At 34.4% G+C, this 1,153,433-nt stretch overlaps 1 protein-coding gene across 1 annotated transcript; it reads left to right on the forward strand.

Moving 5' to 3' along the window:
- The first annotated feature begins 423,562 nt into the window (after positions 1-423,562).
- Positions 423,563-916,602, forward strand: CNTN6 (contactin 6). The gene is made up of 23 exons (XM_007500105.2): positions 423,563-424,005; positions 532,377-532,502; positions 638,999-639,125; positions 646,614-646,789; positions 727,211-727,306; positions 746,536-746,739; positions 748,142-748,244; positions 768,061-768,245; positions 784,263-784,399; positions 785,806-785,935; positions 799,779-799,929; positions 849,011-849,138; positions 866,653-866,828; positions 867,175-867,292; positions 868,812-868,970; positions 869,063-869,212; positions 874,956-875,026; positions 891,665-891,899; positions 891,995-892,110; positions 893,720-893,906; positions 907,167-907,279; positions 910,236-910,404; positions 916,035-916,602. Exons 2-23 carry the CDS (start codon positions 532,448-532,450, stop codon positions 916,133-916,135), a joined length of 3,087 nt encoding a protein of 1,028 aa, XP_007500167.2. The 5' UTR covers positions 423,563-424,005; positions 532,377-532,447; the 3' UTR covers positions 916,136-916,602.
- The last annotated feature ends 236,831 nt before the right edge of the window (positions 916,603-1,153,433 follow it).

Genomic DNA, 1,153,433 nt, shown 5'->3' on the forward strand with positions numbered 1-1,153,433 from the left:
TACATTCTAGAATTCTACCATTAACTGAGGCCAGGTTCATTAGCCAAGAGGCAATGGGTATCATCTAAATGTTTTGAGTGGAAGAATTGCATTGTGATTGAAGGACTATTACTCAGATATTGCTATGAAGGATGGAGAGAAGTGATAGTTTAAAAACTGAAAGATTGTCCAGGAGGCTCTTAAAGTATTCTGGACAAGAATAAGATAGGCAATATTTACATGGAGTTGGCAAGCAAGTAGAAACACTAAAGAGTAGATTGCTTCTTACTGTGATTGGCACTTTGGGATGAAGAGTAAATGGTACAATCTTTTATCTTTTGAAGCTAATGATCTATTGATATATTTCTTTTTCTGAGATCCAGCAAGTAAACTGTACTCAATACAGAATGTATTCATTTTTCAAAAAAACATTCATTACAATTATACAAACTTCCATGATGCTTTATTAGAATCAGAAATAGGTAGACTGAAATTGAAAGGAAAGTGAGCTCAAACTTAGCACATGGGGCAAAGGATCCTCCCCAATTTGTGGATTTTTTCAAAGAAAGGTTTTTCCTTTTGCTGGAGAAAAACAATATTTCAGGGAAAGGTCATTAAAAAAGTCCCTGTTCTCAATAATTTAAGACTGTGTTATTGAGGGTTCAATGAATAAACAAATCAATGTACAATAAAAGTAATGGAAGTCAGAGAATATGAACCAATGGAGGAGGCATCAAGAAATAAGGTAAGTGGTATAAGATAGATACAAAGTAAATATTCATCCATTTTAAGTTGTAGAGTGAACTAGCAATTAATTAGAGGAATAAGGAAAGTCCTGACATACTCATAAGCCACACTTGAGTAAACTTTTCTAATTGTGTTTTTCTGTTTGTGCCTTTAGGTACTGATTTCAATAGCATGTAATTTTAAGAAATACATCCTCCCATAACCCAGATGGAATTGTTTGTCAGCTCCAGGAGTGGGGAGAGAAGAAGGGAAGGAGATAATATGGATCATATAATTTCAGAAGACTTATGTGGAAATGTATTAAACTAAAAAAAATCTAAATTAAAAAAGAACCACATACTTCTTAATAATAATAACTTTGAGAAATATCACTTGAGGTATGCCTGGAATGGCATTAGAAATTCTATGAGGCAGAGGTTGATGAGAGAATATATACAAGGAAATGCAGAGTCTTTACAAAGGCATGGTGATGGGAAATGACATGTTCATGAGAAACATTGAATATGTGAAAGGGGAAAATGTGCAATAATCCTGAAAGGGTAACTATCAGGTCTTTTAAGCATAAAGTATCATGTGAATTTTGAGTACCATCTGCCCCTTTCCGCATAAAGCTGACATCAATGAAACTCCTTCTTTCAAATGGTATCGTCAATAAACTTAGGTGGTCCTATACAGACAGACAGCCAGGTGGAGATTTATAGTATTTTTAAAAACTCTTTTCCAAAGCATCACAGAGAAGAAATAAACTCCCCAAGCTGACTACTGCAAATATTGTCTTTTAACTGCAGTCTTGCTTGAGAGGTTTTTGTTTTCTCCACAATCACTTGTACACTGCAAAACCAACTGGGCCCCAAAGCAGCTTTTTAAATCGCTCCAGGAATGGAATGATCCCAGTTTTAAACATGAGTCACAAATCTAATTTGGGGATTCCTTGCTCAGTGGCTGGGTTTTTTGGACTCAGGTTTTTCCCATTACTGGATTCAAAGAGCTGCAATATAGAGTCCCTATGATGGCCTCATTCCCATCAAAGAGTGTGCTTTTCTCTGGGATTAGAACATAATTGCACAGTTAAATGAAACACGGTTTTGTGGAGTGAAGTGCTTCTAGACTGACCTTGAGGCCTCCGCTAGCTCTATTTTCTCTCTTCCAGACACTTAATCAGAATCTTCTTCATTTGAAATTCTCTTTGGAAAATGTTAAATAAACCCCACTTCTAAAGTTCTTTAGTGAGAGGCTGAATAATTTCTTTAACAAAGAAGAGATGGACAGAGGCCTAAGAAACTACTGATAGACAATCACAAATATGTTTTTGTCCAAAGCAAATCCCACTTGGCTACTAAAAGAAAGCCATATGGGGGAAGCATATCAACGCTACCTGAAAGAACCTAGTTCAGTCTTTAGGTAGCTCAGTGAATCTTTAGGGGACAGGAAAGGCATTGGGGACACAGCTGCTGTGAATCTAATTTCCCAAAGTGGAAACTTGCTTTCTTTCAGCTTAGAAGTGAAAAATGTTTATTCACTAAGGTCAGATCCTAGAAATTAGTTGAGAGTGTAAAATACCAGCTACATAGAATTGTTTTCCATTCAAATCTATGGGTGGATATTTGTCTGGTAACCCTAAGGATCTTTTTTTTTTATTTTTTATTTTAAGATCTTAGAATCACTGAATTGCCTGATGATACTTGCTCATTCAAAATTCATGAGAGAAGGAAAAAAATGATGAACTCTGACAAAAAAACCAAACCCCGGCCCTCTTATAAAAGATTGCTGCAAAAACGCAAGTTCATTGGCACAGGGGTAGTAAGCTATTCAAAAGAATGTTTTCACCGAGATGCCAGAATCTTGGGAACTATAAACAATTGTGATTGTCACCTAAAGGTTTAGCTTCCCTACTCTTACTATCAGCTCTGCAAGTTACACTAGTGTACTCTGGGATCCTGGGAAGGGAGAAACTTTTTGTCCTTGTACAAGAAACTATGGATAAGATTAGAGAATGCTCCTTCCTTCCTTCCTTCCTTCCTTCCTTCCTTCCTTCCTTCCTTCCTTCCTTCCTTCCTTCCTTCCTTCCTTCCTTCCTTCCTTCCTTCCTTCCTTCCTTCTTTTCTATTTTCTTTCTTTTTATTCAACAAATGTATACTATGTTTGGAATACAGATGATGCAGCACAGTAGAAACATTGGCCTTGAATTCCAGTCTCAAACCTTGTAATTATTACCTGTATAAGCTTGGACAAATCATTTGACCCCCTCTGAATTCTGTGTTATTATTCATCTGTAAAATATTGCATTTGTACTACATTCTATCATTAGAAGCAATATCCTCTAATCTCCTATTGGGATGCTGGGCAGAGGGGCAGGTGAAGTGAGGAATATCCTTAGTGAATCTAGAGAGAGGGAGGGGAGTGGCCTGAGCTATCCAATCCCCTCCAGCTCTACCACCTATGAGCTGCCCACCTTAACCACTGGGCTCTTCCATTGGGCTGTTGGACAGAGGGGCAGGGGATGTGAAAAAGCAGTGCAGAGGGGGAGGGAGCAGCTCTGCCCAAGTCAATATGCCTTTCTAGACTAGGGGAAAGGGTGGCTATGTGCCCACAGAGAGGGCTCTTCATGCCATCTCCAACACTTGTGCAATAGGTTTGCCATCACTGCCCTAAAACAAGATGAGTTTAAAATGAATATATGATTTAGATATGAAGAGTGATACTATAAATAAATTAGGGGAACAGAAAATAATTTACCTGGTAGATCTTTGGAGAAGGGAAGAATTCATGACAATAGAGTCATGACAATAGAGACAATAGAGATAGAGAGTATTATAAGATGTAAAATGAATAATTGTGATTCTATTAAATTGAAAACCTTTTGTACAAATGAAACTAATGTAACCAAGATTAGAAGGGAACCCACAGAGAAAACACCTTTTTACAACAAATATATCTAATAAAGGTCTAATTTTTCAAATTTATAGGGAAATAAGTGAAATTTATAAGAATACAACCATTCTCAGATTGACAAATAGTCAATGGATAAGATCAAGCAATTTTCAGATGAAGAAATCAAAGTCATTAATAATCATATAAAATGCTCTAGAGAAATGCAAATTAAGACAATATTGAGGTATCCCTCACACCAATTGGATTGGCCAAAATGGCAGTAAAGTGGTAAATATTGGAGAGGATGTGGCAAAATTGATACAGTAATACTTTTTTGTTGAGTTATGAACTGATTCTAATCATTCTAGAGGGTAATCTGGACCAAAGTACAAAAGGCTATATAAAACTATGCATACCCTTTGATCTAGTAATAGTAATGCTGGGGCTGTGTCCCAATGACATATTCCAAAAGGGAAAAGGATGTACTAGTACAAAAATATTTATAGCAGCTTTATTGTAGTGAAAAAATGGAGATTGAGGGGATATCTATCATGTGGGGAATGGTTGAACAATTTGAGGTATATGTTTTTATGGAATACTATTGTGCTATAATAAATAATAAACAAGTTGATTTCAGAAAAAGAGCTGGAAAAATCTGCAGGAACTGATACAGAGCAAAATAAGAACTGGGAGAACTTTTTGCACAATAACAGCAATATTGGATAATGATTATCTGTGGAAACTTGACTACTATCAGCAATGAGATGATCTGGAACAATCCTGAAAGATCTACGAGGGGGAATGCTGCCTGCCTCCAGAGAAAGAACCATTGGAGTTGTCTTTCATATCAGTGTATTTATGGTATTATTTTGGGGTTTGGGTTTTTGATGAATTTGTTCTTACAACAATGATCAATATAGAATGGTGTTTTTCAAGATAATAAAATATTTTTAAAAATATAATATATATTTTTAAAAAGCAGTCTAAAATCTCATTCCCTGCTTGCCTAAGAAATATTTTTTTTGTTTTTCTTCTTTCTTCTATTTGATTTCTATCATGCATACATTGTTAGTGCAACACCTTTAGTAACATTAATAGTGTTCTGAAGAACTTTATAAAGGTATATTCTTTGTGGGTTTTTCAGTTTATCTGGGGTAATACAATCTTTGGGTCTAGTTATGGGAGAAATAATCTAAAGTAAATAATCTAATGGCGTGCAGAAATCCTTAAAAATTATTACTAGGCACTTCTAAGTGATGCTGAGAAAAGGAAGAAGAAAGAATAGTCATGTAGACTAATGGATAAAGAGGTGGCCTTCTAGCTCAAAGAGCTGAATTCAGTCAATCAACAAATATTTAATAAACTCTTTTTATGTGTTAGCATTCTGCTACATTTTGGGGCTATGTATAAAAGCAATAAATACAGGCCCTGCCCTCTGAGAGCTCACATTCTAATTTAGGAGGCAAGAGGTAAAAATAATGTACCTATTAGATATTAGAACAGGCATGCCTATTACCTCAGAAGGAAAACATTAAGAGTTGAAAGGAGTAGGCCAGGGAGTCCTGGAGAAGGTGCCTTTAAGAAAGACAGAATAAAGCCTGGCAACTAATACATACTAGCTGTGTGACTTTGGATTCATCACTGAACACCCCAGTGCTCCACATAGCCCTCTAAGAATATAAATTATAGACCTACTGATCTCCTTGGATACAGGGAAGGACTTCCTATAAAAGGGACTCTTCATGCTGATGAAATCACAGTTCTGAATGAACAATATCAGAGGAAATGTGTTGATCTATTGAGGTTGTCGTAAACACTAGAGAAGGATGCTCTAATTGCTATTGCAGAATTGGTCTAGAAAATCCATTTTTTTTAAAGCTAATGAGGCTCTAGTTGATTCTGTGACCAAGCCGTGACATGTTCGGATGCTCCCCATTTTCTAAATCCTTTCCTGCTATAGAAGCTAGTAAGGTGCTGTGAGATACTTGCTCAAATTCTCAGGGCACTGAGGTGCACTTAATGCCCTGCAACCATAAAGTACTGGCAGCAGAAATGAAGCTAATGGTGCCAGAGAGAGAATGCCAGGCTGAGGGCCGCCAGCCTCATCTCCATACTCACTGTAGGGGAGGTGATTAAAGTATATACATTTTCCTTTAGGGGAACAAAAAAATGAAAGGAAAACAAACATGATTTTTCCTTCCTTACAGAAGCTGCTTCACCCTTGTCACTCTTATTGGCAGCTTAACACAATGTAAAGCTACAAATCTTATACCACAGCACAAGAGATGGCAGTGCAACCTTGTGCGGGAGCCATAAATCTTCTGGCTTAGACTGCTGGTGCCAAGTTCTCCGGAGACACTGAAAGGATTAATAGCTCACTGGCTATGTCGGCCAAGGAAACTGAGCACCTCAGGAGGCCTATTGGGTGCTCCTTGGTTCTAACCATAATGCTATATGGAGAGTGAGAGCTGCCCCTTTTGTGTTTGTTAAAATAACAATCTGCTTAGAGTGTGCCTATCCCTAGAAATCATGAAATCTCAGAGTTGGAAGGGATTTCAGAGCCTATATAGGTTGAACCATGTCTATGATAAAATCTTTTTTAACAAACCAGACTGGTGGTCATCCAATATTTCTTTGAAGTCCTTGGAAATAGAGTTAGCCCAATAATACTTCCAGAGGCAGCCCCTTTGACTTTAGAGGCAGCTCTATCTCTTAGGATGTTTTCTTATATCAAGCTTCCATTTGCCTTTTCAATTCCACTCTTCTCTTCTTCTTTTGACTTCCTGGACCAAGTAGAAAAAGTCTAATCACAATTTGAGGTCAAATTTCCCTAGCAGTACTTTGAGGGCTACTATGTGGAGTTGTTTCATCTATCTCATTTGAGGAAAAATGCTTTAATTGGAGTGCAAACCATCCTGTTTGCATGTAATTATGATTTTGAAGTCATAACCAGCAAATGCCATGTTAAAGACATCTGGAAAATGACCCAGGTTTGGGGATATCACACAGTATACACATCTACATTACCTACTACTCCATTTAACAATGTAGCCCAAAGAGATGGTAACTCTTTATCTCAAGATTATCTTTGCTTTTCCTCCAGCATCTATGACAGTGAGAATGCTCAAGACAAGTGAATTGGGTGCCTCCTTTTAAAAAGTGATATTGATACAGAATCTAAATTATTGACAAGAACAGAAATTTCAGTTGCAAAGAAGATTCATTGCAAAAGGACAAAAAAAAAAAACCCGATATGATTTTCCTCTTATAGGTAAACAATACCATGGACAGTCATCTCAGCATGTGGTCGCAAGAAGTAACATTCAGATATCAGACTATTGGTCAGCAAAGGCTTCTTTCAAAAGGACCCAGAATTCCACAGCATCTGGAAGAGTGTGTTGGTCAGTGTACATCAAGCTGCAAGTAAAACAGCTGCTCAAATGGCATCTTTTACAAGAGCTTCCAATTGTTAACAATCTTTCCCAAACTACTTATATTAACTATTCTGGTTTATCTCTCTTCAGTTTCTTTATTCTCTTTATCTTTACAGAACTTTTTATTTTCCTATCACAATATACACAAACAAATACAAATTCTCTACTTTCCATTACTAGCTTTATTTTGTTAGGTTCTACAGAACATAAAGTAACTCCCAGAATGAGTTGATCACCTACAATATGCCAATTGATTAAATTTTTGATACTAAATACCTTCTCAATTCCTTTTGATTAGATGGCTGGAAGGTGCACCAAGAACTAAAGCTTTCCTAAACCTTGATCTAAACTTTTCAGATAAGAATTCTGCTTTGTTTCAACTCCCAGACTATCATTTCACTCATCCCTCCTTTCCCCATTACCATTTTTGACTTCCTTTTCTGTGTTGTCTTCCCAAATTTGATAGTAAGCTCCTTGAGGACAAGGATTATCTTTTTTTTCTTATTTGGATCTCCCTATGCTTAGTACACTGTAAGCACTTTAAAATAGTTATTGAGGTGAATTTAATGAAATTAGTATATATCTGTACATAGATAAAATCACATGTGCATATATATTCCTGTTTGAGAAAAATTTATATATGCACATACATATTATATAAACATATATTTGTGATATAGTGATAGAAGTACATACATGCATAGAAGAGAGAGAGAGACAGAGAGAGAAAGAGAGAGAGAGAAAAAGAGAGAGAGAGGGAGAGACAAAGATAGAGACAGACAGTCAGACAGAAACAGAGAGAGAATATTGAAATTTTATAAATATCCCTTCCACACTGTGACTTTTCTCCTAATAGTTTCAATATATCATGGATTGGCATGAAAAAATAATTGGGAATTTGGGGGGAGTTTTATAGAAGCAGCAGTGAGATTTGGAAACTACTGACAATGTGCAAAGGCCAAGAGATGACAGAAAAAGTTTAGAAACTCGGAAATGCACAAACTATACATATAGTAATATATGAAATGTATTTTATTTTTTATAAATATACACAATTTCTTTTTAAAAGTTAAATTAAATAGAGTTAAATTTTGTTAAAAGAACTCTAAAGGCAGGAGATGACACCCAAAAGCTAGAAATATTAATATTGATTATATATAACCTAAGACCAAACACAACCCAAATTTTCAAATAAGGTACTATAAACACCATGTTTAAAAAATAACCAAAAAATTCAGACTTCTCAGGTAAGAAGGGAAAAAGGAAGGACCACAACAATTTAAAGAGATTTTCTATATTGTGGGGCACTGCCCCCCTAACCTCCATGATGCAGAAGGGATGGTTTAGGCACCTGTTTTCTCCCACATTAAGTTGTAATCTCATTTCAAGTATGGATTGTTTCATTCTTTGAACATACCTCAACATCTAGCCCAGTGTATGGCATGTAATAAACTTATTGATTGAACAATTGCTCAAAGTATAGTTGGGGCAGGAACCCTCTTGAGTCTACTATTTTCTAACTAACCAAATTGCACATGATGCTCGAACATTAAAAAAAAATCCTATTGAAGTCAAATATGTTCATTTTTACCAAGAGAAATGTGGCTTTCCAGAACATGATTTTTACATTCATCATTCAAAGCATTCAATGCAAAAGAAGCCTCCTTATAATGAGAATACATTCACACACAAGGGAAACACTGTTACAAATAGCTCTTTAATAAGTAGGTCCACTGTTTGAGGAAATTGAAATAATATAACTGGTGGCTAGTCAGATCTTTGCCTACCAACATATTGTATAGTTAGTAAATGTTTATTGATAGACCCTTTGCCTAACAACTAAAAGCTTAGAAAATGTGTTGATGATTTCAGTAAAAAGGCTAGATTTTATGTTGTTCAATTATTTCCAATTTTGTGACCCTGTTTGTGGTTTTCTTGGCAAAGATACCAGAGAATTTTGCCTCTTCCATCCCCAACTCCTTTTATAAATGAAAGAAACTAAGGCAAACAGGGTTTGGTAACTTGCCCAGGGGTTACACCACCAGTACATATCAAAGATCAAATTTGAACTCAGGCAGAGGAGTTTTCTTAGATTCAGACTTAGTAGTCTGTCCACTGTAAACCTTAAAATTTCTTAGTCTTATAAATTTTGGAAATTTCACCATTGGGAAATTTCATACTTGAAAAACTTCCTACTGATAGTCTATTGGAATGTGAACCCCCCTTTGGCATGGGAGGGTCCTTCTCCTCCCTAACTAAGATTACTTTAGGACAGAAACCTTTTGCTAAACAATGGAAAGGGCTTTGACCTATACTTAAGCATAGAACAGGAAGTTCTTTGAGTCATGATTGATTTTAGAATTGATACAATAGAGATACTTGGAATGATAGAACCAGGTCTTGGAACTTATAATCTCAACCCTACTCAGTCCTAACAGGATTTAGGAAGGGCTGCAGCATAGATCAAAATTTAATTATTTGAGAATATGACCTTCAACAGACATGTGCAAAGGGGCAGACATCTGGGTGATCCTGGGTTAAGCTAGAGCCACAATTGGCACAGGGAAGACATGGACAGTGATTGGTAGTTGTGAGAACTGAGGGGAGGGAACTGAGATGGTGTCCTTAAAGATAGCAGGGGTCTGAGGACTGAGGGGTGGTTGGAGAGGTTTTGCTCTGAGAGGTTGTGCTCTGAGAAGCTGGCTCTGAAGGTGGCTGGAGGTGGAGGCCCCTGAGACTGTTTCTCCATTTTGGTCACGTGAGTGATAGGGACTGATCTCTTTTCTATGCCTCAGCTATCTAAGGGCTTGGGCCTTTTGGCCCAGCCTAAACAGAGTGGGTATTTAAGCTCTATTCCCTTCTCTCCCCTTTCTCTCTCTCTCTTTCTCTCTCTCATACTTTTCTTCCTCCTGTTTGTAATTAAAAACTCCATAAAAGGTTGACTGCTGACTTGAGTTTTCATTTAGGAATTACATAGCTGAATTCCTTGGAAACCTTAAATTAATATATATCAGTCTTTTAAAGTGCGTTCTTTGTCACATTGTGGCTGACCACACGGGAGTCTAAAGAATTCTCTCAATAAACTTCTGAAATTCCTTGCCTTTTTACTCTACCTTCTCACCACTTAGTCCCTTTTAACAGCAAACTTGGCTTAAAGACACAGCTGCTAGAACATTTCAGTATAAAAAACTTTTTCTCTCCTCTCTTTTCTCCTTAAGTTAAATTGGAATCAGCAGTTTTTCTTTTTCTTCCCTTTAATCTTAAGGGACAGCTGGGTAGCTCAGTGGATTGAGAGCCAGGCCTAGAGACAGAAGGTCCTGGGTTCAAATCGGACCTCGGATACTTCCCAGCTGTGTGACTCTGATAGTTAGATAGAAAACAGCTGTTTTAAATCTCAGCAACAGGACCCTAAAGTCCTGGCTGGAAGAGCTGTTTCTAAATATCCTTTCCCTTAAGGAACAACTTCCTAGATTAGGAAAAAAACCCTGTGGAAAGTGTGTTGCTTTGCCCTGCTCACCACGTGTATTGTGAAGACTGTTAGAGAAATAATTACAATATATATATATATATATATATATATATATATATATATATATATATATATATATATATATATATATAAATGAGTACTACATTCTTTGACATTTATATGGCAGCTGAAGAATTAGGGGCATTGAGGTATGCAGGATACCTCCAAATATTTATATTAATAGGTACTGTTATTTTTGTACTCCTCAATACTATATTTAGAGATGCTAAAATAAAAAATATTGAGGATAAAATAGAAAAAATTGAGGAAAAAATGAAAGCCCAATTAGAAGATCTAAAATGTTTCTTACAGGATCAATGGGCAAACACCCACTCTACCAGAAACAGACCTGTTTCTGAACCTTTGAATGAGGAAATTTCCTTCCCTGAAATAGAGATGGAAAACACCTTCCCTATAGCCCAGTTAACAGACTGCTTCTCTCATGCAGTGCAAATCTTGACTGAATTTAATCCCCAAAACCCTTCCCCTGCAATCCCAGTTTCTCATGTTCCCTCTCCTACAGAAAACCAATTTCCAATGCAAAGGAGATCTTGTCCTCCTAGAGAAACCTGTCCTTGTCAAACTGACCTACAGGTACAAAATTCAACTAGAGGCCTGTTTCCACTAAGAGAAGTACCTGAAATAGGATGGAATGGGGATGTGGTGACTTTAAGACATAGGATACCGTTTACTCCCCAAGAAATAAATGAATTTACATGAAATATCCCCACATATGAACAAGATCCTTTTCTAGTAACAAAAAAGATGGGAGACATATTTTTTCAGTATAATCCATCTTACAAGGACATTGAGAACTTACTATAGGCTTTTTTAACTGAAAGTGAAAAAAATAAAATAATTGCTCATGTCAACAAAACCCGGGGGCCTAATGCAGCACATTGGCCATCTCAGGATCCCGAATGGGACTATAACAATTCTGAGGATTATCTACAACTATACCGTTGTAGAGAGGCCATCCTCACAGCAATGAAGGAATGTGCAGACAGTACAGATAAGTGGATGGAACTTGAAAAAATTAAGCAAAAGGAAGAAGAAACACCCTCCCGATTTATGGATAGAATAATCGAGTTTGGGGACAGATACTTAGATTGGGACCTAACTAAAGAGAGTAGCTTAAGACAAGTTAGAAGGATCTTTGTAAATAACTCTTGCAAAGCAATTAAGAATTATTTTACAACACAATGCCCAAGATGGTCAGATATGGACCTTGAAGAATTGCGAAAAACAGCTATATATGTTTTAAAGGGAAACAAAGAAAAGGAGGAAGAAAATAATGATGACATGGAGGAAATGAAGAAAAAATGAGATATTTAATAGATAGGATAACTAAATTAGAAAGTGGGCAGGATAATGAACCAACGACAATTGCCCCTCTCCAGAAATCCAATTATCAATCCATTACTTGCCACTTCTGTGAGAAGAAGGGCCACAAAATGATGGAATGTAGAACTTTTCTTAAGATGATTGGAAGGAATACACAGTTTAATAATAGCTTTAGAAATAATAACTATAGAAATGATGATAATGGTTATAGAAACCAGAATTCTAGAAATTATAATAATGATTATGGAAATAACTATAATGAATATAGAAATAAGAACTTTAGAAACCAGAATTATAGAAATAGGAATTGGGAAAATAATGACAATGTTCCAAATGAAGAAAATTATAATGATAATTAACAACAACAATATATGAGAAATGGCGCTCTTCCAAAAAATACTAGAGGTACTAATGACCCTCAGAGATGTGCCCTTCATGGGGGTGCCCAAGGAATATCCCAAATACAATGATGGTGTCCGGGGGGGGGGGGGCTGGGGCACAGGAATCAGAGGATACAACCTTTGATTTCCTGGACCCTGATGTCCTACTCCCTGTAGTCCCTATCCACTGCCCTCCCCATACTAATGAACCCCATGTTACCTTAAAGGTGGGTAACACCTATTATGATTGTCTATTAGACACCACAGCTTCGTGGTCTGTATTAAAGAGAACACTTGATTTACAATGTTATTCTGTTGGCTCAGAGAATGTAATGGGAGTATCAGGAATAACCCAAAGAGTTAAAAGACTTCCTCCTAGAATGGTGTCTGTAGGACCCCTAGAGTTACAACACTCCTTCCTTTTGATGCCTGACTCCCCTTTAAATTTGCTGGGGAGGGACCTTCTATGCAAACTCAGAGCCACAGTAACCTGCTCCCCAGATGGTTCATTATCATTAGAAGTACCAGAGGAATCTTTAAATTTACTCCCTGTAATTCTCTCAGAGAGTCAGGAGAAAAAATAGCATCCCGTCTTTGTAATACCTAAAGATATACTGGAGTCTCTTTGAGCCACATCTTCTTCCGATGTACGTTTACTTAAGTAGGCTGTTCCTGTACAGATAAAAACTAAATCTAGCCCACCTCCTTCTATCCCTCAGTATCCCCTCTCAAAGGAGGCAATTGAGGGTATTACACCAGTTATTAACTCATTAATAGAACAGGGAATAATAATCCCTTGCAAATCTGAATACAACACACCCATCCTGCCAATTAAAAAACCAAAAAGAGGGCCCGATGGCAAGCACCTCTATAGATTCGTACAGGATCTAAGGGCAGTGAATAATCACGTTATAAAGAGACACTCCGTAGTTTCTAACATACATACTATTATTTCATCTATTCCTAGCACAGCTACATACTTTATAGTAGTAGACTTGTGTTCAGCTTTCTTTTCCATACCTATACATGAGAACTCCAGACATATTTTTGCTTTCACCTGGAAGGGCTCACAATATACCTGGTGTCGGCTGCCACAGGGTTATGTCGAAAGTCCGACCTTATTTGAGCAAATTTTGAGCCAAGACACAGACAATATAACATTTAAAAACAGCAAAGTAATCAAGTACATAGATGACCTACTCTTGGCCTCAACCGATGCAGAAACATGTCAGGAAGATAGCAAGCACCTTCTTTTGGAATTGCACAAAAGAGGTCATAAGATCTCGAAGGATAAGGTTCAGTGGTGTCTCCAAAAAGTAGAATATTTGGGATTCATCTTGACTGCGGGTGCTCATTATATTTCTCCAAAACGAATTGAGACTATTCAAAAATTGAGTGCTCCTATCACTAAGAAACAGCTGAGAGCAATTTTAGGAGCAACAGGGTTTTGCAGACAATGGATTCCTTGCTATGGGGAAATTACTAAACCCCTTATAGCATTAACAAAGGATTCGGTTCCTGAACCCCTCAAATTAGAGCCTGAACACTTGTCAGCTCTATCAGATCTAAAAAAGTCTATCATGTCTGCCCCTGCTCTAGGCATTCCAGATTACAGACTGATACACTGTGGTATAATCGAAAGTAATGGATTTCTCCATTAGTGTCAATGCAATGTCCCTGAACCATCTGCAGGGATCTAAAAAATACTATCCACAAGCAGAGGATAAACTGTGGGAGTAAAAACAACGAGGAAAAGCAACTGCCTGACTACAGGGTTGGAGGTGATAGGACTGAGGAGAGACTCTAAATGAACACTCTAATGCAAATACAAATAACATGGAAATGGGTTAGAAACAGGAACACATGTGATAACCAGTGGAATCATGTGTCGGCTATGGGAGAGGGAAAGGTGGTTGGAGGGGGGGGGGGGCAAGAAAAGAAAATGATCTTTGTTTCCAGTGAATAAAGTTTGGAAATGACCAAATAAAATAATGTAAAAAAAAAAAAGAAGAGATAGAGAAGCAGTCCAAAAAGGAGTGTGATCCAGGAGAAGTCCAGGAAAGGAGAGGCTGAGTACTTCATGTGGCTTATAATACACTTAGAGAACTTGTTGACTTGGGAATAAGCACTTGGATACTCAGGGTGAGAACGGGTTTTTGCCCTGCTCACCATACCTGCTAAAATCCAGGTTGTTTCAGCTTCACAGACAGTGGGTCCTCCAGGATCACCCTGGCAGGAAGTGTCATTTCAAAGACCTTTAGCACAAACCAAAGATCCCACGATGAAATGGATATATTGAGAAGAAGGAGCAGTAATATGGTAAAATCGATTACACTTCTTGTGGTTAATGATGAAGACCTTCATCTTTTGGAGCTTTGAGGATAATGGCTGACCTTTGTGACTTTCTCTCATTTCACTCTATCTGGTCATCCAGCACTGGGTCCCAGGCTTCAGATCAAACTGAGGAGAGGGCATACAGATGGACTGGATATGCTTGGTGAGAAGTGGAGAAGAGCGATATCACCAATGATTAAGGTCCGACTCCTGTACTTGGAATGCAGGAGGATGTCCATGACAGGAATCCCTTTGGAGGTGCTGGAGTTGATAGGGTAGAGATTTTGTGTCTCCCATCATCACTGAGTAATCATAATTGATGTTAATGCAGTGGGCAGCTGTCAGCACCCATTCTGGGGCCAAGAGGGCTCCTCCACACACATGGTGTTCATTCTGTCGAAGACTCACTTGCTATGGCCATTTCTACTCCATAGAATCTTGTATATTTTCAGTCCTTCGCTGATCAGGATGGCCACATTCTTCTTGTTCGTCATCAAAGGAACTCCGAGCAGGCAACAGCAGCAGGAGAGGGAGGAGGAGGTTAGGAAATATATTGATCCACTAGTCATCAGTAGGGATCAGTAGGCAAAACCCAGAGCATTCCTCTTTAGCAGCATTCCCCTGTACCAGCAGTGTCTCTCTCTCTCTTTCTGTAGTACTTCTACCTCCATTGTAACTAGGTAGCATCAGGTGTGTCCCCATGCCAGCAGCAGTTCTCTAGTCATAAGCCAGAGTACATTCCAGTCATTGCAAACTGAAATAGTGTCACATATATTAACTTTTATTAACATTAACATTCTCTTGGTCAGTCAAATCTCAGAGAGAGAAGAGGTTTCCCCTTGATCAGAAAGCCCAAAGCCAAGCTAGTCCTAAAGGATCCTTTACCCATGGACAGACACTAACAGAGATCAGTTCTCAGCTTCTTCCCCTTCAGTCAGGCTCAATTGCCAACTCTTCAGAACATTCCATTTGGAACCTTCTTCTTGACTGACAGGCAGGTCAGGTCCCCAGCTTGGTTCTTGCATCTTGGCTTGTCCTGAAAAACTTCTCTCTCTTCAAGTCTCTACCACAGTGACAGGAAATGAAGTTGAAAAACTACTTTAAAAAGGCCACCTGGAGGACTGATTAACATTCTCCACACAGGTGAGTCAGACTGGAGGAGGAAACTCTTTTCTTGTATCCTGCATCTGCTTGTGGTGGTGAGTGGAGTGATTCCTTCCTTGGTTCTTCAGTGAGGAGACCCTCCGCACTTATTGGTGCTTTGCTGGGACACTCCCTTCAGCATGAGTTCTGGTGAGATTCTTGGTGGTCTTGCCTCGTGTTCACTGAAGGTTCTCAGTAGATTCTTCAGAAACTCCCGGATCTTCAGATTTCTACTTCCTAAGAAGCACTTTAGATTATGGTGAGATTCTCTTTCAGATTTGCATTTGTGGTCTAGAGACATTAGGATTAAATTTAGGGTATTTGTATTTCTGTCTCTTAGTATACATTTTTCCTCATTCACTCTTTCCATTCTTTGTAAACAAAGGTGCTAAAAGTCATTTTGACTTAAGTTGTAATATTTTTATATAGGAGACCATTATATTACTTTAGAACTTTCATATTATCATAAAAATCTAAATTTAAATTCTTACAATACTTACTTTCCCCTTTTTCTGGAATTTACCCCTTTCATCTCTTCACTTTGAAGGAACTGTACTTAATTTCAAGACTTAGATGATACAGCTTCTCATAGTAACCTTTCCTGATTCCCTTAAGTTTTTAGACTATCTCTTATGAGTCACCTTGATTCTATTTAGCATTTGACTATATAAACACATTCCTTTTAGACTAGAATGTAAATTCCTTACAAATTACTGTCAATACTGTCAAAGATTGTTTCACTTTTGTCTCTCTTTCATACACATAAAAAAGACATATAAAATATATTTTATTAGAATTTAATAATCGATTCATTTGTGGAATATTGTTTTTATTTTGAAGTAGTCTATAAGCTTCTTGTGGGTATGACCTTTTATTTTTAACCTAGTATTCTTAACACTAAGCATAGTTATTAAAGATGAGTGGTGTTTATTTTACTTGCTGAATTGAATTGGATAGAATATAATGATTGTAGAATTTTTTCTCAGTGTTATAAAATAGTTTATAGCCATTGGTAAAAAAACAATTTGTGAAATGAAATATGTGTATAATCTCAAATAACTGGGGCAGCCACCTAATTAACATAACTCTCTTGCAAAAAGCATGAGCAAAATGATTAAGAGGACTCAAGTGTCTAGCATAGGAAGAGGTTATATAAACCATGAAACCATTTGACAAAGTATTCTGCGCTTGGTTGCCATTTGTTCTTGTTCCTTCCACCCTTAATATAGAAGTTCCTTTTGAAATTTTCATTTCTATGCACAATGGAATATAATAAAAATACTCAATATTTAGATAAGTTTTTTTCACATAACTACTCTGTCAGATATTTAGGGGAAGGCTTATTACAACCATTTTTAAGGAAGATATATGAAAATGAAAGATAAATAACTTACTCAAGGAAATATACCCAGTAATTGTAGGATGAAGAGGAAAATCTGGGTTTCATGACTCAGAATCAAAACCAATAAGAAGAAGTTTAGGAGGGAGTGGTGAGTTTGGTGGACAATAAAAGGACATGGAGAATGAAAAATTTATTTTCTGGAGGCAGCTAGCTGACTTAGTGGAAAGAACATTGGGTTTGGAATTAGGAATATAGGAGTAAAAATATAGCCTCAGATATTTATTGACTCAGTTATTTTAACTAGTAAAATATAGATAATAATAGCATATATTTTCCAGTTTTATTTTGATGATAAAAAAGTTACATGTATATATAAAGATATAAATGCAAGATATTAATATATTTAATAAAGCTGGAATGAATAGTTTGGAATCAAGTTGTACATAGCTATAAAGACTAGATAAAGTTTATATTTCTAACCTACATTTAATAAGAAGTTTTCAGAATTGATTTAGTAGGGGAGTCATAAGGTTTGTTGAGCAAAATTATATGAAAAGTTGTACAGAAAGCAATAGAGTGGGCAGAACCTGGCAGAAGCAAGATCAGGAGACTTTTCCAATAACCGAGGTAAGAAGTAATGAGGCCTAAATTAAGGTAATAGTTAAGTGAATGGAGAATAGCTGTCATATTTGAGAGATATGGGTAAAGGGAAATTTGGAAACATACATATATGTCTGAATATGTATATAGATATAGGTATGGCTATACCTATATCTATCTCTCTAGATCTATATTTCTATAGATATTTATAGATAGCAAACCTATAGACATGTATGCCTGCACAGAGAGTTCAAGGAATTTATTATATATTGTATTATTATATTATACATACATACACACACACACACACCCAAGGTGAGGAAGAGTCAAGAATAACACAGTTATGAAACTGGAAGATGGGAAGGAATGTGGTACCTTTAATGAAAATAAGAAAGTCAGATAATGAGGAGGATTTAAGGAGGGATGTGATGAGCTTAATTATAGATACATTGAGCTTAAAATGTTTTGGAGACATTCAGTTTGAAATACCCAATTAGAAGTTGGTGATTCTCAGAGTGAGAGAGACTATATGTATATAAACAGACATAAATCTATAGACAAAACATAAAGATATCGATTAGTTAGACAAAGATATCAATATTGACATAAAGATATGCAGATATTTACAAGGAAATATAGACTGCATAAATTTAATTATATATATATATATATATATGGAGAGAGACATTGATTTATTTATAAACTATCTACATAGATATAATAGCCAAATCCAGAATCTATAGATGATATAGAAGTAGAAAAGAGAAGGTTCCAGGATGAGAAGTTTGGAAACATCCACAGTTAGGGTTCATGATTTGGATGTCAGGAGAAGAAATGAAAGGCTCTACAGGAACAAGTAAGAAAGAAAGTATATGAATCATGGGTCAATCGTGTCATAAATACAAAGAGTATCCAAGAGGAAAGAATTATCCACAGTGTGAAATAGAGCATATAGTTTAAAAAAATACAAAGACTGAAAATGGTCATTAAATTACACAATTAAAGATTATCAGTAACTTTGGAGAGAATAATTTCATTTGCATTTAATCAGAAAAAATACTGAAAAGAATAGAGGAATTAATGAAAGGAAAGAAGTGGTGATATAGGGTAGAGAGAATTTTATCAAGGAGTTTTTATCATATATCAAGGAGAAATTCTTCACTTCTAATTCCAAATAGCTGCTTACACAAAGAGTTCCACAATACCTTATTATAGTTTAGATGTGATTTTGGTTCTTGAAGATTATATCAAATAAATGCAAGCTTTGATAGCCCCAGAAACATTTGGGTTTCTTTTTTTATTTTTTTGTTTTGGTCTAGCTCACTATAACCAATCTTATTAATGATGAATTCTTTGGACCTAGTAAGTCTGAAACTAAGAAAAATGCAAAATGGCTGGTTTTCATAGGCTATCTCTTTATATTTCTACAGAATGATGGCTAAAGGGGCAAAGGATGCCCAAGAATAAAAAAAATAATCAATGTTCATGTGAGACAGTTGTCCAGTATTCAATCAATAGATATCATGCTGCAGAAATGGAATCACATATTCAGGAGTCCTAAACATGGAAAGAAGCTAAATGAACTCACCTTTCCTTTGGAAAGTAAGTAAATAAGTTGGTAGGGTTATGTTTATATTTATCATATATACAGAAATATTATTTTTAAAAGCCCTTTGAGGTTGGTAAGCCCCATTTGTTTAGAAAGTAAATGAGGGATCTAGAATATAAAACTACTTATCAGGGTCACATATGTAGTGTCAGTGGTGAGATTTGAACCCTTGTCTCCCTAACTTTGAATCCAGAACTTTCAGAGATACCACATTTCACTTGGTAGGATGGAAAATAGGGTTTACATTAACAGAAAGATGCCAAATCTCAAAGACTACATAGAAAACTCATTTTCATATATCATTATAATAATAACTGATAAATGATTTAAGGAATTTTTCATATAACACATATGCAGGCATTACATGTAAACAAACAATATAAGAAAAATGAAATTTTTGTTTGTCATACATGAAATGACAAATGATTAATGACAGTGAGGAAAAAAATTCCTGATTAAGCTTTGTGTTCAGTCTGAAAGAATATACAGTACAAAATAGAAGAGAAGAATTAGTATGACAATATTTTGTTTGTAATGAAAAAAATCCCAACCTAATCTATTAAACCTGGATAACGGAAATGAACAGTGAAACATTACAATTGTTCCCTCTATGGATACAGAAGCATCTCTCTCTATGCGTTTCTCTGTGTCATTGAGTTCTCTTTCTCCAGTTATGTAGCATAATTTTTTAATTAATTGTATATGGTGCTTAACATGTGTATCTGTTAGCAGTTCCATTTTTAAGATATCAAGTGTCATTTAACTCTAGTTTGTCCAAAAATGTTCCCCCACCAGTGGGTAATATTCTCTTCTGTTTATCCTTCCATTAGATTTTGAAAAAAAATGAGACACACCAAAATTTGTTGCTATTATTCTATTATTGTCTTATTTTAATTTATTAATTTTTTTATTCATGAAATTAGATTCTTAGACTTTTGAGCACATACATTTAATATTGATATTGGTTTAACATCTATGGTTGCCTTTTGCCTTTAGAATATTTTAATTTATTTATATATATATTTTATATTTTGAATGCCTCTTTTGAATTATCTAACATCATGATTGAAACTCATACTTTTTTGGATTTAGCTGATACACAGTACATTTTGATCCAGTCTATCATTTTCATTTTACATGTATCTGATTTATAGTTATGCTTCTTATGTGAAAACAACTTTAGAATTTTGATTTCTTACCCATTATATCATTCTTTTAAAATATATTGAATTGCTGAACATACTCTCATGTAAAATTAATAGGGTAAGATTAATAGTAACTTTTTTTGTTTTACAGGAGAAACTAGCCCTTGCAGGTTCAGGGATCCTTGGTGGTATGATGGTGTAGGCAAATGAAGAAGATGGGAGACAGTTAAAGTTTTCACCTGCAGCTAGGCATCACAGAAAATTGCTCCACCCAGGCTCAGGCTGATTTTTTTTTATTTATACACTCAAATGATTACACATCTACTTGGCACACAGCCTCATTTTCAAAACCATGCTTCCTTACAGGTAATGGAATAAGTCATGCATTAACTTTTAAGAAATCATTTGATCGACATTCTATAATTATCCTGCATACTTTGATTCCTTGGATTCTAATAACCAATAAAAAGCTTTATAGAAGATATATGTTTTCTCATCAGGGGTGTAGGTAAACTAGAGGTCAATTTCTCACTAACCCATGAGGTACCACATTTGCAGTTAAGCTAAGAATAATTATTCATTACACTAATAATTATTCATTACACTAATCAACTACATAATCAATCAGACTTCAATAGATACAATTAACACATTGTTTCCCAGTCTTCAGGGTCAAAGGGTACAATCAATATAACCCAATTTGAATGTTATTCCAGTAATAATTTTTCATTCTCCAAGACATATTATCTTGCCTACAGAGTTAACAAAACAATCCAGTGAGGTGGGGTGGAATGTACCAGCCTTTCCATTAAAAGGCAATTAATATACAGTACAGTTTTGTTGGGGGTTTATTCCTAAAGGGGGTCCCATCTATAATCCCTTATCTAAATGGGTACATAGGAGTCCTTAGGTCTGATTTTGTAAGTAGAATCTCTTGACAGTATTCTGAGGGGAATTTCTGTATCATGACATATAAGGATGGAGTTTTCCTGGAGCTGAGTGAGAATAGTATTTGTAACAATTCCAATAATAGGGGGTATTAGTGAGAGAGAAATCACATAGCAGGGTCTGAGGAGATGTTTCCATCCTTTCTGGGGGCTGCTTTGCAATCCCCTGGATCACACCTGCAACCATGTCAGACAGCATGAATTTGATGGCTCTCAGCATTTCTAGTATTATTTTTCTCCAAATTTGGATTGATTGTTCCCTTTCTGCCACAGAGACAATAATGTCTTTTCCAGTTATTTTTACTAAAGCAAATCAATTTTCATAGAACCAAAACTTCTATTTAATTTGTCACAACTTCTCTAGCTTTTATAGATTTGCTTAACTTACCTTCTGCTTTCCTTTTCTCCTTTACAATTTTCTCTCTTAATTAAAATATTGGAATAAAATCTTCATACCCTTCAACGTTTTTGAATGTTTTAGTTTATTTAAATCTTCTATGTATAAATTTTCACATTGTTCTATTCATTATCTTTCATTTATTTCTATTCTAAACTATTTGATTAATTGCACTCATACTAATTTATGTTTCTTTAATCTCTCTATTCCTCAGATAATTAAAGCTTCCATCAAACCTTTCCTTCTAAACGGTTTTTATGCTCTTCCTTTATAGATTTTGCTTATTTTTCCTCTTTTCTCTACTTCCTCACATTTTGTTGTATTATTTCCTCCAGTAAGGAGTACAGACAGTTAGTCCCATGGTGCAAATTTTCTAGTGTCCCTGAGTTTGAACTATTCTTAAGCCCTCCACATGATTTTTGTGTTCCATTTACCATTAAATCATTTCCCCCTGCATCTTTGCCCTCCTACCTTTCTGTATGTCAGTTACCCCACTTTGTTCTGATTATTATCTTTATGAGTCCAGATGCTGCCCATAAGGATATAGTTCTTTCAGAGATAGTTTTCTTATGTACTCAAACTCTAAAAATTATATCTATTTAAGGTACACATCTGTATTGGCTGTCTGTTTTTGTGTATTCAGAATTCTCAATGATTTTCTTAATTCTTTCTTGCATTATGCTACTAAATTTTTGACTTGTTATATGCTTCTAAGAAAAGTATTATCCTTAATAATACCTCTTAATATTACCTAAGTAACTAATAACAATATAATAACTAAATAATAGTACTCAATAATACCCAAATAACACTTCATATCCTGGATTTGAGATGAATATTCTGTTTGACATGTGTTCTTTAATATATATATATATATAAATAATATATATATATATTTTAGTTTCTGCTTCCATGTTGTCCTTCATATCATGTGTTTCTGTTCCCACATAATTACTCTCCATTTCTTTTCTTTTGAAAAACTTGCCACCATGGATTTTTATTTTAACTAATTTCCCAACTATTTTTTTCTATACATACCATATCTTTTGCTTTTATGATTATATGTTCTCTTTTGAACCATCTGTAAACAAATGATATGGTTATATGCTTTCTTGTGAACCCACAGGATCTTTAGTTTCATCAAGTGTTAATTCCTTTTCCTTTATCTTATAATATTTATTCAGAGCTCTCACTTAGATGTCCTGGGAGCTATCTTACTTTCTGTTATTAACATATCTAATTGTTCTTCGGCAGGGTTTTCAATTGAGTATTCTTCCTCGTGATATTTTTGATATTATAAGCCCTTACATTTTACTTTCATGCACTGCTCATATTTTGACTCCTTCCTCTTTGGTACTGTATTTTTCAGTATTTGAATCTTAAGGCTACCTTAGGCTCCTCTTGTGAAATCATTTTTATTGGTCTAAATCAATTGGTCTAAATGAAATAAATTGGTCTAATTTGTTTTTAAATAAACAAGTTGCTATTTTATTGCATTAGTGGCATTGTAGCCTGTGGGAAGAGATGATAATTCTTTGTCTCTTCTTTATAATTCTTATTTTGGATAATTTTTAGAGATAGTGAGGGTTAGGAAGAAAGTTTAGTCCCAAATCTCAATGGCCTTACAATGCAGAGGTCTTCCACATTTCTTTTTAAGATCTTTAAAATTATCCATGAAACAAAAAATACATATTTGAATATAAATGGTATTATTAACTGGTAAAAGGAACTGTTTAGGTAGAGTTACAGAGAAAGGAAAGCAATTGATAATATTATGAAAACTCAGAAAGGAGAGAGTACCTAAGATAGAAAGTGTCATCAAGAGTATGAAAAACACTGGCCAAGAAGGATGAACCCTGAATCAGGTTGTCTCTGGAGGTAATAATTTCATTGAAAATGGTTTGGAAACCTGATTACAAAAGACAGTGAGATAGAGGAGACAAAATGGAGGGAAGATACTAAAACATAGTTTGAGAGGATGGCAGTTTCTAGTTAGTTATTTGAATTGAAGTTAAGGTTAAAATCTATAAACTTTTTTCAAATGATGATTCCATAAAACACTATCTCAACTTTTGCTTCATCACTAGTTATAATATTTATGCATAATATTTCAAACACCAAAGTTCAAATTATAAAAATTGCCTCAGCTATATTAGAACTATGGCACATTAATGGCAGATTAACAATCAGTTTGGAGTTGTATAATAAAAGTTTTCTAACTAAATTCTAACACTATTTTGTGGAATATTGGACAAGTAATTTAATTCTCCAAACTTGAATATCTGTGTTTATAAAAGAAATATAATCTCATCTGCATGAGATTCCTCCTCTATGAAGTGAAATATATGTAAGCTCTAAACCAATGATAGTGAACCTTTGGTTTGGGTGTCAAAGGGGGCATGCAGACTCTCTGTGGGCACATGGCTACCCTTCCCCCACACCCCACTATGACAATTACTAGAAAGGCAGAGGGACTTGGGCAGAGTTGCTCCCCTCTCCCCCTACAGTGCCTGATGAAATTTTTCAGATCATCCACCCCTCTGCCCAACAGCCCAATTGGAGTGCACAGGGTGTAGGGTGGGTGGCTCATAGGCAACAGACCTGGAGGGGAGGGGAGAGCTTGAGTCACACCCCTCCATTTATCGACTTGCTGAGAACTTTCTTCACCCATTCCTCTGCCCTAAAGCCCAATGGGAGTACCTCTTCCCTCCCTATTTGGGGTAAGGGGGAACAAGGGGACACCCAGCAATCAGTGGGGGAGAAGGGGCATGGCATGTGGTCTCTGGGGGAGACTGGCATAGCACTTGTTCTGGTGGTGGGGTGGGGCTGTGTCCCAGCACTCCATCTCTAAAAGGTTTGCCATCAGTGCTCCAATATATATATATGATGAAAATATTCATGAATAAAATGAATATTTTCATCATCATCATTACCATCACCATTACAAAACACAGTGAAAGTAGATACATGTCTTTGATAATGATAGTTCAAAAAGTGGAATTTTGAAAGTTAATAGGAATTAAGTCATGATGGTGGAATAATATATATATATATATATATATATATATACTAATTCCTATTATCCATGTGATTTAAAGAAAATAAAAGAGTTTAATCTCCAGAAGTAGGGAACAAAGGGAAAGAAGTTTCATCACAAAAGAAAAATAGAATTTATGGTTCATTTAGAGCAAGGAAGTGAAAAAAGAATTTTAAAAATGGTTTTAGTTGTTTCATTTGCTTTTGATGAATTTATTCTTGACTCAGATGACAAGCAATGGCACACAAACAAAATACAAATAAGTATATTATCTGAAAACTACTAAACAAAACAACACAAATAACTTTATAACTGACAACTCATGAAATTGTTCACTTTTGTAATTTACCTTTTGTTAACAGAAAGAAAGGCTGTAGATTTCAACTTTAACAAGGTAATTCCAGTATCATTCATTGCATTTGACATGAAATTTGCTTCCTCTTATTATTGGTTTTGTGTATGAACATGAATGCAGTTTATCTGATTTTATTTTACTCTGCTCTCTTTACTGCATATTACAAATATATTCATAATTCTTTTAATTCTTTATATTTGCCAATCATTCATAAAAATATCAGTTCCTTAATTGACTTTGATTCCATTCAAAAAGCATCTGTTAATCATCTACAATGTGTGCAAGATATTGTGCTAGATTTATTCAACCATTTCCTACTCAGAATGCATATAATTTATTTCAACTTTTTTTTGGCTGTAAAAACTTGTAGTCTAGATAGTTTTGCTCACATAGGTCTTTTTGCCTCTTCACTAAAAATTCCTTATAGAGTATACATAATAGTTGATCTGAGTGAATGAAAGGTTATGGATACATTTAAAATTTATACTATTTCTCGTTGCTTTTTAATAGATTCCATATTAAAAAATAATATAGGTAATCTACCCAGATTAATTAGAAGAGAAAAAAGTAAAAATAAATAGAAAGAATCAATTGGTTACTTCCTAAAAGCAATGCCAAAAAACAAGTTGCAGGAATTTAAGAGAAAAGATTCAAAGTTCTCCAGTGAATAAAAATACTGTAATCATTCAAAAGAAGCTGTTCAAGTATCAGAATCTCCAGAATCATAGAATATCTAACTTTGTTTAAAAATAAGCAGAAATGTTGGATTAAAATATTACTATATACAAAAGACAAACATTAAAAACCAAGAATAAGAATTTACAGTGTGGTCTGATTCTAAATTAGGAAGGGGAGTGCCTTTAATGTAATAGTATTTTTTTTACCACTTTACAGAATTTTTTCTGAAAAGGTAAGAACTGAGAATATAGACACTTTGAAAGGAAAACATGAGATTCAAGAACAATTAATAAGTACTTATTTGGGCTTTTGGAAAGAATATATGTTGTTGTATTGGTAATATTATAACAAGGAAATATAGACATATCCTTTCTGAATAACTTAAGTATGTAAGAAATTACAAAGATGCTTTAGCTGACTACCTTGGTCTTCATTTCAGTATGGATATTCACATGTCAAAAATTAGCAAATGCTATGTATCAGAATTGATTTGTTTTGTGAATTGTCTCTAGTATTATTGATTGAATGTAAAAGGTGTTCATATATCTGTGATATGTGTTAACATATACGTATATGTTAATGAATGTTTATATGTATATATGTTCATATACATATACCTATGATTATATATAAACATATACTTTTATGATTGATGCATATATATGTCAATTTTCAAAGTTATCATGTTTAACTATTCTGACTTCAAGTAATTTCACATAACACATTCAAGGAGAATGACAATGGAGGAGACAAAAAGAAAAAAAAATGATGCTTAGTGCCTAAATTCATATCAGAAAAAAAGAGGAAACTATTTATAAGAGGTGTTTGTAAATCCACTCCAAAAAGTATTTAAAAAATTTCACAAGAGAAGGATGAGAGAATTTTAAAAATGGCATAGTAATTAAACTTGAGGGCAAATAAGAGGTAGTCTCCCCTACCTTCTCCTTGGTACTTGTACCATTAAAGAATGTTCCATTTACCAGGCTACTGTCAGTTGTACTGAGCAGCAAGACTTGACCCTGACAAGTTGCCAACTCATTTTTAGGCATGTGCTTTACATCTGGGAATGTTCCACTCAAGGAGCCAAAAGAGAGATTCTAAATAGCAGGTGTTACCCCTTTCCCTTTCCTATCTAAATGGCCTTCTGACTTCCCTATCCTTGCCCTTCCTAGTCTCAGTATGGCATTTTCTTTCCTCTCCTCTGAATTTTGAGTTATTTCTTGGTTACAGCTGTTAAGAGTTTTATTTATTTATTTCTCGTTTTTTAAGAGGAAAGGGAGAAATAATATTTTTCAGTAAGAAACCCCTGCTATGCCACTCGGCAGTTGGTGATCCCCTGCTGTGTAGGTTAGCAGTTGGTGATAGAAGGATATGACTGAATGTGATTTTGTAAGTTGCAGAACCTTGGAAAGGACTTTTGTCTCTGGGTCTCCTGGGGAGATGAGTGTGTATGACTTGCTCTCTTTGGGTGTGTTGGAAACAGAGAACTAATTTAAATCCTTAATGGCTTTTTAAATTATCAATTAATTTAGTTAGACAAGGTAGACAGTGTTTATATTATCACATAGAGTAGTGAGCATAGCAAGGACTTTGGCCTGGCAGAAGAGACTGTCCTCTGAGGCAGATAGGTGTAGGGTTTTCTAGAAAAAATTAGTTATGATTGGGATCTTGGGTATAGTAATAATCTATTATAAGATTACTTTCACTTTCTTCCTTACCATTTCCTATCTGTATTTCCTAATAATAAATTGTTTTCATTCATAAACTGCACACTGGCTTTTTATAAAACTCTTGTACTCTCACACTGTATTATAAAAACTGTATGTTATCTGAATTAATATTTTGTTAAAATAATTATTTGAAGAAAGGTATATTTTTATCAATCTCTAGTGGAAAATAGTTTTTAGGTGCTGGAAATAATCTTATGTTATTTCAATGTATTAACATTATCATTTTGTCCATCATGATTTCTAGGAACTTTACCAAACTTTCACACATTAAAAAATGTGAAAAAAAAGAATGCATTTGTATTTTCCATATTTTGATGTGATACTTGATATGTATATCATATTCTATTTGTATGTGTTTAGATATACATACATATATTAGTGTATTCAGGGATTCCAAATGAAGAATTATGTTCTATGTAAGGAAGCTGAGTATGAAAAAAAAAGGATACTATGGCATCTTAGTATTAATTCTATTGTAACAGTGCTACACATGGAGTCAGGAATATGTGAATTCAAATCTGCCTTTAGATACTTGGAAGCTGTGTGATCATGGGTAAGTCAATACTCTAAGCTTTAGTTTCTTTATTTGTATGAAGAAGGTACTCTACTGAGTTGTGAGATCAAAAGAGATAATAATTGTAATGCAGTATGAAAAACTCAAATCATAATATAAATTGAGAGGGAAAAAAGAGACATGGGGAGAAAGAGTTGATTTTTATTGTTATCAATGCTGTATATTTCATAGGAAATATTAGATACATATGAAAAGTAAATATGTATATACTGTGAGGGGTGAAAGGGGTTATTTTTTAAAGGGTTGGGCTTGATTATTTAAGAGTGTAGCCACCAGGAATTTAATTAATTCCAAAGAGATTTTATTTACAATTTATTTATAAAATGTAGAAAGAGTGAAGTAAGAAATCAGAGAGAGAAAAAGGTAACATATCTAGCCTTAACACTAAGTAATTCACTCCTGGCACTGGGAAAGTTAGTTCTTAACCAGAGGGGCATCAGAACTTGTAGCTGAGGACCTGGGGATGCAGGGTATCTCTCTAAAGAGAATAGGTCTCTTCTGAGCTTAGTCTCTTATTAATATCCAGCAATTAAGAGTCATATTTTCACTCACCATATGTCAGTCTATAGGAACAAGGTCTCAGGTCCAGTCAGCAGATCCTTCTGCCCCTCTTCACCAGCCTTAACTTGAAAGCATGAAGAATTGAATACCTTTAGGGAACTTTTCACTCTCTTTTAAAGATATTTCTCTTGAGTCACTTCCTGTGCCTTCCCCTAATTCTACGTCTACCAATCACAGTTGATACTCTGCTCTAGAACTGACCAGAAGGCAGTCAGTTGGTTTTGATTTGTCACCCACTATCACACATGTGGGTCACAGACCTCCCACTCAATGATTAAGTGGGATGTCTATACTCTTGGTAATTATATCTAAAAATGGGCAGATCTTCCTACTCAAATTTTAAATAGGGTGTTTACATTTTTGGTGACTAAGTCTAAAAATAGATATGGGTTACAATTTTAATCTTCACAATTAGGGGAGAATTAATTTTAATCTCATTTTAACAATCAGGGGAGAGTTAAATTTAATATTCACAAAACACATATATAACCTTCATTATAACAAATATTTATAAAATATTTTCAGGTTTTCAAAGTTCTTCAAAGATATATTAGTTGAGAACCCTGTGTGGTATGTGCTATTATTATTATATGTAATATATTTATTATGTAATATATCATATGTGACATTTTAAGTATATAAAATAGATACTATAACACAAACATATCTAGTCAAACAAATATTAGTGATAAAAATGAATTCAATTTACAATTAAATTGAAGACATGACTTCTTAATTGCTTTGGGAAAACAGGAAATTTCTCTTAATGCCTAAATTTTTCTTTGTTTCTCCCAAATTATCTCTGCAATAATGACCTTGACTTTTATATATGATTACATATAGAATTGTGTATTTGTTTGAATAGTTACACTATGTATTTACAAATAATAGAATGCCACTATATCTATAGACATAATATAGTGGGTCTACTAAAAAGCAATGGAAAAGTGAATTTTGCATTGAAATAAGCCTGAGAGACTTATTAGCTGTGTGACTCTATAGACAGTTCACTTAACCTCTATTTTCATTAATTCTCTGCAGAAGTAAATGTCAAATTATATCAGTATCTTTTCCAGGAAAACCCACACATGTTTGAATGACTAAATGATAATAGGACACAGTGGGAATGATTTTATACTTGTATTAAAATAGAATTTCAAGAGTTCCTGTGACAACTGTCAGCTAAGCAACCTTGATAAGTCATATGATCCCTTTAAGACTCATCTGTAAGTCTTGTATACTTATATCTGTTTAATACACCTTTAAATATTCATATGAGATTCAAATTAGACAATGTAAGTAAAGCAATTAGCAGATTTTCAAACCTAAATATCAACTTTTATGTCTCATCATCATTTTTCCTCTACACCTCTATCTCCTTCCTCTTCTTGTTTTTCTTCCTCTTCTTTTTCATCATTTCTCTTCCTCTATTTCATTTATATTTCCTTTGGAATGGGGTAGAGGAGTAATAATTTGTTGACTTTAATTTTTTTTTCATGTTCTATTCTGTATTCTTTCACTCATTTTATAGCCCAGTTTAGGTGTATAAATATGCATCCAGAGCCAACTGTGGCTATTCTTTTTAGTAAACTCTAATATTGTTTTCATGATTCAGTCTTTAACCAAGAATGTTGTTTTTCAGACTTTATTGAGGTGAGAGTACCTTTCGATTATATTTATTTTATTAATTGTAATGTTCTGTTTATTGTTTTTAAAACATGATGTATAAGATTTATGTTTATTTTCTATTTATTTACTAATTATTTCAGCCTATATTATGATATTTTTAGTAAATATATTGCATGTACTTAGAAAGTAGATATATTCAAATAATATCATCTACTGATTTATATAGAAAAGACAAAATTGGCCTATAGCAGTGATGGTAACCTTTTAGAGATTGAGTGCCAGGCCCCACCCACCAGAGACTAAGTGACATACCCTGCCTCCCCCACCCCAGACAAGGGAGGGAAGAAGGAAACCCTGTTCTGTTCTCAGATCCAGCCAAGCTCATGGCTCCAGGGAGTCTTCAGCAGGTGGAGTGGCTAGGTATAGTGGCTAGGTGGAATGGCTAGGCAGAAATAGATGACAGAAGATAGCTGTGTGGGTGTTTCTGCCTGGGGCAAGGCTCTGCATAGAACAGCTACTTCACCATGCCCAGGGTTAGCCTTTATTTTTATACCCATTTTCTTGGCACACAGTTACATTATTCAACATACTTGTTCGAGTAAAGGTAATTGGATAAGAGCTACATTCACTTTTAACAAATTATTTGATTAATATTCTGAGATCATTCTATACACTTATAATATGACTATTGATTCTGACAGGATACACAAAAGTTTAACACAAGATAAATAATTTCATCACAGGTCACTTAATTTTCTCATTAAACTATGAGGAGCTTTAGGCTTATCGACAATCAAGTAAAATCACTTATTACCTTTAATAAAAATAGATAATCAATCAGAAATCCTAAAGACAATTAACAATCATTGGAGACAGGTTGAGAGATCATAAGGGTACTCAGAACACAATTCAGATTGTGTTCATTGCTGATCATATTTCAGGGTTTTTTAGGGAGTTTTTCAAGGAGGGTTTTAGTTACTAAAATCAAATCACTGAGGCATGATGAAGCATGGTGTACCAAAGTATTTTGTACAAGCCTCTCCTTATGAATGATTTATGGACTACCAGGTAAGCATGGTGGAAGACTAGACATGGCTCGCTTCCCCTCCTCAGACCCAATGATACAGATGACCCTAAAAGACCCAAAAAAAACCCCATTCTCATAAGAATGGAGGGACTCTACAGTAGGGCGCAGCACTGAAGGTATGTGGGATTTGGGCATTTCCACACTATGAGGAAAAGTAAAAGCTCCCACCCCAACTTGAGCTGACATACCCTCCCCCACCACATTTACAGAGGCAGAGTTAAAGTCAGCACATTCCAGGACCAACGAGTGAGGGAGGGGCACACCAGGAGTGAGCAAAGGGCAGCCCTAGGTCTTGGGAGCTGACTAAGACCACCAAGGACTTACCCCTGGGAGCAGTAACACCCAAAACCATGGCAGGTGGGCAAGGGGAGCTCAGAACTTGGGCACTCAGAACCAGCATGCCATAATCAATGAGTGTGCGAAGGGCACCCCTGAAGTGAGCAAGGGGCACCTATAGGTCTTGGGAGTTGACTAAGACCACCAAGGACTTACCCCGGAGGGCAGTAACACCCAAAACACCAGCAGCCATGGGAGAGTAGACCTCAGGCTCCCCCAGGAAGATAGCCCAGCTGCAGAGAATTGAGAGCTTGCCCGAGTCAAAAAGCCTTGATCATTAGAACCATACACAGAGAGCCAGCCCTCTTCACTCAGATTTCTGACTGGAAAGGGAAGGACAAACCATAGGGATGGCAAACAGTACCCAGGAACAACTTCCCAACACCAAGAAAAGCAAAAAGAAGGGGTTAACTTTAGATAGTTTTTATGGAGGAAAAACACAGACTACAGAAGAAATAGCAGAAGAGGAAACCCAAATAAATGTTCCAAAACCATCCAAAAGGAATGGAAATTCTCCACAAGCTCTTGAAGAATTTAAATTGGAGGTTATCAAAAAGATGGAGGCCTTCTGGCAGGAAAAATGGGAAATAATGCAAAGAGAATACAACAATCTGAGGGACAAGAACTCCCAATTGGAGAAACAGCTGGAAGCCTCAAAAAGCAGGATAGAACAAACTGAAAAAGAAAACCAGTCTTTAAAGACCAAAATTAGGCAACTGGAAGACAATGATCTTGCAAAACAGCAAGAATTCATAAAGCAAAGTTAAAAGACTAAGAAATTAGAATAAAACATAAACTATCACACTAACAAGATGACAGCTCATGAAAACAGAGGAAGGAGAGACTATCCGAGAATCATTGGTCTACCTGAAAAGCCAGAGATAAACAGGAATCTTGACATCATAATACAAGATATCATCTAAGAAAACTGCCCTGAGGTTCTAGAACAAGGGGGGGTAATAGAAATTGAAAGGGTTCATGGAACACTCTCTATACTAAATCCCCAAAAGACAACTCCCAGGAATGTAATTGTCAAATTCAAGAGTTTCCAAGCTAAGGAGAAAATTCTACAAAATTGGAAAACACTATGGGAGAGATTAGGTTTAGATCAACTTCTCACACCCTATGCCAAGATAAACTCAAAATGGGTGAATGACATGAACATAAAGAAGGAAACTATAAGTAAATTTAGGTAAACACAGAATAGTATACATGTCAGACCTTTGGGAAGGGAAAGACTTTAAAACCAAGCAAGACTTAGAAAGAGTTACAAAATGTAAAATCAATAATTTTGGTTACATTAAATTAAAAACGTTTTGTACAAACAAAACCAATGTAACTAAAATCAGAAGGGAAGCAACACACTGGGAAACAATCTTTATTACAAAAACCTCTGACAAAGGTTTAATTACTCAAATTTATAAAGAGCTAAATCAACTGTACAAAAAATCAATCCATTCTCCAATTGATAAATGGACTAGTGACATGAATAGGCAGTTTTCAGATAAATGAATCAAAACTATTAATAAGCACATTAAAAAGTGTTCTAAATCCCTTATGATCAGAGAATTGCAAATTAAAACAACTCTGAGGCATCACCTCACACCCAGCAGACTAGCTAACATGACAGCAAACGAAAGTAATGAATGCTGGAGGGGATGTGGCAAAGTCAGGACATTAATTCATTGCTGGTGGAGTTGTGAATTGATCCAACCATTCTGGAGGGCAATTTAAAACTATGCCCAAAGGGCGATAAAAGTCTGTCTGCCCTTTGGTCCAGCCATTGCATTGCTGGGTTTATACCCCAAAGAGATAATGGACAAAAAGACTTGTACAAAAATCTTCATAGCTGCGCTCTTTGTGGTGGTAAAAGATTGGAAAACGAGGGGATGCCCATCAATTGGGGAATGGCTGAACAAATTGTGGTATATGTTGGTGATTGAATACTATTGTGCTCAAAGGAATAATAAAGTGGAGGAATTCCATGGGGACTGGAACAACCTCCAGGAAGTGATGCAGATTGAGATGAGCAGAACCAGGAAAATATTGTACACAGAGACTGATACACTGTGGTACAATTGTTTATAATAGACTTCTCCATTAATGTCAATGAAGTGTCCCTGAACAATCTGCAGGGATCTAGGAGAAAAAACATTATCCACAAACAGAGGACACAAACACTATCCACAAACTGTGGGAGTAAAAACACTGAGGAAATGCAATTGCTTGGCTACAGGGTTTGAAGGGATGTGATTGTGGAGAGATTCTAAATAAACACCCTAATGCAAATACCAACAACATGGAAATGGGTTCGGATCAAGGAGACATGTGATACCCTGGGGAATCACACAGCGGCTATGGGAGGGGTGCTGGGGTTGGGGGAGGAAAAGAAAATTATCCTTTTTTCCAATGAATAATATTTGACAATAACCAAATAAAATAATGTTTAAAAGGAAAAAAATAAAAACAAAATGGGGACCACCATTAAAAAATGAATAATTTATATACTGGCTTTGGAGAATAAGTTTTGGAGCATGGGAGTAAGGAATATATTGACACACCTTCTGGGTACAGCTTTTTCTGGGAATTATGTACCTAAGCAAAAGTTAACCCATGATAGTCTTTTGGGTTTGGTTTTGTGAGTCTGGTCTTTTGGTGGTATTTGGGGAAATAGTGTGCAAGTATTTTTCTCTTAAATTACTCCTTCTGAGACTAGGAAGAGGTCAATAATCATGTCAATTAAATTAGTAAGGGATGTTGATGAGAGAAGTCATACAGAGGGGGCTTTGTGGGCAAGTCTATCCTTCTAAGGAGTCACTTTGTGACCTCCTAGCTTCCACAAGTGATTGTGTCAAGACATCATGGCCTGACAGCTCTCAGCAGAAACACTCCCCTTGAACTGCTGGATAGAGAGGCAGGTGATGAGAGGTACGAGTGAGGAGGAAGAGGAGAGTGACCCAACCACTCTGCTCCCCTCCAGCTATATGCCATGATGTGATTTATGCATCCCTCAAACCTAGCTCCTCTCTAACCATAAGACAGGAATCAACTTTGCCACAGACTCAAACAGTGTGCCATCTGTGACACACCCTCACAACACCTTTCCTCAGACAGGGGAGGGAGGTCCCCTCCAACACCTTTCCTCAGACAGGAGAGGGAGGAAGCACTGGGCACAGAGGTAGGTGAAGTAAGGATTGTCCACAGGCACATGAATAGGGGAAGGAAAACATCATCATGAGTCCCTCTGCCTTTCTAGTAAAAAACTCAAGGGTGATGGCAAGCATGCCCACAGAGTTCTCTGCATGCCCCTTTTGGCATGTGTGACATAGTTTGTCATCAAGACTTTTCCAGAAGTATGCTTAGAGTTGCCTTTCCTGAATCTAATTAGTGAATAAATGCAAGATTTGGGGCCTGCTTGTTTTCACAGGGTTTGGTATGATGCTGGGAAAGAAAAGAGTTTCCAAATCAACTTCTCTTACATTTCTTCTCCAATGGGCATATTCTAATTTGAGATTTAGAGTGAGGAGTAGGAAAGGGTTGACGTTATTAGCATTATGGCAAATATTCACATTTAATGGCTGGTAGGATGATGCTAGACTTCTCAAACTGGAAATCCAGCCTTCATTTTCTTTATTTCTTTTTTCTCCCATTTTTATTTATAATATTTTCCATGGTTACATGTTTTTTTTTGTTTTTTTCTCACCCTTCTTCCCTTATCCCTCTTGGAACTGGCAAGCAATTCCACTGGGTTATACATGTATCATTGCTCAAAACCTATTTCCATGTTATTCATATTTGCAGTAGAGTGATCATTTAACATTAAAAGCCTAATCATATACATATCAAACCATGTGATCAGTCACATGTTTTTCTTCTGTGTTTGTGCTCCCACAGTTCTTTCTCTAGATGTGGAAAACAATTCTTTCTCCTAGTTCCTTGGGATTGTCCTGGATCATTGCATTGCTACTAATAGAAACATCCATTATATTCATTGTGCCACAATGCATCAGTCTCTGTTTACAATGTTCTCCTGGTTCTGCTCCTTCCACTCTGCATCAATTCCTGGAAATCTTTCCAGTTCACATGGAAATCCTCCAGTTCATTATTCCTTTCAGTACAATAGTATTCTATCACCATCTGATAACACAATTTGTTTAGCCATTTCCCAATCAATGGACAATCCTTTGTTTTCAAATTATTTTCCATCACAAAGAGCCTGGCTATAAGTATTTTTGTCCAAGTGTTTTTCCTTACTATCTTTTGGGGGTACAAACATGGGTCAAAGGATAGACTTCTTTTAAAGCTCTTTGTGCATAGTTCCAAATTGCTCTCCAGAATGGTTGGATCAATTCACAACTCTGCTTTCAGTGTATTAGTGTCCCAATTTTGCCAGATCCCCTCCAACATTTATTACTTTCCTTTGTTGTCATATTGCCCAGTGTTCTAGGTATAAGGTTGTACCGCAGGTTTGTTTTAATTTGCATTTATTTGCATTTCTCTAATCAGGAGGGATTTAGAACACTTTTTCATGGGCTTATTGACAGTTTTGAATTCATCATTTAAAACTGCAGTCTTCATTTTCTATGTTTTTGGGTTTCTTTTTTTGGGGGGGAGGGTTATTTTATTTTCCTTTCATTTTCCAGAATTGTAAAGTGAATAAATTTCCCAGATGGATTCTTCTTGAGTTGGAGGGCACTTCTGGGCTAGTTTGAGAGCCCCAATGTCCAGGGATCCCATTTGGTCAAGTCTGAATGTTGACATAAAATGATGTTGCTGCTAATACAGATAGTTATATAGTTGATGCTATGTGCCATTCATTGTGCTAAGTAGTTTTCAATTATTTTCTCATTTGACTCTCACAATAACCCAGGGAGATAGATGCTATTATTATCTTTATTTTACAGATGAATAAATTGAGGCAAACAGAAATTAAGTGATTTCACGAAGTTGAGAAAAGAATTAATTGTGTGAAATCAGCTTTTAACTTAGACTTCCTGACTCCAGGCCTGACATTCACTATAGTATTCTGTCTAGCTGCCTCAGTGGTCCTTTAACAATTATTCTAGAGCCCTTAAGATTATCACAAAGTTGGATGTATAACCAGCAATCATATTGATAGTTAGACAGTGCTGAGGCAAGATTAAAAATAATATTCTTACAATTAGCATCCTGTAATCTGCTTTATCTCTTAACAAGATTGAAACCTCACTTACCCCATGTTAAGAGCAGTTGTAATTTTAATGGTTGAATTTTGTTTTTAATTTTTCTGTTAATGTACCCAGAGTTATATGTGCCTACCTAGCATATACTTTTCTGTATAGGGATATATTATCTGCCGTATACCTAATTTATTTTGTAAAGTGAGGGCTTTTTAAATCTTTCCTTCAGTGGAAACTCTAGATATGAGACAAAATTTAAACTAGTAAAATGATTCTCCTTGGATTTTTACAATGAGGGTGTTTGTATGATTTATGATTAAGATTTTAAAAAATATAACAATATTTGTATTAAATCAAAGCTGACTTATTCTTGAGAAATTGGATTATATATATGCATTTCTTTACAATAATAATTCTAAGTGCTATAATTTGCTAGCAATAATGCTTGAGCTTTAACAACTAATCACTTTTACCAAATTTACTTGCATATTATCCCTTGGTAAAGAGTTTCTATAATAAAAGGGGAAATTTTTCATGATTGAACATATGGATATATTTTGTTTGAAGGTCTGTTTTGCCTTAAATAATGCATTGATATACTTGTTTTTACTATTCACAGAATGCACTTCTATTTCAAATTGTGGCTTATTAGCAATAATATGAATGTGTTTTGATATTTCGGTGTGAAAATCTCAAGTATGATTTAAGTGTGATGTATTGTATCCTGCAATTTCTGAAATTCCCAGAAGTGGTAGGTGAAAATCATATTGGTTGATTTTGCTATTTTCTTGGGAATATTTAACATCAGGTAGCTGGGGTGGGGCAGGTAGCCATATGTGTGCATGCATATTTTCAGAAACAAATATGGAATAAGTTCTGCCCAAGAGTTATTTTTAGCTATTTCTCAATTTTATTTTATGTTCTTAAAGAACTTATCATTGTCCTCACAAGTGAACAACTGTCAGGACCGAAATAAATGTAATAAAAATAAAAGTAAACATGCAAAAATGCAAGCTTTAATAGTAAAACCACTGTCTATAGCCGTCTTTTCCAAGTATTTACTATGCTAGTAACTAGGAAGTGTTCTTATTGTCTATGCAATATTATAACAGGACAACCGAGTTGAGGTTATTTAAACACTAATAACTGAGATACCTATATACCCAAAACACATATACAACTTGGAGAAGTGGTCACCTCTACAAAGATTATAATTATTTAATAAGACCAAATATATTTTGTTCATAATACAGAAAAGAACTGAAATTAGAGGTGTGTCCCAAGTATGCTGTTGATAAACTAAAACCCAATTTCTTAGCCTGGCATGTCAGTCCAATCATATTCTTGCTCCTATTTACCATTCTGACCTTATATCAGGGCAGAGACTCTTTCATTATCATCTTTCCCTCCCTGGTATTTAACACAGCATATGACACATAATGGGAAATTAGTCCATATTTGTTGAATCAAAATGAATGGATCCTCTTATGTATACCATTGAAAAATAAGATTTATTCTCTTCCAATATCTTATCCTCTCATTGTTTGTTGTTCTCACTAGTTCTTATTCCCCAAATGCTTTTCTCTCCTCTATTCCACTCTCCATCTGTTGACATTATACCAATCATTCAATGTCTGGCTCAAGTGTCATCTACCCTACGAAGAGGCAGCTGGTAGCCTTGCCCAGTTGTGAGGATCAAATGAGATATTTATAGAAGTGTTTAACATAATAACTCGTGCAGAGTAAGCACTATATAAATCCCAAGGTTTTTTTCCTCTTAAAGCTTATAAATACTTTATTACCCATGGCCAGAAATATATATATATATATGTATATATATATATATTGTATCTAATTACAAAACTATTTCTAGATTATATGTTGATATAATTTTAGGATCATTTTTCAAAATTTTCAATCTATTTTTGCTCCTTCTTTGTCATATCTTGCACCTTCCTAAAAAGGCAGGTAATATGATATAGATTGTATATATGTTTTCATACAATATGTATCCTCTTGTTAGTTGTATTTGTGTAAGAAGAGACATGTTGATTACATTAAAGAAAAATTCATGGAGTAAATGAAGGGAAGAAAATTATTCATTTATCTGCATCCAGTCTTCATCAGTTCTTTCTATGATAGTAAATACCATTCTCATCATGTATCTTTTGGCCTGGACCTTTATATTGTCCATAATAGCTAAGTCATTCACAATTCCTTATCATTGTTTATTGTTATTGCTGTTTACAATATTTTGCTGCTTATGCTCACTTCACTTTCTAACACTTCATGCAAGTTTTCCCAGGTTTTCCTGTGATCATTCTGTTCATTATTTCTTATGGCACAATACTATTCTTATTTAATCTTATAGCATGCCATAGTTGCTCCTAAAGAGCCATCCTTCTTTTAAATCTATGGTACTTACAAATATGAAAATTGCATTCATTTTAATAATCAATAAAAATACAGCTATTATTTATTTACAATGTGCTAGCCACCATCCTAAGTGTTAAATGCATAAAGAATGAATTAAAAAACCTCAAGAAATATTTAAAGGGTTCATTGCTATTATGAGCTAAGTGCTATAGAAGATGTAAAACAAAGATAAAATATGGGCTCTGTTAGACACAGGAGAAATGACACTCACACAAATGATAAAAATTAATAGAAATACAGAACTACATAAGATGTGACATTTGTTTCACTAATTTTTCCAACCCAAATTACAGGGAATGTTATTGTTTTTTAAGTGCAAAATTCAGTGTTGTGGAAATGGGAATTTTAACCAAGAGATTTGAGAGACTTTTAGTATAGCTTAAGGGAAGTAAAAATGTTGTTTCCCCTATTTGGGTAGAGAGAAATTGAAAAAGTAAGAGCAAAAGAAAATTGGAGTCTTTTTTTATGAAAAATCTTTATTTGGTGTCTGGGAGCAGGGGAAGGGAGGACTGAAATTTATGAATAGAATGATTTTACAAATGAATTTAATGATGGGCTGCATTGCCAGAAGTAAAATAAGATCATTTTCACATGCAGTGATGATTAGAAGTAGATCTAATTACCTCTTCTCGGGGTGGAGTCAAGATGGTGGAATAAGCCAGAGTAGCAATTAGAGAAGAAAAAGAAATGAAGGGATTAAAGTAAGCAATGAGGAAACTAAACTATCACCCTTTGCAAATGATATGATGGTACACTTAAAGAATCCTAGAAAATCAACTAAAGGATTAGTAATAGAAATAATGAACATCTTTAGCAAAGTTGCAGGGTATAATATAAACCCATGTAAATCATTAGCATTTCGATATATTTCCAACAAAATTAAGCAGCAGGAGTTAGAAAGAAAATTTCCATTTAAAATCACTCTAGACAATATAAAATATTTAGGAATTTATCTACCAAGACAAACATAGGAATTAAATGAACATAACTACAAAACACTTTTCACACAATTAAAACTAGATCTAAAGAACTGGAAAAACATTAATTGTTCATGGGTATAGTGAGCTAACATAAAAATGACAATCTTGCTCAAATTAAACTACTTATTCAGTGCCATATCTATCAAACCACAAATTTTTTAAAAATACAATTAGAAAAAAATGTAACAAGTTCATCTGGAAGAACAAGAGATCAAGAATATCAAGGGAAATAATGGAAAAAAAAGGAAGTATGGGGCCTAGCAGTACATCATCTTACACAGTATTATAAAGCAGTGGTCATCAAAACAATATGATACTGACTAAGAGAGAGAAGGGTAGATCAATAAAATAGACTGGGGTTAAATGACCTCAGCAAGCTAGTGTTTGATAAAACCAAAGATCCCAGCTTTTGGGACAAGAATTCACTGTTTGAAAAAAAAATGCTGGGAAAATCAGAAAACTGCATGGGAAAAAATTAGGTTTAGACCAACATCTTACAATCTATGCCAAAATAAATTCAAAATGGCTAAATTTATTAAATATAAAGAATGAAACCATGAATAAATTAAATGAACATAAAAAAAAGAAACAGCAATATTCCTGTCAGATCTGTGAGAAAGGAAGGAATTTAAGACCAAGCAAGAAATAGAGAACATTTCAAAATGTAAAAGGAATGACTTTGATTATATCAAATTAAAAAGGTTTTGTGCAAACAAAACCAATGCAACCAAAATTAGAAGGAAAGCAACAAATTATGAAAACATTTTATACCAAAACTTTCTGACGAAGATTTAATTTCCCAAATATATAAGTAACTAAGTCAAATATACAAAAAATGAAGCCATTCCCCAGTTGATAAATGGGAAAGAGACATGAATAGTCAGTTTTCAGATAAAGAACTCAAAACTATCAATAAGCATGTGAAAAAAAGGTTCTAAATCTCTCATAATTAGAGAGATGCAAATCAAAACAACTCTGAGGTACTACCTCACACTGAGCAGATTGCCCAATATAATTGTAAGGGAAAATAATAAATGTTGGTGGGGATATAGCAAAATTGAGACACTAACATACTTCTGGTGGAGTTGTGAATTGGTCTGACCATTCTGAGAGGCAATTTAGAATGTTGTGCAAAGGGCTTTAAAAGACTGCCTGTCTTTTGATCCAGCCATACAACTGCTGGGTTTGTACCCCCCAAAATAATAAGAAAAATACTTGTACAAAAATATTTTATAGCTGAGATCTTTGTGATGGCAAAAAAAAAACTGGAAAATGAGGGGGCGCTTATTAATTGAGGAGTGGCTGAAAAAATTGTGGTATCTGATGGCAATGGAATACTATTGTGCTGAAAGGAATGATGAAATGGAGAAATTTCATGTGAACTGGAAAAACCTCCAGGAATTGATACAGAGTGAAAAGAGCAGAACCAGGAGAACATTGTACACAGAGATTGATACATTATGGCACAATCAAATGTAATAGACTTTTCTACTAGCAGCAATGCAATGATCCAGGAAAATCCAGAGAAATTTATGAGAAAGAATGCTATGCACATCCAGAGAAAGAACTGTGGGAATAGAAACCCAGAAGAAAAACTTGGGATAGATCATATAGTTTGATAGGGATTTTGATGTTAAAAGATACTCTATTGAAATATAAATAATATGTAAATAGGTTTTGAACAATGATACATGTCTAACCCAGTGGAATTGCTTGTCAGCTCTGGGATGACAGAGTTAAGGGGAGGGGGTGAATCATCAATCATGTAACCACAGTAAGAATCTCCTAAAGAAAATAAAGAAAAAAATGAAAGGAAATATACAGGATTCAAAAAGAAGAGAGGTCATTGATGGCTTCCAATCTGACCACTGGTCAAGTATTTCATATCAGTGAAATCATAGATAAATGAATAAATTGATGGAAATGTGTTTATTAAGAGCTTACTGTGTACCAAATAGTGTTCTAAATACTAGGGATTTATCACTTCATCATTTCAGTTGTGCCCAACTCTTCATCATTCCATTTGGAGTTTTCTTGGCAAAGATAGTACAATAGTTTGGCATTTTATTTTCCAGTTCATTTTACAGATGAGGAACTGAGGCAGAGTTGAGTGGCTTGCCTAAGGTCTCATAGCTAAAATCTGAGGCAAGATTTGAATTCATGATTGATCTTCCTTATTCCAAGCCCAGTGCTTTGTCTACTATGCTACCACATACTTGGGATGCAAACTGAAAAAGCACAACAGTACAGTGTTACAAAAGGGGAAATCTATGACCATTTTTCTACTTCCATTGTTAACTCTTTAAAACTAACTGCATGAATTATAGCTGTAAAAGAAAGACGGGCATGAGTTCCATTCTAATGGAAGACACAAAGAAGTCTCAAGTTTTAGCATCAAATCTAATGGGAAAATCTAATAATCCTCAGAAAAAGGCAAAACTCATGTTCATACATCTTTAAATATCAAGTAAGTGAAAAGTTGGGTATATGGCTCAGGAGCAAAGAAAATATATATTATACTTATGTGTATATGAAACTTTTCTTTCCCTATAACATTGTAAATAATAATCATTCACATTTCTACTATGCTTTAATATTTAGAAGCATTTATTTTTATAGTCAAAATATATAATATGATGAAGACTTAAGAACCAGAAAATTAAATATTGACACAAACTATATAGCTCTTTTTACAATGTTATAGGGAAGGAAAAGTGTGACATGAATAATATAAAATATACATCTGCAGGCATATGTATATTTTATATTATTCATCCCAGTACTTAATTTTCCAGTTCACTTCTAAAACTTCTTTCACTAATGCAAAAAAAAGTCACGTTGTTGTAGTTGTTTCTGGATAAGTAATATGAAGAAATCAAGTCTTAGTTTTTTTCCTCTTAAAATTTAAAAATTATATGTGATTTTCTTAAAAAAAGATATGGATACTATCTTGGGCTTCCTTAGGGGATCACATTATATGGGATTATTGAAATAATCATTCTAATTTACTTTGACTCCATTTAGGCTTTTGAGTACACTTTTAGAAAGACTTAAAAAACTGTAGGGATTCTAAGGAAAGTGAAGGTTCTTGATATCATGTTACATACAGATAAATTGAAAGAATTGCAAATGTTTAGTGTGAATTTTACAAAGTAAATTATCACTGGGATGACAGAGCAATATTCAAAGATTTTGAAGGATAACATAAGAAACTTGTATAAGATCTAGGATTCATACATGAAAAGCATGAAGAGATGGATTTATACTTGATGTTCAGACTAGCTTCTGAGTATTTAGAATTATATCAATGAAAATGGACTGCCTTGGTGATTGCTGGTTTCTCCCTCATTGGAGGTCTTTAACCATAGGCTGGATAGCCACTTGTTAGTGATATAAAAGAAATAATACTCTTTCAGACACAGATTGTATTATATGTAAGCCAAAGTCTTTTCCATTGGAGATGACTTCACTATTATCAACAAGGCAAGTATCCAGGTCAACTCCAAGGGACTTATGGTAAAAAAGGATCTTCACCACCGGAGAAGGAATGGACAAAGTCCAAATGCAGACTAAAACACAGCATTCTTTTTTTGCTCCATGATTTTTTCTCTAGAGTAAGAAATATATGTCTTATTTCACAACATGATGAACATAGAAAAATGTATTATGTGACAACATATGTATGACCTTTTTCTTTTTATCTGACATCTTGAGAATGTGGTAGGGAGAGAACATGGATTGCAAAATGTCAGAAAATGAATATTAAAAAGTAAAATGTAATTAATTGACATGTAATCTGAAAAAATATTTTAAGGTAATGAGGAAAAAATTTTAAAAATTATATTAAGATAGAAGCCAAAAGGAAGGAAGGAAGGAAGGAAGGAAGGAAAAAAGAAAGAAAGAAAGAAAGAAAGAAAGAAAGAAAGAAAGAAAGAAAGAAAGAAAGAAAGAAAGAAAGAAAGAAAGAAAGAAAGAAAGAAAGAAAGAAAGAAAGAAAGAAAGAAAGAAAGAAAGAAAGAAAGAAAGAAAGAAAGAAAGAAAGAAGAAGAAAGAAAGAAAGGAAGGAAGGAAGGAAGGAAGGAAGGGAGGAAGGAAGGAAGGAAGGAAGAAAGGAAGAAAGAAAGAGAAAGAAAGAAAAAAAGAAAGAAAGAAAGAAAGAAAGAAGAAATTAAGGAAGCAAGGAAGGAAGAAATTGTGAGGGGGATCAAGGGAGGGAAGTAGGAAAGAAGCAAGAAAGGAAGGCAGGAAGAAAGGAAAGAATAACCTCAGAATGAGAGAACAAAGTATTTTCTAACAGGTCTTTTCTCTACTTAAAAATAGAAGTTACAAGACAAATGCTAAAAAGCACTCAGTCCAATTGTGTTAATACAGAGAGATTTTTTAATAGCCTTGATGTCCCCAGCATCCTAAGAATGTAAAATCTGAAGCAAGATTAAAGCTTATTGAATTCAAAGTTCTTATTTTATACAGATGGGAATATAATCAAAGAGTGCAAAGATGCTATTTTCCAAGTGTGGAAACAGATCAGAAGGGTTAACTGAGTCGTTTAAGACTACTCAAGTAGAAAACAAGTACTCTTCCAACTCTAATTCCAGTATTCTTTTAAAAAATATTGTCTGGAAAGCTTATTGCATGAACTCTTATGTATTTATTTATTTTTAACCAAAGTAAACCGCAATTCATCTATGAGGTCAGTAATAAATCTATAGAAAGTAGTTAGGGATGAAGTAACATGATCTACTAAGGAAGGTTCACATGTGGAATTTGAGCAACAAGCTTTCTCACACTAGCCTGGGAATTCATGCTAAAACTATCATTTGAAAGAAATTTTCATGATTTAGCTTATTAAAATATGCTTTTTCTCAAGGAAGCCAAAAATCCAGAACTATTTTTCTATTATGGCATGAAAAATATAGTTTCCCTAGTATATCAATTCCCCTGAAAATCTTTCCTCTCAGCGTTGTTTGCAATTTTTGGAAATATCTCAGGCAAATATGGACATCTGGCTATCCTAAATTTGGCTAGCTGTATTGATCCAATTAGCCAGCTAATTACCAAATTTACAAATCACTTTATCCATATAGTTTGTATTTTAATTAAGTAATTAACCCACATACTTGAGATTTTTAAAAAGTTTTTATTTTTCCAGTTGGCATATTCTCAGGTTACTGAAAGTACCCAATTGTCCAAATGACCTCACATAGCTTGGCCAGATTCAACAGAAACTTTCTTTTCATTTTAATCTGTTCATTCTATGTAGAGACATTTTATTTATATTGATATGTCAGAACTCTTATTGGAATGGAAGATTTTTTAAATACTATCATAAATACAAAGCTGGACAGAATCTAAAAGGCCATCTGTTGCAATGCTTTCACTTTACATTTGAGGAAACTGAGGCTAAGGGCTGTTAAATGATCTGTCCAAATTATGTGGTTGTTAGAATTAGATCCTGGATTTGAGCAGAAAACTTCAGAATCAAAGGCCAGTGTTCTTTCCACTGTAATTCTTTGTCTCTCTTGTTGCGAACTTTTTATAATCTAATGCCTGAGGAATAATAGGCTAGGGATCAGACTCTTTGGCTGTTACTTCTAGAAGAACAGGGCAAACAAATCCTCCATATGTTGTGTACCTCTGTTTCTTCACCACCTGCTTCCCTTTCTGCCCCCAAATCAATCCTATAGTTTGATTCTCTCTTGTTCCCATTCTTGGAACTTTGCTCAAATAAAAAGTCAAATTTAAGAACTTTTCTCATACAAGATGTACTTTTTCATGTCCAAAGTACAGCACAGAGAATTAAGTTTACAAAAAAACAAGTGATAAAAGAGAAAAAGAAAGATTAAAGAACTAGAAAGTGCCTTAAAGATAGTCTGAATAAAAAAGTATAAGGAGTCCATTCATTTTTTAACTTTTTCCCCAATTCTTTGTGTAGTTCCATCATCCCTCCCCCTTTCTTACAGAAGACATTAAGCTTGAAAAGTTTATTCCATTTTTTATCTGGCCTGCATTAAGGTATGGATTTACATTTTAAACAACCATTCCGGCAAAACACAATCCCTGCTTTATTCTTTGCTACAAAATAAAGATAAAAATTCCTTCCAAAGATATTATTCTCCCACTACTCTGGGTATGGAATCCTCTCAGTTGAGCAGAAAAGAGAAAGGAAAAATAAAAATGGTTAGTTATGAGACTTGAGAGGGAAGTATAGACAAAAATGACAATGAATAAAACATCTTTCTTTGCTACAGAGGAAACTGATAATGGTGAATAGAAATATTAAGAACCAAGAATTCCCACAGTATTCACAAATAGTATTGAATTGGCAAATTTCTCCTTATTTCTACTAACCTTTGTCTGAAGACAAGGAATATAAAATGAAAGAATCTCAAAATAAATCAAGTTTATTAGAACCACTTAAACTATAACTTTATCTTTCAGATCCTGTTCATTCTAAATGATGCAAAGGCTACAGAATTGGAGTGAGAATGACCCAAGTTCAAAGCTTGTCTCATATGATTTCTGTGTGTTTCCTACCAAGTTACTTAATCTTTACCAGCTTAAGTATTGTCATCTATAAAATAGTGTAGTAAAAAAAAAAACACTTAATTCAAAGAAATGTCATAGAGATGAAATGGGAAAATGTGAAAAGTGCTTTTTCAAACCTTAAAACACATTAAAAAACATAATTACAATAGTCATCATTATCATTATAATTAGTTGTAGTAATAGTCAACTAACAGTGGATTAGAGCACTGGCCTTGGAATCAGGAAGACTCATCTTCATGAGTTCAAATATGACCTCAGACATTTAATAGCTATATGACCTTGGGCAAGGCATTTTACTCTGCTTAAGCTCCTCATTTATAAAATAATCTAGAGAAAGAAATGGCAAATCACTCCATTATCTTTGCCAAGCAAACCCCAAAATGAGGTAATGATGAGTAAGAAAAAATTGAAGAAAAGTTGTAGTATTAATAGTGGTAGTAGTAGTAGTAGTAGTAGTAGTAGTAGTGGTGATGGTAATAGTAGTAGTAGTAGTAGTAGTAGTAGTAGTACACAGTAATAGAGGTTGTGGTGATAAACAACATGACTATTTTCAATATATACAGTAGCTTATATTTTATGGGAATTTTATTAGAATTCAAAGATCTAAGGCAGGATTGTCCTCTCCCACATTTCTTTATTAAAAACACTGTTTTCATTTTCATTATATCACCAGGTCGTACTCTAGGTTTTCATTATGGCTTGCAGAAGGTCGTGAGTTATCAAAGGATAACAAAGTGTGTAGATGTAGATTAGAATATTCCAGTCAGTACACCAAGTGAATGAACATCTAATTTTCCCTGTAAAAAAGGAGAAAAAAGGCATCTCTCTTTTGCCATATTCTTGTGCCATTTCTACCCCTCCTTCAGATGTTCAATGTTGTCTTCATTTTTTCCACCAACAGCAAAAATATTATGAAAATGTTCTAAGCTAGAATTTGTAAATATTAAAATTAATATCCAATACTCCAAGTATTACATTTAATAATACCTATTAAATATTTACCTTGAAATATGAGGAAGTAAGGCTAGCAAAAACCAAGAGTCTCTTCTCCCTCTTCCACATGGATCCAGTCAGAGAGAGCCAGAACATGGACAAAACCAAAACTCAAACTTCAATCAACATAATGACACACATACATGAAATGGAAAAGGGGATTGTGGGAAATATAGTCTCTAGGGTTCAAGATTCTAATGAATACAAATTTCTAGTTGTGTGAAGTTCAAAATCAGTAAGATGATTACTTAAACCAAACAAACTACAAAATGTCCCTTAGTACAATGTATCTTCTTTACTTTTCTTCAGCAACATTAATGAACTACTTGACAAACTGACAACTTGCTAAGAAGCACAGATTTTGGTATTGAAAGTAGACAGCTTAGCCAATGGTATTTTAGTTTTACACTAGAGAAACTCAATTTTATTAATCAACATTTTTGTTATAAATAAAATTATGAATGAAAGGCTGATTCATAGGTTCTCCATGAAGAGGCAAATGAAGTAGTTTTCTGAAGTGACTTGAATGCATCCAAAAGTAATCATACATATCATTTTGTGGGATATTTGACATTTAGTAATTTCATGTTGCAATGTTCATGATAAATTTGTTAAAAAAACAAAATGGAATTGTAAAAACTACTAAAAGATTTGTAATTTAGATAATAACATTTGTTCCAGAGGATGAAGAGTCAAAATGGTCCTCAAATTAAATCATCATATTCTTAAACCATCCATAATATTAATGCAAAGATGGAAAATATCTCAGGATCACAAAATAATATGTGGGAAAATAGGTTATCAGAATAAGAAATAGGAAAGGTCATAATTTAAAAATGACACAAAAAATTATACATACCTTGAATACTTTCCTGAAAAATAGAACTTGAAAATTATAGATATGTGGGCATAGATTTTGTTTTCTTATTGTATCTTCAAGGTTGAAATGTGTCTATCATTTTATTTATATAAGGACCTCTGACTGAGGAAATTTCCTCCATCAAGGAAGATTGACACATATTCTGCAACTTACAGTTTTAGAGTCACACTGAAAGATTGACTGCCTTTGCCAGTCACAAATATGTGAAGAAAATATATTCAAAAACTGAATCAACTTGAACCCATTCAAAGCAGTTATTTTTAGTTTGAAAACTAGAAAAGGCATTATCATAAATATAATTTCATACAGGTTTTACCAATGTCATTTATTTACGTTAATAAGATTGAAAGGGCCTAAATTCTTACTAATTCGGAAGACATTTGATTTATTTGCCAATTAGGGAGATGAAAGTCAGTAACAACTCTGTCTTAAAATAATATTTTTGTAAATTATTTGTAAAAATAGAAAGTTGACAATGATACACAAAACACAAAACAGGGACATAGTAGAGAGAAAAAATAATTTAAAACACTTGCAAGAGATACACATAGACATAGCAATCCTGAGTTCATTTAACTGTGAAACTGGGAGAAAGAAAATAGAGAAACAAAAAAATGAAAACATTTCCAAGGAAGAGAGAGAGAGATGACATTATATATATATATATATATATATATATATATATATATATATACCTTCCACATCTATAATCTTACATCAGCATGCCTAAATGTGTTTATAGGGAATATAGAAAGACATTTTTAAAAATTGAAAATGGTAAAACTACCTGCACTAGACCATATGTATACAGAGCAGGTCCTTTCAAGATGACATTAAATTTCAATAGTTGGTAAAGAAAGATTAAATATTTATATTTATATATATATATATATATATTTCTACAATTAAAAATATTTTTATCCAAATAATCCATATGAACATTGAGAGCATCCTTAATGAGGCTATCGGAAGGTAACAGATGATTATTTTGTAATAGGGAAATTAGAGAGAGGAACATAATATGGACAGTTGACCCATGCCAAAGAATTTTAGAGAATATGTTCTAGAAGCCAGGGGGAAAGGAAGAAGGGTTAAATGATAAACAACTGTCACTTGGTCCTGGATCTTGGACTTGGGCTGGCACAGAGATTGTGGTCCTACCCAGGCAGAGGAAGGATGAGCTGCTTCTAGGAGCTGTTCCTATCTCAACTCTTTGGAAGAACAAAGGACAACCCTTCAATCCTTCCTTATGATTCCTGATGATCTGAAGTGCAGTTTGAGCAGATCTAATTATCCCTGCTGTCTGTGAGTGTGTGCCAACGTGTCTGGGCTTTATTATCAGTTGGGTTGGGCTTTGGGACCCAACCCAGTGGCAAACACTGCAGAGTGAGCTCTGTTATTTTTAGACACTGTTAACAAACCCTTGAAACCAGCTTTTCGGAGTTAAAGGAGGCTTTTAGCTAGGGAAGATCTTAGATTTTGGGGGAGTGATTTAGCTAGATCAGGGAGGTCTGGCAGCTACCTTCAAGAAAATGAAGAGTTTGTCTAGTGATGAAACATACCCAAGGTGGGAAGAGAGGAGAAATTTAGAAGTAGGGACCCCTCTATTCCTAATCCTCACCTCCTAATTTATTTGTAATTAATGAGCTATTTTTTATATATTTAAATATCTTATTGGTTTCAGGGCCTTGAGCAGTGAGAGAAAGTGGGCATCTGATTCACTTTCACTAGTAATAGCCAAGATATCCATAATTCATAACTGGGTATCTAGACAGTTCCCTAGGCTAAATTAACACTTTGGTCCCCTTTAAACTTTTTTTTTTTAATTTGTAAACCATATTACACAAAAGACCTCTTATAAGGTATTATTAAACTTATAGAAAGGCTGTCAGCAAATTTTCACATATATATGAAAATATGAATGATTCCATGAAATTTTTCATAGTAATCTTGATAGATAATCTTTTAATCACATGACATGAGTCATAAAATCAAGAAGGGATGAATGAATGAAGGAAATACATTAATTAAGCACTTAAACATTTACAGACCCTATACTAAGCCCTGGGGAAACAAATATAATACAAAAGCAGAGCAGACCTTCCTCAAGTATCTGTTTCTGGTTCTTTTATAAATATTTTCCCCAATTACATAGATGAACAATTTTAACATTTTTTTAAATTGAGTCCCAAATTCTCTTCCTCCCTCCTTCCTTTCTCCTAACCTCCACAGCCCTTACTGAGATGATAAGCAACTTTGTATTGATTTTACATGTGCAATTGGCTAAAATATTTTGCAATTTTATCCTTTTGTGGAAGGAAACTCAAACCAAAAACTTAAAAAGAAAGTTTAAAAAGTTTGTTTTGCTCCAGATTTCAGACTCTCTCAGCTCCTTTTTCTGGAAACAGAAGACATTTTAAATATATAGTGTATCAATTTTCCTATATCCCCTCCAAGTTTTGTTATTTTCCTTTACTGTCTTGTTAGTCAATCTGATAGGTATGGAATTGTCTGCAAGTTGCTTTAATTTGTATTTCGCTAATTAATTGTGCTTTAGAATATTTTATATGAATATTTATAATTTTAATTATTTTATCTAAGAACTTCCTGTTCATATGGTACTATATATATTTAGTTTTATATATCTATATCTTTAAATCTTTATATATTTCTATATCTATCTGAATCAATATCTATATCTATATCTATATTTAACTATCTGATCATCTAGCATTGACTGATGATACAGAACACCAAGAGGATGATTATATTAGGAATTGAGAGCATTTAGGCAGATGATTTAAGTCCACTCAATTCAAGATATCAAGTGATTCATATATCACCACCATATGTGACTATATGGAGATCATCGAATGTAGATACAGACTACCAAAACCCGATAGTACCCAGATGACATGATTATGTGGCTGAAATGAGGACATTCAAACAATCAATAGCACTTACTAAGTTTTTTATCTATGCCAGGCACTATACTAAGAGCTGGAAGAGAAAGGAAAAAAAATAAACATTTTGATCCTCAGTAAGGTTACATTCTAATACTAGAGACAAGATGCATAAATTGGTACATATAAGATACATGAAATATGTAGTGGCCTTAAAGGACATGGCAGCAGAAGATAGGGGAATAAAAAAAGCCTCTTGGAAGAAATAGTGCTGAGTATTATAGGAAGCCAAGGATAATGAGAGTGGGAGGGTTGGAGAGAAAGAATGCTCTGGATTGGGAACAGCCCATTTAACCAAACTATTCTAACAATTATTAAAAGCCTAAAATATTTATTCATCTTAACTCAGAGTTCCTAAATAACTCCTTAGCTGGATTCCTTATAGAAAGTTAAATGACAGAAAAGAACTTGAGTTCATTCAGACCAAGCAAATCATTCACACCCAAACTGGATTATTCCTTCCCTCTTTCCTTACAGCTTGACTTTTTATACAGCTCTAATAATTGGCTAGATTACAGCCAGGTTACTATTTAAATTTTTCTGTTCAGCTCAGAGTGAATGTATGAGCTGTAAACTCAAGGGGAGCAAACAACACGCTACTTCATAATATCAAGCTGAGACTTCACAGGTAATGGAGTGATAGAAATCTCAGCAAATAAGCTGGAATAAGGAATTCTGGGCTTGGAGTCCAAGATGTCTGAAAAAATGATGGCCACCTGACCTGTCAATACAAGCCAGTGTTGGATGGTTATTTTAAGTCTATTTTAAAGTCTGTTGGTAGCTTTAAATGTTCAGTTCCACGACCCTTGCAAAGAGCAGAATAGGATTGGTAAGCAATTATATTACCACCCCCAAGCAATCCAAGTCTTCCATTAGGCTGTAACAATCATCTAGCTCAGCATTTCTTGTCAAGTTGAAACTGCACAATTCAACTGTGCCCCACTCTCAATGACAAAAGACTTGTTAAACTCAGTTAATTCTAGGGATCAATATTGAGGTTTGCATTCCTTCAGTGATTAATACACTGTTGTTCAAAAAGCACCAACACTACAGATTGCTGATAAACAAATCATATGGCCAATTACTCTATTATCAAGATTGCAATAGGGAAGAAAAAAAGAACGGTCTCTCTGCCAGGACTTTCAAACAAACTAGCCAACTCAACCATATGAAACACTTTATTGTGATTTTATATGGGATGCTATCATTTTGTGTGCTTATGAATTATATGCATTTTCTTTCGTTTTGATTCACTATATATAATAAATCATCCTTTAAACCAGGGCTTAAAGCCTATCTAGTATGAGTTTATCCATTTTTCTCTAATTGCCTTTCCTACTCCCATTCATTCCACTGTGGAATCTATTATGCATATGGCCTCCAACATAGCATTCCGAAGCACACTTCTCACCATATTATTTCCCTCTTCAGGAATATCCAGTGGCTCCCACAAGCCATAATAAAATAACAATAACATCATTAATATTAATAACTAACATTTATATAAAATTTTAAGCTTTGAAAAGTGATTTACAAATATTATCTCATTTTATCTTCAAAACATCCTTAGAAAATAGGTATTCTTTGTTTTACAGATAAGAAGAACTAAAGGAGGTTAAATGTTTTGCTCAAGATTACAGTGCTGAGTTTTTGCGACTGGAGCCTCTTATTCTAAGTCCATTGCTTTGTCCAATACAGTATGTAGCTAGAGTCTGCAGATTCTTCATTTTGGAATTCAAAGTTCCTCCATGTTGGGATTCCTAGGAACCTTTCCTGACCTCATTCATATTAGTACACATCAGGCTATGTTCTGTTCAAACTTTACTTACTCTGGAAATCAGCTTTCCATTTTTCATCTCTATGGCTTTTCCAAGGCTAAACTCTATGCCTAGAATGCATTCACCCCCTTACTTTGAACTTTACAAAACCTTAATTTTCTTCTGCTTTCATCTCAGAGGCCAGCCTTTGCAGAAAGACTCTCTTGATCCTCCTAGTAGGTATTGTTTTCTCCTTGAGGACATTGTACATTGCAGACCCATAATAAATATTTGTCTTTTTTGTGATTGTTTTATGGCAGAGTGGATAGTGATGGGCATGGAATAAGGAAGATCTTAGTTCAAATACAGGCTCAGATACTTACTAGCTATGAACAACTGTTTTAAACATAACTTTGCTCAGTTTCTGCAATTTTAAATGAAAATAATAATAGGACCTAGATTCAAGAGTTCTGTGTTTCAAATGAAATAATATTTGTAAAGCAATTATTGTAGTGCTTTAGCAAATAAATATTATATATGATTATAATTATATTAATACAAGTATTAATTATTTTCATCCATAGTACTATTAAAGTCTTTGTGTATGTGTGTGTGTGTGTGTGTGTGTGTGTGTGTATAAAATACATATGGAAGTTTATGAGAGGAGATAAGAGAAACAGAGAAAAGATATACATATTTTTTGAATTGGACGGTATTACATGAAGATAAATTGTTAACATGTTAACTAAAGGATGAGGATAAATGTCTTTTTAAGATTCTTCAAAAGCTCATTAACAAAATTAAATTTAATAGGAACATGGAAGAGGCAAGGGGGATAGAGTGATTCAAGATTGAATTAAGAACATATAAGGAAATAATCATAAATAAAACAAAGATGTCAGAGAGGTAAAAGAAGATTTTTAAAGGAAATTAAAAAGAAAGAAACAAAAAGCAAAAATTGTGGGATTATGATCAGGCTGAGGAGGGCAACAGAGTAGGCAGGGGTCACCAAACTTTTTACACAGGGAGCCAGTTGATTGTCCCTCAGACCATTGGAGGGCAGACTATTTAAAAAAAAAAACTATGAAAAAATCTGTATACCACTGTCTGGGATAGAGGAGGCTGCAGTGCTGCCTGTGTTGGGCCTGTCACACCTTGCACAGACCCAGCAACACCACTATAACAGGCAGCCCTATACACAGTGCGGAATCCCCTCCCCCAGATCGCTGCTCACCATGCTGACATCTTCCATTGTGCAGCCACATAATCCTTTGAATGGCACCTCTTTCTCATTCAGTTACTCTCAGAACAAGGTGCCACACAAAGGATTATGTTACCAGAAGAAGTACTGTATGTGAGTGACACCATGCTTTGCGGTGTCCTCACTTACAGTGTTCTTCTCACTGACCACCAATGAAAGAAGTGCCCCTTCTGGAAGTGTGATGGGGGTCAGATAAATGGTCTCAGGGGGCTGCATGTGGCCTGCAGGCTGTAGTTTGGGGACTTCTGCAGTAGAAACTGGCTAATTTGTTGGTTAGATCAAGACATTTGAGACAAACAATCTTTTACTGTGTCCTCTCTTTTTTTAGGGAGAAGTGTGAGAAAATTATGAAAAAATTACAAGAGGAAATGATTGAGGGAGATATCCCTTTATAGTCATATCCACAAATGTGAATGGAATAAACCCATTCCTAAAATGGAGGAATATGGCATGAGTAATTAACTAATATATGCTTTTTAAAGAAACATATTTGGAACATTACAAGGAAATAAAATGAGTGACTAGGAAAAACATGTATATGTTTCACCTAAACTACAAATATCAAGAAGTAGAAATCATGAATTCAAATAAGCCAAGAGTAAACAGAGCAACAGACCAACATCTCACACCACATACAAAGATAATGTCAAAATGGATACATGATTTAGGAAGAAAGGATGATGCCATAAAATATTATGGGATCCCAAAATAGTGTATCTGTCTTATCTACAGATAAGAGAAGAATTTGTGATCAAATCTGACATAGAGAACATTAAAGATATAAAATACATAACTGACTACATTTAAGTTTTAAAAATTACACAAACAAAACCAATACAACTAATATTATGAGGAAATTAAAAAAAACTGGCAAGATTTTATGAAATGTCTCTGACAGATATCAATTTCTCAAACATATAGAAAACAAGAATACCTCACCAGCTGATAAATGGTCATAATGGTATAAACATAAATGGTATAAACAGGTAATTCTCAGATGAAGAAATTAAAGCTATATTCATATGAAAAAAATTCTCCAGATAACTATTCATTAAAGAAATATAAATTAGAACACTCCTGTGGTACCACCTCCCACATATCAGACTGGCTACAATTACAAAAAATGGGAATGATAAATTTTGGAGGGTATGTAGGAAATTTGTAGACCTATAGGCTGTAGATGGAACCATGAACTGCTACAACCATTTTGAAGAGCAATTTAAAATCATACTCAAAATCCATGTGCATACCCTTTGACCTAGCAATATCACTCTTAGGTCTATAATCTCAAAGAATTCAAATATATAGGGAAAGTGTCTACTTATAAAACAATAGTTATCACAGCTCTCTTTGTGGTGGCAAAGGATGAAAAACAGAAGGAACATCTACCAGTTGAAGAATAACTGAAAAAAACACAGTAGATGATTGTAACAGAATTCTATTGTGCCAAAAGTAATGATGAACAGGATAGTCATTAAAAAAATGAAAAGACTTATCTAAAGTGATGCAAATTGAAGTGAATAGAACACAGAGCATATTATAACAGCAATAAAGCATAATGATCAACTGTGAATAACATAATTATTATCAGCAATACAAGATTCTAAGATAACTCTAAGATGAAAAAAGCTATCTACCACCACAGATGGAACTGATAGTGTCTGAATGAAGATTGAAATATACCCTTTTAAATTCTATACCCTTTTTCAGTTTTTCTTGTATAAGTGATATATGTCTTCTTCCATAACTTGATGAACACATGTATAACTTATGTTAACTGCCACCTCATAAGTAAGGGTACATGGATTAAAAATGTCAGAAAATGATTTTTAAAGATTGTATCGACATATTTAAAAAACAGTAAATTGAGCTAAGACAAAAAGAGATAAGAAATAACATTTAGTGTGAAACTTCCATATGAAATTTATCTACTTATCTTTCTATCCATTTACCTATCCAGCTGTCTACCTATATACATCCATCCATCCACCCATCCATTCATCTCTGACTGACTGTCTGTCTATCTGATTTCTCTCTCTCTCTCTCTCTGTATATGTATATATGTATATACATATATATGTATAATGTTATCTATGAATATATACTTACATGTGAGATTTCAGAATACTCCCCCCCATATACAAACAGCATCCCCCCATCAAATATTCTAGCATTAGCACACTTTAAGAATGCTTATGAAATTTTAGGTAAAATATATAAAAATAAAATATTAAGAGTCTCTCTACCCTTTTAAGAACTTAGGAAATCTAACCAAAATATAAAACATTAAGAACTTAAGGATCTAAATGGAAATTTGGAAAAATAAGAAACTATAGACTTCTGGTGAACACCAAAAGGAGATAGAAAAGAATTTATGTGATCCTCAGATATTTGTGGCATTTTCATTAAAAATGACCATATACAAAGGAATAAATACCTAACCAAATTTTCAGAGAATATTGTATACATCTTAAAATGATCACAATGTAATTATGTTAAATAAAGAGCTTTGGATGAAAGAATTTGAAATCAATTGATATGAATCAAAAAGCAAATTATAGAAACAAAAAATTCATCAATGAAAATTAATATAATGAAACAAAATTAAAAGCAATCTAATAGAAAGGAACAAAATAGTCATTAAATAAAAATTCTCTCCCTAAGCACTTTCTTCCATAAAAGAGAAATGAGAGGAAAAATCAGTACTTTTGGTCTTCAACTAAAGGAGTTAGGACAATAACAACAACAAATAAACCTCCACAAAATAACACAGTGGAAATCTTGAAAATTAAGTAGATTAACAAACGTAAATGGAAAAAATGAAAAAAAACATAGAAATAAAAAACACAAATGTAACAACAATTAGCCAGTCTTTTTTTCTATATACTAGAACATTAAATTGTTCAAGTTGGGAAATGGAAAATATGTGACAATTGACAATAAAATAAGGAAACCATCAGAAAATTAGGTGTCCAGTAACATGATTACAAAACTTATGACTTAGAATTAATTGGTAAATACTGACAAAAATATAAAATACTCAGAATTAGAAAATAAAATATAATATTTTAATAAGTCAATATCATTAAAAATTGAATGGTCATAAATATATTCCATAAATGGGGAAAATACCTCCAGTAACAAATTTATTAATGAGTAATTTTATCAAACATATATGAAAGATCAGTGAAGTTCAATATTTCTTATACCATTTGTAATAATAGAAAAAAATCCTAAAATTGTCCAAAGGTATACCTAAATTGAAAACATAAATCTGGAATAGAAAAATAAAGAAAAAGAAAAACAACCTAAATGCTACTGTCCTTAATGTACAAAAATACATTTACATACTATCATGCAAAAAATAAAATAACCTTCACAAGTGTAGAAATAATAAAAATGAATATAATGCAAATATTTTCTAACAACATATTAAATATAGTATATAACATGAGATTGTTCAATTTATGCTATGAATACAATGTTTGCTTAATATCTAATTTTTTTAGTTAAAACAACAAAGAAATAGAAAGCACAAGATAAATTGACATTTACAAAAATATTTGAAACTAAAAACAAAGGTAATTTTAAATATATTAGAAAAAAGTAAGAGACCATTTTTATAAAAACAGGAATATAGAAGGTAAAGCAATCATCCCCACTTTTTAAAATATTCCCAGCAATGCTCTTGATACCAATAATAAAAGGAACCAAAACCAATGCCAAGATGGCAGAGTAAGAAGGGAACTTGCCAAATCTCTCCCAAATTCTCAAGTAAACCACTTTAAAACAAAGTCACTTACTGAATTTTGGATAAGTGAAGCAGTTTTTCTCCCCAGCAGAGTTCAAAGAATCAGCATGAGGATTATCTCCCTGAGGTGGGAGAAAGAGCTCAGTGTTCAGCAGGTAGCCTGAGCCAGGGCAGGTAGTACCCAAAATGGGTGAAGGTTGAAGCCCCTTCCCCACAGAATAGAAACCTCAATATAAAGCAAGCCAGTAGCAGGCTGGTGATAGTAGAGGTTAGCATGGAATCCTAATCTGGTCATTGGCCTGGAGCAGGGCCCCACTTCTAGTGCAAGACACCAGCAAGGTCCCCCACAGTACATTCTGGCAGCAAGACCCTACCATAACAATAAGAATGTCTGAAACCTGCAAGATCTATCAATGAGGGCACCCTCTCCTTGGAAGTTCAGTAGTGAGGCACCACCCCCAGTACACATCAGCAACAAGGATCCATCCCCAGGGAAAACCAGCAGCAAGACTCTCCCTCCAGGGAAAGCAAGCAACAAGTGTAAAATGGAGATTTGAACCCTAGACTTCTGGGGTTTGTACGTATACTTATGTGCCAAAGGGGACTGCCCCCTAACTGGCTTTTTGCCAATGCATCTAGCAATTATTGGTTTCGTTCTCTTTTCCTCTTATCCTCAAATAATTATAATTTCAAATTTGGTATGTTTACAAGGCCCAGCAGAGAGACTACTCTTCCTCTGGCCTCGGGGGGGGGGGGGGGGGGGGGGGGGGGAAGAATGTAAAATGGAAATTTGAACCCTAGACTTCAATTCACAGAAGTCCTTGGTATTTCCCAGAATTCCCTATAATCTCACCTGAGTCTCCACCTGGGCAAAATCACAAGGAGCATTTAACTGGCTACAACACCTACTTTGCCCTATTCAATTTGCAAGGATGTAGTGGGGAAGCTAAGCATGGGGGTTTTGAATGGGCTAATCAGCCCTAGGTTTTGTTTGTATTTTCTTTATTCCTTGATTTCTAATAATCCTTTATAAACCTCATGAAATATAATATTTCTATTACTAGAGACTAATCTAATTTTTACACAAGTACCCTGACCTATGCAATGATCAACCTTTCTATTCCTTAGGCAGTACTAGATTCTTTTGATGATTATTCCTTTAAAGTACAGTTTAAGATCTGGTACTGTTAGGCTACCATCCTTCAAATTCGTTTTTCTGAGACTTCCTTTGATATTCTTGACCTTTTGTTCTTCCAGATGAATTTTGTTATTAATTTTTTCTGGTTCTTTAAAATAGTTTTTTTTTTGGTAGTTCAGTAGGCATGGTACTGAATTAATAAATTAATTTAGGAAGGATTGTCACTTTTATTACATTACTTCATCCTGGTGAGCAATTAATGTTTCTCCAATTGTTTAAAACTGATTCTATTTGTGTTAAAAAACTATTTTGTAATTGTGTTTGTATAATTACTGCTTTTGTTTCTGCAAATATATTGCTAAATATTTTACATTGTCTCAAGTGATTTAGTTGATTTTTTCTAACTCTTGCTGCTTCATTTTAATGAAAAAATATAGAAATGCTGCTAATTCATATGGGATTATTTTGTTTCCTGTAACTTGCTAAAATTATTAATTATTTTGACTAGTTCTTTAATTGATTTTTTAGAATTCTCCAATTATATTACTGTAACATCCAGAGTAATAGTTTATTTTTCTTATTGCCTACTTTAATTCCTTAAATTTCCTTTTCTAATTACTAAAACTAGCATTTCTCATACAATATTATATGAGAAATGCTACTTGTAGAATTAGAAAAAAAGGAATCATGATAAGTAATGAAGAAACACAATTTTCTTCTTCACAGATAAATGATGATATACTTGGAGAATCTGAAATAATAATCTGAAAAATCTGAAATAATCAAAAGCATTAGCAGAGTTGTACAAAATAAAGCCAAATAAGTGTATATTTCTTTGGCTGACAACAAAGCCCAGCAGCACAAGAAAGAAAAAGAAATTCCATTTAAATTAACAGTTGATAATATAAAATACTTGGGACTCTGTCTTTCAAAACAAACCCAGGTACTATATAAAGTAAATTACAAAAAAAATATTCACACAAATTAAATCAGATCTAAATAACTGGAAAATATTATTTTTTTGCTCATGGGTAGACCAAGCAAATATACTAAAAATGACATTTTTTTCTAAACTGATATGCTTATTCATTTCCATGCCAATCAAACTGCCCCAAAATTATCAGAGGGAAAAAATAATGAAATTAATCTGAAAGAACAAACTGTGAAGAATATCAAAGTAATCAATAAAAATAATGTGAAAGAAGGTAGTCTAGGAGTACCAGATTTCAAACTGTATTGCAAAGCAGTCATAATGAAAACAATGAAGTATTGGCTAAGAAATGGAGTGATGGATCAGTAGAATAGATTGGGTACCCAGAACCTTGTAATATATAACCATCATAATTTAGTGTTTTATAAATCAAAAGATCCAACATTTTGGAACAAAATTTAATTGTTTGGCAAAAACTATGGGGGAAATTCAAAGATGGTATGGTAGAGATTAGAAATAAGTCAACTTCTCACCCTGTATAGGAAGATATAGTCAACATAGGTGCATGATCTAAACACTAAGAAGTATACCTTAAACAAATTAAAGATGGAGAGAATAATCTACCTATAATATCTGTGGATAAGAAAAGAACTTTGGAACAAACAAGAGATAGAGAATATTATAAAATGAAAATAGATGATTTTGGTTATATATAATTTTTACAAACAAAATATATGCAATCAAAATTAGAAGGAAGATAGAAATCTAGGGGCAGGGTAATAAAGCAAATGTTTCTGACAAAGAATTAATTTCTTAAAGAGATAGATAATTAAAGACAGACAGACAGACAGACAGACAGACAAAGGGAGAACTATAGAATGCAGCATACAGAATCAAATAAACAGCATGATGCTTGACAAAAAAAATTTGAAAACTGGAAAGATGTCTGCTAGAAATTCTATACCATATGTTAAAATAAGCTCAAAAATCAACACACTTTTTATATAAATTATTACATCATATGCAAATTGAAAGTGCAAGAAGGATATAAGCTCTATAGATAGCAACAGAATTCTGACTGTGAAATGGCTAAGAAAAGTTTATATGGATATTGTGGAATTAAAGTGCCTTTAAGAAATGTTGAAAGGTAAAAATTCAGAAAAGCTTGAGGAGAGTTATATAGATCTGTGTGGAATGCAGTAAGTAAAACCAGGAGAAAAATATGCACAATGTTTATACCAGGCATAAAGGTGAAGGACAGAATTAAATGCTGTTATGAAGACCAAGGTTCCCCCCCCCAAAAGAGACAAGCACCTCCCTTCATTCTTTATAATGGTGGGGGCTATGATTTTGAATTATTAATTAATATTGTGTTAGACTTAATTCATGTGATAATTAGGGACATTTCTGAATGGGGTCCTAATTTATCATGGAATAAATGATTTACCTTAAAGAATTAGTCATAAAAAATAAAATTCTACCAATGTTGGGTTGTGTTATATTTCCTCAGTTATAACTTTTGGTCTTAATTATGATGTTGCATGTAGTCAAATAAGTGTTTTTGTACTTATATTTAAAGATAGTTTATTAATTTATTTGGAAGGATGCATCATATTTTTATGCATTGTTACTGGTGTAAGAGTAAAATTGGTTTTGCTCAAATTAAGAGAGTTATAAAAAGTTGTTGTAGTCACTATTTATAAAAATTGACTCAAGTCATGAGGCTGTTAGTAGCTTTAGTAGCTTTATTATAGAAAAGAAGCGATAGTAAAGAGAGGGAAATGTAGGAAGGAGGTAGAAAATATTGTCTAACTAAATATCCTATAATTGCCAATATGGGGAATCCAGATTAATTCTGATGAAGGCTTCCTCAGGTGCTGATCTTGAACCAGGAGTTGCAGTAGTCTATTCAGCAAGAGCCACTAATGCAAAATCCAAATGCAGAATCAAATGTCCACTGGAATCCAAAGTCTGAATCAGGAAGATGAAATCAGAAGCCAAATCCAAAATGAGATTCAAAATAAGTCTGAAATGGCAATCCAAAATGGGAATCCCTGACTTCCTATTGGGTCTCACCTTATACTTTTCTCCACCCACCAAACAGTTCTCCCATGTCACATCTCTGAAACAAATTATATTTCCTTAATTTGTCTAGCACTGCCCAGGGAGTGAGGAGGCAGTGTTTGTGGGGTCCACTTCTGGTCATGGAGGGTATAAACTTCCTTTTCCAGTAAAAAGGTTCTTTAAGTGCCTAACTAAGTGTGAAAGGAGGGGCACTCCAAGTTCTTGATTGATTAAGTTAAAATAAACAAAGGAGGATAATTCCATTTATACAATTGCCACTGTGATTCTATTGGGTGACCAGCATGTTAAAATCTCCCAGATTTACATGCCTAGTCTCCCCAATGAATCATTTTACATAACCAGCTTATACCTAAAAAGATCTTCTGGCTAGAGGTGCATACAATATTATACTTTCTGAGGGGAAATTACAATTTGTGTATGAGAGGGAAATAAAAGAGAAAGAAAAGAAAAACAATGATTGATAGGCACATCAACAAAAAGCCAATTGGGGGCATTCCCCTTTTACATAAGTGTTTACATTCAGAGTAAATGATATGTTCAACCCCCTTCAGTTCAGTTCATTATATCCCAAAGTTCATTCTGGATCTTTTGCTGCAGTGTGTGGTTTCCTCAGGCTTCCTTATGGTTTTTTCTTCAAAAAGATCTGCTTTCTTGATTTGAGGTGTTGGTGAGTTTCATTTCTGGAAATTTCTCCAAAAGATTTCAAACCTTGCATTTGAGGATAATTATACAATCCTTGTTGAGTAAGATGTTGACCATCACCAGGATCAGCCCAGGATACATGGCTGAGTTATGGGGTATATGAACCAATTGTCAAAAGAAAACTGAAAATACAAAAAAACCAAATAGAAGAAAAAAAACAATTTTTTTGGGGAAATACATATATAAATCTTATGTATATAAAATTATGAATAAAAAAGAATAAACCAGTAATAGGTCCTTGAATCAACAGTAAGGTTCAATTAAAGTGATTTATTTCCTATAAGCCAGGAGGACAATTGCAGCAATATTTAACTTACCCATTGGCAACCAGGACTACAGAAAATTGCTATACTATAAGAGAGAAAAGGGACTAGATTTTGAGTAAAAAGGGAAATATGTGATTGCCTGGTCTAACTTTATCTTCAGTCTGAGGGATAGGTGAGACAAAAAGGCAGCCAAACTAAGGTACTTGTTGGAATGTGGAATAGGGGAATCCAGTATCTGACATTGTCAAAGAGCCACTTCCTTGAACCTCAAACAAGTCCTCTGTCTTGGCACAGATTCTTATTAATCCCACCAGGATTAGTTGGTTTCCTTTACTTTGTGTTTCTTGGCATTGTACAGTGGCTCTTTTGTGATTCCTTTTTCTGAAATCAGACATGATAATTAGTAAATGTCTCATAATACTTAACAATCAATGGCAGGTTTTCATAGTCTAAACCTTTTCGGTATGCATTGACATTAGGGCTAATAGGTAGTGTATACTTATCCTTCAAAATAAAATATACAAATAGCAAAAGAAACATTTAATCCTCAAAAACGTCTATGGCAGTAAAGAACAAAGCACAGGATCAGTAGGGGATGGTGAGAGCCAAGCAACCACATATAAAACTTAAATAAAGGAAAGGAAATGGTTAAAGCTTAGGAAAAGCTTAAAAAGGAAGTTAAAAATAAAATAAGACAAGTCAAAGAAACATGAGAAAAAGAAATGAAAGTAATACAAAAAGAAAATAATAGCTTAAAAAGCCAAAACTATCAACAGGAAAAAAAGTACAAAAATCCAATGAAGAAAAGATGTTTTTAAAAGAGAGAATGTATCAGCTGGAAAAGGAGGATCAAAAGGGCATTAAATAAATTAGATTTTAAAAATTAGAACTGTGCAAATGGAAGCTAATGACCTCAAGAAATGAAGAAATAAAATTGAAAGAAGAAAAAAGAAAAAAAATGTGAAATATCTTATTAAAAAATAACTTAGATAGAAAATTGGTCCAGGAGAGAAAATTTAAGAATTATTGGACTACCTGAAAGACATGACCAAAGAACAGCAATAACAACAACAAAAAAATCTAGATTTTATAATATAAGAAATTATCCAATAGAACTCACCTGATATTATTAAAGTGGGTAAAGCAGACATTGAAGAAATTCACAAATCTCCTCATGTAATAAATCCCAAATGACAACTCCAAGGAATGTTACAGACAATTTCAAGAGTTCCCAGGTGAAAGAGATAATCCTGAGAGAAACAGAAAAAAACAATTCAAATATAATGTAACCTCTCTCAGGATTACAAAGGATCCTGCAGCTTCCACATTAAAGGACCCAAAGGCTTGGAATATGATATTCTGGAAGGCAAGGGAACTGGGTTTACAATCAAGAATCACCTATACATCAAAACCATATTCTCTCAGGGGAGTATGGTCATTTAATGAAAGAGAAGATTTCAAAGCATTCCTGAAAAAAAGACCAGACTTAAACAGAAAAGCCAATATCCAAATATAAAATAAAAATGAAGCATAAAAAGGTAAATAAGAAAAAGAAAAAAAAAACTTAAAGTCATCAGTAAGGTCAGATTGTTTATGGTCCTATAAGGAAAAGTGATAACTTAAAAATTGTTATCATTATTATAGTAGTTAGGAGAACTACACATATACAGAGAATGTGGGAGTAAGTTGTATAGTATGATATGTTTAAAATAAACTAGGGCTGAAAAAAAAGGATTGAACTAAGAGAGATGGGAAAAGAGAAGTAAAATGTGGTAAATTATATCACATAAAGAGGAATGGGGTAGGGGAACTATTAGAACTGAGGAGAGGATAAGGGTGGTGGTGAATAATATTTAAACCTTCCTCCTATTGGAATTAGCTCAGAGAGGGAAGAACAGCCAGATTCCTTGGGGTATGGAATACTATCTTACCCTTTAGAGAAGTAGAAAGGAAATAAGAAAGAGGGTGGTAGAGCATGGAGCAATAAAAGGGAGGGAAAATTTGGGAGGGTGATTAAAAGAATCTATAGAGAAGAAGGAGGGAAATAAAAAGAGTGGTATTGCTAAGGGAAGTACTATAAGGGTAGGGGGATGGGAGAGTGACTAAAAGCAAAACACTGATGTGAAGGGAAAGAACGAAAGGAGAAAGGGCAGGATTAAAAGAGGAAATCAAGATGGTAATCATAAATGTGAGAGTAAACGGTATGAACTTACAAAATGGAAGTGGAAAACTAAATGTATTAAAAAACAGAATCCTACCATATGCTATTTACAAATAACACATTTGAGACAGATAGACACGCGGAGTAGAGATAAGCTTATATTGAGCTTCGATTGAGGCAAAAACAGTGGGACTAGGAATCAGGATCTCAGATAAAACTAAAGCAAAAATAGATGTGATTAAAAGAGATAATGAAGGTAATTACATCCTAATAAAAGGCAGTATAGATAGTGAAGAAATATCAGTACTTAACATATATGCATGAAATGGTATTGCATCTAGATTTTTAAAGGAAAAATTAAAGGAGTTTAAGGAGAAAAATTGGTAATAAAACTATACTAGTTGGGGACCACAACCTTCCTCTATCAAAACTAGATAATCCCAAATAAAAAATAAATAGGAAAGAAGTAAGGGAAGTAAATGAAATTTTAGAAAAGTATGATTTTGTATATATCTAGAAAAAATTGAATAGGGATAAAAAGGAATATACTGTCTTTTCAGCAGCACATGGTATATATAAAAATGTTGACCATGTACTAGGGCATAAAACTTTCACAACAAAATGCAGAAAAGCAAAAATAATAAATGAAACTCATTCAGATCATAAGCAACACACTTATAATCAATAAGGGTTCATGGAGAGGCAAATTTAAAATTAATTAGAAATAAATAATCTAATTTGTAATAATTTTAGGTAAAAGAAGAAATCTCTTATTTCACTGAAGAGAATGACAACAATGAGGAGGACAACATAAAAACATTCATGGGGTACAGCCAAAGCACAACTCAGGAAAATTTATATCACTGAGCTCTTATATCAATAAAATAGAGAAAGAACAGATCAATGAATTGGGGATGGAAATTAAAAATGGAAAAATAAAAAAGAACAAAGTAAAAAAAACCCTACTTAAAGAATTAATTGGAAATTCTAAAAATTAAAGAGAAATTAATAAAATTGAAAGTAAAAGAACTCTTTAACTAATAAATAAGTCTGCATTCTCGTTCTATAAACAAACAAATAAAATAGAGTATTGATTAATTTGATTTTAAAAAAGAAAGAAGAGAATCAAATTACTAGATCTAAAATGAAAAGGATAATTTTACCTCTAATGAAGAGGTAATTAAGGTAATTTATTAGGAGCTATTTCATCAAATTATATGACAATAAATCTGATAATTTAGGTGAAAAGGATGAATATTTACAAAAATATGAATTTCCTAAATCAGCAAAAGAGGAAATGGAATACTTAAATATATCCCTCTCAGAAAAATGAACAATCCCTTACTGAACTCCCCAAGAAAAAATAAGCCCAGGACCAGATGGATTCACAAGTGAATTATATCAAATTCTTAAAGAAAAATTAATCTTGATATTATAAGACCTATTTGGCAAAATAATAAAAGGAGTCTTACCAAATTATTTTTATGACACAAATATGGTACTGTTATCTGAGCAAGGAAGAATAAAAACAGGGAAAGAAAATTACTAACAAATCTCCTTAATGAACATAGATGCAAAAATCTTAAATAAATTATTAGCAAAGAGACTACAAAAATATACCCCAGTATTTTTCCATGACCAGGTGGGATTTATACCAGGAATGGAAGACTGATTTAATGTTAGAAATACCATTAGAATAATTGACCATATCAATAATAAAAATAATAGAAACCACACAACTATCTTAATTGAGGCAGAAAAAGCCTTTGACAAAATATAACATGCGTTCCTATTGAAAACATTAGAAGGCGCAAGAATAAAAGGCCTTTTCCTTAAATTAATCAGTAGAATTTATTTAAAACCATCAGCAAATATCATCTGGAATGGAAATAACAGATAATGAAGGGGACAGGTGGGTGGCTCAGTAGATTGAGAGTCAGACCCAGAGACAGGAGATCCTAGGTTCAAATCTGACTTCAGACACTTCCTAGCTGTGTGACCCTGGGCAAGTCACTTAACCTCCATTACTAGCCCTTACCCCTCTTCTGCCTTAGAACCAATACCCAGTATTGATTCTAAGATGGAAGGTAAAGGTTTAAAAAAAAAAGAGGTAATAAAGTTTTAAACTTCCTCAACATGGTGATTTGGAACAGATTCAATATTACCAAGATTTGAGTGGCTGAATGGAAATTGGTTGGAGAGGAACAGACTGAGGGAAAAATGAAGGTTTTATAATTATTTCAACATTATGGACCAGAAAGTATACTGATACTCTTTTTAAGAACTAGGGTCATTCTGATGATAGGAAACTAGATTTCAGATAGTAGTACACTTTGCACAAGTAGCTAGGTTGACTAGTGGGTAGAGGGCTGGTTGTAGAGTCAGAAAGTCCCAAGTCCAGATCTAGCCCCAGATACCTATTACCTATGTAATCCATAACATGTCACTTAAACTCCTGTCTGCCTCAGTTTCTCCATCTCTAAAATAATAATAGCATCTACATAGTTTTAGAAAGAAATGAAATTATATTTAAAAAGTTATAAGCATATTGCTGGGCATACTGTAGTCTTTTATTTAATTTTAATAATTCTTTTTCTTTTTTTCTTTCTTATTTGTGACTAACCAGTAGTTTCTGGATCATCTATAAAGAAACAAAAATAATGAAACTTTGACAATAAGTAGAGGATTTTTCTCCATTGTTCTTAGTCCCTGATTTGAATACTTCTTCATTAGGAAAGTTCTAATTATCAGTGAAGAGAACTCTATTATATTATCTGTGAAGACAATTGTATTTACCACTCATATCCCCTTGCTGAAAACTTCAGTAGTCTCAACAACCTATTGCCCTAGTTTTGAGAACCTTAATTGAATTCCTTGGAACAAGTGAATATGATTTAGAAGATAACTTAGCTCTTTGGGTCTACACAGATGTCACTAAAAATCATCTCTGAAGGATGATTTCAGAAACAATGAAGGCAACATTAACGGGTACAATTTGGAGAGACGCAAGTCATAGGCACTGTTATTTTGACAGTAACAGAGTTAAATAGAGGTTACAAGGCAAGCTTGCACATTACTGCTGCTTTGATCAGCATACACAATGAGGCTTTCCTAGAGAAATGGACTATTTTCCCCGGCTTTGTTGAAATGATGAGCATGCATACATTGTCTGATTCAATGAGCAAATTGCTACAGAGTTGAAGTGTATGGATTACAAGGACTGGATGAATAACAAATCATTTATATGATTGAGCTTTTATCAACAAGGAAATAGAGGCCAGCCAGTTGTGGCTCAGTTATGGTTTTATGTTGTTAGAGTAGAGACAATGGCTTTGATGAATAGATTCTTAAAAGCATGGAAGATATTCTCTGGCTGGTGAAAGTTTTCCTACATGCATATACACATATTCCAACACACTTATGCATACACACATTCCTATTATATAGCACAATTTGATCCCATTCAAATGAGCAAGAATCATACAGAAAAAGCATCTAGAAAAAGAATTTCTTTAGAGACGCTAAGAATTTCATTTCATAATTTAGAGGCCATTGGCACTGACTGTAGTGAAAATTTTGTTGCCATAGGAATGCATACTTAGATCAGAATAGTTTTTAAAAATTCTTTCTGGTCTTTTAATGGCAACTTACTCTTTGTAATGAATGTCAATTAATTAGAAAGAATTCAATAGAAGAGGGTAAGGTATACCAGAGTAATGGGGAAATATTTCCACTTCGGAACTGTCTTTTAATGGAGATATATCTCTTACATCTGCAAAAGGAATTTATATTTTTTCCGTTAATCAAAATGTTTATGATAGTTAAAAATGTAATAAATTAGGACATGAGCAAGATGGTAAGATAAGTAGACTTAAAATCAATAGCATAACAAGAGGAATCAATTAAAATTCTGAATGTAGTTTATTACCCCCCCAAGTCTTCTTGATACAACTTCAAAATTATTTTCTATCTAAATTGATGGTTTTTTATTAAAGTTAACCAGATACATTTTAAAACAAATCGTATACTTACGTAGGGATAAAGAACATGAAAAGCTAGAACATATTTCTTATAACTAGAAGTAGAAATATAGGCAAAATTTTATTACAGAAAAAACGATCAACTTCACTTTAGCATCCTCTTCAACCATCAAAAGAAAAATCAAATATAATAATTAGTAGTAGTAGTAGTAGTCTCTCAGTAACCGAGGATGATGATTGTCTTTGTGTGTTTTTGTGCACAAAGACACCTGTGCATGAAGATTTAAGTGGAAAAGTCGATGCACAGAGACAGTTCCACTCTCTCAGCGTTGGAAGCCTGGGTCCATTGGCATGAAAAGTCGTTACACCTGGAGACCTCCTCAGCTGCATTGGATGGCAGTGCTGTCTTTTGTGCTCCAACATGCCCTAAGCACTCCACAGTGCCTTGCTGTATCGCCATCTCAGCCATTGGACCTTCTTGTTGGTTTCTTCTGCCTGTTCCACCAAAACAGTCTTCACATGCTGGGTGAGCAAAGCCTTAGTTCACCAGGGGTCTATGACCCGATGGCTGCCCTCACAATGTTTAGTCGGCCTGTCGAAGCCGTATATCACATAATGAGTAAATCACTGATCAAAATGCATCTCCAGGATTCAGTGGTGCTCTTCACTTTTGTAACAAAAATCAACCTTTGATAATTGGCAGAAAAAATCCTTCTCCAAAACAACTTCTACTTGGGAACTGTTAGAGTAAAAATGAATTAATATTCTAAGTATTTAAATTTATAGGATTTAATAATTTCAAAGTGAGGAAGAGATTAATTCAGCTGAGTGAGAATAGCACAAAGACAAAAGACCTCACCTGCAGTGAGGGTTTCAGCAAAATTTGTATTCTAAACATCAGAAAACATTCTAACTTAAAAGGATGTTGGGTAAATGTAGTTCAGGTGTATCAAATCTTCTATTTGCACAGAACTTGTTTTGTTTTAATTATATCTATATGTATAAATGTATATAAATATATAATTGCATAAAACTTATTTTGTTCTAATTACATACTATTTAAACATTAAGTATACTTGAAAATATCACATAATGATGATGATGGTAAAGTACAAAAGAATGTACATGGTAGTAAAAATATACTTTAACTTTAAGTATTGTGAAAACATGATTGTGGCATGATTCTAAGAAAAAAAACTCTCCAACTCTTTGGGTTATTATACAAATCAACAACTACAATCAAGTGTCTATGTGCCTAGGTCTGTGCTTGTACCTGTGTTCACAAAGACAAAACAAACAAATAAACTTAACATTTAGTGCACTTAAAAAACCCTAAAATATGATAGAGGTAAAGTGCAACTGAATAGCAAATATTCAAAATTTCAAATATTTTAAATCTGAACATTTATTGGCATAGGAAATTCATATCCATACAAATTATGTATCATATGTATATAAAAAAAGAAATGTTAGAAAGATAATATTCATGAGTTGAGGGGGTGATTAATTTACTTGTGAGGCATCCTGGGCTTATTCCTTCTTGAAATGAAGATTGGATTTCAAAGTAATGGGATGGAGTATTAAAGATACAAGTTCAGTTTATGTCAAGGTATAGACATGAGAGATGAAATGTTTTTTATAGCAAATATTAAGTAACTTATATAAGTTGAAATTTAAACTCATGCATGTTGGGTGGTAATATAAAATCAGCATATAAAGATTACCCAAAGCAACAGCTTAAAGAAATTTGAATGGCAAACAGATATGCTGAGATGCATGAACAACAGGTGGTAAATTATTTACTTTCTGAAAACATCTTCAGTCTCTCAGCCACTCTCTATCAGAAGGAGGAACACGAAAAACTAGGAGAAAGTTTGCCTCATTGGAAGAGTTTTTAAAGCTCTACCAAATGAAGACAGAATTGTAAGGTTAAAATTCCTCACTCAATACTAAAGAAGACTAACCCTTGCATTATCCTATACCAAAGAATCCACTTGTGACTAGCAGAAAGTACATACTAACTCTCTGTCATCTGTTCGTGGCATATTGTAGAATCACCTTCTACTATAATATCTTTGTCTGGATATTCTCCCCCAAATACTCCTCTTGGCAAGAAGTAGAAAATTCTGACTCTTCCAATGTTGGTGAACAAAAGGGGACTAGAGGGGAAAATCTGGAAGAGTGTCCTTACTCTATTAAGGAAAGAGGATAGAAATACTGTTTTTAATAGTCCTATCTCTCCATAAGTTATTCCAAGAAAAGGCTCAAGCTTACAGAGCCTTTATCTCCTAAATTGAAGAGACTTAGGAAGCCTTATACTAGCAAAGAGAGAAGGATGGCAAATTGACTAATGAGGGGCAGCTAGGTAGCTCAGTGGATAGAAAGCCAGGCCTGGAGACAGGAGATTCTTGGTTAAAATGTATCCTCAGACATTTCCTAGGTGTGTAACCCTAGGCAAGTCACTTCACTCTACATGCCTAGCCCTTACTGACCCTCTTCCTTGGGACTAATGCTCTATATTAATTCTAAGACAGAAGGTAAGTCTTTTAATAAGGTGAGTTATGGGAGATAGAAGAAAATGAAGAACTGATAAAATTGTCAAAAGAAACAACTTCAAAAAAGGATAATAGATATAATGTTTAAGTGAGTAAAATCTTAAAAAGAGAACAGAACTATCTCAACCTACATTTATAAAATGTTGAGTTCAGTGTCTGATTACTATACATTAAAATATAAGTTCCTCGGCGCCAGTGACTATTTATATGTTTTGTTTTCATCCTTAGAGCCTAATATAGTACATGATATATAGTAGGAGATTAGCAAATATGTTTTGTTTCATTAATTACAGACATACCTATATCTTTGGTAGAAAGCACAGAAAAATAATAAGAAAATGAAAATGAAATAAAAATAATTAAATTAAAAAATGAAAGAATAGAAATAAATAATAAAATAGTTTCCAAGTTAGAATTTTAGAATTATTAGCATAATTATAATTTCCAAGTCATGAAAATGAAGAAAATTGATGAAAACTTTAATGATGATAAAAATTCTATTATATATATATATATATATATATATATATATATGTAGAGAGAGAGAGAAAGAGAGAGAGAGAGAGAGAGAATTTACAAAGGGAGAGAAAAATTCAGATCCAGCAATGCAAAGGAACAGCCAAAGTGGGAGAAAGGCAAGGAAGACTCAAGATTCCAGAAAGGAATAGAGGAGCAGAGAGAATTCAAAACTGCCAGCTTACTTCTGGTCAGTTCTCTCCTGGAATGGATGGTCTGAGAGGAGGATCTCTGATACAGAGTATCCCTCTAGATACTGAATACTTTCCAATGAGCCTCTAAATCTCTCTGGTTCCAGATGAAGATAAAAGTAGACTGGGACTTTATATGAAGCTTTCTACTGAAAAGATCTCTCTTTCTGCAAATTGTCCTGAACTTCAACTCATAGCCAGATTATCTGAGAAGGAAGGACAAATCTAACAACCAAAAGGAGGGTCAGGCAGACAGCCTGAACCCCTCAGGCTGTTTTTTCTTTTTGATGGGGAAGTCAGTTACTAATCTGAAGGGATGCCTATTGCCCATTTTCCTCACTGAACACCCTCACCTTCCCTGCCCTGTGTGTTCTCAAGAATAAAGTGTTACCATTTAGATCAGGTAGGCCTAATTTCTAATATCAAAGGAGACTGAAGATTTGGGGATAATCAAATCATTTCCCAAAAGAGAGAACTAGTTCAAGACCAGGGCTGAGGAGTAAACTAAGTCACAAAGGGAAAGGTGGTATTTGGATATTGGGAGGAGCCAGAAGAAGGAAATTTACCTGCTTCTCAGCAACAGCTAACATCAAGAAGGGAGGCAGTGGATCATTTCTCTAAGACTTTCTCCTCCAGTTCTTTACTTCTGTCTCCCAAACCCAATCTCTGAGGAGAAATATTCTGTCCCTCTGGAAGACAAATTATGCTATCTTCCCCAAGGGGAAGAGAGGGGAGGATCAATCTCTTTCTTCTCTCCATTTCTTCAGTTTTCTCACCCTCTCTCTTCAGTTTTCTCACCCTCTCTCTTCAGTTCCCCAGTGTGTGTGTGTGTGTGTGTGTGTGTGTGTGTGTGTGTGTGTGTGTGTGTGACCTCCTTCTGGTCATATATTACAATATATATTTCATCATGTCAAAATGTTAAGGATTGAAGTTATGAAGAGCAAAGAGGACTTGAGGGTCATAGGTTTTCTAGAAAAATATGACAAACCAAAAGAAGTAGATATTGTCATGAAGTGTGTAAGATTGTAGACATGTAAGGGGTTTTATAAAAAGTTGGACTGGATTATTTAAGAATAGGGTCACCAGGAATTTAATTAATTCCAAAGAGACTGATTTTAACAATTTTTTTATAAAATATAGAAAGGGTAAAAGTAAGAAAAATCAAAGAGAGGATAGGGTAAGATATCTAGCCTAAGTATTTTGCTCCAGTCATGACTCAACCCAGACAGGGCTAGTCAGTCCTTAGCTGGAGACACTTCAGCTTTTAACTGAGTACCTGGGGATACAGGTAGCCTCTCTCAAGAGAGTAGGTCTATCCTGAGGTTAGTCCCTTCAGAAAATCCAGGAGAGCAGTCAGCTTTTTCACTCACCATGTGTCAGTCCAAAGGGAAAGATTTAAGAACAGTATCACCAAGCCCAAGGTTTCAGGTCCAGTAATCAGATTCTTCATCAGCTTCCAATTTGAACTCCAAACTCTAAAGAAGAAGCCCTCCACAGTAAGTTGTAACTGCTTTTTAAGGGCACTTCTTTTGAGTCACTTCCTATGCCTTCCTCCAATTTTATGCCTACCAGTTACAGCTAAAGCTTTGTGAAGGACTGCCCAAGTGGCAGTCAGTAGATTCTGATTCATCACCCACTATTGCACACATGGGTCACAGGCTTCCCCACTCAAGTGCAAATGGGGCATTTACACTTCTGGTGATTAAATCTAAAAATGGGTAGGGGAGAGTTAATTAAATCTTCACAGTCAGGGGAGAGTTAATTTTATTTTTACAATCAGGGGAGAGTGAATTTAATCTTCACAAATGGAAAGGAAGGAAGGAAGGAAGGAAGGAAGGAAGGAAGGAAGGAAGGAAGGAAGGAAGGAAGGAAGGAAGGAAGGGAGAGAGGGAGGGAGGGAGGAGAAGGGGAAGTGGAATGGGGAAGAAAAGGGAAAGGAAAGGGAAGGGAAGAAGGTGCCCTCCACAAATTGTCAGGAGGAAACAGGAGGAAAAAGGAAGTGATAACTCTTTCCAATGTGATGTCCTTTAGGGAATAGACTTCAGTGTTCCTAAAATAAAACACGGTATAGTTTGAATGTACGGAAGTTCTATGATAATACTGAAGCAAAATCAGGACTGAAGTTCAGAATGTCTTGAAGAGGACTGGGAGTGGGAAAATAGAAGAACTTGCATTTCATGTTAGAAGCAGTGGGGAATCATTGAAGGGTGATAGAGTAATTCAGTGGGAGGAATATTGATCTTGGAGTCACATGTGCCGTTTTCTACAATCACTTATAACCTGTGAAACCTTGGGCAAATAATTAAAATGCTATGAGCCCCATTTTCATCATCTATAAAATTGGGGATTTGAGTGAGATGACTTTTAATATTTCTTCTAGACATAATCTTATATTCCTATGATTTAAACTTAAGGGACTAATATTAAAATTTGGCAGCTTTGTGAAGGATTGTTTGGAGAGTGGAGAGACTAGGGGAAAGTAAGTCAATTAAAAGGTTATTATAATAATCTGATAAAGAGGTGAGATTGATTTAATTATTGTACTAATCATGGAAATGAGAAAAGGAGAGAGAAGCAAGTGATGTTGAAGAGTTAAATTGTCAAGACTGTTCAATTGTTTAAATAGGAGTAGGAGTGACATGGGAGAGAAAAACAGTTTACGATGACTCTGAGCAAACAACCCAGGAACTTTGAGGTTTGGAACCTAGAAGAATACTAGTATTCTGGACAGAAATGGAGAAATTAACAGTACTTGTGTGTGTGTGTGTGTGTGTGTGTGTATGTGTGTTAAGATAATTAGATCCACCTTACACATGTTGAACTTGATATGATTAATCACACTGCTTTGAGGCAATACTAGCACTAAAATGCTAAAAGTTTTCCAAAGGATGCTAAACATTTGATAGAATATTAAAAGAAAAATGCTGAAGTAAATTTGAACCACCTTCTAGGAGCTGAACAAACTAAAAAAGATGCCACTTAGACATTTCTCCACAAAGTAAACAGCCTGAAACTTACTGTAGGGAAAAGAATAGATGGACCTTCAACATTCCAACAATTATATGACCTCAACAAAATCCAAAAATGTTTTAATTTATCTACATATTTTGAAATGCAATCATTGATAACATCAACTAAGACAAAGAATTCAAATGCCTTATGAATTTTTTTAAAATTATATATACACTTATATACTATTTTCCTGAACTCTATTTCAAAGAAAAAAAATATTGCAAGTAGCCAAAGGAAACAATTCAGCTATCATGGAGCCATAGTCAATATAACACAAGTATAACATCTTCTACATTAAAGGATATTGGGGCCTAGAATAGGAGTTCTGGAGGCCAAAAGAGCTAAATATCAACCAAGAATCACCTAACCAAAAAAAAACCAAACATAATCATTTAGGTGAAAAATGAGTATTCAATTAAAAATAATACTTTAAAACATTCCTGATGAAACAACAAGAGGAAAATAGAAAATATGACTATTGAATAAAAGATTCAAGAGATATATATAAAAGGTAAACAGGAAATATAAACCATAAGTGATACAATAAGAATAAACTATTTACATGCATACATGGGAAAATCAACCTTATAATTCCAAGTTTTGTAAGAATTAAATTAATATTTCTACCCAGATATATATTTTATAATGTTTATTAGAAAGGGTAGACAATCATAGTTTTATATCTCATCATTCCTCTAAGTTACCTGACCATAAGTTGGCTAGCCTGCCAGTTCCTTCCTCTTTCTCTCTTACCTGCCTACTGTATTCCCACATTTGTTCAAAAGTCCAAAAAATCCACAAAAGGACCTGCCCCCTCACTTTTATTGATGTACAACATGTTCATGGACTCAAAACCTGGTGTAACTGTGTTATGTGAGGAATGTTGACTGATGACAAGTCAGGCTACTCAGGAGGCGGAGGGAATGAATTTCCTAGACACAGATCTTTATCATCATTAGGCAGTTAGAAACAATATAAAGGACAAAGGTGTGAGTTCAATATGATATCTAAAAAAAAACCAACAAATTAACAGGTGTGAGAGGAGAATGCATTGGATGAATGGAGAAGGGAGAAATATAATGGGAAATATTATTTCCCATAAAAGAGTCATAAAATAGTTTTTACAATAGAGGGGAAAATGGAGGAGGTAAGGAGGGAGCCATTGACCCTTACTCTCATTAGAATTGATCCAAAGAGGGAAAACACACACACACAATCAGTTGGGTATAAAAATCATTCTTATCCTACAGAAAAGTAGGAGAGAAAGCAGTTAAGAAAAGGAAATGGGACTGATAGAAAAGAGGGCAAATTGGGGAATGTGGAAGTCAGAAGAGAGACAATTTTATGAATGAACATAATGGAGAGAGAAAAGAATAAATGAGTCAACAAAAAACGGAGAGTAAGGAGAGTAATACACAGTAATCATAAAAGTGTAAAGAAATACAAATCTCTCCAACAAAGGCCTCAGTTCTCAAACACATTGAGAAATGAGTCAAATATATTAGAATACAAGTCATTTCCCAATAAATGGTCAGAGGATATGAAAAATCACTTCTCAAAATAATTAAAGATATCTATAGTCATATGAAAAAAATGTTCCAAATGACTGTGAATTAGAGAAATGAAATTGAAGCAACCTTGAGCTATCAACTCACACATATCTGATTGACTATTATAACAGAAAAAGGAAATAATAAAGGTTTCAGGATATTGTGGGGGGAATGAGACACCAATTCACTGTTGAGGAAATTGTGAAATGATTTGAACATTCTGCAGATCAATTTGGACCTTTGCCTAAAGGGCTCTAAAACAGTACAAATGCTTTGACCTAACACTGCTATTACTATATTTATGTTCCAAAGAGATTAAAAAACAAAAAGGAAAACAACCTATATATCCAGAAGTATTTAAAGCATCTCTTTTTTTGGTGGCAAAGAAGTAAGTCAGAATATACCCATCAGTTGCAGAATGACTGAATCGGTTATAGTATATGATTGCAATGGAATAATATTGTGTTATAAGAATGAAGAGCAAGAGAAACAGAAAAACCTGGAAAGCCTTATATGAACTGATGAAGAATAAAGTATACAGAAACAAGGGAACATTGTATGTAGTGACAACAATGTCATATACTGGACAACTTTTAAAAAATTATCTATTTTCAGCAATACAGTGATCCAAAACAAACCCAAAGGACTTGTGGTAAAAATGCCAAATGCTTGTAGAGAAAGAATTAACGGTGTCTGAATCTGGATCAAAGCAAACTTTTAAAACTTTCTTGTTTTTTTTTTTTGTTCATTTCTTTTCACAGAGTCACAAATATGTAAAAATATTTTACATGACTGCACATGTGAAATCTACATCAAACTGCTTACCATCTTGGGATTGGGAAGGGCAGAGTAATTTGAGACTCATTTTTTGTAAAAAATGTTAAGTATTAGTTGTACATATAATTGAGGAGAAAAATAAAATATCAAAAAAAAGAAAAAAAATGGAAAAACACAGATGGGCCTATAAGATCTAACAATCTTCTTCAGATTGTCCTCTACCAATATATAGTATTTGTAGAATTTTCTTTTCTACTTCTGGTACCCCTGAAGTTTTGTCTCCATTGGGGAAATTATGAGATTTAATAAATACACTAATATTTAAAAAAAACATATTTTTTCCACAGTTACAGAAATTCCCAAAGGGAGAATAATTATTTCATGATATCTTTGCATCATGATATACATTATGTAAAGTTTATAAATGTGTCAAATACATAAAGATAAGGTTATTTCAGTGGCTTTGAAACTTCACTGATTTATTTACCATTGAAAATTAATGTCTATAAAAAAAGCTTTACTTGGAAAAAGGCAAAATTTATAAAATATACACTTAATAACTGATGGGATAAAAGCATAATTATATTATTAAAAGTAATAAAACATATGACACATTTTTAACTTATGGTCAAATTATGTAAAAGTAACCATGTAGCAAAACCAAAATATATTAAAACTATTTTTAAAACATAAAAAAGAGTTCAGCAGAGTATAAACATAAAAAATTAATAATTAACCATATTCAATGCTTACATTCTAATTTTCTAACTACATGTGAATTACAGAACAGAGCCCTCAACTTGATAATTTTTACCAAGAGACATATTTTTAGCTCTAATGAGAATCTTTTTTTTTTTTCATTTAGTATGAATGGAAGGTTTCAGCAAGTATAGAAGCAGTCAGAAAGTTGAGATTCCATAAGCTGAGCTGTCATATGAACATTCTGGAGAGAACAACCTTGATGGGCATTTTCCTATCTCTTTTAGTCTTCTGTTTTTACCTCCATAGGTTCATATTTCACAAACAACTCTAAATATGGTATTTATTGTTGCCCTTAAGCCAGAGATATGAGAAAGGTGAGCCAAAGAAATATGAGATGTCTAGTCTTAGCACACTGCATATCATTGTTCATTGCTCATTGGGAAGAATCCCAATTCTACACAAAAGAAAAATAAGGAGAGGAAAGTGTAACTACAAGCAAGTACCATCCTTCTATCAATTATTAATCTCTGGAAAATATATTCCTAGGAATAGCATGTCCCTTTCGGAGAAATGGTATATCCCAATTTCATAAACCCTCACTAATTATTTAGAGCTTTGTTCTAGAAAGTAGTGGTGAATGAAAAGTTCCTTATTATTTTCAATAGTATCTTAATCTCATCCCATTTGGTAAAGCACTGGTAATCTGAAAAAAAATATATTAGAAACAATGCTGTTTCTTTATTTTAAAGATTATTATTATTATAACATTTAAGTCAATCTTTCCAATAAACATGGCTAACTAGCATTTCTGTTACTCAAACTTGTGATTTCATTGGTATAGGAAAATAACAACAACAATAATAATAGCCATCATCATTTAAATAGAACAAATTTTACAAAGCACTTTAGTCACTTTAACTCAAAAAATCCTCACAACATTCAGTGAATTAAGTACTTTTATTAACCCCATCTTTCCAAGAAAAAGAAACAGAATAAGTTATTTGAAGAGTTATACAACTATTTAAGTGTCTGGGACAGATCTTCTTGGATTCAATTCCTGAAGTAGATATACTGTCTTGGGGAGGAAATTCCCTTTCCTCAAAAAAGAGTCCAGAATCTATCTATCTATCTATCTATCTATCTATCTATCTATCTATCTATCTATCTATCTATCTATCTATCTATCTATCTATCTATCTATCTATCTATCTATCTATCTATCTATCTATCTATCTGTCTGTCTGTCTGTCTGTCTGTCTGTCTCAGAGAGTTGCCTGGAGATCTGACAGGTTAAATTAATTAAAGTAATTTAATGAATGATTACCTAGGGAGCTGTGATGAAGGAGGCTAGACTTGAACCAAAGTATTTTAGAACTTTATTGCTTTTATCAATTAACAAGTAATTATTAATTACTTATAACATGTCAGTCACTATGCTAGGCTTTGGTGATATAAAGATAATCTGAATCAGTCTTGATCTTCAAGAAGCTTATATTGTACTGGGGAGTGTTATAAAGAAAAGAGGATTAGAGCAATTTTGCAGAAGCATGAGACTAATAGGGAGAGAATTCTAGAATAGGAAAGTATGGGAGAGACAGTTAACTGAGGTTTAGGGGTCTTTCTCTGGTTTTGACCTAGAGAGAAGGGCTGCTTTTCCTTAGTGGCTGATACTACCCTATATTACCCTGAATTCCCTATCCTGCTTTGCTCTCTGACTGCCCTAACTGCTCTGCTACTCTGCTGCCCTGTCTGCTTTGCTGATTGGGTTGTTATCTACAGCAGTTCTTGGTGATCCTGAACCATCTGGCATCTGATTGTGAGACCAGGTGTGGGTCCTTTTGAATCTAGTTGAGTTTAATTTAGCCAAGATCAGGGACTGGGATTTAGGCAGTTAGGGAGGATTAGTGTAGGGAAAATCACTCTGAAGAAATCTCTGTGAAGAGATATTAGACGCTGGGTTATTAGTTAGACAAATTAGCTATAAGTTATCCCATACCTTTTTCCCTTATTCATTTATTATACCTCCTTCCTATTTTATTTGAGTCGTCTGTGTGTGACATCTTAGAGTCAGGCTCTGCTTCACTGGGTTTGTTGGTCTTCCCAAACTGGTTAATCTTCTGATACTGGCCCAAACCTATCTATCTGGTCCCATCCCTAAATCACCCTCCTAATAGGAGAAACTTTCTCTTTGATATATTGGAATTCCAGTGAGTAACTCACCAATTAAAATCATTATTATGATGCCAAATCTTTTCCTTCATGCTTCATATACCTCCCAGGTTTGATGTTAAGGTCAAATGAGATGATATTTGTAAAACCAATTTAGCATGGTGTCTAGCACATACTATTAAGACTATTCCCTCTACTTATTCCTAATAATGACAAAATATTATATTAGGTATAAATTATGAATGAATTAATGGAATAAAGCTTTATGTGGTAACTATGTGTCAAGTAGTATGTTAAGAATTGGGGATACACAATGCAAATTAGCAATTTTCCTTGGCCACAAAGAGCTTGCATTTTAACTGAGGGAACCAATAAATATTCAGAGTGTAATTTGCTCAAGTCTTCATTCCTTTCCTTTGTGGAGACAGAGAATGGAGAGCTGTAACTAAGATATATCACTTAAGTATCAGTTACAACTTCTTAGAAGAAAAATGGTAACACCTTCTGATTGAAGGGATATAATTTTGCCTCTAATATAATCCTAAACGGGGTAAGAAAAGCTAGCTAAATACACTTCTGAATTGAGGCAGCCAGGTGACGCAGTGGATAGAGCTCTAGGACTGAAGTTGGTAAGACTGGTCCACATATATCCTAGCTATATGACCTAGAGAAAGGCAATTCATCTTGACTGCCCTTGTCACTCTTCTATATTAGAATTGATACTAAGACAAGAAGGTGAGGGTTAAAAACAATACACCTCTCAGGAACCAATAGTATCAAAGGATGCTTTATAAAAGGCAATGGTAGGACTCTTCAGCTAATATGGAGATAGAGGTCTCCAGTTGTCAGTACATTTATACCTCATACTGAAGTGAAATAGTGAAGATCTCTCTAGGATAGTTGTGACTATATTTTTCTTATTAATGAAATTGTTATAAAAATAGCAATACCATGAGACAATTATGTTTTTCAAAAGCATGTGCTCACACAAATATTCCTTAATTACTTTTGAATATTCATATTCCATTTACATATGCATTTAAATACCTAGAGGCATATATGTCTGTGTATATATTGTTATGTTAATAACAGTGGAGGGGGGAAGAGAAGGGAAAAAAGGGATGCTGAGAGAGCTAGAGAGACTATGTGTATGTAGTAGAGATTATCACTAAGGAACTCAAGTCTTTGTAAGTCTCCTCTGCCTCACCAAAGGATTCAAGATGGGTAGCCCCATGATGATGTTTAAGCAGGAATGGACAGAGACTGCTGCTTAGATAAGAGGCTTCTGTGGGTGGAAGAAGAAAAGTTTTCCCAGTGATATGTAAAACATGGAAGTCAAGAAAACCTCCTTTGAACACAGTCCTGTTGGGAAGGCTGAATGGCTGTCAGCCCTGGATTTTGCTTTGACCAAAGCTTGGTAGACAGTCTTTCCCCATTCCCTCATTCTATTCTTTGATCATTCTTTCTTTTATCATTATTTATTTATTTATATTTATCATTATTTATCATTAGTATTCATATCTTTCTTTTCCTCTAAATCTGACTGTAATTTACTGACTAATGATCTGACTATAATTTACTCAGAAAGGGATGGTTTATTAGTCAAGGAAACAAGGGAGGGTTAGGAAGAAGTGATTAGGAAACCCTGAGAGACACCCAAGTAGTTTGTGTCTCCTCAGATCAGCCAAACCAAATGGCTATGGATTCTGTGTTTCTTTCTCCTTTTTCTCTAAACTATTTACTAGACTACACTAAGGCAGGTCACTAGTGTCCTTATAGGGACAGATCTTCATGGTGACCCCCTCCAGGTTTCAGTGTTGAACACCCCTCAGTAGTTGATGATGGTATCTCTGCTCCTTTGGTAGGTGCTCTAGTGATTTCAGGAATATTTCTGTTTCTTCCAGTGAAAGGGGAATTTGAAGCAAATCTTGGGTATCTTAGTTTTGGTTCCCGAGCTCAGGTCTTCCACTCCCATCTCCCTCAGAGTCCAGAGAGCAAAAGACTCCCTCCTTTGTTCTATTTCCCACAAGCATCTTCACTCCTTCCAACTGTCACTTCTGTCTCTGCTTCCAGCATTCCAAATGGTCTCCCTCTTTGCCAAACTCATTCCTACTATATGTACACACATGTGTGTATACATGTATACATATCTAAGAAATTACTGACTGAGGAAAATCTATACAAAAATACATTTGCAAAATATATTTCTACAAAGCAATTTTTTTTGTGGTAGCTACAAAATGGGAACAAATTAAAGACTTGATAATTAATGAATCCCTGAAGAAAGTGTAGTCTATAAACATAATTATAATGCTAGAAGAAATGACACTATGGAGAATTTGGAGATGTTTGGGAAGATTCTCCTAAACAGATTCAAAATAAGCATAAGCGTAATAGCAAAGAGCCCTAGCTTGCACATAATAGGAGCTGGTCTCACATCACATCTCTTATGTTTCCCACTTATATGATTTTGGGCAAGTCTATTAATTCTCCTGTATCTCAGTTTCTTCATTTGTAAAATGAAGGTATTGGACTACATGGACACTGACTTTCCTCCCTTCTTTAAATCTATCATCTGGAGGTTCTAAAGTAAGAAAAACTTGCAATAATCCAGGACAATCCAGAGGGATTTATGAAAGAACACTGTCCACATCCAGAGAAAGAACTGTGGGACTAGAAACACAGAAGAAAAAAACATGTGATCGATCACATGGTTTGATGAGTATATGATTGAAGATTTTTACTCTAAATGATCACTGTATTGCAAATACGAATAATATGGAAAATGGGTTTTGAACAATGATACATGTATAACCAGTGGAATTGCTTGTCAGCTCCAAGAAGGGAATGGGAGAAGGGGAGGGAAAGACCATGAATCATATAACCATGGAAAAATATTCTAAATTAATTAATTAAGCAATAATTAAGTAAAGCTACTGGAACCACTTAAAAAGAACAGAATTATATAAATAAAATCTCAACTGAAATAGAGTAGAACTTATCAATATTTAAAGCAGTTATTACTTCACAGGCTTACTATTAAGGCATGCCCCCTCCTTATTGTGGAAGAGAGATAGTAAATTTTAGGTGCTCAGCAAAGCATACATTGACATCCAGTAGTAATGACTTGTCATCTTGGTTACTCTATATGCCATTGATATAAGGGATAGTTATAATACATATAGAGGAGGGAGTCATTGGGTAGTAAAAAAAAATCTGATGAGGAATTCCTATTAGAAATATTCAAATAAACATTTGGCTTGGTATGAAACAGATTTGTGTTTTAATATTTTCATCCTTTGAAATATATGGAATATTTTATTAAAATTCATTGCTACATTAAATTTTTTCTTGTATTAGTAACAACTCTAAGACAGAAGAGTAAGGACTATGCAAGTGGGGCTATGTGACTTTACTAGGTCACAGAACTAGAAAGTATCTGACACTGTACCATCTAGTTAGCCCTATTGATTCTTTTTACTTTATCACTATATACACTTCTCATCAAGTCCTCCAAAACTATTATAAACATATCTTAAAAAAACAAGTTTCCATAATTCTACAGAAATGAGGAAAGTGATCTTTCTTTTTCACAACTTATCTATTATTATTTATTATTGTACTTGAATAGCGTATTGTTTATCTGTTATTACTTCATTTACATTATTGCAATCTATATTTATATCATTTTCCCATGTAGCATCCATTGGTTCATATGAATCTTCCTATGTTTATCAGAGTTCTTCATGATTCACTAGCCATTTTCACAAAAAAAAAAGGTGTTATGAACTTTTTTTGGTTTACATGTATTTTTTTTTTGGTTATACTTAGTAACTTCCTTTAATGTAATGTCCATTGTGGAATTTCTGAATCAAATTATGTATAAAATTGTATCAATGTGCATTTATGTGTACTTCCATATTGTATCAGAGTAATTTAATAAATGTATAGTTCTATGGAGAGTAAAACTATATGTCTGTCTTCCAACAGCCCTTCCCACAAAGTTTGCCTATATTTTCCCTAAAGTTTTCCCCTTCCCAAAATTTTAATAACTTTAATAATTTTATAAGTTCATGTGTTTTTCCAGGGGGACTAGAACATCTGGTATGATGGCTTGCCTATTCCTTCTCAGGGCTTTTCAACAACCTTTGGTTTCCACCTTTCACCCAAATCTCACCTGTGCTTCCAAGAAGTTGTAGCATGTGCAGGAGCCACATCCTAATGAAACTGACTTTGGGTTAAACCTTGATGAGAGTAACTGACAGACTTCGAATCTATCAGAGTTAGTGGGAAGTCTGCACCCAAGCATGCAAAGACTCCCCTTAGTGTAATGGACTGGTGAAAATGATTCATTCCAATAGGTCATGAAGACAATTGAAGCAGACACTGTGGAGTATGCAGAACTTAGTCAGAAAAAGGAGACACCAATGTCATCCACTGTATGAAAGACCATAGCCAAGTATCCTGACTTTTACTGAGGAAGAGAGAGCCAGGCTGATGTCTTTGGGCAAGTCCGACTTACTTATTCACTACCCAAGTTAAGATATCCCATCTTGATGTCTTTGGTCTTCTACAAAAATGTAGGATGAACAATAATTTTATAGATATGAAGACAAACAATAGGGTTGTTTTTATTTTTCAGCACATTTCATAATTTTGAATAGTTTCAGCTGTCCATTAATAGTTTTATTTTTCCTTTGAAACTTTTTTTTGTTAAACTTAATAATGCCTTTGGAAAGTTAGAAGAGAGGAAATAAGCAATGATAATAAAATTCTTAATTCTGTGCCTCATCTTTGTTGTGGTTGAAAGGAATGATATTCAATCAATTCTTACTTGTTGGTATGAAAAGAATATTGATCATAAAGTAAATTTTTGTCTTGACATTCATATCCCACATCTTTTTTAAAGTACCAATTCCTAATTGATTCTCAAACTTTTCTCCCATTGGAATAGATAAAACAGTGTTTTTCCTACATACAAATGCAAATGCAAGAAATTAATTATTTGAATTGATGAGTGCTTTGGGAATAAATGCCACTGGCATTGAACTTTAAATATTGCATTGTTTTAAGAAATACTTTGGGCTGGCAAAATACAAAAACTTCCTGCCCCTCACCATGACAAGCTGTTTCTTTGTTCTCAGAAGACAAGCTAATGGTGTATGGAAAAGCTTTGTATCTTTTACTCAAGCCAGCTGTGTTAAGATAAAAAGAACAGACCCTCTTAGAAACATGTTGTATATTAAATCACAGGTCTGAAACAAATATGCCTTTTAAATCCATTCTCAACAGAAAAGGATTTTTTACATTGTTATTTGGTATGTCTTTGGCAATGGAGAAGCTGAAGAATTGCAATTAAAAATAAAAATAAAAAAGTTTCTACAATTAAAATAAAATAAACATGAATAAAGTGTTCTAAAAATTTATTAATTTGAAAACCAAAGTGCTAAGTTGGCTACCTGAAATATAATCAGTTATTTAGAAATAAAACACCTTCAACTTCTAAGTTAAATTAGATAATCCTTTCCTCCAATCCAATGATTCATTCTAATCCAACAATTAGAGTTGGGCACATTGAGGGAGAGGGTTTGTTGTTGTCCCATAGTGCCAGAAAGATCAGAGGTAGGAAGGATCTGGGGATTGAATTGGGCAGGGTGGGAAGGAGGGGCAAAGAAAGAAGTGTAAAAGGATACAGAGATGTTAGGGTTGGAGGAATGAGTAGGGTGTGAGGCATTAGGATGGTCATTATGGGTGGGGTGAGAACTTAGAATGGAGGATGTGGGATTGGAAGCATGGGCAGGGGGAGGAGTGTGTTGGTTAGAAGTAGGGTTTTCTGAGGCCAATGGGACAGGGGGACGCAGATGGGTTGGTTAAGAGCAGAGGGTTCTAAGGCGGAGTTGTCAGGGGGAGTAGTGGGTTGGCTAGGAGGGTAAGTGTCCACAGCAGGGTGGGACAGAAATTCTGATAATGTTATTAACTCTCTTTTAATGCTTTTCATAAAAGTTACGATCTCCCCATGATGTCCCTCTATAAGCTCTTCTATAAGCTCCTGCCGAGTATTTAGTTCTACAATGTGTTGAATATTAGTGGGAGCAATTGGTTGTTTTGACTGAGAAATCAGTTCTTTAAGGAGATCCAATATTACAGCTACAACAATCAAAAACTCAAGGGAAAGTAGTATGCTGATTAGATTTTGCCATAAATTCCATGGGATGAGCCCTTTCAGAGAAACAAGGAATTCTGTATTTACAAGTTTGGTCATGCAGCTGATGAGCCAGCTGTTAAGTAAGTTGCATACCAATGCTTGTACTAAAAAAAGAACAAAGTATTTACTGAAAAGCCAGTGGTTAACTAAGTTCTGAACTGACTGTAATTCCATATTTCTAAAGTAAACACGTGGGGAGCAGGACAAGGCCAAAACTTTTCCCAGGTTTCCCTTAATCCTAATTTAGGCAGTTGTTCCCTAAAGGAATCGATATTTAGAAACAGCTCGCCTAGCCAGGACCTTAGGGCCCTGTTGCTAAGATTTAAAACAGCTGTGTTCTATTTCATTTAAGGAGAAATAAAAAAAAAATTACCCATGCACTCTTGCAGTTGTGTTTTGAAGCTGAGTTAGCATGTTTAAAAAGACTGACTAACAGAGCAAGTAATAAAGAGAGAAAGGTAAGATTTCACAGAAATTTTTGAGGGTTTTTTTTTGTCACAACCTACATGGTCTGCCATAAACTGTTACAGTTAAAAGAATGGTTGCCATAAACTGTGACTGCGAAAATATGGTTTCAAAACTGAATTGCCAACACTGTAAAGATAATTTTTAGTGTCTTGATTTTATATTAAAAATAAAGTGGTTGCCATAGGAAAAATTCCCAAATATGAAATACCCAAGTCAGCTGGGTTTTATGGAGATTTTAATTAGTACAAATTAAGGAATTATAAAAAAGGAGAGAGTATAAGAGAAATATAGTATGAAGGGCCTAGGCCAACATGGCCTAGGCCTGAGCCTTAAGAGAGAGACTAAGTCAGTCTTTAATCACTCACCACAAGATTTTTCCCAGCAAAACTCTAGTATTCAGAGATCCAGCTACTCCAACTAGTCTGAGCACCAACTCAGCTACCAAAGCTGCACTACTTTTCAGAGGCCTAAACCCCTTCCTTTTGAAGAAAATTTTCTCCTATGTCACCTCCCCTAAATTTCTACATCTACCAATCACAGTAGACATTTTACAAAGGATTGACCATTCTTAATTCACACCCAAGTATATTAAAACTTTTGAGTAATTCACACCTGAGTAGACTAATCTTGTCCTTTGCAAGTTGCCTGATTAATTTGATCTTCATAGGTACTCAGTACCCCTTTGTATTATATCTAAAAATAGACCTAGCTTAAGGGTTCTTGCTTCACTTTAAGTATGGGTTGGGGACTTTTCATTGTTTAATCAGGAGTTTAAAACTTTATCTTCCCTTAAATTATGCCTAAGTATGGGTGGAGTAATGTTAGAGTTCCCACCTACATTCCTGACCAAAGTCCCTTCATTGTTTTAAAATGGGGAATGGTCTTAACTGAATGTTCTAAGGTAGAGTCTGAGAATATTTAAGATTCACAAGTCTAAGAAATCTTAAGATTCACAATCCCCCCTGATGATCATTGGGAGACTAGTCCCCATTGATCATTTAACATAATCATCTTGTAGTCCTAAACACACTTCTAAATATAGATATGTACAATATTCAATTTTCTAAGAGGAAATTAGAGTAGTGAGGGAGGAATAGAAAAGAAAGAAAGCAAAACCAATGTTTTGCTAGGTGCATTGACAGAAAGCCAAATTAGAGGCAGTCCCTTTTGGCATAAATGTGTATATTTACAATAAATGTTCAATCAAACTGCAGTTCAATCAACCATATCCAAAATTCATTCTTGATGTTTTTAAAGTAATATAGGTTTTCTGGCTTCTTTCTGCAACAGTTCATTCTCTGGATTTATGAGTTAGAAAGCTTCTTCCTTGAAGATTTTTTCTCTAACAAAATCAAAATTCTTGGATTTTTATATAAATATAATCTCAAACAAAAAACCAAAAATCTTGGATTTTTAATTAAAATACACAAAACATTAGACTAGGGGGATAAAATTTAAAAAAAAATTAAAAAGATGAAATTAAAAACTGTCATTGGAACTTATATTTTACTTCAGCATACAATTCTTCTCTGTCACCTAGTAAAGTAGGTTTAGAGTTGTTGGAAATAGAAAAACAGGGAGAGAAATAGAGGGAAAGAGGCAAGAGACTGAGACAGAAACAGAGTGTAACAAGGGAATCACTTTAAAAGACTGATATATATTAATTTAAATGTCGCCAAGGAATCAGCTATGTAATTCCTAAATGAAAAACTCAAGTCAGCCGTCAGCCCTTTTTGGAGTTTAATTACAATAGGAGTAAGAAAGGAATTAGAGATAGAGAGAGAGAAAAAAGGAGAGAAGGGAATAGGGCTTAAATACCCCTTCTGTTTAGGCTGGGCCAAAAGGCCCAAGCCCTTAGATAGCTGGGGCAAAGAAAAGAGATCAGTCCCTATTACTCACGTGTCCAAAATGGAGAAACAGTCTCAGAGGCCCCCACCTTCAGCTTCCTTCAGAGCAAACCTTCTCAGAGCCCATAGGAACCACACCGACCCAACTCTCCTCCTCCCCTGGAGTCTTCAGACCCCCTATCTTTAAGGAAACCCTCCAAGTTGCCTCCCCTCAGTCCTCACATCTACCAATCACTGTTCATCAATTTCCCTGTCAATGGAGGCTCTAGCTTAACCCAGGACTGCCCAGAGGTTTCTGGCTTTTGCACATGTCTGTTGAAGGTCATATTTTCAAATGATTAAATCTTTACTCCTTTGCTACAGCCCTTTCTAAATCCTGTTAACTTGAGTAGGGTAGAGATTGGAATAATTAAATTTTGATCTAGGCTGCAGCCCTTACTCAATCCTATTAGGACTGAATAGGGTGGAGATTTATTCCAAGTATCTCCATTGTATCAATTCTAAAATCAATCAAGACTCAAAGAAATTCCTGTTCTATGCTTAAGCATAGGTCAAAGTCCTTTCCATTGTTCAGCAAAGGGTTTCTGTCCTAAAGTAATCTTAAGAAGGGAAGAGAAGGAACCTCCCATGCCAATGGGGTTCCCATTCCAATAGACTATCAGTAAGAAATTTTCCAAGTATGAAATATCCCAATGGTGAAATTTCCAACATTTATAAGTCTAAGGAATTTTGAGGTTTACAAGAGGGAGGCAGATTAATTGAATTATAGATCTCTAAGGATATATCTATGAATATCTCTTTATTCTATAAGCATATAAATATATATGCATGCAAAGATATAAATATATCCATAGGTATAAAGTTAAACTGGGAAAAGATTCATTAATTTCACCAGATTTCCTAAGGAAATTACATAGAACAGGTTAACAAGTATTCTACAAACTTATAATAGACACACTGAAAAACATGGTTTACCCAAGACAAGGGTGATTCTAAAGCCTGACAGTGTCACTTAAAGATATTTTGTGAAAATCTTAACAAACATCTTTTTCTTCAAGCTTATGCTTTAGTCACATTTCATAAAATCTTGTATTTTTTTGTTGTTCATAATACAGGGCTGTCGATTTATATATGCATTTCCTAAAAATATTGGACTTTTAAATTTAATTTCTGTACCATGTCTTGCAGAAATAATTTCCCTACATTCTTCCTATGAGACAAAAATATTTTTATTTGTCCCAAACTTTTCTCATCCAATATTCCCTGGGTATACCTTTGTCCTAACAATTGGTATCTGGTCACCAAATCATCACTTCCATGTTTCTTAAACCTTTCACTGAAGGTCTTATGCCAAAAAAGTTGACCTGCCACCAAAGAAGGAAGTGATTAGAGTCTGAATGCATACCATTATTTACTTTATTTCTTCAATGTATTTTTTTCCTCTGGTATAAGCAATATATGTCTTCTTTCACAATATGATTAACATGTAAATAGACTTTATATTTATATATATATATATATATATGATGAACATGTAAATAGACTATGATAACTTGTCATCTTTTAGAGTGGGGAGGCAGAAGAGAACATAGACTACAAAATATCATATAATAATTATTACAAATTGCATTGATATATTTAATATTGAAAAAAATTAAAAATGCTTTCTCTGGCACATACTGTAAAAATTAAATTTGGTCTCTAGTAATAAAAGCATTATATTTTATGAGGTTTCTTAATGATTATTAGAAATCAAGGATACAAAATAATAAGCCACATGTCTAGGGCACGATTAGTCCATTCACAGCCTACTTACAACCTGTTGCAATCTCTGAGTAAAAGAAGAGAGCTCTTGAGAGGCAGAGAGCCCTCTAAATAATAAATTATGATCTTGTCCAGGTAGAGACTCAGGTGAGATTATAGGGAATTCTGGGAAGTACCAAGGACTTCTGGGGATTGATGTCTGGGGTTTAAATCTCCATTTTTACATTTCACCCTTTGATCGTTATTGGGAATCCAGTTTCCCCAAAAGGATCATGAAAACATAATCAACTTAAAGATTACAATAATTTGAGGACAAGAGGAAAAAAGAACAAAACCAATAATTGCTAGACACATTGACCAAAAAAAAATTAGAGGGCAGTCCCCTTTTATCATGAAAGTATACATACAAATAAATGTTCAATCAACCACACCCAAAGTTCATTCTTGATCTTCTCATGCAGCTTGTGGTCTGGAGGCATCTTCATGGTGTCTTCTCCAAACAGTTCAGTTTCTGGATTCAGAGAGGTATCATGTTTCTTAACCTAAAATTCTTCTCAAAAGTAATTTAAACTTTGCAAATTAAAATAATATTTTTACATTCCCTGCCCCCTTGAGTAGGGTGATTGAAAAACACAGGGATCATTTAGGGATGCATGAATGAGTTATGAAGTATATGAATCAATTGGCAAGAGAAACTAAAAAGACATCAGAAAAATCCAAATAAAAAAAGATACTTTCTGCATGAAAATATAGACTATCAAAGTCTTATGTGTAAAAATTCTAAGTAAAGGAAAAATAAATCTATAACAGATACTTGAATCAGGGCCCAATTAAAATGATATAACCAAGTAAGCATTTACCCAGTCAGTAGCCAGAACTACAGAAAGTTGCCACATTATGAAAGACAGAAAGGGACTAGATTATAGGAGCCAAATTAGTGACATTTTTCTATAAGTATTTTCACAGAGTGTGGATACAAGGAAGGCCTACGTCTTAACATATGTCAAGCATCACAACCTCAAGTCTTCACACTAGTTTCAAGTCCTTTGTATTGGCTTAGAATTTTCATCAATCTTTCCTGAATTGGTTTCTTCTTCTTCTTCTTCTTCTTCTTCTTCTTCTTCTTCTTCTTCTTCTTCTTCTTCTTCTTCTTCTTCTTCTTCTTCTTCTTCTTCTTCTTCTTCTTCTTCTTCTTCTTCTTCTTCTTCTTCTTCTTCTTCTTCTTCTTCTTCTTCTTCTTCTTCTTCTTCTTGTTCTTGTTCTTGTTCTTGTTCTTGTTCTTGTTCTTGTTCTTGTTCTTGTTCTTGTTCTTGTTCTTGTTCTTGTTCTTGTTCTTGTTCTTGTTCTTGTTCTTGTTCTTGTTCTTCTTCTTCTTCTTTTTCTTCTTCTTCTTCTTCTTCTTCTTGTTGTTGTTGTTCTTCTTCTTCTTCTTCTTGTTCTTGTTCTTGTTCTTGTTCTTGTTCTTGTTCTTGTTCTTGTTCTTGTTCTTCTTCTTCTTCTTCTTCTTGTTCTTCTTCTTGTTCTTCTTCTTGTTCTTCTTCTTGTTCTTGTTCTTGTTCTTGTTCTTCTTCTTCTTCTTCTTCTTCTTCTTCTTCTTCTTCTTCTTCTTCTTCTTCTTCTTCTTCTTCTTCTTCTTCTTCTTCTTCTTCTTCTTCTTCTTCTTCTTCTTCTTCTTCTTCTTCTTCTTCTTCTTTTTGACCTGTGTGCTCTCTTGGCACAATTCAGGTTTAGCTTTGTGCTTCTTTGGCCCTGTGCAATGGCTCTTTTGTATATCTTGTCCTGGAACCAGACAGAATCATTAAGCAAAGTCCCATAATTTTTTTAAACAATTAGTGGCATCATTTTTATTGTCTCATGCTTTGGGGGCATGCATTGACATTATAGCAAATGTATTTTAAACTTATATTACTGCAAAATCAAAAAAAAAGTTAAAGAAAATCTTAATACTGATGACATGTGCTTCAAATATAAAAAGAAGAGAAAAAGATAAAAAACTGAAATAGTATATTGCACTTTCAAGAAAAAATATAATAATAAGTGTTTAAAAAGTCAAAAATGTAGCTTACGATCATTGACACACTGTGTCAGCTAAGAAAATGTAGAATACAAGGCTTTCTCATCAAAAGTGAGATCCATTTCCTCTTCATACCTGGCTATGATCCACTGTGAGTACAAGCAAATGAATTTCAAAAGGAAACAGTTTTGTTTTTTTGTTTTGTTTGGTTTTTTATAAAGGACAGTAGTACAAATATGTAGGTATCAACATCCCCAAAATTCTCAATAACCCAATTAATTACAATAGCAAACAAACCCACTATCATTTTTTACATTAGTCTTCTGTATGACATTTAAAGAAATGGATACTTGTCACAAGTTTTTCAGGTGTAGCAATGTTTTGTTAAAAATTTTACTCCACATTGAGGAATCCTCCAATTCCATACTTGAAATACTTCCCTACCAGATAGTGAGAACTCTACTTTAATGTGAAAACTCCTTGCTATAGGAGTATCCCTATTCCACCCCTACTTAAGACTGCTTTAGGGAAAAAACTCCTTGCTATGGGAGGACCTCAATTCCACCCATACTTAAGACTGCTTTAGGGCAGAAAACTCCTTGCAAGACAATGAAAGTACTTGAAAAACCATACTTATAAAGGAAAGGAGTTCTTTGAGCCATGCCTGTTTTGGAATTGATACAATGGGATGCTAGGTGCCTATAAAGGTGGGGCAACTTGTAAACTACTTAGACCTAAAAGGTGAAAACTTACTCAGAGGTTTTCTCTTAATGAAATTAGTTGACACAGCAGCATTTTTTTCTGACTTACTAAAGAGATTAATCTACTCTGCTGTGAATTCAAAATGGGCTGTCTTTTGGAAAACATCTACAGTGATTGGTAGATGGAAGAACTTAGGGGAGGTGACATAGGATATTTTTGCCCTTAAAAATGAGAGCTCAGAGAAGAGTGAGAGGTCATTCTGAAACATTCAGATTGAGGAGGTCATTCTGAAACATTCAGATTGAGGAGGACTCATTCTGAAACATTCAGATGGAAGAGGGAGCTGGTGAAAGCAGCTGAGATGATGCTGGCCTGGTGTCACTAGAATCCTTGCTTAGACAGACCTTGTGGTGAGTGTTAAAAGACTAACTGACTGATTTCTCTCTCTTAAGACTCGGGTCTAGGCCATGTTGGCTTAAGGCCCTTCATACTTATTTCCTTTTTCTCTCTTTCTCTCTTTTCTTTAATTCCACATTTGTATTAATTAAAATCTCTATAAAACCCAGTTGACTTGAGTATTTGAATAATTGGGAATATTTCCCTGGTGACCACCTTATATTTGATTTAAAAACCAAGACACTGTAGTGAACATATTTTCTGTGGTCAAATTTACTCACCCTCTCTTATATCTATCACAATTTATATCTTCCACTATTTTAATCACTACAGTTTAAGACCTCAGCCATTTTAAATCTAACAGTTTCAACCTTGGCACATATATTTTTGAACAAAGTAAAACTTATTTTGGGTTTAGAACATCATCACGAAATCTTGATATCATTACAAAGATGTGGCAGAGGAGTTTAGGAAAAAAAACAAACTCTGTACTGTTGATGTTGGGAAAAGTGAGCTGAAGAGTTATAAATGAGAGATGCTCCTCTTTTGGGAGTGCTCCAGGGGTACTATATGCCCTGGGATTAACTTCACAGCTCCTTGATATGAGACTGTGATGTCCCTTCTGTTCATATTTTTATAAGTGTGGGAGGTGGGGATTAAATTGTATTTCATGTCAGCTACTAAAATGGGCCTTACCTCCTGTTTCAGCCAGGCAAAATGACCAGAAATTGTTAAAAAATTTCTAAAAGTCATGTCTAAAAACACCTTAAAATCAATTTGAGATATTTAGCTCATTAAATTTTCCAAAGGTTGTTATACAATTGTAACCAGGTCTGATGAAGTCCATCTATCCTCTATGTAACAATTTACAAAGTCAAGACAGAAAAAGGCTGTTTTTATATATGGACTTATTCAATAATATTTGTTCAGTATAGTTATAGGGGAAAAGCAACAGAATATACCAGTAGTTATAACCCCGTACATTAAAATGATTCAGTGTAACAGAATAATATTGAATACATTGATATATGAACTTAAATCCAACAAAATTAAATCTTAAACAAAACAATCAGTAAAATGCAATAAAATACAGAATTTTTTTATAAAACATTGGACTCTTAAATGCCTTAAAAATATAACCTCCAGGCCCTTTAAAGTTTATTTTTTTTTATCAATTTGGATGCCTGTTGTCAGAAGTCAGAAGATTGGTAAGGGATAGGCAAAGCAGCTCAAGTGACTTGCCCAGGGTCACACAGCCAGGAAGTGTCTGAGGCCAGATTAGAACCCAGGACCTCCTCTCTGTAGGCCTGGCTCTCAATCAACTAAGCCCCTGAGCTGCCTTCTCATAGTGAGAGTGGGTTTTAGGAATCTCAAATTGTTCCAAATAAGGAGATGAATTTCTCCCCTGAATCTCAGGTTAAATAAATAAAAGGATCAATGCACTCAAAAGATACCCTTTTAAATAAGCAATGCTTCCTTTTTGGAAAAGTCTCTTCCTTCTCCTCTTTCTTCCCCACTGTGGTCCCTTGTCACATGGAGGCTAATTGTAGCCTAAAGAAAGAACACCCCTTTTTTATCAGCTGGTTTTTGATCCTGAAGAAATTGGGTCTGCTATCAGCAGCCTGGGGCAATCTTCAATCTGGCTCGGAGGCCAGAGTTGCTGGGGTCGGGGATCAGCTCGGCCAGGTGAGCAAGAGAGAGGCCAGGAGCAGGAGCTGGGTCGGCAGGGCCAAGCTAGGAAGGGACTATGTGAGTGATTTGGTTCAAAAAGGTGTAGATTGCAGGAGCGCAGAAGCAGGCAAGCAGGCTCAAGCTGATCAAGAGGCTTTTCTGAAAAAACTTGGAGAAAGGTGGCTTAAAAATATAGGCAGTAGCTATTAAAAACTGAATTTAGTCACAGTAGATAAAAGATTTAGGAAAGTTAAGAAGATTGAGGGTATTTATTTCATCACAACTGATGTGGTCAGCCAAACTGTAAGATTAACTTAGTTTCTCTACTAAATTATTATATTTTTATGAGGTTTATTAATGATTATTAGTAATCAATGATTCAAAATAATAAACCATATGCCTAGGGCACAATTAGTACATTCATAGCCTACTTACAACCTGTTGCAATCTCTGAGTAGAGGAAGAGAGCTCTTGAGAGGCAGAGAGCCCTCTAAATAATAAATTGTGATCTTGTCCAGGTGGAAACTCAGGTGAGATTATAGGGAATTCTGGGAAGTACCGAGGACTTCTGGAGATTGAAGTCTGGGGTTGAAATCTCCATTTTTATAATACTCAGTATTTCCAGCTTATCAAAACATAAACCAGAATCTTTTTTTACCTCTATTCTCTATTGACACTTAATTATTTTATTTGAAGTGTTTCTTGAAAATAAAAATAAAAAAGGCCATGTAACTTGCTATATGGTTACCCTTGAAATAAGGAGTCAAACTCAAAAGAGATATGAAGTGAAGAAAAAGGAAAAGGTAAAAAAATGTTCAAATATTTTTAAAGATCCTGGCAAGGACAATTATTAGAGGAAGAGAAGAAAAGAAGGCACTCTGCTTTCCTAATTATAGACTAGTGGTGATTGCCACAGATCCTTGAGAATTTCTGAAAACTGGTTTGAACATTGCCTTCTATTCTCTCATTCATTTCTTCCTTTTAATTCACACACACACACACACACACACACACACACACACACACACACACACACTTTGGCTTTAAAAAATCAATACACAAATACTTATTTAATTCTGTGTCCATGTCTTGGAAGGCAGCTACATGGTACAGTGGATCTAGTGTTGGACCTGGAGTCAGGAAGATGAGTCTTCCTGAGTTTAAATATAGTTTCAGGCAATTATTAGCTGAGTGAACCTAAAGAAGTCATTTAGCACTATTTGCCCCAATTATCTCATCTAGAAAATGAGCTAGAAAAGGAAAATTGCCAAAACAATCTAGTGTCTTTGCTAAGAAAACTCCAAATCAAATCACAAAGTGGTCATCATGGCTGAAATGAATGACTGAAAAAAAAACAAAATAAGTGTCTTGGGAGGTGCTAAGTACTTTTGAACTCAACAAGTATTTATTAATCAATTATTACCTCTAAACCGCTGCTAAGTACACTGGGTAAAACAATAAAATCAGAATATTCCTGGCTTTTAAAGAATTGAGTTCAAAATAGTAAAGTAAATAAACATGTGCAAAATAATTTAAGAAAGGAGATACTAATAACTGGAGGGAGTTAGGATCAGGAAAGATTTCCTGAAGGATGCAATTCATGAGTCCAACCTGGAAGGATACAAAAGATTATAGAAAGAGAAATAATGAAGTACACTGAAGTTAGTTTTAGTTTGAATGCATGGATGGATGGATGGATGAATTAAGCAAAGCCCTCAGAATAGAGAAAAGTAAAGTAGTACCTACTTTAAAGGAGCTTACATCTTCTAATTGGGGAAACAACACATCTGAAAGGTTTCTGTTAGAAAATTTTTAATTTTATTTTTTTACTACCCCTTGCGATTGAAGTATTTCTTAAATATCCATTATTTGATAGGCTTTATAGAGCCACCTCTATGTGTATTCTTTGTAGGATCATACAATTATCAGGGAGCAGCAATACAGATATCAATGCCTCTCTTTAATACCATTTCCAAAAGTGTAATTATTTCATTGTCTGCTGTTAATCTAGTCTAGTGTCCATAATTGATTATATTCATCTCTTGGACCTTCAGGAGTGATACTAATAGTAATCTGCATTTGTGTTGTTCTCTTAGGTTTGCAAAGTCCTTTTATAAGATGAGCTTATTTGATCCTAACATAACAATTCTATAACACACACACACACACACACACACACACACACACACACACACACATATATATAAGGAAACTATTAATATGCTCATTGAAGAGATGAAGAAATGGTTCAGAAATGGAGGTGGGATGGCAACGTCAAGAGTATTATAAAGAAGATTCTATATCAATAATGGGTTAGACAAGATAATTGAATGGGTCCCTTGAAATAATAAGGTATTGTAATTTTGTTAACTCATAAGTAGTAGTTAGTATTCTCATTAAGAAAAAGAACCATTATGAAGTGGAATCTGCCCCAATGAAAGTTACTAGGAATGTAAGTTTCAGTTTTGAAACAAAATGGGGTAGGGGAAGAGTGATTCTATGAATGACTAGCTTCACATAAGATCTAGATATGAATCCTGAATGCTTAATATTATAATTACCTCCTATCCCCAGAGCCAAGCCTGAATAAAGAGGTGGCTTTTCCTCAGACTAAATAAAGTCCAAGGCATTCCTAGATTTTCTTTCCCTACAATTGCTGTAAAAATTTAAAGTTAAACAATAAAAACTAAAAATGGATGAGGCCTCAGTGGCCATCCAGTTCAATGCCAGCATTTTAAAGATGAAGAAACTGAAGCACACACATCTTAAGTATTTGCCCAAAGTCACAGGAAGGAAGTACATGTCTGATCTTGGATTCAAAATAATTTCAATAATTTTATGTTATCTTATTTTTCCTGTGTATTCTGCCACACATTGTACTCAGCAATCCCCACCCACATGGAACTTCTGGAATAGTAGAAAGAAGGGTATTTTCCCCTCAAAAATATCAAATGAAAATATATTTCAAAAGAAATAACTTTTTAAAGAAAATTGGTCATGCTTCAATATTTTTTTAATTGGGAAATGTACCTGGGGAAATATTTTAAATAAAACTTTAAAAATTATTTTTGTAAGTAGCAACTAGCTTTGGGTCAGCACAAATTTGTGCAGCTCATTTAAATTAATACTGTGTGCCTATTTTTCTGCGGATAGCATCATTCCTTGAGTAATGGATCTCCAGAGAACTCCTCCTCCTCTCTCTTTCTGGGTTATGATCTATTGCATGTCAGTGCATCATCAAAGCAAATTGCCTCTTCAATGATGTGTAAGTATAATGCATCATCAAAATGAGACATGCTTATAATGTATCACCTAGAAAAAAATGACTATCATCCTTGACAGACAAGGTCAAGGAGCAAATTCACTTAGCTACAGAATAGTTCATCAGCTACTTCCTATGCCAGGATGGGATTTGGCTTTGAATGACCAGGAGAAATACAGACATAGCTAAAAATCACAATCTGTATGTTAAACTATGGAATACACTGCATTGGAGAGATGATTAAACATCTGTTGCCAGATGTGGAGAAGAAAATTTCAAGACACGAAATTCCAGGTATGAGAAATCAAAGTATTGATTAGGCGAGCAATAATTAATAAATTAATAATCAGTGGTCTCTCTCAGTAACCAAAGTCATTGATGGGGCCATCTTAAAAAGTGCTTCTACAGCCTTCCTGATAGTCATAATTGGTTTCTTGCCTAGAGAGAAAAAAAAGTTCTAATTGATGGACACTTAATGAGAAGATGGGCTAAAAGCTCTTAGCACTTCCAGATTTCCAACTTTTTTGAGGGAGAAAGGTCAGTCGAGAAAGGGGCTCATTCATAAGAGTTCAGCAACACTCAGATCTGGTCAACAAAAGCCACTTCACTCTGATTAGATATCACCTTAATGAGCCATGTCAATACAAATATCAATAAGGAAGGGGGACCAGGGGTAGAAATTTATGGCCTTTGGGGAGAATCTGACTTAAACTATGTCTTATTTATACAGTGAAGGACACTTGGATTCCCATTTGGTTGGACCCCAGTGCTATCTGGTTAAGAGCAAATGCCTTCAAGCTGGGATGTAATGACATTTCTAGGACTGTCAGAGAAAATGAATCTTCATTTTTCTTTTAATTTCAGTGTAAGAGACGACCTTTGACAGAGAAGGGAATATTTCCAATTAATGTTAATGATCAAATGGCACAATAATAAATTTAATTTTCTCCATGAAGTTGAGACTACAGAGTACATATAGCCTAATATTTGTCTAAATAAAGATCCCCTTGATATTAAAATGATATGTGTGACTGGGATTTGTATGTGTATTTGAATATGTGCATATGCATACATATACATATGAAATATAATTATCTGTGTACATAATCAATATACAAATATTTGTTTATTAGATAATCTAATAAAAGGAGACAAATTGAACTTCCTAGGCATAAATGATGGATGACTTGATGTGTTTCTATGTATATATATATGGTTTTGTTTGTACATGTGTGCATATATGTCCGCATATATGCAGTTATATTATATATCATGTATGTATAAATTACATAATGGAAAATATGGTTTTGGAGAGAATTCATTAGGAGTTGGGTGATCATGAAAACATTTGTGAACTACCTTCTACTCCTAGATATTCATTCATGGCTGGGCTTTGTGACATTGCTTTCTCTCATTTCTCCTTCTATTTGGCAACATTTCTGTCTCAGTTGCTGAATCTTCATCTCTGCTACCTCTCCTATCAGTTTGTATTCTTCAAGACTTTTCATGTGTCTTTTTCCTTTTCTCTTTGTTCTCTTACATAAAAGTTTTCAGTCTTATGGTTTTAATTTTCATCTCTAGGTAGAAGACCCATAGATACTCGTAGTTAATATTATTTTTTCTTCTGTATCTAGTCTTAATTTGTAAATTTCTTGTTAGAAATCTTGACTAGAAATTACTAGAAATATGTCTCATATACATATCAAACTCAAACTGTCCAAAGCAATGCACTATCTTTCCTCTTCCAAACTTCCCTATACCTATTAAGGGAATCATCATTCTTCCAGTTACCCAGTTTTACAAATCAATATCATTCTTGCCTTTTCTTTCAGACTTATTTTACTAAACCTAATCATTATCAAATCTTATTTTATTTTCTCTCTTCACATTATCTCTTGCATCTCTCTTTACTCCTCACTAAGTCACCACCACAGAACAGGTCTTTGTCACCTCTTACTAGAGATGTTATAATGGCCTCCTACTTGGTCTCTCCTATCAAAGTTCTCTCCAAAATGTTCAAAGGAATTTCCCCTAATGCTTATGTCACTCCTCTTCTTAATGAACTCCAATAATTACATGCAATATTTAAAACAATTTATAAATTCTCATTTTGCTTTAAAAGGTTTTTTTTTACATATTTGTCTCATCCCTGCTCTTTAGTTGTACTAGAACTTCCTCCTCCCCACACATCCTATGATAGTCATAATGTTCTTGATCTTCCTTACACCTTACTCTACCTTATGATTTTGCTGTTTTGGGCTATTTTTGGCTATTTTCTATGGCTGTTTTTTACTTCTTCCTCAAGTAAGATTTTTGCAATATTTCATCTCTTCATGATTCAGCTCAAGTGGAATCTGAATTATGAAATCTTGCTTGATTCTCAAAGTTTACTTCATGTTCAGTTTGTATGTATTTGGAATATATGTTTGATGTAATATGTTCATATGTTTGATGTATTATGTCTGAGGATCTTTGTATGTATTTGGAGTATATCTATTGATATACATTACTGTCTCCTCCTTTAGAGTGTAATCGTCTTGAAGGATGACTGATTAGATTTTGCATTTGTATTCCTCAAACCTAGTGGATGCTCTAGCGAATAATAAATAATTTATGATTGATTAGTTGATTCAGTTGTTCTAGTCATTCATCATTTCATTGATCATTGGTCAAATATTTCAAATTTCAAGTATTAATGGTACAATTAATATTTGTGAATCATTTAACCATTCTGGAGAGCAATTTGGAACTATACCACAAGGGCTATTAAACTGTGCATTTAAATTGGTGATACCACTACTGGGCCTGTATCCCAAGGAGATTTTTTTTAAAGGAGAAAGAACCTATGTGTATGAAAATATTTATAGCAGCTCTTTTTGTAGTGGCAAAAAACTGGAAATTTAGGGATTGTTCATCAATTGGGCAATGGCTAAACAAATTGTGATACATTTTGGTGATGATATACTACTATTTTATAAGAAATTATAAGCAAGATGATTTCAGAAAAATCTGGAAAGATTTGCAAGAACTCATGGAGAACAAATAAAAAGAACTAGGAGAATATTGTACACAATAATACCAATATTGTATCATGATCAAGTGTGAAAACTTGTTTACTCTCATGAAGGTGATGATCTGGGACAATTCTGAAAAACTTTTGAATGGGAATGCTATCCACCTCTATAGAAAGAACTGCTGGAGACATTAATTTAAGGTTTTATTTTACAATTTTGGTTGGGTATCACTTTGCTCTTTCAACAATGATCCATATGGAAATGTGTGTTGAATTACAAGAAGAAAAAAAAAAGAAATATTTTAAAGCAGTAGCCCTTAGAAAGATCTCTTTATCTCCCATATTATCACTCTCATTGCAGAAAAGGAAGAATACAAATGAAGAGTCATTTTATGAATACTGTTTCATGGGTGGACCTGGCCAAAGAACCTATAACCAATTGTCCAATGAATTAATGATAAGCCTCTTTCCATGTAACTAGCAGTTATAATCAGTTGCCAAGTGACAAACCTTAAAAAGCTAATAAGAATTGGTCAAAGTTGTATTATTCTGTTTTCATATACATGAAATCAAGTTCATCCAAAAAAAACCCAACAACAATATGAGGCAATAAGGCAGGACTTTTGAACTTTTAATTAAGACATATTTACATATTTATGTTAAGACATATGTTTGTATTACATTAAAGAATGGATGGGGTGTATGGGGTGTACAGGGAGGGGTAGTATCTCTGGTATGGAGGGCTTGTCGTGCCCTCCTAGGGCAGCTCTCCAGCCTCTGACCCCCACCTGACACCCAGCTCTCACTTGTGGCTCCCAGTAGCTGCTAGCATGCGGCAGCGGCCACAACCTGGGCAACAGCTTTGACAGGCTGGCTAAACCTTGTGAGGATAGCCATCAGGTCGTCACCGACCCCTGGTGAACCAGGGCTTTGCTCACCCAGCATGTGAAGACTGCTTTGGCGGAACAGACGGAAGAAACCAATAAGAAGGTTCAACGGCTGAGCAGCAAAGCACTGTGGACTGCTTAGGGCATGTTGGAGCACAAAGGACAACACAGCCATCCAATGCAGCTGAGGAAGTCTCCATGTGTAATGATTTTTTGTGCCGATGGACCCAGGCTTCCAACGCCGAGAGAGTGGGACTGTCTCTGTGCATCGACTTTTCCACTTAAATCTCCTTCACGCACAAGTGTTTTTGTGCACACTCATCTACATCACAGATAAAAACGCACAAAGACAATCGTCATCCTCGGTTACCGAGAGACTACTACTACTACTACATTAAAGAAGAATAGATGCCAAATAAAAGTATAACAGAAGGATAGTTTGCACTATAAAATGATTATCTGTCATTTTGATGAAAAACGAACAACTATTTATAGATAATAATGTTTGTATATTTCAGTAACATAGGACTATATAAGATATTATACAGAATCCTATTATTTGGTTCCTGGAGAAAATGAAAAGTCATTATATAAAATCAATTTGTTTCATTAATATATTAGTATCTTCTCATAACTTGCTCTTTGCCTCTTGACTTTCTGCCTTCCCCATATCCAATTCATATTCCTGCTGTTGCCAAATTTATATTCATAAAATGACGATAAGGCTATCATTCCACAACAAAAAACATACATGAATGCATTTGAATGTGCATGTTCAAACACAAACACACTCAAAATTTCTTATATAGAACCCTATTTCTTCTAAATTAAATTTCTAGCCTTCACTTTTTCCATATATTTGGCATTCCAGTTCTATATTATTTCCTTTGTTATAGGGAAGGAAGGGCACACATATTTATAAAATGCTTATTATTTGCCAGAAAATGTGCTAATAGATAGATGCTAACTCATTTTATCATCTCAGAATCCTGTGAATTCAGTGCTTTTATTATTCCTATTTTGCAAATAAGGAAACTGAGGCAGATAGTAGTTAAATGACTTACTCATGATCATAGTTAAAAACTCTGCCATACAAGATTTGAAATTCAGTTCTTCCTGACTCCAGGAAAAGGACTCTATGTACTGCCTATCTAACTACATACTATTTCCACATAATCACATCCTGAAATATCTACCTTCCTTCAAGATGGCAACATCTTTCTCATTTTTAAATTTTTAAAAATTTTATCCCTAGATTACATGCTTATACAATTTTTAAAATTCATTTTCTGACATTTTTCCATCCATGATTTCTCCCTATTTCTTCTCCCTCTTCAGGAAAACAGATAATATGATATAAGATGTGCATAAGTTCTTACACAGTATATAGTTCCATATTCATCTTATTGTGAAAGAATATATACATTGCTTACACTGGAGAAAAATTCATGAAAGGAATAAAAATATGTGTCAATCTGCATTAAGATGTCTTTTCTCTTTTGAAATTAATTTCATTTATTGTGTCTACTGTGCACTTTCCTTTTACTTCTCTGTATAAATATGATCTTGTCCCCTTTCCCAACCCACAAAGAATTTAATCTCTTTCAGGAGAAGGATTGCTTAGTTGTGTCGTTTTATTCTCAATGCCAAAATCACCAAATATTGAGGCATTTAATTTTTTGGAGGGGGGATGAATTGAATGAACAAATGTAAAGTTTTTATTAGTAAATTAAAATTTGAATTTTATTGCATTTATTATCTTAGAAGAGTAAAATAAGAATATGCATAAGTCTGGTGCCATTCTCATAGAATTATAGCCAATAAGGTTGCAAATTAAACATTTAATCCAACCCCTCATTTAATAATAATAATTATATATATTATGTTCTAGTGAATAGGGCTCTGTAATTTAAGTCAGGAAGACCTGATTTTTTTTTTTGCTGTGTTGTCCTATATTAGCTATTTATCTGCTCTGTGCCTCAGCTTTTAATTCAGAAGATGTATGTATGGGAAGGAGTAGATTTGAATCTGCTGGCCTTTAAAGTCATTTCCAACTCTAAATCTATGACACTAAGGTAGTGAGAAGCACCAATGGTTATGTAAGAGGTGGCTTAAAGCTGATGTCTTCTGATTTTTCCATACTGTGGCATTTACTCTAGTCTATTTTCCTGAAAATTGCTTCATGAATGAGACTTTAGCCAAAGGTTAATATGAAATATATATTTGAAACCTTGAAACCTTTGTTAGAGCAGAATGGATGACAGTGTTTGAATTTCAAAGGCTTTTCCTACAAAATTTGGGAATATTGTAGAGTTTTTCCAGAACCTTTGCAAAATCCATAGTCAATTCCAACTCTTAAGATGCTTTGAAAGGAGGAAAATAAGCGATGATACCTGAGAAGGTTCTAGTTATCTATAGCAAATGCCAGGCTATCAGAAGTAATAAATGACATGATTTCAAACTAAAGATTTCAGCACACTTTGTATGCAATTATTTCCCAATTGAATATCACTAATAATTCAGTGACGTAGTTACTGAAGGTATTAGTTTCTCCATTGTACTGGAGAGGAAAGTAAAGTTGAATAGACTGCTTATAGTCATATGATTTGTAAGTACTGGATGTGACATTTGAATCTAATCCCCCATGACTCTTAGTCCAGTATATATTCTAGTAAATCCTGATACTTCTCGTTAAGTAAATAGTTATCTAAAATTACTATCTAATTTAGAGCTACTCATATGGAGATAGGGAATATTCTTGAATGAATAAATTTCCTCGAACTCAAAGCTCTAGTTTTTGATAATTTAGGATTTGATATAGATAAATTACACTGATATCAATAAACTCACTCATACAGATAATTATTGAGTTGAAAAAATTAGTCTAAATGAGTTAGATACATATTTCTAGTGAAGTAAGTATCTATTTTGGGATGAATTATTTGTACACATATATCTAATTCAAAGAATAATTGTTCTATGCCCTATAGGGGCATGAAGTCAGGGTTCTAGTGGGTCTAGGCTGAAGTAAACAAGGTTAAGTGACTAGCCCAGGGTCACACAGATAGTAAATGTCTGAAGACAAATTTGAATTCAGGAGGATGGGCCTTCCTGATTTTAGACCCAATGCTCTATTAAAATAGTCAAGTTCTATTATCTCAAATGATAAGAAACTTTTTTCTGTGCATTTGAGAAAATAATATTATACATGTAGAAAACGTGAATTTTTATTTGAATCATGTTATTCTAGTAATAGCATCAGTTCATTTGCATTCACCTAGTGAATGCTATTTTAGAAATAGGCAGTGTTGCAAAAGAACATTGTCAGTCAAATATATATTTATTAACTACCTCTCATGTACCAGAAACTGTGCTAAGTGCTGAGGATACAAATTTGAAAGAGAAAGTCCAAATCATTGCCCAAAATATCTGCATTTTTCACTGCCAGTCAAAGTAATCCTTCATTCTGTGGCTGTCAGACTTTGACCTCTTTTAAGACTGACACTTTAATTTTGGGGGGGAGAAAAGGGTGAGAAATCAGCATTTATATAGAAACAGCTATGTTCCAACCTCTGTGGTAACCATTTTATAAATAGTATTTCATTTGATCCTCAAAACAACTCTGGGAAGTAGGTACTCTTATTATCACTATTTTATAGATAGAGAAACTGAGGCAAACAGAAGTTACAAAACTTGCCCAGGGTTACACAGCTGGTAAGAATCTGAGTATGGATTTGAAGAGTTTTTTTTTTTTTTTTAGGATTTCTGGACCAATGCTCTATTTTCTTTTTTGCAACAACTAATGCCAAGCTTTTAAAAGAATTTTCAGCATGGAAATGTTCCTATTTCAATCAATAAATATTGGGATATTTTAAGTTGTAGGAAATTAGTTCTCTATGAATAAATAGAGATAAAATCAGCTAAAGAATAACTATGATGTAAGGAATTAAAATTAAGGGTTTGACTAAAATATATGAAATGAATAAATAATATTGTGGTTGCCAATTTAAAATATTGTAACTCAAGTCAAAATAACTTTCAATAGTGTTTATTTACAAAATAGGTGATGAGAGTGAAAGTTGAGAAATACAAAAAAAAAAGGGTACAGAAGATATTTCACCTATCACACTAAATATTGCTCCAATGCTGGACCCAGCTTGGCACAACTTGTTAACCCTTGATCAGAATTAATCTTTCTCCAGAAGTCAAGAAAGGAAAGCTAGTTATTCACTCACCCAAATTCCCTCCAAGAGGCAGTTCAAGCTGAAGACAATGACCTCTTGAGGACAACTCCTGAAGCCAACCTCTAGCCCCATAAATTCAGGGCTTTTATAATGACTTCTTGTCTTTTATAATTGGCCCCCTCTTCACAGGGCCCCATCACAGCTTTCAAATTGTTTAGCATTGCCCAGTGTAAACATGAGGGTAACAATGATGTATTTGGAAATAAATAATAAATTAGTTATGTATGGTGAGTGTGGGTAGTATATGTGAGGAGCTAACAGTTACAACAAGATTATTAGCCTTGACAAATGGAAAGATGCTATGTCTTCAAGAGTAACCGGAAAGTTGGGAAGATGGCACTCAATCTGAGCAGGGAGTCTAAAGTTAGCTATATAGATCTGGGATTTTCATGTATAACAGAACACAGGTATTCCCACAAAAAGTATAGAAATTTAATGAAAAAATAAACAATTATTTTCACCACTATTGGACATTCTTGACACGAGGTCAGAAGCAACTTAGCTTCAAAAATGAGATTCAAAAAAGATAAGACTGGGTAGGAAGTGAGGAACTGTGTCTTGGTGTTCCTCCACTCATCAGAAAAGAAATAGATGTCTTTACTACATGCTTTCTATATATCTGACCTAATTAGGTCAGGTAGCATGTCTTTATCTCTCTCTGTGAGACACTGCTCCATAATGTTTCCAAAATGAAAAGTTGGAGCGAAACTAAATTAATAATCTAATTTATTATATATATGATGGTCATTTTTGAGGTGATGTCTCTCTTTTAATGTCACCTTATGCATGTCAAACATAATCAAAAACAGAAAGATAGAATGCCCCTCATATGGCTTACTTTTGCTTTCTTTCTGAGTTTGGAGGTATGCATGTAGAAAAAGGCTTTGTTGTATCCATATTTCAATTATAGTGTCTTAAAATGAATGGGGCAATTTAAAGCTATTTTAACTTTAACTTAAACTTGAATACTTTAAAACTGCCATACATCTTTTGGTACATCCTGTGTTTTAGAAATTATTTAGATATCAATAAATAATTATGAGTTACTCAAAGCCCCTTACAATTCTCATTCATGTGTGAGTTATTTTTCCTCTACTTATGTGTGGGTCTTTTGCATTACCTCCTTTTCCAACTACTATACAATGTGGAATAGAGAGAGTAATCTGTATGTTACTCAACCTTCTTAGTCCCAAGGATTTTGTATTGTATGTAACAGGTGCTATAAAATGCTTAGGACAGTGCTTGGCATTGAATAGATGTTATATTGCATAATTACAATAATGATTATATTGATGATGATGATTATGGTGATGGACCTGGTGGTGGTAAATAGGTATAAACACTCTCCAGCTAGTTGAATAAAATGGACTTTCTAGAAATATTTTGGACCATTCAATTTGAAATAGACATGAATTGATTATTCCAAGAAATATCTGGCCATTTTTTAGTGGGGCTATTGGTTTAGACAAAGTCTTTCCTTTATGTGCTTAGGTAATGGAAAGTGAGTGTCCTTAGTTTCAAATGCTGCACCACATGACTTCAGATCATCCTACCCACCTTGGGGCTAGAATTTAAGAGTTTCTACATTTTTCAATTCAGAAAACAAAAGAAGACTTCATCAAATGATATTTGACCCTACTAGAGTTCTTTCTACCTTAGATGGGCACTAACCTACTTACCAGTTTGAGCACCTGGATAACTTTTTGCTAAAAGTTATATGTTATTTTTAAAAAATAGTCCCAGTGGGCAAGAAAATATCCTTTGTTTAAAAAACTGACTAGGGTATAGTAGATTTTGTTTAGGGAGAAAATAAAGTTGTTTCCTGTAGCAAAATGCCCTGTGCATATCAAACAGGAATTAGAAAATTCCATAAATTTTTTTCATTCATAATCTTTGATCATTCAGTTCATTTTTCTGAAAGCGACAAATAAAACAAACAAGAGAGATGCCACTGGCCAATCTCTTTTATTATTCATAAGTGAGAGATATTACTAAAGCTAACATCACATGCTATGAATGACTTCTCATTCAATCCTCATAGTTACTTTGTGAGGAATATTAAACAGTTGTCTGGCACAGGGAACGCATATTCTGATAACATTTCAAATAAACTATTCAAAACATCACAAAAATGTCAACTGCACATTTGAATTTACCCAGCAGAAACTCATATCCAAAAGCTGGAGAGAGTGGCATTATTACTCAGATATCTAGTTTGATGGTGACCAAGTGGACACAGCTCATTTCTATCTACAAATCTACCTGTCCATACATTTTAATCACTCTATTGGAAATAATAAAAATATTGAAATAGATTCTAAACAATGATACATGTAAAACCCAGTGGAATTGCTTGTTGGCTATGGGTGGGGGAAAAGAGAAAGGGAGGGAAAGAACGTGAATCATGTAACCATGGAAAAATATTCTAAATTAATTAATTAAATAAAAACATATATCCATCAGTCAGATCACAAAAGAAAATACAAATACAATAAAATAATATGAATAAAAATATAAAAAGGTATGCTTCAATATGCATCCAGAGTTCACTGGTATGTTCTATAAGTGTTTCCTTTAGAATTGTCTTGTTTCATTGCCTCAATAAGAATAGCTAAGTTTTTACAGTTAATCATTGTTATAATATTGTTTGTTACTGTGTGCTGTGTTCTGATCCTGCTTACTTTATTTTGCATTAGTTTGTATAAGTCTTCACAGGTTTTTCTGAAATCATTTTGCCCACCATTTCTTCTAGCAAAATACTATTCTATCACAATCATGTGCTGTGACTTGTTCAGTCATTCCCCAAGTGATGGGCATGAATGTCCAATTCTTTGTCACAGCAAAATTGAGGTGCAATAAATATCTTTGTACAAATTAAAAAAAAATTCTGTACTGAATTCCTTTCGAAATAAATAGAATATCGGAATGCTTGTTAGTATTATATGAAGCTTTCCTTCCTTCTTCCCTCCCTCCCTCCTCTCTCCCTTCTTCCATTCATTCTTGCCTTTCTACCTTTCCTGCCCTCCTTCTTTTCTTTCCTTTCTTTTTTCTTACCTTTCTTTGATTTTTCTTTCTTTCTTCCCCCCCCTCCCTTCCTTCCTTCCTTCCTTCCTTCCTTCCTTCCTTCCTTCCTTCCTTCCTTCCTTCCTTCCTTCCTTCCTTCCTTCCTTCCTTCCTTCCTTCCTTCCTTCCTTCCTTCCTCCCTTCCTTCCTTCCTTTTTTCCTTCTGCCTTAATATCAGTTCTTTTAAATCACATATCTTCACTGTTTGACTAATGAGAATATCTCACTGCCTTTTTTTGTCATGTAGCTGAGCTGGCATGCTAATTCATCTCTGTAGTCCCTAGATCACAAGTGGGCCATTTATTTCTCATATTCCTATTTTATCTCTCTTTTCAGAAGGACCTCAAATGACTAGAAGACCATGACATTGAAATGATATTGGCTACAAAATGCATAAATAAGTGTTGCTTCCATTTATGATTTCCCTGATCTACTTGGCCAATCTAGGATTCAGGCAGATGAGGAATAAAATAATAACCAACTCTTCCCACTAGCAAAGGCAAGAACTGAAAATAGAGGGTTGTGGCATGGAAATGCTCAAGTTTGACTTCACAGGGAGGCTCAGCTTAGTGGCAACATCTAAGAACACCTTTCTAAGTCTTTTCCGGCTCCCAGCCATGGCTTCCAGTGAAGTATACATCAAGAGGCATCAATTGAACTCTCACCTCCATCTTCCCTCTTTTGTTGTTAATCTCACTCAAAACAGGACAGTCATGTAAAACCTGTACTTGTCACCAATCCTTTCAGGTAGAAAGAAGAATGTTTAATTGGGTAGGCCTAATCTTTGAAAACAAACAAAAATAAAACCCAGTTTGGAAAATGATGAGGTTGTCAAGGGATTTGGCCTTGGGTGAAAATGGCTTGCTGCTTGGATGACTAGAAGGGAAAAAGATTTGGGTTTCTGCTTTGTAAACAAATCTTTAAAGTGGATTTCAGATTTCCATGGGCATTCTCTACTGGATTTGGCAGTTAACAAGGGCAGAAAAATGTATTTTCCTGTTTGAGAAGAGAACAAATACTGAAGTACCTGTCTTTTCTACATCCTATTCTCAATATCTTCTCCCAAAGGCAATTCTTAACATATTCTCAACTAAAAGAAAGCCACATGGCAGTAAGAGGCAAACATAAAGGTGGGCCAATTGGAACTAGTAAAGAAAGAATTCTCCCTAAGACTTCTAAGACATCATTGCTACAGAAAAAAAAATATAGCCCTGGTTTGAGAGACTAAAGAAATGGATTCGACGACTGACTCTTCTGCTTATTACTTGAATGGGCTTGGAAGAATTCTTTCCCTCTTAGTGTCTCAGTTTCCACATCTGTAAAATAAGGTGATGGAATAAGTAATTGTGAAGATCCTTCTAACTTCTTAATGCTACTATATTGCTATACTGTCTTCATAGTGAATAGATACGAGAATGATGCTGACTTATGCTATGAGCATTATTTAATTTCTTTAATTGCATTTTAAGAGGGAGTAAATGGTCCAAGCAAAACAAGCTCATATTCAAGAATTACAGATGATATTTTTGATTTTTTAATCATTAACTTGAAGTGATATTTCTTGGTCCCAAATTCCTGATGGGAAGCAGTAAATAAAAGTTACAAAATAGTTGATTGGTAATTGTGAAGCCTTTTAAATTCCCCAGAGTCAAACTGGGAAGGCAGATTACTACTCTGTGTGTCATGGGCTATAATTTGGGTGTACTTTGAGTCCATGGGAAATTATTTCCCTGAGAAGGGGGTCTGTGGCTTCATACTATCTATAAACTCTTTGGTGTAATTCAGAGAGGCAGAGTTATATGGTACAGAGAGAGCAGAGTGCAGAGTCTAGAAGACCTGATTTCATTTCTCTCTGACACACATTGGTTCTGTGACCCTGGAAAATTCACTTAACCTCTCGGTACCTCTGGCCAGTTGGGAGATTCCTCACTGGAAGTTCCCATTAGCAACTAAATCACAAGTCTGCTTCAAAAACAACAACATATGTTTTTATCTGTGGTGGGTGCCGAGGATGCAAAGAGAACAATAAAATAGCCACTACTCTCATGGAGCTGACATCTTACTGGTGGGTGGAATTGTGGATAGGGAACACTCGAGTAGATATGAAAGTATAAAATTATTTTTAAAAAGTAATTCCAAAGGAAGCACTGACACTAAGGGAATAAGGAAAGAATGTATATGTAAATCAGAGAATAGAGAAAGGGTAAACATTTTGAAAGTTTATAATATTTCTTGAAAAAAGAGAAGGAATGTAAAGGTCATGCTTACCCAGGATTATCAATATAGTCACTAAGATAAATAAACTGCTTTTTTCAGAACAGAATATCAGAACTGCACCAGTATATGAAGTACCTGAGCTAGGGTCCTATTTTAATTTAGAAATAAATAATCTTTGACAGTAAGTGGTAAGCCATGTTCCTATGGTCAATTCTGACATATGAGTTCATCACTATTTATTAAAAAGAAAATTAATCATTGGGCTGGTCATTGAAACTCAGTGCCTGCAAAATTTGACTTTAAATTAGTCAATAGATGCAGGTCAGCTAGCATAGTGTTTAACGTACTTAAAAGCTATTTACTAAAGGGACAAATGTGGTGGTCTATGAATGAAATGTAAAGATTTTAGTGCATTTCTGTTTACTTCCATGTTCATTGTCTTTTAGTGCATAGAGGTATGGGAGAAATTGGCATGAATATGTTTTTGTTTACTCAATATTCCATATAGTCTACTTGTATTTCTTACAGTTTTATGTGTTGAGCTCCATTGCCTAGAAGAAAGGGGTCCTGTTATAAATGTCTTTGAAACCACACAATGTCCTATAGTAAGTAGGCACTTAAATACACAATGAGAATTCATTGCACTTACTGTGCCAAGTAGAATGTAATCTACTTTAAGGTTGGATTTTTTTCATTTTCTTTTTTGTATATACTGTATGTAGCATAATAGACACTTAACAAGTGCTTATTGGATTGAATTTAATTGAATGACAAGAATTCAAATTCTAAGTGAAAATGGAATCTCTTCCAGCTTTAAGCCTATGATTCTTTGATCCATTCTTAAATATCTCTATTGTCTCTTAGATAACATTAATTCCTCAGAGATTAGGGCATTCCATGTTTTGCAAAACAAATAATGTCATCCAGAGAAAATATTTACATATTTTCCTGCCTGTCAATTCTGCAGTCTGGATTATTTTAAATATATTCACTGATATATTAATTTAGTCAACTGTTTGCTGACTATATGTCAAGGCTTGTCAAATGTTCTAGGGTGTCCTGATAGACTTAAATATTCTAATAGACTTAATAAGTATATCTTTTATCCTCTATAAAAAATGAGTTAATAGAAAATGGGCACTGAACCATATTTCTCCTTTTATCTCCAGCCCTTAGCAGGTCTAGAAAATGATTGTTGAATAATGAAGCAATTATTGATTAGTTTCTTATCAATGACATAATTCACAAAAGGAAAAGTTCATTCATTGGAGGAGGGAGAGAGTAGCAAATGGGATGCAAAATTGAGCATTAGATCTGAGTTCTCCAGAGACCTGTTTCATGTTTCATGAATGAACATTCAAGCAAAGCTACTAACTGTCTCATGAACACAAGTTTCACAAGACATTGGTCTTACTCAATTAAATTAGATTAAAAAAAAAAAGAAGTAGCATGATATGGTTAAGAGAAAGTCTATGGTTTCCCCATAAAAGGCTAAAGGGATAGATTACAATTGCTTAAATAAGGCTTGTTTACAGAAAAAAAAAAAAAGCCGAGTTATCACAATAGAATGAGGGCCTTAGATATGAAATCTAAGTATTCACAGGTCACTTCCTTTAATGAACTCCTTATCTTATGAAATATCTGTTACTGCAAAGTTGTTTGTGAATTAAACTGATTTGGATAGTATTTTGAATAAACAGGAAAGTTTGTTTTCAAAGGAGTGCTATTCAGAGTTAGGGAGGTAAGTGGAAGAACATTAGATTTGGATTCAAATCTCTTTCTCTTAGTATTATTTACTATTAACTCTTTGACCTTCATTGCCTTACTTTACCTGGACCTCAGATCCTTCATCTAGTTTTCAATGATCTGCAAAGTGCCTTTTAATTCTAAATCTCTTGATTCCATCAAAACAGAAACAACAAAGAATCATTTAAATACACCCTCTTCAAAGTCTATAATCTACATTTTCATAAACGGAATTCATTTAAAGCAGGGTTATTTATATATACAAATCAGTAGGATAAGCTTTCTAAAATTACTATTTATGTAAAGATTATGATTTTTTTGTAAACACTGAGATAAAATCTAAAGAAAAAAAGGGGATCTCTTCCAAATGAAAATGGCTCAGACATGTGGGAGACTTTGTTGATCTATATAACAGTTTCTACTTTACTTTGAGATGGTGTTGTTTTAAGAACTATATTTGCAGGGGAAAAAACCAATAATAAAATATATCCCAGTTGAAACAACACAGAGCTTGGCTCCTTGTTGGAATAAATATAGTTTTAAAAATTGTCCAATCTGTTGCCTTTGATTATACTTGCATGTTTTGATAATTACTTGATCTTATGGATGTGAGTTCTCTGCAATTTAGGGAAACTCAGTTTAGTCAGGGTAATCCACTATGCTATTACCTTTTACCTTCTATTGATATATTGTTTGAACACCAGGATTTCATTTGGGTTGCCTCTCATTTATCCCATGTTCTCCACACAAGACCAATCCATGTCAATTTTCTAGGTATATGTAATAATGATGGAATCCTATGAGATGCTTTTCTTGATTTTGTTTGATTTAGAAATTGAAGGCAATACACAGTTACATTTCAGATAGTATATGGTTTATTCAAATTCTGCAAATTATACAGAGTAAGACTATATCAATTTTATGAAAAAAAATTAAATGATTTATGCTTTGCTATCAAAAAGGTACAAAGGGAAATGTTTGAATTATTATTTTTTCTCCATTCTCTTGCCAACCTACCTTATCCTTTTTATGCTGGGATATTCATTGCTCTTTGCTTTTCTTCATCATTAGAAATAAAATAATAATATAAAATTTAACTATTTTTCTGAGACCATTGAGACCACTTAATGCCTCTGACTATTTTATTCAATATTCAATTTTTATCTGCATGTAGAATAAAGAAAATGTTTATTTTTTCAGTTTTGTTTTTTTTTCCATTCTTAAACAAAGGGTGATAATCAGTTTAAAATTGCCTTTGATAGGAGTTGTATTTATAAAACATCTAACAACAGCTAATATTGATATGACACTTACTATATGCTAGGCATTGTGCTAATCACTTTTTAATTGTTGTCTCATTCGATCCTCAAAACAATCCTTAGATTTAAGTGATATTCTCATTTTATATATGAAAAATCTGAGGCAAACATAATTTAAATGCCTTGCCCATCAGAAAACAAGTGTCAGAGACCAAATTTGAACTCAGTTCTTCTTGACTTTACGCCGTTCCAAGATACACACACATATTCATGTGTGTATAAACTATCTATCTATTTATTTATCATAAGGACGTCAGGAAGTCCTAGAGACTGGAGAATCTTAGTTCAAATCTGCATTCAATCATTTATATATCTATCTATCTCTATCTCTATCTCTATCTCTATCTCTATCTCTATCTCTATCTCTATCTCTATCTCTATCTCTATCTCTACCTCTCTATCTCTATCTCTATCTCTATCTCTATCTCTATCTCTATCTCTATCTCTATCTCTATCTCTCTATCTCTATCTCTATCTCTATCTCTCTATCTCTATCTCTATATCTATATATGAGTAAACCAATGTAAGAAAGCAAGGAAAGTTAAGCATCGTAAAGAATGATAATATAATTTGTTAATTTCAGATCTCCCTTAAACCCACAAATGACCATATATATCATACAATTATTGAAATAGAAGTTGTATTAGGAGCTAACTAGTCTCCATTACATGATATAGTAGAAAGAACATTGGATATGAAGTCAATGGCCACAGTTTTAAATTCTAGCTTTAGCCCTAATTGACTGGATATTGGATAACTAAATATCTTTCTCTCTTTTTCACTTTCCTCATTCTTCTAATGATAGTGTTGGGGAGCCAGTAATTCTATATATTACAAATAACTTTTCTAGTGTGCTTTAGTTAGATGGTACCAAAGTCATAACTTGTGAATTCAAATTAAAACCTGGAGCTTTTTCAACTCCATGAGATCTTAGATTACCTTGAAGTGAAAAGGTATCTAAAGATCCAAAGTGACAAGGCAGACATCTTTATGTATTTATATGATTTCTTTCTTTATCTAATATGCTCCTTTTGAATCCATAATGACAAATTTACTTTAAAAATTAAGTGGATATATATTATATATATTTACCTCCTATAGCTAAAAATGGATATTGGTAAGCTGGAGGGCATTTAGAAAATAGCAGCTAGGATAGTGAAGTACTCTAGTCTTCATCTTCTGAGTTTCCCATGAAAGAATTGCAATGTTAAGCCTGGAGAAGACTTAGAGAGAATGTGATAAACAAAAGGACTATCAATAAAAGAGGATTTGGATTTGTTCCATTTTGTCCCACAAAGCAGAAAGAGAAACAATTGATGAAAACTTTAAAGATGCAAATTTTGCTTTGATGTCAGGGAAAACTGCCTGAACAATTAGAGCTTTTTTGTGGTGGCAAAGAAATTGAAAAATGAAGAGGATGATCAACAGATGAGGAATGAATAAATGAGTTATGGAATATGATTTTGGTGGAATAGCATCTTGTTACAAGAAATAATGAACAAGGCCATTTCAGAAAAATCTTGGAAAGGAACTTATTCAAGGTGAAGTGATCAGAATCAGGAGTAAATTGTATTCAATAACAGTAAAATTGTAAGGATGATCCACTGTGTAAGACTTAGCTACTGTGATCAAAACAATATTCCAGATTAATTTCAAAAGATCCATGATAAAAAAATGTGATCCACTTTCAGAGAGTAAACTTATATGCAGATCAGAACATACTTTTTTAAAACTTTATTTTTCTTGCAGATGTACATGTGTTTTATTTTGCAAAAATGGCTAATATGGAAATGGTTTGCATGTCTTCACAATTATAATTGACATATGGATTCCCTTTAGAATAACTAGAGGAAGAGCAGGAAAGAGGGAAGAATTTAGACCTTCCAAAATTTTTTAAATGTTAAATTTTGTATGTAATTAGGAAATTAATAAATAGGAAATAAATAAAATATACATTTAAATTGACTAAAATTTGAGTTGAGCTGACATTAGAGATAGGGTTTTTATTCCCCACTAGTTGGAAGGTGGAATGGTGTAGGGAAATGATGTGATTGTGTCAGTCTTTATGTAGATATTGCATGTACTTTGTCTTTTATGATAGAATGAGGGATAACTCTTTGTATGCTGAGGTTCTTGCAACTCTAAAATTATGATAGTCTATAGAATTTTTTATTTCAAGATTGTCTTTCAATGTGCTGGGGCATGTTACCACCATATAGGATTGCTATAAGGAAATAGTTTTATATGTAACCATAAATTTTAAAAAGTGGGGCAAGGACACTAAAGTTAGGAATTCTGTCATCCCATTGCACATCCCTTATTATATTTCTGGTCAATGCTATCTATTTCGCTGTTTGTCTATCTATCTAATTATCTGACATCATAGATATAATTATCTGGGTTGCTAAGTTGTTTTTCTGAGTAACCATGCAAAATACTGAACTTCGTAAATAAATGTCAGAAGACTAAAAGCCTTCTGGTATTTCTATGTCCAGAGAAACTTATCAATAATACTCCAAGGGCCAATAGAAATGACTAATGAAACCAAATTAAAATGAGCTCATATCATTGTCCACCTAACCAGAAAATAAGATTGTCATTTGTAATACTGACATTAAGATTTAAAAATGTTTTCAGTCTCTTATAATTCCTACTCCATTGACAAGGTAAACAGATATCTGTGGAAGATATCTAGGAGTTGCTCCTTTTTTTCCTGACCTTTTGCATCTCTTAATTCTCCCACTTTTCTATTCCTATATTGATTTACTGTAAGTCACCTCCCTCTCTCTTTCTCTCTCTCTCTGTCTCTTTGTGTCTCTCTCTCTTCTTCTTCTTTTCTCTCTTCATATGTATGTTTAAATTCAATGTATAATTTGAATAATATCTTCAACAAATATAATTTCAAATAATTAGCTTAGGCAATTACCCTCTTGGGTTTTATTGATTCAAATAATGTCATTTTGGGCTTATTTTCTTTTGTGTTGCAGTGTAGACATAACCAGAGATAATCTTTACAGCCTAGTCTTTTCTTTAAGTATCAACACCAGAGGAGGAAAAATCTTGTCTGCCTACAGTGCCCAATTTTGCATATAGGAGTCATTCCCACCAAAAATTCAGGTTGGCTTCATATAATTCCAATTGATCTCTGATCTTTCAGTATTTATTTCCCATGAAAATAAATTTCAGCTTCAGTCTTCTGAAGTGTGATGTTTGAGAACGCAGCTTTATTTAGCTCCTCGTATGTCACCATTTCACCCATTTGACCTGCCAAATGGATTTTCTTAGCAGATGAGCCTGGCATGTGAACAACTGTTTGCTCTTCCCCCTCAACCCTTAGTGTAGAATCAAGGACTACATGGCCTGGATCAGATGGCAGACTTCTTTGGTGCCTTATGTCTCTGGTGCTGGCCAAGAACAGAAACATCTGAATATTTACATGTTTATGCATGTGGAATATTAAGAACTTTAAGTGGGTGGAAGCAAAGTTTTTTTTTCTTATTTTTCTTTTAGAAATATTGGGACACGACAAATGTGAACACTCATCACTTATCGTAAGAGAGCATCAAAGATACTAGCAAGTAGCTTTTTGTGGATGCATAAAAATGTGTACACATAGATTATATAAAGATGCTACAAGGTCTGTTGAAAATAACAATTCTGGAAAGAACTTTTTGAAGAAATATTCAAATATTCTAATTAGGAAAAAAATTGGCATCCTTTATATAAGTTGCATTTATGTATTCTAGGGCCAAGTGTGTAAGAAGGCAGGAATGGGTGATTTATCTACACTAGGCCTGACACAAAAAATGCTACAGTTATCCCTTCCACATTGTGGGGCTGAGGGATATGGGGCCCTGGAGATCTAGAAAATTTACGTAAAATTTTTGTCCTTTCCTTTATATCAAAGAAGTTAATTTAAAAAAAAATTCCTTTATGGGGTGTTTATAGTAACTTCTTTTAAATTTTGAATTAAATATGCATTTCTGAGTTTCTAAACTTTCTGTGTCATCTGCTGACCTTTGCATTGTTGTCTGCAGCTTTTTCAGCACTCTTCCAAAATTTTATCCTTTAATTTCTTTTGCCAACCTACGATGTATCGAAAACATGATGTGGAAACAATAGCGACATATAATTTCAAAGACAAATATATAACCTCCATGTTCCCTGTTCAACCTATAAGCTCAGCTTCACTACAATAATAAGTCTCATTTGGGGGTAATTAAAGTGTAACTTTTAAGAGTTTAAAAGTGATGGGTATAAGATTGGATTTTATTGGTCATGGATAATCCCAGGTGATGGAGCTACCTCTATCAATAGCAGTAAATATTTTCTCTGCAATTTATTGTCTTTGACAGTTTTATTGATTTTCCTAAGATCACACAACCAGCAGTGAATATGAATTTACACTTCCTGGCTTATTCTTTAGCCACTATACAATATCTCTTTCTTTTTTTTTTTTTTGAGAATTTGCTCCTGAAAATTTAATTAGCATTAAAGAATACATAGTGATAGAAAATTTTATAGGAATAATTGATGGGTAATGACAGAAATATTCCAACTAGCCCTCTCCCTGAGATACATAGTCTTGAGTTTCAGAAGACTACAATTATGTGTTGAATGATAGACCACTGATCTCAGAAGAAGCAAGAACCTCATGGTTCTAGTTTAATTTCTAATCCTTGGTCAGGTCACTTAACCTCTCCATAGTTCCCTCTTTTATAAAATACATGGATTATACAAGATAATAATTCAAGATATCTACTGTATTTGTAAATTTTATTATTGCTATACACGTTATACTTATTGAACATTGGAAAGTTTCAGATGCTTCACTGTGTTCCTTTACTTTAAATAATTTTCTTGAATAATAGACTTATACGTCTAGAGCTATAAGGGACCTTACAGGTCATTGAATACAATCACTTCTTTTAATGAATGAGAGTAGGTGATTTTAGTAAGGTCATAAAGTTGAAGGCAGAATTCCTGACTCCAAGTAAATCTTATATTTAGAGCAGAATGCTGACTTTATAGGCTACCTTTATTTTCAAAGCCCAAAATATTTAAGAGAGAAAATGTTTCTTATCATAAATGTGTTCAATTTATAACCTTCACAGAAGTTTTATAATTCAATTTAGTTCAATTCAAGAAATATGTATCTGTTAGCTCATCAGAGTGTGTAGATAATGCTGTGTTCTCAAAGAACATTCCAGAGAAAAACATGTTCTAATAGGTTCTACATTTACAGAAAGACTGAGACTGATCCCATTGAGAGATTAAGTGTATTTCCTAAAGAAAAAAGGATATAGAAATTTTAGAGCTTAACTATTATTTTTTTATTTTCTAAAAACCTTACCATTTGTATTAGAATTGATAATAGAATTAGAATTGGTCCCAGGGCAGAAGAATGGTAAGGGTTAGGCAATTGGAGTTAACTGTTTTGCCTAGTGTCACAATGCTAGGAAATGTGAGAGGCCAGCTTTGAATTTATAACCTGTCATCTCGAGGTTGGGCTTTCTATCCATTGAGCCACCTCATGCTCCATGATATCTATTAATTAGAGAATTCTTTGGCCATGGCAATCCATGAAACAAAACAAAACAAAATATTCCTCTCTCCTCTGAGACCACTTTGTGCCATGAAGACAGTGGTAACTTATGTAAAAAAAGTTACAGAGTTCAGAGGCAGAGAAAATTGTTTGAAGGATTTAAAAAGATTATCTAAACAATACCTAGCTCAGATACTTTGATACTAAGTTCCTGCTATTTAGAAGTGGAGATGGTGGTGTATAAGAAAAACAGATATTGGGATTTTAAAATGACAGATAAAGGTATATGGACCAATCAGAAATGAAATATTTATTCCATTAGGAATTAGAAGGGATAAGGTGGAGATAGCTAAAACTTCCATTGTTCTACCTTGGAATCTATCTTGTATTTAATTCCTTTTTTAAAATTTATTTTCCTTATAGTTATATTTATTCATTTTATATTTATGTTAAGTCTCTTCATATAAGAAATCATTTCTCCTCTATCAATTGTCATGATGAAAATTCTCTGGTGACTGTATCTTAATTTATAATTATTTATTAAATAGTAAAAAGTGGGCCAGAGAAAGAAATAACATCAGCCATTTGTGGCCAGACACCTTTCCTTCCAAGAACCAGGATCAACAGCACACGCTTATTCACTCTAGATTCCCAGGAGAAAAATGTCCCTACTTCCTCCTTTTACTGCAATTTATGCTTTTTGGGATGTCCCTTTCCCAACCTCACTCTGGACAGGAGCTCACTCTTCTGGATGTCAGGAGTCACACAGGGAAAAGAAAGGGGCCTTTGGGAAACCAGAATTCACAAGACCTTTAGAATAGCTGTATAGTGCCATGTCCACTTTTCTCTACCCTACTATTTTAAGAGCCTTGTTTACAGAGATTTTGTCTCCAAACTTATTCAACAATTCAGCATCCAATTTTCAGGTAAACTTTTTTTTTTTCATTTAAAATCTAAAGGTTATCTCAAGGTGCCAAAAAAGGAATCCAAGCTAGTGTTAAATTCCCACAGAAATGGAAACTCACTTTAAGTTTTCATTCTCTTTCCTTGTATTCCTCATACCTAGCACAGGCCCTGTCACATATTAGGTAAATAAATGCTTGTCAATCAAATGGAGTTAGAAACTGTCTTACTTTTCTATATGTATTGCTAGCATGTCGTATAGTTCTTTGTATATAGTAGGTAATAAATACCTTTTCATTCAATGGTAATAATAATTGTCAATTATATAATACTCTAAGATTAGTTAAACAATTTAAGGACATTAACTTCTTTCCTTCACACTCACAAAATGAAGTTGTGATGTTTTCTGCATTTAGAAGTTAAGTTGAGAAGGTTTATGCAATAAGATCCTTTGTCATAAGGCGAATAACTTCTGAAGTTCAGATTCAATTCATTTCATGACACAGTGACATGGACACGTTGCACTTACGAAATGGAATAAGTAAAATCTCAAACTGAGATGGCATATGTGCTAGAAGCAAGGCAATAAGGAATCATTAAAGCATAGGTTTCCTTAAAAATTTTTTTTGGAAAATAAATTTACTGAAAAACTGGAAGAATGACTGGTATGTTTCTGTGATTCCCACTTTCTCCAAAAGACAATAAATAGGATGTCAATAAACACCAACTCATATGCTGACTTTCTTGTTTCCATGAGATACTGAAACTGATCTACATACACACTGAATATATCCTTGGTGAATATAGTAGAAAAGTTTTTCCTAATTTATTTTTAATTGCAGGGAACATCTTCACCATCACAGAATTGACAGAAAGGCATAGAGAATAAAACCTTGTTGTACTTAATGTTTATAGATTTAAAAAAATACTTTGGTAAATAAAATATAGCCTTAAAAGTTTTTCTCCAATAAGTAATAACTCATTGTCTTTTAAGAACATGCAAGACTTCTCATAGGTACAACCATAAGTTTAAATTTATTGAATGATTCTTGGATTGCCAATATCAAGAAAAGTGTAAAACAGAGACATATCACAAGGCTGTCTGCTCCTGTTATTGAAGCTATCTTGTTCAGATTTAAAATTGAAAAAAAAAAACTACCTTTAGATAGTGGAATCTTCCAATTGTTCTCATTTGCTAGTGACATTAGTCAAGCCATGTAATGATTCAGGTCCTTACCACTTAATTAGATTGGCTTAACAATCTAAATTGGGGGAAACAGGTGAATAATAAAAGATGACATTCATATTATACTTTAAGACTTGTAAAGAATTGTATATACATTATCTAATTGTAAAGGTTGTCATAAGAGTAAAGAAGTAAATTATATCTGCAAGGAATTGTATGAATAAACAATAATAATGGTAATAATAATAATAATAATAATAAAACACTTGATCACATTTTGATGCACATTTCATTGATAAAGACTACCATCCATTCAAGCTTTCTCATTTTCTTAGAGGAGTCTCTATGGTTTTTAAAAATCCATAAAGATGTCTTTTTCTTGGATAAAGTCTTCTTTTAGATCTTTATAACATTCCATGTGTATAAGTGCAGTTCTCAGCCTGTATATCCATTTTCCATCTCATCATGATATTGATTAGTCATCTTCATTTTTCTTCATGTCTTTCAGGATGAGGGTCAGTTAGGTGGCATAATATATTTTAATTTGTATATATTCACATTCAAATTTGCACATCAAAATCTATCTTTGTGTTTCCTATTCAAAGAGAAGTTAGAAAAGTTCTTAGGATCACATATAGCAGATTGTCAATCAAAAGGAGCATTTGGAGGGTAACAAATCAATTTCTCTCATTTGTATATGAGAAATCTTAAGTACTGAGAGGAAACTCTTATACCATAGAAGAATCACTCCATGTGCTAGAGGCTTTATGTGATGACATCATGGGAATAGCATCATCGCATTGTCCTATTAACAGCACTTTTGCTTGCCAGATGACCACTCCATCTTCTCTTCCTTCACCCTTATCTTTTAATATTCATGGTTTGTGGTATATATTCATCATGTCACCTGTTTTAACCAGCTATATGCTTTTCCACTGTCTTATGAGTGATACTCATCTTTTGTTCTTCAGAATCAACATTTTGTCACATTTTCTTGCCAAATGGAAACATCAGTAAAATGTCAGTATTGGAAAAAGTTGACCTTTGTCTTTAAGGAAAGCTTGGGAACAGGGGTAAATACTAGATATTTGCAATTTCCCTAAAAATATACAGACTGTTTTCTTTTACTAGTTCAACTCTGGGCTCAGTTAATCCTCCGTCTCTAGTGTCACAGATAGAGGGATAGATAAATAGATAGAATGAAAGATAGACAGAATGATAGCTAGACAGACAGACAGATACTCTTTGACAAAATCCAAGAGATCTAAAGGCATGTTAAATGATAAATATATTAATTATTAAAATTGAATTTTCATCAAAAGTAGGAAAATACATTTAAGCACCCTGTTTTCTTATTCCTGACTTGGACTAACTTCTCAGTATCAGCCTTTCTTACTTCATTGAATGATTAAGAGGATTAGGAAAGATGAGGGATGCTATGCCAGTAAGGAAGATCTGATTTCAAATTAAACCTCTTGCACACTAGCTTTGTGACCACTGGACTCAATTGTACCATTTTTGATTGGAATTTTATATGTCTTTCATTCTTCTCATGGTTCCCTTTGAAAAAACATAGGTGTGATTACCACTTCCTATAGTATTTAATTATATAACAATAAGTAAACCAATTAGTACCTGTCAACCTCAGTTTCCTCACCTGTAAAATGGAAATAAATGGTACACATTTTGCCTTGCTCACAGGGGAATATTGAAAGAAATATTTTGAAAGCATCAAAGTGCTATAAATCACTTTTTCTGCTGTTATGTATGATTTTTTAACTATAAAATATTATGGATAGAATGTACAAGTTCTTATTAAGCAAAAAACCCACATAATTTGAGTTTTCACTGGATATGTTTTTACACTAAAAAAATTCAAAGGCATTAAAGGAGACTAAAAGTAAAATAATTGATAATCATAGTAAAAAAACAACAATAAGAATAATTGTAATAATTTGTTTTGAAATTATTTTTCTAGCTTCAATCATTATTTTCACAGTACATTCTCCTGGCCATTAAATGATCACCCCATAATTTCCCTTACAATTTACATATCCAGAGTTTGTGTATAGCCACGAATTGCATTAGAGTTTGAACTATAGAGAAAATGAAGAAACAGCTCAAAAATTCTTCTTTTGGGGCTGTGGCAGCAGCAGTGGCAGCCTTGGTGGCTGCAGGCACCGATCCGGTCAAGATGGTAAAGTAAGAAAAACTCAAAACCCACCAAAGCTTTCCAAACAACCAGAGAAGAACAAAAATTCCTCAAAATAAATACTGAAGTAGCAGAAGTAGCCAAATAAGGGGTAAAGCAATACTCTGGCCCAGAACAGCATTGAGATAGCACAAGAAGGATTCATTTCATTGCAGGACAAAGAGAGAGCTCTGACAGAACCTCACTGCCACCATGACTTAATATAACAGGAGCTGCAGCATAAAGAGAACAGCATGCTCTGTTCAGCTTCTGCAGGGTAAGAGTGGAAACCAAGCCAATATAGAAAAAGCAGCAGAGGGAGGAATACAGCCATGTATAATGCGGCCAGAATAGAGGCCTGGGGCATGACCCAGCATAGGCAGCAAAGGGAGGAACTCAGCCTAACAAGGTTCTTATGACTGAGCAGAACCCAACTCCACACAGCTGAACTGAACAGCTGTGAGCCTACACATAGCAGACCAATCAGGCTGCCTCTACAGGGTATTCTTCCTGAGATAGAGATAGCTAAGCCTATCTTATGCATAGTACCAGTGCAGGACAATACTCCCTCCATCCCATACATGGAACTAAGTTTCAGCATATAGAAAAATTCAAGAGAAAAAGTACACACAAAATGAGCACAAGACAGAGAAAAATCCTAACGCTAGAAAAATATCTCAACAAGAGAGATGACCAAAATACAAGCTCAGAAGAAGACAGAAATACAAAAAATGAAAACATTCCTCACAGGGAAATGGGAAAAGGATGTCAAGGTCAATATGAACCCCTGAAAGAGGTCCAAAAAAGTATAGAAAAATGAACAATAAACTTAGAAGAAAAACTAAAAATAAAATGATAGAAAAAAGAGCAACTTAAAACAAAATATCACTGAAGAAGCAGTTCCCTAATAAAGTAAATACATTATCTCAAACAGTAAAATAATTCATAAGAAAGGAAGTACCAAGCCTCAGAGGAAGTGACTCCCTAAAAATAAGAATTGGACGATGAAACATGACTTCATGAGACAGCAGATAACAATGAAATAAATTCAAAAGAATGAAAAAATAGAAGAAAATTTGAAATCTCTCTCTCTCTGGAAAAGTTACTGACCTGGAGAATGAATCCAGGAGAGATGATTTAAGAATCACTGGATTGCCTGAAAGCCAAGACTTAAAAAATAACTGGACAAAATATTTAAAGAAATTATTGGAGAAAATTGCTCCAATGTTCTTAAACAAGAAGAAAGGAAATTGAAAGAATCCACTAAATCTTCTCCCCAAAGAAATCTCCAATTAAAAAATTCTCAGGACTATTATAGTCAAATTCCAGAACTCCCAAGTAAAGGACAAAATATGATAAGTAGTGAGAAAACCTAACCAAAAGAATTCAAAGAATGTGGAACTGTAATCAGAATTACACTGACCATAGAAGCTTCTATATTAAAGAACTGGAAACCATGGAAAGTCATATTTTACAAGGCAAAGGATCTAGGTCTACAACAGAAATTATCTAGCTAGCAAAACTGAACATAATACTCCAAGAAAAAAAGTATATTTAATGAAACAGAAGAATTCCAGGCATTCTTAACAAAATGGCAAGAGATAAAAAGAAATTCCAATGATAAGTTCAACACCACAAAGTGGCATTAAAAGATGAGCAGGGGAAAAAAAAAACTCTAAGGGAATTAATGGGGTAAAATTAATCACATCTCTGCATACATGGGGAAATGAGAACTAGAATACTTTTCTGTAGTACATGAGATATCAACAGTAATAAAAACGATTTAAAGTAATCAAGGAAAATAATAAAGTTAACCTGATCATATGCCTTGCATAGGAAAGTTATAACTAGAAAATTTTAAATACCTAAGGTATGAGGAATATTTAAGATATTTTTAGGTAATAAAAGTAATTTTTGGGTTAAATTTGGGTTAAACTGATTATATTACTAGTAAGAAGGTGGTAACTAAAATGCTTAAGATATCTATGAGAATTGAAATACTTAAGATACCTAAAGTACATGAGATGTTGAAGGCAATAAAATTACTTAAGAACTTCATAGCTATGGGAGCATATATAGGCATAGAGTAGGGGGTAATTTGAAAATGTTGGAATATTATTTTCAAAATTCAAGGAATAAGAAATTGTACTACATTGTGAGAAGGAAAGAAAATTGGGGTAAATTATCTTACATGAGAAAGCATGAAAGAATCAATATAGTGGAGAAGATGAGGAAGTGACAGGCAATGCTTGAACCTTACTTTCATTGAAATTGACACAAAATAGGAATAACATTAATATTCAGGTATATAAATCCATCATTCACAAAAAAAGAAATCTATCTTATACAATAAGGAAGTAAAAAAGGAAGGGGGATGAAAAAGGAGGGGGAAACAAGTTGAAGGGAGAATTAAAGGATGTGGGCAAACAGAAACAAAAAATATTCATGAACAGGGAAAGGCTGAAAGGAAAAAAAAAGAGAGGGATAAGCAGGAAAAAAATAAGATGTAGTAATCAGAGATAGCAGAAAAAGAACTGACTAGAAAAAATATTTTTAGTAGCTATTCTTTTAGAGGCAAAGAACTGGAAACTGGGAGTGTCCATCAGTTGGGGAATGAATGAACAAGCTGTGGTATATGGTTGTACTGGAAAATTATTGTACATGAGAAACGATAAACAGGACGAGTTCAGAGAAAACCTGGAAAGTTTTATATGAACTGATGCAAATTGAGATGAGCAAAACTAGGAAAACAATTTATATAGTAAAAATATTGTAAGATGATCAACTGTGAAGGAATAAACCATTATAAGCAAAACAGTTTTCCAAGATAATCCCAAGAAATTCATGTCAATACATAAATAACAAAGTAAATAAAAAACAACTAACCAATATCTATAGCCAAAGAAGGAACTGTGAATCTGATTGCGTATTAAATCACACTGGTGTTCAGTTTATGTCCTTCATGAGTATTTTATTATAGATGTGATATATATCCAGTCGCAATATGGAGAATACAGAAATATGTACTAAATGAAAGCATGGATAGAAAGGGTAAGAAGAGAATCTGTAATAAAAAATGTCAGAAAACAGTTGTCAAGAATTATTTCTATATGAAATTTAAAAATAAAATAAAATAAAAACTGTAAAAATAAAATTTGCTCTACCATTAAAAAAATAACTACTCATAGAAAATAATGTCACTTGGTTGATACTTGTTATGGGAAATCTTGTACATTGTGCATAGTATTTTGATTCAGGAAGCTGCTATTCTAAATAATGTTGAGGGATATTGAAAAACAACCAAATTCTCCTCTTACTTCCTGGTCCTGTTACCTTTAAATTCCTCTGAATCATCCTCATTAATGCTCCTTCAGTTCAGAAGTGCTCTCTCTCTCTCTCTCTCTCTCTCTCTCTCTCTCTCTCTCTCTCTCTCTCTCTCTCTCTCTCTCCCTCTGTGTGTGTGTGTGTGTGTGTGTTTCTTTGTAACTAATGCTTGGCATAATGTCTGGTGCATACTAAATGATTAATAAACATTTATTGATGAAAATAATAACAATGAAAAAAGCTAAAAAGGAATTTCATTATACTGTTTCAGAAGTAGCATATAGTTGTTGTTGTTGTTTTTTTAAGTGTTATTCTATAAGAGAAGAATGAGGAAAATTCAGGACTTTTCTCACTGCAACCTATCCATATTCCAGGAAACACTGACAGGTATCTATGAATTCTGCCACTCTTATTATACCTGCTTTGGACACATGATGGAAGGTTGTACACTTAAATGGTATGCTCTCACATGTTTTCTTGTCCACATATTTTTGGATACCTAAGATATTTAACTAGAGAGTGGGATGAAGAGAGGAGGGGAGAATATGCATCTTGGAAAAAAATAGATGCCATCTGTTTTACTCTGGCATAAATACAATTTGGGAAATATGAAGACTATAAATTTTATTTCACTAGTGCATACATTCAGGAAATTGAAAGAAAATTAAATAGGGTCTTGCCTTTTTTTTGATACTAACTAATTATTCACCCCTATTCCCCTCAAAAAGATCAGTATTCATTTTATCTACCAGGAGAGAGATCACATTATATAGTTAGTTGAGGGCTAGTTTTGGAATCACATAAAGCTAGTGTCAAGTATGCCTCTGATATGCAAAAGCTATGTAGTCAATGAGAAGTCATAGTTTCTTTATGTTCCAGATACCTCTAAAAGACTGTTAATTTCAAAACAATTTCCACTCGAGGAGAAGGAGTTTTTAAACCCAGCATATCTTACACCAAGGAATTCACAGCATCATTAACCAAGTCCACTCTCCTATCCAATTACACCCCTTCTCTAAAACTGACACAATATTTCTCTTAATATACTTATTTTAAAATTAATCTTATTTTACTTTATGAACAATTATTTTATCCACCGTAAATATTCTGTGACTCTTGTGCGTGTGATAGAGAATGGAACAAATCTCCATTGTCCAGCCAAACAAATTCTACCTGTGTTCATGTCCAAATATGTACATCATACTTCATCTTGCATCTAGCATGTCCCTGTAAAGATAAGGGTAGTATTCTTCATAACTGTTTCTCTGGAATCATGGTTAAACACTGAATGGATTTATGTAAGCCTTCTGAGCTCCTCATCTTTACCCAGTTGTTTTCATTATCATCTTGCTTCTGCTCACTTAACTCTGCATTATTAGTTCACTCACATTTTCCCAGATTTTTCTTTAAAACTGTCCCCTTCATCATTTCTTATGACACAATAGTTGTTTGAAAATACCACTAGTTCTCCTTAAATTGGTTGGTTTTGTACCTTCTTTAACAATCTAATAGCATACAAGTGTAGGCAGAGACCAAATATTAAGCAAATGTTGGGTAACTACTTGCCAGGCATATTGTACATACTTTTATTTTTACTATGGGTTGAACTACAGAGAAATAGTGGTCCCTTTCAAGATTGAAATGTTCTAATCTCTATTCTGCAAACTCTTTGTTTCTTTGTGAACTGAAAATCTTATGATTATAAGGATTGTTTTTTTAATCAAAAGTTTCAAAATATAGATTCTCCTACTTTTGAGGGAAATTAAATGGTAAAACAAATAGGTTAACCCAGTTCAAGGTCTATGATTGGCTTTTTTAAAGTATATCAGTGACTGCCTCTGGCTACGATATGATTACTTCTCAGAAGACATCAAATAAATGATCCCTGTTAAGTATTTAGAGATAATTCACTTGCTGCTTCCTCATGTTTGACTTTTCAATTAAAAATACTGAAATTATGAAATTGTTTCATTATCATTATTACAAATTTAAGTTATATTGCTCAAAGAATATTATCCAATATGAAGAAGGTGCTAGTTTGGCTTGTTCTCTACTGTCGGATGTCATCTAACATATTATCCTCAATTTCAATTGTCACATTAACCAGGACATCAAGGAAGCAGAAAGAAGTAAGGAGCGCCTGACTAATATTTTTGGGAAAAGCACAATCATAGCATAGAAAATTTGGGAACTACCAATATTTAATTTGAGGAACAAAAGCTTTAGTATTGGAAAGGGGATATGATAGGATTTGGTGGTTATAATTCATATTGTTATTGCTGTTTCTAGCTTGCATTTTTAATTAGTATTTGAAAACATTTTCATACATTTTGATGCAACTTATCTCAATTTACTTTGAAAGGCAATTAAGACAAGGAAGAGGAAATTACAGAGGGGTAGCTGAGTGGTGCAGTGGACAGAGTGTAAGGTATGGAGACAGGAAAACTTGGGTTCAGAGCTACCTCAGACACTCATGAGTTGTGTAATACTGGAAAAGTCACTTAAGCTCTGTTTATATAAGCCTCTGTAATGGTAAAATTTGGATAATGATAGCATGTACTTCACAGGATTATTGTTAGGTTCAAATGAGAATAATTGTAAAATACTTTGACAAGTGGCTGGGGAAAAAGTGACATATATATATATATACATGTATATATATATCATCAGGGGAAGATTTCTGCTTAATGTAAGAACAACTTTCATAACAATGAAGACTGCAGAGAATTGGAATGGATCTACTGGAGGAGAAACTGAGTTGCCACTCAAGTTAAGGATAAAGAAATACTCATCTGGGATGTGGTAAAATAAATCATTATTGAGAAAATAGTTTATTAAATAGCCTATGAAACATTCATATAACAATTTAAATTTACAAAGTACCTTAAATTAAACTGTAAATTTTATTGAGCATTGAGAATATGAAAATAAAATGGAAATAATCAGGGCAACTGGGTAGCTCAATGGATAGAAAGTCAGACTTAGAGATGGGACATCATGAGTTCAAATATGGATTCACATACTTTCTAGCTGTGTGACCCTGAGCAACCCACTTAACCCCAGTTGCCTAGCCTGTACCCCTCCTCTGCCCTGGAACCAATACTTCATGTTATAGCATGGAGGGTAAAGGTTTTTAATAATGATAATAATAATACTTTATTTTCCCTTAATTATACAAAGAACAATTTTAGCCTTCATTTTTAATGTTTAACCAAATTCTTATCCTTCCTCTGTCCCTGAGACAGCAAGCAATTAGATACATATTTTCCTTATGCAATAGTGTAAAGTATATTTTTATATTTGTCTCTTTGTGGAAGATAATTTGAACAGATAAAAGAAAAGTGTAGGAAGATACTGATTCAGTCTGCATTCAGACTCCATCAATTCCTTCTTTGAAAGTAGTTTTTATTTTCCATCATTAATCCTTAAGGATTTTTATAAATCAGTGTATTGCTAGTAATAGGTAAGCACTCAACATATAATACTGTGTACATGGTGTCTCTGTGGTTCTACTCACTTCACTTTGTATAAGTTCATGTAGGGCTTTGAAGAATTTTCTAAAATCATTCTGCTCCTCATTCATGTCTTATATCACAGTAGTATTCCAATAAAATCATATATCACAGATTATTCAGCCATTTCCCAATTGATGGACATTGTCTTGGTTTCTAATTTTTTGCCACCACAAAAATAAATATGATAAATATTTGTATAAACAGATCCCTTCCGCTTTTTAAAAAATCAATTATTTTTTGGCATTAAAATTCCTAATTGCCTGATCGTTTTCCAACATTTCCAGGATATTTACATCTTCCATTGAATCATGTACTCTCCGATGCACTGACACCAACTTTGAGCTACCTGGCACAAAACATTCTAAGTCCCAACTCCAGGAATTTTCATTGCATGTACCTCATTCTCTTCTTCCTCATTATAACCTTTTGACTTCCCTGGTCTTCCTCAAGTCCCATCTAAAATTCCTTCTTTCCAAAAAAACAAACAAACCTTAGAGTTTAGAGTTCCTGGCACATAGTAGGAACCTAAATTCTTAATTAATGAATGATTACAAGAAGATTTTCCTCATCTTCCATTTTGTAGTGTTGATTTTCTCCAATATGCTATCTAGAGTAAATACATGTATATATACATAAACAAATCTACACATACATTTGTCATATACATGTGAGCATATACATATATGACTAATTGAAGCTAGTTCATAAATATATGTAAATGTATACATTTTATTGATATATATGTATATTTATATAATATATTTGCATATTGTCTCTCCCTTGGATTAATTATACTGTGAAGTTTTAGAGAACAGGGATTATCTTTTCCTTTTGTTTATGTCTCTGTACTCAGTAAAGTATACACCACATAATAAGTGCTTAATGAATACTTGGTATTGACTGACTAGCCCCATGTAAGACTACAAGGTTTAATAGGTTAGGGATCAAATCTTTAAAACCTTGGTACCACTTTTTCCAATGACCAAAAAAAAAAAATCCTGACCATAGTAGGTGCTTAAATGTTGTGTAAGTTATGGAATCAGCTATTCAGAAGCAAGTAAAAGAGATGGCTAATTTTAGAAGTTCCATAAATGTCATTAATCGGACTCATTTTGAAAATGAAGAAGCCATAGTGTCAGAAGCACTACCTACTTTTGACAGTTAGTCTAATTCCCTCAAATTACCATATTGCCCTCTAGCTCTAGCTTTCAAGAGGAGGTGGCATGTCATGCCTATCCATTCTGAAATCCTGGATTTCATTCAGTCCCAACCCAAGTCAAGTCAAAAGTGCTGTCAGATATCAGTTGGGAAGGGAATCAGAGCAGAATGATTGCAGAGCCATTTCTGGCGCTAGGGTCTGCATTATTAAAATCAAAATGGCTTTCCTGCCTTCTGGATTGGAGATCGCCCTGTCATGTCTGTATTGGCAAAGTCTTGGGGCTGGGGAAGAAGCAGATCTTTCTATTCTTCTCATCCCCATTACAATTGACAGACTGTATTAGCTGTGAACTATGACATGAGAAGGTATAGTGGAACTAGGGATATCTCCTAATAATATACACAGTCTTATATTCTTTATTTCTTTAAACCACTACCTTCTATCTAAGAGTTGATACTAAATATCATTTCCAAGGCAGAAGAGCAGTAAATCAATTGGGGTTAAATGACTTATCCATGGTAACTCAGCTAGAAAGTGATTAAGGCTAGATTTGAATCCAGAATTCTCTGTTTCTAGGCCTAATCAGGCTTAGATTCAAAAGAGAAATGTGTTTTACTTTCAGTGCCAACCCTCAGTAGTTGGATGACCATGAAAAACCCACCTAATATTTCCGAGCCTTGGTTTGCTCACTTATAAAGGAGAGAGCAATAATGCTAACATACTTAGTTCCCAGGATTCTAGTGAGGAATAAATTACCTAATTCAACAACAAACAGTAAGGGTCCAATATATATGAGATTTTGAGATTTCACTTGTCTTTGTAAAGCATTTAATAAAAAAAATATTAACACAGTTCCAAAATAGACCTGAAATGTCATCTCATTTAATGGGCTCATCTTATGAATGAGGAAACAGGGGCCTGATGAGTTAATATTACCATTGGTTGGTCAGACAGTTATTCAATATCAGAATCAGAATTTGAACCTATGTAGTATAACTTTAGAGCCGTGTTTTATTTTTAATTTTCTTGCATTTTGCAATAAATTATGGAAATATATCTATCTCATTACATCTATTTTAATTTATTATATTTTTATTATTATTATTAACATTATTAATTTATTATATTTATTTTAATAAGTTCAATGTCTAACTGACAATCTGACTAATTAAACCTTTAAGTTAGTGTAATCCTTGCAACAGAAAAGTATGTATTACAAAAGAGTTGGCCCAATTCAGCACAGAGTTAGAAAAGGGTGTTAGATGATGATACTTGTTAAGTCCTCTGACATTTTTAGCAGCTTCTCTTTTGTAAAGGCATTACCAGATGGAGAAATAGTACCAGTAAAAATGGCTGTTCCAAGTTTGCTAGAAGATCAAGGAGAAGTATAAAAAGCAATCTCTTCCCAGAATTTATTTCTAGTTCTGACACAAGTGAGGTGCAAATAAATTAGAAAGTGGTTGCCTCCTGTAGTGTTATTAAATCCCATATAGGTTTCAAGTGCTGTTCACTTACAGTCTGTAGGTTTCAGTTTCATTCAAATGGAAGAAAGACATAAGTGTATATCATTTCACTTTCACAGCTGAGACTTGAGACAAGTAGCCTACATTACAGTTAATGCACTTGGCTTGTGAAATCAATTGAATATATATTGCTTACTTCTTTACCTTTTCAGTTTGAAATATATATGTATTGACACAAAAGAAGCCTGGCTTTCTTTCTTTTTTTTTTCTTTCTTTCTTTCTTTCTTTCTTTCTTTCTTTCTTTCTTTCTTTCTTTCTTTCTTTCTTTCTTTCTTTCTTTCTTTCTTTCTTTCTTTCTTTCTTTCTTTCTTTCTTTCTTTCTTTCTTTCTTTCTTTCTTTCTTTCTTTCTTTCTTTCTTCCTTCCTTCCTTCCTTCCTTCCTTCCTTCCTTCCTTCCTTCCTTCCTTTCTTTCTTTCTTTCTTTCTTTCTTTCTTTCTTTCTTTCTTTCTTTCTTTCTTTCTTTCTTTCTTTCTTTCTTTCTTTCTTTCTTTCTTTCTTTCTTTCTTTCTTTCTTTCTTTCTTTCTTTCTTTCTTTCTTTCTTTCTTTCTTTCTTCTTTCCCTCTCTCTTTTCTTTCCTATCTTCTTTCCTTTCTCTCTTCCTCCCTTCCATGAAAATGCATTTTTCAGGTACAAAAACATTCTGAAACCTGTATATAAGGCCTAGAAGTAGCTGAATTTTGAGAAAAAATGGTTCCATGTCCATATCAGAGACACTTAACTGCATTTAATTTTCTGACTGGCTAGTTTTTTGTCTGACTATGTAAAAATGGTATATGGATAAATGTATCTATGTGTATATGTATGTATAGTTAGGTGTATATATGGGTATGTTTAATTGGGTATGTATATGTGTGTGTACATATGTTTCAGTGGTTTGATGCAATGCAACATAACACTATCCTCTAGTTTTTATGGTATGGCTATTGTCTCTATGAAAACCACTATGTGTTTTTCTGAAACAAAATTGCAAGTTCTGATGATAGAATATATAAAAATGTTTTGTAAAACATATGGTGCTCAATGAATATCAACTATTGTGATAGTCTATCTATAGTGTATTGTAATAATTAAAATGGTTGGAGACCTTAAACTGTGGCATTTAAAAGAGTGAATGCCATAAATTGCTGTAGATAAAATGAGTTGGGGTCATAAACTGTAAGAGTTAAAATAGTTGAAGATATAAATTGTAGTAGATATAAGAGTGGGTGAGTAAATTGTGACCGCAGGAAATATGTTTTCACTACAGTGTTTTGTTTAAAATCAAATATAAGGTGGTCGCCAGGGAAATATTCCCAATTATGAATATACCCAAGTCAACTGGGTTTTATAGAGACTTTAATCAATAATACAATGAGGAATTAAAGAAAGAGAGAAAGAGTAAGAAAGGAATAAGTATGAAGGGCTTTAAGCCAACATGGCCTAGACCTGAGTCTTAAGAGAGAGAGAGATGAGTCAGTCAGTCTTTTATCACTCACCACAAGGTCTGTCTAAGCAAGGATTCTAGTGACACCAGGCCAGCTCGATCTCAGCTGACTTCACCAGAGAGAGTTCCAGCCAGAGACTGTTCCAAAGGGCCTCTCTTCAGAGCCTCCAGAGGGACAGAGTCCCTTCAGAGGAGCTCCAGCGAGACCTCCTTAGAGATTGTCCTCCAAGAGCTTCCCTTCTCCAGAGCCTCTCTCAAGAGATTCTTCCCAAGCGAGCCTCATAAGAGATTTCTCCAAAAGGATTGTCTCAAGAGATTCTGTTTTTTCTTATTAAGGGGGTTTTCTCCTATGTCACCTCCCCTAAGTCCTTACACTACCAATCACTGTGGATGTTTTCTAAAGGACTGCCCATTCTAAAAACACTGCTGGGTCGACTAATCCCTTTAGGAGAAAACCTCTGAGTAAGTCTGAACCAGAGAAAACACAGCTGAGTAGACTTAATCCCCTCAAGAGAAAAACCTCTGAGTAAGTTTTCACCTCTTTGTTCCTGGCAAGTTTACAAGTTGCAGGACCATTATAGGTACCTAGCATCCCATTGTTTGTATCAATTCTAAAAACAGGCATGGCTCAAAGAACTCCTTGCCTCATTATAAGTACAGGTCTAAGTACTTTCATTGTTTAGCAAGGAATTTTCTCCCCTAAAGCAGTCTTAAGTACGGGTGGAGTAGAGGTCCTCCCATTTCTGATCCTGGTGAGTTCTCACAGCCAAAATGGGGAATGTTTCTCAGTAGGGAATTTGTTCCAATTGAGAATTCTCCAATGGGGAAATTTTTAACATTCACAAGTCTGAGAAATTTCAAGATTCACAGTATATACTATATGAATATGTATAATGCTATATAAATATGAGCTATATGATGTTGTGTCTTTACATATGTGCTTTATAAGACACCTATATATCAATGTATGTGTATATATGCAGAGATATAAGAATACATATAAGTAATGGTGTGTGTATGCCTTTATGTATGTTTGTATACATATACACAAAGTTTCTATGATTAAATGGCAGGTTAACAATTTCGTTGTTAAAGATGTTTTCCATACCAATGAATGTGTGTGTGTTCTTTGTGTGTGTAATTGAGAAATGAAGTACCCTGATTTCACTAGCAATAATGCTGTCATGAGTACCAGAATCATAAAATACAAAAGAAGATGAAACTGCTTTTCTTCCAGGGATGGAAAATCTTTCTGTCTCTATCTATATTGATAATTTAGATCTAAATATCTATTTGGATCATCTACATTTACACCTACTTACCTATTTCTATCACTATATCTCTGCCTCCATGTAAAGTTCTCTAATATCAATTAGATGAAAAGGAAAGGGGAAAAGCATTTATATAGGCCCTACTCTGTTCCAGGCACTGAACTAAGAAGTGTTTACAAATATTATTTATTTTGATCCTCACAACAGTGCTCTTATTATTAACTCCATCTTATAGTTTAGGAAACTGAGGTAAATCAACACTAAATGACTTATCCAGGGTTATGCAACTAGTGTCAGAAGAAAGATTTGAAATCAGGTCTTCCTGACTCTAGGTTCAGTGTTATCTGACTCTCTCTCTGTCTCTCTCTGTCTCTCTGTCTCTCTGTCTCTCTCTCTCTCTCCCTCTGGTTGCGTCTCTCTCTCTCCCTCTCTCCCTCTGTATGTCTTTCTCTCCCTCTCTTTCCCTCTGTCTCTTTCTCTTTCATCTTTCACTCTCATCTAATATATAAAATCATATCTATATCCATATTCTTACGGTTTCTTTTTATTATTTTCATATATCCATATACATGCATATAATGATGAAAGATATATAAGTATTTGACTCTTTAAAACCTAGAGTAATCTTATAGGAAATATTTCATTCCTTTTCACTTCCTATGATAGAATTTTTAGAGTCCTGGACCCCTAGGCCTCTACATGTTTGGAAGATAGTGGGGTTTGCTTTATTCTCTACCACACATATGCTAAGGGCACATTTCCAAAAACATCTTCAATGTCTTATGAGGTTTAGTACTCTTTTCTGTACTATTTCTGAATATGGAACTTCCATTTCTCTGTGTTTCTATTAAAAAAGACAGGGGCAGATTCTTCAAAGCCACATGGCAAACTGGGGACAAATTATTTTCTCCTTGAATTTCATGACTGATCAATCTATGTCCCATGTTTTTTATTCAGTAGAGTGACCTCCCTTTCCTGGAGAATACTCAGTTAGCAAAGATTTATTTTTTCTTCCTTTTTTTAATATTATAAGTATTTATTACATGCTATATTAGCAACTAAGTGGGACAGCAGGTATAATGTTGGGTGCAGAGTCAAGAAGATCTGAGTTCAAATCTAGCATCAGATGCTTACTAACTGTGTGACCTGGGCAAATGACTTACCCTCTGCCTGTCGCCATCTCATCAACTATAAAATGGTGATAACAGCATCTAACTCCAAAAGGTTGTGAGGATCAAATGAGATATTATTTTTAAAGTACTTACCAGAGCACCTAGTACATAGTAGGCACTACAAAAATGTTTATTCCTTTCTCTCCTCCACACCCAACTAGCTTTATGGAATGAGGAAGCCACTTCTGTCCCTCAGTTTTCACAACTGAAAAAAAATTTAAACTTTATTAATTGATCCTTAAGTCTTGGATGAAGTCAGGTGCTAGAATAGAAAAGCCTACCTATATCAATGTATGGAGTTACCAGTGTAGAAACTCACTATAGAATGTGGGAACTTAGTTCTTGCTGTATAACTTACTTTATTAAGGTTTGCCTGGAAGGTAAGTGATTTTGCCAAGGTCACACATGTATCAGAGGGAAAAAATTTGAACTTAAGTTGCTCTGATTTGACTCAGCTTTTCATCAATTACGACATATTATTTAGTAAGAAATGATGATGTTACATTTTAATATCTCATTCTCTTTTTTATTATCTATTGGGGACATTTGAGATGATTTTTTTTCCTGCTGAGTAGGTAATAATGTAAAATCAGTGAATAAAATATATCCACTGTGTCAAGAGGGGAATACTGTGAAATAACAGAGGAGTGATTCGTTGTTGGCAACATAATTGAAATTAGAGGAATAACTTAATTTATGATGTTAAAAGATTTATTTCTGAGCTCTCATTTTATGTTCTTTACACACAGCTCCAGCAAGAATGACACCTCCTCCTACCATTTCTGAAAGCGTGGGCTCTTTGAGCAGGCTGTGGTTTATGTCTCTGGTTCTTAAGGCCAAAAGAAGAAAAATAAGCTAATTTATGTTGACGATGACATGTGGCTGAAAAAATCGACTTCACTTTCATTTCTGAATGGCAGTTTGTCTCATTAAATCAATTCTAAATATCTCTCCAGACAATGCTGAGCTTTTTAAATTGTGGATAGCATCAATGCTAGAGGAAATGAAACTTCATTTCAGTAGAGTCTCTTTCAAACATTTTGTTTGATAAAAAAATATTCTGAAGTGTTTACTTTTTCTTTATGAATTTAGCAATTGTAAGCAAACACAAATGTGTCAATTTACAAAGAAAAAGAACATGCCTTTCGACTTAGCAATGTCATCTCAGGCATATACCTCAAGGAAGTCAAAGACAGAGGGAAAGTTCAAAAATATGCGGCTTAGTTTCATACTCAGAAAACTTATATACAAAAGGTAATACATATTTTAGGTGCTATTGGGAACATGATAATGTAGAAAAAGGTGTTTGGGACCTCAAGGAGTTTACATTCAATTTTGGGGAATATAACATACAAAAGTACAAGAAGGGTAGGATGTGGGGGAAGGCAGAGGACCAATACTATGTGTTCTTAGAACAATTTTTAGACATTTTACTATCTCTGTTGCTATCATTTATAAGACAGAAGAGAGGCAAAGACTAGACCACTGGAGTTTAGTGACTTATCACAGGGCACGGAGCTATATTTGTACCTAGATCCTCTCAGCTCCAGGCCTGGCATTCTATCTATTCTAGCCATAGAAAAGAAAAAAAATGGGAGACATCAGGGAAACCTTCATGGATTAAGTGGCAGATTAGGGAAGTTTCTGGAGAAGGGAAAGACCCTGACTTAGAGACATGAAAAGGGAGTAGGTACAAGGCATTAAGACATTGAGGGTGAAACTTTTAGAGATGGAGTGCTGGACCCTGCCTCTACCCTAACCCCTGCCCCAGACTGAGTGCTGTATGCCATGCCCCTCTCCCACACTGAGTGCCTGGCATGCCCTACCCCTCCCCTAACTCACACAGGGAACAGCCATTGAGCTGCTGGGCAGAAGGGCAGGTGATATGAAAAAAAAAATGTCATTAGGTATGGTGAAGAGGGGGAAGGGAGCAGCTCCACCTGAGTTCCTCTGCCTTTTTTAATAACAAACTCTGTGGGGTAAGAGGGTGCCTGAGTGCCTGCAGAAAGCACTCTGCATGCTGTCTTTGGCATCTGTGCCATAGGTCCACCATCACTGTATTAGGGGATGACCTGTGCAAAAGGTGAATTACAGAGAATAGGATATAGTAAGCAGTTTATTTTCTACTAAATTTTTGAGTATTTGGAAGGAGTGGTATAAAATAAGTCTAGGAAGTAGGATGGAGCTAAAATGTGAAAGACCATAAAAAATAGGAAAATGAATTTGTCATTTACTCTAGAGTTAATAGGAAGCTACTAAATATATAGACCCTCATATACTTGCTGAAATAGAAATAGGTAAAGCATTTTTTCCCCCATGCCCATGCAATGACTCTTGGCACATCTCTAATGTACTTCTTGACTCAGAAAGATTGGGAAAAGAGAAGGAAGGACACACATCTTTTCTCAAGAATAAAGTATAAGGTCTGGATGCTTATGTGTACATGTGTGTATGGGTAGAGAGGATGATGAGAGCCTGGTCAGATTCACTCAGTTTGATCTCTTAGAGGTAAACAGGTTTGGAACAAAAGCTGATGTAGGTTTTCCTTGCCAAGTGTCTGCAATATCCCTTCTTCCTGCTGTATTGCTAATCTATCATCTCAGCTTGACTTTCCAAAAAGAAGCACAAATTTATAGTCATATGCCTTTTTATTTTTAATACTGAACTCATGTCTACCAGCATGACAAAAAACAAAATGCACTGCCTCTGGAGTCAAGGAATCTTAATTAAAATCCTTTCTCTGGTACTTGTGTCCATGGTCCCTTTCAGCAATCTAGGGAACCTTATGAACCCCTTATCAGATGGATGTTCATTGCCTATATTTATGAGTAAAGGAAATATTAAATTGCATTTAGAGATCAGTGAAAACAAAGATGCATTTCCTCCCCTCAACCAACTGCACAGACCAATGGAAATTTATCTATAATCTGAGTTGAGATTTATTGATGTAGTGTGAGACATTTTTAATATTTGTTCCCTTCATACCTCAGAACGTAGCACAGTGTCTGATACCTAAAAAAGCACTTTGTAAATGCTTGTTGACTAATTCATTCATTCTATAAAGAGCATTGAATTTAGATTCAGGAAGACCTGGGTTCAAATTTCATTCAGATATTAGCTATGCGAAGGTGTCCAAAATCCTAACTTTGACACTATCTATCTTTGGGATCTCTTAAACACACACACACACACACACACACACACACACACTCACATGTTATACAGCACTTTAGTTTTTGCAAAGTGCTTTATAAATCTTCACAATAACCAGAGGTAAAGTAAGTAGTATCATTAGACTGATAAAAAATTAACTGAAGACATGCTGCTAGTAAGTGTCTAAAGCAAGATTTGAATTCAAACCTTCTTCACTCCAATTCCATCAAGCTATTATATCACTACTTTAGTCAATTAACTCTGCCTCAGTTTCCTCATCTTTAAAAAGAGGTGATTGAAGTAGAATATCCCTATGAACCTTTGATGTTCTAAATCTATAAATTTATGATAATCTCAACTCTTTGAGTGCTAGTTTACTTATATGTTTAAAAAGGCTAATAATAACATTTATTTCACAAGGTTATGCTGGGATTTAAATTCAGAACATGAACCTAAAAGCACTGCAAGGATTAAAAGCTCTAAGTATGAGAATTAGTTATATATTTCTAAAAAATCATCACATTGGTTAATTTAGTGAAAAGAGAAATTAGGGAAATGGAGCTAAAAGATGAATCATGTTTGATATATATTTCCTCTCTTCCTCTCAGAAATACTACATTCTCCACAACTGAATGGACAATGGGGCCTCATTTGGATGTGGCCTTAATATGTCTACTGTACCTACTCCCCCCCACCTTATGCATTAATTACCTTTATACTCTCTAATGTAGATCATTTTCACAGGTAGAAAATTTTGTAGGTGTTACTTTATGTGTTTAATTGAACCAATTAATTATTTGCATGATTTAACATCCCCATAGGCTAGTGGCACACTGATCACCCTGAAAGGTGAAGCACTAAACATTTCAGAGGAAAAACTTGAAAAATTAAAAAGAGTCAACTGGAAAAGATTGATAAAACAATGCTGAGAAAAGTGTGCTACAACATTTCCAGCAGCTTTGCAGAAGGCCAAAGGGAAACATGTAGAAAAAAAGGGAAGCTATTAAACATAAGGATATGTATCTATAGTAAAACATCACTAGGATACAATCACTTTACTTTAAATGCTGTGGCTTTTTTATGAGGCTGAACTGAATTTAGGGATGGATCCTCTATTCTCTGGAATATGCACGTCCTGCACATTTCTCTTGGTTATTAATCACTGTCCGATAATCCAGACCCTTAAGTTAAAGATGTAACTCACTAAGCCTCTTAAGGGGCCACCTGCACAAATTAAGCTGCTGATCCATTTGGGCTCCTGTTTTCCTTTCAACATTGAATGTTTACATTCTGAAAGAATCCCTCATCAATATGTCTTATTGACTTGTTTTTCTCCTTTCTCAGCAATTTTCTAGAGAGTTTGCTCTCTTAGTGTTTGCCAACAGGTTTACTATTTTGTTTTTTTCTTCCTTTTAATTTTTGTTTTGTCTTATTTCCACTAACAGATTGAATTCTCATCAGGGATGAGGGCATCATGCCAAGAAGAAAGAGATTTTTTTCCCCTTAGACCCACATTATACCTTGATTGACTAGGGATCTTTGGTTCTTACAGTCCTAGATTGCAAAAGTCATTATAAGGATTCTCTCTGTCATTGTCTCTCCATTTGGGTAAATGTCAGAAGACAAAAAACAGATTCAGTTACCCAGGAAGTAGAAAATATGCAGAATTCTTCATTGATACCTTTAATATGTTATAGTCTGTGAAAGGCTCCAAATTTATATTTCTTTGAATCTAGATAATTGTGTTCAAGTTTATGTCTTCAAGCTATTTGATTATTCAGAGACATTTTCTCATGGTTGAGATGCCTTCTTAGACAAATTTTCCCCTCAAAATGAACATTACCACTCCACATGAAGACACATATAGAGATTCCTTTAACATTGATGCTCCCTAATTATTTTAGGCCAGCATCATTCCCTCCTTTCCCTTCTGTCAGCTATAGCTCCCCATGCTTTTTCTAGATATTCTGATTATCTTACAATAATTAACCATTACAAATACTTGTCAGTGAAGACAGACAAGGTCCCACTTGGATTCTTGATAGCTGAAAGATAAAGTGTTTCTCTGTTCTCTAGGGAGAAAAGAACTCTTTGTATTTAGCCTTGGGAAACCCCAACTCCCTGAACCAATTCCTTCTAAACTCATAGGAATTATAAACATTCTTACTTAGTTTGATTTGCTATATTATTCAATTTTAATTATTTTCTGTTGTATAATGAAGTAGAAATCTATTTCAATATATATAGAATATTAACAACTAATATTTATTGGGAAAGGAAATGGGGAATTGGAAAGCAGGGGAATAATAGGGAGGTTTGTATTGGGTATGGGGGAGTTGAGGGGAGAAAGGGAATATTGCTCAGTGAAGCAAAGGAGAGAGATGACCCCTGCTGAGAGGAAGCAGTAGGGGTCCAATAAGGACTCTTTGTCCTGGAATGACTAAACTGAAGTTCAGCTCCCTCTATGACCAGAAAAGATAGTCCACTTATCTGACTGTGAATTCAAATAATATAAAATTTAATAACCAGTTGGGATTGGAGTTTTTCCCTAAGCTTCAGAGTTGAGACCAGCCCCAGAGGCTGGAAGAGGGTTTCTCTCACTCACATCTACTCTATATCAGTCCTTGCTTTGTCTAATTCAGAATCTTAGAAGTAGACAGAAAGCAAAAAGAACAGGTCTGACCTTCAGAAGTGATTGGGCCTGAATCATCAGGCTGAACCAAGAAGAGCCACACCACACCAAACTGGGCTGAATAATCTCCTCCCTCCTCTAACACCAGGAAGCAAGTCCAAACCCCAGCAGGAAGGAAGTGCTAGTCCCAAGACCCAACTGACACTCCCAGCAGGAAGGAAATGCTTATCACAAGACCCAACTGCCACTCCCAGTTGGCCCCTTCCCCCACAAACTGTCAGTCTTGTTTCCTTTCCACACAATAAAGACTATATCAGAATGGTATAGGAGAAAAGAGAAATGGGTTTGGAGTCATGGAAACTGTGTTTGAATCTTGGCTCTGCTACCATTACCCATGGGCAAATTATCACATCTCCTTCATCTATAAAAGAAGGACTTTGAATTAGATGAAATCAGAATTCCTTCTAGCCTTAAATTCATAAGATTATCAGATGTTCCTTTGCTGACCTTAAGTATTTCCTTACCATAATCTATTCTCCACTCAACTGGAAAGTATTTTTCATAAAATACAGGTTTATCAAAGTCATCAGGCACTACTCAATAAGCTCCAGTAGCTCTTTACTGACTCCAGTATTAAATATGAAACCCTCTGTTTTATGCTTAAAGTTATTTATAACTTATCCTCCACTCTCCCGCCTTTCCAGTGACATTTGTCTTCTTTCTGTTCTTTTTTCCCCCATTTTTTTGCTTGTTATATTAACACTCCCATTATATTGTGAGTTCTTTCTGGGAAAGGACTAAATTTTGCTTCTTTTTCTGAATCTGCAGTTCTTAGCATTGTTCCAGGAATATAGAGAATGTAGGAAATATTTATATTCTTAATTTAGAGTTATAAGCATTTGCCTTTCAGCCAAGAGAAAACTATTCTGAACTTTAAAGGGAAAGTTGAGTCATGATCCCCCATCTCCCAATCCCAGAATTTTTAAGGACATTCAGAGTCTTCTTGAGGAAGAAAGGGATTCCCAAGAGCTGAACTCAAAGGATAAACACACAGAGACAATAGATAAAGGATAAAGAAAACAAAGGGCTAAATTGCATGAAGAAGGGAAGATTCTTTATTTTATTTTTTTAAACCCTTACCTTTCATCTTGGAGTCAATACTGTGTATTGGTTCCAAGGCAGAAGAGAGGTAAGGGCTAGGCAATAAGGGTCAAGTGACTTGCCCAGAGTCACACAGCTGGGAAGTGTCTGAGGTCAGATTTGAACCTAGGACCTCCCATCTCTAGACCTAGCCTTCAATCTCCTGAGTTACCCTGCTGCCCCCTAAGGGAAGATTATTTATAAGGCAGTTAGTTCTTTAAATGCTACATCTGATGGATTAAATCTTAATAAATTTGTATCAAATAATTATATTTTCCAAAAACATGTTGATATAATTTTAATAATCTTTTTTCTGACATTTTTAATTCATGTTCTTTTCCTCTTTCCCTCTCCTCAAGATGACCAGTAATATGATATAGATTATAGTAGTTTGTTCATATAATACATTTTTCCATGTTGTCATATTGTGCTGTGAAAGAAGACACATCATTTATACAATTAAAAAAAAACTCATGAAGGAAATGAAGTGAAAAATGGTATGCTTCAATCTGTATTAAGACTTTATCAGTTCTTTTTATGGTGGTAGATAGCATTTTTGTCATTAGTCCTTGAATCTAATTTTTCATAAGCCACTCTGGTAGATCCTTTTTGTCCTTTTGTAAAGTACCATGAGAGTACAGTGTATCTGTGTGTACCAAAGAGAAGAGAATGACTTTCCTACATGTGAACTGAGATCCCAACCATCCAGCCCACAGTTAGGGGAATATTGCTCTTTAATTGTGGCCATCATCACATGCCATTCATTTGTTCATACTTCCAAGTACAGAACTACTATGACTGTGATGCCTTCCAAATGTGCTTCATTGAACACAGGCCTAATATGTTGACCAATTAATTATATAATTTTATTTACAGAGTAAAAGGAAGATCAAAGAAGGAACCATGTCACAGCTTGGAGTGAACATGTTAATTAATGATAAAGGAAAAAAAGACACCTATTCTAGTATTGACTTGGGAAATTTCTATATAAGAATAGATAATAAAACCATAGTAGTAAAGTGCCAATCAATTGAAAATAAGAAATATTGAGTACTTCCTTTGTGCCATTGATTGTGACAAGGAAAGCAAATTAAAACACATGAAATGAAAAAGTTATCCTCAAGGAGTTTATTTCTTAAGAAAGGAATATGCACTCACTCAATATATAATACAATAATGAAAATTAATGGAATATTATTCATTAAGTGCATAGCATATGCAAAAACTCTGACATATATTGAGAAAATAATTTTTAAAAAGTCAGACATCCCCCGCTCTCATGGACCTCACATTCTAATGGGGGATGTATTCTTTATAGGATGTTTCAATTGCTGCAAGTTAGATGAAAAGGCCTCTTGGTCCTTAGTTTGGGTTCAGTATCCAAACAGATGGTAGTGTGGAGGGAAGGAATGCATTAAAAGCTTAGAGGCAATACAAAAGGTCTCCTGAAGAACAGAGTTTCAGCTGAATCTTGAATAAAATCTATGAGTCCAAAAGTGGAAGTGAGGTGAGAATGTATTTTCAGCATGGGGAACAACTCATTAAAGACATAGATATGGGATATCTTCCAGTGTCCGAGATAACAAGTCTACCCGATTGGATTGAGATAATATTTGGAAAACATTCCAAAAACTTAAGTGCTTTATAAGTGCAAATTATTAATAGTAGTATTAGCATTTTGAATGGAACAGTGAGGAAAAGTGAGATAATCAAGATACAAAAATCAAGAATGTATTGAATGGACTCTTGAGGATCACCCAATTGAAGGAGGAGATGTCCCAGTAAAATAGACAGGAAATGAATAGACATATTAAAGGAAAACCATTGGATTGTGTGGAGTCTCTTAATGGTAAAGAGGCTTTCCAGTAGGAAAACATTGCCAAAAAGTATAAAGAAATTAAGGAGAATTAGACTGGGAAAGAGAACTAGAAAATCATTGGTGATCATGCAAAGAAGGGTTTTAATAAAGTTGTAGGAAAAGAAGTTCAATTGCAAGTTGGTGAAGATGAAGTGTGAATATAGAGGAATCTTTTGTACTTGGTTTTTTCAAGACGTTTAAGATTGAAAAGACAGAGATAGATGGGCTGTCATCTACATAGAGTATAAGAGTCATGGGAAGATCTTTGTTTTAGTACTGGTGAAATTCAAACTTATTTCAAGCAGATAAAGAATCTGAGGGAAAGAAGGAAAGAATAAGGATAAAGGACAGAGGGAGAGGATGACTGTTGGTGTAGGGTATGGAGGTGCTGGTAGGGGAAAAATTAAGATTATGAGTAGAATATTTGTCCTTAGGAGTGTTTTTTTTTTTTTCCCTCTGCTGTTTTGAGGGAGAGGATCTAGAAAAGAAAGTCATTACATTGAACAATGTTGAAGAGTCAGTGGGGAGAGTTTAGGAGTTCATATCAGATGGTTTCAATTTTCTAAATTATACTTTCATTCAGGCTGGAAACTGTCATCTGCTTCAAGTACTGAAGAATAGGGGAGGAGAGAGTAAAGATGGGGGAAGGGGGAAAAAGTAAAAGATTTGGAACATTTGTCTTGGGAATTGTGAAGGGGAATTCATTTAGCTATGACTACTCAAAAATGGGGAAAGGAAATTCCCTTTACCAAAGCCCTTGGCATTTTCAAATGATTCAACATTGGAAGCTGGTGTGGTTTTATTAAAGGAAATTACATTAATGAAGATGCATTACCTTGTACTTTGCACTGTTAAGGCCATGGGACCTTTTGATTTGACTGGCAGCTGAAACCTATACATCATGTGTTCCCCTATTAAAATTGGAGCCCCTTAAGAGCAGGGACTTTCTTAATTTTGCATTTTATCTCCGACACTTATAGCAGAGCTTCATTCGTAGCTGACATTTAATAAACATTACTTCATTCATTCATTTACTCACTGGAATGATAAACAGTGAAGGAATAGCTGACTTCAAGAATCATGAATTGGTACTGGGCAAAATCAACTTAATTATGAAATGTCCATTGATGACAAGAAATGAGAGCAACTATAGAAATATTTGAGGGTGGTGTTTTTCTGGGATTAGGATTCAGAGGTAGGGAAGAAATTGATGGTGATATAAAGATTGCTACTAATGAAAATAAAATATCTATAATAATAGTGATCTTTATGTTTTAAGTTTTTCAAAGTGCCATATGTTGAATATATTATTTTATTACTCTGACAATCCATTACAAACATTTACAGTAGGAAAGGTTATAGATTCAGTACTGTAAGAGATCTAAAGGTCATTGACTCCAACCCCTCATTTTGCATTGAAGAACCTAGGACTGAAAGAGATTAAGTGAATTGCCCAGGGTCACCCAGCTGGAGATATTAATAGTTAACATCTATGAATTACTTTACAGGTATTATTTCATTTGATCTTCCCAGTACCCCTGGGAGGTAGGAATTATAGTTATTCTCAATTGACTGAAGTGGAAACTGAAGCTGCCAAAGGTTGAATGAATTGCCCACAATTTCATATCTGTTAAGGGTCAAGGTTTGAACTCAGAATTTCCTGATTCCAATATCAGTGTTTTATACATGCTAACTAGATATCTCTCAGGAAACAATTCAGGTAACAGTAAGACATTAAATTGGCATCTTGCTTTCCTCTTTCCAGCTTTTTTTTTAACCTTACCAATAGAGGTTTAGGGCAGGCTATCCACATGCCTGTATTGATTTCAATTTATCCCAGTTTGGTAGTGGTGGTAGTTGTCTCTCGGTAACCGAAGATGACAATTGTCTTTGTGGGGTTTCATCTATGGTGTATACATGAGTGCACAAAGACACTTGTGGGTGAAGGAGATTTAAGTGGAAAAGTCATTGCACAGAGACAGTCGCCCTCTCTCGGCATTGGAAGCCTGGGTCCAATGGCATGAAAAATCGTTAAACCTTGAGACTTCCTCAGCTGCATTGGATGGCCGTGTTGTCCTTTGTACTCCAACACGCCCTAAGCACTCCACAGTGCTTTGCTGTATCGCCATCTCAGCTGTTGAACCTTCTTGCTGGTTTCTTCTGCCTGTTCGACCGAAGCAGTCTTCACATGCTGGGTGAGCAAAACCCTGGTTCACCAGGGGTCTACTACCCAATGGCTATCCTCACAAGGTTTTGCCAGCCTGTCTAAGCCGTTGCCCGGGGTGTGGCCACTGCCGCATGCTAGCAGCTACTGGGAGCCACAAGTGAGAGCTGGGTGTCAGGTGAGGGTCAGAGGTTGGAGAGCTGCCCTAGGAGGGCACAACAAGCCATCCATACCAGAGACACTACCCCTCCCTGAGCACCCCATACACCCCAGTTTGGTAGTAAGAAACATTTCCTTTCCTTTCTTTTTTCTTTTCTTTCTTTCTTTCTTTTTTTTTTAGTTTGGTAGTAAGAAAGGTTAATTTTCCTTCTAGTATCCTCTATTCTAGAATTCTTTATCTTTGGGAGTTTTAAGTCATAATTATACTCTCAATCCATACCATCAAAAAATAGAAACAAAATATTATAGATTTAGATGTTTGTATTAAGATAGAAATTTCCCCAGCATTCAGTGTGTTTATTACACCTAAGTAAATATAACCTAGTCAATCATTAGGAAAAAAAATATTTTATAGACTTTCAGCCCACGACAGTAGTTTGTTAGCCATATGCTCAAGATACCTGGAGATGCTATTTTAAAAGAAAAATCCTGAATATTGTTTATACCTTGTAGTACAAGATGTTTTCATTTTTCTTCTAACTGGTCCAGGGTCATGTCTTTTCCTTTGAAGAAACAGGAATACTGAGCTTGTATGGGGGATCTGAATGTCTCTAGGGAGACCCTCACCATTAGAACCACGCTAATTCTTTTCCATGTATACTAATTCTTGTAAGCCTACCCAACTCATTTTCCACTTTACAATCAGTTTAACTTCATAGTTTATAATATGTACAACACGTAACATATATGCATATATATAATATGTAATATATAACACATACCATACATTAATATAATAAATTACTAATATATATTATTTATCTATGGAAAGAAGGTTGAATGATTCTATAATATCTCTAGTGTAAAAAATATATACCATACATATATATATATATATATATATATATATATATATATTCCTGTTTGAAATTTAAAGTCTTAAATCTTTTTTTTGAAGCCTGATCTCACATTCTTCTTCTTCCTCTTATACTTTATGCTCTGGTCAAATTGATCTACTTCCAACTCTTCATGTCCACATATAGGTTTTCTTGAAAAGATACAGGAATAATTTGCCATTGTTTTCTTCCTTTCATTTGACAGATAAGAAAACTAAAGCAAACAGGGTATGTGGTGTGTCCAGTGTCTGAGGCCAGATTTGAACTCACAAAAATGAGTATTCCTGATTTCAGGTCAGGAACTCTGTCTACTATACCATGTAGAAAGCCATAAATCCAATCACAGCCCTTCTCAAGCACCACCTCCTACACATTGACATATTTTCTTACATCTGACAAAAGTTATCCTAAATACTTTGGATTTACCTTGAAATTAATTTGTATTTATTCATCTGTCTGTTTGTCTGTCTGTATATATATATATATATATATATATATATATAGTTTTCTTCTTGAACTGTGGACCTATTTTTTTTCATTTTTGTCTTTGCTTCTAAAGGACCAAAAATAGTCCATTACACATAATAATTGCTTAATAAATACTTATTGACTAAACTGACTGAAAGATGTTGATGATGACAATGCTGATGATTTTAATAATTCATGTAGCTTATAACACTTTGTTTTATACGAAAGAACGCTCCCAATAAACACCATATTCTTCAGGTGCACTGTATACTTTGACAAAATTATCATTGCATATCACTATTTCTAAATTGCCTTTATTGAAGGGTGATGTGTTTGATTCAATACATTACATGAAATGCAAGGGTTTTCTCAATCTAGAAAATAATTTTAATTGTCTACCACCAACCAAGAAACATCCAGCAAATCCTGCCTTCCTTATGACCCCAAGATAAGCATGTATATCCTCAAGGGAAGAGTTCAATCTGATAATGACAAGTATTTGGAATTCTCAGCACAAGTGGTAAGGAGAGAGCAAAGCCTACCCTTTCTATTTTTGGTTCTCCCAGCAGCCGATCATAAGAGAGTGCCACACCACCCATATGTGCATCTCCAGATGGCCAGCATGCGTCTTTCAGCTCCCCCACCTGCTTAGGCCAAAAGCATGCTGTGCTCTGAGGCCCGTAAATAACATGGAAAATGTTCATGCCTGCTGCCACCCCTACACAGATCTACAGGGCTCAACTGGCGGACAATTTGAAGAAAGGAATCATCATCCAAGGTACTCCCATGGGGATTTTAGTAGTGTTCACAACAAGATAATGATGTTTCCCAAGGAGCAAGTCAAAAAGTAGAGAATCTTGAATCTAAATCTAAAGAGAAAGGGCAGAGTACACTTTGGAGAAGCAAACAAGTTTTATCTAAATTTTGCAAATGAACTCAAACCCTTTTTACTTCCTGTCTTTCTTCTTGTTTTCTTTTATACGTTCTTTCTTCTTTCTCATTCTTGCTTTTATTTCTCCTTTTTTCTTCTTCGCTTTCCTCCTTCCATCATTCCTCTCTTTCCTCTTTTCCCCCTTTCTTCCTTCCCTCCCTCCCTTCTTTCCTCCTTTCTTTTTTATTCCTTCTTTCCTTTCCATTGCTATTATGAAGAGTGAATCAAACTCTGTCTATCAATCAGGGACTTTTAAATTAATCAAAAACTTAAGCACCCCTACTTAGTACCTCACCAGTCACTAAGTATGAGAGTTTACATATTACTTGCTAGAGTGGGTGACAACTCCAAAGGCCATGCCCCCTTTCCTCCATCCCCCTGTAATGCTAGGTAAAATGAAAGGCTTCTATTGGTTCCCATAAAATGGGGAAGAGACAGAAAGTAATGTGGGGAAAAAAGGACTATAAAAAGTCCTGTATTCCTGTTCAAGGGACTTCTCCTAGAGGCTTCTCCTTTGGAGCTCTTCTTTGGAGTCTCCGCTCCTTGCTCTTTTCCTTTGGACTTCTTTGGAGAACAGCTCTTGGGGTTTTTGGATTTCAACTTTGACTTGGAGCTTTGGCCTTTCACCTGGAGGCTTTCACTTCAGGACTTCAACTTTCCAGCTTTAGAACTTCTCAGAGTCAGGGACTTTCTTGTTAGGACTTGCTTCCTCAGTGGGTTCAGCTCAAAAAAGTTTTTTGGTACATTGGGACCTTGCCTGGATCATACTTGGCTTACAGGTGAGTGACTAGGATTCCCACGTGGAGATTGCAAGTCTGTCTGGGAGCAACTTCATTTCATTGAATCAGCTTTTAGAGTAGGCTAGGCAGTCTCCTTACGTCTTTCCCTCACACATTTCCCTCTTTTTAGTAATAGTAGTAGTCTCTTGGTAACTGAGAATGATGATTGTCTTTGTGCGTTTTCATCTATGATAGATGAGTGTGCACAAAGACACTTGTGGGTGAAGGAGATTTAAGTGGAAGAGTTGATGCACAGAGACAGTCTCACTCTCTCGGGATTGGAAGCCTGGGTCCAGTGGCACAAAAAATTGTTACACCTGGAGACTTCCTCAGCTACATTGGATGGCCGGGTTGTCTTTTGTGCTCCAACACGCCCTGAGCACTCCACAGTGCTTTGCTGCGTCGCCATCTCAGCCGTTGAACCTTCTTGTTGGTTTCTTCATCTGTTCGGCCAAAGCAGCCTTCACATGCTGGGTGAGCAAAGCCCTGGTTCACCAGGGGTCAATGACCCAATGGCTACACTCACAAGGTTTAGCCGGCCTGTCGAAACCATTGCCCGGGGTGTGGCTGCTGCCGCATGCTAGCAGCTACTGGGAGCCACAAGTGAGAGCTGGGTGTCGGTTGAGGGTCAGAGGCTGTAGAGCTGCCCTAGGAGGACACGACAAGCCCTCCCTCTTTTTACTAATATGCCAATTAAACAAAATTGTTAAAAGCTACTAATAGTTTTTCTGATTTAAGGGATAATAAATCAGGGACCACTTTTTTATAACTCTCTTATTTAGTCAAAATTCCAATTTAACCATTATACTATTAAGCCTGAAGCTATAGGCTGTTTGGTCATAAGCTGACAGCAAAGAATTAAACAATAAGGCATTTATCCGTCCCCATACACACACCATTGGGGGGGGGGGGGTTTAGGTGACCACAAGATTAGATTGTATGGGTTTTGAGCTACCTTCTTGGTTCTAAAGGAGAGAATTAGGAGCAAAGGGTACAAGCTGTAAATTATTAATGAAGGCTTAAATTTTTCTAAATAGTGGTCCACAGAAGAGAAATGGGCTATTTCTGATTGCAGTAGGTTGCCCCTCCCAGGAAGACATCAAGCTCCATGATCTCTCCTGAAATATATTGTAGTGCATATTCTTCTTCAGATAATATTTTTAACAGGTTGCTAAGTCACACAAAAGACTTATCTATATTCCAAAAGATGAGTATAAATTCTATTTAATTTCCACTCAGTTTGTGACACTTGAGATTTCTAAGCGATAGTTTTCTCATCTTTAAAATAAAGATAGTAATAGTGTCTATCTAACACAGTTGTTTTGAAGATTGTGCTTTGGGAGAATCATGCCCAAATGTGTAGCAGGGTCTCACCCCAATAATATGAGAATCAAACTCTGTTCAATCTAGAAATATGAAAAGACTTTTATTTGAAGAAGAGGATTATGATGATATAATAGCTTAATGGCTAGTGGAATAGTCTGGGGGCTAGGAGGGTAGTCTCTCTGGAGTTGATGGTTTCATAACTCTCCAGGTGGGAGATCCAAGTGTGGAATTGCAGTTCCTGGGCTCATTGAGTAGCAGCCCTGGAGCTGATAGATTTAACAGCTCTCAGGGTGATGGAATAGCCCAATAGATGATGGAGTAGCAGCTCTAGCTGTAGTGCCAGCTTTATGTGTGGAATATCAGCCCCAGAAGTAGAGTAGCAGCTTCTACTGTAGAGTAATAGCTCCCTCACCTCTGTGGATTATGGTTGGTATATTTATTAGGGTCTGGGGTCTACTCATCTCCAATTCCAGAGAAATCTTCACCTCTCTTGAGAGTCCTGGAGAATGGGCATGACTAAATTCAGGTAGATGTGTGTTTGGACTTTGGCATGTATATCATGATGAATAAAGAGCATGTACAAGTTTGGGGGATTCTTATGGAATGCCAGAGTTCCCAGTGCATAGCCCTTGTTCTCCATTGTTCACCTTGTCATCATTTGTCAATATAGGAGAGGTCTCCTTGCTCTTTTGGAATGAGAATATGGGGTGGGGGAGAATGTAGCACATTGGAGGACCACTAGAGGTAATTAATTATATCTTACAGTTCTGAACTAGAGCAAATAAAGAAAAAATATGAGTAATCAATAACATAGATTAGGCACAAAGCTGATGCCCAGCATAGAACATTATAGATCCAGTACAGAATAGGTAAATCATCAGTCTACAGTTCTTGCTTGATTCATGCTGAAACTACAGGTTTTGCCATTGATATTTAACCAGTGCTAACTGGTGAAAAATGCAATACTTCAAATTATAAAGGTCCCATTTCTATTACTACCCCCTCACTGCCCACTGTCCCCATCAATAGAATGAGATAATAAGTCAAGTCTTTTGAAAACCTAAAGAGAGTCATAAAAATAAGCTATGAAAACATGGATTAAACTGCATATTCTCTGCATTTTCTCCCTCCACAGGCACATACCTTTATTTACATCTCCTGCCTTGTTTCCTTGTATTCTAGTTGCCCTCATTGCTTCTATGACTATTCTTATATTTAAGATCTGTATACATAAAAAAAAAAATTCCTTGATCTCAATCTAAAAAGGCACTCGATTGTGTCTAATATGTCAAAATAAATAATACCATGTAGCTCCCAGTACTGACTGAAAATTTCTACTAGTTGTCCATAGGCAAATCACCTCAACTTCCTTTATCCATAGGAACATTTAGTAGTAAGACTCTCATCTACTACCATAGTAAAACATCCTTTTTTCTTTCCTTTTCCATCTTTCACCTCTTCTTCTCTCCCCATTCTTTGTAGTTTCCTTTCTTTCTGAGAAAACAGAAGTAATTTTCTTTTCATTGGTGGCTCTTCATTCTATACCAGGGCATCAGTCACTCCTCTATCTCCCTTTGCTTCCTTCCTCCATTTTCAAGTACTCTCCCACATTGTAATTCAGTTCCACAAAAGAACATTCAATTATAAGCAGTATCACTCCATTCTGTCCATAATGCCTGTCTGCCCCTTCACTGTTGCCTCTATCACATCTCAGCATTCACCATTGACTCCTTATGTACATTTAGAAAGAAGTATCTTGCTAGTCTTTTTGTTGTTTCTCTGTTCCATTTGCTACCTGCATTTATTCATTCCCCTGCCTTTCCTTTCTTTGAAGTATTCCAGAAGAAAATAATCTCTTCAAGGTTTGATATGGGAGATGTAAATAAAAATGCCAAGCTCTTCTTTATCATTGAATATCCACCTTTCATCCTGATATGATGCTCATATTTTCAAGATGTCATGGAGGGCTGCATCCTGAGCACTGATGCTCTTTGAAACACATTTAATTCCTGCGTTTTTGTCTCTTGGGTATGGAGTATCCTTGCATTATTTGAATATCCTTTTCTCTGTATTTTGGAGTCTTTCTCCTCATGGCCTGTTGAACTTGTTTCTGAATTGAATTTTTAATCTAATCACTTCTTGTCTTGCAATTTATAGTATCAGTGTGTGTGTGTGTGTGTGTGTTTTGGAGGTGAGCTGTGAATTCTTTCAAATTGGAATTTAATTTTCCATGATCAGAACTTCTAGGCAATTCTTATCTTTTGTTCCCTTCCTTATGGATTTAAGATTTTGTCCAGTTCTTTTATCCTAAGTGAACTATGATCCTTGGATTCACTATGTGTATCCTGTCTTTAAGATTAATAAATTTTGCTTTCATAATATAAGCTTTGTTAATGTTCTTTGTTTCCTTTTCTTCTCTTCTGTTGTGCTCCACTTCTGTATATTTTCCTCCTCAATCTATTCACTATCATTCTTGTTTCTTTGATTAAACTTTCCATTACAGCTTCAGGTTGTACTCTGCTCTTTTGTGAATGTGGTGTGTGTGTGGGGGGGGAGGGGGGACAGAAATTCTGATCTGTTAATTCTCATTCCTTTTTAAAATCACTTAGGCATGAGTCTTGGTTCCATGTTCTCAAATTCCACAATTCCTCTGTCTTATCAAATGTTGGATCATTTCCATCTGCTTTATGAATTAGTTTATAAGACCTTTGATTATTTATTACACTTAGATACCATATTTCTTTTTGTTGTTATTGTTTCTCCTGTTGGTTTATGTTTATACTCATCTTTTTTTATAAATTTTATCTTATTGTCATGCAAAACACACTTCCATATTGGTCATTGCATACTCATCCATAACCAAAACCCCCAAATAAAAACATAAATACACTTGATGTGAAAAATGACTCAAGCTATTCTTTCTCTGGAGGTGGATAGCATTTATTGTCTTAAGTCCTTCAGGATTGTCCCAGATCAACATATTACTTAGAGTGAACCAAATTCTAACAGATGATCATAGTACAATATTGTTATTACTGTGTACAATGTTCTCCTAGTTCTATTTATTTTACTTTACAACATTTCTAGCAGATCTTTCCAGCCTTTCCTGAAATCATTTTGTTTATCATTTCTAATAAAACAATAGTATTTTATTTCCAGAATGTACCACGATTTCTTTAGCAATTCCCCAATTTATGTGTATTCCCTCATTTTCCAATCATTTACCACTACATAAAGAAATAAGATTTGAGGTGTTTGGTGATTTACATTGTCTATGTGTATTTCTCCCTTATATGTTGCACAAGTCATTCTTGAGTTTGCCTTTACTCAACTCAAACCTTGTTATTGCCACAACAAACATTGCCTCCCCAATTCCACTCACTCTCATTTGAAGATTGATATATATGCTACCTTTATACCAATGTTGTAGATTGCTTTTTTGGTTTGGCTGGTTTTTTTTGTTTGTTTGTTTGTGTTTTTTTTTTTTTGTTTTCTTGAAGGGCAAGGAGCATCATAGAGCTCAGACAGTTTTAAGGACAGCTACAAAGTGGTGTTGGAATCCAAGTTGTGTGAAGAAAAAAAAATGGATTGTACCTTGAACTGTCAAAGGGAGAGAAGAGAAATAAATTATCTTTTTTATAAGTAGGTCCTTTCCCCTTGATTAAGATCCAGTTGTTGTATTAGCAGATCAAAGAATATGTACAGTTCTAAAGGCTACTGGACATAGTTACAAATTTCCCTCTTAGAATGGCTGGATCAGTTTACAACTCTACCAACAACGCATTAGTGTCCCAATTTTGCCATATTACTTCCAATATTTGCCACTTTCCTTTACTGCCATATTAGTCAAATTGATACATGTGAGGTGGTAACTAAGAATTGTTTTACTTTGCATTTCTCTAAACAAGAGAGATTTAGGAGATTATTTGATTCGATTATTGATGGCTTTGGTTTCTTCATCTCAAAATTGCTTGTTCATATCCTTTGATTATTTGTCAATTGTGGAATGGATTATAAATTTGTCTTAGTTCTCTCTACATTTGAGAAATTAGACCTTTATCAGAGAAATTTGTTATGGAAATTATTTTTCAACTTTGTTGTTTCACTTTGAGTCAGTGTTACATTAGTTTAGCTTGTCCACATTTTTTTAAATTTAATATAATCAAATTTATTCATTTTTATCTTATAATACTCTTCCTTTCTTGTCTGATCATAAATTATACCCTTCTCCAAAGATCTGCCGGGTAAACTATTCTCTGTTCCACTAATTTAGTTATAGTAGTAATCTTTATATGTAAACCATGTATCCATTTTGACTTTATCTTGGGGTAGGGTGTGAGATATCATCCAAAACCTCTCTTCTACCCTACTGTTTTCCTATTTCCCCAGAAGATTTTATTAAATACTGGGTTCTTATTCAAAAATCTTGGGTCTTTGGGTTCATGAAACACTAGGTTGCTAAAATCATTTACCTCTGTATATTGTGTATCTAATCTGCTCCTCTGATCTACTATTCTGTTTGTTAGTACCAAACAGTTTTTCTGATTGCTGCTGTATTTTTGTAGTTTGAGATCTGGTACTGATAGACTACCTTACTTCACATTTTTTTTCAATAGTGCCTTTGATATTTTTTCCCTTCAAAATATTTTCAATGATTACATGATTCATGATCCCCCTCTTTGCCTCCCCCAATCCAGAGCTAAAAAGCAATCCAACTGGGTTACAAATGTATCATTGTTCAAAACTTATTTCCATGTTATTCATATTTGCGATAGAATGATCTTTTAATATCAAAACCCTAATCATAATCCATCGAATCATGTGATCAAGCAGTTGTTTTTCTTCTGTGTTTCTGCTCCCACAGTTCTTTCTCTGGAGGTGGATAGCGTTCTTTCACATAAATTCCCCTGGCTCATTGCATTGCTGCTAGTACAAAAGTCCACTACATTGATTGTGTCACTATGTATCAGTCTTGTGTACAACGTTCTCCTGGTTTTGTTCCTTTCGCTCTGCATCAATTTTTTGAGTTTTTTTCAGTTCACATGGAAATCTTCCAGTTCATCATTCCTTTCAGAATAATAGTATCCCATTACCATCAGATACCACAATTTGTTCAGCTATTCCCCAATCAATGGACAGTGCCTCATTTTCCAAATTTTTGCTACCACAAAGAGTATGGCTATAAATATTTTTGTACAAGTCTTTTTCCTTATTATCTTTGGAGTACAAACCTAGCAGTGGTATGACTAGATCAAAGGGCAAGCATTCTTTTAAAGACCTTTGTGCAAAATTCTAAATAGCCCTCTAGAATGGTTGAACTAATTCACAACTCCACCAACAATATATTAGTGTCCCAATTTTGCCAGATCCTCTCCAACACTTATTACTTTCATTTACTACCATATTGGCCTGTCAACTAGGTATAAGGTGGTACCTCACGGTTGTTTTTATTTGCATTTCTTTAATCAGGAAGGATTTAGAACACTTTTTCATGTCCTTATTGGTAGTTTGATTCCTGACTATTTATATCCCTTGACCATTTGTCAATTGGGAAATGCCTTGATTTTCTTGTAAATTTGACTTAGTTCCTTATATATTTGGGAAATTAAACCTTTGTCAGAGAGTTTTGTTATAAAAATGTTTTCCTAGTTTGTTTCTTTCCTTCTAATTTTGATTGCATTTGGTTTTATTTGTACAAAGACTTTTTTAATTTGATATAATCAAAGTCATTCATTTTACATTTTATAATATTCTCTATTTCATGTTTGTTCTTAAATTCCTTCCTTTACCAGAGATCTGACAGGTATACTAATGTATGTTTACCTAAGTTATTTATGATTTAATTCTTTATATTTAATATATTTACTCATTTTGAATTAATCATGATATAGAGCATGAGATATTGATCTAGACCTGAATATTCCCATACAGTTTTCCAATTTTCCCAGTTATAGTGTCAAATAGTGATTTCTTGTCCCAAAATCTGGGATCTTTTGGTTTATGAAACACTAGCTTGCTGAGGTCATTTACCCCCAGTCTATTCTGTTGATCCACCCTTTTGTCTCTTAGCCAGTATCTTGTTGTTTTGATGACTACTGCTTTATAGTACAGTTTAAGATCTGGCACTGCTAGGCCCCCATCCTTAACATTTTTTTCATTATTTCTCTTGATATTCTTGACCTTTTGTTCTTCCACTTCCCTTGATATTTTTGACCTTTTATTCTTACAGATAAATTTTGTCATTATTTTTTCTTGTTATATAAGCTAATGATTTGGTAGTTTGATTGATATGGCACTGAATACGTGAATTAACTTGGTTAGAAATTTTTTTATTATATTAGCTACCTATGAGCAAGTAATATTTTTCTAGTTGTTTAGATCTGACTTTATTTATTTGAAAAATACCTTATAATTGTGTTCATATGATTTCTGTTCTTGCCTTTCCAAGTAGAACCCCAAGCATTTTATACTACTTAGAGTGATTTTAAATGGAATTTCTCTTATTAACTCTTCCTGCTAGCCTTTGAAATATATAGAATGCTAATGATTTTTGTGGATTTATTTTGTGTCCTACAACTTTACTAAAGTTATTAATTATTTCAACTAGTGTTTTAGTTGATTCATAGGACTCTCTTAGAATCATATGATCTTAAAAATGTGATAGTCTAGTTTCCTCACTGCCTATTTTAATTCTTCCAAATTCTTTCCCTTTTCTTATTGCTAGGGCTAACATTTATAATACAATATCAAATAAAAGTGGTAATAATGGACATCCTTGTTTCACTCCTGATCTTATTGGGAAGGCTTCTAATGTATCCCCATTGCAGATGATACTTGCTCATGGTTTTAGGTAGATCCTGCTTACCCTTTTAAGGAATGACCCTTTTATTCCTATGTTTTCTAGTGTTTTCAATATGAATGAGTGCTATATTTTGTCAAAGACTTTTTCTGCATCTCTTCAGATAATCATGTGATTTCCCTTAGTTTGGTTATTGATATGATCAATAATGCTGATAATTTTCATATTAAACCAGTCCTTCATTCCAAGTGTAAAAATGATGGTTCCTTAAGTAAAAATAAAGGTTCTTTCCACTGATTGTGATGGTGTATCAGTGGAGTTTAGAGCAGGATCAGTAAATGAGAGAAAGAGCCAAAGCTGGACTGCGTCTAGCTTCTGTCTTCCTCTATCCTCCCTGAGGGAGGCAGTTGTCAGCTGCAGCACTGAGTTCCCTGTGAAAATGACTGATGGGGAATTGAAGAGAGGTAACCCCTACCAACTAAATCTAAGGTCCTCAGTTCTTCTCTCACAGGGAGGATCAAGAGGCAAAACCCAGCAGAGGCTTTGCCTCACAGTGGGTTGGCTCAGATGACTCTCTATTATTCTTGAATCATATACTCTTTCAAAACTATATCAACAGGCTTAGCAAATCTGACTGCTTTAGTAAGGTTTCAATGAAGGATCTTTAGGTAAACTGAGTGATGGAAAGTGGGGATTGGTTACCCTAATATTTCCTATTCAGTCCTTGGCCTGATCAGGGTGATATCACAAACTCAGGTTTCTCTGCCGGGTATCCCCAACTAAATAATCCCACTATTTATTTATGTATCTGTCTAGCTTAAAGAAACTACAAGAAGACAGGCGCTAGGAGATTGGAAGGGCAAGGGAGCTGGGCTCTCTCCCCCAAGAGTCCACAGGCCCCTTTTGGGGTTTGAGATATCTTCTTCTCAGTTAAGAGGTGGTTGGAGAAATCAGATTGAAGACCGATCTCTAGGAAGCTTGTCTGTAGGAACAGGATACTCTCAGGTGGATTTCAATGAAATCCTCAGCCTCTGAACAGGTCTTGCCAGGACAAGGTCTCCTGTCATAAGCCCCTGAATTCCGTCCAGATCTTCCTCAGTTCACTTTCCTTCCCAGAATCCTTTGATCTCCAATTGATGCTTTCTCTCCCTCTGCCCTCATGTCAGGATTCCAAAAATCCTCCCAAGCACCCATCCTTACACAAGTATAAAACCCACTTGGTCATAGTGAACAATCCTTTTGATACATTGCTGTAGTCCCTTGTTTATATTTTATTTAAAATTTTTTTCATGTATTTTCATTCATGAAATTGACCTATAATTTTCTTCCTCTGTTTTTACTCTTCTTGGCTTAGGTAATATTATCATATTTATGTCATAAAAATAATTTGGTAGGATTCCTTCTCAGCCCATTTCCTCAAATAGCTCATGTAGTATTTGAATTTATTGTTCTTTAAAATTTTGATAGAATTCACTTGTGAATGCATCTGGCTGGCCCTGGGGATTTTTTTCTTAGGAAGTTCATTGATGACTTGTTCAACTCTTTTTTCTGATATGGGGTTACTTAAATATTCTATTTCCTCTTTTGTTAATCTCAGCAATTTGTATTTTTGTAAATATTTATCCATTTTACTTAGATTGCCAGATTTATTGGCATATAATTGGAAAAAAAAAATAGTTCCTAATGACTGCTTTAATTTCCTCTTCTTTTGTAGGGAGTTCACTCTCTTCATTTTTGATAGTGATTATTTGATTTTCTACTTTTCCTTTTAGTAATGGAATTAACATATGTTGTCTATTAGTTTTTTCTCCATAAAACCAATTCCTAAGATTATTTTGTATTTCAATGTTTCTCTTACTTTCAATTTTATAAATTTCTTAATTTTTAGGATATCCAATTTAGTCTTTAATATGGGGCTTTTTATTTGTTCTTTCTCTAGTATTTTTAGTTACATTCCAAATTCATTGATCTGTATTTTCTCTATTTTGTTGATTTAAAGCATTTAGAGATATAAATTGTCTCCTAATTACTGCTTTGACTGTATTCCAAAAATTTTGATATTTCCTTCTTATTTTCATTCTCATTAATAAAACTATCATTTATATCATTTGTTCTTTAACCCACCCCACTTGTAGGATTAGATTATTTTATTTCCAATTAAGTTTTATTTTTCTTTCCATGGAGCTTTATTGATTATAGTTTTTATTTTATTGTGATCTGAAAAGCATGAGGATATATTGATTATTTCTGCTTTTCTGCATTTTGTTGGGAACTTCCTAAACCCTAATACATGGTCAATTTTTGTGTAGGAGTCATGTACTGTTGAAAAGAAGATATATCCCTTTCTATTCCCATTCAATTTTCTCAAAAGATCTGTAAGTGCTAATTTATCTAAAATTTCAGACTTAAGTAGGGCTTTGGTCTTACTCTGGGCTTGATCAGGTCAGTCACACTGTGGACTGCCTTGCCCTGGGTTAATGTCTTGAGCCTTGATAAGGGCTAGTTAGGTCTGGGTTTCCACAGGCCGCTCCCTCAAGAATCTTTTCACTGGGTATCTGGGGCCTAGTTCTGGGTTTACACCAACCTGGAGTGCCAAGCAGACTGCCTTCCTCTGGGATTCTGGACCTTTCTGTCAGGTTGCTTGGAAATTTACAAGGTGTGTGTTGGGTTGAACTGCTGTTGGCTTTGCTGGGTCTCAAGGTCTGGATGCTGGCTTGAGCCAAGGTTCTGCATATGAAACACTCGATGTAGCATGGCAGGGCTTACTGTTGGCTTGAACCTTATGCCTTGTTGTAGCCTCCTGCTGGCTCCACTCCCCTCTTACCCCTGTGAACCAGAACCTCTTTCAAATTGTTCTCTCATGGAAGTTGCTTCACTCTGTCTTCTTGTTGGTTCTTTTATTCCAGTATTCGTTATTATGATTGGTTGGAGAGTATTCTAATGGTGGTTTGAGCTCTCCCTGGTTCTACTTTGACATATTGACTGCCTCCTTTGTTCATCTTTGACATCTCTTCTTCTTGAATCTCTTCTGGTATTTTCAGTCCCCTTCCTTCTTATTTTTCTTCTTGCTCAATTCTGACTTGATTTCCTCTGATTGTGATTTCTTTGACATCTAGATTTCAAAGGTTCTCACCTTCCTTCTTTACTGGGAAATCCATAGTTTATCAGCCTAGGTAGATCTCTGCTCCATCTGTCTTCAATTGTCAGATCTGATATTAATTGGAAACTGTATTCTTTAAAGCTTGTTGGAATGCTGTACAACTCCATACCCAGAGGACAGTGCCCTGTCCAAGTGACTAATTTCTCTTCCTTTATTCTTTTGTTCCCTAGCTTGGCAACACTGTTTAGTGGCTACTTTTTATGGCTCCTGCAATTTGGAGCATTTTAGCCTTGGTAATTTATGTTTGGAGCTCCTGACAAGCTGAAGGGCTATGACTATGGCCAAGCTGGTGGGTTATGACCAAGCTGACTGTCAAGGTAGAAGGAAATTTCATGAATTAAACTTAAAGTACTAATATCACTGGAAAGATGGCTAAGGAACTGTGGTACAGAAATGTGATTTAATCTAAACCTGTTCATAGGAAGTTCTCAGAGGACAAAATTAAAACTATGTATAATAATCTATAAAATGCATTTGCAGATATGAATAGCATGGAAATAGGTTTTGAACAATGATACATGTATAATCCAGTGGAATTGCTTGTCAACTCCAGGAGGACAGAGGGAAGAGGGATGCAAAAATTCCCACATCATGTAACTATGAGAAAAGAAATAAACTTAAAAAAAGAATTAGGCATATTCTATCAAGTTACTGTGTACTTAATAAAAATCTGATACTAACATAGCCATAATTACCCATTGTTAGTTTGAGATATGAATGGGTATCTATCTGGTTAAATATATACCTGCAACTTGTGGATGAAATTATACAGACTCTGATTCCTTTTTATGAAGGGAGGGGGGAAGCAGATCATGCCTCCATATCCAGTGGCCTAGATTGGAAGAAGTGAAGACAGGTTCCAGGAATTATACCAGATGATCTTTCTTATTCCCTCTCCAGCTAGGTTTATATATTTCCAATATTCTTCTAAGATCCATAGACTTATTTAATCCTAAGGACTTTAGCATAGCAACCACATTTCTAATTGCTCTTAAGGGAAAGCATAGCCTTCAGCTTTCACTCATTACTTTAGCCTCTTTCCAGTAAACACTAGTTATATAGATTCATCACAAAGCAATAGAAAATCTCTTCTGATCAGTTTTCTCATATTGTTCCCTGTTCTATAGCATTTATGTTTCTGATGTGTAATGTTCTTTTGGGAGACCAATGAGTCTTCAATTGCCTCTATATGTTGTCTTCTACATCTTTATATTTTACTTGTATGGAGATTATCTGTTCTTTAAAGTTACTGCTTTTTATATCTCTTCATCTAGATTGTCCTTATGTCTGTATTTCTGTATTTATTCCCAATTAGTTGTTCTTTCTTTGTTTCTTTGGAATGATTTGACACCATGGTTTATGGGTTTTATTTCATTTTATTTTTATTCAGCCAATTATTTTTACTCTGCAGGATATACATTTTGCTTGTATTTTTCTTTTTATTTTGAATGATTCAGGAACAATTTGCTGTCTTTGGAGTCCATAGGGTCCTCTACCTTATCAGATGTTGCTTAAATTTCCTTTATCTTGCAATATTTTTCGAAGATCCTTGAACACATACGTATACTGCATTGATTATTTTACTTTTTATTTTGATACCATCATCATTATCTCTCTATTGATTTATCTGCTTAGGTCCAAGATTTTTAACCAGATATTCTTCCAGTTGACATATTTGGTATTCTCACTGTTTTGCCATCATATTCTCCTATTTCTCACTTGTTTAACTTCTTCCCCTTTTATGATAGATCCCTTTTGGTTTGAGATTAATGTTCTCTAAGACTCTAAGTATCCTACCTCACTAGGAAATTATTTTTTCACCAGCATCAATTCCTGGTACAAGTGACTTCTTAGGGAACAGAAGAGACCTACATTTCATTTCTTCAAATTTATAAGAATTTCCTCTACTCCATAGACACACACACAGATACACAGAGAGACAGACAGACAGACACACACACACACACACATAAACTTGTTCTAGTTTCTGTGTTTCTGTTCTTTACTTCTCAGCCTGAGATGTTTATTTTGGCAAAGACTAAAGCTGAAGCATCAAGAAAATTGCTGAGTGAATACCACAGCACAAATTCTTGGGTCTTTTTCTACTGGCCTGTCATAATGAGGTAGTAGTTGAGGGAGCATGAGAATGTACTGAGTGAGATAGTAGGGATTAGAGTTTGAACTTCTGTGGTAATAATTAATTATCTTGTTTTCATTTTGGGATTTCTGTTTTCACAGAAACAACTAAAATAATTCCAAACCACCTGCATAAATCTTGTTGTTTAAAAGTTTGAGAGTGTGAAGTAAGAAAAAAAGTGTAGGCCACTATCTTTTCAGTCATGTGACTTAGAACTCTGATAGTAAACCTCTTTATACAGAAAAGCTGAAAGGGAAATCAAAGCATTTACACACAAAACTGAATTTGCCAAAAATATAGAACAGAAATTTAATACTTTAGCTGGCAATGAAAAACATTCTCAGTTCATATCAGGAGAAAAATATCTCACCAAGGATGAGTCTACTGTCATTAGTCTTTAGAGCTACAGGTATTAGAGAGTAATTGTTATGATTGTATCTATCTTCCCTTTCACATTTTCAGTTCTGGGTCTCCAGTCTGCTACTCAAAATTCCATACTTCAACTTAATTCTTTCAAGATCTGTCTTTCTTGAGATCTTCTCTCAATAGTCACATTCACAAAAATGAATTCTTTATTTCACTCACTAATATCACGGCCCAGCATTCTTTCAGCCAGGGGGGAATCATGTCCCTACACATTCACAGCACATTTGATAGGTATATTATTTAGGAAAAATGATGAAACTTGACTAGATTGTGCAATTATCAAAATTAGAAACAAATGGAGAATTTCTAGAAATCATTAAATGGCAATTGATATATCATTTTTCAGATGTTCAACTCTGTGATCTCATTTGGAGTTTTCTTAGCAAAAGCTACTGGAGAGGTTAACCATTTGTTCTTCAGCTCATTTTTTACAGGTGTGGAAACTGAGGATTAAGTGACTTGCCCAGAGTCACAGAGCTAATAAGCATCTGAGACTTGATTTGGGCTCAAGAATAGGATCTTTCATAACTTCAGGCTCAGCACTCTCTCCACTTTGCTATCTAGATGCCCTCGATGCTTTAATTCTGCAAATATTTCAGGTCTGAAGTGTGTGTGTGTGTGTATGTGCATGTGTGTGTGTTTGTGTGTGTATGTGTGTGTACTGTTTGTTTTGAGGGAAGAGGTCCATTTGCTATTTTGTTTTCCTATTTCAGTTTGATATAATGAATAATCTTACTACCACCCCAATCATTATTGTCAATTAAATTTTTTGTCATTCTTATTATCATAAAAAAGCCTGGAAAATTATCCATTTCTAATGACCTTTATGATAATATCCCGAAATATAATTTCATCTCATGATTGGTTTAAGTATGGAAAATTCAATGACATTTGATAGTTGCTTAGTCGTATTGGCTTCAAATAAGGGAATTATTGCTTCCATTTGACTTCAGAAGAAGGGAATAATCACCATTTTCTAGCAGTCATATTAAAAACAAAGTGTGTTTATTTACTCATATCATAAAAATACATACTGCTTTTTTTACATCCACAGATTACCTTTCAAACTATATTCCTCAGGAATCCACTCTTCCTACTTTTTTTGCTATAGTAGGCTAGTCAAGGCAGCTCTACAAGCTTACTACTCAGTTGCAAAGCTCTACTTATTCTGGAATGATTCATGTCTGTTAGATATAATATGACCACTTGGTCTTTAAATGAAAAAGACATTTGAACTAGAAGGCCAATAGGGAGTCTACTTCTCTTTGAGAATTTATAAGGAATTTGTATTTTCTAGAATATTAAAGTGGATGAGACAGCTTGTTTGAATTGTTTCCTCCACATCATGGGCCAATCAATATCTGCCCCTACCCAGGATTCTACCTGAAGTAGTTGGTAAGGTTAGAATATGCATACATATAAATGTATATGCACACACAAATAGTTTTGGGACACTGAAGAGTAAATGTCCAAAGGTGATTATACTTAATCCCACTGAGTCCTTGGATTTTTATTTACTGATTTCATCCTGACAATTTGAATAGTTGTATATACAGTTATCCCTTTCATGTTGTGGGAGTTTGGGGTGCAACAACCTAGCAATCTGGAAAATCTGTGTCAATTATTGACCCACCCTTTGTTACCAGAAAAGGAATTTGATTTTTTGTTGTCTTTAATGGGGTATTTATAATTCCTTATTCTAAAATTTTGGATAAGTATTCATTTTTTTAATTTCTAAACTTTTTCTATGTTTTATCTGTGGCTTTGGCAAAATTCTCCAAATTTCTCATTTACTTTTTTTTATGCTGACAGACAATATATGGGAACTGTAAAGGGTAAAGTTGTGACATGGAAGAGATAACTGTATAAGAAATGCATTATAATTTAGCATTCACTCTGTCGCCTTCCACTTCATGTCAGAGAGAACCAAGAGTCCAGTGGTGTATGGCTTTTTTCCTTAGGCCACTAATAACAAACCTCAACTACAAAGTAGATCTTTCTGCTATACTTACATGTTCTGTAGATTTGATTTATACATCACTACTGTAGACTCAAAACAGATGATAGAGGCCAGGTAATCCAGCCTACAGATTTTAAAAATGAATATACCAAACTCTAGAGAAGTGATTGGCCCATGATTATTCTAGTTAAAAGTAATAAGAGTCAGTATTTTCACTAAGATTGTCTGACTATAAATACGTTGTTTATTTGACTGCAGCATGTTCATATTATAACCAATAATTCAAACAATAGAAAACCATTAATTGATGATTTTGTTTTAGAGACTACTATTAGAAAAATTAAATCTAAGCAGTCTCTGTCACCAAAGAACTTGTATTTTACCATGGGGTTTAACATAATAAAACAAGGCTCCTTAAACTTGTGTGTGTGTGCATGTGCATGTGATGGGATTGGCCTCTTTGACACATTGGTGAACCCTATGAACTCCATTTCAGATGTATATACATAAACCTGCAAATGAAATGAGTGAAAATCAAGATGGGAGGTGGAGTCAAGATGGCCACATAGAAGGAGCAGAAGTTCAGACATCTGAAAACTCTTCCTTACCGATCACAAACTGAATGCCCCTAGGGGACTAAAAATCAAACCCAACAACAAGACAGAGTCAAGGATCCCTCTTTCTGGACTCAATTCAAAAGGTATACCCCCAAAAAACTGGAGTCCAAGAACACTCAGGTTTTAGGGGAAGTCAGAAGGAAGGTACCAGGACCCATAATTCCCCCCTCACCTAGAGTACTGGGCCTCCAGCATCAGCAGGAACCTCTGGGTGGGCAACAGTGCTGGTCTGGAGGATGTATCTTGCAGGCAGGGCAGTGTCAAGCTCGAACATTGAGCACAGATGGTGGGTAAGGAGTTGGAGAGGGAGCTGGCAGCCTGGTCAGAGCCTTGGAGATCTTCCATACTGATCCAGCATTCCAGGAGGTTTTTGGTCTCAGAGTAGACCTCACCCAACCCAGCTGAACTTAATCCCATCAAAAGTCTTCAGAACTCAATGAAGCCTAGGCTGCAACACTGACTGCTGGACTTTAATCCAATCAAAAGCTTTCAGAGGACAAGGAAGGGCAAACTCCAACACTCCAACACTCCTCCCTGAGAGAATGCATTGAGAGATCTGGCAAAGTTCCAAGAGGGCAGACTGACAGAAAGTCCCAAAACCAAAAAAAAAAATGAGAGGAGCAAGAGCACAGACAAATACAGGGAGCAAAAAAGGGGAAAATATGAGCAAACAACAGAAAAAGAAGAAAAATTACAATTGACAGCTTCTGCACAGGCAACTAACTAAGAACAAACAATACACAGGAGGATGCAAGTAATAAAACAGAAATCCCCAAAGGAAATCTTAGAAAAATTAGAGTTAGTAGACATGTGGAGAAAAATAAATAGGGACAAAAAGGAATATAAATTCACAAAAATTAACCATGTATTGGGGCAAAAAACATTGCAAACAAGTGGAAAATAGCAGAAATAATAAATGCAACCTTCTCAGATGACAATGCAATGAAAATAATAATTAGTGAGGGTACATGGAGAGGTTAATCAAAAATTAATTGGAAATTAAACTATACGATTCTCCAAAACTGGTTAGTTAAAGAAAAAATCATAGAAACAATTAATAACTTCATTGAAGAAAATGACAATGATGAGACATCCTTTCAAAACCTATGGGATGAAGCCAAAGCAGTACTCAGGGGAAAATTTATATCCTTGAGTTCATATATTAACAAATTAAGAAGGGCAGAGATCAATGAATTGGGCATGCAAATTAAAAAAAATAGAAAGTGAACAAATTACAAATCCTCAGATGAAGACTAAGTTAGAGATCCTAAAAAATTAAAGGAGAAATTAATAAAATTGAAAGTCAAAGAACAATTGATTTACTAAATAAGACTAGAAGCTGGTACTTTGAAAAAAAACAAATAAAATAGACAAACTACTGGTCAGTCTAATTAAAGAAAAGGAAAGAAGAAAATCAAATTAACAGTATCCAAGATGAAAGGGAGACCTCACCTCTAATGAAGAGGAAATTAAGGCAAGTATTAAAAACTATTATGCTTAATTATGTGGCAACAAATATAAAAATCTAACTGATATGGATGAATACTTAAAAAATATAAACTGCCTAGAATAACAGAGAAAGAAAGAAATTACCTAAACAACCCCATATCAGAAAAAGAAATTGAACAAGCCATCAAAGAACTCCCTAAGAAAAATCCCCAGGTAGAGATGGATTCACAAATGAATTCTCTCAAACATTCAAAGAACAACTAATTCCACTATTATATAAACTATTCAACAGAATAAGTAAAGAAGGAGTTCTACCAAATACATTTTATGACACAAACATGGTACTGAACTCAAAATCAGGCAGGTCAAAAACAGAGAAAGAAAACTATAGACCAATATCCCTAATGAATATAGATGCAAAAAATTTAAATAGCATAGTAGAAAAAGACTCCAGCAAGTAATCGCAAGGGTTATTCACTATGACCAGGTTGGATTCATACCAGGAATGCAAGGATTGTTCAATATTAGGAAAACCATCTGCATAATTGATCATATTAATAAGCAAGATGACAAAAATCACATGATTATCTCAATAGATGTAGAAAAAGCCTTTGATAAAACACAACATGCATTACTAATGAAAACACTAAAAGTATAGGAATATAAGGGCCTTTCCTAAAAATAATAAACAGTATATATCTAAAACCATCAGCAAACATCATCTGCAATGGGAATAAACCAGAAGCCTTCCCAATAAAATCAGGAGTGAAACAAGGATGCCTATTATCCCCTCTATTATTTAACATTGTACTAGAAACACTAGCAGTAGCAATTAGAGTAGAAAAAGAAATTGAAGGCATTAAAATTGGAAATGAGGAAACTAAGCTCTCTCTCTTTGTGGATGATATGATGGTTTACTTAATGAATCCCAGAGAATCAAACAAAAAGTTAGTTGAAACAATCAACAATTTTAGCAAAGTTGCAGGATACAAAATAAACCTACATAAGTCATCAGCATTTTTATATATCTCCAACCCATTTCAGCAGCAAGAATTAGAAAGAGAAATTCCATTTAAAATCACCCTAGACAATATAAACTACTTAGGAATCTTTCTGCCGAGACAAACACAGGAACTATATGAACACAACTACAAAACACTCTCCACACAATTAAAACTAGATGTAAACATTTGGAAAAACATTGATTGCTCATGGGTGGGATAAGCTAACATAATAAAAATGACAATCCTACCCAAATTAATTTACTTATTTAGTGCCATACCCATTAAATTACCAAAAAACGTCTTTACTGAATTAGAAAAAAAAATAACAAAGTTCATTTGGAAGACCAAAAGATCAAGGATATCCAGGGAAATCATGAAAAAAAAAAAAGATACAAAGGAAGGGGGACTTTCAGTCCCAGATCTCAAACTATACTATGAAGCAGTGGTCATCAAAACAATTTGGTACTGGCTAAGAGAAAGAAAGGAGGATCAGTGGAATAGACTTGGGGTAAATGACCTCAGCAAGACAGTCTATGATAAGCCCAATGTTCCCAGTTTTTGGGACCAAAACAAACTATTTGATAAAAACTGCTGGGAAAATTGGAAGACAATTTCCGGTCAAGATGGCAGCTTAGAGAAAGCTAAAGTTCAGAGCTCCAGAAACCCTTCCTTACAGATCTCAAACTGAATGCTCCTAGGGCACCAAAATTCAAAACAAAGAACAGAATAGACCCAAGGAACACTCCTCCTGGACCTGGATCAAAAGGTATGGCCCCCCAAAAGTCAGAACGCAAAATCACTCGGATCTAAGGGGTAGGCAAAAGGAAGGTCCCAGGACCCAACCCCCCCCCCCAAACCAGAGTGCTGAATCCGAGGCAGCAGCAGGAAACTCAGGGCAGGCAAAAGGGCCTTGGGAGCCGGCTATTCTGAAGGCCTCACCCTGAAAACAACCTGACCCAGTTGCGGGGGCACCCAGACAGAAGGGAAACAGAGAGTGACATGGGGAACCTGTATCCCGGTGACCAGATCCTTCCATTTGAGTCTCACCTAAGGTCCCTGCCTCAGGGCATACTCAGTCTGAGGTTAATCCTCTCACAAGCCCTCAGAGCTCCTGGAAGCCAAGGGCACTCCCCCACAGAGTGCAGGGTCATCTGAAACAACAGTAACCCTCAGGGCTGGCAAAAGGGCCTCGGAGCTGAAGTCTGAATCCTGAAAACAACCTGACTCAGTTGAGGGGGCACCCAGACAGAAGGGAAACAGAGAAAGATGGGGGAGCCTGTAGCCCCCTGACCAGATCCTTCCATCTTAGTCTCACCTAAGGTCCCTGCCTCAGGGCATACTCAGTCTGAGGTTAATCCTATCTCTAGCCCTTGGAGCTCCAGGAAGCCACAGCCCCTCCCCCTCAGAGTGCGGGCTCCTCTGGCCAGCAAAGGCATTGAAATACAACTGAGAGTGTCAAGCCAGGCTCAGAGCATAGAAGTAAGGCAACAGAGAAGCATCAGGAGGGAACTGAGGACGGTAGTAACACTGAAAAACCGAAACACCAGCAATTCCGGGCTTCCTGGGGAAGACAGACAATTTGCCTGGGGCTAAAGCCACTGAACACCAGACAGATAACAGAGGAGCCAGCCCCCCTCACTCAGATAGAGATGGCAAACAGCACAGAAGCAAAAAAGCCTCAACACAACAGGAAAAACAAGAAGGTGCAACTTTGGACACATTTTATGGAGCAAAAATACAAAATACAGAGGAGATAGAAGAGGAAACACAAGAAAATGCACCGAAACCTTCTAAAGGAAATGGAAACTCTCCACAAACTTTGAAGAATTTGAATTGAAAATGATCAAAGAGATGGAACTCTTCTGGCAGGAAAAGTGGGAATTAATGCAAAAGAATTTCATGCAACTACAAAACCAGTTTGACCAAACTGAAAAGGAAAACCAGTCTTTAAAGGTCAGAATTAGGCAACTGGAAGACAATGAGCAGGTAAAAGAGCAAGAATCAATAAAGCAAAGCCAAAAGATCAAGAAATTAGAAGAGAACATAAAATATCTCACTGACAAGATGACAGACTTGGAAAATACAGGAAGATGAGATAATTTAAGAATAATTGGACTACCAGAAAAGCCAGAAATAAACCACAAACTCGACATCCTAATACAAGGTATAATCAAAGAAAATTGCCAAAGATTCTAGAACAAGGGGGTAATACAGCCACTGAAAGAGCTCACAGAACATCCTCTACACTAAATCCTCAAAAGACAACTCCCAGTAATGTAATTGCCAAATTGCAAAGCTTTTAAGCAAAAGAAAAAATCCTACAAGAAGCCAGAAAAAGACAATTTAGATATAAAGGAATGTCAATCAGGGTCACACAAGACCTTGCAAGTTCCACTCTGAATGATCGTAAGGCATGGAACATGATTTTCAGAAAGGCAAGAGAGCTGGGTATTCAACCAAGAATCAGCTATCCAGCAAAACTGACTATACACTTCCAAGGGAAAGTATGGGCATTGAAAAAAATAGATTTCCAACTTTTTGCAAAGAAAAGACCAGAGCTCTGTGGAAAGTTCGATATCGAAAAATAAAGAGCATGGAATACCTGAAAAGGTAAATATGATGGAAAGGGAAAAGGAGAAAACTGTTATCTTTTCATTTATTAATACTCTCTTCTATAAGGACTACATTTATATCAATCTATATACATTAATATATGGAAAATGTAATGTGTAAATAGGGGGAAATGAAAAATCAAATAGAATAATCTTTCTCATACAAAGACTCACAAGGGAAGGGGAAGGGAAGTAAACTCCTATAAGAAGGAGAGGAAGAGAGTTTTTACTTAAACCTTACTCTCAGGGAAATCAACTCTGAGAGGAAAAAACATCCAGATCCATTGGGATCTTGAATTCTATCTTACCCAACAAGGGTAGGGAAAAAGGAAAACCAAGGTGGGAGGGGGGAGGGAAAACAAAAGGTAGGGACTAGAAAGGGTAACATATCAAGGGAGGGGACAACGGGGAATGATTTAAAGTAAATCAATGGATTAAAAGGTTAGAGCTAAAGAAGAAAGGTTAAAATAAGCGGAGGATATCAAAATGCCTGAGAATTCACAAGTCACAATCATAACTTTGAATGTGAATGGGATGAACTCACCCATAGAACGTAGATGAATCAAAGAATGGGTTAGAATCCAAAACCCTACCATATGTTGTCTTCAAGAAACACACATGAGGCAGGTAGACACCAACAAGGTCAGAATTAGAGGATGGAGTAAGACCTTCTGGGCCTCAACTGATAGAAAGAAGGTAGGAGTTGCAATCATGATATCTGATAAAGCCAAAGCAAAAATAGACCGGATCAAAAGGGATAGGGAAGGTAATTATATTTTGTTAAAAGGGACTTTAGATAATGAGGAAATATCACTAATCAACATGTATGCACCAAATAATATAGCACCCAAATTTCTAATAGAGAAACTAGGAGAATTGAAGGAAGAAATAGATAGTAAAACAATATTGGTGGGACATTTGAACCAACCATTATCAAATTTAGATAAATCAAATCAAAAAATAAATAAGAGGTAAAGGAAGTGAATGAAATCTTAGAAAAAGTAGAGTTAATAGACATATGGAGAAAAATAAATAGGAACAAAAAGGAATACACCTTCTTCTCAGTACCACATGGCACATTCACAAAGATTGACCGTACACTAGGTCACAGAAACATGGCATACAAATGCAGAAAAGCAGAAACAATAAATGCAGCCTTTTCTGATGACAAGGCAATAAAAATAATAATCATTAACAGTATGTGGAAAACCAAATCAAAAATTAATTGGAAATTAAACAATATGATGCTCCAAAATCATTTAGTTAGAGAAGAAATCTCAGAAACAATTAATAATTTCATCAAGGAAAATGACAACAGCGAGACATCGTTTCAAACTTTTTGGGATTCAGCCAAAGCAGTAAGCTGAGGTAAATTCATATCCCTGAGTGCATATATTAACAAACAAGGGAGAGCAGAAATCAATCAACTGTAAATGAAAAAAAAACTCAAAAGAGATCAAATTAAAAACCCTCAGCAGAAAACCAAACTAGAAATCCTAAAAATTAAGGGAGAAATTAATAAAATCGAAAGTGATAGAACTATTGATTTAATAAATAAGACTAGAAGCTGATACTTTGAAAAAACAAACAAAATAGACAAAGTACTGGTCAATCTAATTTTAAAAAGGAAAGAAGGAAAGCAAATTAACAGCATCAAAGATGAAAAGGGAGACATCACTTGCAATGAAGAGGAAATCAAGGCAATCATTAAAAATCACTTTGCCCAATTATATGGGAATAAATACAGCAATCTAGGCGATATGGATGAATATAAACAAAAATACAAACTGCCTAGACTAACAGAAAAAGAAATAGAATTCTTAAATAATCCCATATCAGAAAATGAAATCCAACAGGCCATCAAAGACCTCCCTAAGAAAAAATCCCCAGGGCCTGTTGGATTCACAAGTGAATTCTATCAAACATTCAGAGAAAAGTTAATACCAATACTGTACAAACTATTTGACATAATAAGCAAAGAGGGAATTCTACCAAACTCCTTTTATGACACAAACATGGTACTGATTCCAAAACCAGGCAGATCCAAAACAGAGAAAGAAAATTATAGACCAATCTCCCTAATGAATATAGATGCATAAATCTTAAATAGGATACTAGCAAAAAGACTCCAGCAAGTGATCAGAAGGGTCATCCACCATGATCAAGTAGGATTTATACCAGGGATGCAGGGCTGGTTCAATATTAAGAAAACCATCCACACAATCGACCATATCAACAAGGAAACCAACAAAAAAATCACATGATTATTTCAATAGACGCAGAAAAAGCCTTTGATAAAATACAACACCCATTCCTATTGAAAACACTAGAAAGCATAGGAATAGAAGGGTCATTCCTAAAAATAATAAACAGTACATATCTGAAACCATCAGCCAATATAATCTGCAATAGGGATAAACTAAATGCATTCCCAATAAGATCAGGAGTGAAACAAGGATGCCCATTATCACCTCTACTATTTGACATTGTATTAGAAACACTAGCAGTAGCAATTAGAGAAGAAAAAGAAATTGAAGGCATCAAAATAGGCAAGGAGGAGACCAAGTTTTTGCTCTTTGCAGATGACATGATGTTCTACTTAAAGAATCCTAGAGATTCAACCAAAAAGCTAATTGAAATAATCAACAACTTTAGCAAAGTTGCAGGATACAAAATAAACTCGCATAAGTCATCAGCATTTCTATACCTCTCCAACATAGCTCAGCAGCAAGAACTAGAAAGAGAAATCCCATTCAAAATCACCTTAGACAAAATAAAATACATAGGAATCTATCTCTCGAGACAAAAACAGGAACTATATGAACACAACTACAAAACACTCTCCACACAACTAAAACTAGACTTGAGCAATTGGAAAAACATTAACTGCTCATGGGTAGGAGGAGCCAATATAGTAAAAATGACCATCCTACCAAAACTTATCTATCTATTTAGTGACATCTATGTAGAACTTCCAAAAAATTTCTTTACTGATTGACAAAAAAAACCATAACAAAGTTCATTTGGAAGAACAAAGGATCAAGGATATCCAGGGAAATAATGAAAAAAAAAACAAAGGAAGGGGGCCTTGCAGTCCCAGATAACAAACTACATTAGAAAGCATCATCATCAAAACAATTTGGTACTGGCTAAGAGACAGAAAGGAGGATCAGTGGAATAAACTTGGGGCAAGTTACCTCAGCAAGACAATATATGATAAACCCAAAGATCCCAGCTTTTGGGTCAAAAATCCACTATTCGATAAAAACTTAGGGGAAAACTGGAAGACAGTGTGGGAGAGACTAGTCTTAGATCAAAATCTCACACCCTACACCAAGATAAATTTAAAATGGTTGATTGACATGAACATAAAGAAGGAAACTATAAGTAAATTATGTAAACACAGAATACTATACATGACAGACCTTTGGGAAGGGAAAGTGTTTAAAACCAAGCAAGACATAGAAAGAGTCACAAAATGTAAAATAAATAATTTCGGCTACATCAAATTAAAAAGTTTTTGTACAAACAAAACTAATATAACTAAAATCAGAAGAAAAGCAACAAATTGGGAAGAAATCTTTATAAAAACCTCTGATAAAGGTTTAATTACTCAAATTTACAAAGAGCTAAATCAATTGTACAAAAAATCAAGCCATTCTCCAATTGATAAATGGGCAAGGGACATGAACAGGCAGTTCTCAGCCAAAGAAATCAAAACTATTAATAAGCACATGAAAAAGTGTTCTAAATCTCTTATAATCAGAGAGATGCAAATTAAAACAATTCTGAGGTATCACCTCACACCTAGCAGATTGGCTAACATGACAGCAAAGGAAAGTAATGAATGCTGGAGGGGATGTGGCAAAGTAGGGACATTAATTCATTGCTGGTGGAGTTGTGAACTGATTCAACCATTCTGGAGGGCAATTTGGAACTATGCCCAAAGGGTGATAAAAGACTGTCTGCCCTTTGATCCAGCCATAGCACTGCTGGGTTTGTACCCCAAAGAGATAATAAGGAAAAAGACTTGTACAAATATATTCATAGCTCCGCTCTTTGTGGTGGCAAAAATTTGGAAAATGAAGGGATGCTCTTCAATTAGGGAATGGCTGAACAAATTGTGGTATATGTTGGTGATGGAATACTATTGTGTTCAAAGGAATAATAAAGTGGTGGAATTCCATGGGGACTGGAACAACCTCCAGGAATTGATGCAAAGTGAGAGGAGCAGAACCAGGAAAACACTGTTCAAAGAGACTGATAAACTGTGGTACAATCGAATGTAATGGGCTTCTCTATTAGTGACAATGCAGTGACCCTGAACAACCTGGAGGAATCTATGAGAAAAACCACTATCTACATCCAGAATAAACACTTTGGGAGTAAAACACCAAAGAAAAACAACTGCTTGAATACATGGGTCAAGGGATGTGGTTGAGGATGTAGACTCTAAATGAACATCCTAGTGCAAACAACAACATTAAAATAGGTTCTGATGAAGGACACAAGTAATACCCAATGAAATTGCGCATTGGCTGTGGGAAGGGTGGGTAAAGGAAAGGGAGGGAAACAATGTGATTATTGTAACCAAGGAATAATGTTCTAAATTGACTAAATAAACTAATTCAAATAGAAAAAAAAAGAAATTCAATATATAATCATATTGACTTTTAGAAATTGATTATCTTTGGACTGATCTATGAATCTCAACTTATAAACCATGGACATATCATAGTCATGACTACTCATTTAAGTCAATGGTTTTGCTAATATATATAGCTGTTCTTTGTTTTAAAAATATGTTTTACCATCCATGTCTTAATCCCTAGTATATTCAAATGAACTTGAGTACTATCATGTTACAACAACATAAATAAATTTTAACACATCACCAAAATTATAAAATCTATATATTTCATTACCTGATCCCTTTAAAACATTCAAATTTGAATTAATAAAAATCATGTTAATATCCATAACAATATTTAAAGTTTGGTAAACTGTCTTCTCTACTGGGGTAAATATTGTGAAAACAGTATGATGGATAATAGTCTTCCAGGTACTATTCCTTCAAAAACAAATTGAGATTTGTATTTTGTCACTCTACTAGCTCCCAAAGAAAATCTAAATTGACATCAATTCAATTATATAAATGGTAAAAATAGTGAGCATTTTATTACCAGATAAATTAAATATTACTTTATTCTCCCTCAGTTGAAGCATAATAGATTTTTCATTTTAAAATTCTTGTTTTGACATACTATCACAAGACAAATCTATTAGCTGTTTTTCAAATGAGATTAAGATTAAATGTGTACCAATCTCCATAGCAAATAAGTTTTATATCCATTCATATTTTTAAATATGAGGACATCAAATAAAATAATACTTATTTCTATAGACTGATTTGTTGAATAAGGAGTAAGTAGTCACCTTCTTTGTTACATAGCAGGTAGTTTTTAATTTTCATTATTCAAAACATTTTTCTTCAATACAACAATACTCCATCAAAACAAAACAAATTTTTCTCATTATATAAGAGCATGGATTTGAGGACTTCATATTTATTAATTCTGAATTTACTTACTCTTACAAATATATTGACCATATAATGGAAGTTGCAGGAGAATATTTCAGTTAAAAATAAATTTGTTTCATGTTTATTATTTTCACCAACCAAATAGGAAATTTCTTCTTTCAGTTCAAACATCCCTCAAAGTACTTTGACATGATATAGTCAATATGTTTTTGAATAATATAGAAGTGCCTTATGTTCCATTCCTTCAGTCATAACACTGCAGAGATTTCATTCTAATGAACTTAAAAAACAAATTAAAGTTGAATTACTCTTGTGTCAACTAGGGAAACATATTCCTCATTCATATTTCTCAATGCAAGTTTTTATGAATCATGCAATGTGTCTGACTACTATTTAGGATAACTTTTAAGGAAGGTCTTATATTTTGAGGGAGTTTTTTGTTCTGATATAAACTGAATTCCATCATTACACGACACAATATAATTCTCCCAAATTATTTCATTATCATTTTTATAAAACTGTCAATTGTACTGAAAATTACTCTTGTAATGAAATTGCCATCAAAAAGTTTTTAAAGTAACAAATAATCCCTTTAATCAGTTTTGAGAACATATCTTGAATATGTGATCAAATGATCATCTGTAATTACATGTGTTGTTCTTTCTCCTTGTAATGCAAAGGAGAAATATTTTAATTTATCAATTGGTTAATTATGAAGATCTTCAGGAATATGCACAATTCTTTTCATCTCAATATTATCCTGAAATGGAATCATTCAAATCTGGTTTTCAATCAATTTGTCGAGGACTATTTTAATCATAGTCATAGATTCAGGTTTTTATTTTTCCTGATGAAAGAATGCTTTTAGGTCTGTGAGAAATCTAATAGAGTTTAAGAAATCAATTTAACATCTTAGTTGTAAAAATGTTTAAATGTCTTTACTAATTAAAAGTTTCTTTACAGAAGAAAACATGTTTTAAGAATGCATTCTCCATACATACCTACATATATGCAAACATGTATGTATCTGTGTGTATATGTATGTATAGTATACATATCTATCTATGTATATACAAAAAGATGTGCATTATACATAGGAATATACACATATATGTATAATACCCATGTTTTTATTAATGATAATTAAACTCTCTCCTTCCTTTGATGATATTAGTTCCAGAGGTAAACAATATTTAATTTTCAAGCTGTTTATACATTTATTCTTTAGAAAGGTATATTATTTAACTCAGAAGAGACAAAATTAATTAAAATGTACTAAACTATGTAATAGCAAATAAATACATTACAATTCTTCTAATATTTTAAATGTGTGACTTTTATTTTTAAATAATAAAATTTTATTGCATTTACCAAAATGATATTGACAAATAATATATATATATATATATATATTATATATATATATATATATATAATATATATATATATATTGGGGTGATTTCAGTGTTCACACAAAGGTTGTTTTCCTTTGAGTTTACATATATTACATTCAAATGTACCAAGAGAATACATTTGATCTGTGTAATAAGGTTTTACTAATTGATAATGACAATTGGGAATCATGACCACAATGAAATTCTACTGTAACTGATTTCTATTTCTCTTATTGGATAATTCTGTATTAAATAGTCACTGGGCTATGTCCATTGTGAATTAATCAGGTTTCCTGTGTTAATTTCATTTTTGTTGACTTTCATTAAGGATTTCTTTTAATTTTTAAAAAATGTGTTTGTGCGTAACTTGTGCCAAGATTATCTAAAGATTTTATCCATGCCTTCACTCCTGCTTATATGGTCTTACTTTGTCTTTAGTGCCTTGTGCCCTATAATTTGGAAAACTTTATGTAATTTCCCTTCACAATGGGGCATAACTACTTGCAAATTTGTCTATAAATTATTATCGTAATTTTCCTAAAAAATTCTCTTGTGTAATGAGTCTTAGCCCTATATACTCTCACACACAAACACACACACATACACACATTTTTGTATGTATATATGTATTATAGCATGGTCTCCACAAAATTATATTTTAAAAAGGAATTTTTCCATAAATATCTTGGCAAAAGTCCAGTTCAAATTTAGAAAGGTCAGCAAGCGAAAGGAGATTTGTCATCATGACTTCATCAATCACAGAATATGAATGGCTAGGCAAGAAAAAATGACAATAATCACTAGAGGTTCATTTCATAAAATCTTAACAACTAATTTTTTGTGTCTTTCTATCTTTCAGCCCAATCCATGGTGATCATGGGATTAATTATGTATGAGGCTGTTTTTTTTCTCCAAGAGAACAGGAGCCTATAAATGTCAATCCAAAACCCAATGCAAGTTAGTAAATTATTAATCCAGTAGTAGGAATAGACTTTGGAAATGTGTTGGTAGAGAAGCAGTCAGAGATCCTATATAGGGTAAATGACAATTCACAGATTGGAATTTTTAAAAGACATTTACATTTTGACTTTTATATAAGAGTTTACTATTGGGGGTATAGAATGTAGTGTTGATGAGATGAGTATTGAATGAAATTAGGCATTTTAAGAGGCAGAGGAAGTATATGTTGAATGTGTGGGCAGCCTATGCAAATGATCCCATGTGCAGTTTATGTTCTTCACCAGAACATTAATTCCCAGATTGTTGCTCTTTATGGCATCCCAGGATCCCCACATACTCAGAAGTATAGGATTTTAAAAAAATAAAGTTCACCCCCTATACACATAAAACCATTCAGTATTGACTGCTCCCTTAAAACTTGGACATTGGGGTACTCCTAAAATTTAAAAATTCCTTTCTGTAGTCACAGCTTGTAAAGTGACATGGGTCATTCTTCCAACATTTAGCCATTAAAAAGGACAGGACCTTCCCAAGCTGATTTATTTCTCATCTACGAGGTTGAGTTAAAACCCCTAACAGTGTGAGTCTCTTCTGGCTTCCCAATAGACAAACCACAGCATCTTGAAGCACTTACATCTCAAGGGAAAAGGTTGGCTTTAAACTAAATGAAATGCAAATGCTGTGTAAGGTGATAATCGGAATGCCTGAAAATATCCTAAGCATCACACAATAAATAATGTGCTATTCATCGAGGTCTCTTATCCATGTAAGTAAGTGGAAATATATAGTATTTGCTTATTATCTCCAACCTAAGTTGTAAATTGTGGGTGAAATGGTGTAAACTGAAGTGGATATAAATTTGAGTTTCGCTGCATTGAAAAGTGTGGGGCTTGGTGTATATTTCAACCAGCCTTTGGAGGCTACCTATCATCATGATATGTAGCCTACAGCTGAGGCTAAAATATAAAGGGTTATTTTTACTTGAGAACTTAAGCAAAGCCCTCCTGAATTCATTGTTTAATTGAAATACCCATTTAAGTCACTTAGCTATTAAAATTGTGATGTTTTATTGCTTAAATACCAAAAGTTTTAGCCTGCATTTCATTTTGATATTTTGCTCTTTATTAATTATATAAGGTCATAGGCAAAGACATGGACAATTGAAATGCTTCAATAGCATGCAAAAAATCATAGAGAGAGACTTTAAGCATCTGCCAAAAGAAATGAATAAAGATCTTTCAGGATGAACAACCATGAAAGAGGTATAATCTGTGGTGAAGGTGAAAATACATTCCTGGATATATTCTTCCCTCTTATTGGAGAGTGGACCACTAAATTATCTTAAAATCTATCTTTAGAGACGGTGAAGATCCCAACTTTTCATTTTCATTGTTCATAACCTTTGACCTATCAGTACAGCAATTTGGTCTAAATCCCCTCATACTGATAAAATAAAGACGAAAACGTTGTGTGTGTGTATATATATATATACATATATACATATATACATATATATGTATATATGTATATATTTCCATACTTTTTCTATGTTGTCAGTGATTGAAATATGAAAAAAATATCCTTCAATTGAGGAATTAATGAGGAAATAATGATGTATAAATATGATAAAATACTATTTTACTATAAGAAATGGAACAAGGGATTTTTAGAGACAAAACCTTTAAAGACTATTAATGATAATCATCATTTTTAACATTTAAATAGCACTTATGTGATAAGTCACTTAACATTATATTCCCAATCTGATTTTCATGATAATGCTGGGAAGTAGGTATTAATATTATCACAATTTTAAAGATTCCTATCATAGCACATATACTAAGTATCTGAGTCTGTTTTAAACTGAAATTTTCCTGAATCCATGACCAACAGTCTATTCACTGTGCTGCTTGACCTACATGAATTGATATAAAGTGAAATGAACAAGACCAGGAGAACATATTTTTTTTCAGTTATCAGTATTATAAAAATAATCAGGATGGGAGGTCCTATGTTCAAATCTGGCCTCAGACAATTCTCAGCTGTGTGACCCTGGGCAAATCACTTGAACCTTGGAGCCAATACACAATATTGACTCCAAGATGGAAGGTAAGGGTTTAAAAAAATAATACAATTAAAAATAAAAATAATCAAGTTTGAGACTTTATGATTTTAATTAACATTATGACCTACCAAAATTGTAAAGGATTCATGATGAAATATGCTGCCCACCTCAAGATAGAAAATTAATATGTTCAGAAAATAGATTGAAGTATATCTTTTCTCTTTTTATTTTCTCACATTTTAAAAGTACAGTTACTCTGGAATTTTATTTTTACTACTAAAGATATTTGTAATGGGAAGGGGAGGTGGCCAGAGAGGGAATTTGGAACAAAAAAAAAAGAATAAAATGTCTCCATGCTTGGAAAAAATTGAATCCAATTAGGTATATAATATTAACTATTAATGAGAAGTTTATCTAGTTATAACTATTCATAGGTTATATAAGCTTTACTTTGTCCAACCAAAGAATATGATACATGATATTTAATGTGACCCCTGGACACTTGAAAGGTATATTTTTAGTTAAAACATCTAGTATTTATATAGAATACTATCATTTTCAAGGTATCTTATAAATAATACTTTATCCTTAAAATTATGGAAGGAGGGTATAATTTTTGTCCCCATTTTATAGATAAGGAAATCAAATCACACTGAAATTATAATTTGAAGTTGGAAAGATGGTCCATTCTAATTAATCTGTAAGTATATGCTATTTTATAGATGCTATATAAAAGGATAATAAGCAATTCATTGAGTTGAGTAAGGAGGTAGAAGCAAATACAAATTTATTGTGTCTCTATATGCAAGGTACTTTGTAAATATTATCTCATTTGGTCTTCATAACAATCCAAAGAGGTAGGAGTTGTTGTTACAATCATTCTAGAATTGAGAGAAGATGAATGAAATATAATTGATCAGCAAGTTGAGGAGATGAAAAGTCTGGAAACAACCTCAGTCAACAATGATTTGATTCTCTTGCTAGTGCAAAGGTATTCTAGTGAAGAGAGGGAAAAAAGTAAACTGGTTTAAAATATAAACTCCTCTGTAAAACTTTATGAGTGAAAGTTGGAAAATAATATGCAATTCCACATCACAAGACAGCAAGAAGCACAAGAACAGAAAATGGATAGGCAGCTAGTTTTGGCATTGCTTTTCTCTCATTCAGACTTCAATACATAATTATTTGGGAGTGCCATGAAATGCAAAGAGATTATGTAGTTTGTGCAAAATCTGATAGTAAGTAGTAAAGGCAAAACTTCACCCTATTCTTCCTGTCTGCAAACCTACCCATCTCCTCACTGTATCACACAGCCTCTTAGTTCAGTGAATGAATCAATAAGCATTTACTAAACACTGAGCACTGTGCTATGTTCAAAGACAAACAAAACAAAAAACAACTTCTAATCTAAAGGAGTTTCCAATTTTCCACTTGTAGTTCCTGAACTGTTTAGAATTGTGTTTATATACTTATGAACAAAATAACTAATATTTTTCTACATATATTGTTGTTAACTGTAGTTAACTTAAGTTTATGTTCTTTTGTTTTCATTTTTATTTTTATTCTTATGAAAAACTCACTTCCATATTGATCAATGTCATAAGAACATACTCATATATAATCAAACCCCCAAATAAAACCAAAGATACACTGATATGAAAGATGACGTCAACAGTTTTTTCTTTGAAATGGATAGCATTCCCTCTCTTAAGTCTTTCAGGATTGTCCCATCATTGCATTGCTCAGAGTAGCCAAGTTTTCACAGATAATCATCATCCAATATTGCTGTTATTGTGTACAATATTCTCCCAATTCTGCTTATTTTGCTCTGCATCAGTTCCCAAAGATATTTCCAGCTTTTTTTTTCTGAAATCATCTTATTTATCACTTCTTATAGCATAATAGTATCCCATTACCAAAATGTACCAAAATTTGTTCAGTCATTTCCCTATTGATGGTCATCCAATCTATTTTCAATTCTTTCCCACCACAAAAAGAGCAGCTATGAATATTTTTGTACTTACAAAGTAAGTCCTTTGGCCTTTTGTATTATATCTTTTGGATACAGATTCAGAAGTGCCATTACCAGGTCAAAAGGTATAGACAGTTTTAAAACCCTCTGAGTATGGTACCAAATTGCCCTCCAGAATGGTTAAATCAGTTCACAACTCCACCAGCAATGCATAAGTATCCCGATTTGCCCACATCCTCTACAACATTTACTATATTCCTTTAATACTATATTGGCCAATCTAATAGATGTGGGGTGGTATCTTAGAGTTGTTTTATTGCATTTCTCTAATCAAGAGGGGTTTAGAACAGTTTTTTTAATATGATTATTGAGGGCTCTGATTTCTTCATCTGAAAATTGTTCATATCCTTTGACCATTTGTCAATTTGGGAATGGTTAAGTTCATGTTCTTAACACTCCCCAAAATGACATATCAAATCATCAGATATTCCTAGATATGCACTCAAGAAAATAATTTACAACTTTTAATTCAATACTAATGGTAAAACATAAGCACACATCATCAGTATTATTACTGTTAGTTTCATAAAACCTAAATAAACTAGATGAATCATTCAATCTGTGTAAATATCAGTGCAAATGTAACATTTGTAGAAAATAACAAAACATTTGTGATAGCTGCTGAAATTGTATTTCTAATGAATTCAAACCTACTTCCAAAGTAATTCAAAAGCTTTTCATATCTACTTTGAAGAAGCATTGTTATTTGATTCCACACAATTCAAAAATTGTTTCAATTATACTGTCTTGCCTAGAATAGTGAGAAAGAAATCTAAGAGTCTAATATATCTGAGACACTAGTCTCCAATGTTCCTAAGACATAGTGTCTAAGTATCAGTATTTATTGGTTTTGAGTGTCAAAACAAATTTGAATTCTCTTAAACTTAAATAAATGTTAAAATGAACTTGTAAATCTGATCAATCTATTTACCTTTTTGAACTTACATCTACCCTTACCATAACCACTCTCATCACATATGAATATCCATACCATGAGAGACAGCCTGGCATAAGGAGAGGAGTGTTGGAGTTGTAGACAGAAAAGAACTCCAGACAATTGTACCTATGACCATGATTGTGAACCAATGGCACATGTGCCATAGATGGCATGCAAAGACCTCCCTGTGGGCATACATATGTCCTCATCAGAGTTAGTTACTAGAAAGACAGAGGGACTTCTGTGAAGCTATTCTCTTCCTCTTCTCCACCACTCCTTCACTGAGCAGACTACTAAGGAAATTCTTTTCCCTGTCTTCTTCCCCATCTACAATTAGAGCCTGTAAGGTAGTAGAGAGGGTGGGTCTTCTTTCCTACCACCTGGGCTGGCCCCATCCCCTAAAGGATCTCTATTTTAATTCCTTCCTTCCACACCAGCCACCAATACGGAGGGTGACTCCAATTTCAAAGACTAACTGTGTTCCATCTGCCTTCTACTCAAACCCCCAAGTGGTTCACAGCCCAATAGGCAGCCACACTCCAAGAATCGGGGTCCCATGAGGGGTATACCATTGTTATGAAAACATAAGTAGCCCCAAATGTTCTGAGGTTGCATTTAAGAGCCCAGCAAATGTCCTGTGGGGCTGTATGAATCAGAAATGAAAAGAACATGCCCCCACATTTTAAAAAGATATTGCCTTCCCCTCAGACTTCCCCCATATTCCTGACCTTTCTAGTCTTCTGTGGCTGAGAAAAGCCTATCAGCAGCCCTCTTGCTTGCTCTGGTGTGATTGGATGTAGTGGTGGGTCTCCATGGTGCCAGGAGGTGGCTTTCTCCCAGGACTGGAGTGGGCTGGGAGCCAAGCCCCTGCTCCTCAATATTGAGTGATGTGGGGAGGGGAAGGGCAATCAGTCTCTGGTTGGATGAGTAATACACACATTGTGCGTAGGAAAAGCATGGCATGTGTTCTCTAAAAGGTTCACATTCACTGACCATTGATATGTCTTAGTGAGGATGGACATATCACTTAATTTCCTCAGGTTTCAGTCTCTTCACTTATACATTAAAGGGGGTTGAAGCTGAGAGCCTTTCAGGACATTTCCATATCTAGATTCATAATATTTTCATGAAATTCATAAAATTTCAATTTAGATAAGTAAAATGAGTGAATATTTACAAAAATGAATTGCCTACATTAACAAAAGAGTAAATATAATACTTAATTCTATCACATAAAAATAAATTGAACAAGCCATCAAGGAATTTCCCAAGACAAAATCCCCAGGGCCAGATGGATTAACAATAAATTATATCAAATATTTAAAGAACAACCAATCCCAATACTATCCAAATTATTTGACAAAATAAGCAAAGAAGGAATTTTACCAAATTGCTTTTATGGCACAAATATGGTACCAATTCCAAAGCCAGGCAGACCAAAAACTGAGAAATAAAACTATAGACCAATCTCCTTAATGAATATAAATGCAAAAATCTTAAATAGAATACCAGCAAAAAGATTCCAGCAAGTTATCATGAGGGTTATTCATTTTGATCAGATGGGATTTATAACAGGAATGCAAGGATGGTTTAATATTAGGAAAACCATCCACATAGTTGACCATATCAACAACCAAACCAACTGTGAATTTTATATTTACTTTACCCTGCTTAGTCTTCAGAAATTTTAGCAACCAGGAATGTAAACCCCTACTTAAGGATTACGTGTTGAGGAGGATGGCCTATGATCAACATGTGCTAACAACTGACAAATAAAAAAACAACTGATAGGCCCCCTGGGTTTTCCTAAATCAAGCTTAAGTTACCATTGGTACATGTGAGATGCAGGAAGTGATATAAAGAATGGTTTATATATTTTACATTCCTTTCTCTCTCTCTCACTTGGAAACAATGGCCTTGATAATGACGTTGGGCTCTGTCAGCTGTGTGGGGAGTGCTGGGTGGCATTTTGGCATGATTGCAGCTCTTGTTGTGTTTTGGCATTTGTGGCTTGCCAATGAGGTGACTGGAATAAGCTCTGTAGCATGGGTTACATGAGGCGTCTTCCCTGAGTGACCATGGTGAAATGACTGATTCCTCCTTTCTTCTTTTCCTTGACCTCCAACTCCTATCTGGCTTGCCAGAGCAGTCCAATTCCCTTTTCTCTCTCTCTTCTTAATGTCTTTCCTCTATTGTAATTCAACCACCATAAAAATCCAAAACTGACTTGAACATTTCTTTGGGATTGAATTTTAATCCCTGTCGACCACTAGAAAAATATATTCAGTCAACAACCCTAATTTTTACCTTAACACAACAGAAATCACATGATTATCTCAATAGATGCAGAAAAAGTCTTTGACAAAATATAACACCCATTCATATTGAAAACACTAGAACGTATAGGAATAGAAGGGTCATTCCTCAAAATAATAAGCAGTATATATTTAAAAACCATCAGAAAGTATCATCTGCAATGGGGAAAAGTTAGAAGCCTTTCAATAAGATCAGGAGCAAAGCAAAGATGCTAGTTATCACCTCTATTATTTAATATTGTACTAGTTATACAAGCAGTAGCAATAAAAGAAGAAAGAGAAAGGAATTAAAGTAGGCAATGAGGAAATTAAACTATCATCCTTCACAGATGATATGATGGTATATTTAAAGAATCCTAGAAAATCAACTAAAAGGTTAATGGAAATAATTAAGAACTTTAGCAAAATTGCAGGGTACAAAGTAAACCCACATAAATCCTCAGCATTTCTATATATTTCCAAAAAATAATCAATAGCAGGAGTCAGATAAGCTAAATTTACAAAATTTACAAAAAATCAAGCCATTTTCCAATCGCCAGATGGCCAAGGGATATGTATAGGCAATTTTAACATGATGAAATCAAACTTCCAATAAGCACCTGAAAAAGTGTTCTAAAAACCTACTGATTAGAGAAATGCAAATAAAAACAACTCTGAGGTACCACCTTATACCTAGCAGAATGGCAAAGGAAAGTTATAAATATTATAGTTGATGTGGCAAAATTGGGACACTAATATACTGCTGGTGGAGTTGTGAACTTGTCCAACCATTCTGCAGGACAATTTGGAATTTTGCACAAAGGGCTTTAAATAATGCTTACCCTTTGACCCAGCCATACCTCTGTTGGATTTCTACCCCAAAGAGATGACAAGGGAAAATATTTATACACAAATATTAATAGTTGCACTCTGTGGTGGCAAAAAATTTGAAAATGAGGGAGTGTCCATTGATTGTGGAATGACTGAATAATCTGTGATTCTGATGGTGATTAAATGCATTATCATGCTGAAAGGAATAAAGAACTGGAGGAATTCCATGTGAACTAGAAAGACCTCTAGGAATTGATGAACAGTGAAAGAAGAACCAGGAGAACATTGTGCACAGAAACTGATACACTCTGGCACAATCAAATGTAACAGACATTTTTACTAGTAGCAATGCAATAATCCAGGACAACACTAAGGAACTTATGATAAAGAATGCTCTCCACATTCAGAGAAAGAATTGTGGGAATAGAAATGCAGAAAAAAAAGATATGATTGATCACATGGTTCAATGGGCATATGATTGGGGTTTTGGTGTTAAAAGGTCATTCTTCTGCAAATATGAATAATATGGAAATAGGTTTTGAGCAATGATACATGTATAAGGGGAATTGTGGAATTACTTGTCATTTGTGGGAGAGGGGAGGGAAGAGGAGTGAGAAAATTCATGAATAGTATAACCATGGAAAAATATTCTAAATAAACAAATAAAATTTTAAAAAAGAAAGAAGTAATTGTGTGCAGTATCTCTATTCTTTTTTTTCTTAATATTCTTACTTTCCATTTTAGAATCAATACTATGTATTGTTTCCAAGGCAGAAGAGAGATAAGGGCTAGGCAATGAGGGTTAAGTGATTTGCACAGGGTCATACAGTAGGAAGGGCCTAAGGATAGATTTGAATTTGGAACTCAGATCTCTAGGCCTGAATCTCAGTCCCCTGCGCTACTCTGCTATTATTTTTTCTTAACATGTAAAGTTGCTAAAATGAGAGTAAGGGGGCAGCTAGGTAACTCAGTGGATAGAGAGCCAGGGCTAGAAACAGTAGGTCCTAAATTCAAATCAGACACTTCCTGGTTCTGTGACCCTGGGCAAGTCACTGAACCCCCATTTCCTAGCCCTTACCTCTCTTCTGCCTTAGAACCAATACACATTATTGAATCTAAGATGAGACATGCTTTTTGCTCTCTATCTAATCACAATGAAAAAAATGAGAACTAAGTGGCTAAACTGAAGGCCCAGCAAAATAGGAGGCAGAGTCAACATTGAAAGCCTAAGAAAATATTTCATGAAATTATTCACATAAGCACCAGGAATTATACCTGTAGTATGTTACCTCCTCATTTTCCCTTAAAATGTACTAATAGTAGTAATAGCTAGTTTTTATAGTGCTCCATTGTATTTTAAGTATTTTTATAGATATTATTTCATTTTAACCTCAATGTAATATGTAGATTAAAAAATTGATAATAGAATTGCTAGGTTAAAAGCATGGTTTAATAATTTTTCAAACACAGTTCCAAATGCTGTTCAGCATGTCAGATGCAGTTCAAAGCACCTATTTTCCCACAGCCTCTCCACAATTTGTCATTTTCATTTTTTATTCCATTTTTGTCATTCTAAGGAAAGGGGATATAACATAACCTCAGAGATGCTTTTTAAAATGTTAGAGAATAGCTGCTATTATTAGTACCACTAGGTTTGGTACTATTTTTATCCTCATATTATAGATTTAAAAATGGAGCAGGAGCAAAAGAACATGTGGCTGGATCTTACCTTACATTTTCCCGAATCTGCAGCTATCTTTGTTATTTCAACACTGCATCCATTTTGAGGCTGGGTACAATTTCTGTAGTTTTAAATAAATGTAAATTTTCACTAACTTTAGGGTCTTGGACTTTCCACTCTTCTATTTTTAATAACATCTTGATTCCCTCTCTCAATTCTTATAATCTAGGCTTTGGAATAAGGTTGTTATTACAGTTGTTGAGAAGGATGGTGTTATGATTTTACTACACTTGTTAAGCAATACACCATTTTGCGTGACTTGACCCTGAATTTACTTCCAAAAGAAGGCATTTAAAAGTTGTCTTCTATTACACACACACACACACACATATTTCTAATTTTATGATATTAACAATGATAAATAATAAAATTATGCTTAGAAACACTTTGTAAATTTCATCATTTATCCTCAAGAATCATGGTAGGTCATTTCATTGTTCTTAAGTTTTTGAAAATTAATTATATTGAAAATGTTATCATATAAATTGTTCTCAGGGTTCTGCTTACCTTATTCTTTATTATTTCATAGGGATCTTCTGAGGTTTTTCTTAAACTCTTTTTATTTCCTTTTTCCATTACATTTTACTTTTTTTAATCAATGAGAACTTTTCCTCTTGCCTTTGTTCATCCAATAAGAAGGCAAGAAAACCAGATTCCTATTAAAAATACATAGTCGAGCAAATCAAATTCCTGAAATCACTTTATGCAAAAATATGTCTCAGTCTACACTTAGATTTCATTATCTCATTTTAAGTAGACAGGGACCATTTTAAATATTTTCCCCTTTGGAATTGTAGATTGTCATCATATAGACCAGAGTTCCTAAGTCTTCGAACAGTTTGTGTTTATTCTACTATTGACATTACATAAATTGTTCTTTCTAATCACTTCCATTTGCAACAGTTTATATAACAATTTCCAGGTTTGCCAACAATCTGCTCCTTCTCTATTTCATAAAACATGAAAAAATCATAATCATATGCTATAACTTGATAAAAAACATTCTACAATTGATAGGCAATTCCCTATTTCCAATTTTTGCCATCACAAAAGTAACTGATAAAATATTTGTTTTTACAAATGGGTCATTTTCCTTTTGCTTGGTCAGATGCAAGGTTTGAAAACCTTGGGATATAGTTCCAAATTATTTTTCAAGATGCCTGAGCCAATTCACAGCTCTACCAATAAAATATTAATTCACATGTTTTCCCAAAGCCCTTCAATGATTTGTCATTGTCTTTTTTGTCAACCATTTTAATCTGAGGGTTGGGAAGTCAAAAGTAAAAATTATCTTGATTTTAATTTCTCTAATCATTAGTGATTTATAGCATTTTTATTGCTATTGATAACTTGAAATTCTGGTTAATCTTCTTTATTTTCCATGGATTTCTCTATCCATATCCTTATACTGTGCTATGCTGGAAAATAACATATTGTGTGTTGGATTTCCCAGTGATCAACCTAAATGTTGTAAAGAAGTTTTGATGTTGATGTTTGTATGTGTATCTATTTAAAAGGAGAATTCACTGTTCTTTAGGCTACTCTGTCATGTTCACATCTCCAAATCCAATTAGTGTGATTGCAAAGGCCCAACTTTCAGCATTTTAGATGCCCTTTGCAGCTACCATAGTTGACTTGAGGTACCAGGAAATTCTCATTGTTGATTACTTTTTTTTTTTAAACCCTTACCTTCCGTCTTGGAGTCAATACTGTGTATTGGCTCCAAGGCAGAAGAGTGGTAAGGGCTAGGCAATGGGGGTCAAGTGACTTGCCCAGGGTCACACAGCTAGGAAGTGGCTGAGGCTAGATTTGAACCTAGGACCTCCCATCTCTAGGCCTGGTTCTCAATCAACTGAGCTACCCAGCTGCCCTCTTTGTTGATTACTTTTATTGAAATAGCCTCATCTTGTATTTGTTCCCAATCTTAATATAAATAATGGATGACACTTTGACTGTTGAAAGGATTCTTATAACCAGGAAGGCAAATTTAGAGCTGGTGGTTGCTGTTGTCCAGACCTATATTTTCTTACAGACTTCATGCTTTTTGTAGTACCTCTCTGTCTAGTGCCAGATCAGATAAATAAGTAGCTTAAACTCTTATAATGTATTCAGGGAAACTGAGGAGGTAATTACTTTGGGAATGGTCAGAATATGACCTGGGACTTTAGTTTTCCTGACTCTAAGGCCAGCCTTCACTCTCCATTACATTTCTCTACCCCCTTTCAATATTAATATTTTATATTTCCACAGTAGGGATAGATGTGAGCAAAACACTAAACTCACCCATCATTTGAAGTGTAATCCTTTGCTTGATTTTGGGTCTATTTACTGCCCTTCCTATATATGGAAAAATGGTGATGGCTTAGGGCTGTAAAGAAGGTTGTGTTCCTTACACTGTCCCCAGGCTCTGAGTATTTTGTACTAGAGGGACTAATGCTGAATGTGAATTGCCTCTTTCCCTGATGTTTTTGCTTCTTTTTTTTCTTCACTATTTTCTTCCTTTAAGACCCAGGTTTTGGTATATGTTTTCAGTCAGAGTTCTTTCTCCAGAGACACTGGTGTGAACACATGTTTACAGATTGTGCTCATTCCCCTAAGAGCTCTTGGCCTCATCTCAGATGCTCTGGGCATAATCTTTAAATCATATCTTTCTCCTTTTCCAGACTGGCAAGAAATGTAAAAAAAATTCAGGGCTAACATTGAACCTCCATTTTTTTCTGTGTTCATTTGTTTGTTATAATTTATTTTTAGCAGCATCTTATAAGTGAGAATTGGATAATTTGCAGGAAGAAAAAAAGAAGATAATGGTGGGGACAGGAATATACCAAGATTATACAATCAAAGAAAGTGTTGCCATTGACACACAAACATCCATGAGTTTATGAGAATGAGCTTTCTCCTGTCTTCAATGATTGCTATCTTTAAAGACCTTTATTCTTAATTACAGTAGATAAGAGGAAATTTAGGAGGAAAACCATCTAGAAATCAGCCTTTCTTGATGGATTGGGGATGGAAGAGGGGTATGGTGTAGGGGTAGTAGAGAAAATTAATAAAGATAGAGGTAATTTCCCCACCAGACTGAAAAAATCTATTCATGAATGAAAGAATCCTGCTTTGGCACAATTGCAAAAAGACTAGGTACAGCACTTAAAAAATATTTTAGGCAATTGTGGCATTTATTTCTTATTTAAAAAAAGCTTCCTTTACCAAGTGGAGAAAAGAAAAATCCAATTTATACAACTCCTTTATTGTAAACTTTCTTTTATTTATCCCATAAAGGAACTGATCAGACAACAAAGATCAATGGTTTTTTATTGTAGAATAACATCTAATTCTTCATTATCAGAATTTTATTCTAGGTGACAATTCCCTTTTTTTCATATAATATCAATTTTACCTACAGTTGAGGATTGTTCCATGGAATACACATTGTAAAGCTATTTGTAAAGTTCTGTGTAAATGTGATCTATTTTCAATTATAGTAATTGTGGTGGTAATGTTGGGCAGCTTGTTGGAACAGTGTTAGAAAGTCAGTTTTTGAGTAAGGAAAACTCATCATCTTAAGTTCAAATCTGATCTCAGATCAGCAGCTGTAGGGCCCTGGGTAATTCATTTGAACTTGTTTACCACAGTTTACTCATCTGTAAAATAACCTAGTGAAAGAAATGGCAAACCAATCCAGTATCTTTGCCAAGAAAATCCAAATGGGGTCCCAAAATGTTAGATATGACTGAAAATTAACTGAACAATGATAGTAGTGGTAGTTTTAAAAGATTGTATTGTCTTCTTTCCTTCCCATGATGAAGTATTTATGATTTTTAGATTCTTACCAATTCTTACCAATAATTCTAAATGGTTTGTGTATGTATTTTTATATATGAATACCTATATCTGTCCTAAGGCACCCATGTATATAAATACACACATATACATAGTATGTCTTTCTCCATATACACATATCATATGAGTTGGTATCTCAAAGTTGTATTAGTTTACATTTTTCTGATCAATAGAGATTTAGAATTGTTTTTTCTATAACTACAGATAACATTGGATTCTTCATTTGAAAATTGTATGTTTGTATAGTTTGAAAATTTGTCATTTGATAAATGACTTCTAGTCTAAATTTAACTCAATTCATTCTATATTTGAGAAATGAGGCATCTATCAGAGAAAATTGCCACAATTTTTTCCAGTTTATTGTTTCCCTTCTAATCTTGAATTAATTGGTTTGGTTTACACAAAAATTTTTTTAATTTACATTAATCAGAATTCTCAATTTTACACATGATAATGTTTTCAATCACTTATTTTGTTGTATATTCTTCACTTATCCATAGATCTGACAAACAAACTAATCTACACCCTCTGAATTTGCTTATGGTATCACCCTTTATGTCTGAATCATATACACATTTTGACCTTATTTTGGTATGTAGTGAGATACTGGTCAATACCTAGTTACTAGCCTGCCATTTTGCAGTTTCCCAGTTGTTTTTTTCTTCAAATAGTGATTATTTCCCCCCAAACTGGGATCTTTTGGTTAATCAAACACTATTCTGTTATTGTCTTTTACAACTATATATTGTGTGCCTAATATGCTTCATTGACAAACCATTACTTTTCTTAGCCAATACTATATTCTTCAATGATTATTGCTTTAAATTGTAATTAGAGATCTTGTGCTAGGCCACCTTCCTTCATATTTTTTTTATTAATTCCCTTGATATTTTTGACCTTTTGTTCGTCCAGATGAATTTTGTTATTATCATTTCTATCTCCATAAAAATAAGTGTTGGTAATTGGATTACCAAGATATTGAATAAGTAAATAAATTTAGGTAGAATTGTGTAAAAATATCATTACTTTAAATTGCAAAGTTTAAATTACTTTTAAGAAGAATTTTAGGTAAAGAAAGATGATACCTGTCCAAATCCAGAAACTGAACTGCTTGGAGAAGTCACCACAAAGATGCCTCCAGACCATAAGCTGCACAAGAAGATCAAGAATGAACCTTGGGTGTGGTTGATTGAACATTTATTTGTATCTATACTTTCATGCCAAAAGGGACTGCCCCCTAACTGGCCTATTGTCAATGCATCCAGCCATTATTGGTTTTTTTTTCCCCTCTTATCCTCAAATTATTGTAATCTTTAGGTTTATTATGTTTTCATGACCCTTTGGGAAAAGCCTTTTTTTCCAGAAGATCATATGGAGAAATGTAAGAATGGAGATTTGAACCCCGGACTTCAATCCCAAGAAGTCCTTGGTCATCTTCCAGAATGCTTTGTAATCTCACTCTGATCCTCACCTGGCCAAGATCAAAATTTCTATTTAACGAGCTGTAAAAGCCTACTGAGCTCTCTTCCTACTTCTGCTTCCAAGCAGACACATCTCTCATGATGTAAATGAAAATGAATGAGCCTTTTGGCCCTCCTAGGCACGTGCTTTCTTAGAGTATTTTCTTTAAATTTAATCTTAATAAACCTCATAAAAATATAATACTTCTAGCAGAAAAACTGAATTTTAACTGCCACAATTGTAATTTTATTTTATTAATTTGTGAAATTATTTTTTCATGTGCCTAGATCAGAATTTATTTATGTCTAAAGTATTTTGTAATTTTTTTTCATTTAATTTTTGATTGTCTTGGCAAGTAGACTCTCTATTTTATATTGTCTAAAGGTATTTTTAATGGAATTTCTCTTTCTGTCTCTTGCTGCTAAACTTTGTTGGTAATATATAGAAATGTTGAATTATATGTATTTATTTTGTGTTCTGAAACTCTGCTAATATTATTTCAAATTGTTCTAGGGGAATCTCTAGGATTCTCTAAGTATAACATCATATCATGTGGAAAACATAATAGCTTAGTTTCTTCATTGCCTATCTGAATTCCTTCCATTTATCTTTCTTTTTATTTCTATAGCTAGCATTTGTAGTACAGTATTGAATAATACGAATAACAATGGATATCTTTGCTTTAATCCATGATCTTTTCTTTTCTTTTTTATTTCCATATTATTCATTTTAAGTGAGTAATCTTGTAAAACCAAAGCCCTGAAACATATACCAAAATTAACAAACAAAAAATCCTGTTTGTATATGCATTTTTACTTCAATAGTTCTTTCTCAAGAGGTGGATAGCATCCTCTTTCATAAGTTCATGATATTGTCCTGGGTCATTATATTGCTGTTTGTAGCAAAGTCTAACACTTTTGATTCTTCCACAATGTTGTAATTACTATGCATAATGTTCTCCTGGTTTCGTTTATTTAACTCTGCATGAGTTCACATAGGTCTTTACAGATCTTCCTGAAATCATCCTGCTCATCATTCTGTATAGCACAGTAGTATTCCAATACTATCATATACTATTCCCCAGTTAAGGAACATCCCTTCAGCTTCCAGTTCTTTGCCACCACAAAAAGAGCAGCTATAAATATTTTTGTACAAACAGGTCATTTTCCATTTTTTAAAAATCTCTTTGGGATACAGAGCCAATAGTGGTATTACTGAATCAAATGGAGTGCATTCTTTTTTTAATCCTTTCAGCATAATTGCAAGGTGCCCTCCAAAATGGTTGAATGAGTTCACAACTCTATCAGCAATACATTAGTGCCTCATTTTAGCCACATTCCTTTCACTACTTTTCCCCCTTACTTTCATAATGGCTAATCTTATAGGTGTGATGTAGTACATTAGAGTTCTTTTATTTTTTATTTCTCTAATCAAGAAGAATTTAGAGTATTTTTTCCATATGATTATTGATAGCTTTGATTTTTTCATCTGAAATTTCATCCCTCATCTTATTGAGAAGACTTCTAGTTTTTCCTAAATAGAGACAATACATTTTGGTATTTTTAGTTAGATACTATCAAAAAACTCCATTTATTCCTATACTCATTAATGATTTTAATTTAAATGGCGGTTGTATTTTCTCATAATTTTTTTACCCATCTACTGAGAAAACCATATTTTCTGATGGGTTTGTTGTGTCCAATACAATTAAAAAGTACTGAAAATCAAAAAAGAGAAAGACTGAAAAGATGACATTGATGAGATGCTATTAGAGACCTCTGCAGTAGATAGATCCATAATTGGGATTTGGAGGATTTGAATAAAGAGTGGCAAGAAGGGAAGTAGAGGTAATAAATGTATATGATACTTTTAGGAGTTTAGTGGTTAAAGATAAAATGTTACTATAATGAGTCTGAACATTCAAAGTAAGCCAAGAATAAGAACATGTTTCTGAGGCAAAGAAAATCACTTTGAATGCTGACATATAATATATATTCTGGGAACAGGAGTGGGAGAGCTCCAAAGCTGATAAAATAAAACAACAACAACAATAACAAGCAAACAAAAATCAAAAATGGTCATTTTCATGGTGAACAAATAGTCATAAGACAATTGGAAGTGGCAGCGATTATGAAGGTACTTAGAGATTTCCCTATCTTGGACTGCATAGAAACAAGGGAAAACATTTCTTGATTCAGTACTTTGATCCCGTACTGCATGGTGATTGATCATAGCAATTTCATTCTAATAAACAAGAGTCTTTCAATAAATTCATTTCAGATACTCTGAGTTATGAATGTAGTACAGACCTCAAACCGATATTTTGCTTGCAGTGTTCAAACTCAGTGCCAAAGGGATCTGAGGGGCTTGTATAGTAAAAATCAAAACTGGCTTAAGTGTTATGATTTACTCAGTTTCAGAGTAAAGGGCACTGTTGAAGCATGCTTCTCTTATACTATGAAATTTGTCTTTTCATTAACTTTACTCCTTTACACGTACGGAGAATGCTTAATCATTAAATTGACTATTGCCAACTAGGACACATCTTTTTTTATGTTATGAAATGGATTATTGTGCCAACAGGCAAGAGAAGTTCAGGTTTATATTCCATAGACGTCTGATCATTTATTCCTACTGATGGTGGTCATTTCTGCCACTGGAAGAGCTAGAACTGTAATTTGAGAGGTGTCACTTTCAGTGGATACATACTTTCTGTCATGCTCCCATTCAAATGACATGCTCCTTCAGGCAGATGATTTCAAGGCCTATGCATCATCACTTATCTATTTTTTTAAGAGCCTGGGAAAGGAATAAGAGCTGAGTGATGATCAACAGCATAATTTCATTGTGCTTAGTTGTTCAAATTATTTTAATTAATTTTAGTTATTAATCATGTTTTAATGTACTGCCAGTGTGGAAGGTGATTATGATTCTGACCAAAATAAATGATCATTTAACATGGAAAAAGATAATTTAAACAAGATGAATTATTGAAAGTTATAGGTTTGTATTTTGTCCCTCCTCAAATTTCTGAACTAAGGTGGTATTCAAATATTTTTCTGTGATTTATAATTGAATTTTATTCATTCAGATGGATTCATAATCTGAAACCATAGAAATGCAGATGTGTGGAATTATATATACAGCTTTTAATAGTATTTATTAAAGGTTTAATTCTTCCTATTTTTCTTCAGTCATACAGGACTCTTCATGAACCTATTTGGATTTCCTTGGCAAAGAAACTGGAGTGATTTGCCATTTCCTTCTCCAGCTCCATTTTTTTCAGATGAGGAACTGAAGCTAACAGGGTAAAGAGACTTGCCTAGTTGACATAGCTAGTAAGTTTCTGAGGATGGATTTAAATTCAGTTCCTTCTGGTTCCAGGGCTCATACTCTATCCCTTGTACCAACTATCTGTCCCATTCTTCCTATAAAGAAATTATCTATAACTAAAAGAGAATGGCATCTATTCCTCAATGGAAAAATCACACTAAATATTGGTACAAGTCTTCAAATTGAAAGTATGACTTACCTCTAAACTTGTTACAGTTCTGTGTAAATTTCCCCCCAAACCTTCAAATTTCAGAATAATGCAATGAAAATTGTAATATTCCTAATATGTTCAGGAAGCACATTAAAACATAATTAATAACTAAAATTAGTTTTTCCCTTAAGTCCTTGGGATACAAAACAAAAAATGAAACTTGCTCCTATGGAACTAACATTCTACTGAACTGGAGGTAAAATATATACAAAAAAGTCATATAGTAATTTCAAGATGAATGGCAGTAAATACTGAGAGGTAATATAATTCAGGAAAAGCCTCATGTAGGAGGTGACAGTTGTCAGATAATTTTAAGGTTGTGACTTTCAATCTAGATTTAAATGGTCACCAAATAAAATTCCCAAATCAGTCTGGAAATTTATGGTAATTTAATTAATATAAAGAGAAGGAATTTAAGGAGGAAAGAGGATATAGGATTTCTCCTACCTGGCCTATGCCAGGGGAAAGTTTTAAACTCCCCCCCTCTAGGTTTTTGAAGAAGATTAGAAGTTTCTGAGAGAAAAATGTTGGAAAATAAAGAAGGAAAATTCAGCCAGAAAATCACTACTGAACCAGACAATAGCTTGTAGCCACACTAAGATGCCAAAAGACTCAGCATGCAGCTCTCAGCTAACTTTTCACCATCAATCAGGAGAAAGAGAGAGAGTGCCCTTGAGGAAAAAAAAATCTCAAATATTTAGACCTTTCATCCTTGTGTCTCCTCCTCTAAATGTTCACATCTACCAATCACATTAAAGGCTTTTTCTCCAGGACTGCCCATACTTTTAGTTCTCACCTTCTTTGATTTGATTATATCTTTAGAGTTACTTAACACTTCTTTGTTAAGTTCACCTTTTGTGAGTTACTCGACCTTTTTGTGATTAATTTAACCTTCATAGTTACTTAACACCTTTTGGTATTAGATCTAAAAATAGACTTAGCTTAAAATTCCAGCTTCACTATAAGGTGAGAACTAAGTACCTGCATTGTTCAATCAGAAGATTACAACTTTATTTTCCCCTGAAGTATGGCTTAAGTAGGGTGGGGTAGTTTTTAAAGTTTACACAGTAGAGCTGTGCTTTGTAGGAATAACAAGAAATTCAACAAGACATTTATTAGGAAATGATACATCTATACATAAATAGGAAGGAGGGCATGTGAACATAAAAAGGAAGGAAAGATGAAACATGGCTCATGGGAAGGAGTAAGTAATCTTCATTTTAAATAACATTTCCTTAAAGGAAATCCTAACCTTCACTCACATATCACCAGTTTAGCCTTGGTAATATACATTTGAACATTTCAATGGGTATAACATGAAATCATCTTAAACTCAATGTTTGCCAAACTGCAGTCTGTCTTTCCTCAAAACTCTTCCCTCTTCTAAATTTCCTTTGACCATCAAGATACCTTTTAAGGCATAATTCATGTCTTCCAAGTTTATGAGCTTATCATCATCTTCCACTTCTCATTCTTTCCTCTCAATATATCTAATCATATTTCAAATTGTGCCATTTCTAACATTGTAGTATCTCTCTTAATCTGACTCCTTCTACCTATTAACATGGCTACTGACCTACTTTAGGATTCATCACCTCCCATGAAGATTTTCCAAAATTTTAATTGAAACTTTATGATTTTAAAATATTTGTTTCTTTTAAAAACTCAAAAGAAAAAATATAAATTAGGCACTATGTTGTAAATATTCTATAAAATTTTGAACTTAAAACATATTTAATTTCCTCCAATTATATGTAAAAAAGTTAGCATTAATTACTTAGATGAGTTAAAGTGAGTTAAGTGTAAAGGAAGAAGAAAGATGAAGGAGAAGAAAAGAAGAAGAAAGATGAAGAAAAAAGACAAAAGAGAAGAAAGAAGAAAAATGAAGAAAGAAGAAAAATGAAGAAGAAAGATGATGAAGAAGAAAGAAGCACAAGAAGAAAAGATGAAGAAGAAAGAAAGAAAGAAAGAAAGAAAGAAAGAAAGAAAGAAAGAAAGAAAGAAAGAAAGAAAGAAAGAAAGAAAGAAAGAAAGAAAGAAAGAAAGAAAGAAAGAAAGAAAGAAAGAAAGAAAGAAAGAAAGAAAGAAAGAAAGAAAGAAAGAAAGAAAGAAAAAAGAAAGAAAAGAAAGAAAGAAAGAAAGAAAGAAAGAAAGAAAGAAAGAAAGAAAGAAAGAAAGAAAGAAAGAAAGAAAGAAAGAAGAAGGAAAGGAAGGAAGGAAGGAAGGAAGGAAGGAAGGAAGGAAGGAAGGAAGGAAGGAAGGAAGGAAGGAAGGAAGGAAGGAAGGAAGGAAGGAAGGAAGAAAGAAAGAAAGGAAGGAAGGAAGGAAGGAAGGAAGGAAGGAAGGAAGGAAGGAAGGAAAGAAGGAAGGAAGGAAGGAAGGAAGGAAGGAAGGAAGGAAGGAAGGAAGGAAGGAAGGAAGGAAGGAAGGAAGGAAGGAAGGAAGGAAGGAAGGAAGGAAGGAAGGAAGGAAGGGAAGGACTATGTTTTAATCTGTATTCAGTTATTTCTCTAAAGGCAAATGTATTTTTCATCACTTATCTCTGAGATTACCTTGGATTATTATATTGTTGAGCATAACTAGAGTATTTATAGACACTTTAAAAACAAGTTGTCACTATTTACAATGTTCTTCTGAGTTTGCTAACTTCACTTTTCATCATTTCATGCAAGTATTTCCAGGTTTTATTTTTCCCTTGAAATCATCATACTCATTATTTATTATAGTATAATAGTATTCCATTGCACCCCAATACCACAACTTGTTCAGGCATTCCTCAGTTGATGGACAGCTCTTCATTTCCTGATTCTTTCCTACCACAAAAGAAGTTGCAACAAATATTTGTTTACAAATGGTTCATCTTCCTTATATATCTTTTTGGGATATAGATCTAGTAGTAGTATTGATGGATCAACGGTTATGCCCAATTTTACAGCCCTTTGGCTGTTCATATTTGCTTTCCAAAATGGTTGAATCAGTTCACAGTGCAACAGCATCAGTTCACAGCTCTGCCATCAATATATTAGTGTCCCAATTTAACTCCATCCTCTCCAAAATTTATTAATTTCATTTTTTGTCAGGTTAACCATGCTGATGAATGTGAGGTGGTACCTTATAGTTGATTTAATTTACATTTCTCTAAACATGATTTTCCCCCAAATAAATAGAGTTTTAATTTCTTTATCTAAGAACTCCCTGTTCATTTTCTTTTACAATTTGACATCTAGGGAATGCTTTGTAGTCCTATAAATCTGACTCTATTATCTATATATATTTAAGAAAGATGACCTTTGTCAAGGGACACTTGCACTAATTTCCCCCACTTTGTCATTTCCCTTTGCATTTGTTTTATTTGTACAATTTTTTTAATTAAAGTAAGCAAAATTATCTCTTTTAAATCTTGTAACATTCTCCATGTCTTTAATTCTTCTCTTATCCATAGATCTGACAACTAGTCCATGGTCCTTTAATTTATTTATTGCATCATCTTTTATTTTAAATCATGCATAGATTTTGAATTTACTTTGCTAAAAATGTGTGGTATTTGTCTGTGCCTACTTTCTGCTGAACTGTTTTCTATTTTCCTCAGTAGTTTTTTTGTCAGATACTGAGTTCTGCTTCCAAAAGTTTGGATCTTTGGGTTTGCAAAGCACTATGTTACTATGGTCGGTCATTTACTGATGTATAATGAATGGCTAATCAAATCCATCAATCTACTATACTTTTAGACAGTACAAGATTGTTTTGAAGTTTGCCATTTTATAATACAGTTTGAGTTCTGGTACAGCTTCTATATAATTATGTTTTCATTAGTGATATAAATAGAAATATCTCATTTAGTATCTACTACCTATTCCTCTCCCTAATTATTAAAGTCAGAAACAAAATATTTGGACATGACCAGATACACACTGAAGGAAATAGTTCAAGAAGAAATAGAATTTACTGATATTAATAACATCTCACAAAGGGGTATACATGTTTAATTACTATAGAAGATTACAGAAATATTCATATTTCCATGGTGATTGAAAAGTCACCACCACTTAAATAACTCATGAACCTATTTCCTTATCAGTATTAAAGCATCAATAGTCACATCTCTGGATTAAATTTCAGTAAAATGGATTTGTACCTATACATATGATTATAGAATCATTGATTTCAGGCTGAAAGTGATCTTATAAGACATAAAATTCAACTCCCTCATCTTATAGAAGAAGAAAATGGGGTAGGAAAGGAGCTATCCAGTACTTAAACTCATAATCTCTGACTTAAAAAAAGATACTCTTTCCACTGTATCTCCCATATTAATGTAATTTAATTTAAATTTAATTTTTAATTTATTATTAATCATATATTGTTATATAGAATTATTATATAGTATAATATGTTTATAGTATATATTGATATATCATTATATAATAAATTTAAATTAAATTTAAATTTCTCCAATAGAATGTCATGTGATATGTCAATGTTGATAATCTACACAGACCACCACAACTAAGGGCTATAGATTCCTTTTATGGCTGTGTTTTTGTTTTGTTTTGGTGCCAATTTTTTTTTTGTTTCTGTCAAGGAAGCTGATCTTTCAGAGAAAATAATGTAATAACAGCATGCACTGGTGGTTTTTTTTTTAATGTTTTATTGGAATCCAGAGTTTGGAGAGACCCAGCTGGCTGTTAAGCAATCTCATCCCTCTTTGATTATATACTTTCTTGCTATACCAACAAACATACTCTTATCTTCTTTCAAATGAGATAACGCATATGAGAGTGTTCTGAACACTATAAAACCTTATCCAAATGCAAAGCGTTATCATAATCACCATCATTTTGCCTTAAACCTTATCCTTCCCTCTCTTTTTTGAGTGCTTTATGTCTTTTTCCCCATCTTTATTTTCTAATTTCTTTCCTACATACCTCTTGTGAACTCTCAGTTAGCAATTCTAGTTTATCTCACCGTATGCAAACTTACTAACTCAATTGTGTCAAAAGAATCACTCTTCTGATTTAGTCCAACAGTAGCTACCTCTTCAGGGGTATGCTATGAGAAGCTAGAAGACACTTTAATTTTCATTTAGTGCCAAAAGAGTGTTTTATAAATGAAGAAAAATATTTCCTCTGTGGTCAAGAGGGCTTGTGATAATTCCAATGTAAAACAGTCTTAAACTCAGATTCCTAGTTAAGTTCTTTAACTCCCCAACCAATGGTATTTATATGAGATAAGAATTGCGTGACTAAAATCTAGGGGGCATTTCATTGATGTTTTTGTTAATACAAATTGTTTACTAAAGAACACACTACCACATTACGCACAAAAACTATTGCTAGGACAAAGATTCTGTGTTTTTATTTATTTTTTAAAACATCTCACACTGTATAACAAGATAGATTTGGAATGGGGAAATAACTTAAATATAAAGAGGAAAATCATAAATAAATTAGGTGAACTTAGAATAGTATACTTGTCATATCTATGGGAAAGGAAAGATTTTAAGACTGAGCAAGACAGAGATCTTTAGGAAATGTAAAATAAATAATTTTGATTGCATTAAATTAAAAAGAGTTTGTCCAAACAAAACCAATGCAATCAAAATTAGAAGGGAAGCAACACATAAAGGAAAAATTTTTATAACATAAAATTCTGACAAAGATCTAATTTCTCAAATTTATAAGGAGATATATCAGTTTTATAAAAAAAATCAACCCATTCCCCAATTAACAAATGGCTCAGGGATATGAATAGGCAGATTTCAGATAAATAAATCAAAACTATCAATAAATATATGAAAAAGTGCTCTACATCTCTCATAATTAGAGAAATGCACATGAAAACAATGCTGAGGTACCACCTCACGCATAGAAGATTGGCCAATATTACAGTAAAAGAAAATAATAAATATTGGAGGCTTTGTGGAAAAAGTAGGACACTGATTCATTGTTGTTGGTGTTGTAAATTGATTCAAGCATTCTGGAAGACAATTTGAAGCTATGTCCAAAGGACTTTAAAAGAATACATAGCGTTTGATCCAGCAACACCACTACTAGGTTTGTACCCCAAAGAGATAATGAGAAAAATGTTTGTACAAAAGTATTCATAGACAAACTCTTTATGGTGGCAAAAAAATTGGAAAATGAGGGGATGCCCTTTGATTGGAGAATGGTTGAACAAATTGAAGTATCTGATGGTGATGAAATACTACTGTGCTGTAAGGAATGATGAACTGGAGGATTTCTATATGAATTAGAAGAACCTCCAGGAACTGATGCAGAGTGAAATGAGCAGGACCAAAAGAGCACTGTATACAGAAAGTGAAATATTGTGGAACAATACAATGTAATGTACTTTGCTAATACAAGACAATCTCAAGTGATTTATCAGAAAGAATATTATGCACATTGAGAGAAAACACTGTGGAAATAGAAACACAGAAGAAAAACAAATGACTTTTGTTTATATGGATGTATGATTTGGGGTTTTGGTTTTAAAAGATTGCTCTATTGAAAAAATGAATAATATGGAAATAGATATGTGATAACATTTGTATAACCCAGTGGAAATCCTTATTGGATCTGGGAGGGGGATAGGAGGGGAAGAAAATAAAATAGAAACATTTAAAAAATTTAAGAAATTAATTTGTATTTAAGTTTGTATTCATATTCTAACATACATGACATTGATATTTCCATATCTTTATTTTTATTTGGTAATATGTAATTGTAAAAATATAAAAAAGTTAATAAAACATGCTTACTTTTATACACTGATGGATATTTTAATTCATATATATATTGGCATTCTCTGCAGTAATGAATATTGAATCTTGTCCTCCAGATGTACGAAAGTATTCTCCATAAATGCTCTACAGGAAATCTACTAATTTGCAAGTATGATGGGGGTGGGGCTTATTCTAGTTCTCTTGAAATTTCATGGTGACCAAAGGTACAATTGCTCTTCACTGGTTAACTATAGTTCTTAATATGTGGATCATTAATTCATAAAGTATACTTCTGTGATACTAATTCTTATTCTATTTCCCTACATAATTCTACTTTTGCAATGTATTGTAGCATAGTCATCCCTGACATTCATGTCTCCCTATGGATAAATCTATGTTGTCATTAGATTGTGAACTTCTCAAGGGGAAGGATTTTTTTATATGTGTGTGTGTTTACATATATATGTATACATATTTGTATGTATGTATATTTCCTCTCTGAATTTTAAATCTTAAGAAACATTAATTCTTAATCAGAAAGAAGATAATGTAAGGGCCAGAATGTAAGGGGATAATATAAAACTTTGGACTGGATTATTTAAGAGTAGGGTTGCCAGAAATTTTAATCAATTCCAAAATGATATTTTTAACAATTTATTTATAAAATATCAAAAGAGTGAAAGTAAAAAAAAATAAGAGAAAGGATAGGGTAAGATATCTAACCTACACACTAAGTATTTTGTTCCCAACCCCTAACTCAACTCAGGCAGGGCTAATTAGTTCTTAGCTGGAGAGGCCTCAGTCTTGAGCCAAGAACCTGGGGATGCAGGAAGCCTCTCTCAAGAGGGTAGGCCTCTCCTGAGGCTAGTCCCTTCAGAAGATCCAGGAAAAGAGTCAGTCTTTTTCATTCACCCCATGTGGTAGTTCTAAGGAAAATAGAAGTCCAAGTTCCTCAGAAAGAGCTTCTCTAAGGTCAATATGAAGGAGAAAGACCTCTTTATAGGAAGTTCTTGGAATTTTTAAAGACAATTTCTTTTCATCACTTCCTGTGACTTCCTTCCATTTTAAATGTACCAATTACAGCTAAAGCTTTGCTTAGGACTGCCCAGGGGACAGTCAGTGGATTCTGCTTCATCACCCACTATTCCACATGTGAGTCACAGACCACCACTACTCAAGTGTAAGTGGGTATATATGCGTCAGGTGATTAAATCTAAAATTGGGCAGGGGAGAGTTAATCTCATCTTCACATTAACAAGGAAAGTATGACATAACAACTCTAAAAATAAAATGGAAGGGGTCAACAGCATATGTTGCAACAGGAAACAATAGTCTGCATAGATGGCCTTCCTCAAAACCCAGATCTTTCCAACATAAGTCACTCAATTAATTGTTCATCAGAAGTAGCCTTTTATTTTATTGTACCCATATTTAGTGCTGAAAATTTTGAAATGTTCATGAACTGTTGGGAGAAAAAAATATATCAGTAATGCTATTTTGGTCTCCCACTTCAGCAATATAGGTCTAACAACTAATTCCAATGGATTGCAAGGGAACTCATAAAAGATTTCTAAAAGCTACAGAAGTGAAAAGATCATAAAACCTAACTTGGACCTGAAATCCGGCTTTGCCTTAGATTGATTTCTGTATCCTATATTTAATATACCCAGTGAGTAGTGAAAATACTTACTTTAACTATCTCAGGTAATTAAAGTGCTATTTCGTCACTCAGGTAACAATTTATTAAATGATGTCCAAGCAAAGAAACTAGTTCCCATTTTGACATATTTGTTCCACGAACCACAATGAATGTGGTAAAAGAAGGATATGTTTTTTCATAAAATATAAAATTCCAAAGCTATAATGCAATCTAACAGCATGTAGCTAGTTATTCTTGATAATCAGATGTTTCCAAAAGAAAGAAACTATTTTTGTGGGCTTTTAAGGCCATTTTCATAGATTTCTTTGAATATAGTAAAATCATTTGTTATTTCTCACCTTATGATCCTGATAATTAATAATGTTCACACTTCTTTAGAAAGTTTTAATAGAAAATTATATTCTGAGGTATCACATTGCTATTTCTTCTTAAATTGTCTTTACTAGTAAATCAGAAGGATCATGAGTAATTACAAGTAATCACTGCCTTAAACAAATCTAAAAATAGCCTGTTGCAGCAATAATTTTCTCATTGAATTTTGGTTATCACTTTTTTTTAATTTTTAAAATTGTAAGGAGGAAAAAAGTTGTTTAGAGCACATGAAAACTAATGGCAGGTTTAGAAGCTGTGGTCTTTGAAAGAAAAGTTAATGAACTGTAGTTAGAAAAATATTTAGTCAATGTATGTCTTTAAGTAGAGAAAAGACTGATAGAAAGCAAATTTCAAACTTCTTTTTAAAGAATTTAACTCCAATAAAAAATGCTGTTCCTTATTCTAGGTATTATCGATTTAAAGAACTAAGTGGGTCACATGCCCTAAAAATAGAAATGTCAATTTTTAAGAATTCATATCTTAGGGCAATACTAAAGACATCAGATTTTAGGGCATAAAGTAAATTAATTGACTGTTAAAAAAAGAACTCTACATAAGACATATGAGTGTGGTTTAACATATTGCACAATATTAGTAAAAAAATGACAAGATGCTATTCATTTGAGTCCTTAGTATTTATTCATGTGTATATCAAAATTATTTTTTAAATTCAGCACCTATCATGAGTGAATTATAATCAATAATAAAAGAAAATATAATCATTTTTTAAATGCATATTAGAAAGAAAAGATAAGCAGGAGGAGAAATTGAAGCCTAAGTAGTGGTTCAATAAAGCAACTTCTGACATGGGTCCTACAAGCAATATTGAATCAACAAAACATGTTAGTTATTAAAACATACGGCCCTCCCAGAGTCCTAGATATGGAACACAGATAAAATTATGATTGTGAAGTAATATAGTATTTGCCATTTTAAAAAATACATGTCAATACAGTTTTTAAAATTATTTTCTGATGTTTTGCATGAACATATTCTTCCCTTCCCTCCTTCCCCTCCCTTTTTGAAATGGTAGGTAATATGACATAGGCTTTACATGTCCTATCACACAATATACATTTCCATACTTGTCATGTTGTGAAAGAAGACATATATTGCTTATACAAGAAAAAAAATCTCACAAAATAGAAAAAAATGAAAATGGCGTGCTATAATCTGCATTCTTATTCCATCCGTTCCATATAGTGACAGATTTATTTGTCATACATGTCTAGGATTAGTCTTGGATCCTTTCATTGTATAGAAGAGTATTTGAACAAAATGTTTTTGGAATAATTTTTAGGGGGAAGGTAAGAGACCTATGATATCCTTGGATTAGGGATAGTCCTGAAACCAATTCAGATTGTCAATTCTTCTGCAACTTCTAGCATGAGAGGTGTCTGGGGCACTGAGAAGTTAAATGACTTGTCCAAGAAAATACAGACAGAATTTATCAAAGGTAGACTTAAATTCTAGTCTTGCTGCCTCTGAAGCTAGCTCTTTACCCCGCAGGTAATATTGTCCTTTAGGAAGAACAGACAAGAAATTATTTTCAGTCATTGTTTATTACCAATTTAATGCTTCTAAGTCTGATTTGTAAATTTGTGGGCATGGGTTGTTGCTCCATCAATGCAAGACTCTGCCTTAGATATTTTTGGATTATTATTATTATGAAGCAAGGTATCACTCTGTTACCAACTTGATTATAACTCCAACTTTTTCTAGGTTATTTCAGTTTGATTTTGGGTTCAAACATTAAACAAGTATAAGGCATGTCAGCATTTTCCATATATTTGCATAACTATGTATTATGATGAGTCAGTGGATGAAGAGGTCATTATAAAGAAACCTGGCATCTATGTGATAAACTCCTGTTTGCAAATTTCTCCAAATACAAATCTATCAGACTGGCTAACGTGATTAAAAAAAAGGAAAATGATAACTTTGGGAGGATGTGGGGAAAAATGGTACATTAAAGCACTGTTGGTGTAGTTGTGAATTGATATAACCTTTCTAGAGAGCCATCTAGAAACAGACCCAAATAGCCATCAAACTGCACACCCTTTGATCCAACATACCACTACTAAGTCTAAGTCTAAGTACTAATTAAACAAAGGAGAAATAGGACCTACTTGTGTAAAAATATTTGTAGCAGCTCTTTTGTGTTTGCAAAGAATTGGAAACTGAAAAAGAGCATCATTTGGGGAGTAGATGAACAAGTTGTGGTATCTGATTATATTGAATACTGTTGGGCCATAAGACATACAAGATGATCACACAAACACACACACACACACACAAACATTAAAACTTATAAAAACTTATCTGAAGTGATTAAAATCAAGTAAGCAGAATAAGGAGAATGTTCTACATAGTAACAACAATAATATATGATGATTAAATGTGAATGAATTAAGTATTATCAGTAGAACAAGAATCTAGGACAACTCCAAGCAACTCAATGAAAAAGGATATTCATAACCATAAAAGGAACAGAGTACAAATCGTGATCAAAGCATACCATTATTTATTTGCTACATCAATTATTCTCTAGTGCAAGCAATATGTGTCTTATTTCACAAATAATGAATATGGAAATATATGTTGTATGATAATATATATATATATATATATATACATATATATATATATATATAAAACCTATATCATAGTAATTGCCTTATTGGAGAAGAGGAAGAGGGAAAACATGGATTTCAAAATTTCAGAAAACAAGTATTAAAAGTTGCATCTGTTAAGGTACAGTTCGTCACCCACCACCATGGAAGACCCACAGACAATGCAATCAAGCAGGAGGGTCCTTTATTCTGGTATACACCAGGGGAAGCTCAGCACAAGAGTTCCACCTGCAGTTGTGAGTGCAGAGTCTTTTATACCCAATGCCTGACAGCATATCACTAGCCACCATACGTGGCCCACAAGTTTCTCCTGGAATCTATGTTTTGGGCGTCAGTACAAGTTTCTCCTGGACTCTACGTTTTGGGTGTCGGCACATTTAGGTTCCCTGACAGGGGTCTGTTGGTCAGATGTTCTATAGTGATATGTGCTGTACTGACCAAGCAGCTTCCTGCTTGGGGCTCCTTCACATCAACATGTAATCTAGAAAAATAAAATAATATATTTTTAAAAAAGCTCCTCCAAATAGAACTAGAGTGTGCAGCAGGCAAAAACATGTTGGGGACATCCAAAATCTTAGTGAATTAATGCTTCAGCTGGCTATTGCTTTAAGAGAAATAAATTAAATATAAGCTGAATTTTCAATGTAGAGGAAGATATTAAAACTTGGTTGGATGGGCAAAGGCCTCCTGGAGGAGATGAGATTTGAACTAAAACTTTAAGTAAGCCAGAAATTCTAAGAAGCAGAGATGAAAGAGAACATTCAAAGAATAGGGAACAAACAACAGAAAGGTACAGAAAAAGAATATGAAACATTTGAAACCTTGGAAATATCACTTTACCTTTCTGGGCTTTAGTTTCTTCATCAGTAAAATGGTGGGATTGGGCTAGATGATTTTTAAGTTCTCTTTTGATTCTGAATTTCTCTGGATCCATGTTCTATAAGTTTATAGAAAAATTGAGTTCCATAGAGAGAAAATTTGCTTACCCTAAGAAATGAGTCTTGAAAGTGACATACTCAGTCTTCTGAGATATTTATCACATATTGTCTTCAGAGGAATGCTTTCCATTTATCATCTCCTAATTACCACCACCCCCTTCCCTACTACCTAGCAGAATTCTAAATCTGTTTGTCGTCAAAGACCTGAAAACACATAAAAAGTAAAAGCTGTTCATTTCATGACCTGCTTTAGTTTCTGACCTGTGTTATTTGTCTCTGTTTCTTCTCTTTTGGGAAGGAAAATGAAAGACCAAATAACACTTTGACTAGGGGAGGGATGCTGAAGTCTACTGGAGGTAGAACTTGTATTTTGTGGAAGGCTTCTGCTGACTTTCAAGCAGAGGTGGGAGCGGCATTTGATTCACATATTACTGGACCCTCTGAGGATACTAATATATTTTTATTATAATTTGTAGAATTACTAGCATGAGAAGATACTGTTCCCCTATGGAACATTACACGACTCTACTGAAAATGCCAATTTGTTAGAATTTTAACACCGCACACATGGGATTTCTTCAGGGAATGACTCCAAATCTCCAATGGTTTAGAGTAGTACAGCATGCAATAGGACTTATGGCCATCATGCTGCTTTTCACTAACGAAGTTAAAGATGTTTTTCATCTTAAAATTAAATTATTCATTGCCAACAATCATTTTGACTCATCATTTGCTAAAAAATAACCCTCTGCTTTATTTTATGTAGAAATTATGGATTTTGTCTCATATCTTTTTAAGATTTGTCCATGGAAAATCTGTGATTTCTTTAGTGTGCAGGGACTCACTGTGGATGGAAATAATAACATTATTGGGCTTGGGTAAGTTAAGTTGAAGGGGGCTACCTGAATCACTTACAGACTCAGTACATTGACCATCTTCCCACACAGTTACCAAGTGCCAGGGTGAGAGCTTCAATGTCTCTAATTTCTAATCTAGTATTCTACCTATTAGACAATACAATCATGTATTTAACCAAATGTGTCCTAAGTAATGTTTATAAGTTAACACTGGCTACTTACCTTTTGTCTCTAGGTAAGAATCACAAAATTATCCAGAAAAATTTTGGAGGACTAAAATCACCTACCTATTAAACTATCCAGGGAATTGAAAAAAAAAAGGTTTGGGAGCTGTAAATAATTGACCTAATTTTCCTTACTTCATTAAATGTCTCATCTGCTGATATATCCAATGTACAAGGTTTAAGAAGAGAGTTATTAGAAATGGAATTTTATTTCCAAAAGAATTTTGTAACATTATTCTTGCTTTGATTAAAAAAAAAACCTTTATTAAATCTAGCAAAAATCTTTTATTTTGCTGTTACATGAAGTACACTAATCAATTTAGAAAGATTTTATCTGAACAGTTTTCTATTCACTTCAAGATGGGATTGTTCCTTTATCAATATTCTTGGAATCAGATTGTTAAAGCTGAAAGGGATCACAGTGATCTATTAAGTCCTCCATTACTATTGAAAGTCCTCTTGCCAAAGTTACAAATAATTGCCAAACCTGATGGACTTTCCTTAGTCTTCCTTTTTCTTGACCTTTCAACAGCATTAATTACTATCAACCTCTTCCCACCTTCTGATTGATATTTTTCCAAAGTTGTTCTGTTTCATTTTACTTCATATTGTTCATTTAACTGTAATGGCAGCACTCTTCTAGTTCAAAATATTGTCTTTTCCCTTTAACACTTCACTTTTCATATCTTTTCTATTTCTCGACAAGTCGCCATCATTCTTTTAGTCAAGCAGTTACTGGATGTGTGACCTTAGGCCAGTAACTTCATTTCTCTGGCTCTCAGCTTGCTGATTTCTACAAGTTGAAATGTCATCTCTAAGTTCCCTCTCAAGTCAAGCATTCCATGACCCTAAAGCTTAAGAGAGAAAATTCTATGTCCAAGTAATTCTGATTCCAAACTTGTTTAAGAGGCACAAAGAGGACTAGGCCAAGTGAGAACCCATTAAAAATAGCCATAAATAGAGTAGCGATGAGTGATTGACACTGATAGATTCACATGTCCTCTGCCTGCCCCAGTGACCATTTATACACATTTACAAAATAGATAAGCAGAGGTTTGGGCTCCAGTCAGTGCCAATCAGGCTGAACAAACCTAACAGGCCCTTGCAGGTGCTGAACTCTTGACATAGACTTCATTAGCACCATGACCTAACCAACTGATGTAATCATTAGTCATCATGACAGGTGCACTATCCATGTATTCTGAGGCCATTTACAATCCTCTCTGTTCACGGAGATAAGGAGGCTAATAAGTTTGAACAGAGCCCAGTGCTCTGCTAATTTTCTTCAGCGCCTCACTTTATCTAATGTATTATCTGCCAAGAAAGTCTGATTAACAACATCCATACATAATCATTTTCCAACACATATAACTGTTGCCTGTAGAGATTAATTGAAGTCTTCATTTTCAAATAATCGGATAGTATTTAATTTCAAAGATTTTTTAACTCTTTTTATGTGAATTATTTTCTTTTGATTGCATCCCTCAGAGTTATCATTTGGATAGAAACTTCTAAAAATTGGGACCTGTGTAAAGGGGATATCTTTCTATGCCAATTAATTTTACTTGTGTGAGAGCCACTACAAGCATCTTGGCATAGCAAGATAGATTGTTGGCTCTAGACCTAAGTTCGAATTCCATTTCTGACACAGTGGATGAATGGTCCTGAGATAATCACTTAACATGTCCATTGCCCAAGAAATATTCAGATTACAGGTTACAGAATAGTTATTGCTATTCATTTGCATTTTCTATGCATTTCCATATTAATTTTCCTATTTTTCCTTCAAAATCATTGGACTATGACATTCCTTCAACCCCATAAAATGTGAAAGTTTCTCATTTTTTAAAACGAGGGATGCCAATGTAAAAAAAATACTATATTTTCCCTCTAGAAAATTAGGAACTATATGAATAAGTCTCCTTCTGGTTAATTTATTTTCTTTGCTTGGGTAGTAACACCCTTACAATCTGTTTGTTTATGCATCATTGAATTAATTCTGTTTGAACCCAAGGCTGTTTAACTCTCAGACAAATCACAATAGTGAGAGGCCTTAAACAATGGCTTGTATCCTTAAGGAAAAACATATTTTTGGAACACAGCTTGGGAGGAAAAGGGCAAATTATAACCCATATTCTAAGTGCAGACAGTCTGAACTGAATAGCTATTTAGATGCTAACATTTCCAATTTGACCCCAAAGCACTAGAGTAAGCTAGATCATCTCAACAGGATTTTACAGCTCTGTGGTGGCTGTTGGAGGTGAATGTTTGAGAAGATTGTTATTTATCTAGCAGAGAAGGGAGGAAGAGTGAGTAGGCAGTATATTTGCACTGCAAGATATCTTTAGTGGAATCTCTTTTCTATTGCTAAGCTAAAGATATTATCCTGATTTCTCAGTGGCAGGATCATCCCAGTCCCACAGCATGCTATGCCCACAACCCACATCTAGTGGATACAAGAGACAGAATGATAGAGGTCAGCTGTGCTGAAAATTCCATTTAAGAGGCAGTTAGAAAAATCCACTTCTTAATAAAGCGTGCTGTGTAATCTGTTCTTTTTTTCCCTTTTTCCTACTTGCCCTTTCTCTGAATGAAGTCTAAACAATAAAGAGATCAAACCTTGTTAATGGCTTTGTCTTTAGAGGAATAAAACATAAAGTTAGCAAGGGGTGAAAAAATGCCTCCTGACAAGTTTACTTTCATTTACAAGGACTTCAAGTTAAGTAATTTCTGTTTCTGTTATGTTTTTAAAATATTTACTTAAGAAGTTGTCAAGACAGTATGGCATGGTACTTGTTACAGGTAAATAGGTTCTATCTACAGTGCCACAAGCAATCAACTTCCCGAGCGGCTAAGGGACTGATTTCCCAAGGTCTGCCTCTTTCCCTGCTGGATTTATCTGTTTATCTCGTACTTTTAGACAGACAATGTAATAAATCTGTTTATCATCGCTTCCAATGTATCCATCTAAAAGTATATCTAAAGGCATATGTTCTCACAGTTGGAAGAGAGAAACATTAGTTTAGCTTGATCCAATAGTCAAAGGCCTTATCTTGCATCTGACATCAAAATGACAGGATCTGATTACTGTCTGGTAGAACCCAGGGTCATTATGCTTTGCATAGAGCATGCCTGACAACTCAGTTGTAGAAAAAGGCATGCCCATCAGACAGAATCCTGGATGAGTGGCATACTTTTAGGTTCCAAATAGTAAATAATTATTTTCACAACTGGGAGAAGCATCACAAACCATGTATGAGGCAAGTTTTCAAGTCATTCAGAAGCCATTAAAGAGTGTGAGTGGCGAAGCAGGGATTCAGTCTAGGAAGAACCACATTTAAAAACCAATGGCCAGAGTGAGAGAGAAGCTCAACATCTTGAAGCTTCACTTTTCAGGAAAAAAAAAAGTTGCTAATGAAAAGTTCTATTGTTTCTGTGCTGCTCAAGAAGTGCTGGTAATATACACAACTATAAAATTGGTCACATTAAACAGTTCACTTTGGGTATGTCTTTGATTATCAGTTTATGACATGTTAAAAAAGAAAAGGCAATAGTTCTAGAGAAAAAAACCAAAACACCTTTGTTCAAATAAAGGTTGGATGCTTACTATACGAACTTGGGTAAGCAAATCACTCAGTCTCTAAGATCTTCAGATGCTTCATCTGTATATAAAAAGAATACATTGCTCTATAGGAAAGCCCCTTCTAGACTGAGATATATTAGTAACTCTATGTCATTTCTTACCCTATCTCCATGTCCTTCAATATGGAAATGAAAAAAGAATATTCTTACTTAAATGATAACAATTTACATATTTGTTTTTGTGCTTCAAGGTTCATAAAACACCTCCGGCATTTTGATTTGATTTCCATGACAACCCAGTATGTTAAGGATTTAATATTTAATCCCCATTTTACAAATGAAGAAATAGATTCAGATAGATTAAATTTCTTTTCCATACAAGTCAATATAGGTAATTCACACAACTAGTAAGTGGCAGTGGCTAGTTTCAAACAAATTTCCTCCCAGACTTCATTTCCAAATTTGGCTTAGTTACCAGACTACGAGAGTTTATTAGTCATAAGCAAGAGGGAACACATTTTAAAACACAGTCTATATCTGTATATGTTCTACATTCTGCACTGCCAAGTGCAATGTATGCATTTTCTGAAACAGCCTTGCTCTCCAACTCTCCAAAATTTGTGGCAGCAAAATCTCAAGTTAGAGCTAGAAGAACATTATTAGAAACTAAATGAAAAGAAATGACAAAATGAGTCAAGAAACACCCCATCAGTCTTGAAAGCTCTCTGATGCATCCTCAATGGCTCTTAAGAATGATAAACAGCTCTTGAAAAAGAATCCAATCAAAAGATAGTTTGCAGTTTTCACTTCCACCATCAGATGACACTGGTGATTTCTGTTTCTATTACAATATTTCTGTAATGGTTATAATCTTTGTGACTAGAGTTTAGTACAAATTGCCCATGCAAAATGACCTATAATAACTTGAAATGTTGAGAGTATTCATTTTTAACTTCCCAACAACATAAAGAGAGGAAATTTGTGGTGGCATCACTAAAATGACATTCATACATCTGTACATTTGACAGAAGAGACTAGTCCTTTATGCTAGAACACACTTGCTACATAAAATATGAGGCCACATGAATAACTTTTGTGCAATATGAAAAAGATATATAGTTGATGATAAAGTGAGAATATTTACATTTTATAAAGAGAGAAACAGTTACAAATATGAAAAGGGAACCTAAATGTCTTTATCAATTTTCTGACTGCAAGATGTATTTGTTGATTTTTATTTATTATTTAGCATAGTTTTAAAGGCCCAAGGTTATTGCTAACTGCTTAAAATAAATATATTTTCCTAATTTTATTTTGCTAAGCATTGTTGGAAAACACTGAATATAAAATATTGTTTACAAAACCCAGAAATTTATAATACAGCTAAAGAGACAAAAAGGAACAATATAAGTACCAAATAAGAGGTACAGAAAATAAGTTTTACAGGGACTGAGAGAAAGTAGAAATTTTTTTTTTTCATATTGGTCAACAATTTCTCAGATAAAGTAGAACTTAAAATGTGTTTCAAACATTTGATAGGATCCCCAATTGTAAAAAGGAATTGGGGGAGAAATTTAGTCATTTTCAGTCATGTTTGACTGTTTAAGACCCCATTTGAGTTTTTCTTGACAAAGGTCCTCTAGTGGCTTGCCATTTCCTTCTCCAATTCATTTTGCAGAGGAATAAACTGAGGCAACCATAGTTAAATTATTTGTCCAATATTAAAAAGAATACAAAAAAGGTGATTGGGAAAGAGTATATATATGCATGTATGACTATACTGAACTTAAAGAAAAGCAAACTGAAAAGATGTTAGAGTTAAAAACATTCTAAGGTTGCCAAAACCCACCTTCAAAGAACCATACACAATAATGCTTCCAGACAAATTTTGGAATAACAGAACCAACACAAGACAGATTGAAGCAGGATTTTAGCCAAAGAACACTAGGGAGAAAGTGGGAAGGACCTGTATCCTTTTGATAACAGGTGATGACAGCAGAATCTGTAATGATATGAAACAACCTGGTGTAAGTACTGGGATAAAAAATGAGAAGAGTGGAATCATCAACATGAGTAGCAGATTGGTCCAAGCCCATGCTGGGGAGCTTGAGGATCATAGTAGTGAAAGCAATCAGGGGACCCCTCAATGTAATGAACAAACCTGTACCAGTAGCACCAGGGGAAGCTGGCAGTTAATAGGTGAAATCCAGATAAATCCAGTATACATAGCACCAGGGACAACACAAAATCAGTACTTGATTCATCCTAGAAGTGGAGATGATCAGTTATACATAGGGAAGATCATGAAAAAGTTCCCTAAAATGAGAAAAAGACAAAGAAAAGGCCTGACCCTGGAAAGATATGTCAGTAAAAGGAAGACCAAAATGCTAATTCAGAAGAGAACATTGATGCCAAAACTGAATTTTTTAAATCTAAAGGTAAATGTGAAAAGATGTCAAGACCAAAATGAACTTGTGAAAGAGATCTAAAAGAGAATCTTAATAAAACAGAGCCTTTCATTAAAAAAATAAATAGGAAAAAGTCAACAGCTATGGGCAAAAACTCACTGAAGAAAACAAATCCCTAACCAAGGAAGAATAAAACTTCAAAAATAAAAATAACTCCCTAAAAAGGAAATATATAATTTCAAAGAAGAAAATGTTTCCTTAAAAATTATAATTGGACAAATGGAATCTAATGATTACATAAGAAAGAGGGAAAAAATTAAAAATCAAAAGAAGAAAAAATAGAACATCTGAATGTTTCCCTAGAAAAACAAATAATTTAGAAAATAGATTCGGGAGAAATAACCTAAGAATCTTGGATTGACTGGAAGCCAGGTTCATAAGAAAAGCCTGAACATTATATTGCCAGAAATTATCAGGAAGAACTATCTTGATATTCTTTAATAATAGTGGAAAAGAGAAATAGAAAGAATCTACAAATTATCCCTGAAAGACATTCCAAATATAACCATCTTATCATCATTATTGCTAAATTCCACATCTCCCAGGCCAAAGTGAAAATATTGCAAGTATCCAGAAACCAAAATATTGTGGAGCCAAAATCAGGATTATACAGGATGGAACAGCTTCTATTTTCATTTTAAGTTATGGAATATGAGATTCTGCAAGGTAAGGAATCTAGGACTACAATAGAGAATCACAAAACTTATATTCCAGGAGAAAAAAAAATGGACATTGAATAAAATAGATTATTTTGAAAGCAGTTCTGAAGAAAGGACCAGAGATAAAAAGAAAATTTGATAAAATATTTTGACACACATGAGAATCATAAGAAAAATAAAAAAAAAATAGAAGAAAAAACTCAAGGGACTTGGGAGTTAAACTGATCACATTCCTTCCTGGGAAAATGTTAATTGGGATACTTAAGATATGTATAATGCAAAATTTATATAAGATTCTTAAGATAATCAAAGTCAACAGTGTGGTTAAACTTATTGCTTTATTTAAAAAGTGGTAACTAAGATACTTGAGATATCTATGATACAAGATATATTTTGAGTATTTAAAATAGTTAATGAAAAGAGGCAATGGGGCAAAAATGATTGAATTACTACATATGGTTATAACTGGAATACTTGGAATGTCTATGGTATTTGTTGCTTCTCGAGGTACCTATATTTCTTAATATACATATGATAAACAAGATGTTTTGAAACATATTGTGACAGTAAATGGGAGCATATGTAGAGAGAGAACAGAGTAGGTTAAGTATGAAAGGATAATATCCAAAAAAAAAGCAAAACAAAATCAAGAGGTAAGAAAGAGAAATACATTGGGAAAATAGAAAAAGAAAGAGAACTACAGGTGAATTGTCTCACATGTAGAGGCACGTAGGAGTCAGTGTCATGGAGGGGGAGTTGGATGGATGATAGATAGTATTTGAACCTTGCACTCATTCGATTTGGCACAAGGTAGGAGTGATATCTGCATTAGGTTTAGAGACCCATCTTCCTCTATAAGGTGGTGAGAAGATGAAAGGAAATGAGAAACAGGAGAGATAGATAGAAAGGGTGGGTGAATTTGAAGATGCAGTGGTCAGAGACAAAAAAAAAAGTTGTGAGTGGAGAAGGACTGAGTGGAGGGGAAGCAGATACAAGAAAGAAAGATGGGATAGAGGAAAACAGTTAGTGATTATGATTGTGGATATAAATGGAGTGAAGTCACTCATAAAGAAGAAGATAACAAAAAATGTTGAAAGCCAGAATCCCACAACATGTTGTATACAAGAAACATATTTAAAGCAGAGAAATACCCACAAGTAAAGGTAAAGGGATGGAACAGAATCTATTAGGTTTCAGTTAAAGTTTAAAAAAGCTGGGGTAAGCAAATATGATCTCAGAATGAAATGGAATACTATTGTACCATAAAAAATGACCAATAAGATGATCACACTCTCACACATGTGCATGCACACACACACACATACACACACACACACACACACACACAAGCAACCAAACAACAAACATAGACAGACAAATATAAAGTGATGCAAAGTGAAATGAGCAAAACCAGGAGAATGGTGTACATAGTAATAGCAAAAAAAAAGTACTATGATCAACTGTGAATTATTTAATTATTACCAGTAATAAAATGCTCTAAGACAACTCTAAGGGAGTTATACTAGGAACTGATTAAGGCTGAATATAGATTGAAGAATGCCATTCTTCACTTTATTTCCTACATGAATTTTTCTGTCATATAAGTAGTCTTTTTTCAAAATGTAATGAACATTGAAATATGTATTGAATACTACATTTATAATCTCTATCATGTTTCCTTCTTGGGAACAGGTAAAATACAGAAGGGAGGGAGAAAATATGGATCAAAAATATCAAAATCCAATCATTGAAAACTGTACTGATGTCATTTGGGTGTGATTTTTCATAATTTCTAAAAGATTGAAGCACACGTTGGCATCCAATTAGAGACTGTTACCCTAGAAATCTCTTAGGACAACTACTCATGACCATAAATGGTGAATTTCCTAATGTAGAAGGAAACAATAGATAGCTTTAAGTTCCAACCTCTAAAATACTCATGAATAAAAGAGAGTTAAAAATTGCTAAACAGTTTAATACAAAGAAGGTAAGAATCTAAAACCAACAAAATGTCAAAAAGAAAAAAAAATATTCTAAAAATTAGAAAAAAAGCTCACTTAGGTAAATCACTGTAGAAGACATTAAAACAGACGTGGAAATGTCTACCAGCATTTCTTTTTAAAATTCAGATATCTCTATATAATTATTGACAGAAGAAATTGAACCTTTGACTTGTAACTGCCATCTTTGTCACCTGCTTTCTCCACCTTTCATATACCATGACCCACTTCCCACTGGAATTGGTAAGCATCCTAGAAAAAGCTGTCAACTTGACCTATTTTGCACCAGGATTCTGAATACAAAGTTAACTGCAATAACCACAATATTCAGGGTTCAATGAACAAATTAGTATGAAATAAAATCTACTCCAGAATTGTAAAGGAAGGCAACCAAAATCCAAAACAATAACATTTTACCATCCCCGAATGGTTTGACACTTCCCAAATGCTAGAGAAAGACTCACTGGCAAAATTTATGAACTTTGTTTGGGATTGCAAATTTATGGTTCAGTTACTTGGATATTTCCATCACTTCATACCTGATGAACACAGAAAATTGTATTGATAAGAGGGCACAGAAATGAAACTGGACATATCTGAATGGTTGCCAAGAATGATTAGGATCATAAAGAAGTTGTATTTTTTTAATCACAAAATATAAGACCTGAACAGCAAATGGAATTAACAAAATAAGACAAAAAATGAATATTTAGTTGGAAGTCTTAAAAGAAACTACAGAAAATATCAATTGGTTAGAATTGTAAATATGCTGGCAAAAAATGGAGAAACTTAAAAAAAAACAATAAGATGCAAAGGAAATATGAATTTAAATAATAGCAAAATACATTGATATCAAAGGAGAATGGTTACAAAGAGCTTGAGGAATATAGATATCCAGAAAAAAATAACATGAGGAAAAAAACAAAACAAAATCTTAATATCATTATGCTAAAAATATTGCAAGACAATTTTCCAGAACTTCTGAAAACAAAAAACAAAACAAAAGAAAACATAGATAGCCTTGTCAGGGAAAGGAGAAGGACAGATAATGGTTCAGTCTTACAATTCCAGTGACAAGCAAAAATAACTCAAGTGATCAGGCAAAAGACTTTCAAATATAATGAAAGTAAATCTTTTTGGCAACCTCCAGAAACAGAAAAAAGGAAAAAAAACCCAATATATTCTGAAAAGGAGAGTGGCTTCAGATGAAACCCTATTGATATATCCTAGAAATATGAACCAAATAATCCAAACAAAATAGTATTTAACTAATGAAATGGGTGGAAGCATATTTGCAAAAAAATAAAATAAATGAAAGTAGATTATTTGATTCACAGACAACTGATACAAATGAAACACAAGAAAGTCATATAAATACAACTAATGAGGTAAGTATACAAAACAAAATAAATTATCCTCTCTAAAGACTTAAAAGAAAGTTATATAAAACTTTGGGATTAAAAGAATAGAAATAATAACACAGGGATCTTAATTTTTTTTTTCTAAACTTTTACAAATGGATAATGATGAGATGTTTCTGCTATTAGTGGTAGTCTCTCAGTGACCAAGAATGTTTATTGTCTTTGTGCAGTTTCATCTATGGTGTACCCTCATGTGGCTTTGGAATCCAAATACTGAGGCGCAAAGTTTGTGGCACATGGGGCATGGGATGCCAGTTGTTACAGGGGGTGAGGTTGTGGCCTGGTGTTGGCGTTCACATGCAGTGGCGAGATGTCGAAGTTGTTCATCTTCAAAGGTGGTGGCGGTATGGTTAATGTGGGTTCGCCAGATGCTTCTGTCAGAGGCAGTAAGTTCTAGTTGCTTTGGTGTAATGCCAGCCCACTTCAAGTTTGACTTTAGCTGATCCTTGAATCATTTCTTTGGTCAGCCTTGTTTCCTGAGGCCAGCTGACAGTTCACCATAGAATACCTGTCTTGGTGTTCGCTGTGAGTCCATGCGGATGATGTGTCCAGACCATCGTAGCTGGGCTTTGAGGACCATGACTTCGATGCTGATGGAGTTGGCTCTGTCGAGGACTTCTTGATTGGTGATTTGGTCCTGCCATCGGATCCTCATGATTGACCGGAGGGAGCTTTGGTGGAATTGCTCTAGCTGTTTCATATGCTTCTGGTACAGTGTTCATGTCTCGCAACCGTACAGGAGCGAGCTGAGGACCACTGCGTTGTACACTTTGAGCTTCGTCGCAGTGCTTACACCGCTGTGTTGGAGGACTTTGCAGCACAGCCAACCGAGTGCCTGGCTGGCCTTTTGGATCCTGGCATTAATCTCGTGGTCTAGGGACCCGTTGGCGACAGTGCTGCCCAGGTACTTGAAAGTGTTGATGTTAGAAAGCTACATGACATCGATTGTAATGCACAGCTGGTTAGTTGGCCTCCCTGGTGCAGGTTGGAACAGCACCTCTGTTTTGCTGAGGCTAATTGCGATGGAAAACCTGTCCAGAAATGGTTTGGAGATGATTTTCTTGGCGGGCCATGAGAGCACAGTCATCTGCAAAGAGAGCTTCCAGGATTAGTCTCTCTGTTGTCTTTGTTTTTGCAGTCAGGCAGCGAAGGTCGAATAGTGAGCCATCCAATAGGTATTTGATGTAGACGCCCAGGTCTAGATCCATCACAGCATGTCCTAATACTTGGGTGAAAAATAGGTTGAATAGTACCGGAGCGAGGACACGGCCTTGTTTCACGCCATTGGAGATGTTGAAGCAATCGGAAGTCTCTCCACCAGATAGGACTTCCCCTGTCATGTCGACATGAAAGAGCTGGATCAGTTTGATGAATTTTGCTGGGCAACCGATCTTGTTGAGGATCACCCACAACGCATCCCTGTTTACTGTGTCAAACGCCTTTGTTAGGTCTATGAAGACAATGTAGAGACTTAGGTTCTGCTCAAGGCATTTTTCCTACATTTGCCTCACCGTGAAGACCATGTCGATGGTGCTGCAATCTGGTCAGAAGCCACATTGTGATTCAGGCAGGTTCTGCTCTGAAACAGATGACAGGAGTCTGTTGTGTATAACACGGGTGAGGATCTTTCCAGCAGTTTTCTGATATTATTAAAAGCAAAAACAGAAGAGTGGAGGAACCATCCTATTTCATAGACTAAGTCTCATAAGTTTCCCTGAATGCCATAAGTGAATTATACTTGCGCTACTAAATTGAGAAATGTATTAGGATACAAATAAGGAAAGGAGAGGCAAGTGATGAAGAAAATAGGAGATGTATCATAGTCAGGTTAATGATAAAATGTGAGCAGAAGAGAATTGGTGCATTCTCTCAGTAAGGAAAGGATTTAGAGTAGAAAGAGTAAGGTGGCCAAAGGAAAGACAAAAAAGAGGGGAAATAATGGGAAAATTTATATTGATTGATAGAACCTCAACCCACCTCTATGGACATTTTCATAAGAGGAGAGATACATTTTGAAATGGTAGGTTGAAATGTTACAAGTAATGTCCAAAGAGATTTGATACCCTGAGTTCAACTTCTCTGTGAGTATATTGTATTTCAAAAAACAAATCATGCTTCAGAAGAAGGAAAACTAGAGTTATTGGGGTCAAGAAGTACTCCAAAGTGAAGGAGGGCATTGACTCATACTGGACATAGAATATTAGAAATATGATGTTGATGATCATAGAGCCAAAAAAATAGAAGAAATAAAAATATTGAAATATCAGGGACACAAAAAAAAACTATACAAAGAAGCAGTACTTATATTCTACTCACTTTTTTATGAAATCTTTACTTTAAGTCTTAGAATCAGTTCCAAGGCAGAAGAGAGGGAAAGGCAATGTAATTGGGGTTAACTGACTTCTCCATGGTCACCCATCTAGAAAGTAGCTAAGGCTACATTTGAATGCATGACCTCCTGTTGCTGGGCTCCACTTTCTATATACTGAGTCACCAAGATTCCCTTTTCCTATTCACTTGAAATATTTGAGACCTCTAAGAGTAAGACCCAGGAGAGGGGGAGATAAAGAAAGGGAGAGACAGACAGTCATAGCAAGTCAACCAAAGATAGAAACAAAGAGATAGCAAAAGAGACGTAAATAGTGACAGAGAGACTAAGAGACTGAAACATAGAAATAGAAAGATCTTCAAGGCATTCATATCATAATTTCCTAGAAGATGAAACAAAATTGATGCTTTTGAAGTCTAAAGACCATGAGGAACCCAAAGAGACTATAGAAAAAAGTTATAAGTAAAGTGCCATGAATCAAAGAATGAGTTCTTAGAATACATAAAAAGGAAAGAGAATTAATTGATAGAACATCATAAAATATTTTAACAAAAAATGAAATGAGAAATAACTCGTAACAAAGGAGAAAGTACTCATAACCATTGAAATGGATTATCACAACAAGACTGTCAGATATATACAATTATTACCCTCATTTTATAATTGAGGAAATTGAGGCAACCATAGCTCAAATGACTTTCATAGTATCAAAAAGCTGGGAAGAACCTAAAGTCAAATTAGAACTCAGATGCGTGTGTGTGTGTGTGTGTGTGTGTATATATATATATATATATATATATATATATATATATATATATATATATATATATATATATATATATAAATCAGAACTGTCATCATAATAAAGAAATAAAAAACAAACAGGGACAATATAGAGTTAAATAAATGATGGAAAAATTAAATTTAAAATTTCAGAGGCACCAAGTGGTAGAGCACTAGGCCTGGTGTCAGGAGAACCTGATTAAAAGTCTTCATCAGTCAATTAATCTTTAAGTATAAACATTTATTAAGACTGGTTTTTAGGAACAATGCTAAAGGCTGAGGATGCCAAAGGAGGCAAAATACATTCCCTATCCTCAAAGAGAGTCAATCTATTGGTTGAAATAACATTTAAACAAATATATATGTTTGCACATATATGCATATGCATAATAAGTGTTAAATAGTTGACAGAGGGAAGGAATACAAATTATGAGAGATTTGGAAAGGTTTCATGTAAAAGGTAAGATCTTATTAGGGACTTAAAGAAACCCAGAGAGGTCATTAGTCAAAATCAAAGAAATACAACATTATAGTCCTGAGAGATAGCCAGAGAGAATGCCTTGAGTTGAGAAATTGAGTCTTGAGTGTGGAACAGTCAGGAACTGAGCATCATTGGATTAAAGAATACATGTTGCAGAGCATGGTATAAGAAGACTATAAAGGAGGGGGCTTGGTTAAAAAGGACTTTTAAAGTCAAACAGAGCATTTTGTTTTTGTATCCAAGAATCAATAGGAAGTCCTGAGTTTATTGAGAAAGAGAAGTGGCATGATCCAACTTACATTTCAGGAAATTTACTTTTGTGGCTGAATAGAAGATGAAGTGGAGTAGGAGAGACTTGAGAGAGGCAGAACTCTCAGCAGCCTATTAAATCAGTCCATGTGTGACTTGAGTTGGCACTAGAGCGGTGGTGACATTAGAAGAGAAAAGGGGCCCTATTCAAGAAATGACATAAATTAAAATTAAAAAGTCATGACAATAACTTGGATATAGAGATTGAGACAATGAGATGACTCCTAGGTTGCCAGTCTAAGGTAATGGAAGGACAGTTATACCTTTTGCATTAATAGATGGCCTCAGATGGATGACTCAGGGCATGTAATCCCTATCTGACTCAGTCTTTCCTCCTGTAAAATGGGTTAATAATAGCACCTACTTCCTAGAATTCTTGGGAAAATAAAATTATATATTTTAAAGTAGGTTGCAAGCATTAAGGAATCATTGAAATTATATTTATTAGTACTAAAAGACAAGGTAAATTTTAAAAGTAACCAGTAAAGAATGGACACATTTCCCTGCATTAAAAAGGACTTTTATAGAAAATGTGACCTCAGGCAGGTCATATAATTTCTCTGAGACTATTTCTTCATTTTTTAAATGACCTCCAGGGCCCTTTTTGATCCTAAAATTGTGATCTTATATTATTTTCTTTATGCATCAAGGAAAGTTCCTATATATATATATTATAATTTTTCATAACTGTACTATAGACAAGTAAGTTGTCATTGACATTCATAATTAACAAATATCCCTTTTCAAAAGACATATCTGGAAATGATACTTTTATTCAATATACCATTATTCTCTTTTGTGCTATTTCAGATGTAGACAATTAGGTGTATTCTCCTCTCCACTATTTTGAGTCATCTATAAAACATCCTGAATTTTCTTATTGTGTGACATGGCACATGATTAAGTGTGAAACATAAATTACTTCAATTATTCATCATTTTTGAGTAACAGTAAAAGATTCTAATAATGTTTGCTATACTGTTCATTAATTTAAGGCTGATTTGAAATGAATTAGCTGTTGAGAAATCTTCTCACTTGCCAAAAATATATAGCATGAGATTTTTATTGGGTACATTTTTATACTATAATAATTTCAGCAGCTTATCATCAAAAAGTGATAGTGTTTTTTTATTTAATTTTGAGAGATTTCTTGAAATTTTTTTCAGTTTTTAATTTTTCCCAGGTTAGATGTTGATACAATTTTCAAAAACCACTTATTAACATTTTCAATTCATATTCCCTACTGCCATTCCACATTTCCCCTTTCCCCAGCACATCAGATATTATGTTACAGGTGGTACCTATATTTTTATACAATTCATATTTCCTTATTCATCACAGTACAAAATTTGACTAGAAAAATAATTATGGATGAAATTAAGTGTAGAATGGTATGCTTCAATCTGCATTCAGAGTCTTTTAGTTCTTTTAGTTAGTTTTTTTAGTTAGTTGGTAATGGATATTTTTTTATTCATAAGTGTGTGAATGTAATATAAATTGTACTCTCTTATTCTGTTTGAAAAGCAGATTCTTGCTATCAGGTCTGCCTTTGAATGGCTATGCACATGGATCAACTTGGTGTTCTGTTGGGGGTGGGGAGGCAGGCTGGTAAAAGTTGAGAGAGAAGTGTCCAGAAGTTAGGAGGCCATTAAGTCAATGTGACTGAATTGCAGCATGGCAGTCTGAGATCCTGACTCTTGGAAGTCTCCAAGGGTGCTGTGTCTAGAATTTGAGACTGGGGACTTGGACTGCAGTTAAATATATCCAAACAGAGCCCCAGTAGGAATGGGAAAAATGTTTTATGTAAGTGGATGAAGAGGAAGCCATTGGGCTATTTTTGGTGCAGCTCTGTCTCTTACTACTCTGGAGCTATTAGCATTTGTCCTTGTCTGAATGGATAGAATAGCTTGTAGACTTTTAGTTAGGGTGGGCAGGTAATATTTCCCTTTGGCTCTCCAACTCTTAATAATAAATAATGATAAATTAATATGGTCTTCAGAGATTTTTGATCATAACCTTAATCTTAGCAAGTTACCTCTCATCCTTACATTGTTGATAACAATGAAGTCATCCACAATTAATCATCATACACTATTGTTGTTACAATGTTCAACATTCTCTTGGTTCTGCTCATTTCACTTTGAATCACTTCATACAAGGCTAGGATTTTTTATTATTTTCTTATTATTCTTTCTGGTGGCACAATAATACACCATTACAATCATATACCACAATTTGTTGATCCAAGAGTCTTTTTAAATCTAAAAATGATTTACTCAAACCAAGAAATGAACTTTTAAGCTTAGTATTCAACTAAAATAAAATTATAGTATTCAACTATATTCAGTAAAGAAATTAGAATGATTGACTAAGTTCATATAGTTCAGCAACAGTTAAATTCATCACCATTTATTGTTTACTATACACACAGCATGAGAATAAATATTGCATTGGGAAGAGTCCTAGGTTTGGGGACAGATCTAACTTTACATTCATTCTATGTAATGATAGGCAAAAATGTAATGAATGTATTCTCACAAAACTTCCTAGATCTTATACAAATTGATAAATAGGTTGCAATCAATATTGATAAAGTTGTCAAAATAGGATTTCTTTGGCGAATATTGCAGACCTTTATGTGTTCATATTTGACCATTGAAAGACCTTATTCTTTAGTCTTAGAACTATAAAGCATATTTAGGCTTTCTCCCTACTCTTCAGTTTATGTCACAATAAAGGGAATGAGAGATACATGTATACAAATAAGTAGGTAAAAATTTAAAATGTGATATGTGCAAAGAGTTACTGAGGAGATACCGTTTATATTTTTATTTTTTCCCAAGTACATAACTACACAATTTAAATAATCACTTTCGGGCATTGTTGGACCCATGTTTCCTCCCTCCTTCCCTCTTATATTTCCCCCTTTCTGAAGATGGAAGCTAGTATAGTATAGGTTGTACATTTGTTATTATAACACTTATATTTAATGTTTATCATATACTGAAAGAAGACGCATATAATGGACACTATAAAAATATCATGGAGGAAATAAAGTTAACAATGGTACGCTTCAATCTGCATTTAGATTTTGTCAACTTCTTCTTTGGCATTGCATAGCATTTTTCATCAGGAGTCTCTTGGAATTCTCCTGGATGTTTGCCTTGCTAATAAGTTAAATCATTTATAGTTGATTGTCATGCATTTTGCTATTTCTGTGTACAACATTTTCCTGGTTCTTCTCACTTCATTTTGCATCACTTCATAGGCCTATCCAGTTTTTTTTTTCATTATCATTCCATTCATCATTTCTTAAGGCACAATAGTATCCCATTACAATCACATACTATGAATTGTTTAGCCATTCTTCACTTAATGGACATTCCCTTCATTTTCCAATTATTTGCCACCAAAACACATTTAATTTTGAATAAGAGCTCAGAGACATTTCAAGAGGATTTAAAGGTCATAAATGAATTTAATCTCATAAAAAAAAACAAGAAAGGATTATTTTTATTCTTGGAATTTTGGACTGAATATTGAAAGACAAAGAAGAGAGAGAAAGCACATTCCAGTTTTGAGTAAATGAAAGGATTATCATAAATCTTGAGTCAGGCTGTAGAAAGTTTTGAATGTCAAGATAAAAAGATTTTTCAGTGTATGTTAGTGATATGAACTATGGTCCTCAAAGACTAGAGGAAGCCAGGCATGTTGGCACATGCTTGCTATGCTTTCTTTCTTTTAGTTGAGGTTGACATTGTAGGACTAATTGATTGAGTAAAAAAATTATATTAAGTTAAAAAAATTTACTAAACATTATTGGAATCAATCTATGAGTAGTTGCTTTGCACATTACCTCCAGAGAGAGGGAGATCCAATCTCAAAAAATAAACAAATATGATAATAAAATAGAATAACAAAGATCAACTACAAGGATTTGACAATATTTTAAGCAGCTAAATGGCACTGTGAATAAAATATTGGATTTGGAATCAGAAAGACCTCAATTTGAATACTGTATACCATGGGCAATAATTAAGTTTCTACTTCAGTCTTTGTAAAATGGGAATAATAATAGCAGCTACATTATAGGATTATTCTGGGAATCAATTTGATAGACACAGGGTAGAAGAAAGAGCCAAGGTGATGGATTAGAGGCATTTCAAACAACGTTAAAGTAATGATTCAAACAAAATTTTGAAGACATAGAGAAAAAAGAAAGTAAGGGTATGATTTTTTTTCTGCCTTAAGCAAACTTAAGAAGTTAATAGGAAAAGTTTGCAACACTAAGATGGAAGCCTATAAAGAGCCTATGTACAGGGGAGCAGCAACAATGGTCAAAGCAGAGTAAAAGCAACTTCAAGAGTTCAACCCAGAGTTACTAAGGGGGTCAGACAACTTGTCAGATTGAAGGACATACTTTTTTGAAACTGGGGATAGTTTTTAATGATTGGCAACTAAATTACCTATACACAGTTTTGGGTTATAGTACTAGAACAGAGAGTAGTCACATGGGAACAAGTACAATGGTCAAAATTCTAAGACAAATTGGCACTCTAACACTTGTGATTGCACAGGCCTAGGGGCCCTTCTGGAGTAAAGAACAGAGTTCAGAAGAACAAAGTAGCTGCCACACCTCTCAACCACATCATACCACCTTGTAAATACTCAAAAATTATAGATTTCCAGAACTAGTTCTGAAAACAACACAAAAAAGCCTGAAACTTGGTACAGTGGCTCTCTACCTCCAAGACATCAGAGAACAATTATAACATGAAGTTTAAAGTTAAAAATACAGTATAAAAAAGTGAACCAAAAAGAAAAAAAATGAATTTGATCATAGAAAATCAATACAGTGACTGAGATAACCAATAAAACAATTGATGAGAGAGCAATGTGTAAACAACTACAAGTGAAACCTCCAGGAAAAATATTAATTAGATACAGGTCGAAAAAGAATTGCTAGACATATTAAAAGAAGATATATACTGAGAAAACAAACATGAGAGGTATATGAAAATTATGGAAAGAGATCTAACAGCTTCATAAAAAGGCATAAAAATATACTGAAAAAATAATTCATTTAAAAAATAATTAGCCTAATTGAAAAAAATAAACAAAAAGCTGTGGATAACCACTCTTTGAAGAAAATGGAATTCCTTTAAAATTAAAATTGGGCAAGTGAAAGATAATGATTCCATGAGACATCATGAAATCATTAAAGAAATTAGATGAATGAAATATATAGATGAAAATGTTTAATAGGTCACTGGAAAACAAAAACAATTCTCCTAAAATAGAAATAGAGGAGAGAGAATTTGTGAACATTTGAGCTACCTGAATGTCAAGGAAAAAAAAAAGTTTTGACATCATTTGTCAAGAAATCAAGGAAAACTATCTGAAATCTTAGTTCCAGGGGTTATAATAGAAATATAATAGAAAACAGAAGAATTTACCAATAACCTCCTTAAAGAGATCAAAAAGTAGCATCTCCCAGGAATACTTCAGTCAAACTCCAGAGCTCCCAGGTCAAAGAAAATATACTTAAAGGATTCAAAATGAAACAATTTAAATATTGTGAATCCATGGTCAGTATATCACAAGATTTTGTGGTTTTCATAGTAAAGAAGTGGAGGAACTGAAATATGATATTCTGTATGACAAAGGAGCTAAGATTATAATCAAGAATCACCAACCCTACAAGCATCTTTCTCTATATATATCTATATGTGTGTATTCAATTGTACATAATTTTTAAAATGTAAATTACCCACAAAGGAAATAGGAAAGGAAGGAGATAAAAATAGCAGGAGGGAGTGATAAAAGGAAGGATAGATTAAAGTAGGCAGAGGTTAGAAGCAAATTTTCAGGAGGAAAAGGAAGAAGAAAACAGTATAGATGGAACTATATTGTTACTAATAATAACTGTGAATATGAGTGGAATGAGCTACCCCCCAAAATGGAAACAAAGAGCAGAATGGTTTAGAAAACCTTATCTAAGTACACCTTGTTTATTTGAAATAGAAAGACACCAATTTAAATTAAAGAGATGTAACAGAAGATAATTTGCTTCAACTGAACTTAAAAAAAAGGCAGAAGTAGTAATCATGAACTCCAAAAGCAAAAATAGATCCAATTAAAAAGGATAATTAGGGAAACTATACTGAGTTAAAAGGTATAGACCAGAAAGTAATCTCAAATTTTTATATCAAATTTCTCTGACAAAGATTTCATTTCTTAAATATATACTGAATATTGTGACAAGGAAATCACTTTTAAAAGACTGATATATATTAATTTAAGGTCGCCAAGGAATTCAGCTATGTAATTCCTTAATGAAAACTCAAGTCAGCCGTCAACCTTTTATGGAGTTTTAATTACAAACAGGAGGAAGAAAGGAATTAGAGATAGAGAGATAGAGGGAGAGAGAAAGGGGAGAGAAGGGAATAGGGCTTAAATACCCGTTCTGTTTAGGCTGGGCCAAAAGGCCCAAGCCCTTAGATAGCTGGGGCAATGAAAGGAGATCAGTCCCTATTACTCACGTGACCAAAAATGGAGAAACAGTCTCAGGGGCCCCCACCTTCAGCTTCCTTCAGAGCAAGCTTCTCAGAGCACACCGCAACCACTCCAACAAACTCCTCAACCACCTCCAGTCTTTAGACCCCCCTATCCTTAAGGAAACCATCCAAGTTCCCTCCCCTCAGTCCTCACATCTACCAATCACCTGTCCATCAATTTCCCTGTGCCAATGGTGGCTCTAGTTTAACCCAGGACCGCCCAGAGGTCTCTGGCTTTGCACATGTCTGTTGAAGGTCATATTTTCAAATAATTAAATCTTTGATCCTTTGCTACAGCCCTTTCTAAATCCTGTTAACCTGAGTAGGGTAGAGATTGGAATAATTAAATTTTGATCTAGGCTGCAGCCCTTACTCAATCCTGTTAGGACTGAATAGGGTGGAGATTGATTCCAAGTATCTCCATTGTATCAATTCTAAAATCAATCATGACTCAAAGAAATTCCTGTTCTATGCTTAAGCATAGGTCAAAGTCCTTTCCATTGTTCAGCAAAAGGTTTCTGTCCTAAAGTAATCTTAAGAAGGGAGGAGAAGGAACCTCCCATGCCAATGGGGTTCATATTCCAATAGTCAAGACCCACTATCAATAGGAAATTTTTCAAGTATGAAATTTCCCAATGGTGAAATTTCCAACATTTATAAGTCTAAGAAATTTTGAGGTTTACAATATAAAACTGAATAAAAATTATAAAAATAAGGTCCCTTTCCCAGTTGAAAAAATGATCAAAGGACATGAACCTTCAGTTTTTAGAAGAAGAAATCAAAGCTATCTAGTCACATAAAAAACCTGTTCTAAATCAATATTAGTGAATAGTATATTAAAACAACTTTGAGATGCTACTTCACATCTATTAGAAATGATCACTTCTAGAGGGGTTGAGAAAAAAAAAATTGGATACTAAAAAATCATTGGTGGAGTAATGAATTGGTCCAACCATTCTGGAGACAAATTTTGAAACTAGATTCAAAAATCCATGAAAATGTGCACATCCTTTGACTCAGTAATAACACTACTAGGTCTGTATCTGAGATTTTTTAAAAAGGAAAAGGACTTACATATACCAAATCTCAATAATAGTTCTTTTTGTGGCAAAGAATTAGAAATTATGGGGATTTTCAGCAATTGGGGAATTGATGAAAAAGTTGTGACATTATTTTGAGGAAGATCTGTTGTGCTGTAGGACATAATAGGATGGATTGTCTCAGAAAAAATAGATTTCCAAATTCATGTACAGTGAAGTAAGATGGGGTAGATAATTGTTCTCAAAATCAGCAATATTGTCAGGATAATACAGTGATCTGAGATCATTTCTAAGAACACATGATTAAAAAAACCTGCCATTCACCTCCAGGACAAGAACTGATAAACTCTGAGTGCAAAAAGAATAATTTTCTCATTTTCTTTAAATATTTTGTTTTGAAAAAATGCTAATTCCTAATGGCTCTGCTTTTAACATGGGGTATATAAAACAACAATAACAACAAAAACAAAATTAAAGCAAACCAACCAAACCAAACTAAACAACAAAAAAAAATTGTTTCTACATGAAGGGGCTTGTATTCCACCAAAAAGAGGGAGAAAGTATGTACTGATTAGAATGAAATAATTTGTGGCACTAAGAACTATATCAGTGTTGATTTAGCAATTATTAGTCCATCATTTTCATCCAAAAGTAGTTTTTTAATTAAAAAAATAATCCTTAATTTTTAAGACATTTAAATATCATTGACTTTCATGACATAGTTTGATAAAAACACATCTGAAAATAAATCTGAGAAGTTAATTGTCTGATATCAGCAAGTCCTCAAACAAAATTTTTCTTTTTTATTTTAATTTATTTTATTTTTATTGATTAATTAAGAAAATTATTCTATGGTTATATGATTCATATTCTTTCTCTCCCCTCTTCTTCCAATTCACAATTTCACCATTGCCACCCCATTGCCAATTCACAATTTCACCAGGTTTTACATGTGTTGTTGATCAAGACCTATTTCCATTTATTGATATTTACACTCGGGTGATCATTTAGAGTCTACATCCCCAGTAATATCCCCATCAACGCATGTGATCAAGCGGTTGTTTTTCTTCTTTGTTTCTGCTCCCCCAATTCTTTCTCTAGATATGGATAGCATTCTTTCTAATAAGTGACTCAGAAATGTTTTGGGTCATTGCATTGCTGCTAGTAGACAAGTTTATTACATTTGATTGTACCACAGTGTATCCATTTCTGGGTATGAGGTTCTCCTGGTTCTGCTCCTTTCATTCTGCATCAATTCCTGGAGGTTGTTCGAGATAACATGGAATGCCTCCAATTCATTATTCCTTTGAACACAATAATATTACATCACCAATGATATCACAACCTGTTCAGTCATTCCCCAATTGAAGGACATCCCCTCAATTTCAATTTTTTTTTTTTTTTGCCACCACAAGGAGTGCATCTATAAATATTTTTGTACAAGTTTTTTCTTTGTTTTTTTTTTTTTACTCATTATCTCTTTAGGGTATAAACCCATCAGTGGTATGGCTAGATGAAAGGGCAGGCAGTCTTTTATAGCCCTCTAGGCATAGTTCCAAATTGCCATCCAGAATGGTTAAAACAATTCACAACTCTACCAGGAGGGCATTAATGTCCCTATTTTGCCACATCCCTTCCAACATTTATTACTTTCCTTTGCTGTCATGTTAGCCAATATGCTAGTTGTAAGGTGGTATCTCAGAGTGTTTTGATTTGCATTTCTCTAATTATAAGATATTTAGAACACTTTTCCTTGTGCTTATTGACAATTTTGGTTTCTTTATCTGAAAATTGCCTATTCATGTCCCTTGCTCTTTTATTAATTGGAGAATGGCTTGATTTTTAAGTACAATTGGTTTAGCTCCTTATATATTTGAGTAATTAGACCTTTGTCACAGGTTTTTGTTATGAAGATTTTGTCCCCAATTTGTTGCTTCCCTTCTAATTTTGGTTGCATTGGTTTTGTTTGTACAAAACCTTTTTAATTTAATGTAATAAAAATTATTCATTTTACATCTTGTATTGTTCTCTATCTCTTGCTTGATCTTAAAATCTTTCCTTTCCCAAAGATCTGTTAGGTATACTATCTTGTTCACCTAATTTACTTATAGTTTCTTTCTTTATATTCAAGTTGTTCAACCATTTTAAATTTATTTTGGTGTAGGGTTTAAGATGTTGATCTGAACTTAATCTCTCCTATACCATTTTTTAATTTTCCCAGAAGTTTTTGTCAAATAGTGGATTTTTGTCCCCAGAGCTGGACTCTTTGGGTTTATAATAAACTGTCTTGCTGAGGTCATTTACCCCAAGTTTATTCCACTGATCCTCCCTTCTGTTTCTTAATCAGTACCATATTATTTTGATGACCACTGCTTTGTAGTACATTTTATGATCTGGTACTGCTAGGCCCCTCTTCTTCAATTTTTTTTCATTATTTTCCTTGATATTCTTCATCTCCTGTTCTTCCAAATAAACTTTGTTATTATTTTTTTTTCTAATTCAGTAAAAAAAAAAAGCTTCTTGGTAGGTTGATAGGTTTGGTATTGAATAAATAAATTAATCTGGGTAGAATTGTCATTTTTATTATGTTCATTCATCCTGCCCATGAGCAATTAATGTTTGTTTACCAATTGCTTAGATCTAGTTTTAATTGTATGGAAAGTATTTCCAAAAAGTTATTTCTGATGTATGTATGCAATAAATTTCAAAGATTTCAAATTCATTTTAGCACATATTTCAATTATTTCTCCATATATAGTCAATGGGGGAAAATTAAGTTATTCTTCCCTTCAAGAATTTTACTTGTTGGGGTTTATAAAATACAATTTGTGTACAAATTTACAGATCTTTGTAATTTTGGGACAATGCAGGAATTCGTGATTTTAGTGTAGAGACCAAAAGTACTAAAATAATGTGGTTCCAGAGTCTAGCTTCAAAGGAAAAGAGGATTCCTAGAAATCAGAAGCAACAAAGAAATGTTTTAACAGACATAGGGGAGAATATATGCAAATATAGGGAGAAAGGAGATGGTATTTCATGTCTCAGAACTTGAGGTTCCTATTATATAGTTTGGCAAGATTGCAACATGTTTGAAAGGCATTAATGGGCTATAAAACTGGAAAAGATTGGAATAAGGGAGCTTTCTGAAAGGATTTACATCCCAGGATTTGATAAAAATGACTTTTTTTTTCCTTCTTAATGACATTTGCTTTAGTGACTTGTATAAATTTTTTTGTTGTTTTTCATTATTTGACAGAGGTTTTGTTTTTTAACTACATCTTTCTTTCTGATTTTTGTAAGCATATATCTCTAAGATCAGAAATAAGAATAGAAAGATTTCTTCTGCTGAAATGACAATCTAGATTCTTTTCTAGCACTTCAAGTTATCCAATTCCCCTAATATTCAGGATTATTCTAGAATTTTCTGTGAGGTTTCCTTATTAATTAATAATAATTTTTACTGTTACATGATTTTTGTTCCATATGCCTACTTTCTGAGTTGTTTCACAGAGTGTGAATTGTAAGGATGAGAAAAGAATCATAATAAAATATCTGATGCTAATGAATAAATTAGGAAGATTAACAGTATTTTACTTCAAATGAACAGGAAAAATAATCCTCCCCTCTAAGTGTTTTGATAAAGGAATGTTCCTCCCAACTCCTCCCATCCTTTTGAATAAAAAGTCTTAATGAGCATTTCAATTCATTTTAAATGATACTCAAAGTTCATAATTAAATAATATTACCTTCATTTTGAAAAAGCAGCATTTATTTTTAGATCATAGTCAATAATATGTATAATTTTTATATGCAAAATAGGGCTGGATTGAAAAACAGGGGATACGGAAGGTTTTGAAGCAGGGAAAGGAGGAGTTGAAGGGAGAGAGGGAATAAGACTGCCGGTGAGGTTAAAAGAGAGAGTTGCCCCCTGTTGAGAGGCTATATTTTGAAAAATGTGGTTCCTGAGAAATGGGCCACTTATAATAGCTTGAGGGGATGTCTTCTCTATAGAATGAAGTTGCAGAGACCCCAGAGCAGGTAAGCACAGACTTTCCTGAGGGACAAGCCTCCCCCCAGACCATGCTCACCTAGCAGGCATCCAATAAGGACCATTTATACTTGAATGCCTCTCCTAATATTCAGATCCCTCTATGTCCCCTGAAATGTTAGTCCTCTTATTTGACTGTGATATTCAAATAAAGATAAAATTTAATAACAATTTTGGATTGGAGAGGTATCAGGGAAGAGGCAATAGAGATTTCCCTGGATTGGGTTTTTGAGTCTCTCTCAGTTTTTGAGCTGAGGCCAGGCCTCACAGGTTGGTGGAGGATTTCTCTTATTCCTATCTATGCTATATCTGTGCTAGCTTTCATAATTTCAAAAGGCATAGCAGTAGACAGTGAGAGGAAAAAAAGTTCTGACTTTCAGAGCTGGTTGGGTCTGTCTCTTCAGGCTGATGCCCCTAAAGACGAGCTTTACAGTTCAAACTGCTTCCCTTAAGTCCTTTTGTCAATTGTAAAGTGAAGATTTGAACTTCAATCCCCAGAAGTCCTTGGTATTTCCCAGAATTCCCTATAATCTCACCTGAGTCTCCACCTGGGTGAGATCACAAGGAGTATTTAAATGGCAGCAATGCCTACTTCCCCCTCTTCCATTTGCAAGGATGTAGTGAGTAAGCTAAGCACAGAGGTATTGAATGGGCTAATCAGCCCTAGGCAACGTGGTTTTCTTGTTTGTATTTTCTTTATTCCTTGATTTCTAATGATCCTTAATAAACCTCATAAAATATAATATTTCAATTACTAGAGAATAAATATAATTTTTATACAATGACATGATCACAGGAATCCAGGCAGAACACACAATTGGGAAAATCAGGAAAATGGAGGCACTTCTATCCAGAGATCAGGAGAGAAACTTCCCCCTGTTCCAGGGCCAGGAAGCAAGTGCTAATCACAAGATAAACTGCCCCTCCCAGTTCCCCTTTATCCCACCTACTGTCCATCTTGTTAATATCTTCTCTCTAACATTCCAACTGCTGTTGGTTCCAACTCAGTGACAGAAAGTCCAGAACTTATTTTAGTTTTCCTTTCCACATATGTGACCTTAGATAACATCTTGTCCAAGAGTTCTTAACTAGAGGATCAGCAACCTCTAAATTTTCAAAGGAGCAATGAACATGGAGAGATTTTTTTAAAGACATATTTATTTTTACTAAAATTTAACTAAAATTTATCATTTTCTTCAATTATGAATGTAGACATTTTATTCTGAGAAGGGGCTCATAGATTTCAAGACACAATCAAAACAAATAGGTGAGCAATAAGAAGGTAGAAATAAGAATACAGGGAGCACCCAATATGTGCCAGTCTCTGCACTAAACTTTTCTTCAAAAAAAATTATTATATAGATATAGGACACTGCAAGATGCAACTATTATTATCCAATTTTATAATTGAAGAAACTTAGAAACACATGGGTTAAGTCATTTATCAAGTCAAAAAGATAATAAGTGTCCAAATGTGGATTTGAAATTGGGTATTCCTGAGTCCATGAACGGAATTCTATTCGCTGCCACACCTAGATGTTTTTGATAAAGACAATAATCTCTGATTTAATAGTGTTCTAGTCCAGCCCTTTCAAACTTACGAAGTATGTAAGATTGCTCAGAGTGACTTACCTGAGATTACTTTGATTATTTTATAACAAGATATTGTACCCAGCCTAAAGACTCTCAACCTATTATATTGTCTCACTTAACCCCCTGAGGTTTCCATAAATGTGTTAGGGAATAGAAAATATTTTCATTTCACATATATCATAATAGAGATTTTTTGGCTTGTTTATGTTTTGTTTTCTTTTAAGAAAAAATGAACTCAAAGTCTGAGAGCATTCCAGTAGCAATGCACAGCTATCTCAGATTTGACCATTTCATTGCTTTATTCAATAACCTCCAGGACTCCCTATTCCTCCCCAGGATAAAATATCAACTACTATTTGTCATTAAAAGTTCTTCAAAACTTTGTCCAGGTTAACTGATCCCATTTTATAATACATCACTCTTCTTTTTATGCTCCAAAGTCTGAAGCAAGTCTCCTTCTCCCTAAGCATTGTCTTCTACTTCTAGACTATTGTATTCACAGCACCAATTCTTGGAATGCATTTCTCCTTCATTCTTCCTCTAATTTCCTTTAATATTCATCTCAAGGTACACACAGAGATATAGATAGATAAATTAGATATGTAGATACACTCAGAAAAACACATTCCAAATGAGGCACTCCCTGATCTACCCAACTGCTAGTGCTAGTGTCCACCCTCCCCAATGATCTTGTGTTTGTTGCATTTACTCATGCATATAAATTAGAAAATATTAATATATTGAATATATACCTCTATACACACATGTATTTTAATATATGTACACACATCTATTTATGTGTGTATGAATAAGCCTGAGTTTATTTGACTATCTCTATACATGTATGAAGATTAATTCAAATCCACATAGTATGCATATAATAAATACAAGACATTTGATGAGGTAGGAAACTCTATATGAATATTCATACATGTCTATCTATCTATTTATATATCTATCCATTCATCCATCTATCTATTCCTCTGTTCATCATCTATCTATCTATTCATCTATCTTTTCATGTATCTATCTATTCATCTATCTATATCTAACTATGTGTTTGTATGTATTTATGTACATATGTATGTATGTATGTATGTATCTATTCAACCATTTATCTATCCCTCTATTCATCCTTATATCTATCTATTCATCTATCTGTCTATCTATCTATCTATCTACCTATCTATCTATCTATCTATCTCTATCTAGCTGTGTGTTTGTATGTATGTATGTATCTATCTATCTACTTGTCTGTCTGTCTATCTTTCTATTTATACACCCATCTATTCAGCATCATATTATCTATTCAGTTATATGCCATCTTCCTGGATAGAATGTAGATTCTATGAGCACTTAGGTTTTTCCACTATTGCTTTCAATCCTTGGTGTCTGATATATTTTGTACCTAACAAATGCTTATTAGCTGATTAATAATGAACCTCTGGTCTGGGCTAGACAAGATCTTTGAGGGAGGAAGAACATTTTAGGGCAAGTTTGTCAAGACACTGTCAAAAAGATATGATCTTGAATGAAAAAATGAATTTGTTATAGAAAAAATAATAAATCTGGGTATAATTTTTAATCTAAAAGTTCATTAATATGTATGTTATAGCATCACATGAAGATGAAGTTCAAGTGAAGTCTTTACTTTCCACTGTTAAAGGGAAAATTATTTATCTTTTAAAAATAAAATGGCACAAAAGGCCCACAAAACACTATTTCTAATAGGCATTAATTTCTTAAGGGAATTATTCATTGTCAAGGTTTTTTGGGGGGCGAGGAGGGTGTAAGAAAGGGCTAATGATTCCCTTGTATTTTAGTGTCTCTAACTTTTACATGAGAAACATATCGGAGTAAAAAAATTCTGATCTCTTTCCCTTATCAAATATCTGGTGAATCTTTTCCTGATTTTTTTCGTCATTTTTGACAAGCTCACTGACAAACTTTTAATGATAATCTTTGTAAAGGAAGAATTTAAAAGTACATAAAATAAGGAACTATATTCTCCTTCTTCTGAGTAGTAAGTGCACTTAACATAAAACTTTTGTCACTTAAGAAATAATAAGAAGGCTTTTAAGATTAAGCAGAAATTTGAAGTGATATTGGAAAATATTCACAGTATGCTAGTTTAATGAGATTCCATGATAAATACTTTAAAAGGAAACTCATGTATATCACCATTTTAATGTTGCATATTCATATATTTCATAGATCAGTGAGTATGCCCTAAAAGTAGCTGAATATCACCAAATATTGAGGCTTTACAACTGTAATTCTTGGCAATTATTAAATGTTTCTTCAGACTTCATGAATTTTGAGCAAAACTAGAAACAACCCACCACTAAAAATTTTATAAAATTAACTATGTGACAGTGTTCCATAATAATTTGGCTAGTTATTTTACTTTCTTTTCTCCATTTGGACCAGTCATTGATTTTTATTTTTTTATTAAGTGAAGGAAAACTTTGTAAAGGGGAATTTTTTATTGCCAATAAATAAAGTATTTTGGTAACTTTTATCATAAAATAATGAATAGCCAAATTGATAACTGAAAAAGCATGACCATTTAAATGTGACTCATGAAAGACACCCGAAGAAAGATGTTTAACTGAAATATAGACCTAGTTGAGAAATTAAAGAGATAAAACCTTTTTGGTGGACTCATATGATCATAAAAATACTTTAATCTTCCATATAAGAGACTGAAATTGAAATAATTGGGGGAAATGGTAGTTTTAATTTTTAAAATATTTCTTAAAATTCAAAAAATCATACTACTATATTCAGGAAATTATCTGCAAGAAAGGGTTTATAATTATTAAGTAATAAAAAGTCTCCCTTATTGCTAAACAGAATTTAAGATACTCTGTAGGCATTATCTCTTTCAGATGGTTTTCAGATAAAGAATCTTGGCTCTTCATTTAATATAGAAAAAAAAAAAAAGATTCATGAGTTATCAGTCGAAGAATGCAATGTAACTTTTATCTCTATTTAAGTAAACTATTGATAGTTGTACATTCAGGAAATGACTTGCATAGTATACTCAAAAGGGCAGATTGAAATTTTAATTTTAGACAAATCAATCAATGGATGTTTATTAACCTCTTATTGTGTGCTAGGCAGTCATTGTACAAGGAACCAAGGAGACATACACAAAGATATAACACCTGTCTTCAATCATCATATTTTCTACAGGTCCAGATTGCAATTTTAGTATGTTTTCAAGTTAGTCAAAATTTAATGTGCTATTTTTTCATACTTGTATATCTACTTCCAACAAACAACCAAAGTGCCAAAAGTACTTATGATAAAGTTTTCCTCAGAAAAGTTTAATGAATTGGCAGATATTTGTACCCAAATAATTTTATATGTTTTAGAATTTTAATGCTATATATTACATCGTTCATTTGTTGAATTTGGAGTCCACCAAACACTGCCCTAGTCTTATATTTTTTACGTGAACTATTTCCAATTTATTTTATATTTTTCTTATAAAATATAATTTTTAATCCAAGTACACATTCATCCCCAATAAATCTCTTCCAGGATAGACTTGTATCCTTCTGTCATACAATTCATGAACTAGACACATTCTATCTTTGTAGCATCTATAAATTTTCTAGGCATGATATTTCACTCATGTCATTGATTAAAATACTAAAGAGTAATGGCTGAAAGAAAGAATTAAAGAATACATAATTAGAGATTCTTTTCCCAGTAGACTCAATTTGTTAATCAAAAAGTTGGGACTCTGATCAATTTTCTGGTAGCATTTTGGCTGGTTATTGCCTTGTGATTCTCCTTAGAAAATGAAGCATCATTGATGCATGAACTTGTGCTCATAGACCTTGTAAATGAAAAGATCACTATTAGGAAATGGAACTCTGAATTACTGGTAAAAAAAGAAGTTCAGGTAATCAAACATTCTTTTCCTCTCACAGCCAATAGTCAGGAGACTACAAAAATAGACTATTAAATACATTGTGAAATGCAGTCAATTTATTATTGTTTGGAAATGAGGATTAAAAAAATTCAATGAGTGAAGTTGACAAGGGAAAATATATTAATATAATACATTTAATTTTTTAAAAATTTTGTGGAAAAATTAAGAGATGAATCAAAGTATTTTTGTAGAATCAGATGCATTTAATGTCTGATTTAGAATTAGATCAGTAAAGTCATTCCTATTTTGGGAGGTGCATATATTAAGGAGAACAAATGAATACAATGTGAACATAATTCTCATTTTAATAGATGATAGCTTTGCACTGCTTCTTTTCCCCCCTCTCTCACACACAACAATAACAAAAAAAGTTCTCTTCAAATCTGGCCTCAGACACTTCCCAGCTGTGAGACCCTGGGCAAGTCACTTAACCCCCATCACCTAGCCTTTACCACTCTTCTGCCTTGGAACCAATATATAGTATTGATTTCAAGACAGAAGGTATGGGTTTTAAAAATAATAATAATAATTCTCAGAATATTTACTAATTAATGCCACGCACTAATAAGAAGTCAGGTACCCTACGGTAACACATTATCCACATGAGAATAACATTTATTTTTTACCATGTTGCAGGTACTGGGCAAACTGTTAGAATACAAATACAAACTAAAGAAACAACAATCCCACTTTTAAGGGGCTTACATTCTAAAAGGGGAAGACAGGGAGAGGGTTTTCTTTCTTTGAAGTAACCAAAGTAATTGAAAATACATCATAATTCCACTAATTTTAAGACTCTAGTCAATATAGGTCTCCCATCAAAATAACTTTCATCTTTGTCAAAGTCTAAAACACCATGGAATTCATGTCCAAGATGAACTGATCATATCACAAAACATGAATTCACAACATATGGTCCAGAAATCCAGCAACATAGAACCTGAGCTATTTAGATGTAAATGTAAAACTTCACCATTAAGATGAAAGAGAGAATTATTTTGGTAAAATTTCTGTTGAATCTTGTCAGTAGTCATTTATTGTTCTATATATAAGCACACAAAAAAAAATCACTTTTCTATCACAGATAAACTAACACTAAAGACCTTTGCAAGTGTAGCTTTTGCTGAATATTAACAAATCACAATCCTGGAAGAAATATTAGAGACAATAGTGTTCTTGGACCTTTGTTGATCATACTAGAAACTAATTGACTAGGATATTCTTCATTGAGCCCCATTTGAATTCAAAAGTTATGAATTGGGCACTGATTCTTGTACTTAATGGCACAACAATTACTTATCACCTAAAAATCTATTTCAAAATCATCTTACATTAAATATTGGAAAATGATCAAAAGAAAAAATTTCATATCTACAGATTTTGAAATTATTTCCTTGTAGGCAAGACAAACATTCAACAAGTTTCAAATCTTCCTAAGTATATAATTTTCCAGTCCACATCTCACCTTGGTCTTTCTATTTATAGTGAGGACATTCTGCCTCATGGTTGGTTCATTTTTAAAATACTGATAATACATAGTTTTATCAATAATTCTATGCTTTTATTTTGCTCACCCATTCCTATATAGTAGATGTCAACTTTTTTTTATTGGTATAATTTAAGAAATTTGATGGTACAAAGGATAGAGTGTAGGACCTAGGTCAATGTAGATTTCAGTTTAATGTTAACCCATACATGACCTGTGTCACTGTAGTCAAGTCATTTGTCATTTAGCATTTATGCTTCAGTTTCTGAATTTATAAAGTAATATTACCTGTCTCACAGGTTGGTTGTATATAAAAATAAGTGGATATATAAAGTACTTTGTAAAACTTAATATAATATAATAAGAATAAGAATCATATTTTATATTATATATTTTAAAAATCCAACATATATAATTAATATAACTAGATAACACTTATTTAGTGCTTTAATATTTGTAAAATAATTTATGAAAAGTATCTTATTTTATTATTACAAAAACTCTGGGTGATTGTTAGTATTATAATTATCATTTTGGAAAGAGTCATAAAACTGTGCATAACCTTTGAATTAGCAATTTTACTACTAGGTCTGTTTCTCAAAGAGAACAAAGACAAGGGGACAGGACATCTTTGTACAAAAATATTTATAGCAGCTGTTTTTGTGGTAGCAAAGAACTGAAAATTGAAGGGATGCCTATCAATTGGGGAATGGAAGAACAAGTTGCAACTTATCAATGAGCAATGAAATATTATTTTTCCATATGACAAATATAGCCAAACAAAAAGAAAGTGAAAGGACTTATATAAAATGATGCAAAGTGAAGTGAGCAGAACCAGAAGAATGTTATATGCAGTAACAACAATAATGCATGGTGCTTAACTATGAATGACAACTTTTATCAGCAATTTAGGACAAATCCAATAGACTCATAATGGAAAAAAACAAACAAACAAACTATCCATGACTATAGAAGCAACTGATGTATACTGTAAATCTTGAAATTTCTCAGACTTCTGAATGTTAAAAATTTTCACATTGGGGAATTCTCAATTGGAACAATTCCCTACTGGGAACATTCCCCATTTTGACTGTGAGAACTCTACTTGGATCAGAAATGGGAGGACCTCTGCTCCACCAGTACTTGGGACTGCTTTGGGGGAGAGAACTCCTTGCTAAACAATGAAAGTACTTTAACCCATACTTATAATGAGGCAAAAAGTTCTTTAAGCCATGCCTATTTTTAGAATTAATACAATGGGGTGCTAAGAACCTATTAAAGGTCAGGCAACTTGTAAACTTGCCAGGAGCAAAGAGGTGAAAACTTATTCAGAAATTTTTCTGGTTCAAACATACTAAAGGGATTAGTCGACCCAGAAGTAATGGGCTGTCCTTTAGAAAACGTCTACTGTGATTGGTAGATGGAAGAACTTAGGGGAGGTGACATAGGAGAAAACCTCCTATATAAGAAAAAGCAGAATCTCTTATGAGATTCCTTTTGGACGAATCTTTTTGGAGAATCCTTTTGGAGGATCACTTGAGGAGAGGCTCTGGAGAAGGGAAGCTCTTGGAGGACAATCTCTAAGGAGGTCTTGCTGGAACTCCTCTGAGGGGACTCTGTCTCTCTGGAGGCTCTGGAGAGAGGCCCTTTGAAACAGTCTCTGGCTGGAAGGCTCTTTGAGGAGGACTCTGGCTGGAACTCTCTCTGAAGTGACTCTGTCACTAGAATCCTTGCTTAGACAGACCTTATGGTGAGTGATAAAAGACTGACTGATCTCTCTCTCTCTTAAGACTCAGGTCTAGGCCATGTTGGCTTAAGGCCTTTCATAAGTATTCCTTTCTTACTCTTTCTCTCTTTCTTTAATTCCTCATTGTATTATTAATTAAATTCTCTATAAAACCCAGTTGACTTGGGTATATTCATAATTGGGAATATTTCCCTGGCGACCACCACATATTTGATTTAAAACAAGACACTGTAGTGAAAACATATTTTCTGCTGTCACAATTTACTCACCCACTCTTATATCTATCACAATTTATATCTTCAACTATTTTAAATGTGACAATAGTCTGAATGTAAATTGATACATACTGTTCTTTATTTTCTCCATTAATTTTTCTCTAGGATAAGCTATGTGTGTCTTCTTTCACAATAAGACGAACATGGAAATGTGTATTGTGTGATAAGATAATACATGTACAACCTAGTTTTTATTATCTTGGGGAGGGGGATGGATGAATGGAAAGGAGAGAAGATGGATTGCAAAATGCCATAACATAATTATTAAAACTTATATCTATACATAATCTGGAAATCTTTAATTAAAATAAATAATAAAAAAGGAAATTTAAAAATCTCATTCTCATTTTGGTGATGAGGAAACTGAAGCAGACAGAAATTACATAGTGATTTGAATTAAAACTCTCCTGACTTCAAGTCTTGTACTTTGTCTAATTCATCAACTAGCTGCCTCTTACATTGCATATAAGAATATCTGTCAAATACATTATTTTATTTTAGGGTTTAAGATTAGATGGAATTTTGAGAATAATGTTTTCCTTTATTAGGGCACTTTGACAGCTCAGAGTGTGTCATATATCTCATATAATTCCATACTCATAGAAACTCTGTAAGGTAAGTACACACACACACACACACACACACACACACACACACACACACACACACACACACAAACTATCTCCTTTTTAAAGATGGGAAAATTGAGATTCAGTAAACTGGAGACCTTCCAAAGATCACAAAGCTAGTTAAGGGATGGAGTCTTAGCTAGTTCCAAATTTAAACAAATTGTTGTGGGGTATATGGGTGTACCCCTGGGGTTCAGAAAGGATACCATCTGCAAGATTTTAAGACACCAAAACTTAGATTAAAAGTAAAGAGAGATTTATTAGTAATGTTGAATTTTTGGCCATCAAGACAGTATGAGTGGAGCAACCTGGGAGGTTGCTCCCAGAATGCCTCCATTCTGGGGTTTTTGTATTCTTCTACAGCAGTGGGGATGTAACTATGGAGCAAGGGGGGGGTTAGCCCAAGGGCGTGGGGGTGGTTCTCCTGCTTTGGAATAGGAATTCTGTAGGGGTACAATACCCAGGCTAAAATGATCCTTAGACAAAGCATCTTGCTAGCTATTACTACTATTGAAAAGTACCAACTGTGGCTCAATAGTTAAAAAGCACTGGGCCTGGAGGTAGATAGACCTGGGTTCAAATCCATTCTCAGATACTTCCTAGCTGTATGACCCTGGACAAGTCACTAAAAATTGGATTACCTAAAGAAATCATCCACTAAAAAAGAAATCCTAAATCACTCAAGTCTCCTTGACAAAAAAAAAATGCATGGATAGTGTCAAATTGGAATATAGAAGCCCCCAAAACTGTAACCTAGAAAGATTTCATGACCCTCAGTTTACTTAGCTTAAAGGTGAAAGTCCCAGGTTTGACCTAAAATTCCAACTTCACCAATCTCAGACTGATAACAGATCTTAAAATAATTCAAGTGGGGATGACTAATTCCATCAGGTGTTGAGTATCTCTTTTTTTCCCAATGGTTTCTTCCCTTAGGCCAAAGTCCTTTACCAAGGTGGTCCAGCCTTTTGCTGGGTCTTTCCCTTTTGTGTCCATTGTAAAGTATAAGGCCCTCACTGTTATTCACATCTGGGACTCCTCATTTTCCTTTCTGAGCATTGTAAAGTCAATCAACTATCCCTCTCATCTTCAGTCCCTATGTTCCCCCCAAAAAAGTATTTAAGCTTCCCAACTTTAATGGCTCCTTGGAATTCTCCAATCTCACTCACTTGGTATTCCTAGGGGTCAGTGACCAGAGCAACCAGAGTTCAATCCTTGGATGCTGCACAGATGTGTGGCTGTAATTCTGCATAGAGGCCTAATTCAGCACTCTAACCTTTTCCTTAAAGAGTTGTTTTTCTGATTATTTAATAGTTCTATGTCTTTTTCTCAATTAACAATAGCTATGGTCAAAAAGATCATGAACCATCTGATATGGCTAAACATTTGAATAACAACAACAATGTTATTATTACTGTGGTGAGTCAAAGATCTTATGGATCTTATTTATGAAGCATCCACTTAAATTGTATGGCTTCCATTAAGAATATCAGATCCAGGATCCAGAAAATCATATCTTTGGGCTGGAAGAAGTCCCAGAGGCACAGAGGCTGGGTAAGCTGACTTACCCAGGGTCACAGATGTAAATCCCAAGTTTTCCTGATTCTATGCACATTACTCAATCCACTATTCTGTCCTGCTTCGCTCCTATGCTGGTCATTTAAAATTTAGGTTTAAGCTTTTGTACAAATGACATAGAAGATATCCCCCACTGGCAAAAGAGACTTCTGTAATTTATTCTCATGGAACTGCATTAATATCATGTTGAGATTGACGAGGCCTTCTTCCCAAAGGTTCTACTCCAGAGAGCTGCTAAGCATTGAATTGAAAACCCAAAGATCAAGGCTTACCTTTCCTTTGATCTGCTCAGGATGTCTGGATGAGTTTTCATTCCCTTGAAAAATTGTATGAGATGGGACCTCAATTTGAAAGAACAGTTAAACAGGCTACTGCCTCAGGAGAACATGCAAGGTTTAATGGTATGTACAAAATCTATGCAGATGGCATGGCCACACATAAAGTACCTATTCATTTAGTTCAGGAATAAATTGTGCACGCTTCTGCTTTGTTGCCTCAAAGAATCCTGTAAGTCTAGAGGTGGAACTGAACTTATAGTGTTCCCTCGGACCCCCTTGCTCTTGCTTTACACATGATGAAACAAATTTAAATACTGCTATTGTGGGGAAGCAAGGATTAGAAAGCAAGACTTATCCAACACCTGGCATTGGTTTCATCCTGCATCACTTGTTTGTTGGCATTTCCAAGTGGTTATCCTCAAAATGGCTAAAGTGTTCTGTCTGTTGAACAGTTTTTACTTTTAACACATTCCCTTCTGGCTTAAAGGACAGTTAAGTACCAACTCCCCAGACTAGATTGAAATGCAAATCAGGAATACTTCCAAAGCCTTCTTCATTTCTCATTCATTCATTCTTTCTTCCAATAAATGCCTATTAAGTGCCCATCCTGTAAAATGCACTTTGTAAGTCCCTGGGGAAATAAAATTTAAAAAAATAAGCTCTCCTCTCAAGAATATTATTTTTATTAGGGTAAAAAATACAATGCAATACCCAATAAACATTAAGTGCCTACTATGTACCAGGCAGTGTTCTAGGGGTACAATTAAAAAGGAGAGGCAATACCTGTCCTAAACAACACCTACAGTCTAATGGGAAGTCAACAATAAATAAAATGATCTAGGAAAGGGAGGGAGGGAACAGGGCTGACTGGCATAAAGGTACCTTTTTTCATGGGGTTGAAACTAATGCAAGAAACAGATCAAGAGTGGAGTGAGCTAAAAAATCTAGTTTCAGTTCTCTATAAAGAAAGGCAATGGTATGAGTTTGGTACTCTGCCTTCTAGCCCTCCAATCAGAGTGCAGAGGGGGCTGAGGGAGGTGGCATCATTCAAGGCTTGAGTTAGCATCCTGGTGATGATATTATATTAGAGGTGAAGAATATTACATGGGGAAGGTATCTTGTTCCATGAAGTTGGATCCAGAGAGTACAGCAGATGCAGAGGAAAGAACAAAGTTTTTAATAATTAATTAATTAAAAAAAGATAAGGATAGGTATTAGACCTGTGATTTCTTTGATATAGTGAACTCGCAACTGAAAAAAATTTCCCTCTTTCAATGAAAGACAGAATCCTCTCTAAAACTTAGTGATAGAGAAATACCTAGGGAACTGTAACTAAATAAATTGCAGAGTCAGATAGCCTGCATGTCAGGAGTAGTACTTTAACCCAGGTTTATCTGACTTTAATACCAGTCTAACCACTTTCATCACTTTCACTTAAATACAAAATAAATAAATTAAAGGCAATGCCCATATAATCTGAGGTCTAGTTAATTTAGTTAATGAGATATTCTATGCCCAAATACCTTCATGAAGCTAATGATCATTTTGAGAGTTACAGAATTAAACAAAGTATCAACTAAGTGCAAATAAATCCTGAACGAATATAGAAGAGAAATATTTCTGATGTATTAGAAGAAATTGTTTTAAAGTAAGAAAGATGTTTTTATTAATTGATGACTTAGACATATATCTGGGCCCATGCATAAAGTGTCTACTTCTTATATTTTAAATTCCAGAAGGATTTAAGTCAAATTTGGGTATTTTTTTTTGAGAACCTGGATTCTTAACCTAAAAAGAAAGGAAAGGAATGGATAATTTACTCCCAGAAATGCTAGGATCCTGGACAACTCTAAGGTACTCATGATAAAATAGGGTATGCCTCACTATAGAAGGAGCTCACAGAGACTGGATACAGAACATCACATCTCAAGTAATTAAATAAAGATTTCTCAAAGGGAGAAAAGGATTTCCATTATAAACAATCATGAATTGTCCTTTGATCGTATGTCTTTATAAACCTTGAGCCCATTTTCTACAAATACAATATACTCATGTAATTTTATATCCCAATCTTTTTGGAGGAACATTTTGTAACAATTATTCTAATTTTACTCCCTAAGTAAATATCAATTTGTAAAAGCCATTCATTCTGACTCACTATTTAATTATCAACAGGAAACACACTCGATGGGGGCTCAGGAGTTACAGTGATATTAATATCTACCCTTTAGAAATATAGTCTGCTAAGCTAATGGAACTAGTAGAAATAGGTCCAAAGGATGATATTCTCCATACAAATTTAATGCAAGTTATTTTGATGGAGGAAGAGAGGGCACCATCAATAGAAAGCATCAAGATGGGTATAATGAAGGACATAAGACTTAAGTAATGATTTGAAAGAAACTAGACATTCTAAGACACTGAGCAGTAACAGAGAAGGCTTCAGGTATGAGGCACAGCCTAAGAAAAGGAAACCAGACAGAACTGGAATGTCACATCTAGAGAAGACCAATTAGGCTAGTTTGGCTAGAATGTAAATGACAAAGTAGAATACATAAGGTATAGAATACATAAGGTGAAATAATCCTGCATAGGTAGGCTAGGGCCAGAATATAGGAAGTTTTAAATGCCAAGGAGAGGTTTGTCTTTTATCCTACCACTGGATCTTTTTCTCTCTACCTTCATATTGTTCCTAGAAAGAATAATCTTAAAATATATTAAATCATTGTCATTTAAAGATAAGACCATTTTCTACTTTGTGAAAATCCATTAAGCAAAATTCAGTCTTTGGAAGGAAGTCACATTTCTAGAGCCTTTTGTTTATTTTTCTCAAGATTTAAAAAATATTTTACTTAAAACAACTGTATGTTAATAATAGTTAAGTGTAATTATCTTTTTTGGATTCACATAAGATGGAGAAATTATTAATATCTAACAATTATGTAGTTTTTTAAGCTGTCCAAAGTAATACACACATATATTCCAATAAATACAGACATATGTGCATGACAATAAATTTCATGAAATCAGTTTGTATTTTTAGTTTCATAGAAACATAGTACTGAATCTAAATTGCAAGCCCCTTGAAGTCAGAGACTGTTACTTCCTTTTTAAACCTCACCTCAGCATTTAACACAATGCCTTCTATAGAGTAGATAATAAATATTCATCAAAAGAATGAATGAATGAATAAATGATGACTTTCAGGACACACTTTCACCTTCATTAGTGACCAAAGCAGCTGAATTATCATATTTCTCTCTGTCTCATTCTCTGCTGCTATAAATGTGTGCATATGTATGTATGTAAATATGTATGTATGTATGTATATGTGTGTATGCATATATATGTGTATATATAAATATATATACATATATATATATATTCTCTCCATTGAATATGCCTTTCTCAAAACACACCTAAGACTACAGGGGAAAAAAACAAGAACAACATATCTTTCATTTAGAAACAATTTTTGAAGCATTTTTAATGAATTTAAACAGGGAATCCAGATAGAAATGGCTTATAAGTAGCCATATTGATCTCTTTTTCATATCAATGTCCTGCTCTTCTATTTGGGGAATTGAAAGATTAGAGGAAGACATATTTTTGATCATGCTATTTCAACATCCAAAATTGCTTCTACATGTAGCCTCTAAAAGAAGTTGACATTGCATTTATGCATCTTGATAATAATATAAATTATGGGAAAGTTAAAATCATCTCTGACACATAAGGATTAGACTTGTAGCTAAATATAATTAAAGTGACTAATGGCTTGTATTCTCCTTCTTTAGTAAGATAGAAAAGCACATCCACCAATGTACTCTTCTTAAAAATGTAAGGGTACTGACCACATAGGACTTGGTGGCAATATTTTTCTCATATTCTGTTTTAGGTGAACAAGAAGATAAATAATACTTCAAAGAACTTCCTAGGGCCTCAAATGCCTGTAAGTTAAATTTTTATATGCCAAGACAGCAAAGGAAATTACAATATTCCAGGAATCAAGAGTATTCTTAGGGAAGTATGGCTCAAGGCAAATAACATCATCACTCTTCATCTCCAATATGATTTAATATTTTAATGCAGAACAGCAAGTCCATCTACTTTGTTAAGTGAAAGTTCAAAACAAAGATGAATTTGAATCACATTCATAGTTTTGTAACATAATAAAGTATTGGAATACCCAATGTAAGTTAAACTTCTTAAGAAGTAGAATTATTATCATTGTTATTGATGTTCATTTTCTTTGTTTTCCTGGACTGCCACAATAATTGGCATATGCTACTCAGTAAATTGTTGTTGTTTTTTTATCATCACAACTGTCATGTGAATTAAGAATTACTTAGCAAGTGGATAAACTGAGGTTCAGTGACATCTTAATTTGACATTTCTGCAACACATTTTTTGCAAAGAACTGTATTTACACTACTTATCATTTCAGTAGACTTCTCTGTCCTTTGCAAAACTCCATATGGCTTTACTCTTCTCCTTCATGTTTCTTCCTGCATACCTCCAAACCCCAGGTCAACCAGCTTTCAATGCTTGGAGCTTCAGTAGCTAAAGGGTTACCATGCAGAGGACTCCTGACTTCCAGCTACATCTGCTCTGAGCCCTTGCCTGGATCTGCCTCTTTCAGTGGGTCAAATTTGTATACTATGAATCTGTAAAACATAGACATTATATGACAACAACACTATAATGTCAGTATTCTTGATGTTTTATATCCACTTTTTTAGATGTGGTTATAAAGGATGAGCCAAATTGTGCCCATGGTCAATAGCTAAAAAAATAGTAAAGACTGGATTTAAATAAAATGTAGCTAACTCCTAGGGACAGCTACGTGGGACGGTGAATAATGTACCCTGCCTGGATTCAGGAAGATTTGATATCAAAGACTGCCTCAGATATTGCTAGCTGTGGGACTCTAGGCAAGTTACTTAGGCCCTTAGCTCCTCATCTAATCATGAGGAAACACTGAAGAAGGCAATGTTAAACTCACTAGCATCTTTGCCAAGAAAACCCCATGGTATCACGTAGAGTTGGACACGACTGAACAACAACATTGTAGCTGCCTCCAACACTGTCTACTGGGCCATCTGGTAAGCATCCATGGCTAAATTGTTTTCTGGGAATAGAAACTAAGTTTCCTGCATCTTTTAATATTAATCATTGTATTTTATAAAACTGTCTATAATGTCTTTATTGCTTCTTATTCTTTCCGTTAGACCTCCTTACAAAGAACCATGAAGTGAAATTGGCTTCCTTTTTCACTACTTCTCCAAAGTCTGGATCAAACAACTTCACTTCATCTTTATTCCTTTGAAATTCATGAAATTTGTTTATATTTTCAACTGATTAAATATAAAATATGGACTCCTGACTTTTGCCTCTTTTTGTATCATAAGCACTGAGAACAGTGCCAGGCATCTTATAGGCAATTCATGAATATTAATTATGTGAATTAATTAATAATTTTAGGATACACTTTCATCCTCACCAGTGATTGGGGCATCTGAATTACTATTTTTCCCTCTCTCCCAATCCTTGCTATACACCTCTAGGATTTCAATATTTATATGTATGGCTTTTGTAATAACATAGGTTTATATTTTCAATAGGACAACTAGGTAGCACAGTGAATAGAATGTGAGGTCTAAAATCAAGAAGACTCTTCTTTTTGAGTTCAAATTTGTTTTCAAATAATTAAAAACTGTGTGACCTGAGGCAACTTACTTAAACCTGTTTGCCTTAGTTTCCTCATCTATAAAATAAGCTGAAGAAGGAAATGACAAACCACTTCAGTATCTTTGGCAAGAAAGCCTCGAAGGAATAAATTATTAAAAAAATAAAAGAAAGCCTCAAATGAACAAATTATTAAAAAAAAATAAAAGAAAGCCTCAAATGGAATCATGAAGAATAGGACATGACTAAAAACTAATGAGCAACAGCAATTTTTTTCACCTCCTTAAATCCTATATTCAAACTCCTTTAGCCATTCATCCATATATTTCATACCTTAGATATTAATTTCTCTGCAAACTTATCCACTTTGAAGAATTGGAATATGGAAATAGATTTTGGGTCAAAAACATTTCTCTTAAGGCTTCTTCTTTGTTTTCATTACTCCATTCATATTTTCTCTTTATTAAACATTGTCATTATTTATGATTTTTTACTATTCTGTGAATCTATCACCTTTAATCAGGTCTCTCCCAGAAACTTTTCCATTTTTGTACCATCTATTCCCTAACATCTTAGATTAGAAAAAAAAAGTTTTAAAAATCATCTATGAAAATGTATCCTTTGCTTAGAATCTCAATTAGTTCCCAAGAGCAAGTGTTCATGTTCTCTTGTCCATTCCTCTAAATACATCAGCAAAACCTCTCTAAATAGAATGATATGTGTCCAAATGTGAGATGGAGAATATAACAAGACATAGCATAGATAACCATGTTTTCAAATTTTAAGAGTTTTTGCACAAAAAAATGAAACCAAGAATACCAGACGAAAAACAACAAAACAACAAATTGGGGGGGGGGAAGGGTTATAGCAAATGTCTCTGATAAAGGCCTCATTTCTTAAATATGTAGAGCACTGAGCAAAATAGGTAAAAATACAAACCGTTCATTAATTGACAAATGTTCAAAGAGTATGAATAGGTAGTTCTTAGAGGAAGAAATTTAAAACTATCATTTGTCATATAACAACATGCTCCAAATGACTATTAATTAGATATATACAAATTAAAACAACTCTGAGGTACTATTCCATATGTATTTAAATGGCTAATAATAAAAAAGAAATAAAATTTAATATAGAGGTGATATGGAAACATTGAGACACTAATGGATTTTTAGAGGAGCTGTGAACTAATGCGACCATTCTGGAGAGCAATTTGAAACTACTCCCAAAAGATAATCAAGCGGTGCATATTCTTTGACCCAGTAATGCTGCAACTTAGTCTATATATCAAAGAGATCAAAGATAGGAAGAAAAGACCTATTGTACAAAAATATGGACCACAGCTTTTGTGTGTGTGTGGTGGCAAAGAAGTGCAACCTGAAGTGATGTTCATCAGTTGGGAAACAGCTGAATAAGTTGTGGTATATGCTCCTAACAAAATATTGTTGTCCCAGAAAAAATGATGAATACGATGATAACAAAAAAATCTGGGAATGCTTATATGAAGAGATACAAAGTGAAGTGAGCGGAATCAGGAAAATGTTATACTTGGTAACAGTTATCCTGAATGATGATAAACTGTAAAAGACTACACTATTAAGAGCAATGAAAGGACACAGGACACTTCCAAGAGACTCATGACTAAATAGGCTATCTACTGCTTTAGAAGAAACTGATAGATTCAGAAAGCAGACTGAAGAATGCCATCTTTCACTTTATTCCCTTTTTGACATTTTATCTAGTATAAGTGAAAATATATCTTCTTTCACAATGTGATGAACATGAAAATATGTACTATATAATAACATGCATATAACTTATATCCCATTCTCTGCCATCTTGGGTAGGGAGAGGAAAGATAGGAGGCAGGGAAAGAACATGGATCGCAAATTGTCAGAAAGTAGTCATTGAAAAATTTGTCACTCTATAATCTTGAAAAAATTTTAAATAAATTAGATATTTGCAAATATATATATATATATATATATAGAGAGAGAGAGAGAGAGAGAGAGAGGAGAGAGAGAGAGAGAGAGAGAGAGAGGGAGGGAAAGAGGGAGAGAGAGAAATGATGGTTGGTAGATATTGTCATCATACATTAAAAGATGAAATAAAAATGCATAATATTTTTACATTTCAGTAACATTTATTGAAAGATATAAATTATAGCCTTATAGATAAATAGCAAGTTTAGGGAGTATAAATGAAAACTTGAAAGTTGCCAAGTCCTGCTCAGCTGCTTCCAGATAAGAGAAAATTTGGGGATATTCTGGAGCCAGTTAAAGAATCAAAACCAATTGTTAAATTTTCAGTTTTTGCACTTTAAAAATTATCAAACACAATCAATCAGGAATTTATTGTTTGTTGATTGACTAATCTCAGAAAATGGTACATAGGTAGGTGTCAGAGTAGACATAACAGGGGGCCTAGAGTTAGGAAGAATTGAATTCAAAAACAGCCTTATCAACTTTGATACTAGATAAATCACTTAATCCAAGTTGGTGTAGTTTCTCAACTATAAAATGGGGATAAGAATATATTACCTGTCTTCCAGGGTTGTTATGAAGATCAATTGATATATGTGCAAAGCTTTTAACACTTTAACTCTTAACACGTGGTAGTGATATATAGTATAAATGTTAGTTACTAAAAGGAAATATCTATTAGTAATATAAAATTTAAAATTAAATCTCAAATAATAACATTATTATATTTTAGGAGGTTTATTAAATGATGGTTAGAAATCAAGGAATTAAGAGGATACAAAATAAGAATCATGTGCCCATGTCTGGTTAGCCATATTAAAAATCTCCACCTTACCACCATCACCACTGATTGCTTCATTATACCAAAGAGGAAGAGCAGGACTTCCCCCTGGATATTTATTCCCTGTCTATAGGAAGTACATAATGATAGGAAATCAGTGGGCTCTCTGGAAAATGTGGATAACATTTTCAATGTTATCCTTTAGGATAATAGATTTTCAATTACATATTCCCCTGAGGCCCACTAAAGACCCACTCCATTGTGTCATGTAAACATACCAACTTTGAAATTATAATAATTTGAGGATAAGAAAAAAAGAGAACAAAACCGGTGACTGCTAGATGCATTGACAAAAGCTAGTTGCGAGCAGTCCCCTTTGGCATAAGTTTATACATACAGAATAAATGCATACAACCCCACACAGTTCAAATCACCACATCTCAAAGTTCACTCTGGATCTTCTGGTGAAGCATGTGGTCTGTGGAGGCATTTTCATTGTGCCTTCTCCAAACAGTTCACTTTCTGGCTTCAAAGAAGTAGCTTGTTTCTTATTCTAAAATTACTCTCAAAAAGAATTTAGACTTTGCAATTTAGAATAATTACACATTCCTTCCTGAAGAGGGTGTTGAAAAACATGAGGATCACTTAGGAATACATGGCTGAGTTATGAGGTATATGAATCAATTGGCAAGAGAAATCAAAAACATCAAAAAAATCCATTTAAAAGAGAAAATAATTTGTGGATGAAATATAGACTATCAAAGTTTTGTGTGTAAAAAATTTAAGTAAAGGAAAAATAAATCTATAACACATACTTGAATCAGGGCCCAATTAAAGTGATTTCTAACAGGTCCTTATATTAGGGTCCAATTTAATTTTTATCCCACACGTCTGTAGGACAAAATAGAGTAATATTTCACTTACCCATTTAAAGCCAAGATAACAGGAGGTTGCCAACTATGAAAGACAGAATAGGGATTAGATTATAGAAGCCAGGTAGGAGCCAAATTTGAGATACTTGGTAGAATGTGGGGCAAAGAAGTCCTGCCTTTGACATATGTCAAAACAGCCAAAACCTCAAACCCCAAACAAGTTCAAGTGCTCTCATCTTGGCTCAAAATTTCATCAATCCCATTGGGATTGGTTGGTCTCTTTGACCTTGTGCTTGACTGGTACTATGCCGATAGCTTTGTGCTTATTTGACAATGTATAGGGACTCTTTTGTATTTCCTTCTCATGGAATCATACAGAATCATTAAACAAAGTCCAACATTTTTTTAAAACAATCAATGGCATCATTTTTATAGTCTAAAGATATTTGGGTATGTTTTGACATTAGGGAAAATGTATCTTAAATTTATATTACTGTAAAATAAAAAAAAAAACTTAAAGGAAATCTCAATACTGGTGACATGCTTAAAATACAAAAAGGAGAGAAAAAATAAATAAATGAAATAGTAAATTGCACATGCAAGCAAAAACAATAATAAAAGTGTTTTAAAAATTAAAAATATATAGCTTATAATGATTAACATACTCTGTCAACTAAAGAAAGGAAGAATATAAAGGTTTCTCACCAGAAATGAGATCCATTTCCTCTTCAAACTTGGCCATGATCCACTGTGAGAGCAAGCAAATATTTTTCACAAAGTATCAATTTTTATGAAAAACAATAATACAGCATGTAATGCACATTCAAAAAGTATCAAAATCCCCATAGTTATAATAGCCCATTTAATGACAATAGCAAACAACCCCACTATCATATTTTACATTAATTTGATGTATGACATTTAAAGAAAAAAACTTAGATGCTAATGAATACTTGTCACAAGTTTTTCAGGTGTAGCAATGTTTCAAGCTTGACTGAGATTTTAAAAAATAATCTATTACTGCCATCATTACAAAAATGTGGCAGACAGTCTAGAAAAGATCAAATCTCTGTACTGCTGCTGTTGAGTCTAAAAATGTCACCAAGAATCTAAAGATCATTCTGGTGAAAGGGTAAAGGGAGCTGAGGAGTTACAAATGAGAGATTACCCTCTTTTGGGAGCCATTCAGGAGTACCATACCCTGGGATCAACTTATAAAACAATACAAAACAAATGCATTCAACCCCACACAGTTCAAATCACCACATCCCAAAGATTATTCTGGATCTTCTGGTGCAGCATGTGGTCTGTGGAGGCATTTTCATGATGCCTTCTCCAAAAAGTTTACTTTCTGGCTTCAGAGAGGTATCATGTTTCTTAACCTAAAATTACTCTCAAAAAAATTTAGACTTTGCAATTTAGAATAATTATACATTCCCTCCTGAAGAGGGTATTGAAAAACACAAGGATCAGTTAGGAACGCATGGCTGAGTTATGTATGAATCAATTGGCAAGTGATATCAAAAACATAAACAAAAAATCCAAATAAAAGAGAAAATAATTTGTGGATGAAATATAGACTATCAAGGTCTTATGTGTGAAAATTCTATGTAAAGGAAAAATAAATCTATAACACGTACTTGAATCAGGGCCCAATTAAAATAATTTCTATCCCATAAGTCTATAGGACAGAATAGAGTAATATTTTACTAACGCATTTGCAGGAAGACTACAACAAGTTGCCATACTCTAAGAGGGAAAAAAGGATTGATAGGGAAGTGTCATTCCCTGGTTTGTTTTGACCTTCAGTTTCAGGGATATGGGAGCCAGAACAGCCAATTTTTATGTACTTTCATACTTTTTACAAGGGGTGTATTTCAAGGAGTCCTATGTCTTAACATAGGTAAAGTGCTGCAACCTCCAGTTTCACACTAGGTTCAAGTCCTTGTGATCTTTGGACAAAATGTTATCAATCCACTTAGGATTGGTTTAGTCTCTTTGATCTTGTGCTCTTTGTCACTATGCAAGTAGCCTTGTATTTTTTTGGCACTGTTTGATGGCTCTATTTGTATTCCCTTTGCCTGGAATCATACAGAATCATTAAGCAAAGTCCCATAACATTTATCAATAAATGACAGGTTTCCATATTCTAAAGTTTTTCAGTCTGCATTAATATTATAGCAAATATATTTTAAACTTATATTACTGCAAATTAAAAAAATTAAAGAAAATCTTCTCAATACTGGTGACATGTGCTTCAAATACAAAAAGGAGAGAAAAAATAAATAACTGAAATATTATATCCACATGCAAGCAAAAACAATAGTAAAAGAGTTTTAAAAATTAATAATATAGCTTTTTATCATTGACACGCTTTGTCAGCTAAGGAAAGTTAGAATACAAAGGTTTCTCACCAAAAATGAGATCCATTTCCTCTTCAAACCTGGGCCATGATCCACTGTGAGTGCAAAGCAAATGACTTTCAGAAAGTAAGAGGGTTTTTTTTCTTATAAAGAATAATAGTACAACATGTAATGTACATTCAAAAAGTACCAAAATCCTCAAAGTTATAATAGCCCATTTAATGACAATAGCAAACAAACCCACTATCATATTTTACATGAGTCATCTATATGACATGTAAAGAAAAAAACTTTAGAAGCTAATGGATACTTGTCACAAGGTTTTTAGGTGTAGGAATGTTTCAAACTTGGCTAAGATATTTTAAAAAATGTATTACTGCCATCATTACAAAAGTGTGGCAGAGGGTCTAGAAACAAACAAACAAACAAGCAAACAAACAAACAAAAAACCTCTGTACTACTGATTTTGGGTCTAAAATAATGCCATCAAGAATCTAGAGATCATTCTGGTGAAAGGGTAAAATGAGCTGAGGAGTTACAAATGAGAGATATCCCTCTTTTGGGAGCCATGTAGGGCTACCATACCCTGGGATCAACTTCCCAGCTCCTTTGGTATGGGATTGTAATATCCTATCAGAAATTGGGGATTAAAATTGTACTTTATTTCAGCTACTAAAATGGACCTTACCTCCTATTAGAGGCAGGAAAAATGATCAGAGCTGTTGAAACAAATCTAAAAATCATGTCTAAACCCCTTAAAAATCAATTTGAGATATTTAGCTCATTAAATTTTCCAAAGGTTGTTATACAATTGTAACCAGTTTTTGATGAAGTCCATCCATCCTCTATGTGACCATTTACAAAGTGTGAATTTCAAAAGTACTCCACCCTATTCAGACCATTCTTTAGAAGATGGGATTTAGCTATTTCCTGATCAATAACAATAGAGATACTTGGAATAACAGAATCAGATCTTGGAAACTACAAATGTATCATTTATTTAATAAAGGATTCTCCAAAAATGGGGAAAGCACTTATTTTATATGCCATAAGTAATGCCAAAGACCCAATTTTCAAAATAAATACTGTTATGATTTATAGAGTCCTTTAATATTTCAAATGTGCTTTCCTTGCAAATCTACAATGTTGATGCTTTTGATATATCTATTTTATATAAAATAAACTGAATCTGTGTGAGGTTCAATGACTTTCCCAATGTCATAGAGCTATTTTGAGTAGAATTCAGACTCAAGTCCTTCTTACTCCAAGTCCAGCACTCCATCTGCCAAGTCACAAATTGATTTGACTAATCACTTAACCTCATTTCTTACATGTATAATTTCACATGTAAGTAGAAAAATATGAGGTTTGTCACAACAGTCAAAATAAGACATCAGATAATGAAAAAAGAAGTTTATCTGGAACTTACTCTCCTTCATCACACACATAAAATTGGTTGGGAAGTGCTGTCATTTCTATTTCCAGGATATCTTTGCTGCCCAGCTGCTCCTTTTTATTGCCTCTGGCTACTACTTTACTTTAAGCTTTCATTAACTCTTTGTTGAACCATTGAATGTTGTTCTCACTTTTCTGTGCCAACCTTCTCTCTTCTAGCCAATTAATTTTTTCATACAGTTGACAGAGTAATCTTCATCACATGGAGACTCAGGGTGTCCTAAACTCAAAACCCTCTATACTCTCTTAATTGATTTTTGAATAGAATATAGTTACCTTGTTATCACAGTTGAAGGTCTCCCCTTACTTGTTCTGGCTGTTCTTAGCTCATTTCATAGACAATCCCTTCAAATATCTGCTTTCTAATTCAATGAGCCTTTCCCTCATATCCTGGCAGTACCTTGACTTTTTTTTTTTACTTCCATGAATTTGTTCATGCTGTTAGTCATTTATACAACAATTTCTCCTACATCTCTGTTGAAATCTATTCTTTGAAATCTAGTGCCATAGCAAACTTTTCCCAGTAGCATTCATAATTCCTTCTCTACTTCAATCTCTAAAAGATTAATCCCTTTCAGAGCTTTCCAATTATTCTACTTGGACTCCCCTTCATTTCTTCATTCCTTTATAGTCATTTGCATGTGAAAATTAGTCATGAAACAAGATTGCAATCTATGGCTGGTGTCAGGAATTGCTTTTGTTTCATATTTCTGGTTTAAGCATGAAGTACAGTTTATATCAAATGATCTGTCCTCTTACTACCTAGGAGACCTTTGAAGGAGTCTTCAGTTCTCATAGTCTCATTTTCTTCATCTTTATAATTAAGATAAAAATAATTCTAAACATCTTACTGTGTTGCTTTATCAAATGAGGTATTGTATGTAAAATGCATTAAACATTAGAGGATAATATGAATTATGATGTTGTTATATCATTACTATTTAAATATCAATTGTATTAAATAGAACTGAGAATGTTAATACAAGAGAAAATATAACAAATAATTGGCTGAAATACAGTTCTCTGATTTTGAATGGGCTAATTCAGAAGTTAATAGCATTTAGTTTACAAATACATATAACTGAACTTTCAGGGTAAAGAAGGTTCTAGTTTGAATTATTTGTTGAATAGTTATAGGAAAATCTGATTGTATGGAATAACACATTTCATTTGTATTTGATGAATCCATATATTTTTTTTCTTTTTATTTAATTTAATTTTTTTTCTAAATCATTACCTTGCACCTTGGAACCAATATGTAGTATTGGTTCCAAGGTGAAGGTGGAAGAGTATTTAGGGCTAGGCAATGGGGGTTAAGTGACTTGCCCACGGTCACACAGCTAGGAAGTGTTTTGATACCATATTTGATCCCAGGACCTTCCATCTCTTGGCCTGGCTCTCAATCCACTGAACCACTCAGATGCTGCCATATATTTCTTTTGGTCAATTTAGTCATTTACATACTTATTATACTGCAGACACTGTGCTACTTTGCTAAGTGTTAAGAATAATAAGGCAGGAATTCCCATACTCAAGATGCTAAAATTTGAAGCACAGAGACAATATAAAAATAATTAGGTACATACCTAGGTTTTTTTGATTTGCTCTCTCTCTCTCTCTCTCTCTCTCTCTCTCTCTCTCTCTCTCTCTCTCTCTCTCTCTCTCTCTCTCTCTCAGAAAATGGAGGAAAGAAAATGAGAAAATGGAAGGGGTAGTTTGAAGATATATGAGGTTGGAAGACAATGACAATGGAAGGGTGGGAGGAGAAAGAAAAGATACAACAGAAGGTAGGATTTGAGCCAGGGAAATCAAGAGGAAAATTAAGTTTCAGAGTATAAAAGGTATGGAGTAATTCTAATGAAAAGGAAGAGAGATGATAAATAGATTGTGGTACTCAAAGAATGCTAAGTGTATTCTTATAGCTAAAACATGGAGTTTGTGAAGGGACACAGTAAAATATAAAAAGTACTGGAAAGGTGGGAGAGAGATAATATTTCACCTACCATATAAATCTTGACTTTATCTAGGTCAAGAAAGCAAAACTTACTTCAATTGAATTTTGAGACTGTTTTTTTGTTGTTGTTGTTGTTTTATCATGCTAACAGAAAATAATGAATATCAGAATTATTTGCTGTAGGCATTAATTCACAATAGAACCATTTTGTTCTATGCTTACTGGAAACAAACTCCAACAAAACATGACTGGGAACTAGGCCAACTCAAAGTTACCATTACATCAGCTTTGGTGGTTCATGTAAATGCCCAGTACTTTTCTGATAAGTGAGGGATTTTAGTGACCCACAAAATTATTTCTTAAAGCAAACATAACATTGCTTAATACTAGAGGGAACACATTCCAGTTTTTATAACTCAACAAGATAAATTGCTTAAATTTTTCAAGTGCTTTAAATTAAGTTCCTTAGGTACTATGTATGTCCATTAATTGAGGCATGACTAAACAAGTTGTGGTATATGATTGTGATTGAATAATAATGTACCATAATAAATGATAAAAAGATTATTTTTAAATTCTTACAGTTTAAATAACCTATAATTACCAATTATCTCTTTAAAACACATATACACTTTATCTTATGTCTTAGAATCAATAGTAAGGGTTAGTCAATGGGTGGTTAAGTGACTTGCCACACAGCTAGAAAATGTCTGATGTAAGATTTGAACCCAGAATATTCCTCTTCAAACTTGGCTCTCTATCCACTGAGCCACATACCTTCACTCAGCTCCCTGAATCATATCTCTTAATTGCCAAATCCTGTATCATTTTCTTTGTCATTCATTTTTGTTTTTCTCTCTGAAGTTGATACCTTTGATTTATCATTTCCCCATACTTTCTCCTGTCTTGAATTCTCCTGACTGTCTCATTGTACCTTTTCCAACCATTTAGAGACCTACATTACAATCTGCCCAAAGACCTCTCTCTCTCTCTCTCTCTCTCTCTCTCTCTCTCTCTCTCTCTCTCTCTCTCTCTCTCTGTCTCTCTCTGTCTCTCTCTCCCAAATCTATTCTTCAAACACAACTGCCTACCAGTCATTTAAATTGGATTCCCATCATCATATCAGTCTCAACCTGCCCAAATAATTATGTATTATATTTTCCCCAAAATAATTAATCTCACTAACTTTTCTATTTCTCTTGAGGATACTGTGATTCTTCCAGTCACACACAAAATATAAACAGCAAACTCACCTGCCACTCCTCTCACTGTATCTACCCTTCATGTAGCCAATAAATTTATGAAGATCTATTGATTCTTACTCCACCACATCTACACTCCCATAGGCAGCACCCTAATAAAAAATCCTCTCTAATTTCTTAGCTGGTTTATGACAATAGTTTTCAATATCTATTTCCTGATTAATTCTCCATAGATTTGTCAAATTGATAATTCTAATAGCAACTTCTGTCCATATCTATCCCTTTCCCAAGAAGCTTCAATAGATTCTCTATTGTCCTGTAGTATTAAAATAAACTTCCCTGTTTGGCTTTTAAAGTCCCTTACTACTTGATACTGAACTTTCATTTTAACCTTGTATATTATTTCCCTACTTTAAATCTATACTCCAGTCACATTGTCCTTCTTTTTTCTCTTATATATCACATTTTATTAAAGAAGTTGTCTCCCCTTCCTAGAGTCTACTACCTTAGGTCCTAGTATCCATTTGATCCATCAAAACTCAACATAAAAATTATCTTCTATATGTTGACTTTACTCTTTTCCCTAATCTACTAGGGCAGTGTTGGTGAAACTTTTAGAGACCAAATGTCCAAACTGGGGCCTAACTGGACTGGGGCAACATGTTAGCCCCCTGCCTTACCCCACACAGGGGAGGGAGGAAGCTCTCCCATTGGGCTGTTGCACAGAGGGGCAGGTGATATGAGAAATGTCCTCAGGTCCTTGTAGAGAGGGGAAAAATCAGCCACCTCCAGCACAATTGTCATAGGTTCACCAACATGGTACTAGGGTTTCCCTTGCTACACAAAAATGCATTGCATTTATTATGTATATAATCTGTATCTAGCAAAAGATATATTTTTTTTTCTCTGATATAATATAGGCTACCTGAGGGCAGGCATTGATGCATTTTTGTCTTTATATCCCCAGTTTCTGGCAGGGACTTGTACAATGTAGGTGCTTTCTAAATATTTGTTGATTGACTGAAAAGATGATTTTCTAAAAAAAAAATGAATTCACCTAAAGATATAGAGAGTAAATACAATGCCATTTGAAGAATTGTTAGCTTCCACTACCTCAAAATTCTTTAACAGCAAAGTGCTTTACTTTGTGCCACAAATCTCCCCATATTGATGAAAGGATTTAGCCTTAGTCTTAAAATTCCTCTTTGTGAATAGTCAATCACTTTCCTTTCACGCTCAAGCACCCTGTTAATGCTTAGTCAATATTTCCATAAGCCAAAATATTTAAATTAAAGCTGTATTTCTTTAAAAAAATAATTAGTTATTTCTAGATTCAGCATTAATAAACAATTTCACTTCTTTGCTATGTTGGTTACTATATTTCTTTTAGTAACCTAGAAATGGAAATCAATCATTAAATATTGACAATTACCCAGAATTGCCCACAGTCTTTACTTAAACATAGTGGCACAATTTACTATACCATCGACCTCATAATAAATTACAAATCCATCAAAATAATATGTGAAGAATGAATAAAAATAGCATGGTGACAAGTAATTTAATATGTTTATGATGGAAGACATTATTTTACATTTTAAAGAGTTTTTGATAATATAGTTTGAGATCTGTTATAGCTAAATCTCCTACCTTCAGATTTTTCACTAATTCCCTTTAAGTCTTAGTCTTTCAAATGAATTTTGCTTTTGCTATTTTTCTTGCTCCATGAAATAAAGTTACATTGATATGGAATTGAATAAGTAAAATAATTTAGGAACAAATTTCATTTTAATTATATTTGCTAAGTCTCACCATGAAAAATTAATGTATTTTCCATTTGCCTACGTCTGAACTCTAAAAAGGGTTTATGGTTGTGATCATATATTTCATGGGTCTGTCTTCACAGGTAACCTCCTAGTTATTTTATGTTTATCTTTACCTTAAATGGGACTTCTCTTTCTATATCTTGCAGTTCAGTTTCATTGATAGTATAGTAAAATGCTGTTAATTTTGAATATTTTGTATTCTCATAAATTTGACTTAGTTCTCTATGTATTTGAGAAATGAGGTCATTGTCTGAGACACTTGCTATATTTTTGCCCAGTTCATTATTTCACTTTTAATCTTGGTTGCATTGGTTGTGTTTGTGCAAACAATTTATAATTTCATGCAACATTATCTATTACATAAATTAAATTGTTATCTATATCTTGTTTAGATATAAATTCTTCTCTAAGCACAGATCTTAAAGATTATTTATTCCATTCTCCTCTAATTTGTTTAGTATTTCATCATTTTAAAAATTTTGTCATAAGACATGAGGTATTTTTTCTTTAATAGAACAACATGCTCAATCCTTTCAATTTACAAATGAGAGAAGTGAGGTCCTAAAAGGTTGCTTCCAACTCAGTAGTGATGATTTTCATTACAAAGAAAGATGTACATAGAAATCTGTCCTAAAAAGGAGGAAATTCTGGGTTAAAATAGTGCCTCTAACTTACTAGCTGGTGAGAGAATATTGAATGTTTGTGTCAGAAGTTCCAAGTTCGCATGTTACCATTGATGCATGCTAATTATGTTAATATGAGCAAATCATTTTAGCTCTCTAAGCTTCAATATCCTTATTCATAAAATAAAGGCAATATCTGTAATAATAACCCCTATTTTTTATATACATTTAAATCTGCCCTATTATGTACCACCGGCTCCTCTTTAAATGTCTTAGCATTGCTACATAAGAAATCAGTATGTATGTTGAACTTGTTCTAAGATACCTTTGATTAGCATAATTATTGGTAGGGATGGATGGTCTTCTTTGCTAATGATGTCTCTAAGGATTAATCTTGGATTAATTCAATGGACATCCAGCATGGAGTAGTCATGGTTTCATTATTTCTAGTAGTTGTTAATTTAGATGTTAATTACTTTTGTAAAAAAATGTTAATTATTTTTTTTCCTTAAAAGAGACTAATTGAAACATTACTAGATTGTCTCTATTTAGAAATAGGACAATTAAGACTCATTGAAGAAAGTGATAAGATATACTTGAATCAACCAAAGAATATACTCTATTATGGTTTAATGTCAGATATTAGTCAAATCTACATTGCTACACAAATAGAAGTTATATCAACAAAAGCTACAGCTACCCATAAATCAGCAGTGTGATATATTCAGTACATAGTATCAGAATCAGGAAATTAGGTTGGTTCAAGAACCAAAAACAATATTTATTATCCAACAAATGTTGGCCAAGTTCCTCAAATTCCCTTAGACTATCGATCCATTCATAAAACAGGTATAATAAAGCAACAGAAAATGTTTTTGATGGAAGGAAATTATTTCCATTCAATTATCATTGTCAATGTAGATGATAATAATGGATTAGTAACAACTAGTTACATGACAATCATCAAGTTATTTGAAATTTTATCTCCTGAATTTATTTCAACTACCTAAATTTGAACTGAATCAAATATCGTATAGATTTGCAATACAAAATCCACCAGTAGGCATTGTTCTCTCCTATACTTCTGTTTCCCTCCATAACCAAGGGTCATTTAAGGAACACTAAAAAAGATGGACTCCCTGATCAGAGAGAGAATAATAGCAGACTTTTTGTTCAGGGGAGGCATATTATGTAATCCCACAGAAAAGCCAATGTTCATGGGATACTTTTCATAAAATGGACCCTTCTACATATATAAACCACACCTTTAAACTCATTTGCAGCAGATTGGCCTTATTGGTGGAGATTGATTTCACAGAGAGGTGAAACTTATCAAAGCTTGGGAAAAGAGGGATTCTAGTCTCTATGCTTATAATTTAGGCAGGAAAGAGAAGAAGAAACGTGGTTCTTAGAATTTTTTAAGTTCATCATACTGAGAAATACTCTGAGTAGAAGTCAATAATATTAAGGTCCTGTTTCCCATATATGTCATATTCTTTCAAGAGTTAGTTACTCCTTTCATGGACTTGAACAAGAATCTGGTAACATGTTTTCTTTCTCAGAAGTGGAAACCAGAAGATCATGATCTCCCTTTCTTAAACTCTTGCCAACTCTGCTCCTACCATAGAACTAAAATCCAAGCATATCAAGCTCCACCAATAAGAAGAGCTTCATATAAATAAATGAATAAAAGAAGATATTTTCTGGGAAAAAATACACACACATATCCAATGAAAAATACCTATCACTAATAAGTCAATCTTCAAAAATCTCAGATTGATGGCACCATAAATTTGTTAGAAAGGACCACAGAGAAATAGTCATGTTAGTTATCCAATACTATAAAAGCATTCAATAAAATGGAATATTCTGTCAAAAATATTCTTGGAGTTCATATATCACAAATTATTAACAATATTATGTATTTTATATTTTTAATATTTTCAAAAATCATCATAGTGCTTTGTAAGCATTATCTCAATTACTCCCTACAAGTTTCTATGAGGGATATCTTAATTGTATTATTATTTTCATTTTATAGATGAAGAAAACACAAAGCAATTACACATTTTGTACATGTTCAACCATATAAAGGTGGCAGAACTGAGAATTGAACTTGGGTTTCCCTTGACTTTAATTCCAACACTCTATGCCACCTTTAATGAAAACTCCTAAGTCAGTCACTGATTCTTCTAATTTTTTACAGCTATATACATTATAGAGCATTATGGATGAATTTTTGAGGGATGTGGTCAGATTGCCAGGGAGTATGATTATTTTTCTAATTCAAAATTTACTAAAATGAATCTTCCCACTACCTGTAGGTAGAATAATAGCATTCATTAATTAAAAAAAACTGTTTTTGGTGTGGAAGGCCAATTTCTTGGAAAGAAAATATTTTAATCTTCAAATTATTTCAGTGAACTGTTGGAAAGTAGCAAGCATCACATATGGCAAAATTTGGTCTACAGGATTTCCACAGGGTACATGAAACTGATATTCAAAGAATTGTGGCTTGATTCACTTGTATCACCACAATTTATCAGTCAGCAAACATTTATTAGTCCTATTGTATATTGAATATTGTTCTGGGGTTTAGTACAGTGGGAACAATCTTCTAATCTTTTATCTTCAAGACAAGTTAGGTTTATTATTCCTTAAAAGGAATTGAAACCATCTTTCTCAGAGAAATAATATAAAGGAACTAAAGGATCATTTATGTAACTTCTTGATTGAGTTAATACAAATAAATCTGAAGAGCTCCACTTATCTTCAGTTCTTGGATTGCTGAACTTAATAAGCAGTTCAGAGAGAGAAAAGATTTATTCACTTGAATTAAGCCACAGTGGCCCCGATTTGATATATTTATTTCATATTCTTAATTTGTTATGGCTAACTAAATCATTTGTTAACTGTTGAAGGACATAATTTTGTTTCATTTTATTTCAATATCAGATAAATTACCAGTGATCTGAACTAAATAAGCAGAGTTCAGAATACTGGGGTTATAAAAACAAAAATAAAAAATTACCTGTTTCTACATATTGTGTTGACTTTCTATGGCCAACATAGAGCACATTAAAAAAATCAGACAAGATGTCATTCAATAATGTCCAAAAGATATGATGGAAAGCTATACTGTGCAGGAGATAGAATGCAGTCTAGAGTCCAATTTCAAATTTAAATTCAGATGCTATCCTTATGATCCTGGTCAAGTGACTTAACATTTATTGCCTCAAATTCCTCATCAGTATCAATAAGCTGGAGAAGTCAATAGTAATCCATTCAAGTATCTTTGGGAAGAAAATACCAAATGGGGATTTGAAGAGTTAGATGTGATGGGAAAATGACTGAACAACAACCAGAAAAAGTCTTATCTGCCAATTATCAAAGGAAGAAAGCCAGGCCATTTAAAGCCTTTTATTTAATTTTTAAATACTCTGAAACACTAATATTTAGAGAAACACATGTTAAAACAAATTTGCTCATTATACTTACATCAATGAGGAAATAGGAAATGAAAAATTTTGGAAGGACTGTGGGCAAATAGTCACATCAGTGTGAGCCATTGTCAGAGCCATGGATTGGTTCAGACATTTTGGAAATTTGAACCTTTTCCCCCCCTTTGTTATCTTACTCAGTCTATAACTATTTTTGTTTGACTGGATTTATAAGCCTTTTTAAATAAAGGAATTGAGAATTAGGTTTATGTTTGCCTTCAATGGACTCAAGCTTATTTCATATTATTTTTAGAAGACAATATTTTGTCTCTTCACTTATTTTTGCTTACTCTATATCAAAAAAATGCTATTACAACACTCTACTTCTAGCTCTCAAATTTTCTCATTTCCTTTTTTTTTAGTTTATTTCTTGAAATGAAATATAGTAGAATCCATATCTAAAAGACAATTATACATATATGGTCTAGAAAAGCAAAGTAAAACATGAGACTTTGGAAGTTTTAATTCCAAGAGGACCCTTCCCTTCTTATGACAATTTCACCACCATTTGCATTAAATCTCTTTAAATGCATGCCTTCCCATCCTCCAAGATGTCTGTTGTGCCCAGGAACTCTGTTGCTTTTGCTTGGGGTGTCTTCAAAGAACTAAGCTATTCTTTTTCTGTGAGAATTTTTCAAATTTTATTTTGTCTTGGTTGCACATTTGTTTTCATTGATAATTAAGATCAAGTTTCCAAGTTATGTTACATTGAGCTTCATTTTGAACTCATTTGCTTTCTGGAAAATGTATTTCCTTTTCCTTCTGTAGTTTCTGGTTGATAGGTGAATGTCATTAAAATTTCCTAATTTATATATCTGAAGTTCTTTCTCCTGGTTTATTGAAAAAATGTTCCCCCCCCTAATATAATTGTTAGATTTAACTACTTAGAATTTTTCAGAATATGTGTATACTTGTTTGTAAGTTTAAATATGTTTATATGTGTTCATTTTTTTCTAGAAACAATATAGGGATTTCCTTTTTAACCCTTATTTTCTATCTCAGTAGTATATATATATATATATATATATATATATATATATAAGACATAAGGACAAGGTTTAGGCAAATGGGGTTAAGTGACATGCTCAGAATCCCACAGTGAGGAATTATCTGAGGCAAGACTTTAACTCAGGTCCTCCCAAATCCAGGTTTGGAAGATTTTCCTCAATGATATATAGGTTCTTTCAAATGACACTTTGCTCTCTATGTTCAGGCATGCTGGCCAGATCTCTTTATTATTTCTCTCATTAAAATGTTTATTTTATTTCTGAGAGCCCTATATTATTTGTTATATCTACATCCTTTATTTGAAATCCACATGCTATGCTTCTATAGAGATATGTACTTTTTGAAAATCATTGTCTTTTGGTTCTCTTCTTACTAATTTTTCTTCATTTCTATTATTTATATTCTTATTCAGTTATACTTTTCTGTTCATAGACAATTTTATCATCTTGGATTAAAGTTTTTCTATTTTTTCCAATTATTTCTGCTATATAGAGTATAAATTTTGCTTTTATAATTCTTAATTCTCTGTTATTTTATTTAGAAATATCCTATAGTGCTTCCTTATTTATTTATTTTTTGGAAATCAGTGTCTCTGCTTTATTGTATGTTGGTTTATTTTCTTTTGTCTTGAAATATATATATATATATATAGATATAGATATAGATAGATAGATAGATAGATAGATAGATAGATAGATAGATAGATAGATAGATAGATATTTGACTTTTCTGATGTCCCAGAGAAGGTCATCTCCCTTATGTTTTAATATATTTCCTAATGATTTATCTGTCCAGATATATTTTTAATGAGTGTTCTTCCATTTGTAACCTTGCTTTATTTCAGTTTTTTTCCCCCTTTTTATAATCCCTGTTACTCAACCTTTGATTCCTTTCTCTATGATGGCATATTTCTTAGGGCTAGATATCAAAACTACCTCATTTTCTTCCAAGTTGGAGGAATTCACTTTTCACTGACTGGTTTGGAGTTATAAGATAAAATAAAATATTCTCATATTCTTTTTCTACTAGTTTCTAAAAAGGGTAAACATAAAGAAGTCATGTCACTTTCAAGTGTCTTTGATTTCTTCAACTATAAAATAGATAATACAGAAACTCTTTTAGGTTCTATTTTGACAGGGTTGACAAGGAGAAAGATCTTTGTAAAACATAAAACTCTAGAAAGTGAATAATTCAGAGAGTCTATAGAAATGGTGGTAAAAATCTTGATTGACTTTTTATTTTTCTTAAAACTCTGAATATCTTTTATTTCTATTTAGGGAATGTCATTTGAAAACTAAGTAGTTGATTTTCCACATGCAAAGCTAATTATGCAGGAATTCCTTAATAAAGGCTTCTCTAACCTATTGATTTTTTCCTATGACAACTACATTCAATAGTCAGTCCATCCCCCATCTATTTCATTCCCTGAACCAAAGCAAAGGATGCATCTTTTCCCTTTGGATGGTTTTTGAGGTCATCTGTTATCTCTACAGGGAAACTAAATTGAACTTGAATAGGAACTTTGATTTCTATTTTATCATTTCCCAGACTTTTATGAATCAAAACTTTACTTCTTTTAGTATTACCACAAATTAGGTTTATGAGATTCCTCTAGCCCCTTTATTATTCCTAAATAAATGCAATGAATATTATCTTTCTGTAGCCAGAACCTGATAGAATGCAATGTTTGCACAGGCATAATAATTTAAATAAGAAAAAATGATTTAAAGGTATCTAGAGTTCTTAGTATATATTTTGCCTGTATTTTAGTAGTCATTCTAAAGAAAAAATAGAAGAAATATAGCTCTGCTAGATCCTACAGCATACAAAATTATCATGCTTATGTAATATAGCCAAAGAATCCTGGCCAAATCAGGCTAATTACACTGGAATCAAATCAGCTGTTATGTTTCAAAAGCAAAGATTTCATAATTAAAATGGTCAAAACTTTTTTTATGTACTCGTGTGATATTAGAGAGTGAAATTTTCTCCTTTGTTAAAAAATTCAAAATACACTGCAATCTATTACATTTTGATTTAATACATAATTGTCTAAGTGTGTACTTGTGCAGGGAAATGTATCTATATATTTATAAATGTATACATAGGCAATATATATTGCACACATAGTCAATGTCTTTGTATGTTTATACATGTATTTCTCTCATATCATATTACATTATAATATTTATATATAATTTCATATAGGTTCATGTTCAAGAAAACATTGTTTTCACTAAGAATTATACACTTAGGATCTAATATTACCAATAAAAAAATTTTTAAGTTAACATTTCAACTATCTCCAAAATAAAATGGCATTTTCTTAAAAAAAAAAAAAAAGAAAAACAACTGAATATCTTACTTGTTAAACAGAAACCAAATACTTTCCTTCGCTATTAGACCCTTTATCCATATTCATATGAATATGTCAAGTGTTAAGGATTCTTAAATATATTAATTTACTATAAATTTAATCTCAGTTTAAAGCTTGAAGGAAGAGAGATGGGTGAAACACTGATTCTTTAAAATCATGCACTTTTCTAAGTAAATATTATAAGATCTAATTAAAGGTGCTATTTTTATGATATTTGCAACTAACAACATAGCATGTTTCCTGAAATATCCTTACATACTCTGGAAGGAAAGAAATCAAACCATTTTTTAAAAATATTGAACAGAGCTACAATACTAGTAGAAGCCGAGAATGTTAGAAAGAAAGATTTTTCGGGATGTTACTATAATACTAAGTGCTACAGCCAGGCAAAGAGAATTTAAAGTAACTATAGTGTGAAACAAAATTGCATGTTATCTGACTTCTCTAGCTAAGTATGAGGGAAGTGATCCATCTCACTTTGCTCTCAGCTTTATTTCTCATTCTTGGGTCTTTTCTACTTCCTTGCTTGCATCACTTTCACCCTGGAGATGGTTCTTCCCTGAAGCTCTCTCTTCTGATTCGTGACTTCCTGGCCCACATTGTCATTTCACGAGTTACTAAAATTATGATGCCTTTAATCCTGGCTAAAACCATCAATCTACACTTATACATGCACATATATATATATATATATATATATATATGCATAATCTTCTGCCATTAGAATTAAAGTTTCTAGGTTCTGTGTATACATAATACACAGTCATATGTATTCATGCATATATGTACATGTATGCGCATATATGCACACATGTATGGTTTGGTATTTTGTTCCTATATACATATGTGTGTATAATTATATATGTATGTCTAGGACATGGCATAGTATAGGCCAAATAGGTCTTAATAATGAATTAATAAATTTATTCTCTCTTCTCCTCCCTGTTCTCTTCTCTCCTCTCCTTTCCTCCCTTTTCTCCTTTCCTTCTCTCCCTTCTCCTCCCCTCACTATTTACTTAGGGATATGACATGATTATGAAATCATTAGAAAAGAGACAATAGATATCAAAATATTTACTGTGCTCCATGGACAATGACTGATTGTACATAAATAAAGTAAAAGTTAAAAAAAAGTGTCCTGCAGTTATCAAAGAATTCCTATAGTGGCCATGGGGCTTGTATTTTCTCTTAAATGAGGGTTTTCATGAATGTAGTAGGCATTCAATATATATGTTAATAAAATAATTAAATTGTATGATTAGAAAAGCATTTCATTGCATCAGGAGGTAAAAAAGGATCATGAGCAAAAGCATGAAAATGGGAATCAGGATATATGAAGAAAGTAGACATTAAAGAGACAGACCCAAAAAAGAAGATTCTTTGAAAGAGAGGAGGGGAAAATGGGAGTATGTGAATTTAATATTAAATTGAGATATTTTCTGTGAAAATTTTCTGTGATTTTCACTTCCCCGCTGGAAAAATGATTCTTAACTAGAGGTCAGCCAAACAGTTCCTCCCCTAGATTATCAGGATGGATTTGGCCCTCCTTTCTTTTGTTGAAATCATCATTAAAGGTTATGGGTTTAACAGTGAACTGAGTAGCCACTTAATTCTCCTGAGAGATAAAGTAGTAAAATCCAGGTCAAGATCCAAGTGGGGAACCTTGACATTCTGAAGACACACCTCTTGTCCTCCTTGCAGTCTCAGTCCTTAAATCAGAGAGGCCTTGGAAAGGGACATCACAAAGAACATAAAATGATGGAGGCAATGGGGAGTCTGGGCTTTTTCTGGGAACTTTGGATTTGGGACATCATGAGGTTTGCGTTTGCTCAATTGCTCCCAGGGCAGATGGGTAGAAGTGATGCCGATCTGTTGGCCTAAGTTTCTAGCTATCTCAGCTAGCTAACCAAGGGTTCTGTCCTTCTCTCACTTATACCCTTTCTTTCTCTTTGTCTCTGCCTCTCTGTTTCTCTCTCCTCCTTTTTACTATTTCATAAATAATAATTATAAAATTAAGATACAGTCTCTAGAAAATTTTATTTTTTACAGGAGTAGGAAATAGGTGGGATATCAATTTGTTTTGCATTCTTTTCATCCAATATTTATTCTTATATAATAATGGATTATGTGACTCTATATGGAATGCTAGAAAGCATCCTTCCAATGAATCCCACAGAAATGAATTTACATGCCTAGTCAGAAATGTGCAGTACACAAAGTTGAGTGCTAGAATAGATTTAAGGAAAATTAGTACATTGGTCAAACTGTGTATTTACTTTGTGTCTTTGAGAGAATTCCTCAACTTCTCTGGGATGCAACTCTCTCCTCTGAAAATAAAAGGAGTTTTAGTAGCTGGTCTCAAAGTCATCTTCTAGTTTCAAAATCAGATTTCATAAATATGCTTTCCCTCCTAGAGTGTATTTTATTTTTATTTTAAACATTATTTTTATTTGGTCAATTTAAAACATTATTCATTGAATATAAAAATAATTTTCTTTTACTCCCTCCCCTCTCACCACCCTTCCCATAGCTGATGCGCAATTCCACTGGGTATCAGATGTGTCCTTGATCCGAACCCATTTCCATGTTGTTAGTATTTGCACTAGGATGTTCATTTAGAGTCTACATAGCCAATCATATCCACTCGGCCCCTGTAGTCAAGCAGTTACATTTCTTCGGTGTTTTTGTTCCCATCCTTTGTCCTCTGCTTGTGGATAGTGTTTTTTCTCATAGATCCCTGCAGGTTGTTCAGGGACATTGCAATGAAACTAATGACAAACATTACGTTTGATTGTACCACAGTGTATCAGTCTCTGTGTACAATGTTTTCCTGGTTCTGCTCCTTTTGCTCTCCATCAATTCCTGGAGGTTGTTGCAGTCCCCATGGAAGTCCTCCACTTTATTATTCCTTTGAGCACAAGAGTATTCCATCACCAACATGTACCACAATTGGTTCAGCCATTCCCCAATTGAAGGGCATAATGTCATTTTCCAGTTTTTTGTCACTACAAAGAGCACAGCTATGAATATTCTTGTACAAGATTTTTTCCTTATTATCTTTGTGGGGTACAAACCCAGCAGTGGTATAGCTGGATCTAAGGGCAGACAGTCTTTTATCGCCCTTTGGCCATAGTTCCAAATTGCCCTCCAGAATGGTTGGATCAATTCACAGCTCCACCAGCAATGAATTAATGTTCCGACTTTGCCACATCCCCTGCAACTAACATTCATTACTTTCCTTCCCTGTCATGTTAGCCAATTTGCTAGGTGTGAGGTGGTACCTCAGAGTTGTTGATTTGAATCTCTCTGATTATAAGAGATTTAGAACACTTTTTCATGTGCTTATTAATAGTTTTGATTTCTTTAACTGAAAACTGCCTGTTCATGTCCCTTGCCCATTTATCAATTGGAGAATGGCTTGATTTTTTGTACAATTGATTTAGCTCATTGTAAATTTGGGTAATTAATCCTTTGTCAGAGGTTTTTGTTATGCAGATTGTTTCCCAATTTGTTGCTTCCCTTCTGATTTTGCTTACATTGGTTTTGTTTGTACAAAAACTTTTTAATTTAATGTAGTCAAAATTATTTATTTCACATTTTGTGGCTCTTTCTAATTCATGCTTGGTTTTAAAATCTTTCCCTTCCCAAAGGTCTGACAAGTATACTATTGCATTTTCACATAATGTACTTATTGTTTCCTTCTTTACATTCAAGTCATTCACCCATTCTGAATTTTTCTTGGTGTAGGGTGTGAGGTGTTGATCCAAACCTAATCTCTCTCACACTGTCTTCCAATTTTCCCAGCAGTTTTTTATAAAATAGTGGGGTTTTGTCCCAGAAGCTGGGGTCTTTGGGTTTGTCATAGACTGTCTTGCTGAGGTCACTTGTCCCTAGTCTATTCCACTGATCCTCCTTTCTATCTCTTAGCCAGTACCAAATTGTTTTGATAACCACTGCTTTATAGTATAGTTTGAGATCTGGGACGGCAAGGCCACCTTCCTTTGCATTTTTTTCCATTATTTCCCTGGATATCCTTGATCTTTTGTTCTTCCAAATGAATATTGTTATGGGGTTTTTATCTAGTTCAGTAAAAATGTTTTTTGGAATATAATGTGATATATATATATACATATATATGTATATATATATATATATATATATATATATATATATATAATAAAAATGACCATCCTACCCAAACTTATCTATCTATTTTGTGCCATACCCATTGAACCTCCTAGAGTTTATAATCAAGAATATTCAAAATCTTTGGGCTTCAACCTCCTCCTCTATAAAATGCCATTTCGAAAGATGATCTCAGGCTTCTAGAACTAGAGATCATATATCACAAATATTCCTGCTTACAACCTAAAAGAGGAAAACAACATATTTATACAGATCAATATGATGTAATTTATGTTTTAAAAGTTTTAGAAGCTAAACTTATGACATGAATTTAAAGTGCTGTGAGATATGATGAGGGATAAAGAAATTCGTGACCATAAATTAGTTAATCAGTCTACAACATGTGAGCCCATGGCTTAAAGTAAATCACAGCTTAAAATGCAAATATGTGTTCTTACAGAAATAGGGAATAATGAAAGAGGATCTTTGCCCTCCTCAAAACTAACAACATATTTTGAGTTGATTGTCATTTGTATAACAAATAGGTTCTCATAGATATGACAAAGAACAGGTAACCTTTCTACATATACCCTGTCTACATCATTTCCTAAGATTTGTGTGCCCAGATATATTCCAAGTCTTTAAATAAAGCCTCCCCAATATTAGAGAAAGAATGCATTGGTTCCTTTCTGTGTGTTCTTTTCATAATTTTTATTACCAGTTTTAGTTGAGTAGCTACAAGATTATATTAATTTGAAAAGGTAGCACTCAAAGAATCTAATCGATGTGACAGGGTTCACTGTTAAAAAAGGAAGTGAAAAAGAATTATATGATGTGCTTTTATGAAATTTGGTGATTGGATCCAAATTGTAGTTCTAATATACCCTTCTTTCATGTGCTAATTGTAATATTTTCAATAATTAGTTACAATTGAGCCTGAAGGACTCAAATTTGAATTAAACCAGAAAGCTTTTACAAGCACCAGACATAAACAATTATAAATGTCACCAGGATGTATAATCATTCAACAGTTTATTACATTTTTAAAAGGAATAATCTTAATTAGTGTTGCAATTACTACTAAAGTATATTCTTCCCCAGAAAAAATTTCCTAGAAATAACTCCAACATAATTATGTTCATGTACATAATATAACTCTAGTGAATGATTTTCCTCATAAGAAAATAAAAATAAATGATCACAAACTTGGGCTCAGAATCTTCCACTAACTTTATTAAAATATAGAGATCTTTGTGCTACATGGAAAGAAAACAATAGTAATTCTGCTATATCTGGCTGTCCCCAAATACAGATTTCACTTTTCTCATCATTATCATCAGTTTATATATTTCATAAATCTAATTTTATATTTCAGAGAAAGAAGTAAATATTTAAAATTATATAAAAATATTTCTTGGAAATCAAATGCTTTCTTCTTCACTGAATGGTAGCTCTCTCTTCCACTAAAAGAAGCCCAATCATTTTTTTGAGTTCTCATAAAGTATACAAGTGCCTTTGTTTTCTCAATTGGAAAATAAGGTGATCACATTGCTTGATATTTTGAGGTCACTTCTTAACACTTAAATTTAAGAATATATGAACAGTTAGAATTGATACAGCCTTCATTTAATGGTCTTATTTATATCTTTTGATAATCCATTTCATACTGGGAAGTCTATTCTTATACATTCATACTTTAATAGACATGATATTTTATTTGAGGAATTAGTCGTTGAATTAATGTAAATAATAACTATTTTTGCCTTTTGTTTTTTCCTATTGTTATTTCAGTCAATATACTTTAAAAAGTACAGAATATTCTTCCAATTTGCTAGAGTACTTCTGATTCTTTATTTTAATATTTTGGAGAACTAATTGGGGCCAGTGGCAATGTTCCATCAGTTATATTTAATTTTCCTCATGTGATTTGTTATCTGTTCAAAGTTGGCCAAAATAATACCTTCTAATATTTTACTTGCAAATTATCACTGGTAGTAGGCCTTAGCCGACATGCACATACTAAAGTTCTTTCCATTGCTCTTGGAAAAAGTTGCATTTTCTAAAATCTTTTGGGAATGTGAGGTTACATGATTGTTGGCACAAGGAATTATAGTCAAGAAAAATAAATTGGCATTTTAACAGCACAGACTGTTATGAGTCATTTGTTTAAGATGTGTTTAAAGACTGTCAAATTTTTTAAGCAAACTAACCAAATTTACATTCTTTCTTGACTTTAGTTATTTTTTTCTTGTTGTCTTTTTGCATTATTTGTAAAAAAAATAATTAACAACTTATCCAGATGTCTGTCTTAGGTAGCTGAATATGTGATTTTCTGGCCCTGACACTAGTATAAAAACTTAAAATAATCCTTTTCTCATCTTTATAAATGCTTCTTAGGAAGGTTGTTAATAGTCAGAAAGAATTAAGTGCATTGGAAAGAATATTGTATATGAATTATAGAAGGAAACAACTTCCATGTCATAAGCATCAATTTGAATCACATCAGGTTAATCATTGATGCCTAGAAATGAATGCTAATTTTGGAATATATTTTGTGTAAGCATCTACTAAATGATCTTATAGCCCAAAAGCAGCCTATAATAATAATCTGAAATATTTTTATAATAAATAATGTAACATCAGTAGGAACATACATTTTAAAGCAATCTTCCTAAATAAATATAGAGGTAAACATACCTTTCAGCTCATAAATTCAATAAAGAAAGAGAAAGATAAAATTAAATATCTTAATTTAACATGAATTAGGTAAATGATAAATTTGCTATATGCAGAAGATCATACTATTGTGTCTCTTGAAGAACAAAGTCATTTTAGGATTATTGAGAGTACCAGGACAAGGATATAATTAAACTGAAGAAGTTTAGAAATAATGAAAGGTAACAAAAGGAGTAAGTGAATTAGTATTACTTTAAATGAATTACTATTTCTATGGATGAAGAATGGACTCAAGGAGGGGACTCTCAACTAATTTTATATAATGCAGCCTCATCTCAAAAAAGGGAGGATAATTGTTTTGTGTGTGTGTTTTGGAGTGAGAATAGAGACTGAAATAAGATTATAGGCAAAATTAATTATATTATGTCCCAGTGTGATTTTGTTTTAAAAGAAGATATAAAAAGCTAAGTGAATAAATATAATCTTGGATATCAATGGGTCTAATGGAATTGTAAAATTAAATAGAATTATAAAAAATGGAGTAAAATACCCATTATTATAGTGAATTCAGAATATGAAACAGAGAGAATATAGTGAATTAAAACAAAGGACTGGAATGAGATTTATTATTCTTCAGTTAATAATTTCTAGTATCTGAAAAGTAGTAGCAATCATGATTCAGAAAATGCAAAAATAGAAATATAACCTATCACATGATATAATCAAGTTAATTCATAAAAATTCATAAAAATTCATTAAATAAATAAATAAATAAAATAATTCATTAAAAGTAAGACAAATAATAAAAACAGAACAATCAAATTCTATAAAGCACAAAATGGGAGGTGAAAGAGTATAAATAAAATATCTTACTAAAATAAACCACCTCCCAGAATATATAAAAATCAATTTTTTTTATTAAAACTTATGGAATCCATTCTCTCTTGTGATCATTAAAAAGGGAAATAATTGTTTGGTATATTTTAAATGAGTTTGTGTTTGTCTTCAAACACTTCCAAGGATATGCCTTGGAAATTTTGACTTTTTGTAGGTCTCCACCCAAGTTTTAAGATTTACATACTCAAATATTTTCTCTACAAATCCTGGAGCTGATGTCCTCCTAAAGGAATAAATATCTCAGTATACAACCAGCTCAATAGTCCCATTACAGAAAAGTATTGGTATATCAAGCTTAGAATCAAAGTATGAGAGGAGGACTAAGCCCTAGACACATATAAGAACTTCACCTGGAAAACAATACAACAATTCTACAAGCAATTCAAATTCTTAAAGTAAAATATTTGAGGTAAAGAAATATAACTTAATGAAATGTTTGTATAATACATACACACATCACATGTATGCATATTGTGCCACATATGTATATACACATTATGTATAATGCATATTTCTTAAAGTAGTAATTAAGATTTCATCAGATTTTTAAAATATTGGATAATGTATTTATACCTAGAAGAAAATGTGAGCTCATCAACAAAGATAGAACAACAACAACAACAAAAAGACCAAGTTTCAAATATATAAGGGCTTATTACCAAATTCATACAACATTACTCTCATCCGTGTACTCTAAGATTAGTAAATTACCTTTCCTACTTACACAATAAATGTAATTTCCTTTCTCCATGCCTTTGGATAGTCTTTCTCCCATGCCTGGGATGCAGTCCCTTTTTACCCCAACTTCTTAGAATACCTAGGGTTATTTTTTTTAACCTTTACATATGCTCTTTTCTGTAATTAAGCCTGAACCACTCCATTTAAAGCTTACATTTTATTTAATTTATTAACAATTTTGCACATCTTTATATATACATGCTATGTTCCTAGCTAATTATAAACTGTCTAAAGGCTATGCACATATCTGTAGGTACATATATATGTGTGTTTATATATATGTATATCTATATGCAAGTATAAATTCATTTTTTTATTCTCAGCCCATAAATCAGTGCTTGGTAGGTGTAGGTGCTTAATAAAGTCTTCTCAATTATTGATTGCAAATTGATCAGTAAATTTATAATTAATGTCACTATAAATGTGGTTCTGTTCCTTTATTAGTATTTTGACTGTTTGGACAATGAACAAAGAATGCATGTTGAAGAGAACAATCATTTAAATTAATATTTTTACATTCTTCTAATGTGTGTATGTATCTTTGCATTCTCTGCTCCTCTGGAATGACTCTGCCATTCTTACTAAAGAAGAAGAAGAGCATCACATAAAAGTTAATATTTTTTTCATTTTATCAAATTATTCAAGAGGCAAGTAGGCAGCAGAGTAGATGAGGGCTATATTTGAAGTTAGTTCAAATCATATCTCAGATATTTAACTAGCCATGTGACTTTAGGTAAGTCATTTAATTACCCCATCTCTTCTTTCTCATCTACAAAATGAGGTCCCTTCAGATCCTAATCTATAATCTTATCAACTAAACATATAAAGTCTCTGTCAGTTTAGGATCATACTTCCTTTCTCCTCAGTTTATCTTTTATCCTAAGAAATTACTAGATAATTAGAACTTTGTCATTCATATATCCTATATATATATATATATTTTTATTATTATTATCACTGTTGGAAAGGGGTATACTCAAGTCTAAAAGCTCCCAGAAGCAGAAGAATATGTCAGATCCCACTTGGTCCCAATATGCACTCTAGCCACATTCCTGGCCCACAAGACCAACTCAATACTTCAATGTTCCCAAGTCAAATAAATTACTCTTGAAATTAATTAAAAATCTTTCTACATGTTCAGAATACAATCTAAACATCCCTTTCCCCTCATCACAGATTCACATTGTGATAATTTACTTTTTCCTTTAATATCTTGCTCTTTTTCTCAACTGGCACTGAATAATTGTATATATATATATATATATATATATATATATATATGGTGACAAAAGGTCCAGAACCCAGATCTTATATTTTTATGACTAACTACAAGTCTTGACTATCTTTAGAAAAAAAAATATTCTTATTCTTTGGAATTGTTACTGATTATTGTGAGCTAACATCATATTTCATGCAAAGCCATCTGAATTCCATGTCAAATAATAAAGCAATCAAGTGTTTACTAATTCTTCACTATTTTTCAGGTATACCAGGCAGTTGATGTAGTGGGTAGAATGCTGGACCTGGAATCAGGATCACTTATCTTCCTGATGTTAACTCTGGCCTCAGGCACTTACTAGTTGTGTGACCCTGGTCAAGTCAGTTAACCATATTTTCTTCAGTTGCCTTATTTATAAAATGAGCTAGAGAGAGAAATGGCAAACCACTTAAGTAACCTTGCTAAGAAAACCCCATATGGGGAGTCAAGATGGCTGCATAGAGGCAGCAAAAGTTCAGACCTCTGAAAACACTTCCTTACCAATAACAAACTAAATGCTGCTAGGAGACTGAAAATCAAAACTAACAACAAGACAGAGCCAGGGAACCCTCCTGCTCGACTCAATTCAAAAGGAAACACCCCCTTCCCAAAAGTCAGAATTTGAGAACACTCGGGTTTAAGGGGAAGGCAGAAGAAAGGTCAGAGGACCCCCACCTAGAGTGATAAGCCTCCAGTGGCAGTGGGAAATTCTGGGTGAGCAAAGGCACTGGTCTTGAGGGAATACCTTAAGAGCAGGGCTGTTCCAGGCTCAGAGCATAAAACACAGGTGATGGGGAAGGAGCTGGAGAGGGACCCCAGAGCAGGCTGCCTGGTCACAGCAATAGAGACCCTCCACATTGCTCCAACCTTTCAGGAGGTTTTGGCCTCAGGGCACTTCCAGCCCAACCCAGCTGGAATCCCATCAAAAGTCTTCAGAAGTCAGGGAAGCTCAAGTTCCAATACCCCTCCCCCACAGACTGCTGGACTTTAATTGAATCAAAGCCTCCAGAGGACAGGGAATCTCAAGCTCCAAAATTCCTCCTCCACAGACTTCACTGAGAGATATGCTGACAAAGTTCCAAGAGGGGAGACTGACAGAAAACCCCAAAATAAAAAAAATGAGAGGAACAAGAGTACAGACAACTTCAGGGAGCAAAGAAGGGGTAAATATGAGGAAACAATAGAAGAAGAAAAAAGAAAAAAGAAATTACAATTGACAGCTTCTATACAAGCAATGAACAAAGAGCAAATGGAACAAAGAAGGAGAAGGGAACATCAAGCAATAAAACAGAAATCCCAGGCAATTGGATGAAGGCTTTGGAAGAACTCAAAATGCAATTCAAAACACAATTAAGAGTGGCTGAAGACAATTGGGAAAAGAACATAAAAACTAAGATGTGTCATCTGGAAACAGAAATTAGTGTCTTAAAAGCCAATATCAATTAGCTTGAAAATGAGACGAAGGAGATGAAAGATAAGGCAAAGAAGATGAAACATGAGGCAAAGGAGATGAAATATGGGGTAAAGAGGATGAAAGATGAGCCAAAGGAGATGAAAGATGAGGTTAAGAGAATGAAAGATGACCCCCAAAGACAATCAGACCAGAAGAAGAAGGATGACCAAAAAGTCAGGGATGAAACCCAGTCTTTAAGAACCAGAATACAACAACTAGACTTAAGTAACCATACAAGGCAGCAAGCCACTATAAAACAAAACCAAAAGAATGAAAAAATTGAGGAATATATGAAGTATCTCATTCATAAAACAGAAGATTTAGAAAATCATTCGAGGAGAGACAATTTAAGAATCGTTGCTCTACCAGAAAATCATTACAAAAGAAAAATTCTGGATGTCATAATACAGGAAATTATCCAAGAAAACTGCCCCGATATACTAGAACAAGAGGGAAAAGTAGAGATTGAAGGAATTCACAGATCACCTCCTGTACTTAATCCCCACATGACAACACCCAGGAATGTTATAGCCAAATTCAAGAACTATCAAACCAAGGAAAAAATATTACAAGCTGCCAAGAAGAAGTCATTCAGATACCATGGAACCATGGTAGGATAACACAGGATCTAGCTGCATCTACACTGAAGGACCAAAAGGCATGGAATATGATATTCCAGAAAGTAAGGGAACTAGGTCTACAACCAAGAATCAACTACCCAGCAAAACTGACTATATTCTTACAAGGGAAAGAATGGTCATTCAACATAATAGGAGAATTCTAAGCATTTGTAAAGAAAAGAACAGACCTGAACATAAAATTTGATACCCAAGCACAGAACTCAAGAGAATCATCAAAAAGTAATTAAAAAGAGGGGAAAAAGAAAAACAAAACAAAACAAACAAAAAAAATTTTTTAAGAGACCCAATAAGTTAAAATGATATGTATCCCTATAAGAAAAGAGGTCATTGGCAACTCTAAAAAATTATAATTATCACTTGGTCAGCTAGAAGAATTACACTTAGAGGGAACAGTGATAAACTCTATAGGATGAAATTAAAAGATATAAATATGTATATAGATATATGCATGCATAAATACATATATATGTATATATATTTATATATACACATACAACTAGAGCTAAAAAAGAGGTTAATACTAAAAGAAATGGGAAAAGAAACAAAAGGGGGTAAATTTATATGTCACAAAGAAGCTCATGGCGGGAAGACAGGAAATACTCAACTCTTATGTGCATTGAAATTGACCCAAAGAGGGGAGAACAAATGAATTCTTGGGGCAGAGAATAGATTCACAGCCTATAGGGGAGTAGAAGGGAAACAAACTGATTGGTGGGGAGGGAAGCAGTACAAGGGAAGGAGAGGGTAGAAGTAGTTTTAGAAAGATTGCAAAGAAAATAAGGGGGTGAATAAGAAGCAAAGGGGTAGAAAGAGAAATGAAACAAAGGTGGGAACTAGGGGGACTGATTAAAAACAAACATTGTTGTAGAAGGAAACAGTAAAAGAAGAAAAGGCAGGACTAGGAGTAGAAATCAAAATGCTGGGAAATACACAGCTTGTAATCATAATTCTGAATGTGAATGGAATGAATTGAACTAACCCATAAAACTCAAGTGAATAGCAGAGTGAATTAGAATCCAAAACCCTACCATATGCTGTCTACAAGAAACACACATGAGGAAGGTAGATATGTATAGGGTGAAAGTAAGAGGATGGAGCCAAATGTATTGGGCATCGACTAATAAAAAGAAGGCAGAAGTCACAATAATGATATCTGACAAAGCCAAAGTAAAAATAAATCTAGTTAAAAGAGAAAAGGAAGGTAATTACATCCTGCTAAAAGGCAGTATAGACAATGAGGAAATATCAGTACTCAAAGTGTATGCACCAAATGGCATAGCACCCAGATTTCTAAAGGAGAAACTAGTGGAGCTCAATTATGAAATAGATAGAAAAACTATACTAGTGGGAGAATTGAACCTTCCTCTATCTGAACAAGGTGAATCAAAACAAAAAATAAATAAGAAAAATGTAAGAGAAGTGAATGAAATCTTAGAAAAATTAGAGTTAGTAGATATGACGAGAAAAATAAATAGGGAAAAAGGAATACCCCTTGTTTTCAGCAGCACATGGTACATTCACAAAAATTGACCATATATTAGAGCATAAAAACATTGCAAAAGAGTGCAAAAGAGCAGAAATAATAATGCAACCTTCTCAGATCACAATGCAATGAAAATAAATTAGTAATGGCATGTAGAGAGGTACATTAAAAATTAATTGGAAATTAAACAATACAATTCTCCAGAACTGGTTATTTACAGAACAAATCATAGAAATATCTAATAACGTCAGTGAGGAAAATGACAATGATGAGACATTCTTTCAAAACCTATGGGATGCAGCCAAAGCAGTACTCAGGGGGAAATTTATATCCTTGAGTTCATATATTAACAAATTTGGGAGGGCAGAGGTCAATGAATTGGGCATGCAAATTAAAAAAAAAAACAACTAGAAAATGAACAAATTAAAAATCCTCAGATGAAGACTAAATTAGAGATCTTAAAAATTGAACGATAAATCAATAAAATTGAAAGTCAAAGAACTATCGATTTAATAAATAAGACTAGAAGGTATTACTTTGAAAAAACAAATAAAATAGACAAAGTACTGGTCAATCTTATTTAAAAAAGAAAAGAAGAAAACCAAATTGACAGTATCCAAGATGAAAAGGGAGACCTCACCTATAATGAAGAGGAAATTAAGGCAATTCTTAAAAATTATTATGCCCAACTATCTGGCAACAAATATGGCTATCTTGGTGATATGGATGATTATTTGCAAAAATACAAATTGTACAAATTGCCTAAACTAACAGAGGAAGATATAGATTACCTAAACAACCCAATATCAGCAAAAGAAATTGAACAAATCCATCAAAGAATTTCCTAAGAAAAAATCCCCAGGTCCAGATGGATTCACAAATGGATTCTAATTCAAAGAACAACTAATCCCAATATTATGCAAAGTACTTGACAGGATAAGCAAAGAAAGTGTTCTAACAAATTAATTTTATGACACGAAAATGATACTGATTCCAAATCCAGGAAGGTCAAAAATAGAGAAAGAAAACTACAGACCAATCTCCTTAATGAATGTAGATGCAAAAATCATAAATAGGATACTAGCAAAAAGACTCCAGCAAGTCATCACAAGGGTCATTCACCATGACCAGGGAGGATTCTATACCAGGAATTCAAGGATGGTTCAATATTAGGAAAACCATGCACCTAATTGAACATATTAACAAGCAAACAGAAAAAAAAAATTCGCATTATTATGTCAATGGATGCAGAAAACTCCTTTGACAAAATAAAACAACCATTCCTATTGAAAACACTAGAAAGTATAGGAATAGAAGGGCCTTTCCTAAAAATAATAAACAGTATATATCTAAAACTATCAGCAAATATCATCTGCAATGGGGATAAACTAGAAAGCTTCCCAATAAGATCTGGAGTGAAACAAGGATGCCCATTACAGCCTCTATTATTTAACATTGTACTAGAAATACTAGCTGTAGAAATTATATAAGAAAATGAAATTGAAGGTTTTAAAATAGGCAATGAGGAGATCAAGCTACCACTCTTTGCAGATGATATGATGGTCTACTTAAAGAGTCCTAGAGAATCAACAAAAAAGCTAGTGAAAATAATCAACAACTTTAATAAAGTTGCAGGATTCAAAATAAACCCACATAAGTCATCACCATTTTTATATATTTCCAACACATTTCAGCAACAAGAACCAGAAAGAGAAATTCCATTTAAAATCACCCTAGACAATATAAAATACTTAGGTATCTATCTGCCGAGACAAACACGGTAACTCTATGAACACAACTATAAACCAATCTCCACACAATTAAAACTAGATCTAAACAATTGGAAAAACATTTATTGCACATGGGTAGAACAAGCTAACATAATAAAAATGACAATCCTACACAAATTAATTTACTTATTTAATGCCATTCTCATTGAACTACCAAAATTTTTTTTACTAAATTAGAAAAAAACATAACAAAGTTTATTTGTGTAAAAATAGACTCGAATTCTGGACTTCAATCCCCAGAAGCCCTTGCTTCACTTCCCCAGAATGCTTTGAATTCTCACATGGGCCGAGATCAAGAAGGTATTTAACCTAATTGCAAAGGCTTTTGTCTTTATTGGACTTCTGTTTTGGAGCAGACATGTCTCTTTCATGATGTGAGGTTACAGTTTTGGCTTACCACTTTGGGAAAATGAAATACTCTCAATCATCTTATTCTTTTCTGATCTTAAGTTCAGCTTTTAATAGCTAGTACCTAGAAAATTTTTTTGATCCACTTTTCTCTGGCTGAGGTTTTTTACCCTCACAAAGCTGCTGCTCATTCCAGCTATTATCTCCTGGCCCTGCCTGCCTGCTTGCTGTTTGCCTCTCACCTGGTTCCCAGCTGATTTGTTCTGCCTGCCTGTTTTTTCCTGCTACTGTTACTGACCTCTCTGTCCTCACCTGGTCCTGGCCCTGCCCACCATGGTGGCCCACTCTAGCTCTGGCTCCTGCTCCTGGCCTCTGACCTGGTGCCTGCTCTCCTGGCCCTGCCTGCCAGTGTTCTTGCCTGCATCCATCCGCTGACACCACTGTCTGCCTGTTTCTGCACCCCAGACCCACGCACAGGACTCCAGCCGGCTCATCACCCAGGCTGCTGGTAGCAGACCCAGTTTCTTCAGGATCAAAAACCGGCTGGTAACAAAGGGGGTAATTTTCCCTTAGGCTAAGATTAGCCAGCTGGACTGGGGCAGGAGGAAGTATCAGAGGAGGGGAGAGAGAATAAAAAAAGGGAGAGGAGAAGACTTTTCCAAGTAGGAACTTAAAAACATGGCTATTTTACAAGGATATCTTTTAATTGTATTGATCCTTTTATTGACTTCACCTGCATTCCATTTAGCTAACTTTGGGGAAAAAAACACTGCTTCTCAGCAAACTGAGAGCCAGGCCTAAAGACATGTGGTCCTGGGTTAAAATCTGGCCTCAGATACTTCCCAGCTGTGGGGCCCTAGATAGGTCCCTTAATCCTCATTGCTTAGCCCTTACCACTCTGCCTTTGGACAATAGAAATTTAAATGGATAAGAACCCAAGGAACTTTGAAGAGACTAAAGGCTATATTCTAAGACATTTCAGACTCATTTTAGACTCATTTCTGTGAAAAAAATTCACAGAAAAACTGCCCAGATAACACAGACCCCAGACCAAAAAGGAAAGGGGAATAAAACCACCAAAGGGATGGCTCACATGGCCCAAAATCAAGCCACCAGGAAGAAAGGGGAAAAAGTGACTATTGAAAACTTTTATGGTGGAATTACCCAAGGAAAAAAGGAGAATGAGGAGGAAATCCAAAAAAAATCAGAACATGCCTCCCAAAATGGAAACTATCAACAAGCTCTGGAAGATCTCAAACTGGAACTTATCCAAAAGATGGAAACCTGGAAAGAAAAATGGGAGAAAGAGATCAGCAGTCTAACAGATAAGACTGCTCAATTGGAAAAAGAACTCGAAGCATCCAATAGAAGGGCAGACAAAGCTGAAAAGCAAAACCAGTCCCTAACGACCAGAAGTAAGCAACTCGAAGAAAACAAGATGATAAAACAGAAAGAATCAACAAAGCAAACCCAAAAAAATAATGAATTAGAAGAAAACATAAAATATCTCACTAAGAAGGTCACCGATCTCGAAAACGGAGGAAGAAGAGACAACCTCCGAATTATCGGTCTCCCAGAAAAACCAGAGATAAACAATAACCTCGATTTTATTCTACAGGAGATTATAGAAGAAAATTGCCCACCTGTTCTGGAGCAAGGGGGAAAAATAGAAATAGAAAGAGTTCATAGAACACCCTCTATACTAAATCCCCAAAAGACAACACAAAGGAATGTAATTGCCTGATTCAAGAGCTTCCAAGAAAAGGAGAAAATGCTGCAAGAAGCCAAGAAGAGTAGCTTCAGATATAGGGGGGCTCCCATAAGGATCACACATGACTTAGCGGCTAACACAATAAGAGACCACAAAGCATGGAACACGATATTTAGAATGGCAAGAGAGCGGCTCTCCAACCAAGAGACAACTACCCAGCAAAACTGAATATATACTTCCAGGGGAAACTATGGGCATTCAACAAAATCGAAGATTTCCAAGCATTTGCTAAGAAAAGACCAGAACATAGTGGAAAATTTGATATCCAAACACAGAAAGCAAGAGAAACATGAAAAGGTAAATATGAATGAAAGGGAAAAGGAGATAAATTTCACCTTTTTCTTTAAGTCAAACGCTCTTCTATAAGGACTACATTTACATCAAATTATATATATTAATATGTGGGGAAAATGTTTTGTGTAACTCTCAAAAATTGTACGCACCATAAGAGTAGTTAGAAGAAACATGCATAGGGAAAGATTGGGGCATTAAAAAGATTTGGGGAATGTGGGGGAAAAGAAAGGAAAAGGGAGGGGGGAACCATCGGTAATACTAAGATTTACTTCAAGAAATAGGGGGGACTTAATAAAATAATCTTTCCCATATAAAGATACACATGGGAAGGGGTGGGGAAGAACTTGCACATGAGAAGGAGAGGAAGAGAGAGTGAAGTGGAATTACTTAAACCTTACTCTCAGTGAAATCAAATCTGAGAGGGAAGAACTTTTGGATCCAGTGGGATCCTGAATTCTATCTTATCCAATAGGGCAAGAAAGAAAGGAAAATTAATGAGGGGGAGGGGGAAGGGAATATAAAAATCGAGGGAAGGAAGAGGGGGGAGGGGAAGGGAGCATAAAAATGGAGGGGCTAGAAAGAGAAGCATCTCAAGGGAGGGGACTAGGAGGACTGACCTAAAGTAAATCACTGGTTCAAAAGGATATAGCTAAAGAAGAAAGGTCAGAACTAGGGGAAGATATCAAAATGCCAGCAAATCTACAAATGACAATCATAACTTTGAACATGAATGGGATGAACTCACCCATAAAATGTAGACAAATAGCACTTTGGATTAGAATCCAAAACCCTACCATTTGTTGTCTTCAAGAAACCCATATAAGGTGGGTTGATGCTCACAAGGTTAGAATTAGAGGTTGGAGTAAGACCTTTTGGGCCTCAACTGATAGAAAGAAGGCAGGAGTTGAAATCATGATATCTGACAAAGCCAAAGCAAAATTAGACCTGATCAAAAGGGATAGGGAGGGTAAATATATTCTGTTAAAAAGGAGTATAGACAATGAGGATATATCACTAATCAACATGTATGCACCAAATGATATAGCATCCAAATTTTAATAGAGAAACTAGGAGAATTGAAGGAGGAAATAGGCAGTAAAACCATATTAGTGGGAGACTTGAACAAAGCACTATCAAATTGAGATAAATCAAACCAAAAAAATAAACAATAAAGAGATAAAAGAGGTGAATGAAATCTTAGAAAAATTAGAGTTAATAGACATATGTAGAAAAATAAATAGGGACAAAAAGGAATACACCTTTTCAGCACCACATGGCACATTCACAAAAATAGATCATACACTAGGTCACAGAAACATGGCATTCAAATGTAGAAAAGCAGAAATAATAAATGCAGACTTTTCAGATCACAAGGCAATAAAAATATTGATCAGTACAGGTACAAGGAGAGCCAATCAAAAATTAATAGGAAATTAAATAATAGGATACTCCAAAATCAGTTAGTTAGAGAAGAAATCATAGAAACAATTAATAATTTCATTGAGGAAAATGACAATGGCGAGACATCTTTTCACACCTTATGGGATACAGCCAAGGAAGTACTTAGAGGAAAATTCATATCCCTGAGTGCATATATTAACAAATTAGGGAGGACAGAGATTAAGGAATTGGAAATGCAAACCAAAAAACTTGAGAACAAAAAAATCAAAACCCCCCAGAAGAAAACCAAACTATAGATCCTAAAAATTAAGGGAGAAATTAATAAAATTGATAGTGATAGAACTATTGAGCTAATAAACAAGACTAGAAGCTGGTACTTTGAAAAAACAGACAAAATAGACACAGTACTGGTCAATCTAATTAAAAAAAGGAAAGAAGAAAGGCAAATTAACAGCATCAAGGATGAAAAGGGGGACATCACCTCCTATGAAGAGTAAATTAAGGCAATCATTAAAAACTACTTTGCCCAACTATATGGCAATAAATATACCAACCTAGGTGATATGGATGAATATTTACAAAAATATAAATTGCCTAGACTAACAGAAGAAGAAATAGATTTCTTAAATAATCCCATATCAGAAAAAGAAATCCAACAGGCCATCAAAGGACTTCCTAAGAAAAAATTCCCAGGGCCTGATGGATTCACCAGTGAATTCTATCAAACATTCAAAGAACAGCTAACTCCAATACTATACAAACTATTTGACATAATAAGCAAAGAGGGAGTTCTACCAAACTCCTTTTATGAAACAAACATGGTACTAATTCCAAAGTCTGTCAGGCCAAAAACAGAGAAAGAAAATTATAGATCAATCTCCCTAATGAATATAGATGCAAAAATCTTAAATAGGAAACTAGCAAAAATACTCCAGCAAGTGATCAGAAGAGTCATTCACCATGATCAAGTAGGATTTATACTAGGGATGCAGGGCTGGTTCAATATTAGGAAAACCATCCACATAATTGACCACATCAACAAGCAAACCAACAAGAACCACATGATTATCTCAATAGATGCAGAAAAAGCCTTTGATAAAATACAACACCCATTCCTACTAAAAACACTAGAAAGCATAGGAATAGAAGGGTCATTCCTAAAAATAATAAACAGTATATATCTAATACCATCAACTAATATCATCTGCAATGGGGATAAACTAAATCCATTCCCATTAAGATCAGGAGTGAAACAAGGATTCCCATAATCACCTCTATTATTTGACATTGTATTAGAAACACTAGCAGTACCAATTAGAGAAGAAAAAGAAATTGAAGGCATTAAAATGCAAGAAGGAGACCAAATTATCATTCTTTTCAGATGATATGATGGTCTACTTAAAGAATCCTAGAGATTCAAACAAAAAGCTAATCGAAATAATCAACAACTTTAGCAAAGTTGCAGGATACAAAATAAACCCACATAAGACATCAGCATTTCTATATAATTCCAACACAGCTCAGCAGCAAGAACTAGAAAGAGAAATCCCATTCAAAATTACCTTAGACAAAATAAAATACCGAGACAAACACAGGATCTATATAAACACAACTACAAAACACTTTCCACACAACTAAAACTAGACTTGAACAATTGGAAGATCATTAACTGCTCATGGGTAGGACGAGCCAATATAATAAAAATGACCATCCTACCCAAACTCATCTATGTATTTAGTGCCATACCCATTGAACTTCCAAAATTTTTTTTACTAAATTAGAAAACAACATAACAAAGTTCATTTGGAAGAACAAAAGATCAAGGATATCCAGGGAAATAATGAAAAAAAAAAGGAAGGAAGCCTTGCAATCCCAGATCTCAGACTATAATATAAAGCAGCGGTCATCAAAACAATCTGGTACTGGCAAAGAGACAGAAAGGAGGATCAGTGGAATAGACGGGGTTAAGAGACCTCAGCAAGACAATATATGACAAACATAAATATCCCAGCTTTTGGGACAAAAATCCACTATTCAATAAAAACTGCTGGGAAAATTGGAGGACAGTGTGGGAAAGATTAGGTTTAGATCAACACCTCACGCCCTACACCAAGATAAATTCAAAATGGGTGAATGACTTGAACATAAAGAAGGAAACTATAAGAAAATTAGGCGAACACAGAATAGCATACATGTCAGACCTTTGGGAAGGGAAAGACTTCAAAACCAAGCAAGTCTTAGAAAGATTTGCAAAATGCAAAATAAATAATCTGGAATATATCAAATTAAAAATGATTTGTACAAACAAAACCAATGTAACTAAAATCATAAGGGAAGCAACAAATTGGGAAACAATCTTCATAAAAACCTATGACAAAGGTTTAATTACTCAAATTTACAAAGAGCTAAATCAATTGTACAAAAAATCAAGCCATTCTCCAATTGATAAATGGGCAAGGGACATGAACAGGCAGTTCTCAGCCAAAGAAATCAAAACTATTAATAAGCACATGAAGAAGTGCTCTACATCCCTTATAATCAGAGAGATGCAAATCAAAACAACTCTGAGGTATCATCTCACACCTACTAGATTGGCTAACCTGACAGCTATGGAAAGTAATGAATGCTGGAGGGGATGTGGCAAAGTGGGGACACTAATTCATTGCTGGTGGAGTTGTGAATTGATCCAACCATTCTGGAGGGCAATTTGGAACTATGCCCAAAGGGTGATAAAAGACTGTCTGCCCTTTGATCCAGCTATAGCACTGCTGTGTTTTTACCCCAAAGAGATAATAAGGAAAATGACTTGTACAAGAATATTCTTAGCTGCACTCTTTGTGGTGGCCAAAAATTGGAAAATGAGGGGATGCCCATCAATTGGGGAATGGCTGAACAAATTGTGGTATATGTTGGTGATGGAATACTATTGTGCTAAAAGGAATAATAAAGTATAGGAATTCCATGGAGACTGGAACAACCTCCAGGAAGTGATGCAGAGCGAAAGGAGCAGAACCAGGAAATCATTATACACAGAGACTGATACACTGTGGTACAATCGAAGGTAATGGACTTCTCCATCAGTTTCAATGCAATGTCCCTGAACAATCTGTAGGGATCTAAAAAATACTATCCACAAGCAGAGGATAAACTGTGGGAGTAAAAACACTGATGAAAAGCAACTGTTTGACTACAGGGTTGGAGGGGATATGACTGAGGATAGACTCTAAATGAACACTCTAATGCAAATACCAACAACAGGGAAATGGGTTCGAGTCAAGAATACATGTGATAACCAGTGGAATCGTGCATCGGCTATGGGAGAGAGAAAGTTGGTGGGAGGGGATTTGGGGAGGAAAAGAAAATGATTTTTGTTTCCAGGGAATAATGTTTGGTAATGACCAAATAAAATAATGTTTAAAATTTTAAAAAAAAGAAAAAAATATCCATATCTGCACTCTTTGTGGTGGCAAAAAATTTGGAAAATGAGGGGATGCCCTTCAATTCGGGAATTGCCGAACTAATTGTGGTATATGTTGGTGATGGATTACTATTGTGCTCAAAGGAATATTAAAGTGAAGAAATTCCATGTGGACTGGAACAACCTCTAGGAAATGATGCAGAGTGAGATGAGTAGAACCAGGATAATATTATGCACAGAGATTGATACACTGTGGTACAATAGAATATAATGGACTTCTCCATTAGTGGCAATGCAGTGATCCTGAATAAAGAGGAGGAATCTACAAGTAAAACCACTATCCACATTCAGAGGAAACACTATGGTAATAAAAACACTAAAGAAAAACAACTGCTTGAATACATGGATCAAAGGGATATGGTTGGGGATGTAGACTCTAAATGAATATACTAGTGTAAACAACAATGTGGAAATGGGTTCTGATCAAGAACACAAGTAATACCCAATTAAATTGCATGTTAGCTGCAGGAAGGGTGGATGCAGGGGAAGGAGGGAAATAATGTGATCGTTATAACCAAGGAATAATATTCTAAATTGACAAAATAAACTAATTCAAATGGAACAAAAATGATGCTTACAGAGACAACATGTTGTATTAGAAGGTCTAGAGTGAACTTTGAGATATGGCGAATTTGAACTTCAGGGGTCTGAATGCTTTTGTTTTTGAATGTACAGTATTATGCCAAAGGGGACTTCCCCCATTTGGCTTTTTGTCAATGCACCTATTATTGTTTTTTTTTACCTTTTCTCTTTTATTTTCCTCTTATCCCCAAATTATTGTAATTTCCCTTTAAAAACTGTAAATTTTGTATTTATCTCTAGTTAAAGTTATGTTAGTTATGTTTTCATGGTCCATTAGGGAGACTGGTATACCAAAAGATCACAGGGAGAATATGTTGATTTAGAATTTTGAACCCTAGAGACTACATTTCCCGTAATCACCTTGTCATTTTTCCTGTTTGTGCATCTCCCTGTGTGGAGGGAATATTCAGTTTCTGTTTTCTGCCCATATGCTCTCTGGTTCCATGGCAGGAGAGGGAAGAGCGGCTTTTTAGTTTTTGTTGCTTTACTTCCTTATACTTCAAGATAAATATTTAATAAATGTTATTAAATATAATACTTGGTGTACTGGATATTAATTTTAATCTTTATGCCCCAATCCTACTTCCTCTCATTTTGCCTCTTGATATTGTAATTAATCAACATATTCAAATTCAGCATATCATTTATAATATCATATGTAATTTTGGGGGGACAGATACTCCTTAGATGGAGAAATGAGGGTTGAAAGCAGAGAGAAAAGGGTTGAGTAAAATGGCTTCCCTCACTACTCCCTCCTGGAGTCCCTGAATTACTTGAGGGAGACAAAATGGAGATCTCCCCTCAGTGAAGACTTTCCCCTTGGTGGCTGGGCTGGCCTTCAAGGGTGGTGGGGAAGTCTTCTCTACAAGGAGAGGTATGTGGGACCTCAATTCAGATATGAGCTGCTTTGGGGAAATCACAAGCCTCCCCCTCCTGACTTCTTGAAAACTAATAGCAAGATGTAGTCTGCCAATAGGCTTACTCTCTAGCTATAAATAAATGAGATTGAATTTGCTTTCTGATTGTTTGTTAGATTTAATTGTTGATTGGGGCAAAGGGTTCAAGGTTAGAAGGGCTCAGGTTGCTTTAAATCACTTTTCTAAATAAACCTAATTACTAAAATACAAGGTTTGCTTGTCCCCAGGGGAGAGGTAGAATAGGGGAAAGAATACTGCTCATCAAGTTGAATCTAGTAAGCATATCAATAGTTCATGGAAATGAAAGTCTTTGAAGAAATTAGGTTTCTTGACAGGAACCAGTGATGCTAAAATAGGAATATTAGGATTTTTGTCAGTGACAGAAATCTCTACAGGTGTGTTGAATAGCCCCTAGAAACAGCTCCTCCTTCCACTGCCTTCTGTATCTCAACCCTCAAGACCCTGCTCCTCAGGAGAATTACCCAGAATTCCATGTTCCTTTCCCAGCTGTCTTTCTTTCCTCATGCAACTATTGATCCTCAACATTCCATTCACCCCCAATGGTTCTCTTTCCTACTCTCCATCATTAGACATAGAACATTTGAGTAAGCAGTTATTCAATGAATGCATACTATATTCAAACACTATGATGGGGATGAAAAGCATAAAGGGAAAAAAAATGAAAATTACCTGAAGAAGCTCGCCAGAAGAATCAGATTTAGGGGCAGGAATTATGGTAGAGGCCATCTAGTAAGAGCCCATTTTATTTTTATTTTTGGTAAATGAGGGAATCTGAGTTTCAGAGAGATTAACTGATTTGTTCATCGCTGCACAGCAATTGTTTAAGGTGGGATAAATACAACATTCCCTCTTTCCAACAAACAAGATCCAGAGGCTCGATTTGTTTTTGAACCTAGTTCAAACTTCCTCAAATTTCAGGACTCTGTACAATAGGTCTTTTTGCCTGATAACTCAGTTTTGACTGGGAACATTTCCAAAAGATTGAAAAAGGCATTGACACTTAGTCTTGCTTGGTGTAGCATTTCTCCCAAATCCTGCCCTCACTTTTTCTACATAAAAATTGGGAAGAAGTGACTCACATCAGCTTAGACTACCTCAAATTATTTATGTTTAACCATGCTGCACACAATCAAAAATGTTATAACCTTCCTTAAACTAACATTCACATGTTTTGTTTATCAGAGCAGAAATGAAAATACTGGCCACAAATTGAATTCTGAAGGTAAAAGGATTTGTCATCCCAGGCACAGCTGCATACCTGGAGGAATACTGCAATCAGTCACTCTGTTTGCTACCCTATATTAGAAAGCTGGCAGTGAAAGTTCAAGTCATAAAGTGAACTTGTAGAATCAGAAGAGACCTGTACAGATCCCAGGTCCCATTTACCTTATAAAGGAAGCTGAATCTAAATCCAGAGAGATTAAACTCTTTGCCCACAATTGCATGGCAGGTTAGGGAGCTTAGAAATGAGAATTCAGGGTTTCTTATCCCTAGTCCACTGCTTTTTCACTAAACTAAACTGCTTCCCATTCATCACCTCCATTTGCTGCCTTCCATGGCTTGCCTTTCCTCCCAAATAAAATCCCAGATTCTACTGGAAGACTTTCCCACACCATCTTAATTCTAGTGTCATCTTCCTCTTAATCATTTCTATTTTTTCCTTGAAAATAGCTCTTTTTTTTACATATTTATTTGCCTCTTTTCTCCCCTATTAGACCGTAATCCCTTTTAGGGCAAGGACTTTTAGTCTTTTTTAAAAATATAAATATTTGCTAATATATATATATATATATATATATATATATATATATATATATATATATATAAGAAATAAATACTCAGAATTTGGCATATTTTAGTCATCTTATTAGGGAAGTCCTCTATCTTATATTGGCCAAATAGAAAAAAAGAAGATTAATAAAGTTCTTCAGTAATTGGAATGGAAAGATTGAGAGTGCACAATTATCACAGTTTAAAATTAATGACAAAAAAATGAGAGATTCCTATAAGTTTTAGTGTCACAAAGTTACTGTCTCAAGAGAAATTTAAAGGAAGGGGAGGAGAATCCTGAGAAATAATAGCCCTAAATTGGCAAAGAAGGACCCTTTTTTATGAAAAATGCCTTTAGGGCAAAAATAATTGGAAGCAAAAGATTCCTTTGCACTGACAGATGCCCCTTTTGTTTCAGCAGAAGTGGACTTCCTAAAAGACCCTGAAAATTCTAATAAAAAATCAATTAAGGATAATCTCGATATTTTCTCTGAACAATCAGAAGGAAAAGCTTGAAAAGAGCAGCATTAATTGAAAGGACATTCAAGTCAAGTTTACAATAGAGATTTAAAGCAATTACTGATATAATCCAGGCCAACAAGCTTTGGTCTGAAATATCCAAGGATTTTTTCCCCCCTTGAATGATCTGGATAATTGTCTCAATTCTTCCCTTCATTTTGAAAATAAAGAGCTGTCTTTAGCCTAAAACTAAGAGAAAGAATTACTTCTCCTAGGTGCTAGGGCTAACAATTTTTTTTCTTCTAGGAAACTCATTTACTTCTTTGGGATGATTCCAGACTAATGAGAAGATGTCACTGAAGAAGGAAGTATCCTTTCAATTGACAGCCTTTTCAATACCAATGGCAGTATAGTTACAGAGGAAAAACACAAAAATTCTATTTGCCATCAAATTTCGAGAAGACATAATAATTTTCTTTACCTAAAATATCAGTGCATATTTACAGATATAATATAGGTTCAAATAATAATTTATGATGTCATATATACATATACATACATACATACATACATACATACATATAGATATATAGATATATAGATATATAGATATAAATGTTCTATAGAGTTCCTGGTTCATCGCTTATTGTCCAGTTATCTTTTACTTTTGTCTGATTCTTCATGGCCCCATTTGGACTTTTCATGGAGAAGATATGAATTCCTTAAAAAAATACAAAACTTATTTTACATTGAAAGAAGTTGAGGCCAACAAGGTCAAGTGAGTTTTGCTCAGGGTAAGACAGCTACTAAATGTTTGAGGTCAGATTTGAAGTGAAGAATCTGAGTGATCCAAACTTCAGTTTGGCACTCTATCCCCTGTGTCATTTAGTTTCTAGTGGAAGTTTAATAAATACTTAATGACTGATTGCTCTTACTCCTCTTCATTCAAGAAATAATAATAATGATAATAAATATTCTCTAAATTTCTAATGTTACCTTAAATTCATTTTTTCTGCTTTCTATTTGTTATTTAACTAATGACATAAACTTTTTATTATAAAGAATCTATAAGTAATTAAATATTTACCTTTTTGAGATCTTGATCAGATTTCCATTTAGAAGAAAATGATTTCAAAGAAATGTTTATTTGAGTATTATTCTTTGGTTTTCTGGGTTCACTCTTGTGAGTGGAAGCCAAATTCAGAAAGATTTTTGAATGTTAAAACAATAACCTGATTGAGACTGAGATTGGGGGATATACAACTTAATTCTGAAAAGTTTTTCAGCTTTACAATTCTATCTAACCAATCAGCATGGCTTTTCCTTAAGACAACAGAGTCAAACTGCCTAAAATTTCTCTGCCTTTACAAATTTCCATTAAGAAAGGTCATATTGGATTACCTTACCAAATCAGCATGGTTCTGAAATTGACATGTTTCTAGAATTGCTCCATTATTATAAGAAATGGCACAAAAATTGAAAGGGCAATTTTACTCTAAACCAGTGGCAGAGAGACACTTACTTGAAATGATCAAGTCATGCCTGACTTGCTGTGTAATAACTGTGTTTTTTCTATGCAATTGATTAAAAATATTCTAATTTTATACAAAAAAACCTCTTTAACGAAACAAATATTTTGCCCTCTACAAGCAACATAAATAACTCCAGTGTGATTATATCCTCATAAATAAATAGAAAAAAGATAGTATATTAATAATATTATGCATGTTTACATTTTTACTATTAACATTTTAAAGAACTAAATATATAAGCAGATCTTTATAAGGACCTAAATAGAACAACTGATGCTAACTAACATAATGTAAAGAAAATCAAACAGATTAACCCTTTAGTTCATTTGTATGCTCAAAAATACATTTAACATGATCGGCACTATTAGCAGTAGAGGAAACTTATTAAAACAGAATCTCTAGAATTTTGCCATGAGATTAATTGATTTTACATTAGAATAAAATAAATTTATCACTATTTTCAATAGGATTTCTATACTCCCTTCTCTTCTTTATTTCCATTCTCTCTCTCTTTTCAAAAAGCCCTTACCTTTTGTTTTAAAATCAATACTGTGCATTGGTTCTAAGGCAGAACAGTGGTAAGGGCTAGGCAATGGGGGTCAAGTGATTTGCCCAATGTCACTCAGCTAGGAAGGGTCTGAGGCCATATTTGAACCCAGGACATCCTATCTCTGGGCCTGGCTCTCAATCCATTCAGCCATCCAGCTGCCCCCATCCATTCCTTCTTGCCCACAAATAAAAACATTTTTTCAAAGAATATTTGTTGCTGTTGTTCAGTCATTTCAGTTGTAACCAATTCATTTTGACCCTGATAAGGGTCTTCTTGGCAAAAATATTGGTGTGGCCTACCATTTCCTTCTCAAGCTCATTTTACAGATAATAAACTGAGAAAAATAGGGATAAGTGACTCATCCATGGTCACACAGCTAGGAAGAATCTGAGTGAAAACTTAAAACTTAGAAAGCTTAGTCTTCCTGATTTTAGGCCAGTCCTGGCACTCTATCTACTGTACTGCCTGAAGTCTCTAAATATAACATTTTCAAAGACCATTCCTTTTTTGTTACTACCTGTGACTTCCTTCCATTTTTCATATGCCATTTACAGCTAAAGCTTTGCTTAGGACTACCAAGGAGACAGTCAGTGGATTGTGATTCATCACCCACTATTGCACATGTATGTCACAGACCTCGTCCACTCAAGTATAAGTGGGGTTTATAGACTTCTGGTGATTAAATCTAAAAATGGACAGGGGAGAGTTAATCTCATCTTCAAATACTAAAATCTTAGGCTTATTGAAAATGACTCAGAGAAGGAAGAGCAATCAGATACACTGAGGAAGAGAATTGTAACATGACCTATAGAGAAGTAGAAGGGTAATAAATATGCTAATGGGGAGGGGAGCAATTCAAGGGAGGGAGAGATTGGGGGTTAATATAAGAGGGACTATAGAATAAATAAGAGGGAAAGGTTGGGAAGGGGAGTAACATTAGAGAGGGGAAAGCGGGAAACTGACTAAAAGCAAAATTTTAGAGGGGAGGGTAATACAGATGAGAGAAAAGGCAGAATCAAAGGAGGAAATCAAAATGGAGGGGAATACACTGGCAGTAATCATAACTATGAATGTGAACGGGATGAACTCACTAATAAAAAGGAAGCAGATAGGATGGATTAAAAACTAGAATCCTAACATATATTGGCTATGAGAAACACACTTGGGTAAAGAAACACACAAGGTAAAGGTAAGAGGGTGGAGCAGAATTTATTGGGCTACAGCTGAGACAAAGAGGGCAGGAGTAGCAATTATGATCTCAGATAAAACAAAAGCAAAAATAGATCTCATTAAAAGAGATAAGGAAGGTAATTACATCTTGATGAAAGGAAATATAAATAATGCAGAAATATCAATACTCCACATATATGCACCAAATGGTATAGCATTCAGATATCTAAAGGAAAAACTAAAGGTGATTAAGAAGGAAATAGATAGTAAAACCATATTAGTCAGGGACCTTAACTTTCCTCTATCAGAACTAGATAAATCAAACCAAAAATTAACAAGAAAGAAGCAATGGAAATAAATGAAATATTAGAAAAATTAGAGCTAATAAATATCTGGAGAAAAATAAATAGGGCTTAAAGGGAATATACCTTCTTTTCAGTAGCACATGGCACATATACAATGATTGACCATGTATGAGGATATTAAAACATTGCAAACAAATTTAGGAAAGCAGAAATAATAAAGGCAATTTTTCAGATCATAATAAAATAAAAATCATAATCAACAAGGGCTTGTGGAAAGACAGATTTAAAATTAATTGGAAATTAGATAATATAATTTTCAAAAATGGTGGATCAAAGAACAAGTCAAAAAACAATTACTTATTTCATTGAAGAGAATCACAATGAGGAAACAACTTATCAAAATCTGTGGGATGCAGTCAAAGTAGTAGTTAGAGGAAAATTTTTATCCCTGAGTGCATATATCAAAAAATTAGAGAGAGAGAAGAGGTCAATGAATTGGGCATGCAACTTAAAATACTAGAAAGAGAACAAATTAAAAATCCCCAGATAAAATCTCAATTGGAAATCATAAAAATCAAAGGAGGAATTAATGAAATTGAAAATAAAAGAACTATTGAGCTAATAAATAAGACTAGAAACTGGTACTTTGAAAAAACCAATAAAATAGATAAAATACTGGTTAATCTGATAAATCTGATCTCAGAAAACTTCTAGCTGTGAGTAAGATACTTAACCCTGTTTGCCTCACTTTCTCATCTGTAAAATGAGCTGGAGAATGAACCAACTAATCATGCCTATAACTTAGCCAAGAAAATCCCAAATTAGGTAACAGTCTTGGACATGACTGAAATGACGGAAAAAGAGCATCAATGACTAATTATTAAGTGAACATTAGGCAATACTCACCCTAATAAAGGCAGACAAATAATTGCAGCAAGATTTATCCATTATTTATGAAAGATTCAATCTTAGAGATGAAATTGGACTGATCCAACTAAAATGTTTCCTTCTTTTCTAATTTATCCCTTTTTGGTTATTCACAAGGCACACTTACCTCATGCTTGATTGCAAAGTGTTTATACTATGTGCCTTGTAATTTCTGTAGAAGTTATCCAAATTGGCCAACTGTTATGACCCAATGCTCTTGATCTTTAAGAAGAACCCTTTTTTCACTTCCAACTCCTTCTCCCTACCTATAACACACTATGAAATTTGGGGAATTGGCATGGTTGAGTGATTCCAACATCTCCCCCAACTGGAAAGTGGTGAATGGGGAATTGAGAATCCTTGGATTGTAAAGGAAATAAAAAGTACCATTCCCAGTAAAGTAAGATTTAGCCACTGGACCCATATTGCCATCTGACTAATTTAATAACTAACCTATCAACAAATAATAGGTCAGGAACCTTTTCTCTTAACAAATTCAATAATAATTGTAAGAGCAGGATGCAAAGGAAAAGATGGAATATTGGAAGAAGAGATGATGGATGGGTAATTACCATTGGTAGCAGAGGATCGTGGGAGAGAAAAAAAAAACCTAGAAGAGCTCCAAAAGGAATTCTGGGCTTTTGATTTGGGACCTCAAGGTGGCAGGAAGCACTTTTCCCTGCTGGAGATCTTGTCAAGAGCCAAATGAAGGATCTCCAAGTGACAAGCCCTGGGACCTCTCCTGAAGAATGATTTTACATAGTAATATCTCTTACAACATCTAGAAGGAGATTTTTGCTTTCATTCGACCTTTGGGGATCCTTGGACTCATGGCCCAAGTGTGGGTCCACCTATCAGCCTTATTGCATCTCCTCCACTTATTCCTTGACCCTTCTAGTATTTTAATTTAGTGTGAGAAATAGAAGGAAATGGAGGTGAAATTCTGGTCTTGCATTGCAGCGATCAGAACCAAAGACTTCATTAGATTTAGGAAAATAGGGACCCCCTCTACCTTTGATCCAAATCCCTTATCCTAATATCCAATATCCATAAAACTATTCAAACACTGTCAGATAGTGTGGAGAAATTATTCCAAGGAGTTTGGAGAAAGAAACTCACTGAGGCCACAGATCAGCCATAGCTGAGTGCTGATCTAGACCCCTCCCATGCTGGGTCAGTGGACTCGGGGGAGGCTTATCTTATTGGCTAGTGCCTGCACTGGAATTTGGGGGTACCCTTTCCATCATCTGTTAGGGGAGACTTCCCTTCATCTCCCCATCACCTACTGTAAAGATTAAAATTTAGGGGAGACTGAGGAAGGTAGAAATTAGTTTCTCTCTGCAAGGAGTATTATATTTTTAGAGGTTTATTAAGGATTAAAGAAAATGCAGGATAAGGAAAACGTGCCTAGGCCAGAGGCCTAGACAAGACCTCACCTACATTATGGAAAGAGCTACATCTGCTCCAAAACGAAGTCCAAAAAGAGAGAGGCTCAAAAGCCTTTGCAATCAGCTTAAGTACCTTCTCGATCTCACCCACCTCAGAATTCTGTGAGATTACAAAGCATTTTGGGGAAGTGGAGCAAGGACTTGTGGAGATTGAAGTCCAGAGTTCAAATCTCAATTTTAAACTACTTACCACAGGGGAACCACATATTCCCCAGTTACACCCCTTGTATCACAGCCCAGGAAGAGTGAGTGAGAGAGCACAGTAGGAGTCACTCCACCTAGACTTCTACCTTTCATCACCTCACCTGTTCTCCAATAGTAGCCTCCTGTAGAACTATAAATACCATCCCAAAAAATAATCCTTACATAATTTAGCTGCCTGCTGTTGGTATTGCCTAATTAAGCATGACACTTAAGAAAATACAGTACAAAAGCTCTTAACCTGGGGTATATGGAAACCCCAAAGTACTGTTTAAAGATTTCTAGAGGGAGAGATTAAGTCAAGAAATTGTATGGGAAAATAAAAACTACATCTATTTTTTATTGACCTCTAATTAAAATTTAGTGTTTCCTTAGATCCTGAATTAAAAACAAAACAAAAACAAAACATTTTACTGAAAAGTTTATCTGCTATACCACACTGGCAAAGTGGCCCAAGATATATAGAAAGGTTAACAGCTCTTGATATCTTTTCATCAATGTTGTTCACAAACTTGCCTATATAGCTTAAAGTGCACATAGTCAAAACAAAATACATGAAGAAGGAATAAAATTTAAAACCCCAATAGAAAATTGTAACTTTAGGAATCTTTCTATTCCTTAATCACTGTGGCTTTGGCTATGGGTAAAAAAGTTAAAATGAACAAATTTTTCTAATCCTACCTCTGGTGCTCCATCCCTCATGTCACTGCTTAGCTTCCATGCTGAATGACAATAAATCTTCTCCATCACACCACCCCCACACAAAAATCCCTAACACCAGAAAACAGTAGTCCTCTGCTCCACATATTTCTCTTGTTCTTTAAGTCCAGATCAGAAATTTTAAGAGTTTTATGTTGATGTGTTAGCAGTACCTCAAACTCTTCATACTAAAAAAATATAACACCCATGAAAGGACATTTCCTTGTCTTAATTCAATCAAGTACTTAGAGAAGTCCATCCTTTTAACTCAATCAGTCAGAATCTTGTGAATCCTTTGATGTAGGAGTTTACACCCTCAGAGGACAAAAGGTGGATCACACAGACACTGGCCCCTAGGTGGTTCTAGGCAATTTGGAAACTGTGATTGGTTCCTGTGAAGTGGAAGAGAGACAGGAAGTAATGTGGAACAAGGATTATAAAAGATCATGTCTTCCTGGATTTGGGTCTCTTCTGGCTTGGAGAAATTCCTGCCCTGGTTTTTGGAGGGACTCTTTCTTGGAGATTTCCTTCTTCATCTTGTGGAGAGAGCTTTTCCTTGGATTCTGCATTGGCTTGTGGGAGACTACCAGAATTTAACATGGAGATTGGGACTTGAGGAAACCCTTGTGGGGGGGCTGAGCTGGACTTCACCAGAGAAGTGCTTAGAGCTGGTAGAATTGTTAAATCTGTCTCTTTTCTACATTTCTTGGTTTCACTTTTCCTACCTTATAAATCAAAGCTGCTAACAGTCATTTTGACTTAGTGGCTAATGTTTTATAAATGGCAACCACTTCTATAACTCTCATATTGAGTCAAAAGCTAAATTTAAATCTTACATAACTATCACATTTCCTACCAAACCCTACTTTAATAGTCATCCAACTTGTCAATAGGGTTCCCCTAGCCTGGTTATGTTTATATGTTGCCCTTCATTCACTCAGAACCTGGATCTGAACACAATGTCCAAGGTTAACTGTAATTACTGAGGGGAAGGTTTTTACACTATAAAATATACTAGCTCTGAATTCTGAAAAAATGGGTTCAATAAAGACTTTAATACTTAATACCTTTCTAGTCTTAAGTAAGTCACAGGGTCTCATTTTCCTTTTCTGTAGAAAGAATGATTGAATTTGATAATCTCTGAGGTCCCTTTAGGCTCTACTTAACTATATGTGTCTATAAGTATTTGAGTAGTAGGCATTTATGTATTAATTCGGTGAGTTCTTTAATTTTACAATTGACTACATGTTAATTATGTTCTATAAGATCTTTTTAGAGGCAGCCATGTGGCTCAATGGATACAATGCCAGTCAGGGAGTTAGAAAAATTCCCTTTTGTGGGTTTAAATCTGGCATCAGACACTTAATAGTTGTCATATTCTGGGGAAGTCACGTAACCCTGTTTGACTCAGTTTCCTTATTTGTAAAATGTACTGGAGAAGGAAATGGCAAAACACATTAGTATCTTTGCCAAGAAAACACCAAATGCCTTCAGGAAGAGTCAGCAAAGTCTAAAAAACAACTTAACAACACATATGATATTTTTACTCTAAATGGAAGGAAAGTAGTTTTCCTGGGTCATTGCCAACAGTTTTCTATTTGCCAACTTTAGTAATATAATGAAGCATAGTCTAGCATGTTTAGAACCTAATGATCCCTTTGTGCTTCCAGGGAATCTGTTTTTCAAGATGTGCAGGGAAATTTTTTTTTATGAATTCCGTATATATAGTCCAATTTATTCTCCTACTCTTCTCACAAATCTACTTTAAAATAGTTGATAACATAATTGTTTATTTGGGTATATGTTTTGTGGTTTGGGATTTATAAGAGCATTCACTTACAAAAGTTTGTAATATGGAAATATGTTTTGCATGTTAATACATGTATAACCCAAATTGAAGTGCCTGTCAACTCTGGGAGCAGGCAGGGAAGAAGGGAGGGAGAGTATTTGGATCAAAATTTTGGAAAATTTATGGGGAAATTTATTATTTCAATTTAAAAAATGAAATATCTGATAAAATGCCTTCATATTATCTTCAGATACTCTCTGTGTAACTACTTTTGATCTTGAAATCTTTAAACTCATTATCTCAGGCATGATTTCCTGCCCCCATCTCTAGTGGAAGTTATGATGTAAAAAATGGAGCATGTGAGGCAGAGAGCCCATTAAATACTAATTGTGATCTTGCCCAGGTGGAGACTCAGGTGAGATTATATGGAATTCTGGGAAATCCCAAAGACTTCTGGGGATTGAAGTCTAGGGTTCAAATCTCCATTTTACATCACCCCCTGAGTCCCAAAGAAGACTAATCTCTCCTCTGGGTCTTATAAACATACCAACTTTGAAATTACAATAATTTGAGGATAAGAGTAAAAGAGAACAAAACCAATAATTGCTAGGTGCATTGACAAAAAGCCAGTTAGGGGGCAGTCCCCTTTGGCATGAAATATACATACAAATGAATGTTCAATCAACCACACCCAAAGTTCATCCTTGATCTTCTCTTGAAGCTTGTGGTCTGTGGAGGCATCTTCATGGTGTCTTCTCCAAAAAGTTCAGTTTTTTAACTTAAAATTACTCTAAAAAGGAATTTAAAATTTGTAATATAAAATAATAATGATCTTATAATGGCTAGATGATTCTGATACATGGATGTCTTGAAATATGATTGTGCCATAAGATAATGACTTGAAGAATATAGAGAAGTATGAGTAGGCTTAAATGGTATGACAGACTGAAGTAAGCTCAACTAGAAAAAATAATATAATCATTACAACAGTAAAAATAGGAGCAACTTTCTTCTTTCCATGAAAAAGGAAACAATATTGTATAGGTTAAACAGTGAATAATTTGCTAGAACTAAAGGCAGTATGACTGATGTGGGCTGCCATACAGACAGGTAGATGTATGAATGTTGACAGGATATTTTAATGATGGAGGCAGACGTTTTGCAGCTAGCCAATCAGCATGGAAATAGCAAACTAGTTATTTTCCCTCCTCTGGAGTCTGAGCAGAAACAGGTATAAATAATCTGAAGTTATGTCAGGTGCTTAGCATATCATTAGCATCCAATTTGTGTTTTCACCCCCCCCAATAGAGAAACAAGATCAACCATGGGTAAAGTGACATCAGTTCCTTGAGTACAGCAGGACAACCACCCAAACAAATCAACCCTTCCTTAGTAACTAATCAAGATAAAAAACATTCCTGAGAAATAATCTGGGTATATTCATCACGATACCATTCCATAACCATGTCTTTCCACTGCCAAGCCAGTCCATCACTAGGAATATTCTACTTTCTTCCTTCCTTCCTCCCTTCCTCCCTCCCTCCCTTCTTTCCTTCCTTCCTTCCTCCCTCCCTTCCTCCTTCAGTAAACCTTGTTCCTTCATTATTGAGATTGCCTGAGCTGTCTGTTCTTTGGGGCAAGACCCTAATTCTTCTCTCCATATCAGCATGAGTTCAAATCTTGTCTCAGAGATGTGTTAGCTGTGTAACCCTGAGCAAAAGACAAGTCGTTTGGCCTTAATAAGTTTTCACATTTGTAAAATAGGGTAATAACACTACCTACATACCAGGGCTGTTGTGAGGGTATTTTTCAAACTTTAAAGCACTATATAAATGATTGCTTTGGTTTTAGCTGTTCATCAATTAATTGATAAGAAGAACTGAAAGGAATGCATCCTTTTTCTTTAAAGACTGGGGATTATGAGTACTTGTAATAGCATAAAAGTGCAATAAGAATTTTTGGTATACCTGATTTACTATTAAGAAATGACATTCTTTTATTTTAAACTTCTTTTGTCATCAAATTCTGTTTACTCTTCTCTAGCACTCATTTTTACCCTGAGGAGAAATATTAAAGTTCAGTCTGGGGCTTGCTATCTTCTGCTGCCTGGTGGCTCATTACTTCTGCCTGCTGTAGGAGCTCCAACTGCTTTTAGGCTTTGGAGACTCAAAATTTGGCATGAAATCTCATCACTTTAGGCATCAAAAATCCTTTAATTGCACAAAACTAACATTAATTACTTGAACTTATCTACTTCTGTGTCCCATGCTGATCCTATTTCTATGAAGCATGTTTTCCATTTACGCTTAAATATTTAAAGCCTCTCCATATTTTCTCCTCTCATAGCTAATCAGAATACAACAAAAATTATGCTTCTAAACCTTTGATTTCTATCTTGGGTACTTAAGGCTTCTTTGAAAGTACCTTTGTATGAATAAAAAAGTTGCTCATAAAATTTACATGAACCTTCAGTCCTTGTTATCATCATCAACATAGCTATCAGCATGTTCTCTAAGTCTTTTGAAGTGACTATAAAAATTCTCCTAAATATTTAAAATGTAACTTGAACAATGAAATATAATAAAATAATCATTATACAATTATTTGAATTATCTCTGTTCCCTATATGCATTTGGATAGATGTTACATAGATTTAAACCTTTAATAAATGCCATTGATAGATTCTATAAATAGATAATAATCTAGACCCACACTTCCATAAAGGAAAGAAAATGGATTGCACATTTGCAATTGAAATTTTGTGCAGTGTTTTTATGGATTCCATCCAAAATTTCTCCATTAAATAAAATGAATATATTTTAACATCACTTTTCCCCAACAATGCTACATGGCTAAACATGAGGTAATTTGTAATCTCTTGAGTTAATATTGCCAGTAATCCAAAGATCAATACAGAGCAGAATCGGCTATAATATCTACATCATGTAATTTATATCACCAGACATATAAAAGTGGAAAAGGGAATGGACCGGTTATGTAGGAGGGGAAAGATAGATAGGACACACTGATTTCATTGCTCTTATGGAAGATTTCTTGTCATCTTAGTGGGTTCCCTCTCTATCTTTCCCTTTCCCATGAAGAGTTAATAAAAGGAAATAGGTAAGAGCCAAATAAACTAAAACAGTATAGTCTAATAATCTGTTTCTTTCTAGGGAGGACTTCTATCAATGTTGTTAAAGATCTATGGAAGCATATGTGCAGCATATCATAGTTTCCTTAAAGTGATGAATTATTGTTATTCAGAAACTACAAGTTGGTGAAAAAGTGACATATATGGAAAAAAAAAAGTATGAGAATAGCATTCGTGGATGGCCATAAAATCCAGTCATATTTATACATGAATGACACTAGTCTTAATAATTAAATGATTAATAATGTTAGTTTCATGGTTTTCATTCTCTCTTTACCTGACTAGTTACTCCTCAGGTTTTTTGGGGTTTTTTGGTTGTTGTTGGATCTTCATCTATTGACCATGAGTGTCTCACAAGGCTCTGTTGTGTGTTTTTCAAACAGTGAGGCAGAATAAGTACTCGAATTTAGAATTTACTGTGACCTATTTTGGAAATAGAAAGCCTTGCAACCAGTTTAAGTCAGTGCTAATAAGAAAGTGAGCTAACTTCACAAAGGAAGAAAAGGTAATGTAGATCCTGTGTGAAGTCATTAGTTCCAGTTTCATGGTTTAACCGGTCAATTTAGTGAATCCTCAAACTCTCAACCAATCATTTTAATGACAATGATCAAACCACAAGCTACAAAAGTTAGAACTATAAAATATGTGGTTAATATCCAACTACCCTGCAATAGTAGGCCATCACTTATTGCCCTAAAGAAAGAAACATAGTGCAGTATTCTCAGAGTTTTGTATATAGATACAGAGCTAATGGCTGTGAGAATTGCCAGTCATGTTATGCCTCACTTAAAACAATGTTTCTTACAATACAAGAAGATTAAGAGGCAGATTCTAAATTCAGATGTCATGCATTGCTGACATTCTAGGCAATCCTGTCACTAAAATTGTACATATGTGTTTAATAACAGATTGGAATTGATGTGGGAAAATAAGAAGAAATGGCTACAACAAAAACACTTATTGACCTTTTGATAAAAATCTACTGTTATTCTTTTTATTCAGGATTGAAGTCTGAAACTTGTGTGACAAAGAAAATTTAAGTAGGCTTAGAAGACTCAGTTATAATGGTAGCTTTGATTAACAATACATGAAGTTCATCAAGAAAAACTAAAGTGAGGGGGAAACTGGGTAGCTCAGTGGATTGAGATCCAGGCCTAGAGATGGGAGGTCCTGGGTTCAAATCTGCCCCCTGACACTTCCCAGATGTGTGACCCTGGGCAAGTCACTTGACTCTCATTGCTTAGCCCTTACCACTCTTCTGCCTTGGAACCAATATGTGGTATTGGTTCTAAGACAGAAGGTAAGGATTTATAGAAAAAAAAAGAAAATTAAAACTAAAGTGAAATTAATTGAATTCTTTCAAGGAAAGTGGGATTTAAATACTCAGAAATGAATGTAAATTTCAATCAATGAGCATCTAATAATGATAATGATGGTAGTGATAACAATGCTGCTGCTCATGGTGATGATAGTACTTATATTGAGCTAAAAGTTTTCCAAAGTTCTTTAAATAGATTATATCTTTTGAACCTTGCAATAAATTTATAAGGATGAAAATTTCATGGCATTTTAAAGAAAAAAAAAACTATAGTGAGCAAAGTTAAGTGACTTGCCCAGTTACATAGTTATTAATAACGGAGGCAGGATTTGAGCTCAAGTCTTCTTAACTCAAAGCTTATCACCATCCACAGATATATTTCTAAAATAGAAATCATAATGTCATAGACTGATAACTGGAAGATACATGTAAGGTCCTGTATTCTAAAATACTCATTTTGCCCATAAAGAAAGGTTCAGAGAGGTTTTTCATACGAAGAAGAATTAATATGTCAGGAGTTGGTATATAGGATTTTCAAATCCAGGCCCACTTATAACCAGTTGAATATTCTTTGCACATCATAAAATCTCCTTATATTTGGCAATGATGAAACAAGAATTTATTAAGTCTCGGCTATTTGCAAGACTTTGGGCTGAGTACATTACAAATAAATGATGATGATGTAGAAGTATCAGACATGATTCTTGCTCTCAAGAAGTTTCAAGTAGCTTGGCTGACAGGAGATACACAAATGAAATAAAAGAAAATCATCGAAGACATTATGTTATCTAGGCTTAAGTGTTGAATCCAATCCATATATGTATTTATGTAGAAATAGCTTGGCAAGGTGGATATTGCACTAGACTTTGAGTCAGGAAGAGTTAGGTTTAAATCTCTCTCCTCAAATGCTTAGTGATGCCAAGATGATCGTTTAACCTCTATTTGCTTTAGTAATCTCTTTAGGATTTAATTAAGCCATATGTGTAATGGGATCTAGCTTGGAAGAAGAGGATATCAATGCTGACTAAAACTGAGTTTCCCCATTAGCATTTTTTGTGAATTATCTATGCACATTTTGCCCTCCTCTTCCATGGAAAGAGTAGTTTTTGGCTAGGCTACATAAATACTTGAGTATGGGGTCACTCTATATGGAACAGAACTTTGGTCTTCTGTCATGTAATGATTAAAATTCTCTAGGGGAAATATTTTGATTTAATAATGATTATTTATTAAATAGGAGAGAGAGAGAGAGGGAGAAAAAGGGAGAAAAGGTACTTTTTTTAGGAATTTGCTACTTTTCTGAGCTGTGAATGCCAAGTCAGATCATATGTATTTCTGAGACCCAGATACCAGGGTGGATAAAAAGTCAACTTTCTGTATCTTCCATCAATTTATGCTCTTCATGTCATCCTTTCCAGATCCTCTCTAATTGAAGAACTCAGACTACAGTCTAGATAAGAGAAAGGTATTATGCTTGTCAGGGACAACTAAGTAAAGCAACAGCCCCTGTGTTGCTCTTCTGCACAGGGATGGAACTAGTTAATTTAGTTACTCCACCATCCTTGATAAAACAAAGAACTGGTCTCTACCCTGCCTACCCTTAAGAAAAAGAAAAAAAGATGAAGACAAAAGAAGAAATGACTCCACCCTTGGCCTCAGGGAGGAACAACCAGAGCTTCAGTTCCCCAATTCAAATTGTTTGAGCTTGAAAACCAAAACGATGTTTGGGGGGCCACAAAGGGGTACAAATTTATATTAACTTTTCACACTAAGAAGATCTGAACTTTTGTGTTCAGGATGGGGTAGCACCCTTGGTATGGAAGACTTGTCATGCCCTCCTAGGGCAGCTCTCCAGCCTCTGATCCCCACCTGACACCCAGCTCTCACTTGTGGCTCCCAGTAGCTGCTAGCATGCCGCAGAGGCCACACCCCGGGCAACAGCTTAGACAGGCCGGCTTGTGAGGGTAGCCATCAGGTCGAAGACCCCTAGTGAACTAGGGCTTTGCTGACCCAGTATGTGAAGACTGCTTTGGGGGAACCGGCAGAAGAAACCAATAAGAAGTTTCAACGGCTGAGATGGCGATGCAGCAAAGCACTGTGGAGTGCTTAGGGCGTGTTAGAGCACAAAGGACAACAGGGCCATCCAATGCAGTGGAGGAACTCTCCAGGGGTAACGATGTCTACATCAAATACAGACTGGAAGGCTCTCTATTTGACCTTTGCCGCCTGACTGCAAAAACAAAGACAACAGAAAGACTCATCCTGGAAGTTCTCATCGCAGATGACTGCTCTCTTGGCCCACCAACAAAATCATCTTCAAACCATTGTGGACAGGTTCTCTACCCCAACAAAACTGTTTGGCCTGACTATCAGCCTCAGCAAAACAGAGATGCTGTTTCAACCTGCACCAGGGAGGCCAACTAACCAGCCGTGCATTACAATAACATTGCAATTGATGGCACGCAGCTTTCCAGCGTCAACACTTTCAAGTACCTGTGCAGCACCATTGCCAATGACAGGTCCCTGGACCATGAGATCAATGCCAGGATCCAAAAGGGTAGCCAGGCACTCGGGCGGCTGCGCTCCAATGGCCTCTAACACAGAGGTGTAAGCACTGCAACGAAGCTGAAAGTGTACAATGCAGTGGTCCTCAGCTCGCTCCTGTATGGTTGGGAAACATAGACACTGTACTGCAAGCACATGAAACAGCTGGAGCAATTCCACCAACGCTCCCTCCGGTCAATCATGAGGATCTGATGGCAGGACCGAATCACCAACCAGGAAGTCCTCGACAGAGCCAACTCCACCAGCATCGAAGTCATGGTCCTCAAAACCCAGCTACGATGGTCTGGACACGTCATCCGCATGGACCCAAAGCGAATACTAAGACAGGTATTCTATGGTGAACTGTCAGCTGGACTCAGGAAACAAGGCCGACCAAAGAGAAGATTCAAGGATCAGCTAAAGTCAAACTTGAAGTGGGCTGGCATGACACCAAAGCAACTAGAACATGTTGCCTCTGACAGAAGCAGCTGGTGAACCCACATTCACCATGCTGCCACCACCTTTGAAGATGAGCAACGTCGACGTCTTGCCTCTGCGCGTGAACGCCGACACCAGGCCACAACCGCACCTCCGGTAACAACTGGCGTCCCAGGCCCCGTGTGCCACACACTCTGCGCCTCAGCCTTTGGACTTCAAAGCCACATGAGGATGTATCAATAGATGATAATGCACAAAGACAATAGTCATACTCAGCTTTCGAGTGACTACTACTAGTAGACATGAGACTTTATCTCTTAAAGACAATAACAGAGCAGGACAAAAATCATTGAAAGGAAATTTGAGTTGTCATGAAAGATTAACTTCATCTGTCCTAAATCATTTCTAGATCTCGTCTTTTGGCTGGCTAGCAGATAAGGTAGGAAGATAACCTGCAAATATATTTTAAAGTAAAACAAGCTTCTATGGCCAATTTTCAAATATTACACACAATCTAATTCCTCTTTAAGTCCTTTCTCTTCCCTGGCATTGCAATCCAACCCCATCACTAGAAAGAGTCAACAGCCTTGGGTCACTTTCATAGTGAATAAGGCTTTCCATGGTCTACTAGAACAATTGAATTGAATTGATTGACTTTTATAATCAAAGCTTTTAATTGTCACTGAACTGGCCATATTCTATGCATTAGCTTTTTTAAAAGGATGTCTTACCTGCTTGAAACACACTTCTTTCTCCTGTCCCTACTTTATAAAGGGCAACTTACTTCAAAGCTCAGCTCAATGCCAGCTTCTTGTTTCCCCAGGTTTTACTGTTTTCTCTACCCTCTGAAACCTGGCAGTCAAATATTTACTTACTGATATACATAGTGTTTCCTCAGGTAGACTATAAGTCCCTCCATGGGCTGTGAGAGGGTAGTACAATGCTTTGCCCATAATAGTCTAATAACAAATGCTTATTGTCTTTCAGTGAATTTAATCAATTATATTAGAGAATTGAATTTAAGGCTTTATTAGAAAATAAACAAAACTAAATATTTAACTTAAGCAGTAGGAAGAGATTTGATTTTGAGTAAAAAGACTTCAGTTTGAATCCTAGCCCTCTACTTAAAACTCATTTAACCCTGAATTAGTTCCTTCCCATCAGTGTCCTCATTTCTAAAATGAGACAATTGATCTAAGAGGAATTCTGAGGTTTTACTACCACTAGATCTATCAGCCTATGGACAAGAGCTTTGCAAACCTCAAGTCATGGGAACCAGATCTGTAATTTCACTGGTACAGGTAACTCCCAGATGAAGAAAGTGACAGCACCAATGCAGGTCATCAATTTTTCTGTAACTTATATTTTCAGAGAATTGCATAGGACCACGTGAGATTAAACAACTTGTCAAGGATGATTTAAACAGGATGTATCTTGTATGGAATGTGAAGACAGGTCTTCTTGGCTCGCAGTTCAACTTTCTATCCAATGCACTGTACAATTAATATTCTGCCAAACCTTCCTTTGATTGGCAATAGAGTAGAGAGACTTAAAATATACTAAGATGGCAACCAATCAACACCCAGATCTAAACAATACTAAAGTAATCAGAGACATATAGTATAAACCACTTCAGACAGAGAATTAATCAGTTCCTTAAAAAGCCTTATGAAACTTGGGCCTATAATTTCATAGGGAGTTCGCTGCAAACAGCCAAAATACTGCCATAAAACTGTTTAATATTCAAATTAAACTTGAAGTATTCTTTGGCAGACTGAAACAATTGTAATTAAAAAAAGGTGTGTTTTTTTTTGGAAATTGTACTAATAAGATTCAAATGCTGATTTATGTTCTACTAAATAACTCCAAAATGTCCAGGTATTAATTTAGGCTACAAAGAAAATTACACACTTGCACATTGTTCCCAAGAGTCCATCAAGTGAAATGCTACTTGTTGTTATTTTTAATGTACTTTGTGCAGATGTGGTGGTTTGGAATTATGTTTAAAGTTTTATTTAGTAGAATAACTTAACTTGGACCAGCAATGCTGCTTGAAATATCATGGAAATTAGAAAGGATTGTTTATTGATTGTGATAATTTATAAGTCAATTGTATGAATAATCCAGCAGAAATTAATACTAATACAGCTCTGGCTAGAAAAAAAGAATTCTCAGAAAACACTAAAACTTTCTAATTCATTGGCAAGCCAGATTCCCATGTACAATTTGGAGATAGCATGATGCATTCATTTTGGTTGTATTGGCATGGGACCCCTTGTTCCCTCTGGACACCCTAAACTCCAGAAGTGTTCCAGTTCAAAAGGAAAGCAAGAAAATTCATTTCCTTCCTTGCATTCTTCTTGTGCTGAGTAAAAGGTGACCCTGAGCATCAGAGACCCACAATAAGGAAAGACCACTGAGAGAAATATTCCCCATGGATTCTCCCTTCGGTTTTGAGAAGGGCACAGATATACATCTCCTAGTTATGCTCTGAAAGCATTGGACTATATCTAGGACATCTACTCAGCCTCTAAACTATTCCAGGTCACCTTTTTGTGTCTTTGGGGCATAACATCTTCATCCTTGATCACATAGCCCCTGTTGTCTAAAAGGTCTAAGAAGCCCAGGATCCATCTTCTTTAGGGAGCAGTGTCCACTTTCGCACCTGTTTCCTGACTTTTCAACATGACTTCCAAATTAATAAATTTCTCTTTTTATTTTCAAGCTAGTTATTGGAGTCTGTCATTCTTGACAATGGCAACTATCCAGATCCAGGATTTTATTTTAAAGCTTTCCCAGAACAGCATGAATGGATGATACAGGAATGTGGGTTTTCTATTGAGAACAATGATTTGAACTTTGGAAAACAGTCAGTAATTATTAAATATTGAAATTTGGGTAGAAGGAAAAAGTGACATAAAAGGTCACACAGGCATGAGATCTTTCTTAGAAATTCAAAAGTGTTGATCAAATCTTTAGTAACTAAGTAACTGTTAATCATTCCAACAGTTTGTGTATTCTTGATTCCTTAAAATTAAATTACACTGTCAAGTATTGACTTACTGGTATGCATGGTGTTTCCCTAGGTAAAATATGAGCCCCTCCAAGACACTGACTATCAGTATATAGCACGATATCTTTTCCCTAATAAACCAGTAATAAAAGTTTATTAAATTTCAATTAATTGAATTGACCTTTCACCTTCATTATATTAAATTGATCCATAGACTTTATTTATATTAAAATTTCCAAAAAGCAGAATAATACAATGAACCAAAGGTCATATTCAGATTAAGAAGATTCTATTTTTATGTGATTAGAAATTGCCTAACCCAAGACTTACAGAAGGCATCAGACTATCTTCAGAGATACTTCATTGAAACTGAATACATGGTTAGATATCATCCATTGGTTTTGGAACATCCATCCAAAGCTTAAGTATTAGGTTTCCTGAATTATATTTAATGCATATACTTACCTAATCTATATCTCAAGCAAGCATAACTAGAAATTGCCCTTTTCTAGGAATTGTTCAAGTGCTGTTTGTGTGCTAATTTTGTTGTCTGAACTTTCTATAATGTAAACCTAGCAGATACTTGAAGAAGGAACTATACGTTTATCCCTCTTTATATCTAGAAGAAATATGAAAATAAACCCTTTTAATGAATATGCATAGTCAAACAAAACAAATTCCCACATTGGTCATGTCCAAAAAGCATGTTTTATTCTCCATATTTCATTCTTGTCATATCTCCAAAATTTCTCTTTCAAGAGGTAGATTGAATGCTTCATCTACAGTCCTCTAGAATCATGGTTTGTCACTTCATTGATCAAAATCATAAATATATCCAAAATATTTGTCTTTACATGTTATTATATAAATTGTTCTTCTGATTCTATTCATTTGACAGTATTAGCTCATATGTGTCTCCCTGTATTTCTCTGACATTATTCTTTTTTCCCATTTCTTATAAATCATTAGTATTATATTATATTCCAAAACCATGATGATTATACAATTTACTAGATACTGCTATATTTTCTAGTTCTTCAATATCACAAAAATATCTGCTAGAAAACATTCTATATATATGCCACTGCCCACAGTTTTTAAATAAAGAAGACAGACAGAGGGTGGTAATATGGCTAGTCCAAGGTCAAAAAGGCTGTAAATAATAAGAAAACAGATTTGAACCCAGATCATCTGATGTCAAAGTCAGTATTCTTCACACTCTACCATAAACTTTAGGAAGTGGCTACTCAAAAAGGAAATGAACTAGTCATTTATCAAGACCAAGGATAACCATAGATTAAACTGGGGAATGCACAGTACAGTTCTATTCTGCAAGCATCGCTAAAGGCCTGAATATCTCTAAATTATTGGGTAAATTCTATATGGAGATTGGCGAAGAACTTCACCTAAAAACACATAGGGTGAGAAAGCAGTTATGGGTTACCAAATACATAATTAGAGGAAGTTACAACCACGAATAAGGCTAAAAATTCATTGAAAGATTGGATTTTTAAACTGAGGATTCTTTCCCAATTATAATATATGCCAAATGAAAAATATTCTAACATTAAAAAATTGTGATTTTATAGTTAGGTCTGGCAATATTTTCAGGTATAATTTTAAGATGATGTAAAAATGATACAAAAAAAGAAGTTTCCCATAACATAGTTCTGGGGTCAAAAAATAATCTCCAGTTTAAAATGGGGAAAAAACACATTTTCAATGTAAACCCTTAGTTTTAATGAGCATTTCCCTTTACTCTATACTATTGGTCATAGTCTTTCATAATTGGTCATTGTTTAACAGATTGGCATCACTGACAGATTTTCAAAGTTTTTAAAATAAGTTGATAACACTTATCTTGCTAATACAGAGTTTTAGTAAAATTAACTCATTTAAAGATGAACTATATTTCTGTTTCATTTTTTTTCTCATCCTATAAAGGGAGAGGGATTTTAGGGAAGTTCATTCTTTAAAATGAGGTTCATTTTGTTTGGTTTTATTTTGGTTTTTAGTCCCAACTGATCCAATACTTTTCATTTCTTTAGAGTGGTGCCAGATAGCTGGCTAGTTGAGTCCCTCAAGTGATTGAAAGGCAGAAAAGAACAGTGTATGAATGGCAATGGAAATATTGGCAGTAAAGCCACTTCCAAACTTGAGAACTCAATTTCCTCACTCTTTTCAATTAAACAATATTTTGTTAAACTCTCCCCAGTCTGTTAGGTACACTGTAAAGTGTCTAGGATACAATAAAAAAAAATTAATAGTTCAGATTCTGAGAGAGCTTACATTTTTGAGTAATTAATATTATATAATTTAATTATTATATATTGCAGAATAATAATATTATTGTATAATAATTGACATTATTATTATAGTTATACAGTCTTAAATTACTAAGTAAAAGTCAGTATTCTTTTTTTTTCCATTGGTAAAGTGATACATTAACTTTTTTTTAACATTATTTTATTTCTTCATTTCCAAACATTATTCACTGGAAACAAAGATCATTTTCTTTTCCTCCCCTCCCCCCCACAACCCTTCCTTCTCACATAGCCAACACATGATTCCACTGGTTATCACATGTGTTCCTGTTTCTAACTCATTTCCATGTTGTTGGTATTTGCATTAGAGTGTTCATTTAGAATCTCTCCTCAGTCTTATCACCCCCACCCCTGTAGTCAGGCAGTTGCTTTTCTTCGGTGATTTTACTCCCACAGTTTATCTTCTGCTTGTGGATAGTGTTTCTTAGATCCCTGCAGATTGTTCAGGGTCACTGCATTGACACCAATGGAGAAGTCCACTACCTTCGATTGTACCACAGTGTATCAGTCTCTGTGTATAATGATTTCCTGGTTCTACTCCTTTCGCTCTGCAAACACTTCCTGGAGGTTGTTCCACTCTCCATGGAATTCCTATACTTTATTATTCCTTTGAACACAATAGTACTCCATCACCAAAATATACCATAATTTGTTTAGCCATTCCCCAGTTGATGGGCATCCCCTTGTTTTCCAATTTGTGGCCACCACAAAGAGCACAGCTATGAATATTCTTGTACAAGTCTTTTTGTCCATTATCTCTTTGGGGTACAAGCCCAGCAGTGCTATAGCTGGATCAAAGGGCAGACAGTCTTTTATCATCCTTTGGGCATAGTTCCAAATTGCCCTCCAAAATGGCTGGATCAATTCACAACTCCACCAGCAATGAATTAGTGTCCCTACTTTGCCACATCCCCTCCAGCATTTATTACTTTCCATAGCTGTCATGTTAGCCAATCTGCTAGGTGTGATGTGATGCCTCAGAGTTGTTTTGATTTGCATCTCTCTGTTTATAAGAGATGTAGACCACTTTTTCATGTGCTTATTAATAGTTTTGATTTCTTTGGCTGAGAACTGCCTGTTCATGTCCCTTGCCCATTTTTCAATTGGAGAATGTCTGGATTTTTTTGTAAAATTGATTTAGTTCTTTGTATATTTGAGTAATTAAAACTTTGTCAGAGGTTTTTATGAAAATTGTTTCCCAATTTGTTGCTTCCCTTCTGATTTTAGTTACATTGGTTTTCTTTGTACAAAAACTTTTTAATTTGATGTATTCCAGATTATTTATTTTGCATTTTGTATCTCTTTCTAAGTCTTGCTTGGTTTTGAAGTCTTTCCCTTCCCAAAGGTCTGACATGTGTATTATTCTGTGTTCACCTAGTTTACTTATAGTATCCTTCTTTATGTTCAAGTCATTCACCCATTTTGAATTTATCTTGGTGTAGGGTGTGAGGTGTTGCTCTAAACCTAATCTTTCCCACACTGTCCTCCAATTTTCCGAGCAGTTTTTTATGAAAGAGTGGATTTTTGTCCCAAAACCTGGGATCTTTGGGTTTGCCATATACTGTCTTGCTGAGGTCACTTACCCCGAGTCTATTCCATTGATCCTCCCTTCTGTCTCTTAGCTAGTACCAGATTGTTTTGGTGACTGCTACTTTATATTATAGTCTGAGATCTGGGACTGCAAGGCCCCCTTCCTTTGTTTTTTTTTCCATTATTTCCCTGGATATCCTTGATCTTTTGTTCTTCCAAATGAACTTTGTTATGGCTTTTCCTAAATCAGTAAAATAATTTTTTGGAAGTTCCATGGGTATGGCACTAAATAGATAGGTGAGTTTTGGTAGGATGGTCATTTTTATTATATTGGCTCATCCTACCCATGGGCAGTTAATAATGTTTTTCCAATTGTTCAAGTCTAGTTTTAGTTGTGTGGAGAGTGTTTTGTAGTTGTGTTCATATAGTTCCTGTGTTTGTCTCGGAAGATAGATTCCTAAGTATTTTATTTTGTCTAAGGTAATTTTGAATGGGATTTCTCTTTCTAGTTCTTGCTGCTGAGCTGTGTTGGAATTATATAGAAATGCTGATGACTTATATGGGTTTGTTTTGTATCCTGCAACTTTGCTAAAGTTGTTGATTATTTCAATTAGCTTTTTGGTTGAATCTCTAGGATTCTTTAAGTAGACCATCATGTCATCTGAAAAGAATGATAATTTGGTCTCCTCCTTGCCTATTTTAATGCTTTCAATTACTTTTTCTTCTCTAATTGCTACTGCTAGTGTTTCTAATACAATGTCAAATAATAAAGGTGATAATGGGCATCCTTGTTTCACTCCTGATCTTAATGGGAATGGATTTAGTTTATGCCCATTGCAGATGATATTAGTTGATGGTTTTAGACATATACTGTTTATAATTTTTAGGAACGGCCCTTCTATTCCTATGCTTTCCAGTGTTTTTAATAGGAATGGGTGTTGCATTTTATCAAAGGCTTTTTCTGCATCTATTAAAATAATCATGTGATTCTTGTTGGTTTGCTTGTTGATGTGGTCAATTATGTGGATGGTTTTCCTAATACTGAATCAGCCCTGCATCCCTGGTATGAATCCTACTTGATCATGGTAAATGATACTTCTGATCACTTGCTGGAGTCTTTTTGCTAGTTTCCTATTTAAGATTTTTGCATCTATATTCATTAGGGAGATTGGTCTATAATTATCTTTCTCTGTTTTTGGCCTGCCTGGCTTGGAATTAGTACCATGTTTGTGTCATGAAAGTAAATTGGTAGAACTCCCTCTTTGCTTATTATGTCAAATTGTTTGTATAGTATTGGAGTTAGCTGTTCTTTGAATGTTTGATAGAATTCACTGGTGAATCCATCAGGCCCTGAGGATTTTTTCTTAGGAAGTTCTTTGATGGTCTGTTGGATTTCTTTTTCTGATATGGGATCATTTAAGAAATCTATCTCTTCTTCTGTTAGTCTAGGCAATTTATATTTTTGTAAATATTCATCCATATCATCTAGGTTGGTATATTTATTTACATATAGTTGGGCAAAGTAGTTTTTAATGATTGCCTTAATTTCCTCTTCATTGGAGGTAAGACCCCCTTTTCATCCTTGATGCTGTTAATTTGCCTTTCTTCTTTCCTTTTTTTAATTAGATTGACCAGTACTGTGTCTATTTTGTCTGTTTTTTCAAAGTACCAGCTTCTAGTCTTTTTTATTAACTCAATAGTTTTACCACTTTCGATTTTATTAATTTCTCCCTTAATTTTTAGGATCTCTAGTTTGGTTTTCTTCTGGGAGGTTTTAATTTGTTTGTTCTCAAGTTTTTTGATTTGCATTTCTAAATCCTTGATCTCTGTCCTCCCTAATTTGTTAATATATGCACTCAGGGATATGAATTTTCCTCTTAAGTACTGCCTTGGCTGCATCCAATAAGGTTTGAAAGGAAGTCTCGCCGTTGTCATTTTCCTCAATGAAATTATTAATTGTTTCTATGATTTCTTCTCTAACTAACTGATTTTGGAGTATCCTATTATTTAATTTCTAATTAATTTTTGATTTGGCTCTCCATGTACCCTTACCAATCAATATTTTTATTGCCTTGTGACCTGAAAAGGCTGCATTTATTATTTCTGCTTTTCTGCAATTAAGTGCTATGTTTCTGTGACCTAGTGTATGATCTATTTTTGTGAATTTGCCATGTAGTGCTGAAAAGAAGGTGTATTCCTTTTTGTCCCTATTTATTTTTCTCCATATGTCTATTAACTCTAATTTTTCTAAGATTTTATTCACCTCTTTTACCTCTTTCTTGTTTATTTTTTGGGTTAATTTATCTAAATTTGATAGTGGTTGGTTCATGTCTCCCACTAATATGGTTTTACTGTCTATTTCCTCCTACAATTCTCCTAGTTTCTCCATTAAAAATTTGGATGCTATACCATTTGGTGCATACATGTTGATTAGTGATATTTCCTCATTGTCTTTACTCCCTTTTAAGAGAATATATTTACCTTCCCTATCCCTTTTGATCAGGTCTAATTTTGCTTTGGCTTTGTCAGATATCATGATTTCAACTCCTGCCTTCTTTCTATCAGTTGAGGCCCAAAAGGTCTTACTCCAACCTTTAATTCTAAACTTGTGAGTATCGACCCGCCTCATATGTGTTTCTTGAAGACAACAGATGGTAGGATTTGGGGTTCTAATCCAATTTGCTATTTGTCTATGTTTTATGGGTGAGTTCATCCCATTCATGTTCAAGGTTACGATTGTTATTTGTGGATTCGCTGGCATTTTGATATCTTCCCCTAGTTCTGACCTTTCTTCTTTAGCTTTCTCCTTTTGAACCAGTGGTTTACTTTAGGTCAGTCCCCCTAGTCCCCTCCCTTGAGATGCTTCCCTTTCTAGCCCCTCCCTTTTTATGCTCCCTTCCCCTCCCCCCTCTCCTTCCCTCCCTTTTTGTACTCCCTCCCCCCTCCCCCTCCTTAATTTTCCTTTCTTTCTTGCCCTAATGGGTAAGATAGAATTCAGGATCCCATTGGATCTAGATGTTCTTCCCTCTCAGATTTGATTTCACTGAGAGTAAGGTTTAAGTAATTCCACTTCATGCTCTCTTCCTCTCCTTCTCATGTGCAAGTTCTTCCCCACCCCTTCCCATGTGTATCTTTATATGGGAAAGATTATTTTATTAAGTCCCCCCTATTTCTTGAAGTAAATCTTAGTATTACCAATGGTTCCCCCCTCCCTTTTTTTTCTTTGCCCCCACTTTCACCAAATCTTCTTAATGCCCGAATCTTTCCCTATGCATGTTTCTTCTAACTACTCTTATAATGCATACAATTTTTGAGAGTTACACAAAACATTTTCCCCACATATTAATATGTATAATTTGATGTAAATGTAGTCCTTATAGAAGAGAGTTTGACTTAAAAAAAAAGATAAGATTTATCTCCTTTTCCCTTTCTTTCATATTTACCTTTTCATGTTTCTCTTGCTTTCTGTGCTTGGATATCAAATTTTCCACTAAGTTCTGGTGTTTTCTTAGCAAAAGCTTGGAAATCTTCTATTTTGTTGAATGCCCATACTTTCCCCTGGAAGTATATAGTCAGTTATGCTGGGTAGTTGATTCTTGGTTGGAGACCCAGCTCTCTTGCCTTTCTAAATATCGTGTTCCATGCTTTGCGGTCTCTTAGTGTGTTAGCCGCTAAGTCATGTGTGATCCTTATAGGAGCCCCCATATATCTGAAGCTCCTCTTCTTGGCTTCTTGTAGGATTTTCTCCTTTTCTTGGAAGCTCTTGAATTTGGCAATTACATTCCTGGGGGTTGTCTTTTGGGGATTTAGTATAGAGGGTGTTCTATGAACCCTTTCTATTTCTATTTTGCCCCCTTGCTCCAGAACGTGAGGGCAATTTTCTTCAATAATCTCATGTAGAATAACATTGAGGTTACTTTTTATCTCTGTTTTTTTTCTGGGAGACCAATAATTTGGAGGTTGTCTCTTCTTCCTCTGTTTTCCAAGTCTGTGACCTTTTTAGTAAGATATTTTATGTTTTCTTCTAGTTCATTAATTTTTGCCTTTGCTTTATTGATTCTTGCTGATTTTTTATATCACTTTCTTCGACTTGTTTTATTCTGGTCATTAGGGACTGGTTTTGCTTTTCAGCTTTGTCTGCCCTTGTATTGGATGCTTCCCGCCCTTTCTCCAATTGTGCAGTCTTATCTATCAGACTGCTGATCTCTTTCTCCCATTTTTTCTTTCCAGAAGGTTTCCATCTTTTGGGTAAGCTCCAGTTTGAGATCTTCCAGAGCTTGTTGATAGTTTCCATTTTGGGAGGCATGCTTTGATTTTTTTTTTATTTCATCCTCATTCTCTTCTTTTTCTTTGGTACTTCCACCATAAAATTTTTCAATAGTCACCTTTTCCCCTTCCTTCCTGGAGGCTTGATTTTGGGCCATGTGAGCCATCCCTTTGGTGGTTTTATTCCCCTTTCCTTTTTGGTCTGGGGTCTGGGTGATATGGGCAGGTTTTCTGTGAATTTAGGTTGCTTCAGAGTAGTTCTTCCCAGCCTCCAAGGTTTCTTAGAGTGCTGGGTCCCTGATCACAGCCCAACTGCCCAGGTGTTCAGCTCCGCCCAGATAATCAGCAAGTGGTCCACCCCTGGTGTTTAGCTCCGCCAAGATACTCAGTGCAACCACCCAGAGTACAGCTCTGTGGCCCCAGTGCTCAGCTCAGCCTTGTCCTGTGAAACCGCCCTGAGATGTGGTTACCTGGCAGCCCCCAGACCCCAAGGACCCTGGGTGTGCCCCCCCAGACAGAGACGTTCCCCACTCACTCGCTGTCCCAGTGAGCGCTGTAAACCTCAAATTTCCTTAGACTTATAATTGTTGAAAATTTCACCATTGGGATATTTCATACTTGGAAAATTTCTTACTGATAGTCTATTGGAATGGGAACTCCATTGGCATGGGAGGTTCCTTCTCTTCCCTTCTTAAGATTACTTTAGGACAGAAACCCTTTGCTGAACAATGGAAAGGACTTTGACCTATGCTTGAGCATAGAACAGGAATTTCTTTGAGTCTTGATTGATTTTAGAATTGATACAATGGAGATACTCCACCCTATTCAGTCCTAATAAGATTGAGTAAGAGCTGCAGCCTAGATCAAAATTTAATTATTCCAATCTCTACCATACTCAAGTTAACAGGATTTAGAAAGGGCTGGAACAAAGGAGTAAAGATTTAATCATTTGAAAAATATGACCTTCAACAGACATGTGCAAAAGCCAGAAACCTCTGGGCGGTCCTGGGTTAAGCGAGAGCCTCCATTGACAGGGAAATTGATGAAGAGTGATTGGTAGATGTGAGGACTGAGGGGAAGCAACTTGGATGGTGTCCTTAAAGATAGGAGGGTCTGGAGACTCGAGGAGGAGGATTGAGTTTGGTCGGTGTGGTTCCTGGGCTCTGAGGAAGCTGCTCTGAAGGAAGCTGAAGGTGGGGGCCTCTGAGACTGTTTCTCCATTTTGGACACGTGAGTGAAAGGGACTGATCTCTTTTCTTTGCCCCAGCTATCTAAGGGCTTGGGCCTTTTGGCCCAGCCTAAACAGAAGGGGTATTTAAGCCCTATTCCCTTCTCTCCCCTTTCTCTCTCTATATATATCTCTAATTCCTTTCTTGCTCCTATTGTAATTAAACTCCAAAAAAAGGCTGACGGCTGACTTGAGTTTTTCATTTAGGAATTACTTAGCTGATTCCTTGGCGACCTTAAATTAATATATATCAGTCTTTTAAAGTGATTCCCTTGTAACATTGTGGCTGACCACACGGGAGTCTAAAGAATCCTCTCAATAAAACTTTTTCCTTGCCTTTTTACTATACTGTTTCACCACTTAGTCCTTTTTTTTAAAAAAAAAAAAAAACTTGGCTTAAAGACACAGCTGCTAGAACACGTGAGTATAAAAAACTTTTTCTCTTTTCTCCTTAAGTTAAATTGGAATCAGCAGTTTTTTCTTTTTCTTCCCTTTAATCTTAAGGGACAGCTGGGTAGCTCAGCGGATTGAGAGCCAGCCCTAGAGGCAGAAGGTCCTGGGTTCAAATCGGACCTCAGATACTTCCCAGCTGTGTGACTCTGATAGACAGAAAACAGCTGTTTTTAAATCTCAGCAACAGGACTCTAAAGTCCTGGCTGGAAGAACTGTTTCTAAATATCCTTTCCCTTAAGGAACAACTTCCTGGTTAAAAAAAAAAAAACCCTGTGGAAAGTTTGGTGCTTTGCCCTGCTCCCCACGTGTTTTGTGAAATTACAAAATATACATATAAAAATGAGTACTACATTCTTTGACAATTATATGGCAGCTGAAGAAGTAGGGGCATTGAGGAATGAAGGATACCTCCAAATTTTTATATTAATAGGTACTGTCATTTTTGTACTCCTCAATACTATATTTAGAGATGAAAAAATAAAAAATATTGAGGATAAAATAAAACAAAATGAGGATAAAATAAAACAAAATGAGGATAAAATAAAACAAAATGAGAATAAAATAGAAAATATTGAGGATAAAATAGAAAATGTTGAGGATAAAATAGAAAAAAATGAGGATAAAATAGAAAATATTGAGGATAAAATAGAAAATATTGAGGATAAAATAGAAAAAATTGAAGATACAATAGAAAAAATTGAGGATACAATAGAAAAAATTGAGGATAAAATAGGAAATATTGAGAATAAAATAGAAAAACTTGAGGATAAAATAGGAAATATTGAGAATAAAATAGGAAATATTGAGGATAAAATGGGAGATATGGAAGATAAAATAGGAAAAATTGAGGAAAAAATGCAAGCCCAATTAGAAGATCTAAAATGTTTCTTACAGGATCAATGGGCAAACACCCACTCTACCAGAAACAGACCTGTTTCTGAACCTTTGAATGAGGAAATTTCCTTCCCTGAAATAGAGATGGAAAACACCTTCCCTATAGCCCAGTTAACAGACTGCTTCTCTCGTGCAGTGCAAATCTTGTCTGAATTTAATCCCCAAAACCCTTCCCCTGCAATCCCAGCTTCTCATGTTCCTTCTCCTACAGAAAACCAAATTCCAATGCAAGGGAGATCTTGTCCTCCTAGAGAAACCTGTCCTTGTCAAACTGACCCACAGGTGCAAAATTCAACTAGAGGCCTGTTTCCTCTAAGAGAAGTACCTGAAATAGGACGAAATGGGGATGTGGTGACTTTAAGACATAGGATACCGTTTACTCCCCAAGAAATAAATGAATTTACACGAAATATCCCCACATATGAACAAGATCCTTTTCTAGTAACAAAAAAGATGGGAGACATATTTTTTCAATATAATCCGTCTTACAAGGACGTTGAGAGCTTACTACAGGCTTTTTTAAGTGAACGTGAAAAAAATAAAATAATTGCTCATGTCAACAAAACCCGGGGGCGTAATGCAGCACATTGGCCATCTCAGGATCCCGAATGGGACTATAATAATCCTGAGGACTATCTACAACTATACCGTTGTAGAGAGGCCATCCTCACGGCCATGAAGGAATGTGCGGACAGTACAGATAAGTGGATGGAACTGGAAAAAATTAAGCAAAAGGAAAACGAAACACCCTCCAGATTTATGGACAGAATTATCGAGTTTGGGGACAGATACTTAGATTGGGACTTAAATAAAGAGAATAGTTTAAGACAAGTTAGAAGAATATTTGTAAATAATTCTTGCAAAGTAATTAAAAATTATTTTAAAACACAATGCCCAAGATGGTCAGATATGGACCTTGAAGAATTGCGAAAAACAGCTATATATGTTTTTAAGGGAAACGAAGAAAAGGAGAAAGAGAATAATGATGACATGGAGGAAATGAAGAAAAAAATGAGATGTGTAATAGATAGGATAACTAAATTAGAAAGTGGGCATGATAATGAACCAACGACAATTGCCCCTCTCCAGAAATCCAATTATCAATCCATTACTTGCCACTTCTGTGAGAAGAAGGGCCACAAAATGATGGAATGTAGAACCTTTCTTAAGATGTTTGGAAGGAATACACAGTTTAATAATGGTTTTAGAAATAATAACTATAGAAATTATGATAATGGTTATAGAAACCAGAATTCTAGAAATTATAATAATGACTATGGAAATAACTATAATGAATATAGAAATAAGAACTTTAGAAACCAGAATTATAGAAATAGGAATTGGGAATTTAATGACAATGCTCAAATTGAAGAAAATTTTAATGATAATACTCAACAATATATGAGAAATGGCGCTCGTCCAAAAATTACTCGAGGTACTAATGACCCTCAGAGAGGTGCCCTTCAGGGGGGTGCCCAAGGAATATCCCAAACACAATGATGGTGCCCGGGGGGGGCTGGGGCACAGGAATCAGAGGATACAACCTTTGATTTCCCAGACCCTGATGTCCTACTACCCGTTGTCCCTATCCACTGCCCTCCCCATACTAATGAACCCCATGTTACCTTAAAAGTGGGTAACACCTATTATGATTGTCTATTAGACACCGGAGCTTCCTGGTCTGTATTAAAGAGAACACCTGATTTACAATGTTATTCTATTGGCTCAGAGAATGTAATGGGAGTATCAGGAATAACCCAAAGAGTTAAAAGACTTCCTCCTAGAATGGTGTCTGTAGGACCCCTAGAGGTACAACACTCCTTCCTTTTGATGCCTGACTCCCCTTTAAATTTGCTGGGGAGGGACCTTCTATGCAAACTCAGAGCCACAATAACCTGCTCCCCAGATGGCTCATTATCATTAGAAGTACCAGAGGAATCTTTAAATTTACTCCCTGTACTTCTCTCTGAAAACCAGGAGGCAAAAGAACCTTCCATTTTTGAAATACCTAAAGATATACCGGAGTCTCTTTGGGCCACATCTTCTTCTGATGTAGGCTTACTTAAATCTGCTGTTCCTGTGCAGATAAAAACTAAATCTAGCCCACCTCCTTCTATCCCTCAGTATCCCCTCTCAAAGGAGGCAATTGAGGGTATTACACCAGTTATTAACTCATTAATAGAACAGGGAATAATAATCCCTTGCAAATCTGAATACAACACGCCCATCCTGCCAATTAAAAAACCAAAAAAAGGACCCGATGGCAAGCACATCTATAGATTCGTACAGGATCTAAGGGCAGTGAATAATCATGTTATAAAGAGACACTCCGTAGTTTCTAACATACATACTATTATTTCATCTATTCCTAGCACAGCTACATACTTTACAGTAGTAGACTTGTGTTCAGCTTTCTTTTCCATACCAATACATGAAAACTCCAGGCATATTTTTGCTTTCACCTGGAAGGGCTCACAATATACCTGGTGTCGGCTGCCACAGGGTTATGTCGAAAGTCCGAGCTTATTTGAGCAAATTTTGAGCCAAGACACAGACAATATAACATTTAAAAATAGCAAATTAATCAAATATGTAGATGATCTACTCTTGGCTTCAACAGATGCAGAAACATGTCAAGAAGATAGCAAACACCTTCTTTTGGAATTGCACAAAAGAGGACATAAAATCTCTAAGGATAAAGTTCAATGGTGTCTCCAAAAAGTAGAATATTTGGGATTCATCTTGACTGCGGGTGCTCGTTATATTTCTCCAAAACGAATTGAGAACATTCAAAAATTGAGTGCTCCTACCACTAAGAAACAGCTGAGAGCAATTTTAGGAGCAACAGGGTTTTGTAGACAATGGATTCCTTGCTATGGGGAAATCACTAAACCCCTTATAGCATTAACAAAGGATTCAGTTCCTGAACCCCTCAAATTAGAGCCTGAACACTTGTCAGCTCTAACAGATCTGAAAAAGGCTATCATGTCTGCCCCTGCTCTAGGCATCCCAGATTACAACAAGCCATTTACTTTATATGTGCATGAGCGAAGAGGAGTAGCCTCTGGTGTGTTAACTCAGACTTTGGGACCTTCTCAGCGCCCAATTGCTTATTATTCTGCCCAACTAGACCCAGTAGCAGCAGGAGCACCACCATGCCTTAGAGGAGTAGCTGCTACAGCCTTACTAGTAACAAAAACCGTTGATTTAGTATTGGGATGTCCATTAACAATAATGTGCCCACATGAGATTGAAGCATTATTGGTAAAACATAGAACACAGGCATTCTCGGATCAGAGAATTACAAGGTATGAAATAACCTTATTAAATAGTGAAAATATTACCTTGAAACGCTGTTCAACTCTTAACCCTGCCACCTTGCTTCCAGATTTACCTACTTCAGGAGAACCACTACATAACTGTGAAACATTAGTGTCCATGGCAGAAAAGCCTCGAGATAATCTCTTGGACACTCCCTTAGACAATGCAGATCTGATTTTATTTACCGATGGTTCCTCTTTTATGAGGGATGGCATACGTTACACTGGAGCTGCCGTAGTCTCAGAATTTGCCACTGAATGGTCAGCTTCACTACCTTCTAACATTAGCGCTCAAGGAGCAGAACTCATAGCTCTAAAACAAGCTTGTATAATTGCCAAGGATAAAAAGGCAACAATTTATACAGATTCTAGATATGCTTTCGGCATTTGTCACTCAGTCGGGATGCTATGGCTCCAAAGAGGATTTTTAACCTCAGCTGGAAAATCCATAGCTAATGCAGAAATTATTAATGAAGTTCTTTCTGCTCTCAAACTGCCTAAAGCCCTAGCTGTAGTTCATTGCTCTGCCCATACAGGTGGCTCTGACCCTGTCTCTAGAGGAAATGACCAAGCAGATGCCGCTGCAAAACTAGCAGCCATAGAAGGACCTGGATTAATTTTAACATTAACAACCACTGATAATTTAAATTTATCACTCTCCTATAATGAAAAGGAAGTGGAAAAATGGAAACAAAAATTTAAAGCAAAACAAATTAATGGAGTATGGGTGTCACCTGAAGGAAAACCTCTGCTCCCTAGAAGTTTCTATAACCAAATTTGCCAATCTATTCATAAAAATGGTCATTTTGGCACCCAGGGCATCGTGGACTCTGTCAAGAGAGTATGGATAGCCCCTGGTATAACTACTGTAGCCTCTAAAGTATGTTCAGCCTGCCCTATTTGCCAGGCATATAACCAACATGCATATCGTGGAAAAGCCTTTGGGGGACGTCCTCTGGCTTACACACCTTTTGAACACCTACAGATAGATTTCATAACAATGCCAAAGGCTGGACGTTATAAATTTTGTCTAGTAATTGTAGATCAACTAACCAGATGGCCGGAAGCATTTCCTACGACCCGAGCCACAGCAGATTTTGTTGCAAAGATACTTTTAAAAGAAATTATTCCTCGTTTTGGCCTACCAGCACGTATTGACTCCGATAGAGGGAGTCATTTTACCGATTCTGTCTTAAATCAAATATATTCTTGCTTGGGGATAACTCCAAAATTCCATGTTCCATATCACCCCCAGAGCTCAGGCCAAGTGGAGAGGATGAATAAAGAACTTAAGACTATGATTGGCAAATTATGCACTGAGACCCATTTAAAATGGCCTGAAATTCTCCCTCTGGCCCTATTTTATCTTAGAAGCAGGCCTAGAGGAGACTTACATATTTCACCATTTGAGATGCTTTTTGGACATCCGCCTATACAGGCTAAGCCTTTCTCCCCGGCTTATACATCGCTATTAGGGGGAGATATTACTATTGCTTCCTATATACAGGAGTTACAGCACAAACTACGTGAACTTCATGAATCCGGAGCTGCAGTACAAGCTGGACCATTAGACTTTTCTCTGCATGACCTGAACCCAGGAGATAAAGTTTATATCAAGAATTTCAAGCGAACTGGAGCAACTGAACCTTCCTGGGAAGGACCATTCCAAATATTATTAACTACTCCAACATCTATAAAGATTGGAGAAAGAGACTCTTGGATTCACTGCTCACATGTGAAGAAAGCATCTTCTGCTGAGACTGATTAACTCTATCTTATCATATGAATTGTGACTCTATCTTATCATAAGAATTGGAGATAATAATCCATAGACAAATGGATGCTGGTTTTTTTTCTTTCAAGAATATATTGAATTACTGATTTTTTTTCTTATTTTTTTCTTATTTCTTTTCTTTTATTTTTTATCAGAATATTTGATTTTTTTTCTCATTTTTTGTACTGAAGGTACACATAATTAATATTAATATTTTTTCCCTGCAGTAATACAAGTTAATATATATACTCTTGCTATAATATCAATATATGCCTAAAAGCTTTAAACTATGGGAACCTGCCATTTATTGATAAAATATTATAGGACTGTGATTAATGTTTGTGTCTGATTCCAGGAAAAGGGATAAAAACAAGGAGCACAGACTAAACCTGAATAGTGCCAATAGAGCACACATGAAATATTAAAGTGAGACTCAAGGTTGCGACGCTTAACTTATGTTTAAGTCGTAGGACTTCCTTGTATCTACACTCCTTTCGAAGTACTCAAACAAGTACAAAGCTTGACTATCATGCTGGCTCCCTATATCTCTGAAGGAAAAAAAAATCAGACAAGGGAATGACATTTCCCCATCAAAATAGAATTCTAATTCTTTTCTTCTTATATTATGGCAATTTCCTGTAGTCTTGGCTACAAATGGCTAAGTGAAATATTACTGCATTCTGTCCTACATACTTGTGGGATAGAAATTACTTTAAACTGGACCTATACAAGGTCTATTTTGAAATTTTCTTATGTTTTTGATTATTTTTCTATTTTTTTTTGATAATTGACACATACAACCCCATACCTGAACATTGCATTCTGAGCTTAACTTGATTTTTTTTTTAATACTTACTTCAGGGGGGATTGTATTTTAATTTAAAATCTAAGAATTTTTGAATTTTTTTTGTTTGAGATTTTATTTTTATAAAAATCCAAGACTTTTGTTTAAGATTTTACTTTTATAAAAAATTCAAAGATTTTGATTTTGTTCAAGAAAAGATCTTCAAGAAAGAAGCTTGAAACTTTTATATCCAGAGAATGAACTGTTGCAGAAAGATGCCAAAAACCTACACTTCATCAAGAAGATCAAGAATGAACTTTGGATGTGATTGATTGGACTGAACTTTTGATTGAACATTTATTGTAACATTTATGCCAAAAGGGACTGCCCCTAATTTGGCTTTCTGTCAATGCGCCTAACAAACATTGGTTTTGCTTTCTTTTCTTTTCTATTTCCTCTCTCACTATTCTAATTTCTCTTAGAAATTGAATATTGTGTATATCTTTAGTTAGAAGTGAATTTAGAACTACAAAATGATTATGTTAAATGATCAATGGGGAGACTAGTCTCCCAATGATCATCAGGGGGGATTGTAAACCTCAAATTTCCTTAGACTTATAATTGTTGAAAATTTCACCATTGGGATATTTCATACTTGGAAAATTTCTTACTGATAGTCTATTGGAATGGGAACTCCATTGGCATGGGAGGTTCCTTCTCTTCCCTTCTTAAGATTACTTTAGGACAGAAACCCTTTGCTGAACAATGGAAAGGACTTTGACCTATGCTTGAGCATAGAACAGGAATTTCTTTGAGTCTTGATTGATTTTAGAATTGATACAATGGAGATACTCCACCCTATTCAGTCCTAATAAGATTGAGTAAGAGCTGCAGCCTAGATCAAAATTTAATTATTCCAATCTCTACCATACTCAAGTTAACAGGATTTAGAAAGGGCTGGAACAAAGGAGTAAAGATTTAATCATTTGAAAAATATGACCTTCAACAGACATGTGCAAAAGCCAGAAACCTCTGGGCGGTCCTGGGTTAAGCGAGAGCCTCCATTGACAGGGAAATTGATGAAGAGTGATTGGTAGATGTGAGGACTGAGGGGAAGCAACTTGGATGGTGTCCTTAAAGATAGGAGGGTCTGGAGACTCGAGGAGGAGGATTGAGTTTGGTCGGTGTGGTTCCTGGGCTCTGAGGAAGCTGCTCTGAAGGAAGCTGAAGGTGGGGGCCTCTGAGACTGTTTCTCCATTTTGGACACGTGAGTGAAAGGGACTGATCTCTTTTCTTTGCCCCAGCTATCTAAGGGCTTGGGCCTTTTGGCCCAGCCTAAACAGAAGGGGTATTTAAGCCCTATTCCCTTCTCTCCCCTTTCTCTCTCTATATATATCTCTAATTCCTTTCTTGCTCCTATTGTAATTAAACTCCAAAAAAAGGCTGACGGCTGACTTGAGTTTTTCATTTAGGAATTACTTAGCTGATTCCTTGGCGACCTTAAATTAATATATATCAGTCTTTTAAAGTGATTCCCTTGTAACAGCGCTCAGGTAGCTCACTCTGGTTTGGTGGGGGATGTCTGTGGGGGGGGAAGGGCGGCTCAGTTCACGTTTCTGTGCAAGCATTTCCTCCTTCTTATTATAGTGTGGAAATGTTCAAACCCCACGTACCTTTGCCTCTTTGGGGTACTGGGGAGTACTGGGGAGTCCTTCTGTTCCTCCAAAGGTGATTTTTATGCTCCTTTGATGTAGTCTATTTTGTTCAGTGCCTGGGAGAGGAAGCGTGTGGCATCTAGATTGCAGCCATGTTTACCCTCAAGTCTTCGAGCGCTTACATTTTAATGTAGGGAAGATGGTGCAGAAGAGGGAGAAGTATAAAAGATATGTAGATTCATAAAAATATAAAGTCAAAATTAATACAGTACAAATTGAAGACAATGGGACTGAAGAAATATATGATTCAGAAGGTGGTAGCTCATGATGAAGAGTGAAGACTAATTTCATCTCTTCCAGTATCTTTAAGCATAAAGATGATTTATCAATGCAACAATATTTACCAAGACCTACATAGTTATATCTGTTCTAGTGTGTTTTTGACCACCAAGAAGGTGCATATTTTCCAAAAAGTCACTATAAATTCAGTAACTTTTAAATGAATGTGTATTGTATTAATTACAAATGCACTGTATGCACTGTAAAAGCAGCAGTACATACATGTAAGAGGCATTATCTATCCTCTACATTACAAGTATATTGATTTATTTATTCTACTGACTCATTTAATAGATATATTTAATAGATAATAGATATAGACTAATACAATATTGCCATGGTTCAACAGATTCCCAGAGGTAGGAAAATAATATACTTTCCTACTTTAAAACTGTATGGCTTGGGCAAAGGCAGATGGCTTAATGGATAGAGAGTCAGCCCTGTAGACAATAGGTCCTGAGTTCAAATCTCAACTCAGAAAATTTCTAGATATCTGATCCTGGGAAAATCACTTAATCCTAGTTTCCTAACCCTTTTGACTTGTTCTCTTGTAACCAATATTTACTATTGATTCTAAGAGAGAAGGTAAGGCCTAATTTTTTTTGACTTGACTGTCTTAGAGAATCCTAAAACTCTCATAAGGTAATAATTAATAACAATAAAATATGATAATCACAACAAATATCAACATTATTTTAACATTCATCTATTTTACTAATAAGTATTTCAGTCCAAAGAAGCAAAGTTCAAAATTCATACCTCCTCTATTTGGAGTGCAAGGATTATGAGCATGCTATTTTATATATTTTGCCAGATGTGACTGATCTATTGATTTGCTATGTTTCCTGCTACTTTTTCCCCCCAAATGGCCATAATGTCTGGCCAGAGGATATCTATGAGAAAATAACTGTTGAAAAAAAAAAAACAAAAAGACCCAAAAGTTTTTTTTCAAAGCATTTCAGGATTTCAATTAAAATGAAGACATTAATTACATTATATTATTAGAACTGAAAGGAATCTTAAAGTTCATCTAGTCTAATTTTCATATTTTAAATATCAAAAAATACTCAATTTACTTATAATTATTTATTACTTATGATCACCAGGATAATAAAAATTGCAGCTAGAAATTGAACACTGACCTTGTGAAAACAAATCCATTATTTTTATATCATACTATGGTATTTTTTTTCAAAGGCAAAACATAAAAATAATGGGAAACAAATAGATTTTCATTGATTGTGAGAATAATGAAGCAAATTGTGGAATATGAATATGATATGCTATAAGGAAAAGAAAAAAATATGTATACAAAAAATCAGAGATTCCTGGGAAAAATACTAACTTGGGAAGAGAAGTAAGTGAAACACACATCGACAGCAACAATATAAATGCAAGGAATTGCAATAGAAACAAAAGTTAAACACTTTAGAAAAACTCATTAAGAAAATGTCCCCTTCTTAGCTACTCCATGCAATTAAAGGGTCCAGAACAATTCTGAAGAACTTATAACAATGAATGATTTCCATATCCAGAGATCAAATACTATTTTTCACTTCAGTTTATTTTGTTTTTATTTTGGGATTTTGGTTTTATATGGATATTATCTTATAACAATGAACAACATGGAAATAAAACTTGCATGATAATACATGTATAAAACCAGATCAAATTGTTTACCATGTCTGGAAGGGGGGAAATAAGGGATGAAGGGAGACAATTTAGATCTCATAATTTCAGAAAAGTATGATGAAAATTGTTATTGCTTGTAACTGGGAAAATAAAATAACAAACAAACAAAAAAGTAAATATGTTTCCTTTCCTTTGTTTTGGAAGTCTGAGAATATGGTCAAAAAATCCACATATCTTGATTTTTGTTTTTTTTTTTTTTGAAAGAAAATATTTTCTAAATATAATGGATTAAGAATTTTATTCAAAACTGAGGGAGATATAAAATCAAAGGTTATAACTATAAATATTTTTAACATATAGCATTAATAGTGATAATCAGTGATGGAGATGTTGAAGATGCTCTAATGTATTGTTGGTAGATAAATGGGGAGGGGAAATGCTGGAAATCAAGTTGAAATTATTAAAAAAAAGAGATGAATGTTCATGTCATTTGCTCCAGAGATTCTTTTGTGTCTGAAGGAGGTTATAGGAAATAGACTCTCTATATATGAAAATATTTATAGAAGCATTTCTTTGGTAGCAAAGAACTAGAAACCAAAAAAGTCCACAGACTGAGTAATTTATGAATTGTAGTACATGATAATAACACAACATTGTTATTCTCTAAGAAATTATGAGTATAATGAATGAAGAGAAATTTGCAAAGACAAACAGACTGAGACAATACAAAGAGGTCATAGAAAAACTGTATCTAGTGATCACTCACCTATCATGGGAGTTAGTTCCAGAGATCCCAGGGGTAGGTGAAAATTCACAAAGTAGCAGAACTATATTTATTTTATTTTTATGTATATTTTGAGCCTTTATAAAATCTTCTCACTCTCCTAAAAACCTTTTCCATACTTTTATGAACCTACAAGCACTGAGTCAATTAGGGCCCAGAATGCAGAATGCAGCACTCTTGTTGGTTGCCTTTCATTCCATCAGCCAATAGTGTGCTGCAATAAATGTAACTGTGATACAGAATCAGTTATATATATTTTTAAAAACCTGAGATACACTGAAGCCATGGTAAGTGAACCACAATATAGTGAGGGGTGACTGTATATATGCACCTATATATGATAACTTTAACAATATAAATAGAATAAAAACCTCAAAATAATCAAAATTGAATATTGTGAAATTACAAAAAAATTGACCTTAAGAACATGCATTTATGTATATATGTATATGTGTATGTATGTATATATAAACATATATATATATATTTTTTTGATATATTTGTAGAGGTGAAGAACTGGAAACTTAAGGGTTGTTTATCAATTGGAGTGTGGCTGAAGAAGTTATAGTATATGATTCTATCAGAATACTATTGTGTGATAAGAAATGATGAATGAGATATTTACAGAAAAACCTGCATTGACATGTATGAAATGCTGCAAAGTGAAATGAGCAGAACCAGGAGAACATTGGACACAGTAAAATCATTAATACATAATGGTCAATTGTGAATGAATTCAATTATCAGTAATACAAGGATTGAAGACAACTGCAAGATACTCATGATGAAAAGGTTATCTGTCTACTGCAATAGAAATAACTGGTAGATTCTGAATGCAGTTTAAACTGTACCATTCTTCACTTTATTTCCTGCATAAAATTTTATTCTAATGTAATCTATATATCTTTTTCCACAACATGATGAATATGGAAATATATATTTCATGATAATACATGTATAATCTATATAATATTATCTATTGCTTTTGAAAGGGGAGAGATGTAAGAGGGAAGGACAGAATATAGATTCAAAATGTCAGAAAGAAATATTGTATTATATAATTATATAAGTAAAAAAATTTAAAAGAAAAAATATACTGCCCCATCTTTTTTTTTTTAAACCCTTATCTTCTGTCTTAGAATCAATACTGTGGCAGAAGAGTGGTAAGGGCTAGGCAATGGGGGTCAAGTGACTTGCCCAGGGGCACACATCTAGGAAATGTCTGAAGTAAGATTTGAACCCAGGACCTCCCTTCTCTAGGCCTGGCTCTCAATACACTGAACCACCCAGCTGTCCCCCCTTGCCCCATCTTTTCAAAGAGTTTGGGGTCTATTGCTATGGATCATTCTCTATGTCTGCATATGTGTGTGTTATATATAAATTATATGTATATATATATAAATACATACATATATGCTTTATATAAATATGCTATAATATCAGGTATTTTTCAAAATGCATCAGTCATACTATTTAAATTATCTTTTATTTCTTTTAAATACTAGAACTAATAATTCATAAGTAGAGCTACAGAGAGAAATCAGGCACATGTGAAATATAGAATATATAAAAATAAAATGTATCAATAAATCTACTTTTAAATAAGAAAGGGATGTAGCATTGTTGAGTGCTAAGGTGTCTTCCAAATTTAAAACACAATGATTCTATAAATCCATGGGCAGACTTTAAGAAGCAAGAGCTAGAGGATAGGAACTTAGTTAATAATTTTCCTAAGTGATTAATTTTTTAATCTATGTACATTCCCCTCCCCTTTATTTGAGACCATTTTCATAAGGCTCAGAGAAGGACAGTACTGGCTCATTTTTATTCATTTCTTTTACTAGGTATTAAATTGTAGACATATTACTTAACATTTTTTTAACCTTACATTCTACTCAGGTCCTCCCAACTCTAGATATGGTGTTGAATAGCCCATGTGGCCCTATGCATAACATTTCTGAGCCTTGATATTTTTCGTTGCACAAGTTGGGTAGAGGAATGATAGTATCCAATATCTTGCTCTATCCATTTCACTGCATCTTTCCATTAGCCTTCTTGACTTTTTGCTGAAGTCTCATCAGAACATTCACATTTACTTCTATAAAATAGGAATGGTATTTTGTATTATCTCCCTCATGATACTTCTATGAGGCTCAATTGAAAAATTCTGCATAAAACAGTATGTACTGATTAGGCTGAATATAAATGAAAAGTTATTTTTTAAGGTGTCCTAATTATTCTTTAATTTTTTCCCTAAATAACCCATTGATATAATTTTAATAATATTTTTCTAACATTCTGCAATATATCCTCTCTCCCTCCCTCCTACTCCCACCTCTCATAAAGATGGCAGGTAATATGATATGGGTTGGACTTACGTTATCAAACAAAACATATTTCCATGTTTGTCTTGTGGAAGAAGATATTTATTGCTTACAATGGAGAAAAATTCATGGAGGAAATAATGAGCAGAATGAAATACTTTAGTTTGAATTCAGATTCTGTCAGGTATTTCTATGATATGAACAGACATTTTCATCAAGAGTTCCTGGGAGTTGTCTTAATCCTATCATTGCCTAATTACTCTTCTCACAGAAAACAAAACAAATAAGAATTTCTCGAAAATATGCTACTTTTGGCTCGTGAGTTCTTTGGGATTCTAGGGAAAGCTGATTGTTACATTGTCTGTTTGACTTTTTTCTTGCTTAAGCACCCATCAATAACCTTAAGCACTGACTTCATACAGTCATCAATTTTCTTTACTTAAAGTTTCCCTGTAGGATTCCTTGTATCTGTCAATAAGTTCAAGCCACTCCAGGCAATGTTTAGTAAGCATGGGGAGGGGAAGATGAGAACAATTGGCTGTGTATTAAAGGGGACAATAATCTAGAGACTGAAGTGATCATAAAATCAGCAACTTTGCAATATTTTTACTTTCATTGATGAATGATGAAATGAAATGAAATGAAATGAAAAATGAAAATTTATCAAATATCTAACACATTCAGTTGACTCCATAGGGCCCAAAAAGAAATGAACAAACACATAAGTCTTATAAAAGCTCAGCAAACTCTCAGAGTCTAGAATTTTCATGTAGTTTTGATAACATCAATTAGTCTATAGTATTTTGATTATTTATTGCCATCTGTGTTTGTCAAAAAGATAATATAGAGTAACTGATAGAGCTACTAGGTAATTCAGTAGATAGAGCATTGTAAAGATTAAAATTTAGGGGGAGACTGAGGCAGGTAGAAATTAGTTTCTCTTTGCAAGGAGTATTATTTTTATGATGTTTATTAAAGGTCAAGGGTTAAAGAAAATACAAGCAAGAAAACCACGTGCTAGGTGGGCCATGAGGCCCATCCAAATTTCACTCACATCATGAGATGCATCTGTTTGCCAGTGGAGCCAGGAAGAAAAGAGAGACCCTGCTGTGGGCGGAGACAATTTAAATAATGATTTTTTGCTCTCGGCCCAGGTGAGAATTCAATGAGATTACAAAGTATTCTGGGGAAGTGGAGCAAGGACTTCTGGGGACTGAAGTCCTGGATTCAAGTCTATTTGTATAGCATTTCATTTAGAGTTAGGAGGACCTGAGTTCAAATATATCCTTATGTATTTCTACCCCAGTTTCCCCATCCATAAAATGGAGATAATAATAGGACCTACCTCCCAGGGTTGTTGTGAGGATCAAATAAGAAAATAATTTCAAAGCTCTTAGAACAGGGACTGAAATTTAGTAAACTTTATATAAATTCAACCTATTAATACTTATTAGAGTTCTGAACTTAGTCTCAAGAAGATCAGGGTACAAATTCCACTTTTCATCTTACTAGTTGTGTGTTCCTTGGCAATTAATAAAATTTATATGTCTGAATTTCCTCACCTATGAAATTTTACTCTACTCCAATACATCCTGTATACTGCTATCAAATTAGTCTTCTAAAAGGAAAGGTCTTACCATATGATTTCCCCTACTGAAAAAAACTCCAGTGGATCACTATCACCTCTAAGATCAAATATAAAATCCTCTCTCTGGTCCTCAAAACCATTCAGAAACTTTTCCCATCATCCCTTTATAAGATGCTTTATACCTCCACCATGTACTCAGTCATTCAGTATCTCTGATTTCCCTGCTGCTCCTCAAAAAGGACAATTACCTCCAGACTTTAGGAATTTTCAGTGACTATTCTCCATTTCTGGAATACTTTACCTACTCATCTATTCTTTATTTTCCTTCAAGTTTCTTCAAGTATCACTCAAAATCATATCTTCTACCAGAAGCCTTTCCTGTTGAACTTCAATATTAAAACTTTCCTCTATTGATTCTATTCTTATCTTGTGTACGACTAGTCTGTACATAGTTTATGAGGTCTTCTAGGGCAGAAACTGTATTTTGCTTGTCTTTGCATTCATCCATTGTGTTTAGTTCTTGCTCTTTTGGATTTGATCATTTTCTTCAGAGACTCACTTTTTTCTCTGATCTAGTTATCTTTGAAATTCACAAATTTTCAAATTTCTTTGCCTCTGGAGCTCCTTCATCCCTCAGATTGAAGTGGATGGAAAGAGGTTTTGGATGGCTTTTCCTTCTATGTGACTTGATTTTCTTCACCTGTGCTGGGTACTCTCCCTCTAATACCTTTCCTCCCCATCCCCTAAATTTTTTATTTGTATTTAATATTCCCCTATTATATTATGAACTCCTTGAACTCATGAATTGTCTTCTACCTTTTTTTGTATCTCCAGGGCTTAACAGAGAATCTGGAAACTAGAAGGTTATTTAATACATTGACTATCATGCAATTATAAATCAATGAGTTTCTTTCTGGATAGGTGACAGTTATCTTTCTACTTCTTCTATATGAGTATCAGAAATATCATCTCTCTTCTTACCCACTTCCTTTTTTTTAAACTTTTATTGAATTTCAGTGGGTTGGATCTATTTTATCATGAGTAAAATAAGAATTTATTTTAAATTACTAAAAGTTTTTAAGTTCTAAAAAAGTTATAAAAACTTTATAAAAGTTTATAGTTTAAAAAAGTCATAATGGGAAAAGTTGGCCATTGAAGGAATCACTCATTCATGTAATCAGAGAAAGGAATGCATGAACAGAAAATTGTGAATATGTTTAGGTCTAGTCTAAGGGGAAAGCTTTTATGTTGTTTTAATTTTTCCTAAATTTGGCTTAATGTTTATTCAAAAGTCATCTCATATCAAATTCCCATTAACATTCCCCTTGGATGCTCCATGCTTTTCTTCTTGATCTGGAGTTTGCTTTTTCTAGTTAAAGGAGCTCCATGCTTGGAAGGAGAACTCTGTGATGTGAAAAGGAAGGCCAGAGAAGATCCCAAGAGGGGACAATGGTGCCTGAAGAGAGGTTCAGCAACCAACAGATGAATTATCTGTTATGACCATATTTTTCTACAAAACATTAAAAGAAGAGGGAAAGGGTTGAAAGTTAATGGTTCTTGTATAGAGATGCCTTGCCCTTGTCATTTTGAATAATGTCTCCTTATGGGATTGCCATGCTTTGAAAGCTGAGAGCGATGTAGGAGAGTCAGCAGAGGAAATTTGTTACTGAGTTTTATTTTGTAATTGCTAATTATTCAAGGAAGCAAAAGAAAGGAAGATTTTTTAATTTTTATTTCACTTGGAGGTTGCAGGTTTCCTGAAATATAGCACCAATACTTCCAGAGAAGGCAAGGATCATTTTGTTCTGTTAACCCACCCAAAATAGAATGTTATTTCCTAGATCATAGAAGAAAGCTCATGGGGTGGAGAAATATTAGGTATTTAGCATATTGCGAGTTTCCTTAGAGTACTATTTATTGCCTAAGAGGCACTTAAGAAAATTAGACATAATATAAAACTAAGTCTTATGTTCAATCAATCTATTCAATAATTCTCCCAGATTTTGACAAGGCCAGATACAAATTCAGTGATTCAAAGTTTCAGACAGCTGGATAAGCCTATCTAGGGTGCTGGAAGGATGCTGGTGGGCATTTCTTCAATATTTTGACCTTGAAAAATTCCTTTCAGCAATCATGTCAGTGGTCTGAATAGGCATAAATCTCTCCCATCTGACAACTCTTAAAAAAGCTTATTTTCTTGTTGTCTTCAGAATTTTTAGAGACAGTAAAACTCAGAAAGCATAGTCGGCAGTGAGGCCACAGTTCATATTAAAAATGGAAGGTTGGCTTACTTCTTCTGTTTTAGATAATTTAGGAGAATGATCCTTGTATTAATTTTCAATAGCATGTTTGATCATCTGAATATAAAACAGTATCTCCTTTTCAGTGAGGTATTATTATTACCATTATTAATCAGCATTTCTGTCATTAGTGATATTAATGTTTTTATTTGTTTCCAAAAAGTGAGCAATCATGTTCCCCCATACTTTTTTCCCAAAGGAGACACAGTAATAACCATTTTTAATGATGTTGTTCTATATGTCACTTTGTTTTTTGGAGTGGGCGGTTCATAGAACTGATTCTATCCATAAACTGTATTCTAAAATAGCTGGGATAGGAAAGTGAAATTCTATAAGGGTTCTGTGGATGTCCTGATCTGATCACAAAGTTAATCACTGACTGCTGAATGTAAAAGCTTTATATCTTGGAGGCAGCAAGAGGCAGCAAACTGAATTTCATGAACACAAAATGACCATGATAGGACCCATGTCTTCTGGAAAGCAAATAAATGCTGGAGGAAGAAATAAACTGGTAAATAAGGTCACACAAAGGACCTGCTTTGCCAGAAACAAGATTTCCCCTAAGAACTGTTTCATTAAACTTTTTCTTCTCTGCTATGTTGTAGAGAGATTTCCATCCCAAAGCATTTTTCTACCTCATAAAAAACCCAACAGAATGATGTGTTGCCTTTTAATTCTCTGGTATAAAGTGACTTCAGTCTCACTATCTGGAAAGCAGATTGTACATAGGAAGAACTATCAGTTAGCTATCTTGTAGTAGGTCATTGATGACCTCTAGATTTCCACTGCTTCAGCTCTTATAGGACTGTGGATCTAGAGCTTTAGAAAGAGCCATAAACACCACTGAGTGTAACCCTATCATATTAGAAATAAAGAAACTGAGCAGAGTAGTTAATGTTTGACACATAGTGAGTGACATAAATGACATTTAAATACAGATTTTTTAACTCTATGTCCAGGGCCTAAACTGCTACTCAACATTGGCTCTCACATCGATCAAAACTCCAGGGAAATTGGAAAATTCTATAAATTCCATTTGGTGCATCTCACAGATCTTCTTCCATCAGGCATAAAATGATTAATTAAGCACTTATTGGATGTAAAGCTTTGACTAGACTAAGATACAGACAAAAATCAAACAATTGCTGCCTCCAAGGAGTTTACATTCTGTTGAACTGAAAAGGAAAAAATATGGAAGCAGAGTAATGCTTCTCTGATTGGATAATTAGGGTAAAGAGAAGTAGGCGAATAATACACATGTTGATAACTGAGTGCCATCCCTTTGTATACGTGGAAAACATTCCTAATTGGTGTGTTCGAGTATTTTCTAGTCATTAGGAATACTGAAAACCATTATTGACACTTAATAAGTTTTTCATCATAAACTAAAGCTTTAGAAGAGATTATGGGATCCTGGATCTAATGCTGAATTGAGCCATAGTGGTCATCTAAGGATTCTTCCTAATTGTTGAATGAAGAGATAAAATGCAGAGTCCCAGAATCACAGTAATAAATAAATAACAAATAATAAAGTGGCTATCTAGCCCAAAGGGGGAAAATACCCCAGTGTTAAACAGTGAATGAAGGGTTATCCAATCTCTATCTACAGATGTCCATTCATGAGGGAAAGAAAAGGGGAAAAGGAATCAGCATTTACATAATGTATACTAATACACCAGACACTATGCTAAGTACTTTTACCTGCTGAATATTGAGGCATCCTAACTTACTTTGAGACAGCTACAAATTATAGAAGACCTTCCCTGACCTGGAAAGTAAATTTGACTTTTCTTCCTTTGTTTCTAGTTCTGCCTTCTGAAGCCAATTTTGTTGCTGTTCAGATGTGTCTTATTCTTTATGACCCCATTGGGGGGTTTTCTTGGCAAAGATAATGAAGTGGTTTGATATATAGGCTTCCAGGTCATTTTACAGCTAAGGAAACTGAGGAAAGCAGGGTTAAGTGGTATTCCAGGGTCACACAGCCAGTTTATATCTGAGGCTGGCTTTTAAATCATGAAAATACTTCTTTCTGATTCTAAACTCAGTGCTCTTTCCACTTCATTACCTACCTGTCCTTGAGGCCAATTAGAACAAATCTAATTACTCTTCCATGTAACAGGATTTCATATAATTGAAAACAACTATCATACACTCCTTGAGTTTTTTTTTATTCTCTTCACTAAATATCCCCAGTTTCTTCAACCTTTATTTAGGAACATGGTCTAAGGTTTCGTTACCATTTTCCTGGTTAAACGACTTACCCAAAGTCACACAGATTAAAAGTGGGAGAGTCGGGATTTCATGTCATGCCCTCTATTTCTAATTTCAGCACCTGTTTCATTGGTACCATACTACCTTCAAATGGAGGTGGTATAATGAAGTGTTACAGGGAGACACTGTGCCTGTGATGAAGGGAGCACTGTTCAAACTTTGGCTTCTTTGTGCAGCTGCCTTCAGAGTTAGTTCTGGGCCTCTTTAAGTTTTCAGTTCTTCTAAGATGGTATCATCTAGGGAGCAATGTATGCAGTACTCGCCTGGCCTATGCTCTGATTTATAAGCCACTAAAACCACAATCATTCTTTTCTCCCTTGAAATTGTGACCATGGTATTTTGCTCCTCTAAAATCACAAATACTTGTATGTACTAGTACTCCTTCTAGACCTGAAACTGAGGCCCAAGAAAGTGAACTGGATCTGCATATGGGCAAAGAGTCTTGTCTTGCACCCAGATCCTGCAAAGGAACCCTGTAGTCTTCTATTTGGTTTTCTGATCCTCCTCTTCCCTTACAATCGGTGGCTAAGAGTTTTGGAAGCCTTTGTTGCTGATTCAGCTACCAATAAGACTTGTAGCCATGGTGGGTCCTGTCTTGACTTGCTGCTTTGTGTTTTCCTTTGCAACAAATCTTTTGTGGGGGCCTTCGTAGTTGTTTTGAGCAGAAAAATTAATTAATCCTAGATTTTTATGACATATGCTGCTTCAGAATTTGTTTTGAAATATTATATCATAGTTGTTTGGAGACTTAATTTGGTAGAGATCATGTGGATCTTATACATTCTCCTCCATTTTGGCTCCATTCTTCTTTCATTTTATAATTTAAAAAAATAGAGGTCCATAGTAGGTAAGGAGTACACTCAAAGCCACATCCATATTAACTAGCAGTGGGCAATGATTTGAATTCAGTTCCTTTGATTTTGATTCCAGAATCAATCCCACTACTTCACAGATAATATTTTCATGATTTTACAGCTGAGGAGAATTTGAAATTATGTGATTTTTCCATGGTCCTATTGATGGTGTAAGTCAGATGTGGGATTTGGACCATCTCCAATATTCTGTCCATTACGTACTACCATGTATTTAAAACTCAAGAGATTTTAGTTAGCTGCTTCTAAAATTTAAACTCCATTGAACATTTTCCCTAGAGTTCAATTCTGTCAGTTACATGTGATTTAATGTCAGGTCTTAATATTCTCAATAATCTGGCCTCTTTTACCTATTTCTAATACCTTTCAATCTCTATTACTATCACCCTTGGGCAATTACTAATAAATAAATTATTAGAAGAACACAAATTGCCTCAAGGATTATACTTTACTAGCTTTTGCCAGCAACATGCGTGGAATAGATATGTTGGTTCTCTACTGATATACCAATTAACTCAAATTAAATGATCAGTGTTCAAAGAACACATAACAAAGTTGACATAAATAAGTTATTAATTCATTTAGGACCCATATTTTGCCTCTATAAATCATATTCATGAAAATAGAATGGAATAGGGGAAAACTTGACCTTATTAAGCTCAATAAATTGTTTTAAAATACTAAGAACAATTGCTTTATCATGTGTTTTAATTTGGAAAAGGCCTTCAGAGCAGCTTCCTCTTATTACCTTTATCTTTGGCATTTGATTCTCAAGGGCTCATAATTTAAATTAATAGATCTACTTCTTATTTTTGGACCATTTACAATTTCCTTGCTGATTAAAACTACAAGGTGTATTTGATTTACATTATTCAGGCTAAAGTATTTTTTAAAACTCAAGGAGTACTCAATAGAGCACACATACTAACATACACACACAGTGAAAAAAGCAAAATTACACCTATTGTGACACTGTAATGTCCTTGAAATATCCAAATTCTTAAGGGAAAGAAATAATATCTCCCTTACTAATTGTCTCTATTATATTCTTCATTTTCAAATTATTAGATGCCATTTTAATATTTCAAATTAGAAATTTTCAAATTAGAAACGTTCATGAAATACTTTGGAGAAGAGGTTTGTTTTCTTCTGTACAGCTTTAATAAAAAATGCAAGATTATGAAAATAAGGGTTCTAATCTTGACTCTAATAACTTGGGTCATTAGAGGGATGTGTGTGTGTGTTACAAAGATACAAACAAAATAGTCCTTGAACCTCAATGAGGTTAAATTCAAATGAAGGGAACAATTTGTTTATGAAAAGTATATTAAAAGAGACTAAATCAATTTATCAATCAACTTGCACTTTTAAAGAACCCAGACACAGTGACAGAGAATGCAAATGCCAGAAATGGGTCCTACTTAGAAGATTAAATGGAGATATGTTGAGGGATATACAGCTAGCACAAATACTACAAAGTATTAAAATATGAGGTTAAAATAAAAATAAAATAAAATATGTAATGTAAAAACAGTTCAATACTAAGGAAGACAAAACTGGAGAAATCAGGTCTGGCCTCAAATAGTAGGCAATCTGAAGTAGAATTTCACCTAAACTGGGTAGGTCATGTAAACTCCCTCAACCAACTAAAAAACCTTTATCTCACCTATAATATAAGGAGATCAGATGAAAGAACAGACACCTTCTATTTCTTGATTATAGGAATCTGTTTGGCTTTCAGCATATTCAATGACAATTTGTTTGTGAGATACTGATCACTCTGTTAACTAAATAGTCAAGGGAACACTGAAAGCTAAAAAGAAATGAATGGGAATGAAATTGTTTACAACTAAGATCTTACATTTATATATTGTATTATTAGTTTGATGCATATACTTATATCTTTTGTAATTATATTACCTTAGTAAAATAATTGAAATTTTTAATCAACATATATTCAACAATAAAATAGTTCAAATCATATACATTAAAAGAATAGTGACCAAGCAAAGAAAGTCAGCATAAATGATGGACCTTGAACACTTCCTCATTTTTATTTTATCAGTTGTTCCAGATGTAAATCTAAAGAAATACAATGGCTTTTTCTTGGGCTTATAGTTTCAAAACTTTATATAGAAACATAATTTTGATTCTTAATAATTTTAATTGCCTTTTCACTTCCAGTTTTCTAAATATAGTTGTTGATAATAGTAATTTAGGCCATATCAGGAAAATCTCTTTAAACCAGTTATTTAATTATTTATTGCAAAGGGATGTTACAAGGAAATCACTTTAAAAGTTTTTTCTTTAAATCAGAGACCATAAACAATCTAAAATAATTGCATTTAATTTAATTGTTGAAAATTTGAAATAATTATAACCTTTTGATAGTTATTTTTATTGTACTTTACAAAAGAAATTACATTGAAAAAGGAAACAGATTGTATATTACTTTATAACACCCACACAGAAATGGTTTAGTTTCATATTTATATATTTCATTTTGTAAAGATTAAAATTTAGGGGAGACTGAGGCAGGTAAAAATTAGTTTCTCTCTGCAAGGAGTATTATATTTTTAGAGGTTTATTAAGGATTAAAGAAAATACAGGATAAGGAAAACGTGCCTAGGCCAGAGGCCTAGACAAGACCTCACCTACATTATGGAAAGAGCCATGTCTGCTCCAAAACAGAAGTCCAAAAAGAGGGAAAAGAGACCCAAAAACCTTTACTACCAGCTTAAATCATTTCTAGATCTCGGCCCACCTCAGAATGCCTGTGAGATTACAAAGCATTTTGGGGAAGTGGAGCAAGGGCTTGAGGGGATTGAAGTCCAGAGTTATAATCTCAATTTTACAATTTTCAAATGCAGATACTAGCACAATGACACAAATAATCTGTATTATAAGCATATGTTGGAGGACATGGTGACATATCATTTCAGTATTGAGATCTACCATGTGATGACATTAATGAATTTGAGCATTCATTATTAAATAATCTCTGCATTGCATGCAACACTGGTTAGACAGAATATACCAGGTTAGTATCATTATATTGCCTTTGTTTGGAACTTTATTTCATTTAACATTAATTTAACATTTAATGTTCATTTAACAATGTGGGTATTTTCTCATTCTGATTGTCCCTTGGCTACTGGTTCTTTATCCCCCACCTCACCCAAAAAAGCTAAAAGAACATGGATCCTAAACTGGTATTCTAATTCATAGATTACTGATAGTGTTTGACCAAGTTTCTTTAATCAACTTTGTTGATGAATTAATTTGACTAAGAATAGGATCCTTTAAAAGAGAAGTAACCATAAGAGTAGATCCAATAACTATAGTTAGAAGATAAGAAGCCAAATTGAAAGCAAAGCAATGTATTAACATCCTAATGTTGCTGACAGCAGCTTCATTTTCTTTGATACTCACTGAGATTTTATAAATTTCAAGCTTGATTAGAATAGATAGTCCATTAACAGCATTCTGAAGTACCTTAAGATAGATAAGTAAACTACTTCACAGGAAGAAATAGTGTGTAGACAAAGAGAAGAATCAGTCAAGGGAAAAAGTGAAGGATTTAGAATGTCATTGGTAAGAATTATAATAAGAAAATAACACCTGCTCAAGAGTATAATTTAAGAGGAAATGATCAAATACTTTTATAACTCCTAAAGGAGTCCATTTAAAAGTTGAGGCAACTATTTAGATAGGATTTCAGGTATCTTTCCTCCAAAGTGAATGTCAACATCTGCTTTATGGTATCCTTGCGTAATTTAAATGCTATGTTTTATAATAAAGTAGATTTTAAAAAATCAGAGTATAATATGTTCCAAAAATAATTATAATATCCTTAATATTATATTAAACTGAAGAGGAAAAAGAGAAAGAATATTTTAATGTTGTATTCAAATATATTTTATATTCATGTAATTCCTACATAAAAGCCTTCTTTAAGCTTGATTCTGAATTTAAAATTTTTTTAATATAGTCAAATACTTGTGTGGACAGAATATACAAAAGCAGAGAGCAGATATACTAGTTCCTGAGCCTTCCATCTCTCACTCAGCTCACTCAGCACAGAATGTTCTGTGAGAAAAAATAGTTTAGAATCAGACTGGTAATTTTCAATCTCAAAATAGTCAATTCAATCTGTCCCATCAGGAGGTACCTTCTAGATTATGCTATTAGCCTAGTTTTCTAATTGAGATGTGGAGAATCTCCAGTACAAAGATAAGCAACCCTTCTTGACTTTGGGTTTCCCATTTCCAATTGAAATTGTCCTTTGAGGTCATAGAAATGGCATCCTCCAGTAATGAAGGTTCACACACCTGGTTAAACCCTTCATGTTCCAGTGTCTCTGCACTCCTGGAAACCATCATCCCAAACCCACTCTAAAATCCTAATTCCTAAATCCTCATGCTTATTCCCTTCAACTCCTCTATTTCAAAGATTCACCTAATGTTACTAAGCCATTCCACTGTGCCCTCTGAAATGTCTGTTCCATAGACAATAGACCTCCCTTCATCTTAATTCTATTCCTCTCCAATTCTTTCAGTCTAATAGCTCTTACTGAAATCTGGATCTCTCCTGATCACACAACCTCCATGCATTATGCTTTTCATAACTGACTATACCTTGCTCATTTTCATCATCTGACTATTCAAGTTGGGGGAGTTAGAATGTTCTTTGGTCTTCATCATGACTTCTAGATTTTCCTCCTTCTTCCATCAGTTTCTTCCTTTGAGGCTCTTGCTATTTTTTTAAATTTACCAACCAATCAAAATCCTGATAATTATGAATTATAGATGCCCAAGTCTTCTTTCCTCAGAAATAAGTTTGATGACTGGCTTAGAATTTTTCTTTCTTCCCCAAATTCTGACCTCATACTAGAAGATTTCAATATGCACATTGATTCTCCCTCAAATAACTTAACCATTATTTTTCTCAACCTAGTCACCTCCAACAAGCTACCCCTTTACCCTACTTCAGTTATACATAAAGAGAGTTATACCCTTGATCTTTCTGTCTCTCACAAATGTATAATCTCCATTTTCAAGAATCATTTTATCCAATCAATCAAGTCACTGGTTTTTACCTCTCCCTTTGACTTCTCATATAATGTTTCTCTTCTTCCTTACAAAGATCTCTAATCCCCTGATTCTTTAAGCCTATCCAATGCTCTCCCTGATACAGTAGTCACTCTCTCTTCTTTATTCCATCTAAATTCATTGGTTAAACTCCACACTTTTCTCTTGAATACCATTCCCTCCCTCCCCATCAATCATATATTGATTATTGCCAAGCATCAGCCTCAGTTCACTCTGACTATTCATTTCCTTTGTGCCTATGCATATGTTGTTAAATGAAGTTGAAGAAAGTAAAATAATCACATAACCTTTCCCACTGGGTCCATTCCAAATTTATGGGTCCTCAGTGGTGCTAGGAAATCCTACTATACCGGCACAGTTTTCCACTTTCCACAATGGTTCTTCCAAAACATTTTACCATTAAACCTCTTATAGTTCCCCTACACCATACACTCTCAGCTAGCTTTGATTCCTATTTTGCATGAAAGGACTTCTGCTTCCAACAGCCCAGATAGTATAGTAAAAATAAATATTCTGAGCTTGCTCAAACCTACCTCTAAACAAACAAAATAAACCAACAAAAATTCCTCAAAACAAATCTCAGAGCAGTTGAAAAAAAAGAGATAAAAGGAGAGTGGTACCTCCTTCTGAGAGGCTGTTTTTGAAAAATTCCCAAGAAATGGGCCAACTATGAGAGCTTGAGGGGATGTCTTCTCTACTGATTGATGTTGAAGATACCCCAGGGCAGGTAAGCACAGACTCTTCTAAGGGATAATCCTCTCACCCCCCCCCCAAGGTCACCTGGCAGGGGTCCAATAAGGAGTATTTATGGTTGAATGGCTCTCCTTAGATTCTGCTCCCTCTTTGTCCCCCTGGAATTTTTGTTCTCCTCTTATCTTACTGTGGGTTATTTAAATAAAGATGGATTTAATAACAAGTTTGGATCAAGAAGATATCAGGGTAGAAGGAAGAGGGGTTCCCTATACTTTTTCTCAAATTGGGTTTGAGTATCTCTCAGCTTTTAAGCTGAGGCCAGGCTTTGCAGGGTTGTGAGGGATTTCTTTTATTCCTGTCTATGCTAATCTATGCTATCTTTCTTAAGTTCAAAATCTTAGCAGTAGACAGCAAGAGGAAGAACAGGTTCTGACCTTCAGAACTGGTTGGGCCTATCTTTTCAGGCTAACACCCTAAAGACCAACTGTATAGTTCAAACTGCTCCCCTTAAATCATTTTGTCAATGACATGATCACAGGAATCCATGTAGAGCACACAGTTGGGAAATATCCAGAAATAGAAGTACTTCTATCCAGAGACAGGGAGAGAGAGCTCCTTCCAGTCTGAGGGCCAGGAAAAGAGACCTAGAGAGCAATTGTCACACTCTCAGGCACCCCCCCCCCAACTTTCATCATTGTCAGTATTTTCACTCCAACATTCCAACTGCTGTTGGTTCCACCTCTGTGGCAGAAAGGCCAAAAGCTTGATTCAGTTTTCCTTTCCACAGTAGACACACAAATAGTAATAAACTATTATGCTTCAGCTAAAGTTTAAAAAGTAAGGGTAGAATTATGGTCTCAGACCAAGCAAAAGTGAAAAATAATCAAATTAAAAGATAAAAGGAAGAAAAAATGCATCATCATAAAAGATACCATAGACAATGAAGTTGTAAAGATTGAATTCTCAAGAGGTAATTTTTCTTAATGTTTAAGTTAGCTGATTTATTGGCCACTTGAGAAAATCTAAACTAAGAAGTAGACTCCCATCATAATCCAACAAATGCCAAGGAGCATCAGCAGTGCAAAAGTCTCTTCGTGGCCAGCAGCGCATTGGACCAAATGAGGTCAGCTATATAAGAAAGCTGGGCCAAGTCCTGCATTACTAGAAAAGAGAGTCAAAAGAGACAGAAAACTTCTGGTGTATGTCATATATGTCCCTTGTGACCTCATCATATCCAAACTCTCTCCTGTAGATCTCAACACATTTCTGATTGTAACAGTCACTAAGGATTTGGACTCAGAGACCTCAGCTCCTACTTATTACTTCATCAAAGGAAGAGATGGGTGTTAAGGACAAAAGCAAGCCCTTTTCCTCCCTGCCAAATGGATGAGTCAAAATAATTATTTAGTACATGGTAGCTAAAGGTCTTCATTTAATCTTTCAAGTGGAACAAAAGGTTCCTTGGCCCCATCCTAAATTCTCGACTACTGAGCAAAGATCTCAACAAAAGGCAATATTCAACCCAGTTTGATAACCTAGGGAAAAGATTGTTTCAGTTTTAAAATAAAACTGTTCTTGAGGGACTAAATGGGAAATTGTTTTATAAAAATATTCAAATCCAATATTAATTTTAAACAAAGTAATATCACTATTATACATATATTCACTATATGGCTAGTATCCAAATTCCTGAAGGAGAAGTTACATGAGTAACAAGAGGAAATAGAAAATAAAACTTTATTATTAGTAGGGGACATTAACCTTCCCCTCTTAAAAACAGATAATTCAAACCAAGAAAATAAAAAAAAAGAAATTAAGGAAGTAATGGGATTCTTTAAAAAAGTTGTATTTGATAAAATTCTTGAAAAAAACTAAATGTGAACAAAAATAATTTGTATTTTTTTCTCAATAGTGTTGCCTTCATAAAAAACTAACCATATAATAGTACAAAAGGCCTCACAAACAAATAACAGCAGAAATATTAAAAGCATTCTTTTCAAGCCATAATGCCATAAAACTACCATGAGTGAAAGGCTACAGAAGTTAGGTAGCTCAGTCAATAAAGAGCCAGGCCTGGTGATGGGAATTCCTAGCATCAAATATGAACTTGAATACTTCCTAGCTGTGGTACCCTGACCAAACCAGTTAACATCAGTTGCTTATTCCTTACCACACTTCTGCTTTAGAACCATGAGTGGTTTACAGAACAAATCATAGAAATGATCAACAATTTTATTAAAAAGAATGACAAGAGGGAACCAACATATTTTAAATAAAAAATTAAGGTTATTCACTAAGAAATCCCTCCTGTGCTGTCTTTATTTAAGATGACTCACTTGTCTTCTGCCACTTCTTTACTGTTGTCTCACACGATGAAGTTATCTTACTCCTTACCAAGGCCAACCCTTTGCCTTGTTCAAGTGATCTCACTCTATCTTATCTCCTCTGGCTTTTTTTTTTCCTCCTCTGCCATCACTACTCTTTAATTTTTTTTTCATTTTCTTCCTTCCTCTTGGTTCATCTCCTACTGTCTACAACTATGCTTATATGTCTCCTATACTGAAAATATTCTCACTTGACTCATCCATTCTTGCTGGTAACTTCCCTTTGTAGTAAAATGCATTGAAAAGACCAGCTATAATAGATATTTCCAATTATTCTCATTTCACCTTTAGCCTTTTAAATCTAACTTCTTAATTTATTATTCCACCGAAACTGCTCTCTCCAAAATCACTGTTTTCTTAGTTTCCAAACCAATGGCTTTTTCTCAGTCTTCATTCTTCTTGATCTTACTTCATCCTCTGACACTGTTGACCTCTTGTCTTTGATATTCATTTCTCTATAGGGTTAGAGGACACTTTTCTCTCCTGGGCATTCTCCTATTTTTTTCTTCCTATTTATCTGACCATCCCTGTCTACTTTTTTTGTTCTTCTTTCAGATTATGCCTTCAAATTGTAAGTGTTTCTCAGCATTTGGTACCAGGCTTTCTCCTTTTCTCTTTCTATATTACTTCATATGAATATTTCATCAACTCTTATGGATTTAATTATCATTACCATGCTGAGCATTTTCAAATATGTTTCTTGACCCAGTCTCTCTGCTGACCACTTATCTTGCCTCTCCAACTGCTTTTTAGAAATTTCAAACTGGCTATCCAAAAAGCACCTCAAACTCAATATGGCCATAAGAGAGTTCATTATCTTCCTCCCTGAGTCTTTCCTGCCTTTTACCTTCTCTATTACTATGTTTGATGATACCATTCTCATAGTTACTCAGTCTCAAAACTAGAAAGTAATTCTGGATTCCTTAATATCTCTGGTTCTGATATTCAAACAGTTGCAAAGGCTTGTTGACTTCATCTTTGCAGCATCTCTCAAATATATGATACACTTTTTTCTAACATTGCCACCACTTAGACCTTCCTTACCTCTTACCTTTATCACTTCAATTACCTATTACTAGGTCTGTCACCATGAAGTCTCTCACTCTTCCAATCTATCCTCCATTTAGCCATTATGGTGATTTTCCTAAAACATGGATCAGATCAGATCACCCCACTTCTTAGTAAACTTTAGTAACCTCTTATTATCTCCAGGAACAGATAGAATATGCTCTCTTTGCTTTCAGTGTCATTGATAACTTAGCCTCTTCTTAATTTCCCATAAAAATTGTGTAATAAACACACATGTAGCAAAATAAGAATGAAAACCATTCATTCAATTCAATAGCAAAACAGAAATGAAAAAGATTACATATAGGAGAATATATACTTGATAGTGTAGAATAAAGGAACACTCTCCTTTGAAGTCACATTACTCAGTTCATCAGAAAGACAGAACCCCAGATCTCACCCCAAATTAATTTCCCTTAAGTCTTTAGTGTATCAAACTAGGGATGTATTCCTGCTGGAGACTTCCATCTGTTTTCCAGTTGGCTTCTTCACAGGATCTTCTTCCTTCAGCAGATTTAAGTAGGGTCAGTATTGTTCATGAAAAGGCACAAAGACAATTGTCATTCTCGGGAACCAAGAGACTACTACTACTACTACAAGTATTGTTTATCCTCTTTCTCAAAGAAGGATGCCAGAAGTGCCCAAGCAGTTGCAGAACCTGAAGAGACTGAAAACCAAATATAATCTGAAGAAAGTGGAGTTCACCTGCTTTCACGAGCTCTGTCCCTCCCCTCACATAGGATCCAACCATTAGTCTCAATCAATGCAGAGAAATTCTCATATCAATGAAAATTAGAAATTATTTTTCAGTATAATAACATTAATCATTATAATTATAGCTAACATTCATAGAGGGTGCAATGGAATGGACTAAGTATTTTTCAACTGTTGTCTCATTTGATCCTCACAACAGTCCTGCAAAATATTATTATCCTCATTTTTATGTGAAGCAACTGAGGCAAACATAAGTGATTTGACTGGGGACATACAACTAATAATCTCTGAGGTCAAATTTGAAGACAAATACACAGGTTTGACTCCAGACCTAGTGTTCTATATACTGTGTAGCCTACCTGCAAAAATGCAAATATAGAAACTTATGAATCTGAGATTTTAAATGCTTCCACAATCTGGCTCCAACCTCCCTTTTTAGGTTTATTTCACACTAGTATTCTTTACTTATTTTCTATTTCACCCTAAAAATCAAACCAAATGTAATTAAAATTTGGCATTCAGATCTCTTGCCTCTTTGCCTTGGTACCATCCATGCATGCATGGAAATTATTTCTCCTATTTTCCTCTTTCTCTTCAAGTAACTTTTTATTTATTTTGCTAAGTGGTTCAGTGGATAGTCTGCTGGTCCTGGAGTCAGGAAGACAATCTTGAATTCAAATGTTATCTGATATACTTAATAGCTGTGTCACCCTGGATAAGTCACCTAACTGTATTTGCCTAAGTTTCCTCATCTGTAAAATGAGTTGGAGAAAGAAATAGAAAACCACTCCAGTATTTTAGCCAACATAACCCCAAAATGGGGTCATGAAGAATTGGACAGGACTTAAAAACAAAACAATAAACTACAATTATTTGGGGGGCAACTGGGTGGTACAGTAGCTAGAACACCAGAGCTATAGTCAGGAAGACTTGAGTTTAAATTTGGTCCCAGACACTAAACTAGCTGTGAAGATAGGATGAACTCTCCCCTTGCATATATTTAAATTAATAAACAAAAATTGAAAACACCCTTACTTACCACTAAATAGGGGAGGTTATAAGTCACTTGCTAAAAGTTGGTATCAACTCTAGAGGCAACTGACCACCTCCTGGGCAGTGCTAAGCAAATTTAAAGACTGCAATTGGCTCTTGTAAAGTGGAGGAAGGGACAGGAAATGACAAGGGAAAAGGACTACAAAAGTTCTGAATTTCCTATCCAAGGGGGTCTTTGGCCTGAATTTTCAGCTTGGAGGATCTTGGACTAGGGCTGTGACTTGAAACTACAATTTGGGACTTTGACCTACTACTCTACCTAGTACTCTGGCTCTTGGACTACTTCTGGTAAGACTGCTCCTGGATCTTCATTGGAGCTTTGAATTGGGTGACTTAGAAGCTGACTCTCCTTTCCTGGCTTCTTGAGGGATTAGTTCTGGAGAGGCCTCCCTTTCTTGGAGGAGGCAGCTTCAGTTGAATCCTTGCTTAATTCACCACCTCAGGATGAGGGGTTAATGAGCCCTGTGTGGGTTGAACTGGAACCCCAGAAACAATTAGGGTAATTGGCTAGACTTCTTACTCTGCCCTCTTTTACAATTCTCTACTTTAACTCTTTCCACCTCTTTGTAATTAAAGATACTGAAAGTCAATTTGACTTGAACTGTAATATTTTTAAATCAGGGACCATGGTACAATCTTAGAATTCTTGTATATTTAGTCAAACCCTTAATTTTAATTCCTCACAATGATTCTGGGCAAGTTATTTAACCTTGTTTGCTTTAGTTTTTTCATCTGATACATCTGTAAAAGTAGAATGTAAGCACCTAGAGAACAGTCACTATTTATTTTGGGGATGGCTAGATCCCAGTAATATCTAGTCCATTTCCTGGCACAAAGTAAATTTAAAAAAAATATTTTTAAATTTTTTTGTTTGTCTATAACTTTTCTATGATAATACTTTTCCAGTTCCCTCTCAGGAAACACAACTTTTATTATGAAGACTAAAATAGGGATGGAAATGTTGTGGAAAAGTCAACCAAGAAATAAAAAAAAATGTTAATATTATAAGAAGTGTGCCACATACAATAGCCCTTCACCACAGCAAAAAAGTGTGTGTTTGTGTTTGTGTGTTTGTTTAGGGAAATGATAGCTTCTCATATTTCCTTTTGGGGATAAGCTTGAACATCACAGTTATTTAACATTTAGTTTTAATTGCTTTGTTGGTTTTTTCTCAGTCTATAATGTTTTAGTCACGTTTTTTTTTTCTGATTTTGTTTACTTTGTTTTATTCATCACTTCATATCCATTTTCCATGATTCTCTTTTTACCTGATTCATTGTTTCCTGAAACATAATAATATCATGTTATATGTATATGCCAAAAAGTCATTGATGACATTAGTCATTGCCAATTGAGGGACAAAGATTATTTTTTTGTATTTAAAAAAAATCAATAAAGCAATCATCAAGCATCTATTAAATACCCATTATATACATATAATATATTTTTGAATATATATTGTATATATGATAAATATATGGTAAGATTGAGCAAAAGGTCACTTTCACTATTGTGAATATCAAGTTCAATGACATGTACATAATATATCCTTCTGAACAATAATTAAATTGGGAGAAATCAATTTAATTATTGTTCAGAAGGATATATTATGTACATGTCATTGAACTTGATATTCACAATAGTGAATATGAAGCACATAATATAAGCATTATTCTTTCCATTTCACCAAAGAGAAACTAATATTCAGAAAGGGAAAAATCACATTCTAGTTTCATAAGAGATCAAGATGGACGAGACTACTTTAACCCAATCATCTGATTCAACATAGTATAAATCATCTTTGTCCTTCTCCATGCTTTTTTCTTTGGTGCATTTTCACCATATATGAAAAGGAGGATGCTCTCTTTAGAGGTGGATTGTGAAAAGGTCTATGGATTTTTCTTTTTTCCCTCCAAAATCATCAGTGGTTTTATTTTAAATGCATCTATATATAGGCATTCAAAAATTTGGAACCCTACTTTAAGGTCTAAGAACATGATTCTTTTCCCTAATCAATATAAAAATGTACCCCTGGATTTGAGATGGCCCAAGAGAGATTTACTTTCCTGGATTTACAAGCTACTAGAAACTATGAGTTTAACATTGGAAGCAGGAGAGAGCCTTAATTACATACTGTCTTTCTGGCCACTGCAGCAATAACAGGAGTTCTCTGCTTAAAGAAAAAGACAGTGATATAATGTCAAAGCTAACCTGTACAGCTTCATCACTGCTCTCTTACATGATCATGTCCTTTAAGTTAGCTGAGTCTGTAATTAGACCCTATGTTTGAAAGCCGGAAAAAGGTTCAAATGGAAAGTGTTTTATCATACTCCAGCTTTGCTTCTACAACTCTCGAAAAATTCAATTATTTCTATCCGGCACTGCCAAAGAAACATTTGGCAACTGATTAAAACAATTCTTAAAGCAAATTATAGCACTGTCAGAAAACAGGAAATCAGTGTCAAAACACAGGGACATTTCTATGCAAAGTGTCTTGCAAGAACCTTAACATAGAAGATTTCTGTCTGCCTATTATATTAGTTTCATTAATTTGGTCCACATCAAGGGAAGAAAAAAAAAGTACATTTTGATGCATTTGCCACTTGAAATAAAACATTCCCCAATGAATAATGTCCCAAAGATAACCAAAGAAACATAGAGAAATTTTATGTTTTAATTTTATCCCAGCTTACTCAGCACTGTAAAAATCTATGTACAGGTTTATAGCTGCAGAGATCCCCAAATAACTACATTTTCTGCAGTAAAGCTAGTTCTATAAAAATGCAGTCACTACTCACATGTATATGCCATTAATACACCTATTTTTATATACTGCCTCCTGGGTCGAGCCAAACATAATAACAATATGTAATAGATTCTTGGAACATTAAAAGAAAAAAAATTGACCCATCAGAGACACCGTCCTGTGTTGTGTTTCATGGAATTTGCTCTGATTTCAGTTCCCACTCAGCTGTTACTTGTAGTTTAAACAAATCATGTAGCAGATTTCCCTTCTTCCATGTTCAGTAATATAATATTCACAGTAATAATACATATGTATAATATATTCACAGAATATAATAGAAATGAACTACACCTGCTAACCATTCAGATAATATTTTCTCCAAGTACAAGTCCAACTTGTTAATGTATTTCCTATCACTTGTCAAAATCCAAACATTGGATTGGCTCTTCAAAATCTTTAACCAAATAAATAACAGTTAACTTGGTATGCATTAATATATTTTAACTGAGGATACATGAAATCAAGGCCCCAAAAGGCATCTTTATTGATCACAGTTTATGCTTGGCATCACTGTGGATATTTGCAAGTGCAGATGACAATTTCTTTTGCTTTTTAAACATATAATTCCATCTCCTAACCACTGAGTGTTCCTCCTCCTCAAATATACCTTGCAAAAAACCCTTCTTTTCTTCAAAAGACAATTAAAGGGGCAGCTTGGTGGCACAGTAGATAAAAAGCTAGGCCTACAGATAGGAGGTCCTGCGTTCCAATTTGCTTTCTTAGTTGTGTACTTAATACTGATTATGAGACAAAAAGCAATTTTTAAAAGAGAATTCAAGTGCTACCTGAAATGGGTGGTTTGCAAAGTGGAATAATACAAGGCCATTGGAATATGAAATATGGAATATGAGAATACATATACTAAGTGATGCACAATGAAGTGAGTAGAACCAGATGTTAGAACAAAAAAAGAAAACTCTGGGCCAAATTCTGAGCTGAAGATCCAAACTTTTAACTGTTGTAAATTAAAGCTAGAATTCTCATCATGCCCAGCCTGTAGAAAATACCCTCTTTAGTTCAACAGTGTGTTTTAAAGATGATTTAACAGCTAATTATCATAAGTCGTTAACAAGGCAGAAGATACAGAGAATGTTAAGAAACATACTATAGAGTTGGGTGACGAGGGTTTGCAACATTTGATATGAAGTCACAAGTTTAGTGCAAGATTAAGGTAAGAAAATTAATTAATGCTCCAAAACTCATCATACTACTTAGGCCAAAGTTACCTTTTTTGGCCATAATACTTCTGGAAGCCTATAGTTGTCATAAATTTTCAAAGGATCAAACAACACCTAGACATGCCAAGATTATTTTCATATGCTCTCATCAGGCCGTCTGTACACTCACAATCCCCAAAGAACACAGCTCCTTCTGAGTTTCAGCTTTCCTACACAGCTATCCAGACCTAACTTATTCCTCTAACAGAAGTCTTCAGTATCATTAATTGCTATCACTTTCTAATACACAAAACGACATCCTTTCTAATACTACGGCCTATATTCTACTATTATAATTGGTATCCAATATGCAATTTAGTTTAACAACTTATTAATAAATAATCAGTTAGTAATAACTAACTCTAAAAATAATAATTACTTACTAATCTAAATGATTACAGGTGATCACTTGGTTCATAATCACTAATATAAAGGAAATAAAACTATATTTCTTTCACAAGAGACATTGTACACAGTAACAGCAATAACATAATGATCATTTGTGAAAGAATTAACTCTGATCAGCAAGGCAAGGAGTCAGATCAACTACAAGGGTCTCATGATGAAAAATAACTGACAGAATCTGAATACAGATTGAAGGAAACAATTCTTTTTATTTTCTTTATATTTTTTCCCCTCTGGTGTAAACAATATATCTCTTTTTTCCTTTTAAAAATATTTTTTATTGTTTTGCAAGATACTTCCATATTGGTCATCATTGTAAGAGCAAATTCATACTAACTAAAACCACAAAATAAAACCATAAATACACTGATGTGAAAGATAACTCCAGCAGTTCTTTCTTTGTAGGTAGATAGTATTCCCCATCATAAATCTTTCAGGATAGTCCCAGATCATTATATTGTTGAGAGTAGCCAAGTTTTCACAGATAATCAACATCCCATATTACTGTTACTGAGTTCAATGTTCTCCCAGTTCTGCTTATTTTGCTCTGCATCAGTTCCTGCACATCTTTCTAGTCTTTTCTGAAATCATCTTGCTTATTATTTCTTATACCAAAATAGTATTCCATCACCAATCTGTATCACAATTTTTCAGCCATTCCCTAATTGATGGACATAGCCTCAATTTCCAATTTCTAATCATTACTAAAAGAGCTGCTATAAATTACTTTTCTACAAGTAGGTCCCTTTGCCTTTTTATTATCTATTTGAGATATAGGACCAGTAGTGGTATTACTTGAACAAAGAGTATACACAGTTCTATAGACCTTTGGATATAGTTCCAAATGACCCTCCAGAATGGCTGGATCAATTCACAACTCCATCAACAATGCATTAGTGTCCCAATTATACCACATCCCCTCCAAAATGTATAACTTTCCTTTACTGCCATATTGGCCAATCTGATAGGTGTGAGGTGATATTGCAGAATTTTAATGTGCATTTATCAAATCAAGACATATTTAGAATATTCTTTCATATTAATTATTGATGTCTATGATTTCTTTATCTGAAAATTTCTTGTCCAAGTTCTTTGATCATTTCTCAAATGAGAAATGGTTTCTTGATTTAGTTCTCCATAATTTTGAGAAATTAGACCTTTATAAGAGATATTTGTTATAAAATTTTCCCAGATTGTTGTTTCCCTTCTAATATTTTTATAATACTGTTTCATTAGTCTTGTTTGTACAAAAGCTTTTTTAATTTAATATAATCAAAATTATTCATTTTACATCTTATAATACTCTATTTTTTTTGGTCATAAATTCTTCCCTTCTTCAAAGATCTGGCAGGTAAACTATTCTGTTTTCTTCTAAATTAGTTATGCTCTCAATCTTCATATGTAAATCATATATCCATTTTGACCTATAGAAACTGGTATATACCTAGCTTCTGCCATACTGCTTTCCAATTTTTCCAACAGTTTTTGTTAAATACTAAATTCTTATTCCAAAATCTGGGATTTAGGGGTTTAGAAACATTAAGTTGCTAAGGTCATTTACTTCTGTATATTTTGTAACTAACTTATTCAATTGATCTGCCATTCTATTTCTTAGTCAGTACCAGATTGTTTTGAAGATTGCTGCTTTATAGCATAGTTTGAGATCTAGTACTTCTAGGCCACCTCCCTTCACATTTTTTCCTTGATTTTTTTGACATTTGTTCTTCCAGATTAGATTTGTTATTATTTTTTCTTGTTCTATAAAATTTATTTGGTTGTTTCATTGATATGACACTGATAAATAGTTTCAGATATCATTTTATATATAGAATTGACCAATTAATATTTTTCCAATTGTTTAGATCTAACTTTGTGTATGTTCATATAATTCTTAGATTTGCCTTGGCAAGTGCATGCCTAGGTGATTTTAATTGGAATTTCTCTTTTTAACTCTTACTGATAGACTTGGTTGGTTACATATATAGATCTATCAATCTATCTATCTATCTATCTATCTATCTATCTAGATAGATAGATATGCTGATGATTTATGTGGATTCATTTGTATGCTGTAACTTTACCAAAGTTATTAAATATTTCAACTAGTTTTTTAGTTGATTTGCCAGGATTTTCCAAGTATACCATCTTATTATTTTTGAAGAGTGATGACTTAGTTTCCTCATTGTCTTCTTTAATTCCTTCATTTTTCCTATAATTCTAAAGCTAGCATTTATGATATAATATTAGATAATAGTGATGATAATGGGCATCCTTGCTTTATTACTGATTTTATTGAGAAGAATGATTGCAGAAGATACTTTCTGAATATTATAGGTAGATAATAATTATAATTTTAAGGAATGGCCCATTTATATTTATGCTTTCTAGTTTTTGTTTTGTTTTTAGGAATGAATATTGTATATTGTTGGATGCTTTTTCTACGTCTATTGTGATAATCTATGATTTCTGTTAGTTTGGTTATTGATATAGTTGATTATGTTGATAGTTTTCCTAATATGAAATGAGCCTTGTCTTTGTGGTGTAAGTCTCATCTTGTCATAGTGAATAATCCTTGTGAAATATTATTGTAGTGTCCCTGATATTTTCTCATTTAAAATGTGTGCATACATTTTCATTAATGAAATTAGTTTATAATTTTCTTTCTCTGTTTTTGCCCTTTCTTGCTTAGGTAACAGCATAGTATTTGTTACATAAAAAGAAATTAATTGGATTCCTTCTCTGCCTATTTTCCCAAATAATTTATATAGTATTAGTATTAATTCTTCTTCAAAAGTTTAAGAGAATTCACTTGTGAATCAGTCTGGCCTTGAGGAGTATTTCTTAGGGAGTTTGGTGATGACTTGTTCAACTTCTTTTTCTGAGATCAGATTATTTAAGGATACTATTTCCTCTTTTATTAATCTGGGCAATTTTTATTTTTGTAAACTTTCATCCATTTCACTTAGATTATTAACTTTATTGGCATATATTTGGGTAAAATAACTCCTAATTATTTCCTCTCCATTGGTGGTAAGCTCACTTTTTAAGTTTTGGATTCTGATTATTTGATTTTCTTTTTCCTTTTTAAAATCAAAATAACCAATGCCCTCAATGGTTCTCTTACTTTCAATTTTATTAAATTGTCTTTTAATTTTTAGTATTTCCAATTTAGCTTAGAAATGAGGATATTTTTTTTCTAGGTCTTTTAGTTGCATGCTCAATTTGTTGATCTTCATTTTCTCTATTTTATTGATACAAATATTTGAGATATACATTTTCCCCCAAGTACCACTTTGGATGTATCCTATAAATATTGATATGTTGCATCCTCACTGTCATTTTTATTAATAACATTTCTAATTGTTTCTATAATTTATTCTTTAACCTATAATTTTTACAATTAAATTATTTGGTTTCCAATTAATTTTTGACTCATCTTTCCATGGAGATTTGCTGATTATTTTTATTGTGTTATGATCTGAAAGTGATGCATTTATTATTTATGGGTTTTTTACATTTGGATGTGAAGATTTGCTCAAATACAAGGTTAATTTTTGTTGGAGTAACAGAAGGTATATTCCTTTCTACTGTTTTTCAATTTCTTCAGAAATTTATTATTTCTATCTTTTCTAAGATTCTATTCACTTCCTTTACTTCTCTTTTGTTTATTTTTTTGGTTTGATTTATCTAGATCTGAAAGGAGGAAGTTGAGGTTTTCTGCTAGTATAGTTTGATTGTCTATTTACTCCTGAAGTTCATTTAATGAACTTCATTTAAAAATTTAAAGACTATACTATTTGGTATATTTAAAGGCTATACCATATACCATATACCATATATGTTTCATATTGATATTACTCCAGTGCTTATAGTAGATTTTAACAAGATATAATTTCCTTCCTAATCTCTTTTAATCAGATATCTCTATCTTTTTTCTTTTTAGAATACCATAGCTATATTCTTTTATAATTTCTGGTATTCTGATGTCTAGGCTTTTTTTTTTATTAATAATGGCTTTCAGATAGTCCAATAATTCTTATGTTGTCTCTACTAGACGAATTTTCCAGTTTAATTCCCTTTTCAATTAGATATTTCACATATTCTTCTTTTTTTTCCATTCTTTTGATTTTGATTTATTATTTTTTGATATCTCATGAAATATTAACTTCTAGTTGACCAATTCTAATTTTTAAGAAATGATTTTCTTCTATGAGTTTTGGAGACTTCTTTTTCTTTTGGTCCATTTCTTTTTTCATTACTTTCATTTCTCTCCCTCATTTTTCTGCTGCCTCTCTTAATTGTTTTTTGAAATCCTATGTGAGCTCTTGCAAAATTTGAGTCCAAGTCATATTTTTCTTTGAAGATTTGCATATGATTGCTTTGCTTTCACTGTCCCCCTCTGTGTCTGTGCCTTGGTCTTTGTCTGCATAAATTTTTTCTATGATTAGGTACTTTTTATTGTTCACTTTCTCAGCCTTTTTTTTTTTACACATTTACTTTTATTTTAATGGTAGGATTTGTCCTAAGGGAGGATAGGGAACTCCCTTGAAATTCAATTCTTCCTCGATGCTACTCTTTGACTTATTTCTGGGTATCTGTAAGTTTCAATTCTTCCTAGGTGGTATGATGGCTTGCTGGATGGGAACTCTGAGAACCACCTCCCTCTACTGATTCAATCACTTTCTATACTGCTAATGGCTCAAATTCTCATCTCAGGTTTGGACTGGGGCTTTTGTTTTCACCCTGGTCAGGCATAGTCCAGACTGCCCTGCCCTAGGACTCTGCCTTGAGCTTTGGCAATGACCAGCCAGGCATAGGCTCCCTTAAGCTAGTACGCTGGAGACTGTCCTCCTGGAGATCTGGGTACCCTGCTCTGGGTCTAATTGATGAGAAGTGCTGCACAGATTACCCCCAAATGAGATTCATGTCTTTATCACAAGCTTGAGCTAGGCCTCCTGGCCTTTCTCTGCGGTCACATAGATCAGGCTTGCAGGGGACTTCCCTGGACTGGAATTCCTGAGGTTTGCTTGTAACTTTATGGGGTTTAAGTTGCGTTGCAGTGCTGTTGGCTTAGGCAGGATCTTAGTGTATGTATGATGGTTTGGTCCCAGGCTCAGGTCCTGGAACAGTAGATGTGTATGTATATTGGGGGTGGTTGATGTTGACTTGCTCCTTTCTCCATATTACAGCTGCTTGATGGTTGTGCTTCTTTCTCACCCCATTGAACTAGATGCTCTCTGCCTAACTTTCAGGTTCTCTGCTTGAAAGTTGCTTACCTCAGTATCCTTGTTGGTTCTTTTACTCCTGTATTCATGTTGTGGAATTTAAGATTATTGGAGAGGATTCTCAGGAGGTTTTGAGCTTCCTTGATTCTACTCTGTCATCTTGGCTCTACCTCCTACTCTCAATATGTCTTTTCTTTCCCAACATGATGAACATAGAAATATGTATTGTATTTGTACATATATATGTATATATTGAATTATCATAAAATAATTCAAATATAATCTATTTCATATTACTTGAAGTCTTGGGGATGTGGGAAAGGGAAGGGAGGCAGAAAGAGAATATGGATCATACAATGGCAGAAAATTATTATTAAAATTATATCTATATGAAATTGCAACAGGCAAGGTCCAGCCTCACTTGTGACTCCAGGTGTTCCTAACAAGTGGCAAACAATCAGTCAAAAAAATAACAAATGGAAGAGAGCTATATCTTTACAGCCATGGGAATGCTTTGCATCTGATAGCTGCTCCACCATCCCCAGGCTTGGTGTTTATTTTTATACTCATTTTCTTGGCACACAGATACATTACCTAATACATATGTCTAAATGGAGATCATTGGGAAACTGATACATTAACTTTTTAAAAACGACTTGATTAACCTTCTATATTCTTGTGATTACAGATTCTTGACAGAATAAAGTTTTCACAAAAGATAAATGATTTTGTCACAGGTGACTTAATTTTCTTACTACCCTGTGAGGAGTTTTGAGCTTTCAAATAATCAAGAAAATTTACTTATTAGAAGTAATCAGTCAGAAGTTCTTAAAGACAATTCAACAATCATATTATTGAGGTTGAGAGGTACTGGGAAAACAATTCAGATTTAATATTAGACTGGTTATTTTTCAGGGTTTACTAGGGAATTTCTGAGTTACTGGTTTGTGAAATCGAGTCACTGAGGCATATTGAAGCTTAGTGTACCTGTATATCTTGTATGGGCCTTTATGATTGATTTGTGTGCTGGCTTCATGAGAATAAGTTTTTATAAGTGGAAAAGTTCTGGGCTTGGCTTGTAGCTACAGCACCTGAGTAAAAGTCAACCCATGATAGTCTTTTGGAGTTGGAATTGAGGGTCTCATCTTTTGATGATGTTTTAGAGAGTTAGAATACAGTTATTTTGCTCTTGTATTATTCCTTCTGAGACTAGGAGGAATAATAATCATGTCAAATCCATAGGTAAGGGGCATTGATGAGAGAGGGGGACTCTCTCATCATGCAAGGGGGACTGAGTGTGCAATCACATCTTGCCAAGGGCCACTCTGTGGCCTCCTTGGCTATCATGCATGACTCTGTCAAGGCCTCGTGGCCTGATGGCTCCCAGAATGAAATTATATAATATAAAATTAATAATATAACTAGGCTTTGGGTAGAGTTGCACCTTTGTGGAAAACTCCTGGTATGGAAATTGACCCCATTCTATAATTATATAATCTCATGTTGATACAATTTTTAATAGCCATTCCTTGACATGGTATGATCTTTTACATGTATATATATATATATATATATATATATATATGTATGTATGTGTGTGAGACCAATCTATCTACCTATCTAAATGTATCTATCTATATCTATATCTATTTTTGTATTCCAGGATCTTTAATCAGCAAGAAAAACTTAACATCTGACCTCAGATATTTGCTAGCTCTGTGAACCTAGGTTTAACTTCCATTTACCTCTATTTCCTCATATGTAAAATGGAAATAATGTATCTTCTTCTGAGGTCATTGTAAGGATCAAGTGATATAATAATTATAAAGTGTTAAACACAGTGCCAGCACTTAATCAGTGTTATATAAATGTTAATTATTAATATTATTACTACTTCCTATATGATACTTTTCTATATTGCTCCCAAATGTTTTATCCCTTCTGGAATTCTTTTTGAGAAATTTAGCTATTACTTTATCTATCTATCTATCTATCTATCTATCTATCTATCTATCTATCTATCCATCCATACATTCATCTATCTCTTTTATCTCTATATCTATCAATCTTTATTTATTTTTATCTTCTTTCTCATCTATTTGTTTATTTTACATCCTCCCCACATCCCAATAGAATCAATTTCTTTAGGGCAAGTACTTATTTTGTTTTAACTTTGCATTCTAAGAGCCAGGCATATTCATTTTCAAAGAGTAGCTAGTTTATGGATTAAACTGGTTTCTGAAATACATGCACAGGCATTTGGGGAGGATTTTAATTTCATTTAATATACTTGCATGAGATAATATGAATTGTCTACAGTGAAAAGTGTGTTTGAAAGCAAAGTTACAACTAACATAGGGAGAGTACAGCTTTGTCTGTGTCAGAGATTCTAGAAAGTATTGTTAGAACTAAATTCCAAGAGAAATTCCCTTCAATCTACTCTAAAACTTATTCTGAAATCCCAGAGCAAAGTCATGGAGCTTCTCCTGGTATTGTCTTTCTGAAGTCTCTCATCTTCTTAACACTAGTCCTTAAACTGTATAGAAATAGTGCCTGTTGTGTATTTCTTCCTTCTGGAATGAAATAAATTAGTCTTATCAAACCATCACCTTTATTGTGGCCTCGGTGGAAAATGCTACTTCTGAAAAATATTTCTTTTATCTTTATACTTAGCTGAGATACATCATGGTGCTCTACATTTAAAACACTGGAGTCAGGAAGATCTGCATTCAAATCTTATTTAAAACACATATTAACTGTGATGCCCTGAATGAATCAAAAGTCTTTCTATATCAATTTCCTCATCTATTACACCAGGGAATTGAACCTCTTAAATTCTTGTTAGCTCTAAATTTAATCCAAGGATCTATAACCCAAATATGTCATCTAAGTGATCATTTTAGAAAGTTAACATACTTTTAAACCACAAATGATTATTATAAAGAATTTTTTTTCTATTTGATATCTAAGCATGGTTCCAAATGATCAGAGGGAAATAGCGGCCTTCTTACATGTGAAAAATCACATTTGACCCCTGAAAAAATTGTCTTAATAGGAAAGGAACTCTGACTTGTATTAATAGATATGCTGATCATCCTTTAAAATCTTATGTTTTTTAATGTTCTAAAATATCTACTGGGAGAGGCAGCATGTTGTTGCAGTTAAAGAACTGGTCTTGGAGTTAGGAACACTGGGAATAAAATCTACTGTTGTCACTTATTGATAGATTGATCATGGGGAACATTACCTAACTACTGAAGAGCCCCAAGCAATTCTTTAAATATTTAGGTTATATGTCTTTAACGAATAATGCTTGGAAATGATCAAATAAAATATATTTAAAAAAAAATATTTAGGTTAATTTTCTGCATCAGAGTAGGATGTGGGAAGTTTTTACACCAGGAGTTGTCCACAGAGGTACAGATTTACTAGAACTTTAAATATAATAAATAAATAAATAAACATACAAGTAAACAAACAATAACCTGCTGTATGTTTCTCACAACATATTTCCTAAGGTCCCTAGAATAATTCTTTGGATCATCTAATCTAGGTACAAAGAACTTAAAAAAAAATCTTTCTTTACTGATAAATAAAGGAGTCAGTGTTGAACTTTAGGGATTTCTGGAGTATGATAGGTAATAAACTGTTTTTTTTTTCTTCCTCCATTGGGAGGAACTAGAGCTACTTTGAAACTGGGGGTGTAACTCCATGGAGCAAGGGAGGAATAATGGGGCAATAGCAGGGGCTGTTGGTGTTTGTTCTGGACACTAAAATGATGACAGTAATCGTTTAGTCATTCAAATAACATTTAAGAACCCAATGCATTCCAGGTATTATGTCACTCTCCATTAATTATAAAAATAAAAACAGCTAAAGACATATAGTGTTTATAATTTGCTAGGCACCAGAGATAGAAACTGGAAAAAAGTCAATTTTTCAAGGACTTCACAAAAAATACAATAATATGGGTTTTAAGCAAGCAAATGGATGAAATAGCAATAGGAACAGTAGACTAGATATAGGAAATCCCACTGTTGAGGAGCCTTGGTCTGTATAATACTCTATTTTCACTGACTGAATTTCAGATAAACTCAGCTAGAATCTCATGCATTAAGTTTATTATTTTTTCTAATTAAAATATTTTTCACATTACATGTCAATACAGATTTTAATAATCACTTTCAGACATTTTGCAAAGCATGTTTTCTCTCTTCCTTCTACCCTTTCCTTCTCCCCAAGACAGAGGGTAATATGATATAGGATGTACATATATTGTCCTACAATATATATTTCCTTGTTAATTCTATTATGGAAAAAGACACATATGACTTACACTAGAGACAAATTCAAGGAGGAAATAAAATGAAGAATGGTTTGTTTCAATCTGTTTACAGATTTTGTCAGTTTTTACTATGGCAGTGGATAGAGTCCCTTGGAGATGTCTTTGGTCCTTGAATCACTAATAATATTTAATTCCTTCACAGCTGATCATTGAGCATTTTTCTTTTACTTTGTACCATTATCTCCTAGTCTTGCTCACTTCACTTTGTAGCACTTCATAGAAATCTTTCTCATTTTTAAAAAATATCTTGTTTATCATTTCTAATGGCATTATCGTATTCCATTACAATCATATACCACAACTTGTTTAGGCATTTCCCAATTGATAGAAAATCTATGCTAACACAAAGAGATATTATCTATCTATCTATCTATCTAACTATCTATCTATCTATCTATCTATTAGGTTATATATGTATTCGTTTTATTAACTTCTTTTTAAAAATTTTTATTTTTTAAAATCCTTAACTAAACCTTTATTACCTCTTTAAAAAAAATCCCTTACTTTCCATCTTAGGATAAATACTGGGTATTGGTTCTAAGGCAGAAGAGTGGTAAAGGCTAGGTAATGGAGGTTAAGTGATTTGCCCAGGGTCACACAGCTAGGAAGTGTCTGAGGCCAGATTTTAATCTAAGACTTCCCATCTCTTGGCCTGGCTCTCAATCCACTGAGATACCCAGCTGCCCACCTGTTTTATTAACTTCTTAGAAGACTTGACCCAGGGTTTCCATTTGTATCTGGGGGTTGGTGGGGTGGGACATGGAGGAATCAAAGTTTAATTTTACTGTAAGAAATAAAGACTTTGAAATCAAATAACTTTATTATTTTGTTGTTCCCCTGCCATTGAGTATGGGGAGAAAGCTTTCTCCCAAGGTGCCATGTAGTGTGAAAACTAGAAAGTAAGAAATGGCTTGTGGGAAGCAAAGAGAATAGGAGCCCCTACCCAACAAACCATAATTTGAGGTTAGAGGAAAGAATGAATACAATACTTTTTTCATCTTTTAATCTCACCTCATACTTAGATGTGGCAATTTGTAATAAAGAAAACTAACCAAGATTAGAAGATTGAAATCCAAAGTCACTGCATAGCCCTAGTGGGTGTGGGTGGGGATAGGTGAGGTAAAGAGTATAAATACATTTCAACAGGTAGGGAATCTTAGGAAAGGTACAGCTTTGGGAATCTATTACACAAGTTGTTTTGCATAATCTCCAAAACTCCATCTCTCTCTCTCTCTCTCTCTCTCTCTCTCTCTCTCTCTCTCTCTCTCTCTCTCTCTCTCTCTCTCTCTCTCTCTCTCTCTCTCTCGTCCTCCTCATCCTCCTCCTCCACCTCCTCTCTCCCCTCTCTCCCTCTATGTCTTTGTCTCTGTCTTTTTCTTCTTCACTCTGTCTCTCTGTGTCTCTGTCTCTGTTACTGTCTCCCTCTGTCTCTCCTTCTGTATTTGTCTACCTGCCTGTCTGTCTGATCACATACACAATCAAAATTTTCTTTTAGTTAATAGGACCATAGAATTGACATTTCCTGAGTTCATTTAATAATGTTCTTAAACAGTTGTCCTAGATGTTTTAATTTTGTTTTGTTTTTTTAATAGAGACATGAATAAAAACATTTAAATGGAATTAGATTCCTTTGAAATTTTTTATATTTTATGTATTTAAAACATTAACCATAGCTTAATGGTGTCCATAGGCTTCACTAGATTAACCAAAGGATCTATGACCAATAAATAAATAAAAACTGATTTAAAATTTCATTTTTCAAAAATCTTTACTCCATTATTATGTGATTAAAGGAATAAAGACAGTTTTAAAAGAAATATAGAATCATTGTTTTGGTGACCTTAGAGAGCCATCTCCTTTTATGATAATATAATTGGATAGTATCAAGCTATATTGAGTGAGAGAAAGGAGAATTCCTCCAACTTGTCCAGTTCAACAAGCTAGGTATGAAAATGTACAAGCCCTTATAGGAATTTCAACAATAGTGATTTAAGAGCTTTAGCAAACATTAGTGGGAAGCCATTTCTTTTCTTCAAAGGGCTGAGTAAAGAGTCATAAAAGAATTGTCAAGAAAATACATTATACGCATCAGTGCCAAAAACAATTAAGCCAATTAAAAATAAGAAAGAATTTTATTATTGGGGAAAATCATACAATCTTCCTTTGGAAAGCTTTAATGTTAATCTAGTAGAACTAATGACCTGAAGTAGAAATCTCTACAACATCTCTAAAAAGTGTTAATTCAGAGTACATTGGAATAATTCCAATGATAGGATGCTTATTCCCCTAAAAGTTTTCATGAATACTTATCAAATATACTATAAGTTTAACTAACAATCAAAGTAACTAAATAAATGGGCATTAAGTATAGCAAAGTTGCAGGATATAAAATAACTATAGATAAATTATTTAAATATCAATAGATTTATAAGTACAGAAAAAAGAGATGGATAAATTCTATTTAAAATAATTAAAGAATGTATAAAATACTTGTCTACCTATGCATACATGTATATGACAACTCTATAATTAAATTAATAAAATAACACCTATGGTAATAACAACAAATAAAAATTTTAAATATATACTTGTTCTTAAATAAATCATTTGAATATAAGAAAAACGACAATACCATATAATTTTTACATTCAAGGTCATTCAGCTCTCAAAGGCTTTGCTAAAATAACTAGAAAAAAAATAATAATGAAATTCATGTGAAGGATAAAAAATTAAAAATGTCAAGAAAAAATAAAAAGGTAGAGAAAGAAGAAAGGGAATATTGTAGTAATGGATCTTGAAAAAGGGAATTTCTTTATCTTAACTTAATTAAGTACTTTGGAGTGCCCTACTCTTTTAACTGAATCAGACAGGAGCTTGTGAATCCTTTTGATAAGAGTTCATATCCTCAGAGGATGGGAGGTAGATCCCACAGAAACTGCCCCCAGGGTTCTGCTAGGCAAATTGGGAAGCTGAGATTGGTTCCCATGAAGTGGGGGAGTAACTGGAAGTGACATGGTAAAAGGACTTGAAAGATGAGATCCAGGAGAAGAGTCATTCCTTTATTCCTTGGCTCTTTAAAGGGGAGACTCTCCTGGGTAAGGAGGATTCTGTATTATTCTGTGCTGGATGCTTTCTGGGTGGATGACTGGAATTGAACTAAGAGGCTTACACTGGTGAAACCCATATTGAAGAGTTTATCAGACTTCCATGTGGAGAATGGGACTTGAAGGAGCTTTTGTTGGAGTTGAGCTGAATTTCTTCAGATTAGCAATTATTGGGTATTTAACAAGAATATTTAGCTAAGAAATATTTTCTCCTTTCCTCTTACATTTCTTTCTTTTGCTATATTTATATTATGTTAAATTATTAAGAGCTACTAACATTTTTTGACTTAAGAAATTAATTATTTTTATAAACGGTGACCACAACAATCTCACATTTATAACTCTCATAATGAGTCAAAACCTAATTTAATTTTTACAGATCTCAAACATTATAAGATTGTTTTTCCAGGAATTTCAATCATGTCTGTCTCTTCAAGACCCCTTTGAGAATATCTTAGCAAAGATCCTGGAGTGGTTTGTTATTTCCTTTTCCAACTGATTTGACAAATGAAGAACTGAGGCAAACAGTGTTAAGTGACTTGTGTAGGGTTACATAGTTAGTGTCTGGGGCCAGATTTGAACTCAGAAAGATTATAAATCTTTCTTAGGTGGTGAATAAGTATTACTGGGAGAGCTGATAGCTTTAGCAGCAACAGAAGTAGTAGTGGAAGAAAGAGCAGCCAAGCAAACTTATTATTAATCCTGGAGGCCAGACCTACAGCAAAGATGGTGATTACAACACTAGTACCTCAGTCTCCCTATGGAAGTGCCATGAGCATTCTCAAATTTTTCCTTTCTTCTTCCACTAGTCTCCAACATGGTGGCTGAGCAGTTTATTATAGGACAGATCTCTGAATTCAAGAAAGCATTTGTGCTATTTAAAAAAGATGGCAATGGTACTATCATGACAAAAAAATGTGACTATCATAGCATCATTATGTCAAAATTCACAGAATTACAAGGCACAATAAATGAGCTTGATAAATGAGGCATTTTTGACCAGGCTGGTTAGAAAAAAGACAGATATGGACAATTAAAGAAGAAATCTATGAGTCATTCAATGTTTTTGACAATGAGTGCTCATATTAAAGGAGGAGAAATACTCAAGTTAAAGATAAACAGTAGAAAAATCAACAGTTGAACAAGATGAAATAATCAGGAAAGCAGATGTTAATAAGACAGGCCAAATATGAAGAATTCATATAGATAATTACTGGAAATTAGAGATTTCTTTTACATCTTTCTTTTCTCTCAATGAATCTAAATGAATCTTTTACTCACGTCTTCTAAAACTTAATGTTAAAAGTACCTTCTATAGTTTGTACATTATTTTTGTACTACAAAAACACATGAAGCCATACACACAAAAATCTCCAGAAATTAGTTGCTGATCTTGTCATATATATATATATATGTATATATATACTCATATGTATATATATATAGATATGTACACATACATATGTGTATGTATATGTATATTAGGGTATATGTATATATTTACATATACTTCTTGAATGAATTGTAAGTTGGGAGTAGAGAAACTAGGATAAAATTTAAATTCTGTCATCTATGACTGTGGAGACAGTTAGAGAAACTCTATGGGATTTAGTATCCTCATCAGTAAAATGATGGCATTTCTAAATGTCTTCTAGGATCACTTCCAGCATTTAATTTATGATCTTATGAAAATTTTCTTTTCATTTAACTAAAATGCTTCTCTGTGATTTCTATTCATTGGAATTTTGCAAACAAATGACAACATTTCTAATATTTGAAGGCAGCCTTCATGTCAAATTATGCATTCTGCATAATAAAGCCATAGAATTTTTGATAATAATTAGTTATGTCAAAATAGGAATACACATTCTTTGCTGACTAAGTATGAATGTATATAAAATCCATTTAATGTAAGAACTAGATAATTATAAGCCTAGATTGATTAGATTAATTTTACCTACAAAATGAGAATAGAGGAATGCTTTTTAAACCACTCACTCCATATAGAAGACATTTAAAAACATATAAACATAATAATCTAAATGAGGAAACTAAATAAGATCTATTATATCCTAGATGATACTAAAAGGGGGGGGGCAGTTGTAATCATGCTTTTGGATGAATCAACAAAAATGTAAGACATATTAATAAAATAGAAAGTTATGACCAATTGAAAAAGTCATTTAAAAGATTGAAAGATAAGAAAATGAATAACCCTAAAATCAGTACTGTGTAAAAGCAAAGGAGCCCAAGGCATGAAAACATCCCCAGATAATTAGTTCTGTTTTTGTTTCAGCCCTTACAGTCATTTTCCTATGGAGAAGGGATCAATCAGCTCCACTAACAGGAGAGGCAAGCTATCTAGGTGAAGCAGCAGGTGTCTTGAGAGGGAAAGAGGCATCAGCATGCACTTAGCTAGATGATCTACAATCTTAGCCAGATATCTTCTCCACCCCAATGGAGAAATCCTAGGACTCATGTGTCTGCTCCAATGCCCTGGGTCATCATCCTGAGTAGTAATCTATGTGCAGATTAAGTCTGGTAATTGCTCATTTAGGTGCCATGATCACAGATATTAAAGTCCAATGGGGAACGTTCTTATTATCCTGGTGGTACCAAATGATTCAATATAACTTTAGCACTGTTATTGTTGAGTTGGTTCAGTCATGTCCAACTATTGTAGACCCCATTTTGAGTTTTTCATGGCAAAGATACTAGAGTTAGTGGCTAGTTATTTCCTTCTCCAGCTCATTTGATAGATGAGGAACTAAAGCAAGCATGGTTAAGTAACTTGCCCAGGGTCACACAGCTAGGAAGTTTCTGGGGTTTTGAAATCATGAAGATGAGTCTTCCTGATTCTAAACAGTGTTCTATTCACTGTGCCACCTAGCTATCTTATCAGTAGAGATGACATTTTAAAAAGGCCTTACCATGTACTTGATTGTTGTATCTAAAGTACCATGGGATCTTTACATCTGACTTGCAGTCAAAACCTTCTGTATGTGCTTTGTCCCTCATTAAAATCTGAGCTGCTTGAGGTCAAGATCTGTTTGATATTTTTTTTTTATTTGTATCTCCATGACTTGCCACCATGCCTTTCACATAGTAAATACTTAATAAATATTCTATTCTTTTCTTCATTATTGTTTTATTTTTATTTATTAAATTCTATTTTTTATTGAATAAAATTGTTTTGATTAATCATGTGGTTAACTTGAAAAAAGAAATCAAAATTCAGCTGTGACAAGACAGGTACAATAATGTGTCACTGGTATATATGACAATTATTCCAAGGACTTAGAAAGGCAATTAAGGTGACTGTTAAGAAAGTGGCTAGAATATTCATGCCACTAGACCAACAAATCACATTGGTTGGCATATAACACCAATATAATCAGTGAGAGAAAGTAAGTCCTAATATATACCAAATAGATGAATAGAAATATATAGGTAGATAGACAGAGAGACAGACTGACAGAGAGATGAGAGAGATAGAGAGAAAGATATATGAGAGGCATTGAAAAATACATAGATAGATAAGATAGATTAGATAGATATAGGTAGATAGATTCATGACAGAAAATTAGTAATTTTTCTCATGATATGAAATGACAATATAGTGATAACCACTCACTTGGAATGACCAAAACGTCATTCCTCAATGTGATGGAATGTTACTCTTTTATCTGAATGATGAATAATTCTGAAATATGAACACTAAAGAGGCAGGAACAGAGCTGTAAATGAAGTAAATAGAACCAAGAAAGCAATAAAAAACAAATGTATTAGCTCTTAAAATATAATTGGGAAGAACAAGAACACATTCAGGTTAAAAACAGTACAGTTGTAAGGACCAAGTTCATGAAGCCAAGTTGAAAAGTATGAAAATGATCTTCTTTCTCTTTTTCTTTTTCTTTGGTTTTGAATTTTTCTGTTAAATTATTTTCATGTCAAAACAATGTTTAATAATCATTTTCTGATATTTTGTGATTTGTTTTCTCTCTCTTCCATTCCTCTCCCCCAAGATGGCAGGTATTATGATATATATTATATGTAAATTATTACACAATATATATTTACATGTTCATGTTATGAAAGAAAGTATATCACTTTCAGTAGAGAAAAATCCATTGAGGTAACAAAGGGAAGAAACATATGTTTCAAATTACATCGAGGCTCTGTTAGATCTTTCTGTGATGGTAAAGAACCTTTTCTATCTTTTCAATAGTGAGGCCAGGAAAGGTGAAAAAATTCATGCCAAGTTGGATTTGATAGAAATGTTCATTAGTTTTGTCAAATCTCTTTTTTTCTCATTTTTTCTTTATGATACTTATGTGATGGTTTTCTGATAGTAAAAGAAGGAAAGAGCAGATTGCAAAATATTTTGTGTTATAAAACAAATTCATCAATATTTTAAAGACAATATTTTTAAACATGGGCAGCTTCATTTTGTTCTACTGGGAATCAGTTGCATCCTCTTAACAAAAAGTTCTGTCAGATATATTGTCTTAATTATTGTAGATTTTTAATCCTTTTTTTGTTTAATTGAATTACTTAGCTATTTTTCATTTATTTATATATTTTATAATTATATTATTCTGAATTTAATTAATGGATTAGTAATTTTTCATTATGTGAGTATGGAGGAATTAGTGATGATCAAATTGTTCCTGTTGAAATTTTAATATTGTTATTTGTGGTAATGACGTTGTTAATGATGGTGTACTTTTTTATGTTAGAGAAGGTGTGGAACTGTGAAACTTTGGCTGGTGAACTTTTCCTGAGGTCTAGGAGACTTCAGGTTCATGTACTCCTTCTGACTAGTTGACTATTTATGTGACAATTGTCTTAAAGGAGTTGCTGGACTATAGCAGAAAATACAGATTTTCCCTACTTCCCTCTCCCTCATTTCTTTCTCCCTCCTTCCCTCCACCCCCACCCCAAGACAGTTAACAAAAAGGGTGATAGACTTGAAATATGACAGGTTTTTTTCATTTTTTCTTGAATATATTCATCATTTTTACAGTTTAACATCCACACTGCAAGTTACCTCGTATTTTGATTTACAGTGTTGCTTGGTATAACCAAATAGGTAGAGGAGATCTCTCAGAGAATACATAAAAAACAACAAAACCAACTAGCTTCCCATATACACTTATGCTACATATGTGTATCTTTGTATATGCCTTCTGTAGCTCTGGGGTGATGTATTAGGTAGAATGGGAGAGAGTCTTTGGAGGTCACAGAGAGACATGCCTATGGCAAGCTGGGGACCACATCCATAGCTAAGACTAAGAAGTCAACTCTGAATAGTAGCTGCCAGAATCTGAGCCTGCTTAGCCTAACAAAACATAGAGCCACATCTGAATCTGTCTAAAGTACAATGGAGCTGATTAGCTCTCAGGATTAAATTAGGGATGAGGGAGTTGTTGGGTTATTTTTAGGGAATAATAAATAACTCAGGAAGGCTGAGTGGAAAAGCAGATAGATCAAGAGGCTTGGAGTCAGGAGGACTTGAGTTCATATTTGTCTCCTCATACCAACTAGCTATGTTGCCCTGGGCAAGCCACTTAAATCTGTTTGCCTCAGTCCCTCATCTGTAAAATGATCTGGAGAAGGAAATGGCAAACCATTCCAGTATCTCCATTAATAAAACCCCATGAACTTCTGGGTAAACATGGCTGCAATCTAGACATGACTTGCTTCTCCTCCCCGGCACCTAACGAAATAGACTACCTCAAAGGAGCATAAAAATCACCTTTGGAAGAATGGAGGGACTCCCCAGTAACCCACAGAAACAAAGATACATGGGGTTTGAACATTTCCACACAATAATAAGGAGGAAAAGCTCGCACAAAAACTTGAACTGAGCCACCCCTCCCCCCCCCAACCAGAGTAAGCTATCAGAGCTCTCACTGGGACAGCCAGTGAGTGAGGAGCATCTCTGTCTGGGGGGGCACACCAGGGTCCTTGGGATCTAAAGACTGCAAGGAAACGACCTCTCATGGTGGTTTCACGGGAAAATCCTGCACTGAGCAAAGAGGCAGCTGCACTGAGAGACTGCACTGAGCAAAGGGGCACTGAGAGGCTGAGCTGAGCAAAGGGGTGACTGCGCTGAGAGGCTGCGCTGAGCAAAGGGGCTCTGAGAGGCTGCACTGAGCAAAGGGGCGACCACGCTGAGAGGCTGCTCTGAGCAAAGGGGCTGCTGCGCTGAGAGGCTGTGCTGAGCAATGGGGCACTGAGAGGCTGCGCTGAGCAAAGGGGTGACCATGCTGAGAGGCTGCACTGAGCAAAGGGGTGATCATGCTGAGAGGCTGCTCTGAGCTAAGGGGCTGCTGAGCTGAGCACAGGGACCGACCTGAGATCTAAGAAACTTTGGAGGCTGGGAAGAACTAGTCTGAGGCAACCTAAATTCACAGAAAACCTGCCCAAATCTCCCAGACCCTAGACCAAAAACAGAAAGTGGAATAAAACCACCAAAGGGATGGCTCACATGGCCCAAAATCAAGCCTCCAAGAAGAAAGGGGAGGGGGGGAGTGACAATTGAAAACTTTTATGAAGGGAGTACCCAAGGAAAAGAAAAGAATGAGGATGAAATCCAAACAAAATCAGAACATGCTTCCAAAAATGGAAACTATCCACAAACTCTGGAAGATCTCAAACTGGAGCTTACCCAAAAGATGGAAACCTTTTGCAAAGAAAAATGGGAGAAAGAGATCAGCAGTCTGATAGACAAGACTTCACAATTGGAGAAAGAGCTGGAAGCATCTAATAGAAGGGCAGACAAAGCTGAAAAGCAAAACCAATCCCTAACAACCAGAATTAAGCAAATGGAAGATAGAAAGATTACAAAACAGCAAGAATCAATAAAGCAAAGGCAAAAAATTAATGAATTAGAAGAAAACATGAAATATCTCACTGAAAAGGTCACAGACTTGGAAAACAGAGGAAGAAGAGACAACCACCGAATTATTGGTCTCCCCAAAAAAACAGAGATAAACAAAAACCTCGATGATATTCTATAGGAGATTATAGAAGAAAATTGCCCACATGTTCTGGAGCAAGGGGGCAAAATAGAAATAGAAAGGGTTCATAGAACACACTCTATACTAAATCCCCAAAAGAAAACCCCCAGGAATGTAATCGCCAAATTCAAGAGCTTCCAAGAAAAGGAGAAAATCCTACAGGAAGCCAAGAAGAGTAGCTTCAGATATAGGGGGGCTCCCATAAGGATCACAGAGCACTTAGCGGCTAACACACTAAGAGACTGCAAAGCATGGAACACAATATTTAGAAAGGTAAGAGAGCTGGGTCTCCAACCAAGAATCAACTACCCAGCAAAACTGACTATACACTTCCAGGGGAAAGTATGGGCAATCAACAAAATAGAAGATTTTCAGATCATAAAGCAATAAAAATATTGATCGGTAAGGGTACATGGAGAGCCAAATCAAAAATTAATTGGAAATTAAATAATATCATATTCCAAAATCGGTTAGTTAGAGAAGAAATCATAGAAACAATGAATAATTTCATTGAGGAAAATGACAATGGTGAGACATCCTTTCAAACCTTACGGGATGCAGCCAAAGCAGTACTTAGAGGAAAATTCATATCCCTGAGTGGATATATTAACAAATTAGGGAGGACAGAGAACAATGAATTGGAAATGCAATTCAAAAAACTTGAGAATGAATAAATTAAAAACCCCCAGAAAAAAACCAAACTATAGATCCTAAAAATTAAGGGAGAAATTAATAAAATCGAAAGTGATAGAACTATTGAGCTGATAAACAAGACTTGAAGCTGGTACTTTGAGAAAACAGACAAAATAGACAAAGTACTGGTCAATCTAATTAAAAAAAAAGGAAAGAAGAAAGGCAAATTAACATCATCAAGGATGAAAAGGGGGACATCACCTCCAACGAAGAGGAAATTAAGGGAATCATTAAAAACTACTTTGCCCAACTATATGACAACAAATATAACAACCTAGGTGATATGGATGGATATCTACAAAAATATAAATTGCCTAGACTAACAGAAGAAGAAATAGATTTCTTAAATAATCCCATATCAGAAACAGACATACAACAGGCATCAAAGAACTTCCTAAGAAAAAATCCCCAGGGCCTGACAGATTCACCAGTGAATTCTATCAAACATTCAAAAAACAGCTAAGTCCAATACTATGCAAACTATTTGACATAATAAGCAAAGAGGGAGTTCTACCAAACTCCTTTTACGACACAAACATGGTACTAATTCCAAAACCAGGCAGGCCAAAAACAGAGAAAGAAAATTATAGACCAATCTCCCTAATGATTATAGATACCAAAATCTTAAATAGGATACTAGCAAAAAGACTCCAGCAAGTTATCAGAAGAGTCATTCACCATGATCAAGTAGGATTCATACCAGGGATGCAGGGCTTGTTCAATATTAGGAAAACCATTCACCTAGACAAACACAGGAACTTTATGAACACAACTTCAAAACACTCTCCACACAACTAAAACTAGACTTGAACAACTGGAAAAACATTAACTGCTCATGGGTAGGACGACCCAATATAATAAAAATGACCATCCTACCCAAACTCATCTATATATTTAGTGCCAAACCCATGGAACTTCCAAATTTTTTTTTTTACTTATCTAAAAAAAAAATAACAAAGTTCATTTGGAATAACAAAAGATCAAGGATATCCAGGGAAATAATGAAAAAAAAATACAAAGGAAGAGGGTCTTGCAGTCCCAGATTATATTATAAAGCAGCGGTCATCAAAACAATTTGGTACTGGCTAAGAGACAGAAAGGAGGATCAGTGGAATAGACTCGGGGTAAGTGACCTCAGCAAGACAGTATATGACAAACCCAAAGTTCCCAGTTTTGGGGACAAAAATCCACTATTTCATAAAATCTGCTGGGAAAATTGGAGGACAGTGTGGGAAAGATTAGGTTTAGATCAACACCTCACACCCTACTCCAAGATAAATTCAAAATGGGTGAATGACTTCAACATAAAGAAGGAAACTATAAGAAAATTAGGTGAACACAGAATAGCATACATGTCAGACCTTTGGGAAGGGAGAGGCTTTAAAACCAAGCATAACTTAGAAAGAGTTACAAAATGCGAAATAAATAATCTGGAATTCATTAAATTAAAAAAGTTTTTGTACAAACAAAACCGATGTAACTAAAATCAGAAGGGAAGCAACAAATTGGGAAATAATCTTCATAAAAAACTCTGACAAAGGCTTAATTACTCAAATTTACAAAGAGCTACATAAATTGTACAAAAAATCAAGCCATTCTCCAATTGATAAATGGGCAAGGGACATGAACAGGCAGTTGTCAGCCAAAGAATTCAAAACTATTAATAAGCCCATGAAAAAGTGTTCTATATTTCTTATAATCAGAGAGATGCAAATCAAAACAACCCTGAGGTATCACCTCACACCTAGCAGATTGGCTAACATGACAGCTATGGAAAGTAATGAATGCTGGACAGGATGTGGCTAAGTAAGGACATTAATTCTTTGCTGGTGGAGTTGTGAATTGATCCATCCATTCTGGAGAGCAATTTGGAACTATGCCCAAAGAGTGATAAAAGACTGTCTGCCCTTTGATCCAGCCATAGCACTGCTGGGTTTGTACCCCAAAGAGACAATACATAAAAAGACTTGTTCAAGAATATTCATAGCTGCACTCTTTGTGGTGGCCAAAAATTTGGAAAATGAGGGGATGCCCTTCAATTGGGGAATGGCTGAACAAATTGTGGTATATGTTGGTGATGGAATACTATTGTGCTCAAAGGAATAATAAAGTGGAGGAATACCTTGGAGACTGGAATGACCTCCAAGAAGTGATGCAGAGCGAAAGAGCAGAACCAGGAATGCATTATACACAGAGACTGATATACTGTGGTACAATCAAAGGTAATGGACTTCTCCATTAGTGTCAATGCAATGTCCCTGAATGATCTGCAGGGATCTAAAAAACATTATCCACGAGCAGAGGACAAACTGTGGGAGTAAAAACACCAAGGAAAAGCAACTGCTTGACTATAGGGGGGAAGGGGATATGACTGAGGAGAGACTCTAAATGAACACTCTAATGCAAATACCAACAACATGGAAATGGGTTCCAACCAAGAACACATGTGATACCCAGTGGAATCATGTGTCGGCTATGGGATGTGGTAAGGGGGTGGGTGTGAGGAAAAGAAAATGATCTTTGTTTCCAATGAATAATGTTTGGAAATGACCAAATAAAATAATGTTTAAAGTGGAAAAAAAATAAAAATAAAACCCCATATGGAGTTATGGGGACTTGGACAAGACTGAAACAACTGAATAACTAAGAGAATAACTGTTTAGTTTCCTTAATTAGAACATTCATGGTTAGTTATGTTACAAGGGAATCACTTTAAAAGACTGATATATATTAATTTAAGGTCGCCAAGGAATCAGCTATGTAATTCCTAAATGAAAAACTCAAGTCAGCCGTCAGCCTTTTTTGGAGTTTAATTACAATAGGAGCAAGAAAGGAATTAGAGATATATATATAGAGAGAGAGAAAGGGGAGAGAAGGGAATAGGGCTTAAATACCCCTTCTGTTTAGGCTGGGCCAAAAGGCCCAAGCCCTTAGATAGCTGGGGCAAAGAAAAGAGATCAGTCCCTATTACTCACGTGTCCAAAATGGAGAAACAGTCTCAGAGGCCCCCACCTTCAGCTTCCTTCAGAGCAAGCTTCCTCAGAGCCCAGGAACCACACCGACCAAAAACTCCAACCCCCTCCTCGAGTCTCCAGACCCTCCTATCTTTAAGGAAACCATCCAATTTGCCTCCCCTCAGTCCTCACATCTACCAATCACTCTTCATCAATGTCCCTGTCAATGGAGGCTCTTGCTTAACCCAGGACCGCCCAGAGGTTTCTGGCTTTTGCACATGTCTGTTGAAGGTCATATTTTTCAAATGATTAAATCTTTACTCCTTTGTTACAGCCCTTTCTAAATCCTGTTAACTTGAGTATGGTAGAGATTGGAATAATTAAATTTTGATCTAGGCTGCAGCCCTTACTCAATCCTATTAGGACTGAATAGGGTGGAGATTTATTCCAAGTATCTCCATTGTATCAATTCTAAAATCAATCAAGACTCAAAGAAATTCCTGTTCTATGCTTAAGCATAGGTCAAAGTCCTTTCCATTGTTCAGCAAAGGGTTTCTGTCCTAAAGTAATCTTAAGAAGGGAAGAGAAGGAACCTCCCATGCCAATGGGGTTCCCATTCCAATAGACTATCAGTAAGAAATTTTCCAAGTATGAAATATCCCAATGGTGAAATTTCCAACATTTATAAGTCTAAGCAATTTTGAGGTTTACAGTTATGAATAACAATTCAATTTCACAATTTACACCCCCCCCTTTTTTGTGTTCTTTTTACCATCTCATATGTCTTGCAGTGATTAATCCTGAAGCTCTACCCTCAAAAATATGAAAAAAAAATCTTACTTGAGACATAAGATGATCTTTGCATTGAAAGGGCTTCTACTAATCACATCTTTTGATGCGAAATTCAATATCAGCAAGTTTATACTTGGCAGTCCAAGAATGGATTTTAAAGTTTCAATTATACCAGACTAAATGAAATGTAACAAATAAACATTTTTAGGCTATATCCAGTTTTTTTTTTTTTATCATTAAATCTTTCAACCAATCTTCAATAGCAGTTTTGTGTACCATGGCCTCTATAACATACTAGAGAAAAATATGATAATAGTTCCTGGGTTCAAAGATTTTATATTCTATGGGGGGGCTGAAAAATGTATATCCATTACTATAATTAAGATATTTACACATATAGATAGATAGATGAATAGGATAGATAAATAGATGAATAAAAGTATCAGATAGATAGATAATTTGGAGTAAACCTCAATAGCTAAAGGTAAATGGAGATGTGAGTATCAGAAAATATATTACAGCATGCTTTAAGTTAAAGGATCTTTTATTTAACAATCTAGCAGTTACTAGGTACAGAGTACTGTGTATAAATAAATAAAATAAAATTCTGTTGCTGATAAAATATATCAAGGATTTCTATTTGTAGTGATGAAGGGTTTCTGCCAGTATTACATTTTAGAACCCTTCCAAGATAGCGGAGATGATTTACCAAATTTCCTATGGAAATCATTCTGGTAATGAATCTCTGACTGAATTTAGGAAGATTGGTTCGAATACAATAAAATAATTTATCACCAAGCTCATCATGGCAGATTTATTTGCTACCTAATCCTTTATTATGATGACATAGTCTTTATGTACCTCTACCATCTTTTCTACTAAAACTGTGATGGCAAGTCTATGACATGCATTTTAGCACTGACCTGCGTGGTCATTTTTTATGACATAGGGCCACTTGCGGGCTCAGTGAGCCTTGGGGTCTGGGAGCCACTTTGGGAGTCACATGCCCACAGCAATGGTCATGACCATGCCCTGGTCCACAAGGCAGGGGCTGGGGGAGAGGAGTGAGCAGTGGGCAGCATGCACCAGATAGCTGGAGCACATGGGGCTCCCACAGGGGTGGGGTAAGAGCACATGGAAGAAGCATGCACAGGTTGGCAGGTTGGTGGGAAGCAGCTTCTGTTCTTGCAGTGCACCTGGGCCAGCTGGCTGGGGAGGGGCAGGATGGGACAGGGCTGGGCTGGCTGAAGACTGGACCAGTTTCTGGTCTATGTGAAACAGAGGAGTGCCTAGACCCGATTACCAGACACTTTTAGCACCCTGAAAAATATAGCAATGACTTTACTCACAATTTTTCATTCTATGTACTTTTGTGAGACCTTATTCTAAGTGTTAAATAATATCAAAACCAACAAAAGAAACAAATTGACAGATAAAGTTAGTAGTGCTTGCTTGGGCTTGAAGTGTACAAAATACCAACCTTCAATTGAAGATTTAGCAAATGAAATTCAGCAACAAAAATGTCACTGATTGGCACGTTAGTTAAAGAATTCCACCTCCCCCTCACTTATCTTAGTTCACAGCACCCCACACAAGTTAAATAATATCAAGACCAACAAAAGGAACCAGCTGATAGATAAACAAAGAAGTCACTAAGCAGGGAAGTTAAATCATTACTTTTTGGTTTATTAAATACAGATATATATTACAATCATACATTTTTGTTATTTAAAACTATAAATATCACAAAATGTGTTTTTTTTTCTTGAAGTGACACACCACTTGAGTTATGCTCAGTTTTTTGGCAAATTTTGACACACCAAGCTCAAAGGGTTGCCCATCACTGTACTAAGATAAGTCTTTGGAGGATAAATCTTAACAGGAGGTCTATGGAAATAAATATACTCATTATTTCCCATGGTGTATATTGCATCTCATAAATCAATGACTAAGTATTTATCAAGTGCCTACCATGTGTCATATAGACTGTATTATGAGCTGGGGAGTACAAATACAAAGAATATAACAATCCCTGTTTGAGAGGGGCTTCCTTCTTCATATTTTTTTAATTTGTAAAATACAGGGTTTAGACTAGATATTCTGTAAGGTTTTTTCCAAATCGAAATCTCTCTCTATGATATTTCAAAAAAGAGCTTGTGTTGGGCTAGTATAATATTTATAAACTTTCTTCATTGAAAAAAATTACTAACTCCAAGAACTTTTCAGTTTTCCTACTCATCAATACATGAATTAAAAGGTTGCAGGCATCAATATAGGAGCATAAAACATATATATAACATTCAGCTTATTGCTTCAACCACTAGTCTTCCAATAGATTTGAACTGACAATAAATTATTTCAATACCAATATGAATAAATGATTTTTTGTGTATGTGAATACTTTTCTACTAATTGCAGTTTTTTGTTTTTTAAAACAAAGCAACTCTCCAGAAAAAGCAGGAAACAGATCCATGTCTCCTAATTCAAGTCTGCTAGAAGAGTGGTGAGGGTCTTCAACAGCTTATTGAGTGGTGTCTTGACTTGGCAGCTGTCATTGGTCAAAGTTATTCTTACTTGCTGTCAATCACAATCAGCTCTGCCTTTTAGCTGTCAAATAATTCTCTGCCTCTACAGTTCTCACTCTGCTGATGGTTACCTTTCTAATATAACCATAACTGTCCCTGTAGCCAAAGCCATTGTTAATAACAGTGCTGGTCCCATCAGGCTTTTCTATGTGTAAAACAGTGCTATACTTTTCCCTTATATTTTGTTTCAGGTACATTCTTAGATTCAGTTTTCCCAGGTCCTATAATGGGGACTAGTCATCTTATATTTTATTTGATCTGCCTCATAACTATTCTAGACAGGAGCCAGAAGCACCCCTTAGGGTAGCTTCTCTGAGATACTTGATTGTCTTTTTTCAGAAAGTATTTCCATCCTGGAACCTTCTCTGTTTTTAGGACAATGGACTTTCATTTTATCCTCTTATTTGCCAAGAGGCCAGGAGTAAATATTCCCAAATCCCAACATGCATTGTTCTGAGGTTGTGCATAAACACACCTACTCCTCTTTGTTGTCAAATCACCTGAGATCTTGACTTAAAAATGTTCTTAAATCCTTGATAAGTCATAAAGAGGCATCAAACCATTGTTGATCCCAGCCAATGAGACCTGTGCTGACATCCTTCTATTACATGTATAAGTCATAAATTTGAAGGTATGTTTTTTTTTTCCCCAGAAAGATATTATTTCTCCCCTAGGAGGAAAAAAGAGTGAGGTATAAGGTCCTCTTTTTTGTTGAGCCTTCAGAGAGAAAAGAAGGTGTATTGTAGCATGCCCACTGCTGGAGGAAACAATGATTTGTAATGGATGTTAGGAAACAAGCAAAAAAAAGACAATAAATCTAATTCTTCCTGAGCATCCTGAATATTTATTGCATTTCATAAGAAATGAATTTGGGTCAGCTTAAGGGAAATCAGTGTGGTTCATTCTGCTTTGGGGGGAAATCTTGCATTTGGTTTCATTTTTAATTTTCTGACCCAGGTTTTTCTAATCAACCCAACTTTTATTCTTTGCACTTGGGCTCCAGATGGAAAGAAATACAAACAGCTGTCCAAGTAGTGATAGATCCTTTTCTTCAGCTTCCTTGCATGTCATTACAGATGATATTTACTTTTTCAGCAAATCCAAAACAGTAAAGCTTAGTAATCAAAACTTTTTTTTCTTCACCCTATCTCTTTGTAGCTCTCCTATAATCAATTGCTGACTTTGGGTAATAGTTCTGTAATGATGTGAATTCCTGGCCATTTGCATACTCACTTTCATCTATATTATCTGGCAGTCTGTGATTTATAATCACTAGGTGTTAGACTCATTCCTGTAAACACATCAGCATCATGGTCAGGAGGGGAAAGAGCTACTAGCACTTTCACAATAAGAGTCTAATGGAGCCAGAACAGACAAACACAGCTATGCCTGGCTCATTTAGAGACAGGGCTGGGGCTAATGACAGGAAATCATTCATTCCATTCTTACTCGTGATTCCAATATACCTATGAGGATAAGAATTGCAGGTAAACTGAAAATTTTCCAACAGCAAAATCAGAGGAAAGGTCTTTCCTGATTAGGACTCTTAGAATGTAGATGCTTCAAATTTGGAAAACAAGAGGCAAAGACAAAATGATGGGAGGGTTATGCCTTTTAAAGAAGCAATATACAAATAAGTACATGATAACAGATTGCTTCATGTTTGTAGGAGAAAATATTTTTGTGCCTTTTTGTAAATGTGTGTGCAGAACCCTGGAATGTAGAACTAGAAGGTTTTGTATCTGCATGAATTTTGGTTGATTTTTAGCTTTATGCTTCCAAATAATTTATTCCTTTTTACTATATTTCAGGCTCCTCCAAAATGAGATTAGTTTTGTTTGTTTGTAATTATATCTATAATACTGACCAATTAGGATTTGGCCCAGTAAACCAGAATAAGACTTTTGACTTGAAGATAATGTGTTAAAAAATAATACTTTTTTTCTACACTGTAGAGGGTGCTCTAACTCTTTCTTAGTGAAGGAAGTAATGGAGTAGGGAGCCTTCTTGCAAGATGGCTGAACAATATGGGAATGAAAAGTCTTCATCACCTCAAAAGATTAATTAAAATGACTCTAAAATAGAGAAAAGGAAGACATTCTCTAGAGTAACAAACATATATATATGAATAAATATGTTTCTGTGTACACACACACACACACACACACATATATATATATATATATCTTTCCCCATCACAGTTTTAATATATCATGGATTGTAATAAAAAATTAAATTCAAATTCTTTGGGAATTTTGTGGAAACTGCAGAGGACACATGAAGACCAATAGATGAAAAAAATTAGAAACCAAAAAATGCATAAAATATGTTTTTACAAATACATGCATGTATGTATGTGCATATATAGTTTATTTAGTGTTAAATATAATCTACGTAGCATATACATATATATATATATATATATATATATGAAATCATGTGGCAAAGAACCCAAAAAAAGGGATCTCTCTCTTGAATCTTTCTGAGGTTGTATTGTATAGAGATCATTCAGGGATATAAGAACTTATGAACTAAATCATAATTATGAGTCCGAATGAAATGGATTAGTCTACAAAATGGAGGATGCAGAATGAATTAGCAAATAAAATTCTAAAATGTACAATATTTTAAAATATAGATAGATTTCACATCAAATATAGCTAATGAATTATTTTATAGTCTAGTATTCTTCAGCAGAATCCATAAAAAGCAAAAATATAAAATATAATAAAATATGACAAGCCTTAAATAATAAAGATATGATCAGTGAGGTAAAAAGGAATACTACTTTGTTTAATGGCCCCATAAAGATGAGATAATAAAAGTAAGGATTACATATGTATTAAGTTAAATAGCTTCTAAGTACCTAAAAGAAAATCTAAAAGTATTTAAAAAGTTTAATCAATAAATAGAAACTATAACATTAATCTTTCATAATTAGACTTTTCAAATAGAAAACCAAATAAAAGAGAAACAAAGGATATTAAACCATTTTTAAAGTAGATATTCCAATAATGTAACAATTATCAAAGATAAACCTAGAACCATGGACCTGTGATTGTAAATGACTTGCCTAAATTACATAGATATTAAGAGGTGGAGACAGGATATAAACTCAAGTCCAGAGATGCCAATTTCAGTACTTCTAATTCAAAACTCTTTCCAGTGCCTAAGAGGCCTAGAAAGTTCATTTGAGAAGGAATTCACTTAATTGATAATCATTTAAGATAAGTTTATCATTGGACAACAACCTCTTAGTCCAGATACATATTCAGTTCTGTAAAAGTTTATTTATGAGTAAAATAATTTTGTAAGCTGTGTAGTTTGGGATAAAGAAAGAACATGAGGGTAAGAGATAGGTGAAATGATTCAAGTTGGCCTGAAACTGCCAGAGATGATAAATAGCACATTCATGATTATTACTGGAAAAAATCAAATGTTATACAAGGTACTGGAACCAACTCAAACAGGGAAGGGGAAGTGACCTTTGGGCCAGGGAGTAATGTGGAGAAATAGGCTTACAAGTTGGTCCCCTCCCTACTTTAAAAAAAAAAAAAAGAACTTCCTTCTCCAATTATCTCTAATCAGGTTGACAGTGGGTTGTACTATTAAAGACTTAGCAATTCTATTATAGATAAGCTCAGAGTATTGATTGCAACCTTTTTCTTTCACATGGGCTGAGATATCATGGGAGGCATGAACTAGTTTTCTAATCTGAAGCTCTGTAGCAGGAGGAGAATGTCTGCAGAAGTATGTGGCTCAAGGTGAGGAAGAGAGAAGAGGGGCTGTCCAGAGAGAAACTGGGAGATGATCTCAAATTAAAAAGGCTCAAAAAAAAAAACCTTTTACTTTGGAAAGGAAGATGGCTACTGCCTAAATATGCTTTAATATTACTCTTTTTGGAAATGGCTCAAAGAGGAAGCAATATATACATTTACTTGGGCATAGAAATTATCTTATTCTACATGGAAATATAAGGGGAAGGAGATAAGAGAAAGGGAGTGAGGCTAATTTAAGGGAAGGCAGGGGAAGCTGCTGTCAAGGGCAAAATAGGAAAGACAGAGAGTGACAGACAGACAGACAGAAACAGACAGAGTCAGAGAGACAGAGACAGAGAAGAGAGAATTAGTGAATTAGTAGAGGGAATAGAATGGATAGGGGAGAAATACACAGTTAAATAATGATAACTCTGAATGCGGTAAATGGAATGAACTAACCCATAAAATAGAAGCAGACAGATCAATGGGTTAAAAACCAGAATCCAACAAGTTGTTATTTGTAAGAAACAAATATGAAAAGGAGAGATACACCTGGAGTAAAAATAAGGGGCAGGAGTATAATGCATAATGCTTCAGGTGAAGTTTTTTAAAAAGCAGGAGTAATAATCATCATCTCAGACAAAGAAAATTCAAAGACCAAACTAAGAGATAAGCAGGGTAACAAAATCTTGCTAAACAGTACAATAGAAAATGAAGTACTCTCAATACTAAACATATATACACCAAATGGCATGTCATCCAAATTCATAAAGAAAAGATAAATGAGTTATGGGATGAAATAGAGAGTAATACTATACTCGTGGAGGACTTAAACTTTCCACTCTGAGACCTCCACAAATCTGTCTATGAAGTGAAAAAGAAAGAAATCAAGGTGAACAGAATTTTACAAAATTTAGATATGATAGACTTCTGGAGCATATTGACCAGAAATAGAAAAGAGTGTGCATATCTTTTTTTTCCTCAGTTGTACGTGGTACCCTCCCAAAAATTGACTATCAGGGTATAAAAGAATACCATCCAAATTCATTTTTTAAGATATAATGCAATAAAAATTAATGCATTAATGGACTATGGAAACAGAATAAAATTGTGAAATAGTCTAATCCCCAAAATGAGTGGGTCAAACAACAAATCATAGAAACAATATTTTCATTAAATTAAATGACAACAATTTATGAAATACATCAAAAATAGTATTTAGGGGGAAATTTTACCTCCAAATATTTATATCAAAAAAAAAATTTTTTTAGAAAGGGCAGAGCAATGAATTGGTCATGCAACTAAAAAACCTTAAAAAGAAAAAAAATTAAAATGATCAATTAAACTCTAAATTTTTAATCCTAAAAATCAAAGGAAAGATTAATAATATTAAAAGCAATAAAATCATTGAACTACTAAATAAAACTAAGTGCTAGTTTTATATTTGCAAAGCAACAAATTAGATAAATAATTATGTTTTTTTAAGAGAAACAATTCTCTTTTAAAAGAAATAAAGAAAATAAAACAATTCTTATGATGTATTTTGTCTAATTATTTGTCAGTAGTTCTGAAAATATAAATGAAATAGATGGATATTTTCAGAAAAAAAATTACTGAGATTAACAAAAGAAGAAATAGCACACCTAAGTAACTTTATCTTTAAAAAAAATGAACAATGAGTCAGTGAGCTCCCTAAGAAAAAATCCCCAAGGTCAGAGGGATTCACAGATGAATTCTCCTAAACATTTAAAGAACAATTATTTCCAATACTACATAAACAAATTAGAAAATAATAAAGGAGTACTAGCAAATTTATTTTGTAACAAAAATATGGTACTGGTATCTATACCAGGAAGAACAAAAACAGAAAGAAAATTATATACTTAAGGGTCATACCCTATCATCAGATGGGATTTATATCAGGAATGCAGGATTAGTTCAATATTAGGAAAAATCAGCATAATTGGTATCAATAATAAAAACATCAGAAATCATAATATCTCAATAAATGGAGAAAAAAATTTGAGGAAAATACATTTTTCCTATTAAACTCTACGTTAAAACACAGGAATAAGTGGAACTTTCCTAAAAATATGTAGCATCTACTTATCAGCAAGTGTTATCTGTAAAGATAATTAGCCAGAAATCTTTCTAACAAGATCAAAGAGGAAACAAGGGTGTCTATTATATTTGTTTAGTATTGTCTTAGAAGTGCTAAATTATGCCAATAAGAGAAGAGAAGGAAGTTGAAAGATTTAGAACATGAGATGAGAAAACAAAAATTATTATTTTTTGATGTTATACTAATAGAATTCCAGAGAATCATCCAAACAAGTACAGACAAGATATAGATAAGATAAATGAGAAATGGTAGAGGAAAGGGCCTAGAATTGGAGTAACTCTTAGAAGACCAGATTTTAGATAGGAATTGATAAAGTCAGAAAACCTCGGAGTTGGAAGATGTTGAGAGAAGGCATTATAAGTATCAAAAGATATGTCTTTTTCAAGACATAGCAAGAAGTCCAGAATCACCAAGTTTCAGAATATGATGGAAAGAAGATGAAATGTCAGATATAAGAATATTTAAAAGGCCTGTAGGTAGAATGAGGTTATGAAGAAGAATATAATATGCATTTAAAATGCATTATGCTAACTGGTTTATAAATATTTTTGATCCTCATAACAACCCTGTGAGGTAGGTAATATTATTATATTCATTTAACAGTTAGGGAAACCAAGGCAGTCTAAGGGTAAGTGACTTGCCCACTGTCATGCAGCTAGTAAATATATGAGGATGGATTTGAATTGTAGTCATTCTGATTCTGGGCCCAGTATTGTACCACCTAGATGTCTTGCAGTATTTGGAGTAATATGACTAGCAACAGAAGATTTTACTTTTCATCCTTGAAGTGATAAGAAAAACCTGAACTTTATTGAATTGAAGAATGACAGGTTAAACCTGACTTTGGAAAAATCATTTTGTCAGTTGAGAAAAGAATAGACTGGATTTGGAAGAGCTTCAAAACATGAAGAATAATCAGCAGACTGTTGCAATAAGACAGGTATGAAATGATATGAACCTCTACATCCCTGTCAAGGAGAAGGGGGACCTATACAATTCATGCAATGGAGATAAAACCAAAAAGCACTGACAAATGTATCTTTATTGTAAATATTTATTTTGGGGATACTTTTTAAAATTTAGGTTTTAAAATATTTTAGCCTTTATAAAACTTAAATTTAATTGTGTCCTAAGCAATTGTCATTTTTCCTGTATAAAATATGGAATGACAGTTTGTTAACCCTAGTCACATAATGTTTAGTGGTATTTCTGACAATCAGGATATTATAATGAAGGAATGTATTAAAAATGTTTCCTGTAGCTTTTCAAAGATGTTTTATGTATGTATTTTTTTAAACCCTCACCTTCCATCTTGGAGTCAATACTGTGTATTGGCTCCAAGGCAGAAGAGTGATAAGGGCTAGGCAATGGGGGTCAAGTGACTTGCCCAGGGTCACACAGCTGGGAAGTGTCTGAGGCCAGATTTGAACCTAGGACCTCCTGTCTCTAGGCCTGGCTCTTATTACACTGAGCTACCCAGCTGCCCCTTATGTATTTATTTATTAACAGGATGTGTTTTTTTTTTCTCCTTTTTTCCTCCTGCTAGACTTTCTCACTAACACTACTACCACCACTACCACCACCATCATCACCACAACCACCACCACTACCCCAAGGGGCCATCTTCATAACCCCCATGAATTCACCAGCATCAATGACCAGGGGATTGAATGCCTACCAGGTTCTTATCTTAAACATGTGTCATAAAAGTTTCATTTTATTATTCATTATTTCAGGTTAAATAAGCTACCTTAGATTCAATTATGGGTATGGATAGAGTGCTAACATTTTTGCCAGCACAAGTTGACCATTATCTATGTGTACTTATCAATTAGCATAGTAAGTATGGCACTCAGAAAACCACCTGTGAAATCAAGAATGAATTAATGAATCCCCAAATGAATGGGCTTTCCCAGTCTTCATCTGAGCCAGTTTCCATGCTGTTAACTGATAAATGTCTCTGAAGAAAGTAGAAAAACAATTTCTTGAAGAATCAAGTTTAGAAGGAAGATCTCTTCCATCATCTAACACTGTAAATGTAGAATTATTCAGACCTTCTGCCCATATGTTAACGTCTAATTCCTTAGTTGTCAGGGATCTATTCTTCACTAATGTTAAAGTTTCACATATATTCCTAATGGGGGAGGAAAGAGGGTATTTTAACATATGTCATCCTCTGCAACAAATAGCTTTGTATTATTTCCCTTACCTTAGACAAACCTTGTTACATAATAGATAGAATGGTGAAAATTGGAGTAAAAAAGAATACCAACTTTGCTATGGAATTATTTGACATTGGAGAAGTCACTCAACCTTACTGAGATCAGTAATAAATGAGGAAAATAATGCCTGTAGTATGGACCTTATAAGGTTGTATTTACTATCAATGGAAAAAAATAGGGCAGTTGGCCCATGAATTAATTAATATAGAGGACTTCCAATAGAGGAAACTCATTCTACCACTATAGATGGGCAATTTGTAATCATAGAGACTTAGCCAGAACAATGGAAAGATGAGTGCTTTGCTCTGGGTAATATAGCCAGTATATGTCAGAAGTAAAACTTGAACGTACATCTTATTGGCTTTGAGGCTATCTCTTTTGTTAACTTTGCCAGCATTGCATATACATTACAATATTATATAAATTTCATTTGCCATTTAGGATTCTTCAATGAACTGATTTTGAAATGAGATTGTTGATTTTTATAAAAGTAACATTATGCCAGGATATCAGTTGGTTCTATGGGAGATTCCAAATTTATTTAAATATACTGTTTCTGTGCTGTGATCTTGCTGACATTTATTCTTCCTACATTAGCCTAGGTCACAACCCATCTATATTCTCCCTAACTCCATCAATTAATATTTCAATGACAAGCACAATTTGAGAGTTTCCTTTCAATTTTTTAAAATATTGCATTGTCACAAGTCTAGCACTTAGGCTATTAATTTATAATACTTCTCTTTTCCTACATAGCCAGTACCAATCTACTTTTACTTTTCCTATCATGTTTCTCTGAAAATATAATTTAAGCCATGCCCCATATACAGTTCATTGCAATAATTCTGAAAATGAAATTGTAATCAAATATGCAAATATTACATTTTTGGAACAATATTGGGTTCCTAATATTTGGCACATCTCAATTATAATAACTCAAAACCAGAGGTATAACTATGATGGGGCCACTGGAGCTTTTATTGAAATTCAGAGGGAACCATTGCTACTTTGTCTCCTACAGCTTAGAAACAGTTTAACTAGCATTTACTTACCAAGAATAATTTAAGAAATTACTTTCTCTAACTAATATATATTTGTTCTACCATTGCCTCATTCCATATCGGCTCCCTGAAAACCCATCAAATCCCACTTCTTTAAAAAACTACCTCACAATATCTTCTTAAGAAAAGTCTGCCAGTATCCTGGAGTCTTAAACTCCTTGTGCTTCCATTAGTGAATTCCTGGGTTCTCTCTACCTTTCTCTCCACTTCACTGACTGTGATGCCAAACGTCCTAGTTATTTTTATGCTCATAAGTATATGCTTGTGTTCATTCCAACCCCCTACAGTTTAGAGTGAAGATAAGGCAGTGGTTTCAATAACTAACGCTTCTTGATAAATACCCAGGATTTTGAATTTATGTTCTTTTGACCTCCAGATTTTGTCTAGAAAACATCACAGAAATCATCGTCATTATGCATGGCATTTTCGTCCAGCTACAGGGTTGAAAAGATTAGAGTGGAGGAACCACAATCTGTGAACACATTCATTTTCACTGTTGTTCAAGCAATTATCATGTGATTTTTGAGAAATCGCTATGGGCCTTGGAGTAAATAAAGCTCTGAAAATAAGACTTGAGAGTCTTGCACTGCAATTGGACACAGTTAAAATGTAGTGTCAAAAGTAATAGGTGTAGTGCCATGAAATACTGAGACTAAGTCACTCATTGGGCTATGGGGAAAATGTAAAAATTGTTGCACTTTATCCAAGTGACCAGCTTTAAATCAATTAATTCATTTATGCAGTATCTCTTCCATTTTCATTATTTCCTTTTTTCATATTAGAAGCAAGAAGGATCAAAATGGAGGAATAGTAGGAAGAAATATAGCTCAGCTCCCCCAACATAACTTCTCAACAAAGGTCTAGAAAATGAACTCAGCCAAATCCTGATGAGAAATGTGAGAAAAACTTAACAGCCATTTTCTCAGATGAAGGCACCTGAGTTCTGGTTAGGAGAATGGTGCTTGCAAAGTATCATGAGGAAAGATCAAGGCCTTAAAATGAGCTAATAACTAGGCACAAGGGCAGGAAGCAACAGGAACAAAATCCCTGGTCTAATATAAGTTAATAGGATGGGTACCATCTGGTAGGCCTATCACCCACTACCCAGTTCTGGGATAGAATGAGGAGGTGAGTGTTCTGCAAATAGTAGTGATGTAGAGGATGGATCACTAACATCTCCTAACATTGTTCTGCAATATTAAAAAGTTTGAAAGTAAGCACTAGTTGTGCAGCTCCAATCTTGTGAGCAGAGCATGACTGTCCTCCAGCCCAAGACAGAAGTCTATAGTCAGAGAATTAGGATAAAATTCCTATACAAAAAGGGAGTCTGTAGTTGAGGAGTTGTGAATTCTCAAAGCCTTGAGAACATACTAATAGGGCCAAATCCAGCAGCAATCTACTGAAATATCCAACCAGGGACAAACTGACAATTGTAATTCTGGGTCAGAAATTTACAGCTTAGATCATGACATCAGTAAATAGATTTTAGGCCAGATCACATCACTTTGAGAATAGCCCTTGAATATTAGAATTGACAGAATAATTAATAAGGCTATTAATAAATATTAAAACAATCAAGATAACGAAACATAAAATGTAATAAAAACATAGAATACATGACAAACTACTAAAACAAAGTAAAAAAAATGGAACGCCAAGTTTTTCTTGTTTCATAAGAAAAACAACTAATCTGGAAAAAAATCAATGACATTTTAAGAATTGAGTTAATTTGTTTCTGTCGAGTCATTTTTCTATTGTATATTATTTTCTGTGTCACCATTTGTTTTTTTGTTTTTTTGGTACAGATAATAAATTGGTTTGCAATTTCCTTCTCCAATGCACTTTGTAAATAAGGAAATTGAAGCAAACATGGTTAAATGACTTGCCCAGGGTCACACAGATAGGAAATGTCTGAGATCAGATTTGAATTCAGAAAAGTGAATTTTTCATGCCAGTCTGTGTCTCCTGCACCACTCAGCTATAATAATCATGGCAATAGTTGACTAAAAATAGAAATGATAAAAAAAGAACATAAACATCCTATTTCAATAAATCATAAAAGAACACTGACCAGACCTCTAGCCACTAGAGGTCAAAATAGAAACTGAGAGAATGCACTAACAACCTTCTGAAGGAGGCCTTAAAACAAAAACTCTCAGGACTCATAATCAAAAACCAGAAGTCTTAAATCAAAGAAAAATAATACAGGCAGGAAAAAAGAAGAAATTGAGTGCCAAGGAGCCAGAGTCCAGGTCCCACAGCTTTGTTATAAACTACCACTCTCCAGCAGTAGAGAGTTTGGAATATGATAATGCTGAATAAAAAAAAAAACTAAGGTAAGAAGCAAGAATAATTTCCCCAGATAAAACAGGTTTTATTTTATCAGATGAAAGATAATTATAAATGAAATAAATGATATCTAAAATTCCTGATGTTCTGAGCTAAAAAAACTAGACATGTAAACATGAAAGTCAGGAGAAACATCAAGAGGTAAATATTAGTGATAAATCATGTGACAGTTATTTATTTTCTTATATGAGGATATAATACATGTTTCCACTCAGAATTCTATCATACTCAAGGGTTGTAAATGGATTCTAATAAGTCAAAGGGACTGGGAATATTTCAGTTATATTTTGATGAACTTAAAAACAGAATGAAAAAGATGAAGGGAGGAAGAAGTGGGAAAAAAGGGGAAAATGATCTCTCATTAAAGTGGTCAAGAAAAAGTTTTTTAAATCAGGGAGAAAGGAGTGGAGTAGGGTGAGCAACACTGGAACCAAATTTCATCTGACCTGGTAACAGGAGGGAAGAACACACAAATAATTACAGAAATACAAGTTATACAAAAAGTAAAGAGGAGTTAAAGGATTTGATAGAAAGGAATTGGAGGTGAAAAAATAGAGGAAAGTTTAAAGGAAAAATTATTCAGAGGCAATGAAACTTAAAGATTATGTTAGAAAAAGGAAGTAATAAAATAGGGTGGATGAAATACAGTTAGCAAATAATTACTATGAATGTAAAAAGAATGAATACTCTCATAAAACCAAAAAGATTAAAGGAATGGATTAGAAACCAGAATCCAGTAATATATTTATTTTTAGGAAACATATTTGGAACAAAAACATAAGCACAGGGTTAAAATAAGGGCCTGGTCATAAAATATTATGTTTCTACTCAAAGGAGAAAAGGGAATTGTAGGTATCATGATCTCATGCAAACTAATATCAAAAACACAGCTATTTAAAAGAGATAAATAGGAAAATTTCATTTTGCTAAAGTAACCATAGAAGATATATTAACATGGTATTAAACATATGTGTCAAATAAAATAGCATGCAAATTTTAAAGTAAAAGTTAAATAAATAGTAATTATGAATTATATAATTATAATAGTGAAGGATTTCAATTAACCCTGTGCTTAGACTAATATGATTTTATGTCTAAATTGCCTAAAATTCTCTCATTTTATTTTATTTTATTTTTCACAATAGATATGCTAGCTGTCTAGAGCATATTATTGCATATAACTATGTCTAGCACCTTCAGAAAAATTTACTAAGTATTAGGGCATAAAAATTTCACAGTCAAATGTGGAAATTTGCATAAATATATTTAAATCTTACATTTTTCCTTTATCTACCATAATGTAATAAAATTACATTCAATAAAATATGATTAAAGATAAGATTAAATTATTTTAAAATTAAATTTTTTTGTTTTAATTATTGTTAATTATTTTGAATTTAAACTTATTTATCAGGAATTTATCATTCAAACAATGGATTTTTTAAGAGTCAGTCAAAATAGCACTTAGAGGAAAAATTATATTTATAAAATTTTCATGAATAAAAGAAAGAAATAACAGATAATGGATTTGGGAATTTAACTAAAAAGAAACAAAAAAAGAAACTAGAAAGCCAACAAAATAAGACCCTTGTTCAACAAAGTTGCAATCTTCAAAATCAAATGAGATATTACCAAAATTGAAGACTAACAAACTCATACCAAGTTAAAGTTTGGAGTTGTTTTTCTTGAGGATAAACATAAATAAAAGAGATAGCCAAAAGTTAAATTGATTAGATTTAAAAAGAAGAGAAAACAGAATTACCAGTACCAAAAATGAAAAAAAAAATGAAAAAAGTATTTACAACTAGTGAAGAAGGAATAAGATAAAATATCAGAAACTCTTTTACTCAATGTAAGTCAATAAAAATGACAATCTAAAGGAAATGAATCAACATTAACAAAAATATAAAGTGTATAGAAAAGTAGAATGAGAAATAGGGTACTTAAACTTATTTTACAAATATAAATTGCACAAGCCCTAAATTCTAGCTATGTTGATGATGATAGTAATGATGCTTTCATAGGAAAGCAACTCAAAATGAACACTGTATCAGATGTATTTATGAGAAAATTCTACCTAAAATGAAAGAAGAACCAATTCTAAGACTGCATAATCTATTAAAAATAAGGGATAAAGGATCCTACAAAATTCTTATTATAATACAAGCATGATTTTGATACTGAAACCAAGGTGAGACAAAATAGAGAAAGACCACTACTACAGTTCAATATCCATAAAACATATTGATGCAAAATGTGAAATGATTTATTAGCAAGACAATATATAAAATTATGCATTATGATCAGTCTGGTTTAACTGTATGGATACTAGACCTAGATCAGTATTAGTAAAACTACACATATAATTGCTTGTCTTAATTAATTAATAAAACATAATAAAAATTTATCATCAATATATGAAGAAACAAAGTTTTTATCAAGACACAATGCCCATTCTTCTTTAAAAAAGTATTATAAACCATTGGAATGACTGAAAATGTCCCTAAATTATAAGATTTTCTATTCAAAAACAAGAACCAACATTACTTGTGATTATTCCATCAGAAGTAGAGGAAGAATGTACATTTTCATCACTTCTATTCAAAATAGTGCCATGAGTTTTAGTTATTGAAATAAAAAAGAAAAATAAATGAAAAAATAAATGAAAACAAATAAGAAGAAAATACAGTTTTGTAGGTAATATAATCATTAAACTACAGAACTTTAGAAAATCATCTTTAAAAAACAATTAATTTTTGCATTTTCAGGATATAGTATGAACTCACACAAATCATTCTAATTTTCAAATATCCTCCAAAATATTCAGCAGGAAATTACATATAAATTCTAAAAATACAGACTATACAAAATCTGAGTTTTCCTGACAAGATACCAAGTAGAATTATTTCAACACCATTACAATACATTCTTTAACAGATAGATCAAGCTAATTGGAGAAATGTTAATTCTTCATGGTTAGGTTAAGCCAGCATAATAAAATAATAAAAAAAAAGACTTCTTATATTCTTGTTTTCATTCAGTGCTATATTTATCTACCAAATTACTATTTCAGAGAATTAGAAAAAAAAATAACAAAATTATATTGAGGAATTAATGGCCAAGAATTTAAAGGAAAAAAGGGAAAATAATTAATTAGAAAATGAGAAGGAAAGGGACTTAGCAATACTAGATCTAGAAATATATTACAAGGCTAAAATCAGTTGGTATTTGGTAAAAAAAATAAACACTAGTAATGGGCGATTGATCAATAGAAAAAATAGTACATGGTATGCAAAAACAAATGAATATAGAAGCCTAGTATTTGAAAAACCCAGAAATATAAGTTTTGGGGGCAATGACTTGTTTCTTGACAAAATCTGTTGAGAAAACTAAAATAGAGCTTAACAGAAACTAGACTAGATATAAACCTGACATCAAGTATAAAAACATGTTTTAAATATATACATGACTTAAACAAAGAGTATGCCCCCAAATGATAGCTCATTTCATGGCATACCCATCAATTAGAGAATGACTGAACACATTTTGATCTATGAATATGATGGAATTCTTTTGTGCTATAAGAAACAATAAAAGTTATGGTTTTAGGGAAAACTGGTAAGATTTTTATGAGTTGAGAAAACTGAAATAATAAGTGGAAATATGAAAAATACAGTAATAATATCATAAAGACAAACCAGGTTTAAAATCTCAGGAACTCTGTTCAATACCATGATCTATAACACTTCTGAAAACCCCCATGATTGGACATACTTTTCTAGTAAAGGCCATCTAAGTGGCTCATTGGAGAGGGAATCAGACCTGAATTCAGTAAAACTTAAATTCAAGTATAGCCTCAGATACTTAGTAGCTATATGACTTTCAGCAAGTCACTTAACACCTATCAGTCTTACATCCTTCATTGATAAGATTAAGATAGCAATAGCTTCTACCTCCCAGGGTTCTTATCAGTGTCAAATGAAATAATAACTTTAAAGTGCCTAGAATACAACATTCACTGTATTGATGTTTATCATTATGTTTTTGTTGTTATTACTTCTAGATAAAGAGTTGATGGTTTTATTACAGACACACATTATATATGTAAGACAAACAGAAAGAGAGGGTGGTGAAAGTGCGAATTTATTTTCCTCAACTCTGCATATTCTTAATATCCACTGATTTCTAATATTTTTATGAATGAGAAGAGAAAGAGATAAATGTCAGAAATGAAATAAATTTTTATCCTTATAATATTGTAATTATTTTATTCCTAAATATACATATACATGTATATATGCATACATATACATATATATATACATAAGCATACATATACATGTCCCAAAAGCCTTATATAATTTTAAGCTTTAATAGTGAAATATTTATTGTTTAAACCATACTGAATTTTTTTTGACATACTATATATATTAATGTATTTTGCTTACATTTCCCATCATTTTTTATTTTACTACTGTGTTGGTCAAAAGTTACAATCTCTGAAATTGTTTTACTTGCATTTTTCTTATCTATTTGAAGCAATATTTAATAAAGTTAATAGAAATTTTGACATTATTGGTATCTATAAAGACATCACTATCTATAAAACACAAGTGAATATATATACATATGCATATGTAAATGTGTATATATATATATAAGTATTTTTTCTGTTGGCCATCTAGAAGATGATAATAAAAATGAGAGAATAGAATATGTAGAAGAAATCAATTTCATACCCTTGTGATTGTCTCAAATACAAAGTTATAATTTTGATGTAATTTTTAAAGTAAATAAATAATTTGTTTTATATAAAAATCATGTACTCTATATAGATATATACTCTATATACATATTGTAAAGAGTGAATCAGACTTTCTTTGTCTATCAATCAACTTTTAAATTAATCAATCAAAAACTTATGCATTCCAAATTAACACTAAGTAAGAAAGTTTGCATGTCACTTGCTAAAGTGAGTGACACCTCCAGAAATCATTGCCCTGCTCCTGGGCAGTGCTAGGCAAACTGAAAGACTGAAATTGGTTCCCATAAAGTGGAGGAAGGGACAGGAAATGAAATGGAAAATGAACTAAAAAGGTCCTGAACTTCCTGTCCAAAGACCTGCTTTCTTGGAGGAGGCTTCATTGGTGAAACCCTTGCTCAAGACACTACTGGGTCCTCTGGCTGAAGATTACTAAGCCTTGCAAGGACTGAGGTGGACACCAGAGCAACATTTAGGGTGATAAGCTAGACATTTTCTCTACCCTCTTCTTATATTTTTCTATTTTCTCTCTTTCCACCTCTGTAAATAAAGCTACAAACAGTCATTTTGACTTAAGGAATAATATTTTTAAATCTGTGGCCACAATATTACTTTAGAACTTTCATATTAGCATAAAAACCTATATTCTTACATAATATATACGTTGGTAAAATGTATACATTAATATAGATATACAAGTGCATACTAATTTTTGTATAAGCATAATATTTGTGCTATATGTATATTTTTTCTGGATTAAGTAAAATTGAAATTGAAATTGCTTTTGGATTTTCATGTGTAATGCACCACAAATTTTCTCTAAAAAAATCAAGAGAATAAATGACTTAGTCAGTTTAATTCTCTATGAAAAAACTGTCAAAATTTTAGATCAAATTCTGAAAAGCACATCTATAAATATTTGTTTATTGTAAAATTTTGGTATTTATCTTAAATTATCCAAGTAATTAATGTTAAAGAATAAAAATGTTTGCTATAGTTTTTGTTATGTTTTGAAACCTCCTTTTAATAGTTTATCTTTCCATTTTGCTTAGGATAGTGATGCAGTGTATAGTTTGGAAAACACCTTCCTGAGCTCAAATCTGTCCTCAGCCATTTACTAACTCTGTGATACTAAGCAAATCACAACCATGTTTGTCTTGGTTCCCTTATCTGTACCATGAGCTGGATGAGGAAATGGTGAACCATTCCAGTATCTTTGGCAGCAAGATCCTAAGTGGAATCATGAAGAATTGAATATAATTAAAAATAACTAAGGAACAGTAGAAGAGATAGAACCTTAGGAAATTCATGAACCCTGGGAAAAAGGGGACTGGTTGAATGGAGGTCACATGACTCAAAGATGCTTCAATTACTGAAATATTTGTTCTAAACCAACCCGAATTATGATTAATGAGTCTTTCCTGTTTTTCCTTAGAAGCAATAAGGTGAATGAAGTAGAGATTTAAAGTGATTATTGGGATGATTTATATTGGTGATCCTTTGGGGAGAGCAATATTTTTCAGGTTTGTTTGTTTTTCTCTTTGCAGTTATCCCATCCAACTCTCTGTTGATCACATCATTTTATTGGTGTATTTCTGTAATTTTTTTTGTCTTGGTTTTCAAATGATGTGTCAAAAACAAACAAAGCAAATAAAACTTTGACCCAATATGATATTCCCTTAAATTATAGATATTTCAATAGAATCTTTCCACATAATGAGAAAAAATATTAAAAATGATCAATACATGTTTTCTGAAGCAGACAATAGGTATATTTTTTTCCAGTTGCAATTCTTTGAAATTATCTTAAACTTTGGCAAACGAGTTCTTTTTCAGCTGTTTATTCTTTCCTCAAGGTTTTCTTTATTGTATTCTCATGAATTCCTTAAAACTTTTAATTAATGAAATCATTTTGCCTTCATTTCAGTATTCTCCATCTATTTTTTTATTTATAGAAATTGAATTTTTATTGCTTGGTGAGTTACGATCATGTGACTTGCTCACACATTCATTCATTCATTATTTATATTCATTAATATATTTCTTTAGTTATATGTAGATAAAATGTTTTCATGCATATTCTCAGGTAAACATATTAATCCCCTATACCCTTACATGATTCCCATTCTCTGACTTGCCTTTCCCTGATAGAAGAAATTAAAGAGGATATGTGAGAAAAGAAAATTAGTCCCAGTGACCTAAAGTTCTTCAATTGAAGATTCCTAGCACCTTTGGCCTTTCTTTTCCTTGTCTTTGCTTGGACGAGATGCTTGAATAAGGTATATAGGATATGTTTTTTAAATGGTTTTATGATGAATTTTTGAGCCATCTGCTAGATTCATGAATATATATTATGTATTCATCCAAGTCATTGACTGAAGAGGTAAGAGCTGAAGATATGGCTTTGTGTCACACCATCAATGAAAACAATGAAAACAGATTGTCAACACATTGAATAAAATTAACTTATTTGGTCTGTCCAGGAAACTTCCAGCTAAGATACTATGGTATAAAATTAGTCCAACTATTGACAAATCTGTTCAATTTTATTATCCCACCATCTTAATTTTTTGGGTTATTCTGAGAATATTGGGAAATATTTTAACAAATGCATTATTGAAATTAGGATTCAGAGCTTTGATGTAATTTAGCTTAGTTAATATTAATATTTTGTTTGGAAGTACTGAGTAAAGTGTTCTTAGTGAACCCATGCTAACATGTAGTGAGTTACCATTCTATTTTTTAATGTGGTATAATAATCATTTGTAGTTAGCACCATTTTCATATAAATGAGGTACTGTTACAGAGAAAAGAGTGGTTTCCTTAAACTGTGACTGCGAAAATATGGTTTCAAGACAGTGTCTTGAGTTAAATAAAAAATAAAGTGGTCGCCATGGGAAAATTCCCAAATTTTAAATATACCCAAGTCAGCTGGGTTTTATGGAGATTTTAATTAATACAAATGAAGGAATTAACAAAAAGGAGAGGGAATACCTGAGCCTTAAGAGAGAGACTAGTCAGTCTTTAATAACTCACAACAAGATTTTGTTCCAAGCAAGCTCTAGTGTTCAGAGAGACCCTCCAGATTAGCTCAGGAAGCTAAAATAAGTTCAGCCACCTAGAGAGAGACCAGCCTCCAATTCAGTTCCAAAGCTGAATTAACCTCAGAGGCCTTTCTGACCTCCTTTTAAAGAGAATTTTCTCCTATGTCACCTCCCCTAAATTTTCACATATACCAATAACAGTAGACTTTTTCCAAAGTAATGACCATTCTTAATTCACATCTTGTTATCACCTTCTCTGGGTAGAATAAAACCTCACAACTCTTGCTAAGCTTGCTTGACCTTTTAGTGATTAATTTGACCTTCATAGATACTTAGCACCTTTTTGTATTAGATCTAAAAGTAGACCTAGCTTAAGGGTTCTTGCTTCACTTTAAGTATGGGTTGAGTACTTTTCATTGTTCAGTAAGGAGTTTACAACTTTATCTTCCCCTAAAGTATGCATAAGTATGGGTGGAGTAATGTTAGAGTTTCCACCTTCCACCTTCATTGTTTTAAAATGGGGAATGGTCCTAACCAAATGTTCTAAGGTAGAGTCTGAGAATTTTTAAGATTCATAAGTCTGAGAAATTTCAAGATTCACAGTACTTAAGTCCTTTAGAATACATTATTTCTTCATGAAATAACTATCCTCTTCAACAATCTTGTTAGTATTAATAGTTTGGTTAATGAGCTTTCCTGCACTTAGGTAAACTGTCCCAAATAAGGCCAAAAAAATCTAAATGAATAGAATTCAAAATTTAAAATAATATTCTTTTTAGTTTGGCAAAAAATTTTAGCCAAATGAAAGAGATATGTCAACTCTCAATTTATAATAAATCAAATTAACATTCTATCCATAAAGTACTTTCACAATGAGCATAACTTTCATTTTCAGAAGAGTTTCTGACCTTCAGTAGAAGAGACAATTTCCCAATTTGGCAATTCTCTATACTAGGAAAGTTATAGGTCCAGGTTTTAGTAATATTAACTTTTTTAAAAAGTACAATCTGCATATATATGTAAGACCACAAAATAAGGTACAGTTCCTTGAGAGAGCCAGAATATTTAAAGCTCATTGGTCAGTAATTCCTCCATTGAGCTACTGAAAGAAAAAAAAAACTATCTAAGCCATTATAAAAGTCCATAAAGAGGAATTAGTTAATAAAAATTATAGGAAATTTATCATAGATAACTTGAAGAGAGAGGTAGAAGCAGAGGGGAGGGAGGCGTGAAGGGAAAGAGAATGAAAGAGAGTCAGATAGTTAAAGACAGAGACAGAGAGAAAAATATATAAATATATAATATTATATATAGATATCTATATATATGTATATATATAGATATCTATATATATCTATCTATATATATATATATAGACAGAGAGAGAGAGAGAGAGAGAGAGAGAGGGAGAGACTAGAGATTTCCTACAAATATTGTAAGCAAACTTTGAATCCAGGGAGGTAAAAAGATGCATTGGGGAAGATGGAGCATTGCAGACATAGAACACATAATTGAGAGCTGAAGTATATTGTGGGAGGGACAGAAATATAGCTAAGATATATAAACTATAGCATGTTCAGGGGAAAGCAAAATGTGTAAAACTTCAAGGAGAAGAGAGGAACTGGTTTTTAAGGGTTTTAACTGCCAAAAGAGAGGTCTATACCTTTAATTATAGAAATAATAGTGACACATGTATTTTCTGAAAGATGGAATGGACTAATTTGATTGTACTTAGGCTTTAAGAAACTCACTGTCAGAGAAGTAGTGTCGACTACAGTGCAGAAAGACGGACACTAATTAGAAGCTAATTGCAATAATTCTGGAAAGAGAAGATGGAAAACTGAATGAAGGGTATCACTGGATGATTGGAGAGAAGGGAACTTAAATGAAAGATATTGTGATGACTGGAATGATGTGATTTGTCAAAGGATTTGAAATTGTTGTATAAGTGAGAGTGAGGAGTCAAGGATCATTTTGAGATAGTGAGATTCTCACTGCTGGAATCACAGCTGTGGTACTCTCAACTCTCTTAGGGGAAGTTAAAAAAAAAAGAAAAAATCTGGGGAAAAACATAATGAGCTCTTTTCCAGATGTTTAGTTTGATGAGGTTATGGCACACCTGAGATTTAAAAAGTATAATTGGTGATGCAACACTGGAGTTCAAAAGAGAGATAGGAAAGTATCTATCAATCTATCTATATCTATCTATCTATCTATTTATCTATTTATCTATCTATCTATTTATATATATATATATATATATATATATGGATATATATGTCCATGTATATGTGCGTGTATTTGTGCATATGCAAATTATGTAGAGATAATAATTGAAGCTGATGGAAGCTGATGAGATCAACAAGTAAAATAATATAGAGCTGTTTTGGCAAATCTATGGCACACATGCTAGAGCATGCCAAAAGGGGTTGTTAGCTTTTCCTTCTCCACAAACCTGAGGACATTTCTCACATTGCATACCCCTCTACCCAGTAGCCCAATGGAAGTCCTTCCTCTCTACCCTGTCTAGGGTAAGGTGGGGAGCTCACATGTGGCATGAGGATTGCAGTTTGGGCACTCAGTCTTGTTTGTTTTTTTTTAATAAAAAGTTAAGGACCTTCTGTCTTAGAATTCATACTATGTATTGGTTCCAAGGCAGAAGAGTGGTAAGGGCCAGGCAATGGTGGCTAAGTGACCAGTGTCTGAGACCAGATTTGAAACCAGAACCTCCCATCTCTAGACCTGGCTCTCAGTCTACTGAGCCACCCAGCCACCCCCAGGCACTCAGTCTTTTAAAGTATTGTCATTACTAATACAGTAGAAGAAGAGACAAGGATCTAGGATGGAACATTGAACATGAAATATTGTCAACTCATTTTGTAGAATCTCCACGAAAATGTAAATAAGGTTCATTTAAAAATATATATCTTCTGCAGGACTGTGATTATATAACAATTCATTTTTGGCTTTGCTTTTCATTTATTCTTCTAATAATTTTATATGTATTCTATTTTAATTGAATTATTTTCATGGAAATTTTCATTGAGTAACAATATGACATGTTCATTCTCTCAATGACATAATTATCTAATAACTATTCAGTTGGATAATTACCTGCTAAATACCTACTAAATATAAAGTATATAATACTAGTCACTATTGAAGAAGGAAAAAATAGTACAACAAGGCTCCTACTCCCACTAGAATTCATAGTCTCTTTTGGGAATAAGATACATAAGCATTTGTGAGCTCATGTTAGACAATTAGATAAACAATGAATTTTTTTGTGAATTCCTAGTCACTCAAAAATAAGATATTTCCTGGTATACTGAAATAATAAGTAATAATAATAATAATAATAAAAGATTAGAGTGCCTCGTAGGTGAAAATTATTATCCTTGCACCTGGGGTTAAACATGTGAAAAGAACTAGTGAAAAATCTGTTACTTCATGAAGTTCAAAAGGAACTCGGATGGGGGAATGAGATGCCTGCCACATATTCAATTTTCTGTAACAAAATAGAGTATAATGAAAGCAAGGGATGGATCTAGACTAAGGGATATAGGAAGAATTAATGCAAGAGTGAGGATTTTCAGCTTGGATGCATCAAGGAAGTCTTCTTGGATGATATGGCACCTGAGCAGAGCAAACAATGATGAGAAAGAATCTAAAGGGCCAAGAGCTAGAGAGGGTTTATTTTAGTCATCAGGCTCAGCCTGCCCAAATTCGTGATGGCAGGGGAGGCCAGAAAGAAATTGTGGAAAAGTTATTTATTCAATTTAAATTTTAAAATAGTATGTGTGCATGATTGCATCAGAAAATATTGGAAATCTATGTCAGTAAGCATCTATGAATAGTTACATAATAATGAATTTTTATTTATTGACCTACTCACTACTATGTGCAAGGTACTAGGGATACAAAGAGGATAAAAATCTTGTTTATACTTTATTATGCATCTAAAACAATATTTTTGTGGAAAGCTTGTTTGGAGCCAAATTGTACTTTGTTCTCTAAACAATAGGGAGCAAACAATGTTTTTGAGTAAGAGCTTGACATACTCAGAGATGCCCATTAAGAGGATTATTTTGTCAGCTGTGTGAAGGATATCCCAGAGAAGGGGGAGAAAAAAGCAGTGAGACACATTTTTAGGCTATTACCGAAGTTCAGATCAGATAACATCACAGCGTGAACTAATGTGTTGACAACATAAGTGGAACTGAAGGTACAGATATCAGAGATAATTGTGAAAGCTCAATGGACAAGACGATGACAAATGATTGGATATGGGGAGGGGTGAGGGAGAGAGAAGAGTCAAAGATGACTTCAAGGTTGGCATTCGATGTGACTTTGAGAGTGATAGTCTTATCAGCAGCAATGGGGATATTGGGATTAGGTGTAATTTTGAGGAGGGCATGAGAAAAGGTTATGTTTTCAACATATATTTGAAGATTGGGCAGAGAATTCAAGTGGAGATATCAGCAAGGAGTTGAAAATATTAGTCTGTAGCTTGTCAGGGACAGATGGAGGATTAAAATTTCTACTGGGGAATTCTTTATGCAAATGTGATAATTGAATTAGTGGTATTGGAAGATATCAGCAAAGGGGAAAAGTGAGGAGAGAAGAGTGGAGGAAAGATAAAGGAGAGAGAAGTGGAGAGAACAAAGGAGATAGAAGGGAAAGGAAAGGAGTAGAAAAAGGAAGACAATGGGAAGTCAAAGATGACTTCCAGGTTGGCATTCTATGTGGTCATGAGAGCGATAGTCTTAACAGCAATAGGAATTCTTAGGAAGAGGTGCAATTTTGAGGAGTAGGTGAGATACCTCAGCTTTTCCTTCTCCTTCCCACACCATAGAGAGCAACATGCAGCAAACACTCACACATACACAGAGTTTTCTGCTTTTCTATTTTTAAGTCAATTTTCTGGAGGTGAATATTTACATGTTATTCTTCAAATATTAAAGTTGTGTATAAGGTTCTCTGGGTTCTGTTCATTTCTCTCGTTAGTTATTTCCAAGATTTTTAATAATATGCTAATTTCTTATAGTGTACTAGTATTCTGTCAGATGTCAAACACATTTTGTTTAGTCATTATTCAATTAAATGACATTCCCTCAATTTCCACTTTTGAAACCACAAAGGGAGCAGCTATAAATATTTAGTATAAATGGTATTGCTGAGTCTACAGATATGTAGAGTTTTATAGTTTTCTGTAAATAATTTCAAGTTACTCTCTAAAATGGTTGGATCAGTTCACATATCCTCCAGTAGTATATTGGTGTTCCTACTTATCCACATACACTTCAACATTGATTGTTTTGCCTTTATGTCATTTTAGCCCACTTGTATTTAACATGATACCTCAGAATTGTGCTGGTTTGCTTTTCCCTCATCAGTAATAATTTAAGATGTTTTTAATATCCTGTTTCCTGATTTATTTATACATAAACTGTCTGTGGATATCCTTTGCCCTTTTGTCATTTGGAGGATGGCTGTTATTCTGATAAATTTGACAAAATTCTCTTTATATTTTAAATATGAGAACTTATCAAAGAGATAGTTGATATAAATGCCCCCCCCCCCGCAATGTTCTGCTTTCCTTCTAATCTTGGCAACATTTATTTTATTTGTACAAAACTTTTAATTTCATATCCTCAAAATTGTACATTTTACATCTCACATTGCTTTCTTATCCATAAATCTAATAGGTAGCACATTCCCTGCTCTTCTAATATACTTATGATATGTCCTTTTATGTCTATATCATGTATCTATTTTAATCTTATCTTAGTGAATGGTATAAAATATTAGTCTATACCTACTTTCTGTCAAACTACTTTCCATATATCTGAACGTTTTTTATCAGAGTGATTTCTTATCCCAATAGCTTGGATCCATAGTTTTATCAAATACAATTTTACTATAATCTTTTAGTACTGTGTGTGGCAGATCTGTTCTGTTCTACTGATGTACCTTTCTATTTCTTAGCCAGAACCAGATAGTTTTGATAATTATTGATTTATAATACAATTTACAAACTGATATAAGACCTTCTTCCTTTATATATGTTTTCATTAATTCTTTTGATACTCTTGATCTTTTGTTCTTCCAAAGGAATTCTGTTATTATTTTCCTGGTTTAAATAATTGTTTCAACAGACTACCCTTCCAATCATCTGTGAAAATTGGGGCCATTTTTTTCTTCCCTGCCTTTTAGACCTAAGTATGCACAGTGGTATAACAATCACACAATATTAGGGATTTCACTGAGGAACCTTTATAATATTTTGAGGCTTAATAAATTTAATAAAATTTCCTCTATCCATAGGAGATTTTGGAGAATGCAATGATCAAAAGAGAATCATCCTTTTGTATCATTCTTAAATAAAATATTTTCCATTGTAGAGAAATACTCCAGGCAATATAGCTGTAGTACCTATCACATAAATTTGTAATGATGTGAAATGAAATATTATAAGTAAAATTATATACCTGGCACATACACATACATTTCATATAGATATTTGTGCATACATATAGCACAGTAAAATATTAATAAGTGCATGTGTATGTTGTATGTTCACATATATGTTGTATCTGTATATTTATATCCATTATTATTAACAATATTATTATTACAATTTGCAAGATAATAGCACTAAAGAAGATAAGAATAAATGCTGATATGAAGCTTAGAGACTAACAGAGTGGTCAGTGAGTGTTAAGACATAAATTTAAGGGATAGCTACTACATAATAGGGAATCAGATGTGAAATAATAATGGAAGGTTCAAAGAAAGTGTCATGGTAGTTCATTACTAGAATGTCTTAAATATTTGTCACAGTTGGCCAAGCTGTGGCTGAGATTTCAAGAAGGAGAGCATAGAGGGCTATATTAGGGTAAATAATGGAACTCTTTCATCACTGGAACCAAGCAAGGAATTGATTTTCCTTCTTTGAAGCTTTGGGTGATGTTATCCCTGTAGCTACAGAAGGCCTGCAGCATATTGAATTGAGAAGAAAACTTCATTTAGACTTTGAAGTTTTGAATTTGAATTATGATTCTTCTGTTTACTATCTCTGGGACTTTTATCAGATATGACTGCTTTATGCCTCTGTTTTCTTATCATTATGGAGACAGATCCATAGCATTCTACTTTTGTTAAATCAAATTTGGGGTACTAGGCTCAATAATGCCACCAGGATTTAGAAATGATATTGATAAGCTGGAGGGTATTCAGAGGAAAGTAAACAGAACAATGAAGAACCTTAAGGCTAGGTATTTGGAGGAATGATTGAGGGCATGCAAATTATAGTTTGGAGAAGAGAAGACTGAAGGAATATATAATAACCATCTTCAAATATCTGAAGTGCTGTCATGTTTATAATGGATTAGAATTGCTGTACTTGTTCCCATAGAACAAGACTATCAGCAATGAATAAAGATTACTGAGAGAATTTTAGTGTTCATGTAAGAAAAAACAAGTTCCTAAAAATTACTAAAACTATCCAAAAGTAGAATGAGCTGCCTTGGGTTGCTGTAGGTTTCTTCTCATTTGAGTTTTTCAAGCAAAAATGGATGACTACTTTTGGGATTGTTATAGACAAGATATTTTTTTCCACTACAGGTTAGACGAGTAACTGCTGAGGTCTTTGTAGCTTTGAAATCCTGTGATTTTCTCTGATCTGGTGCTAATAAGAACAATGATTCATTACTATCTATCCAATGGAGTTTTGGTCAGAGTAAAAAAAAAAAGACAAAGCCATAAATTATGCATCATTGATAGAATATGACTAGGAGAAATGAACTAACATTAGATTGTAGGATGTTATACAAGTGTCTTCTTTTTTCTAGTTTTTGGCATGAAATTTGAGATAATTTAAACATGTCAGAAAATGATTTCTCACTTTTGCCTTTAATGATAAATGAGTGTTTTTTCCTACCTCCTTTTTTCTCTGTTTCCTATTATCCCAGTGGTTAATCCCTTTAAAAGCAATGGCTAAGAAAGAGGCACAAACAAGCAAGATACCTTTGAAAGCTAAAGATTAAACTTATTATAAATTTAAACAATAAAAAATATTCGTGATGGAGCTCAACAGTTACACTACAATATTTTTTCTGGTCTAATATTTATGAATAACCTTTGTATTTTGGTATTGTTAAGTTCAAAATAAGAACAAACAAATAAAATTATGACAATGGTTAGATCTAATATAGTCACTCAACTCCATGTCTTTGGATGTTGGATACTAGAGGAATTATTTTACACACATCTAAAACTCTTCTCTGTAGTCTCCTGTGTACCCAAATTTACCTTCCAGAGCAGGTGAAGTCCCTTAGCTGGGTGTGCTGCTTTGAGCTCCTTTTCCTCAGTCACACATACTATGAAAGTAATAAAGACATGCTATGAGCACAATTAAAAGAGGATTTAGGAACAGGGCATAAAGGCCTTTGTATTTTTTTTTCTATTCTCTTCAGAGGAGTTCAGATTCAGAATACTTCCTGGAAGGTATCAATAAGAACCTAAATTAGAAAAAAAAAATTCTAAACCTTTTCTGGCTTAATCTCTTTCGTGAATGGTATTATAGGGACACCAAAGGTTAAAAAATAAAACTGATCCCCATTTCCTATTTGAAACCTGATAACTAGTTAGCAAGCCCCCCTCCCTTCTTTTTAAGAGCTTTTCTGATGACCCAAACCAGAGTGCCTACCTCTAGGAAAAGAATGAAGAGGAAAAAAAGCATTTTAATCGGCCATGCCACTGGCATGGAAGCAATTCTGCCGCTCTTTCAGCCTGCATGAAGGTTGATGGAGATGGAGCTAATTTCTAAATGGGAAGGAGAATTTCAGGTCCGATTATTTCTGACCGGAGCATGCCTGGATGCTCCCCGCACTAATTATCTGGGTCCCGTCAGGAATGCAGCAGGCTGGCAGCGCGTTTCCCTAGTTAAGACCAGGGAAGGACTCCGCGATGCTCAGTGGATAAAAGGCTTGTAATCCCAGCTGGGGAAAGAGTTCCATTATCTCCCAGCTGCATAGACATTCCAGACGGCTTGGTTCTGCCTGGATGAACAGCAAGGCTTGCTGAGAGCTGGGAACAGAGTTCTGCAGAGAATTGTAAAGATCCTGAGACATTTCCCCTGTTCAGATCTGTAAGTACAAAATTGTGCTGTCTGCTGCAATGTGAATAATGCTGGCCAAGCTTTCTTTGCTTTACCTTTCAGTGCTGTAATATTAGCATATCAGGTAGAGGAGGAAAAAAATGAGATACTGCTTTATTTATGCTATGTTTCTAGGAATTCCTGACTTAAAATGCATTTATTCCTTGACAGGAATATATATATATATATATATATATATATATATATATATATATATATATATATATATATATATATATATATATATATGTAATTGAATCTGTATTCAGGGAATATGAGGATAAAACCAGGAAAGAGGCACTTCAGTTATTTATCATTTTTTTCAAATATATTTCCAGCTCTTGGCTGCAGTAAAACTAATGGTTAAGAAAAGGGCTGGCAGTGCTAATTCTGGAATTTTTCTATAGCTTAATACCCTGTTTCTAATGGGAGAGGAAGGGGTGGACTGAGACATGAACTTCTTTTCTAAGAGCTCATGGATGGTGAATGGATGATTTTGAGTGAGTGTGTGGTGGGAGGGGGCTGAGGGCCTAGGTAGAGAGAGAGAGAGAGAGAGAGAGAGAGAGAGAGAGAGAGAGAGAGAGAGAGAGAGAGAAAACTCTGAAGGAGAAAAAAATGGCTTCATTCCCTGAATATCTTACTTAGCAATGGTTCTTTACATCTGGAAGCACCATGGCTATTTATTGCTTTTAAGCACATCAGCATTTAGGAATCAGTAATACTTTATGAAAAGTTTCTGAAGTTTATAGCACGAGACATAAACTTTTTAGAACTTTCTGCTAAACCATGTATGGTCCATTACATTAATGGCACTCGCTGTCATCATTGTACATTTTTGGAACATCATGTTACATATATTTTGCATCTCTAAATTGAAACTGCTGATGTTTCATTTATCAGCATTCAGAATCTGTCCTCTCAGAAACAGCCATGGAATAAGCAAATAGATGAGAGAGAGAGAGAGAAAGTCAAATTACATAGAAAGAATTTGGCAAATGGAGTACTCATCATGTTATCTTTGGTATTAGTTTTCTCAGTGATATTTGTACAAAGGGAGAACCATATGTTGAATATAGAATTGCTATTTCTGAGCAACTTCTACTTATCTAATGGCTTTGTTTATCATCTTTTGTCTTCAAAAGATTTCACAAAGTTTGCCTGCTCTGCATGTTTTATGGAGAATGATAAGCATTGCATCCCCTCCCACCCATAAACCCACTCACACACTACACACCCATGCATATACATTCACACATAAATACTAATTCTGAATACCCAGCCACAAGATTAGTTAGTATACTGTATCATCATCCATTCAAAGTCACTTTGCCTTTGATATTTCAAAGACTTGTTAGCAATGCTTCATGGCAACTTGTTCTAGGGATTTTCAATGGCTAAGCTTCCAAACTTTATATAAGGTTATATAAATGCATAACATATCAAATCCTAACAGAACAGCCCATCATTTATGGACTACTATAAGACATTACTATCTCTTTTCATTTCTAGTGAAGTATGACAGGGTATTTATTTACAGCTTCCATTATGAATTTTTATAATGAAAAGTAGCTCATGACATCCTTTTGTCAATGTACTTAAACTTAACTCTAATTTTAGACTTAGCCTAGAGTCTTAAGAGAAAGATGAAATTGCATTATAAAAAGAACCATAGTTATTAACTACATTTGAAGATTGGTAGTAATTTATGTGCTTATTTAGTAATACTGGCCAGAGGTGGGGAGGGATGGTTATAGGATCATATCTTTCTAGCTAGAAATGACCTTAATGTATATCTTGTTTGTGGCTGCCTGAAGCCACAAATTAATATATACATGGGTGGACAAGATAAGGGAAGTTAGAAACTGAGGGAAGATGTGTGAAGAGTATAGAGACAGGGAACACAATAAAGGAAGAAAGGCTCAGAGACGAAGAGTTCAACAACATTGGCTCCAGTGTGCATGCTCCTTTGATGGTGGAAAAGAAAGAAAGCTACATGTTTCCACAATATTTTATGAGAGAATCAAGGAATGGAGAATGGGAGGTAGCTAATGAACATGTGACATGGCATATGATTTGTCATTTGTTTAATCAACAACTACAAGATCAAAGAGGAGGAGCTTAATCGAAGATGTGACCTGATAGGGAATCTGGTCTGTCAAAGTAGAAGCAAGGACCCTATGGCAGCTAATGTCCTGCCCAGGAATTCTTTTGACCTTTGGAATGTAGGTTTGGAGAGTGGTCAGAATTAATAGAGTACCAACTAAATACAATGATCAAGAAATAATAGGACCATGAGTCTGGTACATGAGCACATAGGCTACAATATTAATACATTAATAATACTTTCAAAATTAGAATATACCAGGGATGCCACATTGTTCAATTCCTTCACATTAGAGATAAAGATATTGTTAAATTTATTTGTGGTTGGACTCTGAATATATAATAGGTGATCATCAGGGATTTAAATGTCTAAATCCCAAATAAATTACTAAAGTAAAATGAATTTATGGTAGTTTATTTACAATAGAGGGAAGATATTAAGGAATGAGAGAGAGAGAGAGAGAAAAAAAAAAACTCTGGCTTCCTCTGAGCCAGTTAGAAATTTCTAAGGCCCAGCCAGGGGAAAAGAGTCTCAAGATAATTGGCCTCCAGAAAGGCATGGTCACTAAGTCAGCCTTTCACTCACCATTGATGATCATTTAAATGCAAAGAAGTCTGGGTGTCTATCTTCTGGTTGTTCCTCAAGTGTCTGTCTCCAGTCTCTCCTCCGAATCCAACTCTGAGTCAGAAATCCTTCATCCAACCTGAAACTTGAAGTCCATTCTGTTTTCATTTTTTGAAGTTATTTTCTTCAATTTTGTGCATCTTTTACAAAACATTCCTTTTTCTTAAATTTCTTGTATTACTCCCACTTCTTTACCTAATTTTCTTCTACCATCAATATCTCTTTATTTAACTCTCCCAGGAATTATTATTATTGTACTTTTGTCCAGTTAACATTTTTCTTTGAGGATTTTCTGGTGTTTGATTGGTCTATCTATCTATCTATCTATCTATCTATCTATCTATCTATCTATCTTTCTATCTCCTCTTCTGAATCTATGTCTTGTCCATTGCTGCCACCATGATAGCATTTTATTTTTAGCAGGTTTTTTTTATTGTTGTTAGTTACTGGTAGGTTACTTGTTTTTCCAGCATTTTTTTTTTAATCTGTGTTGAAATTGGGCTTTTTGCATCTGAGTCTTGGGGAGGCACTAACTCAAGCTTCGGGGTTTTTTTTATGCTACTGTTTTCAGAACTGGGGCTCTGCAAGTCTTCAATACTTCTAAAGTGATGTAATATAGGGAGAGGTTTAGTCATGTCTTTTCTGGTCTGAATCCAGTATTTACTCAGAAAAGCCTTTTGTTTCCCTGCAGCTGCAAGCACTACTTTTCTCTCCACTTTGGAAATACAACATAGTGCCCCTATTACCTCATGACTGGCCACAAGAGCTTCTCTCTTTCCTGACATTATAACTCAGAACACTGTAAGAAAAATATAGTTGCCAAAAAGTATCACACACCCTTGTTCTTGATGGCAATGAAGAGTCCTCTGTATACTCTCTCTCTGTCTCTCTGTCTGTCTGTCTGTCTGTCTCTCTGTCTCTGTCTGTCTGTCTGTCTCTCTCTCTCTCTGTCTCTCTCTCTCTCTCTCTCTGTCTCTCTCTCTCTCTCTCTCTCTCTCTCTCTCTCTCTCTCTCTCTCTCTCTCTCTCTCTCTCTCTCTCTCTCCCCCCTTACCTTCCTCCTTAGAATCAATACTATGTGTTGGTTTGAAGGAAGAAGAGTGATAAGGGCTAGGGAATGGGGGTTAAGTGACTTGTCCAGGTTCATACAGGAAGTGTTTGAGGCCAGATATTAAACTAGGACTTGACATATAATCTCTTTTTAACCAGTTGTCTGACTCCCTTATTGTCTCTTGGCTTAGAGCTCCCAAAGATAATACTACAGCTATTGCAACCACTTTCAAGGCCCATGATTGTGTACTTTGGACTGGCCTCTCATTGTGTTGTCACTAACATGTCTTCAAGACCTCCTTATTTGTCTTGGACTACAAAAAGAATTATGATCTTTCATTAGTTCTGCCATCCAGAATTTCATTTCAGGCATTATTTTAAAGTTTTTTGGAAGGGAATATTGTGAGATTTCTGCTGGCTTGTTTCCTCTACTCTGCCATCTAAGTTTATAAATTTATAATGGGAGAGTTTATGCCTTTAAAAACAATAATTGCTCTAAATAAATATTTGGATTACTGTATTTTTATTATATAATCTTATAGTAATTAAAATATTAATAATATATATTTACAAGTGTATCATGAATATACTTTTTTTTTCTTTTTCAAAAAACCAATATTAACATTAACATGACATCCCTGAAACTATGTTGGGAAGAGTTATCTTTAATACATCCATGGTTCAACTTATACTAAGAGGATCCTGGAATCTAAACCTGTTCCTCTAATATAAATCTAATAAACTTTCTTCTACCCATGCTTATTTGCTGTTTTATTGGTTTTTCCTACAATCCCTACTTCACCTACTTTCAACATGCTTACTCAAACTGTTGAGATCAATGAACTTCATTGACTCATACAATTGGTGTTCTCTTTTGCCATTCCTTTGAAAACTGCATTGTTTTCTTGTTAGTGATAATTGACAAAAGCAGATAGGAATGGCCCTAAATAATACAATTGTGTCCTAAAAACATTGTCATTTCTTAAAATATCTTTTCCCAAAAGAAACTTATATTCTTGAAGAATCTGTCTTGTTTCAGCACTTGGAATAGGCTAGTATAGTTGCTCTTAAGAATAAAAAGAAATAAAAGAGGTAGCAAGTTGTTTTTTTGAAATTCATTGCAAATAAGTTAGAAACGTTAGAAAACAATGGAATTCTTAATACAAACAATACAAATTATTATACATCATATGTTGCATTTACATATAAATATAAAGATGAGCATTGCTTTAAAAATCATGGTAATGATTATAAAATATGTGTATGGAATAATTTTCCAAATTTGTTATAATTTCTTCCTTTTCAGTCATTAGTTAGACTAAACAGGAGAATAGTAGATGACCTTAAAAAATGGCTCCCTCTGAGGTGAAGATGGACAAATGGTGATGATTAAAATTCTCTAGTGACTGTATCTTAATTTTATAACTATTCTTTTTCTTTAAAATTATTTTATTTGGTCATTTCCAAACATTATTCACTGGAAACAAAGATCATTTTCTTTTCCTCCCCCCCTCCCACCACCCTTCCTCTCCCATAGCTGATGCACATTCCACTGGTTATCACATGTGTTCCTGTTTCTAACCTATTTCCATGTTGTTGGTATTTGCATTAGAGTGTTCATTTAGAGTCTCTCCTCAGTCCTATCCCCATTCACCCTTTAGTCAAGCTGTTGCTTTTCCTCGTTGTTTTTACTCCCACAGTTTATCCTCTGCTTGTGGATAGTATTTTTTAGATCCATGCACATTGTTCAGGGACATTGCATTGACACCATTGGAGAAGTCCACTACCTTCGATTGTATCACAGTGTATCAGCCTCTATATACAATGTTTTCCTGGTTCTGCTCCTTTCACTCTGCATCACTTCCTGGAGGTCATTCCAGTCTCCATGGAATTCCTCTACATTATTATTTCTTTTAGCACAATAGTATTCCATCACCAACATACACCACAATTTCTTCAGCCATTCCCCAATTGAAGGGCATCCTCTCATTTTCCAATTTTTTTGCCACCACAAAGAGTGCAGCTATGAATATTCCTGAACAAGTCTTTTTATGTATTGTCTCTTTGAGGTACAAACCCAGCAGTGCGATAGCTGGATCAAAGGGCAGACAGTCTTTTATCACCCTTTGGGCATAGTTCCAAATTGCCCTCCAGAATGGTTGGATCAATTCACAACTCCACCAACAATGAATTAGTGTCCCTACTTTGCCACATCCTGTCCAGCATTCATTACTTTCCATAGCTGTCATGGTAGCCAATCTGCTAGGTGTGAGGTGATACCTCAGAGTTGTTTTGATTTGCATCTCTCTGATTATGAGACGTAGAACACTTTTTCATATGCTTATTAATAGTTTTGATTTCTTTGGCTGAGAACTGCCTGTTCATGTCCCTTGCCCATTTTTCAATTGGAGAATGGCTTGATTTTTTGTACAATTGATTTAGTTCTTTGTATATTTGAGTAATTAAACCTTTGTCAGAGGTTTTTATGAAGATTGTTTCCCAATTTGTTGCTTCCCTTCTGATTTTAGTTACATTGGTTTTGTTTATACAAAACCTTTTTAATGTGATGGATTCCAGATTATTTATTTTGCCTTTTGTAACTCTTTCTAATTCTTGCTTGGTTTTGAAGTCTTTCCCTTCCCAAAGGTCTGAAATGTGTACTATTCTGTGTTCACCTAATTTTCTTATAGTTTCCTTCTTTATGTTCAAGTCATTCACCCATTTTGAATTTATCTTGGTGTAGGGTGTGAGGTTTTGATCTAAACCTAATCTTTCCCACATTGTCCTCCAATTTTCCCAGCAGTTTTATGAAATAGTGGATTTTTGTCCCAAAAGCTGGGATCTTTGGGTTTGTCATATACTGTCTTGCTGAGGTCACTTACCCCGAGTCTATTCCACTGATCCTCCTTTCTGTCTCTTAGCCAGTACCAAATTGTTTTGGTAACTGTTGCTTTATAATATAGTCTGAGATCTGGGACTGAAAGGCCCCCTTTCTTTGTATTTTTTTTCATTATTTCCCTGGATATCCTTGATCTTTTGTTCTTCCAAATGAACTTTGTTATGGTTTTTTCTAAATCAGTAAGAAAAAAATTTTGGAAGTTCCATGGGTATGGCACTAAATAGATAGATGAGTTTAATAGGATGGTCATTTTTATTATATTGGCTTGTCCTACCCATGAGCAGTTCATGTTTTTCCAATTGTTCAAGTCTAGTTTTAGTTGTGTGGAGAGTGTTTTGTAGTTGTGTTCATATAGTTCCTGTGTTTGTCTCAGGAGATAGATTCATAAGTATTTTATTTTGTCAAAAGTAATTTTGAATGGGATTTCTCTTTCTAGTTCTTGCTGCTGAGCTGTGTTGTAAATATATAGAAATGCTGATGACTTATGTGGGTTTATTTTGTATCCTGCAACTTTGCTAAAGTCGTTGATTATTTTGATTAGCTTTTTGGTTGAATCTCTAGGATTCTTTAAGTAGACCATCATGTCATCTGCAAAGAGTGATAATTTGGTATCCTCCTTCCTATTTTAATGCCTTCAAATTCTTTTTCTTCTCTAATTGCTACTGCTAGTGTTTCTAGTACAATGTCAAATAATAAAGGTGATAATGGGCATCCTTGTTTCATTCCTGATCTTAAGAAGAATGGATTTAGTTTTCCCCATTGCAGATGACATTAGTTGAGGGTTTTAGATATATACTGTTTATTATTTTTAGGAATGGCCCTTCTATTCCTATCCTTCCCAGTGTTTTTAATAGAAATGGGTGTTGTATTTTATCAAAGGCTTTTTCTGCATCTATTGAAATAATCATGTGATTTTTGTTGGTTTGCTTGTTGATGTGGCCAATTATGTGGATGGTTTTCCTAAGATTGAACCAGCCCTGCATCACTGGTATGAATCCTACTTGATCATATTGAATGATTCTTCTGATCACTTGCTGGAGTCTTTTTGCTAGTATCCTATTTAAGATTTTGGCATCTGTATTCATTAGGTAGATTGGTCTATAATTTTCTTTCTCTGTTTTTGGCCTGCCTGGCTTTGGAATTAGTACAATGTTTGTGTCATAAAAGGAATTTGGTAGAACTCCCTCTTTGCTTATTATGCCAAATAGTTTGTATAGTATTGGAGTTAGCTGTTCTTTGAATGTTTGATAGAATTCACTGGGGAATCCATAAGGCCCTGGGGATTTTTTCTTAGGAAGTTCTTTGATGGACTGTTGGCTTTCTTTTTCTGATATGGGATCATTTAAGATATCTATTTCTTCTTCTGTTAGTTTAGGCAATTTATATTTTTGTAAATATTCATCCATATCATCTAGGTTGGTATATTTATTGCCATATAGTTGGGCAAAGTAGTTTTTAATGATTGCCTTAATTTCCTCTTCATTGGAGGTGAGATCCCCCTTTTCATCTTTGATGTTGTTAATTTGCCTTTCTTCTTTCCTTTTTTTGATTAGATTGACCAGTACTTTGTCTATTTTGTCTGTTTTTTCAAAGTACCAGCTTCTAGTCTTGTTTATTAGCTCAATAGTTCTGTCACTCTCAATTTTATTAATTTCTCCCTTAATTTTTAGGATCTCTAGTTTGGTTTTCTTCTGGGGGGTTTTAATGTGTTTGTTCCCAAGATTTTTGATTTGCATTACCAATTCTTTGACCTCTGTCCTCCATAATTTGTTAATATATGCACTCAGGGATATGAATTTTCCTCTAAGTACTGCCTTGGCTGTATCCCATAAGGTTTGAAAGGATGTCTAGCCATTGTCATTTTCCTCAACGAAATTATTAATTGTTTCTATGATTTCTTCTCTAACCGATTTTGGAGTATCCTATTTTTTAATTTCCAATTAATTTTTTATTTGGCTCTCCATGTACCCTTACCGATCAATATTTTTATTGCTTTGTGATCTGAAAAGGCTGCATTTATTATTTCTGCTTTTCTACATTTGAGTGCCATGTTTCTGTGACCTAGTGTATGATCTATTTTTGTGAATGTGCCATGTGGTGCTGAAAAGATGGTATATTCCTTTTTGTCCCTATTTATTTTTCTCCATATGTCTATTAACTCTAATTTTTCTAAGATTTCATTCATCTCTTTTACCTCTTTCTTATTTATTTTTTGGTTTGATTTATCTATATTTGATAGTGGTTGGTTCAAGTCTCCCACTAATATGGCTTTACTGTTTATTTTCTCCTTCAATTCTCGTAGTTTCTCCATTAAAAATTTGGATGCTATACCATTTGGTGCAAACATGTTGATTAGTGATAATTCCTCATTGTCTATACTCCCTTATAACAGAATATATTTACCTTCCCTATCCCTTTTGATCAGGTCTATTTTTGCTTTGGCTTTGTCAGATATCATGATTGCAAGTCCTGCCTTCTTTCTATAAGTTGAGGCCCAAAAGGTTTTACTCCAACCTTTAATTCTAACCTTGTGAGTATCGACCCACCTCATATGTGTTTCTTGAAGACAACAAATGGTAGGGTTTTGGGTTCTAATCCAATCTGCTATTTGTCTATGTTTTATGGGTGTGTTCATCCCATTCACATTCAAAGTTATGATTGTCACTTGTGGATTTGCTGGCATTTTGATATCTTCCCCTATTTCTGACCTTTCTTCTTTAGCTATATGCTTTTGAAGCAGTGATTTACTTTGGGTCAGTACCCCTAGCCCCCTCCCTTGAACTGTTTCCCTTTCCAGCCCATCCCTTTTTATGCTCCCTTCCCCTCCTCCCTCCCCCTCCTTAATTTCCCTTTCTTTCTCACCCTCTTGGATAAGATAGAATTCAGGATCACACTGGATCTAGATGTTCTTCCCTTTCAGAGTTGATTTCACTGAGAGTAAGGTTTAAGTAATTCCACTTCACGCTCTCTTCCTCTCCTTCTCATATGAGAATTCTTCCCCTCCCCTTCCCATGTGTATCTTTATATGGGAAAGATTATTCTATTAAGTCCCCCGCTATTTCTTGAATTAAATCTTAGTATTATCAATGGTTCACCCCCTCCCTTTTCCTTTCTTTGCCCCCACTTTCACCAAATCTTCTTAATGCCCCAATCTTTCCCTCTGCATGTTTCTTCTAACTACTCATGATGCATACAATTTTTGAGAGTTACACAAACATTTTCCCCACATATTAATATATATAATTTGATGTAAATGTAGTCCTTATAGAAGAGAGTTTGACTTAAAGAAAAAGATAAGATTCATCTCCTTTTCCCTTTCTTTCATATTTAACTTTTCATGTTTCTCTTGCTTTCTGTGCTTGGATATCAAATTTTCCACTAAGTTCTGGTCTTTTCTTAGCAAATGCTTGGAAATCTATTTTGTTGAATGCCCATACTTTTCCCTGGAAGTATATCGTCAGTTTTGCTGGGTAGTTGATTCTTGGTTGGAGAGCCAACTCTCTTGCCATTCTAAATATCATGTTCCATGCTTTGAGGTCTCTTAGTGTGTTAGCCGCTAAGTGCTCTGTGATCCTTATAGGAGCCCCCATATATCTGAAGCTCCTCCTCTTGGCTTCTTGTAGGATTTTCTCCTTTTCTTGGAAGCTCTTGAATTTGGCAATTACATTCCTGGGGGTTATCTTTTGGGGATTAATATAGAGGGTGTTCTATGAACCCTTTCTATTTCTATTTTGCCCCCTTGCTCCAGAACCTGTGGGCAATTTTCTTCAATAATCTCCTGTAGAATAACATCGAGGTTATTGTTTATCTCTGGTTTTTCTGGGAGACCGATAAATTAAAGGTTGTCTCTTCTTCCTCTGTTTTCCAAGTCTGTGACCTTTTCAGTGAGATATTTTATGTTTTCTTCTAATTCATTAATTTTTTCACTTTGCTTTATTGATTCTTGCTGTTTTATGATCTCACTTTCTTCGAGTTGCTTAATTCTGGTCATTTGGGACTGGTTTTGCTTTTCAGCTTTGTCTGCCCTTCTATTGGATGATTCCCACTCTTTCTCTGATTGTGCAGTCTTATCTATCAGACTACTAATCTCTTTCTCCCATTTTTCTTTCCAGAAGGTTTCCATATTTTGGGTAAGCTCCAGTTTGAGATCTTCCAGAGCTTGTTGATAGTTTCCATTTTGGGGAGCATGTTCTGATTTTGTTTGGATTTCATCCTCATTCTCTTCTTTTCCTTGGGTACTCCCACCATAAAAGTTTTCAATAGTCACCTTTTTCCCTTTCTTCCTGGAGGCTTGATTTTGGGCCATGTAAGCCATCCCTTTGGTGTTTTTATTCCACTTTCTTTTTTGGTCTGGGGTCTGGGTGATATGGGAAGATTTTCTGTGAATTTAGGTGGCCTCAGACTAGTTCTTCCCAGCCTCCGAGGTTTCTTAGAGAGCTGGGCTCCTGATCACAGCCAAACTGCCCAGGTGTTCAGCTCAGCCCAGATATTCAGCACATGGTCTGCCCCTGGTGTTTAGCTCCGCCCAGATACTCAGTACAAATGCCCGGAGTTCAGCTTCTTGGGCCCCCTGTGCTCTGTGCAGGATTCTCCCGTGAAAGCACCCTGGGACATTGTTTCCTGGCAGTCCCCATATCCCAAGGACCCTGGAGTGCCCCCCCCCAGACAGAGACGTTTCCCACTCTCTTGCTATTCCAGTGAGAGCTCAGGTAGCTCACTCTGGTTTGGTGGGGGAGGTGGGGGGGAAGGGAGGCTCAGTTCATGTTTCTGTGCAAGCATTTCCTCCTTCTTATTATAGTGTGGAAATGTTCAAACCCCACATCCCTTCGCCTCTGTGGGGTACTGGGGAGTTCTTCAGTTCCTCCAAAGGTGATTTTTATGCTCCTTTGATGTAGTCTATTTCGTTCAGTGCCTGGGAGAGGAAGTGTGTGGCATCTAGATTGCAGCCATGTTTACCCAGAAGGATAATTATTCTTTACTAAATACTAAAAAGCAGGAGAGAGACAGAGAGAGAGAGAGAGAGAGAGAGAGAGAGAGAGAGAGAGAGAGAGAGAGAGAGAGAGAGAGAGAGAGAGAGAGAGAGAGAGAGAATAAATAGCTGCTTGAATGCCTAGCTGGAAGAGATAGAGCCTCAGCTAGCCCAATCGGCTAGTGATTTGCTCCCTGCTCTGTGAGAAGCAGACTCTTGAGTCCTCCATTTTTGGGAATAGCACCAACTGCCTGCCTTCCCTATCAATTTATACTATTCATGATGTTCCATTCAAGGTTCATTCTGTTTGGAGGACTCAGACCTCAATTAGAACAGGAGGCAGGTCTTCCAGAAGCCAAGAATTCTCCTGAAAATCCAGAGTCACTACACAGGGCATGGGCACTCTTTGTCACATGATGTATACCTAGTTAATTAATTACACTCACCATTGAAGAGAGTTCTCATATATAGACAAGACAAAGACCCGGTCTCCACTCTGTTAGCTGCTACATCTAGTAAAGGAAATGAGTACCAAGCATAACTTCAAAGAGAGACAGCTTGAATTTCAGTCTAAAATCAAAATATTTGACCTTAAAAAATCAAAAAGCCTTCTGAAGGGCCAAACATCTACATAATAATATTAATTTTCCACAAAATTACATACACGGTATATATGTACAGACACACACATGCATACATACATATAAAAAATAAATCAAGTTAATTATGGTATTTCTGCCATAAAAACTCTCCACTAATTTTTAATTCTTATGTATGAATAATCTGTGCATTCCAAAATCTATGCCAGTGAAGCACAATCTCACATATTTCCCATTAGATTTGAAAGGTTGTGTCCAGACTTCCTGATGAGCTATGAACCATTCATTTGAATAATGAGTCTGATAATCAATTACTCAATCAACAAACATTTCTGAAGTGTCTATTATTTCCTAGGTATTGACTGGGAATTTTAAAGAAGAAAGGAGAGTAGAGAAAAGGAAAGAACAACTTATTCCCTGAAGTTTATGTTCTCAGTTGTGAAGAGGGGACCAACTTATGTGCAATTAAATACATATTTAAAAGAGAAAAAATATCCACCCAAAAACATAACTTCTGGATGATGAAAGAAACATTAGTGTCAGGGAATATTAAAAACTGAGTTTTGAATTTGATATAGGGCATCAGATATTTGTTACCAAAGAGTGGGACTATGCATATATACACTGTACACATATGGATTTTTGTAAATATGTACACATGTGCACATGCATATATAAGCATACATGTATATAAACAACTATATGTCCACATTAAACAATCAACAATGATCAAGTGTCTTATAAGTGCAAGGCACTGTGTTAGTCCCTGGGAATACAAAAAAATCAAAGAGAACCTTAAGGAGCTTATAATCTAATGTATGGTAGTAGTAGTAATGGTAGTCTCTCAGTAACCAAGGATGAAGATTGTCTTTGTGCTCTTTCATCTGTGATGTAGATGAGTGTGCACAAAGACACTTGTGCGTGAAGGAGATTTAAGTGGAAAAGTCGGTGCACAGAGACAGTCCCACTCTCTCGGCATTGGAAGCCTAGGTCCAGTGGCATGAAAAGTCATTACATCTGGAGACTTCCTCAGCTGCATTGGATGGCTGTGTTGTATTTTGTGCTCCAACGCATCCTAAGCACTCCACAGTGCCTTGCTGCATTGCCATCTCAGCCGTTGAACCTTCTTGTTGGTTTCTTTCCCCTGGTCCGCCGAAACAGTCTTCACATGCTGGGTGAGCAAAGCCCTGGTTCACCAGGGGTCGATGACCCAATGGCTACCCTCACAAGGTTTAGCCGGCCTGTCGAAGCCATTGCCTGGGGTATGGCCGCTGCCACATGCTAGCAGATACTAGGAGCCACAAGTGAGGGCTGGGTATCAGGTGGGGGTCAGAGGCTGGAGAGCTGCCCTAGGAGGGCACGACAAGCCCTCCATACCAGATATATATATATATATATATATATATATAGTTATATAGTTATATATATATATATATAGTTATAGTTATAGTTATAAGCAAGAGAACATTAGGGCAAGTTGCAGAGTCATGAGACAAATAGGGAGAGAATTCTAAAATTGGAAAGTAAGGGAGAGACAGTTAACTGAGGTTTAGGGATCTTTCTCTGATTTTGACCTAGAGAGACGGGCTGCTTTTCCTTAGGGGCTGATACTACCCTATATTACCCTGAATTCCCTATCCTGCTTTGCTCTCTGACTGCCCTACTGCTCTGCTACTCTGCTGCCCTGTCTGCTTTGCTGATTGGGTTGTTAGCTACAGCAATTCTTGGTGATCCTGAACCATCTGACATCTGATTGTGAGACCAGGCCTGCGTCCTTTCAGATCTAGGAGCTTCCCTGGGCCGTACCATGCTTACATGGACCCTTTCCTTAAAACCAGCCAAGGCAGGATTTAGTTTTAGTTTAGCCAAGATCAGGGTCTTGGGATTTAGGCAGTTAGGGAGGATTAGAGGATTAGAGCAGGGAAAAATAACTCTGAAAAAATCTCTGTGAAGAGACATTAGATGCTGGGTTATTAGTTAGACAAATTAGCTATAAGTTATCCCATACCTTTTTACCTTACTTGTTTATTAAACCTCCTTCCCATTTTATTTGAGTCATCTGTGTGTGACATCTTAGAGTCAGACTCTGCTTCACTGGGTTTGTTGGCCTTCCCAAAATCCTGTTAATCTTTTGATACTGGCCCAAACTTATCCATCTATTGCCATCCCCAAACCATCCTCTATTATAGTATACAAAGACATTGATATACATACATACATACATATGTTCATGGGTGTACATATATCACATGTAAACTCTATGTATGGCTACATAGTGTGCATGTATACCACACATGGATATATGGGGGGAAATGAGAAGCTTCAGACCTGTCAGTAAGTTAGTGGGGATATCTATGGCAAACATGTGAAGACTCCTTCCAAAACAATGAGTGACTGAAGCAAACACTATGGAGTGTTTAGAGCTTAGACAGGGTCACACCATGAAGATGTCAAGGTAATTTACTGCATTATAGTTCATCATCTGTTGACCTAATTTTTGTATTGATATTTCCCGTTAATGACTCTGGAAGACAAACTGAAGCTGATGGATGCCAACTCAACCCCAAGTCAAGGTGTCACCTTATGATGTCATTGGCCCTCTTTGATAATGAAGGATGATCAACATGAAAATACATGCATATTTATACTCACATATAAATACATACATACACACTTTATACAGATAAACTGCTAGGCCTGGAGAGTCAAGAGGAAGACCTGAGTTCAAATCTCTTTCTTTGTCTCTGTCTCTCTCTCATACATACAGATACACACATGCCCACACACATACATATACATGTATTTATAGATACTCATAGTCTGGTAGTACAGTTTCTCAAGTGCTTAGCCCAGTATTTCCAGATGGTTGCTGTTTAATCAATGTTTGTTTATTAGATTTGAACTGAAAAGGAATCCCAGCCCCATGAAGGATAGTCACTTGGATCCATAGAAGCATCTTTTCCTTCAAAATCAGAAGCCAATCAACTTCCCTAGGGCACAGTTAATGTATCTTTAAGATGATCAGATTGATTCATGTAATGATGTGTATAAAGCCCTTATCTTGTTTTTAAAATTAATTTAATTAATATAGAATATTTTCCCATAGTTACATGATTCATATTCCTTCCCCTCCCTACTTCCCTTACCTCAAAGCCAATGAACAATTCAACTGGGTTTCACATGCATCATAGATCAAGACCTATTTTAATATTATTAATATTTGCAGTGGAGTGATCATTTAGAGTCTACATCCCCAAGAATATCCCATTGAACCATGTGACTAAGGAAATGTTATTTTTGTGTGTGTGTGTGTTTCTAACTCCCACAGTTCTTTCTCTAGATGTGCATAGCGTTCTTTCTCATAAGTCCCTCAGAATTGTCTGGATCATTGCAGTGCTGCTAGTAAAGAAGTCTATTACATTTGATTGTGCCACAGTGTATCAGTCTCTGTGTACAATGTTCTCCTGCTTCTGCTCCTTTGGCTCTTCATTAATTCCTAGAGGTCTTTCTAGTTCACATGGAATTCCTCCATTTCTTTATTCCATTTAGCACAATAATATTCCATCACCAACGGATACTACAATTTGTTCAGCCATTCCTCAATCAATTGAAACCTCATCTTTTTCCAGTTTTTGCTACCACAAAGAGTATGGCTATAAATATTTTTGTACAAGATTTTTTCCCCTTATTATCACTTTGGCATACAAACCCAGCAGTGTTATAAAGTCCTGATCTTAAATCCAGGAAGACCTGAGTTTGAATATTGACTCAAGTACTTCCTGGATGTGTCCTTCTAGGCAGGTAACAACCTCTTTTAGCCTTGATTTTCTGAGCTATAAATTGGGGGAAATAATAATACTACCTCTAAAGGGTTAAGATAATTATTCATATAAAGTGTTTTGCAAACTATAAAATACTATCATTGTTGTTAAGTGGTCTCTAAGGTCCCTCCAGTGTTAGATCTATTATAATATGTGAGATAGCAAATAAGCAACCTTGATGATATTCAAGAACTGTGTATGTACAAGTTCTCTTTCAGTAAGTCTTTTTACTTATTTAATTAAAAAAATCTTTTTGAGCTGACTTCCTCAATGACTCTCACTTCAATAACCATGAATTGTCAAAGTGCAGAGATGCAGAAGGTAGTTTTCTGTGGTTATTTTATCAAAGGACATGCATTTATCTCTCTTGTTGTGAATAGTGTTTTTAGCAAGAAAAGATAATTTCCCTCATTTATCTTGACTCTCTACCTCCAATCTGCAAGTCAAGCAAGAGATGAGGCGATTAGAAACCAAATTCACTCTCCTAATTTTCTGAACAGTGTCTTCTGTAGTCTTTTGGGATTAAGAAATAACTAAAGGAAAGAAAAACTCATAGAGCTCCACTGTATAGAATAGGTCACGATGAATTTGGTGTGAATAGTTTATTCAAAAAGATAATCTATAATAGAAGGAAGCCTTATGGAGAACTGTGTCTAATTTTTCTAATAAGCAGACATTATTTGATTCATTGGGCATGTAGGTGGTGCAGTTGATAAGACTCTGCCAGAGTCAAGACTATTCAAATTCAAATCCAGCCCCAGACACATATTAGTTATATGATACTATTTGTCTTTGTTTGGCTCAGTTTCTTGATCTGTAAAATGATTTGAAGGAGGAAATAACAAATCACTCCAGTAACTTTGCCAAGAAATTCCTAAATGTGGTTACAAAGGACTGGATATGATTAAAACAACAAATAGTAATAATCCAGATAAACAAAACAAACTGAAGATCAGCTCTAAATCAAACATATTTATAGGTCTGAGAATCATGGCTTTTCTTGGCCATTTCTATGCTAAACATCCTTATCAAGTTTTATGTGGATTTAAAACAACCCCCTTGGAATGACAAGAATGGATATAAAAATTGTCCAGTTGTCAAAATTATCTATATTTTTAAGTTGATCAGACTGTGTCTGCTGAAGCTAGGGACAGAAGAATGATTCCCATATCTTTCTTCCTGTCAAGGTACTGAAAACTTTTAAAAATAAAAGCTTACTCTGTTTGTGCTTTCATTCTTGTTCTATTTTCTATCAAGTAAATATTCAGAGGTGATTATGCGATGAAACACATTCCTGTCCTAGGGAAATCTGTACAAGACTGCTAGATCCAAATGAAAGGTTCCCATTTATTATATGTATAGCTCAGCATGGGAAGCTAAATGGTACATTTCATACACACTCCCACCACCATGAAAATATTTATCTCACTGATGGGAACTTATGTGACTGGAGTTGACAAGAATCATTCTTCACAAAGGGACATTTAATGAAGGGAAAACATTTCATTCCAGTGAATGTATAAGACTCATTAAAAACATAGGATACATTGGAGAGAACATTTATCATTTAGAAATTGTATTTGCATCAAATTTTCATTTATCTAGAATACTTGAATGAGGAGAAATTCAAATTAATTTGATAGACAAAATTTAGAACTATCCATTCATTTGGGAGAACCCCAGAAACCCAAATGGTATCCTTTCCATCTGCAGTGTCTTAAGTCCCAAGACAATGTTTGAATCTCAGAGAGGTCAGGTAATTTATCCAGGATTACACAGCTAACAAGTGTAGAAGATAGGATTAGAAAACAGGTCTTCCTAAGTACAAACCTAATTCTCTTTACATTTGGCCATGTTGCCTTTATCAATTTAATTTAAAATAAATATTCTGATCTAGAACTTTTCTATATAAAAGTATAGCTTCCCAATTTTCCTGGAAACAATCTGAGTACCAAAAATTATACTAACACTGAAATTACACTAAACAAGTTAATTCTGTGAATCAGAAGACAATAGAACCTGATACCTTAAGGAACACCTGGACTAACAGAAAATCTTCAAGTTTTCTATGAATGTATATTAAAAATATCACAAGCTGAAACAAGTATGGTTTGACTTTTTTTCCTTTTGTCCAGGGTGAATGGGTCTTCATTGTTAACGATTATCTATTATCACAATTGAGTCTTAAAAAGGAATTCCTTATATCCCCATTAACTTCTCTCTGTGCTTATGTTATGCTTTGGTGATATCATGATTCTCTATATGATTCAATCAACAGATACTTACTAAGTGATTGCTAGGCAACACTGTCACAACATTTGAGTATCTAGGACTGGATAAACTTAGTCCCTTAACTGAAGGATCAGAAATGGAAGCATGTGGATTCTTACACTGAAATAATTCTTGTCACAAGAATCTTCTTTAGTTGTAAATACTGATGAATATACTTATTAAGATAAATAATGCAATTAATAATTTTAATGAGTTTCATTTTTATACCTTCTAGACATTTTTGATCAGTTTGGAATTCCAAAGAAGACAGTTTTGTAGAAACTTCAGTGATTCCCACTGCTTCCAGATCACAGATTCCTTATCTTTTGGAGATCAGGGATCATTTTGGAAAACTGGTGAAATGCATGTACCCCTTCACGGAATAAGATTTTAACTTATCAAACAAAATAAAGAAACTATTTCAAAGGAAATAAATTACATGAAATTTATGCATACTTATGTTTGTATATTTGTATGCATAAATATGAATTCATTTTATTTATAAAAATTATATATAGTATTTATAAACCATATGATATAATATATTAATGTTATGTATTATATAAATTAAAATTAAAATATAATGAATAAAATTATTTATTTTAGGTATTAATAATATATTATATTATATGTATAATATATATATACATACAAATATATATGTAGAGAGAGAGAGGCATCTAGTTGGCTTGATAGAGCCCTGGGCCTGGAATCAAGAAGATCTGAGTTCATATCTGGCCTCAGACTAGCTATGTACTCTGGGCAAGTCAATTAACCTTTTTTTTGTTTTAACCCAATAGATAAAGAAAAGGCAAACCATTCCAATCTCTGCCCAGAAAACTTCATGTATAATATTGGCATGTTATCAGCCCAAGGATCACTAAGAGTTTTTCCAACACCCCCAAATAACTATAATATATTTATAATGCTAGTCAAATTCCTAGGTTTTCTGACAATTTAGTTTATCATTACTTATGGTGCCATAGTATTTCATTATAATCAGTTTGAGGTCATAATTGCCAACCCTGCAATTTTTAACTTTGGCTAAAGCATAGTAGATTCTGTTCCAGCCACTTACCCTTGTTCTTTATGGATCTGCCTCTTTAAATATGTTTCTTCCGAGAGAAGAACCCTCAGGGCCTTCTACAGTCCCGGTGAAAGTTACTGCCTGGGGCTTCCGCTGCAGAGAGCTGGTCGAAACAACAGCAACCCTCAGGGCGGGCAAGACAGCCTCATGGGCTGGATCCTGCTATCCAAGTCTCAGTGAAAGTCCTTGCCCTCAGAGCTTGGGCTAGCTGCAGCCCATCCCCCCGCAGGCTGATGAAACAGCCTCATGGCCAGCGATTCTGAAGGCAACATCCGGAAAGCGAGCCGGGGGGAGAGTGTGGCCTCGTGGTCCGACCCTTCCATTCCAGTTCCAGTGAGGCATATTCAGTTTAACCCAGGGAAAGCTCATAGAACCATCTGCCCAGGACTGCCTCTGAACACCAGACAGAGGCAAGAAAAACTAATCCTCCACATTCAGAAATGGCAAACTCCACAGAACCACAGAAGCCCCAAAATACCAAGAAAAATAAGAAGAAAGGGGGCGACTTTGGACACATTCTATGGAGCCAAAATACAAAATACAGAGCAGACAGAAGATAATATAAAAGAAAATGCTCCAAAACCTTCCAAAGGAAATGGAAACTCTCCACAAACCTATGAAGAATTTGAATCAGAAATGAACAAAAAGATGGAAGCCTTCTGGGAGGAAAAGTTGGAAATAATGCAAAAGAAATTCACGCATCTACAAAACCAGTTTGACCAAACTGTAAAAGAAAACCAGGCTTTAAAGGCCAGAATCAGGCAGCTGGAAGACAACGATCGTGTAAAAGAGCAAGAATCAATAAAGCAAAGCCAAAATACCAAGAAATTAGAAGAGAACATAAAATATCTCACCGACAAGGTGATAGATCTGGAAAATAGGGGGAGAAGGGATAATTTAAGAATAATTGGACTCCCAGAAAAGCCAGAAATAAACACCAAACTGGACATGGTGATACAAGATATAATCAAAGAAAATTACCCAGAGATTCTAGAACAAGGGGGCAATACAGCCACTGACAGAGCTCACAGAACACCTTCTACACTAAACCCCCAAAAGACAACTCCCAGGAATGTAATTGCCAAATTCCAAAGCTATCAAACAAAAGAAAAAATCCTACAGGAAGCCAGAAAAGACAATTTAGATATAAAGGAATGCCAATCAGGGTCACACAAGACCTTGCAAGTTCTACTCTGAATGATCGTAAGGCATGGAACATGATCTTCAGAAAGGCAAGAGAGCTGGGTCTCAAACCAAGAATCAGCTACCCAGCAAAACTGACTATATACTTCCAAGGGAAAGTATGGGCATTCAACAAAATAGAAGACTTCCAACTTTTTGCAAAGAAAAGACCAGAGCTCTGTGGAAAGTTTGATACCGAAAATCAAAGAGCAAGGAATACCTGAAAAGGTAAATATTAAGGAAAGGGGAAAATGTTATCTTCTTCTTTAACTCAAACTCTCTTCTATAAGGACTACATTTATATCAACCTATGTATACTAACATGTGGGGAAAATGTAATGTATAAATAGGGGGTAAAGAAAGACCAAATAGAATAATCATTCTCACACAAAGATTCACATGGGAAGGGGAGGGGAAGAAAACTCCTATAAGAAGGAGAGGAAGAGGGGGGGGGGATTACTTAAACCTCAATCTCAGGAAAATCAGCTCTGAGAGGGAAAAACATCCAGATCCATTGGGATCTTGAATTCTATCTTACCCAACAAGGGTAAGGAGAAGGGGAAACCAAGGGGGGGAGGGGGAGAGGGAGAACAAAAAGGGAGGGAAAGAGAGGGGGGAGGGGGAGGGAACAAAAAGGGAGGGACTAAAAAGGGAAACATCAAGGGAGGGGACAAGGGGGACTGTTTCAAAGTAAATTACTGGACTAAAAGGTAGAGCCGAAGAAGAAAAGGTTAGAATTAGGGAAGGCAATCAAAATGCCAGGGAGTCCACAAATGACAATCATAACTTTGAACGTGAATGGGATGAACTCACCCATAAAACGCAGACGAATAGCAGAATGGATTAGAATCCAAAACCCTACCATATGTTGTCTTCAAGAAACACACATGAGGCGGGTTGACACCCACAAGGTCAGAATTAAAGGATGGAGTAAGACCTTCTGGGCTTCAACTGATAGAAAGAAGGCAGGAGTGGTAATCATGATATCTGATAAAGCCAATGCAAAAATAGACCTGATCAAAAGGGATAGGGAAGGTAATTATATTTTGTTAAAAGGGACTATAGACAATGAGGAAATATCATTAATCAATATGTATGCACCAAATAATATAGCACCCAAATTTCTAATGGAGAAACTAGGAGAATTGAAGGAAGAAATAGACAATAAAACCATACTAGTGGGAGACTTAAACCAACCATTATCAAATTTAGATAAATCAAATCAAAAAATAAATAAGAAAGAGGTAAAAGAAGTGAATGAAATCTTAGAAAAATTAGAATTAATAGACATATGGAGAAAAATAAATAGGGATAAAAAGGAATACACCTTCTTCTCAGCACCACATGGCACATTCACAAAAATTGACCATACATTAGGTCACAGAAACATAGCACACAAATGCAGAAAAGCAGAAATAATGAATGCAGCCTTCTCAGATCACAAGGCAATAAAAATAATGATTAGTAATGGTACATGGAAAACCAAATCTAAAACCAATTGGAAATTAAACAATATGATACTCCAAAACCGTTTAGTTAAAGAAGAAATCATAGAAACAATTAATAATTTCATCGAGGAAAATGACAATGGCGAAACATCCTTTCAAACCTTTTGGGATGCAGCCAAAGCGGTAATCAGAGGTAAATTCATATCCCTGAATGCTGATATTAACAAACAAGGGAGAGCAGAGATCAATCAATTGGAAATGCAAATGAAAAAACTGGAAAGCGATCAAATTAAAAACCCCCAGCAGAAAACCAAATTAGAAATCCTAAAAATTAAGGGAGAAATTAATAAAATCGAAAGTGATAGAACTATTGATTTAATAAATGAGACAAGAAGCTGGTACTTTGAAAAAACAAACAAAATAGACAAGGTACTGGTCAATCTAGTTAAAAAAAGGAAGGAAGAAAAGCAAATTCACAGCATTAAAGATGAAAAGGGGGACAGCACCTCCAATGAGGAGGAAATTAAGGCAATCATTAGAAATTACTTTGCCCAATTATATGGCAATAAATACACCAATTTAGGAGAAATGGATGAATATATACAAAAATACAAACTGCCTAGACTAACAGAAGAGGAAATAGAATTCCTAAATAATCCCATATCAGAAATTGAAATCCAACAAGCCATCAAAGAACTTCCTAAGAAAAAGTCCCCAGGGCCTGATGGATTCACCTGTGAATTCTATCAAACATTCAGAGAACAGTTAATCCCAATACTATACAAACTATTTGACATAATAAGCAAAGAGGGAGTTCTACCAAACTCCTTTTACGACACAAACATGGTACTGATTCCAAAACCAGGCAGGTCAAAAACAGAGAAAGAAAACTATAGGCCAATCTCCCTAATGAATATAGATGCAAAAATCTTAAATAGGATACTAGCAAAAAGACTCCAGCAAGTGATCAGAAGGATCATTCACCATGATCAAGTAGGATTCATACCAGGGATGCAGGGCTGGTTCAACATTAGGAAAACCATCCACATAATTGACCACATCAACAAGCAAACTAGCAAGAATCACATGATTATTTCAATAGATGCAGAAAAAGCCTTTGATAAAATACAACACCCATTCCTATTAAAAACACTAGAAAGCATAGGAATAGAAGGGTCATTCCTAAAAATAATAAACAGTATATATCTAAAACCAACAGCTAATATCATCTGCAATGGGGATAAACTAGATGCATTCCCAATAAGATCAGGAGTGAAACAAGGATGCCCATTATCACCTCTACTATTTGACATTGTACTAGAAACACTAGCAGTAGCAATTAGAGAAGATAAAGGAATTGAAGGCATCAAAATAGGCAAGGAGGAGACCAAGTTATCACTCTTTGCGGATGACATGATGGTCTACTTAAAGAATCCTAGAGATTCAACCAAAAAGCTAATTGAAATAATCAACAACTTTAGCAAAGTTGCAGGATACAAAATAAACCCACATAAATCATCAGCTTTTCTATATATCTCCAACACAGCTCAGCAGCAAGAACTAGAAAGAGAAATCCCATTCAAAATCACCTTAGACAAAATAAAATACCTAGGAATCTACCTCCCAAGACAAACACAGGAACTATATGAACACAACTACAAAACACTCGCCACACAACTAAAACTAGACTTGAACAAATGGAAAAACATTAACTGCTCATGGATAGGACGAGCCAATATAATAAAAATGACCATCCTACCCAAACTTATTTATCTATTTAGTGCCATACCCATTGAACTACCAAAATACTTCTTCACTGATTTAGAAAAAACCATAACAAAGTTCATTTGGAAGAACAAAAGATCAAGGATATCCAGGGAAATAATGAAAAAAAAACACATATGATGGGGGCCTTGCAGTCCCTGACCTAAAACTATATTACAAAGCAGCAGTCATCAAAACAATTTGGTACTGGCTAAGAAACAGAAAGGAAGATCAGTGGAATAGACTGGGGGAAAGCGACCTCAGCAAGACAGTATACGATAAACCCAAAGATCCCAGCTTTTGGGACAAAAATCCACTATTCGATAAAAACTGCTGGGAAAATTGGAAGACAGTGTGGGAGAGACTAGGAATAGATCAACACCTCACACCCTACACCAAGATAAATTCAAAATGGGTGAGTGACTTAAACATAAAGAAGGAAACCATAAGTAAATTGGGTAAACACAGAATAGTATACATATCAGACCTTTGGGAGGGGAAAGGCTTTAAAACCAAGCAAGATATAGAAAGAATCAAAAAATGTAAAATAAATAATTTTGACTACATCAAACTAAAAAGCTTTTGTACAAACAAAACCAATATAACTAAAATCAGAAGGGAAACAACAAATTGGGAAAAAATCTTCATAGAAACCTCTGACAAAGGTTTAATTACTCATATTTATAAAGAGCTAAATCAATTGTACACAAAATCAAGCCATTCTCCAATTGATAAATGGGCAAGGGAAATGGATAGGCAGTTCTCAGATAAAGAAATCAAAACTATTAACAAGCACATGAAGAAGTGTTCTACATCTCTTATAATCAGAGAGATGCAAATCAAAACAACTCTGAGGTATCACCTCACACCTAGCAGATTGGCTAACATAACAGCAAAGGAAAGTAATGAATGCTGGAGGGGATGTGGCAAAGTAGGGACATTAATTCATTGCTGGTGGAGCTGTGAACTGATCCAACCATTCTGGAGGGCAATTTGGAACTATGCCCAAAGGGCGACAAAAGAATATCTACCCTTTGACCCAGCCATAGCACTGCTGGGTCTGTACCCCAAATAGATAATGGACACAAAGACTTGTACAAAAATATTCATAGCTGCGCTCTTTGTGGTGGCCCAAAACTGGAAAATGAGGGGATGCCCATCAATTGGGGAATGGCTGAACAAATTGTGGTATATGTTGGTGATGGAGTACTATTGTGCTAAAAGGAATAATAAAGTGGAGAAGTTCCATGGAGACTGGAACAACCTCCAGGAAGTGATGCAGAGCGAGAAGAGCAGAACCAGGAGAACATTGTACACAGAGACAAACACACTGTGGTATCATCGAACGTAATGGACTTCTCCATTGGTGGTGGTGTAATGTCCCTGAACAACTTGCAGGGACCCAGGAGAAAAAAACACCATTCATAAGCAAAGGATAAACTATGGGAGTGGAAACACTGAGAAAAAGCAACTGCCTGAATACAGAGGTTGAGGGGACATGACAGAGGATAGACTCTAAATGAACACTCTAATGCAAATACTATCAACAAAGCAATGGGTTCAAATCAAGAAAACATCTAATGCCCAGTGGACTTACGCGTCGGCTATGGGGGGTGGGGGGGGGAGGAAAAGAAAATGATCTATGTCTTTAACGAATAATGCTTGGAAATGATCAAATAAAATATATTATAAAAAAAAATAAATATGTTTCTTCCATACAGCATATTGTGAGATTCTGGCTTTTTTCTGTTCTGCTACCTTATTTTATATTATAGGTATGTTTATCCTATTCATATTCATAGTTACGATTATTGTTTGTTTCCCACCATCTTATTTTTCTCCACTTCATCCTTATCTTCCTCTCTTTTCAGTATTGCCATGTGGCAAATATTTTTGTTTCTGACTACTGCCTCCCTTGGTGAGCCTTCCCTTTTGTCTGGGCCCAAACCCTTATCTTCTGTGTTACAATATTGATTTTAAGACAGAATAGTGTTAAGCACTAGGCAATTGGGGTTAAGTGACTTGTCCAGGGTCACACAGCTGGGAAATGTCTGAGCCCAGATTTCAACCCAAACCTCCCATCTTTAATCCTAGCTCACTATCTACAAATCCACCTAGTTGACTTCCCCTTTCTTTCACTTTTTTTTTTTTTTTTTTGTAAACTCTTACCTGCTGTCTTCAAATTGAGACCATGGCAGAAGAGTAATTTCATTTTCTTCAAAACTAATTGCTTGTCTAATATGAGGCTCCTTGTCATTCCATTTCTCTAGATTGCCGAAATTACCCCCTTTGGCTCTAGCTGTGCATATTAATTTTTCCATCTTCATATTTGCTCCTGGAAGGTAATAGTATCAGTGGAAGGATCAGAGCAAAGTATTATCCATGCTATCCTTTGGACCATGATTAACATAAGACTTAAAAGAGGGCTTTGCTTCCTTTATATTGGTCATGGAATCACCTCTTCTGTAAAACATTTAGATATTGTATAAAACTGAAGTAATTTCCTAAAATAGATGTTGATATTCTGACTATGTGTAAATAAAATCAATCATCTTGGTAGCAAATGGGGGGAAAAGCAACGAGTTTAATGGAGAGGATTTTGAATATAAAATTAGAAGAAAAAACTGGTTTTGCATTTCAATTTAGAAACTTCTATGTACTCTAACCACAGGCTAATTATTTAAGGAGAGAATAATAATACCCTCACTACACAGAGATTTTCTGAGGCTGAAAAGAGATAATGGATTGTATGTAAAGTCTTTTGCACAAATTACAGTGTTATGCCAATACTATCATTTGTATGTTCTTAAAGGATCATATCAACTTTGATATTCTAAAAATCTAAAGATATAAGGCATATCTCTAGGTGTCCAAATTTTTGCCATCAGAAAGGGTTCTAGAATCATCACCAACAAGCCATGAATCTTTGTTCATCATTTAATGATGATACAATTGTCTCTACTGAACAAGCAGGGTTTTGGAGTTGGTGGAGGCCAGCTCATTAATAATCCTATAATCTAGGGGAAATTGATAAAGTGAAATGTTTGACTTAAACAAAACTGGTATTTTAAGTGATTAATTTATTACCATCTAAACAGATTAGAATCATAAAGTGTTCAAGCTGTGGAAGGGTCTTATGTTGAGTTACGGCAAACAAAGGGTTTAGGGAAAAATCAGGTGGATAATAGTCAGGCCTAGATATGGGCTATTCTGGGTTCGAAACACTTTCTAGCTCCATGTCCTTGGGCAAATCACGTAACTTCCATTGCTGAGCCCTCACCACTTTTTGGCCTTAGAACACATACACAGTATTGATCCTAATATGGAAGGTAAGTTTTTTTTTTTAAAGAAAAGAAAGCAAAGAATTTGGTAAGGGATTAGAAAGATTTTCTCTTAAAAAACAAAGTGTCATGACACAGAGCTCTTCAAAGTCCTTATTTTCATGAATAGCCCAACTTGCATACCTTTGATATTTTCCTGGCTTTGCTTTTCATTTTATGTTTCTAAACACACTTGTCTTCCTTTCCCTACTCAAAAAAATCATTCTGAATGTTGTTCTCCAGTCTTCTTTTGTTTCCTATGTTTTTCTACAATGGAGGCAATCTATTGTTTTATGAATCATAGACTTTTTCTTTTGAAAAATAGATCTGAGTGAGCAAATTTTCATAGTCCTTGTTCTTTATCCTTTATCTTGAGATTTCTTTTTACTTTTAAAAATTGAATCTGAAAGAGAGAATAAACACACAAGAAGGCCAGCATATAGAATAGTAATTATAGAATTGGTGGACATGACTGTAGACAGGCTCTTCACTACTATGGGATGTTGATTATAATTAATTTTAATTAGTTAATTAGTCTCATTAGAAGCAGAGATGAGGTCAGAAGTAAAGGTTTGTGAATTTTTACTCTATCTCTTTTAAGTGGAATAGAAAGAGACATTGGCTATGGGCCTTTTTAGTGAAGAGAATAAATTCCCAGTAAGGGAGAATTCTGTGTCCCATTTTCTCTGGACTGAGGAAACAGGGGTAACTGGATTTAGCTCCCTGACAGTTGGTAAGAAAGAAGAGACTTAAAGTTAAAAAGCAAAGACTTAATACTACTTGTTAAGAGTGTTATTCACTGAAGTTTTCCTAGTCTGATTTATAGAGGGCTTTTCCCCTCTCTGCCACAGGGGGAGCTGAAGAGCAATCAAGCTGTCTCTATGAAAATTGTCACAGGCAAGGGAGTCTTTGGAGTGAGAAAGGAGACAGAAATGTTACATTCAATTGTGAAGATATATATATATATATATATATATGTAATATGTATGCATATATATATATATATATTTTTTTTTAAACCCTTACTTTCCATCTTGGAGTCAATATTATGTATTGGTTCCAAGGCAGAAGAGTGGTAAGGGCTAGGCAATTGGGGGTCAAGTGACTTGCCCAGGGTCACACAGCTGGGAAGTGTCTGAGTCCAGATTTGAACCTAGGACCTCCCATCTCTAGAACCGGCTCTCAATTCAGTGAACCACCCAGATGCCCCCCCCCCATATAAATATTAATAAATATTAAGAAGACTTATGAATTAGAATAAGTTAGTAAGTTAGATTATCATCTTTAGACAGGTGAGTGTAGTTTAAGCCAGGCCTGTTTATAGGCAAGAAGATGCTTCATGAGAAGCAGTTGGTAGATTTTGGTTTTATGTAGAAATCTTAGTGTTAAGATTAAGAGATTCATATCCTATTTCTAAATCCTGTCTCTTGTCCCTGCTTCTCCTCATAGAGATGAATAAATTAGTTGTATTAGACTGCCTCAGGCCCTCAATCTGCCATCTGCAATGTTAACCCTTGACAGTTATAGTGGTTATTACAGTTGGCTTCCTGCCTTCCATCAAATAGCTAACCCTGATAGTGTTAGTTTATCAATATAGCTGGGCAATCAAAGCTATCAATACTCAATACCAACGCAGTCAGATCAATTATCATTTTAACATTTAATATGCAAGATTAAATTTACTTATAATAGTTGCCTCTAGCCCTTTATCAACCAGTCAATAGCTTAATAACTAACAGATTATCCATAGTTTAGCTGTATCAATATAAGGCATTATTAGAATATTATAGGGAGATAGAAAAGTTGTCAAGTTTTCCTTAATGGCTCACCATAAAACAATACTCCCTTACTCTGTATTTCCTCAATATTGATTGAGTACGTATGTATCAGGATACTTGGATTTACTGATACATTGATATTAGCATAATTCCCTATAGCTTGATGAATCCTGCAATTCAATTACCCGTTGTTTTTCTCGTTCTATTTTCCCAACATTCCTATGTCAGTAAATTTCTCACTTCCCAATTTGGCAGATGAAAATTTGAAGGAGAATTAAACAACCTATCTTACCTAATGGAGAGAGTTCTTGATAGAACCAAAACTGGAATTCAGTTCATTTGGAATGTAGCTTGTTGTTCTTTACCTTATCTCTCATTATCTTAGTTCATTTCTCATTGTAATCTTTGACATTTTTGCATATTTTATTTCTTTGTTATTGTATTCCACATCTATTTTGTCAGCCTCCTTGAAGTTTTCAAGCTGTAGATGAATGACCATTTATCAGGTATATTATAGTGGATGTTATCCTTTTTTGCTTGTAATTATAAATATATTATCATATAATACACATTTCAATCTCTGTCATGCTGTGAAACAGCAAATATTATTTAACATAGAGAAAAAATTATGGAGGAAATAATGGAAGAGTAGTATGTTTCAATCTGTATTCAGAGTTTTATTTCTTCTATGGTCATGGATATACTTGTAAATATTTAAGTCATTCATAGTTGATCATCATACATTATTGTTGTTACTACATATAATGTTCCTTTGGTTCTACTCAAATTACTTTTCTTCACTTCATATAATTTTTCTACATTTTTGGTGATCATCTTATTTGCCATTTCATTTGGCATAATAGTATTCTATTGCAATCATATACCAGAACTTATTCAGCCATTCCCCAATTTATGGACATCTCTTCAATTTCTAGTTTTTTGTAAGCTCAAAAAGAGCTGCTATAAATATTTTTGTAGTTAGGTTCTTTTCTCCTATCTTTAATCTCCTGGAATATAGACCTAGTAGAGGTGTTGCTGGATCAAAGAATATGCACAGGTTCATGGCCCTCTGGGCATGGTTCCAGAGTACATTCCAGAATAGTCATGTTTTCTCACAGAACATTACTCTATTTGACTAAGTCGATTTCAAGATCTCTTCAATATCTCAAATTCTGTGATTCCATTACCTTATCCAAATTAGATAAAAATATACTTAATTTTTCTTCTATTTTTTCCACTAAGCATAAACTCTCACTGTTAGTAATTTATAATATTCAGAGAATCAGATTGAGAATTGAAATTAATTTTGATGGTCGTACTGTTTTCTTATTTTATGATATAAAAATTTAAAGAGAGTTTAAATGACTAATGTAAAGTTGCATAACTAGCAAGTGTTTGACGTAAGATTCAAATCCAGATCTCCCTGACTCCAAGTCTAACTCTCTGTCCACTAAGTCAGACTGCCTTCTACCTTTTCCATTCACCTTCTAAAATCATAGATTTAGAGATGGAAGGTTACATGGAGGTCATCTAGTATGACCCTGTGATTTCACAATTGTGAAAACCATAACTTAGAACTGAGAGAAAAAGCAGTCAAGTTACCTTCTCAAGGAATTTGTAGCAGATCTGGGATTTGATTCTAATTTCTTTGAATCTAAGTGTAGTTTTGGCTTTTGTTGTTGTTTATGCTATGATAAACACTGTCTAATATATAGGAAACACTCAAAAACATTTTACCTAAATTAAATGACCACAATGAGCCTGAAAACAAATTAGAAGGTGTTAGTGATAGAAAATATAAATAAAAAAATTAAAATTGATCTAGGAAAAATAGGCAAGGGGCTGTGAGATAAAGGAATGTAGGTAGATATATTGTTAACAAGAGTGAGGTTATTTTTCTATTAATTTTTTATTTTTATTTTTTCCACGATTCTGTGATTCATGTTTTCTCCCTTCCCTCATCTCTCCCTGCTCCCAGAGCTGACAAACAATTCCACTGAATTATACTTACATATATACATAATCATTCAAATCCATTTCCATATTATTCATTTTTGTAAATAAATAATCCTTTAAAACCAAAACCCCAAATCACATACCATATATTTTCTTCTGAATTCTACTCTCACAGTTCTTTCTTTAGACATGGATACTATTATTTTTCTTAAGTCCCATGGAATTATTCTGGATCATTGCATTGCTACTAATAGCAAAGTCAACAACCTTTGATCATCCCACAATTTTACAGTTTCTGTGTATAATGTTCTCCTGGTTCTGCTTATTTCACACCTCAATGGATCATGTAGGTCTTTTCAGTTCTTATAGAAAACCATCAATTCCTTCTTCTAGCATAGTGGAATTCTATCACCATCATATCCCACAATTTGTTCAGCAATTCCCCAACTGAGGGAAATTCCCTCTTTTCTCATTTATTTTTTGCTACCACAAAAAGTTCAGCTATAAATTTTTGCACAAAAAGATTCTTTATCAATTTTTTTTCCTCTTCTGGACATAAACCCAGTAGTGAGATTTCTGTAAGAAAAGGCATGCATTCTTTTAAGGGTCTTTGGGCATGATTACAAATTGGCCTCCAAAATGGTCAGATCAATACACAGCTCCACCAGCAATGCATTAGTGTCCCAACTTTGCCACATCCCCTCCAACATTTATTATTTTCCTTTACTGTTATATTGGCCACTCTGCTAGGTATAAGGTGTACCTCAAGGTTGTTTTAATCTGCATTTCTCTTATCAGGAGGAATTTGGAACATTTTTCCTGTGCTTATTGATAGTTTTGATTTCTTCATCTGAAAACTGCCTTCTCATGTCCCTTGACCATTTATCAGTAGGGGAATGATTCTATTTCTTATAAATTTTACCTCGTTCATTGTATATTTGAAAAATTAGACCATTGTCAGAGAAATTTGTTATATTTTTTTACCCAGTTTCTTTCTTTCCTTTTAATTTTGGTTGCATTGGTTTTGTTTGTACAATAACTCTTTAATTTAATTGAATCAAATTTATTCATTTCATACCTTGCAATGTTCTCTATCTATTGCTTGATCTTAAATTATTCACTTCTTCACAGATCTGACAGATAGACTATCCCATGTTCCCCTAATTTACTCATAATGTCACTCTTTAAGTCATATACTTATTTTAAACTTATTATGGTATAGGGTGTGAGATATTGAATGAAACCTAATTTTGCCATATTATTTTCCAATATTCCTAGCAGTTTTTGTAAAATAGTGAGTTGTTATCTCTTATTGCTTATCTATCTTATCTGTTTTGATGATCACTGCTTTATAGTACAGTTTTAAGATCTGACAATGCTAGGCCACTATCCTTCACACATTGTTTCATTAGATCCCTTGAAATTCTTGATGTTTTGTTCTTTCAGATGAATTTTATTATTTTTCTAATTCTAATTAAACATTTTTGGGAGTAGTTTGTTAAATATGACACTAAATAAGTAAATTAATTTAGGTAGGATTGTCATATTTATTATATTAGCTCATCCTACCAATGAGCAATTAATATTTTTTTCAATTTTTTTAGAACTAGTTTTTGTTGTGTGAAAAGTGTTTGTAGGTTGTGTTCGTATAATTCCTGTGCTTGTCTTGGTGGATAGATTCCCAAATATTTTATTTTTTCTAGAGTGATTTTAAATGAAGTTTCTCTTTCTAACTCTTGTTTCTGGTTTTTGTTGGAAATGTGTAGAAATGCTGGTGATTTATATGGGTTTATTTTGTGTACTGCAATTTTGCTAAAGTTATTATTTCAACTAAGTTTTTGGATGATTTTCTAAGATTCTCTAAATATACTATCATATCATCTGCAAAAAAGTGATAGTTTAGTCCTTTCATTTCCTGCTTTAATTCCTTCAATTACTTTTTCTTCTCTAATTGCTACAGGTAGCATTTGTAGAACAATTTTAAAACATACTGGTGATAATGAGCATCCTCAATTCACTTGTTATCTTATTGGGAAGGCATCTAACTTATTGCCATTGTATATGTTGCTGGTTTTTAATAAAAGCTATTCATTATTTTCAGGAAAGGTCCTTTTATTCCTATGCCTTCAAGTATTTTTAATAAGAATGGTTGTATTTTGTCAAATGTTTTTTTTTCTGCATCTATTGAGATAAAAGTGATTTCTGTTAGACTGATTATTGATATGGTCAATTATGCTGATGGTTTTCTTAATATTCAACCATCCTTGCATCCCTGGTGTTAATCCCACCTGGTCGTGGTGAATAACCATTGTGATATATTGTTGTAATCTCTTTACTAAGATTTTATTTGAGATTGTTGCAACTATGTTCATTAAAGAAATTGGTCTATAAGTTTTTTTTCTCTCTTTTGGTCTTCCTGGCTTATATAATTAATACCATATTTGTTTCATAAAAATAATTTTTAAGACTCATTATTTGCTTATTTTGTCAGATAGTTTGGGTAGGACTGAGATTAGTTGTTCTTTAAAAGTTTGATAGAAAAAAAAAGTTTGATAGAATTCACTTGGGAATACTTCTTGCCCTGGGGCTTTTATATGTGGGAGTTCATTGATGGCTTGTTCAAATTCTTTTTCTGAGATGGAGTTATTTAAGTGATCTATCTCATTTTTTTGTTAATCTAGACAATTTGTATTTTTGTAAATATTCATCCATTTCACTTAGATTGTCAGATATGTTATATAATTGGGCAAAATAACTCCAGATGATTTATTTTAGTTTATTCTTCATTAGAGGTGGATATATCATCCTTTTCATTTTTGATACTGGTGATTTGATCCTCATATTTCTTTTTTTAAATAAATTAAATAATACATTACCTATTTTATTTGTTTTTGTCAAAGAACCAAATTCTAGACTTATTTGTTAGTTCAATAGTTCTTTTACTTTCAATTTTATTAATCTCTTCTTTGATTTTTGTTATTTCCAATTTAGTCTTTACATGAGGATTTTTAATTTGTTCTTTTTCTTGTTTTTTGTTTTTGTTTTGTTTTGTTTTCGTCACAAAGACAATTCACTCATCTCCTATTTCTCTGTTTTGTTGCTATAAGCACTCAGAGATATAAATCTTTCCCTGAGTACTTCTTTGGGACTAAACCATAAATTTTGATATGATGTCTCCTTATTATTTTCTTCATTGAAATCAATGATTATTTCTATTATTTATTTCTTAATCCACAATTTTTGAAGAATAAGATTCTTTAGTTTCCAATTGATTTTTAGTTTGCCTCTCCATTAATCCATCTTAACTGTAATTTTTATTGCATTATTATCTGAAAAATTTACATTTATTATTTCTGCTTTTCTGCATTTGTTTGTGATATTCTTTGTTTTCTTTGACTTAGTACATGGTAAGTCTTATTTATGCACTATTTCCTGCTTGAAAAAAAGTATATTTCCTTTTATCCCTATTCAATTTTCTCCAGATATATATTAACTCTACTTTTTCTAACATTTCTTCCATTTCCCTTACCTCTTTCTTCTTTATTTTTTGGTTTAATTTATATAGTTCTGACAGGGAAAGATTGAGGTTCCCCCTCCCAATAGTATAGTTTTACTATCTATATCCTACTTAAACTCCTTTAGTTTCTACTTTAAAAATGTGGATGCTATACCATTTGGTGCATATATTTTGAGTACTAATATGTCTTCATTGTCTATACTGCCTTTTATCAAGATGCCATTACCTTCCTTACCTCTTTTAATCAAATCTAGTTTTGCTTTAGGTATGTCTGAGATCATTATTGCTACTCCTGCCTTTTTTTCTCAGTTGAAGGCCAATAGATTCTTAGAACAGAGATTCTTAATTTTTGTTTATGTCATGTAGATATTTGGCAATGTATGAATTCTATGGTCTCTTCTATTTTTTCTTAAAGTAAAGAATAAAATTTATAGGACCAAAAAAGAAAGATTACATTAAAATAGGTATCTATAGTTCAAAGACTATAGAAGAACTTTATGCCTATAGGAATGGACCTGCCAAGTCATTTTATGCTACTATTTTGAAGATTAAATGAAATAATACACAAATATTAATGAGTGTCTCATTTCATGAGCAGGCTCAATAAAATTTGTGAGACTTATTCTTTCTCTTGTTTTTCCCATTCAGATGATCTTAGAATATTATTTTCTAGGGAAAATCCTGGTTAAAATTATACTTCTTAATAAAATTCAAAATGAAAGCAATCCAGTGTTCAAATTAAGGGAAACAGATGGAGTGTTTTGTAATGTATATGACCTGGAGGTGACTTCAGGTTTGAAATACCATTTAAATATATCACTTAAATGAACATGAGCATTTCACTTAACCTGTTAGAGATCCACATGTTGCTCTAGAACTGTGAATAGTTAGAAGAACTGCTTCAAATTGGTTAAAACTGTTCCTTAACAGATGATTTTCTATAACAATAAAATCATAGGTCTTGTCCATTAAGGAAAAGAGGAAAGAGATAATACATGTGATAGAGGTCATATAAAACTATGTTGGTTTTATTATAATGTATGTCCATGATTTTTCCCTATAGTTGGAGTAATATATTGTATAACTACTCTAAAAGTTCCTCTCTGAATATAGGAATTGGAAGTTGGTACACAGCTGCCATCTCATCTGTTAACTGTCTGGGAAATTTTATGGGGTTATTTTGACTGTATAAAACTACTTTTAGAAATATTTCTAAGAAGGACAGAAAATTTGTGGCATACACCTCTTTGAATCATCTATGCTACTGGGAAGAGAAAAGTTCTATTCTTCCCACCAAATGTATTTATGTGCATATCTATGCATACTTTATGAATGACAGCTATAAAGGGAGATGCATAAGTGCTAAAATATTGCTAGAGTCTTTGTAACAACTGGAACTAATTTTAAATCTTTCTTGAAAAGAAATTAAAATACTATAGAATACAAGATCCTTGCATGGGATATTACCAAGTCCATAATCCTTTTATCACTGTGAAAAATGAACAGAAATTTAAATGCCATGGATTTGTTATTGGAGTGTTTTTAAAGCATTTTTAATTTTAAACACATTAAAAGTGGGGGGATTAAAAAGAAACATACATTTAATAAAAAAATATAGAAAAATACATAGGAAAGCCCTGAAAAGATGATTCATATAAATTATGAATAGTGTATTTCATGTTCTGAAAGTAGGAAAATTAAGCCTTGGTTAGATGTAAGATTCCCACAGTGCTTTTTGGAACTGAGAGGAAAGGGGAAATGAAAGATTGTGTATATTTAGAGATAACCATGTACTTAGTGATAGCAAAAAGGGAAGCCCTTCTCATAATCTAGACAAATTTCAGAATTTTAAACATATTTTAGAGTAATATTAAGCACAAAATTTAAGTATCATTTTTTTCTTTAGGTCAAAAATATTATTGAAATTGACATCTAGACTTTTTTATATTTCTGGGAATTCTTGGTAAGCCAGAAAACCTCAAAATTTCAAATAGGACCAGGAATGATTAGATAAGGAGGAGGAGGAAGAGGAGGAAAAAGAGGAAGAGGAAGTTGATAAAAATGGTGATGATAACTAACTTTTGTTTCAGAATACAAATATCTCATAGAGTTATGGTTCATAGCTTGGTTTCTTTATTTTACTAGCATAAATGCTTATTAATTATCCATAATCATTCAGGTCATGAATAAATATCTATTGTCTGCTAAGGAAATGAAGAAATTACTAAGGGCTCTAGTTGGTATGAATAAATAGATTAAAAGATTAGATTGATATAGATAGATAGATAGATAGATAGATAGATAGATAGATAGATAGATGGATAGAGTCATAATTTTATCTTTCCTTACAAAAACCTTGGCAGGGAATATGGATGTCTCTTCTTTTTATTTATTTATTTGTTTTATTAAAATTGTCAGGTGTCTCTCTCACTCCTTTTGATTCCCACACTTAGACAAAACATCATTTGACAAAAACATATGTGGATATATAAAACTAGGTGTTGCTTGTTTCTATTAATCAGTTCTTTCTCTGGAGGTAGGCATACAGGAATTATTCTTCAAATAATATTTCTGTTACCCATTTCTCCTGTTTAGTGAATATTTACAAAGGAAAGCTAGGTGTTCAGTACATTGAAAGGCTGACTCAGAGTCAGGAGCAACTGGGTTCTAATCTGACCCCGGATACTTCCTACCTATGATCCTGGGCAAGTCACTTAACCTCTATTATGTAGCCCTTATAATTCTTCTGCCTTGGAACCAATGCACAATATTGATTCTAAGATGGATGGTAGATGTTTAAAAAATGATGATGTATTTGAAGCTCGTATTGGTTACATAATTGTAAGATAAACTGGGAGGGCAGCATCTGAGCAAGAAATTACCCAAGCCAAAAGAAAACAATTCAAGACCAGAATCTTTCCACTATATCACATTACCCCTCATATTCATTCAGCAACAACCCCGCCCCCAATTACTTAATGTCAGCTTCAAGTTTGACATTTTAATCACTTTTGGCTACTTATAAACAGCTAATGAGATGTTGCAGATTCATCTCTCTAGCTATCAAGCAGGCATTTATTGTTTTAAACATATCACCAATGTTAAAAGTTCTTTGGGTTTTTAAAGCTTGATTGGACTCATTCTGATCAGGGCAAATTAAATAACCTTTACTACTCCAAATTAAATTCCTTTTGAAGTAAGTCATTAATCATTGTTTCAGAATCCAAATATCAAATGCAAGTGACACAAGATTTCAACTCCAAATCCTTTTTTTTTCAGGAAAGGAACAGCTACACACATTAGTTTTAAGTAGTCATGCTTGACCCTGAACCAGGGCTTTCAGGAGAAAAAATGGGGTTGATGTTTTCAGGGTCTGACTGACAATTCTGCTTGGTCCAAATTTGCTTTGACACCTAAACCTACAAGCCCTCCACATTCTAAGCAGTCACTCATCACATTTAGCTGTCTTTGATGAAAAAGATTAATTAAAGAGAATTGAATGAAGTCTGTAATAGGAAGGAGTGCCATTGTCACTTATTTCATGGATATTTTCATCAACTTGGTACTTTTAAAATATGAAGTGTAAATTTTGTGGCTTAGTGGACAAAGTCCTAAAATGAAAGTCAGACAGGCTGGAGTATAAATCATGACTTAAACATTAATAGCTATGTGGCCCTAGCAAGTCATTGTCTTCTTTTAACCTCATTTTCCTCATCTATGTAATGGGGATATTTATAGCACCTCTTTCAAAGGCCTGATGTGAGAATCAAGGGAGAAATTTATGTAAAGTGCCTTTTATACTCAAAATTACTCTATAGAAGCTAATTGTTATTATAATATTGACTTTCTCTACTTCAATAAATTCTATTGAATTTGTGGGCTTACTTCTTCCTGTGAAGAATATAACAATACTCCTGTTATCAACTGCCATTCATAAGGATAAGCTTAACAGACCAAAATATTCACTAAATAAAACAACGGGGGAAAAAACAACAAGGATTTTTTTAAAAGTTGGATCTGTATGCGTCATACTTTTTCAATTTTCTAGAAAAATTATAAATTTTTTTTGCCTGCAGATTTTTATTTTATTTTTTGACATTGCGTCTTATACAGTTTGTCACTGTTCCCTCTAAATATAATTCTTCTAACTACCCAGGTGATATTAACAATTTTTAAGTTACCAATATCCTTTTATCTTGTAGGGATACCAATCATTTGAACTTATAGGGTCCCTTAAAAAAGCTATTTTTCCCCTTATTTACTTTTTGGTGATTCTCTTTAGTTCTGTGTTTGGACATCAAATTTTCTGTTTAAATGCGGTATTTTCTTTATGAATATTTGAAAGTCTTCTATTCTATTAAATGACCATATTTTCCTCTGCAAGAATATAGTCGATTTTTCTGGGTAGTTGGTTCTTGGTTGCATACCCAATTCCCTTGCTTTTTACAATATCATATTCCATGCCATCTAGTCCTTCAGTGTGGATGCAGTCAGGTCCTGTGTTATCCTCACTGTGGCTCTCTGATATCAGAACTTTTTTAGTGGCAGTTTGTAGTATCTTTTCCTTGGTCTGGTAGTCTTTTGAACTTGACTATAACATTCCTGGGCATTGTCAATTGGGGATTAATTGTAGGAAGTGTTTCTTTGGATTCTTTCAATCTCCACTTTAGGATAATACTAAGAGAAATGGGAAAAGAGATATGGAATAAATTTATATTTTATAAAGAAATGCATGGGGGAAGGAGGGGAGAAGACCAATACAATGGAATGTTTGGAGACAGGTAATACTTAAATCTTATGCACATTGAAATTGACTCAGAAAGGGAAGAATAATCAGATCTATTGGAGCAGAGAATTGTATCAAGCCCTGTGGAAAAGTAGAAGGGTAATAAATGAGCTGGTGGAGAGGAAAGTAATACAAGGGAAGGAGAGGTTTTTTTTGGGGGGGTCATTTAATAGAAATGTTAAAACCAATCAGACTTTGTCCATATCAATGGTTTCATCAATATTGGGAATTCTTAGCAACAATCTTAGTAAGGGGAGTTTTCAGGATTCTGGAAAGATTTTCAGGGTTAACCAGACTGTGTGAGTTTCAAAAGCAGGATAAAAACAGAAATCTTCTTGACTTTTAGAACCACTCTCTCCAAACTATGCCTCTTTTTCTCTCATGAGCAACTTAATTTTAGTCAACTCTGTCTTAGACAGTTTGATATGGCAGATAGAATTCTAGGCCTGGACACAGGAAGACTTAGTTTTAGATCTTACCTTTGACATTCTCTAGTGTGGTGAACATGTTTAAGTAATTTAACCTCTCCATAACTTTTGTTCTTCCTTGGGATTAATCTATTTAGTAATAAACAAAGCTATTCTGTCTGTGAGAGATTTTACCACTAAAGAAATACCAGAAACTGATTCAATCATACAACAAATATTTATGAATAGACTTCTCTGGAAGGTTCTAAAGGTGATATAGATAATATAAACAAGGAACATCCTGATCACAAGAAAATTAAGGGGATCAGGTGAAGATGTACATGCAAAACAGTAGTATACATTAGTGTTAAGAGACATGAAAGAAAGGTACAAGGAATCAACCATTCCAAGGAATTTTAAAAAGAGTTCATGAATATTTAATTTAAGAATTTTATAATATTATATTACTTTTGTATAAATCATATATGCAGCTCTACTCTAAAGGACTAAATGGCATGGCAGAAAGGGAATGAGAGGATGAAAAAATGCTTTAAGTGAATTTGATTGACCACTGAATCTAAATTATCTTCATATACATATATGTCTGATGACTCAGTCACATTCTTTTATGGTTTGAGGCTATCCTAATCCCTTACAAGAAATCATTTACTATCTTTAGACCACAGCTGGCCTTAGTTTCTTTATAAATACAGCAAAAAAGTTAGACTAGTTTACCTCTGAAATTCTTCAGTTCTACATCTATGATTCAAAGATAATGTAATCTTAGGGTTTTGATGTTAAAGAATTGTTCTACTGTAAATATGAATAACATGGAAGTTGGGCTTAAACAATGGCACATGTATCACTTAGTACTATTTATCACTCCAAAGTGTGAATTAAGTCCATATCTGAAGCCTCGACTAGAATTCCCTAGGCTGGGGCTCCAGACTTCTCCACAGGTTTGAAATTTCAAGGGGCAAGGGTTGGCTTGTACCACTATTTGCCCAGAAAAAATCTCAGAATATGGATATTGCCTTGGGCATAGGTTCCCAGTTACCAGATGTGTGGTGCAGGGTTGTGACTTGCTTTTCTCTCCTTGATACAGATTCTTGTTGGCTCTGCTCTCCTTTCACCCCCATTTTCCTGATCTTCCTTGCCTACCTTTTGTGTTTTTCTTTTCTTGACAGTTGTTTCACTGTCTTCTTGTGGGTTCTTTCATTCTTAGTTTCATTTTGTGCAGATATTTTAATCTTGGTCTGAGAGGATTATCATGGTGGTATGGAGCTACTCTGGATTATTTCCCCATCTTAGCTTCACCCCCAGAAGCATTGAAATGAATATCAAAGGAAACAATGTTTGTAATGTATAGGTAACAATTTTAAATTGTGGGGGACAAAGCTCAAAAGCTCCTATGATTTAGAAATTTCATATAAAAAATTTTGACTCACTTCATATTAGAAAAATAAAAATTCATCATTTTCTCTTATGTGGTATTTATAATAAAATAATTTTTGTATTAATGGTATTAAAGATAAAACATGCAGATATTATAAAATACCATATGAGTATTCTGAGTTTCTAAAATTTTCCTGTTGTCTGCTAATCTTCACATGTCATCTGTGACTTCCACAAAATTATCCCAAAATACCCATTTAATTTCTTGTGCTGACACCTGATATATCTAAAATGTGATAGGAAAAGTGATAATGAATATGGAAAGAATATCTGCATTTAACTAATCTTAAAGAGGCAAGACCATACAGCTATTATCAACATCATTGTTATTATATTTCATTCATTGCTAGGATACTTCTGATAATCAGCCTCAGCAAATATAACAATGTTGGGCCTCAGAGGAAAGACACATAGCCTTGCAGTAAGATACCCAGTCTTCCAGTTTATTTCTTTCATGGACTCAGGGTCTAGCCTCTGTCCTCTAAGAATTTCAGGTCATTTCTGTAAGGAATCAGAGATGCTCTTAAGTGGAAAGAGGTCCTCAAATGCCTGGTGTTTATTTATTCACTATCCCTCTGCCTCCATTATATTCCCTCTTCTTTGAATATATAAGATAGGATTATTCAAAGTCAGGAAATGTGTTTTATGTTCTATATCTCTGATATTTACATTGGAATTACCAGAGAAACAACAGACCTGACCATATAAAGAGAGACGGATGAATCACATCTTTTCATAATAATGACAGAAGAACAAAATTGCTTTTTGATTTAGGATATGTAAATATTCCCTCTTATTAAAAGATTGACTTTAAAACATAGCCAACTCTGCTAAACAACTCTAGGACCTTTTTGTTAAATTGAAGACACAGTTTAAAGCAGGTGTGCTATCATGGGGAAAGTAGGTACTTCCTATATCATTGTCAAAAGACCAAAATTGCTTCTTGATTTGTGGGACTATAAAGCAGTGCAGAGCTGTGAATGGCTTGAAGAAATCAATGAAGCTGTTGTTCCATAGATGGTGAGTTAGACACATATTCTGCCATCTGCCTGAGTGGTGTGCAACTGTGTTCTGCTAGAAGCTGGGGCTTTCTGAAAAAACCTTTCTTGCTGTGACTGAATCCTGAGGTAAGGTGATAGATTTTACTCTCAGTTGTGATTTACTCTCAGTCTTGACAGCCTTAAGTAATCATCCTAGGAGTTATGAAGTTGGGAAAGTGATGAGTCAACACTGCACTGTGCCCAGGTGCATAGATATAGAGCTGGACAGTCTAACTCAGTCACTTGATTGCTCTCCAAATTACATTCACTTCTGACTCCCCCATATGTTTCTTTTTTTTTTGTGTCCTTCCTTTTTTTTTTTTTAATATATTTTATTTGGTCATTTCCAAGCATTATTCGTTAAAGACATAGATCATTTTCTTTTCCTCCCCCCCCCACCCCCCATAGCCGACGCGTAAGTCCACTGGGCATTAGATGTTTTCTTGATTTGAACCCATTGCTTTGTTGATAGTATTTGCATTAGAGTGTTCATTTAGAGTCTATCCTCTGTCATGTCCCCTCAACCTCTGTATTCAGGCAGTTGCTTTTTCTCAGTGTTTCCACTCCCATAGTTTATCCTTTGCTTATGAATGGTGTTTTTTTCTCCTGGGTCCCTGCAAGTTGTTCAGGGACATTACACCACCACCAATGGAGAAGTCCATTACGTTCGATGATACCACAGTGTGTTTGTCTCTGTGTACAATGTTCTCCTGGTTCTGCTCTTCTCGCTCTGCATCACTTCCTGGAGGTTGTTCCAGTCTCCATGGAACTTCTCCACTTTATTATTCCTTTTAGCACAATAGTACTCCATCACCAACATATACCACAATTTGTTCAGCCATTCCCCAATTGATGGGCATCCCCTCATTTTCCAGTTTTGGGCCACCACAAAGAGCGCAGCTATGAATATTTTTGTACAAGTCTTTGTGTCCATTATCTATTTGGGGTACAGACCCAGCAGTGCTATGGCTGGGTCAAAGGGTAGATATTCTTTTGTCGCCCTTTGGGCATAGTTCCAAATTGCCCTCCAGAATGGTTGGATCAGTTCACAGCTCCACCAGCAATGAATTAATGTCCCTACTTTGCCACATCCCCTCCAGCATTCATTACTTTCCTTTGCTGTTATGTTAGCCAATCTGCTAGGTGTGAGGTGATACCTCAGAGTTGTTTTGATTTGCATCTCTCTGATTATAAGAGATGTAGAACACTTCTTCATGTGCTTGTTAATAGTTTTGATTTCTTTATCTGAGAACTGCCTATCCATTTCCCTTGCCCATTTATCAATTGGAGAATGGCTTGATTTTGTGTACAATTGATTTAGCTCTTTATAAATATGAGTAATTAAACCTTTGTCAGAGGTTTCTATGAAGATTTTTTCCCAATTTGTTGTTTCCCTTCTGATTTTAGTTATATTGGTTTTGTTTGTACAAAAGCTTTTTAGTTTGATGTAGTCAAAATTATTTATTTTACATTTTTTGATTCTTTCTATATCTTGCTTGGTTTTAAAGCCTTTCCCCTCCCAAAGGTCTGATATGTATACTATTCTGTGTTTACCCAATTTACTTATGGTTTCCTTCTTTATGTTTAAGTCACTCACCCATTTTGAATTTATCTTGGTGTAGGGTGTGAGGTGTTGATCTATTCCTAGTCTCTCCCACACTGTCTTCCAATTTTCCCAGCAGTTTTTATCGAATAGTGGATTTTTGTCCCAAAAGCTGGGATCTTTGGGTTTATCGTATACTGTCTTGCTGAGGTCGCTTTCCCCCAGTCTATTCCACTGATCTTCCTTTCTGTTTCTTAGCCAGTACCAAATTGTTTTGATGACTGCTGCTTTGTAATATAGTTTTAGGTCAGGGACTGCAAGGCCCCCATCATATGTGTTTTTTTTTCATTATTTCCCTGGATATCCTTGATCTTTTGTTCTTCCAAATGAACTTTGTTATGGTTTTTTCTAAATCAGTGAAGAAGTATTTTGGTAGTTCAATGGGTATGGCACTAAATAGATAAATAAGTTTGGGTAGGATGGTCATTTTTATTATATTGGCTCGTCCTATCCATGAGCAGTTAATGTTTTTCCATTTGTTCAAGTCTAGTTTTAGTTGTGTGGCGAGTGTTTTGTAGTTGTGTTCATATAGTTCCTGTGTTTGTCTTGGGAGGTAGATTCCTAGGTATTTTATTTTGTCTAAGGTGATTTTGAATGGGATTTCTCTTTCTAGTTCTTGCTGCTGAGCTGTGTTGGAGATATATAGAAAAGCTGATGATTTATGTGGGTTTATTTTGTATCCTGCAACTTTGCTAAAGTTGTTGATTATTTCAATTAGCTTTTTGGTTGAATCTCTAGGATTCTTTAAGTAGACCATCATGTCATCCGCAAAGAGTGATAACTTGGTCTCCTCCTTGCCTATTTTGATGCCTTCAATTCCTTTATCTTCTCTAATTGCTACTGCTAGTGTTTCTAGTACAATGTCAAATAGTAGAGGTGATAATGGGCATCCTTGTTTCACTCCTGATCTTATTGGGAATGCATCTAGTTTATCCCCATTGCAGATGATATTAGCTGTTGGTTTTAGATATATACTGTTTATTATTTTTAGGAATGACCCTTCTATTCCTATGCTTTCTAGTGTTTTTAATAGGAATGGGTGTTGTATTTTATCAAAGGCTTTTTCTGCATCTATTGAAATAATCATGTGATTCTTGCTAGTTTGCTTGTTGATGTGGTCAATTATGTGGATGGTTTTCCTAATGTTGAACCAGCCCTGCATCCCTGGTATGAATCCTACTTGATCATGGTGAATGATCCTTCTGATCACTTGCTGGAGTCTTTTTGCTAGTATCCTATTTAAGATTTTTGCATCTATATTCATTAGGGAGATTGGCCTATAGTTTTCTTTCTCTGTTTTTGACCTGCCTGGTTTTGGAATCAGTACCATGTTTGTGTCGTAAAAGGAGTTTGGTAGAACTCCCTCTTTGCTTATTATGTCAAATAGTTTGTATAGTATTGGGATTAACTGTTCTCTGAATGTTTGATAGAATTCACAGGTGAATCCATCAGGCCCTGGGGACTTTTTCTTAGGAAGTTCTTTGATGGCTTGTTGGATTTCAATTTCTGATATGGGATTATTTAGGAATTCTATTTCCTCTTCTGTTAGTCTAGGCAGTTTGTATTTTTGTATATATTCATCCATTTCTCCTAAATTGGTGTATTTATTGCCATATAATTGGGCAAAGTAATTTCTAATGATTGCCTTAATTTCCTCCTCATTGGAGGTGCTGTCCCCCTTTTCATCTTTAATGCTGTGAATTTGCTTTTCTTCCTTCCTTTTTTTAACTAGATTGACCAGTACCTTGTCTATTTTGTTTGTTTTTTCAACGTACCAGCTTCTTGTCTCATTTATTAAATCAATAGTTCTATCACTTTCGATTTTATTAATTTCTCCCTTAATTTTTAGGATTTCTAATTTGGTTTTCTGCTGGGGGTTTTTAATTTGATCGCTTTCCAGTTTTTTCATTTGCATTTCCAATTGATTGATCTCTGCTCTCCCTTGTTTGTTAATATCAGCATTCAGGGATATGAATTTACCTCTGATTACCGCTTTGGCTGCATCCCAAAAGGTTTGGAAGGATGTTTCGCCATTGTCATTTTCCTCGATGAAATTATTAATTGTTTCTATGATTTCTTCTTTAACTAAACGGTTTTGGAGTATCATATTGTTTAATTTCCAATTGGTTTTAGATTTGGTTTTCCATGTACCATTACTAATCATTATTTTTATTGCCTTGTGATCTGAGAAGGCTGCATTCATTATTTCTGCTTTTCTGCATTTGTGTGCTATGTTTCTGTGACCTAATGTATGGTCAATTTTTGTGAATGTGCCATGTGGTGCTGAGAAGAAGGTGTATTCCTTTTTATCCCTATTTATTTTTCTCCATATGTCTATTAATTCTAATTTTTCTAAGATTTCATTCACTTCTTTTACCTCTTTCTTATTTATTTTTTGATTTGATTTATCTAAATTTGATAATGGTTGGTTTAAGTCTCCCACTAGTATGGTTTTATTGTCTATTTCTTCCTTCAATTCTCCTAGTTTCTCCATTAGAAATTTGGGTGCTATATTATTTGGTGCATACATATTGATTAATGATATTTCCTCATTGTCTATAGTCCCTTTTAACAAAATATAATTACCTTCCCTATCCCTTTTGATCAGGTCTATTTCTGCATTGGCTTTATCAGATATCATGATTACCACTCCTGCCTTCTTTCTATCAGTTGAAGCCCAGAAGGTCTTACTCCATCCTTTAATTCTGACCTTGTGGGTGTCAACCCGCCTCATGTGTGTTTCTTGAAGACAACATATGGTAGGGTTTTGGATTCTAATCCATTCTGCTATTCGTCTACGTTTTATGGGTGAGTTCATCCCATTCACGTTCAAAGTTATGATTGTCATTTGTGGACTCCCTGGCATTTTGATTGCCTTCCCTAATTCTAACCTTTTCTTTTTCGGCTCTACCTTTTAGTCCAGTGATTTACTTTGAAACAGTCCCCCTTGTCCCCTCCCTTGATGTTTCCCTTTTTAGTCCCTCCCTTTTTGTTCCCTCCCCCTCCCCCCTCTCTTTCCCTCCCTTTTTGTTCTCCCTCTCCCCCTCCCCCCCTTGGTTTTCCCTTCTCCTTACCCTTGTTGGGTAAGATAGAATTCAAGATCCCAATGGATCTGGAGGTTTTTCCCTCTCAGAGCTGATTTCCCTGAGATTGAGGTTTAAGTAACCCCCCCCCTCTCTTCCTCTCCTTCTTATAGGAGTTTTCTTCCCCTCCCCTTCCCATGTGAATCTTTGTGTGAGAATGATTATTCTATTTGGTCTTTCTTTACCCCCTATTTATACATTACATTTTCCCCACATGTTAGTATACATAGGTTGATATAAATGTAGTCCTTATAGAAGAGAGTTTGAGTAAAAGAAGAAGATAACATTTTCCCCTTTCCTTAATATTTACCTTTTCAGGTATTCCTTGCTCTTTGATTTTCGGTATCAAACTTTCCACAGAGCTCTGGTCTTTTCTTTGCAAAAAGTTGGAAGTCTTCTATTTTGTTGAATGCCCATACTTTCCCTTGGAAGTATATAGTCAGTTTTGCTGGGTAGCTGATTCTTGGTTGGAGACCCAGCTCTCTTGCCTTTCTGAAGATCATGTTCCATGCCTTACGATCATTCAGAGTAGAACTTGCAAGGTCTTGGGTGACCCTGATTGGCATTCCTTTATATCTAAATTGTCTTTTTCTGGCTTCCTGTAGGATTTTTTCTTTTGTTTGATAGCTTTGGAATTTGGCAATTACATTCCTGGGAGTTGTCTTTTGGGGGTTTAGTGTAGAAGGTGTTCTGTGAGCTCTGTCAGTGGCTGTATTGCCCCCTTGTTCTAGAATCTCTGGGCAATTTTCTTTGATTATATCTTGTATCACCATGTCCAGTTTGGTGTTTATTTCTGGCTTATCTGGGAGTCCAATTATTCTTAAATTATCCCTTCTCCCCCTATTTTCCAGATCTATCACCTTGTCGGTGAGATATTTTATGTTCTCTTCTAATTTCTTGGTATTTTGGCTTTGCTTTATTGATTCTTGCTCTTTTACACGATCGTTGTCTTCCAGCTGCCTGATTCTGGCCTTTAAAGCCTGGTTTTCTTTTACAGTTTGGTCAAACTGGTTTTGTAGATGCGTGAATTTCTTTTGCATTATTTCCAACTTTTCCTCCCAGAAGGCTTCCATCTTTTTGGTCATTTCTGATTCAAATTCTTCATAGGTTTGTGGAGAGTTTCCATTTCCTTTGGAAGGTTTTGGAGCATTTTCTTTTATATTATCTTCTGTCTGCTCTGTATTTTGTATTTTGGCTCCATAGAATGTGTCCAAAGTCGCCCCTTTCTTCTTATTTTTCTTGGTATTTTGGGGCTTCTGTGGTTCTGTGGAGTTTGCCATTTCTGAATGTGGAGGATTAGTTTTTCTTGTCTCTTTCTGGTGTTCAGGGGCTTTAGTCCTGGGCAGATAGTTCTATGAGCTTTCCCTGGGTTAAACTGAATATGCCTCACTGGAACTGGAATGGAAGGGTCGGACCACGAGGCCACACTCTCCCCCGGCTCGCTTTCCGGAAGTTGCCTTCAGAATCGCTGGCCGTGAGGCTGTTTCGTTGGCCTGCGGGGGGATGGGCTGCCGCTTCCCCAAGCTCCGAGAGCACAGACTTTCACTGAGACTTGGATAGCAGGATCCAGCCCGTGAGGCTGTCTTGCCCGCCCTGAGGGTTGCTGTTGTTTCGACCAGCTCTCTGCAGCGGAAGCCCCAGGCAGTAACTTTCACCGGGACTGTAGAAGGCCCTGAGGGTTCTGCTCTCTGAGCCCGGCGGGGCTGCGGCTTCCGGGAGCCTTGGACTCTGTGCTCCTACCCCTGAGGTCCGAGTGATCTCGGGTTCTGGCTTTTAAGGGGAGCCGTACCTTTTGAACCGGGTCCAGGTCCAGGAGGAGGGTTCCCAGGGTCTGTGCTGTTGATCGTTTTGAATTTCGGCGCCTTAGGAGCTTATCCTTTGAGATCGGTCGGGAAGGGTTTTCAGGAGATCTGAGCTTTAGCTTTCTCTAAGCCGCCATCTTAACCGGAAGTCTCCCCCATATGTTTCTTACAATACCTCAGAAACCTCTTCACCTTGGAGGCTTTCTCCATCCCTAAACTTCAATATTAGAAGTAGCTTCCTTGTCTGTGACTTCTCCTTCTGTTTGCCTCATTCCTTGAAAAGCCCCGATTGTAAAGAAAATAGCCAGTCTAGTCATATCTTCATTTCCCATCAGTCTAGACTCTTTATTCTCTCAGACTTTCTATACAATGGCCATGTCTGCTTCAGTCTTCCCAACCTCTTCAGATTCTTTTTTCTTTTTCTTTTTTAATTTTTGTCTACCTTTGTAAAAATGTAAGCACTTCAAGAGAAAGGATCATCTTTCTTTCAGCTGGAATTGGAATTCCTGAGATTTAACATAGTGCCTAGCACAGAGAAAATGCCTAATAAATGCTAGTCAACTTCACTTCACTGGACAAATATGGTCACTGCCTAAGATAATAGAAGTGATTAATATAAAATTAGAGTTCTTAACCTAAGTTCTCTGATTCCAAACCTAATATATTTATTATTATATCATACTTTCTGAGTACATAAAATTAAATAAAAGTCAAACTATGAACGAATAGAATCAAAGATACTTGAGAATACAATTTTTCTATTTGTCTTCATATCCACTACTCAGCAAAGTACCTGGAAAATAAGAAGTTTTTGATAAATTTCAATTGAATTTAATGAAATTATATATAATAATTTATGATATATAAATTATATAAAATCATACTTATATATAATAAATTATCATAACATCATATATATCATAACTTATGGTATATAATTTCATTCAATTATATTCAATATTCATGTTTATAATTCAAATCCTGCAGAGTCCAAGATTCCAGTCAAGGTAAACATCTGACTTTCTGCAATGTTTCTGCTAAATGTAGGGTTCTTAGAATCAAGAAATGACACTGAAATTAAGGTAGGTATTGAAATTCAGTTTGATGTGATGGCCATAGCACTGATTCTAGTCCTGAGTCTTATCTTAACTTGCTAGATGATCTTAGCCAACCTGCAACTTAAAAATCTCTCTAACCCTTGATTTTCAGTTCTATCAACTGAATTGATTGAAGTAGATAGACATCAAGAGCCAGTGTAGTATGCCTGATAAAGGGCCACAATTAAAGACCATAAGATCTCATTTGAGGAATGTAAGCATTATTGTATCTAGAAGCCTGTTTTGGCCCAAAGAATTGATAGATTTTGTAAGTCTATAATGTATTCCAACAAAGTCATGCATATATAGAGATACCCATCTATAACTTGCATTAAAATGTTAAATTCATCTTTTGGATTTGCTCACTGAAATACTCAGGAATAATGGCAAAAGATGACAGAGAGCAAATTAAAACTAATCACCCTAGAACATGAAAGTAAAATTAATAGACTGCCTTAGAGATAGCAGTTATAATCTTTTTTGATAGTTTTAATTTTTAAAATGATTTCCATAGTTGCATGATTTTTGTTATCTCCCTCTCCTCTTCACTCCCTCCTTCCAGAGATAACAAGCACTTTCACTGGGTTTCTTATAACATATATATATATATATATATATATATATATATGTGTGTGTGTGTGTGTGTGTGTGTGTGTATGTGTATGTGTACATATATATACATATATATATATATATATATATATATATATATATATATATATATATATATATCTGTGTACAGATGGCCTAAAATTAAGGTGTCACATTTCAGTTTATTTATTCTTCATGGGGTGTTTAGAACCCATATAATAGAATTGGCTTCTATCTAAAATAATATACTTATTCAATGTTATATCATTTAATTAAAAAACCCCAACTATTATATTGAAATGTAAAAAAAAAATTAAAAAATAATTTGGAACAACGAAAGATCAGGAATATCAAAGGAATTAATGAAAACAATGTAAAGGAAGAAAGTTTAGCAATACTAGAATTTGTATTATAAAGTAGTAATGATAACAACAATCTGGTACTGGCTAAATAGAAGAGTAATGAATGCAAACACACAGTTGTAAAAGTTTATATCAAGCTTGTGTTAGACAAAAGTAAGTTCCAAGTTTTTGAATAAAAATTCATTACTTGGTAAAAATTGTTGGGAAAACTGAAAAGCAGCCTGGCAGAAACTAGATATAGACCAATATCATACAGAATTTACTAAGATAAGATCAAAAGGAATTTATGACATGCATATTAAGGGAGATATCATAAGTAAATTAAAAGAATAATGAACATTATATCATATCAGATTCATAGACAAGTTTTTATGAATAAAGAAGAGATTGTGAGATTTGAAATGGATAATTTGAATGAATTATATTGAAAAGTTTTTTATAAATAATACTAATGTAGCAAATATTATAAGGAAAATGGTAAGAAGAGAATATTTATAGAGTTTCTTAGAGAGAAGCTTCATATATAAAATATATAGAAAAATATTTTCAAATACATAAGAATGTGTGACATTCCCCAATTGATAAGTAGTCAAAGAAGATATGACTAAGTGATTTTGAATGAAGAAATCAATGTTATATATAACTATATAAAATGCTATGAATAATTATTGATTAGAGAAATGCATATCAAACTAAGTATGAAATATGATCTCATACCTTTCAATCTGGCAAAAATTTATAAAAGGACAAAATGACAAATGTTGGAGGAGATATGGAAAGTGGGAGCACTAATGAATGCACTGTTGATGGAACTGTGAACTAAATCAAATATTTTGGAATCTGGAATATGCTTAAAGAGGTAAAACTGTGTATACCTTTTGACCCAGCAATATTACTCTTATTTTTTATTTCCTAAGGTGATCAGGAAAATGAAAAAAAAAATCTACATTTTCTTTTTTTTAATTTTCTTTAATTTTTCGTGGTTACAATACTCACTTTATTTCCCTCCCTCCCCTCCAACAATGCTTCCTGCAGCTGACAGCAATTTCATTGGGTATTACTTGTGTCCTTGATCAGAACCTATTTCCATGTTTTTGTTTGCACTAGGATGTTCATTTAGAGTCTACATACCCAACCATATCCCTTTTACCCATGTATTTAAGCAGTTGATTTTCTTTGGTGTTTTTACTCCCACAGTGTTTCCTCTGAATATGGATAGTGGTTTTTCTTGTAGATTTCTCCAAGTTGTTCAGGATCACTGCATTGCCACTAATGGAGAAGTCCATTACATTCGATTGTACCACAGTGATTCAGTCTCTTTGCACAATGTTTTCCTGGTTCTGCTCCTCTCACTCTGCATCAATTCCTGGAGGTTGTTCCAGTCCCCATGGAATTCCTCCACTTTATTTTTCCTTTAATCACAATAGTATTCCATCACCAACATATACCACAATTTGTTCAGCCATTCCCCATTGAGGGGCATCCCCTCATTTTCCAATTTTTGGCCACTACAAAGAGTGCAGCTATGAATATTCTTGTACAAGTCTTTTTATTTGTTATATCTTTGGGGTATAAACCCAGCAGTGCTATGGGTGGATCAAAAGGTAGCCATTCTTTTATCGCCCTTTGGGCATAGTTCCAAATTGCCCTCCAGAATGGTTGGATTAATTCACAAGTCCACCAGCAATGCATTAATGTCCCAAGTTAGCCACACCCCTTCCAACATTCATTACTTTCCTTTGGTGTCATGTTATCCAATCTGCAAGGTGTGAGGTGATACCTCAGAGTTGTTTTGATTTGCATTCCTCTGATTGTTAGAGATTTGGAGCACTTTTTCATGTGCTTATTAATAGTTGTGATTTCTTTAACTGAAAATTGCCTATTCATGTCCCTTGACCATTTATCAATTGGAGAATGGCTTGATTTTTTTGTACAATTGGTTTAGTTCTTTATAAATTTGCCAGAGGTTTTTGTAATGAAGATTGTTTCCCAATTTGTTGCTTCCCTTCTAATTTTGAATGCATTAGTTTTGTTTGTACAAAACCTTTCTAATTTGATGTAGAATATTCATAGCTGATCTTTTTGTAATGGCAAAGACCTAAAAATTTAAGGTATGTCCATCAACTGGAGAATGACTAAATAAGTTGTGACATATAATAGTGATGGAATACTATTGCACAGTAAGAAATGATGAGCAGAGTCAGTGTGGAAAAACTTGGAAAGATATATGAAATTACAAAGAGTGAAACAAGTGGAAGTAAGAGAACATGATATATAGCTACAGAAATACTGTATGAAGAATGACTTGTGTGTGTCTCCAGAGACAAAACTGATAAATAGAAATAAATGAGACATTTTTTTTTATATACACATAACTTCATGGCAAATGATGCCTTCTCTAATGGGGAGAGAGGAAGGGAGTTATCTGCGTATTTAAATGCAACAAACAAATGAAATAACAAATTAAAAAAATAAAATTTATAATACGTTTAATAGGATATGATTGATACATATTGTGATGTTTTCAAAGAAAACAATGAAAAAATGAGGTCTACCAAATTGATATCAATATTCCTAACTGAATATTTTAAAATTAAAAGACTTATGACAGTCACCTTATGACATTTACTTACCATTTTGCAGTAATAAACAGGCATATATTAAATAAATTCATGATGCAAACATGACATTTTGGAGCATGGGTTCTTAGTAAAGTTATGTAATGTTTTGATAATTATTTCAATATAATAGGCTTCCTTTGTTCTACACATTTTATTTCATGCATTTGAAAGAGTTGTGTTTTTATTAAGAAGGGATTTAAAAGGGGCATATCACACATACATATGTAGGTAGACACACACATACACCCATATGCACACACACCCACAGTAAAAATAAAAATCTATGAGGAAGAAAATATAAATCTATGTGTAGGAGGATAGATTAGCATCATGAAGAAGTAGGACCAAGTATTTTGTCTAAGCCATGAGAACTATGTATCCTTGGGCAAGTAATTTAATATCTTAATTCCCTAAACTTGTTAGAACTATGTTACAAAGGAGCTGCTTATCTATTTAGTAGGAAGGAGTTTTCTCATTAATTATTTGCCTAAATAGATGAAATCACAAGCTTTGATAATAGCTACCTCGCTTGCTAGCTAGCTAGCTGGATGGATAGATAGATAGATAGATAGATAGATAGATAGATAGATAGATAGATAGATAGATAGATAGATAGATAGATAGATGGATAGATGGGCAAACAGATGAGTAAATTGATGGGTAAATAAGTAAATAAATGAATAGATTCACGAGTCAATTAATAAATGGAATGAATGGAGTAATAAATAGATAAATGGGTAAATGTGAAGTAAATAATCAAATGATCAAATGCATGAATGTTCACATAAATGATAGATAAAGATAAAGAAACTCCAAAGCTATAGACTTGTTTTGTTCTTCATGAATCTTCACCAGTTGTTATGAAGCCATGAGATTAGGGATTGGGATGAAATGAAGAAAGAAGTCAACATCAATGTTCTCCCTTCTGTTTTTTTTCTGGAAAGCATTAATGAATTATCTTTGTTAATACTGTCTCTTTTGTCCTTAGATACTTGCAACTCTTCTGAAAGAGAAATGGCAGTAATAATTACTGTTCCTGTGTTATCATAGAAATTCCAAACCAGTTGAACCAGTTAATACATCATGGTTTGGAGATTCAGGGTTCTAGAAAGATAAGTGAAAAGTTAAGAAAGTGAAATGTAAATTATTTTGGCCACTTTGGTAGACAATGGATAAACTTATACCCAAGGCAAGGGAGGAAGTAGGGATGGACCGGGGAGGATTTCAGAGTCAAAATTTAGAGGATGCTAAGCTAATGGATTTAGGGAAACTGGTGGACAGAAGCAATAATCTCTGTCTCTGACTCTCTTTTTGTGTGTGTGTACTAGATGAATAAAATCTTGGTGATCGACATATATCTATATTACAGTTAGAAATTAATTAAATTGTAAAGCTTATTTAATACTTAAAAAACCCGTTGAATTTGGAATCCTATTCTATGTCGCACAGTATATCATAATTCCCATCTTATTCATAAGCATATTGAGGTCAGAAGATGTAATTAAATGGGCACGGCAGGACTCAAACTCATTTCTCTAGCCTCCAAGTTCAGGACCCCACATTGCATCTCACAGCATATTTTCTCTCTAAAATATTCACTTCCCTTTGGACACAAACATGTCACAAAGTAATCCTAATAACAATCAAAGGAAATAAAACAGAGCATAGGATGGAAAAATAAAGCAAGTTAATAGTTAAGTTTACACATTACAAACTTTTTATGAACTATTCTTTGCCCTTTATACCAACTATAAAGAGGAAGGCTGCTTTTTTTTGGCTTCCTTTTTTCTGTGAGATGACTTTGTCAGGTCTTATGCTTAATGTTAGCTCAGTTCTAGGTTTCATGTTGGAATTTACAATTGTTATATTTGGTTGGTGACTTAGATTCCAGAATCTGCCTTGGTCACCTTTAAATTCATATATAATATCTTTAGGCCAGCGATAACATCCTCCCTTCTTAACCTGATCCACTTCTATTTTTATTACAATATTAAATAATTCACTAATTAATTGTCTTTATATCAGAGAATACACTGGGTGATAGGTTAAAGTTCAAGAGCAAAAATTAATCTGTCTTCTCAATGATGTTACACTCTCATGCCTTTTATTCAAGGCTCAGTGGTGATGGATCTGGGAATGTCTCTTTCTTGTCTTTCTGTACCCTTTATATCAATTCTGGTTGAATCATCCCTTTCTAACTTCCTTAGTTCTCATTCTCTCTATCTATTTCACTCTCTGTATCTCTCTCCCCATCTCTCTCTCTCTCTGTCCCTGTCTCTCTGTCTCTTTTCCTCTGTCTCTCATCCCTGTTCTTGTTCTCCTTGTACTAGCAACCTCAATGTTTTGTTATCATTAAGTTTACTTCTCTCACTTTTAACCCATTTTTAAGTTTATTCTTAATTTGTCAGCCTTGAAAATTAAATTTAGCTAGTTTTTTAGGTAAAAATTCCACTTTCCTTCCATAACCACCGATGTTTTTAGTTTGTATGTCTTGTGATATAACAAAAAAAAAAAGGAAAGGAAGGGAAATGGAGAATAGAATAAAGGATTAAGTATTTATGAATTTTCTTTCAGTCTAGTGACCTTAAGGTATTCCATAGTAATATAAGTAATCTTTCCACAGCAATAATTTACTAAATTTACTAAATTATTAAAAAAAATTTACTAAATAATCTTAATGGTCTGCCTCTAACTTGCTACTAATTAGCTAAGCTTAGCTGACTGATAATACTCAATATCAACTTTCTGGTAATAAGATTCTTCAAATTTAGCTAGATTCATGATTAGATATATATTTATGAATCTATATATATATATGTATATATATAATGTTAGAAGGGAAGTAAAGGAGGTATTAATCCAAATATTTTGAATATAAATCTAGTTTACTTTTCAGTCCTATAAAATTCAAGACTACCTTATCCTTTCCTAACTAACTTAGTCTAGCCCACTAGTCTAGTCTATCTTAACCTATACGGACCTCACCTAACCTAATCTATCCTTTTCTATCCTAGACATTCTAATACAATCCAATTTATTAGGTACCCACCTTGCTCAATGTGCTATTCCTACTGATAGAGATCCAAAGACCAGAAAAAAAAACAATGTTCAAACTTTTGTGACATACAATTTATTATCCAATACACCAAAAATAAAATAAAGTCTCCAAGCCAAAAAGAAATGATATGGCCAGTCTCACAATAAAGCCGAACTCTGATTAACAGCCAAAGACTACTAGCCTTGTGAGTAGCCCCCTTATAGAGCACTGTTTTACAGAGGTGATGTCAGTAGTATAGTATCATCTGACTCAGGTAAATTGACCAGTGTGTCCTGGTCCTGTATCTTGGTCTCTACAATGGACAGTCATGCCATTGATGTAACCACCACTTTTAGCATGAATGTACTTCATTCTGTGCTCATTCAGCTGAGGTCAGCATAAAGATAGGCTGTTCTGAACAGTTTCAAGGCAGAAACCTGTGGATTAAGTCTAAGTTTTGTCCCACTGCCACACCAGAGCAATGTACAGCTTAGCTAGCTAGCATGGGTTGGGGTTAATATTTAGTACATAATAGCTATTGAGTATTACAGAATTATAGAAAATATAAAATACAATATCATAATCATAAGGGGTATGGGATTTCACACTTTCTACTTCCATATGATACATATATACTTGAACACATATGATATTCCATATGATATACACACATGTATAAATGGACAGAAATACAGATTCACCCTAAACAGAAATGCTTCATATGTATGTATGTGTTCATGTAATGTTTATATACACACATATAAAGATATAGAAAACATGTTTATTTAGGGAGATAAAAAGATAAGTTGTTCCTGTGTTCTTAGATAGATACACACATACACTCACAAATATCTGCATACACATATACAAACTTGTATGTTTGAATATGTGCCTATATGTATATCAGGATAGAAATATGTGTGTATATGTATGTATATATATGAATATATATTTAATTCTCCTTATCCAGATCAGGTAAAGATTATTACTTTTTATAACCTAGGAATGCTACAAATATTTTCTCTATATAAATTATGACTATTTTCTTCATCTTAAAATAATTTTTAATTTGGTATTCTCTTTGACAACTGAAGTTAGGCTAGTAGGAAGTTAATATGAAAGCAACAATTTCCACAAATGCTTTCATTCTCACAACATTGATGCCTATTTCTTTCCTCCCCCCAGGTCTGAATCCTTTGACCTAGATTCTAATTACATTATTCAAATATGATAAAATTCTGTAGTATTTGGTTTTGTACCATTGTCTAACCTGTTTTTACACTGAAGGCATCAATCAAGACTCAATGTGAATGAGGATTATAAACCCCTAAAAATGGCAATATGTGTGTGATCACACACTAAGGGGAGGTAAATAGAATTTTCCATATAGACATTTTTTTCTATAAACATACTTAGAGAGGTAAAACATTTCTAGCATAATCATCCTAAGTAGCAATCTCCTCAGTATAAGTAGTAATTGTAGATATTCACAAATACCAATGATTATTCAAGCTAATAACCTATGATTGGTAAAAATATTTTAAATCCACATATTTTCCAGTGAATAAATGAAACATACATATGCATTTCCCTCTCAAAATCATGACTTATTATAGACTGATTATTTGTTAGAGGATCATCAAATAACAAATTACTTTTCATATGAAGATTGTGAGTCTCAGAGTAGTTGATGATGTAAAATGAATTGTTCTATATTTAAGAGCTCCTTTGTAAAGCCTAAAAAATTAACTTGGTTTCTAAATAAAACCAAACACTATAAAAACTCTTAGGGACTGAATTATTAGACATGTTTATTGCATCATGGGACATTTTATTCAATATTCAATGACAGAAAATTGTAATCAACTGTGGAAAGGAAACAAGACTGACAGTTTGTGGGGGAAGAGGCCAACTGGGAGTGGCAGTTGGGTCTTGTGACTAGCACTTCCTTCCTGCCAGGTGTGGGGCATCATCTTTCTCAATATGAAATTGTGTTACTAAGCAATGAAAACATCTCTTTAAAATGTTGCCAACTATTGAATCCGGCATCCTTGATTCCAGATCTGCCTTTGGAAGGGGAACCCATACATAATTGCCAAGAAACAATATCAGTAGTAGAAAAACCAAGAAATGATTTAAAAGACACTCCCCTGGAACAACCCAACATTGAAATGTATACCGATGGTTCGAGCATGATAATTAATATTGAAAGGTATATGGGAGCAGCAGTAGTAACAGAGACATTATGGTATGTGTCCTTACCAAAGCACGTGAGCGCTCAAGGGGCAGAGCTAGTTGCTTTATTAAATGCTTTGCAAATCGGTAAAGATAAATGGGCCAATATTTACACAGATTCCCAGTATGCATTTTCAGTAATTCATGCCATTGCAGAAATTTGGAAGCATAGAGGATTTTTGAGAAGTTCAGGTAAAGAGATCCCATATGCCAAAGTAATAATGCAACTTCTTGAGGCTGTACAAGTTCCCAAGGAAGTGGCAATAATCCACTGTAGATCACACACAGGGGCTAATGATCATGTGTCTTTAGGAAACCATAGAGCTGACATTACAGCAAAATTTGGAGCAAGAGAAGGACCTTTTCATGTATTGAATTTCTCAATAGTTGAACAGGATAATCTAACTGATGCTTATAATGAGCAGGAAATTCAATCATGGATAAAGAACTTAGGAGCAAAACAAATAAGAGGAATATGGTTTTCACAACTAGGCAAGCCCATCATGCCTAAAAATTTATTTTATCACGTGTGCAATGCAATACATGCACAAGGACACTGTGGAACCCAAGCTGTGATCAATTCAGTGAGATGATTTTGGACTGCACCACGAATATCCTCATATGACATAAGAGTTTGTCAAAAATGTAAAATTTGTATGCAGTTCAATCAGGGAGTTTATAAGACCAAAGGGTTAGGAGGTCATCCCTTAGCATATACTCTATTTGAATGCATACACATAGATTTTATCAATATGCCAAAAGACAAAGGGTTTAAGTATTGCCTTGTCATCATAGACAGACTGACTAGATGGCCAGAAGTTTTTCCTGTCAAGAAGAACAATGCAGCATTTGTGGTCAAAATCCTATTAAAAGAAATCATACCTATATTTGGGATTCCCTCAAAATTGGACTCAGACCATAGAAGTCACTTTACTCAGTCAATATTAAATGGAATTTATAAAAATCTAGGAATACAAGCAACATACCACACACCATATCACCCCAAAAGTTCAGGGCAAGTAGAAAGATTAAATAAAGACTTTAAAACATTGATAGGAAAATTTTGTGCAGAAACACACCCAAAATGGACAAACATTCTGCCATTAGTTCTGTTCCATCTTAGAACACGACCCAGTGGAGATTTGCACATCTCTCCATTTGAGATGCTATATGGACATGCAATTTGTCAAGGAAGGACTCGTAAACCAGCTTACATTGCCATGATAAGTGGAGACTGTCAATTAACAAAATATGTACAAGCTTTACAGACAAGAATAGCGGAATTGCATGAAATGGGCTTGATACAACAAACAGTAGCCCTGGATTACAATTTGCACAACATCAAACCAGGAGACATAGTTTACTTAAAAAATTTCAATAGAAAATTGGCTACAGACATAAAATGGACTGGACCACATTAAGTAATGCTTACTACCCCAACAGCTATAAAAGTTGCAGGGAAAGACTCATGGTTTCACTGTTCCCACTTGAAACCAGAAAAAGTTCCACATCACTGTAATGGACATAGAAGATAATTAGACAACAGCTAGGGCTGAGAAATGAAAACAAAAACTGATTAACATAAAAAGTACAATACAAAGAAATAATAGTGACACATGATGTTGGAGACAACTTTTCAGCCCAGAGGAAAATCAACCCAGAGGGAAAGCAACCCAAAAAAAAAGCATCCCATAGGAAAAGATTTTAAACCAGCCCAGAGGAAAAGCTTCCCAGAGGAAAAGCATCAAGAAAAGATGCTAGACATAAGAAACAAAGGAAAAGCTGAAATGGACAGCTAAGACTTTGAATTTTGTAAATGGTGTTATATAAGAAGAGGACAGAACAAAAATGAGACTTATATGTAAGACTTAGTGTGTTGAAATAATAAAACAAAAGTAATTTCAGATATTAGGGAAATAGCATGCATCACTACATAACATGGAAGAAAGAAGAGATCCATCAGTCAACATGAGAAGTGGAAATCTGAAGAAACTTGATAAGTATTAATTCAACACAACACTATTAGACACAAAACACAAAATCACAAACTGACATATTGAGAGACCTTGTTTATATAAACAAATGTCTGAAATTGTATTTATGCAAAATGTAAATATGTATGTAGTTAGTTCTAAAGGTCTTAGGCAAATAGAAAGATCAATAGATATTTCTAGTTGACTGACATTATGATGTTCAACAATGTATATTGTTGTATTATATGTAAATAATTTCTGTAAATAATGTATTAGTTTTAGTTAACATAGAGTAAGTAGTATTAGCACTAAGATTCAAATTTTTGTAATAGTTTTGTTCAACATTTATTGTACTGAATTTATTGTAAAACCCCAAAATTACTCTTGTCCAAACTTTCCTGCTAATATTTCCTTAGAGTAGATTTAGTAAATTGGTAACTATAATATAAATAAGTGGCCTTGGGAAGGTCAAGCCAACAAAAAAAATGGGATGATTGTGGAAAGGAAAGAAGACTGACAGTTTGTGGGGGAAGGAGCCAACTGGGAGTGGCAGTTGGGTCTTGGGACTAGCACTTCCTGCCTGCCAGGTTGGGACTTACTTCCTGGTGTTGGAGGAGAGAGAAGCTTGTTCAGCCCAGTCTGGTGTGGTGTGCTGCCTCTTTTTGATTCAGCCCTAAGATTCAGGCCCAATTCACTTCTGAAGGTTAGACATGTTCTTGTTTGCTTTCTGTCTACTGCTAAGATTCTGAATTATGCAAAACTGGTCTGATATAGGGTAGACGGGAGTGGGAGAACCCTCTGCCAGCCTCTGAGGCGTGGCCTCAGGTCTGAAGCTGAGAAAAAACTCCAATCCCAACTGGTTATTAAACTGTATATTATTTGAATCTGCAGTCAGATAAGTGGATTATCTTTTCTGGTCATAGAGGGAGCTGAACTTCAGTTCAGTCATTCAAAGACAAACAGACCTCATTGGATCCCTGCTGCTTCCTTTCAGTGGGGGTGAGGGGCATTTTCCTCCCTTGCTTCATCAAACCATGTTCCCTCTCTCCCCTTAACTCCTCCTTACCCCTATACAAACCTTCCATTATCCCCATTTTTCCAATCCCATTTCCTTTCCCAATAAATATTACACAACTGAATTGCTCATTCTTTATGTCCCTTTTCCATCAGAAATAACACAGAGCATGGGTCTTGTAATCAATATCTCTAATCATGCTACCTTCAATCATATGAAGATACCAATTGTAAGACAATGAGCTTCTTTTTCATATAGGTATCTTTTTATTAGGACTTAGGAAAGAAAAAAAACAGGTGAATATGTTAAAATAATCAGTCTATAAAATTTAAAAGGTATTAGGTACATATTATGGGAGGAGAATGAGGAAGAAAAGGAGAAGAAGGTGAAGAAGAAGAAGAAGAAGGAGAAGAAGGTGAAGAAGAAGAAAATAACAATGAAAATAGACTGACATGTCACAGAGGAATAGTAGGGACATAAAACATGACCATGTCAAATACTCATTAATTAATAAAAAAAAAGAATTATGAAAAAAACTAAGATTTCACAATAGTACCAAAAAACTCTGTATCAGAGCATATGACCATAATATACCATATGAATTCAAACAAGATTCTGTCGACAAATGTAATTTTAAAAATAGCTCATTCCAGAAGATTCATTTAAAGAAATTTGGGAGCTCATATAAATTAACAGAATTAAATCATTCTTACCAAAAACTAAAGATAGTTCATTCTGAATGAGCTCCAATGTATAGACCAATGGAAATTTTCCAGAGAAATGGTATCAACTGCACAATGCATTACTTTATTTTTAAAAAATGAGCACTTAATACCTAGGAATAATCATCAGATTATCATGATTAAATATGAAAAGCTTGCTATTCTTCTAGCCTTCCTTTTGTGATTATCTCCAATTTATCCTGAATATCTTTTTTTCATAAACAGTCATTTACATGTTGTTTCTCTCATTAAAGTATTGATACCTAAGTATCCAGATTGTTTTTTTAAATCTTTCTCCACTTCTTAGTATCTGATAAATAATTTAAATAGATACTTATTGACATCTCTCTAAAAATAATAAACAACAAATTTATCTATGACAAACAGAAACCTAAAAATATCTTAAAGAATTCAGTGATCAGATTATGCTGAATTAGAAGCATCATTTGAATTTATTCTATCTCCTACAATACTGTAGATTTAGGGATCAGGTTTCAGATAGATAGATGCTTCCAGTCCCTAAAAGTATAAATAACATACCTTATGGAACTTAAAACTTTCAAAATAGAGAGAACTATTAGGAGAAATAAAAACTATGGGGAAACAGGACAAAGTTTATATCACTCCTTTTGGACTAGTTCAAGTGGAGTTATCCTAACACATTGTATTTCACAGAAAGTATATTATTTACCTCTAATTAAAAATACTTCCTTGCTTTATAGGTACAATATTGTTAGATAGGTGGTTACAATCCTTTAAATCATCACATTAAACGTATATTGATCATATATTGGACACAGAGAAGAACAAAAGGGCTGTGTGTCCATCAGGACTGATAAAATAGAAAGTATATTGTTGTTAAGCTATTTTTTTTCTTTTTAGTCCCCATATCTATATGCCTAATCCACCTATTCTAAAGACAAATATTGCACAATGTTCAACTTTTGGCCAGAGAAAATCATGAAAATTTCAAATGTACTAGAAAAATGTACATGTGAGGAGCAAGTATTTTCAGCAATGAAATTACAGATAATTGAACTATTTTCACTTGTTTGGTTATTTTTTGACTATGTAGAAATCAATTACTTGCCTAAACTTCAGTTTCTCCAGCAGTACAATGGGAAAATATCTTTTGCATTGACTATTTTATGGTGTTGCTGTAGGAATAAAATGTGATTTTCCTGTGTAAAATACTTTAAAATCTCTATTTGGCAATAAAAAAGTGAGATGTTAAGTGTAGACTGACCAGAAAATTATATGAAGAAAGTAAAAATATTGGATGGTAAATATGTTAGATATTTTTCCTTTTGGGATCAAAATTTACTCCTTTATTTTTTTAAACACCCCCAAAGCTGATAGTTTTATATATTTTCTACTTTGTGACCTGTTTCAGGAAGTGAATGGTGTTGAGTGTGGGCAAAGATATGAATGTTTCAGTTCATTTTGATTTAATACAATTCAAATCAATTCAATAAACAACTTCCTGGCTTGGTGCTCATTAGATTCTGGTGTTACAGAGGCAAAAATGAAATAACACCACTCTCCAAAGAAATTTTATAATACTAAAGTTACCAAAAGGAAGCTCGAAAAGACTGTGGAAAGAGGATTGCTAGTGTAAGCAAGTCACAAATTGTTTATTTTCCAAATCATGTTAGCTGAAAGCAATTTTCAGGTGTAGTTCAAAGAGCACTAGATTTTCATCAGAAGGTCTGGATGCAGGTATAAGACCTGACACTAGTTTGTCAATCTTCATCAAGATATATTGCCTTTTTAGGTCTTAGATTATTTTACTGAAAATGAGTTTGTTGGACTAATGTCCATTGTGATTCTAAAGTATGATGTTTTTCTTCCTATTCTTTTTTAAACTTGGTTATATCTATGTGGAGACTAAGTAGAACAAAATATAGGACTTTATCCTATTAAACTGATTTGAAAATGGTTAGATATGGGAATATGATAAAAAAAAATCTAATCTCTCTCTCCCTGAAAAAAAGCAATCTCACTTCCTGTCACTGGTTATTGTAGTAGTGTGGTAGTCAACTGCCTTTTCTGGTTATTACTGGGTCCATAATTGAACAGTCCTCTGAATTTACATTCTGTACCTCATCCCCAGAATTTCAAACCTTCAACCCATCAAAGAAATGTTAAGTAAACAAGATTTTTATAAATATTGGGAGCTCATTAGAGTTGAAGCTATGAGTATGAAGACAAAAATAAAGCAATCTTTTCCCTCAAGTATATCCCATTATATCAAAATATAAATCAGTGAGTAAAACAATATTAACATGAAAATTTTGATGATAGAAGACAGAAGCAGGATAAGTAAAGAGCTTCAACTCATAGTTTTGAAACAGGGGATCCTAAAATGTGGAGGTAAAGCAGGACTTAGCTCTAGGCATGGGAGAGAGCCTATCCAGTAACTCAGAAATGACTTGGGTTAGTTTGCATATGTTGATCAGCCTATTGTAACAGATTTGGTTGAAGTGCATGACTGTATTCAGAGATGAGTAAAAATGCATACTAAAGTTAGGAAGGCAGGATAGAACCAAGTTATGTAAAACACTAGAAACCGAAATGAGAAGCCTAATTTTGGTCTTGAGTCAAAAATGAACCACTGGAACTTATTGAGAAAGAGAATGATGGAATAATGCCTGCACTTTATAAAAATCACTTGCATAATTGTGGATTGGATGGGGTGGGTGGAAATTTAAATTAATTTGCTTGCTTTTAATTTTTTTTTGCCAGATTGAAGATCTTGTTATTGATAAAAATAGTTGTGTTCTTGTATCTTCACATCCAGTGTGTAAAAAGGAAATTTTTTATTCCTTTTTTAATTTAACGGGGGACCTGGAGGTGCTTTTGCCATAGAGATGTGTAGGGACTAACCAGCCCACAGTGACAGGAAGTAGGGACCATATAGATAGGAAGTGAGATATAAAGAGGGGATAAAAGGCTGTCAGTATCAGTGGTCCCATCAGTGGCTGACATTTAGGTCTGGCAGTTGTGGGGAAGTTGGCTTCTGTGAGTGAATTGGTCATTGGGGGTTGGTTGCTGGTGGTATGGGCTGGTGATTAGTTGGTGGTTGACATTTAGTTGCTGTAATGTAAGGCCTAAGCTTAATCAAAGGACTTTTTGGCTTTAGGCTTCAGAAGACTTTTTGTCTTTTGGATTTGGAGATTTTGGTTTGGGCTGTTAGGTTTTTTTTTTCCCTTTCCTTGAATTTTTTGGAAAGTGGTTGCTCTTCATTGACAGACCTAATTGGAGTTGGATTAAACATTGATCGGGTTGATTTTGATTGGGCTGGATTGGGTTTTAATACAGGTAGTTATAGGCAGTTTTAGATACTAGTTATAGACAGTTATAGGCAGTTACAGGGTAACTAGTATAGCCATTAGGAAAATTTCTTTCTCTACCTCTTTCCTTTATTATATCCATTTTACTATATTCTTTTACTATCCCTATTTTAATTAAACAACTAAATTGTTAAATGCTAAAAGCTGCTAGAAATTTTCTTTTATCTGGCTTAAAGGGATAATATTAATTTATAACTCTATCATATTCTTATTCAAATTTAAGTTATTAAAAGCTACTCTCTTATTTTGTCAAAACCCCTATTTTAACCCTTAAAAGTGTTATAACCCTTTCTTTTGTCATATTTCTCTTTACAATCCACAGTGCATATATATACAGATAAATATACTAAGTAGAAAGCTGTTACAGACAAAAGAGTGGCTGCCATAAACTGTGACCACAAAAATATGGGTTTAAGATTTTGAATTGCCAAAACTGCAAAGATAAATTTTTAGTGTCTTGATTTTATATTAAGAATAAAGTGGTCGCCATGGGAAAAAAATCCCAAATATGAAATACCCAAGTCATCTGGGTTTTATGGAGATTTTAATTAACACAAATTAAGGAATTAGAGAGGGGGGGGGGATAGGGCCTAGGCCAATGGCCTAAGCCTTTCTCCTTAAGAGAGAAAATGAAGTCAGTCTTTAATCACTCACCACAAGATCCTTCCAAGCAAAACTCTAGTGTTTAGAGAGACCCTCCAGTTCAGCTCCTCAGCTCAACTAACTTTAGCCACCTAGCGACCTCACTGAGAGAGCCCAGCTCTCAGGTCCTGATCTCCTTTTAAAGAGAATTTTCTCCTATGTCACCTCCCCTAAATTTTCACATCTACCAATCAACAGTAGATGTTTTCACAGGACTGACCATTCTTAATTCACATCTTCTTTAGTTCTCAACTTCTCTGGGTAGACTAAAACTTCACACCACTTTTGTTAAGCTTGCCCTTTGCTAAGTTGCCTGACCTTTTAGTGATTAATTTGACCTTCATAGCTACTTAGCACCATTTTGTATTAGATCTAAAAATAGACCTAGCTTAAGGGCTTTTGCCTTACTATAAGTATGGGTTAAGTACTTTTCATTGTTCAGTAAGAAGTTTTACAACTTTATCTTCCCCTAAGGTATGCCTAAGTATGGGTGGAGTAATTTTAAAGTTCCCAATACATTTCTGATCAAGTACCTTCATTGCTTAAATGGGGAATAACCTTAAGATAATGTTCCAAGGTAGAGTCTGAGAAATTTTAAGATTCACAAAGCTTCTTGTAGAAGTTCTATAAGGATCTAGTAGAAAGGGCTGATAAAAGGCTGAGTTCATTCACCTTTTAGAATCATAGTCTCACCTCATTTAGAAAGGAAGTTTTAAAAGGTTTTGCATCCCTTAAGTGACAGAACCAAAGTCTTCAGTCTGTTTGAAAATATGGGAGATATACTTTAGATGGAAAATCATGATATTTGGAGGATTTATTATTATTATGAGAGGAGAGATCAAAAGGGTCATTCTCATCAGGGTAACAGCAGAGAGAATAGCAGTAGCAATGTACAAATTATTCATTTGGCATTTCAAGCATTTCATGAATTGCTGCTGATTTAACCTTGTTCAGTTTTATTTTATATTACTTCCCTGCCTAAACTATGATCTGATCATAATGAGTTTCTTGGTGTTAAACAAAGCATTCTCATTTCTATGTCTTTGCATTGCCTATTCCACATGACTGAAATGAACCCCATCCTTAACTCTGTCCCTTTAATTTCTTTGTTTTTAGCTCCAATGCTACCTTTACACAAACAATTTCTTTTCTGAGTCTATCCACATATCACTAATGTCCCCATTATCTTGTCTTTACTTTGTACATATTTCACATATAAGGAAAAGCTATGTATATATGCATGTATAGAAATCAGTTCAATTTTTCCTTTATTCTTTTACCTAGTTCAAAGCCTAGCCCAAAGTATGTTTCAAATTAATGCTTGATGATATATTGCATGGTTGAAAAATGGATTAACCAGATTCAGTTGTCCCATCTGAACTCTTAGGGCAGGGACAGAACCTTGGGGTATACTCAGAGTTGATATCCTCTAACCTATGCCTTTCCTATTGTGAATGGAAAAAATTAAATGAATTACATAATACCTAAATTTTCCAGTTCAGTTGACTGTGTACCAGTGATGGCTGCAATAACTAGCCAAGTGAATTTTTCTACGAAATTATAAACACTTGCACAGAATATCGTGAAGAACATGTTTTCTTTTTCAAAGATAAAATGTCCCTACATGTAAGAGATAGAGTAAAAGACTGAATTACTGTTATTGAAGAAATATGCCTTCTTTGTTGTTTTTTGTTTTATTGATACCTTTTATTTTTCATCAAACTTTTCTGAATATCTCCCCTTTTTATCAAACTGTGAGCTTTGCTTTTAAGTGAAACCAACAACATATACAACACTCCATAACTGAAGGTACCATCTAGGGATGAATTTGATTAATAATTAAAAATACTCTAATTAAATTATGGTAAATTTGGCTTTTTCAATATGAACTTTATGTAGCAAAGTGAATAACAAGTAACTAGCTCTGTGACAGAGTGCTTCTGAGTATTAGAAATATAAAAAAAATTATATCATTTTTATAAAACAAAGGAATGATCAAAAATCTTATTCTGAGTCTTTATATTATTATGTGGGAGTCAAAACAAAAAAAAGGATAATTTATATATATACTTTCACTGTAAAGAAAATAAATTATCATTTATATAATACCTCTTATCTGTACTGGGCACTGAGCTAGAAAATTTACAAATTTTATATTACTTTATCTTCACAAAAACTCTAGGAGGAATGGGCTATAATTATTCTCTTTTTATAGTTGAGGAAATTTAGAAAGAGAGAATTTATGTGACATGTCAAAGGTTACTTTGTAAATAAGAGTCTGGGACTAGATTTGAATACAGGTACCCCTAGGGTCAATGTTTTATCTAATTTATAAGAAAGGGATTCTATAAGGAGGAGAGATTTGATTGTAGTAATTTTTTTTTCTCAGACATGAGATTTGTTTAAATAAATACTACTTAGTATTAAGAGAAAAAAGATATTAGTCATTAGTTACAGGACCTTATAATGAGGACACAAGTAGATTAGAGAACATGCAACTGAGTATTCCTCTAGGTTGGAATTGCAACAGACAGGTCACTAGGATAAGTTAGCATGATCAGCAGAGAAAGTCTCATAATAATCTGGGCCAGGGGGGCAGCTGGGTAGCTCAGTGGATTGAGAACCAGGCCTAGAGACGGGAGGTCTTAGGTTCAAATCTGGCCTCAGCCACTTCCCAGCTGTGTGACCCTGGGCAAGTCACTTGACCCCCATTGCCTAGCCCTTACCACTCTTCTGCCCTATTGACTCCAAGACGGAAGGTAAGGGTTTAAAAAAAATAATAATAATCTGGGCCAAATAGTATTCATAAAAATATTTACATAAAGAAATGAAGATTTCATATTCTCTAACCATTATTCAAAAACACATTTTTAAAGTACTTACTATGTGCCAAGTATGGTGATAGGTTTTGTGGAGACAAGGGAGACTATAAACCACTGTCCATGCCCTAAAAATATCATTTTGACAGATGTGTGGAAGATGCGTTGATGTGGGCTTACTGTAGAGGCAAAAATGTTGGTTAGGAAACTAACTATACTAGTGTTATGGTCTAATTGAAAGGTATTAAGTTCTTGAAGTAGAATTATAGTTGTATGAGTAGAGAAAATAGGAGATATATGAAAGATGTTTAAAGTTAAAGACAACCAGTTTTAGTAATTGTTTGGATATGTGGACATGAAAATTTGGAAGTGATGATGGCACCAAAATTGTGTTCATGGATAATGGACACCATGGTAGCCTTGAATCTAATTGGGAATTTTGGAAGCCAGATGTATTTAGAGATGAAGACAAGCTCTCTTTTGGTCAGAGTGAGTTTGAGATGCCTAGGGGGAATACAATTTGAGATGTCCAGGAGATAATTGAACATTTGCTACTATAGCTCAGCAGAATCTGCGAATGAATATATAAATCTAGGATTCAACCATATAGAAATAGTAATTTAAGCCATGGGAATTAATGTGATCAACAATAAAATATAAAGTTATAGGGCCAGGACAGAGCCTTGAGGTACATGCATAGTTGGTATTTTATAACATTGCCCATTTTACACAGAGAAAATTAAATTAAATTAATCATTTATCTAAAGATTTCAGCATGATTTTCTATAGTAGTTGGAAAAAACAGTATTCTTAGTGACCTCAGATATTTCTATCATTATATATTGTACATTACACTTTTGTGTATTCTCTTCATTTAGTATGTATATACATAGGACATGATTGTCTGGTAGAATCATTGGCTCAGAAAATGGTCAATCTGATTATTTCAGACATTTTAATGGCCTCTTAGAATCACCACTCAATCATATTGATTAGTTTGAAACTGGCTGTTAATCTCACTAGGAACAAATATAAACACACACACACACACACACACACACACACGCATGCACGCACACACACAAACTCATTTTAAAAGGTTGCTTTAGTGACCAAGAAGTGATTTGGATCTCTCATCAAATTCCTGCCTTACTCAATTTCAGAGCCTGAATCTCAAATAAATAATGAAACAAACTCCTAGGGCTTTGGGCTATGACTTCTAGCCAACAGAAAGGTCCTGCTCAAGCTTTTAAGTCAATGAATTCAGAGTAGAGTTTCCTAGGGAGTATTACTTGCGTTTAGACATTGTCCAATTTCTGTAGAAAGAAAATGTAGTCTGGGCATGGCCAAGTGCCAGAGGCAATATGAATATTGTGCAGGTTCAGAGAAGGGCAGAATAAAACTGATGGCTAACAAGGAATTCAACTTGTAAAATGATGGAAAATCTAACTCTTGTGGATTGCCCTTTAAATAATACCACATAATAAGTCATATTATCAACAGCATAAAGCACCAGGTCCCAGTTCATGCATGCTGAAATTCTTGAAATGCATGTGTTCCAAATGATGAGTGGTTATAAAATGAATTTTTGTAAATCTTCAGATCATTTTCCTGTTGACATACTCTGTGCCATTGGCAATAGAGTCTCATAATGAATAGTTAAAGAAGATGAATTGAAATATTAACTGGAGAAAAGAGTTAGAATGACTCCTAACCCCAGAACACTGTGGCTAAGAGAGGCCTATTTTTGGACTCTTGGCTTTTAAGTAGAAATTTGCTTCTTTTGTAGCACTTCTAAAATTCTGATTTTATTATACTATGATCATGCCTCAGAATATGAAAGATATAATCAATTCCCTAGGATTGAGAAACTCCCAATCTACTATAAAAACTCCAATAATTTTTGCAATGATTCGAGGTCAAGAAACTGGTATTTAAATGCTATTTCCTATGGGTCTTACATGTACCTTAGAAAAGGCAATTAAACTTTCGGTGACCCAAATTTCCTCACCTATAAATGAAGTCAATAACCGATTTGTTCGTGAAAAAAAAATTGTATAGAAATCAAATATGTTACTTATGATGAGAATTCTTCTTGTTATTCTTATTGTTATTCAAGGTCTTCCCGAAACTCCTCCTCCTATACTCTTTCTATTCTTCTTGCTTCATCCACCTCATCTCTACCTATCTCCATATTCTTTGATTCATTTTTGATGTCTTACTTGTGATTCCACAAATGAAGTTTATTATCACCAGCATTTATCATGGTTCCTGAAATATAGTAGGTAAGTAATAAGTATTTATTGGCTGATTTTTATAGTAACTGAAAAAATCTAGAAAGAGAAAGAGAATGTAGGAGTTCTGAAAAAAACATTCTAACTTCTTTGAAGATTAAGTAATTTGTATGAACTCAATATTCACTTAGGGGAAAAGATTTGAAGATGGATATTCTGCCTTCCCCTACTCCTTTGCAGAGGTTGGAATCTACAAATATGGAACCACTGTATTAGCAGTTTTTCAATGTGTTGATTAGTTTTACTGTAGCTTATTTTGCATATATGTGTGTATGTAAATATATATGTTTATATTATAAATTATGGTTTTCTAGGAGAGAGAGATAAAATATAGATATAAAGATGAAAGCTACTAAAATGATTTTTCTGTAGAATAGAAAAAAAAATAAGTTAAATCTTCTGATTCAATGTCTTTAAATTGTACTCTGAAAATAAATATGATATGACAGATGACATATTGTACTTAGTGTCAAGAGGTTGTGAGTTCAAATTTCTTGAATATGATGACAAATAATTTGCTTAAGCTCTTTGGTATTATTTCTTCTCTAAAAGGTATAATATAATAGTATATAATAACATTATATACTATTATATACATACTATACTATATATATATAAATATTATATACTATTATATTATACTATTATACTATAATAGTACCTATCTCTCAGGCTGAATTTTAGAACTGAACAAAAAGTGCTTGTAAATCATTGAGTTGATAGTATCATGCTTTATTAGTTTATCCTACCTTTTCAAATATAGCAAATTCTATTACAAATGATTCTTAAATTAAAATGTAAGATAACTTATGTGCAGCTTATTCACTCAAATATTAAATATAAATATATAATATATGTTTATAATACATACAGACATGTATATATTATATTAAGTGAATAAATGTTTTATGTACTTCCACATATTGCAAACTCAAATATATATATATGCATACTAATAAATGTACTCAACTTATATATACACTTATAATATACACTTATACATACATACAACATATAATATATACTTATACATACAGAGAAGAGATCAAGAAAGGGGTATTCATGAATATAAATTGTTTGTAATACATACGAATAAATAAACCATTTATTTACATAATTTTCTTTCTCTGAGGTCAATGAATATGTCTCTATAATGCACAACTAGTAAATGGTTTATTAATCTCAAAAAATAAAATTTAATGAGTGTGTTGGTATAAAAAGAACAGCTGTCTGTCCACATCCTTTGTTCTGGTGCAATGTTCTGGTACTGACCCTTATTATTTCATGCCAAGAGCTTATAGTAAATTCCTTGAGCGCAGGAGATGTTTTTACTTTTTGTTGTTGTTGATTTAACCCAATGTCTAGCTACAGTACTTGCCACAAAGTCATTGCTTAAAAAATATCTCTTCAATAAGCTTGTGTTATCCCTCCAGATTTGTGATTGATGTAAAATATAGAGAACTCCTAAAAAGATGCCACCAATTCAGGCTAGTACTTCCTCTATAGATGGCTATGTTGGAGAGTTTCCAGAATAAGAGATTTAGCTACTGGCCTATAGTCTCAAAGTTATCGTTATACCTAAATCTAAAAAAAATGACAATAAGTAAAATAAGCTCTTGAAATGTAAATATCATAATTTATAATAAAACTTAGTGAGCCATTGGGCATATATTACCAAATGATATCACAGTCACTTATGAGGTAAAAGAAAATACTTGGTAGGTCTTAGATAGATAAAATCTATAGATATCTGATGCACTTTTTAATTGGCTTATTGTCCTCAAATAGCCATGGAATTAAAGTTCTATACTACGTCTTCTGTTAAAGATTTCTTTCAATATTTCTTGGCAAGAAGATGAATCCATGTGAACTTTTTTCTTCAATAACTAAAAGAATCTTGTGCAAGTAAAATGGTCCTTAATGATCTAAATTCTAGTCTTTATTCCTTCCTATGGGGTAATGAAATGTTCTATTTTCACTGAATTGTAGGATAGGGCATTAGTCTGTTTTTCTTTCTGAATTTCCTACTCTCTACTAAGTTGGATCTATTCCCAGTTATTTAAAATACTCATGTAAATAACCACAAGTGAATAGAGGATAAAATAAATCCCAGGAACAGACTGTTCACTTAATTAATTCCATGATCTCAGCAGCACATAGAGAAAAGGTGGGCTGATAAAGATGCAATTAATAGATCAAGGTTATTTCTACATAATAATAATAATGGCTTACAGGTTTGTAAAGAATTTTGCATTCATATTTTTGATCCTCCCAAATATAAGAAATAGGGGCTTTTATTATATTCCTATTTTATAGTTAAGGAAATTCAGAATGAAATATGTTAAGATATATACCATGCCCAGGTTAATACAGCCATGCTGTATCTAATATGGGAAATCAACCATGAGTCTTTTTGTCTGCAGTTTAAGTGTTCTGTCTCTTGGTTTTACAGATGAGGAAACTTAGGCTGAAAGACTGGAGTGACATAACAAAGGTCATATGATTAGTTGATAGTGGAATCACAACTAGTACAACATTCAGATTTATAACATCTTAAGACCCTCAATATAGACTTTGAAGGTACCTTAGAAGTCTAATAGTCTAAACTCATCTTTTTGCAGAAAAATAAAGGAAGACCCACATAGATTAAAAAACTCCTCTAAAGTCAAACAACCATCAAACTCTGAAATTCTTTTGAGATTTAAACTGAGGACCTCTAAATCCATCCAAAATAGTTTCCTTCCTGTTCTTCATTGTCAAGATTTTAAATCTCCTTATACATTTAAAATACATAGACAGACACACATACATGTTTCTTCTATGTTCTATCCATTTCCTATTACCCCCATAGCACAGATATTCATAGTTTGAACCTGTGACATTAGCTTCCTTGTACTGGGATAAGGCACTTATCTCCTGGCTCTGATCATTTTCACCAGGTATTCCACATGCCTTAAATGCACTCCCCTCTAATTCCTTCCCTCTACTATTCATTGGCTTCCTTCAAGCCTCAATTAACATCCCACCTTTTAGAAGAAAAAATAAAAGATTATATTCTTTATCCCTCTTAATTATAGTAACTTCCATCTGTTGATCATTCCCAATTTTTTCTGTCTATATCTTTTTGTACATAGTTTGTATGTTATCTCCCCCTTTAGCCCGAGAGATTTTGAGAGCAGGGATTGTCTTTCATCTTTTTTTTATATCTTCAGTACTTAGCAGGCTGCCTGCATATAATGACTGACTGGCTATGATTTACCTTTTTGTTACCCATTTTATGCTACTTCAACTTTGTTCTCCAAAAAATTTGTATGTGAAAATAAAGAAATGGATCATGAATAATTACATTACCACAGTAATGGTAGTCTCTTTTTAAAAATGATAATGAGTCATTGAAGTTCTGTCATTAGAAAGCCTTAACTATATAACTGCTTACTGTACCTCTAAAAGTATTTAACAAAAGAAAAATATGCAAATAGACTTTCATCTCTATTTTTGTTTACATACTAATTAATCTTACTGTCCTCCTAAGTTGAAAAGCAGCAGCTGTTACCAATGGCACTGAGACAGGAAGGTGGGGGGAGGGTTATCCATTCATAATTGAGATGGAAAATATTATTTTACTTCATCCCTGGAGGTCTTTAGAATTCCAGCAATAAAGCACAAATTGTATTGTGTGTGTAAATACAGATAGTGCCAATTTTCAGGACTTTGGGAGGGAATTGAGTCTAACTTGCTGGCATGATAGGTTTTGGGGAGGCTGGTATGATTTGGGGCAAGGAATCCTTCTAACTCTGACCACAATGAGAGTAAACTTCTGCCATTTAGGATAGGGTTGAGTCCATGACATTCCCCTTGGAAGTCATGGATCTTCAGGAAACGGAGAGGGTGAAGGGAATCTCTGCCTCCATTATACATTCTGCCTATGCAGGATCAAGCCCTTCAGAAGTCAACCATGTATTAAATATCCCCCACTGCTCCTATAAAGCTAACAGGCTGATGGTCCTGTTTGGTACCAAATTCTGTCATGGGATATAGGCTACACATCAGGGAGGCCATCAATGCCAAAGGGAGCCATGCAAAAGCCTCCAAAGGAGCAATTTGGCCTTCAGTGCCTAATTCAAAGGCTACTAAAGGGCCTGTTCTCCTTGAACTAATGGACATTCAAATGTACATTGAAAGAAGATGAGCCCCCAAAGACAGGGAGGCAGATTAAGGCTTTATTTTACATTTGAATTGGGTTGAGGATAATGTGTTCAACCTTCACACTTCTTATATTCTTGGGGCAGCTAGGCCAGAAGAGGGAAAAATAGTTCCCAGTTTTAGCCTTTTTCAAACAAAAGCATCCCCAAGGGTCATTGTCCCCTGCGAACCTCAGGGGACCTTCTAAGACTCACATGAACATTACCCCTCTTGAATGACAGAGTCATTTGGGAAATCAGCCACGAATGACACATAGATGTAGTTAAAGTTTCTCAGAACCAATAAAAATGCCCTTTGCTTCTTCTGCTTTCAGTTACAAGCTATTGCTATTCATCTCGTTAAGGATATCTCGGAAGTAGTCACACAGCATAGAGAGTGCCTAGGGGATAAAAAATTTGAAAGAAAAATGTAGCTGTATATCATTGACATTCATGAGAAAATTCATATTAGAAGCCTGCAAATCAGGTCCCCAGGTGGCAATAGAGAGATCAGGAGCAATATGATGCCAAAAATATAACCTGAACTGGGACCTAGCATGGCATATGTCAGAGCAGCTGAGTAAAAGTGATTTGGAAAGAAAGGAAGAAAGAAAAAGAGATTATTTTTTGTAGACATTCACTCTATTTTTATGTGCCCATCCCTGTTGAAACACAAGCCATTGTCATGCTCTTTACTCATTGTTTGCAAAAAGTGAAGCAGAGTAAATAAGTTATGCCCAAGCATCACTTTTCATTCAGGAGCCCACACATATGAGAAAACCAGATAGTTCCAAAGAAGTTAGATATTTTGAGAGTTGTTCTTCTATGTGGTTAAAAGGTCGACCATTCTGATTGACTTCATTTACCCATAGCAGCTGCAAATAAATCTGAAGGAGAATAAAATAGAATTGGTAAACAATCTTTTTTTCTGACTTTGAAGAGGAGAGAATACAAGCTCAGAATTTGTAGGCAAAAATAAAATGACTTTTGTTTATTTTCTCCATCACACTTTTTGTATAATAGTGAACTGAAAGCAAAATGTTTCTGATAGATTTGTTTGTTCCCTCTATATTTTGAGACCCCTTAGCCTCCTAGGCTATATTGCAAAGTCACATCTATCCAGAAACATTTCATTTCTCTCATATCCCATTTACCCAAAATCATTATTTATTTTGAATATATTCTTGAATTTATTGATCTCCTTAATTATACTCCCTTAGTTAAAAGAAAAGGTTTTTGAGGGTTGGGTCTTTAGCGTTTGTCTTTCATAGTTCTGGAATTGGAGGTAATTCTAGAAATTAACATTACCTATTCAATTTTATAGAGAAGGAAACTGATTTTCAAGGAGGTTCTATGACTTTCCAGTAGTCACACAGAATTAGAGTTAGGCTTTGAATCTAGACCCACTAGCTCCAGAAAGATGATATTTTCTTTGTATCAGCTGCCATAACTTAAGAGGATGGAAATACATCTCACTGGCAATATGACTCCCATATTATTAAAAACTCAGAAATAGACTATGACACTCAAGTCATCAGTTCATGAACTGATTGATCATCCTCACAGACTGACAGTGTCTTACCCTCCAATTCCTTGCCAAAAACAAGCCTATAGAAGCAACAGAGTTGCTTCTAAGAAGCAGACATGAGGAGCAAATCAGGTTGAAATCACATAGAGGCAGAAACAAAGTTTGGTAATACACTCAAAAACTCGTCTTCCCTCTGATTCATACAATCATTATTCCATCTAGTTCTACCTCATACTAACTCTCTGTACTCAATTTAACATCTCCTAATACCTTCTTAAAACCTGAACTTCTCAACTGGTGTTAGTACCACTTTCCCCTGCAAAGTACTTTTTATTGAGTCATCTGTATACATTGTATAGTCTCTAAATGGAATATATGTTTCTTGAAAGGAACATTTTTTCTTTTTTTTCCAAAATTTGACCTAGATTACCAGTAACCAATTACCCAAATTCTGTTATATCCTTTATTTTCCTAAATTCTGAATGAGGAATGGGAAAATAGTCCATAGAACTTATCTTTCTTAACCCACCAAGTCTGTTATTAGTTTTTAAAATTGGACATTAGCTAATTATTTCCCAGGCCTATATCATTCCCCTTGGTTTTAGAGACAATTTTATCCCATTGGCTACCTGAACTCTAGCTTTGGGGGATTTAAGGGAAGGGGTTCTACAAATTTCGTTCCTACTAACTCTTATAGACATTTTTAGGTAGATAGTAAATTTCCAACATTCAGTACTCTAAACCAAGATTCTGGTTTTGGTAATAGATAGCTTTTCATATCTTCCCCTTCTTCTACTAACATGCCTGGAGATAGAAGAGCAGATTTAATCATATTAGAAATTTTTCAAAAACTAATTCAACCCTCCCCTCCTCCAATACAGATATGAAGATATTTCCAAAGTAGTTTTGATTTTCTATATAATTATGTGATTTCTCAAAGCTGCTGAATATTGATTTTTCTTTTTCTTTCCCCCCTATAGACTGATACTGAAAATCCCACTCTAATGGAAACAGTCAAAATAATTCAGAACAGATAAGAGGGGAAAGTAACTTTTATATTTATAGAAATGCTGAGCCAATAATAGTGACACTTAGGACAGTCAGATAGTTATCAGGAGCATTTACTAAAAATCATTTATGAAAAGCACTCTACTAGGTACAAGACCTACAAAAATCTAAAGGATATTGAGCTTGTCCTCAAGTAGTTTTTATTTTAGCATTGAAAGCAAGAATAATAAGCCAAACATATTTTGGTTAATGATAATAGTATTTTTTTTAAAAACCTAGGATAAAAACATGTGTATAAATAATTTTGAGACAAGATGAAAGTAATAATTCCAAAGCTGACATCTATACAATTTTATTGAGAAATTTGATAACAGAACAATTACCTTGATAAAGGAACAATAACCAACTAGGGCGTGGGAGAGTAAGTAATAAGGTAAAATGGAGTGAGCTTTGAATAAAGAGATTTCAACATAATGAATATGTATTTTGGGGAGGAGCATACATGGACTACATTCTGGATAATGATAGAAGAGTGGGATTAGGAAAATGAACCCATCTTCAAATTTTATTATGAAATACATTGGGGAAAGGAAATGGCTATAAAATCTGACTAGGTTCATGAAGCCCTGTGAAGGTTAGAGAAAAAATTTCATATCTTATTTAGCAAGATTAATGAAGTTTAGACTTCATTAGGAAAACATAAAGGTAAAGTCATGGAAACTCTTGTCCCATAAATGCTGTCAACTACAAACTGAGGGATTATAACAAATGATCTCTTAGGTTCCCTCCAATTCTGGATATGGGAAGTATTCAATTTTCCTGAGGATCCTATTGAATCAAAAAAAGAGAAACATCACGACACTGAAAAGACCAGAGAAATGTTTCTTTTGTGAAGTGGCATTTAAGTGGTACCTTAAAGATTGGGTAAAATATTATATTTTTTAATAATAGTTTTAAATTATTTTACCTCAGGTATGAAATTTTTATAAGAAAACTTTTAAGGATAAGAACTTAAAGACTACATAACAATTTTTAAAAAATAATTCTTTATTTTATTCCAGTAACGAATTTACACAGAAGTTTTCCAAAGTTATATGACTGATGTTGTCTCCCTATCTTCTTTCCTTCCCACTCCCAGAGTTAACAAGCAATTACACTGGTTTATAAATTTATTATCACTCAAAATATATTTTGATGTTATTCATTTTTGTAAGAGCATAACTTTATAAAAGCAAAGCCCAAATCATATACCAAATAAACAAGTGATAAATCAAATGTTTTCTTCTGCATTTCTACTCCAACTACTCCAACAATTCTTTTTCTAGTTGTGAATAGCATTCTTTTTCATGAGTCTCTCAGAATTTTCCAGGATCATTGTATTGCTGTTATAGCAAAGTTTATTACATTTGATCTTCTCACAATGTTTCAGTTTCAGTTACTGTGCATAATATTCTAGTGTTTCTGCTTTTTTCACTACACAACAGTTCTTGTATGTTTTCCCACTTCTTAAAAACAATCTTCTAGTTCATCATTCCTAATAGCACAATAGTATTCCATCACTATACCAAAATTTGTCCAGTCGTTACTCAATTAAGGGACATCCCATTAGTTTCCAATTCTTTGCCACCACAAAAAGTATAGCAATAAATATTTTTGTTTAAACAGGTGCATTTCATTTTTTTTATCTTTGGGATACAGACCTAGAGGTGGTATGTTGAGATCAGAAGGCATTGATTCTCTTAAAGTCCTTTGGGCAGAATTCCAAATTGTCTATCAAAGTTTGGATCAATTCTTAACTCTACCAGCATTTCATTAGTGTCCAATTATTGCACATTCCTTCCAACATTTATTATTTTCCTTAATATGGTCTTATATTGGTCATATTGGACAATCTACTGTTTATAAGGTGATAAGTCAGAGTTGTTTTCCTTTGCATTTCTCTAATCAAGAGGTATTTAGAGAGAGGTGGAGTCAAGATGGTAGCTAAGAGGCAGCAAAATTTCATACCTCTGAAAACCCTTCCTTACTGATTAAAAACCAAATGATCCTAGGGGACTGAAAACCAATCCTAACAATAGTATAGAGCTAAGGAACCCTCTTGCTGAACTCAACTTTAAAGGTAAGTCCCCCAAAAGCCTGAATTTGAGAACACTGGGGTTTAAGGGGAAAGAAGAAGGAAGGTCCTGGGACCCATCCCCCACCTACATTACTGAGCATCCAGCAGTGGCTGGAATCTCTGGGCAGGCAAGGATGCGAGTTCGGAGGGAGTACTTTGTGAGCAAAGCTGTGACAGGCTCAGGGATTTGAACACAGGTGCTGGGGAAGAAGTTGGAGAAGAAGCACAGAACAAGCAGCCTAGTCACAATAGAGACACTCCATATTGCCTCCACTCCCCACCCTTCCTGAGGATTTGGGTCAGGGTACATCCAAGTCTTCAAGTTCAACTCTGCTAGTCTTAATGTCATAAAGCTTTCAGAGGGCAGGAAAGCTCAAGCTCCTACACTCATCCCACACAGACTGCACTGAGTGCCTTGCTAAGCTCCAAGGGTGAAGGTTGACAGAAAAGATCAAACCCATAGATCCAACACACAATGAGGGGAGCAAGAGTGCAGGCAACTACAGGGGGAAAATATGGGCAAATATGAGCAAACACAGAAAAAGAATAAAGAGAAATGACAATTGACAGCTTCTATTGAGGCAATGAACAAAGAGCAAATATAACAGAGGAGGAACAAGGAAAACCAATCAAAAACACAGCAACTCTAGCGACTAGACACAGGCTTTGGAAGAACTCAAAATATACTTCAAAATACAATTAAGAGAAGCTGAAGACACCCGAGAAAAGAACTTAAAAAACATGAAAAGTCATCTGGAAACAGAAAATAGTATCTTGAAAGCCAAAATTCATCAGCTTGAAAATGAGGCAAAGGAGATGAAAGATAAGGCAAAGAATAGGAAAGATGAACTCCAAAGAAAATCAGAACAGAAGGAGAAGGATGACCAAAAAGCCAGGGATGAAATTCAGGCTTTAAAACCAGAATACAAAAATTAGATGCAAGTGACTTCACAAGGCAACAGGAAACTATAAAACAAAATCAAACAATTAAAAAAATTGAAGAAAATATGAAACACCTCATTCTCAAAGAAGAAGATTTAGAAAATCATTCTAGGAGAGACAACTTAAGAATCATTGGGTTACTGGAAGACCATTAAAAAGAAAAAGCCTGGACATCATCCTACAGAAAATTATTGAAGAAAACTGCCCCAACATTCTAGAACAAGAGGGAAAAGTGGAGATTGAAAGAATCCACATATCACCTCCTGTACTTAATCCTCAACTGACAACACCCAGGAATGTTAGAGCCAAATTCAAGAACTATATCAGTCCAAGGAAAAAATATTATAAGGTGCTAAGAAGAAGTCATTCAGATATCATGAAACTATAGAGAGGATAACACATGATCTGGCTGCATCTACACTGAAGGACTGAAATACATGGAAGATGATACTCCAGAAAGCAAGGAAACTAGGTCTACAACCAAGAATCAACTACCCAGCAAAACTGAATATATTCTTACAGGGGGAAGTATAGTCATTTAATAAAATTGAAGAATTCCAAGCATTTGTAAAGAAAAGACCAGAACTGAACAGAAAATATAATGCCTAAACACAGAATCCAAGAGGATCTTCAAAAGGTAATTAAGAAAGATGGAAAAAAGAAAAACAAGAGAAAACAAAAAAAAACTTTTTTAAGGGACCCAATAAGTTAAAATGATATATATCACTATAAGAAAGAAGGATATTGTTAACTCTTAAAATTATTATCACCTGGGTAGCTAGAAGAATTATACTTAGAGGAAACAGTGACAAACTGTATAGGATGAAATGCCAAGACATAAATATGTATATAGATATATGTATGCATGAATATATATGTACATATACATACAACTGAATTTTAAAAAAAGGTTAATACTAAGAGAAATGGGAAAAGAAATGAAATGGGGTAAATTTATATGTCACAAAGAAGCTCATAGCAGGAGGGGGGAGAATATCAATACACTGGAGGGGTAAAGAGGTTGGAGATAGGGAATACTCAATTCGTAAGTGCATTGAAATTGACTCAAAGAGGGAAGAACAATCAAATACATTGGGGCAGAGAATTGATTTGCGTCCTATAGGGAAGTAGAAGGGTAACAAACAGACTGGTGGGGAGGGAAGCAATAGAAGGGAGGGTGAAGGTGGCAGTTAGTTGAAAAAGACTTTAAAGAAAATAAGAGGGGAAGAAGAAGGGAGGGGATAGAAAGGGAACCAAAATAAGTGTGGAAATTAGGTGGACTGATTAAAAATAAAACACTGGTGTAGAAGGAAATAGTGAAAGAAGAAAGGGAAAACCTAGGAGTGGAAATCAAAATGATAGGAAATGCACAGCTGGTAATCATGACTGAATTTCAATGGAATGAAATCACCCATAAAACACAAGCAAATATCAGAGTGAATTAGAAAGCAAAACCTTACCATATGCTGTCTACAAGATACACATGTGAGGGAGTTAGACAACCATATGGTAAAATTAAGAGGATGGAGTCAAAGTTCTTGGGGATCAACTGATAAAAAGAAGGCAGAAATCACAATCATAATATCTGACAAAGCCAAAGTAAAAATAGATCTGATTAGAGAGAAAGGGAAGGTAATTATATTCTGATAAAAGGCAATATAGACAATGAGGAAATATCAGAACTCAACATGTATGCACCAAATGGCAGAGTATCCACATTTCTAAAGGAGAAACTAGTGGAACTCAAGGATGAAATAGTTAGAAAAACTATACTAGTGAGAGACCTGACCTTCCTCTATCAGAACTAGATAAATCAAGACAAAAAAATAAATCAGAAAGAGGTATGAAAAGTGAATGAAATCTTAGAAAAATTAGTTAGTAGATATGTGGAGAAAAATAAATAGGGACAAAAAGGTATACATCTTCTTTTCAGTAGCACATGGTACATTCATATAGATTCACCATGTACTAGGGCATAAAAACATGGCAAACAAATTCAAAAGAGCAGAAATAATAAATGCAACCTTCTCAGACCACAATGCAATAAAAATAATAATTAGTAAGGGTACATTGAGAGGCAAATAAAAAGTTAATTAGAAATTAAACAATACAATTCTCCAAAACCGGTTAGTTAAAGAACAAATCATAGAAACAATTAATAATCTCATTGAAGAAAATGACAATGATAAGACATCCATTCAAAATCTATGGGATGAAGTCAAAGCAGTACTCAGGGGGAAATTTATATCCTTGAGTTCATATATTAATAAACTAGGGATGGCAGAGGTCAATGAATTGGGCATGCAAATTAAAAAACTAGAAAGTGAACAAATTAAAAATCCTCAGATGAAGACTAAATTTGAGATCCTAAAGATCAAAGGAGAAATTAATACAATTGAAAGTCAAAGGACAATTGATTTAATAAATAAGACTAGAAGCTGCTACTTAGAAAAAAATAGAACAGACAAAGTAATGGTCAATATAGTTTTAAAAAGGAAATAATAAAACAAAATTGACAGTATCCAAGATGAAAAGAGAGACCTCACCTATAATGAAGAAGAAATTAAGGCAATCATTAAAATTATTATGCCCAATTATATGACAATAAATATGAAAATCTAGGTGATAAGGATGAATATATACAAAAATATAAATTGCCTAGACTAACAGAGGAAGAAATAGAATACCTAAACAACCCCATATCAGAAAAAGAAATTGAACAAGTCATCAAAGAACTCCCTAAGAAAAAATACACAGGACCAAATGGATTCACAAATGAATTCTAACAAACATTCAAAGAACAACTAATCCCAATATTAAACAAACTGTTTGAAAGAATGAGCAAAGAAGGAGTACTACCAAATTCCTTTTACTAAACAAATATGGTACTAATTCCAAAGCCAGACAGGTCAAAAATAGAGAAAGAAACCTACAGACCAATCTCCTTAGTGAACAAAGATGCAAAACTCTTAAATAGGATATTAGCAAAAAGGCTCCAGCAAGTCATCACCAGGGTTATTCACTATGACCAGATAGGATTCATACCAGGAATGCAAGGATGGTTCAATATTAGGAAAACCATCCACATAATTGACCACATTAATAAGCAAACTGACAAAAATCACATGATTATCTCAATAGATGCAGAAAAAGCCTTTGACAAAATACAACACTCATTCATATTGAAAACACTAGAAAGCATAAGAATAGAAGGGCCTTTCCTAAAAATGATAAACTGCATATATCTATAAGCATCAGCAAATATAATCTGCAATGGGGATAAACTAGAAGCCTTGCCAATAAGATCAGGGGTGAAACAAGGATGCCCATTATCACCTCTATTGTTTAACATTGTACTAGAAACACTAGCAGTAGCAATTAGAGAAGAAAAATAAATTGAAGGCATTAAAACAAGCAAGAAGGAGACCAAGTTATCACTCTTTGCAGATGATATGACAGTCTACTTAAAGAATTCTAGAGAATCAACTAAAAAGTTAGTGGAAATAATCAACAACTTTAGGAAAATTGAAGGATACAAAATAAATGCACATAGTGATAGTCTCTTGGTGACCAAGAATGACAATTGTCTTTGTGCATTATCATCATAATCATCTATTGATGTACCCTCATATGGCTTTGAAGTCCAAAGACTGAGGCACAAAGTTTGTGGCACATGGGGCATGTGATGCCAGTTGTTATGGGAGGTGCGGTTGTGGCCTGGTGTCAGCTTTCATGCGCAGTGGCAAGATGTCCACGTCGTTCATCTTCAAAGGTGGTGGTGGCATGGTTAATGAGGGTTCGCCAGCTGCTTCTGTCAGAGGCAGCATGTTCTAGTTGCTTTGGTGTAATGCCAACCCACTTCAAGTTTGACTTTAGCTGATCCTTGAATCTTTTCTTTGGTCAGCCTTGTTTCCTGAGTCCAGCTGACAGTTCACCATAGAATACCTGTCTTGGTATTCACTGTGGGTCCATGCAGATGACGTGTCCAGACCAGCATAGCTGGGTTTTGATGACCATTACTTCGATGTTGGTGGAGTTGGCTCTGTCGAGGACTTCCTGGTTGGTGATTCGGTCCTGCCATCAGATCCTCATGATTGACCAGAGAGAGCATTGGTAGAATTGCTCCAGCTGTTTCATGTGCTTCCAGTACAGTGTCCATGTCTCACAACCATACAGGAGCAAGCTGAGGACCACTGCGTTATACACTTTGAGCTTCGTTGCAGTGCTTACACCTCTGTGTTGGAGGACTTTGGAGCTCAGCCACCCGAGTGCCTGGCTGGCCTTTTGGATCCTGGCATTAATCTCGTGGTCTAGGGACCCATCATTGGCGATGATGCTGCTCAGGTACTTGAAAGTGTTGACATTAGAAAGCTGTGTGCCATCGATTGTAATGCACGGCTGGTTAGTTGGCCTCCCTGGTGCAGGTTGGAACAGCACCTCTGTTTTGCTGAGGCTAATAGTCAGGCCAAACAGTTTTGTTGCTGTAGAGAGCCTGTCCACAATGATTTCGAGATGATTTTCTTGGTGGGCCATGAGAGCACAATCATCTGTGAAGAGAGCTTCCAGGATGAGTCTCTCTGTTTTCTTTGTTTTTGTGGTCAGGCGGCAAAGGTCGAATAGTGAGCCATCCAGTTGGTATTTGATATAGATGCCCAGGTCTAGATCCATCACAACATGCCGTAATACTTGGGTGAAAAATGGGTTGAATAGTACCAGAGTGAGGACACAACCTTGTTTCAAGCCATTGGAGATGTTGAAGCAGTCGGAAGTCTCTCCACCAGATAGGACTTCCCCTATCATGTCGACATGAAAAAGCTGGATCAGTTTGACAAATTTTTTCTGGGCAACCAAGCTTGCTAAGGATCACCCACAATACATCCCTGTTTACTGTGTCAAACACTTTCGTCAGGTCTATGAAGACAATGCAGAGACTCAGGCTTTGCTCAAGGCATTTTTCCTGCATTTGCCTCACCATGAAGACCATATCGATGGTGCTGCAATCTGGTCAGAAACCACATTGTGATTCAGGCAGGTTCTGCTCTGAAACAGATGACAGGAGTGTGTTGAGTATAACACAGGCAAGGATCTTTCCAGCAATGGAGAGTAGTGAGATGCCTCTGTAGTTGTCACAGGCTGCTCCTGCACCTTTGTTCTTGTATAGGGCTATGATGGAGGCATCTCTCAGTTCTGGGGGCATGTCTTCCTCTTCCCATATGCTGGTCAGCACTATGTGAAATGCCTGGAGCGCCTTTCCATTTAAAGCCTTGTACACCTCGGTTGGGATCCCATCTTTACCAGGTGCCTTGCCTGCACTCATTTGTTTAATGGCTTTTTGGACTTCCTCTATTGAAGGAGGGTCATCAAGTTGTTCAATGGTATGGTTTTGGGGGATCTGGTCAAGGGAGCTTTGGTCGATTGAAGAGGGTCGGTTGAGAAGCTGACTGAAGTGTTCTTTCCACCTGTTGCTGATGCCTTTTTTATCTTTTATGAGAGTGTCAACGTCAGAGGATAGCAAGGGAGTGGTGGTGGGTTTTAATGGCCCATAAACCCACATAAGTCAATAGAAATTCTTTATATTTCCATCACATCTCAGTACCAACAATTGGAAAGAGAAATTCCATTTAAAATCACCATAGACAATACAAAATACTTAGGAATCCATCTGCCAAGACCAACAGAGGAACTTTATGAACACAACTACAAAACACTCTTCACACAATTAAAACTAGATCTAAACAGTTGGAAAAAATCGATTGCTCATGGGTAGGATGAGCTAACATAATAAAAATGACAATCCTGCCCAAATTAATTTACTTATTTAGTGCAATACCCATTGAACTACCAAAAAAAAATTTTTTACTGAATTAGAAAAAAAATATCACAACAAAATTCATTTGTAAGTACTAAAGATCAAGGATATCCAGGGAATTAATGAAAAAAAAATGTGAAGGAAGGGGGCTTTGCAGTACCAGATCTCAAACTATTCTATATAGCAGTGGTTATCAAAACAATATGGTACTGGCTATCAGACAAAAAGGATGTCCAATGGAAAAGACTTGGGGTAAGTGACCTCAGCAAGACAGTTTGTGATAAACCCAAAGTTCCCAGCTTTTAGGACCAAAGTTCACTATTTGATAAAAACTGCTGGGATAATTGCAAGACAGTATGGGAGAGATTAGATTTGGGTCAACATTTCACACCCTATACCAAGATAAACTCAGAATCTGTGAATGTTTTGAATATAAAGAAGGAAACTATAGGTAAATTAGGTGAATACAGAATAGTATACATGTCAGATCTTTGGGAATGGAAAGATTTTTAAAACAAGCAAGAGTTAGAAAAAGTCACAAAATGTAAAATAAATAATTTTGATTACATCAAATTAAAAAATTTTTGTACAAAGAAAACCAATGCAACCAAAATAAAAAGGGAAGCAACAAATTGGGGAAACATCTTCATAACAAAAAGCACTAACAATTGTCTAGTTGCTCAAATTTATAGAGCTAAATCAATTGTACAAAAAATCAAGCCATTCTGCAATTGATAAATAAGCAAGGGTCATGAATAGGCAATTTTCAGATAAAGAAATCAAAACTTAATGAGCACATGAAAAAAGTGATCTAAATCTCTTATATTCAGAGAGTTGCAGATCAAAATAACTCTGAGGTATAACCTCACACCTAGCATATTGGTTAACCTGACAGTCATGGAAAAGAATGAATGCTGGAAGGGATGTGGCAAAGTTAGGACATAAATGCATTGCTGGTAGAGCTGTGACTTGATCCAACCATTCTGAAGGGCAATTTGGAAATTTGCCCAAAGGGCACCAAAAGACTTTCTGCCCTTTGATCCAGCCATAGCACTGCTGGGTTTGTACCCCAAAGAAATAATAAGGAAAAAGATATGTACAAGAATATTCATAGTTGTGTTCTTTATTGTGGCAAAAAAATTGGAAAATGAGAGGATGCCTTTCAATTGTGGAATGGCTGAATGAATTGTGGTATGTTTGTGATGGAATACTATTGTGCTCAAAGTAATGATAAAGTGGAGGAATTCTATGGGAACTGGAATGATCTCCAGGAATTGATGCAGAGGTAAAGGAGCAGAAACAGGAGAACATTGTACCAAGAGACTGATACACTGTGGTACAATTGAATGTAATGGACTTCTACATTAGTGGCAATGCAATGGTCCTGAACAACCCAAAGGGATCTTGGAAAAGACCACTATCTAGCTCCAGAGGAAAAACTGTGGGAGTAGAAACACAATAGAAAAACAACTGGTTGATTATATGGGTCGAGGGGGATATGTTTGGGGATATAGACTCTAAATGAACATCCTAGTGCAAACATCAACAACATGGAAATAGGTTCTGATCAAGGACATATGTAATACACAGTGGAACTACACATACACTACGGGAAGGGTGGTGGGAGGGGATGGAGTGTAAGAATATGATTCTTAAACCAAGGAATAATGTTCTATATTGACTAAATAAAATTTAAAAAAAGAAAAAAATTAAAAAGAGGTTTTTAGAGCATTTTTATGATTATTGATAATTTTGATTTCTTTATCTGAAAACCACATATTCATATACCTTGACCATTTGTCAATTGGGGAATGACTAAGTTTGTTATAAATTTATCTTAGTTCTTAATATATTTGAAAAATTAGACATTTATCAGAGAAATTTGTTATAATTCCCCACAACAGTTTCTTGATTACCTTCTAATTTTCATTGCATTTGTTTTGTTTGTACAAAATCTTTAATTTAATAAAATAAAATTTATTCATTTTACATATTATAATTTTATCTGTCTCTTATTTAGTCTTAAATTCTTCCATTTTCCATAGACTGAGAAGAAGACTATTCTAGGTTAACCTAATTTCTTTATATCACTCTTTATGTTTGTCAGATATACATTTTGAACTTAGCTTGATATAGAGGGTGAGATATAGATCTAAACCTAAATTTTCCCATACTGTTTTCCAGTTTACCTGCATTTTTTGTGAAATACTGAGTTCTTATCCCCAAAATTGGGAACTTTGGGTTTATTCAACACTTGATTGCTGAGATCATATACTCTAGTCTATTCCATTGATCCTCTTTCTATCTCTTAACCAGAACCAGATTTGATAATCATTGCTTTATAGTACAGTTTAAGATCTGGTACTGCTAAGTTGCCATCATTCACCCTTTGTTTGATTAGTTCCCTTGATATTTTTTATCTTTTGTTCTAACAGATGAATTTTATTTTTTTTTCTAATTCCAATAAAATGGTATTTTAGTAGTTTGATAGGAATTCCACTAAATAAGTAAATTAGTTTAGATATGATTATAATTTTTATCATATTAGCTCAGCCTACCCATGAACAATTAATGTTTTTTCCCCAATTGTTTAAATCTAGTTTTATTTGTGTGAAAAATGTTTTGTAGTTTTGTCTGTATAATTCCTGTGTTTCTCTTGGTAGATAGATTCCCAAATATTATATTTTGTCTACAGTGATTTTAAATGGAGTTTCTTGCCTCCTATTCTTGCTGCTGATTTTTATTAGAAATAAATACAGGCTGATGTTTTGTGTGGATTTATTTTGTATCCTGCAATATTGCTAAAGTAATTAATTATTTCAACTAGATAGGATGATTTTCTAGGATTCTCTAAGTATGCTATCATATCATCTGCAAAGAGTGATAATTTAGTCTCCTCATCTACTTTAATTCCTTCAATTTTTTTCTTCTGTAATTGTGACTACTAGCATTTCTAGTACGATGTCAAATTATAATGGTGACAATGGGCATCCTTGCTTCACTCCTGATGTTTTTGGGAAAACTTCTAACTTATTCCCATTGCAGATGATACTTGCTGCTGGTTTTAAATAAATACTACTTATTATTTTGAGGAAAGCTCCTTCTATTTTTATACTTTCTCTTATTTTTAAAAGGAATGGGTTTTGTATTTTGTGGAAGGCTCTTTCTGCATCTTTTGAGATAATCATATGATTTCTGGTAATTTGACTAATGGAATGGTCAAATATATTGATGGTTTTTCTAATATTGAACCATCCCTGAATTCCTGGTATAAATCTCAATTGTCATGGTGAAAAATCCTTGTAGTCCTTTTGCTAGTTTAGTTTAATTTAAGATTTTTGTATGTATGTTCATTAAGGAAATTGGTCTATAATTTTCTTCCTCTCTTTTTTATCTCCTTGGCTAAGTTATCAGTACCATATTTTATTCATAAAAATAATATGATGAGACTCCTTTGGTTATTTTGTCAAATAGTTTGTGGTTTAATTGTTTCTTAAAAGTTCAACAGAGTTCATTTAAGAATCCATCTGACCCTCGGGATTTTTACTTGGAGACTTCATTGAAGGATTGTTCAATTTCTTTTTCTAAGATGGGATAATTTAAGTATTCTATTTCCTCTTTTGTTAATCTAGGCAATTCATATATCTGTTCATATTTATCCACTTCACCTAGATTGTCAGATTTGTTGCTATATAATTAAGCAAAATAGTTCCTAATAATAACTTTAATTTCCTCTTCAAGAGATGAAATCACCCTTTTCATTTTTGATTATTGTAATTTTAATATCTTTTTTTTGTTTTTAATCAAATTAACCAATACTTCATCTATTTATTTTTTTTTACAAAACCAGCACCTAATCTTATTTGTTAGTTCAATAGTTATTTTACTTTCAATTTTATAAATTTCTCCTGTGATTTTTAGGATATCCCATTTAGTATTTAACTGGGGATTATTTTATATAGAAATGTCTGGAAGAAGTATAAGAAATTATTGTTAAAGTGATTTTTGTGACTTTCAAAAAATTGTGAATGTGAAAAATTCTCAAAAAATTGAGAGGTTCTATAGGATTGAAGATGGATAGTGTGATATGGAAATCACTTTAAAGGACTGATATATTAATTTAAGGTCGCCAAGGAATTCAGCTATGTAATTCCTAAATGAAAACTCAAGTCAGCAGTCAACCTTTTATGGAGTTTTTAATTACGAACAGGAGGAAGAAAGATATTAGAGAGAGAGAGAGAGAGAGAGAGAGAGAGAGAGAGAGAGAGAGAGAGAGAGAGAGAGAGAGAGAGAGAAAGGGGAGAGAAGGGAATAGGACTTAAATACCCCCTCTCCTTAGGCTGGGCCAAAGGCCCAAGCCCTTATATAGCTGAGGCAAAGAAAAGAGATCAGTCCCTATCACTCACATGACCAAAATGGAGAAACAGTCTCAGGGGCCTCCACCTCCAGACTCCTTCAGAGCAAAACCTCTCAGAGCAAAACCTCCTCAGAGCCAAACCTCCTCAGAGCAAAACCTCCCAGAACAAAAAACTCCTCTCAGAGCAAAAAAACCTCTCAGAGCAAAACCTCTCAGAGCAAAACCTCTCAGAGCAAAACCTCCTCCCAGCCTCCTCAGACCCTTCTATCTTTAAGGAAACCATCTAAATCCCCTCCCCTCAGTTCTCACATCTACCAATCACTGTAGATGTCTCCCCTGTGCCAATGGTGGCTCTAGCTTAACCCAGGACCTCCCAGAGGTCTATGGCCTTTGCACATGTCTGTTGAAGGTCATATTCTCAAATAATTAAATCTTGATCTTTGCTGCAGTCCTTCCTAAATCCTGTTAGACTGAGTAGGGTGGAGATTATAAGTTCCAAGACCTGGTTCTGTCATTCCAAGTATCTCTATTGTATCAATTCTAAAATCAATCATGACTCAAAGAACTTCCTGTTCTATGCTTAAGCATAGGTCAAAACCCTTTCCATTGTTTAGCAAAAGGTTTCTGTCCTAAAGTATTCCAATAGAGTTCTTACTGTCAGTAGGAAGTTTTTTCCAGTATGAAATTTCCCAATGGGGAAATTTCCAACATTCATAAGTCTAAGAAATTTTAAGGTTTACAATAGCTATGAATTCCCTACTGTAATTTTAAAGAAAAATTTATTATGTTACTAAAACAATAATTTAATTGCCATAAAGACATTCATTATAAACCAAATTTAATTTAAGTAATGCTTATTAATTTAAACAAATCATAAAATCATATCTCTATAGTTTTCTGATATATTTTTCTCTGTTTTGTTTCTGCTTTTGTTTTATCATCATTGCCATCATCTGTATAAATAGTATATATATATATATATATGTACATATATATATATTGTACTTTACTTTATTTTTTATATTATTTTTCCTAAAATTTCTTCACAAACTTCAAGTTTCTTATTTCTTATGTTTTTGGGGGGGGGAGGGGCTATGGTGACAGAGGATTCCAAAACTGTGTTTTAATCTGTGTGGAACACTCCTATATTACATGTGGACATAATGCTGATTTACAATTCATCTCCTACTTCTGTTTCTAAATTTGTCTGAAAAACTTTCAGATCAAGTGACTTGCAAGTTATTACATAAAAGTATGTCAGAGGCAAGACCCAAAACCACATATCCCTGCTAACTCTTGTCCAGTTTTACCAGGTCTTACTATATGACCTATATTTACAACATTTGAGACGTTAGACATTGATATCTGACCTATGCTTTTAACCTAAAGTCTCCTGGATCATATCATCTACTTTAATGCAGAGCCTTAAAGACTATTCTGCTTTTCCATCTTCATTATAGCTTAAACTCTCTATCTGAATTTTCCCCACTAATAAGAATATAAAATATTATAGATTATGGGCTGTCATACTTTTTCTTTGTTTCTTCAGTGCACAATGTACAAAAGTGGGCACTTAGGTGGTACTTTTTCATTTATTTGGTAATCTGTGAGGCTGATCTTTTGTGGCATGCTCCCTCTCGTTATAGTGTTTTAGCACCCTGCTACACACACTTTCACAAATATAGTAAAGGCAAAGACCTAATGGGAGAGGAAAGAAGGAAAAGGTAATAAGAATTTCCATAGCATCTACTATATTCTAGCCACTATATGGAGTGCTTTATAAATTATATCTCATTTTATCCTCTCAAAAACCCTGCAGCTTAGGCACCCATTTTATATTTGAATAACTGAAGAAAACAGGGCAAATGAACTGCTTAGAGACATACATCCATTAAGTATTTGAAGATGTAAGTGTGAAAAGGGGTTTATTTTTAAAGGGTTGGATTTGATTATTTAAGAGTTTGGTCACAAATAATTTAATTAATTCCAAAGAGATTTTATTTACAGTTTATTTACAAAATGTAGAAAGAGTGAAGCAAGAAATCATAGAGAGGATAAGGTAAGATATCTAGCCTGAGCACTAAGTAATTTACTACTGGCCCCTCCAGGCAGGGAGAATTAGTTTCAGCTGACCTTGGCAAAGCTGAGGAACTGGGCAGTTTCTCAAGAGGATAGGTCTTTCCTGTGGCTGGTCTTTTCAGGGAAAAACCAGCAGTTATGTGTCAGCTTTTTCACTCACCACATGTCAGTCCATTCAGCATATCCTTCTTCCCCTTTTCACCAGCCTCAACTCAAAAGGAAGAAGAATTGAATTCTGGCAGAAGTGGAAGTCCAAGTTGAATTCTGCGCCAAGAATCCCCAACTCTGTGTAGCACTCTCTCTTTTAAAGGCATTTTCTCTTATGTCACTTCCCCTAATATCATGTCTACCAATCACAGCTGAGGCTTTGCTCTAGGCCAGCCCTGAAGGCAGTTAGTTGATTCTGATTCATTACCAACAATCGCACAAGTGGATCACAGACCTCCTACTTCATGATTAAGTGGAATATTTGCACTTTTGGTGATTAGATCTAAAAGGGCAGATCTTCATACTTAACTTTTAAATAACATGTTTTCCCTTTTTGTGATTGAATCTAAAAATAGGCAGGTCTCCATACTTAACTTTTGGTGTTTACACTTATGGGAATTAAAATCTAAAAATAGACATTAGTTACAATTTAAATCTTCACAATCAGGAAAGAGCTAAGTACCTTCATTGTTACAATCAGGGGAGAGCCAAATCCAATCTTCACGTAGCAATATGTGATTTCAGATCTTCCTGACTCTAGACCCAGCACTCTATCCATTGCACTCCCAGTGGCTTGGCTTCTGGGTGTCATGTTCATAACTCATTTGACGTTACTAATGTAATATTCCAAGTCACTTTCAGGTTCTTAAAGTTAATTGGTCTCATCCTTTATTCTAGATCACTACTCATGAAACCACATATTCCTCTGAAAATCCTAACCAGAAAGAATTAATCAAATAAAATCATGAGAAATTAAAAAAATATTTTAAAACAATGAAAGGTAAACAGCCAAAGTAGGCATGGAATACTTAATCAAACAGAAATAATGAATCAAGCAGAAAGTTCTCAAGTTCTTAACCTTAAATATTTATTTTCATCTCTCCTTCCAACTTTTCTTTCATGTTTTCCTTCTTTCCCCCCTATATATTGTCAGCTCTGCAATGTGACTTTTCATATTTCAAAATGTAGATATTTCTAAGTCTACAAAAAATATTCTGATAAAAACAGCTCAGAGACTTATCAGTCATGAGCTTCAGATACTTACTTCAGCATTGTAGGAAGCTCTGTATACCCAAATGATATTGTTAACCTTAAGGTCCTGTTCATGGTCCCCTTGTATTATTATTGATTACCTACTTAAATTCCATTGTAACAATGTTGATCAGTGTAATACTGTGTATGTTTCTCCATAAAACCATCAAAATTGAATGTATTGGTTTTTAACCATAAGTTTAATAGTTGTGCATTTTAAATCCAATTATTTAAATATGCATTTATGAAATAATTATAGAATTTGAACCAGTTTTCAAGATATCATGGGTAATATTTTTCTTTCAAAAATATGCATCCCATGTTCTTGGAATATGATATTCATAAAAAGAAATTAAAATGGTTTATGTCCCAAAATAGCATCTCTAGAAAAGTTTAGCTTCATCAGAAATGATCAAATATCTCTTAACTTTTAGATATGATCTATTCTCAGTCTCCATCATTTAAAAAAAAACTTGTTAACTACATTTCACATGATATCTATTGGATTCTCTCAATCCCCTTGTTTGTTATTTTAGCACTTCTCTCTTACTTTTCCCTCTATCTTCTTTCCCTATCCCCATTGCTGACCCATCATTCCTTTAGCCAACAAGCATTATTAAATATGTATGAGCACCAAATAGTATTCTAATCAATGAGGATTAAAAGAAAAGGGAAAAATGCTTTGTTTCATATTGCCCATATTCAGTTAAGGGAGAAAATACATGAATGGCAAATATTTAAAAAGATATATAGCGAGAACCTAGGAGGTAATCTGAAGGCTAAGTTAATAACACCTTGGGTAAAGGAGAGTGAAAAAGTGTCCCAAAAGAGGTAGGTTTTGAGTTTATTGAAAGGAAGCCCAAAACTCCAAAAACATTGAGCTGAGCAGAGAAAACAATTGAGGAATACAAGCAGTATAAAAGGTTCTGAGACAGAAAGTGGAGTTCTATGTTCAAAGACCTTAAAATAGGAGAATTTAAAATGAGAAATCTTACATATATATATATACATATATATGTATATATATATATTTGTAAATCTTAAAGAACTATACTTAGTACTATTATGATTAGTGATTCTATCATCATCAGTTACTATCATTAGTAGTAGTTGTGGCAATCATTGAAAAAAGATAGTAGGATTATAGAGTGCATGGAGAGGAATGAAGGCAGGCAGGCATAATTTGACATTGGATTCAGGTGAGTTAAAAAAAAAGAGTTAAGGATGTATCTGAGGTTGAGAATCTGAATGAGTTGGAGAATGGTAGTGCCTTCAACAGTAAAGTGGAAATTTGGAAGAAAGAGGATACTTTTTGGAGAGTTGAATGTTGAATAATGAGTTATCTTTTTGTCATGTTAACCTTGAGAAGCTCAGATGACGTTCACTTCAAGATATCCAATAGCAGTTCAATGATAATATCTCAGCAGAACTATTAGGGCTCCACATATAAATCTGGTAATTATCTGCAGAGGAATGCAAAATGAACTAAGTGTAGCTGGTGAGATCATCATAAAAAGAAAAGAGTATCTAGGACAAGTCTTGATACAAACCCATATTTAACTTGTTTGGTATGCACAAAGAACCAGCAAATAAGACTGAGATGGAGCTGTGAAATAGATAAAGAGAAACATGAGAGACTAGTGTGATAACAAAAAGAAGGGAGACTATCAAGTAGAAGTTACTCAACAAGGCTAAGTGCCAGAGAGCTTAAGCATGTTCATGATTGACAAAAAAAGTCAAAGATGTGTCAAATACAAGATCATTGGGAACTATGGAGAGAACATTTCAAATTAATAATAAGATAAGAATATGAAGTGAAAAATATTTGCAGATTGAAAAGAATGAATTAGAAATTTGAAGACACAAAAAGTAAATTGATTTTCCAAGGAATTTAGCTACAAAAAGGAAACAGATATCAAGTTAAATGTTGGGGAGCTAATGTGAATGCTAACATTAATAAGGATGACTTCTTTTCCAAATAAGGATTACATGGCACATTTATAGGTAGTAAGGAAAGCACAATCAAATAAAGTGGGACTGAAAATGAGAAAGAGTAGTGAAATGAGCTATGGAGCAGTGGTAATCTTGTGGAAAAGTTGAGAGGGAATCAAGGAAGATGGAAAGAGTTAAATTTTTATGTGAAAATGGAATGGAGGAATCCATAGTGGTTAAAGATGTCTGAAGATTGTGAGATAAGAAGAAGGATGAAAAGGCATTTCTGATAAATGATCTCAACTTTGTGGTTAAGTGTTGTTTAAGTATGATATGAAGTACTTAAGTGAGATGATGGGTTATATTGGGATGGTTGAAGAGAGATGAGATTTTGGAATAGTCTCTTTGATGATTAGGATGGAAAATCAATTAAGAAATCATACATGATATGCCTTACTCCATTGAGGACTTGCTTGACATTGAATAACATAAATTTGTAGCAGGATTGATGACTGACTCCAACTCAACTCAGCATCCCATGATACATTAACAAAAATTTTTTGATTATGTGCTAAAGCATAGAAATCATAAAAAGGAAAATGGAAATATTAAATGGATACCTCATATATTATAACCAAAAATTAGGGATCAATATTTTTAATGTGAATACAAAATAAAGACTTTAATGGAAAATAAGTAGTAATATAAATAATAAAGTAGGTCAACAAACAATACAAGAAGTAGGTGTTTGAAATACTGTGACAATAATCAGATTGAAATACTGCAGCAAAGTAAATTCAAATAGAAAAATTCATATCTCTAAAAACTAATGTGAACTCTAAGATTTCTGAATTGACATGTTTCTTTAGAGTTATGTTTATTTGAGAGATAAAATCCCTATGTCAGCAAGTTTCCATGGTAGCATGTCCTATGCATACTCAGACTTTTATGCATAGATTAGTAGGGATACTTCTAGTTTTGTGGAATGGCCTTTAGTCACTTATTTGTGGAATGGCCTTTAGTCACTTATTATGAAGTACTTCTATAACAAATTTAAAATTAGGAAATAAAGGCTGGGTATAATAGTTTTTTAAATTATATATATATATATATATATTTAATATATATATATTTAATATAAATCCATGTGAATTTTATGCAGTAAGGAGCCCTCTTGAATCACAGCCATAGGTTCTTTCTCCAAGACTCCAATGCCCCAAATTAAATGTCACAGAAACAGGAGTTTGCTAATATTTTAGTAGAGCTCTGCAGTTTTTCATTCTGATGAAAAACTGTAAGAGTCATGCTATTTCAAAAACAAACATATTAGCATGTATTTCATGGTGTTACAAAAATATATAACCATAACATCTCAGAAAAAGATTATGTTTTTTCTTATAATATTATTAAATATATTATGGTAGAACTATCTAATTTTCTCTCATCCATGATTGTTGATTATGAAAACTGGTGTGACAATACTCAATGAATAGTATTATCCCCAATTCAGGAATCAAATCCTCTGCCTTATTTAGCAGCAGTTGGAGATTTCTTAGTTAAACCATGTTTCCTCAGCAAATAAAGACTTTACTTTTTAAATGTGTCCTTTATTTAATTTTCTAGTACATATTCCCATGGAAGGTACTTTTAGGAAGTTATTAAAAAGGTAAAGTATCCTCCTTTTAGGCTATCAGTCTTTTCAACATATAAATAACAGTATAGGGCTAAAGAAAATGAATATTTTACCTACACTTTTTTAAAAAATCTAATGAACTGGACAAAATAACCAAGGAAAATTTAAGAAGAACTTTTGTTTAAGAGTCTGTCATGACATTTGGAGAAATATTTTGCACCTTCACTTCTAAAAGTTCTATATAACTTATTGTAAAAATTAAGACATTTTTATAAGCAGAGTAAAGTTCATTAGAACTAATTTAGCAGGAATGATAGTTTCTTGTAATGCAAACTTACCACCGAATTGAAGTAAGACTAATCCTAATAAAGGAAGAAATATAATATTTAAAATATATATATGTATAGTTGCTGGATATTCCTTTTTATTTTGTGTACATATACATGTGCACATAATATTTTTATTTTTATATTTTATATTATATAATTATTCTGTATTTTATTTCTATGTTATTATTAATTCATTATATGGAATCTAAATGTATTACTTATATATTCCTATTTTAGAGTTAACTAAAACTTGTTGAGAAATAGAAACCCATATATTCCATATAAACAATTTAGATAAATAAAGTAAAAGAATTGAATTTCTCCAAGTCAAGGTAGAAAGTTAGATTTTTATTGGAAGAGGGCCCAAGTCCTTCAATAAAAGCATTCCCTTGCATGTATTACATTTTCAGACCCCGGCAAGAGACAATGCCCAGAGGCTGAGACCTGGTTTATATAATAAACTGAATATTTCTATACAAGGTTGATGACATATCACAAGACATAACATCATATAGACCTTATTTATAAGCAGTTATCCAATTACAAAGCTGATTGGTTAGTTCATTTCAGAAAGCACATATTAGTCTAAAGGTCAAGTCTAATGACCATTACCCCTCTCTCATCTGATTTTCAAATATGGAAGGGTACATGATGTTTTTGCCATATTGGGACATGAGATTCAGATAGTCAGCATCTTATTATAAAGGGAAGTACAGACTTACTGAGGGGTTAGAAATCCCTTTAGAAGCAGTTTTTATGCTTTAGTTTTAAATCCTTTAAAAATCGTGAATTCTCCTGATTGTATTAAAATTATAATGGGATTTATAGTTTAGAATCACAATACTGATTGTCTTAAACCTTTCACTATCACTAAAATCCAAACAAGTATAAGGGGGTGTTGGTCCATTTTCCAGACAAACTATTTAGTGAGACTAGATTGTTGTGTTTATTTCTACTCACAATTTGAAAAGGAATCTATAGATGACCTCATACATGTCTACAAACAAATGGGGTCGAGTGTAAAATAACTGCCATAGTGATAATTTTGATCTAGATTTCTCCAGATAGTATAAACAATATATTCTCTGTGTGCATATAGATATAGATATAAATGTACATACATACATACTAAGTTAAGTTTCTGGTTCATGTGTAGTGGCATGTTCAACTATGTCCTGTTTTATTATGGCAAGGATTGTATTGGGTATGCAAGCAAGTAGACATGTTCTGGGAGATTATGTTATATTGAAAAGACCTCAGTTATAATCCTAGTAGCAGATTTTATCTGCATTCTCAAAACCAATATAACTAAGTAGAGAGAATTGCCATCAAATGTAAGCTATCCACTTGGTGATGAAATATTTGATGATAGCAAAAATCAAGAAAAAGTACAAAATGACTCTCCATTCCATATGCCACTCCTTCACTTTTAGCTAGCTTATGTCTATGTGTTTATGGTAAAGTGGTAGAAAAAGGGACAGAGAGTACTAAGAATCACATATTTTTAAATCAGCTATTAACGCTGACATCTTTTGGAAATTTAAATGTGAGATATTTGTCTATTGCTCAATAAGTAACTTACTAATTAAAGAAGTGAGTTGTTTCTATCTTGGCAACCTGATGAATCTATGAATGAAAAAATAGAATAATAAGATGAAAAAAATAAACTTATTTTTACATATTTTTCATTAAAATATAACTCATAATTCCATTTGATGCACCATATTTTAATTCTAAAAATAAACTTTCTGATGTCCTCAGGAAATTATGCTTCTTTTTGTAGGATTTTGTAGGATTCTTTTTTGTAGTTCTGATTTTGTCCCCTTTTGCCCATTGAGTAAACTTTCTTTCAGAAAATATAATTTAAATTTAATTGTCTGTAGATAAATCTAACCCCCCAAAAAGCAGATGGCGGATTGTGAACAGCCTGATGAGAACCTGCCCCATTATACATTCACCTTGACAAATCGACATTATTTTGTCTATCTACATCAAAAATTCCATTGCTTCAAGAGTTTCAATTTTTTGTGTTTATACATTTTATACTTTCACAAAATCAGTTTATATGATACCAGAATTGACACCAGAAAAATATTTCCTTTTTTCATTTTAATAATAGTTAACTAATAGCAACCAAATGGATTATAAAAGAGATATTTTTGGAGTAATTCAATAGATTGTTAAGCATTGAGTCAATGAACTTAATATTTATTGAGAACCTATCAACACTATATTGGAGACTATAAAACATTTTTAAGGACTATACTGGGTTGTCAGTTAGGATATATTTAATGTTGATAGTATTTATTTATGGTGGTTTTAAGGACAACACAATTTCCTTACTTGTCTCTCTTAACCTTTTACATTGTTGTTGTTGGTTTTTATGAGTTCAAGATTACTACTTTAGGGTTATTTAACAACTGACATACAGTAGATTTTACCATAACCCTCATTTTAATATCCTTTCAATATTTACATTTAAGAGTATTTCTTATATACAATAAATTTTGGTGTCTATTTCAAATCCATCTTGCTCTCCTTGTCCATTTTTAAGGATAAGCTGATTCCTTTCAGACTTCTCAGTTATCCTTACTACTTTTGTATTCTCCAACAGATCAATTTGTCATATTTTACTCATGAATCTGCAATCAATTTCTAAAATATAAAAAAGAAAATTGATGCAACATTAGCTACTTATATTTTATGTTCCTTTGGACATTGTTACCCTACTAATTTTCACAATCTACATTTCCCAACCCAACCCTTTATTTATATATAATCTCATTTTTTCTCTTTTTAAAAATCTGCCCTCTTCATTTCTAAATTCCTCCACCTTCTCAAAAACATTATTTGTCCTCCTGTTTGTGAACATGAATTTATTTACTAAGAATATAATGTTTTATTGTATTTATTATTACAATTAAACTTTTTCATTTAGTCTTGAATGAAGACATGATTCATAAACTCTGCATATCACTTTTTATCCTTAAATATGAATTTTCTTCCTCTATAAAGTTATAATCTTAGGAAATACCAGTTTCCTTTCTTTCCTTTCCATTAAACAGAAAATAATAGTTCATTCTCTGTTTTAATGAGTAGTTCAATCTGTTTATTCTTCTAAATTTCTCTTTTGTCTTGTTAGAATGTTCAAAGGGTTTCCCCCACATTCTTCTTATACAAGATATGGTTGGAAGTCATTGTTTATAACACAAACTTCCTTTTTGTTCTGAATTTTGAGCTTTTTAGAATTACTTCAAAAATTGCGTAGGATCTGTGTCATTGTTCAAATGTAGAGACTTAAAGTTCTCAGGTGATTATTTAGACAACTATCAATTCTCTCCTTTGGCTTGTTCACTTTAACACACCTTCATAATGGCCATGCCTTACATTACCAACAAAGGGACTACAACATTGTAGTTTAACCCAAAAGTCCTCATTGTCCAAAGGATAATCTTGTTGTTAGAAAAATACACTTTCATTACCAGCATTTTAGTTCTTCAAGCCCTAACAATGCATTTCCATTTGCAGAAAATCACAGTGCTTAGGCTTTTAAATATTAAGAATAATAACTTAGCAACTATAAAAGAAAAAATAAATATCAACACAGATATTCATATAGTAAAAGGAAGTACAAAGATAATAAACCTAGATAACCTGATCCCATCAATCAACTTAGCTGTTGTGGGGAAAACCTATGTTTTGAGGGTAAATCACAATTCTGGACTACAAATTTTGATGGAATTGATTCATTTAAGAACTTCTTTACCAACCAAAGCCATTTCTCTATGAGATTAAAGTATGTGTTCCTTCAATTTACAAACAACCTGAAATAAGCATTAAATGGTACTTTTTAATTTGGAGAGAATTATCTTTAGAAACTCATCCAAAAAGCTATTTCCTTTTTTTTCTTTTTTTAAAAACTCTTGCCTTCTGTCTTAGAACCAATATTGGCTCTTTGTATTGGTTCTAAGGCTGAAGAGTGGTAAGGGATAGGCAATGGAGGTTAAGTGACTTCCCCAGGACTCACAGGAAGTGTCTGATGTCAGATTTGAACCTAGGACCTCCCGTCTCTAGCACTGGCTCTCAATCTACTCAGTCACCCACCTGCCCTCCCCAAATAGCAATTCGTATACCATATAGAGCAGCTCTAAAAGTTCTTCTTTCACAAGACTGATATGTAATTATAAATCCACCAAAAGAATTCAGAAAGATGGATTAAGTTGTCTCTTTGTGTATGCCACACCAGCCTAGTAACTTTTTAACTGAATAGAATCTATATCATCAATATTGAACCTTTTAGAGACTGAGTGCTCAAACTGCAACCCTCAGGCTGCATGTGAGTGCCCTCTTTCCCCCACACCTTACCCTCAGACAAGGGAAGTAAGAACTGCTCCCACTGAGTTTCTAGGAAGATGAGGGAGAAATGTTTTCAGTTGCATGTGGAAGGGGGGAAGAGAAAGGCCGCCTCTGGTACATTCTGTAAATCTTGAAATTTCTCAGACTTATGAATGTTAAAAATTTCCACATTGAGGAATCCTCCATTGGAACAAATTCCCTACTGGAAACATTCCCCATTTTGATGTGAGAACTCGCCAGGATCAGAAATGGGAGGACCTCTACTCCACCCGTACTTAAGACTGCTTTAGGGGAGAAAACTCCTTGCTAAACAATGAAAGTACTTGGATCCATGCTTATGATGAGGCAGGGAGTTCTTTGAGCCATGCCTGTTTTTTAGAATTGATACAATGGGATGCTAGGTGCCTATAAAGGTCAGGCAAGTTTTCTCTTAATGAGATTAGTCGACTCAGCTGTGTTTTCTCTGGTTCAGATTTACTGAGGGGATTTGTTGACTTAGCAGAAATTCAGATGGGCTGTCTTTTAGAAAACATCTATGGTGATTGGTAGATGGAAGAACATAGGGGAGGTGACAGAGGAAAACCCCCCCTATATAAGAAAAGGATCCTTGGAGGCTTGGAGATAGGATCCTTGGGTCCTTGGAGATAGATCCTTTTGGAGGAGGCCCTTCGAAGATCTCTTAAGAAGAAGTCCCTTGGGAGGCTGACTCTGGCTGGAACTCCCTCTGGGGAGACTGTTCCCCAGACATCCTTGCTTAAGACAAATCTTGTGGTGAATGATAACTGACTGGTTTCTCTCTTAAGGCTTAGGCCTCGGTTGGCCAGGCCTGCGCTGGGCCAACCTATTCTTTTCTCATTAATACCTTTTCTCTCTCCTTCTCCTTTTCTTTAATTCTTCATTGTATTATTAATTAAATTCTCTATAAAAACCCAGTTGACTTGGGCATATTCATAATTTGGGAAGATATTCCCTGGAGACCACCTTATATTTGATTTAAAAACCAAGACACTGTAGTGAAACATATTTTCTGTGGTCAAATTTACTCACCCTCTCTTATATCTATCACAATTTATATCTTCCACCATTTTAAATCACTCCAGTTTGTCTCTAACTATTTTAAATATAACAGTTTATGACATCAACTATTTTAAATGTTACAGTTTCATCACACAAGCCAACATAGATCTATAACATTTAATCAGATCTCAGCATCCCTTCCTATATCAGAAAACAGATCCACATTTCAGATTACCCCCCCATTCTATTCTTTTTGATACTAGAAGAAGTCAGAAAAGGGAAGCAGTTAATTCTGAGAATATATTTCTCTTAAATTTGAGAGGATGACAACAGACAACTTCAATGCTAGTTTTATCAAGGCAATCAGAACTAGCAGCTCAAATCTTATTAGTTCCTGGCTCCTCCTGCTTACTTTTTACTCCTTTCCTCACTTTGAAAAGCTCTAATAAAGCTGTTTATTAACTCTCTAATACTTCTTCCTACAACAGTTTATTTTTGTAATTTTTTCACACACAAAAAAAATGAGCAGAAGTCTCAGTGTCTCCAACTTCTTATATTCTTGTTTACTTTAATCATTGTCTCTGGAAATTCAGTGACTCACCTTTCACTTATATGGAAACAATTTTTTAAAATATTTTATGAAATTGCAACATTCTAATCAATTCTATAGCCTCCAAATAATTATTTTATATTCCAATAAAAATGTTTTATGTCTTAAGCATTAAAACAGGAGTGAAAATTAGTTGAGAGCAAATAATTATCTTAAGTTGTCTGATCTCCAAAGAGGCTTCCATCCCAGTTTAAGTATTTGCATATTTTCATATTGTCAGTTATTAATAATTAAAAGCTTGTCCTTTACATCTTTTAAGCCATCCAATTATTTAGATTAAAGTGAGACTCACTCCAAATATTTTACAAAATGATTCAAGATTTTACATTGAAACTGTAGGTCATCTGCCATAAATTGCTAAAATTTGAAATTTTGATTTACAAAAGCACAAAATTTTACAACCTTTGCCTTCTCACCTAGAATCAATGTTGGGTATTGGTTCCAATGCAGAAGAGGGTTATGTGGAAGGAAATAAGAATTAAGTGACTTGCCAATTACTAAGTAAGTGTCTGATGTCATATTTGAACTCAGTATCTCCCATCTCAAAGCCTGGCTTTCAATTCACTAAGCAATCTAGCTGCCCTCACCCCCAACACACACTTTAAAAAATAATGTATTATGCTTATTATTCAAGTTATATTGACATTTTGCAAATGTTTATGTAACTTTGTTACTTCTTTCAGTCACAAAATTCTTCATCAATGAAAAGACCATCCTTTAGATCTTTCAACAACTGATATATATATATATATATATATATATATATATATATATATATATATTTCTTCATGCCACAGTACTTTTCTGTCCTGTATCTTTCACTATTAAACTGTTCTAAATAGTATTTTAAAGGGACAATATTTTTATTATACTCAGATGTAAGGGATTTTTTGCTTTCATTAAATCATATTCTAAAATTTTCATTTTCTTTGTATTTAGCTGTTGCATAATTTCTTACTAAATTCTTTAGCATACGATTAGATTTTTCTGATAGCTTATTTTAATATTACATATACATTATATGTGTGTGTACTTACCAATAAGAAAGCTCATGAGAATAGATACTGTGACAAAGGATAACTGAGCTAGTAAATGACAGAAGACAGATTTAACCTCAAGCCTTTCTGATTGCCTATCTAATATTTTATCCATTGTACCACCTAGCTGACCCAGGAAATGACTGAATTGAATATTTAAGGAAAACAAATTTTAAAGAGAGAAGTGAGGAGTAAGTCAAAAGAGGGAAAAGGTACTGGGAGTATCCAATTAGGGGAAAATCTCTTAGAGTTTTTCTAGAATATGAAGAATATTAAAAGGATTAAAATGTAAAAGTTATAACTTTTGCTGAAACAGAAGGAGATATTTAAGTTATGGAATGAGATCTGCAATTGTTCATGTGTTGAGAAGTTTAAACTTGGTGGTGGCCATTTCATGTAGTGGTGTTAGATAGAAGATGAGGAATGAAAGGTACATATTTTGGATATGGTCATTGGGAGAATTTGTTTTGCTTACCCATTCAAATTTTTTATGTAGATTTTTAGTTCTATTTGCTTTTCTTTCTCCAAATGGAATAGGGAAATGGGAGCAAGAGAAAATATATCTGTATAATTAAAAATCACATTCAATTAAAGAATTATTTGGTAGTAGAGTCGATATCAATGGGGAAAGGGGGCAAATGCAAAAAAAGTTTAAAAAGGAGTAAAGTTGTTGGTCCACAAATTGCTATTATCATAGTTGTTGTTGAGAGCTAGTATTTATATGGGAACTTTGATTTGTGAAGCACTTGATGCATACAACATTTTATTCTCACAGCAATCCAGCAAGGTAGATGCTATTATTAACATCCTCATTTTAAAGTTGAGGAACCTGTGTAGATAGAAAGTTAAGTGACTTGCAGAGTCTCACATAGGTTAAAAGTGTCTAAGGATGACTGGACTTAGATCTTCTTGACTCTAGGACCATGATTTTATGCATTGAACCATATAGATCACTAGAGAAAAAGGAAATATAAATAGATATATGAATTGATAGATTACATATTGAATCATGATATAGACATTATTCACATATACCAACATATATGTGAATATCTATACACATTTGCATACATTATGTTGTATATATATATATATATATATATATATATATATATACATAACAGTTGAATATATATACACATACACAGATACACTACATCCTATTAGGAAAAGTAAGTGGATAGAATGGTGAGTTGTGAAGAAGGTACATTAAGATACAAGAAGAGAAATTTCAGTTGCTCCTGACTCCTCTCCAACTTGGAGAAAAGGATTGGAATTTCAGAGGGATTATCCAAAGTAAAATGTTTCCATGTGATGTGTAAAATTCCAAGGCTCAAACAAATATAATATTAACTTGTATTAAAAAAAGGCAATTAGTCTGCTATCTGTCAGTATTTTCTCCCTCAGTTAAAACTTTTCAACATAATCCTATCATTTGATACATCCATTTTATCAAATGAAACACCCTGTGAACTTATTCTGTATTTTGATGAGCTTCTAAGTTATTTTATGAACTTATTATTAGTTTTCCTTTTAGAAATAAAGGCCAAACTGGCACTTGTTTCTGGATTTCATTCATCAGACGATAGCTGAAATGTCAAAGAAAATTAGAGAAAATTGTTATGCAATCCCTTGGGAAAGCATGTTTGATAGCTGAAGGATAAGACTACTAAAATGGATTTTGCAACAATTTTGTAATGGCATATCATTAATTTTAGTTCTAGTTCGATTAAAAGGATAATATTTCCAAATTAGTATATTTTCAATAATATTGATTTAAAATACTTGAAAATTCCATGAAATGTTTAAATGCATTTGTATTAGCATAGCTATAAAAGGATCAACTAAAGTGACTGAAAATGAGATATGAAAACCAATAATAGAATGGTTGGGAGTTGATTCAGGGCATTATTATTCCTTCTTCAGATTCTAGAGTGAAATAACAAACTCTAAACAAACACTGAGTGCATTAACCTGATAAGACATATCCCTTTTGAATAATTATTATGAATGATCAATATGAGTTAATTTTATAATAATTGACTGTGGTCTTTATGTATATGAACAATATTATAATAATAAACAAGCTGAAATTTACATGAATTCAAATTAAATTATTTCAACTTTTGAAATAAGCATTTGAAATTTTTTCTAACTCTTTGATAACTTCAATTCACTTGACATCAAAGTGATGAGGAATATATCTGAACTTAACTAAGCTTATCTTCAGATAACCCATATACAGTATGATAACCATCCCAACACAAAGATTAATTTATTTTTTATTTATTAGAAACCCCAGGTCTTCTTTTTCATTGATATAACCTTTAACTAGCTATGTTTTGATGAAATATTGGAAGATATTTGTATTTAAGAGAAAAAAAATAGATGTATATATATTTAAAAGATATTCTGATATAGATAGAAAACTAGAATTGGAATCAGAAATCCCTCACTTCATTTCCCAAATCTGACACTAATTTTTTTTACCCTAAATAAGTAACTTAATATCTATGTCTAAATTGGTGAACTAACAATTAGGGCATTCCTAGGAGTTTTCCAGAAAGTCATAATCATAGATATAAGAGATTCCTATAATAGGAGAGTCCCACACTGGAAAAAAATCACATAAATTCCATTTATTTTCATATATGACCAATATTCCATTTAGCAGGCATTTATAAATTATCTGCAATTTTGAATATATTGTGCTAAGCACTGGAAGTGAAACAGAAATTAAGACAAGGCACTTTCTCTCATCTATTGAGTATATTTTAATTTAAATCAATATGTTATTAAGTGGAATGCTTATACATATTCAAATAATTAATGTTTATACTTTTTTGTATTTCTTCTGGTTTCAGGGAAGAAATTTGAAGTCATATATTATCATTGCTGATTTGATGGGAGAAATATTTGACTTTGAAAAGTGGAGATGAGGTTGCTAAGGAAACTGATAATTCTGCTGCCACTCATAAGTTGTTATGCAGGTAAAGTGTTCCATTATTACAGAGTTTGATTGATAAATATATCTGCATCATACTTCTTTTGAGAGATGAAGCAATTGCCAGAATGAATGATACTTAGAGCTTCTGAATGGCTAAGCGTCAAAGGCCTTTTTTGAAGGTAACCCCTATTATTAATTAATGCATGTTGCTTTTTATTCCACCAATGTACCAGCGGCTACAGAAAAGCATGTAATGCATACACATTAAATCATCAGGTTTCATATGGAGGATTCTTTTGCTGAAAGAAAGTATGGTCAAATTATTGTAATAATTAATAGAAAATGAAAACTAGTTTTATCCTTGGTTCTCCTTTCATAATGGAATTCTGGAAAGGTTGGAAAAGAAGTAATAGTGAGTACCTCTGGGAGATAGTTCGAACATTTTAGGAGTTATATCAATATTTTGAAAGACTTTTACCTTAAAATTTTACACAAGGAAAAGAAACTTAGAAACATCATTTAGTCCAACCCTGTCTCTTTACAGATAAAGAATCTGAAGCATTATACCATTGTGTCTAACTTAAATTTATGTTATTGCTATGATTAGAGATTCTCATACTATTATGGTTCAAATACTGAAATTGGAGTTAGGAAGACTTGGTTTAAATCTTATTGCAGATACTGAGTGACATAAGCAAATCAATTATCCTCTCTGGGCCTGAGTATTTTGATCTATTAAATGAGAATGAGGATAACAGCAATTACCATACAGTATTGTTAAATAGTCCTTTGTATACACTAAACCTCTATTTAAGCATTACATATTGAGAAGGAGGAAGACAACAACAATAATAATGACAATGATGGTGATGATGATCATGATGATGATGAAACTTATTCAACTGATCTACAGAGAATAAATACAACTCAGACTTATAACATGAAAGGCTTTTTTAATTAACCATAAAAAAGACAGAATCACGCAGTGACTGAATGAGTTCTAAAGACATTTCTTCAATTTTTAAGTCATTATGGATGCATTAAATAAAATCATATAAAGTTTCATTAACAAATTTTAGTGGCCAGAAAAAAAGAATCCTGTAGTAAAATCCAATTCACACTAATTATTCCAAGAGAAGAATATAAGTAGATGCATTTCCTGTGACCACATAATTTCTTATTTGAAGGTGGGTGAATTTGATATTGAAAAGGCTTTCTGAATGCTAGAACTGCAAATGACTTATGCTGGATTTTAACACTATATTTCAAATGCTGGTTTTTTCCCCTCAATGGAGTGACAAGACAAACATCATTAGAAAGGAAACCACAATAAATGGAAATATTTCCTAGGTCCATTTTTTTTATAAAGGAAACTATGTATCACATAGCTAATCCATGAATATTGACAGATATAATAAAACTACTTTGCTCAAGGATCCCAGAAGCATGTAATTGATACTCCTTGAGGTCAGAGTGTGATGGATATTGCATATATCACAATCTACCCTCTGCCTATAGACTGTTGCAGATTTATGGTTAACATAATAGTGCCTTTAGGAATGGAACACCAGGCAATATTTTTAGGCCAAGTGACATTTCAGGAATTTCTAATAGGTATAAACCAATTGAGAAATGCTGAAAATGTCATTTTTATTTGACTTCAATTAGTAAAGTTAGCAATATTATTATCATACCCTTCTGAAAAGCAATTGGTTCTTAAAGTCTTGATGAAATTCTCAGGAATAATATAAAAATAAAGTCCTTTTTTATCCATTTTGCCAGCCTCAGGGGAAAATGATTAATTTTTGAATGGCTAAGCTTTAGGATCCTTATACTCTGAGAAAAGAGTGAGTAATGAGAATCAGTATCTTCAATTATGAGCCTTTAGTGACCAATATATAACTACAGAGTTTGAAATTATCTAGTCCAATCAATGCATGAATCATGACTACCCATTGCAATTTTTCTATCATTGAGGCAATCAGTTTCATTGGGTGAAGATCTTACAAATTTAAAGAAATCTTTATATTAAAAAAAAATTAAGTCATCACTGTTAAGAAGGTTTTTTTTTTCCTTATTGGGTTTAAATTTATCTAACAATTATTTCCGCAAATTGATCCTTTAATAGAGAGAGAACTTTCTATTTTTTTTCAAATTTTGAGTTCCAAATTTTTCACTTCCCTTTCACCTTTCCCTCACCCACTAAGAGGGCCAAAAGATATCAATTATACATGTGCTACTATCCAAAATTTATTTCCATATTTTCCAAATCTCAAAAATTAAAAAAAAAAAGTGAATAAAGTGAGAAAACCATGTATCATGTTGCACTCCAATTTCATTAATTCTTTTGTTGGTGGTAGATAACATTTTTTCATCTTGAATCCTTTGGAATTCTTTGGTATTGATCAAATTATCCAAAATTTTCACAGTACAATATTGCTATTACTGAGAACAATGATCTCCCATATTCTAATTACTTATTTGCATAATTTCCAAGATTTTTCTGAAATTACTCCACTTGTCAAACTTTGCCACCAAAAAAAAAAGAGCTGCTTTAAATATTTTTGGACACATAGGTCCTTTTCCTTTTTCTTTGATATATTTGATGGACAGACCTTATAGTGTCAGTTCTGTATCAAACAATACGTACAGTTTTGTAGCCCTTTTGGCATAGTTCTAGATTCTTCTCTTGAATGAATTCATCACTTCATCAACAATTTATTGATACACCTGTTTTCCCTCAGCTCCTCTACCATTGACATTCTGGAAAGACAATATTTCTTATACAAGTAACTTATTGACTGGTCAATGCATTCTGACAATGTCAGTTGACACTTTCCACAATGTGACAGGTCTAAAACAAAGGGCAAAAAAAGATGTAGTTTCTCTTGAACAGGTACATAAATACCCCTTGTAAGCTCACCACTCAGTCCTTCCTTTCTAAATCTCTAGCTATTTCTGATTGGTAAATAGTTACTGATGAGGTGGACTAAGAGAATTCATTCCCCCACCCCCTCCCCAACACCATGCATTACTTCATTACAGGAAGATGCAGATCTTTGTTCAGACAAGGATGATGCCAACACATCCAGCCATTTGAAATCCAACATGAATAGAAATTGCTGACTTCCCTTTATCTTTCAAGCAAGTCAGGAGGTTCACCATGGCTGGCCAGCTCTACCCTTAATGTTTTTATGCTTAATAAAGATAGAAGATCCCAATACATTTTCAAAGTCTGGGGGGAGAAACAACTAGGTGTAGCCTCATCTTAGAATCAAACTGTTTCATCCTGAACCAGAGGAAGGGGACATTATTTCACAATATTAATGTCCTACAGTACCTTTTAGCAAAATGTAGTTTCCTTGTTTATCATTTTTATTTAGTTCTAATATTGCTTTTGCTTTGCTATCTCTTCATTTTCCACTTTAATTGAAGCATAAAAGATTCTGCTCTAGTCTTTTATCTTAACTCTGTTATTCAGTTGCAATTGTGTCTCTGGTATGCAATATAGGGTTGCATTCTGTTTTTTAATCCTGTTATCCACATCCATTTTATGGGTTATTTCATTCAAATTAACATTCATAGTTATGATTATTTACTCTTTAATCTTCCTTTTTTCTCTCTTTTTATTCTGCCTATTTTTATTCTGACCATGATCTCTCAGCATGTTTTCCCATTCAACAGCTTCCCCTACCCCAATATCTTACTGTTTTTCCCTCTTATTTTCTTATAATCAACAATGTCCTCTCTGTGTGTATGTATTTTTCCTTCTTTGAAACAATTCTGATGAGAGTGAGGTTCAAGTATTGCCTGTCACCACAACTTCCATTTACCACTTTACCAAAAAACCTTTTGTTGTTTTTTAAATGTCTCTTTTGTGTAAGAAAAAAAATCCCATTATCCTCCCTTTCCCCTTTTCCCAGTGCATTACTCTATCACCCTTATGTTTTTGGAGTTCATCTCAACATAATCAACTCATACCCATGCCTTCCTTCTATGTAGATTTATTCTAACTACCTTAATAATATTAAAGTTCTTAGGAGTTACAAACATCATCTTCCCGTACAAGATCATAGAAAATTTAACTTTGTAGAGTCCTTTATGATTAATTTTTCATGTTTGCTATATTGTTTTTCTCTTAACTCTTGCATTTTAAAGGTAAATTTTCAATTGAGCTCTTTTTAATTATTATTGATATTAATAAGGAATACTCTGATTAATGAAAGAGACATCTCTTTAATTAAATATTTACTTTTCCTCTTAAATAATTATATTAAGTTTTGCTTGGATAAGATTTGTGGTTATAAAACTAGCTCCTTTGTCTTCAAGAACATCATACTCCAACCTTCAACTCTTTTTATGTGAAAACTGCTAAATCTTGTGTGATCCTGATTATGGCTCAAAGATGTGTGAACTTTTTTTTCTGTCTGTTTATAATTTATAGTTGGCTTCAGAGTTTTAGATGTTGGCAATAATATTTCTGACAGTTTTATATTATGATTTTTTCAGGTGGTGATAAGTGGATTCTATCCATTTTTATTTTCCACTCTGAATTTAAAATAACAGGGAAGTTTTCTTTGAGAAGTTTTTTAATATGTGATGTATACATTTTTTTCATCATGGTTTTCACATAGTGCAATAGTACTTAAATAATCTCTGATATATATTTCAAGTCATTTTATATTCCATTGATATATTTCACATATTTTCTTTTTTATTATTCATCTCTTTCATTTTTTCTTGAACTCTCAATGTATCATTAGCTTACATGTGTTCAATTCTAATTTTTAAGAAATTATTTTCTCTTAGTAAGCTTTTGTAGTCTTTTACATTCATCCAATTCTATTTTTATTTTATTTTTAATATAACTTTTTCCAAAATTATACAATCTTAACAACCATTTTTTGTCATTTTTCAATCTAAATGGTTGACAATTCTCTTTTTTAAAAGAGTTATTTTCTTCAATGATTTTTGTTTCTTTTATTCAGATGTGGCATATTGTGCTTTGAAAGTACTATTTTTTCTTTTTACATAATTACCATTATATCAAATCAATATTTAAAGTATTTTTTTCTTATTTTGTGCTGTTTTTATCAATCTTGAGGTTTATTTTCAGTTTTGCTGGGCAGTTATATAATTTTTGGTTGTATTCCTAAATCTATTGCCTTTCAGAATATCCTATTCCATGCTTTATTGTTATTTAATGTAGAAGCAGCTAGGTCCAAGTAATTCTGGCTGTCGATCTATAATATTTTAATTATTTACTTCTAGCTGCTTATATTACTTTTTCCTTGGCTAAAGAGTTCTGGAATTTGATGATAATAGCCCTGGGATATTTTAATTTTGGATCAACTTGAGTAAGTAAACTGCAATTCTATCAATTTCTTTTTTCTTTCTTTTTCAAAGGATATTAAGGCAATTTCCCCTAATTATTTCTTGTAATATGTTATTTAGGTTCCTTTTTATGATCATGGCTTTCAATTATTCCAATGACTCTTAGCTGATATCTCCTGGATTTATTTTCCTGTGCAGTTTTTGTTTATTCATTTATTGTTCAGGGAGGTATTTTAGATATTCTTTTTTAATGTCATCTTATTGTTTCCTGAAGTTTATGTATTTCTTAGCTTCTATTTGTCCAATTGCAATTTTTTAGAGAATTATTTCTTCTTTGAGTTTTTTTTTTTATTTCCTTCTACATTTGGTCAATACTAAACTTTAAAGAGTTGTTTTTCTTCAGTGTTTTTTTTTTAACCTTCATTTCCATTTGGTCCAATTTATTCCTTAGGAAGTTGTTTTCTTCAGTGTATTTTTCTTTCTGACATTCTACTTTTTAGAAAGTTATTTTTTCCCAAACTTTTGAATTTTTCTGTCTTTTCTCTTATTATTTGATTTTCTAACTCCTTTTAAGTTACTTCATTGCTGCTTTTGGGGCCTAACATGGATTTATAACTTCCTTTAAGTTTTGTATGTTTCCTTTTTGCCATTGTTGCCCTCTCATATTTTGGTCTTCCTTGCCACTAACATAACTTTTGAAAGTAAAGTTGTTTCTGTCTTTTGTTTATTTTTCTAGTTTTTTGTTTTGTTTTGTTTTCCACTTATTTTATCTAGCTGTTAGGTTCTTTTCTGTTCCTGGGGTAGAGGGAACACTGCTCCAAACTGGGAGAGTATTCTTTTTTGGTACTTTGGGTAGAATTGCTACCTTTTTTTTCTAAGATGTATCTATCAAGAGGGTGGACCTATTTGCTTGCTCTGGAGAAATTTGAAGCTATTTTGCTCAGCTAGATTCCACATCCAATGTTAACAGTAACCCAATTGTTTTGTGGGATAGGCTAATCCCTGTTCTGTTATTTCTCTGATCCTTCCAAGTAGCTTTGGCTGTGCAGGCCCCTTTTTCAAGGTTTTGCTGCTTTACTCACTCTGTTATTTCACTCCCTTTGGAGCTTTGCTGCCATGTTAGAGTGAGTGGTTCATGTCATCTCTGCCTTTTTTACCTGTGCAGAGTATTAGCCTTGGCTGGTTCCCCACTAGGCTGCTTTGCTACCTCAAATGCTCTGTTGCCACGTGGGAGCAAGTAGGTTTCTTTTTATCTCTGCCTTTGTTATCCTTGTGGAGTGACAGGCTGAACCAGTCCCTTACTCTGCAGTTTTATTGCTTCAATCAATCTGCTGCCACATGAGAATGTATAAGTTTACTTCTCTTTCTGACTTTGTTTCCTATGCCTAGCGGTTTAGGCTAGCCTGGTCTCCCACCTTGCCCTCTTTGCCATCTATACCTGTGTTGAGTGACTCAGAGAAGGCTCATTTCCATTTTACTTTTTCATTGCTTCTTGCTTCAGAGCAGCCTGTTTGGTTGTTCTGAGTTCAACTAATTCTCATATATGTTGAGCTGCCTGGACTACTTTCTCTTCTTATCCCATTGAGAACTGTCTAATCTGCTTCCCTTTGATTTAATGTGATTTTTTAATGTATTTTAGAAGAGACTAGAGTAGCAGAGTATCCTTTTTTCTGCCATCTTATCTCCTTGAGAAGGGAAATGAAATAACTTGGTACAATCGTATACATATTTGTTCAGTGTATCCAAAGAAATTATGTTTTATTTTTTCTTTAGTGGTATATCCATGTGAAAGTTTGAATAATAATTATTTCCATATATTAATTGTATATATATATATATATATATATAATACCTATATGCTATAATAAGTTTAATAGATTCTGATGAAGAGATTATGATTGAACTTTTCCAGTGGTAAATACTCATTCTGCTACATTTACCAAAGGATAGTAAAGATTCTCTGATGATGATGGCAAAAAGTGTATTGCTAAAGATTGCCCTCTGCAATCCTCAATTATGAGAGTTTTTAGTAGAAGACAATGATTCATACACTACAAAGTCATTCATTGTGTAAGTTCTCTTTATCCTATTTTAATGAAATTAATTAATAACTGTTAAATGTGAAAAAAATCACTACCAGTGTTGGAATTCATTACTCTATTGTTTATTTTTGCAAGGTTTGTAATATCATGGCATAGCATTTTTTTCCTACTAATTGACATTAATTTAATTTATTGCCTTAACAATTAAATGATATTTCTTGAGACATAGCTGATTAGGGAATGACTCCCATAGTGGGAATAGTTTTTAATAGGCTTAATAAAATTATATTCTTTTAAAAATATATTTGATTTACCCTATGTGAAATGTCTTTTTCTTCTTTTTTTTCTGTAAAAGTCTTCCTGATACAAATGTGCAAGGCTTTTGTACAGTGTAAAAATCATTGGCTTGCCATGTTTCTTACTCTAAAAAGAAATCATTCAGCATTTTTCAATCTTTCCCCATATCTTGCATTTTTGTCATTAAGTGTTAAAGTATATGTTGATGAAATCTAGAGAGTCCCTGAGTAGTTACAGAATTCTTTCAAAACATTAAAATATAACATTAGCTTTTCACTCTCAAAGCCGGCTTAAAGATTATCATTCCAAGATAAAGTTATATTAGCCCCTTTCTGTTAGCTTTCTGAACCAATATTCATTAAATCACTCATGTAATGAATGTCCCTGTTCTTAGCATGTCTCAGATTTTATTGAGCATGAAAAATATCATTCTTGCACTTGTGAAATTTGTCATTCAAAAGGTAAAATAAAAATGACAAAAAACATTTAGCATTTTTACATTTAAATTCACATGGAAATAAACACCTGCCTTCTACACAGAACCATATGCCTTTATGGAACTCATTTACTTGTAATGCCATTGATGGCATATTTAGACCTGTCTCAGTGAAAGGCTAGAAGGCTTTATGAAGTAGAATTAATGTGTGTATTTTGAAGCCCCAGTCACCACAAAACAATATTTAATGGGAACAATAAAGAATGATAAAGTACATACTATATTTATACATAAAAGTTAAAATGAATTATTAGTGACTAATCCAATCAGTTCTTTAGATCAACTTTGTGAATGATCAATAATGTCCAGTTTTTTTTTTTTAGTAAGGAGAGTTAGGTAATGAGACTTAATGTGGTAAAATGAACAAAAATTTGAGATGTTTATATTAACATTGCATATAAGAATATCAGGTATATTTTTCATATGTTTACCATTTCATCATTATTGTATGGAAGTTAATCTAATGGAGCAAACCAAATAAGTATTAATATTGTTATATAGTAGAAAACAGATAGATTTAGTATTACTGGGCCTGGGTTTGAATCATAGCTATATAGTTTCATGTGTGTTACTTATTAATTGCCATACCAATTAAACCACCAAAAATTATCTCATAGAGCTAGAAAAATAACAACAAATTTCACCCAGAAGAACAAAAGGCCTAGGATATCAAGGTAATTAATGGAAAAATAAATTAAGTTTGCTTAGCTGTACCAAATCTCCAACTATATTATAAAACTGCAATCATCAAAATGATGTGGTACTGGCTAAGAACAGAGTGGAAGACCAAAGGAATAGATGAGGCAACCAACAGACAATGCTAAATGACCATAGTAATCAACAAACCCACAGATGACAGATTCTGAAGAATTCACTATTAAACAAAAACTCCTGGGAAAATTGGAAAATATTATGGCAGAAATTAGGCAGAGTATAGTACCTTATGCAATATATCAAGCTAAAGTCAAAATGAATACAGTATTTAGAAATGAAGGGTGATTAAATAAATGAATCAGGATAGCACAAAATAATTTGCCAGTCAGACTTTTGGGTAAGGGAAGAATTTAGTTCAAAACAAAACAGAGAATATTTGTTAATGTAAAATAGATAACTTTACATTAAATTAAACCTTTCTGAACAAACAAAATCAATGCAACAAAGATTAAAAGGCATACAAAAAACTGGGAAAATCTTTATAGCAAGTCTCTCTGACAATGGATCTATTTCAAAGAGATTAAAGATAGGAAAAATAACCTATATATACAAAAATATTTACAATAGCTCTTTTTGTGATGACAAAAAACTGGAGATGCAAGTGATGTCCATCAACTGGGGAATGGCTGAACAAGTTATGGTATATGTTTGTAATGCAATTATATTTTGCCATAAGAAATGACAGGATTATCACAAAAAACCTAGAAATATTTATATGAAGTAATGCAGAGTGAAGTGAGCAGAACCAGAGGAACATTATACACAATAATAACAATAATGTATAATTATCAACAGTGAATGACTTAATTATAATACTATTATCAAGAAGACAATATTTCAGGAGAGCTCCAAGAGACTCATGATGAAATAAAAAGATATCCATGGTCATAGAAGGAACAATTAAAGTCCAATGTAAGTTGAAAAAGCATTGTTTGCTTTGTTTCCTCAGGGAATTTTTTCCTAGTAAAAACAACATGCATCTTGTCTCATAAAATAATGAACATGGAAATATGCATTATATGATATTATATGCACAACCTATATCAGTGATGGTGAACCTTTTAAAGACTGAGTACCATGCCTCATCCCACGCCCTGAGACCAAGTAGTGTGCCCCACTTTTTACCTCAGACAAGGGATGGAGGAAGCACTCCCATTGGGCTATGAGGTAGAGGGATATGTGATGAGAGGCTCTCATGGAGAGGTAGAGGGGAGCCAAGCACACTACCCCACTCCAGCTCTAATCCCCTCCAGTGATGTTTCATCCTGTGAGCTATGATTCCTTCAAACCTAGCTCCTCTCCAGCCCCACCACAGTAATCACCACAGGCTCAACAGATTGCCAACCTCACTGCACTCACATGTGAGCCACCCATCTTACCACAGACAATAAAGAGAGGAAGTGCTCCTATTGGGCTCCTGGGAAGAGGCATGGGTAATAAGAAAAAATGTCCTCAGGCATGTGGAGAGGGTAAGGGGAGCAACTCAGCCCTGAGTCCCTCTGGCTTTCTAGTAATGAACTCTGTTGGGCAACAGTGCATGTGCCAACAGAGAGAGTGCTATAAGTTCATCACATATGGACCTATATCATATTGCCTGCCTTCCTGGGGAGGGTTTAGGAGTAGAAGAAAGAGAGAAGATATAATGCAAAATATGAGAAATGAATATTAAGAAATTATATTGACATGTAATAATGAAAAAAATAAAATTAAAAATAAAAACAAAAAATAGTATTATAACTTATTTTAGGTAATCAAGCTATTAGCAATATGAACTTAAGAAAATATAGGATAGTCAAACAATGGACAATAAATATTTTTGGCTGATGACCAAATTAATACTATTCTAGGAAATTTAGGGGAAAAGAAAAAGAAATATATTAGGCAAATGAAAATACAATGGTAATAGCACATGAAAGTATGTGTGGAGAATTCTATGTGACAGATTATCAGAGAAGAGATAGCTAAGTGTACTTTATATCAAGGAGGCATGGAATAAGAACTGGCCTATGAGAGATGACGATGCAGAATTGGGCTTAGGATAGATAAAGGGAAATGTTCCAATGATAGAGATTAGTGATAAGAATGGCTAATTCAAGGGGTGAAAGAAGTCGAACGAGTATGATATATAGAACAGTGCTAACTAGGTAGAGCAGAAAGTATGCTTTTGACTTCTATAAAAGATGGAAACCATGTACATAGAAGCACAATATTAAAATAGAATACTAAACTTTGAATCATGAAAACGTGGGTAAGTATTATGTATTGGGGTTGTGCAAATTACAGTAAAAATTATATAGGTCCTTAAGAATTTAGAAATTTTAAATAATGATTTAATTTTAATATTAATTTTAAATAATTGAGTACCAAATTCATTCTATCATTCTAGTACCTCTCTAATTCATAGAGAAAGCAAGAAGTATAATACTCATTATACATATATATGCATATATATAGTCAAGTTAAAATATTGCAATATTAGCCATTTTATAAAACACAAACAGGACAAATGAAGGGAAAAATGTCATTCAATCTGCATTCAGAGTTCATAAGTCCTCTCTCTGTAGGCAGATAAAAAAAAAAATTCTTCCTGAATCCTTTGGACTTGTCTTAAATCATTGTATTCTTCAGAATAGCTAAATCTTTCACTGTCTATCATTATTACAATATTGCTACTGCATCAAAAATTCTAGTTTGGCTCATTTCACTTTGTTTCAATTTTTATGTCTTCTCAAGTTCTTTTTTTTTAAACAAAGCATTCCATTTGTCATTCTTTATTTCTTGTTCGGTACTTTTTAGACTTTATAACCCCATTTAGCTTTTTTCTTGGCAAACATACTGAAATATTTTGCCATTTCCTTCTCTACATCATTATACCTATGAAGAACTGAGGTAAAAGGGGTAAATGACTTGGCCAGAGTCACACAGTCAATGTCTGCAGCAATATTTAGACTCAAAAGAATGAGTCTTCCTGTGTCCAGATCTGGTGGACTCTATCCACTGCCCCACTTAGCTACTCCTACAATCTCTGTAAAGTTGACTAAATTACTAATTTTTGAGATACATTTTTTCAGCTTAAAAATTATTGGATATTGGCCTACTTTTCCAAAGATCTGTTCTTTGTCTAAATGTTGACTCATACGATCCTAAAGCTATTAAGGTTCAGAGGCTAGAATTATATCCTTTCCAGGTTTTCTAGACTCCAATGGGTGTTTAATATCCTATATGTCACACTTCCTCTTGATATGTTGGACACAGAGGCTAATAGAAGAAAGGTATACAAAATAACTTCATGAAATTGAACTATCAACAGAAATGAAACAATTAGGAAAATGAGATTTTAGTGCAAAAAATTGATGAATTTGGATCTGGGCAAGTTGAGTTTTTGATGAAATAGGAAAAGTAATCTTGTACAGAGAGACACATACCACAGCAAGGAGATGAGATCAATATCTATGATTCAATAGAAATTTATTGTCTACTATGTACAAAACCTTGTGGGAAATACTAGAATTTTTTAAGGAAATGATCTGAATCAGATAATAAAACCAGCAAATGGCTTCTAAATTGAATTTACTTTTGTTGTGTTCTTTTAATTCTATTTGTATTGTTTAGTTTGCTTGATTTTTTTTGAACCATGATGTTTCATTCAGAGAAAAGCAGATATTTCCCAAGTTATATTCTTTATTTCTTAGTCTAGAAAATAACGTGAAAAATTTATTCCTTTGTCCTTTATAGTTTAAAAAGAAATGAGAGCAAAATTCCTCTTGAAGCCAACAGGTGTTGGTTGCTCATTTTGTCATTAATTCACAAAAAAAATTGAGAAGTATAACACAAACATACATAAATAACTCACAGTTACACATAGGTGCACATACACAAACACACAAATATTCAAGTTAGGGAAGGCACAGGGATTCCTTGAATCCTCATTGGCTCTGTAGCTAATCAATTATAAACCTAGTATCTAAGGATGATATTTTCATCGGAAAAATGAAAAATAAAGCAGAAATCATTATTGTTCTTTTGTATACATTATATCACAGAAACTGCAGGAAACAAATACAATATTTAAACCCTTACCTTCCATCTTAGAATTAATACTGTGAATTAGTTCTAAGGCAAAAGAGCGGTAGGGGCTAGTCAATGGGGGTTAAGTGACTTGCTCAGGATCACACAGCTAGGAACTGTTTGAGGTCAAATTTGAACCCAGCACCTCCCATCTCTGGGCATGGATCTCAATCCACTGAGCCACCCACATGTCCCCAAAAAACACTAATCAAATGAAGATAATAGTGACATCTCTGAATAGAGGTTTCCACAGGATTATTTTTTTTTCCTATTTGACATAGTCTATGTTTTTCACATTTCCAGGTAATACCTATTTGACTTCATAGAAGGCAACTTCCTTGAGGGCAGGGGATATCTATCTAGCTAGTTAGCTAATATCTCTATTTTCTATCTATAAACATATGAATGCTCTACCCTTCTGCCTTTATCACTCCTAGCACAATATAGTGCACAAAAACACAATATGGATTTGATTTCATCAGTAGTGTTGTCATTGTCATAAAAGAACTTCCATTGAGATTCAAAGGAAAAGAGTCATTCTGAACAGATCAGGGACCATTAGAGATAATCCTTAGACATGTTGTGAATGCTTACATAGATTTCAAAGGACCTGTGAATTTGGATGTGAAAATAAAACTTATTTTTCACTATCTTTTTACAGAAGTCTAACATTTACTTTAATTTCAAAATAGGTTACAAACCAATGGTTTGAAGAGACGCCCATAGTCTTCTCCAGTCTGTCAAATTAGTCCATTAAAAAGAGTTAAGAAATCCAGCTACTGGGGGCAGCTGGGTAGCTCAGTGGATTGAGAACCAGCCCTAGAGACGGGACGTCCTAGGTTCAAATCGGGCCTTAGCCACTTCCCAGCTGTGTGACCCTGGGCAAGTCACTTGACCCCGATTGCCTAGCCCTTACCATTCTTCCTGCCAATACATAGTATTGACTTCAAGACAGAAGGTAAGGGTTTAAAAAAAAAGAAAGAAAGAAATCCAGCTACAAATGGTAGGATTATATGAATGCCTCCATTTGGAAATGACATTTTGTTGATTGCAACAAAGCCTGAAACAATGTCTTTTAAATGAAATCATTCAAAATAATTTGACCCAACTATTCACCTATGGGTTGGAAAAGCAAATTACGAGTTCCTCTTATCCAAATTATAATATATAGTTGGATCAATAACACATAGAGCACATCACCCATAGGGAAATTAAATAATAATAATTTAAATAGATAATGAAGACAGGTATTGAGAAGAACTAAAAGAAAAAAAGCAGGTTTGGATTGCTTCTCATAAATGACTAATATTTGTTGATTCCAAACTTCTTGTTGAAACTTATGACAGTCTTTTCAAACAAAAACATAATCCTATCAATGTGGTGTATATGTCACAAAACACATATTTCTCAAGAAGCTAAAGCCAAAATTCTATTAAAAAATAATAGAGAGGTGCTTGGTAGATATGCGAACATGTAGCTCATCACAAATAAGTAATTAGGATGAAAAACCACATAAAGAATTACACTTGAGGTGTATCATTAAAAAAAGCTCAGCATAGCTACGTGGCAAGAACAAGTATAATAAAACATTTACATGACCCATTTATATTCCAAGGCTATCAGGAACACTGTGGTTAGAATAGGATGCACTAGGTCTATTCCATTTGGTAAGCATATAGGAAGACACAAGAGGAAGGAAAACATAATGGGAAGAAATAAGCAGTCAGAAACTGAAATTAGCAAGCGAAATCTGACATCAGTGAATTAAAAGATAATTTAAATGATTTAGTAATAAAATAGGCCTAGCATCCTAAGACTGAAGTCTAGGTCATGTGTATAATCTAACAATTTTATTCTCTTCAGATTATTTGGCACCTCTTATGTAAAATAAAAAGTTGAATATTTGTCAAATGGTCTCTGAATGCCAGCATTTGCTGGGATAGTATCATATTATTTATAAGAAAAAAATATCTGGAGTCCAAAGATATGATTAATTAAAAACTGCATATTCGTTCAAAGAGCCAATACTTTTCCTGACTTTTTCCCATTTCTGGATTATTTTAATCCTTTGCTTCTCCTCCCTCTTGACTGCCATCAGCCATTAAATGATTCATTAACACTTCAACCAAGAAGGTGAGAATGGGAAAATAAGGCCAGTGAAACTTATCAGTCAACTTTGCTCTTTCTCAGCAGCTGTAGTAAAAGATGATGTGAGGGGAACTCTCATTCTGTTGGTTAAGAGGCACTTAGGGAATCATCTGTGGATGTTATTTATCCATCTTATTCTGTCCCCACGGGCAATTACAAGTCAATTGCTCTATGCTGTTCTCTTCAACTGTTTTCAAATTGCTATTTGCAAATTATCATCATGAAAATCACTGCCAGGGAGTTTAGGCACAATTGGATAATTCTCATTAAACAGTACTGCCATATTATAATATCGCAGCTCTATTGCAGTGGATATCTATAAACTCAACTGCTCTAGTCCTTCAACTAACATGACTTAGTTCAACTGAACCATTGAGTCAATGAAAAGTGGAAAGGAAGGGGAAAAGTTCAAAGCAAGCATGGAGAGAAAAACCCTCAAGTATTCATTTATTAAATTATTTTGATTTTGGTAAAATAAACACAAAAGTAAATCTATTAAAATTTACTGATTCTTGAATTATGACAATTTTAATTCTAATGCAAAAAAATTAACAGGATGCTGATTGAAGAAATTGAACATTACAAAGGTTCTCCCTTTAGAGAAATGTAATCAAAGACAAAGGGATCATGAGGCATATTTTCAAGTCAATTGTGGATTATAGTTCCCTTGAAATCCCTATAGTTTAGAATTCATATCATAGTTAGCATGAATAAAAATTATTTCTGCTTCCCTCCCTAACCCCAATATTTGCAAACATGTCTCTTTTTTCTTCTTGAATCTTTTTATATATTTAATTTATATTTTTACAGATTACAATTCAATATAATTTTAATATTAATTTTCTGACATTTTGCAATATGTGTTTTCTTCCTTCCTCACAGGCCTCCTACATCCACAAAAAGCAGAAAATATGATATAGGTTGTATGTATACATATTTACATGTTTGTCATATTGTGAAACAAAACACGTATTGCTTACAATAGAAAGAAAAATTCAAGGAGTAAATGAAATGAAGAATGGTATGTTTCAATCCTCATTCAGATGTTGTCTGTTCCTTCTATAGCGGTGCATATACTTTTTCATCAATGCCCCTTGGAGTTGTCTTGGATCTTTGCTTTATTGATAATAGTTGTCATTCTCATTTTAGAATCATATATTACTGTTGTTAATGTGTACAACATCTCCTGGTTCTGCTCATTTCATTTTGAATCACTTCATATAAGTCTTTCAATGTTTTTTTTTTGTGATCATCTTGATTGTCATTTCTTATGGCCTAATAATATTCTATTACAATTATATATCACAGCTTGTCCAGCTATTCCCTGATTGATGGCTATTCCTCTCATTTCCAGTTCTTTGCCACCCAAAAGAACTACTACAAAGATTTTTGTTTGGTAATTTTTTTTCTCTTTTTTGAAATCATTTTGAGACATAGACCTAGTAGTGTTATTGCTGGGTGAACATGTATGTAGAGTTTTATGGTCCTTTGGGCTATTTGGGTTCCAGATTGCTCTACAGAATATTAGTATCAGATCACAGCTTCACCAAAGAATATTAAGGCACCAGTTTTTCCACATCCCCACAAAGATTTATAATTTTTGTCATATTAGCCAGTCTAAAGGGATTGAGGTTATACCTCAGAGTTGTTTAAATTTTACGAGTAAATATGGTTTCAATTTCTCTATCTGAGATTTCTCTGTTCATATCCTTTGAACATTTGTCATTTTGGAAATGTTTTGTATTTTTATACATTTGACTCAGTTCTCTGTACATTTGAGAAATTCAGTCAATATCAGAGATACCAGTTATAAAAATTTTTATCATTTTGTGGTTTGCCTTTCATTCTTAGTAGTGTAAATGGGAACCCTTTGTTCTCTCTGAGTTTACACTTGTGAAAGGGAATCCTATATTCTCTTTGTCTATTTTGAATTAACACTCCCCACTTAGTACCTCAATAGATTGTGAAGACAGGATTAACTCTCATTTCTCTACTTTTGAATAAAATCAACAAAAGTTTGAGTACTCTACTTAGCACTAGGTAAAGGAGATCTCCACCCTTTCAATTTAATCATCCATGAAATGAGAGTTCACACCTCATTCAGTCAGGAACCTGTGAACTCTTTTGATGAGTATTCATCTCTCCAGAATGTAAGAAGTGGGTTCCCACAAACACTGCCCCCTGGGCAGTGCTGAGCAAATTGGAAGCTGTGATTGGCCCTTGTGAAAAGGGGAGGGGATTAGAAGCCACCATAAAAGGCCCTGAATTTCTGGGGCTAAAAAAGTTGACTTCAATAAGTATGTCAGCTTCAAGAAGAAGGTCTACTCAAGGAAGAAAGTTGGCCTGAGGAATCACCTTCTGCTAGAGTCATCATCTTGACCTGCCTCTTGTAAGGTACTTGGGTGAGTGGATATCTGTCTTTCCCTTTCTGTCTTCTGGAGAGAGTTTAATTCTGGTTGAAGGTCAACAAGTCCTGGCTGAATTGAGCACCTGAACATTGTAGCATTATTTAGTTAGGTAGGTTAATGTTTTTTTTTTCTATGCTTTTGTATTTCTCTGCTTTTAACCTTTCTACATCTTTTGTAAATAAAAGCTATTCAAGTCATTTCAACTTTGAGCAATATTACTTTGAATCATCAACCATCATTATTTATAATCTTCATATATTTTAGTCAAACCATTAAAATTTAATTCTTACAGTACCATTGATTTTGTTTGTGCAAAAACTTATAAATATGTCTAAGATTTTTACAAAATAACTTCATTAAATACATTCACACAGTTAAGTGGAATTATGGCACACTTAGACTGAAAGAGAATGAGGAGCAGTATCTGCCTTCTCTTTCATTATGATGAACAAGGAAATGTGTGTTTTTTGATAACGCATGTACCACCCATATCATTACCTGCCATCCTGAGGATGTGAGTAAAGGGGAGGAAGGGAGAGCACATGGGTTATAAAATGTCAGAAAATAATTGTTGAATGTTATATCAATATATAATTGGTATATAAATTAAAATAGAGAATAAGAAAAATAAATATGATCACTTGATCCTCTAATAAACAGAGGAATTATTGATGTGAGTAGGAAGTAAAACATGTAAGTATTTGGGGATAATGGGTAGCAGATTCTGTTGATATAATTAGTTACATATGATTATAAGATACAGCTTACTAAAATAAAAGTTGACAAAAAGGACTGCTACAAATATGAAAGAACATATGTACATTAGGCTATAGGAATTATATGAAAAAATTAAAATAGTGACATTTTGGATTCTGTCAAAAGCTGGATGAGATATAGGAGATCTGAATAAAAATCATAATTGTTTCCTTAAACATGTAAAAGTAATTATTTGAAACTATGAACCTAAATGCTTATAAAAGAATTCATAATCAATTCTTGTAGTAAAATTACCAGATCTTCTAAGATGGGGAAGAATAAAAATAGATGAGTCAGTCAGTTATTATGTCCTCGATATTTTGCCTTGATTCTATTTATCAGCAGGTACTTCTGAGACGAAAGAAATAATGAAGTTCTTAGGTCATTGTGGACACACTTGTGAAGATCACATGAAAAAAATAACATTCCTATTCAATCCCATTTCATTTTTATTATATAACAGTTTGCTAGTCATTACCATTCTGTTGCATTAGGGTACCTCACTATAGCTTGTTCTTACTCTTACATTTCCTTTAACATTTTAGTCACATAATTTAAGTTTTGGAGGGTACTTTAATGTCAATTTATTCCAAAATTTAATTAGAAAAGAATTCCATTTACTATACACCCATCAAATAGTCCTCTCCCCTTTGCTAGAAGCCTTCCATTGTAATGGATCCCATTTGTCACAAGGCAGCCAATTTTCCTTTAGAACAACTCTAAATATTTGAAAGATTTTATTACTTTAAGGCTAGCCCCTTTACCACTTTTATCCATTGTTCTTGCTCTGCATTCTGCAGCAGAATGTAAAAGTATGAAAGTTCTTCATGAAAATAGACTTACAAGTCATCATATAAAACTGTGATATTATATCCATGTCTTTCTAGGTCAAAAATCCACAGTTAAGGAAACATGTAGATAGATGATTCATTAAGACCTTTCCTTATTCCACATGCTGTATTAACCCCTAGGGATGTAAAAACAAGGAAAAATGTCTCCTCATACTCTTCATGAGCTTACATTCCAATGGGAGAATATGTGAATCTGAAAAAAAGTTGCATACCATAAAGGGACAAGAATTCACTGATAAATGACACAGTACAGAGAGGAAAGTGAGTGATACGGCTTTAGATTTTGTTGATATAGCTATGTCAAGCAAGGAGTAATAAATCATCTAGTTGGCTCCAGTGTAGTCAGTGTTAAGGAGACAAGATAATTGGCATGTTGGTCCATGGTCCAGAAAATGATCCAGAAGTATTTAAGTGGTGTGCTCAGACTTTTCATAATATGGCCATTTCTTTATTTCAAACTTTCCTCATAATACAAAAATTGAGGCCCTTTAGTAAAGTAATTCCCCTCCTCTGAATAGTCTTTGATTTATCAGTGCCCTTCTTAAAAATATGGTACCCCTGAGTGGAATAGAACTCTGTCCCACTAATATCAATTCAACTGAAAAGGTGCAAGGGATTTTTGGGTGCTGTGTAAAGCACTTAAAAGGAGTAATGAAGCAATTAAAATATTTTTATGGCAATTCAAAACAATGCCAGTAATAAAATGTTCCTACCCCTACAGAATCCTTTGTTGTTCTGTGTGCTGTATAATTCCTGTGAAACCTCAATTGTTCAAGAGTTCTTAGCCGCAACATTTCCTTTTGACAGTTAAGATCCTAATGGTGCTCTTTTATTTGAACTTCCTCTTGGCATAGCTATTATCAGTAACCCACATGGTACTATATATTACTGCATTTAAATACTAGATTCAGCATAAACAATGATATTAGCATGATGTTAAAGAAATAAAACATGTGTATTACTTCAATTGTATCATTCTATGTGACAAATATAATTTGTTTTAAATCATGTGAATTTTTGTTTGAATAAGGTGAATTATGAGGTATGATTTTTTGTTTGTTAAATGCAAATTTTAGTTCCTATATGAAACTATAAACTTAAATTTGACTCTTCAAAATAGAAATGTATTCTTCTTTTGAGATTATTATTGGTTTCAAAACTAAAGAATCAATTAAGAAAATTAAATGTTTCATCAGTGGTATAACTTAATAGTTGCTTAAATTGTATATTTTGGAGATGCTTTCATTTTATTAAAATCCATTTATGAAATGGGATTGATATGAATTGTGTCCAAATTTATATTTATGGTTAATATCTTTCTCAGTTTTTGGTAAATTTGAGCTTCATATAAAAGAAACTATTTGAAATGAAAATGAATAACAAGTATTTTCCAATTGATTGTGAGTAAAGAGAGATGGAAAATCTATCTAGATTGCCTATCAAATTTTAATTTATGATAAAGGTCAGTTTTAACAAAGCCATTATCACACTTGTAGAAAATATAATAGCTCAAAACCAGGAACTGAAATGCTGTGGTTTATTATTGGAAAATACATCCATTTTATACTTGCAGTATAATTTTTCCTTCTTTTTTCAAAAAATGCAATAATAAAATTTGAGAAGTATTATTCTTGTTGCTTCTCACTTTTTAGTCTTGTATTTTTAAAAATGCTGACATTTCATATATGTGTGTATATAATTCAATGAAATCCCATTTTATATGTCAATATTTCTTCTGTGTCCATTATTATTATTAATATTACCAAAATAATACTTTCCTATACATTAAATGATGTAGAAATTATTCATCAAGGTGTTAAGTATGAAAAGTACACTTTGGGAATAAGTCATTCCAGATATGATCTGATCAGAACATGTTACAGTGAGACTATCAACATTTCCTTCCTAGAATCTATATATCAATTATTTAATGCTAATGTCACACTAGCTTACTTGTTTTCTATATAGCATAGCTTACTCACTGAGCTAGTCCACTAAAATCTATAGCTTTTTATATTTAAAAAATACCTTCTGATTAGGTCTCCCCTATCTAGGTCTCCCCAAACTTGTGAATTTCATTATTTGAAACCAGGTACAAGATTTAAATTCATTCATATTGAACATCTTTTTGATAAAATTGAATGTAATTATTTAGTTAGGCCCATTGTTCAAGTGTGTCAAGATCTTTTGGAATCCTGACTTACAATGAGTGTGGCAGTCATACTTCCTACATTTGTACCATCTGGCCATTTGATGAACAGGGCATCCATTTCCTGTTTCAAGTCAAAATTGTTAAAAAATATCACAGAACTAAGCATGAGTATATCATTAGAAATGCCCTTAAAGGATATATGGAATGACTTCAAAGAACATGAGGTAACTGAGTCATTTATCAGTTCAAATTCAATCTAACCATAATATTGACTAATTCACATCTATCTTTTAAGCAAGAAAAACATGAGCATATGACAGCCTTTGATAAAAATCTATTTGAATTAAAAATTTCAATTTAGTAGTGGAAAATGTGAAATGAAGTCATTGGTGATTTTTCGGGTAGAGTAAGAGAAAATATCTGATGTAATAAGAAAAGGCAAGACTATAAACTCACACCCAAAAACATACACACACAAAGCCTTCTAGATAATTTCTCTACAGCATTCACCTGATGAACCATGTTAGTAAACCTATCTAAGAGGAAAACATTTTGCATGGAATAAATAGTACTTGATGAATCCATGGTAAATAATGTTTCTTTTTCTAAATGTTCACTACAAATAGCTTTAACAAAGCATTTTATGATATGGCAAAGATTCAAAGTCACACATATTGTCCATTACTTTTCAGATTTTATTCTTTTCCCTTTTTTAAAAATAAGGTCATTTACCCTTCACTGCTACAACTTTATTTATCCTACTCTTCCCCAATCATTCCAATAGCCTTGTTAATGGCTCACATATTGTATCTGAAAATTATTTTGGTTCCTGAAAATGTAGTTCATCTGAGCTAACTGAGTTGAGCTTCTCACCTGACTTGAACTATCACTTTACTCGCTTTGGTATCAACAGCATGTAAACCATTTTTGTTTGATCTGAAGTATAGGAAACAAAAATAGCTTAAGAATTGAAACTACCTACCATCTCTCTATTATTTATTCTTTCCTACCTTATATCAAAAAGTCTTCTTATCTTTTCTTTTATTCTTTGTTCCTCCTCCCTCTACAGTATTCAAAATAACTATTTTTTGGTCTATAACTTTACTACTGAGTTATAATTCATTCCACTATTGAGTATGCCTAGAATCATCCTTACATATTGCATTGATTTTTATACATATATCCTCTGATAACTGTCTTTACTACTCTTTGCTATAAATATATATTTTTAATTTAAGTGTATTGGTGAATTCCCTTACATCTGTATCATTCTGTTAGAAAAAATATTTTTTACTTCCCATCAGAAATGTTTACCATTGTACCCTACAAATTTTTTTAAGATTTATCACTTATTTATTTTTGTATATGTTTGGGGATTTTGGTTTTATAAGATTATTCACTTACAAAAATGAACAACATGGAAATGTTAAAATTTTATTCTTAAGAGCTTCCTATCCCTCTTAGACTAAGTTATCTTGCAGAATTTTAGTCCATGCAATTCTAGTTATCCAAGTTATAAATTGTATTAAATCTATTTTCACAAAATCTGGGACAGATTTCAAATTTGACTTGTTTTTTTTTTTCCTTTTCTGTCATAAATTCAAAAAAGCCATATTAGTTTAGTTTAAATGTTTTCATAATTTCAACAACAATGAATTCGTCTTCATTTTATAATCTCATTGAGATTATAATTTCATTTCACTGGTCATTTACTGGTCCATGGTTTCTAATGAATCTAGGAATGTTATCGTTGATTGGGAAAAAATAAAAGGAAAGAGCATCAAGGGAAAGGAAAGATGACTTTATTTCAGAAGGAATGCAGAAGGAAGGAAACAAATCAGGAGGAATAACTGTAGACTAGATCAGAGTCTTGAGGTCTATTGCTCTGAAGAGCCAAGTAAAGTGTAGTGTTAGCAACTATCCTGATTATCAAATTTTTGAGGGTATTTTTGCCACAACGATTCATTTGGTTGTCTCCATGTAGCTTGGAAAGAACACTGGGCTGAGAATTGAGAGGTCTGGATTCTAACTTTAGTTCTGTTACTAATTCATCTTTTGACTGTGGGCAAGAAACTTCCTTTCTTCCATTTGGAACTTAATGCTCCCATCTGTAAAAGGAATAGGTAAAATTAATTGATTAGAGTAGGATCTATTAGATATACCATTCTGGCCTCTCCTCCCCACTTCTCCCTTTCTTTCCCCTCCCTTCCTCTCCACTTCCCAAATACCAATAAAAGAAATTATTTTTAAGACAAGTTAAGAAATTTTCAGTGACTGCCTTAACACTCAAGAAAATATATAAATAATTGAAGGCTCCCGTCATTACTGTATGATTCCTCTCTGCCAGGCTTCTGTGTTTCCTCACTTATCTTTTTCATTTTCTTTTCAAATCCAGATAACAATAACATTTATGTCTGTGCCTCTATTAATCTTTACCCAAATGTTCCCCTGCCTTGTTCCTTAATTTCTACATTAGAATATATATTCAAAGATTATATAGAGAGAAATAGATATAGATATCTCCTCAATATAAAATGGTATTTAAATTAGCCATATTTAATTCTTTCTTTCAAATAAAATAATTTTCTTCAATGCTATAATCTAGCTATCAAATGTGACCTTCCCAAGTTTGAATGATATCTGTGTGGTCAATTTTGCCTCCTTTCTAAACATTGAAAATAGATTCCTTGGAGGCATTTTAATTCTTAGCTCTTTGGCCCCTAATTTCTTAGCTGTCCTCTGTCATAGATAATAGGATTGATTCACTCTAAAGTATCCACTGAAATCAAAAGTTTATCAACTATATCTAGATGATCACATAATATATTTGCATGAAAACAGAAGACTACAATGTCTTTAATCATATTTAAATTGACTCATTTCAGCCTATGACAGCATTTGCGGCAGTTCTTTAGAAATTATAAGATGATCTGGGATTACAAGTAGAAACCTTTGTGTAATCGATCTAATTGGCATTTGTTCAATCACAGAGCAATCCTATTCAGGCAACAGAGAGAATATTCCACTATGTTGCCTTTACTATTTCCAAGGGCCAATATATGTGAAGTGAATATCCTTTGGAAGTAATTAATCTTTGAGAGGATTTGTGATTGATGTCCAAATTAGCTACATATATGCTTCATCAGAAAATTCTACTTTTGAAAACTATTCCATGAAAATTGATTTACTTTCCCTATTTCCCACCAAAATAAAGGCATTTGAGGCTTTCTCATTTGATAGCTCTAGACAAATTCTTAGGAAGAAAAATAGTATAGAGCATGTGACTGATAAAATTTGGAGAAGAAAAGAAGCTTAATATTGGATTTATATTATAACATACATTGTGGAATTGAGGTAAACAGTTATTTAAAAAATACCAACTAATGTGTTTGTTCAGGGTTTTTTTTTTGGCCCCTCCAAATAATTTCTCTTAATGCAATTTTTTATAATTGAAAATAACCAAATCTTATGCAGCTTTAATTTTTCCCCTGAGGCACTGTGTTTCAGAAGCAATAAAATTTTTTGTTTTACCATTAATTAAAATCAATTTTTCTCAATGATAAAATTCAGGTATAGAACTGATGTTTAGCCATGTTTCCACAGAAGACATGTAAGATAATTAAGGCAAACATATGAATAATTCAGTGAAATGAAGATACGCATCCCCCTTTCATCATCTCAAGAATCCAAATCTTTGATTTTGAACATGTCTCAAGTACTTCCTATCATGAAATATAATTTGTTAGCATGCATGTGCTTTTATAATTTATGTACACAATTAATTTCATTTATACAATACTTCTTACTCAAAAGGTAGCAAGTCAACATGAGTATAATGAATACCTCAAGTCAAGAAGGCAAATTTGAATCTATTAATTAGTTATGTGACCAATGACAGTCACTAAGCTTCTTTGAGGCTCAGTTCCATTTATATTTGGTGACTCAGGAAAATTGCTGTCTAGTGAATTGAAATTATTCATTAAAAAAAAAAAAAAACAAGGCCAAGCATTGAAATCATGTGATCTTCCCTAGATATTTTGTATTCTATACAACAAAAAGTTCTTTCTGACTCTTAGAAAACTGATCATTTTCTTCAACTCTATCCACTTCAAGGGTTTATTTATGTTATTAACTCTTGTATCTTCAGCCCCCTGCCAGGGAATCTTTATGTTTTCTCCATCCTTTCTCCCTTCAAAGAAGTTTCCCACAAAAAAGAATGACTTAATTAAATGCAATTTTTGTTGTTCTGGGGAACAAACTAGAAAAGCATGTAGAATACTTTGGATAAATTCAAAGTGCTGCATGAAATATAATCGTGTTATTATTAATCATTTTATTTATTGATGTTACTCTTTAAATTGAGCTTGTTTATGCCCAGATGATGCAACCTTGGTAATGGAAATCTAATGACCATGTTTCTGTCTTTGTCTTTCTGTCTGTCTGCCTCTCTCCCTTACCTTTTTCTTCTCCCTCCAGTTTCTCCTTTACCACCCCTTTTATTCTCCCAAAAATTCACATGATTGGACCATATATCACATCACTGCTACCACAATGTCCCAATTCCACTCTCTCATCTCTTCTTTCTTTGGATATTTTCATTATTGCCTGAGCTAAGAAGTTTTGGTTGCCAGGCCTACATGAAACATGAAGATAATACAACTTTCTAGGGCTGTTGATGAAAGGCACTAGTGCAATAGCATATATAAAAGACTTTGTAAGCTTTAAAGTGTTACATAAATATCAGTTAGTATCCCACTTCTCAAAATACTTTCACTCAATAGTAATTACATCATAAAATTATGCTTGGCATTTATATAGTGCTCTACAGTTGCAAATTGCTTTTTTTGTGCATCAGCTCATTTGATCCTCAAAACAACCATATGAAGTAGGGAGGCCAAGCGATTCCCTTAGTTTACAGATGAAGAGATTTGGATTTATGATAACTAGGTGAATTTGCATTGCTATTCAGAAAAAGAACAGGAATCAGAAACTAGGATCTTGAAAATCTTTCTTATAATGATATTTTTTTCTTGGAGAGGAACTCAAGATCTCTGCAGCCTTTAAATACTTCGGAAGATTGAAGAAAAGGCTTCAGCAGTGATACGACTTGATCGTATAAAATTTTAAAACTTTCACTTTTGAAACCCTCCTTTATATTTCTTCATTTTTATTGCATTTTCTGTGCAATTTTCATGGCCTGTGGAATGTAGGACCAATTCCCTTTCATATTATTGATAGTATTGAATCTTAGAAGCAAAGTTCTGTATGCCAGGAACTCTAAGTTTTTCCCTGATGCATTTCAACTATATGTATGAATTCAACTCATGCTTTTCCTTATGGTGGACAGTGAAATATTGATACTTCTGAGGATCAGGATATGATACATTATTGGAGAAAGTAGGGTTTTTCATTCTTTTAAAACTGGTATTTGTCCCCCCACAAAAGCAATTTTTCCCCTTCTCTCAGTAGCCTTGTGGAGATACAAATAGATGAGGATACACACACAGCAGCATATCTGTCATTTCTCATTTTATTTTAACAGAGATAATATATTTCAAATGTTTGTAACTTTACAGTGTTTTATAAAATCTATCACCTTCAATATGATTTTCTATCCTTAGTACTTTTGATTAAATAAGCATGTGCTATTAAAAAGAAAATGTACTGAAAGGTGTTCAGTTTGTAAAAGAAAATCATGGCGGCCAAATCTGATTTTCCAGAAACAGCAACTCAATTTTGTTGAATTCAAGAAGCTTTAATTAAACACCCACTATGTGCCAGGAACTAGATTCAAAGACAAAAGTGTAACAGTCTCTTCCCTAAAGAAGCTGACATTTAACTAGGGTGGCACATTGTATAGGATAATGTATAAAGAATAAATGATTTTTAAAAACAAGTCCATAAAAAGTCAGTTGTCCCCAAGAGCCATCTGTTAGGAAGATCACGTAAAGGAAAAATGTAATATTTTTGTATTTTTCTCATTCAGCTTTTGCTGACAGTCTGGGTAATTATGGAAAATAGTGGATGGGGGCATTCCTAGTGAGAGAAAAACATAAATAAAGATATGAACATAAAAACATGTATGATATGATCATAGAAAATTAACTAGATAACTCAATTCACCAGAAGAAGCCTTTAAGTATCATCTTCAGGTGAAGCATTGCTACTAGACTGGGAATAGAAAGACCAAAAGGAAAAACAGTTGTGATGCCCAAGGAGCATACATTCTACTGTAAGAAAAATATCTAAGTAAATAAATTAAAAAGAACATGATTTCAAAAGAGAGGAATTACTTGATTAGACCACAGATTATAGGCAATGATTTTTATAAATAAAAGTTAATCTGAAAAAAATAAACACATGTTCTCTTTTTTAAACAGGGGTTTGTATAAATGTAAATATGATCAGAGATACCTGACTGAGAAATTTGTACTTGAAGTGATAAACTATAGGGAATCCTGGAGAACTATGGAGCAGGTCAGTGAAATGATGATCAGATTTTCCTAAAATGATTTTTAGAAATGCCTCATAGTAAAAAATGTAATAGGAGAAGTGTGTGTTCACACCCCCAAATAAATACACTTTGTAAACATAGACACACATACATCAGTGCCTGCAAGGATTCTCTGGTACCATGAAGGGAGATAAAAAGTGTCCAGACTTTATTTTTTAAACCTTTACCTTCATCTTAAATTCAATACTATACAATGGTTCTGAAGTAGAAAATTTGTAAGGGCTAGGCAACTGAAGGTAAGTGACTTCCCCAGATTTGCATAGCTAGGAAGTGTCTGAGAATAGATTTGCATTCAAGACCTCCCATCTCTAGGCTTGGCTTTCAATCTACTCAAAACTACCCATCTATGTTCTTTAAATATCATATATCATTTTTCTTCTGAGCACCTGAAATTCTGCTTTGCTCTTAGAACACCCCTTTAATATGGATGAGCCATTCTGCATCTTCCTGTGCCAATATCCCCCATGTTTCACAATCTACAGCAAAGCTCTTCAGAGAGACCTTTAAATGTCCTTATATTGCTTCTTCTGACCCCTGTGTGAACACTTGCCTTGTGTAAATTCTATGTAAAATTAACTTTTAGGCAAATATCCACTTGGATTTTGAATATCGTGGCAAGCACATTGGAATTGTGCTCTCTGAAGCATTTAGAATGCTCAGTAGTTCAGCTTTAGAAATGACCTCTGTGTCTGGTAACTTATTCTGCCCGGGGTCAGAATCTTCCTAAAATGATTCAAATAGAAGTGATTCCATTTCTTGGCATGGCCCTGGTATACTATCGAGGTCAACAGGCATACAAAAAATTAGTTCAGTACCTCACCCATGAAGACCATCAGTTTATTAGGCAATCTTATGCCTCTTCTGTCCCACTTTCCTTTGGAATCTCCCAAACATTGAGCTAGATCTGACAACTGCATCAATCTCATCATCTATATAAATGTCTCTGGAAATTGTACTACAAAGGTATGTTCCTTATCTAGAGCATTCAAAAGTTCTTAATTTGTCATAACTAATGTTTCCATGTAAGAATAAGACAGTGCTGTCTGGAAGAGAACTTCTATTTTCAGAGTGTTTCTGTCCAAAATTAGCACAAATGTTAGATATTGGTCCATACTTTCATTTGTGTAGGCTGTATTGAGTACACAATCATCTACAAACAGAAAATCACACACTCACTCTTCCTTCATTTGAATCTTGGCACAAGAGTACCATTTTTATCTAGAACCCATTTCAGCACTTATCATATAATGGCATGCAATATTGATGAACTTCCTGAATAACCAAATTTTGCTATGATCTTTCTGATAATCATTACAATATTGATTTAACTGTGAACAATATTCCCCTGGTTTTGCTTATTTTAGTTTTCATAAATTCATAATAAAATATTCCAGGTATTAGTGAAATTTTTCATTTTTGTCTTTTCTTTAAAAATAATAGTATTTCTTTTTTTTTAAGCCTTACCTTCTGTCTTAGATCTGAAGACAAAAGAGTGGTACGGCCTAGCCACTGGGGGATAAGTGAATTGCCCAGAATTACACAGCTAGGAAGAGTCTGAGGCCAGATTTGAACTATGGACATCCTATCTCTAGGCCTCGTTCTCAATCCCCTGAGCCATCAAGCTGCCCTCAACAATAGTGTTTCATCACAATCATATACCACAATTTATTGAGCCATTCTCCAATTCAGGAGCATCCTTTCAATTTCTAACAGCGCTATGACAAAAAGAGCTGCTGTAAATATTTCTTTTGTATCTTAATTCATTTCCTTTTTCCTTTATCTCTTTGTGTATCTCTATACACATAGGTGTATTTCTGAGTCAAAGATTATAACCAATTTACTAGCCCTTTGGATGCAGTTGCAATTTTTTCTTCAAAATGATTTTAACATTTGACAACTACCAGCAGGGTATTAGTGTATCTGTTTTTCCACATCTCCTCCAGCATTTGTCATTTTCCTTTTCTGTCATGGTAGTCAATCTGATGGATGTGAGGTGATATTTCAAAGTTATTTTATTTTTATTTATTTTCATTATTTATTTTTCCCAAATACATATAATAACAAGTTTCCACACAAGTTTTCTTAAGTAATATGATTAAAGTAATCTCCCTCTCTTCTCTAAATATAAATGATTTAGAGCAGCTAGGTGGCACTTTGGATAAAGTGCCAGGTCTAAAGTCAGGAAGACTACTTCCTGAGAACAATTCTTACCTCAGATATTTACTAGCTATGTGATCCTGGGTAAGTCATTTAACCCAGTTGGACTCAATCTGTAAAATATTCTGAAGAAAGAAAAGACAAATTATTTCCATATCTCTGCCAAGAAAACACTGAATGGATTCACAGACTCAGAAAGGACTACAAATGACTAAACAACTGAAAATTATCAGTGATTTAGAGCATTTTTTCTTATAACTACAAATAGCTTTCATTTCTTGTTTGGAAAAATCATGTTGGTAATCTGACAATTTTGTTAACTGGAAAATGGCTCATTTTAAAGAATTTAGACCAGTGCTCTATGTATTTGAAAAATGCGTATTAGGGATATACTGAAAATGTAATCAATTATTCTTAAACCAAGTTTATTCTTTTAATAGGTTATCATCCATTGTTTCAAAATTTTATTGACCCATCATAACCTTAAGTAAGACTTCTTGGTTTCTAGGAGCTTGTAATTGATTGAAGGTGAAAGTCTTTCTTTCTACTCCTATGTTCTTGTAACCCTTTCACAGTTAGGTGTGAAATTAAATATGTATCACTAATTCTGTAATCAGACAATCTTAAAAAATAATATCTAAGTAAGTTTGTCAGGCATTTTCTTGTGTTGCTCATCTTATTGTGGTCTTTAGACTCATCAAAAAAGACTGGCCACTCCTATGCATTACCAATATTTCCAAGTCCACCTTTTGGAACAGGTATAGGTTTCCCTGGTTTTGTATAAGTGCAATCACGGTCTCTCATTATACAATAAAAATGGTTCTCCTCTATTTTTTATTCAATTGAAAAAGATTCAAGCCATTTCCTGGTAAAACCTGTGAATTCTCTTTTTGCAGTTGTTACTATTCTGACTCCTTTCATGACATTTCTTTAGGTAAAACTTCCAGAAATGACGTTTTATGTGGTAGCAATATTTTTTTTTCCATTTCTGGAAGAGATGAATGACCTTACCTTTTGAAGTTACTTAATTTATCTTTTTTCTTCTTTATGTTTGGAATTAAAAGTCAGTTCCACTGTTTTCTTGATTCCTTTTAGCTTTTTGAAGTTTTATTTACATCCCTGTTGGGAGACATTATAATATGTTAACATACATTAGATATATTTGTATATATCTTACTAGCTATATGACCCTGAATAAACCATTTCAACACTATCTATTGAACTTAAAATAAAAATAAATGAAATTGGACACAAAATAAAAATAAAATAAAAATAAGAACAGTTATAACTTGAAGTTCATATCTCAGAGGGCTAATATGAGATGTAAATGTAAATTGAGTCTCTGAAATTCATAGTGTAGCAATCCTTGGAAGCGATCATTTTCAATTATGACATTATCATCTACTACTCCTTGTATAACCAGAAATATAGATCTATCATGGAAATCCTCCATTAAGGTAATTGTGGTGTTACAGCAGAAGAGTCCTGGATATTCAATTGACAGGACTAAGTTAATAGTCTAGCAATGCCACTTGCTATTTGTGTAACGTGGACAAGCTGTTTATGACATGGACAAATCTTTTCTTCTTCCATTTTCCTCATCCATGAGAATGATGAGGTGGGACTAGATAATTTATAAGGCTAACTCTAAATTTATGTTTCTCTGATTTTGTGATCTCCAAGTGTTGGAACAATTATTGTGCTACAAAGAACATATAAATTATACTTGATTAACTCTAGTTAATAGCAAACACTGAGTTCACTTTCACTTCTCTGTGTGTTCATTCAAATATCTCCACAGCCCTTCTCCCCAGAGACTCCAAGCACTTATTTAATTGAATATAAACCCTTATAAAATGGAGCTTCTCTCCAAAACTCAGCTTGAGGCCTCTTTCTTATGCTTGCATGATGCATTCCCCTGTACAACAGCTTCATTTCCCCACTAAGAATTCCCTCTTCATTTAGCTAAAGCCAATAGTAAAACTAACAATTGTATTATTTCTTAAAATGTATCCAGTTTATTAAACATCTTTTAATTGGCCCATGAGTCTAAGAAATTAATGGCCTGTATTGGGCAATTATAGAGATGCCTTTAATGAAAGTCTAAAAAGAAAATATTTATTTGGGGGCCACAATACCACAGAAGCATTTTCTGCTATTTAAAAAAAAATTACTCTTGAAAACCTCCATATGTTAGGTGTGTGGATTCAGTACTATTTCTTCAACATTGTAAACTGATCAACAAAAACCTGAAATTGTTGGATTTTACATTGACAAAATCATAGATTTAGAAATAGAAAGGACTTTGGTAGACATCTATTAAAACACCATCTTTTTACAGAGGAGCAAATTGAAACCTATAGATTTTAGTGGACATACTTGAGGTTACAAACATAACCATAAATATGCCATGTTTTCAAATGCATCACTCCACCTTTCTTGGGTGATTCTACAATATGTTAATACACTCAGTGATTATTAGCTATACTTATTGATTTTTCCAATTTTTCTTTAATTAGTGCTCCTATTTTTTTCAAATGTATGTTACTTGAATTTCTTCTGCACTTAATATTCAAATTACTTTTGCATAATGCAATATATTTTTCTTTAGGCAAACTACAGATTCTTATACTACAATAATCTTGTGGTATTCAATAAGGTAATTCTTGGCTTAAATAATATTCAGGTTTTTTGAAGGCAAAGGGCAATTCTCCATTACTTCCTAGTTTTCCAAATGGATTCAACAAACATTTTGCCATCCCCTCTCCTCCTTTTCTCCTCTTCTTTCTTTTTATTTTATTTCCCCTAAATTTAGAGTCTACCATTCAGTTGGATATTCAAAAGCCCCATCATCATCATCATAGCATTATGATGCTCTAGAAGTTTGCAATTTAATAACTTATTCTTATTGACATAGAACTTTAGCCCCTAAGTGTATGTCCTAATAATCTCTACATAAGACCTATGGCAATGAAAATATAGATATAGTGGAGCATTATTGAAAAAAAGCAAGTTGACTTACATTCTGGAAGACCATGTGAATGGTACATCAACATGGAATTAATGATAATGTTTTAGTCAATGCAAGATGAATTGACTCACTATATCTAATACAAAGGAAGTGAACATAGAAGTTCTTTGAGTGACCTTAATCCAAACATTTTGTCTTTATGGAACTCAATTTCCTCAGATGTAAAATGAGTGAAGCTGAACAACACAATCTTGAATGTTCTGATCAGTATTAATTTTCAATGATTCTCTTGTTTTTGTTTTCAGATCCTGAAATTTTATTTCACTCTGCCCAATCCAAATATATTAATATAAATCTGCTGCAGGCTTTCTATTCTGCCCTTCATTGGGATTCCTAAAACCTTGCCATGTCATAGTTATTTATAGCATATTGTTACTTAGTTTCATGAAGATAAGAAAAAGCATAAACCTCTGAAGCATCAACAGTCCCACCCTCACTTTGAACTTGACATCTGCAAGTATTTTATAACTTATGACTCTATCTTAATATCTCTGTAAAGCCACTCTATTTTTTGCTTGATGAGTTCATTGGAGGTGACCTTATCCAAAATAATCTAATAAATCAAAAGCAAAAGTAAAGTAAGTAGAAAAACATTTAGAACTCTTGGCTACTTTTCTTTTCAGCAATGAATATCATCAATAGGACTTCTATTTTTATTTTATTTCAAGGCAAAGAATGTTTCTTTGGTGACAATTTAATAAATATCTGCCATATGCCCAGAATTATTCTAGGTCCTTGAAATTAAAAACAAACTGAAAATAGTCCCTTCCCTCCAGAAAATTATAAATAATTTATATAAGTACATTCTTGTATAGGTAGATGGTTCAATTGAACTTTATTTCTACTTTGATACTTTGAAAGAATTTGATTTCATTAATGTGAAAATCTTCAATGAATCCAATCACAACTTACCCATGTCTTTTTATCTTGTGTAATTCTTGTCAATGCCTTTCCACAAATCCATCACATACTGTAATGATTTTGATGTTCTTAATTCCTTGATTTTGATGACATCATTAAACATTAAATGATTTCAATAAAATTTGTTTGCCCATCATCCCTCTAGCATCTGGCAAGCTCAATTTATTTTTGGTGCATTTGCATATATGTTTTTATTCATCTTTTTCTTTGATGAAGTCCTTTGTTCTATTCCTCTGGCAAAATACTTTGCTTTACTGTGCTTAACATGTATATGTCTATTGTCTTTTCTGTGATTCTCAATTTCATTTCATGGTACCAATGATTTCAGCTATGGAAACAAGTAAACAAGTCCCACTTACTAGTTTTGCAAATAACTTTTTCATTACTTCCTTTGATATTCTTGATCTTTTTTTCTTCCAGGTGAAATTTTTTACTATTTTTCTAATTCTAATAAAAAGTTTTTTGGGTAGTTGGATAGGTATTGCCCTGAAAAGTAAATTAATTTAGGTAGGAATGTCATTTTTATTATATTAACTCAGGCTACCCATTAGCAATTAATGTTTTTCCAATTCTTTAGATCTAGTTTTATTTGTGTGGAAAGTGTTCTGTAGTTGTGTTCATATAATTCCTGTGTTTGTCTGGGCAGATGGATTCTGAAATGTTTTATATTGTTGAGTGATTTTTTTAATTAAAAGTTTTCACTTAGAATATTTTTCCAGGGTTACAAGATTCATGTTCTTTCTCTCCCTTCTTCCTTCCCCAATCACTGAGCTGACAAACAATTCCACTGGGTTATACAAAGTTCATTGTTCAAAATATATTTCTATATTATTTATAATAGTGTTCTTATAAAGCCAAAATCTTAGTCATATATTCATCAAACCATGTAATAAGTCATATCTTTTTTATTTTGTGTTTCTACTCCCACAGTTCTTTATCTGGATGTGAATGACATTCTTTCTCATAAGTCCCTGAGGATTATGCTGGGACTTTGCATTGCTACTAGTAAAGAAGCCCATTACATTTGATTGTGCCACAATGTTTCAGTTTCTGTGTACAATATTCTCTTGGTTCTGCTCATTTCACTCTGCATCAATTCCTGGAGGTCTTTCCAGTTCACATAGAAATACTCCAGTTCATCTTTCCTTATAGCAAAACAATATTCCATAACCATAAGATACCAAAACTTGTCCATCCATTCCCCAAACAAGGGGCACTCCACCATTTTCCAACTTTTTGCCACTACAAAAAGCATGGCTATGAATATTTTTATACAAGTATTTTTCCCTTATTATCTCTTTGGAGTACAAAACAACAATAGCACTACTAGATCAAAGAGAATACATTCTTTTAAGGTACTTTGGGCATAATTCCAAATTGCCCTCCAGAATGATTGGATCAATTCACAACTCCACCAGCAGGGCCAATTTTGCCACATCCCCACCAAAATTTATTATTTTCCTTTACTGTCATATTGGCAGGTATTCCTAGGTATGAAGTGGTACCTCAGAGTTGTTCTGATTTACATTTCTCTAATCAGGAGGGATTTAGAACACTTTGCTTGTTCTTAAATTCTTTCCTTTCTGACAGGTATACTATTCTATGTTCACCTAATTTATTTATTATTTTATTCTTTATATTTAAGTCATTTACCCAATTTGAATTTATCTTGGTATAGGCTGTGAGATGTTGATCTAAACCTATTTTTTCCCAATTTTCCTAGCAGTTTTTTTTTTTTTCAAATTGTGAGTTCCTGTCCTGAAGCTTGGATCTCTGTGTTTATTGAACACCAGCTTACTGAGGTCATTTACTTCTGGTATTATACATTGACCTACTTTCTGTCGCTTAACCAGTACAATATTGTTTTGATGACCCAGATCTGGTACTGTGAGGCCAACATCCATCATTTTTTTTCATTATTTCCCTTAATATTCTTGAACTTTTGTTCTTCCAGATGAACTGTTACACTTTTTTTTCTAATTCTATAAAAATGTTTCTTGGGAATTTGAAAGGTATGGAACTGAATACATAAATAAATTTTTCTAGGATAGTTATTTTTATTATATTAGCTCATCTTACCCATGAACAATTAATGTTTTTCCAATTATTTAGATCTAGTTTTAATTGTGTGAAAAGTATTTTGTAGTTGTGTTCATATAATTCCTGTGTTTGTCTTGGCAAAGAGATTCCCAAATATTTTATACTGTATAGAATTATTTTTTTAATTTTAAATTTTTAAATATTTTGCCATGTTAACATGATTTATTTTTTTCCACCCTTTTGATCCCCCTCTGAGAGCCAACAAAAAGTCCCACAGGTTTATACAAATGTTATCATTTGATACTGTGACAGCAAAAATTTGTAAATGGCCAAACTGTAAGGTTTTGGCCACACTGCTAAAGATCATTTTTAGTGTCTTTAGTTAAATCAAAAATAAGTGGTTGCCATGGGAAAAATTCCCAAATATGCAATACCCAAGTCAGCTGGGTTTTATGGAGATATAATTAATAAAAATGAAGGAATTAAGGAAAGGGAAAGAGACAGAGTAAGAGGAAATAGTAGGAAAAGGCTAGGGCTTAGGCCTAGGGCTTTCTCTTTAAGAGAGAAACTAAGTCAGTCTTTAATCACTCACCACAAGATCTTTCCAAGCAAAACTCTAGTGTTCAGAGACCCAGAAGCCTCCTCTGACTCCTGACCTCCAATTCAGCTACCAAAGCTGAACTAAATCGAACTCCCTTGAATTGGTTCAGACAGCTCTTTTTAAAGAGAAAGTTCTCTTTTGTCGCCTCCCCTAAATTTTCACGTCCACCAATCACAGTAGACGCTTTTCCTAGGACTGCCCATTTTTAGTTCACATCTGAGTAGACTAAAACTTCACACCTCTTTGCTAAGTTTGCCCTTTGTAAGTTGCTTGACCTTTTAGTGATTAATTTGACCTTCATAGGTACTTAGCACCCTTTTGTATTAGTTCTAAAAATAGACCTAGCTTAATGGCTTGTGCCTCACTATAAGTATGAGTTAAGTACTTTTTCATTGTTCAGTAAGGAGTTTTATAGCTTTATCTTCCCCTAAAGTATGCCCAAGTATGGGTGGAGTAATGTAAAGTTCTCACATACATTCCTGACTAAGTACCTCCATTGTTTAAAATGGGGAATAGCCTCAACCAAATTTTCTAAGGTAGAGTCTGAGAAATATTAAGATTCACAATACCTATTTCCACATTAGTTAGTTTTGCTATCAAGCCATCTTTTAAAGGCTAAAACCCAAATCATTTACCCATATACACATGTATTAAGTTATGTCATATATTTTTTTCTATTCCATATCTACTCCCATATTCCTTTCTCTCAATGTGGTTAGCATTCTTTCTCATAAGTTCTCCAGGAGTGTCCTGTCCTGTTGCATTGCTACTGTTAGCAAAGTCCATTACACTGGACTGTTCCACAATGTTTTACATTCTGTGTGCAATGCTATCCTAGTTCTGCTCATTTTACTCTACATCTGTTCATTGAGGTTCTCCTAGTTCATGTAGAAATCCTCCAGATCATCATTCCTTATAGCACAATAATATCCCATGACCATTATATACCACAATTTATTTATACATTAGGACAACCCTTCATTTTCCAATGTTTTTACCACCACAAAGATTGTAACTATGACTATTTTTGTACAACTATTTTTCCGTATTATCTCTTTGTGGTAAGAACCTCAGAGTGGCATTGCTGGATCAAAGGGCATGCATTCTTTTTAAGAACCCTTTACACATAATTCCAAATTGCCTTGCAGAATGGCTGGATTAATTCACAATTCCATCAGAAGTAAACTAGTATCCAGATTTTGCCACAATCCCTCCAACATTTATTATTTTCTTTTACTGTCATATTTGCCAGTTTGCTAGGTGGTACCTCAACATTATTCTCACTTGTATTTCTCTAATTATAAGAGATTTAGAACACTTTTTTTCTTGATTGATACTTTCTTGATTATTGATATTTTGATTTCTTTATCTGAAAGCTGCCTATTCATGTCCCTTGAACATTTCTCAATTGGATAATGGCTCATTTTTTTGTACAATTGATTTAACTCCTTATAAATTTGCAAAATTAGACCTTTGTCAGAGGTCTTTGTTATATTTCTCCCCCTTTTTTACTTCCTTTTTTCTTGCTTTTGTTTTGTTGCTTTTCAATTTATTTCTTCCCTTCTAATTTTGGTTGCATTGGTTTTGTTTGTACAGAAACTTTAATTTTGATGTAATCAAAATTATTTCTTTTATATTTTGTAGTGTTCTCCATCTCCTGTGTGGTCATAAATTCCTTCTTTCTCATACGTCTGATATTTAAAATTATTTCAAATGAGGTTTCTTTTCTGACTCCTGCTGCTGATTTTTGTTGAAAATATATAGAAATGCTGATGGTTTATGTGGGTTTATTTTATATCCTACAACTTATCTAAAGTTATTGATTATTTCCACTACCTTTTTAGTTGATTTTCTAGGATGATCTAGATATACCATTTTTATCATCTGCAAAGAATGATAGTTTAATTTCCTCATTGCCTACTTTAATTCCTTCAATTTTTCATCTCCAATTGTGACTGCTAGCATTTCTAGAACCATTTTAAATAACAGTAGTGATAATGGGCATCCTTGCTTCACTCCTGATTCTAAAAAATTGGTAAGACTTTCATCTTCCTCCATTGTAAATTATATTTGAAAATAGTTTGAAATGAATACTAATTATTTCAAAAATAGGCCATTTTATTCCTATAATTTCTGGTGTTTTCAGTAGGAATGGGCCTTGTATTTTGTCAAAGGCTATTTCTGAATCTATTGAGAAAATCATGTGATTTCTGTTAGCTTAATGATTGATATGGTCAATTATGTGGATGGTTTTCCTAATATTAAACAAGCTTTGCATTTCTGTTATAAATCCTGATTGATCATAGAGAATACTCTTTGCAATAGTCTCTTTGCTAGTATTTTATTTAATATTTTTGTACCTATGTTCTTTAAGAAGCTTGTTCTATAATTTTCTTTCCCTCTTTTTGGTCTCCCTGGCTTAGGTATCAGTACCATATTTGTGTCATGAAAAGAATTTCCTAAGACTTCTTTCCTTATTTAAAAAAAATAGTTTCAATAGTATTAGAATTCAGTTTATTTTTTTTTAATTTTTGATAGAATTCACTTGGGAGGTGGCTCTCAGAGTTCTCAACTCTCAGGCCATCATACCATCTTGAAATAATTTAGACTAGCAGAATCCCTGAAATAAAGCTAATGGTAGCATCAAGGAAGGACTTAACTTTAAGAGGCTAACTTAACCTCCCAGAAAATAGAGCCTACTTACAAAAAGGTAAGAAAAATGAGCAGTCAGAAAAAAAGCACAAACTATAGAAAATTTTTATGAAAACAAACACACAGGAGGGGACAGTGAAAGCAAAGGAAACATATGCAATGTCCTTAGAAAAATATAAATTGAACACAGATACTAGAAGATCTCAAAAAGGATTTCATAAACTAATTAAGAGTTGCTTCACTCTGCCTTATTAGTTGGTTCTTTCACTCTTTTATTTTGTGAGATTACTTTAAGATTGTTTGAAGAGGATTCTCATGGTGGTTTTGAGCTACCTTGCTTCTATTCTTCCATCTTAGGTCTGGATCCAGAAGTCCTGGCCCATAAAATATTTGAAGAAAGCATCTATTATGTGTCCAGTAAGGTGTTTTCTTTTCCAGATCAACTACTCCAATTCCCAATACATTCATAATGCCAAAGTTTATTTTGTGCTTCCATGTCTTCTTGAATGATCAGGCTTACAATTAGATGACAGGATCTTCATTTTTGCTTCTGTGCAAGATTCCCCATTACTTTTTATGAAGAGCCTCTAAAAACATCATATTTAATCTGATATATTTTAAACATATAGGATGTCAGCAAAGTGAGTCTTAGTGGTACAAATGTTTTTCGCCATCAAGTTCCTTTTATGTATGTCCTACTAACAATAATCTAACTCAGTGCAGTAGGCACATGAGAACATTTGCAGCCAAATACTTATTGAAAGCACTTTTTAAATTAAAATTCTGGGCATCACTGGAATCTCATGTTTAAATAAAAGCAGGGACAAGAGCTCTATACATTCTAGTTCATTTTTCTTGTATTATTCTTTCTATTTTTTTGGGTGGTGAGTGGTAGTCCACAAATATTTATACCATAGATTGCACACACAGCATGTGTAAAAAAGAAAATTGATGAAAGTTTACTGAATGCTTGTGGTGTGAAATGATATTTCAGTGCTAGCTATAAAAATGTAAACCAATTTAAATGTTTATCATGCATCTCTGAATATTTTCTTCTATGCATAATAGTAGTGCATGAACAATTTAATTTCTATTGTTTTCCCCCTGCTTGGAGAGATTCATTCTATATCTTCTCAAAAGATCCTACCATGGACATAATTTTAAAAGTTCAGAAACAAATGTCATGGCATCATTGTCTCAGAAAGCAACTAAATCAAATATTAATCTCAATGCTGAATTCCAGTACAAGTGCATTCATTTATATCTCATATTGAATGATAATGGAATGAAAGTATAGTTGTCTAAGTCATGCCCTCTTCTACAATTGGGGATGATCTTGAATAGCAATTTTCAAAGAGAGCAAAATTTCAGTATTGATGAATGACAATTGTAATTGACCTTGTCATCATCAAACCTAGTATGTTCTTTTTACAGATGATGATACAGATCCAGAGAATTAAAAAGATATGTCCATATTCAAATATAGAGAAAGTGGAAGAGATGGGATACAAATATCCTTTAACTCTTACACAAGGGCACTTGTCTTGAGGCCAAAATTAGAATTATAATAATAAATACATGAAAGTGCTGAAAATAATATATTAGGGATTTATAAGAGATAAATTCAATGAAAAAATGATCCAAATTCTTCCTTACAACTGATCATGGTTTTGAAAGAGAAAACACTTTCTTTGCAAGGTAAAATCTGGCTCAGTAAAGAGGGAGAAGGGAAATCCATGAAAAATTCCAAGTTAAAACAAAAATAACATGACTAGTCAACTCCACAATTTAACAAACTATGTAATGTCAAAGAAACCTATAAAGAAAACTGAAACAATAATTCTAAGGAGTAAATCTGATTTTCATGTATTTATAAGTATCATTTGAAAACCATTTGATGAGGTTTTTTGAATGGCCATTCCAAATTTCACATGGGCGTGCATCAATTTATTAATAAAATCCCATAATTGAATGAATAAACTATTTTGGTAGAATTATCATTTTTATTATATTGGCTTAGTCTATCCATGAGCAATTAATATTCATTCAATTGTTTTAATCTGACTATTTGTATGAAAACAATTTGTAATTATGTTCATGTAGTTCTTGGGTTTTGTGGCAGGTAAATTCCCAAATATTTCATAGTCTATAAATTAATTTTAATAATATTGTCATTTGATAACTTAATTATCATGATTTGAGCCTATTTAAGGATTTTTGATGAAAGATTTTAGTTTCAGAGACAGATTGGCACACTAGATAGAGTAATGGATTTGGTGTAAAGTTATATCAGATTCAAATCCTGAATCTGGTACTGATTGTCTCTATGATGAAGAATCAGTAGAACATCTACTCTTTCACTTTGTTGTTGTTGTTGTTGTTGTTGTTTTTGATCTGTAAAAAAAAGAAATTAATTCTAATAAGATTTAACTTATAAATCAATAGCTAGGATTCAAATGAGATAATGTATATAAGATGTTTGGAGAGCTATATATATGTGACTCACTCATTTATGAATTTGTATTGCAATGGTAATATAATGGAAGAAATACTTGATTTGTTATTAGAAGAATGTTGTTTGAATCTTAACTCTACCTATCTATCTGATGTTGGGCAATTTACTCCAATTCTATCTTTGGATTCAGTTTCTTCATCTGTAAAATTTGATATTTGTACTAAATAGTTTCAGAGGTCTCATAACTCTAAATCAGTGATCCCAAGATGTCATTTCACATAAACACAATTGGATAATTTAATTCTTTTTTGCTCTTTGCTTAATTTTCCTATCTAATTATCAATATACTATGTTTTCTGGGAATTTGGGGTATCCTCTTAAACTTCAGTCCTTGCTTGATGTTATTCTCAGCTTAATTTCTGAGTCTGAGGGCTAGGAGCTCTGGGAGTCCCCTCCCTCTAATGATTCAATTGAACCTTGAGATGCTGATGAATTAAGGACTTCCCTCAGGTGTGGGCATAAACTTTTTGATCTCACTCTGACCTTGATCAGATCAGAGGCTCAAGTTTTTGGTTTTTTTATGTATTTGATACAATCAGGCACATCCTTGCTGTCCTTGTCTTGGAACTCTGCCCTGAGCTTTAGTCAGAAAGATCAGTACTTATTACTTAGTTCTATCAGCCACCCAAACTCTGTACTATGTCCATATCCCAGATATGAAATCCTGACTTTGCTCTGGATTCACACAGATCACACCACTTCAACCCAGACTTCCCTGGGAAGGGACTACAGACTTCTCCACAGGTTTGTAATTTCAAGGGGTGTGGGTTGGCTTGAACACCTCTTTGCTCAGGCAAGATCTCAGGATCTGAATGTTGATTTGCACTTAGGTTCTGAACCTGGATCAGCAGATGTGGGGTCAGGGGAGTATGGCTTGCTCTTGGCTTGCTCTTGCCTCCTTGCTATAGACTTTTTCTTGCTTTGCTTTCCTCTCACCAAGGTTTCTAAGATAATCTCTGCCTACATTTTGTGTTTTTCTTTTCTTGAAAGTTGTTTCACTCTGACTCCTTGTTGGTTCTTTCACTCCTGTATTTGTTTTCTGGTGATATTTTAATCTTGGTCAAAGAGGATTATCATGGTGACATAGAGCTGGTGAAGTTTACTCCTCCATCTTGGCTCCAAACCCAGAAGTCCATAATTTACTTCTAAAATATAGGGAGCTAACATTCCTGAAATTTCAGTTATTTTAAAATTTTTGATTTGGATATGTTAATTAATTAATTCCTAAAGAGAGAAAATGAAGACATAATTAAAATATACACAGAATTACACTTCATCATTGCTCTTGACTGTATTAAGCACAATTATAGAATAGATGGAAGAAGTTTTTTTTCTCTTTTCCTGTACTGTAAATTATTGAATTAAATCCTTAGTCAGTTTGGCAAAAGCACCATATGAATATTGCAAGAGTATAATACAGTAAACAGTATCTGTCAATGCATCTAGGTCTTACTTAGACCTGAAATTACACTGAAAAAATGCCTGTGCAGTAGATTGGTAAAAAAAAAAAAGTTTCATTATTATTTATTCTCCTTGCCTGGTAACATAAAGCCTAATGAAATTTCATTGAGAAAAACGAGTGTCAAGATTACTATATATCATAAAGACATATCCCTGTAACTTTATTGTGGATATTTGTCTATGTAATTAGATGTCTATTTTTGCCATAATGCTGAATTTGAAGGACACAAGGAAGTTCACATTCAGAAATGAAGTACCTTCTGAAATAAAATAGACTTATTTGTCTCTTTAAAATGTTACACCATGAGATCAAAGCTTTGGATTCTAGCTGAGCTGAGCCTTAGTTCAAGGCTGTGTAACTATTGATTGGAGTGGAAAGTAATAATGAATCTACCTCTGAAATTTCCTTTATAGCTAGTCGTGATCTAAGTGTGTCAGGGAAATAATCAGCTTACAATGATAAAAACAGAAAACATTAAGCTTAAGGCATAAGAATATTTTTGATCAGCTAAATGTTATGATGAAATGGATTATGAATGAGAACATTTCAGTCTCATTAATTTCTATTAGAAGTCCAAGTTATAAAGTTGTAGGAGGATTTTTAATCAATGTAAATATGCAATTGTCTCCCTGCTTATGTTAATTATCACACTAAGACCAAATTGAGCCTGCGTTGGTGATTTGCATGCATCTATTTCAAAGGCAGTAATAGAATTAACTGCTAAAAGCAATTAGTTCCAAAGTACTATGACAAGAAATTATTAAACACCTACTATATTTGATTTGTTGAAATATGAATATGAAAGGAAAAAAAATACCTCATTCTCCATGAAGTACCATTCCATTTGAGAGTTTGTAATATGAACAGTAGATTGCATTAAAATTTCAAATTGCCATGAGAAAGAATACTATCTACAGTCAGAGGAAGAACTGTGGGAATACAAACACAGAAGAAAAACAAAAGCTTGATCACAAGGGTCAATGGGGATATGGTTGGGGATATAGACTCTAAATGATAACAATAGTGTAAATATTAATGGTATAGAAATGGGTCTTTATCAATGGCACTTGTAAAACCCAAATGAATTATGCGTCAGCTATGGGAGGGAGTTTGGGGGAGGACAGGGAAAGAACATGAATCTTGTAACCATGGGAAAATATTCTAAATTAATTAAATAAAAATTTTAAAATATTAAAAAATTAAAAATTAAACAAGCTTCAAATTGCCAGAGAAGACATGCCTTAGAAATTAAACCTTAGTATGAGCCTTGATGAAAGCCAAATATTTTAAGGGCAACAGTGAGGAAGACATGAATTTCAGGTTTTTGAGCAGCTTAATTGAAGGAACAAAAGTGGAAAAGGGAATTTCAGGTCTGGGGGAAAGGAAGTAGGCTGATTTCACTTAAACATATTATAGTTCAAAGCAGTGGGGTATACATGAAATAGTACTGCACCAACTTTCTGAAAACAAAACAAAATGAAACCAAAAACCTGGGATCAAATTCCATGTTACCCACTTTCTTTGTTATTTCAGACAAATCAATCAATAACTCTAGATAACACTCCCCCTACTAAAATTTTAGGAATTCATCCTTTTCATGATCCCATGTAGGTTGAACTTTATTACATAATCCTAATAATCAGGTGTGAATATAAATTAGGTCACATTTCTGTTTCCAATCTAATCTGCCATTGTAGAAATATATTTATTACATATAGAAAAAAATCTTCAAAGAAATTCTTCCATGAAATCCAAAGGAGAGGAAAAATTTCTTCTTTTGCCTTCTTCTATGACAATATTTCCATAAATGTCTTAATATATAATGAGAAGTCATACAAATTTTCTTTAGAATTTTGGGTAAAACATTTCAAGTACCACATTTATTGGCAGACATCATGTTTTGATGTTTTTTCTTTAAAATATATATGTCATCCTCATTTAAATTTTCATTATCCTTTCTAGTAATATTAACAGATGATTAAAACCCTTTCATTTAATCTTTTACCTAGTAGAAAGAAAAAATTGGATACAAGTCTTGATTTCTTCCAGTAGTTATAACTTTCATTCTTCAGATCTGTTTTTTTTTTCCCTTCTAGGTTTTAGCAAAACACTTATCACTCTTCCTTCTGATAAGTATAAAATAATTTGACAGTTATTTATTAAATATTATGATAAATACTTAGGATTAATAATTGAAAGATGGCAAGTAAATAGCCCCTGCTCTCAAGGATCTTATATTTCCTGGAAAATAGCTATCATATGATAATTATAGTCATCATGTGATGAGATAGAGAAGTTATTGTCTCCCCTGGTAAAAGGGATTTTCTGACTGAATTCCCAACTGACTTGTATGAAGTCACAGATCTAAATAAAATCCAAATAAACCTCAAATTTACCTTTTTCAGTAGAGAAGAAAGGTTGAAAAACAGTTTTATGATGTGTGGTCTACTATGTGAGTATTGAGAAAACCCTTCAAAATATGGAATTCCCTTTTTGCTATTGTGATTGCTAATAATGTTCCAGGATATTTCTGAAGTAATTTGATTCAATTCAAGGCTGAACTTGATTAAAAAAAGGTAAAATGTTGCGTGTTAATTTGATTCTATAAAAATGCTTTCCTGAAATGATAGCAATGTAAAGGTAACTGAGCTGTCATTAATGGGCAGATTCATGTTGTCAAAGGGAACTGAATCCATGAGGGGAAAATCCACTAAGGGAAAATGGATTGGGAAAATGAGGGTCTTCATATTTCCCTAATCATTAACATCTGTGATATGTCTTCATTAAAAGCATGAGTAATCCTATGAGGGGAGGCATGGGTCTTACCTATACTTTTTGTCTACATAGAGGCTACTTTGAGAATATTTTGCATAACTCCCATGATCTACAAACTGCTAAATTTGAACATTTTTACCCTCCCTGAAGCAAAGAAATTCAATTAATGTTGATCAAAATAAACACAATTGCCAGGTGTGGTATGGGCTCTAAGAATCATAGAGTTTCCTTTAGGAAGTAACTCAGTTTCTACTTAGATCAACACACTGATGGAAAATAAATCCCTCTGCAAACTGCTCACCAATTTTCAACTTAGTTTTTCCTGAAGGCTTCCAAGGAATTGTGGGGAGGATGTGTGTGCTACCATTTCCTAATGTAGGTTATTCCATTTCTTTATAATTATAATTATTTGGAATTTATTTCTTTTTTAAAATTAAATTTTATTTTATTGTCATGCAAAACATACTTTTATATTGATCACTATTGTAAGACAAAACTCATACATAATCAAAATTCCAAAATAAAAACATAAATTCACTGATGTGAAATATGATTCCAAAAGGTCATTTCTCAGGAGGTGTATAGCATTCCTTGTCATAAGTCTTTCAGGATTGTCCCAGATCATAGTACTACTGAGAGTAGTCAAGTTTTTGCAGAAAATCATCATACACAATTGCTATTGTGTGCAATGTTCTCTCAATTCTGTTTGTGTCACTACATTGATTTCTGAAGATCTTTCCAGCTTTTTCTGAAATCATCTTGCTTATCATTTCTTATAGTACAATAGCGTTCCATCACCAACCTATATCACAATTTGTTCAGCCATTTCCCAATCGATGGACATTTCCTGGTTTCCAATTCTTTGCTACTGCAAAAGGAGCTGCTATACATATTTCTGTACAAGTAGTTCCTTTCCCCTTTTTTAATCTCTCTTTGGGATTGTGACAAGGGAATCACTTTAAAAGACTGATATATATTAATTCAAGGTCGCCAAGGAATTCAGCTATGTAATTCCTAAATGAAAAACTCAAGTCAGCCGTCAGCCTTTTTTGGAGTTTAATTACAATAGGAGCAAGAAAGGAATTAGAGATAGAGAGAGAGAAAAAGGGAGAGAAGGGAATAGGGCTTAAATACCCCTTCTGTTTAGGCTGGGCCAAAAGGCCCAAGCCCTTAGATAGCTGGGGCAAAGAAAAGAGATCAGTCCCTATCACTCACATGACCAAAATGGAGAAACAGTCTCAGAGGCCCCCACCTTCAGCTTCCTTCAGCGCAAGCTTCTCCGAGTCCACCGCAATCACCCCGACCAAACTCCTCCACCACCCTCCAGTCTCCAGACCCTCCTATCTTTAAGGAAACCATCCAAGTTCCTCCTCTCAGTTCTCCCATCTACCAATCACTGTTCATCAATTTCCCTGTGCCAATGGAGGCTCTAGCTTAACCCAGGACCGCCCAGAGGTTTCTGGCTTTTGCACATGTCTGTTTAAGGTCATATTTTCAAATGATTAAATCTTTTATCTAGGCTGCAGCCCTTACTCAATCCTGTTAGGACTGAATAGGGTGGAGATTTATTCCAAGTATCTCCATTGTATCAATTCTAAAATCAATCATGATTCAAAGAAATTCCTGTTCTATGCTTAAGCATAGGTCAAAGTCCTTTCCATTGTTCAGCAAAAGGTTTCTGTCCTAAAGTAATCTGAAGAAGGGAAGAGAAGGAACCTCCCATGCCAATGGGGTTCCCATTCCAATAGACTATCAGTAAGAAATTTTCCAAGTATGAAATATCCCAATGGTGAAATTTCCAACATTTATAAGTCTAAGGAATTTTGAGGTTTACAGGATACAGACTCAGTAAATGTATTAATAGATAAAAGGGTATGCATGGTTTTATAGCCCTTTGAGTGCAACTCAAAATTGCCCTAAAGAATGTTTGGATCAGTTCACAACTTCACCAACAATGCATTACTGTCCCAGTTTTGCCACATCTCCACAATTTAGCATTCTCCTTTACTTCCATATTGACCAACCTGATAGAAATCAGATGGTACCTGACTGTTGTTTTAATTTGTATTTTTATAATTGAGAGTGGTTTAGAACATTTTTCATATGTATTATTGATGGTTTTGATTTCTCCACCTGAAAATTGCTTGTTTGTATCTTTTGCTGATTTGACCATAGGAGAAGGACTTGTATTCTTATAAATTTGACTTAGTTTTCTATACATCTGAGAAATTAGACCTTTATCATGGAAACTTGTTATAAATTTCTTCCAGTTCGTTGTTTTCTTTCTAATCTCATTTATATTAGTTTTGTTTGTACAAAAGTTTTTTTTTAATTTAATATAATAAAAATATTCATTTTATATGTCACAATTCTCTCTATCCCTCATTTGGTCATAAATTCTTCCCTTGGAATTCTTTCTTTATATCAACATTTATTTGGTATCTTACCCACAGTCATTGACTACACCTCTTTCTATACTCATGGGCCATGTAATAGAAGACTCTTCCCCATTTCTCATTATATTACTTTAGCAGATCATTAAACATCAATTAAGAATGAAATTAGGTATTGGATATTGAAAGTTCAAAACAAAATATTCCTTGGAAAATTTTACATTCTATTAGAAGATAACTATAATATTATTTCTTATCCTTATCTCTCATGCTTTCTCCCTTTAACAGTTCCCAAGTCTTCTTTTCACTTAATCCTAATAAGGCAGTAACTTGTGATCTTTCATCAATCTGGAAGCAGTGAACTAATACTTTTATTATTTTTCCTATTGGAATTATTCTAGGATAACCTGGAAAGATATGTGGAGATATTAAGGGGATATGATAAGGGGAATGGGGCTGATAGAAATGAGCACAAACTGGAGACCATGGTGGTCAGAAATACAATGAAATATTTTGAAAGCAATTCTCTACTAATAAAAACCTCTCTTTAGTTATAGTTGATGCTCTGTCATTTACTTTGGATCTATCTCTAACATGGGGAGATGATGTTTCAAATAGTGTTACTTATTTGCAATGTCTAATTTTCCAATGAAACAGGAAAAGTTTCCAGTCCATTAGTGATGACAGAAAAAAATACATTAGGTCTATTGCTTCATCAGAGACCTGAATATCAGGAAATTATTTTTTTTTATCCATTGAAATTTATGATGGTAACTGTACTATCTATCATCATATATCTCTTTTGCCTCCTCATGGCTAAATTCATTAAGAAAATGTTCTATAATAGGCCCCTCCAATTTTTCTACTACTACTCTTCTTAATTCACTGGGATCCAACTGCACACTAAGTCTGGATAGGATGGGGCCTGTTTTGGTATGCTGCTTTGTACTCCACTTTCAACCCACTGTAAAAGATCTTTCATACTGGCCTTCTAAGTTGTTTTGGGTTGAAAAACTCTGCTGCTCCAGAATTTGTTTTGAGGCATGTCATCATTTTTGGAAGGTGATTTGTTAGAGATAGACAGAGGGAAAGGACATGAGTTGATTCTGATGAGATGATGTAAAATAGAACTGATGTATGAGAATGAAAAATGAATTGGAAAGAGGAGGAAAGGAAATAAATAAAATGGGATAAATTATTGGACATAAAAGAGGCATTAAAGAGCTTTTAGAGTGAAGGGGAAGATAGAGGACATGGGGAGGAAACATATGATCCTTACTCTCATCAGAATTGTCTCAATGAAAGAAGATGATGCATAATTAGGTAAAAAAAGTTATCAACAGGAAAGTAGAAGCGGAAGGGGATAAGAGAAGAAGAATTGAGGGAAAATTGGAGGAGATGATGGTCAGAAATATGCAATAATCATAATGATGCATTTTTATAAATCTCTCTAATAAAAAGCTAATTTCTTGGAGAAATGAGTTGAATATATAAGAATTAAAGTCATTCCCTGATTGATAAATGATATATGAACAGGCAGTTCTCAAAGTAATTAAAGCTCTGTATAGTCATGCAAAAATGTTCGAAATAATAACAATACTAATTAGAAAAACTCAAAATAAAATCTGAAGTACCACCCTACATCTTTCTGATTCCTAATTGTGACAGAAAAGGAAAATGACAAAAATGATAGAGGATGTGGGAAAATTGAGGAACTAATGCACTGTGGGGGGAATTGTGAAATGATTCAAGAGTTCTGTAGAGCAGTTTGAACCTTTGCTCAAAGAACTAAAAAAAAGTGCATATCCTTTGCCCCAGAATTAATATCATTATCTTCCAAAGAGATTTAAAAACAAAATGGCAAAGACCCTGCATGTACAAAATATTTAAAGCAGTTCTTTTTGTGAGGTCAAAGAATTAAAAAGTGAGGAGATATCCCTTAATTGGGGAATGGCTGAGTAAGTTATAGTATATGATTATAATTGAATACTCATAAGAGTTCTCATAAGTATAACCTTAAAATTTCTTAGACTTATGAATGTAGGAAATTTCCCCAGTGGAAAATTTCACACTTGAAAAAATTTCCTACTGATAGTAAGAACTCTATTGGAATATGAAACTCCTTGGCATGGGAGGATCCTTCTCCTCCCTACTTAAGACTACTTTAGGACAGAAAAATTTTGCAAAACAATGGAAAGGGCTTTGACCTATGCTTAAGCATAGAACAGGAAGTTCTTTGAGTCATGATTGATTTTAGAATTGATACAATAGAGATACTTGGAATGACAGAACCAGGCCTTGGAAACTACAATCTCCACCCTACTCAGAGTAACAGGATTTAGGAAGGGCTGCAGCAAAGATCAAGATTTAATTATTTGAGAATATGACCTTCAACAGACATGTGCAAAGGGGACAGACCTCTGCACAGTCCTGGGTTAAGCTAGAGCAGCCATTGGCACAGGGGAGACATTGACAGTGATTGGTAGATGTGAGAACTGAGGGGAGGGAACTTAGTTTGTTTGCTTAAAGATAGCAGCGTCTGAGGACTGAAGGATGTTCATGCTCTGAAGGAGGTCTGAGAGGAGAGAGGTCCTGGAGGGAGAGCTCCTGGAGAGATCTTGAAGGAGGCTGTGGAAGGAGAACTCAGGAGGAGTCAGGAGGAGAATTCTCTGGAAACATTTCTTGAAAGGAGGCTCTCTTGAAGGTGGAGCCTGAGGTTAGCATGAGAAGCCTTACCTAGAGAGATCTTGGGTGAGTGATAAAACCAACTGACTGATTTATCTCTTAGGACTGAGGTCTAGGCCTTATTGGCTTGAGGCCCTTCATTCTTATTCCTTTCTTACTTTCTCTCTTTTTCTATTGATTAATCAGTGTATTATAAATTAAATTTCTCTATAAAACCCAGTTGGCTTGGGCATATTCATAAATTGGGAATGTATTCCCTGGCGACCATCTTGTATTCCCTGGCGACCATCTTATATTTATATAAAACCAAGACACAATAGAAAACATATTTCAGCGGTCATAATTGTTATATATTTCCCTTGCTCACAAACATTTTAATTATCACATTTTATGGCTCCCACTCTCTTATCTACAACTGTTTAACTCTCAAAACTATTTTAAATCTAACATAAGAGAGGACAAGCAGAAGTGACTCAGAAAATCCTAGAAAGACATACATGAACTGAAACAGAGTGAAGTGAGCAGAATCAGTGGAATGCTGTATACAGTGACAGCAATACTGGAATAACTGTGAATAAGCTATTTTCAACAAAACAATGTTCCAAAACAATCTCAGTGGTATTATATTAAAAAAAATGCTACCTGCTTCCAGAGAAAGATCTTAAAGAATCTCAGTCGAGACAAAAGCAAACTTTTTTATGTTTTTTTGGTCATTTCCTTTTACAAAAGGATTACTATTAAAATGTTTTACATAATTGCATGTGTAAAATCTATATGAGACTGATTACCATTTAAGAGAGCAGAGAAAGGTAGGGGGAGAATTCAAGATTCAAAATTCTTTCTTTGAATGTTAGAAACTGTTTATATATAGTTGGAGGAAATAAAATAAAATTTTAAAAATCTGAACTGTTATCACTTACTGCCTTTGGATACATTAACAATTCAGTTTTCTTCAATGGTCTTCTATCCTTTCTGCTATCATCTCTAAAATGTTCTGCCTTGAGTCGATGCGTAAAGTTCCTTCAAAATTATTATTCTATAGAAGACAGATACATAGGTAGATATATAGATAGATTTTTCACTTATTCAGTCATTTCCAAATCTTTGTGACCCCATGTGTCATAGCTGTCATGGATGGGGTGGGGGGAAGGAGGTTAACAAGGTTATTGGAGTGATTCAACATTTCTTTATCCAGTGGATTCTTCTGTCATGCAAGGAGAGTTTGAATGAGTTGTACAAAGTCACACATCTAGGAAGTATCTGAGGCTAGATTTAAACTCAGTTCTGTCAAATGTCAGCCTAGTGCTCTTAATTGCAGACTCATGGACAGAAATATAAATAGTAAATAAAAATGGGGGAGATGGTGATGGTAACAAACTTTCATATAGTGCTTACAATGTCAGACATTGTGCTAAGTATTTTATAAATATCTCCTTAATAGATACTAGATAACTATGGTCTTATAAATAAAATAAAATAAAATATAAATCCTTTTGAATTCTATAACATGCTGCATACATAACAGCTATAATACAGAACATACATTATTTTAAAATACTTATATGCCAATTATTTCTGTGAATATTTTTGCTGGTATTTTCATTGTTTTTCACTGACAAAAATACTATTTGAAAGACCTGCATTAAAAAGTTTTAACAAACTTCCTTCTTATATGAGATGAAAAAGTAATAACCATTCTTTTCCTCAATTCCCAGAACCCTTATGGAGGCATTTTTTTCCTTCTGCTTATGTTCTCTAAATTTGTAACCTTGCCAACTTCAATGGATTTAATTACTACTTTTGTAAAGATGACTCTCAAATTTATATATTCAGCTCTGTATCTTTCCTGATCTCTGTCACTACTCAACAGTTAAGCATTTTTAACTGGATATCCCATGTACATCTGAAATTCTACATATCGGTCCTAGTTCCTCACCTTATTAATAATAGTTGTCTTTCATAAAGGATCATCGTATACTGTTGTTGTTAATTTGTACAATATTTCCCTGGCTCTATTCACTTCTTTTATTGTCATTTCATACAAATCTTTCCAGTTTTTTTAATCATATTGTTTGTCATTTCTTAAGGCACAATAGCATTTCACTTCAACCAAATACCTCAGTTTTTTTAGTCATTCCTCAATTGATTTGTAGCCTCTTCAGTTTCTACTCTATGCCACCACAAAAAAAAAAAGCTATTAAAATATTTTTTTTCCTACAAGAAAGTCATTTTATGCTATCTTTAATTTCCTTGGGAAACAGATCCAGTAGTGGTATTGCTGACTCAAAGGTTATGTACAGTTTGATAGACCTTTGGATATGGTACCCAACTGCTCTCCAGAATGGTTGCATCAGTTCATAGATCTACCAACTGTATGTTAATGTCTTAATTTTTCCACATACTGACCAACTTTTGTCATTTTATTTTTTATGATGTTAGCCAGATTGGTGATTGTGAGTTAGGACCTCAGAGGTTTTTGGTTTTTTTAATTTCTCTCATTAATAGTTATTTGGACCATTTTTTAATATGACTAAAGTTTTATTTTTTATATAAGAAATGTTGGTTCATATCCTTTGATGATTTTAAAATCGGGGAATGCTATGTATTTTTATAAATTTCAATTTTCTCTATATTTGAGAAGTAAAGCCTTTATCAGAGAGACTTGATATAAAGAGTTTTCCCAGTTTTTTGTTTGCCATGTAATCTTGATTGTATTGATTTTGTTTGTGTATAAACTTTTTAATTTAATGTCATCAAATTTATCTATCTATATATGTATCTATATATCTACAAATATTTGAGAAATCTGTATCTCAAAATATTTTCTGTCTTCTTTTGAACTAAACTATTGTTTTCATTTAATTTGTATATATTATTATCTTTAATTTCTAAATCATGCTTCCATTTTGACTTTACCATTTTATATGGCATAAGGTTATGATCTATGCCAATTATTTTGGTAAAATTTGGTCATAAATTTGGTCAAATGGGGAGTTTTCTTCCAAAAGTTTGGCTCTTTGGATTAGTCAAACATTTGGTTACTGTGGTATTTTACTACTACATGTTGGGTGCCTAATCTGTTCCTTAGCCAATGCAAGGTTGGTTTTGTGGTTGCCACTTTTTAACTACAGAAGGAGATCTAGTGCCATTAAAAAAAACTTTCCTTCATATTTTTGTTCAGTAATTTCTCTGATATTTTAGGTCTTTTGTTCTTTCAGATGAATTTTTTTTACTACCTCTCTGAAATAATTTTTCAGTAGTTTTCTTAGTAGAGCACTGAATAAGAAAAATCAATTAGAAGAATTGTCATTTTTATTGTATTGGCTCAGCCTACCCATGAGCAATTAAAGCTTATCCAATTATTTAGATTGATTTTACACATGGGAAAAGTGTTTTATAGCTATGACATATGGTTTCTGGGTTTCTCTTGTCAAAGACTTTTTAAAAATATATTGTCTATAATTATTTGAAATAGAAAATCTTTTTCTTTCTCTTGCTTTTGAGCTTTATTAGCAGTATATGGAAACATTGATAATTTAAGTAAGATTATTTTATTTCCAACAAATTTCTAAAATTTAATTGAATTTATTAGCTTTTAGTCAATTCTCTGGAGTTCTTTATATATAGAATCATATCATCTTTTCTATAGTGTCTTTAATAGGCATGAGTGTTGCATATTTGTCAAAAAACTTTCTGAATCTATTGAAATGATTATATGCTTTCTGCTGATTTTGTTAAAAATATGGATGATTATGATGATAATATTCCTAAACTGAACCATCCCTGTATTCTTGTATAAAGCTCCTTGTCATAGTGTATAATACTTGTGATATAATGCTGTAATCTTCTAATAAGTATTTTGTTTAAGTTTTTTTCATCAATATTCATTAGGTATATTGGTCTATAGTTTTCTTCTTTTTTGTTCTTCCTTGTGTAGGTATCAAAACCATATTGGTGTCATAAAAGGAACTGATAGTTTCTTTGTCAACCCATTTCCCAAATACATTTTGTTTGGTGTAATTTACATACAAATTTATCTGGCCATGGGGCTTTTTTGGAGGGTGGGGTTAGGGAGGAGTCCATTGATGGTTTATTCAATTTCTTTTTCTTATATGGGATTAAGTATTCAAACTCTTCTTCTACTAGTTTGAACAATTTACATTTCTTTAAATACTCACATATGTAATGTACATTATCAGATTTATTGCCATATAATTGGGACAAATAACCCTTAACAATTTATTTAATTCTCTCCTCTTTGTAATCTCAACTTTTTCTTTTTTAATATTTGGAACTTTATTTTCTTTATTTTTTAAACAAATTAATCAATGATTAATTATTTTTCTCACAAAAATTCCTTTTCTAATGTATTATTTTATCAGTTTTGTTACTACCAATTTTATTTTATCCTTTGATTTCTATGATTTCCATTTTGGCATTTAATTGGGAGGTCTTGATCAGTTATCTTTTATATATTTTTTCAAATGCATGCCTAATCCATTAATCTTCTTCTTTTCTGCTTTATTAGAGATGTTTCTCTTCATTTAGCAATATAAACTTGCCCCTAACTACTATTTTAGCAGTATCCCTCATTTTTTTTGTTTTCCCCTTGTCCTTCTCTTTAATGAAATTATTGATGATTTTTAGGATTTGTTATTGAAATACTTTCTTTAAAATTGAAGTTATTTATTCCAATTAATTTTTAGTCATTTATATCCAGTCTTTTGTTCAATATAGTTCTTACAGAATTATGGTCTGAAGTGCATGCATTTAATATTTGCATTTGGTTATGAGTTTTTATATCCTATTATATGATCAATTTTTTTAATTGCCTGGTACTGCTGAGAAAAAAAATGTATATTGCCTTGTATTCTCCCTCAGTTTTCTCCAGAGATGTGTAAGGGGTGGGAGGAAAGGGGCTATTTTTATTAAAGTGTTAGACTAGATTATTTTAGAATAGAGTTACCAGGAATTTAGTTTATTCCAAAGAAATTTATTTACAAAATATAGAAAGAGTGAAGTAAGAAAATCAGGGAAAGGATAGGGTAAGATATCTAGCCTGATCACTAAGGAATTTGCTCCTAGCCCCTGGTTCATCTTGAGCAGAGAGAGTTAGTCCTTAACTGGAGAGGCCTCAGCAAAGCTGGGGACCTGGTGATGTCTCTCTCAAGAGGTACATCTCTCCTAAGGTTAGTCTCTTCAGAGAAACCAGGAAAGGAGTCAGCTTTTTCACTCACCATGTGTCAGTCCAAAGGGAGAGATTCCAGGACAATCTTACGAGGAACATGGTCTCAGGTCCAGTCACCAAATTCTTCACCAGCCTCCAACTCAAACTCCAAAAGAAGCCGAAGTCACTCAGTAAGTTGTAACACCCTTTTAAAGACACTTTCCTTTTTATCACTTCCTGTGCCTTCCCCTAATTTTACATCTACCAATCCCAGTTGAAGCTTTGCTTAGGACAGCCAATGGGGCAGTCAGTTGGATTCATTATTCACCATTGCACACATGGGTCACAGAGTTACCCACTTAATGATTAAGTTGTATGTTTATACTTTTTGGTGATTAGATCTAAAAATGGGCATATATTCCCACTCAACTTTAAGTAGGGCATTTGCACTTTTGGTGATTAAATCTAAAAGAGGACAGGAGAGGTAATTTAATTTTCACAATCGGGGGAGACTTAAATTTAATCTTCACAGGTGTATCAAGTCTAACTTTTCTAAAATTCTATTCACCTTAATTTATTTCTCATTTTATTTTTGGTTTAATATGTCTAATTTTAAGAGGGGAAGGCTAATATCTCCTACTAATAAAATGCTATTGTCTATTTCATCTTGTAACTCAAGTAGTTCTCCTTTAGGAATTTGGATGCTTTACCATTTGGTGAATATATGCTTAATATTGATGTAACTTTATGGTCCAATCTTTATTTTATCAATATGTAATCTCCTTCCTTATCTCTATTAATTAGGACAATTTTCACCTTTGCTTATTTTCCTTTCTTATTCAAGAACATCAAAGTATGTTTCCCTGATATTTTCTTGCCATATGACATTCAGGTTCTTTTATTCATTATGGCTTTCAGAATATTAGATTATCTCTTTTATATATATTTTCCAAGTCAATAGTTTTTCCAGTGAAGAGTTTCAAAGTTTCTTCTATTTTTTAATTCTTTGTTGTTTTTTATTGTTTACTATAGTCTCATGAAGTCAATATCTTCCATTTGTCCAACTATTATTATTATTATTTTTAAAACCCTTACCTTCTGTCTTCGAGTCAATACTGTGTATTGGCTCCAAAGCAGAAGAGTGGTAAGGGCTAGGCAATGGGGGTCAAGTGATTTGACCAGGGTCACACAGCTGGGAAGTGTCTGAGGCCAGATTTGAACCTAAGACCTCAAGTCTCTAAGCCTGGCTCTCTATCCACTGAGCCACTCAGCTGCCCCCCCCCAACTATTATTTTTAAAGAGTCATTTTCTTATTTGAAGCTTTGTACTTCATATCTTTCAAAACTGTTTTCCTGTTTGAGCTTCCATATTTCCTTTTTTTTGGGAAATGGTTTTCTTCAATATAGTTTTCTTCTAATCCTTTTATATTTTTCTTCCATATTTTATTATTTGTTTTCTATCCATTTTGAAGCTTTTCAAGGAGTTCATTTTTAACTGCATACCTTTCACATTTACCTTTGAGGATTCACAGGTTTTTCTTTTCATTTTCCTTTTGTTTTGAAGGTCTTCTTCAATAGTATTTTGGCCATTTTGTTGAAATATTTTCATAGCATCCAGTTTTTTCTCTGTTTTTTGCTCATTTTGAGGTTCACCCCCTTAATTTTTTCTTCATGCTGAAGTTTAGATGAAGTGTTCCTTGGTTGGAGGGAATACCATCCCACACTTGGAATGTGCCTGAGTATGACTCAGCTGTCTAGGTCTCAAATCAACCTCTCTAAAGGAGTAACCCATTTGGCCTGCTGTTTGGGGTTTGCAATTGTTCAGTTCAGATTGTCTAAGTTCAGTTATGTCTAGTTCCATGGGGGATGGGCTTTGTTAGCTTGAAGCCTTCTCACTCCTGCCAGTGCTGGGTCAAGTCAGGGCTCTGATCTGGCTGGAATAGGAAGTATTATTTTTCTCTCACTGCTGCCTGTTCTATAACACATTGGTTTCTCCTCTTCCTTTGCTGAAGCTGGACCAATCCAAATGTTTTGTTGCTCCCCCACCCCATGCTCATGCTATATAACATCTAAATTCTGCTGAGACTTTTTCAGTGATATCTTCTAATATCCCAATGAGATGAATTATCCTTGCTTCCTCTCCCTGTTCTGGGACAGAGAATTATTTCTCTCTTTCTTCTATTATTTCTGCTACTCCACTCTTTGTTTTGAGGGGTTTTGTTCTTCTGTGGCCATTTGAAGGATGGTTGGTGTTTCATTCTTTCATACTCTGACATCTTCACAACTGTAAGAGGAAAATTATGAGACTGGTCATAAATTAATAATTTTATTAATCAAAAAATAGTAGGGGGAAAAGATGTAAAAATAGAAGAGAGATATATAGTTTACTTTCCTGTCTGCTCCATTTAGATTGCTATTATGTGGCTGCCATTAGGACCCTCAACCCACAGGGAAGACTAGCTAGCAACAAACAAAGAAAAGAAGAGAGCAAAACTTGTTCTTGCCTCAGTTTATCAAACTTTTTCTTTGCCCACTAACTTTCACACATCATGTCTCAGGAACCAACTGTGGCTTTCTATTTTACCTGGACCCTCCAAAGGGTAGTCCAGGGGGCAGTTCAGGGGACATCCACCCTGCCCTCTGTCTTGTGATCTCATGACTATACTGCTCCCCTTTTCCGGCTGCCATTCCAAACTCATGACCCAATTCACTCAATGATTTGCTTCAAACAATCCTCTCTTCAGGGTCAAGTTTAGGATCAAGCCCAGTAATTAACAAGACATGATGTCACCTGCTCAATACCAGAAAGATGAGAATGGTAAATCTCCATTAGACATAATCCAATTAATTGTTCTTTCTTTGTTGATATGTGCTTTTCAATCTCTTATGTTAAGTGTGAATTTGGTAAAGAGTAAACAAATAACATCCTTAGGTTTTATTAATATTGTACATTGAGTGTCTTTCTAGTCTTCCTGTCTGAGCAGACATTTGACATAAGCAAAAGCCAAGTTTTAAGTGTTTTTTTTTGTGTGTGTGTAAAGATTGAGAGGGATGAAGAAAAATCATTTGGCTTCTTTTTCTATGGGCATGGATGCCCCACAATTGAATCTACTTACAAAAGCAAAAGTACTAAGTTTAGACCCTTATAGCTCCGAACTCAGATGGGAGGTAAGACAGATAGACAGATAGAGATAGAAAAAAAGAATGAGAGAGAGACATAGTAACAAAGAGACTAAGAAATAAAAAGAGGCAGTAGGAGACAGAGAAACAGAAAGTGATAGAAAAAAGACTAGGGAGAGAGCCAGTGAAAGAATTTGGTTAAATTGGGGTTTGCCTTAAGTTCAATGAATCATCAGTTTTATTGGGTCATTTCTGTCCTGAAAGTGTCCATGGAAAAGATTCAGCACTCCCACAGTACTCATATCACTGCTTGTACTTTGTGTTCAAGTACAAAAACGTGAGACATTAGCAAAATTGTATCCCTCATTTCTCACAATGATCCTTATTTCCCTGTATACAAGAGCATTTTTCTTTCTTCAGAATATTACCAGATATTATTAGACAGATAAGCAATAAAAAATTAGTTTATTTTGAAGGATCAGAGTGGAGAGGGTATAAGCAGTTAAACAGCATCTATTTTGTTCTGGACACTACTAAGGCCATTTTACAAAATTTATCTCCTTTGATACTCATAACAACCCTGTGAAAGAGGTGATGCTATTAACCCCATTTTACAGTTGAAGAAATTGAGTTAAAAAGAGGTTAAGTGACTTGACTAGAATCATATATTAAGTGTCTGAGGCCATATGTAAACTCAATTCTCTCCAGATTTAATGTCAAATTTTCTATCCTCTATGTGACTTGCTACCAGTAATGAGTGGCAAATATGGGTTTGGAAACCTTCATATAAAGGACTTTTTTTCAATTATGTTAGTTTTTAACTGCTAAATTAATTTTCCTCTTTTTAAAATCTTTGATATAAGGGATGGATCTCTGGAAAGAGAAAAATAAAGGGGAATATTGGCAAATGTTAACATAAAGAAAAATGATACCAATGAAACACATATTAAAATGCTATTTTTTTACAAACTAAATTTGTATGAAATTTTAAATGATCTGATTTTCACTAATGCATTCCAAGGACAGCAATAAATGCTTAATATGGGTTTAACTTATGTGCATAAACCCATTTGTTTATATTCACTTATTCAAGCATCTCAACTTGGACATGATACAACTCAATATGCATACTTGATATAGTGTTTTTCTAGTGTCTTGGTTGAATAGCCTTCCAGTTGTCATATTACTGAAGTAAACTTTTCCTTTTCAAGTTAACATTTCTCATCTACCCTTCTCAGTTCAATTTGCAAACATCTGGTTCACCATTATCTTTTTAGGGATCATCTTTTGCATGAAACATAATTTCATTCTAATTAGTTCTATCTTTTATTAGGATAAGAGGATTTAGAGATGGAAGGACTCTAGAGATCATCCAGTCCAATCCCCTTATTTTAAAGATGAGGAAATTGGGACCTAAAAAGAAAGAAGTTACCTAAGGTTGTAAGGGTAGTAAATAGCAAATCTAGCATTCAAACCCAGGTCTTCTTACTTCAGATCCCCTGTACACCTTCCACTATATCAAAGTCCTATACACCTGTAACCCAACTTGTTTATGTACAAGTAGGCCACCTTTTTCAACCAAGATCAGTCCATTTATATGACTCCCTCAGGAATCTCTGTTTTCCTCATTTCCAATATGTACTGAATTGGAATAATTATGAGAATAAAATTTGCTCATATTTTCTCAATATTCAGTCTGAGATGAGGAATAAATAAGATGAAGGAAAGGTGTTTTGTGAATAAATTTTATCATTTTAATAACTTTTATCCAGGGAAGATGGAGGAAGAAAAATGACAGATTTGAAATTTTTATGATGGTAGGAAATTTATGTTGTAAAAAAACCTTTCCACTGATGAAGTAGAGTAACTAATTTTTTTTTCACTAATAGTCCTATGGTGTTCCCTGAGGTGTTAAGAAGTTAAGTGCTTTTTTCAGTGTCAACTAGCCTTTCTGTCATAGAGTTTAAACCAAGGTTGTTGAGACCTCAAGAATATCCCTTTATCTATTATGTAGCAATATCAATGATTGATTTAATTGCTATCAAAAATGAGGGTCAATAAGCTTTATTATTTTATGATATATGATTTGGGGGTTGGTTACATATAGACTGAGAGATAGCTATTTAGTTTGATAGATAGATAGATAGATAGATAGACAGATAGACAGACAGATAGATAGACAGACAGACAGACAGACAGACAGACAGACAGAGACAGAGAGGTAGAGAGATTTTTAATTCTCTTCAAATAAGGAAATTAAATTTCAAGAATTACATTTTTGGAAGGAAATTGAACAGATGGAAAGCATCTAGTAGAGGGTGGTCAGTATAGAGAAGGGACTCAAGGAAATCATATATTATTATATTTTGAAAGACTTTGTGGAGAGAGGAATTTTCTCCCAAGATAACTTGGGAGACTTGTTAGAATTCTCAAAGTGTTTGAACTTATATGGCATAGATAATAAATTAATTTACTTTATTCCAGATACAAGCACTGTTAGCAACTGGTGTAAGGTATGCATGAGATATCAGGAGTATTTAATAAATTCTTGCTGATTGACCAAAGAAGAAAATCCAATTTTATACACTGAATTTTCTTAAAGATTAAAAACTATAAAACATGGAATATATAATACTAGGAGGGAGTAAATTCCCCCTGACTCCCTCAGGAATCTCTGTTTTCCTCATTTCCAATATATTTTAGTAATATTTAAAATATTTTAGTAATGGGCTGGAATTTGTCAGGAATATCATAGATTCTCTCTCAGGTATAAGTTATACTAGACAGAATATGAAGTTCTTTCCAACTCTGAGGTTCTATTATTCTCTGAAGAACAAGAATTCTTCCCCACATGTTACACTTATATTAGAGAATATATCAAGTAGTCTTTTTCAGTTACTGACTTCAAAATTGCCTATTAGTCATCTCAATGCCATTGCTCATTGACATAACATCTCAATATCATCCTTCAGCCACCTAAGACAAAAGGTTCAGTGTCTGATTAATCTTTAGCTGACTGTTGAGTATATTAAAGCAGTTACTGGTTAATTAGGTCATCATGTTTCTAACCTTCATCTATTTTTCTGCCAAACGTGGTGATATAGGTACAAGATATTCTGCACACAGTCTTCAGACTTCAATAATAAGCTTTTACCATTTGTTCTGAGACCATTGCTTGAATTTTCAAGAATAAATTGAAGAGATTATAAGTGAGTGAGTATGTCACCCCCAAGTCAATAACTCAAATTTCAATGATATGTAAGGACATCACAAAGTTTTCAGAATATTAAAAATCTATGCTTTAGTGAATCAGAAAGTTTAGGCTTTTAAGTAGTTTAAAAGGTGAACTGAAGAACTTTGAAACTCATCTGTATAATTAAAGGAAATATCATTATTTCTGGAGAAATTCCCATGAGAAAATGTTAAAGGACTAAATTCTGTGGATAGTCACCAATATGCAAATCACACAGAAATATTAGTTAGGGTGATAGCCGAAGCAACTGAGAGCTTGGAGAGTTCTAAGGCATTATTTTGAACAAGCTCCTCCTTTCATTGAGGAATGATAATAATAGAAATATCAATTGCCTTCTCCAAGCCCAAGTCATAACCTATGTGGGGGTGTGGGAAGAGAGCAAAGTAGCAAAACAGCCAGCATGATATACAGCATGGGAATTGCTGTGCCCTGGGACTGTCATAGAATCTGTGAAGGCCTGACTTGGAAGAACTCCGCAGTTAATCCCTATGCAATTGTTTATGAAAGATAGAAAAGGACAGGAATACATACAGCTGCAGATTGGTCCTACTTATAATAGTAATTTCTTTCTGCTAGTAAGGTTTTATACCTCTTTTACCATTTGGCCTACTCTAATTTTTAAGGAATCACTTCCTTTAGCATTTGTATGCCCCTCTTAATGAGCTATTAATTTGATTTTTTTAATTGATCTCATTTCTTTGGCATTTTTCCTTTTATTTTTCAAATCATTTTTTGGTTTTGCTTTGTATATTTTTCTTTAACTTTTATGAAAATTACTCTTGAGCTTATGTAGAATTTGGATTTTTGTGATTTTGAATGTAGTTTTTTTTTAAGTCATTTCCTTCTTCTGAGTTGGTGTTTTGATCTTCCGTGTCACCACTACAGATTTTTATGGTCAGTTTTTTTCTTGTTGTTTGTTCATTTTTCTTACCTATTTCTTGACTGATGACTTCATATTAGTGTTGAACTCTTCTCAACAATGGGAGTGAAGTGGTAATGTATGTTCTTTATTTTCTCTGCTTCCACATTTAGGTTTGGGGATCTTTAAATTTTCGGTCCTTCTAAGACGACGTTATTAATGAAGAGGTCTGAATGCTATACTCCTTATCTTTGTTCTCCTCTGTATACAGACCATCATGAGTCCAATTTATCCTCTGTTATGGAATAGCAATGATATTTGAGTAAAGAAACTGCCAATTGTCCTCAGGCTTTTGCCTAGTGTTAATAAAGGACTGTAATATTTATTGAGAAAATGTGGTGGGATTGATAAACAGGGGATACTAAAGGTTTTATAACAGGGAATGGAGGAGTTGAAGGGAGAGAGGGAATATGGTTTCTGGTGAGGTAAAAGGAGAGAGATGTCCCCTCCAAGAGGCTATTTTTGAAAAATGGGGTTCCTGAGAAATGGGCCACTTATAGCCTGAGGGGATGTCTTTTATATAGATTGATGTTGCAGATACCCCAGAGCAGGTAAGCATGGACCTTCCTGAGGGACAAGCCTCCCCCAGACCAAGGTCACCAAGCAGGGTTCCAAAAAGGACCATTTATAGTTGATTGGCTGTCCTGAGGTTCAGTTCCCTCTATGTCCCCTGAAATGTTAGTCCTCTTACCTGACTGCGATACTCAAATAAAGATGCATTTTAATAACAAGTTTGGATTGGGAAGGTATTAGGGAAGAAGGAAAAGGGATGTCCCTAGATGAGGTTTGAATCTCTCTCAGCTTTTCAGCTGAGGCCAGACCTCACAGGCTGGTGGAGGGTTTCTTTATCCCTGTCCATGCTAATCTGTTCTTAAGTTCAAAGTTCTTAGCAGTAGACAGCAAGATGGAGAAAAGTTCTGACTTTCATAGCTGGTTGGGGCTTTCTCTTCAGGCTGATGCCCCTAAAGACCAGTCTTATAGTTCAGACTTCTTCCCTTAAATCCTTTTGTCGATGACATAATCACAGGAATCCAGGGAGAGCACACAGTTTGTAAATTCAGGAAAAGAGCCACTTCTATCCAAAGCACCCTACCAGTTCCAGGGCTAGGAATTAAGTGCTCGAATCATCTGTATACATTTCAATGTCGGGTTGTTCCAGGGGAGTGTATTTTAAATCATTCCTTGTTTTTTCTACTAATGATATTATTTCCTGGCAATTATGTATGGGTTCCACTTCAAACGGCAGATCTGGAATCAAGGATGCCAGATTCAATGGTTGGCAATGTTTTAAAGTAATGTTTTCATTGCTTAGTAACACAATTTCGTATTGAGAAAGTCTTTGCTGTGTGCAAGCTTGTAAATGACATTTCTTTAATATGGATTCTAGTTGGTGTGAAGAGTAGACATTAAGTATTTTTTTAACATTATTTTTTTTATTTGGTCAATTTCAAATATTCCTTGGTTACAAAAATCATTTTCTGTTCCTCCCTCCCCTCTTCCTTCCCCTCCCATAGCTGATGCACAATTCCACTGGGTATTACATGTGTCCTTGATCAGAACCCATTTCCATGCTGTTGGTGTTTGCACTAGGATATTCATTTAGGCATTAAATTTTGATACTAATACCAAACCAGATGAGTATTGAATCATGGCTACTGTGGCTGTGATTACTTTTAAACAGGGAATCAATTTTATCAATGAATTGTTGTTTTTCCCTCTTCGAAAATAATTCTGAGAGAAGAATTTCACCTTGGAATCTCTTTCTGACCAGGTGTTTAATCCCCTTAACGTCACTCTGCTATGTACTCCAAATGTTGTATAAACCTTATTATGTACTATCATCCAGCTATCACACAGTTGTGTAAAAAAAATTAAAAACTATTTAATATGTTGACCTAAGAAATGCCCACAATCTCCCACTACATGTCAAAAAATAAACAAACAAAAACTCCTTCAACATGTTGATACTCAGCTGAGGGATTCAAATACAGATGAGCATGAATGTGGGATTTCTTATCCCTGTCACTCTAGTTTTGGAGCTGTCTTAAAGTAGATTTCAGTGAGAAGATAGAAGATGAACTCACATCATCATGATTATGCTGATTCTCCAGAGAGGTCATTTTAGCCACTTGTGCCATGATCTTAAGAATAAGAAATTTAAAATAACAATTACAAGTCAGTGACTTGCCTCAGGATCATTCCTCTAAGAACCCCATTGAAATAATTGAGAAGAATGGCAGGAATAATGATTTTAAAATAATTGTTCATATTGATATAGTGCTTTAAGTTTTGAAAAAGTATTTTAAGTGAATTTTCTTATTAAATTGTCACATTACATGTGCACTAGGTGACATTTTAATCTTCATTTTTTTTGTTAGATGAGAAAAGTAAGCATGAATGATTTGGTGAGTTGCACTGGGCCATGCAATTTATAAGCATCTGAGACAGGATCCAAATTTACAACTTCCAGATTCTCATTCCAGCCATCTAATCCATAAGGTCACACTGCACAGAGAAATTTGTTTGATTTTTCCAGTATCATAAGGCCAGCTTATATCAGATATGATACCAAAACTCAATCATTCTAATTACAATTAATTTAAGTTCTAATTTAAGAAATAAAGTCACAGTCATATTTAATTTAAAGAAAAAAAAATATATATATATATATATATATTTAAAATAATATACCAACAAGGTATATGACATATCTCTACAAGATGAGTACCAGAAATGCATATTCTTTCCCCTTTAGTTATCCTTTGGCTATTGCTTGGTCTAAAACTAAGGAAGAGAAAGCAATGTCTACTTATTTGAAGAGCAGACAACTAGATCAGTTTGTAGATGAGTTCTAGATATTCTACAGATGTAAAGACTTGTGGAGTTCATAGGAAACACACACACACACACACATCAGTTTTAGAGCTACAAAGGACATTAGAGATCATTGAGTCCAACTTCCTCATTTTCCAGATAAGGAAAGAGAAATTTCACTTAGCCAGAGTTATACAGCTAGTAAGTGCCTGTGGCAATAACAATTGTCCTTTCTGACTCAAAATACAATACTCAATCCACTGTGACATTTAGCAATTTAAAAGTTAGAAGGAGCTGGATGAGGGGAAAGAGTAGTCATGATTTAGAAATTGGAAGGGTCTTTAGAGGCCATGTTGATCTTTCATTTTTCAGATAATGAAACTAATATTCAGGAAAAAATACTGAATGGTTTTACCAATACCACCTAGGTTTAAATACTAGTCAGTGTTTGAACCCAGGTTGTCTCACTCCATTAATTCCTTTTCTCACTATATTTTGGAATTGTGACTTAATTCATAAATTTTTAAGTTGAAATAGACAAAAAGGTTTTATACTCAAGATAAGGTGAGGAAATCTGTCTCCTTTGATTTCTTTCATGTGTAAGTCAGGTAAGGATAAATTGAGTGTTTTCTAATTGCCAGAACTCTTTGGGAAATAGGGATTACACTGTTGATTGCTCATAATTTATATCAACTGTCTTTGGGGGCATGTGCCCCTTCTTATTTGAATGAAATTAATACACTAACACTTTTTGTCAAGAAATATTCTTTGTATTATATGAGATCACAACTCTAGAAGTACTTTTTGGTTAGTTCTTCTCATAAGTAAAAGAGGAATTGAAGAGCCAGAGAAAGGAGTTTGCCTAGGCCATACTAATTTGAGCCTGAGCACTTATGAACTTTTCATCAAAGAGATCTAGTTGGCATTTGGTGTTGGATTTTTGGTAATGGCTGTGGTGGTGGTGATGATAGTGGTGTGTGTGTGAGTAGCAGGACAATGGGTGGATGAGGAGTAGTACCAGATGTTGTAGGACACTGTTATATGGTATGTGATGAGGTTATTTTCTTGGGAAGACCTGTCAAGAATTAAAGATAATCTGACACATTGAGAGTTTATTATTCTTGCTACAGTTGAGACCCTTTTTATCCTTTCTCTTTCCTAACATTTCTACATGAATGGATAGGCAGAGGTTTCCAGACAGAAATAATATTTTTTTGTGGAAGGATAGGAAGCTAGCTATCTTTCCCACTCTTACAAAAAAACAAAACCTTGCATCTATGGTGAATGGACACCCAGCTATTCTGTACTAAGCTTGGCACTCTTTGCTTAGGGCATTATTAAGGGTTACTAGATTGAAAATATGTTCTGTGGGAGATTGAATGCCAAAGAACACAGTTTTTATTGAATATTGTATCCAATATAAAAATGAAAACAAACCTTTGTTAAATAAAGTCAGTCATTCAGCAAATAAACTGAGTTAAACTGTAAGAATGGAGGGATGAAGGACAGGCACAGACAGCTGTAGTTTCCTGCAGCAGCAAAATCAGTTATGAGTAAAGCAGGATGTATGATAACTGGAAGCAGGGCTGATGCTAGAAGGACAAGGGCAAAACAGGAGGTAATTAAAGACAGTCTGGGATGACAGAATATACTCTCAAAATCCTAAAAAGTGACTTGTAAATAAAGAGGATATTTTACAAACAAGAATACTTTATGAAGAGACAGAAGACCTAGTTTGAATCATTGATAGTTTTGTTTCTTGTATGGTGAATTTGAATAAGGCATTCACTTTCTGTGAATCTTGAAATTTCTCAGACTTCTGAATGTTAAAAAAATTCTCCATTTTGTTAAATGTTAAATGTTAAAAATCTGAATGTTAAAAAACTCCCCATTGGAACAATTCCCTACTGGGAACATTCCCCATTTAAAATGTGAGAACTCTACTTGGATCAGAAATGGGAGGACCTCTACTCCACCTGTACTTAAGACTGCTTTAGGGGAGAAAACTCCTTGCTGAACAATGGAAAGTACTTAAACCCATTCTTAAGCCATGCCTATTTTTAGAAAGGGGTGCTAAGTACCTATAAAGGTCAGGCAACTTGTGAACTTACAAGGAGCAAAGAGGTGAAAACTTACTCAGAGCTTTCCTGATGTGAATTACTCATAAGTTTTAGTCTACCCAGAAAAGGTGAGAGCAAGATGTGAATTAAGAAGGTGATAACAAAATGTGAATTAAGAATGGCCAGTCCTTTGGAAAATGTCTACTGTGATTGGTAGATGTAAGAATTTAGGGGAGGTGACAAAGGAAAAAAATTCCCTATATAAGGAAAAGAAAAAGTCTCTTGAAGAGAGTCAGCTGGGAAAGGCTGCCTTGAAGGGTCTCTCTCAAGACTCTCTCGGGGACTGATTCTGAAACATTCAGATGGAGGATTGAGCTGGTGAAAACAACTGAAATGATGCTGGCCTGGTGTCACTAAAATCCTTGCTTCACAGATCTTGTGGTGAGTGATAAAAGACTGACCAATCTCTCTCTCTTAAGACTCAGGTCTAGGCCATGTTGGCTTAAGGCCCTTCAACTTTATTTCTTTCTTACTCTTTCTCTCTCTCTTTAATTCCTCATTGTATTATTAATTAAAGTCTCTATAAAACCCAGTTGACTTGGGTATATTCATAATTGGGAATATTTCCCTGGTGACCACCTTATATTTGATTTAAAACAAGACACTGTAGTGAAAACATATTTTCTGAGGTCACAATTTACTCACCCACTCTTATATTTACTACAATTTATATCTTCAACCATTTTAACTCACTACAGTTTATAACCTTAACCATTTTAATTATTACAGTTTAAGGCTCCCACTCTTTTAAATGCCACATTTCTTAGCCCATTTCCTTGATTGTAAAATAAGGGGGCCACATGAAAAAGGCCCTTTTCAGGTCTTACATTTGATGCAAAGTATTTCCTACATGCCTTTCTTCAACACATGTCCCTAGACTTGAATTTTTCTACACATTTAACATATATGTTGTAATGTCCTATTTGTAATGCACTAGCTAGAAAAGAGAAAATGCAGTAGAGAGAGCATCAGAGTTGGAGTCAGGAAGTCCTACACTTAAACCATGCCTCAGACAGTAGTTATGTGATTCCAATGATGTCACTTATTCTCCATTTGCCTAAGTTTCCTAGTTTCCTAATCTATAATATACAGAAAAATAATAACATTTACCCCTTAAGGGTGTTGTGAGGATCAAAGGGGAAAACACATATATGTACCCTTTAAAAATTTAAGTACTAAATAAATTCTAGCTAGTGTATTGTGCTCTGAATCTTTTATATGATGCATTTTCCCTTCTTGCCATTAATAAAATGTTACTAACTTCTTCCCTAGCTCAATATCTCTGGATTTAAGTTTTTGTTTTTTTTTTACTTTACACAATGAGAGAAATTGATCTGGTTTATCTCCACATTCCCTTTTAGTCCTCAGATACTGACTCTGTAATTGCACACAAATCAAGAACCTTTTAATTTCTGATTTTCTTAGTGTTGAAAGGTTCTTTGAAAGCAATTGTTCCTCAATTCATGTTTTCTTACTGTTTAGTCATTTCTGAGATTACATAAGCCTAGCAAAGGTTTTCTTGACAAAGATAATGTGGTGGTTTGCCATTTCCTTCTTTAGCTCATTTCACACATGAGTAAACTGAGTCAAACAGGGTTAAGTGTCTTGCCCAGGATTACATAGCAAATAAGTATTCGAAGCTGAATTTGAACTCAGAGTGCTGAGTCTTCCTAACTCTAGGTCAGGCACTCTACCCATTGTACTACCTAGCTGCAGTCAATGCTAGTTAAATGATTAAATTAATAAAATTGTTTTCCTAATTATACCCATGTAATTTGTCAATAACTGTCTCTCTGTGTCTTTGTGTCTCCTCCTTCTCTCTCTCTCTCTCTCTCTCTCTCTCTCTCTCTCTCTCTCTCTCTCTCTCTCTCTCTCTCTCTCTCTCTCTTTTTCTCTCTCTCTCTTTCTCTCTCACTGTGTGTTTTCTACTTTTATTACTTTATGCAACCTGTTAATAATTCACATGTGTTAGCATTGGTATGATATAGAGCAGAGGTGGTGAACCTATGGCATGGGTGCCAAAAATGGCACACAAAGAGCTCTCTGTCCTTCCCCACGTCCCTCATTTTCATTATTAGAAAGGGAGAGGGCCTTGGGCAGAGCTGCTCACTTTTCCTTCTCCACCATGCCTGACTACATTTTTTCACATCACCTGCCCCTCTGGCCAGCAGTCCAATAGGAGTGCTTTCTGCCTCCCCTCTGTGAAGTAAGACAGGGTGGGGCATGTGGTCTCTGGGGTGATGGGCATAGCACTCCATCTCTAAAAGGTTTAGCATCACTGATATAGAGAATATCTCCACTAAAATCCATAAACTTCTTGGCTATAATTTACTGAGAGTAGCCTAGAACTAACATTTTAAAATATTTTTGTATAGTTACACAGGACTTCTTGACCTTCTTGACATTACACAATGATACATACCCCTATATGCCTATGAAGAATAGATATATAAAGATAAGATATGTAGATATACATATCCCCCCAAACACACACACAAACACACACATGCACACACACACACACACATACACACACACACACACACATACACACACACACACTTTATTCCTGTGTCAAGGTTAATTTACTTCAGCCTTCCCAACAGAAATAAGAAGCTAGAATCAAAGAGTGTTTTGCAAACTTGCTATACCACCCCCAGAAAGACCACAAGTTGATTGAATGATATAAGAGAAAACCTAGAAATAGTCCATTTTTTCTGTTTGTTCACAAATAACAGAAAAGAATAATAATATCTTTAGATGATTAAGGGCAAGAAGAAATATATTCTCATATCCTTTAATTCTTCAAACCATCACTGTCAGTTAATATTTATGTCACGATAAAGACAATGCAGTGCGATGAAGAAATGAATGCTAATTTTTTTTTTAGTTTCACATTTAAATTTAATCCAGTGGCAGAAGCATTGTTTTAGATTTTAAAATGATCAAGCCTATATTAGACAAAGAATGTTTTTGTAAGGAAAAATATTCATTTATTTCTTTTGTTTTAATTTTCAAAATGAAGTACACAGTTTTTTCCATTAATGAATTTTTTAATCAGAACTTTTCATTCTGATAATTGGGTTGGAAAATAAACTATTTCCAAAATAATGTATTTTTAGATGAATAAGAGACATGTCAATAGCCAACATTGCTCCCACTTACATGAAATGAAGCCAGCAGGAGGGAGATAAGGATAAACCTTGTCTCACAGAAAGTTTCATGGGAATGGAAGGAAATTATAAACGAGCAAATCCAACCATGGTTACAGGTAAGCTCTCAGAGAGTAGATTAAAAAAATAGATTACCAAACATCTTGAGAAATATAAATGGACATTATGCAATCAGATTAGTTCAGCAAAGAACATATCTTCTCTGACAAATTTTGTATCTTTTTTTTTCTCCAAAGGACAGAAGACAAGAGTGTTACATGGAAAGGAAAAAAAAAATTGACTTATTAATTAAATGATTTATGAATTGCCTCCTCTTAATTTTTATGGAAGGCAACTTGAATGACATTTGACCTTAAATTGACTAATTTAATTAGGTATTCCACTGCATTTTAACAGAAAGTAAAGAATGATATCATAACAGAAAGTTAGCCAGCTGAGTTTTACTTAGTGTTGCTATTACATTTATATGAGTATCAGTTTCTTACAATTAACTCACATTTAGATTATAATATATACATAATGCAGAGTATTTTTTATTCCTATTGAGTTCTTGTATCGCAATCTTGTATAAAGATCCTTTTTCAAGATTTACTTTGTGTGTTTAATTTTTATAAATTCACCATGAACATTGAAGCAATACCATCCCAAGAAGATACAATGACTTTTCAGAGTACAGACAGTAGCCAGCCATAATGACTAAATAATAATAAACCTTTCTTTCATATTTTTCCACTACATATCATATGAACTATTTGGGAAAATTTTAGTTATTTTTTAACATTTGAAGTAAACTTTTTTTTAAATGCAAAGATGTTGACTAGAACTGGGCCCAAGGAGGGTGAGTATGCTGATATACATTTTCTTCCACTGCTTCTAACACAATTCAATTAAAAGAATGTTTAAAATCTAAGTTATGTGAAAATCAAGAGGAGATTAAAAAATTATGAATCTTATGGAAATATATACCCTTTTATGATTTATGGTATTTTATAATGTATGCCTCTTAAAATGTCTTATATGACTTCCCAACAGGGTTAATGCTTTACTGTCAAACTACTAGGTCATCACAGATATCAGATTGGACTAAAATATTTTATGGCACAAATCATAGACCATATAGTAGATATAGGCTTATAATATCTTATAAGTATAAGTAATTCAAGTATAGCTATACTTTTTCATTAGATTAGAAAAATATTAAAAATGAAAAGTACATTTGCAAATAGATATGTTTCAACTAAAATAAAATTGATGATCATTATTAAGACTTGAATATGATTAGTTTAACTCTTTACTGTCCCTTCCCCCCCTTCATCTGATAACCTTTATTTCATAAAAATAGTGGACACCCTAGCTATGTTTAAGTTTGGGAAATTTGAGCTTACTGCAAAGTATCGTCTTCTGTGTGGACAATGTGTCAGTTTCTAATCATTTCATGTATATGTCTAAAAGAATATCTTACATAAATATTAAGCAATCTAAGTATTATTTGTTCTTATATGATGATATCAAAATAGCTTGAAAGGACTTTAGTGATCATTCAATTGAGCCATTCCTTTAAGAAATAAGGAAATATTCCCCAAAAAGGTTCTGTTTCTTGGTCAGTCACACCATAAATGCCAGAGGTAAGATCTGGAATCATCTTCTTTATTAAAACTTTATAAAACTAAATCATTTTCTGTACTCAGGAAAATTATGAAACCATGTCAATGACCTTGGATTTGGGAAGGTGATATGATTAGATATAAAGGTCTGACAGACATTAACATAAGGTGAATCACCTATTTGATTATAGTTATATATATATATGCAAATATATATATATGCATGTATGTATGTATATACTCAATATGGGAATACTGATGACTTTGATACCTCCTGGCTGTAGGTCAGTATAGCCAATGTCAGCTAGTTTTATCAACAGATTTATCACAACTTGATATATTTTCAGCTTCAAGAATCATTAAAAAATATAAATCTACTAGGTTACAGGAGACTAATTTCATTCATGAAAGAAACACAATGAAATTGCAGATTGTCAAAGAAATCACAGTTTGACAAAGTGTAGAAATCAGGTTTCCATTCTATCATCAATCACTAAAACATTGGTCAAGCCTAACTACTGAAGAATATTCATATTGCCAAATAAAATTTAAGTCATACTATTGTAAAAATGGAGACTTGAACTCTGGACTCCAAACCCCAGGAGTCCTTGATAGCTCCCAGAATGCCCTCTAATCTCACTGAAATTCTCACCTGAGAGAGATCACAAATTATTATTTAAAGGAGTTCTCCACCTACTGAAGGTCTCTTTCCTGTTTCCCCTTCCAAGCAGACGTGTCTCTCATGATGTAAGTGAAATTGAATTGGGCCTCTCGGCCCTCCTAGACACGTGCTTTTCTAACTTTTATTTTCTTAAGCTCTTAATCTTAAATAAACCTCATGAAAATATAATACTTCTAGCAGAGAGAAACTGATTTCTACCTGCCTTCAGTTTCCCCCCCAAATTTTAATCATTACAGTTTGGCTTGCCATGTCGTGAAAACAAAATATTCTCACTACTTTATTTCCACCAGAATGATATCTAGATTTCTTGATGATGTTCTAAATCTAAAATGAGTTTTACTTTGTTTAAAATGTTTATTACCAAGGTTGAAAAATTTGCTATGATTGTAAAAATTGTGACAAACATCCATTAATTCATAAGTTTTTTTTAATGTTATATAGCAACTTATGCAAAATATGATAGTGTGTGTTTGCTATTGTAATTAATTGGTCTATTGAGAATATTGGGGATATTGATACCACATATTTGTACTATTGCTCAATTCATTTGCTTTCACTCACAGTGGATCATGGCCAGATATGAAGAGGAAATGAATCTCATTTTTGGTACAAGGTACCAAAGGTACAAGTACATTTTGGTACAAAATACAAGAAAGCCTTGTATTCTATATTTTCTTAGCTGACACAGAGTGTCAATGATTATAAGCTATATTTTTGAATTTTAAAACTTTTTATTATATTTTTCTTGCATGTGCAATATACTATTTCACGTTATTTTTTATTTTTTCTCTCCTTTTTTATATTTGAAGCACATGTCACCAGTATTAAGATTTTCTTTAATTTTTTTTTATTTTTCTGTAATATAAGTTTAAGATACATTTGCCATAATGTCAATGCATGCACCAAAAACATGAGACTACAAAAATGATGCCACTAATTATTTTTTTAAAATTATGGGACTTTACTTAATAATTCTGTCTGATTCCAGGACAAGATATACACAAAAGAGCCATTGCATAGGGCCAACTACAAGCCAATCCAGGATGGATTGATGCACTTCTAAGCCAAAGCAAAGGTTTTGAACCTAGTGTGAAGACTCGAGGTTACTGTGTTTAACATTGTTAAGCATAGGCTTTCCTTGTGTCCACACTCACTCTGAAAATACTCACAGACGAGTATCCCCCAAACCTTGGCTCCTATAATCTGGTCCCTTTTTCTGTCTTTCATAGTGTGGAAACTTTCTGTAGTCCTGGCTACTGACTAGGTAGATGAATCGTTGCTTAGATCATTTTATTGGGCCCTAATTCAAGGACCTGTTATAGATTTGCTTTTCTTTTACTTAGAATTTTTACACATAAAACTTTGATAGTCTATATTTTCATCCAGAAATTTTATTTTCTTTTGGATTTTTCTGATGTCTTTTTAATTTCTCTTACCAATTGATTCATATACCTCATACCTCAGCCATGCATCCCTAAGTGATTCTGTATTTTTCAATCACCCACAACATGGAGAAATCTAAAAAATATTATTATGTAAATTGTGAAGTTTAAATTCCTTTAAATAAGACTTTTAGGTAAAGAAAGATGCTACCTCTCTGAATCCAGAAACTGAACTGTTGGAGAAGACACCATGAAGATACCTCCAGATCACAAGCTGCACAAAAAAAAAAAATTCAAATTGAACTTTGGGTGTAGTTGATTTAACATTCATTTGTATGTATACTTTCATGCCAAAGGGGACTTCCCCCTAACTGGCTTTTTGTCAATGCATCCAGCAATTATTAGTTTTGTTTTGTTTAGTTTTTCTCTTATCCTCAAATTATTGTAATGTTTAAGTTGATTATGTTTTCATGATCCTTTTGGGGAAAAATTTCTTTTTTCCAAAATGATCAAATGGCATAATGTAAAAATGGAGACTTGAACTCTGGACTCCAAACCCCAGGAGTCCTTGGTAGCTCCCAGAACACCCTCTAATCTCACTGAAATTCTCACCTGGGTGAGATCACAAATTATTATTTAAAGGAGTTCTCCACCTACTGAAGGTCTCTTGTCTGTTTCCCCTTCCAAGAAGACACATCTCTCATGATGTAAGTGAAATTGAATTGGGCCTCTTGGCCCTTCTAGACACGTGTTTTTCTTACTTTTATTTTCTTAAGCTTTTAATCTTTAATAAATCTCATAAAAATATAATACTTCTAGCAGAAAGAAACTAATTTCTACCTGCTTTCAGTTTCCCACAAAATTTTAATCATTCCACTATCTATGTTAAAATATCTTTTTTTTATTTTAAACATTATTTTATTTGGTCATTTCCAAACATTATTCACTGGAAACAAAGATCATTTTCTTTTCCTCCCCTGCCCCCCTCCCACCACCTTTCCCTATCCCATAGCCGACGCATGATACCACTGGTTATCACGTGTTCTTGACTCAAACCCATTTCCCTGTTGTTGCTTTTTGCATTAGAGTGTTCATTTAGAGTCTCTCCTCAGTCATATTCCCTCAAACTCTGTAGTCAAGCAGTTGCTTTTCATCGGTGTATTTACTCCCACAGTTTATCCTCTGCTTGTGGATAGTATTTTTTAGATCCCTGCAGATTGTTCAGAGACATTGCATTGACACTAATGGAGAAGTCCATCACCTTCGATTGTACCACAGTGTATTAGTCTCTGTGTAGAATGTTTTCCTGGTTCTGCTCCTTTCACTCTAAATCACTTCCTGGAGGTTGTTCCAGTCTCCATGGAATTCCTCTACTTTATTATTCCTTTTATAACAATAGTATTCCATCACCAACATATACCACAGTTTGTTCAGCCATTCCCCAATTGATGGGCATCCCCTCATTTTCCAATTTTTGGCCACCTCAAAGAGTGCAGCTATGAATATTCTTGAACAAGTCTTTTTTATGTATTGTCTCTTTGGGGTACAAACCCATCAGTGCTATAGCTGGATCAAAGGGCAGACAGTCTTTTATCACCCTTTGGGCATAGTTCCAAATTGCCCTCCAGAATGGTTGGATCAATTCACAACTCCACCAGCAATGAATTAGTGTCCCTACTTTGCCACATCCCCTCTAGTATTCATTACTTTCCATAGCTGTCATGTTAGCCAATCTGCTAGGTGTGAGGTGATACCTCAGAGTTGTTTTGATTTGCATCTCTCTGATTATAAGAGATGTAGAGCACTTTTTCATGTGCTTATTAATAGTTTTGATTTCTTTGGCTGAGAACTGCCTGTTCATGTCCTTTGCCCATTTGTCAATTGGAGAATGGCTTGATTTTTTGTACAATTGATTTAGTTCTTTGTAAATTTGAGTAATTAAACCTTTGTCAGAGGTTTTTATGAAGATTGTTTCCCAATTTGTTGCTACCCTTCTGATTTTTGTTACAGTGGTTTTGTTTGTACAAAAACTTTTTAATTTGATGTATTTCAGATTATTATTTTGCATTTTGTAACTCTTTCTAATTCTTGCTTGGTTTTGAAGTCTTTCCCTTCCCAAAGATCTGACATGTGTACTATTCTGTGTTCGCCTAATTTTCTTATAGTTTCCTTCTTTATGTTCAAGTCATTCACCCATTTTGAATTTATCATGGGGTAGGGTTTAAGGTGTTGATCTAAACCTAATCTTTCCCACACTGTCCGCCAATTTTCCCAGCAGTTTTTATGAAATAGTGGATTTTTGTCCCAAAAGCTGGGATCTTTGGGTTTGTCATATACTGTCTTACTGAGGTTGCTTGCCCCCAGTCTATTCCACTGATCCTCCTTTCTTTCTCTTAGCCAGTACCAAATTGTTTTGATGACTGCTGCTTTATAATATAGACTGAGATCTGGGCCTGCAAGTCCCCCTTCCTTTGTAATTTTTTTTATTGTTTCCCTGGATATCCTTGATCCTTTGTTCTTCCAAATGAAATTTGTTATAGTTTTTTCTGAATCAGTAAAAAAAAATTTTTGGAAGTTCCATGGCTATGGCACTAAATAGATGAGTTTGGGTAGGATGGTCATTTTTATTATATTGGCTCTTCCTACCCATGAGCAGTTAATGTTCTTCCAATTGTTCAAGTCTAGTTTTAGTTGTGTGGAAAGTGTTTTGTAGTTGTGTTCATATAGATCCTGTGTTTGTCTCGGGAGATAGATTCCTAAGTATTTTATTTTGTCTAAGGTAATTTTGAATGGGATTTCTCTTTCAAGTTCTTGCTGCTGAGCTGTGTTGGAATTATATAAAAATGCTGATTACTTATGTGGGTTTATTTTGTATCCTGCAACATTGCTAAAGTTGTTGATTATTTCGATTAGCTTTTTGGTTGAATCTCTAGGATTCTTTAAGTAGACCATCATGTCATCTGCAAAGAGCGATAATTTGGTCTCCTCCTTGCCTATTTTAATGCCTTCAATTTCTTTTTCTTCTCTAATTGCTACTGCTAGTGTTTCTAATACAATGTCAAATAATAGAGGTGATAATGGGCATCCTTGTTTCACTTCTGATCTTAATGGGAATGGATTTAGTTTATCCCCATAGCAGATGATATTAGTTGATGGTTTTAGATATATACTGTTTATTATTTTTAGGAACGACCCTTCTATTCCTATGCTTTCTAGTGTTTTTAATACGAATGCGTGTTGTATTTTATCAAATGCTTTTTCTGCATCTGTTGAGATAATCATGTGGTTCTTGTTGGTTTGCTTGTTGATGTGGTCAATTATGTGGATAGTTTTCCTAATATTGAACCAGCCCTGCATCCCTGGTATAAATCCTACTTGATCATGGTGGATGACCCTTCTGATCACTTGCTGGAGTCTTTTTGCTAGTATCCTATTTAAGATATTTACATCTATATTCATTAGGGAGATTGGTCTATAATTTTTTTTTTCTGTTTTTGGCCTGCCTGTTTTTGGAATCAGTACCATGTTTGTATCATAAAAGGAGTTTGGTAGAACTCCCTCTTTGCTTATTATGTCAAATAGTTTGTATAGTATTGGACTTAGCTGTTCTTTGAATGTTTGATAGAATTCACTGGTGAATCCATCAGGCCCTGGGGATTTTTTCTTAGGAAGTTCTTTGATGGCCTGTTGGATTTCTTTTTCTGATATGGGATTATTTAAGAAATCTATTTCTTCTGTTAGTCAAGGAAGTTTGTATTTTTGGAAATATTCATCCATATCACCTAAGTTGGTATATTTATTGCCATATAGTTGGGCAAAATAGTTTTTAATGATTGCCTTAATTTCCTCTTCATTGGAGGTGAGATCCCCTTTTTCATCCTTGATGGTGTTAATTTGCCTTTCTTCTTTCCTTTTTTTAAATTAGATTAACCAATAATTTGTCTATTTTGTCTTTTTTTTTCAAAGTACCAGCTTCTAGTCTTATTTATTAGGTCAATAGTTCTGTCACTCTCAATTTTATTAATTTCTCCCTTAATTTTTAGGATCTCTAGTTTGGTTTTCTTCTGGGGGTTTTTAATTTGTTTGTTCTCAAGGTTTTAAATTTGCATTTCCAATTCCTTGATCTCTGTCGTCCCTAATTTGTTAATATATGCACTGAGGGATATGAATTTTCTTCTAAGTACTGCCTTAGCTGCATCCCATAAGGTTTGAAAGGATGTCTCGCCATTGATATTTTCTTCAATGAAATTATTAATTGTTTCTATGATTTCTTCTCTAACTATCCTATTTTGGAGTATCATATTATTTAATTTCCAATTAATTTTTGATTTGGCTCTCCATGTACCCTTACCGATCAATATTTTTATTGCCTTGTGATCTGAAAAGGCTGCATTTATTATTTCTGCTTTTCTGCATTTGAATGCCATGTTTCTGTGACCTAGTATATGATCTATTTTTGTGAATGTGCCATGTGGTGCTGAAAAGAAGGTGTATTCCTTTTTGTCCCTATTTATTTTTCTCCATATGTCTATCAACTCTAAGTTTTCTAAGATTTCATTCACCTCTTTTACCTCTTTCTTGTTTATTTTTTGGTTTGATTTATCTATATTTGATAGTGGTTGCTTCAAGTCTCCCACTAATATGGTTTTACTGTCTATATCCTCCTTCAATTCTCCTAGTTTCTCTATTAAAAATTCGGATGCTATACCATTTGGTGCATACATGTTGATTAGTGATATTTCCTCATTGTCTATACTCCCTTTTAACAGAATATATTTACCTTCCCTATCCCTTTTGATCAGGTCTATTTGTGCTTTGGCTTTGTCAGATATCATGATTGCAACTCCTGCCTTCTTTCTATCAGTTGACGCCCAAAAGTTCTTATTCCAACCTCTAATTCTAACCTTGTGAGTGTCAACCTGCCTCATGTGTGTTTCTTGAAGACAACAAATGGTAGGGTTTGGGGTTCTAATCCAATCTGCTATTTTTCTACGTTTTATGGGTGAGTTCATCCCATTCACGTTCAAAGTTATGATTGTCATTTGTGGATTTGCTGGCATTTTGATATCTTCCCCAAGTTCTGACATTTCTTCTTTAGCTATCTCCTTTTGAACCAGTGATTTGCTTTAGGTCAGTCCCCCTAGTCCCCTCCCTTGAGATGCTTCCCTTTCTAGCCCCTCCATTTTTGTGCTCCTCTCCCCTCCCCCCTCCTCTTCCCTCCCTTTTTATGCTCCCTCCCCCCCCTTAATTTTCCTTTCTTTCTTGCTCTAATGGATAAGATAAAATTCAGGATCACACTGGATCTAGATGTTCTTCCCTCTCAGATTTAATTTCACTGAGAGTAAGGTTTAAGTAATTCTACTTCATGCTGTCTTCCTCTCCTTCTCATATCAGAGTTCTTCCCCTCCCCTTCCCATGTGTATCTTTATATGGGAAAGATTATTCTATTAAGTCCCCCCATTTTTCTTGAAGTAAGTCTTAGTATTATCGATGGTTCCGCCCTCCCCTTTCCTTTCTTTGCCCCCACTTTCCCCAAATCGTCTTAATGCCCCAATCTTTCCCTATGCATGTTTCTTCTAACTACTCTTATGATGATACAATTTATGAGAGTTACACAAAACATTTTCCCCACCTATTGATATATATAATTTGATGTAAATGTGGTCCTTATAGAAGAGAGTTTGACTTAAAGAGAAAGATAAGATTTATCTCCTTTTCCCTTTCTTTCATATTTACCTTTTCATGTTTCTCTTGCTTTCTGTGCTTGGATATCGAACTTTCCACAGAGCTCTGGTCTTTTCTTAGCAAATGCTTGGAAATCTTCTATTTTGTTGAATGCCCATTCTTTTCCCTGGAAGTATATCATCAGTTTTGCTGGGTAGTTGATTCTTGGTTGGAGAGGCAACTCTCTTGCCATTCTAAATATCATGTTCCATGCTTTGCGGTCTCTTATTGTGTTAGCCACTAAGTCATGTGTGATCCTTATGGGAGCCCCCCTATATCTGAAGCTCCTCTTCTTGGCTTCTTGTAGGATTTTCTCCTTTTCTTGGAAGCTCTTGAATTTGGCAATTACATTTCTGGGGGTTATCTTTTGGGGATTAATATAGAGGGTGTTCTATGAAGCCTTTCTATTTCTATTTTGCCCCCTTGCTCCAGAACCTGTGGGCAATTTTCTTCAATAATCTCCTGTAGAATAACATCGAGGTTATTGTTTATCTCTGGTTTTTCTGGGAGACCGATAAATTGAAGGTTGTCTCTTCTTCCTCTGTTTTCCAAGTCTGTGACCTTTTCAGTGAGATATTTTATGTTTTCTTCTAATTCATTAATTTTTTCGCTTTGCTTTATTGATTCTTGCTGTTTTATGATCTCACTTTCTTCGAGTTGCTTAATTCTGGTCATTCGGGACTTGTTTTGCTTTTCAGCTTTGTCTGCCCTTCTATTGGATGATTCCCACTCTTTCTCTGATTGTGCAGTCTTATCTATCAGACTGCTGATCTCTTTCTCCCATTTTTCTTTCCAGAAGGTCTCCATATTTTGGGTAAGCTCCAGTTTGAGATCTTCCAGAGCTTGTTGATAGTTTCCATATTTGGAGGCATGTTCTGATTTTGTTTGGATTTCATCCTCATTCTCTTCTTTTCCTTGAGTACTCCCACCATAAAAGTTTTCAATAGTCACCTTTTTCCCTTTCTTCCTGGAGGCTTGATTTTGGCCCATGTGAGCCATCCCTTTGGTGGTTTTATTCCCCTTTCCTTTTTGGTCAGGGGTCTGGGTGATATGGGCGGGTTTTCTGTGAATTTAGGTTGCCTCAGACTAGTTCTTCCCAGTCTCCGAGGTTTCTTAGAGTGCTGGGGCCCTGATCACAGCCACACTGCCCAGGTGTTCAGCTCTGCCGAGATAATCAGCAAGTGGTCCACCCCTGGTGTTTAGCTCCGCCAAGATATTCAATGCAACCGCCCCAAGTACAGCTCCGCTGACCCCCGTGCTCAGCACCAGGTTCTCCAGTGAAACTGCCCTGAGACGTTTTTTACTGGCAGTCCCCAGATCCCAAGGACCCTGGAGTGCCCCCCCCCCAGACAAAGAAGTTCCCCACTTACTCGCTGTCCCAGTGAGTGCTCAGGTAGCTTACTCTGGTTTGGTGAGGGAGGTAGGGTGGGGGAAGGGCGGCTCAGTTCACATTTCTGTGCAAGCTTTTCCTCCTTCTTATTATAGTGTGGAAATGTTCAAACCCCATGTACCTTTGCCTCTGTGGAGTACTGGGGAGTACTTGGGTGTCCTTCTGTTCCTCCAAAGGTGATTTTTATGCTACTTTGATGTAGTCTGTTTTGTTTGGTGCTGGGGAGAGGAAGCGTGTGGTGTCTAGATTGCAGCCATGATTACCCGGAAGTCCCGTTAAAATATCTTTTAATTGAAATATGGAATATGTTGATGTTTCATCACTTTGGCCTATTTTTGAGGGGGTAAATTTGGGGAGGCAACCTTAACAAAAATATACTGTTAAAACTATGGCAGCAACTTAGTTAATTAATGAGAATAAGAAAAGACAACTTGTTAACAATTCATAGTTAAGGAATGCTTTCCATTCTCCTTTAATATTTAATAGAAAATAATTCCCTTGGGTGGGGGAACTTTACCTTCCATTATATTTTATGTTTGTATTATGTATATTATTATTTATTTTATTTAGAATATTTATCCATTGTTACATGATTCATATTCTTTCTCTCCCCTCCTCCTTCATCCCCTCCCATTAGTCAACGAGCAATTTAACTGGGTTTTACACATATTTCCATATTATCAATATTTGCATTAAAGTGATTATTTTGAGTCTACATCCCCAATCATATCCCAATTGATCCATGTAATCAAGGAAATGTTTTTCTTCTGTGTTCCTACTCCCACATTCCTTTCTCTCTGGATGTGGGTATTCTTTCTCAAAAGTCCCTCGGAATTATCCTGGGTCGTTGCATTGCTGCTAGTAGAGAAGTCTATTACATTTGATTGGGTCACAGTGTATAAGACTCAGTGTACAATGTTCTCCTGTTTTTGCTCCTTTCACTCTCCATCAATTCCTGAAGGTCATTCCAGTTCACATGGAATTCCTCCAGTTCATTAGTCCTTTTAGCACAATAATATTCCATCACCAACAGATACCACAATTTGTTCAGCTATTCCCCAATTGAAGGGCATCCCCTCGTTTTCCAATTTTTGGCCACAACAAAGAGCAAGGATATAAATATTTTATACAAGTATTTTTCCTTATTATCTCTTTGGAGTACAGACCCAGCAGTTGTATGACTGGATCAAAGATCAGGAAGTCACTTAAATTTCTTTAGACGTAGTTCCAAATTGCCTTCCAGAATGGTTGGATCAATGCACAACTCAATGAGCAATGCATTACTGTCCCAACTTTGCCACATCCTCTCTAAAATTAATTACTTTACATTGCTGTCATATTAGCCAATCTGCTACATGTGAGATGATACCTCAGAGTTATTTTGATTTGCATTTCTCTAATTAGGAGAGATTTAGAATTATTTCATGTAATTATTGATAATTTTTATTTTGTCATTCAAAAACTGCCTCTTCATGTCCCTTGCCCATTTATCAATTGGGGAATGGCTTAATTTTTTGTACAATTTATTTGGTTGATAATATATTTGAGGAATTAGAACTTGTCAGAGGTGTATTGGTTTTCTTTGTTCAGAAATCTTTCTAATTTAATGTAATAAAAATTATTCATTTTACATTTTATAATATTATCTATTTCTAGTTTGGTCTTAAATTCTTTTCTTTCCCATAGCTCTGACAGGTTTATTATTCTATGTTTACCTAATTTACTTATAGTTTTCTTCTTTATCTTTGTTATTTATCGATTCTGATTTTATCTTGGCATAAAGTATGATATGTTGACTTAGACTTAATATCTCCCATACTGTTTTCAAATTTTCCCAGCAGGTTTTGTCAAACAGTGTGTTTTTGCCCCCAAAGCTGGGATCTTTGGGCTTATCATAGACTGTCTTGCTGAGGAATTTTACCCCAAATCTATTCCACTGACCTGCCTTTCTGTCTCTTAGCAAGTACAATATTGTTTTGATGACCACTACTTTATTGAACATTTTAAAATCTGATACTGCTAGGCACCAATCCTTCACTTTTTTCCCCATTATTGCCCTTGCTATTCTTGATCTTTTATTCTTTCAAATAAACTTTGTTTTAATTTTTTTTTTCTAATTCAATGAAAAAGTTTCTTGTTAGTTTAACAGGCATGGCATTGAATTGCCATTTTGTTATGCTAGCTGGTCCTACCCATGAGCAATTAATGTTTTACAATTATTTAGATCTAGTTTGAATTGTGTAGAAAGTATTTTATAGTTGTATTCAAATAATCCCTGTGTTTGTCTTGGCAAATAGATTCTTATAAATTTTATATTACCTAGGGTGATTTTAAATGGAGGTTCTCTTTCTAACTCTTGCTGCTGAGTTGTGTTAGAGATACATAGAAATGTTCATGATTTATGTGTGTTTATTTTTCAATCCTGAAACTTTGCTAAAGTTGTTGATTATTTCCATTAGCTTTTTAGTTGATTCTCTAGGATTCCTTAAGTAGACAATCATATCATCTGCAAAGAGTGATAACTTGGTCTCCTCATTGCCTATTTTAATACCTTCAATTTCCTTTTCTTCTCTAATTGTTACTTTTAGTGTTTCTAGTAAAATGTTTAATAATAGAGGTGATAATGGGCATCCTTGCTTCACTCCTGATATTGGGAAGGCTTCTAGTTTATGCCCATTGCAGATGATGCGTGCTAATGGTTTTAGATATATAATGTTTATTATTTTTAGGAAAGGCCCTTCTATCCCTATACTTTCTCATGTTTTCAATATGAATTGTAAAAATTAAAATTAATGTGAAATAATAAAAATACAATATCTTAGGATATTTATTAAAATCATTAGAATTCCAAAAGGGATACAAAATGAAAACCACATGGCATGGCTAATTAGCCTGTTAAAATCCCCACACTTACCACCACCATGCATGGGACAGGAAACCAAAGAGGCCCAGAAAGTCCACTATATTTATCTAATGTGTACAGGAAGTACATAATGACAGGAAGTGAGTGGAATCCTGGGAAATGTCGTTCTGTTTTATAGAAACAGATTTTCAATTATCCATTCACCCCTGAGGATCATTTTGGAGGGCTAGTCTCCCCCATTTGATCATTTAACATTATCAACTTTTAAATTATAGTAATTTGGGGATAAAAGGGAAAAGAAGAAACCCATGATTGCTAGGTACATTGACAAAAGCCAGTTAGGGGTTAGTCCCCTTTGGCATAAGAGTAAACATACAAAAACAAAATTCCTCCCCTAATAGTTCAAATCACCATATCCCAAAGGTCACTCTGAATCTCCTGGTACAATGTGTTATCTGTGTAGCCATCTTCATGGTGCCTTTTCCAAACAGTTCATTTTTGAATTCAGAGAGGTAGCATGTATCTTATCCTAAAATTATTCTCAAAAATAATTTAAACTTTGCATTTTAGAATAATAATACATTCCCTCCTGAAGAGGATGTTGAAAACACAGGGATCACTTAGTAATACATGACTGAGTAATGAGGAATATGAATTAATTAGGAAGAGAAATAAAAAACTTCAAAAAATTCAAATAAAAGAGAAAAGATTCTAGATGAAATATAAATTATTAAAATCTCATGTATAAAAATTTTAAGTAAAGTAAAAATAAACCTTTAACAGGTCCTTGAATCAGGGACCAATTAAAGTGATTTAAGCAATTATTCACTTTCTTCAATCACTATGCAGTACTACAGAAATTTTGCCACACATAAATCTCCTTCACACACAAGTGTCTTTGTGCACACTCATCTATCATAAATGAAAACGCACAAAGACAATCATCATCCTTGGTTACCGAGAGATAACTACTATGAAAGACAGTAAAGGGACTAGATTTATGGCAGCAAAAGGGAGCCAGAATGGAGTCAGAATAACTAATGTTATGTATTTGATATAGAGTGTGTAGTACAAGGAAGACCTGCATTTAACACATGTTTACAGACGCAACCTTGAAACTCACACATGATCAAATCCCTGCACTCTGCACAAAATGTCATCAATCCACATAGGATTGGTTTGGTCTCTTTTACCTTGTGCTCAATTGGCACTATGTAAGTAGCTTTGTGCTTTATACTTCCTTCTCCTGGAATCAGATCAAATCATTAAGCAGATTTCCATAATTATTTTTAAACAATCAATGGCATCATTTTTATAGTCTAAAGAATTTTGGCTCTGTATTGGCATTATGACAAGTGTATTTTAAAATTGCATTATTACAAAATCAAAAAAGTTAAAGAAAATCTCCATACTGGTGATGTGTTTCAAATACAAAAATGAGAGAGAAAATAAAACTAAAGTATTATATTGCACATACAAGCAAAAACAATAATTAAAAAATTTTTTAAATAAAAAATATATAGCTTATAATCATTGACATACTGTGTCAGCTAAGGAAAGTAGAATACAAAGGCTTCTCACCAAAAATGAGATTCATTTTCTTTTTTCTTTTTTTAATTTTTTTCCCTTGCAAACATTTTTTATTTGGTCATTTTCACACATTATTCATGAGAAACAAAGATTCCTCAGGGTATCACATGTGTTCTTGATCCGAACTCATTTCCATGTTATTGTTTTTTGCATTAAGAGGTTCATTTAGAGTCTTTCCTCAATCGTATCCAATCCATCCCTGTAGTCAAGCTGTTGCCATTCCTTGGTGTTTTTACTCCCACATTTTGCCCTCTGCTTGAGGGTAGTGTTTTTTTTTTTCTACTTGATCCCTTCAGGTTGCTCAGGGAAATTGCTTTGACAATAATGGAAAAGTCCATTATGTTCCATTGAACCACCGTGTATCAGTCTCTGTGTACAATGTTCTCCTGGCTCTGTTCTTTTCACTCTGCATCACTTCCTGGAGGTTGTTCCAGTCTCCTCTCCATGGAATTCCTACACTTTATTATTCCTTGGAGCACAATAGTATTTCATCACCAACATATAGCACAATGTGATCAGCCATTCCCCAATTGAAGGGCATCCCCTCATTTTCCAGTTTTTAGTGACCACAAGGAGCACAGCTATGAATATTCTTCTGTATGTATTTTTACTTATTATCTCTTTGGGGTACAGGCTCAGCAGTGCTATTACTGGATCAAAGGGCAGACAGTCTTTTATCACCCTTTGGGCATAGTTCCAAATTGCCCTCCAGAATGTTTGGATCAATTCACAACTCCACCAGTAATGAATTAATGCCCTAACTTTGCACATCCACTCCAACATTCATTACTTTCCTTTACTGTCATGTTAGCCAATCTACTAGGTATGAGGTGACACCTCAGAGCTGTTTTGATTTACAGCTCTCTGAGTATCAGAGATTTAGAACACTTTTTCATGTGCTTATTAATAGTTTTGATTTCTTTGGCTGAAAACTTCCTACTTGTGTTCCTTGACCATTTATCAATTGAAGAATTGCTTGATTTTTTTGTACAATTGATTTAGATCTTCATAAATTTGAGTAATTAGACCTTTGTCAGAGGTTTTTGTTATGAAGATTGTTTCCCAATTTGTTGCTTCCCTTCTAATTTTGGATACATTGGTTTTGTTTGTAGAAAAGCTTTTTAATTTGATGTAATCAAAATTATTTATTTCATATTTTTTGACTTTCTATGTCTTGCTTGGTTTTAAAATAGTTCTGTTCCCAAAGGTCTGACATGTATACTATTCTGAGTTCACCTAATTTACTTATAGTTTCCTAATTTATGTTCAAGTCATTCACACATTCTGAGTTTATGTTGGTGTAGGGTGTGAGGTGCTTATCTAAACCTAATCTCTCCCACACTGTCTTCCAGTTTTCCCAGAAGATTTTGTCAAATAGTGGATTTTTGTCCCAAAACCTGGGTCTTTGGGTTTGTCATAGAATGTCTTGCTGAGGTCACTTATCTATCTATCCCACTGATCCTCCTTTCTGTCTCTTAGCCAGTATTAGATTGTTTTGATGACCACTACTTTATAATATATTTTGAGATCTGGGACTGCAAGGCCACCTTCATTTGTATTTTTTTCATTATTTCCCTGGATATCCTTGATCCTTTGTTCTTCCAAATGAACTTTTTATTTTTTTCTAATTCAGAAAAAAAAATTTGGAAGTTCAACTGGTATGACACTGAGGAGATAGATAAGTTTGGGTAGGATGTCCATTTTTATTATATTGACTCATCCTACCCATGAGCAGTTAATGTTTTTCCAATTGTTTAGATCTGGTTCTAATTGTGTGGAGAGTGTTTTGTATTTGTGTTCATATAGTTCCTCTTTTTGTCTCGGGAGATAGATTCCTAAGTATTTTATATTGTCTAAGATGATTTTGAATGGAATTTCTCTTTCTAATTCTTGCTGCTGAGATCTGTTGGAAATATATATAGGAATGCTGATGACTTATGTGGGTTTATTTTGTATCCTGCAACTTTGTTAAATTTGTTGATTATTTTGACTAACTTTTTTGTTGATTTTCTAGGATTCTTTAAGTAGAACATCATATCATCTGCAAAGAGTGATAACTTGGTCTCCTCATTGCCTATTTTAATGCCTTCAATTTACTTTTCTTCACTAATTGCTACTGCTAGTGTTTCTAATACAATGTCAAATAATAGAGGTGATAATGGGCATCCTTGTTTCACTCCTGATCTTATTGGGAGTGCATCTAGTGCATCTCCATTGCAGATGATGTTTGCTGGTGGCTTTAGATATATACTGTTTATTATTTTTAGGAAACACTCTTCTATTCCAATGCTTTCTAGTGTTTTTATTAGGAAAGTGTGTTATATTTCATCAAAGGCTTTTTCTGTGTCTGTTGAGATAATCATGTGATTTTTGTTGGTTTGCTTGTTGATATGGTCAATTATGTGGATGGTTTTCGTAATCTTGAACCATCTCTGCATTCCTGGTATAAATCCTACTGGATCATAGTGAATGACTCTTCTTATTACTTGATGGGGTCTTTTTGCTAGTATCCTGTTTAAGATTTTTGCATCTATGTTCATTAGGGAGATTGGTCTATAGTATTCTTTCTCTGTTTTTGACCACCCTTGCTTTGGAATTGGTACCATGTTTGTATCATAAAAGGAATTGGGTAGAACTCCCTCTTTGCATATTATGTCAAATGATTTTTATAGTATTGGAATTAGCTATTCTTTGAATGTTTGGAAGAATTCACTTGTGTATCCATCAATCCCTAGGGATTTTTTCTTAGGGATTTCTTTGATGTCCTGTTGGATTTCTTTTTCTGATATGGGATTATTTAAGAATTCTATTTCTTCTTCTGTTAGTCTAGGCAATTTATATTTTTGCAAATATCCATCCACATCAACTAGATTGGCACATTTATTGCCATGTAATTGGGCAAAGATATTTTTAATGAATGCCTTAATTTCCTCTTCATTTGAGGTAAGGCCCCTTTTCATCTATGATACTATTAGTTTGCTTTTCTTCTCTCCTTTTTTTAATTAGATTGATCAGTAATTGGTCTATTTTTTTTTGTTTTTTCAAAGTACCAGGTTCTTGTCTTATTTATTAGTTCTATAGTTCTATCACTTTAAATTTTATTAATTTCTCCCTTAATTTTTAGGATTTCTAATTTGGTTTTCTTCTGGATGTTTTTAATTTGTTTGCTTTCAAGTTTTTTTTTATTTGCATATCCAATTTATCTCTGCCCTCCCTAATTTTTTAATATATGCACTCAGGGATATGAATTTTACTCTGAGTACTACTTTGACTACATCCCATAAGGTTGGAAAGGATGTCTTACAATTGTCATTTTCTTTAATGAAATTATTGTTTATATGATTTGTTCTCTAACTGATTTTGGAGAATCATATTATTTAATTTCCAATTGATTTTTCATTTTGCTCTCCATGTACCCTTACTGAACTTTATTTTTATTGCCATATGATATGAAAAGTTTGCATTTATTATTTCTGCTTCTCTGCATTTGTATGCCAAGTTTTTATGACCTAGTTATGGTCAATCTTTGTGAATGTTCCATGTGCTGCTGAAAAGGTGTATTCCTTTTTGTCCCTATTTATTTTTCCCCATATATCTATTAACTCTAATTTTTCTAAGATTCCATTCACATCTTTTCCCTCTTTTTATTTATTTATTTATTTGATTTATCTAAGTTTGATAGTGGTTGGTTCAGATCTCCCACTAATATAGTTTTATTATCTATTTCCTTCTTCAATTCTCCTTTTTTCTCCATTAGAATTTTGGGTGCTATACCATTTGGCTCATACATGTTGATTAGTGATACATTGTCTATACTCCCTTTTATCAGGATTTATTTACCTTCCCTATCCCTTTTAATCATGTCTATTTTTGCTTTGGCTTTAACAGATATCATGATTGCTACTCCTGACTTTTTTCTGTCAGTTGAGGCCCAATAGGTCTTACTTCAACCTTTAATTCTGACCTTGTGAGTATCTACCTGCCCCATGTGTGCTTCTTGAAGACAACATATGGTAGGGTTTTGGATTCTAATCCATTCTGTTATTTGTCTATGTTTTATGTGTGAGTTCATCCCATTCATGTTCAATGTTATGATTGTTATTTGTAAATTCCCCAGCATTTTGATATCCTCCCCTAATTCTGACCTTTCTTCTTTTGCCATAACCTTTTAAATCAGTGGTTTACTTTAAATCAGTCCTCCTAGTCCCCTCTCTTGTTATGCTTCCCTTTCTGGCCCCTTCTTTTTGTTCCCTTTCCCTCCCCCCTCTCCTTCCATCCCTTTTGGACTCCCTCACCCTTAATCTCCCCTTAGTTTTCCTTCTCCCTTACCCTGTTGGATAAGATAGAATTCAAGATTCTAATGGATCTGGATGTTCTTCCCTCTTAGAGTTGATTTCACTGAGAGTAAGGCTTAAGTAATACCAATTAGCACTCTTTGCCTCTCATTCTTTTAAGAGTATTCTTCCCCTCCCCTTTCCATATGTATCTTTGTGTGACAAAGATTATTCTATTTAATTCATGTCTATTTCTTCAAGTTTATCTTAGTATCATCATTGATTCCCCCTCCCTTTTTCTTTGTTTTTTCCTCCAAACCATGTCAATGCCCCAATATTTCCCAATGAGTGATTCTTCTGATTACTCTATTAATGTATACAATTTTTGAAAGTTACACATAACATTCCCCCATATGTTTGTATATATAATTTGATCTAATTGTAGCCCTTATAGAAGAGAGTTTGAATTAAAGAAAAAAAACACTTTTCTTTTTTCTTTCATATTTACCTTTTCATGTTTCTCTTGCTCTTTGTGTTTGGATGTCAAACCTTCCACTGAGTTCTGATATTTTCTTAGCAAATATGTGAAAATCTTCTATTTTGTTGAATGCTCATATTTTCCCCTGGAAGTATATAGTCAGTTTTGATGGGTAGCTGATTCTTAATTGAAGACCCAGTTCTCTTGCCTTTCTGAATATTATGTTCTAGGCTTTTGTGGTCTTTTAGTGTGCCCACTGCTAGGTCTTGTGTAATCCTGATTTGTATCTGAAGTTTCTCTTTTTATCTTCTTGAAAGATATTCTCCTTACCTTGGAAGCTCTTGAGTTTGTTGATTACATTCCTGCTGGTTGTCTTTTGGGGATTTAGCAAACAGGGTGGTCTATGAATCCTTTCTATTTCTTTTTTGCCCCCTTTTATGAGAATATTGGGGCAATTCTCTTCGATGATTTCTTATAGTATGGCATCAAGATTTTTGTTAATCTCTGGTTTTTCAAGTAGACAAATGATTCTCAAATTGTCTCTCCTTCCTCTGATTTCCTGGTCTGTCACCTTGTCAGTGAGATATTTTATGTTTTCTTCTAATTCATTAATTTTTTGACTTTGCTTTATTAATTCTTGCTGTTTTGCAAGATAATTGTCTTCCACTTGCTTAATTCTGGTCTTTAAGGACGGGTTTTGCTTTTCAGTTTGGTCTGTCCTTCTGTTTGAGGCTTCCAGATGTTTCTCCAATTGGGAGTTCTTGTCTATCAGACTGTTGACTTCTTTCTGAATTTTTTCTGATTTTTCTTGCAAGAAGGTCTCCATCTTTTAGATAAGCTGCATTTTGAGTTCTTCCAGAGTTTGTGGATGATTTCCTTTTTTGGGGGTATGATTTGATTTAGTATGAAGTTCATCCTCTTTTTCCTCTGTAGCCTAGGTTTTACTTCCGTAAAAGTTTTCTATAGTCACTTTTTTCCCTTTCTTCTTGGAGGGTTGATCTTGGGCACTATGAGCCATCCCTTTGGTGGTTTTCCCTTTCCTTTTTAGTCTGAGGTTTGAATGAGATGGGAAGGTTTTGGTGCTTTTGCCTCAGGCTGGTTCTTCCGCAGCAACCTTCGCAGTTTGTTAGGAAGCCCACCCACGTGGTCTGTGATCTCTTGTCTCCTGTGCGCAGGAGTCTCCTGTGAAACCACTCTGAGGGATAGTTCCCTGGTAGACCTTGTCAATTCCCAAGGACCTTGCCATGCACCCCACTCTCTACTGCAAGGAGTGAAGCTTTTGCCTCAGGCAGTTTATAGAGTCTCCAAGCTGTTTGCAATTTGCAAGAGTCCCCATGGTCCATGTGCTGTCCAGTGTGCAGGAGTCTCCTATGAAATTGCTCTGAGGGATAGTACCCTGGGAGTCCTTGTTAGATACCAAGGACCCTGTTCTGTCCCCCCATTCACTATAGAGACATTCCTCACTCACTCACTGTCTCTGGTGAGTGCGCTGGTCCCTACTGTGGTTCTGTAGGTGAGGTGGGGGAGGATAGTTCAGGTAATGTTTGGGTGCGAGCTTTTTCTCCTCTTATATTGTCGAAATGTTCAAACCCCACATACCTTCATTTCTGTGCCCTACTTTAGAGTCCCTCTGTTCTTCCAAAGAGGAAGACTACCTCTTCTATTTTGTTGGGTATTGGGGGAGAGGAAGCAATTTGCATCTAGATTACAGCCATGTTTAACCAAAAGTCCCATTTTCTTTTGTAAACTTGGCCATGATCCACTGTGAGAGTGTAAATGATTTTCCCAAAGTAACACTTTTTATAAAGAACAATAGTACAATAGGTAATGCACATTCAAGAAGTATCAAAATCCCCAAAGTTATAATAGCCAATTTAAGGACAATGGCAAACATACCCACTATCATTAGGATTCACATGATTCTGTTGTATAACATTTAAAAAAAAAACCCTTTAAAGATAATGTATACTTGTCAAAAGTTTTTCAGTTGTAGGAAACTTTTGACTTTGGCTGAGATATTTTCTATTACAGCCATCATTACAAAAATGTGGCAGAGGAGCCTAGAAAAAAAAACAACTCTGAATTGTTGATGTTGGGTCTAAAAACTTTTCCAATAATTTAGATCATTTTGGTGGAAGGGTAGATTAAGGTGAAGAGTTACAAGTGAGAGATGCTCCCTCTTAGGAGATAGCCACAGGTACCACACCCTAGGAAAAATTTCCTACGTCCTCTGGAATGAGACTCTTATGTTGTATACATTCACATTTTTACAAATGTAGAAGTGGGGATATATAATTATACTTCACTTCAGCTACTAAATGGAACTATTTCCTGTTTTTACAAATAACTCAGAGATAGGCAAAATGATCAGTCAGTTGTATCAAAAAAAAATAAAAAATCATGTCTGAAGACCCCTTAAAATCAATTTTAGATATTTAGCTCATTAATTTTTCCAGAAGTTGTTAATGAGGTTGATGGAGTCCATTCTTCATCTAAAGACTATTAACAAAATCAAAATGGAAAAAAAAACAATGAGTTTTGGGATTATACAATAACATTTTGTTCAGTATAATTATAAGGAAAGGTAGCAGAACATATATAAAAGCTAAAACACAGTACATTAAAATGATTCAGTATTGGTCATATTTATCAGTATTGATTATAGTATTGATCAGATTAACATATGAACTTAAAACAACAAAATTAAATCTTAAAGAAAATCATCATTAAAATACAATGAAATACAGAGACCTTCATGAAATATTGGAGTCTGAAAAGACCTAAAAATTTCACCTACAGACTTGTTAAACTTCCTTTCTCTATCCATTCAGATTCCTTTCATCAGACCTCTGGGATATTCCATAGTGAGGGAGAATTCTTTGCTGAGCATGGTTTTGAGGAATCCCAAACTGAATGGATCTTAGAGACTGGGCAGGCCCAAGTAGCAAGGGGTTATATGGAGATAAATTTCTCCCCTGAATCTCAGGCAAGATAATTGAAAATACCAGTGCACTCAGGAATGGTAGAAAGAAAAAAATATCCTAAAACTGGAACTCTTTGAAATAGGCAAGGTGCTGCTTTTTCATAGAGTGCACCATGCATACAATTTTACTTCCTGTTTTTAGAGTAACTTTCTTCCCCTTTCACGTAGAGGTAAAACACTAGGGAGAAGTTTTCTTCCTCTTCTTGGACAGGGATTTTGGAGGCTAATTTTTGCCTAAGGAAAATACACCCTGGTTATTACCAGCTGCCTGGAGAATGGCTCCAAGGACTCCTAGTTTTTTGGAGGCAGGGTCAGCAACAATGGTTGGGGTCAGAATTGGGACCCAGAGGTGATCAGGAGATCAGGAGGAGGTTCAGGAGTAGGAGCAGGGGCAGGAGCAGGCTTTATCAACAACAACAATGCAAGAGGCAGCAGTGAGGAACAAGGAACAGAGGTTCATGCAAATAGGATAGGAAAATGGTTTATCTCTTCTCCACCAAAAGCCTCTGGCTAAGTTCCTCAAACTTAAGCAGCTGGGCCAGTAGGGAGGAAAACCAGAGAAAAAATAGGGACAGCAGAAGTAAGGCTCCAAAGAGAGTTTGGAGTTCCCTTGGAGTTTGCAGAGGTGGGGAGCAGGGGCTATAATCTGTGACAGAAGAAATATGGCTTAATTTTTTTTATTTAGGCTATCTAAAAAAATGAGGAAAATTGAGAAGTCTTTCTCTAACTAGTCATTGCCATCAATGTAAAAATTAATATTAAATCTCAATAATAAAATTATTATGATTTAAGTGATTTAATAATGATCATTAGAAATAAAGGAATAAAAAGGATATATTTTTTTAAAAGCCACATGCCCATTTTGGATCAGCCTATTCAAAATCTCTGATCTTACAATCACTATTCTAGTGACAGGGAGTAAGGACTGTGAGATTTAAAATGGTTGTGGAGGATATAAATTGTGATAGATATAAGAGAGGGTGAGTAAATTTGACTGCAGAAATATGTTTCACTACAGTGTCTTGGGTTTTAAAATCAAATATAAGGTGGTCGCCAGGGAAATATTCCCAATTATTCAAATACCCAAGTCAATTGGGTTTTATAGAGATTTTAATTAACAATACAATGAGTAATCAAAGAAAGAGAGAGCGAGTAAGAAAGGAATAAGTATGAAGGGCCTCAAGCCAACATGGCCTAGACCTGAGTCTTGAAAGAGAAATCAGTCAGTTTTTTATAACTCACCATAAGATCTGTCTAAGTAAGGATTTCTAATGACACCAGGCCAGCAGCATCTCAGCTGCTTTCACCAGCTCCCTCCTCCATCTGAATGTTTCAGAATGACTCTCCAGCTCTTCCCTGAGCTCTTATTTTTAAGGGCAAAAATCTCCTCTGTCACCTCCCCTAAGTCCTTACATCTACCAATCACTGTAGATGTTTCTAAAGGATGGCCCATTTTTAGTCCACACCTAAGAAGGTGTGGATTTTTGAGTAATTCACACCAGGAAAGCTCTGAGTAAGTTTTCCAGTTCTTTGATCCTTGTAAATTCACAAGTTGCTTGACCTTTATAGGTACTTAGCTTAAGAAAAGTATGGGTTTAAGTACTTTTCATTGTTCAGAAAAGAGTTTACAACTTTATCTTCCCTTAGGGCAGACCCAAGTAGGTAAAGTAGAATTCTCACATTCCTGCTTTAAGTAGAGTTCACTGCCCAAATGGGGAATGGTCTTAATCCAATCTTATAAAGTAGGGTCTGGGAAATTTTAAGGTTTGCAGGACCTAAAACAGGCATGCCCAATGAATTTATCCCATCTAAAGTAAGTACGTAATGACAAGAAGTCAGTGGGCTCCCAGGAAATGTAGTTCTTTTTGAAAGTAACAGATTTTAAATTATACAGAATGTGTGTTGTATTTTATCAATGGCTTTTTCTGCAGATTGAGATAATCATTTGATTATGTTCCTTGGCAGAGCCCTTGTCCTTGTCTAATTTTGATTTTTGTCCATTAGAGACATTTTGTTATGTTCAGAAGTAGGGAGAATCATGAAATTCCTTCTAATCTATGGCCATCTTAGCCCAGAAGTCTTACCTTCCCTTTTAGAATCAAAACTATAAATTATTGCTAAAGTAGAAGAGTAGTAAGGGTATGTACAATGACTTACACAGAATCCCTCAGCTAAGAAGTGTCACAGGCCATATTTGAATCCAGGAATTCTCATTTATTGATCTGACTCTGTATTCACTGAGCCACCAAGCTACCTCAAATGTAATTGCCTTTTAATTCTTTTTATTTTGGGGGGAGTATAATATATAATGAGTATAATATAATTTAGATATATAGATATGAATATAATAGTTATGTAAATAAATGGATGATTCACATCATGTGTTGGACATATAATAGACACATACACACAAACATAATCTGAGCCCATATTCTAAAACTATTGATTAGGTGTTTGTCAAGTCTTCCTTTTCTCTTCTGTCATTCCCCTATTCTCAGTTGCCTCATGCTAACATAACCAAGGTTATGAGTGCTAAGGATCATCAATCCAAAGATAGTAGTCTCCTCATAGATAATTTATTACAATCTACTCCTCTTACATAAGAGGAAATTTAAGTTCATAGGGGTTAAGAAAGGTTGTAAACACATGTTTCTTATAGGGCTATAAAGTGATTATGGCTAATTTGTAGTCCTAAGGTAAAAGCAAGAAGAGTTCTAGTAAGTTATATACCCTTAGCCCTGAGTTTTAAAGATGAGGAAACCGAGGTCCAGAGAGTTTAAATGAGTTGTGCCTAAGAATACAGGTATGAAGTAAAAAAGCTGGTATACTAAGGCAGGTAAATACTATTTCCAAGTTTCTGAGAGTGAACAATGAATGGTCAAAATAAATACCTCTCTGTCTTTTTCAGAAGAAAGAAAAATTGTCTTAGAGGTAGGGAAGCCTAGCCATCTTAATAGAGTATAAAATGTAATGAGATATTGAGGTACTTTATTTCTCTCTGATTCTAGTTATAGTATCTCTCTATATATACTGTTATAAGACTCCTAATATGTATATTCATACAATTCTCTGTGAAAGACTGTCTCTTCTTCTTTATGCTTTTTAGTATATGTTATTATTTATATATTTATTCTATTTCTATTTTATCATTATATATTTACATATTTTATTATATTTATTTATACATTCTATTCATATTTTTCATCATTATGGTCATGGTCAATTTCATCATTCATCCATAATTAATTAATTTATGCTCTTTCTAAAGAGACACAAGCACATATATGTACACATATACACAGTTATTATGATAATCTCAAGTCAAGTTAGAGAGGTGATATATTGAAGGTGCAGGCACAAGAGTATAAGTGGTGGACAATATGCTATATTAATAATTGTCAATATGCTGGTTGGCTTATGTGTTTTCATGAAGGAATTGGCCAATTGGTGGTCATCCATTTAGTAGTGGTCAATATGCTCATTTATGTTTATTCATGAATGTATACACAATTATATGCATAGTTATATGTAGTTTTTAGATAAGTATTTTTTAATTATTATACATATATTGATACATCTGCTTACATGATTTTATTGGGGCTTGGGTATATGTGTGTGATCTATACACATATACAAACATGCATATATGTATACACAATCATTTATACCTGCATGTGCATATAAAAAGTACATATGTATATAAATAGGTATGTATACATATTCATATATATAGACTCCCAGAACCAGACTTATATATAATAATAACACATGCATCGTTATATTAAACACATATGTATTCATAGATTCACACCTACCACTTACTTAAATATATATCACATTTATTTAGTAAATGTTTATATGTGAGTTGTACATGATTATGTATGTTTATATATGTGTAATATATAGACCCATATATATATATATATATATATATATACACATTTCATAATGTTCTATAATGATAGTTACTTAACATATTCTTACAAAATAGTTTTTCTGAGTTTGCCTCTGCTGCTTAGAAGGGAAGATTATTCTGCTTAAATGGAACTAGTTTCAGATCTTTAGGAAAAAAATAGTCCCTAGAGAGAGAAAGGATTAGTTCCAATCTGCTTCAAATAAAAACTCTTATAAAACCATCCACTTTCCTCTCTTTTCTCTAATTTCATGATCTCATCAAGCAACCATCTGTAAATTGATTTTCTGAGTGTGCTTATCAACTTAAGAACTCAAGGGAAGGAATACTTTTTGCATCCAACCAGTTGTGATTCGCAGTCTTGGTATATCTTCCTTCTACTACAAAAAAATAGAGTTCAAGTAAAATTATATATTCTAATTACTCCTGCATAATACTCCTGATCTATGAAGATAATAAGATATTTCCTTTACCTTTCATAGCTATGCCAATACACCCAAGTCTTGAAATTCTAAATAGACTCCCTAAAAGGTTTATATCTCCTATTTATTATTTTTTCAGAATTGTAAGTATCAAATACAATAATGCATGTGAAATGCTTTTAAAGTTTGAAATACATTAATATGAGTCAACATCTTCATCCTTGTCCACATCATTTCCTTGTTTGTTGCTTTTCGTTTACATATTTTCCCACTATCCTTTTTTTTACTTTGGACTTTATTTTAGTATTTGGAGGGGTTGGAAGCATTTGAACTGAGCTACTATCTTTTATATCTTTCTGCTGCTTTCACAGCTCAATCTTTTGAAATGAAAGTTTTCAATCCTTTCAAAATAATGTGATCTGGGGTGAGGTTGTTTCACTACTTCAGTATGTTCTCTGAATATGCCTTACCAGTTTGGATCTTTGGCTTATGTGTGGTCAAATTTCTGGATTTCTTCTGTACTCATTCAAAATTAGCCTGCTGTGAGCATTTGCAGGTAAATTGGTACTAAAGAGGGGCCTTCCCCTTGTTTTTGGTTTCCTTCCTTGGTTTACTTCATTGTAGTCCTTTAAATTAGAATTAAATGCCTACTCTGATCTTGGCATCAGAGGAACACAGTTGTGGTTCTGGAGCTTATTTTTTGCTCTTTACACAGACAAAAACCTTCATTCCTCAGGATCAACCACTCCTATCTGCCCTTTAATAGTGACCCTGATATTGTACAGTACACTTTTCAATATATGTCTTGAGAGTCTTCCAGTCTATTTCTAAAAATATTTATCATTAAATGTCTACATAGTTAATAATTCACCAAAATGTTTCCAATGTAATAGACACAGTATTTCAATAGAGTATTTCCATCTGTGCATACTGATGGCAATCTCACTTATGGTCAATGTGCCAATTTTGTTTTGGTACTGCAAAAATTAACCCAAATATAAACCAAGATCTTCCAAAAACTACTCAATGAGTTTTCCTCATGATAATAACTCCTGACTTTTTTTTTTCTTTATAAGTAGAATAACATTTAAAAGAACCTTGAGAATCACACATCCCCGAAAATATTTGAAAAGACATCTAACCCATATCACTATCTTTCTTGGGTCTTAATACGTATTTTTCCCTTATCCTGTCCTCCATTCCCCCACCAATTTATTCAGTCTGAATTAAAAGCAAAGTATTATACACTACTTTTTGTGGGCATTCTAATGCCATCTCATAGAATATGCCAGATGCATAGCATCATAGAATACTTTTCAGTCTTGCTTATTCACCTATGGTGAAGTTATAAAATGTTTTCTTCAGTATATACCTCAATAGAAATATATAGTCTCAAACCCTAATGACAGTTTAGAAAACTCTATTTACTTGAGGTTTCTTTTTTTTTAAAACCCTTACCTGCCTTTTGGGAATCAATACTGTGTATTAGTTCCAAGGCCCAAGGCAGAAGAGTGGTATGGGCTTGGCAATGGGGCTCAAGTGACTTGCCCAGGGTCACACAGCTGGGAAGTGTCTGAGGCCAAATTTGTACCTAGGATGTCCCATTTCTAGGTCTGGCTCTCAATTCACTGAGCCCCCCCCCCCCCCATATGCTCCCTTACTTGACACTTCTAATTAGTTCTTGAAATTTTCTTTTCCATATAGTCCATATAATCAAGCGAATATGTGTTCAGATTTGATCCTAATTAATAACAACTAACATTTACATAATGTTTTGTTTTGCTAGATGTTTTACATGTTATCTCATTTGATCCTTTCAACAACTCTGTGATAGGTGCAATTACTATTCCCACTTAGCTGTTGAGAAACTGAGCCTTAGAGGTGTTAAGTGACTTGTGCAAAGCAATTTCACTAATAAGCTAATCAATTGGGATCTGAGCTCATTGATTTCTCACTCTAGTTCTACTACACCACTTATACTAGTAAAAGACATGCTTTACCAGGGCAAGACCACTTACTTCTACCACTCAAAGATATAGATAAAAATCATTGACTGGGTAAATAGGTAGTTTTTATTAGAGAATGGTAAGGAAAATATAGCCCTATGCCTACACTCACTACTTTTACAAGATCAGAACACTAAGAATATTATTATATCTTTAAATAAAGTTTTGTTTTATTTAACATGTAAAAATAGTATAATAAATATAATCAACATCAAAGGAAAATTTTAAATCATGGTCCCCTACAAAAGCAAACTGGGTTAGAACATAGGAAACCACAATGAACCATGTATGAGTCTACTTAGTTACTGTCCTTCATACTTTTAATATCTAAATGATATCATTGGTAATGTACTAGTGGGGGATCAGGAACCGAAGTTTGAAAAGCCCTAAGAGAGAGAGGGAACAGATAAAAGGGAATACTACTTCCTCTCTTGGGTAGAACTGCACAAGGGAAGGTTAGAGATTTGATCAAGGTCCAGAGCTGAAAGGCAAAGAGGAAATCCTCTTTGGTCTGTTTTCTGTTTTCTTCCTTTGATAGATATTATCTTAATCCCCTTAGTACATTAGAAGAATACAATGTTCATTACAATGTTCATTAATAAGATTAATAAGATCTATTTATTCTTTTGGTATTTAGCAATGGTAGGTTTAGGAAAGAGGGAAAATTAGGAAGTCCTTAATTCTTTTTTAATCTAAATTCCCTTTAGGGGATGAGGGCTCAGGTCTGGGGACCTGAGTCTCTGAGGATATTATGGAGTTGGGTTGTTGTATTTTTCCTGATATAGAGAGAGCTATACAGTTATTGAAGAAATCAATGGAAAATCTTCTTGGGTGGATAGTCTCTTATCTTTACCAAAGGGAAAAATTCTCTATCACTACTGAGGAAGGGTGGCTAATCTTATTTCTTCAGACAGGTGAAAGATCACAGCAGGTTGAGCTCAGCAAGATGCTACTCTCCCTTCTGGTTCAAAAGAGAGAAAACCCCTTCTCCAACAGTTCATCTGCTTTGCTTGGCTAGAGTTTTTAACCCCGACTCCTATTGCCAGAAAAATTCCATTTTCTTCCTGTATGAGATTTCCTTGTAGACCAAGTCCTTGCAGTGCAACTGTACCTCTCATCCACAACTCACCCCTTATCTGTAGTACAGATTCAACCTGACATATGTACCAAAATCCAGTACTTACCTTCTTAGTTATAATTCTATCCTATCTATTCTGTAAATATACTCTAAATATTTCTCCTCCCCCCAAAATAACAAACCTTAATTTATCTTATATAATAAATCTCCTAATCTGCCTAATTCTTTCTATGTCTAACATTATGATTATAGGAAACTAGCAGGTGGGAAAGTATTTTAAATACATGGGTATTTTCAATACAGTAACAATATTATAACAGTGTAACACTCTCTGTAACAATCTAAGTTTTCTTATTCCAATAAGCAATTACGAATTTATAACTATGAAATCATGTGAACTTTTCTAACATCTAGAGTATTAATAACTTTTCATTTTAAAAAATCATATCATAACATATGATATTAATCTGACCCTAGTCTAAATCTAGTTCCAAACTTCCTTGATCTAATCTTTCCATCTGTTAATAATTAATATATTCATCTTCCTATGCTATTTGTTAGTATGTTAGATCATTAGTATTTTACATGTGTACAAGTATTCTTTTGTACAAATATTACATATATACATAAGTCCTGTCCAGAAGTCATTCAGACAAGAATTTTTGTATTTTCTTGCCTGCATGAGTCCTGCAGAAGCTCAATTGTAAATTATAAAGTTCATACAGGTTGATCTTATCAATGATGCAACCAAAAATATACCTGTCAGTGTGTAAAAGTATTCATGTAGGGGGCAGCTGGATAGCTCAGTGGATTGAGAATCAGACCTAGAGATGGGAGGTTCTAGGTTCAAATCTGGCCTCAGACATTTCCCAGCTGTGTGACCCTGGGCAAGTCACTCAACCCTCATTGCCTAGCCCTTACCACTCTTCTGCCTTAGAGCCAATACACAGTATTGACTCCAAGATGGAAGGTAAGGGTTTAAAAAAAAAGTATTCATGTACTAATTGCATGTTCTCTGATAAGTGTAACATACAGGATCATGTATGTGTGTAAGATTATCATGTGCAAGCATGTAAGATTGATTTTTCTTTTCATGTGCATGTAAGTAAAATTGAATTCTTCTTGTTTACATGTATCACACTATGTACATCTTCATGTATGTGTATATGTAATATATTTTCCCATTTTATTACAAGTATATTTCTCTTATATGGTTTGGAAATTTGGAGATAGAAGTTTTTTTTTTCTCTGTTGTTGTAGTCATATAGTCAACATTTTGTTGTTGATCTAGCAGAGATATGTGATATTACACGGAGATATTTCTTGATATTCTGATTATTGTATGCAAACTTATCTGTGCAGTGCTTTATTCTATTTCTTCTTCCCTCTGATTCTTCTCATTTGTAGGAGCAAATTCAGTTATCTCTAGAGCATTTGGTATTTTTTCAGATTCTGGTATTTCTCTTGCAGTCTCTTCTAAATTTCCTTCTATGTTTTCTGTTGTGCTATCCTTATGGGCATAATGATGGTTAACATGAGAGGCATGGTGCCACTGATCTTTGCCTATTACTTTGATGGATGTAGGAGTAGTTAATACTACATCTAGTGGACCATTTCATCTAGGCTCAGTAGGTGTATTTCTGACAAAATTCTTCACATACACTTTATCATCAGGTTTGATATTATGCAGTGAGAAATCTAGTGGTACTCTCTAAACTAATAATCCTAGATTCCTGAGTTCTTCTAGCCTATCTTGTATTTCTACCAGATAGGTATAAAGTTGGAATTCTCCTCTTAGCATGGATATGTAAGATGGTTTAGCTGTCCATCCATGCCATAATGATTGTCCATAAAGAATTTAGAATGGGGAAATATGAAAATCTCCTCTGGGTCTGGTTCTAATGTGGAATAGAGCCAAAGGAAGAACATCTGTCCATATTAGGTGTGTTTGTGTACAGATTTTTCCTATGGTTGTTTTTAACTCTTTATTCATCTCTCCACCCATCCTGAGCTCTGTGGTCTGTTGACTTCATGTAGGCTACTCTTAATACCTAAGTTCTTATCTACTTCTTACAATATTTGTGACGTAAAATGAGAATCCCTGTCTGAATCAATGACATCAGAAATGCCATATCTGGGAATTATTCCTTCAGTAGTGTTTTCACTATTATAACTGTATTATTATTCTTAGCTGGATATGCCTCTATCCAATTAGTTAGATGATCCACAATTACAAGTGCATATTTGTAACTCTTATCACTAGGCATATTAATGTAGTCAATCTGTAAACACTGGAAAGGTGTATAACTTAAAGGTCTTCTTCCAAATGCCTTGTTCTTGAAATGACCTTGATTGAACTTCCCACATATATCACATACCTGGCAAACTCTAATAGCATTTATAGATATCCCTGCGGCTGTCCAAAATCTTCTGATTTTATCTAACATGGATTGAACTCCATAATGACCTTTGGAGTGACTCATATTATACAGATGTTGATGAAGCTTTTTGGGCAGTTTGGGCTTTCTTCCTCTGCTAGCCATATTCCCTTTGCTAATTTGGCTCCTAGGTATTTTTGCCATGGCTAAATTTCATCTCTGCTTTTGTAATATCATGCTTTTCCATAAGAGAAAGTTTCAGAACACAGTAAGGACCATATATGGCTGCATATCTCGCTGTCACATATGTCAACCCTGTTATTCTCCTGGGATATGTTGTCATTGTTAGAAGTATGTGTCTTGCAATTTATCACAGCTACTTCATGTCTTTTGATTCACACATGTTGGATTTAAGTGAGGTCGAACTGCACAATATAGTTTGACTAATATTCTCTTCTTTTGAAATTTTATATGGGACCAGATAGTTGGCTCAAAGGATTGAGAGTAAGGCCTAGAGATGGTTTCAAATCTGACCTCAGACACTTTGTAGCTGTGGGACCCTGGGCAAGTCACTTAACCCCCATTGTCTAGCCCTGCCACTCTTCTACCTTGGAACCAATACACAGTATTAATTCTAGAATGGAAGGTAATGGTTTAAAAATTATGCAGAATTCTGATTAACAAATAATGAAGAAAATATTAATGATATTAACTAGCTTGTGAGATTCTTGAGAAAACCGTTTCGTGTTCATCTTTTTTATTTCTGAGGGCAACTAACAAATGCCTTATAAATAGTGAGAATTGAATAAACATTATGGAATGAAGAATATATTTATCAATGGATTGATGAATGATTAGAGAAGTGTAGTGAGACTCAAGTTAAAAAATGTAAAATACTTTTAAACTTAAAGATACATATCAAGGCTAATTAATAGTATTATTTTATTTTTATTGTTATTAATTGTTTGTAGACTTCAGTTGCCAGACTTCCAGCTTTATGTTTATCATTCCTCGAACCATCTATACTTAAAAAAACTTAAGTTTTGTTTATAGAACAATGTAGGCAGGAACTAGTAAATGTTTAATGACTGGATTTTCAAAAAGGAAATATATGTGTAAATACACACACACATATCACTTTTAAGATAAATATGAACACATATAAGTATATACATACACAAATACTTTTAAATTTAAGTTGCATCTTCCTCCCAATGTCTTGTTCTGTTGAATTACTCAATCTAACAATAAATCAAGCTTTGATTTGTAGTAATTATTATTTCTGAAGTGAAAAACCTGACTTAGAATTTTATAATCTAGTAAGAGCTGGCCCCAGCCCACCGAATCCATATAGGCTCCTTTTTTCTTTGCCCTTATGTAGTTTGGAAGAAGAGTCAATAACAAAGAAAATGGAGTCTCAGCCTTCCAGTCCAATCAAGTTTGGGAACAATTTCCTTGCCTTTAGGGGGGTAAAAAACCTTAACTTATATCATAGAAGATCCTGGGAGACATTGTTCCTAGCACAACATCTAAGAGGGGAAAAAAGAAATAAGACGTCTTCTGAATCAACAGAGGAAGGCTGAGATATAAAATGTTTAACCAAGTCATATGGTTTAGGGGCACCAGGATGTATTCACTAGATACCAAAATTCTGAAGTGAGCTTCTTTTTCTCATAGTTGAAAAAGGAAAGAAGAAAATAGATAAATAGAAGTACTAATACACTTAAAGGACAGAAAAAGAAATTGTTACCTTAAATAATGAATATAGACTGAAAAAGGAAATGGATGTCAAGTAGAAGTTGAACAAATTGTTGTAAAGTATGTTATCAAAAGGTAACAAAGGGGGGAAAGCATAACTGGACTTAAGTATAGAAATCAAACTATACAAGTATCCTCCATAACATATTCCTTATCATCATAGCAGTAGTATTCCTGAAGTGTTACAAAATTTGACAGTAGTTAAGCTCATCTGAATATAGAAATGTGATGGCACCCGATGTTTTCTTTTTTGTTATTTAATTGATACATTTAAATGTACACTTTCATCTTGGGAAGAAATATTAATATATTATTTCCTATACATATATGTTTACTTGCATAGATACTAAGGGAACAATATTTTAGCAACTATCAAAAGTAAAAGGTTATATTTATACATGAGATATTTTATTGGCTTTGTTCTTTAATTTTTATAGACAGTGGAATTCTTCGAGGTCCTAATTTTACCCAAGAGCCACAAGACTTGATATATTCTTTGGGTGTTGAGGATTCTGAAATCATCTTGAATTGTGCAGCCAATGGTTATCCAGTTCCAGATTACAGGTAAAGCTCAAGTCTTCTTTATTATGATCAATGACAGTATTTCTGCATAAATTGATGATCTGAGAGGGACCTTATATAAAGCTTTATATTCTCTTAGAGTAAAAGAGAATTCATGCTAGGCAATGAATGTGGAGATCCTATTTAATTTCTCTTTTTACTTGGATAATAATGGAGGGAAAGTATCATTAATATATTTGGAATTATTTGTGAGACAAAACTATCACTTTATTGGCAAAAGCTTACTAATATTTACATAGCTCATTATAAGTATATGAATCCTGATATGGTAACTATAATTCTCAAGAACTCTAATACCAGTACAAGTCTTGGAGGTGGATGGGAGAAGTAAATTAATAAATGATACATTTTAGGAGTTTTAAAAGAACTTTAGAAAGGAAAGCCATTTTTTATTGTTAAGACTATGCCTAAGCATCCAAAAATAAATGGAATTATCCTACTTTAATAACATAAACTTGATAGGTTGATTTGAATTATTAGGAGATTTATGGGAGAACAGGATCTAATTTTTGAATGCAGAACATCTCTGAATTCTCATTGAGTTGAATATTTGTGTGGTCACAGATTGAAAAATGAAGTGAATTCTTCACTTGCTCAAGTAATTTTTGTTTATGAATTAACTTGAGACAGTATGATATAATGAATGAAGATGAAGTCTCAGAGCCAGGAAGAATTGAACTACAGGTTTTCCTCTGATAAGAGTTGGTGTGTGACTTACCAAAGCATTTATCCAGTCAATGCTCTGGATAGTTCTTCAAGATAATATGGTAGAGGGAAGATACCTCTCTACATTGGCAGTAGGAGTTCCTAATATCAATGACCTCACAAATTGACTCCTTCCCATCCACTAAATTCCTAGAATTATCTCCAATTCTTCAGTTCATGTATTTTGTAACCCTGTTCCCCCCCCCGAGGAGTAGTCAGTCATTCAATAATCATTTATTAAATGTCTCCTATGCATCAAGCACTGTGTGAATTATTAGAAATATGAACAATTAAAAAGAAATACACTCTGAACTAACTTACTGATCTTACAGTTTATTGAAGGAATATAACATAAAATCAATCTGAAAAGGTAGGGGAAAGAGAAATATGGGGAAGAAACTGCCTGGTGTTGGAACATAAAGAATCTACTCTAAATAGAGCAGCTAATAGGAAATGAATTGACTATTCTATGAACCCCTTTAAAGTGGAGACATTGAGAAAAGTTCTCTTCCCTCAAGTCCTCCAATCTGAGGTAGAGAGAATAGTGAGGATAATGAATATATATGAGTATCAAAGATCTTGTTATCTTGCAGGATGATGGAGCATGAGAGCATGATGTTGATGAAGTCCAGTTCAAAGATTGCAGCTGATGGAACATAAAGATTAAGTGAGGGGCCAAGAGTATAGGTGTTCTTCATTTTAGAAATGGTTATTAGAACAATTTATATTATTCATTAGAAAAGTGGGAAGATCCTTTACTTAAGAAAATGTTTTACCTTTAACTAGTTCCTTTAAATACTGAGTAGTTTTCCCTACACTACCACATTTAAGATGTTAGTCTATTTAATCCATACAATTTATAACATTTTGAGAGCACATTTCTGATTGTAATCCTCTGATACAAATTTACATGTACCTGGTGTACTCACAGCAATAGTGACAGCAAGATATAAATATAGGCATATGCTTTTATATATGTGTATAGATACATAGTTATATGCATATCTATAATTTTATTGAAATATATGTGTATATAATATTGCACAAACAAACTATAATTATAAAGTTAGATGGGTGAAAGGAAGAGGCAGAAAATTCCTCTGCTTTCATGTATTAAAATAATATTAATTCATCATAACCTTGCAGTTAAAAAAATTCTATCAGTGTCCTTTCTAGAGATTATTAAAATATAAGTGACAAAGATTTTAAAGATATTTTTGCATATCAATTTGATATCCATAAAGGAATATGTGACTTTTTAAAAAAGACAGGATGTTTAATAATGGAGGAGGAGTTAGCACTTTTTCTTTACATTTTATTTTCATTATTTTTTTGGTTTTTAAATATTTTTCCATGTTTACATGGTTCATGTTCTTTCCCTCCTCTCTTCCCTTCCAACTCCCAGAACTTACAAGAAATTCCACTGAGTTTTACAAATATTATTACTTGTTACCCATATCCATGTTATTCATTTTTTTCCTAAGGAGCCATTTTGAAAGCCTAAACCCCAAATCACATACCCATATATACATGTGATAAGTGATGTCATATATTTTGCTTTTGCATTTCTACTCCCATAGTTCTTTCTCTCAATGTGGTTAAAATTCTTTTATGTAGGTTCTTCAGAACTGTCCTGACTTCTTACGTTGCTACTAGTAGCAAAGTCCAATACATTGGATTATTCCATAATGTTTTATTTTCTGTGTACAATGTTCTTCTGGTTCTGCTCATTTTACTCTGCATCAGTTCATTAAGTTTCTCCCAGTTCATATAGAAATACTCCAGATCATCATTCTTTATAGCAAAATAGTATTCCATCACCATCATATGCCACAATTTGTTCAGCCAGTAGAGAGATACCTCCCCATTTTCCTTTTTTTGCCACAACAAAGTGCACAGGTATGAATATTTTTATACAAATAGTTTTCCTTATCCTCTCTTTGGGGCACAAACCCATCAGTGGTATGGTTGGATCAAAAGGCAGTCAATCTTTTGTTAAAGGTAAATTTTAGGTTTGAGACTGATTATATTTTTTAGTGGTCGCCAGGGATTTAAATTCTAAATCCCAATGAAATACTAAAATCAGAATGGAATTTTATGGTGATTTATTTACAATAGAAGGAAGAAATTAAGAATGAGGGAGAGAGAGAGAGAGAAAGGGACAATCTGCTCCAGCCTGGTCTGAGCCAGGGGAAGTTCAGAGGCCTCAGCCAAGGGGTCTTCCCAGAAGATTAAATCCATTTGGTTTCCAACCATGAGGCTTCCTCCAAGATGAGGGGCCTCCTTGGATGCTGGTGCCTTCAGAAATGTCAAGGGAAAGGGGAGTCAGCCTTATAACTCACCATATGGTCATTTCAGGGAAGTAGTCTGAGGTCTGATGCTCCACCAAGTCAAGTTCCACTGCAAAGGCCCTCTCTCACAGGAAGTGACGCAAAATATAAAGGCAGTACTTTACACCACTTCCTGTGTCTGACATGTACCAATGGTGGCTTGAACATGTCTTTGGACAATCTAGGGGGTCAGTCCTGAATTGTCACTTGCTAGCACATGTGGGTCATAGACCTTCTTCCCCCACAGTTAACCCTTAAGTGGGGGTTTATACATTCCTGGTTGTTAAAATTCTAAACACTAAGCAGGGTGGAGTAAATCTAAAATCCACACTTTAAAAGCTCATTGGGAATAGTTCCAAATTGCCTTCCAGACTGGCTGGATTAATTCAAAACTCCACCAGCAATGAATTAGGGTCTCAATTTTGCCACAAAACCTCCAACACTATTAAAATATTTCAAAGAAATACTAATATTCAAAAATTTTCAAAATGAAAAAAAATAATTTGTTGAAAGCTAAGATGATAGACTCAAAAGAGCATTTCAATAAATAATGGAAAACAGCAAAAACACAGTGGGAAAGAGATTTCAGATGCTCTATTTAAACACTCACATGAGGATTCAGTCATATTTTTAAATTTTAGCCTGAGATAATATATCCTTTTCTAACTTTGCTTTTGCATTGGACTCAATCATGATGATTTTTGGATTTTTTAAATGAGGATATAAGACTCTAAAAGATCCTGAGATATGTGTATATATGGGTTTTAATACATTGTATATGAATTTAAACATATATATGTATGTACACACACATAAATTAAACTTACCATTTCTGAATCAATATCCTGAGCCCTGTCTCATTTTGTAACAGCATTAATGTTCCATATCCCAAATTAGTCATGATTGTCTAACTTATCAAATATAGTTTGTTAAAATATTAATTCAAATTTAAAAATATAATGATGTGCATATTTTAAAAGATAATTTCACTCCAGGGCCTCTAGAATAAGGCTATCCTCATCACTTCCAAATAAATCACAAAAGAAGTCTGAAATACGTCATATAGTATAGGAGAAAGACAGTCATAAATTTTTTGAATTTTATCCAATAAGAATATTTGTCAGTAGTTAGGAATATCTCCTTTTATCCCAGGGCATTAGATTTCAGATAGAGATATCAAATGAAAGTTTAAAAGTATTAAAATGCTATTTATGGTGATGACAATGGTGATGACTATCATGATGATCCTGATAACTGGCTTTTGAATTGTTCTTTAAAGTTTTCAGTGTTTTCCATAATTTATTTGATGCTCACAACTCTGACATAAACACTATTATTATTCTTACTTCATAGATTAGGAAATTGAGGCTTTGAGGTTGAGTGGATTTTCACAAGGACATGCATCTTTTAAATATCTGAAGTAGTGTCTGAAGTAAGATACAACTCATTTCTTCCTGACTCCAAGTACAATACTCTAATGAGAATGCCACCTGAATTCAGATGGAGATGTGGCTTCTTTTCTTTTTTAGAAAAAGAAAGATTTCTTTCTGTGAGAACATTGAATGGCATGAGGCTTATGATCCTCTGAGTCACATATGAGCATTTCCATTAATATACTCTGAGAATATGCTCATAGAAATAAGGTTTTTTGCTAGCAGTGCTACTCAAGTGGTATCATCTTCATAAAGGACAAGGCATTTGTTCCTTTTTAAGTTCTCCGTTTTGATTTCTATAAAACAGGAGCTGTGGTGGTGAACTAAATAATACTTTTAGTCCTTTCTAACCCAGAAATTCTTTGGTTCTATGACAACCCAGCCATCATTTTTTTCATGGAAAGACTCTAGAAGACTGATAATTAAATTTACTCTGACATTTACCCCATGAAGGTTACCTGTCAATCCTTTGTTAAAGAAATTGATTTCACCATTAACTAATTCTATTCCTTCTGACTGTCGATGCCCAAAAGCAAAAATTCATAAGATCATAGCTTCAGTTGGTGTAACAAGATAAAGATCCTAAGCCCAGGGCTGGAAGGGACATCAAGAGCCATTTTTAATACTCACATATTGAACAGATAAAGAAACAGATCAAGTGGAGAGGCAATTTGTTCAAGTTCACATAATAATTAGTTATCAGGTAGGTAAATCCTGGTCCTCTGATTCTAGAACCAGTATTTCTTTGACTTGTCAAAATTGATATTGATAATGAATGGTAGAACCCAGATTAGAACTCCATCCCACTTACTAAAAAAAAAAAAGATCTCATTCCACCATATGACATTACTTTCTCAAGAATCCACGAAGAGAATTATGCTGAAATATCATGTCCTAAATATATATTACTGATGAGATGATTACTGAAGGGACATATTGTCCAAAGCTTTTAATCATAAACCGTTAGGACACTCAATGGTTTCTATAGTTTTATCCATATGATTTAAAATAATTCTTTTAGGCCAATAATCTAATATCTGACATAGAAATATGCTCGTGGGTATGGAATATTATTATAAAATGCTTGTCTGACAGTCAACTCAATCCACTAATATTTTTTTAATTCTTTCATTGATTGAAACATAATCAGGTTTGAAACACAAAGGTTCCCAACATGCCAGGAACTAAATCTTGATCTTTCCGAACAGTTTAATAATTATTATACCCCAGTAATTAAAATGGCTATGGAGATAACTATAAAGGATTCACTGGCTGTTCTTTGAATTTGGGTTGAAAAACAATTATAAAGCTTAATTGGGAACATGTAATAATGACAGACATTATTTCATTGATTGATTCCAAGTTAAAGGGAACTGTCAAATGGAATGCTAGCCTACCCTTTGCTATCAAAACTGAAGGGAGCTTCAAAGTCTTCCCATGCATGGTCTCTTTTTTTGTAAATTACAGATCATCTAAATGTTTGACAGGTAACCTTTTGGATTCTTAAGAATGGTTTTAGGAGAAAACTTTTCTCTAAGTCTTCTGTATCCTTGAAAAATATTGAACATTTAAATTTAAAATACATCATATTAATTATTCTTTCAAAATTAGGAAAACAATTATAGGCAAACCAATATCCTTAAAAAGAATCTATTACCTTTTGTTTTGCTTTCATAGAAAAGAAATTTGAGTGTCTAAGAAACAATTAAATTACTTAAAGTGAAAACAAATGCCCAAAGCCTTTGCCTGGTTTGTTATTTGATCAGTCATTTCTCATCTTTAAGATGGGATAGCTTTATCTAATTCCATATTTCTTACCTAGCCTTGTTCATATTTCTTAGAATCCATACATGCTGGGTCTCTCCCAAGACTCATGGAATAAACCTGCAAAATGACTTTTTCTCTGACAAGTAGTTATCACCACACTTTTTTTAAACCTCTCATTATTGGGCAGAAAATGGGTCACATTTATCCATAAAATATTTTTAAAGCAATATATACCACTATGTAAACAGTAGTCAAAGGGTGTTTCAAATGATTGGTTGTCATAATCCTAGCTTTTAAAAATATACAATTCTTTTTTTAACTTCTAAGTACTTTCATTACACATAGTCTAAATGTCTTAAGAATATTTTCTATAGCAAAAATACATAATTATAATAAGAATAAAATATGCATTGTTTGTGGACACTGTGTGTCAAGGAAAGGTGAAGCACAGAAATCCAACTGCTGTAAAAGGATACCATTAAATTTCTGGAACTAGGCATTGTTCTTTTAAAAATAAATAAGTTTGTATATGGTGCCTCAGTTAACTAATTGATGTGTTAAGTAAGTTTTGACATGACTGTTAGGTAACTGAAGAGACCTTTCATTGCCTAAAATAAAGCCTCTCATATTGCATTTGTTTTGTCTCAAGTATAATTTTAGTTTGACATTTCTAAGTACCTTTGAAATATTACCAACATGATTAATTTTCCAAGTAACAGACTAACAGAGACAAAATGTATTCCAAAATAGCCAGGCTATTACTGTTTTGTTATCAGCCTTCAAGATAGCATTAGAAAAATCTTTTGCCTATGTTTTTCCTGCTATTTGCAATGCACTCTTTTTGGATTTTTATCACTAAATCATTTTTGACATTCAATTTTGTTGTATCAGTTGAGGGTGTTCAGGTATGGTATGAGATACTTTAAAAGTCCCTGAAAGGATGGTATCCTCAGCATTTGTCCTCATCAAGGTCAATTTTTTACCCCATATGAATAGTTGTGATTCTTCATAGTGTAAATTCCAGTCACTTAAATATTTTAAATATTTCAAGTAACAAAGGCCCTTATAGCACTGACTTCCTAGTAACAGTTAACTTGAATCCCTCAATTCCTAATCTAATTATACCATTTTAACCACATTTTTATTGATGTGTGAAGTAAAACTCTACACTAAGGCAAAAATAATGATCAAAATAAAATGTTGTAAGTGTAATTTGATTTTTTTCTCTCTCAAAGGTGGAAGCAAAATGGCACAGATATTGATTTTACCATGAGTTATCACCACCGGTTGGTCGGAGGCAGCTTGATCATCAGTAATCCCCACATAGCTGAGGCCATTGGCATATACCAGTGCTTAGCCACCAATCCATTGGGAACCATTGTCAGCCGCAAGGCAAAGCTCCAGTTTGCATGTGAGTTATGAGAAAAAATGCTTGTGGGTTTCTAAAATAAATTATCTTCTAAGACATCATTAAAAACTTATAGTAATTGGGCAAATAGATGATTATGACTTATTGCAGTAATGATATATACCAAGGCACTTTTTAAATAAATTGATTGCATTGATTAGACAGCCATGTTTTATTGGTAATAAAGAAACTTCAGTTGATTTTTCTCAACTTTTCCTTTAAGAAAACTTTTTCAAAGCACTTTCTTCAAGAATTAATTCTTAGACAACTTTCTATTCTGAGCATTGATTTATGGACATACAAAACATGAGAGTTAAAGACAATGTTTCTCTATTTTAAGAAGTAATCACATGTACAATGGCTAGATATAGGTGGAAATAAATTGGTTGAAAAGTCAGCTTTTATATTTATTGTACTGATGTCCAGTGGCATCTCACAAATGTCACTCAATTAATTACCTACATGACATTTTGATACATGAGCAGATGTATAATAAACAGACTACCTTTTATGTACCCTTGGTTTATCTATTTAATGTCATGGTGAATCTGGGTAAAGATAAACTTAATTGCAGTTTTGTTGTTGATTTGAACTAGAAGAGTTCTGTTTGTTTCTCCATTTCCTTTCTGTATGCTTTTTTAAAACTTTAAGATATAATTATATTATATTACATTGGAATCCTACAACACATCTCTTTGGGGTGTGGAGCTAGGGGATAGGGAATGGAAGTAGTATTTTATTTTCCCAAAAAATATCTGCTGTTTTTTACTATAAGAATGCAATTGTTGTCAATCCTTATTAATAAAACATGCCTCGAAGGCAACCTTATAGAGATATTTAGGATATCAGCAAGTATATTAATAATTAAACATGTTATGTATTGCATAACTAGTCATGTTTAAAGTAATCCAAAGGAGTAAGTAAAGATCAGATGAATTACAGGATCTTTCTTTAAGCCGGGGGGGGGGGGGTATTTTCTGTGAATTTACTTCTGCTTTACTGAGATCAAGAGTTTTAGCTCTTCCTTCCATAGATATATAGATATAGATATAGTTATAGATATAGATATAGATATAGATATAGATACAGATATAGATATATAGATATTTTTAAATCACTCCTGGGGCAGCTAGGTGGTTCAGTGGATTGAGAATGAGGCTTAGAGATGGGAAGTCCTAGGTTCAAATCAGACCTCAAATACTTTTCAGCTGTGTGACCCTGGGCAAGTCACTTAATTCCCATTGTCTAGCCCTTACCACTCTTCTTCCTTAGAACCAATATTGGTTCTAACACAGAAGGTGAGGGTTTAAAAAAATCAGTCCTTTTCCCTTTATCTGGGATTTTTGTGAAATCAGATTTAAAAGAGGAAAGCAATAGAATATGTTATGAGATTAACTATAATAATAGGTTTATGAGTTATTTTAAGATTTGAGAAAATCATCTTGATTTTATGTCTTTCAAATAATATGATCACTTGAAAAAAACAGGGAACAAAATTGAAATTGGAATAATTCACAAAAATAATTTTTCATAGATATTAAAGTATCCTTCTGGAGTTACACTGATTATTTTTGTCTACATAACTATATTTAAAATCAAAATTTGGAAAAGATCACCTTATATTTCTGATGATGATTAAATATAGAGAATTTAAAAATATTATATATCATTGACATTAGGGATCCTACAGTATTCATGTCACATTTATATGTAGCAGTTTGCTTAGTTATTTTTCAATCAAAGATAATGTACTCTTTCCCCCTTATTTGGCTCCTAGAAAATATATGTAAATATTTCAGTACATATGGTACCTTGATTTTTGAAATTTATTTCCTTGCGGTATACACCAAGATATTAAATTTCTGAGAACAAAAGTATGGGCATAATAATTATCTTATTACCATATTTTCAAATTATTTCCTAAAATGATTATATAAACTGATTTATCAATAATTCATTATTAATGTGAATATAGAAAGAATATTCTCTCAATCATATATTTGACAATTTGTTGTATGAGTAGTAAAACATCAGGGTAGTCAATAATGCCAATAATTGTTGTAGTCAAGAAGGAAAATCTTATCAATTGCTCTCCAGAGAAAGCCCTACAGGATTCATCTCATTTATTTATTCCTGTTGTTTTCTGCCAATTTCACATTTCTCTAGGCCTTCATTCCCTTTCCATTTTAATATAAATCATTTTAATAAAATGTTATTATTTAACAGGTGAATTATAATAATGTAATAATGTTAATTGCAATAATTTGAACTATAATAAACATGTTATTACATTTGTTAGAGCTAGAAGGGATTTTAAAGATCATCTGATTCAAACTCTTCTCTTTACAAATGAGGACCTTGGATTCAGAAAGATTAAATAACTTGCCCAAATTTACAAAACTCTTAAATTGAGTAGCTTGGATTTGAAACCAATTTTTCTCAATTCAAATCATGTGATCTTCTCATATTACCTTTTAGAGTTGAAAATGATCTTCCATATAGAATTTGAAGATAAGATTAAACAATAGTTCATAAGAAAAACTGAAAATGAATGGAAGTTAACAATGTTAAATAGAAATCACAAATATAATGTTATCCTGAATTTCAACAAGAGAAATACTGACCAGAGTACAGATAGGTAAAAGTTCTGTTTTTAAGTTTCTTGACTAGGCAACATCTTAAGTATATTTCTCTGAGGAAATACATGTCATGGCTACATTGAAAAATAAGAAAGTTGCAAGAAATTGGTGTCTTGAATATTAAAGATTTTCAAATATAAGCTAGAAATGATGTTCAGTTGAAGGAACTGGTACTGCTTCTGTTTTTGTTCACAGAGATGCAACTTACTGAAATATAATACTTATACTTGTGTATTAGGAGGATTGTCATGGATCTGATGGATCATACTTCTCATACATTTTACTACACATTCAAATAGAATAAGCAACAAATTTTTGGAAAATTTAGAGAGCTAATTTTCTTACACAATGAAAAGAATAATATTTTCATAATTAGAAGAAAATAGAATGGACCCCCTAAGGAAGCAATAGATTCCTCTCTCTTAAAGGTCTTTAAGAGGAAAATAGATGATTCCCTTCCTAGAAATATGCTACAGACAAGTTACTCTTATAAGTTGATCCTCTAATGCAAATATTCATGATAATCAAATAGGTTTTGAACACTGGCACATATAAAACCCAGAGGAATTGCTCATTGGCTCTTAGCAGGGAGAAGGAGGAGGGGATGGAAAGAACATAAATCATGTAGCCATGGAAAAATATTCTAAATTAATTAATTTTTTTTAAATCTAAAAATAAAAAATAAGTTGATTTATATTACTTTTACTCCCCTTAAAATCCTAAGATTATAAAATACAAGACATTTGAGAAATATGGATGAAGAGTAATTGTTATTTGAAATAATATTTTATTTTCTCCAAATTATATATGAAAACATTTCTTACATTCATTCTTTAAAGTTGTGTTCCAAATATTTTCTTCTCTTTTTACTTTTCTTCTCTCAGTCTATCATTCTCCATTCTCCTTAAGATGAGAAGCAATCTGATACAGATTTTATGTTTAATTATGTAAGCTATTTTTCCATACTTAACTCTTCTGTGGATGAGATCCCAAATGGAAAAAAAAAAGAAGTAGAAAGTGAAATATAAAATGTGTCAGCCTACTTTCAGATTCCATCACATCTTTCTCAAAAGACACATGACATTTTTCATCATGAGTTTTTGGGATTGTCTTGGATCACTTTATTGCTGAAAATAACTAGTCCATTTATAGTTATTCATCAAAAATTATAATTTGGGGAAATTAAAATATTATTTCAAATAACAATTATTCTTATTGCACACAGTTTTTCTGGTTCTAGTCACTTCACTTTGCATCCATTCATGTATGTCCAGATTTTTCTGAAATCCTTTTGCTTAGCATTTCTAATGGAACATTTTTTTTTCTATTACAATTATATATCACCCCCAATATGATGGATCACCCACAATTTCCAATTTTTTACTACCCCAAAAGTAGCTACAATACATGTTTTTGTCCAGAGGTTCTTTTTTTTCCTTTTTTGATCTTTCCTGGATATAGACTTAGTAACTATATTGATGCATCAAAGAGTATTTTAGAGTTCTTAGAGCATAGTTCCAAATTGCTTTCCAAAATGGATGAATCAGCTTGTAATTCCACCAACAGTGTATTAGTATGCCAATTTTCTCACAACCCCTCCAACATTTATCATTTCCTTTCTCTATAATATTAGGCAATCTAATAGATGCAAGGTGGTACTTTGGAGTTGTTTTCATTTGCACTTCTCTAGTGTGAATTTTAAAACTATTCCACCCTAATAAGACTGTACTTTAGAAGATCTGACTTAGTTATTTCCTGATCAATAACAATAGAGATACTTGGAGTAACAGAATCAGATCTTGGGAACCCTGCATTTCTCTACCCTCCTTAGTTTAACAAGATTAGAAAGGTCTGCACCAAACTCAAGATTTAATTATCTGAGGAAATGGCCTTCAGCAGACATATGCAGAAAAAGTAGACAGATGCCTGGGCTGTCCTAAGTCAAGCTAAGGTATTATTGGTAGAAATGAGATGCAGAAAAGTGACATAAAACCATCTATATAAGGCAAGTCATGTCCTCTTTCCCTGGAGAGGTGACTCTAGCTGGCAGTGTGCTAGGTGTTCCAACATCTTGGAGTGGTGGCAATTATTTGTCTGGGTTTGGTGGTGAGTTTTGCCCTTGAGCTGATTCAGGTTCAGGCATCTTAGATGAGCCCCTTTCAATGTCAGGCTGATTCCTTCTTCCTTCACACTCAAAACCTTACTTTCCAGATTTCCTAATATTCCTACTTGGTACTAGCCCCTTCCTTATTCCTTCTTCTTAACCTCCTCCACTATATCAATTACATCACCATAAAATTTCTAGCTGACTTGGGTATTTTATTATTTGGGATTTTCCCTGGAGATCAAATTAAATTTAGATTTTTAAGTCACAATGCTAAAATTATCCTTTACAGTTTTGTCTGACCATGTCAGTTGTGATGAAATACCCTCAATCTTCTTAACTTTCCTAAACCTTTTTTTTTCCACTGTGACTATCCCTTTTAATATCTTATTTTGATCAGCTGTAGAGGTAAGTAAAATTTGGATTCATTTTTTTTCTTCTTTCTTTTCTCCCTCTCTTCTTAAATTAGAGAGAAAACAGCTGTTTTAAATCTTAACAACAGGACTCTAAGTTCCTGGCTGGAAGAGATGTTTCTAAATTTCCTTCCCCTTGGGGAACACCTGCCTAGATTAGGAGTGGGGGAAACCTGTAGAAAGTTTTGGCCTTGTCCTGCTCCCCATGTGTTTTGTGAAGCCTGATAGAAAAATAACATATATATAAACAAATACTACATTATTTGACATTTATATGATGGTTGAAGAATTAGGGACATTGAGGAATATAGGAAATCCAATTTTTTATATTATTAGGTAATGCCATTTTTGAACTCCTCAGTACTGTGTTGAGATGCTAAAAAATTATGCAAAAATTAGATAAATCCAGGAAAACATAGAAAAATGTGAGGCTAAAATACAGGATAATGTACAAGACCAATTGGGGAATTTAAAATGTTTCTTACAGGATCAATTGGCAAAAATCTGCCCCACCAGAAATAGACCTGTTTCTGAACCTTTGAATGAGAAAATTTCCTTCCCCCGAAATAGAGATAGAAAACACCTTCCCTATAACTCAGCTAACAGACTGGCTCTCTCATGGTCAGCAAATCTTGGCTGAACTTAATCCCCAAAAGCCTTCCCCTGCAATACCAGTTTCTCATGTTCCTTCTCCTACACAAAATCAAATTCAAGCCCAAAGGAGATCTCATCCTTCTAGAGAAACTCGTCTTCGTCAAACTGACCCACAGATACCAAATTCAACTAGAGGCCTGTTTCCTCTAAGAGAAGTACCTAAAATAGGATGGAATGGGGATGTGGTGACTTTAAGGCACAACATACCACTTACTCACCAAGAAACAAATGAATTTACATGAAATATCCCCACATATGAGCAAGATCCCTTTCTAGTAATGAAAAAGATGACAGACATTTTTTCAATATAATCCATCTTACAAAGACATTGAAAACTTGCTACAGGCCTTTTTAAGTGAACCTGAGAAAAATAAAAAAATTTCTCATGTCAAATTTAAATTATCCTAAAATGTTCCTTTATACTAGTCAAGAGTAATTTAAAGCAATTTTTCATATGACTAGATTGCTTTGATTTATTTATCTGAAAACAGCCTGTATATATTTCCTTTCACCATATATCATGACTTTAGTTCTCTATGTATTTGAGAAATTAGACATTTATCAGAGCTTCTTGCTATATATAGTACCCACCACCAATTTTCTCCTTCTAATCTTAGTTGCATTTATTTTGTTAGTAAAAAAACTTTTTAAAAAATTAATATAATCAACATTATCCATTTTATATTCTATAATTATATCTTATTTGATAATAAATTTTTTCTTTATTCATGGATTGGACAGATAAACTATGGTATATTACACTAATTTGTTTAAGGTATCATCTTTTATGTTTTGCTCATTTACCCCTGTTTAACTTATCTTGGTATGCAGTATAAAGATATTGGTCTATAACTATATTTGTCTATAACTATATATCTATAATTATAACTAGTTTCTGCCATACCATTTTCCAGTTTTCCCAATAGTTTTGTCAGATAGTGAGATCTTATATTTGCTCCTCCTCCCAATGATTAATTAATATTTTTCAAATTGTTTAGATCTGACTTCTGTAAACCTAAAAATTTCCCAGACCCTACTTTATAAGATTGGATTAAGACCATTCCCCATTTGGGCAGTGAACTCTACTTAAAGCAGGAATGTGAGAATTCTACTTTACCTACTTGGGTCTGCCCTAGGGGAAGATAAAGTTGTAAACTCTTTTCTGAACAATGAAAGGTACTTAAACCCATACTTTTCTTAAGCTAAGTACCTATAAAGGTCAAGCAACTTGTGAATTTACAAGGAACAAAGAACTGGAAAACTTACTCAGAGCTTTCCTGGTGTGAATTACTCAAAAATCCACACCTTCTTAGGTGTGGACTAAGAATGGGCGGTCCTTTAGAAACATCTACAGTGATTGGTAGATGTAAGGACTTAGGGGAGGTGACAGAGGAGATTTTGCCCTTAAAAATAAGAGCTCAGGGAAGAGCTGGGAAGTCATTCTGAAACATTCAGATTGGAGAGACTCATTCTGAGGAGACTGATTCTGAAACATTCAGATGGAGGAGGGAGCTGGTGAAAGCAGCTGAGATGCTGCTGGCCTGGTGTCATTAGAAATCCTTACTTAGACAGATTTTATGGTGAGTTATAAAAAAACTGACTGATTTCTCTTTTAAGACTCAGGTCTAGGCCATATTGGTTTGAAGCCCTTCATACTTATTCCTTTCTTACTCTCTCTCTCTTTCTTTGATTACTCATTGTATTGTTAATTAAAATCTCTATAAAACCCAGTTGACTTGGGTATTTGAATAATTGGGAATATTTCCCTGGTGACCACCTTATATTTGATTTTAAACCCAAGACACTGTAGTGAAACATATTTCTGCAGTCAAACTTACTCACCCTCTCTTATATCTATCACAATTTATATCTTCCACTATTTTAACCACTACAGTTTAAGAACTCAACCATTTTAAATCTCATACTTCATGTATTTTGTAATTAATTCATACATTTCATGAGCTTGTCTTGGGAAATAAACTTCCAAGTATAGTTTCTTTCACTAATTTAAATAGAATTTATTTTTCCATCTGTCACTGTTGTGTTTTGATGATAATATATAGAAACGCTGATGATTTATATCCTTTTTTTTATGTCACGCAAAAGTGCTAAAGTTGTTAATTATTTCAACTAGTTTTTGAATTTCTGGTATTTGCTAAGCATAACATCATATCATTTGTGAAGAGTGATAATTTTTTCATTGACTAATTTATTTTTTCAATTTTTTTCTTCGAATTTTATTGCTATAGGTAGCATTTCTAGTACAATATTGAATAATAGTGGTGATAATGGGCGTTCCTAGCTTTACTCCTGATCTTATAAAGGTTTTAAACTTGTCCTCTTTACATGTAACATGCCCTAATAGTTTTAGACACATACTACTTATATTTTAAACACTTGCCTTGTATCTTAGAAACAATACTTGTGTTGTTCTAAGGAAGCCGAGTGTAAGGATTAGGTACTGGGGATTTAGTGACACACACAGGGTCACACAGGTAAGAATTATTTGAGACTAGATTTTCATCTGTTACCTTCCACTTCTAGGGCTGACTTTCTAACCACCTATCCAACTACCTAGAAACTCCCAATATTATTTATCATTTTAAGGAAAGTTCCATTTCTTCCTATGCTCTCTAGTGTTTTTTTTTAAATACATTTTAATTTTGTTTTTATATTACTTCCATTTCTCAATGTGTACAGGTATCCCTTATAACAAAATGAAAAAGGGGGAAAGACAACAGAAATCAAATTAGTCTGGCATTATAGATAGTTTTCCACATCTCTTCAAAGAAGGTTGGGAGAAGGTAACTTCCTTTATGTTTTGTAGGTCAAGCTTGGTCATCATCATTTTGTTAGTGCATTCTCTAGTGATTTAATAGAAATGAATGTTTTCTTTAAAAGCTTTTTTTTTCTTCCATTGAGATAATCATATGATTTTTGTGGTCTTTGTTATTGAGATGGATTATTATATTGATACTTTTCATAATATAAAACCAACCCTACATTGTTAGTATAAAACCTATCTATCTGATAGACGATGTGAATGATCCTTGTGGCATATTGCTATCATCTCCTTACTAGTGTTTTATTGAGAAAATTTTGCCTCAATATTCAGTAGGGAGAGTGGTCTATAGTGTTCTTTCTCTCTTTTTGTTCTTTTAAGATTAGTAATCAGCACCATATTTTTGTCATAAAAAGGAATTTGGTAGTATTCCTTCTTTGCATATTTTTTCAAAATAATTCATATAGTTTTAGGGTTAATTATTCTTTAATTACTTGATAGAAGTCACTTGTGAATACATTTGCCCTGGGTAATTTTTTCTCAAGAGGTTCATTGATAGCATGTTCATTTTTTTTTTTTTAATTTTAAAATCCTTACCTTCCATCTTGGAGTCAATACTGTGTATTGGCTCCAAGGCAGAAGAGTGGTAAGGGTTAGGCAATGACTGCCCCCTGTCCATTTTTTTTTAAACATAGATTCATTAATATTCTATTTCCTCTTCTGTTAATCTAAGTACTTGAAATTTTTATAAATAATCATCCATTTTACTTATTAAATTCGTTGGAATATAACTAGGTAAAATAACTCCTAATAACAAAATAATAATGAAAAAATGATTTTCACTTCTTTGATGGTCAATTCACCCTATTTCAATTTAGGTATTTGTAATTTGATTTTCTTCTTTCCTTTTTAAAACTAATTAACCAGTGCTCTATTTTATTAGTTTTCCTCATAAAACCAGCTTTTAATTTTATTTATTTATTCTTTTGATTTTTAATTATGCCATGATGTCTCATGAAGACATTAACTTCCATTTATCCAATTCTTATTGTTTAAGGAATCAATTTTTTAATGTTTCTGAACTTCCATTTACATTTGACTAGTTCTACTTTTAAAGAAGTTTTTCAGTGAATTTTTGTTTATATTTTCATATTTATTGTGTTTCTTTTACCAAGATGTTGACTATTTTCATGATTTTCTTGCATTATTCTCATTTTTTTACCAATTTTTCTTCTGAATCTCATATTTGATTTTTAAAGCCATCTTTAAACCTCTTCCAGAAATTCTTTTTGGGTGTGACTGCAATTCTTATTTTTCATTGAGGTTTCTCTTCTAGCTATTTTGACATTATTCTCTTCTAGCTTTTATTCAATGACCCTTCTTGTTACCATAATAAATGTCATATTGTTAGTGTCTTTTTTTTTTGCTTTATTGAAAGTTTATTATACAATTATCCACTGTCATTTAAAATTAGCCTCTGTTTCTAGGTTAGCGAATTCACTGTCCAATTTTTTTTTTGTTGGACTTGGGGTTTTATAAGACTTTGACTTCTAGTTTATTGGAGTCTCATGGCCTAACTATTGCCTTGAACTGGTAAGGGGTCCTCACTGAAGAACTGCTCTATTTAGAGATGTCACTGCTTGCTGACACAGTGCTCAGCCTTGCTGCTGCTTGCCCTGAGGGTGGGGCTTCACTTTTAGCTTGTGTAAGGTTGAGGTCCTGATGTTGGCTTACTCTGGAGGTGGTAATTCACTGATGGCTTTCTCTGGTGTGGGGCTTCATTGCTGGGTTCCTTTGGGTGTAGGGCTTTGCTGGTAGCTTTTTCCAGGGGTGAGGCTGTAATGCTTTCAGGGTGGAGCTTCACTGCAAACTTGCTCTGAGGATGAGTTCTGGCTGCTGGACTACACATTGGGCAATGGGGTGTAGGGGGGAGAGGAGAGAAGAGGGTTCAATGCAGGTCTTTAGTTGGGGTTGATGTTCCACTTTTTCTGAGGTCTATTTGAGGCCTCCCAGCTGACTCTTGTTTGGGCCAGGCCTGCTACTGGCTTGCTTTGGATTGAGGCTTCTTGCTGTGGGGATGGGTCCTAGCTCTTCCCCAACTTGGGTGCTGCTGTCCCTTGCTTACTTGGTCAGCATGACAACACAAAAGTAATTACCTAATTGATGAGGTCAAGTCACTATGGCATTAAACCGGCTGATACAATCTGAAAAAAATCAAGCAAGATGGAGAAGGGGGTCTTGGACCCCTATGGGGTTACTACTGATATCTATGTATCCCTTCTTAGAATAATGTTCTTGAGTGTATAAAATAAAATTAAGAGATCTGCAAAAGACATCAATTATAGTAAAAATAGAAGCAACTTGTTTTTAATTCCAAGTACACAACCCTTATATATAAAGATAGATGTCCAATACTAAGAACCTAGAATTTGTGTGATTCGAATATTTGTGTAATTAAAATAATTTAGACAATGGGCTTAATTTTCTCCATCTCCATTTCATTATTAAGATATTACAATATGTTGAAACAATCTGAGTTTTGTTTGAGAACAATTTATAGCCTCCTGAATGGAGGTGAATCATGCCTACCTGAAAACTTGCTGCAACTTGTCCCAATTTGGAATATGCTATTTCCCAGAAACTATTAAATTAGTAACAAAAATAAATGTAAAGTCAAGCATTTTTCTTCCTCCTTTTTAGACCAGCTGTCTAATCATTGAGGATTCATTCCTTTATCATGTTAGTTTTCTGTTGTGAGAACACCAGAGTGACTTTTAGAATTATCTGTAGGCGTTTTGTATTTCTTTTCTCTCTCAAGGACTTTGGTGGTAAAGGTTGAATGTAGACTTTCCCTTTCACATGTATGTTAATGAATTACTTTGCACTTCTGGTAGAGAAAGCTTTGCAGCTGTCATTTAAAAAGTCATCTTCCTAAAAATGTAGACAGGTATTCTGAATAAAATCACTCATTTCAGATTTTGCCTCCTCATTATCCCCCCAGAAGAAAAAAAAATTAAACACTTATACTCTATCAAATCCATGTCTATAAAATGGCAAATAAAGACAGGGAGAAGAATTTAATAAGGCTGCAGATATATAGATCTCAATTTTTATAATAACAACCAATCATCTGTAAAATGAGAGCAATTCTCAAAGTATACTCAGAGCTACACTTCTTGGCTCTGATACAACCTAGGAGCATGATGCCTGTTTCTTTCTAGATATATCGTATTGCTGAGGGTGTTACAATAAAAATAACAGAAGGGTCATCTCATTGACTGCTGAGCTGGAATAACTGATGACAGTGCATATACAAAAAGTATTAACCAGGACCTCTTCCTTCGCATCTTTTCTACTTATCAGGAATAAAGACTTCCTTGGAGTTGAAGGTGATGAAGGGAGAATGTCATGTAAGGGTCTATCAGTACAAGTCCAGATGACCCATTAGCCAACGAGTAGTTGCAAAATGTTTACCATAGGGCATGCACTTTATTAGGAAATAGAAATAAAAAAATAATAAACATAAAATTCCTATGTAGCTTCTATCCTTATAGGAGAGATGTGTGTGTATTATATACACATAAATGTAAAGATAATAAAGACAAACCAACTTTGATTTGGTATTGTTCTATTAATCTATTCTTTCTAAAAACTGGGACTGCTCCTCAGTTTTATGTAATTCTGATTGTGGCTCCACAGTTTCTCCAATGATTTCTTTTTTTTTTCATAAAATATATGATCTTTTACTCAGGAGCTCTTTAACTTAACTGTAGTATTACTGAGAATTTTCAATTTGGGATCTTTTTCAAGTATCATAGTAGGGTTCTATGGAAGACTAATAATAGTAGAATGTCAGAAAATTTTGTACCAGTGAGGTATTTTATATCTTCTTCTATTATTTTTTCAGTCTTTGTATGTTGTTTTATTGTTCTGGAGTCATAAGTTTCCATCTACCCATTTCTATCATTTAAATAATTATTTCTTTAGTAATCTTTTATACCGCTTTTTTCATGTGGGCAATTTCACTCTTTCACTTCTTTTGATCAGTAAATTTTTGTTGTCCTTTATCTAGTTAGCTATTTCTAATTTTAAGATTTTTTAGTATTTTTGTGTCTTTATTACCTATATATTAATTGCCTTTGCATAGTTTTCCTCCTTTGTCTCTTTTTATTTATTCATTTTTCCTCCAGTCTTTTTTTTATTTTGAAAATCATGTTGACACAAGAATTCTTGTTGGCTTTGTGTCCAAATCACTTTTTCCACTCTTGGGGTTTTTTAAAAGATATTTTTTACTTCATTATCTTCTTCTGGATATATGTCTTGAACTTTCCTGTCACAATAATAGGGTTTTATGGTTAGAATTTTTTAGTCTGTTACTTTTCCCAGAGTATTTCTTAATTTTGAAACTTACATTAATGTTGGGTTTTGATCCTAGAGGACACAGGAGGCATAGTCTCAAGTTTCTGGGTTTTTTCAACTCTGGTTTTCAGAGCCAGTACTGAGATTTTAGAAATTTGGACTATTTCCATAATGGTGCAATCTGCGTTCAGTTGTTGTCACTGTCCTCCTGCACTGTGCTCTGCTCTTTACCTAAAATGGGATCCGGTTTCTTTGGGATTTAAATCAATACTTTTCCTTTCAGAATGGAAGTAATATTTTTTAGGATGCCTGATCCCTGGTGAATAAAATGTCTTAAGATCCCTAACAGTTTTTGCTCCCCTTTGACTAAAGATAACCTCTCCTATCTTGAATTATAATCTATAACTGGGTATAGGCAATGGAATTACTAAACAATCTCTGTTCTAGCAGTAATTGCTAGCACAGGGATGTCCTGTGATTTCTTTCTGATCATTTTCCAAGTACCTTCATCATCTCTGTATGTTGATGTTGCTTCTATCATCACCACCCAATCCAACCATTATTTCATCCTCCTACATGTCACAGATTTCTTTCCAACCTCATTGGTTGCTGGGGCTGGAATGCTTTCTCATTCTGATCTTTTACTCACAGCTCTTTCTGAGTTCAATTTGAGGTATTATTCTGAAATTCATTGAGAAGGACCTATTAGCCAAGTTCATTTTAGTGCTTTTTTTAGTTTGCCATCTTAACTCTGCCCCAAGAAGTCCAAGGAAATAAATTAAAAAATATTACAATAATTTGTGCAATAAAATAATCCAAAGTAGAACACTGGGAGTGTGGGCAGAAAGAAACACTAATAGTAGAGATGCTCATGTAGAAATGATAAGATTTGGTAACTACCAATATATGAAAAAGATGACAATAATTTTGTGAAGTTGGATGAATAGATAGATGCTACCTTTTAAAAATGTTTAATTGAATGTCCTATAGTTCTCAAACTGAACATGTTCAAATCTGAACTTATATTTTTCCAAAACCTTCCTCTCTTCCAAATTCCTTATTATTATCTAGGATAATATTATCTTCCCAGTTACCCAGAATTACAACATTGATATAAAATTTGACTCTTCTTTCTCACTTATCTTGCATATCAGATCCAGTAATAAATCTTGTCATATATTTACCTCCACAGAATTTGTCATATGTATCACCTAAAATTTTATTTTATTTTTGTCATCATACAAAACACACTTCCATATCAGTTGTTGTTATAAGAGCACACTCATACAAAAACAAAACCCCAAAATAAATAGTAAAAAGACTGATGCAAAGGATAGTATGCTTTTATCTGCATCTGACTCCAAAAATTCTTTCCCTGGAGGTGAATAGAAGTTTTTCAAAATTGTTCCAGATCATTGCATTGCTGAGAGAAGCTAAGTTTCCCCAGTCAGTCATAGCACAATTTTGCTCTTACTGTGTTGTTACTGTGTACAATGTTCTCCCAATTCTGTATATTTCACCCTGCACCAGTTGATGTAGATCTTTCCAGTATTTTCTGAAAGCATCTTGCTTATCATCTATTATAGGACAATTGCATTGTGTCACCAACATGTGCCAGAATTGTTTTAGCTATTCCCCAACTGATGAACATCCCCTCAATTTCCAATTCTTTGCCACCACAAAACAAGTTTCTATAAATATTTTGTACATGTCTTTTCCCCTTTTTTGTGTATTTTTTCCTTGTGATACAGACACAGAAATGGTGTTACAGGACCAAAAGGTATGTAGTTTTATAGCCCAAATTGCCCTCCAGAATGGTTGAGTCATTTCACAATTCCACAAAAAGTGTATTAGTGTCCCAATTTTGCCACATTCCCCTCAACATTTATCACTATACTTTACTGTCATATTGGTCCATCTGATAGGTGTGAGATGGCAAGTCAGCATTGCTTTAATTATCATTTCTCTAATCAAGAGTGAGTTAGAATATTTTTCATATGATTATTGATAGCTTTGATTTCTTCACCTGAAAATTGTTAGTTCGCATATTTTGACTATTTGTCAACTGGGGAATGGCTTGTATTCTTATAAATTTGTCTTAGTTCTCTATACATTTGAGAAATTAGATCTTTATCAGAGAAATTTGCTATAAATATTTCCCAGTTTTTTATTTCCCTTCTAATCTTAGTTACATTAGTTTTGTTTGTTAAAAAAGTTTCTTAATTTAATATAACCAAAATTGTTCATCTTACACTTCATGATGTTCTCTTGTCTCATTTGGTCATAAATACTTCCTTTCTCTAAAGATCTGCACAGTAATGTATTATATGTTACTCTAATTTAGTTTTGATGTCACTCATATCTAAATAATAAACCCATTTTGACCCTATCTTGGTATAGGATATGAGATATTGTTTGATACCTAGATTCTGCCATATTGTTTTCCATTTTTCCCAGCAGTTTTTGTTAAACAATTATTTCTTCTTTTTAAATATGATTTTATTTTAAAGATGTTTTTCCAGATTACATGATGCATGTTCTCTCCCTTCCCCCTCCCAGAGCAATGCACCTTGTTATACATTTATTACCACTCATTATTTATTTCCATATAATTATTTTTATAATAACCTTTTAAAACCAAAACCTCACATCATGTACCCAAATTAACAAGTGATAAATCATATGTTTTTCTTCTGTATTTCTGCTCCCACAGTTCTTTTTCTAGATGTAGATAACATTCTTTCTCATGAGTCCCTAGGGACTTTCCTGGATCACTGCATTGCTATTAGTAGCAAAGTCTATTATTTTTGATCTCACAAAAATAGCAATTTCTCATTCCAAAAGCTGGGATCATTGGGTTTATTATACACTACTTTGGTAAAGTCATTTACCTTTATATATTGTGTATCTAATCTATTTTATTGATCTACCATTTTTTTCTTAGCCAGTGCCAGACTGTTTTCATGATTATTTCCAAAAAAAGTCAAGTCATCATCCTGTGACATCAATGGTCCTTTTTTTTTCAAATGAAGAATGAACAATAGCATCCCAAAACATACTACATATAGCTGCCCGAGTGATTTTTCCTTTAGAATACATTTTAATTGTTTTAAAATGTCAGCTTTAGGGCAGCTAGGTAACTCAGTGGACTGAGAGCCATCCACAGAGAGGGGAGGTTCTAGATTCAAATCTGGTCTAAGATACTTCCTAGTTGTATGACCCTGGGCAAATCACTTAACCCCCATTGTCTAGCTCTTACCATTCTTCTGCCTTAGAACCAATACATAGTATTAATCCTAAGGTGAAAGGTAAGGAGTTAAAATGTGATCTCATTTGATTTTCATAGCAATTCTAGAAGAGGTGCTATTTAGTAGTTGAAAAAACTGAGAGTTTACATGATTTAAATGGGATCACCAAGCTAGTTAGTTTCATAAACTGGATTTGAACTCAGGTTCACTGCTTATTTAACACTCCCCATCCTCTTCTCAATTAACTCAAGAAAGACCCTTTTACCTTCATGCCCAAATATAAAGTTTCTGTATTGCCTTTAATTATATTTTAATGTTATATTTAATTTAAATATTTTAAATTAATATATTATGATTAAATGTAATGCATCCTTATATGTAATTAAACAGACATAAAATCTTATAACCTGACTGTTTCATACATTCAATATTTTTATAATTTAAATTCTCCTTATATAATTTATGTTGCACCAACACAAATGTACATGCTATTGCTCGTACATGATATTTCATCTCCCATCTTCATGGTATGCACTGGCTGAACCTACTAGCTAGAATGCTCTTATTCCTCACTTCTGCCTCTTAGGGTCCTTAAGCTATTTTAAGACTCACTTTAAATATACTCATCTTCAAGAGACCTTTCCTTGAACCCAAATAATAGGGATTTACTTTCTGAGATACTTTTTCCAATGCTTTGCATAGATTGTGTATGTACTTACATGCTATCTCCCTAATAAGACAGAATACTTGAAGGGATCTTCATTTACCCAAAGATAACCCTTTAATTCCTGCTGTAGATAATTAGGTATTGGTTATGTCATAATTCCCCTGAGTGTCTGAGAAAGACTGAGAGCCAAGAAAGTGGAAAAAAAAAACTTGGAGGAAAGATAAAGAGTATATCAGTATTAGAGGTATAGAATTGAAGCTATTATTTTGAGTACAAATCTCATGACTTCCTTGCGGGCTGGGTTGGGATTTACCACCATTCCAAATACTCCTACTGGAGTTCTGGTTATGAGCCTACAGTAAATCCTGGCGTGCCTTTGAAGAGCATTGCTATGAGCAAATATGATTTTGATGATAAACTAACAGGATACTTTCCTAAAGCCTTCTTTAAGTATTAGAAAACAATTCGGGAAAAAATACCCACTCCTATATAAGATCTTTGACCCATGATAAGGAATTATTTGGGTCAACTGTTCCATTCCATACAAGACCATTGGTCCATCTCTTCACATAAAATAACCCAATATGGCCATTACTCATAATTCAGTGGTATAAAGGAAATTCTATTCACTAGTGATTTTTAAGTGTTCATTCTTTAGTTCAGTAATACCCCAAGTTCTGATAATTCATTAAAAGGGCAATAGATGAGGGAATTGAAGAGTTAAACTAGAGGACACTAAATGATATTAGGAATAGATGGGCTTACAACTGATTGATGAAGAGGTTAGATAAAAAATAAAAGAAGGTTTAAGGGTTTTTTTTTAAACATTAAAGTTCTCATTTATTTTCTGATTTTAACTCATAATATTTCTAGGAAACTAAGTCAACATTTCCATGAGTAAAAAAAATAGTTCATATAAGCATCTGAATGGATTTTCTTGGATAAGAGAATGCCAGAAAAAGAAGTGACAGAGTGCATTAATAACATTTTTCAGTGTAATTTGCCTACAACTGACAAAAGGTGAATTTACTGCAGAATGTTTGAGACATTTCTACATGTAGTCAAAATAGAAGCATACTTCTACTTGGAACCAAGCAATAATTAAAAATCTGAGAAATATTACATCTTCAAGGAATATGGTATGTTAGTCTCCATAGGGGAGGCAATTAGCAACTTATTAAGTGAATGGTTGAATTTTTTAGGCAACAAAGTTATATTAGGAACAACTTTCTCCAAGATTCATCTTATTGGAGAAGATGAATAATTTGAGGCTGGAAGAAAATGTACTTGGAGGAAGTCATGTCAACAAGAATTTCTTGAACATTTACCATGTGGAAGGCATTATTCTAAATAAGATGCTGAGTTCAAGAAAGGGGGGGGGGGGGAGAGATAGTGCCTGCAATTAAGGAGCTTACATTCTGACTTGAAAAGATAAAGACAACACAGGAGAGTAATTAACAAAGCAAAGTAAGACTTGTGAGAAGAAAGAAAATATACTCAAGGGCAAAGGAAAAGAAAAACTGGATAAAAGGAGTATAACCACTAGAGGAATGAATCTGGCACTTTCTTTAAAGTAGAAGTTCTGGGAAGAACCAGCTAACCAGAGGAAGAGATTGAAGGGCAGAATTTACTTCCAATGTCTGAATGCAATGGCTGAAGCAACTTTCAAGGTGAGAAGGATGTAGTAACATAATAGAATATCTCTGAAGAGGTAGAAATGGGTACTAGAGGGCCATGGAGCTAGGAGGAATCATTCAATGAGGCGAATTTCAAGTTACTGTAAAATAATGACAACAATGACAACAAAAATAGTTTTTAAAATACTTAGAATGCCCCAAATATGCTTGATCAGGAAGTACATAGTTTTCTCTCCTAAGATATTATTGAGCATAAGGCAGAAGAATACTAATCTCTATATTTATAGAGGATAGTTTTGTTCAGGTATATCTAATTTGGTAAACAAATATTTTGTGATTTTTTTCAAGTTAAGTTTTTTTTTCATTTCTGAAGAAACTCTGAATTATTAGAAGTATACGCACTTTCTTTGCACAATGAGGGGATGTCTAGAGGGAGGTGAAAAGGAGAAGTGGATAGATAAGTGGTGGAAAAAGGAGGAATAGGAGGATAAAAAGAATAATAAGAAGAATGAGATAACATGAAAGAATCAGATGGAGATCAATGTAAGATGAAATCTAGACAAGCTATAATTGTGAGTTCATCACTAACAAGATGTCATTCAATCAAAGCAAATATAGAAGACTACATTAAAAATTTTTAAATGTACCTATAAATGAAATTCATACAAAATTGGCTTAGTTTTTCCATATTCTATAATCTCAATATTTGGCTAATTCAAGTCTACAAGTATTTATGAAGCATTTGCATTTATTATATGTCAGACTCTATAATAAGTGCTGAATGTAAATTCAAGCAAAAAGAGTTCCTTTTCCCAATGAGATTATGCTTTAGTGAGGAATACAATATAGAAAAAGAATTTGAAATAATGAGGGGACTACCTGGTAAAGATACTTAGTGGGTAAATCAAGAGGAGTTAGAAAATTGAAAAAATAAAGAGATGGTTGGTCTGGGTATCCTTCTTAAATGAAATTTCTACAAGGAGAAATCCAATGAGAGGGAGGGTATAAGGAAGTTATGGATAATTTTATGGTATTTTAAGTGGAGGTAAAGATAGCTATATCTTCTTGGATAATAAGACAATATTTATTAAGGACTTTGTAGGAGTGAAATGAAAGTAATGAAGAGAAAGTTATATTTAGCAACAGAAATATTGTTTGAAGAATGACTTATATGTGTCCACCTCCAGAGAAAGAACTTATAAATATAAATGAATAAGACATACACAAACGCAAATTTTTTGTCAAATTATGCCTTATCTAATAGGGAGAAGTGAGATAAGGAGGGATTTGAGTATTTTAATGTCAAAAATAAATATATTTTTAAAAATAAACTAAAATTTACATAAAATGACATTATCATTATTGATATTGATATAATTCAGCAATGTGATATTGATAACAAAAATACTAAAGCAAAATAAAGTTAAAATTTAACATAGTTAACATAAAAAAGAAAATAATTCTATTTAATTTGACGATGATCAAACCTCATTGAGAATAATGTATTTGAATCTGGAAACCACACTTTAAAATGGTTTGCCAAATGCTCAAATTGTGTAGAAAGTAGACCAATAAAACTGATGAATGAGGGCTCCCCAAAAGTACCGCATGAACAAAATTTGGAGAGACAGCAAATATGTACGATAGATTATAAATAAAAAATCATCTGTCTTCTAATATTTCAGTCAGACCTTTGAAAGAAGGATTATTTTTAATTTATTAGACCCTAAAGAGCAGAATTACGGACAATGAACATATAAAACTGTCAGTGAAGGTGATTTATGTGTTTTTGAAAATTTGTTTTTCTGATAAAGAGAACAACCCAAAAACTGAATACCTCATTTAAAAAGAGTTTTATAGTAGAATTATCTTTTTAAAATTCAATGTTTTTTTTAATTTTGATTGGAAAGGTGTAATAGAATAGTCTAAGGTAAGATAGAACCTAAAACACGAGAATTATAGGAAAATATGACCATATGCTAAAGAATTCTATGAAATATGGTTAACTTACATCTATAACATTCATTTTTCAGTTGACCTCAGAATTTTTGGAAGTAGTGCAAATTCTATCTTGAGTCATCCTGTGACCTTTCAGAAAATTCTACATCATTTAGTATTTCACTCTTTTCAAAAAAGTGAGAATATTACTAAATTCCTAACATGGGAAATTTGTTAAATAGGTGTTTTAAATTAAAATGGAATATTCTACTTCTGAACTTTAAAAGTTCTAGGTAATTGCAGTGATAGTGATAGCACTATTTTTAAAAATTGCCATTTGTATGGGATTGACAAACAGGAAGACTATAGTTGATAGCATATGCAGAGTAATTTAAGGTTTGCAAAATTCTTCATAAATGTTACAACATGAAATCCTTAATTAAATCCTGGGAATTAAGGTACTAATATTGAGTTCATTTTACATGTAGATCAGGTAAACAAGGCAGATAGAGGATAAATTATTTCTCCAGCTTCAGATAGAATATACTATGTAAATAGGATTTGAATTCAGGTCTTCAACACTGAATTCACTGAACCACATCTAACAAGGAAATGCCTGAAGCCAGATTGCAGATATCAAGATTTTCTTCAATAGAAATATGATTAAAATAAACTGTGTGTAATTTACCTTTTAGAAATGTAATGATGATAGAGTGAAATAATAGTGATTACTCCCATCTCCTCAAGACTCATGCCATCATACAAATTATTGTAGCAAAGAATAGAAATGTTAGACAAGATGATATACAACAAGTACTCCATGTGTCGTGAGACGACCATGATAGAAATCAAGATATAATAAGTCCAATAAAATTGCTGCCCAATGGGCTTTGCTAATCAAATGAATTCGTTTAGAGTTAGAGTAATGAAAAGACTGTAACTTCCTCTACTTTGACTGATTATAAAAAAAAATTAACTCTACTCTCTTGTCAGCACCATACTGTAAATATACAAATAGCTCCATGCAAAATGAGACACTTAGAGTATTGTATGTCCACAAGGAAATGTTTTATAAGAGAATGGTCATCCAGACTTCTTGATTGAGGAAAACAATCAGACATAAACCCTTCTGAGACAACAGCTATTTAAAAAGAAAAACTTTTAATTTGACCTGTTTTGAAAAATACTTCTATGTAAATATTGCATTTTTCATTCTACATTAAAATTTCTCCTCCATTTCTTTTAGAATTGACCACAATTTACCATAACAGAAATATTATACTTAAGGCTTTTGGACTTATTGATCAATGAAGATTATGCAATGGAGCAATTTAAACTGTGCAATTAATGCTTGCAAGGATATCAAAATCAGCACCCATTAAATTACCTAGAAAGTTACAATCAGATGTCTAAAATAATGTACCAGAAGCTTATCATCCTTTATGAACTAACAGATGACAAATCCCTGTACTACTCATAAAAACATCCAGATTATATTTGATAATTTAGCAAATAAAGTCTACTGAAACTATAATATAATATCGTATAGACCTGTTGCCCTGAAATTTCCATAAAAAATTATTTTATATGAAGCAGGATGGGGATGCCCCAAAAGGCTTCATTCAGTTGGAAGCAATAAAAGGAAGCACATTATTTCTTATATGAATTAGATCTAGTTGTTTTTAAACCTTGTAACCCTTACCTTCTGATTAGAATCAGTACTATGTTTCAGTTCAAAGACAAGAGAGGTAAGAGCTAGACAATGGGGTTTAAGAGACTTACCCAGGGTCACATTACAAGGAAACGTCTGAGACCAAATTTACATCTAGGATCTACTCTCTCCAGGTCTGCCACTCTATCCTCTGAACTACCTAGCTGCCATGGATTTAAAGGTATACCATTATTAAGCAAATAATATTTCTATAGGCCCAAGAGAGTCATTGAGGAAGATATAATAATAACTTATCACCATAAATCTCAAAATAAATGGTTTTGTTTAGCTTTCAGACTTTGAAAAATTGTCTTTTCATTTACCTTTCTAACTATATAATACATGAATCCCTTTCCCTCACACTACAGATGATCCAAACTTGCTTCTTTTTTACTGATCATATATAAGATTTTATTTTCCATCTCTACACTTTTGCATGACTGCCTCTCAAGCCTCACCTGCCTCCTTACTTCATCACTCTTGGACTTTTTTCTTCAAAACTCTCCTCAAATGAAAATCTCTACATGAAGCCATTTTTTGCTCTTCCATCTTTGACTTCCCTCCAAATTACTCTACCTCTGAATATATGCATATATGTGTGGATGCATTTTTGGTTCATTCTTTCTCTGTCTCTAACTTTGTCTCTGTCTCTCAGAATATATGTTCATTGAGACCATCCCCAGTTACTAGCATAACACTTGGCATAGATATTTAATAAATGCTTTTATATTACTTTTTTAGTCCTTATTTGTGAAAGCTAAACTAATTTTTAGGGATTTCAATTTGTTAAAATTATCATTACCTCAATAAAAGAGTATTAGCATTAATAAAATGTGTTAGGATACAGGAAATTTGGATTCAAATTCAGATTATAACCTTAATAAATATGTGATACTTGTTTCCTTATCTGTAAAGTTATGGTAATCATAAATACATTTAGAATCTGTCTCAAAGTGAAGTTGTGAGGAAAAATAACTTGTAAATCATAAAACAGTCAGGTATTATAGCCATGGTATTATTCAGTTGTGTAATTGAAGTGCTTTGAATTTTTCTTCTAATTATAGTTCATGGACTTCTTCCTTAAGCCAATAACCCAATAATACAACTACAAGGAATTCTAATTTCTAGGGAAAGTTCAGAGTGTGTGCCTGTGTGTGGAGGGGGGAAACAGAACTTTGCAGAAATGGGGGAGGAGGGTTATGGGATGATGAGTATGTTCAGTTCATTTCATGATGTATCACAAGAAAGAATATTCCAAACCCAAGAGATTATACTCTTTATCATCATTGTAAAGTTGATGGTACCTATTTGTACACTCCTTAGAATGAGGCAGAATGCTGACAACTGAGCTGTCCTAGATGAAGGTTCCTTCCTTTCAGGAATTACCATACAAAAGGTACCTTGAAAGTAGTAGTCTACCGTCACGTGAGGGAGAAGTCATGGTGGTGTTGCTTGAGTTCCCTAAAGCAAAGACCTGGCAAAATTTTGTAGTTTTGCCCATGTATCATGTCTATTGATAAAAGGAGGGTTTTCAAAAAATAATTATTCATGTGGTATTTGAAAAAGTTCTAAATGATTGTAATGATACAGAGAGAAGGACAAATATCAGGACAAGTTGAATAATGGATACACAGAAATCAATAGACATATGGAAGCCATAGGGACAGATAAATTAGATAAGTAGATAGATAGAAAGCTAGAGAGATGGAAAATTTATTTAGCATTTGTTGTGTGCCAGTCACTGGATTAAGTCTTCATAATATTAATACAGCAAAACAAGACAGCTTCTGACAGAGTGGAAAATATATTTTTACCTGAAAGAAATTAAGACACAGAAGAAGGAAATCTTAGAAAAAAACACTTCAAATGCTTTAAAACTTATAAAATCTTTGATAATTGTGAAGTATGTATTAAGTGGGTACCACATATCTAATTATGCATGAAAATGCTAAATGGCTTTTAACCTTTTGGGGGGCATGGGGTGGTATATTGCCTGAGAGAAGTACCTCTAGCTAAGCTAAGTGGGTGAAGAAACCAATTGAAAATTAAGCTCTTCGAGGCAGAGTGAACATTGATAAATGAAGTACTGACTTTTTATAGCCATCAGGGAATAGCACTTCTTGATATTCTGATGCATTTATTTTACTGAAATTGTCTTAATAGAATACTCTCCCAAGATAAACTGGTTGAGTTAGAAACTTTGCATTTCCTTTTAGAATCTATCTTCTAAATAAATAGACTATCATCAATTGAATGGAACCAGGACTGACTTTCATTTGTTTTATTTTTAAACCATTCAGAAACAAGACAGTATATTATGACAACCTCTGTTTCTTTGCTTTTTCCTCACTTCAGAGTATATTTATGCATCATATTGAAACTTACACTTCTTCAAACTATGATTTGTTTTTTTTTTAACTCAGAGGACTAAAATAAATGCAACATTGAAGTCATGATGATGATGATGATGATGATGATGATGAGACTTCATCTTTTCAACCTATTAAGACAGATTTATTATTCAAGAAACAGGAAGGAAAAGACTGAATATACAGTCCACAGAAAACCAAACCAGCAACTAGAAGGTGCACACAAAAGTGAGAGTTTGTTTGATTCCTTAAAATTAAGGGGAAGGGATATCAGAAATATTCCTAGTATAACATTATGGTATATATAACAAAAATTAAATAAGTTACTGAATATATTTTGGTGGTAGGAAATACAGCAAAGACTATTTTAAACATGTTTTATATATATTTTATAATGCAAATTTATGACTTCATCAGTAGGAAGAACTCTCAAAATAGTGAACAGCTTCCATTAGGCATCAACAAACCTTTATTAAGTATTTTTAATATGACAGGAAATGTAATAAGCATTGGGGATATAAAGGAAAACAAAAATAGTCCCTTTTTTAGGCATCAACAAACCTTTATTAAGTATTTTTAATATGACAGGAAATGTAATAAGCATTGGGGATATAAAGGAAAACAAAAATAGTCCCTTTTTTAGTAATTTATACTCTTTTCCTGGGAAACTGTAAGCAAACAACTATGCGCATACATGACATTTAAAGGGAGAATGTATGTTCTCACAAAAGAAAATATCCAGAAATGGATAGGACCAAAGAAAAGCATCTGGGCATCTAAAAGGAAACTTTGGAAGCAAGGAAATAGAGATAAGAAGGCAACACATGAAAAGACACAAGATTTGGAGATTTCCAGTCATGTTTAAAGAATAGGAGTAGTGTCACCTTATTTTAGAATATGTGGAATAGAGTAAAATGTTATAACCCTGGAAAGGAAGCAAGGTGATGTTACAAAGGGCTTTAAAACTCAAACAGAAAGTCTTCCAATTGATTTAAGGGATAATAGGCAGATACCAAAGTTTATTAAGTAATAGAGTGACCCAGTTAGACCTACAGTTTAGTGTGATTTGGCAACAAAGTAAAGGATTCAATGGACTGAGAAACACTTGATCAAGGTCGATCAAAACAAAGCTATTGGAGTTGTCTAAATAGTAAAGACATAGGATGGCAACTATGACAGAGGAGAGAAGGAACAAACAAAAAAGATAATACAGAGTTAGAAATAACAGATTTGATGATAGTCTGTATATATAGGATGTTTGAAAGAGCCATCAAAGATGAAACCTAGATTGTGAAACTTCAGTAATTCTAATGACAGTAATAGGAACATTTGAAAGACAGGATATTTTGTGAACATTTTTTGAAGAGAAAAGATATTGATTTCTGCTTTAGTTCAATTGAATTTAAGGGATATAAGAGACATCTAGTATGAGATGTTTAATAGGTGATAAGACACTGAAAGTCAATGGAAAGGATGGACTCAATAAACACATTTGTGAATTAACTGAATAGAGATGATGATTTCCTGAATGGAGTTCCATATTGTGTTGGAAAGGCATTTACCAAAATATGCTGGGAATTTCTTGTAGCACTAAGATATTAAGTTGTCTAGCATCATATAGCTAGTAAGAATAATATATTAATATATATAATATATACATTCATATATGCATATTTGTGCATATATAAATATCTACAAATCTCTAGATATACACATCTCTCTATCTCTATCTATATAAGAGGGATATTCAGAGAGGACTAGCACCTCCTGTATAAGGTCTGGCCCAGACCTTTGCAGGGTTGCTCACTCACCTTTGAGGTCTATCTTTCAATAAACTCTCATCTATGGCACCGAGAAGCTATACCATGAACTGTGGTCACCCATTCATAAAACCTTTCTGCCAGAGAGGCTAAACAAGGTAAAGTAGTAGACATGCCCTGAATTCATCAGAGAACTAGAGGAATGTCTACCAGAAGCATATGAAGACTTCCTCTTGTAGAATGATCAGATGGGATCACTTTGTTCTACTGGCCCTGAAGGTGGCAGAAGCAGATAATGTGGAGCACCTAGAGCATGGTTAGACATTGAAAATTCCAAAAATTGCCTACTTCCTCCCACGCAATTTCCAGTTGTCTTGATTTTTGTCTCTCCATTTGACTTTGAGGACTCCGGAAGAGAGCGAGGATGACTTTGTGCAGTTATTCCAATTGACTTTGTGCAGTTATTCCAATTCACCTTCAAATCAAGATATCAACCCTTGATGTTCTTGGTCTTCTTTGAAATGAAGGATGAACAACAATATAAGAATTTATATCTATGAGTTCCATTGAGAAAATTATAGGCCTGGAATCAGAAGGATTCATCTCAGACATTTCATATATATATATATATATGTATATATGTGTATATATATGTATATATATGTATGTATATAATTATTAAATAAATAGTTTATATTACTCTAACTAATACTACAGGTTATCCTTTGGGAATGAAAAATAGCTTTAATTCTCATTTTTTGTGTTAAGATCTTGTTCTGGTCCCCCTTACATGAAAAAGAAATAAACAAAGGAAGAAACAACAAAAACAACCCCCCAAAAAAAACAAAGAATGAAAAAGAAAGAGAAAAAAGTATTTCTTATGTATGCATCTATAACTAGGTCCCTGGTGTATGACAGTTTTTACTGTCATACATCAGGGACATATTAGAAAGATGGGAAAAATCACATTCCTGACCTTACTTTCTCTATGAGCTTTGGTAAATAACTTATCTCTCATGATTGCAATGAAAATCACTAGAGAATTCTTGTGAACCTATTTATAAAATGTAAGCATTATAAATATGCTATGAAACTGAATGTTTTTTTAAACTGATTTTTAATTAAAATTTTCCTTTGGATGAAGTCTTTCAGTGAGAGGATCCTGTCCTGCATTAAATATTAATTATCAAAAATACTCATTTAATTTTCAATGAGTAAATTCTAATTTAAGTTTAAATTGCCAATATGTTTAATATTTTACCCTGAAATGGATATAAATAAATTATACACAAAGTTTAAAAAGTTGTAATATATTTGTAAATTGTATCTACCTGAATAAAAGGAGAATGGGCAGCTCCATGGTACAGTGGACTGAGTTCCAAGTCATGGATTCAGGACAACTCATCTTGCTGAGTCCAAATTTGACCTGAGACTCTTACTAACTGTTTGACCCTGGGTAAGTCACTTAAATTTGCCTCAGTTTTCTCATCTGTAAAATGAGATGTAGAAGAAAATGGCAAACCACTCCAATATCTTTGCCAAATAAAGCAAGAAGAAGGTTAGGAAAAGTCAGACACGACTGAAAACAAGTGAACAAAAACGACAAAAATAACAACAGGGGATGATAATTTTCTCCTTATTTTCCAAGCACACTAGTAATTTTCTTTTTTCCCTGAGGCCGTAATTATGTGGGACTTCCCGATTGATTATTTTAGATCTGGGCCAGGGAAGTTTCTTTTCAGAAGCTGCTAGTGTTAGCCAATACACCAGATCTCAGCTGCTTTGCTCTTCAAATGATTCTTCCACTTATCCAGTATGACCTCTGTTCTTAGTTATAAAGGATTAGGAATAACCAAAAAGTAGAAACATTTTGCTACTATTTTTAACTAGAGAATTGAATTTATTCGAGCAGAAGCTGAAAGAGTACTCTTTTTTATGTTGAGATGGGAGAAATGTACAGAGAGTCCATCCTCAGAGTGAGAGGATAATGCCAAATTAGAGGGGTGAGCAACCTTTCTAGTTCATTCCTCCCTTTTACATGAATATGGCTTTGTGATAATTGCTAACATTGCCACACCAAAGAGGAAAATTTGAGTCAAGCACCTAATTGAAGAAACTAAGTGTCTATTTCCAAGATTTAGGAGGAAAAGGCTAGGACTATGACTGGGAGTATTACTCCTGGGTTTAGGATTTTAGGATTTACGTTTAATTTTCCACATTATTCCATCTATGTGTATATTAGGCAGTGATGATTCTTTAACAGCAGAAAACTTAAGACTATATTGTTTGGGATTTAGGAGAAAAGTGCCTCGTGTCTGCTGTAGTCTGGCTAACAACCTCTTTTTCTTAAAGGTTTTGTTTGTTTGTTTTTAAGGGAGAGTGGTGTGGCGTTGGTCTTTGGCCAGTGTACAAATGGCTGAGATAAAGGACAGTTTTATGACTGACCAATTTATGACTGGCAATCTAAGCAGCTTTGTCTTGGCTCCTCTTGAACAACGTTAGCATGTGGATTTTGTGACAGCCTGCCCAGGGCAAATTGCATAACTATACAGGGACTAACCTGGAAGAGCAATTGTTCTCTTACAACAAAGGTGGCAAAGCATGGCATGTGTAAAAGAGCTTCAAACTAAAGATGCAAAAAGGAAGAACAAAAACCTGCTGAATGTCTAAAAAATGAAAGATAATCAGATACTAGTGAGTATGGCACATTCCAGAGACAACTATTAACAAAGAGGTTACAATGAGTTATTCTCAAGCCAAGTGTCCCTTCTGAAAAAAGGACCCTGCAAAAACAAAGTTTGCAGTGTGCAAAGAGCAATAAATGGACCCAATACCATGGGAAGACATGGTTTTTCATGTAATTTTATCTTTTGAGTCATAGATAGATAGATAGATAACACCCCTCTCACTGTGTATAGAGATATTGGTTAGAGCAATAAAACTGGCCATCTAACACAGGAAACAAGGATGTTCCAATAAAGAAAGAGTCTCTAGCAATACAGATAAACAATAGATCTGCAACTTACAGTCAAGGAGAGCTGCCATAAGCATTGTGGTAAAGTGACTAGCCCAGCATTCCAAAGCCTGGATGTTTCAGGGGTAGGATTTGAACATTTTATCTTGATATCAAAAACAACAGCCTAACCAATTGTTGTGCTGGCTCCTAAGACATCTATAAACCTCCTGACCCTTGGCTCCCATTCTACTTCCCACTTGGTGTCAGGGGAAAGGTTTAGTCTATCATTATCCTTCAGGGCTCATGGTCAGAAACTCCAAACTTTTCAGAGGGAAACATACATGCCAGTCAAAATGGTGGAGTCACAATATAAGGTAATATGTGGTCTTTCACCTGGGTTGTGACGGGAATGAGGAGTAAGACAAGAGGTATGTTATCCTTTTCTAATTTAGTGTTTTCTCCAGAGCAATTTGAAGCTTTTTTTAGTTAGAGAAAATAGTCAAAAGTGGATGTTCTAATCTAATTAATCTTATTCTAAACCTAGAAAAAATGTTTGCCTGCATAGGGAACCCTATCAGAATACCTAATTGCTTTCTCAGACCCACATCTTTCCTCCCATCAAACAACTTTATTATGTTGTTTGCTGCTGTCTGCATACCAACTCCCTGAACAGACATTGGTACTGCATTGGGTATCAAAAGTCACAACCCTTTGAACTCCAGGCATTTCAAGGAAAGAAATGAAATTCAAAAATCTGTACTCTTGAAGTAGCCCGTACTTACATATAGTTATGTCTGTATATGGGGTCTTAATACATATCAGATCAAACTGAATATACTCTTTGCTTCAATTGGGATCCTGTACAGGTGCTTAAGTACCTTCTATAATAATTATATTTTGATGAAAGATGATGTAATAGCTATTGCCTGGGAGTAGAAGCCTTCTCAGGCAATTTTGCTAGCTAATTATCATTAAGTCACTTAGTCAGGCTTGCATACTGATGACAATATCTTTATTTTATATAATCTAAAAAATGTATAATACTGCTTTTTTTATTCTGGAAAAAGGCCTGATCAATTCTACAGCCTTTTCCCTTTATAAATCAACAAAACTACTTTACTAAGGAAATAGCAAGGACTTTGACATGATGGGTAACCTCCTTACAGCTAGTGGTTTATATTTCTGCCTTGATCTTTGTTGGAAAATGGACTATAAGAAACTTCTAGAAGGAAAGGGGTTGCAAATTAATTTGGATACTAATCTTGGTAAAAGATATCAAAGGGAGAGAGGACAGATCATATAGGAAAGATGATAGTCAAGAATTATGCTATGGAAACAAGGAATTGAATTCCACAAGAATATAAACTGTTGAATCAAAGGCTGAAAAACCTAGTGCAATAAACCTATGACCTGATTATTTATGAAATTATGAAAACAGAATTCACAATTATAGAGTTGTCAATTTTAGTACATTATGTTTGCATAATGATAATTAATGTCAGATTCTAATAAGAATATGATCATTTAATTGTCACAATTCCATATGCTCATGCAAAATCAGCATAGTATTTATTTACAATTTGATTGACACTATAATGATAGCTTAAAATTATACAGAGCATTTCAAAATCTTAATACAACATAGATTTTTTCTTTTTTATTAAATTTTATTTTTTTCCAATTATATGTAGAAATACGTTTTTTTTTTAATTTTTTGACATTTTTCAGTTCAGATTCTCTCCACTCTCCTCCATGCAGGAAATTGCATGATAAATTGCTTTCATGCAATTAATATTTCCATATTCCCCATTTCATCATTAGAGATATATTGCATGTATAATAAAAATATCATGAAGGTTATAAAGTGAAAGATGGAATGCTTTGATCTTCAATCAGAAAATCCAAGAGTTCCTTCTTGGGCTGTGGATAGCATTTTTTTCTTTTTCTATTCATCATGAGTCCCTTAGGTTTATCTTGGCACCATGTTTTGCTGAAAATAGTTTAGTCCTTCACAGTTGATCATCCTGGTTTTGCTCACTTCACTTTGCATCAATTCTTATAATTATTCCCTGTTTTTTTTTTAACTCATCCTGTTCATCATTTCTTTTTTTTTTTAAACCCTTACCTTCTGTCTTGGAGTCAATACTGTGTATTGGCTCCAAGGCAGAAGAGTGGTAAGGACTAGGCAATGGGGGTCAAGTGACTTGCCCAGGGTCACACAACTGGGAATGTTCATCATTTCTTATGGTGCAATAGTTTTTAATTATATATATGCATCACAGTTTTTTTCCACCATATCCCCAACTGATGGACACCCCTTCAGTTGCCAATTGTCTGCTACAGATATTTTTGTTCAAGTGAATCCTCTTATTTCTCCAACTTATTTCCCCCATTTATGCTTCTCTTTCTCTATTTTCTATCAGTTCTCAAATGTTTTTGCTTCAGTTTACCCATCTTCCTGAATTCCCCCTCCCTTTTTCCTGCCCCTGTTTCTTTTTGTTTCTTCCTCCCCTTCTTACTTCCGTATTGAGTGAGATAGTTTTTTTTTTAATATACCTAAGTGTGATTGCCATTCCTACTTTGTACCAATTCCAATGAGGGTTAAATTTAGGCATTGCCTACCACCTACCTACTCATATTCTCTTCCATTGTATTTATTCTTTTCTAAATCTTCATTTGAGAAAATTTTCCCTCAATTTTCTCTCCATTTCTTTTTTCACAGTATATTACTCTCTTATTCTATGATTTAAAAAAATTATGCCATTATAATCAAAGGACTTCCTATTCTCTGTCTCTTATTCATTGATCTAATAACAATAAGATTCTGAAGTATCATTAAACATCCTAAGTACTTTAACCCCATTTTATCCCTTGGATTACCTTAAAACATTTAAAGTATTCTGAATATCTCTTGTTAAAATTAAAATTAATATCAATAATAAAATGTTATATTTTAAGGGATTTATCAATAATCACTAGAAATAAAGGAATAAGAGGGATACAAAATAAAGACCACATACCCATAGCTGATCAGCCTGTTGAAAATCCCACTAAACACCAATGATCCAAGATATCAAAAAGAGGGTGGGACCCTCCATGTCTCCACCTAATATCCCCTGTATATAGGAAGTACATAATAACAGGAAGTAAGTGTACTCCCTGGAAATGTAGTTCTTTTTAAGGGTAACATATTTTCAATTATACATTCCCCCCCTGAGATCCATGGAAGACTGGTATCGCCAATGGATCTTGTAAACATTACCAACTTTTAAAATTACAATATTTGGGGGATAAAAGGAAAAGAGAACAAAACCAATGATAGCTAAGCTCATTGACAAAAAAAAAAAACAGTTATGGGGTAGTCCCCTTCGGCATAAGAGTATACATACAAAAACAAATACATTTAACCCCACACAGTTTAAATCACCACATGCAAAAGTTCATTATGGATCATTTGATGCAGCATGTTATCTGTGTAGGCATCTTCATGGTGCTTTTTCCAAACAGTTAATTTTCTGAATTTGGGGAGTTAGCATGTTTCTTATCCTAAAAATTACTCTTAAAAAGAATTTAAACTTTGCATTTTAGAATAATAATACATTCTCCCCTGAAGAGGATGTTGAAAAACACAGGGATTAATTAGTAATGCATGGCTGAGTTATGAGTTATATGAATCAATTAGCAAGAGAAATAAAAAACATTAAAAAATCCAAATAAAAGAAAAAAGATAACTTCATTTTTGATAAAATATAGACTATCAAATCTTAAGTACAAAAAATTTAAGTAAAGGAAAATAAACCATTAACAGCTCCTTGAATCAGTGCTCAATTAAAGTGATTTCTGTCCCACAAGTCTTTAGGACAAAATGCAGTAATATTTCACTTACCCATTTGCAGCTAAGACTATAGGAAGTTTCCATATTATGAAAGAAAAAAGGACTAGATTTTTGTGTAATAGGGAAGAGCCATTCCCTGGTCTGATTTTACCATCACTCTCAGGGAGAGGGGGAACCAGGATGATAGCCAAACTTTGGTACCTGTCTGTGAGTATTTCACAAAGAGTGTGGATAGGTGTCCTGTATTTTAACATATGTCAAGTGTCACAACCTTGAGTCTCACACTAGTAACAATTCTTTTCATATTGATCTAGAAGTTTATCAACCCTATCTGGATTTTTTGGTCCTTTTTGACCTTGAGCTCCTTGGCACTGTGTTGATTTTTATCAACCCTATTGGGATTGTTTGGTCTCCTTGACCTTGTGCTTCTTGTCACTGTATAATGGCTCTTTTGTTCCCTTCTCCTGGAATCAGACACAATCATTAATCACAGTCCCATGGTATTTATCAATAAATGGCAGTTTCCATAGTCTAAAGCTTTTGGATATGTATTAATATTATAGCAAATACATATTTTAACTTATTACTATAAAATAAAAAAGTTAAAGAAAATCATCTCAATACAGGTGACATGTGCTTCAAATACAAAAAGGAGAGAAAAAATAAAACTGAAATAGTGTATTGAACATGCCAGCAAAAACAATAATAAAACATTTTAAAAATAAAAAAATATATAGCTTACAATCATTGACACACTGTGCCAGTTAAGGAAATATAGAATACAATGGTTTCTCACCAAAAATGAGATCCATTTCCTCTTCAAACTTAGCCATGAACTATTCTGTGTGAGTGCAAAAGATATTCACAAAGTAACATTTTTAATAAATAAAAGTAGTACAGTATGTGTGATAAATATTCAAGAAGTATCAAAATCTCCAAAATTACAATAGCCCATCAGCATGACAATAGCAAACAAACCTGCTATCATTAGGATTCACAAGAGTCTACTGTATGACACTTAAAAAACCCTTAAAAGCTAATGATCACTTGTCACAAGTTTTTCAGGTATAGCAATGTTTCAAACTTGACTGAGATATTTTAAAAAAATATATTACTGCCATCATTACAAAAATGTGGCAGAGGAGTCTAGAAAAAAAATAAACCTCTATCCTGTTGATGTTGGGTCTAAAAATGTCACCAAGAATCTAGATCATTCTGGTGGAAGAGTTGAGTCAGCTGAAGAAGTACAAATGAGAGATGCTCACTATTGGGAACCATCCAGGGATACCATGCCCTGGGATCACCTTCCTAGCTCCTTTGGTATGAAACTCTTGTATCCCATCCATTCACATTTTTACAAATGTGGGAGGTGGAGATTATAATAATGCTTCACTTCAGCTACTAAAATGGACTCTTTCACTCTTGTTACAAATAACTCAGAGGCAGGCAAAATGATCAGTCAGAGTTATTGAAAAAAAAAAACTTAAATCATGTCTAAATAACCCTTAAAATCAATTTGAGATATTAAGTTCATTAAATTCTCTAAAGGTTGTTAACCAGGATGACGGAGTCCATTGTCACCTATGTGACAATTTAACAAAGCCAAAATGGAAGAAAAGGCTGGTTATGGGCTTTTACAATATTATACAGTATTTTGTTCAGTAGTTATAGGGGAAAAATAACCAAATATATCTAATAGTTAAAACACAGTAGAGTAAACTGATTCAGTGTAACAGAATGGTATTGAATACATTAATATATGAACTTAAAACAACAAAATTAAATCATAAAGCAGACAATCAGCAAAATACAAAAAATACAAAGACTTTCATAAAACAATGGAGTCTGAAAAGGCTTAAAATTTTCACCTCCAATCTCTTTAAGGAACCTTTCTCTATCCATTCAGATTCCTTTTGTCAGAACTGTGGAATTTCCCAAGGTGAGGAAGAACATGAGGTTGAGGAATCTCAAACTGGATGAATCTTAGAGACTGGGTAGGCCCAAATAGCACAGGGTTGTAGAGAGATGAATTTCTCCCATGAATCTCATGCAAGATAATTGAAAGGACCAATGCACTCAAGAATGGTAGAAGTAAAAAACATCCTAAAACTGGAAGCTGTTTGAAATAGGCAAAGTACTGCTCTTTCATAGAATGCACCATGCTTGCAATTTACTTCCTGTTTGGAAGAGTAATTTCCTTCTTCCCTCTCCTTCCCCCCTGAGGTAAAATGCTATGGAGCAGTTTGTTTCCCCAGCCACATGGAGAGGGATTTAGGAGGCTAATTGTTACCTAAGGAAAAAATACCCTGTTTTTTTCTGAAGACATAATGGAAGCTACCAGCAGTCTGGGACCCAGGGCTGGGACTGGGGCCAGAGGAGTGATTGGGGTCAGGGGCCAGAGATCAGGAGGAAGCAGAATCAGCAATACCAGGGGAAGCAGTGAGAAATTTAGGAACATGGGCACAAGCAGATGGGTGAGAGAAGTGACTTATATCCTCTTTACCAAGAGTCCCCCAGTTAAAAATAGCCCAGCTGGTAGGGAGAGTGACCAGGCAAAAAGTAGGAAAAGAAAAAGACAACAGCACAGGTATAGAGTTCAGAGTTCTCTCAGAGTTTGTGATGGAGGGTGGAAGGGTTGTTGGGGTGGGCTAAAATCCTTGGCAGGAGAAACATGACTTTAAAAAAATGCATTAAGGCCATCTTAAAAAATTGAGAGTTCTTCTCCAATTAGTGGTTGTTATCAATGTTAAAATTAAAATTAATGTTAATAATAAAATGTTATATTTTAAGCAATTTATTAATGATCATTAGAAATAAAGGAATAAGAGGGATACAAAATAAAGACCACGTGCCCATAGCTGATCAGCCCATTGAAAATCCCACTCACCACCATCGAGCTAAGAGACCAAAAAGAAGACAGGACCCTCCATGTCCCCTGTTTACCTACTATCCCCTGTTTACAGGAAATACGTAACAATAGGAAGTCAGTGGACTCCCAGGAAATGCAGTTCTTTTTTAGGGTAACAGATTTTTAATTATACATTCTTATATGCTAACCATCTAAGTAATTCTAGTTATCACTTTCTCATGTATAAATGTGATTATTTAAACCTGACTGATCCCTTGATTTTTTTTTGTTCATCTTTTCATGCTCCTTTAGAGTATCAAATTTGATTATTAAATTTTCTTTTTATCCATGGATGTTTCATCAGCAATATATGAATTTTATTTCATTAAATATCAATTTCTTCCCCTCTAGTACCATGCTCAGTTTCACTGGGTAGGAGGTTTGGGATTATAAACTGAGATCTCTGTTGGCAAACCTATGGAAGGCATGCTATTGTATGCTTTAGAGGCCTATTCCTTTCCCCAGTCCATGCATGCTTGAGAATATTTTTCACATTACCTGACCCTCTGCCCAGCAGCTCAATGAAAGTGCTTCCTCCCTCTTCTGTCTGAGATAAGGCGGGAAGCTCATACACAGCATAAAAGTTGCATTTGGGCACTTGGTCTCTGAAAGTTTCACCATCACTGGCCTAGATCCTTTGTTTACAGAATATCATATATCATGCTTTCCGATCCTTTCATATAAAAGTTTCTATGTCCTGTGTAATCTTGATTGTGCTTCCACATTTTTTTACTGCTATTAGTATTTTCTCCTTGACTTGGAATTTCTGGAATTTGGTTATAATGGTCCTGGGCTTTTAGATTTGGATTTATTTCAGGACATGATAGGTAGATTCTTTCAAATTCTATTTTCTCCTCTTGCTGGAGAATATGAAAGTGATTTTCAATGATAATTTCTTTAAATATGGTATCCAGGTTCTTTTTTTATGATGGCTTTTAGGAAATTCAATTATTATTACAGGATCTCTCCAGAATCTTTTTTCCAGGTGAGTTGTTTTCCAATGAGAGATCTAAATTTTTCTATTTTATCATTCTTTTGATTTTTTATTTTTTCCACTTTTTTGGTGAAATAATTGATTTCCATTTGACCACTTCTAATATTCAGAGAGCCATTTTCTTCTTGAAAGCTTTGTAATACCTCTCTTTAGAGGATATTTTTCCTCTAGAGGTATTTTAGTTAACTTCTTCAGCAAGAAGAAAAGCTTGTTGTAGGCTGTTGATTTTTCCTATCATTTTCTTTTCTAGTTTTACTTCTACATTTTCTTTTTTGTTTTTTCTATGTTTATTGGGAGATCTAGAAGTTCATTTTGTGCTTGATATCCTTTCACATTTTCCTTTGAAGCTACCCACCTTTTCATGTTTGTATCGCTGTACTCTTCTGAGATTTTGTATTTTGGTCATCTCTCATTGAAATATTTTTCTAGCATGAAATTTTTTCTCTCTTTTTCTCATTTTGGGGGTTATTTTTACCTCTGATTTTGTCTGTCTCCTGAAGGTTAGCCTTGTTCTTAGAGTAGGGGGAATTCTGTCCCATGTCTGTACAATACATGGGGTTAACTTAGTTTTGGGGTCTCAGACTGAGCACTCTGCAGAGGTAGATTGATTAACTTGCTGTGTGGAAGTTGGCAGCTATTCAGTTCAACTGATTGGTGTTGGGTTTTTCACAATCCCAGTGAGGCTACAGCTTGTTGGGCAGAGTTTCTTCCACTGCTGACTATGCTGGGTCATACCCAATTTCTGTTCTTATTGGATTATGCAGGATCACTTTCCTTCTACTGCTGCTTTTTCTTTTTGGGGTTGCTTTCTGTTCTTAACCTGATGACACAATGTACTACATTGTGGCACAGTCATGTGGAGGCTTGTTCATTGTTCCCTGTGTCTCCCAGTGAGATAAATCCTTCTTGCTGTGTCTTGAGTTGTTCTGGGCTAGAGTACTGCTTCATTCCTTCTGTTGGTTGTGTTGTTCTAGTATTTATTTTGAGGTATTTTGTTCTGTTGTCATTTGGAGGATGCTTGTCAGGCTTCAGTTGTTTTTTTCTTTGCCAGCTTGGTCTGATCTCCCACTGCTATGACTACCATGACTGCTTCTATGGCTGCTGGGGTGTCTGATGCTGCCATTGTTGTTGCACTGACTGCAGCTCACAGCTTACATTTCTAATATTTTAAGCCTTTGATTCCTTAAAAACTTCACTGTATTGGGGAATAGTTTATATTTTAGATTTGTTTAATCTTATTCAAATCTTACATTATAACAACCCCCCAAACTAGTGAGCTTTCATTCATTTTATACAATCTTGACCAGTGATTTCCCTGGAGAACAAATAGTGAATAAATTTCCTCTGCCAATGAAGATATGACACTTCTAGGGTGCTTATGCTTAGAGAGGCATCTTATATTCAGGGACATTTGCAGACTCATATAGCAAATATGTTTCAGAAGAGACATTTCAACCCAGGTTTTCTTGACAGTGATGTGATATTTATATCTGATATTCTATAGTACCTCTTAAAAGCTGGTCACAACATTTTTTTACTCCACTTTTACAGAAGTCAGAACCAAGGATTAGAGAAATTAAATATATTTTCTCAAGATTACACAAGTAAGAGCTTGTTTCCCAAACTCCTGTGATATGTCCAGTGATCATTACATTCCATTATATTACTTCTCAATGCATACTGGACAAAACCATCTGAATACACCTTTTCAAAATTCATTTTGATCAGTTTTGGCCAAGTAGTGCAATGGACAAAAACTGGATTTAGAGTTGGAAAGCATTAATTTCAAATCCAATCTCAGACATCCCAGTGGTGTGACCCTAGGCAAATCACATAACCTCTCCCTGTCTCAGTTTCCCTTTCTGTAAAATAAGAAAAATAACGGCATCTACATCCCAAAGAATGTTATGAGATCAAATGGGATAATATTTGTATAGTGATTTGCAAAAAAGTGCTTGTTGAATCTTCCCATATGAATGGCTTCATACTGAAGTTAAGGGTCCTTTTTTAGCCCTATACCACCACAGCCTAAACAGTACCTTAGTTGAAATATATGATTGTGATTAATTAATGTTTACCACAATGAACTCAATAAATATGACCCAAAGTCATTCACAAAGTGTTATAGTTCTCTTACGGATGAAAGTTTTGATGGTTAGAATTTAACAATGAACTAAGTAAATGTATTTCCCTTGGGAGATTATCATAATTTCCTCCATCCAGGATAGGGTTAAAATGCCCTAGAATACGGAGTTAGGCATTAAGGCCAAAAGCACTGTCTCTACAATAAAATGTGAGCAAAGAGTTGTTTTGGAGTCTATCTCATCACTTTCATTTTAACCAGAATTGTTTGGCTATATATTTCACCCTCTGCATTTCCTATATAAGGTTTATCACAAATCAGTCCCCTGAAAGTTGTATTGGAAAAGCAATATGTGTGACTGAGATATTGTTAGTAACAAAGCATGTTCTGGTCCCAGAGCTGTTAGATTCTGATTGATAAAATTTAATATTTTCGAAGGGTAAAACCTATGATTCCAGCCTCTTTATTTGCAGGGTGGGCGAAGTTCTTTTTATCTCCCTGAGTTTCATTGTAGCTGTGTGACGGAGATCCCAATAAATTATTGGATGTAATATCAACATGTCTGGATGATCTTTGGGGGATGATGGTTTTGCTTCTTCATCAGAGAGGCGGGAAAAGAAGGTAGTTGAAGGTCTGAAAAAAATGTCAAAGCTTAGTAATAAAGTTCAGATTTCACTGAACAAAACTAATGAAATCACCCCATTTATTTCCCTTTCATTCTTGCAATACAGGTAAATCTTACATTGGACAAGTCATAGAGCTTTAATGGGACATGGTGTTGCTTCTCATACCACAATGTTTATGTGTGAGGGATTGGAAGAAGAACCATAAATACCTTTAATAAAAAGTACATGAAAAATCAGCTTAGTTTTTTTTTAAAGTAAGTTTTGTTATGGAACCTTCAGAATACTCTCTCTCTCTCTCTCTCTCTCTCTCTCTCTCTCTCTCTCTCTCTCTCTCTCTCTCTCTCTCTCTCTCTCTCTCCCTAATAAAATCTCTTTATGATCTAGTCTCCAAACTATGAGATGAGCTCTTATGTATAGCTCATTATGATCTCCTAGACCATGGATTTACATGTCTCTTTTTGAGCAGCCAGTATTTTTCTGTCAGAATTATTTTATTTTCAGTAGCCTTTTGATAGATAACAAGAATTGTTGTCAGGACTTTTTCTCAGAGTTTTGTCCCTTAGCAAGTATGCATGCTGGCAGGAAAGATCTCACTTTCACACCCTATTTTGATTATCTTCATTAACCATTGATGAAATATTTAGAAGGGAAGCAGAGCTACGATTCTTTAGATAATAATTTCCTTGTGCAGAGAAAAGCTTTCCTATTGACATAAACACACCCATACATATTCTAGCTTATTTTTCCCTAGACATTTATTGGCTATCATTTTCATAAATGAATCTCATGGTGAAAGGGCCTTATTCTGAGTGAATAGGTTGTGAATTTAGCTATGTTGTCACCCAAGCTAATCTTTTCTGCTGGGATAGCTGATAGTAACAAAACAGGATATGCAAATTTGAAATGGATATAAATGAATTTTGTGAAACTGGGGGATTTTGGTGTCCTTGACAAGAGCAAAGGAGCAAGGAAGAAATTTTCTCATGATTTGAGGTAAAAATGCTTTGAAACAAAACTAGAATTTATACAGAGGTTCCCAAACCTTCAGTGGTTTAAAAGGAAGATTGAAAAGTTATCTAGACAAAACTGAAGTCAAGTCAATTACCTGGGCAAGGACTATACAAGTCATAAGATATGATTATAATTGAACACTCTTTTGTCCTTAGAAACGATGAACAGGAGGATATTAAAAATAAAAAACAAGCTGGAATAAATTTTATGAAGTGATTCAAAGCAAAGCGAGCAGGATTAGGAGAGCATTGTACATATGAACAGAAAAATTGTAAAATGATAAACTGCGAATGACTGAACAGAAATTTAATGATGAAAGACAAATACAAGAGATTCGGGATAAAAAAAATTAAAGGATACCTACCACCATAGAAAAAAACAGGGTTTGAATGTGTATTGAAGCATACTATTTTTCACTTTAAATTTATGTTTCTTCTGTTACATGACAAATATGGAAATATATATTGCATATATATATATGTGTGTGTGCATGATGGCACATGTATAAATGATAACATGTAAAAACTAAAATTCATCTCAATAATAAAATATTATATTTTAAGAGATTTATTAAAGGTCATTGGAATTAAAGGAATAAAAGGGATATAAATTAAAAATCCATGTGCCCATGGCTAATTAGCCTGTTCAAAACCCCCATGCTTACCACCACCATGCTTGGGACAGGAAATCAAAAAGATTGTGAGGCCCAGAAGGCCTACTAAATTTATCTGCAGGAAGTACATAATGACAGGAGGTCAGTGGACTCCCAGGAAATTTAGTTCTTTTTAAAGTAACAGATTTCCAATTGCACTCATATATCCTTTTGTCTTGGGCAGGATAGAAAAAGAGAGAGAGAACGTGGATAACAGAATCAGAAAATGATTATGAAAAATTATATCTACATGTAAAAAAATAAAATGTTTAAAAATGCATCTAGGCCATCCTTTGCCTTCTAGCAACATAGCTCATAAAAATAAGTGAAAATCTGCCTTACTGAATGGATCACAGAATTCCAAAATTATAGGGTTTTAGGACTGCAATGGACCTCAGCAGCTATTTAATCCAATTTTTAACAGAAAAAGTAAGACGTCTAACATCAACATATTCACTAAATATACTTAATTCTAATTGAAGAACTCCATTGAAAAAGAATCTTAACATGAGACAGTGAAAACATCTGTGACTCCACAATGAAGGGGTCTGGGAACAAATCCCATGTCTGGCTCTTTCTGCCTATATCCAAGCAACTTATTTTACTTAAGCAAAGTTTTCTCCACTGTAAAATGAAAGAATTGTAATAGATATCTTTTGAAGTCATTTCTATGGCTAAATCTATGATTCCACTGTGGAGGTAAGTCATTCTGTTTTTGGAAAGCTCTAATTATAATGGAATACATTTTCTTTGCAAAAAATTCTTCCTTCTCCCTTTCTCCCTATCTCCTATCCCAATATCAGCTCTAAATTTTCTTCTTGATATTTTCTACTCAGTGATTCTTCTTCCCTCTAGGGCAAAACAAAGGCAATGTTCTTTATCTTCCACAAAATCTTTTTTTTAATTCACAAAAATAGGAATGTAGCAAAAAAAAAAGTCTAAGGCCATTTGTTGATAGAATGACAACTTTAAGAATACGCATTAATTCCTTCACTGTAGATAACTTTGAGATGACAAGTAAGAAATTTTTTCAGCCACATAAGAATTTTAAAATATTTCTTTGGAGGAAAATGAATTCCCACCTAAGCTGTTACCCTCCAAATGAAGTTTATAATTAAATGTAAAAACATCCCAAACCTCTATAATTATTTACTTTTCAACACTGAAGACTCCCTGAGTCTAAAGGTACCTCTTTGTATTTTATACTGTTAACTCTAGTAATGAAGATGACTTCCATGCAAATGTTTGTGTTTCATAGATGTGTGCTTGAATATTATTATGACTATATCTACCATGTTGACAATTTTGAAGACATTTGAGAGAACCTTTTCCTACTACATAGGTAATTGTTAATAAGAAAGTGAAACAAAGAGAAAAGTATGTGTTAAGGGTGGGTATATGAGAGGAAACATACAGTATGCATTATAATATACAGAAATTATTAAGAAACTGCTAGATTGAACCTAATATGATAGTACACATAATTCAATCTGCTAGGAGGAAAATACAAAAGTTACTGATTTTCAAAAAGAGACTTTCTACTTTCTGATGTGTTCCTGTTTTCCATAGATTTTCTCTCACAAAAATTGTTCAATACTGTCTATTGTTAGATGTGTACAATTTCAGACTGGAGAATGGTTAAACATTTGTGGGAAAAATCAAAAGTTCAAGATAGCATGAAATTGTGTTAATTTTCATGATCTGTTTATAATTAGCCACAGTGATTAATTACCCTAATTCAGATTATCTGAAACATTTGTCCATATTAAAAAGAATCTTATTGGCTTTTTTTTAGGATTTAATTATGGATAGGACATAGTTCTACCATTGAGATGGAGTCACTAAATTTGAGACTTTTAAAATGGATATTTATATCCCTAAATTAAAAGGGTAGTCTTTTCTTATCCAAATAGTAAAGAACTGATGCTGTATTATAAGTTTAACCCTGAAACTATCTCCAGGTAAAAAGAATCCCATACTTCACCTCTTAAAACACACTTACACACACACAGAGTGTCAGATCATATACAGGAACAGATATTGATCAGCTATTTGCCCTTGGTAAATCACCTAACCACAGTCTTAGTTAACTTTTTATCTGTAAAATGGGGAAAAGAATAGTATCTCTCTTCCATTGTTGCTATGAGGTTCGAATGAGATATTCGAATGAGAAGCACTTTACAAACTACAAACCACTATAAAAATTCTAACTAAAGCTGCTTAGGATTTCAATGTCCTAACCTTTAAAATGGGAGTAGTCTTATAATTGGGCAAGACCTCAATGACCCCACTAGCATATACCCTACAAAACATCATACAAAATTTCTTCTTGAAGATTTCCAATATAAAGGGGAAAAAATCAATCTTTGTAAACAATTTATTTCTCTCTTTAACTGGTAAGAAGCATTTTCTTTTTATCAAGGCCTACATTTCCCTATTTTCAACTGACATCCATTAATGATGATTCTATTCTTTGGCATCAAACAAAATAAATCTAATTCTTTTTCTCTATGACAAATATTTAATACTTGAAGAATGATACTATTTTACCCATAATCTTCTCCATATAAAATATCACATGATCCTTTAACCAATCTTTTTAACTTGAGGACACTTAAATACTTGATTTTCCTTCTCTGTATACTCTGACTGATCAATGACCTTTTTTTTTCCTTTTCTTTCTTTTTTATTTGTTTATTTAGTTAGTTAATTTAGAATATTTTTCCATGGTTACATGATTCATGTTCTTTCCCTCCCCTTCTTCCAACCCCCTCCCATAGCCAATGAGTAATTCCATGGGGTTTTACATGTATGTATATATCAATGACCTGTTTAAAACAATGATACTCAAAAGTGAACTTCATATACTGGTCTGAATAGAGCAGAGTTCAAAGGGAACATTATCTTTTAATCCTCATAAATGTTTTTAATCCTCATAAATGTTGCTTCTATTAATATAGATTTAATATGAATTAGCCAGTTTGGTTATCATATTATACTACTGATTGATCTTTTAATGCATCAAAACCCCAACAACTTTTATAGTTAAAACACCATTTGCTATTGAATGAATATATTTATAAGATCCTCAATATATAAAGCATGACTCAAATGCAAACTTTATTAACTGTTATTAACTTTAGACTAATGCTCTAGCTTTATTCTATATTTTAATATTAAATGATAATAGATATGACATGCAAACATTTAATAGAAAATATACTAAATATTAACAATAATTATTAACTCAGTATAATTTATGATGAGCTTATTCGTATTTTTTTCAAATTGTTACATGTTTATTTCAAAGACTTCTTGAATCTCAGAGTTGGGAGAGGATTTAACTCATACCTGAATAAGAAAGCCTTTCTAGCATATCTAATAAGTAGCCATATAGACTTTGGAGAGAAAATTATTGACTCAAATTTAGAATTAAAGAAGCAGACATAATCTTGCATATATAGATGAGAGTGCATATATCAAGTAATTATGTTGTGCCAAGTCCTCTGTCAAAGCATGTGGATAAAACATAAGCAAATATGTCCATCCCTGCATACAATAACCTGGTATACTAATGGAAGGAGACGTATGAACAGAAGATGGAAAGGGAAGCAGATATAAACAGTCAATTGGGCAACTAACATTTATTAAGTACCTATAAAATGTTTGATAATTATTGCTAAGTGGTGGAAAGGTCTGTCTCCAGTCAAGTTAAAGTAAAACTTACTTAATAAAACCTGACTTTCCTGGGTCAAACTTAGGTGATATATGAAAAAGATGAAGATGACCAGAGTACAGGTGGTATCATATGGATATACCTTGTTCCAGATTAGATAAACTGAAAGTTCAACTGTTGGGTTATACTTTCTGACTGAATTTGAATAACCCACATTCTTGCCTTGGGCCTACCTTTCAGGCATCTTGACCTAGATGTCTAGGAGATATCTTAGTCAATATTGCCAAAATAAAAAGTATCTTTCCTAAAAGCATCCTTCCCCTTTTCCCTTTTACTGGAGAGGGCATTGCCATCCTTCCAGTACCTCAGGCTGCCAAACTAAGAGTCATCCACTATTCATCCTTATATCTCACTCCTTATATCCAAGCTGTTGCTAAGGGTAGCCAATTTTATCTTTCTGACACTGTCAGAATTTTAAAATGTCCCTTTCTCTACCCTGACATTGCCACCACTCTGGTATAGGATATCATCTCTTCAAGACCATATCATTTCGATAGCCTAAGTGTGGGTCTGCCCATCTCAGGTTTCTCTCCACTCTAGTCCATCCTCCCTTCAACCAACACAATGATTTTCTGAAAGCATAGGCCTGATCTTGTTATTCTTTCTCCCCACTCAACAAATTCCATTGACTTTCTGTTGCCTCTAGAAGCAAATACAAAATAGACTATTTGGCATTCAAATCCCTTCAAAACCTATTCCCTTCCTACTTTTCTAAGTATTCTTATTCTGTTGGCAGCCTTTTGGTTGTCTTACGAACAAGACAATCCTTGCCTCAGCTCTGGACATTATCTCTGGCTATCTCCCATGCCTGCATGTTCTCCTTCCTCTTCCTTTAACTACTAACCTCAATGACTTCCAGTAAGGCCTAATTAAAATTTTCACTTCTACAGGAGGCTTTTCCCAGTCCTTCAATTCCAGTGCCTCCCTTCTGTTAATAATTTCCTATTCATCCTAAATATAGCTTAGTTTGTATATACATTACTATTTTATCTTATCTCTCTCTTTAGATTCCAGCTTTCCTTGAGGGCAAGGACTGTCTTTTGACTTTTTTTGTGTCTTCATGGATGAGCAGAATTTTTAGCATATAGTAGTCATGTAATAAATGTTAATGTTTTATCATCTTAAACAATGGAGATAAGTGGAATAATTTTAAGGTACCTTCCAGTACTGATATTTTATACTCTCCAATTCTTTCTTTGAAGATATTATGAAGGGAAACCTAGTAACTCTCAGGTCTTCTTATTCCACATTGAGAAAACTCGCATTATTATAAGTTTGTTTTGTTTTATTTGTTTTCTATAACATCCATTCTATTTGTCTGTTTGAGACTTCGAATTACTGCTTTGAATTATGTCCTCTGAAATCCAAATTTTCCATTTTTATGAAACATTTATAAAACAACAAAGGACAACTGCTTTAGAGTCAAGGTTAAGTGGATCTTGACTATTTTATCTATCCACCATTTCCTTTCCTGTAACCACCTTCTCTATGTCCCAAGTGGATACCCTTTCACTTCCACATTATTTTTTCTAGCATTCCTTTATGCTTTGCTACCCCTAATGAGAATATATGCTCCTTGTGGGCAGGTACTATCTTTCTGCATTTCTTTCTATACCTAGAAATTAAAATTCTCATACATACTAAGAAATACTAAATAGTTTTATAATGTGTCTTCTTTCCTATCCATCTATTCTTCCACCCACCTATCTATCATCTCTATATCTATCTCTAAATATTATTATCTTTTATTATCTTCCATGTGATGTCACTTTGGATAGTTAAAGAGAATGTTTTGTATTCTATATATTTTATTTTCTCCAGATTAATTAGTCTAATTCATCAATTGGTCCTGATAAATCTTCATCTTAAAGATTCACATCATCCCAGTTGCTTATCTCTTGAACACTTTGCCTTATGGTTCTTCCCTAACACAAGGATTTTGTTCTTCACCTCTAAAAATCAATACATTCATTGGTGTGATTATTCTCTCTAACAAGGCAATTCTTGACATTCTTTTTATAGAGAATATATCATGATTTGTTATATCTGACTTAATAAATCTCATTATCCAGTAGCCAAGTCTTTGGCAATGGGCCTGCCTAAATTTATCTAGGCTAGTTATATAGACATAGAATTCAGTGTTGAATTGCTTTTCCAACTTGGGAGGACCTCCAAGGGCTTATGATACATTAATAGAGCCTTTAAGAATCCAGAGTCATATCTGTGCCATGATGAGGCAACAGAGGAGGGATGTGATGAAGGACCAAATGGCCCTAATCTTTGATTTCCCACTGGGATTGGCTTTATGAAACAACAAAGTGCTTTCTTCTTTACAACTGCATTTTTAGAGATCTTGCTTAGGGTAAACCAATTTCACAAAAAAACAACAGTCCATTTAGTAACAGTGAAGTTAGTCTTCCCATTCCAGTTGTAGAAGCACTTGTAAATTGAAGTCAGCAGGATATAAAAGCTCTAGCAAGCCCAGAGTTTCTGCATGAAGCTGGCTTTCTTTCTTTCTTAAAATGCATTTACTCCATGCCCCCTGTGTATGAGGAAGTGGAAGCTAATCAAACAAAGGAACCTTGGCCAATTAGCCTGAATAGTCTTTCTTTTGTTTTCTTGTAGATTGCTCAATTTTAAAGAAAAAGCCACTTCTGAGGAGAAAAGCATTTATTACTGATCAAGAGAATTGACTTTCTCTACATTTAATAGTAATTTCAGGCTACCATTATATCATGTTTTCTGATTTGCAAAGTATTTTATATATGATAGCTTATTTGAGACTGACAAATAACCCTGGGAGGTAGGGATTATTATAAATCCCATTTATTGAACAGGAAAGTGAGGAAGGAAGTTAAATAACTCGCCTGGGGTCATACAACTTAAGTGACTGAAGTAGGATTTAAATGGCCACTTACTGATGCCCTCCCCACTGTCTATTCTCTTTGCCAACTTTTGTAATTAAAATTAATATTAGAGATTTTTACTAGATTCATAATCATTTAAATGTAAAAGAGAGAAAAAGAGAAAGAATGGTATTACCAGAACTTTCTAACTACTGTAGTCTTCTGGACTTGCTTCTTTAGGTCCCAAACCCAATCAGTCTTGGCCCTGGCCCATTTTACAAGTGGTGTCAAAGGACCCCAGCTAACAATATGGTCAGGCCAGATAAATTAAGGCCAGCCAACAACAGGGTTGTGTTCAGTAAGGAAATGGAGCAAAAAGACTTGGAGTTCCTGCTTGCCCCAACGCTTACAAAGCTCATGAAGTTACCCCTATTCAGCTTTTAATTAGACAGTTTGGATCATGTGTTCTGATGTCTAGGTGCATGTTGTCATGCCTGCCCATTCAGGAAGTCAGAAACTGCATTATCATGCTGCATTCTGCCTTGACCCACATGTGCCAGTTAATGAGTTGTGTTTTTATGTTAATTTCCCACATAACCAAGTGTTCTTGAAAAACAACTCAGTGGCAGGGGGAAGACCATGGGTACTGGAAATCTGTTTTCACTAATAAGAATCATGAATCATAAAATGTATATGAAAAGGAACATGTGGGTGGGGAATAAGGATAATGAGAAACCACTTCCCTACTCATTACTTCTGATAACAAACCCTTGTGAAATCAATGAGTTCATTTTGCTTTCTGTTCTGTTTAGATGTTCCTTTCTTGATATATTTACAACACTGTTGGACCTTGATACAGCCATTTAGAAAAGGGTGTGAATTTCTGTGAATGGTGATAGAAATTAGTGCCTAAAGAGCCCTCGGACTTCATGGAATGTAATCCCTCCAGTTTCCACCTAAGGAAATGGAGGCCCAGAAATGCAAAAGGTTTAGGCATTATGAGACCATGGAAAGAATGCCAGCTATGAAGCTGAATAACATGGCTTTGATCCATCACTCTGTAATCTTGGAGAAATAATTTATCTTCTGAAGCCCTCAATTTCTCTAACTGTTAAATGAAGAAGATGGTTTCGGTGGATTCAGATTTATGAGAGAGTTGGACTAGATGACTGTAGAAATGCTATTTCAACCTAAATCAATGTTCCTGTGATGCTCTGAGCCCATGATCACACAACCTGCAACTGGCAGTGGCAGTGTTCCAACCTAGATCATTTGACTGAATCCTTGGCTTTTGTTCCCACTTTTCACCGCTTGTTTTCTACCTTCCCATCTTTACAACATTCCCGCTTTCAGTTTTATACCTCTTCCAAACATTCAGCCTGAGTTACAAAATATATAAATGCTCCTTTGAGCTGCTCATTTGCTTTCCACAGAGGATCATATGTTTCCCCTACTCTGTGCCTGGCTTTATCAGCAAATTCTGCAAATATCCTTCCCATAAAAGATGTCACACATAGCTGAGTCCACAGATTCTCATACTCTGCTACAAATCACTCGTTCATCTGAGTATTTTGTTTAGCCCAAGTGACCTCATTATCACATTTGATGGAATAATTGTTTCACATGTTAATACAAGGGGTTATAAATGGCTCAAAGGAATTTCTTAAGAGTTTATTGCCTTACTATCCTTGCCTTGGTCTTCAGTGTGAAATGAAAGAAATGAAGCAAAAAAAATTGCTGAAAGGCAAGAGTCTGATGATTAACAAAAAGGAAATCCTTCTAAATATATTCCGGATCACTGAGGGAAAAGATCCGATGATTGCATTAGCCTTCAACTGGATGGTTTGTTGTTCTCTGTCAATTGTGGACAAGAGTCCTAATCAGGAAGTTAAGTGACATTGAACTTAGACATGCTTCTCAGGTTAGTTATGCAATTCTATTCTGTTCCACACTTATTTATTAAGCACTTACTATATGCAAATTCCTGTTCAAGGTGCTACAAAAAGTTTGAATGAATAAATTCATACTTACCACAACTAAATGATATGAGAACTGTCCCACACAAAAGATATAAAGCTTGGAGAGAAAGTTGGAATCATTTTAAGGAATGAAAGGGAAGTTGTGATTTTCACAGAATCCCCTGGATGTTTGTGAGAACATTCACACTTTCCTGGGTAAAGCAATTGCACCTTCCTGGGTGGGTACAAGACTGCACAGTATCTTCTTTATGTTGAACCACAGTTCAGTTTCCAGCATTGTCCTAGGTGGATAATGATGATGACGATGACATTTTTTTTTATTACCAATAAGAAAGGTGGAATGACTTAGGGAAGAGAGAATCAGACACTTTGTCAGTCAATACTATTTTGTTGTGTCTACTATGGACCAGACACTGTTCTAAGTACTGAGGAAAGCTCTCAAGCACATCTCAGTCTAATGAGTTATTAAGATATGAAAATATTTTTACATAAACATATACATAGGATGAATCTGAAATAATCAACAGAGGGAAGGCACTAGATAAAAGGAGGATGAATAAATGTTTTTTAAGGTGGAGAAAGGGACTATTACATAAAAAAGGTTGGACTGAATTATATTTAAAATAGGGTCACCAAGAAATTAACGTATATGATAAAAATCCCATAAAGGGTATAAAGTGAAAGATGGAATGCTTTGATCTCTAGTCAGAGAGGATAGGGTAAGATATCTAGCCTAAGCACTAAGTAATTTACACCGACCCTTGGCTCAACCCAGTCAAGGAGAGTTAGTCCTTAGGCCTTGGCAAAGCTGAGGACCTAGGGAAGTCTCTCCTGAGGCTAGTCTCTTCAGAAAATCCAATATGAAAGGAATCAGCTTTTCACTCACCACATCTTGGGACCAGTCAGCAGATTCTCCACCAGCCTCCACTCCAAAGAAAGAAAGAAATGTGTCTCACAAGAAGTTGTAAATTCCTTTTAAAGACATTTTCTTTTGCATCACTTCCTGTGCCTTCCCCTAATTTTACATCTACTAATCACAGTTGTACCTTTGCTTTAAGACTGCCCAGGGGTTATTAGTTTAATTCTGATTCATCACCCACTATTGCACACATGGGTCACAGACCTCCTCCACTCAAGTGTGAATGTGGTGTTTATACCTTTGGTGATTAAATCTAAAAATGGGCAGATCTCCCCACTCAACTTTTAAGTAGGGTATTTATGCTTTTGGTGATTAAATCTAAAAAAGGCAGGGATTACAATTTAATCTTCACAATCAGGGGAAAGTTCATTAATTTCATTTTCACAATCAGGGGATAGTTAAATTATTCTTCACAGCTTCCTGTATAGGGTTGAATTTTTACCTGGGACTAGAAGGATGCCAGGGAAACAAAGAGGTAGAAAAGAAGAGGAGGAGAATTGCATCATGGGAGTGAGCCAGCCTCAGAAAGATGTGAATTGAAATGACTTTTCTAGCATATAAGACTACGTGACTATCAACATGATTAAACTCTTAGTATCCAGGCTACACAGAAATAGAAGTCTACAGTCACACCTACACATGGACACATGAACCCACATAAAAGTGTGGTATATGTATGCGTATGATTTACAAAACACTATATATCATTTCATTTGATCATGAAAATAATTCTACAGGGAGAGACTATTGTTAAAATCATCACTTTTATTGTAAGAACACTGAGATTGAGAGAGGTAAAAGAATGTGTCCAGTGTCACACAGCTAATAAATGTTTGAGGTAGGACTCAAACTCAGGTTTTCCTGACTTTAGGTCAAACATTCTATTCACTGAAACATGTAGCTTCCTTTATAACTCATTGCCTAACTTACAAATTTACTTGTAGAGTTATTGCCAATTTGTATTGACAGAGAGAATGTACTGTCTGGGAATTTTCTACACTAATGAAATCCGAGTTTTGCTCCAGAAATAAAGAAATGAATGGAAGTATAAATGAATAGTCAAATAAAATAAAATGGTGAGAGAAGGAATTCTCAACAGCTATTTGGCTGAGGGAAAAGTGTAGAAGGTGACATTTAACCTCTGCTATGAAGAATGCTTGGGTTTCTGTGAGAGAATGCAAAAGGAAGAACATTCGAAAAATCTTGGACCATTTGTAAAGAGGTGGGCGATGATACGCTGAATACAGGTAAAAACTTGGAAGTCAGTTTGATGGGGAAAATAATGCACGAATGAAGATAATAAGAAATACAATTAGAAAAGATAGTTAGAGATATATTGTACAGGTTTAAAATATCAGGTTAAGCATTTCCTATTTATTTTGGAGGATATAGAGAGTCAAGATTAACTTGGTGAGAACTGCATTCAAAATAATAACAATTTGACTTCTGCCTGGAGGATGGAATGGAGAGAAGAGAGAATTGAATCAAGGGGAACAATTAGAAATCCATCATTTCAGTCTAGATGAGAGGCTACAAGCAGTTATTTAGAACAGAGCAGGGACAAACCATTCTTACAGGCATTGAGAACTTTTTTTAATTTGATTTGTGTTTTTAGTATGTAGTTCTCTGAAGACTGCAAAGTATAAGAATTGGATGGTCCCCGGATCCTTTTTTTCTCTTCTTATTTTATCATCAGAAGTTTGCAGCATATCTCTGCCCAGGAAATCATTTTTGCCTTAGGCCAAAACAAAACCAGTGATTCCAACGTGGGAGGTGCACCTTAAAGGTCAGGAAGTGCTCCTATGTGTTGCTCATTGCTACATGTTTTGCAGGCTTGAATCTTTGTAAAGAAAAACACGTTAGTAAAATCAGTATTTGAAAATGAACAGAGATGAAATAGTATGGCTGAATAAAACCAGATATTATATTCTTTAAGACTCTAGATCTACTCTATGAAATAAAGCAAAACAAACAAGCAGAAAAAAAAAATCTTTCAAGTTTTACCCCTTTCCTAGAAACTTTAAAGGCAAATTAAATATTTTTAATGGATAGGAAATAAAAACATTACATTATTTTTTCCCTAGGTTTTAAGGACATATGCACAAAGTAGATTCAGTATCATATGTTAGAATTCTCAGTTCAGATGCATAAAAATTTAATATATTTTATAATAATAAAATTAATATTATGTAATATAATAATAGTTTATGGGATATTAGGAAAGATCCCTTACTGAGTTTCTTTAAGGTCTTCCAAGATTGCTGCACATTAATAAGATAACCACAATCTAGGATCTATAGACTTCAATGACCAAGGATGAGAAATTATTTTTATTATGATTTTTCAGGTTGAACAGTTTTCATCATCATCATCACTGTTGTTTTTATATTTATTTATTTGTTTTCATATGCTTAGTTTTTGTCTCAGAAGCAATACTAAATATTGATTCTGAAACAGAGAAGAGATAGTGATTAGACAACTGGAATAAAGTGACTTGTCTAGGATCACACAACCCAGAAGTGTTTTAGATCAGATTTCAACACTGGTCCTCTTTTTTCAAAGTCTAATACTCTATCTACTGTGCTATCTAGCTGCACCTATTTAAAAAAAAGGGTTAAGTTTTATTTTAGCAGTTCTCTTAAAAGTTATCAGGGCATTCCAAATTAGTCAATACCCGGCATTCCCATGAGATATATATTTGCACAATAGAATTCCAATATACCTGCTCACAGTACTGCAGTATTGCCCCATCTTTCAATGAAAACAGAATCATTAATTTAGAATTAAACACTGGCATCATCTCATACTTATCTCTTCTTTTAAAAATATAGTGAACCTATCACCTAGGGGGATTAGGTTTTCTGCCCATGGCTCACAAATATAGTTATGACAATAACTTTTATACTGTATATTATTTAATTTGATTCTCACAACAACACCAGGATTTAAATATTCTATGTAGTGCAGTACCAGTTTTCTAAAGGAAGACACTGAAGCTAAGAGAAGTTGACTACATATATCTTTCTTTAATATAGATCTTTACCATGTCACTTACAGATCTTTTTTCTCACTCAAATGTATTTTTTGTTCATCCTTAGCTTTATAGTGAGTGTGTCCTATAAAATTTAAATTAATATCCAATAAATCCAAGTATTATATTTTATAAGATTTATTAGTAATCACTTTAAGTAGAAGAAATAATAGAAAAAAAGTAAAAAAAAACTAGTGAAAACACATGTATAAAATTCTCCTGCCTGGCTATCACCCAACCTCCAAATCTGCCTCCCCAGGAGGAGCTACACTCACGACTTTGTCTTCAAAATGTAAGCATATAATATGAGAAGGAAAATGGGAAGCTGGGAAAGAGACTTCTGGGGAGAAAATTCTATCCACATAATATGCCTTATAATTCCATTGAGAAATGACAATGTATAAATCTCTGATTTACATCACTAGTTTCCCCAATGAATCAGTACACATAACCAACTTATATCTCTAAAGATCTTTTACTAGAGGTACATACAATATTACACTTTCTAAGGGGAAATTACAATAATTTGGGGATAAAAGGGAAATAAGAGAGAAAAAGAACAAAACCAGTATTTGGTAGGCACATCGACAAGAAGCCAATTAGGGGACAATCCCCCTTGGCATAAGAGTTTACATTAAAAAAAACAACAACAGTTCAATTTACTATATCCCAAAGTTCATTCTGAATCTTTAGGTATTGTTTGTGGTTTCTGCAGGCTTCTTTATGGTGCCTTCTACAAACAGTTCACTGTCCTGATATGGGAGATAGCAAGTTTCTTATTCTAAAATTACTCTCAAACAAGAAAAATTTTTATAAATCTAGAATTTTATGACAATAATACAGCCCACTCAGAGGAGGATGTTGACCAACACCTGGATCGCCCTGAACACTTGGCCTAATTTTGAGATATATGAATCAATTGTCAAAAGAAAATCAAAAACATCAGAAAAAAAAGAGTTAAAAGTAAGTTCTGGATGAAACATAAAATATCAAAGCCTCATGTTTAAAAATTCTAAGTAAGGAAGAATAAACCCATAACAGGTCCTTGAATCAGGGCCCAGTTAAAGTGATATGTATCCCACAAGTCTGTAGTAGCAATTATGGACTTATACAATCAGTAATGGACTATAGAAAATTGCCGAAATATGAAATACAGAGATAAATGAATACATTTTGAAACAGAAGTGAAACATCATTCCCCCTTTTGATTTTACCTTTGCTCTCAGGGACAGGGGAGCCAAAATGGCAGCCAAAGTGAGGAACTTGGTAGAAGTCTGGGTCTGGCACAAGAGGGTCTGAGGATATCAAACAGCTCATTCCTCAAAACCCAAAATAAGTTCAAGTCCCCTTTCTTGGTGAAGAATCTCATCAGTCTCACTGGGATTGTTTGGTCTCCTTGACCTTGTGCTCCTAGGCACTGTGCAGGTTAAGTTTGGACTCCTTGGCACTCTGCAGTGACTCTTTTGTTATCCCTTCTTCTGGAATCAGACACAATCATTAATCAAAGCCCCATAATATTGAACAATCAATATCAAGTTCCTATAGTCAAAAGATTTTGGGTATACATTGACATTAGGGCTAATGGATATTTTAAACTTAATCTAGTGCAAAATCAAAAAATCTTTAATGCTGGTAACATCTGCTTCAAGTACAAAAAATGAAAGAAAAAAGAAAACTCAAATATTCTTTTGCACATACAAGGAAAAACAATATTTTTAAAATCAAATATATATAGTGCATATTCCATTAAAAGGTGTCAGTCAATTAGAGGCATAATACCAAGGCTTCTCACCCAAAAATATGACGTCAATTTCCTTTTTAATTTGGCCATGACTCACAGTGTGAGTACACATAATTTTCTCTAAGTAACAGCTATTTAAAACAGTAATACAGCAGCTAATGCACATTCAAAGAAGTACCAAAATCCCTAAAATCACAAGAGCACATCAACTTCTTCAAAGCTTACTAATACAGGTTTTATGCAACTAGTTTATGAACTTTAAAAATGGTATTTTCTCTAGTCTAGGAATAGGATGATACAAATAAAGACAGTGAAACAGAATATATAGAATATAATAGTGAAAATACAGTAACAGAAAGTGAAAACGTGTAAGAGAATATTGTAGATTAACTTAATATGTAAATATAAAAACAAAATTAAATGTTAAAACCAAAAAATATCAGTAAATATAATAAGTATGATAGGATACAGTCACTCATTATCTCTAGAAAGTAATCTTTACATGTGAGCAATGGACCCAAGTGTCCTTTTCTCCAATTTTTATAGTGTTGTAGTGGTTAATAGAACTTAGAATGAACCTTAACAGGCAGGCTGAGTTCCTCCAATGAGCTGGAAGTTCTTTATGTACACCTTGTTATCTGGGTGTGAGTCATGGAATGAAAAGTCTATAGGTCCTGATTGTACAGCAGCTCTGGATTCACAGAGTTCTAACCACTTGATTTGTAATATATGATCTGTATATATGAGAAAATGGAAGTGTCTCCCCTTAGTAATGATGAGTATACAGAAGAGAAAGGTTTAGCCTGTATGGGGGATATCCGAAAAGCATCTCAAATGGTAAAATGTACAGATTTCCTCTGGGCCTACTTTGAAGATAAAAGAGCACTAGGGGGAGAATTTCAAGCCATTTTAAATGAGTCTCTGTGCACAATTTTCCAATCATACTTTTAAAATCTCTAATCATTCTTCTAACTTGTCCTGAGCTCTAGGGATGATACAGTACATGGAATTTGAGAGTGATCCCCAAACAAGAATAAAACTGAGACAAAACCGAATGAATAAAATGAGTTCCCCTGTCTGAGTCAATATGTACAGGCAGCCCAAAGCTAGGAATAATCTCTTTTAAAAGCACCTTGGCACCAAAAGATAAGGTGGCCTGGGCATTAGGAAATGCTTCTGGACATCTGGTCAGCTGATCCATTATGACCAGACAAAATTTATACGGTCCAGCTTTTGGCAGTGGGATCAAATGCATTTGTAGGTGTTCAAAAGGTGTTTAAGCTAGAGGACACCCACAAAAAAGATTTTCCATGAAAGGCATACTGATTATATGCTTGGCAGGTGGAACAGACTGTACATACTTTTGACACTATGGTAATTATACCAGGGGCTATCCATGCTCTTTTAACAGGATCTATAATTCCATGAGTACCAAAGTGACCATTTTTGTGAATAGATAAGCAAATTTGGTGAAAAAAAAAAACTACTATGGAGTAGGGATTTTCCTTCAGAAGATAATGTAAGGGGCAAAATAGGGATTTATATGAAAGGGTTGGGTTGGATTATATTTAAAATAGGGTTTCCAGGAATTTATATTAATTTCAAAGAGATTTATTTACAAAATATAAAAAGAGTGAAGTATAAAGAGAGAGAATAGAGTAAGATATCTAGCCTAAGTACTAAGTAATTTATTCCCAGCTCCTGGCTCAACCTGAGCAGGGAGAGTTAGTTTCAGCCAGTCTCAACAAAGCAAAAGTCTCTCAAGAGGTAGGTCTCTCCAGAGGCTAGTTTCTTCAGAAAATATCCAGGAAAGTAGTCAGCCTTTTCACTCACCATGTGTCAGTCCAAAAGGAAAAAAAAATTAAGAACAGCCTCACCAGGAACATGTTCTCAGGTCCAGGCAACAGATTCTTCTCCAGTCTCAACTCCAAAAGATGAAGAACTGTCTTTCACAGGAAGTTGTAAATTCCTTTTAAAGATACTTTCTTTTGTCACTTCCTCTGCCTTCCCCTAATTTTACATCTACCAATCAGTTACAGTTGAAGCTTTGCTTTAGGACTGCCCAGGGGCAGTCAGTTTAATTCTGATTCATCAACCACTATTGCACATGTGGGTCACAGACCTCCCACACTAAAGTGTGAATGGGGTGTTTACACCTTTGGTGATTAAATCTAAAAATGAGCAGGGTTTACAATTTTATCTTCAAAATCAGGGAAAAGTTAATTTATTTCATTTTTACAGTTAGGGGAGAATAAAATTTAATCTTCACAATACTCATACTCCTTTTTATCAATTTTGTTTTAAATTTTTGTTTCCATTTTTCTACTTCCTTTTCATTATAAGAAAGGAACAAATTTAAGTCATTATTAGTTGCCAGTGTTAAAATTAACTAAAGCCCTTGTAAGGCCTCTAAATTTGCAGTGGTATCTGCCTAGTCATTCCCCCTAGAGACAGCGTCAATGCCACTTGTATGGGCAGGGCAATGAACTACAGCTAGGGTTTCAGGGAGCTGAAGGGTAGAAAGAACTTCATTAATAATTTCTATTTTTACTATACATTTTCCAGCTTATGTTAAAAATCTCCATTAAAATCATAGCATACCCATTGCACAACATATTCCAAATGTATATTTAAAGTCTATTATTTTTAATGGGCATTCCAATACTAAATTAGAAGATTTAGTTACTAATAAAGCTGTGGCAGCTATACCTCTAAGACATGGTGGTGCTCCTGAAGCTACTAGGTTCAGTTGGACCAAATAGTAAGCAACTGAGTGTTAAACAGTTCCTAAAATTCAAGTTAAAACACCTGAAGTTTCTTATCTCTTTTCGTGTACATACAAAGTAAATAGCTTTTGGTAATCTGGGATTTCTAGAGCAAGGGCAGATAGGATAGCCTGTTTTAATTTTGAAAGAGTTAACCAGTATTCTTCCTCTATTCTAAGTGGTTCAGAGGCTGAATTTTTTTGTCAAAGCTATAAGGGATTTAGTTATTTCCCCATAGGAAGGAATCCACTGTCTACAAAATACTGTTGCACCTAAATTTGCTCTCAACTATTTTTTAGTAGAGAGGTATTTTAATACCTTCATAGAGCTTAGGGGAAATAGAGCAGGCTCTAGCAGTTAAAATGAATCCTAAATGTTCATTCCACTTTGGCAAGACACCACTGGAGTTTTGCCTTTGAGACCTTGTGGCCCCTCTTACATAGTTCTAAAAGAAGATTTTTGATGTCATTTTGACATATTGTGGCATTTGGTGAGGCCAAGAGCAAATCATGCACAAATTATATCTAACAGCTATTCAGAAATTTAATATTTACTAAATCCTGTGTCAAAATTCATGAGAAAAATGTAGGACTGTCAATGAACCCTTGTGGCAACTAACACCATGTCTCTGTCAGCCTTTCCAGGTAAAGTCAAAAATATTCGTGAAATTTTCACGAATTGTTATTGAGAAGAATGATGAGCACAGATCTACTACCATAAAATATGTAGCTGTGCTAGGATTAGAGGAGATAATTGTGGTTGGAATTGGAACCACAGGATGTCTCTTTATGACATGATTATTTATAACCCTTAAATGTTATACAAATGTATAGACAGATTTTCTATCTACATCTAAATCTGGCTTTTTATACAGGTAGAATGAGTGCATTATATTTGGATTTGCATGGAATTGCTATTCCTTGCTCAATTAGTGAATTTATTACTGGGCTAATTCCCTCTATTGACTATTTTAATAGGGGATACTGATGAGTGCATGGAGGTGGAACATCTTTTGTCTTCATTTGTATAGGAAGAGTTGATTTAAGTAGGCTGACATTAGAAGATAATGTGTCCCCCAAAGACTCTGATATATTGGCTGGTATTTCAAAGGTGGGAGACTCCTTCACCTCCTGACTGTGTGGGAAAAAAGTTTAAGGAGCAAATTTAAGAATTCCTCATACAATTCTATAGTCATAGAACTACCCTGAGAGCATGTCATTGTGGATCTAAGTTTGCATAAATAAGTTTGCATAAGAAATTTATAGGGAAACCAGGTATTAAAAGAAAAGAAAGTTCTACTGATAGGGATCCCACTACTATTCTCCTCATTTCTTCAAGGTCCATACTAGACCAGTTTTGGCAGTTGATTTCAAAATAATCTTTGACCACTTTACAAAATTTATCTACAATGTGTTTTCTTATCTATTTGATATCTCTTTCTCTGTAAAATCCAGATTTTTTATGTACCTCCCAGCTCAATAAGTCTATCCATAAACTGGGTGGGATTTTTCTCCTCTAATTGATTAAGACTCTCAAACTTCATCCATGTAACCAAACCATCAGAAAAATCATTGTTTTTCGTAATGCTTCTCTAGCCCAGATAGTTTAAAACAATATTCTTCTTCATTAAAATCTCATCCTTGGGCCACTGAATCTCTTTCTTTCCCCAGGCTTTATTAACAAGAGATAGAATTTTATTTTCTTCTCTCCTTCTGTCAAAAAAGCTTGGAGCAAATTTTCTATATCTACCCATGAAGATCATAAATCTGTTACATGTTTTCTAGCTCCTTAATAATTATAATAGGCTAATCTTCAAAGGAAGGGGTATTCTACTTGAATCTCTCAATATCTTGAGAGGTAAAATGTATGTGGTATCTAAGGAAAAGGATATATCCATCTTTATTCATGGTGGATATTTCCCTTAAGGGGAATAGGACCTTAATTGCATTATTTGTTGTTTTTGTGTCTTGGCTAGATGTTTGTGTTGCTTCAGAGTAAATAAGGGGAGGGATAGGGGAGGAGAGCATTAGTTTAGAGGGAGAAGTTTGTCTGGGGATGGGGAGGCAGGGCAAGAGAATCGGGGCTGGGGGTTGGGGAGAAGGGACAAGATAGAGCAGAGGAGAAGTGTGGCAAGGGGGTGGAGCAGCCAGAAGCTGCACAAGGCAAGAGAGGAGGCAATCATCCTGAGGCATAGATGGGGAAAGCTTAGACAAAGGGGAATTTTCCATCTGCATCTTTAGATCACTCAAGATTTTTTCAAAGTTGTGATTTGAACTTGTAAGTTTTGCAAGGTACCTTTCTGTAATTTAGTTTTGTGATGTAATAAATAATGTATAAAGTGTACAGTGACCATAACCACAACCAGTAACAGTATTAAACAGAGTCAATCTGAAATTGTTAGCTTTTCTAACTCATTAAATTCTGTGAACAAAAACTATTTTAGGGAAGGTGTAGACTTTTTTCCTCAGAGTTCAGACCATGCCTTGTAGAATTATTACTACACAGATAAGCTCTATGGATTTTCATTACAGGGTAAACAAACCATACTTTCTTGAAGGTAAAAAAAAGCTTCATGAGTTAGTTAAGAGGTTTGGAAGATTATTCTTCCTTCTCCTCCTCCCCAGGAGCAAAAATGCCAAGGGGAACAAAAAGGATGTTTGAGAATAAAATATAGGCTATACCTGATGTTTGGGTCAGGAAACCAGAGCCCAATTTCTAATAATCTGGCTTTCTATCCACTGAGCAACTAGATTCCCCCAGTCTATGATGAGTTTTAGGGTCTAGAGGGTGGCATAGAAGACCACCATGTGGGCTAACCCCTCAGTTTCCACCCTCTCACTCAGGAGTGTGAAACCTCCCAGGGGCAATTTAAAATTGGCTTTGAAGCTAGAAGCAGGGTGGGGTGGCCACCATGTAAGTGGCTTCTCATCTGTTCATGGCATATCCACACTATATACTACTGTTCTAAAATTCTAAAAACCATCTCAGCCCCAAACCGGCAGGAAAACAGTGGTGTTGACCTCATGTGGTTATGGGTTTGGGTTCTGAGAGTCAGAGGACCTGTGTTAGTGTTAGCTCAGCTATTAGAAATATAAGAGAAACAGGAATTTGTACTTTCCCATCTGCACAAGAATCCACATCTAGTATGTTTAAAGGATGTTGCATGCTTCTCTTGTGAGTGGGACCACCAAAGACAATCCTATGGAGGGGGACCATGAAAAAGTTGTGGAAGAAGGGAAATATAGCTTTTCACATTCAAAGTTATGATTGTTATTTGTGGATTCGCTGGCATTTTGATATCTTCCCCTAGTTCTGACCTTTCTTCTTTAGCTTTCTTCTTTTGAACCAGTGAGAAAGTATCAGTCCCCCTAGTCCCCTCCCTTGAGATGCTTCCCTTTCTAGCCCCTCCCTTTTTATGCTCCCTTCCCCTCCCCCCTCTCCTTCCCTCCCTTTTTGTACTCCCTCCCTGCTCCCCCTCCTTGATTTTCCTTTCTTTCTTGCCCTAATGGATAAGATAGAATTCAGGATCCCACTGGATCTAGATGTTCTTCCCTCTCAGATTTGATTTCACTGAGAGTAAGGTTTAAGTAATTCCACTTCACGCTCTCTTCCTCTCCTTCTCATATGAGAGTTCTTCCCCTCCCCTTCCCATGTGTATCTTTATATGGCAAAGATTATTCTATTGATTCCCCCCCTATTTCTTGAAGTTAATCTTAGTATTATCGTGGTTCCCCCCTCCCTTTTCCTTTCTTTGCCCCAACTTTCCCCAAATCTTCTTAATGCCCCAATCTTTCCCTATGCATGTTTCTTCTAACTACTCTTATGATGATACAATTTATGAGAGTTACACAAAACATTTTCCCCACATATTAATATATATAATTTGATGTAAATGTAGTCCTTATAGGAGAGAGTTTGACTTAAAGAAAAAGATAAGATTTATCTCCTTTTCCCTTTCTTTCATATTTACCTTTTCATGTTTCTCTTGCTTTCTGTGCTTGGATATCGAACTTTCCACAGAGCTCTGGTCTTTTCTTAGCAAATGCTTGGAAATCTTCTATTTTGTTGAATGCCCATACTTTCCCCTGGAAGTATATAGTCAGTTTTGCTGGGTAGTTGATTCTTGGTTGGAGACCCAGCTCTCTTGCCTTTCTAAATATCGTGTTCCATGCTTTGCGGTCTCTTAGTGTGTTAGCCGCTAAGTCATGTGTGATCCTTATGGGAGCCCCCTTATATCTGAAGCTCTTCTTCTTGGCTTCTTGTAGGATTTTCTCCTTTACTTGGAAGCTCTTGAATTTGGCAATTACATTCCTAGGCGTTGTCTTTTGGGGATTTAGTATAGAAGGTGTTCTATGAATCCTTTCTATTTCTATTTTGCCCCCTTGCTCCAGAATGTGGGGGCAATTTTCTTTTATAATCTCCTGTAGAATAATATCCAATTTGTTGTTTACCTCTGGTTTTTCTGGGAGACCGATAATACGGAGATTTTCTCATCTTCTTCTGTTCTCCAGGTCTGTGACCTTCTCAGTGAGATATTTTATGTTTTCTTCCAATTCATTAATTATTTGGGTTTGCTTTATTGATTCTTGCTGTTTTATCATCTCGCTTTCTTCAAGGTGCTTAATTCTGGTCGTTAGGGACTGGTTTTGCTTTTCAGCCTTGTCTGCCCTTCTATTGGATGCTTCGAGTTCTTTTTCCAATTGAGCATTCTTATCTGTCAGACAGCTGATCTCTTTCTCCCATTTTTCTTTCCAGGTTTCCATCTTTTGGATAAGTTCCAGTTTGAGATCTTCCAGAGCTTGTTGATAGTTTCCATTTTGGGAGGCGTGTTCTGAATTTTTTTGGATTTCCTCCTCATTCTCCTCTTTTCCTTGGGTACTTCCACCATAAAAGTTTTCAATAGTCACTTTTTTCCCTTTCTTCCTGGAGGCTTGATTTTGGGCCATGTGAGCCATCCCTTTGGTGGTTTTCTTCCCCTTTCCTTTTTGGTCTGGGGTCTGGGTTATATGAGTGGTTTTTCTGTGAATTTAGGTTGCTTCAGACTAGTTCTTCCCAGCCTCCGATGTTTCTTAGAGTGCTGGGTCCCTGATCACAGCCACACTGCCCAGGTGTTCAGCTCCGCCCAGATAATCAGCGCGTGGTCCGCGGTGTTTTGCGCAGCCCGCCCCAAGTACAGCTTCGCTGGATTCTCCAGTGAAAGCGCCCTGAGACGTTTTTTCCTGGCAGTCCCCAGATCCCAAGGACCCTGGAGTGCCCCCCCCCCCAGACAGAGACGTTCCCCACTCACTCGCTGTCCCGGTGAGCGCTCAGGTAGCTCACTCTGGTTTAGTGGGGGTGGTGGGGTGGGGGAAGGGCGGCTCAGTTCACTTTTCTGTGCAAGCTTTTCCTTCTTATTTTAGTGTGGAAATGTTCAAGCCCCACATACCTTTGCCTCTGTGGGGTACTGGGGAGTCCTTCTGTTCCTCCAAAGGTGATTTTATGCTCCTTTGATGTAGTCTATTTCGTTCGGTGCCGGGGAGAGGAAGCGTGTGGCATCTAGATTGCAGCCATGATTACCCGGAAGTCCGGAAATATAGCTTTTTAAAAATAATCTACTCCCTATCTTTACCCAAAATCTTTCTTAACCAAAGTCTATTCTATTCTTCTGTAGTGGTAGCCAAAAATGTTAAATTTAAATTAATATCCAATAACTCCAAGTATTGTATTTTATAAGATTTATTAGTAATCACTTAAAGTAGAAGAAATAACAGAACAAAAGTAAAAAAAATTTTGAGCAAAAACAAGTGGGTAAAATTCTCCTACCTGGCTCTCTCCCAACATCCAAAACTGCCTTACCAGGAGGAAAGGAGGGAAGAGTTACACTCCTGACTTCATCTTCATCTTCAAAGCATAAGCATGTAAAGTGAGAAGGAAAATGGGAAGCTGAGAAAGAGAGTTCTGGGGAGAAAATTCTAGTATATATACATGAAAAGAGAAATGAGTGTCAATAACCAACATGCTGATTCTTGTAAAATTCAATTACAGTAACATATTGTCATTTTCCCTAGATTTTGAACCTGGGACAACTCACTAACATATATTGATTTCTCTTTAAGTAAATTCAAGAAATTTTCATTAAGCATATCCTTTTTTCAAGGTACAGTGGTAGACATTAAGGATGAAAAGAGCCTCCTGCATCTCCAATCAATTCCTTCCCTCCTAGTACTTCTATTCTTGATATGAACATATAATATCAACAAATCTAGTTTTCAACTGGTTATTTCCCAAGCAATCATCTATCAGGTACCAAGCACCATGACAGGTCCTGAAGATATAAAGACAAGCAAACTGTGTCTTTTCCAAAAAAAGGCTTATATTCTAAAAGACTGATCAAACACATCAGCTAAGATTTTGGTACAATTTTAATTGAGAAGAGAGGAATTAAACAAGGCAATAAGAGGAGAAAAGTTCTCAGATGAGTTTAACCTCCAAGGAATTAGATCTCTAGCTTGCTAACAATACACATTCTAGTAATGTCAATGAAAAAAGGGAAAAGGAGTTAGCACATTTTCATTACTTGGAATTTTATTGTGTTTTCTTTATCCATAAATCTAATTTTCAGAAATATTTTAATCTGTCAAAGTGAGTACTACTTCTTTTGAATAAGCAATAGATATAAAAGAAATTCATAGTCCTCACCTGGATGTAGCATATCAGAATATCCTCCTATATGTACTTAAAGTTTTCTCTTAATATTCAGTAATTTATCATGAAGATCATCATGATTAACACCAATTACTAGCATGGCAGTTTGTGAGCAATAAGATTAAATCAGAGTCCCACATTAGGAAATGTTTTTGCCTCTAGTTCCTGAACTCAATTTTCTCTAACAACTACCTTAATAATCTTGAGAAAACCAGTTTCCTTTCTCTTATGGCATAGATTATATTTTTAAAGCACTGTATAAGGTACCTGACACAGAGTAGGGGCTTAATAATTGCTTATCTCTTTCTATCATTAAATGACACATTGTCTTAAAAATAAAATTACCATTCCTTTTTTTATAATTAGCTTCTCTGAAATTTGTGAGGCTGGTCTCAAGACCTTAGTCATGATTTTATACATACTCTTCCACTTCAGAATAGTAGAACAGGGCTGGAATGATTTTGTAGCAATTATCAATTCAATTAAGTTAAAATGCATCAAATACCTATAACTTTAAGATAAAGGACTTGCAGAGGTGCTATGAAAATAAGGCCAAAAAACTCAAAGAACTTGCATTCTAGTTTGGTGGTATAGATTAATAAAAATAAAATGCAAAGAAAACAGAGGAGAAATATTGTATCAACATCTAGGGGAAATTAGGGAAGGATTCATAGAGGTATAACCATATGACCTAATCTTTGAAGGAGGCCAAGATTATTAGAGGCAGAGGTAAGGAGAGAATATATTCTAGTCATTGACAATGGTGTATATAAATTCTGAGTGGTAAAAATGTAATCATTCCATTCTAGTTAGAAAATAGTTTGTATTATGTCTGTATATTATGAGTAATGTAATATAGAGATTATAAAGAAAGATGGCACACAAATTCTAAAGATGTTTATTTTATCCTATAGAAAATGATAGCCCTTCATGTTTTTGAGCAGAGGGTACCATGGCTGGACCTATGAATTGAGCAATAATTTTGACAACTTTGTGGAGGATAATTTGGAGTGGGACAGTAAAAAAATAAACAAACAAACAAACAAACAAAGAACATAAGATCACTAATAAATCATTTTAGAAGAGGAAATAATTAGACCAACCGATGCAAAAGGAAATAATTAGAATGAGGAAAACAACATATACTATTACCACAACAAATTATAATGTAAAAAAAAAAGAAACCACATGAAACTGAACAATATTAAATCTTTATGACAATCTCGGTCTAAAATGAAAAACATGTGAAATTGATTCACTTTCCACTTTCAGAGCTGGGAAAATATGGGTGTAAATCACTATAGATAATTCAAATACTTTTTCTCTATTTAAAGAAATTATTTGATATCAAATCTGGGAAGAAGTGAAATGTATTAGAATATATACATGATGAAAAAAATATGGTCATCTGAATATATTTGAGAAAAATATCTTATCTGATATGTGTATAAACTGATATATATATATATATGTGTATATATTTAAAAGTAATGACAAATTGAGTATGGTATAGTTTGATAAGATAATAGAATTAGAAACAAAGTTCAAATCTTTTCTTTGATACTGACTTGATGTGTGTCACTAGACACCTCTGTGTTACTTGAGTAACTATAGGTTCGATGTACTAATGATCTTGTGTTTGTGGAATAACTGACTAAATTGAGAGTTACTCCACATCTGTGAAAGCTATTTGACTTTTGTAACTGATAAGAACATGTGATCTCCTTATATGCCAATTTGAAAGAAACTCTTCTATAATAACACCAAGCAGAATTACATTACTATCAGATGTTTTCTAAGTAGATGTGAAGAGAGAATTTAGATGATATTAATGACTTAACTAAAGAGCATCAGAAGAACCAAAAACCATATCAAACAGTGTGTTAATATGAGTGAAAGACACACAGAAAATAACATTTGGAAAATCTGATCTATCACTTTTTAATTACATGGAATCATTCAATTTTTCCTGATTTCTAGTGATATTTTGTTTGTTTTCATGGCTATTATGAGGGTAGTGACAATTTAATGACTTAGTTTAAAAACCTTACCAATGCTTCCCTGCTATTAGTAATTGAAATAGACATAATGTATTATTTTCATTAGCTTGGTTGTTACTTAAAAGAAATAATGCTGTTTATAGGGCTAATGAAAAAAGGAATTGTATGTAGAAACAACATGGTTTAATGCAATAAAAAAGCAATATAGAAAGAATCAAGACATAGTCTTAAATTATTTTTTTAACAATGTAATCTTTTTCATATTAGCCCTTCTGATTTTCAGTTTATTCATGTGTGAAATGAGTAAGATGGTTTATAAGAGTAACTGCCCACCTCATAGTATTTCTATTTCCAAGCCTCAATGAATGCAAGAATATGTCAAAGATCCACATCTTAGATGTATGGGATTTCCCTTTACCTCTGAAAGCACACCTATCACTTAAGTTTTTACACCATTCTCTGAAACTGTGTAAAGTAAATAGATATTTCTAAATGCACACAAAGTTATCCAAAGCACAGGCAGGATTTGAATTCAGGTTTCCCGCACATCAAAAAGACTAATGTTGACTCTAATATGATACAATCATGCATGCACACACATACACACACATGCATACATACAGGGGCACTATCCCTTCTATCATTCTTTGTAGTTGCAGAGAACATCTCTGCATAATGTCAATTGAATCTTGTCTCCATTTTTGCAGTCATACAAACACTCTCTTTGTTCAATTTGTCATCTTCTCTCATTCAAGCTTTTGCAAAAGCATCCTAATTGGTGTCCCAGTTTCAACCAATCAGTCTTCCACACAGTGGCCAAAGTGATTTTCTTGAGGCATAGGTTTAACAGAACCCATATTATGTTTAATGAAACCCAGTTCCTTTTAGCATCACTCATAAAATTCTTTGGCATTTTAAAGCCTTCTCAGTCTGCCCCAATTTACCTTTCCAGGATTATTAGACTTCTTTCCAGATTCCCCCCTTTTTAACCAAACTCAATTTCATGCTCTTCCACATATAAAATATCCCATCTTTGATCTTTATATCTATGTTCAGGCTGTGAACCTTGAACCTAAAATCTATTTCTTGATCTCCATCTTTTACAATGCCATTTATTCAGTTATTTAATTTGTATTCACCTTTTTGTGATCCCATTTGTGATTTTCTTGGTAAAGAGATTGGAGTGTTTTGTAATTTCCTTCTCCAGCTCACTTTACAGATGAGAAATCGAGACAAACAGGATTCAGTGACTGTTCTAGATTTACACAGCTTGCAAGTGTCTGAAGACAGAAAGATGAGTCTTTCTGACTCTAGGTCTAGCAATCTCTCCACTAAGCCAACTAACTGCCTTATTTATGGTGCCTAAATTCCTTCAAAGCTCACTTCAAACTCTGTTTGATATGTGAAGATTTTTCTGATATATCTAATTACTAATACCTTTGAAATTGTCTCGTATTTATCTTGCACATTTTGAAGTTTATAAATATATAGATTACCTTCCCTGACAGAATGTCATTTTTTTGGGAGACAAAAGGTTTTATGTTGCCATTTCATCTTTATGTCTCTACCCCCTTCCCCAATGTCTCATGCAGAAAAGGCACTTAATAAATTCTTATTGATTGCCATCTATGGATAAATTTTCTTTTATTTTCCTCAAGTAAAAAGAGCCAATATCCAATTGAAAGAAGATTCAACAGTGGAAGTGGATTAGCTGGCATATCCATTATACTTTTGAGAAACTATTGAATATTTTACAAACTTTTTGAAATGAGAAACTTTTATTTTTCTCATTTCCTTAGAATGAATAATTATTTAAAATTAATGTATATTTAAGGTTGTATATAGCAACATCCCATCCCATTTCTCTAACTAAAATAAAGTGACATTTTTCACAGTCATCATTATCAACATCATCTAAATGGGAAAGCCAAACATGATCTACACAATTTATATTTTTGTAAATATTCACCCATTTCACCTAGATTGTCATATTTATTGCCATGTAATTGGGCAAAATTATTCTTAATAATTACCTTAATTCACTCTTCATTAAAGGTGAGATCACCCTTTTCATCTTTGATACTGTTAATTTGATTCCCTTCTTTCTCTCTTATTATTAGATTAACCAGTACATTATGTAATTTATTTTTTTCAAAGTACCACCTCCTAGTATTATTTATTAGCTCAATAGTTCTTTTACTTTCAGTTTGATTAAATTCTCCTTTAACTTTTAGGTTTTTCAATTTAGTTTATATTTGGGTAATTTTAATTTGTTCTTTTTCTAATGTTTTTTGAAGTTGCAATCCCAATTCATTGATCTCCTTCCTCTTGATTTTGTTACTATAGGCACTCACAGATATACATTTTTTAAAGAGTACTGCTTTGGCTGTATCCCATAGATTTTGATATGATATCTCCTCATTGTCATTCTCTTTAATGAAGTCCATAATTGTTTCTATAATTTCTTTTTTTCCATCAGTTAATTATATTATTTAGTTTCCAATTAGTTTTAAATTTGCTTTTCCATGCTAAGTATAATTTTTATAACATTGTGATCTGAAAAAAATATTCATTATTTCTGCTTTTCTGCATTTGTTTGCAATATTTCTGTGTCCTAGTACCTAGTCAGTCAGTCTTTGTATATATACTGTGTACTGCTGAGATGAAAGTATATTCCTTTTTTAATTTCTATTCAGTTTTCTCCAGATATCTATTACCTCTAATTTTTCTAGAAATTCTTTTACTTCCTTTACTTCTTTATTATTTATTTTTCAGTTTGATTGATTTATCAAGTTCTGCAGGGGAAGGTTGAGATCCCCTATATCCCTTTCCTCCTTGAGCTCCATTAATTAATTTTCCTTTAGAAATCTAGATGCTATGCCATTTGGTGTATAAATGTTCATTAATGATATTGCTTCATTGTTTTTACTTTACATCCTTTTACTTTACATCCTTTAACAGGATGTAATTTCCTTCCTTATCTCTTTCAATCAGATCAATTTCTACTTTAGCTTTGTCTGATACCATGATTGCTAATCCTTCTGTTTTTTTTTTTTTTACTTTAGATGACTCATAATAAATTCTGCTCCAACCTTTACCTTGAATTTCTGTGTGTCACCCTGCCTCAAATGTGTTTCTTTTAATCAACATATAGTAGGATTCTGGTTTTTAACCCACTCTGCTATTATCTTCTATTTAATGAGTGAGTTCATCCCATTCAGATTCAGTGTTATGATTACTAACTGTGTATTCTCCTGCATCATATTATCCCCGTTAAATTCTGATCTATTACCTTTCATTCTGTTCCTTCTCACCAGTATTTTGCTTTTGGTCACCCCTTCAGTCCCCTCTCCATTCAATTATGCCCCATTCCCTCATTTTGTTCCCCTTCTACTTCTCTGTGGGGAAAGATAGAATTCTATACTACATTGTCTATACTTCTTTTACTCTCTCTGAGCCCTTTACAATGAGAGTAAAGTTTAAGCAATGCCTTTTACCACCCTTATCCTCCCCTGTCTATAATGAATTTTCATGCCTCTATCTTATAGAATTTATCCCATTCTATCTCTCCCTTCCCTTTTCTCTCAGTGCAATCCTCTCAGTCATTGATTGATTTTTTTGCATATCATTCATATGCATACATATCATATGATGCATAATGTAAAAGGAAATTTTTTGAGTTTAAACTTTTAAAAGGGAATCCTTTATTCCCTTTGTCTATTTTGAGTTAACACTTTGGTTAACAATAATTTAAGTATCTCTACTTAGTAACTCACTAGATTGTGAAGACAGGATTGACTCTCCTTTGACTACTTTTAAATTGAACAAAAGCTGAACACCCATGTAGTACTAGGTGGAGGAGCTCTCCATCCTTTCAACCCAAATCAGAAAGGAAATAAGAATTCACACTGTTAAATTGGAAATAACACATTACTATTAAATATTCAGAAAAACCAAATCTTTAATCAGGATAGGGATAAGTCTAGTTTTTAATTTTTTACTCAGAGTCTGGCTCCAAAACTTTTTCAGGGTATAAACCCTAGACTCTGGGGGATGCTATACCTAAGAGTTCCACCAGGCTAGATGACCCCTCCAGGGAACAAAAGAATTTGGGGAGCTTATATACCATTTGGGTAATCCAGGGGCAGGGAATGATGATTGACATTACTATAGCTACAAAGGAAATGGAAGTGTTCAAACTACATTGACAGCATACAATCAGGCTTGGAAAAGGAATCATAGCTAGAGGGTAGGGTGTAAGAGAAGGGGCTTCTTACAATGGATACCAAAGGGTCTTTAACATATGCTTAGTCCCACTCAACAAGGATTATCATTCCCCAGTGGATCCCCCACTCAGTCTGAAACTGCTACCCTGGGATCCCCTTCAGGGTGGATTCCCATGGGAACAGGGAACAAATACAAATTTGGGGTCTCCAACCTATAAGCTATTCCTGAAACTTGAGGTTCACCAGATCCTACAAGGCCACAAGTTTGGGATTCCTAGATTCCATGTTGGCAACCCCTCAGTCAGCCAGGAATCTGTGAACTCTTTTGACAAGTATTCACCTCTCCAGAAGATGAGAAGTGGTTCTCAGAAACACTACCCTCTGGGAAGTGCTGTGCAATTTGGGAACTGTGATTGGCCCTTGTGAAGAGGGGAAGGGACAAGAAGTCACTAAAAGAAGTCCTGAACTTCTGGGGTTAAAAATGTCAACCTCAAGAAGTAATTTAGCTTCAAAAAGGAGTTGAACTTAAGAAGGAATTAAGCTTCAAGAAGAAGGTAGTCTGAAGGAAGAAAGTTCACCTCAGGAGTCACCTTCAAATTGAGTTTTCATCTTGACCTGCCTCTTGGTGGGAACTTGGGTGTGTGGATAACTGGCTTTCCCTTCCTGTCATCTGGATACAGATTAATTCTGGATGAAGGTCAATAAGTCCTGGCTGAGTCAAGCAGCAGAGCAATATTTAGTTTAAAAAGTTAATGACTTCTCCACCCTTTTGTATTTCTCTGGTTTAGCTCTTTCTACTTCTTTTATAAATTAATGCTATTGAAGTAATTTCAACTTTAAGCAATAATACTTTCAAGGAGTGACTACCATATGATTTTAAAATTTCATATATCTTAGTCAAACCATTAAAATTTAATTCTTACAATACATATAATTCCATATCAAAACATTTACATATATATATATCATAACATGACAATCAAATAATCTCTCCACCCTCTTTCTTAGTAAATTCCTTCTATCTTCTCTACTTATAAGAGTAATTTTTGACAATTACAGAAATCCTCTTTCCATACAGACATATAAACATTTTGCCCTTTATGAGTCACTTAAATATTCTTTCTTGATCTGAGTCAAGATGGTGGTATAGTCTCAGCAAAAGTTCAGACCTTCTGAAAACCCTTCCTTACTGATTAAATACCAAATGCTTTTAGGGGACTGAAAACCAAACCTAACAACAGAACAGAGCCAAGGAACCCTCCTGCTGGTCTCAACTTAAAAGACTGCTCTGAGAGCCTTGCTAAGCTCCAAAGCTGAAGGTTGACAGAAATGTCCAAAAACACAGATCCAAGACATAATGAGAGGGGAAAGAGTGAAGGCAACTACAGGTGGAGAAAAGGGGGGGAAATATGAGCAAACAACAGGAAAAGGAAAAAAAAAAGAAATTACAATTGGAAGCTTCTATCCAGTCAATGAACAAAGAGCAAATGTAACAGGAGGATCAATGAACACCAAGCAAAAACACAAAAACTCCAGAAAATTGGACACAGGCTTTGGAAGGACTCAAAATACAATTCAAAACACAATTAAGAGTGGCTAAAGACAACTGGGACAAGAATTTAAAAATTAAGATAAGGAAGGTTCAAAAGCACAATAAGTCATCTGGAAAAAGAAAATAGTGTCTTGAAAGCCAAAATTAATCAGCTTGAAAATGAGGCAAAGGAGATGAAAGATGACCTCCAAAGAAAACCAGACCAGAGGAAAAGGATGACCAAAAAGCCAGGGATGAAATCCAGTCTTTAAAAACTAGAATACAACAATTAGAAGCTAACAACTTCACAAGGCAGCAAGAAATTATAAAACAAAATAAAAAAATGAAAAATTGAGGAAAATATGAAACATCTCATTCACAAAAGAGAAGATTTAGAAAAGCATTCCAGGAGAGACAACTTAAGAATCATTGGTCTACAGGAAGACCATGACAAAGAAAAAGCCTGGACATCATCATACAGGAAATTATCCAAGAAAACTTCCCCAACATTCAAGATCAGGAGGGAAAAGTGAAGATTGAAAGAATCCACAGATTACCTCCTGTACTTAATCCCCAACTGACAATACCCAGGAATGTTATAGCCAAATTCACGAACTACCAGACCAAGAGAAAAATATTACAAGCTGCTAAGAAGTCATTCAGATACCATGGAACTACAGTTAGGATGAAACAGGATCTGGCTGAATATACACTAAAGACATAGAATATGATATTCTGGAAAGCAAGGGAAGTAGGTCTACAACCAAGAATCAACTACCCAGAAAAACTGACTATATTCTTATTGGGGAAAGTATGGTTATTTAATAAAATAGAAGAATTCAAAGTATTTGTAAAGAAAAGACCAGACCTGAACAGAAAATTTGATGCCCAAAAATAGAACTGAAGATGATCATCAAAAGGTAATTAAGAAAGAGGGAAACAACAACAACAAAACAAAACAAAAAACAAGCAAATTTTTTAAGGGACTCAAGGAGTTAAAATGACATGTATCCCTACAAGAAAAGAGGATACTGGTAACTCTTAAAATTGTTATTATCCACTATTTCATAAAAACTGTTGGGAAAATTGGAGGACAATGTGGGAAAGATTAGGTTTAGATCAATACCTCACACTATACACCAAGATAAATTCAAAGTGGGTGAATGACTTGAACATAAAGAAGGAAACTATAAGAAAATTAGGCGAACACAGAATAGTATAGATGTCAGACCTTTGGGAAGGGAGAGGTTTTAAAACCAAGCAAGACTTAGAAAGAGTCACAAAATGCAAAATAAATAATCTGGAATACATCAAATTAAAAAGTTTTTGTACAAACAAAACAAATGTAACTAAAATCAGAAGGGAAGCAACAAATTGGGAAAAAATCTTCATAAAAACCTCTGACAAAGGTTTAATTACTCAAATTTACAGAGCTACATCAATTGTACAAAAAAATCAAGCCATTCTCCAATTGATAAATGGGCAAGGGACATGAACAGGCAGTTCTCAGCCAAAGAAATCAAAACTATTAATAAGCACATGAAAAAGTGTTCTACATCACTTATAATCAGAGAGATGCAAATCAAAACAACCCTGAGGTATCACCTCATACCTAGCAGATTGGCTAACATGACAGCTATGGAAAGTAATGAATGCTGGAGGGGATGTGGCAAAGTAGGGACATTAATTCATTGCTGGTGGAGTTGTGAATTGATCCAACCATTCTGGAGAGCAATTTGGAACTATGCCCAAAGGGTGATAAAAGACTGTCTGCCCTTTGATCCAGCTATAGCACTCCTGGGTTTGTACCCCAAAGAGACAATAAGTAAAAAGACTTGTTCAAGAATATTCATAGCTGTGCTCTTTGTGGTGGCCAAAAATTGGAAAATGAGGGGATGCCCTCCAATTGGGGAATGGCTGAACAAATTGTGGTATATGTTGGTGATGGAATACTATTGTGCTAAAAGGAATAATAAAGTGGAGGAATTCCAAGGAGACTGGAACGACCTCCAAGAAGTGATGCAGAGCGAAAGGAGCAGAACCAGGAAAACATTATACACAGAGACTGATACCCTGTGGTACAATCGAAGGTAATGGACTTCTTCATTAGTGTCAATGCAATGTCGCTGAACAATCTGCAGGGATCTAAAAAACACTACCCACAAGCAGAGGATAAACTATGGGAGTAAAAACACTGAGGAAAGGCAACTGCTTGACTACAGGGGGGAAAGGGATACGACTGAGGAGAGACTCTAAATGAACACTCTAATACAAATACCAACAACATGGAAATGGGTTCGAACCAAGAACACATGTGATACCCAGTGGAATCGTGCATTGGGTATGGGAGAGGTGGTGGGGAGGGGGTGGGGGGGAGGAAAAGAAAATGATCTTTGTTTCCAATGAATAATGTTGGGAAATGACCAAATAAAAAATAATGTTTAAAGTGGGAAAAAATGTTATTTTCACCTGGGTAGCTAGAAGAATTATACTTAGAAGGAACAGTGACAAACTGTATAGGATGAAATGTGAAGACATAAATATGTAAAAAGATATATGTTTGTATAAATGTGTATATATATATATATATATATATATATATATATATATATATATACAACTAGAGTTAAAAAAGAGGTTAATAGTAAGAGAATATGAATGGAATGAACTCACCCATGAAACACAAGCAAATAACAGAGTGGATTAGAAACTAAAACTCTGCCATGTGCTGCCTACAGTAAGATCCAGAGTGAAACAAAGATGCCCATTATCACCTCTATTATTTACATTGTAGTAGGAACACTGACAGTACCAATTAGAGAAGGAAAATAAATTGAAAGTATTAAAATAGGCAATGAGGAGACCAAGCTATCACTCTTTGCAGATGATATGATGGTCTACTTAAAGAATCCTAGAGAATCAACTCAAAAGCTAGTGGAAATAATCAACAACTTTAGCAAAGTTGCAGGATACAAAATAAACCCACAGAAGTCATCAACATTTCTATATATCTCCAACACAGGTCAGCAGCAAGAATTAGAAAGAAAAATTCCATTTAAAATCACCCTAGATAATATAAAATAGTTAGGAATCTATCTTCCAAGACAAACACAGGAACTATATGAACACAACTACAAAAGACTCTCCACACAATTAAAACTAGATCTACCAATTGGAAAAACATGGATTGCTCATGGGCGTAATGAGCTAACATAAACAAAATGACCATCCTATCAAATAAACTTACTTATTTAGTACCACACCCACTGAAGTACTGAAGAACTTTTTTACTGAATTAGGAAAAAAAATAACAAAGTTCATTTGAAAGAACAGAAGATCAAGGCTATCCAGGGAAATAATGGGGAAAATGTGAAGGAAAGTGCCCTTAAAGTTCCAGATCTCAAACTGTACTATAAAGCAGTGGTCATCAAACCAATATGAAACTGGCTAAGAGGCAGAAAGGAGGATCAGTCAAATACACTTGTGGTAAGTGACCTCAGCAAGACAGTCTATGATAAGCCGAAAGATCCCAACACTTGGGACCAAAATCCACTATTTGATTCAAGTTACTGGGAAAATTGGAAGACAGTATGGGAGAAATTAGGCTTGGATGAACATCTCACACCTTACACCAATATAAACTCAGAATGGGTGAATTGCTTGAATATAAAGAAGGTAATTATAAGTAAATTAGGTGAATACAGAGTAGTATACATGTCATATCTCTGAGAAAAAAAGATTTTAAAACCAAGCAAGAGTTAGAAAAAAATCACAAAATGTACAATAAATAATTTTGATTATATCAAATTTAAAAGTTTTTGTACAAACAAAACTAATCCAACCAAAATTAGAAAGGAAGCAACCAATTGGGAAACAATCTTCATAACAAAAACCTCTGACAAAGGTCTAATTACTCAAATTTATAAAGAGCTAAATCAACTGTACAAAAAAATCAAGCCATTCTCCAATTGATAAATGGGCAAGGGACATGAATAGGCAATTTTCAGTTAAAGAAATCAAGACTATTAATAAGCACATGAAAAAGTATTCTAAATCTCTTATAAGCATAGAGATGCAAATAAAACCATCTCTGAGGTATCACCTCACACCTAGCAGATTGGCTAACATGACAGGAAATGAAAGTAATGAATGCTGGAGGGGAAGTTGCAAGTTTGGGACATTCATGCATTACTGTTGGAGTTGTGAATTGATCCAACCATTCTGGAGGGCAATTTGCAACTATGCCCAAAGGGCACTAAAAGACTGTCTGCCCTTTGATCCAGCTATAGCACTTCTGAGTTTTTACCCCAAAGAGATAATAAGGAAAAATACATGTACAAGAATATTCATAGCTCTGCTCTTTGTGGTGGCAAAAAAAAATGGAAAATGAGGGGATGCCCTTCAATTGGGGAATGGCTGGTATATGTTGTTTATGGAATACTATTGTGCTCAAAAGAATAATAAAATGGAGGAATTCCATGTGAACTCGAATGACCTTCATGAACTGATGCAGAATGAGAAGAGCAGAACTAGGAGAACATTGTACATAGAGACTGATACACTGTGGTACAATTGAATGTAGTGGACTTTTCCATTAGTGGCAATGCAATGATCCTGAAAAACCCAGAGGGATCTACAAGAAAGAGCACTATTGACATTCAGAGGAAAAACTGTGGGAGGAGAAATACCTATTAAAAAGAACTGTTTCATTACATAGTTTGAGGGGGATATGATTGGGGATGTATACTCTAAATGATCATCCTAGTGCAAATGTCAACAACATGGAAATAGGTTCTGATCAGGGACACATATAATTCCCAGTGAAATTGTGTGTCAACTATGGCAAGAATGGGGGCAGGGAAAGAGGGAAAAGAATATGATTCTTGTAACCAAGGAATAATGTTCTAAATTGACTAAAAATTTAAATTTTTTTCTCTTTCTTATTTAACTTTTTGGACTTCTCTTGTGTCTTATGTTTGGACTCAAATTTTTTGTTTAGGTCTGGCTTATTCCTCATGAATGCTTGGAAATACCCTATCTTATTGAACGATCCTTTTCCCCTTGTAAGAATATACTATATTTCTGAATAGGTTAATCTGGGTTGTAAACCCAAATCTTTTGCCTTCCTGAATATCATATTCCATGCCCTCTAGTCCTTTAATGTAGAAACTTCTATGTCCTGTGTGTTCCTGTTTATAGCTCCATGCTATCTGAGTGGTTTCTTTCTGGCTGTTTGAAGTATTTTTACCTTGGCTTAATGGCTCTTGAATTTAGCTATTATATTCCTATAAATTGTCATTTGACGATTTCTTTCTGGAGGTAATCTGTGAATTTCAATTTCAATTTTATTTTCTTATTTGAATATTTCTGGGCATTTATTTTTGATAACTTCTTGTAATATGATATCCAAGGTTTTTTCTTTGTTGTGACTCAGATAGTCCAATAATTCTCAAATGGTCATTCCTAGATCTATTTTGTAGGTCAGTTTTTTTAAAATAAGATATTTCATTTTTCCTCTATTCTTTCATTCCTTTGTTTCTTCTTTATTGTTTCTTGATTTCTCATTAAATCATTAATTTCTAGATAGTCAATTCTGATTTTTAAAGCCTGATTTTCCTCTGTCAATTTCTGCTTCTCCTTTTTCAATTGGGCCATTTCTCCTTGTATCATTTTCCTTTCTCCTTGCATCACTTGCATCTCTTTCCCACTTTTCCTCTGTCTCTCTTAATTGTTTTTTGAAATCCTTTTTGAGTTCTTCCAGAACCTGTGTCCAATCCATATTTTTCTTTTGGACTTTCCATATGTTTCCTTTGCTTTCATTATCCCCTTCTGTGTCTGTACCTTGCTCTTTGTCTTTATAAAAATTCTTTAGTGTTAGGTAATTTTCTTGTTCTTTGCTCATTTTTCCTATCTATTTATAGGTAGGTTTGTGAGGAATATGTAATGATCTGAGGGATGAGAACTCTGAAAGCCCCTCTGCCTGCTGATTCAATTGGCCTTTGTGATGTTGATAGCTTAAAGACTTGCCTCAGACTGGGGCATAGGCTTTTGATCTCACTCTAATCTTGATCAGGTCAGGGGCTGAACAAATTCTAGCCCCAGTCTTAGTCTCAAGTTTTTAGTCACACTGTGTACTTGATCCAATCAGGCACACTCTTGTTTGTCTTGTCAATCAAGCTCCTCCCTGAGTTTTAGGCAAAAAGATCAGTACTTAGTACTTAATGCTATCAACCACCCCAAAAGTGTGAAGTAAGTCTTAGACTAGACTAGACTAGAATTATCAAAATTCTCCACAGCTCTGAAATTTCAAAGAGCATGGGTTGGTTTTTACCTCTACTTGCTTAGGTAGTGTCTCAGGGTCTGGATGCTGGCTTGGGTATAGTTTCCTGAACCTTGGACAGCAGATACAAGGTGGGGTGCTGTGGCTTGCTTGTGGCTTGCTCTTCCCTCCTTGCTAGAGCTTATTGCTAGGTCTGCTCTCATCTCTCCCCAGTGACCCAGATGTTTGCTGCCTACCTTTTGGGTTTTTCTTTTCTTGAAAGTTGTTTCACTCTGTCTCCTTGTTGGTTCTTTCACTCCTGTATTCATTTTGTGGTGATATCTTAATCTTAATTGAGAAGAATTCTCATGGTGGCACAGAATCGCTGAGGCTTACTCTTCCATCTTGGCTCCACCCCCCAGAACTCCAGAAGGCAAACATGAAAAGAAAATTCATTATTCAATCTAGTATCCATAATTCAAATAAGCAGAGTTACACATGATTCAAAATGGCAAAAGTCAAGGAAACTAATTTATTTTGGGTTTTCCATGTGGCCTTTAATTTATATTTTAGCATTTTATAATGTATTTTAGGAGTTCAAATCTCTTTGCCAAGAGAAATAAAATTTACCAGGAATTGTTCAGTAGGTTATATTATTTATATTAGCTATATTATATCCTCTTTGACACTATTTTTATTTTCTTCCTAAAGATACTGGAATGGTTTGCCATCTCCTTCTTCAGCTTATTTTATAATTGCAGAAACTGAGACAGTTTTAAGTGACTTGTATAGGTTCATACAGCTAGTTAGTGTCTAATGAGTCTTCTGACTTCAGACTCAGTATTCTATTCATCATGTCACCTAATGCCCTTCTTAAGAATTACAATTTCATCAATCTTCCAGAAAACTAGATTTCTATACACTTGCTGTTTGAATCAATGTGTTGCTCAAATCCTGGGACTAAAATATACACACAGAGAAATCTAGAATGCTAATCCAAGAAGAATGATTATGTGCTTTGGGAAATAAATATATTTTATATACTTCTCCTAGGTTGAGGATGAAAGTGTGTGTGTGTGCGTGTGTGTGTTTTATTTAAAGAAATCCTTCCTGATAAGTTGTTTAGTAGACTTAGAGTGAACTGGTTCTGAGTATCATTAATGACTTTGTTAGTAAATTATGCTTCAAAAATAATTGCAATATATTTCACAGATAATGCAAAGAAGTCATCCATTTATAACAAATTCCCTCTCCTTATTTTCCTATGACTGCCCTTTCCCTCTAGAAAACAAGGTAAGTTGACATTTTTTTATCATACTGTTAATTCTAAACAATTTTTTTCTTTTTTTTTCTTTGTTAAGATATTGAAAACTTTGAAACCAAAACAAGAAGTACCGTGTCAGTCCTAGCAGGTCAAGGTGTGGTTCTCTTCTGTGGCCCACCACCATACTCTGGAGGTATGCTGATATATTACTGTTCATTCCAAACAGGGATGGAAAACGCAGATTAGTGTTCCTCTGGTCAGATAATGTTGTCTGTACTAATAATACACATTTTATAGGCAGAATATTTGGGTATGTTTTAAGCAACCTAGAAGTAATATGTTGCAGGGAATGAGATACTTACTGCTCTTGGTTAATAAATTAAAGTCAATGAGAATTTTTCAAGCAACCAGTATGGTATAGTATAGTAGATGCAAAGAAAGGTATGCTCCATGCTTTCAAGGAGCTCACAATCAAATCAGTGGTGTAAAATAAAAACAATTATGTACAAACAAAATCTATCTCTCTGTCTCTGTCTCCTTCTCTGTCTCTCTCTCTCTGCCTGTGTGTCTCTGTCTCTTACCTCACTCTGTCTTTCTCTGTCTCTGTCTGTCTCTGTCTGTCTCTGTCTCTGTCTCTGTCTCTGTCTCTGTCTCTGTCTCTGTCTCTCTCTCTCTCTCTTTCTCTCTCTCTCTCTCTCTCTATATATATATATATATATATATACATATATATAATATATATATATATAAAGATAGAATGAATGAAAAAACTAAGCAATTGCAATGTGTCAAGCATCAGCACTGGGTTAAATATTGGACATCCAAATACAAATATGGAGAGGATACATACCTTTACAAATTTACAATCTAATAGAATAAGAACATGTAGTTCAAGATTAGTATACAAGTAAGAGATTTTCAATCTGAGGATTTACAAATTTGGATATTGTCTAGGTGGGCAGACTTATGAAAGAACCAGCATAGCCTGGGTTCTTGAGTCATCTACTTATATTGGGGTACTTGATATTCACTTAGTCATTAACCAAGATGTTGGGGACACTGGGTTGAAGATCTCAAGATTTGTGAACTAGCTTCAACTGAGATTAAGACCATGGATTCTAGAAATACAAGATGCAGAGATGCAGAGTTCCATAGAGGTTGCTGGCATAGTATGATGATTGGTGACAGGCAGCAGGCAAGATATATAGATTAATAAGATGAACTGTAGTCTAGCTTTTAATTTTAATATGGAGAAGTTATTTACCTTCTCTGATCCTTATTTTTATCATCTGTAAAACTTGTACTATGTATGAAACAGAATTGATTGTTTTTGTGACTCAAATATCATGATGTATATAAAGACCAATAAATGTCAGATATAATTATTATAAAAGTGAAAATTATATTGAATATACTAATTTCTCCTTAAGCTTAAATCAGTATTTTATGAAACCTGAAAGGTAGAAAAGCTTTCACGTTATATTTTTTCACTTTTAAATAATCTTACAATTCTTATTAGAGCATGTGGGTGCTGAAAGTAAATGAATTTAATGCGAAGTTACAAGGTGAAAATAAGATATTTGGCCCAAGGAAAATCTTTTATTGTATATTTCTGAATATATTTATGGCATTAGAAAATTCTGTAGTGTAGGTGATGAGCTGCATTTCTTTCAACTTTATTCTGAGATAAATCATCATGATTTGATGATTATACTACAAGACATTTAAGCAAAAAAAAGCCAATCTTTGTCTCTTTTTATTAAAAACAATAGAAAAATGATTTACAGTGACCATAATTTTACAAGACATAATTTGCAAAATCTTATATTTTAGTGCATGCTGTCAACCATGTTAAATCATATTGTGCTGACATTGGTCCCAAATCCTTGAAGAATTCTAATTGTATTTTCATTTTTGTTCACTATAAACAAAATTGTCAGAGTAAAAGAAATATGAAATATTTTAAAGTTCAATATGCAAGATAGATTAATTGAACCATTGAAAGAGAGGAAACCTTCTTTTCCTTTCCCTTTATACCTTTAAATTAAAGCGTGAATCTTCTTAAGTGTATTGGGTCCACCCAATGATTCTCTGATATTCCATAGTCTACTTTGCTGTTTAAGAACAAATTTTAAATTACTTTTGAGACAAAAGCTCATTTTCTTTTTCTCTTTATACTTTGAATGAATTGGGATAGGTGGAAATCTTTATGCAAAGCCTATTAGGAAAATATTTGGATGAAATTATATAGTTCTTTGGGTACCCCACATATGATCATTATTCAGATAAAAGATTCCAGAAATAATACTAAGGCTTCACCGTTATCACTTAACTTTGGTAAAGAGCTTCCTAAGAACAAACTAATGCTAACGATTTCCTGGTCCCTCCCAGCAATTCCCACTTTTGCTTTCCTTTGGACATTACCTACCATTCACTTTGCATATATTTTTTTTTAATTTACATAGTTGTCTGAATCTTATCACCTTAACCAAAACCCCATTAAATCACAGATTCCTTGAGGGAAGGGTCTGTATTTTTGACTCTATATGCCCATTGTTTAACATGGCACCTGGCATAAAATAAGCACTTAATAAATATTTACTGGTAGTGACATATCCTTTTCATTTCCTTCCCTTATTTACTTGAACAGAGGAACCAACATATTTCAAAACAGAACAAGAAGAATGGAATCTAAAAAGTGGAAAACAGGGTGTTTGATGATCTCCAGATGAGATAATTGATATGTTAAGAGCCAGAGCTCTTCCTACAGAAAATAGTGAAATGAAAAACAAAACAAAGAAAAATTACAAATACCTCTGATCCCCTTTTAACATCTTTGAATGTCTGTCTTTCTTTTATTATTTTCTGTTTCCCATTTTCTCAAAGTCTTTATTTATTAATAATTATAGATAGGAAACAAGCATACTTTCTTTGATTAGGTATTAATTGACTCATCTACTGGGTAAGAATCACGGTTCATCAATCTTAATAACTTTTTTAATATGGGTCTCAACATCATTAGTCATGTAAAAACAATGGTAAAATTTCAGATATGGCAGAAAGGAAGGAAATATTTTTGGGCAAGGGTGAGTGGAGTGGTAGAGCTTAGGAAACTTCCAAGTGTACCTTTTGAGCAGCTAACTATAAAATTTAAGATGAATCTCATTAGTAGTACATTATAATACTAGAGTAATCACTTAGAAGCCACAAATGACAATAACCTGCTTTAAATATAAAATATAACTAGTAACCATATTGAACTTTGGAAGCATTTTTAAATTCACAAATTTTATTAAAAACAAAACAGAAAAAGCACACACAATAAACATAAGAAAAAAATACTACAAAACCAGATTATACCTGAGAATCACTAAAAATAGGCAAATATCTATAATGTGTTTTTTCTTTAAAAATTACCATTGGTTAAATATGAAAGAATTCTAGCTTTAATTTAATATTCAAAAATAAATATTTTGATAAATAAGAACTCTTTTCTCCCATAATACCCCCCTATAAGCACACATAGAGAATTAAAACAATACACTTGAAACAGATATGTATAGTCAAATTAAACAAAGTTCAAGCAAAAAAAAGTCCAGAAATATATATTTCATTTTGAATGTTTAGTCCATTTCATCTCTATGAGGAGGTGAGTGGCATTGTGCCTGCTTTAATGTTTACAAAGTTACCTCATTATTATGAAGTTTGATTCCCTTTTAGAATTTTTCTTCCTTGACACATTTAAAGTGCAGGTACACACACACACACACACACACACACACAGAAACTGGTTTTTTGGTTCTGTTTTCTTACTTAGCATCATTTCATAAGAATCTTTACATATTTTTATAACATTTCATTATCATTCTTTTTGAAGTACTCATATTCCATGTGAATGAGGTAAGATGATTTAGTAATTCTCCACTTTAGAGGCACAGGTTTACTTTTCCCAGATTAGTAAACACTAATTTAGTCATTGTTTATCATCTTTGCCAATCTGATGGATAGAATATGATGGCTTAGAGTTGTTTTCATGAACTGTTATTTAATAATGCATAATTTGGACAGTTTCTCAAATGATTGTTTATACCTTGTATTTCTAATTCTAAAAACTGTATGTCCATATTACTTTCTGTTACAAATGAGGAGAAAGTTATTTTTGTGTGTTTGTTTTTTCTCAAGAATTTTATAAATGCTAAATAAATTACAAGACTAGTCTAAAAAGCCATCTGTAGCCCATAGTGTTGTTGATGATGAAAATGGTGATAGGGAAAAATAGTAGGAGAGAAAGATAAATGCTATGTGATAATGTGGGCAGTGTAATATATTTGAACTGTGTAATACAAATTCAGATCCCACCTATGACACTTAGAAGCCGAAGTATTCACTTAAAGTTTCTGAACCTTGGTTTCTCATTTTCATAATGAGAATTTAGGAGTGGAAATTTAAGTTCCTTCTAGCTATCAACCTCTAATATTCTAATGATATTATGAATGTTGGGTCTCAGGAAAAAGAGATCCTTGAAGAAGGGAGTAAGGAGACATTTCCCTTTCTCTCCTCTCTTTTATCAGACCATAAGGAACACAGGAATACTATTTTAAAACATGGTGTTTACATCTATAATATTCACATTTTCCTCACTGTAAGTCTTGTGGTTTCCTAGTGCTATCTCCTCAAGCTATCTGAAGGCCCATACTACCATACCTTACCTGGGCATTCCAGCATACATATGAAAATGAAGGATGTTCCTCACCACAAGTTTAAGTTTTTATCATTAACATTTTTCTTTACTTTTTACCTCACCTTCCTCCTCAAATATAACTTCTCTTTGAGGTCTCCATTGTTTTTAATGTTCATAGTATTTAATAACCTTCTTATGGATTTTGAAAAGTTGACATTAGGAATTTCTAGAAAGGAAAGTCCAATGGTCTTTGCTTTAGGGGCATAAGTCCAAATTTTTCAATTCAATAGTTCACATTTGAAAGGCAGAGGGAGGAGTGGAGAGGAGAACATATTCCTTAGAGTTTCAATAACTTTACCTAGATAGCTAATTAGGGGAAAGAGAGAGGTATGTTTGTGGCAAAAAATAAAATCCAAAGTACTGTAAGATTTCTTATTAAAAAGTTGGATTTTTTTTGTTTTTATTTTTATTATTATTTTTTTACATTCCAAGGCCATTAGGTTTTGGTTTGTATTGTTGTATTGCCTCCACTGTTGTAAATCACCACCACTTACCAAGAGGTCGTGATGACACTTATTTGGTTAGAAATTTCATCCATCACTTAAGTAGCCAATCTTCTGGTGATGAATCTCTATGAATTTGTCTAGGCCAAGCCTTCAAGGTTTCCAGTTTGGTAGCACTGGCCTGAGCTTGTATTTCACTGAACTAAACAACAAGAAGATAAGGTCACCTCTATACCACCTGGAGGCAACATGATAGTAAAGCTGGCTTAGTTTATAGACAGCAACTAGTAATAAGTCAAAACTTCTTTATCAAGTACTTATTACATTCAGATCCTATGATAGGTATGGTGGATACAAAAAAGAATATCAATTGATATGTAAACAGGTAGAAATATATAGAAGATCTATGTCTATCTATCTAAATACATAGGTTTAGAAATATGTAATTTTTGTCACTTTCTTTCAACTTCTTAGGCAGTTAAGAAAAATCCTGAATGCATTTTAGTAACTATAGGAAAAATGCAGCTATAACTGGATATAATTGGAATTTACTTTGTACTTAGTTCTTTTTCTCTTCTTGAGTATATGCAGCAATACTTCTTAAATCCTTCTGAAAGATGTAGGAATAGAAAGCACATGCTCAAGTGATCTATAAAGAGGCCAAAGGATAGACAAATGAGGAAGCCTTTCAGTTGGGTTAAGTCCAGCAAATGTGGACAGTGAAGGAGTGCACTAGAAAATAAATATGCCTCTACATTTATTTGAAAAATGATTTATTCTAAATGCCAGATAAAATCAGGTAAGTGGGGTCTGGAGGGGTATAAAGCCTATTGCAAACAGCTGGTCAGTTCAGTCAAAAATAAAGTAAGCATTCAGGGTATTTAGAAGCCTAAGGGTCTTTCAGATTTTTGACAGAGTTGCAAAGCCAATTCTATTGAGCAAGTGCAGTGGAATTATCCCTTCCTCTGGAGTCAGAGAAAATGAGTTTAAGTCCTACCAGTGATGCCACTTGTGTGACATTGGACAATTCGTTAAAATACTTAGACTTCAGTTTCCTCATAGGCAAAACTGTACTGTTTGACTGGCTGGTCTCTGAAGATGTATCCAGTACTTAGATCTGTGATTCTATAAACTTGAACCATTAGTCCAAACAATAGAAACTACATGATTATATGCAAATAGGGCATCCTGAATGATGCCTTGATGATGCATTCTGCATGTTATTTTCATGGTTCCTTCTTTTAGGATAAAATTAAACCTTCTTAGTCTAACACATATCCTTTCACAGTTTGACTTTTTTCAGCTTCCTATCATTCCCACTTTCCTAGAAATGTTACTGTCTTAGCTTATTTTCATTGAAATGGACTTCCATTTTTCACTTTTGTACTTATAGGCCTTCAGGACTAAAACCCACTTATTCCTTCTTTTCTATTCTTAGAATTCTTTGATTCTCTCAATACTAATCTCAGATGCCACATGTTATAGGAACCATTTATATTAACATTCTTTTCTTCCCCAAATTATATAATGTTTCCTTTAATACTTCACTTCTCTCCTAAATTAAATTGTAAACTTTTGGAGGACAGGGATTTTTTTCCCATTAATTGGAAAGCCTCTTGTATATGGTAGACATTAAATAAATATTTGTTGGACTGCATTACATATAAAATCAATTGCTTTTTCTTGCTCCCCACCACCACACACATGCACAGGCTTGGTATACCTAGGAACCATGTCAAAATCTCTAACATGCATTCACATGATCTACTTTTCAAGTAGGGTCATCATGAATAATGACATTTCTGTGACAAGCAGCTCTATTATTCTAAACATGGTTGCCTTCAGACTTTGTCTATAGAGGAGAAAAAATCATTAATTAGCTAAAGATGCAAGAAATTCAGGTTAATTGAAATAGGAAAAGAAAAAGAAAACTTTTGAACAGGATAAAAGTACCTCCGACTCTTCTCTTAGCCTAATGCCTTGAAAATGTGATCTTGGGAGGTAGTAGCAATACTTTCCTCTTTGAACTATCAAGGGAAGTGGAGAGATTGTCTGATCCTTTTCATAAATAATAACCCATACTGTCTGTGTTCTTGGATACCAAGGAAGGATTTATATGCACTTATGGAATTTTGTTCTTCTGTAGGGAAGAGCTACAGGACAAAGGGTTTTATCCAATTACTGAAAACATCAACTTTTCTATGTGTGAGGTACATTTTCTTTCTTTTCCATGAGATAAAGAATCATTTTAGACAAAGTATTCATTCCAGAAACTTGTAGAAAGAATTGGGGTATTTTCCTCTTAATATTTGATGTGAGAAATATTTTCATTCAGCCAGTTATGAGAGGAATATGAAAATCTCTTATGAATAGACCATCCTGGCTACAGTCAGTTACCCAAGCTTTGCATGACATTATATTTTAAAATGACAAAATGAAGAATTGCTTCATCTCCACTAAAGTCATTACACTTGCCTTAATCAGGAAACACTTCCTCCAAATCCAAAGTAAAACAAATACCTTTCTCTTTATCTTTAGGATACAAAATAATCAATCCTGGGCTCATAAAAATCTTGTATTTCTGGTATATTTTTGAAGTAATGTTCCTTTTTCTTTCCTCAATTTTCCAATTTCAAATAGAAAATTAAAACAGTTGGATTTAAGCCAGCAGTTGACTAAATTGAATTGGAAATGGGAAGACAGCTTTGTTTTTTGGGTCTTCCTACTATTTTGTGAAAATAAACATATAAGAAGTACATCTGAAAATTGAACTACTTCCTGGACAGGCCTAAAAATATTTTGGAAGGTGAGGAGAAATCCTCTTTAAAGAAACATAACAAACGTTCTGTTTCCTGGTCGATAGTATGTTTGCTTCATTGCAGTACAAAATCTTGAGAAAAAGACTGTGATTTGGAATCAGGGAAGTCTAGGTGACAATATACTTCTAATACATACTGGTCATGCCATTCTGCATAAAATCACTTAAATTCTTTAAGTCTCAGCTTTCTTGACCATCCCCTTAATAACTTTTATGGCCTATGTTCTTATGGACATAGGAAGGAGATGGAAGGTATATTTGGAATGCTCTTCTTCCCTATGGTGGAGCAACTGGGCAAGAGACTAACCAATTAAAGAAAAAGGCAAAATATTTAGCTGTGTGTGATTTTTTTTCTGTGTACAGTGTTGTTTTGTGAATTTGGAAGATCTGAGATCAAAACATGTTTCAGATGATTGCTAGCTATGTGACCTTGTGCAAATTATTTCATTTTCCTGTATATGTCCTTATGAAATGAAGGGATTAGATGATTCTATATATCCAAGATCCTGTCTGTCTCTAGAGCTATAGTTCTAAAAGGGTAAAAAACTGATGACATTTTAATAAGTCTGAATCATTATACTTTGATGGTATTAGGGAAACCTAAAGTGACAAATCATTATGGAGAACAAAGAATTTGTCTTCAAGAATTTGAAGGGCTGATATGGGAGTTTTTTGTTTAGGATTTTTAAGTTTGATCCCAAAGGGCACAATCAAGAACAATGGGTATAAGTCTCAAAATGGCAAACTAAGCTTTCACATAAGGAACATGTTCACAGTTATCCAAACAGCAGTGGACTGCCTCAAAAGCTAGTGAATTTCAATTCTTTAGGACTCTTCATGAAAGGAAAGAAAAATACTTTACATAAATAGTATAAAAGAGATATTTGTTCAGATGAAGGTTGAACTATGTATCATTTTCCAACTCTGAGATTCTATGAATGGATAGGATAGATATTTGAATGTTATAAAATCCAACATTCTACAAACCATATATAGTGTTTTCAAAATATTTTATTTTTTCCAATTGTATGAAAAAATTTTAACATTAAAAATTGATGAGTTCCAAATACACTCCCTCTCCTCCTTTATCCCTCTCCCTAAGAAGGCAAGAAATTTAATATTAAAGTTATATTCATGCAGTTATGCAAAACATATTTCCATATTAGTCATATGAAAGAAGACAATAAAAAAGAAAATTATGGAGAAAAATCTATATTCAGATTCATAAGTTATTTCTCTGGAGGTGGATAGCATTTTTCATCATGAGACCTTTGGAAATGTCTTTGATTATTTTATTTCTGAAAGTAGGGAAATCTGATGCTACTGTGTTCAATATTTTACTGGTTCTGCTCACTTCATTTTGCTTCATGTAAATATGTGCACATGTTTTTGAAAATATTATTTTGATCATTTCTAATACTACAGTGCTATTTCATCAAAATTATACATCACAATTTGTTCCATCATTCCCTAATTGATGTGCATCCCTTCAATTTCCATTTCTTTGCCACCACAAAAAGAGATGCTAGAAAAACATACTAAATTAATTAATTTGATGAATTTGTAATTAAAAAGATGCTATATTTCCTATATTTCGATACATTTCTTTTTTTTTATTTCTTTGATACATGGTCCTAATTGCTGGGTTGAAAAGAATGCACAATTTGATAGTCTTGTTTGCATAGTTCCAAGTTCTAGTGCATTAGGGTTCTAATTTTGCCACAATCTCTCCAATAATTGTCACTTTTTAAAATTTTAGCCAATCTGGCAGTTGCCATGGGATACTTCAGGATAGTTTCAATTTGCATCTACAAGTATCCCAGAGAGATATACTAATCTAAAAGAGATAATAAAAAGACTATACATAAAACATGGACCTATATGAGGGTTCTTATATTTTTCAGAGCAATTCTCTAACCCATTGTATCTACTCAATTCCAGAGGATAGTGACATTTTTAATTCCAAAGCCTGACTTATTAAGTTTGTTTTGGAACATTTGAGTTACAATTTTTTGATTAGGGGTTTCTCCTGTTAAGAACAAATAATGCAGTGTTTCACAGAGAGGAATGTGTGTGGTGAAAATAAGCGAGTTCTATTTAACTTGTAGCTCCTTATAAGTTACACAATCAGGACTTTCTTTCTAAAACATTTCAATGCAGAAGTTTGCTCTTTCAAGTAGCCAGCACAATCTCAGGTTCTCTTATTTTCATAAGAGAAAGAAAAGATCTACATTTCTTAAACACAGAGAGAACTAAGTCAAATTTATAAGAATATAAGTCATTCCCCAATTAATATATGGTCAAAGGATATGAATAGGCAGTTTTCAGACAAATAAATAGAGGCTATGAAAAATTGAAAAAAAATGCTCTACATCATTTGTGATTGGAGAAATGCAAATTAATTAAAGTAAGAACCAGGAGAACTTTAGGCATTGTAACAGAAATATTTTATGATGAACAATTATGAATGATTTAGTCATTTTCAGCAATACAATGGTCCAAGAAAATGCCAAAGGACTCATGGTGAAAAACACCATCTATTTCCAGAGAAAAAGAACTGATAGAAACTGAATGCAGATTTAAACATACTATAGTTCTCTTTCTTTCTTGATTTTTTCTTTTTTTTTCCCTTTGAGTTCTCTTCCACAAAATGACTGTGGAAAAATGAATCATATAATTGCACCCTTAAAATCCCATTGAGAATTCTTATCGTGTCTAAGTGAGTAGTGAGGACAAAGAGGGAGGGAGAGAATATAAAAATAAAAATTTAAAAAAGACTGTAAAATTATTTTTATAAATAATATGGGAAAATAAAATATTGAAAAAGATGTAGTCCACATGGCAGGGAAGGAATATGAGCTTCATCTTTACTATTATAAATTTCTCTCACACACACACAGAGACACACATGCAAACATTTTCATCCCTGATACCAATTACATCTAATATATTGGGTATGATAGCACAGGACTTTTTGTGTTGGTATTTTAAAATATTACCATATAACACACTTGGCCATAAAAGACTGTCAAAGCATAATTATTCTCAGAGGGAAATAGTCTTTGTTGTATGCTTGAGGGAACAGTAGATAGAACCTTCAGTTGCTTGCCATGGAACTGCCATTTTTAATCATAATAATATCAAATCAGAAGGTGTTGATGTAAAACTTTTGAAAAGCCACTACATGATGGGTACATTATCATTCAGTGAAAATACAACTACTGAGTCATCATAAGGAAAACACATCACATTAATTAATAACAGATAAATGTCATAGATGATGGGAAAAATATTTTAAAAATCTAATGGCTGAAAACAAGGTTCATGAATTAAACATTTAATTAAGAAAAGCCAAATGGGAAGATTTTAAAACTCCCAATTCACAAGTTTTGGTTTTCTCCCCATCCCCCTCTTGCATTAAAAAAAAAAGAAATTAAATACTGCAGTTGTTACACATAAAGCAGTATAGAAAAGGTTTCTATAATCTTCTGGCTGATCTGAAACATTAAGGTTTTAGGGAGACATAAACAGGGGAAGGTCAAGTAGAGATTTCTTGGATTCAGAGAAGCTTAGAGACAAGCATTCCTTTTAATAATATCTGTCCAGGAATATAGACAATATTTTATTTTTTTTAATATTTAAGTGATATAATAATGTCTTTAGCTAGCTAAATTGTCATTCATCCTAAGTCAATCAGCAGCTGCCCCAGATGATTAATATGAAGCTGATTGACATCTTAGTTGGTTAGTCAGGGGACGAGTTACATATGGACACTGCAGGATGCTAGCCACAAGCAATCCTTCCTCTCTTTATCTCCTCTACAATATATCATACAAACAAAAAGTTAAGCTTCAAGCAACAGTTTGAGAGTACAAAGCATGGAGCATTTTTGTTCTAAAAACTCCAGTGCAAATTCTTCCTCACTTACCACCATATACAAATTTCCCTCAATGGCTCCTTCAATACCCTGGATGTAATAATAAAAGGTAAAAATCCCTTGACTAGGGACACAGGTACAGTATCTTCCAATACAACAAACTGTTTTAAAATCGTGCCTCTGACTAATCCTTTGTTTTGGTCAATAGCACTGTAGTTAGCAATTGTCCTTCTCAACTTCCAAAAAAAAGATAATCTTCCTTAGTTAAAATTATTGTTGCTGTCTAAATGGGGAAAATGTTTCACGTATCACTTTCCATTGGCAGTAAGGGACTTAGAGAATGAGCCAAAAAAAGTGTGTTTGTGTGTGTGTGTGTGTGTGTGTGTATGCGCATGTGTATGTGTATGTGTGTTTGTGTGCGAAGGGCATTGCTGTATTGTAATATTTTTTCATGTGTAACATTCAAAAGGCCCCATCCTCCAAATATTTCACCATCCCCTTGGGTTTAAGGATTGACTCTCCAGAGTTTGCATTTCCTGTTCAAAGGCAAATGTACTTGATAAAAATCTGATATTATTTCATTATTAGTTATTAATCTCTTGGTATAAATTAACCCAGTAAGTTAATACTCTGGCAGAATGCCTTTCAAGTGAGAGTGGCTGAAAGGATGCATGCTGAGTTGAATTGAATTCTTTCATAATCAGATTAAGGCTTTAAAAAAACTAAGCATGGCATCAGTGATTGTTAATGGTTCTAGACATCGGAAAGGAGGAATATTGATGTGGTTCAAAGGGCAATATGGGTATAGGTAAGACTGGTTGCAGAATGAAAGTGGGAATAGGGAGCAGAGACACTGTGTATATGATGATGAATGTTATGAAGTAGGAGGAGTTCTAAAAGAAAACTTAGAAGGGGAAGGCAGAGTGCTCTCTCTGTTTCTAGCATTCTACCTTTCCCTCCATATAATTCTTAGAAGAAAGAGTTTCTAGTTCACTTCTCATTTTCTGATTAGGTGGAGAGTAAATTATTTTGACTTTTTTCTGTTTCCTTTCATTCTATTCCATCAGCTTTAAAGGATTCAATTAACATCTCTATACAAGTCATTAGTAAATCTATTTATCAAGCCCTTACTTCTCTCCTGACCCCTAGTCCCATATCTTCAAATATCACTTGAACTAGATGTCCTGAAGATAAATGTGGCATTCCAAAATGGAACTCACTCTCCCCCCCCAAAAAAAAATCTCCCCCTTTAACTAACTTCACTAACTGTTGAAGAAACCACCATCATTTTAGTCACCCAGTCTGGCAATCTAAGGATCATTCTTGATATCTGGTCTCTAACACTACTTCCCTCATATCCAAACAGTTCTCATTCCCCATTGATGTGAATTTCACAGCTTCTCTCATATATACCCTCTTCTTTCCCCTGACACTCCAACTACCTTGGTATAGTTCCTCAACACCTCACTCCTCTCCTATTTAATAATTTTCTCATTGATTTTTCTGCCTCAAGCCTCTCACACTCTACTCCATTTTAGAATCATCTATCAACTGATCTTCTGAAAGTGCAGGTCTGGCCATGCCATTCTCCTTTTAGGATGAACTCCAATAGCTTCCTATTGCCTCCCCTCCAAAAGAGGTACCTGACTTTTAAAGCACTCCATAGTATGCTCCCTACATGCCCTTCCATTCTTCTTCCTTGAACCCATTCAAAAATGCTTTTATAAAATGATTCTTTCTTTGTTCCTTGTTCAAAATTCATCTTTTCCAGACCCTGAATTTTTGCTGGCTCTCTACCATTCGCCAATGGCAAGAATCCTCTCCATCCTGACTTCTCCCTCCTGTGTTCCCTGTCCTCCTTCCTTCTCAACTGAAATCACACTTTCAACAAGAGACTTTTCCTGAACCCCATTAATGTACTTGCTTTCCCTTGTGAATACCTCCAATTTATGCTACATATGTCTTCTTTGCACAATACTGTTTTGTATACTGTCTTTCCCAATTATATTATGACCTACATAAAGGTAAAAATTGGGGGGGTTTAACCATTTTTTGTATCTTCAAAGGTAATATAGTCCTGGACATATTGTAGACTCTAACAAATGCTTGGTGACTTGACTTGGTAAAGGAATTGGCACTAAAACCAATGCATGAATAACAATAGGAATACAAAGAGATCTGAATGAGGAGGAAGAGCACATGAGCCATTGGCAATCATTTATGCAAAGGAACAATGAAAGAAGGCCTAACAGGCAATTCTGAAATTAAAATAAGAACTTATGTTGTGTATTTTGTATACTTATTTTGAGTTGAGACCTATACAGCCTTAATGTTCAGAATGTGGGAGATGAGCAAAAGATAGGGTACCACAGCAGCCCTAGGAGCCTGCAGCTCTGTTTCTTACTCTGAACAGAGATCTGATGATGTTCAGTGAGCTGGAGCAGATTCATCACAGACATAGGCATTGAACAAAGATTGTGAAACTCTGATGTAGCCCTGGGCATATGCTCAAGGTTATCCATTACTCAGCCAGGGTGACAGATGATGAAAGGTAATGACAACACAGAACATGGAAGCCCCATTTTTCTTCTGTTTATATTAGGAAGAATTTACAATCTAGGTCCTTTCTTAGTTCAAAGAAAAAGCCTTTGAGCATATATTTAGCTGAAGCAGATCAGCAGATGTAGAGGTGAGGCAGAGAGTGAAATCAGCAAAGGGGCAGAAGAGCAAGTGAAATGATGAAAGGTTTCAACTGGGACCTACCAAACAGTAGAACACATAACAAATGGGAGCAAGAACAAAAGCCCCAAAGCTTATTTTCTAAAAATAAAGAATGAATTACATGCATACATAACTGACCTCAATTAAATAGAACCATGTGATAAAAAGAAACCTTGAAAGGTTACCTTATACATTTACAGAATTTAAATTCACAAGAGTACTTCACCATAAATTTAATCCTACTTCTCACTGCAAGTGGGGAGCCAATTGACATTGTCCTTAATAAATCATCATCTAACCTCTGCTCAAACCATTCTCATCAAGGAAAGTTTGATTATTAGATCAATGCAGTCATAAGATCTTAGATCCATGGGGATCTAGTCCTTGAAATGATGCAGAGGTCAACATGTCCATCTATTCATTATATGGGAGAGAAAATGGGACCCTGGGAAGTTAAATGACTTTCTAAAGTCATGAAACAAAATTGGACCTTAGATCCTTGGATTCCAGAAACTGATTTTCCTCCCCCATTTGAATGCAATGAATTCCATTCATATAACCTTTATAATTAGAAATATTTTTTCTTATATTAAGCCAAAAACTTATTCTTTTTGCTTCCACTCATTGGTTCTCTGATTACTAGATTTGGACCCAGAGAAAAGGTGTTTACTATCTATATAAATATATGTTTTGTTAAATCATTCAGTCTCCCATTTTTCCATTTTTCTTATTTTAAAAATAACATTACTGACAGTCACATTAATTACTATATCTCTATCAATCATAAAGGCTTTCTTGAGTTCCTTAATTACCCCCAGACTGTCCTGAAGCAGACATTGTGAATATAAATTCAAGAAATTCCTTGTCCTAATGAGACTTGAATTGTCAGGGAGAATATAGATAAGTAAGCATATTCAGTCAGTTAACTAGGGAAGGGTAAATATTTCCTATGCTAAGTGAATTTTACAAATATTACTTAATTTTATCCCCATAGTAATCCTGTAAGGAAGGCACTATTCTTTTTCTCTTTAATAGGAGGAAAACAGAGCCTAAATTATTTGCCCAGGAAAGACATGTGGAAGTTTGGTTTTGAACTGAGATTGGAATAAGTCTAGAAATCTAGGAATAAGAGCTCATGAAAGACATTCAAACACATCCTTAAATGAAATCGAGGCACCTAGTGGTCATAAGTGGAGTAGGCCCAGATGATCAAGTGTAACTTCACTCATGTCAGATAGAGAATACTATGAGTGAAGAACAAAGGTACAACATGGGAGGTTATGAGATCATCTAATGGACACAAGAGACATACATTATGAGGAGTTGTGACCAGGGTAAAAATCCATCAAATGAAATTAATAAGGAAAAGTCAAACAGGCCAGAAGAGGACAAGGAATAAAGTGCCATGAAAACTTCTAGGCAATAAAGAATCCAAGAGCAGAAGGTTATGGAGAGTTTCAAAGGCCAAGAAGGATGAGGATTTTTAAAAGGCCATTAGATTTATAAATTAAGAATCTTTCACAGATTTTGAAATTAATTTTTGGAAGCATGAGATTATAAAACAAATTGTGAAGAATTTATGATCAAGAAAGAGGAGAAAGATAAATGAATAATTTATAAGCTTTTGTAAAGATTTTCAGTATAGGAGTACAGAAAGTAGTGATACCCGGTACAGTGAGGATTTTTTAAAGGATGAGGTGACATGAGTGTGTTTGTAGCAATCAGAAAAGGAGTAAGGTGCAGGAAGCTGATGAGATTGAATAAAGGATACATGCAGATAACCCTGGCAATGGAATATTTCTTCATGGGAAATATGAGTAAAGGTTAAGTTATTGAAAAAAAAACAATATATGAGAGTTGTGAGATGAGTAGAAGGGTAGTATTGGAGAAATTATTGTCTTTTATTATGCAAAAGTTGGGTTGATTTTTGGTTTTGCCTTATAGTTTATTAAATATTTTATTTGAGCTTAATGATCTATCATGACTGATTTAGTCCAAAAGGGAAACATATCAATGAAGTCTCAAATGTATGGCAGGAAACAATAAGAGTCAATCCCCCTTTCCTGTTTTTCCTAAGAGCAGGATAATTTGATTCAAATTCATGTGACTGTGGCTAGTCCTTCCACTCTGAGAAAATTTTATAGTCCTGCTAAGTGTGAGAGCAGATTGGAAATGAGTAAGACAAACTGCAAAGTGATAAAAATCACTGATGGTACTACAGCAGGTTAAATGCCAATAGGAAACTCTCTGCGTGTCTGTGTGACTATGGCTATACCTGAGCTACATGTAAAATATATTTACTGGGGTATGATGAGAAGTAGGTAGGGATTTCAGGAAGGGCTTCTAACAGAACTGGTGATTGAAGAAAGCCAGATATTTCATAGTGAAGAAGAGAAATGAAAATATTTCAAGCACAGGACCCATACTATTCAAAGAAATAGAAGTGAGAGATAGAATATATTTTTGCTATGGATCTGGTTTGTCAAGATGGTGGAGTGTGGAATGAAGAATAATATGCAGTTATATGTAATTTTCCTGGAAAGTGAGGCTGAAGAAAATCTATAAAACACTTTAAATGACAAAGGAATTTTTTTCTTTTGTTTCATCCTCAGTTCAAGGGTGAAAAGAAATGTCAGGCCTAAAATCTGACAGCTATGTACAGAATAGATTGAACAGGACAGAGATTAGAGGCAGGTATTCACATTATTGAAAAGTGTGATTCCTCACAAGGCAGTAAAAGAATCACAGATCTAAAACTTGAAGGGAACCACAATCCATCTAGTCCACAAAGATCTCATTTTGCAAATGATTAAACAGAGCTTCAAGGGGGTGTAATATTTTTCCATTTTAATAAAAATTAATAACTTAATGTATTATTCTTATAGGAAAATGATTAAGAAATAATACTGGCAAGAATTGATAATGTTCTGAATCTTATAAGATGATAATGATAAAATTACTTTGTTGGTATTTAGGTGTTCATGTAGTTTCTAAGTATCATTGACTCTTTATCAAACCCTTCCATGTTCTCAATTCCTTTTAAGTAATGATTTATCAGTTGGAGAATGCATATACTTTTATAAATATAACTCATTTGATATATATTTTTAAAATGAGGTTTTTCTCAGAGAAATTCCTATGATCTACCACTGCCCAGTTTCCTTTCTAACTTTGTCTACAATTATTTTGTTTGTATTTTTTATGTAATCAGAATTGTCCATTTTACTTTATGCAATCCCCTCTATCTTTTGTTTGATCATAACTTCTGTCTTTGTTCATAGATCTGACAGGTAAATTTTCCATGCTCACTTAATTTGCTTATATAACATATTTAATGTCTAATTCATTTATCAGTTCTGACTTTATCTTTGTTTATTTTTTTCCCCACAGTGTGAATTTTTATCCCTAAGGCTTGGAGTTTTGAGTTTATGAAACATTAGATTACTATGGTCATTAATTCTTATGCAGTCTGTATTTTATCTATTCCATTGATCCATCATTCTATTTCTTAGCCCATATCAGAATATTTTCATAATTACAACTCTGTGTTATAATTTGAAATCTGGTACTTTTAGATTACATTCCTTTGCATTTGTTCACGTTTTGTTGAATCCCTGGATAATTGTGACATTTTGTTCTTCCAAATGAATTTTGTTACTTCTTTCCCAGACCCATAATACAATTATTTTGTAGTTTGATTGGTATGGCACTAAATAAGTAAATTAATTTAAGTAGAATTGACTTTTTTTTCCTAAATCAGCTCAGCCTACAGATAGGTAATGGATATTTCTCCAATTGTTTAGATCCCTTTTTATTAGTATGAAAAGTGTGTTAATATTTGTGTTAATATAGTTGCTGGTGTTGTTTTAGCAGGTAGACTCCCAAATATTTTATATTGCCTCCTACAGTTATTTCAAATGGAAATTCTTTAAATAGCTTTTAACTCATTGATTGATAGCTCTCTGTAAAGTGGGATTCATTCCTTAGATCTCTTTTCTTCTTTCCATTCCTTAGAATTATTTGTGAATGTGTACAGAATTTAATTTTTATATGAATCTCACTCATGAAGAATCTTCACTTATATTTATTTATTTAATAAAAACCTTTACTTTCCAGCTTAGATTCAATACTGTGTGTTGGTCCCAAGGCAAAAGAGTGGTAAGGGCTAGGCAATGAGGGTTCAGTGACTTGCCTAGGATTACTACACATCTAGCAAATGTGTGAGGCCAGATTTGAATGTCCCAACTCTAGGCCTGGCTCTCAATTCACTGAGCTATCTAGCTGCCACCTAGAATCATCCTTTTAAGAAACATATAAAAATGGTTATAACTTTCTTCTCTGATTTTTTTAAAAAATTCTTTTTTTTTCAGAAAAACTTAGGCATAGAAATCTGGTTATGTCCAAAAATAACTCCACTTCCATGAACTTTTTAGGTTGTCATAGTCAATTTCTCTCATGATTCCTTCATTTCTGCTTCCTCACTGTGAACTTATTCCTCAGGTTATGAGCTGTATTGATTTTACATGATTGACATTGTTACAGTGGATGTTCATATTTTATTGAATTATTTCAAAACAATTTAGGCCATATGTGAAAAGCCAGGTCCAAACTGAAATTAAATATTTCAAATCTTTTCCATTCATCTTTAATCTCTAAATTTATTTTCACTCAATTTATTTTAAACCTTTCTCCTTTTCATTTGCCTAATCTAAAGGGCATCAACATCATAACCAGTACAAATAATTAGAAGAACATCTTTCTTGAGAACATTAATGTGTTCAATAAAGTGTGTTATATCCTATAAGCATTTCTTATTTTTCAGATGTATTTTATGCTTGGACCTACAATGACAATCCCTTTCCTGTTCAGGAAGCTAGCCGGAGGTTTATCTCTCAAGCTACAGGAAATCTATATATTGCAAAAGTGGAGCCATCAGATGTAGGAAATTACACTTGCATTGTAACAAACATGGAAGCCCAAAAACGTGTCCAAGGGCCACCTACTCCTTTAGTCCTGCGCAGTGATGGTAAGACAATGCAGTTGTATTTTGTTTTTTAACTAGGACTTTGGAAAATGGTAATTACCATGGTATAACATTATCTAACTTGGTATAGCTCATTCAGAACCCTTTATGTATCTATCACCTTTTTCTTTTCTATTTTTTCTTTCTTTTCTTATAGCATAGACAATTGGCCAGTTAAATGGAAAAGGAAAGTACCCAAGTTCAAAGTTCATAAAAATAGAATATAAAACAAAAGACAAATTTTCTGACTAATTTTATTACTATATAATAAAAGCATACACTCTGACAGGCATTTTAACTAAAAGTCTGGTATTGACTGGTGTGTGATTTGAAGAGCTAAGGAATCTAAAAGACTCACTGAAGTAGGGGAAAATCATCCAGTTGACTCCTTAATTAAATGTTCTCAGTAGGAAATGTAAAGCTAGGGAGACTTGGTAAAGTTTGTGATTAGAGCCTGCACTTAAATTGTAATCCTCACACTGTTTTCAAAGCAGTTAAAAAGATCAGGGATCTTCTGACATAGAAGTATAAATTCTAAGCTATGAATTTTCTTTCTAGCCTGCATTACTTACAGCTGACTTTTATTGACCTTTGAAATTGCCAGTTTCTTCAAATATTTTTCAAAATGCAAAAGTGACTGGTGTGATTAATAGACTCAGTACTTCCTCAATTTGTTTCCTTTTCTCATTAGTTCTTCTTGTGGCTCCTTTAGGAAAGAATAGCCAAATATTTGATATAGCAGCTATTCAGTGAGTTTGGTTTTCCTTCTATCCTTTTCTCCTTTCTTCTTCCCCATTCAGTTTAATGGCCAATATTTTCTATATTATGGCTTCCTTCAAAACAAGCAAATTGTAAAGTACTGAATAAATTATATACAGTAAACTTTGGATAAGAATATGTATATATATATATATATATACATTTCATGGGAGTAGCTGTCTTTACAATTCAGAATCAAAAGGGTCCTCAATCATTGTTTAGAAATTCTCTGCAAAATGATGTCTGTTGAAAGTTGTAGGAGAATTGAATCATGATTCATGAAAAGAATCTTGTGATATCATGAAAATTCCTTCTTTCCTTCCTTCCCTTTTCTTTTCCTTTCTTTCCATATTTCTTCCTAGCTTTCTTCATCTTTTCCTTCTCACCCTCCATAATTTTCCTCTGTATTTGCTTTCCCTTTTTATTTATAACTTCTCATTTTAGATTTATGTTTGCTTATCTTTTTCATACCAATTAAGCTAGGTAAAAGAAAGCAGAAACTCCCAAATAAAAATACCTGTTTATTTGGAATCCCAAATGCCCAGGGTTTTGTAAAGTGAATCTCACATTTTACTGTATATGAAACTTCTGTTCTGATCTCCAGGAATGATACAACTGGAGTGCTAGATGTTTTGATGTTTAACAGGTGTGATGGGGGAATATGAACCAAAGATTGAAGTACGTTTTCCTGAAATCATGCACGCAGCGAAAGGTTCAACAATAAAACTGGAATGTTTTGCTCTTGGAAAGTAAGATTCTTTTATTTACTCTAATGTACATATAAACACATAGATACATACATATTATTTTAGGGGTACTTTTTGTTGTCTCGTATGTCTCTAAATGAAGTGCAGGATTAATTAAATAAAATTATCCACTCTAAAATGTAATTAAATGTCTAAATGTTACTGTGCTGAGGAAGATTTAAAGTAAAACAAGACAATATATGACTCCAAGTAACATAAATAATAATGAGTTAAAAAAGAACATGAATAGAGAGATGAAATTATACACATATACATACATATTTATGTGTGGATGGACATACATGCACACAATACATATACAAACACACAAAGCATATAAAATTCTTCAGAAAAGTATAGCATTCTGGTTAAAACTAAATATTTACAATATTTACAATGATTAAAGTTTTATTTTCTCCCCTCAATATATATTTTAAAATATATGTGTTGGTATTTACACATATACAATATATTGTACTTATGTATAACACAGCACCTGTATGTAAACATGCATGCTGTTCACTAGTTTTCAATCATGCGTGAAATTGTGTGATCTTTTTTTTTTTTTTGACAAATCTCCTGGAATGGTTTACTACTTCCTTTCCCAACTCATTTTAAATCTGTGAAAACTGAGGCAAGTAGAATTTACTGACTAGCTAAGGTTGGTGCATGTATTAAGTATCTGAAAACATATTTGAGAGCAGAAAGATGAATCTTCCTAACTTGAGGACCAACATTCTATCCACTATGCCACCTAGCTACCAAAATAATATTATATATATATGCATATTTTATATATAAATAATAAAATATATCATATATGTACTTAAACATATCATTTATCAATTTTGAGAATAATCGTTTTATTTCAGCAGTGCATTTTGAGGAAAAACTGAATTTTTTTGAACAGTGGGTGAGGTCCTTAAGCCTTTCATTTCACTCTTCACTTCTGCATCTCCTGATGTAATCATATAAATAATGTAATCATATAAAAAAATGCATTGCCTATGTCTCATTGCTTAATTAATCAGAAGCCTTTCTACATGATAAACCATGCCTTAGTTCATAATTCACAATTAGAGTTAAGCAGAACTTTCCTGGAGTAGTAGATGTATCTGGATTGTTTTCTGACAATATTTTTAGCTGAAGGAAACATTTTTTTGGAATAAATTTATTGTATAAAACAAATAAACATCCATGTTCCTGGGATGAATATCCATTAGAGGTGATAGTTTTTAAGTCTAGATAGCAGTGATATTAAAAATAATTCATGTTTCCATCAGTGATCTGTACTCATCATAACCATTCTGATCTTCATCATTTCTGATTTTCTTACCCTTTATATTCATCTCTAGATCTGAAAATATGGAGGCCCTCTTCTCAATTTTGTTTCCATTTTTTTTGTTTTTTAAGTGTCCTAGAGTTTCCAATGATTAGCAATTCATCTACTGACTACTGATATACCTAACTATAAAAATTATACTTTATTTGAAGTTAAAAGACCTTAGACCTGAATTGACTTTTCTATTTATTAGTGTGTGATATAAGGTGATTTAGTTAACCATTAAGGCCTCAATTAATTTTACCTAAGGCCCTTTCAAATTCTTAATACTTCATTCTTAATAGTATAATCTAATGATGCCATCCATAACTACTGTCCCAGTTCCTTTTTAGAGGCAGGTAGTGGTATAGTGGTTAGAGTTCTGGGCTTGAAGTCAGAAAGATTTGAATTCAAATATATATTTAGCAAAATAGTTGTGCAATCCTGGGCAAGCCACTCAATTTCTTTTTGCCTCAGTCTCCTCAACTACAAAATAGGAACAATAATTGCAGTTACTTTGCAGGACTATTTTGAGAATAAAATGAGATAATATATTTAAAAAGCATTTAGTACAATGCTTATAGTGCTACTACCATGTAGAAGGTAATTTTCAAATGCTTATTCCATTCCTCTTTTCTCTTTTGTGAATTATATATATGCTCAGTATTTTCTACTGCTCTCCCTGAAAAAAAATTACTATCAATCTTTTTCATTTTCCTTTATACAATTTTTATTTGTATAATTTTAATTATTCTTATGTCTTTTATTCTACAGTCCATAAACATATTTCAATTTAGCTAAGATAAGGTTAGTGTTAAAGCAATTACTTTTTAGGGAGGATAGACAGTTTGGTACCACTTCTATTACTATATATTTTTTACAAACATATTCCAGGAAGAACTATTCTTTTTTATCTCAGAAATAAAAAATGAGGAATATTTTGTCCAAGTTACATAACGTAATAGATTAGTTTGATGGGTTGACTATAATAATACATATCTATGTCTAATAACCTAACCTCTCTACATCTCTTTTAGTGGATAAATCAATATCTTTAATATAATTCTGAATATCTAGAGCAAATAAAGTCTATATAACTATAGTGAAAACTTTGTTCAAAGTTCCACAGAATGCTAATATTGAGTCAACCACTAAGTAGAATATGTAGTTCCAAAGTTGCTTGCCAGGGTCATGGAAACTGTCCTGTATAAATTATAAATAATTTTTTATTGGTACTGGATTTATACACTCATTCAAAACTAATTTCTTACTAATATTATTAAGTCAATCAAAAATACAAAACTTACAAAATATGTTATAGGAAAAGTGAAGAAGAGAAAGAGGAAAACATACTGTCGATACCTTCTACTACATTACAGTGTATACATGCTTGATTTTTTAAGAAGCATATTTTTCCTTAATGCTACCATATAATTCAGGGAATATAATTTTTTCCTCAAAAGTCAGGTAGTCTCTACAAAAGGCAATCAAAGAACTAGATAAATGTATTGTTCAGTTTAAATAGCATTAGTTACTAAATAAGATTAAATTTTCTATAAATGTTTTATGAGTAGGAAATATAATATTTCTCTATTTTAGCACAGTATTGGGCACATGGCATCCAATAATTTTCTTGTGTACTTATTAATTCATTAAATTGAAACTTGAAGTCATTGGATTCTAAAAAATTTACATTTTTGTATTGTTATTGCTTTCAAGCTTTCTCATATGTTAGAAGCTTGAAATATCTGAATATCTCCAAGATAAAGTTATATATCACTATCATCAACATCCTCATTATCATCATCATTTCATCATTTTGAAGAGCTTCATGTAGAAATAATTTGAGAATAAATCAATCTTTAACATTTCATATTCTGTAAATTATTGCTTAAGTAGAAGACATTATTGCTTTTGTAAAGGAATAACGGTGTAGGGATATATGCCCATATGGTGTCGACTCCCTAAAATAAATGCAGTAGCTGATAGGACAATTATATGCAAACATTACACATTTTCTTCAATCAGAGGAGTAATTTTTACTTAGAGTTCTAGGTATTGAGAGCTTTACAATTCATGCTGCGTGGAGAAATGTTCAATGGCAAGAAAATTATTTACAATGTTATTCTTAATTTTTTATCAATGGATTTTTATATTCAAGTAGCTGTGAAGACCATTTTGCCTGCATAAATATCTCATATCAAAGAAGGCTTATCTAGATGCTTCTGGATTCATATTTGTTTTACAGATTATTTGCCCTTGATTTTTTTCAGTTTTAGTTTTTTTTCTGGATTAGATGTTGATATAACTTTTAATAATCATTTCTGACATTTTGTGACATATATATATATATATATATTCTTTCTCTTTCCCACTCTTCCCCATACTATTGAATATGTAAGCAAAGGCAACAAATACCTTGTGTTTAATTCTATCTACTCCACTTTTTCTTTTAATGGATCCACTATGTGCTTTTAAAAATCCATAATTTTGCATTTGATAGTGTTCACTAATTCATTTCCTGAACTACAATAATTATTATGTCAGGACTCCTTACAAATAAATATCCATTTTTTCTAATAGTAATAATGAGAACCTGAATCATTATCATAAAACTGTTTTCTAAACATTTACACAATACTGATAATTTTGTTGGATGTTTCCTTGACAATATTTCAAGGTAAGTTCATGTAACTATCACTCATGGAGGTCTTGTTTATTGTACATTTGCATTTAAGCCACTTTATATGGTATTTAGGTAAACAAGTTTTGAATACATTTAACTAATCCAATTATGTGTACATTCTGTTGATACTTACTGTTGAATTCTGTCTTAAGGTCTTGATGTTGTAGTAGTCATCAGTACTATTAGTGTTGTTATTTTTAAGCCTGAATTAGTTAAGTATCCTTGAGGCAAGTTTTGTAGCATTATTAATGAGGTCATCATTTTAAATAATATGACTATTATCTCATTTCTTCTCAATGGGTTTCATATTGATATTGAATTGTGAAAAGATGCCGTATTACTCTTAACATTCTTTGGATTATTGAATATGGGAATAAAATAATAACTTTTTTAAGTTGAGGGAATATCTTTGGAGGTAAGTTTGCCCTCAAGCTCAAGGAATGCATTCTGGGTAAAATGCATTATCTGAAAGGATGGTAGTGATTACTTGGATTTTCTTATTATTGTTGTTAGCTTCTCAGGTTTTCAGTATATTGAAGTAAAAATATTCTTCAGGAAATCTGATAGCCAGTGATTAATATTTTATATTTTCTGAATCATCAAGCATTATAGAGTTGATTAAAATTACTGATGGTGTTTCTTAATTGTTTTACTTTGGTAGAAAATTCAGGATGTAAGGTCAGCTATAGATCCACTGAAAATATGAATTCTCATAGGATTAAGCTCTAACAGCAGAGACTGCTTTAAAAATATTATGTGTATTCCTAACTTTTATTACAATGGCTTATAAATAATAGGATATTAATGAATACTTTTGCCTGAAAACTTTTGCACTTTCCAGTAGTATTCAGGGTTGATAAAAATTTCATTCTCATTTTACAAAATTATGTAATTCTCTTCTAACAATCTATATTTTGCAATCATTTTATTGGAAGTGGATCAGCAATTTTAAGAATTTGGAAAATAAAATTCATAAAACATTGTTATTAAGCTTCTTTAATATATTGCTGTTATATTCAGAAGATTATAAAACTAATTCAATTTGTGGTGATTGTTTGGCTTGGGTTTGGTTTATTGGTTGAGTTCTCTAAGAAATGTTGATTTCATTGTGGTTTGTTTTTATAATAAAATAATTTACTTTTAGACAGAAATTCATGTCTTGCTAAATATGTTGTGGATACTACTTTTTTGCAATCTTCAGTGATATATTTTGCTTTTAAAATAATTTTATTTCATTAGTTGCTTCACAATTATATACACAATTATTAAAAAGTTTTAAAAAGTATTTTGTGTTCTACATTCTCTCCCTTTCTCCCATTCTTTCTCCTTCATTGAAAGGGTAAATTATTTACATGGAAAGTCATGTAAAACATATAAATGTTAGATTACAAAAGAAAATGTAATAGAAAAAAATAAATGGAGTAAAAAGAGGTATACTTTGCTTTTAATTCAGAGTTCCTCATTTCTCTTTCTGGGAATGGATAGCATTTTTGCTACCAGGACTTTCAGAATGGTCTTGGATCATTGTCTTAATCAGAGTATCAAAGATTTCACAATTGGTCATCCTTACAATATTGCTATGACTATGTACAATGTCCACTTGGTTCTTCTCATTTCATTTTATATAAATTATATAAGTCTTCCCAGGATTATTTTTTTTCTGAAACCATCTTGCTTATCATTTCTTAAAATAAAATAGTATCCCATCATAATCATATACCATAACTTATTCAACCATTCCCTAACTAAGAGATATCCACTCAATTTCCAATACTTCACAACCACAAAAGAACTATTATAAATACTTTTGTACATATTGGTCCTGTTCCTTTTTCTTTAAATTTCTTTGAGACACAGACTTAAACATCATATTGCTAGGCTAAAGAGTATATACAGCTTTATAGCCCTTTGGGCATAGTTCCAATTTGTGCTCCAAAATGATTAGATTAGTCTACAACTCCACCCAGAATTCATTAATGTCCCAGCTTTGCATATTTCCTTAAATATTTGTCATTTTTCTTTTCTGTAATGTTACCCAATCTGATGGATATCAAATTGAATATCACAGATGTTTTAATTCACATTTTTCTAATCAATAGTGCTTTTGATATTTTTTAATATGAAGATTGTCATCTTTGATTTCTTCTAAAAATTGCCTATTCGTATCTTTTGAAGATTTGTCAACTGGGAAAAATATTTCCTCCCAAACTAATTTGGCTTAGTTCCCCGGATATATGAGAAATGAGGCCTTTATCTGATAAAATAGTTATGTATTTTCCGGATTTCCCTCTAGTTTCAGCTATAAAAGTTTTATTCCCCCCCCCAAAAAAAAAAAACCTGTTTCATTTATATATCACAATTATCCATTTTACTTCTACTGGTCCACTCTCTTTTATGGTCATAAACTCTTACATTATCTATTCATCTGATAGGTACATTTGTCCATTTCCCTCTGATTGACTTAGGGCATCATGCATTGTGTTTAAATAATGCCCACATTTGAGATTTTCTTGCTATACTATGTGAGATATTATTTAAACATAGTTCCTACCAGACAGATTACAGTTTTGCAAGAAATTCTTGATCGAAGTTGCGTTCTAAACCTCTTAAGTTTGCATCTTTGGGTTTAGATTACTATGGTCAATTGCTACTGTTTATTGTGTCCATACTTTATTTTACTGGTCGTAGCAGTAGAGGTCTTAGTACTAGTGATAATAGAAATATTAGTAGTGGTGGTACAAGTAAGGTCAAGATCGTTTAAAAATTTATATATAATAATTTGTCATCTCAATAAAATTTGTATTTGCAAAGTAACATCTCAATAGAAACCATACAGGTGAAGTATTAAGATATCACCATTTTATAGATAAGAAATACCAAGAAATAGATTCAAATCCAGTTTCTGACATCTTTTATCTTCAGCAAGGTATTTAATCTCCTTGTAGTTTATTTTTTAATCTGTAAAATGAAGGAGGTTATATTAGATAATAACATCCAGTGTCAAATCTATATTCATATTGTCCTAAGTATCTTACCCAGTTTCAGGCACATAACAACAAAAGTATTATTACAGAGACCTAGAATTTATAAACACTTTTGGTTTGTAAAGCATTATGCATATATTATCTAATTTGAACCTTGTGAAAACCTTGCAAGAGGTGTCAGAGCCAGAAAAAAAGAGCTGCACTCTTCCTATAACCTTAGACTTCCTTCCTACAACCCTAGACTACTTCACATAGGAAGGGCTAAGGGGAGAAAGAAAAGGAGTTCATTTATTTGGTCCAAAGAAAAATATATAAAACCTTGAGAGTTGGTGATTCTAGTCAAGATACTCAGCTTCTTCATTTGGTCACATCTAGTCGTAGTATTGTAGTGGGAAAGAATGGGAGATGGGAAGAACAATAAGTGAGACAGAACTTCAGTAATGAAAATCTGCTTGAAATAAGGAACAAGCAGACTTACAAAATTCTTCAGGGATTTCAAAGAAGAAAGGAAAAAGTGAGAGGTGCTTTGGTCATTAGAAATAATCTCTCTCCAGAGATAACATTTGTGGTAGAACAGTTGGCAGCAAATCAAGGTGGGAGGAAGAAAATAAGGTTTAGCAAAAAAAAAAAAGAATTCTTACTGCACACTCACCACACAAAGCCAGAAGCAGTAATTAGACTTAAAAGAAGGCATAAACCTTGGTTTTCTCTCCAAGTAGCTTTTCAAAAAATTGACTTCCAATGAGTACATGGGTCTATTTCTAATTTCTCTTGATGTTGCTGAAATAGATTTCTATTTATTGTATCATGGGAAAAGAACAAAGCCATTAAATCCAATGATTATGTTAGAATTGGCTTCACATTAGATCTTTGAGAAATGATTTTCACCTGCTAGAGAAGTAAACTCTCCCACGGCTCGTGGAAGCAATGGTTTAGGAAAGCCTAAAATATAGGAAAGGCTAACACCAAATGGGAGTGCCAGTGCTACCAAATAGATTCAAATTTGCCATGATCCCTACCCTATGAGGTCTTCTCACTGGGTAGCATCCTCCTGAGATACTTTAATATTGAGATTCTGATGTTTGTGGCCCCCTGAGGCCCTCTCTCACCATTCTTTTCACTTTTCTTTTACATGTTATCTTCTCCCATTAAATGAACTCCTTAAGCAGGGGCTGTATTTTGTCTTTTTTAATATCTCCCTGTCACATAGTAATCAATTGTTGGCACAATAGCTGAAACACTGAACTGAAGTCAGGAAGACCTTCCTTCAAATCATGACTGTGATACTTAGCATCTTACTTGTTCAGTAGGGACCCTGAGCATGTCACTAAATCTGCTTGCCTCAGTTTCCTTAAGTATAAAAGTGATAGAGTACTTGAAAAAATAAGCAACATGATATTTGTTATACATGAAGTGAAGCCATGCAAAGCATAATTCCTTTTTTAATGATGTTGTAAAAGAAAACACACACACAAATACACAAACAAAAAAAAAGAAAATAAGAAAAATATAGATTAACCTGCACTCAGAATTCATCAATTCTCTCTCTGGGAGTAGATAACATTTTTCAAAAGATATTGTATTTTCAAGAAACTTATTTGGGGAGATAAAATGATTGCTTCTGAAGCAAATTGAGTTCTAAACTCTGTTAATAACTATAATAGCAATGTCAAGAATAAAGATATTAATGTGTGATATAATATTCAAGGATGATATTATAGAAGAAAACATATTTTATCTGGGACAGAAGAGATGTAAGATTTGAATAAGTGAGGAGCAATGACATAGGAAAAATTGCATTCATAAATTCTGAGAGATGGTAATAATTATAACAATGGATAAAAGCAGTGAGGAGACCTTTTTGAACATCTGTCGGGAAATAATGGGCAACAGGTAGGCTAGGTAGCATAGTACTTCAGAATGGAGGACCCTGAAAACGATGAGAAAGAGTTAGGACTCTTAAAGAAAGGTGGATTATTCATGTTATACAATGTGATGGGAGCCGATATTTAGGATAATTTATTTGGAAAGAGAGGTCGCAATAAAAATTGTACACAAGAATAACTTTCCCATTGGTGAAAATAATGCCCATTTAGAGTCATAATAACTTTAGAAAATTAAATTTTATTTAAAAATATACTTGAGGAACTTGAGGGAAAAATTCTCTTTTTAATTTTACCACCTCAAATATGATCAAAGTGGACATGGGCAATTGGGTATTACCTAAGCCAAGAAAAGATTGGCTATGAGAGACAGACAGATAGACAGACAGAGAGACAGAGGGAGAGGGAAGGGGAGAATGATAGGGAGAGGAAGAGAGAAGAGAGGGAGATAGAAGATGGAGATAGATATGCTGATATATGACATAAATAACTATATGTATATTTCTATCTCAATATCTATATATGTTATCTCTGCTAAACTAAATGAAATGAAAGCTAGAAGCATCCCTCAGAGTAGGGCAAAGAATTTTGTGGGCAACCCACAAGGCCCTAAATTTTATAGATAAGGGAATTGAAGGGAACTTAGATATCTTCTTATTCAACTTATCCCTACACAAAACACCTAAAGCTTAGAGACCCTGAGTGACTTATTCAAGGTCGCACAGATGGAAAGTAATTCAGCCTGTCTCTGTGCCTTACAGTTGGGTTTCAAAGCCAATGGGATCACAGTTTTCAAATTTCAGTTTTGCCTCATTTGTTTAACATGGCACGCCCTTAATTATCAAAGCTCTAAATTGATTAGATTGTGAAATCCCCAGAGAAAGCTAATGCAGAGGTGCTGTAGTAGCATGAAATGATTGACTGATGACTCTCTGTGCGTCTCCTCCTAAAGAGATGTGGCTTTTTGCTATTAGTGGAAAACCAAATTGATGGCCCCCATAACTCCACTCTCCTGCTCTGGTAAACAACCAAACATATTTTTCTTTTTCTTTTTTTTTCCACCTCCTCCTTTTTAATTTAGTAACTTTGCAGTCAGTGTGGGAGAATGTAAATAAAATGAGTAGTGAGCAATGCTGAATGTTCCTGGATGCTCCAGAGCTTTCCCACCAAGGGCATATATTTATGTATGTATGTAGATCTTATTTATTTTTTCTAATTTATGAAGCAAAGGGTACCCAGCTTGGCTGTTAATGTTGAGCAATAAATATGAAATCTTGCTGTGATGTTCTCAAATGTTTGAGAACTTCCCAATAACAACAGAGAGGCGGTTTCTCATTTTGTTTTTCTCTTCACAGTTACATCATTGAAGATGGTACTGCAGCAAGTCTTGGTAGTGCTTTAACTTAAAGAATTGTGCTGCCATCAAAATTATTTATACTTTCAACTACTCTATAGAAATTTATTTACATGATTTACATCATGCTCCTCAGTAGAATATTAGAATATAATCCTCTTGAAGTCAGTATTTTTGTTTTTTTATCATTTAATCTTTGTATCTTTCTATTTCCAGGATTTGTCATTGAATTTTTACATAGTAAATATTTAATTTATTATTGTTATTATAGATTAGCTTGTAGGCTAATGATGAAATGGCTAGTTGTGTGTGAATCAGTTGATTATGTTGTCCATATAGCACCAAAGAAAAATTTATTTTTATTGAAATGGACTAAATCATAGATTGAGAGTTAAAAGGGAATTTGGTGATCATATAGGCCACTGAAATAAATTTTACCTGTGTTGCAACTAAAGTCTAAGGATATCTGAGAGGCAGAATTCAAACTCAAATAGACCCAACCTGGTCAGCTAGATGGTACAGTGAATAGAGTGTTGGGAACTAATTTTCCTCAGTTCAAAATTGGCGGCAGACATTTACTAGCTATGTGACCCTGGACAGATCACTTAATACTGCTTGCCTCAGTTTCCTCATCTGTAAAATTAACTTGAGAAAGAAATGACAAACCACTCTAGTATCTTTGCAAAGAAAAACCCCAAAACATGGTCACAAAAAGTCCAAACTACTGAAACAGTTAAACAACAAAAAACTCATCCCATTGATTCTTTTGAATATAACTTTTGGCATATGTATAAGAGATTGATAAGGGGAAGGACTACCAGTACCAATCTATGTGGGGAGCAATGAGGATTAGAATGAAGTTATAATAAAAAAGAAAGATGTCAAGCAGTAGGGATACAGAAAAATAGATAGTAGAATGAATTAGATTTGGAAAATGGTTGGTTTTACGGTTATAGAGAGTGCAAAGTCAAGGATGATTCAGCATATGTAAACCTGTTTGGCCATAATAATATGAAAATCTTAACAAAAAGAGTGAAGTTAGGAGGACAGGTGATCTTTAGGGGAAAGATAGCAAGTTCTCTGCTGACTAAATGGTCTTTGGATATTTTCCAATTCAAAATTCATGATCCTGTGGCTGTATTTGTGATATGAAAAAAAAGAAACACATTTCCTGGTTAGAGATAATCTTTAGATTGTACAGTTTCTCTCACTTTCTTCCATTTATAGAGATAATGTTGAGAGAGTTAGTGGTAGAAATACAGAAACAGAGATAGAAAGAGACATTGACAGAGAAAGAGAGAGAGCGAGCATAAAAGATTTTCCTTGGAGCATAGAATTAAAGATGGAAGGCTCTAATATGACATTAAGTCACACCCTCCTTCCACTTTATAAATGAGAAAAGTAAAGCATAAACAAGTTAAATTGACTCAACTAGGGTCATGTAGCTATGGAGTACCAAATGTAGGATTTGATTCCACAATTCCCTGGCCCTAAGTATTGCATTCCAGGCACTACATAAATGCTTCTACTGAAGCTTCGAAATTGATTTGTAACATTGCTTCAAGTAATGCAGAAGGAAGTTTTCCATCTAGTAATGTTGACTGACATTATGTAACACAGAAGGCAAAATAATAGATCAAAATCATGAAACTACAAAGTTGACCCTTTATCTATTTAGTCCTGTGCATGCCCAAAACTGAATCCTCAAAGTAATGTGTCTGATAAACGTTAGTCCAGCTTTAGCTTGAGGATATCAAGAGAAGAGAACCAACTACCTCCTTAGATAACTATCAGATAATTCTTATATAATGATTTTATTATAGATTATATTATAGATTATGCAATTAGATATTTAAAAGTATTAGATAATTAGATAATAATACATTGTTTTCCATCTCTAAACAGTTTTATTTATTAGTATTTACTCCCCCACATTAAGCCTAAATTCTCCTGTTTGATGTGTTTATCAAGTATTCCTAATTCTTCCCTTTGGGGCCAAAATGTACCAAATCTTGTCAACCTCTTCTGAGCTTAGGCTATTTTTTCTTTGCATTCTCCATGTTAAACACAGTGCTTGGCATATAGTAGTATGTAGTAGCTTAGTATGAATTGCCTTAACTCTTTCATAAAAGCCCCTAAAGTTTTTTAAAACAATTATCACTATCCTCACCCCCTATAGAATTATAAATTTTTCATCAATCAATTAGTAAACATTTGTTAAGTACTTAGCTTGTGTGAGATATTGTGCTAACATGAGTAATACAAAGGAAAGGGGAAAAATTCCCAATTATCTTTGCATAATAAAGCCTTGAGGCTTTTTACGATTCTTGTCATTCTACTCCAAGGTTCGCCAACATCTTTCCTAAAGTGTGGTGCCAGAATTGAACAAATTTTGTTAAATAAATAATCTAATCTTCTCTTTATTCCTGAAGTCATGTGTTTCTCATCACAGAGAGACAGAACACAAAATTCAATCAGATTGAGATAAAACATAAGCAGAATAGCATGTCAAACTCAGGAAAAAATTGTCAATCAAATAGTTTTGTGAAGTAGAGAGTGGGGTGAGTAAAGGCTGGCTAAAGGCCAAGTTGTCTTCTCAAGAACCCTAATAAATTCAGGCTTTAGGATAAAAGACCAAAGGTGCATGAAACCTCCTAGGTAGTGCATTGTTGAAAATGCAATCAGAAAGACCTGGTTTAGCATCCTTGCTTACATATTATCGGCGTGACCTTAGCAAGTCACTTAGACTCAGTTATCACATTTGTAAAGTCTAAAATAGTAGGTGAGATTATTTATGTAAAATGAAATGCAAAATATTAAAGGCTATATAAACCCTATATATTAATAAAGGTTAGAAATCAGGTGAAAGGAAATCAGTTCAAGCAATGAAGCATCAAGAAATGCTTGGATTTTTTCCTATAGTTTCCAATTATTTGACAAGCATTCATCAAGCTCTTACTACATACTATAAATTGCAGTAAGCATAGAAGATACAGTAAAATTAGTTCTCTCTAAGAGATTACATTCTATTGGAAAAGACAGCATGTATCTATATAAATAAACTAATCTCTGGTAGTTCAAAATAGAAGTATATTAGAGGGAGTTATCAAAAAAATCACCATGGAGAAGAAAAACTTGAGATGGATCTTGAAAAAAACAAGCCTGTCCAAAAATGAGAGGTCAGCAAAAAATAAATTCCAGACATGTGGGACATGGAATGATATGAGGGAAAAACAGTGAGTAAGCCAGTATGGCTTGATTTTAGAGTGTGAAGAAGAGAGTAAACCACAAGAATATTGATGAGTTAAGAAGAGGCTAGATTGTGAAGAGAAGTGTCAATAAGTATACACAAATAAAGAAACACACATCTATCTATCTGTCTGTCTGTCTTTGTGTCTGTCTATCTATCTATCTATCTATCTCTATCTATCTCTATCTATCTATCTCTATCTATCTATCTACCTTTATCTATTTCTCAATATATTAATTTCAATATAGATATATAATTCAAGAGAAAATAAGGAGCCAATGTAATTTATTGAGAGAGGTATAAAGAAGTTAAAAAATGGCACATAGGTTTAGTATCAGACCTTTGCTTGGGGGAAATCATATTAGGTGGCCAATTTTCCTTTAATTTATAAAAATATTTATTCTACCAATTCAGCAGAACCTCATGAATTCATCTAGAAATGCTTAGGAGAAGAGATACTGAACTAGGGGCTAAAACTTTGAACAATCTGAATAAGAAAATATTTTCTGCAATGTATCTGCAGGCCACAGCAATAGCTTCATTCACAGTATAACAGCACTGTCACAGAAATAGGTTAAAACAGAAATATTTTACATTTGCATAATTTCTGGGTTATGTTGGTAACAGAAAAAGAGTTATATACGATAGTACCTCCATTTGGACAATTCAGACCCTAGTCATATACAGTTGTTCACTTCTAAAAAAGGGATATTGCTTCTATGCCACTCTCATAAATGTATCCATATTACATCCTCATAGAGCAAACTTTCATCCCTGGAACTAAGTATGAATATTTTTTGTTAGGAAAATGAAAGCCAATTAGAGTGGAGTTTGAACATTTAACAAAACCAATCCCTGCTTCTTTTCTTACTATGCTTCACTTTTTCTTTGATTAAATATGACTTCAGATAGGTTGTATTATAATGAGATCCAGACTTTTGAGTTATCCCAAGGGTACTGTTGCAATCTCTGATAACCAGGCTTCCTAGTTACATTGGTTCTCTTTACAGTTTGCTAGTTGAAGACCGAGGAAGGCCTATATTTAAGCTGTGAATAATGGGGTTTAAGAAATCCAAACAAAAAATATAAGATTTCTCAAAAAGCTAGGTAATGAAATTTCTATTTATGGGTTAAAAGCGGTGGAGTGAGGCAGGGATCCTACCACAATGTGCTGACAGCCTTCATTCCCTCTATAATTCAGTTCAAACAGTGCATGATGGGTCTCCTGTCCTAACAAATGAATTTTCTGTCTTTTGATAAAACTAATAGGATGCTCACTCAATCTAAGCCTCCCTACAGAAGAGAATGGAAGAGAAATCTTTATTTATTGGGGATGCTTATTTAAATAGCACCAAGTTAGATACAGTGCAGTGAATCCTGCTTTTGTCATCCAGCAGTAGTTCAAATCTGTGAGAGGCTACATTTCATACAATCCATATTTCATGCAATCTTGATACCAAGAAGAGGAACAAAAGAGAAGCAAAATAAAATAAGGCAATTGGAAGACTCCTACAAAAGTCATTTGAAGTATGTGAGATCCACACTCTAAGGCCTGAATCAGCTTATCATGTGAGATTTGTTTCTTTCATGAGATTTTGCTTCAGGGCTAGATTATTTTCACTACTTTATCCTCTTTACCAAAAGTTATTTCTAAGATAAACAGCTTCTAAAACAGCTACAGAAATGTCATCACAATGGTTCAATAGTTGTGATTATGACAATGAATGCACCATTATTTTTATTGTCATTATAAACTTTCTGGGCTTGGTGAGATTCTTCAATTTGGAAGGTTTCCTCTAAAATCTTGGCTACTGTTTTCTCTATGTTTATGCCTTAAAATCATTTTATTTTCTTATTAATCTGAGCAAAGCATATGTTCAAGTCCTATGAACAAAAAGAATAGTCATAAAGAATCTTTTTCTTTCCTTTATGATCAATCAAGAATACCTAGAATTACCTTAAATAATATGACAGAATCTAGGAATAGAGAAATAATGTAGTAGGAAATAGAGGATTTTGAAAATAAACTTCTGTTTCTCAAAGAATTAAGTTGTGGAAACTCCTAGAATAGACTTACTCTAGGCTTCTGAGTACAGAATAAATAGAGGGTAATATATTAGAAATTACCTGGCAGATATACATGGCTGTGTAAACATGAACACCATCCATGAAATAATTAAGAATTTTTTGTAACTGATGACATTCAATGATTTTTGACAAGAATTTAGCAAATGTTTACATTTACATAGCATTTGTTATTGGCAAAATATTGTTCTTAGTGTAGTTTTATAGAATAGATCCAATATCCTAATAAATCACAAAATGCTATTAATTTATTAGGTCCAGTATGATAGAGAAAAAGAAAGGGAAAAAAAAAACTCTCAGGAATATGAAGGAAGGACATATTCATCAAGGCAATCTAGAAAGGTTTTTATTTAAAAGGCAGCACTTGAATCTTTAAGGAAGATAATAATACTGAATGGCAGATAAGAAAAGGGACAAAAATAAATATACTAAATAAATATACTAAAGCTGGAGACAAGATTTTGGAACAAAAACTGTCCAGTTTTTTGGAAGGCAGAACATATGAGAAGGAGTAATGTCAAATAAATTAGAAAAAGCAGATTGATGCCAAATGTTGGAGGGCTTTAAATGATAGGATTTATATGTTAGGTTTACTTTTCTACCTATATAAAAATTAGAAAGACAATAGAAAATAATTGAGTGAAAGTGGGGAATGTTTAGGCTACCACTAGGAAGATTGTCTTGCCAGCTGAGAATCTATTAACAAGGAAACCAATTAGGAAGGAGTAATACTGGTGGTAAGAACCTGATCAAATTTGATAGTATTTTGAGGAGAAAAAAGTGGGGAAAAGAGTGAGATAGTTTATGGAGATAGAGTATTCAAACCATGGCAAATGATTAGATATGAGATTATGGGAGAAATTAAAAAATCCAAGATGACTCAAACCATTTGAGCCCCAATGGTTAGAATAATAGTAATTCCATCATTGGATATAGGGAATTTTGTGGGGGAAGGGAAAGGAAGGAGCAAATTTTGAGGGGGAAGATGGTGAATTCAAATAAGAACAATTTGAATTTGAAGTTAAGGTAGGACATTTGTCATGAATGTTGGGAATCAGATTTAAGGCTGGAATTCAGATATCTAATAGTGGGAGAGACAGGGGGGCTTTAAAATGCTAAGAACAGGAAACCAGCTTCTGGAGGGGACTGAATTTTATGTAACACCTTCCTCCTTAATGGATTCTGGACCTGACCAGACTGGTGAGTCAACCCCTCTCAAACTTTCTTCTTTGACTTTGAAATTCTCCCTCCTACTACAAAACTTAGAGAACAGTCTTTTGTAAACTAAATCACTACTTTATTTCTTGGAAAAGAAGGGTAGAGGAAGGAAGGGGTAGAGGGAAGAAATGGGAAGTCCCTACTGTCCTTTTTCCCTATCAACAAAGTCCCTTCAAAGAAATGGTTTGACTTTCCCCTAAGGGAAAGTGACTTTAAGTCAGCAGAGGTCTTCAGTGGGCAAGAACTTCTTCTGCTCAACCATGTAGAAACCATATTGGAAAAGGCAACTCCCTCCCTGGCTCTTGTCAGAGTCTCTGGTGAGAAAGTAAGAGAGAGAGTGTGACCAGACTCAGTTCTGGCCAACAGTTTTCTCCCCTGATAAATCTTCCTTTGAATTCCATAGAATTCCCTTTCTCCTGCTCGCTCATGAATGTTCCATCTGCCTCTCCTGGGTCCATCTTCATTACATTTCATATTTTCTCTGCTTTTTGAACATTTCTCTTGACTACAGAAATTTTTTTTTTCTGTACATATATATGTGAGTCAATTATTTATATATATAATTGACTTACACACACATATACCCAGCTGCCCTCAGATAGTCTAACTTTCAAAGGAGGAAAGATTACCATGTGATGTTGATAGATGGTACATCTGGAAATGACATTAATAAACATAGAATATGCTGAATTCTCAAGGTCATATATATTTAGGATAGTGAGAATGGCCAATGATAAGAGAATGTGGCAAAGGATGAGATATTATCAGGAAAAAAAAACTATTTCACAGATTTTTAAAAATTGAGACTTGAAAGGGAATGAAAAATGCAAGTAGTTCCAAAGGAAATTTGAAAATGGTCCCTACTATAGCAAATCTGACAAAAGACCATTCAATCTTTGATTGAAGACATCTAAGAAAACAGAGTCCAACTCCTCTTGGGTCAACACTTTGTATATTAGGCCAGTTTCAATTCTAATGAATATGTGCCTCTTATCAAGACTAAATTAGCCTATTTTTAATCTTCACTAATTACTTACAGTTCTGCCTTTTAAGCCCCAAAAGGACAAGCTCAATCCTTCTTTTACAAATATTTGAACATTGCTATAATACCTCCTGAATCTTCTTCCCTCCAAAATTAAGTTCAATTAACACACAACCTTTGTAATTTTGAATTTGGAACTTAATTTTGGGGCAATAGTTTTTCCAACTATAAAATCCTTAGAATCATAGAGCTGTATAAATTTCAAAGAGGCTAATTTGTCCACATTCATGAGTATCTGAGTCTGGATTCAAAGTAAAGTTTCCATAATCTATTTCTAATATTTCTCCACTGTACTATGCTTCCCTAAAACAATATGGAATCATCACATCCTATTCAAAATCCTGTATAATTAACAAGTGGTTCTTTAGAAAACCAATAGTACCTGACATTTTCATGACACAGACTAAAATGACCTCTGGAAGAAATTGGGTCAATAAACATTTTATTAATCACTAAACACCATCTTAAATATACTGGAGAAAAAGAAATTAAAAAGAGAATATCAAATTAATCCCTGCTCTCAAGGAATGCATATTTATATATTGGCTATATGGGATAACTCACTCTATATTACATGAAGACATGGAATATTTGAGATAATACAGACAGCATAATGGAGGCAAAATTGGCATAAACTGTGAGGATTGAAGCCCATATTAAATAAGATTGATACTCTATAGCACTTTAGTGTATGGTTCCCATTGGTAGTTAACCATAGAAAGATTTTGGGTATAGAATTATTATGAAAATAATAAATGTTACAAGATTTAAAATATACATATTCATATGTGAGCATGAGTATATTTAAATTTTAGAATTAGAAACATGTACATACTTTTCTAATCACATCAATTTATATATATATATATATATTCATTAGTTTGAATAAACATAGATAACATATATGTTACACACCATGATGTGCTATTTATTAGGAAATTAGCAAAGACTTTATTTATAAACCCTTGTTGGGTTTACAAACTACTTATGTTATAAGGCTGTGGTGGTGAACCTATGGTTCATGTGCCAGATAGGGCATGCAGAGACCTCTCTGTGGGCATGTATGCCTGTTGCCTGCCAGAGTTCCTTATTAGAAATCTAGAGGGAGTCCAGGCTGAGCTGCTCCCCTTCTTTTCTCCATGTTCCTGAAGATAATTTTTCCCATGACTGACCCCTCTGCCTAGTAGCCTAAAGGGAGTGCTTCCTTCCCCCATCTGGAATAAGGCATCGGGGAAGATTAACAGGGGCTTGAGCAAAACACTTGGTCTCTAGTTGGGCAGAGCATGGCACTCAGCTATAAAAGGTTTACCACCACTACCATAAGGCATTAATATAATCTATTTATAATGTTAAGAGATACTGGATTAGTAGAGAAAATAAACATTATAGAGTTTTAAAGGAGACAGGAATAGAAAATGGAATCTATATGATGGCAAAGACATCATAGAGAAGCTGAGACTTGACTTGAGCAAGAAAGAAAATACAGGAGATATCAGTAAAAAGTATATAGGAATGGCATTTGATGAAGGGAGAATAGCCATGATGGTTTTTTAGAAACAACTATTTCACTTTAGATTATCAGATTGCCTATAGGAAAGAAGTAAAGGATAAAATCGAAGCAGTATAATCAAATAGTGGAGAATCAAAAAGTGGAGGATCTCGAATGTTAATATGAGGAATTTTATTTTTATGGAGTTAAATTAATCTTTACATGTCATATATTCCACTTATCCTTAGCCATTATCATGATCTGTATGAGTCATGTTATAATTGAACTTAACTTACACAAATATCATAGCAAAGTTTTGTGGTCTGTGGTCTCTTTTCTTAGTAGCGTATATACATAGGCAGTGACTGACTTACTGGTAAGCTAATCGCATAAAACATCAGCATTTTTGAATAATATATGTCTTGAGTAATTTACCTAAATTACTCTGCACTGTCTTAATCTTTATTGCTACACTATCTCCTTCTCTAATGAATTATTCTTCTTTAGTCCAGTACCTGATATTAGTTGGAGGAAGTTGGATGGAAGTCCTTTGGCAAGGAAAATCCAATATAGCAAGTCCAAAGGAATGATTGCCATCCCTAACTTTCAAGAGGAGGATGAAGGCTCTTATGAGTGCATTGCTGGAAACCTGAGAGGAAGGAATATTGCAAGAGGTCAATTGTTTTTCTATGGTGAGCCAATCATATTTCTAAGAGCTTATGAAACATTGTATAATATCCATTGCAGTAAATAGAAGTCATTAGCATGTTGTGGGAAATATCATGGGAGGAATAAGGAAGATGTATTTCCAGGTTAAGGATGCTTACTACTATGATTAGCAGATTGGAATAGCCATCTCTAAAATATTACTTTAATTTTACTATGGTCTAGGCTTGCTATTGTTTATTATAATTGCCATTGAAAATATCAGCTGTGTCATGCTAAAGCTATAAAGGTTTATAATTCAAGGTAGAGCAGAATCCAATATATTTCACATAAAACATTCAGCAGCAGCCTATGGCAATCTTAATTATATAACTCCAAAGGGAATTTACAAATGAAGGAAAAAATGGATGAGAGAATAATACAAGTTGAGGGATGGACAACACTAAATTTCCATTTAAAGGCAATATGTATATGCACAAAGTCAAATAGCGAAGTTAGGTAATTACATAACTATTTTGAACAGAAAAATACTCTTCATAATTATTCAGAATGTCTTTTGCAAAACAATCATTTGGATGTATCTTTTGCTGTATAGCCTTTTTTCTTATATCTTGGACTTTTAGAAATGAATTTTTAGGGACCCAAGACAATTTTCATATTCATCATTATTATATGTTATTTATTTTATTTACTGCATCCTATAATTCAATAATTTGGAATTATTTCTGAATGCACTGGTACATTATTTAATGTACCAGGAAGGTAAAGTTAATTTAGAATTTATGCTTTTAAGAACAAAGATTGTATCCTTTTTTAATGTTTATTCCAAGTACCTAGATTTTATAGATAGTGCTGGATTCACAGCAGCACCTAATAAACCTATTGACAAATTGATTGGTAGATTAATTATCTCTCTAAGTTTCATTCTATTTGAAAATTTGATAAAACTTTTATTTATTCATTCATCTAAATCAATCATAAAAGTGTAGCATAGATATAGGCCAATATGAAACTCCTCTTCCATTACAGAAGAGCTCTTATTCTAAGTTGATGTTGTTCTAGTCAATGTCAAACTCCTTTTAAATCCATTCAGCTGATAAAGAAAATACCATTTCATGGCACTTCCACTTAATTCACACTTAGCCATCTTTTCCAGAAGGATGTTATGAGAAATTTTTAGATAACCTGCTTAAATTCAATCTATTATGTTGATAGCATTCTTCCAGTTTACTTGTCTACAAACCTCTTCAAACAACCTAACCTCCTTCCAGAAAACAACCCAAAATCACAAAAAGAAGAAAATGAACTATTCATTCATTATTATTTATCTCAAACTGTCATTCAACTCCTTTGGACCTCATTTACTCAATCTGTAAAATGAGTAGCTTGAAGAAGATGGCCTCTAAGATTCTTTTCATTCTTATACCTATTATACTATGGGCCTATATGTTACTGCTAAATTCATTCCTTTCTAAAACCACAATAATTGTGCTAGAATTTTAACAACTGAATCTTTATTTTGGATCATTGTCTTACTTCCTAACTTGTCTTATGTCGGAAGAATGCCTCACTGTGATCTTAATTTAAAGTTGTTTAGATACATGTATCTCTGGTATAGAGGGCTTGTCATGCCCTCCTAGGGCAGCTCTTGTAAACCTTAAAATTTCTTAGACTTATGAATATTGGAAATTTTTCCCATTGGGAAATTTCATATTTGAAAAAATTTCCTATTGATAGTAAGAACTCTATTGGAAAATGAAACTCCTTGGCATGGGAGAATCCTTCTCCTCACTACTTAAGATTACTTTAGGACAGAAACCTTTTGCTAAACAATGGAAAGGGCTTTGACCTATGCTTAAGCATAGAACAGGAAGTTCTTTGAGTCATGATTGATTTTAGAATTGATACAATAGAGATACTTGGAATGACAGAACCAGGTCTTGGAAACTACAATCTCCACCCTACTCAGAGTAACAGGATTTAGGAAGGGCTGCAGCAAAGATCAAGATTTAATTATTTAAGAATATGACCTTCAACAGACATGTGCAAAGGGGCCAGACCTCTGGGTGGTCCTGGGTTAAGCTAGAGCCACCATTGGCACAGGGGAGACATCGACAGTGATTGGTAGATGTGAGAACTGAGGGGAGGGAACTTAGTTTTTTTCCTTAAAGGAGGGAGGTTTGCTCTGAAGGAGGTCTGAGAGGGAGGTTTTGCTCTGAAGGAGGTCTGAGAGGTTGATACTCTGAAGGAGGTCTGAGAGGAGAGAGGTCCTGGAGGGAGAGCTCCTGGACAGATCTTGAAGGAGGCTGTGGAAGGAGAACTCAGGAGGAAAATTCTCTGAAACATTTCTTGAAAGGAGGCTCTCTTGAAGGTGGAGCCTGAGGTTGGCATGAGAAGCCTTACCTAGAGAGATCTTGGGTGAGTGATAAAACCAACTGACTGATTTATCTCTTAGGACTGAGGTCTAGGCCTTATTGGCTTGAGGCCCTTCATTCTTATTCCTTTCTTACTTTCTCTCTTTTTCTATTGATTAATCAGTGTATTATAAATTAAATTTCTCTATAAACCCCAGTTGGCTTGGGCATATTCATAAATTGGGAATGTATTCCCTGGCGACCATCTTATATTTATATAAAACCAAGACACAGTAGAAACATATTTCAGCGGTCATAATTGTTATATATATTTCCCTTGCTCCCAAACATTTTAATTATCACAGTTCATGGCTCCCACTCTCTTATCTACAACAATTTAATGCTCCAAACTATTTTAAATCTAACACTCTCCAGCCTCTGACCTCAACCTGACACCCAGCTCTCACTTGTGGATCCCAGTAGCTGCTAGCATGCGGCAGCAGCCACACCCCGGGCAATTGCTTCGACAGGCCGGCTAAAGCTTGTGAGGGTAGCCATTGGGTCATAGACCCCTGATGAGCCAAGGCTTGGCTCACCCAGCATGTGAAGACTGCTTTGGTCGAACAGATGGAAGAAACCAGCAAGAAGGTTCAATGCCTGAGAGGGCAATGCAGCAAAGCACTGTGGAATGCTTAGAGCATGTTAGAGCACAAAAGACAACACGGCCATCCAATGCAGCTGAGGAAGTCTCCAGATGTAACGATTTTTCATGCCACTGGACCCAGGCTTCCAACCCCGAGAGAGTGGGATTGTCTCTGTGCATCGACTTTTCCACTTAAATCTTCACGCACAAGTGGTTTTGTGCACACTCATCTCTGTCACAGATGAAAGTGCACAAAGACAATCATCATCCTTAGTTACCAAGAGACTACTACTACTACTAGATACAATACTGGGAGACTTCAACTGAGTTTTTGCTTCTAATCAGAATTCTTGGTACTATCCCTTTATCATCCATTTTCATGAAATTATTGATTGTTTCTTTTGTGTTCTTTGACTCACTTATTCTTAAGGATTAGATTAATTTCCAACTAATTTTTACCATGTTTCCACCACCCCTTATTAAATGTGATTTTGGTTGAATTATAGTCAGAAAAGAATTCATTTTTTTTATTTTTTTATGCATGTGGATTTGCGGTTTTTGCCTAAATACAGAACTTTTTTTTGTGATGGTGCCATATACAACTGAAAAAAAAGACATGTTCCTTTTCTACTCTAATTCCCTTTTCTCCATAGGTCTATTGTATCTAACTTTTCCAAGACTTTATTCATCTCTTTGAATTCCTTAGTATTTATTTTATGTAAGATTTATTACTTTTGAAATGAAATGATGTCTCAGACTAGTATAATTTAATTATTTCCTCTTATAGCTCATTTAACTTTTCCTTTCAGACTCTGAATGCTATGTTATTTGGAAAATACATTTTTTTTACTATTGCTATCAATTCTATGTTTCCCTTTAGCAAGCTGTAGCTGACCTGGTTGTCCACTGCAAGTAGTCCCATTTCTTTTTTCTTTTTTGTTATCCACTTCAGATTTTTCTATCCTCATCTGGAGAATAAATCTGTTCCAGTGCCTTATTTTATTTTATTTATTTATTTTTTGTTCTTAATAGATCCTTTATTAAAGTTCTTTTTTTTAAATTTTAAACATTATTTTATTTGGTCATTTCCAAACATTATTCACTGGAAACAAAGATCATTTTCTTTTTCTCCCTGCCCCCTTCCCACCACCTTTTCCTCTCCCATAGCTGATGCACAATTCCATTGGTTATCAAATGTGTTCTTGATTCGAACCCATTTCCATGTTGTTGGTATTTGCATTAGAGTGTTCATTTAGAGTCTCTCCTCAGTCATATCCCCTCAACCCCTGTAGTCAAGCAGTTGCTTTTCATTGGTGTTTTTACTCCCACAGTTTATCCTCTGCTTGTGGATAGTATTTTTTAGATCCCTGCAGATTGTTCAGGGACAATGCATTGACACTAATGGAGAAGTCCATTACCTTCGATTGTACCACAGTGTATCAGCCTCTGTGTATAATGTTTTCCTGGTTCTGCTCCTCTCGTTCTGCATCACTTTCTGGAGGTTGTTCCAGTCATCATGGAATTCCTCCAGTTCATTATTCCTTTTAGCACAATAGTATTCCATCACCAACATATACCACAATTTGTTCAGCCATTCCCCAACTGATGGGCATCCCCTTGTTTTCCAATTTTTGGCCACCACAAAGAGTGCAGCTACGAATATTCTTGTACAAGTCTTTTTCCTTATTATTTCTTTGGGGTACAAACCCAGCAGTGCTATAGCTGGATCAAAGGGCAGACAGTCTTTTATCACCCTATGGGCATAGTTCCAAATTGCCTACCAGAATGGCTGGATCAATTCACAACTCCACCAGCAATGAATTAGTGTCCCTACTTTGCCACGTCCCCTCCAGCATTCATTACTTTCCTTTGCTGTTATGTTAGCCAATCTGCTAGGTGTGAGGTGATACCTCAGAGTTGTTTTGATTTGCATCTCTCTCCAGTGCCTTATTTTAACTGTGCATGATTCTTCCTTTAAAGCATTTTTCTTGTAAACAAAAATTTGTTAGATTCTGATTTCTAATGTATTCTGCTATCTATTTCCATTTTTATGGGTGAGTTCATTCCATTCACATTCACAGTTATGATTACCACTTGTACATTTTCCTCCATTCTATTTTTCTTATAGTTATTTCTCTATATTTATCCTGTTCCTCCTTTAAGGTCTTTTTTGCTTCTGAACACTGTCTTCTTTTATCCGACATTTCTTCTATTACCTAACTTTCCTTTCATCACTTACCCTTACACTTCCATATTGGGTAAAAGAGAATTCTATTACAAATTGAGTATATCTATATGTACATATATGGGTATGTGTATTTCTTTTTTTAAAAGAGTGTAATTGTGAAGTCCAAGCACTCTCCCACTTATTATTTTCCCCACCACTATAAAAGCTCTTCCATGTATGCCTTTTTTGTGTGAGATAATTGTCCCAATTCTTCCTCTTCCTTCCCCCTTATCCCAGGGAATATCTGTTTCTTATTTATCCCTTTTTTACATTATCTCAACCTAATCAACTCACTTTGTGTCCTCTTTCTATGTAGAATTCTTTTAATTTCAATGATGATAAAGTTCTTATGGGTTATTTTTTTCATCTCATGTATCAAATTGAACAGTTTAACTTTACAGAGTCCCTCATGATTTGTCTTTCATATTTACCTTTCTATGCTTCTATTGAATTTTATTTCAAAGTTATATGTTGCATCCAGCTATGGTATTTTGTGTCTGGAATGTGATGATATATCTCATATATTCTTGTTTTTTTTCATTCTTTTGATTTTCTTAGATTATTTTCTTGATGTCTCATAGAGTCTTTAGACTCAACTTGGTAAATTATAGTTTTTAAGGATTTTTTTTTAATTTTCAAAATATTTTGTACCTTATTTTCAATTTGGATAATACTTTTTTTCTACATTAAATTTTGATAAAATTTCAAATCATCATTTTCTATAATTTTCTAATCCATATTCTCTCCCACTCTCCCACCCCTCCCACCTCACAAAGACAACAGATAATGTGATAGATGCAATACATGTATAATCATGAAATTCATATTTCCATGTTCATGATATGTGAAAGAACACACATATCAATTAGACTAGAAAAAAAAAACCATGGAGGAAATAAAAAGAAGAATGGTATGCTTCAATCTGAATTCAGATTCTATTAGGTCCTTCTTTGGAAGTGGTAGCCTTTTTCATCATGTGACCCTTGGAATTGTCTTGGATCTTTGCCTTGCTGATAATAGTTAATTCATTCACAGTTGATCATTCTTATGGTTTTGCTTACTTCACTTTGTATAACTTCATTTAACTCTTTCAAGGTTTGGGATCTCATCTTGTTAATTTTTTATGGCATAATACTAGAGCATTACAATCATAATCTATAACTTGTTCGGTCATTCCCCTCAGTTTCCAGTTATTTACCAACACAAAGAGAGCAGCTATAAATCCTTTTTTCCAAGTAGGTCCTTTCCTCCTATCTTTAACATATTTGGCATATGGACTTAGTAGTGGTATTACTGGATTAAAGGGGGTACACAGTTGATGGCACTTTTGGCATGGTTCCTAATTGTACTCCAGAATAGCTGTATCAGGACAGTGGTACCTTGATAACGGAGCACCTTATATCACAGGCAATTTGAGATATGAGCAGCCACAATAGGGATATTTTGCGTTAAGTCACAAGTAGATATTTGAATCATGAGCTTCTGCCACTCTCCACTAGAAAGCCTGTCCAGTGTTCGGTTTCACAAGTTACATGAGGCTGTTTCCTTTAGTTCAGTGTTTATCTAGCCATGTGAGCATTTGTATTCCATTTCTTTTGCTTTCTTCTTTATTTTTGTCTTTATTGTCAGTTTCAGGGACATATTTGTTTACTTTTAAACATAGGTCTTGATGACGGAAGAATTGAAGGAGTTACAGCAGCAGCACACAGAGATTTTGCAGGAAATTAGTGGGGTGGAGTCTGAGGTAGATGAAGTAATCAGTACAAGCAAGATGAAGGAAATGTTGAGGATTTGGGCAAAAATATTAAACAGTTTATTGAAAAAACACACCCAGAAAAAAAAGTTGCAACAAGTCATGCACTGGAGCTGTTATGACACTTGTTTCACACATTATCAAAAAATTCTGAAAGGGAGGAAGAAACAAACTTCCGTGGAAAGATTTTTGTTTGAATGGCCTCTAAGTGAAATTTAGGAAAATGTGACAAAACAGTCAAAATTCAGTGAAGAAAATGATGATAACTAAGTAAGGTAAAAAAATAGCAATTAAGTTTAGCAATAATGTTACATGCCACAAGTAATGAGTAAGGTCAATTTGACATTTAAATGTAGCATTACTAAGCAAAAGTGTACAAAAGTAAAACGTTCTCCACCAGCATCTTCACCTGACCTTGAAGGGAAATAACATTTCATAAGCAAGTTTATTTCTTTATATTCTTTCTTATTATCTATAAATATATTTATTTGTTATTTATAAAGTATATTATCATATTTATAAACATATACATAAACCCAAAAATGTGCATGTTTGGGGGGGCAGAAAGGATTAATTGCATGTCTTTTAATATAAATGGGGAAATTTGATTGGACAGAAGAGCAAAATGAGTTGAGCTAGGCTGTGGTATAAATTAAACTTGTGTGTCAAGATACCATTGTATACAGCTCCACCAACAGTTTATTAATGGCTCAATTTTTCCACATACGGCAAGATTTATTATTTTTTTCTTTTTTGTTGCATTAGTCAGTCTGAAAAACATGACATAAAAACCCTAGTGTTGTTTTATTTTGCATTTCTTTAATTAATAGTATTTATTAGAGCATTTATTCATATGAATAAATATAGTTTTAATTTCTTCTTCAGATTTATCTGTTCATAATCTTTGAGTATTTGTCATTTGTGTCTTAATCATGGAATTTTCTGAATTATCATGTTGATAATATTCATTGATTTTCCATTTGTCAATTGGAGAATGCTTTTTAATCTTAAAAACTCACATATGTTTGATTCAGTTCATTGAATTTTTGAGAAATAAGGTTTTTATCTTTAATAATTAATTTAATATTAATTTTATTTAATTAATTCATTTAATAGATATTTAATATAAAATTTTTCTCAGTTTGTGACGCCTTATAATTTCAGTTGCATTGATTTTGTTTGTGCAAAAACATTTTAATTCAATGTAGTCAAATTTCACATGTTCTTATATTTTCTATGCTTTGTATATATGTCTGTTCCTGATTTCTACCATACTCTTTTCAAGTTTTCCCAGCAATCTGTTTGTTTTGTTTTGTTTTGTTTTGTTTTTAAACCTTATCTTCCTCTTTCGAATCAATACTATGTATTGGTTCCAAGGTAGAAAAGTGAAGGATTAGGCAATGTTGGTTAAGTGACATGATCAGGGTCACGCAGCTAGGAAGTATCTGAGGTAAAAAATTGAATCTATGGCCTCTCATCTCTAGTCCTAGCTTTCAATCTCAATATAGTAAGTTCTTATTTTATCAAGTCATTATGGTCTTTTAATGTTTTAATTTCTTTACTCTCATTTATTTACCTAATTTTTTCTCTACCATTTTAATTTAATTTTGAAAATAATTTTTCTTTTTCTCATCTAGGAATTCTTATTTTTCTTGTGTCCAAATCATATTGTTTTTCTTTGAGGCTGTAAGGAGAAAAGGGGGTTATTTATTTTTTAAAAAGGTTGGATTAGATTATCTTTAAAAATAGGGTTTCCAGGTATTTATATTAATTCCAAAGAGATTTATTTACAAAATATAGAAAGAGTGAAATAAGAAAATCAGAGAGAGGTTAGGATAGGATATCTAGTTTAAGCACTAAGTAATTTAATCCCCTCCCCTGGCTCAACCTGGGCAGGGAGAGTTAGTCCTTAGGCAAAGCCAAGGACCTGAGGAAGTATCTCTCAAGAAGTAGTCTCTCCTAAGGCTAGTTTTTTTTTTTTTTTCCAGAAAAGTCCAGCAGTTAAGAGTTAGCTTTTCACTCACCACGTGTCAGTCCAAAGGAAGAGATTTTACAACATCCTCACCAGGAACTGGGTCTCAGGCCCAGTTAACAGATTCTTCTCCAGACTCAACTCCAAAAGATGAAGAACTGTCTCTCACAGGAAGTTGTAAATTCCTCTTAAAAACACTTTCTTTTGTGCTACTTCCTGTGCCTTCCCCTAATTTTAAGTCTGCCAATCACAGTTGAAGCTTTGCTTTAAGACTGCCCAGGGACAGTTAGTTTAATTCTGATTTGTCACCCATTATTGCACACATAGGTCACAGACCTCCCCACTGAAATGTGAAAGGGTGTTTAGCCCTTTGGTGATTGAATTAAAAAATGGGAAGGGGTTATGATTTAATCTTCACAATCAGGGGAAAGTTAACTAATCTCATTTTCACAATCAGAGAAGAGTTAAGTTTAATCTTCACAAGGCTTTGCTTTTAGCTATTTTGACTTCATTGTCTCCTGAGAATGTGTCTGGATTTCCCCTGTCACCATTGTAAGTTTTAAAATCAGGTTCTTTGTTTCTGTTTGCTCATTGGCTACTTTATTTCTTAATTATCATCTTCATGATAAAATTATGTTCCCTTGATGACCTAAAAGGGGGAAGAGCATTTCCTAAAACTTCAATCTTTTTGCACTCCTGTTTTCAGAACTAATTCTGGAGGACTGGAATTTTTTGGTATTTCCATGGTTGTGTGATTTGTGAGGAAATATAGTCATTGCTTTCTTGATCAAACTCTGTTCCTTACCTAGGAATGGCCAGTGATCGCCTGGGACTGAAAATAATACTCTTTCTTAGGATCTCTGTCTCCTTGGTATCAGAAATAATTCTTTTGGGGAACTGTTCCCCAGGTGTCTTGATTCCATGGGATTGGAAGTGTTACATTCTATTGTAGATAATGATACTGTTCATTAGGGATCCTAATCCCTTGTGATCAAAATCAATATTGATTCTCGGTGCTGTCAATACCTCTTGCCCAAACATGCTCACCCCCACTTTAAACATTGTACAATATTGAGTATAAGCAATGGTGTTGCCAAATAGCATCTGATCCTGCATAGAGTGGTAACATACATACATTTCCTTTGTAATCTTTCATGCTAGTTGTCTGGTCTGCTTATCATTTCTTGTTTGAAAGCTCCAGCAGGTGCTATTGATTCTGTCACCATCACCTAGTTGCACCACTGTTGTTTCAGCCACATTGGCTCTGGGCCTGCCTTCATCTCCATAACACAGATTTCTCTTTTCCAAACTTGTAAGTTTTCTTGAACTTGAAGAAAGTTTTATTCTGACTTGTTTTTTAATTCTGATCTTTTGTTGTCTGTCACTTGAGATTTTGATCTGAGACATTAGTTTGAAGTCCTTTTGTGGAAAATAATGAGAAAGCTCAACTGAGTGCTTTTTCTATCTTGTCATTGGTTCCATCCACAAAGTTCCTTTTGTTCAAATACATTCCCATAATATTTTAAAAACAGGGACATGTCAGTTTATGCCTAGTTGTAATGCCCTTCTCTATCATAAAATCTGAGAGTTTTATCACTTATCTTCTGTTTTTCTTTCATTTCTATGTCATCAGCCATTTTTTCCTATATTTTCAGAATTCAGTCGAGAGAGAAGTACAATTGTTTTCCATTTCACTTAAATTATTCATATATGTATTTAAATACATAGTTATATGTATTTAAAATATTTTTTCACTTCCCAATAACCTCTATCCTTTCCCTAAATTATTTAACACATTATCTCCAACATAATGATTTTTAATTTGGTTGAATCCTCCCTCTAACAAATACACTTAAATAAAATTAATCCACACATTACTCATATTTAACAATGTTCTTTCTCTTTTCACATGTATAGGCTATAACTTTTTTAACAGATGGTGGGTGATATGGTATAATCTCAGTCCTTTGACATCATAATTGATCTCTGCATGTATCAGAGATTTAGTAGTTTTTCAGTACTGTTTCTTTTAAAGTATTTTGACCATCAGTTAAATTATTCTTCTGCTTGTATATATTTTGCTGTAAATAACTTCATGGAAATTATCCAGAGTATATGAAGTATTTATATTTTTCCTTACATGGTAGTAAAATTTTTGTTCCTTTACATTCATATACCATAATTTTTTTTCATTAATTCATCAATCTACAGGTAAACACTTTCATTCTAGTCCTTTGCTAGAAGAAGTGTACTGCTATGAATATTTGTTTTACTTTGTGAAATAAAGCAAATCAAGAATTGATCATGCCATCTGGCCTCATGCACTTCCCAGCTGTGTGACCCTGGGCAAGTCACTTGACCCCCATTGCCTAGCCCTTACCACTCTTCTGCCTTGGAGCCAATACACAGTATTGACTCCAAGAGGGAAGGTAAGGGTTTAAAAAAAAAAGAATTGATCATGCCCTCTGTTTTTGACCTAGAAGAGGTTTAAGTTGAAGAGCTCCATTATAACTATATAATCATCCTCAGTGCTAATGTTTTCTTTTATATCAGAAATTCATTCATCTTTTTCTATATTTGACAACAATTTTTGGAGTACTTTTACCACTCTGTCATCTTAATGTCTCCTTCCTTTTCTCACTTTCACTAACCCTTTTGACATCCTTGTACTCTCAACATTGATGATTTAGGTATAATGTAATCATATTTTCTATGCTATGTAATTGGTCAGTCTTAAATAGTGTGTACTTTTTCATGAGCATATTGAAATGGCGAATTGCATTCCTCAATGTCTCACTAATATTCCATCCCATAAAATCTCAGTGATTACTCATTTGTCACTAATAAAGGAATAGATATATTTTTCTATTTTCTCCTCTTTTTACATAAGCCATATAAATATTTTAAAATTGTTGTTAAAATGTCCTTGTCTGAACTGTACTAAACCTTCCTACATGAGAGAGCTTCTGTTTTATTGTATTTCTGCACAAACAACACATATATTTGATGTATTTGAAGTCAGTGATAAAACATTTTTTTCAATAATAATAGATGTCTAAAGAGTAAAAACCACCTCATGTCAATGAATTGAGTCAATGTCCTTTGGATATTATTATTTTCCATTTCTTTTTCAAGTTCTATTTTAGCATAAATTGAAGGGTTGTATTTTATATAGAGAATGTGATTTCTCACCTTCATTATTTCCCCATAGTTTTGGAAAGGGAACTGAGAAGGAATTGTTTTGTTTTGTTTTTTTTTCAATAGATGCTGCAATTGTAATAGAACAGACTTCTTTACTTGAGCATTCTTTGTTAAATGTAATTGTAGGGACTCAACTGGGAGTTTTTGTAGCAACAGGATATTAAAGGTTTTGGAGAGGATTCAAAGGAAGATTTTCCACTATACTCATCCACAACCAATGTGAAGGTTTTAGTCAAAGGAACAAAGGTACAGAGTTATTGCAAAGCCAAAATAAATAGCTCTCAGCATGTAACATGAGTCAGTAAAGTTGTGGTGTCTAATCTAATGGAACTAATGCTCCTCCCTTACTAAATTAGCTGTGTAGAAATCCCAACAGACCATTGACGAAAACAGAATGGTTTTCCCTCTTCTTACATCATATATTGATCTCTTATCTTTAAGTAACCACTCTCCCTTAAAAGGTGGAATATTGAGACAATTATCTGGATAGTTTAAAGGAAAAATTTCATATTCCATTATCTGGCCTTTTCAGGCAAAAAGTGTTTTGGTCTGAATTATACAAATAATTTGCTTTTTTTTTTTACTTCAATTGGTACATGTTAAAATAATTTTCTCCTTAGTTTCCTCAAGTGCTATGTATACCTTAAAAATGAGCAAATAAGATTCATAATATTTTGATTGTCTACATTCCACATATAATATAAATATTTTAATGCTTAATACTAACAGAAAATAGAATAATATATATTATAATTATAAATATATGTATGGATATGCCCATGTGGTTACAGAAAAAAATCATAAAACTTAGTTTTTGAATTCTAAAGCATAATTTGTGATGTTTTGGTGTTCAGTCCTGCCTTCTTTCATGATTAGTACCAAGGTCAGTACCTTGGAAAGGAAGTTTTCAAGTCCTACTAATGCATTCATACTGCAATCAGAACTCTATAGGTTATTAGTTCTACAAATCCTTCAAGAAAAATCCTTTAAATAATATTAAATACAAGAATATTTCAATTGTATTGTAAGTGGGGAAAAGGGGTTACAATTCTATAAAAAGGTTGTACTGGATATATTTAAAAACAGGGTCATCAGGAATTTATATTAATTCCAAAGAGATTTATTTATAATTTATTTATAAAATATAGAAAGAGTGAAGTAAGAAAATCAGAGAGAGGTAAGATATCTAGATTAAGCACTAAATAATTTACTCTGATCCCTGGTTCAAAACCAGGTGTGGAGTAGCCAGGGAACTGGGGATACAGAGAGTCTCTCTCAAGAGGATAGGTTTTTCCTGAGGCTAGTTTCTTCAGAAATCCAGGAAAGGAATCAGCATTTTTCAATCTCTACGTATCAATCCAAAAGGGAGAGATTGAAGAACAATCTCACCATGTACAGGGTCTCAGGTCCAGTCAGCAGACTCTTCAGCAGCCTCCACTCCAAAAAATGAAGAACTGTGTCTCACAGGAAGTTTTAATTCCTTTTAAAGACACTTTCTTTTGTGTCACTTCCTTTGCCTTCCCCTAATTTTACATCTAACAATTACAGTTGAAGCTTTGCTTTAAGAATGCCCAGGGGCAGTTAGATTAATTCTGATTTGTCACCCACTATTGCACATGTGGGTCAGGGACCTCCCCCACTCAAGTGTGAATGGGGTGTTTACAACTTTGGTGATTAAATCTAAAAATAGGCAGGGGTTACAAATTGATCTTCACAATCAGGGGGAAGTTAATTTCATTTTCACAATCTGAGGAGAGTTAAATTTAATCTCCACAATATTCAGAACTTAAGGAACTATTATATTCCATTAATTGAATTTATAGACAAATATGAAGCAATTTCTGCCTCCAAAGGCCTTGAATAATGTTGAGATGAGGAAATATGACTAGACAGTAGTTTACTGAAAAAAAGAATTTATAGACCTTAGTTGAATATAAGGGTAAATTCAATCAATCAATTAATCAATATTGTGATATGGATACTAAAATACCAAAATAGATTAAAAGCATTATATATGTTATATATATATATATATATATATATATATATATATATATATATATATATATAACACACACATATATATATAAAATTGATAATTAGTACTCTGTCCTATTCTCCCAGAGACATTCTGGCTACACGCACCCACTGTGATTACAGAAGTCTCCCTGAATACTTAAAGTCATTTTTCATTGATATCTGATTGAGCCTTTTTTCCAAAACACTGTCCCCCATATTAGTTTCTACTGACATGTCTCATATCTATCTAACCAGTTAACAGCAATTAGCTTTTACCAAGGGGTATTTACTTCAAAAATGTAGCAAGAATCTTGTTATAAAATACTATCCCCATCAACAGTACTGGGCTCAACCCCTATTCTACCTCCTCAGAAGATACAGTTTCTATAAAGCTTTCTATAAAGTTTCTATAAATACAGGTACTATAAAGTTCACTTCATAATGTGTCACTATTGTTAGATGAGCCCAGATCTCATATATTGTTTGGCTGAGTTTCTAGGATTAATTTTTATTCTTCAGGACTTCCAATGTTGTTTTTCTGGCTTCAAACTCCAGAATAGACTCAATTACCAAACTTCTTGGTAATTTGTTTTCCAGATAAACAGCCAATCAAAAATATTTCTTCCTTATAGCAAGGCCAAAAGGTCATAAACTGTTAAAAAAAAGTTTGTGCCTATTCCAATTACATGTAGATCTCATATCACCTAAACAAATATGCACATATTCAAATGGTATGGGTTCATTTTCTAATCTTCATTATATTCATGCACTTTAGACTCCATGGTGCTTCAAGGTGAGAGGGCCGATTCTTCTTTATACTTGGTTGCTCTTAAAGATAGAATTATAGTCATTAAGTCCCCCAAAGTTCACAAAAAGCTTACATGCTATATTTCCCCAAAGACATTATTATATTCTTTTCCAGTTGCCTACACAAATCATTTTAACACTCAATTTCTGACATTTTGTGATCCAAATTGTTCCCCTCTATCCTCCCAAGGAGTTAAACAATATTATATAGGTTTTATATATTCTACCAGGTAATATATATTTTCATAGTCATCATGTTGTGAAAGAAGATACGTATCAAGTATATAAAGAAAAAGCTAAGGAAATAATTTGAAAAATGTTATCTTTCCATCTGCATTTACACTCCATTAGTTTCCGTTATGGCGATAGATAGATAGCATTTTTCTTCATGAGTCCTATTGAGTTTTCTTGGATATTTCATTGCTTGTAGCAAATTAATAATGCACAGTTAATCATTAGACAATATTGATGTTACTACCTACAGTGCCCCCCTGCTTTTGCTTACTTCAGTCTGTATCAAGTCATATATGTCTTTCCAGGTTTTTCTGAAATCATCCTGCCAATCACTTATTTGCAAGAGGAGTCTCTCTCTCTCTCTCTCTCTCTCTCTCTCTCTCTCTCTCTCTCTCTCTCTCTCTCTCTCTCTCTCACACACACACACACACACACACACACACACACGTGCACACTTACACACGTGAGCACACAAACTATAAGAACTCCTATTTTGGGGTTACTTCTGTCCCAGAATCACAATCTCCTTATATTTTAGAATTACATTTCAACACATCTCCAGACACTTTTCTTTTCCTTAATTTCTTATCTCCAATGATTCCTTCCATGACCTCCTGAACAATATCCTTGCTATTGTACAGAAATAAAGATTTATTTTAACAAAAGCAACTATTAACATGAGCAATAGAAATGGAAATGTAGAATAAGATTCCTGTAAATTTTATGCTAGCCCTGCCAAGTTTTATTTGTTGGTTTCTTTTAGTCCTTTTATTTTCATGAATTGAGTTGGGAAACTATCCAATTTTTTTTAATAAATGTTCTTTCTTGAGCAGCACTTCCAGAATGGGATAAAAAAATACAAAATACAGATCTGTCTCTATATGATTCTTTACTTTGGGAGTGTAGAGCCAGTGGAAGTCCAATTCCTTCTTACACATGGTTAAAAAATGGTGAACCTATTGTGCCAGAGGTAAGCAAGTTTTTATATATACTGGTATTGTGCTGTTTATTCTATTTCACTGACTCTTTGTTAGTTTGCTTTTTTAATTAGATAGATGAATTTTTTTTTCTTTCCTATTGTACAAAGGCCAAGGAAAAAGTAGAACACTAAGACAAATATGCTGATGATTAAAATAAAAAAAAAAAAAACTTTCACCTGAACTTTAAATTTACATACACAAATGGCAAATGTATTTGCCCCCAGAATTCATAAGCTATATATTTTAGAATGGGTAGATTAGAGGTCATTCAATAGAAGTTCCTAATTTTATAGCTGGATAACTAGAAACACAGAAAGTGAAGCTGTTTTGCCCAAGGTCACACAAGTTCTCTGATTCTAAATCCTTTCTTCTCTCTGTCCTTTATGCTGTAGTCACAGTTGTCCCCCTTTAAATTAACCAAATAATTGCTTCAATTTTCTACTTAATCTGCATATGCTTTCTCTGAAGAACCTGCAAAAAAATCCTCTGTTGTTTCAGACCTGTGTTTGGAGATATAGTTCATTTCTATTTTAGTGGAATTTCCCCCCATGTATCCATTTTCACACAATGTTCTCTCTGTTTTCCTGCAAATGAGTTTTATTATCTCAAGAGAATGGTAATGGTTAGCTTGAAATATTTATTTTTAAGTTATATTTTCACGATTAAACTATTTCATGAGATGCACTTGAGACTGAGAGTATATTATTTTAATGAATGCCCAGAAGAAATGCTCAGTATTTAAGGACAATTTACTGTAGGTGGCAGGAAGAAAGGGCACAGTACAATTCTCCTTTACCTCCAAAGGAGGGTCATCAAATTCAAGTCACCTTGAGGTCTAATTACACTCAGAATTATAGTTGTCCTAAACTTAGAATTCATGTTTAATGCAAACTTGTAAACATTCACTTTTATGGCATGGTTAGGGAATGGACTATACTGCTTATTCCAATATTCTGTTTAATAGCTAGTTATCATATTCATTAAATTGAGATTGATTGTCAATTTTCAAAGATCCTGAATGCAATGACTTTGGGCAGTGAAAATGTCTACTAGAATGGAATGAGCCAAGTATTTGAAATGAGAGTGTCTGGGTTCAAATCCAAACTCAGATTTTTCCTACTTTCATAAACCTGGGCAACTTTTTTTGCCAATTTTATAAATCTAAGGTTAGATAATAGCTTAATAATCTTGAAACTTAAAAGCTTAAAAACTATGATTCTCTCTTTGAACAATTATAACCTTCCTTTAAATATTCTTAAGAATGAGTTAATAGAGAATTATTGTTTAAAAGATGCCAGTTAAACAAGTTTTTACTTTATTGCATAGCCATAAAAATGTGATCCTTTTCATGAGGAGTTAATATAATAATATCTTTGTATCTTTATTCTTTTATTAGGATAGAATTCATATAGAAAATGGATCACTCATGATAACTGTACTGAATTTGTCAGACTCAGGTTTTTACCAATGTGTTGCAGAAAACAAATATCAGACCATTTATACTAATGCTGAATTGAGAGTAAGAGGTAAGTCATTGATTTAGAACAATCAATAGATTCAAGATGGCATTTGTATCTAGTTCTGATTATATATAATCTCAAATCAATTTTCTTCAAAATTGGAAATTGTCATCTTCTGAAATAATGGATCATATTAAAATTAGATTCATTTAGAATGTATGGCTTTTTATAGAATATGATACTAGTATAATGGATACAGATATACATGAAAAGTAACAATCAGCAATCACATATGAAATTGGAACTATATGCTGGGCACTAAGAACACAAAGTTAGACATGAAACAGACTGCCTTTGAGAAAGCTTACTATTTATTTTTTACAAGAACAGAAAATACACATTTAAGTATATGCCAACTGATGAAAGCTAAGTTTTACTAGATTGGGAGATAGCATTTTGAAGTATACATTTTTTTTTAAGTGGAAATTTTCTTTTTTTATTACATAGAATAACAACATATTCATTTAAAGAAATGAGTTACTAATTCTCTGTCCTCCTCCCTCCTTCAGAAGGGAAATACTTTGATATAAATTATGTATGTGCAGTTATGCAAAATATATTCCACATAATCAATATTGCAAGAGAAAACACAGACAAAAAAAGAAAAAGAGAAAAATTAAATCCGCTTTTATCTGCTGTCAGATTTCCTCATTTCTTTCTCTTGGTGCAGATAGCATTTTCACCACAAGTACTTCAGAATTGTCTTGGATCCCTGTAGTGCTGAGAAGGGCTAAAATATTCACAGTTGATCATATTACAATATTGCTAATAATGAGTACAATCTTCCGCTGGTTCTGTTCACTGCACTTTATATGAATTCATTTAAATCTTCTCAGGGTTTTCAGAAACGATTCTGCTCATCATTTTGATGATGAGCACATCATCTGCACATCTGCACATGTGCACATCTGCACAATTGCATCCCACCAAAATCATAAAACCACAATTTGATCATCCATCCCTTAATTGTTTCCAAATCTTTGTCACCACAAATGGTGCTGTTATGAATAATTTTGAAGATATTTCTTTTTGAAAATATCTTTGGGATGCAGACCTAATAAGGATATTGCTCAATAAAAGTATGTAAACAGTTTAATAATATTTAATTATGTTTCCAAATCACTCTCCAAGATGATTATATCAGTTCACAACTTGAACAAAAACTCATTAGTCTTCCAAATTTTCCAAACTTCCTCTAATGTGTGTCATTTTCCTTTTCCATCATATTAGTCAAATTGATAAATATAGCGATGAACCTCAAAAGTATTTTAATTTTCATTTCTCTAATCAATAGTGATTGAGAGCATTTTAATATGACTATAGCTAGCTTTGATTTCTTTTTCTGAATGCTTTGCCAATTAGGAAGTAACTCTTAATTTTATAAAATTGACTTAGTTCTCTATGCATTTGGGAGGTAAAATCTTTATCAGAGAAACCTCCAGTAATCTCATTTTCCTCCATTTGGAGTTTGTTTGTTTGTTTGTTTTCCCTTTAATCTTAGATGAATTGGTTTCATTTGTATATGATTTGTAAATTTAATCTAATCACAGTGATCAATTTTTACATCCCATGATTATATTTACTGTTTGGAGAGAAATTCTCCCCTTATCTATATATGTGACAGGTAAAATGTCAATGATAGCCTAAATAAACTATATCACCCTTTATGTCTGTCATTTATCAATTTTGACTTTATCTTCATATTTAGTGTGAGATGATGTTCTATACTAGTTTCTGACAAGCTGCTGTCCAGTTTTCTCCAAAAATTCTTGTCTAATAGTGAGAGTTTACAACCAAAACTAAAATCTTTGTGTTTATTTAACATTATATTTTTACAGTCATTAATACTGATTACTATATCTAATCTATTCTGCTGATTCTTCCCTCTATTTCTTTGCAAATTATTTTGATGATTACTGCTTTGTAATATAGTTTGAGATCGGGTATTAGCCATCTTCCTTCACATATTGTTAATGTGTTTTTGATCTTTTGTTCTTTCAAATAAATCTAATTATATGTCTATAAAATAATGTTTTGTTATTTTGGCTTGTCACTGAATAAGTAATATAATTTATTTTATTTTATTTATTGTTACAATTATTAGATACAATTATTTATTGTTTTTAAAAACTCTTACCTTCCATCTTAGAATCAATACTGGATATTGGTTCTAAGGCAGAAGAGTGATAAGACCTATGCAAGGGGGATTAAGTGACTTGCCCAGGGTCACACAGCTAGGAAGTGTCTGAGGTCAAGTTTGAACCCAGGACCTCCCATCTCTGGGACTGGCTCTCAATCCACTGAGCAACCCAGCTGCCCCCATGTAATATAATTTAGATAAAAATTGTCATTTATATTTTATTGACTCAGACTATCCATGAGCAATTAACTTTTCTCCATTTGTTTATATCTGACTTTACTTGTTGCAATGTGCTTTGCAATTGAATTAGTTGTTTTTTGTGGCTTTGTGAAGATTAAATTTAACTCTCCCCTGATTGTGAAAATAAAATTAACTCCCGTGCCCATTTTTAGATTTAATAACCAAAAGTGTAAACATCCCACTTAATCTTTTAGTGGGAGAGGTCTGTAATTGAGATTGTAATTATAGTATTCTATTATAACCATAAACCACAATTTGTTATCCATTCCCCAAGTGATGATAAACCTTTCAGGTTCCATTTCTTTGCTGCTCCAAAAAAAAAAATTGCTGCTAAAAATATTTTGGAACAGGTAAGTTATTTTCCCTCATCTATCTCTTTAGGAGGCAGACCAAGCAATGTATTGATGGGTCAAAGAGGATGCATTGTTTTTGGCCCTATAACCCTGATTCCATATTGCCCTATGGAATAGTTGCATCAGTAGTGTATTGGTGTCCTAATTTTCCCAAATTCCCTCCAACTTTTATCATTTTCCTTTATTGGCTATGTTAGTCAATCTGTAAGGTATGAGGTGGTGTCTCAAAGTTGTTTGGGTTTTTTGTTTGTCGTTGTTCCTCTAATCAAAAGTGATTCAGAGCCTTTTTATATAATCATGCATAGTTTAATTTCTTCTTCTGAGAACTACTTGTTCATATCTTTTGATATTAATTAATTGACCATTTTAAATTGAGAAATGCTTTCTATTCTTATAAATTTGACTCAGTTCCCTATATTTGAGAAATGAGCCTTTAGTCAGGGAAATTTTCTGTATTTCCCCAATATTTTTTTTCCCTTTCTTCCAATCTTGCTTTCATGGTTTATTTTTAACAAACCTTTATAACCAAATATAATAAAAATTAGCTATCTTATTTTTTTGTGATGTCCTCTGTCATATTTGTTCATAAATTCTTTACTGATTAATGTCTGACAGGTAAACTTGTCCATGTTCCCCTAATTTGTTTATGGTGCCATCCTTTATTTCTAGATCAAGTTTACATTTTAATTTTGGCCTGGTGCATGGCACGAGATGTTGATCCATGCCTAGTGTCTGCCATATTGCTTTCCAGTTTTCCCAAAAATTTGTGTCAAATAACATGCCCTTTCACCAAAAGCTTGGATCTTTGGGTTTATCAAACACTAAGTTGTTATGAATGTTAACTGCCATGTGTTGGTTACCTAATCTAGTCCATTGTCAAACTGCTTTGACAATAACTGCTTTATAATATGGTTTGAGATCTGATATGGCCAGTTTGTGATTAACCTCAGCTGCTGCAACAAGAACCTGCAGACAATTCTGCCACTGTAACTGCAAGTAATCAGTCTGCTTCCTGCTCTGGCAGTAACTAGGGATCCCACTTTCATAAGAGTGATCACCCTGATGGGACCCAAGTCTCATAGCAAACATATTCACAAGGGCACACTCCTGGGGTAGATAAAACTGCTCCCCAAAACCTCTTCCTGAAGGGAATGCCTTCTATATTTCGTTGTTCTGTTTGTTCTGCTTATAGTGGTGGGTATGAGGCCAGATAAATCAGAAACCATCCTCCATATTTATTCCTGGCTGTTCATCTTCACTCCCAGCTCCTGTCTGTTTTTGTCACTTTTAGTGTTGATTCCGTGGAGTTATTTTTCATTGTTTGTGAGGGCCATTATGAGGGTAAGGAAACTTCATGCCCCACTCTGCCATGTTCCCTTTTTTAGTAACTATTGATAGCTATTATAGGAACAAAAAAGACCTCAGATCAAACTCGAAGGATAATATAGTAAAAACACCCACTTCAAAGCATTAAAAAAGCTGTTGGAAGAACTTTAAAATGACCTTAACTTTGAGGAAAATTTAGAAACAATAAGGGCAATACAGGAAAAATAAACAAAATTGTGAAAAATCACCCAATTAGAAAAAGAGGAAAAGATACAGAAGAAAATAATTTATTAAAAAATGAATAAGGGGAAATTAATGATTTCTTAAAACAAATAAAAAGAAATAATAAAATAAAAAAATGAAATAATAGAAAAGAATATGAGACACCCCTAAAAGACTTTTGGAATCATCAAGGAAAACTGCCAAGAAATTCTAGAATAAGAGGGTAAAATAGAAATTGAAAGAATCCACTGAGCATCAACTCAAAGGGACCCAAAGATGAAAATCCAAAGAACATCATTGCTAATGTTGCATAATCCCTAGATTAAGGGAAAAAATATGAGAAGCAACAAGGAACAATATTAAATATTGTGGAGCTACTGTCAGAATAACAAAAGATAATAATAATAAATTAGCTACAAAATTAAAAGAATGCAGGAAATGGAAAACAGCATTTTGTAGAGCAAAAGAATCTGGTTTACAACCAAGAATAACATATTCATCAAAAATGAGAATTATCATAAAACACAAAAAAATGATACTTAATGAACTAAAAGAGTTCCAACTATTCCTGAGGTAAAACCCAGAACTGAACAGAATATCTGATTCATTAGAAACTTACAAAGGTAATGAAAGACATCATAAGCAAACCAAAAGATAAAATTGTTTGATTCCTATATGGGAAAATGTCATCTATGGCCCCTGAGAATTGCATCATTGCCTGAATATTCTGAAGGGGCATGCATAAATGGAAAGTTGGAAAGCAAGGTGAATTTAATAGAATGAGCTAAAATTATAGAGTAATAGACTAGGAGGAGGTAGGGTGGAATGGCTATCTCAGAGGGAGGAGGGATGAGTTAAAGAACTGCCAAACATAAGGGGGGGAACAGATGGGGGGATGGTAGTACAATAACTTTACTTTCATCAGATCTGAGATAAATAGAAAACATACATAATTAGAAGGGTAAAAAGTTACTTAATATACAGAGAAACAGGAAGGAATTTGTATTGAAGAAAGGGAGAAACTGGGAGTTCCCTTGGAGAACTGAGGGAATAAGAGAAGAAAGGATGAGTTAAGAGAAAGGAGGGCAAGGGGATAAGAAAAGGGAGGCAACAGAAGGATACCTAGATTTTGTACATATACAGTGGCAGGGTTATAATATAAGATAGGCAATGACTCTTAGGACAAGATAAGAGAGAAATTTTTTTAGAGTCAAACTCTTATCAAGAAGAAGAAGGGCATGATTGTGAGGATAAGGAAGATATATTTGAAAAGGTGGAATACAATTAAAATAAAAAGCTAAGGGGAAAGCAACAAAGGAGTTCCTTTTGTAAAGATTGGTCGTTTTTTAAAATAGAAGAGTAAAAGGAGAAGATAAGGGAGGATTTTGGAGATGGAATATGATTTGAAGAAGCATTGGTCAAAGGAAATAGACATCTGAAGAGGAATGCAGTGGAAATAAAGGCAGAGTGAGGAGTATATGGAAATATACAGCCTATGACTATGACATTGAGTTTACTGGGATAATTTCACACATGGGAAGCAAACAGATAGCAGAAAGGATCAAGAGTAAGGACCTGAAAATGTTTTTGGTTTTTGGTTGTTGTTTGTTCGTTTTTTTAAGAAATACATTGAAAATGAGAAATTCTCATAGAATGAATTTGAGGGACTAGGGTAGAATATACTATGCTTCAGCAGATTCAGAGAGTGCAAGAGTAGCAGGGTCACAATTTCTAACAGAGTTGGGTGTTCAAATGGATATAATTGGATGGAATAAACAAGGCAATTATATTTCTTTTGGGGAGAGAGAGAGAGAGAGAGAGAGAGAGAGAGAGAGAGAGAGAGAGAGAGAGAGAGATTGAGAGATTTCAGCCTTACTAATTTAAAGTAAGATCTGGTTCCATATTTCAGCCCAACCCAGCCCCCTCCACATTGGCTGCTGCTCTCCAAGAATCAGCCCATGGAATCCATCTCTGTTTAAGCACAGTAGTAAAAAGAGCCCTTCTCCTTCCTATGCTTGCCTTTTAAACCCTACTATCTCCTCCTTTGCTGGCCACATTGCATGCTGAAGCCAGGGAATACCAGGGAACACCGGGCCATTAGATATGATATTACTCTGAAACACCCACCATTGGGGTGCTGTAAACCTTAAAATTTCTTAGACTTATGAATGTTGGAAATTTCCCCATTGGGAAATTTCATACTTGAAAAATTTCCTACTGATAGTAAGAACTCTATTGGAATGTGAAACTCCTTGGCATGGGAGGAACCTTCTCCTCCCTACTTAAGACTACTTTAGGACAGAAACCTTTTGCTAAACAATGGAAAGGGCTTTGACCTATGCCTAAGCATAGAACAGGAAGTTCTTTGAGTCATGATTGATTTTATAATAGAGATACTTGGAATAACAGAACCAGGTCTTGGAACTTACAATCTCCACCCTACTCAGAATAACAGAATTTAGGAAGGGCTGCAGCAAAGATCAAGATTTAATTACTTGAAAATATGACCTTCAACAGACATGTGCAAAGGAAACAGACCTCTGGGAGGTCCTGGGTTAAGCTAGAGCCACCATTGGCACAGGGGAGACATCGACAGTGATTGGTAGATGTGAGAACTGAGGGGAGGGGACTTAGATGGTTTCCTTAAAGATAGCGGGGTCTGAGGACAGGAGAAGGAGGTTTTGCTCTGAGAGGTTTTGCTCTGAAGGAGTCTGAGAGGAGAGAGGTCCTGGAGGGAGAGCTTCTGGAGAGGTCTGAGAGGAGGGCTTGCTCTGAAGGAGGCTGGAGGTGGAGGCCCCTGAGACTGTTTCTCCATTTTGGTCACATGAGTGATAGGGACTGATCTCTTTTCTTTGCCTCAGCTATCTAAGGACTTGGGCCTTTGGCCCAGCCTAAGAGGGGGTATTTAAGCCCTATTCCCTTCTCTCCCCCCCCCCCCCTCTCTCTCTCTCTCTCATACCTTTCTTCCTCCTGTTTCTAATTAAAAACTCCATAAAAGGTTGACTGCTGACTTGAGTTTTCATTTAGGAATTACATAGCTGAATTCCTTGGCGACCTTAAATTAATACATATCATTCTTTTAATGTGATTTCCATATCACAGTGCCAAAGGATGAAGGTATTTTGCCTCACATAGACCTGTTTGGACCAAGTGTATAGCATCCTGATTTTTAAAGTAAAAAATAATAAGATACAGATGGAAACAGGTAACAAAATAATAATAGGACTTTAATTTTCCCCTCTCACAATTAGATACATTTAATAAAATTTAATAAGAAAGAAGTTAAACATATGAATAAAGCTTTAGGTAAGTTAAGCAGAATAGAAAATTGGAGAGCCCACACATGAGGTCAGTAGATCTAAGTCTAAGCATACACACAATACAGGCAGAGTTTCTACTGCTACAACAGTGGTTTAGAGAGAATAAATTTTCTGCAAAAGCCTTACTTTAACACTTATCAGAATAAGGAGGTAAATTGGAACAAAAGTTCTACTGGGTATGGCCAACATGGAAAGATTTGGTTTTGGAAAGCATATGATCCTGACAATAAATTGTATCTATTGCTTAAGGACCAATTTTGCTAACCATGTTAATTAAGAACTGGAAAGTTAAGTTGACCAAATTAAATGTTGTTAGGAATATGGAGAAACAAACCTAATTATATTGCTAAAGCAGCTAACTTTTAAAAATAAGGTGGAATATGTATTAAGAGATATAAAGCTATTCATGCGCAATGAATTGGGGGTTATATTCCTAGTATTAGGCCCTAAGGGAATTATTGAGAGAGTAAAAAGTTCTGTTTGTATTAAAATATTCATGGAAGCTTTGTAATGAAAAAAAAAACTGAAACAATACAAATGGAATGACTTAGTGAAATGACTAAATAGATGGTGTTATTTGAATGTACTAGATTATATTATGTTACTAGATATGTCAAACAATTAGAAATATAAAGAAAATAATGAAGTATATGGAGATGAGAAGAGAAGAAAAGAAAAATTAATAATATTAAAATTACATAAAAAGCTACAAAATCAAGAGAAAATAGTATTAAAGTAAAAGAAATCCAAAGTGATATTAAAAGCAGAGAATATTTATATTAGTATAGATATATAATTTACATATTTTAAACAAATTGTAAATATTGTGGAGTTTGTGGTTTTGTAAATAATTTGATTACATATTCATTTGTTTAAATGTTTTCTGTTGGTGGTGGTGGTGACGATTATTCATATCTAAAAAAATATAAAAAGCCTCTATGTAGTTTGTATTTTTGTGTGTATTCATTTATTTCACTCAGATTGTCAAGTCTGTTAGTGAATAGTTGAGAAATGAGTTCCAAAATACATTTATTTTTCTTCATTTCTAGGAATTGCTCTTTTTTTCATTTTTGACACTGATAATTTATTTTTCATATTTTTTAATCATTAACCAATGGTTTACTTATTTTTCTATTTATTTTTACATAAAATAAAAATCTTATTTATTAGATGTCTTGTTTATTAGTCCAACAGTTTTCATACTTTCAATTTTATTAATACTTCCCTTGATTTACAGGATTTCCAATCTGATGTTTATTTGAGGATTTTAACTTTGTTCTTTTTTATTTTTTTTAAGTTTAAATAACTAATTAATTAACTTTCTCTTATTCCATTTTATTAATTTGCTTGTATTGGTTTATTTAGAAGTATAAATTTGGCACTTTGGTTTCATTTAATATTTCTGATTTTCTATATTTGGATTACAGGTTTTTATGTTCCATTATGTATGTATTGAATTTTTGTGAAGATTCCATGGATTACTGAGGAAAAAAGGTTATAGTTATTATTACTAATGTTGTATTTTGTTCCAGCTTATTCCCTCACTATTTATTCTTTCTCTTTTTAGCCTTTCTTTATTCACAAAATTTTTTTCTCAGTGATTTCATCCCCCAATTCCCTCTCCTTTTTATCATCCCTCCACCTCCCTTATATTCTCCACTCTCCTACTTCTTAATAGAGTAAGATAGGTTTCTATAGACAACAGAGTGTGGGTGTTATTCCCACTTTGAGCTATTTCTGATGATAATAAGGCTCATGCATAGCCACCCCCCCCATTGTCTCCACTGTATTTGCCACTTATCTGCCTCTTTTTTTTTATTAACATCCCTACTTTCTGTCTTAGAATCAATACTGGGTATTGGTTCTAAGGCAGAAGAATGATATGGGCTAGGGAAAGGGGGTCAAGTGACTTGTCCAGGGTCACATAGCTAGGAAGTATATGAAGCCACATTTGAAACCAGGACCTCCTCTCTCTGGGCTTTGCTCTCAATCCACTGAGCTACCGAGATCCACCCCCTCCATCTGCCTTTTAATGAGAGGTAATTTAACTTCTCCTTTCTCTCCTTTTCTTTTTATGCCATGTTTTCCTCTTTCCCATCATTTTATTTTTTTAATATTAGTCCATTTTATTTAGCTTCCTTCCTTCTTTATATGTATACGCCTTTTCACTGCTCTAATAATGATATGTTTAATTATTTTAGATACTTTATGTATCTTGTATACTTTATGTACCTTACCTTTCTCAAGTATCATAGATATGTTTTTTTTTCTTATCACTTTACCAGGTATGAAGGTACTCAATTCAATCTAATCAAAATCTTCAAGTTTTCACTTTGCCTTTTTATTCTTTTCATGTGTGTCAAATTTGGTCATCGATGTTTCATTTCAACTTTTTTTTTGGTCAGAAATACTCTGTAATTATTTTCTTGTATTAACCATCATTCCCCCCCACCCCCATAAGATTATGCTCAGTTTTTCTGGATATGTAATTCTAGGTTGTAATCCTATATCCTTTGCTTTGCAGAATATCAAATTCCATAATTCCTGACTCCTTAATATAGAACTTGCTAGGGAAAGTTGGTTACTTGATTTATATATTGTTTCCTTCTGGATGTTTATAGTATTTTTCCATGGCCTAGGATTTCTGGAATTCAACTACAGTAGTTCTGGGGGTATTTAATTTTGGGGTCTCTTTCAGGAAGTGATCAGTGAATTCTTTCAATTTTTATTTTCCACTCTTAATTGAAGATATTAGAACAGTTTTCTCTGCTGATTTCTTATAACATGGTGTCTTTTTTTTTAATGGCTCTCAGGTATTCCAATGATTCTTAGATTGTCTCTCTTGAATCTATTTTCCATGTTGGTAGTTTTCCAGGCAGATATTTTATATTTTCTTTTCTTTTCTCTTTTTAATTCTGTCTAATAGTTTCCTAATACATTATGGTTTTGTTAGCCTCTATTTGACCAATTTTAATTTTTAGGGAGTTATTCCCTTCCTTGAGTTTTTGTTTTCTTTTTCATTTATCTAATCCTTCTCTTTAAAGAGTTCTTTTTTAAACATTTTTCCCCATTTTCATTTGATTTATTCTGTTCTTTATGATACTGTTTTCTTCAAGTTACTTTTGTGCCTCACTATCCTTTTGGTCTATTCTAAATTCTATTAAGTTGATTTTTTTACTGAATTTTCCCCAGCTATTGAGTCTTTTTGCCAATTATCTCATTATTTGGCATTGCTTTTCAAGTTCTTCCAGGAGTTCTTTTGGCATCTGACATCCTTTCACTCTTCCCCTTAAGGCTTCTCATGTTTCCATTTTGATATTGTTGCCCTCTTCTAGTTTTACGTTTTGGTCTTTTATGTCACTAAATCTATTTTCTAATGTCAGCAATTTATTTTCTCTTTTGTTCATTTTTCTAGTTGTTCATTTTCTCCCCATTACTTTATTTGTTTTCTTCTCTGTTCTTGGGGTAGAGGCACACTGCTACAAGATTACAGAATACTCTCATTTGGAACTTGGGTTAGGCCTGGCTGCCCTTGTTCCTTACATTGTGTCTGCTGAAGAGGTAACCCTACCAGCTTCCTTTGGGGAGGGTTGCAATTGTTTTCTCTTGTGATACCAATTCCCCTGTTGTTTTGGGGTTGCTCTGATACCCACTCTGCCTGTTCCATGCCTTTTCCAAGTGGCCTGGGCTTAGTAAGTTTCCTGCTCTGAGCACCACCTCCTTAGATAATCTGCTGTCACAAAGGAGTGATTATGTTCTATAGTTCCAGTTCCCAGTCTCCTCTCCCTTATCTGTATCCCCAGAGCTTTGCTACCATGTGAGCATTTGTAGATTTCTTGCCTTCTCTGCCTTCTATATCTTGTATCTTGGAGTATCTTGGACTAACCTCTTTTTTATACTGCAGCTTTGCTGTCTCTGATAGAACTGCAGTTTATTGGGTTGCTCCAAGTTCTTCTGGTTCTCACAGATGCTATACTGCCTAGGCCACTTTCTCCTTTAACCCTATTGAGATGAGTTCATTCAGTTTCCCTGTGTTTTGAGGTGATTTGTTTTCCTTTTGTGTGGGTGTGTGGAGGTCTAAAGGGAGTAGAGTATTCTTTACATCCCCATATTTGCTCACAACATACTCAAGCAATATTATTGTTTAATCTAAGACTTTTTTTGGATTAAAAAAAATGTCAAAGGTAAAGGAGGAAAGCCAGGAATATGATGTAAAAAAAAAAAGAGAGAATGAGTACATTGATCATATTAGAGGTTAGATTATAATAGGGACCTTGATATGAAATCAGGATGCCCTAAGTTCAAATTCCACCTAAGATACTTATTCACTGCATATACTTGGGTAAGTCATTGAATGTACTTAAATCACAAGGATTCTGAAGAAATAATCCATCCTTGAAAGAGAGGCAGGATAGGGAACAGGTTTTAGAACAAAAGCTTTCGATATCGAAAGGAACTTTATTAAGATTCTAGGATAATCCTGCCCGTAGAACAATCCTTTAGCAATCCATGGTGTACAGTCTGTTATATTAATTTATAGAATACATTATTATGATAGAAAGACATACTGGTATAATAGATATAGGTCCAGGTTAAGGGTTAGAAAGACATCTGAATTTATTCTTATTTCTGATACAGACTATATAGGTCACAGTGATTCATTCTATTTTTGTACTCAGGTAATTTTCTTAGCATATAAAGTAGAGATAAATTGTTGATTTACATTTGTAGAGAACTTTTCATATAGAATATTCCCTGCAATGATGAAATATGCATTTCCTCCTTTCTCCATAATTTTAAGAGCCTAAGGAGGAAAGAACTAGCATTTGTATAGTACCAACATGTGCTACACAAAGTGATATATCATTGGAGGCTCATAACAACTCGTTTTTTAACAGTTAAGGAAAGCAAAGACAACAGCTATTAATGCCATGCTCAAAGTCACACAATTAGCAAGTGTCTGAGCCATATTTGAACTTTGTCTTCCATAGTATCCCTTAACTGTCTGTCTTGGGAGTATTACTTTCCTAGGTCATTTCCATTAGAATGACATTTAAGGACTTTCAAAGTATATCATCACACACATTTGGAAGCTTTCTTATGAATCAGAAAGTACATATTTTGCTTTTCCATATACCTATTTTTTTCATACATTCCTCTCTCCCTCAGATGCCCTAAATTCATTCTTCATCTTCCCATATACAATATGTACCGATTCATATCAAGACCCTGTTCATATACCAACTCCTTGATGTTATCTTCTTGAAAATTCCCTTGTTTAAGTGAATGCTCTTTTCTCTCAAAACTTCTAGCTCTAAACTCATACCTCTCAAAAGATACTTAATATAGAATATCTAGAAGTTATTTAAATGTCCTATCTTTTATACAAGATTATCTACTTCTTTAAGGGGAGTGGCCATGCCATTTGTAACTTTATGTTTAATATTTTTATGAGATATTGTGCTACAGTAGATGGGGCCCAAGATTTTGAATGGAAAGGATGGCTTCATATTAGACTCTACCACATACTGTACTGATAAAAGCAAAAATGAATTTACCATATATAAATCACTTCATCATTAGAGAAAATTTTTTCACACATATTAACTCATTTGATAATTATAATCCTATGAGATAGATGCTATTATTTTTCTATTTTTTTCATTTTATAGATGAGTAAGCTATGGGACATAGATTAAACAACTTCCCCCAAATATTAGTATTTCATGTCCATAGAAGGATAAAAGCAAAAAGCCTTATGAACATTGAGCTCTGTATTCTTTTACTCCTCCACCACACCACCTAGTCATCTATCTGAGGGCTGGGATTAGCTTGCTTCTTAATTTTTTTTTTTAATCTGACCACAGTGCTTTTTCTGTAGTAGGAATTTTGTAAAATCTTAAACTGAATTAAATTGACAATGAAATTGAATGAATCCTCTCTTCCTGTACACATTTCCCTGCACAGTAGCTTTGATGTCACTCTTCAATTTGTTTCCACAAGCATCTAAAAATGATATTATATATTAGGCATACTGTGATGTCTAGGGATACAAATACATAAACAAAGGGTCTGTGCTCTCAAGAAGCTTTTATTATGCAGAGGAATAACAAATACACAGACAAGTGAATACAAAACATACAAAGCTAATACAGAGTAATTTGCGGTCATTCTGCCCAATTGATACTTGTGCAGTTAATGGAAGAATCAAAGTTTGTACTTTTAGTGACTTTTTTTTTCTATTTTAGCCTCAGCTCCTGATTTCTCCAAAAATCCCTTGCAAAAAATCTCCATTGTTCAAGTTGGTGGAAATGTTACAATTGAATGTAAACCAATGGCTTCTCCCAGAGCTATGGTTTCTTGGAAAAAAGGCACAGAGATCATCAGACAAAGCAAAAGGTAACTCATTTTTCTGTCTCAAAATACTCTTTATGAGAATAATTCTTGCAGCTTCAGAGAACTTGATAGGTCATTATAAATTATTCATCCATTATCCCCTTATTCTCTACATTCAACAGCATAGTCAGAAGAGGGGGAGAACATTTTACATGTAGATTAAAACTAAGGACTGGTATTTATAGTAAATCCTATGTCTAAAGTGTAACTGCATAAAAAGATAGTTAACTGCAACCTTTTAGGGACATGAATTTGTTGTGTTTTTTAAAATCTCTTAGTATTTTTTCTCCAATTTAAGGGTTTTCTGAAACTGGCATGCTGAGAAATCAGAAAGGAGAACAGTATATATAGGAGAAATGCTCACGCATACACACCTGGTCGTTTTTAATCCTTAAATGGTCACACAGGTGCTCACTTCATGACAAAATAGATTCATCACAGGAGAAAATGAAGATAGAACTGTGTAGGGAATAAAGAAAGTTTGCTTTCCATATTATAGAGGCTGACAGTGTCCTTAGAGGAATATAAATATGTTCTCCATGAGAGTCTGGAAATTATTACACTGTTTCCATCATTTTTGCTAGTTTTGAATTTATGTGAATATATGCATATATATGTATAATTTATATATGTGTGTGCACATATGTGTGAGTGTGGATATAGTAAATCTTAACATGTAACAGACTAGATGAATTTGAGTGTTTAAGTGTTTAAGGATATGGAAATGATAGAATCCTCATTCCTGAAGAATAGTCATTGATGTTTCATTATAAATTTCGAATGTGGTTTCCACTAATGTTCCCTGAGGGACCTATGCATTTTGCTGTCTTATTTGACATGTTTTATAATGATTTGGATAAAGGTATACATTAGATGACCTGCTTATCAAATTTGAAGATGGTACAAAGATAAAATCATGAGAATCAGGACGTGAATCAAAGTTAACAAGCTAGAACTTCAGACGAGATCGAATTCAATGAAATGTATGAGCAAAAAGTGAAAAATCTTAAACTCAACATACAAAAGAAGATTCATGAACATAAAATATAGGAGATATGGCTAGTAAAGAGTTTGCCTAAAAACAATACCTGGAGGTTTTAGAGTGTCACCAGCTCCATTTGGGTAACAGTGTTATGGCATCCCAAGAAAGTTAATGTAATGTTATGCTGCCTTCTGAGAGGAAATTAAAGCTTCCTCAGAGGGGAGAGAAGCTTTAAGGTAGTAAGATAGAGACAGGATAGAAGTTTTGGATTCCACGAGGGGGATGACGGAGTCAAATTAGAGATATGAGGTGGCAGGAATGAGTCTTTATTAATTTTCCATGAGCCACAGCTAAGCTCTGATCAAAGGACCCTTCCGTAGGCTTTTTACCAGTCCAGAGATCCACATTTAATACCACACAGGTCAGAGAGATGAAAGAGAGATAGAGAAGATTTAAAGATGGAGCTTGGCCTCTGGCCAAGCTCCCGCCAGGACAGCCATCAGCTCTTGAAAGAGAGAGAGAGCTAGAGGTGGAGCTTGCTGGGCTACATATACCCTTTGATATGCAAATATACACATAGGGATGATCCTCATTGGTTAATGGCAAGGTATAGGTGTGGTTTCTCTTAACCAGGTGAGCACAAAGAAACCTGTGTTCTCGCCTAACCTGGGGGAAGCTGGGGTCAAGTGTCAGAGGCCTTCCCAGCCATGTGCAAGACTGAGCATGCTCTCTTCTAAGGCAATCTGCACATACCAACAACTGTTCCCCTTGCCCATAGCTAGGGGTAGACTGCTACAGAAATTGATAAGTTTCTTATTCTATTTTATGTAGCTCAGATGAGAAGCAGAATGATGAGATGAAGAATGTTTAGAGAGGGGCAAAAATAATGGTGAATAACTTTGAATTCATTCCATTTTAAGATTAGTTGAAGGAGTTGGGAATGTTTAGCTTAGAAAAGAGAAGATTGGAAAGGGTGCTAATTATATTGCTCCACTTAAAGGACTGCCATGTGGAAGAAAGAAGCAGCTGGTAAAATGTGATATTTGGAATTTGATTTATAAACCTCTCATTAAGTTCTTAGGGGTAAACTTGCTTCTTAGAATTGCTAAGGATGGGAACCTGGGCAAGTAACTGATTTGAGCTTCAGTTTCCTAATCAGTTCAAAAAAAGATAATAATAGCTTAGTAACTATCCCAAAATGATTACTATGAGACAGAAATAAGAAAATTATTGAAAGCACTTTGCAGTTTCTAACATGTTATATAAATGCTAATTATTATTATCTTATTTGTCTTTTTAAATGGACCTTGTTCTTATTAATATGTTAAAGAACATGTCTTAGGGATGGAGAGAACACCAGTCTTTAAGTAATTAAAGTGTTGTCAAAATGTGGAAGAGGAGATTCCTCTTGTCCAAATTGTCCTCTAAGTAAAAATTTAAGAAAAGTAGGTGGAAATGGTAAAGAGAAAGATTTAGTTTTGATGACAGAAAATGCTTTTTAGCATTTAGTTGTAATGGACTGTCTATGGAGGTAGTAGTGATAACTACCTTTGCACAGTGCAGGGGTCATCCCTTTTCCTGAGGCCTTCAGCCAAATATCTAAGGCTACTTGTTTGGTCTATTGTCTAGGTATGGATTACACAGAGTGATCTCTGAGACTCTATTGAAATCTGAGATTCTGTGCTTGATTCTGTCACTACATAATTAAAAACACTGATTATGGCTCTGGATAGAAAACAATCTGTTTTGTTTAAGAATTTGTACATGTTGGCTAATTTGGTTGCAAAGAAGCAATATACAATGTTTGGAAAAGACTTGGTCATATGATGTTTATAAAGATGTCCAAAATCTGATTATTTTAAATCTGAAATATTTATTATTGGGCTTCTAGTAGAGAAATCTATAAAGACAGTGAAGAATGTCATCTCATTATAAAAGAGCATTCCATCAGAACCTATCTGAACTTTAGGCATCCTAAGTCTACAAGAAATATTACATATTTCTAACAATCTCTATTTCACACTTTCATATTTCTATATCTACTGTCTTCAAAAAACAAACAAACTTGCCTATAAGTCATAACAGGTCTTGAGTTTGCTCCATGTTTCTCTTCTTGGAAACTGACTAATCTTAAACCTAGAATCACACACATTTATGTTTTGTTTGTATGTGTATGAATGTTTGTATTCATGTACACATACAGAGGTAATTCTCAGCTTTTTGGAAGTAATGTCTTTACAAACTAGACAAAAGTAAAAAGGAAGCAAAAATAAACAAATAAGTGAAAACATTAACATTAATACAGAAACCTATGGGAAATAGAGGGCTCATATCCCAGGACCATCATACACTAAACCTTTTGCTAGAAATTGCTGGGGGGGGGGAAACTTTCTGTATGTAATTACTTACAATAAAATTAATCCTTATAGCATTACTTATCCTATCACAGCTACCATGAAATAATCCATAAAACTCAGGTGAGAGGAGAGGCAAATCCCGAAAGCCAGGGGAGAGGTAAGGGAGACAATGTCAAAAGAACCCCAAAGTGGGAAAGAGGCAACATATGCCATCTCTACTCTCCCTTTCAGCTCTGTGGTTAAACTGTACCTGGATGAAAAGCTTGTGCATCTGGGTCAGTTCTTGGCTTCCCAGGGCTCTTCTAATAATAGCACTATGTCTGTGATGGATTCCATACCCTAATTATTGGCAATTTTTAAATCAAATAGACTTCATATTCATGACTGTAGTTCCTCAATACCCACTGGAATGTTTCCCATTTCCAAACTGTCATAATGACACCCTTACTTTTTAAATGTAAAATATTCATTGAATGATGAATAAGAATGATTATAACATGATGTTCACTAAATGGAAATTAAAAGAAGAAATAATGACAAAATATTTTCCTCATAACACTGGATTAATTTTTTTCCCATGGACAATGCACACAGTGTCTAGAGGTATCCTTTAGCAAGTTGGAGAAGGGATGATAATAGACTTACAGAAATCTAGAAAATAGTAATTGAATAGGAAAATCCATGTGTTTAAAGAAATTCAGAATTCTATGTCAGGCCTAAGTACTTTTGGTTTCTTTTAGGAAAAAAAAGTTGCATCAAAGCTCACCTGTTGAGTAATACTATTTCTCTTCATTTTCAATCACCTCCCAAATGAATCCAGTCCTCTGATTCTGAGGCACCTGAAGTAATTTTTAAACTCTTTTAGCTAACAGTATTTATAAGTATAGGATTCACAGACTTCCCTAGACTTATTCCCCTATATAGGCATTAAAAGATAATAGGAAAGTTAGTGTAAAAATGTGTCATTTAATCTTTAGATCTTCAAAGCTTTTTAGTTAATCTTTAAAAAATTTTCACTCTCAAGTCAAGGGTAGAGGGTAGAAAAGAAAAATATAAACAAGGTCCTTAGAAATTTCCATTCAAGTGGGGTAGATAACAATAGAATCTGTGTTTAACAAGCTTTTAAACAGAATATACTGATACTTTCTCCAATCAGCTCTCAGTATCAACATATTCCCACAGTCATATCAATTCCCTGCTTCCACAGGAGAACCTGTGTCTAGGCAGCTAATTTCTGCTGTACTTAGCTACTCTCAGTTTCTACACTCTTTTGTCTTCTATTACTGAATGTTAATTTCTCTTTAAGTGGCTTCTTATTTCATGGGACTTTGTCATCTATAAGTAGTTTCATTGAATTCACTGAGTCCTACCATTTGACTTTGGATCCATCAAATCAGGCTCTTCTCATGTTTAATAACCTGAACTTATCTTAATTAAAATGGAGAAAAATGTTTGTTTCTGTCAGATATTATTCATATACAAATGCATATATATACGTGTGTCCCAAAGTTGCCCAAATAGCTATTTGAAATTATCTTCAAGGTCATAATAAAGTAATGTTCAATTTAGCATGAGAAACAATGTACTTCAGTCATTTCTAACAGCAGTAAGTGACGTTCTTTCTAAAGGGCACACTCTTATTCCCATTCTCTCAGAATATTATGTCTCTCCTCAAAAATGCTTTTATCTGAGGGACTATTTTTCCCCTTAGATACTCTCAGGTTTGTTTATGTTATTTTTTTTAATCTTCTTTCTCTATTTCTCATACTAAATATCATTTTTCCTCTTTGAAACAAATTGTCCAAACAAGAAAAGAACAACACCTCACAATAGGGTAATAATATTATAGCTACATCAAAAGCAACCTTTTATCATCTTATGATCATATTATCATATACTATCTAATCATATTATCAAATTATCTTATCTAATTACATCACTTTTTAGTTAAAGAAGCTGAGGCTCAGAAATATTAAATGATTTGACAAGGTCATCCATAGTATGTATAAGAGCAAGAATTTGAACTTATCCCTTTACCCCAAATTCAGTAGACTTTAGTTAGCAAGGAATAATGGTTAGTTAGTACCTTGGATATGGAGACAAAATAACCTAGTCTCAATTTCTATCCTTAGATTACTAGCTATGCATTTTTGAGTGAAAAGTTGAACTTTTCCTATTCTCATTCTGTATATTTTCAACATGTAGAGTAATCAAATTAAATTTAAAGATATTGTGAATTTTAAATAATACAAATTAATATAACACTGAAATACTCTGTAGTGTAACTTTACTTTCAATCACATGTTTACCAACATTTGCACTGAGAGAGTTGGATTAGATAAACCATATCCAATCATGTCTATTCAAAATGGAATATAATTAGGGCTGCATACATGGAGTTAGGAAACCCTAAATTCTAATCCAGACTGAGATATTTCCTAAATATTTGAGGCTGGATAAGTCACTTACACTCTCAAAGCTTTAGTTTTCTTCTATATGAAGAGAAGATAATGTTAAATACTCCACAAAGTTGTAGTGAAATTAAAATAGGATAAAATGGGGTATATTGTTGTTGCTGTTCAATCATTTTTCAGTCAAATCTGACTCTGTAACCTCATTTGTTATTTTCTTTGGAAATATATTGAAGTAGTTTGCCTTTCCTTCTCCGACTCATTTTACAGAGGAGAATGAGGAAAACAGGGTTAAGTGGCTTGCCTAAGGCCATACAGCTATTAAGGGCTTAAACGCAGATTTGAACTCAGATGAGATTTCTGACTTCAATTCCAGTACTCCATACAATTCGCCACTTGGTTGCCCCATTATGGAGTAACAAAGTCTTGGGGTCTTTTTAAGGCAAAAACATCAGTTTAAATCTTTACTGAGCTTTTAGGGGAAATTTGCATATATAAAGTAATTTATATGTCATATATACATATTAGCTATTATTATTATTAATGCATCTATGATGTGAGTTATTAAAAAAAGTCCCAGTTCAGCTGAAGTTGCTTCATATTGACAGAGCCTTGCTGTTTGAATAGAATACAGCTCCAATTCTGTTGGCTTTCTACTCTGTCCCAGGTCACTATCTCAACTTATTCCTTAAATATATACATAGCTTACTCTCTATATTGTATATTTTTGGGGTCATGAAAGTTAAAGGGCATTCATTTATATTCTGCTGGAGTCAAATTTTAGAGTCACTTTATTAAAAAAGGCAGAATTAATCAATAAAACCAGATTCACTGCACACAGTGTCATGTTTGATAATACAGGTTCCCTTGATGTTTTTCTTTTCCTCTTCTATAGCCTTGCAACAACTCTTAGTTTGACTCTGAATGAAAGAACATTATTTTTAAATTCTCTTCAGGTTTTCTTTTTGATGCAGGGCTCTCTTGAGTTTGTGATTATATAATGTATTTAGAATTAGTGGCCATTGAGTTATAGCACAATGGATGATGCCCTATGCAAAACCTGAAAGGAAGAGAGATTCACTGATGATAATGAATTAGGTAGCATGCTGAAAAGAGTGCTGGACCTAGCATCCAGTGCCAAGTGTCTAGTTCAGCTGGCTTTGAGCTCTCCTTTAACAAGCCTTCAGTTACCTTATCCCTAAAATATGCATGATGACAATAGGTGTAGTTTTTATAACACAGGAATTCCATGAGGATCAAAACTTATGCTATAGAAGAAATGCATTTTATTTTTTTATTTAATAGTTCACTCTCTTGTTAGCTCTAGAGGAACTGCAGATGACATCTTTTCAATCCTTTATATATATATATATATATATATATATATATATATATCCTTCAGATTTATCTTTGAGGAAAATAAGGCTTAATCAGGTTACATGTCTTACCAAAAGGTGAACTGGTTATACATTGCAGAAGTCAGTTTCACTGTAATCCTCTGATTTAAGTCACAACTGTTCAATGACCAATGTTCTAATCTCCACTAAAGTGATCTATAAATATCAGTTGTTATTATTATTTCAAACAGCAAGCTTTTTCATTCTTCTTTGCAGATGATAGGGTGCCAATTGCATTAAGACCTGGGTTTTCTATTTCTACTCCCCTGTATCCCTCATGTCTGTTTCCAAATCTCCATTCACAAGACAACCACCTTAGTTATGACCTTTATCACTCATCTCCTGGAATGTTGCAATAGTATAGTCATTGCTTTCCATATCTTCTGACTTCCTATCCCTCAAAAAACTGTGAAAGTGATTTTCCTAAAGTCAGTCAATAAATAAGCATTTATTAATTCCCTACTCTGTGCTAGGAATTATGCTAAATCTTTGAAATTCAGAGAAAGGCGAACAATTACTATTCTTAAAGAGCTCACAATCCAAAAGGTGAAGACAATATGCTAAGAATGTGAAAGGGCCAGGATGAATTGGGGGGGGGGATTATGAAATAGAAATTAAATAGAATGAATGGAGTCTTATGGAAATGTCAATTTACCTGAAGGGAGGAGAACTAGATTAAGGCTGAATATATAATTTTTTACTACTCATTGGTCTTATTATCATGGCAAGTCTCAATCTCTTTAGATGTTACCTGACATGTTTAAAATACAAATAATAATTTATTAACATATTTTTCAAGTTTTATATCTATGATTCTATTGCAAAATAAATTTTAAAGAATTACATTTATTAATGGTACAAAAATTTTGATATAATTTATTTTTAGTGATGTCATCTATTTAAAAAAACTTATGTATATGCTAATGATAATGCAGAATTATAGCTGTTAACTATAACTCTTCATTATTCTATTATTTTGAATTATTTAATTTGGTAATAATATGAATTTTCAAATTTGTTGAAAAATACACAAGATAATAGAGGGCAACTAGGTGGCTCAGTGGATTGAGAATCAGGCCCAGAGATGGGAGGTCCTGGGTTCAAATTTGACCTCGGACACTTCCTAGCTATGTAACCCTGTGCAAGTTACTTAACCCCCATTGCCTATCCCTAACCACTCTTCTGCTGTGGAACCAATACCCAGTATTGATTCTAAGATGGAAGGTAAGGGTTTAAAAAAGATACACAAGATAACAAAGAAAAATAGGTAATTACTCAGGGACAGATTTTGTATTAATGAGAGTAATCTCTTCAAGCATTCTACTTGATTCCTCTCATTGATGTGCAGGTTTTTCCTGAGAATAATGAGGAAAGGGAAGGATTTGAGGAGGTTCTTATTACCAATCTTTTTTATCTCAGTTCAGTCTCTTGAAAGACCATATACTGACTATAGTATTACAGTACAAAACTCCTTAAATTGTTGGGTCAAAGATACTGATGTTTACTTTTCTTTCTTTCTATCTATCTATCTATCTATCTATCTATCTATCTATCTATCTATCTATCTATCTATCTATCTATCTGACTATCTGTCTGCCTGTCTGTCTGTCTGTCTGTCTAGCTAGCTAGCTATTTAAAGAGAAAAAGACAAAAAGAGAGAGAGAGAGGGTTGGGGAAGAGAGAATATTTTTGGGAAACTGATGAGGCAGTTTGGAGACTTTTAATGGGGATGGGTGTTGCGAAAGACATGAGTAACAAAAATTTTGAATTGTTAAAGAGAATATATATGTGTGTGTATGTGTGTGTGTGTGTATAAACAGGTATATGTGTATGAATATAATGTATAAACTGTGGAGAAGGGGAAAGGCTTATTTTAAAACCCTTTATTCCCTTCAAACAGTAATAATTTAAAAATATGTTTAGTGCAGAGTACCATTTTAAAATGAAATAATTTGTATTTCATTATTGTGTTAATCTATTATGAGAAAATATAAGATTTACCAAATTAAAAAATATAATTCCCTTCAGCATTAGTGGAAAATATCAAGGTGTAGTATGAATATTAGTATGAAAATTTTGGTGCATGTTTGTAACAACAATTTTAATATTAAAGTTTGCTTAGTTCCATTTTCTTAGATTATAACTGCTATGAGTGTTGCATTTGTATTACAAAATTATTACTTTAATTTTATGTAATCTCCATATCTGAGATTCAAAAAAGGGCATTATGAAATATAAAGTTTACATCATTATACTATTCTGTTTTTCCCTGCCAATTAAAAAATAAACACAATTTAAACTTCAGCATAAATCAGAAGAAACTTTTAAAAGCTCAATTTCATGAAAACATTGGTTTCACATGGAAAGTACTTTACAAAACAGTTGTTTAAACATAATGTTTTTCATTCATTGTTTTTTATTGGCTTTGCAATATTTTCAGATTTTCTTGGAATGTGTATTACTAGGAATTGATAGTGAGTTGTCTGATGCATTCTAAATTCTAGACATCAATTGTCAAATGGTTTTGAAAACACCTTCTGAAAAAGATGCTATGGATATTTGGGGCATGTTGAAACACTGCAGGTAATAAAGGAGTAAGGTGAGACCACATAGACATTCTCTTGGAATATAAGAACAGGATTGTGAATGGTTTCTTGAAGGACAGGTGGTGGCAATTCATATTTTATTGTGATCAGTAATCCCACATACTCTAGAATCATAGAGCATATTCATATGCACTACAGTCATAATCCGAGTTCATTTTTTTCCTATACAGTTCAGTATTTTAATTCACAACACTCCTTGTGAAAAAGTGAATGTTAAGAACCATCTAATGGAATGCAATCTACAAATGACCAGGAATCTATTTTTTTTTTACAATATTAGTTGTAAATGGCAAGTCAGACTCTGTTTGGACAACAAGAGATCTCGTTGTTCCCCTAAACATATTGTTTGACTTTGGGATGTAAAATGTTTTATAAATTTTGAATGTCCCTAAATAAAAACTATTAACAGTGCAGTAATATTTTCATCTATGTAGAGAGGGAACTTCAGTGTTTACAAAGAATTTCACAACCAAAAAGCAAGTAATACTAAAAATCAGTCAGGGTGACATTTTATCACCAATATGCCAAAATGGTTTGTTGGTCATGTATAATTTGAAACGGATGTTCTCTGAAACTCCATTTAACTATAAGATTGTGTGGTACTATTATACATCATCCCTTTTAAACCTGAAAACTCTGTAGAAGGAAATTTACACCAATCATCAAATTACAAACAGGAAAGCAAAACTCAAAGAAGCTCAATTAAAAAAATGGTACACATTGGATAATTGGGAGGCTTGGAATTTGAATTCAAATCTTTTGATGAAAAACAGTGTCGTATTTTTTTTTCCATTTCAACTATGCCTCTCAGTATTAGATGGGTTTGTTGATTTTGTATAACCACAGAGTGATTATAGTAAGGTTTTGACTCTGAAACAAGGTTGTTTTCATTTCCTGATTATCTTTATGAATTTGGTAATATCACTAATATTCTCACACATATTTTCTTCTCATGGTATATTTTTTATACACAGTAATTTCCTATGAAGAACATATACTGGTTTTCTTATTCTCTAAATGCATTTATGTGTCTTAAAGGACTTCTTTCTTTTTATAATCTTTTTCTCTAGTCCGAAAGGTATAACTGCAACAGTAAGAGAAAGAGACCATAATAAACAACATCAGGAAAAGTCAGCATGCATACCGATTAAGCTTATCACTGAATGGCATTCTAATTTTGCTTGGGGAACCAAGGGAATCAATTCCACATCTGCTAAATTTGATTAATAGCTTTTTCCCCTTCTTCTTGTGGATCTAGCTAACAAGTGAACTGACAGAAATCAAAGACATAGATTTGTCTACCTATGCCCAGTGACTGCCAGCAGCTTGTTCAGAGATCGCCTACTGAATTTAATACAAAAATGTTAACCTGCTGGACTGGCAGCTCTGAGTTTTCTATTGACAGCTAGCATTAAATATGATTTTGGTACTGTCTTTAATCTTACTCTAGGGATGAGTTGTGTTGATCAAACTTAATGCGTGTACTATATTTTATAAGTATATTTTAAACTCACTGATGACAATAATTTATAATATGAAGATGATGATTTAAGCCCATTTGTATATCTTCAGGGTTATGTCAGGGAGACACATGTCATATCACATTTTAGAATATATGCTTTGTTTATGCCACCTTTCACCCAGTTCGCCTAGAGCAGATTCTAAATGGTCTTTAAAATAGAGGAAAATTGAGCCCAGAGAATTCAAGTGATAAAATCCTATAGGATTTTTTGGGGGTGCATTAAAATTCAAAATACATAAAAGGAGAAAAAAGGCAGAAAAAAGAAAGTCCTGCTATGTTAAATAGAATCATTCAATATCAGACTCCTTCCACCACATAGCTATACTGAAATTTATTTTAGAAACTAGGCTTATTAAATCAATGTTTCTATGTTCTTTATTGTCCTATAACACCATAATCACATGTTTTATTATCTTGGGAACTTACCAAAATAAATGCCCCTCTCAGGAGTTTTTTAGCACAATGTATGGCATTGGCTCAATTCTTTGATTTGAATTTGAAATATTGTTTCACAAAGATTTCAAAAAGAAACCTCTCCAAAGCAGTTTTGCCTTAAGTAAAGTTGTATTACATTAGGAATAAGGAAAACTTAAATATATACACACAGATTAGCTGTGCAATCAGAAACAAGTCACTTTCCTTTTTTGATATCAGAGTTGTCATTTGTAAAAAGCACATGATTTTAATCAATGATTCCTGAGGCCTCTTCAATTTCTATTATTCTATTATTCTTTAACCTCCAAAATTAAGAAAAAAATTAGAACTACTATGTGGTTTAATGACAAGAACATCGAAGGAGATGTTGGGTTAAAGATATCCAAAAAGAGATCACACAAAACTTAAAAAAAGGAAAAGAGAAGAAAAAATAGTTTAGATTAATCAATAATCTGTAAGGCCTGAACAACCAAAGGACTCATTTGCCTCCCAAAACTCTTGATCCATGACCTAACCCCACCCAAAGTTCCTCAACTGTTCCAAAGAAGATAAACAGAAATGGACATCACCAGGGGACCCTTAACCACAAGGACCTAACCCTACCCAGTATTCTGATAAAATATCCTGTCCCCCTGTTTTGCAAACTCAAGATATCCTGTTATCCTGTTTTTCAACTCAAACCTACCCTTTATAATCCTTCTCTTCCCTTCCTTCAGTGTTCCATCTGCCTTGGAGGCTGTGGTACCCAAGCTGGAGCTTGTAATAAAGCACTACCTCTTGCTTTTACGTTATCAGGTGTGCCTCCTAATTTGGGAAACCAGAACCTTGTCGAACCAATCAAAGACAAAATTGGTAATTCTCTATGTAATGTTATTAAAGAATAACATGAAGCCCTAGACATGCAAAAGATTTTCCTCCATGGGAAGACATCACAGCAAAACTGAATATACTTCTCTGTTGATTGCCTTAATTATGCATTTGGATTTTAATGTAATTGATTCAGCTGCTTTATATTAAACTGATTTATATGGAAAAATTCAGTTTTCCAAACTTTTTAGCAAGCACTGAGTTATCTTCGAAGTAATTGTGAGGCTTATGGGCTAGAGTTCTGGGTCTAAATTTAGAAAAAAAAAATACTACTAATCTGATCTTAGATATTTACAAGCTGTGTGTCCCTAGGCAAGTCACTTAAACTCTGTTTGCTTCAGCTTTCTCTACTGTAAAATAGGAAAAATAATAGTAATTATGTTGCATTGTTGTTGTGAAGCACAAATGAGATAGAGTTTGTAAGATGTCATTTACCTTTAACTATTTATTTATCAGAGAATTCTATGAAGCAAGAAGCTTTCTACCTACTTCCCTACTGTTGAGAGGTATTATTCAAGAATTACTGAATGACAGACTCTCAGAGTTGCACTGACCTTTGGGTCTTGTGGCTAAGAATACTTTCAGTGACATCCCTGATAAGTAGTCCTCCAGCTTTTATCTGAAGACCAACAGCGATGGGCAACCCACAATTTTCTCAGGCAGTCCATTTTAGTTTGAAATCTCAGCAGAAACTACAACTGCAATTTTCACCCATTATTCTTAGTTCTGTCTGGTGGGAATACATACAGAACTTTTTCATGACAGCCCTTTATATACTTGAAGTCAGCTTCAAGTGTCATCTTCCTCCCAAGTCATCTCTTCCCCAAGCTAAATATTCCCAGTTCTTTCAACTGGCCTTCCTATGTCGTGGTCTGTGGAAACTTCACCATTCCTGTCATCTTCTGCCTGGAAATGGTTTAATTTGTAGAACCATTTATTTCCTCAAAGAATTTTGATCTGACCAGAGAAGAGTTGAGTCAGGACTCTCAGCTATTATTTTTTTAAAACATGCCTCAAGTGATGAAGTCAAATTTCTTAATTGGTTGTCATAGAGGATTGTCTACTTTTTTCTTCCTTTACAATTTCTTTTTCCTTCATTTTCCTTTTCACCAAAGTGGTTGTATGTTAATGAAATAAGGAACACACAAAGAAATAATCAAATAACTACCCCCATTCTTTGTATTATACAATGAAATATGATCAGTCATATAATAATGGGCAAGCAGCCCCCCCCCACCTTCCTCCTCCTTAGGGTGCTTTGTAATGGAACAAGCAAATAAGGCTAATTTTATTTTGTAGCACTGCCTAGTTAATGCAATAGTGCTTAGTACATCAGGTAGCATGAGTATCAAATAGGCAAATGAACCATATGTTACCATGTTTAAGCAAGAATGACAGCCTGCATAATGCTGCCCTCATTACAATCTCCCTCCTGTACTTCTCCTTTGTAATAAAATTTTAAATTGTTCAGATTCTGCTCCTGAGAGCCTTGTTAAGGTGAGACTTTCCAAGGGAATACAAACTGAAGATGTCAAGAGCCATTGGATACTCTTACCTGTGTCACATTGTGTTGTAACAAGCTAAAATCCTAAGGGTGTCACTGTCAATTTGGCCCTCAATCTTCCCCCACCCCTAGTTCGGAGCAAGCCTCCTTTGTTCCCTGGGCAATAGATTCCCCTTTCTGGCCTGGGAAGCCTAAGGATGTAGGATTTTTTTTTCCCCTCCAAACCGTGCTTGAAAAATGAACTGCTTGTCATGGACTGACGAAGCCCTAGTTCATTAAAGTTATATTCTCTGCCTTGCAAATCTGGCCCACCCAACTGGAGTCATAGAAAGAGACAAGCAGTTTATATTTTGTTTTTCCTTGCTGGAATTCTTTCCATATAAACTATTTCATCATATTATCTATCTGAAATATATATATAAGCATTTTGAGAAGAAAGTAGATAACATATATGCTGCTACTTTTGCACTTTTATAATAGAAACTACATTTTATCTCCCTTTCTTTCCTACTTCAAAACCTCATTTGCCCACACGATCTCATCTTCCACATAGCATCATCTCACTCCTTCCCTCATCCACAGAAGGAAGCAAAGCAAGAAAAAAAATATCTGTTACTGATGAGATACATATTTTTTTTATTTAGTCATTTTTTAGTCATGTTCAACTCTTTATGATTTCTTTGTAGGGTTTTCTTGGCAAACATACTGGAATCATTTGATCTTTCCTTCTCCAACTCTTTTTACAGATGAGGAAACTGAGGCATTCAGAATTAAGTGATCTGTCCAGGATCACGCAGCTAGTAAGTTTCTGTGGCCAGACTTGTTCTTAGAAGGAGGAGTTTTTCTGACTTTAAGTCGAGAATTCTATCCACTCAGCCACCCAGTTACCCCACCACTTGGCAAATCTATGACACAATTTGTTCAGTATAAAATCCACAGCTAAATAATTTAAAAAAATTATTTAATTTAAAGAAATAAGTGAAACACTTACACAATTTCAAGATTCTTATACCATGTAGTGAAACTACCATTTTTATTAGTTGATTTGCTTGGCAACCATTCAGGATTCAAACTATCAAAATGATTGGAGGAAACCTCAAATGTAATTTTCTCTCTCTTGGTCAGACCATGTTGTCACAGAAATGAAAAATTAAAGAATAGCCATTCTCCATGCACTCTCCATACATTACTGATCCAATATAACCATACATTTCTAGAATGTTATTTTAAAAAGGAATTATTTGATTAGGGCTGGTAGAAAAGAGTTGCTATCTGTGTGGTATTTCATCAACAATCAGATTTGCAAAGGCTAATCTTGCTGGTTATCAGTGTGAAAATGTGTAGGAGGAAAAGTAGATGTGCAATATCGCAATGACTAGAGAAGCTTCAGAAGTAGAACTTTCCTAGATTTGTCATTTCAAAATCCATTTAAAAAATCATCAAAAATTCTTTTAAGCTATATTCTTTAAGGATGAATGGTCTCCCTTAATTTATTCAGCAAGTCTTTATCAAGCTTCTCTTGTATGCTTGGAACTGTTCTAGGTTTCTGCTAGTGCTACAAAGATAAAAAAAAAAAATCCAGTCCCTGCTGCCCAGCACTTTACACTTGATCCAGGGAAATAGCATATACATATATAATATTTTAGAGATGAAAGAGATTTATAACCTCTAAATCAATCAGTTAATCAAAATTTGGATACCTTACTAAAGATTGTGAAATCCAACCTCATTATTTTATGGTTGATGAATGAATGCAACTTGGGAAAATTATTTTTTTCTTTCCCAAGATGACATAGTTATTAGTTTGAGCTATAAAAATCCTATCTAAAAATTTTCCACCCTAACCCATGATTATCCAAAACATATCTAATTGCTTACAGATAAAATCTTGGTTTATAAAAGCTTCAAACAATTAAATAAAATTTGGTCATCAATGAGAATGAAAGCTGATCTCAAGCTTCTCACATTATATTAAATCTGTTATGCTTAACAATCCCACTAAATTGTCTAAAAGGTCTTTTCCACTTAAGTTGGTACTCTTTTTAATCTAAACTTCAGAGATTTTTTTTTCTGTCTTTGATCAAATTTTAATATCTCATTTTGTGTTTAGTCATCCTTGGATTGCTGGTTAATTGCTACAAAGGTATCTATTAATTCCCCTTCAAAGTTTCAGAAGAGTCCCAGAATACCCTAGGAATTGGGGGAAAAAAAAACCCTTTTCTTTATCTTTCCTTTTGTTATGGTCAAAAACTAAACATTCCTTGTAGGTCCATTTCACTGGATTCATTTCACTAAGCTTTCTATCTGATGCTATTTTGTTGATGTTCAATCACATTCATTTACATCCAGGGGGTAAAAGAAAAATCAGATACTTAACTATAGCATTTCCATAACAATGCCATTGAAATTAAAATAGTAACTCTATGATATCTAAATAATTATGCCACATGACAGTTTCTTCTGTTATCTCTTCCTTTCTCTTTTTTCCTCTCTTTTCCTTCTTTTTCTTTACTTTCCTTCATTTTCTTCTACCATTTTCTAAAATCAATAAAATCATAGATTTAGAAATGGCGATCATTTTAAATATTATTTATTACAACCCCCTCATGTGATGGGTATGGGAATTGAAGCTCAGATGAAATCAGGACATACAAGTTGTCAATGGAAAGATGGGTACAACATAATCTGCCTAAAATGTCTTTCTACATAAGATAGAAAAATTAACTTCTGACAGGATAAATGATAATTTCTTCCCATTTAAATTAAGTAGATTTGAATCTCAGTGTAATCTTAATATAATACTTAAATTTGTCTATGCCAATTGTAGCATTATCATCTCTGAAGAAACATTTTAATTACAAATTTATATAATAAATGCCCATATCTACTCATTTTTTAAAAATATGTTGGCAAAGGATAGATAATTGGGTATTGCTATCTAAAATATCTAACTTTTATCACTTTGAAAAAACTCAATTAGTATAAAAATAATTTGCACATAAATCTTATCCATCCATATATTCATGTAGGGAAACATTCAAATATTCCAAGAATAATTGATATAATCAATGTGGGTCTTACCTTGAATAATGTAGTTCTGAATCCAATCACTCATGCCTGAATCAAAGGAACACTCATCAATGTCATTTTCCTGAATCCTTTTGATATCACAAGGATCTCATGAAACAATGCTTAGCAGTAATTATCCTGTGCCCTGGCTATGATTCTACATCCTTTTCACATATGTACTATTTTATTGTGATATTCACATTATGTCTCCAACAAAAATTTCTCATTTTTAGTATATTGCAACTTCTTCAACCCACCTGTATGATTACAGAGTATTACAGTGCCTGACTCACAGTAAGCACTTAAATTCTTATCTCCTTCCTTTCTATTAGGTGAATTTTTATTTCAATTCTTTTTGTACTGCAGTGCTTTGTGACTCACCGTATCATGTCACCTATAAAAATATTGCCAAAGAAAAAATCAGCTTTTTTTTTTTAATGGAGAACTTTGGTATGGTTTAGAACTCTGTAATTTCCCAAAGGCAAAATTCACTCCCACTTTCTTCTTCTACTGTGAATCTTAGTTTAAGTTCATTGTCTCTAGGAAATGCCTGAAGTAAAAATAAATAAATAAGTGAATGATTGATAAATGATCTCTATAGTTCTATGTTGGTGAGTCTAAATCACCTATTTTTTAAGGGAGCCCTTGGAACCCTCTCTGTCAGCACACATGACTCTGCCCCAGCACAGAGTTTACCAGAATTTATTATAAAAAGCCAGAGGGATGTGGGACAAGGCTGCTCCTCTCCCCCTCTCTATACAGTTTGCATGATCTCTAAAAGGTTCATCATCACTGCTCTAGGTCATTAATTCAATTTTCTATGATAGTCAAGAAAACAGTCTCTATTCACATTTTTCCTGCTTATGGTAAAGCTTTATGGTAAGAAGACTTTTTTGATTTATCCATGGGGCTCTGCAATTTTCCTGGACTTGATGTAATCTGTCTATTGTCTAAAAAAAACAATATTTAATGAAAATTATCATCTCTATGGAAAATCTTCTCCACCTTAGAGCCTGTGTTTAAGCAGCTAAATCTTTTAGGGGATAGATCATTTGACACTTTAGGTCAAATCTGGCCTTAGGCAGTTATTAGCTGTGTGACCTGGATAAGTCACTTAACTTTTTTTCTTCAATTGTAAAATGGAGATGATAATAATAAAACTTACTTCCAAGACTTGTTGTTAGAGTTGAATGAGATATTTGTAAAGTAGTATAAAATCTTTAAAGTGTCATATAAATACTAGCTATTCATAATTATTAACTTATGTAATGACAATGGAAAACATCTTTGGTGATTAAAAGACTTTGCTGGAGTGATACTATTAATTAGAACATATTTAAACAATGTTATATCAGTTCTTATAGTTTCAAAGTATAGTTTATGAATCAAGCATAGGAATAATTAGAATCTTTATGGCAAAGATACTTTTTTTTGCAAGATCAGAAATTTGTTTTACTGTGTTGATAAAAAAAACAGTATTTCAAATATTATTCAAACACTAACGGTAACAAAGGGCACCAATAAGTGACAGGTGCAGTATCAAATATATGGTTTGCAATCAAAGATAGCAGGAGAGAAAGGAAAGAGCATTCAATCTACAATTTCATTAGCCAGTGTTTGCTAAGAGGGGAGGAAAAAGGCAGAGAAAGGTGTATCTCTCAAGGAGACTGTGCTGAGCATAGTAGACAAGAATGTGGATGACTTGAAAAACTTGACCAAGTTGATAGATAAATCTTCAAGGATAAGGCTAGCCTTCTTGGTGGGAGAAGCTTTGTGTCAATACACTTATATGAAGAGAGATTAAAAAAAATTTGGGGGGGTACTAAATCAAAAACTGTATTTCAATAACTTTTATAATAAGCACAGTAGCATCTGGTATTCTAAAAACCTTTGAGTTGATTGGATGATTATTAAAAAAATGTATCATACAATGTAACACTCTTGAGAATATTTGCACTATTCCCTTTGAATATTTTTATTAGAAATGTCCTTTATTTTCCGACCTCCCTCCTCCTTGCCTTTTCAGTCTCTTCCCCATCCTCTACCTATTTGCCTTTTTATCATTGATCCAGTGTGTGTATCTTTATATATATATATATATATATATATATTATATATATATATATATAAAAGAGAGAGAGAGAGAAAGATCTGTATATATAGATCTGTCTATCCATTCATTCATTCATCCATCCCTCTCTCTCTCTCTCTCTCTCTCTCCCTATCAATCTATCATTTACCTGACTGTATATCTATCAATCTATGTGGGGAAGTAGACATACAGATAAGTTATTTTCTCTCTCAGCATGTATTGCACTACATAGATAGCAATAGTCTTTCCAATATCAGAAATTTTATAATCCTATGAAGTATAATGCCCCAGACATTTTTTTTTTCATTTTGAGTAGTCTCAGAATTGCTTCTATACTTTCTGACAAAGGATATGAAAGAGATTTTCTTGAAACCATTTGATGATGTTATTTCATGGACTGTTTTCATTCGAGTTTTCTTAGCCCATTCCACAAAGTACCATATAAACTTGAGCTATTTGTGCCTAATGCAATTCAACTGCAGGGCCCAAAAGAAATACTGTCATTTCTCTGGAACTAGCGTAGGACCTGCAAAGATAGCACCAATCATCAATGGTGTTTTCCCTCAAATTTCCTGTATTGCTTTATGTAGTTCAGAAACATCTAGTGAGTATAAATTATCATAATCATTATTGAAAAGCATTTATTAAGTATCTAACTTGCTATAGTTCTTTGATAAGTGGTATACTAAAAACTATTTAAAAAATCCTTTTTCCATCCCTGTGCTAAAGATTTGCATATATCTTTCCCTAGAACCTTATACTATAATGCTTAACCCTAAGGTTCTAAACCAATTGTAAAGTAGAGAATTCCAACAAATAATCTTTCTTCCTCTCAGATCACAAGCTTGATTTCTTTTTTTTTTTTTAACTCATTCATTTTGTTATATGGCTATCATATAATCAATGCTATAGTAAAGGAATGACAGAACCTATACTAAATAATTGCTCAGCATAAGTGGTTATTATGTGCTTCAGTATGTTTGTATACTGGATGTTGATGGGCATACAACATAGAACTAGACATAAAAGATTTTATATGTCTGAAAAACTAGTCATCTATTCAGTATTATCCTAAGGTTAATGTAGTGGAATCGTATTCTCATATAAAAAGATAACTATTAAAAGCTAGCAAAGGGGAAGTTAGGTGGGTCAGTGGATAGAGAACCAGCTTGACTCTGGGTTCAAATGTGGCTTCACACATTTCCTAGCTGTGACTGAGAAAGTCACTTAAAAGCCCTGCGGTGAAAATTTATTAGTAGAGACCACAAAAAGTAAAACAAAGTCTCCAAGCCAAAAAAAAAAAAATAGATTCATTGAGAGGGGCAAGTCTCACAATAAAGCCAAACTCTGGTCAAAACCAAAGACCAAGAGTTCCAGGAGATATCTTCTTTTATGTCCAGAAAGTTGACATCACAGTGTCAAATTAAAGGCAGAACATACAGTTAAAATTAAAATAGAATGAACATAAATCTTCCACGTGGGGAGGTCCTAATTAATGATGCAAGTGCTGAATAAGCTGGAAAGTACAGAAATCATCACTATGGGTGGTAACTAATATTTATTGTTAGACTTGACCTATGCAAGACCTCCGCAATAAGGGGGCAGGGTCTGATTTTTCCTGACAATTCTTATTCCTGTCAGTAGTCAGCCACCTTCTGTACTCTGACCTAAAGATGGCACCTAGATGACTGACCTAAGCCATTGCACCTAGTAGGTGGTCATCCTATATTCCTGATTGAATGCCTTATGTCAGGCATCTGAAGGCAGCCCTCCACCTCCTGACTGACTGCCTTATGTTCTACAAGCAGCAAGGTGTGGTGAGCTTGTTAGGAGCATTTGGGTTGCAGGTTTAAGGTCAAAGTGTCTGCCAGCAACGTGTAATACCACCCTAAGCTATATTTTTCTTAGCTAATGCTTATAATTCATGACACTAACTATATTCTTTGACTATTAACTCAAAATTAATGATTGTTATAATTATGATCTAGAAAAGATATAAAAATACTCATAAAGGTTAATGCTATTATAATCACAAAGGGGGTAGGTGGTGTGAAGATTGAATTTAGCTCTCCCTTGATTGTAACAATGACTCACAGTCACAGTCCCATTGATTGTCCAATGCTTATTGTTCTTCTGTCTTGGAACTGCTGATCACTGACAAGGCTAAGAAAGAAGGGAAGGGCTTTTCAAAAGTTATCAGAGTGATGCAGAGGAAGAACACTTGACTCTAAATCTAATCTATGGGTCTAAATTCCATTCATGAAAGCCTGTAGAGCTTTGTCACAGAGCTAGGCTGAGGAAGAATAGCAGTATTAATGATTTCTAGTCTACTACCCTCATCACTGCACAACACTGCTTATTTGGTAGCTGAAAAACAGGGTAGGACAGTGGACAGAATATTGGACCATGAGTCAGGAAGAACTTAGTTCAATTTCAATTCAGACACTCATTGCTGATAACTTAATCTCTGCCTACCTCAGTTTCTTCATCTGTAAAAGATGGTTAACAATAGCTACTATTTCCCAGAATTTTGAGTATCAAAGGAGATATTTTTAAAAACACTGAACACAATGCCTAGAACATATAAGGCACTTAATAACTGTTTTTTCTCTTCCTTCTCCCTCTCTTGCTAAGTACATTTTTCTATGATTCTGTGATTCTAAGGAGGTTAATTCAGTGCCCTGTGGCTCATTTTCACTGTTCATGATATGACCTGTAAAGTCTTTTCAATCTTGACTAGTCTTTGATTCTAGTTATCATTTATATAGTATGGACAATAAGGCTGAAAGAGGTGTTACAAGACGTGGAAGTTCAAACACAGGTAAATCATTTGGAGCAGTCTGGGGGTGGCCTGGAATGACTTGGTGGAGGCAATAGTGAGTGTGACTTTACCTTTGAAACTTGGGTGAAAGCTGGAAAGGTACAGGCAGGGGGAGGAAGGATATTTCAGGCAGGGAATATTATCTAATTATTGTTTGGAGAGCTCTAAAAAGACCAGGAATCAGTGACAGAGAGGTGAAAGAGATCTTGCATTGCAGTTTGGAAAATCAGGATCTGAGTACTGCCCAGAGGCATATTGGTTATACAACCTGGTAAATCAGTTTAAAATTCCTCTGGGAAATCTGTTGTTCAGGCCTTCCCGTCCTTCCATTTCCACCCCACACAAGAATAACAAAAATAATGTTTATGAGTATAAAACAATTACCATACCTTTTTTAAAATAAGGAATGCAAACTAAAAATTATCTTCATTCCTTCTATTCAAACTGGTAACAACATTTCACACATTGACTATAATAGGCAATGCAATCTAGAGTTGGGTAGGACCTCAGATGTCATTGATTTCAAACTCCATCATTTAACCTATGAGGAAACTAAGGCACTGGATGGCTATTGATTTGCCCAGGATAAAAGAAATAGTAATATGACAAATTATGTTTAACACTCCATTATATACACATTTTAATTGCATTCTCACACTTGTGCAAAGTAGACAATACAGAAATAATTAACTCCATTAAACAACAAGAGAAATAAACTATTAGAAGGATTATATACTTTCCTCAGAGTTCCCCAGTTAGCAAACAGCAAACCCCTCAGGCTTTATAACTCCTGCCCTATATCTCCTTCTTCAAATTGCTGCTGGTTATAAAGCAAATGGATAGACTTGATGCACAGATAAAATTATTCATATATAACAAATCATTTCACTGTTTCTGGACTGGGTAAGGCTTTAGTACATGTGGCCACATTTATTTCTGAGATAAAAGATGACTCTTTCAATCTAGTCAAAAGTCATCCTATAGGAAGGAGGCAGCTGGGTGACTCAGTGGATTGAAAGTCAGGCCTAGAGATAGGAGATTCTAGATTCAAATCTGGCCTCAGATACTTCCCAGCTGTGTGACCCTGGGCAAGTCACTTGACTCCCATTGCCTAGCCCTTACCAATGTTCAGCCTTGGAGCCAATACACAGTATTGACTCAAAGATGGAAGGTGAGGGGTTAAAAAAAGTCATCCTATATTCTGATTCCTTTCCTGTTAGTTGTAGCTGTCATGAAGTTTTGTACAATCTTTGTTTTTCTTAATAGTGCACGTGTTGTGCCCTCACTGTTGTCAAATTAATGATAGTAGCAGTAAAATACTTGATAACAAGCATAGGGGGGCTAGTTCATTTTTTCTCTGTAACCCCAGCTTGCATCAGAGGTGCTTGATATTTTTTCTATTGTTATACTGAATGGCTAAATTATTTTCTTATGTTACCATTTATTTACACCTTGAAAACTGGCAAATGCTACAAATGAGAGCTTGATTTATTGTTTTGCTAATTGTCCAAACATTTTCTTTTTTCTTCTCTAAATTTTTTTTTTTAGTTTTTCAGTTACATTTAGAAACTATTTTTGACCATTGTTTTTCAACATTTTGGAATTTTCCAATTTTCTCCTTCCTTCCCACTGCAACGAGGTAAATAGTCTAATAAAAGTTATATCCATACTTTCCTGTAACACACATTTCCATATTGCTCATGTCATGGTAGAAGTTACATATACTGCAAACTGTAACAGTTAAAATTTGGGGGCCAAGCTGTGGCAGGTAGAAATTAGTTTCTCTCTAGAAGCATTATATTTTTAGAGGTTTATTTAAGATAAGGAATTTTGGAAAATACAAGTAAAAAAGGCACTTGCTAGGTGGGACGAGAGGCCCATTTAACCTGACCTATATCATGAAAGAGACGCATCTGCTTGGAAGCAGAAACAGGAAAGAGCCCCAGTAGCCTTTACAGCCAGGTTAAATACTCTCGGCCCAGGTGAGGTTACAAGGCATTCTGGGAGCCAGAGCAAGGACTTCTGGGGTTTGGAGTCCAGAGTTCAAGTCTCCATTTTTACAATACAATAGAAAGCCCATGAAGTAATAGTGGAAGTCAGCATGTCTCTATCTGCATTCAGACTCCAACACTCCTTTTATGGCTATGGATAGAATTTTCATCATGAGACCTTTGTGGTTATCTTGAGGACTTGCTTCTCTGATAATGGATTAGTTCTTCACAGTTGATCTTTGTGATATATTTCTATTACTGTAGATGTTTTTCTCCTGGTTCTGCTCACTGCAGTTTGCATTAACTCATATAAGTTTTATCAAGTTTTTCCAAACTCATTATGTTCATCATTATGGCACTACATTATTCCATTTCAACCATATCCCATAATTGATTTTTCCAATTTTTCAATTGATAGGAAATTAACAACTTTATTAAATAAAAAGAAGGAGGAGGAAGAAGAGGAAAAAGTATGTATTTAGCTGGCTAATCTGTGGCCTCCATTGTGGGCCTCCTTGCTATACTCTACCACACATCTAGTCAGCAAACCAAGGACACCCATTTCCTCCTAGCCTTACCTTATTAAGTCTTTTCTCCACTCACTAACTCTCATAGGTCACATCTCAGGAGCCAACCACAGTTTCTTAATGTGCCTGGTGTAAAAAACAGACTCGAATACAGGACTATAATCCCCATGAGCCTTTGCTCCACTTCCCCAGAATGCTTTGTAATCTCACCTGGGATGAGATCGAGAAGGTATTTAAGCTGATTCAAAGGCTCTCTTGAGAGTCTTGGACTTTCATTTTGGGGCAGGCCTGGCTTTTTTTCATAATGTAGGTGAGGTTGTGTCTAGGCCACTCTATGGCCTGGACACATGTTTCTTATCCTATATTTTCTTTAATACTTAATCTTCAATAAACCTCTAAAAATATAATACTCCTTGCAGAGAGAAACTAATTTCTACCTTGCCTCAATCTCCCCATATTCCCTAAATTTTAATCTTTACACTGGTTTGCCCAGGGGAGCAGTGCCTGGGAAATCGTTCTGTTATCTACCAATATTCTAGACTACATTGCTTCCTTTCTCATGACTCTTTACTTACCTTGGGAGTGGCTTGTCTATCTCAATTTTTTCACTGGTATTTGGTGCTGGTGACTTCAAGAGAGCAACAAGGGAGAGAGAAAAATTTACTTTAGACAGTACAGATAAGTCCTTTGTCTTTATTTCTCATCTACTTTAGATACAGACCCAGTAGTGATATTGCTAGATGAAAGGATATGCCAATTTTGTGATCATTTGATTCTGATTCCATATTCCTCTCCAGAATGTTTCTATCAGTTCACAGATGTACCAAAAGTAAGTGTCCCAGTTTTTCCAGTCCCATCCAACATTTATCATTCTCCTTTGTGGTTATATTAGCCAAACTGGTAGGTAAGTTAGTATCTCAGATCTGTCTTAATTTGGATTTCTGTCATCAAAAGTGATTTAAAACATTTTTTATTTAACTATAGATAATTTTAATTTATTCCTCTGAGAACTGATTGTTTATATCCTTTGGCCATTTTTTCATTAATATGTTTTGTATTCTTATAAATTTGACACGATTTACAAATGTATTTAAAGTTTTTTTTTTCTTTTTTGCAGAGATACTTGTTATATTTTTCCAAATGTATTGTTTAACTTTTAATTTGGGTTGCATTTGGTTTTGTTTTAGTGAAATATTTTTAATTTAATGTAATCAAAATATAATTTCATATAATGTGTTCTATGTCTTACTTAGTCATAAATTCTTTTCTTAAATATATCTGAAAACATGTCTAATAGGTTAACTTTTCCATATTCTCCAAATTTATTTATGGTGTCACTCTTTATTTCTTCATCTTGTGTCCATATTGATTTTATCCTGGGGTAGAGTGAGAGATATTGGTCCATACCTGGCCTCTACCATATTGCTTTCCATTTTTCCCAATAGTTTTTGTCAAAGAGTGACTTTTACCCCCAAATCCTAAATCTTTGTATTTAAGTTGCTATGGATATTTACTGTCATGTGTTGATTGCCTAATTATCCCCATCAATTCACCACTGTTTTTTAGCCACTATCTGATTGTTTTGACTATTATTGCTTTATTGTATAGTTGGAGGTCAGGTATAGTCATGCCCCTTCCTTCATATTTTTTCTCATCAATTTCTTTGATATTCTTGACCTTTTATTTTTCAAGATGAATTTTGCTGTTATTTTTTCTAGTTCTATGAAATGATATTTTGATAGTTTGATTGGTATGGCACTATGTAGGTAAATCAATTTAGATAGGATTATCATGTCTACTCTTGGCTTGTCCTATCCTCCATGGGACAATTTACAACGTCAAAAATATAAAAGTTATTTTTATATGGGCTTACTCAATAATTTTGTTCAGTATTGTTATAGGGGAAAAGCAACAGAATATAACAGTAGTTAGAACTCAGTACATTTAAATGATTCATAAATAGTATTGAATTCAGTAATATATGAACTTAAACCAACAAGATTAAATCTTAAATGAAACAATCATTAAAATACAATAGAATACTGAGATTTTTTTTTTTAATATTGGAGTCTGAAATGCCTTAAAATTAAAACCTCCAGTCTCTTTAAAAAGTTCCTTGTTTTTTTTTTTTAATTATCCATTTAGATGCCTATTGTCAGAAGGCAGAAGATTGGTAATGGGTAGGCAATGGGGGTTAAATGACCTGCCCAGGGCCACACAGCCAGGAAGTGTCTGAGGCCAGATTTTAACCCAGGAATTCCTGTCTCTAGTCCTGGCTCTAAATCCACTGAGCCCCTGAGCTGCCTCCCCATAGTGAGGGTGTTTTTTTGGAATCTCAAATTTTGTGAAAGAATTGCAGGGAGCTGAATTTTTCCCCTGAATCTCAGGTGATATAAAAAAAAGTATCAGTACATTCAAAAGATATTCTCTTAAAGCAGTAATGCTTGTAAGTTCCTGTTTGGAAAAGTCTCTTCCTTCTCCTCTTTTTCCCCCACTGTGCCCCCTGCCCCTTGCCACATGGAGGCTAATCAAAGCCTAAGGAAAAATCACCCCAGCAAAACCCCAGTTGGTTTTTGATTCTGAAGAAATTGGATCTGCTACCAGCAGCCTAGGTCCTGGGGCAATGAGCCATCTGGGTTGGAGGCCAGAGTTGCTGCAGCTGGGATGAGCTGGGCCAGGTGAGCGAGAGAAAGACCAGGAGCAGGAGCCTCTGGGGTGGGCACGGCCAGGACCAGGTGCACACAATTCTGGGTTCAGATTGCAGGAGTGTGCAGGCAGGAGCGAGATGAGTCAAGAGGATTAGCTAAAAAGCCTTTGAGAAATTTTATTTTAGTAATTGAGAGTTTTTCCCATTTGGTCATCAAACTGTAACAGTTAAATTAGTTTCTCTGCTAAAAGTATTATATTTTAGAGGTTTATTAAAATTATTAGAAATCAAGGATAAAGAAATACAAAATAAGAAAAGCCTATGGCTGGTAAGCCATTCACTTTCACTTACTACATCTTGAGAGATAAGTGTCCTTACAAGCAGAAGCAGAGCGCACAAGTAGGTGGTAGTCAGTTTAAATACCCATTTTTTTTAACACTTGAGTAACAATATTTATTTTTTTTTCCATTTGAATAAGTTTATTTAGTCAATATAGAACATTATTACTTGGTTACAATAATCACATTATTTCCTTCCTTCCCCTCCACCGACTCTTCCTGAAGCCAACACACAATTTCATTGTGTATTACATGTGTCCTTGATCAGAACCCATTTCTGTGTTGTTGTTTACACTAGGATGTTCATTTAGAGTCTACATCCCCAACAATATGCCTTCAACCCATGTATTCAAGCAGTTCTTTTTCTTTGGTGTTTTTATTCCCACAGTCAGTGTTTCCTCTGGATGTGCATAGTGGTTTTTCTCATAGGATCCTCCAAGTTGTTCAGGGTCATTGCATTGCTACTAATGGAGAAGTCCATTACATTCGATTGTACCACAGTGAATTGGTTTCTGTTTACAATGTCTTCCTGGTTCTGCTCCTCTCACTCTGCATCAATTCCTGGAGGTTGTTCAAGTGCACATGGAATTCATCCACTTTATTTTTTTCCCTTTTCAACATTATTTTATTTGGTCATTTTCAAATATTATTCATTAGAAACAAAGATCCCAATGGCGATGCATGCTTCCACTTGGTATCACATGTGTCCATGGTCCAAACTCTGTTCCATGTTGTTGGTATTTTCATTAAGGTGTTCATTTAGAGTCTTTCCTCAATCATATCCCCTCCAACCCTATAGTCAAGCTATTGCCTTTCCTTGGTGTTTTTACTCCCACCTTTTGTCCTCTGCTTGAGGGTAGTGTTTTTTTCTCCTCAATCCCTGTGGATTGTTCATGGACATTTTTGCATTGCCCCTAAAGGAGTAGTCCATTATGTTCAATTGTACCACAGTGTATCAGTCTCTGTGTACAATGTTTTCCTGGTTCTGCTACTTTCGCTTTGCATCACTTCCTGGAGGTTGTTCCAGTCTCCATTGAATTCCTCCACTTTATTATTGCTTTGAGCACAATAGTATTCCATCATCAATACATACCACAATTTGTTCAGCCATTCCCCAATTGAAGGGCATCCCCTCATTTTCCAATTTTTTGCCACCACAAAGAGCGCAGATATGAATATTCTTCTACATGTCTTTATCCTTATTATCTCTTTGGGGTACAAACCCAGCAGTGCTGAGGCTATATCAAAGAGCAGAAAGTCTGTTATCACCCTTTTGGCAAAGTTCCAGATTGCCCTCCAGAATGGTTGGATCAATTCACAACTCCACCAGCAATGAATTAATGTCCCAATTTTGCCACATCCCCTCCAACATTCATTACTTTTCTTTGCCGTCATGTTAGGCAATCTCCTAGGTGTGAGGTGATACCTCAGAATTGGTTTGATTTGTGTCTCTCTGATTATCAAAGATTTAGAACACTTTTTCATGTGTTTATTAATAATTTTAATTTCTTTGGCTGAAAACTGCCTATTCGGGTCCCTTGCCCATTTTTCAATTGGAGAATGCCTTGATTTTTTTGTACAATTGATTTAGCTCTTCATAAATTTGAGTAATTAGACATTTATCAGAGGTTTTTGTTATGAAAATTGTTTCCCAATTTGTTGCTTCCCTTCTAAATTTGGTTATATTGGTTTTGTTTGTACAAAACCTTTTTAATTTAATGTACTCAAAGTTGTTTATTTTATATTTTGTGACTCCTATGTCTTGCTTAGTTTTAAAGTCTTTCCCTTCCCAAAGGTCTGACATGTATACTATTCTGTGTTCACCTACTTTAATTATAGTTTCCTTCTTTATGTTCAAGTCATTCATCCATTCTGAGTTTATCTTGGTGTAGGGTGTGAGGTGTTGATCCAAACCAACTCTCCCACACTTTCTTCCAATTTTCCCAGCAGTTTTATTTCAAATAGTAGATTTTGTCCCAACTTCTGGGGTCTTTGGATTTGTTATAGACTATCTTGCTGAGATCACTAACCCCAAGTCTATTCCACTGATCCTCCTTTCTATCTCTTAGTCAGTACCAAATTGTTTTGATGACAACTGCTTTATAATATAGTTTGAGATCTGGGACTGCAAGGCCACCTTCCTTTATTTTTTTTTCATTATTTCCCTGTATATCCTTGATCCTTTGTTCTTCCAAATGAACTTTGTTATGTTTTTTTTTCTAATTTGGTAAAAAAAAAATTGGAAGTTCAATGGGTATGGCTCTAAATAAATAGATAAGTTTGGGTAGGATGGTGGTTTTTATTATATTGGCTCATCCTACCCATGTACACTTAATGTTCTTCCAATTGCTCAAGTCCAGTTTTAGTTGTGTGGATAGTGTTTTGTAGTTGTGTTCATATAGTTCCTGTATTTGTCTCTGGAGATAGATTCCTAAGTATTTTATTTTTGTCTGACGTGATTTTGAATGGGATATCTCTTTCTAATTCTTGCTGCTGAGCTGTGTTGGAAATATATAGGAATGCTGATGACTTATGCGGGTTTATTTTGTATCCTGCAACTTTGCTAAAGTTGTTGATTATTTCCACTAGATTTTTGGTTGATTCTCTATGATTCTTTAAGTAGACCATTATATCATCCACAAAGAGTGATAACTTGGTCTCCTCACTGCCTACTTTTATGCCTTCAATTCTTTTTTTTCTCTAATTGTTACTGCTAGTGTTTCTAGTACAATGTAAAATAATAGCGGTGATAATGAGCATCCCTGTTTCACTCCTGATCTTATTGAGAATGCATCTAGTTTATCCCCATTGCAGATGATGTTAGCTGATGATTTTAGATATATACTCTTTATTATTTGTAGGAAAGACCCTTCTATTCCAATGCTTTCTAGTGTTTTTAATAGGAATGGGTGTTGTATTTCATCAGAGGCTTTTTCTGCATCTATTGAGATAATCATGTGATTTTTATTGGTTTGCTTGTTGATATGGTCAATTATGTGCGTGGTTTTCCTAATATTGAACCAGCCCTGCATACCTGGTATGAATTCTACTTGGTCATAGTGAATCACCCTCCTGATAATTTGCTGGAGTCTTTTTGCTAGTATCCTGTTTATGAATTTTGAATCTATGTTCATTTGGTAGATTGGTCTGTAGTTTACTTTCTCCATTCTTGACCTGCCTGGCTTCAGAATCAGTACCATGTTTGTGTCATAAAAGGAATTTGGTAGAACTCCCTATTTGTTTATTATGTCACATAGATTATATAGTATTGAGATTAGCTGTTCTCTGAATGTTTGATAGAATTCACTTGTGAATCCATCTGGCCCTGGGGATTTTCTCTTAGGGAGTTCTTTGATGGCCTGTTGGATTTCTTTTTCTGATATGGGATTATTTAAGAATTCTATTTCTTCTTCTGTTAGTCTAGGCAATTTGTATTTTTGTAAGTATTCGTCCATATCACCTAGATTGGCATAGTTGTTGCCATATAATTGGGCAAAGTAGTTTTTAATGATTGCCTTAATTTCCTCTTCATTGGAGGTAAGGTCTCCCTTTTCATCTATGATACTGTTAATTTGCTTTTCTTCTCTTTTTTTTTAAATTACATTGATCAGGACTTTGTCTATTTTGTTTGTTTTTACAAAGTACCAGTGTTTTGTCTTATTTATTAGTTCAATAGTTCTATCATTTTCAATTTTATTAATTTCTCCCTTAATTTTTAGGATTTCTAATTTGGTTTTCTTTTGTGGGTATTTAATTTGCTCGCTTTCAAGTTTTTTGATTTGCATGCCCAATTCATTGATCTCTGCCCTCCCTAATTTGTTAATATATGCACTTAGGAATATGAATTTTCCTCTGAGTACCGCTTTGGCTCCATCCTATGAGGTTGGAAAGGATGTCTCACCATTGTCATTTTCTTCAATGAAATTATTAATTGTTTCTATTATTTGTTCTCTAACTGATTTTAGAACATCATATTATTTAATTTCCAATTAATTTTTGATTTTGCTCTCCATGTACCCTTACTAATCATTATTTTTATTGCTTTATGATTTGAAAAGGTTGCAGCAATTAATGCTGCTTTTCTGCATTCGTATGCCATGTTTTTATGACCTAGTTTATGGTCAATCTTTGTGAATGTGCCATGTGCTGATGAAAAGAAAAAGTATTCCTTTTTGTCCCTATTTATTTTTCTCCAAATATCTATTAACTCTAATTTTTCTAAGATTTCATTTACCTCTTTTACCTCTTTTTTATTTATTTTTTTATTTGATTTATCTAGATTTGATAGTGGTTGGTTTGGATCTCCCACTAGTATAGTTTTATTATCTATTTCCTCTTTCAATTCTTGTAGTTTCTCCATTAGAAATATGGGTGCTATACCTTTTGGTGCATAAATGTTGATTAGTGAAATTTCCTTGTTGTCTATACTCCCTTTTATCAGGATGAATTTACTTTCTCTATCCATTTTAATCAAATCTATTTTTGCTTTGGCTTTGTCAGATATCATGATTGCTACTCCTGCCTTTCTTCTGTCAATTGAGGCCCAATAGGTCTTACTCCAACCTTTATTTCTGACCTTGTGAGTATCTACTGCCTCATGTGTGTTTCTTGAAGACAATATATGGTAGGGTTTTGGATTCTAATCCGCTATTTGTCTACTTTTTGTGGGTGAGTTCATCCCATTCATGTTCAATGTTATGATTGTCATTTGTGAATTCCCCAGCATTTTGATATCCTCCCCTACTTCTGACCTTTCTTCTTTCACTATAACCTTTTAAACCAGTGATTTACTTTAGATCAGTCCCCCTAGTCTCCACCCTTTTTAAGCTTCCCTTTCTGGCCCCTCACTTTTGATGTTCCCTTCCCCTCCCCTCTCTCCTTCCCTCCCTTTTTGTTTTCCCTCCCTACCTACCCCCCTTTATTTTCCCTTCTCCTTTACTCTATTGGACAAGATAGAATTCAAGATTCCAATGGATCTAGATGCTCTTCACTCTCAGAGTTGGTTTCACTGAGAGTAAGATTTAAGTAATACCAATTAGCACTCTTTTCCTCTCCTTATAAGAGAATTCTTCCCCTCCCCTCCCCATGTGTATCCTTGTGTGGCAAAAATTATTGTATTTAATTTATTTCTATTTCTTCAAGTATATATTATTACCCTCATTGATTCCCCCCTCCCTTTTTCTTTCTCTTTGTATTTTTTCCCCTCCAAATCATGTGAATGCCCCGATCTGTCCCTATGAGTGATTCTTCTGGTTACTCTATTATGGCATACAATTTTTGAAAGTTACACATAACATTTCCCCCTGCTGTCCTATTCAGCTCCCAAGGGCGCAGAAGTGCCCTCTCCTCACTTCAGAGGTGCCCAGTGCTCTTCGTCTAGGTGTGTGCTGGTCCTATGAGTGGGGATGGGGGAGGGTGGGTCTGCTTGTTTGTGTGGAAGCCCTTTACCCCTCTTATAGGCTAGTAAAGTCTTGATCCCATGCACCTTCACTGCTCCCCACTCTACAGCTCCTCCGCTCTTCTGATAAAGATTCTTAAGGTCTTTTGTGGTGATCCTTATCAGTGTATATTGGGGAGAGTGAGTAAGCCACATTTAGCTGGCCACCATGCTTACCCAAAAGTCCTAAATACCCATTTTGTTCTCGGCCGAGGTGGGGATTTTGGTGAGATTATAGGGAATTCTGGGAACTGCCAAGGACTTCTGGGGTTTGCAGTTTGGGGTTCAAATCTCCACTTTTACAGTATTCATCTATTTAAATTAGATCATTAGATTTATTGGCATTTATTTGGGGAAAATAACTGCCAATAATTGCTTTAATTTCTTAATTGGTGGTGATTTCACTTTTTTCTCATTTTTGAAACTAAACTGGAAATTTGGTCTTCTATTTTTAAATGTCAACCAATACTTTTTTTTCTATTTTATTTATATTTTCTTCAAAAAACCAACTCTTATTTATTAGTTCAATGATTTTCTTCCTATCAATTTTATTAATCTCTCCTTTAATTTTCAGGATTTCCAACTAGGGCTTTATTTGGGGATTTTTAATTTTTTCTTTTTACATTTTTTTTTACTTGCAGGTTCAATTCATTGGTACAGTCTTTCTCTAATTTATTGTCTTATACATCTGAATATAAGAATTTTTCTATTAGTACTGCTTTGGCTGCATGCTATAAATTTTGATATGTTGTCTCCTCACAAACATTTTCTATAATTGATCTTTTACCCATTCTTTCCTTAGAATAAGATTATTTAATTTCCAATTATTTTTTAGTCCTTCTGCTGTCCTTTGTTGAGTATTTTTATTACATTATGGTCTGAAAAATATTCATATAATATTTCTACTTTTCTACATTTGCGTGTGAAGTTTTTATGCCCTATTATTTAGTTGATATTTGTGAAGAAGCTAAGTATTACTGAGAAAATGGTACATTCCTTTCTATTCCCTTTCTATTTTCTCCAGAAGTCTATGATACCCAGGCTTTCTAAAATTCTATATACTGCCCTAATTTCTTTCCATTTTATTTTTTGTTTGTATTTATCTGTTTCATGAAGGAGAAAGTTCAGGTCCACCACTAATAATGCTGTACTATCTATTTCCTCATGTAAATCATGTAGTTTTTCCTTTAAGTATCTGGATATTATACCATTTGGTACAACTATGTTAAATATTGAGATGTTTCATTGTCTATGTTGCCTTTTTCATGATGTAATTTCCTTCATCACTTTTTATTAGATTAAGTTTTATTTTTGCTTTATCTGATAGCATGATTGCTGCTACTATTGTTGTTTTTTCCCTTTGTTTTTTTTAGCTTCATCTGAGGCATCATAGGTTCTGCTCCAGCTTCTTACTTTTCCTCTGTGTATTTCCCTGTTTTAAATATTTATTATAAACAGCATATTGTGGGATTTCCTTATTTAATATACTCTGCTATCTTTTTTCTGTTTTATGTGTGAATTTATCTCATTCACATTCACAGTTATGAGCATTAATTGTGTTTCCCTCTATCTTATTTTCTTCCTGTTAACTTTTCTCTCTCTTTCCTTGTTCACAAATGTTTTGCTTTCAATGACTCCTCACTCATTTTACCCACCTTTTTGTCCATTCACCCTTTCCTTATTCTCTCAACCCTCCCATTTCCCTAAAGTATAAAGTATGTTTCTATAGATTGCTGAGTGTAAGAATTATTCCCTCTTTAACCTATTTCTGATGAGAGTAACAGTTCAAGCATAACCATTCACTCATCTTCTCCTCCACTGTATTTGCCTCTTACATGCTTCTTAATGAATACTTTACCCCTCCCCCCCACTCTCATTTTCCCTTTTCCTCTCTTTCCTATCCTTTCTTTGGGAGATATCAAGGTATCATTTTTAGCTTCCTTCTTTCTTTCTCTTTGTGCTCCTTTTCATTATGTTAATAGTAATATAAATCTTAAATATCTTAGGTACTTTAGGTATCTTTCATATTTTAAGTACCTTACCTTTCTCAGGTATCATAGATATCTAATTATTTCAAATATTACCTTTCTAGTTATGAATGTATAAAATTTCACCCAATCAAAAACCCAAAGTTTTCATTTCATCATTTTTATGATTATCTTAGGTGCTAGATTTGTTCATTAAATTTTCTTTTCATCTCTGGTTCTTTGGTAATAAAAGTATTAAATTCCTCTATTTCACAGAATGTTATTTTATTCTCCTGGAGGATTATGCTGTTTTTATGGGAATGGTGGGTATATAATTCTCCATTTTAGACCAACACATTTTGCCTTTAAGAACATAATATCCCATGCCAGTAGTCCTTTAATGTGGAAGTTGCTAGGGCCACATGATCCTGAATGTTGGTTTATGGTATTTGAATTGTTTCCTTCTAATACATTGTATTACTTTTCCCTTTACCTTTGAGGTAAGGAAAGTGGCTATAATATTTGTTATTTCACTTTGGAGTCTCTTTCTGGAGGTGATCAGTGGATTCTCTCGATTTGTATTTTTCCTTCTTACTTGATAGTATCAGGGAAGTTTTTCCTGAAACTGTTTTGTGGCATGGTGTCCAGGATGGTTTTTTTTTTTAATTTTCCTTTCTTCCTTTCTTTTTTTTTTATATCTTTCCAATATTCTAATGATACTTAGATTTCCTTCCATTTACATTTTTTTGATTTTGTCATATTATTTCCTAATATCTTAAGGTTTCCTAAGCTACTATTTCTCCCATTCTACCTTTTAGAGAATTATTTTCTTCCTTAGGTTTTTGTATTTTCTTTTCCATTTTTAAGGAGTTTTTTTTTTCTTTTTCAATTCTTGTTTTGCCCCTGTTTCCATTTAGTACATTCTCTTTATTAAGTAGTCATTTTCTTCAATGTATTTTTTGCAATTCTTTCCTTTTGGCTTATTCTAATTTTTAGAAATTTAATTTCTTCAGTTAATTTTTTCCCTAGCTGTTGTAAAAAAGAATTATTTATTCTGTTTTCTATCCTGAGTTAACACTAACTTAAGTACTTCACTAGATTGTGAAGACAGGATTAACTCTCCTTTGTCTACCTTTTGAATCAACACAAAGTTGAACTAGGTGGAGGAACTCTCAAATCACTTAGTGAATTCACACCCTCAGAAATTCAATCAGCAAGAATGAGTATTCCCCTCTCCAGAAGATGAATTTTAGAAAATTTAAACCCTTAGCTGAGAATTTAATCTTCAGAAGGTGGGAAGTCAATTCCACAGACACTGCGCCCCCCCCCCCCGGAAGTGCTAGACAATTTAGAAATTGTGATTAGAACCTATGAAGAGGGGAAGGGATGAGGAGCCACCATAAAAGCCATGAAATTCTTTGGCTTGTGGGAGATTCTCTTTGAGAAGATAGTCTGAAGAGATTATCTTCTGGAGATAGTCTTCTGACTGGGAAGAGTCTTCCAGTGGATCGTGGGCTTGGAGTTCAGCTCCAACTTAGACTCTGACTCCTGGACAGTTTTGTTGGGTGAGTGAAAGGATGACTCCCTTACTAGTTTCCCAAGGGACTAGCTTCCATCCTGGAGGAAGCCTTGCAGTTAATCACTACAGGCCCTCATGATTGAGGACTAGTATAGGTATTTTCTCTAACCTCTTTCACATTTCTCTACTTTATTGGTTCCCCTCTAATTTGGTAAATAAACTTCTGACTTGAGATATAATAATTTTGGTGACCATGTTATTTCATATGACTTAAGTCAAACCATTAAATTTAACCTTTACATCATTGAGTTTTTCTGTCAATTCCATTAATATTTTTTAACTCCTCTTCAATTTCCTCAGGAGTTCTTTTTGGGGCCTGATTCTTTCACACTTTCCTTTGAGGCTTCACATGTTTCTTTTTTGTCATTGTTGTTCTCTTCTGAGTTCATATTTTGATTTTCTCTGTCACTAAAATAACTTTCTAAGCTCTAGATTAGTTACTTATTTTTTATTTAACCATTTGCTCATTTTCTTAGTTCCCACTCCCCCTTACCTTATCTTTCTGTTGAGGTATTTCTTTCTTCCTGTGCTAGAGAGAGCACTGCTCCAAGCCTACAGAATTCTCTTCTCTGGAGCTTTAAGTGAGCCTTGCTGTTTTTTTCTCAGGATGTGTCTGTTGAGAAGTGGCCCTCCTAGATTGCTCTGCAGAGGTTTGCAGATGCTTTGTCCAGTTATATTCAGTTCCTGTGTTAATTGTTCCCCTGTTGTTTTATGGGTTGGGCCAGTCCACTGCTCTGAACTTTGCTGCCTCAGGCCTTCTGTTGCCATGATACCTCTGATGCCTCATGGAAGTGAATACTTTCCTGTGGTTCAGCCTAACCCCTTCTCTGCTCTCCATAGCCTCAGCTTTCCATTTCTCTATAGAAGTGTGCCTTCTATACTTGTGTAGGGTGCCTCATGATGGGTTCCTACCTGTTCTGAAGATTCATCGCCTTTGGTGGCATCACTGAAGTTATGATGATTCTCACAGATGCTGTACTGTCTATGTTACTCTCTCTTCTTACCCTAGGTAAAAGACGTGTTTCTCCAGTTTTGTTCTTTTTTTTTCTCCAGTTTTATTCTAAGGTGACTTATTTTCTTTTTCTGGGTACGTAGAATGATTGGGAGAGTTGAATATCATTTACTCTGCCATCTTGGCTCCCAGGATACAAATACAGATATATATATATATATGTATATATATATACATATATATATATATATAATTCCTTACCTTCTATCTTGGAATCTCTATGGGAAATTGTTTACAAGGTACAAGAGTCATAAAAGTTAGGCAATTGGGGTTAAATGATTTGCCAGGGATCACACAGCTAGCAATTGTCTAAGGCCAGATCTGAACCTGGGATTTCCCCCCTCTGGGCATGACTCTATGTCCATTGAGTCACTTAGCTGTCCCATCATGGCTAGATTTAAAATGTTTTATTTGAAATCTAATGTTACATGGTTCTATTATTATTAATTCTCAATTGCTAACTATCATCTACTAAAGTTTCTATAGTTTCTCTTAATATAGTGGGTTAATGCTGTGATTTCTTTGACTGAGTTAGAATCTGTTCTAGATGGAAGAATGATGCTTCTGAAGACAACTATTATCTATAGTTGAAAAGTGCCATTCCTGATATGCTCAGAGATCTTCACTCTGCTTATTTTTTGCAGATTATTATGTTAGCATTTTTTTGAGTTTATTAAAGTCTATTCTGAAATAAAGAAGGGTTTCATTTATTAAATGACAGAAGGATTAGGTAATAAATTATATTTTAATTATGATAATCACGTGCAAAGATCATTTAAAAACAATATAAATAATTTTATCTTAGCTGCATTCCAGAGGGATGCTTTACTTTAAAGCTCTAGTGTTGTCACAATTTATCCACACTTTCACAACCTCTTATCAAACTCATTTTAATCCCATCTATTTGACATTTACTATATCTCAGGAAAATTAGAGAGCCAATTAAAATTTCATGGTCTATGGTATTATCTTTAGACAGAACTTGAAGCAATCTTCTAGTTAATAATCTTACTATAAAAAGAGCAGATTGCTCCACTTTTAGCAGAGAGAAATTGTCATTGTCCAATATCCTCTTTTTGGTCTGTTTAAGAAGTATAACAATTGATTATCTTCTGGGTCTTCAAAATTTGGAGAATTTGTATGTGACAAGGTCTCATTGAGAAGCAGCTGCTATCTATGCTGGACATGTGTTTCCAGAAATCAATTATCCCACTCCAGAATATCTGAGATACTTCATTTCAATATATACATACCTATGTTATTAAAAACCCATACCCACCCATAAATATATGCATATATTTATTATTACATATTATATAGCATATATAGATATATTTATTTCTGTTTGTAATATATATATATATACATATATATATGTATATATATATATATACACATATATACTATAAAATAAGAGGGATTGACTAAAGGGGCCTTCTAATTTCTTCCATAATTCATTCTATAATTTTTGCCAGTCTAAATGAAAACACTAAAGAGATTCCATGCTCTCTTACATATCTTCTCATCACTTTACCATAAGTGGAAAAAAATAAATGAGAAGTAATCTGAAGTATTTATGGTTTTTAGTAGACAAGAGAATTTCTCATCATGGCAATTTGTATCTCTCCCAGCAAATAGCACGAAGCATTACTCCTATGTAATAAATCCAGCAAATGAAATGTAACAAAATAATTGCATGTTGTTGTTTGTTCTTTTTTACTGTAAAAGATATGATTGACATGTATTTCTTTTTTTTTTTTTTACAAACAGTTACCTTGTGTCTTGGAATTAATATATGTATTGGTTCCAAGACAGAAGAGTGGTAAGGGCTAGGTAATGGGGGTCAAGTGACTTACCCAGGGTCACCTAGCTGGGAAGTGTCTGAGTTCAAATTTGAACCCAGGACTTCCCATCTCTGGGCCTGGCTCTCAATCCACTGAGCAACCCAGCTGCCCCTGATGGATATGTATTTCAATTTTCCTTCCTTTGTGTCCTTTAATTTTTTTTCTGCCTGAGTTATCTTGTTAAACTCCTTTCATCTACCTCATCACTCTTCTAATAAGAAACCTCCAATAGTTTCCCATTGCATTCTCAATGAAAGCAGTAACTCTGATCCTATCATTTTTGGCCCTCCACCTTCTGACCCCAATGTATAATTCCAGGCTTTGTTCATACTCACCTCTTTCATCTATGCTATGTTCTGGGCATCCTCTGGAATATATTTCAGCCTCCTTTATCATTTTGTCCTCTTCTCTATGTCCTGGCTCTTGTGCATGTCCCTTGTGGCTAAATTTAACTCTTACTGATTCACATTTGAAATCTTTTCTAACTTAGAAATCAGAAAGCACTTATCCAAAAGCATCCCTGCCTTTGCTTTTTCTCCCCTCCTTTTACTTTAACCCTCCCCCAGCTAAAAAATATTATATCAATCTTATATTCCCCAAGACATTTTGCCTATATCTACCCCATGTGTTTTTAATAATCTGCAATTATCACACCACTTTTGCATATATATGTAAATATATATATATGTAAACACACACACACACACATATATATATATATTGCTCACTCTACCTACCCCACCTTCAATTAGATTGTAAGCTCCTAGAAAGAAGTGTGAAACTGAAAAAAACACAGAACTATTAAATAGTCAGAAAAAAACACTCTTTAATTAAGGAGAAGAGGTGAGTGCTTAATTAGGCCTCCTTGCAGAGCTGTGCACTATAAATCCTTGAAGAGTCACCAGACTCTGGCTACTCCAGTCACTGATCCCTGGGAAAAATCACCACACTAGATGACAATTCCAAAGAGCCATTAAAATTGGCAAACCTATATACCTCTTGGGGAACCATGGACTAGAGAGTATACTTGATTGACTTTACAATGGTAACAAAGAAAATGAGGAGTTCTAGACAGGAATAACAGTGAGGGGCTGAATTTACAATGGACACAAAAGGGAAAGCTGGACTACCTAGGTAAAGGACTTTAGCCTAAGGGGATAAACCATTGGGACAAAAGAGATACTTAACACCTGATGTGATTGGCCATCCCCACCTAAACTACTTTAGGGTATATTGTTAGTCTGAAACTTGTTGAGGTTGCAATTTTCCTCATTGAGGTTTTCACCTCCAAGCTAAATAGACTGGGGGTCATCATATCCACTAGGCTACAAGTTTGGGTACAAATAAATAAAATGAATACTCGATTAGAATGATAATTTACTACTACATATAGTATACCTAATTTATTCAACTAATTTATAACAATTTCTTAACTAGTAGTAGATCATTTTGATGTTTACCACTTGCAATATAGTTTGAAAACTAGTACTATTAGGTTATCTTAGTTCACATTTTTTCATTGATTCCCTTGATATATTTGACTTTATATTCTTCCAGATTAATTTTATAGCCATTTTTTCTTGCTCCATGAAATAATTCTTTGGTAGTTTGATTTCTATGGTGCTGAATAAGTAAGTTAATTTAGCTGAAATTTTCATTTTTATTATATTAGCTTAGCCACCTAATGAGCTATTAATATATCTCTAATTGTTTAGGTTTCTCTTTGTGTAAAAGTATATTATAATCATGTTCATATGATCCTTGGGTATGTCTTGGGAAATAGAATCTCAAGTTGTATGTATTGCCTACAGTAATTTTAAATGTCATTTTCAATCTCTTTCCATTGGGTTTTGTTGGTATTATATTGAAATGCTAATGATTTATGTGTAACTTCCTTTACTATTTCAATTAGTTTTTAGTGCATTATAAGATTGTCTAAGAATAGGGGGCAGCTGGGTGGCTCAGTGGACTGAGAGCCAATCTTAGAGATGGAAGGTCCTAGGTTCAAATCAGGCCTCAGACACTTCCTAGCTTGGTGACCCTGAGCAAGTCACTTGACCCCCATTACCTAGCCCTTACCATTCTTCTGTCTGTCGTTCCAAGACGGAAGGTAAGGGTTTAAAAAGAGAAAAATTCTCTAAGAATAACAAATATATCACCTACAAAGATTGATGGTTTAGTTTTCTCATTACCTATATTTATTCCTTCAATTTCTTGTTCTTATCTTATCACTATAGCTAGCATTTCTAGTAGAGTATTGAAAACAATAGCACTGATAATAGACAAGCTTCTTTCAGATCTGGTTTTATTGGAAAGGCTTCCAGTTTATCCTAATTACAGATAATGCTATAAAACTTCTTATTTTATTTCATTTTTATTTTGTTTTTTTTTTTGTCAGGATTTAATTCAATAAACATTTATAGAGCACTCACTATGTGCCAAATACTGTGCCAACTGACAGGGATACAAAAAAGAGGCAAGGATAGTTTGTGCCCTTAAGTAACATGCAAACAAATATGTACAAAGCAAACAAGGGAAAGTATAAATTGTTGTTGGTCTATTATTTTCAAAGAGGACAAAATCATCACTGGGAGATGTCTTCACCTGCTTATAAACTAGATTTAAGTGATGCAGAGTTGCATGAAGTCTTTAGCTCCATTCTCTCTTCCAGAGTCATTGAAGTCCAGTGGCAAGACAAAATTCAGGATGTCAGAAAATGGCCCAGGAAGTAGTGCATGATCTTGGCTTCTTCAATATCTGACCAAGCTCTAGGTGCTCCACAGACTTTACTTCAGCTGCTATCATGGTGACTGGAACAAATCATTCTCATCTACTCATTCCCCTGTGGGAAGTGTTCAAGTGCTTGGAGTAGGCACCACAACTCATTCACTGCTTTCAGGCTTGGCAGTTACTTACAACCTTGTTTAGCCTATGGCCACAGTGCATGCCAAAGCTTCTTGGAGCCACAAGTGAGAACTGGGTGAAAGGTGGAGAGCAAAGATGGATGAGTAGCCCTAAAGAGGGCTGGGCAATCCCTCACACTTGAGGTGTTAGTCTTTGTTAAACCTTCTCCCATATACTACACAATATAAAAAGGAAATAACTACCTGAGGTAAGATACTAGAATGAAGGCTTGGGGATGACTTCCTGTAGAGATAATACTTGTAAAAAAATGTTTAACTTAGCACATAGTATGTTATCTTTATTAAATGTTTGTTCCCTCCTCTCTCATTTTATAAATAAGTATATATAGGATACATAGGCTGAAAGAAAGGAAATTAATTTGCCAGAGGAACACATAGGAAACTGTAAGAGTTAAAATGGTTGGAGACATAAACTGTGGCAGTTAAAAGAGTTAATGCCATAAACTGTAGTAATTAAAATGGTTGAGGTTGTAAACTGTAGTGAGTAAAATAGTGGAAGATATAAATTATAGTAGATATAAGAGTGGGTGAGTAAATTTTTGATTGCAGAAAATATGTTTCACTACAGTGTCTTGGTTTTAAATCAAATATAAGGTGGTCGCCAGCAAAATATTCCCAATTATGAATATACCCAAGTCAACTGGGTTTTATAGAGAATTTAATTAATAATACAATGAGGAATTAAAGAAAGAGAGAAAAAGGAAATAAGTATGAAGGAAGGGCCTTAAGCCAACATCGCCTAGACCTGAGTCTTAAGAGAGAGAGATCAATCAGTCAGTCTTTTATCACTCACCACAAGATCTGTCCAAGCAAGGATTCTAGTGACAGAGTCTCCGCAGAGCGAGTTCCAGCCAGAGTCAGCCTCCCTTGAAAGACCTCCTTAGAGATTGTCTCTCAAGAGCCGGTATATCTCAAGAGCTCTCTCCAAGAGATGGTTCTCAAAAGATTTTTTTTCTTTTCCTTATATAGGGAATTTTTTCCTTTGTCACCTCCCCTAAATTCTTACATTTACCAATCACAGTAGATATTTTCCAAAGGACAGCCCATTCTGAATTCACACTGCTGGGTCGACTAATCCCTTTAGTAAGTTTGTACCAGAAAAAACTTCTCAATAAGTTTTCACCTCTTTGCTCCTGGCAAGTTTACAATTTGCCTGACCTTTAATAGGTACTTAGCACCCCATTGTATTAATTCTAAAAATAGACATGGCTTAAAGAACTTTTTGCCTCATTATAAGTATGGGTTTAAGTACTTTCATTGTTTAGCAAGGAGTTTTCTCCCCTAAAGCAGTCTTAAGTACAGGTGGAGTAGAGGTCCTCCCATTTCTGATCCAAGTAGAGTTCTCACTGTCAAAATGGGGAATGTTCCCAGTAGGGAATTGTTCTAATGGAGAATTCCCCAATGTGGAAATTTTTAACATTCACAAGTCTGAGAAATTTCAAGATTCACAATCCCCCCTCATGATCATTGGGAGACTAGTCTCCCCATTGATCATTTAACATAATCATTTTGTAATCCTAAATGCACTTCTAACTATAGATATACACAATATTCAATTTTTCTAAGAGGAATTATAATAGTGAGGTAGGAAATAGAAAAGAAAGCAAAACCAATGTTTTGCTAGGCGCATTAACAGAAAGCCAAATTAGGGGCAGTCCCTTTTGGCATAAATGTGTACATTTACAATAAATGTTCAATCAAAGTTCAGTTCAATCAATCATATCCAAAGTTCATTCTTGATCTTCTTGATGAAGTGTGGATTTTCCGGTATCTTTCTGCAACAATTCATTCTCTGGATTTAGAAGTTTCAAGCTTCTTTCTTGAAGATATTTTCTCAAACAAAATTCAAAGTCTTGGATATTTATAACAATACAATCTTAAAAAAAATTCAAAAATTCTTAGATTTTAAATTAAAATACATAGTTAGAAGCAAAGAAGGACAAAAGTCCAGGTTTTCTGACTCTCAGAATAATTTTCTTTCCACTCTCCATCCTCCTTTTTATCACCCCCTCTTTCTCTTATTGCATTCCCCTTCTACCTTACTGATAAGAAAGATTACTGTTATGAATTGAGTATACATGCATATACACATGTGTGTTTGTGCATGTGTATATATGTATATATTGTATAATTAGAACTTTCTCCCCAGTACTCTCTTTCCCAGCATCCCAATTGCATAGTTAAGCTAAGGTAGTAATGTAGGAAAGATATAAATTTTGTATAGCGCCTCCCTCTCTTTTTGCTCCTGGTAAGGTGTTCATGGATGTTGGGTGAGAGTCAAGCAGGAAAATTTTACCCATGTGTTATTAATTTAGTTTTTTTTTTTAATTTAGTTTACTTAATTTAGTTTTTTTTAATTTCTTCTACTTCAAGTGATTATTAATAAGCTTTATAAAACATAATACTTGGAGTTATTGGATGTTAATTTAAATTTTACATTTTATACATATACACCGATATGTATGTATATGTATGTTTTTTCTCACTTTAAACTAATTTAGATATGAGATGTGAGTGAGGTTAGGTATTGCCCTCCCTAATGTAAAAACTCTTCTTTGTGTACCTCTTCTGTTTTAGATAATTTTCCCCTTTCTGCATTTTCCTTCTCTCAAGGCATTGCTCTTTATTGTCTATTCATTTTTTTAGCATCATCTCAACATAATCAACCAATTACCCTGCCCTCTTGCTATATAGAATCCTTCTAACTTCCCTAATAATGATCAAGTTCTTAGAAGTTATATATGTCTTCCTTGATATGGAAAGTTGAACTATTTAACTTTGTTAAAACCCTTATGATTTCTTTTTCAGGTTTACCCTTTCATACTTCTTTTGAGTCTTGTATTTCAAAGTCAACTTTTTATTCAGCTCTGTTCTTTTCATCAGTAATGATTTAAAATCCCCTATTCCATTAAATATTTATTTTTCCCTTGAATGAGTACACTCAACTTTCTTAGGTATGTTATTCTTGATGGTAATCATAGGTCTTTTGTTAACCAGAATATCAGATTTCAAGTCAGCTCCTTTAATGTGGTATCTACTAAATTTTATGTGATACTGACTTTGACTTGAAATTATTTGTATAATTTCTTTCTGACTGATTGATGTATTTTCTCTTTGATCGCAAAGCTCTAGATTCAGCTATTATCCTAGAAATTTTCATTTTGGGATCTCTTTCATGTGGAGATCTATAGATTCTTTCAATTTTGTATTACTCTCTTATCCCTTATAATTTCCTGAAATATGGCTAAGTTTCCTCTGATCATGGATTTTAGGCAACACACTATTCTTAAGTTATTTTACCTTGATCTAGTTTCCAGGTTAGTTTCTATTTTTTAATAAGCTATTTCATACTTTCTTCTTTAAAATTTTATTTTGATTATATTTTATTTTTTCTTGATCCTTCTTGGATTCATTAACTTCTACTTGAATGATTCTATTTTTTACTTTTTACAATTTACTTCAGTGAAAATTTATTTACATTTTTTATCACTTGGTAATTTCTGTTTTTTAAGGAGTTATTTTCTACTTATTTTCTGTTCCCTCTATTCAATTTTTAGGCTGCTATTTTCTTCTGTTTTTTTTTGCTTCTTTTATAAAGTTGTTAATTATCTTTTCATAATGCTCTTCTTGTTGTACCATTTCTTTAACAAAATATTCCTCTATTACTTTTTATTTTATTTTATTTCATTTTTTAAACCCTTACCTTCCAGTTCAGAATTAATACTGTCTATTGTTTCTAAGACAGAAAAATGGTAAGGATTAGGAAGTGGAGGTAAAGTGACTTTCCCAGGGTTGCACAGCTTAGGAAGTGTCTAAGGCCAGCTTTGAACCTAGGACCTACTGTCTCTAGGCCAGGCTCTCAATAAACTGAGCTACCCAACTGACCTCAATTTTATTAATGAATTGTTTTTGCTCTGAGAATTATTATTGCTCTTATGTCTAATTGGCATATGTCTTTCAAGTTTTACATGTGGCTGTTTTGCTTTCATTGTCTCCTATTGAGTATATGTCTTTTTCTTCCCTATTACCATAGTAACTTATTATGTTCAAGTTATTTTCACATTTTTGCTTGTTTCCCACATGAGTTATTGATTTTGAACTTTGTGTTAACATTGGGCTCAGTTCCTAGCCTTTGTGGGTAAGTGGTGCGGTGGGGTCAGTACTGCCTCAAGCTTTAGAGATTTTTTACACTGCCTTTTTTAAAGCTAATTCTGAAAGTTTGCAAGTTTGGGGTATTTTCAAGGTAGTGTGACATTGGATGTAGTGTGGTCCATACACTCCCGGTCTGTACTCTGCTCCTTATTTAGGAAGGGCCTTTGATCCCTTGGGAGTGCAATCACACCTGCTTTTCAGGGCTTCTTCTCCTTTTGGACCAGAAGTTATACTGTTTCTTAGAGTTCCTGACCCCTAAGACTCAAAGTGATACCAAAGGCCCCTGTTCCTTGGGTTCAAATATGATACTACTCCAAGGCTTCCCAATACCTTTTAATGAAAAAGCATCCCAGTTTGCTCTTCAACCATGGCCTAGCAGTAGATTTAAACACTGGAGTTATCAATCTGTCTTTGGTCTTATGCACATTGCTAACATAGACATCCCTTGTAGTCTCTTTCTGATTAGTTTCCAGGTCATTTACTGTTTCTGGTTTGAATACTACTGAAGATGCTGCTTTCTGTCTACCACCAATTCCGCCACTGGTGTTTCATCCTCCTGGTTTCTGGACCAGCCTCCAAATCTTTATTATAGCTCTCTTTTTCTGACTTCCTAATTTGTATTTAGAAGGAAGAATGTCTCACTCTGACCTTTCATTGACTCTGCCACGCCAGAATTCAGTCTGTGGCATTATTTTAAAGTTGGCTGGAGGGGATTGTTGGAAGGGCTTGACTCTTAATGCCTTCTCTAAACTACCATTTGGGTTCTGTCCCCAGAAATACCACAGGGAATTTTTAAAATGATGTAGCCATGTGGCAACTACTTCATTCTCCTCAAACTTCACCTCCTAATACAACTTAAGAAGGACTTGCTTTATAGAATGTAACTAAACAAGCCATTCCCTATTTCCAATATACCTTTGTGGCAGAGCAAGAATTGAACAGACCTATTAGACTGCAAATTACTCTTAAACCTTGTAGTGAACTATTGAATTCTAGAACTTATAAAGTATTGTAAAATCACTTGGCATAAATCCTTGGAGCTGGGGGGGAAAAGGTCACTGTCCGATATACAGCAGAGGGCCTTACTTTTGTATTTAGTTACATATCACTGAACATTCAAAATACAGGTGTGACTGCTTCAATTCATTGACAGTGAGTAGAACACAGTCACTGATAATTAACCTCCAATCAGAAGCTGATTTCAGTCAAATCCCCATCTGATGCTGTACTCTGCTGGGAGCGTGACACTGTTTCAAAGCGGATAATTAACTCTCTTCGCTGTATTGCAGGAAATACATATATTAGTAACAAAATATATTTGGAAGGTAACAAAATAGCTTTTTGTCATACCTTAGAAAATATCTGACAATTTTCATTCATTTTCATTCAAAAACAATGATCTCTAAAAACATTTTTGTTGATGTAAACATTAAATATCTATAAATATAATTACTGAGCCAAAGCAAGCCAAAATGGATAAAAATTTTAGGTAAGGAGTAAGGATCATTTGGTTTTAAATCACAACCAGGAATATATTGAGTATATGACTGAGAATGCCCAGAAACAAAATAAGTTTTCTATTTCTCTTCTGAAAAATGGTGATAATAATGACATCCATAGTCAAAACTTGTGAGAATCAAATGGGATAATATTTGTAAAGTGACTTGAAAAATCTTAAGCCCTACATAAGTGAAAGCTTTTATAAGAAGGCCTCAAAATAGTTTGTTTTAAAAGCTTTTTATTCACTTAAAATAACTATACACATTGAAATATGCATCCACTTAAGTGGAACAATTATTCCAATTTCTTCTCTATTAAAACTTGGAATTTTGATATAGATTATCATTTTGAGGTTTGCTTCAGTTATGGAGTGGCATATCAAAGTCTGATGCTAACTGGCTTTAAATTCCAAGGAATTTTCCATAGACATATTTGTGTCAAAAGCAAAATCAACATAGACAGGTTTTAACAATGTGTATTTTAATTTTTCAGTGAAAACCTACTGTATACAAGTCTTTCATCTACTATTATGCTTTTGACTTCCATTAAGGAAGGATCCTAGGATCCCCTTTGGATTGCCAAGAACCACAAAAATACCTGCATTCTATTAAACCTGAGGCGATTCCAAGAATATTCATAACATTTTTGTGTTTGAGACTATATAGTTCTCTCAATATGTATGAAGTTCTTGGCTATTTATTGTACAGAGCTAATCTTTATTTTTCCAAAGCTGAATTCAATTTTTACTAATAAGCTAAATGAACTTGTGTACTTTTAAGAAATATAGTTAACAGTTACATTTCTCATTTGCCTAATAACTTCCTTTATAATATTGTTACTTCTCTACTGAATATTAATAAAGATCAAAAATAATAAATTTATATTTTAAGGTACATTATAATCATGTCAGAATTTAGGGAAGGGAGAAGTTTGCATTCTGAAGTAGAGTCAGTAATTGAACATGATCAGACAAATGGAATTATATGAGGTAGTTTTATAGGTTATTATAACACTGAAAATTGAATACTGTCATTGGATAAAGATTTCTTTAATCTGAACTGTAATAAATAACCTTCTACTAATAATATAACTTTTTCCTTTAGATTCTTTATCTTAGACGATGGCAGTCTCAACATATATAATGTTTCCAAGTTGGATGCAGGAACATATACTTGCATTGCCAAAAACCAGTTTGGCATTGCCAAGGCTTCAGGCAACCTGGTCATAAAAGGTACTTTTACTTAATTTGAATTTTATTCATATTGAGAATTTTTCGGTATACCTGATGACATCATTTTACAGTTTTAAGTACCTTGTTTAAAATGTTTAATTCAAAGTTTCTATCCTTCTTACACTAGCGAGTCGCTTGAGGCACTCCTATATTGGTATTTGCCAAGGCCTGCTCACAGAGGAGTCTTGGTCATACCTCTCCTTTGGAACAGAATGATACCATCATAAAACATTTCTCCGAGTTGGTGTTTCTAAAACCAGCTGAACAGAGCTAATTGGTCACAAATTACAGTTTCCACTCAAAATATTTGTGTTTTCTCAAACGTCTTCATGTGCTGGGCTACAGAGATGTTGATGAAGTCATTTAATTCATATGTAATTTGTTAAGTAGGACTTAATTCAGAAACATTCCTCTTCGATGTAATTACCTATGTATATGGGACATGTGTACAACTGTACTGAATATAATGCAGTGCTAAGCTTGTAGAATATAGTTGTTTAAATAGGCAGTTCTTAAAGGAGAAAAAGATTAAAATGTACGCCCAAAACAGAGCATTCATGAGTTGCTACTCTATTCTTACTATCACAAACATCAAAGTCTGTACAGTTAGAGATAGTAAAACAGAATACTATATTTTAAAATCTTTCCAAATATATTCTATTCTCCTATCAAAAATGCCCTCACATACATTCCCAAAGGACATAATTAGCATTTGAAGACAAGAAAAGCCTTCTTTGCTATTTCCCATCTTGGCTATTTCACTTTGCTGAATGCTAATATAATAAGCTACTACATTCGCTTGAAATGGTCATTTGCCTCAATTGATCGCCATCTTTGAATGGCTAAAAGGGACATCTCTTTAAAGCAGGGTGAGATGCTAATTGATCACTGCTCACAAATGTTTCAGTTGTTCATTTAGAACCTTTAGATATTTTTGAATTTTAAACATCCTCAGAAAATGAAAATTGTACGTGGTCATACTTCATCACTTCATTAGCCCATTTGAGTGTCTCCAAGAAAAGCAGAATCCAGCTATGTCCCTGGAAGACATCACTGCCAACTTGTCTCAAGGAGATTTCATTATGACAACTCTTGTCTGCAGAGCTTGAGTACAATGTGACTGGCGAAACGTGATGTGTCAAAATCTACCTGGTATGTTTCATTTTGCAAAACAGCCATTCCAAAGATTGACTTGTCATTTTTTAAAAGTCAGAAACAGACTAAGTGATTCCAACACATGCCATGACTATAGTTTATAACAAAGACTATCTGCAGCCACTTTTCACTCATCATAATGGGAAATAGGTAAATATTCTAAAATGTGATATGACCATGCTAAGGTGAGGAAAATGGAGATAGACATCAAATATCTCATTGGAAAAAAATATAGGGGGCAGCTGGATAGCTCAGTGGATTGAAAGCCAGGCCTAGAGACAGGAGGTCCTAGGTTCAAATCTGGCCTCAGATACTTTCCAGCTGTGTGACCCTGGGCAAGTCACTTGACCCCCATTGCTTAGCCCTTACCCCTTTTCTGCCTTAGAGCCAATACACATTATTGACTCCAAGATGGAAGGTGAGGGTTTAAAAAAAAAAGAAAAATATATAGAAAACGATATATTTGGTTTTCTTCCTTAGGGTATCTACCTTACTTATTTAAAAGTATTTATTAATATCTATTTTTATCAAGTGCCATTGAAGTATATACTATAGGTATAATAGGTAATTACGCTTATCTTCTCAACCAATGAATATGTCTGTTAAACAGCTATCTAGTCAGTACTCAGCTAGTTCTAGGGAATTTGAGCCCCAAATGGAACAATCTGTGCCTTTAAAAAGTTTATAGTCTCTCACAGTAGGGAACTTATTCTAAGTAAGCCCATGTTGGAGTTCTAATAGCATGAGGCTTGCCCATTCTTTTGAACAACTGGGTTGGTTATGAAGATAGCACTACTGCTACAAGATACCCAGATCACCAGTAAAAATTCTACCAGTCCCATCATCCTCATCCATAAAGACAATATAACTCATGCCATCATGTGAAAACCAGGAAATGTGGTATATCTGTGACATAAATTCATGCAGGGTGAAGAGCCTGCGGATCAGTTTCACGTCAAAGCAATGTAACAGTATTCTTCTCTAAAATGATACACTAATATAGAATATAAAACACCCAACAGAGCAGTAGACTTTAGTGAAATCTTCGTAATCTAAGCCCTTTATCATTACAATCATAGCAATCTTTACATGTTCATTTGTAACAAGTATAATTTTGATAGGAATCATTATTATATAAACTAATATTTATTATGATTTCACCAAAAGAAAAGCAAAAAGTACGCTCCCTGCCCTGATAACAGTGTATATTCTAAGAAGAGGAAACATAATATGTAAACAACTGAACATATATAAGATATACAGAATAAACAGGCAATAATCTACAGAGCAATTGGAATGTTAATGTCAAAAGGAACATTTTGGCAATAGTAATGGGGTCCAGGAAATTGGGAGAGGTGTTTTGCTGAAGGTAAGATGTTATTCCATTATGATGGATAACTACCAGTGAGGAAGTTCATTCTGACAGAAATATGAGCACTGGTCCTACAATTTATGGGTTTAAAACAGGGCCTGGGATACTGAAAAATTAAGTAATATATTCAGTTACACAGCCAGTTTGTGTCAAAAGCATAATGTGAGACCACTTCTAACTACTAAGCTACCCAGCTACCCACTACGCCTAGCTGACACCAACAAATACCTTCATCATCATCATCCTCATCCTCATCATTTGTACTATGCACATTAGTATATTATTAATATAGACTTAATTGTAATGATCATGCTCCTTAATAGATCATACCCTTGCTCAAGCCTCAGTTTCCTCATTTGTAAAATGAAATTCAAATAGATGATCTCTGAAGTTTCTACCACATCTATGAGCTATATATAGTATATGTATATGAAATCATAGTATATGAATTGTTGAGATAAGTTTTTAGCCGCAAAATGTAAAGAGAATAACAAAGCTTGAAATGTTTGTATGTACCTGTTATCATGATGGCAGATTTTTTCTTTTATTTGTAGCAGTCAAAGCAAATTCTTCTCTCTGTCCACAACCCTTAACAGGTATTCTGGTTGTCACTGAGAAAAGCTGATAGAACATTCTCTCTTCTCTTTTATCTGCATGAAACATGGAAGAATTTATAGAAATTTCCTGAATCCATCAAAAGTGATTGAAACACATGGATTCTCTCCTCCTTTGCAGTTGACAGTAATACTTTGCTAAGAACACATGTACACACACTCACTCACTCACTTATATGTGTAGATGTACCTATGTATTATTTCCCAAACATCTGAATGAAGTGTGTACGTTTACCTGCATTTATGCAAATGTATATATGTGACTGTGTAAGCAATTCTATAAGTATATGTAAGTATATTTGTCTTTGTAAATATGTACACATACCTACATAAATATTACACATATACACATTTATGTGTATAAATATATGTATATTTTACACATGTGAGATTTTCAATTCAATCTGGATTTTATGTGAAAAATTGTCTCTTTCCAAAAATGAAAAGAATATTTTCCTACTATTTACTCAACTATTTTGTTGCCATTTTTCAGTCCCACCACTGAAAGCCATTGTTGAGTTAGTTTTTGTGTTTTGTTAACTAATGATTTCTGCTTTCCCCCTGATGGTTTAAAAAAAAACAATGATTAGAATGACTTCTTGATAATATGATGGTTAAAAAGCAAATACAGAATATTAGGAAAGTAAGCAAAAAGATGACCTCTTTTAGAACTGACTTATCAGACTTGGTCATGCAAGAAATGTTGCTATTAGATAACACGTAAAAGATAATAGTTACATGATTTAACTATTTTCACACAAACTTTTTTTTAGCTGTTATGGCTTTTCTGAGATGAGAGAATTCTAGAGTCATCTACTACATGGGCTTGAAATTTTGAGTTTCAGAAACTCAGTGGGATGAGGTAATTGTCCATTGCTATGATGAAAGTACAATTAGCATCAATACTGCATATTTCCTTGGAAGGTGCCAACTGTAATTTGAGGCTGCTACAGAAGCATGGGCTGCTGGTTGACAGGAAACCAGATTTAGGTGACTTTCTCTTCTCAAGAGTGATACATTACATTCTATTTAGCTAGTGTATATTTTAGGAAGTATATGAAAATAATATAAAAATCAGAAATTATTTGATTTGGCATTTGGAAAATTATTTAAAAAAACAGAGCAACAGCAGGCTATAAAAATGATCTTGTTTGCAGGCAACATTTGTTTCTGTTTCCCCACTGGAGAAGTTTGGGATGTTCAATTATAGGCCTCATTGCTTCAGCATTATTTTCTACTGAAATGTCGGAACTTGGAAAAGCATATCTAATGTGCAAATTAAGTTTATTGCTGCTCATTTACTTGTTTATTCTTTGTGATAGAAATCTTTATTATGCTAGCATACTGAAGGTCCTATCTGGGTTTCTCCTTCAGAATGGAAATATGCTTTAATATTCATCTAGATTTACTAATGGAGATGGAAAGATAATTGGAAACCTAGAGGCTTTCAAAGGCATTTAAGAGGATTTGAGGTGCCCCACATGAATATAGCTTTGTCAAAAAAAAACATAAATATGATATTAGGAAATGGCAAGATATATTAGGCTATATTAGTTGTACTGTGATTGGTGAAATTATAGGATCTGGATTCCAGAAGGTTTTTTTTTTTAAGAGTTCATAGAAAATTCTAATTTTTGCACTTAAGCTTCAGATTCCAATAATAGTTATTCCAACTGGTTACCAATCAATCAATCAAATAACAAGTCCTGAGTGAATGCCTACTATATGCCAGGTGATTTGCTAGTGACTCTAGATATAAAGATAAACGTGGGTATATATTCTAAAAAAATTGGTTGCCATTTTTCATAAACACATGTCCTTCATTAAAAAACTATAAAATATTTTAAGATAATCTGTGTGGGGGCAGATGGGTGGCTCAGTAGACTGAGAGCCAGGCCTGGAGACTAGAGGTGCTGGGTTCAAATCTGTCCTCAGATGCTTCTAAGCTCTATGACTCTGGGAAAGTCATTTAACCTCCACTTTTCTGCCCTAGAACGAATATACATTATTGATTCTGAGATAAAGGGTAAGGTTTTAAAGAAAAGTTATTTGTGCAATCAATTATTAGATTATCTTACTTAAGGGGAACTTCCTTTTCCTTTCTTACAAACTAAAGTAGCTATTTGTAAGATAAACTGAAAGATGGGTTCTATAATCATTTGTCATCAAAAAGCAAAATTAGAACACCAGAAAAAATATCATTCAGTGATGATACTTTTTTTTAAGGTCAAATGTTTGATTGTATTGCTTGGGAATGATTGAAGAGGAAACTCTCTTTGCTAAAGTAGACCAATATCTACTATGCAATCTGGAGCTTTTGAGAGTGACCTGAGATACAAAGTACTCCAAAGTACTACAAAGACTACCAAAGTAGACATCTGACTCAAAATTATCTATTAAAATATACTCCCTTTTAGATATGTGAATATGCTTTATAAGAACTATTTCATTCTTTCTTTATAACAATCTTGTGAAATAAGGACTATAAGTGAAAAATCTTTAGACTCAGAAAATCCAAAGTGACAGATTATGAAAAAGACAATATTTGATCTCTTACACCAAGGATCAAACCTATCCAGTGTACTACAGTCCCTTTCCTGAGTTCCAGGTAGTTAGAGAACTTCAAGAGTAAACCACTAGAGTTATTCTATATTGATAATCATTCTGAACTGAAACATGTCAAATAAGTCATGCCCACATATAATTTATGCTGCAAATTGCAGCAGGTTCTTTGTGATTGATCTTTTAAAAAATGTAGACAAGAGGGCATCTAGGTAGCTCAGTGGATTGAGAGCTAGGCTTAGAGATGGGAGGTCCTCAATTCAAATCTGGACTCAGACACTTCCTAGCTGTGTGACCCTGGGCAAGTCACTTAACCCCCATTGTGTAGCCCTTACCACTCTTCTACCTTACTACCAATACACAATATTGATTCTAAGGTGAAAGGAAGGGTTATTAAAAAATATGTGGACAAATATAAGCCTATCCTCCAAAAAGACAAAAGCAAACTACACATATAGTGTTCTTGAACTTTTTCCTTTGTTCTTCTTTCTCTTCATGATTGAACTGTGTTTACAATTTTGATTAATATCAAACCTGTTAAGTACATTGAATGTAACTAGACAGTTTGGTTTCATAGACAACTATATTGATTTAGGAATAAACCAGATAGTCCATATTAACTTTCTGGCCCCACAAAGGAACATTTAAAATACATTGTATCCTCTCCATACCTCAGTAACTTTATCTCTGAAATAACATAATGTTATTTTATTTGTCAGTTACCCCTAGTTGTCTCTTAGGTGCTTTGTGAACCCTTAAGATCACAGAATCCACATTGGGTACAGCGGGTGGGAGTCACTGAAAGGAAAAAAGTGTCACTAATTTTAATGCAGGAAATTTTAAATAGAATTTCTGGGTCCATAGTGTAAGGATGATATTAGAAAATAAGTATTTTTATTAGTTTTGAGATAAGAAGTAAAGTGACTGGCTTGACAAAAGAAGTGGGGTTTGAAGCAGAGCTGAGAGAGCATGTTGATTTCAGATATTGACAGTTATAACCATTTTTCTATGTCAATTACTCTCTCTGGCAGTTGGCAAAGACACACTCAGAGACTCTCTCTCAGGACTGGAGGAGGTAACATCTTTGCCTCTCTCTCTGTCTGAGGGAAAGACCTGAAGGAGCTCAGTGTTTTCCCATCCCAACTTGGGAAACACTAGTGACTATCTATTGTGGCTTTTATAGATTGGTTTATATCTGAGAAGACCAAAGAAAAACCTCGTCTTTGGTTTGGACTCTGAGTCTGTTAAGATCTGATTCTTGTTGAGACTCAACCAGCTAGCCTTTGTTATTTTTTTATAATTTGAAGGAGAAGTTAAGAAGTAAAAGGATAATAGTAGTAGTTTGTAATTTAGATAGTATAAATTTGGGTTAGTCAGATCAGGGAGGATTAGTGTAGCCTGTGAAATACAGGACAAGCAGTTCCTTGCAGAACCAAGGAGTTTATTTGGGTGGATTTAGAATCCCTTAGGATTAGAAATCCTTTATTTATTCTTATATATTTCAGTAAATATTTTATGTTTATAATAAGAGTCTCTTTAGCATCCTTGTACCTGGCTCTGAAGGGAAGTTCACATTTGAGCTTCACTTCATCACTGAAGATACTTTTGATTACATCTATCAAAAGCATCTGAACAGTTTTTGAACAGTTTTGAACAGTTTTTCTAACCATTTTGTATAGCTCACCTATATATATATATATAATATATATATATATATATATATGCATGTTTATTTATTTATTTATTTATTTATACAGTTTGGCGAATCAGCTAGGTATTAAAGGCTTTAGATTAAGCCCTCTCAGACTTAAAACTAAATAAGTGCCCTGCTTTTATCCATTTCCATTTAATTTAATTCAAAAAATATTTATTAAGAACCAACTATTAATGACAAGAATTAGGACTCAATTTCTACTCTTTGCTCTCTCTCCTTTTCCTAACAATAAACTTGTTATTTTATGGAATCAAGACTCAGATTTCCTGGACAGATATTTGGTTAAATGAATAACCATAAAAGAATCATCATGTTTGTTGATTAGATAGTAAATAGTAAATAATCAATATAAAAATTGATTTTTGTATTTCATTCCAATTACATGCTATGTCTAATTTCTGAAAATAAACTTCAGAATATAATCTTCAATATCTTCATGCACAGGAGAAGCAGTTCCTTGCGGAACTAGGGAGTTTATTTGGGTGGATTTAGAATTCCTTAGGATTAGAAATCCTTTATTTATTCTTATATATTTCAATAAATATTTTATGTTTATAATAAGAGTCTCTTTAGCATCCTTGTGCCTGGCTCTGAAGGGAAGTTCTTGTCCACGTCAAAAAAATATTTTTCTTGAATCTAATTTTTAAGAAGCAGGCTATATCTATCCCAGAGACACTAAACACCATATTAAGCAAACTAAGCACAAATGAATGCCTCTCAAAGCTTAGTTATATCTCATTTAAACCTTATTTTACAAAATAGTCCATTTTAACATTTGCCAGTTGGCCATTTATTATAATTGCATCCTCATTAGTCCATTAGATTTTTCCATAAGTACAAAACAACGTACAATAGTGATTGTGTGCATTTGATAAGTTTGTCTGATGACTTTTATTTATATTAGTATCATTTTGAGAATCAGCTCTACCTTATAAATTGAATTAAAAAATTTAAATAAATTGAATTAAAAAATACCTTTACAAAAACACCTAGTTATGATTCTGATTCTGATCTTCTTTTCCAAAAACCCTCTGCTGATAAAAAGGAATATCAGTGGAAAATGTATGAAATATATTTGAATAATATTCTATAATATATAATAAAATATTAAACATTTAGTCATGATATAATGTATATTAAGTAGCATCAAATATAATATACAATATAAATATAACATACTATATTAATATATTTATTTTAAATTAAGGCAGAAAAGTGAAACTAACATTTAAATTTAGAGGTAGGCTCATAAGAAGCATGAGTCTTTTTAAAAAGTACTATGGTTTTTTCTTTTACAAATTGTTAATATTTACCAATTTCCCCTCACTCAATGAAGTGTATCCTTTCAAAAATAAATTTATTAAGAAAATCTAACAACTTTATGATTTTAGCTAAAAGTTCATGCTTCATTCTACATCTGCATTTCCCCTTAGATCTCTATTTTAAAATGATTTAATTAACTGAAATCTGCTTTCTCTTTCTTTTACCTTTGACTCTTAAGATGTGGGGAGAGAAAAGAAAGAATATCTTTTAACAAATATACATAGTCAAGCAATACAAATTACCTCTCTGTATGTTAAAAAAATACATTTCTTATTATTTTCCTAAACCTATGACCTCTTTATTTAGAGGTATATAGTATATCTCACAATAATTCTGAAATAAAACATTAAGTAAAAACTATATGAAATAAAAAGCTTAGAGGAGACAAGCAGTTTGTCCATAAGAATGATAAAAATACTTTGAAGAAATCATTCAAGGAATTTTTAAAAACATATAAAAAAGGAGAGTTATACAAATGAGACATAGAAAAAGGATATATCACTTAATGGAAAAATATAAGAAAAAGACAAAAAAACTTACTCTACTAACACCTGCCCTAAAAATCAGAATGAGTCTAATTAATTACTGGGAGACAAAAAAAAACAGCAATAACAACAATTATTCTTCATGTAAAGTAAAAATAAGAAGAAAATATGGCAAAATGTCATATTTGATATCACAAACTAGCCTGGAAAACAAATTAAGGAAAAATAATTTGAGAATCATGATTAACAAGAAATACATGAATAGAAAACAATCTAGTTATTAAAATTCAAGAAATCATTAAAGGAAATTATCCAGACAAATTAGAAAAGTAATACGATTTGAAATTTATAAAATCTATTTAACTACTCTTGGTGGGGAAAGGGGGCCTACTTCTAAAATGAAAGTTGTCAGAAATGTTATTGCCAAAATCCTGAGCTTCTAAACAGAAAAAAAAAAAAACTAACTAAAACTAAACTAAACTAACCTCTCAACAAAAAGCCAGAAAGAAATAATTCAAATATCAAAGAATTACAATCAGCATCAGACAAGATTTGGAGCTACACTGTAATGGAACAGAGAAAATGGAATGAGGAATTTGAAAAGACAAAAGATAAAGGGCTACAACCAAGAATAACTTAAGCAGCAGAATTCACTATAATCTCCAAAGGTAAAATATTTCAACTCCAAAAAAAGGGCACTTCCAAACTTTTGAATGAAAAAAAAAAAAACTTAAGCTTTGAAAATACAAATAAGGGAGTCCAAAAAAAGGGAAATAAAATAAACAAGCAAATATATTTTATAAGAAGGGACTGTTGACTTTCTAATAAAGGGAAGACAGATTTAAAAGTATTTTGAACTCTAATTAATATAGTCATAATAAACTGAGACAAGATAGGTTTCTTATTGTTTAAACATGCTAAAATAAAATAAGAAAAGGAAAGGAATGAAAAGAAGATTGAGGATGGGATATGTTACACCAAATGGAAAGAAAGGAAAACTTGATAACTGATAATCATATTATGCAAGTAGAGCTATATACAAATGTGGGAAGGATGATTCACCAGAATGTTTTTCTCTAAAATATTAAAAAAAAAGTACCAAAATCTCTCTTTCTCTTTTTGTTTCTGTCCCTCTCTGTCTCTGTCTCTGTTATACACATACATATGTATGAGTTTTATGTAGGAATACATTCAGCTCAACAAGGATACTGAAACAGAGTAGGGGAATAAAAAAAGAGGAAGTAAGGATTGATTTTCTGGAGCCCTGCCAGGGAAAGAGGAAGATTTATTGATATCATCTCTGGATGTGAAATTGATAGGATGAATACTATCTAGGAATTAAGTTCACTTTTGAGGCTGCCTCTGCCCCCCCCCAATTTTGTACCATACCTCCCCCCACCCCATAGGGAAAGTGATTGTGTTCATTTTTGCTATATTTTTAAAGTAAAAATCTCTTTGTAAAAGTAAATTAATCTTATGTAATTAAATATGAGGATGCTAATCACTGCCCCCCTACCTCTGAAAATAGGGAAAATCACAGCAAGTGGTGGTTTGAACCAATGTCTCTAGAAAAGGGACTCCCATGGGAAAGGGCATGTTATATTTATAGCTGCTCTTTTTGTGATGGTACAGAATTGGAAACTAAAGGAATGCCCCTCAAGTGGGGAATGGCTGAACAAATTTGGTTATATGGTAGTGATGGAAAACTATTGTGCTACAAAGAATGATGAACACGATAATTTCAGAAAGAGCCAGAAAGACCTATATGAACTGATGCAGAGAGAAATAAGCAGAATTAGGAAAACATTAGACATTGCTGTTCTCCATTAGAATATGGCCTCCTTTTGGTCAGGAGAAATATTTTGATGTTGATTGTTTTGTTTATCTTATTGTTCTAGAGTCTTCAACTGTTTTTGTTAGATAATTTTTAGGCATGTCTTGCTCTTTCTGACATCATTTGGGGTTTTCTTGACAAAGATAGTTTCCCATTTCCTTCTCTAGTTCTTTTTATAGATGAGAAAACTGAGGCAAATAGGGTTAAATGACTTGCCCAAGGCGACACAGATAGTAAGTGTCTGGTCCCAGATTTGAATGCAGGAAGATGAGTCTATAAACTATACTATAGCAATAACGCAGAAACCAATGGGAAATTGCTAATGAGCAGCATGTAGTGTAAAAAAGAATGCATATTTTCAGGTGAATATTTGTTGGGTGAGGAAAAGCCTGGGAATCACCAAGAAACCCACATAAATGAATCCATTTGATTACTTGCACAAGCATATAAGAGGAGGATATCTGAGATTCCTAATACTTATTTCATTTTATTTATCACTTCTGTTTCATCTGGGCATCTTAGAAGTCTTTTAAAAAATAATTCAGGAATAACAATAACAGATAAAGACCATTGCTTAATAAATTTTTAGCTAAATAGGTACTCAGAAACCATTATTTTATAGATGAGAAAATAGAGGTTGTGACTTGCCCAAAGTCGCTCAGTATGCGCCAAAGGTGGGATTTGAAACTAGTTCCCCAATGGCATAATCAGTGCTTTTTTCCCAAAACCATATTATTTCTTGATGGGAATGAAGTCTTACCTTTGTATCAATTATTCATTTCTTTGGGGTGGAGTTTGTTACATAAGAAGCTTATGCTGTATGATACCTAGAGAGAAGGCCATGTAACCATGTTATCACAGCCATGGATTAGGGCTTTACTGCATGGGATGAGGGAAATGAGGCATGCAATTGCTAAAAATAACGTTTTCTGAGTGGTTGAAAGAAACCAATCACATTGTTCATGATTATCCCCTGAGTTTTTGGCAGGCTGACTAAGGAATAGCTTACATAATACTGTATTTAGCCACTGAAACAAGAAAATGGATCTAATCAGGTAAGGAGGAACCACACTAAATATTTCTGACAGCTAGTTTAATTTGATTAGCTTGCATGCCAAAGGTGTACTAATAAGTCTTATACTCATCTTCAACTAATAGCAAAATGAAGATGCAACTCAATATATTAAAACATTACAAAAATATGATTATGACCATTTTTCTATATAATAAAATATTTCAAAATTGCACTCTAGGTGGGAATTGCTTTTTTAACGATGTTTTGAAGCCTAGTGATTTGTTGAGATTCAAAACAAACTCTCTTCTTCAATGATGTATAAATATTTCATTCTCATAAAGCCTTTTTACAGTCTAGAGATTTCTCAAAATTATGTTTATAAATGCATAAAATAAAATTCATAGTATTACAAAGGAAGCCAAATATATAAATATACACAAATGTATGTATGTGTACATATAAATACATGGACACATATATATGTGTGTGAGTGTGTGTGTGTTTCTGTGTTTATGAAATCTCTCAGACCCCAGGTTAAAAACTAACTAATAAACTTCAAAGGATTTCACATCTGACAGTCAACTAATAAACTTTTGGCACTAGTAAATCTTCTTTGAGCTTTAGGACTTTACTCATAATACATATAGGGAAATTGTTTTTTGTTCTTTCAAGATATATGTGTAATGTGTAAGCTGATGGAACTTATAATACTTCTCAAGTAGCTTTGTGTCACTCATTTGGATCATTCACTCAAATGCTTTTTCCATAGATTCCTCCATCAGCGTAAATTCATAACTTTGGTCACAGGCCTTCACACCTAGGATTTCTCCATTGCTCCAGATGCATTCCTCAGATAATAGAAGACTCTTCCTCCTTTCCTGAGTCCTCCATGCCATGACTACACCCGACTATACTTGCTATGAGTTGGGCCTCCTGGCCATAACAATATAAAATATCAACAAATGTTATGACTTTTGACATTGATGATGAACATACAGAAGTTTAATCAACTGCCTCTTCCTAGATGTCTCTCTTCAGTCATTGACACTATACCCTGTTTTCTTCATCAGTGGTTACCATATATCTATCCCATCATTTGTTTGCCATCCCAGTGATTGGGAATGCATAGCTGTCGTTTTGACAATTACATTCTCTATACACAACTGTTTACTACATTAATTCTCTCCCACTCAACACTATTGCTATGATACCCCAGTCTAGATCTATCTCACCATTATTCTGTGCTCTCTGCAATGCATTCTCCATAATTAGAAAGCTTGCTCTCATTTTAGATCTTTTCTTTTCTCACTCTCTTTGTCTTTTGGATCTTACTGCGACATCCCTAATGACCCTGCATTTCTGTTCAGCCTGTTATTAATTCCACTTTAAGCCTCTACTTTCTCCTCCCCTAACTCATTGGTCAAGGGGAGAGGGGGAAGGGGGTTCACACTCAAAATACTACTTGCTCCACATTGTCATTTCCCAACTCATCCTGTACCATAATCACTGAGTAATCTCATATCCTTTGAAATTCGTTCAGTACAAGTTTATCATAAAATAGATTTATTTGTCAGTGATCTACGAGGTTCTCAGGTTATTCTCCTTTCTCCTTTAATGAGTTTAATACTGACTTCATAGTCTTTCTCTCTAGTTCAACTTCTGTCTTCATAATAGGATACTTCAACATGCATATTGATACTCCTTCAAATACCTTACCTTCCCATTTCCTAAAACAAATTCCTATAGTATATAACTCCATTACATACCTTAGACACTCATAGATTGTCACATCCTTGATCTTGCCTTCACATACATTCCATATTCATAAAATTCTTTTAAGTGATCATAAATTTTATAATTCCATCAATGCCTTTAAATTCTGTTTTTTGTAATCACCATGATTTCTAATATTTTCACATCTCAGTTCTCTCCCATGCCATCACCTGAAGATTTTTCACACTGTCCTCCCATTGAGAATTAGTTCATCTCCACACCTTCTTTTACACTCCATTTTGTTTCTAATAATGCCTTGATAAACTCCGTGTTTAATTTAATCTCACAGTTATCTTCTTTAGTGCAAATCATGTGCTATAGAATAGAGCTAGAAAAAAAATCACAAAAGTACACTCACTGATTCCATTACAAATTTAAGTTAAATCTCAACTGAGAGTTCACTGCATAAGGATAACATTTTGACACCTCTCTAATGAATACATTTAATTGTCAATCACACAGGCTCTTCCAAATAGTTTCACCCTTCATTAAGCCTCCTATAGCTCTTCACGTCTTCAACCTTTCAAGGTAGAGGCATAATTTCCTGAAAAATAACACAATCATTTTCCAGATGACACTATTCTCCCCTTCTAATCTCACATTACTCATATGTTTCCCCACTATTCTTCTCCTTTACTCTTATCTCACAAGAATACATTCCTTGGCATGGAAAACATCAATAAATAACCTTGATCACATTCCATCCCACCTTTTCTATCAAATTGCCCAATCTATCATACCCTCTCACTGGCTTTCAACCTTCTCTAAAAAATGTTACTTCTGAACTTCCTACAAAGACATCCATGTCTAACTATTCTAAAAAGAAAACAAAATTTGTATCATTACTTAATTCGACCATTCCTGCTAGCTATCCTTTTGTTTTCTATATCCTTCTTAGCTAATCTATAGGAGAAATCAGCTAACACTTAATTGCCTTCACTTTTTCTGCTCTCATGCTCTTTCCACCTCTATAATTTGGCCTCTTTCCAAAGTTACAAATGATTTCTTAATCACAAAAGATGAATTTCTTTTCGACATTTTCATCCTTTTTTACCTTTCTGCAGATTTTTACAATATGGATCACCTTCTCCTGGATGTTGTCTCTTCTTTAGGTTTTATTGATATTTCTCTAAGTGTCTTTCAATGACCTGTGTATCCAAACCTTCTTGGATTCCTTTGCTGGATTTTCATTGTCCACATCTAATAATCATTAATGCCCTCCCAAAGTCCTGTTGTTTAATTAAGGAAATTCAACAAATTTTACATTATGTCTAAATATATTCTGTATAATTCATCGACTCACGATTTCCTTAAATGGTGTAGAGGTATTAGAAAAGTCCATAGGTATACATATTAACAGTTCCCTATAATGTGAAGGGTATTTGGTTGAACTCTAGTGCAAATGGCATTGTCAGTGCTGAATCAATGTGTGTTGATTAACTGATTAACTTACTTATTGGAGTGGATTTTAAAAATTAGACATTTTCCTTAGTGTTACATTTTTTAAATATTTCATATATAAAATGAAAAATAACATATTTAGGTCATGCAAGGAAATATTTAAAATATCCATTTTAAAAGATATGGTAATATCTCATGCACTTTAAAAACATGAGTCCTTCACGTTTATTTTAAGACAATAATGACAAACGAAACACAATAGAGATGACTGTCTTAAGAATGCACTTGGAAACCAGGATTAGTACTTTCCAAGATGAGCCTCTGATTCTTAATTTTAAAGATTTATATACTTTGAAGAAGCTGAATCCTGACCTAAATTGCATGAGACTTCAAACTCCACTATTCTAGTGGTACACATTTATATTATTCAAATGACCATATGATTTCCAATTGTTTACATTATTGCATTTAGGAATTTTCACTTCAGATTTGAAATGAGGGTATTTGTTTTCAAATATTATTTCTGTCATTATGTGAGCCTGAATAGGTCACTAAACCTTCCTAAATTAATGTTTATCTTGGTGATTCCAAACATTGTATTGGGATCTCATATACAATCATATATTTCATAAGAATTAAGCTTAATTTGTTTTTTTTTTTCAGAAAAATAAGTTTACTACGTGGTCAGAAGTGAACTGATCATATCATCATGCCCATAACCCAACAGAACTACACTTGATCCTAATAAAATAGGAATATTGGATTTTAGGATGAGATCATGATTTTGTCAGAGATCAAACATGAGAGAGAGGGATAGAGAGGCAAATGCAGAGGAATTTAAAAGAAAGAAATCAAAAGTAAACTCATATATTATTCTCCAGTAACTCAATCTCATGTTTAGAAACCCTAATGTAATTCCCCATTATATTTAGCAATCACATGGTACAACTCTAAACTACTCTCCATTTATTTTCATCTCTGTATAAAAGAGTACAACTGATTTCCATTTTCCATATTGAAATTCTACTTGGAAACATCTAATTTTCTTTAAAGAGAAAGATTGAAAAACTGTGGTCTTTAGTTACACTTTTGACATGAATTATTTCAGTAAAATTGTGAAATACATTTCATTTTCCTGCATATTACCTTCCTTTACCACAGAGTAGAAAAATAACTTTTTTTTTTCACAAGCAAATGGTGTACTTCTATTGCTTTCACCAGTTGTCTCTGTTTCTTACAAGGAAGAAGAAAATGAAATCCATCACTTGTTAGATCTATGTGATAAATATTTTCATAGTTTTGTTAGTCATACTTATGACAATGCTATATCATTATAACTATATGTGAAAAGTGTAATTAAATAGAGATAGTAAAATGAATATAGTAAATATTTTCTATATAGGAAAGAGGTAGAGAAAGAAAAAATGTCCTAATGTCTATACTAGTTATCCTAGAACTACCTATAATTACTATCTAAAACTACCAATATCTACCTATAACTACCTATAACTGTCATTAGAGAAAGTCTAGCTGATCATTCTTCAGTTTAGGCAGAATAGAGAGAGAGAGAGAGAGAGACAGACAGACAGACAGACAGACAGATAGATAGATAGATAGATAGATAGATAGATAGATAGATAGATAGATAGATAGATCTGTCTCCCAATCACCAACTAATCACTACCCCACAACACCAGCAACCAACCCCCAATGACCAACTCATGCCCAACAGTCAACTTCCCCTGCAACTCCCAACTCTGTCAGAAACTGACAGTCCAATCAACTTATGCTGGCTCCTTTTTTTATATCCCCTTTTCTACCTCACTTCATGTCTCTATCATTCTTCCTTCCTGTCTCTATGGTTTCTACTTCCTGTCACTGTTGGCTGGTTAATCTTTACACATCTCTGTGGTAAGAGGACCTCCAGGTCCCCTATAAAATAATTAAAAAAAATTTAAAAAGGAATAGAGAATTATTTTTTTCAGGGGCCATGGTGTATGATGTCTTCTGCCTTCTATAAAAATAGGCACACTTTAGTCCAATTTATTTTCTTCCTTAATTCCACTAGCAGCAATACATTTTTTTTTTTAATCTGGCAATTGATTCAGAAACAGTTTTAAGGGGAAAAAAAGGAAAAATTTTCAATGTAGCAGATTGGTCCAAGTTTATCTTTTTCAAAATTATTACGCTGTTTATTCAAATATCTAAATAAAACTACTCCTATTTTTATGTCATTTTAATAATAAATATACTTTTTTCTCAACAGAGAGGACAATAATTACTGTTCCACCACCTCAAATGGATGTTACTGTTGGTGAGAGTATAGTACTTCCTTGTCAAGTGTTCCATGATCCTTCTGTTGAGGTTGTATTCACATGGTCTTTTAATGGACAAGTTATTGACTTCCAAAGAGGAGTGGCTCATTTTGAAAGGATTGGAGGAGTACGTTACTTTATTTTATTATAAAACGAAGCAAGATATTAGATTGCAGAAATATATTATATCATTGTCTTTCCATTTTCATGTGAATGAATATTCATTGTTGCTTTGTGAAGCTACATCTATTGTGTTTTGGGTGATTTTATATATTTCACAATGACTCTTGTTACATGTAATATATTAATATATATAATGAGAAAAAGATCAATATACAAAAGGAATGATGCAAGTGACTCTTTTAATTCCACAATTATCTTGTTCTTAATATTGTCAAAGATCTAGAAATGTTAAAAATGGAGAACATTTTCATGTTATTTTGTTTTTATATTCTTATTCTTTTTATCTCCAGGAATCTGTTGGGGATTTGATGATAAGAGAGATTCAATTGAATCACTCTGGAAAATATGTATGCATGGTACAAACAATTCTAGACAGCCTATCTGCTGTGGCAGATATCATTGTTAGAGGTAAGGTAAGAGAGGGAAAATATGCAAGCATATGGCTTGAATATATTTTCAGAAATTGGACAATTTTAATACTTAACTTACAGAGCTATGAGGGGCCAAGTCCTAGTAGTGATTCAGTAAAATCTTGTTATTTTCTAACCCTGGGGACTAAAGACAAGGAAAAAAAGAAGTTTGAATTAATCAGGTTTGGATTATCCATTTTTCCCCATTAAAAGTCAGTATGTTGGATGGAGAATATCACTCAGCATGAATTATGTGCTACTCTGAATAAACCAATATTCTCTTAGGGTAGTTTTATTGCCTGTATTCTCTTACAGCCTTCCACACCTATATAAAATTCTCTGAGTTAGATTTTGGGGAACAAGTGGAGAAAGATATCTATTTTCTTTGGATTATTATTTCAGTGGACCCAATTACATGCCAGATCTGAGAGCTCTACTTATGAAATAATTATAGGGGTTTCTCCATCACCTTGGTGGTATTTTATTATATTCACAATGAATGACAAAGTCATCTATATAAATACTCAGGACAGTGTAGACTTTGGGGGGGATATCTGATGTGAAATGAATAGAGTTGTATATAATATTTTACATTAGGGTCCCGATAATCAACTTGCCAAGTACACAAGCAAGGAGATATATTTATAGATTTTGTCCTAAGGACTGCAGTTTTAGTGAACTACCAAATCAAGATGATTTGGTGATCTGATATGGCTACTAAGTATGCTAAGTATGATTTTAGACTATAGCAAGGGGCATCTCTTACAGTAATATAAAAATGATGATCTCCTTTTACTCAGCCCTGGTAAAAAGACATCTGAAGCATTGATTTTGAATTTGGACAGCACAGCTCATCAAATACTTTGGTGATCTAGTGTGTGGAGGAGAACACCTAGGGATAGGAAAGGGTCTTGCATTCATGTCTTAAAAAATTTAATTGATGAGACTAGTGGTAGTTATCAAATAGAAGAGAATACTAGGAGGGACATGACAACTGTCTGAAGTATGTACATTAAAATATTTTTTGTGGTTAGTGGAGAAATGGGGTTAGATTTCTGCCAAATACCATTAACATAACAGAACTAAACATCCTGAATAGAAATAGACAAGAGATAAGTTTTACCTTAACGAAAGGGTTAAAACATATTTCCAAAAATTAGAACAATTGAAAAATGACAATCTCAGTAGGTGGCAAGTTTCCTCTCAATAGAAGTCTTCAAGCAAAGGCTAGATGTGTTAAAGTAGGAATTCTTCAAGGAGAATTGATTGAACTAGATGACAGCTACAATCCTCTCTGATTCTGCAATTCTTTTATTTTCATATAAAAAAGAATCTCTAAATATATTATATGAATTAGCAGAGACTTTCAGGAAATTAATGTACTATCTCTACTCATAAAAGGTCCACAAGATTTGTTTTTCTTGACTGTCAAGAAAAGAAAAGCCTACTGCTAATCCACACTAATGATTTTAATAGCCTCCGATGTAGTCATTATAAACCAAATATCCTTTTTCCAGGTCCCCCAGGTCCACCAAATAATTTGAGAATAGAGAACATTTCAAGTACCACTTCTCAACTATGCTGGGGACCAGGCGTTGATAATAATAGTCCTATTCAAATCTATACTATTCAGACCCGGACACCTTTTTCTGTAGGCTGGCTTGCTGTTTCCACAAGTAAGCAATAATTATTATGTTTTATAAGAGCAGAAGTTATTTTAATTTGTCTACAGTTAAGACATCTGGCTTATTCACCTGGATATATTTAGTTCCAGAAATTCTTAGTGGGAAGATGCACACTGCAACGGTGGTGGGTTTGAACCCATGGGTGGAATATGAATTCCGTGTGGTTGCTGGAAATAGCATTGGAATTGGGGAACCAAGTAAGCCATCCAAATTGTTAAGAACCAAAGCAGCAGGTGAGCACTAATGTATTCTTGCATTTTTTGAACCCCTTAATTAAATGTCTATGCATTCATTAAAGCATCATTTATTAAGTATTTAATCAATGATAGACACTCTCGTAGGACACAATGATATATACAAACACATAAATTCTGTATGGATGTACATGTATGTGATATCTATATATACCTTAATGTATGAATCCAAATTCCATGTCCTTATAGAATATCCCGTTCAGGGTCCCAAGCTAAATAATATCCTCATGATGTGAGGAAGTACTTATATGGAGAAGGCACTACATATCCCCAAAAGCTGCAACAACAGTCATTCACAGGATAGTCAAGCTAGCCTTGCCTAAACAGTAAAACACTCTGAGCGAGTGACAAGAGGCAACATGTAATGAGAAGATGAAACCTGTCACCACTTTGACCACTATCTGCTTTTAGTCTAGAATGAGGATAGCCTAGCACCATGAACACATGAACATGTGGAATGGCAGTGCTTCCAACCGAGTGTCAAATGGCATTGAAATAATTTTATTTGAGGAAATGATGCTCTGGACGAGACAATACCACATACTTTGCCATTACACCCGAAGGACGATGCGATCGTTCTGTCTGACTTTTAGCTGAAACCTCCCATATGTGTTATCTCACCTTTAGGATGTTAACTTCCCGAAAACAGGAACCCTGTCTTTCCTATTTGCATTCCTACTGCTTAGCACAGTGTTTTAGAAGTAGCAAACAATTAATAAATACATTAGTTCATTAGCATCAAATTTATACTATGTAGGTACAAAATAAAATGTTTGAGGGAGGGTCCCTAATAATCAATAAGAATAAATAAAGACCACTTATAGGAAGTGAAAAGGAAAAAGATTACAAAGGTAGAGAGGAGGAGGGATTGTCTTTCGGTTCAGGAGAAGACAGATTCTGAAAGGAATAAAATAAGGTAGGAGAGCAAAGAGTTTTATTTGGTTGGCATTTAGTATACACAAAAATAAATAATGTACAATAAAATCGGAAACATTGGCCATTATGTCCAACACAAAACAATGGAAGGATGCACATAAAATCCTAACTTTTCACATTGAATTTGAAGTGTTATAAGTCAAAGACATTCTCTCTGGATTTTTATCTGAAAATAAATAAGTACAACAGATGATGTTTCTCCAAACTCTAGTTTAATATGAGTCCATTATTTTTGAGAGACAAAGTAGCATGTGAAATAGACACATGGTCTGAGCTTAGGAAAACATTGACTCAAATTTGCCTTCTCCTACACACTGGCTAGAAGATACACGGTATAATATTTAACATTTTTGTGATTCAAGCAACTACCTAAGGCTATAAATTGCAAAATAAATACTGACCTACATTTTAACTTTCCTGCTCATTTTTTCCCTGTCGAATGAAATTGAAAGGTTTGAAAAAGAATACTATCAAACAGCCTTGATAAAGTCAAATGTTGCTTAGAAGTTATTCTCTGTTGTATTATTTTTCTAGCCAAAATCCAGCAGAGAATCAGTAGATTTACAAATGTAAATGAGTTGCTGCTTGTTTCATTAAAATGTTGTAGCCAAGAATTAATTGAGCCTCTGTTGGAGCACTGAGCCATACATTTCCATTTCTCTCAACTATGACCTACTTGAGGCTTCATTGAGCAGTAGTAATTTTTTTTTTCCTATGCAGATGAGGTACCTCCTGAATCCATTTAACAGAGACACTAATTGAGCATCAATTGGTTCATAGCCCAGTGGCACTAGAGTGAAATCTGGCAGGAAAGTCATCCCTATCTTACTTCCTGAACTTAAATCTTATTTGATTCATTCTTAAAATCTTGAGTTTGAGGTGCCATTTATTCTGTTTTCTGCATTCCACTCTCAAAGTTCCCCTTACATTTAATTAGTCAGACAAAGAAGTACTCAGTTTGTTGTAGTACTTTTTATCCCCCTTGTTTACTCTATAGCAACTTATCTTGTACAAGGAGAAACCAAAACATTTTGTCCCCAGTGATTTCATAAAATCATCCCAAACAGTGGTGTCACTGTTAGGTACATTAACATAAGGGTTTCTAAATGCATGTTACATGTCGACTTTGTTTTAAAATGTAATGTTATCTATGTTTGTTTTTTAAGGATTTTGTTAAATATTTCCAATTTATATTTTAATCAGTTTCAGGCCACACTTGATAATATTGGGGGGGGGGGGGGGGCGGAGATACGTGGCCATGGGTCACATACAGTTCATGTTGGAAACTTCTGTTCCAGATGCAACTGAAAGAGATATTATTTGTAATCTATCCCTAACCCTTAATTTTCCAGAAGTAGGAAATGGGATCCAAGAGAAATTAAATAAATTTCCCAAGATAATGTGGTCCAATTAGTGTCACAACTAGCATCAGAATAAGCTTTCTTCACTTCCAAGTCATTGTCATTTTTTGTCAGCTGCTCTTTTGCCCTTTTAACATTGTCTGTATTCCTGGGCTTCTGGCATGTCCTGGTTTTGGTAATAATTAAAAACAGTTCTCAATGAAGTTTGCTTTTCAGTAATGCATTTTGGTGGCATGTACCAGACTCTGAGAAAAGCAGGGTTTGAGTCAGATTTCTATCCCTACTCTTTACTAGTTGTGTGGAAGAAGATGCATTATTTTTTTTCTATTTTCTATACATTTTTCTATAAATAGTCAGTTTTCTAATATGAAAAATAGAGATAATAATGTCTTTAGTTTGTGAGAGAATTAATACACAGCTAGCCTGGGTTCCAGTCCTATTCCTTATCATAAGACCATAATAAGTCAGTTATTTTTTTTTTATTTCTCCAAGCATGTCTAGGTGCCTTACCTGAAGAAGAGGGATAGAGCTGCATTCATGGTTTATTCACTGGGATGAGCCAGAAGGCTATAAGTTCCCCTATAACAGTGATATGATCAAACCAGATGATGGATATAAGATGTTTTGTAAACCTTAAAATAATATATATATATATCAGACAGTATTAAGAAGCTATAAAATGTGTAAATGCCCTTGGAATCAAGAAAGGGCATTATTTTCAGTAGAGTTTCAGCATATTTTATTTGAAAATTTGTCCCATGGAATAATGCTTTATTTCTAAGATCTTAAAGTTTCACACCTTCCAAGTGAGATTTTCAGAATATTAGTGCTGCAAAGTATCTTTCAGTATAACTAATCAGATTTGCTCCTTTTAGGAAGTCCATAAACAACAATTTCAGTATGCATTGAGCCATATACTATGCTAAGTGTTGAGGATCCAAAGAAACACAGAAACATCATCTCTGCCCTCAAAGAGTTCATTTTCAGAATAGAGAAGAAAACCTGTAAACAAGAGAGTAATTGGAATTATTAAAAAAAAAGATAAAATAGTGGAAAATCTATTATATGCAAGAGGTAGGACTGGAACATAGGGCTTCTAATGCTAATCTTAAACAGTGCTTCATCGCAGTGCCTTCTCTCATGAAAGATGAGAGAGGGTCTTTTTCTCATTTTTCTGTTTTCTTTTTGTTGTTGTTGTTGTTATTCTCTCTTCCTACTTCCTTATTTCTACCTTTTTCCTTCCCAAACCAAAAGGCAAGTCTGATTAATATCAGCAATGTTCTGAACAGATTTTTTTTCCCTTTTGGTCCAAGGTCATTTCAAGCATCAAGTGATCCTTATAATTAAAACAAAGACAAAAGCAAAATAAATACAATTTTGGTATCACTAGGGAGCAATTTAACATTCTTATTGTTAAGAGCAATAATTAATTTAATTTATTACTGTCTTTCCTTTAAACTAAAGATCTTGTTTTCTATTACCTCAACCATTTCAATGAATTCGTGATTTCATCTTATATCTATCATATATCTTTCTTTATATTTCATCGGTTGATGTAGATCATAATCCATACACTCTGCTTAAACTACTTGACTATTGTCTTTGTCTTCCTTTAGATTCTTGATAAGGAGTTTGTTTATCCAATATGCTGGGATTAGTCTTGTTGCTTGTTTTAATTTCAACATTAAATTCTTATCAATGTAGAGTTTATACTCCTCTGGTTCTCCTCTTATTGAAAGCTTACGCTCTACATTTCCAATTTCATGCATACATACATATATATGTATATTAATGTATCCTCATATATTCCTCCATTGTTTTGTTGAGTCACCTACTATTTATTTATATTATATGAAATGCCATCACACACAGTCATACACATGTACATACGAGGCAGCATGTTATAATGTATGCAGGATGGGATGAAGAGTTATTATATCATGTGTTCAAATCCAGAATCTGGAATTGTACTTATGTAAGTGGGTCAATGGATACAGCAATGGGATTGGAGTCAATAAGTCCTGAGTTCAAACTCAGTCTCAAACGTTTACTAACTGTGTAACGATGGGCAACTCAATTTATCTCTATTTGTCTTGATATACTGGAGAAGGAGTAGAAAACCACTTCAGTATCTTTGCCAAGAAAACCCCAAATTGAGTCACAAAAAGTTGTAAATGAATTAAATAACTAACAACAGCAACTATAGACTCTGTGGCCAAGGCCGAGTAATTCAATCTAAGTCTCAGATATTTTAATAAAACTGTAAGTTACAGAATTTATTGAACTATATTAAGGAAGGAAATTTCTGCACTAGGAATTCTCTGAATAAATAACATAGCTCTATGCCCCTTCTTATAAAAAAAAAACTGGCAAATATATGTAAAAGACAGCTAAACATATGGCTAAAATGGTAGAATTTATTGGTTGTTAATTTTAGTAAGATAATGAATAGAAATACATAATTGCTTTTTTAAAAATCTTCATTGCATAGTTAGCATTGTAAAAAATACCATAGAGATGGGAGACCCTAGGTTCAAATCTGGCCTCAGACACTTCCTAGCTGTGTGACCCTGGGCAAGTCACTTAACCCCCATTGCCTAGCCCTTACCACTCTTCTGCCTTGGATTGGCTCCAAGACAGAAGGTAAGGGTTTTAAAAAAAATGAAAGGGATCATTTCTAAGAAGTTAGGAGACTTTCCCCCTAACTACTAGTGGGAAAAAAATGATACTTTCATAGAGTGAACAGATTATAATATAAAGAACTAGTCTTTCTGATGCCCTTTGATTAGTTCATTTTTTCTGTTTTTCTGTTCACTTGAACTAATCCAAATCATTCTTGTATTTTCAGTGAATACATTTCTCTAGCTAGTAGAAATTGTATGAGCCATTCAAATGAAATTATCCTCAATGATGAGATGAAAAATGCCACCAAGAAATTAGTTTTCAAGTATTATTCACTCTAGCATGGAATTTTAGTTAAGGGGAAATTATTTTTAAAAATTGAAATTTTCTGATGGCAAAAGAAAAATATTTTAGTTCATTAAAAAAGAAATAATTAATACACTGCCTCAGTAACATGTTTACAGCACAACTGTGTAATTAGTCTGGGAATCAGCAGTGTCACACTTACCATCTGAATGGAACATCATTTTGCCAATTAGTAGATGATGAATAATAATGTCAAATACACGTTGTTACTTGGTTTTTAATTAATCCTGAAACCTGGGTGCTCCTGTATCAATCACAATGGTGTCCTCTATCTTAGAAATTTGGAAACATGTAAACATAAATTATGCTCATTAAAAATACAAAACTAAATTGCACTGTCTTTACTGAATACTTTGAAGGGTGAAATACCAAAGTAAAAATCTTCCAGTAAAGCATGGATTAGGATAATGACCATTTTGCATTTCTTTGTGATCTAGTCCCTATAGTGGCACCAACAAACATCAGTGGAGGTGGAGGAAGTCGATCTGAACTCGTCATTACTTGGGAGGTAAATTCAAGTTCAGCTAAGTTATTTTGAAAGGAAAACAGTCTGTGGGAAGTGGCATCTAGGTGGCTCAGTGCATTGATAGCATGGTGCAGAGATGGGAGGTTCTAGGTTCAAATTTGTCTTTAGATACTTCCTCACTATATATGTGACTCTGGGAAAGTCATTTCAACCCAATTGCCCAGACATTACCTCTCTTCTGCCTTAGAACCAAGATATAGTATTGATTCTTTGATGGAAGAAAAGGGTTTTAAAAAGTCTAGATTGACAGAGAAATTTGGGCAAAACCAAACAAAAATTAAAGTGGATCCTTTGGTCACTAATAAGATAAAAATGTGAATACTTAGTGTTATTTTTTTAGGAAAAAATACAAATATATCATTAATTTTTTTAAAGTGTCATACAAATAATTCCTTTAAAATTAATCATCAGTAAAATAATTCTATTATATGTATGTATATATTTATAGATGTATGTGTGTGTATATATACACATATATAAAAATCCTAGATTAAAATCACATTATTTTATAGATAAGAAAATTCTGAAGGATCATGGGGCCTAGTTTTCTCATTTGATAAATGAGGAGATTTAGACTCAGAGAAGTGAAATGACTTTAAGGTCATGGCAAATTAATGACAGCCCCAAGACAAAATCCTAGATCTTATTGTTTCTTCTGTTTCTACTTATTACATTGAATGCTATCTCAGGAATGTTGGTGTTTGCAGGATGGAAAATGTAGTTTTGCTTTGTTTCTTTTTTAGTTGAAGTTATCACTATTTGTGGTTATTGGATTTTGATTTTGAAATTTTCAAAAAATATGGTGACAAAACATTCTGTGTGATAACACTGTAATTTGCAGAGCATCCAGCACACCAGTGAAAAAGACATAAACAAATTAAAATAAGCTATGTACTGTGTAGGCAATGTCTATGGTGTGTAGACTTAGTTCTGTAGTTTTCTTGAACTTGGCTGGGGTCAGGAATAGTCAATTGTTTCTTTAAAGGACAGAAAGAACCCTTCCTCTTTCCAGGATATGGGCTGAAGATCAGTGAAGCTACAGAGTAAAATTGAGTGCAAATAGTACATTCCATTTTGCTCTTATGTAGGTTATTTTCCAATAAGAATCTGTTCAATTCTGAAGCAGTTGCCATTCCACAATTCAGGTGTATGTACTTAGCAGCAATATTTCTTGTTTCTATTGAAATTAAATACTTGTTCAATCAACAATCCTTGAGACTCTCTCACACACAGAACTATTTTCACATAATGACATGTCTATCCAAGACACCAACTGTATTGTGAAATCTCCGAATGTTTTGGGGTCTGATGGACCATTTTCAGCATGGAATAAAGGGGCTCATGACTTACCATTTTCCTCTGTGGTGAAAGTGGCCTAAAGGTTTATAGGAAATTGGTTTTAAGTAATTATATAAAATTTTTTTTATCTACCTAGGAGAGGGGAAAAGCAGAAATATATATACTTATACAGATAATATCTACATATACATATATACATTTATATATACACATATACTACACACACACACACACACACATATATATATACATACATTATGATTTAAATATATTTTATGATACATTTTGCCTCAACACAGTAAGCACTATTCAACACCCTGGTAATATACTATCCCAGATTAAAATATAAAATATAAAGTATATGCCCAGTAATCACTAACTTTGCCTTCAAAGTTACAAATTATAAATGGATGATGTTGATGATTTAGAAAATTGCCCTTTATTAACTTAATTTTGGTTAAAAGGTAAATAAAATTAAGGCTATGCAATAAACCTGAAGCAGAAATAAACTGACTCACTAATTATTTTTCCTTTTATAATTATTTAACTCACTAAGAGTTTCTAGATCTTTGATCATCTCTGAGCTACCAAATCTACCTTATGCTTTTCAGTCATATGTTTTGAAACATATAAAATAGGCACAGCTAAATTCTACCAATACTCTAAGGAGTACATTTAGTTTGTTTAGAAGATGCATACATTTTTATGGAGGGGAGGAGGACTGAAGTTCAGATAAATGCTGCTCCTTTATAAAAAGAAATGTCTTATTAGCGTGTAAAACAAGGAGTAAATTAAGAAGGACCTTTTTAACAAAGCCAGGAAACCTGTCACTACACAAAAGAAACTTCCATTATCATTTACCAAAGGACATTTCTTTGATTAATCCAAATTGCTTCTCACTTCCCTCCATGGAAATACATCCAAAGACTGAGTGTGCAGAGCATGCAGAGCATAATGAGGAAATCCAAGAAAACATATTCTGGAGACTTGATTTGTCATCCCAGCTGTCTTGCTAAGTAGTCATGAGGCTTTGGTTCAGCCTCTTTAACATATAGAACCTCTCTTTTATCAACTTGAAAATAAGGAAATTTGTTCATTTTTGTTTGTTCAAAAAGAATATTCATCCTAAATAAATATATGTCATTGGTATGTCCTAGCTATAAGTGGTCCATTCTCCTTGGATAAAAACATCCCCTGTTACTACCAGGAGGCTGACTATAACAATCACTAATTCTAACTCATTGAATTATATTTATTTCAGCTATATACCTGAATCATTCACAAGTTTGTATCTTCAGCCATCTATATTTTACTAACTAGGACCATTCAAAGTAGAACATTTCATACAAAGTAGGCATTTAAAGCTTTGTTGAATAATTTAATAGTCACCTAGTTGGCACAGAAGATACATGTACTCCTTTGAGTCAGAACATTTGAGTTGTCTCACATATGGAGGCTATGCAGAATAGTGGCCAATGTAAAAACCAAGCTTAGCAACTTACTTAACATTAGCCTCAATTTCTTCATCTGTAAGAAGAATATCTATGTAACAGTTGTTGTGATGATAGATGAGATAACATGTAAAAAGCTTTGTGTACATTAAGTTGCATAAAAGTGTTATTTTGATGAAATTTTCGTTAGAAAGTGGTATATTTCAGTTGTAGGCAGAAAAATAATTTCCCAATAATACTTTCCCAATTTTCCCAAAACTACAACCCTCCTTTGATATATATATATTAATTTCAGTTTAAGAGAAAGGAATCCCTTTTTCCACCAGTGAAACATTTGCTAGCTTTTTGGCTTCTGCTTATCTAAAAGAATGAAAAGACAGAATCACTTCTTTTCACATGTGATATGCTGGACTTTGATATTTCTTGATTAACACAAACTAATTTTACTTGACTAACACAAACAAAACACACCTTTTCTCCTTACTCTGATGAAATAACTAACCATCCTGATTAAATCCAAGATCATGGACGCATAAAAATAAATGTTCTAGCAAGTATCTAAAACACAACTAAATCTCTTCCGAATCCATTAACATTTAACTCTGAAGTCTAATCCAACTGTGAAAAAGAAGAATTAAAAGAGAAATTAAAGATATGTGGAGACTCTAGAGCCTGCATTTGTCCAGTCCCATGCACTAGAATTTTCTTCTCAGATACAGAAAATGAAGCATCCCCTTTCACTCCTACCACTTGTCATCCTCTAGTGGATTCCAGATCAATAAAAAAAATTCATTTTTTCTATTACTTAAATTATGCTATCAGATAAAATGTGTTACTAATTTCCAATGCAGGGACAATTTCTTTTTTTTATTTCTATTTTATGTAATTCCTTGTAATATCTTTAGCTTTCTAGGAAGGTTCCATCCTGTAGTTCCAGCATTTTTAAATGTTTAGTATGGATTCTATGAAAGCATGAGTTATATTTTTAATTCTTTACTTAGGAGAAGGGAGCATTATATTTAAGTATTATTCAATGGATTGCTTCTCTGTCTGTTTAGACCTCCCATCAGGCCAAATTCTTCAAATTTTCTCCTCCAAAGCTGCACAAAAACACAGAGACATTTTTTCCAACTTTTAAATATTTTGATATATCTTTAAAAAAAAACCACTGGATTCCCATTTTTTATTCATCATTTACTACATTATCATAGCACAGTCTGTGCCATATTGTATGATACCCTAAGGAAAAGTGGTAAAAAAATTGATTGAATATGGATCAGAGAGAGAGGTGGGGGGGCAGCGAGGGAGGGAGGGAGGGAGAGAGAGAGAGAGAGAGAGAGAGAGAGAGAGAGAGAGAGAGAGAGAGAGAGAGAGAGAGAGAGAGAGAGAGAGGATGTCTATGTTTCTTATCTTTGGAAATTTGGGGTTTGATATGTCAATATGACATTAAGGCAGAGATATGTATGAAGCAATAGAGGAGGTATGATGAATAGTCATGACAAACACTAATGATAGATTTACATTTCAGCATAATCTACTTAATCATGACAATTCAAGAGTAGAAGAAAACTTAGGGAGACAATTCAGTTCAAGAAACCTTTTATTCCCCCTCATATTTAATGAGATAAGAGATACTTATTGGGCCAAGAAAGTAAAATAAGGAATCAATAATCCATTGCAATTCAATAAGCATATTGATTCATTTATAGGAATTTACTGCAAATAGGACACTTGTATGTGTCAGCTGATCAGGGTTCAAAGTCCATTGGAAAGGAATGAACATCAATGGAAATGTTGGCCAAATGGTTTTATTGTAAAGGATAATATTGACAACTCAGTTTTGTATATTAAGATATTTGTTTAACACTGTACAACCCTTTAGAGTATTACACATCTGAGAAGAATAAGTATTTCTTTTTAGATTAAACATATTGCCTGGTCACACAGAATGCATAGTCAATGTGAGTATATTTTTTAAAGACTTCAGTAATAAAAAGTAAAAAACTGCTTTGAAAAGTAACCAAAGCAATTTTAGGAGGGATCATCATCATCATCATCATCATCATCATTATCAGAAGATTGCATACTCAAGAAGCTTAACTTCGTAATGAATTTTAAAGAATAAGCAGGAATTTCTTTAAAAGAGAGAAAGAACAGTCCAAACACAGAGAAAAGTGTCAGCAAACACAAAAAGGTCTAAGATGATAATACATGCCCAATGAATAAAGATTTGGCCAGTTTATTTAGAAAGAAAGACTACAGAGAGGAGTAAAGGAAAATAAGTCCAGAGAAAAAGAATTATTACATAGTGATGACTGAGATGTGAAAAGCAATGAAGTTTGAATCTTTTAAAATGATAGAAGGAAATAGAAGACTTTAAGTAGAAGAGAGAAATGAACAAATTCACATGGAAGAAAAAATTATTATCCCATGGTTAATAAGATGGTCAGTCTGTTTTTAATGATGGCCTATAATAGTGACATTAGTGACACTGGGATTATACAGGAGGGCTAGATTCAAGGTATATCTTGGAGATGGAATTGACAAAACCTGATTACTGATTGACTGTGAAATGTGGTAAAGAGAAAAGAGTCAATATACCTCCAGGGTTATGAATAGCACACTAATTGAATGGTGTTGTCAGAACAGAACTCATTAAGTCAGAAAAGAAGATCTTGTTGGGGAAAATAAATTATTTCCATGGCTTTATGAAACATAGTGACTGATATATGCTTGGGACATACATATTGTGTCATTGTTTGAGAAGATCATTAACAGCAGTATTTGGATTTCACAAGTCAATTAGCTTTCCCAAATCAGAAAATGAGAGCTGCAATGCAATCTAATCAGAACTTCATATCCCATCTTTCACATGGAAGTACAATGTCTAGTGGAAACCATGTTGAACTGGAAGTAAAGAAAAACGTTTACTCAACTGTCTTTCTGTCAGTCCACTAACATGGAACAGGAATGGTGGAGTGGAGAGACTTGAAGCCAGGACACTAACTGGGAAGCTACTCTAATATTCCTGAGGTAATAAGAGCCTACAGCTTATACTGGTGGCACTACTGGAAGTCATAAGGGCGCATATATTAATTGAATTAAGTGTAAGGATAACAAAGTTGGAAACAAGATTTGACAACTGTTTGAATATGATGAATGAGAGTGATAGATAGTGGCACTGATGTTTCCAGCCTAGGATAAAGGAAGAATGGTAATAACAACAGTTATAATGTAATTTGGAAGAAGGAAAAGACTGGGGGAAATATAACAAGGACTGCTTGAGACATGGTAAGTCTATGATATATCAAGTTTGAAATATCCAACTGGTATCCATCCAGCTGAATGGCTGATCTACATAAATGTTTGTATACTATATTTACCTTTAGACTAGATTCTTCTGGAGTAGAGGGATTTTCCCCACCTTTTCTTTATATAGCCAATTCTTAGCTCAATCCCTCGCACATAGTAAGTGCTTAATAAATGTTAGTTGACTGACAGAAAGAAATTTCACCAAATGTTTTTCTTTACTTTCAGTTTAACTTGGTTTTCACTACACAACATTGTACTTCTAAGTGAAAAATGGGGCATGAAGTCTTTTATTAGATTTCATTGTATCTATCATCCACCCATCCATCCAGAAATATGAGACTTAAAGTCAAGAGAGAAGTGAGAGGAGAACAAGTAGATCTGACAATCATGTATATAGGGATGATGCTTGAAACCAGGGAATTGATTATTACAACACTGGAATAGTATATAGATTGAGGAACTTTCTCAGGATGGAGCTATGAAGGTCACCCATCTCTGATAATAAATGCAAATTTCTTAATCTCTGGATCTCAGCTTTTTGCCCCTAAAATAGGGGAAATAATGCTAGTAGCTAACCCACAGGTTTTTTGTGAATATAAAATGAGAGAATGGTTATAAAACTGAAGCTTTATACATATTTTTGCTACCTATTTCATCTACACTTATGTATACATATATACATACAGAAATATTTCTATTTCTACATATAGATATAAATTTGTTATTGTTATTCTAGATCCAGTGACTTGACCTCTCTGAAAAAAGCATATACTGTCTCAACACTTCTTCACTCACCTTTAGAGAGAATTCTCTGTTAAACATTGTAGCCTCCCCTTATAAATCCCTCCTGCATAAAGAAATCTTAAAAAGAATTTTTATGTGTGCCTGAGCCTATGAGAGAGCATAGTTTCTTATAACCAATAATTATCCCCAAGACCATTCAGGGACTCAATGAGTATTTTTGTAAGGTAAGTATGGTTCAAGGGGACTTAGTTTTTGTAAGGGACATGACTGAGGGGGAAGGAGAGGAAAAGGGAAAAATAAAAAGTCTTGTAGACAGTCAACCCCTAGAATTTTTGTTGGAGTGAGTAACCACTTAAGAATAAATACATTTTGGACTTAGAATGATATGATAAATCAGGGGGCCCAAAAGTGACTGTGGACTCTGTGAATGGATGCAAGATTAGCTGCCATGGGAAAACCAGTTGTTGACAGCCCAACTCTACATTGAATGCTGAGAAACTATATATGAAAGTCAGGTCCTGAAATATCCCATTTCAGAAATAAAAATTTGGAAGAGCAGAGCTCAGTGTGCTATTAAAATAAACAAAGTTTTGTGCCATTTATCTGCCATTTATTATACTATGTCCTTGAGCCTACCTAAAGAAGGGATATATATTATATATATTATAATATATATAATATAATAGCAAAAGTTTGTATAGTGCTTTAAGGTTTATGAAGCCCTATTTAAATATCTCTTTTGATCCTTACAGCAATCCTGGAGAAAAGTTCTATTCTTATCCCCATTTTAAAGATGAGAAAACTGAGGCAAAAGTATTAAATAATTCTGCTAGTCCCACAGCTAATAAGAGTATGAGTTTGAATTTGAATTGAGGTGTTCCTGATTCTAAATCCACTGCTCTATTGCCCATTTATCTCCTTTATAAATACTTCTCTTGAAGGAATAAAAAATTAATCATTGCCCAAATCCATGACAAAATACCTTTAAAAACCATATTCCTATACTTTTTAGTCCATATTTTTCAATCAGATTCAGCTCTTATGACATTTTTCAATGATCTGCTTCTGTGTTGGTCTGACTCCATTCCCTTCCATTCTCTTTTCAGCTGTCAAAATTATTTGCCTAAATACAGAATGTCATCTACTTTAATAAATTTTATTGACTCCCTATGGCCTACAGCAATGGAGGTGAACCTATGGCACATGTGCCCAAAAGGGCATGCAGAACCCTCTCTGTGGGCACACCTGCATTTGCCTGCCAGAGTTCATTACTAGAAAACCAAAGTAACTCAAAATGAAGCTTCTCCATTCCCCCTCTTCATTTGCCTGAGGATATTCCTTACTTCACCAGCCCAAATGACCAGTAGCCCAATGGAAGCACTTCCTCCCTCCCTCCACTCTCTGAGATAAGGTGCTGAGGAGGGCATGGCTCACATACTGTGTGAGGGTACAGCAGCCTACTGAGTTTGTGGCAAAGGTAATTCCAATGGTAATGTTGAAGAGGAGCTAGTTTTGAGGACTAGTATTTCATGCCATGACTATCCAACTCATTAATCCTTAATGTACTTAAAATATGCTTGCTTTTCCTTTCTTCTCTCATATACCCTAAGAAAGAATGACCATTTCTTTCCTTTTCATAAGTAAGAGAATGCCCATCTTTCATTTTCTCCTTTAAAATGTAATTATTAATAAGTTGTGATGAATTTACCAGTTGTCCTATTACCAGTAGAGAACAAACTCTGATAGATATGTAAATACTTGAAAATGCACCACTATTATATAATTACTTAATGCCTGCATTGCAATATTATGTTTATATAATTCTTCATATATTCTCCTTTCTGACAAAAGTCTATAGCATATATTCACCTCAATATTATTTTTGTTTCTACCTCCACTGACCCTCATGTCTATCAAATCCAGTGCTGCTTTTTTCCCTTTTTTATATTCAAAGATGTTTTATTTTCCTAATTACATGTAATAACAAATTTGAACATAAGTTTTCTAAAATTATAATCTATAAATTGTCTCCCTCCCTCCTTTCCCTTCCCCCTCAAATAATGGACATTCCCTTAATTCCCAATTCTTTGTCACCACAAAAAGAGTTCCTATAAATATTTTTGTACAGGTAGGTCCTTCCCCCTTTTTATTAATTCTTTGGGATACAGATTCAGTGATGGCATTAAAGTATCAAAGGATATGAACAGTTTTATAGTTCCTTGGGCATAGTTCCAAATTGCTCTCCAGAATGGTTAGATCAGTTCACAACTCTACCAGCAATTATTAAAGGTTCCAATTTTACCACAATCCCTCCAACATATAAATATATTTTTTGACCAATCTGATAGTTGTGAGGTAGAACTTCAAAATTGTTTTAATTTGCATTTCCTTATTCATGAGTGATTTAAAATATTTTCCATATGATTATTGATAGCTTTTATTTCTTCATCTGAAAATTGTTCATGCATATCCTTTGATCATTTGTCAATTGGATGACACATATTGTGAATTTCACTTAGTTTTCTATAAATTTAAGAAATTAGACTTTTATCAGAGAAATTAATTATAAAATTGTCTCCAATTTATTTCTCCTCTTTTAATCTTGATTACATTGGGTTTGTTTGTATAAAGACGTTTTAATTTAATGTAATCAGATTATTCATTTTACATCTTATAATGCTCTCTATCTCTTATTTGTCCACTAAATTCTTCCCTTTGTTATAGATTTACCAGGTAAATAATCCAAGGTTCCCGAATGTCTTATGATCTCACTCATTAAATCAACATATCCATTTTGACTGTATCTTGATATATGGTATGAGATGTTTGTCTATGACAATTTCCTAACACTGTTTTCCAGTTTTCCCAGCAATTTTTGTTAAATAGTGAATTCTTCTCTTAAAAGCTAGGGTCTGTGGACTTATCAAGCAATAGGTTGTTATAATCATTTACCCTGTATATTATTTAACTAATCTATTGCATCATCTACCACTCTATTTTCTAGCCAGTACCAGACTGTTTTGATGATTATTGCCTTATAGTACAATTTGAGATCTGGTACTATTAGGCTACCTTCTTTCACATTTTTTCATGAATTTCCTTGATATTCTTGGTCCTTTGTTCTTCCAGATGAATTTGCTATTATTTTCTATTTCTATAAAATAATTATTTGATAGTATGATTTGGATGGCACTAAGTAAATTAATTTAGGTAGAATTTCATATTAGCTCAACATACCTATGAGCAATTAATATTTTTCCACTTGTTTAAATCTGACTTTATTTGTGTAAAAATGTTTTGTAATTTTGTCACAGAATTCCTGTGTTCATCTTTGAAAGTAGAATGCCAGTACTTTATATTATCTAGAGTTATTTTAAATGGTTTTATATTTCTATCTCTTACTTTGTAAGTAATATATAGAAATGTTGAAATTTTATGTGAATTTATTTTTATCCTACAACTTTACTAAACTTAATCATTATTTCAACTAGGTTTTTAGTTGATTCTCTAGGATTATCCAAGTATACTATCATATCATCCAAAGAAGGATAGTTCAGTTTTATCATTGCTTACTTTAATTCCTTCTATGTCTTTTTCTTAATGCAAAACCTAGCATTTCTAATACAATATTAAATAATAATTGTAATAATGAGCATTCTTGCATAACCTCTGATCTTTTGGGGAAGGTTACTAACTTATTTCCATTGCTGATGGTAGTAGGCAAATACTTATTGTTATTTTAAGAAATGTCCCATTTATTATATGTTTTTTAACAGGAATAGGTATTATATTTTGTTGATGACTTTTTAGGCATCTATTAAGATAATTTTGTGATTTATGTTAATTTGGTTATTGATATGGTCACTTATTTTGACATTTTTTCTAACATTAAACCAGCCCTTATATTCCTGGTAAAAATTCCACCTGGTCACAATGAATGATCCTTGTACTATATTGTTGTTTTCTCCTTGCTGGTATTTTATTTAAATTTTTACATCTATATTCATTAGTGAAATTCACTTATAATTTTCTTTCTTTTTATTTGATTTTTCTGGCTTATGTGAACAATGCAAGATCTGTGTTTTAAAAAAGAAGGGTTCCTTCTCTATCTATTTTCCCAAATAGTTTATATGGAATTGGGATTAATAGTCCGTTAAATGTTTGATAGAATTCACTTGTGAATCCCACTTCCCCTGTTTTGCTTTGTTTTTTCCTTAAGGAGTTCATTGATGCCTTGTTCAATTTATTTTCCTGAAACAGGATTATATTATTATTCTATTTCTTTTGTTGTTAATATGTACTACATAAATTTATATATATATATATTATCCATTTCACCTAGATTATCAGATTTATTGACATATAATTGGGCAAATTCACTCTTGATTTTTAATACTGGTAATTTGATTTTCATCTTTACTTTTTTAAAAAATCACATTAATTAATGCTCTATTTTATTTTTTCATAAAACCAACTTCTATTCTTATTTATTAGTTTAATAGCTCACTTAATTTTATTAATTTCTCCTTTGATTTTAAGATTTCCAATTTATTTTGTAATTGGGGTGTTTTAAATAGTTCTTTTTCTAAGTTGTTTAGGTGTATGCACAATTCATTGATCTACTTTTTCTATGTTATATTGTTGTAAGCATTTAAAAATGTAAATTTTTCCCTAAGTACTGCTTTGACTGTAACTAATATATTTTGATATGTTTGTCATTCTCTGTCATGAAATTGATTACTTCTATAATCTTTCTTGGAATCACTCTTCTTTTATCAGTAGATTTTTTAGTTTCTAATTAACTTTATTGGTATTTCCATAGACCCTTATCAATTATAATTTTTATTGCATTATGATCTGAAAAGAATGCCTCCATTATTGCTTCTTTCTTCATTTGGTTGTAAAGTTTTTATGCAAGAGTAGATGGTCAATTTTTGTGAAGGTGTCATATTCTACTGAAGAGAAGGTATATTCCTTTTTACTCCTATTCAATTCTCCAGAGATATACTAGTTCTAACTTTTCTAAAATGTCATTCACTTCTTTCACTTCCTTCTTTACTTTTTGTTTGATTTATTTAGATCTGAAAGGGACAAGTTGAGGAACTCCACTTGTATAGTTTTACTTTTATCTCCTGAAACTCATTAAATTTCTCTTTAAAAATTTGGAGACTATACCATTTGGTATATATATGCTTGGTATTTATATTACTTTTCTGTCAATGTTATCTTTTAGCAAGATGCAATTTCTTTCTTTTTCTCTTTTACTTAGATTTTTTTTCTTTAGTCTTGTCTGAGATCATGATTGCTACTACTGATTTTTTTTAACTTCAAATGATGCACAATAAATTTTTGCTTTGTCCCCTTACCTTTATTCTTTGTGTTTCTTCCTGCCTTAAATGAGTTTCTTATAAACAACATATTGTGGGCTTCTGATTTTTAATCCACTTTGTTATCGACTTCCATTTTATAGGTGAAATCATCCCATTAACATTCAGAGTTATGATTATTGACTTTTTTCTCCATCTTATTGTCCCCTTTTGATCCTGTTTCTGATCTCTACTTTCAGTCTATCCATCCTCACAGATATTTTTTTCTTTTAATCACCACTCCCTATTTCCTGGATCCTTCTGTAAGCCCCCTCTTTATTTATTCCCTTCCTACTTTTCTATAGGGTAAGATAGGATTCTCTACATGAATGAGTATGGTTATGTATGATAGTATGATAGTATTATAGTATGATAGAGAGGATCCTCTCTAAGCCAATTTCAATGAGAGTAAGTAAGGTTTAAGCATTGTACATAAAATACCCTATTTGTCCTCTGCACTGTAATATTTTTTAATCTCTTTAGAAGGCATAATTTACTCCATTCCACCTCTCTCTTTCCTTTTTCTCAGTGCAATGCTCTTTTTCACTCCTTGATTTATATTTCTATATCATTTTAATCACTGTACTCACACACCCTCTGCCTGGCTATACTTCTGCTAACTGTTATAATACTGATAAAAAACTTAAGAATTACAAGTATCTTTCCATGTAAGAATATAAATAACTTGACCTTTTAAAATTCCTTAAATTTTCTCTTTCTTATTTACCTTTTTATTCTTCTTTAGAGTCTTGTTTTTGGATATCACATTTGAGTTTAGGTCAGGTATTTTCATTAGGAATGCTCATAAATCTTCTATTTTTACCAAATGTCCATTTCCCCCACAAAAGAATATACTCAGTTTTGCTAAATAAGTGATTCTGGTTTCTAAACCTAGGTCTTTTGCCTTCTGGAATATCATATTCCAGTCATTTCTATCCTTCAATTTTAAGGCTGTAAAGTCCTTTTTAATACTGACTTTAGTTCCATCATATTTGAGTTTCTTTTTTCTGGCTGTTTGAAGTACTTTCTCTTTGCTTTGAGGTCTCTTGATTTTACCTATAATATTCCTTGAGGTTGTTATTAGGGATTTATTTCTAGAGGTAAACTTTATATTCCTTTGTTTTATATTTTACTCTCTTGTTAAAAAATATCAGAATAATTTTCTTTGATAATTTCTTATAATTGATGTCTAGGCTTTATTTATTATTCTTTTTTAGCATGGCTTTCAGGAAGCCCAATACTTCTTAAATTCTCTATACTATATATATATATATTTTTTTTCAAGTTCAGTTGTTTTTCTCAATGAGATATTTTATGTTTTCTTCTTTTTTATTTTGTTTGTCTTATTTTCTCTTGATGTTTCTTGAAGTCATTTTATTCTAGTTTCCCAATTCTAATATTTAAGGAATGATTTTCTTCCTTGAGCTTATGAACTTTTTTTCAATTTGACTTCTACTTTTTATGAAACTCTTTTCTTTATAGGATTTTTGTGCTTCTTTTTCCATTTGGCCAATTCTGGTTTTGAAGCTATTATTTTCTTACTTTGTTTTCAATTCTCTTCCTCATTTTTCTGCTGTTTCTTAGTTATTTTTTGGAATCTCTTTTGAACTCCTTCAGGAACTGAAGTTTTCTGAAGTTTTTCATGCAGCTGCTTTTCACCATTCCCTTTTGACTTTATTACGTCTTGCTTTTTTTGTATCCATAAATTTTTTTCTGAGGTTAGTTTTTTTTTCTGTTTTCTCATTTCCCTAATGTTTTTCTTGACTTTTACATTTATCTTAAAATGTTCTATGTGCTCAGGAGAAGGCAATATCCTAAACTTTAGTATTTCTTTGTTCCTTCCCTTATTTCTATTTCTGAGTTTCAACAAGTTTCAGTTCTTTCAAAGTGCTATCATGGCCTGTGGACTGTGACCTGTGAAAACCACCTCCCTTTGCTGATTCAATATCCCCTTGGCACTTCTCATCAGAAGCTCAGAGCACTGTGAGCTACTTTGTGCTGGTGCTCAGGGTCTAGTGTCAGTCTTTGGCAGGGGCTTTGGATATCACTCTGAATTTGATAAGGTCAGGCATACTGCGGACTTAGTTGCCCTGTGGATAAGGAACTCTTCTTGATTTTTGGTGAAGACTCTGGACTTGGCTCTGCACTTACACAAGCTAGCCACACAGCATATTACTTTGGGCTGGAGTTGATATCCTCACTGCAAGCTGTGACTTGGGCTCTAGGTCTTGCTCTGGGCTTAAATAGATCAGGCATTCCACTGGGACTACCTTTCCCTGGGTTTCAGAAGTTCATTTCTGGCTTAGACAAGGTCTGTGTGCTTCCTCTTGTGATAACAGCAGCTAAGTGCCTTCTTGACTGTTTTGTTCTGGGGCTTAGGGCCTCAGTTTGAACTTGCACTAGGACTTGGAGCCTTACTGAGGGCTTGGGTTGGGACTTGGAACTTTAAGGGATGTGTGTGGGGTTTCACTGCAGGGTGTCAAATTGTCTTGGGACCAAGATCAAAGTCTAGAACAGTAGATGTGAGAAGGGGGAGAAGGAGTTGCTATGGACTTGAGCTGGAACTCCCTGGTCTACTCTCACCATGGGATGCGCTCCCCTCTTACCCCAGTGAACCAGATTCTCTCTGCCTCCTTTTCAAGTTGTTTCTGCAGGAAAGTTGCTTCACTCTGTCCCCTTGTTGACCCTTTTATTACAGTATTCATTATGAAGCATTATTTAAGATTAGATATATATTAGATATATAAATACACACATGTATATGCATGTATGCATACAGACATATTTATCTACATATCAAATATAATCTAAATAATCTCCTGATATTTCTTGTATTTATGCACATGTCTATACCATCTAAAGCTTTACTTGCTGTTCTTACAATATATTTCTTCCTTAAATGTATTTTCCAATGAAGTTTATGCCGTTCTACCAAGCACTCACCTTTAGCTATGCCCTGAAGTCACTGTGTATCAGGGCAAATTTTTGACTTAGGTTAAAGAATCCCAACAGATTCTAAATTAATTTTTTTTTACTTTATCATCCTACAATAGATGTTGGCATGTAAATGGCACATATCTAGAGACTATTTTGTTTCTGAAAATTCATTGTGAGAGCATTTTCTTTCTTTGTTTCTTTCTTCCTTCTTTCCTTTCTTCCTTTCTTTCTCTATGTGTGTAATATATGCATATATTAGATAGATAGATAGATAGATAGATAGATAGATAGATAGATAGATAGATAGTTCCATTCAACAACTAGGACTTCAAATCATTGTTCTACTAAGGTTACACATTTACACTAGATACTGAAAAAGTTTTATGAGTGTTTCCAGTCTTTTCTCTTCTTTTCCTCTATCTTTCTCCCTTTCCATTATCACTGCTGATACAGACAGGAACTTGTACAAGCACAAGAGTCATTTAAAATTTTTATATCTTTCATGTATTATAGTGTCTAGAAATTATGTGACAACATTGAAAATTCCAGTTATCAATCTCTTCAGAATTAACTGGGCTGAATTTTGTGCAGCCATCATAGACTATTTTTAAAAAAACTCATAATCAAATATTTTCCAATGAGTTAGCAGCCTCTAAATAATACATTCTGTTGGCCTGACTTTGGAAAACCCATAATCACCTCTATTTTAAAATCATGTAGTGGACTAAGACCCTAAGAGAAGCTGCAAATAATAATTTCTATAGACTTGAAGAGGTTTTTCAAAATATACAAATAACTTCATTTTGTGGTAGGGGTATCTAGTTATATTATATCCATCTATAATTTTCCAAATATCAGTACAATTATGACTTATGGATTACTATTGTTCTTATATATGTGTGTGCAAATCTTACAATTTATGTCATTTAAAATTTCATCTGCTTTTCCAAATATATTTGAGAATCTCAAATCAGAAACTTCCCAATTTAGCCAAAAGGATTATATTCAAGAGACCTGTATTTTATTTATATTTTTGACACTAATGAGCTATGTGATCTTTAGCAATTCATATGAACTCATTGGACTTAAGCTACAAAGTTAAAAAGATTAAAATAAATTATTTCTATGTCCTTTTACAGATCTAATGTATGATTCTAAAAATAGGCTCATAATTCTCTTTATTTAAACATTCTTTTAAAAAAGGAAAATACTTATTTTCTCTACAAAAGAAATGTACAAGAGGGATGAAATGAGAAATGACTCTTTGGAGGAAGAGGAACTAAGCTCAAGTTCTGGCTTGTTTTATTTTTTGTATGATCTTAAACTAGTCATTTAATCTTGTTTCCCTCATTTTAGTCATGAATTTAGACATCAGTAAGTTTGATGTCTCTTCTGGCTCTGAATATTTTGACTTAAATGCCAGATTACCAATGTGTTTATATATACTTTTAGAATAAATGTTAAAGAATATACTTGCAAATGATCAATAGTTGACTGACCTCTGCCCAAAGTCAATCCCAGAAGAACTTCAGAATGGAGAAGGATTTGGATACATCATCATGTTTCGGCCAGTTGGCTCACTTATGTGGACTAAAGCATCAGTGGCTTCTGTGGAAACCTCAAAGTATGTATACAGGAATGAAAGTCTTACACCTCTCTCCCCATTTGAAGTAAAAGTGGGTGTATATAATAATGAAGGTGAAGGGACACTGAGTCCAGCAACGATTGTCTACACAGGTGAAGATGGTAAGTGTCAAACTCTCCTTGAATTATTACATGTGTTTTACATTTGATTGTAAATTGTGAAAATATCATCTATCCCTCCTTTCTTGTGATTACAGAGCCCCAACTGGCCCCAACTGGAGCTTCTGTACAGAGTTATTCATCCTCTGAAGTGGACATTACCTGGAATGCCATTGCTTGGAACAGAAGCACAGGACGGGTCCTAGGTTATGAGGTAGTATTTGTTATGTTAATACAGAAAAAGTATTTTAAAATATTAACTGACATTTCCTAGTCCAGTCAACTGCTGCAGGCTTTTTAGGGCACATCAATGAGCCTTAATGGTCACTAAAGACACAACATTTATGAAATAAATTTTTCCTATAAAACAGGGATTCTTAAACTATGTGTATTTTTGTAGGAGTGTCTCATATAGTGAAGCCTATGGAACCCTTTTAAGAATAATGATTTTTAAAGTAATCAAATAAAGTGAATAATATTAAAAACAAAATAAAATATTTATAATTAATTAACTAATTTTTTCAAGTTCCAAGACCACATATTAAGAATTTACCTGCTTTAGAAAAGGGTACTGTATTAATTTAAGGAGAAACTTCTATTCATTTCATATCTATGTTGTTTGGTATTTTGAAAAGAAATAAATATAGAAAATCTAGACTCATCTCTAGGATCTGGAGTGTCTCCATCAGGGACTGAAGGGAAATCACAGTCAAGGAGATGCAGGTGATATGACTTGCCTGACATATAATAAGCCTTATGTCAACTTCAGGCTACCTTGGTTCTTCAATTTACAGATTTGCTTAGTCTTTTTGGCAGCAATTGGTTGATGGTTCATGGAAGAAGAAATTGCATATATATAATTTGCATTGAAATGTAAGTTCAATGAAAAGAAGAACCTGTCCAACTCTAACAAAATTTCTTAAATCTAATGAGGATTTAATAAAATTTTTCTCCATTAAATTATCAAGTAATAATTTAACAAGCAAAAAATACTTTAAAAATTATAATAGTGTAATTAAATCACTAAAAAATGTCTACTCTGAATACTTTACAAAAAAATATTTTATAATAAGAGTAATAGCATCCAGATTTTTAAAGGAAAAATTAAATGACATATAAATGGAAATAGATGACAAAATAATAATAGTAGGGAACTTTAATTTTCCTCTTTCAGAACTAGATAAATCTAACACAAAACAATAAGGAAGTTAAGAGATAGAACCTTAGATGAGTTAAATATGATAGATATCTGGAAACCTACACCTGCATGAGGCTAGTAATAAACCTAAGCCTGTGTATACACATAATCCAAACATATTTTCTGGTGGAACAATAATTTAGAGAGAACAAATATTCTACAAAAGTCTTACTTTAAAACTCATAATACTAGAGAAATATTCCAGCTTTCCTGGGAAGTGGTACCATTGGAACAAGAAATTTATAAGTAATGTGGAGTTTCTGGTTTGGCAAATAATTTTTATACATTTGTTTATTTAAATGTTTTTGGTGGTGGTGATGATTACTAAGTATTTAATTAAAAATTGAAAAAATTCCTTATAAATAATTTCAAAAATGTTTTTTATTCTTATGTATTTCAAAGAACCCAGGTTTTAATTAGCATTGCTAAATTGAATTATATACTATATTTTTGTCTCTTCTTTACAAGTATTCATACTGGGTGTTATTACTTGATAGTTTCAAACATAAAATATTCTGTTTTTCTTAAAGTCTTTCAGGTCAATGCCTCCAACTCCCACCCCTTCAAACAAATTCATAAATATCTTGAAAGAATGAACTTCCTATTCTTTATTTGTAATAAATAGGTCTTATACTGGACAGAGGACTCAAAGGAAACCAGTGCTGGTAAAATCAGGGTCAGAGGAAATGTAACAACAAAAATCATCACTGGGCTAAAAGCTAATACAATATACTTTGCAACAGTGAGAGCCTATAATACTGCAGGATCTGGGCCTTCAAGTGCTCCAGTCAATATCACTACTAAAAAATCTCGTAAGTATTTCAATAAACTCCATACATAGGTAGACTTCATTAGTTGAAGATATAAATAGTTAGAGAGATAGATAGATAGAACTAGATCTTTATCTCTCATAATAGTCTGGTAAATTATTGCCTTTTTTGTCTCCTGGAGGTGACTACAGTTTTCTATACTGTTGCCATAGACTAATTTGGAATTATATTCCTGGTTATGGATTCTTCAAAGAAAAGTGTACCTTATAGTCTACAGGTGACCCTGGAAACCCAAAATTCAGAGTCTTTTCTATTATCCAATCTCCTTATTAAGATCAAAAGATCATATAGGTCATGTGCCATATATTAAAGTTTTTTTTATTTTTTTTCATTTTCTATTTTGGGGTGAGTACCAATTTCAAGGACCAGTTGTGAACCAGTTAAATATATACATACTAATTAATGATTGCCTCTGTCCATTAAATACATTAACAATCCCCCATATCCCTATGTAAAATTTGATTGCTATCCTTGTCGGTGCTTCACAAGCTCCTCATTCTCTGGTCCTAAGCAACACCACTTTGGACTTATCCCTGCTTGTAGCTCTATTAGACTAGTGCAGACCCAACTTCTTTCATCTAGATACGATGACCCTGCAGGTATAGAGAGGCTTCCCCTTGGTCTTATATATCTGTTCTGATCACTTAATAGTGGGCCTTAGGAAGAATGGAGGCTGAATTAGCATCTATCCTTAAGAAATATAGCCACACAGATGCTGTTCATTTCTATCTATATCTTTGCACAATACAGAAACTTGAGCTACAACTAAGCCTCGTCCTTGACCAGAGCAGCTATTACAGTTGCTAGGTATACAGTCCTTGCTCAACCAATCCTGGTTCTAAGACCAGTTCTCAAGTCATAGTTATAGTGTTGCTGGTTTTTCTTATGTCTTCTCCCTCAGTAAATCATATGGTTTAATACCTGGGCCTGCTGGAGCCAATTTTTTAAATTATATTTTAATTGTTTTTTTTTTCTCCCAGATTACGTTAACACAATTTTGCGATATAATTTTTCTGATATTTTGCAATCCATGTTCTCTATGTCCCTCCCACCCACACCCTCCACAAAAAGGCAGGAAATATGATATAACTTGCACATATATTATCAAAGAAAAGTATTTCCATGATTGGATTGCCATGCTGTGGAAGAAGACACATTGCTTTCACTATGGAAAAAAATCATTGAAGAAATAAAGAATGGCATGTTGCACTTTTCATTTGGACTCTACCTGTTATTTCTGTAGCAGTGAATATCCTTTCTTTTTTGTCATGAGTTTCTTGGAATTGACCGGGATCCTTGCCTTATTGATGATAATGAAGTCATTCAGTTGACCATCATATGTTGTTGTTACTGTGTAAAATGTTTTCCTGGTTCTCCTCACTTTACTTTGCAACACTTCATATAAGTCTCTCCAGGTTTTGTTTTGTTTTGTTTTTTGTTTTTTGTGTGATCATCTTGTTTATCATTTTTATGGTACAATATTATTCCATTAAACTATAATCCACAACTTCTTCAGGCTTTCCCTAATTGATGGACACCTCTTCTGTTTCCAGTTCTTTACTATAACAAAAAGAACTGCTATAAATATTTTCATATAGCTAGGTTCTTTTCCCTTGTCTTTATTATTTTGGGGTTAGAGATCTAGTACTGGTATAGCTGGATCAAAGAATATGCTCAGTTTTATAGCCCTTAGCACCTGAACCTATCATTTCTTTCCTGAATATATATATGTAATGTCTCCAAGACTGAAGTTTTGATTGTACTCGCCTGGCTTAATCCATTATCCATGCATTCATATGTCTGTCTTTCTCTCTATCCTGAATGGTTTTGATAAAATTACTTACTGCATGTTATTAATGTATTTTATGATCATTAATTGGTTTGGAACTCCTAGGTCTTTGGTATAATAGTATTTATTTGAGAACCACAAGGCTGGCCAACCTTTATTATAAGATTTTTAATATTTTTTTCCAGATGATTAAAAGGTATCTTTAAATAAAAGCTTCTATATGAGATGAAAATTTTATTCTTTATGACAATAGCATGAGTATATAAAATTGGGTGAATATATTATTTTAAAAATAAATTCTATTACTTGATAACATGATAAATATTTATATAATTGCCATCATGGATAATATTCTCATTGATCAATAATTTACATTAAATAGTTGATAGGAGAATATAATCCATCTGAAGCAGAGACCTGAAGAATGAAGAAAGTGGCATCAAAATGTTGTCTCTGCTGGGATGGGGTGGGAGTGTTATTTTGGCCTGAACTACCTCATATAAGCAGCCTAAATGAACTAGAAAACCATTCAAGTCTATATATGTTCAAAGGTAATTCATCATATGTCTCTATGGATCAGGAATCTATCCTATGGCATAGGTCAGGCTTACTGGTCCACTCACTTTCTAGATTGGCAGAGACGTATCAAAACCACCCAGTGGGAAGTACAGTGAACCAAACATGAATTATATACTCACTGTTTTCTCTTCTAATCCAATAGTATTTAATATGACTATATATATATATATATATATATATACGCATATATATGCATTTATACAACAGAGTATATATGCATGCTTATATACATGTGTTATACAAATATATACATATATAGTACCGTGACCAGCAGTGGGTGGAAATGCACATTATTATCTACAGTACTGAGGAAACTGAGGAGTTACCTAGCACAGTATTTATAAAAATAAGACTGACTGTGTTTGGAGTTCAAAAGAATATTTTAACTGGGAAACATATAAAACTCAATAGTAAAATGTACTCACTATAGGAAGAGGACAGCTGAGAGTTGAGAAATTCAAAATTAGATGTTGCTATTGTCAAAAATGATGTCTTCTTTTCTTCCTGAATGCTTGTTATACTTTATTCAATGTCCTGCTTTCCTTCTGTGTGTTCCACAGCAACCTTATTTGAATAGTTCTTGTATTTGCCTTTCTCTGACATGCATCATTCTGTGACAACATTAAAATGGCTAAAAGTAACTAGAACTGCAGGATAAGGAGATTAAGCAATTATCCATCTTGTTATTGATCCCCACTCAAAGCCCTCATCCAAATCTATTGGCATTCTACATAGGGGACAATATAAGAACAGAATAACAATTTTTAAAATCCTAATTAAAAAAAAAAAGCTCAAGATCTCAAACTATTCTCTCCACCCAATTGTCTGGATACCAATCCTATTCTATGTTCACTGTTGTCCATATTTGAAGTTGTTCTTTTCACGCCACACACTGTCAGGTGAATCTAGTGACTTGATTTAGATTGCTAATTGCACAGTGCCTAGGTTGTTGAATCTGGACTAAGGAATACTTGAGTTCAGTACAAACTCAGATATTTAGTTGCTATATGACCTTAGGCAAGTCACTTCACTTCTCTTTGACTCAGTTTCTTCAATGTATAGTAGTAGTAGTAGTAGTAGTAGTAGTAGTAGTACTAGTACTAGTAGTAGTACTAGTAGTAGTACTAGTAGTAGTAGTAGTAGTAATTCTAATACCTGTCTCCAAGTTTATTGTGAGTGTAAATGAGATATTTATAATGTGTATCAAATTCTTAAGTCGGAGTAAGAGAATCCTGGTTTTTAGGACACAGTGTATGAGCATTCTACCAAATTATGATCTGATTAGGTCACATCTGAAATACCGAGGGTGCTACATTTTAGGAAGTTCATGGCTAAGTTTGATAAAACATTCTGAGGTAGAATGAAAAAAATTGGGAGAAGTCTCAATCACATATTCCTTAACTGAAGGAATTAGAGGTATTTTGCCTGTAAAGAGAAGGGCAATTTTTGAGGGTGAGAAGGATGGAGCTGTATTCAGTGATGACTTTGTTGCTATTATGTTTTTTTTCTAAAGAGCAGAGTAAGGAGTAGTTAGTAGAATTTACAAAATGTTCAATTTTTTGGACTCAATTTATGGAAAAATAACCAACAGAGATATCCCCAAACAAGAAGAATATATAAGAAGGGAATGAATTCCTTTTCTAAAGGAATGGTTTGAGCAAAGGCTTGGTGACCAAATTTATCAAAAAAGTTGGAGAAGATTCTCACCTTACTTAAACAATGAACCAAAATACCATCTAAAGACACTTATAACAGAGAGATTCTGAGTTCTACTTTACCCATAGGTAAAGTACCTTGGTAAAAGATAGCCTGTCCTTTCCCTTCCATCTTTTTCCTTATGGCCTGTTCTCTTCTTCCCTCCTCTTCCTTCTACTCTTTACTCCTCTCATGGACTGAAGTGTACTTTAAATATAATGCACTAAGATAATTCAATTGTTAGACAAGATTTCTACTGAATGGACAGGTATTGGTTGTTCATTCCTTTTATAATATTACTCTTCAAAAAGAAATCTCTTTTGTTTAATCCTCCTCTGTGGAAAAGAAATGACATTGCAATGAAGCATAACTATTTATAATGCAATTTACTTCCTTTGAGATTTCACATTGGTGTGGATTTTGGCTCTTTTGTTCATTGTTTCTTTAAATAACATTTTTCAAAATAAAAGGTCCCCAGATATCATTTAGATAAACTCCATCACTTTAGAGTTGGGACTCAGAGGGGAGAAGCTGCTTGTTCTGACACATTGACAGAAAGTAGAAAAACTGGGACTCCAGTCCAGGGCTCCTGAGTCCAATTCCAGGGAGTTTTCTATTTTCTTCTGCTATTATGGTATGACATCCAATGCATAGGTCAGAACAGAATCCCAGAAAAGGAATCTGGGAGTTAGAGGTAGAGGGATCTTGGAGATCTAGTCAACATTCTCTTAATATCTAAGAAATGTAAGACCCAGAGGAAGAGACTTATCCTAAGAATACATAGGTAGTAAATTTTAGGTCAAGACAAATTTAGCTCAAAGTAAATTGGAGGTCAAGGTTAAGACTCAGTTTCTTTTTCTTCAGCTCTATGATTATTTTCTTTCTCATAATATGGTAATTTCATAAAATTTCAGCAAGTCATTGTGTTACATAAGTTATCCATATATCTAATGTAGTTCTTATTTTGAGTTAGCTTCCAAGTTAATCTGGATCATCAAAGACAGCAGAAAACAATCTGAATTTTTTGGACAATTAGACAATTGTGAACATTTGTCAACTAGATATTGAATTCTTCCCCAAACTCTACCTGCATTATTTTTCCTCAAAGGTATAGTATGTGAACTAAGCCAATATTCTATCTTAAAAGACAAATGAGGCTGGTACCTTTTCCCCCTATCTTGCCCCTTTGTCTTCTGAACCAGAGCATTGATCCATATCTTTTCCAATGCCCCCAGTGTTTTATGTTGTTTTAATGTTTTATGCCACTTATCTATTTATCGTTATCCCCCTCATATTTTTGTAGACCTTCTACAGGTAGTAATTTCTCTATGAAGGTTTTATTAATCATCCATGGTTAAAATTTTCCCCTGCCCTTTTTCCAAAGCACTGGTGCCCACTTCTTTGACTTCTCCCTAAGACTTTATTAACTTTAATTTGAACTCAATGATAGCAAAAGTTATCTCAGGGCTCAGCAGACTTGGGTTCAAGTTTTAAGTAACTGAGATAAAAATAAAATCATTTATTTTTCTCAACCCCTCTGAGAAATTTAATAAGATTATTGTGTAGACCTTGCCAGAATTAGTTGAAGACACTCATTAATAGAGACTCCCTACAACAATGAAATTATATTCCTCTTTCACTCCATCCTTCTAAAAATAGGACTCTATGATAGAAAATGCACCTAGGGTACAGAAATTTGGTATCATAATCATAATCAGGAGAACGTGGGATCAAATCCTGTCTCTGACACATAGTTGGTTTGTGAAACTGATTAATGTGTTTTTACCTGCAATATCCCTATTGAATTGTAAAATAATATAAATACATGGTAGTTTATAGATATAGATATAGATATATTTCTTCACTAGATATATTCAACATAAAAAAATCATAACTATCATTAATTTTTTGTACCAATGTTTTGCTGTGTGTCTATGGTTATTTTAGTCCTCTTAGGGAAAGAACTTTGTATTTTTTTCCTTTATTAAATGATTAATGATAGACTTAATATTAAATACCAGTACAAACATTATCCTTACTTAGAAACCATTTACATTTAAATAACTATGTTTCAATGCATAAAACATCATTCTTTTTGAGTCATTCTTTCAAGATATTTATTAGCTTCTTTGGCTATTCTCTACCATTTACTGGCCTTCTTGTTTGGTTATATATTATGGTATCTTCTTTTCTGATTCATTTTGCCTTTTCCCTTTTCTATTATTTCATAAAGATGCTTTCAGATTTCTTTATATTCACCTCTATTATTGTTCTCCTTTGTATTCCTGTTTCTTCGCACAGTGGCATTTCCCTGGTAGATGCTAAATAAATATCTGTTGAATGAAATGAATGAAAAGAGAATTATATCATATATTTTTATAATGCTTTACAGTTTCCCAAGAAGATTCTCAAGCATATTTTTTCAACTGAATCTCATAATTGGTGTGGTGTCATGAATAGTACACTGGATTTGTAGAAAAGAAGATCTGTATTTAATTTTATCTTTTATACTTATTGACTGTGGGATGTTGGACAGGTCATTTAATATCCCTGAAGCTCATCATTAAGATGGAAGGGAGGTATCAAGTTATTTGTGTTATGCCTATATGATGAGCCTCAAATAAGATTAGGCAAACTCTTAAATGCTACATATAATAAGTATTACTCAACAAGCATATAATATATTATGCTTTAATATTAGTAACTATTATTTCCAAATGCCAGTTTATAAACCTTATCTTTACAAACATCTCATTTGATCATCACAATAATCCTAGGAAAAAGATGCTATTATTATTGCTATTTATAATTTTATATACATATATATGTGTGTGTGTGTTCATGCATTACAGTTACAAAAACTGAGGCAAAATATGGTTAAGTGACTTGCCCAAAATCACATAGCTGATAAATATCTGAAGATAGACACAGTTCCAAAATCTGTCCAATCTATGGCCTTGCTGCCAGAGAAGTTCCAATAACCCCATTTAAGTGTAAGGAAACCAAATCTTACAGAAAGTAAGTGATACAGCCTCTCTAAGGTCATCACAGGAGACAACTTGATTCCTACCCCAAAACTTCCCGTTCCATTATTATGATTAAAGATCCAAATGTAAATGAACTATTATTAAATTATTACCTAATTTAGCCCAATATACACTAAGTTTATTTCTAAGGTATTTAATAAAGATGTTGTCCTATATCCCACCCCCTTCAACTGGATAAGTCCAAATCTGTTGTATTTTTTATAATTTATAGAATCATAGATCTATATCTGGACTGGACCTTACAGATTCTCTAATCTAACCTCTTTATTTTACAGTTGAGAAAACTGAGACCTGAACTAGTTAAGTTACTTGCCCAAAGATACACCAGTACTATGTATAGTGCAGAATTTCATCTTATGTTCTCTGACTCCAAAACCAGGATAGTGCCACATTGCTTTCAAACTGAATACAGAGACAGTGAAAATACATGGTAATCTCTATGTATGACTTCAACGTTTGTCTCTTCCCCTTTACAAGTATGAAGTTTTTAAATCAACCTTAGGCAAAATAATATTCCTTATTTAGAGTGATGAAGCCAGACTGGAAGTGAAAATGTTTGGAAATTTTGATTGTATTCATTTGCTGATTTTGTCTGACAAACACTCTATGTGGGATGCTTTCTTGCTGTAAATATGCAATCAATCCTTATTTAGACATAAAGGAAACATTAAGCTTTTATTTCATCTTGTGCCGATTTTTTTCTATCTCTTGGCCAAATGTCAACCTCATGCTGTTCCTTAGAAGTGCAACATAAGAAGTTGTTTTTGAATTGAGTTCACAGTGTGAAGTACAGTCAAATATAAATGCCATCTACAGAAAAATTGATCACAGAAAAACCATTAGTGTGGTGAAAGGCTGTTGTCATGTTACTGTGTCATTTGGTTAATGGGAAATGATCTAGAATACAGTATAAAGAATAAAGTACAGACTACTGTAATGATTCATCTTGGTTGCAGCTAAAATGGCTAATTTAGTGTAAAAGTCCCAACTCTGTGCTAGCCAGTATGCTATGTACTAAAGATGCAAAGATGAAAATAACAGTCATGCCTGCCCTCAGGGAGCATATGCTTGTTTATTATATCAAAACAGGTTTCAGAGTATTTGCTTTCTAATGTCTTACTTATTCAATAAGTCCACTGATAGGTATAGTGACTAATTATGTCAAATACACAAAGCCTGCCCTTTAAACTATAGTCCAATGAAGATAAGAGAAGTACATGCAATAAAAATGACAAAAAGAAGGTGAAGCAAATAATATACTTTTCATAATTCATATTTTGTACTATCAACACTCATCAAGGCTCCATGAGCTTTCCAAATAACATTGATAATTGTACTTTTGGTAATTTTATTAATGTGTGAGATTCCTAGTGTGAAAACTCCCTCCACTAGTAAATTTGTGTAGCATATATAACTGATTACAGGGTTTCCTGGGAGCCATTAGAGGTTTAATAAATTGCGATCCATACCTAGCGTGTGCCTGAGGTGAGGTATGATTTGAACCTCTATGTTCCTCATAATAATGTTGACTTTCTACCCACTCTGCCATGTTGCCGTTAAGATAACTTTTACATTCAAAATACATTCACATATAATATTTCAGGAAATTATCAGGAAAAAATGAGGATGGGTGTTGTAAGCATTATTAGTCTCATTTTATACACAAATGGACATGTGTATAATTAAATTAATTAATTTTAAAAGCATTAATTAAGTATTTATTTATTGGGGCACATACAGAAAAGCAGTATGGATCTTACTTTCAAACAATATCCATTCTAATGGGAGACAAGATCTATAAGAGGTTTTACCTGCAAGTTAAATGGAAAGGTGTTATCAGCATTAAGATATATCAGCAAAGCAGATGGTAAAGCTTTCTTTAATATCAGTTCTAGAAAGAAAAGAACATAATTTGCTGATATAAAGAAGGAAATTGAATAAGGTTAGTGTCCTGTGCAATGTCACGAAGTAGACATGTGTTAGTGCTAACTCAAACCCCAATCTTTTGCCAATCCACTATCATCTGTTAATTTTACTAAACTTTTTTCCATATGAAAAAGAAGATTCAAATCACATCAGTAGAATTTTTAATTCTAACATGATACTTCTTAGGTATTTTACATTTTTATTTCTAATGAAATGTGTTCTCATGACATTTCAGTGGGGGTTGTTATGAGGCAGAATGTTTATCTCTGTCTGGGGAGATGAAAAAGCAATGGCAGAAAGGTGAGGTCACTTAATCAAGCTTGTAGAATCCCTGGCAGAGTAGGAAGTGGAAGCTACTTTCCTGGATCCCAGTTGGTGTTCCATCAGTCAGCTCATGTTGTTGGAAAGAGTGCTTTTTCTTTATAAAACAAATACAGGATAGACAGCAATAAATGAAATCTTCAGAATCCATCATTGCAAGTGACAGGAAAGAAGTAGACTTATATTTGCTCAGTATTGATTGCAAGTGAGGCTGCTAATGTGAGGGCTTAGTTTTAAAGAACAGGGAAACAAAGGGAGCCCATCATAACTGCAACCCTGGGATTAAAACTGGGATCCCAAGAGAGATTGGTTCTTCTATCATTGTAACGATGGGAAGGAAATAGAAAAGGCACCTTCAACTATTTTGAGGAAGAGAAGACACATAATCATTTTTTGTCACCATTGTATTTCTGTAAAACAGTCATTTTCCAGCTTTATTGAGTCCTTTTTGAAGACAAAGTCCTGTTTTGTTTTGTTTTAATTCTTTATTGGATTTACTATGTTCAAAAAAGTGACTCTGTTATCAACAGATTGATATTTTGTCTACTTTAATGATTTATAATTATTTAATAACCTAGTTTTTCAACATAAACTCAATCAATAAAATAAGTATTTATTCAAATTTTATAATATTCCAAGCACTTAACTAATGGCTAGTTTTAAAAGGAGACACTAAAAAACAATTTTCAGCCTCAAGGAGGTTATATTAACTTATGGTAGAAAATGGGTCCATATTTTAAGAGACTTCTCCTCATTGGTAATGAGGGCAGAGCAGACCTGGCAGAAAAGGGAGGGAAAAGAGAGAGGCGGAGTCAAGATGGCCCCATAGACACAGCAAATGTCTAGACCTCTCAGAAAACCCTTCCATGCCAATTAAAAACAAAGTGGTTTGAGGGGACAGAAAACCAAATATAACAACAAGACAGAGTTGGGGGACCCTCCCTCTTGCTGGATTCAACTTAAAAGATACATAAAAAAAAAAAGCCTGAATTCTTGAACTCTTTGTTTCAAGGGAAAGGAAGAAGAAAGTCCCAGGATCCCTCCCCCACCTACTATGCTGAGTTTCCAGTGGTTACTGGAATCTCTGGGCAGTCGAGACTCTAGCTGTGCTAGGCTCAGGGTATTGAACACAGGTGGCAGGGAGGCAGCTGGAGGAGAAGCACAGAGAGGGCAGCCTAGTTGCTGCCAAAATGCTCTATCTTGCCCCCCACCCTTTCCTCCAGGTTTCAGCCTCAGGGAACATCCAGCTCTGCAGATCAACTTTGCCCTAACTTAATACTATCAATAGGGCAGATAAGAAGTTTCCAGAGGCCAGAGAAGCTCAATCTCTAACACCCTTCTCCCACTGACTCCTCTGAAAGTCTTGCTAACTAAGCTCTGAGTGCAAAGGCTACAACCACTACAGAATACCTTGATAACAGGGCAGGAAGCACAGCTCCCTTTAGTCTCCACACCAGGGGTCCCCAAACATTTTACACAGGGGGTCAGTTCATTGTCCCTCAGACCTTTGGAGGGCTGGACTATTAAAAAAAAACTATGAATAAATATGTATACCACTGTCTGAGATAGCAGAGGTTGAAGGCTGTGATGGGCCTGTCACACCTTGCACAGGACCATCACCACCACCACTATACTGGGCATCAGTATGCGCAGTGTGGAATCCCCTCCCCTAGATTGCCACTCATCATGCTGACATCTTCCATTGTTCAGCCACATAATCCTTTGTACGGTGCCTCATTCTCATTCAGTTACTCTCAGAACAAGGCACTATGCAAAGGATTATGTCTCTGGAAGTAGTACAGTATGCGAGCAATCCTGTGCTTTGCGGCACCACCACATACAGTGCTCCTCTCACTGACCACCAGTGAAAGAGGTGCCCCTTCTGGAAGTGGGGTAGGGGTCAGATAAATGGCCTCAGGGGGCTGCATGTGGCTAGTAGTTTGGGGACTCCAGCTCCACACCTTCACCTACACCTTCCACTTCTGACCTCAGGGCTCATTAATACTCCATCAGCCTAATCTAGTCAATCAGCAGAGCACAGAAGAAGCCCCTCCATTACAGAATAGCTGAAACCCGCAGATCCTGTAAATAATCAGAGGAGCAAGATTACAGCCAATTATAGGAGGAAAGAAGAAAAAAATGAGTAAAGAACAGAAAATGAAAAAAAAATGCAATCAATAGCTTTTTTCCAGGTAATGAACAAAGAGCAAATGGAACAGAGAAAGAACAAGGAACACCAAGCAAAAACATAGAAACTATACTCAATTGGACACAGGCTTTGGAAGAACTCAAAACACAATTCAAAAAACAATTAAGAGAGGCTGAAGACAATTGGGAAAAGAACTTAAAAAGCAAAATAAGTCTTCTAGAAACAAAGGGACATGAACTAAAATGAGAGAAGAGAGATCCAAACTCTTGATGCTCTCTTAGCCTCAGTTCAACTGAGAAATTTCCAGAATTTCCTCAAGGGTGCATTTCCCAGATCTCTAGGAATAATAAAAAAAAAAGGACATGATGAATTCTGCTATTTTCATGTCAGTTTCTTCCCAGAGCCTTTTCTCATCTTCTCTGTTGATAATGGAGAAGCTGAGAGCCCAAAGAAACTGAAGATTTTAAAAAGAATGGATCTCTCTTCTTCCCTATTCATGCCAACTCTTCTCCACTTTGGTATAGGAGTGTGGCAATGATCTCCACCATACCAATGGTCTTTAGAACTCTGGTTACATAGCTATATGCAAAGTACACGCAAAGTAGATATAAAGTAACCTTGGAGGGAATGTCACTAATGCTTGGGCAAAAGAGTGGCACATTCCTCTTATGGAAGGTAATAGTCTGAAATAGAATGTATGAAGTAGCTGATCACTTTAAATGTAGAGAAGTAGACATAAGTTAAAGTCAAGTGCATATGACCAGAGTAAGTCAGTGTTTTGGGGTATTTATGTCCAATTATTTTCGCCAATGTAGAGAACTTCTACTCCATTAAACAATGCAGACTAACAACTCATGAATAAATTATTTTTCTATAGAGTTTCCCAAGATATAGAGAGGTTAAGAGATTTACCCAAGGTCACACTCCCAGTATTTCTTAGAGGTAGATGATGAAACTACTTTTTCTTGATACCAAGCCTTATTTTCTATCCACTACACTAGGCTTTCTCTACATATAAAGATAACCCAGCAACAACATCATTTATGCTATTCCTACCAGTTATTGTTCCCATATTTTCACTCCCATTTTGTGCCTTTCTTGTCCTTTTGATCACTTTTAATTCTAATTATTCAAAGAATGTGGCATTCTTTATCTCAATGGTTTAATGACCTATCAAAAGATTTTTTTTCCTCTTTACATGTGTTGGTGTGGTTCATAGAGAAAATTCATCCATTAGAAAATAACACGTATGTGGTTCATATTAGAGACAGAAAATTTTTAAATGGTGAGTCGGGGGGGGGTGATATCCTTTGATTTTTTTAGTATTTTTGAGTATATTGTTGGCAGGATGGCAAAGAATATATTGAGACTGTCATGTGTTTTGGTATCCATAGATTAATGGACAATTGTAAAAATGTTTAATGGTGCCTTCAAAATATTTCTATGCAGTAGAGTAAACAAATTCAACAGCAATTATTAACAAATTAATATTGGACCAGCACAAAGCCATTATTCATTCAATGTCTTCTCTAACATACACTCCCAGATGAGTAGAATTTGAATGAATTACTTTACCCTGATTAGAATTAATGTGGTATTTATAATGGCATTGCATTCATTTAACTCCTTCTAATGTTAACCAGCCATGACTTATTTGCCTTTTCATGTTGATGGGTCATTCAGCAACCATAAACAAATTAATATTCATTTGTATCTTGTGATTGTATTTTTTTAAGCTCCAAGCCAAGCACCATCCAACATAGCCTGGAAGCTGACAAACTCAAAATTATGTCTGAATTGGGAACATGTAAAAACCATGGAAAATGAGTCTGATGTGTTGGGCTACAAAGTGAGTATAGAGAAATATACATTTTAAAAAATCATCTAAATTATGCAAAATGTATAAGATCTGTGACTTTACAAGGGAACTCCCTTGACAAGAGCCTTGATTCCATCCGAAAATTACTTGGGAAACTAGCTTTATATAATTGACTATAGAACTGAGACTTAGGTGATTGTTCAGGGCTATGGAGCCTGTGTTAAGAGACAAGACATGGGCACTGTTTTTCCTGATTCTCTGTCCAGCATTCTAATATGTAAACTATAATGTTTTTAATAATCTTCTTGATTAACTTAACCTTGCATCTCTTCAAAAAGGTAATATGTTTTAAGTTTCGATGGTTTTAATTTAAATTTTCCATGATTTTATTGGATCATACAGATAGAGATAGAATGAAACACAGATGCTCTCAAATGCAAGTCTCTCAGGAACTGAGGCTTAGAGAGAAAAAAATGTCTGGAATATGATCACTCAAGTAGTATGTAATGGAGGCAAGACTGGATCCTGTATTTTCTTGCTCGAAAATAATTCTCCACTCTTTCCAAAGTGCCATACTTGTTATAATCAATTTAGGTATTTCCACCTATGGTGTAAATCATAATGCTCCACAATTCTTCATTTCATATGATTCTTCTGACTATATCCTCAAAAATCTTCCACAGAGGAATTATATACTGTATTAAATCCTTACTTAACAATGTGATGAAGTAGTATGACTAAAATTTAAAATTATATCCCATGCTAATGAAATAATAACACTATTTTTAAAATTGAATATGTAAGGAGACAACTGCATATTAATGCATTAGAAGAAAATATTTGTTGTCTCACTGTGTTTGTGGAAGACAGAAATATGAAAATTCTGTGAATTACTTGTTGTCCTATAGAATATCAAAATGATTCACCATACAACAGGTATATGTATTCCACTCCCTGTCTAATAATAGGTAGTGAAACAAATAAGTAAGTCATTGATAGAGATGCCTGAAGGGAAGGAAAATACTATTGCTTCTATTCTAAGCTTTCCTGACTCCTGGAAAAAGGAATCCTATGATAACAGATAAATGATTTAGTAGAAATGCAGTCAGGGGATACCAGAGTAAATCATCTCTACTTCCATCAGTGTTAATGGGCATCATCTCTTGGCAGATAAATATGTAGGCATTTGAAACTTGTCCAAACTAAACACAGACTCTTCACAGCAAGCTCTAAAGATAATATCCTCAAGCTATTTAATTAATAAAGATAAATTAAATGATTTTAGAGGCAGTGGCCAAAAATATTTTTTATTAACAAAAGCACCTAAGTTTAAAGAAAAAGAAAATATCACCTCTCCAATTCTGTGCATAAGCCATATATAATCAAGAACTACTTTATATAGAGTACTGAGCTAGATGCTATATGATGCAAAATTTAGATAAAATATAATCTCTGTCTTTATGGAGCTTTCAGTCCAATAGGAGAAAAATATATGACTCAAATAAATTCATGTAACCGAGGTATACACAATTAAAATTATGAGATTGTACCTACCATTTCTTATCTTATTCTCTGATTCAGTCCTCTCTCACCAAATCTCTTGTAACTTGTCTCTCTATGCCTACACATAGAGATATTCTAGAAAACCTCTAAACCAGAGTTCACTTCTAGAAAACAACTCAAATGGTTAAAATTTTACTTCAAATTCCATAAATTTTACAATGTATCGATTTATTTGTGGTATAATATCCCCTTTATTATATCCCTATTCTCTATACTTAAAAAAATATCACAATGGATCATAAAAATCCAATCCAATACTACTTTTAGTTCAGCGAGTCCAGATTAATCCCACAAATAACTTCTGATGTCTTCAGAATCCATTCAAATGGGTAGCACAATGGAAAAATAATTACATTGGTCCCATCTTAATAGCTCAATGATATAGCAAGAGGAACTGTCCAATTATTTTTGTTTCCTCATTCCATGATTTTGGGACACTGATAATCCTTCACCTAACTATAGCTATTCCTTTCTTGGTTCTTCCCTCTCATTAAGAAATATTCATCTTATTTTTAGAAGGTTAAATCCTGAATTTCTTGATGTGGTGGTTACCTATGAAGTTAATTCAAAATCTGGAACTAGACAAGAGTTCCTTCTCTTACTAGAAAAGATTTGGGGGTTGTGCTGTGCTATAAGTGCAAATTTTTCAAGAGAAACAGATATAGACAATAAGTTAAACACTGAGAAAACAAATTCAAGCCAGTTAGGCAGACATCTCCAAGGAGTTTACATCTTAAAGGAGATGGAAGGCACATAATAGATGCTATAAATTGTGGAGCAGATAGATAAGAAGTGTCTGGAGACTCAATTCTGGGCAAGATGGGGCAAAGTTTACTTTGAGAATCTGGCACCAGAGGGATAGAGTCCAAGATTCCTGTGGAGTTGGATGTTAGTTGTGGCAGAATATAGGCAAGATAAGGTAAATAAGATCATAAAAGAGGGGGGAAATCCTTCATTTGTTATCTTGAACATTGGGAGGAGCAGGGATCAATACTTCTCTAGAATGCTAGATTCATGAATCCACCTGTTGCCTCTACATAGCTGCCATGTCAATTAGAGATTCAGCACTGAGGTCAAGATTCTATACACCGACAAGAGAGTATCTGTTTCCCATCATGTGTCTATAGAAAGCTACTACTTCTACTCTACTATGTTACTAAAACAGTTCCTAATGTTTCCTGGTGGTGTGTGCATGTGTTTGGGGGGAAGTATACACTTTAATACTTTTGAAAAAGCACTATAAATAAGTGATTGACTGTGGAAATAGAGTGGATTTATACAGAAAAGATATTGTTTAGAAAGAATCAATAGAAATTGCCAGCTATTATAACTTAACATAAATGGAGGGGAGAGAGAGAAAAATGTATGCATAGATTAATCAGAAATAAAATATAGCATTAACTGTTATCCTTATTTTATTCAGATTTTATACAGACAAGATAGACAAAGTAAAACACACATTTTGGAAACAAATAACACATCTGCTGAGCTTCTTGTTCCCTTTGAAGAAGATTACATAATTGAAATAAGAACAGTCAGTGATGGTGGAGATGGTAGCAGCAGTGAAAAAATTAGGATCCCTAAAATGTCAAGTAAGTTTCATTATGTTGATTGTTGGGTATTTTATTATGTCCAGTGGTAATATGAGACAATAGAGCAATAGAGAGCATAAACTGTTTATTTAAACTTATTTAAACTGTGAAAAATTACATTTTTATGGTTTAATTGAAAGCTGTGGGCAAAAGGATATGCCATGGCAATCCAATTTCTACCACTTGTATACCTGTAAAGAAGTCACAGTCAAGTGCATAAGAGCTTTTAAGAGAAATACTCACCTATTCAACAGAAATCAGTCAGCTACTCAAGAAACAGTAATCAATCTCCTATGATATTTGAAGCACTGTACAAAACACTTTGTGAATTTTTGATTTACTCCACCCTGCTTAGTCTAGTAATCAGGAATATATACACCCCTACTTAAGGATAAAGTGTTGAGGAGTATGGCTCATGACAGGCATGTGCTAGCAAATGACAAATCAGAAACAACTGACAGAACCCCTGGGCTGTCCTAAATCAAGCTTAAGCTACCATTGGTACATATGAGACACAGGAAAGTGATATAAAAAAAGTCTATATATTCGCAGGACTTCCTCTTGCTGGTCTCTCTTTGGCAGCGGAGGCATTAAGCTCGGGGACTCTCTCTTGGAGACTTTGAGTTCGACTAGCGGTGTGGCTCATGGCACTGTTTTGGCATCTTGGCATCTTGGTATGGGTCATGTGAGATGTCTTCCCTGAGCTCTCTCAGAGTTTAGGCTGATTCCTTTTTTTCCCCCTACCTTTCCTAAAAACATTATCCTCCTAGGAGGTCCCTCATCTTGGAAGAGGCCTCATGGCTGGAAGCTGAGATAGATTAAATCTTGGAGGAGGCCTCATGGCTGAGATCTCTGAACTTCCCTTGGTTCAGGTTAGGCCAGAGAAATCTTATACCCTTTTCCTTCTCTCTTCTTCTTAATTCCTTCCCTCTATATTAATTAAGCCACCATAAATTTCCTAAACTGACTCAAGTATTTTTATTGGAATTTGTATTAATCCCTGGCGACCATAACGATAACATATTAGTCAAAAACCCCTAAATTTACCCCTTACAACTATGGATGCAAAGTAAGAGCCTGGAAAGTCCCCGCTTTCAAGAAACTCACTGACAAATGGAGCTGGGAAGATAACTTGCAAAAAAATTATGTACAAAATATATATTCAGGATAAATCAGAAATAATCAATAGAGGGAATACATTAGCATTAATAGTAATTTTGGGGCAGCTAGGTAACTCAGTAGATTGAGAGTCAAGCCTGGAGATGGGAGGTCCTGAGCTCAAATCTGGCCACAGACACTTGCTAGCTGTGTGATTCTGGGCAAGTTACTTAACACCTACTGCCTATCCCTTACTGCTCTTCTACCTTGAAAGCAATACACAATATTGATTCTAAGTTAGAAATTAAGGGTTATTTTTTTCTTTGTAATCAGGAAGATTTCTTGTAGAAAGAGAAATTTTTATCTGGAACTTTAAGATAATCCAGGGAAGTCAAGAAGAAGAGATGAGTATGAAGAATATTTCAATGTTGGGTTTGGACAATGAACTGCACCTACCTCACTCCACCTAGTTGGAAGTAGCTTGTAGGAAGAACATCAAAGAATCTAATATTATTGGATCACAATGTGGGGAGGAGAGGTACTGAATGGCTTTCAGCCATTTTTTATGTGGAAATCAAAAGGAAATTATTGGATTTACTGCCCTTTAGGAAGGTAATTTTCACAGCTGAGTGGATGGAGGATTGTAGTTAGAAGATGCTTGAGACCAATAGAACCACCAGTACACTAACTAATGCAAGAGATCTGATGTGAGGGTCATTGTGTGCACCAGGATGATAGATAGCAGTGTCAGAGGACAGATTGGGGCATATACAAAAGAATTTATATGGATAAAATCAACAGCATTTGGCAACAGATTAAATATAAAATGGGAAAGTGAGGAGTCAAAGATAACACACAGGCTGGGAGACTAACTCTCTTTTACCACCCTCACTACTAAACTAATAGCCAAAGTATTTAGGGAGAAAGAAAATGTGTTCAATTTTGGATATTGTGAGTTTGAGATGGCGGCAGGGCATCCAATTTACTATGTCCAATAGGTATTAAGTAATATGAGACTGAAAATTGTAAGACATTTGCATGGTTAAAGTTCCATAAAAGATTTTAAAATCATCAGTATAAAGATAAAAATTAACTCCTTGGGAACCCATTATGAGATTATCTATTGAAACAGTATAGGGGGAGAAGGCCCAGAACAAAGCCGTAAGAGACTTCCATGTGATGTATACATAAATGAAGATCAAACAAAGGATTTAAAGAGTAGTCTGACAAGAATTGAAAACCTAAGAGAAGAGAATATTGAGGAGAAGCAGGTGATTGACAATGTGAAGGAGAAGTCAAGAAGGATAAAGTCTGAGAATAGGTTGTTATATTTGGCAAATAAGAGATCATTAGTTGTTTTGTAGAAAGGAATGGAATGCAATCATGGAATGATCATAATGTGGAAACAAACTCTAAAGAATTAAGACAAGAGAAGAAATAAAATGAAGGTACCAACTTTTTAAATATTTTATTTTAAAAAATATTTTCCATGGTTACATGATACATGTTATCTCCCTCCCCTTTTCCTCCCCCTCCCCATATGTGACAAGTAATTCCACTGGGAGGTACCTATTAATGAAAAATGTTAACTACAAAAGGGAGGAGATATATGCAATGCTAGAGAGGATGGATGGATAGGGTGAAAGATTTTTGTAAATGGGTATATTTTTCGGCAGTAGGAATGCAATCTGTAATTAGGGAGAGATTGAAACTAAGTAAGAAAGGGAGTAAAGAGAGAATCTGCTAGAGAAGAATGAGATGGAATAGGATCACTTTTTTCTATAGACAAGTTCCTCTTCATAGCAGAATTACCTGTTCACATGTAGCAGGAATGAAGATCAACATCCAGGAAGAAGGCATCTATGGGATGAGAGATAAGATGAATGGGAGAAAATGAGGTTTTTGACAAACAGACCTTTTTTTATGAAATATGAAGCAAGATACTCATCTTAGAGGGTGGGGAGGAGGGGAGGCTATGTATACTTTGCCACCTAAAGCTTCTATTTAGTGAGTGGTTCCATCTGTCAGCATTCATGGAAATTCTGTCTACAATAACACTCCAGGTCATGATATAATTATACTTTGTCCCTAATGAATACATTTCTAAGGAACTAGAAAGTCATTATTACAGGTCATGAATCCCATGACCTTTCTTTTTCAAGCTACCATTTTTAAGATCTGTAACATTTGACATTGTTAACTGTCCTTTTTACAAGACACATTCTACCTGACCTCCTACCTTGGTAGTTGCTCTTTCTTAAACACCTTTATCAATAATCAATGTTTTCCTACTACCAGTCCATGGGTTTGCCTCAGGATTCTGTTCTGGATGCCTTCTTTTTTTCTACCTTTCTCTGGGTATCTTTTTGTTGTTATTGATTTCATCAGTTCTAGCTGATTCAAGCATCTTCTATGCAAATGACTCCCAAATATACTTATCTAACATAATTATGTCCCCTATTGTATAGCTTCATTTCACTAATTGCTCATTTAGTATCTCCAATTATTTTATGGGCATCACAAAAACTTCTGATAATGACTTCCTCATCCTCTCTCCTCTGACCTGAAGTTCCACATTTTTGTATCAGTCACAACAAGCCTTCCAATACTTTACCTTTGCAACTTGAGTTTGTCTCAACTTTTCATAGTCACATCCATTTTGAAACATTCATCAACTCTCACTAATTTGATCTCCAACATTATCTCTTCTATCCACTCACAAGACCACCTTACAAGCTCAGGCCCATACCAAGTATCACCTGAACCATTACAATATCCTCCTAATGGTCTCCTCACTCCAATCTTTGAGCTGTTGTTATACTTTATTTTGCTTCTTTTTGAGATTGGATCTTTATACTTCATCCAGGCTACAAGTATAATGCCTATTCATGAGTCCAAATCCAATAAAGGTTTACATGGAAACTTTAACTTCCTAAATGTTTTGGAATTAGAGTGATGTGCTTCTCCTTAGGTAACCTAGTGGCCTTTAACTCTCAGGGGTTAAAAATATGGATGCCAGACTTAATGTGGATAGCCAAATAGCTTTAACCCTATGGTAGCTTGGAACCATCAAACTGAGCTCCCTATCAGAAAGGAGTACAGGAATAAACATCATGATAGACTTTATCAATAGTAAAACTCTCATAATGCATATACATAGACAATCAAAACAAATTCCCTCATTGGTCATTTCCAAATAATGTATATCTCACTCATCTTTAGTCCTTCATTTATCTTGCAGAAAATGATTAACATAATTCATCATTAGTTCTCTATATTCATGGTAGTCATTGTATAGATCTGAGTTCCTAATTATTTCAAGGTTATTTTTCTTTACTCTTCAGGCATTATAGTAGAAAGTATTCTCCAGTTTCTGATCACTTCATATAATATCAGTTCATACAAACCTTCTGTGATTAGACTCTGTAAGTCTAATTCTTTCATTTACCATCTCTTCTCTATAGACTTGACTAATAATTTTAAGCATGTTGTTTCCCTTCTCTAGAAGTTTCAAGGATTTATATTTGTCTCTAGGACAAAATATAAAGACCTGTACTTGACTTTTATCTTCTTTTATAACAAAGCCTGGTTCCTGCCTATCTTCTAAGACATATTAACCATTATTCTCTTCATTCAATTATTCTTCCTCTCAATCTGGACTACATGCAGTTCCAAGTCCATCTGACATTGGCCTTGTCATATTTTATCCTTCATGTCTGGAATGCACTTCCTTTCATATATATCTTGTAGAATTTCCAAGTTCCTTCTAAGGATTACTCAAGTACCACTTTTTGAGTAATGTACATTTACCATCTAACCCTCAGTACATTGCTAATACCCTGCATATATAGATGTGTGTATGTGTGTATATATATGTATAATATCTATATACCAAGTATTATATAATCACTACTTACAACTACCTGTGATATTTAATGATCAATATGAATGACAAAGACAAAAAAGGGGAAAAAAGTCCTTTGCAGAGCTCATTTCTCAGAATGACTATAAGTACCATGTTCATTTGAGTTCTAATTTTGAACAAAGAAGCTTTATAATAATTTCCACATTCTAGCAATGAGAATGTTCTTTACCTCTTTGTGGGCAAACCAACCAGTTTGACAGATTCAAATGTAATATAGGACCTCCAATTTTCATTATTTTGTTTATTTGTTTTTCGTTGTTTTGGTTGTTGATGATTACTTCCAGTGATCAATGCACTGAACACACAACACTCTAATTATTTGGACATAGTTGATGACAGAATTCCAGATAACCATTTTTCCACACATAGAAGGATACAGAGATAGATAGACATACATACAGACAGAAAGATGTATAGATGTTTAAGTAATTTAAAAGAACTATACCAGGAAACAGCTCACAAGGTAGTTCATATTCATATTCCATATTCATTATTCATATTTATTTATAAGTAAGTTAATTCATTTTAACAAATACATTTGTTTGAGTATGTTCATTGAACAAATGTAATCACTTATTTCTGAGGTATTTTTATTTTTTTTTTCCAGGCTTAAGTTCTGGAGGAATGAATGTTGCAGAACCTAGAGTCAATTTCCTGTCAGCTGTCATTGTGATTGTGGATTGTTTTACAGCTATGTCACTTCAGTGATAAATGAAACCATGAACCATCTTGGACTTCTGAAAGCAGGTTGTTCCATATATACAATCGGCTACACTTCAGCTGTCACAGTAAACATTTTTGATAAAGACTTCCTTGGAATGAAATGAACTGGACGTTGTTCATACCGTGTAAATATCTCTGAGGCACTGATATAGTGATTTCAAGCAATTTTGAATGAGGAAAGACCTAAGTGAATGCCGGCTTTTTAATGGTGCTGAAAATGTGGTGTGGAATTATAACTATCTTACTTTAAAATTAGTCATTGAGAGTGCTTAGAAAGGTCCACAAATAGTTCGGGCCTATCCTAATTGGGATGGTGGTCCCAAATAAATATGAAATAGGCTTGCTTGTAAAAACAATAACTGAGATGTGGATTTTTCTTTTCCCCACAGCTTTTACTTCAATATGAAATTCTTACTGTGCTTCAAAAGGAAATAAAGGTTATTTGTTTATGATTGAGTTTTATTTATTTATTTAAACTAAGATTCCATCTTAAGACATGATGCATTCTTTGTCTTTGAACAGATGGTTTTGTATCAGAGTGGAATGTAATATATGGGCATTACTAATGCATTCGCAATGGCTTTGAAAATTATTTGCTTTTCCTGGGAATTGATCTTTTCTCCTTAAAATGTTTTGTTATTTCTAAAACTGGGGGAATACCCTAGTTTACTACAAAAAGACTACACATTTGCTTCAACATACAATTTAATAAAACCATATTCTTCCAAAGCTCTTACGCTAGCTATAAATCTATGGGAAATACTCAGGAAGTATTTAATAAAGAACCTGCAATGTATCCAGAATAAAGAAAAAAAAGCTTAATTTAGTTGACTCTTTCTATATATTCAGAATGGAGATAATGAGACTAATTGATTTCTCCAATTGGGTTGCTCTAAGAATAAGGTTCAATGATCATCATGTTATCTCCTGAATTAAATGTAAACTTTAGGAGCGGGTAATGTTTCTATTTTTCTTGGAAGCTCCAGAATCCTAACACAGGATCTCACACATTCTATTTGCTTAATGGATATTTATTGACATGCTAAGGAATATAAGACACTGTGCTGGCATCTGAATATATAAAAAGAAATACAAAAAAAAAAAAAAAGAAGCATGACTTGCCCTGAAAGAGCTTATGCTCTCCTGGGGGATTGGGAACAATAAAAATAAAAGCAAATAAATGAAAAATTCATGCAAGATGAGTGCAAATAATTCTAGTAGGTAGAGAACATTTGCCCTGGGGACTATTGGGAAAGGTATTAGGAAGCAGATAGGACCTCACCTATGATACAAAATCCCACCTTCTTTAATTTGCTTCATAGTTTACTGAAGCTGGAAGAGGATTAAAAAAGGCTTAAGAAGTCTTGAAAATTGACACTAACTCATATGACCTTGAACTGATGATATAAGTATTCTGAATGCAGCATCATTACTGGAGGTGGATGGGGCAAGTGCCAATAAGTTCTTATTATAAGCCATGAACTGTGATAATAGTATTTCATTAGATCCTCAGAACAACATTAGGAGGTAGATACTATTTTTACCCTCAATTTACACTTAAGAAACTTTAGGAAGATAGGTGGTCTAGTGGATAATAGAAAGCTTCATCTTCCTAAGTCTAATTCTGGACACAGGCACTTATTAGATATGTCAGTTCCTCATCTGTAAAGTGACTGGAAAAGGAAAGGACAAATGACTCATATACCTACCTCTATGTAAAAATGAACTTGAATCCAGGACTTCAATCCCCAGAATTCCTTGCTCCACTTTCCCAGAATGCTTTGTAATATCACTGAATTCTCACCTGGGTGGAGATCGAGAAGTGGTATTTAACCTGATTGGAGAGGCTTTTGTGGCCTTTTCCTGGTTCCGCTTACAAGTAGACACGGCTCTTCTCATAATGAAGGTGAGATTGTCTAGGCCCCTGGGCCAAGATATGTGCTTTCTTATCCTGTATTTTCTTTAATCCTTAATCCTCACTAAATCTCTAAAATGTAATACTCCTTGCAGAGAGAAACTAATTTCTACCTTCCTCAGTATCCCCGAAGTTTTAATCTTTACAGCTGGTGACCACGAAGGGACAAAAGACTCTCAATTTTTTTTTTAAGAAGGATAGCCTAGATAATGATTTCTAAGCCGCGTTTCTCCAAGCCTTTTTAGCCTTTTGACTCATCTTGGCCTGCTCCAAATCCCAGCCCTGCTGCTTATCTGCGTTCCTGTCCCAGCACTGCCCACCCCGGTGTTCTCTCTCACTCACCTGGCCTACCTGATTCAACCTAGATTGCAATCACCTGGTGACCTGCCTGCCCAACAAACTCTAGCCTTGGAGCAGATCCACTCATCACTCAAGACTCATTTCTACTAGCTGGTAACAAATGGGGGTATTGCCCACGTGGGCGGATCAGGCTCCAAAAGCTAGAAGACTATAAAAATGATGCCACTAATTATTAAAAAACAATTATGGGACTTTGCTTAATGATTCTGTCTGATTCCAGGACAAGATATACACACAAGAGCCATTGCACAGGGCCAAAGAAAGGCCAATCCAGGATGTATTGATGCACTTCTAGGCCAATACAAAGGTTTTGAACCTAGTGTGAAGACTCGAGGTTACTATGTTTATTATTGCTAGACATAGGCTTTCCTTGTGTCCACACTCACTCTGAAAATACTCACAGACGAGTATCCCCGAAACCTTGGCTCCAATAATCTGGTCCCCTTTTCTGCCTCTCATAGTGTGGTACCTTTCTGTAGTCCTGGCTACTGACTGGGTAAATGCATCATTGCTTAGATCATTTTGATTGGGCCCTGATTCAAGGACCTGTTATAGATTTATTTTTCTTTTTACTTGGAATTTTTACACATAAGACTTTGATAGTCTATGTTTTCATCTAGATATTTTTCTTTTTTATTTGGATTTTTCTGATGTCTTTTCATTTCTCTTCCCAATTGATTCATATACCTCATACCTCAGCCATGCATCCCTAAGTGATCCTGTATTTTTCAATCACCCTCTTAATGGGGGAATGTAAAAAATACCATTATTTAAATTGCAAAGTTTAAATTCTTTTTGAGAAGAATTTTAGGTTAAGAAACATGCTACCTCTCTGAATCCAGAAACTGAACTGTTGGAGAAGACACTATGAAGAAGCCTCCAGACCACAAGCTGTACAAGAATGAACTTTGGGTGGGGTTGATTGAACAATTATTTGTATGTATACTTTCATGCCAGAAAAGGGACTGCCCCATAACTGGCTTTTTGTCAATGCATCCGGCAGTTATTGGTTTTGTTCTTCTCATCCTCAAATTATTGTAATCATTATGTTGATAATGTTTTTATTATCCTTTTTGGGGAAACCTTTCCCAATAAGAGTCAAATGGAGGAATGTAAAAATGGACTTGAATCCAGGACTTCAATCCCCAGAATTCCTTGTTCCACTTCCCCAGAATGTTTTGTAATATCACTGAATTCTCACCTGGGAGGAGATCGAGAAGGGGTATTTAACCTGATTGGAGAGGCTTTTGCGGCCTTTTCCTGATTCCACTTGCAAGCAGACACGGCTCTTTTCATAATGTAGGTGAGATTGTCTAGGCCCCTGGGCCAAGATACGTGCTTTCTTATCCTGTATTTTCTTTAATCCTTAATCCTCACTAAACCTCTAAAATGTAATACTCCTTGCAGAGAGAAACTAATTTCTACCTTCCTCAGTATCCCCGAAGTTTTAATCTTTACATCTATCAAGAAAACCCTGAATGGGGTCACAAAGAATCAGACATTATTGAAACAACTGAGCAACAATGGAAAAACTGAGTTAGAGGTTGTGATTTGCCCAAGTTCATCCTGGTAGTAAAATATTTGAAGCTAGATTTGAACTAAGAGCTTCATGACTTCAGGCTCAGTGCTTCATCCACTACTAGGACTAGTTAGTCAACAGTTATTCATTACTTTAAAAGTTCTAATTCTGGTGTTAAGAAACTTCTGTTTGAAATATATTTTGAATTTCAGTTTGGCATGGACCCTATGCATTTGAACTAAGTGAATAAATATAATCACATTTATTAATTTAATAATAAAACATAGTCAAGAATTGAATAATTTGGAGGGTTGAGAAGTAAGTTGTACCATATTGAGAATGGTGATCTGTAGTCTCAAGACTAGGCTTCAGTCTTGAGTATATTAATTTCTTCTTTCATATATATTACTCTCCTTTACATGCTAGAGTCTAGTCAAACTGACCTGTTTTCTGGTCCTCATATACTCTTAAGCCTTTGGATAGGCCAGCTCAATGCCTGAAATGTGTTCCCTCCTCTCCTCTACCCTTTAGAAGTATTACTTAAAAAGCTTACTTGGAAGATGAGCTTGAATATGTTTTTTTTTTCTTCTATAAGCCCTTCTCCTCTCCCCCATGCTAGTCTTTCACTAAAAATCATCTAGTATTTTGTACACACTCTAAGTAATTTGCACATTTGTATTGTTTACCCCAAAGAAAATCTCTTCAGGGGAGGAATAGTTAGTTTCTTTTTGACTTTGCATCCCAGAACAATGCCAGGCACAAAGGAAGTTCTTTATAAATCCAAGACAATTAGCTGATTGACTCTGTGATTTGTCTGAATGGGACTAGACAATTCACTTGATTTATCTGACCTCTGTTTCCTGCTTTGAAATACGGTATTCTGGGATTCTAGGATCTAATATTTCCTTTCCAACTCTTAATTTAAAAATGCATGTTGTTTCCAATAGATCCCTTTTTTCTGAATTCTAAATTCATTTTGATACCTCTGAGAGAGCTGTCCAGGGTGTATGAGGTTAATGGCTAGGTTAATCACAGTGTTTACTAAACCACCAACTTATTCCTTTAAAAAAGCTCTCTTGTGAGGTTTGCAATATCTGTCAATGAATTCTAGCCATCACTTAATAAGTCAAGAAATAGCATGGGTATCTGTCACATAGTTTGGATTTGTCCACATGACATAAACTTCTATTATGGCTGAGAAATGAAACATGATTGCCATTCTGTTCTATTATAGAAATATATATCTATATACATATAAATATATATATAAATATATCTACATATATATAAATATAAATAATATATAATAGATATAAATAGATATCTACAATTATAAAGAAAATATATCTACATAAGTGGTGATATAATTCACATGCTTCTTTAAAAAATCCTTGTCTTCTATCACAGAATTAAAACTCAATTGTGTTTCCAAGATAGAAGACAAGGAAGGATTAGGCAATTTAGGTTAAGTGACTTGGTCAGAGTCACACAACTAGAAAAGGATTGAGGCCACATTTGAATCCAGGCCCTCCTGCCTCAGATCTGGGTCTCCTTCCATCGACCTCTCTCCCTCCCTCCCTCCCTCCAACATATCATTTTAATGGAAAGGGGAAAAAAGGGCAGAGAAGGAAGAAGAGAGGAGAGGAGAGGAGAGGAGAGGAGAGGACAGGACAGGACAGGACAGGACAGGACAGGACAGGACAGGACAGGGCAGGAGAGGAGAGGAGAGGAGAGGAGAGGAGAGGAGAGGAGAGGAGAGGAGAGGAGAGGAGAGGAGAGGAGAGGAGAGAGCAGAGGAGAGGACAGGAAAGGAGAGAAGAGGAGAGGAAAGAGAGGCCAGGGGAGGAGGAGAGAAGAGAGGACAGGAGAGGAGAGGAGAGAAGAGAGCAGAGGACAGGACAGGAAAGGAGAGGAGAGGAGAGGAAAGAGAGGGCAGGGGAGGAGGAGAGAAGAGAGGACAGAAGAGGAGAGGAGAGGAGAAGAGAGGACAGGAGAGGACAGGAGAAGAGAGGACAGGAGAAGAGAGGACAGGACAGGAGAGGAAAGAGAGGGCAGGGGAGGAGGAGAGAAGAGAGGACAGGAGAGGAGAGGAGAGGAGAAGAGAGGACAGGAGAGGACAGGAGAAGAGAGGACAGGACAGGAGAGGAGAGGAAAGAGAGGGCAGGGGAGGAGGAGAGAAGAGAGGACAGGAGAGGAGAGGAGAGGAGAGGAGAGGAGAGGAGAGGAGAGGACAGGAGAGGACAGGAGAGGACAGGAGAGGACAGGAGAGGAGAGGACAGGAGAGGACAGGAGAGGACAGGAGAGGACAGGAGAGGAGAGGACAGGAGAGGACAGGAGAGGAGAGCAGAGGAGAGCAGAGGAGAGGACAGGAGAGGAGAGGACAGGAGAGGAGAGGAGAGGAGAGCAGAGGAGAGCAGAGGAGAGGACAGGAGAGGAGAGGACAGGAGAGGAGAGGAGAGGACAGCAGAGGAGAGCAGAGGAGAGGACAGGAGAGGACAGGAGAGGACAGGAGAGGAGAGTTTGCAGAGGAAAATCTAGAAATCACAGTACCTTTGATTTAAAGGGCTTTCAATGATCCTTTGGGTCTCTTCACAAATGAGGAAATCAAAGCTCATATTAGTGAAGTGATTTTTATGCAAAGTCAAGTAGGTAGTAAATAGTAGAACCAGGCCTGGAACCTATATATTCATATACACAGACCAAGAGGCTTTCCACTATCCAATTCAATTCAGTAAGGTCCTCTCTGGCACCTAATTTATGCGTGTTACTATTCAGGGTACTGGCAATACACAGATAAAAATAAAACATCTCCCATTCTGAAGGATTTATATTTTACTTAGATTCTTACATTCAACCAATGACAATATATTAAATGTCCACCTCACTTCTTCCAGGCAGAGGATATTATTCTGCTCTCATCTCTAAGTAGAAAGGAAATGAAAACTGTCAAATAAATTGCATGTTTTTAAAAAATCTAGATGTATTAATTTCCCATAATTCAAGACAAAAGTAAATATAATATGGAATTGGCTAGTTAGACATAAGGATTACTTGACCCACTTTTCAAATATTTGGGGTTCTTATGAAGACACAGCCACGATCAACAGCATATGGACAACTGCTTTCCAAGCTTGGGAAATTGTCCTTTGCCTGAATAGGCTGTCAAGCAAATAGTATACACTTTAATGAACCATATGCCCTCCTGTGCCTCAGATTCTGGCTGTTTCTCTGTGGAACAAAACAAATGGACAGTATCAAAAAACGGTCATCAAGGTTCAATGCAAGCTAGCTGTCTTAACAACCCCAAGACAGCAGCACATCAATACTAATTAAGCAGACTGGTTATGGCTCATGATTCTGACTGGTTGTTGGTCCTAGTATAAGGTTGTTGAGGATAAAGAGACATGGCAGACTTATAAGCAAGAATTTGGGCACAAAGATCAATTTCACACCTGGGCTTTTAGAAGGTGCAGTCTGTCCCAGTTAAGTCCAGTCATGTCTATAGAGTGCTTGTCTTTTCACCCACAAGATCTAACCTGAGTCAGTGGTATTCATAAATTCTTTGCATGAGCATTCATCAACTGCCCTTTTTTTCCTGAGCCTTGAAGATAATAATGGTATCAACCCTGTAAGCTTATCTTTTGTTGATGTATACCAAGCATATTTAGAAAATGTATAGTATAAAGAAAATGAGGAAATCTAGCAGGTCCAATGGATAGAGCACTGGTCCTGGAGTCAGAAAGACAAGACTTTGAGTTTGATCTTAGACATTCACTATCTGTGTGATTCTGGGCAAGTCACTAAATATCTATTTGCCTTAATCCACTAGAAAAGAAAATGAAAAACCACTCAAGTATCTTTGCCAAGAAAACCCCATGAACATTGTGGTCCATGGTGTTATGAAGAATCAGACATGAATGAATCAACTGAACAACAACATAAATAGCAAAGAAAAAGCCACACATGATGAAATAGTGACCCACTAGAGACACTGGAGGATTGGAGTAGGAATCTTGTCATAGGAAACATCTGAATTGAGCCTTAAAGGGATCTATCGATTCTTTAAGTTAAAATTAAGAAGTAAATATATTCCCTTCATGCTGAAGAATCTGAACAAAGGTATTAATGCGGGAAATTTAATGTCCTATATTGGAAGAGATTAAAAGCAGAGTTTGAGGCAGAGAATGAGAGCCTTAATAAGCCTGAAATGGTAGGATAAAGCCAGGTTGTGAAGGGTGTAAATTGGCAAATGAAGTAGTTTAAATTTTTACTATAGAGATAATAGAGAAATTTTGGAGCTTTTTTAGTAGGATGGTGGCATTGCCGGGTCTGTGCTTTAATGATCTCACTATAAATTGGAGAAGATAAAGATCAGAAGCATAGAAAACAATTAGGAGTTTATTGCAATCATTCATGCTAAAGCAGATGTCCAAAACTAGTATTGCAGTTGTATGAATGGAGAAGAAAGGTCAGAAGCAAAAAAATATTGCAGAGTTACATTCAGGAAGACCTGAATGCTGAGTAGAATTTGGAATTAGAGACGATGGAGCTGACATTGGATGCAAAGTCTTGAACTGGAGAGATGCTATTCTTAACAGCAGATGAAGATTTAGGGGAAAGATAATATGGTATATTTTCAAAACTGAATCATATATATTGAGTTAAAATGTATCTTTTTTCATATAATTTTAATTTTCTTACATTTTTATATAATTTTAATAATCATTTTCTGACATGTGATTCACATTCACATTCTCACCCTCTCACCACTCTATATCCCCCAAAACTTCAGGTAATATGATATAGTTTAGACATGTATAATCATGAAATCCATATTTTCATGTTCATCATGTTGTGAATGAAGGCATGTATAACTTCCAGTAGAGAAATATTCATGGAAAAAGCAAAATGAAGAATGTTATTCTTCAATCTGTATTCAGACTCTGTCAGTTCCTTCCATAGCAGTGGAAAGCTCTTTCTGTTATCAGTTCCTAGGGATTATCCTTCTTTCATTGTTGATAAAAGTTAATTTATACTTAATTAATCTTCATATTTTATTCCTGTTACCATGTACAATGTTCTCATGTGTAAAGATTAAAATTTAGGGGAGATGGGGAGACTGAGGCAGGTAGAAATTAGTTTCTCTCTGCAAGGAGTATTATATTTTTAGAGGTTTATTAAAGGCTAAAGATTAAAGAATATACAAGTAAGAAACATGTGCCTAGGCCAGAGGCCTAGACAAAATAACCTCACATCACGCAAGAGACGAGCCTGCTCCAAAATGGCAGTCCAAAAAAAAAACCAAGCCCCTCCAAAGCCTTTGAATCAACTTAAATACCTTCTCGATCTTGGCCCAGGTGAGATTACAAGGCATTCTGGGGAAGTGGAGCAAAGGCTCATGGGGATTGTAGTACTGTATTCGAGTCTATTTTTTACACATGGTTCTGCTGACTTAATTTTTCCCTTCCTAATATGTTTTTCCAGGGTTTGTTTGTAATCATTTTATTTGTCATTCCTTTTGGCACAGTAGTTTCCAATAAAAACATATGTAATAACTTATTCAGCTATTCCCCAGTTTATAGACATCTCTTTCAGTTCTCCAGTTCTTTGTCCCACAAAAATAGCTGTTATTAATATTTTTGTACCATTAAATCCTTTCATCCTAGCTTTGACATACAGACCCAGTAGTGGCATTGCTGTGTCAAAAGGTATGCACAGTTTCATGGCCCTTTGAGGATAGATCAATTTTACAGCTCCACCAACAGTGTATTAGTGTCTAAATTTTCCCCCGTTCCCTCCAAAATTTATCTTTTCCCCTTTCTTTTATAATAACCAATTTGTTAGGTGCTATTTAAGAGTTGTTGTTTAACTGCATTTCTCTAATTAATAGTGATTTGTAAAATGTATCTTCTAGGTCATCTGTTCTAACTTTTTAGATTTTAAAGCTGACTATAACTGGCTGCATATATATATATATATATATATATATATATACTTAATGCATATGTATGCACTAACTAGTTGATGATATGACTGAGAATTAGACTAGGACTACATGTAGAGTTCATCTTTATAGAGATGTTAGTTGAACACATAGAAGATAATGAAGTCATACATTGAAAATGCACAGAAGAAGAGAAATGGGTCTAGGGCAGAGTTGTTTAGTACATACAGGAAACAAAATATGGAATATAACTAAACAAAGAAGGCTGAGAAAGATTCCTATGGACAATTATGAAGAGAACCTAGAAAGAAGTAAACCCAGTGGTGAGAGAGGGTTAGACTATCTGCAAGATAGAGCAATTAAAAGTATAAAATATTGCAGAGTGGTCAAGGATTATGTTTGAGACGAGATCAATAAACTGGTAACTAATTTATTATTGATAACCTTGAAGAGAGAAGTATCGACTGAATGATAAGGTGGGAAACCATTTTCTAGTTTGCTAAGAAATATGTGAGAAACAGGAAATAGAGGTAAATGTATTTAGCTGTTGCTAGGAATTTAGTCATAAAAAGAGAACAAATACATATGAGTTATAAGGGGGAATAGTAGAAGGGCAGCTGGGTATGAAAAAGAAAAACGTAATAGGGAAAGGCCAAGGTGGAGTAATAGTGAAAAGCCACCCAGGAAAATTCCCTTGGATCAGTGAGTCCAAAACCCTGAAAGACTCTCTTAAGAAAAACACACTATTTTCTGCTTATTTGTAGATTGAGGATAGAAAATTGATAAGTAAGATACAGCATCCCTAATCCTAATATTGAATTCTCCAACCCAGCCGTCTGTGCCTCTCTCATGAGAGAGCTCTTCAGGTCTTTTGAAACTTCCTAACAGCTTCCTGTTCTAGCTAAGAAACCCCAAAATCTACCTAGCTACCTAGAATTAATGTTGAGTCAACCCTCAAGATTGTCTCCAAAAAAGCTATTGAGAATAGACTCAAAACTGACTGAGTCCCTCCCCAAAGCTGGGGTTGGCTCCTGAGGTAAAAACCCCAAAGCCCCAATGCTAGAATCTTTGGGTTACTTGGCTAAACTGTTAAACTGCAGGGAAACTAGATAACTTTCATGATGTTATCCAGTAGCAGGAACCTCCAACTCTCTCCAAACAGACAGATAAACGATATTAAACCAGAGCTGCTGCTTCTTTTCAGCTTAGAGGCAAGAAGCAACTGCAAAAACATTTTTTTTTTCTCACAAGTTCCTCCTCGTTAGCCCCTCACATTCCAGAATATTTTCCAGGGTCTGTGGCTAAACATTTCCTCAATTATTTTTGGAGACAATTCTCACTTTCTCTTATCACCCTCTTCCTACAGGTGGCTCAACAGATAAAGGGCCTAGAAATGGAAGGATCTGGGTTCAAATCTGGCCTCAGACATTCTTAGCTGTGAGACTGGAAAAATCACTGGATCCTAATTGTCTAGCCCTTATTTTTGTCTTAGATTATATATTAGTATAGATTTTAAGATGAAAGGAAAGTTGTTTTCTTTTTTTAAAGAAGGGATGGTAGTCAAGGGAAGATCTATTAAGAACAGAGACATTCCTATTCCCTGAGAAAAGAAATCAGAAGATGTAATAGAAGAAGCAGCACTAATAGAAGTTTATTCTTGGTACATGGAACCCTCCAAATTACACTGGTGAAAAGAATTAAACACATTCACTATCTTTTCTAGAGCAAAGCTCTAGCTTCTCATTGTAATTATCTTGTTATGTATCTGGTTATCATTACACAGAAGGAGGGGGAAATTAGCAATGATCAATCAGATTTGATTAGTACCTATGTTAAATTTATCTGGGAAATAGATTATTAAGGTTGTTTATCTCTACCAATCAAGTTAACTAGATAATTGCAAAATATATTTGTTCAGGCAAAGTCATTCTTTATCATTAACTCTTTCACTATAATAGGTGACTATTTCAGTGCTGTTGCCCTAAAGGGAAAAAACTAGAACAAGTAGACAAGGATAGCACAGATAAATTCTAGTACAGTGTAAATGAAAAACGGTAACATTTAGATTTAAGTTCTAAGGTTCTAAGTGGAATATAGAATCACCAAGAATTTTTAAGTAATAATAAAAAAGTGCTTGTTTGCTGTTGTTGTCACTGTGATTCTTATGGTGTCCAAATACCTGCACCTGTCCTCTATTGCCTATTTCTATTTTGAGATTCGGTAATCTCGTTACATTGATAGATAGCTAACATGAGAAAACAACAAGATATAAGTTGCATTTGCATCGACGAAGAAAAAACTATTCCTACGCATATCTTTATTGTACTAAATAATTTCCTTGGTGACACAGAATGAGATAATAAGAGCCTTTGATACATTTCTAGTTTTACATATGGGATGTAGCAGGATTGCTAAGAAACGTATTAAAAATCTTTAAGGAGGACAGGCTACTAAAGCCAAACGAGGGCAGCAGTGGCTTAAGAACAGAGGCAGACTGCTTACTCAGCACATTTCAAGGGAATGCTTTGATTGCCTTTCTCAGTTCCTTCATATTGAGGACGATTGCCAGTTGATCCCTTTGTTGACCCAGTGCATCACTCTCATGGAAATGAAAACTATCTTCAATCCTCTTTGGGGAGAAAAGAAAATGATTGAAGTTGAAAAGAAGCAAAGAAAAAAGTGGGACAAAGGAAGCAGCAGGTGTTAAAGCAACGCCATCCAAGACAGAGGCATTAAGCATCTATGTTCTTCCCAATAGACTGGAGAAATTAAAATAAAAGGTAACAGCCCCTGCCCTTCAGGAGACTACCTTCTATGTGGTGGGGAGTATTCAGAGAACACATACATAGAGATATGTAGATACCTACATATACAAATACGCACGTGTTTGTATTCCTGCTCTTTCTTTATCTTCAATCTCTTATTTGTTACTGGCTTTTTTCTTGACATTGAGGAAAGAGTCAATAGTGAACAAGAGTTGGAAGATAAAGAGTTGGGGTAAGAGATAAAAATAATGGGGAAATGTTCCGGAATAATTGCTGTGATGTTCAAATGAAATTAGAAATATATTTATGTGTGTGTGTGTGTGTATATATATATATATATATATATATATATATATATATATATATATATATATATAGAGAGAGAGAGAGAGAGAGAGAGAGAGAGAGAGAGAGAGAGAGAGGAGACTGTGAATTTTTTTTGACTGTGAAATTTTACATTAGGTTACATAAATTGGTACAGTGGAAAAAATCACCATATTAGACTCGACTTGCCTTGTTTCTCTAAGATGATTTTAATTTTATTTATCATGAATATATCCTGAAGGGAGTTGAGTGAGCCAAGGAAACAGACTCTCTTGATTTCAATAAACAACCACCATGATTTTGTGTTACCCAAGCTGACCCATCTTCCTGTATTTTCTTTGCCTCCTACAGAGATTTATATAGCTTGATTCTTATCCCAGGAGTATATTTGGGGTTGTATCCTTTAGAGAGGAGAGAATGCCAGCTAGGAGTTATCATTATTCTAGTTAATTCAGTGCTGAAGAATTGGTGTAACTGATGGACAGGGTATCAATCAAAATTTTGAAAATGTTTGCACCTGTGATGTAAGCATGGCCATACTCTGGGTTGTTTGCTGTTTGTTTGAACACATGTAAATGATACATTCTCTTTCCCCTATGGCAGCAGCTGCACCAGAGGGTCCCTGGGCACCTGAAAACAGGCCATCAATGCTCTTCAAAGGCAAAATGTTTTGATTTCTAGGAGCAAATGTTAGGTTTGGCATAGTGATGTATCTCTTAGTGGTGAATCCATATCCTGTGTCCTAATTCACTCTATGTTGTTCCTGGAGGGTTCATTTGACTTGTTTGGACCCCCAAGGTGATGAGTCAAAGGTAAATCAACTCAAATAGTATCCATCAAGGTAAAAATCACAGGAATTGTATTCTAGCTTACCCCTAATGTAACTCTAACAAGCCAATACAAATTCCTGGCCCGTCCCCACTAAAGCATTTTGAAGGAATTGCACTGCTTATATGAATCTGCAGAAGTGACTTATTTGAGATAGGAGGTATTAAGACCTTGGGAAAAATCTATAGAGAGAGTTGCTTGGCTCAGATATTAATATATTATTTTAGGTATATAGTTCAGATGTTTTTCTTTCTCTTTCTTTATAAAAAGTGTCCCCACAGATAATAGAATATCTTTCTCAGAAGATGCTCAATATGATGAAATCCCTTTTACAATTAAAGCTGGGAGAGGTGGATGTGGTAGTAAGATATAAATTCTTAATCGAACAAGGGTTAAAGAAAATCACAAAAGATAATATATATATATATTTGGTATGAAACTGGAGTCCTTTTGCACAAACAAAATAAATGTAACAAAGATAAAGGAAAGTAAGAAAAATTTAATAAGGGGTTCACATAATATAACTCTTTGAATATGAATATGTATATATTTTGGAATATAAAATCAGGAATTATTTCTCCATGATGAAGTGGTCAAAATACATTAAGATTTTTTTTTTTCCAATAGAATAGTTTCAAGCTGTTAAGAGACTGTGAAGATTGGGTTTGACTATCCCCTGATTGTAACAATGAAGGTATTTAGTGCTTCCTTTATTGTGAAGATTAAATTGTAATCCTCTGTCTATTTTTAGATTTTAATCCTCAAAAGTGTTAACTCAGTATTTAAAGGAGATCTACCCATTTTAACTACAAAGAGGTGTTAATTAACCAAAAAAGTGTTAACTAACTACAAAAGGTGTGAACACCCATTTCATACATTAAGTGGGCAGTCCTGGAGAGGTGTGTCTGCTGTGATTGGTAGAGGTAAAAATTTAGGGGAGGTGACACATGAGAAAAATGTTTTTGAATAGAGGAAACGGAGGCACATGATGATGGATCAAGAGTCATTCAGTTACTTGGAGTTGAACTGGAAGTGATCAGTCACTCAGAGGAGAGATTGGAAGAAGTCATTTGGAGTTGGACTGGAAGACAGACCCTTGAGGAGAGATGAAGACACTCAGACTTGGAGTGAAGACACTTGGCTGTGGAACTGGACCCCTGGAGGGTCCCTGCAGGAGACTTCAGACTGTTTTCCTTTTAGACAGTCACTGTGGTGAGTAAAAGTTTGACTTAGCTACCTTGCCTTTCCGGAGGTGTGAACCTCCAAGAGAGGCCCATCATCTTGAGACTCCTTTCCCCTGGCTAGGGCTTAGAATTTCTACCTAGCTCTGAGGAAGCCAGAACTCTCTCTCTCCCTCTCTCTCTCCCCTTTTCTCTAGATCTTTCCTCTATTGTAAAATAAACTGTCATAATTCCATTTACTTGAGCAACTCATTTTGGGATTTAGAAATTAAATCCCTGGCAACCACTTATTAATATATTCAAGTCCAACCATAAATTTAAACAGAGACATAAGAAAGAATCCCCCTCCCTCCCAAAAAAAACAATAATAAAAAGACAAATTAAAAATAGCTTTGGTATTTTATCTCAGACTCAGCAAATTTCCAAAAATGGCACAGAACAACAACAAAAAAAAAGACAATGTTGGGGCAGTGGGGGTTGACAAAAGACAGAAATGCTGAGATACACTGTTAATAGAAAAAAATTATATGACCCCAATTATTTTGGAATTAAATGTAGTAAGTACTATGGTAAGAAATATACAAAAATGTCCATTGTAACTAATGAAAAGGCATGGCTAGTCATATATCTCAAGTAAAGCAATAGCATCAAGAAGAGTCTTATTTGTACCAGTGTATTAATAGCAATATTTTTATGGAAGTAGTATATTGAAAACTAACTAAATATCCATCAGTTGGGGATTGTCTAAACGAATTATGGAAATGGTCTATTTCTGCATCATTAAGAAACAATAAATTTGAAGAAATCAGGGAGACATCAAAATTAATAAGGATTGATTTGAGAACTAGGAAAGTACTATGCATAATGATCATAATATAAAAGAATAATAAAAAGAAACAGATGTGGACACTGAATAATTTTAATGGCCAGGCTTGATCTCAGAGATGTGTTGATCAAAGACTATTCACTCCCCTTTTGGAAGAGATGGGGACCATGGGTTTGAAATATTGGATATTTTATCACACATGGTTGATATATCAATTGATATAGTTGGCATTATTTTCCATCTTTCATTTTTATTTTCCCCAGGAGAGATGAGAGAAAGGTGTTTGGAGATGAGAGCTATTTAAAAAAAATACATCATTTCTTAATGATCTGACCTCTGACTTCATCAGTCCCCAGAGTTCTCTTTGAAGGACTTTTCTACAAATCCAGACAGATACGTCCTTTTCAACTTTGATGACTTACCTTGATTCATATAGTCTGTGCATATCAGAGGAATAACGTGAAACCAAATTTTGAGGCCACCTCTCTATCTAGCATGACTCACTGACTCTCACTTAAAAAGAAAGAGAGAGAGAGAGAATAATGCCCCATAAATATTATTTTTATCATTTCTTAATTGATAGCTTACATGAATGATAGGGAGGAATTTATTTTTCTAAGTGAAACAAATGACAGACTATCTCAAAACAGACTTGTTTCTTTTTATTTTATTTTACTTATTTTTCTTGATTACATGTAAAAAATTAAATTTTCATTTAAAAATATGTCTAAATCCTCTCCTCCCTTCTTTCTAACTTCCACCTTAGGAAGACAAGAAATTTGACATAGATTAGACATGTGAAGTCATGCAAAAGTTTATATTTCCATTTTAGCCTTGTGAAACAAAACAAAACAAAACAAAACAAAATAGCATGCTTCTTTCTGTATTTAGATCCATCAATTTTTTCTCTGGAGGTGGATAGCATTTTTCTTCATAAATTCTTCAAAATTTTCTTGGATAATTGGATTGCTGAGAATAACCAAGTCATTGACAGTTGATCATACTTATAGTATTGAAGTTACTCTCTACACTATTCACTTCTTCTTGTTCACTTCACTTTGTATCAATCCATATACATCTTCCAAGGGTTTTTTCTGAGTCCATCCTGTTCATAATTCTTTTTAACACTATAGCACTCCATTAAAATTATATCTCACAACTTGGTCAGCCATTTCTCCAATGGATGGAAATCCACTCAATTCCCAATGCTTTGCCAGGGCAAAAAAGAAAAAAGCTACTCTAAATAATTTTGAATATATAATACTTTTTTCTATTTCTTTGTGTTGTTCAAACCATGTAGTGGTATTTCTGGATCAAAGGTTTTGTATAGTTCTGTAGCCTTTGTGACATGTTTCCAAATTGCTCCCCAGAATCAGTTTGTATTTCAACCAATAATTTAATCGTCTCAATGTTTCGATATCCCCTCCAACATTTCTCATTTTCCTTTATTATTACAGTATCCATTTGGACAGGTTTGAAGTGGTTCCTCAGAGTTGTTTTATTTTGTATGTCTCTAACCAATAGTGATTTGGGCATTTTTTCATATGACTATAGATAGTATTGTGTTGTTTTTTTTTAACCCTAACCTTCTGTTTTAGAATCAATGCTGTGTATTGGTTCTAAGGCAGAAGAGCAGTAAGGACTAGGCAATGGCAGTTAAATGACTTGCCCAGGGTCACACAGCTAGGATATATCTGAGGCCAGATTTGAATCTAGGACCTCCCATTTCTAGGCCGGGCTCTCAATCTACTGAATTACCTAGGTGCCTCCACTATAGATAGTTTTGATTTCTTTGTATGAAAAGTGCCTACCGTCATTTGACCACTTATCAATTGGGGAATAATTTGTATTCTATACATTTTACTCAATTATCCGTGTATTTTAGAACTGAAGACCTTATTAGAGAAGCGTGTTGTAAATTTTCTTTTTCCAGTTCCCTGTTTTCCTTATACTCTTGGCTGAACTGGCTTCATCTTTGCAAAAGCTTTTAAAGAAATGTATTATAATCAAGGTTATCCATTTTACATAACATAATGCTCAGTAGAGCACCTAGGTAGAGCAATGGATATGGTTCCAAATCTGGCCTCAGATATTTATTAATGGTGTGATCTTCAGAACATCATTTAACTCTGTCTGCCTCCAGTTCCTCATGTATAAAATGAGCTGGATAAGGAAATAGTAAATTCTTCCTGTGCCTTTACTAAGAAAACTCAAAATATGCCCTTGCTCTCCTGTGACTGCAAGCACTAGTGCTCCTTTCTCCCTTAGATTACTGAGGCCAGGGTACTTCCTCCCCCCTGGGTGACCAGAAACACTCTTTTCCATCTTGGAACTGTGTTCAGGCCCTTCTCTCTTGAAGTACCAAACAATAGTGCATTAGTGTCCTCATTTGCCCTGGAATAGTGACCTAGAATTGCATATGGGCAATACCACAGGGTCCTGTACTCAGTGCCCACAAGGGCACTTTATTCTATTCCTGACCAATTATCCAAACTCTCTACCATGTGTGGGCTGAGAGCTCCCATAGCTGCTTCTGCCACTGATTTAGCTGCCTCCAAGGATTGGTTCGTGTCAGCAGACCTGGCCCTTGCTCCAGCCTGCACCACTACCTTGTTAGATAAATCTTTCCTTCTGACTTCCTGTGTTGTCCTGGTAAAGAAATGTGTTTCATTCCAACCTTTTGTTGGCTCTGTCACTCCAGAGTCTGACTTAAGGTGTTATTTTTAAAGTTAGAGGGAAATTTGGGAAAGTTAGAGTGAGTTCCTAACCCCAAAATGGGCCCAGGCCCCTTCCTCATCTTAGGGATAGACCCCAAATACAGGGTAGAGATGGACTTTTTTATATTAAAAAAATCAAATAAGACCAATTAATTAAAAGGAAATAACAAGAGGATAGATAGTTGTATTGGAAGAAAGATTAGGGACTTGCCAAATTGGGAGGGGAAAAGTGGACAGGTGCAATTCTCCAAATTCAGAAAAAGCGGTGTGCCACTCAGCATAAATATTTATATAGGATCAAAGGAACATTGAAAAAAATAACCAATTTTCAGGTAAGACATATAGTTGCTTTGATATGAAATTGAAATAAAATACCTTACCTAAATCTTTGGATCTGACTGCTTTTCTGGACAATATAACCTAGGACTTTGTTAAAGGTCTCTAAATAGCAAGTAGAGGTGGTCCAGTTTTACAGTGCTAGGTCCAAAAATTTCAGTGAATAATTCTCCAATTACCACGAATGAGAACTATTTTTTTTTCACAAGACAAAATTTTGACTAGGCTCAAAATCAAATGGAAAGGCAATCGAGCTACCTGCAGAATTGAGTCACAACATGGAGTTCCCAGTTCTACTCTGCTATCCCAATGGCTCTTCCTTTCCTTGTCTTTTTCTTAACTGACCCTTGACACCTATTTATTTCTGACTTTCTTATGATCATATCTCTCTAATTCTCCTATGGCTCTAAACTTGCAGTGACCTTTTGCCTCGAATGCCCAAAACCCCATATCTTTTACCCTCTAGCACCCCCACTTCTTTAATCCTCAACAACTTGAATATCTCTAATACATCCATGGCTCTGACAGAAACTTCCATGATACCTATGTTGAAATGAATCCTTTTCTTAGTATTGGCATACAGTACATTAACTAGTCCAGTAAATGATTGATATCTAAGAAACATGGCCCTAGATATTAGTAGGATACTGAGGGAATAGTGGCTTTCAAAGAAAAGAAACATTAGTATTAGGTTTAAGTAAATTCAGAGGACTAATTGATTAAAAAAAAAAAAGAAGAAAAGCTGAGAGACTTTTTTGATAAGAACAGAGCTAGTTAGAAGTGTCCTTACTTTCTAAAGTTATATTAAGGGTACTCCCTGATAAGATTCCAGGGATTGTTTCCATGAGAAATTCATTGTGATCTTATTTTTTTCTGCCACTTCCTCTTTATTATTAATAAAATTATTTTTGGAAAACCCGACTTCTGTCTTGAAGGGTAATCTTAAAAATAAAAAGACCTGGAAAAGCTGGGACAAATCAAAACAGGGGAGGAATGACAGCAGGAATTACTTGGAAATTTTTTCAGTAAGAGTAGCTCAATTGAATCAGTGTCAAGGCCCTCTCTCCAACAAAAATGATTGTAGTAGAATAGAGCAATGATCTGTCAAAATAAATATAATACACTAGTAATAAATATGAAGTCATTTACTTGAGTTTAGAAACTGTATGGGATAAGGGATGTATGAACTGATAAGATTTGGGATTTCAGTATGCTGAAAGACCAATATGAATGATTCAATCTTGTGATATAAGAATCATAAAAGTTAACATATTTTATGAGGTTTCATTGAGAAAAATGGGCTTAGAAACATAGGCCTTGAATAGTAGAACATGGTACAATATTTCATAACCCAGTCATGCTTCGCTATCTATGGTCTTTTTAATCTACATCCTAATTTTTAAAAAAAATTAAATATCATAGCTTCTTTTCTCTCTACATCATAAAGGGGGCAGTAAAAATAAGTATGGCTGTCCAAATATAATCCTTCAATCTTGTTCCATTAGTAGGACATCATCTCTTCTAGTTTTCAAATTGTTTATTTAAAATTTTTAAGCTTGTTTTTCACTCAAATTCCTCAAAGGATATGAAGTTGAATCACAAATTATATCCACCATTTATGTGTCCATTTCCCTCAGTGACCCCTTGAGTTTTAGGAGTGTTTATACAAATTAGAAAATATGAATAGCAAGAGTACTAATGACCATGGATTTTGTTGTTTGTCATGGCATCCTAGTAATGTATTGACTTGCTCATGAATTGGATAAAGTCATCTGCCTTACATTCTCTTCCAGATTAAGGTCATAGCTCTTAGAAATCTTTCAAAAAAATTAACGAAGAGAACATTTGGGGGAAAAGTGATAGCTGGCTATAAAATTTGAAAGACGATTCCATAACAAATAATACTTGACCCTAAAGTTCATGCCCAAGAATTCATTGATATGTTTTCTTTTATAATTATATTCCAAATGAAATCACTTTCTTTTGTGATCTTATATATTTGATTGTGTGTATTTAAAACATTATCCTGAGGTTTCTACAGGTTTCTAAAGACTGCCAAAAGGTTCCATAAAAAAAAAATAGGAACTCATGCCTAAAAAGATAAAACTAGAAGCAGAGTGTGAACATTCCAAACAGGGTGATATAAGTTTTATATAAGCAAAGCATTCAAACCTCTCAACTGAAAAAAAAAAACATCCTTTCCAGTAGGAATGGTGCATTAGATAAATGGGTTACCTCAGGAAGTTACAGTCTTTTCTTCACTTCAGATTTGCAAATGTAGACAGATGATCACTTGGTAGCATTGTTCTTAATGCATTTATGTTTAAGCATGAATTGGACCTCTGAGGTTCCATTTACCCTGAGATCTATCATTATATGATTTTCTTTTTTGTGATAAGGTTACATGAATAACTTCATTTCCATCTATTCATATGATAAATATTTATTATCTGTAAGTCACTATTTCAGATAGAAAGAAATAGCATCCCTCCCCTCAGAATGGTTGTACTTTACTAGCGACAAAAAGGAACTTCCTACTAATTAAAATGAATTATCTCCCTCAGAAAAAAAAAGCTGTATCTTCAACAATAAAATAAATATTTGTTTAACATATTAACATATATAAAGACAAAATATTCTACATACTATATATATAAAAATTCAAATAGAAAATTTTGTCAATATGTATTTGTATGTACATATATATGTATGTATGTATATAGACAAAATTTTCTATTTGAATTGTAAAATGTCCTTTTCATTTGGTGTATGTATGTATTAGCTGCATATATAATTCTGGGTGAAAATCCGTGGAGAGATCAACATGATACTTTGTTAAATAAGAATTATAAGCTCAAGCTGCATCAAGAAAGAAAATCATCTCCAATGTAATGAAATTAATTAACAATTTCACAATGTTGGAGTCCTCCCATTGTGAATAGTTAGCTTTCCACCAGCCAAAAATGCTCAACTATGTTATCTAAACATTAACATGTTTTTCATGTTATTCCTAGAGATGAATGCTCAACTGAATAGGCTCATACTCTTGGGACTGTGTTTAATTAATGTTTGTAAAGCACTTTGAAGATGAAAAGCTCTTCATAAATTCTAATTATTGTTTATTAGTACAATTCTTCCCAGAACTCTATTGACTTTTTTGTAATGACACTTTGGAAACTGATATATTGATGACCCAAGGTTCGAACTAAGCTGAGAAAGTACATTTTTATCTCAGGTACTAGCAATAATGACTTTTAGATGATAAAATTCACATAATTCAGGATGGTCAAGGTGTGGAGAATATGTATAGTTTAAAATATGGAGGTGATCTCTGTTTGCTCTGTTTGAATTTTAAATATGTGAGATAAACTTCAAAACTATGGAAACAGTTTCAAGAATGGCATGCATGTAAGGAACCACAGGCATTTTCAAGGTCTTCTGATAGCAGTACTAATTAGTTGAGATAACCTTTATTTCCTTTAAGTGTAATGGTTATAAAATCACCTAGACCAACTCTGAACAGATTAATTTCAGTTTATTTCTGTTGGCAGCAAAACATAATTAAATATATGAGTGAGTTTCCAAATTGTACCTTTTTTTTTAACTCCTTAAAAATGAAAGCATTCTGTCATCCAAAATTATCGGTGCATGTAACCTTGCAAGCTCATAGACAGTGCTGTCCAGTACTTTGCATTTTTTCAAAGAACGTGGACCCCCTGGAAGTTGTCCCCCACACATACATACACATGAACCATCTTGAGTGTGATTACATGGCCTCAAGTGGTTAGAACAATGTACTTTATCATTTAATATTTCATCCTAGATGACCTTGAAAATAAGAAATATATCAAACCAATATGAATAAATTGTTTCTGTCAATTAATGGTTACACCAAAAGCAGATTTATATTCAAATTCAAGTTATTATTGGCACTAATGATTAATTGAATAATATGAACTTCTTTCAGGCTTTCTAAACAAAACAAAATCAAACAGGTTTGAGGTTTGGACCTTCATTAATCCTTTGAAGGGATTCTGTCACCACTCTGCCACTCTAACATACATTTCCTGAAATTGTTTTCAATGCTAATGTTAAAATTATGCTATACTGTAAAGCCATTCCAATTTTAGTTAATTTGAAAACAGGAACTAATACCCTCTTTTGAGTAAAAATTGCTCCATTCTATACTTACAGCATCACCACCCAGCAGTGCATGGTGCATAGTCAGTGCTTAATAAGTAGTCATTAATTAATTGAAAGCAAAGTAAATGCTCTCTTCAGAGGAATTATTTGTTTTGATCTTTCTAATCTTTCCCTATTTTTGATCTCATTAGCTATCTTGAATTCAAATATCGTCTCTATGTAGATTTTTTATATTCCTCTCTAACCTTTACCCCGGATTCTGCTTCCATGTTTCCTACTTGTAGACATTTCCATCTTGATTTATTATGTTTCTCAACTCAACATATCCAAAAGAGAACTCCTTAGCAATGCTGGTGAAGATTTGGGCTCGCGTACTGGTCAGAGGTTCAGAAGATAATACAAAGAGTGATATTGACATTCTTTAAATCCTTACTACCAATGATTACTTGAGTTTTTGTGGCAAAAAAAAGTTGTCAAAATACTTGGTTTCTGTATCTAGTAGAAAAGAAATGATTCTCGTTCTTGACAACAGTGTCTTGGACTTTACATACACTCTCAAAGCTGACATCTCTGTACCTAGCATCTACATTATATAAAACAGAGTGAACCTCCCTCACAAGTAAGTCTAGACTAAAGCTGTCAATATCTTCAAATGTTTGCAAGCCATTTCTCCCTTATATGGTCTCCATTCTTCTGCATTCTCAGACCAGTCGACGTTCTGACTTCCAAATGAAATCCACAATGATATTTATTATTTTATATTTTATACTATCTATTATTATAATATGATATATTATTATCAATGATATTATGCCTATATTTCATCTTTAAATGATAGTCTTCTCCTCATTCCACCCCATGCTTGGTGGTCCCTTTCTAGAAGATAGTCTCAGATACATATCAATGACATGATTAGTCCATCCCTGTGATAATGAGAAATTAGAAAAAAAAATTCAAGATAAGCTTCTACAGTTCATATCTAAATCAGCAGGAGGTGAGACAGAAACACAAAAATAAAGGTCTTTATCACCTCTGGTAATTCCCCTTGAAAAATGCTAAATCACAAAATTCTGAGAAATGAATCTCCATCCCCAATTTAGGATAAATAGATACTTGCAGTTCAGGTTACAGAGCATGAGAAATGGAGCAAGGAAAGCAGGTTCACTTTCCCTATCATACTTGGTCCTTGTCTGAGCTAGTTATTGACTGCCCTCAATCCAGGTGAAAAGGATGTTATCAAAACCCAGTGGCTATGACTTTTTAGGATTCTGAGGCAACACAGCCAAAAGATCAACTGTTTCAGTGTCAACTGGGTATGACATATGCTGACATTAGGCACAATGCATTCTTCCTATTAGAGTACCTGGAAATGTGGGGCTCCATCACCATGGAAAAGAGCCTCCATCACCCATGGAAGCCAGAGCTAGTACATGCTGTCAATCATCTTGACAATTTCTTTAAAGGTCATACAGTACAGCGACTTATGCCTTGTGACTGTTCAGTGTGATCCTATAGCCAATCAGCTAGGGAAAGTGATTCTTAAGTATCCCTATAAAGTACTTTCTGGTCCCCAGTGCTTTTTATCTGTAGTAGCCTCTTCATTTGCAAAGTATTCTTTGGTCCATTGGTGTAGCTGGTTTATTTTTGGTCAGATACCCAGTCTGCCTCTGAGCTTGGTTTTTCTATTCAGCTGAAAATTACATTTACATGTTTTCACTTCCTTTCCTTTCTTTTTAGACTCCTCTGGGACTAGAGTTCCTGGGCTGAGTTTCAAGGCAGGGAGAACTATGGGGCTCTGTCAACCCCGAGGGAACTTGGAATGAGATTTCTGTTCTTACTGCGGCTGAAGAACCTGGAGCTTTTTCAAAAGCACCTGGACCCAGATCTCATTACTGTTTCACCTCTTCCTATTCCCCAGTGTTGCATTTGGGAACAGTTACATCACCTAGTTCAGTCCCATCTACCATACTCAAAAGTTAACAGTGTTTACAATGCTAAAAAAAAAGCCTTAAATTCCATTTTAGAATCAGTACTTTGCATTGTTTCTTCTTCCCAGAAACCATTTTTTTTCTTTTTTCAATTGCATGTAGAAATAATTTTGACAATAGTTTTTTAACATTTTAAAAATTCAGATTTTCATCCTCCTCACTTTTACTGTCTTCCCAAGTGGGTAAATAGTCTGAGTTCATACTTATATGTTCATGTAATTTATATTTCCATATTGATCACATCTTAATAGGAGAGACTTACCACACATACAATAGAAATCTCATGAAGAAAAATAATGGAAGATGGTATACTGTGATCAGCACTCATACTCTAACAGTTCCTTTTTTGACTACACACAATATTTTCATCCTGAGTCCCATGTGGTTGTCTTGTAAATTTCTTTTGCTGATAATGGTTAAATACTTCACAATGAATTTCTTTCTGTTACTATGTATATTTTTCTCCATGATCTGCTCTCTTCACTTTGCATCAGTTCATATGTCTTTTCCAGGTTTTTCTAAACTAATCAACTCAATTCATCATTCCTTATGGTACAATAAAATTCTATTACAACCATTTAGGCCAACTTATTTGTCCATTCCATTTTCATGAAAAACCCTTCAGTTTCTGATTCTTTGCCACTACAAAAAGAGCTACTAAAATATTTTGGTACAGGTCAGTCCTTTCCTCTCATCTATGACCTTTCTGGGATAATGACCTAATACTGGTATTGCAAGGTCAAAGGGTGTGCATAATTTTGTGACCCATAATTTTTGTGGCTCTTTGAGCCGGGTTCCATATTACTCTATAGAATGTTGGTATCAGTCCACAGTTCCATCAACAGTATATTAGTGTCCCAATTTTCCCACCTACCCTCCAGCATTTATCATTTTATTTTTTGATCATGTTGGTCACTTTCATAGATGTCTCAGAGGTATTTTAATTTCATGTATCTAATTTATTTGGACCTTTTTCTCATATGGATATGGATAGCTTTAATTTCTTCCTCTGAGAACTGCCTGTTCATAGAAATAAGTTGTTTGTTTTTTTTTTTTTATCAGAGACATTTGCTATATTTTCCCCAAAATTTCTTGTTCCTTTTATGATCTTGGTTGCATTGGTTTTATTTGTACAAATCCTTTTTAATTTAAATTATCTTTATTTTTTTTTCAAAATGTTCCTTATGTCTCACAAGTAAATTTTTCCATGTTCTCCTAGTTTGCTCATGTTGTTACTTTGTATTTCTAGATCGAGTATCCATTTTGACTTTATCCCAGGTTATGGTGTGAGTTGCTATCCCGTGGCTTAGTCTCTGTCATACTGATCTCCAGTTATCCCAGCAGATTTTTGTGAATTCTTTCCCCAAAAGATTAGATCTTTGGGGTTATCAAGATTGAAGTTGCTATGGAAATTAACTGTCATGTGTTGAGTATCTAAGCTATTCTGTTGATCCAGCATTCTATTTCTTAGCCAGTACCAGATTTTTTTCTAAGGTTACTGGTTTATAGTATAGTTTGAAATCTGGTGTGGCCATGTCTTCTTCCTTCACATTTTTTTTCATTAATTTCCTACATATGCTTGGTCTTTTATTCTTCCAGATGATTTTTTAAATTTTTTTCTAGTTCTATGAAATAATTTTTGGTGAGTAATTGTTATAGCACTGAATAGGTACATTAATTTAGGTAGGAGTGTTATTTTTCACTATATTGAATTGGCCTATCAATGAGTGATTAATATTTTTTCAAAATTTTTGGTTCTGATTTTTTTTTGGTGTGTGTGAAGAGTGTTTTTTGTGTTCATATAATTTCTGGGTTTGTTGTTGCAGTAAATATACACCCCCCAGGTAATTTATATTGCCTAGAGATATTTTCAATGGAATTACTTTCCTATCTCTTGCTGTTGGATTTTGTTAGTGGCTAATAATAATCCTGATGATTTATTTGAGTTTGTTTTGTATCCTGAGTGTTTGCTGATGCTGTTAATTATTTTATTAGCCTTTTGTTTGATTCTAATATCATATCATCCACAAAATAACAACTTTGCTTTGTAATTCCCTACTTTATTTCCTTCAATTTCTTTTTCTGCATTTATTGATATAGCTAGAATTTCAAGAACAATATTAAAAAATAGTGGTGATAATGAGCATTCTTGCTTTACTCCTGATATTATTGGAAAGATTTTCAGTTTATCTCCATTACAGGTAATAATTACTTTTGGTTTTAGATACATGCTTTAAAGAATGTTCCATTCATTCTGATGTTCTTTTTGTTTTTTAATAAAGTATAGATGTTTTATTTTGTCAAATGCTTTCTCTGAATCTATTGATCATGTGGCTTTTGTTGTTTTTTAAAATTAATATAGTAAAATATGCTGATAGTTTTACTAATATTGAACCATCCTTACATTTCTGGCATATAGTCTACCTCATTATGTTAAATTACTCTTCTGATAAAATATTGTAATTGACTTTAGAGTATTCTATTTAAAATTTTTCAAACGATACTCATTAGGAAGATTGATCTATAGTTTACTTTCTGTCTTATTTCTTCCTGATATAGGTATCAATACCATACTTGTGTCATAGAAAGACTTTGGAAGGATCCCCTCTTCCTCTATTTAATTTATTTAATATTGGAGTTAGTTGTACTTTGGATGGTAGAATTCACCTGTGTATCCATCTTATCCTCGGGCCTTTTCCTTAAGAAGTTCTTTGATGGTATGTTCAATTTATTTTTCTGCATTGGAATTATATAAATATTCTATTTCCTCTCTGTTAATCTGGGTACTTTTTATACTTTAATAAGTATCCATCTATTTTGCTTAGATTGTTATATTTATTAGATTATAATTGGGAAAAATAGCTTCTAATAATTGCTTTCATTTCTTCTTCATTGATTATAATTTTACCTTTTTCATTTTTTGCTACTTGAACTTTGATTGTCTTTATTTAAAACCAAATTTACCAATGGTTTGGCTATTTTATTTACTTTTTATTAAACCAACTTCAGTTCTTATTTATTTGTTCAATGGTTTTCTTATTTTCAATTTTATTAATCTTTCCCTTGGTTTTCATGATTAACAATTTGGTATTTAATTGGGAAATTATTTATAGATTTTAAAAACCATTTGCATGCCCAATTCATTGATCCATTATTTATTTCATTAATGTAAGCATTTAAAAATATTAATTTTCCCCTAAAAACCTTCATGGCTAGATTCCATGAGCTTTTATATGTTGTCTCATCATCACCATTTTCTCTAATTCAATTGTTGATTCTGTCTTTGATTTGTTCTTTGATACACTCTTTCTTTAGGTTAAAGTTATTTAGTTTTAAATTAATTATTTTTTCCTGTTGCCCTTTCTTGAATATAATTTTTATTCCATTATTTGTCTGAAAAATATGCATTTAACATTTTTTCTTTTCAACATTTTAACAGGAGGTTTTTATGCCCTGTTATGTAGTCAGTTTTTGTGAAGGGATCATGTACTGCTGAGAAAAATTTATATTCCTTTCTATTGCCATTCAGATTTTTACAGAGGTCTTTCATGTATTATTTGTCTAAAATTCTAATGTACCTATTTAATTTCTTTTTTTTTTGTCATATACTTCTGTGTGGAAAGGAAATAAGACTGACTGTTTGTGGGGGAAGGGGTCTTGTGACTAGTACTTCCTTCCTGCCTTGTGGATTGGCTTCCTGGTGTTGGAGGAGAGAGGAGCTTGTTCAGCCCAGTCTGGAGTGGCGTGCTCTTCTTGGTTCAGCTGGAAGACACAGGCTTCTGAAGGTCAGATCTGTTCTTGTTTGCTTTCTGTCTACTGTCTAAAAGGACAAAACTGGACAGATATAGAGGAGATGGAAGTGGGAAAACCCTCCACCAGCCTCTAGGGACTAGCCCTATACTCTGAAGCTAAGATTAAACTCCAATTCCAACTGGTTATTAAACTTTATATTATTTGAATTCACAGTCAGATAAATGGACTATCTTTTCCGGTCATAGAGAGAGCTGAACTTCAGTTCAGTCATTCTACAACAAACAATCCTTATCAGACCCCTGCTGTTTCCTCTCAGCAGGGGGCATCTCCCTCCCTTACATCTCCAAGCAATATTCCCTCAATATTCATACTCTGCTCAACTCCTCCATTAATCCCCATTTTCCCAATCCTATTTCCTTTCCCAATAAATATTACATCTGAGAGGGGAAGGATTACATCTCACAATTTAATGCTTTACTATTTATTATTTTCTCCTATAATTCCTGTAACTTTTCCATTAGGAAACTAGATCCTATGTCATTTGGTTAATATATTTTTAATATTGATATTTTTTCATTATATATGTATCCTTTTATCACAATATAGTTTCCTTCCTTATCTTTCTTGATTAAATCAATTAAGTTAAATTAAATTAAATCAATTAAATAAAATTAAAACAATTCTGTTTTCTTTGACTTTGAGTTCATGATTGCTAACCCTGGTTTTTTGTTTATTTGTTTTAGTTTGGCTGAGGTCCAGTATATTCTACTCTAGTCTCTTACTTTTACTTTCTATATATCTCTCTGTTTTAAATGTTTTTTCTTGTAGACAGAATATTGTGGGATTTTCTGTTTCTATCTATTCTGTTAACCTCTTCCATTTTATAAAAGAGCTAATCCCATTCACATTCATACTTATGAATGATAATTGTGTGTCTTTCTATTTTATTTTCCCTCAGTTTACTTCCCTCCATCTCTGTTTGTCTGTCTCTTTCTCAGTCTCCTTTTAGCTTTTCTCTCTTCACATATATTTGTTTTCAACAATGGTCTTCTTTAATTCACCGTCCATTTTGCCCATCCCCTACTCCTGGCTGACATTCTCTCACCCCCGTTACCTCCCTAAAGGGTAATGTAGGTTTCTATATCTTAGTATTAGTGTAATTCTCACATTGAACTAATTACAATGAGAAAAAAAGGTTCAAATGTAGTCATTCCTCCATCTTCCCCTACACAATATTTGTCTTTTATGCTTCTTTTAATAAGTAGTTTTCCCCATTCTATCTCTATTTTCTTCTTCCTGTGTGTTCCTCTTTCCCCTTCCTTTTTATTGTTCTTTTTTTTTTATCAGTCCATCTTATTTAGCTTCATTATTTCAATGTGTGTTGCTTTTTATTGATCTAAAAATAACAAAGTTCTTAAGTATCTTAGGCACTAGAGGTGTCTTTCATACTCCAAGTACTTTAGCTTTTTCAAATATGAGAGAGATCTTGATTATTTCAACTATATCTAACCAGGTATTAATGTGCTCAACTCAACCTTATCAAAACCCTTAAGTTATCACTTTACCATTTTTTTCTGTTTCTCTTTAGAGTTAAATTTGCTCATCAATTTATCTTTTAAGCCCTATTTATTTGTCCAGGAAAGTCTGAAATTTCTCTATTTCATTTAATGCCAATCTTACCCCTCCCCTTCTCCAAAGGATTATGATAAAATTTCCTGGATATGTAATTCTAATATGTAATTACATCCTTTGCTTTTCAAAATATTGTATTCCATGTCTTCTGGCTCATTAATTTAGAAGTGCAAACCTGACTATGAACTCCTTTGTATTTGAATTGTTTCCTTCTGTCAAATTTGAATAATTTTTTCTTGATCTGGGAGTTCTGGAATTTAGTTATAATAGTCCTGGGAGATTGTATTGTGGGAACTCTTTCAGGAGATGATTTGTACAATCTCACAACTGATCATTTTACTTCCTTTTGGAGGTATCAGGGAAGCTTTCCCCAAAGTTTTCTTATAATATAGAGGCCAGGTTTTTATTTTTATGGCTTTTAGATATTCTGATGATCAATTCTTAGATTATCTCTCCTGGATTTATTGTAAAGATTAGTCATTTTCCCAGTGAGATACTTCATATTTTCTTCTATTTAAAAAAAACTATCTCATTGTTTTCTGATGTCTTATGGTTTCCTTAGCTTCTATTTGTTTAATTCTAATTTTTAGGGAGTTATTTTCTTCCTCAAGTTTTGAGTTTTCATTCCAATTTGGCTAATCCTATTCTTTGAAAGTCACTTTCTTCAGTGTCTTGGTTGACTCCATTCCCATTCTGTCAGTTTTATTCCTTGTTTAATTGATTGCTTCAGTCAATTTTCCCTCAGCTATTGAATTTTTCTGTCAATTCCCTTAGTATTTGGTTTTTAAACTCTTTTAAGTTCTTCCATGGGTTATTTTGGAGTCTTATATTCTTTAACACTTGCCTTTGATATTTCACATGTTCTATTTTTGACACTGTTGTCCTTTTCTGATTTCATAATTTAGTCTTCACTTTAATTGAAGTAACTTTCTAAGGTCAGACTTTTTTTTTCTTTTACTCATTTTTCTAATTCTCTTTCCCCCTCATTACCTTGTCTATCTGTTGAGGTTTTCTTTGTTCCTTGGGTAGAGGGAGCACTACTCCAAGTTTAAAGAGTCTTCTTTGGTACTGGGTATAAACCAGACTTCCCTTGTTTCACACTTTATGGCTGTTGAGGAGGTGGCCCTGCTGGCTTGCTGTGGGTAGATTTTCAGATTTTTGTCCAAATATAGTCAATACCCAAGGCTACCATTTCCTCCATTGTTTCACTAGTTGATCTGGTCACTGTCCTGCTGCTTCTTTGCCCCTGCCATGTGGCCTTGGCTAGGAAGTTCCCCTCTTCTTAGGTCTTCCACCTATGCATTCTGATGCCAAATAGAACATGCATCTTCCTCCAGTTCACCTGGTCCCACTCTCTGAACCCTTGTATCCTCAGGGCTCTGCTACCACATGAAAGTTTTAGGTTTCCTATGGTGTGAACTGGACTTATTCCCATTCTGCAGCTTAATTTTCTCTGGAAGATTCACATGTTGGGCTATTCCAAGTTCTGCAGGTTCTCACAGATGCTATGCTACCTGGACCACTCTCTACTCTTACCCAAGTGAAACATGCTCCTCAAGCTCTATTTTTTTAACTTGGTTTATTTTCTTTGTGTGTATAAGTGCATGTGTGTGAATGTATATGTGTCAGTGGAGCAGAAGATCCTTTATTCTACCATCTTAGCTCCTAACATGCAACTCCTATCCATTTGTTTCTAAAGTAGAAGAGTCATAAGGGATAAGCAATGAAGGTTGAGTGACTTGTCCAGGGGCACACACACAGCAAGTATCTGTGGTCAGATTTTATTCCAGGACCTCCAGTCTCTGGGCTTACCTCTCTATCCACTGAGCATCCTAGCTGACCCCAACAATCAATGATTTTTATATTATTCCATTTGTATTAGGAACACAAAAGAGTGGACTATGGAAATCTAATATAAATGATAGTTTGACTTAAAGCAGAGTTCAATTAATTTGGCTATAATGGAAATAGTATGGGATGATTCTTTGGAATTAACATTCAAATGGGTCTTAGAGATCATAGTACTCTTGTACTGAGATATGCATCTATATAAAAGGAACATAAAAATTTTAATATATTTATTTATTCATTTGTTTGTTTATGCTATTTTTGACTAAGGTAAAAGAAGGGAAGAGAAGCTAAAATATGAATGTTTAGAAGTTTTCTTTTTTGTTTAAGCTATTTAAAATCAAAACATCATTGTCTATGCTCAAAAATATCTGCATATTATTAACCACAAATAATTATCTTATTCTGACATTCTTCTAAAAACAAATATCAATATTTCATTAATTTTCATATAAATTTCATATATTCAACTATAATTTTTGCTTGTTACTATTTCTAACTAACAAATATATCATAAAATAAAGGTAAAATACAAATAAATGTTAAATGAAATATTTTGGATTTATATTTTGAAATAAAAAATCTCTGCTAACATGTTCATCCTATATACTGGGATTCAAAGTAGACTTGGCTATACTTATAAATCCTGAACACCTGGTATATACAGTAAAAAATTAAAATAAGTAGATATTGGGAATACTGATTCAAGTACTAATAAAGTAGTTAATGCTTATAAAGCACTTTGGGATTATAGAAACATTTAGTTCAAATGATTTCATGTGGCCTTGACAAAAATACTTTGAAATAATTATAATAAGAATGACACAATTGAAGAAGTAATGAATATAGAGTATGATGTCCTGGGTTTGAAGTCTGGTTTTACCATACAAATACTTTTAAAAAATTGTTTATCCTCTCTGGGCCTCAGTACCACAAAATGAAAGGTAAAATGGATGGACTGTAATGTCCAGCCTAAACTATAAATCTATGATCCACTTTGGAGGATGTTTGGAAGAAAAAGGAATAGAACTAAGGCTCAAAGCTAACCTCTCTCCTCTTTTCTGTTAAAGAGATAAGGACGTATACCACCATGATCATGTGACTGTATTCTCCTTCATACTGTACATACTATTGCTCCCACAATTTTGTCAAAACAACCTTGACAACATCTCTAACCTCTATCCTTTACACTTTGACCTTTGTTAAAAGTCTTGTCTCTTTTAAATTAGAATATTACATTTTGTTTGAAACTGACAAGATTTGAAGACTGGTGGGAATGACTGAGAGACTGTGAAGCTAGATAGAGACTATAAAGCTAGATAATTTGAAAGTATGAAGGCACTGTAAACAAAAACAGAAAATGTGAATGTGGAATAGGTTTTGGGATGATGACAATTCTATTTGGTACTTATTCACTGTGAGATTCTTATTGGGTATCCAATTTGATAGCTATATTACTGAATAAATAGGATATTTCTTACACATTCATTATGTGCTAAGCATCATGCTAAGCACTAAAGATATGTACCAAGCAAGACAATCTTTGATCTCAAAGAGCAGAAAAAATATAACACAAAAATTGGAACTTTTCATAGAAGGAATATTATCTATTTTGGCATGGGAAGGGAATTCCTAAAAGTAGTAAGTGGGCTGGACTCTGGACAAGATAAAGCACAAACTAACATATTGGTTAAGTTGGAAGACCAAGGGTTAGAATCAAATTCAGAATCATCTGCTGGAAATGTGGAACTGGAATTTGGGAGAAACTATTTGCCTTGTTACATAGATTGAACATAGGGATAATAGCTAAGCCCATGAGAATTGATAAAGATAGTGGGAGAGAGATTGAAAATAGAAAGGAGCCAAGGAGAGAATAATGAAGAATTCCCATAGCTAGTAGGACAAAATATGGTTGATCAATCAACAAGGGTTATTGAATAATGAACATACAGATAGAAAGGGAATCAAGACAGAAAAGTGTTATGACAGTAGAGGAATCTGGTGAAGCGGATGATCTTCACTGATAAGTGCTTTGGAAAAATACAGAATAGTGAAGACTGATAAAAAGACAGCTAACTTGACAATTAAATGATCACTAAAAAAATAAATTTTGGTTGAGTGATAACTTTAGAATCAAGATTGAGATGAGGTGAAGAGTGACTCAGAAAACAAATTGAGTCAAAAAACTTTTATTTCTTCACCCGAAGGAGTTTGGTTGTGAAATCGATCAGCAAGCATTTAAGTGCCTGTTGTTACCAGACACTCAGCTAGGGATTGAGGATAGACACAAAAATAATTTCAAAAAGCTATACTCTCAAGAAGCTTATATAATAATATGGAGGACAAAATAAATACAAGCAGAATAAAAACAAATGCACAAAAAGTAGTTGCATAGGAATAGAGAAACAAGGAAGAAAGGTTTAAGTTATATAAGGTTGACTCATGGAGGAACTAAAAGAAAAAGAGAATTCCAAAAGGAAACCTAGGACAGAATAAGAGGGGGATTTGAACCTGAAGCAAGGGAGTTCCTGTTTGCATTGGAACATTGGAATGACAACTTCCTGGGAGAGTTAACTGACTTTCCCTGAGAGGAGCTGTTGCCCTGTTGGTTGAGCTCTTGGATCAGGGTTCCAGCTTATGAATTCAGCTGCATATTCCTTCCTGCCTCTTTGTTCCTGTCCTGAATTCCTAGATACTATTATGTTCCTAAGAAGATAGCCAGCCTAAATAGATTTTGTCCCTGTCTGTAATCAAGGAGACTTTCAGTCTTTTTTTTCCTGAAGCCCTTGGGTGGCTCTGACATCCAGCCACTACCCTTATTCAGCAACTGAACTATAAGCCTTTCCCAAAGACAGTTTTGGAGTGGCCTAGTCAGGATAGCTAGAATTTAGGGATCTGCAGTACAGACAGAGAGAATAGAGTGATAATTAGCATCAAGAAACCAAAGACAGACTTTTTACAAGCCTCTTACTTAGATCTGTGGGTGGAGTAATAGAGATATTAGCAACAGATAACTACCTTGGCCCTCCTTCCTATCCCATTCCTTATTTATTTACAACATTAAACCCTTTTTGTTAATTTACATAAAAGTCAGATTGCATTATTGAAAGATCCAGGACTGAAGGCAGCCATTTTGATCTTTCAGCCTGATACAGACAGAGACGCTGGACTTTCAACCTTACCATCTCAAGAAGTGTTAATATACACATCTTTCAGTCGCATACTAAATTGCTTAGGAGAGAGAGCATTAAGTGATAGTAAGATAATCAGGAAAGGCTTAGGAAAGAAGGTATGTTTTAGCTAGGTATCAAATATGAGTGGCATTGTAGACATGGGAGATATCCAGTCAAAGCAAAAGAGGTGGGAGATGTCATGTCATAGGTCAGTAAGGTGGTTCAGTGGATAGAGTACTGAACCTGGAGTCAGGAAGACCAAAGTTAATATCAGTTTATGATATTTACTAGCTCTATAATCCTAGGGAAATTACTTAATCTCTCCTTAGGCTCAGTTTCCTCGTCTGTAAAATGGGAATAATGATACTATTTACATTCTAGAGGTAATGCATGGATCAAATGATATATTTGTAAAGCCCTTAGCACAATGCCTGAAATGAATAAGTATTATATAACTAGATCATCACTTACCACAGTACCTGTAGGTCCTTACTAAGTGTTTATTTATTGATTCTTGTGTGAAGAACAGAGAAAGAATTAAATGAATGAAACTGTAGAGGGATATTTTGTCCAATGAAATGGGGAACATATGTTATAGTTAGGCTTTGAAAGGATTTAGAAGCCAAAAAGACTTTATATTTCATTCTAGAGACTAACTGAATAACCGAAATAGACTATGGGAGCATAATGATAAGTTCAGCACGGTCTTCAGGGAAAATCACATTGGCCACAATATGTAGGGTGAACTTGAATGGGAAGAGAATTGAAACATGGAGGCCCATTAAGATCTTATGGCAATATTCAAAGAGAGAAGTGAAGGGAGGCTTAAATATGGTGGTACACATATAAATAAATAAAAAGGGCTGGATGGGAGGGATGTAGAGTTGAAATAGCAAGATTAGACAAATTATTAGATATGAGGGGTTAGGGATAAGACTGTTGAGAAATCTTAGATAATATTGAATAATAAAGTTAGGATACCAGAAGAATGAAGATACCTTAACTGAAATAGAGAAATTTAGAAGAGAAGATTTGGAGATAGAGATAACGAGTTTAGATTTGAAGAATAAGATTGTGATGAAAATTGCCTAAGTAATCAAGTTTGGAGCATCTAGTAATGTATTTGTAGAGGTAGGAAAAATTTTCAATGTCTGCAGAGAAGAGAAATGCCTAACATTATTGTTTTTTTCATCTTACAAAAGAACATTGTGCTTCTCATTATTTTATTTTTAATTTCTCTTTTTCATTTTCCTTTCGTATTTTGATTGGTAAAGAGGAAGGAAAGGTGAGATTAGTTAATTCTAAAGGGGAAAAAAGTAATGTTACTTATCCCTACTTTTCAAGTGAAGAAAATTTTGGGAAAATAGTAAAAAAGGTCTATTATAATATAGATATGTTATCATATTCTAATGAATCTTTTCTTAAAATTGCAGTTTTAGATGGATTTTGGAATGCCTGCCAACCAACCAGCTCCAAATCTGGCTCAAGCTTTCTCTGTTACTTATATTAAAAAAAGTGCATTAAACATATAAGTGAATTTTCCCCCTACACTTCCCTTCCTTTCCCCTTGTGACATTCCAGGTAAAACTAAAATAACAGATCCCCTTAGGCTCAGATTGAATGTGGAAAGGTCAGAAAATGAATTTTTGAATTTTCAATATTTGACACTTGAGTGAATAAGAAATAAGGTAAGAAGACAGGGAAATATATTTGATTAGAATTTATATATGTATATATTTATATGCATTTATGTATATGTTTGTCTCTTCACACATATAAACTGGAGCAAAGAAAATTATTTTCTGGTCTGATACTATTTGAAAAAATTAAATATTTGTAGCATTGGTGCAACATATTGTCAATATATTCATTTATTTCCTTACAGGACCTAAAATCAACAATTCAAATTGGAATGGCTGATTTTTTCTTTCTGGTGTTTCTTATATTAAGCTTCTATTGGACAGTCCAATATGGCCTTTCACAAATAAGACTATATACATGCTAACTGTAGTTAGAGCTTATTAAGATGCTTTGAGTAGTAGACAGTCATTCTTTTAATGCTTTTGCTACATTGTGATTTAACTGACATGAAGAAAATCATAAGCCCAGTGCTCAAAAGAACGCACTTAGACTTCACATTCTGGATTGCTTAATTTATGACATTTATAATAACCACCATTTTTCAAAGTTTAAAATTAGATAAGTATATTTATTGCCAAATAGAAGATACTATCCATCAAATTTTTATTTTAAAGGTTGTCCTTTGTTTTATAATGGAGTCATTTCTCCATAACCTAGATTCTTTGCATTGGATACTTTGTTATCACAAAGCAAAATATTGAAGCAAAACCAATTTCCAATACATGTGACATTTTATAGTACATCACTCTTCTGAAGTCATAGGATCATAGAATTAGAGCTATAATGACTAGTGGCTATTAATGCCAGGCCCTTTAATTTCATACTTTGAAGAAACTGAGGCAAAGTGGAATCACTTTCCATAAATAGCAATTATTGGGATTTGCTAAACTCTATATCAATCATTCTATCAGCTGAATAACTGAGCTGTTCACATTCCTATTGAGAAAAAATAGTTCTTTATAAGTAATCTAATTCTTATTAAATTTTAATTATTAGAATTTAGATCACGTTAGTCACTGTAAATTACCTTGTTTCCAGTTGTCTTACTTTGTACTAATTCAAAAAAAAGTCCTTTTCTTTTTTAAAAAATTCTCATATTTATAATTTCTTACATTTTAATAATCACATTTTACATTCATATTTAACTATAAGCCAAGTGTTCAAAACAATGTTATAAGACTACCGGATGCAGAAACTGGGATAACCTGCATTGTTAAAGGGGATTTTCTCACCTGGGAACTCATTATGGCAATGAAATCAAAGATTCAGTGTGTCTCCCTATATTCCTAGAGTTCATTTCACTGTTCTTTAATTGATGAATCTATTTGCCTTCTAGAATTGTGATCATATGAACATTCTACTCTAAATATTTTTGTTAAATATAATTTTCTTTTGTACATAGGTATATGATCAGTAGTGATATAACTTTGTAAAAATTTATTGTTTAATAACTTGTCCAAAATGATCACAAATTGTTACCCAGAAGGATTGTAATAAATCACAGACATAACAAAATGGTTCCTGTGGCTGTCTTTCATAGCTCCTCCAACAATGATTATTTGATTTTTCTGATCAATGACAAATAAAGTGCCTAAAGTTATAATCATGATAAAGTTCTTTGTGTTTTGATTGTTAGAAGTGGGTAAGAGCAATGTCTGAAATGGTTGATAAAAATTTGAATTACTTTAGGGTTATTATTTTTCTTTTATTTTTTCTTGGTCTTTGATACATAGATCAGTATCTAATACAGATATAAGATATTTTGTGGAAGGTAATAAACACTAAGAAAATGCCTATAATGTACTACGGACTTGGCTAAACACTTTCCAAATATCTCACTTAAAAGGCCCTTCGGGGGCAGCTGGGTAGATCAGTGGATTGAGAGCCAAGCCTAGAGATGGGAAGTCCTAGGTTCAAATCCGGCCTCAGACACTTCCTGGCTGTGTGACCCTGGGCAAGTCACTTGACCCCCATTGCCTAGCCCTTACCACTCTTCTGCCTTGGAGCCAATACACAGTATTGACTCCAAGACGGAAGGTAAGGGTTCTAAAAAAAAAAAAAGGCCCTTCAAAGCATAATGTCTGTAATTATTTTCAGTGCATTTTCTCATTTAAAATGCATTAATTTTCCAATAAAAATCATTTTAAGCTAATGCAGAAATTAGATCAAAATAAATAAAGGAGAAGAGACAACTCATGTAGGCTTTCCCAAACCTTTTTGTGAACAACGAAGATAATTAAATTTCTGGACCAGCATAACAAACAAATGATCAGCATGAGGAATTTTTTCCAGAAAAAAGAACTTAAGAGGTTGGTGATACTGGGTTGAATACCATCTGTAATGAACACAAAAGTAATTCCAATGTTGGGCTTGTGAGATTACTGACTCAACAGCACAGAGGATCTAAGAGTTCTTAGCCCAGAGATGGTAAGGGGACTGAAGAGTTTGTTTATAAAGACATTACTGGAGACACTGACATTACTCTGGGCATGGAATTGTGAACCATTTGAAAACTCCATTGACATACACAATTCTGTGTCATAACATCAGAGCAGAGGAAGCAGTTGTGGCTACAGGGAAATAAGGGCCTTCATTATAGTTCCAGATAAAAGGAAGCTTGGAACATTTTATCCCCAACCTAGGTAAATAAAACCCTTCTCTGAAAAATTAGAAGGGAAAATAACCATGAAAATCAACTCTAGTGGCAAGGAAGATGAAGATACATACTAAGAAAACAACAATGCGACAATACCCATAAGCAAAACATCAAAGAAAAAAGCAAATTGGAATTAACTGTAACAATAATTTATGAAAGAGTCAAAGAAAGACATAAAATTGGTAGGAAAATTGAAGAAAGAAATTGGAGAAATGTAATAAAATTAGGAAAAGGAATTTAACAGGTTGGTAAAAGAAGCACAAAAAATGAGGAAAATAACATCTAAAAATGTAGAATAGGTCAAATAGTAAAAGAGGCATCAATATTCACTGAAAAATAAAGTCCTTTATAATAAACCCAAATCAGTGAAATTCAGGGTAGGAGTGGGGGTGGGAAGGTTAAAAACTCATCAAAGAAAACAATTCATTTAAAAATATTGAATTGGACAAGTGGAAGCTAGACTCCATGAGACATAAAGAAATTTTATAAAATGAATTCAAAAGAATGAAAAAAATAGAAGAAAATTTGAAATGTCTCATCAGAAAAACAATTATCTGGACAATATATTAAGAAAAACATAACTTACATGTTCTTAGATGCATTGAAAGACATGATAAAAGAAAGCTTACAAATTACTTTTCAAGAAATAACAAAGGAAAACTTTCCTTATATCTCAAACCAAGTGAATAAAATAGAAATTAAACAATTCTACAAATCACCTCCTTAAAGAGATCTCAACATGAAAAAAAATTCAGAATATTATAGTCAATTTCCAAAGTTTCCTAAAAGAAAATATTGCAAGAAGTTAGAAAAAATTCAAATATAATGAAATCATTCTCAGGAAAATTAAAAATTTAGCAGCTTCCTCTTTAAAGAAGGATGAGGATGTGATAATCCAGAAGAAAAAAACAAGGAACTATTTTACATCCAAGACTATCCTACTTTGAAAAACTAAATAAAATACTTAAGGAGAAAAAAATGTGTATTTATTGAAAAAGAAGATGTTTAAACATTCATGATGAAAAGATTAAATAGAAAATGTAACATTCAAACACAGGATTCAAGAGAAATATAAAAATTAAACATGAAAGAGAAATTATGAGTCAATAAAGTCAAACTCATTATGTGACTCCTTCAAAATCCCTAAGACATATATAATTATTAGGGTAAAGAGAAGGATATATAAAGATGGAAGGAACAGATATGTTTCAATTTTGGGATATTTTAAATCAAAGGGAAAAAGTGAGAAAAAATGAATGCACTTGGAGAAGAGGGAAGAGTAGGAGGAATAGGGAAAGAATATCTTCCATGAAAGAGGCAATCAAGAAATGTATATATATATATATATATATATATATATATATATATATATATATATATATATATTAACTGAAGAGGGGAAATATGTGAACAGCTCTTCAACATTACCCTTATAGGAATTAGTTCAAAGATGGAAGAATATATTTATTTATTTATTTATAAAACCACTTAATTGTGAGTAAAAATACTTTCTTAATGAAAGGGGAAAGAGGTGAGGAAAGAGATATGTGAAGAGAAATAATAAAAATGAAAGTAGGTTAAGAGAGTCATTATTCAGAAGCAAAACAGACTTTTGTGGAGGGATAAGGTAAAAAGAGAGAGATGGATTAACAGTAGAAAATAATATTGAAGAAAATGGTTAGAAACCATAACTGAATAGGAGTGGGATGAATTCACTCATTAAACAAATGCAGATAGCAGAATGTATTAAAAAACAGAATCCTACAATTAAGCAATGGTTTGAGACTATTATGCTTCAACTGAGGTTAAAAAAAAAGGGCAAGTATAGCAATCATGATCAAAGATGAAGCAAAAACAAAATTACAACTAATTAAAAGGGACAATCATAGAAAGTACATATTGTTAAGACTGGATAGACAATGAAATAAGAACAATACTATAAATATATGTGCAAAATGGCAAGCTTCCAAACTCTTAAAAGTTAAATGAATTATAGAGGAAATAGGAAAAATCTATATTTTTGAGGTACCTTTTCTTTCCCATTTCATAGCTAAATGAATCTAACAATAAAATCAATAAGAAAGGAATTGATGAGATGAATATAAACTTTAGATATGATAAAAATTTGGAAAAAATCAAATGGGGATATAAAGGAGAATGTCTTCTTTCTTTTAGTTTCCTAGAAGATTCTCTTCTTCCTTCAAAAAATTGATCACTTACTAGGACATATGAACTTTACAAATAAACACAGAATATCAGAAACATTAAAATCACCCTTTTCAGAGCCAAGCTTAAAGATGGGATGTCCTGAATTCAAATCTGGATTTAGACACTTGCTATCTGTATGACCCTGGGCAAGTCACTTAATCCACATTGCCTAACCCTTACCACTCTTTTGCCTTGGAACCAATCTTTAGTATTGATTCTAAAGCAGGAGGTAGGGGTTTAAAAATAACAAAGTCTATAAATTAGTTTAAAATAAAAATATTTATTCCTTTTGTGAATTTTAGAATTACTCCACCCTGCTAAGTTTTTAGAATTCTAGCAACTAGGAATGCATACACGCCCACTTAAGGAATAACTGTAGGGGAGGATCACCTATGACCTGCATGTGGCTAGCAAGTGACAAATCAGAAACAAGTGATTGACCCCCTGGGCTGTCCTAAGCCAAGCTTAAGCTACCTTAGTACATGTGAGACACAGGAAGTGATGTAAAGAACTGCCTATATATTTCACATCATTTCCTGTGAGCACTCTCTCTCTCTCTCTCTCTCTCTCTCTCTCTCTCTCTCTCTCTCTCTCTCTCTCTCTCTCTCTCTCTCTCTCTCTCTCTCTCTCGGCAGGGTTGGGAGCTTTTGGAAGCGTTTGGTATGCTTGTGGCTTTGGTGGACTTGGCATTGGAGTTTACTGCGAGGAGCTCTGTATCATGGTCTAGATGAGCCAATTTCCCTGAATTGGACTTGGTGAATGAGAACACTGACTCCCATTTTCCTTGACCTTTGGAAGGCACTATCCTCTGAGCAGGGCTCTCATCTTGGAGGAAGCCTCACAGCTGGAAGCCAAGCTACATTTAATCTTCTTAGAAGGCCCCTTGGCTGAGACCTCTGAACTCCCCTTGGCTTAGGCCAGGCTGGAGCAGATCTTCTACCCTTTCCCTCTTCTCCTTCTTAATAACTTCTTCCTTTGATTGTAAATAAACCACCATAAAATCCCATACTGACTTGAGTATTTCATTGCGATTGAATTTAAATCCCTGGTGACAACTAATATATAATCAGTCTCAACCCTAAATTTACCGCTAACACTTTTTGTATTACTTCTATTTGAATGGTTGACTGTACATTGGATGGTTTGTTCCTCTATAAATTTTGTTGGAAGAATGTTGAATGGATAGGACAGTCTTGTAGTATAGAAATGCATAGTATACACTGAAAAGAATGTTAGATCTTGGGTCAAAGGACCCTACTATGAGTCTTTATAAAAGGCATGTAACTTTTTTGGGCTTCCACTTTCTCCTAAATAAAATGAGGTGGTTGGATTAGATGACTTCTCATGTCACTTGCAGTTCTTGATATATGACCCTATTAATTGATCTAGGTCCTCTTCAAAGTCTTGTCCTTTTTCTTCCAAGGTCCCCGACAGTCAGATGAAAATATCTGATCTTATTTACTCTTTTATCTCTCGGTCTTTGCTCATAAAAATCAATATGGCATGAAACTCCTTATACATGGCTGTTCTGGTTCTTGTTTCTTGAATAGTATAGCTCAGAGGGCACCTCTTCCATGAATTCTTTTCATCTCTAACTCTTGAGAGTTACTTTCTGCCTCCAGAATTTTCATAGCACTTTGAATTGTCTCCTCTCTTATTTTTCCCACCCCTGAACTATAGTAATTTTTTATCCTGGGATTTGCTGCTGGTAGAGACTTCAAAGATTTTCTTAGCCAATATTATTGAACAGAAGTTTCAACAGAGGCCTACTGAATTGGATTGCCAATGTGAATTTTCTTCTTCCCATTGGATTGTAAACTGATTGAGAAAATTGTCTGTATAATACATATTTCAACATCTTGGGTACCCATCAAAGTACCTTCAAAGTTATTAATTACTGAAACTTAAAGTGAATTTGAATGTGTTCAAGTGAGTCAGACTGAGGCATTCTGCTCTAGTGGATAGAGCACCAGGTTTTGAGTCAAAGAATCCAATTTCAAATTCTGTCTTGGTCTCTTACTACCTCTCTGACCTTAAGTATGTAAACTTACCCCTCTGGGTTTCAGTTCTGTCAAGTGCAGAATGAAGGAGCTGGGCTAGATGATGTAGGATGTTCCACTCAGCTCTAAGTTGAAGCTTTTAGCAACTAAAACCACGTCATCTGATTCCAATTTCAATCTTTTTTTTTAATCCAAATATCCTGCTTTCCTAATGACCCTTTGATTGTCTGAATAATTCATTTTAAACCAATTGTTTTGCTGTTATATACAGATTTTCAGAGCAGGTCAAAACATAGTCTTCAGTAATAGACAGCTTGAATTCTTTCTGTTAATATTTTCTACTATTTAAACTTCTCATTTCACAGTATGTAGGTGTACAGCTGTTGGTGGCTCATTTTAAAAGCCAAGTAATAAACATTATGATTATTTTTCAAAGGCATACTACCTCAATAATTATTTATGGCCACAACATTATTTTTAACCATAATGGATTTTATTAGTTTAATCCCAAGGGAAATGAAGCAATTCATCAAATCCAAAAACATAAATATATTGTGCCTAAGAGATATATCAGCAGTAGAAACCTTTTTTTGTTCTCTTCTGGGAAACAGAACCAATAGAATTCAACATGAGGAAATCTTTTAAAGTAGTTAGGAGGCACATTGAATAAGAGTTCTGGGTATCAGGACAAACTAAGCTCAGACAGAAAGCAGCTTTGTGACCTTGGAAAAGTCATTTAATGTTTATTCACCTCTGTTTTCTCAACTATAAAATAGGATCAACAACAGTATGTACATTCCAGTGATGTTGTGAAGATCAAATAATTTAACACTTGTAAAGTCTTGAGTACAGTGTCTGGCATGTTTTTGTTTTTGTTTGGACATTTTATTTGTGTCTGATTCTATGTGAGCCCATGATCTTTTATCTCTAGGTTTTCTTGGCAAAGATACTGGAATGATTTACAATTTCTTTGTCTAGTATTTCCACATTTTACAGATGAGAATCTGAGAAAAATAGGGACTAAGTGACTTGCCAAGGTTTAAACAACTAGCAAGGACCAGAAGCCAAATTTGAACTTAGATCTCCCCAACTACAAGTCCATTACTCCATCCACTGAACCACTTTGCTGCTCCATCTGACAAATAAAAGTGTTTTATAAATTCTTATCCCCTTCCCTCCACATTCTTGAGGGCAAAGCCTTTTTTTTTTTTGCTTTGTCTAACACCAATGCCTAGTACAGTGCTTTGCATGTGATAAGCACTTAATCATTGTTGTCGTAATTTATCCCTCCCAATATACACAGTAATACATACTCACAAAAACACATACACACAGTTTTCCTCCATTTGGGGCCATTCTTGAGTTGGCTTTCCCATAAAACTTGCATAAAATATCAAATCAACACCCTGGGTCTATCCATCTTATTTTGTATGAATATGATATTTTTAAAGTATTTCATCAATGAAAAGCACTATAGGACCTGGGGAAATAAATACAATAACCAGAGAGGTGACAGATAACAGCAAATAGAACTTTGAACCTAAATCATTTGACATATTCATTTTGTTTCAGACACAAGTTTTGTAATCATGATCAAATCGCTGAACCATTTAATGCCTCACTTTTTTCTTTGCTAAAATGTAGGAAGGATATTTAAACTGTCAAAAGGTAAACTTCCTATAAACAGTATACTATGTAGTAAGGAGCAGTGTGAAAGAAAATTCTTGGTTCTCTTTGTCTATGCTGAGTTTACACTTGTGAAAAAAGGAATCCTTTATTCTCTTTGCCTAGTTGGAGTTAAAACTTTGATTAACACTAATTTAGGTACCTCACTAGATTGAGAAGACAGGATTAGCTCTCCTTTGTCTACCTTTTGATTGAATCAACACAAGCTTGAACTAGGTGGAGAAGCTCATGCAAACCACTGAGTGATTTCACTCTCTACTTAGTGCTAGGTAAGAAGCCAGCAAGATACTTGGAGACCTTTTTTTCTAACTTTTTTTCTAACTCAGTCAGAAACCTTTGAATTCTTTTAAGAGTTCACATACTCAGAAACATGTGAATCCAAACTGACAACTCAGTGTGAATCCTAGGAGGAGAGCTAATACCTTTATAGATGAGAAGGCAATCCCACAGGCACTGCCCCTGGGCAGTGCTGGACAATTTGCAAACTGTGATTGGCCCCTGTGAAAAGGGGCAGGGACAGGAAACCACCATAAAAGCCATAAAATCCTTTGGCTGGGGCAGTCTCCTGAAGTTGAGTCTCCTAGAGAGTGTCTCCTGGAAATAGTTTTCAAGGGAACTTCACTGAAGATTGTGGTGTGGATTGTGAATTCAACTTCACAATCTGACTCCTGGACTACTTTGTTGGGTGAGTGAAAAGTAACTCCCTTCCTAGTTTCCTAAGAGACTAGCTTCCACTGTGGGCCCTCCTGGTTGAGGACTACTATAGGTATGTTCTCTAACCTCTTTAACATTTCTGTACTTTACTGGTTCCCCTCTATTTTGGTAAATAAACTTCTGACTTGAGATATAATAATTTTGGCAACCACATTATTTCATACAATCTAAACCCAACCATTAAATTTAACCTTTACAGTAGAAGAACACAAACAGATAAACAATTCCAAGATGATTTTTAAGAGGGAGAGAGCACAAATAATATCTTAGAACATCTCATAGGAGGTGAAACCGGAACTCTGCTTTGAATTCTAAGATATAGAGGTGAGAAGGAAGAGAACTTGAGTATCACATGGGGGCCAAAGACAAATTTATGGAGTAGCTTTCAGGACTCTATTAGCTTAGTCTTTAGGGTATGGTTGAATGGAGAGAAAGAAGGTGACATGTCAGATGGGTCAAATCATCACCATCAACTGGACCATCACATTCTTTCTGACCTCAATGGAGAAAATTTAGGATGCTGTGTTAAAGATTGCTTTTGGAGAGCAGTTTCCTTTCAGACAACTAATCCTGTTATCCATCTGCTGTTCCTTTTCCCCAGCCAACCCAAGTTACTAATCATATGGGGAGTCATGGATATAAGAGAGCAAACAATCCTTTTTCTCTATCATCATTGCATCAACTATACCCCACATCCCATGCCATGGCCCCTTGCTTATCTCTTTTCCTTTATACAGAATTGTACACTTTTGAATATTATAAATTAATTAATAATTGAGAGATCTCATGCCATCCAATATTATGTAAAACAATAAATCTTGGTACACTTCAGTCTAGACTAGTAGCCCAAGAGACCAATGCCCTACAGATCTGAGTATGGAATCATTACAATACACTTAATCTAAATATAATTCATTTTCTTCCTTCCCAATAGGATTAGTTGTCTGGAGAAACAGAAACCAGACAGTTAATTGCCCTAGGACATGGAGAGGAAAATAATAATCTTTTGAGACATCAGGATGTGTTGTTTAATATAGCCATTTTTTAAATCTCATCCATGGTGTCTGGCCTTATCATTTACCAGTGTTCATAATTCATTCCCTAACACATCTACCTTGCAACCATCATCATATGGCAATTAAAGCAGATGTCCTGCCTGATATAATTGGTCACTTTCATACTTTTTTTCTCCTATGACTTTATATTAACAAGCATCTTGAAATGGAGAGTCCAAGTATATGACTGTTAGTTCTAGAAGGTCAGAAGCACTAGGTCCCATAATGTTAGAATTAAAGTTTGGTAAGGAATGAGCTACATGTAATGTTTTCAACTCAGCTGAATAAGAAGGCCAGTGACAAGAAAATCTCTCTACTATTCCCTTCAGAAGATCCTCCATCTCCATCTCCAATTACCAGATATTTTCATTGACTTTTTTCCTCATGCTCTCTGTATATGCTCTTCATCTCTAGCTCCTGGTTGACTTAAAGTACTAGTTAAAATCCCATGTACCAAAAGCTTTTATTTTTCTGTCTGATTCAGTTTAATTGTAGTACCTTCTCTCTATTTATTGCCTCCAATTTATCCTGCAAGTATCTTGCTTAAACAGAGTTGGACTCACATCATCACTCCCATGTAGATGTCAAGGCGAATAGACTGATGGACCTGGAATATGGAAAATCTGAGATAAAATCGAGTCTCAGACCATAACTGGGTGGTTCTTTTTTTCTCTGTTTTCTTACCTAGAAAATGGGAATAATAATAGCACCTAACACTTAGGACTATTACGAAGATCAAATGAGATATTTATAAAGCATTTTGCAAATGTAAAAGTTCTATATCAATGAAACATTATCTTATGGCAGCTAGGTTGCTCAGTGGATAGAGCACTAGACAGAGCAAAAAAGCCTTGAGATCAGTCCTAGTGTCTCAGACACATTAGCTGTGTTACCCCGTAAAGTTACTTAACCTCTGTTGGTTTCAGTTATTTCAATGGTAAAACAAAGATAATAATAATACTGATCTTTCTGAGTTGGTGTGAGATTCAAATAAGATAAATATAAACTCTTTAGTATCATGCTTGCCAGTTAATAAGCATTTAATAAACGGTTGCTTACATCCTTCTGTTCCAATTGGACTATTAGTTCCTTGAGAGCAAGGATGATCTTTTGCCTCTTAAAATCCCCAGTCCTTTGCACAGTACCTTAGCACATAATAGCTGTTCAATCATTGTTTATTTCCTGACATAACTGACCCTAGCCTGTTTATATAACAGAAAACTACCAGGAATTGTTTAAACAGTGCTGAGTTGAGGTGAAATATAAAATTCTAATTGGCAGAACTGCTTAATATCTTGAAGAGGCTTAAGAATAAACTTCTTAGTTTATAACAGTATTCCAACAAAGCAGGTTCTGCTAATGTATATGTGATTACCACTTGTTAGATGTATAGGAATAAGTTATGTCTGATACCCTTGAGGAAAAAAGAGATTCATGTTGTAAACTGAGCATGTTTTTTGCTCTTCCTTTATAGAGGAACTGTATGTGTACTCTGTCATAGTCAAGGTCATATTCAGGCCAAATTTTTTTTTTTTGCTTTCAAAATATATAGGTACTATTCAATGATAACTGAGATTTATAATTCAATGCAATTCTATTTAAAATGTTAGAATTGAATGGAATGATGCCAAACAAGAATCTTTCATTTAAAGATTCTAAACCTCACATAGGACAATTACTTTAGTTATTTAATTTTAATAAGGCTAGTAAAGGTATGAACATATTTTAGAATTATTTTAATGGGGGTCAAAAGAAAAGAGGACAGTTTTTTTTTTTCCATCAAACTATGTTGCACTCTCAACAAGTTATCTAACTAAAAAAAATTGCTACTCTTAGAGAGCTTTGAATCTTATAATTTCAATTATTCATTGAATATTTGAAGGGTAGAAATCTCTCAAATTCAACAAAACTTCAAGATAAGAACACAAGATATTCCATTAATCTATTTTTTTGTCTTTACATGACAAAATCAATACAGTCATTTGTTTTCATTTCTGACAATATTCTGTTAGACTAAGTTTATTTTTGAAGAACATATTTTCCCTTTAATTTTTTGGTGAGATTTTGAGAAAACCAGTAGTTTAGAATAAATTCCAAGAAAAAAAAGAATTATAGTATTAAACATTCCAGTCATCTCTTAGAAAAACATACTCTACTTCCGGTTAAGATGGTGGCTTAGAGAAAGCTAAAGCTCAGATCTCCGGAAAACCCTTCCCGACCGATCTCAAACGATAAGCTCCTAAGGCGCCGAAATTCAAAACGATCAACAGCACAGACCCTGGGAACCCTCCTCCTGGACCTGGACCCGGATCAAAAGGTACGGCTCCCCTTAAAAGCCAGAACCCGAGATCACTCGGACCTCAGGGGTAGGAGCGCAGAGTCCAAGGCTCCCGGAAGCCGCAGCCTGGCGGGGCTCAGAGAGCAGAACCCTCAGGGCCTTCTACAGTCCCGGTGAAAGTTACTGCCTGGGGCTTCCGCTGCAGAGAGCTGGTCGAAACAACAGCAACCCTCAGGGTGGGCAAGACAGCCTCACGGGCTGGATCCTGCTATCCAAGTCTCAGTGAAAGTCCTTGCCCTCAGAGCTTGGGCTAGCTGCAGCCCATCCCCCCGCAGGCTGACGAAACAGCCTCACGGCCAGCGATTCTGAAGGCAACTTCCGGAAAGCGAGCCGGGGGAGAGTGTGGCCTCGTGGTCCGACCCTTCCATTCCAGTTCCAGTGAGGCATATTCAGTTTAACCCAGGGAAAGCTCATAGAACCATCTGCCCAGGACTGCCTCTGAACACCAGACAGAGACAAGAAAAACTAATCCTCCACATTCAGAAATGGCAAACTCCACAGAACCACAGAAGCCCCAAAATACCAAGAAAAATAAGAAGAAAGGGGCAACTTTGGACACATTCTATGGAGCCAAAATACAAAATACAGAGCAGACAGAAGATAATATAAAAGAAAATGCTCCAAAACCTTCCAAAGGAAATGGAAACTCTCCACAAACCTATGAAGAATTTGAATCAGAAATGACCAAAAAGATGGAAGCCTTCTGGGAGGAAAAGTTGGAAATAATGCAAAAGAAATTCACGCATCTACAAAACCAGTTTGACCAAACTGTAAAAGAAAACCAGGCTTTAAAGGCCAGAATCAGGCAGCTGGAAGACAACGATTGTGTAAAAGAGCAAGAATCAATAAAGCAAAGCCAAAATACCAAGAAAATAGAAGAGAACATAAAATATCTCACCGACAAGGTGATAGATCTGGAAAATAGGGGGAGAAGGGATAATTTAAGAATAATTGGACTCCCAGAAAAGCCAGAAATAAACACCAAACTGGACATGGTGATACAAGATATAATCAAAGAAAATTGCCCAGAGATTCTAGAACAAGGGGGCAATACAGCCACTGACAGAGCTCACAGAACACCTTCTACACTAAACCCCCAAAAGACAACTCCCAGGAATGTAATTGCCAAATTCCAAAGCTATCAAACAAAAGAAAAAATCCTACAGGAAGCCAGAAAAAGACAATTTAGATATAAAGGAATGCCAATCAGGGTCACCCAAGACCTTGCAAGTTCTACTCTGAATGATCGTAAGGCATGGAACATGATCTTGAGAAAGGCAAGAGAGCTGGGTCTCCAACCAAGAATCAGCTACCCAGCAAAACTGACTATATACTTCCAAGGGAAAGTATGGGCATTCAACAAAATAGAAGATTTCCAACTTTTTGCAAAGAAAAGACCAGAGCTCTGTGGAAAGTTTGATACCGAAAATCAAAGAGCAAGGAATACCTGAAAAGGTAAATATTAAGGAAAGGGGAAAATGTTATCTTCTTCTTTTACTCAAACTCTCTTCTATAAGGACTACATTTATATCAACCTATGTATACTAACATGTGGGGAAAATGTAATGTATAAATAGGGGGTAAAGAAAGACCAAATAGAATAATCATTCTCACACAAAGATTCACATGGGAAGGGAAGGGGAAGAAAACTCCTATAAGAAGGAGAGGAAGAGGGGGGGGGGTTACTTAAACCTCAATCTCAGGGAAATCAGCTCTGAGAGGGAAAAACATCCAGATCCATTGGGATCTTGAATTCTATCTTACCCAACAAGGGTAAGGAGAAGGGAAAACCAAGGGGGGGAGGGGGAGAGGGAGAACAAAAAGGGAGGGAAAGAGAGGGGGGAGGGGGAGGGAACAAAAAGGGAGGGACTAAAAAGGGAAACATCAAGGGAGGGGACAAGGGGGACTGTTTCAAAGTAAATCACTGGACTAAAAGGTAGAGCCGAAGAAGAAAAGGTTAGAATTAGGGAAGGCAATCAAAATGCCAGGGAGTCCACAAATGACAATCATAACTTTGAACGTGAATGGGATGAACTCACCCATAAAACGTAGACGAATAGCAGAATGGATTAGAATCCAAAACCCTACCATATGTTGTCTTCAAGAAACACACATGAGGCGGGTTGACACCCACAAGGTCAGAATTAAAGGATGGAGTAAGACCTTCTGGGCTTCAACTGATAGAAAGAAGGCAGGAGTGGTAATCATGATATCTGATAAAGCCAATGCAAAAATAGACCTGATCAAAAGGGATAGGGAAGGTAATTATATTTTGTTAAAAGGGACTATAGACAATGAGGAAATATCATTAATCAATATGTATGCACCAAATAATATAGCACCCAAATTTCTAATGGAGAAACTAGGAGAATTGAAGGAAGAAATAGACAATAAAACCATACTAGTGGGAGACTTAAACCAACCATTATCAAATTTAGATAAATCAAATCAAAAAATAAATAAGAAAGAGGTAAAAGAAGTGAATGAAATCTTAGAAAAATTAGAATTAATAGACATATGGAGAAAAATAAATAGGGATAAAAAGGAATACACCTTCTTCTCAGCACCACATGGCACATTCACAAAAATTGACCATACATTAGGTCACAGAAACATAGCACACAAATGCAGAAAAGCAGAAATAATGAATGCAGCCTTCTCAGATCACAAGGCAATAAAAATAATGATTAGTAATGGTACATGGAAAACCAAATCTAAAACCAATTGGAAATTAAACAATATGATACTCCAAAACCGTTTAGTTAAAGAAGAAATCATAGAAACAATTAATAATTTCATCAAGGAAAATGACAATGGCGAAACATCCTTTCAAACCTTTTGGGATGCAGCCAAAGTGGTAATCAGAGGTAAATTCATATCCCTGAATGCTTATATTAACAAACAAGGGAGAGCAGAGATCAATCAATTGGAAATGCAAATGAAAAAACTGGAAAGCGATCAAATTAAAAACCCCCAGCAGAAAACCAAATTAGAAATCCTAAAAATTAAGGGAGAAATTAATAAAATCGAAAGTGATAGAACTATTGATTTAATAAATGAGACAAGAAGCTGGTACTTTGAAAAAACAAACAAAATAGACAAGGTACTGGTCAATCTAGTTAAAAAAAGGAAGGAAGAAAAGCAAATTCACAGCATTAAAGATGAAAAGGGGGACAGCACCTCCAATGAGGAGGAAATTAAGGCAATCATTAGAAATTACTTTGCCCAATTATATGGCAATAAATACACCAATTTAGGAGAAATGGATGAATATATACAAAAATACAAACTGCCTAGACTAACAGAAGAGGAAATAGAATTCCTAAATAATCCCATATCAGAAATTGAAATCCAACAAGCCATCAAAGAACTTCCTAAGAAAAAGTCCCCAGGGCCTGATGGATTCACCTGTGAATTCTATCAAACATTCAGAGAACAGTTAATCCCAATACTATACAAACTATTTGACATAATAAGCAAAGAGGGAGTTCTACCAAACTCCTTTTACGACACAAACATGGTACTGATTCCAAAACCAGGCAGGTCAAAAACAGAGAAAGAAAACTATAGGCCAATCTCCCTAATGAATATAGATGCAAAAATCTTAAATAGGATACTAGCAAAAAGACTCCAGCAAGTGATCAGAAGGATCATTCACCATGATCAAGTAGGATTCATACCAGGGATGCAGGGCTGGTTCAACATTAGGAAAACCATCCACATAATTGACCACATCAACAAGCAAACTAGCAAGAATCACATGATTATTTCAATAGATGCAGAAAAAGCCTTTGATAAAATACAACACCCATTCCTATTAAAAACACTAGAAAGCATAGGAATAGAAGGGTCATTCCTAAAAATAATAAACAGTATATATCTAAAACCAACAGCTAATATCATCTGCAATGGGGATAAACTAGATGCATTCCCAGTAAGATCAGGAGTGAAACAAGGATGCCCATTATCACCTCTACTATTTGACATTGTACTAGAAACACTAGCAGTAGCAATTAGAGAAGATAAAGGAATTGAAGGCATCAAAATAGGCAAGGAGGAGACCAAGTTATCACTCTTTGCGGATGACATGATGGTCTACTTAAAGAATCCTAGAGATTCAACCAAAAAGCTAATTGAAATAATCAACAACTTTAGCAAAGTTGCAGGATACAAAATAAACCCACATAAATCATCAGCTTTTCTATATATCTCCAACACAGCTCAGCAGCAAGAACTAGAAAGAGAAATCGCATTCAAAATCACCTTAGACAAAATAAAATACTTAGGAATCTACCTCCCAAGACAAACACAGGAACTATATGAACACAACTACAAAACACTCGCCACACAACTAAAACTAGACTTGAACAAATGGAAAAACATTAACTGCTCATGGATAGGACGAGCCAATATAATAAAAATGACCATCCTACCCAAACTTATTTATCTATTTAGTGCCATACCCATTGAACTACCAAAATACTTCTTCACTGATTTAGAAAAAAACATAACAAAGTTCATTTGGAAGAACAAAAGATCAAGGATATCCAGGGAAATAATGAAAAAAAACACATATGATGGGGGCCTTGCAGTCCCTGACCTAAAACTATATTACAAAGCAGCAGTCATCAAAACAATTTGGTACTGGCTAAGAAACAGAAAGGAAGATCAGTGGAATAGACTGGGGGAAAGCGACCTCAGCAAGACAGTATACGATAAACCCAAAGATCCCAGCTTTTGGGACAAAAATCCACTATTCGATAAAAACTGCTGGGAAAATTGGAAGACAGTGTGGGAGAGACTAGGAATAGATCAACACCTCACACCCTACACCAAGATAAATTCAAAATGGGTGAGTGACTTAAACATAAAGAAGGAAACCATAAGTAAATTGGGTAAACACAGAATAGTATACATGTCAGACCTTTGGGAGGGGAAAGGCTTTAAAACCAAGCAAGATATAGAAAGAATCACAAAATGTAAAATAAATAATTTTGACTACATCAAACTAAAAAGCTTTTGTACAAACAAAACCAATATAACTAAAATCAGAAGGGAAACAACAAATTGGGAAAAAATCTTCATAGAAACCTCTGATAAAGGTTTAATTACTCATATTTATAAAGAACTAAATCAATTGTACAAAAAATCAAGCCATTCTCCAATTGATAAATGGGCAAGGGAAATGGATAGGCAGTTCTCAGATAAAGAAATCAAAACTATTAACAAGCACATGAAGAAGTGTTCTACATCTCTTATAATCAGAGAGATGCAAATCAAAACAACTCTGAGGTATCACCTCACACCTAGCAGATTGGCTAACATAACAGCAAAGGAAAGTAATGAATGCTGGAGGGGATGTGGCAAAATAGGGACATTAATTCATTGCTGGTGGAGCTGTGAACTGATCCAACCATTCTGGAGGGCAATTTGGAACTATGCCCAAAGGGTGCTAAAAGAATATCTACCCTTTGACCCAGCCATAGCACTGCTGGGTTTGTACCCCAAAGAGATAATGGACACAAAGACTTGTACAAAAATATTCATAGCTGCGCTCTTTGTGGTGGCCCAAAACTGGAAAATGAGGGGATGCCCATCAATTGGGGAATGGCTGAACAAACTGTGGTATATGTTGGTGATGGAGTACTATTGTGCTAAAAGGAATAATAAAGTGGAGAAGTTCCATGGAGACTGGAACAACCTCCAGGAAGTGATGCAGAGCGAGAGGAGCAGAACCAGGAGAACATTGTACACAGAGACAAACACACTGTGGTATCATCGAACGTAATGGACTTCTCCATTGGTGGTGGTGTAATGTCCCTGAACAACCTGCAGGGACCCAGGAGAAAAAAACACCATTCATAAGCAAAGGATAAACTATGGGAGTGGAAACACCGAGAAAAAGCAACTGCCTGAATACAGAGGTTGAGGGGACATGACAGAGGAGAGACTCTAAATGAACACTCTAATGCAAATACTATCAACAAAGCAATGGGTTCAAATCAAGAAAACATCTAATGCCCAGTGGACTTACGCGTCGGCTATGGGGGGTGGGGGGGGGGAGGAAAAGAAAATGATCTTTAACGAATAATGCTTGGAAATGATCAAATAAAATATATTAAAAAAAAAAAAGAAAAACATACTCTTCTCCTCATATTTATAATCATAGTCTTATGTAATAGGCAGGAAGAAATATTAACAACATAAATCTTTTATTAGTACATCATGGGCTCTGCTGAATGAATACTTTTAGATACCATTGACAAGTGCCTCAATATTGCTTATGTATTATTGCCTGAAATATATATAGGTGTGTGTGTATGTGTGTGTGTGTGTGTGTGTGTGTGTGTGTGTGTGTGAGCACACTCACTTTTGATGGCTTCTGGTCAACTAACAAGTTAGATCTTCTTTTCAATGAATTCTACATTTAGGTTTTTTAAATTTAACATGTCCTCTCCCATCAGTACCATCTCAGATATTTGATAGGAAATTTTTTGTAGAATCTTCACTGGCAAGAACAAGTTTTAACAATTTCATTAGCTAATTCATGTTATCATTCTTGACCTATCTACAAAAACTTAGTATTTATCACAACCTCTCCCTCTCTCTAGTTATTCAATAGTGAAAGCATAGGCCCATGTTTAAGATTTCTAAGGGTCAGGATTATAGAATGGGATAAGTTCAGATCAGGATTTGGAATTATAAAGTCTGAAAGTGAATATCTTCTCTGCTTATTTTTACCTGTGCTGCCTTGGGAGAATCATTTATCTTCTCATAGCTTCTACATGTACAAAATGAAAGGATTTCATTGGACAGTTTCTGGACATTCTCTCATGTTAAAGTCTATGATTCTATAAGCCTTTGTAAATTGATTCTATTTCTCAGGGTAGTGGTTTAGAAGACAACAAATTTCTGTATGTAATTTATGTAGCATTTTAATTTTTATCAAGTTTTACAAAAAACAATTGTCCTTACCATTAATATTAGGCATCAACTATTACAGAAAAGTATTGCTATCTTCTTTTTATATTTGGAAAAAAATTCTCTTAGAAGTTATATAACTTACTATGCCTTCTGTGAAGATTGAATTTAGCTCTCCCATGATTGCAACAATGAAGGTATTTAGCTCTTCCTTGATTGTGAAGATTGAATTGTAATCTTCTGTATATTTATTGATTTAACCCCCAGAAATGTAAGCACAGTACTTAAAGTTGAGTGGGAAGATCTGCCCATGTTAGCTCTAATCCCAAGGGTATGAATCTCCCACTTAATCATGAGGGAGGTCTGTGACCCACACATGCAATAGTGGGTAACAAATAAGAATTGACTAATTGCCTTCTGGGCAGTCTGAGAGTAGTCTCCTGTGATTGGTAGATGTGAAATTTAGGGGAGGTGACACAAGAGAAAAAGAACTTTATAAAGAGGACCACAGAAGGGATTCGGAATGGAAGAACTCTGACTCAGAGTAAAGACTGGAGGACAGACACTTGAGGAGAGACTGGAAGAGGAACTTGACCCTGGAGGAACTCGTGCAGGAGTCCTCAGACTGCTTTACTTTTAGATGGTCACCATTTGTGAGTGAAAGGCTGACTTAGTGACCCTGCCCTTTTGGTCCATTGTCTTGAGATTCTTTTCACCTGGCTGGGGCTTAGAATTTCTAACTGGTATCAGTGGAAGCCAGAGCTTCTCTCTCTCTCTCTCTCTCTCTCTCTCTCTCTCTCTCTCTCTCTCTCTCTCTCTCTCTCTTAAAACCCTTACCTTCTGTCTTGGAGTCAATACCATGTATTGGCTCCAAGGCAGAAGAGTGGTAAGGGTAGGCAATGGGGGTCAAGTGACTTGCCCAGGGTCACACAGCTGGGAAGTGTCTGAGGCCAGATTTGAACCTAGAACCTCCCATCTCTAGGACTGACTCTCAATCCACTGAGCTACCCAGCTGGCCCCCCTCTCTCTTTCTCTCTTCTCTCTCTCTGTCTCTCTCTGTCTCTCTGTCTCTCTGTCTCTCTGTCTCTCTCTCAATAGCTTCCCTCTATTGCAAATAAACTACCATAAATTCCATTTACTTTAGTAATTCATTTTGGGATTTAGAAATTAAATCCCTGACAACCACCTATATAAATATTCAATCCAACCACAATTAAATTTAACACTTCACAAACTATTTTTTTCAAGGTAAGACTAGAATCCAGTTCTTCATAAGTATAAATTTGCCCTATTTAAAGCATAGCACATTATTTCCTGATTACTATCACAACCATTTCTTTTTTTCAGATATTTCTAGGTGATCCCCCTGTCTCAAGACTCTTCTCATTCCAGCTCATCCTCTGCTTAGTCATCAAATGCATCTTCCTAAAAAGCAGGTTTGACAATGCCACTCCCTATTCAATAAACTTCAGCAGCTTGTCAAGAAAATTTGTGGGGGGGGGGGCTTTGATGGCCTTATTTTTTATGGAACTCCCCAATTACTTTTTTTTTTCTCTTGGAAACTTACCTTTAGAGAACTCCCAGACTTCCTCTTGTCTCAGACTGAACAATAAACCTTAAAGTACCCAATGTTTTCAGCATAGATGGAATTAGCAGATACAGTCGAATCTTAAGTACCCTTTTGTCTTAGAAGTTTCTCCCATTGTATCTAGGTCTCCCCCAGGTAGGCCCTAACTGGAATCTTCCTTCCCTTGTCTCCATGTCAGCCTATCAATCCTTTATTTTCTTTATACCTCCAAATGGCTATAAGATACCAAGTTCTTCAGTTCATTGGAAAATCTCCCTTCAAGGTACAGTTTTTCCAGAGAAAGTGTTTGCACAGTCCCAGAGTTTGTTTCTGCATGATATCTTGCACATGCCTCTGTGCGGTGGCCCTCACAGCACTGTCTTCCTTGTCCCGATTAAACACTTGTTCTTTCTAACTTGGTGTTTCTGTGTTTTTCAAGGTTGGCAGCTTTGGATGAACTTCACACACTGAGTGAGCTCTTCTAAGTTTTCACTCTCCTCCCTTCTCAGTACCATAGAATGCTGTGAGTTTGGCCTCCTTGTTGGTCCTCTCAAATGGTCCTGTCACCCGATTTCATGGGGTTCACTCATATTCCTCATGCTTGGAAAGTTCTCCCTCTTAGTCTCCACCTCCTCCTCTACTGCTGAAGGGGACTCGTGCTGGGCATGTAGGTTAGACTAGGCAGAACGTCCCTAACCACCTGCCCCTCCCTTCTCTCCTTTCTTCTTTGTGTTCCAAACCCATAACAACCCCAGGTTGTATATGTAGCATGAAACCCAAGGAAACCCCTCCCCCCTGCTGAATCTACTCTGCCCCTTGGCTAGAGGTATGAATGAGGCTGGATTGTGTTTTGAAGGTTATGCACAAAGCACAGAAGGGGATCCGGATTGGATTTAGGAAAGTGTGCCCAAGCTCAGAAAAGGGACAGGATTGGATGTTAGAATGTGAGCCCCTCCTGTGCAAGAGGAAACAATCCTTCCTTGAAACCATACTTAAACACCTGCCAGATGTTCAGCAAGTGTCTCCCGACTGAGTTACATCTCGTTGGGGGTGCCCTCTGTTGGCAAGAGTAATGAATTGGCTTGCTGCTTTGTGATCATCATCTTCTTGTATATATAATATATGTATAAATAATTGTATACATATTTAACAAAATAATATGGTCACCATTAAAATGTAAATCCCTTGACTGTATGGACAGTTGGTGCCTTTCTTTGTATCCTCAATCCTTAGAAAATATACTAATATAAACTAATATAATGAAATTAATAATATAATAATATATAATATTATAATATAAACTCAACACAGTGATTGTTAACTTTAACTGGAATGTGATCTCCTTATGGTAGATGAGTATTTTATATATTTTTCCTTTTCTATTTAAATTCAGTATGTTGATTTCACTCAATATGTTTATTGAATTGGATTCATGAAATTATAGTGTAAATTAGCAGCAGAGTGGAGAAAGAATCCTAGTGTCCTAGACAGAGGGACAACTATCTGTTGCCTGGGAGAAGCACTAAAACAAACAATAACAAAAGGAAGAAACAAGGAAAGATAAGGAAACCTTATGTAAATTTACATGCATATGTATGCATTTATGTCTTCTCCCTCCTTGTTTTCCCTTCTTAGGCTCCTTAAAGATTCATGTTGAGTATATGCTTCAGCGAAGGACCTCTCTTGCCCCTTGACTGTGTAACCATGAAAATATGGTTTGCCAAGACTGTGAATTGCCAAAGCTGTAAAGATAATTTTTAGTGTCTTGATTTATATTAAAAACAAGTGGTCGCGAACACATGTGATACCAATGGAATTGTGCATCAGCTATGGGAGAGGGAAAGGTGGTGGGAGGGGGGAAGGGGAGGAAAAGAAAATGATCTTTGTTTCCAGTGAATAATGTTTGTAAATGACCAAATAAAATAATGTTTAAAGTAAAAAAAAAAACTCAAAAAAAAATCTAAAGAATTGGAATTAAGATATGAGATTGCAAAGCATATCTACTCTTATCTGTGACTGGTAAAAGAGTTCAATTTAGTTTTTATCTGATAGTAAACAGTATCCTTTCATTTTTAGAAAGAATAGGTTGCATGAACAATAAATATAAAAAAGGATTGACAAATATATAGAAATATAAAATAAAGCATTTTCTTTATTTCCAAATAATATAATTTATTTAAAAAAAATAAGTGGTCGCCATGGGAAAATTCCCAAATATGAAAATACCCAAGTCAGCTGGGTTTTATGGAGAGTTTAATTAATATAAATGAAGGAATTAAGGGAAGAGAGAGAGAGAAAGAGATAGAGAGAGAGAGAGGGAGAGAGAGAGAGAGAGAGAGAGAGAGAGAGAAAGAGAGAGAGAGAGAGAGAGAGAGAGAATAATAGAAAGGGCCTAAACCAAATGGCCTAGGCCTGAGCATTAAGGGAGACTAGTCAGTCTTTATCACTCACCACAAGATTGTTCCAAGCAAACTCTAGTGTTCAGAGAGACCCTCCAATTCAGCTTCCAAACTGAACTAAAATCCAAACCAAACTGAATTCTCCTTTTAAAGAAATTTTCTCTTATGTCACCTCCCCTAAATTTTCACATCTACCAATCACAGTAGATGCTTTTTCCCAGGCCTGCCCATTCTTAGTTCTCACCACTCTTTAGTTCTCATCTTCTCTGGGTAGACTAAAATTTCATGCCTCTTTTGTTAAGCTTGCCTTTTGTAAGTTGCTTGACCTTTTAGTGGTTAATTTAACCTTTATAGGTACTTAGTACCCTTTTGTATTAGATCTAAAAATAGACCACCTAGCTTAGGGTTTTTTTTCTTCAATATAAGTATGAATTAGGGACTTTTCATTGTTCAATCAGGAATTTGCAACTTTATCTCCCCTAAGGCACTGTCTGAACAGGGTGGAGTAATTTTAAAGTTCTCAATACATTCCTGACCTCCATTGTAGAGAATGGGGAATAGCTTAATCAAATCTTCTGAAGTAGAGTCTGAGCAGTTTTCAGATTCACAACTGACATAGGCTAAGATATAGATATATAAATAATATATGCTTATATATTGTTATATACCTATATATATATATATATATATACCATAAATGGCACTTGTGTACTATATATGTGTATATGTGCATGCATATTTGTATGCACATGTAAGAGATATGCAAAATGGAAAAAAAGGATGCAGAGTGGCACAGACCAGGTTATGGGGTGACCAAGAAGACTTCCATGCTATAGGAATACTCAATCTGAATCTTGAAAAAGCTGGAGAACTTTCAGAACCTGAATTGAGAAGGAATACTATTGAGACATGGTGGGGAGGGGGCAGTCAGTATAAAAATAAAGAAAGTGAAATGGATTATTCTTGATTGTTAGGGGTTAGCAAGTCCTTATTCCATTATTTGTATTTGCTGAAGGACAGCAAGAAATGTCAGTACCTTTCAATTCTGCTATCCTGAGGAAAAGTCCAAGCCACTCCTCTTAGTTACAATCTTGCCCATCTCACCCAGGCTCATTATCTTTTCACTGTATCAGAGTGATTCTTATCAATTCTGAATTATATGTTTTAAATTTTATAACCTAAATTGAGCTCTGAATTTAGATCTACTCTCTACTCTCAGAACTACCTCAGAGTCTCCATCTAAACAATTCTTTCTTTCCCTCTCTCTGCTATAAGTTAGTCCCTCTGGAACAGACCTCTGTTGAGGAGCATATTTTACACAGTCATTGGGCATAATTGGTCCTATTTGCCATTGGAACCTGAAAACTAGTTTAATAGAATCAGAAGAAAAGAGAGCTTCACTGGGATCAATTTTGACAAGAAAGTGCCTTCTCTCTCTGTCATAACACACATGGAGTGAGCATGCCAGATGTGGTGTCTGCAATATGTCGGCTCCAGGGGATTACACACTCACTTAACTGTGGAGCGAGAGGCTGAGAAGAGAAATTGCTGGTAAATGGGACACCTGTGACATTTTGGGTAAACAGGATTATATAAAGCCTGGACTTATCAGCCATTGAAAGGATGCTTGGACAGGTCTCAACCTACCACTGAAAAATGTCAGGTATGCAGGCGAGAGAGGGAGATTCATGGGAAACCAAGCTTTACCAAATGGGACCCCAGGATAACGTACTCAGGCTATAGTTGCCCACGCAGACAGAGGGGAATAAACGCACACATATACACACAAACTATTGCTTGAGCAATAACTTGTTTATTCTGAATGTTTCTTAAATCAACACAGAATGTTGCACATGTTCATGTATATCACATATATATCATGTATACATTGCGTATGCATGTATATGTTTACATATTTATATATATGAAAGTGACAGCATAACATAAATAGCACTGTGTGTTTATCTAGATATATATGTGGGTACACATATACATGTATACATTTACATATACTTGTGCACATATTCTATATATACGTATACATATATGCAAAAGATAAAATTAAATATATGTACATATACATATACAAACAAGGAATACATGCATTATGAATATTCACAAACACATTTCCCTTCCTATTTAGAAATGGTTCTAGATTGTCTAGAATTCTCTCAACATAATGCCAGCCGAAGGGGATGGCTTACCAATATTCTAGAGATATTTCCCATAAATATCATCTTTGTGCCAACCTCTATTTATCTATTTCCCATTTTAGCAGAGCTCTGCATCCTAAAATTATTTCATATATTAATAGAAGAAAGTGGACCCAACCAGCATCCTTCAGGATCTTCAATTTCTCCTTTGAAAGTTGAAAAACAGATTTGCCCATCTTGGCAGGAGAAAAGGTTATGATAGAATATGATCCTCTTGATTTTAAGTCCAGTAATCTTTTTATAGTGTCATATTCATATCAGGTAGGTACAAAGTTTAGAAGTTGTGTCCCCAAATAATATTTACACAGTCCTCAATTTAAAACCAGTTATTTTTCAAACAACTTACATTGACTTCTTATTTCTCCCCTGGACTAATGAAAGAAGTGGTTTAGAAAATCTAGTTATGTTAAAAAATATAAGAAAGAGGGTAAAAGCATTGAAAAACATGAGGATAACATTTGGCATATCCAACTTTGTAACAACTACATATTTATTTCTTCCTCTCCAAAAATATTCCCTACTAGCTTGTATTTAATCTTCTTTTCTTCACTTTATCATCTACCTAAAATCTTACTAATAATATGTTCATGTGGAATGGGGCATTTTCATTTTAATAAAGGGTTCTTGACTATATGGTATTAGTATTAAGATTTTAGTATGAATAGTTATACTAATGGAAGTTCAGATTGGGGGAATATCTTTCTGTAGCTTGGCATTTTGGAGATGGGAAATATTTCAGGATGGGGAAAAAACACCTATTTCACATAATATTGGGTCCAAAAGGGAGTTTATGCATTGGAAAAGGGCAAAGCACTAACCAGAGTTGTAGAAAGTACAGAGGAAAGTGGCCATAGGCAAACTTCTCTTATTTCAGGAAAGTTTTGTGCCACTTGAACATATATCCTTATCCTTTATTTTTCCCCATTATCTCCTAAATACAAGATGAATTAGAAACAAATATGTCATTTTTCCAATTACATGTAAAACATTTTTTTTTCAAACCCTTACCTTCTGTCTTGGAATTAATACTTGGTTCCAAGGCAGAAGAGTGTGGTAAGGGCTAGGCAATGGGGGTTAAGTGACTTGCCCAGAGTCACACAGTAGGGAAGTGGCTGAGGCCAGATTTGAACCTAAGAACTCCCATTTCTAGGCCTGGCTCTCAATCCACTGAGCTACCCAGCTGCCCCCATGTAAAAGAATTTTTAATAATTTTTTAATTGAGTCCCAAATTTTCTCTCTTTGAGAAGGCAACTAATTAGAAAAAAGGTTATACATGATCAGTCATGCAAAGCATATTTCTATATTAGTCATGCTGTGAAAGAAAACATAGACCAAAAAGAAAAAGGAAGAAAGGAAAAGTATGTTTCCTTCTGTATTCAGGTTCATCATTTCTTTCTCCAGAGGTGGATAACATTTTTCATCGTACTTCCTTTGGAACGAACTTGCATCATTGTATTCCTGAGAAAAGCTGTTAGTCATAGCTGATCATCCTTACAATATTGCTATTGCGTGCACTGTTCTTCTGGTTCTGCTCATTTCACTTTATATCAATTCATATTACTGCTACCAGATTTCTCTGAAAGCTTTCTACCTGTCATTTCTTATAAAACAATAGCATTCCATTAAAGTCATTTACCTCAGTTTTAGTCATTGTCTAATTGACAGTGATCCATTTGATTTCCATTTCTTTGTCACCACAAAGAGTTGATTTAAATATTTTTGGTACCTATAGGTTCCTTCTATTTTCATTTATCTCTTTGAGATTTAGACTAGTGGTATTGCTGGGTGAAAGAGTTAGTTCTAACTTGCTCTATGGAATGGTAGAGTTAGTCCACAACTCCACCAACAGTGCATTAGTGTCCCAATTTTTTCACATCCTCTCCAACATTTGTCATTTTCCTTTTGGCTCATACTAATCTGACAATGGTGAAGTGGAACATCAGAGTCATTTTAATTTTTAATTTCTCTAAACAATAGTAACTTAGAGCAGTTTTTCATAAGATTGGAGATAGATTTCTTTGACTCAAAACTGCCTGTTTATGTCCTGACAAATCAATTGGAGAGTGAATTATATTGTAAATTTGGCTCCATTTTTTAGATGTTTGAGAACAGAGGCCTTTTTCAGAGAAACTTCCTGTAATTTTTTTCAAAGTTGTGATTCTAATTTGGTATTTTCTTCTATCCAGTTTCTCCTCTGATTATCTTTTTTCTCTCTCTCTTTTTAACCTGTACCTCCTCCAAAGTGTTTTGCTTCAAATGATTGAAATAATCATCTTGTTTCTCATTTCTTATGGCACATTAGTATTCCATTATAAACATAAACTACAATTTATTCAGTTATTCTCCAATTGATGGATATCCCTCCAACTTCCAGTTCTTTGCTATCACAAAAAAAAAAAAAAAAAACTGCTATAAGTATTTTTGTGCAAGTAAATTGTTTTCCCCTGTCTTTGATCTCTTTGGGATATAGACTTAGTACTGGTATTGCTGTTTATTATGGTCCTTTGGGGCAGGGTTCCAGATTAATCCCCAGAATAGCTGAATCAATTCATATATCTACTTATTAGTACTTATTAGTTTATTAGTTTCCCAGCCTTTCACATTAATTCCAAAATTAATCTTTTTCCTTTTTTATTGTGTTACTAAGCCTGTTAGGCATGAGATGATACCTCAAAGTTGTTCTAATTTGCATTTCTCTAATTAATAAATATATGAAGCATTTTTTCATATGACTAAAGATAATCTTAAATTCTTGATCTGAGAATTTCCTGTTCCCATTGATTTTTGTAATTAGCCAATTGAGGAATGCTTTATATTCTTTTAAATTTAACTCAGTTCTCTATATAATTGAGAAATGAGGATTTTGTCAAAGATATCTAATAAAAAGATTCTCTTTCTAGTTTCTTTTATGCCTTTGAATCTTGGTTGCATTGATTTTGCTTGTGTAATTAAAATAGTCAAAATTATATATTTTATATCTCATAATGTTCTCTATGTCTTGTTTGAACATGAATTTTTCCCTTATCCAAAGGTTTGACAGGTACACAATCTTGCATTCCTCCTGTTCCCCTAAGTCAGCATAGATGATGTATTGGCACACATGCAGTCAGCACTCAGGTTGCTTCTCTATTCCCTCTCTTCCAAGCTCCCCAGGACATTTTTTTTCCTATGCCCTGCTTCTTTGTCCAGCCACCCCAAAGCAAACACTTCCTCCCTCTGCTCTCTGGCGTAATGTGGGGAGCTCACAGGCAGCTTGAAGTTGTAGTTTGGGCATGCAAACTTGAAAAGCTTCACTAACACTGGCCTAAGTTGTTTGACATCACCCTTTTCTTTCTAAATCATTTATCTATTTTTAATTTACATTGATATATGGTGTGAACTACTGGCTCATGCCTAGTCTCTGCCATACTGTTTTGTAATTTTCCCCAGCAATTTTTGTCACAGAGTAAGTTCTTTTTCCAAAAATCTTGGATTTGGGTTTTTTTCAAATATTAGGTACTATGGTCATATACCACAGTATATTGAGTGTCTAATATATTCGTTGCTTCATTAATCTATTTCTTAGCCAGTATGAGATATTTTTGTGCAAAACTACTTCATAATACCGTTTGAGAACTGGTACAGATAAATTATCTCCCTTCATATTTTTTTCATTAACTCCCTTGATTATTTGATGTCTTTAATTCTTCCAGATGAATTTTATTATTTTAATCCAATAATTCCTACATAATCTCCCCTATATCTATGTTTCAGGTCAATTGTTTTTTCCAACAAAATATTTCACATTTTTCTATTTTTTCCTTTCTTTTGATTTTTGTTTTATTTACTTTTGTTTAATTGTTTTTTTTTCTTTTTGCCTCATGAATTAATTATTTTCTATTTGCCCAATTCTAATTCTTATAGAATTTTAATTTTTTTATATTTTTAATTTTATCTTATTTTATTCCGTTAACAAATTTACACATAAGCTTGCAAGAGTTACATTTTTCATGTTGCCTCCTTTCCCTCTTCTCTCCCCCTCCCACCCTGAGTTGACCAGCAGTTCCACTGGGTTATACATGTACTATGACTCAAAAACATATTTCCACATTATACATAATTTTTTTTAATTTACCTTTTGTACCTCCTCTTATATTTCATCAGTTCCACTTTCTAAGGACTAGAAATGTAGATATTAAAATTAATCTGGAATTCAAAGTCCTGGACTTGGTATTAAAAAGACTTATATTCATCAATGAGTTCTAATCTAGCCTCAGAAATTTATTTTCCCTTGGCATATATCCCTTGGCAAATCACTAATCCTGTTTGCCTCATTTCCCCATCTATCAAATGAGCTGCAATTTCTTATGTATCTCTGAAAACCCAACTGGGGCAAGGGAGTGTCAAACATGACTAAAACAATTGAATTAATACCATAATAAAATTTTTGAAGGTTTTTTTTAATCAGTGAATTTTTATACTTTTTTTTCCTTTTGACTGACTCTGCTTTATATAGAAGTTCTCTTCAGGGGATTTTTATGTCTTTTTTATAATTTGGCCTATTTTATTTTTTAAGGTGTTATTTTTTCAGTATTTTTATGTCTTTTTTACCAAGCTATTGACTCTTTTTAAAAATACTTTTCACATATCATTTTCATTTTCCCCCACTTTTCCCTCTACCTCTCCTATTTGATTTTTAAAATCCTTTTGGGACCTGAGACTAAGTTATAATTTTTCTTTATGGCTTTGGAAATAGCTGTTTTGATTTTGTTGTCTTCTAAGTTTGTGCTTTGATCTTCTATCTCATCATCTTAACTTTTTGAATTCATCTTTTATTTTTGTTACTTCTTCACTTTCCCAACATATTTTTTGACTTTTTAACTTTAACTTAAAGGTCAATTCTATCCCCAGAGTAGAGGTAAAACTTTCCCAAATGTCAAGTTTTTGTTCTGCTATTTTCAGAGCTAGTTCTGGGGATTTGTAAGTTTTCAGTTTTTCCAAGGTGGTATGATCTAAAAGGAAGGTTAGTCACTGCTCTCTTGGCCCTGTGCTTTGGTCTGTGAACAACTGTAATCATGTCTTACTTTCTTGGAATTGTTGACAGGGTCCATGTTTCCCTGATAGCACAAATTCTATTTTGCTAGTGCCCTTCATCTTGCTCAGTCTACCACACACACCACTTTGGTATTGCTCATAATACAAAAGTTTTACACTTTTTTCCAGTGAGGAGTACCTTGTAATCTCTTGACATGTTGTCTGACCTCATTACTATCTGTGAGCTGAGAACTCCAGAGTTCACTGCTGCAAATTGAGTAGGCAATAAGGTTTATAGTTGCTTGTCAGGACATGGACTTGCTGAGGTAGCCTGCAGTGGACTATATCCCACTCACAGTCCAGTCAGGCAGAATTTTCTTGCAGGATTCCAAAATTGTTTTGAGTGGAAAAATTGTTTTGTTCCAATATTTTTGTTGTTTCTGCTATAAAATTAGCTTTGAAGTATTATTTTTGTTGGGATAGCTCAGGTGATTCCCTGTCTTTAATCCACCATCATGGCTTCATCACAATCACTAAAAGTTTTTTACACTAAAATGCAGTTTGTTTTTAATTGGAGACAATACCCTTCATAAAAATAGAGATAGCTAATAAAAAATGAATAATATGGAAATAGATTTTGAGTTATAATACATGTTTAACCCAATGGAATTGCTTGTCAGCTTCAGGAGGTGGGAAGGAAGAAGAAAGGGAGAGAACATAAATCATGTAATAGTGCCAAAATATTTAAAAAATTAAATTATATTAAAAAAATTAAAATAGAGACATAATTAAGCAAAATTAAAATAGAGAAGAAAATTCCCAAAAGGTAGTGATGACAGTTGACCAGGCAATGATGAGACAGAGGTGGAGAGGTGATAACCTCACAAGACCAACAGACCCATCTATGTAATCCACACATTTTGTGAATTACAGATCACTCCACAAGTGAGTCAGTGAGTCAGACAACATTCCTTGCCATTGGACCACACCTGGTGTGAGTCTTCCTGTCTCTCCTCTAGGGTATAGTAAAAGTTCTGTATGGTTTCACCTATTCTGTGAAGCTCCTTCTCCCTACAATCTTTCTGTTTCATCTAGTCAGGAAAATATGTACCTCCCATCAGCTTCTTGACTAATGAGGGAGCTACATAAAAAAAAAAAAAATAGGTTATTTGAAGAAGCCAAGTAAAATAAACCTGGCATGGTGGGTAGAATAGTATGTTAAGTGATTTGACCTACAGTGATGGAAGCCATCATGTACATACAATAAATAGTTTAAGAGCCATTCTGTGCCAGAATCTGTGCGACATGTAGAGGAAATTATTTTACTAAGCCCAGACCTGACCTCCATGAGGTATCGCTACTTCTGACTCAGCTAAGGCTCAGTGAGACTGATCTAGTATATTCTAGGGAACCAAGATCTACACAAGCCTGGTGACTAGGTTGCTGGCTGCCTGACCTGCTATGGGAACCTGTTATCTCTCTGTGTTCTCTTCTTAACCCTTTTAAACCTGTGGATGAACTGCAGTTATACACATCTGATGGCCTGCCTGACTATTATCACTTAAATCTATTTGAGGATCAAATGATGAGGATTGAGTGTTGGACTTGGAGTCAGAATGACCTGAGTTCAAATTCTTCCTCAAATAGTTTTGATCCTCATCATTTGATCCTCAAATAGATTTGTGATGCTCATCAAAGAACTTAACCACTCTGGCCCTCCATTTCCTTCTATGTAGGTATAATTATTATAGGACCTGTTAGCTAAGCTATCTTGAGGATAAAATGAGATAATATTTGTAAGGCACCTTATAATCCTTAAAGCAGAGTTAAGCATACATAAATAGCCCACTCCAGTAAGGATTTTAGTAGGGTACCACCTAAGTGATTTTAATTACTCCTTGCTCTGGGATGATTTGCACGTCATCGATAGCATGGAATGAGAGCTGAAGTTGGACCATGTTTAAAATCCTAGATCTACCACATATGTAATTTGTTCAGGTGGTTTCCCTTCTCTTGTTCATGGTTTTCTTAGTGATGGGAAAATAAAAGTACATGCAAAAAAAAAGTTTGTTGGTTTTTTTTTTTTAATGGCATCTTTATCATATTGGAGGGGATTGGATTGTATGAAGTGGTTTCTAAGCCATTTTCTACTTTTCTTTCTTTCTATTTCTAAATTGGTCATCTTGTATAAATAATTAGAACAGATCCCCAAAGATTTGCATTGGAGTAATGCAAAAGCCTGACAATCACTCAGTTTTTCTACTATTTTTAAAGCTATACTGTGGTTTTCTTCTAAATATAGATCTTAAACTGTTGTTTAAAATAGTTAAATATTCCACCAAACTTATTTATGTATAAAAAGAGATTTCCAAGGTCATGCCTATTTTCCATGTTAATTTTAGCTCCATATGTTTAATCAAATCAACTCTATCATGGCTAATTAATTTGCCTGTGTCACTCTAACTGGTACACCACCCTTTCCTCCCACTTGGTAGTTATAAAAACACGTAATAATACAAAGCTGTAGTCTTTCGTTACAGTCTTTTTTTTATTCCGCATACCTACCATTTTTAGTTCCCTATAAGAGCCTCAAGAGATAGAGAATTCATTTTCATACGGGTCCCAGAGGGCCTCGGTCAGACAACCTCGTTTTAGCAGGTTACTGAAGTACAACAGAACAGGCATGAGATGAGGATTTCATGCTGAAATGCCAACCATCCCACAGTATTTAAAATTCAGTTTACTTTGCACAATGAAGCCACAGCATGAGGGTCTATTTCTAGCAATGAGCCCATGAGAAACACATTTTCTAGGTCCTGCTCATATAAAATGTATGTGGGCATTGCAGGCTTTTTTGCAAAAAGATTACACTTATGTATGAGCCCTGTCAACCAGCCATGCACTGAGAAGAGTTCTTCTTACCCAAGCCTTAATGAATTTGTAATGATTCATCCCTGCTCTTGTACCTGATCCCTTTTGTGGTCAACTGCGTAGTTGTATGGACAGCTGGCCAGTGTCCCCAGCGCTGGGCATGATCACAAAACAGAAGAAAGTTAATTGGTCTATGTGGAGATCAAACTCCTGACCTTTATCTCATTAGCAACTTATTCTAATCATCTAAACTAGTCAACTACAGGTGCCTGGGCAATATGTACATACGATGCTTCTAACTTACTGAAAATGTCAAGGCTTGAAACTGTAAATATTGTTTATGATCCTCCTAGGATGGGGTGTGTACTAATGGACTGAGTTTATAGCATTGATTTTCAAAAGCCCATTTACCACAATCAGTTTAACTTCATCTACTTGGAAATAATCATGTAATAATTTTGGCCAGAATTGTGTTTACCAGAAAATGATTATACAGTGACTGGCCTCAGCCTAGCAAAGCTGATTTCATTTCTCCTAAAACATTTCTATTAAAAAAGATTATCTTATATATCAAGGTGCAATATTGCAGTACAGGAGTAGAAATCTGGGGGATGATGGTAAGAGTATACGATGACTTGGTCACTTTTCACTTGTTACAATATGATCTCTTCATCTCTATTATTATGTCTTATGAGAGATGAGTAGAGGAGATGTCTCTCTCTCTTGGAGGAAGAGGATTTTAAATAGATCCACCAGCTCACAAGGGTAAGCCTGCTCATAATGCTTCGGGATAGAGATCCAAGCAGGGTGAGATGCTGTGATGTTCTGGAAGAATCTGTCCCATACTTCTTAATTCTTCCACTACTTTGCGAGGTGAAATCTCATATTATTTGAATTACTTTATTTTTATTTGTTACTTCAAAATAAGATAATACCTAACAAAGAATGAAGGCAGCAAGAATAAACAGAAATGATGAACGGGGGAAGAAATAGGTATTTAGAAATTTTGCTAAATCGTTTGTCCTTGTAACTGAAAGGATGGATACTGTCTATCAAGTTTCTTTCTTTGGGGAGTAGAATCATGTCTGAATGGGAAGTTAGGCATATAATATTTAATATATGTGATTCAATGAGAGACTGTCTGAAGTGTCAATTTTTTTTTTCCAAAAAAGAAAGATATGGTGAAACATCAGATTGCAGAATAACAGGATCTCCTCATCTCAGCCCTTGGAAGTCATCTTGGCCAATATTTACCCTGCCCAGAATTACTTTGGCAATGTGTCCGGTAGTAGTTTATTCAATTATTGCTCAAAATCCTTTTTAAAGGGGGAGCCTCCTGTTGGCTAAGGTTACCTATTCTACTTTGAAATAATGAACTATTAAGAACTTTTTCCTTAAACCTGACAGATTTTATTCATTTGTCTAATTTCTGTCCAATGTTTTCTATCAAAATAATTTTAAACTTCTTATAAACAGGATATATTAAAATCTATGACTCCTAACATGTCATGCTATAATCTCACTCTTCTATACACTTCTAGTTTTTTATTTAGATTAAACAAGTTGATTTTTATATCCTCATTTCCTTTTAGTCTTCATGTAACATATTCCCCAAGCACTTCATCATTTTAGTTGCCAAACTCTAAGTATTTCTGATTTATTGATGCCTCTACAAAAATGTGACTCCAGGAAGGGAACATAAAACTCCAGTTATTATTTGGCCAAGGAAATGAATATGGAATATGTTATCTATTGATTATTTGACAGTGCAGAGTCTTGAATAATTGCAGCGTGATCCAGTGACAGTGATAACAAAAGAAAAGTTGTGAAACTGGGGAAAATGATCATCAGTTATTTATATTGTCAAAGTATATTCATCTACATTCTAATCTATTCCATACAAAAGTTTTGGGGGGGATAGCAACTAGGATTGGCAATATAATCTCAAATTTACAGATGAAGAAATCAAGAAAGAAATTAATGACTTAGCTGCAGTCATCAGGATCATAAGTAATAAGGCTGTAACTAGGGATTCTTTTCTGACCCCTAGCTCAGCATCATTTCAAGTGGTATTTTTTAAAAATATACTATGCCAAATTCATATTCTTTTTCTCTATGCTTACTATGTAGAAAATTTTAAAATATATTTTTCAGTTCTTTAATGTTGAGAAACAAAAATTATAGGAATGAATTAAAGGATCTTAATGGCAAAAAAAAAGAGTTAAGCAATGAGAAATGGAATTTTCAGATCTATCAACTAATGAGGTTTATAGTCAATGGATGAATAAATTATGCATTATTTCCTTCTCCAAGAGAAAAATCAAAGAACAGATTTTGAAATATTAGACATTTAACAGCAGTAGACATTTGTATCTAATGTCCGCCATAATAACTCCCCTAATTACTCTGCAGTTTTATATTCTGAAATGTGGGCTCCATATTATTTTCAAATATGAAGCATTTTTATCTCCTGGAACATTTCTCTGAATGTGTTGCTAGATTTTAGACATCTTAGTGACTCAGAAGAAGAAAAAGACAAAATGGTAGTGTGACTTGCATTGTAAGAATCTGCTTATGCAACATTTTCATAGACTATTTTAGACACAGTGTTAGATAACACTCATTTCTCATTGCTTAACACTATATCAACCTTACTGTTCTATTTCTCCCCAGTCTTTAAAAATACGAATTATTGCTCAGTTACTCCATGATCCATTATGACTTTAAGCTAACTAACATTACCACTGGTTTGTGGATGGACTCAAATATTGGGACACTTTTCAATTCACCCTATCTAAAAACATAAATCCAGTGTGTCAACAATAATCTTCATTTCACATTCCTGACATTTATCACTTTTAAATTTTAGTCAATAAGGCATGGAAAAGCAAGGGGGTAATCTTTGGAATTAAAGTTAAATTCTAAATTAGCCTGTGGTGACACCTCATTTACATTTCTAATCAGCAGAAAGAATGATCCAAAGATCAATCAAAACAATGTCCTTGGAGAGTAGGTAAAAAGATTAGGGTCCCTTTAACCTTGGAAAAGAGAAGATGGACCGAATACTCATGTTGTGCTCATAAGCCAAATTTGTGAGTTCAAAAAAACCCTTGTTCATCGTCTATAGAATACCCAATCCAGAGAAAATGGAATTAATGCAAAACATAAGGGACTTCTAGTGGATAGATGCCCCTACTTTGTGACTGTCAAACTGATAAAACACTGGCAAGGATGATGAAATTAGGCTATTGAGCTTCTGTCCCTGGAGTTCTTTAAGGAAAGAAGAGACATCTATTTGCCCTGCATGATCTGGATGTTTATATGAGCCTGAGGGTAAATTAGAGACATCCTGCTGGACCAGATGCTCTCTCATTTCTCATTCTACAACTTTATCTTCTTTAATAGAAAATGTAAGGGTCTTAGCATAGACCAAAACATTAATCTTAATCTTATTTCTGGATATTTTTGGTCAGTTTAAAATATTATAGTGACCAGAGTTTATTATACAATATTTTTTTACTTTATTTGACTGAGAAAACACACACATATGTATATATATATATATATACATATATATATATATATATATAATGTTTATTTGCTTACAGGAACATTAGTAGAGAATGTGATGTCTCAAAACCACATCACATTGCTTGCTGAAATCTTCCATCACAAAAGTATTTTAAAATATTTGTGGATTATTTGATGAGGACCAAAAGGGCCTCATTTAGTGGGGATTGAGGATAGACTCACATTTCACTGAATAGCAATTCATGATAATAAGTCAAGTTTGCATATGGTAAAGAAGCTTGAGGGGATGTCAGGACCATATTTATAGCTTCAATAGTACCCTGTTGCAAACCAGGATGAAATATGCTTCTCTCTCATTTAAAGCATTTCATAGTCTGGCTAAAACATCTATTTCTAAATTTATTTCACATTATTTCCCACCATATATAGTATTTTCTAGCCAAATAAGCTACTGGTGGCTTTCTATACCTGATATTTAATTTCTTACCACTGTGCCACTGAACAAGGTATTCCCAATGCTTTCACTAATTTCCCATCTGAATTTTTGACTCTTTAAATACCTTTGGTCCCTTAAGCTTAGCTCAAGCATCTCTTCCTACAAAATAACTTTCCTGCTCTTCCCTCTGTCTAAAATTCTTTAGTATTTTGTTATATATTGTGTATTTTTCTATATATTTGCTGTTCCCTCTCCCCAAGTTGAAAGCAAGCTTCTAGAGGGGGAAGAACTATATATATATTTTGCCTTTTTTAGTGACTAGCATAGTTCTTGATGTGCAGTAGGTACTTAATGAATGTTTGATTAATTGAAATGACACTTCCTATGACTTGTACCCCAGTCTAGGAAACAATGAGTGATGAATGACAATTCTGCTATCAAATTCACCCCAAGTTACTCATCTTCCTAACCTATTTCTTATAGGGTTTCCATGGTGATTCACAGACTAGCTATATCTTCACTTCCCAGATGTCTCATTATTCAATGGCTCATCTTTCTTAAGAGTTTAATGTTTGAAAAGTGAAGCCCAAGTCAAATACTTTCTTAAATATCACAGTAGGAGGAAAAAATGAATGGAGCAAAATTCATATAATGTCAAAGGGATATGAAATAGGGTAGGAGGGAGTAGGGGAGATGGGGAGCAAGTGGCATCCAATTTATAGTCTGTGATTTCCCTTTCTTTGAATTATTCAAATACACATCATGCACTGAGCAGCATCAATGTGGTATAATAGGGAAAGTCAATTTAATTTTCCTCAAAACAGGGTTCTTGTCCATTTGTTCAGCCTTCTTTCCTCACGGAATTGATGTAATAACATTTCACATATGTATGCTGCTTGTTCCATTGATCACAGATTTAATGTTCTATTTGTGTAAAAGAGGGGTTAATATAGTTTTGTTTTTAAGTAAGTTTTGAAGAAATTACTGGAAGTGGTTGGAAAAGGGATACATAGAAATTGCTGCCAGTGCAACATTAGGCATCATTGCCAAGTAGATTTTCTAAAGTGGCAACTCTGTTAAAAAATAATTCTGATTAAAAAATCTTCACCTGTTCCCTAGTGCCTACTGATGACAGTATGGACTTTCTTATGAAAGTGTTAATTTTTTTTTTTTACAAATTTACTTTTATATTCACATCAGTTAATAAGCACCTTATTTATGGATAGTGCTACTTTTCAAGACCATATCTAGCCCAATGATGTTCTAAACACAAGTTCTTTGAATTTGTCCTATTCCATTGCTCTTTTGTACATTTCATCCCTCTATCTGGTATGACTGTTTTCCATACCTAACTACCATAATCATATTCTGTCTTTAAGATACACCACAAATATTTTTTTCTTTTTCCCTTATCTTCCAGATGAGGGAATGGGAGTGATAGACAAAGAGTGAAAAAATCATCAAAAATAATCTAGCCTCCTCTTTGTGACTTTTAAAGATAAGCAACCTGAGGTTTATGGAAGTTGCGACTTGTTCTAAGTACCACAACTAGTAAGCAAGCAGTGGAGGCAGAATTCATGTCCTGACTTCAGAACCTATTCTATTTTGACTAGCTCTGAAAAATATTTTTCTCTATCAAGAAAGCAAGCAACAGGCATCTATTTATTACATGCTTTGTGCTAGGCACTATTCTAGGTGCTGGTTATAGAAAGAAAAAAGTGAAATAATTCCTGATCTCTGGGACCTTACATTCCAATTGTAAAGAAAATATGAAGTTAGAAGGGTAGTAAAAACTCAAGGGCTCACTTTGCCAGTTCTCTGTCACATGGACATATTACTTCCTCAACAATGTCTGACTGCTTCCTCCTCAAGAAGATACTGCCGTCATTCATTCTTATGGAGATTTCCTAGGATTTCTATGGGAAGATCATTTTTCCCCAATGATTCCCACTAAAAATGGCTTCTCTAAAATTGAATCTTGAATAGGTTAATACTCAAATGTTTGAGTTTTGAAGTTGTGATTTTATTCCAGCACTACAGAACATAACTGTCTCCTCAACCTATCCAAATATACTTCTTTTACTATATTATTTCATTTTATCTAATAACTTTCTACTCCATGGGCAAATATTCTAGATTTAGTTCAGTGCCACTATTTGATCAAGACAACAGATGTACCTTCATATGGAAAATGATGCTGGAGTTTGGACCGTACATTTACTTAAGTGATTCTTTTTCAGGGGTAGGGCTGAAACTGTTTCCACTGCTGAGATGACCTATTATTTCATTGCATTTGTGAACTGGCTTTCTATTTAAACCAAGATATTCAGGGAATGACTGAGCCCCCTCAATTATTCCCAATATAGTTATCATTTACAGAAATCTCAACTGATAAATTTTAACTGAGTAAGGGCTTTTTTAACCTAGTTTGAGACCTTTGAGTAATTGATTAATTCAATAGAATTATCATTACATGACAATATTGTAGTTTGGAATGTTATATAGCTAAGAGGAATAGGGATGGTCAATCAATTTAAACTTCTCCTACCTTGTAAATGAGCTTATTAAAAAATAAATAAAGGAAAAATCCAAGGAGGTTTTTGAAGTAAGCACGATCATAAGTCTAACATTAAATGAATTTCAAGTATTACCAGCATTTCATGCCATTTTTATTGACATATTATGTTCATAATTATAATAGGCATGCATGTATATTATGTATGCCACTAGACTGTATATATTCTTTGTCTCAGTATATCTTTCCATCAATTATTATTTATTGGGAGATATGACTCTGTGAAGATGGGATTAACTCTCTCTTGCCTATTTTTAGATTTAATCACCAGAGAAGCATATACATCACACTTATCCTTAAGTGGGGGAGGTCTGTGACCAGTGTATGTGAAAGTGGGTGATGAATCAGAACCCACTGACTGCCCCCTGTGCAGTCCCAAGAAAATGTATAGACTATAATTGGTCCATGTAAAATGGAAAGAAGGCACAGGAAGGGACAAAAAGAAGAATCTTTAAAAGTGGAGAGAACTTCCTGTGACCAGGTTTTTTGGCTTGGAACTGGACTTGAAGGAGCTTGGGAACCTCAGACTGCTCTTGAATTATCCCTTAGGACTATCATGTGGGTGAGTGAAAAAGGCTGACTCCTTTTCCTGTTTTGTTTTGTTTTTTTCTGAAGGTACTAGCCTCCAGAGAGGCCCTTCCTCTTGGAAGAGCTCTTGTGACTATAACCCTTGTTTAATTTACCTCTGGGCCCCCTTTGCTGGTCCTCTTAAACCCTGCCTGGTTCAGACCAGGCTGGAGTAAATATCTACACTCTGATTTTCTTACTTTCATTCTTTCTTCTTTTGTAAATAAATTATCATAAAAATCATTTGAAATTGAGTACTAATTCCTGATGACCACACTCTTAAATATCTTATTCAACCCTTTCAGTTTAATCTGTTACATTCTGGTCCTTTTGGCACCTAAATTGCAGAAGATAGAAGCCAAACTCTCCTAAATTCCTCTCCAAAAATCTCTAAAATAATTCCTTAAATCAAAATCTAGAATAGCATACCAAAAAAAAAATAAGGTGAAAATTTTTTCACCTCAAAAATATTGATGAGGTCAGGGAAAATATCTGTTTCATTGGGGTAATGTTCAAGTCTAAAGAAGTGAAGATTGAGTTAGAAAAGCTGTCTTGTGGAAGTGGGACTTAGAGATAGTTGTACTGGTAGTAGAAGTAGCAATGGGAAATCTCAGTCCACAGATGGTGAAATAGGGGGATTTGTACAACTGTGGGGAAGGAAATTGTAGGTGATTCTTTGCTACAACTGAATTGCAAAACCTTTTTCATTGATCATCTTCATATTTGGGTTCCAGTCACAGAAACAAAAGGATCAACAGCACTTGAAGCCACAGGGGACCAGGGGCTCTGATTAGGATTTCAGGATATATAGGAATTCTTGTAATCACTCACAGAGGAGTAGGAATCCCGGTTTCAATTCTAAGTCAGAAAGGAATACTAACAATTGCAGCTACAGAAGTATGGGCTACCTGGTCACAGTTACAGGGCCAAGAAGAGTATTAAACCTGGTGGTTCCTGAGGTATAAGATATCTTCCTGGGTAAAGGCCATAGCACAGATGGCATTATGTGCTGGGAGCCATCAGGCCATGACACCTTGACAGAGTCATGTGTCTAAGGAGGCCACAGAGTGGCCCTTGGCAAGATGTGATTGCCCACCCAGTCCCTCTTTGCATAACCTCACTCATCAATACCCCTTACCTATGGGATTGACATGATTATTATTCCCCCTACTCTCAAAAGGAATACTGCAAGAGCAAAACACCTATACCCTAAATCCCCAAAATATCACCAAAAGATCAGACCCTTAAACCCAATCCCAAAAAGACTATCATGGGTTAACTTTTACTTAAGTACATAATCCCCAGTGAAACCGTAGATACAGGCCAAGTCCAAAACTTTCCCACTTACAGAAACAAGTACATCAAGTTTCAATATGCCTCAGTGACTGGATTACACAAATCAGTAACTCAGAAACTCCCTAGTAAACCACCGGTCTAAATTTGAATTGTGTTCCCAGTACCCCTCAACCTCAATGGTATGATTGTTGAAATGTCTTTTAAGAACTGTTGATTAATTATTCCATTTTATTAAAAGCAATAAGTATTTTCCTTGACCATTTGTAAACTCAAAACTTCTCACAGGGCAGTGAGAAAATTAAGCTACCTGTTATGAAATCATTTATCTTGTGTACAACCTTTTATTCTGTCTGTAATCACAATACAAGAATATAGAATGTTAATCAAGTGATTCGTTAAAAGTTAATGTATCATTTTCCAATTATCTCTCTTTGAACATGTGTATTAGGTAATGTATCTGCATGCCAAGAAAATGGGTATAAAAATAAAAACCAAGCCTGGGAATGATGGAGCAGCTATCAGATGCAAAGCAATTCCATGGCTGTAATGATTAAGTAGTCTTCCATTTGTTATTTTCTTGACTGATTGTTTGCCACCTCTCAGGAACCGCTGGAGTCACGAGTGAGCCTGAACCTTTCCCATGGCAATTATGGTATATTTATTGAATCCTAGAGAATCAACTGAAAAATTGAAATAATTAATAAATTTAGCAAAGTTGCAGAATACAAAATCAACCTACATAAATAAGCATCCTTTCTATATATTGCCAACAAAGTCCAATAAGAGATATAAAGATAAATTTCAATTAAATAACTATAGACAATATAAAGTATTTAGAAGTCTTCTTGCCTAGAAAAACACAGACACAAAACACTAATATTATAAAAATTATCATTCTATTTAAATTAATTTACTCCTTCAGGGCTATACCAATCGCATTATCCCCCCAAAATTATAGTACTAGAAAAATAACAAAATGTATGTGGAAGAAGAAAATGTTAAGCATAACAAAAGAGTTAATGAAAAATATGAAGGAAGGTGGCGTAGGCATACCAGATTTCAAATTGTACCAAAAAGCAGAAATCATCAAAATGAACTAGAATAGGCTTAGAAATAGAATGTAAATCATAAATCTGGAAGAAAGAGTTAAGAATAATAATCATATGAAAATTTTTCTAAATGGGAATTGAGTAGAGAAATGTAAATTAAAACATTTCCGAGGTACCATTTTACACTTATTACATTAGCTAATGTTACATTAAAGGAAAATGATCGATGTTGGAGGAGATGTAGGAAAAATAGGCTAGTCATGCATTGATATAGTCGTGAACTGATTCAAACATTCTGGAGGACAATTTGGAATTATGCCCAAAAGGTTATAAATCTGGTGATACCATTTGATCCAGCAATACTATATCTGTCTTCCAAAGAGATTTTTTAAAAGAAGTAAAATACCTATTTTTACAAAAATATTTGTAGAAACCCCTGTGGAAAAATTAAAGTTTTTTACAATGAAAGTGAATGTGTATAGGGAGCAGGACATCTTTGATTACTCCTCTCATTAGAATTGTCTCAAAAGGGAAATAATATATACATTCATTTGTGAATAAAATCTATCTTATCTTACAGGAAAATAAGTGGGCAACATGATTAGAGAAAAAGAACACAGCTATTAGAATGGAGGCAGGATTAAGGAAGGTAGTGTCAGAACCAAAACAGGCTTTTGAGGAAGAACAGGGTAAAAAGAAAGAGAAAAAAGATAAACATGGAAAAATAAGATAGAGGGAAATAACCATTACAATTGTGAATGAGTTGAACTCACTCATGAAACAGAATTACATTCAAAACAGAGAGACACACATAGAGTAAAAATAAGGGCCTAGAACAGATTCTATTGTCTTTCAATTGGGATATTAAAAAAGCAGGAATAGGATTCATCATCTTAGAGAAAGAAAAGCAAAACTTGTAGTAGGGAAACTATTTTATGCTAAGCAGGACAATGAAGTATTGTCACTACTAAACACATATGCCCAGATGGCAAAACATCCTCATTCTAGAAGGAAATGATAAATTAGTTCAAGGAGAAAATAGACAGTAAAATATATACTAGTTTGGCATCTGAACTTTCTCCTTTCAGACCTAGGGGAATCTAATCATAAAATAAACAAGAAAGGAGTTAATAAAATGAATAGAATTTTAGAAAAAAATGTTTAATATGATAGGCTTCTTGAGAAAATTGAATGGAAATAGAAATGACTATACTTTTCCCCCCTCAGCTATATAGGGTAATTTCACAAAAACTGAACATATATTAGGGCATAAAGACCTCACAAACAAATGTATAAAAGTAGAAAAGTTAATGCATCTTTTTTTCAGACCATTATGCAATGAAAATTATGCACAATAAGAGGTCATAGAAACAGATTACAAATTAATTGGTGTGATGGTGTGGAAATAAGAAAATGAAAAAGCCTGCAACAGAGATGCAATAGCTGAAACTGCTGAGCTGTCACTCAGAAGGAGAGCATTCTACTTGGAATGATGTCCATAAAAGACGGTTGAGAAAAGATCAGAACAAATTGAAACTGGCTCTTTTTTCTTGGGAGACCCAAGGAAATCTGAGGGTCTTTGGCTTTGAAGACAGAAAGACAATAATGACACAACATGCAAACATTTATGGGATGTAGCTGAAGTAGTATTAGGGAAAAATTATATCTTCAAGTCCTTACTTATTTCAATAAAATGGAGAAAGAGTAAGGTCAATAAATTGGGCAGTAATGGAATAAAACTATCACTCTTTGCAGATGATATGGCAGGTTTAGTAAATCCTAAAGAATCAACTAAAACATGTTTTTACAAAATTAATAACAAAGTATCAGAATTTAAAGTAAATCCACATAAATCATCAGCAATTCTACATACTTCTAAAAATGAGAAGCAAGAGACAGAAAGAGAAATTTCATTTGAGATAACTGCAGGGAAGGAGACAAAAACCATATTCCCAGGCAGCACCTGTGTGTTTCCTCTGGAAGCTGTAGCTTCCCCAGATATTTAGACACAGTCTACCCTAGGGTTAAATTTATGGCAGGACATACACCTTCACTGATAGCAGTGGAATTCTGGGAAATTGCTAAGAGTATAAACAGTCTACCTCTGTAAGTTATTGTTTTCTGCCCCTGTAGAATCCCTATATGGACATATATGTATGATTTGTTCAAAACTACCAATCCCCTCCTTTGGCATGTGTGCCTCTGTACTTCTATAAGAACTGCACCAACACTTTGTTTGGCGCAATTCCCATTGGGGAATGGCACCTGGGCATGCGGTAATAAATGGTTCCTATAATTTGAACTTCTGGGTGTCTCTACATTATTATAAATATGCCCACTTCATAATGGCAGAATAGGTCATGAAGCTTTTACGACCTCCTAATACCTCCCACAAACAAACATAAATAATTCCATAGAATCAATGCCAATAACAACAAACACAGATAGGAGTCAGGAGTGAAGCTGAATAGCCAGGGATTACAAGAGAGGAAGGTTACTGACTTACCTAGCTTAATTCCCAACTGGGCAGGCTCAGGAACAAAGCAAAGTAAAATCAACAAGGTTCCCCCTGGGGGCAGGATTGGCAATCTCATCTAATTTTATGAGACAAAGAATTTGCATCCTAGAGGACATTACTGGAATCCATAGTCAGGGACCCTGGGGTTAGCTATATCTACTGTAGACTCAGCTCTGGAGAACCTCTAGTGGCCCACAGGTAAGGACTGAAAGAATGGACACCACAGAATCTACAGGCACCAGGCCCTAAGAAAAGAACTCAAACCTTGGTACTAATAAAAAATGGACTTTGGATGTCTGAGGAATGTGGACTAGACAACTGTTCTGTCTTGGCCTACAGTAAAAGGAAAGGAAGAGTGAGAAAGGAGTGTGCACTGGTGAGTATGGTTGCTGAGGGACTGGTGCCCTATCAATGGGAGTTATTTCTAGAAGAGTGGAATCACTGAGTGATAGAGAATATGTGCTTGAAGTTGCAGGGGCAGAACTGCCTCCAGGTTCTTGTGAAGATTAAAATTAACTCTCCCCTGATTATGAAGATTAAAATTATAACCCCTGCTTCTTTTTTAGATCTAATCACCAAAAGTGTAAACATCCCACTTAATCATTAAGAGGGAGGTCTGTGACCCATATGTGCAATAGTGGGTGATGAATCAGAATTAAGCTAACTGCCCCTGGCCAGTCTTAAAGCAAAGCCTCAACTATGATTGGTAGTCATAAAATTAGGGGGAAACACAGGAAGTGACACAAAAGAAGCATTTTTAAAAGGAGCTGTCACTTCCTGTGAGAAACAGTTCTTCATTATTTGGAAGTGGAGACTAGAAACAATTCTTTATTCTTTGGAGTGGAGGCTGGACCTGAGACCTTGTTCCTGGTGAGGCTGTTTTAAAATATCTTCCTTTGAACTGACACGTGGTGAGTAAAAAGCTGACTCTTAACTGCTGGATTTCCTGAAAAAACTAACCTCAGGAGAGACTTACTTCTTGAGAGAGACTTCCCTAGGTCCTAGGCTTTGCCAAGGCCTAAGAACTAACTCTCTCTGCCCAGGTTGAGCCAGGGTCTGGGAGTAAATTACTTAGTGCTTAGGCTAGATATCTTACCTTTTCCTCTCTCTGATTTTCTTACTTCACTCTTTCTACATTTTGTAAATAAATTGTAAATAAATCTCTTTGGAATAAATTAAATTCCTGGTGACCACACTCTTAAGAAATCCAGTCCAACCCTTTTTAAATTAACCTCTTTTCCCCCTTACACTCTGAAGCACTTATGGTCAATTGCATGTTGGAGTTTCAGTGGAGGGCCTGGGATCTTAAAAACTAGAATAAATAAATAGGACCCAAAAAAAGACACACACACACACACACACACACACACACACACACACACACACACACACATTAGAACCCTGGCACTCCAGGAAAAAGCCAATAATTAAGTCTATTAGCCTGGCTAATGAAAATTTCAAAATAAATAAATTAATTAAATGAGTAAGGAAAGGAAAAAGAATCTGACCAATAAGTATCTAATAATTTTTTTTAAATCAGATCTAAACAACAAGAGAAGTAATAATTATTCATGGGTAGGACAAACCAGTACAATAACTTCCCAGATGAATTTATTTATTCAGTGTTCTGTCAATCAAAGTACCAAATATTTTATAAAGCTAGAAAAAATGGTAAAATTAAACTAGAAAAGCAAAAGTCAAGAATATCAATGAGGAGGGAAAAACTGTGAAAAAAGGTTAGTTACCAATACCAGATCTCAAAGTGATAATCAACAAAACAATCTGGTACTGACTAAGAAATAGAAGGGCAGATCAATAAAATAGATTAAGGAGTGAACTAATACACAGTAGTAGATGACCATACTCATCTATTAATTGACAAACACAAAGATCCAAGGCTTGGAGACAAAAACTCACTGTTTCAAAAAAAGTGCTGGAAATACTGAAAATCATTTTGGTAAAAAATATCTATTGACCACTATCTCACAACATATACTGAGAAAAGTTCAAATTTATAAATAATTAAAATATAAAGGGTAATGAAATAAGCAATTAGGGGATAATTTTATGTCAAGTCCAAGGATAAGTGACAAATTTATGATCAGTCAAGATAAAGAGCATTACAGAACATAAAATGGATAATTCTGATTAAATCAACTTAAAAAGTTTTCATGCAAACAAGACCAATGTAGCCCTAAGTAGAAGAAAAGTGGATAATGGTGAAATGTTTATAGCACATTTCTCTGATAATGGTCATATTCATCAAGTATGTAGAGAAATGAGTAAAAATTGTAAGAAGACAAGTTATTAACCAATAATGAATGTTCAAAGAATATGAATAGACAGCTTTCAGAAAAAATCAAAGCTATTAATACTTAAATGTAAAACATGCTCTAAATCATTATTGATTAGAGAAATTCAAATTAAAACAACTCCCAAGTAATACCCCATACTTATCAGATTGGTTAATATAACAGAAAAGGAAATTAACAAATGTTGGATGGGATGTGGAAAAATTGGGTAATTAATGTGTTGCTGATGGAGTTGTGAACTGATCCAACTACTCTAAAGAACAATTAGAAACAATGTTCAAAGTTCAAAGTTTTTAAAAAAAACTCTTTAATTCAGCAATTGCTACTAGTATTACATCCTAAAGAGATTTTTTTTAAAGGAAAAAGACCTGTATGTACAAAATATATAGATCGGCATTTTTAGTGTAAAAATAATGGAAATAGAGGGAATGTCAATTAATTGGGGAATTTCTGAACACATTATAGTATATCATTTTAATGGAATACTGTAGTGCTATAAAAATAATGAGCAATATTACATAAAAAAGTCTGGGAATACATATTTGAACTGATGCAAAGTAAAGTGAGCACAAAATGTAAAATATAGTACCCTAACAAAAATATACACAATTTTTGTGTATGTGTATGGAGATCTATGAATGACCTCATTATTTTTAATAATGCAATGGTCTGAAGGACTTCATGAAACTATTTAATTCAACTCCAGAGAAAGAACTAATGGATGCATAATGAAAATGGAAACATATTTTGTTATATTTCCTTTTTTTAAAGTATTTTTACTTAAGTAATATGAATATATAATTTCTAACTGGCATAATAAATAATTTATGTTTGTGATTTCTTTAGTTTCTTACTAACATTGATACATTTGTTGATGTCATATTAAAAATATATTACTATATTTTTATCTCCTTCATTTATTGTGATTATATATCTTTAAAAAGTTATTAATCAAAAATATGTGCTTATAATTTTCCAACTTAAAATATTTAATATATTTTTTTCTTTACCCACTATATGAACATCTATATTTTTTATCTTTTTGGCTTCAATAATGATTAATTTTATAATATCCCTTTTATTATAAAAACAAACCCATGTACTACATTTAAACTAAACTCAATTTTGATTAATCTATTTATTGCTTTAAATGTGTTTTCTCTAAGCACTATATTGATTTTCAAATCAATTTGTAAGCTATTTAATCATGAAATAATTTTTCACAGTGACAATTATGTATATTTAATTTGTTTTGTCTTCTGGAATTCATTCTTTTCCTATTTATATGCTTGTTAGTGTCAGAGTTAGTAAAATCTCATTCATTCTTCTATATCTACTCCCATTAATAAAACTAATTGCTGATCTTATTAAATTTCTGCTATTTAGCTATTCATTCAGTTCCTTGAGGGATTATATACTCTTATGTAAAAAAAAATTGCCAGGTTCTCTCTATTTCTATCTTCTTCTTCCAATTATTTCTTTATAGTTTTTAAACTATTTCATGACAATTTAAATAATACTTTCATCTTTTATTTTCATAAAATTTTGTTTTTTTTATATTTTAAGACCCTACTTATTTTTTACAAGTTTAATAACACATGCTTTATCATATGCATTGGCTACAAGTATAAAAGATTAAATACACATATCTGTTTTACAAAATTTACTATTCATTTCATCTGAATTTCTTTTTGTAATAATATAGAGCTCTCTACACTTTGGATTGAGGTTTTTATTGACAAATTTCCAAATATTTTTAATTTTTTAAACACTTTCTTCTAATTTCAAATAATACCTTAAAGTTTTCATATAAAGAAATCTGTAATAACAAACTAAAGAGGAAACAAGAAAAGTATAAATAAAACAAACAAAACTCCAAAACACTTGAGCAAGCATGTATTTGCACCTACTCATAATCCCCCACCTCGATACAGAAGGGTAAATTTTGTCTTATAAATCATTCAAATCCTTCTGTTTTGTTGCTATTTTCTATTTACAATTGTACCATTGTTCAGATGATTTTGATATGCTTTACCTCATACATGTGTAACAAATATAGTCGTGATTTCTTTTTTTATATTTCTATAAACTTTTTTGGAAGTTTTTATTTAATTAGTGAATTTAGAACATTCCTTGGTTACAAAAATCACATTCTTTCCCATACCTCCCTCCCCCACCCCTTCCCATAGCTGACACGCAATTCCACTGGATTTTACACGTCCTTAATCAGAACCTATTTCTATGTCATTGATGTTTGCTCTAGGATGATCATTTAGAGTCTACATCGCCAGCTCAACCCATGTAATGAAGCAGTTGTTTTTCTTCTATGTTTCTACTCCCACAGTTCTTCCTCTAAATGTGGTAGTTTTCTTTCTCATAGATCGCTCCGAGTTGTTCAGGATCACTGCATTGCCACGAAAGGAAAAGTTTATTACATTCGATTGTACCACAGTGACTCAGTCTGTCTATAATGTTCACCTGGTTATGCTACTCTCACTGCATCAATTCTTGGAAGTCATTCCAGTTCACATGAAATTCCTCCAGTTCATTGTTCCTTTGAGCACAATAGTATTCTATCACCAACATATACCACAATTTTTTCAGCCATTCGAGAGCATCTCCTCATTTTCCAATTTTTTTTTTTTTGCCACCACAAAGAGTGCAGCTATGAATGTTCTTGTACAAGTCCTTTTCCTTATTATCTCTTTGGGATACAAATCCAGCAGTAGTATGGCTGGATCAAAGGGCAGACAGTCTTTTAGCACCGTTTGGACATAGTTCCAAATTGCCCTCCAGAATGGTGGATCAATTCACAACTCCATCAGCAATGCATTAATGTCTCAACTTTGCCACATCCCCTCCAATATTCATTATTTTCCTTTCCTGTCATGTTAGCCAATCTGCTAGGTGTGAGATAAAACCTGAGTTGTTTTGATTTGCATCTCTCTGATTATAAGAGATTTAGAACACTTTTTCATGAGCTTATTAACAGTTTTGATTTCTTTATCTGAAAATTTCCTATTCATATCCCTTGCCCATTTATCAATTTGAGAATGGAATGATTTTTTGTACAATTGATTTAGCTCTTTATAAATTTGAGCAATTAGACCTTTGTCTTTTGATTTTATTAATTTCTCCCTTAATTTTTAGGATCTCCAATTTACTTTTCTTCTGGGGATTTTTGATTTGTTTGATTTCATTTTTTTTTTTGATTTGCATGTCCAATTTATTGACCTCTGCTCTCCCTAATTTGGTAATATATGAACTCAAGTATATAAATGTCCTCCTGAGTACTGCTTTGGCTGCATCCCATAGATTTTGAAAGGATACCGCAACATTGTCATTTTTATCAATGAAATTATTCATTGTTTCTATGATTTGTTATTTAATTAATCTATTTTGGATAATCATATTATTTAATTTCTAATTAATTTTTGATTTGGTTCTCCATTTGCCCTCACTGAGTATTATTTTATTGCATTATGATCTGAAAATGTTGTACTTATTATTTTTGTTTTTCTGCACTTGTTTGCCATGCGTTTATGCCCTAGTACATGGTCAATCTTTGTAAATGTACCATGTGCTACTGAAAAGAAGGTGTGTTCCTTTTTGTCTCTATTTATTTTTCTCAATATATCTATTAACTATAATTTTCCTAAGATTTCATTCACATCTCTTGCCTCTTTCCTGCTTATTTTTAAATTTTGATTTATCTACATTTGATAGTGGAAAGTTCAGGTTTCCCATTAGTATAGTTTTACTATCTATTTCCTCCTTCAACTCCACTAGTTTCTCCTTTAGAAATTTGGATACTATACCATTTGGTGCATACATGTTGATGACTGATATTTCTTCATTGTCTATGCTATCAGGATGTAATTATTTTCCCCATCCCTTTTAATCAGACCTATTTTTACTTTGGCTTTGTCAGACATCATAATTGAAACTCCTAAATTCTTTCTCTCAGTTGAGGTCCAATAGATTTTGCTCAAACCTTTAATTCTAACCTTCTGATATCTACTCCCCTCATGTGTGTTTCTTGTAAACAAAATATTGTAGAATTTTGGTTTCTAATCCACTCTGATATTTGTTTTCATTTTATGGGTGAGTTCATCCCATTCATATTCAAAGTTATGATTTCCATTTGTGTATTTCCCAGAATTTTGATATCCTCTCTTAGTTTGGTCCTTTTTTCTTTTGCTATATCCTTTTAAGCCAGTGGTTTGCTTTTAATCAGTCCCCCTAATCTCCACACTTAATATGATTCCCTTTCTGTCCCCTCCCTTTCTATTCCCTTCTTATTCTTTAGGATCTGTTAAGTTCCCTCCCCCTCTCTTTACCTCTCTTTTTATACTCCCTAGCTCCCTTACCCTCCTTAGTTTTCCCTTCTCACTTTCCCTTTAGGGTAAGATAGAATTTGATACCCCCAATGGATCTAGATGTTCTTCCCTCTCAGAATTCATTTCACTGAGACTAAGATTTAAGTATTACCTACTAGCACCCTTTTCCCCTCCTTCTTATAATAGGATTCTTCCCCTCCCCTTCCCATTTGTCTCTTTGTATGATAAAGAGTAACCTATTTATCTTATTTCTTTAAGTTTCTCTTGGTGCCATCTTTGATTCCCCCCTCCCTTTTTCTTTTTTTTTGAATATCATCTTATCCCACTTATTACCCCAATCTCTTCCTGTGAATGATTCTTCTAATTACTATAATACTAAATATAATTTTTGAGAGTTACAAATAACATTTCCCCATATATTAATATAAATAATTTGATCTTATTGAAGCTCTTAAAGAAGAAAGTTTAAATTAAAACAAACATGTTTTCCCTTTTCCCTCTCTTTTTTATTTACCTTTTCATGTTTCTCATGATCTTTGTGTTTGGATATCAAACTTTTCACTTAGTTCTGTTCTTTGCTTTATAAATACTTGGAAATCTTCTATTTTGTTGAATGTCCATACTTTCCCCTGGAAGTATATATTCAGTTTTGAATGGTAGGTGATTCTTGTTTGAAGACCCAATTCTCTTGCCTTTCTGAATATCATATTCCAAGATTTCTGGTCCTTTAGTGTGGAAGCTGCCAATATCTCGTGTAATCCTGATTGGTGCTCCTTGATAGCTGAATTATCTCTTTTTGACTTCTGGTAAAATTTTCTCCTTAGCTTGAAATCTCTTGAATTTGGCAATTATATTCCTGGGATTTGTCTTTTGAGGATTTAGTGTAGAGGGTTTTCTAAGAATTCTTTCAATATCTATTTTGTCCCCTTGTTCAAGAACATCAGGGAAGTTTTCTTGGATCATTTCTTGTAGTATGATATCAAGATTTCTGTTTATTTCTGGGTTTTCAGGTAGACCAATGATTCTCAAATTGTCTCTTTGTGATCGGTTTTCCTGATCCATCATCTTGTCAGTGAGATATTTTAAATTTTCTTCTATTTTGTCAGTCTTTTGACTTTGCTTTATTAATTCTTGCTGTTTTGCAAGATCATTGGCTTGCAATTGCCCAACTCTGGTCTTTAAGGCCTGGTTTTCTGCTATAATCTTTTGATTTTTCCTTTTTGGTTCAGTCTATCCTGCTTTTTGTGGCTTCCGGCTATTTCGCCAATTGGGAGTTGTTGTCCTTTAAACTGTTATTTTCTTTTTGAACTATTTCCTACTTTTCTTGCCAGAAGGCTTCCATCTTTGATAAACTCCAATTTAAATTCTTCAAGAGCTTGTGGCTAATTTCCACTTTGGGGGGAAGGTTTTGGTGCATTTATTTGTATTTCCTCTTCAATTTCTTCTGTAGCCTGGGTTTTTCCTCTGTAAAAATTATCCAGGGTCAAAACCTTCTTGTTTTTCTCGTTGTTGGGAAGTTGTTCCTGGGCACTGTTTGCCCTCACTATGGTGGTTTTTCTTCCCTTTCCAATCAGAAATCTGAATGAGGAGAACAGTCTCTCTGTGTATGGAGCTAAGGAGCAAGGATGTTGCCTGAGGCCAGTTCTCAAATCTCTGCAGCTTCTACTGTTTGCTGCACTTCTCTGTGCTATCTCCCCATGGGTGCCCATGGTCTGTGCTGCCTGCTAGGGTTTCAAGTCTAGCTGCTCTCAGGGGTAGGTCTTTGTTGGTCTTAGTCAGCTGTCAAGGATCTAGAGGTGCCCCTCACTCGCTCTAGAGGGACCCCTCACTCACTCATTGATTCTAGCATTTGCTGGCTCTGAATCTGGCTCCATTGGTGGGGTGCAGAAGGGTAGATCAGCTCGTGTTTTGGTGGAAGCTTTTTCACCCCCTTATAGTGTGGAAATGCCTAAAACCCACAATCCTTCAATGCTGTGCCCTACTGTAGAGTTCCTTCATTCATATTAATTTAATTTTTTCTGGTGTTTTGAGGTAGCCTATACTGGTAGGTGCTGAGGAAAGGAAAAGCCCTACATCTAGACTGACGCCATGTTTACTCAGAAGTCTCTAGTCATGATTTCTTATAGCACAATAATATTTTATTTCTCTCAATTACTAAAATATGTATAATCATCCCTAATCCAATGACTATAAACTTTATTCCCAGTTCTTGGCTTCAACAAAAAGTGCTATTATACAGATTTTGTTTCATATAAAATATTCTGTCATTGTCCTTATTAAAAGGTAGCATTTATATCAAGCTTTAACTTTTTTCAAAGTTCTTAATTAATCTTGTCTCATCTAAACTTCACATATCCATTAAGTATTGAAAAATGTATGCTGGGAGCTAAAAGGGTTGAGTTAGGGACATTCAGTTTGTTCAAACCTTTCAAATACACAAAAATAACAATATAATGTTTCCTAACAATGGAAATCAAGAGAGAAATATCTCACTGGAATAAGAGGAAAGAGTATCCCATTGAGTCCAGAAGCTGGGGATGTGGAAACTTGCAAAGTATATACCAGCACATCCCTACTCATTGCCAAGTGGCCTGAGGCAATGAAACAGCAGATTTGAGAGAAGCACTGTTTTCTGCCTAACAGCATGGAGATGGTAAAGTGAAGAAACATCCCAACACTAGCCCTACAAGTTTCCACGTGGCCTATGGCAATGACCTCACAGAGAAGAAAACAATCTAACAAAGTGGTCAACAGAAAAAAAAATGCAAAGGGAGTGGACTCCAACTAAAAAACAATGCAGTAAGCCTCCTCATAAGAAGTTAACAGGTCTACCTCCTAGAAGTGTAAACTGAGTAATCCAAAAACATCTGGACCTACCCCAACCACCAAAGAATTCTACATTGCAATATTGGAACAGTACTCCCTCCAACTAAGAAGCAGAGAAAGATCTCAACAGAGAGAAAATAATGAGGGGAGAAAATAGAAAAAATGAGAAAAAAGGCAAGGAAAAAATCTTACTTTAGAAAGTTACTTTAGTGAAAATAGAGATCAAAATTTAAACTCAGAAGCAGACAATAATAGCAAAAAAGAAACATGTCAAGCCTTGAAAGTGAGAAAGGATATCATACTCCAAAAAAAATTCTTCAAATAAATTAAAAAGAAGTCCAAAAAGTAAATAACAATAAAAATGAATATGACTAATGAAAGTAAGGTCTAAAAGATCACTGGGGGCGAGGGGGCAGGGGATACTTCCTAAAGACAGGGTCCAAATAGAAAAGAAGGCTAAAAACAATAACAAAAACAACTGGTGAAAGCAATTCCCTAAAGGCTAGAATGGACAAAATGGAAAAGGACACAAAAGTTCAAGAAGAAAATAACTCCTTAAAATTAGAATTATGTAAATGAAATGTGCTGAATCCATAAGATAACAGAAAACAAGGCAAAATCAAAAGAATAAAAAAAATAGTAAACAATAAGGAATACCTAGAAAATAGATCCAGGAGAGACAATGTAAAAATCATGAGAATACTGAAAATAATGATTGATAAAAGAACTTGGACACTATATTACAAGAAATTATGAGGAAAAACTACCCTTAAAATGGAAGGTTGATCAATGAATAAATTAGGGATAAATGACTAGCAATCTAGCATTGATAAATCCAAAGATCCCATCTTTTGGGATAACAACTCAATATGTGACAAAAACTGCTGGGGAAATTGGGAAAACAATATCTCAAACCACATACAAAGATAAAGTTAAAATGGTATAGAGTAACTGAGACAAATCAGGTCTACTGAAGAAAGCAGCCATGCTTAGCTGAGATTGCTGGCAAGGTCCCAATCTCTTACTCACAGAAAGATCACTGCTCTAAGCCAAAGGTCATATACAAAGCTAAGCTCTTACAAGTGTCTTATCTGGGGAAATGTCCAAGGCTCTTTGCGAAGTGTTTATCTAAGTCACTAAGAGATGTTTATATTCTGTTCCAAACCTCTTGTATGAACTCCCACAAAGAACTTCATTGCATTCTACAGGCCGATGTCTTTCTTGTTAATGCACATATAACTTGACACATGGATCTTTTGCCTAACAAAACCCTCTCATTATAAAAGGCTTTTTCTTTGCTATAATAAATGGAATTCCAGGACATCATGCCTCATCATCTGGCCCTTGCTTTGTTCTCTCTCTCTCTCTCTCTCTCTCTCTCTCTCTCTCTCTCTCTCTCTCACTCTCACTCTCACTTTCTCTCTCTTACTCACTCTCTCTCTCTCACTCTCCACTCAATCTCTCTCTCTTTCTCTTTTCTCTCTCTCTCACTCTTCTCCTCACTCACTCTCTTTCTCTCTCATTCTCTCTCTCTCTCTTTCTCTCTCTCTCTCACTCTCTCTTCTCTCTCTCTCTCTCTTTCTCTCTCTCTCTCACTTTCTCTCTCTCTCTCTCTCTCTCTCTCTCTCTCTCTCTCTCTCTCTCTCTCTCTCTCTCTCTCTCTCTCTCCCCTTTCTCAATGAGGGAACTGGACATTCATCTCACAGTGTCCTCAGAACATTCTGGTGAGCAATATGGAATATAACTATACATACCTTTGACCTAGTAATACTAGTACTGGTTCTATATCCCAAAATGTTCAGAGAGGGGAAAAGCACTTACTAATACAAATATTTTTAGCAACTCTTTTTTGTGATGTCAAAGACCATGGAAACTGAGAGCGTCTCCATCAATTGTGGAATGATTGAATAAGTTGTGTGATATGGGTGTGATTGAAAACTATTGCACCATAAGAAATCAAGAACAGCATGAGCACAGAAAAACTTGAAAGACTTATATGAGCTCATATAAAATGAATTGAGCAGAACCAGAACAGTGTATACAGTAACAGAAATAGTATAAAATGATGAACTGTGAAGGATGAAATTGATGAACTGTGAAGGATGAAATATTATCAGCAAAACAAGGTTCCAGGATAACCCCAAGGGATTCATGTTAATAAAAAAGAAAACTTATCCCCAGCTAAAGAAGGAATTGTTGGAATCTCATTGCAGAACAAGGCACATCATCCTTCACTTTATTTCCTTCATGAGTTTCATATTGTGTATATGATATGTGTCTTCAGTCATGACATTGGACTATGAAAAGATGTATTGCATGAAAGTATTGATATAAATTGAATCAGATAATTTACCACCTTGGGGAAGGGAGGAAGGAGAGAATGGATCAAATCTGAATGAAAAAATATCAGAAAATAAATATCAAATATTGTTTCTAAACGCAATTGAAAAAGTAAAATTCAGCAATATTTTGAATAAAGAAATAAAGTTCTTAACATACCTGGGAGTTAGCAAAATATGCACAAATACATTCAGGCCTCTGAGTCAGACAGTATGGATACTTTAATAATTTTGAAGTTAAAAACTGTTTTCCAGAATGGTCTTACCAACGTATTGTCTGCTGCTGACAGTCCATAATTGTTTCTTTTTATATCTCTAACTTCTAAATGATTAATTTCATTTTTGTCCCATTTGATAATTAGTGAGGTAAAATCTCAGAGTTGATTTTATTTGTATTTTTCTTATAGTTAGTGATTATTGTACTTTTATGTGGACATTAATAGTTGAAAATTTTTCATTTGTGGAATGTTTATTTTCTTTTCTGAGGATGCCTTTAGTTTCTCATGTTTCTGTCAGATGTTTGAATATCTAAGATTTAAGAGCATTATCAAAGTTATTTTATACAAAGCTTCATCCTCATGAGTTGACTTCTTTTCTTCTTATCCAAGTTTCAATTTTTTTTTTCATGCGAAGCAAATCTAGCTATATAATCAAAAGAACTGTTTTACTCTTCGTGGTCTTCTTTATTTATTGGTTAAGAATTTGGCATGAAAAATTTGTGGAAAGTTCCTGATTTGATTTGTCTTAATTATTTTACATTGTTATAGACACAGATATAGATTAAAAAATTAAATGAAGATACAGATTATATAATTTAAATGTAACTAGGTATGCTTATATATCCACACATATAATTATATGTCTATATATGTTATATATATATATATTCATGTCATGTATTGACTTGGAGTTTATTGTAATTACACTCAATACTAGGTCTAATATAATCCTAATTAAGCCCACAATACTTGTTATTTTCCTAATAATTCTTACCCCAAAATATATTTTATAGTTATTTTTAAAGCATGAATATTTTATACAAATTTTTCATCTTTATAATATTAATAGTAAAGAGTCAGACTAGATTTTCATGGATATTTTTCCTATTGCCAACTTTCAATTTCAATTCTAGAAGAGTTTTCTTTTTAATGTTTGTATTTTGAAATTTATAATTGTTTTCTTTAGCGGCTTGGGCAACTAAGGGATAATCAGGAAGATTCACCTTTTTGACTTCAGATCCAATCTCAGACACTTACTAGCTCTGACAGTGGACAAATCACTTAATCCTGTTTGCCTTAGTTTTCTCCTCTATAAAATGATCTGTGGAAAGAAATGGAAAATCACTCCAGTGTTTTTGGCAAGAAAACCCCAAACAGAATCATGAGAGTCAGACTTGACTGAACACCAAAGACAAATTAGTGGCCCACTATCCTATGGTTTTATAAATTCTTTCTAAACTAGATTTTAAAATGTGTAGAGTGTACATGAAGTCTAGAAGTTCTGAGTTCATATTTAGCCTCAGATACTTATTATCTGTGTGACCCTGGGCAAGTAACTTAACCTTAGTCTCTCTCAGTTTCTTCATTTAGAAAATGAAGATGAGAAAACACCTATTCCTCCTAGAGTATTTTAGCAAAAGTGGAATATTTATAACTGCCTAGAAAACTTTAATGTCCTATATAAATGCCAGTCAAAATAATAATTATTATTATTTCTTTCTTGTCTGATCATGTCTATTCTGAATTTTCTTCAGTTACACATTCAATTATTATACCTGAAATGAGAATCAATAACCATAAATATTCTGATTGATGTAATATCAAATTATTACTAAACATTTATTAAGTATCTACTACTATGTGCCAGAAAATGGGCTTGGTGATAGAATTAAAATTCAGAAATGACATAGTAATTACCTTTTAGGACCTTAGATTCTTATAGCAGAGACAACATGTACATAAATTGTCTAGACATATATAAAATACTAGAGTTTAGATCTGTTAATATCTCTAATTATTTATACTGTCCACAAGAAAGAAATAAAGTATTTTCTACATCACATTTAAAAGTGACCATTCTGTGTTTTCTTTTCTTTATTTTTATGACAAGTGAAGGAGATGATGGGGTGCTGAATAAACCCAGGTTCTTTATGATGGCTGCTATTTAATTGAACAACTCACCATGTCCTGTAAAATAGCGTATGGTAAGTTGGGAAATGTAATGAATTTTAACTTGAAGAGCTAAGTTCTAGTTCTATCTTTTCCACTATCTGTTTGACTTTGGACAATATAATAAATAGAAGTAATTTGGGGTAATTCTATTAAAAGGCTTCAAGTTTCTTCCTCTCTAAAATGATCTCACATCTAGATGGATCTAGATTTAAAATTCTATATTATGAAATCTTTGTCATCACCAAACTTAGTTTACTGGAAGAAAAAAAGATATTGCAGTGTCTAATTGACAAATGAGTTTGGCGTATGCAAGGCACTTTGCAAACATGAAAACTCTATATAAATATTAAAGTTGTTGTTGTTGATGATGATGATATACATTAACATTTCATGAGTTCAAAGGATGAAGATCATTTGGGCAAATATTTTTGGGGAAAAAAATGAGAAAAATTAAGGATTATTTTGAATCTGGCTCCTAAGGGTCAAGTGTTAAATCAAAAATTGTGAAAAACTCCACATCAAGGCTTGGCTTATTGTGTTGTGGATTATTTAGACTTGAGAAAATAGCAGAATAAATGGTAATAATGCAGATTGAAATGAAATAAAGATAAGTTCTATGCTCATCTTACCCTACTGCCAAAGAGCCTGTGGTTAAATATTTACTTGTACACATCTGAGAGACGTGAAATCTGGCACAGGCCAGCTAGAAGGTATATCATCTTCTGGTCATGTGTGGAAGGAAGTAAGTCATATTTCTTAAACATGTTTTTAACTGACACATTTATTTTAATGTATCTTCGTGGAAAATTGTATAAATTGTGTCCCTGTGGGTAGCCTATTATGTTCATGTCTGATTTGATATATGAACTTTATGTAGTTACATCCAAGCATTGGGGCACTCTGAGTTGACATCATTAACTGCATTTTCCATTATCATTAATTTTTCTATTCACTGTATCTGGACCATTAATTCACATTTAGTGTACAACTAAATAATCCAAATTGCTTAAGAAAATATATGCCTCGCTTCAATTTCTTGCTGGAAAAAGATAATTTACAGTTCCAGAGAGAAAGGGCTAAGAAAGAGAGTTAAAATTCCATTTGCTATATGGGATTTTCTAAAGATTAGCATCCATGCATGTTGTGAAATTTTTAAGTGCCTTAAATAATGTGTGTAACTTATTCTTACTTATACAGCTTTAAAATTCCCTTAGAAAATTTTTTGTCATTATCTAGTAACTAAGTCCAGAATCATTTCTTTCTGCTCATTTACAGGATTGGAAGATGGGAAAAAATATGGAGTTGTTTTATTAATGAAGAATGTTATTTACAGACTTAAATTCAAAATGATTTGAGAAAGCTGGTCAGTAATTGGAATAGGGAAAAAAACTTAAAAGATGAGAAGGAATTTAAAGAGTACTATTCAAAGTGTACTATTGAAAAAGTGAAACTGTTAACAGTGGTTAGCTATTAACAAACTGATTGTAGAAAAATGCCTGATTCTGCCTCTAACAGAGAGACGTCCTTCCTCAAGGAGGAATCGTACTCCAGTGCTCCACTGGAAACCTGATGTTACTGATGTGAGAGGACCTTTCAGGGATACAGATAATCAGCGCATCATTCCTGCCCAACCTTTCAGATTCTAATTGTCGCTCAAATTCAGCACAAAAAGTTCACCAAATGTATTCTGTACTAGATTTCCTTCATCTTCTTTTCATATCAGGTAGATTCCATTGGTGCCTATGGACTGTTTATGGACAATTCTTTAGGTAGATAGGTGGTAAAGTACAAAGAATATTGGATGTGGAGTCAAGAAGACCATCCATCAAATCCTGATTCAGGGGCTCACTAATTAATTTAGCATTCCTAGATTAGTCACTTACTGTGTGTCAGCCTCAAAGGAGGCATATATTTTTTAGTTGTTTCCCCTGTAGTCCTTTCCATTTTTATCCATAAATGTTTTTAAGGCAAAGTGTATTGGTTGAGTAACCCACCGAAAATTATAATTTTCAAATAAGCTTTTATTTATGCTTTATTATTATATCAATATAATGTCTCAGTAACGCTCTTCTTGTCCCTTCCAGAGAGCTATCTCATAAAATAAGTAATATTTTAGGAAAATAAAAAGAATAAAAAGAGGAAAGTAGCAAAACTTATCAAAATATGGGGACAATCTGACACAAATGTGCAGTTTCTAAGACCTCTAAATTTACAGTTATATAAAGGGGTCTGGAAGAGATGTCTTCTCATATTCAGCTTTGGAAACTGATTTGCTGTTTTGTTTTATTTTTAAATTTTGAATCTTTTCTTACTTTTGACTGTTGATGTGATTTTAACCATTTTCGTTGCTGTAATTGTGCATACTATTATCTTGGCTTTGGTTGCTTTCTATTAATTAAAACAATCCTAGCCATATATTTTTATTTTTGACACATTTGTATTTTTAGATAGCTCAGAAATATTCAATAAAATTCATATACTATAATTTCTTTATCCATTTCCCAATAATTGGACACCTACTTTATTTCCAATTGACAAAAAAAGTATTTCTATAAATTTCCTGGTGTGTCTAGGAGCTTCTTTTTTATCAATATCTCCTTGACATATGTCTAGTAATAATAAAAAAATCTGCAGCATAGAATAAAGGCATTTTTAACTTTATATGATTTTAATTATTTTCAAAATATATATACTAGTTCACAGGATCACCTATAATAAATTAGCATGCCTGCCTTTCCATAACACCTAAAATATGACTATTTTCATCTTTTGTAAACATTTGTAATTGAATGAGCTAAGGTAAAGACTCAAAATTGTTTTGATATGTATTTCTCTTATTCTTATTGATTTGATTTAAATCATTCATTAAACATAATTGCTAATAGTTTGCATTTTTTGAGAACTGTTCATCCATCTATACTGTCCACTTTACAACTGGGAAATGGTACATAGATAAGTATGCAGTTGTAAGTATTGATATAGATATAGATATATAATGACAAAGATATCATTTCCATACATATAAATACCAAAACCTTTGAACCAGACATTCCCATTTAAAATTTTTTCCCTTAATACTATTAATTTTATCTGTGCAGAAGAATCACAGTTTCGCATAATCCAATTATTTATTTTGTATTCTTTAATTTTCTCTACCACTTGTTTTATTGAGAATAAAGCTCAGTCACAGTTTTGAGAAATAAATGATCTATTTTTTTCTAATATTTTATGCTATAATCTTTTATATTGAATTTGGTTAGGCATTTATTATTCATTGTGGTATGTCAGTCAATAAACATTTATTGAATACCTACTATGTTCTAGGTGCTATGCTAAGTTCTAGGGTTACAAAAGGAGATAAAAATTGTCCCTGATAATGAGGAACTCACAATTTAATGTGGGGGCCTACATAAAATCTCTTTTTATTCTTTTTCTTTTCTTTATATATAGTTTGTTTTTGAGATATATATGTGTGTGTATATATATATATATTTATATATATAGTCTTTATTTTATTTATGTAGAGCAAACTATAATAGAGGATAAATAAAAAGTAAATAAGAGAAAAAAGCAACTAGAATTCAGAGGGGTTGAGGAACCTATTTTGTAAAAGATAAGATTTTAGTTGGGATGTAAAGGAAGCCAGAGAAGTGATTAAACAGAGGGGAGGAGAGAAAACCCTCAATGAATGGGAAAACAGTCAAGGAAAATGCCTGGACTCAAGAGATGGAGTGACTTGTTTCTGAAATAGTAAGTAGACCAGTTTCACTGGATAAAAGAATATATGTAGGGGAGTGTATTGTAAAAAGACTGAAAAGATGGGAGGATGCTAGTTAAGAAGGGCTTTGAATGACAAGTTGAGATTTTGTTTTATTTTGGAGAAAATAAGAAACTTTTAGATTTTACTGAGTAGGGGGTGACGTGACTGGGTATATGCTTTAGCGAACCTACTTCAGCGGCTGACTATAGAATGAATTGGAGTATGCAGTGACTTGAGGCAAATATATCCTCCAGCAAGCTATTACAATAAACCAGGTATGAGTTAATGAGTTTATCTCTGTGGTGTCAGTATCAGATGAGGAAAGGGGATATATGGTAAAGCTAAAATTGACAGGTTGTGGAAGGATATTGAATATGGTATGGGTAAAATAGAATGAGTAATAAAGGATGAGTCCTATGTTAACAGCCTAAAGGATGATTTGCTCTCTCTAGTAAAAGGGAAGGTAAGAGGAGTCAGTGTTTGCTGGGAAAGATAATGAGTTATGTTTTGGATGTACTGAGTTAAGATGTCTATTGGACATTTAATTCAAGAGGTCTGAAAAGTGAGATAAGTAGAGCTAAGAACAATCAGAATAGAGATAGATTAATTTCACCAGAGTTGATGAGATCAAGAATGAATTAACATAAGAAAAGTGATAAAAGCCTAGGACAGAAACTTGGGGGATTCTGTTGGTCAAAGTGGTCTTCCTTATCCTTGAACTATGACTCAAAGTGGACATCAGCAGTGGAGTTGCCAAATAGCATTTGTTCTGGCATCCAGTAGTAGCTAACATAAGGGTCCCCTGTCATCTTTCTAACCAGTTGCCGCCAAGTCTCCTTACCATCTCTATCTTGAGAACTTCTGAAGCTTCTACTACCACCACCCAGTCCAACCACTAATGTCCACCTGGACTCTCTGCCAAACTCCTGCTGTGTCCTTGATCTTTCTTTCCAACACTCTATATTGTATTGGGTTGTAAGAATGTCTCACTCTTACCTTTTGTGGACTCTACCACTGCAGAATTCAATATAAGCTATTATTTTAAAGTTGTTTAGAAAGGAAGGTAGAGACAGTTCAACTGAGTTCTCTCTGTACTCTGACATCTTGGTCTGTCCCTGGATGATATTTCTTTCTTTTTTTTTGTTATCCTTTAACTTGTTAAAAGTATGTTATAGAGGGCAGGGAGCTCAGTGGATTGAGAGCCAAGCCTAGAGATGGGAGGTCCTAGGTTCAAATCTGGCCTCAGATACTTCCCAGCTATGTGACCCTGGGCAAGTCACTTAACTCCCATTGCCTAGCCCATGCCATTCTTCTTCCTTGGAACCAACACACAGTATTGACTCCAAGATAGAAGGTAAAGGTTAAAAAAAAAAGAGTATGTTACATATTTCCCCCTATTTTCTAACTCAGTCCTCTACTTTTATGTTTCCTCTCATTTTATAGCTAATCCCACAAAAAATGCTGATTCACTTTTAGATTGGGTGTTATGAGGCTTTTTTCCATAATATTTCAGACTAATTCTACTTCATAGTTTCTATCTGACTATGGCTTTTCCCTTGTGTTTTTGTGTGGTTGTAGAGAGAACATTTTTAAGGGTATCTCCTTTGTTGTTTTGTTGTTGTTTCTGGTTGATGTATTTGTTGATCTGTCTTGGATTTGTTGTCTGGCACATTTAAAAAGCAAATAATTTGCTCACATCTAGTATCCTTTGCAGAATGATTTGAACACATCTTTTTCATTAGTAAATTCAGGTGTACATGATATGTCACCTTGGATTGCATCTTGAACTGCTTTGTTCTTCCAAAAACATAATTCCATTACCCCCTGTTGGTTCTGCTGTTTGAAGAACTGTCTTGTGTTATTCAAATTTTCCTTCCTTTACATTTAAGTCCTATATCCTGATCATTCATTGATATTTTTTTTTGATTTTGCATTTCACTGAGATTGTTAAATTTAATCTCTAAGTGTCTTTGAATTTGCAGCATGAGGCTACCTCCCAGAGCAATTTGTACATTATTTCAATTGGTAATTTTGGCAAAATTCTCTGTGTTCAGAAGTCTTGTGAAGTGTTCCTTCATTATTTGTTTTATTATCATGTTCAAATAATTTGACTTTTCATCTTTTTAGAGACATACTTTTCTTAATTTGCCATTATGCTTCCTGAAGGTTAATATATTGTTCTTATATGGAGATAATATTTTCTTAAAAAAAAACTTTCTCTCTTAGTAACAACTTTAAGACAGAAGAGCAAGGGCTAGGAAAGTGGGGCTAAGTGTCTTGCCCAGTGTCACACAGTTAGGATGTATATGAAGCCAAAAATGGTCCTAGAACCCCTCAATTCCAGGTTCACTTATCTTAGGTTTTCTTTTAATATTATTTATGTTTGCTTCTTTTCTGGCAGATTGTCCTTCAATTCTGTATATTTACATCACAATTAGTTCATCTCTGTTTTGATTCTTTAGTGAGACTGGTCTCTGTAGATTCATGTTTTTAGATTCTGTCAATTGTTTTTCTGATGTTAAAGCCATGAATTCAGCTTTCTCAAGTCTTAAGTCTTATCATCAAAGCACATTATGCATTGGTTCCATGCTTTCTCAAGGATCTATAGGATCATCTTCCTCCTCAGGTATTGACTAATTCTACTTTGCTTTGTAATATTTATTCATAAGTCTGGCCTCACGAGATCTGCAGACCATGTGCCCTTCTGTTATTAACATTATCTTTGTTGTTTTATCTGTTCTGAATGAGATTTTTAATTGAGTTTTCTTTCTCTAACTGTTGTTCTCATTGTTGTTCAGTATTTTCAGTCATGTCCAAGACTTTGTGATGACATTTGAGGTTTCCTTACAATGATGTTGGAGTAGTTTGCCCTCTCCTTCTCCAGGTTATTTTACAGATGAAGAATGAAAATAAATAGGGTACATTGACTTGACCAGGATCACACAGCTAGTAAGCATCTGAGGTCAGAATGAAACTCACAAACATGATCAGTCCTCTATGCACTGCAACACCTATCTGCCCTCTTCCTCTTCGATTTTTAAAGTAATTTCAGCTATTTATTTCCCATTTCCTTTTTGCTAATATTTACCCTTTGAGTGTGATTTCTTTGCAGACTGAACTTTGCCATCTTTCTAAACTTTAATACTGTGCAATTTACCTTTCACCAATCTTAGTCTTTACCCCAACTGATTTCTTAAGCAAGAGAACCGGTTTGGCTTGTGGTTGATTTGGCTGGTTTGGTTAATAGAAAATGATGAACTATAGAAGTTGAATTGAGTGCCTTACAGTTTAGAGATTATCTTTCTCTGCTTTAAACTTACTAGATTTTTACCTTGATGTGTAAAATTGAGATTTGAACTCTGGACTCCATTCCCCAGGAGTCCTTGCTAGCTCCCAGAATGCCCTCTAATCTCACTGAATTCTCACCTGGAATGAGAACAAAATTTTATTTAAAGGGTCTTCCCCGTAGGTGGCTCTCTTTTGGACTTCCATTTTGGGGCAGACATGGCTCTTTCCATAATGTAGGTGAGGTCTTGTCTAAGCCTCTGGCCTAGGCACATGTTTTTTCTTACTTGTATATTCTTAAATTATCAACCTTTAATAAACCTCATAAAATATAATACTCCTTGCAGAGAGAAACTAATTTCTACCTGCCTCAGTCTCCCCTAAATTTTCATCTTCACAGTTGGCAACCACTAGATTGGATGAGAACTTCTCAAATTTTTAAGCCTAGATAATGATTTTTTTAAGCCACGTTTCTCCAAGATGCTTTTTAGAAAACCATCTTGATCAGCTCCTGCCTGCGGCCCTCTCCGGCTCCTGCTTCTGCTCCTGGCCTCTCACCTGGTGCCCAAGCTCCCGGCCCTGCTTGTCTGCGCTCTGACTTCCGGCCCTGCCAACCCCGAAGTCTTCCTCTCGCTCACCTGGCCCACCTGATTCAACCAAGATTGCAATCACCTGGTGACCTGCCTGCCCAACAAACCCAGTTCCTTGGAGCAGATCCCTCGGGACTCATTTCTATCACCTGGTAACAAAACAAGGGGTATTGGCTCCATGTGGGCGGCCTGTGTTCTACGTGGACTGGGGCAGGAGGAGGGATAATAGCAGGGGAGAGAGAAAGGGAGAGGAGAAGAAACAGATTTTTCAAACAGAAACTTAATAGCAATGAGCTGTTTAAAAGGATACCTTTTGACTCTTTTGGTAATTTCATTGACTTCACCTGCCTGTCAGGGAGCAGATTCAGCCCAAAGATTCAACTTTAACTTTGAAGGGACAAATGGGTGGCCCAGCAAACTGGGAGCCAGACCTACATACATGCGGTCCTGGGTTAAAATCTGGCCTCAGATACTCCCTAGCTACACAAAAATTGAACTTTGGGTGTAGTTGATTGAACATTTATTTGTATGTATACTTTTATGCCAAAGGGGACTGCCCCCTAACTGGCTTTCTGTCAATGCATCCAGTAATTATTGGTTTTGTTCTTTTTTTTCTCTTATCCTCAAATTATTGTAATCTTTAAATTGATTATGTTTTTATGATCCTTTGGGGAAGGACTTCTTCCCAGAGGATCAAACGGGGGGAATGTAAAATTGAGATTTGAACTCTGGACTCCATTCCCCAGGAGTCCTTGCTAGCTCCCAGAATGCCCTCTAATCTCACTGAATTCTCACCTGGAATGAGAACAAAATTTTATTTAAAGGGTCTTCCCCATAGGTGGCTCTCTTTTGGACTTCCATTTGGGGGCAGACATGGCTCTTTCCATAATGTGGGTGAGGTCTTGTCTAGGCCTCTGGCCTAGGCAGGTGTTTTTTCTTACTTGTATATTCTTAAATTATCAACCTTTAATAAACCTCATAAAATATAATACTCCTTGCAGAGAGAAACTAATTTCTACCTGCCTCAGTCGCCCCTAAATATTCATCTTCACAGATGGGGTTCATAAGGTCCCAATCTATGGAGACAGATGAAATTGCTTTAATCCTTATGCAAAATTCCTATTCTGTTTAAGTAACATGAGGATCAGATAAAGTGTCTACTTCCCTATTTGTTGGTAATGTGATCCCAAAGTTTTCACCAAATATTGAAAAACTATACTCCACTCATTTTTTTTCTTTTTCTAAAGTCCACATTATGGAGGCAGCTAGATGGCTCAGTTGATTGAGAGGCAGAGGCAGAGTTGGAAGGTTCTGAGTTCAAATTTGTTCTCTGACTGATCTAGCTGTTTGACCCTGGGCAAGTCACTTAACCTCTATTGTCTAGCTCTTACTGCTCTTCTGCCTTGTGTGGAAAGGAAATTAGACTGACAGTTTGTGGGGGAAGGGGCCAACTGGGAGTGGCAGTTGGGTCGTGTGATTAGCACTTCCTTCCTGCTGGGTGTGGCAGTTGGGTCTTGTGACTAGCACTTCCTTCCTGCGAAGTGGGACTTGCTTCTGGGTGTTGGAGGAGAGAGGAGCTTGTTCAGCCCAGTCTGGAGTGGCATGTTCTTCTTGGTTCAGCTGCAAGATTCAGGCCCAATCTCTTCTGAAGGTTAGACCTGTTCTTGTTTACTTTCTATCTACTGCTAATATTCTGAAGTATACAAAACTGGACTCATATAGAGGAGACAGCAGTGGGAAAACCCTCCACCAGCCTCTAGGGCCTGGCCCTATACTCTGAAGCTAAGGAAAAACTCCAATTCCAACTGGATTATTAAACTTTATATTATTTGAATTCGCAGTCAGATAAGTGGACTGTCTTTTATGGTCATAGAGGGAGCTGAAAATCAGTTAAGTCATCAAAGCAATAAAAGACCTTATCAGACCCCTGCTGTTTCCTCTCAGCAGGGGGCATCTACCTCCCTTGCCTCACCAAGCAGTGTTCCCTCTCTCCCCTTAACTCCTCCTTACCTTCATATAAACCTCCCATTATCCCCCATTTTTCCAATAATCCTATTTCCTTTCCCAATAAATATTACAGTTGGAATCAATACACAATATTTATTCCAAGACAGAAGGTTAGGATTTTTAGTAAAATAATAAAGTCCATATTACTCATAGAAATGTACTATTATTATTGTAATATTTTTAAATTTTTAAAGTAGTATAAAACTAGATGTCACATTTGGCAGCCACTTCACTCCATTTGATATTGCCCAATTGTTCATTGACTGAGATATTGTGGGGCTTATTGATTCAACTAATCAAATTACTAAGTACTTAGTATGTGCCAGGCATTGTCCTATGTGTTGGTGATACAAAAGTTTCTGTCCTTGAACATCTTGAAATCTAATGGAGGAGATAATTTGTAAATAAATATTTACAAATTAAAAAATATTCCTTAAAACAAAAAGGAAAATAACAAATAATTAACAAAAAGAAGGCATAGAAAAGAGAATGTTGGGGAAGACTTCCATTAAAAGATAGGATTTTACTTTCAATTTAACATATGCCAGATAGGTCAATAGCTGGATCAGGGGGAGGAAGACCATTCTAGCCATAGTGAATAGCCAGAGAAAATGCCCAGAGCTGAGAACTAGAGTGCCATTTGTGGGAGAGACAAGGAAACTACTGTCACTGGACTAAATCATATGTGTGGGAATTAAATGTTAAGAAGACTGGAAATGTAACAAGGGACTAGATTATGATGGATTCCAAATACTAAACAGAGCATTTTGCATTTGCCTATAGGCAAGAGGAAGCCACAGGTGTTTTATTGGGTGGAGGAGAGTGAGGTGACATGATCAGATTGGTAGTGTTAATTACTCTACATTGTTTTCATTTCTGGATGAAATTTTTAGAGTCAATAAAAATGTCATTTCTGTTGCCTATTTTCCTTTTTTAAGTTTTTAGTAACTTGGTTAAATAATTCAGGGTTAAGGTATATTAATTATTCATCATACTTTCTCATTTTTTCTTATATGTCACAGATTCCCTCCTTAGCTATGACAAGTTAATGGTATAACTGGCTATAGATACCAAACTCAAGTGTATTTCCCATGTCAATAGCACATTTTTTTCACATCTATTAATATTTAATAAATTTTGTTCTTATGGTGTTATTTGGTGGTCAATACATCCTATACTTACCAGTTCTTGTTTTGAAGAATAATTGTAAAATATAGATGTACAAGGCTTTTTGGGTAAAATTTATACATCTTTGACTCCATTATTTTCTTTCTTCTAAAACATAGTTTTGCATAGTTCCCACTTAATTTTTTTCAGTTTTGCATTGAAGTCACCCAGAAGCCATATGTATATTTATTTGTTTTGAGAATTTGACCAAGTTCTTGAACAAATTTCTCTATTATTCTATCAATAGTGGCCAATGTTGGTGCTTCACTTTTAATTAGGTTCAAGTTCATCATGAATACTAAAATATATAATGATCAAATATCCCATGGAATTATAATTCTTTAACTCTATGACGGGATGATAATATCTACTCTGCTATCTCTTGATTTTCCCCCTCAGATATATCTGAGATATTCTTCCATTTTACTATAAATATTCATCTTTCTCTTAATTTTTTTTTTTTATTTTTTGAAAATGTCCAGATTTATATGATTTAGCTCTCAGAGCAATTTGTATACACTTTGGTCAATTCAAAGGTTTCATACTTAGTAGATAAGTGTTTATTTTTCAAAATTTGTGTGATGTTTTATATACTTTGACCCCATTTTCATCCTCCTGAAACCATCAATACCAATTTAATTGGGACACACAGGGTCTGTGAACTTTAGGTTACTCTACCCTACTTAGTCTAAGAAAATCAGGGATGTCTAACCCATACTTATGGATTAAGTATTTAGGAGGATGGCCTTCAACAGACATGTGCTATTAAATGACAAATCAGAAACAACTGACAGCCCCCTGGGCTGTCCTAAGTCAAGCTTAAGCTACCACTGGTACATGTGAGATGAAGGAAAGTGATGTAAAACCCTCTATCTATTTCATGTCACTTCCTCTCTCTGGGCTCTTTGGTGGTTGTGAGGTCTCTGGCTGGCAGCATTGCTAAGCACTTCAGCATCTTGGCATGGCAGAAGCTATTGTCCAGTTTGGCAGTGAGTTTCCTTGATACTATCTATACTGGGAGAAGCTGAGTAGCCCAGTTCAGTTGAGTCATCTTTACTGAGTTCTATCGGAGTTTAGGCTGATTCTTTCTCCTTTACCTTCCAAACACTATCCTCTTAAAAAGCCTCTAATCTTCTTCAGGGACTTCATGGAGGAGGACTTTGAACTCCCCCTGGCACATTCCAGGCAGGAGAAATCCTATACCTTTTCCCTCTCCCTTCTCCTTAATTTCTTTCCTCTATATTAATTAAAATTGCCATAAGTTTCCAGCTGATTTGGGTATTGTATTTGGGATATTCCCTGGCGACCAAAATTATTTTATATTAGGTCACAAACCTAAATTTATCCTTACAGTCCTCAACTATTTTTAAAAGTAGTTCCTTATTTTATTGTTCAATATGGAAATAACATCAATAAATTACTATCTGTTGATGTGATCTTCCATAATAACCTCCTTTAATCATTAGAAGGTAGAACTCATTTGATATATTAGTAGACCTTTTTCTAGCTTGGTATTCCCCTGTCAGAACTTGATTCCTCTGTTATAGCATTTAAAAATACATAGTTATATCCAAAACACAATAATAAACTATGTTTATGGACATAACTCTATCAGTAGATTATTCTATGGGGAAAAAACACTTTTTTCTTGATCAAATTTTAAGGAGAATGAGAAACTTTTACTTTAGGTATATTATAAAATCAGATGAAGAACTAATAAAAATGACAAAAAATAGAAGAAACACACTTCCCCAATTATGTAGAATCTCAGAATTCATTTTATATCTAAATCATAGCCTCTTTCATATATTCTCATCCTTTATCTATTGCTACAAGTGATGTTTGGCCTGGTTGTTGTACTTTGATTTAATTTCCCAGTGGTCATCACCATAATTCACCACCAGAAACACACAATTAGCTATTCTTTCATGGGATGGATGTACTTTTCAAACAAAAACAATAGAATAGAAATTACCATCTGTTCTTCACTATATTTCATGGAATAGTTACTGGAGTTTCTTTGTCCTTTTGATGCATGTAACAATGATATAGAAAATACCAAAACCATTTTTTTCATCATCCATAAGCAAAATTAATCAGTATGGAAATAACACAGACTTTCTTCATGTCCACTTTCTTCAGATCCATAATTTACCATGAAATGTGAGGATTCAATATTTATCTGTTACTTTATCCTCCTTTAGTAATCAACTGGGAATTTTTGGAATTCATTCCAAACTACTAAATCTTTATTAAGTGTGCACAATATCAAGGTACTATATTTAGCCCAAAATAAAAAGATTTTTAAAAAAACAGAAGAAAAGGTCCCTAAAATGTCATATATTATTAATTCAAAGACCTTATTGTATACAAAATATAACATATATGTGATGTTGTTTATATAAGGATTTCAATTAAAGAAGGAAAACAGTTTGAAAGATATTTTCTTAATACAACATGTAGACAGTCATTTTGAAAGGGAAGATGAATGGAATAGAGAAAACAAGTTGTCCAAACCTGTGATCTAACTAGTATTGGGATCTCCTTCTACAAAAGCATTTTGGCAATTATCCCTTAATTTATAGTATCAAAAATTTATCTAAAGATACATAAAGACTTAATGCTTTATCTCTGCTCACATATCTAATATATGTCAGAAACTGGATTTGAAATCAGGACTTCCTGACTCATATTCCTATATGCTATGGCAAAATAGAATTAAGATCATAGAGGAAAATGAGAGCTATGACCTGTCATCCTTCTTTAGACCCTATCTATGGCCTTGAGAATGTTACCTCATTTCTTCAGGAGTCAGTTGCTCAGATATAGTTTAAAAGTAGTAAACCAGCAAAGACCCAAGCCTGGTTCCACCCAAAAAATTGAGCGTGTCATGATTTTGAAGGATTGTTCCATAAGAGACTGGTTGAGGTCTATAGGTGAGGGAATAGTTGAGAAAGTCATTTTCTTGGGAATGAAGCAGGTGGGTATCTGGGTGAATTTCTATTCTATAGAATATAAACATTTCTGATAAGCATGTTATCTCCTTCTGGAAATGGCACACAGATCATTTGATAGGATCCCTCCGGCATCATCCACACCATCTTTTACTTACCATTTCCTGAACTAAAATGAACACTAATGGTCCATGGGCCTTCCTTCCCTTCTGCTCTCCTCTCTGCCCAGTGTCTCTGGGAAGGACTTATAAGAAATAATGAAGCCAGACAATCTTGCCTGACAGGAGGCCAGGTTGCCTTCATTTTGTTGCCACTAAAGGTACAAGGACAGCTGCTCTGCTCATGCACTGATGCAATCAATTAGTGATTTCACCAGGAGAGCATTAGCTGTCTCCTCCTGCTGATAGAAGGAGGGGGAATAAGGGAAAAACCAACTTATTTTTGCTTTACTCACTCAGAACTTTTCCAAAAAGATCAGCATCTTTTTGGTCTAAAGAAGGCCATGGAAAAAATTGTTTTCTATTTTGTGTAGCCTCGTTATAATGCACCTAATGGATAGGAAACTATTAGGAAAAATATTAATATCATTGTTGGGATTCCTATTTTTAAAATTGTTCTTTACATATTTGTTGTTTACCTTTTCTCCTAACTCAGGAAGTTCTTATAACATTTTGGTAGCATTTGATTATACTCTTAAGAGGGAAAAAATATTTTCTTTGCATATACAGTTGACATTAGTCAACATAATATGTATTAGTACATACTTAAACACATGCATACACATAAAACATCCTATGTAAATGTTGCTTCCATTTATGGAATGTAAGCTTCTTGACATCTGCGGATATTTCTTTTTCATTTTTGTCTTCTCAGAGCCCAGTACATTGTAGATAACAAATATTTATTGATCTCCAGTCTATCAAAATATTGACACTTCATTAGAAAACACTGAAGATTGACGAGCTTAACTTTCCTTCAGTTAATATCTTGGTATATGATTTAGTAAAACCTAATTCATCTTATATAATCCTTAAATAGTGCCTGTATTTAGAATGTTAGAAAGGCTAGTCGCAGTTGTTACTTAACTATGTATAAGCAGTGATAGATAAGAGATAGTTTAAGAGATTCTGTTATAAACTTTCTTGTATTAAGTACACATCTTTTCTAGCTCATAATTCTGAATGAAGATAACAGAAGAAATCACAGAGTCAATTGTAAAAGTATGAATAGTATTTTCTTTTCTAGGAATATATGTCTATAACAAGGTCCTCAGATTTTGTGACTAAAGAGAGATGATTTTGTTTACCTTTTTGTCTCTTCTTAAGAGTTCTTGTCCAAGGGAATTAGTTATGATATCAATAAATTGCTTGGAACTTGTACTAGAATTTATCAACCATCAGTTAATCAGATTTGAGTATGTGAGTTCAGTTAATTAATGATTTGAATCCACCATCAAAAGCCTATTAAAAAAAACTTTGAACATTTACAAGATGTCTTTTATCACAGAGTGGGAATGATGGGATCACTGCCCTATGAATAAAGTCAGTTTTCAGTTCAGAATTATGTCTCAAAGATTTCTTTATTTCTTACAATATCAAGTTATTCAAAGACCATGGGTATGTAGGGAACCTGGATATATAATAGTAGTTTGGCAACTCTAATCTTAGAATTCAATAATTCTTATGAGAACCAATTATGGGCAAAAATCTATATTAGGTATGACAATGTGATACCAGGGCAAAAAAAATAACAAATAAAGATCCCTGCCCTTAAGAAATGTAGGCAGCTAAATGATTTAGTGCATAAAATACTGATTGTGAAACCAGAAAGACCTGAGTTAAATCCTGACTAACACATTTACTCTCTCTGTGTCCATAGAAAAATCTCTTTCCTTGGTTTCCTTATTATAAAACTGCAATATTTATAATACCAAACTGTCAAGGTTATTGTCAGGTTCAAATGAGTTATGTGTAAAGCATTTAGGATAGTTCCTGGGACATAGTAGGCACTATATAAATCCTTAATAGCAATATTAAAATTCTACTAAGAAATGGAACCCATATTAGTAAAAAATATTGATTTGGAAAGGAGGATATTAACTTGACAGTGTTTCCACTGGCCAACACTAACTAAAGAGTAGGTATATCACCTTTTAACCCTAAATGAGGATCCTCCATTCTTTCAAGTTCCTATGACTATGTTCTAATTTTAGGAGTTAGTTTGAGTGTTCCATTTCTATTTAACTATTTTACAATCAGTTTATCTTTTATAAAAAATGTTTTAAAAATTCTTACTTTTTATCTTAGAATAAATACTGTGCATTGGTTACAAGGAAGAACATAAAGGGTAGAGAATGGTGGGTAAGTGACTTCTCCAGGGTCATACAGTCAGAAAGTGTCTGAGGTCAAAGTTGAACCCAGGATCTTCTACCTCCAAGCCTGGCCCTCAACCCATTAAGCCACCTAGTTATCCCCAAGAACATTTATTTTAAACATAAAATGAAACCAAACAAAGTTTCTTCAAAAATCATGGTATATAATTTTGCTAGCCTCATCTTGTTCTCTGGAAAGAGAGGGAGGGAGATTTATCTGACAGATTAATTTTGTTTATACCATTAGTACCTCCAAATTCCAAGTCAAAAGCTCTTCTTTGGCTTGCCTCCCAAGAACCTGGCTTCTCAGACCTCCTTTTATGATCTAGGAGTACCATCTGATCTAGAACCCTAGACTCAAAAGTTACCATATTCATCTCTTGGGTTTGGGATTCCATTTCCTGTACCTGTTGCTGAAAAGGGCAAATGAAACAATACTAAAATTCTACATCTGTTTTGGGGAGTCAAATGGCCCAAGGGAAGGGTAAGTCTCACCTGAGACCCCTCCCTCCAGCTTAATTCTGGTGTCCCTCATCTGGGTGAATTACTGCTTTATCCTTTAACCCTGGATAGTCTCTAAAAGAGAGAAACTATGTCTTGATCAAATAAGTTTAGCAACATCAGAGGTTCTGCCTATACAGTTGATAGAAATTTCTCCCAGTTATGCAGTGCACCAATGAAGAATGCCTCCACCTGTGCCAATTCTTGATCCTAGGGGCAGATTTTAACTATTTTCCAAAGGTTCCTCCACCTTAGGTGGACTGGACATGTGCCGAACCCCTGTTACATTAATAACAACTAGGAAGACTAATAAAGCTTTAATGGATTCAGTGCTTCAATCTCCAAGTAGTCCTTGACTGCTCACTCTCCCTCACCTCTTCATATTCCATCCCTTGCCAATTCGTGATTCACATGGTAACCATTCTAATTCAGTGATCCCTCTCAAGTGCTCTGTTACGATCACCTCTTAATTTTTCTTCTTTACTCGAGATGCTCCCTGTTTTTAATAGGGCTTCTGCACACCTTTCAAAATAAATTGGTTTAACTCTTAGTCTTCTATAGGAGAAGTGTCAGGGACTTCTTGCCTCCAACATAAAACGTCATCTCTTCTATTGCCATTACTTCCTAATCTCTTTTTACTCACTACCTTTCTCAGGATATCCATGTTGTAACCAAACTAACCTATTTGCTATTCCTTATGAAACATTCGTGCTCTCAATTTCATGCCTTTACCCAGTCAGTTTCCCCTAACTGGGAGGTTATTCTCATTGCTGTGTCTTGGAATCTCCAGCAAGCTTTGAGGTTCAGTTTTAGTGCTACCATCAACATGAAGCTTTTGCTAATTGCTGTTCCTTTGTATTCTCTGTCCTTCCTCCCTAAATTAAAGGAAAACATAATTTTGTACTTGCTTAGAAAATATTTTGTAGTGACTTCTCTGTCTAAATGTTGTTGCTGCTGTTGTTTCCAGAAGACTTCATGTTCTCCTTTAGACAAGAGCCTGTTTCATTTTTGGCTTTACACTGCCAGTTCCTGGTACATATTAAATAATTCATGAATGAATTCAATTTGAGAAGCCAAAACCTAAGCTGAATCTTGAAATATGCTAAGGATGATTATAAATGTTGGGGTGAAGATATGGGAAAGAGGGTTCCTATTTGCATTAATATTTTTCCAGACTCCAAGAGTTATTTATTCATTTATTCAATCAGTAAACAGTTATTAAGTGTTGCTGTCATACACTGCTAAATACCAATTTTCATTTTTTTATGTCCAGAGGGGCCTTGAAGGTAGGGGAAATGGAGTCATGAGAACATTGCTAGCTTGCCAAAGTCTATAATAGGAAGACAACTTTATTAGTCATACTACATGTTGCAGGTATCATACTAAGCTAAAAAAATCACAGACTGTACTGGCTTTCATAGTCATTAGCCCTAAAATACATTTTTGATAGGTAAGATCCCTGACAACTATTCATATAGTAGACTCATATCTACACAAATTGGATGTATCCTTTGCCCATCATTCCCAGCAGTTGATCTCTCTGGTTTCTTGGCCAAGGTTGACATCAAACACAGGGCCAAATGTTAAGGACTGCTGTCTAAGTAGGATGGCTCTATCTCTAGTGGGACTTACTGAAGAAGCTAACAGCAGGAAAGAAAAACAGTAGAGCCAGCCAAATGGGAAAATTGATTGTTGGCACATTTTAAGTCACTTTTTCACATTTTTCTCTGTTGGAGTATGCGAATAATAAACAGGTGTCTAAATTAAAATCCTGTATTTGCCCACCATACCAGCTATTAATGGTGTCCAGGGGCTGATCTAACTTCAATACCAGTAAAATACCAAGATAAACTTTCAAATGGCTGAGCATATTCCCAGTGGATGTTTTTAAAGTGATAAGATAAAAGGGTGATCAATTTTTGTTCTGAGTGCAAAGAGGGTAGTATAAATACTGACACATTGGTGGTACATTTAAAAAAAACACCTGTTGGTTGAGTTTTATAGTATGTCACTTGAATAACCTCGTTGGCTTAATTGGCCATAAAAATAAAACAAAAATGTCAAAGCAAACAAAATGTTTTGGAAGGTTCCAAAATTGGAAACCAGTTCTAATACTTTCCTACTGTAAGAGAAATCTTTTTAAAAGTAGACATTTCTAAGGTGGGATAACTGAAGGAAAATCCATTCACTACTCTGGTTGCCTCACAATTTAAGGCAATGGAGGAAATTCTTCATTAAACTGAATGGAAAATTTGTGATGAATTGTAATGGGTGTACCAAGACAAGAACAGTCACATAGAAGAGGTAGGCATGACTGGTTTGCCATCTGCATCATTAGAAGACCCCTTTGAATCAGAGAAATCCCAGGTCTATTGGGATATATGAGTACTAAATATAAGTAGCTAGCATCTTTTAAATATTATGGAAAGCCAGGACCTCTTGAGTTCCAATCCTGACTCCCAGAAATACTGATTGTGTGACCCTATCTGCATGTGATATAATATCTCTACTCTACAAAAGTCTGTATGACTCTTAAGTTTTGGGAGCCTTTATAGATGATGAAGATGAGGGTTATATTGGACATGATCTTTTAAAGCTCTAAACTCCTTAGTGATATGATGATGCTTTAGAGATAATAGCGGAGGGTGATTTTTACCATCCTCCCAACTTCCATCAACACATTGTAGTCATTTTTTGATAGTCTTTCAGAATTTCTTTGATGAGTCTTTTTCACTGAATGGCCAGACATCTCATGATTTATCCAAGTAAAATTCCCTGAACATGTTAGCATGTTAAAATAGATGTTTTACTCTGATTTATAACTTTAAAAAACATCAAGCAGGCTTTATTAACCTTTTCATGTAATACTCTTCTTTGGCTTTTTGGTAATGGGTATGTGCCCCTTCTCAGAAGAAAGTTTTTAAATACACAAGATAAAATGAACAGTTACAAAATGAAACCGATTATACATTGAGATGTCTAAAATTATTTATCTATTGAGAGAGAAAGAGAAAGAGAAAACGAGAGAGAGAGAGAGAGAGAGAGAGAGAGAGAGAGAGAGAGAGAGAGAGAGAGAGAGAGAGAGAGAGAGATCAAGTTCATAGACTTCAGGTTAAGAAATTCTGCTAAGAATTTATTGTGTTAGGGTGAGATAATCACCAGTATAGTCTATTATAATGTTCTAAAATTTTTAAGAATACTTTTTGTTTCTCATTTTGCTAGACAAGATAGTATTACAAATCTGTTTCTGAAACACTAGCAATCTAGGTAAAATTAAATTTAGTTCATAAGTCTTCATATTCTAAATCTATTATATATTGAGTGTATTTGACACTTTGTGACATAACCATCAAATGACTTAACCACCTGGGTGCCTTTTGTCCTAATGAAGGAGAGGTCATAGCATACTACTATCAATACAGGAGATTTTCATGCTGTCCCAAGAATAAAACCTAATGGAAGTGAGTTTTTAATTGTAATATTTCCATTATTTTTTCATGGCACATGACAGTGGAATATAAAGCCTCTGCAGTAACTAAGACAAAAAGAAAGTGACATAAGTGACATACCATCCAGGATTACATATTATATCTTTCTTAAATGAACTTTACAAAGAGCTACATAAATGTCTTGATTATCATCTTAATCATAACCACTACAATCATTAGCATCACTACCATCACTATAAATTACTCTGGCTCTTTCTGTTTATGCATTCATATTTCTACTTCATTATTTTTCAGAAGACAATTTACAATAGGGGTAATATTGAAACTACAAAAGGAATTGTAATTAAGAGGCACCAAAAAGATTAATCTTGAAAATTCTTGGAATATTATGACATCTTCAATTTTATAAATCACAAAAATCTTGATTAGTTCCTGATGAAAGTGGTTTGATTTCACATAACTGAGACTATTCTAGATTTTGTTGGAAATTGTCATCATGATATATGTGACAACTCCTTGATCCTTTTCCACTGGTTTGGATTTTTAACCTTTTATGAAGTGTCTTTTTCATTTTTGTTATACAATGATTTTCTCTTCTTTTTTACCCTTGCTCTCTCCCTCTCTCCCATTGTCTCTCCCTTCCTCTCTTCCCTGATATTCATTTTTTTCATAAATTCAATAATGTTAACATTTTATCAAAAAAGTGTATGATGCTAGTTTCCTTTGAGCCATTTGAAACACAAATTAGAAGCCAATGAGAAAACAGACACTGACGACACCAGTTGGATTTCTACACTTCTCATTGGGGCCCTAGAGCAATACCAGTGATTAAACTATAAAAGCTTGGGAAAATATGCTTTAAGCAAAGTATAAAAACAGTGAAGTGCAAACCAAAAAATCCATCCTTTTTTCTGAAAAGGCAGTCTGTCCAAGTCTTTTTTTCTTCACACCTGGGTCTCCGGTGATAAAACTTTTTGAGGAGACTCAGGCTAAGGGTGACTTATGCTTTGGTACCATTTGGCAGTAAAAGGTTAACTAGATTCCCTCAGGAAAAGTGAGGACTATACATTCTCCTTGTATAGTTTTGACTTTGCTTGCAGGCATGGAGAAAAGAATTTCCAAGTGAGGCCAATTAAGGTAGCCCAGATGAAGCAAAGTCTCCTGGGATCAATCAGAATGACTACATAGATGAGAAAGGAGGAGGATGTCCTTTCTCTCTCCTTGTTAGAGTTTTGTTTCTGCCCTGAGGAATTCCATTTATTTATTTCCCATCACAAAAAAGAATGAATTCTATAACTTAACTCTTTCCTAGGGGGTGAAAAGATTTAAAAAAATCTTTAAAAGAACCCATTTCTTTATTTTTCTCGTCCTCCTACCCATTTGGGGCAAATTAGATGAAGTTTAATTTTTAAAAATCACATCCTGAGACTGTATTAATATGGAATTTGGAAGTTAATCAGAGTTCAGTTTGTTTTAGCTTTTATGCTATCTTTGAAAATTATGGTTTGCTTAAAAAACTAAGTTCTAAAAAGACAGGAGATTCCTGGCTTTGACCTGAATACTTCTAGTGCTAAGATGTGAAATTGAGTGGGGGGAGGAGCTTAGCTTACTTAGTACGAATTCTCTTCCAGGTATGTTATTGCTTTTTAATAAAGTTGGCTTCTAATTACAATTATATTCATCATTTATAGGAACATTTATGATTACAAAGCTATTTAATTTCAACACACTTGTGATGTACAATATTTTATTAAATCTCTTTTCTTTCAAAAAAGGAGAAACAGACTCTCAAAAGTTGTGTTCACTAATAATGAAGGGCGTGGTATCTTAAATGTAAGTCTTCTTAGACAGTGTTCATATATCATAGTGCCTGTAAAAAACAGAATGGGAGAAAAGAGGGAAAAGTATGACTTCTATTTCTTTCTTTGATGGGCTTACTTGACTCCATTAGTGAAAAAACAAAAGGGATGAGGTTATAAGTATTTTGATTTTGAATTATTATTACAAATAACATTTTTGAATATGAAAAGATCAGTGAATGGGATGAAATGTTTACCTCTATGTTTCAATAGATCTCTGATCTCAGTGATCACAAAGGGCACACTCTACAGTGGTATTAGTTAAAACTCATACATATCTTTTCCTCTCATGTCATTCATCTCTATGTCCTGCCATAAAATCTCCCTAAAAGATACATGAAGTTTACTGTGGGTCTTTCTCTATATTATTTGATCCTGTGTAGAGGGCATTAGCTAATCATCAGTAATCCCTGATGTTGCTATTTGGCCAACCAACATTTTTTATCAATTCATATACCTCGTGGAGAATGTAAGCAGGATGGATTGCCTTAGGGAAACTGATTACTATTTTTCATGAATTCAAACTCTTCAAGGAAAAAAAAAAAAGGTTTATTTTTTAGTGTCAGTGATTTTTTTTCCAGGCATGCTTGAAATCAGGAAATACAACCATGTTTGAGGAACAAGTACATAAGTCATTTAAAAGAAGGGTTCCAAAATGTAAGAAAATAAGCTCCAAAATATTATTATTGCAAAAGAACACTGAGAAAGGTAGACAAGGAATATGACCAGCAAGGCATCAGAAAGTTTCTCTGTGGTAAAGATGATTTCAAGGCAAGATTTGTGTTTTGTTAAAATAATTTCTAGACTCAGTATCTTCTTATTGTTGTTGGTCAGATCCTCTACATATAAAGGGTAAAGGTAACAGTACTGGTCCTTGTTTATAGGCTAGAGTCATGGGTAACAGTCAGATTAAAAAAAAAACTTAATCTTAATTTAATAAAATTATAGATTTAAGAAGGCAAAAGATAAGGAGAAAACCCTAAAAAAACTAAGGGGGATACTAAGCGTTTACCCACTCCCAACTCATTCCCCCTCATGGGATTTTCTTCTTCTGGAAACCAGGCCATTCTATTCCTCCTTGTTACTACATAAAACCCAGAATTTCCTATCTAAATAACCTATTTCCAATAACTTATAAACACTATATTTATATTAAATCTCTGTCTCCAAAATTATCAAAAAGACCAGTCAGAGCAAGTTTGATTGAGGCTTAGCTGAAGCTCTGCCATGCCTCTGGATTTCCCACAGAGCCAAGAGAAAAGAAAGATCTTCTGGTTTCTTCTCTGTCAGTAACTTCTTTCCAATCACAGCCACATGATCAACAAACTCTAAGTCCTATGTAAAGGTTAAAATTATGGTTAGACTGAATTTTTCAGAGTGTGGTCACCAGGAATTAATTAATTCCAAATGATTTTAGCAATTTATTTATAAAATATAGAAAGGGTGAAAGTAGAGAAATGAGAATGAGGGCAGAATAAGAAATCTAGCTTCACAAGCTAAACTACTTGCTCCAGCCCTGGCTTTACTCTGGCAGGGCTTCTGAAGCCCCAGCCAGAGGGCTGAGTGGTCAATTAAACAAGAGTTTTAGCCATGAGGCCTCCTCCAAGAGGAGGGACCCCTCAAGAGGCTAGTACCTCTCAGGACAAAGCAAGGAAGTCAGCCTTTCTCACTCATCTACATGGTAGTCCCAATAGAAAGCAGTCCTCAGCCAGAGCTCCTCCAAGGTCCATTTAAAGGCAAAAGACCCAACTCAAACTCAGAACTCTGAAGAACAAAGAACTGACTCTCACAGGAAGTTGTAACTTCCTTTAAAGATGCTTCTTTGTATCACTTCCTGTGCCTTCCTCTACTTATATGTGGACCAATTATAGTGTGTAAGTTTTTTTTAGGACTCCCCAGGGGCAGTCAGTCAATTCTGATTTATCATCAACTATTGCACACAGTGGGTCACAGACCTCCCCCACTTAAGGATAAGAGGGGTGTATACTCTTCTGGTGATTAAATCTAAAAATGGGCAGGAGAGTGTTAATCCCATTTTCACACCTGGTATTCCCAAAATGTCACAGGGAAAGACCAAGGAGCTCAGGAACTTTGCTACCTCCAGGACCAAGTTCACATCCCAGAGAGAGAGAGAGTCAGTCAGACAACTGTCCAGACTCTCAGAGCTCCCAGTGGCAGTTAACACCCCTCCTCCCCCAACCTGGGAATTCCAGCAGAACTCTTGCTTTGTGTTCTGAATTGACTTGAGCCCTTTTGAAATGAATGTCTCTCTCTTGTCACTCTATCTATCATAATCAATTACTAATCAATAACATTCCTAATACTATAAAGTATTTTGTAAGAAGCAACTTTTATTTTCAGGTGCCAAAGGAAATAGTATCTGTTGACCGATTTAATGGTTGACCCACTTCCCTGTTTGAAAGATATGACAAACGAGCTAAGGAACATTAGTTTCCTTTGAACATAGAAATTATTATCATTATTCTTATGCCAGATACTACTTTTATGCCTCACAGGAGTTCTAAAAATTAACCCATCATATTTTCAATCATTTTCCATTGCTTTTACAGTGCCAAAGAGTTCAAAATGGACTTTCAGGAAGAAGAGTAAAAAAAGAAATATGTATCAGTGTCATTCCTGAGCTTTCAATGAAATAATGAAAGTAACATAGTTCAGAAAAAAGAACATTGAATTTGTCTGGGAGGACTTTCATTCCCATCTCTATTCTGCCAGCTATTTTCTGTTTAACCCTGTTTCTTTAGCTCTCAGCCTCAGTTTCTTCAGATGCAAAGAAAGAGAGTCAGATGAAATGACCATCATGATACTTTCTAACTCACAATATGTCATAATGTTCAAAATTAGCTTTTAGAAACTCTTAGAGATTCCTTGGGTTCCGCAACTGTGATTTCATTGAAATAAGGAATCTTTTGGTAAAGAAATAATCTTTATCAAGGAACTTTGAAGGAAACAATCACTATACATTCAGTTGCCACTCTGCATGCAATAGTCTTAGATATTTGCTTAGAGCAGTGGCATAAAACTGTAACTGAAACAGTCTAATCACAATAGATAGATAGATAGATAGATAGATAGATAGATAGATAGATAGATAGATAGATAGATAGATAGATAGCCTGTTGACTGCATATTAGGAAACCATATATCAACATTTTCTGTTTTCTGTTTTTGTTTATTTCTTAAATATTTCCAAATTTCTTTTTAATCTGGCATGGGATGAAATCAGAAGTTTTGTGAGGCATGTGTGTGTTTGACATTTTGAGTTTGAAGATTGATAGGTCCAAAGTCACAAGAGTTTCCTAGGCCAAATTTGTGCCTAGATTTTTCTGGCTCCACAGCCAGTTCTTAATCTCCTATACCACACTGTTTAAATTTAATTAAGATGTAAGATCATACAATGGTATCTATCTAGGGAAATTGTGAAAAAGTTGTTCATTTTTTAAAGTTCAATCTAAAGATTTCTTTTTCATAGAAATTTAAAGCATAGCAGGGAGTTTCAACAATGATGAACTAAACTTTAAAATACTCATTCTTATCATCCTATTTGCCTAAAAGCAAATGCATTCAGTATTGTTTCTCCATCCAGATAGCACCACCATCGGAGCTCACCATTTCTGTGACAATTACAGATAAGTGAGGCAGAACAGAAATACTTTCTAGTTTTTAATACTGTAAAATATGCCAGATGAAAATGTTTAACATTTTGAGTTTTGCATAAGTTTTGATATTTTAGTCATAGCCAAAACAGTGTTACATGATTTTCTGGTTTGTTTTTTACTTACTTTTGTGTAATATTAAACATTATTCTCTGAACTTAGATGTTTTCTCATAAAAGCCCTTGCTGAAGAGACTTTACGGTCTTATAGGAACAAAGGAGGCATTTTGCAATCTCCCAAGAAAGCATTTTTAAGCTTGCAATGTGAGGACTTTCTATGTTTCAAGGTCATTTAGCTGTGGGAGGAAATTGACAGATCCTAATGAGTATAGAAATACTCTACTGTTTCCTCAGTCTGGATGTACTTAGCTTGTTCTGTTAGCAGGAAGGAATCAGAGGAAGGACATAAAATTTGCTCTTATTGATTTATATTTTGTATAACCAAATAAATTAAATTTATGCTAATATGATACATAGTGTTTGGTCCCTATTGGGAGAGGTTGTTAAAAATAGGGACCTCTGTAGCTTGCTGCAGTTCTGGTTACCAGTTACAATGACTCAAAATGAGGCTAACATTTAGATTTAATTCCTCATGAATTACCCTTGTGTAACAAAACTTTTTTCAATCCCCAATTTCTGGGGGAAATAAAGAAATTAAGACATTTTAATAAAGTGAAAGTTCATGTTTTTTTCTGAATATGAAAAATACCCTATGAGATGTTATGACTTCTGGAGGTTTTGTATTATTATTTTTTAAAAACTTATGACACAAGAAAAGACTGTCTCAGCTTAGAAAATGATATAGATCAGAGACAGCATGTCAAGGACCTCAAATTTCTGCGAATGAAATAATTCCATTACCTGGGCACGCTACAATCAACTTTACTACTTATATTATTTTACTTTATTATTTAATTTTAATAACAAATTTCCACCTAAGTTTTCTGAAGGTATATGATCCAAATTGTCTCCCTCCTTTCTTACCTCCCGCCTCTCAAAGCTGGCAAGCAATTCATTCTGGATATGTATGTATATACAGATATACATACATATGTATACATATATAGATATAGGCAAAACATATTTCCATACGATTCATTTTTGTAAGTGAATAATCTTATAAAGCCAAAACCCTAAAACATATACCCAAAAAATAAGTGATAAATCATATGTTTACATCCTCATTCCTATTCAAATAATTCTTTCTCAGGAGATGGATAGCATTCTTTTACAGAAGTCCCCTTGAATTGTCCTAGACCATTGTATTGCTATTTGTAGCAAAGTCTATCACATTTGATGGTCCCACAATATTACAGTTACTATATATCATGTTCTCCTGGTTCTGCTTATTTCCCTCTGCATCAATTCATGTTGGTTTTTCCAGTTCTTTCTGAAATCATTCTATTCATCATTCTTATAGAATTCTATCAGCATCATATACCATAATTTTGTTCAGTCATTCCTCAAATGAGGGACATCTCTTTAGTTTCCAATTTTTTGCCATCACAAAAAGAGCAGCTATAAATATTTTTGTAGAAACAGGAAATTTCAAATAAAAAAAACCTCATTGGAATACAGACATAGTAATTGTATTACTGGATCAAAGGATATTCATTTTTATAGCCCTTATAGCATAATTCCAAATTGCAATCCAGAATGGTTGGACCAGTTCAGAACTCCACCAGCAACACATGAGTGTCCCAATTTTGTAATATTCCTTTCAACATATATCATTTCCATTACTGTCATCTTGGCCAATTGTGAGGTGGTAACTCAGAGTTGTTCCAATTTGCATTTCTCAAATCAAGAGTGATGTAAGCATAAATTTTAGGGTTGTGACCATCTAAATTTAATTGGTTGCCAGGGAAAATCCCAAATAAAATACCCAAGTCAGTTTGGAAATTTCATTGTTGTTTAATTAATATAATATAATATTGAGGGAAAGAATTAAGAAGAAGAGAGAGGGAAAAGGTATAAGATTTCTCCGGCTGAGCCTGTGCCAGAGTCAGAAGATTAGCGACTTCCTAAGAAGATATAATGTTTTGGAAGGTAAAGGAGAAAGAAATCAGCCTAAATTCCAAGAGAGCTCATAGAAGCCACCTTTCCTGAACTATGTTACTAAGCTTCCCCCAGTAGTATATCAAGGACACTTACTGCCAAACCCAGACAATAGCTTCCACCATGCCAAGACACCAAGACACTCAGCACATTGCCACCAGCCACCTCTCCGAACATAGAGTCCAGAGAGAGGAAGTGACACCAAAAATATAGATGACCATTTTTACATCACTTTCCTGCATCTCACATGTACCAATGGTAGCTTAAGCTTGCCTTAGGACAGCCCATATGTCTGTCAGTTGTTTCTGATTTGTCATTTGCTAGCACATGTCTGTCATAGGCCATCATTCTCAATATTTAATCCTTAAATAGGGGTATAGATATTCTTGTTTTGTTAGACTAAGCAGGGTGGAGTAAATCTAAAATTCACAGTGATTAGAACTTTTTTTATATGATTATTGATACCTTTTATTTCTCCATCAGAAAACTCCCTAGTCATATCCTTTGACCACTAATCAACTGGGTAACGACTTGGAGTCTTATAAATTTGACTTAATTCTTTATATATTTGAGAAATGTGACCTTTATCAGATAAATTTGTCCTAAAAAAAGATTTCCCAATTTGTTGCTTCCCTTCTAATGTTCATTGCATTGGATTTGTTTATTCAAAAATTATTTAATTTAATAGAGATTCTTATCAAGCCCCTTACCATTACCCTTTGTGTGTCTACCTGCCTCAAGTGTGTTTCTTGAAAACCGCATATGTTAGGATTCTGGTTTTTAATCTATTCTATTAGCCACTTCCATTTCATGGGTGAATTCATCCCATTTATATTCACAGTTATGATTACCATCTGTGTATTCTCCTCCATTTTGTCTTCCTCCTTTAATCCTGATCTTTCTCCTTTTATTCTTTTCCTCCTCTCCAGTGTTTTGCTTTTAGTCAATCTCCCCCTTGCCTCTCCCTTATATTAGTCCCCTTCCCACTTCCTTCCTTATTATTCCATTCTCACTATAGGGCCTTTTGATCATCCCCCACAATCTCTTCCTCCCTTGTATTATTCCTTTCCCCATCACACTGTTCCTTAATCTCCTTCAATTCCTCTATACTGTAAGATATAATTCTATACCTCAGTGAATCTGACTGTTTTTCCCTCTCTGAGCTAATTTCAAAGAAGGTAAGGTTTAAGTGTTACCTGTCAAGAGTTTCTTCCTCCTATTCATTGTATTTGATACCCCCCCCCACTTCTTTAGGTTATATATTTTCCCCCATTTTACTGCTCTTTTCTGACTTCTCTTAATGTTACCCTCTTTTTCATTCCTACTTTTACATTGTTTTACACATCATCTTAACCATCTTATAACCACACTAACTATGGATACTTCTTAAAACTACTATGATAATGATAACAATTTTTAAGAGTTATAGATATCATTGTCCCCTATAGGAATATAAGCCATTTGACCTTATTGAAGCCCTTATTTTTTTTTCTTATTTACCTTTTTATGCTTTTCTTCTATTTTGCATTTCAGCATCAATTTTTCTGTCTAAGTCTAGTCTTTCCTTCAGGAAAGTTGGGGAATCTTCTATTTTATTAAATGACTATACTTTCTCCTGAAAGAATATAGTCAGTCTTGCTGGGTAGTTGATTCTTGGTTGTAGACCCAGTTCTCTTGTCATCTGTAATATCCTACTCCAAGCCTTACGGTCCTTCAATATGGAAGCTGCCAGATCCTGTGTCATCCTGACTGAGGCTCAATTATATCTAAATTGTTTCTTTAAATGTGCATTATCTACTGTACTACAGTTTTATAAAACTTTTTACTTTGTGAAAAATCATTTGCACTCACACAGTGTTTCATGGCCAAGTTAAAAAGGAACTGTATCTCATTTTGGGTGAGAAACATTTGTTTTCTACCTCCCCTTGGCTGACACAGTGTGGCACTTATTTTAAACTATATTTTTGATTATTAAAACATTTTATTATTGTTTTTCCTTGCATGTGCAATATACTATTTGAGTTTTTCTCTTGTTTTTGTATTTGAGGCACATGTCACCACTATTGAAAAGATTTTCTTTAACTTTTTTGACTTTTGCAATAATATAATTTTAAAATGCATTTGCCCTAATGTCAATGCATACCCAAAATCTTTAGATTATAAAATTGATGCCATTGATTGTTTAAAAATTATGGGACTTTACTTAATGATTGAGTCAGATTCCAGGAGAAGGGAATACAAAATGAGTCACTGTGTAGTGCCAAAGAAACACAAAGCTACCTTCATAGTGCCTATAGTAAGGATAATTTTATAGTTGTGACTTAAAACCTAAATTAATTATTGGTTGCCATGGGATATCACAACTAATAAAATACCCAACTCAGCTGGAAATTATGGTGATTTTAATTAACATAGAGAGAAGGAATTAAGGAGAAGAGAAAGAGGAAAAGAGTTAATTAAAACTGTTCTGACTCAGGCTGAGCCAGGCAGGAGTTAAAGGCCTTGACCAAGGAGGCCTCCCATGAGAGATAAGGGAAAGGGAAGTCAGTCCTATCACTCACCATGAGACTGTCTCAAGGAAGCTGTCTGAGGGAGCTCCTCTAGCCTCAAGTTCCAGAATCGAACTGGTGCCCAGGTCTGCTCACAGGATGTCACCAGCCAGATCCACCTCATCAGGGAAAGAGAGTGAAGAGAAGAAGTGATGTGCACTATATGGATGGTTTTACATTACTTTCCTGCATCTTATCTGTACCAGTGGTAGCTTAGGACAGCCCAGGGGTCTGTCAGCTATTTCTGCACATATCTATCAAAGTCCATCCTCCTAGATACTTAATTCTTAAGTATGGATATAGACATTCCTGACCTTGTTAGACTAAGTAGAGTGGAGCAATGTAAAGTTCCCAAGATATTCCTGATTCTGTTAGACCAAGTATCTCCATTCTTACAATCATGAGGTAGCTAAATCAAATCTCCTAAAATATGGTCTAAGTAGGGTAGAGTAATTTTTAAGTCCGCAATTCCCCCTGATGATCATTGGGAAACTAGTCTCCCCATTGATCATTTAACATAATCATCTTGTAGTCCTAAAGCAATTCTAACTACAGATGTATACAATATTCATTTTCTAAGAGGAAATAACAATAGTTAGATAAAAGAGGGAAATAGAAGAAAGACAGACATCACAACCAATGTTTGCTGGGTGCATTGACAAAAAGCCAATTTAGGGGCAGTCCTCTTTGACATAAAAGTGTACATTTACAATAAATGTTCAATCAAACTTCAGTTCAATCAACCACACCCAAAGTTTATACTTGATCTTCTTGATATAGTGTAGGTTTTCTGGCATCTTTCTGCAACAGTTCATTCTCTGGATTTAGGAGTTAGCAAGCTTCTTCCTTGAGGATCTTTTCTCAAACAAAAATTCAAAATCTTGGATTTTAATTAAAATACAGTTCCCCCCCCCAAAGTGGGTATTAAAAAACATCCAGTTCAGCTCAAGATGCAATGTTGAGTTGTGGGATTGTATGAGTCAATTATCAAAAGAAGAGAAAACCAAAGAAAAAAAATATAAGGAAAAATGGAAGAAAGTTAAACTTTTGGTAGAAGGAAAAAAATTCAAAACCAGAATCAAAATACCAAAATCTATGTAGATAAAATGTTGGGTAAGCAAGAATAAATTCATAATAGGCCCTTGTAGAGATTCAATTTAAAGTAATTTCTATCCCACAAGTTTGTAGGAGAGAATGCAGTAATATTTCATATACCCATTTGAAGCCAAGACTACAGGAAGTTGCCATACTATAAGAAAGAAAAAGAACTATAATTTTATTTTGATAGGGAAATGTCATTCCCTGGTCTGATTTTTTGTCATTCTCACGAATATGGGGAGCTAGCATGATAGTCAAACTTTGGTACTTGTCTGAGTACTTCACAAAGAGTGTAAATACAAGGAAGTCCTATGACAACATATGTCAAGCATCGCAACCTCAAGCCTTATACTAGTTTTTCCTGTGTGCTCTTTATGGCTCTATTCAGCTTAAGTCTATGCTCCTTGATTTTATTCCATTTCCTGGAATCAGACACAAACATTAATCACAGTCCCATAACATTTTATCAGTAAATGGCAGGTTCTCTCAGTTTAAAGCTTTTGGGTATGCATTGATATTATAGCAATAATATATATTATATATATAAAACTTATATTACTGCAGAAAAAATAATCTTAATTGTATGTATCTTTAGTACAAGAAATGAGTAAAAAAGGGAAAAATCAAATATTCTAATCAAAATATAAGGAAAGCAATAACAAAATTAAGGGGGAAAAATAATCAGGAATTCAATGTGTTCCTGAAAACAGTATCCACTTGTCTATGGATTATTATCTCCAATGCATGTGATAGGATACAGTCAATAAGTCTCAACAGAAGATGCTCTCTTTACATGTGAGCAATGAATCTAAGAGTCCTTCTCTCTAATCTTTATAGACATTGGAGTATTTAGCAATATTTGGAATGGCCCTTCCCAGGAATGTTGTGTTGCTCTAGTTACGCTGGAAATTCTTAATTTATACTTTGTCTCCTGGGTTCAGGTCATGAAGAGAAAAGTCAAGTGATCCGGCTTGTACTGCAGCTCCGGATTCATGAAGTTCATGCAGTTTGTGCTGTAATTCCTGTATATAGGAAGCAATAGTAGTATCTCCCCCTAATAGTGATGTATATGCAGGGGAGAAAGGCTTAGCCTGTATAAGTGGATGTCCAAAAGGCATCTCAAGTGGTGAGATGTGTAGGTCTCCTCTAGGTCTGCTTCTAAGATAAAATAGGGTGAGGGGAAGAATTTCAGGCCATTTTAAATGTGTCTCAGTGCATAATTTTCCAATTATAGTTTTAAGTTCTCTGTTCATTATTTCAACCTGGCCTGAGCTCTGGTGATGATATGGTACATGAAATTTGGGAGTTATCCCCAAGCAAGAATATGTCTGATTTAGGAGAGAATTAGTAAAATTACTTTTTCTATCTGAATCAATACATGCTGGTAGGCCAAAGCGAGGAATAATTACTTTTAAAAGTACCTTAGCAACAAAAGCCGCTGTGGCTCGGGCTGTAGGAAATGCTTCTGGTTATCTGGTCAGTTGATCTACTGTGACTAGACAAAATTTATAATGTCCAGTCTTTGGCATTGTTATGAAATCTATCTTTAGATGCTCAAAAGGTATACAAGGCAGAGGATGCCCACTAAAGGCTTTGCCACAAAAGGCATGTTGGTTATATGCCTGGCAGGTAGAGCAGTCTGAACACACTTTAGAGGCTATAGTAGTTATACCAGGGGCTATCCATACTCTCTTAACAGAGTCCATGATGCCCTGGGTGCTGAAGTGACCATTTTTATGAATAGATTGGCAAAGTTGGTGATAGAAACTTCTAGAGAACAGGGGTTATCCTTCAGATGACACCCATACTCCATTAATCTGTTTTGCTTTGAATTTTTGCTTCCATTTTTCCACTTCGTTTTCATCATAGGAAAGTGATAAATTTAAATCATCAGTGGTTATTAAAATTAATTCAGGCCCTTCTATGGCTGCTATCTATGAAGCAGTATCTGCTCCATCATGACCTAGAGACAAGGTCAGTGCCACCTGTATGAGAAGAGCAATGAACTATAACTAGGGCTTCAGGCAGTTTGAGAGCAGAAAGAACTTCATTAATAATTTCTGCATTAGCTATGGATTTTCCATCTGAGGTTAAAAATCCTCTCTGGAGCCATAGCTTCCTGACTGAGTGACAATTGCCAAAAGTATATCTAGAATCCATATAAATTGTTACCTTTTACCCTACAGAATTTGAAAAAATTAAGCAAAATGAGCAAGAAACACCCTCCAGATTCATTGAGTTTGTGGGTAAATACCTGGATTTTTACCTATCTAAAGAAAATAGCATAAGACAAGGTAGAAGGATCTTTGTCAATAATTGTTGCAAAGTGATTAGGAATTATTTTAGAACACATTGTCCAAAATGGCCAGAGATGGACCTTGAAGAATTGCAAAAAAAGGCTATATATGTTTTAAAGTGAAACAAAGAAAAGGAGGAAGAAAATAATGATGTCATAGAGGAAATAAAGAAAGAACTGTGATGTTTAAAAGATAAGATGGCTAAAACAGAAAGTGGGCATGATAATCAACCAATGACACTTGCCCCTCTCCAGAAATCTAATTATCTATCCAATACCTGCCACTTCTGTGAGAAGTGCCACAAAATGATAGAGTGTAGAACTTTTCTCAAGATTATCTGAAGGAATACACAGTTTAATAACAACTACAGAAGTGGTAATTATAGAAATAACTATAATAATGACAATCTACAACTTTAGGAATGATGACTATAGGAATAGATATTGGGAAAATGATAACTCAAACAAATGACTCCACAACAATATAACTTAAGTGGTACTCATCCAAAAAATATTTGGGGTGCTAATACCCTCAGGGGGGTTCCTTTCAGGAGGGTCCCCAAGGAACTTCCCAAACACAATGAAGGTGTACGGGGCTGGGGGGGAATGGGGCACATGAATCAGGATACAACCTTTGATTTTCTGGACCCTGATGTACTACTACCCGTTGTCCCTATCCATTGCCACCCCCTATACTAATGAACCCCATGTTACCTTAAAGGTGGGTAATACCTACTATGATTGTCTTTTAGACACTGGAGCTTCCAGGTCTGTATTAAAGACTACACCTGATTTATATTGTTATTCTGTTGGCTCAGAGAATGTAATGGGAGTGTCAGGAATACCCCAGAGTTAAAAGACTTCCCCCGAGAATGGTGTCTGTAGGACCCCTAGAGTACAACATTCCTTCATTTTGATGCCTGACTCCCCTTTAAATTTGCTGAGGGGAGGGACCTTCTATGCAAACTCAGAGCGACAATAACGCTCCCCAGATGGTTCCTTATCATTGGAAGTACCTGAGGAATTTTTAAATTTACTCCCTCTAATTCTCTCAGAGAGTCAGGAGGGAAAAGAGCATCCCACCTTTGTAATACCTGAAGATATACCAGAGTCTCTTTGGGCCACATCTTCTTCAAATGTAGGCTTACTTCAGTCAGCTGTTCCTGTGCAGATAAAAACTAAATCTAGCCACCTCCTTCCATTCCTCAGTATCCCTTCTCAAAAGAGGCAATTGAGGGCATTACCCCAGTAATTAACTCATTAACTGCACAAGGAATAATAATCCCTTCTAAATCTGAATACAACACAGCCATCCTGCCCGTTAAAAAACCAAAAAGGGGGCCCAATGGCAAACACCTCTATAGATCCGTACAGGACTTGAGGGCTATGAACAATCACATTATAAAGAGACACTCGTTAGTTTCCAGTATCAATACTATTATTTCTTCTATTCCTAGCACAGCTACATACTTTACAGAAGTAGACTTGTGCTCAGCCTTTTTTTCCATACCCATACATGAGAACTCCAGGCATATCTTTGCTTTCACCTGGCAGATCCATAAGTACTCCTAGAGTCATTTGCCACAAGGTTTCATAGATAGCCCAAGTTTATTTGCGTAAATTTTGAGCCAAGATACAGATAATAAAAAATTTAAAAACAGCAAATTAATCAAAATGTAGATGATCTACTCTTGGCTTCAACAGATGCAGAAGCATGTCAGGAAGATAGTAAACACCTTCTTTTGGAATTGCACAAAAGAGGGCATAAGATCTCAAAGGATAAGGTTCAGTGGTGCCTCCTTAAAGTAGAATATTTGAGGTTCATCCTGACTGTGGGTGCCCACTTTATTTCTCCCAAACAAATTGAGAATATTCAAAGTTTAAGTGCTCCTACCACTAAGAAACAGTTGAGAGCAATTTTGGGAGCAACAGGGTTTTGTAGACAATGGATTCCTTGCTATGGGGAAATTACTAAACCTCTTATAGCACTAAAGAGGGATTCGGTCCCTGAACCCCTAAAATAAGAGCCAGAACACCTGTCAGCTCTATCAGATCTAAAACAGGCTATCCTGCCTTCCCCCGCTCTAGACATCCCAGATTACAACAAGCCATTTACTTTGTATGTACATGAGCAAAGAGGGGTATCTTCAGGTGTTTTAACTCAGACTTTGGGCCTTTCTCAGTGCCCAATTGCTTATTATTCTGCCCAACTGGACCCAGTAGCATCAGGAGCACCACCATAGATCTGTAGCCTAAAAGTCATTGAAAGGCCATATAGTCAATCTGCTCCCTAATAGATGAGGGCACTGAAGTCTATGTGATTGATAAATATGCTTTTAAATAAATCCAAATCCAATATTATTAACATTCTACCATACAGTGTTATGGGGATTAATCTCTTTTTTTCAGATTATTTTGTCTTTAATACAAGATAATATATAATTTAGTATAAGCTACAGAATATAGAATTTAGAATTTTTCAATCTTGGTTTAAAGTCTCCTTTTCTCCAGCAAGGCTCTGTTGGAATATTTTGCTCTGCTTCTCCTTCACTAAGAGATATATGAAACTGTAGAAGTGTAGAAAAATCCAACAGGGATGCACAAAGGGTAGGCTTTTTTTGTAGACTGGTTATTAAATCTATTCCTTTGAATATGAGTTTTCTGAAAAACATGAAATTCTTGTTATTTTCAGTTGTTCAGTTGTGTCCTACTCTTTGTGAGCTTGTTGACCATAGATTGCCAATACTGTCCATGAGGTTTTCTCAGTAAAGATATTGGAGTGGCTTATCATTTCAATCTTCAGAAGATTAATGTAAACAGAAGTAAGATCACTTGCCCAGGACCACAGAATAAGTGTCTGAAACTGTGTTGAACTCAGAGCCTCCTGACTCCAGGTCCAGAGTTTTGTCCATTGTGCTATCTAGTTTCCTCTTTCTTAGAAAGATACAAATAGATGGTGGGATTTAAAAGGAATAGTTGAACTATGAGATATCTTCTTTCTTAGTCAATTTCCCAGCAGTTATTAATAGTCTGGACTCAAGCAGTGCAATTTTAGTTTAAGGCAAACCCATTCAGATAATTATGGTTATTTTTAGGCGCACTGCCTTCTATTTTAAAAAGCCGATTGTAGAAGAGATTATGGCTAGAGCATGTCCTTGGGATTCTTACAAGGAGGTCCCTGATGCAGAGAAATGAAGGTGACAACAAAACTCAGAGGCCTGTGTGTGATATTCTACATATCTTATAATACAATCTTTTACTTTGGTTAAATATTGAGAGCACAAGGGAATCAATCTGGGCACATTCTGATTAAAAGAAGATATTGATATTAATGATGGTACAGTCCAGCATAGGAATAATTATTTATGGTATGAGAATCTGGATTCAAATCCCAATTCTCCCTCTTGTTATCAGTTTAACAGTGTAAAATAGGCATTTGATTCCAAGGCCTTTTAGTTTCCTTTCTTCATTATGCTTCTAGGATTTCAAGTTTAAAGATTGGACCAAATCAGGTTTAAAGATTGAAGATTCTTAAACTTTGTAGAAAAGTGAGAGAAGATGCTGCAAAGAATAATGATCAATCATACAGAGACTAAGGAATATAAGAACCATAACTAGGCTGATTCAAGAGCTCATGAGAAGTAAATATAGATAGTAAATTTGAATTGTAAAAGCTATATATGTATAAACTGCAGGAATATCAAACTGCCCACCATCAATCTCTTATCATGGAGACTGATTAGATTAATTATGGATAGGGGACAATACATAGACACAATAGAGATGCTGGAAAATAAAAAAGGCCTACCATCCATCCAAGTGTCAGCAGCCAAGATCAAAGAAAGGCTAATGAAGATATAGTACTAATGAAGGAACAAGAGGATCATGAATGAGGAAAGGAAGGAGAAGAAGAAGAAGTAGAAGAAATACAACAAACAACAATAAGCTGAATATGAAGACAGAGGGTCAAGATAGTTTACTACTAGTTCCTTCCAACTCTTAAATTCTATGATTTTTCAACATGGACAACACATGATTACACACAATTTCTTGTGATATTGTGGCTTTGAAGGAATCGTTGGAAGGGATAAAAGTCTTTGAGACAGTTATTTCAAACTTTAAGACATCATCTTTGGAGAAAATAATTCTAATTGCTTTCATCAAAAGAATGAACCCAAAGTTCATTTATCTTATTATTTTCAAATGTAAAATTCCAAAAGGGAATAAGGTAGAATTATTTAGTTTTCCTTAATTTTTTGAGTCCTAAAACATGTATTCATGAAAATCTTAGTAGTATATTCCCCAGGTAACTGCCATTTCAGATGACCAATTTTGTTCCCTCTGGCTTGCCAGTGCTATCAAATATCATCATTCTTTTTTAATAAAAACAGGCCAACTATTTTACTTTTAAAAAATAATTTAAAAGGTTATAAAAAGATTTCCTATGTTTGTATTGTTTCTCAAATGTTGATAAAATTTAAAATTCTACAAGAATTTGAGAGATGTGTTCAATAAAAATGACTCACGTTGTGTAATTTTTAAGTGAGACCTAAAATATGACCTATGTAACCGCCAAAATGTGGTTGCCAAGACTATGAATGTTAAAAAACTGTAAATGCCAAACTCTGTAAAGGTTTTGGCCAAACTGTAGAGTATAGTTTTTAGAGTCTTGACTTAAACTCAAAAATAAGTGGTCACCATGGGAAATTCCCAAATATGAAAAATACCCAAGTCAGCTGAGATTTATGGAGATTTTAATTAATATAAATGAAGGAATTAAGGGAAGGAGAGAGAGAGAGAGAGAGAGAGAGAGAGAGAAAGAGAGAGAAGAGAAAATAGTAGAAAGGGCCTAGGTCAAATGGCCTAGGACTGAGCCTAAGGGAGAGTGATTCAGTCTTTATTACTCACCACAAGATCATCTTCAAGCAAGCTCCAAACCTCTGAACTCCAACTCCAACTACCTTCCAATTCAAAAAGTCTCCCTCCTTTTAAAGAAATTTTCTCTTGTGTCACCTCCCCTAAATTTTCACATCTACCAATCACAGGAGATACTTTTTCCCAGGACTGCCCATTCTTAGTTCTTTTTTTCTTCTTTTTTTCTCTCCTTCTCTGGTTAGATAAAGTCTACTGAGTACTTCACACCTCTTTTGTTAAGCTTGCCTTTTGTAAGTTGCTTGACCTTTTAGTGATTAATTTAACCTTTATAGGTAGTTAGCACCTTTTTGTATTAGATCTAAAAATAGACCTAGCTTAAGGTTCTAGCTTTACTATAAGTATGAGTTAGGGACTTTTCATTGTTCAGTCAGGAGTTTGCAATTTTATCTTCTCCTAAGGCACTGTCTGAGTAGGGTGGAGTAATTTTAAAAGTTCTCAATACATTTCTGACCAAGTACCTCTGTTGTTAAAAATGGGGAATAGCTTAATCAAACCTTCTGAAGTAGAGTCTGAGTGGTTTTAAGATTCACACCTAATAAGGCAAAGAGTACAAGGGTTATTATTTTACAGATTTAGAAAACAAGGCTAAGGAAGGCTAAATGATCTTCTACTCTTATAGACACAAATACTAGGAAACGTATCATATCCAGGCATATGGACTTCTGATTTTCTAGTCTTTTCACTTTATCATGCTTTCTCTTGATTTCTTTTGAGACACAGAAAATCATGATTGTTCTGGGAACTGTATAATTCAAAAGGTTTCCCTTATAGTAGAAAATAATAAGACCAAAATCCATCCCACTCCAAATCCCAAATGTCTGTAACCTGCGGTTCAAAGTCAATTTTACTAAGACTGCTTATTGTTGGAGACTTATTACCAAATAGTCCATGGCTGCTTGACAGTTAGAGTTGGGGAGGTGATCAGAGCTTGAGGAGAAGAGACAACATTTTTCTATTGGTTTCGAGATTATAGGAAAAAGACAGAGTTTCAAATCCTCTTCAAATACCTTACATAGAAAGACTTGGAAGAAAACATCATGGTAGGAGCCAGCAGTTCAATCAAATTTCTATTCCTCATTTACTATACTAGAAACTTCAGGTACTTTTCTCTTGGAGGACATCTGGGATTCTTTCTTCATTAAACTAAAATATCCTGCTCCTGTTGAGAAAGCTCATTCACTCTATGCATTATCTCATATTCTCATCTGTATAAGCTAGCCCTACCCCCCCGCCCCCCATTCATGGTTTACTTTCTATAGTTTCAGTTACTCACCCTCATTAATGGGAAGGAGGGAGGCTACAGCCTGATAACTATGGCAGTTACATAAACAGAGTGAGGAAAAGTTATCTTTTCTCTGCACCAGAGGTTGTCATCCACTAAGGCAGGGGAACTGATAGGGTCTCTTTGCTTGAGGTTTTCTGATTTCACTTGGAGACCTTATTTTTAGTTGATTTTTTTGGGGGGGGGAAGGGGGGAGGTAGGATGCCATGGAGCACCAAGCTGAGTGTCAGGAATGAGAGAGAAAATAGGACTCTAAAGTAAGCATAGTACTGTATACTGTTGTACTACTATTATTGTAGTACTCTTATATACTGTTTTAATATAATACTCTTAAATGTTAAAGTGAGAATTATTGACAGTATCCATAGGGAGTCTTGACATGTGTCCTTCTGAGATAATCAGGACACTGCTCAACATTACTGAATAATAATCCAAATTTTACATTATTACAATAATGTTAGCAATATCTTACTGTGTCTTAATTAAAATTTATTTTATGTATGTATATATCTACATATATATGTGTGTGTATATATGTATATATATATATGTATTTAAAGAGAGAGAGAGAGAGAGAGAGAGAGAGAGAGAGAGTGAGAGAGTGTCTGCAGGAGTTCACTTCTATCCTTAGTTTTAACATCCATGATAGGTCTTGAAACATATCCCCTGTGGATATAAGGGGCCTGCTATACTTACTCTGATTTCTATTTGCTATTTCCTTGAAGTAAGAAGGCTATTTGCTATTTGCTAAGGATATTCTTTTTAGAAGTGGCAATTGAGGGGAAGAGAGTAACGGCTTGCATATAGCTAAGTAATTCACAGAGAATGTATTTCAGTTAGGAAGGCATGAATTTAAGTTCCATTTTGTAACCCAGAGTAAGTCCCTTAATCTTTCACTATCCTAGAGAAACTCCCTTTTCTCAGAAAGGTAAACTGGAGAATATTGCAGATATTCATTGAAAATGGAAATTTCTTCAGTAGCATCTCCTCTATAAGGATGATATTAAAATTAAGTCTTGTTATATTAGTTTAGATATAAGAAGTGAAGAAACTGGCTTGAGAAAGGATTGGAGTTTGAAACAGATCTGAGACAGAGTGTCAGTTTCAAATGTTGACAGTGTGTGGGGGAGGGATAATGCTTTTTCTGTGGCAGTTGCTCGCAGACAGTTACACTCTCTTGGAGTTCTGGGAGCAAGTGACATCTTTTCTTTTTATCTTCACTATGTGAGGTAGAAGGAAAGGAGGGAAAAACCTGAAGGATATAAGTGAATTTCCTTTTCCAACTTGGAAACACTAGTGACTATTATTGCTGCTTCACAGATTGTTTTTATCTCTGAGAAGACCAAAGAAAGACCTGGTCTTTGGTTTGGACTCTGAGTCTGTTAAGGCTCAGAGTCTTAACTTGGTTCTTGCTGAGGCTCAGCCAGCTAGTCTTTGTTATTTTTATAACTTGGAGACAAAGTTAAGAGTTATATACTTTGATTAAGGATAATAGTGTTTAGTTTATTGTAGAATAATGAAAATTTGAGTTAGTCAGATCAGGAAGGATCAGTGTAGACTTTGAAAACAGGAGAAGCATTTCCTTACAGAATCAGGGAGGTTTATTTGGGTGGAATTAGAATGCATTAGAGTTAGAAATTCTTTTTTATCCTTATATTTTCAATAAATAGTTTATTTTTATATCATATTTCTTTTATATATGTTCTCTCTGTCCCTCCTGAGTAATCCAGTAGCCCAGGGCTATGAGAGACCTCAGATTATAATATTTTTCTTATATTATATTATAATATTTATATTATATTATATTATGTTATGTTATGTTATGTTATGTTATGTTATGTTATGTTATGTTATGTTATGTTATGTTATGTTATGTAATGTTATGTTATATTATGTTATGTTATGTTATGTTATGTTATGTTATATTATATTATATTATATTATATTATAATAATTTTTCTTCATTTAAGACCCTTAGTTATTACTATTTTGGTAGTCAACCTGAAAAAACACAGATCCAAGTAATTTTAATAAGGGCCTTTAATCAAGATAAGCATATTAATCTATGAAGATGCACAGAACCTCAGTCCTGGGATTTCCACTTAATTGCAGAATGAAATATGCTTATATAGGTTTTGAGAAGGAGGAAAGATTTATAGGTCTTGCCTATGCTTGGAAATGATGGACTAGTCATAATCAACCAACTAGGACCTATCTAGAAGCATTAGGTAGAAGATAGGGGTACTTGGAAGAAGTCTAAATATAAGACAACACACTAAAACAAAATAGGTATTTAAGATTTCATTATAGGGGGCAGCTGAGTAGCTCAGTGGATTGAGAGCCAGGCCTAGAGATGGGAGGTACTAGGTTCAAATCTGGCCTCAGACACTTCCCAGCTGTGTGACCCTGGGCAAGTCACTTGACCCCCATTGCCTAGCCCTTACCACTCTTCTGCCTTGGAGCCAATACACAGTATTGACTCCAAGATAGAAGGTAAGGGTTTAAAAAAAAAAAAAGAGTTCATTATATCACTATCGCTATCAAGAGTAATCAAGAGGTGCTTGGTGGTTTATTGTTCAATCTAAGATAATGGTCTGTCAGTGAGTTTCTCAAAAAGGTTATTAGACTCAAAGGTCAGTTTGGAGTTTCATAAAACAAGGATGGTGATGTTGTTTTATTCATATTGACAGAAGGAACTTCAGATATTTCTGAACAAGAAGCATCTCCTACAACACCATTGATGAATTTTAATATTCCCAGACATGAGCAGAAGACATTCAAGTGGAGGAAGGCATTATCATGTCTTCCAAGTCCTATGGGTCCAGTAAAGACTTCAGTGACCTTCTTCTTCTTTTGTAGAAGTCTCCGCAATAGACATGTTCTTGAACAATTCTATTGCTGTTAAAAGGAAACATGGAAAATCTTTTACCAAATTCTCAAATAGCAACTGATCGATTCTTCATATATTTGCACAAACATATGTAGCACTGAATTATGGTGTCACCCAAAGTAGACATTCATTAATTAGGAATGATTAAATTTTCTACTGGTCTTAAACATTATTTGATATTAATGTTTAGAACAAGAGTGAAAAATAACATTGACCAATACAAAATAAAAATTCTAATTGAGTATCCTATTATAAAACCCAAAACAATATTTTAAAAATGCTTTCTCAGGCACATCTCACATCACCATTGCCAGATGACCATTTCAGTTTCAAAACAATTTTTAAATTAAATTAAAATTATATTCAAAAATTAAAAATTATACCTCTCATTTCCTATTGTAGAGAAACATTCTCATTTCCCTCTTCTGGAGAATGAGATGCTGAGAATCTAAAAACAGTATCCTTTAATTCACTTTAACTGCTTATTTAATAACCATAACCATGTTCAAATAGATTGGACATTTAATTCACATTTTCCACTATTAAAAAATAAAAGTGTTTCAGAACCCTTAACTCATAGGCACTTTCAGGATATGCTTTCTCTTTATATGTGACTTAATCCCCATTTAAAACACCCCATATAAATGACTGTATGTATGTTTGAGGTAACAATATAATAGGTTATTCTTTTTTTTAATTAAATTAAATTAAATTAAATTTTTTTAAGCCCTCACCTTCCCTCTTAGAATCAATACTGTATATTGTTTCTAAGGCAGAAGAGTGGTAAGGGCCGGGCTATGGAGGTAAATGACTTTTCCAGTGTCATACATGACTTTTCCAGTGTCATACATGACTTTTCCAGTGTCATACAGCTAGGAAGTGTCTAATGTCAAATTTGAATCCGTGACTCTCAATTCACTGAGCTACAACAGCTGCCCCCTTTCTTACTAATAACTAAAACTCAGTATTCATCCACTTTATTCTTCAAATGGCTAAAATTACATATATCTTTAATTCCTAAATATCAGAATCAGCATATCTAGTACTAGATCACCCTTCATGAGTGTAGAAAACTTACTTGCCATAACAAGAGAAAAAGGGACATAATTAAAATAAGGGATGAATGCTCCCTAATTGGGAATGTTAATTAATTCCAGGAGGAAGAATTTAACAATGAGGCACAACCATGGATAGAATGTGCCAGTTATAAAACTGATGTTTCTTTCTAGAGAATCCAGCTGAGTACCCTCTCTGCTTCCCCATGATACCAAACTATAGCCACAGTTAGCAGAAGACACACCATAGGACTGCTTGCACCATTGACCAATTTGTTCCATAGCATTTCTTATAATTACATTCCCAACAATTCCACCTCAAGTGGCAGTTCTTTCCAATTATATTTAGGATTGAATGTAACCATCTCCTATGACAACTATATCTATAAAAATTATGAGACTCCCTTATTCTTTCCTAAGTTCTTTTGATAAAAGATTAATCAATAATTATATTCTATGATTTTGGATAGATTCTGACTATATGATAATTTTTACAAACATAGAAAAACCTGGAAAATTTGCTGTGAATATTCAAATTAATTAAGTATTAAGTGACAGAATTAAGGTATTAAACCTCTTAAGAAAAACAAACATAAATGAATTAAAACTTGCCTACTTTAGTTAACTGGAGACTAGCCTTCTCCCTTTATGATTTTTCTAATTCTCAGGTTAAAGTAATTGCAAATCAAAAAGGAATCTCACTCAGTACAGTGAGTGTAAACTAAAATTCCAAGGGGAAAATAACAAGGCCAAATTCTATATCTGGCAGAAGGATATATATTGAAAGAAATCTAGTTGACCCTGGAAGAGAGAATGAAGAAGATACTTAATCATATTACAGATCTCCAGAGACCTTATAAAGTCCTTCCCATTTGGCTGTAAGGTTCCTTGCACTGATGTCTTAAATGGACTCCTTCTTCAGGTTCAAAGACATTTCAATGTCGATAATCTTGTCTAGGAGCTTTGGGTTCCTAGGAAATGCCTGGGATAATAGGCCTCTAGGTGTTCTGATTTAGTTCTCTTTTTAACTCCATTCTTAACTGTGGCTCCAAGAAAAGATTATATTTGTATCAGGCTATTCCCCAATCATCTGTCATTTGGTGTCAAGAGAACTTGGGCTACTCAATTAAAATGATTTAATGGATATTAATGAGTTTTTTTGTTGTTGTTGTTTTTTTACCATTAGTCACAAAGTATTTTCCAAACTATTTGTTGTCCATTTGTAGAAAAGCAGACAGGTCTGCAGTTTACCTAACCCAAATTAACTTTCTTACAATCTAGAACAAATACATGCTAATTACAAAAGTCCTTTGTTCTCTAAGAAGAGTAAGTAATAGCTTTACAAATTTTGAAATCATGGTGGCATTGGCATTGTACACTCAGAAACTCAGGCAAACTATTATCAGGGAAATTCCTTTGCTCCCTTAGGCCCTCTGACTCCCCACCCAAAACATGTGACCTTGAAGATCACCCTCCTTTGATTGCTCCATTGAATTGAGATGGACAAAGAAACACACCCCATTCATTTACCCTCCAAATCATGAGGACCACCCCATGCCCTAGAGCAAGTCTTCCCCCAACCCCTTGCTCCAGAGTCACTCCCTCACTGTTGCAAAGAGTGTAAAATCCCCAGAATTGATATCCTCTGGGGGGCAGCTTTTCCATCCATGCTATCTTCCCAAGGAGCAGGGGTCCACCCATGCTGTTCTACCTAGGCAGCAGGCCTCCATCTATGCTGCCTTCCTGGCCAGATTCAACATTACCTTCCAAATTAAGAAATTTCTCTTTTTATTTTTAACCTAAGTTTTGGGGTCTTGCATTCTTGCAAAAGGTATCCTTCCTGAACCCCAGGGGTTCATCTCTGTACCCCAAAACAATAACACTCAAATCAAAAGAGTTAAAACCTAGAATAAAAAGCATCTCATTAATGATATCATTAAAAAAAAAGTCAACTGCTTGATATACAACCTTTCCCACATTCAAAAGGCCAAAAGCTATAAAGTGTAAACCTTAAAAACAACAGAACCACCAAAGTAGTTAGAAAGAACATCTTTAATCACACCAAGGGATAAAAAGTTCTAAGGGCCACTACAGTTATGCCCAAGATACCATAGGGAGAGAAGCTTTGGACTCTGAGAACATTGTCTCTGGGATAATGTACCACAAAAGGGAATTTTCCACTGAATTGAAGGACTTGGGGGTCCTATATACACTGAGGAATGAAAGAAAAGAAAGCACGCACTGACTTGGGAAGAGGCTATAGTCCAAGGCCAAGGTACCAAGTAGTAGCATAAATGAGGCTAAGACCCAAAAAGGGTACTTGAAGTTTGAATATCTCTGTCTCTCCTATTTGATTATTTTAATAGAATTTGTAACTAGTTTTGCATTCAGTACAGTAAAAACAATCCAATGTCTTTCACCTATATGAATACTCCTTTTGCCAACACAGATCTCAATCGTTCTCCAACACCTGAGTAGACAGAATTTGATAATTAAACTGCATTCAAGATGGTAGTGAATTATCCAGATATGGCCAGATAGTTCTTCAAATTACCGACATATTTATATTCTATCATTGTCCCATACTCAAACTATTTCTAAGGGAATAGTGATGATGTGGGACCCTAGGTTTATCTTGTACCCTGTTAAATTTAAAATTATATCACTAATAATGAAAATATTATATTTTATGAGGTTTGTTAAGGATCATTAGAAATCAAGGAATAAAGAAGATACAAAAAAAAAAAGATGTGCCCATGGCTGATTAACCCATTTAAAATCCCCACACTTAGCTTACCACTATACTTGCTACATCTTTGCAAAGGAAAGAAGATTGCATGGAAGGTGTTACTTCAAGTTAAATACCAATTGTGATTTCGCCAATGTGGAGACTCAGGAGAGATTATAGGGAATTCTGGGAAATACCAAGGACTTCTGGGGAATGAAGTCTAGGGTTCAAAATCTCCCCAAATTATAGAAGTGTTTCAGTCCAAATTGTAAGCAGGAAAATTCCCTTGCTTCATGTATACACGTGGGTTTAGGAAATAATTATGTTTATTGGTCAGTGAAATTTCAGTCTATGGAAAAGTCATGGATCAATATTGTAAAACAGGCTTTTTTTTTTTAACAGTATAGCCTCAAGAAGATTATATTACACCCTTAGCTATCTTTCCATCATAAGAGGTTTAAGGAAAAAATGGGCATAAGTGTTTAAACTTATCAAAAATGGATTTTTGTTTAAAATTATCATAAATGGTATTCAAGTTGACTAATGTCCTTCCTGAATTTGAAAATAGATAACCAGTCTGCTTGACAAAAGACTTGCTTTAAGGTTTATAGCTCTTAAAAGGTTAAAAAGCAACTACTTAACAAGACACAGTGAACAGACTCTAGTAATGAAAAATGTAGTAAAGAGCTCATGTAGCACTGAGAATTTGTGCAAGTTATGAACACTAGAAGAAAAAAGGTTTCAAATCTGTAAATTTAAAATAGACCCTGTAATATTAATGCTTTGTTATTCTTTTAAAATATGATTTATGTGATTTGCTGCTAAAACATATATTTTAAGCATTGTTTGGATATAAACAAAAGCTCATTGTAAACCTGTAAACCGGACTGTACCATAGATTTTGTTCAATCCCAAAGGGTTGCCTCAGTTTACCAATGGGTACTATGAACTGAAATTTATAACTGATGAACATTATGCTAAAGATACAGTGTTTCAATGATGTAATCCTTTAAATCAGGATTCTTTTGAGTTATCAATTAGCAATTGCTGTGATACAAAATGGAATATTTATTTGACTTTTGATGGTAAAGGCAAGTGGGAGAAGGTGAAGAGGTATTTTGGGTTTGAATATGGAAGAAAGAGGGACTGATCTAAAATCTATAAAGCTTGAGTATGCAGATTTGTGAAGGGAGAATGGAAGTTGTATTCTGCTTCTTAAACAGAGGGTTTTTTTTTTAAGAGAGAGAAGGTGAAAGATAACAGATACATATTGTTCTCTCATAATTTGATCTTTAATTTATGAATAATTTCTAAAATTGATATATGTGGCTTTGGAAAATCACAAATGATTCTGGAATTTCTCTGGAAAGTTACCCTAGAGAGATTCCTGACTGACCTGGTCTTAGTTCCTTCAGATGACCAGGGGCCAGGATTATCCTCTCCCTTGGATGATCCTGCCCTGATTTCTATTTACTGTGGAACTAATCAATTCAACACTCCTGCTCCTTATTTCAGGTTTTGTGACTAAATTGTGATATGCGAATTATTGCCAAAATATGTAAGAATAACTGCTAAAATGTAGTCTCAGAGGCTTTAAGGAATCCTTAGAGTGGGCAAGTAATCAGCAAGATAGACTTGTTTGAGGGATATGGAAATTTTTTTTGGATTGCTGATAAGCAGAACTTCTCTGAGCTCTAATGGGTAAGACTTGTTATGTACAGAAAAAAACAAAAACAAAAACAATAAACCTCTGGAATCCAATGGTGACATAGTACTCAAAGGATAGAGAAAGTCCTGTGATAGGCAATCCAGAACACACCTTGGACTGGACCTTCCTGACTTTTTAGGCAACTAATCCTTGAGTGACACAACAATGGCATGAGCCAGTGACAACCTTGGCTTGTACATAAAGCCACTCACTATGTGTCCTTGGGGAACATACTTTGAGAAGTAGGTGAGGTTTATTAATAAAAGACTTGTATGTGCAGCCTTAATTTACCACTATTGAAGTTAGGATCTTGAGCTTGGAAATGAGACTCAGAGCTATCTGGATTTCCTTCAGAATCTGGAGTAAAGAAATTTATCTATAAAATATTGCTAAACAAATGTTTATAGATACCATATTTATATGGGCTTTGTGAAAGAATTTAATTTTTTTTTTATTTTAGATTTTGTTTCTTTTTACCTTTTTAATTTAGAATATTTTTCCATGGTTACATGATTCATGATTCCCACCCCCCCAACCCCCATGCTTTTTCTTTTGACCCTCAGGAAGGTGACAAGCAGTTCCACTGGGTTATCCATGTATCATTGTTCAAAACCTATTTGCATGTTATTCATATTTGCAGCAGAATGATCTTTTACCATTAAAACCCTAATTATGTCCATATCAAACTGGCATGGGCATTGTACCCCCAGAAACTCAGGCGAACTATTATCAGGGAAACTCCCTTGTTCCCTTACATCCTCTTGACTCTGAGCCTAAAAATATCCAATGACCCCTCTAGGGTCCTGAGATGATTGTCCTCCTTTGGTTGTCCTCTAGATTTAAAATGAACAGAGAGATGTACCTCCAGGCTATACCTCGATCCTTTCAGGTTACATTTCAGACATCTGTTTGTTCCCTAAAACTAAGGAATCTTTATGTCTCCAGGCAGACCCCAGTCAGATGATCACCCCACCTCACCAAATGCCTGAGTGACCTACACTTTCTGTTGTAAAAAAGTATAAAATCCCCAGAACTGATGTCTTCTGGGGGGAGAGGAGACAGCTTTTCCATCCATGCTGTCCTCAGAGGAGTAGTCTTCCATCTTGCTGTTTCACCTGTACCATCCTCCTGGCCATTCTCAACATTACTCTCTAAATTAATAAATTTCTCTTTTTATTTTTAAGTTAAGTTTTGGAGTCTTGCATTCTTGCAAAAGGTATCCTTCTCAAGCCCCGGGGGTGTACCTCTTCACCCCCATAACAAAATCACATTATCCACCACATGTTTTTCTTCTGCTTTTCTGTTTCCATGGTTCTTTCTCTGGATGTGGATAGCATTTTTTCTCATAAATTCCTCTGGGTTGTCTTGAATCATTCATTGCATTGCTGCTAGTAGAAAAGTTTATCACAATCGATTGTGCTACAGTCTCTGTGTACAATGTTCTCTTGGTTCTGCTCCTTTCACTCTGCATCAATTCCTGGAGGTCTTTCCAATTCACATGGAATTCCTCCAGTTCATTATTCCTGTAAGCACAATAATATTCCATCATCATCAGATACCACAATTTGTTCAGCCATTCCCCAATCCATGGACGTCCCCTCATTTTCCAAATTTTTGCCACCACAAAAAGCAAGGCTATAAATATTTTTGTATAAGCCTTTTTTTCTCATTATCTATTTGGGGTACAAACCCAAGGCTGGGTCAAAGGGTAAGCATTCTTCTAAAGCCCTTTGTACATAGTTCCAAATTTCCCTGCAGAATGGTTGGACCAATTGATAACTCCACCAGCAGTGTATTAGTGTCCCAATTTTGTCACATCCCTTCTATCATTTATAACTTTCCTATGCTGCCATATTGGCCAGTCTGCTAGGTGTGTAAGGTGGTACATCAGAATTGTTTTAATTTACATTTCTCTAATCAGGGGGATGTAGAACACTTCTTCTTGTGCTTATTGGTAGTTTTGATTTTATTGTGTGAAAACTGCCTATTCATGTCCCTTGACCATTTGTCCATTGGGGAATGGCTTGACAAGAGGATATTTTTAAACAGAAACATCACATACCATCTTTGCAAACAACTTAGGAATTTAATTTCCTAAGGTATCCATTTTTAACAGAAGATGATTCCTTAAGATGGAGTCTGTTGGCCAAGACAAATGTTAATGTTTAATATCAATTTCTATTGTACTAATTTTCTGTTTACATCTGTTGTTACAACTGTTTTTGTCCACTCCTGGTTTCTACACTTCTGCCTTAGGGACTGATTTTCCTCCTTGTGACCTGTCTGCCAATCAGGGGAAACAGTCACTGGACACATCCTTCAGCTATACAAGCCTTCAGGTCCCCAGCTACTAGGACACAGGCATTCACTAGGGACCCTCCCTAAGAACCCCTATGCACAGCCCCTCTCTCCCTGTCTTCCCCTCTCAAACACTCAACACCCCTTATCAGCTTTGAAGAAGACATCAATCACCCTCCTCTCATTAGAATTTAAAGAGGGTGGGAATGATGTGGGATCCTAGGTTTACCTTGCACCCCCAAATTAGAGAAGTGTTTCCGGCCAAACTCTAAGCAGGAAAATTCCTTTGCTTCCTTGTATCCTTGTGATTACTAACTCTAAAACATCAGGAACTCCTGATAAGACCCTGCTACATCCAAGGGAAGTCCTCTGAGAGAATTATTTTCTTTGGATCGTCTTTTAGGTTTTGAGATGGACACAGAGATATACCTGCAGGGTATGCTTTTGACATGGGCACTGTACCCCAGAAACCCAGGCCAACTATTATCAGGGAAACTCCCTTGCTTTTGCATCCTTGTGACTCTTAATCTAGAAACACCCAATGACCCCACCCAGGGTCCTGAGATGTTTACCCTTTTTTGGCCTCTAGATTTAAGGTGGACAAAGAAATGAATCTTTATGCCTCCAGGCAGACCCCAGTCAGATGACCACCTCACCTCACCAAATGCCTGAGGGACTAACACTCTCTAAGTCATGTCCACACCAGGACATAGCATCTAAAGAGTATATAAACCCCAGAACTGATGTCCTCTGGGGGACAGCTTCTCCATCCATGCTGTCCCCATGGAGGAACAGCCTTTCCTTTCATGCTGTCCTCCCAAGGAACTGCTCCCCATCTTGCTGTTCTACCTTGCTATCCTCCTGGCCACTTTCAACATTACTTTCTAAATTAATAAATCTCTTTTTGGTTTTTAAGCTAAGTTTTGGAGTCTTGCATGCTTGCAAAAGGTATCCTTCCTGAACCCCAAAGGATATCCTTCCTCCCTATAACACTTTGATACCATCAAGTTAGATCTAAGACATCTATCATTCCCTCAAACTATGAGGGTCATCCCCTATGTCTTCAGGCTGACCCTGGTCAGATGACCAAACTCCCCCACTTGTGCCTGAGTGCATATGCTCCTGAAGTCATGTATCACCTGTTGTGAAGAGCATAAAGACCCCACAATTGATGTCCTTGAAGAAGCAGCTTTCCATCTATTCTGTCCTCCCAACTCAATTCAATATGAATTCCAAATGAATAAATTTCTCTTTTTATTTCTAAGCTAAGTTTTGGAGTTTTGCACTCTTACAAAGTGTACCCTTCCTAAACCCAAGGGTTCACCTCAAGCCCTCCACAACAACAGAACCTAACAAAGTTTACACTGTACTTAAATGATTTTATATCACAATGAGGAAAGGAGGTGGGATGTGAGTGTAAAAGGGAAAGTTCTATGAGCTGAAACTGTGTTTTTGGAACCCCTAAATTTTCCCCTAACCCTTGGGAACTTGCTTTTAGGGAAATCCTGGACTGACCTTGCCTTAGGCTGAACAATAGATCACCAAGCATCCATTAAGTACACTGAATAGAAGTGATAGAAATACTCAAACCTCAATTTCCCTTTTTGTCTTAGAAGTTTTTCCCATTGTATATAGGCCACTCCCTGGTACTCCAGCTTCTGGCTACAGCTAAACTTTCCCTGGCCTGCATGTAACCAATCAATATGTGTTTTCTGTCCTTAATTCCCTAAAAGATACTTAAGACCCCTAGTTTTGTTGCTCTTTGGAAAATCACCTTTGGCAGTGTTTTCCCAGACACGGTTGCCAAAATGCCAGAGTTTTGGCTCTGTGTGGTATTAAAGCTTGACTGTGTAGCCGCAGAATCTTGAGCACTGTCTTTTGTCCTGATTAAAGACTTGTTCTCTCTAACTACTTCAGTGGTTCTGTGTTTTTCAAAGTTGACACAGCCATAAAGTATTAAAAGGTACCATAGTGCATATAATCCTGTTTTTGTCAAAATCAGTTATTATTTCTATTTTACATGAGTAAAATCTTTACATTATCTGCTTTCTAAGACTCTTGCTTCTTACAGAAATGATTCAATAAAGGAAAACTGTCTAATGTTGGAGTATCTTTTTCTGAGAAAAATTTTTTATTATATTGGGAGGACATAGGTAGAAGGAATACTCAATTGAAATTTTCATAGCAGATTTAATTATTTAATACTATTGACCAAAGCCTTCTCTTTGAAATATGTATAGGTAATGTTGACTGGAAAAAACATGGAATTATTAAATAGTCAAAATCACTCTTTAATCAAGGGCAAAAAGGGATTCAGCACTAGTAGGCCTCGACAACAGAGCTGCACACCACACAAGACTGCACAGAGTCCAAGGATTGAACTCTGGTTGGTCGATCTGGTCACTGACCCCTGGGAATGCCAAATTTAGGAGAATGACAATTCCAAAGGGCCATTAAAATTGCGGAGCTTAAATACCTTTCTAGATGACCTGGGGGCTTAGGGTAAGGGGCAGTTGATCTAGCCCAGGTCTGGGCCACCTTGGTAAAGGACTTTAGCCAAGGAGGAGAAACCATTGGGACAAAAGAGATACTTAACCTCTGATGGGATTAGCTAGTTCCACCCAAACTACCAGGATGTCTATTGTTAGCCTGAGACCAGTGAAGTGGGACCTTCCCTCAGGGAGAAAACTCTCCAATGACATGGTCAAAACCTGGGGTTCCTACCTCCCAACTAAATAAACTGGGGACTTCTAGATTCCACGATGCTAGTTTATTTTCTTATGTATTTTTTCCTCCTGGTTCTTGTGATGCAGCTTCTTTGTTCTAATCTATTATTATTTTTTTATTATTTCCCTTAAAGTTTCCTTTTTCAAAAACCAACACTAAATCTTGACAACTTCTGTGGTTTTTTCCCCCAATGGTATTTTATCAATAACTGCAGTATCTAAGCCTGTGAACTGTGTAATTTTAAGATATAGGTTTTGTTAGGGTCCGTTTAGGGGCCAAAGGAACGGAACAGACGCTGCAATCAGCACAGAGAGGTGGTTTATTGTAACACAGTTACACACGCGTGGGGAGGAGCCCAAGGCAGGTCCTCCCCGAAGCAAATTTAAGGCAGGCTTATATACCCATGGAGCTTACCAGGGGTCCATGTGGTTATCACACAAGGTGGAGGGATCAAGGTGGTTATCATGTGGGGTGGGGAGGTCAAGGTGTCCATCACTCAGGGGGTGCATATCTATGTTGGGTGCTTATCTATGTTGGGTATGTTGGTGGGGTGGGGAGGTCAAGGTGTCCATCACTCAGGGTGTGTGGGTTTAGAGGGGGTGCTTATCTATGTTGGGTTCGTTGGCCTAGGAGGGGTGCTTATCTATGTTGGGTTCGTGGGCCTAGTCGGCCCAGTTCTCTTTCATTCCACACTTTTTTTTTTTTTCAGTGGCCTGGGGTCCCTGAGGCCCATGGTTGTTGGGTGATTACCATGGCTGGGGGTGGTTGGGCCTGTGGACCTTTGGGCAGTGCCTGCGTTAGGAGTAGTGGTATCTGTCTTTTAAGGAGGTTGAGTATCAGAGTGACCAGGGGTGGACCCCCAATGAGTAGAATTAGGATGACGAGTAGGACGCCTCCGATCGTGACAATGAGGCTGGTTAGCCATGGGGAGAAATCGAACCATCCATGGGAAGACAGTGTAGCCCATGATTTAGATTCTCTATCTCTCTGCCTCTTTTCGAGGTTCTTTCTGATGGTGGCTAAGTTGCTCCGGATAACTCCAGAGTGATTAGCATAAAAACAGCACTCTTCCCCCAATGCGGCACAGAGGCCTCCTTCCTTAAGGAAGAGGAGGTCCAGTCCCCGTCTATTCTGCAGCACCACCTCGGCTAGGGAGCTGTGGGATTGTTCTAGAAACTTAATGGAGTCCTCAAGGCGTTTAATGTCGCTGTCTATTGAGGTCAGGACGGGTTGCAACCCAACCTCCTGGTAGATGAGGGCCCCTATTCCTGTGGCTGCTCCAGTTACCCCTAAGATAGCTGCTATAGTCAGGCCTACGACTGCTCTTTTCTGGCGGTGGGTTGCATGTTCCAGGGCCCCGGGGATCTCGTCCTCTGAGTGGTAAAGGACTCTAGGGACAATAACAGCGGCTACGCAGAACTCCTGGCCCGTGTTCAGGTATGCGACGGAGACACATCGTTGTAGTCCGGAATAATAACATACCCATCGCGTGCCAGTGGGAGGGCGGAGATATGAGTCGGCAGGTACGGAACCCAAGGCCATGGTGGTGGCGCAGAGGGAGGTGTAGATCTTCTGATCGGTGGGTTTGGGTTGGCCCACACAAAGTCCTTTTCCTTCCATTTCAACAGTAACCCCGACGGTGGTGTCCATCCAATTGCAATTAGAATCCAGAGTGGAGCTTTCTGGGTCGAGTATGGACAGGTTGGAAGGGGCTAGGTTATGGCCATACCCCGAGAGGTACGAGGACGGGGTGAGGCACAGCCAGCAGGAGGAGGTGAGATTTGGCCGGGTGTTATTCAGGGCTAGGAAGGTGCCGTCGAGTAAATCGAGGTACGGGTCCAGCCTGGGGTTCGAATTCCCAGCTGCGTGGGCGAGGGATAGGGGGAGAATCAGGATGATCGGGAATCTGGTCTTGGTTAGGGCAAGGAAAGGGATTGCCGCAAGGAGCAAGGGGGGTAGGGAGCCGATATCCGTGGTGGTGGACCTCGGGGGGGTGAGGGTTAGTGGGGGGGTAGGGGTAAGGGTCAATATCTTGGGGAGCTTTTGGCTTGAGTCCAATGGGTCTCTTGTGTAGGGCTGGATGTAATGCCCCGTAATGTTCCTGCTGATGGCCATAGCAGTTCCCGCGCAAGAGGAGTTGGTGTACTGATGCCATATGACTACCCCGTGGGTCGGGGCGGGCGTGGTTGGGTCCGGGGGGGTGGGTGTTGTCCTAAGCCTAGTCTTGGGCTCTGGTTGCTGGTGCAGATTCTGCAGTGGTCCTACGCTGTGCGAGGCGGGGTCCGGCCCTTTCGTAATCCTGAAGGTGGTCCCAATGTTTCTTCTCCCTTTAATATATTTCCTGAGGCCCCAAGTTCGTCCGTGCAACCAGGTCCCGGACGTCGGTTGGAGGACCATAAAGTTGAGGTGGGTGCACTGGTGGGGTGAGGGGTGGCAGGCAAGTCTGATAAAGGGGTCCTGTTCTGGAGGGGCCCAGGAGGGATTGCCCGTTACTGCAGTCTCGCAGCCCCAGTGACGACAGTAAAACTGACCCGGGGAGTTGCAGTAGGACTTCTCCGGGTTGGAACTGGGGCATGCGTAATATGATCCACCGGTGCCCCACTGGTTACACGGGGGGCCCTTGGGTCCACTGATTCCATAGGGGAATAGTCTGCATACCTCGATTGTAAGGGTCGGGGCCAGTGGTGTGGTGGTGCTGGCAAGGGTGATCCACTTGGCGTGGGTGGTGGTCCACCCGGCTGGCCGGTAAGAGACATATAAGCACGTTAAGGTCCAAGTGGCCATCCTGTGGGGGTTCGTGTCCCTCCGTGGTCTGAAGGTTCGGGTGGCTGTGGGTTCGACAGGAGCAGTGGTATTGGCAGGAACAGTGGTTTCGACTGGAACAGTGGTCTCGGCAGGAACGGTGGTCTCGGCAGGAACAGTGGTCTCGGCAGGAACAGTGGTCTCGGCAGGAACAGTGGTCTCGGCAGGAACGGTGGTCTCGGCAGGAACAGTGGTCTCGGCAGGAACGGTGGTCTCGGCAGGAACAGTGGTCTCGGCAGGAACGGTGGTGTCGACTGGCACAGTGGTCTCGACTGGAACAGTGGGTTCGGCCATCCAGGAGACGCAATCTCCTGAGTCGCCCCAGGCCAAGCAGACTGCATCGGGGAAGGGGGTCCATGGGATTAAGGGGGGGCATATTTCTGGGTAGCGAACAAGTTTTACGGAGTTCCGGATGCTGCACCACAAAACGCAACTGGAGCCTTGGTCTCGACTGCGTATGAAAGTGTATCCCTCTGGGCATTGCATCAGAGGTGGGGAGGTGAATGCAATGTTACGGAGGAGGAGAGCTAGGGTTAACGAGAGGAGGTAGGGCCTCCCAGCCATTAGATTCGGCTAAGCGTCAGCTTCAGAGGGTTGTGGGGGTGGATCTTGGCTTGCCACTCCGGGTTAGGTGCTGCGGTGGGTCGAGCGTGCGAGTGGTGGATCCAGGGGCCTATCCCGTCCACCTTGATAGCTGAGGGGGTAGTCAGCAAGATCACAAACGGTCCTTTCCACCTGGGTTGGAGAGTTTCCTTCCGATGTCTCTTGACCAGCACCCAGTCGCCTGGCTGGAGGTTGTGTGGCTCAGCAGGGGGTGGCTGGAACCTGGCGCGAAGACGTGGCCACAGGTCCTGATGTATCTGAGACAGGGAGAGAATAAAATCTCGAAGGTGGGGAGGTGTCTTCTCGGGGGACGGTGTGGAGGGGAGTATCGGGGGTAGGGAGCCATAAAGGATTTCGTAAGGGGTGAGGGATAGGGGGCCTGGTGTGTTACGGGTTTTAAAAAGGGCCAAGGGAAGGAGGGTCACCCAGTCCCGGCCAGTCTCCCAAGTGAGTTTAGTAAGAAACTCTTTTAGGGTCCGATTCATTCTCTCCACTTGCCCTGAACTTTGGGGTCTATACTCGCAATGCAATTTCCAATTTACCCCCAAGACTTTCGCCAAAAGCTGAATGGTTCGGCTAACAAAGGCCGGACCGTTGTCCGATCCTAGGGAAGCGGGTAACCCATACCTGGGGATGATGTCTTCTAAGAAGTGTTTGGCCACTACCTGGGCGGTTTCAGTTTTTGTAGGGAAGGCTTCCGGCCACCCTGTGAAGGTGTCGATCATGACGAGGAGGTACCGGTACCCGAATTTTCCTGGTTTTACCTCTGTAAAGTCGAGCTCCCAGTGCTCGCAGGGTCGCGTTCCTCGCAGGCGGGTTCCTGGGGCCGGGGTCGGTTTCCCAGGCTGTACAAGCTGGCAGGTGGTACAATTGCGGGCAAGTTCCTCAAGGAAGGAGTCCATTCCGCGGAACCTTATCCGCCCCTTGCGCAGAAGCTCCCGGAGGTTGCGGTGTCCTAAGTGGGTGAGGCAGTGGAGGTGGGTAGCCAACAGGCAGCCTGCCGAGTGGGGCAGGAGGAGGTTGCCCTCCCTATCTCGGGAGTATGTCTCGTGGTCCCTTGGAGCTGCTCCCTCTTGTTTCCCTACCCATATCCGGTCTTCCTCTGAGTACGGGGCCGGTTCTGAGGGAGGGGTCGGGACCGGGAGGCCATCAAGGGATGAGGTTAGGGTGAGGACTGAGGGCATTGGGGCTTGGATTGCTGCCTTCCTGGCGGCTTCATCCGCCCATCTATTTCCCAGCGCCGGGTGGGAGTCCCCCTTCTGATGGCCTGGTGTGTGTATAACGGAGACCTGGAGGGGTTCCCACACAGCCCCTAACAGTTCCTGGATGTTACGTAGGTGTGCTATCGGTTTCCCGGTGGATGTTACGTATCCCCTCTCGCGGTAAATGGGGGCATGAACGTGCAAGGTGGCAAATGCATAGCGGCTGTCTGTGTAAATGTTTACACGTTTCCCTCTTGCCGCTCGTAGGGCTGCTTCTAAGGCGAGAAGTTCGGCTCGCTGAGCTGACGTCCCTTCCGGGAGCTTGGCCGCCCAAACAACGATTCCTTCATCATTGACTACTGCTGCCCCTGCTACCCTGGCCCCGGAGGGAGTGATGAAGCTGCTCCCATCAGTAAAATAAACAAGTTCTGGGTTGGGTAATGGTGTATCCTTGAGGTCTGGCCTGGCCGAGATTGCCTCCACCAGTATCTCCTGACAGGAGTGGAGGCTTAGTTGCTCCCCCGAGGGCAGCAGGGTGGCTGGGTTTAAGGCTGTTGTAACCTTGAAGGTGATTTGGGGTTCATTGAGAAGCAGGGCCTGGTAATGGGTGAGTCTGGAATGGGAGAGCCATCTGACCGGAGGCTGTCGTAGGACCGTTTCTATGGCGTGGGTCGTGGCTACCGTCAGTGCCTGGCCGTGGGTCAGCTTGTCTGCGTCTTTGACCAGTAAGGCAACTGCCGCAATTATGCGGAGGCACGCTGGCCACCCTGACGCAACCGGGTCCATCTTTTTGGACAAGTAAGCGACTGGCCTGTCCCATGGTCCTAGCCTCTGGGTGAGGACTCCCTTGGCCACCCCTTGCCTTTCATCCACAAAGAGGAGGAAGGGCTTCTCAGGGTCGGGTAAGGCTAAGGCTGGTGCCTTCAGCATGGCCGTTCGGAGCCTCCGAAAGGCGGAGTCCATTTCTGGTGTCCAGGTCCACTCTCTGGATTCCCTAGCAGCCTGGTAGAGGGGGTTCGCTATGGTGGCAAAGTCGGGAACCCATAGGCGGCAATATCCTACCGTGCCGAGGAATTCCCGGACTTTCCTTGGAGAGGAGGGGGTGGGGATTGCCAGAATAGATTGGGTCATTGCTGGCGTGAGCCACCGGAAGCCCCCCTTGAGGCGGTACCCCAGAAACGTTACTTCAGTCCGTGCTATGTGGGCTTTCTTGGCACTGACCCGGTATCCGGCATCCTGGAGGCACTGCAAGAGCGCACGGGTGGCTTCTTTACATTGCTCCTCGGATGGTGATGCAATGAGGAGATCATCCACGTACTGCAAGAGGGTCACGTCCGGATGGCTGGAGCGGAATTCTTCCAGATCGCGCGCTAGTGCGTCGCTGAAGAGTGTTGGGCTGAGTTTCAGTCCCTGGGGGAGCCTGGTCCAGGTCAGCTGTGAGACGACCTGGGAGGTTGGCGAGCGCCACTCAAAGGCAAAAATGGGTTGGCTTACAGGGGCCAGGGGCAGTGTGAAAAAGGCATCCTTCAAGTCCAGAGTGGTATACCAGGCGAGTGAGGGGTGTAGGTTGCTGAGTAGGGTGTAGGGGTTGGGGACAGTCGGGTGGATGTCTTCCACTCGTTTGTTGACCTCTCGAAGGTCCTGGACTGGGCGATAGTCCCCGGATCCAGGTTTCCTGACTGGCAGGAGAGGGGTATTCCATAGGGACTTGCAGGGAATAAGTATCCCGGTTTTCATAAGTCTTTCAATATGTGGTTGGATGCCCTGTCGTGCTGCTAGCGGCATGGGATACTGCTTAACCCGTACTGGTGCAGATCCGGCCTTCAAGGGGATTACTACCGGGGCGTGGTGGATTGCTAGCCCCACACCGGAAACCTCTGCCCACACTCCTGGGTAGGCCTCTACCCAGGGTCTGATGTGTGGAGGAATGTCTTTCGAGGTAGGGGCAGAGAAAAGGCGGTGCTCATCTTGGAGGGCCATTGTAAGGATAGTGAGTGGAGTCCCTTCGGCATCTGTGATTGATACTGAGTCCTGGTGGAAGTGTATACAGGCGCCGAGTTTGTGTAGGAGGTCCCGGCCTAGAAGGGGTGCGGGGCTATCAGGGACGACCAGAAAAGAATGGGAGACAGTGTGGGAACCAAGGTCCACTGTTCGTTCCGTGGTCCAGGGGTAGGGGCGGGAGCCGGCTACCCCTTGAACCACGGAGTACTTGGAGGTTACATCCCCAAAGGCCTGTTTGAGAACTGAGTGTTCTGCCCCCGTGTCTACTAGGAGGGGGACGGCAGTCCCCTCAATACGAGCAGTTACCCAGGGCTCGGGGAGGGGGCCCGAGTCCCGACCCCATCAGTCCCTATCACTAAAGGACAGGGCCGGCCTACCAGATCGGTTGTTCGTAGGTGGGGGCCTTCTCTGCCGTCCCCTGGTGCCGGAGGCTTTCTGAGGGCACTCACGTTGCCAGTGACCTGGCCTCCCACAGAAATAGCAAGATTTCCCTGAGGTGGTGTTTGCCCGGGTTGGTGGGGGCTGGAGGACTGCTGCCAATATGCGGGTGGCATCTTGTTGGGCCCTAAGCATTTGTCTATGTGCTCGGTCTTCTCTGGAGCGTTGCTCAGAGAGTTTCTGGTCTTGCCTAAGCAAATCTTCCTGCCTGAGCCGTTCTGCCCTCTCTTCGGGGGATTCCCTAGAGTTATAGACCTTTTCTGCCACCTTTAAGAGCTCCTCCAGGGATTGTGCTGTGAAGGCATCCACCCTTTGCAGCTTTTTCCGGATGTCTGGAGCAGACTGGTTAACGAAGGCTAGCAAAATGGCGGTTTGATTGCTGGGGGCGGCGGGATCCATGGGGGAATAGATCCGGAAGGCGTTCTGCAAGCGTTCTAGAAAGGCTGCCGGGGTCTCCTCTGGCCCTTGTCTAACTGCCCCAATTTTGGTCAGATTAGTAGGCTTTCGTGCTGCTGCACGGAGGCCCGCTAGGAGATTCTGGCGATAGGACTGAAGACGCTCCCTACCTTGTTCCGTGGAGAAGTCCCAGTCAGGCCGGTTAGAGGGGAAGGCGGCCTCAAGCCGCGCGTTGTCAGTGGTGGGGCGGCCGTCGTCTCCCAAAATCAGCTTACGCCCCTCTACTAGGATTCTGTCGCTCTCCTCGCCGGTAAAAAGGGTGCGAAGGAGCTGCTGACAGTCATCCCAGGTGGGGCTGTGGGTTAAGAAGACAGACTCCAAGAGGTCTATAAGTTTCTGAGGGTGTTCCGAGAAAGGGGGGTTCTGATGTTTCCAATTATATAAGTCAGAGGAGGTGAAGGGCCAGTATTGGTGCATTAATGGTCCTCCCGGGACCATGGGCCCCACCGCCCGGACAGGGAGGGCCACCGTGGAGGATGGTTGGGCGGCTCCCTCCTGCGGGGGGGTGCGCCCCCTTGTCCGGTGGGCTGGGGAAGGAGAGGTTGGTCCCAGGGGTAGTGCTTGGGCTTCCCCTGGGGGATGTGGGTAAAAAGGGGCTGGTGGATTATAGGGGGGCGGTAGGGGAAGATCCAACAGAGGTTCTTCAGGGGCTGGGAGGACAGGGGGTGCCGAGGGGTCCGGCTGTTTGCCTCCAGAGGTGGCGGCGGCTCGTTGGTCTAGGGTGAGTGCCAAGGCCTGAACCAGGTCCGTGTAGGGCTGGAGCCAAGGCGGGGGATCTTGGGCTAGGGATTGCCATGTGAGGATGTACGGCATTTGGTCAGGGTGCCCCTCCTTTCCGGGGAGGAGGATTCTTGCCCTTACAGCTGAGATTATGGCCTTATCCCATGTACCCCCAATGGGCCAGCCTACTCCAAATGTGGGCCACTCCGCATTAACAAAGGTTTAGAGTTTCCCTTTCTTCACTTCTAAGCCTATGCTTGCTGCCCTATTTTTAAAATCCCCGAAATGGTGGAGGACCAGGTCGATAGGCTGGCTTTGAGAATTACCCATTCCTGTGTAGTGAAAGTAAGAAGGAAGATGAGAATACAGATAAGGAGAGAAAGGAAGGTAAGGAAGAGAAGACCACGCGTGGTGAGGAAGAAATCAAGGGGACCGTCAGCCGAGTTAGTGTGTCTGCGACGGGGGGGTGGGGGGGGTAGCCCAAACAAATTAAGGTTAAATTTGGGCCTACCCATGCGCCGGCGGCCGAGTGAGGCGTCCCTCAGTCGGTGCACCGGCGCGGGACTCAAACCCACACGGATGGGACTCAAACCCACCTAACAACAAGTGGGACCCTAGCCCACCTAACGGCCAGTGGGATTTGTAACCCACTGAAAGACTGTGGCCTCAGGACTCGAACCTGGGGCCAGTAGCGGGACTGTAACCCACTGGTAGCCTCAGGACTCGAACCTGGGGCCCGTACCTGCAGGATTTTGTGGGGTATGCGTTGGGGAGGGAAGGGCGCCTCTTCCCGTGTCCAACACCCCGTTTATCGCAGTGTCGAGCTGAGACTCGAACTCAGGACACTGCGAAAGGACTCGAACCTAGATTTGGTAGAAACCGAAACTAGTGGGTAGGGTTGGGAGAGGGCAGGGTAGGGAGAGGGGTGGCGGGAGGGGGTGAATGGGATGGCATTCGCTTCCTCGGTTTCCCGGCTGGGCCCCTGCTGGGGAGACAGAACCGCGGTACCGCCAAGTCCACACTCAGAAACAGGTCTGGAGTTCAACCGAGTCGCGGGCAAGCCCTCACCCCGGAACGGGATGGACCCGTGACGCTTAGGACAGGTGTGTCGTATAAACCCCGACCTGGAGCACAATGTGCCACCCTTTGCCTGTATGCGTTTCACGGGGTTTCCCTCCAGCCATAAAGTATGTCACGCTCTCTCATTCACTCACACACTCAACCAAGTCTACACTCAGAAAACTGGTCTGGAGTTCAACCGAGTCGCGGGCAAGCCCTCACCCCGGAACGGGATGGACCCGTGACGCTTAGGACAGGTGTGTCGTATAAACCCCGACCTGGAGCACAATGTGCCACCCTTTGCCTGTATGCGTTTCACAGGGTTTCCCTCCAGCCAGAAAGAATGTCATGCTCCCACATTTACTCACACACTCAAACCATAACCCCACAGTTTCGGTTTCAAAAAAAGCCAATAGGGTCCCGGAGGCTTACCTGCTCGGCGTAGGTCTCTTGCTCTCCGTCTGTGGTTCCTGGACACCCTTGGGACGAGCCCCCATATGTTAGGGTCCGTTTAGGGGCCAAAGGAACGGAACAGACGCTGCAATCAGCACAGAGAGGTGGTTTATTGTAACACAGTTACACACGCGTGGGGAGGAGCCCAAGGCAGGTCCTCCCCGAAGCAAATTTAAGGCAGGCTTATATACCCATGGAGCTTACCAGGGGTCCATGTGGTTATCACACAAGGTGGAGGGATCAAGGTGGTTATCATGTGGGGTGGGGAGGTCAAGGTGTCCATCACTCAGGGGGTGCATATCTATGTTGGGTGCTTATCTATGTTGGGTATGTTGGTGGGGTGGGGAGGTCAAGGTGTCCATCACTCAGGGTGTGTGGGTTTAGAGGGGGTGCTTATCTATGTTGGGTTCGTGGGCCTAGTCGGCCCAGTTCCCTTTCAGTTTCTGGGTCCTTCTTGTTTTCTCCTTCATCACAGGAGAAAACCATTAATTCTATTCCTCTGAACCTCCATTAAGGTTCCATTCAAATACTTATTACATTGAAATAGATGCAGGCTCTGTACTCTCTAGGACCTCTACATTAGAGTGAAACTCTTTACACTTTTACCAGATTGGGAAAACAGCAAAGGCACTGAATCTCTTTGAGTTAGACTGAAGTCAGTCATAGGTGTTCAGGATATGCCCATCCTTATGTCAACATGGAATTTAGGAGTCCCAAACTTGTGGTCTAGTGGGATCTGGTGAACCCCATGTTTAAGGATTAACATAGGTTGGAGACCCCAAAGTTTGTACTTGTTCCCATGGGAATCCACCCTGAAGGAAATCCCAGGCTAGCAGTTTCAGACTGAGTGGCAGACCCTCAGGGATATTGACAATCCTAGTTAGGTGGGACTAAGCATATGCTAAGGACCCTCTTTGTTTTAGGTAGTCTCCCCATTGTATCAGAGACCCTTTCCCAAGAAGATCCATACCTGGGCAGGAACCATCCTTTAGTATCCATTGTTAGAAGCCCCTTCTCTTACTCCCTAGCCTCTAGTTATGATTCCTTTCCCAAGCTTTATTGTATCCTGTCAGTGTAGTTTGAACACTCCCATTTCTTTTGTAGGTATGGTAATGTCAATCATCTTTCCCTGCCCCTGGATTCCCCAAATGGTATATAGGTTCCCCAAATTCTTTTGTTCCTTGGAATTGTCAATCTCTCATGTTTGGCATTCCCAGGCATCAATGTCCAGAGCAGCCAGAGTTCAATTCTTGAACTCTGTGCAGTTGTGTGTGGTATGCAGCTCTGTGTTGAGGCCTAGCATTACATTGAACCCCTTTGCCCTTAATTAAAGAGTGATTTTGACTATTTAATAGTTCTGTGTTATTCATGTCCCTATTCTACCTGTAAGCTACCCCTAATCAGGGTCAAATTAAATGCCAGATTTTTGATTAAAGGAAAAATTTTTAATAAATCTCTACATATTATTATAGCAGCTCCAAATCCTTCTGTTTAAATATTATCAACAGTACAAATGAGATAGCATAAGTAAAATGTGTTTTGTATATTTAAGAGAATTATATTAATTGCCTAATATTTTTTAAAAAGTCATTCTTTTTATCTTCTTCCATGGAGTTCATATAACCTTGATCCTGAATCAAATCATTTGCTACCATTATGGTTTTTATTTGGCATTCTGTAGACTGATACTTTAGTAAGGGAAATAACTATTGACATTTAAGCTCTTTCTTTGTAGATTAAATAAAAGCATTCTTGTACAACTTCAGAAGTAGTTATAATATAATTTAATTATACTCTCACATTTTAATTTCTTCCATTAAGGTTCTGAATTTTTAAATTTTAATGCAGTTTAAATTTTTCAGTATTTGTTTTGGTGGTATTAATTCAAAATATCATTCTTGGAATAGAGAAGATAGAACAAGATGGTGGAGTATAGACATGAATGAATGGACTTCTCTGAGAATTCTCTCCAACCAACCTTTAAATGGGGTAACAGAATAAACAAGAGTATAGAGGGAAGAAATTTTCCTATAGAAAACAACTTGGAAGGTACATAGAGAGAGTCTGCTTCACTGGGATGAGAGGGGAGTACAGTCTGCAGTAGGTCCTGTAAAAATAATATACTCAATGAATTGATTATAGATATATACTGATGAGATACTCTGATTGCTGTGTTTACAAAGTATCTTCAGTTTAGATAAGTGAAGTTAAAGCTCATAAGTGAGCTTCAGGGCCAGGTGCAAAGACTTTAAGGAAACTCTTGTTATACAAAAATAAACTATTTATTGAGAATATAAGGATATAAAAGGATTTCTAACTCCACCCAAAATAAAGCTCCCTGGTTTCACAAGGAACCACTTCTCCTGTTTCCACAGGCTACACTGATCCTTCCTGATCTGACTAACCCAAATCTTTCCCTATTCTACAATAAACTAACACTATTAACCTTATAACAAATATATAATTCTCAGCTTTGTCTCCAAGTTATAAAAATAATAAACCATCTTGATGAGCCTCAGCAAGAACCAAGCCTTAGCAGACTCAGAGTCCAAACCAAAGGGCAGGTATTTCTTTGGTCTTCTCAGAGATAAAACAATCTATGAAACAGCAATAGACAGTCATTAGTGTTTTCCAAGTTGGAAAAGGAAATCACTTGGCTCCTTCAGGCTTTTCCTCTCTTTTCCTTTTCCCTTCAGACAGTGAGGAGAGAGAGAAAAGAAGATGTTACCTGATCCCAGCACTCAGAAAGAGCAACTCCCACTCCCTGAGAGCAATTGTCACAGAAAAACTATTAACCCTCCCCTACACACTGTCAACATTTGAAACTGACACTCTATCTCAGATCGGTTTCAAACTTCAATTCTTTCTCAAGCTAGCTTCTCCACTTCTTACTTCTAAACTAATGTAACAAGAGTTAATTTATAATATCCTTATAGTCCTCACAACCCACAAGACCACACCAAGGAATATCAGCTCCAACCAATAGCAAGTCCCCCAAATGCATATCTACAGCTCCAGGTTCTAAACCTGGGCCCAAGCCAAATTCAAGACTCTGATTAAACCAATAGCAAAAAATCCTCATAACCACTCCTTGAAGTTCCAAGCTCTATCACAAGCATAAAGTGACACCCAAGCTCTAGTGCCAGATAGAACACAGTGCACTTGACTGGTATTGACCCAGAATAATGCTCTGACTCCCTGCCCAAGACCAAGGCAAGGGCCCATGGCCTAGTTAAAGACAGTGCTCAGTGAATCTAGCTTAAACTGAAAGATAAGTTATTCCACAGTGTCCCTAGCCCCTGTGGTGGCAGATGTATGGCATGTGTGCCCCATATTGCATACAGAACCCTCTCCATGGGCACATGTACCCATTGCCTGCCAAAGTTAATTACTAGAAAGGCAGAAAGACTATCCAAGCTGTTCCCTTATCTCACTCCACCATGACTAATGACATTCTTCACTTCATCTGCCCCTCTGCCCAGTAGTCCAATGGAAATACTTCCTTCCTCTCTTGTATGAGATTAGGTAACAGGGTATGGGGCAAGGCAATACTCAGTCTCTGGAGAGGCAGGGCATGGCACACAGTCACTTCTCCAGCCTGTGTAAGTCAAGAATGAGGCCTGAAGGCCTTGACCAAGCCTGACTTTTGGCCCTAAACTTCAGCCTAAGATAGTTCATTGTGCTCTGAGCCCTATAAGCTATTAGCAGTCTCTGAAGAGCCTGAATCATCAGTAGCATGTGGTTTTCAGATCCCTTAGTATTGTAAACCTCAAAATTTCTTAGACATATAAATGTTGGAAATTTCACCATTGGGAAATTTCATACTTGAAAAATTTCCTATTGATAATGGGTCTTGGCTATTGGAATGTGAACCCCATTGGCATGAGAGTTTCCCCCTCCTCCCTTCTTAAGATTACTTTAGGACAGAAACCTTTTGCTGAACAATGGAAAGGACTTTGACCTATGCTTAAGCATAGAACAGGAATTTCTTTGAGTCATGATTGATTTTGGAATTGATACAATGGAGATACTTGGAATCAATCTCCACCCTACTCAGTCCTAACAGGATTGAGAAAGGGCTGCAGCATAGATCAAAATTTAATTATTCCAATCTCTACCCTACTCAGGTTAACAGGATTTAGGAAGGACTGTAGCAAAGGATCAAAGATTTAATTATTTGAAAATATGACCTTCAACAGACATGTGCAAAGCCAGAGACCTCTGGGCAGTCCTGGGTTAAGCTAGAGCGTCCATTGGCACAGGGAAATTGATAGACAGTGATTGGTAGATGTGAGAACTGAGGGGAGGCAACTTGGATGGTTTCCTTCAAGAGAGAGAGATCTGAAGTCTCAGAGGGGGTGTTTTAGGAGTTTGTCGGAGTGGTTGCAGTGTGCTCTGAGAAGCTTGCTCTGAAGGAAGCTGAAGGTGGGGGCTCTGAGACTGTTTCTCCATTTTGGTCATGTGAGTAATAGGGACTGATCTCCTTTCTTTGCCCCAGCTATCTAAGGGCTTGGGCCTTTTGGCCCAGCCTAAACAGAAGGGGTAATTAAGCCCTATTCCCTTCTCACCCCTTTCCCTCTACCTCTATCTCTCTATCTCTAATTCCTTTCTTCCTCCTGTTTGTAATTAAAACTCCATAAAAGGTTGACGGCTGACTTGAGTTTTTATTTAGGAATTACATAGCTGAATTCCTTGGCGACCTTAAATTAATATATATATCAGTCTTTTAAAAGTGATTTCCTTGTCACAGTATACAGATCATCATACCACCTTAGAAGAACTGAAATTTACAAACCCAGAATTAAAGCTATGGGCAACAGGAAAGAAAAACTAAATTTTAAAAACTAAAATTTAAGAGAATACCCCCTTGTCCCTGAAAATGGAGCCTGCCTTTAAGGTAAAAATAAAAGTTGAGAAAAGGGTTTGAGAATGACAAACATTTAAAAAAAATAACAATTACCAAGAGTAAATTATTATGGAGAAAAGATAAAAAAAAAAAGATTAAAAAAAAAAGACAGACTCAGAAGTGGACAGTGAAATCAAAGTAGCTACATGTAAAATTTCAAAGAAAAATTGGGATTGAGAATTGGTATCAGACTCTGGAAGAGCTTAAAAGGATTTCAAAAATCAAATAAGAGAGGCAGAGGAAAAATGGGGGAAAGAAATGAAAATAATACAAATCAGAATAGGAAAATTGGGAAAAGAGGCACAAAAGTCCAATGAAAAAATTTTCTTAAGAAGTAGAATTGATTTTTTTTAATAAAAAAAATTCAGGGGGCAGCTGAGTGGCTCAGTGGATTGAGAGCCAGGCCTAAAGATGGGAGGTCCTAGGTTCAAATCTGGCCTCATACACTTCCCAGCTGTGTGACCCTGGGCAAGTCACTTGACTCCCATTGACTAAACCTTACCACTCTTCTGCCTTGGAGCCAATACACAGTATTGACTCCAAGATGGAAGGTAAGGGTTTTTAAAAAAATTAAAAAAAAAATTTAAATTTAAAAAAAGAAGTAAAATTGACCAAATGGAAAAAGGAGGTTCAAAAGTTCATGTAAAAAAAATAATTTCTCAAAAATTAAAATTGGACAAGTAAAATTTAATGACTCCAGAAGAGAAAAGAAATAATAAAACAAAATGTAATCAAAATAATGAAAAAATAGAAGAAAATATAAAATACATCCTTGAAAAAATAACTGACCTGGAAAATCGATAGAGGAAAGAAAACTTAAGAATAATTGGACCACCTAAAAATCATTATTAAAAAAAGCCTAGACATAATGTTACAAAAATTATTTTAAAAAAATTCTCTGTTATTCTTGAATAAGAGGGTATAACAGAAATTGAAAAAAATCTACTCATCAGTTCTTGAAAAGAATACCTAAATGAACAGTTCCAGGAATATAATAGCCAAATTAAAGAGCTCCCATGCAAAGGAGAAAATATTGTAAGCAGCCAGAAGAAAATATTTCAAATATTAAGGAGTCAGAGTGAGGATTACAGAGTTCTTAGTAACTTCTGCATTAAAGGATTAAAAGATTTGAAGTGTGATATTCCAGAAAGCAAGGAAGCTATATTTATAGCCTAGTATCACTTATCTAGAAAAACTGGATATATACTTTCAGGGGAAAATGGTCATTTAATGAAGGTAGTAGATTTCCAAAAATTCCTGTTGAAAATAATCAGACCTAAACAGAAAATTGGGTATTCAAATATTCAAAAGAAGATTAAAAAAGGTAAGCAAGAAAAATTTATAGTATTCAATGAGGTCAAAATGTTTATATTCCTACATGGATATTAGTAACTCTTAAAATTTTTATAAGTATAGAAAAATTATGTTAGAAAGATTATAAATAGACAGAAGCAAGGGAGTAAGTTGATTATGTTGACATGATATATATATGAATATAAATATGAATATAAATATATATACATATATGTATAAATCAAGGTATAAAAAAAAGATTGGCACTGAGAGAAAATGGAAGTTAGAGACTGAAAGGGATAAATGTTACTTAAGGAGGCAGAAAAACCTGTTACAATAGTAGTGTTAGAATGGGGACAGTCAAGGCTTAAACTTTACTGTCATCAGAATTGACTCAATAAGGAAATACCAGTCACACTCTTTGGGTACAGAATCCTATCTTTCTCCATAGAAAATAGAAGGGAAATTAGATAAGAGGTTGGTTAATGAAAGGGAGGATGAAATTGTGAATTTTAGATTTACTCCACCCTGCTTAGTTTTGAGAATTTTAGCAACCAGGAATGTATACACCCCCACTTAAGGACTAAGTGTGGGGGAAGAAGGTCTATGGCACATGTGTGCTAGCAAGTGACAAATCAGAAACAACTGGCTGAACCCCTGGGCTGTCCAAAGCCAAGTTAAAGCCACCACTGGTATATGTGAGACACAGGAAGTGTCATAAAGAACTGCCTTTATATTTCGTGAGAGGAAATTGGTGGTGGAACTTGACTGTGGAAGAGCTTGAGCTTGAGACCTCAGACAGGTTCCATTAGACAGTCACGTGGTCAGTAAAAGCCTTACTCCCCTTTCCTTGGCTTTTCTGGGGGCACCAGCCTCTAAGGAGGTCCCTCATTTTGCAGGAGGTCTTATGGCTGGAAACCTTGCTAGATTTAATCCTCTGCCACCCCCCTCCTCACCCACCCACCCACCTTGGCTGGGGCCTCTCAATTCCTGCCTGGTATCTCTTTCTTTTTCTTCTCTTTCTTCCTTAATCTACTGTAAATAAACCACCATAGAATTCCATTCTGACCTGAGTATTTCATTTGAATTTGTAATTTAAATTCTTGGTGACCAACTAAAAGTATATTCAGTCCAACCATAAGTTTTACCCTTAACAAAGTGGTGTGGTGGTTAAAAGCAAAACATTTGTAAAAAGGTAGAGGGTGAAAGGAAAAAGAAAGAATAGGATCAAAAGGGGAAAATATCATTGAGAAGAATACATAGCTGGTATTAATAACTGTGAATATGAATGCAATTAACTCACCCATAACACTGAAGCAGATATCAGAGTTGATTAATAAACCAGAATCCTACTTTATTTTACAAGAAACACATTTGAATCAGGGAGACACACATAGTATAAAACTATGGACTACAACAGAATTTATTAGGCTTCAGATGAAGTAAAAAAGACAGGAGTAGCAATCATATCAAACAAATGTAAATTTAAAAATGGATATAATTAAAATAAGGAAGGAAATCACATCTTGATGAAAGATACCATATGCAATGAAATAATAACAATATCAAACATATATGCACCAAATATTATAGCCTTCAAATTTTTAAAGGACTATTTAAGTTAAGTACAGGAGGAAATGGATAGTAAAACTGTATTAGTGGAGGATCTCAGCTATCCTCTCTTAGGCCTTGATGAATAAACTGAAAAAATAAACAAGATAGAAGTGAAGAAAGAAAATAACATTTTAAAAAAGTTAGATTTAATAAACATCTTGAAAAAATTGAATGGGAATAGAAAGGAATACTTTTTTTTTCAGGTGTATATAGCACCTACGCATGAATTTACCATGTATTAAGGCATAAAAGCACCACAACTAAATGCAGAAAAGCAGAAATAATAAATGCATTTTTTTCATATCATAATGCAATTAAATGATAATTGATATGAGTACATTGAAAGAGAAATTAAAACTTAATTGGAAACTAAATTTAATTCCAAAAATAGTTTGAGTCAAAGAAAAAATTATAGAAACAATCCATTATTTTTATTAAAGAGAATTACAAAGAGGACAAATAATATCAATATTTATGAGATACAGTCAAAGCAATATATAGAAGGAACATTAGATCTTCAAATGCTTTCATCAATAAAATTGAAAAAACAAGCAGATTAATATACTGAGCATGCAAACAAAAAGAAAACTAGAAAAAGAAGAGATTAGAATGAACAGAAAAAATTAATAAATTGGAAATGCTAAATTTCAAAAAAGAAATTGATAAAACTAAAAAAGGGTCATTGAACTAATAATTAAGACTAGGAGGTGATTTTATAAATAAATAAATAAGTAAACAGATTAATGAATGATGGATGAATGAATAAAAAAAGTCTTGGTTATTTTAATTTTAAAATGGTAAGAAAAAATCAAATTGCAAATTTCAAAACTAAAAAGGGTCATTTTGCCTCCATTGGAGAGGAAATTAAAGGCAAAAATTAGGAGCTATCTTGCTGAATTCTATGCCAATATATCTGACAATCTAAGTTGAATAGATGGATATTTAAAAAAAATATAAATTGCCCACATTAGCAGAAAAGGAAATAGCATACTTCTATAATCCCATCTCAGAAAAGTAAATTGAACAAGTCATCAATGAACTTCCTCAGAAAAACTCCCAAAGGCTAAATGGATAGAGAAGTAAATTCTGTCAAACATTTAACAAAAAATTAATCCCAATACTATATAAACTATTTGGGAAAATGGGCAAAGAAGAAGTTCTACCTTTTTTTTTTTGCCCTGGTTTCTAAGCCAGATTGAGCAAAAACAAAGAACGAAAATTATAGGCCTTTTTTATTAAATGAATATAGGTACCAAAATTTTAAATAAAATACTAAAATTATAGAAATATATCAAAAAGCATAATTGACCATGTTGGATTTATACCAGGAATTCAGGACTTTTTTTAATATTAGAAAAACTATTAGCATGATTGAAATATTAGTGACAAAGCTAATAGAAATCACATGATTATCTCCATAAATGCAGAAAAAGTCTTGAAAAAGATACAATACTTATTCCTATTACAAGCACTAGAAAGCTTAGGAGGAAATTGGCCACTCCATAAAATGATGAGCAGTATCCAGCTAAGTCATCAACAATTATCATCCGCAATAGGTATCAATTAGAAGTCTTCCTGATAATGTCAAGAGTGAAGTAGGAATGTCCATTATCAGCATTTCTATTTTAACAATTTACTAGTACTGCTACCTTTAGCAATAATAGAAGCAAAAGAAATTGGAAGAATAAAAGTATTCAAAGAGAAAACTAAACTATTAGTCATTGCAGATGATATGATGTTATGCTTGGGGAATCCTATAAAGTCAACTAAAAAAACTACTTAAAATAATTACTTTAGCAAAGTTACAGGATACAAAATAAACCTACTTAAATCATTAGTATTTCAATATTTTACCAACAAAATTCATCAGGAAGAGTCAGGAAGAGAAATTCCACTTAAAATAACTATACACAATATCAAATACCTGGAGAATCTACTTACCAAGAAAGAGACAGGAATACTGAACACATTTACAAAACACTTTTCAGACAAAAATAAAGTTGGATCTAAATATTTGGAAAAACATTAATTACTCATAGTTGGGTTGACCTAATATATTAAAAATGATAATTCAACATAAATTAGTTTATTTAGTCAGTACCAAATCAATCAAACTACAGAAATTATTTTATAGAAGTAGAAAAAGTAACAAAATTAATCTTGAAGGAGAAATGTCACAAGTGTGAAACCAGGTATCCTGTTAACAGATCTCAAACTGTAGTATAAAGCAGTAATCATCAAATCATTCAATTACTGGCTAAGAAAGAGTATGATCAATCAATGAAATACATTAGATACACAATTTATAGGGCTAAATGACCTTAGCAATATAGTGTTGATAAACCTAATGACACATTTTTCAAAATGACAGTATAAAAAAATGAAAAAAGGTGAATTCACCACCAATTAAGAGGAAATTAACTCATAATTTGACAAAAATTGCTGGGAAAACTGGAAGAAAATAGGGCAGAAACTAGAGATAGATAAATACCCCCACAATATCTACTGTGATAATTAAAATGTTTGGGAGCAAGGGAAATATATATATCAATTATGACCACTGACATATGTTTTCTACTGTGTCTTGGTTTTATGTAAATATAAGATGGTCGCCAGGAAATATATTCCCAATTTATGAATATGCCCAAGCCAACTGGGTTTTATAGAGAAATTTAATTTATAATACACTGATTAATCAATAGAAAAAGAGAAAGTAAGAAAGGCATAAGAATGAATAAATCAGTCAGTTGGTTTTATCACTCATCCAAGATCTCTCTAGGTAAGGCTTCTCATGCCAACCTCAGGCTCCACCTTCAGAGCCAGCCTTCTCTCCTGGTCCTCCCACAGAGCCACCTCGCTCAGAGCAAAACCTCCTCCGAGCAGAAAACTCTCCTCAGACCCCGCTATCTTTAAGGAAACCATCTAAGTTCCCTCCCCTCAGTTCTCACATCTACCAATCACTGTCCATGTCTCCCCTGTGCCAGTGGTGGTTCTAGTTTAACCCAGGACCGCCCAGAGGTCTGTGGCTTTGCACATGTCTGTTGAAGGTCATATTCTCAAAAAATTAAATCTTGATCCTTTGCTGCAGCCCTTCCTAAATCCTGTTACTCTAAGTAGGGTGGAAATTGTATTTTCCAAGACCTGGTTCTGTCATTCCAAGTATCTCTATTGTATCAATTCTAAAATCAATCATGACTCAAAGAACTTCCTGTTCTATGCTTAAGCATAGGTCAAAGCCCTTTCCATTGTTTGTCAAAAGGATTCTGTCCTAAAGTAGTCTTATGTAGGGAGGAGAAGGATCCTCCCATGCCAAGGGGTTTCACATTCCAAAAAGTTCTTACTATCAGTAGGAAATTTTTTCCAGTATGAAATTGATCAATGGGGAAATTTCCAACATTCATAAGTCTAAGAAATTTTAAGGTTTACACTACCAAGATAAGGTAAAAATAAATATAAAATTTAGACATAAGAGGTGATACCATAATAAATCAAGAACACATAGAATAGATTTTCAGTAAGATTTATGGAGAAGGGAAGAATTTATGAACAAATGAATTATAGAGAACATTTCAAGATATAAAATGAATAATTTTGATTATCTTAAATTTAAAAAAATATTTATATAAACAAAATCAATGTATCCAAAATTAGAAGGGGAAAAAAAACATAAACTGAGAAATTGTTCATGTCAAATTTTTCTGAGAAAGATCTCATTTCTCAAATATATACAGAGAACTAAGTAAAATTTATGATATGTCATTCACCAGTTGACAAATGGCCAAAAGAACATGAAAAATGACTTTTTTAGATAAAGAAATCAAAACCATCAATAATCATATTTTTTAAATGTCCTAAACACTCTGTGAGATTTAAAATAGTGAAGCCCATAAACTGTAGTGAGTTAAAATGGTGGAAGATATAAATTGTGATAGATATAAGAGAGGGTGAGTAAATTTGACCCCAGAAAATATGTTTCACTACAGTGTCTTGGTTTTTAAATCAAATATAAGGTGGTCGCCAGGGAAATATTCCCAATTATTCAAATACCCAAGCCAACTGGGTTTTTAGAGATTTTAATTAATACAAATGTGGAATTAACGAAAGAAAGAGAGAAAAAGGAAATAAGTATGAAGGGTCTTAAGCCAACATAGCTTAGACCTGAGTCTTAAGAGAGAGAGATCAGTCAATCAGTCTTTTAACACTCACCACAAGGTCTGACTAAACAAGGATTCTAGTGACACCAGGCCAGCTCCATCTCAGCTTACTTCACCAGGGAGCCTTCCAGCCAGAGACTGTTCCAAAGGGCCTCTCTCCAGAGCCTCCAGAGGGACAGAGTCCTCTTAGAGGAGCTCCAGTGAGACCTCCTTAGAGATTGTCCTCCAAGAGCTTCCCTTCTCCAGAGCCTCTCTCAAGAGATTCTTCCCAAGCGATCCTCATCAGAGATCCTCCAAAAGGATTTCTCCAAAAGGATATCTCCTCAAGAGATTCTGCTTTTTCTTATATAGGGGTTTTTCTCCCATGTCACCTCCCCTAAGTCCCTACATCTACCAATCACTGTAGATGTTTTCCAAAAGACAGCCCATTTTGAATTCACAGCTGAGTAGATTAATCTCTTTAGTAAGTCAGAAAAAAAATGCTACTGTGTCGACTAATTTCATTAAGAGAAAACCTCTGAGTAAGTTTTCACCTTTTAGGTCTAAGTAGTTTACAAGTTGCCCCACCTTTATAGGTACTTAGCATCCCATTGTATCAATTCCAAAAATAGGCATGGATAAAGAACTCCTTTCCTTTATAAGTATGGGTTTCAAGTACTTTCATTGTTTAGCAAGGAGTTTTCTGCCCTAAAGCAGTCCCAAGTAGGGGTGGAGTAGGGATACTTCCATAGCAAGGAGTTTTCACATTCAAGTAGAGTTCTCACTATCTGGTAGGGAATTATTTCAAGTAGGGAATTGGAGGATTCCTCAATGTGGAGTAAAATTTTTAACATTCATAAGTCTGTGAAATTTTAAGGTTTACACTCTTGATTAGAGAAATGTTGAGCAAACAAATCTGAGGTAACCCATCACATCTTTCAGATTGGTCAACATGAAAGTAAAGTAAAATAATAAACATTGGAATTGAGGCTGCAAAATTAGGGTACTAATTCATTCATGATAGAGTTGTAAATGGATCCAACCATTTTGGTGCTCAATTTAGAACTACACACAATTGTGCATATCCTTTAATCCTGTAGTACTTGTTCTGTATCCCAAAGAGATCATAACAAGGAGAAAAAGTAGTTATTTAAAATGACTCTTTGTGGTGGCAAAGAATTGGAAATTGAGGGGATTTTCATTAATTGGGGAATGTTTAAATAAATTGTGGTATATGCTGGTGATGGAATTTTATTGTGCTTTAAGAACTGAGGAGGATACTTTCAGAAAAAGCTTGAAAAGCCTACTTGAAATGATGTAGAGTAAAGGTAACTGAAACAGAACGTTGTACACAGTAGCAGCAATACAGTATGATGATCAAGTGTGAAAGATTTAACTACCATCAGCAATACAATTATCCAGGACAATTCTGAAGGATTTATGACAGAGAATGCTATCCATATCCAGAGAAATAACTCTTAGGGTCATAATGCAGGTGAAAATCTATTTTTCACTATCATTTCTGTTTTTATTTTTGGGGTTTTGTTTTTATTTGAATATTCTCTAACAACAATGACCAATATGGAAATATGTTTTGTGTGATAAAACATGTAATAACACAGGTCAAATTGCTTACCATTTCCAAGAAGAAGTAGGGAAAACAGAAAGGGAGACAATCCAGATCTTATAACTTTGGGAAAATGTATGTTGAAACGTGTTATTACATGAAATTCTGAAAAAGAAAATATCTTAAAAATATATCATTCCTACATTTTTTGTCAATGTTTTATCAGGGTAATTGGACTCAACAATTTGTTCTGTAACAATATGCAGTCTCCAATAGGTTTGTTGAATGAGTATTTAATATTGTATGATCTGTTTTTGAAGTTTGAAAATATGTCCTGAGCTTCTTAAGTGTACATCTAGCTCCCAAGTCATGCTTTAATTAATGTCCATATGTGCTGAATTTTTATAGCCAACAGTTTCTACTCTTCCTTTTTGTGATCTACATTGTTCAACAGAGCCGGACTTCATATGAAAAATCTTTTTTTCAATGTTAAGTGGTAATGATGTCCTTTGTTTCCATAAACACATCAATATAATTTAGCCATATATTTGAATCCTCTAAAAAGATATATTCAAAATCACTTAATTTGGCTCTGATGCCTTAAGTGAAAGCTTTTTTAAAAAAATTGAAACTAATAATGAGAAGTGAATGTGAATAAAACTTTCATAATTGAATCAGTAAAATCTGTTATGAGAACTGAATTTTGTCTACAAAGGAGAAGCTAACTTAAAATTGAAGAACCACAGATTTTAAGCTTTTTGACTCAAGAATTTGCAGCAAGCACGGACCAAAATGGAATAATTAGTAGTAGAGAAGAGACATATCAAGGATCATCTTGTCTCTATGGTGATTATGGGAAGAAGGATCTAGTTTGAACAATGTCCCACCTGAAGACTGACTTTTCCCCAATTTGCTCTCCTAGAGCCTATTTAGTAACACTATTCTATAATTTACTATTTCATTACCAAAATGTTTCTAATAAAGTACATTTTACTTCAACCAAAAAAAAAGTCAAAAATTAACTAGGGACAGATTTATATAAATGTAAATTTAGGCAAAACACACAACCTTAAATTAGATTTTAGGATTTTGTTTTCATCTAAAGCAAAGTCAAAAAAGTCTAAAGCAAAATCTCTAAAGAGTTAGAGATTGTGACCAAATGTTAAACTTTTAAAAATCAATCTCAAATAAACTCCTTAAAGACAGAAGAGAGGGAAAATATAGCCTTAAAACAAACTAATTCATGTAAAAATGTGTTAAATCTCTTTATTATCACATTATTCACGTGTCAACAATGGAGGAGGTTCATTAGATTAAAATCTTATATATAATCTATTTCATAAACGACCTCCAGAAGTAAATTACATTTGGTTATGTTTAGAATATTCCGTGGTATATATATATATATATATATATATATATATATATATATATATATAAATATATATGTACCTGTTATCAACTTTTGACATTGCTCAATGGAGTTTTGTGCTTTTTGCAAAAATATATTTTGGTAGATGTTTGATTTGTATTTCATATTCACTAAGAATGTTTTAAAACTAAATTCTTTACAGTTGATGAGAAATTGTTAATTTTCTAGCTATCTCTGGTTTATTTCTGTTAAAAAGTTCTGATATTTAGTTAATATTGCATAGATTTTGACAAGGAAAATTTCAGAATTGGTTATAGTTCTGAAAGTGTACTTAAGTATTGCATAGGTGTTAATTGCTTGAAACATTTTCCCATTAAGCTTTAAGTTCAATATTCAAGGAAGTTTATGAATGCCTTAAATTTCAGTTTTCACCTTGATGGCTTGGTGCTTCATGTTTCTAGTTTAGAAAAGATATTTAATATTAATAATTATTATATCTCCTTCATCCATTTGTTCATATTTACCACTGAATTTACATCTGAAAAATGATTCTTTCTTTGATGTACTCAGAAATTATATAAATTTATTGGGTTAAAAGGATATTTTAATATAATTTTTGGAATGTGTAAGAACAGGAACTATTTCAGGCCTTTTTAAGTAGTCATAGAGCTTGATGTTATCTTCATTCATCAAAGGATTGATCTGATAATTTGGTTTGATTTCTAATTTAATTAAGAAGCCATAGTTGCTTCTATAGGAGTAAAAGGGAACTTTACAAGGCTGATGCACATTTCACATTTTGAAGAAATTGTTGTTCCTTAGCTTGCCATGACAATTGTATTTAACACAATATGGCCAGACCAAAAGTGATTATTCTCTTCATACTTAGATCAGTCCCAAGAAACCTAACCCAATCTCTTATGAGGATAATTCTTCCTACCCTTCCAATATGGAAGAAATTTCTAGCATTTATAGATTACTAGTTTAACTTTGTGATAACCCAAGTCCCCTTCATCTTGATGAAAAGGCTGTAGAGCAGGATTTTGTGAGAATTTGACTGAGTGGAACAAAATTCAATCTTTAAGTGTCTCATTAAAATTTACATGTATACATTAAATTTGTTAAAAGTGCTTATGACAGGTGTTACTATAATGATTACTTTTTTCAATGAAATGCTGAGCAATGAAATCAACCATGAATTTTAAGGGGAAGACAGCTGCTCATTAGAGGTGTTTGCTCATGTTCTTTGGAAGTCCTACACATATCCAAAAAAATTTTTATTAATGAATGACAATTCTTGAATTCTCTTTCTTCTCAGATGATTACAATAACTACATTACATGTATTATAACTAAAACATCATAGTGAAAGAGAAAAAATGGAAATGATACTAGTTTTATTGTTTACCCTAAAAAGCAATGTTGAAATCTAATCACATTATAATAGTCTTATTAATGAACAATCCATTATGTTCTCTCAATCAATATATATACTTTTGATTGATGCCTCAAATGTATCATAACATTATAGTTTAGATCAGAGAGTCCAAGGACTTCCTTTTAAATATGGTTACTTAAGTGGGCCTTCAGTTCTGAATATCTATACATGAATAGATTTTTATGTAATGTGAATTTCCTGTGGACATAGGAAAAGAAAGAAGGTGAAAGAAGGAAAAGGAATCCACTAGTCTAGAGAGGAAATAATATGCACACAATTCAAGGACACAGGACAAGGGACAGGGAAGTAATAGCAGGAAAAGGAATAGCTGGCAGGGTCAAGTCAACTACAAATGGAGAAGAACAAGGGGGTGAGTAGACACTTGGTAACCAGCTAGATAGATACAGATAGGGCAGGACCTTCTATGAATAGGGCTTGGATAGACATAGGTTGCTGAATGTAGAAAGATAGAAGATGGAGGGGAAAGAAAATGGTACAAAATGATAGGTGGGGGAAAATGGTTAAAGGTTTCCTGATTTGGTGCCAGAGGTCTCAAAGCAAGCTCTCTATCTGTAAGATGTGGTCTCTCAGGATGTTCTTTCTTCTACTTTCATCTGGAATTTTTTCTTAATTTTTTTTTTTTGTTTATTTGTTTTTCCTTGTCTAGGGCATTCTTTAATTTGGTTATAATAGTCTTTGGGTATTTTATTCTGTGATCTCTTTTAGGAGATGATTAGTGTATTCTCTCAATTTCTATTTTCCCTTCTTGGTCAAGGGTATCAGGGCAGTTTCCCCTAATGATCTCTTGTAAAATAGTGTCCAGGCACTTTTTAAAAAAATTGTGCTTGTAAGTTTTTGATAATTCTTAGATGATCTCTCCTGGATTTATTTTCAAGGTCAGTTTTTTTTTTTTTCAGTACTGTATTTTAGCTTCATTTAAAAAAAAAAAGTGTTATTGTTTCCTGATGTATTTGCTTCATTAGCTTCTATTTGTCCAATTCTAAATTTTAGGAAGTTATTTTCTTCCATGAGCTTTTGTGTTTCCTGTTCCATTTGGCTGATCTTATTCTTTAAAGAGTTGCTTTCTTCAGTGTACCTTTTCAGGGGACTTAATTTCTATTTGGTGCATTCTATTCCTTAGGGAGTTGTTTTCCTCTATTTCCTTCAATGTATTCTTGTGTCTTGCCTTCATTCTGTAAAATTTTTTAGAAAATTGATTTCTTCAGTGAATTTTCCCCCAGCTGCCAAATTTGTCTGTCAATTCTCCTATTGTTCTTGTGTTTTTTTTTAAATACCTTTTCAAGTTATTCCAGGTGTCTTTTTTGGCCTGACATCTTTTTCAAACTTTGCTTTGAAGCTTCACATGCCTCATTTTTGGCATTGTTACACTCTTCTAAGTTCATATTTTAATCTTCCCTATCACTAAAGTAACTTTTTAAGGTGAGTATTTTCTTTGTCTTTTCCCCCTTTTCCAGTTATTTTTCCTCATTAATTTACTTTTCTTTTGAGGTTCTTCTCTGTTCTTATGGTAGAGGGAGCAGTGCTCTAAGTTTGCCAAGTACTCTTCTCAGGACTTGGAGTAGGCCCTGATGCCTTTGTTTGCTTCTTCTGTGTCTGTGAAAGAGGTGGGTCTTCTGCCTTTCTCTGGGAATTCTTGCTGATATTTTGTCCAGTTACATTTAGCATCTTGCATTATCAGTTCCCTTGTTGTTTCATGAGGTGGGCTGATCCGCACTCTGCTGCCTCCTTGCCCCTGTCAAGTAACATTACTATAGGTAAGTCTTATGTTCTGAAATCTGCTGCATTAAGCACTCTGCTGCTATATGAGAATTTGTAGATTTCTTGCCCTCTCTGCCTTGTGTACTAGTATTGAGTGGCTCAGTGTGGGCTACTCATTCTGTAGCTTCCTGTCCTCTGGCAGAGTCATAGTATGATGGGCTGCTTTAATTGTTGTTGGTTTTGAAGAACATAATTTGGCTTCTCTTTTTACTTACTCCAGTGTAATATGTTTGTCTTGCTTTCCTTTTTTTGAGGCAATATTGTGTGTGTGTGTGTGTGTGTGTGTGTGTGTGTGTGTGTGTGTGTGTGTTGTGGAATCAGAGTAGTGGAATAGCCTTTACTCTCTTATCTTAGTTCCCAGCATGTAGCTCCTGAAACTCTCACTTACTTTCTTTCTTAGTAACAATTCTAGGACAAAAGGCCATGGCCCATGCAAACAGGATTAAGAACCTGCTGAGGATCGCATAGCTAGGAAGTTTCTGAGGTCAGATTTATACCCCAGTCATCTAGACTCCCTGCCTTGTGCTCTATCTATTAAATCATCCAGATGTTCCCTTCACTAATATTTTTGGCACTAACCTTTTCCTGATTTCTACATCTTAGTCTAGGAATAATAATCAAATAAGTATTTTAATTTCTTTTGAAAATTGTGTAGGCATTGACTCCACTTTGGTTCTACTCATTATCTATATAATTTCCTAAGACTAACAAGTCTTGAAAGTTCAGGTAAACAAAGGAATGTTGGATATCCTGGGATAGTAGTTTACCTCTAAACCAATCTTTCTATCTCTACTTTTCATTGTATTTTATTTGTCTATTTTTGTATCTTATTATCTCTAGCCAGTTGCAGGAATATAAACATCAACTTATTTTAGGCTTAATAATTCCATAAAAACTACTAGTAGAAATAGTGCAATAGATAATAGAACCAGAGGAGTAGTCAGGGTACCCCAAAATGAAACAGCAAAAAAGAGAGCATGAAAACCCCAAAAGGGAATTGTTACATGCTTTGAGAGGAGAAATCCCTGGACTCTACTGGGATTAAGTGCTAAACTTTAGAGGAATAGTACTGAACTTTGGCAAAAGTAGCTAACTTTTTTTTCCCCCACTGGACCCTATTTTTTTTATGCCTTGTTTCTTCCTATTATTCTTGTCTTTAATAATCTTATTATCATTGTGGTCGAGATTTCAGTTGTGGTTATCAAATTTATTGTCAACTTTGATGCTTGCAGAGGAAAATGAGAGTGGACTAAAATTTCCTTGAAAATATGGATTATTTTCACTTCTACTGTACCACTTGGTATATGGCACAGAGAAAATGATAAATAAATGCTTTTTTTCTTAATTTATCAATTAGACCCTTGAAAAAGACTCAAATCAAATGTAAATATTCCTAGCAGCTACACCTTGAGGATGAGCAAAGCACTAAGATTTTCAAGAAAAGTTCCAAAACTAAATATAGTCTTTATGTTTTCAGTCTTGAGATCCTAAACTCACCTGTATTCCTATAATGAAGAAACAATTCACATAATTGTGTTCTAGTGTGTTAATCTGGAATGACTCATTTAATAGTTGCAAAAGGAACAAGTACATGCTTTGACACTTTGTTCCTTGATTAGTCTTCAAAAGGATTCTATGATTAGATACTAACTCCTCTAGACTGACTTTCTTCTCTGGCAAATTATTACATTTCCCCCAGTCCACTTATTATTAAGCCAAGTAAGGTCAGCTGTGGGTTATGCTTAGAGAGATGAGAGATAAAGACTATAAAGAAACTTTCATGTTCAGATTATTCTCCTTATCTTCAAGTCAACTAGAAATCTTTTCAGGTATTTGTAAAGCCTGAGAAAAGATCAATGGGGATTAAGATTAGTGAAAAAGGCCAATCAGTTTGCAAGAGATTTGTCACATGCTGGGTTCAAGAGCAAAATGGTTATGATCTGCCCCATGGCAGAAGAAAACTAGTATTTTCAACATCTTAATGTTCAAAGAAATCAACGGAAAGTTCCTGTTATTCTGACCTATTGGTACTGGGGTAGTTCTGGGAGTTTGCTGAAAGACACAACCCAAAAGTGCCCCTACCATTGGACTGTGTTCAGTTGGATGGGGTGCTAAAGATGATGTCATACTTTTGTTGATGGATTCTGAAGGAAGAATACAGCCTGTATCTTGATAACTGTATCCATTTTGGACCTTGGTGAAAGTCTTATCAAGGTGCAGTCAATATATGATCATTAGATGATGAAATGAATGGATTCTATGGATTCCCCTTCTAATATTTGACAGTTTAACCAATAAATCAACAAGTATTTCATTAAGAGCCTTTGCCAATAGCAAGAGAAACAAAGACACAAAAGGAAACATTCAAGGCCTTCAAGGTGCTTATTAAGAGTAAACAAATACAAATACAAAAGTTTACATTGTACATATGCACACAATATAAATATGTATATAAAAATCTGTGTACTGTGAATAGAGAGCTTACCTTAGTCAGTAAGCCCTAGTTTCCAATCCTGGTTCTGACAGAGGCTGACTTTGTGATCCTGGACAAACTGAGTAATCTGTAAGTGTCCCAGGCAATACTTGAAGTCAGTAAATTTCTTATAAGCTCTTATAAGCAAAAGAGCCACTGGCAAATTTTTATCAGGGAGGGCACTACCTGCTGAGGGAGTCAGAAAGCACTGTCTAAGATAGTGAAAAGAGTTTTGGAGGAAATAAGCTATTTAAAGATACGATGAAAGGAGAGTTCATTCCAGAAATGAAGATGTAATTGACATGTAAAGGGAAGGAAAAATAGGGAAAAGGAAGACAATTATTTTTTGAGGTTTGTATCTTTCTACAACAACATTTAAGTCCTGGCTAGAATTGATGACAAACTGAAAGCAGTTGATTTTACTAAGCATCATAGTTATGAGCAACTCTGTCTCACCAGTATATAATAGACAGTGGACAAATTGTGGGAGTAAAAACACTGAGGTAAGGCAACTGCTTGACTATAGGGGTTGAGGGGATATAATTGAGGAGAGATGCTAAATGAGCACCCTAATGCAAATACCAACAACATAGAAATGGGTTTGGAACAAGGACACATGTGGTACCCAGTGGAATCGCACATCGGCTAGGGGAGGGGTGGTGGGAGGGAGGGAGGAAAAGAAAATTATTTTTTTTCCAATGAATAATGTTTGAAAATGACCAAATAAAATAATGTTTAAAAAATAAAAAAAAATTGAACATGATACTTACATGTTGAAAGAGAGCCATGTTAAGTAGCATTTTGTTGAAAAGCAGCATACCAAAAATTACTTAAGATATTCATATGATAAAACAGCTAACTTGATTTTAGGGCATATAGAGAAATATAATTTAATGAATAAGGAGATGATAAGATGATTAGTAGTTGGGACCTGTGAAAAGGAAGTCTTTATTCTCTTTGGCTATGTTGAGTTAATCAACCAAAAATGTAAAAACACCCCTACTTAACACTAAATAAGGGAGTTCACAGTCACTTACTTGGAGAGCTCCACCCTTTTAACTCAGTCAGAAACTTGTGAACCCTTTGATAAGAGTTGACACCTTCAGAGGATGAGAGGTGTGAATCCCACAGACACTGCCCCCTGACCAGTGCTGCTAGACAATTTGGAAACTTCGATTGGTTCCTGTGAAAAGGGGCAAAGAAAAGAAGCTACAATAAAAGCAACCCCTGAATTCCCTCAGAGCAGATTGTCTTTGAGAAGATAATCTGAAGAGATTGTTTTTTGGAGATAGTCTTCTGACTGGGGAGAGTCTTCAAGGGAGCTTTGATGGAGATTGTGGCTTGGATCATCAGCTTGGAGCTTAGCTTCAATTTAGACTCTGACTCTTGTACTACTTCTTTGGTTAAGTGAATGGCTGACTCCTTTCTCAGTTTCCTAAGAGACTAGCTTCTATCTTGGAGGAGGCCATGTGGTTGCTCAACACCAGCCTTCTTGGTTGAGAATTAATTAATCTCTGTCTTGATTAAGCAGACTGGAGTAAACATTTAGATTGACAGGATAGATGACCTCTCTAACCCCTTCACATTTCTCTATTGTTTCTTCTCCACTTTGTAAACATTTGTAAATAAATTTCTGGCACAAGATATAATAATAATAACTGGCAGTGACCACATAATTTCATAAAAATATTGTCCAACCATTAAATTTATCCCATATAGACTGCAAATAAGCATGGTAGAATAGGGTGAAAAGCCCTTCTTAAACTAACAGAGCTTAAAGATAAAAATTATGGCTTTTGTACTTACTCTCTAAGTGAATTTGGGCAAATCACTTAATTTTTCAGTCTTATTTTAATTATGTGAAAAATGAAGGAGTAGGAATACACATACACAATATATAATCTTTTCATTCATTTTCATTAATTGTTCACCATCCTGATCACCCTTCTCTAGAAGCTCTTCAACTTTAATGCATGCATATGTATGCATGTGTATGTATATACATATACATTTATCATTTATAGTTTATACATGGAATGCTCTAGCTCTAAATCTATGAGACTATGATCATTTTTATTTTCAGTTATGAATAGGATTAGAAGAACCATGAGGTACTACCAGTTCTGAAATTTTGTGGTATATGACTCATGTATGAGACCCTCAATTCCTTCTTTGTGTGTGTGTCTATTATATTTCTTTGTGGGCTGGCAAAGTCTATCCACTCCTTTTCAAAATAATGAATTTAAATGAATGCAATAAAATATGGAGTGTTACAACAGAAAATAGTTATGTTGAAATAGTTATCATCATCATCATTAACATTTATTATATATTACTTTTTATGTGTTAGCATTTTCTCTGCTAAATATTTTACAATTATATCATTTGATGTTTACCACCATCCTGTGAAGTAGATGCTATTGTTACTTCCATCTTATGAATGGGGAAACTGAGAATAAAATAATTAAATGACTTGCCTAGGGTCAAAAAGCTAGGACATGTCTGAAGCCACCTTTGAACTCTGGTCTTCACACACACACACACACACACACACACACACACACACACAAATTCATTAACTTCAAGTCAAGAAAATCCATAGTTAGGCAATGTACTCTTACCAACTCATAAGGTTAGGATACACTGCAGAGTTGGCTATTATTAAGGATCTCCTGCTACCAGATGTGGGAAAAGATACATATAATTATATTATACATTTGCGTAACAATTCATGCTTTAGTATAATATGGAAGAATTGTATGTATCAGACATTGCTCATTCTGGAATCATTAAAAGATTAATGACAACCAAGATAAGCCCATCCTAATTTTAATTCTATAAAATTGTTCCCACGTTTGAACTAAAATCATTAATAAAAGGCATAAAAATGTCATTGGAAAAGTGTGTATATCATAAAAGAGCAGCTCGTAGGAGGTATTAAATTAGTTCAGTTCAATTACAGATATCTAATGAGAAAGGAATGATGACAAAGAAACTTTATATGTGTGTGTTTGTGTCTGTGTGTAAATACATATTTGTATATGTTTATGTGTGTGTGGTTGGAGATAAGAGGAAATACTACTTTATATTTTAACCTTCAGTTGTACTTCAAATCTTCTTTTCCACAAAATAAACAGGAAAATTCAAAAATTGGCTTCCTGGCTCGGCCACTTGTAATTCAGCTCCGAGTTGAAGAGCCGAGGATCTTTGTAAATGAAAGGAAAACTGTAGACCAGTCCTTCTTTCTGCAAACTGCCTCCAACACATCAGTAAGCTCTGACTGTAACAGCAATTTCTTTGATGGGAACATCAATCAATTAAAAACAGAATGCAGGCAGCAACCACATTTCACAGAAATCACCAGATAGGGATCAACAAATCCATCATAGGCTAATAATATCTTCTGTTAAAATGACATGAGATTTTCTGTGAACTAGTGGACATAATGGGAAAGAGCTGCTTTTAACCAACTGGAATATTGGACTTTGAGTTCTCATATCTCTTTAATTAAGCTAGACATGTGACACACATGTGAAATAGCATGTCTTCCTATTTATGAAGTACTTCTTTGGATGCATACTGACTGCCTGTTGCTGAACCAATCACTTAACTTCTCAAGGTATCAGGCAACTCTTTAAGACTAAGGTTTAGAGAAGATACTGACTTTTCATTGTTGGAAGAGTTTCCTCATTAGGAGTTTCCTAGAAGGAGAAATTCCACAAATCTGATTTAAATCAATAACTAATAATCCTTAAAATAATAGTGATTTTTATATTAAATACACATTTTAATGCATGACAACCTGCTTTATTATCCTGCCACCCCCAAACCTACTCCTCTCAGCAAGAAATCAAAACAGAACCCTCATTAAAACATAGAGTTAAGCAAAACAAACTTCTAATTGGCCATATGCCCACCACTCCCAAAAGACTCGAATTGTACTTTAACTTCATAAGCTTTATACAAAAATGTTCATAGTATTCTTCATCATGACTTGTCTGTATTCTTGGTTGGTCATTGCACAAATATGGGTTTGTCAGTCTTTCTTATTACATCATTGTTATTATATAAATTATTCTTCTGATTATGTTCAGTTCAATATGAATCCATTCATATCCCTTCTAGTATTCTTAGATATTGTTCCCTTTATCTTTCATTATTCCATTACAGTTCAATAATATTCATATAACATAACTTGTTCAGCCATTCTCCAATGGAAGGACATTACCCATTACCTTATGTTTCCAATTCTTTGTACCACTAAGAGAGATACTATCAATATTTTTTTACACATATAGATTATTTTCCTCCTTTATTTGGTTACATTGGGCAATAGAGAACTTTAATGGATATATCAAGTCATCTACACTTGTAGATATTTTGGAAGAATTTTTTTTTTCTAGGTTTGCGACTTGAGAGTCCCAACTAGTGAAGACTGGATTTGACTATCTCCTGATTGTAAGAATGAAGGTACTTAGCTCTTCCTTTATTGTGAAGATTAAATAGTAATACTCTGTTTAGTTTTAGATTTTAATCCCCAAAGTGTTAACTCAGTATTTAAAGTAGATCTACGCATTTTAACTACAAAAAAGGTGTTAACTAAGCACAAAAAACTACAAAAGGTGTGAATTCCCATTTCATACATTGAGTGGGCAGTCCTAAAGAGGAGTGTCTGCTGTGATTGGAAAAATTTAAGGGAGGTGACACAAGAGAAAAAGGTCTTTAAATAGAGGAAACAGAGGAATACAAAGATGATTAGAATTGAGAGATCAAGAGTCATTCAGTCACTCAGAGTTGGACTAGAAGCAATCACTTCACTCAGGCTTGGAGTGAAGAAGAGTTACCTTGGAGGAGAGACTGGAAGAAGTCACTCAGAGTTGAACTGGAAGACAGACACTCAGACTTGGAGTGAAGATACTTGGCTGTGGAACAGGACCCCTGGAGGAGCTTGTGCTGGAGACCTCAGACTGCTTTCCTTTTAGACTGTCACCATGGTGAGTGAAAAGGCTGACTTAGTTTCCTTGACCTTTCTTGAGGTGTGAACCTCTGAGAAAGGCCCATCATCTTGAGATTCCCTCCCCTGGCTGGGGCTTAGAATTTCTACCTGGCTCAAAGGAAACTAGAGCTTTCTCTCTCTCTCCACTTTTCTTTCTTCCTTAATATCACCCCTCTAATGTAAATAAAACTACCATAAATTCCACTTATTTTAGCAATTCATTTTTTGGAATTTAGTAATTAAGCCAATTAAATATTAAGTCCAATAATATATTTAACAGACTGTTAGGGGTAAAACTTATGGTTGGACTGAATATACTTTTAGTTGGTCACCAGGAATTTTAAATTCTAAAACTCAATGAAATACTCAAGTCAGAATGGAATTTTATGGTGGTTTATTTACAGTAGAGAGAAGATATTAAGGAATAAAAAAGAGGAAAAGGAGAGAGATACCAGGAAGAGAGATACCAGAGGCCCCAACCAAGGTGGGGGGGGCAAAGCATTAAATCTAGCACAGCTTCCAGCCACTAGGCATCCTCTAAGATGAGGGGCCTCCTTGGAAACTGGTGTCTCCAGAAAAGCCAAGGAAAGGGAAGTAAGCTTTGCATTCACCACATGACAGTCTAAGGGAAGCAGTCTGTGGTCTCACGCTTGAGCTCCTCCACTGTTAAGTTCCACCACCAAGACCCTCTCACAGGAAGTGACTCAAAATATAAAAGTAGTTCTTTACATCACTTATTGTGTCTTATATGTACCAATGGTGACTTAAACTTGGCTTTGGATGACCCAGGGGATCAGTCAGTTGTTTCCAATTTGTCACTTGCTATTACACACAGATCATAGACCTTCCTACCCCATACTTAATCCTTAAGTGGGGGTGTATACACTCCTGATTGCTAAAATTCTAAAGACTAAGTAGTATGGAGTAAATCTAAAATTCACAATGCTTCCTGATGCTGATTGGGTCACCCCAATTGATCACTTAACATGATCATCTTATGTCTCTAAATCTTTTTTTTTTTAAACCCTTACCTTCCATCTTGGAATTAATACTGGGTATTGGTTCCAAGGCAGAGCAGTGGTAAGGGCTAGGCAGTGAGGGTTAAGTGACTTGCCTAGGGTCACATAGTTAGGAAGTGTTTGAAGCCATATTTGAACCTAGGACCCAGATGCCCCCTGTCTCTAAATCTTTTAACTATACGTGCATACAAAATTTCACCTTCTAAGAGGAAACTACAAGTTAGAGATAAAGAGCTCCATAGCAGCTCTTTATTTTGAGACTTTCTCTCTCTCTCTTTCTTTCTCTCTCTCTCTCTCTCTCTCTCTCTCTCTCTCTCTCTCTCTCTCTCTTTTTCTCTTTTTCTTTTATTGACTCTCCTTCCTTAGACCTAGAAGACAAAGAGCCATTTTATTGATTAATGCTACACAGGGAACTCATCACCAAATTAGAATGGGGATCAAAGATTACTTCCAGGGCTCAATTTCTGACCATCCCTGCCCCAACCAGAGGAGTAAAAACAAAACCTACCTTTTCTTTCCTGAATTTCTACAGATATTTTTTGAAGAAGATAGAGCTATGAGTCTACTTATCTTCTAAAAAAATCAGATTAAAATGAAGGCAGCATTATGTAAGAGAAAAATGAAGTTGGTTCAAATCCTATCACAAAGAGTGTTCGATGTGCCATCTTTGGCAATATGGAATAGGTTCACCTTTACTGCTCTAGGATCCTCTAGTAGACTCATATGCCAATAGCTGTGACAACATGCTCCATTAGTGTGGAATGGGAAGCCTTTCAGCTCTAGAGCCATTTTAAGAGTTATTCCCTCTAGTTCTTTCTTTGCCCTAATTTCTGGATTTGTTCTCAATTGTTCCACTAAATTCCAGGAAGTTAAATCTCCAAATCTTCCCTGAAAGAAGAAAACTCCAGTGAATCTGATTTCCCCTAGTCACTGGCCCTACAAAGTCTCTCAGAGTCAGGAAAAAGCTTCCTAATGGGGTTTCCCTCCTGATCTATAATCTTATCCCAAAGGCAGACTAAGCCATGGAAGACCTTGTTGTTCTTAGGGGAGAGGTTGGTTAATACCATCCTCTACTTTCTGCCTATCCTCCAGGCAGGTAATTTCCATTACAAATAAATAAAATGCTTTAAACAAGAAAGAGAAAAAATGAAATGAATTTTTTTTTTCCTGGCAGTCAGAAGGGATGGATTCTAATCAACTCAACAATTAATTTTCAATGTGTCCTTGGACAGAGAGTTCTTTCTCCGAGTTTCAGTTTATTTCTCTTTAAAAGAACAAGATAATTCCTGGAGAAGAATCATTTCTAATCATCTTTGCACCTGGTACATAATTTCTTCCAATATCCAAATGATATTATAACAAGTTATGTTCTATAAAGCTTTGGAAGTGCTATTTAAAAGATCAAAGTTCAAAACTAGCTTCTGACATATTGTACCTATGTGAATTCTGACAAGTTATTTAATTAACCTTTCAGATTATCAATTTTTTAATCTGTAAAATAGAGAATAGGATACTTGAAGGGCCCATTTCTCAGAATTCCTGTAAGCAACCAAGCTTTAGTAGATACAATGTAGAGTCAGTCAGGAAGACCTGTAATTGTATCTCCCCTGTCTAATGTTTACTTGCTACTAGACCATAAGCAAGGCCCTTAAATTTCCTAAGCTTCTCTTTCCTCATCTGTAAAATGAGAATACTTTTAATATTAGCCTCATAAAGCTGTTTTGCAGTTCAAGTGATAGAACATTCAGACATTGTGCCAAATCCAAAATGCTAGGTAAATAACAGATGTTCTTATTTTTTTTTTATATTTAGTGCAATAATATGATAGGTGATGCCCTTTATTAATGAGGAAGGATTGGTACCTTCCTCATTTTAGACTTTTAGATGGTTTTCTGCATTACTAAGAGCTTAAATAATTTGCCTAGGGTTACATGGCCAGTATATGTCAGAGTTTGACTGGAACCTTCTTTGCTTGGTAACAAGACGGTTCCGAGAAAACCTCAAATTAAGGAATCCGATGTCTGCTTTTGTATTCATTTGGTATTATTATAAAAGTGATAGTGCAATTAAAATGATAATTTTTTTCAACTAGTCCTTTTATATTAGGGAGAATGCTTTTGCAAGACCAGAGGGAAAAACTCTACTTTAAATCCTGCCTTAGGCGATATATAGGTGTGATTTCTCTGACTCATTTTACTCATTTAGAGAATGACAATAATAATAGCACCTACATTACCATTATGAGAATCAAATGAAATATTAATATATGAAGTGACCTTTGAATAGCACTGTACTTATAAATGTTTAACAACTGTCCGAGAAGGAGGTGCGGTACATTGAAAATAAATTGTCTCCATTTTATTTTTTAATTCCAGAAAACCAACAAAACAATACATTAATACCTTACTGGTAAAAATTGTAGATTTTTTATGTTTAAATGTTCACATTGACAATTTAACAGTTGGTCCTAGGGAGTTTGATTGAGCAGACCTTTGATTGTAAACCTCAAAGTCATATGTAAATGTCAACTATTATAATTATTTTTCCCTTAGAGGGAAGACTAGGACTATAGCATCATTCAAAAGTGCTTTTTTGAATGTATCAAGTTGTGACAAAGTTATTTTAGGAAAAATAAGTTCCCCTAAAAAACCAACCTTTTACATGATTTAGAACATAGTACCACAAGCACTACTGTGAAGCATTTTGCATGTCAGCCTCAAAAATGCATCGGAATCTTTTGTTCTTTGACATTTAGCATCATTCTGTTCAAGCAAAGGTTGTTGCCTTTTTTCCCAATGACTTTCTGACCTGTCTTTAAAGTCAGCATTCCAATCAGTCTTAGCTGACACAGAGAGAATAGTGACATATTGACTTTTACAAGAGACGAATCAAAAGGTGACAGAGCTTGAAGAGACGAGACCTTGGCACTTAGTTTTCCATGTGAATGTGAGCGTCAGTTAAACAAAGAAAAGGCTTACTCTTGAGATATTAAAACTATATGAATATATGTACACACACACACACACACACACACACACACACACACACACACACACATATATATATGCACACACTCATATACACACAGATTCCTGAGTCATTATCCTGCACTGCCCTGATCTTGGGCTCAGACTGTACTCTGGGTATTAATTTTTTAAATTTAAAGTTCAATTTCAAATTCTTGCTCATTCTTGCCTAGAACAACTACTCAGGGTAGAGGGCTGATCTTTCAATGAATTTCCCCTTCGGTTCTAATTTTAAGTGTGAAATGATGAAAGTATCAGGCCCTAAGAAATTTCTAATGGTTTCAAAATATAGATTATTTCAGTAGTTTCATCATTAAATGACCTGAGGGACTTAATCTTCCTTGCTCTTTGCTGACTTTCTCTCTATCTCTTTCTATTTGGGGCATGTCTTCTACCCAGGTGACTGTAGTGATCCCTGTGAGGTCTCCATTCTGTTGCCCACAGCTAATTCTTCATTATTTTTATCTGAACACCTGAACTTTGGGGAGTATTTTCATCCTTCTTAATGTTTCTTCCTATAAAAAAGAGCCCATATTCTAGTTGCTGCTTTATAATTTCTTAAGTTCAACAGATCCCTTTTGAATTAAGAAAGGCCATGCTGACCTTTGTCCCTCTGATTACATAAAGATGATGACATATATATGTCTGGTCCATTTGTTTGCAAATATATATGTATATATATATATATATGTGTGTGTGTGTGTGTGTGTGTATATTTATGAAAAGTATGGATTTTTGTGAATTTAAATATACTGTATTTTTTTAAACTCACCTTCTATCTTAGAATCAATACTGTGTATTGGTTACAAAGCAGAAGAGTGGTAAGGACTATGCAATGGGGACTAAGTGACTTGTCTAGGGTCAAGCAGGTAAAAGTGTGTGAGGCTAGATTTGAACCCCAGACCTTCTATCTCTAGGCCTGGCTCTCAATCCACTGAGTCACTCAACTGTACCCCCAATAGCATATTTTAGAAGTCAATGCTATTGGCCATTAAGTAGTCACAAACTTAAAAAAAAATAAATTCTCATGACTATTGAATGGACAAAGCTAATGTAAACCTAAATTTGTTTTAATTCTCTCTTAAACTGTTGGATTTGAAGAGCAGATAGACATAATGAGGCTTTAAAAAAAAGACATAAAATTATTTTTTAGTGTGAGGCAGCAGATAGAGGATATGTAATTACAGTTGTGTGAACAATCAGGCACTGGATCCCTCTATTGAAAAAAGATCATTTGCATCTTTAATTTACAGTATTTCAGAGTATAGCAAAGACAAATGACTTGTCCATGGTCTCTTGGATAGTATATGTATCCAAAAGAAAACAAAACTTCAATTGTTCTTGATTCTAAGGTCAGCCCTTTACCCAGAGTTCCACTGTTCATACAAGGACCACACATAGAACTATATAATGTATAATATTCAGAAACAATTGCTTATCTGCTTAGATTTGATAAATATTTCTTATTAATTCAGATCTTATATCTTTAATCATATTAGAATGGTAGTAATGACAGGAAATCATATTTGATTTGACTACTCATTTTAGTATGATGAAATAAAGTAAAGATTCATATAGAACTACAAAAATTGCAACCTATGCTTATTATAAAATATAAAGAATAATAGATAATATGAGCAGAAAGAGATACCAAAGGACTTCTGGTCAAGATGGTGGCGTAGAAGCAGTGAAAGTTCAGACCTCGGAAACCCTTCCTTACCGATCGCAAACAGAGTGCTCCTAGGACACCAAAATTCAAGCTGAACAACAGGATAAACCTGGGGAACCCTCCTCCTGGACCTGGATCAAAAGGTACCACACCCAAAAAGCCAGAACCCTAGATCACTGGGATCTAACGGGTAGGCAGAAGGAAGGTCCCAGGACCCATCCCCCCCAACCCAGAGTGCTGAGCCCACGGAAGCAGCGGGAACCTCAGGGCTCTGAGGACTCACCTTGAAAGCACCCTGAGCCAGTCTCCAGGGTGCCCAACACAGATGGCAGGGAAACATAGAGAGAAGGGGGAAGCCTGTAGCCCCCTGGCTGGGTCCTTCCATCTGAGTCTCAAGGGAGGTTCCAGCTTTAGGGCACCAGCTGAACCCAATCCCATCAGGAGCCCTCAGAGCTACTGAAAGGACAGAAAACTCAGGGCTGGCAAAGGGGTCGCTCCAAAGAGCTTACCTTGAAAGTAACCCGGTCCAGTCTCTGGGCATTCAACACAGACTGTGGAGGAGAAGGTTTTTTTTCTTCCTTCCTTTTTTTGGCTCGGGGATCATTTGGCCCACACCACCTGAACCTAATCCCATCAGGAGCCCTCAGAGCTTCTGAAAGAACAAAAACCTCAGAGCCCTTGAAGGGCTTACCTTGAAAACAACCTGGGCCAGTCTCCAGGCATTCAACACAGATTGTGGAGGAGGAGGTTTTTTGCTTCAGGGCTCATTCAGCCCAAACTAGGTGAACCTAATCCCATCAAGAGCCCTAAGAGCCCAGGCAAGCCATGACGCCTCCCACCTTAGAGAGCAGGGTCTTCTGAAAGAACCAGCTGAACCTAATTCCATCAGGAGCCCTCAGAGCCCAGGGAGGCCACGCACCTCCCCCCTTAGAGAGCCGGGTCTTCTGAAAAAACAGAAACCTAGAGGTGAAGTCAAGATGGCAGCCTAGAAGGAGCATAGACCTAGCAGCCTGGCCAGAGCTTTGGAGATCCTCCATATTTGCTCCAATCATCCAGGAAGTTTAAAACTCAGAGTAAACCCAGCTCAACTAAGCTGAACTCAATCCCATCAAAAGTCTCCAGAACGCAGGGAAGCCCAGGCTCCCCATCCATTCTCATTGACTGCTGGAATTTAAGCCAATCAAAAGCCTCCAGAGGACAGGAAAGCTCAAACGCCCAACAACCCGCCCCCAGAAATTACACCAAGAGATTTTCTGTTAAAGCTCCAAGAGGGGAGACTGATAGAAGTCCCCAAAAACAAAAAAAAAATGAGAGGAACAAGAGCACAGACAAATACAGGGACTAAAGTAGGGGTGAATTTGAACAAACAACAGAAACAGAAGAAAGAAACTACAATAAGCAGCTACTACTCAGCAAATGGAACAGAGGGGGAGAGATCAGCAAACAATAAACCAGAAATTCCAGCGAATTGGATAAAGGCTGTGGAAGAACTCAAAATAAAACTAAGAGAGGCTGAAGACAATTGGGAAAAGAACTTAAAAATTAAGATAAGTCAACTGGAAACAGAGGCACTTGAACTAAAACAAGAAAATAGTGTCCTGAAAGCCAAAATCATCCAGCTGGAAAATGAGGCAAAGGAGATGAAAGATGAGGCAAAGGAGATGAAAGACGAGGTAAAGAGGATGAAAGACGATCTTCAAAGAAAATCAGACCAGAAGGAAAAAGACGACCAAAAAGCCAGAGATGAAATCCAATTTTTAAGACCAGAGTAAAACAACTAGAATCAAGTGACCTCAAAAAGCAGCAGGACACTATAAAACAAAATAAAAAGAATGAAAAAATTGAGGAAAATGTGAAGCATCTCATTCACAAAACAGACGATTTAGAAAAATCTTTCAAGAAGAGACAATTTAAGAATAATTGGACTACCAGAAGACCACGACAAAAGAAAAAGCCTGGACATACTACTAGAGGAAATTATCCAGGAAAACTGTCCTGAGATCCTAGAACAAGAGGGGAAAGTGGAGATTGAAAGAATCCACAGATCATCCCCTGTATTTAATTGCCAACTGACAACACCAAGAAATGTTATAGCCAAATTCAAAAACAATCAGATGAAAGAACAGATATTACAAGCTGCCAAGAAGAAGCCATTCAGATACCATGGAAACACAGTGAGGATAACACAGGATCTGTCTGCATCCACACTGAAGGACCAAAAGGCATGGAATATGATATTCTGGAAAGAAAAGGAATTAGGTCTACAGCCAAGAATAAAATACCCATCAAAACTGACTATATTCTTACAGGGGAAAGTATGGTCATTTAACACAACAGAAGAGTTTCAAGCATTCATAAATAAAAGACCAGACCTGAACAGAAAATTTGATGTCCAACCACAGAACTCAAGAGAATCATCAAAAGGTAATTAAAAAAGAGGGGAAACAACAACAACAACAACAACAAATTTTTAAGAGACTCAAGTTAAAATGATATGTACCCCTATAAGAAAAAAAGGTCATTGGCAACTTTTAAAAACTGTTGCTATCACCTGAGCAGCTAGAAGAACTACACTCAGAGGGAACAGTGACAAACTATAGGATGAAAGGACAAGACATAAATAGGTATATAGATATATGCATGCATCAATACATATACATGTGTATGTATATATATATATATATGTATATATATATATATATATACATGACTAAAGCTAAAAAAGAAAAGAGGTTATGACTAAAAGAAATGGGAAAAGAAACAAATTGGGGTAAATTTATATGTCAAAAAGAAGCTCATGGTGGGTGGGGGAGAGAACATCGATACACTGAAAGGGTAAAGAGGTTGGAGATACGAAATACTCAACTCTTACATACTTTGAAACTGACCCAAAGGGGGAAGAACAATCCGATCCATTGGGGAAGAGAATAGATTTGTGCCCTATAGGGGAGTAGAAGGGTAAAAAACAGACTGGTGGGGAGGGAAGCAGTACAAGGGAGGGAGAGGGTTGGGGGGGAAATTTTAAAAAGACTACAGGGGAAAAAAGGGAGGGAATAAGAAGGGAGGGGGGTAGAAAGGGAAGTACACGGGGGATTAATTTAAAGTAAATCAATGGACTAAAAGGTAGAGCTGAAGAAGAAAGGTTAGAATTAGGGAAGGATATCAAAATGCCAGGGAGTCCACAAGTGACAGTCATAAATTTGAACACGAATGGGATGAACTCACCTATAAAATGTAGACGAATAGCAGAATGGATTAGAATCCAAAACCCTACCATATGTTTTCTTCAAGAAACACACATGAGGAAGGTAGACACCCACAGGGTCAGAATTAAAGGATGGAGTAAGACCTTCTGGGCCTCAACTGACAGAAAGAAAACAGGAGTGGCAATCATGATATCTGATAAAGCCAAAACAAAAATAGCCCTGATCAAAAGTGATAGGGAATGTAATTATATTTTGTTAAAAGGGACATTAGATAATGAGGAAATATCACTAATCAACATGTATGCACCAAATAATATAGCACCCAAATTTCTAATGGAGAAACTAGGAGAATTGAAGGAAGAAATAGACAGTAAAACCATATTAGTGGGACATTTAAACCAACCATTATCAACTTTAGATAAATCAAATCAAAAAATAAATAAGAAAGAGGTAAAAGAAGTAAATGAAATCTTAGAAAAATTAGAATTAATAGACATATGGAGAAAAATAAATAGGGATAAAAAGGAATACACCTTCTTCTCAACACCACATGGCACATTCTCAAAGATTGACCATACATTAGGTCACAGAAACATGGCACACAAATGCAGAAAAGCAGAAATAATAAATGCAGCCTTTTCAGATCACAAGGCAATAAAAATAATGATCAGTAATGGTACATGGAAAACCAAATCAAAAACTAATTGGAAATTAAACAATATGATACTCCAAAATCATTTAGTTAGAGAAGAAATCATAGAAACAATTAATAATTTCATCGAGGAAAATGACAATGGCGAGACATCCTTTTAAACCTTTTGGGATGCAGCCAAAGCGGTAATCAGAGGTAAATTCATATCACTGAGTGCATATATTAACAAACTAGGGAGAGCAGAGATCAATCAATTGGAAATGCAAATAAAAAAACTCGAAGGCGATCAAATTAAAAACCCCCAGCAGAAAACCAAACTAGAAATCCTAAAAATTAAGGGAGAAATTAATAAAATCAAAGTGATAGAACTATTGATTTAATAAATAAGACAAGAAGCTGGTACTTTGAAAAAACAAACAAAATTGACAAAGTACTGGTCAATCTAATTAAAAAAGGGAAGGAAGAAAAGCAAATTAATACCATCAAAGATGAAAAGGGGGGCAGCACCTCTGATGAAGAGGAAATTAAGGCAATCATTAAAAATTACTTTGCCCAATTATATGGCAATAAATACACCAATTTAGGTGATGTGGATGAATATATACAAAAGTACAAACTGCCTAGACTAACAGAAGAAGAAATAGAATTCTTAAATAATCCCATATCAGAAAATGAAATCCAACAGGCCATCAAAGAACTTCCTAAGAAAAAATCCGCAGGGCCTGATGGATTCACCTGTGAATTCTATCAAACATTCAGAGAACAATTAATCCCAATACTATACAAACTATTTGACATAATAAGCAAAGAGGGAGATCTACCAAACTCCTTTTATGACACAAACATGGTACTGATTCCAAAACCAGGCAGGTCAAAAAACAGAGAAAGAAAACTATAGACCAATCTCCCTAATGAATATAGATGCAAAATCTTAAATAGGATACTAGCAAAAAGACTCCAGCAAGTGATCAGAAGGGTCATCCACCATGATCAAGTAGGATTTATACTAGGGATGAAGGGCTGGTGCAATATTAGGAAAACCATCCACATAATTGAACACATCAACAAGCAAACCAACAAGAACCACATGATTATCTCAATAGATGCAGGAAAAAGCCTTTGATAAAATACAACACTATTAAAAACACTAGAAACCATAGGAATAGAAGGGTCGTTCCTAAAAATAATAAACAGTATATATCTAAAACCATCAGCTAATATCATCTGCAATGGGGATAAACTAGATGCATTCCCAATAAGATTAGGAGTGAAACAAGGATGCCCATTATCATCTCTACTATTTGACATTATACTAGAAACACTAGTAGTAGCAATTAGAGAAGCAAAAGAAATTGAAGGCATCAAAATAGGCAAGGAGGAGACCAAATTATCACTCTTTGCAGATGACATGATGGTCTACTATAAGAATCCTAGAGATTCAACCAAAAAGCTAATTGAAATAATCAACAACTTTAGCAAAGTTGCAGGATACAAAATAAACCTACATAAGTCATCAGCATTTCTATATATCTCCAACACAGCTCAGCAGCAAAAACTAGAAAGAGAAATCCCATTCAAAATCATCTTAGACAAAATAAAATACCTAGGAATCTACCTCCCAAGACAAACACAGGAACTATATGAACACAACTACAAAACACTCGCCACACAACTAAAACTAGACTTGAGCAAATGGAAAAACATTAACTGTTCATGGATAGGACGAGCCAATATAATAAAAATGACCATCCTACCCAAACTTATTTATCTATTTAGTGCCATACCCATTGAACTATCAAAATACTTCTTCACTGATTTAGAAAAAACCATAACAAAGTTCATTTGGAAGAACAAAAGATCAAGGATATCTAGGGAAATAATGAAAAAAAAAACACAAAGGAAGGGGGTCTTGCAGTCCCTGACCTTAAACTATATTACAAAGCAGCAGTCATCAAACAATTTGGTACTGGCTAAGAAACAGAAAGGAAGATCAGTGGAATAGACTGGGGGCAAGCGACCTCAGCAAGACAGTATACGATAAACCCAAAGATCCCAGCTTTTGGGACAAAAATCCACTATTCGATAAAAACTGCTGGGAAAATTGGAAGACAGTGTGGGAGAGATTAGGAATTAATCAACACCTCACACCCTACACCAAGATAAATTCAAAATGGGTGAATGACTTAAACATAAATAAGGAAACCATAAGTAAATTGGGTAAACACAGAATAGTATACATGTCAGACCTTTGGGAGGGGAAAGACTTTAAAACCAAGCAAGACATAGAAAGAATAAAAAATGTAAAATAAATAATTTTGACTACATCAAATTAAAAAGCTTTTGCACAAACAAAACCAATGTAACTAAAATCAGAAGGGAAACAACAAATTGGGAAAAAATCTTCATAAAAACCTCTGACCAAGGTTTAATTACTCAAATTTATAAAGAGCCAAATCAATTGTACAAAAAAACCAAGCCATTCTCAAATTGATAAATGGGCAAGGGACATGGATAGGCAGTTTTCAGATAAAGAAATCAAAACTATTAATACGCACATGAAGAAGTGTTCTAAATCTCTTATAATGAGAGAGATGCAAATCAAAACAACTCTAAGGTATCACCTCACATCTAGCAGATTGGCTAACATGATAGCAAAGGAGAGTAATGAATGTTGGAGTGGATGTGGCAAAGTAGGGACATTGATTCATTGCTGGTGGAGTTGTGAACTGATCCAACCATTCTGGAGGGCAATTTGGAACTATGCCCAAAGGGCAACAAAAGAATGTCTACCCTTTGATCCAGCCATAGCAATGCTGGGTCTGTACCCCAAAGAGATAATGGAGAAAAAGACTCGTACAAGAATATTCATAGCTGCTCTCTTTGTGGTGTCCAAAAATTGGAAAACGAGGGGATGCCCATCAATTGGGGAATGGCTGAACAAATTGTGGTATATGTTGGTGATGGAATACTATTGTGCAAAAAGGAATAATAAAGTGGAGTAATTCCATGGAGACTGGAAAGACCTCTAGGAAGTGATGCAGAGCATGAGGAGCAGAACCAGGAGAACATTGTACACAGAGACTAATACACTGTGGTATAATCGAACGTAATGGACTCCTCCATTAGTGGCGGTGTAATGTCCGTGAACAATCTGTAGGGATCTAGGAGAAAAAACATTATTCATAAGCAGAGGACAAACTGTGGGAGTAGAAACACCGAGGAAAAGCAACTGCCTGACTACAGCGGTTGAGGAGACATGACAGAGGAGAGACTCTAAAAGAACACTCTAATGCAAATATTAACAACATGGCAATGGGTTCGAATCAAGAACACATGGGATACCCAGTAGAATCACGTGTTGGCTACAGGGAGTGGGGGGGTAGGAAAAGAAAATGATCTTTGTCTTTAATGAATAATGCATGGAAATGATCAAATAAAATATTATAAAATTAAAAAAAAAGAAAAAAGAAAGAGATACGAAAGGCCATTTATTTCTTGTATATAGTCAAGAATTTGTGTTCCTAATAATTGATATATGAGGAATATTATACTACTTGTAGAGACAATAATTTCTGTTCTTGAATATTCTAGTTCTTAAGAAGATTTTTGTTTGTTTTTCTGAAATAAAACTTAAACTTATCTCTTTGAAATGTCTCCCAATTGTCTTTCAAATAATCCTTTTATGAAATGAACTCAAGGCCCTTTGCTATTTCATCACCTTACTTAACTTTCTTCATTCCTGATTAACATTGGTAGTCTTAAATAGGGGCACACATAATTGAATATATTTACTTAAACTATCTGTTAATACTGATGATTCATAGGCAGATAGTCATTCACTTAAATACCAGATAATTGTCAAAAAAATAATTTACTCATCAAGTTTTCCCCATCTTATGTTTCTTTTTTTGCAGTCAGATGTATGATTTTATGTTTCCTTATGAATTGTCCCCTACTATACTCAGCTTAACCTAATTATGATGATGAAATGATGCTAGTAATAATAATAGCATTAATATATAATAACATATTATATATGGTATATATAATGATACGTTACCATATAATAATAATATAACATATACAGTTATTTACATTGAAAGAGCTAGGAAAACAGAATGAAATGAACATTTTCACCTAATTCCCCCAAACCACCTCTCTAAACAACTTTAAAAAGCATCCCAAATTTAATTCTGAGCTGAATAGAATAGTTAATAAAAAGTTAGATTGTCCTTTTTTTCTGTCACTTAGGAAAACAGAAAGTTAGGTCTGAGGACTTTGGGACTAGCATTCAGCTAGACTTAGCATGAGCTGTGAGTCTTGGAGACAGTCTTAGCAACAGTGGCACTGACATTGTAAACATCCAATACACAAGGATGTTAAAATAATTGAACACTTGGTCAGAAAGAGACAAAGAAGAACTACTTTGCTAGCTAGATAGAAAGGGAGCCATTTTTCATCTCCTTCTTCCAATGTACAGTTCTGGGTTATGCTTTCAGAGTGGTCTATTGACCAATAACCACTTCCTTGTTGCAATTCCACAGTAGAGGGGGTGGCCATGGTCATGAAAGAACCAGGGCCCTACAAGGACAAGGACAAGGACCAGAGCATAGATCAGGCAGATATTTACCCACAGTCTCTCCAGAATACATAACCATGTAAGAACTGACAACTTATAGGAACAAACTTAGCTGAAAGTAGCACAACATAAAATTCAGGAGATAAAGTTAGGCATTGTCAATACTGCATGCAGAGTTGATTAGAATCTAAACTCTAAAATATTAAAGCCTCAAATGAAGAAGTATGTCAGAAAATGAGCAAACAGTAGGGAAAAAAGTCCAACGATAATAAGATTCTTTTGTGACAGTTAAGTCAAGAGGCAATTTCAAAAGAAGACTATGACTTCAAGATATTTACAAGCAAGGTTCAAAAGAAAAGTGATGATTGGACAAAAGTCTATTGAAAACTGGATTCATCATGTATTTGGGGGACTTTAGGATGGCAATTACTTATAGCCAAAAATGGATTCCTGGCCCATGGACATATAAGCAGTTCATATCCATGTTTTTCAACCAAGTGCAGAGAGGTTGACCAGTTTAGAGTGGGTGAGAAAGAGAAGGGATTATCTGGGAGTGATACATAGTTGAAAGATAAATCAACTGAGTAGTATACCTGTTAGAGTAAGTTAAGAAGTTATGAAATCATCAATGGAACAATTTGGCGATCCAGTGAACCAATTGTGTTTCAGATGTTGTAAGTATACTATCATTCTGAGCATGTGATTTTAATATTTTTTCAAAATATATCATATGTTCCATAGAGCACAATTTATCTATAGCAATATCTATTCTACTCAGAAGATATTATAACAATCTTAAAGCAAATAAGATAATTTCAGGGCATGATTCTACAATCAAAAGCTAACTTCAGTCAGAAAGTCCCCGGTAAGATTTCTCTCTCTGATACATACTCTCTGTATGATCCTGGTATAGTCATTCAATATCCCAAAGTGCTAGATCACTTTCTAAGTTTATAAATGACAAAGAAAGTCCTAATTGCTTGTTTCCTCACTGGAAAATTCCTATACCAACACAATAATCTGTTTGTTTTTTTGACTAATACCTAATGTACATATTAGTATAAAGGAGGATCCTTATCATTCATTATCTATATTGAGATGTATCTATTTCAACAGTAGACTAATTATAATTGCTTAGACAAATGACAAAAACATGTAAAACACTTTATAAACTTTATAGAACAATATACATGCAAATTATTGCTATTTTAAGTAAATTTAGATTATTTTTTGTTATTTAATTAGTCAATTTAGGATATTTTTCCATGGTTACATGATTTCTATTCTTTCTCTCCCTTCCCCCTGTTCCCGTAGCCTACAGGCAATTCCACTGGGTTTCATATGAAATTTAGACTATTGAAATGGGCCTATGTATATGTATAACATATGTCAATATGCATATATGAAGCAAGTACATATAGATCATCCAATGTATATATGTATGTATATGCATATATAGACAAAGATATGTATTTATATATGGGAAAAATCTAGTGTATTGAGAGACACGCACACTGAGACAGAAAAGGAAAAGAAAAAATAGGAAACATGGAGACAGAGATAAAGAGACAGATAATCCTGTGAAAAACTTTCACTTAGTTGAAACTTGAAATATTAAAAAAATCATACAGTCTAGTTGAAGTTTTCCTGCACACTGGTTATAAGCATATTTCCAAATGTCCTTTAAATCATTCCTTTTGTCTTTCCATTCTTCTCCATTTCTGGTGAAAGCTAAGATTGTGAACTGATCCTGCTATTTGTAGTAGTAGTAGGGCTGACTGCTGTGCTAAGCTCTTTCAAGAAGCTTGCTTTAAATTGGTTCAAGTTCTTTCCCTATGCTCCCTATGGAAGATCTATGATTCTAATATTTGAACATCTGTATCATTTTTCAAGGTCCTTGGTTTTTTTTGGTTAATTGCTAAATTTTTCTTTGTAACATGGAGTATTCCCTCTTGGTGTAATGATGGAAAGATTTCTACCTTCCTCTTCCCCCTTCACTTTCTCTTTTGTGTTTACTTTCATTCATTTATCAAGAGTTTCCTGACCTCAGGCTCAATTTGTCTATAGATAATTTTAATTCTAGGATAATTAGCTAGTATTTCAGTAGTAAGAAGTGTTAGTACTGGGGCTGCTTCAGCTTAAATTATAAATTCCTTCTGATCAAGGACAATGGCTTTTTCTCCTTTTGTAGATTCAACAGAAATGTTGTATTAGGAATTTAATCAGCCTTGATTGATCTGAGTGCTCACTGTGGTTTGATTTAGTTCAGTTGAGCTCACATGAGCACATGGATTAAATCAAACCATGTCAATCACTCAAGTTATCTGAAAATAAATGCATTTTAAGTGGTTGCCCTGTGTTTATACCCTTGCTTTCTGAGGAAGAGGAAGAAGAGGAGAAGGAAGAAACCCTCTTTACCTCTTTCCCTGAGGGAAATCCTTCTAAGGACTTGCCACTGGTTAATATCTAAGAATAATATATCATGTAACAGAAGAAATTTTTAATGGTTGTTCTTTACTTGTATCAGGCATTATTCATTTTGTAGATTAATCAACAGCCATTTGATGCCATAATTTTTGGTGTCTATTCAGGGAATGAGAACTGATCATACTATTTAGCTTAAACAAAGCACAATTATAAAGATAAATCTACTTGAAAATAAAATCACATTAATTCGATGACCAGTAGTTTTGAACATTCCTCTCAAAATTCTCTTCCACTAATACATTGATCATATGGTATTATTTCCTTTCTATCCCATATATAGCTTATTTATAAAATGTTTGATTGTTTTTTCTTCATTAAATTGTGAATTCCCTGAAAGTCAAGTCTTTTGCCTCATTTTGAATCTCTTGAATTAAGCATAGTACCTGGTACAAAGTAGACCCATAATTTGTTTTTGTTGTTGTTATGTGTTTGAGGTCTCAAATAGCCTCACATTTATGGGATTATTATTTATTTATATCATATGTATAATACATGTATATATGTATATTTCTACATATAAAATGTTTCTCTCATCCTTAAGCATAGGAACTGTGGGTATATACATACACATATATCCATAAAGCCCAGTATGATTCATTATACAAAGCAAACACCTAGTAATTCATAGTGAGATATAAATTATCCAATATACACTGTGTGACCAATGTCACAACTGGAAGCAGAAAACTCATATAACAATTCCATTTCCAAATATTTTTAACTATGTCTTTTTCCCCTTGAGAGATGAGGATATTTTCTCTTCTTGTTTATATGTAATGGCAATTCATTTAATCTTCAGTTTTGGAAACTACTTCCAAAATGCATCTTCCAAAATGAATTTACCACAATGTCTCAGTGGAATTTTTAAGAAATTCCAGTGAAAGTGGTATAGAAGAGATTAACTAAAATTATACAAATGTAGGTCATGCTTTTTTCTACCTTAACCTCTTAGGATCAGCATTCTTAAAACACAGTCCACAATATTTAATACATTTAAAATCTTAATTTAATTCTATAAGCTCATGAGTACCATTGTAGCATTCATAGAGTTCTTGACCATTTTCTAATTATAGAATTCTTTTCTACTTTTTTTTATTAAGAAATTGAGAACTATCACAATAATTTGGCTATGAAGCAGTATAATGTAATGTAGCAATATCAAATTCAAATAGAGACAGGGTCACAAGTTTCTTTAAATATCTCCATAGGCATCATATTAATTAAAAAAACACAACTATATAATAACATCTATGTTTTGTTGTGTTTTTATTTTTTTCTTAAATATTTCCCAAATATATTTAAACCAAGCACTGATGTATTCAGTCACTTGTGGCTTTAATACAATCACCTTATTTTATGTCCCTACTATGGACCAAGCATTGTGCTAAGTACTGGGAATACAAAAGAAGACAAAAGACGGTCCCTGCCTTCAAAGAACTTATAGTTTAATAGAGGTATAACATGTCTTTCTGTACACATACATACACAATGCACATGATAAAGAGGAAATAATTAATTACAAACAGTACCAGAATTAAGAGGGATTGGGGACAGCTTCCTGTATGAGATAAAATTTTAGTTGAGATTTAAACAATTTGGTGTAGAGGAGGGACAATATTCTAGTCATAAAGTCTATCAATAGATAGATTATATTTTTTCATGGAATAGTCAAGGAAGATTGTGTCACTATGATGTTTTGGGGAATAGGGTGTCATAAAACTAGAAAGATAGGATGATAATAGGGTATAAAATGATTTGAATGTCAAACAAATATTTTGTGTTTGTTGGAGTCAATAGGAAGTCACAGGATTTTACTGAGTAAGGGAATGACATGATCAGGCTGGTGTTTTACCTAAATAACTTGAATGGTTGTATAGAGAATGAATTGGAATATGCAGAACTTTGAGCTAGGCACACCCAGTATGAGACAAATACAATAGTCAAGGTGTGAAGTGATGAGGGTCTGCCCTGGATTGGTGGTAGTGTCAGAGTGAAAAGAAGGTGGTTTACCTCTAAATACCAATGAATTTTAAAAGTTTAGATTTCTACTGGTATACATTGATTGAAGAAATTCCCTCACTGGGAGTTTCTCAGAACAATGATATGTTTGTATGGAAAAAAAAATCCCAGCCATTTAATTTTACTTATTTACTATCACATTTTAATGAATCTCATTTGTCCACACTAGAAACATGGGAGGGACAATCATCTTTTACTCCTTTAATTAACCTCTTCCCTTAGGTATATTAGCTGAGGTTTCTTTTCAGTTAGATCAATGACCAAGTCAGGTAGCCTTAAAATTAAATTCTAACATGATTTTGCCCCAAAGGTAAGGAAGGGTCTGTACATTCTCCAGGGAAACAACAATCTTTGCTCAGTCTAAACTTTTAGCAGTATGTTTTAATATTGCTTTCTTCCCCCCGCAGTGTCTCTTAAGCATGGCCATCCCAGTGCAGAAACTGTTTGGCATATGTGACAGTGAAAGTCTATCAAGTGAGTTTTGCTGACTGCACATTAGTTACTATCCTCCTTACACACAGGTTTAATAATCAGAAAAAGAAATGTTAACTGTTTAATATTTGAACACATATTTAATATTTAAACACTTGGTTCCTTCCAGTTGTTAAACCAATATTAAAGTAGGATGGAAACTTGCTACCGGCTACTGTTCATCTTACAAATGTCTTTTGAAGATCAATAGAGTGATGGTACATGTTGCCAATCACAAAAAGAAAAAAAAGCAACACTATTTCTTATGGGATATGGAGGGTAATGTCGAATATCCCCTCTCCCCTCAACCACCACCCATAGAGGAGGAATGAATTTTGTGTCTATAGTCTTTAGAATAATGATTGAATTTTCAAAATTGCCAGATTTCCATTTGCATATGGATTTGGACTAACAAGAACTCCCCCCTCCTTTTGAAAAGAAAGGGAAGTAGAAATGTTTCTTCATATCTGGATTGTTTGGATTGTAGTTATTTCTTACTCTTCAACTTTTCAGTGAAAGTTCTTTTATAGTTAAATTATTCAAAAGATTCTCCCTTCCTGCTACAAGTGAGGAATGGGGATGAAGGATTCATATCCCAGTGTTACTTTCTCATGACATTATTAAAAAATATTACTTTCAGAGTATCCTTTGGAATCTTGCTGATCAATTAGCCAAATAGCATAGATGGAAGATAGCCCTCCCACTTTGGACTCAGCAAATGTGATAGAATAAAAGACAGCTCACTTCTTCATTTTTTTCTCACCAATAATTTTCAAATAATTGTTTTTTTCTTAATAAAATTAAGAAAGTTTAAAAAATGTGTTTAGGTTTCAGACTCAGATCTTTTTCTCTGTAGTAGATGGGGTTTTTATCATGAATTTTTTAGGATACTTTTGGATCACTGCATTGTGTTATATATAACAGCATAGCTGTTATTCAAAATTGTTCATTGTAAAGTGTTCCTGTCTCTCTACAATGTTCTCTTCATTCTGCTTATTTCACTCTGCTTCAGTTTGTGTAAGTCTTTCCAGGTTTTTCTGATCTACTCTCTCTTGTCATTGTATAGCAAAATAGTATTCTGCTACAATAATTTACTATAACTTATTCAATCATACCCCAATTGATGGGTATCCCCTCACATTCCAAATCTTTGGTACCCCAAAAAGAACTGCTTTAAATATTTTCAAATAACTAGTTTTTTCCCTTTTTTAAAAATCTCTTTGGGATACAAACCACTGTACTAGTATTACTGGGTCAATTGTTTTATAGACCTTTGGGCATACTTCCAAATTGCTCTCCTAAATGATTGAATCAGTTCACAACCCTACCAGTGATGCAGTTATATCCTAGCTTTCCCATATCCCCTTCAAGTTTTGTCATTTTCCTTTTCTGTCATATTAGCCAATCTGATAGGTGTGGGGTAGTAACTCAGAGTTGCTTTAATTTGCATTTCTCCAATTAATCATGAGTTAGAGTATTTTTGGCATGACTATAGAGAGCTTTAATTACTTTGAAAACTGCCTGCTCATAACCTTTGACCACTTATTAATTGGGGAGAGACTTGTATTTTTATATATTCAACTAATTTTTCTATGTATTTGGGAAAGGAGGCACTTATTAGAGAGACCTGTAATTTTTTTTTTTGCACTATTATGATTACCATGTGTTACTTTCCATCCTATTTACCTCTGTTTATTTTTTGACCTCTACCTCCCCCAATTTGCTTTCTTTTCTATCAACTCTACTCCCTTTCCCTTCCCCTGCTGTTTTCCTGTTGGGCAAGACATTTTAATATAGCCAATTGATTATGAAAGCTCTTTCTTCAATGAGCCAGTTCTAAAGAGAGGAAGGTTTACATGTTATCCTCCAAACCTCCCTCATCTTCCCCTTCACTATGAATGCTCTTTCATGTCTCCTTTATATGCAATAATTTATCCTATTTTCCCCTTCTCCCTCCTTTTCATGCATTCCTCTTTCTCATGCTTTAATTTAATTTAATTTAATTTTTGCATTGTCTCTTCACAGTCAACTCACAGCCTATTGCTCTATGTATATTACCTCTAACTGCCCTAAAAGCAATAAAATTCATTGGTGTTTTAAGAACCATCTCCCCATGTAGGGATGAACACAATTTAAACTTATTGAATACATTTTGATTCTCTTTCCTGTTTACCTTTTTATGACTCTCTTGAGTCTTATCAAAAGTCAAATTTTCCATTTGGCTCTGGTCTTTTAATCAGGAATGTTTTAAAGCCTTCTATTTCATTGAATACTCATTTTCCCCTGGAGGATTATGCTCAGGTTTTTTGGGTAAGTGGTTCTTGGTTGAAGTTCTAGATCTAAAGCCCTCTGGAATATCATATTCCAGACCTTCTGGCTCTTTAATGTAGAAGCTGCTAAATCTTGTGTTATCCTAACTGCTTTCTGACTGCTTGCAATATCTTCCCCTTGACCTGAGAGTTTTGTAATCTGACTTAATATTCCTGTGGAGTTACCCTTTCAGATTACCTCTTTCAGGAGGTGATCAGTGGATTCTTCTCATCTCTATTTTGCCCTCTGGATCTAGAATATCAGAGCAGTTTTCTTTTATTATTTCTTAAAAGATGTTGAAGCTTTTTTTTAACATGACCTTCAACTAATCCAATAATTCTTAAATTATAATATCTGTGTTTATTTACCCCCATAAAATATTTTTTTTATTTTCTTCTTTCTCCTCTTCCTCCACCCCTCTTCTCCTCTTTTCCCTTCCCCTTCCCTCTTTCCTCTTGTTCTTGTTCTTGTTCTTGTTCTTGTTCTTGTTCTTGTTCTTGTTCTTGTTCTTCTTCTTCTTCTTCTTCTTCTTCTGCTGCTGCTGCTGCTGCTGCTGCTGCTGCTGCTTCTGCTTCTGCTTCTTCTGCTGCTTCTTCTGCTTCTTCTGCTTCTTCTTCTGTTTCTGCTTCTTCTTCTGCTTCTTCTGCTTCTGCTTCTGCTTCTGCTTCTTCTGTTTCTTCTGCCTTAGAAAGTCATTAGCTTCCATTTCTCCAATTTGAATATTTAAGGCATAATTTTCTTGAGTGAGCTTTTGTGTTTCCTTTTTCATTTGACAAATTCTACTTTGTTAAGAGTTATTTTTCTCAGTGATTTTTTTTACCTCTTTCCCCAAAGGACCAATAATCTTTCAAGAAGTTTTTCATTTCAATGAATTTTTGTATATCTTTTTCCTGTTTAGCCAATCCTGCTTTTAAGAATTTGTCTTTTTTGAGATTTTGTACTTCATTTACCAGTCTAGTTTTTTATAGTATTAATTTCTTCAGTTTATTTGTGTCTCCTTTACTAAGCTGTTCATTTTCCCCCCATGATTTTCCTCATTTATTTTCCCAATTTTTCTCCCACATCTCTCATTTGATTTTTAAAATCATTTTTAGGTTCTTCCATTAATTCCATTTGTGGTTTGAGAGCAGTTAGTATTTTCTTGGAGACTTTGGATGCAGCAGTATTGACTTTGTTTTCTTCTGAGTTTGAGTCTATCTTGTCTACCAAAGGTACTACCAAAATAATTTTCTATGTTGAATTTCTTTTGTTGTTATTGTTTGCTCATTTTCTTGCTTTTTTAAATTTGTTTAGTCTAAAAAACAGTCGAAGTTGGGTTCTGTAATGGTGGTAATTTCAAGTTCTTTTTGTGACTGCCACCAGAGCTGGCTATGAAGATCTATTTTATTTCAGTTCCTCTAGATGGTATGATGTAAGAAAAGGAGTGTTTAATACTTTCCTGTCCTGTGCTCTGGTCTATGAACAACTCTAAGCACTTTTTTTATTCCATGGAACTGTGAACAGGGTCTTCTACTCCCCTATGGCTGCAAGTGCTGATTTATGCTGATGCATGCTACTGCTTCTCATACTGTGACTGTTCCCCAGGACTCTGACCTGAACTTTGAGACAAGAGTCTTACAACAAAAGCCAGAAAAGGGACCCATATAATATAATTCTGAGCAGTTGTTGGACCCCCCATCACAATCAGCGTCTAAAAGTCAAAGTATCCAGGACTACTACTTTAATTGATCCCAAGTCCTGTTGCCTCCCTAAGGCCTACCCTGGAGTACTGTAGTCCTCCTCCACTCTTAGTGTACTAGATCCCTAGTTCTGGCCTTCTAAGTTGTTTTGGGTTAAAAAAAATCACTCTATTTTGTCTTTTGTGGGTTATGCAGCCCCAGAATTCATTTTAAGGATTCATGTCATTACTTTTTGTAGAGTAATTTGGTAGAAATAAGATAAATTCCTGTACCTTCTCTACCATTTTAGCTCTATACCAAGATAATTTAATCTTGAAATATGTATACATACTCTGAGCCTTGAAGATCTAAAATCATTCAAATGGGGAAAATATATTGCTTGAAGGAACCTTGAAAATCTTCTAGCTTAAAACCCTGTTTTTACATTAAGGAAAACAAGACCCAAAGAGAATAAATGATTTACTCCAAGACAGAAAACTAGTTTAGTAACTGATTTCAAATTCAAAGCCAGAACACTCCTAATTACTAAGGCATTGCTTCTCCTAATCTCCTAAAGCCCTCCACTAAAAGGTATTTTCATTCCCAAGGGATAGGAGAAAGAGATGATGAAAATAAAAAGATGTATTATTGAAACATGGACACTAAGCAATGTACCACATGCAACAAAATACTGCTTTCTGCCTGTTATTCCCAGAAAATGTGCATGTTAAAGTTACTACAATTACATCATATTTCTTTAATATCAAATAACTTTTACCAAATTTGTTGCCAATAGACCAGTCTTTCAACTAAATAAACTTTTTAAAATTAAAAAAAAGTTTTAGGGAAAGTAGTTTATAGTAATTGTGTTTGTGAAATTCATTTTTATATTAAATCATTTTTACTCATAAAAGAAGTGCTTTAAATTTTTGAGAAAAAATACCAAATTAAAGAAAAAGATGGAAGCTGTGCTAATTAACTTTAATAATATTCTACTTCTTAATATTCATACTAAAAGGAAAATTTAACATGCATTTGTCTTCCTTTAAATATAAATATCTGACCATTTTCTATTTCCATGCTCATCATTATCTCTATTCAGCTGCATCTAGGTAGTACTATGCTCAACTATAAAGATGCCAATAGAAAATATAGTATTTCCTTCATAATGGATCTTATATTGTTTGAGAATTAGCATCATTAGAATTTTTCTTCTTTCATTTATTCATTAACTCTCTTCCATTGTTCTTTCCTCCCTTATTTCTTCTTTCCCCTTCCCTTCCCTTCTCTTCCCTTTTCTCTTCCCTTCTCTCTTTCCCTTTTATTCCCCATTACCCTTTCTTTTTCATCCTTTCCCCTTTTCTTTTTATTTTATTTTCCTCCTATTTCTCCTCATCTTCTTCCTCTTCTCTCTACCTTCTCTTCCTTTTAGTCCTTCACCATTATCTTTACTATAACTACTACTTCTATCACTTCTTCTTCTTCTTTTTCTTGCTCTTGTTCTTCTTTTCCTGTACACATAATATACACACATCTATATGTGTATATATATATATATATATATATATGTATGTATTTGTAACCAACTATTTCTTGTTTCTGAGAAGTAAGTAATGTTATGTCAATGGATGATGAATGGTGTTTGGTGTGGATGAAGGAGGGAGGAAGGAAAAGAAAGAGTAAGGCAGAGAGGCACAGACAGAATACAGAGACATTCATATAGCAGACACATTATTTTAGTGATATAGCAAGTTCTGTGTGATAACAGTATAGAACCTCCTTTCGCTGATGGAGAATAACAACTTGCCTCTAACTTGTTGTCTTACAAAATCACTTAGGGCCATGGTGGATTTAATGACTTAACCATTGTCATGCTGCTACTATGAGTCAGAATAAATAATTCAATCAAGACCTCATCATGATGAGATTTCTCCACAAGTCTTCATTACTTCAAGGAGAAAATGTGAAACAGAAATTATATGATTAGAAAAAAGTCAGCATGAGCAATGTAGAAAGAATTATGAATAGCACAGACAGCCAGGTGCTATACTGTTAACTTCCAAATATTACAGAATATGGAGAAGAGCCTTGAGTGTCCAAAAGGTCTCCTTTAGGGAGAATTTATAAGAACAGAAAGAAGAAGGGAAGAAATTGAGGAGCAATGTCCACTATGTATGGAAATATATACAACTCCAAGATGATATATCTATTGAGGATTTGGTGTTTAAACCAACCCTCTTGATGGAGGTGGAGAGTCACCTTTATACTATTTCACCTCTACAGAATGCTCCAATATCAAGGTAAGTGTAAGCTTTCTGCTATCTATCTATCTATCTATCTATCTATCTATCTATCTATCTATCTATCTATTTGTATATGCTGCCTACTCTTAGGTTCCAGTGGGTTCAGTTTGTTTTATTTTCTGCAGAAGTAAAAATATATTCATATTTTTGCATTATTACTTTTCTAGGCATAATGAAATTTCCCAGAAAAAGGATCATTTGTTGTAATAGGTGAAAGAAGAAATCTGTTCATCCTATATGAAGGTTTATAAAAGGTCATGTGTATTCATGCCAAAAAATACATTCTTTCCCATGCCTCAATTTATTTATGACAATGTGTGCTTTCAAATATATGTGATAAACACTTTCAATTATTTGTGTTAATGGTAAAGTGGCTTAGATAATATCAGAGTATTAAATTTCAAAGTAACACCTCAAAATCACTAATAAAAACAGAACTTAAATCAAAATAACTAAAGTTTTCATTCACATCTATCAAATTTGCAAAGATTTTTTTTAAATGGAATAGTCAGTGTTGGAAGGTTGTAAAAAGATAGGGACCTTAATAATCTCTTGGTGGAGATGTGAAATGGTCTTATAATTCTGGAAATGATTTAAAATATGCTAAAAAGTGACAAAAGTATGGATTCCTTTTGATGCAGAAAGTCAATTGTAGGTAAATGCACTAATAATTTTAGGACTGAATAAACTAATTTGTTATCTAGCAAAATATTGATAGTTGCATTATGTGTGTGTGAATGCATGGAACCATGTAGGAAAAAAAAAGAGGAAACACTTTCTGCCTTCCTGGAGTTTATATTCTATAGAGAGGACACAAATAAAAATATTTGCAAGTATGGGTGTGTGTATGTGTGTGTTTATGGGTTGGGGGTGGTTATATGTGTGATGAAATTCTTGATGTGTCTGTTTTTGAAATCCATAAACTTCAATATGCTTAAAACACAACTTATTTATTACTAAATGCAGAAAGTCAATAATTTAAAATTGGATGGAATGATAGATATAGATGAGTTCTTAGAAATCATATAGAGCAAACTCCTTTATTTTTCCATGTGAGGTAAGGAAAATGAGGCTCAGAAAATTATGACTCTGCTTTTAGACCAAAAACCTTTGAATTCTTTAACAAAGAATACTCAGTTAAAAGTTTACTACAAGATGACAACTGTGCTGAAAATCCAGGTGATTTATAGTCATTTTCTATTCCCCAATCAGTTGTGCCCCCATTCCCATTTTACCTACAAATTCTCAGAACTCTCAATCTGAATACCTCTCACAGGTGCTACCCACAACTAACCTTTCCATAAGATTAACTGCCAGACTGTGACATTTGTTCTGTGATAATATGGTCTTGGTGCATTTTAAATTATTTTGCTGATAAAATTGAGATACACAAAATCTCTTCTTAAGATAGATTTCAGAAGCTAGCTTCTACCAGCACAAATATCTTAGAAAAAATAAAATAGACCATACTGAATCCAGAAAGGAAGACACAACAGGGGATCTTTCAAAGCAAGGACATCTTGAGGGACTCACCTATATTTGTCATCATCACTGTGGTTGATCATTGTTTATTAAGCATCCACCAGGAGAGGGGAAATGATTTGGTAGCAATACTAAACCATACAAACCCTAGCAAGAATGGATACAGATGAGAGTATAATTTTCCTCCCTGGCAGGCTGCCTGCTGATCTGTGTAAATACTCCTCTAACTCACTCTTCACAATGACAAATGATAACTAGGAACATGCAATATGATTAGACTGGAGATTGCTATGGACTGTTAGGCATGTAAGCTGACTGGTTTATGTCAGAGGTGACTAGTCATTTTAGATTTTTTTCTTATATATGCAGGAATAATCAGATTACTTTACATTCATTTAATGAATATTTATTAAGTCCCGGAGATAGAAAAAATAACTGACTAACCAACAAACAAAAACCAGATCCTCACTTTAACAAGCTTAAATTCTATGAGAAGTTGTGGGGGACAGGCATCAAGTAAACTGATACATACATACATACATAACATTTTATGATGCCCACACAGCTAGTCCTCTCTACTATATACATATGAATGTGTATGTATGTGTGTGTATATATATCTATGCATGTATATATATATAGATGTATAAAGGTATGTTTGTATAACATGTGTGTACAAACACAGATACCAATATGTATACATAGATACACATGTATATATTACATGTATAAAACTTTTTATATTTATTTGTATTTAAAGATTTTTATTTCTGGATTAAATATTTTATATGTGTGTGTACTTGAATCTGTGTACTTTCTCCCTCCTTTAGTGTATAAACTAAGAGTCCATAAAAAGAATCAAAAGAATTAAAAAATAAAAGAAAATATGAAAACATCATTGCTCAAACAACTAATCTGGAAAATAGATCCAAGAGAGACAATTTAAGAATTATTTAAGAATTATTAAAGTACTTAAAAGCCATGATCCAAAACAAAAACATAGACTTCATCTTACAATTATATTTTTCAACAAAAGGATATAATAGAAATTGAAATAATCTTCTAATTACACCTGGAAAGAAATATCCAAATGACAACTCCCAGAAATATATAGCCAATAAAAATATAGCCAAATTAAAGGTCTCCCAAGCCAAGGAGAAAATACTAGGAGGCAGAAAGGAATAATTCAAATAGCATGAAGCCAGTGTCAGGAATAGAAAAGACATAGCCGATTCTACATTAATGGATTGGAGGACTTGGGATATAATATTCTGGAAGGCAAAGGAGCTAGGAATCATCTACCCAGCAAAACAGAATATATTCTTTCAGGTGAAAAATCATCATATAATGAAATCAAGGATTTCCACATATTCCAGATTAAAAAGAAAGAAATCTAAACATGTGTGTGTGTGTGTGTGTGTGTGTGTGTGTGTGTGTGTGTGTGTGTGTGTGTGTGCCTCAAGGGAAGCATAGAAGGATAACCGACACAGAAAATTTAAGGGATTTGATAAGGTTAAAAAGTTTAAGTTTATATATGGGAAGGTGATAGTTACAACTCTTTAAAATTTTGTTTTTATTAGGGAAGTTAGAAGGAGTATATGTAGATAGAATGTGGAGGAGCAATTTAATTAGAAGGATGACAAAAAATAAAGGGTGAAAAAGAAAAATGTACTGAGAAAAGAGGGAAGAAAGAAGTAGAATGGGGTAAATTATCTCACTTGAAGAGTCATAAAAAAACTATTACAGTGGAGGGGAGGATGGAGGATGAGGGTGGTAAAAGGCAATGCTTGAACCTTGTTCTCATTGAAATTAGCTCAGAGAGGAAATAAAAATCATAATCAATTGGGTATAAAATATATCCAATCCTATAGAGAAGTAAGAGGGGAATGAGAAAAGGAACTGTGATAGAAGAGATGGTGAAGTCAGGGGGGTGGTGGGTAAAAACAAACCACTTGTGAGGAGATTCAGAATGAAAGAGCAGGAGCAAAAAATAAAGGACTCACAACAAAGAATATTATCCACCTCCAGAGAAATAATTACTGAATTCTTCATGAAGATTAAATCATACAATTATCATTTAGATTGTTTGTTTTTTAGTTTTTATTTGTGTGTTTTGGTTTTACATGAGTATTTGCTCACAAAAATGACCATTGTGGAAATATTTTTGTATGATCACACATGTATAACCCAGGTCAAATTTGTTAACATTTCAAGGAGGGGAGAGGGAAGGGAAGAAGGGACACAATTTGGATCTTATTTCACAATTCACGTGTTTAAAATTGTTATTACATGTGATTGGGAAAATAAAATAGTTTAAAAGAAACTATATATAAAATGCTTTACCTCTTCCTTTATATTAATTTGTACCAAAATGCAAAAAATCACTTCTAAAATTATTACCCTGATTTCTATGTGAGTCCTTTTTTTTGCTCCTGCTCTTTCATGGGAATGATAATACCAGTAATTATAGTTTCTCCACGTGGGAGTTGGGAAAGAAAATTATTAATAAAAACCTTATTAAGGGGCAGCTAATTGTCTCAGTGGATAGAGTCAGATGTGGAGAGGACAGGCGCTGTGTTCAAATCTGGTATCAGATACTTCCTAGCTGTGTGACAGCTGGTCAAGTAACAAAACCCAAATTGCCTAGTTCTTATTGCTCATCTACCTTGGAATTAGTATCAATTAGTATCAATTCTGAGAGGTTAAGTGTATAAAAAGAAACTTTATGAATTACGTATGTTTCTGTATTTACTATATACTCTCTCTCTTAATGCTATCACCACTTCAGCTTAGCACCCAAATGATACTTCCCCAATAAAAAGGAAAAAAAAATATTCCTAAAAACATTACTTATTTGAGACAAGACATTCACAATCTGGCCCAATCCCACTCCCATCCACTGCTCCTTCTCTCTCCTTTTATTTTTTTTTTTTAGTTGAACAAATACTCTCTGTCTTGGAATTAATACTAAGTATCAATTCCAAGACGTAAGAGTAGTAAGGGCTAAGTAATTGAAGTTAAGTAACATGCCCAGAGTAAATATTAGAAAGTATCTGAGGTCACATTTGAACTCAGTGTCTCCCATCTCTAGGCCTGGCTCTCTATCGTCTAAATCACCTAGCTCACTCTCCTTTTTATGAAATCATCTATGCTTAGGACCATCTATACAAAAATCTCCTGTTAATGGTCAAACTGGAGTCTCAATAGTCGGTGCCTAGAGATTAAAACCACCTGAATTTGTGATGAGCTTTGTAGTGACCCAAATTTGTTAAATCTAGAGCATGGCCTATCACTGACACCACATTACTTCTAGACTGAAAAGCATCTCACTTGATGTGAAGCACACACTGGCTACACCTGGATGAAAAGCACACCTACACACTGAGAGCACACATTGGAGCCATCCATAGATTCACTCTGATTGTTCCTTCTTCCGCTGCTTATCTAAAGTTCATCCTTCTCTTTCTCAATATAAGTTAATATGCCCTCATAAAAGTCATTTTCTTTGATAATTGTCTATTATTGTTCATCTATAATTTCTTTGCCCATTCCTATAAACATCAATTTGGAGTAGAGGTTTTCCGTTGATAGAGGTAGAAAATGTTTGAAGAAAAGCCCATTCCTTTTAGTTAGCATTCACTGGACAGTGGCTTTCTCTTGTGAAGGCACTTAAATCTTCAAATACCTAAAGTCAAATTAGAAATATTGGATTTATATTAATTGTGTTTCTAATGTTAAAGCATTTCTATATTTCTAATACATGATTAACTTGATCTTAAAGAATAACTATAGATTTGCTTATTTACTCTTTCTATAAAACATTTCCTTTATTCCATCAATTTTACTTTCCAATATGCCTATATAGTTCTGTTAATGTTTTGTTTTAATTTTCAGGACCATGCTTGTTTCCTTAGAGGCATTATAAAGATTTTCTTTTCTGCTTTTGATATGGAAATGGAGAATAAATTACTCTTCAAAGATCTGATAGAATGAATTTTAAATGGATTTTAATTTATGGTAAATATTTTTACACCTATCCAACATCGTTTTAATCCCCATTACATTTGGAAATTCATCTATAGCTTCCATTTTTCTCTTTACTTATTTTTAAGAATTGGTAATTTGAGATTTTTATGTCTTATTTGGTTTATTGGCATATTTTTGTATTAATTAATTTATTTAAATTCACAAATTTTCTTTCATATAACCACACACAGTAGTTTCCAACAATGTTCTTTATGGCATCTTCATTCATGATCAATTCTTCTATTCTTACTGTTTTGAATTCTTGCAGTGTGATTTATTTCTCTTTTTAAAAAAATCACATTAGTTAATATTTGTTGTTAATCTTTTGAAAATGTTTCTCATTTTGATTCTCAGGTTAGCCTTTTTTGTTTGAGGTTCTTAAATGTTTGTTTTTAATTCACCTTAAACTGGTTTTGCTTTGATGTTTACATACATAAATCATTTACAGGGAATGTAATAACAATAATAATAAGTATTGACATAGTATTTTATGATTTGTTAAATTGTTGCTCAGTTGTGAAGTTGCAAATATTACATTTAATCCTCTCAATAACTCTAGGAGTTGTGTTATTATCTCCAATTTACAAATGAGGGAACTGAGTCAGGTAGAGGTTAAATTAATTGCACAGATAGGAAGTATCTGAAATGGAATTTGAATTCATATTCCTCATTCTAAGTCCAGTTGATGTAGCCTTTGTTCCACCTAATCTAAGCAGATTTGGAAATTAAAATCTACACATGTACACTCACCCAGTCCAATAAATATGGTTGCATGTAATATATATATATATATATATATATATATATATATATATATATATATTGTATATTACTCACATATATATGTATATATATGAATGGATATATATATATAGTTATATCTATACACATATTCAAAGACAGATGAAGATATATGTATATACATATACCCACACAAATATATTATAACTAACAGATAATATAGTGTTTTACTATCCCTCATGTTCTCCTTTTACCCAGCTCTTTGTGTGAAGGAATTTAACCTGTGGCTCTCTGATTTCATTTCTGAGAACATAATAAAGCAGCATCTTTGTTCATAAAAGAATACTCCCAGATTTGCAGGGTATTATCATGTAGTGTCAATATTTCCTTTGCTTTAATATATTATATTTCTCTACTTACTTGAACTATGTGTTAATAATTAATAGCCTTGCACAATCAAAACTTGCATTCTTTCATATGTGAACTGACACCACTTGCTAACTTTTAGATATCTTTCTTTGATGACAATGTGACATTTTGCAACTGTTTCTAAGTGAGTAAAACTTTATTATCTTCATTGGTTTATAGTAATTTAAAACTTATATTTAGGATTCTAATAATCTATACTTTAATCCCTATTTTGCTTGCCTCTGGACAATAATCATTTTATGATTTACTGAAATACATTTTCTGTTAATTTTTTTCTTTTTACTTTCTAATTGCCTATTAACAAACTGTCTCACTAAGCTCTACTTTCAAAATAAATTGTATGTTAAATATATATTCAATGTGCTATATAATATATTATGTATATATAATCTTCATTGTCATTTAATTTCTCTGCTCTATTGCCATTTATGCATTTTCCATTTTTTTATTCTTGATATTTTATAAGAAAATAGTTTTTCCATATTACATGTCAATACAATTATTTAAATGTTCACTTTCTAACCTTTTTTAAGCCCTGCTCTCTATACCTTTTCCACCTTTCCCTCCTCCCCATGAAGGCAGAAAATATGATATGGGTAAAATATATATTATTATACAACACATTTTTCCATGTGTAAAGGGTGAATATTATGGTTGAGACTGAAAAAAATCTAAGTTTAAATGGTTGTCAAGGGAAGTCCCAAATAATAAAATACCCAGGTCAGCTGCCAAATTTTTATGGTGTTTTAATTACAACAGGAGGAAGAAAATATTAGAGGGAGAGAGAGAGAGAGAGAGAGAGAGAGAGAGAGAGAGAGAGAGAGAGAGAGAGAGAGAGAGAGAGAGAGAGAGAGAGAGAGAGAAGGAAAAAGGAAGAGAAGGAAAGAGGGAGAGAGGGAGAGAAGGAAAGAAGTTTAACTCAGAACCACTCTGGCTCAGGCTGAGCTAAAGTGAATGTTAAGACCTTGGAGAGCCAAGGCAGGGAAAGGGATCAGTCCTTATCACTCATGTGACCAATCTGAAGGAAAGCAGTCTTCGGGACTCCTCCAATCTCAAGCACCAGCCTCGAACTGAACTCTAACCCTCCTCTCAGGAAGTCCCAAGAACTCCAGAGACTGTTCTCTACCTCACTTCCTGTGTCTCACATGTGCCAATGGTGGCTCAAGCTTGACCTAGGACCACCCAGAGATCTGTCCTTTTTTTGCTCTCAAATAATTCTCAAATAATTAAATCTTGAGTTTGCTGCAGCCCTTCCTAATCTTGTTACACTGAGTAGGGTGGAGAATGTATTTTCCAAGACCTGATTCTGTTATTCCAAGTATTTCTATTGTTATTGATCAGGAAATAGCTAAATCTGATCTTCTAAAGAATGGTCTGAATTGGGTGGAGTAGTTATGAAATTCACACATGTTCATCTGTAAAAGAAGACACATGTTGCTTCCACTAGAGAAAAGTTCATGAAGAAAATAAAGAATAGTGTGTTTCTTTTTTCATCTAGAATTCATTGGTTCCTTCAGTGATGGTAGATATCCTTTTTTTTTTCATAAATCTGTGCTGGATCTTTGTTGATTCCTTTCATGCATACTAGTCTTTTTGCTTTAAATAATTTTCTTGTAGATGTTATACTGTAGAACTCTCCCCTTTAATCCACTCTATCTTCTCTTTTATGTATGAGTTCATCCCATTCACATTCCAAGTTAAGATTACTTTGTTTATCACTCCATCTTCTTTTCCCTGTTTATCCTTCTTTTTCTCTCCTTTCAGCCTGTTCTTTTTCACAACTGTTTTTGCTTCTTGTTACCCACCTCCATAAGTTCCACACCTTTTCCCCCTTTTTCCGCTTCTTATTTCCCTATTGGGTAATACAGATTTCTATACCTGAATCTGGGTGTTTTTCCCACTTTGTGCCAATTCAAATGAGAGTAAGGTTTAAGCATTGCCCACCACCCCCTCATCTTTCTTTTCATTATATTGATTTTTACATGCTTTCTTATGTGAGAAATTTTTATAATTTATCCCCATCTTTTTGTCCTTTTCTCTTTTCCCAGTGTGTTCCAATTTTTTATCACTTGATGATTTTAATTTCATCCCAACACATTCAACTTACTCCCTGTTCTGTTTACATATGCTTCTATTCATTGCCCTTATAGTTAAGAAGTTCTTTTGTATATTCAGTACTTTAATATCTTAAATATTTCAGTTATCTTGGATACTTCAGGAATCACATATACATATATATATATATATATTGAACATCTTAATTTTTACCTTCTTATTAGTATTGTATTCCATTTCAACTCATTGTTTCCCTTTATTACCTTAAAGTATCTTAAATATCTCTTGTACCATAAGTATCTTAAGTATACTGGTCATCATTTTCCTATGCAAGGAACCAGCTTCACCCAATTTCCCTTGATTACTTTAAGGATATTAAATACTTTAAATACCTCTTACACTTAAGAAATCTTAAGTATCCTAGTTATTGTTTTCTCATGCAGGGATATGATGATTATAACCTGTAAAAATTAAATTAGTATCTAGTAATAGAAATATTATATTTCATGAGGTTTATTAAAGATTATTAGAAATAAAGGAATAAAGAAAAAAAAAAAAGAAAACCACATGCCTAGGGCCGGTTAGCCCATTTAGAGTGCCTGTACCTAGCTTGCTTAGCTTACTTCCTACATCATTGTAATGGCCGAGAGCCTGAGGCAGAGAGCCAGTTAACTACTTATTGTGATCTCACCCAGGTGGAGACTCAGGTGAGATTATAGGGAATTCTGGGAAATACCAAGGATTACGGGGATTGAAGTCTAGGTTTCAAATCTCCATTTTACAAACTCCAATGATTCCCTTGAGTTTTTCTCTTTACCTTTTTAAACATTTTTGCATGCCAAATTTAATCATCAAATTTTCTTTTTACCTTTGATCATTTTATCAATGGAATTCATCCATTTCATTAAATGTCAATTTCTTAACCTGAAATATTATGATCATTTTTTCTGCTTAGGTGATTCCTGACTGTATGCCTAGATCCTTTGCCTTGTTGTATATCACATATACATCTTTTGATATTTTTATGTAGAAGCTGCTGGGTTCTGGGTAGTCCTAATTATTGTTCCACAATATTTGAATTATTTATGGATGATTATGTTATTTTTCCTTGACTTTAGATATTTGGGATGTGTCTATAATATGTAACTTGGATTTTTACATTTCTTTTAAGAAGAAAATGGTAGATTCTTTTGTTTTTTTGTTTTCATCTCTTGTTCCAGAACACCAAGGCAGTTTTCCCTTATAATTTATTTCAAAATGTTGTCTACATTATTTTTTTTTTGATCATGACTTTCAGACAATCCAGTGATTCTTTAGTAATCTCTCCTGGATTTATTTTCCATGTCAGTGGTTTTTCAAAAAAGAGATGTCATATTTTCTTTTTTTTTTTCAGTCTTTTGAATTGATTTTATGGTTTTCTGCTAACTCATGAAGTCATTAACTTTCATTTACCCAATTCTAATATTTAGAAAGGAATTTCTTTTCTTTGAAGCTTTATACTTTCTTTCTTGGGAAGTTATTTTCTCATTTAAAGCATTGTATTTCCTTTATTAGGGCATTGTTTCCTCATTAAAATTTTCTTTTTTTGCTGTTGATTTTTTCTATCATTTTCTTTTCTAAATTTTCTTCTAAGTTTCTTATTTGTTTTTAAGTCATTCTTGGAGCTGTTCAATAAGTTAATTTTGGGCTTGACTCCTTTTTCTATTTTCCTTTGAGGCTTTACATGATTTATTTTCATATTATTGTCCTCTTCTGAGCCTATATTTTAGTTATTTCACTTGATGAGATATTTTTCTAGTGTCAGCTTTTTCTGTCTTTTGCTCACTTAGGGATTATTTTTGTCCCCATAACCCTGTCTATATGCTAAAGCTTACCACTGTCCCTGGGATAAAGGGAGTACTGTCTCTCTTCACTGTGCCTAGAATCAGCCCAGATGTATGGATCTTGGGTTAAGCTCTCTGTAGGGGTGGCCTGTTTGGCTTGCCATTTGGAGGTGTGCAGCTATCCATTTCATCTGGGACGAGCTGTCTTCTATCAAATTCTAGATAGGCTGGCCCTATTGGGCTGAATTCTTCCCAATGATGCCTGTGCTAGGATGTGCCTAGGCTCTCTTTAGGCTGGACTGTGGAGGGGAACTTTTCTCTCACTGCTGCTTATTCTCTATTACATTCCTTTCTGCTTTTACCTTGCTGAGGCTAGACAAAGACAACTGTCTTCTTTCCCCAGCCCATTGTGCTATATTGTGTTTGAGTTTATATAGTTTATATAGTGGTAGTCTCTCGGTAACCGAGAATGATGATTGTCTTTGGGCATTTTCATCTACGGTGTACCCTCATGTGGCTTTGGAGTCCAAAGGCCGAGGCGCAGAGTGTGTGGCACATGGGGCATGGGACGCCAGTTGTTAAGGGAGGTGCGGTTACTATGAGGATTTTCACCTATCACAGGGGTCTCTGGAACATAATTCCCAAGATAGGTAAGGGATCACTGTAATAAAATTTAAGTGGGCCGTTCATTGTCTCCAAGTGGGATATGAACCTAGGTCATCTTGAGATAAAGGCAAACATTCTATCCATTGGTGTTTATATGGGGGGAAGAAAAGGCTAGAGATAGTGAGAAGACACATAACTGTTTTCAAATATTTTGCTCACTTATCTTCAAAGAAGAATACAAGGAGAAATAGGTAGAATATGCAAAGGTAATAACAAGGTTTCATTTAATGATTTAAGGGGAGAGAGGGATAGAAATTTCATTATAAATGGCTAGGGAGACAGTGGATTTCCTGAATGTTAGAGGTCTACAAGCAAAGATTACTTGGCTTCATGCTGGGTATAAACTTTAAAAGATATGGGATCTACTGGATGAGCAATGATGTCCTTCTAATACTATAATGATGTGTTTGTAATTAATTTATTGGTGTCTAGTCACCATTGTCACTATTTTATTCCATTTTTTGTGATTTTTGCTTGTTTTATTTTAACCAATAACATTTCTTCATTACATTAAAGTCTCATTTTAAAAAATTCATTTCTTCAAGACTTTGATGGTATTTTTTTCTTTAAATTTTTTCTTGTGATAATATAGTCTGCTCACCATTCTTGCGATTCTTTATTATTTATTTAATAGATTTATTTTGTAAAAATTAAATTAAATGTATGCTCTTTGGTTCTTGATTTCCAGAGTTTATGAATATTTACTTGAATAGAGAAGGCAAATTGATAGAGATTGAAGCCTATTCCTAATCTAACCATGTGGGTTTCTCCACATGACTATCTCTTTCAGCCATGGTCCTCCACTGCCACATCGAAGGGAATAGAGCAAGCCTAATTCCTGGTCTTGAACCTTTTAACCTCCCCTTTCCCTCCCAGGTCCAAATTCAGTTATCTCTGGATCCCATACCTAGACCACGGTCTTGTGACCTACACTGGGGCAAACTCACATTATATATAGCTAACAGTCTGGGGGACACATGTAAGACTCCAGGAGATTTCCTTTATATAATACTCCCTTTGATTCTTTGGGAGACCAGCATGTTAAAATATCCTCTGTTGGGGTTTCTAAGAGATTAACATGTCAGGTCTCCCCAATGAATCATTCCACATGTGAAACTAATAACTAAATATTATCTTACTAGAGGTGTGTAAAATGTTTCACTTTACAAAGAGGGAATTTCAACAATTTGGGGATGAGTGAAAGAAAAGAGAAAGAAAACAAAAATGATTGATAGACGCATTGACAAAACACGAATTAGTAAGCACTCCACTTTGGCATAAAAGTTTATATTCAGAATAGGTGATATGTTCAACCCCCTTCAGTTCAGTTCATTATATCCCAAAGTTTATCTTGGATCTAATGATAAAGTGTGTTGTTTCTGCAGGTATTCTCGAGGCATCTTCTCCAAAAATCTGTTTTCTTGATTTAGGGTGTTGGTGATTTTCTTTTCCTAAAATTTCTTTTAAAAAATTTAAACCTTGGATTTTAGGATAATTATACAATCCCCTTTAGGAAGATGTTGATTAACACTAGAATCACCCTGAGGTACATGGATGAGTTATGAGGTATATGAATCAATTCTCAAAAGAAAACCAACCCCACCAAAAAAAAATAGAAGAGGAAAAAAATTAAATTTTGGATATATATTAATCTTAAGTGTATAAAATTATGAGTAAAAAAGAATAAACTCAAAATAGGTCCCTGAATCACCAGCAAGGCCCACTTAAAGTGATTTATTTCCTACAAGCCTGCAGGACAATTGCAGCAATATTGTACTTACCCATTAGTATCCAGGACTATAGAAAATTGCCATACTATAAAAGAGAAGGGACTGGCTTCTAAGGTAAAAGGGAAGTATAATTTCCTGGTTTGATTTTACTTCAATCTCAGGGATAGAGGAGCCAAAATGAAAGTCAAACTAAGGTTTTTGTAGGAATCAGCTGCTTCTTTGAACCTCAAAACAAGTCAGCAATCTGACATGGATAGTTATTCTCTTTGACCTCATGCTTCTTTGTACTGTGTAATGGCTCTTTTGTGATTCCTTCTTCTGAAATCAGACACAAGTATTAGTTAAAGTCCCATAATACTTAATAATCAATGGCAGGTTTCCATAGTCTAAATATTTGGAGTATGCATTGGTATTAGGATTATATATTATTGGTATTAGATATTATAAACTTATCCTTCAAAATCAAAGCCTTTAATACTGATTCCATGTACTCAAGTACAAAAAAAGGGAAAAAATCAAATATCCTATTGCAAATATAAAAATAAACCCAACAACAACAACAACAATAATAAATCAGGAATTCACTTTTCATATTCCATTTGACAATGTGTCAGATAAACAGAGGCACAACTAAGAGATGACCTTAGTAGATTGGGAGATGGCTTGAGCTGTTTCTTGAGCTAATCTTTCAACCTAAACTGAGATATTTCTAACAGAGTCTATCACCATCATCATCCCAACATTTGGCAGGAATATCCAGAAAAACCTCTGTACTGCTGATGAAGATACTACTTAATTTGGCCTTAACCTCTGGGTCTAGAATGCCACCAAAAGCCTATATTTCTGACTGTGAACTTGTCTACCCAGCCACATAGTGATCATACATGGTTACAGGTGGATTAACATAGGCTAAACTATAAGTTTACCATCCTAATGGAGGGGTAGAGTAATCTCAAGAGTTAGAAATATCAAACTGTCCAGGGGTTACCAAGGCCCATGAGAAATCCTCTTTCCTCTGGGATGATGTTGTAGCAGCTGTAAAAGGCATGTATTTATATGTCTCATTAATTGCATTTTTAATCTATACTCTAGCACTGATAAATGTGGAGGTGGGGAATAGAATGGTGCAGTTGCACTTCACTTTGTCACCCATTTACTTGCTACTACTCAATGAACCCTTACATCTTGTCACACACAAGTCAAAGTTAGATGAATGATCAGTCATAGGTAGTGGTGCTCCTAGATATCTAAAAATCACTTCTGAAGACTCATTAAAATCAATTGATATTTTTACCTCACTAAATTCTTCAGCGGCCATTGATATAAGTTGTAATCATTTTGATGGAGTCCATCCATCATCATCTATATGATGTAGAAAGGAAACAAGACTGACAGCTTGTGGGGGAAGGGCCCAACTGGGAGTGGTAGTTGGGTCTTGTGACTAGCACTTCCTTCCTTGGGGGGTGGTCTTACTTCCAGGTATTGGAGGAGAGAGGAGCTTGTTAAGCCCAGTCTGGAGTGGCATGCTCTTCTTGGTTCAGCCCAAAGACACAGGCTTCTAAAGGTTAGAATTGTTCTTGTTTGCTTTTTGTGTACTGCTAAGATTCTGAATTAGAACAACGAGAGTAGATGGGAGTGGGACAAACTCTCCGCCAGCCTCTGGGGCCTGGCCTCAGGTCTGAAGCTGATAAAAACCTCCAATCCCAACTAGTTATTAAACTTTATGTTATTGAATTCGCAGTCAGATAAGTGGACTATCTTTCTGGTCATAGAGGGAGCTGAACTTCAGTTTCAGTCAAAGACAAACAGACCTCTTTGGACCCCTGCAGTTTCCTCTCAGCAAGGGGCATCTCCCTCCCTTGCCTCACCAAGCAGTGTTCCCTCTCTCCCCTTATCTCCTCCTTACCCCATACAAACCTCCCTTATTATCCCCCTTTTTCCAATCCTATTTCCTTTCTCAAAATATATTACAGTGACAGCTAACAAAGACAAAAGGAGCAAAAGGCCTTTTAAGCAATTGCTACCATTATTTCTCAAGCTTCTTCTGTTCCTATTTTCTTTGTTACTCTTTCTACAATCCATAGCTACATGATCTTCCTTCCCACAAAAAAAAACACACAAAAAAATGAAAACAAGTCATTGGTTGCCTCTTGTGTTCCTTTAAAAGAGCTATGACCTCTGCATGTCTTACAGCTCCTTCTTTTACTTGTTCCTTGAATTTGGCTATTGCCTTAATTTCTCTTCTAATTAATTTTCCCCATCTTTAATCTCTCTACTAATTCAGATTCCTCTTTCTCTTTCTTTTCATGGTCATCAAAAACATAAACTGCTACTCTCTTTAATTTATCAAGGTCCATAGTGTGCTAGTTAGGGCATTTTATCATAAGATATTCCCTAACAACCCTGCAGCAGTTTTTTACAAAATGTGTTCTCATGTGTCTAACATCTTTTTGCCAAGAAAGACCTATGTCCAGATATCTGCATCCCAGTTTGACACATCTATCCATTAACTGAGATGGTTCCTCATTTTTCCCTTGTTTCAAGCCTTTGAATTTAGTCTAAGTAGCTGGCCTGTCATAACAAGCCCACGTTGGTTTTAGTAATGCATTTCTAGCCTAACATAAATGTATATAATCTTCCTCTGAATTTGGGTCCCATTTAGGGTCTTTATTTGACCAGTGAATAACCCTTCCTCCTTGGGCCTGATTAACAAGAGATAGGACCTTGTTTCTTTCTCTTTCCATTAGCAGAACATACATCAAATCTTCTATGTCTGACAAGGTCAGATTATAACTCCTGTAAAATACTTTCAAATTTATTGATTTCTAAAATGGATTCATCTTCAAAGGAAGGGGTTTTTACTTTGAATCTCTCAGTATCTTGTGGAGAGAAAGGTGTATAATGTATAATATTTACTAAATTCCCTTGTCTATCATAAGTGGGAATATCTCTTAGAGGGAACAGGACTTTATTTGAGTTGTCTGTGGTTACTGGAGTCTAACTTAATGTTTGGGTTGGAATTGAGTGTGTGGAGGGAGAAGGAGAAGTGAGTTTGTGGGGAAAGAGGGGATAGCTTATCAGGAGGTGGGAAGGCATGGCTAAAGGATTGGGGGTATGGGTGGAGAGGAGAGAATGAGACTGAGTGGTTTGAATTGATTGGCCACAGTCAGGGCAAATGAAGACTGAATGAGGGTGGGGTAAGGAGGAGAGAAAGAGACTGTGTAGGATGGGTGGAGTAGTTGAGGGAAAGGAGGGTAGGGAAAGCATGGCAGAGATGGGGCATAGGAGAGTGGGGAAGGAGGATTGGGAGATGGAAGAAAGTTAGGAGAGGGAAGGTGGGTGGAGGCTGGGAGAGAGGAAGGACAAACTAAACATGGTAAGAGAGAAAATGGGCAGGGCAAGGAAAAGACTGGGTGCTGAAAGAACAAGAGTAGGAGTGTTGAAGGTCAGATGGTAAGGTATGGTAGAGAGGTAGGTTGGGAGGAAAGGAGATGAGAGGGATGAGAGGTGAGTGTGGTCTGATGGGGAGGGGTTGAAGGGGTTGAGTCCTGGTTTGGGTCAGTAGGAGGAGAAGGAACCTTCTCAGAGGTAAGGTGGGAAGATGATGACAGGGTGTCTTTTTTTGCTATATTTAACTAGTGGTTTAGGTGGAGGTGCTGAAGAAGTCAAGCCAGGATGGTCTGGATCTAAAGGAGGAATGGCTTCCTGGATGGAAGACAGAGGGCAGTTTGTCAGGATTTTTAGAGTCAACCAAGCTATTTTCAGTGGGTTTTGTTGAATTACCAATATTTGTCCACAGGAGCCAGTAGGCAGTCTTTAGAATTCTTATGACCAATGACAACTTTTAGTTATTTCAAAACTTTAAAATTAAAAGAACCATACCTTGGCCAGTTAAAGGATTTCCCATCCTTTACATAATCTCTTTGCTTCCTTTTTTGACATAACATGTTCTTTTGGAAAATTAAGATCACTCTAAGAATTCAATAGGTTGTACAGGGATGAGCCTAGAGAAATTTTTCCTGCTTTCCTCTCATTTGTTACAATATTTCCCACAGTATCTAGTCTTTAGATCCTGAGTTTAGAAGAAAAATTTCTAGCCTCCTTTCTGTCTTAATGTGTTTAGGAAAATTACTGAGCCCTTCTGACTATTGCTGAATGGGCAATTGAAACAATGAAATGATCCTAAAACATTAAAAACATTTTGAGATGCAACTTCCTTTAATTTTATTGTAGAAAGCTACTAAACTAGAGAAGGGTTAAATACAAAAAAACAATTCAAGGCACTAGTAATTTTTGAAAGGCAATAGTACCATTGATAATATATATACATATTTATAATAATAACAATAACTATTATTGTTTTTTAAATTATTTTTATTATGATGTTTGAAATAATGAAGCACTGAATTAGTATATTTAATTAACATTGTCTTGAATTAGTTTGGCTTAATTTGGTTTTATTTTATTTCATCTAATTTAATACAATATTATTAAATTTTAATTATTAATAATTTGATTCAATTTAGTTTGATGTATTCAATTACATTTGAATCTATTTAATAGTTTTAAAAATTGCCTGCAGTTTTACTTCTCTTCTGCAGATGACTGGCTGGTTATGTGAAATGATTCACTGGGGAGAATAGGCATTTTAATCTCCAAAGTTCCCAAGTGGGAAGATTTTAACATACTTGTCTTCCAATAGAATCACAGGAAGGGTTATTGGAAGCAAATTTCTCTCTCTCCAGTGTTGTCTTTTTAATGTCATCTCTCAGTGACCTCAAGGTCAAATACCACTGAGTAAATAAGCCCTGAGAGTTTAAGGGTTAAAATTAAGGGTTTGACTAAAATATACGATTCAAAGTTTTATTTCTCAAAGTCGATGTGACCTTTAATAGCTTTTATTTACAAAAGAGTTGGAAGAGTGAAAGTAAAGAAATATAAAGGGGTAGAGAAGACTTACTCAGCCAGTTGACCTTCAACTGGAATTAAACTCTCTCCAGAAAAAAGGAAGCAAAAGCCAGCTATTGACTCACCCAAGTTCCCTCCAAGAGGCAGGTCAAGACAATGACTCAAGCTGAAGGTAACTTCTGAGGCTTACTTTCTTCCTTGAGCTGACCTTCTTCCTTAAGCTGAATTCCTTGAAGTCCAACTCTTTCCTGAAGCTGATTTCCTTCTTAGAGTCATCTTCATTTTAGCCTAAGAATTTCAGGGCCTTTTATAGTGGCTTCTTGTTTCCTTCCCTCTTCATAGGAGCCAATCACAGCTTTCAAATTGTCTAGCATTGCCCAGAAGGAAGTGTTTGTGGGAACCAGGTCCCACCTTCTGGAGAGATGAATACTCACTGAAAGGGTTCATGGTTTCTGAGGGTGTGAACTGTTAAAACAATTCAAAAGTTTCTTGGTGGCTTCTCACCTAGAACTAAGTAGTGTGTGAGATCACTAAGTGGTTTGCCTGCTCCTCCATATAGTTCAAGCTTGTGTTGATTCAATCAAAAGATAGACAAAGGAGAGTTAATCCTGTCTTCACAATCTAGTAAGGTACTTAAGAATACCTCAGACACACACCTTGAAGTCCCGGGTCCTGGCTCCAGCCTGCAATGAGGTCCAGAAATCTATTGCCTTGGTCCCTTTCAAGCCTCCAGGGGTACAGTGAAGATTTAGACTCAGGACAAAATAGCTAACAGTGTCTTATCCTGCAAGTCATCAGAAGAGATAGAATCAGCAAGCAGCTTTCAGAATTCACAGTCCATGGGCAAAAAAATAAAAAGGGTGGGAAAATGAGCAAACAGCAAAAGAAGCATTTAACCCATGAAAATTCATATGGGGGAAAAGAATAAAGTACAGAATTAATAGGGGATGTGAGGTACAAGCAACCACATCTAAAACTTAAAGAAAAAAGGCAATTGATCTCAAGTTATATAAGAACAAATAAAAGGAATTCAACAATAAAATAAATTAGGTTGAAGAAAGAAAGGAAAAACAAATGGAACTGCAAGCAATACAAAAATAAAAGTACAGATTAAAATGCAAAATTAGTAAGCTGAAAAAACAATCCAATGAAGAAAACAGTGCTATGGAAAATATAATGGACTAAATGGAAAAGGAGGATCAAAAGGTCATAGAAGAAATTCATTCTTTAAAAATTAAAATGGGGGGAGGCAGAGTCAAGATGGGGCATAGAGGTAGCGAAAGTTCATGCCTCTGCAAACCCTTCCTTACCAATTACAAACTAATGCTCCTAGGGGACTGAAAATCAAACATAACAACAAGACAGAGTCAAGGAACCCTCCTGCTAGACTCAATTTAAAAGGTACACCCCCTCCCCCCAAAGCCAGAATTTGAAAACACTCAGATTTGAGGGGAAGGGAGAAGGAAGGTCCCAGGGCCCCCTTCCCCACCTAGAGTGCTAAGCTTCCAGCAGCAGCTGGAACCTCTGGGCGGGGAAAGGCACTGGTCTGGAGGGAGTACCTTGCAGACAAAGCTGTGCCAGGCTCAAGGCATTGAACACAGGTGGTGGGAAAGGAGTCAGAGAAGGAGCACACAGTGGAGAGCCTAGTTGCAGCAGCTGAGATCCTCCATATTGCTCCCCCCTTCTAGGAGGTCTTGGCCTCAGGGCACATCCAGCTGAACCCAGCTGGACTTAATACCATCAAAAATCTTCAGAGGGCAGGGAAGCTCAAGCTCTAACACCCCTCCCTCACAGACTTCTGGACTTTAATCCAATCAAAGCCTCCAGAGAGCAGGGTTCCAATACCCCTTCCACACAGACTACACTGAGACAACACTGACAAAAACTCCAGGAGGGAAGACTGACAGAAAAGCCCAAAACAAAAGAAAAAAAAATTAAAATAGGACAAATAGAAGCTAATGACTTAATGAGACATCAAGAAACATTAAAACAAAATCAAAAGAATAAAAAAAAATAGAAGAAAATATGAAACAACTCATTGATAAAGCAACTGACCTGGAAAATAGATTCAGGACAGACAATTTAAGAATTAATGGACCACATGAAAGTCATGTCCCCCAAAATTTGTAGACAACATATTACATGAAATTATCTAAGAAAATTGATTTGATTTTCTTGAACAAAAGGATAAAATAGAAATTGAAAGAAATTGAAATTGCTATAGGTTCACCATCACTTGTCTAAAAAATAAGTTGTTATTACTTCACTTTCATTTAAATTATTACTATTAATTAACTTTTTAAAGTACATGTTTTTAAGGATATAAAAGAATGTATAGATATTAATCCTGGTTTTTTAGAACTTTACTATCTTCTTTATGAGCATTGGTGAAGTATTTGCTCCCATGCAGAGCCAGCACATGGGGATCTGCTTTGTTCCCCTCTTCCCAGTGCCTCAGGATATTTTTGCATGCCTATACCTCTGTTCAGCCACTTAAAGCAAACACTTCCTACCTTTGCTCTTTGGAGTAATGCAGGAGGCTCACAGGCAGCTTGAAATTGCAGTCTGGGCACACAAACTTGAAAACTGTCTCCAATGCTGCCTTATACCAATTTGGTGTCAAGAGCAGCAATACAGAAACTTAGCTCAGTCCCGAAATAGCATTGGTCTCACAAAGTTCATGTACCAATGTGGTATGATGGTCTGATGTATCCTTGTTTTAGGTTGGCCTGCGGACAGAAGTCTATTCTACAAAAAGGCTCCTTGATTCATCAGGGCATTGATGCTAGTGCTTTAAAACCCAGTCTGGACTTTTAATTTCTGCATTCCTGCAGCTTCTCTCTAGACTTCTAAAAGTTACAAAGTTGTAGATGCCATTTAATTCACTTAGAATAGTAAAAAAATGCTGTGTTAAAGGACCAAAGTGAATTTTTCAACAATTGATGGCCTTGATAGAATTCCCTGCAGCTTTTCCTCTCATAACATAGCTCACAAGATTCTCTGAGCAAAGTGGAAATACAGAGTAGCTAGAGGTACTGTGGCTAACGACATACTAGAAGAAAGAGAAAACCTTACAAATTAGTTTGCAACCTTTTAAAGTAAAGTCTATCCATTCACTACATAGTTCTAACAGGAACCAGTCATATCATGTTCATATCTGCTCGATAATCCTTATAAAGCCATTATTTCATTTACACTTTATATTTACTCTTCTGAAAACAAGTTCTCATCATCACTTTATAAATAGATGCAATCCAAGAAAATCTACCCAACTACCAGATCTTTATTATACTTAGACACATATAACATATATCAAATACAGTTAAAACTCAGTGTCTGGCATTCGGGGTACTTCACAATTTACTATTAACTTGAACAAGAGTCTATACACTATTACTTATCTTCTTATTGCCTATGATTTGGCAAAAAAACCTGAATGGATCATCATCCACAGAGTCATTTACATAAAGGTACAGAATTTCATAATTTGAAGAAACCCTGAAGTATGCCCACACCTGAATAATCATTTACTGTGTGCAGCTAGATATGATTCAACCTTTACTTGAAGATTTCTAGGGCAGAGAAAACTAAAAACTCACAAAGCAGCATGTGTTCATTCTGCTGCAGTTGTTACAAAGTGCTTTATTTTTTCTTGTTCTTGATTTAAGGCCTGATTCTTTGTTACAGACAGATTAATACTTGTTTTTTTCATCAGGAACTGAACAGAATAAGCTTCCCCCCCACATACACACGCCCCACATAATGGTCTTTCAATACTAGAGGACACTATTTGGTCCAATTTCTCAATTTGTCCTTTTAATCTGTTTTAGGCCATTAAAATAAAAGATATATTCAGAAATAGATTCAAGTCATGGGAGATATCCAAGGTTCTAAGGCATGGTTAGGGTTGGGAATGAAACATCCTGAATTAGCATTCAAGGTAATTTCTACTATAGAAGACTGATTTCATCCGCATTGCTTCCTTCACAAACGAATACTTCTAAGAATGAGACGCAAGAGGGAGAAAAAGATGACAGGGTAAGATCTACAAAGGTAATACCAGAGAAATTGCTGAGAAGATCAAACTTCATATTTCAGAAGCTCTCATTCCATGAGAATTCAAAAGCACAGAAAGGGTATAAATAAGGACATAGATGACAAATCAGACAATTACATTTCAGAAATTAAAGGGAAGGGAATTAATGGATAGGACAAAATGAAGGGATCTCACTAGAGAAGATACGAGATATAAAGTGAGATAATCCCTGGCACATGGACAGCTAAATAGCAGAGTTCATAGAGTCTTGGGCCTGCAGTCAGGAAGATCTGAGTTAAAATCTGACCTCAGACACTTATTAAATGTTTGACTCTGGGCAAGTCAGTTAACCCTCTTTGCCTCAGCTTCTTCATCTATAAAATAAAGTGGAGAAGGAAATGGTACAGCACTCCAGTACCTTTGTCAAGAAAACCTCAAATGGGGTCATGATGAGTTGTACATTAGTAAATTGAGAGAGCAAATGCTTAATAAGTCCTCATTACCCTCCTTATTTTACTTTTTTTCTTTTTCTTAGAAATAAAAACAACTATTAAAACACAAAAGAAAAAATACCCCCCCCCCAAATGGAAAATTACATACAGAGGAGAAACTGTATATAATATATATGGATGGATGGGTGTGTGTATGTTTGTATATGTTATGTATAATATATAATGTTATATTATACACATATATGCAATATTTGCAATATGGCCATTATCTCATATATATTACTTATTATACTAATAGAGATAAATAGACTTAATTATCAAAGGTTTGTTGATAATTGATTAAAAATTGAATGAAATAAAGAAGTAGGAGAGAAAGAATTAAGAAAAATGGTTGGTTTGTAAAAAATATTTAGAAAGAAAGGAAGCAAGGAAGGAAAGAAGAAATGGCTGATAGTCATTCTATCTGGGTTTGATGACAGGTTTTGACAACTGTTTCATGACTTGAGAAAAGTTTTTCTTTTCCTCACCTATAATGGGCACAATAAAGATGAGAGTATTTGGAACATCTAAAAGTGCTGAAGAAATATTCTATTTAACCCATCATGCAAGAAATTAGCTTTTTGATAGGGTTATGTGTTTTAGAAGGTTATTATTTATTGTTTCTAGGGTGAGCAAAGAATTTGTCTTGGATGATTTTAGGAAGAAAATGATTTTTTTAAGAGTAATTTTCCATTCTTCAAGATTTTCTAGTGAGGATTGAAAGAGAAGCAAAACCAAACTGGATGATTTAACCTATGGCTAGCCAGAGGTTTAGCTTAATTGTGATCTCCCCATTGCTCCCAGTGGTGCGGATAATGTACTTTTAATCACCGAGCCTTTTGAGGGACAATGGCATATAGTAAAAATAAATGGCAGTAGAAGAAAAAATTCTAGTTCTCTATGCTGTAGCATACCTAAGAAGTAAGGAACCAGTTTTTTATCTGTCATACAAACATATATTGACAGTAAAACTATTTTAAATGAGTTAAACGATCACTTCATAGGAAAAGGGAGATTCACTTAATTACACCATTGCTCTGGGGAAGTCAGTGGAGAGATTGCCAATATAAGCAATTACATGGTAAGTGGAATATGTACTATTCTATATTGTGTAGATTTTGCTAAGTTTTTATCTGGAGTAATTGCAAATGATTATCTGAGACAAGACAATACAACATGCAATTTGTAGGAAATATCAATATTTCACAACAAATAGACATTTATTAAATACCTGCAAGACACAAATGGCCATATATGGAAATGAGAATATAGGAAGAAAGAAGAGCTCTCCCTGCCTTCAAAGAGCATATATTATAGTAGAATATTACGGGATTAGAGTTTATTTATCCAGTCATATTTTTGGGGGGAGAAAAACTATTCAAGAAGGGACATAGAACTAGAATGAGGAAATCAGTCAATAAACATTTCTTTATCTCCTACTTCATTCCATTCACTGTGTCAAGCACTGTGATGATGTATGTCAAGAAGGATGGAAAAGAAAATATGAATTGATGCAATGGTAAGTGATGAGAAAATGGAAAATAATATGTAATTATAATAATTATGCAAATGAAAAGAACAGAAACATCACAATTATAATGAATGTATATACACATATAAAATATACACACATATATTAATACATGTGTATATATATAAATAGAAATATATATATGTATATATATTTTTTTTAATAACCACATTTGGCCACAAAGAAGTGATGTGGGATACTACTTTCCCTTCACCCTCTATGAAAATGCAAGAACTAAGATTATAAAACTGTATATATTTCACTTTCTTATTATATTAGTTAATTTTGATAAATTCTCTTTTTTACATTGTATTTGTTTCTTAAAATTCTTTGGTAAGAAGGATCTCTAGGAGGAAGAGTTGTTGGGGGAGAATATAAATAGAAAGTGGAAAAGGCACACACACACACACACACCTCTATCTAAATTATCATTCCCTTCATGTTTTCTGAGTTTTTTATGTTGATATGTGAGAGATTATCAGGTAAGAATTAATCAGAAGTAAGTAATAGAACAGTTTAATGAAAGTCATCTTATTCTATTTTCTATTTATAAATACAAATCTCAGATATACCCAAAGGAGAAAGCCTAATATATATTGTTATGAAGACCTATTCTATCAAATACATTTTGTTATTTTATTCACCTTGAAATTTATATGAATGAAATTAAGCAATAGTTATGATTTATCTCCTCAGTAGAGTGTACACTCATTAAGAAGCAGATAAATTTCACATTTGCTTTTGTATATTTTGTGAAAAAGACAGATGCATGAGGGGATTGGAGAAACAGTCTAAAACCCTAGAGCTTCAGGGTTCAAGTCTCACTTCTTTCATATACTAGATGCATGACCCTTGTGTAAATCATGTAAACTTTCCATGTTCTATGTAGCTTGTTAAAAGCTATGTTGCAAATAAATTTCCAACACAGGCTAAAAGAGAATCCTTTCTATCAGTGAAATCTCAAGTTAAGACCAACCCTATTCCCATATTTTGTATAGGATTAGGAATGTTCATGCTGTCTCCTGCAGTTGAATATGTTCTCCATGAGAGATGAGGATTTTCTATGTTTGACTTTATCTCCTGAGTACCTAGCAGAATGCCTGATATATAGTAGCTCACAATAAGTGATTTAAAAAAAAATTCCCAATAAATGGTGAGTATGAAAATTTCAGTTAGTTCAGGAAAACAAATCAACAGACAATAAGACCGTATTTTGCTTCCCCTCCGGATGTTAAAAAGAATAATGATCTCAAGAAGACATACTCTCATACCATCCCCAGAACACTATTTAGAGGTGAGGAGAGTTCAGATAAACAGTAGAATAGAAGAGAAGCATAAAAATCAGCTGTCAAAGCCTTTCAAGTTTCCTTTTCACACGATGTTGACTTTTTGTCCACATATATGTTGCCAATATTTGTAGAAAACACAGCTAATTCAGGTCAGAATAGTTTGAGCATTGTTTCATGATCTAAATTGAAATTGACTAGAAAACGTAGTTTCTTAAGGAGAAGTACTTTGCAGGATCACCATAGCAACAAGGAATGAACAATTTTATATTGAGGTTAGTTGATCTAGTGTCTATAAGAAATTAACATTTCAAAAAGTTGATCCTTCAATAGGTCGATGATCTCATAGAAGTAAAGACCCCTTAAACTTTGTTGGATATAACCCAGTCTAGCCTAACCTTTCCTATACCATTAATATCCATTTCCTTCTACAAATCTGCCAGAAACAACCCACCAATTGTGCTTAGAGCTTTCAGTTATTTTCTTAGTATTTTATGGATATCAAAGTTAGCAACAGCACTCTCCATTGATTTTACACCATGTTCATTATTCAGCTAACCTACTTTTATCCCCCCACTTCAGGGAAGATATTTGAAAGTGTATGATCTTTTTTTATACATCTTCTGCAGACTAACCAATCCCATTTAAAAAAAAAACTTTATCCTTCAGTTAATCACCAAATGACAACTTCAGCTATTTGAAAATAATAGATTTTTATTATCAGTCATATATTTTAAGAAATTGAGGGTGTTTGGTTGGAATAATACAACCTGTCTGAATGTTTAAAGGCATATCATATAAAGAGGAATTAGACTACTGATTAACCCCCCAAATTGCTGAACTTAGAGCAATGGGTTAAATTTGTAAAGAACCAGATTTAGATTGATGCCAAGGGAAAAAAAAAAACACCTCTTCATAATTAGAGTTTTCCAACATTGCAATAGATTAACATCAGGTGTGGTGGGGCCACCTTAGGGTGCTTGGAGGATCTACTTGTCAGAGTTTAGGGGGGAGATATTTGTGTATGAATTGGAAAAGACAACCATTAATATAACTTCCAACTTTCAAATTTTGCATTCTCTTAATCAGAATTTTGAAAGTGACAATTTTTATTTCAGGGAGAGCTGAGCAATTTTGAAATGACATTAACCCTCCACTATCCTGCTCTGTTGATTTCCAAAAAAGCTTGGTTCTGTTTAAAGGTAAAAAATACATTTTAATTAACAAAGGAAATAAATCTATGAACAAATCACCAGACCATAAGATCTGAGTTGTCTAAAGCCTAAGGAAGAATGATTCTTAGAATCTTATTTACCTGTCCTTTACAACATTGCACAGAGATAGTATAAAGAGAATGCTTTCCCCAAAGCATTTGCTAGAAATATACAATTTGGATGAGTAATTACAAATCCATTAAAGACAAAAAGTTGCTATTCTCAGACAAAGGAAGCCTGAAATGGTTAGGTAGTAAAGTTTTCAACACCTCATTTAGCTCTGTGTCTCACCAGCTGCCATAGATATTATCTCAGTTACTGAAAGTTACAATTGGCATCTTTTAATTGAGACATTAGTGATCTAATCACCCTCACTTTAGTAGATATTCTAAGAATATTTTTGCCTTTGTCTCCAAGTCCATAAGTGA

This window comes from Monodelphis domestica, chromosome 7, assembly GCF_027887165.1.
Source record: "Monodelphis domestica isolate mMonDom1 chromosome 7, mMonDom1.pri, whole genome shotgun sequence".
Classification (NCBI taxonomy): Eukaryota; Metazoa; Chordata; class Mammalia; order Didelphimorphia; family Didelphidae; genus Monodelphis; species Monodelphis domestica.

Excerpts from the sequence above, each read along its gene's own strand:
- CNTN6 (XM_007500105.2), top strand. The coding sequence starts at position 532,448 with ATGAGGTTGCTAAGGAAACTGATAATTCTGCTGCCACTCATAAGTTGT. Across the intron at positions 727,307-746,535 it reads CCCACCACCATACTCTGGAG|ATGTATTTTATGCTTGGACC; the intron begins GTATGCTGATAT and ends CTTATTTTTCAG. Across the intron at positions 868,971-869,062 it reads CTGGCTTGCTGTTTCCACAA|TTCCAGAAATTCTTAGTGGG; the intron begins GTAAGCAATAAT and ends GGATATATTTAG.